The sequence below is a fragment of the Dasypus novemcinctus genome, chromosome 17 (genome assembly GCF_030445035.2).
Source record: "Dasypus novemcinctus isolate mDasNov1 chromosome 17, mDasNov1.1.hap2, whole genome shotgun sequence".
Classification (NCBI taxonomy): domain Eukaryota; kingdom Metazoa; phylum Chordata; class Mammalia; order Cingulata; family Dasypodidae; genus Dasypus; species Dasypus novemcinctus.
In genome coordinates this window covers 33,942,560-35,095,992 of record NC_080689.1, presented here as the reverse complement: position 1 = coordinate 35,095,992, position 1,153,433 = coordinate 33,942,560, and the positions used below count along the sequence as shown (strand labels likewise).

The window sequence follows — 1,153,433 nt, the reverse complement described above, 5'->3', positions numbered from 1 at the left end:
AGCATCAAATTCCTAGGAATAAATCTAACAAAAGAGGTGCAAGACTGCTACACTGGAAAATACGAAACATTGCAAGAGGAAGGCAAAGACCTAAAAAGAGGAGAGATATGCTATGTTTACAGAACGAAAGACTCGATATTGTTAAGATGGCAGTTTGTCCCAAATTCATCTAAAGACTTCACTGAACTCTCAGTCAAAATCCTGGCAGTCTTTTTTTTTTTAATTGACAAACTGATTCTAAAATTTATATGGAAAATCAGAACTCAGAATAGGCAAAACAATTTTAGAAAAGGAACAAAGTTGGAGGGTCTTATGCTAATTGACTTCAAGACTTGCTATAAGGCAATAGCAGCCAAGACACTGTGATATCGCCATAAGGATAGATAGATCAATGGAACATAACAGTCCAGAAATTGCCTTGCATTTTTAAATTCAGCTGATTTTTGACAAAGATGTCAAGGTAATTCAATACTCTTCCATGTCAAACTCTGAGAAAACCAGTAATAGAAGGATGTTGAATTTGTCAAATAATTTTTCTGCTTTATTCTATTAACATGGTGCATGACACTGATACTTTTTGGCTGCACCACCACCCTTGCATTCCTGGGATAAAATACCACTTGGTCATAATGTATTCTTTTGAATATTTTGGATTTGATTTCATAAAATTGTTAAGGATTTTTGTAGCTATGTTCATGAGGGATAATGATCTACAGTTTTCTTTTCTTGTAATATTTTAGTCTGGTTTTGGGATCAGGGTAATCCTATCCTCATAAAATGAATTGGGAAGTGTTCCTTCTCTATTTTCTGAAAGGGTTTATATAGAATCAGTATTATTTCTTCCTTAAATGTTTGATAGATTTGACCAGTGAAGCTATGTGGGCCTTGAGTTTTCTTTGTGGGGAGGTTTTTAACTACAAATCTAATTTGCTTAATTGATAGTGGGCTATTCAAATTTTCTATTGTTTTTTTTAGTTATGGTATTTATTTCAAAGAATTTTTTCACTGAAGTTGGCGGTTTTATTGACGTAGTTCTTGACAATATTTCCTTGTGGGATGCCAATAAAGTAGTGCTTAGAGGAAAATTTATAGCATTAAATTAGCAAGGAAGACAGATTTAAAATCAGTTATTGGGAAGCAGATGTGGGTCAAGCAATTGAGCTCCCATCTTCCACATGGGAGATTCCAGGTTCAGTTCCTGGTGCATCCTGGAGAAGGGGAGCAAGACAGCAAGACATCTAACACAACAAGATGATGCAACAGAGATAATGCAGCAAGGAGACACAAAGGGTAAACACAATGAGAGACACAACAAAGAGGGAGCAGAGGAGGCTCAGGTGATTGAGCACCTCTCTCCCACATGAGAGGTCCCAGGTTTCCAGTGCCTCCTAAAGAGAAGATGAGCAGACACAGAGAGCACACAGTGAATGGACACAGAGAGCAGACAGTGAGTGCTTTTAGAAAAATCTTTTAGAAAAAATCGGTGGCACAAATTTGTAAAAAATCAATTATCTAAGTTGCTACCTTAAGATTGAAAAAGAAGGGAAAATTACATGCAATGTAAGTAGAAGGATATAGTAAAGATAAGAGCAGAAATCAAGGAAATAGAAAATGGACAAACAAAAGATAAAGTCAATGAAACTAAACTATTTTTTTAGAGAAAAGATAAAATTGATAAAATGCTAGCTCAGCTGATGAAGAAGAGAAAAGACAAAAATTACTGATAACAGAATGGAAGAGAGACATCACTACAGATCCTGACATTTTCCAGTTCTATCAATTACTGATGGAGGTGTTAAAACCTTCAACAATCACTGTGATATTGTCTATTTCTTTCTTTAATTTTGTTAACATTTCTATTTTGAAGCTATGTGATTAAGCACTATATATATTTGACTATTTTATCTTTCTGATGCATTGACTCTTTTATCATTGAGAAAAGTTAAAAAATTTACTTCCCTAATATTAATGTAGTTATTCCAACCTTATGCTTATATATATATATTTTCCATCCATTTACTTTTCACCTATATTTGCCTTTATATTTAAAGTATATCTCTTGCATACAGCTTACAGTTGGTTCCTGCATTTGAAAAATCCATTCTGACAATCTTTACAGTATTGTATTAACATTTCATTATTGATATGTTTGGGTTTGGGTCTATATTATTTGCTTTCATTTGTTCCATCTGTTTATTCTTTCTTGGCTCCTCCTTTCCTACCTTTTATTTGAATTTTTTAAAATTCCCTTTTAATCTAAAAAAATTATTTATTTTCCCCCCTTCTCCTCCTCCTGCCCTGCTGTTTTTGCTGTCTGTGTTGTCTTCTCTTCTTATTTTCTCTCCTCTAGGATTCACCAGGTTTCGATCCCGGAGACCTCTGATGGGGAGAGAGGTTCCCTGTCAAATGTGCTACCTCAGTTTCTCATTTCTGCTATGCTTCACCTTGACTCTCCCCTTGTCTCTCTTGAGTTATCATCTTGCTGCATTACTCACTTGTGCAGGGCACTGGCTCACTATGTGGGCACTTGTTCACCATGCAGGCACTTGCATGGGCACTGGCTTGCCGAACAGGCACGCTTCCCCTTCTTCTTTTTCACCAGGAGGCCCCAGGGATTGAACCCAGGTCCTCCCATACGGTAGGTAGAAGCTCTATCACTTGAGCCACATTTGCTTCCCCCTTTTAATTTTCTAATTTGCCTAAACTTTGTTGTTTTAATTTTTTAGTGGTTGTTCTAGAAATTATAATATACATCTTTAACTTTTCACAGTCTACATTTAATTGCTATTCCACTAATTCACATTACATGTAAAAACCTTGCAACTGTGTAGGTTCATAATCTCTGATTCCTTTCAGCTTTAGTTGTTACAGGTTTTTTCTCTTCTACCTACATTATAAACCTCACAAGACAATCTAATTATTTTTCTTTATACAATCAAGAGAATTATAAAAAAACTAAGAGGAAAAAAGCAATAAATATTTTTGGTATATACCCAGAAATTTACTATTTCTGATGCTCTTCATTCCTTTCTGAGAATTAGTATTTCTCTCTGGTATCATTTTCTTTCTGCCTAAAAAACTTCCTTTAGTACTTCTTTAGTGCAGGACCACTGGCAACAAATTTTCTTTTGTGTTATTTGAAAATGTCTTTATCTTGTCTTCATGTTTAAAGGGTTTTTGTTTTGTTTTTCATTTTGTTTTGCTTTTGTTGTTTGTTTGATTTGCCAGATAAGGAATTCTGCGTTGACCAATTTTCCTTTTAACACTTTATGAATATTGTTTTACTCCCTTCTGGCCTTCAGTTTCTGATGAGACGTTGGCCAAGTTGTTCCCTGTATGGAATGTGTTGTTTTTTCTTGCTACTTTCAAGGCTTGCCTTTTATCTTTAGCTTTCAATAGTGTGGGTGTAATGTGCTTTACTCTGGCCTGCTTAGAATTCCTTGAATATTTTGAATCTATAGGTTTATATCTCATCAAATTTGGGAAATCTTCAGTCATTATTTATTCAAGTTTTTTTCCTGCCCTATTATCTGTCTACTTTCTTCTGGAATTCCTATGACACATATTTTAGATTGTTTGATATTATCTAATAGACCCCTGAGGCTCTGTTTATTTTTCCAATTCTTTTTATACCTTTTTTCTTATTGGATAATTTCTATTCTATCTTCAAGTTCACTTGCCTTTCCTTCTGTAATTTCCACATTGTTTAAAAATTTCCAGATTTGTTTTTTAGTTTTAGAATATCTTTCATTGTTGTTATTTCTATTTATCTGCTGAGACTTCCTATCTTGATTCATTGTGAGCATATTTTCTTTTACGTCATTGAAGAGAGTTAGGATGTTAGCTGCATTAAAACGCTTATCTGCTAATTCTGTTTTTGGGTCATCTCAGGTTTGGTCCCAGTTGATATTTTTTTTCTTGAGAATGTGCTCCATTTTCTTATTTTTTTGTTTGTATGTCAAGTGTTTTGGGATTGTATTCTGGACAATTATGAATGTGAAATTATGGAGACTTTGGGATTATGTTATTTCCCCTTAATAAGTGCTATTTCTTTTTTAAAATTTTTTAATTTTTTAAAACTTTTTTCAAGCTGGCAATTATCTTTGTTGAACTTAAGCTGTGAACTCTGTTTTTTGGCCAGCACCAATACTTTCAATTCAAATATTTTTTGTCTTTAACTGAGCTGCTTTGAATCTGCTACCCACATGTGATTCAGGGGTCAAAAGAGATGTTGGCAGGTAGTATTTGGGGTTCTTCTTTTCAGGTCTTTCTTTTCTGAGATTCTCCTACCAGTAGTTGCAGTTTCCTTATGTTTAGTCTTCTGTTCTCCAGAAAAATTGCAGTTGTTCCATCAGCACTCCTACTGCCCCATGTGCCACATCGACTGCCTGGCTCCAGTCTAAAAGCTATGGAAATGGGAACTCATTCCATACAACTCCTCTCCTCCATGCATGGACTCCCCAGAATCTGCCTGCTTCTGTTCAATCTCCACTTCCTTCAGATAGCTGTTTTTTGTTTGTTAGTTTAGTTTAGTGGCTATAGTTTTCTTTTGTGTTCTATTCAGAGTTTATAGTTTTCTGCCATAGGGCTGGTCTGGTAGGATCTTTCTCAGGCAATACCAGAAGGAGTTCTTGAGTTTAAATATTAGCCTCACTGATTCTAGCCCTTCAGCTTCAAAAGTTGGCTAACTTCTTCAAGACTCAGTTTCCTCATATGAAAACTGGAATAATAAGAGCCCTTACCAAATCCACTTGTTAGGAAGATTAAAGTGATAAGGTATATATCTAGTGCAGAGCAATCAACAAAGGGCAGCTATATTTGGACTCTCTCTGCTGCCATATCATGCCAATTCAGCTTCATCAATGTTAACATCTTTCAGTGTAATTAGATGTTCATTGATTGAACACCTACTGTGTGCCCAGCATAAGGGCTGAAAATAACAGTAAAGACCTTGCTCTCATGGAGCTAACATTCTAGTTGAAACCCATGTGCAAGAGCAGCACGGGGCCTTAGAAGTCATAGATATGTATTAAATAGAATGGGAGGCAGGCAACTCACACATGATCACATACTTTCCCTTAAGAATGGCATAAAGGTCCTCCTTCTGCTTTGGCAGGCAGTTTTACCATGATCTTTTCAATACCTGGACCCTCCCTGTAGCCCTGCTTGGTGATAGTCAAACATCGGACATACCTGGGAGACCTGCAAATGAGGGAAACTCTATGAACTTCAGTTTCACGCTAGCACTTGACCCCTGTCTCCCAGGGTTTACTAATACCCTTCCTACCCTCAGAGCCCAGAACATATTTTGTCTCTGGAAAAGAGCTGAGGTAACCCTTTCTTTACCCTCTGGAGTCATACCTGATCAGGGCAGGCAATGAGCAGGAGGCCCCACATGTGCCATGATTTGAGGACATCAAGAGGCCTACTTCTCTCTCTCTCCCTTATCTCTTCCTACTAACCAGGGGTTCTTACCCAGGGGTCCATGGGCTTGAATTGAAATTCCAAGAAGATTTCTTATGGGGACATATTGGTGTGGTTGTGATATACTTATTAAATAATATGCAGTATAGTGTGGACTTAGTAAGGGGTCTGTGGAACAAAAAAAGGTTAAGAACCCCTGCACTAACCTGAAACTGAGTTACTACTGGGTTTGAAAACAAAGGCCTATCATTACCTATTAAAAGGTTTAGAGGTAGACAACCAGCAAGATGGTGGCAGAGTAAGGAGCTCCTAGAGTCAGCTCATGCTACAGGGCAGTTAGTAATCACTCAAAGCTCTCAAAAGTACCTGTTTGGGGGCTCCAGGAGACCAGAAGAACGTCCTGCAACATCCTTGGAAGAATGGAATAAGGAGACTGACTATTTGCATAGAAGATTCGTCAGAAAGAGGTCAGTAGCTGCCATTTTCACTCTGCCCCTAGCACAAGGGGAGGTAGGGCAGACTAAAAATCACAGTTCTGGTAGGGACAGGCTTCTTTCCATCCATATCAGACTGCAGCTCTAGCATAAGCCCTGGCCCCACCTTCACCAGGGAGGAAGCTGGGGGGATCTGTGCCAACCACTCCAGGAAAATACAGGCCATGCCATGGAGGCCAGTGGTCATCCTACTTTGGCAGCGCAACCCACCTCAGGAGCTATTCTGGGGCTGAAAGTGGAATCTCCATTTCCCAAAAACAGGGGAGGAAGAGATGGTTGGCCACTGATTTCAGTTACTGATTAGTAAATTCAGCTGGCTAAAGTATAATCCTAAGAACAGCTAAAGTTTGAACCTGTCCAAGTTGGAAAGAGGCTGGTAGCAGCCATTTTTACTTTGCCCCCATAATGAGGGGAATATGGGCTGACTGAAAATCACAGTGATAGGAGAGCCTGATTTCTTTCACCCAGATCAGCATGTAGCCCTAGCCTAGGCTTCAGCCCCACCTCTAACAGGAAGGAAGCTGGCAGGTCCTATACCAGCCTCTCTGGATAACTGCAGGTATATTTGGCTGGCACAGACAGAATAGTTGGAATTCTACCAGGGCACTGTGGTCATTCTGTATCTGCATGGCATGGATTGCTGCCTACACCTGTAGCTCCATCCCAGCCCCAGGCAGGGGAGAAAGGATGTGAAGCTGCATCAGTCTCTCTGGGCAACTACAGTCCAGGCCTGCACAACTTGGATTATTCCACACAGCTGTGAATTTCTCCCTACCCCGGCAAAGGAGAAAGTTGGGAGATCTTCATGGGTCCCTGGGACAATGAGTGCAACTTGAGCCTCTACAACTTGCAGCACCAACTATATCCTTGGCTCCTACTACACAACCAGCAAGGGAGAAAGGGCCAGAAAGCCCTAAATTAAAGAGAGAAACTGCACACAGAATAAATACTCTAGTGGGCCAGATGCTAAGACATCAACAAAAAATTATAATCCACACCAAGAAACAAGATATGGCCTGGTTAAAGAGAAAAGATAAGCCTCCAGATGACATTAAGGAGTTGAGACAACTAATCATAGATGTTCAAACAAATGTCCTTATTAAATTCAAAGAGATTAAGGATATTAAGAAGACATTAGATGAGCACAAAGAAGACTTTGAAAACATACATAGAAAAATAGCAGATCTTATGGGAGTGAAAGGCACAATAAATGAAATAAATGAAAATATGCTGGAATCATATAATAGCAGATTTGAGGAGGCAGAAAAAAGGATTTATGGGCTTGAAGAAATAGCCTCTGAAAGTGAACATACAAAAGAACAGATGAAGAAAAGAATGGAAAAAATCGATCAAGGTCTCAGGGAACTAACAACAGCAAGAGATGTGCAAACATACATGTCATGGATGGAGAAGGAGAAGAGAAGGGAAAAGAGGCAGAAGGAATATTTGAAGAAATAATGGTAGAAAATTTCCCAACCCTATTGAAGAGCATAGATATACATGTTGAAGAAGCACAACATACTCTCATCCAAATCTGAATAGACCGACTCTGAGACACGTACCAATCAGAATGTCAAGTGCCAAAGACAAAGAGAGAATTCTGAGAGCAGCAAGAAAAAAGCAATGCAAAATATATAAGGGATACCCAATAAGATTAAGAGTCAATTTCTCATCAGAAACCATGGAGGCAAGAAGACAGTGGTATGATATAGTTAAGATACTGCAAGAGAAAACCTTCCAGCCAAGAATCTTATATCCACCAAGATTATCTTTTAAAAAAAAGGGCAAGTTTAGAATACTCACAGATAAATAGAAACTGAGAGTGTGTGTAACCAAGAGACTAGCTTTGCAGGAAATACTAAAAGGTGTGCTACAGCCTGAAAAGAGAAGACAGGGGAGAGAGGACTGTGGGAGGGTCTAGAAATGAATTATATCAATAAAAGTAACTAAAAGTAAAAAAGTAAAAGCGTCAAAAGAGTGGTTGTAACAGTGTGGTATTATTGGTGAATTCCAAAAAGAAATATTGGATTATGTTTGTAAACTGGTCTTTTCTTCTGGGCATATTAGATTATATTGGATTCATAGGTTTATTTGATTAAGTAATTATGTAAACCTCTTGTGCCAGTAGGGTGTTGAGTTCCTATCCTTTGGTGGGTGGGGACTTACAGATAAAAGGCATGGCAAAGGACAGAGTTGAGGGTTTTTTGATGCTGGAGTTTGATGTTGAAGCCTTAAGCTGGAGCCCCGGGAAGAGAGGAACCCTAAACCTGGAAAAAAGCAATCCCTGGGAAGAGAGGAATCCAGGAATCCTGAATTCTCGCAGACATCATTAGCCATCTTGCTTCAACACGTGAAAATAGACTTTGGTGAGGGAAGTAACTTATGCTTTATGGCCTGGTATCTGTAAGCGCCTACTCCAAATAAATAACCTTTATAAAAACCAACCAATTTGCATTAGCACCCCTTTTGGCTGACTAATACAGTGGTGAAATAAAATAAAACAGATAAAACCCAAATATTCAGGAATAAACTTAGCCAACATTGCGGAACACTCATATTCAGAAAACTGCAACTTGTTAACAGAAATTTTTTAAAAAGACATAAATGGTTGGAAGAGCATTCCATGTTAATGGATTGGAAGACTGGGTATTGTTGAGATGTCAAATCTACTTGAGTTGATGTGCAGATTCTGTGTAATCCCAATAAAAAATTTCACTGGCAGTTTTTAAATAAATGGAAAACATGATTATCAAATTTATTTGGAAGTGTAAGGGGTCCTGAATAGCCAAAAACAACTTCAAAAGGAAAAGCAATATGGAGGATTCTCATTTCTGGACTTTAAATCCTATTACCTAGCTACAGTGGTAAAAACAGCATGGTACTGGCATAAAGACAGACACATGGACCAAAGCAACCAAACTGATGATTCAGAAACAGACCCTCACATCTATGGTCAAGTGATTTTTGACTAGCCTGTCCAAACCCACCCAGCTTGGGCAGAACATTCCATTCAACAAATGGTGCTGAGAAAACTGGATATCCATAGACAAAAGAAGGAAAGAGGACCCCTATCTCACACCTTATATAAGAATTAACTCAAAGTGGATAAAAAGCCTAAATATAACAGGCAAGAACCATAAAAGTTCTAGAAGAAAATGTTGGAAAATATTTTCAAGACCTAGTAGTAGGTGGTGGATTCTTAACAGAGATAAGAGGAGGACTGAGATGGACTACTGATGTTTAATGTATGTAGAAGTTTTAATGAGTTTTACTGTAATAGTGTGGAAATGTATAGAGTTGATGGTCACACATTATAGAGAGTAACAGCTGGCTTAAAAATGGAAATGTAGCTAAAAATAGTAGTCTAGGGATGTAAATGCCAATTGACAGAAAGCTAAGGAATAATCTAGGGACTGAATAGCACAGTAAACCCAGAGGTGGATGAGAATTGTGGTTGATGGTACAGATGCAAGAGTGTCCTTGGTGAGCCAGAACAGATGTACATCAATATTGCAGGGTGGTGGGAATGTGGAGAAGCATAGGAAAAGTACAACTGGAGTGACCTATGGACTGTGGTTAGTGGTAATAATGTAATATTTATGCATCTATGCCAAAAATGTATTGTGTTGATAATGGGGGAATATATTAGTCAGGGTTCTTTTGGGAAACAGAATCAACAGGAGATATCAGTAAATAGTATGATATTTATAAGATTCTCTCACATGACTCTGGGGATGCAGAAGTCCAGGTTCTGCAGGCAGGCTGCAAACCAGGGGCTCTGATGAAAGCCCAATGAAAGTCCTTGATGAGTTTATGGAAGACATTGGCTGTCGAAAGATGAGCTGAGAAATTCTCTCTGAATGCTGAAATCACTTCCCCTTTTAATGCCTTAAACGTCACTCATTGCTGATGGCAATCTCCCTGGCCAATTGTATATGTAATCAGCCATCTATGCAGTAAACTCACTGATGACTAAAGCCTATAAATGCCTTGTATTACAATTAGCCCAGTGCTTGCTCGACCAAATAACTGGGCACAATTACCTGGCCAGTTGACACATTAGCCTAACCATTACAGGAGTATGGAAAAAGTGTGCCAAATGTACACTGTGGAGCTGGTAATAATATATTATCTCATAATCTGTCAAAAATGTTCTACCGCAGAGTGGTGTGTTGATAGAGGGGCGTTATATGGGAATTCTGCACGTATGTGATTGTTTTGTCAGTTTACAACTTCTGTCTTAAAAATATATTTAAAAAATAATAATAGGATGAGTTGGGGGAAAAATACACCAAATGTAAGATAAGGACTATAGTTAGTAGTAAGATTTTGACAATCTTCTTCCATAATTTGTAACAAATGTCTCACAACCACATACAGTGTTGGTGGTGGGTTGATGTATGTGGACCCTGTACGATGTTATGCATGTTTGTTTGTAGGTTTGAACTTTTACTATACACTTATTGTTTATGTATGTTCATGTATAAATGATATAAAAATAATAATAGAGTGGGTTGGGGGCAAAATACTTTGGGTTAGTAGTAGTATTTTGAAGATGCTCTTTAGTCATTAGTTAAAAATGTTTCGCAACAATGCAAGGTATTGGTGGTAGGGTGAGGTATGACAGCCATGTACGATGTTATGTAGTTTTGTTTTGTAAATTCACAACTTTTACTATACACTTATTATGTATGTTTATGTATAAGTGATAACTTTCAATAAATTAATAAAATAAAAAATTTTAAAAAGGCATAGAGGCTTTTTCATTAACTCAACACAGTTTTAGTTCTTTCATATTGGGTTCTGGGCATTGTGACTGGCATATGACTTGCCTGGAAATCACTCTTAGACCTCTCCCATTTGCCAGAGATGCTTTGGCCAGAGGGAAAATGTTAAAATAAGCAAATAAAACAAGACAGAAGGGTTCTTTCAGAAGGGCTTGGGGAAAAGCTTTTCATGCAACATTGTACACACATCCTGAGGCCTATTTTAAAGTGTCAGGCACTGTAACAGGTGCTGAACAAGACACTGTTCTTGCTTTTAAGACACTCACAAGTGAGGGGTCTGACATAAAACATAAATTACCATAATGCCCCAAAAAAGTTAAAGTGGAGGCCTGTGCAGGATACTAAGGGAACCAGGAGGGGGTCTGGAGGTGACAGAGTCTGGAGGGTTGAGTGGTGGCTGGCCAGGCAGACGGCGGTGGGTGAACAAAGGGGAGATCAGTCTAAGGAGAAAGAAAAACAGTAAGTGCAAAGGCCGAGAGTTGAGAATGTAAATGGTGTGTCCAGGGACTGTGAGAATTTCAGGGTGTGAGAGTGGGGGAAGAGCCACTTGGTGGACAGCCAGTGGGGAGGCTGCTAAGGTAGTCAGCGTCAGACCCCAGAGCCCTGGGTATCAACCTTGGGAATCTGGACTGCATTTTGTGGGTAACGGGAATCAGAGGAGCAGTGGCCTGAATAACTGATATTCTGGTGTTGTGGTACGACGGGCAGCCTGAGTGAAAGGCAGGCCTGAGGAAGTGGGAAGGGCAAAGAAAGGAGAAGTGGGAAAAAGACTGAAGAGGGCCTCTGCTTGCTGTACAATTGAGCCCAGGGCTGGCCCTCCACCAGGGCCACATGAGAGGAACTCTTGTTTCTCATGTATGAATGCTAAGGGAGTCACACTGCCTGCTGCTTGTTATTTTTATATAAAAAACCTTGCTGAAAATAAAATTTAAAAATCACATTTAATCTACTTCCCAGAAATCAAAATGGCCTATGTGTCCCACATAGCACAGAACCGGATCATCTAGCCCAATCCCTTATTTGATGGAAGGTCTTTCAGGAAACGCTTGCCCCAGCTCGAGTTTCCTGCAAAGAGGCCCACTGCAACCATTCCACGGTCCCCTGCAACGCACTTGAGGCTAAGGGGCTGAATGTGCTGCTGAAGAGATGGCGCCAGACCCAAGTAAGTTACCCCAATTACTATCAGAACGTGGCTTTCACCCTTTCAGAGAGAGTATTTTTAGAGTTACATAGAGAATATTTTCCATTTTTTGAGGTCAAAACTATGATGCTGAGAGATTGGATCTGAAGCTGGGTATCAGTCCTGGAGGTGCTTCAAGTAAGTGTGAGCCCCATCTCCCAATCGATTCCCCCAGTCAGGCTTTGAGAGCCTGGTACTAATTTTCATAGCCGAGTGTTATGTAGATTAGTTGATTGCATCTGTTTTAGTCTCATCCTATTTTTCTTAACATGATATGCATTTAGGATCTCAGTATCTCACAAATGGGCAAAAATTACAATGGGTTTAGTGGAAAAAGATCAGTAATTTTTCCATTATAAAATATTTTGGCAACAAAGATTTTCATTACAAGAAAATGCTTTTATGTTTAGAATCAATAAGGGGAAGAGGTTGAAAATGCAATTTGCTGATAATTGAGGGATAGTGTCCTATTGAGTGGGAGAAAGTATATATCTACTGTGTGTGTATGTGTGTAAATAATCTGGATGAGAAAATGTCATAAAAGCAGATACTGAGGCAGATTTTGGGGTGCAAGATGTTATTAGGGACCAATACCTGTAAAGGGAAGAGGGAAGAAGCAGGACAGGGCGGAGAAAGAAATCAAGCTGTGATGTGGCCTGACAAGTCCTCTGCCAATCCAGCAGGGCGCTCTGGGCAAATGTTGCCCTTCAGAGTTGTCTGTAATGACCGTGCCTTTATAGCCCTGCCTCTCAGTTTCCGGATGGGAGATGTGCCAGAAAGGCATGGCCTTGAACCAGGTAGCTCTTTTCAGCAAGGTGGCTCTTTCCAGCTGAGGCAGAACCTGAGGGAGTGGACAGCTGAGCACACTCCCCGCAGCTGGATAACAGGCCTTGCCTGAAGGAGGGGGGGAGGCACATTACACATCTCCCAGAGACAGTGGTGCTCTAACACCCAAGGTCATTTTATTTCCACAACATCTTTTGGGTGAATGCAATTCACCTACCTTCCCTTGCTGCCTCCCTATTTCTCTTGGTTCACTTTCTATTCTCCTTGCCAAACTAAGACAATTTGACAGTAAGAAGGTAGAAAAGAAAAGTGCTATTCCTGTATTTTCTATCACCTCTAAATTCTGGATGTGGCTGGTGTGCAAATATTTATAGCCCTCCCTCAGGCTTGGCTCCTTCTTCCAACCTCAGTGCCTTTGTCCAAATCATTAATCTCCTCAAATAGCCCTCCATCCCATTCCTACCCATCTTTCAAGGCCCTTTTAAGTCTTTTTTCTGTGAAAATGTAAAATCCATTCCTGTATCCTGGTCTATATTATAACCTATTTTGGAGCATTTGAGGCAAAGCGTAATAATATATTACTTAGTTTGTTTCATGTAATATCTTTACAAAAATTAATAAAGACTAGGAATATGTAGGATATGTACCGTTTGTATTTCCTGAAAGTACTGGGAGCATGGTATGTACGCATATGTTTTTATACTGAATCAAAGGAATTTATTTGTAGCAGGATGTCCAAAATGTAAAGTGACTAAGTTTCAACCACATATACTAGCACTTAGAGCTGCTGCAGTTTTCTAATTGAAGGAAAATTAATGATCATGAGCTGATCTGAAGAAACAACCTGTGGGATTTAAATTCTCTTTCATTTTATCAAATAGTATGTTTTACTTTCCCAGCTGCTAAAACAAATACCATACAATGGGTTGGCTTAACAACAGCAATTTATTGGCTCATGGTTTCAGACCCTAGAAGGCTTGTTTCCTCCAGGGGTTACTGGCTGGGCAGCAATCTTTGGGGTTCCTTGGCTTTTCCACCACATGGTAATACATATGGCCATGCCTTCTTTTTCTCCAGGTTCTGTTGACTTTCAGCTTCTGGCTGCTCCCTCTGGCTTCTCTCTCTGTGGTCTTCTCTATAAGGCACAAGGATTAAGACCCATCCTGATTCAGTGGGGCCACACCTTTACTGAAATAACTTCATTAAAAGGTCTATTTATAATGGGTTCACACTCATAGGAATGGATTAAGCATATGTTTTGGGGGGATATATACCTCCGAGCTACCACAGTGTAAAACAGCCAATTCTAGTGCCTTTAACCAGACTGAATGGGCTTTCAGAGTATGCTTCAAAGGCGGAAGAAGTTAATGGATCCAAGTTAAACCCATACCGCTTGAACTGCTAACCTCCAAAGCCACCAAGGCTCTTTTTTTATTCAACATATCATCAACTCTTTCTGAAATCTCATTTAGGTTCCATAATAAACGTCAAATAAAGAAAAAGCTGCAGACTCCCCCTTAGCATACTTAAGAGAATACAAACTCATTCAAAACTCTGCTCGTGGTCATCAGCATGGTTCAGGGACTCCTGGGGGCCCAGAGTCCTTTTCAGGAGGTCTATAAAGTTGGAATGATCTTTGTAATGTTAAAACATTATTTGCTTTTTTCACTTTCATTCTCACTCAAGTATACAGTGGAGTTTTCCAGAGGCACATGGCAAATGATGCCATTTTTGCTCTGATATTTGAAAATTTTTTTCAAAAACTTTTCTAAGTTTTAAAATTTTATCTAAAACTATTACTTTAGAATTTATTTCATTCTGAAATTAAAAAACAATTTTATAGGATTTTTAATCTTTAAGGATGATTGGCTTAAAAATAAGAGATAAAAAGACTCACTTGTATCATTTATGTATAAAGATGCTAAAAAAATGAAACAGAAATAGTAGAAATTTCTGACTAATGGAAGAAAGGATTAACTTTAAAGAAACTGGATGAAACTATTAATTAATAAGAAATGGAAGTAAAGTAAAAGCTATCTTCCCCTTATCTTTTTCCTATATTTTTTAATGTTACATAAAAAAAAATGAGGTCCCCATATACCCCCACCCCTCTCACCCCACTCCTTCCCCCCATAACAACAACCTCCTCCATCATCATGAGACATTCATTGCACTTGGTGAACACATCTCCCCCTTATCTTTTTTTTTTTTTTTCGACTGAAATGACAAGAATTTATTGCCTCACAGTTTTGAGGGCTGGAAATCCAAAATCAGGATGTTTCCCCCTTATCTTAAAGAATGTTAATAATATTTTGTCTTATGCAACAGAACAATTTAAATTATAATTTTAACCAGAGTTTTAAAGGAGGAATAAAATATTTTTAGTGTAGACATGAGCTATTTAAAAGATAAAACTTGTTTTATTTCGTTTTAAACTAGAAATAAGAAAGACAATGAAGCATCTTAGAGGGTGAGTTGTTAGATTGTATAGGTCAGAGACATGCACATAATAGCTGAGAAACATATATAGCCTTGCATAGCCAATATTGCTGAATGCCTACTGGATTCAATAAAAGAACTTCTCAAAGATACAATAACCTATGAAATATTTCACTGTGAATATGAAAACTAAGTTAATATCTCATCTATATAACTGCACTTAGACCAACTAATAGACAAATCTACAAATGTGGTTGGATTTGTTTTGCTTATAGTCATCAATATTAGTACAAACTAATCATTGAAAATCTTCTACTGTGTGAGTGCTTGGAACCAAACACATGTGCTGAAATAGTCAAAGTGTTGAGTAATTTTTTTGAATCCCATGGTTTATCCAAACACAACTGTCTTGAATTTTGCATTGATGGTATAAAACCAATATTGGAATCAAGGCAGTGGCACTAAATTGTATTAGTTCTTATATTCTTCTCCTCTATGTACTGGTAGAAACAAAAAAAGACAGCTTTACTTAATGTCCTTGATGATATGGTAAAAATTATTAGTTTTATTAAATTCAAGCCTTGAGTACATCTTTTTAATATTCTTTGTGACAAAGTGGGAAGTACACAAAAACACTTCTGCTTCATTGTGATGTATGATGATTGTCTCCAAGCAAAGCACTCAAGTGACTGAACTGCAAGCTCAACCAGCCACTTTCTACTTATGTAATTAACTATGATTATTCAGACTTGAGTGTCTGGCAGACATTTTCTTGAAAATAAACCAAGTGAGTCTGTCACTTCAAGGAAATCAAATGACAGTATTTGCTGCTAATGATAAAATTTGAGCTTTCAAGAAAAATTAGAATTTTTGAAAACTTGTATCCACTATCTGGGTTTCCCAATATTTTAAGATGAATGAGATCAGTGCTGCTGTTATCAAATGATTTTTTTGATTGAAATAAGTCAACACTTATAACTACATACTACATAGCTCAAGGAACCAATATTTTCGAAATGATCAATGCATGATCAATTCAATCCATTCAGAATGTAAGAGAGACCAATGGATTTTAATGTAATAGATTATCAAAGGTCACTGATAGGGTTTCAGACTTCACTTCGTAATCAATCTTTAAGAAACTATCATTTGCCAAGTTTTACTTTAGTATCACTAAAGAATGCCCATAATTATTTGAAAAGGCTATTAAATATGCCTCTCCTTTTCAATTGCAAATCTGTGAGGCAGATTTTCTTCATATTCTTCAACCAAAGCAACAGACTGAATGTAGAAGCAATAAGAAAATCCAGCATCTTCTACTAAGCCAGGTATTAAAGAGATTTGCCAAAATGTGTTAATCAATTGCAATGAATGAACCACATTAATGAAAGAAGTTGTTAATCTGGGGATAAATAGGAGGTGTGGGGAGTGGGGCATATGGGAATCCCTTATATTTTTTTATGTAACATTTTATGTAACCTAAATATCTTTTAAAAATAAATTAAAAATATATTTTTAAAAATTAAAAAAAAGATTTGCAAAAGTTAATACAAAACCATGAAGTCTTAAAAGAAAACATAGGGGAATATCTTCATGACCTTGGATTTGGCAATGGATTCTGAGCTATAACACCAAGACAATGAGCAACAAAAGAGAAAAAAGAAACAGGACATCGGCAAAATTAAAAACTTTTTTGCATCAAAGAACATTATTATGAAGGTAGAAAGACAACCTAAAGAATGGGAGAAGATATTTGGAAATCATGTATCCAAAAAGCGTCTAATACCCAGAATACATAAACAACCTTTATATCAACAAAAATACAGACAACTCAATTTTAAAATGCGCAAATGATCTGAACAGACATTCCTCCAAAGAAGATATACAAATGAGCAACAAATACATGAAAAGATGGTCAGCATCATTAGCCATTATGGAAATGAAAATCAAACTCACAATGAGGTATCTCTTCACACCGACTAGGATGGCTTTTATTAAAAAAAAAAAAAAGAAATAGAAAATAACGAGGGTTGGCAAAGATGTGGAGAAACTGGCACCCTCATGTATTGCTAATGGGAATGTAAAATTGTATACTGTTAAAAAGTTTGTGGGGAGCAGACGTGGCTCAAGCACTTGAGCATCTGCCTCCCTCATGGGAGATCTCAAGTTTGGTTCCCTGTGCCTCCTGAAAAAAACAAACAGCAAACAACAACAAAACAAACGAAAAAGCCAACTCAGGGAAGCCAGTGCAGCTCAGTGTCTGAGCACCGGCTTCCCACACATGTGGTCCCAGGTTCAATCCCCAGCCCCCGGGTACTTCGGGGAAAAAAAAAAGTTTGGTAGTTTCCCAAAAAGTTAAACAAAGAACTACCACATGATCTGGCAATTCCACTCCTAGAATTGAAAACAGGGACTCAAACAGGTACTTATATACTAATGTTCACAGCAGCATTATTCACGATAGCTAACAGGTGGATACCACCCAAGTATCCAACGTGATCCAACACAGTTGAGCCTTGAAAACATTATGCTAAGTGACATAAGCCTGACACAAAAGGGCAGATATTGTATGATTCCACCTGTATGAAATATCTTAGAATAATCAAATTCATAGAAACAGAAAGTAGATAATAAAAGCTTTTTGAGATCATCAATAATTTTATAACACGTATTGGGTCTTGAGACCAAAAAGTTTGAGAACTGTGGCTCTAGACTGATGGGAACCTCGGATGTGTTGGGAAATAGGCTCAGGTGACCTAAAGTTTGTTACCAGTTAGAGGAAGGAACTGATTCTAACTAATTGCAGAAAGAGTTGAAGTGGTACACACAGGTAAAAGGCCATATAACTGCCACGTCTGAGTGCCTTTCTTGTCACAACTGGTGGGTACTAGAGGAGAGCTTTTGTAAGGATTGGACCACCCAAAGTAAAACCATTGGGCACAAAACCATTGCCTGGTAAGCAGGGATATACTCTTTTTCTAGGATGTGGGGTTGGGAGAGTTCACACAAAATCAAAGGGTTATTATTTTTTAACCATTTAATATATTTAATGAAAATTTCAAGTTAATATATTTTGGGTCATCACATTTTAGCTTTTCATTCAACAACAGAATAAAATAATCATAGAATTAAAAACTATAATGTTTTTAAATCCAAAAGAACTAGAATCACCCCAAGAGCAGATCCTTAAAGGTAAAGGGATTGAGACTATTCTCTCCTCAAATTTCTGGTTTGATTGTGTAAACTAATGTGGTTTTAGCTTTCTTGAACTTAAGAATCAGATAATGTAAGATAAAATTCAGCCTCAACTCTAAGGAGAGGGTCAAAGTAGTTTGTTTTGGAATTCCCTTCATCTACCTTGACCTTCCTTCCTAAGCTGAAATCAGGTAGAAATGTCTGTGCATTGTACAGCTTGCACCTTGTTACACAAACCAGGACCTAACGACAACAGGTACATTTGAAATCACAAACTGTTAAAATCAGAATCCCACTTTCTTTGATTTGGTCTGTATAATGGTGTTCAGAAGCATTCCTTCAAAATGTAATATGGTTTTCAGAACATTGCTTTAGAAACTGCTCCAGTGTTGGTCCCAGGGATTAAACTCCAAACCTTTTGCTTTAGAGAAATAAAGTTCCACTCTGGTATCCATTGGGAATAAATATAAACACTCAGAAGTGACAGCTTTGTGACCTTTTTCCTGCATCCCACTGTCTCTTCTTTTTTTGGGAAAAAACTTGTTACACTTTCCTCTTTTTACTAATGCACTAACAGTTCCCTGAATCTCACTTCTCAACATATGACAGGCATTTCAACTTCAAAGCAAAATTCCTATCTTCTAAACCTCTAACAGTTCTAGGCTCACAGGATATGAATGCAGTCTCTTTATGGTTTAAAGGGGGTATGTAATCAGCAGAATGATGTAATAAGGCCTTAACAGGTTGAGTCCCAATTTCAGAATTAACACAGAGAATTTTAACTATAAGGCATTCGGCTAATTAAGAATAAGGTTAGAGTACAACATGATGCCTTTTCATTAAAGTTTTTGAAATAAGGCAAGGTTAAACTAGCAGTTAGAAATGCCATCTTGTTCATTCTTTAAAATTGAAGAGACAAAAATTTTAAGAGCAAAAGATGATGTTTTATGTAGATACTCAAGTATTTTATTTTTGCAAACAAATTCATTCTTTGAGTGCCTTCCATGAAGCACGCTCTGACTTGGGCACTGGGGAAAGAGCAGGAACAGGAGGGGAAGGTCTTCACTGCTCAGAGCCCACAGTCACGACCAGCAAGGATTACATGTATAGAACGGGGAAAGGACAAACAAACTAGGAAGTTTCCCAGAAATCTCAGCCACGAAAAGAACCATTTTGGTTTTCAGTCTTGGGTAGCAGTGGACACCACTGTGACCATTTGCACTGATGGTTCAGGATGGCTACAACAGGTCTTGTGGCTTACTGAAGCCAGGCCATGGCTGTTTTGTTTTTTAAAAATTAATCTTATAATAATCATAGCCAAGGTCATAAAATATTTTTCTTTCTTCATGTACTGCCATGTATCTACCAGGATGTAAAAACTAGAACTAAATTTATAATGACTACACATCTATTGATTACCAAGGCAAATTCTTTTACTTGATGGAAAACCAAAATAATTTATGAGCAATTAAAATATGGATAGAATTATGATTTACTTTATCCTGCTTCCTAGTAATTTTCTGATCAAAAAGTTTTATAGATTTTCCCCCCATGAAGATTTAGAGATGCTGTTTTAATATTTTGACCATGTCATTCAATACAAGTCCACATTAAACTGAAAGGTTGAATTTACAATTTAGGCAAACTTTTGGCAGAAAAGGACCTCAACTTTGATCAGGAGATCTGGATTACAGTTCCCCATTTCTACTAATGGAATATGCATAGATAGAGGCAAAGAAAACAATTCCATTTACTGAACACCTACTATGTGCCAGGCACTATAAAATGCACAAGGATTATTCATTTTAATATTTACATACCACAATGAGGCATGTAGATGAGGCAGATGAAGAGCCCAAGGTTGAGGAGACTTAAGAAACTTACTGTTAATAGGAAACTGAGCAGAGGCACAACCCAGGCAATCTGACAACAGTTACAGTCATGAAATAAACTCGAGTTCTTCAAAAGTTTTATTAGCTTAGAAACTATTTTAAGTAAATTTGCTCTGCCTTTTATTAACTCATAAATTACAAAATGCTAATTTTCCCAAATGTCACAGAATTCTAAAAATTATTACCTTAATTAGCTTTAGCTGTCATTTCTTAACTGAGATGATTCCCAAATTACAATTCTGGGAGATAGGCAGGGTATTATTTTCTTTATGGCCAAGGAAGAAACAAAGGCTAAGAGACATGGTGATTGGATCAATATGATATTAATTAGTGGTGGCCCCAGAACCTGAACCCAAGTCTTCTCATTCCACAATACCCCGCTTCCTAAAATCTCAGTGTTTGCTCAAGAACATTGTTTTTAACTTTAAAATGTAAATGACCTTTGAGTACCAGATAACTTGGGGCCAGTAGTTCCACAAATACAGTTATCTCCACCTACACAAGACTACTGCCTTAGCATTTTTCAGCATTCCCATGTTTTATGAGTTATCCACGGGCTTCTCCATTCACCACAGGAAGGCCATCATCTTGGTTGCCTCCATGTCTCTTTTTCACAGCTCCCTGGGTGGGCAGAGTTGTGCCTCTACTGCAAGAGAGAACACAGTCCCCATAGTACATTTTACCTATTCAAACATGACTATATGGGTCTCCTTGAGTGTCCTCACTCACTGAAAGGACTGAAGAAAGAGTAATCCTAGGCTTGTCCACTAGAGGTTCAAGATGAACTATAATCACAATCCACTTGAAAACATCGAGCTATAGTTTGAGTATTTTTCCATTTCCAAAATAACTTTTTTCATGGCTACACTGAAGTTTCTAAATAGCTTTAAGGTGCTAGTAAAAAGACAATTACTTTTATTTTTTTGTAGTTATAATATTTATGCCTTCTTTGCATATAGAAGAAACTACCCAAAGAACCTTGGAAAAAACATGCAAGCTTAAAAAAATCCTAACATATAAATAGCAGGAAAATGATTTGGACACTAAATGTGAAAACGACCAGAGATTTTACCGCTCACAGGACCCCTGCAACTGGACATTCAGGTAGAAAATACAGCTTGTATTTTTCATATGATATCTATTCTGACACAATTTTTTAGTCTCAGATATGGCATATTTCTAATTTTCTGATATTAGTAAAGGACCTCACTCTGTACTTTTAATATCTAATTGTACTTCTAGCATCTACAACAGTGTTTTCAATCTTAAGGTGCAGGTGCTTTAGGCAGAACAATTTTAGATTCATCGGACAGTTTGGCACATTTAAAGAGGATGGCCCAAATGCATTGCTGAAGATAATCTGAATTTACTACCAGAATAAAATATTTGAACTTAAAACACACACATGTACACAGTTTTAGTTATGTTGAAATACGTACACACTGAATAAATAGCCAATGGCATAATGTTAATGGGTGGGAAAGCTCAGCCATCCAATTCCTCTTACACTTCTTATTTTCTCAGAAAAAAGGGGAACATATGCTGGCAAAAAGGAATCAAAGGTCAGGATGGGTAAAGAGATTCTAGAAAACATAGCTCTTATAAGTATGTCCAAATATCCTAGCATAGATTCTCTTTTTCCAGGAAACTTAGAGTTTCCAAATAGGGTCTCTGAAGTTTGAGTGGTCACTGAGGAGCTGGGAGAACAGAAGACATGCAGCCTTCCAGAGAGAGAAGAGACCTTTCTTTAAAAGCGGGAGGCACAAAAGTGGTTCGACAAACTGCAAACCAATCAACCTGACATAATCCTGGGCAATATTCTAGGATGGACTGCTAAAGTTATGGCTTATGAGAATTTAAGAAAGTGGTGATCTCCAGGAACCAGGATAGGCTGACCAAAAACAACTCATGTCAGATTAACCTTCCTTTTTTTCATAGAATGAGACAACTAAATGGGAGATTGTGGAAAAATGTAAAGCAATCTAGAGTTCAGAAAGATATGTGGAAAGGCTTTTCATGGTACTTTTGTATGTAAAATGGAGAAATATAATTGAATAATTCACTCACTTAACAAATATTAAGTACCTACTCTGTGTTAAACACCATGCTAGATGCTGAGGATAAAATGGCAAGACAGTTTCTCAAGAGGGAGTCAAAATCCCAAGACAAAGAAAATATGTGCAAGTTTTTGTAATCAAGTATATGATTCTTGTTCTTAAGTTTACGTCATAATTTGTCTGCCTCATCAGGTTCTATATGGTTTGTTTGCAGGGTCAGGAAACTATTCTGATATGTTTCCTCCTTGCATTACTTTAGATACATCATCTAGCCTCTGCCAGAATTTTTTTGTTTATAGACCAAACACAAGGTCTTAACATGTATTTTTTTCATATCACCATTTGACTATACTGCCTGCCTGATTAACTGATTATTCTAAGGATGAGAAATTTGGCATACCATTTTAGAAACTAATTTTAGCTTTCTAGTTCTGTCATCCTTAGGAAAGAAATTGCTGAAAGTTAAAGTTTTAACTTTAAAAGTTAAAAGTTAAAATTTTTATCTTTCGGTGTTGTAAATAATATAACAAAATATTTCTCTATGCTTGTAACACCATTACAATACTGAAAATGCACCTGCAAAATATTTGTAAAATTAGGTGATGAAGCTTTAAAATATTCTGATTTAATTTTTAAATTTTTCTTAAAGGGTTTAAGAAAAACACTATATTTAAGATAATTGATTCTTCTAAAAATAGAACCAAATAAAAACTTAAATAGTATTAAGTGTGTAACTGTATTTTAAGACAGATGAGAAAAGAGTAAACCATTCAGTGTCATGATTAACATAAAGCTAAAAAAAAAACCTGCCTAAAATCTTGGATTTCTAGCTAGAAATGGATGTTCGGTTCAAATACCTAGAGATGGAAAAATCAGGTAGTAATACTATTCATGTTTAAATGTAATACTGACTTCTAAATAATAAAAATTCAATGCAGTTTTCACATTTACTAAAATTCAGAGATAAAACAATAATAGCATTTTTGAGGTTAAATTCAATAGCTCCCTCTTGAATCTTATTTTGTCACCTTTTCTCAGCTTTTTTTGTTTTCTCAAGTAAAATTTTCCTTTGATGTTGCATAGGTTTTATCTAATTTCCTATTTTCTTTGAAAATAAGGCTGGGAGTGGTAAAGAGTTTTAAGTTATTTGATCAATTACTAAATTTTTGCATTAGAAATGTGCCTTTGAAAAAACATACTACCCAGATTTGGTTTTATCTTAAAATGGGTAGGATAGTCATATTAAATAGGATGTACTACCTTTGTCTTATGATGTACTTACATTCAGAGAAATTATGACATATTTAACTAGAAACATCCTAAGCAAGAAAAACCCTGCTTGCTTTTCCACACACAAAATTGTGCTAATTTTTTCTTTTGCAACCTCCCTCAGATTTCTTCAGTTTAGTTCCAGTGCTATCAATGTGATCTAAGAACTCATGCCCTACTAAAGGCAATTTTCTTAGGTCTTCTTAATCCAATCTCTCCAATGTTAGAGCTACAAGATTAATTTCTAATTCTATTTTGCTTAAGAACCTTGATAAATTCAGACTCTTCAGCCTAGAATACTCAGGTGCTACAATCAAGAGTTCCTCCATGTCATTCCTTTCTTCAGTTGCTATTTGTCACTCTTCTTTTAAACCTGGTCTTTTTACCATCTTCTGCCAAATCACGTTCTTAAGACATTCCAGTTGTGAAACAAATTCAAGACCCCTTCCCAGATCACCCTAACTCCACCTGGGACACTTTTCTTTGTTTTCCCTTATCACTTGTGCATCTGAGCTTTCAGCCCTAAATGGTCAGGCCCTTGCCAATCTCTACAACCTCATTGCCCACCACTCCCCATTAAACTCACTGAACTGTAGTCTTACTGGCATTTTACTCTTTCTCGGCACAGCTCATTCTTGATTTGGGGCCTCTCCTTTTTTGTCCGTGTCATCTAAAATGTTTTCTTTCATCTTGGTGTAAATCTTCCTTCTCATCTTTCAAGGTCACTGTTCCCCAAATGACCCTATAAAATAATTTCCCTATTATTCTGCCACCATATCCTGCCTTATTTCAGTTTCTGAAATTATTCTTTTATTTCATTGCTGTCTCATCTACTAAAAATGTAGTATGCTCCAGAAGGCAGTGGTCTTCCATTATCAGTGTATACCCTTTATTTAAAATAGTGATTGGCACATAGGTCTGCAGTATTTCTTGAATAGCTGAAAAAGAGTCTAAATATTCAGTCAAGTTTTCCTGACATAACAATTCTTCCAATTCCATTTTTTGAAATGACAACCCTCTCCCTGCAACAAACAAAAAACCCAACCACCTCCTGCAAAAACTCCCATTCCAAACCAACTTTTATTATTAGAAACGTCTATGTTCTGTACCAGCTATTATAAATGAGTATGAAACAACACTTGAGCCTCATATATATATATATATATATATATATATGTGTATGTATGTAGTTTTTATGCTTATGAATTGTCCCCAGTATTGTCACCTTTGGAGACTTTTCTCACCATTTAAGTCAGCCCTTTGTGTTCATTTTTCTCTAATTTCACCTAGGTAAAATTGTACGTGTTGAGGTATAGGCTAAGTGAACGAATTGGTGGGATTTGCCCCATAGTAACATGTTCCCAGAGTAGCTGTATCTTTTTTAGGAGGCTCTTGACTCCTCAAACCCAGTTTCTTCTGCCAGAAACAAACAAAAAAACCCAAACAACAAAAAACAATATTATAGCTTTCTTTGCTATAAATAAGAGAGCTTTAAGACCAATCTCAACAAAACTTACCGAACTAGTGCTTAGTGCCAGGGAACAAAGAAAGCTTTGGAATGAAAATGAACAGTAAGCAAAGTATCAAATAAAATGCTGCTCATAAACTTGAATTTTGTCAAAATGAAGTTAAGAATTCAAGTAAATTTTTGTTTATATGGCTCAAGGTATTTTAAGCCATTATATAAATCATCTTATAGACTGTAAAAACACAGATCAGTTTGTGGAAAATCATTATTTGGGCTCAATTTTTATCTATGAAATGTAAATTTAATTATGACTTTTAATAACTGTATTTAGACCAAGCTATTTCTTCAGAAGTTTGTTTTTTACCGTGTTTCAGCCAGGAAAACAAACAAACAAAAAAAACCTGATGAATGATTTATCTTTTATAAGGTGACTGTATTACAAACAAGACCATAGCAGGAAGACTAAAATTTAGGTGCAAATCATCATCTGTGAATGTTACAATAATATTCTTCATGGATATCTACAGAATAAGGCCTCTAAATGATTTTTTTAAAAAGATGGAAACAGTCTCTAAAGTAAAACAATGCATTGAGAGAGAAAAAGACATAGAAAGGAGAGAGGGAAGAGGGGGGAGAGAGAATATGATTGAAAGAATGAGAATAGATATGAATCAGAGAAAATTTCCTTGGGTTACTTACTTCACTACGAAGATGTGTGAAAACATCTAAAGAATTTCCAGGTATGTATTAATATGTACTTCAAAAAGAGACCATAAAAACACAAATTTAGTTGACAGGCTACAATGGAATTCAGAAGACACAGTGAATACAGACTTAGGTACTTCATGCTGGTGGTTTCTCTTTTTTTAAAATGTAAGTCACTAATATTTTAGGAAAATTTTTTAGCCAAAAGTTGCATATTAATATTACGCACAAACTGAAAAACATAAGTGACTTTTTGCACAGTGTATACATGCTTACATAAGTTCAAATATATACACATTTAAAACAATTTCCACTTAACATTTCAAAGTTCTGAAATACAGAAAAGCATGAATAGTTTCTATAAAACTACAATTAGAACATCAATTTGCTACAAGCATACAAAACGTCAAGTGCTGTCTTGGAGTTTCAAGTTACCTCTTTAAACGATCTTGCTTGCCTACACAGTCCTTCTCTAATAATCATTATGGACTTTCATTTTTTCAAGAGGTTTATTTTCCAGGTACATTACAAGCTCAAGAAAACAGACTCGACAATTATGCAATATAATTATGCCATAACAACTCAATTGCACATAATGCTTTAAAGTAGGTTTGGATGAAGTTCTCAGACACTTTGGTACATGTCCCTCAGGAACTTTTATTAGATTTAACAGGAATTCTAAGTACCTTCAATCCCCATTCTGCTTTAAAATGGACAAGTCTTTGGTTAAAGTTCTACATTTTGGGCATTTAGTATCAATTAAAATGGTCCCCAAACCAACAAATGGTGCTGATCTGTTATTGGTTCACAAGACTTCATTTAACCTGTTTCTGATGTAGTGGGAGCTATAGACATTCATTCATTTATTATTATTATGTTATTGATAGTTTCAATTTTTCATTTACAATCAATAGGTTTAGTTGATATTTGTTAATTTTCTCTGTTAAAATCTAAACTATACAGTAATTTGCAGTAGCTATAGATACTGTTCCACAGTATATGTGATTATGATTGGAAAGATGTAGAGCATTAAATTTAGAGTTAACTTACTGTGATAAGTCAATTAGACTGCACAGCAGTTTGCATTAATTACAGCAAGTTGTCAGGTAATGCTTATTTAAAACCCCAAACCATTCCACTTATAGAAGAAATTGTTGCAAATGTATAAAACAGCAGATATACAAGAACACCAAACATACTTTATTAGCACAGAAAAGCAGCCATAACAAGGCACAGCAAGCAGAAACATACATTAGCAGTCAAAGGGTTAGTGTTGCATACAAATATAGCTTTTCTTTTTTTTGTAGCCTTGGCGATAGCCAGAGGGGGTATAAAATAACATTCTGTAGCAGCAGGTAAGGAAACTAAGGAGCACTCACCAGTGGTACAGAGCACATTAACAAAAAGACACAAAAATGGAGTTGACTACTTTAGTGCAAAATGTCTAGGAAAGAACTGTAAATTCAGTTCAATACTAAGAAGCAAACACTAGAATTCGGTATTTCTTCCAAAAAGAGCTCACTCAAGTAGTATTGCATACTATTCTAAGTGACAAAAAGGTGCTAAGTAAAGTTATTTACAGATACAATGTTGTCAAGTACCTTTAAATCTGTAATTTAGTTTCAGACTTTCCATTAAAATTAACTGCACTGAAATTCTACAAATTATATTTCAGCAATTCAGCTATAAGAGTTTACGACAGTGATGAATACCACCATCCAAATTATTAATTACACTTTAACAATAATCTTGACATCAGTAACCACTCTAGTTATTATTATCTGACTCATCTGGACATCATTTATCCTTATTTTCTTCATGGTTCACAAACTCATCATGGGCATAGGAAAAGATCCAACTTTAATGAATCAACGATTAGTCTGCACATGTCAAATTTAAAAAAAATCACACGCAGGACTACATTGCAGAAGCAATTCCAAATGCCTGCTTAAGTTAAAGCGCTCATTAAAAAATTAATACTTAGGGCCTTTAAATAAATTTCTACTACTATATAAGTTTAAATTTTAAGAACTACTATTTAGAAAACCTGGTTTATGTAACAGTACCTTTTGCAGAAGAGAAAAGGACACTGACTAGAAACTATATTAACATTTAAGTGAACTGCACTATGCCCTTGTGGCCAGGAAATTGCATTTTTTCTCAAAGGAAGGCAGTCTTTGTTTTTTGGACTTCCAAAGCTTGAATTATAATACCTACAAATATCACTACTTTTGGAAGGTTATAGAAAAATTCTTAGAAAAAAAATAATTTTAAACATTAGTCACACTGTTGAAATACTCATCCAATATTAATTTGTTCTTCAGTAAGAAATAGAATTCTTCATAGCAAATGCCCCAGAGTTGCTTCACTCAGTTACCAAAGCCATTAAAAACCAAAACTTTAGCTGTTTTTGTAGGCCTTCCTGAACACCTGTAGCTCTCTCCTTTGTTTCAATAGGCACCAGGTTTATTTGAGTAAGTAACAGCAGATTGCACCTGACAGATACTATCACTAAGCTTACATACTGTACTGAAAAAGCCTAATACTGATACGTGTGCTTGCTATAGGTGTACTGTCTGATGCACATAAAAACAGATCTAGTTCATGCCCTTTGGGGACAAGAGAGTTTACTTTGCCTTGACTGGTTCTCGTTCTAACCAGCGAACCCTAACTTTTTGTTTATAATGATATTCTTTTAAAAAATCCTGTAACATTGATGGTAAAGGGAGTCCATCAATTCCATCATATGTAGTGCATCTGCAGATTACTGCACGACAGATATACTGAAGGCTAAAAGGAAAAGTCCTATTTAATGATATAGTAAGCAAAGGTTCGAAAAACATGCAAGAACTGGGATCTTTGTAATGTTCCAAAAGTCCTGTTACAGTGGAGGAGTGAAATACACATGGGTCATGGGCATCAAAACTAAAGTTGTGATTCCACTGTTCAATGCGGGCATGCAGGGATCTGTTGTAGCGACGGAAGCTCACAGAGAAGAGGTAGTCCTCTTGTGCAGAGTCCCTGAGCAAAAACGTGCCTTCAGGTTTTCCTTCAAGAAGGGCTTCTGCTTCATATCGGTCCATCACTCCCCAATAACAGGGATTACCTGTAATCTGAAGCAAATCAGGCACGAGGCAGTGTATGTAATCGATCTGTGTATGGACTTTCCAAGCTCCCTGTCTGCTAACATGGGCATGGCTATCTCCAGATACCTGGCGTTGCTTCTGCCTACGTGACTGCAAACATAGGGTGGTTGTATCCTCTTCTGAGTCACAATTAGCTTGTGGAATTGCAGAATTGTCCCCACTTACTTCAGTCATTCCAGGAGCTAACTTTGGTCCAAGTTTATATAACGGATTAACCTGTGCAGTAGCTTCAAATGTATGTATTTGTGCATTGGGAGGGGGATCAACCCCTTCTTCAATACTAAGCCGTCTTCTCTCTCTAAGTCTATCTTCTTCATCTTCTGTAGAAACCAAAGACGGATCAAATGTATCAAAAAACGTTGAATGTGGGCTTACAGGAGCTGTATGCTGTTTAATCAAATGCCATTTTTGGGCTAAATCTGAGCCAGCAGGAAAGGGGCATTTCTCAAGCATTAATTCAGAAAGATGTATTTTTCTTTTATTAGAAAAGAGGGGTTTTGACTGCTTGTTATAAGTTCTCATGGGAAAACACAACCCAACAGTGTCCTGCAACCTTTGTCTCAGAGAGCGACTACCTACGGTTCTGCTGGAAATGCTATCCATATCGTGTACAGAGCTTACACCATATCGCCTTTCTCTCCTTTGAAGTCCACTTCGAGTTCTACCAAACTTTTTATCAGTATCCAATGAGCTTTGTGTCTTTGTAGAACAGGAATGTTTTTTCTTCCCACCCCATGGAGCGTGTCGAGAATAGGAGTCTCTTCTTGCAAGTCTTGTTCCTGGGGTGACGCATGAATCATTATCCTTTTCAATGCTTATTTCAACAATCTGAGGGATTTCAGTGGCACAGTTTTGGTTTCTCCTTGAAGAATTCTTTGAAGGGCTTAATCCCAGTTGTAAGGCAACATTTTCTCTTAAGGGACTGCTTTGTTGCTGAGGAGTTGAGTCTCCTATACAGATGTTCTTCTCTTTGACAGACAGACACCTGTTGGAGCTCATGTCCACATTTTCACTTCGGCTTCCTCCCTCATGACTGAAGAGATTCTGACACCTGTATTTGAAGTTATTCCACATTTTCCCCACTTTATCCATTGATTATAATATCTAAAGACAAAAATAGAAAAAAGAGAAAAATTAATTAACAAGAAATGTGAAAATAGAAAAGGCAGTACCCCAGTCTTCCCTTCTCACTGGGAACTTCAGTGATCTGACAGGTTTCACCTTACAATCCCCTGCTTAAGTAAAGAGGCAAACATTCTGGTTGGTAATAGTAAGGTCACTAGGCCTTTTAGTGGCACTGCACCATTCCTCAAGTGAGTCCTCATTTCCTATTTCCTTTCAGATAGATACTCACATCTCAGGTAGAAAGGAAACCAATCCTCTTGCTTAAACGCTTCTTCACATGCATCAAACTAATTTTCATTATCACATTGATTTCTGTCTCCCTACTTTGGGTAATCATAGTATTGTCTCAAGCATCATAAAAGGAAGAGAAGTTTATAAGAAAAATCTGTGTTCAACTTTTTAAAAACTGTGCATCGGAACCAAATTTGTGTAACATGTTAGTTCAAAAACCTCATCTCAACTGTACTTAACCCCTGCCCCCAAATCTAGTAATCTAAGGTCAATCATTTGTAAAAATCCTATATCTTCCCTTCCTGTCCTATAACATATCAAATTTTGTCCATAATTTTGAAGAAGCAGTTTGAGTAGAAAGGAAAAAGAGGAAAGTAAAGATAATAAACTAGTTAGGTTTAAATGGAAAGGTGTTGTTAGCTTCCCAATTCTTAATCTTGGTGGAGTTAAACAAATAATAAAATAATAGGAAAAAGCTACGATATTGTAGTAATTAGCAAAAATAAAAACAACAACAAAAAACTGCAATTTGGTATCTTTATTCTTGCTCCTCTTTCTTTTAAATCTAAAGCAGTTTATGACACTTCACAAAATCTTTTAATTAAGACTTTTTCCACAGGTACATTGTCTTGTTCAATAACGTGTCAACATTAGAAGAAATGAAAAAATCTAAACATAAAATGCAACTAGTTTTGTCCCAATATGACAGCAGAAAATCTAAAAAAAAAAAAAAAAAGTCTCTGTTTTGCCATTTAATACATACGGCACTTAATAATTTTTTTCAGTTTTTTCTTGTTTATTATCTTGTTATGCATTCTTCACATTTTAACATCGGCCTTGGAAAACTTATTGAGTATTTGGTGAGCATTACTACAGCTGATTCTTCCATAACTTTGCTAATCCTCTTTGTCACAGATGTTTTTGTTTTTTTTTAGGATTTTTTATTTATTTCTCTCCCCTCCCCCACCCCCCAAGTTGTCTGCTCTCTGTGTCCATTTGCTGTGTGCTCTTCTGTGACCGCTTCTATCCTTATCAGCGGCACCGGGAATCTGTGTTTCTTTTTGTTGAGTCATCTTGCTGTGCTAGCTTTCCGTATGTGCGGCACTATTCCTGGACAGGCTGGATTTTCTTTCGCGCTGGGCAGCTCTCCTTACGGGGTGCACTCCTACGCGGGAGCCCTATGCGGGGGACACCCCTGTGTGGCTTGGCACTCCTTGCCCGCATCAGCACTGCACGTGGGCCAGCTCCACATGGGTCAAGGAGGCCCGGGGTTTGAACCTTGGGCCTCCCATGTGGTAGATGGATGCCCTATCCATTGCGCCAAATAAATTGATTAGGGTTAAGAGAATAGAGAATAAACTTTTAAAAAGTGAATTGATATATTTTCCCAAAGGGTTCTTGACTAATGACGACATTAACACAGAGAATTTATGATATCATAAAATGTACTTTCAGATTACTTAATCTTCATTAAAAGTACAGTGTTAGTCACACAGGAGCTCTCATTGTATTGTGGATGGAACTGTACTGAATCTCTCATTACACTCTATCTCACAACATTTCATTTCCTCCCGCTTGCAAAAATCTTTTTTTTTGTTAAGCCTTTTATGAAGCTCACACCATTTGAATTTAACATGCCTTATTGTTCTTTTAAAATTACGATTTCATGGCCTGGTATCTGTAAGCTACTACTGCAAATAAACACCCTTTATATATATATAAAAAAATTACGATTTCAGTTCACGGCTCATAGTCCTGCTATATATAGCCTAATTCCTGCAACTATTCTTGGTTACTCCAGCACGTATGTAGATATATTCCTCTAATATCCTAGCCCCTTTTATCCTACTTTCCTCCTTCTAGTTTCTTTCCTTATTTTAAAAAAAGCTTTTTTATTTTTACCTAATTCGTATATTTATAGTTTCAGAGACTTATATAACAAAAAAATAGCACGGTCTGCCACACCCTTTCCATCCCTGGTTTCTACTCCCAGGCAAGCAAGGAAATTACTTTAAATCTTTTAACTGTTTCTTCTGGTATTTTTCTAAAATGCTTATATTGCTATTACCGAATTTTTTCAGTTTTAGACATTATCTGTGCACTTCATACTGTGGAAAGGAGGACTTTAGCTTTTTCTTAACCATAGCTTCAAAATACACTTTCCCTTATCTCCCTCCCCCACCATGCTGAACAATTAAAGCTTTCTTTTTGGTTAAATTAATATTCAGTGTTTTCCTTATGACCATGTGAATATTGTTAAGAGGTGAGCCATTTTTCCTTTCTTGTATAATCATTTTGCCCCTGGAATTAACAACTGCATCTTTTTAGTTTGCTTGGTTTTTCCATGTATCTACCGCATTCTTTCTCAAATTCTTTACCAGAATTGTAAAGCAACTCTCAGTAGGGTCAAGTACAGCCTACTAGTGTGGTCCTATTACTCGCCTTTACTGTTATTCTGGTAAGTCCCTTTGCCTTGCTCTTGTATAAAATGTTCTATTTTATCCTCACATTTTAAATTCTTTGATAATAAGGTTATAGGTTGGAAATTATTCTTACCCTAAGAATTTTGAGGGCATTGTTCTACTGTTTTTCAGCTTCCAATGTGTCTGTTGAGAAGTCCCATGTTAAATGAACTCTCAGTCTTCTGTATGTGATCTGCTTTTATTTTGTGAAAATTGTAGTTTCTCTTTATCCTTAGTGTGGGGCTTTTTTTCATTCATCATGCTGGGCCCTTTCAATGTCCTTCCTTTCCCTCTGACAGTACTTTTCATTAGACACTGGACCTCTTAGATCTGATTATATTTTCTTTCCTATTTTGCATTTCTTTTCCTTTTCTGCTTTCTGGTAGGCTCCCTCAGCTTAACTTTCCATCCCCTTCTATAGTATTTACAGTTTTCCTATCACAATTTTAATTTTCTAGAGTGTTTTCTTTTTCTCTGAATGTTCCTATTAATAGCATCGTATTCTAGTTTCTTGGAGGTAGTATCACATTTCTCTGAGGATACATATTTTTTTTAATTAAAAAAACAAAACAAAACATTTCTTTTTTAAGGTACCAGGGATTGAGTCCGGGACCTTGCACATGTAAAGCAGGCACTCAACCACTGAGTTACACCAGCTCCCCAGGATACATATTTTTTAAATGTTCTTTTTTCTTTTAAAAATTCTAATATAAAAGTCTGATTCTTCTCCGTGTGGTTATTAAGAAGTCTAATCTCATACCAATTCCTAGTCTTCTGTATGTGACTTTGAATCTTGGAATCTTTAGGTCTGTTCTTTTTTCATTTTACAGTCTTTATACAAGAATCTGATGAACCCTGGCTGTCCATCAGCACTAATGGGTTGGATTTGTCAACTGGCTGGTTTTATTACAGCAAGAGGAAGCAATAAGTTGGTTTTTATATTAGGGATCCCCAAAGTCACTACCTATAATAGGTTTTGCACCCTGGCTCCAATCTCCTGTCTGGGGTTAATACAACGGGCTGCCAGTGTTCTGAGAACAGGGGGAGAGGAATGGTAAGGTCTTAATCTCAATATTCAGAACATCCCTGTTGTTGTCCATTTTTCAAAAGCTTATCCCAGCTTCAGCTAAGACTGAATCTCTTATTAAATTTCTCCAAGGTAAAGGAATGATTGTCTTCTGGCTGCTAAGGATGACAGAGGAAATCCAGGAGCCTGGCTCTTATCAGACATTGAACAGTCATGTTTTCTGCTCCATACTGAGGTAACTGATTTCAATTTCTGAGCCAGGAGTATAAATTAGCTTGTTTCCTTTTAACAACGTTCCTTTGCAGGTATACAGATCAGCTTTTTTTCTGTTACCTTCTCTGTGTCGACCAAAAGTTTATTGACCAAGCTCATGTGCTTATGTCTATTGGTTTCTACTGGTAGGTTAATACCTTATGCCTTTTTTATTCCTTTTTTTTTCATACTTTCATTTTAGTGGGTTTCAGTATGGAGTAGAGATAAAAACACCAGTGTTTAATCTGACATGCTTAACTCTCTTCACTGTTAAAAGAGTGTGAATGTTATCAAACAGAAAATCCCTCACCCATTCTCAAATCTTTCTAAGTGGAGAAGTATCAAATTTTCCTGGGATGAGAGTTTCATATTCTAACTCTGGCTGTATATAATCATCTGGAGAACTTTTAAATATAAAGAATGCACAGGCTCCCTCCCAAGAGATTCTGATTTAGCTGATCTAGAGTGAGGCCTGGACACTGCTTTTTAAATTCTAGGGTACAGTTACAGAACCAGTGGCCGAGCAGGGTATGCTAGTCAGGCTTCTGATGGAGCTCTAAAACAGACAAGAACTCTGCTCAGGAGTGGTTTGTGGGATGTGAATCTTACAATCTCAGTACCCTTTCTCTTTTTTTTTGTTTTTGCCTGACTGTAAAATGAGGCTTAGAGAATCTCAGGAAAGCAGTACCTGTCAAATTATCAGTAGTGAAGAGAAAGTTTTTAAAAATTCTCAGTTCAATTCTTTTATAAAAAACAGTAAGAATGAATTACTAGAAAATTAAATATAAAAAAAGAAATGAGTGCTATTTTTTATTAGAGCCAACAAACATACTATCAAATTGCTGTAAAATTTTTTAAATGCTTCCTCTCGATTTCTGTACTTATCACAGACTGATAAACTGTAGCCTGGCTCCAGTCCATGCACCACACTTTTGAGTTGCTCTGGGTCTAGAGCTGTGCTGTCCAATACATGTGGGTATTGAGCTCTTGAAATGTGGTTAGTACCAAATATTGAAATAATAATAATTTGGATATATTAGGTTAAACATAATATATTATTAAAATTAACTTCATCTACTTTTTACTTTTTAGATGTGGCTACTAGAAAATTTAAAATTACATATATAGTTCAGATTAATTTTCTATTGGACATTACTGGCCTAAAGCAGGGGGTCAGAAAACCATAGTTAAGGGCCAAATCTGGCCTAAGTCATATTTTGTGTGAGTGTGTTGGGGGGGGGGGGGGTGTCAGGTAAGAATGTTTTTTTACGCTTTTAGAAAACACAAAAAAACATTCAACAGAAACCACATGTAACCCACAAAACCTAAAATATTTTTAAACTGATCTTTTGCAGAAAAAACTTGCTGAACCTGGCCTAAACTAAAACATACCATTTCTAGACAGCAGAAGAATAATACATAAGAAGTCCAAAAGTATAACTCTCTTCTGGTTTGTAAGATAAAATTTTTAACTATCTAAATTCTTTCCTGGAAATTAACTTGTTAGAAAGAGATCAAACCTCAAACCACTCATTCTCCTTAAACAGTTCTTGATACGTTGTATGAATGAGTGAGATGAACAGTGTTAAGTAAAATAAAATGGCCACCTGCATTGGGTGTTCTGGGAGAAGACCCCATTCTGCAAGGGCTTGTCCAGAGACAAAAAAAAAACACAATGGACCCAGAGGGGTTTTCTGAGAAAATGGACACAAGCTATAGGGCCGCTGATAAGCAACACCTGTTGATAAAACTAGTTTAGGTCTAGTTGAGAAAGCTTATCAGAATGGACAAGCATAACATACTGATCAGTGAATATCTGTTCCCCATTTTGTAAGATCCCTATATATAAAATGGAAATTTAATGCCAGCCAATGAGAACATTCCCTCACTTGCTTCCTTGCTTCTGTGCTTGTCCTATGTGAGCTTCCCTTTCAACTTTCTTGGTAGAGCTCTCTTTTACTTTCTGAATGGGATGCTTCCAGATTCATAAATTGCTCAATAAAGTAGTGAGATCTTAAATTGCATGAAAAGTCTTTTTTTTTTTTAATCAACAGAAACCATTTATACTTGCCAGGTTATGGAAGGCACTTTCTAACATTGAACCTTTGTTTCAGTTTCACAGAAAAGAGCATAAAATTTAGTAATTTCTCTATTTCTAACCGGGAGACTATTACCTGAAGGCATTGTGAAAAAATAACCTAATTTTGGGAAGGGGATGTGGCTCGAGCAGTTGAGCTCCTGCCTACCACGCGGAAGGTCCGAGGTTTTGTTTCCTGGAGAAGAGGAGAAAGACCGTAAGCTGGAGCAGCAAGCTGATGCAACAAGATGATACAAAGAGGAAACACCAAGAGAGACACAATAAAGCAAGGAGCAGAGGTGGCTCAAGTGGTTAAGTGCCTCTCTCCCTCATGGGAGGTCCCAGGTTCAGTTCTCAGTGCCTCCTAAAGAGAAGACGTGCAGACACAGAAAGCACACAGTGAATGCACACAAAGCAGATAGTGAGCGCAGACAATGGGTTGGGGGGGTTCGGAGGGGGGAATAAATAAATCTTTAAAAAAAAAAACCAGGGAAACGGACTTTGGCCCAGTGGTTAGGGCGTCCGTCTACCATATGGGAGGTCCGCGGTTCAAACCCCGGGCCTCCTTGACCCGTGTGGAGCTGGCCATGCGCAGTGCTGATGCGCGCAAGGAGTGCCGTGCCACACAAGGGTGTCCCCCGCGTGGGGGGAGCCCCACGCGCAAGGAGTGCGCCCGTGAGGAAAGCCGCCCAGCGTGAAAAGAAAGAGCAGCCTGCCCAGGAATGGCGCTGCCCACACTTCCTGTGCCGCTGACGACAACAGAAGCGGACAAAGAAACAAGACGCAGCAAATAGACACCAAGAACAGACAACCAGGGGAGGGGGGGAAATTAAATAAATAAATAAATCTTTAAAAAAAAAAAAAAAAAAAAAAAACCAACCCAATGTAAAGATGACTTATGCTCCACACTCAAGGATAACAAGTGGAATTTTTTTGATGTGGGGAATGCTATGTGGGAAGCTATCATTACAGGAGGGAAAAAGTACTCATGGTGATTCATAGAAGAGTCCAAGTAATAACCAGAAAGACATTCCAACTATTTTAATATTTATTAGGTCAGGAATTGAGGTTCATTTAAAGAGCTGTTTAAATAGAGCTGAAGTTCTTTGTGATGTAAGTTTCAACTGCATGATTCTAGAATGAGAGGTCATCAACCATTATAATCTTTCACATTTCTACACATACATAAATAGTCTTAAAATTACCCAAAGCACATTTTTATTTTTTTATTATTCATTTTTTAAAAATATTACATTCAAAAAATACGAGGTCCCATTCAATCCCACCGCCCCCACCCCACCACTCCCCCCACAGCAACACTCTTTCCCATCATCATGACACATCCATTGCATTTGGTAAGTACATCTCTGGGCATCGCTGCACCTCATGGTCAATGGTCCACATCATAGCCCACACTCTCCCACGTTCCATCCAGTGGGCCCTGGGGGGACCTACAATGTCCCGTAATTGTCCCTGAAGCACCACCCAGGACAACTCCAACCCCCGAAAATACCCCCATATCACATATCTTCCTCCCACTCCCCGCACCCAGCAGCCACCATGGCCACTTTTCCCACACCAATGCCACATTTTCTCTGTGGACCTTGGATTGGTTGTGTCCATTGCACATCTATGTCAAGAGGGGGCTTAGATTCCACATGGATACTGGATGCAATCCTCCTGCTTTCAGTTGTCAGCACTCTAGGCTCCATGGTGTGGTGGTTGGCATTCTTCACCTCCATGTTAGCTGAGTGGGGTAAGTCCAATAAATCAGAGTGTAGGAGCTGAAGTCTGTTGAGGTTCAGGGCCTGGCTATCATATTGTCAGTCCAGAGATTCAAATCCCCTAGATATATCTTAAACCCCAGCACCAACTACAATTCCAGTAAAGTAGCATGAAAGGCTTGTGAAAAGAGATCCCACCTGAGTCCAGTTCCATCACGCAGAAACACCAGCTCCAAAGAAGGGCCAACTGACATGACAGTGAACCCCATCTGCCATGACCATAGAACCCGTGGGTCTCTTTAACCCTCAAAAGAACCAATACCTGGGGTTGTATCTACTTTATCTGTCTCTGAGACTCTGCTCAGGTGTGCATATGGGCAATCCTTCTGACAACCTCCAGACTCTTTTTTAGAGACTCATAGCCATATAAACTCATTTCTCCTTTCCATTTCCCCCTTACATTAGGTCAAACAGCATTTTAAACTCCTGTTATTATAGGTAGACAGGGATATTCTGCTGGTCTGCGTTGAACCTTTAATTCAAGTTCATTTTCTAGTTGCATCATCAGCTGGTATTTGGTAGTGATCCCTTGGTGCCAGGGAGGCTCATCCCCAGGTGTCATGTCCCACGCTGGGGGGAATGTATTGCATTTACATGCTGAGTTTGGCTTTGAGACTGGCCACATTTGAGTAACATGAAGGCTGTCAGGAGGAAACTCCCAGGCACAGCCAAAGCACATCTTTAAATAGTCTTTCCTCACCCCAAGGACAAGCATAATTTAAATGGTTTTATAACATTGTTGTAAGTTAAATGGCTTTTATTGAAAAGTTATATTTAACAGGATAGGCTATAAATCAGAACTATGGAAAATTAGAGATCAAATTCCATTACTACAAAAATTTACATATATAAATAATTAGAGACTATAGTCAATGACTTGCTTAATGCCAAGTAGTATTTTACAAAATTCCCACAAAAACAAAATAATTGGAATTGTTCCCAGAAGTTCATTTTAATGGGATTTAACCCACACTTCGTTGGAAATAAATTAAACAGATTTTAATATTACATTGCATGCCACAGTGAATAAGAGGGTAAGAATATGACCCAAATTCAAATCCCTCCTCTACTGTTCAGACGATCTAGACCACTCAGCCATAATATTTTTCAAACAAAGTCCTTCAGTTACAGTAACAAAAATTGGGACACATGGACTGATAAAGTATTTCTGTGCCATATCCAGGCACAAATGGCAGTTTAGAAGATTCAAGTTTTGATTGATATTCTGGTGGCATTTCAATGATTTTTAGAAAAAGAAAACAGAATTTTTAATATTAAGACTGACCCAGAAATTCAGGGATGCATGGTTATCATAGTGAGAGTCTTTAAAAGAACGAGAACCATTTGGCTTTGGTTTTTTTTTTAGAACTACTTATTTTTAATTATTATTTATACACTTTATTGTCACATGGTCTATATTATCCAATTAGATGGCTATTTATTCTTCATGCTGCTATTTAATACTGATGCATATAAAATTGCTGTTTTGTCGGTATAAAAGCAATGGTCAAATATCAGCAACTTCATATAGCTCAACCTCAGAGTTATACTATTACAATGTATATAATACAGTACATAATGTACATGTGTACTAAAAATAATGTGGTGCCAACTAATCTAGTATACCCAGATTACCACCAGGATTGAGGTATACTTTTACTGAGTCAGTTATGTTAGTTTCCAAATCTGTTTATGCCATTTATATCTGTTATTGTAATGATATGTTTAACTAAATTTTGCTCAACCTAATGAAATGTGATGGAATGGAGAGAACTAAGTAATAATGCTGAACTCAGAATTCATTAGGAGAGTTTAAATTCTTATTCTCTTAAAAAATCCAAACTGGAAATCTTAGAAGATACATTATAGGTATGATTTCTGCAAGACAGATAATATGAACTGCAACCAGTGGCCCCATTCTCAAAAGAGGCCTTGGTCCCTTAGTCAAAAGATTGATAAATGTGGAGCTGGTATAACTCAGGGGATGAGCACCTCCTTCGCATGTATGAGGTCCTGAATTCAAACCCTGGAACCTCCAAAAAAAAAAAAAGATTGACAAACATACAGTTATATGCTTAGAGAGTTAAACATTTAAGGTATGGATCCCTTTTCATAATTTCTTTTTTGTTTGACATTACAGACTACTGATCCTGATTGAATCAGACAAGAGGACTTCCTCAATAATCATTTATTTACAATACAGGGAGTAGTACAAAGTCCAAATGATAATAGGGAAACATGACCTAATATGGAGATGGGCGATCAAGAAAGACTTCTCTGAGAAGATGATTTTTCAAAAATTTGTCCTGAAAGAGAACTAAGCATGGCATTAACAATAGCTTAAGTTAACTTAGCATAGTGGGTTAGGGAAAGAGTGGCAAAGATGACATTGGAGAGGTAGATCTTGTAAACAATAATAAGAGAACACAAATGGATGTTGATACTGCATTCAAGTCTACTGTTGAAATCTAACTAGGGTGGTTATGGTAGAGATAAATATGAGATGTTTAGAAGTACAGGACTGACGCTTGATTAGAAATGGGAAAGGAGAGAAGGAAACGTCAAAAATGCCAGGTTTATCCACCTACTTACCCACGGCAGAAACCAAGACAACACAAGAGATAAGAGCAGTTTTGGCAAGTGGTGGGGGGTTGAAGAGATAAGTTTAATTTAGAGCATGTTGCAACTGCAGATGTCACTGAGAAAACTAAGTGAAGGTTCACTAATTCATGTATGTATAATCCTATAATGGAGTACTTACTATATAGCAGGGATGACAAGTAGCTACTTGCCTCACACACACGAATCTCAAAAAAAATGTAATGCTTAGAGAAATAAACAATACAGATGAATACATACATTATGAATCAATTTACCATTCAAACTGGCAAACCTCCCAAATTATTCCTTAGGTATATATACAGACATAATAAAAATGAAAACAAGGGATTGTCAGCAAAGTCAGGATAAGGGTTCTCTATCCAGGGGAATCAGGAAAAGGCACTCAATAGGCTTCTAAAACATGTAATTTTCGATTTCTTAGTCTGGGTAATGAGTTCATAAGTTTAATTATTTGTTAGACTGTACTTAAAAATTTTACACACTCTATCCTGTATAAGGTACATTGCATAATGAAATTAAAAAGTATACAGGCCATATTTTTTGCCACAATGGGAATTAGTAACCAAAGTTTAAACAAACAAACAAAAACACCAGGAAAATAAAAAGTTCCTAGACTCTAAGGTAAAAGGGGAATTCAAAATGACAAATTAGAGGAAATAAACACTTAGAAAATAACATTAACATTTTGGGGATCTTTTTCTGCATGGCAAGTTGGCAATATTTAACAAAATGGTCTTTCTCGTTAACTTAGTAACAATTACATCTTCTAGACTATATATCTATCCTAAAACAAGCAATGTTAAAATACATACATATGAAACAAATCAAAAGTAAAAACGCAAAGTTCTATGTGAAAATGAATTTGTGAAATACTAAACAGGTTTCTTTAATGTAGTAGAAGGGTCAGCAAACTTTTCCTATAAAGTGTTAGTAAATCTTTTAGGCTTTGGAGGCCATATGGTCTGCCACAACTACTCAACTGTCACTGTAGCGTGAAAGCAGTCACAGACACTATGTAAATGAATGAGAACAGCTGTGTGCCAATAAAACTTTATTTATGACCAGGGAAGTTTTGAATTTCATATAATTTTCATGTGTCACAAAATATTCGTTTTTCCCCAACCATTAGAACCATCTTCCAGGGAAGATGGCAGAGTAGGGATCTCTGAAACTCAGTCCTTCCACCAAAAGAACTATTAAACACACAGCAACTGTCTGAAACAACTATTATGAAGCTCCAGAGGCCAGAATAACACTGTACACCATCTCGGGAAGAGTGGCAAGAGGAGGCTGGTAAATCATGGTAAAGAACTGTACATTACCCTTTCTAGGCAGCAGTTAAAAGCATCCATCCCCTCTTTTTGTCATAGGTTGCTGTAGGGTCCGGTCCCTGGCTAGCAGCTGCTGACAGAAAAGGGACATAAATATCTTCTTTTCCAAGAATGGGGTGTATACAGCCAATCACTGATCATGGTTTTGATTAGCAAATTTGGATTGCTGTGTCGTGGCTCTCAGTTATTGTTGCAACCTGCCCTGGACAAAGGCAGCAGCAGTAATCTTTTCTGGACAGGGGCAGAGGCGGTGGAGATTTAAAGATGCAGGGCTTCCATCAGGGCTGTGGGGGAAAGTCAGCTGAAGGACGGTATTTGCTGGGCAGGCCAGAATAGCTCAGCTTTGGGGAGCTGCTGGAGAAGCTTTTGGTGTCATTCCTGACCCCACCATGAGGCACTGTGAAGTCGCTCCACAACCCTTTTGTGGGGCCCTGATGCTGTTTTGGCTGGAAAGGACAGAATTAATAAAGTCCTTCCTAGGGTGACCCTCCTCCCAAAATTTGCCCTTCAGGCAAAAGTTCATGAGACAATAAAAGGAGTGTAAAAATATAGAGAGGCAAACAGTCTGGGACAAAGGCCTGCTGGCTTCAGGTTCCTGGGAGAGGTCTCTCCCCTGGGAAACAGAGGGGACAACCAAACTCCTGTAAACAGGGAAACTCCAAAACAACTACCAAGCAAAAGCATAGGACAATACTGAGGCCCAGTAAGACAGGGGAAACCCAGCACAGTGAATTTGCCTTGGGTAGACCTTCCTGAGAGGTGGGCTGAAGTTCTAGAAAATGTCTTATCACCAGCTGGTTATATAACCAGGAAACAGACATCCCAGGGAGTAAATCCCACATCTAACATTTAAAAATATTAAAATGTACGGTGTGCAACAAAAGTATACAAGACAAAGAAACAGGAAATGATGGCCCATCCAAAGGAAGAGGATAAAAACAAAACAGCAACAAAAAAGACAAGAATATGTATATACTGAACAAAGTCTTTTAAAAAACGATCTTAAGAATGCTTAAGATGATGAAGGAAAGTACAGGGAAAGAACTACAGGGTACCAGGAAAACAATAAATGAACAACATGAAAGTCTAAGACACAGAAATTTTTAAAAGGAACCAAATAGAACTATTGGAGTTGAAGAGCATAATAACTGAAATGAAAAATTCTCAGGAGGGTTTCAGCAGCAGAATGGAGCTGGTGGAAGAAAGACTCTGAACTTGAAGACAAGATGTTTGAAATGAGACAGGATGAGAAAGAAAAAAATATTAAAACTAAAATAGAGGAAGCAGACGTGGCTCAAGTGATTGGGCTCCCGCCTACCACACAGAAGGTCCCTGGTTCGGTTCCCAGTGCCTCCTAAAGAAGACAGTGAGCTGGCATGATGGGCAGGTGCAGCAAGCCGATGCAACAAGAAATACAAGGAAAAACATAATGAGAGACACAACAAAGCAGGGAGTGGAGGTCCCGGGTTCAGTTCCCAATGTCTCCTGGGAAACAAGATGAACAGACACAGCAAGTGCAAACAATGAATGCGTGGGGAGAACTAAATAAATCTTAAAAAAAAAACAACCACCATCTAAGACAGCTATGGGATACCATCAAATGCACCAATATACACATTATGGGAGTCCCAGAACGAGAAGAGAGAAAGGGCAGAAGGAATAGTCAAAAAAATAATAAGAGAGAACATCCCCAACTTAGCAAAAGACACGAATGTGCACATCCAAGAAGCTCAGAGAACAGCAAGCAGGATAAACATGAATAAAAACAGATCCTGTCATATATTGAATATACTATCAAATGCAAAAGACAGAGTTGTGAAAGCTTCAAGCAAAAAGTAACATGTTATATATATACAAGGGTATCCCAATAGACTGAGTGCTGATTTCTCATCAGAAATCATGGAAAGAAGGCAGTGGGCTGAAATACTTAAAGTGCTGAAGGAAAATAACTGCCAGCCAAGAGTTTCATATCTGGCAAGATTATCTTTCAAAAATGAGGGAGAGATAAAGATATTCTCAGATAAACAAAAGCTGAGGGAGTTCATCACCACTATATCTGCCCTAAAGCAATCTAAAGGGAGTTCTTCAGACTTAAACAAAAACGGCACCAGACAGTGGTTCAAAGCAGCATAAAGAAATACAGACCTGTGGTAAAGGTAACCATTTGGGTAATAATAAATACCAGTATTGTATTTTATTGTGTGGTATGTAACTCCACTTCTTACTTCCTACAGGTACCAAAAGACAAATGCATAAGAAGTAATGAAAAATTTAGACTTTCAAACATACAATGTACAAAGATCTAGGTGGTAACAAGTACAAAATATTGGTGGAGGGACAGAGGGTTATCAGAAAAGTATATGTGGATGCTATTAAGTTTAAGTTGTATCAAACCAAGTATAACTGCTATATGCTTAGGATGTTAAATTTTAACCTCATGGTAACAAAGTGAAAGCAGGAGCTTGAACAGATATTGCACACCGATGTTCACAGCAACATTATTCACAACAGCTAAAAGATGTAAGTAAACCAAATGTCCATCAACCAATGAATGAACAAAATGTGGTATACGCATGCAATGAAATATTATTCAGCTGTAAAAAGGAATGAAATCTTGATACATGTGACAATATAGATGAAACCTGAAGACATCATGCTGAGTGAAATAAGCCTGACACAAAAGGAAAATATTGTATGATCTCACCGATTTGAAAAAATTAGAATAAGCAAACTCAAAGAGTCAGAATCTAGAACATAAGTTACCAGGGTACAGGGTGGGGATAAAGAATGGGAAGTTAAGGTTTACAATGTACAGGGTTCCTATTTGAATGATGGAAATGTTTTGTAATGGACGGTGGTGACTGTAGCACAACATTGGTGAATGAAATTAACAGCACTGAAATATATATCTGACTATGATTAAAAGGGGAAATGTTAAATTGTGTATGTGGTAACAATACAATTTTTAAAAAATCCATGGAACTACACTACACAGTGAACCCTAAGTTAAACCATGGACTTTAATTAATAATGCAATTATAAAAATGTGCAATCATCAATTTTAACAAGTGTTCCACATCTATGCATGGTGTGGGTGATGGAGGGTCCCGTATGTTACATGTGATTGTTCTGTAAATCCACATCTCTAATAAAGGGGAAAAATGAAAAAACCATTCTAACCCACAGACTGCACAAAAACAAAAAACAAGTCGCAGGCCATATTTGGCCTAAGGGCTATACTGTGCTAACCCCTAATGTAGCACACTATAAAACCCGTAGTATTATATCTACCAAATCTGATGTTCACTCTTTGGAAAAGTTTTGGGAAAATATTCTAAGATGATAATCTTAAGTGTATAAAGATAAAGGTACATGGATGATTGTTAGAGCATTACTTGTAACTGAAAAAAAATGAGAAACTTAAAAAAAAAAATGAAACATATACATATTCCAGAAGATTTAAATACTATACAAACATACAAAAATATCTAAGCCTCACATGAAATCCAACCCTCCAGAGATAACCACTATTAATATTTTGGTGAACATCTTTTCATACTTTTTCTTTTATGCCAAAAAACCCATATAATCATCTCTTGTAATACAAAGGCCTCCTTCATGTCTGTGGCTATATCTCATTTCATTTCTCATAAAGTGCAGTTCTCTTTTTATGAGTTAACTTTATCAGAGATGGCATGAGATGAGCAAAAGAAAAAACTGCTGACAGCTGTATTTTTAAAATTAATAAATCCAAAAGTGTTTGAAAGGACCAATAGGGAAGTAGATTTGGGTCAACAGATAGAGCATCTACCTACCACATGGGAGGTCCAGGGTGCAAACCCAGGGCTTCCTGACCTGTGTGGTGAGCTGGCCATGCACAGTGGTGATGTGCGCAAGGAGTGCCGTGCCATGCAGGGGTGTCCCTTGCGTACAGGAGCCCCATGTGAAGAAGTGCGCCCTTTGTGAAAAAAAAGTGCAGCCTGCCTAGGAGTGGTGCTGCACACACGGAGAGCTGACACAGCAAGATGGCGCAACAAAAAAAGAGACACAGATTCCTGGTGCCGCTGACAAGAAGGCAAGCAGACACAGAAGAACACACAGCAAATGGACAGAGAGAGCAGACAATGGGGTGGGGGGGATGAGGGGAGAGAAATAAATAAAAAAATAAATCTATAAAAAATTTTTAAAAAAGGACCAATAAAACAAACCTCTGGAGGGCTTAATAGTAGAAAAAGAGAATATGATGGTGATGATGGCTATGATGACAAATTATATTACTGAGGGCTAATAACATGCTAGACATTGATGTAACATTTTACTTCTCCCAGCAACCCTATGTGTAAAAATTATCTCCATTTCATAGTTGTAGAAACTGATACAAATGAGAGACTAACAATCTAGACTTAAATTTCTTCCATTAATATTAATGTATCCAGGCCTTTCACCTCTTCTTAAATCAGTTTTGGAAATATACAGTAACAACTCTCAGACTGAAACTATTTTCATTAGTAAGTTCTTTAAAACCTCAAATAATTCATCATTTCTGTATTCTTTCAAATACCTCACAGCATAAAAAGAACACTTTTCAAATTATTGCACAAACCCAGCATAACGATGATATTAAAATCTGACAAAGGTAGTGTGCACACACACAAAAGAAAACTACTGACCTCTTCTATTTTAACTGGAATAAAATAATACTCTAACCAAAAGAATCTAGTATATTCAGAGGTATATTCAGAGGTCTACTGAGAAAGTTTTAATGTCAATACTATATGTCTACTATCAAAGTCATAACTCTCTGTAGGCATGTATACCACTCAGAAACATTCTAGTATTATTTTAACTAATGGGTCTATAAGACTAAGTTCTGCTTTTCTAGACTACTACCTTTAATCATACATTCTGTTAAGAATGTGCTTGTAACCACAAGCATAATTTCAAGGGATGAAATTTAGTGAGTTCTTATATTTCTCTCAGCATATTAAGGAAAATAAAGTAGTTCTTTAAAAAAAGAGAATCAACTCAAAAGTCACAGCGTTATTGACTATGCAATAATACATGTACCCCCCAGAAAGACCATTTAAGGCTATTTTTTTCCCCATAATAAACAACCAGTATCTAAATTTTGCATCCATAGGCATGCTCCAGGCCCAGTCAAATCCTACTCATAGGTCCAAATCCTGTGTAGAGATACCCACATAAGCTTAGGGTAGCATAATGAAAAAAGCATAGACAGCCACTCAAGAGGGTTTAATTCCAGCTTTGCCACCTAATAATGCTGTGAACTTAATGCTCTGAACCTAAATTTCCTACTTGGTAAAATGAGGGTAACAATATGTGAGGATTAGAAATAACAAACATAAAGGCTCTGCCTATAGGAGATACTCAAAAGATAGGCGGTTTAGAAACTTTACCAGTACTATCTACCTTCTTTAGATTTTCTTTTTAAAATCTTCTGGGTCATACCATGAAAGGCATTCATGTTGTTATGTACCATATCTGTCAGACTGAAAGTTCTATCAATCATTTAAACTTTAGTATTACTTCCTAGGAAACACTATGGAAATTTCAATGTTCCTTAGCAGTTGAAGCAACAGCTCATCTAGAACAAAAACTAAGCATAACTAATCTGTATAATACTACCCAGGGCCCAGGAGTGTAGTCCTTATTCTCTTTCAGTTTGCTTCTAAATTCCTTCTTAGTTTGTAAAACACTACTACAATAAAATTTTACCCTATAGATACCATGCACTAGAAAAACATAAAATCCTAATAAGCTATGATTATTATTCATTTTCCATGAAGAAAGGATCTTATGTAATACACAAATAAATACATACCATTCACTGAAATGTTTCTTATCTGGCCAGCATTATTGGCAGACAGTAGTGTAACAGAAATAACATATGCTCTAGATTCACAGGGACCTAAAACCAAATTTAAGTAAAGTCACTCACTAAGCTTTTTACGAAATACAAGTCTCAGTATGTCCCTCTAAAAAGAACAGTTTTTAAGCGTATTTCATGAAATCAGGTTAAGTATAGCTGAGCCAATAATAAGAATTCAAAAATGTAGCTTCTATTATATAACCAATTCAAGGCAGGAGAAGGTACACATTGATAACAGTAGTAAAAGCAAGGCTGTTTTACTGTGTTTAAGGAGAGATTTTTTTGTGAGTTAGTCTTGCCTTTATCTCCCACTCCAGGGGGGCTACCTTCACGTAGACAAATTATGTAACTTAGTACTAAGCATTTTAATTGTTACTAGTACTGTTGGATCAATGCATTTTAGTTTAAAAATCAGTACTGCCCTTGTAGATCATGCTTCCTACAGCACAAGAAACAAAACTTCCCACAAATCTCTCAGTACCAAAAGACAGCTAAAAACGAACAAAAAACCAACAAAGCAAAACAACTTTCAGTTGAGCAACCTGGCTAGCCTTAAACCAGAGAAGAGTCTCTGATTTGGGGAACAGTTTAACAAAAAGTGAGTTTATTGTGATCCTGTTATAATTTACAAAATATATTCAGTTACCAAAGGTAAGTAGGCAATTGGGTAATTGGGTAAGTAGGTAATCGGGACCATCTCCTTTCCTAGGAAAGATAACCATTTTATAATCCAAACAGTTTAAATAAACAAAACACAAGAAATATAAAGGCTTTAAGGACTAAAACAGAACAATTTAAGAATTGCTTAAGGGAAGTGGATATGGCTCAAATGATAGGGCTTCCGCCTACCATATGAGAAGACCCAGATTCAATCCCTGGGTCCTCCTGGTGAAAAAGAAGAGAAAGCGTGCCTGCGCAGTGAGCCAGTGCCCATGCGGCGAGTCGAGTACCCATTGCAAGTGCCTGCATGGCAAGCCGAGTGCCCACATGGCAAGCCAGTGCCTATGTAAGTGAGTCACATAGCAAGATGATGATGCAGCAAAAGACAGACAAAGGGGAAAGAGTCAGGTGAAGCACAGCAGAAACCAGGAACTGAGTGGTGTAGCTGATGGAACCTCTCTCCACATCAGAGGTCCCCAGGATTGAATTCTGGTGAACTCTAGGAGAAAAAAACGAGAAGAAAAGAGAAAGAGATACAGAAGATGACACAGTGAATAGACACAGGCAGCAAAAATAGCAAGGCGAGGGGAGGGGGAGTAGAAGGGGGAAAATAAATAAATCTTAAAAAAAAAAAGAAAAATTGCTTAAAATACATTGATCATCCTTTTACAAACTTACTAATACTATTGTTCTATGTCCAAGTTTAGATCTGAAAAAAATTAATGGACTTCAAATAACTTGATAGCTCATAATAAATCCAGGAAAGGGAAAAAACATAATCAGGACAACTAAGTTTCCCTTTTTGACCTCTCTGCCACCATAAGAAAATTGAAATACCTCAAAAGTAGTCTATTCTTTAGAAAAATGTTGGGAAGGGTGTTGGGAGAGATAAAGAGAAAACGATCCCCTTTAACCATTTAAGATGACTAACGTCAAGAGAAGCACATTGTCCAAAATTATAGGCTAGGAATTCCAAGTAATATGGCCCAGTTTTGTATTATGTGTTCTCATGTAATATACAATTTTATTTTGAAAAGAGGACAATCACATAAACATCTTTTGCTTGTGAACAGACATGAAATAAACCTTCATCTATCAAAAGCTAAGAAACAAGCTGAAAAGATAAAAATATATCCATGTTAACATTTTCTGAATATCGACACATAGAAGACATTACAATGAAGTTCAAACTTTCAGATAAGAATACTAAAAACCCTAGCTCTACACCTGTTTACCCATAATTTGAGCAAACTTTATTCTCTGGACATCAAATACAGAGAGCTTAGAAACTGCAAATTAGAAGAGGGGTGGTAAGGTTAAGATAAGGGTGCTATGTACAAGTCCATCAAGCAGAGCAAAAGAAGACAAAAAATACATATACAAAAACTTTAGAAATCATAATAACCTGGGGTCATAAATAGAATGGACACATTGTAAGACATAAAAGGGAAGAAACAGGCATTAAAAAACATTGAAAAGATGAGACCATTATGAGCAACTTGAAGCTAATAAATTTTTTAAAAAACAAATTTTTAGAAAAACATATTACTAAAACTGACTCAAGAAACAAATTAATAGCATAATCTTTAAAGACTAAAATAACATTGTCCATTTGCACATGACAAGATTGCCCACATAGAAAACTTTAAGCAATCTACAAAAAAAAACCACAACAAACTCCTAGAATAAGACAGTTCAGCAAGGTAAAAGAATATAAGATTAACATACAAAAATCAATCCTTTCTGTACACACTAAAAACACATTATATGAATACCAAAATTTAAAAAGATGCAACAGAGAACATGATGTTAAGGGGTAAGAAAATAGGCTAACAGGATATTTCTTCCAAATTATTCCTTTAGTAAGAGTTACAGCCTTCTATATATTCCAGAAGGATGAGATTCAGAGGACAGGAAAAAAATATGCTAGATATCCTAGAAATATCATAAGCTCTAGAATGTGGGTCTACAGTCTACTTCATAGATCAGGTCCATCCCCTCCAAGTTACATCTCCAATGCCCCATCCTCAGGTTCAGTTTTTCATTGTCCCTTGCCTGGAATAGTTGTTATAGCCACCTAAATAGTCTATCTTCTTCCACTCTCTCCCCTCTAATACACCTTTCATATTCATTCCAGAGTCTCAAGTTTCAAAGATAAAGTCAAGAAGCTCTGTGTGCCAGAGAACTATGCCTGTCTACTTTCTCCATATTTTAAGAACTGGGTACAAAGGAAGTAACAAAATCAACAGTTAACAGTATTGTAAATTAGGATTAAAGATGATATAGCTGAAATTAAGTCATCTGCAGAAGAAGGAGACTAAACTGTTTTTATGCATATAGAGTTTTTTCTAAAAAGGAGAATTCTGACTGGTCACTCTTCAACATTTCTGAAGACTAAAACAAAGAAACTCTCAGGAAAAAAATTCAAATGGTTAAAATATAAATAAACAACCAAAAGATTTGTAAGGAGTCTTTCATGGGAAATGTTAAAGAGGATAATCAACTCTCTGTATCTAGCCAACCCAGGTAGTCCTTCCTCTATGAGCAACTGAATTAGTTAATCTCAAAGAACTGTGACTTCTTTATATTAGAATAAAAAAAAAAATAAGCATAGCATTCCACAAATAGACTTAAGTTATTTACAGTCTAACAGTACCAAAGCAGTTACAACTCTGATTTTCAATCACACTAGCCTCCAATTAAAGTAAAACCCTAATGTACAATAGACTGAGTTATCTGAACAGCTTTGTATTCTTTATAGTAATATTTTTGATCAGATGCTAATTTAATGCTGAATTTAAACACTGTAAAATCTCATGCCAGCTGCAAAAAAAAAACCCCAAAAAACCACTAAACTAATAAAAGTAATACTGTTCCGTCAACTCAAACTTTCTCCGAAACAAAACAAAAAAACTTTTTACATAGCTCATGGTTTAAGGTATGTGACTTCTCATAAGCACAACTTAAAAAATGGAGGGTTCCTTTAGAAATAAAGATAAACAAGTCCAAATATTTTCAATAATGAAAGTAGCAGTGTAAAGTATAGTTAGTTCTCAATTTTACTTGACAATAAATGAAGTGGTGCTTCATGAAAACTCAAAAAATTCTGTCATATCTGAAATGAGGTAAAACTTATTATTAAATGGTTCACAGTACAATTGCTTGAAATGTAACAAGTTGAAAATAGTTTGTCACTGCTTGCAGGTAGTCCCGGAAACCTTTATACAGGATAATTCTCCATCTTGTCAAAAAATAAGAACTCTAATTTTCACAAAATGCCAAATTTTCCAGTAAAACGTTCGAATCAATGTGGATGCATGACTCCACAACTGTTATTTTCCAGTTAATAACTAGATATCACAAATATACAAACATCAAAATCCAGTTTAAAATCTCAATTATTGTTTTGAAAGACTTAATGACAAAAAATTTAGTTTAAGGAAGATCTAAGCATCCACAAAAAATGTTCTGTGCTCTATCCCTTATCAAATTACTTCACCAGTAAAATATATATATATACAGTGTGCATTATTTTGACTCCCTACAGAAATACGTTATCAGAATTGTAGCTTAATATTATGCCCTCAACTTTTAAACGTTTATTAAATTTGATAAAATAAATGGTATTGCATTATTTCATGTTCTATAAAAAAGCTATCAAAGACATCATCCCTCATATGAAGACCTACACAAAAATTCCTCTTTGACTTTACTGCAAGATTTCTCTTTCTTTCAAAAGAAAAACAGATATGCTTCTTTTAAGCAGATAATGAAAAACACATAACTCACTGAGTTCCTCGTTTGTTTTTGCTATTGCAACATGAAACTCAAATGCAAAGCCTTGGTTGAAATTTTTAATATACTTGGAGATGCCCCTTCTACCTCCTGATACAGCTCGATCAACTGTCATACTACTAAATGTCCTAGTTTAGGTTTATTGTTAGTCATCAAAATGTTTTTCTTTCTATAACTAAATGGAAATAAAAATAAAGATATCAGTCAAGTTTTTTGAAACTAGGAAACTCTATACTTCTGGTCTAAAATTTAGTGATCTTAGATGTTCCCTTATAAGGGGAAATGGTGGGAAAGGGTGAGAATTTCAAATGATTGTAAAAACTGATAAACCCACCTTAAAAAAATAGTAAACCTAAGAAAACTTTTGATCTCTCAAAGAAAAGATGGAAAGTCCTATTTAAACAAAATGTTGAAGAAAGAAACCAAAGAGAATTGATCAAAAGACTTCACATAAAAATTAAAACTTTTGCACGTCAAAAAATACACCATAAACAAAACTAAGGGCAAAGGACAAGCTAGGTAAAACATTCCAATATGTGACAGAGTGTTAAATATATTTAATATATAAGAAAAAGGTAAACTTAAAAAAAGTACCTCAATAGCAAATGGACAAAGGATATGTATTAATAAAATCATAACAGCAGATGTATACTTGGCCAATAAATAGATGAAAAAAAGGCTATTCTTGGAATTCATGAAAAACATACAAATTAAAATGTGATACAAGATTTTTACTTGTCAACCTGGCAAAGTTTTTCTTTCTTTTACACTTTATTTTATTTTTATATTTATCTCCCTCAACCTCCCCATTATCTGCTCTCTGTCCATTCGCTGTGTGTTCTTCTGTGTCCCCTTGCATTCTTGTCAGTGGCACTGGGAATCTGTGTCTCTTTTTGTTTCATCATCTTGCTGCGTCAGCTCTCGATGTGTGCAGCGCCACTCTTGGGCGGACTATGCTTTTTTTGAATGGGGTGGTTCTCCCTGCAGGGCACACTCCTTGCACATGGGACACCCCTGCGTGGCAGGGCACTCCTTGAGCGAGCTCACCACATGGGTCAGGAGGCCCTGGATACTGAACCCTGGACCTCCCATGTGGTAGGCAGATGCTCTATCAGTTGAGCCACATCCACTTCCCTTTTTTAAATTTTAATGGTGCTATCTAGATGGATGTAAGGAAACTACAATTTTTATATAATGATGTGAGAATGTAAGTTGACATGACATTTCAAGAAGGAAATTTTACTATATATATCAAAGCTTTAAAAATATACATACCTTTTTATCCAGGGTTTCACAATTAGATATTCATCAGAGGAGTAGCCATATTTGTTTTAAAAAGTGGGGGAGGGGGACATTAAGATCCATTGGATCTGATCTGCACCCTGTCAGTGAGTCCCTGGCCCTATTTTGATAATTTAAGCTGAGTAGTTTTAAAGACTTAGAATAAGCTGAACCAAAAATAAAAGAAGAATGTGAAATAGGGAAACCAACTTGGCTTAATGGATAGGGCGTCCGTCTACCACATGGTAGGTCCGCGGTTCAAACCCCGGGTCTCCTTGACCCGTGTGGAGTTGGCCCACATGCAGTGCTGATGGCGCAAGGAGTGCCCTGCCATGCATGGGTGTCCCCCGCGTAGAGGAGCCCCACACGCAAAGAGTGCACCCCGTAAGGAGAGCCGCCCAGTGCGAAAGAAAGTGCAGCCTGCCTAAGAATGGCGCCACCCACATGGAGAGCTGACACAACAAGATGACGCAACAAAAAGAGACACAGATTCCCGTGCCACTGACAACAACAGAAGCGGATAAAGAAACAAGATGCAGCAAACAGACACAGAGAACAGACAACCGGGATGGGGGTGGGGAAGAGAAATAAATAAATAAATAAATCTTAAAAAAAAAAAAAGAATGTGAAATAAAACCACTAGGCAAAAGAAACTGTCAAAGTAAATTCATCAACATATTCAGATGCCTAGACATTTGCAAAAAATTACAAGCCATAATAAGAAATGGAAGAAGAGATGGCCCAGCCGAAGGAACAACCCCAAAATCCTGACAAGCCAGAATTGAAGACAACTAATCAATGATAATCACACAAATATTCTAAATCAATTCAAGGAGTTGAAGGAAAATGTGACTAAAGAGATAAAGAATATTAAGACGACACTGGGGATGATCAGGAAGAACAATCCGAAGGCCTACAAAGAAAAGTAACAGAGCATATGGGAATGAAAGACACAATGGACAAGACACAAATACATTACAGACATATAACAGCAGACACAAATACATTACAGACATATAACAGCAGATTTGAATAGGTAGAGGACAGAATTAGTGAATTGGAGGACCATACATCTGAACTTGAAAAGATAGGAGAACACAAAGAGAAAGGAATGGAAAAAATGGAATACAGTCTCAGGAATTGAATGCTAACATGAAATGCAGACATATATATTATTGGTGTCCAAGAATGAGAAGAGAATGGAAAAGGTAGAAGGAATATTTGAGAAAATAATGAGCAAAAAATTCCCAACCCCTATGAAAGACATTAATATCCATATCCAAGAAGGACAATGTACCCCAAACAGAATGAATCTAAACAGACCTACCAAGAGACATCCGCTATTCAGAATGACAAATATCAGAGAGAGAGGATTCTGAAAACAGCAAGAGAAAAACAAAGCATAACATACAAGGGAACCTTAATAAGACTAAGTGTCAACCTCTCGTCAGACACCATGGAGGAGAAAAGAAAGTGGTAAGATGTATTCATGGTTCTGAAAGACAAAAACTGCAGCCAAGAATTCTATAACTGACAAAGCTGTCCTTTAAAAATGAGAGTTGGGGAGTGGATGTGACTCAAACAGTTGAGAGCCTGCTTCCCACATGGGAGGTCCTGGGTTTGGTTTCTGGTGCCTCCTAAAAACAAAAAAACATAACAAGCAAACAAACAAACAAGAGAGCCAATCAGGGCAGCCAACGTGGCTCAGTGGTTGAGTGCCAATATCCTATATACAAGGTTCCAGGTTCAAGACCCAATCCTGGTAACCCCTCCCCCCAAAATGGGTGAGTTCAAAGTCTCAACAGACAAATAAAAACTAATAAAATATGTTACCAAAAAAACACAGAATTACAAGAGATACTAAAATGAGTGCTGCACCCTAGACTGTACACTATCCTATTGAATACAGATGCAAAAATCCTCAAGAAAATACTTGCAAACTGAATCCAACAGCACATTAAAAGAATTATATACCACAATCAAGTGAGTTTGAGCCCAGGTATGCAACGGTGGTTCAATGCAAGAAGATCAATGTATAAACTGCTACTAATAAATTCAAGAAGAAAAATTTCATGATCCTTTCAGTCAAATGCAGAAAAGACATTTGACAAAATACAGCATCCTTTTGGGGGGGGTTCTCAATTTTTAAAAATAGAATTTTATTGAAATACATCATTCATACATGCAACATACACAAACAGTAAGGATATAGTAAAATCTGTGAATTTACAAAACATACATTTCATCATAAAAGGGTCCTGTACATCTTCCTACCACGAACAACATGCATTGTTGTGAAACATTTTTTATAAACTATGAAAGAGTATGATCAAACTATTACTACTAACTATAGCCTATATCTTACATTTGGTGTTTTTCCCCCAACCCTCCCAATTATTAACATCCTATATTAGTATTATATATTTGCTATTGTTCATGAGAGAATGTTCTCATGTTTGTCCTATTAACCACAGTCCATAATACACCACTGGGTTCCCTTTATTATACAGTCCCATGCTTTGTACAACCCACTCAAAGTGTACACTCAGTGGCTTTTATTTTCATCACAGAGTTGTAAAGCATCTTTTCTTGGTAAACTTTAAAACATAGGAATAAACAAACCTATGGTAAAGAATCTATATGAAAAATCCACAACTAACATTGTACTCAATGGGGAAAACTATCAGTTTTCCTGCTGAGTTCAGGAACAAGACAAGAATGCCCAATGTCACCAATGTTATTCAACATTGTTACTAGAAGTTGTTGCCAGAGCAAGTGAACAAGAAAAAAAGTAAAGGGCCCAAATGGGAAAGGAAGAAGTTAAACTATATGCTGATGATATGATCCTGTACCTAGAAAATCCCAAAATACCTGCAACAAAGCTACTAGAATGATGACTTCAGCAAAATGGCAGGATACAAGAGCAATACACAAAAATCAGTAGCATTTTTATACATTACTGATGAGCAATCTGAGGAGGAAGTCAGAAGAAAAATTCCATTGATAGTAATGGCTAAAAAAAAAAAAAATACTTAGGAATAAACTTACCTAAGGACATAAAGGGCCTGCATCCAGAAAACTACAAAACATTGTTAAAAGAAATAAAAAAAGACCTAAATAAATGGAAGGACATTCCATGTTCATGGATTGGAAGACTAATAATAAAATGTCTATTCTACTCAAACTGATTTGCAGATCCCCAACAGCCTATTTTTTGCAGAAATGAAAAAGCCAATTGTCAAATTTATTTGGAAAGGTAAGGGGCCCCAGATAGCCAAAAATATCTTAAAAAAAGAATGAAGTTGGAAGACTCTCACTTCCTGACTTTAAATTATATTACTTAGCTACAGTGGTAAAAATAGCATGGTATAAAAACTGGCATAAAGATAGGCATATTGCCCAAAGGAGCCAAACTGGGAATTCAGAAATAGACCCTCACATCTACAATCAAGTAATTTTTTTTAAAGATTTATTTTTATTTATTTCCCCCCTGCCCCCAGTTGTCTGCTCTCTGTGTCCATTTGCTGTGTGTTCTTTTTGTCTGCTTCTGTTGTTGTCAGCAGCACTGGGAATCTGTGTTTCTTTTTGTTGCATCATCTTGTTGTGTCAGCTCTCCGTGTGAGCGGTGCCATTCCTGGGCAGGCTGCACTTTCTTTCACACTGGGTGGCTCTCCTTACGGGGCGCACTCCTTGCACGTGGGGTTCCCCTACGCGGGGGACACCCATGCATGGCATGGCACTCCTTGTGCGCATGCGCATGGGCCAGCTCCACTTGGGTCAAGGAGGCCTGGGGTTTGAACCGCGGACCTACCATGTGGTAGACGGACGCCCTAACCACTGGGCCAAGTCCGCTTCCCACCAAGTAATTTTTGACAAGGCTGTCAAGCCCACCCAGCTGGGCCAGAGCAGTCTATTCAACAAATGGAGCTGGGAGAACTAGATATCCATATTCAAAAGAAAGAAAGAGGACCCCTATCTCACATCTTACATAAAAATTAACTCAAAATGGATCAAAGACCTAAATATAAAAGCTAGAACCATTAAGACTCCTAGAAGAAAATGTAGGGAAACATCTTCAAGACTAGGTGGTAGTTGGTGGTTTCTTAAACCTTACACTGAAAGTTCAAGCAATAAAAGAAAAAATAGATAAATGGGACTTCCTCAAAATTAAACTTTTGTTCTTCAAAAGACTCTGTCAAGGAAGTAAAAAGGCTGCCTACTCAAAGGGAGAAAATATTTGGGAACCACATATCCAATAAGGGTTTGATATCCATGTTACATAAAGAGACATACAGGGAAGTGGATGTGGCTCAAGTGACTGGGCACCTGTCTACCATATGGGATGAACTGGGTTCGCGTCCCAAGGCCTCCTGTGACGGCAAGCTGGCCCGTGGAGAGCTGACAGCCTGCGCCCACAGAGAGTTGATGGCCTGTGCCCACGGAGAGCTGGTGCAGCAAGATGACACAACAAAGGGAGACAAGCAGACACAGAAGAATGCACAGTGAATGGACACAGCAGACAGCAAGCAAGTGGCGGGGTGGGGGGGAGAATAAATAAATAAAATAAATTTTAAAAAAAGAGAGAGACATATAATTCAATAATAAAAAGACAAGTAACCCAATTTAAAATTGGACAAGACTTGAATAGACATTTTCCCAAAAAGGAAATACAAATGGCCAAAAAGCACATGAAAAAATGTTCAACATTACTTGCTATTAGGAAAATGCAGATCAAAACTACAATGAGATACCATTTCACACCTTACAGAATGACCAACGCCAAAAAAAAACAGGTAACTATAAGTGCTGGAGACAATATGGAGAAATAGAAATGCTCCTTCACTGTTTGTGGGAGTGTAGCCCCTGTGAAAGAGAGTTTGGTGTTACCTCAAGAAGCTGAATATAGAACTGCTGTATGAGCCAGCAATTCCATAACTAGGAATATATTCCGAAGAACTGAAAGCAAGGACTGGAACTGACATTTGCACACTGATTTCACAGTAGCATTATTCACAATTGCTAAAATATGAAAATAGTCCAAGTATCCATCAACCAAAGAATGCATAAACAAAATGTGGTATATGTATACAATGGAATACTATTCAGCTGTTAAGAAGAAATGAAATTGGGATGCATAAGACAACATGGATGCACCTTGAGGACATTATGTTGAGTGATATAAGCCAGACACAGAAAGACAAATACTGTTTGGTCTCACTAATATGAACTAAAAATGATGATAAACTTACAGAGGTAAACTTTGGAGTATATGTTACTAGAAGATAGAATGTGGGCTGAGAATGGGAACTGACGCTTAATGTATGTAGAATTTTTAATAAGACTTATTGTAAAAGTGTAGAAACGAGTAGAGTTGATGGTAAAACATTATAGTGATTATAACTAATACCACTGATTTATAAATGTGATTGTGACTGAAAGGGGTAGTCTGTGGATATAAATGTCATTTGAAAGGAAGGTAGAGAATAATCTACGGACTGTATAACAGTGATTTCGGAGGTAAGATGGAGATTGTGGTTAACAGTATAGATATAAGAATGTTCTTTCACAAAGTGTTAAGAATATGGTGATATATGGGGAAATTACATTTAATGTAACTTATGGATGAGAGTTAACAGTAATATTCTAATATTGTTGTAGCAGTGGCAAAGAAGACATTACATCAAAATCTAAGAGACAGCAATGTGGGGGTGCAGATTTTTCCTTTTGGATTAATGGAAACATCTTAAAATTGACTGAGGTAATGACAGCACAACTCTGTGATGAAAATGAGAGCCAGTGAGTGTACACGTTGAATGGACTGTCCAAAGCATGAGACTTTATAATACAGTGATGGAAACTGGAAAACAGACTGTGGTTAACAGAATACAAGGAAGTTCTTTCATGAACTATAACATATATAATACTAATTCAGGGTGTTAATCCAGTGGATGGGTGGAAAAAATACACCAAATGTAAGATATTGGCTATAGTTAGTAGCAATATTTTTTTATATTGTTTCACTTTTTTTATCCACCCCCCCCTTGCCGCTTGCTCACTGTCTGCTCTCTGTGTCCATTCCCTGCGCGTTCTTCTGTATCTGCTTGTCTCCCTTTGTTGTCATCTTGCTGCACCAACCCTCTGTGGCCACGGCCATCAGCTCTCTGCAGGTGGAGGCCAGCCTGCCTTCACAAGGAGGCCCTGGGAAGCAAACCCAGGGCCTCCCATATGGTAGATGGGAGCCCAGTTGATTGAGCCATGTCCACTTCCCAGTAGTAATATTTTGACAACGCTCTTTCGCAGTTTGTAACAAAAGTTTCACAATAATACAAGGTATTGGTGGTAGGGTGATGTAAGGGAGCCCTGTATGATGATATGTATGTTTGTTTTGTAAGTTGACAACTTTTACTATCATCTCTTGTTTATATACGTTCATATATGAAGTTATGTACTTCGATAGTTTTTTTTAATGAAAAATTGGCAATCTCTATTGTTCAGTTAGTAGAGGACTGGTTTTAAATTAGCTGTGGTACTTTCATTTGTCAGAATATTAGAAAGACATTAAAAACCATGTTTAGAGAGACATTGATATTAAATAAAAATGGCTATAAAACAGTACATATAAATTGATTAGTACTGTAACATAGAAACATTTCTTTTTAAAGATTATGGACAGGTATATACCAAGATACCCCTGGTGTTATTTCTGGATGATTTCTGGTTAAAATATATAAAAGCAGTTATTTATTTGGTACTTTTATGTATTTTTCAAAACATTACATTCAATACGTATTAATTTCTTAGTTGGGAAAAATTCTATTTAAAGAGGAAGTACATCTTGAGAAAAACCAATCTAACTTCATATTAATAAAAACCCAAAGTTATGTGTAGAATGCAGAAGTAAATAATAAAGTATTAAAAAAAGAAACTCAGAAGGTGAGGGAAAAGAGAGGAAGGAAAGAAGCACTCAAGACAATGGAGGGCTAGAGGGCACAAGAACATGATCATAGAGAAGGGAATAATAAACACGTACAAAGGTTCCTGCTAAAGCCACCTAACTTTCTCAAACAATATTGGGGATCAGTGGTAAGAAATATTGGATAAAGAAGTAGGAAATATGGGACGCAAATCTGGCCCAACGGATAGGGAGTCCGTCTACCACATGGGAGGTCCAAGGTTCAAACCCAGGGCCTCCTGACCCGTGTGATGAGCTGGCCCATGTGCAGTGCTGATGCGCACAAGGAGTGCCATGCCACACAGCGGTGTCCCCCGAATAGGGGAGCCCTACACGCAAGGAGTGCGCCCTGTAAGAGAGCTGCCCAGTGTGAAAAAAGTGTAGCCTACCCAGGAATGGCGCCGCACAGAGATGCAGCAAGATGACGCAACAAAAAGAGACACAGATTCCAGGTGCCACAAACAAGAATACAAGCAGATACAGAAGAACACACAGCGAATGGACACAGACGGCAAAAACAGGAGGGTGGGGGTGGGGGAGATGGGAGGAGTGGGGGAGGGGATGAAGAAAAAAAGTCAAATGTAAAACAACTAGGTGAAACAGTGGCAAAAGAGGTTTAAAATAAAAGAAAATACACTTAAAAAGATTTTATAGGATATTAATGCTCTGTGGATGATATTTTGTTCACTGTTCCATATATATGTTATATTTCACCATTAAAAAAGAGAAAAATATAAGAGGAAAAAAGAAGCAAGAGAGAAGAAAGAAAGCAGACAGCAGTATTTGTTGTAGGCACTAGCAAAATGCTACCAAAAATCACTTCAGGTATCACTGGTGACACCTAAATAAAAGTCAGTCCATTCCTTAGAGTCTTTTTTTAAATTTTTTGAGGATTTATTATTTATTTCTCTCCCCTTCCCTCCCACCCCCCTGCCCCGGTTGTCTGTTCTCTGTGTCTATTTGCTGCGTCGTCTTCTTTGTCCGCTTCTGTTGTTGTAAGTAGCACGGGAATCTGTGTTTCTTTTTGTTGCGTCATCTTGTTGTGTCAGCTCTCCGTGTGGGCGGTGCCATTCTTAGGCAGGCTGCACTTTCTTTCGTGCTGGGCGGCTCTCCTTACAGGGCACACTCCTTGTGCGTGGGGCTCCCCTACACAGGGGACACCCCTGAGTGGCAGGGCACTCCTTGTGCGCATCAGCACTGCACATAGGCCAGCTCCACATGGGTCAAGGAGGCCCGGGGTTTAAACCGCGGACCTCCCATGTTGTAGATGGATGCCCTAACCACTAGGCCAAGTCCGCTTCCCCTTTAGAGTCTTATTTATTTTCTCTAATTATATTACCTTTATCACTGGAGTAAGATATACCTTAAGACAATGTTCCAATTGAACTATAAGTCCTCTGCCAATTTTTTTCTGACTCTTTATGGTTATGTAAATTTAATCTACACAGAGTCATTTCAAAAAGAAAGCCATAAAGGTTTGGCATAGCAGATCCAACTAAATGTTCCACTAAAATGAAGCATTTGATTGCATAGGAGTATATAATTTTCCTAGATATGACATCCTACCATAATTACCTAACTATTCTAAGATGCTATTCTTTATTAACAAATCTGGTCTTGCCCCCATTTTGCATTTTACTGACTGTGTAATGCAATTTGAATTTTTTTAGGTACCAGGAGTCAGGGATTGAACCTGGGACCTTGTATGTGGGAATCTGGCGCTTAACCATCAAGCCACATTGACTCCCCTGTTTTGCCTTTGTTTGTTTGTTTGTTTTGCCTATTGCCTGCTTTTGCTTTTTTTAGGAGGCACTGGGAACCAAACACGGAACTTCCAACATGGAAAGCAGGCGTTCAACTGCTTGAGTCACATCTGCTCCTGCAACTTGAATTTTTGCCTCTTATTTAATTGTATGTGAGAAGATTTTAGTTTCCTGAATATGATTTATGAATTCCATCTATTTGACTAACCAAGTTCCTTCACCTGAAATGAAGCTAACAAGAAAAAAAATTAATCGATTTTAAGGGTTTTTACACATACGTAAATACTATAGAACATATTTTTTGTCTTTATTTTCCAAAACTAATTCTTCTCTCCTTGAGAACAGCTGGATGTGTATGGGAAACATGCTTCCAGTCCACACATTCCACCCACTCTTTTGAGTCCAGTAATAGTCTGGAAGTCTGTCTCAATTTGGCTATCCTCCACTGCATCTTGAATTCAATGCACCTAAAATCAACCTCATATTTCTTCCCAAACTGGGATGTCAATAACAATTTTCTACTGGATTTCCTATATTAAAATTCTTCCACTTAACATCCATCATCATATTTAATGTTACCTAGTTCAAGAATTTCTTTCTTCAAAATGTCTCTCGAATTTATCTTTTCTCACCATTTCACTGTCAGTAACCTTGTCCAAATTTCAATCACCACATTCTTAGATATCCCACACAGTGGTCTTTCCTGTATTCCAAGTATAACACTGTCAGTCCCATTTTCTTTCAGGAAGCTTCGAAGGTCACATACAGAATCTTGTGTCTGACTTTCAATCAGTCATCCATAATTAGGCCCCTCTTTATCCAAACTGCTTTCTCTGAAGTACTTCTACCACTTTTCCCTCCACCATTCAATTCTATTCTTAATGTCTACATCAATTACTAGATTTCTTCATGTTAATTCTTCTAAAAAGGTGTACAAGTAATACCACAATTTGCTCTTTTTTATCTTCTCAGATCACTTCAGGTATGCCAATCTCTACAACTGTGCTATAAGCTTCAAAAGACAGAGAAGTACTACTTCTCATAGAATTAAGTACCTAGGACAGAATGGAAATTTATGCACTGACAGATTTTTCAGAAAAAGACAATAGGTATCAGAGACAAGGTGCTCTATTATATTCTGGTGCTTTGGGTCTTGACTGAGTACATCAACAGCTGGTCTGTGAGTTGGCTAGTAAAGCATGGCTCACAACTATGCCAAACAGACCAAACCATCAGTTTTTCTGAGATTCTGTTTAAACCACTGGATAGGTATTCTACTCTAACAGATAATTATTTGAGAGCTTGACCAGAGAGCTTTAATAAAACAATCTGATTGCTAATTTGTTAATGTGGCCACTGGGATAGAAGCCAAAAGCTAGAATTTTCTAAGCATCAGGGATATTATTGGCTTTTAAATATCTAACACTAATTTTTGTCACTAAATTAACTTCCATCTGATAACAAAGACGGTCAGATGGTAGGGATGGGGAAATAAGAGTAAAGTTTTCTTATTCCACCCATTTCTTTTCATTTTTTTTCTTTATTTTCTTTTAAATGTTATATTTAAAAAATGAGGTCCCATATACCCCCCCACCCCACCCCATCCACACCACCCCTCCCACATCAACAAACTCTTCCATCATTGTGGCACATCCACTGCACCCAGCGAATGCATTCTGGAGAACCGCTGAAGTACATGGACAGTGGTCCACATTGTAGTCCATACTCTCCCCCAGTCCACCCAGTGGGCCATGACAGGACACATAACATCCAGCATCTGTCCCTGCAGTACCACCTGGGACAACTCCAAATCCTGGAAATGCCCCCACACCATCTCTCTTCTTCCCTCTCCTGACCATCAGCAGCCACCCCATTTTTTAAAAAAGATTTATTTTTTATTTATTTCTCTCCCCTTCTTCCTCCCCACCACCACAGTTGTCTGCTCTCTGTGTCCATTCACTGTGTGTTCTTCTGTGACCATTTCTATCCTTATCAGCGGCACTGGGAATCTGTGTTTCTTTTGTTGCGTCATCTTGCTGTGTCAGCTCTCCGTGTGTGCGGCATCACTCTTGGGCAGGCTGCACTTCCTTTCACGCTGGGCGGCTCTCTTTATGGGACGTGCTCCTTGCACGTGGGGCTCCCCTATGCGGTGGACACCCCTGCATGGCAGGGCACTCCTTGCGTGCATCAGCACTGCGCATGGGCCAGCTCCACACGGGTCAAGGAGGCCTGGGGTTTGAACCGTGGACCTCCCATGTAGTAGGCAGACACCCTATCCATTGGGCCAAGTCCGCTTCCCTACTCCACCCTTTTTCTCTTCTTCGCTAGATATTTTATAAAAGCAAAACCACCACAGTACAAATTATAATAGTTTCTTTCTCATTGCCCAGTCATGATAAAAATCTCCATATTTCAAAAGAATGGGAATTCACATAGCGTATTTGCCTGTCTTTCACCATATAAGCAAGGTACCATTAAAAAAAACCCTAGTATACTCTTGTGAAAAGTCTATATATTTCCCTCTAATTCCAAGCTTGTACCTACTTTCAAATTTGACATGAGTAATGCTTTTCATAATTTATTTATTTTTTTAGTTTATGCTTGGTAGTGAGGGGGACTGCTTCCTAGAAAATAAGTACCTAATATGAGGAATCTGCACAATGTATGTAGAAAAGAGGGACCAAATATATAATTTGGCCATGTCTAGATTAAGACAATGAAAACAGTACAACTATAACCTTCTACCTACAATAGATTTTATTTTTATTACAGGTCTACACTCATGGTTTTCATTCACAATTCACTGGTATAGATTAATAACTAATGGCAAAACAGCATATTATCTATAGTAGGAATTGATATCTGATCTTTATCAAAGATTTAAGGGAGAGGAAAAAATTCATTTTTATCGTTAGTAGGGCTTTAATTTTTATTCAAGCAAGGAGCGTTCTTTCAGTTCTCTGTAATGATCATGTATTATTTCTGTACATTTTTGGTGCTATAACTAAAACGACAACAACAATAACAACAACAACAACAAAACCCCCACCAATCTCCAATTTAAAGCAGTAACTATTACGCCATACAAATATCAGAGACAAAATACTGAAAGGTTATATAGCCTCTGCAAATCTATAATCAATGTTTTTCAAATTTTCAAAAATCAGAAAATTCTAAAGATACATTATTTTTATCTCTAACCCTCCCTAAACACAGATATATATATATATATATAAACTTAAGTTTTCAATTAGAGTGTCTTTGGTATCTTCAGGCAGACTGATCTTTATCAGTACCCCACTCTGAACAAGCATTAAGATGCTTCTTTTTTTTTTTTAATTTCTCTCTCCTTCCCCACCCCCCAGTTGTCTGCTCTCTATGTCCATTAGTTGTGCATTCTTCTGTGTCCGCTTGTATTCTTGTCAGTGGCACTCGGAATCTGTGTCTCGTTTTGTTGCGTCATCTTGCTGCGTCAGCTCTCTGTGTGTGCAGCACCATTCCCGGGCAGGCTGCACTTTTTTGGCGCTGAGGGGCTCTCCTTACGGGGTGCACTCCTCACATGTGGGGCTCCCCTATATGGGGGACACCCTGCGTGGTACAGCACTTCTTGCGTGCATCAGCACTGTGCGTGGGCCCACTCATCACACAGGTCAGGAGGCCCTGGGTTTGAACCTTGGACCTCCCATGTGATAGGCAGACTCCCTATCCATTGGACCAAGTCCACTTCACAAGATGTTTCTTAAGGAACACTGCTAGAGTGAGATAAATGTCTTTTTAAATTTAGACTTATTAGTGAAATCATTTATATCTTAATGTAACTTTTGCTTGTAACTTGTAGTTAGAGCTTTTTTTTTTTTTTTTTTGCCAGAATTTTACCTACAATTTTTTCATATCTTGAAGCAGTTCTTTTTTATTGTAAAATAATTTGGGCAAAAATTTGGAATCCAGTGGACAAGGAAGCCTGTGACTCATGTCATTATTTCCCAATGAATGCATATTAAGATTATAAAAAATTACCACACCATTTTTAAACATTTTATAAAGCTAACACAGAAACTAGCTTGTTGTGAAAGCAGGTTATAAATTCACCTGACTCATCACCACAGAGTAGACTAAATCTATGGCCCTGGCCCTTAAACATCCAGAAATAGGATTATAGCAGTAGTGACTTCTAAAAATATAGAAAGGGTATGGTTTTAAGCACCTACCCTTTTTATAATAGCCTCAGAGGGGTCAAGCCTATGAAGGATTCACACTTGTTCCTCCTTACCCTCAACAAATTCCCAGATTCCAGTTGAATCCATACTGTCACCAGGAAGTGCCATATAATTAAGTGTTAGAAAATATAGTTCTCTGCTCAAAATTCTTCAGTAGGGGAAGCTGCTGTGGCTCAAGCAGTTCAATATCCACCTACAACATAAGAGTCCCGGGTTTGGTTCCCAGTGCCACCTAAAGAAGATGAGCAAGACAGCAAGCTGATGTGACTGGCTGGTATGGCAAGTAGACACAACATGATGATGCAAAAGATGATGCAACGAGGAGACATAATGAGACACAACAGGGAGCAGAGGTAACTTAAGTGATTGGTCGCCTCCCTCTCACAGGAGAGGTACCAGGTTCAGTTCCCAATGCCTCCTAAAAAAGAAGATGAACGGACACAGAGAGCACACAACAAAAAGAGAGCAGACAGCGAGGGCAAACAACAAGGTGGGGGGGGGGGTGTAGAAATAAATAAATAAATCTTAAAAAAAATTTCTTCAGTAGGTCTCTACCTCCTTTGGTTTACAAAATGTAAACTCTTTCAAGTAGTATATAAGGCCACTGAGAATCTGGTCTAATCATCAAGTTTTGTTTACTCATGGTTTCCTTTCCCTTCTTTCCTTCTAATTTCTGCCTTTCTTTTAACATTGAACTACACCAGGCTTATTCCTGCTTGTTTTTCCACATATTCCTGTTCCCTATGTATGCCTAGACTGCCAATTTATACACGTGGCAAAATGGAACACTCATTCAAGTCTCGGCTCAATTGCTATGTGCTCTGCAAAGTGTTCAAGGACCCCTCTGGGTACTCATGTGCTCCTTCTAAGTAGTGTGCTCGTAAGCCAGTTCTCCAAAGGGAGGAAAAAGCTCTTGTAGAGTCAGTTCTGCTATAGCATTTGTTTTGAAAATTTAAATTTGTTTCAAGGTGCTTGTTACACTAGGGATAATCTGAGCAAAACACTAGATGAATGTAGAAAACTAGCCTCAAAGGAATATAAAGCAAACACACCTCAAAAGTTTCATAGCTACTTTAGTTCACCACATGTGGTTTTGAGCCACCTCCATCAAATCTGGTGTAACTTTCTGTCAGATTTTGGACAACCCTCCTTCCACCATTTCGCAATAACTTATAAGAGACAGCTTTTCCCACATCCACTTCCACAAGCAAACTACAAGTTTTTTTCATGATAAAGTGCCATGTTTATTGTAATATTTATGTTTTGCTCAATCATTTTAATGTGTAAAACTGTTTTACATTTTTATTTGCTCCCCTACCTTTTAAAAAAAATGTGTTACTAAATTTTTGAGTGTTGTGGCCCAACCCCATTTTCCCCTAAGCCCTGTGGCTTTTATTGAGCCATTTTGCATTGCTTGGTGATTTTAAGGGATGTATATGTCCTATTACAGCAGAACTGACTGTTATATAGTACCAATATCTGTGGTATACACATGCCTACCATCGCTGACTTTAAATTACCAACAGCTGAACTCACCAAATTCCTAATTGGCTCTCTAGTCAGAGCAGGCAGGCTCCAGCATAGCATACCCACAGTATTTATATCTTAATCCTAGTAATTATTTTATTGTATAATAACTCTTTTCCTGTTTAGTCCAATAAACAGCAAGCTCTTTGAGGGCAAAGCCCTTTTCACCTTAATACTGAGAGCCCTTGAATAGCACTCAGTGGATAGTATGCATGTATTTGCATCAACAGGTAATAACTGCAACTGCTTTGTTTCAATATGAATATTAAAATCCTAAAGCTATAAACAGCTTTCTCTATAGCTTTACCACCCTCCACTGCATGCATACTTACGTAAACACCATAAGATAACAGAATTAAATTCTAATAAAATAATGATGACTAAAAAACCTAGTATTTCTACAATGGGGTGTTGATATCTGCTCCTCCCGCCCCCAATCCCACCCACCCTATTTGTAAGGGGCTAGCTTATGAACTCAAGTGTTTCTGACTCAAAAGATTTTCAAAACAGAGACAACAGTTCCATAACTAACCTACGTATCTACATATACCTCCTACTCTTATCTACTAATCTATATACCTCATAGATATATGTGGATTATAGAATACTTTTATATTATTCTGGAGATGTGGTCTGACAGATTTTTTTTTCTGACTGGTGAATTTACATAAAATATCTTAGAAGGGTATACAAATTAAATTACATTCAGATATACATTCAGTCTTTTGTGAAAAAAATTAAATTACACAAAAAAGCCCCATCCTCCAAACATGGCCCACTTTATCCAATCCAATCTTAAACCTACACCAATCTCAAAAGTTACCCTGAAATCTAGGGCAAACAGCATTTATAATCTGAAATTTAAAATACAGCTTATTATATAACACAGTAGTTATCAGAGGCTCAGTGATGAAAAATTACTTTAGCTTCTGATATGAAAATTTTTCTAAGAAATTAAAATGTACCTAGTGCCTCTGAAGGTATAGAACAAAGAAGTGCTTCTCAAATGTTAGTGTGCATCAGAATAACAAAGGTCTTATCGAAACAGATTATTGGGCCCTACACCAAGAATTTGATTCAGTAGGTCTGAGAGGTAAAGTCAGAGATGTTTGCATTTCTAACAATTTCCGAGGTGATTTCAATGCTGTTAATCCTAAAACCACACTTTAAGAACTACTGGCACAGAGGCAAATAGCAAAGCTATTTGCATTCAAATCCTAGCTTGTCATTTTATATCTATGTACCTGGACATAGTTCATCATACCTCAGTCTCCTCTTGTCAAAAAGACCAGGATTCAAAGTACCATGGACCCGTTGGTGTTTTGTTTTTTACCTTCCTTTTATATTCCCCAGCCTGGACTCAGGCAAACCTGGAAGTGGGCAGCAGCAATGCGGAGGACTAGTCTAGAAGAAGCCCTCTAGCTCAGGCTAAGGAGGAGAAAAAGAGATCTCCTGGCAGTGATACCAGGGGCCCTACAGGCACCTAAAATTCTAAAAGGAGAGAAACCTGCTCCAATTGGAAAAACTGCAGATTCAAGAGGTTGGGGCTAACACCCACTTCCCCCAACTGCTGCTTTTTTTTTTCCCCTGTCCTACCACTAGGCCCTGAATGTTAAGTGCAATCACAGGGACTTACGCAGCAGAGCACAGTAAAACAAACAGCTAGCTTTCTATCTGAAGGACTGTAAAGGGGAGCTTTCCCCAGGAAAGCAGAAAATATAAGAGAAATAGTCAAGTGGGAAAAACTCAAAAAAGCAACTCCATAAATTGATTATGAATTCCTGGGCTCACTCCTGAGCTGACCATGCAAAGAGCTCATCCTAACAGCATAACCAAGACTTCAAAAATTGAACTAAGAAATAAATGACCACCCAGGTGCGGGATTGGCCAATGGGTGGCGCACATACAAGACAAATCCAATTGCAAAGCACTGCAGATTTTGAAAATTGCACTGACTTTAAAATTACAACCCAGAGAAGGCTGGCTGGAACTTTCAGGCTGAACCCAATAGGGCTGACTGCATCCTAAAACAAAAATATTAATTTTCTTCTTAGGATTTAAATAAGACCCAGAATGTCATAATATAATATTCAAACTGGATAGTCCAAAACTATTTGGCATAGGAAAAAAACAGGAAAACTTACACCAACAGTGAAATGACACAGATGTTGAAATTATCTGACAAAGACTTTAAAGCAGCTAACAACTATTATAAAAATGCTTCTAAAAAGACAGGCACTCTTCAAGTGAACAGAAAGTAAGTCTCAGCAAAGCAAAGGAAGCTATGAAATAGAACCAAATAGAAATTTTAGTACTGAAAAATACAATAACTAAAATAAATAACTCACTGGATGGGCTCAATAAGCAAAGTGGAGTTGAAAGAAAAAAAGACAATAAACTTGAAAACAGTGATAGGAATTATCCTGTTTGAACAATAAAGAGAAAATATGGTAAGAAAAAAAAAAATGAACAGAGCCTCAGGGACCTCTGGGATAATACCAAAAGGTCTAATATTCATGTCACTGGAGTCCTAGAAGGAGACATGAAAAAGAGTGCAGTACAGAAAAGTGATGGCTGGAAAGTTTCCAAATTTGGTAAAAGACATAAACACACAAAGATTCAAGAAGCTCACCAAAGGGGACAAATGCAAAGAAACCCACGCCCAAACACATCCTATTCAAACTGGTGAAAACTAAAGACAAACTCTCAAAAGCGGTCAAGGAAACAAACAAAACCGATGCATTACTTAATAGTGGAACAGCAATTTGAAAGAATGTGAATTTCTCACCAGAAATCATGAAGTCCAGAAGAAAACAGCATATTATAAAGAGCTGAAAGAAAAGAACTGCTAACTCTGAATTCTATAAACAAGGAAAATAAACGTCAGGAATGTTTAGGTGAAATAAAGACACTTTCAGATGAAAGTAAACTAAGAGAACCCACTGCCAACAGTTCTGCTCCTAAAACAATGGTTAAAGAACATCAGGAAAATGATACAAAGGAAAAATGGAATATTAGAAATGAAGGAAGTACAAATGAAGTGTAAATAGTGTAATAAATTATTCTTCTCTTTAATTCTATATATTTGGCATTTGAAATGAAAGTTGTCATTGTCTGGTGGCATTTTCTATGAAGGCAGTGGTAACACATAAGACCAACAAAAAAAGGGTGAGGGCTAAGGTAACTTATATGAGGATAAGATTTCTACATTCCACTTAAGTGAAAAAGTATTGATTCTAAGTAGACTGTGAAAACTTAAATATGATTATTGTAATACCTAGAACAACCACACACACATTCATGCAAACTATATAAAGATATACAGAAAAAACACAAGAGATAAAGTAGAATACTAAAAACTGTTCAAATAATCTAAAAAGATCCAAAAAAGGGGAGAGGACTAAAAATAGGGAGCTAAGAAAAAACAAGTAATAAAATGGTAGGGCTACATCCAAACATATCAGTAATTACATTATATGCAATATGAGACCAAGCAAAAGTGGGTTCTTTCTTACCTGATGCACTTCAAAGACCAATTCCTGAGAAAAGGGGTTTTCAAAGAGAAAGTTTTACTTGCTAGATCTTAGCAAGGAGCGTGGTAGTCTAAGGGCCTGAAAGTCTGTCTCCCTGGGCTTGAGGATTTTGAGGGCTTTTAAGGATTCCAAACAGGGGAGGGTGGACTGGTAACCATTTCAATAGAAATAGCCGTAAACAAAGGTAAGATCAGTCTGGAAAAAGCATTACAATAGAAGGTATCTGTAAGGATGAGCCTATTTTGAAATGACCATAAACAAAGGGTGAGGTCAGTCTAGCCACTTTCAGTAATTTCAGACATTAACTTCTGGCTATTCTATAATATATTGGAGAATTTTAAAAATCTATATGATTCAGTAATCATAATCATTTGTAATTCTTAACTAACATCAATTAAAAGAGCATCAGGGACAACACCAAGTCCTAAAAATGCCCCAATATCACACCTCTTTTCCCCTCTCCCCGCCTTCAGCAACTCCCGCGGCTACTGTCTCCACATTAATGATATAATTTCTTCCATTGCTAGAGTCACAGTAATTCTATATTAGAATACCAGTAAGTCCACTCTTCCATATTTTATTCCTTCATCCTGAGGACCTTGGGGTGGCAATGACCACTCCACCTCTAAATCGAAAGGGGGCTTAGATCCCACATGGCCGATGGATGGAACTTTCCTGCTTGCAGCTGTAGACTCTCAGTTCCCTGATGTGGTGTTTGAATGTCATCACCTCCCTGTTAGCTGACCTAGGTAAATTCAATGAACCGGACAGTGTGTTGCAACTCTGCTGAGGCTCAGTGCCCAGCTGTTGTCCTGAATGATATTGTCAGTGTTGTCCTGAATGATATTGCAGAGACAGATGCAGGACAATATATATCCTGCCATAACCCACTGAATGGACTAGGAGAAAGTAAACTACAACATAAACTATAATTCATGCTATGTAGCAATGCTCCAAAATGTTCTCATCAAATGCACTGAATGTACTACACTAATGAAAGAAGTTGTTGATGTGAGAGGAGTGGGAGGTTTGGGGAATGGGGTATATGGGAACCTCTTATATTTTTTATTGTAACATTTTGTGTGATTTATGTATCTTTAAAAAAAAGATTAAGGGAAGCAGACTTGGCCCAATGGGTAGGGCGTCCACCTACCACATGGGAGGTCCGTGGTTCAAACCCCAGGCCTCTGGGACCCGTGCGGAGCTGGCCCATGCGCAGTGCTGATGCTATGAAGGGGAGTCCCCTGCGTAGGGGAGCCCCACGCGCAAGGAGTGTGCCCCGTAAGGAGAGCCCCCCAGGGCGAAAGTGCAGCCTGCCCAAGAATGGCGCTGCACAAACAGAGAGCTGACACAACAAGATGACGCAAAAACAACAACAAAAAGATTAAAAAAAAAAAAAAAGAGCACCAGGGAAGCTGATACCGCCTACCGTATGGGAGGACCTGGGTTCAATCTCTGGGGCTTCCTGGTGAAAAAGAAGAGAAAGAAAGCATGCCTGCATGACAAGCCAGTGCCCGCGCAGTGAGCCAAGTGCCCATGTGGGTACCTGCATGGCAAACCAAGTGCCCACGTGGTGAGCCGTGTGCCCACACAAGTGCCCGCATGATGAGCCAGTTCCTGCACAGTAAGCTGAGTGCCCGCATGAGTGCCTGCATGGTGAGCCAAGTGATGAAGCCAGTGCCAGTGTCGCGAGTCAAGTGCCCATGCAGCAAGCCAAATGACCGCGCAGTGAGCCAGTGCCCACACGGTGAGCCAGTGCCTGTGCAAGTCACGCAGCAAGATGATGATGCAACAAAAGAGAGACAAGGGAGAGTCAAGGTGAAGTGCAGCAGAGACCAGGAACTGAGGTGGCACAATTGACAGGGATCCTCTCTCCACATCAGAGGTCCTCAGGATCGAATCCCGGTGAATCCTAGAGGAGAAAGATGAGAAGAGAAGACAAAAAGAGAAATACATACAGAAGAGCACAAAGCGAATGGACCCAGCAAAAACAGCAGGGGGAGAGAGAAAGGGATGGGGAGAAAGAAGAGCATCAGAATGGACTTTTTCAAAAAGACCCTAGTATATGCTACATATAAGAAACTAAAAGGAGGCAAAAAGATATATATTAATAATAGAAATACTAATCAAAAGAAAGCTGGAGTGGCTATATTAATATCAGATAAAGAAGACTTCAGTACAAAGAAAACATCAGAACTATAAAGAGGTATTACATAATGAAAAAACATTCAAATTCACCAAAAAGATACAATCCGAAATGTGTATGAGCCTAATAAGAAAATTTCAAAATATATGAAGTAAAATTGACTGAACTGGAAGGAAACACAGACAAATCTATATTATAATTGGAGCTTTCGACACTTTTAATCTCAGTAATGCATGTAACTATTAGAAAAAAAGTCAACAAGGATATGGAACTGAACTGCACCAATCTACTGGATCTAATTGTTATAGTACAACAAGAGCAGAATACACATTCTTTTCAAGTACACACAGAATACTGACCAAAATAGGCCATATCCTGGATCATAAAACAAATCTTAACAAATTTAAAAGAAATGGGATCACATGAAATACGTTCTCTGACAATAATGGATTTAAACTAGAAATCAATAACAGAAATAAAACACAAAAATCTCTAAAAACCTGGCAATTAAACAACACAGTTCTAAATAATCTACAGGTCAAAGAGAAAGGCTCAAGGAATCTACAAAAAACTCCTAGAAGTGGGAAACAGATGTGGCTCAACAGATACACCGTCAGCCTACCATACAGGAGGTCCAAGGGTTCAATACCCAGGGCCTCCTGGCTCATGTGGTGAGCTGGCCCACACGCAGTGCTGCTGCGGGCAAGGAGTGCTGGCCCATGCAGGGATGCCCCGAGTAAGGGTGCCCCCACGCAAGGAGTATCCCCTGCGCAAGGAGAGCCGCCCTACGTGAAACTGTAGCCCGCGCCAAGAGTGGTGCCACACACACAGAGAGTTGATGCAGCAAGATGATGCAACAAAAAGAGAAACAGATCCCCAGTGCCACCTGATGAGAATACAAGTGGACAGAGAGGAACACACAGAGAACAGACAATGCAGGGGGGATGGGCAAAAGACTTGAACAGAGAGTTTATCAAAGAGAATTTAGGGAAGCAATTAAGCATATAAAAAATGTTCAAAATTTTTAGCGATTAGGGAAATGCAAATTAAAGCTACAATATTAAAACAGCTGAAATGAAACAGTGAAAAGACCAAATGCTGGTGAGGATGTGGGGCAACCGGAATTTAAAATGAAACAGCCATTTTGGAAAACAGTTTGGCAGTTTCTTATAAAGTTAAGCATTCATTTATCATATGACCCAGCAATCCCACTCATCGGGATTTATCATAAAGATATGAAAACTTGTGTTCATAAATGAATAATAGCTCTATTCATTATTGCCCCAAACTGGAAATAACACAAATGTCCTTCACCAGGTAAATGGATAACTGTGGTGCATCCACACAATGGAATATTATTAAGCAATAAAAAGGAATAAACTATAGAGACACATAACAACTTGGACAGATTTTAAAGGCATTACACAAGTGAAAGAAGCCAATTTCAAAATGTTATATACTGTATGATGCCATTTATACGACATCAGTGGCGTCATATGTGGGATAGCCAGGGGTTAGAAGACAGGATCAAAGAAATAACATGGGGAGTGTTTGGGGGTGATGGAAGTGTTCTGTATCCTCATTGTGGTGGTGGTTACATGATTCTACATATGTGTAAAAATGTATAGAACTATTCACAGAAAAAAAGTTTTACTGTGTTAATTAAAAATTTTTAAAACTTTAAAAAAATACACTGCTTTAGTTTGTCAAAGGGTGCAAAAATACCAGGAATGGGTTGGCTTTTATAAAGGGAATTTATTTGGGGTAAAAGTTTACAGTTCCAAGGAAATGAAAAGTCCAAACTGAGGCACCATCAGAGATGCTTTCTCACCAAAATCAGCTGCCATCTGGCAAAGATGGCCACCAATCTCTGCGAAGCCTTCTGCCTTCCCCTCCAGAATCTACTGTCTCTCAGATCCCAACTAGGTTCCTTACAATATCATAGTCTACAAATATAATGAGTTAGAAAATACTAATTGTAGAACACAAACTTTACAAAGCTGTTGGCTTTACGAAAAATATTATTAAATTTGATACCTGGACTTTACTTCTTACCTCTGTTTTACAAGAAATATCAAGCTGTTTTAGAAATGCCAACATGGAGAAGCAAACACTATTGAATAGTTCAAATTAAAAACACAATGCAAAAAAGAGAAAACTCTTAAAAGGAAGAATCTTAACCTCAAAATATTAAAGTGACTAGATCTCACAGTAAACATAACTTATGCAAAAATTCATATGGTTCTCTTCACCAGACTCAATTACATTTTACACTCATAGCAATATTCTTGCAAATCAAGTAATGTCTGTATACCTCTATAATACCAAACAGTAGAGGTCCCAGGGATATCTGCTGGGAATTAGGAAAGATCCAGTACAGCTTAAAAACGTCCAGACCTCAAACCCAGAAGTAGGAGGAAACAAAACAATCTTAATAAGTACTGAGGGGCAACTATGTGCTACGCATGTTGCTATACTTTATTTAGTTCTCACAATAATCCCATGAGGTAGCTAGTTATTAATGAGGAAACTGAGGCTCAGGTGGCTAAGTAATTTGCCCACAGCGCCAGAGCCCTTCACAAAGCCTTTCTAACAAAGAAGTTAACAGTGCCTATGTCTTCAGGACAGCATACCCTGGCCAGGGACCCAATCATTTACATACATTCCTTTGGCAGAAGGAGCCTTACAATGAAGATGTGGGCCATCAGGCTTGTCATGGCTTGATGTCACTAGTTATTAATGCTTCAACCATCATCATTTCTAATTCCAAGGTAAATAAGCAATTTCTGGTTATAATTTGGCCACTTATAAGAAATTTTTCTAAAAGGCATAAGTGTATTAACAATCAAACTGACTTCCAGGAAAATAGAGGACTAGGAAGATACAGGGCTCTCTTCTCCTCCAGAAAAATGGCTTGAGGACAGAGTGAAACAGCCTAGAAAAAGATCTTCTAAACTGAAAGCAGGAGGATTGCATCCAGTATCCATGTGGAATCTAAGCCCCCTCTTGACATAGAAGTGCAATGGACACAACCAATCCAATGTCCACAGAGAAAATGTGGCATTGGTGTAGGAAAAGTGGCCATGGTGGCTGCTAGGTGTGGGGAATGGGAGGAAGAGATGAGATGTGGAGGCGTTTTCGGGACTTGGAGTTGTTCTGGGTGGAGCTTCACGGACAATTCCGGGACATTGTAGATTCCCCCAGGGCCCACTGGATGGAATGTGGGAGAGTATGGGCTATGATGTGGACCACTGACCATGAGGTGCAGCGATGCCCAGAGATGTACTTACCAAATGCAATGGATGTGTCATGATGATGGGAGAGAGTGCTGCTGTGGGGGTGTGGGGGGTGGGGGCGGTGGGGTTGAATGGGACTTCATATTTTTTGAATGTAATATTTAAAAATAAATAAATAAATAAATAAATAAAAGAGAAAAAGATCTTCTAGGGTTTAGAACACCAGGCTAAGGCTGGACATGGCCCAGAGTAAAGAAGGACAAAGGAGGGAAATCGCCAACAAGAGAATTGTGAGTTGAAACCAGCACTCTCCCCCACCCTAACGACTCTTTAGAATTCTTAGGCCTCTGGGCCTGTGACTACAGACAAAGGGAGCTTCAGGGATCTACTACCCCAGAAGAGGGGAGAGAGAAAGACGTAGCCTAAGGCTGATTCAGCTTCTGACCCACAAATTTGGTCTGCTGTATCCCACCAGTCCTTCTAGGCTGGGTAGGACTACATGGTGGTTTGCTCTAGGAGCCTGGGAAGGACTGGAGAAATCCCACCCTCTCAATCTCCCTCTCTTCTAGCTGGGACTGATTGCTGAGGATGCTCCAGGAAAGGGGAGAGAAAGGGACACAGCCTAAGTCTGACTCTGCTTTGTCCCAGGAGACCTTCCAGGCCAGGGCCTTGGGAAGCCAGCAAGGGGATAAAGATATACAACCCTACCAATCTCCTTCTCTACTTACAGGCACTGATTGTTGAAGACTCATTTAGGAGTGGAAATATTTCCGACTAGGGAAAAAGGAGTCTGCCAGTGAAGGCTGGAGAACTGTCTCAGAGAAAGTTTGAATTACAAGGCTCATAGTCTCCAGACAGGAAGCTCTATCACACTGATACAGTCTGTGTTGCAAAAAATACAGTCCTACAAGGCACTGAACTGAGAGCTGCCAGAAAGCGCCATCCACTGGCAGACCAAGGAAGTGTACACAAGAAAATTAATTAAGTAGGAGAGGCTTTTTCTGGCCTCTGTAGCCTCCTTCATCAAGACCCTAGGAAGTGAGTCTACAACCAGATCCTGGGTCCAGTGACCAGTTTTGAGCAACCAGCAGGACACACCTAACAATCCAGGTCGAGCCAAGAATCAAAGAGCAGTAGTAACACGCAGCCTCCTGCCACTAAATCCCTACAAAACAGAAATAAATTGAGCATCTGAGAAAACTAATCAGATACCTAGATATCAACAAAAAATTACAAGCCATACTAAGAAAATAGAAGGCATGGCCTGAGAAAGGGAATATACCAAAGTCCAAGAAGAGATGCAGAACTTGAGAGAACTAATCAGCGAGATGCACAAAAATTTCCAAAATCAAATTAATGAGTTGATGTCATTACCATTAAAGAGATAGATGATATCAAGAAGACATTGAGTGAACACAAAGAAGAATTTGAAATACTGAACAGAAAAGTAACAGAGCTCATGGGAATGGAAGACACAATAGGTGAGATCAAAAACACATTTGAGGCACACAATAGCAGACTCGAAATAAAAGAATAAGTGATACCAAGGACAGAACAGCTAAAATTGAAGAGAGAAAAGAATGGAAAAAATTGAACAGGGGCTCACAGAGTTGAATGACAACATGAAACACAACAACATGTGTGTCATGGGAGTTCCAGAAGAAGAAGAGGAGAGAAAAGGGACAGAAAGAGTATCTGAGGAAATAATAGCTGAAAATTTCCCAACTCTCATGAAAGAAATGAACTTACATGTGCACAAAGTACACCGTACCCAATCAGAATAAATCTGAATAGGCTTACTAGACACGTACTATTCAGAATGTCAGATGTCAAAGATAAAGAGAAAATTCTCAGAGCAGCAAGGGAGAAGCAAACCATCATGTAAAAGGGACATCTAGTAAGACTTAGTACAGATTTCTCTTCAAAAACCATAGAGACAAGAAGACAGTGATATGATACAATTAGGATACTGAAAGAGAAAAGCTGCCAGTTAAGAATTCCTTATCCAGCAAAACTGTCCTTCAAATGTGAAGATGAATATAAAATATTCACAAACAGAAACTAAAAGTCTGCAAAAAAGAATCCATCTTTGCAGAAAATATTAAAGGAAGCCTTAGAACCTGAAAGAAAAAGCAGGAGAGACAGGCTTGGAGGAGAGTATAGAAGAAAGAATAGCAGAAAGGATAACCAAAAGAGTAAAAAGACAGACAAAGATATGATATGACATACGAAAACCAAATAATAAAATGGAGGAAGTAAAAAGTACATTTACAGTAATATCATTTTAAACTTCCCAATCAAAAGATACAGGCTGACAGAACAGATAAAAAAACATGAGCCATCCATATGTTGCTTACAAGAAACTCACCTAAGACCCAGGCTGAGAGTAAAAGGTTGGAAAAAGATACTCCACGCAAACAGTAACCAGAAAAGAGCAGGGGTAGCTATACTAGTATCAGACAAAACAGACTTCAAATGCAAAACAGCTGTAAGAGATATAGAAGACCATTATATATTAATGAAAGGGACAACCCACCAGTAAGATATAACAGTCATAAATAACTATGTACCTAACCAGGGTGCCGCAAAATACATGAGAAAAACTCTGGGAAAACTGAAGGGAAAAATAGACGTCTCTACAATAATCGCTGGAGACTTAATACCCCACACACATCATTAAATAGAACTAGATAGAAGATCAACAAGGAAACAGAGAACCTGAAAAATATGATTAATAAGATAGACCTAAAAGACACACACAGAACATGGCATACAAACTCAGCGGGTTATGCATTCTTTTCAAGTGCTCATGGATCTTTCTCCAGGATTGACCACAAGTAGGTCACAATGCAGCTCTCAATATATATACAAATGATGACATTATACAAAGTACCTTCTCAGATCATAATGAAATGAAACTGGAAATTATAGGAAAAAAGTAAATTCACAAATGTGTGGAGGTTGAACAATACACTTCTAAATAATAAGTGGTTCAAAGAAGAAATTGCAAGTGAAATCAGTAAATATACTGAGAGAAATGAAAACAAGAACTCAATTTATAGAAACGTATAGGATATAGCAAATGCAGTCTTGAGAGGGAATTTATAGCCCTAAATGCCTATATTAAAAAAGAGCTAAACTCAAAGATTTAACTGAACAGCTAAAGAAACTAGAAAAAGAACAGCAAACCAATCCCAAAGCAAGCAGAAGGAAAGAAATAATAAAAATTAGAGCAGAAATAAATGAAATTGAGAACAACAACAGCAGCAAAAAACAATAGAGAAAATCAACAAAACCAAAAGCTGGTTCTCTGAGAAGATCAGTAGAATTGATAAACCCCTAGCTAGACTAAGAAAGGGAAAAAAAAGAGAATATACAAATTAATACAATCAGAAATGAAAGAGGGGAAGTTATAATTGACCCCAAAGAAATAAAAAGAATCATAAGAGGATATTATGAAAAACTGTATGCCAACAAACTAGATAATCTAGATGAAATGGACAAATTCCTAGAAATGCACAACCAACCTATACTGGTGCCGTAAGAAATACAAGAGGGAAGCAGATTTGTCTCAACTGATAGATCATCTGCCTACCACATGGGAGGTCCAGGGTTCAAACCCAGGGCCCCTTGACCAGTGTGGTGAGTTGGCCCATGTGTAGTGCTGATGTGCACAAGGAGTGCCGTGCCATGCAGGGGTGTCCCACATGCAAGGAGTGCCATGCCACGAAGGAGAGCAAGGAGTGCACCCCATATGGAGAGCCGCCCTGCACGAAAAACACGCAGCCTGCCCAGGAGCGGCGCCACACACACGGAGAGCTGATGCAGCAAGATGACGCAACAAAAAGAGAAACAAATTCCAGGTGCCACTGACAAGAATATAAGCGGACACAGAAGAACACACAGCAAATGGACACAGAGAGCATACAACTGGTGGAGGGGGGAAGGGGAAATAAATAAAAACAATAAATCTTTGAAAAAAAAAAAAAAAGAACTTAACACACCAATCACATTTTAAAAGATTGAATCCATCATCAAAAATCTCCCAGCAAAAAAAAAGTCCGGAACCAGATGGCTTCACAGGTGAATTCTACCAAGCATTTCTAAAAGAATTAACACCAATCCTGTTTAAATTCTTCCAAAAAATTGAAGAGGAGGGAAAATTACCCAAGACATTTTATGAAGCCAGGGTCACCCTAATACCAAAGCCATATAAAGATACAACAAGAAAAGAAAATTACAGACCAATCTCTCTAATGAACACAGATGCAAAAATTCTCAACAAAATACTTGCAAATCAAATCCAACAGAATATCAAAAGGCTATACATTACAACCAAGTGGGATTTATTCCTGGTAGGCAAGGCTGGTTCAACACAAAAGAATCAATCAATGCAATACATCACATTAACAAATTGAAGGAAAAAACCACTTGATAATCTCATTATGCATAAAAGGCATCCAATAAAATATAGCATCTTGTTTTGATAAAAACATTTCAAAAGATAAGAATAGAAGGAAAATTCCTTAATATGATAAAAGGCATATATGAAAACCCCACAGCCAATATCATACTCAATGGGGAAAGGTTGAAAGCCTTCCCTCTTAAGATCAGGAACAAGAAAAGGATACCCACTGTCACTACTGTTATTCAATATTGTACTAGAAGTTCTAGCTAGGGCAATTAGACAAGAAAAACATTAAAGGCATCCAAATAGGAAAAGAGGAAATAAAACTCTCACTGTTTGCAGATGACATGATCCTGCACTTAGAAAATCCTAAAGTATCCGCAACGAAGCTACTTGAGCTAATAAATGAGTTCAACAAAGCTGAAGGATACAAGAGCAACACTCAAAAATCAGTTATGTTTCTGTACACTAGTATTGAACAATCTGAGGAAATTAGAGAAAAAATTCCATTTTCAATAGCAATAAAAAGACTCAAATACCTAAGAATTAATTTAACAAAGAAGTATAGGATCTGTATGCAGAAAACTACAAAACAATGTTAAAAATTTTAAAAAGACCTAAACAAATGGGAAGACATTCCATGTTCATGAACTGGAAGAATAAATATCATGAAGATGTCAATCTTACCCAAACTGATTTACAGATTCAATGCAATAGCAATAAAAAATCCAACAGTCTACAGAGTTAGAAAGGCAATTACCAAATTCATTTAGAAGGGAAAGTGCACACCAATAGCCAAAAGCACTCTAAAAAAGAAAAGCAATGTGGGAAGAATTTCACTGCCTGACCTTGAAACATATTACAAAGCTACAGTGGTCAAAACAGCATGGTTGGGAAGCGGTTGTGGCTCAATCAGATGAGCTCCTGTCTACCATATGGGAGGCCCTCAGTTCGAGTACTGGGGCCTCCTTGTGAAGGCAGGCTCTCCAGCACGCCACAGAGCGCACCTGCAGATGCCATGGAGTGCCGACTCAGCAAGGTGACACAACAAAAAGAATGGAGACAAGCGAGAAAACAGAAGAGCCGGCAGCAAATGCACACAGAAAGCAGACAGCAAGTAAGCAGCAAGGGGGCAGGGGAAATAAAAATAAATTCAGTCACAGAAGAAATTATAGTGAATGGACACAGAGAGGAGACAGCACGCAAAAAGCCACAAAGGGAGGGGAGGATAAAAACAAACAAAAAAAACAGCATGGTACTGGCATAAAGATAGACACAGCAATCAGTAGAATAGAATTGAGAATCCAGAAATAAACCCTCACCTATACAGTCAACTGGTTTTTGACAAACCTACCAAGTTAATGTTAACACAACAAAACAGTCTCTTCAACAAACGGTTCTAGGACTACTGGATGTCTATAACCCCTATCTCACGCCCTATTCAAGAGTCTACTCAAAAGGAGCAAAAATCTAAATATAAAAGCCAGGGCTATAAAACTACTAGAAGATAGTGTAGGGAAATATTTTCAAGACCATGTAGTAGGTGGTGGTGGTTTCTTGCACCTTATACCTAAAGCACATGCAAAAAGAAAAAAAATAGATAAATGAAACCTCCTCAAAATTAAACACTTTTGCACCTCCCAGGACTTTGTCAAAAGGGTAAAAAGACAGCCAAATCAATGGGAGAAATTATTCGGAAATCACATATCCAATACGGGTTTAATATCCAGAATATATAGAGCTGTTACAACAACAATAAAAAGACAAATGACTCTATTTCAAAATGTGCAAAAGACTTGAAGATATTTGTCCACAGAAAAAATACAAATGGCAAAAAACACATGAAGAAATGCTCAACATCACTCATGATTAGGGAAATGCAAATCAAAACTACAATGAGATATAATTTCACACCTATCAGAATGGCCATTATTAAAAAGAAAGAGAACTACAAGTGTTGCAGAGGATGTGGAAAGATAGGAACACTTATTCACTGTTGATGGGAAGGCAGATTGGTACAGCCACAGTGGAGGACTGTTTGGCAGTTCCTAAAGAAGTTTGAATACAGACTTTCCCCGTGACCCTGTAATACCACTACTGGGTATATACCCTGAAGAACAGAGAGCAGTGACCCAAATGGACATCTGCACACCTATGTTCATAGCCGCATTATTCACAAATTGCCAAAAGTTGGAAACAACTCAGGTGTCCATCAACAGATTAATGGATAAACAAACTGTGGTGTATTCACACGATGGAATATTATGCAGCTGTAAGAAGAAATGAAGTTGTAAAGCATATGACAACAAGGATGAACCTGGAAAACATTATGTTAAGCAAAGCAAGCCAGACACAAAAAGACAAATGCTGTACCACTGTGTTACCATGAACTAAATATATTGTGTAACACATTGTATGATTCAAAAAAATTTTATATGTATTCAGTACATTTGAGAAATGTTTTTATTCAAAAAAAACAAAACCATACTAAAAAAATACAGTCCCTGTAACAATTATACTTATTACTGTAAATTAATACATTACATTTGTTTTCTATATTCGTCTCCTATAAATTTGCTTAGGGTGAATCAGTTTCCCTGACCAAACTAAGTTTCTGGATCTGCAACTGCTGAGGAACAGACTCTAGACTATTAAAATTAAGGTCATTCTCTGAAGTCTGGTATGAATGGCGTCTCCCAAAGAATGTGTCTATTTCTTGGTTCATTAACCACAACATTCCTTTGTCTTTTCTTTTGAATATTAACTTTCTTAGCTGGATTTCTAACATTTGATATATATAGCAAAAATATTTGACGCTGAGTTACTTAGTGAGTTCCTGAAGGGATCAGGTTCATACGCTTAAGATACAGGGATACAGGCAGCAGATATATTTTAATGGGAAAACTCAAGGTTATGTACTATGTCCTCCATCCCTCTCTTAAGAAGGTCATCCACACCTGCGAAGAGACAGGCAGTAACACTGGCTGAAAGCAAGACCCAAACTTCTTATAAAGCAGTCATGGAAGAAAGGAAAATGTAAAGAAAGAAAGTGTATTAAATCTCTTCAAGTGCATAAAGAAGTGTTTGACAGAAACCAAGAATATTAAGCTATAAAACATGGGAGACCATGATGATGAAAGAAGTTGTTGATGTGGGAGGAGTGGGGTGAGGGGGGTGGGGGCTATATGGGAACCTCATATTTTTTTAATGTAACATTAAAAAAAATAAAGAAAAAAAAAACCATGGAAGACGGCCTCAGTTTGGAAAAGCTTAGGAGATATATTATACATACAGTCTAAGAATAAATGTCTCTTTCATTAAATCGAAACCAATAAAGCATGTGCTAAAGTATATGCATAAATGAAAAAGAATCATAATAAAGATGAGAAAAAGGAAAAATCACTCAAGCCTTTTGCCTCATTCTGTTAATTTTATCAGAATTCTAAAAAATACAGTATGTTATTATATGATTATGAACATGATACGTGCTTACTGTAGAAAATGTGAAAAACATTAAGATAATTTAAAAATCACCCATACTCCACTCAAAGTTAGCATATTTTGTTGTATAACACATTTTTAAATGTTTTCTTTTTTTAAAAAATTTAAAGTGCTAGTCTGTTTTTTTCACTTAATATTTGTGAATATTTTCTTATACGCTTTAATATCCTAAAACTTGTGATTTTTTATTGCCTGTCAATTATTTTATTATAATCAATATTAAAAAAATTTTGGAGAACATTGTTTGTAATGGTTTTATGGTATTTGGTTCACATGGTTATAGCATAATTTAATCATTTAAGAGGCTTTCAATTTGTTATAATAGGGATTGGCTATGGTTCAAGCGGTTGAGCTTAGGACCCAGGGTTCAATCCCTGGTCTCAAAAAAAAAAACCATTATAATGTTTAAGTAACACACACACACACATATTTACATACATTTGTGTGTCCTTCTTATTCCCTTATAATAAATTCCTAGAAATGGAATTTTGAGGCAAAAGGTATGAATATTTTTAGGACTTCTGAATATCACCAAATTGCCATTTAGAAAGATGTACCAATTTATACTATCAGCAGGTATTTGCCAACACTCAACTCCTAATAAGATACACTTATTAGAGCATGCAATTAATAACATAATGGCTCTAACCTTCTAAGTTTTTTCTATGATCTTAATTCCTAAGCTGAGAGGAAGATCTTTTGGAAACTCGTATTTCATAGTGAATAAACATTTATCTTTGGTTGAGCAATTTTTCCAGTGTTGCTTTTAACAAATTTACTTCAGTTAATTAAATACTTTAATTAAAAATAGCATGAATTGCATAAACCCATTTTAAAAATAAAATTATCCTTCTACATGCATTTTTGCAATAAAAGATGCCCGAAATGATGTTTGGATAGATAACCATGGTAAACTCTTAATTTGGGAATAAGTTATTTTTTACTTTTCCCTCTTGAAAATTAAAGTATGAGCTGGAATTATTTAAAAAGTAGCTGTAATGCTAAACAGTCTATGTGAAACTTATAAAAAGTATTTAAAAATAAGAAAAACTAAGTTTTATAATTGCAAGATAGAATAACTGGTACTGAACTAGGCCTCCTGCTGTAAATAACCATAAAGCTGGGCAATATATATGAAATACTATTTTCAGATGTTGGATGACAGCGCAGGACTGTAATTCTGCTAGAAGAGAAACAAAGACCCACATATGCCCCGATTTTCTGCTTGTGACACAGGGAGAGGAAGCCCAAAAAGAGTACATTGATTTTATTGAGTTGAGAAAATAGAGCTTGAAGTTTGAGACTACTGAGGTTGCTGGAATTTGAAGAGCAGAAAACTCCAAAAAAGGCAGCTGTGAGAGAAAGTGTTCTAGAAATCTGTAGCAAGACCCCAAGATTCTATGCGTAAAGACTAGTCTGCATTTGTACAGTGCAAGACTTCATGAGGCCAATCAAAGAATAATAACCGGGAAAAGTTTGCAAAGGTCTGGGAAATGTTTAAATTCCTACCAACTAGAGTGGAAAAAACATGAACACCACATGCATTCAATAGAGACCCCAGGAAGGCCACACCTCTGGAGTAGGGCTAAACTAGTGTTAAAATAAATAAAACTGCTGCAAACCAGAAATAAAGAGGCAATCTTAAGTAGTCAGAGGGGAAAAAATAACATAGTACATCAAGTTAACAATGGTAAGAATTACCACTGACTTCTCATCAGAAACAATTACGCTAAAAGACTGGAAGATAATGGAATGACAGCTTTATAGTATCGAAAGGAAAAAAGCTGTCAACCTAAAATTCTTTTTTTTTTTTAAGATTTATTTATTTATTTAATTCCCCCCTCCCGCGGTTGTCTATTCTCTGTGTCTATTTGCTGCGTCTTGTTGTCTTGTTTCTTTGTCCGCTTCTGTTGTCGTCAGCGGCACTGGAAGTGTGGGCGGCACCATTCCTGGGCAGGCTGCTCTTTCTTTCCCGCTGGGCGGCGGCTCTCCCTAAGGGTGCACTCCTTGCGCGTGGGGCTCCCCTACGCGGGGGACACAGCTGCATGGCAGGGCACTCCTTGCGTGCATCAGCATTGTGCATGGGCCAGCTCCACACGGGTCAAGGAGGCCCGGGGTTTGAACCGTGGACCTCCCATGTGGTAGACGGACGCCCTAACCACTGAGCCAAGTCTGTTTCCCGCCTAAAATTCTTTATCCTTCAAAAAACGTAGGCAAAGACTTTGACTTCATTCATGAGAGAGTAATAGTCTCCAAAATTGTCTTCCTGCCATAAACAAGTAGAAAATGGGTGTGGTTGGAGGTAATCTCACTGAAATGAAGGGCACAAGCTCAGAGTTTACAGAGTCTGAGGCAGTTAGGATTTGGTGGGCATGGCACCACAAAGAGAAGAAGCTACAAAGAGAAAAAGCTCCAGAAATCTGCATAAGGGGTACACTTGAGTTTCTGGCTGAATACCACTTTGCACATGTGTGGGGTATAACTATGAAGCTGGAAAAAAAAACACTTCCAAGAAAATAATAAATACTAGTGAACTCTAAGACAGACAACTCCCATTCACAAAGGGCCAGGATTGTTCATTTCCCACCAGCTATGATAAACCTTGATGAATACATGGGATATACAGGGACACAAGAAGGGGCCTTCCCGTAGAAGTATGTCTAAACTAACACCAGGTTAAAAGCTACTCTGGAAATATAAAAACAAAGAAACAAACAAAAACCCTGAAGAAGAGACTCAAAAGATCTTACAAGTAAATTAACTGCCTGCCAGAAGAAAACTCAATATTCTATTATGGAAAAACAAAAACCAAGACATACAACACCATAAAATACAAAAAATATTACCAAACAAGGGAGAAAGAGCAACAAATAATAATCCCTAATCAAAACCCAGAAATAGCAGGTATAAAGGGAGTTATAATACAAAGACTTTAAAACATCCATCAGAAAAAGGTGTTCAAAGACTTAAAGGAAAACATGAACATAGTTAAGAAACAAATAGAAAAATCTCAATAGAGAAATGGAAACAATAAAAAAAAGAGCCAAATGGAAATCCTAGAACTAAAAAATAGAATTGGATATTAAAAATTCACTGCACAGGCATAACAGCAGATTAAATAACAAAGAAGGGGAAAAAAATCAGTGAACTGAAGACTGAGCATTAGAAACTTCAAATTGAAGATAGGAGAGAAAGCGGCTGGGAGAAAAATGAACAGAACTTCAGTGACCTCTGAGTTAATATCAAGTGGTCAAACATATATGCAAGTGGAATCCAAGGAAGAAAAAGAGAGAGACTTGAGAAGTAAAAATTTGAAGATGGATGGCAGAAAATTTTATAAATTTGATGAAAGCAGTAAATCTGAAGACCCAAGAAGCTCTATAAACTCAAGGATAAAACTAACAACACCCATCATAACAAAATTGCTGAAATCCGGGATACAGAGAAAATCTTAAAAGTGGCCAAAGGAAAAAAGTACATTACATACAGAGAAACAAATAAGAATTCTCACAGACTGCTTGTCAAAAACTATGCAATAAAGAGGATAGTGGAATGGCATCTTTAAGATGGTGAAAGGAAAGGGGAAAAAAAACAAAAACAAACCTTAAAACCAAGAATTCTATATCCAATAACAATAAATTTTTTAAAAAAGGATAGAAGGAGGGGAAGAGGAAAAGAAGGAAGGAGAAATATCAATATGAATTTATTGTGAGCCCTCACACAGCCTTCCTACTGCCCTGGGAGAGAGGGAAGTGAGGAAAGGAGAAAGGGAGAAGGTCAGGCTCCTAAGCTGTTTATTCAATTGCAAAGAGGATTCCTTGCCTGAGGCCTTGTCTGGTCTTTTTCATTGGTTAGTTTTCTTGGTTTTTCTTCCTCTTTATCCCCCCATGGTCCTTTTTTTTCCCTTTCTCTTTTTCTTGCTTGCTTTTTTTCCCTTTCTCCCCCCCCCCCCCCCTTTTTCTTCTTTTTTCTTTTTTTATATTAGGTGCTGCAGGCAAAATTTCTTATTTGCTGTGCTTCCTTATCCACAATTTGCTCTTTTCTATGTGTACTGATTTTGGCTAACAACACTATCCCCTTTCCTTTACATCTTTCTATCCTCCATCATTTATTGTTTCTCTTACATTCCACCTCTCTTTGTTTAGCCCCCAATATTTCTGACTTTTAATCTCTAATACCTCTATCCTGATTTCTATCTTTTATTCACTCTTTATATTAGTGTTCTTTCTTTTCTCTTTTCCTCTCTCCTGACCACACTGGCCTTTTAACTCATACTATATTCCTCCCCATATTCACTTTACTATCTCATTATAAGTACTTCACCTTTTTACTGTTATAACTCTACACAGCTTACATGAGTTTAATATCCATTCTGCTAGATCTCACATGGTTCTTCTGCTAACATTCACTATCAATACTACTATTATATTTTTCTTTTCTTACCCCTTTTGCTTTCCCTGGGCCTACTAATTTCCTTCAAGGGAACTTAGCCATCAACAAGGAAACAGAATAATAACAAAGTGAAAAGGAAAAGACTTAACACACACACAAAAAGAACAACTAATTAAACCCCGAGATGAAGAAGCTAATCCACTGCATAAACCCTACAAAATAAAACGATGACCAGACAGCAACAAAAAACTACAGACCACACCAATAATCAGGAAAACATGGCCCAATCCAATGAACAAACTAAAAATCAGGAAGAGGAGTGGAACATTGAACAAATAATTAAAGCTCTCAAAACATGTATCATGGACCAATTTAATGAAATGAAGGGAGGGATTAAACATATTAAGAAAATACTTGGATAGCATACAAAAGAAATTGTAATCATACACAAAAGAAAGGATATGATGGGGATCAACAGCACAATCCAAGAAATCAAAAATATACTCTCAGAAATAACAGCAGATTTGAAGAGGCAGAGGAAAGAATTAGTGATGTGGAAGACAGCACATCTGAAATCAAACAGACAGAAGAATTGATTGATAAAAAGAAAAAATCCAGTAGGGACTTAGGGACCTGAATGACAACGCAAAATGCAAAAACATACATGTTACAGGCACCCCAGAAGGAGAAGAGAAGGGAAAGGGGACAGAAGGGGTGTTGGAGAAATAATGGCTGAAAACTTCCCAAACCTACTGAGGGAGATGCATGTACATGTCCGGGAAGCACAATGCACCCCAAACAGCATAAATCCCAACAGGCCTACCCCAAGACATATACTTGTCAAATTATCCAATGCACAAGACAAAGAGAAAATACTAAAAGCAGCAAGAGAAAAGAGAGTCATCACATACAAGGGAGGCTCCATAAGACTGAGTGCTGATTTCTCATCTGAAACCATGGAGGCAAGAAGGCAATGGTATTACATAGTCAAGGTACTAAAAGAAAAGAATTTCCAACCAAGAATATTCTATTGAGCAAAGCTAGCCTTCAAAAATGATGGAGAGTTCAAAATATTAACAGATAAACAGAAACTAAGAGAATATGCCAACAAGAAATACTAAAGAGAGTTCTGCAAGAGGAAAGAAAAAAACAGGAGATACAGAGTTGGAGGAGAGTGTAAGAACAATTAAAACAACAAAAAGAGAAAAAAAAATCAAACAACATATGACAAACACAAATCTAAAGACAATATGACTAATTTACATAATTCCTTGAAAGTAGTAACACTGAATGTCAATGGATTAAACTTACCTGTCAAGAGACACAGATTGGAAGATTGCATACAGAAATATGACCCATTTATATGCTGTCTACAAGAAACACCTTGAATTCAAGGAGACTGAAAGTGAATAGCTGGAAAACAATCTTACAGGCAAACAATAACCAAAAAAGGGCAGGAGTAGCTATAATAATATAGGACAAAATAGATTTTAAATGCAAAACTACTGTAAGAGACAAAGATGGACACTACATATTAGTGAAAGGGATAATCGTTCAAAAAGAAAGAATAATCATAAACATTTATGCCCCTAACAAGGGCACCTCCAAATACATGGGGCAAACAATGGAGAAACAAAGCAAAGGAGTAGATGCCTCTACAAGTATGGTGGGGGACTTTAACACATAACTATCACAATTGGACAGAACATCTCAAAAGAGAATCAATAAAGAAACAAAGACTTTGAACAATATATTCGAGGATCTGGACCTAATAGACATATACAGAACATTATAGCCAAATACAGCAGGATATACATTCTTCTCAAGTGCACATGGATCATTCTCCAGGACAGACCACATGCTAGGCCACAAAGAAAGTCTCAATGAATTCAGAAAGACTGAAATCACACAAAATAATTTCTCTGACCACAGTGGAATGAAGCTGGAAATCTGCAAGGGCCAGAGACCCAGATTTGGCACCAAGATATGGAAATTAACACAGTCTTAGAAAAAAGTGGGTCAAGGAGGAAATCTCAACAGAAATCAATAACTATCTTGAAACTACTGAAAATGGTAACACAACATATCAAAACTTATGTGATGCAGCAAAAGCTGTACTGAGAGGGAAATTCATAGCCATAAATTCATACCAGAAGAGTTAACATGAAGAACTGCACAATTGGAGGAATCACAAAAACAAAAAACAAAAACAAAAAAAAACCTAACCCCAAAGAAAGAAGAAAGAAATAACAAAAATCAGAGCAGAACTAAATGACACAGAAAAGAAGAAAACACTCAAAAATATAAAGAGCTGGTTCTTTGGGAAGATCAATAATATTGACAAACCCTTAGCTAGACTAACAAAGAAAAAAGAGAGAAAATGCAAATACACAAAATAAGAAATAAGAAAGGGGATATCACCACTGACCCCACTGAAATAAAGACTATCATAAGAGGATACTTTGAAAAACTACATTCCAACAAGAACAACAATTTAGGGGAAATGGACGAATTCCTAGAAACACATATGCAGCCTAGATTGACAAAAGAAGAAATCAATGATCTAAACAAGACAATCACAAGTAAAGACATAGAATCAGTCATTAAAAACCTCCCAATTAAGAAAAGTCCTGGGCCAGATGGCTTCACAGGTGAATTCTACCAAACAATACGGAAAGAACTAACACCAATCTTGCTTAAACTCTTTAAAAAAATTGAAATAGAAGGAACGTTGCCTAATTTATTTTATGATGCCAACATTACTCTAATACCAAAGCCAAACAAAGACACTACAAGGAAGGAAAATTACAGACCAATCTCTCTAATGAACTTAGATGTGAAAATCCTCAATAAAATACTTGCTAATCATATTCAACAACACATTAAATGAATTATACACCACGACCAAGTGGGTTTCATTCCTGATATGCAAGAATGGTTCAACATAAGAAAATCAATGTAATACACCACATAAACAGATTGAAGGGGAAAAAATCACAAGATAATATCTACAGATGCAGAAAAAGCATTTGACAAAAATACAGCACACTTTCTTGATAAAAACACTGCAAAAGGTAAGAATAGAAGGAAACTTTCTCAACATGATAAAGGGTATATACGAAAAACCCACAGCTAATATCATTTACAATGGTGAAATCCTAAAATCTTTCCCTTGAAGATCAGGAACAAGACAAGGATGCCCACTATCACCCCTTCTATTTAACATTGTGTTAGAAGTACTTGCTCAAGCACTGAGGAAAGAACCAGATATAAAGGGAATACAAATAGGAAAGGAAGAAGTCAAAATTTCACTTTGCAGATGACATGATCCTACACATAGAAAGCCCTGAGAGTTCTACAACAAAGCTTCTAGAACTTATAAATGAGTTTGGTAAAGTTGCTGGTTATAAGATCAATGCGCAAACATCAGTAGCATTTCTGTTCATCAATAATGAGCAATCTGAGGAGGAAATTAAGTAACAAATACCATTTACAATAGTAAATAAAAAAATCAAATACCTAGGAATAAATTTAACTAAAGATGTAAAAAACTTATACACAGAAAACTACACAACACTGTTCTAGGAAATCAAAGAAGACCTAAATATATGGAAGAATATTCCCTGTTCATGGATAGGAAGACTAAATATTATTAAGATGTCTATCCTACCAAAACTGATGTACAGATTCAACGCAATCCCAATAAAAATCAACACAGCATTTTTCAATGAACTAGAAAAACTATGAAATTTATTTGGAAAGGAAAGAGGCCTCAAATAGCCAAAGACATATTGAAAAAGAAAAATGAAATTGGAGGAATCACACTACCTGACTTCAAAACATATTACAAAGCTACAGTAGTGAAAACAGCATGGTATTGGCACAAGGACAGATGTACTAACCAATGGAACTGAATTGAGAGTTCTGATATAGATCCTCATATATACATTCATCTGATATTCGACAAGGCCACCAAGCCCACTCAACTGGGAGAGAATGGCCTCTTCAACAAATGGTGCCTAGAGAATTGGATATCCATATGCAAAAGAAGGAAAGAGGATTACCATCTCACCACCTTACATAAGAATCAACTCAAGATGAATCAAGGACCTAAATGTAAGAGCCAAGACCATAAAGACCTTGGAAAACAATTTAGGGAAGCATCTACAGGACCTTGTAATAGGAAATGGTTTCATGAACATCACACCCAAAGCATGAGAAGCAATAGAACAAATAGATAGATGGGACTTCCTCAAAATTAAAGCCTTTTGCACCTCAGAGGAGTTTGTCAAGGAAGTGAAAGGAGAGCCTACCCAATGGGAGAAAATATTTGGTAACCATATATCTGATAGGAGACTTATATTCTGCATATATAAAGAACTCCTATATCTCGAAAATAAAAAGCAAAACAACCCATTTTAAAAATGGGAAAAAGATTTGAACAGACGCTTCTCAAAAGAAGAACTACAAATGGCTAAAAAGCACATGAAAAAATGCTAAAAATCACTAGCTATTAGGGAAATGCAAATCAAAACTACAAAGAGATACCATCTTACTCCCATAAGACTGGCAGTTGTCAAAAAAACAGAAGACTACAAGTGCTGGAAAGGATGTGGAGGAATGGGAGCACTCTTCCACTACTGGTGGGAATGCAGAAGGATCCAGTTATTCTGGAGGACAGCTTGGTGGTTTCTCAAAAAGTTAGCTATAGATTTGCCCTATAACCCAGCAATGCTACTGCTGGGTATATACCCAGAAGAACTGAAAATAAGGACACAAACCGATATATGCACACCAAATGTTCATAGCAGCATTATTCACTATTGCCAAAAGTTGGAATCAACCCAAATGCCCATCAACATATGAATGGATAAATAAAATGTGGTATATACATACTATGGAATACTACTCAGCTATAATAAGGAATACAGTAGAAACACATGGGATAAAATGGATGAATCTTGAGGACCTTAGGTTGAGTGAAGCAAGCCAGGTATTGAAGGACAAATACTACATGACCTCTGATATGAAACAAGCAACCCAAACTGTCTCAGAGAGCTAGAGTCTGGAAGATAGGCTTAAAGGAATTTGGGGGGTAGAGGAAGGTTGTGAGCTGATGCCCACATGGGTGAAGTCTATGATAAGCTGGAGGTAAGTTTTTATACAGGGAGGGGATAAGATGGGGGCATAGTGATACCTTTGGGTGGGGTTTTGCGGGCTTGAGAGGGGCTAGGTAGGGTTAGGAGGATGGGTCAGATCGCCCAAGGAATTGGGGGGAGGGATGGTGGGAACACTTGAATATGGGAGACTGTCAGGTATATGGTTGAAACTATGTTGAGAAAACTCTTTAGAAAATATAATAAGGACGGACTCCGTGTTTAAGGTGCGTGAGGGGGGGCATCTGGCACAGGGGCAGGGTTCTAGGGAGTGAGTGCTCACTTTGTCATAGTATGTTATATCATTGGGTGGAGACCCATACAATGAGTGTGAAGGTGTACCCACATCCTGGGGAGACCTGATGTTCTCAAAGAGAGGGAATTGTATCTCTCAAGAGAATCGGGAGCTCCCAATTGGTTAGGGTAGTCTAGTATGTCAAGCCCTCAGCATTGTTGCAAGTATCTGTAAATCTGGTCCCTCAAGTAGTGAAGATTGAGGGGAGGGGGAGAGAGGTATAGAATAGATGGAAGCAGGGCAACTGGGGGGCAATGGGAGTGCTCCACAAGATCATGTAATGATGGATATAGGACATGTTAACTTACACTGAAGTTGTATAAAAGTCTATATGCTAAAATGTAAACCATAATGTAAAACATAAATTAAAAATTTTAAAATGTCTACAGTCTAAAATATAAACTATAATGTAAACCAAAATGGAACCATGTTTGATAGCTATGTTTCAAAATCTATATATCAGCTGCAGCAAACATAACATGAACATGTAAAAAGATCATTGCTGAGGAAAGGGGAAAAGGGTTTGATGATGTTGGATATGTGGGAGTCCCCTATATTGTATGTGTGAATTACTGTGATCTAAAACTTTTTTGAAGACAAAATTAAGAATTAGAAAAAAAAAAAAGGCTGTAGACACTGAGGAAGAAATGAAAGAAAGTGCCTTGCCACTGTACATACAAGGCAACAACATCTATTACAGTGGTGAAAGGCAATACATTAAAAACAAAGATTTATAATATTTTTCATTTTTTTAATACACCAACTTATTTTTATTTTAGTAATTCTAAATTAGTATATATTCTATTTCTAAACTTTAAACCCATCACTATACTTCAATTTCCTATTAACTGAATTTGGCATTATATTAGGCTTCATTGTTGAAGAAGTTTTGGAACACAGTGATGTTCAACTATGGCAGGGGAGGAACACTGGTGTGGGGTGTTACTAATGGGGGGCACATGGGTGGGAGGGAGTTCTCCAGAGCATGTATATAGGGTACACAAAAATGTTCTGATATATGCTGGGTATTTTCATAGTAGTTACAGTCACAAACGTCAACTGAGGGAGTGCTGAATTCCTACCCAGGGGAGCTCTGTTACATTCCCCAATGGAACAGCAATAATCCCCCAAGTGAAACAGCGAAGAACAACAAGGAAAGATGGCCCAATAATGAGACCTTAATACTGATGACTATGCTTATGAGGCTGTGTACCTGAAATGTGCACCAGGCCTAGGCTGCAGGGTGCCTAAGAGTTACCTCCTGAGAGCCTCCATGTTGCTCAAATATGGCCACTCTCTAAGCCAAACTCAGCATGTAAATGCATTACCTTCCCCCCAGCGTGGGACATCACTCCTAGGGATGATCCTCCCTGGTGCCAAGGGATTACTACTAATCACTAGCTGGTGATGCAACTAGAAAGAGACCTCGAATAAAAGGGTCAACTCAGACCAACAGAATATCTCAGCCGACACATACGATCATGTGTTAAAAACTACTTTTTGACCTGGAATAAAAGGGGGAAATGGCAAAGACAAACGAGTTTATATGACTAATAGGCTTCGAAAAAGAACCGGGAGGTCATCAGAGGGGTCGCTCTTATGCACGCCTCAGCAGGACCCCAGGAAAAGCCAAAGTAGATACAACCCTAGGTACTGGTTCTCCTGAAGGCTACAGAGACACACAGGGTATATGATCATTGCGTATGGATTTGGAGTTCTGTGCCATGTCTGAGGGCCCTACTTTGGAATCTGTGCTCCTGAGTGTGATGGAGCTAGACTCAGATGTGACATTTCTATACATGCCTCTTCTGTCACTTTTACTGAACCTGTGGTTGGCGCTAGGGATGGTGTATACTCAGGGGACTTGAATCTCTGGACTGCCCATGTGCCAGCTGGGCCCTGAGCCTCAGCAGAGCTGCAGCTCCTACTCTCTGGTTTGTTGGACTTAGCCAGGTCAGCTAACAGGGAGGTGATGATGGTCAACCACCACACCAGGGAATCAAGAGTGCCTACAACTGCAAGCAGAACTGCATCCATCATCCATGTGGAATCTAAGCCCCCTCTTGATCTAGAGGTGGAGTGGACATCACCAACCCAGGGCCCACAGAATGGAGGAATAAAATATGGATTAGAGTGGCCTTACTGATATTCTACTATAAAACAACTGTGACTAGTAATAGGAGAAATTGTAGCATTAAGGTGGAGAAAGTGACCACAGCAGTTGCTGAGGGCAGGGAGAGGGAAGAAGAGATGTGATGTGGGGGCATTGTTGGGACTCTGAGTTGTCCTAAATGATATTGCAGGGTCAGATGCTGGGCTTTACATATCCTGCCATAACCCACTGAATGTACTGGGGGAGAGTGTGAACTATATGGTAAACTATTATCCATGTGGTGCAGCAGTGATCCAAAATATGTTCGCCGAGTGCAATGAGTGTGTCACAATGATGGGGGAGGTTGTTGGTGTGGGAGGAGTGGGGTGGGGAGGTGGGGGGTATATGGAAACCTTATGTTTTCCAATGTAATATTTTCGAGATGGATATATCTTCAAAAAAATACAATTTACAAAAATGATGGGGGTGGGGGGAGTGGGTTATATGGGAACCTCTGACGTTTTTTAATGTAACGTTTCTTGTGATCTATTAACTTTAATAAAAAAGTGTTAAAAAATAAAATAGGTTTCCAACTGTTAAAATAAATAAATAAATAAAAATATAAGGTAACCTCTTGACAAAGCCAAAAAGAACAGCAATGCACTATAGGTTTAGAGCACACACAAAAGCAAAATGTATGACAACACTTAAAGAATGGAAGGAAGAATATGGAGTATACTGCCATAAGATTTTTGCACTACATGTGAAGTGGTATCATTCATTTGAAGGCAATAATTAATTAACAAATACTTAAGGCCACCACTAAAAAAAGGTAAACAAAGTATAAATAAAAGAGAGAAAATGTAATTTAAAAAAATCAACTCAAAAGTAGGCTTAAAAAAAGGCAGTGAAACAAGGAGACAAAGAACAGATGAATAAATAAAAAATCAACAGTGAGATGGTACATTTTAATCCAAACATATTAATAATTACACTAAGTATAAACGGTCTAAATCAGGAATTGGCAAACTTTTTCTGTAAAGAGCCAGAAAATATTTTAGGCTTTGAAGGCCATATGGTCTCTGTCGCAACTACTTAACCCTGACACTACAGCATAAAAGCAGACATAGATGATATGTAAATGAGCAGGCATGGCTGTGTTCCAAAAAACCTTTATTTACAATAACAGGCAGTAGGCCAAAACTGGCCAGCAGGCCATAGTTTACCAATCCCTGGTCTAAACACTCCAATTAAAAGACAGAGTTTGGTAGACTGGATAAAAAAGCAAGACCCAACTACATACTGTCTACAAGAAACCCACTTTAAATATAATGATATGATTAGGTTAAAAGTAAAAGGATGGAAAAAGATATACCACGCAAATTTTTTTTTTAAAGATCTATTCATTTATTTCTCTCCCCCTCCCCCCCTTACCCCGGTTGTCTGCCCTCTGTGTCCACCCACTGCGTCTTCTTTGTCCGCCTCTGTAGCCATCAGCGGCACTGGAATCCGCACCTCCCTTTCTGTTACTGTTGCGTCATCCTGCTGCGTCAGCTCTCCGCATGTGCGGCACCATTCCTGGGCAGGCTGCACCCTCCCTCGTGCTGGGCGGCTCTCCCTACGGGACACCCCTGCGTGGCACGGCACTCCCCGCGCGCACCAGCACCGTGACCATGCAAATATTAACCAAAAGAAATTTTAATATTAGATAGACAGACTTCAAAACAAAGAAAATTACCAGGGATAAACAAGGACACTTCATGAAACAGTTGTTTCACAAAGGAAGATAAATGAATGGCCTATAAAAGCCCATGATAAAGTGCTCAATATGAACAGACACCAGGAAAATGCACATGAAAACCACAATGAAATAACACCAGTTCAACTCCAGTTGAATGAAGACACCAAATATTGAGAAAGATGTGGAACGACTCTTATACATTGCTGCTGGTAGTGTAAAATCATAAAACCATCTTGGAAATTGTTCTGAAGGTTTCTCATAATATTAAATATACATCTATGATATAACCCAGCAATTCCATTTCTAGATACTCACCCAAGAGGGAAAAAAATGTTACAAAAAGACCTGTACAAAAATGTTCAGAGAAGCTTCTTACATAACGGTCCCAAACTGAAAAGAACCCAAATACCCATCAAAAATAAACCACGTTATATCTATAGAATGGAATATTAGTCTGCAACTAAAAGGAACTAACAACATGGATGAAACTCAAACATCATGCTGAGGAAAAGAAGCCAGACACAAGAGTACACAGTACATGACTCCACTTTATGTGAAATTTTAAAGCAGACAAAATTAATCTTATAAAGAAATCTGAACAGTAGTAGTGGTGGCGGAGTAGACAAGAAGAACTGACTGGGAAGGGGCACAAAGGATCTTTCAGGGGTGATGGAAATCTTGATGGGGAATGAATTACAAAAATGTATTAACTGTCAAAAGTTATGGAATTGAACATTAAATATCTGTACATGTCACTACATGCAAATAATACCTCCACTTAAAACAAAAAAAAGGAAGTTCTACCTTCTAACTTTCTGCCCACTCTCCAGAACAGTATTTCCCAAAGTGTGTTCTGTGAAAGACTTTCATCAAAATCAGCTGGGTCCTTACTAAAATGATAATTCCTGGGAAATGGCTGTGGCTCAATCAGTTGGGCTCCCGTCTACCATACAGGAGGCCCAGGGTTCATGACCTGGGGCCTCCTTGTGAAGGCAGGCTTGCCCATACGCCACAGAGAGCCACCCGGCCTGCAAGCGCCGCAGAGTGCCGCCTGGCCCACAAGTGCCAGGGAGAGCCAACTCAGCAAGGTGATGCAACAAAAAGGGAGACAAGTAAAAAAAAAACACAGAGAACACACAGAGAATGGACACAGAGAGCAAACAACAAACAAGCTGCAAGGGGGGGGGGGGATAAAAAAAAAGATTATTCCTGGATGCAATTCCTAACCTACTAAACTAAAATTCTGAAGAAAGGTGGAGGAACAGGCTAGAAATCCATATTTTAAAATTGAGGTCCATATAATTCTTATGCCCAGGTAAGTTTGAGAACTACAGCTATAGAAGGACATAACAAGAAAACAAAAAGAGAAATTATAAGGGATTCAGTACATAATTTAATGAGTGTTTTATATATATATAAATATATATAACAGTTATCACATTCCGTAAGTGCTATTTAAATCATGTTGCAATATTTCTCTGCTTAAATTCAATTTTCTCCTCAGGTACATCAAGGAGTTCCAATTCCAAATCTTAGTATTCTATCTTCCAATTACCCTAAGTTCTCACCCAATTCCAACTCAAGTTCTACTTCCCTGATTTTGTTTCCCCCACCTCTTTTTTTCTTCTTTCTTTTAAATGTTACATTAAAAAAATATGAGGTCCCCATATACCCCCCACCCCACCCCACCCACGCCATCCCTCCCACATCAACAAACTCTTCCATCATTGTGGCACATCCACTGCACCCAGCGAATACATTCTGGAGAACCGCTGCAGCACATGGACAGTGGTCCACATTGTAGTCCACACTCTCCCCCAGTCCACCCAGTGGGCCACAACAGGACACACAACGTCCAGCATCCATCTCTGCAGCACCACCTAGGACAACTCCAAATTCTGAAAATGCCCCCATACCATATCTCTTCTTCCCTCTCATGACCATCAGCAGCCACCATGGCCAACCTCTCCACATCACTACTACAATTTCTTCCCTTACTAATCACAATAGTTCCCCAGCAGAACACCAGTAAGTCCACTCTAATCCATACTCTATTTCTCCATCTTGTAGACCTGGGATGGCTATGTCCAGTCCCCCTCTAAATCAAGAGTCCCCCACCTCTTAATAGTGTTATTACTAATTTTCTCCACACAGCATTATCTTCCTTCCTCCTTTAAAACGGAATCAAGAACTCTTCTTTTCCACTAAGTACTAAACCACCTAACTCCAATTCTTTCCAAATTCCCCTCAGCACTAGAAGATCTTGCTCTTAATACTTGCATTTATTTTACTGAATTTGGACATCTCATCTCAGTGACTCACCAACTGCACCCCCTAGTTTGGAGAAAAGAACCTTTGGAGGAGAAATGAAAAGATTATAGTCCACTTTATAGTTCCTTGTCTCATGTTTTTTGTTGTTTGTTTTTAACTTCTCCCTCTTAGAGTGCATTCTATTTGCCAGGGTCTTAAGCTCTACAGGGCTGGAGAGGTGGTAGGGAAAGAGATGCAAAGAGCTGGTTGCTCAGAGCTGCTCTGGACTAGATTTTAAAGGTGAAAAAAATCCTTGAGGCTTCAGTATCTGTTCAGACTACCTCACCAGCTTAAGAAGGCAAACAGGGATTCCCTTTGTCTAAGAATCCCCTGTAGTATATCAGACAGCTAGGTGGGATGCAGATTCAATCAGGGAAGCAGAAAGGAAAACTCCAATTGCATACTGTTTCAAGGTGATTAAATATTTCTGGCTTTATGGCAGCAAATATTTTTAATATATTCTTTGCAGGGTTGGGTGGTAGGCGTTTGGGTGGAGATGGGCAACACAGAAGTACTTCTAAATGCCTATATTCCTGGACTAAGCCAATACTTGCAGTTACTTTTTGTTCTGCATGATTATTTAAAATTTATGGGTATTACTCACCTAATTTTACCACTTCCAACCACAAACTATATGCCTTCCAAATCTGTGCCGACAAACCTAACTAACCACTCCCCTGATCTAGACCTATATTTCCAACTATTTTGGCCACGTCATTACTTATCTTAAAAACATAATTACTTATATCTAAAAAGTAGATGCAATATACAATCCCACCCACCACCCCTGCACATAAAATTCTACTTCCGTTTACTCAGTGATCCACATCAGGAACCCTAACGACATCCTCAATAGCTCTCTTACCCTCACCTAGAAACACTAAGCAAGTCCGGATGATTTAAACTCCTAAACAGCTCTGAAATCAGCACTATCATTTACATTTCTACTACAACTTCTTTACTAGAGACCACCATAATCTCTTTCCTGAATGAGAGCAATTTTAGATGGAATCCTTCACTGTGATCTACCAGAGGCCACAGAGAAAGCCTCATTTACTCAATTCTGCTCTATTATTTGCTCGATAATTATTTATTGTGAATAAGTGCCTCCAATCTATTTTCCTCCAGACTATTCTCTTTATTACTGCAATTAGTATCTCCTAAAGCACAAAATGTTTGTGTCACTTTCCCACCTCTAAAACAAAATAAACATGCAATGTGCTCTCATTTTAACTTAGTCCTAGTCTGATTTCCTACTGTTCAATTGCACTAATTTATTAATAGACATATTCAAACTTTTCCTTGAGCACACTATCCCTTTTTTTTTTTTTTTAAGGACGTTCTGGCATTGAACCCAGAACCTTGTATATGCAAAGTAGGCACTCAACCACTAAGCTACACCCACTATGCTGCCCATTAGTTTTGAATAATCTAGAATAAACAGTAACTCAGCCCCCTTATTTTATTTTTATAAGTACCTTTATACTATTTAAAGCTATTAGCTAAATCTGTACAGAAGCAATGAGTGAAGAAACAGACTATATAGCCAACTCTTAATTAGCTTATTTCCTTCACCTTATTAACATGCCAGCTGTAGACCAAATGAAAAAGTTTTAACTACCTGCAGCACTTCTTCCTTACGGCAAATAAATGATAAAATTCTTCAGTTATAGACTTATTACCTACCTTTTCTTTGACAGGCACAAAGGACTCTAATTCAATTTTCTTCACATCTGTCCTTTTCCTTTCTTTCATCTTTACCAGGTTCCTTCCCTACCTCTGCTGTTTCTCCCCTCCATCTTCTTTTTTCCTCTTACCAGCCAGATTTTCACTGTATCTTCTCTGGTCTCCTTCACAAGGCATCAGTATTCCTTTATTATTCTTATTTGTATAGCACTTAAAAAATTACAAAGGGCTTTCACATATATTTAGCCATTTGGACTCATTTTTAAAATTAAAATATCAACTAGCATATATAGAAAAGATTGTATAAAGCAGAAGCTGCCCTTCATAGATCCCCATATTTTATCTCAATTTTTAGGAAAATGTGGTTCAAAGAAGTTTGATGATTCATCTAATATACGGCTATTCCTACTGCCTGGAACTTCACATTCTTCTTTACCTGCTCATCTCCCAAGATACAGATCAAACTTTCCTCTCAGAATAAGAATGTTCTACCTGTTTTGATACTACCCTAATGTTTTTCATACCACTAGAAAAATCCAGGTCTCTGGGCACCTGCTCCACTATCTTTTCTACCAAATAATATTATCTTTATTAATTAATGTTACCTTTATTAGTGACCATTAATGATCCAGCATTTTATAAAAGCAATGGGAAAAATATTTTGTGGGTGGCCAGAGTTGATTTATCAATTTCAAATGGTAAAACTGTACCCCATAACATCCTTGGCTTTCCTTAAAAATCAAGAATTTAAGGAATTCCTTATATTCTCTCAAAGTATTTAGATATTATCTCTTGTGGTATAGATATCCAAAGCAGACAATGGCAAGGAATAAAACAATACTCCATAAATTCTAAATTAACTAATACATGTTTTAAGAGATATCTTTTAATATTCTGGGAAAAGTTCAGGATTAACAATTGAAAGACCAGGGCCTGAGTCCCAACTCCATCACATACTAGTTGATTTGGGAAAAATCACTTAACCTCCTAGAGTCAAGATTCCTCTTCTTTAAAACTGGAAAATATCACTGACCTTTCAGAATTGGAATTAGAATTATATGAAAGAATGATTATATATCACTTATCCTAGAACACAGTAAACAGTCAAAAATATGGTAATACCTTTTAAAAATTATTTTTACATACAACATCATTTTTGTTTTCAGAACCCTGCCCAGAGACCCTCAACATATTCTTGCACTGTCTGACCCAGCAACAACTGCAATAATGCCTTCAAGGAGGTTACCTATCTACATATGACTTCTGGATCCAATTCCTGAGTCACAACTCAGGAACTAAAGAAGGAATATCCTCTTAAGTGCATTATCACACAACATCAGCTATGAATATGGCAACTTTTACTGACAGTCTGTCTTTAATATCATTTATGAAAATGATAAATAAAACTGGTCTGAGCACTGATCACTTGAAGGGTAATGAGGCTGGACTGCTATCTCCTAGTAAGAGTCAAAGTCAAAAACTAAATAAAAAAGATCCACTAGCTCCCTTTGGCTATATGCATATTTTAACCCTTAAGGAAGACTTCTCTGAATAGATTATATTTAAATATTCAGTGAGCTTATCCTTTAGATTTAGAATATATTTCAGCAGTTTTCCTGATATAAAGGTAAGGCACGCCAGTCTGTAGGACCCAGAATTTGTACTGAAGCTAAATTTCTACAAGATCTGGTTTTCCACAATACTTTCTCCATCCAACCTCCAATCCTTATCCTAATTCCCCTTCCTCCACTTACTTACCACATATGCAGGCCTTAAGTTCAGTTCCTCCATCAGTTCCATTCCATCCTTCCTTCTCATTGCTCCATTTTAAGTATATCTCTTATTTAGATAAGTTTCCACCCTTTTCAACTGCTTCAAATATAGCATACTAATACTCAATTATCACCTCTAGCTAGAGAATCCTGCTCAGAATAGAAAGACTAGACAATATTCATGGTATAACAGATATCAAATGAAATAAGGGAGTCAAAATTTGAAGACAATTCCCAAAGCTGACATGTCCATTTAAAAATAAATTCCAAATACAATTTTTTCCTTTTTCTTTTCTTTTTTTGTGTGTGTTTTCAAATATAATTTTTTAAAAAATTATCTTTCTTACTACTTCCTATATGTGCTAATAGTACTACCATTGTCTCTCTCAAATCATTCCTTAGACTCTTTCACGTACAGAGTAAAGGCAGGCAGTTTAAACTTTTAGTTTAACTAATCATGGGAAATAGATGTGGCTCAAGCGATTGGGCCCCGGTCTACCATATGGTAGGTCCAGGGTTCGATTCCCAGGGCCTGCTGGTAAAGGCTAGCTGGCCCAAGCCGTGAAGCTGGCCGGAGCAGAATGCTGGCCCACACAGGAGTGCTGACCCGTTCAGCAAGCTGGACCAACCAGAGAGCTGGCTTAGCAAGATGATGCAACAAAAAGAGACACAGAAGAGAGAGATAACAGATGCAGCAAACCAGGGAACTGAGGTGGCCCAAGAGATTGAGCACCTCTCCTCCACTCCAGAAGGTCCCAGGATCGGTTTCCGGTGCTGCCTAAAGAGAAGACAAGCAGACACAGAAGAACATACAGCAAATGGACCCAGAAAGCAGACAACAAGGGAGGTGGGAGGTAGGAGATAAAGAAATAAATAACTCCTTAAAAAAAAAAAAATCACATAGAAATTTGACCACCAAGAATCAACAGTCCAGTCTAATTATCCTTCAAGATAACTTCTGCTCTAACCAGATTCAAGAGCCCTTTCCCGGCTTAAAAGTAGTAGACAGGTGGCTAACTTAGATGGATAATCATCAAGGTGGGTAAGACAAATAATCCATATTTTCCATTGCTATAATTCTTCAACTATAAATATTCTTCAACAAACAACAAAGCCAAACTAATCAGTTCATATATCCATGAACTGGCAATCCACAATGCCACAATTATTTTTAAATAAAAAAAATATAAATTATAAAATGTAAAGAAAACTCTAGTTTTTAAAAAATGAGCAATGGCTTGTTACATTTTAATATACCATGATGTTTCTGATGTCTTCTGAAACCATATTTAACTAAACATTTTAAGTCACATAGTTAGATTACATAATAGGCCTGAGGAGAAGATCTGCTTGTCTAGGTTCTATAAAATTCCTAGAAGAATGTCATGAATCCAATAAATGTCCAAAACACTGTGATTAATTTTATAATCCTTATAATAATTAACCAAAACAAAACTGAGAGTGTCATTTTTCACACATTAAAATTCTTTATCAGTGAAAGAAAAATATGACTCTGGGAATTTCTGGTGGCTCCATATAACTCTCTTAGCCTGCCAGCATCACTTCAGACTAAAGAGTTGACCCATATATTTATCATCTAATGTACCACTAACAGAATGCCTGCCAGATATCTAAAACAGAATAGCTATTGGCAAAGTAAAGATACTTTTGAGCTGTAACTTGTTTCTGATTCAAGTCCCTCACCTGTAAAAAGACACTTACTTCAATGAAATTCGAAAACAAGGGCAATTAAAAGACAGTAAAGATGATACATTTTTAAAATAATTGAAATTAATATTAAAAAGAGATGAAAAAACAAAGGAAGCTCTTGCTATATGTAGTCTAGGACACACTGGTGACAGATTGGTAAGAAGTTACATGTTGTGATGGGGGTAAAGCTGTGAGAAGGAAAGGCCACAAGGATGTACAAGAAGCAATGTTAAGAGGACTATAAAGGGGAAGAAAAACTGCTATAAGAACAGAAGAAACTAAGGAAGCAGAATGAAAGAATACCTAGGAAAACAAATCTACTATTTCTTAGGTGATACATCATTAACAAGAATTCTGAGATAGTAAACTGTCATCCAAAACATTTACTAAACTACATGTTCATGATAATAATTGGACCAGGGTTACAGAAAATTAAAGAGAACTCTGTTACAACATTACAACTATGCAATTTTTTTAGGTAAAACCTAACCATTTAATGAATAAAGTCATCAAAATATTCACTTAATAAAAAACATGGTTCAGTAATTTCCTCATGACTCCATTAGCAGAAAGAGCTCCAGACAATAAGAGAACTTATAATGCCTAATGTCTTCCCCTAAGCTGAGCCCCGCAGACCTAGAGAACTTACTATATTTTCCCTAGAATATCTACACAATCATATATTATCATTTTGACTGTAGAATAATGAAACTGCAACTAGGATCTCCCAAATGACCAGTTCACTCTAACATGATATGCAAACTAAAGGTCCAAGATAGGCAGAGGAAGGAGAGAAAAAACCATCATTAGAAACATTCGGAGTACTAAGTGCCCCTTAGTACTTAGTACTATTTGAGAATATTTTGTAGCCTAGAAGTGACAGCCTTGAATCATAAGCAAGGAAAGGAATGGGCAGACAAATGCCTAGATATATAATGAACCATAGAAAATTTCTACTATTTATTACACTTTTACTGTGTGCTAGGCGGGTTTAACCCTCACCACTATCCAATGCATCACTACCCACTGAGGTAAGCACAATTACTATCCTCACTTTACAGATAAGATGAGAAACACAGTGGTTAAATCACTTGCCAGAGATCATTGTTAGACTGACGGAGACACAAATCCAGGCTTTCACTATTACAATGATAGGAATTATGTTTTCATCTTTGCCATGTAATTCTACTACTGCTTTTTTTTTTTAAAGGAAAAAATCATTTTAACAACAAACCACCCAAATTTACTGAAAATAAGTTTCATGTAATTTACTTTGAGAACTAGAATCTTTTGAATTCTGAAAATCCTATAAGAAATTTTAGGATAAAAACTAGTCCTATTCTAAGAAGTTCATGCAGTATTTTAATCCAGATGACAGTCTGTCTCTGTTCTAATGAGAGGGAAATCAGCACTTCTACAGACAATATAACATATTGTTTTAAACTTTTCAATAAAAGCTCATCCAGTTTCATATCATTTCATGTATAAAAGTAGTTAGTCAACTCAAACTTCCCCTATCCTTAAAGGGGAACACGATTACAAATAATCCAAAACCCAATTATAGTTGGCACTAAAATGCATTAGAAATAAACAATGCAAATATGATGAAGTAGAATAAAAACTCTGGACTAGAGTCCAGAGACCTACACATAATCCTGGCTGTCTAGTCCCTCAACTGCTCTGGGGCCTTGATTTCCTGATTTGCAAAATAATCATCTCCATGGTCTACTCCTACAGCTCTAAAAGAAATGTGACTCATACACATGGTTTTTTTTTTCCAGCTTCCCATTTGAATTGTTTAGTTCTTACCACTACTAAGTAGTCAGTAAATGTAAATTTCATTAGTTTTACAAAAGGAGAAAACAACCTAATCTAAACAAAGGTGATAAGGGAAAGCCTTGACTACTGGTTTTACAGTAGTTGATTCTCAAGGTGAATAATGTAGAAGTTACTATAATGTTAAAAGGTGTTAGGTTTCAATATTTTAGGCGACACTTCTGTGTGCCAGTACATTCTCCCTAGGGACAAACAGTAAAAATCAAGGACAATAGGGAGAAAAAAATAGAATTATCCATTAGTTACTCAAGAAGGAAGATAATGCTGATTGAAAATCTTAGTATCTTTATGCAGACATGTTTTCTCTAATTAAGAGTGAAAACAAGATTTGTACATTTTTCCAAAAAAGTTTTTAAGTACTCCCCACAAAAACAAGTTTTCATTTTTTCAATTGTATTCTACAAATGGAAGAAATTAGTAAAATAGCATAAAAACAGTTAAGAAAATACTTAAAAGACTAAATACCTAGCTGTACAATCCTTAGCTTATTCTTTTGAGTGAAATGAAGAACCCCTGTGGACTGCCAGTAATCCTGGGGTGCATTTTTTATGTTTCCAACCCATTTGCCGAAGAATGTTAGGTAAATGCAAGATTATTAAAATTAAACTAAGCACCTGACATTGACATTCCCAACTGTTAGAAAACAATCTGATTTTAGTATTGCTTTCTAAAGCTACTAGATTACTAACACCTCCTTCCCAATTCAAAAGTTTAAGTTAAAAATATTTAAAAATGTCCCTGGAATTTGTAGCTCAGTTTTGCATGACCTTGTAAAGAAACAATTATAAGCAAGGGAAACAAAGCATGTGAATTACTTATTAACCTTTAAAAATAAAAATACAAAATAGTACACAGTGCAGTCTAAATATTTAATTGGGCAGAACTAAGCCACTACTATTGATGGAGAAGCTACAAGATTTTCAAGGTGTACCTGTGAGAATTCCCAGCAAAACGAAATCATTGACAAAATACTACCAAACACATACATGCATTTATAAATAAAGGATAACAGACAAGGTCCATCAGGAAGCCACCTCTGGGTTAGAAAACCAAAAGAATATGTTAAAAAATCATCTCGTGACTCCGATCTCCCAGGCTTTAAAAGTTCAGTACAAAATCAAGATGTATACTTAAACTGTTTCTTAGCATCCTTCTTTAAATTTAACTCCCTCTCCAGAAAGCCAATCGCTTCAGCTACTTGAATGCCCACACCTCAGCACCAAAGACTCTTAGATGCCGAAGTAGTTGCAGACAGGTCTTTCCGGCGCTGACCTCCGCATCTTTCTTTTTAGCTCGCGTTAAATCCCTACGGTAAACGCTCGGGTTGCCTTCCCCATTCATGCTTCCCAATTCCCTCCCTCAACCCCTAGACCTCTCCTCGACCTTGAGGACACCCCCAGATCGGAGTCTGAAGAGTCCCAAGTGACTTGCCCGCTCCTTCCCTGCAGCGCCCGCAACTGCCCCTTCGGTCTCCGGGGGCCTCACCCCGACCCACCACGACCCCGATCACAGACGCCCTCCTACCAGCCCCTTTCCCTGAGGTACCCCAGTTCCTCCAACCATAAAGACAATTCCGCAGACATGCACCGACAGCCTACTAAGCGCCAGGTCCCACTGCGCGCGACGCGGTCTGCACTGGGCTGGCGGCCCCGGCTCTCCGTCCCCGCTCGGGCCGGCCCATCCCCGCCCGAGGGCTGGCACTGTCTGCCGGGAGTGCAGGCGCCGGCCGGAGGCGGACAGCGCCGGGCGCTGGTACCGAGAGACCGAGAGGCAGCGGCTAACGGCGGCGCGGAGGCCGAGGAGGAGGCGCCGGGCCGGGCGCGAACCGCTCGGACACTCACCGGTCGGGGCGCGCGGGGCGGCCTCATCCAGGGGCACCTGCGGCCAGGCAGGACGGGCCCGGACGGCGCAGCCACAGAGAGGGCGCCCGCCCGCCGGCCCCGTCCCGTCCCCTCTGACTGCCCGAGCGAGCTCAGTCCCGTTTCCTCCGCACGGGGCCCGGGGACCCCAGCTCCGCCGGATGCCCCCGCCAGGCCTCCACCCCCTTCCCCGGCTGCCTCTCCCCCTTCCCCCTCTTCCCCTCCCCCCGCTCCTCAACCCCCACTCGAATGGAAAATACCTCCCGGGGCGGGGGGGGGGGGCGAGGGCACGCCTCTCTGAAGGGCAGCCTACCGTGACCAATAGCAGGAGGGGCTTGGGAGAGGCGGGATTCTTAGCGGCCAATCCGGAAGCGTCTAGGTGAAGGCCGAAAGACGGAGGCTGGGAGCGCCGGGGGGTCGGCCTGGGAGTCAGGGAGGTCCGGCCGCTCCGGTGCGCGCTGTACGCGGCTGCCATTTTGGAGTCGGGCAGCTGCGACGGCCGGGTCCGGCCCGGAGGGAAAGGGAGGAACCAGTCAGGTGGGAGAGAGGCTGTCACGTGGGTTTGGGAGGCGGGGGAAAGCGGGCTGCGCGCCGAGGGGAGGGGTCGATGGCGACGAGTCGCTTGGGCTGAGGAGGGTCACGTGGTCAGGGAAGGGCCATCAGTGGCCTTGGGGGTGGGAGGTCAACCAGAGTGGGAGAAGGAGAAAGCTTTATCCCTGGTTTCTAGGGAGGAAAAGTGCTGAGGGGAGGGCGGGAGTGCAGGGTAGGAAAATGTGAATGAGTCTTCCTAGCTCCCCCCAGCATGGAGCCACCCAGTTATACTAAATTCCAAGATCCACGGGAAACCGGGCACCTTATTTATATCAAGTATTCCCGTTCACACACCCAGCTGTCACAAAAATGACTCAGGAATTGGATGGAGGGATGTTCTGTCTTCCACTTTTTGCCCGCACTTTATGTGGCTTCCCCCCCCCCCCCCCCCCGCCCCGCGTCCGCGTCCCCGCCCCCGAAATGGCTGAAGGAGCAGAAGAAGAGAATAGTTGAGGGATTGTGAGGCCTGCAGGACTCTTCCCATCTGGCCTTTCAGAAATGTCATCATTCACAAACTTATGTGTTATACAAACCCATGATGGTGTGTGTTCCAACGCCTCCAAACTTGAAAGAAAGAGAAGTAAGGAGAGAGACAGGGAGGGGGGAAGAAGAGGGAAAGAAAGATAGGGAGGGGTGGAAGGAAAAGAAAAAAAACTTGCCCTGAGACCCGGTCTAGCTCTCATCCTTATTTCATTCATTCCTCAAGAACAGGCTAGTTTATTCTTCCCACTAGCCCACTGAAAGTGATCCTCGTAAGGCTATCAGTGACCTCCATATATCCAAGTTCAAAGGTTACTTTTTAGTCCTTATCTTACTTGCTGCATTAGATTTTGTGCATTCAGTCTTTGAAGCTTTTTCTCCTCTCCAGCCCACCTTGTACCCTTGTTTCCCTAAAGCCATAAACCTGGGGTTCTTAACCAGGGGTCCATGGACCCCCCAAGGAATCCATGAAAGGATTTTAGGGTGTCCATGAGCTTGAAGTGAAAAAAAAATCAACTTATTTTATTTTCTCTGACCTCGAGTTGAAATCTAGCATTTCCTTCATCTCACATTGCAGTTGTTGCATATCTCAAAAAATATCTTACACTCATCCGTACTTTGACATTATGGTAGTTTGTTAGACCCAATGCTAGTTGAGTGTCATAAAACTATCTGGGAAGCAGACTTGGCCCAGTGGTTACGGCGTTTGTCTACCACATGGGAGGTCCACGGGTCAAACCCCGGGCCTCCTTGACCCGAGTGGAGCTGCCGCATGTGCAGTGCTGATGTGTGCAAGCAGTGCAGGGCTGTCCCCTGCATAGGGGTGTCCCCCGCGTTGGGGTATCCCCCGCGTAGGGGTGCCCCATGCACAAAGAGTGCACCCCATAAGGAGAGCTGCCCAGTGTGAAACTAAGTGCAGCCAGGAATGGCATTGCACACTCAGAGAGTTGACGTAGCAAGATGATGCAACAAACAAAGAAACACAGATTCCCGAGCCGCTGACAACAACAGAAGAGGACAGGAAGAACACACAGCAAATGGACACAGAGAACAGACAACTGGGGCGGGGGCGGGGAGAGAAATAAATAAAAATTAAAAAATCTTTAAAAAAAAAACTATCTGCTGCTACCTTCTGAGAAGGGGTCTGGGATTTTCACCTGACTGGCAAAGGAGTCCGTGAAACAAAAAAGGTTAAGAACCCCAGCCATAATCTCTCAGATTGTCTTTCTCTTCTAAACGAATCTATTCTTGGTTGACTTTTTCATTTTCTGTTGACTTTTAATTCTTATAGTTTCCCAAAGTCTGACCCTCAGTCCTAGTTTCAGTGAACATAGTCATTCTATTGCACACTAGGTGATCTAACCATTTCCACTTGAATCTTAATATGCCATATCCCAAACAGAACTCATACCCTCAGAGGTCAACAAAACCTCCTCCTTCTCAGGCCCTTACCTTTGATCACACCCCCAGCCACTCTGCCAAGCCAGGAACCAAGAATGGGGAGTAATCCTGTAAGCCACTCCTCCTAGTGTTACATTCTTGATCCCATCTAATTTAGTCATGGTCATTATATTTACTAAATACACCCTTTCCTCTCCATCTCCACTGCCAGTGCTTCACCCAGGTCATTCATTCATTAGGCCAGTATTTACTAACCACTTTCTATGTGCCAGGCATTGTTGAAATGCTCCGGATACAGTGGTGAACAAAACTGACAAGTTTCCTGAATAGGGTATACGTGCAGCTGAGTAAATTAGTAAATAAACAAGATAATTCAGAGGGTGATTAAGTTCTATGAAAACAATAAAACAGGGAAGTCTAAAGAACGTCCCCAGATTGTCCAGCTTTCACCTCAGTCCCCATGTCCCCTTTCTTCAAGAAGAGATGGCTGTAAGCCTTTCACCTGGAGCCTTGATTTCATCCTTTCATTCATCTGCCAGGACCTTCCTCTATCTTTATATTACAGCTCCCAGAATACAAATCCCCCAGTAGAAGATAAGGAACTTTCAGGGTAAGGATTATATGCATCTTAGTGCCCCCACAGTGGCTTGGCTCAGAGTAGGAGCTCAGAAAATGATTGTTAAATGAATTGGCGAATCCTCTAACTCCAGAACCAGGCTACCACAAAAACATCTCCAACTCAAATCAGAATGGGAAGGCTACTGAGTGTAATAACAGTAATGCCTGCAGGCACGGGGCGGTGTTATGAATGAGCTCATCCCTTTTGATCCCTTACAGGCCTGGGATTCCAAGATGTTGTGCCCCATGGGTGGCAGTAATTGCTTCCTAAGTACTACTTTCTTTGACATGCCAGGTACATGTGGGCAATTTAAAAGTACTCTTTGTTTCTGATGATCAGCTTCAAACCCAGAGCACTCTGGTTGAATTGCCAGGATAGACTCCGTAGGAGAAGGTTGTAGTTGCCACTTCACTTATTTCCAGGCCTTTGGGTATTGCACCCCAACAGGGAGTGAGATGTTGCCAGTTCCATCATAGTTATTGTAATTAAATCCCAGTTCTGGCAAAGTACAGTATGTAATTATGAAGTATTGCTATAGTTTTTAACATTATTAGGCACCCAGCTGCCCAGCACAGGAAGCCACAACAGTAAAACACTGAGAAGCCAAGCTTCTCTCCCAGCTGGCATGAATCAATACAGGTGTACTGGCACATAGTCTGGCAGTGCCACACTCATCAAAGTGAGACCTTCCATCTCCTCTTTTTGGCAAGATACATTTTTAAATGAATGGAAAGAGGAAATGTAAAGAAAGGCCTTTACCACCACCTCTGAATCATATTCCTTCCTTTTCATATCGGCAGAATGATCTCTTCTCATCTATGTACTTATTGGATAAATATATTTCAACTTTACTCTTGACATAAAAGCTTCCTAAACATCATTCTACAATGTCTCCTGAGGCTGCCTGGCATTCTATTACTTGGGGTGGGAGTACAGAGCACAGGAAAGAGTGCTTTTACTTTCAAGAAACTTATATGATAAAATAAATAATTCAGAAAGCATACTCAGGCTTAACAAGAAATTTTAACCAGGAAATTACTGAGGGCCAGCTCAGTGCCATAGTTGGCATTTTCACATATGATGCCTGACTTAATCTGCACAACCCTGAAAGGTAGGTTTTACCATCCCCATTTTCTTCAAGGTCACAAAGGCTTTTAGTAAACTACAGAATGAAGATTCCAACATAAATATACAAATTCAGTAATTGTATACTAATAATGGATGCATCCACATTGGTAGCTAAATGTAAGTATCAGACTTCACTTCTTTCTATCAAATTAAAAATGGCTTCCATACAAAGCAAGATTTGATCTGAGCACTGAAAAGACAATTCAGAAGTGATGCTGGGAGAATGGTGCCAAATGGAAAGGCCAAATTGGCCATAAGCCTAAGAGCAATCAATAAGAAAAGATTTCTTGTGCAGCAGTGAGACATATTATATTCTTCAAGTACCTTTAATATCTCAGCTATTCCAAATGGGGGAGTCAACCTATGTGGTACACGGGTGGAGTGGGGAGAGAATAAGTCTTTGACTGGAAAAAACTCCCAAATGGCCAAAACATTGGCACATCCAGATTGGCTGCTGAAACAAACTGAAATCATGACAGCTTTCCCTGTCAGTCACTTGTGTTTAATTGTCATGTGCAGAACAATTTTCTGTTCTCTTCTTCTTTCTAAAACAATTGAGTAACAATTTTCTTAATTTATTTACCTCTTACTGTGTTGTACAAAGCAGTTCACCTCTACTACCTTTAGTGGGTTTTTTTTAGGGAGTTTAAAAAAAATGTTTAAATCAACTTTTTTGAGGTAAAATGAAGATTGAATAAAATGCACCAATTTAAGTATATGGTTTGATCTGTTTTGAGACGTATGTACCCTTGTAGCTGCTATCAAAATCAAGAAATAGAACATTTCTATCACCCCAAAAAGTTCCCATGTGCTACTTTGCAGTAGCAATTTTAATATAATTTGTATTTTGATGACTCCAAAATCCAGATCACTAGCTCCAATCGTGCTCTCCAAGTCCAGACCCACATTTTCAGCTACCTGCTTGAAATATCTACCAGCATGTTATAAACAGGCACCTCAACCAAACACGACTAAAGGCAAATGCTTCAGCTTACCTCTGAGAAAACCCTTATCTCCGATCTCCTGTACCCTTCCCAAATCACTTTTTCTGTATTCTCCAGGTTGGCTGAGGTAATCATCATCTACTTAGTTGTATATATCAGAATTTTTTTTAAGTAATCTTTTCTCCTCCCTCTCTTCCACTTCACAAAGTCAGTGATTCTCCCTCACAAACATTTTTCAATCTGTCCTTTCCATTCCCACTGTCCTCATTCAAACTTGTCCCTCACTTGCATGATTGTAATAACTCCTAACTTGTTTCGTTATGCTCTGGTTCATTCAACAATCTGCCGCTCTAATTTTCTCCTGAGAATGAAGATCTGACTGTTTCAATCCAGAGGACCAGATTCCTTTTCAGGGATTGCCCAACTGCATAAAAATCTTTTACAACATGGTTTCGACCTACCTTCGGGGTCCTTCTGCTCCCTGCCACAGAAAGCATGCTATCCATATTCATGTTTCTGTTTCATCAGATCTGTCTGAAATGGGCCTCCTCCTCTACCTGAAAAATGCTGCTCATTTTTCACAATGTCGAGTAAATGAAAGCCTCAATGAAGCCTTTCGAGACTCGCCAAATAAAAAAAAAAATTTTTTTTAAGCCTTTCTCTCCGTCTAAGCATCCCATAGCACATTATGCCTATCTTCATCACAGTGAATAGGCAGGGTAGTGAAATAGAACAGGAAAGCTGAGACAGAGGATCTGGGTTTAAATTAAAAATCTTATTCTTTGCTAACTGTGCCATCCAAGGCAAGTCACATAACCTCTCTGAGCCTCAGTTATTTCATCTGTAAAATTATAATAATAGCAACTCTATTCATAACCTACCTCACAGGACTCTTGTGGTGCTCAAATGATATAATTATAAATGTGAACATAATTTATGCTATTCAGACTTTTTATATTATAATAATTACGTAGCTGTGTTTCCTGATAGATTTTGAGCTCCTTGATTGAAAACAAACGTCTGGTCATCTTTATATCCCTTCTACTTAACATAATTCCTAGGCCTGCCTTTTGGGCAGATTGGCTTATGACATATGTTACCAGTTTTTGTAGAATCAGATTCTCCCCATTAACTCTCTTAGCTTACTTTCTGCTTCTTCAATTGCCAGTCATAATGCCCAATGTTTTTATAATTGTTTATTGCATTTTTTATTTACTAGTTACATTTTAAAAGTCTTTGAAGAAACTGAAATAATATTTATCCATGATTAATTTTAAATGCCTAGTGTAAATGGGTTCATCTCTATGATTCATCCCTTCCTTCGTTTACTCAGCAAATACTTTTTTCAGAGCCTCTATGTGCCCAGCCCTCTCCTAGGCACAGGGTTAACAGAGGTGGACAAGAAACCTCATGGAGCTTACATTATAGTGGAGGACATAAACACAAACCAACAATAAAGATTTTAATCTATATAGGTAATAGTGCTTCAAACAGCATAGAGAAGTGTGGAGGGGAGGGCTTATATAACCAAAGGGGTCAGTGAAAACCTCTCTGAGGACGTGACTGGAGCATCAGTGATGAGAAGGAGGCAATCACACAAAAATTGGTGAGGGGGGAACTTTCCAGGCAAAGGGAGGAGCATTTACAGAGGCCCTGAAACAGGAGCTGTTTGATGGGATGTGAGGACTTAAAAGGAGATCTATGTGGAGTGCCCTTCCTGCCATGCTCCAAAGCCCTACACCACCTGGCTCCTGAAAATCTTTTACCAGAGGGCCCAGCCTGTCCCTCTGGGCCCTTCTGCTCCCTGTAACATAGAGGATGCTATACATTTTCATGTTTCTGTACCTTTCCATCAGGTCTCTGAAATGTGCCATCTCCTCTACCTGAAAACTTTTGAAGGTTAGGATAAAGAATTTAAATTTTATTCTGTGATAGGAAATCATTAAAGGGTTTTAAGCAGAGGTGTGGCATGATTTGATTTGCTGCGTGGAGAATGCATTCTGGGGGCAGCTTAGAGAGAGGACCAGAAGTAGGTAGACCAGTTGTTTGTACAGATGAGTGCTGGTGCTGGTAGATTAGGGTGGTAGCGCAGAGGGATTTTTTTTTTTTTTTAGAACTTACTGGAGATTGAACTTGGGACCTTGTACATGGGAAACAATGTGTTCAAACTGCTGACCTGCACCCACTCCCATGCCCCTAGGATTTTGGCCTAAGAAATTAGGTGGATCAAGCTTACTGAGTGTTAAATCTATGGCAGGCGCTGTGCTAGGTTCTAAGAATACAAAGCTCAATGAATAAGATATCCATGCCCTCAAAAAGCTCAGTCTAGTGGAGAAGACTATTTCATGCCCAGGTAATTTCCCTGAAATGTTTTAAGCTCAGAAATAGAGCTATATACACGTTACCATAAGAGCATCAAATGGACCCCCTACCCCAGTTTAACTAAGGGAAGCAGGAGTCCCCCCCTCTTGGGAAGATAGTTGGGGTACTTTCTTGGCATTCAAGACATATATGCATGGCAAGCTAGGTCAAGGTTAGACACAACTTTATTAGTAAATAAAGTGTAAGTGTCAGCAACATCTTCTAGGATTTCTGGTTTTTGTTTTTTTTTTTTTAAGAGGAACAAAGTATATAGTAAAATATCCTGGACATGAAAGATATTAGTAAGAAGCAAGGAGCTAAGCTAATAAGAATGGGAATCAGGAGTTGGTAAGATAATCAAATCCTACCAACAGTATGCCGTTGCTTGAGGATGGATTCAATTTTTTTCTTTTTAATTGCAGCTGTAACTTATGAAATTATCATATGACTCCTAAATGACTCCTCTCAAGCTTTTTTCTTTTTGGTATTCATTTATATTCACCTGGCTGGTAAATTTACATGTTTCAAAAATCAAAACAAAATACTAAATACTTTGGTATTTGGTGCAGTTTCTCTCCTATCCTGCCCCATTCACCCAGTTCTCCACCCTCATTTACCCCCAAGTAGAGATAACTATTTGCATTATTTTCTAAGTGTGTTCTTCCAGTGTTTCTTCATGTAAGTATAAACAATTTATGCATTTCTTATCCTCCCCACTTCTTATTCAAGAGGTAGCATTTTAAATCCCCTGATCTGCGTCTTGATTTTCCCTCTAACAGTGGATCTTGGCAAACTTTCCTTTGAGCACTAAGAGAGCTTCCTCATTCTTTTTAAAAATTGCATAACATTGAACTACAGATTATACCATCATTTATTTAACCATTCCCCTATTGATAGACACTGGGTTGTTTCCAATCTTCAGTATTTATTGTAAATAATGCTGTAATAAATAACCTGTTATATATGAATACAGGTATATCTGTAGGATAAATTCCCAAAAGACTCCAAAACACTTTTAAGATTCCAAAGGAATGTTCTAAGATGGTGTTACTGGACTTTTAAATTTGAACCTCAGCTTTCAAAGGATTAACTTTCACATTCCATACAGAGTAGTTCCTCATACTTTGGCCTGGTAAATTATATCTTTTTTCCAGTGAGAAAATGTTTTATACTTAATCTGCCTCCCCTGCAACCAATTATAGTTGGCATAATGAGACAGAGGATGGGGAGGAGGGGGAGGAGGGAGAGGAGAAGAGGAAGAAGAACAGAGAGAATGAAGTTCAGTTTGATTATGTGCCAGTTAATTAATTGCAAGCTCTAGAAAATACTCCAGTTTTGTTAATTCAACATATAGAAGCATCTCTGGAATGAAGCCTCAGTTGGGGATAATTGTGTGGAGTTGAGAATTTGTAAATTGTACCCTGCCCCCAAATGGTTTCTAGCCCTAGTCCCAGGGCCAAATACACACTAACCATATTTTTATTAGCATTCCTTTTTCATTTTCCTTAGTAATTCTTCATTTTCCCATAGATGCTTTTCAAAATAGTTTTAAGGGCTTGGTGGAGTGGGTAGACTTTGTAAATATGCTTTATGACAGGATCACGTAGAATAAGTCTTCTATCTTTACACTTTTAAAAAGTTATTTCCCCCATAGACCTTTTCTTATTTTTTAGATTCCAGATACATGAGACCAGAATGGAAGAAACCCAGGGCACTTAATTTACATGAGGTTTTTGTAAGAACAGACACAGAAGCAGAAATAAGCACAAGATACTGCAACATGGGCTGCCATTTTTAAAACTATATACATCTTAAGCTAGTCCAGCCATATTATTATCATTATCAGAAAAAAAGATAGAGCTTTGGTTCTGTTCCATGTGTGTAGAGAGTTGTTTTTGTTTGCAGCATGAGAGAAAGCATTTAAAAAGAAAACATGAAGTTAACAAGATGCAGTCAATAGCCATCGAGAAAACTTTTCCTAACTCCAAAGCTCTCTTCCTCAGGGATCACAAAATCTACAAACTGTAGACCTATCAAAAATCTCTGAAGAGTATTTAGTCCACTCTCCTAGCTCTACTTGAAATGCACTTACATTTTTAAATGTCTCATATAAAGATTTCACAGTCTTCCTTTTGGCCATTACTTTTTTTTTTCTTTTTCCTTCCTCTAGCTGGTGAGACATGGACTATATCTTCAGGAAATTTCCAAGATTCCTTCTTAAGGGAGAAATAATGTTTGAAATTATTTGTGCATTTGGTCCCTGAGTATCAATAGAGGAGATCAGTTCTACTAATCACATTCTTGTTTTCTTTTGGGGCCTACAGTCCTTCCCTACTATAAGTCAGGGGCCTGAAGTCAGGAATGATGTCCCCCACTGCCTGCCTCAGGGGTGAAGCATGTGACCTTGGTCTATGCCAACTATTATCTTATATTCCCCTGGCTACAGTGATCTGTTATGGACCTATTAGGAAAGTCCTCCCTGGATTTCAACCTAGAAGCAAGTAGTCCCAGGAGTTGCTTGCATCCATATTGGGCACACGAGAAAAGGGCTTGCCTAAGAAGGGAGTTAGCACTGAGGATATTGAACTGAGAAATGAAAGAGAGAAAAACCAGGTGCTGGGTCATACTTTTTGAGTCCTGGATCAAGCTCCACCTGAACCAGATACTCTATGATTCAGTTTTATTCAGTTACATGAGCCAATAAATTCACCTTTAGGGGAGGGGTACCGAGGCCAGGGGTTGAACCTTGGACCTCATACGTGGGAAACTGGCACTCAACCACTGAGCTTCCCTGAATTGGTTTTTGCGTTTGTTTTGCTTGTTTTTTGTTTGTTTTCTCAGGAGGCACCGGGAACTGAACCCAGGACCTCCCATGTGGATGATGGGAGCGCAACTGCTTGAGCCACATCTGCTCCTTACCTTTTTTATTGAACTAGATTGGATTAAGTTTTTCAAGTCTTTCAATCAAAGGATTTTTAGTTGATGCAATATCTTCAAACAAAAGTAGGCAAATTAAACTCATGTTGTTCCCAAAGTTTGACAAATTACATGATTTCCCCAGTTAATTCCTAGACTCCTCTATTCTTGTCCTTGGAGTGAGTCTACCTTTGGACCACCACCATACCTTTTGGACCAAGTACCAGGTAAGAGTTCTCCTTTCCTTTCTCCAAGGACTCCTCTAGTTCTTTGCTTAACCCGAGACCACTGGTGATGCTAAAGAAGGAATAGGAAGATTCATATCCCTCTTACAGTGAATTAAGTTAATTTATTTTGGGGGTCAGTTCCAATTCAGTTTCATCCAATTAATGAAGCTGTTTGAATCTGTTTCTGATTCTGGCCTGTAATCATTTGGACAGATCCAAAGTTTGAGAATAATGTTTTGAGGGATAAAGTTGTGTTCCAATTTGAGAGAACTATGTAATATGGACATGTGTTATTTGTCCTTTTGTAAGAGGAGATATGAGATAACATATGGACAGAGTGGGGATGTCTTGGTTTCCAGGCTGCTAAAACAAATACCATACAATGGGTTGGTTTAAACAACAGGAATTTATTAGCTCACACTTTTGAGACTAGGAGAAGTCCAAAATTGAGATGTTAGCAGTGCAATGTTTTTCCCCCAAAGACTGGTGTTCTTGGGGTATGGTTGTGGCTGAGTGGTTGAGTGCCTACTTCCCATGTACAAAGTCCTGGGTTCAATCTCTGGTACCTCCTAAAAAAAATTTTTTTTTAAAGACTATGGTCTTTTTGGGGGCCGGCTGCCAGAGATCCTTTGTCCTTGCCTTTTCCGTCACATGGCAATGCACATGGAAGCATTTTCTCCCTTTTCTTCCAAGTTCTATTGACTTCCTGCTTCTGGCTGCTCCCCATGGCTTCTTTTTCTGTGTCCAATTTCCTTTGTTTTTAAAGACTTCAGCCATACTGGATTAAGGCCCACCCTCATTCAATTTGGGCACACCTTAACTAATAACATCTTCAAAGGTCCTATTTACAGATGGGTTCACACCCACAGGATCAGGAGTTGGGACCTGAACATGCCTTTTTGGGGGGACATGATTCATTTTCCAACAGGGGATGATTAAAAGCATACTTAATACTATAAAAAAATTCAGTCTAGACTGCATCCATAATGAGCAGTGTAATAAAGTCTACCCTTTGGATTCACTTTTAATATTTTTAATCCATATGAGAGCACACTTTAACATATCATATGGTATCCACTAACCTACTACATTATAGGTTGAACATTTTTTGAAATTGTTCCCTCTTTTAGAGGAATAAGCATTTCGTAGGTGAAACATTTATGTTTCTTTCAAACATTATTTCCAAATGAGAGTGACAGTCAATGTCTTAAGACCCTAAGACTTAGTGAACAGTCTTGGCACAGGATTATTCTCTGGAAAATGTTATTAATCGTCTAGATTCAGAATATCAAGTGGGCCTGGGAAGCGGATTTGGCTCCATGGATAGAGCATCTGCCTACCACATAGGAGGTCCAGGGTTCAAACCCAGGGCCTCCTGACCTGTGTGATGAGTTGGCCCATGCAGTGCTGATGCGTGCAAGGAGTGCCCTGCCACACAGTGGTGTCCCCCATGTAGGGGAGCCCCATGTGCAAGAAGTGCACCCCATAAGGATAGTCGCCCAGCATGAAAAAAGTGCAGCCTGCCCAGGAGTGGCACCACACACATGGAGAGCTGATGCAGCAAGATGATGCAACAAAAAAACACACAGATTTCCAGTGCTGCTGACAAGAATATAAGCGGACACAGAAGAACACACAGCGAATAGACACAGAGAGCAGGCAGCTGGTGGGGAGGGGGTGGGGAAAGGGCGAGAAATAAATAAATAATAAATCCTTAAAGAATGGACCTTATTTAAATTGCTTTGACTATCTAATGGATATGCTTGATTGGCATATATATATACACATATATATATACACATATATATACAGAAAATCTCACAACACGTGCAAAATGCTTAGTTTGTTCCATAATATTTTCTGTGATTGGGTGGTATGCAAATAAGAGATAGAATGAAAAAGGCCATCTATGTATTTTACAAAAATTCCTCTTGCTTATGGACATGGAGGCAGAAAGTCTGACTTGACAAAATGCAAAGAGATGTCTTGCAGATGGCACATGTGAGCAAGACAGTTCTTTCCAAACTGATGGAGTCTTAAAGCAATTGTCCTGAGTATATGCACTTTGTTATACCTGTTCTGCACAGAAATTCCCACTTATAAATATGGCCAAATTCTAAAGAGTTGGAGCCTAAGATAAGCTGAGCTTAGTTCAGTTTTCTATTAGTTCAAGAGAACCTATGACCACCAAATGAATTATAGATGTTTTGTGACTCTTCTGAGATTTTTAGGTTTCCCCTGGCTCTATGTTATTTAAAGTAAGCATTTATTATATAAATCCTTTTACTTGGTCCCCAAAGAATTATCCATAATTAATCTTACAGCATTAAATTCATTGGCAATGTGCTTTGTGGGGAATAAACTTGTGTTTGGCAAAAAAGGCTTGGGTATACAGAATTTCAGTGCTTCAAATGATGTAATTTTCTATAATATTTAGTCTGCCATTTTTAGTGTGGTACTCATATAATAGGAGATTTCGAAGAAAAAGCTAAAGACAGGCTAATTTGCCTGGTATTGCTTCTGTTCTTTTGTTCTTTTGGAGTCTAAAATTAACCAACATCTGCAGTGTCAACAAGGACTCCATATGGCATTCAAGTTTGTACTTTTGCTAAATAATGCATTTGAGGCAATGCAAACTGAAAGGAATTCTGAGGTAATACGTATAAAAAGACCTTAAACTATATAGCACTTTATAGATTCAAAGTGATTTAGCATCTAGGATCTTATTTGATTTTCACAATGCTGTTAAGAGGGTTATTTACTATACCTGTTTGATGAGAAAACGGAGGCCCGAGGTATTGCAGAGTTATGACCAGATTCGCAAGCTGTTAAGTAGCAGAGTGAAAACAAAACTCAGGCTGCCTGGTTCCTAACCCAATGCCCTTTCTATCATATTACTACAATCAAGTTACTGGCAAACCATGTTTGGAAAAGAAAATCATGTTTTCAAAATAGTAGATCCGCACAAAACTCTGGAGGAAAAGAAAAAGAATTCAATATCAGGAATTAAATAATAAATTGCATATTTTATTTCAGCAGAAAAGTAACTTTTCTGGGTTTAAGGAATTTCGTTTGTTTAGTTAAGTTAGCAGATGATCTTGATAGAAGTTCATCTAGTTCCTCTTGTGATTTCCCATTTTACCAATGCAGGAAATGTTTTTACCAAAATACTTTTTCTCCTTGTGAAATTACACCTTATAAACCTTTATTTGTCATACATAAAAAAATTAAAAACTTTCCAATGAGAGATGTTGCAACCAAGAGTGTTTTCCTCCCAGTAATAAATAAAAATAAATAAATAAATAAATAAATGATCTTCTAGTATTTTGAAACACTTCAGTTTCAACTCAAACGTATGTAAATATCTACACTGGAGCAATCATTCAGAATTCCTGGGACCAAAAAAAAAGCTGTTTGAAGTTAAAGAATATATTAGAAACATAGCCAGTGTCTGAAATATATAAGAATGAATTTAGAAGGACTCCATCTTTGAAAGCATAAATAGCAGTATTGCTAGTCCATAGTTTATAGAAATGTTTGGCTAAGCAACATTCCATTTCATTTTTAAATGCAGAAAAATTAAATAACTTCCATTTCCAAATAACTTAAAAGTTTAAGACTTAAAAATTGTAAATGCTGGCATTCTTGAAGCGTAGCCACATGAGTTTGTAATAGCAAAAAGGCACCAGCATTCCCAGGCATTGACAGACAGATATATTTCCAATAAGGGGAAACAAAGGACTGTACTGGCAAAAGGAACAGCCAGCCAGAATGTTCATCGTGATTTGGCTCAGTCTATGCTGGTTCTGAAGAGACTTTACAAAAGTGCATCCTTAGGAAGTATCTTCTACCAAGCGGAAAGCTGGCAAGACCCAGCATTAAAGGTTGCTGACACCAAAGTTACCAGAGTTTACTTAAAACTTAAATTTTTTTCCCATTAGTCGTTTGGGTATTTCTCAAAGAACCACAAAAAGAAAAGCAATATTTAAACTTGATACTATCCAACACATTCTCGTGACTCTAATATCTTACTTGCTCTGTGTCCAGGATTAGTGGATATATCCTGAACATTTTTTGAAAATATTATTTAACCTATGTAGAAGAATGTTATCTTTCCACACTTCAACATACCTGGATGTGGGAGCAGTTAAAAAATAAAAAAAAATAAAAATGAGAGAAAGAGCAACAAACAAGTGAGTGGGAGGAACTGACGGGAGTTGGAGAATTTAGGTAGGAAAGCCTGGAGAGAGGGAAGGTTTAACTCATTTGAGAGGCGATGACACAGCCTGTTGAGGCATGGCAATCTAGGAGGAGGAAGCCCAGGGTGCTAGAAGAGAGTGACTGCGGGGGATCCTTCTGAGGTAATCTGACTGGACAACAATGGCCCACGCAGGGTTGGGGAGAAGGCAAAGCAGGAGGAACGGCATTGCCCAAGGCACCATGAGAACCCACACAGGGTTGTTTTCTCTTAGGTTTTTCACTAGATCTAGCTTTTCTCCCCTGCTCCACTCCAAGAAAATGCAGTGTTCCAGGGCCAAAGTTTATTTAACTTAGTCCTTATTTGCCCATTGAGTGATTTGTGGAGACTGGGACTGGTAATCATTATTTAGCAATGACTTCAGCAGTAATCAATCAGAATTGGAATGATATACCTTTGTTCCCAGGCAACACACTCAAAACCACAGACCTCTTTGTGCCAAAGAGGAGTAACATGGTCTCTTGGGTATTCTGCTGCTGATTAATGGACTGGACAGAAGAGAGTTGCAAGGGTCAGCATATCTCCCACAACAGTCAATGCTTTCCTGCCAGATTGGCTAAAAGAAAAAAAAGTTGATCATGTAAAACCATGTTAGCCAATACCTGTATTGTCTTCCTGAATTATAAGGCAAAACAGTACATCCTGTTCTTTCACAGTTCTTTATCAGAAGGAGTATGAGAAAGCATTAGACCGTGCCTATAACGTACAAGATAACTAGACAATCCGGAGCACTCCTGCACTGTCTATAAGAACAAGTCATTTGCACACTGATACAGTAATGATTATTCTCAAAATTAGACACCATACCACTCCCTCTTCCCCCTCCCTGCCTAGATGCAGCTGAACCGTGACTTGCGGAGGCAGTGGGAGAAGGATATGGCCTTGCCAGCTGGTGCTGAGAAAGACCTAAGACTTCAACACATGCAAACAACTCATTAATCTGCCTTCCCCCACATGCCCAGTCCACATGCATCATCACCACAGGATGAATCAAGTTCCCTAGAGTGCACAAGTGACTAAAGGCCTAAGGGTGCCTCTGAAAGGTGGCTGGAACTAGAGATTGTCTTCCTCCCTCAACAGACACCCTTAGGATAGCCTTTGGTGTCTCTGTACTCTTGGGACTCTGATTTCTTCTACATGAAAGTATCAAGAGCATGGAAGAATGAAACATAAAGTGGTTTATCCCGGAATGCTCATCCTGCTGGATATACCACATGGTAGTGCTATTCTTGCTATTACAAATAATTTACCCCTGAAAGCATCGATGTGTTTAAAAGTAGGAGTCAAATATGCCTAAATTCTAGGTACAGAGACATAAGTGCCAACTAACAAGGCAGATTCAGAATAAAGCAGAGGATGGAAATCTGAAAAGTGAAAGGCACTGTGATGTAGTAGAAAAAGCCAGCTCTGTAGGTAACTAGCTAACCTGCTGTGCGACTTAGTGGTCATTTTCTCTATGCCTCAGTTTCCTCAACTCTAACATGAATACTAAAATGAAAGGAATTCAGCTTCGTAAATCTTTGTCATATGTAGAAAATAAAAAAAACTTTTAAGATTCTAATTTATGTTCTCAGTCTGTCTTTGCCTCAGGGGAAGTTTGCGGCTGGACTTCCAGGTTTTTGATTTCTAATAAACCCATTGAGGAGATTAGGGTTTTGTGGAGACCTGTAATTCCCCAGACTAAAAAGATCTATGATCCCAGAAGCAACGAGGAAGTCATCCTGCTTCCTGGCAGTACCCCTTGGTTATGTGTGCCTCAGGAAGATCGACTGGTCTTTGCCAAAAATCCTATTTTTCTAGGAAATGCAGAGGGGTAGACCTAAAGGGACCAGGCAGATTGGGACACACCTGTCCAGACTTATGATTGCAAGGGACTCCAGATGTTTTAGTGCTTCCTGATTCGCCTGGTCCCTGCCATAACCCTTAGTGAGTATATCGAAGATACCCCAGGAATGACCCAATTTAAATTTCACCAGTACAGGGGGATAGGAGCTCCAAGTTTAAATTGAATTCCCTATTCTAAAGACTCTCAGGAGCCATCAATGATAAGATTACCATTATTTCGTTTAATTTGTGTCTCTGTCATTTATTAAAATTAAACCAAAACAAACCTTGCAACATTATAGGAAATCTGCCTTCTGGGGCTTGGCTTCACCAAGGGTTTGCTTTTGCCAGCCGTCCTGGTATTTTTTTTCACACCAGCCCTTTCTGGGCTCCATGTTTTCCCTTAAGGGATGTTTTATTGAGAAAGGCAAGTGGCACCCTGGAAAACATCAGGTGCCCTCTTACAAATCCTTGAATATTTTCTTCGACATTGGAAAGGAGTATCTTTCATCTCTAAGTACGCATGTCTGATGTCTGAGCTGCCCTGAGGAGCAACAGTGGGAAACAACACATAACTAGAAGAGTGGGTCTTCGGTTAGTGATCTATTGTTGCAAAACAAAGTACCCCAAAACTTAGAGTGTAAAATAACATTTCATGATCTCATAGTTTCTTTCTGTTGGGAGTCTGGGCCTGGCTTAGCTGCTTCCTCCCATTCAGGATCTCTTGCAAGGCTGCAGTCAAGGGGATGGCCTGGGCTGCAGGTATCTCGAGGATCAAGTTGGGCCGGACCTGCTTCTAAGTTCATGCAGTGGTCTTTGGCAGGATTTAGTTCCCAAACAGGCTATTGGACTAAGGACCTCGGTTCCTCCCTGGCTGTTGGCCAGAGGCTACCCTGAATTCTTTGCCATGTGGGCTTCTCCACAGAGCAGCTCTAGGTATTGCAGCTGGCTTCCCTCAGAGTGAGCAAATGAGAGCGCGCCAAGAGAGTGGGTGAGGAAGGCGGAAGTCACAGGCTTATGCAGCCCAGTTAGAATTGACGTCCATCACTTTTTCAGTATTTTATTTATTAGAATCAACTCACCGGGTCCAGCTTACACTCAAGCGGAGGGGGTTTTAGGAGGGTGTGAATGCTAGGATCATCAGGCGCCATCTTCAAAGCTGCCTACCACATCGACTTGTTTTATCTTTCCCTTGATTGTACAGAAATAACAAACTCCTGCCTTCAAGACAAGTGCTTTCTTTGGAGAAAAATGCTCCAAAAAGTCTATATGTTCTATGTCTCTCGTATTCATCAACAAATGGCTTTACTTACTTATAGGAGTCGTATGCCACAGAGTAGTCCAGATCACATTAGTCAGGAGGCAAACTACTATCAATGGAGGGAATATTCATTCATGCATTTCATTGGAATGTAAACTCTAGGAGAGGAGGGACTTTAGTTGTCCTGTTCTCTGTTATATCTTCAGTGTCTATCACAAGGCTTCATGTATTATGGGTACTAGACCAATAGTTGTTAAATGAATGGATTCAACTCTATTTACTGTGCATCTATTATGATATCATGTGCCAGGTACTTGACTATACTCCTATAGAAACGAAACACCAGAAATATTGCATTTGTATACAAGAGTAGAAAGAAGAGAGTTTTGGCACTTGGGGTTTCCAAAAGCTGTCCCATTCTGTTATCAACTTTGTACAATTCAAGAGTTTCTAATAAAGGAAGGGCTCACTCCATGTTTGCATTAAAGGGCAAAGAAGCCTTGTTTAACAAGTCTTTTTTCTGTGACCTATCACCCGTTGTTTGAGATGACTTAAGCGAACCACAAATTTAAAAAATAATAATAAGCTAGGTTTTAAAATATTACTAAAAACTGTACAAAAATGCACGTACTTTAAAAAAATAAAAACATACTTTTCTCAATTAGATGTACTGGATACATACAAAAGATTTTCTGAATCATACAATATGTAACACATTGTATTTGGTTCATAGTAACGCAATCATAGAGTATTTGTCCTTTTATGTCTAGCTTGCTTTGCTCAACATAATGTCCTTGAGGTTCATCCATGTTGTCATATGCTTTACGACATCATTTCTTCTTACAGCTGCATAATATTCCATCATGTGAATACACCACAGTTTGTTTATCCATTCATCTCTTGATGGACACCTCAGTTGTTTCCAGCTTTTGGCAATTGAGAATAATGAGGCCATGAACATCGGTGTGCAGATATCTGTTCATGTCACTGCTCTCAGTTCTTCAGGGTGTATACCCAGTAGTGGTATTGCAGGGTCACGGGGAAAGTCTGTATTCAACTTTTTTAGGAACTGCTAAACAGTCCTCTACAGTGGCTGTACCATTCTGCCTTCCCACCAACAGTGAATAAGTATTCCTATCTCTCCACATCCTCTGCAATACTTATAGTTCTCTGTCTTTTTAATAATGGCCATTCTGATAGGTGTGCACATACTTTTAAAGGAAGTACAAGTATGTAAAATGTATTCTTATCCTTTGACCCAGTTCACCCTAATTTCAAAGGTAATGACTTTAACAGTTTCTTATGTATCCTTCCAGTTTCTTATGTATCCTTCCAAATATTTTCAATACAAATACATGCTTTTTTTTAATCTTTTTTACACATAATGAGATTATAGTAATATTTTTCAATCCCTTGCTTTTTTTCCACTTAATGATATGTCTAAGAACCCATAAAGACCTATCTTAATTTTTTTCTTAGATGCATAATATTCCATGGTTTGGATATACCATGATTTATTTAATGAGCCCCTACCTAAAAGTTTGTTTCCCACCCCCCAACTTTTTTTTTTTTTTTTTTTTTTAGCTATTGCAATGCTGTAATGGACATGCCAACACACATATTTTTGCATATTTGGGTGAGTTTATCTTACAGAGAAATTCCTAGAGGTGGAATGGTAAGGCCAAAGGAAATGTACGTTTTTAACTTTAAAAAACTTTTTAGGGAAAGCAGATTTGGCTCAATGGATAGAACATCCGCCAACCACATGGGAGGTCCAAGGGCCTCCTGACTTGTGTGGTGAAGCTGGACCATGTGCAGTGCTGATGCACGCAAGGAGTGCCGAGCCATACAGGGGTGTCCCCCGTGTAGGAGAGTCCCACACGCAAGGAGTGCGTCCCGTAAGGAGAGCCACCCTGCGCGAAAAAAGTGCAGCCTGCCCAGGAGTGGGGCCTCACACACGGAGAGCTGATGCAGCAAGATGATGCAACAAAAAGAGACAGATTCCCAGTGCTGCTGACAAGAATACAAATAGACACATAAGACCACACAGTGAGTGGACACAGAAAACAGACAACTGGGCAGAGTGGGGGGAGGGGGGAAGGGGAGAGAAATAAATATAAAATAAATCTTCGAAAAAACCCAAACTTTTAAATTATAAAATAAAACACAAAACCAGACAAAACAAATGTAAAGCTCAATGAATTGCACCTTTTAACTGTTACCCGTGATTGTAAACTCAAGAGTTTTCAGTAAAGGAAGGGCTGATTCCATTTTCTCGTAAGGTAACAGAACCAGAAGCCTCCATGTGCCTACCATGTAGTAATCACAACAGCCTCCCGCTGAACATAATCACAATAGAGTACTTTGTCTTTGAAATCTCTTTCAAAAGCTGGGGTAGCAGATTACCCCTTTCATTAAAACGTTCCTGCTGGAAATGGTTGTGCTTGCCCACGAATTTTAAAAGTAATGAAAATCTTCTGGATCCTCAATCATGTCCCTCATCTCCTGCCTTTCTCTGTTTCGCATATACTCCAGATAATTAGGCCTTTTGGTGTTTGGCCTTCTGGTCAGCGTGGCTTTTTTGGTGAAGTCATGAACCAGTCCCTTCAAACTTTTTTTCCCCATGTAACTTATCTGTTGAAGAACACAGGGTATTTGCCCTATAGAGCTTCCTGCAGTCTGCATGTTGCTGATGGCATGTTTCATGTTCCTCTGTCCTCTGTATTTCCTGAAAACTGGCATCTGGATTTGGAAGCTTGATGAGATTTAGGTTTGGTCCCTTTGGCAAGACTATGGGTGGCCCATCAGGAAGCACATAATATTTGGTTGTCTGTCTTTGTAATTTTAGCAGATGCCGATGCTCAATGCCTGGCTCCGTTAATTTATTGTGGGTTGCAGAATAGTCCAATTCTGCTACTTCTTTTTAATGCATTAGTTGAACATTCCTATAAAAAGATACTTCTCTTGTTTAATAAGTGGTACAATTAAGACAGGATAGGCAAAAAAAAAAAAAAAACCACACACACACACACACACACACAGAAGAAAAACCTGATTCTTTCTTTATTTACCAGTTTTCAAGATGATGGATTTATTTCCTGTCATCTTCTGAAGATGACCAATTACTTTTCATTTTGTTATCATGAATGCAAGCATTCATGAATTCCTACATGTATTCAGCATTTATAGTGGTTTCAAGCTATTGCAATCGGTATCTTTATTGCAGCTCAATTTGTCCCATCTTGGGACCGTGAGAGGTTTTTCCACTGGCATTTGACTTCTTTTGACATGACATTAGTAGTCTTCAGTAGCTTCCTTGCTATCTGATATGACAGGATATTCTAGGCTCATCTTGTACATTTCCTTTCCCACACCTGGAATCTGCCATTTCTCTAAGAAGCCCCAGTTTCTTTTAATGGGAAATGGTTATGGTTTCCCAACCACAATTTGGGCACTAGGAAAGTTCTTTACTAGTATGTTGGTCATTTTTTCTAGGACCTTTCAGTGGACAGAGTTAGGCAATATATTTCTATATATTTTTAGAGTTAAGAGTACCTCTTGAGTTCATTTTGATACTTCCTATTTAAATGTAGTACTATCAGTTTGCACAAACACAACAGGTTCAGAATAATTACCACCACTGATATAATTACTAAGAGTTACATTTGTTTTTCATTTGATCTCCTAATTCATTCTCTTTTTCAAAAAGAACTTTACTCTATGTACATTATAAGAGTAAATAGCCATTTCAGGAACACTCACTCCCTTAATCATAGTTCTACAAGCAATTACATATTTAATGCTCACCAAAAATTCTCAAATTGATGTGTCTCTTGTCAATTTGAGGTTTGTTTTCTAGCAAACACATAGGAATGGTTCGCCAGAACAATATTCCTTGAGGTTTTATATGCTGAGAAGTTTGTGTCCTTTGTACCTAAAAGCCAGGTTTTTTTGGATATAAAATCTTCAGTCTACCTTTGTTTTCTTAGGAATCTTTAATATGTTACTCCATTTTCTGTGATACTGTTGAAACTCTGATGCAAACCTAATTTTCTGTCCCTTATATGTCACTGTCTTTTTTGTCTAGATGCCTAAAGACCTTTTCTTTCCTTTAAAATTGAGTAATTTTATTATAATATATCTTGGTTCATTATTCTAGAATAATATTCTCAGGTGCATGGTTTGCACTTTCTATATGTAGTTTCAAATGTTTTTTATTTTAATTTCAGGAAAAATTGTTGAATATTTCTTTTTAAAAATATACGTTCCAGGGAAGCAGATGTGGCTCAAGTGATTGAGTTCCCACCTACCTCATGGGAGGTCCCTGGGTAGGTTCCCAGTGCCTCCTAAAGAAAACAGTGAGCTGACACGATGGGCAGGCACCGCAAGCTGATGCAACAAGAGATAAAAGAAGGGAAGTGATGTGGCTCAAGTGATTGGGCTCCTGTCTACCATATAGAAGGTCCAGGGTTCAAACCCCGGGGCCTCCCAGTGAAGGCAAGCTGGCCTGCAGGGTAAGCTGGTCCATGTGGCGAGCTGGCCTAAGTGGAGAACTGGCCCACATGGAACTCTTGCCCGCGTGGCAAGCTGGCCCACACGGAGTGCTGGCCCACACAGAGAGCTGTCACAGCAAGATGATGCAACAAAAAGAGACACAGACAGACAATAAGAGATGCAGCAGACCAGGTAGCTGAGGTGGCACAAGTGATTAAGTGCCTCTTTCCCACTCCAGAAGGTCCCAAGATCGGTTCCCAGTGCCCCAGAAGAACACACAGCAAATGGACACAGAAAGCAGACAGTGAGTGCAAACATCGTGGGGACAGGGGCATAAATAAATAAATAATTTGAAAAAAAGGAGAGACACAAGAAGAAAAACATAATGAGAGCCACAACAAAGCAGGGAACAGAGGTGGCTCAAGCGATTAGGCACCTCTCCCCAACATCAGAGGTCCTGGGTTCAGGTCCTGGTGCCTCCTAAAGAAACAAGGAAAACAGACACAGCAAGTACAAACAACAAGGAGGTGGGGAGAAATAAATAAAATAAATCTTAAAAATATGTATATATATATGTTCTGTTCCCTGGCTTTGAGGATTCTCTCTCTGTCTCAGTACTGGGGAGCAGGGGATTGAAACTGGGGCCAGCTAACATTCAACCACTAGCCACATTGGCTCCCCTGAGTTGGTTTTTTCATTTGTTTTCCTTGTTGTTTCTGTTTGTTTGTTTGTTTGTTTAGGAGGTTCTGACAACTGAACCTGGGATCTCCCATGTGAGAAGCAGGTGCTCAACTGCTTGAGTCACATCTGTTCCCTGTCACTTTCTCTTGAACTTCTTAAAAAAATGTTTCCCTCATTTCATATTAATCTTTGTTTTGTTCAGAATATTTTAATTTTGAACAATTTCCATGCAGTACAGTTATAGGTCAGCATTATTGCATTGGAATACAGGTAATTAGAATATCTGAGGTTCTGGTCTCTTTTTTTTTCAAGATTTATTTTATTTACTTTATTTTTCTTTATTCATCTCCGTCTCACCAGATGACTCTCCTGTCTGTCCGCTCATTGTTTGCTTACCTTCTCGAGGAGGCACGGGACACAAACCTGGGACCTCCCATGTGGTAGGTGGGCACCCAAAGAGTTGAGCCACTTCTGCTTCCCATTTCAGTTCATTTATAATACAACATCATGGAAGAGCCATTGCAGATGTTCCAAGGACACTCAGCTCAACATCATCATACTCACATTGATCTTAAAGAGTTTTCTCCCTCTTACCTTATATTTATTTTAAGGTGTTATTTGTTGTACTTATTTCCTCTTGTGTTTCTTCTAATTTAGTTTTTATTTCTATCTCTTCATTTCTGAGTTTTTCTAATTCTGACCTATCCTTTCATGTATGATTTTCAGTTCATTTTGAAATGGTAGTTTACAGTTTTAATCTTTCTTGAGGACATGCATTTCTGGAGTGATTTCATTGTCTGTAGGAATGTTACTCTGCTCCTTTTCTTTTTTCTAGTAATGTTTTATGGGATTTGACCTTGATCCTTTTGTGTTCATTTTTTATGTAAAATTCATTTTCCTGAAATTTCAGAAGGAGGCATGATATAGTTAAAAGGCATGCCTCAGAAGTTAAGAAAGGTAACTTCACAGAAGTCCCTCTGATAGTGTTTTTGTGAAGTGCTCAAAAACAAGGTAGCTGGCTTTCTGGGATTTCCTGGCTCTGTTCTTCTCCCTATTTTTATCCGAACCTTCTCTTCCTTTGTTGTCCTACACCAGCTCAATTTTGGTTCAGCTTCCAATAGTTTCTCCTGAGGGCGGGGGCCTGTCCTGGAAGAATCACTTGTTGGTCAGTCTCAAGAGTTCATAGGGGGAAACGGACTTTGCCCAGTGGTTAGGGCGTCCGTCTACCACATGGGAGGTCCGCGGTTCAAACCCCGGGCCTCCTTGACCCGTGTGGAGCTGGCCATGCGCAGTGCTGATGAGCGCAAGGAGTGCTGCGTCACGCGGGGCCACGCGCAAGGAGTGCGCAAGGAGTGCGCAAGGAGTGCGCAAGGAGTGCGCAAGGAGTGCGCAAGGAGAGCCTCCCAGCGTGAAAGAAAGAGCAGCCTGCCCAGGAATGGCGCCGCCCACACTTCCCGTGCGGCTGATAACAACAGAAGCGGACAAAGAAACAAGACGCAGCAAATGGACACAGAGAACAGACAACCGGGGGAGGGGTGGGAATTAAATAAATAAATAAATCTTTAAAAAAAAAAATCAAGCAAGTTGGGAAAGCAGTTGATTTTGATTATATTCCTCTATTTCAAGAGACTTCTTATTAACAACAGGCAGCTTCTGACATGAATTTTATGTCTCAAAAGAACCAGCTTTTTCAGACTTCATATTTAGTTTATGTCTATATTATTATTATTTTTTTTGTGGATTAATGTTTACATTGTGGTTTATACTCTTTCACACCCAATTCTGTAGGCTATGGCAAGATTTATTTATTTATTTATTTATTTATTTTTAAAGATTTATTTCTATTTCTTTCTTTCCCTCCCCGCCGCCACCCCGGTTGTCTGTTCTCTGTGTCTATTTGCTGCATCTTCTTTGTCCACTTCTGTTGTCATCAGCAGCACGGGAATCTGTGTTTCTTTTTGTTGCGTCATTTTGTTGTGTCAGCTCTCAGTGTGGGTGGCGCCATTCTTAGGCAGGCTGCACTTTCTTTTGCGCTGGGCGGCTCTCCTTATGGGGTGCACTCCTTGCGCATGGGGCTCCCCTACGCGGGGGACTCCCCTGTGTGGCAGGGCACTCCTTGCACGCATCAGCACTGCACATGGGCCAGCTCCACACAGGTCAAGGAGGCCCAGGGTTTGAACCGCAGACCTCCCATGTGGTAGATGGACGCCCTAACCACTGGGCCAAGTCCGCCGCCTGTCTATATTATTTAAAGTGCATCCAAATCCCTTAAAATTAGCAATCAACATAGTATTGTACACTCAACTAATGCAGAAACTTAAGGTGAAAAATAAAATGTAGTTATCTTTCCAGAAGGATATGTGGATATTTTCTAGTCACTGGGTAACTGAAGATTTTAAAGGGCAAACTTCTTCCTTATACTTGATCAACATTTGTCCCAGAGAAGTTTGTGTCCACTCCCACTTCATGGAAATCTGATGCCATCAACTCAGTGGCCTGATCATACACAGAAGAAGACCCTACATCTCTGTGCAGCCCTAATGGCCTTGAGCCTGTAACTAGGAAACTCAGAATGGAAACACCTCCCAGAAGATTTCCTGGGAAGTGAGTTCAAGGTCAATGACGACTGTCTAAGCTAGGCCAAAAGTACTTAAAGGGTGGACCAGGTCTGTAGAAACAACTCTGAAGCACATATATTTCAGCAATTTCCATCTGTTCTTTAAGAGAGCTTCTCCTGGGTGAATGCTGCTTTTTTTTTTTGAAGATACACCAATGAAATGTTAGAAGGCAACAATTTCTAGAACTCATTAACTTATTTAAATGAATATTGTTATATTTGTATGAATTTTTATAAAATACTATCTCACAGAACACCTAGAAGACTTCAGACTTTAAACACTGAACAACTTAGGTCCCATACTTCCATTTCAAGCTTCAAAGTCTACCACATGATTTCTATCCATCTACCAAGAACACTTAGAGAGGGGAGTGGATGTAGCTGAAGTGGTTGAACGCCTGCCTCCCATGTATGAGGTCCTGGGTTCAGTCACTGGTACCTCCCAAAAACAAACAAAAAAATTCAAACAAATGAAAAAAACAGCTATCATTGGGGAGTGGATGTAGCTCAGTAGTCCAGAGCCTGCTTCCCATGTATGAGGTCCTGGGTTCAATCCTTGGTACCTCCTAAAACAAAAACAAAACAAACAAACAAAAACACTCAGAGCTAACTAACATCTAACCATTATCCATAGACATCTGTATTAAGAAGTGCAACCGGGAGGCGGACTTGGCCCAGTGGTTAGGGCGTCCGTCTACCACATGGGAGGTCCGCGGTTCAAACCCCGGGCCTCCTTGACCCGTGTGGAGCTGGCCATGCGCAGTGCTGATGCGCGCAAGGAGTGCCCTGCCACGCAGGGGTGTCCCCATGTAAGGGAGCCCCACGCGCAAGGAGTGCGCCTGTAAGGAGAGCCGCCCAATGTGAAAGAAAAGTACAGCCTGCCCAGGAATGGCGCCACCCACACTTCCCGAGCTGCTGACAACAGAAGCGGACAAGGAGACAAGACACAGCGGACAGACACAGAGAACAGACAACCAGGGGAGGGGGAGGAAGTAAATAAAATAAATAAATAAATTAATTAATTAAAAAAAAAAAAAAGAAGTGCAACCTCCAGGATAGTGGGACATTTCTCATATGGTTAGCAGAGTAAAACCCCAGCAAATATTTGCTATATATTTCCTATACACAAGACAACTTGCTAATCATATTCAGCATTGCAGAGTCTAGTTTTAAAGTAGTTAATTATTACCTAAATTCAAGTTTTGCAAATGGTGCTTGTGAAGTATGAAATGTCCAAAGCTACTTTTTAAAAATTCCATGCACAAAATATGCTGTTAATTGCTGAGATTTATTTGACTTAAGAGACCTATTTACTCCTCAGTGCACCAGCTACACCTTAGCTGAGGAACAGGGCATTTTTTTGTTGTGTTTTTTAACATAAACCCTGTGAGAAAAAGATGACAAAGAACCCCACAGGTTAGAGGAGAAATTGGAGTTTAGTGAGGACATAAAAATAGATGAAAAGAAAAGCGAGGATAAATAGGGCATAAGGAGAGGGTTTGTGTAATGTTCTGCAGGAGAAAATGAGGGATATGTTGTTTTTATTTTCTTTTGCTTGTTTGCTTATTTTGAACACATAGACACATGCTTAAATGTCTATAGAAAATCAAAACCAGGGAAGAGAATACAGCAGCAGATGAGTTTTAAGGCCATGTGCTAGACAGGTGTGCACTGCGGTGAGGCTGCTCTGTCTCTTTGTTTTTGCAGTAAGACAATTCATACAGCAAGGAAGATCTGGGTGGCCAAGGTCATTTTAGAAAATGTCCGGATAAGAAACGTGGGTTCATGATAAATGGTTGCATGAAATACTGATCTATTTATTATTAAAGAATTGTGTAGACATCAACCTGAATATTTACAGAGTAATAGTCTATGCCTTGCATACTTATTGCCTACTTTTCTGGCAACCACACACATCAGTGAAAATATGATAGAACCAGGAAAGTTCCAGAAAGGCATTAGGAAATGACCTGGGGCCTGGTGATTTACTGCATGGGGTAAAGCACTTTGGAGAAAAGACTGAATAAGAATATGATTCCAGCTTATGAAAATATAAGGTTTACATAGTATGTAATCAGGAATGATTCACCAGATTACCCGGTGCTAAAACTAAAGGGGAGAAGGACCCCTTGAGCTTGGAAAGAAGTAATTTTAAGACATAAGGGAAGTGGACTTGGCCCAATGGCTAGGGCGTCCACCTACCACATGGGAGGTCCATGGTTCAAACCCCGGGCCTCCTTGCCCTGTGTGGAGCTGGCCCATATGTGCAAGGAGTGCCATGCCACACAGAGGTGTCCCCCACGTAGGGGAGCCCCAAGCGCAAGGAGTGCACCCATAAGGAGAGCTGCCCAGCGTGAAAGAAAGTGCAGCCTGCCCAAGAATGGCCCCACACACACAGAGAGCTGACACAACAAAATGACGCAACAAAAAGAAACACAGATTTCCAGTGCCACTGATAAGGGTAGAAGCAGTCACAGAAGAACACACAGCAAGTGGACACAGAGAGCAGACAACTGGGGCGGGGTGGGGGAAGGGGAGAGAAAAAAAAGACATATAAAAGGAAATTCTACTTTATTCTTGGAATTATAAATTGGTCATACCAAGAAGTGTCAGAGACATGAACAAATAAATATTGTAGGAATTTAGATAACAGTATGGATAAAGTACTCATAATGAGTTGTTAAAGGGAGTTTTAGCCATTTAGGATATGTCCACAATTTTGTAAAGATGATGCACTGATCTCTTGGTTTCTCTGTCAGAGTAGTGTTCTGAATGAACCATCCCAGGTCCTACCTACTGTGACACCCGGTGCAACCACAGTGTCTGGCAGGAGGTAGGCTATTGGTCTTCCATTTTTTAAAAAACTTTTGTTATCCAGAGAGATTCTATCTACAGAAAACTGATGTTGTTGATGTAATATCCTAATATTCAATCTGGACGAGGAGGTCATTTGAGCAATGCAGGTAATTGTGATTAATTAATAAACAAATAGAATGAAAGGCTGTTTTGAGACAATAAAGAGTAGGATACAAAGCTGGGTTAACCCAATTTATTTTTACCTTAATTTTTCCAAATTAATATGTATTCTATATCTAACCTTTAAACTCATCACTATATTTCTTTTTACTATTAATGGAACCTGGCAATATATTGGGCTTTGCGACGGTTTGCTCGGTCGGTAGAGGTGGGGTCTGGCTGCAGACGAGGGGTCGGTCCAGCTCTGGACGAGGGGTTGGTCCCGCTTGGGACGAGGGGTCGGTCCCACTTGGGACGAGGGGTCGGTCCGGCAGCAGACGAGAGATCGGTCTCACAGGGATTGCGCGGTTCGGCTGACGGGGTCGCCCGGCGAAGCCCGCGACGAAGGGGTTGCCCGGAGAAGCAGGCGACGAAGGGGTCGCCCAGAGAAGCAGGCGATGAACTGGGGACAAGGGAGGCCAGGCCCTTGTTGGGGGCTCTCAGGACTGGAGGGCGCACGGCAGAAGAACTACCGCGGAGACAAGGTAAACACGCAAGTCCACTTTATTGAGGGAGAGGCAACAGTTTTATAGGGGCTGGGGAAGGCTGATTGGTCGAAGCCACGCCCTGTTCTGATTGGTTGCCGGCGAAAGGTCAGTGGGCGGTACTGGACAGGGGAGGGGTGGTGATTAGGGATTGGCTGTCGCTGTTGCTGGGGGAAGGGGCAGGGTTTAGGGATTGGTGGCTGCTGTTGCTGGGGTGGAGGGCAGACTTGAGTTTCCTGCCCACGCCTGGCTGTTGCTGCTGTTGGGGGAAGGGAAAAGGGCAGACTGGATTTTTCCGCCCACGCCTGGCTGTTGCTGCTGTCGGGGGAGGGGAAAAGGGCAGACTGGAATTTTCCGCCCTGCGCCTGCACAGGGAGAAAGAAGAAGAAGGGTGCTGCCCCACAGGCATCGTGTGGCGCCATCCGGGAGGAGGGGCGGCCGCGGAAGCATGGCTGCCGAGAAGGGGAGACCCGAGGGCACTCTGCGCCCATGCCAAGCTCCCTTCAGGGGTGGCGGTGAGTCCGACCAGCCACCCTATTATGGGGGCAGTGGCTTGGCCTGCTGCGGCTGCTCCCCCGCCAGGCCAGCAAACCACACTTCAGCCCGAGGGGTGACCACAGGGCTTCACTTTTCAAGAAGTTTTGGATCACAGAGAGGTTCAACAATGCAGGGGAGGAATACTGGTGTGGGATGTTATTGACAGGGGACACATGGTTGGCAGGGAGTTCTACAGGGCATATATCCAGGGTACATAAAAATGTCTGGATATTTTCGTAGTGGATACAATTAAAAACAACAACTGAGGGAGTGCTGAGTTCCTAGCTCTATCACCATCCCTAAAGGAACAGCAACAATCCCCCAAGTGCAACGGCAAAGACCAAAAAAGAATGAAGGTCCAACAATGAGCCCCTGATACTAATGACTATGCTTGTGAGCCTGTGCACCTGAAATAAGAACAAGACCTAGAGCTGCAGGGTGCCTAAGAGTTACCTCCTGAGAGCTTCCATGTTGCTCAAATGTGGCCAGTCTCAAAGTCAAACTCAGCATGTAAATGCGTTGCCTCTCCCCCAGCGTGGGACATGACTCCCAGGGATGAGCCTTCCTGGTGCCGAGGGATTACTACCAAGTACCAGCTGATGATGTAACTAGAAAATGACCTTGAATAAAAGGGTCAACTCGGACCAGCAGAATATCTCAATCTACATATAATACCAGGAGTTAAAAATGCTTTTTGACCTGAATAAAAGGAGGAAATGGAAAGGATAAATGAGTTTATATGGCTATGAGTCTCCAAAAAGAGCTGGGAGGTTATCAGAGGGGTTGCCCTTATGCACACCTCAGCAGAGTCCCAGAGACAGATAAAGGAGATACAACCCTGGGTATTGGTTCTTCTGAGGGCTACAGAGACCCACAGGTTCTATGGTCATGGCATATGGAGTTCAGTGCCATGTCAGTTGTCCCTACTTTGGAGTTTGTGTTTCTGTGTGATAGAGCTGGACTCAGATGTGATCTTTGTCCACAAGTCTCTCCTGCTACTTTTACCGGAAGTATAATATATACCCAGGGTTTATATATACCGAGGGGACCTGAATCTCTGGACTGACCATGTGATAGCCAGGCCCTGGGCCTCAACAGACTTCAGCTCCTACACTCTGGTTTATTGGACTTACCCCAATCACCTAACATGGAGTTGAAGAAGGTCAACCACCAAACCAGGGAGCCAAGAGTGCCTACAACTGAAAGCAGGAGGATTGCATCCTGCATCCATGTGGAATCTAAGCCCTCTCTTGATATAGATGTGGAGTGGACACAACCATTCCAAGGTCCACAGGAATAGAGTATGGATTAGAGTAGACTATTTTGATTAGTAATTGAAGAAAATGTGGCATTGGTGGGGAGAAAGTTGCCATGGTGGCTGCTGGGGGTAGGGAATGGGAGGAAGAGATGAGATGTGCGGGCATTTTCGGGGGTTGGAGTTGTCCTGGGTGGTGCTGCAGGTACAGTTACCGAACATTGTATGTCCTCCCATGGCCCACTGGGTGTAATGTGGGAGAGTGTGGGCTATGATGTGGACCATGACCATGAGGTGCAGCTGTGCTCAGAGATGTATTCATCAAATGCAATGAATGTCTCATGATGATGGAGGAGATGGTTGTTATGGGGGGAGGAGTGGGGTGAGGGGTGTGGGGGGTATATGGGGACCTCATATTTTTTTGAATGTAATATTAAAAAAATAAATAAAGACAAAAATTAAAAAATAAAATAAAATAAATTTTGGCATCATGTTAAAATTGGAATAAGAATTGCACTTCCCTTATTGTTGGGAAAATTAACCATAATGTAAAGTTCCTAGAATAGTATCTGACATAGAGTAAGCATTTAATAAATTTTTTCATCATCATTATTATATAATTAAAAAAAAAAAAAACAAAGAAAAACAAAGTTGGGTTAAGAATCCTGGGTTCCACTGTGGCTTTGGTTCTTGCCCAAGGTCTGGTCTCTTCCCTTGCACACAGATAAACAAGGCTGGACTGAGACAGACAGCTGCCTTAATAGGTTAATTTGGTGTTGCTTCAAACCCATATTCTCTATGTGTACAATGTATATGTAAAGACTGCCTGACAAGCATGGGGGAAAGAGGATAGGATTAACCTCTTCCCTACTGGCTTGAACAATTTAACTCTGACCCAAACTTGCATCATCTCCTCAAAAGAACAAAAGCCTTTGCAGTTATCCATACCCCTACCACTCCTCCAAGGCAGATAAATGAACTTCTGTTGCCTAAGAGCCCCTTGGGCATCTCAGCCACTTACTCCCACCCCAAGAAGCTTCCTGAGAGGTGCCTAGCAAACATAATTATCTCTATTTTATCACATTCCAGTGATGTTTTAATCCCCCTTTACAGATAGATGACTGGAGGTCCACACTTAATTCAGTCCTTCAGATAAAACAAAGGGAAGACTGAGAAAAAGTATCCAATGTATTTAAGCTTTTCACTTAAATGATTTGCATGGCCATAGATGGTCACTAAACTGGAGCTCCATAAGAGTAGGGGTCTTGTGTTATTTCTGTAGCTGCATCATTTGTGTGTGGGGGGCAGCTAGTGTGTGCTAGTCAATGGTTATGGAATTAGTGAAAGGCTGATTGAAAGAAGATAGCACTGGCTCACTCTCACATTCTCCTCTTCATTTGGTCCATGAGGACACCTTAATGATCACCACAAACAGCTACAGTCTTACTCAGAGAATCAATTCAAATTTATGGAAGGAGGTGGCTGCTTTGGGAGGTGGACTACTCATTTCATGCTAGCCAATGGGGCAGAACTTTCAGTTTTTCAAGTCCAATAGTCTAAACTATTCCATTATTTCAGAAGAGCTTTATTTAGATTGAACCAATAAAATAGTGTTTTACCTTTCTGATCCACAAAGAAGCTTGTCTCAGGGAAGACTGCACTGCTTTCAGCATGGCTTGGTGGAAGAACATGGGGGTCAGATTCTGGTGTTCTGAATTCAAGCCTCAGCGGTGAGGGGAAGCCATTGTGAAATTTTGGAGAAGCCACTTGACCTCCTGTCTTATTTGCTCATTCAGTAAATATGGAGCTGTGGGGAATACTAAGACTTGTGAAACGCAAGCTCTGCCTTCTTCAGGCTCACAGAGTACCTGAGGAGATAAAATTTTCTTGCAAAAATCTATAGCCTGGGAGAAGATGTGGCTCAAGCAGTTGAGCACCCATCTCCCACACGGGAGGTCCCAGGTTCGGTTCCCCATGCCCCCTGAAAAAATAGAAACAAACAACAGGCAAAACAAGTCAGGAAAAAAAAAACCAACTCAAGAAAGCTGATGTGGCTCAGTGGTTGTGTGCCAACTTCCAACGTACAAGGTCCGAAGTTCAATCCCTGGCCCTCCGTAGCTTAAAAAAAAAATCTATATTCCAAGGCAATGTATGATGGTGCCAAAGTTATCTTTTTTCTTTTTTAAACTGCATTATAAGCAAGAGAAATTACTTCCTGCTGAAGTGATCAGGAAGGCGATATAGAGGAGAAGGTAACTGGGCTTGGGCTTAGAGGATGATTAAGCAGAGACTTGGAGGATAGCAGTTCAAGCAAGTGACATGGCACGAGCAAAGTTTCAGAGGCCAGAGAGCACAATGCTTTCTGTTCTGTGGACAGACTGTGGGAGATTTGTCTAGCAACCTGTTTCTTCTGTGGCATGTAGTAAGCACTTTTTTTCACTTTAGTTGCTATCCTGAATAAATGGAATAGGGAAGATTGGTAGTATGGAGCTGTGGAACGAGCCCCAGAATGCAAGTCAGGAGACCAGATATGAGTTTTGTCACCAATTCTCTTGGCTCTCTCAGACACAGTTATCAGCATCATTGTTCTCAGCTGTCAAATGGCCATCACTTGACTAGTCCCCACGTGTACCTAAGAGGTACAAGGACAAAACGAACAATCCGAAGGAAAACTCTTCGAGAAGGAAAAGTGCTGTGCCTTTTCTGCTAACATGAGTTGTTATGGACTAAAGTTAATTTAAATACTTTTTAAAAAAAGATTTATTTATTTATTTATTTTCACCCCCCTCCCCCGGTTGTCTGTTCTCTGTGTCTATTTTGCTGCATCTTGTTTCTTTGTCCGCTTCTGTTGTCGGCAAGGGAAGTGTGGGCGGCGCCATTCCTGGGCAGGCTGCACTTTCTTTCGCGCTGGGCGGCTCTCCTTACAGGGCGCACTCCTTGCGCGTGGGGCTCCCCTACGCGGGGACACCCCTGCGTGGCAGGGCACTCCTTGCGCGCATCAGCACTGCACATGGGCCAGCTCCACACGGTTTGAGGAGGTCCAGGGTTTGAACCGCGGACCTCCCATGTGGTAGACGGACGTCCTAACCACTGGGCCAAGTCCGCCGCCTAGATACTTTTTCATAACAACAAACGTGGGCTCCTTCTTCCTACAGAACTTACTGCATGGTAATTTAATTTCTCAGTTACAGGAAAGAGAAGCTGAGGGGAAAAGATAAGCCCAGAGTGTGACCACCTGGGTCAACCAAGAATACAACAAACCTGTTAGATGGTGGCATGGACAGAGACTGCTGGAAACAGCTGTTCAGACACAGATGAAAGGCCCAAGGCAGCACCTGGAGAGGTGCCAGGGGAGGAGGCCTCCTGGAGGAAGAGATCGGGAAGACTCCATTGGGAGAATCATTAGAGAGCAGGAGCCCCCTGGGCTCCTTCCAATTCTCCACGGTACCCTTGCTCCAGCAGCAAGTGACCCAGGCACAGGTTGCTGAGGCAGAGTAGGATGAAATACTCTTTGTTTATTTTTTTGGGCCAGGGACTTACCTGGAGCCAGTTACTTGGGCAGCTGGCCACTAGGGCAGGATGAGTGTGCCTCCAGCACAGCTTCTTGGATGAGTCTTGCTGTTTTCAGCCAACTATTCTTTAGTTCTTCAGTTCCAGGATGGATTCGTCCAGGCCAGAATCTCAGAACGGTCCCATATTTCCCAAATGAGATTTGGTTTGACATGTTTTCCTCTGCTGACTCAAATCAAGCCAGATGCCCCCCCAGCCATGGCAGGGACCCTCACTTCTTTTGTTGTTTATATTCTGTGGGTATGAGAAACGCTCCGAGTGGACAGGCCCATTGTGTGGCACAGTTCCCTAGCCATGGCGAGGAGCAGCTGGGGAGTTTTCTGGGGAGCAATCTTCCGGATCAGAGTAACTGACATCCGTCAGGTCAGCAACCAGGTGAGCTCATTTCCCCCAGTCCAGTAAATTGTCCTAGAAAATCTAGACCAAACCCTGAGGCAGAGCGTCATTGTCATGCAGTAGTTTGCCAGGCATCTGCTTCACAAACGAACACTGGTGCCCCCATTTCAGGTAGAGCTCATGGGCAGTTCCGGGAAAGGGTATGAGGTCAGATTGGTCATGGCATTGGGGGCTGGGCAGAGAGCCAGGCCATCTCCACACTATAGGCATCTATTTCTCCTATTCCCTAAATAAGTCAATCTGGGGCCAATCTCAGGTGTCTCTGATTGGGAGACTCGCTGGCTCATTCCACCAATTGGGGCCACAACATGGCGAGGCAGGAGTGACAGGGGCAAAAGTCCAAGCATCGTGGGCAAGTCTTCACCAACGTGCAGAAGAACAGTGCGGCTGGCTACCAGCAATGGGACGAGGGGAAGCCATGGCTTTGCAATTGCTCCATGTAAAAAATCAGAGCAAAAGAATGCTCACCTCAACCTGCAGAGAAGTTTCTCTTAAAATTTGAGTGAAGAAAAGTCCATTCCAAGAAATTCTCCACCATCTCCTGGGCTGTTTAAACCTGGAGGTAAAAGAAACACCACTGTTTAAACCTGGAGGTAAAAGAAACAAATGAAAAAAAGAACGTTATTTCCTATGTGCCTGTCATTTACAACAGCATTGTTTCAGGACTGGCTGATGCTCATGATGTGGGCTTCAGCTACCTCAAGGGAGATGAGTTTCAGAAAATTATTGTTTATGGCATTTGAGAACCTGTCAATGTTCTATCCTAGAAAAAGAAGATAAAGGCTAGCCTGCAGTACGCCTCCAAGAAGACAAGCACACAGCCGACCTCTGAGCTAGTAACAGGACCCAAATTTTACAGCAGAGCCACCATGGGCCAAATCAACCTTAAGCAATAACACCTTGGCATACAACAGGTGATGAAAAGCCCTTTCAAGACATTCGAGAGTCTGAATCTCCAGGTTGTCAATTTGCAATCAGGACCAGGGTCAAATTAGGTATCTGAATAATGGGACAACACTCTCACCGAACTCCTGTGGACCTGGTAAGATTGAGCAGGCAGGAGCGTGGATACACGTGGAGGGGCATGTCACCATGTTGGCAATACATAGATTTAGGTAGATTATTATTCAAGGATTGTTTTTGTATGATATATATTTACAGTAGACACCTATATACTGAATGCCATTATTTTCACCCAATGTGGACTAGGCTGAAAACTTTAGGAAGCATTTTTACCATCATTTGTAGTTTACAGAGTTGGGATGTGCATACAAGACACTTTCGCTCCTCCAACAAGATGATATGGGGGCATTGATTGGATCTATAAGATTTTAATTCACTGGTGCACACCATTTGGAGATGTGTCCAAAATAGTTTCACCAAACCTCAGGTCCAAAAACAACAAAAAAGAAATAGGAATGGCAGGCACATGGACCTGTACCTGGGCTTCCTCTGTGGATGAGTATTAGGTTGGAAAGGATTGTCTCCTTTAGCAACTTTTCTTCCTTCAAATAACCCCACCTCTCTGTACACTCTACAGTGTCCCCTCATTCTCTATGAACTCCTTTCCTTGGAATTGTTCAGTACACACTGCTCTGGGATTATTCTTTTCTAGTAAGCCAGGCGCTTCCCCAGCTCTAGAATCTGCTGCCTCATTGGCTGGGCCTTCCCCAGAGCAGGGACTGTTTCTCTCCCATCTGACCATGGAACACAGGTTGGGGGGGAGGGTAGCAGAGGCATGCTCTTCGCCCCCCACCTCCCATTGGAGAGGAGGCTGACGGTTAGCTGCCTGGCTTCAGGTCACTAAACAGGACCACAGGTAAATTGTGCTCCTTTTCATGCCCAGAGTGGGTTCGCAGGCTGTGGAATCCACCAGGAATTTTCTGGTGGCTCCTAGGTTCTGCTCATTCTCATGGGCTCTCCTTGTCCCTACCTTCCTCTTTGCCTCATGCCTACTTTCTGTAACCTGGTGTGAAAGCCTTGAACATGGAAGAAAATCTTCCACATCTGCCTTGTACATTTTGCACAAGCTAAAATAAAAACCCCAAAGTAAAATATACTGCAAAAACCTGGTACTGCCCTTGAGTCTCTACAGCTGGTGGTAGTCATTTCAAGGGAGCTGATGAAGCTGGGAGGCCGGCGGTGGAGGTGGGGGGACGGGCAGGGTTGGACACCAATTAGAGCATTTTGGGATCCCTTTTATGGACGTTGCCATATCATATAACCCCGATTTTTCTGTTCTGTTTTGGGGCAACTGTTTGGCCTGGAATTGTCCCCCAAGTGCTTTTGCTTAAACAACTTGGCTGTATTTAGCCAAGTAGAGTTAGTGTTTTTAATAGCCTGAAAAATGACATCCAGATGTTCAACACAAAGGAAGGGGGCCCTTCCCTCTAACTCGGAGCCTGCCACAGGGATCCTTAGCCTGGCCCCTCCCCTCTGGACAGCAGCCCTGCGCTCTCCTGGGGGCTACCTTGGGAGAGGGCCCAAGAGTTCCAACTGGCCCGGAACCCAAGGAAGGAAGGCAAACCATCTGGAATACATCGTTCAGATCAGCTCCGCACTGCCCAAGCACCCTGACAGCTTTTTGGGACCATGCAAGGCTTGGATTTAATCCACCAGCCTCTCTCCAGTCAGAGGCCTCCAGACCTCTCTTTGTCTCCTTCCAGAATTTGGATTCCACAGAGGCACAATTAGACCTGCTAGTCGCTTCCAAGTTTGGCTTTCTCGGGAAGAGGACAAGGTGTGCTGTGAGAGACACTTTCCAGCAGCTATTGGATCAGGAACAAATAAAGGAAGGGGAGCAGTTTTGGCAAAAACCTTTCCCCACCTTTATCCCCACCGCAATATCCTGACCATCCACCCCAGCCCAGAAGATTGACACTTATTTGGAGAGGAGAAAGATTTGTCGCATTCCAGAATGCTTTGAGGAGACTTTAAGAAATGGCAACCTAGCTTTTCATATCATCTCCCTGCCATTCCAAGTCTGCTTGGAGAAACAAAGGGGTACAATCTATGGGTGAGGGTTAGGAAGAGGTTTGGAACTATCCTCAAGCCAAATAGTAAACAAAGGATTGAGGATTTAAATTTTTTTTTCTTTAAAACCATAAATCCCCACAAACTACCAATGTTTTAATTGCAAATTTTCCCCGTAGGGTTATAAACACTTTGTAAATGTGCAAAAAGTACTAAATCGTTCCCTTACAAAAGGCTGAACATTCCTCCTGCCATCCTGTGACTACTTCTGATCTGTTTTCTTCATAGATGAGAAAAAGATCATTTCACCCAAGCGCCTGACCAAGAAAGCACAGATTCCAAGTTAATGGGATCCAAATGAAAGGAAACCTACCATCTCTCATATCAGGCTGGGTCTCTCAAACAGCGTGTAGTGACAGTGCATCCAAGAATAACCCAAGCATATCATCAAAGACTTGCCTTCGAAGTTCGTTTGGCAAGCAGGGTATGTATCATGTTCTTTCCTGAGTCGTCCACCTGGCAGTTGTTCCTCTGTGTCAAGGGTCCTTCCTTGCTTCTCGCAGCCTCACATGAGCCATGGCTCATGTCTCTGGAGTTCACCACATAGGATTAGCAGATTACAGCCTAGGACCCAGCCTCGATGCTGCCAGCCCTAGATGGGTCTCAGCAGAGAGGGGATGGAGCTGGGGAAATGCTCTGATGCAGAAACTGGTCCTGGAAGTGGCAGTGACAAAGAGACAAGCATCCTAAGGCTATGAAAATTTCAGCTTTGATTCCATACCAGGTTAAGCCTGAGGTTTCCAATATCTGGCAGGCAAAACGTTTCTCCAGGGAATTCAAGAGGTAGTCAGTGCTCAGAAGACCTCGGGGTGGGCAGGAATCATGGGAGCAGGCCCTAGCTCCCAGCTGTGGGTATAAGCCAGCTCTCCAGCCCAGGAAGCATAGCCCTCCACCAGTGGATGCTTATTCCAGTTGGATCTCCAGCCTCAGAAGACTTTGGTCCTAGGCAGGATAAGAGGTGAAATGTCAGGCACCAAGGCAAAGCATCTGGTGAACATAGAGGATGTAGGATGAGCTAGAAATAACTCAAGGCCAAACTACTTGCCTAGTGGTCATGACAGAGGCCCCGGATCTCTGGTTCATTTGCCAGCAAGGATGCAAGGGGAGGAAAATGAACACTAGGCCATTATGAGTGGCACCTAGATATGGAAACATGACCTGACTCTCCACCCCTGCATGCTGGGGTGAGTGGGATGGGCTAGGGTTATTTATGTACTGAGCCAGCAGGGCCAGTTGTGCTGGACTAAGGAAGGCAGAGGAAGAGGAAATTAGATGGAGACAATAATCTCAACCCCAAAGAGAGTGCTTCTGTTATTAGAATAGCACCTCCTTGGCACCCTGGCAATGCAAGCGAGTGGAGGGTAAAGCACCACGTTAGGAGACATCAGTCTCTGTTTTAGTCTGAGTAGCCAATAACCAATCGTGGGCCCTTGGGTGTGTATTTTCATTAACATTGTGGGGCTTTGGCTTCCTCATCTGTGAGATCAGAAGGACAAAACCAGTGGTTCTCAGAGTGTGGTCCTCCCATCGGTGGCATCGGTATCACCTGGGAGTTTATGAGAAATGAAAATTCTCGGCCCCCCATCCCAGACCTCCTGAATCAGAAACTTTGGGAATGGGGCACAGGCAGTGATGATGAGGTACGACAAAGTTTGAGAAGCTTTGGACTAAATAATTTCTAAGTCTCTTCATGCTCAAATGCCTTCAGATCTATAGGAGAAATGAGCTCTGTCCCTTTCCCCCTCCTACCCGCTCCCCCCCCGACTCCCACGCCCACTCATTCACTCACACATAACACAAGCCCCAAGTAACTGGGACTGTAAACCTCTCAGTCTTCTGATCATGAACTTAAAGCCCTGTGAGCAGTTCTTTGCTGCGTGTCCCAGAGCCCCAGCCCACATCCTCTTTCTCCTCAGCCTGGCACTAAACCCAGAGCCTGCTTCTTAAAGGGATACATTAGTGTGTGGGTCAGCAGGTGGCAAATCGTACAACAAATTCTTGTCTCCCCTACCTCCTTCCCAATTAGCCAGAGGTAAGATGGGAAGATTTCATCTTTTCCACAAGCAAGGTCACAACCTGGAGTGAAAATAGAAGCAGTTTCCATCCTGGCTCTCTGGAGGCTCTGCAGTGGATTGGCTAATAGGCAGGCAGATCTGCCTGGCAGCAAGGATATAATGGGCAAAGCGATGCAGGGAGGAGAGCCAAAAGGGAAAGACGGCAGTGCCTTCTAGTTAAAAGAAAAATTTATAGATCTATTTATAACCTGTCTTGCTCCACAAAGGATTTGAGGCGGCTGCTTTCTCGTTGGAAAATCCTTTATGCCAGTACTTGGCATCTCACACTACAGACTTCCAGACCCGGAGGAAGGGGCCAGGTCTTACTTGTTCACACAGCCTCCGTGGAGGACATAGTGGCTACTACAGGGAGACTGTTCTAGAATATCCATCTTTCTATTCATCCCTCCGTCCCGCCTGCCTTCACAGAGGAAATGGGGGTACCGTGGGCCTGTCTCTTTTTGTTTATAAGCTGTATTACCTGGCTCCTGGCTCCATCCAGTCAAATAAGTAAGAGGCACTGGAAACACGCTCCAAAGCCCCCTCTGAGGAGTGGTTGTCCAAGGTCTCTATTTAAAGGGAATTCTTTGGCTTTCCTCAGTGATCTGTTTTTCACAGGACATAAGCCAACTGATTAATCATGGGTTGGATACATACTCTGAGTTGTTTTGTGAGGGGTAAATGGGTTTATACTTGTCAAGTGCTTAGAAGAGAGCCTGGCCCACAGTAAATGCTCAAAAAGTGTTACCTAAAAAAGAAAGTAATGGGCATGGAGTGGTACTGGAACAATCTACATTCTTTTGAGGAGAAACGGGCTGGTGCTATGGCTCAGCTAGGCTTGTCTCCTTGTGGTACTCATTGATCCCTGTGAGTCTGCACCCCCAATCGTGGCCTCATTTTCCACTTCCACTTCTCTCTTTAGCCTAGAACAGTATTCGACAAGTAAGTCATTCCTGGCTTATTTCTTTTTCAGAGTTAGTACCTCTAGCTTCCTGAAAAGCCTTCCCAAAGGAGATGGAGCTTAGTACCTTTATGATGTCCCTGGGCCACTGGGCTAATAAACCAAGCAGAGGCCACCACAAATCCTTTTGACCTAGGCTGAGCTCCCCACGCCTGTGCTCCTGTTCTGGCTCTCAGGGGCCATGGCCTCGGGGTGTCAGGCGCGCTCTGCTCTCTTCCCCGGGTCTGACTCTACTCTGCCACGAGTGGCTCTCACGGCTCTGTGCTTGGATGCTTGTCCCTGCCCTTGCTGTTTATGCCTGACACTGCCTGCTAGGGAACTTTTTGGAAATTGACACACCATTGAAAAATTTTGCAAAGAAAAGCCAAGAGTAAAGAAAAGACAAGGCACTCCAACAGAAGAAAAGAGACCTTCCCTTCTAAGACTTATTCTTAAGCTACAAGAATTAAGGCTGTGTTATTAGTACAGGAGTATATTTATAGCCCAATGGAATAAAAGAAAGAACCCAGAAATAGACCCCCCCCCATATACACATGTGTGACAGAGAAGGCACTGAAGAAGGGAAGGGTGATGATTCTGTTCAACAAGTTGGGTTGGAAAATTGGTTTCCATTAATAGGGGGGAAAATGGGGCCCTATCCCACACAAAAATGAATTTCAGGTAGAATAAAAACTTAAATGTAAAAGGGATAATTTTTTAAATATTTTAAAAGAAACTACAGAATAATTTTATGAACACATGGTAAAAAAGATTGCCTTGAATAAGTCACAAAATAGACAACCGGGTGAGGGGGGTGGTGGGGGGAAAGGGGAGAGAAATAAATTAAAAAAAAAAATCTTAAAAAAAAAAGTCACTAAAGGCATATGCCCCATACAGGAAATGATTGGTCAATTTATCTACATTAAATGTTTAAACTTGTATTCATCAGAATGCATCATAAAGAGAATGAAAAGACAAGCCACAGTCTGGGAAAAGACATTTGCACCATATGTAATTGGCAATATATCAGTATCTAGAATATATGAAGAACACCAATGAGTCAATAAGAAAAAGAAACAACCCAAGAGGAAAATGGGCAAAAGACATGAACAGGCATTCAGAGAAAGGGAAACAAATAGCCTATGAACAAATGAAAAGATGCCCAGCTTATCAGTAATGAGCAAAATGCTAATCAAATAGATAGTGAATTACCTATTTCATACCCACCAGATTGGCAAAAATGTAAAAGTCTGACAATAACAAAAGCTGGAAAGAATGCAGAGCAACCAGGACTTTTATACAAAAGTGAGGACAAATTGGCACAGGTATGGGAAAACAATTTGGTGTTTCCTGGTAAAGAGAAAGATAGGCATGTGCTGCAACCCAGCAACTCCACTCCCAGGAATATCCTAGAGATGCTCATACCTATGAGCACCAGGGGACACGTGAAAGAATGCTCAGGGTCACACATTCAGGAGAGCCAACTCAAATAAATGGACATGTAAACTGGGATTTGTTTATTTAATGCGATGCTATACAGCAGTGAAAATGAACAATAGCTACACACATCAATATGAATGAATCTCACAAACATACTGAGAAAAGCAAGTAAAAAAAAATACAGCACTGTTCCATAAGAGTCAAAAGCTAGAGAAACTAAAAATATATATATATTGTTTAGGGACACATATGTATTAGTGTCCTGACAAGAAAGAGGTAACACAACCTGGGTGGTTGAGGAGAGTTTATTAAAGGGACAATTTACAAAAATGTGAGTTGGGTTAAGTCATGCCTTTTGTTTTTTTTTTTTTTAGATTTATTTTTTATTTATTCCTCCCCCCCCACCCAGTTGTCTGCTCTCTGTGTCCATTCACTGCATGTTTTTCTGTGTCTGCTTGCATTCTTGTCAGTGGTACCGGGAATCTGTCTCTTTTTGTTGCATCATCTTGCTGCGTCAGTTCTCTGTGTGTGTGGCACAACTCCTGGGCAGGCTGCACTTCTTCACGTGGAGAGGCTCTCCTTACAGGGCACACTCCTTGCATGTGGGGCTCCCCTGTGCAGGGGACACCCCTGCCTGGCAGGGCACTCCTTGCGCGCATCAGCACTGTGCATGGGTCAGCTCACCACATGGGTCAAGAGGCCCTGGGTTTGAACCCTGGACCTCCCATGTGGTAGGCAGATGCTCTCTCAGTTGAACCAAATCCGCTTCCCAAGTCATGCCTTTTGAATGAGGGCAATTTCATCCTAAAACCAATCCTAAAACTGGTTTTTGGGAGGTTGCAAAAATAATCCCACTCTTTTCATGTGTAAAACACAGATATGCATAGAGTACATAAACAGATATGCAATATATCTGTGGCATTAAAATTTCATTGTGGGGGAGGCAATTAGGAAAAAAAAGTCTAAATATACTCCTTAGTGGGTGATAATGGAAAATTTTAAAAAGAAGGTTGAGAAATTCTAGGTTAGGGAAACCAACAAGGAATGTGCAGTACCTGGGCTAGCAAGGTGGTCAGAAACATTTACCATCTCTGGGCCAGAAGGAGCGAGGAGAGGGAGGGGAGAGCATAGCTGTATGGAGAGTACTGCATCAGAGCCACTGCCTTTGGGAGAAGAATGCAGCCCATTTACTGGGTGACCCTGCAGGGAGGGAGGGAGCTGGGGAAGGTCTTCTGATTCCTGTCCAAGCTTTGGCCAAACCCGTGGAGAAGCCAGGCATCAAGGGAGCCCACAGGTGCAGTCCAACAGGCTGGCCAACAGGCTGGCAGGACGAAGACTGGAGATGGATCCAGAGGGGCAAATGAAAATTATCCAACAAATATATGTAGTCTAATTACAAACGAATTGCTAGCACATATTTCAGGATTATGGTTACCTCTGGGGGTGGGAAAGAAGGGGATTGCAATCAGAGAGGGGCATGTGGGGACGTCAACACTGTCGATATTCCATTTCATGAGTGGTGAGTTCACAAGTACTTACTTCTTTTTTTTTCCCACTGAGATGGGTCCCTCATCTGCCTGCTCATTGTTTCTGCTCATTGTGTCTGTTCTTCTTTAGGAGGCACCAGGGACCTAACCTGGGACCTCCCATGTGGGAGGCAGGCACCCAACTGCTTAGCCACATCTGCTCCTTCGTATTCCTCTTTGACAATAAATATAAATGGTTTGTATTCACGGGCAGGTATAATCAAACTCATGCAATATTGTTAGAAATTTAACATGATGATAACTAGATAGGTGAAGTAAGTGAAAAGAACATTCTGTGGACCTGCAGACAGAAATGTGGGATCAGAATCTAGGCTTTACCAAGAACTAACTGAGCTTAAGCACATAAGTTAGCTTCTTTGATGAAGCCCGTCAGAGGCTGAGGGACCACTGCCTCCAGCCCCATCTCAGGCTGCATGCTGCTGCATCAGTAGCCCTTTCCTACTGGGCTTTATCTGCAATATGAAGGCATAATACCCTTCTCACAGGATTGTTAGGATTAAATAAAACTATATACAGTATATGAAATCCTTTGGCTCACTGCATTATGCTTAATGAATATTTGTTTCTGTTCCCTCATCTCTCTGTCCAAATCTAAGTCCTGTTGTCTACTCCTTCACATGGTCCTGTGCTCCATCCAACCTGATCTCCTCCCAGCCCTGACGCTACCCCACTCAGTCCTGCATCCAGACATGGGTCTGTGCCCTGTGTCCTTCCCAGCCTGCTCCTCCAAGAGGCTCTTGCTGGCTCTGGCCCACAGCCCCTCCAAAGGCCCTTACTAACAGGAGATGTGGCAGGTGGGACAGCTGCTGCTCAGTTGATTGAAAAAGTTGTTTAGAGCAGACAGTCACTGAGAAAATGAAACACGCTGGCCTTAAACATCTTATTTTATTTTTTATTTTTTTTATTTTTAAAAGATTTATTTATTTATTTCTCTCCCCTTCCCCCCCACCCCAGTTGTCTGTTCTCTGTGTGTCTATTTGCTGTGTCTTCTTTGTTCGCTCTGTTGTTGTCAGCGGCACGGGAATCTGTGTTTCTTTTTGTTGTGTCATCTTGTTGTGTCAGCCCTCCGTGTGTGTGGTGCCATTCCTGGGCAGGCTGCACTTTCTTTCGCGCAGGGCAGCTCTTCTTATGGGGCGCACTCCTCTATGCAGGGGACACCCCTGTGTGGCAGGGCACTCCTTGCGCACATCAGCACTGCGCATGGGCCAGCTCCACACGGGTCAAGGAGGCCCGGGGTTTGAACTGTGGACCCTCCATGTGGTAGAAGGACGCCCTAGCCACTGGGCCAAGTCCACTGCCTAAACATCTTATTTTAACTTAAAACTTACAATGTGCATTTATTTGCTAGTGTTTTGATGAAAGGCCTAAACTTTTTCTTTGAGCATAAATTCCTCTTTATCTTTCTTGCTTTATTCTTGTTTCTTTTCTGTGGAGCAAGAAGGCACTTGTTCAAGAAGTCCAAGGTCACAGAAGTAGCAACAGACCTGGTACCAGGACGACCCTGCATTCCTAAGCACACTGTCCAGATGAGCAGTGGCTATACATTTAGTTGAACTGCACAGAGTTGCTTGGGTAGGTGCCTGAAGAGGGTTGGGATAAGAACAAAGAGGGTAAGCTGTGAGATGCAGGAGAGTGCCCAAAAATCTCGACTGAAATTATGACACTCTCATGGTCTCTCATGGTTCCCCCAATGTCAAGAACTAGGAACAGCTTCATATGAAAGCCTCAACCAGTGTTCTGTCTCTCTCACATCTGGTTGTTCTTCTGAGACTTAATCCTTTTTCGGGGTAGGAGTGGGAGCCTTGGGAGCATGGGGAGGAGAGAAGGATACAGATGGTGAGAGGGAAAACCCAGCCTCCCTGGCATGTCCGTGCCTGTCTCTGTCCTGTCTGTGCTCCAAGGTAAGAAACTAAACCATGGCTGTTTCCAAGTCTTGACATTGCCCCAGGATGCTGGCAGGTTCCCTAGGGCTGTTGGTGCCTTACATGAGAGGCTTAGCAAATCCAAGGAGACAATCAGTATACAGACCACAGATATATGCATATATGTGTACATGTACACATGGGGTATGTACATGCAAGTACATGCACACATGGGGTGTCTACATGCAATTACATGTATGTGTGTGTGATTGTTCCCTCCCTCCAGACTAGACAAGTAGAAATTATGCAGCAAATAAGGAAATGTCCCTCCAGTTTATGGCCCCAGAATTTCACAGTGTGCGCATGCTGCTGTAGGTTTTTTAATTTCCCATAAATCTTATCTGATTTTCCCAAAATGGACAGCACTTGCCAGATGCCATGCAACCTTGTCTGCTTGTCTTAGCTGGGCCTGCCCGGGATAAAGCCGGCTGGCGTCAGCCCTTTCTGACGTGCTAGGAAGCCCGCGGAGGGGTAGCTGCTGGGCTGTCCAGGGAAGGATGGCAGGATGGAGGCACACTGGCTCGTGAGTGGCTGGGTGGGTGTGGGGTGGTGAGGTCGGAACCCAGGACCCTACTCGCACTGTTTCCTCATTCCCCTGCCCACCCACACATCCTGATTTAGGAGGGTGGGAAATGGCTGTGACTACTGCCCAGCAGGACAAAGGATGGGAATTCCTGATGTTGTACTTCCGATTAGTACTCGTTATTTATTTCCTGTTAGTAGATTTAGGTTCTTGAGAGATTTGGGCTGAACAGGAAGAAGTCCTTCTTTGAGAACAAGGGAAATTAAAGCCTGGGTCAGAGATTCTTTGGAATTAGAACCCTCTAGAACAGACTCCTAATTTTATAGACGCTCAACAACAGTGGTCCGGAGAAGTTCTCTCATTTGCCCCAGGTCACACAGCTCATTTTGATGGCATGATAGTTTTTTGTTTTTCTTAGGAATGAAACATTCAGAAATTTTTCAGTAATGTTTATACTAAATAAAGAGCAAATTAATAACTGGTTTCTCTGTTTACTTAATGCTGTGACTTTGTGCACGTTACGTAACCTCAGTTTCATCTTCTGTAAAACGGGGAAACTAATACGAGGATGAAGAGTAAGTTAAAGTGCATGAGGCCCCTATTTCAAGAACTCCATGGGCTTAAGACATACTAGTTCCTTTTCCTTCCCTCAATATCCATTTCCTTCTCCCCACCTTTAATATCACAATAGACAAAAATAAAACAAGTTCACGCCTTGTTTTGTAAACAGGTTCACCTCAAATCCATACTGTAATGTAAAGGGGCTGTCTCAGCCCGGGCAGGTACGGCAGTGGCACTGTTACAGCTATGGTAGGAAGGCGGCAGGGAGCACAGGTGGAAGTTGTGGTGGCGTGTGGGCTTACTGAAGAAGAAAGGCCTCCAAATGGAAGTCTGGAGAAGGTCTTTTCCCAGCTTAAGAAAGAATGCACTAAAGGAGGAGAGGCCTCGGTGAGGAAAGGGGAGATGATGGTGAGCACAGGAGAAGGACCGGTGCTGCCTTCCCCGGCAAGTGCTCCAATGAAGCCGGAGAGCAGCGAGGAGCTGCCCACGGACCCCAGGAGGGCGGCAAGCAGGGCACCCAACTTCATCTCCAGGGCTGGTGTGTGGGCTACCTGGTGTCCAAGCATCCAAGGGGAGACGCTTCCCTGGTCTGCAGCCATTAGGAGCTGGAGGAAACTCCCATTCACCTGCCTCTGATGGCACAGGCAGAGAGGAGCAGGCCAGCTGCACTTACCAGCCACCAAACCAGTGATTCTAAACCCTGTTCTATGCTCATTACACTTCTTATTATAGCTGCTGTGCCAAAGATGCTTGGCAATGGCAAGCGGACTGCTTGATTTGTGTCATAGATATTTTCACATATAGCCTATAAGACAAAAGTGTCAAAAATTCTTTATCTGGTCTTTTTGTAGCAGCAATGGGAAACACAAAGGTTTCCTTATCATGACTATTGCCTGTAGGATCAGGACAACAAAAGAGAACATTAATGGAAAAGAACACATTACTATTATGTTGTGCACAAAATTGGACCGTGGGGTCACAAAGAGAGGAAATGCAGACCCGACTGCAGAATGTGGGGGGCCTGCCTCCGAGCCCCAATGAAGTCTGGTCTCTTCTTGGAGACTTTCCTTACCCAACCCAAGAGGCACACGATGACTTCGTCTGGGCTCATTTCAAGGGCGCGAGAGGCCTCACACAGAACCACGGAAAGCAAGGCTTCCCATTGCTGCGCTCCCCATGGTCACATGCGGGCTCCATCCTGCAGCTGCCCAGTTACAACCCCAAGACCTAAGAAACCAGGGCTGACATGCAAGGCAGTTGCCACAGCCACCCAAATCCTCCACACAGCCAAGGGGCCCCGAGGCACTGGCCTACTCCAGGGTGTAACATTCAGACAAGGGAGGGGGCAAATGTGATTTGCCACATACTTGATGCTAATGATTTGAGGAGGGCAGCATCTAGGTGAGAAGCGCAAAAAAACAAAAGCAAACCAAGTACAGTCCAATCCAACTGCAGCAGTTTGATATAGGTACGGGTTCCATAAATAGATATTGGATTATGCTTGTGAACTGGTCTGTGCCTGGGCATGATTAAATTATGATTAGGCCTTTGATTGGGCCATGTAAGTAGGGCATTAAGTCCCCACCGCTTGGTGGGTGGGAACTCACAGGTAAAAGGCATGGCAAAGGGCAGAGTAGGAGTTTTGATGCTGGAGTTTTGAGCTGGAGTCCAGGAAGTGAACACACAGGAGAAGAACACAGAGGAATAGAGACAGCTCCTTAGACATGGCAGAGGCCCCGGAGAGAGAGACAGAGCTGTTTGCCTGAAAGTCTACAGCTGGCCTTGTGGAGATAACAGAGCAACTGAGCCTGGAAAGAGGCAATCCCTGGGAAGAGAGGAACCCAGAAAGCCTGAACCCTGGCAGACATTATGCTTCAACACGTGGCAAAAGACTTTGGTGAGGGAAGTAACTTACGCTTGATGGCCTGGTAACTGTAAGCTTCTACCCCAAATAAATACCCTTTATAAAAATCAATTGATTTCTGGTATTTTGCATCTGCACCCCTTTGGCTGACTAATACACCAGCCATCTATCCTGAAGGGCTCAGGAGCGATGGCGAATGCAGGTGGAAGGCAAAGCATAGAGTCTGGAAGACCCCCTGAGCACACAGCTCCAGCCACTGTTTGAGAGGGAGGATAGGAGGAAAGGGGTTGTAGCTTGGTTGGATAACAACTGTCCTCTCACTACTTCCTGCTCTTGGCACTCGCCCTGGAGAAGGGCTCTCTTTCTCTCCCTGCCGCTAATTACAGCTCTCTGTAGGCTTAAATGAGGCTTCAAGCCCCCTCCAATGAAGAGTGTGGGGCGAGTTCCCAGGACTTGGCTGGAGTCTCGAGCTGTCTGTGAATAGAGGCCCACATCGCCTACCAGAGCTCTCTCTCGCTTCACCATAACCCCTGTCCCTGTCCCATCCTCTTTGCCTTTGAGGTCCCAGCAGAGGGAGTGGACGGAATGGGTCTTTCCTCTGTCAGGGAAGCACAATCAAGAAACAGAGCAGGTGAAGGGAGAGGGCTAAGCTCAGTGAGACAAAGGCGAGAGAATAGGTCCTCTACACAGAGACGGAGGTCTGAGGCAGTGGCGGCCTCGCTGCCTGAAGCGGGGGGGATGATGCCAGGACAACAGTGGTAGCAGCTGGCAAGCAGGAGGACGGTTGTGGCAAAAATATGGAACATGGGCTGGGGCCGTGAGCCTGCCCAGGCCTCTGCAGCGTGCGGCGAGAATGGGCTGCACAGACCAGCTGTCCCAGCCCTGGGCTTGGCGGTGTCTCCAGGCACCTCACTCCCATCTGTGGCTTCTGAGGACCCCTTCCCAGAAGTGAGGGCTAGGGTCCCTCTACTTCAGAGAGTAAAGGCTGGAGTTTCGGAGCAATTATCAATCCTTAAAGTCCTCTTAACCATTTTGCCCAAGAGGCCTAGGGGTCTCTCATGCAAATAGGATTCTTTAGGCCTGCCCTCCTGTTCCCAAGACCCCGCTGTATTTTATGTTCCCTGCTCTACCCCAGACTTTTACTACTTTACTCATTTGGTCACTTTCTTAAACTGCCAGGTATACTTTTGATAAATATACTGTTTAATATATGTCTTGTGACTCCAATTTTGCAGTAAGTTACTTGTGGGTTTACATATTGAGCACTTACTATGTTCCAGACACTTTGCTAAATGCTTTATATAGATTATGCCATCTAATCCTCATAACAACCCTACAAGGTAGGTATCATCGGTTATTATACCTGCTTTACTGGAGAAAAGAGATGTCAAGAAGCTTGTTCAAGGTAGTGGATTCTTGTATGACTTGAGCAAGTTATAACCTTTCTGTGCCTTGGTTTCCTCATCTATAAAATGGGATGAATACCAGCATTTCCTTCAAAAGATGGCTGTGAGAAGTAAATGAGTTATGTGTAAAGCACTCAGAATGCTGCCTTTCCCACAAGTATTTGTTAAAAGAAACATGAACAACTAGTAAATGGCAGAGCTGGATTTGACCTAAGCAGTTAGATGCCAGAGCACACATTCCTAACAACTATACCATACATTACTTCTTTTCTTGAGGAGTATGTCCTATTCTATTTATTCTGAAAGCTTTGGCAAGAATTTTGATTTCCATTTTCCAGATAGGAAAATGAGTTAGAAAGGAAGCAATTGGGCCAGGGCCACACCTGAAGCTCTCTGCTTGAGAATTCCATGGGGACACTCCTTCAGCCTTACAGGTCCAGCACTGCTCTGAGCACTTTACATATATGAACTCATACAATTCTCTTGCAGTCTTTGGACGTAGGAACTGTTCTCAGCCCCTTTTACAGATGAGGAAGCTGAGACAGACCAGCCTGACCTGGCTGCCACTTCCTTCCTCTCTCTGAGCCCTCCCTCAGGCCCAGGACCAGCCAGGTCTGTGCTCAGGGCCCAGAGCAGGGGTTCTGGGATGCCAACCCAGGGACTCAGCCCCAAGGTATTCTGAGGGACCTGCTCTCCCTTTGTTCTATTTTTTTTCCCCCTTGGTCTGTGACCAAGCTCCCAAATGACCTCCAGGTTTCAATAATGATCCCAGCTGGATTTTGGCCTAAGACTGTTTCAGTTTTAAAGCTGAAAGTCCAGTATGATGAGAAACCTCTAAGTCCTGCACAAACAGGAACGGTTGGTCATCCTACCCATCTTATGAGCCTGCCGCCATTTTCTGACCCAGTTGATGTTTTGCTTGTTGGGGCTTAATTTAGTACTCTCTGCACCTTCCCATGGATTTGCAGAGGATAACCTCTCTTCTCCACGCGGTTCCCCAAATTGCTTTAATTTAGCTACAGGTGCATCACATTTTAAATCCCAAGAACATAAGGAACATTATTAGGAGACTTTTTTCCTGGTAGAGGAGAGCTCTTGGGTTTACTTTCTAAAAATCAAGCTGGGGAGGCGTAACTAGCCAAGTTAGCAGTTACCTCTCTACCTTTCACACAATGACCTACCACATCATGATTTTACTTTTCCTCCTTCCCTTTGCATTTTCTTTCTCCCCAAACACTTCTAATGGTTTCCTTTCAGTCAAAGGCAAGCAGCAGAATAAGAGATCTGGGCTTGGCATTCGGGAGATTAAAGGACACAGAGGCAGAAAACCTTGGGTTTGAATCATGTCTCTGACATGTTATTTATGTCTGTGTGCAACTTACTTAAGTTCTCCAAACTTTGCCCATAAAAGGATGAGAGGATAAGTGATGAGTGAGTAAAGTTACCTGTAAATGCTAAAGGATTGATGTAAGAAGCCACAAGCTCAAGGTTGGTGCTCCAGGATCCTGGGTCCTAAATGGGGGTTGAGGTGTCTAGAAAGATTACTGGGTGGCTGCTCTAGCCTGATGTGGTCTCTTGGCTAATTTCTACCCTTCTTACCTTCAATGCTACTTCTTCAGGGAAGCCTTATTACAAAATCACAGGATCCTGTACTCCTTCGTACTACTTTACTATTCAAATTCAATATTTATTTATTTTGGTGATTATTTAATTTATCTCTTCCCCCCCTGACTCTAAACTCCTTAAGGGCAGGGACCATGTCTATTTTGTTTTTCATTGTAGCTTCAGCATCCAATTCAGAGGCTGGCCCACAGTAGGCACTCAGTAAATGCTTGTTGAATGAAATGATTGAATCAATCATAGGATCACTTCAGAGATACTAGGAGAAGGCAGAGGATTCTGTAAGGAAGCAGGGGCAGCAAGAAACCACTAGATGGCATTAATGCCCTGCACATAAACTATCTCAAGGGCATTCCCCGACCAGGGTGTTGGGGGCAAAGAATCAGTTTCCAGTTTGACTTGGAAGCAAATCTGCTTCACTGAGCACCATACTAGGCAGTTTATAATGCGTCATCTACAATTCTTAAAACAACCACAGGAGAAATTCCACCATTTCACAGATGAGGAAATAAATTCCCAGGAATTTTAAGTAAATTGCCTAAAGATACACAATTTGTAGGAAATGGAATAAAGCTCTGAACCCAGGTCTGTCATCCTCCAAGCCTGTGTACTTTCAAGTAGACCCCAGTGCCTCCATATTTGTGGTCAAATGAAGCCAATAAACATGATTCCTGCTAGGAGGGGGTCCTATTTTTCTTCTCACAGCTGGTTGTTATTTTATCACATACCCAAATCAGAACTTTCCACACACCCATTGGTTTCTAAAAAGTCAACTTATAGGGTTGAGGAAATGAGAAGTAGAGTAGACTTGTCTCCTAGACCAGGTGTTTTCTTTCTTTTAGATTTTGAGCTCATCAATGAGCCAAATATAGCATTCTGAGGAAGGAGGAAACAATCTTCAATTTATCAATCCGTCATAACTAGTTCTTCACTCGGCATCTATGTTGTACGCACAGGGCTGAGTGCGCACAGATAGGCTTACAATCTGGTTGGGAATAAAGACATGTACATATGGGAACTTAACAATGCACTGCAGTACCTAAGTGCCTCATGGATGATACATATCATCAGGGCACTAGGAATTTAGAGGCTGGAAAGATTCCTTTGAGGGGGACCTGAAAGTCTGGGCTTATCCTCATAGAAAATACATCTTTAGAGAGACAGCAAGTAAACCAGTCCCTTTCTATTCAAGGTGTGGACCAAGAAACAGCCATGTGGATAACACCTGAAAGCTTGTTAGATATGCAGAATCTCAGGCCTCATCCCAGACTTCCTGAACCAGAAGCTGCATTCTAACATGGTCCCCAGGAGATTTGCACACTGAAGACTTTTGGGGGTTCACGTGCTTAAAATGAAAGAACAGTAATGAAAACAGTCTTTAACTTTGCTGTTTATTTTGAACTTTGGATTTTACTTTTTAAAAAATGGCACTAAAAATTTTCTACCACTTCTCTTTTCAAGATGTACAGACTCTGTATAGTAAGGAATTTGGCCTCCAAAGAGAGGTCTGGCCTTTGTCCTGGCTCCTGAGGGATAACCTCTAAGCCATTGGAATTTCCCAAGTGACAGGAGTCTCTCAGTGTTGGTTCCTCAAGAGTGTATACTAACAAGACCACTCGGGGTGGCAACTGGCCACCAGAAAGAGGAACCCTGTGATTAGAGAGCTGGGGCTTTGAACCCTGTGATAACAGCTTGATCTCTGGAGAAGGGAGAAAAGGTGGAGATTGAGGAAAAAAGGCCAAGACTCAATCGCTTGGCCAATAATTCAATCAAAACTTAAGTTCTTGTGAACTTCCCTGGTTGGCAATATTCTTTGAATCTTGTCATATGCTGATGTGCCTGGAGGGTGACGCATCCTGATGGGGGGCAGGAGGGGAGAGAGAGAAAGAACATTAGTTTTGTGTTTGAGACCCTCCTGGACCTTGCCCTATGCACCTCTTCTTTTGGCTTGTTCTGATTTGTATCCTTTTACTATAATAAAACTGTAATCATAAGTATAGCACTTTCCTGAGTTCTGTGAGTAGTTATAGAAAATTATCAAACCTGAGCAGGTAGAGAGGACCCCCAAATTTGTAGCCATTTGGTAGTAAGTGAGGGTGGCCCTGGGAACCCCTGAACTTGGGGCTGGTGTCTGAAGTGAGGGCGGTCTTGTAAAGAAGTTCAGCTTTACTCCGGGTAGTGTTTGGAGTCATTACAGACTCCTAATAGCTAAAATTTCCATGGCCTCGTAATTTATTAACTGGAAGGAAAGTGCTTATATAAAGCACCTTTTTGTGTATGTATGCACCAAGAATTCTTATTCATGAAATTAGGTCTTGATAGATCCTAAAGGATATTTTTTTGAATCACTAAAGGAAGTTTACCTTATACACAATTATAATTTTGGTATATTCTAATTCTTTGTAAATTGTTAATCTATGCATGGCGTATGATAGAACCATAATGCTGGATTAAGTCTTCTCGGGTAACTCATCTCCCCCAGAATGTCTTCCCCTCCACCATTCTGGATAAATAAAAGTTGTTGGAATCCGTAGCAACTCTAATGGTGAAAGTTAAACACTTAGGATAACAGCACATCAATAGCGCTGTGATTTAACATCTCAATAAAAGGCGACAGTGGTCCTATGTCTAATTGTTGGTCTCATTTCCCTTACCCACTCAAAGAACTTGGGTGAGTCTATTCAGAAAGGCAGCTGGGTATAAAGGACTACTAGAAGACTAAGTGGGGAAACATGGGCTAAGTCTGACACAAGTTAGCTGTGCAGTGTTAATCCTCCGCCCTTGCTCCACCCAAAAGGTGGAACTAGATGATTTGCAGGGTCTCTCTTAGTCTAGCATTATATGAGCCCAATTAACTAAGATTTAGAACATGGGAAATTGCTCACTAAACCTAGATTATAGGGAAGCGGATGTGGCTCAACTGATGGAACATCCCCCTACTACATGGGAGGTCCAGGGTTCAAACCCAGGGTCTCCTGACCCATGTAGTGAGCTGGCCCATGCACAGCACTGATGCGTGCAAGGAGTGCCATGCCATGCAGGGGTGTCCCCCACTTAGGGGAGCCCCACACGCAAGGAGTGTACCCCTCAAGGAGAGAGAGCCGCCCCATGTGAAAAAAGCACAGCCTGCCCAGGAGTGGCGCTGCACACAGAGAGATGACACAGCAAGATGACACAACAAAAAGAGACATAGAGTCCCAGTGCCGCTGACGAGAATCCAAGTGGACACAGAAGAACATGCAGCGAATGGACACAGAGAGCAGACAACGGAGCGTGGGGAGGTAGGGAATTACTCTTTTAAAAAAACACGAAAAAACCCTAGATTATATACTCCCAAATAAAAATGGACCACACTATCTTTTCTTTGAGATATAAAAGTTGAGAAGGTTGTTAAATTACCATAGCAATTCACCTTCATGGACTCCTTTATAAATTCAGTTCTGTAAAGTGACAATATTATGTATGGGCACCTGCAAAACTCCATAATGTTTCCATTCTTTCCCAGGGCTATGGTGCCAAGAATTGTCCTAATGTGGAGAAGGAATCTGAGCTCTCAAGCTGCCTTTCTGTCTGCTAGAACAGAAGGTGCTGACAGGGGTGGGAGTGAAGGCAGGCCTCCTTTCAATTGACTCATTCTGAAGCCACCCTTCACAAATTCCAGCAAATATTTTGCGATGTTGCAAGGTGTTAGAAGAAGTGAAAAGCAAGCTGTGATTCAGCTGGTCTGAAGACTTTGCAAACAAAAAAAGAGTGCTCTGTTTTGTAGCTAACTATTAATTCTGCCAGAGCCCCAAACTAGAATACCACAAGAGAGATTTCTTCAAGACAGTGCCACCACACACACAGGATTTTTCAAACAACACCAATTTAAAATTACTCAGCCCAGCAGGTCCCAACATGTGCACAGCAGGCCCTTGGGAGCTGTGGCATTACTGCAAGGGATCTGCAACCCATAAGTATGTTCAGTTTGTAGACGGAATGAAAAACGTGCTCATCCATATGGATTATTTTCAAATATGCATGAATGTTGTGATGAATAAAAAACAAATTAATATACAATGTTACTAAATGCACCTTAGCTTTTTGTATGTATTTTCTTTTTTTTTTTTTTTTAAAGATTTATTTATTTAGTTAGTTTCCCCCCCTCCCCTGGTTGTCTGTTCTTGGTGTCTATTTGCTGTGTCTTGTTTCTTTGTCTGCTTTTGTTTCTTTGTCCGCTTCTGTTGTCGTCAGCGGCACAGGAAGTGTGGGTGGCGCCATTCCTGGGCAGGCTGCACTTTCTTTTCACGCTGGGCGGCTCTCCTCACAGGCGCACTCCTTGCGCGTGGGGGCTCCCCCACGCGGGGAACACCCTTGCGTGGCACGGCACTCCTTGCGCGCATCAGCACTGCACATGGCCAACTCCACACGGGTCAAGGAGGCCCGGGGTTTGAACCGCGGACCTCCCATATGGTAGACGGACGCCCTAACCACTGGGCCAAAGTCCGTTTCCCTGTATTTATTTTCTTACAACTGACCCTTAAAGTAGAGTTAATATGCTTGAGTTTAAGAAGAAAAGTTTTTTGATGTTGAAATGCATCATTCACATGTCAGATCACTGTCTTGATTCTCGGGGCACAAAACATGGACACCTTACCAGTAGAGAGAGGGCCTTTCCTCCAGTGTTTGGCTCTGCTTTCATGGCATTTGTTGGATAGTACACTTGCTGTTTGGTTTCTAGAACCTCAAAATCTGAACACTGCTCCTCCATGAGCAATGTGATTCCTGAATATAAGTAAGCTATGAGCAGGGGATACAATTCTTAGTCCACACACATATTTAAAAATGTAACAATTTTTACTTCAAGTCTCCATTTTCTTTGCATTGTCAGAAGGAATCTCAGTGAACTCGTGGCTTTCAACTTTCCCTTTCCCTGGAGTCATGTCTAATTCTTGGGAAGGGCTTATGAAATGCCAAGGAAGGGGAGGGGGAGGAGAGCGAGTAGGAATTTGGTCCTCAAGGTCGCCCGTCCACACTGGAGTTTACTGAGACATCCTTCGTCCTGACTCCAGGCCCCCGGCAGGTCCAGGAGCACTCTCTATTTCTCCAGCAGCCTCTTGGGCACCAGCACACATGCTTCCACGTCTCACTGGGCACCAGACACTGTACATGTCTGCCCAAGGCCCCACCATGCTCTCTCTTCTTCTCTGAGGTCTTTCTCCTTTCCTGAGACTCTCCTGAGGGTGCAAGAAACAGGACTTCTCCGTTCCCGGATACCACAGAAAGCACTTGGCAGTTTGATGCTGTGGGAAGCAAGGCACAGGACCCTGCCCACTGTCCTGCCTTCAATATGTCCCCATGAATTCATTTCCTCCTCCAAGAGTAGGAAGCCCTTTTCTACTCGTTACCTTTTCTTCCAAACATTTTGTCGATGCCATTGGTTTTTTTTCTTCCCCTATGGGAAGCTTTTGAAACCAAAAGCCAGAAAGACACTCCTACTTTTCTTCCTCTTGCTTGCCTATCCCTCCTCTGAAATAAGGAGCACACACGAGGCTAGCTGCCTGAGTGAGGGGAAGGAACAAAGAGGGTAGACATGGTGGAGGACCAGCCAGTATTATTTTGCCATATATACAAATTAATGTATATTTCATTAGTCCGGGGTGTAAAAGAGAGGTCAATCCCAAATAAAATCAGACACTGAGTAAGAAGTAAATTTTCACAGAACAATTAAAATAAAATCCCCAGCGCTAGTGCAGTTTTTCTTCAGGCTTTCTGCAGTGTAGCACCTGGCCTTGTAGACACCATACTGGAAACAGGGACTTTTCTGATGGGTGGGGAGAACAATTACTGGTATATGGAGGCTCTCGGTACTGGAGGAGGAAGGAAGGGTGGAAATGGAAGGGGAGGCAGCAGCACACTGCTGCCACCACCACCTTGAGACTCTCCTCTCAATTCAGCCTCTCTCGGGAACCTCCCTGTCACTGTTGGAAAGGCAGCTGCCTCTAACACCACAGTTTCTGCACCAGCCAGACTTTAAGTCCATTCATTCAATCACTCACTCATTCATTCATTCATTATTCAATCATTTAAAACCTTCAAATTTTTATACTGGGCTATATAGTGGGGAAGAAGTGATCAAAATTTTAGTTTTGGTGAACTTACCTAAGAATCTCATTGAACAAAGAAAGACATGGTCCCTGACTTTGAGGATCTTACAGTTTAGTTGGGGGAGGGTGAGTTCATGGAAAGACTGGTAAAGGAGCAATCTCAATTTTATTAGGGTGAAAACAGAAAGTTGCAGTTGGGGACACTTAGGCAGGACACCAAGTCAAGGCTTGAGATATCAGAGACAACTTCCTGGGAAGGAAATGAAGGAACAAGGCAGGAACTTGAGAGAGAGAACACCAGTTCTCAGAACATCGTTCTGGGGGCAGGGCAAGCTGACAGGCCAGGCCATGTAGACTACATAGCCTCTTAAGTACGATGGGGTTGGGGGCAGCTGACTGGCTCTGGACCAACCCCAAATTTCCAGCAGCAGAGATAGCTATATATTTCAAATTTGGTGTTTATGAACACACATTTTTCTCATTTAAAAGAACTAACTGGGAAGCGGATTTGGCTCAACTGATAGAGCATCCGCCTACCATATGGGAGGTCCAGGGTTCAAACCCAGGGCTTCCTGGCCCATGTCGTGAGCTGGCCCAAGTGCAGTGCTAATGTGCACAAGGAGTGCCATGCCATGCAGGGGTGGCCCCCCCATGTAGGGGAGCCCCACATGCAAGGAGTGCACCCTGCAAGAAGATCCACCCGACGTGAAAAAAAAAGTGCAGCTGCAGGAGTGGTGCTGCACACACAGAGAGCTGATGCAGCAAGATAATGCAATAAAAAGAGACACAGATTCCTGGTGCCACTGAGAAGAATGCAAGCAGACACAGAAGAACACACAGTGAATGGACACAGAGAGCAGACAACAGGGGGGATGGTGAGAGAAATAAATAAAAAATAAATCTTTTTTTAAAAATGAGAAAAAATAAAATAAAAGAACTGCTGCATGCCTAGGTAAGAGGCTTCTATTTCTAATTCTCAACTTGTGCTGTTTGACTCAGGAACCTGGGGGAGGAAGACTGGGTAGGAGAATGAGTCCTTCACAAAGCAATTAGCCACAAAATTTCCTCCCCATAGCCTCCAGGAGAGAGTGGCAGACTGCCTTAAAATAGCTGATATTTTCAGGCAAAGAAGCATTTGTTGGCAAAACCATATAGAAGACACCAGAGTGCTAAGTTAGAGCTTTTGCAATTGATGTATTTTATCATTAAACTCTTGGCTAACGTTCATATGTTCCCAATGAACTGCCTTAGCCAGGAATACCCTGAGTTTGGAGTGAGCTCCTTAAAAAATACAGTTTTGTTGAAATTGATCCACAAAGCAACCAAACTAACATTTATTTTATAAAAGAAGGATAGTGTGATGAGGTAGAAGGTTCTTTGGCCCTCTGAATCAGGGGGCAGGATCTTGTTTTTCCAGCTGGGAAGAATAAAAATTAACATCCTGTTTGGGAACATTAACCACATCACCTAAAGGCCAACTCCATGTCACGGAAACAAATCATAGGGCTGTACTTGGAGAAAGGTCTTGACATTCAAGATCATATAGGAAATGATTGCATACTATTATTCTTAAGTGACTGTATCAAGAAGACATAATCCTTGAGCATATAATGAGAAAAGACTAAGGACATTTGTATTAAACTGTAAACAAACATCAAGATCAAATTACTTAATATTTTAAGTTCAGGCATGTAGAATAATATGTGCTTTAGCTTATGCCAATAGGGTAACCTTTGGAGATGTCTCAATGACTTCTGGGCCTAAATTTAATCCATAAAGTGATTAAGGAATTACAAAACAATGAAAATAGCTTGGTAAAATATTGTACCACTACTAGGCTATTAGCCTTTACCGTCAACTTAAGATTTTCCAACAACTGCAGGCCATTTCTAAAGCCATCTAGAACAAGGGTCAGCAAACTTTCTTAAAGGGCCAGATAGTAGGTATTACAGTCTTTGCAACTCTGCCATTGTATGCAGAAGCAGCCATAGATAGAATGTTAACAAATGGGCAGGTTTGTGTTTCAATAAAACTCTATATATACACATAGGTGGCCAGTCTGCCACTGACACTTTATCTTGAACAATTGCATAAATGTAGAAAAATTATAAGTTCTTTGGCGCTCCAGAGCAGACCAATTTCTGTAAGACTGTGTGGTGAGGTTATATTAGTTTTCTGGCCAGCTATTTATAAACACCACATAAGGTAACCTGGATGAGGACTGTCTGGTGCTGTCAAAGAGGCTAGATGAGTTGGCAGGCAGTAGATATGGTGCTGGATTCAGGCAGCTATCAGTGTAAGGTGCAAACCAATTAGATAAAAAGGAATAACCACACTAAGCTAACCTCAGAGTCTATCTGTTCATACTTTTATCATTGATAGTGACTTTGTAAGATAATATGGGGATTCTGTACCTGATACCAAATTTACAAGTTAAGGTTGTACACCAAAAAGCTTCAACTTCCTCTCTAACTCAGTTTCATTAAAACAAATGTTTCATTTTGGGCTGGGCAGGTCAATCTTCCTGCCACATTCATAGTTCCTGCTGAATGGACATTGCTGTGGACAACGCCTTTCTCCCAACCTACCCTCTGCTACAGTTAACCACTTGGTGATATGCAACTTGAAAGGTGGAGGTAGGCCAATCAAATTTTCTTTCAGGAATATGAACTGAAAGATAAGAGGGTAGTTGTAGTTGATGACAATTTCAGAAGGATCATGTGGCCTCAAGGGCTGGAGGAGCCACTTGTGAGCCTGGACAAGATGTGTTTACTGAAAAAGCAGAAGCAAATTGACTTTCTATTATTTCTTTCCAATTTGATGATCCAAGAAAGTTGGTTGTTCTTCAAGAATCTTTATATTCCAATGAGACCACTCTGGATTTATAATAGCCTCCCTCTACCTTTCTTGGAGTGGTTTTGAGAGGGTTTCTGTTCATGTGGTGCTTGACTCAGTGCATTTCTTGCCATAACTGATATTTTGTTTAGTGTGTTCAAGACCTGCCATCCACGAATTTAAGAATATGTAGGTTCTATTGATCAGTGATTGGATCCAATGGACTGGATCCATTGTCCAATTTTATCAATGACTTTTGGATCTGTCCTTTCCAATCCCAACCCTACCACTACAGCATAGTTCCTTATCCCATTCCTAACTGCATTTCAGCTACAGAGCCCTAGCAAATTCCTTTTTCTCCACTCATTTTCTATTCCAGTCCATCTGTTGCCAGAGCTGTTATAATCTTTATAAAACCTATTTTTATTAAATCACTTTTCACATGAAAAGCCCATAATTTCCTATTGCTTCTTGGATCCAATCTGAGCTCTTCAATATTTTAGGCTTCATAATCTTGTCCCACCTTATCTATTTATTGTATTTATATCTCCTACAACTCTTTCACATGAATTCACATTCAACCCCATTAAATCTCCTGTGTCCTCCGTTAACATCTCACTCATCATCCCCACTTCCTACATGTCCCCACCACTTCTCTTACTAATTGGTATACCCCCGTGTCAAAATCTAATTATATAGTTCTCTATAGGAAAAGTGTGAGAAAGAGTGGGAAGGAAAGGAAGACTAGATCTGCCTCCTATTACCCAATAACTCAACTTTCCAAAGTAATAGCCATCGTCTGGTAACCATTAAAAACATGACAAAATTCTCAAAAGTACATCAAATGGAAGCATTTGGATAAATACATCAGAATGAAACACGTTGTGATGGTTAGGCTAATACATCAACTTGGCCAGCTCATGGTGCCCAACTGTTTGGTCAAGCAAGCACTGGGCTAATTGTACTACAAGGGCATTTCATGGTCTTTAATCATCAGTGAGTTGATAGCATAGAAGGCTGGTTACGTCTACAATCAACTGAGGAGATTACCATCAGCAATCAGTTGAAGGCCTTAAAAGGGGAAATGATTTCAGCATTCAGAGAGAGAATTTCTCCTTCAGACAGATAGTGTCTGTTGGCCTCCGCTGCGGCACTGCAGGCGGGTCACTGCAGGCGAGTCGCTGCCGGGGATCGGGCCTACGCCACGGCCTGACCGGGGCGGCAGCGGGCGGCTCAAGGCTTGGTGGGGACGCGCGGTTCGATGGAGGAAAAACCACGGAGACGAGGTCTATGCGCAGGTCTGATTTTATTCGGGAAGTACATGGGGTTTTATAGTGTCATGGAGGCGGGGAGGTTGTGGGAGGGGCATGTCCGCGGGGCAGCTGAGGATTGGCTGCAGAGGCAAGGGCGGACCTGCGGTTTATGACGTAAGCCATTGATGGCAGAGGGGGTTGTTTCCGAGGTTGTGCCGGGGTGGATACGGGATGAGGGTGGTTGAAATGAGGCAGGGAGAACAGCGATCGGCTGGGAGGGGGAAGATAACAGTGGCTGGGAGGAGGGGCAGAGGGAGGCAGCAGCACAAACTGCTGCTGAGAAGGGCCATAATACAGGGAGGTTACGAGGAACAGGCGGGCAAAGTATAAGGAAGCGAAAGGCAGGGTGGGAGCAGGGGACAAGTGTCTCTCGGGAAACTCATCAACGGCCTTCATTAGAGGCCCTGGTTTGCAGCCTGCCTTATGGAATTTGGACTTGTGCACCCTCACAGCCGCGTGAGACAATTTTGTAAAATCTCATACTATTTACAAATATCTCCTGTCAGTTCTGTTTCCCTGGAGAACCCTGACTAATACACATGTGTGTCTACTAAAACTACATTAAAGGGACTTTTGGGGGGGGTGGAGAATGAACTCTAAGGCTAGATGAAACAAATTTTGGAGGCTAGAAAGCAGAGAGACAAATGTTAATAGCCTTGACAGACTTGAAAAGCCCAATTTTAAACTGACATTAAAGACAGGAACAAATGAAAATGTATTTCAAATCCTCAAAAGAATCAAGAATTGATGGCACCTCTGGAAGTGGGATGAATTGGGGTGTTGAACTGACAAGTAAAGAACTGGTTGAATTAAGGTCTAGTTGAAAAAAGACTGTTTGAGGATCAGGTGGAATCTTGAATTTTTCCCTCCCCATCCTGCTCCACACAACTGGATGATTGTGGGCCAAAGTCTCAAGGTTTAGGCTCCAAAGGGAGGAAAATATCTTTTCTAGATGGAGGCACACCAGGCACAGTTGAGAGTGGGCATGAAGTGTTTAAAGCAGGGAGAAATAAGTGAATGTACGGATACTGAATGCTAAGGCTCCCTGTTCTCTTCCTTTATTTCGTCCTCCAGGCAAGGAAAATGGGAGGACTAATTTCTACAGAGTATGATCGTCCTAAGAGGAAATGCCTAAAGACACTGACTTCAAGAGTTCCATTCCAAACAGCCCAGACAGATCATCCAACATCAGTAATTCTCAACTGGGGAAGATTTTGTCCCCCCCACTGGGTATATTAGTCAATGCCTAAAGAATTTTTTGATTGTCATAAATGAGAGGCAATGTGCTAATGGCATCTAATAGTAGAGGCCAGAAATGCTGATTAATATCCTGTAATGAAAAGGAAAACCTCCTATGACAAAGAATTATCTAATTCAAAACATTAATGCCACTGATGAGGATACCTTACACGAAGCTGATGAGCAACAGGCCTGCCCACGCAAACAGTTTCCAAACTATCCATTACTTTTCTTACTCTTAATCATGAGAAGACAACAAAAAATGACCATACACCTGGGGAAAGCTTCTAACAGGGAAGCCAGATCTAAACAAACAGATAAAAACAACTTGGAAGAAACAGAGACTCTGTAGGAAGATAAAGGCTTTTTTTTTTTAAAAAAAACCTATAATCAACTTCTACTTATGCCCATGATAGACTACCAGGGATCAGATTTACTTTACTGCCTTATACAACGATAAAACTGGACAAAATTTAGAAAACAACTGTTTTCAGATACTGAACAACAGGCAGTTCAGGATTGTGATTTTTGAGAGAAGTGAGTCCTGGAGGCACATTCTGTACCACAGACCAGGGAAAGGAATACCACAGATCCTATAATCTTGCTGAGTCAAGAGACAGAGATGGAAACTTAAGCAGCTTGAGGCAGCAGGAAGATGGAGGGCAAAGTTCTGGAGAGGACAGAGCTCACAGAAAAAGAGCTCCAGAATATGCACAGGAATCCTTTTGTATCTTTACTTAATATAAGATGCACATATGTAGGGTGAAAATCCACCAGGCGGAGAAAAAAATAAAGAGGATCTGTGAACTGTACAGTTTCCAGAGCACAAACGGGCTAATAACTGTTTGAAATCCTAATGGACAGAGAGGAGAATACTCACTGATCATATGGGACATTCAGTGGAGACTCTAGAAGGGTTATGCTTTAATAATGGGGCTAAACTATCAGAGTAAAGGCTACTCTATATCCACCCAAAGCTCAAAATCACACCTCAAAAAGAAGTGAACAAAATTTACTTCCTTACAGGGGCAAAGACTAACACTTTTTAAAGAATGACAAACAACAACAACAACAACAAAAAAAAACCACACCAAATACTTAACAGTATAATGTTTACAATGCCCTACATTCAACGAAGTACTAGCTATATCAAGAAACAGGAAAATGTGATCCATAACCAGATGAATCAGTCGATAGAAACCAATCCAGAAATGATAGAAGTTATGGAATAAGTAGACTAGGGTGTTTTTAAAAGCTACTATAATTATGTCCAAGTATTCAAAAGAAACATGCATATTAGTGGAGAACTGGAAAATATAATAAAGAAACAATGGAACTTCTAAAGATGACTAATATATTATCTGATACAAAAATTTCACTGGATGGGATTAAAAGCAGATTAGGCACTGCAGAAGAAAAGAGTAGGGAACTTGAAGACATGTCAAGAGGAACTATCCAAAATGAAGCACAGCAAGAAAAGAAGACTGATAAAAATGAACATTCTCAGTGACCTGATGGATGATATCAAGGAATTTAACATACATTTAATTGGAGTCCAGGAGGAGGAAGGATAGAGCAGTAAAAGTATTTGAAAAACAATGGGCAATTTTTTTTCCAAATTTGATAGGAAAAAAAAAAGGCTGAGAGAATTTTTAGCCAGCCATTTTGTACCACAATGTTACAGTAAAGTCTTCACACAGAAAGAAACACCAGATGAAAATTTGGATTTACACAAAGGAATGAAGACCACCCAAAATGATCAATATATAGATAAATATAAAAGACTTTTTCTCATTTCACAATTTCTTTAAAAGAAAAGTGACCATTTAAAGCAAAAATAATAGTATATTATGGTATTTAGAACAAAGGTTGAAGGAAAATCTATGGCAACAGTGGCAAACTGGGGGGGGGGAATGGAAGTATATTGTTGTATAAAGTTCTTATATTATACTTTAAGTGGTATATCATCTGAAGAAAGAGTGCATAAGTTGAATATGCTTATGGAAAACCCTAAAGCAACCCCTAAAAACATAAAACAAAGAAGTATAGTTAATCAGTCAATTGTGGAGATAAAATGAAATTCTAAAAAATATTCAATTAATTAAAAGAGGAAACAGGAACAAAGAACAGATGGGGAAAAGTAAAAAGCTAGTAGCAAGATGGTAGATTTAAATCTAACCATATCAATAATTACATTAAATGAAAATGGTTTAAACTCTGCAAAGAAAAGGCAGAAAATTTCACGGAGGTAAAAAAAAATCAGGCTCAGTATATGCACTCTATAAGAAATTCACTTTAAGTATAAAGACACAGGATAAAAGTAAAAGGATGGAAAAAATCAATGCTGTAAACACAATTCATACGAAAGTCAGAATGGTTATATTGCTTTCACACAAAGTAGGCTTCAGTACGAGGAATATTACCAGGGATGAACAGGGACATTCAATAATGATAACGGGATCAAGTCATAAAGAGGACCATCTTAAATGTATATTCAGCTAAAAGCAGCACTTCAAAATACATGAAATATGGGAAGCGGATTTGGGCCAACGAATAGGGCATCTGCCTACCACACGTGAGGTCCAAGGTTCAAACCCAGGGTCTCCTGACCAGTGTGATGAAGTGGCCCACGTGCAGTGCTGATGCGGGCAAGGGGTGTCCGCTGGGTAGGGAAGCCCCATGTGCAAGGAGTGCACCCTGTAAGGAGAGCCGCCCAGCATGAAAAAAGTGCAGCCTGCCCAGGAATGGCGCCGCACACAGAGAGAGCTGACGCAGCAAGATGATGCAACAAAAACGACACACAGATTCCAGGTGCTGCTGACAAGAATACAAGTGGACACAGAAGAACACACAGCGAATGGACACAGAAAGCAGACAACTGGGGGGTGGGGTGGTGAAGGGGAGAGAAATAAATTAAAAGCAAATCTTAAAAAAAAAATTACATGAAATAAAAATTGACAGAACTGAAAGGAGAATCAGTCAACTCCACTATGGTTGAGAACTTTCTACCCTCCTCTCTCAGTATAAAACAAGTAGACAGAAAATCAGTAAAGACATAGAAGATTACCAACTAACATTATAGAACATTCTACCCAAAAATTCTTCTAAGGCACATAAAACATTTGCTAAGTAAATTATATGCTGGAACATTAAACAAGTCTCAACGAAAACTATCAATGTCTTCACACATAGAGGAGAAACTAATGCATCCATGAAGCAAGATCTATAAAAATTCAGAGGACAAATCTTCGGAAATAAAAATAAGCATAATAGAAATAAAGAAACACACAGAAGTGTTAGAAGAAAAAGTGAGGCAATTTCTCAGAAAGCAGAGCCAACCACAAAGAAGATGGAAAATGATGGAGGAAAGATAAAAAATGAGAGCACCAGTGCAGGAGATACATCTGATGGTAGGTTTAAATCTACCCTCTTGCTACTTGCTTTTTATTTTCTGGAAAGTGAAAATTTTGCCAGGGATGTAACTGACACATAACTACTATAAGAACATTTCCCAGAACTAAAAGTGCATTAGTATTAAATTAAGAGTCTAATGAGATTAAAAGGACCTAAGGAGTGTCCAGTATAATATATGAAAATAAACCTACCCTAAAACACATCATAATGAAAATTTAGAATACTGGAGTTGAAGACAAAATTCTACAAATTTCCAGGGGATGGGGGCAACAAATCACATACAAAGGATCTGGAATCAGAATGGCTTCTTCTCAGCAACACAGGAACCTAAAACACAACATAGCAATGCCGAGATTCTGCAGGAAAATTACAACCTAGAATTTGATATATAACCAAACTATTAATCAAACATAAGGATAGAATAATTGTTTTAGAAATCCAAGGTCTAAAATATTTGCCTCCCGTATTATCTTAGGAATTTACTGGAGTATATGCGCCATTAAACAATGGAGGGGAGCAGAAGCAGCTCAGTGGTGAGTGCCTACTTCCCATGTCACGGGTTTTAATCCCAGTACCTCCTTAAAAAACAAACAAAAAACAATGGAGTAAATTCCATAAGGGAAGACATAGGACTAAAGGAAACAGTAAATTAAACATAGAAGAGAGGTAAAGGATGATATCAGAATGGCAGCTATATACCAAATTTAGATGCAATCAGTTTTACTGGACAATGAGTCTCAAGAGAAGAATGATCAATAGAATGAACTAGGCAAGCCCAGAACAGATTACTATGACCCAGATTGTTATCTGTTCTGGGCTTTCCTAGATCATGTGTTGGTAAATTCCTATTTCCCCCATCATTCCTTACTGCTTGGATCAGCTGAGGACACTCATTTCATCTTAAAGAACTTAAGTATTTTCTTTGACTTATTCTAAGAGCTGGAGGTAGTCAAGATGAGCTTATTAGTCAGATTCTTGCTGGATGACCAGTATATGGCTCACAGAACAGACTGTCACATTCAGACCATAGTGAACGTTTCCAAATATTAACTCGTTGTTATGTAAGTTAACAATTGTTCTATCTTCTTGGAAACTTGAACTTTACAGCAATGCGTTAAAATTTTCATGTCTGGTAAAGCTTTTCATCTTAAGATCTATTTTCTCTATATTAATATAGCCACACCAACTTTCTTTTGGTTAGTAGTTACCTGATACATACTACTTCCACCCTTTTACCATAAACTTAGTTTAGCATATGACTGGAGCTGCTTTTTTAATCCAGTGTGACACTATTTGACTCCTTTGACTAGAATATTTAGTATTTGTATTCACATTATTAGATATATATATTTGGATTTCTATCTTTTGTTCCTTGTCCTTTGTTTTTGCTTCTATACTTCTGCTTTTTCATTGATGTATTTTTCACTTCACCTAACTTTTTATTCTCTAGTAATTCTTTGATAACAAGTCATGTTTATCAGTTTTTTTCTTCATGAATACTTAATCTGATCAAGTGAACTATACGCTAGTTTCCCAGTATTTAACCCCACAAATTAGATATTATCATCTTACATAATCAATATTTGTCTTAAGTTACTTACATACTTTTTTTGAACACATCATTCTTTATGTATTTCAGACCTTCCTTGGGAGGTCATTTCCTTCTTCCTGAAGTACAGTTTTGGAAATTTCTTTAGTGAGGATCAGTTGGTTTTAAATTCATTTACTTGTCTAAAAAGTCTATTTCATTTTTTAAAAATCTTACAAAAGTAGACAAATAGCTCCTTCTGGATCTTTGATTGGATCTATGCCAGACCTTTCCTTTTGGTTTTCTTTATGCAGAATTCTCTGGAGAGATTTATTTCCCCTGCTCTTCTTAGAGCTAAGACCAAGATATTAAAGTATCCCACTGTCTTAGCCTGTGTATTTGCATGGAAGTGTTCTAGTAGGCCCATAAAAATTGTTGCATTTAGGGCATCATGCTTTATGCGCAAGTCTCTGATCTAACCTCCCTGCTAGCACAAGGCTTTGTCTTTGATCCTCCCTGCATGTGATGCCCATCAAAACTAAGGCTTTAAACCCTGAAGGACTGGGATAGTTCTTAAAAAGTCCATGGCTTTGGTGCTAGTTTACCCCTTTGTATTTGTATTCATACTTTTATTTCTGGCCTCTGAGGATCAGCATTACTTTCCTGCCAATTTAATCATACTCATATATTCAAATTATATAATTTGTATACACATATATGCATATATAAAGTCTCCAGGAGTTTTATTACTGTATGCTAAGTTTCTCTGGCTATCTTGTTGGAAACTTAAGTTCATCTATTTGATCTTTAAATTGCTGAAACTGTAATCTTTCAGCATTATAGAAAATTAAAACTAAGAAAAAGCATCATTGCCATCTGGTGGACAGAACTACTACTGCCACATTTAAATGGGACCCTCTATGACTCACCTCATTTTCCCATCTTAGTTTGTCAAGGATGCTATAACAAAATACCACAATCTGGTTGGCTTAAACAACAGGAATTTATTGGCTCTCAGTGTGGAGGCTGTAAGTCCAAAGTCAAGACATCAACAGGTCATGCTTTCTCCGTAGTCTGTAGTGTCCTGGTGGTGTCCTGCTGGCAACCAATCTCTGCCTGTCACATGGTGATCTGCCTCTTTTTGACTCCTCCTGTGATTTATACTTCCATGTGTGAACTTTCTTTACTTGTAAGGACTGCAGTCATATCAGCTTAAGGAACACCCTGATTCCATCCTCATCTAAATCTTCAAAGATCCTATTTAGAAATGAGTCTGTATCCCCACAGGATTGAGGGTTAGGACTTTAACATGTCTATGTGGGGAACATGATTCAATCTACCACACCCCTATATTTAGTCACCAATTCTGCTGAAGTCTTCTTTTACCAGGTCTTTCAAATCTGTCCCTTCATTTCCATTCTTCCAGTACCACTTTAGTTTGGTTCCTTTTATTTTTTTCCCCCTAGAATCATTGCACATGACCTGGTCTCTCCCTTTACTCACTATCCTTTCAATATACTGTTCTTATTCCTATGGTCACACAATTACTTTTAAAACTTTAATTTTGATTTTGGAACCAATAACAGCACTCTAACTAGGGATAAAAATATAGTAGAGGCCCCAAAAGTGTTGGATGAATTGATAAAGTACCATTAGCTCATTTTCCAAATTTATTTCTGGGAAGGAGCAAATGCACAAAAATTCCCAAGTGACATCCACATGTGTAAGTCTCCTGTGAGTTTACCCAAATTTTTAAAAAATTAAAATTATTTTTAATTACAAATTGTATACAAGCCCAATATAAAATGTTCTATAAATGAGTAATTATGTCAATGTACTTGGGAGTCAGACTTACCACATGAAGGAAGATACAAATATGGAATGGGGGAAGGCAAGGAAGAACCCTGTGGGGTTGGAGTAAAGTTGAAGATTAAAATAAAACTTGTTATTTCCAATATGTTTCCTAGATCTGTCAGATGAAGGGACCTAGTGAAGGTAATCCAGGAGACCCAGAGCTTAATTTCTAAGTACCATTCTCCACTAATGGAGAGATGGCCAATTCCATGAGTGGGATAGAGGGGAAAAAACCCAGGTAAATTTGTGACACGTGTAAGAAAGGAATTGCTCAATGAATGATAACAACATGTCAAAAAGACCCAGGAGCCAGCCCTCCTACCAGCCAAATCTGGGACAATCTGACATCTAAACAAATGATGGAAACAGAGAGAATAAAATAGGAATCCGTAAGTCCATACTAATATAAATAAATAAGTGGGAAAAGGAAAAAGTGCTTAGAGTAAGACTGTCAACTAACAAATGCAGAATGATAAAACTGGAAATCTCATCACAGTAACAATTGATTCAGTCAAGAAATATCATTGGATGCTAAAATTAGTGAAAGTTTGCTGAGAAATGGAATATGTACAGTCTCAAAGTATCTCCCCACAAAAATAGTAATTCATTAGAAAAAAATTAAAACTTTATAGCAGATACCTGCTAAAAGATCAAAATTAACATCCTAGTAATGGGACAAATGACATCACTGAAAGGGGCATGTCATGTCTGTGGTATTCCTGTCAAAAGCCCATGAGCACAATCCAATCATGAAAATGCATCAGAAAAAACAAAATTAAGAGTCATTCTATAAAATAACTGAACTATGCATTTATGACCTTGACGTTTTTGTAGATTAAAGATAGCCTGAAGAATTGTTCCAGATTAAAGGAGGCTAAAGACAACTAAATGTAATATGTGATTGTGGACCAATTTTTTTCCCCATAAAGAATAGTACTGAAACAGTGAAACATGAAAAGGATAATAGCATTGTATTAATGTTAGTTTCCTGATTTTGATAATTGTGCCATGGTCATGTAAGAAAATATCCTTGCTCTTAGGAAACACATTTAAGTATTCGTGGTAAAGAGGTATTGTATCTGCAGTTAATTCTCAAATGGTTCAGGGAAAAAAAATTTATTCTATACTGATGGTAGATAAATAGACAAAAGGTAACAACTTCTTACAGCAGAAAGACAATAAAAATAGAGGGAATGATGGAGTCAGGAAATCACAATTTTACAAATATTATAATAATAATTCATTCAGGCAAGAATCATCAAAAGACGCTGAATCTGGAGGGGAAGGTTTGATCAGGAATAGCGTATTCACATAATTTTTCCCCACAAAATAACTAATTGTAGGAAAAAAAGTAACTATACAGTAGAGACACTGGACAATACCTTACCAAGGTGATCAAAAGTAACAATGCCCGTAAGAGGCAAAGGGATAGTATGTGCCTGGGTGTGGTATCTGGAGATGGGCACATCCCTTAAAGCATTCAGCCCACACTGCATAACCCAAATCTAACCATGAGGAAACACTAGAAAAATCCTAATCGAGGGATGTGTCTGATATTCTTCAAATATATCAACATTAAAAAAGATAAAGGACTGAGGAACTGTTCCAGATTAAGGAACCATGGCAATACAATTTGCCATTCTACACTGGATTCTATAGCTGAAAATAAATTTTTCAATGGAACAGCAAATGAAACTGGAATATGGACTGGCGATTAGATGGAAGTATTATGGCAATGTTAAGTTCCTGAATTTGATAACTGTATTCCAGTTAGGTTAGACTTTGATTGTTATGAAATAAACGAATAGTATTAAAGGATGAAGGGCTTGACATGTCAAATGGATCAAGGGAAAAAAATATGTTACAAGAGATTGAAAATGATAAAACAAACAGAAAATACTAAAAAAAAGCAAAAGCAAGGTGCAGAACAATGTATATATTTTTCTTCCACTTAAAATTCCCAAAACAAATATACACACATGTGTTCATGTAAATGTGTGGGAAATAGCTTGAAGTTGAAACGTTTCCATAATGCAGATAAGAAGTGTGGGCTTAGGAACACTGGCCTTGGCTAGACGGAACGCTGTCTGGTCAGCACGAAAATTGTTTGCATGTGGAAACATTTGAACTTTGTTATGGCCTGCTCCCTAGCATTGCCGGTGCGGCAGCTTTAATAATAAGCAGCCTTGAAAATAAACATACATAACTACTGCTTTGTAATTTCTAATAACTATGATGTGGAAACTAGGGTCAAGGCTCTCAGTTCCAGAAGCGGTTGAGTCCCCTGGTTCCATCTTTGTTTCCTCTCATTTCTTTCTTTCTGTCCTTTTACTTCTTCAGTTCCGCGTTGCCTTCCCTTTGTGCAAACCTATTGCTGAGCTGGTCTCAACATAAATGCATGAAATATTTCCAGGATATTAAAAATATTATTAGTAACTCTTCCCATACCCCACCCCTTCAGGAAAGGAACTAGGAGCTAAAAAAAGTATTAGGTGGTTGGCATAAAGCTGCAAAAGGCTAAGTTCCCTTTTCTCAACACCTAGTCCCATGTCACAGAGAAAAACAGTAGTAATAGCTTTCAGATAATTTATATATGTATCAACAAACTTCTGTACATGTATGGAATTCTAACACCATTTTGATGGCTAACTATTGCAATGAACAAACAAAATTTACTTAAGTGTTCTATTGTTACGTTTCTAGTTTTTAAAAAAATGCAATCTGAGATTCTTTTTATCACTTTTACATTTACTTTGATAAAAGTCATGTTTGGCCTTAATTTTGTCATCTTATTTTATATTATAGTTTTTATGCCTTCCTTTAAAAAAATGTTTTTTGTTTTCTCTTTTAGGGAATTTACTTCTCATCTAATAACCATTACTTCTACTCAATTTATGGCAGTAATATTATTATTATGATAATATGAAGATTTACAATACTTATATTCAGTTCTGGGAAGAAATACTAAAAATCTTAATAGGAGAACCTGAGTTTGGCCACTGGATCCCACTCATGGAAGCAGACTCCTCAAGGCATGAATATGAAATGTGAGTTTTTTGGAAGCCCAGATCTCAGATGAAACCTGAACGATACACTCTTCTCCAAAGTCAATCAACACAATTATCAATGGATCTGTGACAATCTTTAACCAGGTCCTGTTACAAGTCCCTTATGCTTTTAATTAAAAATCCCAAATTGATGAAAGCATGAGGATAACTCCTGTCCTCAGAGCTATTGTTATTTATTATACTTCTGTACTAGCCTGATAATCTTTTGGGATATCCTAAAGAAAAAACTATTTTTAAAAACTTGTATAGAATTTAAATGGGTAAAACTTTACTTTTCACAATAATTTTAAAACAAATAAAAATGCAATACCTATACCATGCATATTGTCACATCAACTACTTTACACATTTTATACTGATAGTTATTTAAGCATACTGCAATTGGCAATAAAGAATACTGTTTATTGCTGCGGGTCTCAAATGTAGACACATAAATCTCTTAAAGCAGCATTAAAAAAAATCCTTCTTTGAAACCTCAAAATAGTCTTTCAGTAGTCAATGTTATAAAAAAGATTCAAGAGGTTTGTTATTTCTATTTATTTCTTTGTGTGTGGGGGGGGGGGGGGCGGGGGGATGTTTAAAAAGTTTATTTTCTGCTTCAAAGTACTTTCCCAAGGAGTGGTGATTGATTTTCATGACAAATTATCATGGATGAACATTATCTGTTTGTTTTCATGATGGTCTGAATTCAAAGTAATGTGTGTATGTGCATTGTTCTAAAATACAGTGTAATCACTTGGACACATGGGGGGTTATTCGTGTTCTTGGCACAGTGGCTTCAAGAACAAATTTTGAAAATCACAAATCCAATTTTTGAGTATGGGCTAATTAATTACTAAGGAACCATTCAGCAATAATGGTCCTCAAATATTGAAATACCCTAAGAAAGTGCAGCTAATTAAGTGACTGCTGATTCTAAGAACTATGCAACCAATAAGGGAATGAAGTAAGGATTATAAGCCTAGATGCTGAGTTCAGAGCAAAGTATCAATGACGGTCGCACCTTGGCGATGTCTGTAAAACAGAAGGAGGGGAAAATAAGAATTACTGAATAATGTTAAATAAAAAGTGCATAGCATGCACAACTATGTGATTATAGCAAATTCCACTGATTGTATACCTTGGGGGATTTATGCTATATTAATATATATCAATAAAATTGATTTTTTTAAAAGTGCATATAGAAATGGAGAAGTGTTTTCACTAAATTCACCACTTATTCCAATCTGATAATGGCTGTAAGGAAAAGAACAACTTATGGCAGAAGACTAGTTGTATAATTGCTATTCAGAACTTCTTGAGAGCCAAAAAAATGAATACTGATTAACTTCCTTTGTTTAAACTTAATTGTCTTAAAACATGCTATTTTTAATGTACACATCTATGGAATGTCTTAAAATTTCAAAGCAAAAAGTTAAATCATGTAGAAAGCCAGAAACGTCAATACAACTAGACAGATGTTTGCTTGTAGTTTTTGGTATCCAAAACCTTTTTTCCACACATTGCACAGATGCCTAAAACAAAAGAAAATATGTGAGCAATCAAATCATAATATCAACTGCTTAGTTTATTCAAGTCAGTTTTGAAGCTTAAAACATAATTTAACAGCATCAAAAAAGAGAAAATGAAAATGTATACTTTTAACTAGGAACAAATTCTAAGTTTTTTTTGCCTTTGAGGAAAGAGTATTTGAATAATTTATAAAGGATTTATGAAAGGCTACTCCTTTTCTATGTTATCCAAATCAATAACAAATGGAGTAGATTTGATCTGAATAGAAAAACAGTACTAAAAGAAACTTACCCTTTTTGTAGGCACAGCCCTGACAGTAATGAGAACCTGGTTGGTGCACAGAACTTTTACAAATTCTGCAAGTGGAGAACTTATTCTTTCCATATGGATCAAATCTAGGGATTATTTTTTAAAGAAAGAAAAATGTTAAAACAACAGAAACTCTCTTAAGCTATGCATGGAATTAGTCTATGTTCTCCGTTCCCTCTATCAAATTCTACAACTGAGAGGCCTGGCTCTCTTCCTCCTGGGAGGTCACTCTCTAGTATGCCTGCACAGCTCCTGTTCCTTCCATGTACACTGCATGCTTATCAAGAGTCACTTGTATTTATTCCCAAATCTGATTATGTCAGTTATATTTTCATTCTACTTATGTAACATAATTAAATATTATAAAAACTGATGACATTTTATAAAAACTAAGTTGAATGTTATAATTAAAATGCATTAAAATCTAAGTTGAATGCTATAGGTAAAATGCACTAGGTAACTGTGAATCATTAAGTGTTACTGAATTAAGTATGGGTAAGGCAAATGTTAAAAACTGGGAAAAAACCATTAAGTGGAAGGACTCTGCACTTTGCAAGTGTTGGTTCTTGCCCTACTTTAAAGATTCTGGAAATACATATTCTGGTTATAATTTATGTGAGAAAATTCATATAGAATTCTTATCAGCAGACTCAAATTCAAAAGGCCTTGTCTTCATAGGAAAAGCCTGATAAATGCATACACAGTTATATGCTAAAAATAAAATAAGATTTGTGTATCTTTTAACAAGTCTCTATTTTAGCTGACATTTTCAATTAATTGATACAATTCCTTTGGATAAAGGGCTTCCAAACTAATGTGGCTTTACTCGCTACAAAAGAAGGTAAAGTAGACACTATACTTCCTTTCAATAAGCTCAATTTGTTTGGATCTGAATGTTTGGAGATTATTACTTTTTCTTAAAACTCTATTTCATCATTCTAATATGTAAATTAATATATCTGTAATCTTACAATTAATTTGCAGAATTATTTCTTTTGTTAAAGCAATGTCACATTTATCAATGTGTCATCTTATAAAATTCAATCTAATACAGTAGTATACTTTCCAAAGGAGATATTTAGGGGACCCAAAAGTAATAGATATTTTTTTAATGATATCAGAATAAATTTGGGCGTGTAAAGAAACTGAAAGTATAGAAAACTATACAATCTGTACAAATAACCACTTACTCAGTGATAACTGGATGGTCATAGAAGATATCAATAAGTCAGTCAGCCAACAATACGTTGTGTGACATTGCACTGAAGATTAAATCTAGTGTGCTATTTTATACCATTATTTAAGAAGCACCTACTATGTGCCAGGGACTATATGTAGTATATATACTAGAAGCATTATCATTTTTTCTAATCATTGGAAGTCATAAATAAAACACCTATTTATTAATTTGGCAAATTTATACTGAGTGCCCACTATTTGCCAGCTACTCTTCTAAATACCAAAGATGATCATAACAGACAAAGCCCCTGCTCTCATTAAGCTGACATTCTAGTGAAGGGAGATAGACAGTAAATAAGAGAACAAATACCATAATAAGAAAGCAAGCTTTTCAGACAGCCTTAAGTACCATACAGAAAAACCAAACTGGATAGTGTGGCAAAGATGAGGGAAAGAAGGGAAGATATTACATCGACTGCTGGTCAGGGAAGGTCTCTCTGAGGAAATGACATTTTGGCTATAACAAGAGGAAGCCAGCTCTGTAAGTTTTGGAAGGGGCAAGCTCAAGGCAGAGGACGCAGCAAGAACAAATCCTTTCAGAAGGGAGGAGGTTGGCAAATCCGAGGTGATTGTGTACAATGAAAGCAGATGAGAATGGTATAATACGAAGTCAGAGAAATGGGAAGGGTCATGCCATGGAGGATCTTGTAAGAGCAAGGTGGAGAGCTTGCATTTTATTCTCTATGAAAAAGAAAACCACTGGGGGTTGGGTAGTAGTGGTGGAGCGTTTAAGCAGAGGAATTACATGAACTTTTAAAGGAGAAGAATGAACTGTAAGAGACTGGAGAGGAAGGAGGATTATAGTTAGAAAGTTATTACAGTATCCAAGTAAGAAATAACAGTGGTTTGGAACAGGGCAGTAGGATTGAGATGGACAGAAAGTGGTGGGTTCAGGATATATTTTGAAGGGAGAGCCAAAATATCTTGCTGATGGATATGGGAGGTGACAGAAAGAGAGGAAACAGTAAGGAATATCTAGTTTTAACGCTTGAAAAACTAGATTAGACACTGGTGCCAATTACTGTGATGAAAGACTGAAGAAAAAGGGTTTGCAATATTAGACATCAAATTGGATATATCAAGTAGGTAGCTGGATATATAAGTTTGGAGTTTAGGGAAGAGAAGAGCTCAGGATTGGGCTCCCAAATAATAAATTTGGGAGTCATTAACATATAGTTTAAATTTAAAGCTATTAGACCTGTTATTATAACAAGATACAAAGAGATCTATTAATCTGAAATCTCCTCCTTGAAATCTGAAGATCATGAATAGGAAAAAAAAAGTCTGGGATTGAGTTCTGAAGCATTTGATCAAGAAAGAGTAGCCAGTGAGTTGGGAGGAAAACCAGAAATGAGGTGTTCCAGAAGCCATGAGAATAAAGGGTTTTAAGAAAGAGGGAGTTGTTTAGAGTAAGATATGAATACAGAAGTGACCATAAGTTTTTGTGTGTCACTTGTGATCTTGACAAAAACAGTTTCAGTGGTGTGGAAGGGATGAAAGCCTGACTAGAGTGGCAGGAGAGAATGGAATTTAAGGATGTTAAGAAAGGTCATAGGTTTTTGAAACTTTTGCTCTGAAGAGACACAAGAGAAGGGGGTAGCAGCTGGAAGAGTTCATGGACTTTTTAACACTGGAAATGATAAAGCATGGTGTCAATTACTACTTTTATATGGAAGATATTTTTATTTCCATTCTCTGTTCAGAGAGTTTAAACTCTGTTTAGAGAGTTTAAAAAACTGGCTTAACTTGCTTAAGGTCAGAGCAAGATAGCAAGAGGTCTAGATTCACATTTTGGTCTGATTCCAAAGCATATGATCATTCCATATTTCCCTATTGCCTCTGACTTACAGAATAATTAAGAATTAGATAAAATCAAAGTCATGTTTTTCTGATGAGATTATAGAAAGAAGCACTAATATCTTCATATGATGATATAAGTAGGAGGAACAAGATGAAATCAACAGATAGCTTGGCTTTGCATGTTTTATCACAACAGAATGATATACACTAAATTCACTCCAACATGCTTATTAAAAAGAACAGAAATTTGACTGCTTTATGTATGCTCCTATACCCACCTTGCTTTTTTTGAAGTCAAAGCTTTGTTTTCATTCAGCTTTCTTCCACCACTTTCTATTATCAAAATACACATATATTTTAGTGGGTTATTTCTATACATTTATATAATGAAAACCAATTAGTTAAGTTTCTTCTTTAATCTCTTACCTATAGAATAACCTATATCAAAACTGTTTTAAAATCCTCATTTAATAGCTAGGTTCTTTTTTTTCTCCTAGCATTTTTTATTTATTTTTATTTTATTCTTATTTATTTCTTTCCCCTTCCCCCTCTCCCCTCCCCCCTCCCCCCTCCCCCCCGTTGTCTGTTCTCTGTGTCCATTTGCTGCATACGTTCTTATTTGTTTGCTTCTGTTATTGTCAGCAGCATGGGAATCTGTGTTTCCCTTTGTTGGGTCATCTTGCTGCGTCAGCTCTCCGCATGTGCAGCGTCACTCCTGGGCAGGCTGCACCTTCCCTCGCACTGGGTGGTTCTCCTTATGGGGCGCACTCCTTGAGTGTGGGACCCCCCTACGTGGGGACACCCCTGCGTGGCAGGGCACTCCTTGTGTGCATCAGCGCTGCACATGGGCCAGCTCCACACAGGTCAAGGAGGCCCAGGGTTTGAACCGCGGACCTCCCCTGTAGTAGACGGACGCCCTAACCACTGGGCCAACCCTGCTTCCCAATAGCTAGGTTCTTAAGACACTACTTAAAGGAAGCGGATTTGGCTCAACTGATAGAGCGTCTGCCACCATATGGGAGATTCAGGGTTCAAACTCAGGGCCTCCTGACCCATGTGGTGAGCTGGCCCACATGCAGTGCTGATGTATGCAAGGAGTGCTGTGTTACACAGGGGTGTCCCCTACGTAGGGGAGCCCCATGTGCAAGGAGTGCACTGTGCAAGGAGAACTGCCCTGTGTGAAAAAAGTGAAGCCTGCCCAGGAGTGGTGCCACACACACAGAGAGCTGACGAAGCAAGATGACCCAAAAAGACACAGATTCCTGGCGCCGCTGACAAAAATACAAGCGGCCACAGAAGAACACACAGCGAATGAACAGACAGCAGACAACTGAGGGGTGTGGAAGGTGAGAAAAATAAATAAGAAATCTTTAAAAAAAAAAAAGACACTACTTAAAATGAAAACAATTATTTCTTAGGAAAACAATACAACTCTGTATAAAACACAATTCATTTCTCAGACTTCAGAGTAGTACTTTAGGAATGGAATTGCATTTTAGTCTAAATATTGTAAAATCTAGAAGCCACTACTTTGGCACTGCAGACCTTGAATACAGTAAAAGATTGTTCTTCCTTCCCTTTGTAAATGGCTTTACCAAAAGTATTTGATTATGAAGGTGAGAAAGACTAAATGATTTGTTCAAGAATATAAAAATCATGTAAAGAGAGGTGGAATTAAATACAGACTTAATAAAGCTGAATTAAACCACATACCATGAGCTATTCATCACCTGAAAATCATACAGTAATTCTACTATCTCCTACCTACCATATCAGGAACTCCTACCACATAACGGAGAGAACTTAAATAGAAGAAGATATTTAAATTGCTTGGGGATCCACTATTCTTTAATGTTTAACAGATAGAATACTTGGTACACATAAAATGTTTCATTTTACAAGTAATGTGAAAGCTAAACAGTTAAAGTATTTGATTCCATTTCTATCTTGTAAAAGAAAAACTATACCTGTGGTATTCCTTGCACCATCTTTCCAAGTATCTGGAGTGATAACAGTACCAAGTTTCTTTTCACCTGTTATAATAAGACAGAAACAGAACAGGAAGTTAGAATTTATTATCTAATAAATGTATTACATTGTGCTTAAGGTACAAGAGTTGTTATGGCAGTTGGAGTTCAGTGCCATGTCTGTTGGCCCTACTTTGGAGTTTGTGTTTCTGTGTGATGGAGCTGGACTTATGATCTTTGTCCATAAGTCTCTCCTGTTACTTTTACTGGATCTGTAGTTGGTGCTGGGGTTTAGTGTATACCCAGGGGACCTGAATCTCTGGACTAACCATGTGATAGCCAGGCCCTGAGCCTCAACAGGCTTGCAACTCCTACACTCTGGTTTATTGGACTTACTCCTCTCAGCTAACACGGAGGTGAAGAAGGTCAATCACCATACCTGGGAGCCAAGAGTGCGTACAACTGAAAGCAGGAGAATTGCATCCAGCATCCATGTGGAATCTAAGCCCCTTCTTGATATAGATGTGACCATTCTAAGGTTCACAGGATGGAGGAATAGAATATGGATTAGAGAGGACTTACTGATATTCTATTCATGAACTACTGTGATTAGTAATAGAAGAAAATGTGGCATTGGTGTGGAGAAAGTGGCCATGGGGGCTGCTGGGGGTAGGGAGTGGGAGGAAGAGATGTGATGTGGGGGCATTTTCGGGGGTTGGAGTTGTCCTGGGTGGTGCTGCAGGGACAGTTACTGGACATTGTATGTCCTCCCATGGCCCACTGGGTGGACTGTGGGAGAGTGTGGGCTATGGTGTGGACCACTGACCATGAGGTGCAGCGGTGCTCAGAGATGTATTCACCAAGTGCAATGAATGTCTCATGATGATGGAGGAGGTTGTTGTTATGGGGGGAGGAGTGGGGTGAGGGAAGTGGGGGATATATGGGGACCTCATACTTTTTTAATGTAACATTAAAAAAATAAATAAAGACAAAAAAAAAAAGAGTCATATTACAATAGAAGCCCATTAATGCTGTGGTAAGGGCCAAGGACCAGTGAACTGAGACTCAAGACATTAACTGTGGGCAATGGATAAATGGCCGTTTGATAACATTTGTATGACAATAAGATGGCATAATAGGCTTTTACTGTTCAGCTACACTTTAAACAAATCTGAAAAGTCTGAAGGAATACTTCAGTAAATACTTACTAAGCATTCTGAAATATAAACCACTTAACGAAGTGCTGAGAAAAATAAAATGATGAATTAAAGCACTGGAGTTCAAGGACTTATAGCATGCTGATTTCTCTAACAGCTATTCTAAACCGGGGTACCATAGGTGCACCTTAGGAGATCTGTGAACAAGATGGGGAAGTTGTATCAAGCCATCAAGCCCTCTGTTTATTGTGGCAGATTGACTTATGTACCACACAAAGCACATGCTGTTTATCTGCATTCCTGTGGGTGTGAACCTGTTGTGAGATCTTGAAAATGTTATTTTTAGTTAAGGTGTAGCCCGATTGAATGAGGGAGGAATTACGTTTTTATCCTTTTTAAGCAGAAGACATTCAGACCTAGTCAGAAAGTCACAGAGAAAAACCAGAAGTAGGACATCAGGGGGAATCTGGAAAAGAAAAGAGAGGGCATCACTTGACAGGAAAGCCAAGGAACCCAAGGATGGCTGACCAGTCAGACTACTACTGAACCTGGGAGGAACCAGGCCTTCTAGCCTCTGAAACTATAAACCAAAAAATTCTTAATGTCAGGCCAACTCATTGTGTGGTATTTATCTTAGCAGCTGAAAACTAAGATACATATCCTTTTTTTTTTTTCTGGTGAGTCAACAGCATTTCATCAGATTCTCAAAGGGGTTGGAAATCCAAAAGAGTTTAAGAACCATTCAACTAAGATATAAGCTAAGAAAATAAAAGTATAATTGAGAGCTAAATAAAGTACTAGGAGAAATTCCAGAGGAAGAAATAATCTTGGTTAGGAAAACCCAGGAACCTTTTGAGAAGGGCAGAGATGTCTGAATATGTGATAATAGGACTATGAAGAAAGAGGAGGAAAGAGGCCAAAGGCAAACTAGGCTAACGACATGCCCTGAAGAAAGGCATGGAAAGCTCACAGAAAACTCAAAGAAGGCATACATGGGCATGTAAAGTAGTTTGGTTTAGCCAAAATATGAAGAGGGTAAGGGTCAGTGAATGCGAAGTTGGAAAGATATGCTAGGATCTTACTGTGGAGGGTCCTAAATGACAGGTTCCTAGGATAGAAATCCAAGTATTATTCTGTGGACACTGAGTTTAAGGGTTTGTAAACAGGGAAATTACAGATTGTACTTCCACTTAGGTACAATTCAAATATCTGCCATGCTTACTCTAAGGCATGTCTTGGCAAAATAAGAATGGATAAAGCAAGGTCCTTACCCTTTGGTGCTGGTATATATAATTTAGTAAGAGTACAATAAATACTTGTTGCATGAGTGAAAAAGGAAGATTAAGAAAATGCAAGAGGGAAAGATGGAATCAAGGTTCAATTTTTTTAGTTTGAGAAAGACTCAAGAATTTTTACATGGAAGAAGGAGCTAATAAAAGATTCCAGAAAAGATAATCACAAATAGAGGATCTAGAAGAGGTGGTGTCATGAATTGAACAGTGTCTTCCCAACAACAACAAAAAAAATCCATGTCTACCCTGAACCTCAGAATGTGACCTGATATAGAAATAGCGCCTTTGCAGATGTAATTAGTTAAGGATCTCAGAAGAAATCGTCCTGGACTGGTATCTTTATAAAAGAAAGGAAAAGATGATTTGGACACAGAGAGATACATAAAGAAGAAGGTCAGGGGATGGAGGCAGAGCCTGGAGTGATGTGTCCTTAAGCTAAGGAATGCCAGGGATTGCTGGCAGCCACCAGAAGCTAGGAGAGAAGCATGGGATGGTTTCTCTATTACAGCCTCCTGAAGGAACCAACCCTGCCAAAGCCTTGATTTCAGACTTCTGGCCTGGACTGAGAGACTACATTACTGTTATTTTATGCAACCTGATTTGCGGTAATTTTTCACAGCCACCTTAGGAAAGTAATACACAAAGGAAGAGTTAGGAACAAAGACAAATGGGAAGACATTACCTTGAATAAGGAAACAGAAAGAGGTAAGATACGTATGTAGGAAGATATGTTTATAGGTATAGTAAAAGTTAGAAGTTGAGAATGTTCGCATCTGATAACTGCAATTTTCTTTTACCTGGAAGAAGGTATATATATGTCAATAGAGAATGAGTTAGATGAAACTAGGGGAAGCTTAATGTAACTACAGAGTTTAGAACAGTCATTAAGAAGAATGGGTGAGAAAGCTGACTAAAGATAAGTAAAGGATTAATGACAAGTATTAGAGATTTTAGAAATCAGGAACTTTCTAGAGGACAGGAATTCTATCTAGTTTCACTTGTGAGCAGTGTCTCTGATAACTGTACGTGCTTTGTCCCAGGGAAATTGAGGATTCTAAGAGGTTCTAACAGTTCATTTGTGCAATTCTCCCCATACTTGCACACAGGATGCTTTAGAGAGTGGAGAGCCTAGAGCAGGGAGAGCAGTCTGAGCAGGAAAAGAGCTGATGGAAAGAGATCACATTAGTCTAAGTCAGAATGACTGGGATCTAAACTAGGGAATTAAAGCAGGAAATGAGAGGCTAGGGAAAACCTGAAGTACAGTATGGAAGTAAAATAAAAGGACAAGGCAACAGTTTGGATGGAGGTTTACAAAGGGATGAGGGGAATGGATGACAGTTGACTGAGGCTTTATGAATGGGTAACTGGTAGGATTAGAATGTCATTAAACGGTGGCAAAAAAGGTACAGATTTGTGAAATATGATGAATTCAATCCTGCAAGTATTAGACTACCAGATAACAACTGGGTAGAGCTTCCCAATACTGTGTGTGGGGGAAAAATGTTCAACTGGTGCTTAAGTAGGAGAAAAGTCAAGACTAGAGATGTGCATTAGACATTCATCTGCATAAATATGCTATTTGAACCCAAACACTCTCAAAGGAAAGGGTAAAAAGGAATGAAGAAAAAGTCAAAGTCAGATCACTGGGAAACATCCACTTTAAGGAAGGAAGGAGAAACATGAAAACTTGGCAAGCACAATGGTCAAGAAGCCTAGGATGAAATAAATTCAAGGAGAAGCTAGTCAAGAATTATCAAAGCTACAGAGAAATATAGCAGGACTGAAAAAAGGTTTTTGAACTTGATGACTACAAGATCACTTGTGAACTTTTGAAAATTCTTTCAATAGTGTGGTAAGGTAAAAATCGGTTTGTAGTATAAGGTGCTAAGAAGCAATTGTGAAAATATGGAGATAACAAACTGCAGTATTTTAAAAAATTTTTATGGTGAAGGTTGCTTGAGAAAGGAGCCTTATGTATAAGAGAGATTTGAGCTTATTTATAGGTTAAGTGGAATTAACTGGTAGATTGGAATATATATGAAAAATATAAGAAAGAGGGTATATTTTTATTTGAGGAACAAGAAAATAGGAGGTTGAAAGGTAATGGACCAAAAAAATTAATAAAGTTTTAAGACTTATAGAAGAGAAGTAAAAAATAGTACTAAGAAGGTGACCTTTTATGACACATCGTGTCTCAGACCAAATATATATTTTTAATACCACATCAGATCTTGGATTCCCAAAGCTATGATCTACCTTGAGAAATTAACTCTTTTACCCAGTATCCTCAATTTCCCTAGGACAAAGCACTTATAGTAGTAAGAGGCACTACACACCAGTGAAACCAGGTAGAATTCTTGCCCTCTAAAAAGTTAAAATGTAAAGAATGAGCACAAATTACATGAAAGGCCAAACCTACACGTTTAAGAACTGCACACAAAAGATAAAAGACTTCAGGGCAGGTGCATAATTTTAAAATATGTCCATGACTTTCACTGAAATAACAAACAAACCCCCCAAAAATTGCTTATATGCAGGATGGGGAAGAGTTAAAGGATGTCAATACAAAAAACTTAAAATACTTTTGGGGATAATGAAAATGTTCTAAAACTGACAGAGGAGATGGCTGCACAACTCTGTCAATACACTAAAAACCATAATTGTACATTTTATATGGATGACTTCTTTGGTATGTGAATTTATTTTTTTTTTAAGTTTAATGTGAGAAAACAATGGTACATGGTATAATAGTATCTAGCAAAGGTGGGTGTTCTACTATGCCTCATACAGAATGAAGCAGTTTAATTCTGATTGCTACATGCTGGAGGGGTGGGTAGTATATAATGAAAATGACCAGTTTTGCTTATGCTCCCAGGCACTTTTATACCAAGAACTACCTACCTTATCTCATTTAATTCTCACAAAACCTCATGAATTATTATTCTCATTTTTTCAGATGAATAAACTGGGGCCAAGAAATATTAAGTAACTCATTCATGCCCAGTCTTTTACCTAAAATTAAGAACTGTGATTCAAACCCATGGGTGTCTCCAAATTTTATAAACAAAATAAGATCATGTTCACTAGACAGTAACTAGGATGAGAGAGACTTGAAACCATGTCACAGGAAGAAAGATAAGAGCCAGGTATGTTTAATCCGAGGAAAGTGAGACTTGGGGATATGGCAGCTGTAATAAATATATATATAGTATATATGAAGAAGAGGGGATGTAGCTCAAGTGGTTGAGGGCCTGCTTCCCACGTGAAGTCCTGGGTTTGCTCCCCAGTGCCTCCTAAAAACAAACAAATGGAAAAAAACAAACTCTCAATCACCAGCATCTCCTTAAAAAAATATATAAATATATATATGTATGTATGTAAATATATACTCACACACATATATCTACATATAGACATACAGCTGTAGGATTAAAAAGCCATAAGATGTTTTCTGGCAACCTCAAGGATTTGCATTAGAATAACTGGGTAGCATTAAAGGAGATATACTGTTTTCTTTCTTTTTTTTTTTTTTTTTTTTTGAGGTATGGCCGGGAACTGAACCTGGGACCTTGTATGTGGGAAACGACACTCCACCACTGAGCCACATCAGCTCCTCTGAGTTGGATTTTTCCTTTGTTTGCTTGTTTGTTTTTAGGAGGTACCAGGAACTCAACCGGGACTTCCCACGTGGGAAGCAGGTACTCAACCGCTTGAGCCACATCTGCTCCCGGGATATACTGTTTTGAAGGTGGTGAGAGAACCCAACCCCCAGCTCCAATACTGTAAGTATTCGGGCAAAGAATGTATAAGCCACTAGATGGGATGCTGACTTAGGGTTTCTAGATATACTACAGGATGCTCAGTTAAATTTCAGTGTCACTAAACAATGAATAATGTTTTAGTAAAGCATGTCCTAAACATAGCATGGGACAAAACGTTTACAATAGTAAGGGGCGGCAAATACAGTCATGTTTCAAATATTGCAGGGGACATACTTATATTATTGTTTATGTTAAATTCAAATTTAACTAGGCGTCTTATATTCTTATTTCCTAAATTTCGCTGTAGTAGAAGAGATATCGAAGCTCCATTCCAACTCTGAGGGTCTGTGAGGCGAGAAAGTCAGTCAAGAAGCTATATGGGGGGAGATCCAGCGCTGGAAGAAGGCAACGGAAATGGACAAAGAGGTGCAGAACGGAGACCATTCTGAAGGGAAAACACAAAGGGATATACGGTCGCTGGAGGAGGGGTAGGAATGGTCAAAGGGCAGGGTAGGAAGAAAGAGGCTAGAATCTACCTGAGGTAGAAGGAAAAACAGAGAGAGAGCAAAGGCCTAAGGGAAGTCCAGTTAGGGTCTCCCGACCTCCATCCCAGGTAGAAGCGGCCCCTTAACTCACATTTCTCGCACACCATCTTTTCTTCCGCGGTTCTCTTGGCGGAAGCAGCTGTAGCAGCGTAAAAACATAAACAGTATAGCCAGAGAAGGATTCCCTTCCGGGTTACGTCTATCCACTTCCGGCCCCTAACCCCTAAGCTCTCTCCTATCCTACACCTGGGGAATCCCGGGGAGAACAAATGCGAGTAGGTGGGCAAGGGCTGCTTTTTAGCCCCGCCCCTCCACTTTTCCGACTGGCTGTGTGGTCTTGGGTCTCCGCCCACACAGCTCTGCGCCTGCGCCGAAGGTGTGGCCTGCGAGTCGAACATCTTGGTGGGGCTCAAAAGCCTCCCCTGGTCTTCTGCCGGGGGGCGAGTTAGGTAAGCCCAGCCCGACCTTCTCCGACTCGCTCGCCTCCCGGAGAGCAAGCAAACCGTGCCATCTGCCGAAGAGGTCGCGAGCCTCTGTGCACGCCGGCCCTCCTTCGCCCACCCGCCGCTCCGGCGCTGCATGACCCAGGCATGTCCTTGATGGACCGATCTTCTTTCGGATCCGACTTTCTATCGCACTACCTCAGTTTTCCCTGGTCTCCATCACCTGTGCTCCTTGATTATGCCTCTCAGCGCTTTCCTCCCGGCTCAGTTCCCGCCAGCGATCTGGTTTGGGATGGGGCTGCAGAGGAAGGTGATTCACGTGAAGGCTTCTCTGGGAGCAGACCAGAGTAATGCGTGTCGATCTGGCCAGGTCAGACTCATGGCTCCGGGGCGGTGGCCTCCCGATAGGGCGCCTGCCTGATGTCCTCATGGGCACGCAGGGGCGTTAGTGCTTTTTTCTCAGGAAGGACCACCTCGTTTAAATTCTAGGCATACTTTTCCCACTTCTTTCATGCATTCACTTGGCGCTTGCCGAGTTTGTGTGCTGCTCACCGTATTAGATCCCAGTCTTTCGATGTCAGGATGCTGAGGATGGCTTATAAGAATGGTGTCCAAAGGGATATTTCTTGAGAGAACTTCGTTACCACCCCCACTCCCACCCCCCACCCTGCCAGTTAGCTGTGAGAAACCCTTGACGTCCATCCTCTTCCCAGCCCATAGAGTGATATAGAGAGGCTAGGTTTTGGAATCGCTTTAGCACTTGGGAGATTGTGACCTTGGATGTGTCGCCTAACAAGTTTTAGCCTGTTTCTTATCTGTACTATATTTGCCTTTGAGCATTATTGTGAGAATTATGAGCGCCGTAATTCACCCACTGTGTCTTGAGTAAATTTTTTTCCTTACAAACTGTGTTCTCGCTTCTGTAACATCATTCTTTACATATCCAGCTAAGAAACGTTGTCATTTTGGTATTTTTGGAACTGGCATCCATTAGTTTATCTTAATGCTCTTTGAACACTCTTGATTGCATCGGCCACCATTTGAGTATTCTAATGTGCACTTGGTATCATTTGGTACTTGCTAGAAGATAATGAAGTATTGTCATGCTGGACAAAGGTCCACAATGGTAAACAAGCAAACAGAAAACACAAACAACTTGTCTAAAGTGTACTCATGGAGTTTCTAGAATATTTAGGTTTTATTTCTAATAGTGACAGATCATTTAATCCTTGTAGTCGTTTCGATCTCTGATCTTGGCAAAAAAATAAAATGAATTGCTTACTTGGTCCTACACCAGTCACAGATATTTTAGAAATTAGTAAGTTTGTCCTTTATGAGCTCTGAGAGCTGTTTAGGTACAAGGATGGGTACCATATTAAGAAAATCTAAGGTAAAATATAATGCTAAATCTAGTGTTTTTAGCATCTTTCTGTGTATGCACCTTTCTGTGTTCTGAAACAAATACATTATTGTCCATAGAAAGTTAGTTAATTTTTTTGGGTTGGAACAATGGAAAAGTCATTATTGCACATGTTCTTTTATTAATTTAATTTGTTTTTCATTAGATAACCACCCAAGAACCACCATGAAAGATACTGATATCAAAAGACTATCATATGCCCATCTTTTGTGCATATTTTCAATTATCTTAAGCATTTCCATTCCACCATTCTTCTTGGAGAACTTCTCAATATTGGAAACACACTTGACATGGTTGTGCATCTGTTCCATTTTTGTAACTGCTGTCAATCTAGTATTATATTTAGTAATGAAACCAAATGCATCCTCTAAAAGAAGTTCATTATCACACAAGGTAAGGTTTGTTTCTTGATAACTGACTTTTGGATGGGGCTAGTGTTTCTATTAATGGAAGAATAAAGCATTAACCCAATTCTCATTGGGTTATTTAAAATGAGTAGCAGGAACCTAATGTCCTTTTTACAAAGGAGTTACTTATTTATTGCTAGAAGCAAATTTGGTAGATGCATTGTGAGCCTGTAAAACCATGACCTTATGTCACCAGTGAAGATAAATACATATAGCAGTCATATCTTTAAACCTTATTTTACAAGAAGCAGTTTATTATATTTTTGCATTTTTCGAAAGACACTTAAGAGCTTTTCAGGAATTGTAAAAACAAGTCTCCATGGTAACTCCGTTGTTTCACACATGATCTTCCTTAACGAAATGTATAATTTTCAGGTAATAGAATCTATTTTCTGGAGTATTGGTATTGGTTAATCCGTTCCAATGTAACATGTTGACTATTAATTTAAATTATTAGGTTGGTGCAAAAGGAATTACAGTTTTGGACCGTGAACTTTAAATCATTATAACTAGGCTCAAACACATCTTTATTAATCAAAATAGGAACCATTACAGTCAACACATGTTTGCCAATGAGAAATAAGTGTGTTTATTCCTGTAGCGTAAAAATCCATTCTTCGGGATTCGACGAACTCTTGGAAAGCATTTTCTGCATACTGCTGGTTGTGGAAGCATTTTCCCTGCAGGAAAAAAAAGTTGCTGAGATGCTTGAAGGAAGTGGTAGTCAGTTGGCAAGAGGTCAGGTGAATATGGTAGATGAGGCAAAACTTCATAGCCCAATTCGTTCAACTTTTGAAGCTTTGGACGTGCAGTCGGGCGTTGTCGTGGAGAAGAATTGGGCCCTTTCTGTTACCAACGCTGGCTGCAGGCATTGCAGTTTTCAGTGCATCTCAACAAATGACATACGTCTCAGATGTAAAGGTTTTGCAGGGATTCAGAAAGCTGTAGTGGATCAACCTGGCAGCAGACCACCAAACAGTGACCATGACCTTTTTTTGTGCAAGTTTGGCTTTGGGAAGTGCTTTGGAGCTTCTTCTCAGTCCAACCACTGACCTGGTCATCGTTGGTTGTCGTATAAAATCCACTTTTCATTGCATATCACAATCCGATTGAGGAATGGTTCATTGTTGTGTAGAGTAAGAGAAGATGACACTACAAAATGACAGTTTTTTTTATTTTTGGTTAGCTCATGAGGCACCCACTTATCGAGCTTTTTCACCTTTCCGATTTGCTTCACATGCCAAAGGACCATAGAATGGTCCGCAGTTGAGTTCTTCAACTACTTCTCGTGTAGCTGTTAAGAGAATCAGCTTTGATGGTTGCTCTCAGGTGGTCGTTGTCAACTTCTGGTGGCTGGCCACTATGCTTCTCATCTTTGCGGCTCTGGTCTCCTTTGCAAAACTTCTTGAACCACTGCTGTATGTTCGTTAGCAGTTCCTGGCCAAATGTGTTGTTCATGTCGCAAGTTGTCTCCACCGCTTTACAATCCATTTTGAACTCAAATAAGAAAATTACTCGAATTTGCTTTTTGTCTTACATCATTTCCATAGTCTAAAATGAATAATAACATAAATAGCAAGTAATAAGTCATTAGCAAAAAAAAAACATAAAGTGAGAAATGCACATTAAAATGATGTATAACATAACCACATTTATTTAAGAATGTATTCCAATATCAAATGGCAAATTTCAACAATGCAAAACCGCAATTACTTTTGCTCCAACCTAAGGAAGTCTTCACTTAATATTGTTCAAAATATGTTTAAGCTCTCTGTTAAGTATTTTAAAGCACCTTTACTGCCCTTTGATTAAAAAAGCTAAATGTGTATTTTACAAATTTTATCTTCTTAAGCTCCAAATCAAGCAGGTCCCACAGGCTAATTTGCAGACATGCAGATCTGTTTGCCTATGGGTCGTATAGTAAGATGAATATGATTTGGGGGATTAGTATTAGTATTTGCTTTTCTGGTTCAGTTTCCATAGGAATTTGTTTCTTTTATTTTGCCTTTTTTTTTTTTTTAGGAGGTACTGGGGATGGAATCCAGGACCTTGTACATGGGAAGCAGGTGCTCAACCACTTGAGCTACATCCGCTCCCCAGGAATTTGTTTTTAATTTAAAAAGTAGCTCATATTTTTTATCCTGTGTATGTTTTAAGTATTGTTTTCTCAGTTGGTCTTTGATAATGACTGTATGTTGTGTTTCTTGTATTCTAGCATTCTGTTATTAATAAATATTTTGTAAATACATACCACAGAAAAAGAACCCCTTTTTGACTCTAGTGTTGGTTGGGTAGGGAATAAACAAGGGGATGTTTATTAGTCAGGGTTTTCTAGGGAAACAGAACTGACAAGAGATATCTGTAAATAGTATGAGATTTTATAAAATTGTTTCACACAACCGTTAGAGTGCACAGATCCCAGTTCTGAACGGCAGGCTGCAAGCCAGGGTCTCTGATGAAGGTCGTTAGTGAGTTCCCCAGGAGACACTGGCTGTCTGAAGTAGAGATGGGAATTCCCTCTGAATGCTGAAATCACTTCTTTTAAGGCCTTCAACTGAATGGATGAGATGTCACTCATTGCTGACATCAGTCTCCTCAGTTGATTGTAAATGTAACTAGTCATCTATGCGATCAGCTTCCTGATGATTAAAGTCCATGAAATGCCCTTGTATTACAATTTGCCCATTGCTTGCTTGACCAAACAACTGGGCACCATTACCTGGCTGAGTTGACACATTAGCCTAACCATCATAGGGTGGTACTTGACTTTTGGCTTTTTACAATGCTGTATTGAAGGCTGCATATATAACTATACATAGGACATGTAATATGATTCTTCAGTAAACCCCAAACCAAAGAACATTCAAATGTTCTATATATTATGAGAATAATTTGTATTTGGAGATACAATATAAAATAGAGGAATTTGCTGTCTTTGGGTGTTCTGTAGTGTCTTCAAATTATTCATTTCTTTTTTAGGTACCCAGGTTTTTGAAATCCTGTATCTACTTTCTTATGTCATGTTTCTTCTTTCATGTAATTTTTGTTCTATATGGAGCACCACTAATAGAGTAAGTATAAAATCTTTACCGTTGGGAAATGATATTTTAAAACTTTTAAAAACTTTTTTAAAAATTAGATTTTAATTGCTTATTAAACATTGTGCCAACACTGTTGGCAATTAGAGAAAAACCAAAGTGTGTTTAATTAGTGGATCAAGTAAGGATACCAATCGCATTGCCCTTCTTTAGCAGTGTTGTCCTTCTTTTGTAAATCAGTAATAACTTATTTCATTAAATGCTTCAATTACCCAGTTGCAGATTGGAGGGTAGTGGTGATGTAATTATACTATAGCAATTTTTTTTGTCTTTATTTTTTTAATGTTACATTAAAAAAATATGAGGTCCCCACGTACCCCCCCATTCCCCTCATCCCACTCCTCCCCCCATAACAACTACCTCCTCCATCATCATGAGACATTCATTGCACTTGGTGAATACATCTCTGATCACCCCTGCACCTCATGGTCAATGGTCCACACCATAGCCCACACTCTCCCACAGTCCATCCAGTGGGCCATGGGAGGACATACAATGTCCAGTAACTGTCCCTGCAGCACCACCCAGGACAACTCCAACCCCCGAAAATGCCCCCACATCACATCTCTTCCTCCCACTTCCTACCCCCACCAGCCACCATGGCTACTTTCTCCACACCAGTGCCACATTTTCTTCGATTACTAATCATAGTAGTTCATGAATAGAATATCAGTAAGTCCTCTCTAATCCATACGCTATTCCTCCATCCTGTAGACCTTAGAATGGTTGTGTCCACTCCACATCTATATCAAGAAGGGGCTTAGATTCCACATGGATGCTGGATACAATTCTCCTGCTTTCAGTTGTAGGCAGTCTTGGCTCCATGGTGTGGTGGTTGACCTTCTTCACCTCCGTGTTAGCTGATACTAAAGCAATTAATACATGACCCTTAGAAGCTCTAAGAAAATTTACTATAAAGATATATAAAAGTTTGTTATAACTAGCGTATCAATTCTTAGTAAATATAATACTTAAATGCTTGAAAAGAATTAGTTTTCTTAAGGAAAGTCTGTAGATTCCTGTAATAGGCTAATGTTTATAGTTTAAATGTAAAACTCAACACTTTTTCAAAACGTCAGTTTTATGGGACAGAATTTCTGTTTGGGGTGATGGGAAACATTTTGGTAATAGATGTTGGTAATAGTACCACAACACTGTGAAGATAATTAGCACCACTGAATTAAATGTTCGAACGTGGTTAAAAGGGAAATTTTAGGTCATATGTATGATACTGGAACAAAAAATAAATTAAAAAGAAAAAATAATCCATAGTACTGTAAAACACAAACAGTGAACCCTGGTTCAATTTCCAATGTCTCCTAAAAAACAAAAACAAACAGACAAAACAGGCAAGAGAGCCATCTTGGGAAGAGATGTGGCTCAGTGACTGGGCGCTGGCTTCTAACATATGAGGTCCCGGATTCAGTCCCTGGCCCCCAGTACCTCAAAAAAAAAAAAAAAAAAAAAAGAGCATTTCATACATCTGGAAATTCTCAGGCCCCAGGCAGAAGCTCTAGGAGTGGGGCTCCCCAGTTTTTAGTATATGCAGCTCTCCAGGTGATTCTGATGTAAAGTGAAGTTGAATTACTGGTTGTGTAGTAAATTCCATTGACTATAGAGGAAAAAAGTTAATTATATAGAAATGAGGTTTCTTGCAATGAATGGACAATCTCAGTAAGACTATTTGATACATCTGAAATCTATCATTAAAGCCAGATATCTGATAGATTTTGTTTTCTTATAGCTTGCATTTCAATAGTAAAATTATAATCAAGTTTTTTTCCCCCTAGGTTGGTATTGGAAACTTTTTTATTTGCGGTTATATTGTCTACTTTTACTACTATACCTTGTCTATGTTTGTTAGGACCAAACACTAAAGCATGGCTAAGAGTTTTCAGTAGGAATGGGTAAGTTTTAATTTTATGTTTTAGTAATATTAGAAATAAATTTTTAAAAATTAGAAATTTATTTTTCTATTCATGGCAGCGGCTGATTATTTCCATGAGTGTTTCCCAGCAATGTATGGTGTTTCCCCTCATTTGGGATTGGAGGTGAGAAGGTAATAATATGCATTCGAGAGAAGTAGACCATAGTCCCCTCCTTCCACTCTAGCTAGATCAGCTCTGCTTTTTTTGTTTTGTCCCATGGTAGCATTCCACCTAGCCTTTTGTTTGAAAAAAGATTTCTGTTACAAAAAAAACCCCACAACAACTTTGCAAACCATTCTTCTGGGATAATTTGGCACTGTGATAAAATTGCACTACAGTTTTTATTGACATCTTATAATGTAGAATTGGTCCATAATCTAAAGATGTTTTTAATTAACAATGGTAATTTCTTATTTATCCTCTTTCATGGTAAGACATAGAAATCAGAGTACAAATTTTATAGGATTTTATTACCTTAGTAGCCATACATATTTTCAGCATAGCAAGGTTAGACTTTTAGCTTCTTGAAAAGCATTGAAATGGTATGTGTCAGAAATAGCACAGTTGTAACTAAGGAAACTGGAAGGTTATTTAGTTCCTACAGTTTTAAACTATTTATCAAGTGACAAAAAACTTCTTGAACTTTATGCTCAGTGTTGTGCTAAACTCTATATGGATTCCAGAGTATTAGCCATGATTCTTCCCCTAAGTAACTTAAATGTTCAAGGGACAGGAATAAAGTGAGCAAATAATAGGAGACTAAAATGTGTAAAACAAACAATAAGTGCTGAAGAACACAGAGGGGTAAAGACCACTGAGAATGTAGCTGAAGAGGGGGATGAGCTAGGAAAGACTTGGATCAAGAGTTTAATATTTGGAGAGACCAAGGGTAAAGGGAAAGACACTCATACCAGAGGATTGAATGAAAGCATAGAAACTAAAGTTAACATGGTATTTGTTTTAGTTCGATAAAAGCTAACAAAAGCAATATGCCAGAAATGTGTTGGCTTTTATAGTGGGGATTTATTAACTTATAAACTTATAGTTCCCCTGCTGAGAAAAAATGTCCAGATCAAGGCATCATCAGGCAAGGCTCTCATCCCAAAGTCTGGCTTTGGGTAATCCTGGACTTCTCTGTCATATGGGAAGGCACATGGTGGCATCTGCTGGCCTCTGCCTTCTCCTCCAGGCTCTGTTGCTTTCAGCTTCTGACTGCTCTGTCTGTGGTTTATTCTCTCAGCTTCTGGGGGTTCTCTCTGCTCCTGTGTCCATCTCTGCAGTTTCCCCTCTCTGTAGTCATCCTGTTTATAAAGGACTCCTTAAGAGGTTTAAGGCCCACTCTGGGTCATGCCTATTGCAGTAATCTAATCAAAGGTCCTTAACTAAAGTAATTTAATAAAACGGTTCCATTTACAATAGATTCATACCCATAGGGTTAGGTTTGCTTTAAGAATAGAATTTTCTGGAGTCCGTAAAAACCTTAAATTGCCACATTATTTTTGTGCGATTTGGAATAGAACAGACCAAGAAGAACAGACAATAGATGCATGTGAGGCAGCTTGGCTCCCTAGATTACTGACATTTTCCTTTTGAAATTATTTGTTTGTTCCTCTTTAGAACAATCTTCAAAATAAAAAATAAAAACTTTTTATTTTGAAATACTTTCCAACTTACGGGGCAGTTACAAGAATTACACAAACCCCATATAGAGAACTCCAGTATACTTCTATTTACCCAGATACCCAGATCCACCAATTTTAACATTTTGCCACATTTGCTGTATTCCAACTGTCATTCTATCACTATATCGCTCTATCCATCAATCTACGTATCACTTTGTCAATCCATTTTCTGAACACTTGAGTATAAGTTGGATCCATTGTGCTCCTAATATCCTTAATACTGCCATGTACATTTCCTAAGAACAAGGATATTCACTTATGTATCCACCTTAAATGCAGTTTATCAAGTTCAAGAATTTTAACAGTGATATAAACTTTACAGTCTATATTCCTTTTGTTTTTCCTTCATATATCCCAATAATATACTTTTGAGCCTTCTCCTGGTTGACTCCTCTTCAGGATCATGTGTTGCTTTTAATTGTCATTGTCTCCTTTCTTCTTCTCTCCCCTCCTTCCCTCCCTTCATTCTTTCCTTCTTTCTTTCTTATAGTAGAAATGTATATACAACATAAACTTTCCCATCCCAACCACTCCCAAGCATAACATTCAGTGGTATTAATCATGTTCACTATATTGCATTACACTCATCACCTTCCATTACTATAACTTTCTCATCTCTCCAAGCAAGCCCTAAACCCATTTTGCATAAACTCCCCACTCCTCTTGCCCCTCACCCCTGGCAACCAGTACTCTAATTTCCATTTCTGTGAACTTGCTTAATATTTGATGTTTTCTTTACAATTACCATGGGCTTAAATTTAGCATCCTAAATCCGCAACAATTGTGTTTGCCTTGATACCAACTTAGCTTCAATAGTATATACACACTATGTTCCTATACCTCTCTGCCCACCACCTTTATGTAGTTCCTATCACAAAATACATGTTTATACATTATGAGTCCCAAACAAGTGCTTTTTCATTACATTTTATGCATTTTCCTTTTAGAGCCTGTAGGAAGTAAAAAAAGTGGAGTTACAAACCAAAAATATAACAGGACTGGCATTTATATTTACCCCAGTAATTACCCTTACTATATATCTTTATTTTTTCATGTAACTTTGTCTATTGTCTGTTGTCCTTTCCGTTCAACTTGCAGAACTCTCTTTGGCATCTCATGTAAGGCCTGTATAGTAATGTTGAATCCCTCAGCTTTTGTTTATCTGGGAATATCTCAGTCTCTCCCTCATTTTTAAAAGACAGTTTTGCTGGATATAGAATTCTTGATTGGCAGTTATTTGCTTTTAGCCCTTTAACTATGTCATCCCATTGCTTTCTTTTCTCCAAGGTTTTTGATAAGAAATTGGCATTTAATCTTATTGAGGTTTCCTTTTATAGGACACATTACTTCTCTCTTGTGGCTTTCAGAATTTCCTCTTTATTTTTGGCAGTCATTTTGATTATGATATGCCACAGTATAGTATATTTGGGTTTATCCTGTTTGGAGTTCATTGAGTGTCTTGGATGTCTATGTTCATGCCTTTTTTGAAATTTGGGAAGTTGTCAGACGTAATTTTTTTTGAATTTTCTCTCTTTACTTCCGGGACTCCTATAATGTATATAATGGTACACTCGATGGTGTCCCACAGGTTCCCTGGGCTCTATTCCCTTTTCTTCATTCTTTCTTCCCTCTGCTTCTCAGAATGGGTAATTTCAATTGTCTTATCTTCAGGTTCACTAATTCTTTCTTTTGCTGGCTTCAATCTGTTGTTGAACCCCTGTAGGGAATTTCTCACTTATGTTACTGTGGCCTTCAGCTCTATTTGGTTCTTTTTTTTTTTTTTTTTAACCATTTCTCTCTCTCTATTAATATTCTTTTGGTGTTCTCTCTCACTTTCCTGATTTCCTTTAGTTCTTTGTCCATATTTTCCTTTAGATCTTTGAGCATGATTAGGACCATTTTTTGAAAGTCTTTGGTATGTCTTAGATGTGGTCACTGATGGTTTCTAATGCTTTATTTTTCTCCTTTGCCTGGGCCATCACTTCCTGTTTTTAATATGTTTTGTAATCTTTTGTTGAAACCTGAACATTTTGATATTTTAGTGTGTTATTGACAGAATTTAGTCTCTTAAGTTCTGTTCGTTAAACTAGTTTGCAGCTAATGTTATGACAGAGCTTCTCTTGAATACCAGGAGCTAAAAGAAAGGGTGGGGGGGGGGGGGAGAAAGAGAGAGAGAGAAAAGGAAAGAGGGAAGTAGGGATGGAGGGAGGAAAGAAAGAAACACCTCTCTTAGTCTTTGCAGATTGGCTTATCCATACAGTCAATTTAGAGAATAGCTTGAGGCCAAAGCCTTCTTACCCTGGGCATGCATTTGGGGCCCTAGGAACTCCCCCTTTTACACTGATACAAAAGTCCTCTCTTCCCTAAGAAACAGGTTGCTGTGGTCCCAGGCACAGCACTGTATATCCTACAGCCAGCAAACCCTTGCCCCAGACGGCACGACCTGACTGCCCTCCCACAGCATTCTATAGGAGGGTTCTGTGAGCCGCCTTCCACATACAGTGCAAGTTCTGGGACAGTGAGTCCCTTAGACCATCACCAGCAGACAGAGTGGGCCAGACATACATGATCCCAGTATATGCACAAAGGTTATTTTCTTCTTCCAGAACCTGGACCAGGAATCCACACACTGGGAGGGAGGATCAGCTGCCAAGCCCTGAGGGGTGGGGGAAGGGCCAGCTAGGAGATACTATGACTTTTAAGGGCCTGTTACTACAATCCTTTAAACTATTTTCTCGAGCTTTGAGAAGATCTTTCTGCCAGTTCTTGCTGGTTGTTCAAAGCTTCTTTGGAAAGTGGGGATAGGGGCAGAGCCCTGAACTGTTTCACTTGGCCATCTTAATCAGGACGGGACTCAGAACTATCTTTTAGTGTTCATAAAGTCTCTAGAAAATAAAAGTGTAACAATTGAAAATTTTTTTCCACATTGGTACCATAGCGTCCCAAATGGAATTAATTTCTTTTAGTATTTTAGTTTGAAAATTTTAAACACTGAAAACCCGTTGAAACATAATTACATCCTCAAGACCTTTTTGGTTTGGATTGCTTATCCAGCTTTGAATTTTGTGTTGGGTAATAGTATTAATGGTGTATTTGGGGGAGACATTGTCATCAGTGGTTTTACAGTCAGTTCTGTTATGATGTGTCTTTGTATCAAAAAAATCACTGTACTATGCAAAACTGGGCAATAAAAACCCCAGGGCTTATGGGAAAGGTAGGGTTAGGGGATAACATTCAAAAACTTTACCAGTGACACATTAAAAAAATAGGAACTTAATAAATAACTCTGTCAAATAATTAAGAACTATATAAATACTTAAACAAATATGGCACTTTTCCTTGGAAAAGTCTCAAAGTTTGCTTGTGGAAGTGGATGTGGGAATGTTGCCTCTTGTGAGTTATTTTGAAATGGTGCAACAAGAGTTGTTTGAAATCTGATGGAAAGTTAATACCAGATGTGGATGTGGCTGTCAATGGGTGTCATTCATAACTCCCCATAAACTGACATAACTGGTAGTTTTTTGGTTTTTTTAAATATAGCAACTTAACTGAGATATAATTCATATACCATACAATTCACTCTTTAAAAGTGTACAATTCAATGGTTTTCAGTTTCTTCAGAGTTGTGTAGCCATCACCACTGTCAATTTTAGAACATTTTCATCACTTCAAAAAGAAATCCTGTACCATTTAGCTTTTACCTCTTATATCCTCATTTTCCCACCCCCAGACCTGAGCAACCACTAGTGTACTTTCTGTCTCTATAGATTTGCCTAGTCTGGACATTTCATATTAATGAAATCATACAATATGTAGCCTTTTGTCACTGGCTTCTTTCACTTAGCATAATGTTTTTGTGGTTCATCCATGTGTAGTATGTACCAGTACTTGAGTCCTTTTTTTGCCACATAATATTCCATTGACTGATATATTTGTTTATTCATTCATCTGTAGATGGACATTACTTTTTGGCTATTATGAATAATGTTGCTGTAAACATTTATGCAGAGATTTTTGAGTAGACACGTTTCCATTTCTCTTAAGTATATACCTCAGAATGGAACTCCTGAGTCATACAGTAACTCAAATTTAATCATTTGAGGAACTATCACATTCTTTTTCTAAACCATTTTATGTTCTCACCAGCAGTGTATGAGTGTTCTCATTTCTTCACTTCCTTGCTAATATTTGTTAACCTTTTGATTACAGCTATCGTAGTGGTTATGAAGTGGTATTTTGTTCTGGTTTTTTCTCTTTTGCTGGTACTAATGATGTTGAGCATGGTTTTATGTTTATTGGTCATTTGTATATCTTCCTTGAAAAATGTCTATTCAGATCCTTTGTGCATTTTTAATTGTACTATTTGGGGTTTTTTTGTTATTGAATTTTAGTATTCTTTATGTTCTGTATACAAATCCCTTATTAGATATATGATTTGCAAATATTTTTCCCTGTTCTGTGGGTTGTCTTTTTACTTACTTTATAGTCTTTTTTTTTAGGAGCTATTGGGAATTGAACCCAGGACCTCATACATGGGAAGCAGGCACTCAATCATTTGAGCTACATCTGCTCCCCTATAGTGTCTTTTGAAGCACAGAAGTTTTTAATTTTGATGAAGTGCAATTTAGCTGGTTTTTTTCCTCTTGTTACTTGTGCTTTTGATGTGAGATACAAAAATCCTTTGTCAAATTCAAAGTCATTTAGATTTCCTCCTATGTTTTCTTCTAAGAATTTTATAGTTTTAGCTCTAACATTTAGGTCTGTGATTCATTTTAGTGAATTTTTTTATTTGGCGTGAGGTAAGGGTTCAACTTCATTCTTTTGCATGTGGCTGTCCATTTGTCCCAGCACCATTTGTTGAAAAAACTATTCTTTCCCTATTAAATGGTATTGACATCCCTGTTGAAAATCAAGTAACCATAGATACATGGTTTTATTTCTAGACTCTGTTTCATTGATATATATGTCTGTCATTGAGCCAGCACCTCTTTGTCTTGATTAGCTAGTAGATTTTTGAGGAGTGTGTGGGTTTTTTTGTATCTACATAGCTGAGTACATCTTTTTTGTCTGTGTTTACCTAGTGCTTCCCACAGACAAAATTGCTGCAATTTTTCCGTAATACATCAATCAAGTTGGAACAAATTTGCATCTTCAAAACAAGCATTATAGCACAATTGACTGTATATATAAAATCCTAAGGTTTTAAAATTGTAAAAAAATCAAGCTTTAAAATGCAAGAGATAGAAAGAAACTATCCCAAGTTTCTTTTAGTGTGGCAGTTTGAGATTATTTTATGAATCCCAAAAAGGGAAAGATTATGTTAGGCATTTGTTTTAATTTTAAAACTAATCTATTCCTGTGGGTACACCTTCTGATTGCATTAAATTCTGTTGAGGGTCCTTTGATAAGGGGCTTTTGCTTGGACTACATCAGTGGGGCATGATTCATTTTGAGTGTCAGCCCTCTTGTTGGGTCTAATACACACAGAGAGAGACACTGACAGGAAAAGGAAGCCACAATTTTTGATCCTGCCATGTGAGAGAGAACTACAGGATTGCTTAAGCACGAAGCCCCCAAGAGGCTGGGCCCACAGAGCAGCTCAAGAGGAAACGATCCCTGCTTTGTGCCTGATAGCTTACTGCTGAACTCAGGAAGAAAGTAGAGCAGCTGAGACTGATATAGGAGGCCTGGAAAGAGACAAGTTCTGTGCTTGGTTGTCCACAGCTGACCTCAAACAGCAGAGATTAGTGGTTATCTTGCTTCAATACATGGCAGCTGAATTTGGTGAAAAAGCACTGCTGGTGTTGCCTTAATTTGGCTATTTTACCTCCTCAGAGCTGTAAGCTTTTACCCCCAAAACCCCTATTATAAAAGCCAACTAATTTCTGGTACTTTGCATTTGGCAACTCTTGGCAAACTAAAACACTTAGTAACTCACCATGAATTTAATATGTATCCATTTTTCTGAATCTGTTTTAAGTCTGTTTCTACTTTTAGCCTGAACCATATTCTTGCAGTAACATTATTTTCTGCTGGTTAAAAAATAAATATTTATTTTTCATTTATTATAAAATTTCCCATCTGAAATTTGGTGAATAAAGCTGTTGTCATCTTATTTTCTTACCCATTCGGACTTCATCCCTTCTCATTATTGAGATTTCATACATAATTAAATGATACTATTTTAACAAGGTTTTTACTATCAGTAAATTTAAGGTTATTTGGTGGGGGGAAGAATGCTAGTGTAAAGAAACTTGAAGGTAAAAAATCATTGTTTCTTAAAATATTCTGCCAACTTTTTGTTGTTATATACTCAATTTGTGCTAGTTTAATTCGATTTGTTGCCTAGATGCTGGTTTATTACTTTTTATTATTTTTAGGCTTTCTTATAAAGGAAAGTAACAGTCTACTATATATATAGTCTATATATATATAGTACTATATATAGTCTACTATAGACCTATATTTTTATTGAATATTAATAATTTGCTTTTTGATTTATCAGTTCTCTTATGCTTTTATTTGAATGTTTAAGTGGGTGAACTGAAGGTAGAGTTCCTGAATAGGACTAACCACAAGTCTGTGGTGACCTTGCCAAGGTGAAGACATTCAGTAGAGCCTATTTGTGTAGATAAAACAACAGGCCTTTTTGTTGTTGTTGTCTTTTCATTAAGATGTATTTTGTATTGAAAAACTGCTGGGCATTAAGAATGAAAAGATAGTGAAGCAGCAAGGATTTATTCATAGAAAAAGTAGGGCACAAAGATTTAGTGGGGTAGAAGGCATTTGTTTTAATTTTAATTCAGTGGGGAAGGGAAAAGTTTATGTAAGAATCCTATAAAATATCTTTAGCCACTAGGAGCAGTTGTAAGGTGTCTCTTCTTTAATGAGAGATTTTTGTGATGAAGATCACATCCATCTAAAAGAACACTGTTTTGGTGGTAGCCTATCTAAGCCACAATTGTTAACTTATATCTGGTATCTGATAAGTGCCAGGTACTCAAAATGGTCTATTTCAGTTAATATTTGGTACAGTGAATTTCACTGGAATCAGGTAATTTGGATCGTTACTTGGAGCTCATTGTCAGGAAGATTGTTCTGTAATATTACTTTATCATTTTTTAAGTTTGTTCACAGTAGAACAGTGAGCCATTTATTGTTCTATTCTTAGCCCTATATGTATATGTTGCTTGACTGAGAAAGTAGTCAGTACCCATAGAACTGAGATAACTATTATGGAAACCTATACAATGAGAATAAACTAATTTCAGTGCTGTTGTAAATGAATTAATAGGAATTTACCTGTTTCATTTCTTTTTTTGTATGTATGCATTCATCACCACAACCATTTCATTTTATCCTGGTTATTTATTACAAAATAATATATTGTAAAATTTCAAATAGAAAAATAAAGAAAATTAAGGATCTTAATAATACAATTAAAGAGGCAGCCATTATTAATGGATGTTTCATATTATGATTTTTCTTATGCATAACATATATGTAATTTTTTAAAACAAAAGTGGTTATACTAGTCCGTTTGATAACTTGCTTTTTTCTGCCACTTAATATATTGGGAGAGTATTTAACTGTGTATGTGTGTATAATCTACCTGTTCTTTTATAGTATCCTTAGTATATCTTCATCTATAAGTAACACAAAACTTTCAGTTTAACAATAAGGAAATTATTATTTCACATAAGAGAGGTTGTGGCTGTGTTAGATGCAGTTAGTCAGGATATGGCTGGCTGTACTTCTCACTCATTCTCCTGGTTTTTATCTTCAGGCAGGTAGTGAGCAACTTTTCTTCCTTGGGCTTCCTAAACTAATCATTGGAAAGAGGATAGACTCACTATGATTGAATTAGTCTAATCATCAAGGATGAAATGAATATTAGACAATTAATCAGTATTACTAGTATTCCATGTATCTTGATTTATTTAATCGACTGAAAGTTATTACCAGTTTTCTCATGATTATAAATGTTATGAACATTTAATTTTGTATACATGTGCAAGAGTTTCTGTAGAACAGATTCTTGGAATAGAATTCCTAAATCAAAGGGTAAAGATGTTAAAAAACTTGATAGACACTGCCAAACTTGCTTTCAAAGTTGTTCCTATGTATTCCCACTAACAGAGTGCTGGTTTCCCTGAAATGCTCTTATAGGCTTTCTTTTTTTTTTTTTTAATTAAAAAAAAAAAACATTTTATTTCGGTCCCCCACTCCCCCTCCCCCTGTTCCCTCCGTTGTCTGTTCTTTGTGTCCATTCGTTGTGTGTTCTTCTGTGTCTGCTTGTATTCTCATTAGGCAGCTCCGAGAACAGATCCTGGGACTTTCTGGAGTGGGAGAGAGGCAATTACTCTCTTGTGCCACCTCAACTCCCTGTTCTGCTACATCTTCTAATTTTCTCTCCTTTGTGTCTCTTGTTGTGTCATCTTCCTGTGCCAGTTCTCTGCGTCGGCCGGCACTCCTGCACAGCGCAGCTTTCCCGCACTGGGTGGCATTCCCACACAGGGTGGCCCTCCTGTACAGGGCGACATTCCTGCATGGGCAAGTACTCTGCGTGGGCTAGCTTGCTGCAAGGGTCAGCTTGCCCTCACCAGGAGGCCGTGGGCATCAAACCCTGGACCTCCTATATGGAGCCCAATTGGTTCAGTCACATCCGTTTCCCATCTTATAGGCTCTTAACTTTTTAATTAATCTACTAGTGCCACTGCCTACTGGGGTTCTGCCATAGAGGCAGGCAGAGCTACAGTGGATTCATCTGATTTGTAATGGGATGCATAAGCACTGGTCACAAATTTTTAAGGTTTATGAAACCACCATTTATTAAATTTTAGCTGAATATTACTGATGGGGTAGCAGAGATGGCATTTCCCCTACCCTGCCTCCATTCCTCCCTTTTTTCCCTCTGCCCCATGCTACAGAAAACTGGATGGAATATAACATCCTGTACTCAAAATGCAGCTTCAGAGAGGAAAAATTGGTGACAGCTAAGATGGGAAGACACCTTCAAAGATAATTCACTTTTTATGTCTGGGCAGTCTGCCCACGTGAAATATGAGCAAAATGAAAAGATAACATGTCAACCCTAAAAACATTATAGGGGGTAATAAAGTTATGCAGAAGACAAGGAATCCAGCCTTGAAGAAAATACTACCCAAGGAACAAAAACAAAAAGCAAAAAACTTGATGTAGTTTACCATAGAAAAATGTTTTTAAGGATGCGAATAAAACAAGAGCTCACCTATGAGATGATGAAACAAAAAGAGGTAAAGGAGGAATTTGTATAGTTAATGAAAAAAATCAATAATCCAAACCACACCATTAAACGTCATAAAATAGAAACATCAAGAGACATAGTAGACAAGTTAGAAAATCAAGTTCTAGAATGGAGGAAAGGCTCGAGCTAATCAAAATGAATGAGGGGTGGGGCAGTGGGCAATGAAGAGAATAAAGTAACTAGAGAAGAGATAATAGATACAGAGAAAGGAGATGCAAGGTAAGAAGAGTTAGCGGCCCTAAAATACAGAACAAAAAATAATTCAAAGATTGGATAGAAAACAGTTTCACCAAATGAAGGAAATATTCAATTTGGCTGTGAAGGGGGCTCACCACACCAAGAGCCTATTTGGTTCAGCCTCTTCAGGGAATAAGGATTAAGTGAAATTCTGTGTACTGAGCAATGAGTCCTACTGTATCCCTCACCTTTTTCCCCTGCTCATCCCAGAATACTGCTACCTAGGCTTATACCTAGGCAGAATATTGGGATATTTCTAGGGAAATGGGATGTGAGAAAAACCTATGGATACTGACATTGGGGGTCCTCCAAGGAAAAAGCTGGGTCCCTACCCAGTCCTTGGTACAGTGAAGCCCACCAGTTGAATAGTCCTACTAATGCACAGAGAGCTTCTGATCAACTTATTTTTTGTTTTTAAATAGCTCTATTGTTATAATTGAGTACCATAAAATTCACCCATTTTGTCTACAGTTCAGTAGTTTTTAGTATAGTCAGAGTTGCACAACCATCACCACAATTAAATTTTAGAATATTTTCATTACCTTCAAGAGTAAATTCATACCTATTAGCTGTAACTCCCCATTTCCATTCTTCCCTCCTACCTCTCAGCCCAAGGCAACCACTAATATCCTTTCTGTTTATATATTTGTCTATCCTGAACATTTCATATATAGTCTTTTAAATAGAATCTGATATGAAGAATTGCCATACATTTGAAGGACACCGCTAAAATGAAATCCAAAAATCAAAACAAAACAAAACAAGACAAAAAAGAAATTCAATGAAAACAAAGGCAATATAAAGACCAGAAATTAACTTAAAAACATACATTTAAAGAGATAAAAGATAGTACATCCATCAAACATGAACAGGAGACAATAAGGAGGAATATTCAGAAAACAAGAACGTCTTAGGAATTAAAAACAATAGGAAAAAAAATCAACAGACATGCAGACAAAGTTGAGAAGATCCCTTATTTGAAAAAAAAAAAAGGTAAAGGTAGGGGAAATGGAGTAAAAAGGTAGGATGAATTAGAAGATTAGTTCAAGATAATAGTTCCAGCAAAAAGAGTAAGGAAAATACAGAAAATTCTTAAGGGTGGAAAAAGCAAGGGCAGACCAGACTAAGACGTGCTCAGAGAGTGGCAGAATTCTGTCTTTCCCTTTTATGCTCTTAAGATGCTCATTACTGAATTGGAATGAGAGGCAAAGGCACTAGCTTTTTGAAACATGTTGTTCTCTTTCTCTACCCTTTCCCCACCACATAAATATAGTTGAATGTGCTTAAATTAAATATATCATAAGAAGAGCTAGTTGAATAAATGATGCCCCATCCAAACAATGGAATACTGCTAAAGCCATACAAGAGAAGACAAAAAAAGCAAAACTGGGTTTATAGCATGATGTATTTGAGTTTTATTTGAAACCTATATATATGTTTGTGTGTGTGCATATATACAAGTATGCATATATATTTCAAAACAAAACTGTATGTGTGTGTTTGTATTTCTTCATGCATAAAATATTTCTGGGAGTCATTTGGTAATCATGGCTGTCTCTGAGGAAAGGAACCAGAAGTAGATGATAGGGTGAGAGGAAGACTGACTTACCTAGACAGCAAATCCTCTTTTACTATGTGTATGTATTACGTTTCTATCTGAAAAACATAGTTATGTCTTCTCTCAATTAATATTTCATGTTAACTCTACATCAATTTGAGGTACTTACTTAAAATAAGCAAAAATATATTGTTAATTTGTGGTACTGCTTGTTTGATTTTCCAGCAGCTAAGATCTATACCACTAATGATTCAAATATTTGCATTTTACAGAGTTACATCCATTTGGGAGAATAGTCTTCAAATCACTACAATTTCTAGTTTTGTAGGAACATGGCTTGGAGCACTTCCTATTCCACTGGATTGGGAAAGACCATGGCAGGTTGGTTTCATTACTTAAAGTGACAGATTAAATGTTCATACAGCAATAGTAAAACTGATGAAGCAAACTGGTATGTACTTAGAAACTTTTGTTGTTGTTCAGCTTGAGTAGGGATCCTCGTTCTTTCACTGTACTCTGGGTGGCTTCTTACTGGGGCCTATCCTAGTGTCACAGGTGGCATCTGGGTGAGCCTGGATGCTGGGAGAATTAGAAGAAAATTCTTTTTCTATTTTCTAGCACTGTTTTTTCTACATGTACAAATGAATAAAGAAACTTATTTTGTGTACATGTATAGGAGTGAAAAAAAAAAAAAGCTAGATGTTGCAGGGGTTCCCTAATTTCAATATTGAAGTTTACTACCAATGCGGTCTTAGATGCATGTTTTTTTTTTAACTTGATTGATGACCAAATTAAATGCCAATCTTGAAATATTTTTTAAAAGCATAAAGCAAAAGTAATTTTTGAAGAGGGATATGTGCTTGTAGAGGAAGTGTGCAAACATCAGGTTTTTAGTTTCTTATCGTAAATAGGATAAAGCTAAAATGCTAGGTAAAGCATATCAGGTAAGTGCTCTTTTTATCCTCCATTTGAGGCATCTGATATCTAGAGGTTAACATTCTCAAGGTTACCGAGCTAGCAGGTGATAGGTATATCTGTATCTTAATTTTTAATGACTCTTTGTAGTGTGCCAGTATATAACTATTCCCTAATTAACAAATTTGCTACTGATGATCATTTAGGTTATTGCCAATATTTTACCATTATAAACATCTTTGAATCTATATCTTCATGAATTTTTCTAATTATTTTCTTAGGATAATTTCTCCAAAATTGAATTGCTGTTAAAAATAAATGAATTTTCTTTTTTCAAAATGGAGTTTTTTTTTCTTTTTCTTTTTGGAGGTATCTGGGATTGAACCTGGGACTATGGGAAGCAGGCACTCACCCCCTGAGCTACATCTGCTACCCAATGAGAGTTTTTTTGGTTTTTTCTTTTCCGTTTATTTGTTTTTAGGAGGTACTGGTGATTGAACCGAGGACTTTGTACATGGAAGCAGGTGCTCAACCATTTGATCTACATCCACTCCCCCGTTTTTTTCTAACAGAGGTAGTATACATTTATTTAGGAAATGTAAGCAATATTAATAATTATAAAGTAAGTAAAAGTTATCCAATAACTAACCACCTAGAAGCAAACCCCCATTTGTGTTTTGGTAAAGAATTTTTATATCTTTCTCTATATATATATCTCCATTCATAATATACATGTTATTTTTAACCTCCCTTTTTCCCCCCTCAACAGTATATTTTAGAGATTTCCATGTCACTGAAAATTTACATATATGTAATATCCCAGTATTTGGGTAAAATAATGTAGACTAGTTTCTTATAAATGGATATTTAGATTATTTCCAGGTTTCACTATCTAAACATTATGTTGATTATCATCCTTAAATTGCCATCTTTGCTGATTTGTCCAATTAGCTTGTTAGTGTAAATTCCTAGGTAATGAATGGCTGGGCTAAACTTTTGATGCATCCCTCACTTGCCGAAGACTTTTGTGGAATCTGAATTATGTGTCTCACATTTAACTGCCTACCTTAGGTCCATTCTTCATGCTTTCAGTCAGGTGAAGTATATCCCAGTTGTTCTTTTACAAAGTCCAGTGATTTACCCTTCCTTACATTTGTTCTTCATGAGATATGTCATAGAAATACCTGGAGGTTTGGGGTGTGTGGTGTCACTGGAAATCTTCCCAAAGTTATAGTGGTAATAAAGCCTTCCTTACTTTATATTTCCTTGGGCATTTCGGTGATCATTGGGAGGTAGGGATTCTTTACTCAAGTTGCCACCTGTCTATGCTTAATTTCATCTAAAAAGTGTCAGTGATTTCTAATTTGGAGAAGGACACTTAAAATCGTTGAAAAGTAAAAGCAGAAAATTTGGGTTTAGCTGTAGTATTTCTTTCAGATAGATGCAATTAAATCTAGTATAACAAAGTATTGATATATAAAGCGCCATGGGTCATCAGCTTTAATGAGATGCTAAAATATATATAATTAACGTACAGTTTGTGTATGGATAGAAGTTTGATAATTTACATGCATTTATCTACTCTGTTTAAAAGAGTGCAGAAGTAAAAACATTATGGGGAGTAGACATGCTTTGTAAAATCTGGGTTTAGGTTCACTTAGAAAATACATGTTAATTTTTACAGTTCAATTATCCATTGGGGAAACTGTTTAGGCTTTTAGCTACTGACTAGTATTTTTTTCTACTCAGAGTATGACAGATACTTAAATATCCTCCAGATCTGGAATTTAATTACAGTAAGGGGCAAGCTGGATCCCATTTAAAGTACCAGACTTTAAAAATTAATATAAAGTTTCCATTTGAATTATTGACTTTAAAAGAAAGATTTTCTAGCTAATTAAAATATGTAACAAATATTGGTCTTCATTAAGAATATTCCTTCTACTGGAATATTACTGGGTGTTTAATTATTTTTATTGCTGGGTTGTTTTTAGTGTGTGCCAAGTTAACAATCCACCTATTCACTATAATCCTTTCGATTTATATGTATTTGTTGGTACAATGATAGAATATAAAATTAATAATATTTAAATAATAATTACCTGACCCTCTCCCCTTTAGCAGTTTTACTAATAAACTAGAGGAATGATGAGGTTTTACTTTTTTCTACTTTTTATTTTCAGCCAAAAAAGTTTGTTTGCTTCTTGTTAGTTATTTTTTAATAATTCTAACAATTCAGTAGTTAGAATAAGTACTCGGTGTGGCTCATGATGCTGACTGAATCTGCCAGAGAGGCAATTAACCAGGTAAGGGAATAGGGCATTTCCTCAAAATCACGATTTTTCTGGAGCACAGTTGCATGAAAAGATACTGCATATACTTTACTGTCTAAAACATACATGTATTAAGAAAAGAATTTAGGGAAGCGAATTTGGCTCAACTGGTAGAGCATCCGTCTACCATGTGGAGGTCCAGGGTTCAAACCCCGGGCCTCCTGACCCGTGTGGTGAGCTGGCCCATGCGCAGTGCTGATGTGCGCAAGGAGTGCCGTGCCACGCAGGGGTGTCTCCCACGTAGGGGAGCCCCACGCGCAAGGAGTGCACCCCATAAGGAGAGCCGCCCCGTGTGAAAAAAGCACAGCCTGCCCAGCACCGCACACATGGAGAGCTGATGCAGCAAGATTTTGAGCAGAGAGAGACATGGATTCCCAGAGCTGCTGACAAGAATGCAAGTAGACACAGTAGAACACAGAGCAAATGGACACAGAGAGCAGACAATGGGGAGGGGGAGGAGAGAAATAAAAAATAAATCTTAAAAAAAAAAATTTAGTTTTTGCTCTTTCTAGGTCAGTTCCGATTTGATAAGTTTGTGGTAAAGCAAGTGTTTTCTGGATTGTGACCTGGTTTTATTTCTATTCTAGTCAGAGAAACAAGGTATCTGGTTAAGCAATTATACCTTGTTTTAAAACACATGCTCAGGGAACAGATGTGGCTTGAGTGGTTGAGCACCTGCCTCCCACATGGGAGGTCCCAGGTTCATTTCGGCTGCCTCCTAAAAAAAAAACAAAACCAAACAACAAGCAAAACAAATGAAAAAACCAACTCGGGAACCAATGTGGCTCAGTGGTTGAGTGCCAGCTTTCCACAATACAAGGTCTCAGGTTCAATTCCTAGCCCCCAGGACCTCAAAAAGCAAACAAGAAAACATGCACACACAAAATCCCCCAAAAGCTTTTACATGTTTTAGTTCAATTTTCTCTACTTGGTTCTCAAATCTGACTTTATAAAATGTGCCTGAGAACAAACATAATACTATAATGATATGAATACTGATGGGCAATTTCCAGCATATTTATGTTTTTGTTTCTTCACTGAACAACTGGAAAGGTGTACTGAAAATATGGTCTCAGTGAAAAAAGATGCTTTTCATTTAATATGAATTTTAAATAATTTCAGTGACAGGTGAAGAGATGGTAAGCATCCTTATAGTTAGAGGAAGTCTTTTTGGAGAAGGCAGCAAGGGGATTTTATTCAAGGAAATATGGTAGGATGGCTACTTACTACAGTGTTGGTCTTTTTTTTTTTTTAAGTACTTGAAAATCATCTTGCTTTTCCTGCTTTAATTATTTGCCTTTAACTACTAACAAGAAAGTAAACATTTGAATCACCTATAATCCACTCTCTCTCTATTCCCATGGAAAACTTATAGTTACTAAAAAAATAAATATTTGGAAAGGAAACTTTTGTCCATTGTAATTCAATTCTTTATCTGGTATGGCTGAATAATCAAATATTTGTTGAGTTCTTACTATGTACAAAGCATATAATCTGTGTGAGTGTAAGAGATACTTAAATATCACCCAGGTCTGAAATTCAATTATTTGATAACAATAATTTAGATTCAGATTGTGATTTAGATTTAGATTCAGATTTAATTAGCCCAAAATATTGTGTAGAATAGGTAGTTGTGAGATTTTCATCTGGAAAATATGCTCATTTTCTTTATTAAACATGGGCTAGTATTTCATGTAATAAAAAATTAGTGGGAAATGAAATGTTATTGGTTATTTTGAGCAAAGGAAACTGGCCATAAAGATTTAAAATCCACATTTTATTGATAGGTAACATGAAGATAAAGATTCTGGTGCCAGAATCCTGGATTCAAATCCTGGCTTTGCCACTTGTCAGTGACGATTAAATATAATCCTTTAAAAATTCTTAATTCAGCATCTGACACATCATTTCTGCTTAATTGAGGTTACAGACATTTGTTATCTATAAAAGGAGTTTAATGATTATATTCTTAGTATTAGAAAAATGCAAATTCCATTTTTTGAGTTCCTATGTGTTAGAGGAAAAAAAGTCTTCACTGTCTCAGCTTGTTTTATTCTTTCTGCCCAGCACTCTTTCAGTTAGTAGGTAGGGTGGGCCAGCACATTCATTTTTTTCTCTGATATCTGGTTATACCAATTTAGAACATTTAAATTTCACATAATTTTCAAACCTATGTGACATTTCAGAATATTTGCAATGCTTCTGTGCCTAGAAAACCTGCAAAAAACCCCACAAAAAACCTTTAAACTTTGGACTTCATTGCCACTATCTCCAAAATGAATTGAACAAGAAAATCAAATCTCTTCTAAGCATAAAATTCTATGACTGATTTCTTACGAAGTTAAAAAACAAAATTGATTTAATAATAAAGTATTTTAAACAATTGAGTTTGAAACGTGAATTTTAGACATGGGATTTTCTTTAAGACAATTAAAAATTATTTAAAAGTATTTGTATTTATCCCCACCAGAAACCAGATAAATGATTTATTTCTTATATTTAAGTCCTCTGCTTTCTCCAGTTTTAGCTGGTTAAAATTTACTATTTGTGAAACATTTATTCATTTTCTAAAGTCACAAATGCCACAGATACTTCTTAGATAAATTAAAGCTAGAGATCTTCAGGATTATAACACTTAAAATCCTTATGATCTCATAAGTGTATATTTATAAGTTTATTTGTATTACTGCAAATAAAGCTGGAGTGAGGGCTAAAACTAAGATTATGGAATTGAAGAGTTGCATGTTTTTTTGTTTTCTTTGTACCAATTATACCATGTTTTATAGACCCAAATACAAAATTCTGATTTATACGAACATGATTTATAGGTTTTAGCATGAAAAAAACAAAACCAAAAAACCACATACACACACATGACGGGAACACTTAATTGACAAGAGCCCACTGTAGGCCAGTCATGCTGAAGATGCTCTGCTAGCAAGGCAGTCCTGAGACAGGACAGTGTAGCCAGGCTCACTCTGCCTGACTCCTAGTAAGAATCACTTAGCATCAATTTGCCAAGCAGTTCCAGACCATAGACTACACACCTCTCCTCAAATAACTTACTAAATCTGTGCTCTTGTCCTATTAGGAGTAGGTCAGAGTATCCACAGATCAATGCAGATTTACTATTGGAAAAATTTATCCAGACCAGTAAATTCATCTGTACATATATTCCTGTGTCAGAAAATAGCATTTGCTTTAGGAACATCTAATTGGAAAAAGCACATCACTTAAGACCAAATTCAGAAGCAAAAAAATAAATGAATTAAAACCAGTAGAAATGTCAGCAGGTTTTGAAAGATAAATTCTACTAGTCAAGCAAGTGCAATTTTGTGGTAAGCAAAAAATTAAAACACATTTTAAAAGGTAGCTTATGAGAAATTTAGAACAAGTTCCCTGGTTTTATCTTCTTTCTTATCTGGAGAGCCAGTAATCCTAATGGTTATGAGGTATTCTGATCTGCAGATAGGTCAGTTTCCCTATGATATCTGTGATGGCATATACCATTACAAAAGTTTTAAGTCATTTTCTGTATTATATCAGAACATGTATTTTTTAAGAATTTTTGATACTAAACTTAGTCTCTAAAATTAAATAGTTTAATCTTAGTTTGACTGCTTAGTTTATCCTAGGGCTCAATAAATAATTTTTGAATGAATGGAATCAGTAATATTACAATTTTAAAAGGAGATAGATGTCTACCAGTGCCTAGTTTAAAACCAATTATCTATACTTAGTTGGCTTCTTAAAATTTATGAAAAATGATAGCAAGGAATAGGGACTCATTTTTCCACTTCTGAGGTAAAGCTACAAATAGTTAATATAATACCAGTATAGTTCCTGAGGGCTTTCTCTTGTACGCTTTATATTCCCTAGACATTTCGTGCGGAGAATAACATGCATTAATGATGATTACATTACAAAGGTAAGGGAACAGTTCCTCCAGCACAGTGTAAAATTGCTTATGAACTTCCTACTCTAAACTGCTGGTTCTAATTATTACCTAGCAATAGGCATTTACCTAAGAAATAGTTTATAGTAGTAATCATGTTTAATTTTTTCAAGTTAAAATATGCAATATATAAAATTATACTTTACAGATTTTATAACACATTTTAAAATATTACCTCATTTAATACAACACTCCTGTGTTTTAAGTACATTAACTACTATTGTCACTGTTTTATAAATTAAGAAACTGAGGCTCACCTGTTAGGTGCCCTGGCCAAGGTCATAAGGCCAGTAAGTGGCTGAATTGGACCCAGAGCTCAGATCATTCTGACTCTGCTACCCCATGCAGCTTCCAAGAAAAACGAAGTAATGCTCCCAAATAAAATTTGAAGTGTTTTAGGAAGTAGCTTAATATTTTAGTATAATTATTTTAAAACTTTTGTTAAGCATATTAAATTAATTTCAAATAAATGATCATTATCTAATTTCAAATACATGATCATTTTAGGAAACCTAAAGTAGCTTGTAAGCGCGGCCAAAGTCAGTACTAAAATGCCAAAGTAGCTGTTACGTGGCATATAAGAACTTGTGGATTTAATTTAAGACATTACAAGTTTAAAATAATCTATTTTCACTGAACGAAGGTTAAAGGAACCTAGGAAATACTGTGCATATTGAAATCGAAATGTATTTAAACTGTATTTACTCTCAAATCACAAACAAATGCCATCTACATTATTGAAATAGATCTTTAAAATATTTTATATATCTGAGGGTCATGCCTGACAAGGAAGGAACAGGTATTCTGTTAAGAGGTAGTTTCTAAGAAATATTTTAAAAATACTTATAGAAAATTTGAGCACATTTTTTAAAAGTAGGAATAGCTTTAGAAGTTGTAATTTGGGGAATGGTGTTGCTCTAGATTGTAATGGCAATTTATTTTATATGTGCCTACTAGGAATATGAATAAAGATTATTCTCAATTAGTTCACATGAATTCGTTACTTGTACTATATGCCAGTTACTGTGCTAAGTACTACATAGTACATTTTCTCATTTAATAATTATAACAACCCTTGAGTTGAGTTTTATTACACTTATTTTGCAGGTGAGGAAACCAAGGCACAGAAAAAGGTAACATATTTAATAAATGGCAGAGCCAAGACTCAAGTCCAGTCTAACATGAAAATTGATGTTCTAAGTCATTATTCTATACTGCTTAGGTCATGTAATGAAAAATATCAAGCAGTACATATTTTCATTGTCCTTTCCTAAGATGTAAGCAGAATTCTATAGTAAATAATACCTGATAAGAAGAGAGCAATGTGGTTTTCAGGTGGACGTAAGGTTGTATAATTTTGAATGTTCTTCAACTAGCAATAATACTGATGTTTTTAGTAGAAAAAGCAGTTTATATCGTTCTTACTTTAAAATTTGTTTTGAGAGAAATAGAACTTACCACTGGTACCATGTACCAGACCCTATGTTATGTAATTTAAGACCTTTATTAATGTTGATTATTTTAAGAGAATACTGACCTCTTTTGGATTAAGTGATGAAATATTTATAATTTGGAGTTATATGATTTAGAGGAAGGAATGGATAATTACAGTACTCTAAATAAGATTTTTTTCACATGACGTAATTACTCATTTTTTAATAGATTTTCTTTTTACTGGTAATCTTAGTAATTTTGCCCACTTGCATTGTAATATATTTTGTTATGCAACAGAGGCTATTTCTTCAAAATTGAGTAAAAAGCAAGACTGTCGTTTTGGTGGCAAATGCTTGTGAACGACTTCCTTTACATGAATGTCTTTGTTCTAAGGTTTTTGTTTTTTCTTAAACAAAGAAAGATAATTATATATAGCCATCTCAGATTACCATAATTTGGAGAAACGTTTATAGTGACTCACTGAATTATCTGTTGAAGAGATGATACCATGTTTTTAAAAATCCTCTCTGTGCCATAAAGAATGCTAAATAGAAACATTTCTACATGTGAGATAAGGAAATAGTTTTAAACGAAAAATATTAAGGTATAATTATGAAAATAATGAAACTAGGATTGTTTGACAAGTCAATATGAATTCTACTGCCATAGTGTAGTTTAAAAAAAAATTAAAGCAATGATAAGGAAAGTAGTATGAAATTACTTGAGGAGTGCTTATTAGTGAAAAAACTCTCCCATCTCCTGTCAATTCTCCTTTTGTCACTCCCTATCTTGATCTACAAAAACCAGTAAAATTACCATAATATAGAGAAATTCTTGTTTAAAAATTACTACCTTACATTAAGGACTGCTTATGTTAGGACAGTCAAGGAGGTTCTCCTGTAAGTACAAAGCCTGGTCCATCACTAAAAGTCTTACAAGCCAGCCCAATATTTTTATTGCTGATGGCATAGATTTCTGGAGAGTTGTGTGGCATTGAAAAGCAACTGTTCTAAGCTTTAACCTGCTTTGAAAAAAATTTTTAATCAACATTTATTTAATTTTTGGCATTCTCTTGGTGGTAAAGTGTGGCAGCTGTTAAAAGAATGTGTGTGAATGTGTATGTGTTTGGTAACAAAGTAGGAAGAAGCTATATTGAAATTACAAAGTGATTAAAATAGAATTTAGTAACCCAGGTTGCAATTTTGCAGGGATGCATGAGGAATTATTCTCCCTATACTTTGAAAGGGTTCTCTTTAACAAAGTGCAGATGCTCACCCTTTGCTGATGATAGGTAGACTTATAGCACGTGAAAACCAGGGAAAAATATTATCCCAAGTGTTTACATAGGGTGTGAACTATAAAAAACCAAGGTAAGAAGTTCAGTGCTTTACATAAATAGTAAACTATGCATATTATTTTATTTGTAACCCCATGTTAAGATGGGACACTGTTAAAGTAACAATCACTTAAAAACCAACAACCACCAAACTGGTATTCAATTTAAATTAATAATTAAAAAGCAAATGGAAGCCGTGTCTAAAATAACTAATTCAGAACAAAAAGCATGAATTCAGATTCCACTTAATAAAATTTGATAATTCAGCACAGGCTAACTTAATTGTACCTTTAGAAAGAGAATGAGGGTAAAAGTTAGGAAAGTATTCAATTTCAGGGACTTCCTAAATTATTTTTAAGAATTTTAGAACTAATTTTCTACATGCAAAAAATTAACTATAAATTTGAGTTCATTAATACATGACCTTATTTGAAGCAGTGTATTTGCATTTGCTAGCAAAAGGCATGTCAAAAATATTTCTAAGTATTTTATTTCTCTGTTTCACTAGTTTGAACTAGTCGTTTCAGTGATTATTCTGAGTTTCTATGGAAACCTAAGCCTTTAATGGAGTGCTTCTGAAAATAAGGCAATCTTTCTTTCTACAATCTGCTTATGAATAGAAAACAAATCTTTGGTTTTTAGTTAAAGTAGCAGGAAGAATTTTGCAAAAAGAAATAGTAAAAGAGCCAAAGCAATTAAAAAGCTCTTAAAAAGCAATGGGAAACTCCAAACCCCATCAAGGTCAGTAGAGTACCTAAGGCACCGCAGGTTCCGATGATACAATCATCTTTGCTTAGAGTTCTAATGATCTATGTACATGGGTTTTACCGTCTCAAGAATGTGAAGCTGAAAAAGTAATGTCCAACAATGATTATTGCTAATAAGAAAGAGGAACATCATAAGAGTTGATAAATGGGAGAAACTTAGAGCTCATCTCTTGTACTTTCCATATTTTAGAGATAAGGAAATTGAGGCCCAGTCAAGAAACAGGTGACATCAGAGTTTGTTTCCAAAGTCTAGTCCAGTTCTCTTAGAACAGGACAAATTCTAGATTTTAACTTTCATTGGCTAGTAAACCAAGTTTCAGAGATGTGAATTGGGGGGAAGAAGGGGGGAGCCCCCATCAAATCCCCAAAGGCAAGCAAGAAATGTATATAATACTTTACTGTCTCACTTATTTCCTTTATATCATGTGTTGGACAACTTAACTGATATTCATTGATTTATACAATTCCTTTCAATTCTATCTAAAAACAGCAGATCACAACTAAATAAGAAAGTTACATAAGATTCTGTTTGAGCATACATAAGGCCATGATACTTAATGTGGACCACCACTTCTTAGGAGAAGGAAGACATCCGATGTCCAGTTCATAGAGAAAGCTTCTGACTAGTGATCCAGTAGGCTCTCCATTCTTCAATAGGGAAGATGACGCTTATATTCTTAAAAATCTCTACAAAGCTCACATACAAGAAAGACAGTACATTCCTATACTTATAACTGACATGAACATTTAAGGCTGTCATTTTCAAGTATAAAAGTTTAGTGTTCTATTACCCAATCTGTGCAGTAGACATAGCTAGAGCAAGTCATGGAAATTAACAGAAGCCTACCAAAGACATAAATCATAATTTAGGTAACAGCAAGTTTAAATGTAGGAAAGGCTGGAAAAATTTCATGGATTAGATAAAGCTTCTCTATAAAACTGCATTAATTTGTTCAAACTGAAGCTTTGTATTACAACACTGTTGTCTGTTGCATGGCATTCAGAATAAGGCAGATCTACAGTAAACCAGACAAGGAAGCTTCATTAGGTAATAGAACTAGTAATAAGGTTCATCTCTGACACCGTGTCATGGCCTGTGCCTACAGAGAAAAATTAGAAATGGTTCCAACATACCAAATAAGCTTCACAGATGAACATGAACATATTGTCTCCTTTTTTTTTTTTTAAGCAGAGCCTTTCACCTAGTACCAACATGCAGAGCTCATGGATGAAAAAAAAAATGACATTATTTACTTCTGGCTTGATGTAATATTGTGAATTGGTATATAGCTGAAGAAAATGGGTATTTGGAAGCCAGTATATAGCTTAGCTTACATTCTAGGTGTGTATATGAGTTGTAGTTCTTTAAGTTGTTATGGTTCCAATATCTACATCTGAAAAGTAACATCAGTTTTACTATGGAAGGAGCAGCTCTGTTTTAAGTTCCATGAAACATGCTTGTGTTGTACGTCTTTACTCTTTAACAGAATTTAAAGAAAGTTTTTTTTGTAGTTTGAGCAGCATACACACTTCTCATTTCACTTGATGTACACAGCCAATGTGGGAATTAAAAAAAAAATTATCAACTAGATCAGAGAGCTAAATCGAGCCAGGGTCATGCCAAAGTCTGACCCAAAATTTTAATTTGTAAGTTCAGCATGTCTCCCATGCAATTTGGGGAGCATCAAACTAAATCTACAGTTGCCAGAAGCATTGTTACGGTTTAATGCATATTAACTAAAATGTGTACATTTTTAGTTTTCATGGTAAATGCAGTTATGATCTTGTTACACATTTGGCATTCTTTAAGAAAGCACATTAAGCTTCAATATAGAAATATTTAGGTTACACTTGTGCTCACGTAATAATAAAACATTTGCTCTTATTTTATCTCATACATTCTCTCCTCAGGTGTGGCCCATCTCCTGTACACTTGGAGCGACCTTTGGCTATGTGGCTGGCCTTATTATTTCACCACTCTGGATATACTGGAATAGAAAGCAACTTACATACAAGAACAATTAGTTGGAGCAAAGGGAGAAGATAATTCTTTGTGCAGATTCCATAAAGACTGTGCAGAAATGTGTATAGTCAAAGCCAAGCAGTTCCATTTACAGCACTGTTTTTTTTTTATATAGTTACAATATGATGTGAATTGTAGCTTTTTAAACTATGAAACCCCTGAGAGATTGTGTCTTCTAGGTGAAATAAAGTATTTATAATAGATTGTGGCTTCAGATGCTGTTTGCTGCTTCTTGGACCTTTAAGAAACATTCTTAACTATATAGAATTCTGAGGGCAGTTTCTTGTTGTTTTTCCTTCCCCCAAGTTTTAAACTGCTTCATTATCTAGAAGAGGTCTGGTTGTAACTGTAGCATTTATATGCTTTCTGAGAGAAATAGACAGTTTCCTTGGCCACTGAAGATGTTTTCTCACGTAATCAAACAACAGTTTATACATCTTGAGCCTATTCTTTTTTTTACTGTGTGTTTCTTTGGAGTTAAAATGGCTATGATAGCCTCATCAAAAACAGTCTTCAATCCCTTTTGGGTTAAAGCTGAACATTCCACATAGCAGCATGCGCCTATCTGGGAAGGAGAAAAAAAATCACAAACATATAAAATCTTTTTTACACAACTGGTATGACACAAACACACCATTATAAGAAAATTATACAGATTATAGAAAAAGAATAAAATCATCCATATTCATAATATTCAGAAATGGCTGTTAAAATACTAGTGTATATATCCTTCCAGACAAAAATTTTTCTATGATAAAATTCCTAGATGTGGAATTGCTTGATCAAAAAGTTTGCATAATATGATTTTTGTATACTGCCAAAATGCTTGTCAAAATTGCTTTCACTCAACAGTACAGTGGAGTGCCCATTTCCATTGGCAACAGTATTATAGTTAATTTCTCATTTTTTGCCAATTTTATAGGTGAAAACTGAAGTTATAGTTTATTTGACTACTAATGAGTTGGAATATATTTCCTATCTTGAGTGGCAATTTCCATTTTTTTTACAAAGTTTCCACTGGTGTTCTTATCCCATTTTTCTATCAAGGTATATCTCTTTTTTCTGATTAATTCATATACAATAGGTTCCTGTATACTAAGGATAATAACCCATTTTTCTGCCACACATGTCAAGTTTGTTGTATGACTTTTTCTGCGCATTTAATGTGGTATTAAAATTTAATGTAGTTAAATCATCAGTATTGTCCTTTAGGACTTTTGCTTTTATGATAGTTTCGAAAGTCCTCCTCTCCCCAAGATTACAAAATTGAATACATAGAATACATAGAATTTCTAAAGTAATTCAATAGTGAAGTCATTTATCTTTTGCTTTAGGAAAATTGCTTTCCAAAAATTTTTCTTGTTTCTGTCTCCTGACTGCATGCTGAAAAAGACCTTACTAGATTCTGTTTCCACAAAAGTCCTATTAAAGTCACAACATTTTTAAAAAAGAATTCAATAATGTTAGGGTCAAATGGAGAAAAACAAACAGGTCAAGCTGGCTTAAGGGGTGAGGAAGGATATAAATTAAAAAGTATTAAACACACCACTGTTAGGTATTTTTTAGAATGCTAATATTTTCTATCCTTTATAAAAAATTAGAAGAAAATTGAACACATTTCTTTTTTCCTGGTAATAAGTAGAAGACATGCTCCAATTTGGCCATTTTGTGGAGATGAATGAACATGATCTGGTAAACTATAGGTTTTTCTTTAAGTATTTAACTGGCAAAGAGACAGTGTAAGCTCCCTATCAAGCTGCCTTAACTTCTTAAGAGAGCCGAATGTAGTTAAGTCTGTACTTCCTCACCCCTCCCTTCCTCCCTCCCACCCTTCACCGTCTCTCCTTTTCATAACTGAGTTAATTTCTAGATTCTAACCTTACTAACCCTAGAGCTAATTCTGTTTCCAGAATTTACCCTCAGCTCATAGCCATTTGTTTCCCGTCCACAACAGTACTTTTAGATATCATCCCTACTTTCTGCTTTCAGGTCTCTGTTCTGGTTTGTCCTCTTCTTGCTCAAGCCCAGATACACAAGTATGTGGCAAGACATTTTTTTTTTCAGCCTAGCCATCATTTTTTGTTTTTAACCTCAGATTTAAATTGGCATCCAATCCACCCCACTACCTCTATAATAATCCTATGATTCTTAACTGAAGATAGCCGGATTTGATGCAGTCAAATGCTTAAGTGATTAAGAAGCCCTTAGCACAGGGGTTCTTAAAAAGGGGTCCATGAGCTTGAATTAAAATTCAAAAAAGCATTATTCTTGTAGGCACATGTTGGTATGGTGTGCTATATTTTTAAATAATACACAGTACTAGGGTCAGGACTTAGATTGAAACCCAGATCTGCCATCTGTTACCTGTGGGGCCTTGGGCAAGTTACCTGACCTCTCCAAGAACTATTTCTTTTTCTGTAAAGTGGAGAATTAGCCAGGCCTACCTCACTGAGTCAGTGCAAGGATTAAATGAGATTTTGCATGGAAAGCACTCAGCACAGTGCCTGACATACAGTAAATGCACAATAAATGTTAAGCTTCTGTTATTATGTTACCCTCTTTTACATTTATTTTTAAATTCTGTAAATGTTCCATTACCTCTTTTGCTAGTTTCTGTCCTTGTTCCACACATATAGGTTTTTCTTTCATATCATTCAGTCTTGCTAAAGTTTTGGGGTCATCTCGGAGATCAATCTAAGAAAGTTCAAAAAATGCCCCATAATATTACAAGCCTCTAGAGAAAAATCAAAGTGTGTAGTCCCATTTAATCTCATATAAAAATTTTTAAATTAAAGGAACTTAATTTTTTAAATTAACAAATATATTTGCTTTCTTTTGGCATTACTTTTAAAAATACTATAGAAATTATTAATTTGCATCAGAAATCAAACCCTTGTATCATTTGCTAAATCTTAGGACCATTTATGTGAAAGCAACACCCTGAGATAGGTCACAGAGATTATTCTTCTTAAATGGCAACCAGACATACCTGAGTTCCTATTAATAAAAAGGGTACATTTGGTGCATATTCCTTAAGCTCTGGTACCCACTCCTCCTTCACGTTTTGAAATGAGGCTGGATTTACCACAGAGAAGCATATAAGGAAGACATCAGTCATGGGATAAGATAAAGGCCTCAGACGGTCATAGTCTTCCTAAGGGAGAAAGAAAAACCTCATTACTCACAGCTTACATTTCTATATTTAATAATAATATATACATAAAGAAGCAAATTCAAGACCATTCCACAAACTGAATGTTGAGCACTCTACATAAAACAGGATTATTCTTTTTGTCTTTGTTGCAGTTCCATTGGAAGTTCTGAACACCAGTGGGGTACAAATACGACAGGATCATTAACCATTATGATGGAACAGTGAGAAAATATAATACATTACGATTACTAAAGCCATCCCTAGAAATGTTTTTAACTGAAGAGAGTTTCCACAAAGAATTAATTTAGATGCTAAGTATAATAAATTAAAATAACTGACTTGTTGAATGTTTACTATGTCAGATGCTAATCTATATGCTCTTCCATGTATTCCTTATTTAATCTCTGCAACAATTGTATGATGAAAGTACCATTATCCCTATTTTCTATTTGAATAAACTGAGGCACGGAAGTTAAAAAACAAGTCTAAGAATGCACAGCCAGTAAGTAGGCTGAGATTCAAACCCTGGCACTTTTACTCCAGAGTTCCCAGAGATCTAAATCTGTGCTTTCCTGTTCATATAGTTTTCTTAATTATGTGTGAGTGTGAAAATTTAAGGATAGAAACATATACAGTAAAAACAAGAAAATCCTTTTTCCTCCCCTATTTCCATTCTCTTTCTCAATGTAGCTTTCATGTGAATACTTTCAGCTCCTTATCTACATACATAAATACTTGCAACTGTACATATTCATACATCTGTACATACATGAAATTAGGCAAACATATGTAGTTCTTTTGACAGTATGTCTTGGAGATTTTTCCAGATCAGAACTATCATTTTTTTCTTTTTTTAAGATTTTTTATTTCTCTCCGCTTCCCCCGCCGCCCGTTGTGTGCTCTCTGTGTCCATTTGCTGCGTGTTTTTCTGTGTCCATTTGTATTCTTGTCAGCGGCATCCAGAATCTGTCTCGTTTTTGTTGCGTCATCTTGCTGCGTCAGCTTTCCGTGTGTGCAGCGCCATTCCTAGGCAGACTGCACTTTTTTCACACTGGGCGGCTCTCCTTATGGGGTGCACTCCTTGCACGTAGGGCTCCCCTATGTGGGGGACACCCCTGCGTGGCAGGGCACTCCTTGTGCGAATCAGCACTGCACATGGGCCAGCTCATCACACGGGTCAGGAAGCCCTGGGTTTGAACCTTGGACCTCCCATGTGGTAGGTGGACGCCCTATTCGTTGGGCCAAATCTGCTTCCCAGACTACCATATTATTTTAAACTGCTGCTTCGTATTCCATAGAATGGCTATACTATTGATGGTTGTTTTAGTATCTATCACAAAAAATCCTTGTTTTGTATAGACTATTTTATGAGATTCAAAATTCTGCTTATCTACATTCTAGTAAATGAACAGAGTGTGGATTCCATTTTTGTGGTGGCTAGACTCTCATCTGGTTTCAAGGAAACTATTTTTGGCCTAGGCCATCTCCCTTCTTAAATGACCCAATTCACTACTAGGACTGTGTGAGTTGGAACTAAAGGACTATTTAAAACGCCTCCACTCGGAGTTTCAGCAGTAGTATTTCCCCTTGTGGAACAATTCTCCCGTATGTCATCTAATGACATTTTTCTTATAACTTTCAACTCAAGCATATTAATATCTCTAAACTCTGGACTTTGGAGGTTAACCCTTCAGTTTCTCTGAGATGCTTCTGGAGCCAGCGGAAATGAAATTTTTCAGATGTTTGCCGTTATAGGACAAGCAGGGAAGTGCCATCCCCTCCCTCCCTTCTGTACCCTTCTTTTTTCTTTATTTTTTTACCTTTTTTTTTTTAAAAAAAAGATTCATAGATCACACAAAATATTACATTAAAAAATATAAGAGGTTCTCACATACCCCACTCCCCACAACGCCCACTCCTCCTCCCACTTCCACAACTTCTTTCATTAGTGTGGTATAGTCATTGCATTTGATAAGCTATGTAGCAATGCTTCACCCTTTCTTTTTAAAAGTGAGGCCTCTAAGTGATTTTGAATAAAGCAAAGTTCTGGTGATTGAAAAACAAACAAAAAACTATTAACAAAGGACTCGAGTGGGTATGAAACATGTTATACCAACAGTCAGTTACTGTAAGAGGCTTGCTATCTAAAATACCAAGTTTTTAAAAATCAGTTTGTGTTAAACAGTATGAAACTTTCTATACTCTACTATCTATTTCAGACTACAAGTCAAGTCCATAAAGAAAAAAACAAACAAAACAGGAGCATTAAATCTTAGCATTCTACCCAACAAGTCAATATGCTTCTGAGCGGCGCGATTGCAGAATGGGGGTATTCGTTAAAACCACTCCTCATCCATGTTTAGATTTCCAGTTTTCACAGCATTAGACAGAAATGGGGAGATTATCCCATTGGACTATATGGAAAAAAATGAAATGATGCAACTAAAGCTCTCAGCATAGTGCCTGGTGCATAAATGAACTCTTGCAATGCCTGAACATGACTTCTTTGTCCCAGGGGAAAGCGATTCTCCTATTCCTCTGCAAATTCCTGCAGGGTCCCGTCAGTCCCACCTAGTTCTGGCTTTGTGTCTCCTCCTAATCACAGAGAAGAAAGTATTTACGTGAGAAATAAATTTTTCTACACTGACATCAAAACACAAATTCAACCAAGGTCCCTTGAGGACAGTAAAATTTTCGGATTAATGAAAGAGAACAATATATTATTCCTGTACTAATTTTGGAACTCAAGAGCCTCAAGACTATTTAATATGTAACACCAAAAAAAAAAGATGTATATGTTTTTAAGAAAGCCAAATCAGATATTTTAATGAAAATTTTACTTTTCAGCAAACTTAACTCATCAGGGAAATGGAATTGTGCATTCCTTCTCTGAGGACTATTACAAGAAAATAGAAAGCAACTGAATGCAAAGTTTTCTAGAAATGCCTAATAATATTAATCGAAATACTCTACAAAACATAAACCTGCTGTACGCATTCCCTTTGTAACCACAGTGAATACTGCCGATCCTCAGTAAGAGACTTGTGGGCACAAAGGAAGGAAATTAGACTAATCATTTCTAGGTATCTGTAAAGTTACAGATTTTGTTGGAATAATTAAAATGTGAAGAACTGGGGTTATAAAAACAAAACAAGTACATTTAGAACTCCTTGGAAAGAAATGTTTCCACTTCTTAAGCCTGAACTATCTAAAATGAACTCTTTTTGGCTATAATCTCCAGCTAAATAATTGGCTGTTAATGTAAGAAGGAGACCTTTCTGTTCCCATCCAGCCTGAGTAATTAGAAGTCTAATAATAGCAATTAAAAAAAAGTATCCCCTGTGCACACTGTACCCTGTATCATATAAAATTGTTTATGCCTACTGTGCAGTATCTTGAGTGAACTCGATGTGAAGTTTGGATTTGGGAATAAGTAAATTGAAGCATGCAGAAACTTTCATCTCAAGGTATGTATCTGATATTTGACAACACAAAGAAAGTTAAATATGGAGCCACCGCCTTAACTCTTAAGTGACTCCATAAGAGTGAGCAGTTTGAGAAGTCAGGACTTCTCAAAGCCAAATCCCCAGTGTCCTCCTAATTGTTTTAACAAATCCACTGTATTTTTTTTTTCATTTTAAAAACAATTTATTGAAGTATATCATTCGCACATGAACATACTTAAACAATAAGTGTGTAGTAAAGGTTGTGAACTTATAAGACAAACATGCCTTATCGTCACACAGGGCTCCCATACATACTCCACCACAAATACCTTGCATTTTTTGGAAACACTTGTAACAAATTATGAAAGAACTTGTTCATAAACCATACAATTTATCTAAAGTGTACAATCAATGGCATTTGGTATAATCACCCATTGTATTTCAATTCTAATAAAATAAAGTATTTAAACTTTTCAGCAGTAATTGGAAAAGTTTTCAGAAGTAGAGAAAAGGGTAGTAAAGACAATTGTCTTATATCCAATCCATGAAAGACAATGGTGAGTTCCGTCAACAGAATTGTTCAACTGCTTAGTAAAATCCTTACCTTCTTAACACCTAGCTAAGTTTGGGGGTTTTTTTTGTTTGGTTTGGTTTGGTTTTTAATGTGTTTGGGTAGCTTATAGTTAGGAGTCCTTGTTCTCTGATGATAACCTTTGCCCTTGAAAAATATCACTCATTTGTCATCTAACAAGAATCAGCAGACAGTAAGAAACTGAAGAAAACTCCTCCTAGAAGAAACCCAATGGTTTCATGTGCAACAGAGAAACGCACCAACTAGCAGCCAGTCTGCAGGCCTTTTTACGTATAACTAGGCCAGCAGGGCCCATTAGCCTCTCCATTTCTGCACTGTAGTTTTCTCCTCCATGTGGACCTGGGAGCTTCCTTCAACTTTACTGACTTTTGTTTAAAATACATGTTTTTAAAATATATATTTCTATTTAAAATACATACCCTAAAACATGTATTTTAAAACCACATCACTCTGGCTGGAGAGTTCGGCCTCTGCAGTGCTTGTTAGGCTGGTATGCTCTCACCAACTGGTCACTTAAAATTAATCAGCAATCATTTATTGAGACCATACTGCATGGGAGCTGTTCTGAGATAAATATACACAAGTAAAAGAAACAATATCGGCGGTGGACTTGGCCCAGTGGTTAGGGCGTCCGCCTACCACATGGGAGATCCGCGGTTCAAACCCCGGGCCTCCTTGACCCATGTGGAGCTGGCCCATGTGCGGTGCTGATTGTGTGCAAGGAGTGCCCTGCCATGCAGGGGTGTCCCCTGCGTAGGAGAGCCCCACGTGCAAGGAGTGCGCCCCGTACAGAGAGCCGCCCACCGTGAAAGAAAGTGCAGCCTGCCCGGGAATGGCGCCACACACATGGAGAACTGACACAACAAGAAAAGAGACACAGATTCCCGTGCCGCTGACAACAACAGAAGCGGACAAAGAACAACATGCAGCAAACAGACACAGAGAACAGACAACTGGGGTAGGGGGGAAAGGGGAGAGAAATAAATAAATCTTAAAAAAAAAAAAAAAGAAAGAAACAATATCCCCTTCAGGAGCTTACAGTTTAGTTGAATTTCCAAGATAAATACATTTAAAAGACAGCAGCACGCAACGAGGAGAGACATAAAAAGGGTAAACTGGAGTAGGTGAATACATAAATGCTTGATCCAAGAAATGTTACAAAGCACCTACTATGGACCCAGGACTGTGCTAAGTACAATCATCAGGGAAATGAAGGAAGGACAACATTCAAATCATATGCAATTTATAGAACACTATAAAGTTTACAAAGTTCCTCCTAAGATATTTAGTGTGTAAAATGAGTCAACAGGAAAGCAGATGTGGTTCAAGCAGTTGAGTGCCTGCCTCCCACAAGGGAGGTCCTGGGTTCTGTTCCTGGTGCCTCCTGAAAAAACAAAAACAAAAAAACTAACAACAAGCAAAACAAATGAAAAAACCAACTCAGGTAGGCCAATGTGGCTCCATGATTGAGCACGGCTTTCCAGGTGTCAGGTTCAATCCCCAGTACCTCAAAACAAAACAAAACAACAACAACAAAACAAATAAATTATAGAGATGAAATAAATTAGTTATGTATGGCAGGAGGACAGAAAGATTGAGAGGTGACTATTAAGGTTTTTTTATTCCTTTTTGTTTGATTTTCTCCTTTCTTTGTCTTTCTTTCCCCCTCTCTCTTTTTCCTTCCTCCCTCCCTCCCTCTTTCCTTCCTTTCTTCCTTTTTTCTCTCTTTCTTCTCTTTTTTCCTAGAGTAATAGAAATGCTCTAAAATTGACCAACGTGATGAATGCACAACTCTGTGATTATGCCAAATGCCATTGATTGTACCCTTAGATGGAATGCATGGGGAAACAGATGTGGCTCAGCCAATTGGGTTCCTGTCTACCATACAGGAGGTCCAGGGTTGGATGCCTAGGGCCTCCTGGCTGACAGGGAGAGGTGGCGCAGCAAGATGACGCAACAAGAGACACAGAGGAGAGAAAGTAAGAAGACATAGCAGAATGGGGCGTTGAGGTGGCACAAGAGAGTAATTGCCTCTCTCCCACTCCAAAAGGCCCCAGGATCAGTTCCTGGAGCTGCTTAATGAGAACACAAGCAGACACAGAAGAACACACAGCGAATGGACACAGAGAGCAGACAATGTGGGGAACAGGTGAAATAAATAAATCTTAAAAAAAAAAAAAAGATGGACTGCATGGCTTATGAATACAATTCAATACAATTGATAATAAATGGGAAAAAAATATTTAAAAAAAAAAAGAGTCAAAAAGCTCAAGCTCAAAGGAGCAGGAGGAGCTGCTGCTCGGTACCCTGTTCCTCTCTAAGTGCTCTGGAGACTCAAAGCCACAGACCAGAAGAGAAGCAGCAGCCAAGGTGCTGGCTGAGGAACATGTCCAAGGCTAGACCAGGGCGAGGCGCTAACGAGGAGCTACACAGACTTCTGCCAGACACAGTCTCTGCTCCTAGGAAGTTCACAAGAAGGGGGACAAGATGTACGCAAACGCCGTATGACAAGTCAGAATGTGGTAAACACCAAAAGCAGTACTTTAGGGACGCTAAGAAAAGATTCCTGGAAGAGGCAGCATGATAGCTGGGCCTTACAGATTTGAATACATACCGCCTGCTAGCATGTGGCCTTGGTCTAGTTGCTTACTTCTCAGAGCTTGAGTGTCTCTGTCTATAAAATGGGAGACTGTCAATGACAAATGCTTTGAAGATTATCAAGTCCTAATAAGAATGTATTACACCCCCAAGTAATCCACTATGTTACTCTTATTTAGAAAATAGTCATTTACCAAAACCTACAAGAGTTTTCCTCTAGAACATCCTAGGGTGAGAAAAAGTGGGACTATACTTGAGTAATTATTTTACTAGGCAAGCCCTAGCCCTCCAAAGTCTAAAACAGCTTCCCACTGCTTTAAAAGACATAAAAACATAAGACAACCAAGTAAAAATTCCCGTGATAACTTGTTTTTGTGGTAGATGAAGTAGCGACTCTCTGTTGCTTTCCAGGCACAAGGGAGCAATCTCCACCTGAACCATGTTTCTAGGAAGAATCCAAAAACAGGTATCAGGCAAGGGCACTGGAAGACTCCCACCCCCAAATGGTGGCTCTGCTGGTCGAGGACATAGAAGCCAAAGCTGGCATCTGAAGGTGAACTGTTCTATTGTCATACCTCTAAATTATAACCATTTCTACAAGAATTCCTGGTAATTGTAGTCTATGAAACCTCATTTCCTTTGTCTAGTCCTTTTGTCACTTTTGAATCAATTTTATATTTAATTTTGTGAAATGAAAATACCACTTTCACCCTCTTAAAAACAACTGCTTTTAAAGGAAGCTGGGTTGGGCCTCTTTGGTGAACATTTTGGTAACTTGGGTTCATAACTTATCGGTGATGAGTTTACTGAATTTTCTTACCACCTCCTACCACTGTTGGTCTAAAGAAAGTTTGGGGAGGAGAAAGAAAAAAAAAAGTGCTATGAATTCAAAAACTTTTTAAATATTTGGGATTTTCTTCTTTTTAAAAAACCTTCAGTTCAGGTGTGAAAGGACATTCATACAAGTCACTGACCTGGTCAGCATCTTAATAAAGGAATTCTTGATATGAAGAATTGAATTTAATGGAGCTTCCTACTTTCAGCAAATGTCATCTTCACATATTTTGATTTATAATTAGTGGGTTTCCCAATTCATTTAGCAATTATTTAGGATCTTGTGTACGAGATCTCTGGCTTCTCCCTCACTCCCTCCCTTTGGCCACCTGACTGATTTTAACTCTGTAGGTTAGCTGGAGAAAAGGGAAAATGTAAACCTGGTGCAGCAGAGAGAGCGAGCTAGAGGGCTGCCTCTACCTGGCCATCATCCAACTATGTCGTTATATACCAGGGACTTCCTCAGCTCCACCAGCAGGGGACTAAACTAGATGACTGCCACGTTGCATGGTTTAAAACGGTCAAGCGGTTTTTATCCTTGTGAATAGCCCTAGTAACAGATGTAATGTGGGAGGAGGTTTAAACTACTGGATAAAAATCAAGTTTTAGGATTCTCTTTTCTCTAAGCTGACCCCACAAGGAAGAGGATTAAGACTTAGCTAAATATGGTCCTTAGGCGAGCTTCACTTCCCCATCTGTGAAGGGAGAATAAATATAGCGTACAAATGTTATGATAAAGGAGAGAGCTGGTCAAGTGTTTTAAGCTCTTCAGCAGATGAGCTTGGCTTTCCAAAAAAAGACATGCCACAACATCAGAGCTGGTGCTATTTCTTTTATGCATGGGGAGGTGACTTCCCTCATTGTAAATGACTTAGAGCTGAAAAGTCTACATTGTCTTAAGCTAAAACAGAGGTTGGTGGCCTTATGCATGCAGACAGAAGGTGAATGTCAGGTCATGCTTCCTTGTTAGGTACTTTTCTTACTCTTTTGGCACAAATTTCATGATGGTGGAATATTCATTTGTTCACTCCAACAAATGATTTGCCAACTCTGTGCTGTGTACTGTCCAGATGAGTGAAAAAGTGACAAAGGTCCTGCCCTCATGGTGTTCACAGTATTAATAATAGAACAGGCAAGTGACTCTCAACTGGGGGTGGGGGGACACCACTCCCCAGGGACATGTTGGAAGTTGAGGAGGTGTTTTGGTTGTCAAAATGAATGGGAGGGAGCCACACTGGGCCCCCACTTCCCACCTGGGTTTGGTTCCCAGTGCCTCCTAAAGATGATGAGCAGACACAATGAGCTGACAAACAAGCAGACACAACAAGCAGGGGGCAAATGTGGCTCGAGTGGTTGGGCACCTGCTTCCCACATGGGAGGTCCCAGGTTCGGTTCCTGGTACCTTCTAAAAAACACAAGTGAACACAATGAGCAGAAACAATGAGCACAGACAAGGAGCAGACAGACAAGGGAGCCATCTCAAGAGGGGAAGAAAGTTAAAAAAAAACAACCCTTGTACAATGAACTGAGTCTAGGACCCAATTCTTTGTATATATAAACACAAAGTATTTTCTACAGTTTTAACAAATTGCTTAGGAAGGTAATTACAGTGCAAATTGAAGAAGAAAGGAAGACCATACTTTATTTTGTTCCAAATATTACAAGAGTTGCTTACCATTGTAGAAAACCACATGCCACTGGCAAAGTTGCTCTTGGCATCCAAATAGCCATAAGACACAATGCCAGCTGATGTTTGTAGCAGGTGCATTCACAATAACTACCTATAAGTGCAGGCATCTAACTACTTCATTATGATTTCTGGAGGGAAAGTCCCAGGAATTTAGGAGTTTCATACTAAAATAAATATTACTTTAATAATGAATTACTTTTATTTCTCCTTCCTATTACTGCTTGGATGCTATAATCGTTGTTAAAATTGTTGTGTATAGGCAACTTATTTGACCTACAGGCTTCATTTGAGGACAAGTAAAGGAGAAACATCTGTTATTTAAAAAAAAGGGGGGGTAGGATCTGATATAGGCACTGAGTTAGGCATTTAACAAATCAGCACAAAAATGACTAGACGTGGAAACTGGGATAAGTGCTAGGAAGGAAAGAACCAGGAAATAGGAGAGAGAATAATCAGAAAGAGCAGCTTTAGCCTGGGTGGTCAAAGACCCCTCTGAGGGTGTGACATCCAACCTGAGATCGGAGGGGTGTTTCAGGGAGCCACGTGCAGAAAGAGCAGTGTGTGCAAAAGCCCCAAGACAGAAAATGCTGGCAGCTACCGCAGGCCCTGGGAAAGGCCAACAGGAGGAGATGTGGCTGGAGCCAAAGCCAGTCCAGATCAGCAGGCGCCACCTGCAGTGGAAGCCACTGGAAGCTTTGGGACCAGGGAGCCATGTCATTTGATTTTTTTTTTTTTGATTTATTTATTTATTTATTTCTCTCCCCATCTCCCCTCACCCCGGTTGTCTATTCTCTGTGTCTATTAGCTGCGTCTTCTTTGTCTGCTTCTGCTGTTGTCAGCAGCACGGGAATCTGTTTCTTTTTGTTGCGTCATCTTGTTGTGTCAGCTCTCTGTGTGTGCGGCACCATTCCTGGGCAGGCTGCACTTTCTTTCGCGCTGGGCGGCTCTCCTTACGGGGTGCACTCCTTGCGCGTGGGACACCCCTGCATGGCAGGGCACTCCGTGCGTGCATCAGCACTGCACACAGGCCAGCTCCACACGGGTCAAGGAGGCCCGGGGTTTGAACCGCGGACCTCCCATGTGGTAGGCGGACACCCTAACCACTGGGCCAAGTCCGCCGCCTCATTTGATTTTAAAAACAGGTAATTCATCCTGCTTTGTGGAGAATGAATTAGAGGGGGCAAGAGTAAAAGGAGAGGGGTTATTACAGGAATTCAGGTGAGAGAAGGTGGTGGCTCAGCCTAAATGGCAGCAGTTGACAGCTGGAGAACTGGGTGGATTCTAGACCATTTCTGGAATGGGAGGCTTGGGAGATGGGTTGGATGCAGGGGTTGAAGATCGTAGTATCTAGAATAATCCAGGGTTCTGGCTTGTGCAACTGGATGGGTACGACCTTTCTCAGAAATGAGGAAGACTGGGGATGAAGAAGCACCTTAGGGAGAACACTCCAGAGGCCTATTTTGGATTCAGTAAGCTTGGACTGTCACGTTGGCAGTCAAAAGAATACATCTGGAGGAGACTTTTGCCTCTGAGTTCCAAACATAGATACCCAGATGTTTACTAGACATCCCCTTCTGATTGAACCAGAAACATCTAAGTTCGACGTTTCTGAACGAAACTCATTTCTTTCCCCTTAAATACTGCAACTTCTCCTCCTGTTTGCCATCTCAGTAAAAAGTATCACCACCCAATCAGAAACTTCCAGAAAGGAGGCCAGAAACTTCCAAGTCCTCAGCATCTGCCCCAAATTCATGCATGGCATCAACCCCTAACACGCATACACACACTCCCCAAATGAGTCGGCTTGTCCTCTTATTCTCATTCTCCCTTTTTCCTCTTCGGGCTTTTTCACCTGGCTAGCTCCTACGCGCCCTCCAGGGTTTGGTATAGAAATCACTGTGACCAGGAAGTCTTCCCGGAACACTCCCTCTGACCCCCACCCCCTGGGTTCCTGTTCCGGTGAAGCATCCCTCCTAGCACCTGGGCTTCTCTGGCTCTCTCCTTTCTGATGCTGTCATGTAATCACCTGTCATCTGCATCTTCCATGGGACTTCCGGAAGGGGGGGGCCGCTCTTCCAAGCTTGGCTCAGTGTCACTTATTAAATTCTTGCTGAATAAATGAGGGTGGCACAGGGCAAGGTAAACCGCAGCTGGTATTAGGCTAGCCTGCCCCTCCTTTAACAACTGCAGAGTGGGATAAAGTGGATCAAGTGTCTGAATTCTCCAGAAACAGGCTAATGGCTCAGGCTGCCCTTTCCTCTTTCAGCCACGACTCAAACGGCCTTCTGTGAACAGGGCTGGTTTTCTTTAGTCCCACCGACAGGTCCACGCTGCCGGCCTGAAGACTGTGAGCCTAAACACAACCTCAGCCTGGGAGTCCTGGCAGCACGTAAGTTCTCGCTGCTGCCCTTTACCCTTGTCTTTATTTCATTTTCTTCATATTTATTTTACCTAGGTACGGAAGACATTCTTTGTCTACCTTTTCCTTCTTTTCAAAACTCTGATTAGTTCAGGACCCATCCCTTCCCCACCCAGATACATGTCCCTGGGGACCCTGATCCCATGCTAAGCTAGATGGGGAGTCCCTGGTTGGCTTAGGCCAAGCATCATCACCACCAATCAGCATGTTTCTTGTCCCTCCCACCCCCATCCCTCACCTCCCCCCACCAAAGTCACTGGTTCTTAGATGACCTAAGTGGTCCAATCAGAATGAAGTATTACCAGGAATATCCAAGACAGGTTCCTCCTCCTTCCCTCTCCCCCTCTAATGGTATATTAAGAATCAGCTACCAGGACCATACTCTGCAACTCGCTGGCCCCACCTCTGCGGCTCCTGGAGACTGCTCAGCTGCCTGCTCTGCTGCTCAGGGCCCCACTACGTCAGCTAGGGCCATGGGCCTGTGTGTCCACCAGGATGTGCCACAGCCCAGGCCAAGAGCCTGCACTCTCTCCCCAGGGCAAGTTACAACTCAGGTAATACTGGTAATACTTGGAGGGAGGCGCCAGGCAGTGCCAGATCTGACGCTTTCACTGGAGTGTTCCTTCTCCTTTTTAACAGGGGCTGCAGAAGAACCTGGGGTGCTGTGGATGCAAGCCAGCTGGGGCTTCCAAGCACCAATAAAGAAACTGAGGCTCAAAGAAGTTCACCACTTCTCCAAAGCCTCCTGGAGAGCCAGACAGAAGTGAGGCAGGACGCAAGTGTCCTAACAGGTAGTTCTGGACTCTGTTCCAGCCAGGCAGTTTATGGTAGGCTTTGGACTCCCACCTTTTGAATCACAGGCTTACTAGCTCTGTGGTCTTGTGTAACTTACCTGTTCTATTTCTTTTATCTATAAAATGGACTGCTAGTAGAGGCTTCTCTGAAGCTGCAGGGAGGAGTAAATGAGCTACGGAATGAAAGGCATTTAGGGGGAAGTTGATTTGGCTCAACGGATAGGGAGTCTGCCTACCACATGGGAGGTCCAGGGTTCAAACCCCGGGTCTCCTGATCCGTGTGATGAGCTGGCCCATGCGCAGTGCTGATGTGCCCAAGGAGTGCTGTGCCATGCAGGAGTGTCCCCCACATAGGAGAGCCCCACGCACAAGGAATGCACCCCATAAGGAGAGCCACCAGTGCGAAAAAAGCACAGCCCATCCAAGAGTGGCGCCGCACACAGGGAGAGCTAACATAGCAAGATGACGCAACAAAAAGACACACAGATTCCTGGTGCCACTAACAAGAATACAAGTGGACACAGAAGAACACACAGCAAATGGACGCAGAGAGCAGACAACTGCGGGGGCGGGAGGGGAGAGAAAGAAAGAAAAAATAAATCTTTAAAATAAATAAATAATAAAAGGCATTTCGAGGGAGCAGCTGTGGCTGAGGCCATTAGGTACTAGCCTCTCAAGTGGGAGGTCCTGGGTTTGGTCCCCGGTGCTTCCTGGAGAAGGCAAGCAAACAATGAGCAGACTGATGAGAGAGCCATCTGGGAGGGATGGGGTTAAATAAAGAAAAATTGCTGCCAAGCTACCCCGTTAAGTTACTGCTTTTGGTCAAAATAAACTCCAGAGATGATGCTCATCCACAGAAAGACCTGCACCCTGATTGCCTTCATACAGGTCAACTTGGAAGACAAAGGAGCACTAGCCAAGCTGGTGGAAGCTACTAGAACCAACTCAACAGATACGATGAGATCCATAGTCACTGGGGAGGCAAGGTTCTGGTCCCAAGTCCGTGGCTCACACTGCCACGCTGGAGAAGGCAAAGGCTAAAGAACTTACCACTAAATTGGGTTTTCTGTATATAAAAATAAAAGTTCCCCTTAAAAAAAAAAAAAAAGAATGGCATCTAGCATGCGTGGTGGGGACGTGCTTATAGCCATGAGCCACAGGGCTCCTTCTCCATTCACTTTCAGCCGATGTGGGACAGGGAATAGACTGGTGGAAAACGGGGGCTGAGGGTAGAATCGACTTTGTAAGAAACGCACTGAGAAGTTTTGCTGGCTTAATAAGTACATACGTTTACATAAGAGGCAAGGCCTTCAGTCAGGTATTTTATTAAAATACCTTGAAAATAGCTAAACCGGCATACCTCAGAAACTTTTTTTAAAAGAATGGTTGTGGGAAGCAGACGTGGCTCAAGTGACCGAGCCCCGTTTACCATACAGGAGGCCCAGGGTTTGATTCCCAGGGCCTCCTGGTGAAGGTGAGCTGGCCTGTGCAGCGAGCCGGCCCGAGTGGAGAGCTGGCCCAGGCGCGTGCTGACTCGTGCGGTGTGCTGGCCCACATGGTAAGCTGGGGCAGCAAGATGATGCAACAAAAAGAGACACAGAGGAGAGACCATAGGAGACGCAGCAGGGAGATGAGGTGGCACAAGAGATAGAGCACCTCTCTCCTGCTCCAGAAGGTCCCAGGATTGGTCCCTGGTGCCGCCTAAAGAGAAGACAAGCAGACTCAAAGAGCACACAGCGAATGGACACAGAGAGCAGACTGGGAGGGTGAGGGGATAAACAATAAATAAACCTTTAAAAGAAGGGTTAATGAGACTGGAGAAGTGTTAAAATTAAAAAAAGCCAAAATGTACACGGGCCTTGTGGACACAGGGCACTCACTTGCCTGTGCTGGACATGCCACAGGCCCGTTCAGTAGCTGAGCTGCAGAATATTAATTGGATACGTTTGCACCAGCATCCTTTGTGTTCGAGAAGTTCAGCCAATCCCTGGGCTGCATTTCCCTCTAGAACCCCTGGCTAGGGAGACATGTGACACATACCAAGGCAAACCAAGGCCCAGGGAAAGAGCCAAAGAGAAGAAACCCTCCAGGCACCACAGCACTGCTGGCGACAACAGGAAAACAACTTTATAAGAAGCACCCGATAAAACTGCCATTCCAGTGGTTTTAAGTGTCGGTTCTCCTTTGTGCATCCTCACTAACCCTTGGAATCAGAGCTGGGACAAGTGCTATCATTCCTTCCTCCAGGGCACTAGGTAAAGTGGAGGCAAAACCACTGCATCAACTGGGCAGGGGATGAGGGAAGAAGAAGGAGGGAGGAGGTAGCTTGCAACTCAGAGGTGTGCGCCCTGTGTTCTGGCCGAGCTGCACAGGAACCACCGGTTCCAATTCTTAGCCTCACCCCATGTGATCTACTGAGGTGACTCCCTGTCACAGCCTGCAGTCCATCATGTCAACCCTTTCTACTGAGTCTGTGCTATGTGCTGCTTGGAAAATCAAATAGCCTAAGTCCCCTTCAAAGAGCCCCTCACTTAAGTCACACAATCCATTAAAACACTGGTGGCAGGGGGAAGTACCCAGAATAATGGATTATAGACTTCCAGTCAGAGGGCCTGGACTGAGGTCCACGGTTGCCACTCATGGACCATGTAACCTTGTGCAAGTCATTTCAATTTCTCTGAAGAAGGAGGGGAGGGGAGGGAATGGGAATGGAGAGGAGGAAGGAAGGAAGAGAGCAGGAGAAAGGGAGGGAGGGAAGGTAGGAATGAGGGAGGGAAGGAAGGAAGGTGGGTAGGTAATACTACCTACTTCATAAGGTCAGTGCTATAATTAAATGGGACAAACAGGTCCAAAGAAGCCTTCAATAAATGCATGAGATGAATGATAAGAGACACATATACTAAGTGCTGCAGGAATTTAGCAGGGAGAGAATACAGTCATCCTTGAAGATTGGAAAAGGCTGAAATGGAAAATCATTATTACCCAATGTTTCTCTATTAGTTTCCCCATCCTAGCATGATTTTCAAATGTCTTCACTGGCTCCCCACTGCGCCCTTTCCAAAGTCCAAACTCTACAGCCTAGCGTTCAAGGCTAGCCATGGCTGGTGCCAAGCTCCTCTGCCAACCTTACCTTCAACGGCTCCTCTGATGACCACCTGCTCTGGAGCCAACAGGAACTGATGCTGCTCCCATGCTCCCTTCCCAGCCTCTCCTCTTCTGTGCCTCTTTCTGTGGGATGCCTTGTCCTCCCCTCCCCCAAACCCATACACCCATGCCATCTGTTCTAGGGAAACTGTCTGGACCCTCCCGGGAAGTGCTCGCTCCTGCCTTTCAGTGACATTGATATGTGCAAGTTCAGGTCATCTGTATAGAGGGATTCAAGTAGGACCCACTAATAATGTTGAGATACGGCTACACTTTGAGATTTAATCTAACAAAAAGCAAAGCATAGTAGATATTAGCCATCTGCATTATAGGTTATACTAAAAGATGACCGATACACTTGAAAACACTGAAATCTAACCAAAGTGACTGAAAGACAACAAAAGAAAAGTTGTAACCTAACAGAGCCTATTTTGGCCTGTCCGAAAAAACCTTAACAAAGTCACGGTCTATACTGACTGGGCACAGAGTCTAGCAAAGTAGAAACTGTACGACCTGAATATTAGTGTCTATCCAGCTCTGCCCAAGGGTAAGATGCTGGAGCTGATATTCACACAGATCCTTGTCACCAGAAAGCAGGGCTCGTCACAGGGTTCTAAGACCCAGATGAAATATAAATCTCCTCTAAGTCATCCAACAAGCTGAGCACCAAAGCGTGGAATCCAAGCAAGCTTCTTATGAATTCATTTTCCCAGATACCCTGGTAATAAGGAAAGATACACTGGAAGAGTAGAAACTGCAAATACCCACCATTATAAATTTGTTCTTAATATGTATGTTTTCTGGGAAGCGGACTTGGCTCAACGGATAGAGCGTCTGCCTACCACATGGGTGGTCCAAGGTTCAAACCCAGGGCCTCCTTGACCCGTGTGGAGCTGGCCCATGCGCAGTGCTGATGCGCGCAAGGAGTGCCCTGCCACACAGGGGTGTCCCCGCGTAGGGGAGCCCCAAGCACAAGGAGTGTGCCCCATAAAGTGAGCCGCCCAGCGCAAAAGTTCAGCCTGCCCAGGAATGGTGCCGCACACACGGGGAGAGCTGACGCAGCAAGATGATGCAACAGAAAGAGACACAGATTCCTAGTGCCACTAACAAGAATAGAAGCAGATGCAGAAGAACACACAGCAAATGGACACAGAGAGCAGACAACTGAGGCGGCAGTGGGGGGGTAGGGAGGGAAGAGAAATTTTTAAAAAAATTTATGTTTTCTAATCATTTAAAAAAAAAAAAAAGCAGGGGAGAGACCTCCAGTTAAATCCTGGTCAACTGAACATACCTATTTATCTTTACTCTCTCCCCAAATCCTCTAACCTGAAATTAAAAAAAAAAAAAAGGCATAAAGCACGAGGACAAAGTAAACTGGAAAGGAGACAACAAACAGAAACATTTTAGAAGCCAGAACACCTGAGAATTAACTTAGCAGACCAGGGAATCTGAGCCTGAGCCAGCAAGGAGAGGAAAGGTAAGAAGCACCTTATTTTACACTACAGAATCCCTCCCACCTGAGGTATGAAAATTGGGGCAGTGTGTTCTTCTGGAAGTGGGGCTGAAACTGGAGCCATGAGCAAGAGGATGGATTGAAAGTCTGCTTAAGAAGCAGTTAAATCCCAGATCCCTACTCGCAGTTTTTGTTTTTCGTTTTATCACAGTAAATGCTCTCTCCTGACCCTGGTAAAACTCAGAGGCTATCTCTTCTCCAGAACGGTTAAACAGCAGGCTCTCTGGATGGAAGGACACAAGGCCCAATAGAAGGTCAGGTATATACTGAAAGTTGAGATCCCCAACCCCCCTTCCTCCACTCAGCTCCCGGCATAAATCCCTGTCAGGAGAATGGGAGACTTTTTTCTAAGAAACATTAGCAGCCTAAAAGGAATGGCCAAAACATTACAGGTTCCCCAATGCAAAAGACCTAGAGCAGTCGTTCTCAACTGGGGGCGGGAAGAGGGTGGGAGTTGCAGCGAGGGGACATTTGGCAATGCCTGGAGACATTTTTGGTTGTTACAACTGGAGGTAATACTGGCATCTAGTGGGTGGAGGCCAAGGATGCTCCTCAACATCCCACATTATACAGGACAGCCCCCACAACAAAGAATTATCCAGACCAAAGTGTCAACAGGGCTGAGACTGAGAAGCCTTGACCTGTGAAGACTAGGGGCAAATAGCCCCACCCATACGGAGCTTCCCACACATTCCGGTGCCACTCTAGGAAATATGAGTAGACATTTGAGGAACATCCCTACCATGAAAGACATAGACCAAACAGGAAGACTATGCAGGAGGCAAAAACTTCAAATATAAGTCACTAATACCCTCAGAGAAGTTAGAAAATATATTCCATCAAAAAAACAAAACAAAACACCAGAAGATGTTTAAAAGGGGGGTGGGGGGCAGCCAGAGAATAGGCAATGGCTTTTGAAAATTAAAACTAGAATCACATTAAAAAAAAAAAAAGACAAAATTGAGGAAATCTCTCAAAAGTAGAACAAAAAGACAGAAAGAGAACAAATTTAGGAAAATTCCAGGAACTCCAACATGAAAATACTAGGAATTCCAGTGTAATCAAAGAGCTTTAATGAAGTGAAGAAATCAAAGAAATAAGTCAAGAAAACTTCCTAGAACATGTGTTTCCAGATTGAAAGAATCCACACAGCACCCAGCTAGACTTACCCAAAAAAGCCCATAATTGCAAAATTTCAGGAAGTTGAGCAGCAGATCCTGTTTCCAGAGTAGAAAAACAGATTACTGACAACAAATCAAGAATCAGATTAGCATCAGATTTATCTACAGCATAAATATCAGCAAGAAGAGAATGAAGCAATGCCTTCAAAATTCTGAAGAAAAAAAGATTTCCAATCTATGTTCAAGCTATTATTCAGATATGAAGGAAATAAAAATATTTTTCAAACATGTTAGGTCTCAAAAATTGCCTATAATGCACCTTTTCTCAATAAAGTATATATGGATTCCATGAAAAGGAGGAAATAAGCCAAGAACTCATGAGATCCTGAAAGCAGAAATCTAATAAAAGAGACAGGGAATCCCAATAACGATGAAGAGAAATTCTACAGCAGGTTAGAGCATTTAGCAGGTCAAAAGGGTATAGAGGGAAACGGATGTGGTCAACCAACTGGGCTCCCATCTACCATATAGGAGGTCCAGGATTCAATGCCCAGGGCCTCCAGGTGAGGGTAAGCTGTGAGGGCTAGCTGGCCCTCACAGAGCAGCCGCCCATGCGGGAATGCTGTCTGGTGCAGGAGTGCTAGCCGACATGGAGAGCTGGCTCAGCAAAATGATGCAACAAGAGACACAGAGGAGAGAAAATAAGAAGATGCAGCAGAACAGGGAGCTGAGGTGGAAGGTCCCAGGATCGGCTCCTGGAGCCACCTAATGAGAATACAATCAAACGCAGAAGAACACACAGCAAATGGACACAGAGAGCAAACAGGGGGAATGGGGGAGAAATAAGTTTAAAAAAAAAAATCTTTAAAAAAAGAAAAGGCTAAAGAAAGATGTCTCCAAGAAGAAACTGACAGAATACTTGATGTGCTTCATTGCATGGAAAGGTGAGTTTAGAGTTAATTAGTGAGATGTACTGAGAAACCTAAGCAAGAAAACAAAGTAAGTACTAACTCCAGGGAAAGAAACAAAAAGTGGTACATGAAGGGAAAAGCAATTACAGCACACTATGTGGCTCAGCTGTAATAAGAGTGTCATAGGGAAACGGACTTTGGCCCAGTGGTTAGGGCGTCCGTCTACCACATGGGAGGTCCGCGGTTCAAACCCTGGGCCTCCTTGACCCGTGTGGAGCTGGCCATGCGCAGTGCTGATGCGCGCAAGGAGTGCCGTGCCACGCAGGGGTGTCCCCCGCGTGGGGGAGCCCCACGCGCAAGGAGTGCGCCCCGTAAGGAGAGCCGCCCAGCGTGAAAGAAAGAGCAGCCTGCCCAGGAATGGCGCCGCCCACACTTCCCGTGCCGCTGACGACAACAGAAGCGGACAAAGAAACAGGACGCAGCAAATAGACACCAAGAACAGACAACCAGGGGAGGGGGGGAATTAAATAAATAAATAAATCTTTAAAAAAAAAAAAAAAAAAAAAAAAAAAAAAAGAGTGTCATAAAAATATAAATGCTTGATCATCAGTCAAACCAAAATTAGGGGTATAGCTATTGGAGAAGGGTGGATGGGAAGTAGAACGTATGTGTGAAAAGAGCAAGTGCCTCATCCATCATCCATGGTGGGAAGTCAATGGAGATATTCTTTATCAAAACAAACACCTAAGAGTTCAAAGTGGTTGCTTCCGGGAATGGAAATATCTTTTCTGTGGGGGAAGTGGAGAGGGATCTTTTGTTTCTTCATCATAGGACCTTATAGAACTCCTGACCCTTTAAACCATCTGCCTAGGTAACTTTGATTTTTTAAAAATTTAATGGTGTTAAAAAAAATTAGTGGAAACAATGAAATATAAAAAGCAGATTTTAAAAATTATTCAGTATCACCACCTATAGCAAACCACTTTAACATTTTAACTACTTTGTTCCATTTTTTTCTCAATACTATATATAACATACATATGTATAATCTTCAAAATTGTAATCATGCTATATATAGTTTTGATTCCTGCTTTTTTTACACTGAACACATAATGGTCTTCTCACATATCTTTAAATATTTGTTGGAAGCACAGTTTTTAATGGCTGCCTATTATTCTAATATACATCATGCTATGATTTTAAAAATTCCTTTTTACTATACATCAATGTGTTCATAACTTGTCACTATTTAAAAAAACTCTGTGAATATCATTTTATGTACATCTTTGTGTACTCCGAATGTTTCCCTGGCATAAATTCACAGAAATGGATAATTTCAATTTAAAGGTCTTTGCTAAATAAACCTCTAAAATTTGTCCAATTTGATAGATGAAAAAAAAAGTTTTTACTTGTATATCTTTGCTTAATAGTTTTTTGTTTTTTGCTTACCAGTTTTTATTTGTTTATCTTTTCTTCTTTTATGAGCTATTGGTTTACGTCTTTTGTCCGTCTTTCTACCGAGGCCACACAGTAAATTAATCCTTTTGGCTTTCTAATTTATACCTTGATCTCTTATGCGTTAATACAAATCAGTGCCTTGGACCTGATGATCTGTGGGTGCCCTGTTAAAATCAAGTTTCTGAACTAGGCTGCCCCACTGAAGACCTGCCTACCTGTGACACTCAGGCTAAGTGGCCAGGCATTTGGGTACCTTTTTGACATCCCTCAAATGCTACCAATTTTACCCCCTTAGGGCATGTCCCATTTTCTACCCGCATTTTGGTCATCTGCATTCATCTGCTCTCCCCATTTTCCTTCCCTCCTAGAGCGGTACAACCCTACCCATCAGATCTTTGTGTCCCTGGCCTCCCTGACCTTATTTCCTACCTAACAGATACCCACAGGGTTGGTGAATAAAGAAAGAAGATTGTGGATGGAGTGGGCGAGACCACGAACAGAGGCAAAGAGCGAACAAGAACCTTAGAAGGTGGGGGAAGACCAGCCCTGCCCCTTCATGAGGCAGGGGCAAAGCTGCACCAGACTTATGTGACCAGCAAGACTTCAAACTGCCTTGCAACCCTGATAATAGTTCCCAGAGCCTAGGGAACATGTTCACGCAAGAAAGACAAACAAAGGAATAAAAAAGGGAGCAGACCCTTCTCAATTATAGGCGGAGTGGGCATCACCATCCCAAAATGCTCAGGACTGGGGAATGAACAATGGACTAAAGTAGACTATTATTCTGCTGGAGAGTGAAAAATGGGTGTAATATGGGGCATTTTCAGGACATTGGAATTGTCCTGCATGACACTGCAATGACAGATACAAGCCATTATATATTTTGTTACAACTTACAAAATTGAGTGGGACAGAGTATAAACTATAAACCATGGATAGGAGGGAGGGAGGGAGGAGATATGATTCAAGCAATTGAACACCTGCTTCCCACATGGGAGTTTTCAGGTTCAATCCCTGGTGCTTCCCCCCACCCCCACCCCCCCAAAAAAAAGCAAACGAAAAACCAACTCAGGGAAGCCAATGTGGCTCACTGATTGAGTGCTGGTTTCCCACATAAGAGCTCCCGGGTTCAATCTCTGGCTCTGGTAAATCAAAATAAGAAAGAAAAAAAAAAAAGGAATAAAGTACTGACACAGGCTACGTCATGGATAAACTTGAAAAGAGCAGTGTGCTAAGTGAAAGAAGCCACAAAGGGCCAAATATTATATGATTCCGTTCATATGGATTGTTCCAAAGAGGCAAATCTATAAAGACAGAAAGCAGATTAGTGTTTCCAGAAGCTGGTGGGAACCGAAGATGGGGAATAACTAACTGCTAACAGGTTTCTTTTGGGAGTGATGAAAATATTCTGGAATTAGATAGTGGTGATGGTTCCCAATCTTGTGAATATACTAAAATCCACTTAACTACTTGTATGTTTACCTTAAAAAGGTTAATTTTATGGAATGCAAATTATACCTTAACTATAGAAAAACAAGGGAAGAGAGGCAACATTTATGCATCAAGCTGTTTGATCCCCCAAGAATTTCTCTTGGTAATGACCTTGTTCCTAACACCAACTTGCCTGGATGACGCTGTTCTTTCAAGGCAGGAGGTGGCCATGCTCCCCTCAGGGCCGCAGGCAGCATTCAGCCTCCCCTTCCGATCAAGGGCAGCCCCCTCACCTCCCCACCCCTCAGTTCATCACAAAAGACCAAAGAACCCTCTGGAGAGGCACCTGCTAGTGAAGGATTCCTATGGATCCAGACTTCCTAGAAAATAGCACACACTCACGGCCAATTTTTTTTTTCCACTCCAACTAGACCTGGCACTCTTTCTGCTAATGGGTTCCATGAGTTAAGAAATGAGTTCTGGGGAAGCAGATGTGGCTCAAATGATTGAGCTCCTGCCTACCACATGGGAGGCCCTAGGTTTGGTTCCCAGTGCCTCCTGAAGAAGACCAGCAAGACAGTGAGCTGATGTGACAGGCTGGCTCAGGGAGCTGGCTCAACAAGAGACACAAGGATGAAAACATAATGAGACACACAACAAAGCAGGGAGTGAGATGGCTCAAGCAGGTAGGCATCTCCCTTCCACATGGGAGGTGCCTGGTTCGATTCCCAGTGCCTCCTAAAAAGAAGACCAGCACATAATAAACAGATACAGCAAATGCAAACAACGAGGGGGTGGGGAGAAGTAAATAAATAAAATAAATCTAAAAAAAGAAATGAGTTCTGCTATCTTAGAAGGGCAATGCATTCAAATAGCCACCTCAATAGCCTGATTTTAAAGACCAGACAGGTCAGAATCCACTTTAAAAGGAATGGATAAGAAAATCAATATGGAGATGATATATAAAGTCCTAGAAAAAGGTTCTTTCCATAATAATTTTTCCAAGAGAGTCTTCTAAATCCAACACCTGCCTGGTTCCTATTGCAGCCCCCTAACCTTATACAAGCACTGAGTAACATATGTAGCCCCTGCCCCAACCCCATCTCAGGGGCTTACAATTTAGGTAGGGAGTAAAGATTTACACACAAACGAAGCCAAGTTTTAGGTTGCAGGCTACTGAAATTTGTTCAGTAGAAATTCCAAGAAGGGATTCAGCCTGAAGAGGGACCGGAATCTCAGGAAAAGGACCTTCTACTTTCTGCAGCCTCGTGAAGACAGGAGGCTCCCTCCTGCGGGACAAAGCCCCAGTGTGAAGGAAGCAGGGATCCTGCCTGCCTCCCTGGCCCCCTTCTCACATCTAGCCGTTTCCCCTCCCTCCAGAACCCAGGAGGCCCTAGAAACACCATAGGGTAATATGTGTGAGCCCTGACCCAGCTCGCTGGAGAGGAAAACCCTTTGAAAATTAAGCTGAAGAAAACAGAGTTTTGTGGGGGTTTTTTGAGGTACCAGGGCCAGGGATTAAACCTGGGACCTCGTAAGCGGGAAGCCAGCACTCAACCACTGAGTTACACCAGCTCCCGGACACAGTATTTTAATTGAACTGCACCATCAGAATTAAATGCTCTCTCTCAGTGGCAGCTCTTGGGGGGAGCAGACTTTGAGCCAACTCATTTATAATCCCAACCTATTATGCTATTTGAAAGAGGATGGATTTCCTACACTGAAACAGTTTGAAAAAAAAAAGAAAGACAGACAAAGTTTAAAAGGTGAGGGTGGAGGTGGGGGATGGAGGACTTCCAGGAGGACACACAGAAAGCGTGAGTCAGCCGGAGAAGCAGCAACTGCTGCCAGCGTCAGGCTTGGAGTAATACAGCTGCTCCCTGTGACCTGCCTGGGAGGTTTTAATACAAAAAGGACGTCAGGGCCCACTGTTGCTGAGAAACGAATTTAGCACCAACCCATCTCAGGGACAGGGCCTGTCACCACCCAGAGCACCAACCTCAAGAACCTTCGGGAACAGAGCCTGGCCCCGGTATTGATTCTGCTGCTTCAGAAAATGGCCTGGGCCTGAGGCCTCATCAAGAAATACCCAGGGAGCCTACTGTGTGCGTGGCTCTAGGCCAGGGAGAGCACTAATGGAGCCAAGGGTGCCCTCGGAAGCCCTGCTGCTTTCTCATAATAGTGCCTTGGACCCATTTCCACCAGGCAGCACCAGCGGCTCAATGAGTCCATTCATTCCAACAAATATGGAGAGTCTCAGACATGGGTAAAGAATCAGAAATAGGGAAACGGACTTTGGCCCAGTGGTTAGGGCGTCCGTCTACCACATGGGAGGCCCGCGGTTCAAGCCCCGGGCCTCCTTGACCCGTGTGGAGCTGGCCCATCCGCAGTGCTGATGCGCGCAAGGAGTGCCGTGCCACGCAGGGTGTCCCCCGCGTAGGGGAGCCCCACGCGCAAGGAGTGCGCCCATAAGGAGAGCCGCCCAGCGCGAAGGAGGGAGCAGCCTGCCAAGGAATGGCGCCGCCCACACTTCCCGTGCCGCTGACAACAACAGAAGCGGACAAAGAAACAAGAAACAAGACGCAGCAAAAAGACACAGAAAACAGACAACCGGGGGAGGGGAGGGGAGTTAAATAAATAAAAAAATAAATCTTTAAAAAAAAAAGAAAAAAAAAAAAAGAATCAGAAATAATAAGGGTATGGTATGTGTTTGGTGGTCTGGAGAGGGATTTAGAAAAACAAATAAATTATGCTCACTGCACTCCAGGGACAGTGCATGGGGAGGGGGGCTTTCAAAGAGGTAAGTGCTTTAGTGCCCAAATATATTAACTGCTTGGTTCTGAAATTCATCCTGCATCAGAATCACCTGGAGGGCTTATTAAAATAGATTTCCCAGAGTTTCTGATTCAGTATATCTGGAATGGGACTCAGAATTTGAGTTTCCAGGAGATGCATGTTGGTTCAAGGACACTCTTTGAGAGTCAATGCAATAATTCAAACTTTGGGGGGCATCTAGAACATACAAGAATCCAGTCTAAGACATGACCTGGAACACCCCTACTCAACTTTTAAGGCTTAGCTCTTCCTAGCAGTTCATCTCCTCTGAAGGGCAGGCACTGGCCTCTTCCCTGCCCCAGGAACAGGCCTGCCATGCCGTCACCCCGAGGCACGGGGGGCGTCTGCCTGCTCAGAGGAGGTGCTCAGAGGGTACCTGCTAGCTGACTGAGCGCAGGTGCTCACAGGCCCTCGCAGCCACCATGGGAAGCAGGCCAGGCAACCGAGGTGGTGACAAAGGGGAGGGCCCCAGAAGGCAAACAGAATGAATAGCAGACAACAGAGGATGTGTTTGGTTCTTTTCAGGGTATATTCAGGTAAAAGAGAGACAAAGAGATTCAAAGGGGTGGTTTGCCCTTAAAGGAGAAAACTCTTAAAGAGAAAAAAGAAAGGCCTGGGGCAGCCCCTGTGGACAGAAAAGATACCTGTTATTTGCAGGCTGAAGCGGCCCTGCCAGCAGCCCCCCGGGCAGCAGCTGATTCAAGTCAAGGCCGCAGGCAGAACAGAGCAGAGGCAACTCAGAGGGCCAGGGAGAGGGTCCTGCCTCCTCCGCCTGTGAGGTTCAGTACACTTTTCACTCTTCCTCCTCCCTGGGAAGTACAACCCGTCACCTGCAGCACCACCTGCAGCACCCCCGAAGGGCCTCTTTTAAGCAAGCCCGGTGGTTATGAACAGATTGACCAAACACCCCAACTTCCCAGGGGGTGTTTCCATTGGAGCCATTTTAGTAGCAGCTCTGGCTTGTTCCATCTTCAGACACTATTCCACTAGCTCTTCTATCTAGAAAAGTGATATGCTTGGAATAGACTTTTAACATGAAATATACAACAATGGAACACATGCGACACACAGGAGACATTTAACATGGTACCGGAATTAATTTCAACATAAAGAACATAGCACTTGGAGTCAGACAGCCTTGTCTGCTGAATCTTGGCTTTGCCTTTTCCTGGCTTTGTGGCCTGGAGCAAGTCGCTTAACCTCCCTCAACCTGCAAAATGCGCAACTTACCTCCTACTTCCCAGAGCTTGGGAAAGGCCTCCAGGAGGTAACAGATGTAACGAATAAAAATCCCATTCAATGGCCAGTGTCAGTATTAAGGTCCAAATTTCCCCCAGCCCAGGGAAGGCAGGCAAGCCTGGGATGGGGAGGGGCAGCTGGCTCACGACTCCCATCAGTTCCTTGAAAAGCAACAACAGTAAATCCTCCCCCCCACCCCGCTTTCTTTTCTTTCTACTAAAATCAACATGCAACACAGCACCAGATTAATATCTCTCTAATTACTAAGTTGTCAGTCACTGGGTGAAAAATCTCCCTAATTTAGTTATCAACTCCACTCCACATGTTGACACTGATAGCAGGAGCTGAGGCCCATAAAAAGACACACTCGAGACCTCCCCTCCCAGCCCTGCTCCTCCCATCCCAAATGAGCACCCGGTAACCCTCTGCCTGAACGACCTCATTTGGTCCAAAGCTTCCCAAGCTTTCACTCCATGGCACGCATAGAAAATGAGATTATTTGCTCAGCACACAGTGGGTAGGGTGGGAAGGGTACCGGGGGTAAATGCCTGTGATTAGATGCTTAAAGAGGTGGCCAGTCACCCAGCGGCTGAGGGATCCAGGATCTTGGGAGCTGAGGAGCTCTGTTTTGATCCAACAATCCTACAAGGTAGCTATTACAAGCCCCATTTTACAGATAAGGAAACTGAGGTTTGCTAAGAAGGGTACAGGCCCTGGTGGTCCAACTTGAAGGCTCACACTAATAACCAGTATACTCTCCCAGCTCCCACCTTATCCTTCCAAAAAGCCCATCTCTGCCACCCCTTCCCAGCTGGGACACACAGCACACGTGTTCTCAGGAGGGAGTTCCCAGGTGTGCAAGGGGGCCTGTCCTTGGTCTGATCCCCCAAAAGAATAGAACGCAGTGCGGGCACTGATTCAGCACCAGCTGAAATGAACCTGTGTGGAGCTCGCCAAAGCTGGCCTGCTCCCACTTATGGAGCACCAGGCCACATGGGGTAACTACATATATAATCTCTAATCCTTTCCCCTAAGAGCAAGGTAGAAATTCTCTCCCCATGTTACAGTGGAGGAAGAGGGGTTCACAGAGGTGAGCTGGCCAGCCAATAGCCTCACAGCTCCCCAGGGGTACAGCTGGGGTTCAAATAGTCTGGAAGAATCCAAAACTCACGCTCTTTCCACTATGGAGCTGCCTCCTCCTCAGGGCTCCATGGAATCAATCTGGAACAAGAGATCTCAGAGAGGAGGTAAAGGACTGAGCTTGAGATGAGGAAAGGACCACTAAGTGCCCTGGCCCTGTGGTCTGTCACATTGCTACATGCCTGTCACTTCTTTGAACCTTGGAGACTTTACTGTACTAACAAAATCTTTTCTGAGGAAGGGGTTGTGCCTGAGCCATTATTTAGCAATTATGACCTTAGTCTTTGATTAACGTGTTAGCAGAAATTAGTTCACAGCCAAATCGGAATCCAGGCAATTAAAAAATATATATATATATATATATATATTTGTTGGGTGCCAACCATGTACCAGGTACTGTGCTCAGTGGCTAGAAATTTGGTGGAGAAAAAGACAGGTACCACTCCCCGCTCCCAGGTCCTCGTGGAGCTTAGAGAGAGTGAGAACTGGCTCAGCAGGCACCCCTCGCTTCCTGCGGCACAGCTGGGGAGCCTGGGAGAACGCCCAGGGCCTGGCCACCCTGCCACCCCGTGTGGGCCTACTCTGCCAGGTCTCCCCTTGCTTCCTCCTGCAAAACAGCTGCTTGCCAGACACTAAAAGAGGAACATTAAACTGCTGAGGGCAAAGAAAGCTGCTCCCTGACCCCAGCATGCCATATTAGGGCAAAACCAAGCTCCTGAGAATGAAAGGAAATTCATCTGCTGGGCACAAATTTTAACTTTTGCAAACACATGTGTAGCCTTGTGTTGGTTTCTGCACACCGGCTTCTCGTCCTTCCTCCTTGCAGCATTGCCAGGCTGTGTCTGAGGCCTCTTGGTAGTACCTACTGCTGCCACCAACACGTGTCACTGCTAGAAACCAGAAACCGATACCCCCATGGAGGGCTGCTTTGTTTTGTTTTAATACCATTAGGCTCATCTCCTGAAACCCCAAATTCCACAACAAAACCACAAACACCCAATGCTTCCTCCGGCTCTGACCCAAGGGTTTTTAAAGACAATGCTTCTCACCTTCTTCCTATCATGGCACACAAAGAAAATGGCAAGGTGTGTTTAGCCCCCTGCGTGCACACTCCCTGTGGGCCCCCAGGGTTGAGGACCTCAGCACACCTGTAACACCCATTCCCGAATCAACTGTTGGAAAGCTTTGGTTTAAAAGAGTGTAAATGTTACCAACCCTCAAGGGAATCATGATAGAAGTGGAGAGGGCCAGGCCAGCCACACAGATCAAAGGGCCAGCAAGTCGGAGGCACAAACAGAAACCAATCCATGTGAGTGCCAGCATCCCACCCCAAGGTCCCTGCCTGCTGGGCCACATCCCAACCCACATCAGTTCCCAAGAAGGGGGACACCAGGCGCTGGGTCCAAGCAAACACTGGTGTCGACAAAAGCCATCCATCTTCCCGGCACAGAGGAGGTGGAAACCAGCATCCCCCGGTGATGTGGTGCAGGCTGGAGTTATAAATAGCTTCTGAAAAGGCTAGGAAGATGCACAGATAACAAATCTACAGGAGGTTACTAAGGGAAACCAGGATGTATGCTGCCAGCAGCTCACCTGTTGTAGCTCACGTCTGGAAGGAACCCTGTGGCTTCTCCCAAACTCCAATCCACGGGTCCCTTGGGGATGGAATTGGAAAGTAGGGCTGCAGGGCCTGAGAGCACGGGTGAGGTGGGCCCTTGATGTTCCTGGCAGGCCCCCTCCAAAGTAGAAGCCCTTTTTTCCTAATTGCATCTCTGGTTCCCAAAAGCCCCTTAACTCCCAATTTCCTCATCTGGGAAAAGCCCTGCCTCTGAGGGTATTGCACCAGGCCTGAAGGCCGGGGGGGAAGCCTGGCAAGTGGCAACACCCTCGCCCCTCCTCCTCCCAGGCTGCTGGGCCCTTGGGTGCTGCCCCATGAGAGGTAGAAGGCGGGGCATTCCAAGGCTGCCTCAGGCAGATTCCCTTCTGCAGCGGAAGTGCCTCCCCAGGGCACCCAGAGGCCGGCAGGGCAGCCACAGCTGCTGGGCTCTGTCAAGTGAGAATCAGATCGCACTTGTCATTTAACAAGCAACCCTTGGGGACACCTGAGATTTAGGATATTTTTAGCTCTCGTGCAGGCATTCTCCCGACTTGCGTGTGTTGAACAGACACGGCAAGAGAACGCCCAAGAGCATACACATGGACGACCACACACTGAGCCGGTGGCTGAATCTGTAGCTCTAGGGATCCCAAACTCATCCCCAGCACACATGTGGGTATTCCGGGACCTGGGATAAACTGGGTTTCAGTCCTTCCCTCTTCAGGGCATCGAGTTCTGCCTTCCTGCCAAGGATTAAGAGATCAGCCTGGAGCCTGCAGCTAGAGAGCAGTTTGCCAGGCAGCTCCCCGCTGGCTTGTCTGGGCAGAGGGGGAGAACACTTCTCACTCTGCTTTGCTCCAAACGGTGCAGAGGGAGGAGGGCAAATCTTGCCTCTCCTGCCTCGCCGTGTGCACATGACAGGGCTGCTGGGGAGCCTACCCGGGGGCCCTTGAAACCAGGCAAGAAAGGAGAAACTCCACAGAGCCTGGGACAGGAAGCCAGGACCCTTGACGAGGCCCAAAGGTGAGGAGAAGGACAACTCCCTCAACTTTTATTCCAGGACGCTGGGCAGTCAAGAAGTCACAGCCCCTCCTGGACCACCCAGGGGCTTGGCGACGAAGGGGTGGGCTTTCCTTTGGTAACAATGCTGTGAATGCGTGGGGGATGTTGAAGGACATGCCCAGGCAGAACAGGTAATAGGGACTGACCCCAACATACATTCGCTCCCTCTGCTAAAAGTAGCAGAGGTCAAAGGGAAAGAAGCCTGCCCAGGAAGGCAAAGGGTCTTCTACTCTAATCATCCCTTGAGTGCAGTTCTCTAATATGTAACTTAGGCAAATGACACCTGTGGCTTTGAACTTGACTGGAGTCAAAGAGAAGGCCAAGAGTAACTGACCTGAGGGAGGCCCTACTGCTGTTACAGTGAGTGCCCATTGGCTTGAGGAGTGTTTTGAGATAAAGCCACTGCTTTCCAGTGCTGTGAGCTTCCTTCTTGTCCCATCTTAATTCTCTGAAAGCAAAGCCAACTGAAGCCTCCATACCCCACTTGTTTCTCAAAGTCTACACAGAAGTCTTAGTAATTTCTCTTACATCACTGAGGATGCATGCTCTGGTTAAGACAAGGTATTTAGAGCGGGGAGCACTCAATCAACTCCATGTGTCCAACGATGGTTGCTGTGGACTTGGCTCAGTGGTTAGGGCATCCATCTGCCACATGGGATGTCCACGGTTCAAACCCCAGGCCTCCTTGACCCGTGAGGAGCTGGCCCACGCGCAGTGCTGATGCGCGCATGGAGTGCCCTCCCACACAGGGGTGTCCCCGCATAGGGGAGCCCCACGCGCAAGGAGTGCGCCCTATAAGGAGAGCCGCCCAGCGCAAAAGAAAGTGCAGCCTGCCCAGGAATGGCACCGCACACACGGACAGCTGACACAACAAGATGACCAACAACAAGAAACAGATTCCCGTGCCACTGACAACAACAGAAGCGGACAAAGAAGACGCAGCAAATGGACACAGAGAACAGACAACCGGGGTGGGTGGGGGGAAGGGGAGAGAAATAAATCTTTAAAAAAAAAAAAATGCAAAGCTGGCTCTATATCTCTGCTGAAAAGGTTCTACGATCTGACACTCTAGTAGAATTTTCATCAACTCCAGGGTTAACATACTGTTCTCTTCTATGCGTGATCCCTTTCCCCCACAAAATGGCCCACCATGGTATACAATAATTGCTTGCACTATTTATAACACACCTACTATAAATGGAGAGCAATCCCAGCTGTTTTTACACACATTCAACAACTTAAACCAGCCTGCAGTGTAGATTTTAATTATGCGCACTTTTTCTAGATCTCATAGAAGGTAAATAACTTAGCTAGGAAGATACAACTAATAGGATAAGGAGGAGGCCTAAATCCCATCCTGTTTGATTCCAAAGGTTTTCCTCTAATGCCCATCAAGCTTAAATATTTGCATGTATGTGTGGGTGTGAGTATGTGTGATTGTAAGTTGTAGCTAATATGAATTCATAGAGGCATGGGGGCTAAATGGGCAAGCACAACACAGGAATCTCCTACATGACACAAATGAGCAGGAGTCTGATCCAGACACTTCTACCTATACTGCCAACAACCATGGCAGATCCCCATCTAAACTGACTCTTTTGTCCTCCCCAGGTGCTTAGCACAGTGCTAAGTACACAGCGGATTCTCTGTTATTTGGTCTCATTGATGATTATTATGTTGCTAAGATTGCTCATTAGTAATGAGCCCTTACATGCTGAAAGACAAATTACTACCAAGTTTGACCAAAAACAAAAGACTCAGTTGAACCTCATAAAAGAAAGTGGGAAAAAATGCCAAGGGGGCCCAATACACATGTTGGCCAACAGAGCAGGTGTCCCACCACTGGCTAAAAGTAGCAATGTACAAACCTTACTGACAGCTTGATCCTACTTGGTCCATATTTTATAGTCTTCCACAGGAAAGGGCAATCATAATGGCCTCTGGAAAGCCCTGATTTTGTGACTGGGCTCAACTTCAGATGACCTTGGGCAATTCCGACCCCCCGGACCTAGGTTCTCTCTTCTGTAGAGATGGCATAAAACCCCCACTCTGAGAATGAATTGAAGACACCAGGTACCCTGTCTAAGGGGACGCAGTCAATTCAGTCAATGCAGGAGGCAGCTTAGCACTTCCCAAGGCTCCTTGTGAGATGACCAAGACTCAAATCCCAAACCACAGTGTCTCTTAGTAGCTGGGTGAGCTACTAAGAGCAACGTAGCTTCTCTGAGCCAAGGTCTCCTCATCTGCAAAAATGGAATGACATCTATCTCACAGAGTTATTTTGTGAAGTAAATTAGGTAATATTTGCACACGATAACACTGTGCCTGACGGGCAGAAGAGACTCAAGAAGTATTAGTTGGTTTTGAATATGCACAGAACAACTCTGACATATACATGTTCTACTGAATAGCTTATGGTCAAAAACGAGCATGGAAAGGGTTGATATGGGAAGAGGAGGTACAGAGAGAAATTAAACTTAAAGCCAAATTTCTAAAATCTCCCTCATTTCAATCCCAAGTTTATCAACTGTACTGCTTAAAAGTTTTTTTTTTTAAAGATTTATTTATTATTTATTTCTCTCCCCTTCCCTGCTGCGCCCCCCCAGCTGTCTGTTCTCTGTGTCTATTTGCTGCGTGTTCTTGTTTGTCCGCTTCTGTTGTTGTGAGCCGCACGGGAATCTGTGTCTCTTTTTGTTGTGTCATCTTTGTTGTGTCAACTCTCCATGTGTGTGGCACCATTCCTGGGCAGGCTACACTTTCTTTCACGCTGAGCGGCTCTCCTTACGGGGCGCACTCCTTGCACATGGGGCTCCCCTATGCGGGGACACCCCTGCTTGGCAGGGCACTCCTTGCGCGCATCAGCACTGCGCGTGGGCCAGCTCCACATGGGTCAAGGAGGTCCAAGGTTTGAACCGCGGACCTCCCATGTGGTGACAGACGCCCTAACCACTAGGCCAAGTCCGCTTCCCTAAAAGTTGTTCTTATATGACTGTGTTCTACTTCATTTCTCTTGTCCTCCACAACTTCTGATGAAGGTAGAATGAGTAATGAGTACAAAACAGGCAACCAAAAGGTGCCCTGGAAAGCTGAGAACTGAATGTCCTGACTTGGACTAATTTGGTTAAGGGGAGAGGCCTCGGGGCCTTGCTCTGCCAGCAGGTTCTCTATCCTCAGACACTCCTCTAACTTAACAGTTTAGAGACCGAGACCACCATCAGGGCACCCCTAACAAGCCGTTTTTCAGAATCCAATGCAGAATTTAATCTGGTACCCAGCATTTTGAAATCCAAATCTAGATGAGCTACAAAGAACATTCCCCCCTTACAGAACGCCCCCTGAGTGCCGGGCTCAGTGCTAAGCATTTGGCATACGATATCTTCCCAAGTGGAATGTCTTTTTTGTTTATTGAAACCCACTTTTCAGAACTGAACTTCCCCCCAAAGATAAGCTCTAAACCCCTCAGCTGCCACCAAGTCCTCAAGGACTCAAGTTTGCACGGCATGCGGAAACCTCTGCGCCAGTTCAGGTCTAATCGCAGGGCTGGATTCTGCAAAACTACATTCTACACAATCATCTTAACCCCAGAAAAGTGGGTCTGGGAGGAGGGTGGAGCTGGGACAGGGAGACAGAGGAGGCCTTAATCCTTTTGGAGCAAAGCCTGGCTTCCTCTAATTTGTAAACACAGGTCAGAGGCTGCAGGAAAGAGTGGGGTTTTTCTGTTTTTATTTTTGGTTTTTGTCCTGCACAACAAGCTCTCCCAAAGAAAATCCGGACAAAGTCACCTGGTCCTCCTAAGGGGTGGGGGAAGCTCTCCCTCCAAGAGTCACACTGAACTCCTAACCCTTCACCCTTCCTCTCCCCACCCCACGCCCCAGGGAGTGGCTGGTTGGTTGTTGTTGTTTTCCCCTGTGGTCCTCTGGTAACACCACAAATTACACTTTCGGGGACTGGAGTCCCAGAGTGCAGTGATGTTGTAATAAACATAAGCAGGACCAAATGCCTTCCCATCATATTAGATGATGCCATTTCCCACCAATCAGGCGCTCAGAAAGGCAGACCACTCACCAATGAGGGACCAGACAGAGGCTGTGAGGGGGAGACCTGGTCATCTGCAACTAAAAATAAGGGCTCTTCAGGATTGGCTGCTGCCACTTTGCAACAGGAGTTGGGACCCACACACCAGGCGCCACAAAGAACGGCTCACACACAGGCCAAAACTTTCACAGGCCAGGGGTTCGTGTGGGTGGGCTGGACAGGTTTGTGTCTATTCCCCTAATTTACTGACTTAAAAGAGGCTCCTCGTAGACACACCCTCAGTTTTAAAGACCCTTCCCAGCCACCCAGAAGTATGGAAGGGGGTGGGGGAGGGGGTTTCAGCAGGCCAGGGGTAAGTCACTCACCTGTCCGGCCGTGTCATAGAGTCCCAGGAGGTACTGCTTGCCCCCCACGGTGACGCTAACTGCAAGGACAGAAGTGGGGGTGGAGAGAGACGCTCACAATGACCTGGGCTCTGGGGCACCCACAGCGACCCTCCTTTCCCGACCCCACTGGAGTTGGACGGGCGTTCCCGGAAGATGTCAACCCCTCTTCCCCCGCCCCTAGCTCCCGTGAAGGGGCGTGAGGGTCAGGGTGCCATGCGGCCCCGGCTGTCTAGCCCCTTCTCCCAAGTTCCGTGGCCACGTCGCGCCCGGCCTCCCCAAATGTCTCGCCCGGGGGGCTGGGGCAATAGGGGAGACGACTAAGGGGAAGGTCAAGGAGGTGGGCCTGGGGCGCCCGGGGGCATTGGGAAGTAGGGAGCAGGGACTGGGCGGGGGAGGGCAGAGGACGAGCGGTCAGGTCTGCGCCTGGGGGTGGGGGGGTGGCTCCAGGCAAAGCTTCGGGGATGGGGCTCGGCGCTAGGCTGAAGGCGCGACGGGGGGAGGCCGCGAGGGGGCTCCGCCAAAGTTGCTCCAAAGTTCCCCGCCCGGGGAGCGGCCCCTTAGTCAGCAGTTCCGAGGCTTACCTGCGTAGTGGTCGAAGACGGTGGGCACGTACTCCTCCGGGAAGGCGTCGTTGGCATAGCTCATGAGTAGGCACGTCTTGCCCACTGCCCCGTCGCCGACCACCACGCACTTGAGCATCAGCGCGCCGGGCCCGTGAGCCATGCTGAGGCCGGCCGGCCTCCGGGCATGGTCCCCCCGGAGCCCCCGCCCCGGCCCCGGGCTCAGCCCCAACCCGCCTGGGGGGTCCGCCGCCGCCGCCGCCGCTCCGCGCAGCAGGGCCACCCCCCCGGCCCCATGCAGCGGCTCCCCCGCCGGAGGGGAGGGGACCGCGGGCCCCGGGCGCCGCCGCCTCCTCGGTCGCTGCCTGGGTCCCCGCCCCGGCCCCGGTCGCCGCGCCGGCCCGCTGCCCCCGCCGCTCGGCGCCCGCGCCCTCGCCCCGGCCCGGCCTCCCCAGGAGGATCCGCTGGATCATAAGACCGTCCGGCCCCCGGGGAGTCGGCAACTTTGGGGAGGGCGGCGGAGGGGAGGGGCCAGGCGGCTCTCCCCGCCCCGGGTCCGGCCCCGTCCCCCGCCCGGCTCGGCCCCGGAGGAGGGCGGGCCGAGGCGCCTCCCCCCGCGGGCAGCCCGCCCCACGCCCGCGCCGCGCCCCCGCCCCGGCCGCCGCTCGGCCCTGCCGGCTCACTCTAGCTTGACTCCCCGCGGGGGCAGCGGGGAGGGGGCGGGAAGGAGGAGCCGAGGGGGGGGGGGTAGGTGAGAGGGGGAGGGGGCCGGGGGAAGAGCGCTCGGGAGGAGCCGAGGGCTCGTCGCGAAAGTGCCCGCAGCGCCCGGAAGCGTCCGAAGGCCGCGTTGCTGGGGAAGACGAGGAGGCCTCCTGGGGAACCACGACGACTCCAACGATGACGCAATAGGCATGCAAAATTATACATATATATTTAAACGCCACCCGGAAGGCAGGATCCATCCTATCGGCCTCTAAGTGCACAACGGAACTAGAAATCAAGGACGGCCAAGAGGGTTTAAAAAACAAATGGCGCGGTGGCAGTGGTGGTCTGGCAGTGGTGATGGTGCTGGGGACCCCGAGCTGGGAAGCAGGGACTCCTGGCTTATTGCTGGTCCCTCCACCTGCCCACACCCCTACGCCTTGCGGAGCAAGAGCTTGAAACATTTACTAAGAAATTGGTGAGTGAGGCGGGTACAGCATCTTGAACCACTGAAGCACCACCCGCCACCCGGAAAAGGGAGACCCTGCTAGCTCTAGGACTCGGCGAGTGAACCTGGGCTCCCCCTGGAGGCGACATGCTCTGAGGCCCCCTTTGAGTCCAGAGGGTCCCTGGAACGTTTTGGGTTGTGATTCCTGAGAATACACCCTGAACTAGACTTGGCCAGTGATGGAGGCGGCAGTCCTGCTCCCTTGCCTGGGCACAGCTTGGAGCCAAGCACCCGTCTTAGTTCCAAGGTCAGGTTCACTGGCCAACAGTGCAGTTTTGAGCACTGGCACTGGGGGCGAGGGTGAGGTGTCCTCTGCGCTGACACGGCCCCACTTACCCAGCCCAGTCCCCCGCTGACACGAGATTAGTTGCTTCCTGTTGTGATTCACAGGATTCAAGGCAGTGCAGCAGTCTGCTGAACCATCTAGATCCCTTAGGTTGTAGACGAGCAAACTGAGACCTGGAGAGTGGCGTGGTTATCCAGATAGCAGCAGCATCCAAGGACTGGGAGCACACTGGAAAATGTGCAGTTAGGCCCCCATGCCTCTCGAACTAGGCCCCAACTCCCAAACTCCAAATCTGATTTCCATCATCCCAGGAAGAAGGATGGATTATTGGAATTCCCTTGTGGATTCACACTGCAGCTTCTCACCATACCCCTCTTCGAGTTGGAGTGCAGGTATTTATATGGCTTGCTGCTTTGAATTGTTCAGTGCTTCTGGAAGATGCTTTGCATATACTGAACTATACCGGTTCAGTAAAGCAGTACCGTGGCTTGAAGTCAGACACATCGTGATTCAAGGCCAGTCACTGCCACTTCCTCTTAAAAGAGGAATAGAAGAGGGTTTGCTCTGTTCTTTACCTAGAGGATCCGTTTATTCACGCAGCATTTTTTGGGACTAGTTTCCAGAATCATTTCTGAAAGGATTCATCAGAAGAGGTTAAGGAGATAGTGGGAGTACACTAAGTCATGAGACCTGAATTTGGGCTCATCCCTGCCACTAGTTAGCAGTGTACCCTTGAGTGTGTCACTTCTGTTCTTTAGTCCTCAGTTACCTCATCAATAAAGGTAAACTCACCTGTAAGGGTGAGATGGCATCTTACCGTGGAGAATTCTTGGGTCCTTTGGGATGTGTCCTAAGGGATCCTGGTAAGTGCTTTGGGACAGGGGAAGAAGTTGCTAGAGACATGGAAAGGTCTTACAAGGGATGGCAGAACTGCCCTGAGACTCCAGGGTGAAGGCTTTCCCCAGTCTTCCTCCATTCAGGACTCAGGGCTCCCAATTCCCAAGCTGCTTCTCAGCCATTTACTGGGGGTCCAAAGAGCTGGAGAACCAGCTCCAGAACCTTGAGAAATGGCCAGAAACCCTGGGTTCTGGATGCTGTGAGAGAAGCTCTGGGAATGTCAGAGCATTCCAAGTGGGAACTGCTGTTGGATGAATCATACAGTGGTGACTTCATTGGTGATGGTGACATCACTCCTTTGGCCCATAGAAATGCCAAAACTGACTGCCAGGAATCCTTAGAGCTCTGAGCTGATCCCACCCAGTGTGTATATGGGTGGGGGCAGAGGAATTGTCCTGGGTGCCCCAGGTCAGCCCAAGATTGCTTTGCAGAGAGGGCCAAATGGACCTCAACAGAAAGCTGGCTTTCTCATGGGCAAAAAAGACAATGTCCCATGGTTTAAAACAAAACAAAACTAATAAACAAAAAACAGTTGTGGAATTTGAGGTACAGGAAGCAACTTTGTTTCTAAGCATCCTACAGACTCTGCTTGCCTTTCTCTTTGTTTTAACTGCAAATGTCAAAATAGACACAGGTCTGTGGGAAAAGAGTAGAATTGCTTTTCAGCCTTCTCCCTCTTGCTTTCCTCTACTTTCTTCTCCTCCTGTTCATTGATTTCTTCATTATTTCATCTAATAAGCTTATATTGAGGTTTACTAGATATAAGGGTTATTCCTGGGCAGGGGCAAAGAGCTGGAAAGCCTCAGTGGCTGGAGGGAGAGGCAGAAAGGATGTGATGCACAAACAGATAATTACTACATAATGTGATCAGTGCCGTGCTAGGGGATAAAGAACAGGCTTCCGGAAGTGCAGAGTTGGCAGTTATTATTTAGCTCTGGGTGTGTGGAGGAAGGATTTGCAGAAGCAGTGCCATTGGCCTGGGGTTTAAGAGACTAATAGGAGTTTGTCAGGAAGAATACCAGGGAAAGGCAGCCAGCCCTATTCTCCCAACTGCAAAAGCACCAAGGCGGGAAGGAATAGCCTAGCTACCAATGAATAATGATCCACTGGGGTGGGCACGGTGCAGGGTGCAGGGAAAGTGGTTTGTATTTCCTGGGAACTTATTCTGGAACCAGTTCACGGGCCTCTGAAAGCCATGTTAAGGAGAATGCCGGCTGCATGGGCTGGGCTGGGCAGTGTGTGTGCTGTGCAAAGGCAGGTCTGAGAGGGTGGGTTGGGGAGACATTGGCCCATGCGCTGCTCGCAAAGTCATGCGCCTGGCTCAAGGCTGTGTTCTTTGGAGCAAGAAGCACTTTATTCCTATCACAGAAGTGACTCATGTCTGTTAAATCTTGCACCCATAGGACTGTGTCCACCCTGAGGAGACCATCTTTTGCTACTTTGCAAAAGACAAAGGTGGTGTCTAGGCAAGCAGTGGCCCTGGGAATAAAGGTGTGATGGAAGGAGAAAAGGAAAGCTGGATTTGGAGGGGAGGAGAGTGGAGGCAGAGGAGGAAAGAGCTCATAAAAGTCTGATCCAAGCAGGGCAGTGAAAATGAGGAGGGGGCTGTGGGTTCAGCCATGTTCAGATGAAAGAATTCTCACAGGGATTGGTAACACGGCATGGGAGGATAGCAAGAGGAGGGAGAACATGTGTGCACGGATACTCTGAGGCTCCTACGTTATGATCCCATCCACCGTCTTCCTTTTTCTTTGCCTTTTTAATCTCCTCTTTTTCATCATCCCTGCTTCTCTGGGCTTCGTTCCTCGCTTTTTAAACCTTCTCTATCTTCTTTTGGTTCCTAACCTTGCAACTGAATGTCTAAATGAAGCTGAGGTTAGAACTCCAGAAGGACAGTAAGGTTCTAAATTACTCACTTTTGTCGTTTTGTGGGTCTGCCTTCGCATCACCTCAGAAACGGATTCCAGGGGATCATTTAGTGTTATGGCTGCTTTGAGTAGCAAGGAATAGAAAAGTCAACCCAAAGTGACTTCCACAATGTAGAAAGTACATGGACATCTGTAATTGTAAAGTCCAGAAGTAGCTCCAGGTATGGATAAGAGATATGACTCTGTTCTTTCTGTACCTCTCTCAGTTCTCCTCCTTGGTTCACCCTCCTGCTCAGGATGCCTTCTCTCCTGGAAGCAAAATGGTTGCAGCAGATCCAGGCATCATCATCCAGAAGAGAGAGCTTCTCTTGCTCCACTCATTGAACAGAAGTCTTGGGCTTCCTCTGATTAGATGAACCTAGTTCATCCCCAAAACATTACGGTGACCAGCAGAAAGTCAGGTGGTTGTTGCGTTAAGCCTGGGCTACTGCCCATTCCTAAAACCACCACTGGGACAAAGGGCTGGGACTATCCTGATGGGGTCCATCAGAACCCACCACTGGAGCCCAAGATTCAATCCCGCACAGACTATGTGGTTCCCACACAGCAGATGGAAGGGCTTGGGGGATATATGCTGGGGAGGCAACCAGCCATATCCATTATATCTGGTTTGTTGCTCACCAACGTCCTATCCTCTCTAAGATATACTGCGAATAAATAATTATTAATTATGTATTATAAATAAATAGAGAAGCAAATGTCAAAGGGAGAGGGCGGTGGGAAGGATCCAAGTTCATCCATGATTTATTCCAGATAATATTCATTTCATTTATCTACACAGGAATCCATGCTCACTCTGAATTCCTAATTCTGGGCGTGTTAGCAGGTACTCTTCCCCCTCTCTGAACTGCCTTCTTAGAAAAATACTGGTAAGGAAGTAAAATGATTGTTATCATCCTTTTACTGTGGTGCTGCCCTGGTCTTCGGTTGCTTTCCTCCACATACGCCTGGTGTCTTCACACTGCAGCCTTTTCATTCCCCAGGGCTCCCCTGCTTCCCAGGTCCTGCCTGGCCCACCTTCATAGCATCATGCTCTATGCCACACCTCTTCCCCTCTTCCTTCCCACCACCAAAACCTCCCATCAACACCCTTTTCTCTTGGGACTCAGATGCAATGTACATTGCACAATTTTTTTTTTAGCTGAAGTATTAATGGCTTAAACACTGTAGCAATTTCTTAAAGGTCAATCGTTCCAAATGATCAGGATGATAAAAAATATATCCAATAGAATGGCTCATGTGGTTTTCATTTGTAGTTAAAATACATCTAAATCCCTTTTTCCAGTTCATTACATACAAGAAACTCAGAAGCTATGTTCTGCTCTCTGCAATTTTGTTTCAAGCACCTTTAATAATGTTCTGCCACCTTTATCTCTAACGATCTTCTGCTGCAACCTGAGGTCAGGAGACCAATTATTTTAACCGATGGCATTGCCACCCATTGCTGAACTATAGGAAAAGAGAGGAGACCACCCTCTCTGCAGGTTGCTGGTATGAGAGCATCCCACTTAGAATATTCATATGATCTGAGAGTGGCTCCCTCTTGTAAGCGTCAAAGGAGATTGGCTCACAGATCCCTCTTCTAGAAATGAAATTGGTAATTTTATACCATGCTTCAGTATTAAGAGTGCCAGAAAACCACCCAAGACTCACTTATGGTGGTTTCTCCATAGCAAAAATGTTAGCAACTGAGCATTAGAGGCACATTTTGAGTTTGAGGAATCTCCCACTTTGTGAGTCTTGGTGAGAAGGAAGATCTCCTCTTGCAGAAGCTGGACATTACAGATGCTTGCTTTTCCTGGTCAGAGAGAAGAGTTAATGCAACTACAGTTAAATACAGGGTACACTGTCTTTGTGTAGTGGGTACACTGTCTTTGTGCAGTGGGCACACAATCCAGTTCCCGACACAGGAACTCTGCACATCAGAGCAGGTGTGCTGCTGGTGGTGGTGTTATAACTGAATTCCTGCTGCAGAAGTGATGGCTCTGCACACTGGTTATCTAGAACTTAGAAGTAGTTTTCTCATTCTCATCAAACTAATTCCTGAGGCATGTGTTGGGCACTGCTCTGTTAACAGTCTTGAGCAGATTCTCTAGCCCTCCCACAATTCTTTGAGCTACCCCAAATCCTTTTAAGACTCCGTTTCTGTTTAGTCAGCCACAGATAGCTTCTTTTACTTGCCACCCAGCAGCCTGAGATGGGGTTAGAGGAGCGAAATCACTATATTGAAGGTGCTTCTGTATTGAAGATCCTTCATGTAGAAGGAGTAGAGATTTCTCCTTCTACCATGCCCAAATATCTGGTACTAGACTTGCCTTCTTCCGCTGTAAACAACTTGAAAATTGCACACAATATATGAAACCACTGTTTTCAGAAAAGAACCTTGATTTCTGAAAATGGGAAACAAATATGGTAAACCCTACTATACTAACATGTTAGCTTTTAGCTGGAAGTTCTTTCTGAATTGCAGCACAATGATGGGGAACACAAGCAGAGCAAAGTGGTCTTGTTGAGTTGAGGAGACAGTTGAGGTGACTTTTTAAGGTAGAGTACCAGAGAAGACGGTGTTTAGCAGGAAAAAGGCTGCAGGAAATCCCTTTAGTCAGTTGCTGAATACTAAATTGCATATAGGTTGAAACTCCACAATGCTAGATAAAAAACTACCAGGGTCTCTGAGCTGATTGGTTCCCAGCAGACACACTGGGCTGGAGGGTGTTTGAGTTTCAACCAGCCAATGTGAAGACAAGTTTTGGACTGTCCAGAGAACCAGGTGGGTTACGCGTTCGTGGAAGAGCTAAACCAGCTTTAGAGTAAAGGTTATTCTAGACCTCCCTCCAATAAAGTTTAAGAGCAAGCTGTGAAAAGAATACTCTCGTGCATTTTACCTCAATTTAAAAAAAAAAAAGCTCATTCACAATTAACCTAACGGCAAGCCAGAACAAAGTTCAACATTTTTAAAAGGACAAGAACAATATCTAGACACTGAACAACATAAAATTTACAATATCAAGTATCAAGTAAAAAATAGTAAATGTAAAGAAGCAGGCAAATGTAATGTAAAATCAGGATAAAAATCAACCAATAGAACCAAACACAGAAATTATAGAGATAATGGAATGTGCAGACAAGGACTTCAGAAGTAATTATACAAACATACACACACATACACTTAAAAGGATGTTAAGGAAAACATGAACATAGTAAAGTAGGAAATGAAAAATATAAAAAATGAACTAAATGGAACTTCTAGAGCTGAAAATGCAATATCTGAAATGAAAAAATTCACAGGATGCACTTAACAGCAGACTAGACTGCAGAACAAAAGATGTGTGAGTTTGAAGACAGCAATAGAAACTATTCAAACTAAAGCATAAAGAGAAAAATGACTAAGAGAACAAACAAAAACAGTGCTCTAATGACCTGTAAGACAATATAAAATGATTTAAAATATACACGATTGGGAGCCCAGGAAAAGAAGGGTAGGGGTGATTTGAAGAAAAATAGTCAAAATTTTTCCAAATTTCATGAAAATTATAAACCTCAAGCAAGATAAACACAAAGTTAAGGCACCCTGTGTCATCTCCTAATTAAATGACTGAAAATCAGTAACAAATAGAAAAGTTCTAAAGCAGAGAAGAAAAAAAAAACACCCACCATTATATACAAGGGAACAAAGATGGAAATTAATTGCAGACTTCTCATCAGAGACGATGCAACCAGAACACAATGGAATAGCATCTTTAAAGTGCCTAGCAGGAACAACAAAAAGTTGCTAACCTATAATTCAATGTCCAGCAAAAAATATCCTTCAAAAGTGTGAAAGTAAAATAAATATGTTTCAGACAAAGAAAAGCTCAAAGGACTTTTTAACCTGATGACCTGTACTACAAGAAATATTCAAAGGAGTTCTTTAGTCAGAAAGAACATGAAACAAGGTGGAAATCTGGATTTACAGAGAGAAACAAGAAATGGTAAATACATGAACAAATATAAAATACATTTTTTCTCATATTAAAAATTTCTTTACAAGACCATTTACTGTTTAAATAAATCCATGCATAGTAACAACATATTAAATGTTTTATAATGTAGAAATAAAACCTATGTCTACAGTAATGAAAGATGGAAACAAATAGAAAACAAATACAAAATAATAGACTTAAGGCCAACCATAATGAAAATCGCCTCATATAAAATAACACCTGAGGAGGTGCAGGGCAGGAGGTCCAGGCAAAGGGAGTGAAATGAGAACCTTCGTGTTTGAGGGCTTAGAAGACCTACTATTTGACCTACTATTTGACCATGAAGGCTGGGAAAGGGAGGTGGTTTTGGTTGCTGACCTGCCCTGAGCCAGCACTCAGCAGGCTTATACCCTGGCTGTGGCAGAGGCAGCAGCATTACCATCCCACCCCCAACCACCCACCCCGCCACTGTGCTCAGGCCTGAACCTCCTTTCACTTCTGTTCAGCCCCGAGCTCCTCTCCTGGAGGGGCAAACAGTTGGCACTCACCCACCCTGGTCTCCTATAAGCTCTAGGGATCCAGGGAATGCCTGGACCCAGAAGGGGAGAAGGTTCTGGATATGGGCGGTGGGAGATTGTACCTGTGCACTCTGGAAGCATGTCAGACAGAGTGGCTGTGCCCGACTGGGTTCATGAGACCTTCAGTTCAAGGCAGGAATTTCCAGCAGATGCTGTAGGTGCAGGGCTCACCTGCAGCCTCTTTGCAACTATGTGGCCAAAGAGATTATAAAAATATTAAAATATTTTCAAGTTGCTTGGTAAACACTCCCTGCTCTGAGCTCCCTGGGTGCCCCAGGCCTTTCCCTGGCTCCCTCTTCCTCCTGTTTCAACATCTATTTCATTTACATGCATTAAAAAAGTTCTTACTGAGCTCTGTGTTCCCACAAGGTGGGGGGAGAGGAGGAGCTGTCTTTCCAGGGCAGGCCACTACCCATCATTGTCCTCATAGTCCTCTTTCCTTCGTCCCAAAGAAGGTTGTTGGCAGTCTATAGGGGAGACTACTTTACCACCCATTCATCTATGGGCCCAACAATTATAATGAAGCTACTATGAAGTACTAGACTCTGTGGTGAGTGTCAAGATGAATGCAGCGGCATAGGGATAGCCCTTCTCCGCAATGAGGCCACCTAAGCGCGTGGAGGCAGAGGCTGGATGGACTTCTTTTCCCTGCAGCCCAGAGCCTTCCCTGCGTCAGGGGTTGAGTATGCCTCACGGCAGAATGAGAGAAAAGCCCACCCCAAAGCAGCCTTTGGCATCTGAAAGGGTCCCCCAAGGCTGAAGACTAGCAGCAGACCTTCCTCCCCTGTGTTCCTGGCAAGCAGAGCATTTGCTCTCTCTGGGACTGTCCCTGCCCGTGGTTTGGAGGCTGGAGGCTCGGACAGCCAACTCCCTTTGGAGGACTTAGGCTTCAGGGCTCCCACAAACCACAGGCAGCTCAGCTCTAGGAGTGAGGCTCCAGGTGGGGGAGGTGAGGGCGCCAGGGGCTTTGTAAAAGACATCTGACACACCATAGCCCTTTACAAAGCTTGTTCCCGCCTTACGTTTTTGCACCCAGGCCTCTACACACATCCCCTTCCATGCCTTTGCCCACAGCATTCTCGCCCTCTAGGCTCTCTTACACCCCTGCTCCTGCTTGCTGAAGCGATCCATCCTACAGTGCTTCTCTTTCCTCCTTCCTCCCTGACTGGCCCCGTGCCTCCAAGGCTGCTCCCTTGGTGGAAGCCTGCAGCTGCTCAGCTGGTGTCCTTTGCTGGTTCTTAACCCATCCCATTTTGGGTGCCGGGTACATTTCCTCATTTCTAAAGTGGCACCCTCTCTGGAAAGCCCAATCCATTGCTCAGAGCTGGGTCACCATAAAGCCCTCCTTGATTCTATTTGGGTAAATTCTCCTTAATGAATACCCCCAATTTTCTATTAATACATTTTCCAGGTAAAGTTCCTTGGAGTTAAGGTACTCCTTTGGTTCTGCCCTGAAACCTCATTTTCTTGTCTGAGTTCTCATTTTCCCTAAATTGCTTTATGTCTTTTCATCCACCTCTCAATCCCCCACTCCTGCCCCATGTTCTGTCGTTATCTGTGGCGGGTCTCCGCCACCATCTCTGTGCGGGGTAGGAGCCCATGGTGAGCTGGAAGGCGGCTGAGGAATTGGGTTCCTTCACTCACTTAGCTTTCTTGACCTTGCAGATTCGGGACGCACCGCACAGCAAGGTGATGCCTGCTTACCCGTTCCTCTCCCCGGCACGCACGTCGTGGGCTTGGGAGACAGGGTTGGTGTGCTCAGAGCCTGGCGCATAGCAGGTGCTCCACAAATCTTTTTTTGAATGACAGTAAAGGTGACACCCCTTCCCACATATTTAACATTTGAAACCCCCCAAAGCAGTCCTTACTCCTCTCAACCTCCTCACCCATTTCCTGCGCCCTCCAAGCCGCGTGTTCCGAGCTCTGAGAAGCCCCTGCCTGCCTCCCTGAGGGCAGAAGACCTGCAGTCTCTCCGAGGGCAGAGGCCCAAGGTTGATGCTGCTTCCCTTCTGGGTGGGGATAGGACGACCACCCCCAGACACACCTGAGCTCAGACTCACCTACAAATCCCAGCTGAAATGAAGAACAGTTGCTTCAGGGTCTGTGCAGGACTCCAGCCTGACCAGACACATTTACCCACCGAGCAGCCTGACCTCCTCCCCCCCTCCCCCTCCCCCGTCTCCTCCTCCCCTCCCCCATGCTGGGGGTTCCGCACTTCTGCAGGAGTGTGTGAGCCCAGGGGGCAGGTGTGTGCCTGTGATGCCTGCCTGGGCGCAGAGGCCAGGGCAGGGTGAAGGGCGGTGGGGAGATTTCCAGTGTCTTCCCCTTTCGGGCCCACAAATACAAAATCAGGAGTTTTGAAATGTCTCCTTCCCCAAGGTCATATGGAGGGGCTTCTGGGCTGCTGGCAATGTTGTTTCTTAACCTCGATGGTGATTCCTAAGTTGTTTGTCTTATAATAATTCATTAAGCCATGCATTTATATTCTATGCACTTTTCTGAATGTTCATTATGTTTCATAATAAAAATGGCAAAGCTAGTCTCCCCCCCACCTGCAGCCCCTAATCCAATCAATCCACAATCAAGGAGTCTAGTGTGCACCCCTCCTGGAGAAGAAGATTCTGTCCTCCACAACCCTGCTTGGAGGAAGCAGAAATAACTGGGAACAACAGAAGCCACTGACTCCAGCTCTGAACTGGATGAGCAGACCATGCTGTCATGATTTGGAGATGACTCCAGAGGTCAAGGAGGTGATGGGTGAGATTTAGGTAAGTAGAGAAAAGCAGAGGAGGGCATTTCAGCTGAGGGAACAGAATGAGCAAAACTTGTGAGCTGGGACTGAGTCTTGATGTGTTGAGGGTAATGAAGAATTCACGGGAGGCAAGGCTGGCCTGGAGTGTCCTAGATGCTGCCGCCAGCCCACACACAGGCCATGTGAACCCCACCTACAGCTCCAGCCTGCCTCATGGAGATGGAGGAGTCTGAGCTTTCCTGCAAGAGCAGACATGTGCATTGCACAGTTCTTGCTTTTTATTTTTTTTCTCAAGCCACAGGCGCATGTGTGCTCATAATCCCCATCCCAGACAGAATGGATGTTATATTTGCTAGCCGCATTAGACGGACACCCGCATTCCTGCAGGGACACTTGCTCAACCCCTGACTTTTAGCCCTGCCCCACCCTGTAGCTGCTTTAAAGTCTCGACACTAATAAGCTGCTTAGACAGAGGTGTGGGGAGGGGAGCTGAGAACCCAGGGATGGTGATGGGTGACAGGCTGTGAGATTACACCTCCCCCCAGCTCAAGAGCCATGGAATTTGGAAGCTCACCTACCATCACCCAGGAGCCGGCTGGCCACCCGAGTCTGCGGGTCTGCGGGCAATGTGCCACAAAGCACATTGGGGAGCCCTCAAGCTCCAGGCAGTAATTACCAAGTGTAATGCAGGGAGGCAAGACTAGGATGCATTTGCATTTACTAAAATGAGGGGAAGCCCAATCCGTCATAGGTCCTGTTTGGACATGTGAAAAAGAATGCCTGTGGTGAGGAATGAGGCCTAAGGCAGAGAAGAGGTGATGGTGATATTACGACAATTACCAAGCATCCAGATTTACCATGTGCTTAGCATTGTGCTAAATATTCACTTCTTTCATTTAATCTGCACAATAATCCAATAATGTGGATGCTAGTATTATTCCCATTGCACAGGTGAGCAAACTAAGGCTTCAGGGGGTGAGCTGCTTTGCTCCCCACCCCAAGACGTGCCTATACCTTCCATTCATGTATTAATTTAACATAAAGTTGTACAAATGCTAAGTGGCAGAACTAGGGTCTGACTCAGAGCCTGTAAAGTGGAAGCTGGCGAAAGTCACCTAAGCCCTCTCTGGCTGTGGTGAGAATTGGAGCCTGGCAGTCCCGATGGGTGTGTGTCCCTCTTAAAGACTATCTGGTGAATTTTGCTTGCTCTGGTTTCTACCAATCAATATTTGGATTTGGCTACCTATGGGACTCAATACAGGGAAAGAAAGCCCTGATCCACCAACTAGACAGCCGTTTTTTCATTAATAAATTAATAAACTGGCTGCCTGGGCTCACAGGCATGTCTGTTTCTGGGGATTTGCTTAATGCCAGCCCACCCTGCAGCCTGAGGCCCATCGTGTGCCAGCTACATCGGGATTCCGAGCCTGCAAGGGTCAGCCCCAGGACCGGCGGCTGTGCCAAGGAAATCCCTCTTGGCCTCCTCTGGGAGACTTGGCCAGCCTTCCCCAAGGACAGCCTGACTCACTGGATTCCAGCTGCCTGGTCAGACTGTGAGGGTCGCCTGTGGGAAAAAGGAAGCAACAGTGCCAGGTTCCAGGGTGCATTCCAAGTTCCACATTCTGCCTGCAGATTCCTGGCGCTGGAGCAGAGGGAGGTCCTTGGCAGGGGCAGGTAAAGGTTTGGTATATTTTTAACTCCACACACACATAACATGGGTATTCCTGGATCTCACGTTCTCCCTGCTTTCACTGACAGTGGCTCCCAAAGCGGGTGGCCAGTAGGGTTACCCTGGGTCCTCTTTAAGATACAGATTCCCAGACCCTATTGGCAAAGTCCTGACTCAAGAGTTCTGGGGTGAGACCTGGAAATCTTTATTTCTTAAAGATCCTCCAGGTGATTCAGATGTATATCCAGGTTTGGAAACTTATGTCCAATGCAAAGATTATCTGCAACCCCTCCCAACTCCCAGCTCTCTCTACGTCATCTGCCTTCCGTACCCTACCTTTTGTATCTTTCAAGAGGTGTTGAAACCCTTCTACTTTCAGGCAGCCTTCCTGGAAAGAATCCCATCTGACCATGAATTTCTCAGGACTGTGACTCTCTTTAGCCCGGCTTCCCACCCCAAAATTTGCCTACACATTCCATTTATGTATTAATTTGGCCTTTCCATTCCATTGGTTGACATCTGGGTCTTGGGCCATCACTGACTAATGTGCTTTGGAATGAGGTCGGCCCTAATTGCCTCATTGTTACTTTTTTTTTTAAACTCCACCCCCACCCCCACCCCAGATGGCTCCCTCGGCTGTTTTGCTAGCTGTTTTTGCTTGCCTGTTTGTTGTTTGCATGTTTTCTTTAGGAGGCCCAGGGAACCAAAGCTGGGACCTCCATGCGGGAGGCGGGTGCCCAACTGCCTGAGCCACGTCCGCTCCCCCTCATTGTTATTTGATGACAAAAAGGAAGTGAGTGTAGCTGGGACAGAACTCCACTGACTCAGGGTCAGGCCTCTGTTCCACCAGTTTATAATGCCTGACAGCTTGCTTTCCCTCTCTGGGCCTCAGTTTCCACATCTGTGAAATGAGGGGTGGATAGATGGCTTCCACGAGCCTTCCCAGTGGGCCCTGACCCTCTCCTTCCTTTCCTCATGCACTCTACAGCTGAGGAAGTGGAACTCTGGGGACACTCCTGAAACCTCACCCTAAATCCAGGAGGCAGAAGCCTGCCACCCTCTCCTTGTCCTCCCTCCGAGAGCAGCCATGGCGCTGAGCGATGTGGATGTGCAGAAGCAGATTAAGCACATGATGGCTTTCATCGAGCAGGAAGCCAACGAGAAGGCCGAAGAAATAGACGCCAAGGCCGAAGAAGAGTTCAACATCGAGAAAGGTCGCCTTGTGCAGACCCAAAGACTGAAGATTATGGAGTATTACGAGAAGAAGGAGAAGCAGATAGAGCAGCAGAAGAAGATCCAGTTGTCCGCTGTGAAGAATCAGGCAAGGCTCAAAGTCCTGCGAGGCCGGGACAACCTTATCTCAGAACTGCTGAATGAGGCAAAGCGGAGACTCATCAAGCTCGAGGCCAACCCGGAGGTCTACCAGGAGCTGATGGATAAACTAGTGCTCCAGGGTCTGCTGCGCCTGCTGGAGTCCCACGTGATCGTGCGCTGCCGGCCCCAGGACCTCCTCGTGGCAGAGGCCGCCGTGCAGAAAGCCATCCCCAAGTACAAGGTGGCCTCCCAAAAACATGTGGAGGTCCACGTGGATCAAGAGGTGCACCTGCCCGAGCACATGGCCGGGGGCGTGGAGGTCTACAGTGCGGATCAGAGAATAAAGCTTTCCAATACCCTGGAAAGTCGACTGGATCTCTTAGCTCAGCAAAGGATGCCAGAAATACGAAAGGCCTTGTTTGGAGCAAATCCCAACAGAAAGTATTTTATATAAGGCTCTGGGAAGCGGAGCTCCTGTCGAACTAAATTAATCCGGCAAAGGAAACTAATAATGCGTGCCTCTCTCTTTTAGGCTCCGCTACTGTTCTATCTGCTTTCATGAGACACTGTTTGCCTAAAGGCATTATAAAGTGTTAATTTTGGAATAAAGTTCAAATTGATGCTCAGAAACCTAATTCCAGTCCCTCCAGATAGCCATGAGTTTCTGGCAAGTTCTGCAGTCTGGCATGAGAGAAGTAGAGGCACTAGGTGTGGATGGGGTTCTTGGTGTGTGGGTCTGAGTGTCCCATGTTCCTTTCATATGATGTGAGGCATGTTTCCCTCCCCTTGCTGCAGCTTTTGCACCTGCACGTACTCTATTTGGTGAGGTTGGAGGCTTCCTCACGGGCAGGACAGGCTGCGTGGGCTTCGTGGGCCTAAGTCCAGTGTGGTTGCACAGGACTCCATGCTGGGAAGGGGCGGGTGCTTGGGGTTGAATGCTCTGTGGACACCGTCTTGAAAGTCTTAATTCTGATCTTTGAATTTGGGTTTGTGAGTGAAGGTCAGTGGGGTAATGGAGCATGCCCAGCACCTCCCCACCTCCCTGGGATGGGTCCTCTGCCACCACTTCTCGGCCCCCTGCTGCCCCCTGGCCCAGCCTCCCCTGCCCCCACCCGGGGAGCACTGCTGTCCTCTGCCCACTGCTGGATGCGGGAGATCCGGTCGGTGCCCGCACTCTGCGGTGTCTCAGGGCCTGCTCAGTGGTGGCCATCCCAGCACATTCAGTGGGCAGCTGGGTGGGGGTGACATCAGTACTGAGCACATCCCAGTTTAAAGACCCCGGGGTTTAAAGACCCCAAGGTTTAAAGACCCTGGTGGTCTCCTGTCTGCCACGGGCTGGGCAGCAGGCCCGGCGTGGGGGGATGTGCCAGATTCCCTGACCTGGGAGGGCACAGTTCCTAGGCTGGAGGCTGGTGGGAAGAGGAGCCCAGCAGTCGGCAGGCCCAAGTCTCAGGCTGGAGAAGAGGGAAGGGTGGGCTTGAGGCTCTGCACTTGCCCTCAGACCACTCAGTGCCTGGGGGGACTTGTGTGCACGTCTTCCAGCCAGCTCCAGGCACTGTCAGGGCCAAGAAATACAAGTTATATAATATCTGCCACTCTGCAAAGAGGCATTGCACAATGTAAAGGGGAAGGGCAACATTTATGCTAATAGTTTAAAATTTTTCTTTACTTAGACATTAAATAGCAAACACCATGATGAGTAAAGAGAGATCACAGGAGAAAGGGAAATGATTTATATGTGTGTGTCTTAAGCAGCACTTTTTTCTTCCTTTTTGAACAAAGGACTCCACATTTTCATTTTACTCTGGGACTTGCAAATTATGCAGCCTGCTCTGCATGTGTATGTGTGATTTAAAGTCCAGTCTGGGCCTGAGTATTTTATTATTTGTTAAAATAAATTTTATTTGAAGAAAAGAAATCATAAACAGCTCTGCCCGAGGGCAGAGTCTGGTTCTCGTGGTCGGGACTGAGGTTGCAAGGAACAGACACCCATGGAGCTCAAGAGCTAAGTAGGGCACAGGTTATTAGTAAACAGGGCTGTTGTGCGGAACCTGGGGGCAGGAGAGGGCTGGAATCGGGAATGAGAAAGCCAGCTGAAGTCCTCTCTATGGCCACTTCATTTCCTTCCAGGAGGGACTTTCTCTGGCATCCAGTTTAATTGGTGATGGACACATGCTCCACGATTCCAAAGTTTACATGTCATTTCAGAAGCAAGCTCGCTTCTCTTGGAGATGATTCCACTATTTTGAGAGGGAATCCATTTGACCTGGTTTGAGTCAGATGACCATCCATGCTCCAGTTACTGTCTGAGGGGAGTTCCCAGGGAAAGAGGGGGCTTTGTCTGCTGGATGGACTCCCCGTAGGGTGCCTTTTATGTGGGCCCTTTTGAGTTGTGAATCCAGTCACTCAACAAACATTTTCTGAGTGCCAATAATGAGTTAGGCACTGTGTTAGGAGCTGGGTTGCAAAGAAGAATATGATCTGGTCTTGTCCTTTAACTAGTTATAGGCTATAAACACATTATTCCGATACAACAGGGCAAGGGTATTCAAGATACGGGGAAAATAGTAACAGGAAAAGAAGGTTACATGAGTCTTCCTTATGGAAGGGCTGGCGGCAATTGCGCTGGAGAAAACACTTCAGGCAAAGGGAAGGCATGTGCAAAGGGGGTGTGAAAAAGCAAGATCTGTTAGGGGAGCTGCCGTCATTCACCTGATAGAACGTGAGGGGTGAGGGCGAGGTGACCATGGATGAGGCTAGAAGATGGTGGAGCCTGGTTACCTGGTCCTTGCGTGCCATGCTCACGAGTTAGGGCTTCACCTGAGGGATGGGTGATGAAGGGTCACTGAAGGGCCTTAAGTAAGAGTGGAATGATGGGAGCTGTACTTTAAAGATGACCCCAGGGCCACTGTGTGTGGAGATCGTGTTAGAGAAGGGAGAGACTAGAGGCAGGAGACCTGCTGGGAGGCTATATTTCAGTCCAAGTGAGAGATGATAAATAAGGTACCCGGCTCATTTGTGAGGCGCTCACATGCATCAACTCTAGACTGGGAGAGATTTGAACCAGGGACCTATGTCCTGTCCCCTCTCTTTCCCATTCCCTGCTCCACCTCCACCCCCCACCAGTAAATTCTTTCACTTGCTGGGGCTTCAGGTTTGGCATCACAGTTTCACATCATTTCTTACAGTTTTTTTGTTTTAAGATTTATTTATTTCTCTCCCCTTCCCCCCGCCCCAGTTGTCTGTTCTCTGTGTCCGTTTGCTGTGTGTTCTTCTTTGTCCGCTTCTGTTGTCAGCAGCACGGGAATCTGTGTCTCTTTTTGTTGCGTCATCTTGTTGTGTCAGCTCTCCGTGTGGGCGGTGCCATTCCTGGGCAGGCTGCACTTCCTTTCTTGCTAGATGGCTTTTCTTATGGGGTGCACTCCTTGCACGTGGGACTCCCCTATGCGGGGACACCCCTGCGTGGCAGGTCACTCCTTGCGCACATCAGCACTGCGCATGGGCCAGCTGCACACGGGTCAAGGAGGCCCGGGGTTTGAACTGTGGACCTCCCATGTGGTAGGCGGACGCCCTAACCACTGGGCCAAGTCTGCTTCCCATTTCTTACAGTTTTTATCTTTTAAAAGTCCCCTTACCCTTTCAGCTTCTGGGAACATCTGGAACTTCTTCTGGGAGCCTAGAACCTATTTCCTACTGTAACCCAGGAAGTCTGAATATCCTTGGCCTAGCCCTGCTCTATTATTGGGGAACCCCAACATTAATTCATCTCAAAAAAAAAAAAAAGGTTAATAGTAATGTGGACTTTATGGAAGGTTTTGTGAGAAGTTGGTGAGAGTTTCCCCCTAAACATTCCCAAATTTCTCTCTCTTGTAGCTCCCACACACTGTCCCCTTTTATCCAACCTTCTTCTCTTCAGCTTCTCAGCCCTTTGGGTTCTGGTTTTCTCCCTCACAGTATCCCCCGGGCAAAACAAAAACCTATGGTTAGTGAAACCCTGACCCGGCAGTCCCTGGGGCAGGACTCTGAGCCCAGCCTCAAGGTCTAGGCTTCTAGCTTAGGACTCCTCCCGCTCTGTCTTTATTTACTGTTAGCTACTTTATCTACTGTCTCCCCTTTCTAGACACATGTCCAGCTCCTGGTGGGCAAGGATTGCACCTCGATTCCTTGCGTCGCCTGCTGTCTTACTATTTTAGTGCCTGACCCTGGGTGTACTTAGAAGGCTCTGAACAAGCATTTATGTGATCACATTCTTCTTTCCAGCCTGGCTCTGGCTTCAGGTCAAGGACAGCAGACTCTCCTCTTCTGGACCATAGACTGGGCCAGTAGAAAGGGGCAAGGATGTGAGACGAGGGTCTGGGGAAGGGTGTCTGCCCTGTATTCCAGGGATCTTTCCTGACCAGAAGAGCCTTCTCCCCTGCTCGTGGGGGCGGCTTGGGAGGAAGGAGCCAGGAGTGTGCCCCCGCCTCTCTTCAGTCCCCGTGCTGAACCACCTCCTGGGTTTGCCAGGAGGCTTACTGCATCCCTTCCTTCCCCAGGAAACAAAAGGGGGGGGGGGTTGGAGGGGCTGGGCCTGGCCTGTGTCCTCCTGAGGGGCCTCAGGCCTGGAAGAGGCAAACCTCAGCCCTCACGTTTCCCGGCCCAGCACTGGCTAGACTTGATCTCTGGGAAAGGCCACTTGTTTCCACCCTATCGACTTCTGACAGCTGCCCCCCGGTAGGGAGGGGTCTTTGTTTGAGAAATGCTTGCCCTGGGTGCTCAGTTGACAAGCATTCTTTATCAATGTAACCACCCCAGCCTCAAGAAGGCGTGTTCCTTGTGAAAGCACCTCCTTCGCTGTGAGCCAAAAGGAGCAAACTGTTACAACCACAGGCGGGTGCAAGCCTCCCCCCCTCCTCAGTAACACTTCCTTCGAGGTGCCAGGGAAGCTGTTTGGTGCTGAGGCAGAGGCTCTGCCTCTGGTGACACAGCTGCCGCAGACTCACTCCCTGCAGGGGAGAGCTGGGGACTGAACACCCGAGGCAGCCAGCCCGCATCCCGGCCGGGGTCCTGTCGGCAGGGGGCCTTGGTGGAGGGAGAGTTAGATTTAGTTCAAATGCTGAACTGTCTGCAGAGCCAGAGGTGGATGGGATCCTTTGACGGTGGGTGGCAGGACCTAAGAGGAGGTAGATCAGACCAGCAGAATAGATAATGCCAAGGGCCTGCTCGCTGACCCCGTGATCACATGACCCCCAGAAGAGGGTCAGCAGATCTACTCTGGATCTGGCCACAACCCCAAACCTCTGAGGGGCAACGGCAGCCCCTTGCGGTCTCCCCAGGGGAATTGCTTAGTTTTTGCGTCCTTCCCACGATCTCCCCATGACTCCACTCCTCTCTCCTGATGCAGAAGGGCACCCCAAGTGTGGAAAGAATGCCCTGGCCCACCCTTGACCCAGTTCACCACACCCTGATGCATCTGTGGGTGATGGAATTGAGACATTTGCTCATCCCTGGAAGATGAGCCTGTAGGGGGTGATGATTGACTCATCATGGTTGTTTCCCAACCTGAGTAGATTCAGGGCCTGGAGATAACACAAGTTATAGAGACTCAAAGGACCTTGAGAGTCAAATGTTCATTTGAATCTGAAGTCCAGAGGAAATAAGGAAGCAGCCCAGAGCTGTACTTGGCCAAGAAGCTTCCTGGAACTAGGAAGAAAAAAACCAAAATACCAGGCTGCCCTCATTTTATGAAAAAAATTGCTGCCTAGATGTGCCCCTGCCTTGGTCCCTCTAAGCAGGATAGATATGTTAGCAGGTGCATAAGCTGGTTTCTTGGAGAATCCTGCATTTCTCCTTCCTAAGTGTTCTGAGCTCAGGGCTTGGGTGCAGTGAAAGCCTAACAGCAGAGGGTGCCTGTGGGGGGCCGCGTGAGGCCGGGGGCACGAGGGGCTTAGGGTAAGACTGCGTTCCTGTGTGAGGTCGGGCTTTAAGGGCACATTGGGGCACTGAGTGGGTGGGAAGGGGGCCCGTCACACACAGCACCTAGCCCAGGACGGCACAGAGCAGGTGATAAGGAACCTCTGTGAGAGAGGAAAGAAGGGAGGGAGAGGGAAGAAGGAAAGGAGAAAGATGGTTGGGACCCTGCTGGTAGAAGGGCCACAACTGGGAATGCTTGAGGATTCTTATCTTTCCTCCATTATTTAGTTTGTAATTTGAGCCCAGGGTTTTTACTCAATGGAATTAAAATCTCAGCCCTCTTATCCATTCATTAATTCCACAGACAGTTATTGAGTGGTTACTAAGTACCGGGTGTTTTGCCAGGCACTACAGCCCTTGCAAGGAACAGGACCATCAGGACCCCAGGCTTTCCCCAGCGAACATTCCAAAGGCAGGTGGAGAAGGGGAGGGTATGCTCAGGATTTGGGAGAAGAGGCCAAGCTAGTAGACTATTGGTGATTTCAGGTCCATCTAAGTGCTAAGGAGAAGTAAAGGATTGTAGGCATCGAGGACTTCCAGGGCCTAGGAGTAGGGCTCCTGCTAGCTCTCAGCACATAAAGGATGACAAGGAGCCAGGCACACAGGGAGCAGAGGGAGGGGGCTGAGAGAGGGTGCGGGGGCCGTAATGAGGTGGGGGTGTGGAAAGGGCAGTCTCAGCGGGGGGAACCCTAAGGCATGTAGGCAGAAAAATCTCTGCCGGTTTGAGGACCACAAAGGCGGCCAGTGGGCAGCAGAAGAGGCAGGTGCTGGCCCCATAAAAATCAGAACGATCTGGGATACAAAATCAGAAGGGATGGCACCCAGCATATTTTGAATGAATGAATGAATGAATGAATGAATGAAGCGTGGGGCTATGGAATTTTGGCCTGGTCTTTTTTAATTTTTTTAACAAGGAGCCCTTGATCATGTCAAGTCTCCTTTTTTTTTTTAAGGTTTATTTTAGTTATTTATTCCCCATCCCCCAACTTCATCGTTGGCGCTTGCTATCTGCTCTCTCTTTTTGTTGTGGGCTCTGTGTCTGCTCATCTTTTTTTTTTTTTAGGCACCAGGAACGGAATCAAGGACCTCACCTGTGGGAGGGAGGGGTCCAATCGCGTGACCCACCTCCACTCCCTGCTTGTTGTGTCTGTCATTGTATTTCCTTATTGAGTCTCCTTGTTGTGTCATCTCGCCACATCTTGTTGCATCAGCTTGCTGCGCCAGCCCATTGAGTAAGTTTGCTGTCTTGTTCATCTTCTTTAGGAGGCACTGTGAACCGAACCTGGTACCTCCCGTGTGGTAGGTGGGTGCCCAACTGGTTGAGCCACATCAACTTCCCTTGGTCTGGTCTTCGACTAATTCCTCTGGGCTTTGGGCTCACTTCCTCCAGACTCTCTTTGACTCTTGTGTGACCCTAGACAAGTCATATCACTGTCTGTTAAGTGACAGACTACTGGGGCCTGGTAACCAATTCCCTGGGGCTCCCCCTTTCCCTGGGAACCCAGACCTGGCTTCATCAGCTGTTGCTGATCTCTCCTTCCAAGCTTGCTTTCCTGGCGCCCTCCCGGTTTGCAGCTGGCCTTTGGTATGTGCTGGTCTGTGGGGGCTTCCTCTTTTTGGCAGGACTGCGGGCAGGGTTGTGCCAGAAGGGGGTGGGGAGGATAAACTGCAAACCGACTGGCCTCTCCAAGGCAGGGCATGCTCCCAAGGAGCCTATTTTTAGGAACAAAGGTGGCTGTGTGTGGGGTGGGGGTAGGGAAGGTGGAGGGATTTGAAGGGTGGCAGGAAGATGCCTTAGATCTTAGCAATTCCCATTCTGAAGAGAAAGCATTGCCCATAAACAGTACATGCTCCCTGCCTCCAGGCTCTCCTCTCTGGGAGAGAACCCACTTGGATTTCAGAATTTGGGAGTTTAATAATAGCAGTTTGTATTCTCTATGCCGTGCCCCATAGCCCTTGATATATGGGAACTCGTATAGCCTACAGGCAGGAGGAGCCTTGGGGTGGGAAACTGCAGGCTGAGGCTCTAGTCCCAAGGTTGTCATTTCGTTTCCAAGTTCACTCCAAGTAACCTATTCACCTTTGCGTTTAACTATAAAATATAAATATATTATATATATATATATATAAACATTAACATATTTTAAAATGGGGAAGAAAATACATATTCTCCTTGGGGTGTTTTGGTAATGAAATGAGATAAAACCAAAAGCACTCTAAACAGGCAAAAGTGGTTTCCATGCTAATTTTGATACTGAACTTATAACCCAATGAGATAATTTTATTATATAAGAAATAGAAAAGCATTACAGATGTACAAAAAAAGTTGTAAATAGCGCATGTAATTTTTACCATCCTATTACAATGATCATTTTCTTTCACTTTCTTTACAAATTTCACATTGATTTCCCTAAATAATTGTGCATAATAAGCCTACCACATTGTACCACAAAATTTTCACATAATGGTATCACTTGGCCTTTGTAATCTTCATTTTCAATGCCTGCAAACTATTGCACTTAACATATATCTTACACTTTAACCACCCCAAAAGTATATTTGAGCTACCTTCATGTTTTCATTTTAATAAATAATGCTGTGATTAATACACGGTTTTTAGTGACATCAATCTGTTTATAAGTTTGTGTAATTATTAAATTAATACACACACATTATAGAAAATTTTAAAGGTCCAGAATATAAAATATATAAAAAATTTAAATGACTGGTCATTGTACTACTGAAAAATACCACACTAAAAATACAGACGTCTGTCCTCTCATTCGTTTTTCCATGCATATATCCTGTGTGTAGGCACACATGTGTGTAAATATATATACACATTATTAGCCTAATAATGTATAAGCAGTGTTGCATCCTGATTTTTATTCATTATTTACATATTATACTAACCATTTACCTCTCCCTTACTCAGTTAAGCCCTCTGGGTAAACTCTAAGCCTCAATTTTCACATTTTATTGGCAAGTTCCTTCTCTAGGCAACAGTTTTTAGAAGAGGAATAATAATTCCATCTCTCTGTTAAGGGTGCAAGAATCAATCCATATAAAACATTTAGCAGAACATCTGGTACATAGTAAGCGCTCAACCAATATTAGCTAATGTCATTCTTATGCATTTTCCATATCATGAAAAATTCTTGGTCATCACCGTTTTTCGCGTTTGCCTAATATTATATTGTTCTCTTATACCCTATTTTACTCAGTTTCGTCATCGATTGTATTTTCAACAAGAAGGCAGTGAATTTTGTTTCCCTAAACCTTGTCCCCAGTTTGGATTATTTCCATACATAGCATCCTAGAAATGGAATTAATGTGGTGATTTTTAGAAGACTCTTAATACACATGCCAAATTGCTTTGCAAGTAGAGTTTAAAGAACTGGGGCTTAAACGTATTTTTCGGACTATAGCAGCAAGAAGCTCATTCTTGTATTTTTTTCGTCTCCCTTTCTTTCTTCCTGACTTTAAGTTGTTGCATTTGGAGCCATACCTTTCAGGTTCCTAGAGTTTTGAGACGGTCCCTTGGTGTGAAGGGGCCGGGGCACAGCAGAAGGAGGAAGGAGGGAGAGCAGGTTTCAATGTCATCCACCCGGGGACTGGGTTAGTCGCAGTAACAAGGTTGACCCAACAGCAGCGGCCACGTGACCCGGGCCTGACCTCAGCGCTCCAGGCCGCCGCCCCCTCCCTCCGGGGCTCTGGCGCGCAGAGACGGACCCTACGAAGGCTGAAAGCGGGGGAGGGCGTTTTCATCACCCCAAGTGGGCAAGTTACTTAAAGGAGACCTGGGGATGTGGGCACTGGGCGAAGAACAGAGACTCTAAAATAACACAGATTTCCCTCAACGCTGGGAAGCGAAACGTTTCAACCGCGCTACTGTTTGCGAAATGCCACTGGGTGCCCAGTGCTGGCTGCGCGCCAAGCCCAGCGCCGCGCGCCCTACGGATTTCATCTCACCTATCCTTATTCTCCACAGCTGACTGAGGAAACAGGCTGGCAGGCACAGGGCAGCGTGTGTGAGGAGAACGAGGGGACAGAGATGGGCAAACTGAGGCTCTAGCAGGAGTCAGGACTACGCCAAGTGACAGTAACCGGGAGAAAGCGGCATAAAAGCGGTGGTGGGTGGGGGCAAGTCAGGCTGCGCGGGCCGGGGTGGGTGTGGGTGGGGGTGGGCGCGCGAGCGCGCCGCGGACTGGGAACGCTTCCGGGAAGGAGGAGGAAGGGGTTGCAGCAGGATGGAAAGACACAAAACGGAACTCACACTAACCTGATACTCTACTGGCAAAAAAGAGATTTTAGAGGACTGCGTAAAATAACACAAGAAAACAAAAAGACACCAAAAGAAAGTATTGATAATGAAGGGGGAGCTCCTTGGCTTTTCTCCCACCAACCCAAACACCCCAAGACTTAAGGAATCTTCACGGCCATTGAGTTCACGTTCAAGGCACAACCCCCCTGCAGGCAGGAGCTCCTTGACCCTGGTGCGCTAACATTTTTGCCTGCAGACTCCTGAAACGATTTTTTAAATCCATGTAACCCCTTTGAGCATTTTTAGAAGGAAACATTTAAAATTTTTATCACAAATTTAAATAGTTACACAGGGTGTACTTCCTGTGTATTGCAAATATTTCTATTTTAAAAATAAAACGGTTACAGTACTCTTTAAAATGTTTCTACATGCAGTACTACAGGGACTGGATACCCACCATCATTCCTTTTGAAAATACATGAATAAGCTCTTCCTTCACAGCTGGGAAAATTCCACCTTTTTTTTTTCTCCTTGAACTTATATTTCCATTCCACTTCACCTACAGAATTTTATCTTAATATATTTTTATGGTTGAACGTGTTTTACCATATTTCTTGCCAACAAAACTATGCACATTAAAGGAATTTACTTTTTGAATTTCCTGTGACCATAAGACTCTATATGTTAAAGAATATTTTCCCTGGATTTGAACAATAACTATTAGTACACAATTAATCAAAGCAAATTCTATTACAAATTTCAATAGCTAATAAGGAAGCATAAAAAACAAAGGTTAATTGGAAATGCATCTGTTAATAAGATGAACAAAGCGTTTATTTTCCCAGTCCCAATTAGTTCATGTGTCCATGGATGAATGTTACTTATTGCTAGAAGGAGTATGGAAGGAGTCAGCATTAGTTCTATTCCTGGGTTTTTTTGGTTCTTTTTTCTAGATGCAAGAGCTGAGAAATATTTGCATGCAAAAGTACAGAGGAATGTAGGAGTTTAGTTCCAGCAATTTCACTCAATTGTATATACTCCTTTTGAATTATATGCCAAAAATCATAGATAGATCATTTAAAACCTATCAGCTGGCAAATAGATTCTTTCACTTTTTTTTTTTTTTAACCTTTTTAAAATAAATCTTTCACTTTGGATGAAAGCAGAGTTGGAAACCAGTTGATTTGCCCAGGCATTAGAGTCATCCCTTTGTCTTTTCCCAGAGACCAGGATCGGAACGGTCCCTTGGTAGCACTGGGCATTCCCCCCAAGTCAATGCACCACGGTATGATCTGAGAAGAGTAGGGTATGCTTTGCTTTTGGAAGGGAGGAGAAGGGTGATCATGGAAAGGGAGATAGGAAGGTGAAGCAGGCCCATCCCTCGCCCACAGGCTTGTGGCTCAGGCAGCATGGCTGTACCGGAGAGGCTTGTGGAAGTTGAGACCCTGTCGTGTGTGTCCCTTAAAGTGACTCCTGCCAGAACATGTGCCCCTGGGAAAGTCTCTGTGCTCCCCGACAGCGCCTGCGCCTTGTTCGTACTTGCCCCTTGCTGGATTGATGAACAGAGGAAGGAGCGGTGATGAGGCCGGGGGCTCCTGTGTGTTCTGAAGGTCTGTTTGTAGGAGGGAAGGTACAATGGGCAGAGGGGGCCTCCCTGAGGGTGGCCTTCTCCCCATAGAACCTGAGGGGGTGGCAGAGCAGCGCCCTGAAGCCCTGGCCCACGGGCTGCTGTGTCTGTCCAGACAGACCGTCAGGGTGGAGAGGAGCCTGGTGCCGGCAGCGAGCACCGGGGAAAGCCAGAGTCACAGGCGGACCTGAGGGAGCACTGGCCTCCTCCGTGGGCTTGCCTCTCCTCGCCAGCCAGGCTGTGCTCATGCCTGGCCTTTGCTGACCCCGTGACACATCTGTATCCTTAGATAAAGGCACCATGTGCCCATGGGGTGGGGCACACGTGACAACTTTCTACTAAGAAAAATGCTCCCTTTTCTCCAGTGCCCAGGTACGTGGCTTAGCCTGGGGAGGGCAGGCTGGACTTCAGCTTGTGTGTGTCTGCTTACCTGGGCACCCCTTTGCACAACTCTGAGAGCTGCACTGCCAGTCCCTGCCTCTCCATTTGCACGTTGTTTCCTCAACCTGGACTGCTGTCCTTGCCAGATTAGCCAGATCCTACCCATCCTTAGAGGCCCAGTTTCGGAGCCACCTCCTCTTCCGAGGCATTATAGAAATGATGGGCGTTAGACTACAGCGGTGCTTCTCAATGGGGTCCGGGTGTTTTGGGCCCCTAGGGGGGACACCTGGCAGTGTCTGGAGACGTTTTTGGTTGTCACAACTTGGCTGGGGTGGATAGGAGAGTGAGACAAGTTTGCTACTGGCATCTAGTGGGTAGAGGCCAGGAAGGCTGCTAAATGTCCTGCGGCGCACAGGCCAGCCCCCTGCGGCCCCACAACGAGGACTTCTCAGTCAGTAGTGCTAGGCTGAAAACCCTGGACCAGATGATCTCCAGTCTTGAAAACATACTATGTCACACCCTAAACTATATCGTGTGTGTTTTAACATTGTTTTAATGACTTCAGTGTCAGTGTTATTTCCTCAGCCAGATGACTTTTTGGAGGCCAGGGACTATGTGCCTTCCAGGTCTTTATCCTCAAGGACACTAGCACAGGACACCTGCCCCCTCCTGGGTTTATGACCACTCAGGACAGACACAGGAGGGCCCCCAACCCCACGCACAGAGGTTTCTCATCAGCTTCTGCTGAAATTCCCTGCTGAGTGGTCTCTGTTACATTTTATCTTTAAAAAATAAAGGTGCGCAGATGTGGCCCAAGCGGTTGAGCACCTGCTTGCCACATGGGAGGTTCTGGGTTCTATTTCCTGATGCCTCCTAAAAACAATAAAACAAACAAACAACAAAACAAACAAATGGGGGAAAAAACACAACTCAGGGGAGCCATTGTGGCTCAGTGGTTGAGTGCTGACTTCCTACATATGAGGTCCTGGGTTCAACTCCTGACCTCGGTACCTAAAAAAAAATTTTTTTTTTAATTAAAAAAAAAATCAAGAGAGCTAGATGGACATGGAATTCCCTAGTAAAGCTCATAGAACCATTCTCGTATCCAGCTTCCAGCTCACGTGCATGCCCCAATTCAGGGGTTCAGCTGAGAAGACTTTATTGAGAGAAATCCTTAAACGTCAAGGCTGCTGGCAGCCAAAGGTCAGCTCTTGATTTAGCCTGGAGCAAGGCAATTGTGAACTGTTTCCCAAATCCCTAAATGCCACCTGGGAAAACCCCACAGCAGGATTTGCTTGAAAGAAAAGCTCTGGTAGGTTTCTCTCTTTCAGGGAGCATTTCCCAGCAGGTGGGCTCCTAACCTTTGTGGAGGCCCAGAACAATGAGACAAATGGAGGTCCACAAACGATGTGTTTAAATATAGTACAACCGTAAATCAAGCTAATTAATTATTAAATGTTCTAGCCTCCTATGTTGACAAACAACTTCATTAGGACCTGGAAGCTCAAGTTTGAATTTCTCAGACTCCTCAGTTTGCCGCCCTGAAACCTAGTGGTGGTGGGGAGAGCCAGCGCTGGGACTTGCCCTCACCCCGCGCTCGTGACCCCTGGCCTGCCCCCTTCTCTCGCCCTCCGAGGGCCCTGGTGTACACGGGCGTGGGCAGTCCAGGCTCCATATCCAAGTTCCAATCACAGCATCTGTACCCTCCCCAGCAACTCAGCCTTCCCTAGCGAGGAGGGACCTGGGAAGAGGCCTACACGTTCTGGAAACAGGTTTGAGGCCTTTGGGGTAAGGAATTCCAGGGTCTTTACACCTAGAGTGTGGTCTAGCAGAGAGGGGTTTGAGCATGCACGGGCATGTCCAGCTGACCCCACACACCCCTCACCCCCAGGGAGGCATGGGGCCGGAGGAGAGCCTGAGTGGAGCTCTCTCAAAGTGCAGGCCCAGGACGAGGCCCCCTTGTTCAGAGAAGCAGCCCCCGCATGGTGTGCCCTGGGCATCTGGAGGTCCACGACCTGCAGCCCCCCTCACACACACACACTGGGCTGGACCTCAAGAGCTTTTTTTTTAGCTAACAGATATATTGAAGTGTAATCCACATACTATACAGTTCACCATTTAAGTGTGCAACTCAATGGCTCTAGTATATTCAGAGAGTTGTGCGAACATCAACACGATTTTAAAACGTTTTCATCGCCCCATAAAGAAACCCCTTGCCCCTTAGCTCATCCTCATCCTCTCAGCTCCCCCAGCCCTAGGGACCCACAAATCTACTTTCTGTCTCTATAGATTTGCCTATTCTGGACATTTCATGTAAATGGAATCATATGTGACTTGCTACTTTCACGTAGCATAATGTTTGCAAAGTTCGTCCATGATGTAGCAAGAATCATATTGCCAAGGAAAATTACCCTGGATGGTGTTGAGGATGAATTCATGCCCTCTGCAAAAGACAATTGCGAGTCTTAATCCATGTTCCTCTGGATGTGAACCCGTTTTTAAATAAGACTTTGGAGATGTTATTATTGGTCAGGGTGTGGCCAAACAGAATCAGAGTGGGCCTTAATCCACAAGACTGGAGGCTTTATAAAGAGGAGAAATTTGGATGCAGTCAGAAGAAGCCAGAAGTCAGAAGATGTGAGAGAGAAGAGGGAGAGCACCATGTGATGGAGGCTGGCCATTGCCAGAATGCTAGCGCCTCCACGAGAAAGCATGGCCTTGCTGACACCTTGATTTTGAAATTCTGGCCTCCAAACTGTGAGCCAATGGGTTCTTGTTTTTCGGGCAAATCCATTGTGTGGTATTTGTCATAGGAGACTTGGCTAACAAAGACAAATTTATTTTATACTGCATTTTTTTTTTTGGAGATTTATTTTTTAAATTTATTTCTCTCCCCTTCCCCCGCCCCAGTTGTCCGTTCTCTGTGTGTTCTTCTCTGTCTGCTTTTATTCTTGTCAGTGGCACAGGGAATCTCTGTCTCTTTTTGTTGCGACATCTTGCTGCATCAACTCTCTGTGTGTGCAGCACCATTCCTGGGCAGGCTGAACTTTGTTTCATGCTGGGTGGCTCTCCTTATGGGGTGCACTCCTTGCGCGTGGGGCCCCCTACGCGGGGGACACCCCTGCATGGCAGGGCACTCCTTACGCGCATCAGCACTGCGCATGGGCCCGCTCCACACGGGTCAAGGAGGCCTGGGGTTTAAACTTGTGGACCTCCCATGTGGTAGACGGATGCCCTAACCATTGAGCCAAGTCTGCTTCCCTATACTGCATTTTATTTATCTCTCATCAGTTGATGGGCACTTGGGCCATTTCCAGAGCCTTGCTTCTTGTGTCCACATGTTGGAAGTGCTCAGCACACCCTTGCCTGTGGAGCCTTCTACTGGGCACCGCACCCGGCCAGGCCCTGCTGCTGTTTCCTTGGGCAGCATGAACAATGCCCCATCCCTTCAGGGTGCCAGAAGTGGGGCAATGCCTTCCTTCCCTGCTAAGGGCACATGTTGTTGTACAGAGGCCTCATAGCGCCACCCTCCGCCCCCCCAACCCCCCATGTCTCTCAAACTTCTGTGTTTAGGTCCATCCCCTCATCTTTCTCCATAGGATGGGCTGGGGACAGATGGAATGATGTCTCTTCCATTTGCTGTTTCTGAGCTCAGCTGCCAACACATATAATCTTTTCTTTAGGCAAAATGGAAAGCTCTTGCATGATTCAGGCCTCTTGGTTGCAAGTGACAGAAAAACCAATGCAATTCAAAGTCAATAGCAAAAATGGAAGCTGAGAAGCTTAGGGATATCTACTGTTTCAGATGGTCCCATGGGCTCAAATCATGCCATCAAGGACTTACTTTCTCTCTCCTCCTTTTTCCTCCCTCTCTCCCCCTTTAGTGTTTTCCCATGTCTTGACTCTGCTTTCCTCTATATCAGCTTTATTCTCAAGCAGGCTCTCCTGAAGCATAATAAGACAGCTACCAGCAATTCTGGACATAAATTCTACCAACTTAGTAGAATTTAGTATACAGTAGAAAGAGAGTTTATCTTTCCCAAGAATTCAAGGTTTGATGTTTCAGCCTCATTGGTCAGGCTTGGGTCATGTGTCCAGTCATGAGTCAATAATTCTGGCCAGGAGATAGAATGCTTTGATTGGCTAGTTCTGGTCTTGGGTCCATGCCTAGATTGGAAGTCAGCCAACCTGAACCTCATGGACCGGGACTGAGGAAGAGGGAGCTCCCCAAAACAAAATCAAGGGCAAATGGATGCTGAACACACACAGCAGATGTCCATTGGAGTTGCTGTCTGAATTAGCCTGTATGGGGTCTGCCTCACCCATTTATCATGCAAGTTCAGATATGTCATAATCCCAGTAGTAGTTCACTATCTAGGGTAAAGCTGAGATCCCTGCTACATAGGATAAATTATTTTCTTATACAACTCTAGAGACTGATTGCCAAGATACAATGTTTTAGCTCTCACAAATACCGCAGACTGGTTTGGGCTTATACAACATTTTTTGGCTCATGTTCTCAGAGGCTAGAAGGCTTGTTTCCTCCTGGGGTCACTAGTGCTCTGGCTGGCCAGTAATCCTCGGGTTTCTTGGCTTTCCGGTTGCATGACGATGTTCTCTCCTTTCTCTTTCAGGTTCCATGAACCTCCTACTTCTGGCTCCCCCCATGGCTTTCTTTATGTCTGAAGTTCTTCTGCTTATAACGGGCTCATAGCCATCAGATTAAGAAAGGCCCACCCTCTTCAGTTGGGTCACACCTTAACTAAAATAAAAAGAGGTCCTATTTATAAGGGGTTCATACCCACAGGTATGAGGATCAAGACCAAGAACATGTCTAAATTGGAGTGCATAATCCAATCCACCTCATTATCCTTCCAAATGGGGGTTTGCACTTCCTCATGAACAAGCTTTGGTCTAAGAAATTGTGCCTTAGTGGTGAAATCATAGGCCAAATGGCAGGATAGTGGAGAAAATATTTTGAATCAAAGAGGCCTTTCGGAGATCCAGAAGGCACGGTAGTTAGGTACTCACTTGTTCCACTCGTGTATTGTATTTAAAGGTTCTTGTCTTAATTTTATGGTAACTTATCCATACCAGGGCTGAGCAGAATCAGGTTGGGGAGGTATCAGAGGTCAGGGTGTCACGGGTGCCTAGTGGAGGGGAGAGGTCAGTTATAGGACAGCAGCACAACCCAACTCTTCCTTGAGATCTCAGCTCTTTCCCCCTTTCTTATTCCTTTGTTACCATGGCCACTGATGATGCTCCCTCCTCCTTTTTCTTCCCCGGCTTACTCTGGTCCCCAGGCCCCACCACTCTTTGTCTGACCAACTTCCCAGAGCTGTTGCCAGCCTCTCTCCACGTCACCGAGCCTACGGCACCCCGCCTTCCTCTTAATACTGTCTGCTGCCTTATTTCCCTGTTCTCAGGCCCCTGCCTTGCCCCTTCCTTAATCTTGATCCAAGCTTTAGCCAAATTACCATCTTCCTTCAAGAAGTAGTATGAAAATGACATTTTTGCACTCTAACCTGATTTGAAATGCATTAAAGATCTGTCTCTTGAAACCTCAAGGTGAAGCAATTTGTGAAGGGAAGAAGCATCCCTTACTGCTGCTTCTGTGCTTAATACCGTTGTTACAGAGTGAATCATGTTCTATTTTTGTCCTACATGGGTTTTCTGTTTAAAGAAATCCCCCAGCATGTCTCTTAGTGAAACAGAAACCTCTAGCATAAATGAAAAAACATCTCAACTTTGGAGTTTGTGAGCTGGTGTCCCCAAAGCTTTTTATTAGGTCCGTAAAGTGGCTAAGAAAATTGAAGCAAATTTGAAAATCAGCAGGTATCACCTAAAAAGCCTGGTTCTTTGGCTTCCCTTGACTACCTGGACATGAAGCGTGCCTCTTCATAATGTGAAAATGGGCAAGAGGCAAGGATTTCCTGTCAGGTACCTCTTGCCACCTTCCCTCCTTAACCTGACCTACCTGGGCCCTCTGGGAGTCTGAATTTGACCCTTTTCTTAATGGATCTGCTTAGAGAATCAAGATTTTCCCGTTGTGTTTGTGGCTTGCTATGGCAGTTAGTTCCTCTGAATTTGGCCGGATACCTGAAAACAGGTGAGCTTTCTACCACCTTGTGATGCTTTCCAGAGTATTCCAGTCAAAGCTTATCATTCTTTAGGAACCCACACAAGTCACCTTAGATTCCAGGGGCTTTGTGTGTGTGCGCATACAGAATTGCCCAGACATGACAGTCAGCGAGTGAATTGTAGGATTTCTCTCTATACAACCACCTCCCTTTTTCACATACCTGCTGCTGTCCTAGAAGCTGCCATGGCATCTTGGTCTTCAGAGGAAGAGCCAGGCATGGCTGATTCAAGAGGGAAACCCTCCCACCCCCAGGATGCCGCCTACAGGAGCACTCGCTGGGGGCACCCAGTAGAGGACAGGGGTGGGGTCCAGGGAAGCTCTCCAGGGCTTTGATTACGGTCTCCGACCACTCCAGAAAATGGCAGATATGTGGAATCGGTGGGCCCAGGAGTGAGGACCTACAGCCCCCTTCACTCTCAAAGGACTCCACAGCCTTTGTGGGAGGAAATGAGAGAATGGGTAGAATAAAAGGGCAGGTTTCTAAACCGAAATCCTTTGAAACTGCTGCCCATAGATCGCCACATATAGAGAGGCACATGATGGGACCATCTGATACTTTTGGAAATATACTCCACATACTATCAAAGCCCCTTTGAATCTTCATTCACAAACCCCAGTAGTCAAGACTACTTCTTTTCCATTAAATCACCTTCCAACTTCAGGCCACATTTGGTCTCTGCCACCTTCTAGCTGAGCAAGCTCAGCTGGATTCCTGAACCTCTCTGTGTCCACGTCTGCAAAGTGGCGACGGCCATGCGCCTCCCTCAAGGGTGTCCAGGGATGACATGACAGTGCATTGGACCAGGCAGATACACAATAGGTATTCTGCTCATGTGAGTCCTTTCTCCCCTTTCCATGAGGAATTCACAGAGCTCTGGCCTTGCTCCCAGTTCTTATTGCCATCTTTCTTTGGTTCGTTCCATTGTTCATTTGTCCCTCAGGCACTTGTTGAGCTCCTGTGGCCTCGCCGGCGGCCGGCAGTGGGGTGGTCTCCACAGCCAGGCTATTAGTCGCTCTGGCCTCTCCTGGCCTGAAGCCAGGGCTGGGCACCTGGCGGAGAGCAGCCGCATGAGAGCACGGCCGGCAGCGGCCTCCTCTCTGGGGTGGGGGGAAGCCCCTGACTATGCCCCCCTCCGACCTCCTCAACCAAGGGATCCTTTGCTCAGCACTTCTTGCACCCGTTCCCTGGCGGCTGTCCTCCAAGGCCTGCTTTCCGCCCCGGGACCTTACAAAGCCTCCTTTGATGAAAAGTTTGATGCCAAGTGACTGTGTCATTTGATACAAGTGAGACTCAAAGGGGTAGAAAATGTAGCTTTATTCTCCTTTTTTTTTTTGGATTTTCAAGCCCAGAAAAAAATGTTCAGCTGAATGGGACTAAGGGCAGAGGCCAGGAGGGGGAGGAGATGTCACAGAGTGAAGTTGAAGAGCAGGAGGCTGTGGCTCGCTGTGAGTAGCCCCTGAAGGCACGGAGGGTGACTGTGCGCCGCGAGATGCCTCCTACTTAGCCGGCCTCCGCTTCCAGAGTTGGTGGGCGTCCCCCAGGGCCACGCGGCCTCCTGTCACCAGGCCTGCTCTGATGGTCCACCCAGTCTCAGGATGTCCACAGCCTGCCTCCCTCTCTGCTGTTGATGTAGGGAGCATAGGGGGCAGTCTCCACGTGGGGCTTAAAGGGGCCTCCTTCATCCACCTCCAGGGTCGGCTTCCTGGGCGTGAGACCAAGACCTGGCGCTGGGGGAAGCGGACTTGGCCCAGTGGTTAGGGTGTCCGCCTACCACATGGGAGGCCCGTCAAACCCCGGGCCTCCATGACCCGTGTGGAGCTGGCCCATGTGCAGTGCTGATGTGTGGAGCTGGCCCATGTGCAGTGCTGATGCGTGCAAGGCGTGCTGTGCCACGCAGGGGTGTCCCTCGCAGGGCCCCACGCACAAGGAGTGCGCCCCGTAAAGAGAGCCGCCCAGCGCGAAAGAAAGTGCAGCCTGCCCAGGAATGGCACCGCACACACGGAGAGCTGATGCAGCAAGACAAAACAAAAAAAAAGAGGCAGAGATTCCGGGGGCTGCTGACAAAAATACAAGTGGACACAGAAGAATACACAGCAAGTGGACACAGAGAAATGACAACTGGCGGGGGTGGGGAAGGAGAAATAAATAAAAAATAAATCAAAAAATAAAAGACCTGGTGCTGGGGCTGCCTGGCACCTGGCTTAATGCTCTGCTGGTGCCCTCTTGAAATTTCTAATAGTTCTTGAAACAGGGACTCTGCATTTTCATTTTGCACCAGGCCCTGCAATTGATAGAGCTGGTTCTGTCCACCTCTCCCAGTTCTTGAAATTTAAGCCGGCAACCAATATTCACTCCCTGCTCAATTCCTCTTACTAATACCTCTCATTTGCATAGCTCTCCATTTGTGATGAGTTTTCACCCCCATTATCATACTGAACTGCAGCAGCAGCCCAGGAGGGGCTCACATCTCAGACTCATGGCTGAGAAGATCATTTGTGGAGTTGCCTCAGGAACCCAGGATTTAGGTGCCACCCCCTTTGCTCTCTTTGAGGAACAAAACTGCCTGCCTCCTGACACTATCTGTAATCCCCTCCTACTTAAGTGTAAGGGATTTTTTAAGTCTAAAGCTGATCTCCCCCTTTGCTCTTGATAGTGGGCAAAGCCCTCCAAGGGCACTAATAAATACTAATGAACCTGCAGCTGCTGCTTCTTTGGCTAATTAAATCTAAATAAGTCACAGACTTTAAATTATGCAACAAGGCTTGGCCAAAAGAGCTTAAAAATGTGGGATCCCCAGCTTTTCTGCTGTGCCCTGTGGAAAAATACCATCTTTTAATCATGCACAACCTTCCTGAAGGAGCAGTGGTAACCTTTAAATAATGAATGTGAATGTAGATTAGCAGGATTTTCCCAAAGCCATGCACATTGGCATATCAGAGCCAGATTAAAAAAGGGACTGAGGCTGAGCCAGGCCTGGGGGGATTCTGGAACTTTCGGGTGAATCCCAGAGTGCTGGGTGAACTCACTGGTTCCCCAGGAGCCTGGATCCAGGGTTGGTGAGAGAATATCGAGAGAGGAGGAGCAGATGTCTGCCTCCAGCCTCCGGCCTCCAGCCTCTGCCTCCTGATGGTGCACAGCAACCTCTGCCCGCCTGGGCCTGCAGGAACATTGCCGGAGTCTCCCACTGCACTTCCGGGGGCTACTGCACCCAGTTATCCTCCCTCTCGTTTCCTATCAATTCCTCAGCCCACTCGCACCACCACCGCCACCCCTGACAGATGCTCCAGACCACGGGCAGTGTCTTCATAAGGGAGGACAGGGTGACTTGAGTCCTAGAATTTCTTTTGTACCTGGAAGGGATCCCCTCATCGGCCACCTAGAGCCGTGTGCACACGAATCACCAGGGACACTGTGAAAGCATCTGCTGCAGTGGGGCAGGGGAGGGGCCGGAGATGCTGCATCTGTGCCAGCTCCAGGAACTGCTGCTGCTGCTGGTCCTCAGGCCACCCGGGCAGTGGCCGGGACTGAGGCTTCTCAACTTTGGCATCACGTTAGAATCAGCTAGGGGGCTTTTAAGGCTATCAAAGCCCCTGGGCGCAATCTCAGATCAACTAAATCGGAAATGCTGAAAATCAGAGTCCAGGCTTTTTTTTAAAACACTAATTAGAGTCTAGATAATTTATAGGCCACCCAAATGAAGCCTAGAAAGCTTAACTGACTTGCTTGGAGTCATCTGCTAAATTGGGATTAGAAACAGACGTAGCAGGGAAGTGGCCTTTGGAAACGGCCTGCTCCTTCTTCCCGCCTGCAGTTTCCCTGCTCGGCCAGTCCTTGGGCTCAGGAGAGCCTGCCTGAAACCTCACCTTAGTGCTTCATTTCCTGGGTCGCAGCTGGGTGGACCTTTATCACACAGAGGATGTGGTGCACACTCAGCCTTCAGTGGCTGCGCGTGAGGGGCTGACCACATCCCCCTTTGGCCCGCAGGGGAGATACAGGGGACACTGGGCTCTGATCTGGGGAGCCGGGACTCAGAGAAGGAGGGAATTTGGAGTCAAACTTGCAGCTTTGCTCTGGGCCCAGAAGGGCCTGCCCTCCCGAGGGCCCCGGCTATCCTGCTTGTGGAAGCCAGGCAGAGGTCAGGGCCAAGCCGGGAGGATGAGGGCAGAGCTGCTCCAGGCGCGCGTCCAAGGAAAACCATGACCTTCCCGCTGCGGCATGTGAGTGGGGCCTCAAGGCAGGAGGGCAGCAGCCCGCCCCGTGCAGATTGGCTACAGTTGTTCTCCACCCGAGTCCCTCAATCCCAGGATGCTGGGGCTCCAGAGGCGTTGGGAAAGCCGGCGGGAGCTGCACCCAAGGACGTAGGGTATGGTGGACACAGTAATTTACTTATTCAATATAGTTCCCTTCCTCCCCCATACAATCAGAATCCTAATTGTTTGAGGCCGCCACAGTGCCCAGGTAAAACAGCTTACAACCTTGGACTCACTGCAGATGACAGGAGACACATGAACCCGTTCTGACCCATGACAGGTAAGCAGAAGTCTCTAGGTTGGTCTACTGGAAAAGTTTTTAAAAGTTGGCCCCTTTTCCTTAATCTCTTTTCTGATCTAGAGTTGTGGCATTGAGACCTGGAGGTACAGCAGCCATTTTGAGATCATGAGGCTGACCGGGCAAGGACGGAGGGCAAGGGGTAGGTTGGGTCCTCCATAATTTCCTAGAGCAGTTTCATCAGCCTTGTACTGCCTACCTGGGATTTCTTAGTATGTGAGAAACAAACCTCTACTAAGGCTAAGCCACTGTAACTGAGTTTCTTTGACCGGCCGGTGAATGTGAGCCTCAAATCCAGGGCCTCAGAAAGAATGTTCCTGGACTGGAAATGGGAAGGGAAGGTCAGGGGGCAAGAACAAGGTTCCCAGGGGAGGAGGAGAGATGGAGGCTTTTTTTTTTTTCTTGTCTCATCATACTCTAGAATGTTCAGGGAATCCCATTTCTTGAGTGATTAAGTTCATTTTCCTGATCCCAACATTTGAGACCCTACAAAATTTGGGCCCAACCCATTTTTCTAGGCATTACCTTTTGTTTTTCTTTTTTCAAAAAAGATTTATTTATTCTCCCCCTTCCCCTCCTTCTGCCCTGCTATTTTTGCTGTATCCATTCACTGTGTGATCTTCTCTATTTCTTTTTGGTCTTCTCATTTTTTTCTCCTTTAGGATTCACCAGGATTTGATCCTGGGGACCTCTGATGTGGAGAGAGGTTCCCTGTCAGCTGCGCCACCTCAGTTCCTGGTCTCTGCTGTGCTGCACCTTGACTCTCCCCTTCATCTCTCTTTTGTCGCATCACCACCTTGCTGCGTGACTCACTTGCATGGGCACTGGCTCACCATGCGGGCCCTGGCTCACCGTGTGGGCACACTTTCTCTTCTTTTTCACCAGGAGGCCCCAGGGATCAAACCCGGGTACTCCTATATGGTAGATGGAAGCCCTATCACTTGAGCCACATCTGCTTCCCCAGGCATGTTACCATTACACCCTTCACTCAAGCAAGGATGGCCTTTCTCTTTCACCTGCATACAGATGATATTCTCATCCTGTTTTAGGGTGTGTCAGTTTTCCCTCTTCTTTTCTACCTGTTTCAGACTTACCTGCTGTGACAGTTTGAGATTATTTTATGAATCCCAAAAAGAGAAAGATCATGTTTGTAAACTGTTCTTCCAGGTATGATACCCTTTGATTATATTAGGTTCAGGTGAGGGGCCCTTGCTTAAATTACCTGTTAAGATTAGGGCTATGATTCGATCATGTCAGTAAGGTGTGACTCAGGATGAGCCTGGTGGGCTGATATAAACAGACACTCACTCAAGGATACACACAGACTAGAGAACTTAGTCATTTTGATCCTGTCATGTGACAGAAAGGAAAAAGCGCCAACAGCTAAAGCCCTGGAGACAGATGGATTATTTGCCTGTTAGCTTACAGTAGACCTTGGGAAGAGAATGGAGACTGATATAGAAGGCCCAGAAAGAAACGAGCCCTATGCCAGGAGAGAGAGGGAGACTAAAAAGGAAGGCTGAATCCTCGCAGAGATAGCGACCATCTTGCTTCAACACGTGGCAACTCACCGGTGAGAAAGCAGCCTTGAGTTGGACTCTTAGGGCCTTGTAACTGTAAGCTTTTACCCCAAATAAATACCCTTTAAAAAAGCCAATGGGTTTCTGGAACTTTGCATCAGCACCCCCTTGGCTGACTAGTACACCTGCCCTTGTAAACTGCTCCTCAGAGAAGTCTTCACTCTTCACCCCGGGCTCTGGGGACCTCTTCTCCTTTGGTGTCTCTAACCACTGAGCTCTGGATGCTGATAGCTTCTTTGCATGTTCACGCATGTCAGCCTATTCCCCCCAGAAAGGCTGTGAGAGCCTCCACGGCAGGATCTTAGGAGCTTGAGCTCCGGAGTCACTTGCGATCAAATTCCGGGTATGCTGCATACTAGCTGGGGTGAGTTGGGGTAAATCACACAACCTCTGTGGGCTTCAGTGTCCTCATCTGTGAAATGGGTATATTACACAAGTTCTGCCTCCCAGGGTTGTGGCGAAGGAAAGCTCCGTAGAGCATTTCACAGAGTGCCTGGGACACTGGAGGAGCTTAGGAAGTGCTTGTACATTGAATGGTTGCCTGCTTGGTAACACCTCAGCTGTGCTTCTTTCCTATCTGTCTCTCCTTCTCACTTTCTGCTTTGCATTTGGACCAGGAAGGTTTGAGGAGTAACTATGAGCTGTTCTCATTTTCCCAGAGAGCAGATCTTAGGGCTCTGACTTCAGTCTTCAACCACAGTAAGAGGGACAGATGTCAGACTTCAGGCCTATTCCTAAGGGTGTGAGATGAGGGATGCTAACTTAACTACTCAAGAAGGTCAGTCTTTCCGTGGTGATTTTTGCAAGCTCCTACTTCTGTCTGTAATAACAAGATTAGCAGGTGGGCATTAATTGCTTGAGATCCTTACCTCCTCCCCCTTCTCACACCTCATTCCCAACCTAGAAACCCAGATCAAGATTAGCAGTGCCCATAGCAAAAAGCCCATTGTGGAACGCTTAATGAAAAATGGCAGATTCATTACTTCCAAGTAAGTACTTGTCACACACAGATCTAAATGGGTGTGGATACATTGATTTGGCCGGAAAATGAGAAGTCACCGTAGACTTCAGTGGCATAATAACGTACTGACATTGAGGTCCTCAGACAGTCTTCTTTCTTTCATGTGTTTGCACTGAGCACTCCTCAGTCCAAGGAGACGGAAACTTACTCTTTTGTCCCTCTTAAGCCATGGCTCTGCCCATGGGAAGAGGAAGGGCCAATACAGGTCGTGACTGAAGGCACAGCAGTGTCCAGCCTCATTCCGTTTTGCTGCATTGTCACTAGAGTGAAGTCCCCTATGCCATAGCCAGCCAGGCAGCCGCCCTTTCTGAACTGGGCTGGTGGGGTCAGATGAGCTGACATTCTGCAAGGTGGGTATGTTGGAGAAGGGGTTGGGGAGCTGGCGACTAGGGGAATTGAACTCCTTTTCTGTGTTACATACACCCAGGGCAGCTTCATTTTGGGTCTTCTCACGAGCCCTCTAGTGTTCAAAGTCTGTTCCTTTTGGTTGTGGCTGAATGTTTATTGTAGGGCTGTATACATCTCTCTTTATTGTGGACAACTGTCTGCTTTGTATCTCTTGTGTGTGTGTATTGGAGTTGGTGTATATGTTTTAGGGTAAGTCTGCATGTATTTGCTGGCTTGGGCTGGTAGGCAGTTGTACGTATGTGTGTGAGTGTGTGTGTGTGTGCACGTGCATGTGTCTTTGAAGGTTGGGTATGTGTACCTGTTCTTTTTTTCTACTTTTCCAATAGAGCAGCACTTGTGAGTTCTCAGACCCCTCAGTCCCTTGGGGGCATGCCCATATTTGTCACCCTACTCCACCCAAGGGATGTACTGTTTGGTGAGAGGGATACCCCTTGCCCTCCAGGTTCTGCCAGGCCTGTGCTGAGCTCCCAGGAGGTTCTCCTTTTTAATTGTCTGTTTCCTGAGAGCAGGGCTCGGACATGGCTGACTGTTTCCAGGCCTGCTCAACCCAGTGGTAAACGCAGCCCCGTCAATGGCTTTGTGATGACATCCTGACATGCTTGCACAGCTGAAAAGAGCTCTGGGAGGCTTGGCTGCTGTATTAGTTTCTTATTGCTGCTGTAACATATCACCTAAACTTATGGCTCAAAGTGACATGAACTTATTTTCTTACAGGTCCTGGAGATCAGAAGTCTAAAATGGGTTAGCAGGGCTGTGCTCCTTTTAGAGACTATAGGGCAATCTGCTTTCTTGCCCTATCCAGCTTCTAGAGGCTGCTTACATTCCATGGCTCGTGGTCTTGCATCCCTCCACCCTCTGCTTGTCACCCCAGCTACTTCAGGGACTCTGACCCTCCTGCCTGCCTCTTATAAGGACCTTTGTGATTACATTGGGCTCACCTGGATAATCCAGGGTAATCTCCCCAACTCAAGACCCTTAATCACAATCTGCGAAGTCTTCTTGTCATGTGTGGTAGGTTGTATTATGTACCTCAGAAAAAGACATGGTCTTAATCTTCGTCCCTTCCTGAAGTTCATATAAACCCACTATAAATAGGACCTTTTGAAGATGTTATTTTTAGTTAAGGTGTGGCCCTCCAGAATGAGGTTGGACATCAGTCCTATTACAGGAGGTTTTATGAAGACAAAGCTCTGTGGAGACGAAGCTGGAAGTCAGTGGAACCCAGGACAGAAAGGAGAAGACATCACCATGTGCATTGCCAAGGAGCAAGGGTCCCTGGCAGCCAGCCCTAGAATGCCCCTGTCTTTGGGGAAAAAACATTGCCTTGCTGACACCTTGATTTTAGACTTCTTCTAGCCTCAAGACCATGAGCCAATAGATTCCTATTGTTTAAGCCAACTCATCACATGGTATTCATTTTAGCAGCTGTGAAAGCAAGATACCATGTAAAGTAATATATTCACAGGTTCCTGAGACTAGGACATGGATATATTCAGGGAGCAATTACTTCTTCTACCAGTTTCCCATGCCTCAGGAAAGATCTATGAAAGTGAGTAGATGGGGTAGACTCCAAGCTAGCCTGGTCATGGTGTGATTTCTGGGATTCTGGAAATGCTTTCTAAACTGCTCCAACCCACAAATACTTCCCTAACCTGCTAACCTCTGAAATCCTTCTCTCAGGGGATAGTCTTGGAATGTAAGCAGCCTCTAGAAGCAACTGTCAGAACTTAGGCTCAGTACAAGGGGCCCAAACATTCTTCTTCACACTAAAGTGTAAATGGCTGGCAGCAGAGCCTTTTCTTAGAGTAGGTTCTGATGGAGGAAGGCACAATGTGAGGGAAGAATGTGTCAGGGAAGGAGGCGGAAGGGAGGCAGGGGGGTCTAACCTGGCTCATTTTCTAGTGACACCCTTGCTGGGGATTCCTAGTGATGGAGAGAGCAAAGGCACTTGGAAGTAGGACCAGAAAGTTTTAATCAAACAGAGCAAAATGGCCGCAATGCAGAACAGGTAGTGCTTGGAGAAGAGAAAGAAGACCATCTCCTTGGTGACATAGATTATGTGTATAAAGATGAAGCAGTACAGGAACATGGCAAACTGGTTCTGGGGGAGCAGGAGGTCCTGGAAGCCTCCCGAAAACTGTGGGGGAAAGAAGACAGTGATGCAGGCAAAACCAGGGCTTGGTGTCTGGACTCAGGAGTCAGACAGATCTGGTTCCAATCCTGCTCCATCCCTTCCTGACTGTGACCTTGGGCAGGTTGTCTTCCTTACCTAAGGAAAGGGTCACAGTGCCCACTTCACAAGACTATGAGAAAGAATGAGTCAATAAATGAAAAGTCCCCAGGAAGTTAACTGGGACATAGGACAAACTCATTTTTCTTCTTCTCAAGTCTGTTCTTAGCCCCCCTGACCTGGGAGCCTGGAAAACATTACCCTTTCTCTTTACATTCTGTACTGCCCACCAGAGCTACACATGCGGGCAGTCTCTCTCTGACTCCAGCATCCCCAGATCTGGATTCTGGGTCTTGGGCGTGTTCTCTGTTCGTTTTGTCCTAGTACTCAACTTTGTTTTTCGGACAGTGGCAGAATGAGAAGGAGTCCCTTGGGTACGAAGGTCCTGGTACACGTCATACTAGGTCCTTCAGCTCAGGTAGGTGCTGAGAGATGGGTGATGAGGCCCCCTCCCCCCCGAATTCTTGGAGTACTGGACTTGGGGAAAGCAGCTTGAGTTGTCTGGCTAATCCTGCCTGGGAGTTGCTCTTTTCCAGAATCTGTACAATTGGGGGACTGAGAGGCCCCATTTTAACTGTATAAGCATCAACTTTTAAGTAAGGCATAAGCTGATATAATTATTTTAATCTAGAGTTAATAAAGATCACCCATTGTTTTCTTAAAATATATTTTTAAAAGCCTGCACATTTTTTTGTAAGCAGTCAGATGGCAGGGACTGAGATGCCCTAAAACAGCTGAAAACAACATCAACAAACAAAAACACTCAAAGCAATATTTTCAATACAGTAAAATCTATCGATAGATGGATGGATTGATTGATGGATTGATGGATCAATTGATCTACCTACCTATCTACTCATCCATACAGAAAAAGAGCTGGGAGGGAGAGGGGGCTTGTGAAGCTTCAAAACCCAAGTCAACTCCTCACCTTTTGGTAAACAGGCAAAAAGTAAAACACTTTTGTAAAATATTACCAAAGGCTTGGGACATACCAATGCTGAAACAACTACACGAAATGTGAAGGCAACTGAATAAAACTGAGGGGCAGAATATAACTTCAGTTACGCCACCTCTAAGAGGAATAGCAAGGAAGGTTCAAGGCCAGAGGATGGACCTGATGTAATGGGAGTGGAAGGCTGGGCCATCTAACGAGTCTCTGCAGACTCATGGATTTGTGGGCGCTCTGCCACTTATCTGCCATCTGTGTAATGTTTTCAGGCTGAAATGCTGATGGATGATCATTATGATTTTGATAACAAAATGGGCATTTGTGAAACCCCTTGGACTTTTCAAAACACTTTCAGTGGTCTATCTTTTGAACAGAAGACAGCAGATGGAACTATACAATTCCCAAGGGTTTCCATCTCCTCCGGCAAAGAGAAAGATTTTCAAACTAGAAAGAGGAAAGCAGATATGGTTAGGAGAAGACATAGACCAAAGGTATACTACAATACCATTTGTCTGCATTAAGTAGGTCCAGGCTCCAACTTTGACAATTTACATACCAGGATACTGAGAAAAACCACAAGTTTGGAAATAAGCATTACTTATGAGAATTCAAAAATTTCAGGAAATGTGCCAGAATCTTAGTGACAAGGCAAAATTTTTCAAAAAGAGGAAACAGATGGATTCTGGAAATCACAGTTCAGTGAGTTTGACCCAGCTTAGCAAAATCAGTTAGTGTACATTAAAGCAGGTATTTCGTGAGCAAGAAAAACAAAGTGATCATTGTTAGAAGCCAGCGTGTGTGCATTAGGGAAAAAACATGCAAGACTAACCCTATTTTCTTTGAAAAACAAACTGGCCAGTCAAGAGAGGAAATATGTTAGATACTATAATTTCTTAATTCTAGGAAACCATCTGACAGCATGTCTCAGGATAGTTTTTCGGACAAGGTGGAGAAATGGGAGCTAGAGAAAATGTAACTTGAGGGTGCTTATGAATGGAACACTGTGAACCTGTAGGTGGATCTTTAGTGGTATTTACTGTAGGTCATATCCTCTTCAACAATTATAGCAATGACTTGGATAAAGACAGAAGGCAAGCTTCTCAGAACTGTGGATGACTCAGAGCTGGGAAGCATAGCTAATACATTACATCCCAATAAAACTGAAAAGAGATGACTGTAACTTGCTGCATTTGGGTCAAGAAGTGAATTGCATGAGTACATAAAAATGGTAATAGCTTACATTTATTGAGTGCTTACCTAATGTGCTGGGCTCACTGCAAAGTGCTTCAAATGCACTCTCTCATTTAATCCTCCCACAATTCTGCGGGGTAGGTACTACTTCATGGAGGAGCACTGAGGCTCCAAGAGGATTAGTAATTTCCCAACGTCACACGGTTTATGCATGGTGGAGCCAGGATTTTAAACCAGGACTGTCTGACTTTAAAGCCCAGGCAATGTTACTTTAAATAATAACATTTCCTAGTATTGAGTGCTTGTGGGGGTCCAGCCACTGGGCTGAGCACTCCACAACTCAGATGCAAGAAGGTCTCCTGCTAACCCTTTAGTGTGATCAGGTATAGAGTTGTCCCTTTCATAGGAATAGATGCCTAAGTTTTAGTTGAATACAAGGTACTGTGATCCAACAGGGCAAATGCAGCCCTCATCCAGGGGGGCCATAGTTTGCCCAGTCTGCAGTGGGATTCTGGGTCTAGTTCCCAGACGTAGCAGTTAAAGAGATGCAGCGAGGGATGGAGAGTGGTGGGAAGCCAGTGACAGGGAAATGCTGAGGACTAGGGTTATATTTGCTGGAGAAGGAAAGCCAGGGGCCACCTGTGAGAAGCTAGAGCAAGGACTGCGGGGTGGACCCGGGGAGTTGGGGCCTTCCTCCGGTCAAGTCCCCTTAAAGAGCTGGATTCCAAGCTGAGCATGCAAGCTCTTTCTAACAGAGCCACCCTAAACGGGCAGTAGTCTCGAAAGCAGCAAGCAGCCCTGGCTCTGGAAGTGACCCAGAGCCGTGGGGCACGGCCGCGCCGTCCTTTTCGGATGAGCAGGTGCGGTGGGCTCCGCGGAGCCGTGCCTCCCCCACCCGCCGCGGCAGGGCGCCGTGGTCCCGTCACCTACCAGGCGGGGCGCCGCCTGCTGCTGCAGCTGCTCCATCGCCTCCTCGTGCTGCCGCTGCCGCTCGTTCTCCTCGTGCAGGTACTTGAGGCGGGTGAGCTCGAACTCCATGCGCACCTTCTCCAGCTCCATCTCGGCCTTGAGCTCGGTCTTCCGGTCCGGGGTGAGGCCCGCGGGTTTGGGCCCGTCGCCCGCCTGGCCCTTGGTGGCGGGGCCGGCCTTGGGGGGCAGCTGCTTGGGGGGCCCTGGGCACCCACCGTCCTGGCAAGCCTCTGTCTCCTCCAGATAGTCGTAGGAGTCTGGCTTGGGGGACTCTGCCTCCTGGGTGGGAGAGTGAGGAGTTGGGAGAGGGGCGCCCCTCCCCGCACCCCCGCCCCCCCCCCCGCATCCCTGCACCCCCTGCACCCCTGCACCCCAGGCCAGCTTGCAAGTGGCGGAGTTGGGAAGTTGAAGTAGTAGTTTGTCTTCCTGGTAATTCTCGGATCACCACAGAGGCAACCCCATCCCCACCTCCACTGAGCTTTGGGACCATTAGATGCACAAGGTCCTTGGGGGGCTACAGGAGGAAGAAGAAACCCAGGATCTGCACTGAGAAAACACAAACATACAGGGACCAACAAAAGGGTGATAGTCACTGGGTCCCATCCATAGAGAGGAAAAGGCTCCAAATGGAGAAGTAGATGGGAGAGAACAGCCAGCTGCAAGGGACTTCACCATCTTAGGAAGGGCTACCTGGTCCCTGGTTACAGCTGGGAAAGGGGTGCAGCACACTCAGCAACCCTCACAGGTCCCCTTCCTCCCCCTGACGGAACAGGCAGGGGCAGCGAGACGGGGCATCACCCTTACCACGGAAGCCCGTGATTTCCCTTCTGGTGTGGGATCACCAGGCAGCATCTTGGGGAAGGCTGGGCAGCTTTCTCCGGCCCCCCGGGCTTCCATCATCTCCCTGTCCTCTGTTGCCATCCAGAAAATCACGATGCTGCCTGCCGGGGCCAAAGGACATCTTCTGAGGCACCAACATTTGGCCTCACCAGAGTCCACAGCCCAGCCACCATCACAATCCCCTGTCCTCACAATGGCCCGCATTCCTCTTGTTGCTAGGGCCCCTCTGGCAGAGGGTGTGACACCTTTGAGGTGCTGTCATTAAAAGCTGCAGGAAGGAGCTGATGGAGCTCAGTGGTTAAGCTCAGGCTTCCCACATATGAGGTCCCGGCTTCAGTCCTGAGCCACTGGTACCTCAGCAAAAACCCACCAAAAACCTGCAGGAAGGGGCTTTCCCACTCCCAAGAGACTGCTTTTTTTTTTTTTAAGCTTTATTTTATTTATTCCACCCCTCCTCCCCCCTGTTGCTGCCTATTCTCTGTGTCTGTTTTTTGTGTCCTCCCCGTGTCCTCTCTTTTGGAGGCACCAGAAACTGAACCCAGGACCTCCCATGTGGGAGAGAGGCATCCAGTCTCTTGAGCCAGCTTTGCTCCCTCCTTGTTGTGTCTCTTATTGTGTTTCCTCATTGCGTCATCTTATGTCAGCTAACCACATTAGCCCATCATGTCAGCTAACAATCTTGCTTGTTGTCTTTACAAGACACAGACACTGGGAACCAAACCTGGGACCTTCTGTGTGGTAGGCAGGCACCCAACTGCTTGAGCCACATCCCCTTCCTGGGACTGCTTTTTTTTTTTTTTTTAAAGATATTTAGATTACATAAATGTTACATAAAAAATATAGGGGATTCCCTTATGCCCCGCTCCCTATACCACCCATGTTTACCCACATTAACAACATCCTTCATTAGTGTGGTACATTCATTGCAACTGATGAACACCTTTTGGAGCATTGTCAATAAGCATGGGTTATAGTTTACATTGTAGTTTACACTCTCTCCCACCCAATTCTGTAGGTTATGGCAAGATATATAATGTCCTGTATCTGTCATTGCAATATCATTCAGGACCATTCCCAAGTCCCAAAAATACCCCCATATTACATCTGTTTTCCCTTTCCCTGATATCAGAACCTCCGGTGGCCACTGTCTCCACATGAATGATATAATTTCTTCCATTGCTAGAATCACAATAAGTCTATAGTAGAATACCAGTAGGTCTACTCTAGTTTATAGTTCATTCCCCAATCCTGAGAATTCTGGGATGGTGATGCCCACTCCACCTCCAACTGAGAAGGGACTTCAGTCCCATATGCTCAATGGATGGGACTCTCTGGCTTGCAGTTGTAGATTCTCTTGGTTCCTTGGTATGGTGGTTGTCCATCATCACCTCCTTGTTGTCCTGGGTGAGTCCAATGAATTGGAGACTAGGTGTTACAACTCTGTTGAGGCTTAGGGCCCAGCTGGCACAGGGACAACCCAAAGATTCAAGTCTCTTGGATGTACACCTACCAACTCCAGCTGCACATATAGGTTCAAATAGAAGGGACAGAAGAGCCATGTGTAGGGAAACCACAACTGAGTCCAACTCTGTCACACTGGGGGCACAAACTCCAAAGTAGGGCTCACTGGCAAAGCATCAAACTCTTGAGCTATCTGCCATGACAGTAGTGCCTGGGTGTCTCCAGAGCCCTCAGGAGCCCCACTATTTGGGGTAGTATCTAATTTGGGAGTTAATGAGATCCTGCTGAGAGGTGCATAGGTGTAACCTCTGGGATGACCTCATGACTCACTTTGAAGTCTCTTAGCCATATAAACTCATTTGTCTTTACCATTTCCCCCTTTTGGTCAAGGTCTTTTTCCAGTTGCATTGCTAGTTGGTGCTTAGTAGTACTTACTCTGTGCCAGGGAGGCTCATCCCTGGGAGTCATGTCCCATGCTGGGGGAAAGTTACTGCATTTATATGCTGAGTTCAGCTTAGAGAGAGGCTGCATTTGAGCAACAAGGAGGCTCTCAGGAAATAACTCTTAGGCACCCTATAATACTAAGCTAAGTTTCAATTTCACAAGTAAAGGTTTATAAGCACAGTCATCAACATCAAGGGCCCATCAATGGACCATCTTCCTTCACTAGCCATTGCCTCTGTACTTGGGGGATTCTTGTTGGTCCATTAGAGAATGTGGCAGTGCTCCCCCGGACAGCTTTCAAAACTAGAATTCTGCCATTGAAATCCATTCCCTTGGGGCCCTCTTTTAAATGCAGATTATATTGGGATGAGTCCCAATCAGCTCCACAACCCCTCATTATTCACATTCCCAAATAGGATAGAATGGATTGAGGGGAACCAGAAAAAGGAGTGGAAAGCTGGGAAATATACTTTGCCATGTACAGTTTTATGAAAACCACAACAAAATATTTTGGTAGTTGGAGGCAGTATCATCTTGCTGCATTCAAATTCTAGTTTTACTGCTCTCTGTAGATGTGTGACCAAGGGAAAATTATTTTACCTCTTTGATGCCCAGTGTACTCATTCATAAATGGGGGTAATGATTTAGCTACTTCCCTACCTTGCAGCATTGACGTGAGGCTAAAATAAGGTAGTGTATTTAGCCCAATGCCTGATTATACAGGGGCTAATCAAAACCCTTATCATTGTTATTATAATGGGGTGGGTTTGTCACTGGAGAGAAGCAAGCATTCAATATCTACTCTCTGGCCTTCTTGCCAGTCTCCTTTAACTGAACCCTGGTATTATGCTGATGACCAGGGGGACTATCTCAGGGCTACTGTGTAAGATGTGCATCTTGCCTTACACCCTAGGAGTAGGATTACCAGATAAATGCAAGTTTCTCAGTTAAATTTGAATTTCAGATAAATCATTTTAGTGTACAGGTGTTCCAAAAATGCATAGAAGATTTAAGTCTTACAGGTAATCTTATATTTTTATTTGCTAAATCTGGTCATCTTAATTACTGAAGAGAGACCCACACGACGGAACAATTATATATGGCCAAATGCTATTTAAAATCATCAAGTATGAAGGCAAGCTGGCCCATGTGGCAAGCTGGCCCACACAGAGTGCTGGCCTGCGCAGAGTGCTGGCCTGTGCAGAATACTGCCCCATGCAGGAGTGCCGCCCTGCTCAGGAGTGCTGGCCCATGCGGAGAGCTGGTGCAGCAAGATGACACACAAAAAGAGACACAGAGGCAGGACAACGAGAGACACAGCAGATCAGGGAGCTGAGGTGGCACGAGAATGATTGCCTCTCTCCCACTCCAGAAGGTCCCAGGATCGGTTCCTGGAGCCTCCTAATGAGAATACAAGCAGACGTAGAAGAACACACAGTGAGTGAACACAGAAAGCAGACAACGGCACGGGGCGGGGGGCGGTGGGATAAAAAAATTCACCAAGTATAGGGAAGTGGATGTGGTTCAAACAGTTGGTCCCCTGCTTACCACATGGGAGGTCCCTGTGGTCACAGTGCCTCCTAAAGAAGGTAAGCAGATGCTGCGACTGCTGCAACGAGCAGACGTCACAAGCCAGCAGATGCTGCAGCCCGTGGGGAGAGAGTGTGGTTCAGGCCATTGGGGGCTCACCTCCCAGGTTTGTTTCCTGGTATCTCCTGGAATAGGCTAGCAAACAATGAACAGACAGGCAAAAGAACCATCTGGAGGGGAGGGGGGTGAAAAAATAAATAATTAAATCTTTAAAAAAAATCAAGTACAGAAATGTATAATAAGTGCTATGGATGGATGTGTCAGCTTTTGCTTCATATCAAACAACCATAAAGTCTCAGTGGCATACAATGGTCAGCATTTATTGAGCTCAGGTGTCTAAGGATTGGCTGACCAAGGCCGGGCACGACAGGGGCCTTGGCCGAGGCAGCTCTGCTCCACATGCCTCTCGTCCCCTTCTTGGGAACAGTGGGCTAGCCTGGGCATGCTCATTTCGTGGCAGTGGAGCTGGCACACCACCACTTCCATCTTATTCTATGGGCCAAGGCCAGGCACATGGTTGAACCCAAAGTTAAAGGATGGGAAATTTACTCTGCCCTTAGGGGGAGGAACTGCAAAGAGATATAACAGGTACCGTGGATATAGGGTGGGACGAAAACTTGGGGCCTTGAAGGCTAGCCATTTCTGCTCCGCCCTTCTCCATCCGCCTTTCCCCAGGGAGGCTGACCCCCATGAAGTGCTTTCACCCAGTAAGCAAAGCAGTGTATTCCAAAGCAAAACAGGGTCTGGGAGTCTCATTTCCCAAGGTGAGATCATCACAATCTGTCCTTAAGGGAACTTCCCAGAAGGTGAAGAGCTAGGCCTCCCATGCTGTGGGTTGGTTTGGCATTCCTGGCAGGTGTGAAAAAGCCCCCCACCTTTTATCTCAGGTAAAGGGAAGTGATAGTAAAGCCACATGAAGGAACAAGGGAGACAGGTGCCCTGGGAACCCAGCTAGAGGCACTCCTGGACCCAGCACAACTCTAGGGACCCAGAAGCCCGAGCGGGTACAACCTCACTTGTGCTCTGGTGCCTCTGCTTCTCTGTCTGGCCTCCTCACCAACATCCTTCCTCCTTTTCTCCCCTACCTCAAAGCTTCAGTATGTGGAAGTTTTCTGCTTCCCCTCAGCTTCAGCTCCCGCGTAACTTCAGCTTGCTAATGGCCCCTGAGGGCCCTGGCCTCATGGTCTTTCTCCCTGCAGCTTACAGCGCCACATCTGTCCTAACTATTGAATTCATTCATGATTTCCTAATAGACTTTTCCAGGGACATGAATTAGAATCACTCAGTTTCTCTCTATTGGGCCAGAGATTTTCATTCTAGCCATTGGGCAGCCTATGGGTTGGGAAGGCGCTCAGTCCAATCAGATGGAGGAGTGGAAGGATGGGAGGGCAGGGCCATGTAGTCCAGTGCCCAGAGCCTCGGGTCTCTGTGAGCAGGAGCTGCGGGTGGCTCAGCTTCCCTTCGAAGGCGCAGAAGGCGTAGTGGTGCCATGTTGAAGCTTGATGGGCATGTTCACAGAGCAACCCATCCCTTGTTGGTCTGGCTGATAACTAGGTGAGACTTGCGTATTAATTCAGCACTCACAAGCTGTCATGTACATTATCTCATTTGATCCCCAGAATACCCTTGTAAGGCAATTTATAGCAGGTACAATTATGGCTGCCTGACGTGTAAGGAACTTGAGTCATACAGAGAGATGAGGTTGACTTGTGTTTGGAGACAAGGACATTAGTGATTGAGTCAGGTCTAGAATGTAGGTTTTCTAGCTCCTCTTCCTGTATTGTTATCCAGAATATTAGGGTTGGAGCGCCAACTCCAAGAGGCAAGATTTTCTGTCTCATAAAAAGGAAAATAGGTCAATATGTGCATAAATGTTTACCACAGAATTGTAGATGATAGCAAAAGATTGGAAATGACTGACGTAAATGTCCACCAGGAGAAATATGGTTAAATTGGTGCTGTACCTATATAAAAAAATTAGATGCAGCTGTTAAAAAGACTAACACTAAAGAAAAAAGAATATGGGAGATCCATTTGTGCAAATATGTAAAGCTCACCAAGATATATTATTTACTGGAAAAGCAAACACTGTGCTCCCATATATATTAAACTGTGAAAAAATACTATACTTGTATATGGCTAGAAAGACATAAGAAACTGATAAATAAGGACTGCCTCTAAGGTGAGGGAGATGAGGGATTGGGGTTCGTCTTAATCACGTGCTACCGTGTACTTTGACTTTTTAAATCATGTGCATATATAACATTTTCAATAAAAATTTCAGGAAGTGCCTGCAGGAAAGAGCTTTGCTCTGCATAGGTGAAAGAAATTTAAGGTGCATAACTTGTTCTGCTTGAGGACGGGCAGGGGTCCAGGACCGGGTCACATCCGACTACACCTTGTTCTTTCCTTCCCCTCCCCCCTCCCCTTCCAGGGTGGTCTTTAGTTTGAACAGGCATCTTACTGCTGAAATGTCCTCTTCCTGGAAGCCTCAGGTACAGTCTCTGCTGACGCTTTGAGTCACTTCAGCTCAAGTGTGCTGGGGCACTTGGCTCATTATAATAATAATGATGCTAATAGCACTGACCATATACCAGGCACCATGAATTTCTCACGTAATATTTTAGTTAATTTTCCGAACAACCTTATTAGTTAGGTACCATTTTGATTTCTGTCTTTCTAGAAGTGGCAAGTGAGGTCTAAGAGGCTAAGACGCCTGTCTGCGGTTGTCCAGCTAGGAAGAGGTGGGGCCAGGTAAGGAAGCCCGGGGGGTCTGACTCCAGGACCTGAGCTGCTGGTCACTCTGTGGCCCAAGGGGCGGCTACGCTGTGGGCTGCACCGTGTTAGGCTCGTTCTTGCCCTGGGTCAAGTATATTGCTGAAGATTGAGATGAGGTAAAGGGGAGGAGAACATTTTTTTGCCCTCTTCTGGTTTCTCCATCTGAAGATCTTGTTCATGTAGACTGGAGGTGGTTGTGGTATTGAGGAAAATGTACCTGGTTCGAAATCAGGACCTCTGGGTTAGGGTTTGCGCTCGGCCACTTAGGCTCCTCCTCCGGCAGCAGAGGGCCAGCGTGGGCAAAGGTGAGGGCACACAGCGGCCGGAGCTTCGGACTGGCTTTCGGGTCCTCGCCTGCCAACCAGCCACTTTGGTGCCGCAGGCAACTGAGCTCCTTCCCGGCAGCCTCGCCATCTCCTGAAAGTCGTGATGGTTTTCCTTGACTGTTGTCATGCCAGCCCTTCCAATGGTACTAAAAGTACCAAAGTTCTTTTAAATCCTTTACTGCTTGAAATTCCTAGAGTGGTTTCTGCTTTCCTGTCTGAACACGGGCTGAAACGGGGTATTCAGGCAAAGGAGATGACTCAAGGTGCTCCAAGGGTTAGTTGGAGAAATCAGACTTAGAAAGGGGGCTCTTCCAGGGAGTGTGCAGGGATGTGCGTGAAGATGTGCATGAGGCTTGCAACTGTCCGGGGCCAGTGAGGGGACAGACACCACAGCTGTTCAAACAGCAGAGGTAGATGACAATGGATTGTTAGCTGGTAAGAGGGGTTGTCTATCTAGGGGCAAAGAGAACTCCTAGTCATGTGGGAAGGAATAAATCTGGGAGAGGGACCCCCCCTGAAATTCAGACCTCATTGGAAGGCGTATGGCATAGCCCACTGGCTGGTGTAAAGTTTTGTGGCCCAGCTGCCTATCAAGGCTGGCAAGCAGGAAACTGCCCCCTGGGGTGCTGGCCGAGGGGTGCTGTTGAACTTGCCAGGAAATCCCTGGAGAGAAACTCAGCTGGGGAACTTGTTGGGAGGCTGCCCCTACGTTGTCACTGAATCCTTTGGAGGTGAGTGCCACTAGGTGTTGTGCATGTTGGACTAGCACGGCAGCACAGCAGCAGGAGGAAAAAAAATGGAAAGCATCAGAACTAGGCGGAGAAGCCCCTTCCCCAGCACACGCTCCCCAGCACTCTTTACTGATGAAGTGTAACATCGGCCAGCAAGAGACTGGCTGACAGGGCTCAGCTTCAGTGTCTCAGGCAGGGTGAGGAAGGGTGGATCTGCGGCTGACAGGCAGTAACTGCCGCCTGATACAGCGTGTGCATACAATCAGCCAGTTCCCTTCCAACTCACCTGCCTCACCGCCCTGAAAAAACGGCCAGCTTCTAAAGAAGTCCAACCCCAGACAGTATTTCACAACCTCCCACTAGGTTCAAGATCCTGTGTGAGGCACTGTGGGTGAATGCTGAGAGTCATTGGACACAAATCTTACCTTTATGGAGAATATAATCTAGTTGGAGAGAGGGGATGCTTTCTATTTTTAAAGGAGGTACCTGGGACCTCGTACCTTGAAAGCAGGCACTCAGCCACTGAGCTACCACTGCTGCCAGAGGGAATGCTTCGGGATGTGCCCTCAACACACCTGTGCTCACCTGCCTTCCTGTCTTTTTGCTGGCACTTCCCTAGGCCTAGAAAACCCTCCTGCCCCCTAACCTTCAAGGCCATCCCAGGTGCATGGGCTCTGTGGCTCTCTGGCTGCAGTTTGGGTGCTTGTCTCATCCCTCTTGTTGGATTAGAGGCTTGTCGAGGGCAGAGCCCCCTGCCTTGCTCACAGCAGGTTAGGTTAGCCAGTGGCCCTGGCTGCCAGCTCCCTCTTGGCTAGAGGGTGTGACAAAGGTGAGTGTCTGTGTGTGGCTGATGGGCAAGCAGACGAGGGGTCCTGTTTGTGTTTACACACCCCAAGCAGAATCAGAGGCTTTATTTCCTAACTACTTGTCATTTTATCCCACTACCTTGATGAGGGTTAATCAGCAGTAGAGGGATTTCCATAAAGTTGGATATAAATCAGTCTTGTAAGTCTAATTCTATTTTTCATGCTTGGGAAGTAGGATGAGGGTGTGGGAACTTCGCTTTTTTTTTTTTTTTGCTTAGTTTAATGTATACATTAACAAAGGCACCTTCCCCCAGTCTATGATTTATGGAAATCCAGTCGCCATTCATATACAGGGTGTTTTAAAGCAAAGCCCACCTGGGGTGATGTCAGAGCACCATGAATAAAGATGCCCCCGTGCTAGCCACGTCGGAACTCCCACAGGGAGGAATGTTCCAGGGAAACGCTGGCGGCAGGCTGGGATCCTGAGCTCTGAACGCAGTCAGAGCCAAGAGGGCTGCGGAGAGCCCCAGCCTGGACCCACAGAAGCTCCCAGTAACTATTTGCGGATTCATTCACTTGGGCTCTGAGCTGCCCAGAGGAGCGCGGTGGAAGGCGTTCTGGAACAGGGGCAGGGGACCTGGGGTTCTGGCCCTGCGCTGTCCCTAACTAAGCCCAGACCTCAGGCAAACCATCGAAACCCTGTGGGGGTGCAGCGTCTGCACCTAAATCCTGGGGCAATTAAACCCGCCCTGCCCTGCTGAGGGCTGAGGGGGGAATCAAACAAGGCGTGAAGTATTCATGTGGAGTTGCTATCATCACTCTTTCCATGTGGGTGTGGAGTCCAGTTGTGCATCTGCTGTTGGATCGCCAGCCCCCCTCCCCAGATGGGCTTTTAGAACTTGCTTTCCCAGCCCCAGGTGGTAGCCCTCAGCTGAATCAGGTAAATGCGGGTCTCCCCTGTGCCTCTGCCTTCTTACCCCGATGACCGTGTTCAGGTCTCTCTCAACAGAAGCCTCATTGAGTGTTGCATTTGACCGCATCTTTTCATTTCATGCGTGTGAACATAAAAACAACAAAACTTACTCCCATAAAGAATTCTGCTCTCCTTATCTCGGCTTTGCCTTGCTCCCTCGTCCTCTTCCCGGCTGGAGCTCGGAGGGTGACCCACAATCCGTGATGTGCGTTGGCCAAGACCGCCCCCTTGTGGCCGCAGCTTGTCCTTGCTGGGAGACTTTCCTCCCAGCAGTTTTCCTTGAGAGCACTACTCTTGGCAATTTGCAGAATTGTCAGAAAATCTGAACCTGTGGGATCCCTGGGAAGTGTCTGGCTCCAGAGGATGCCTGGTGGAAACCCAAATCTGTAGACCTGCCTTTGTGGAGGAGATTCGGGTAGGAAGGAGAATTTCACAAACAGGAAGTTCTTGGCGCTGGACCCAGGTAGAATCACGGGAATGAGACCCACAGGGGAAGGAGCTGAAAGGGGCATCAGGGACATCTGGCAAGGAGGAGTTGACAGCTGTCCTGGCCGGCAGATGGGGAACCCCTGGACACTCCTTCCAGCAAGCAGGGGGCATTAGAGAGCTGTGACAGCAAGCAGCTGGGTTTTTCCTCGGGCTGGGGGTAGGACCTCAGGCTCTTGGAGGGCCATAGGACTGGAGGGCTTGAAGCCAAATGACAGGTTGAAAACTAAAGAGGGGGAGGGATGGTCTGGCAGGGAATCAGATCTGGGCTTTAGGAGGTGGGGTGATGAGACAAGCGTGTGTGCTGAGCTCTCAGGATTGGTGTCGCTGATGGGCTCAGTGACCACAGCAGGGGGGAGGGCAGGTCAGGGGAGGGCTGGCCCTGCAGCTGACCTGTGCGCCTCAGTGCTGAGTCACTCTGCAGGTGACATGTATGCCCTCGGGGTGAATCTCAGTCTCCCGGGGTATGGCTGAACCTATAGGAAAGAGTAAGTGCCCCTAGCTATAGGCAGGCCTGTGTTTAGCTTTTTACAAGATTTCACGTAAGACCTGAGCTGAACAGAAAGAATTTAACTGGTTTTTCCTCTATGTCACCCCCTGGCAGGCCCTATTCACCCCTGCCAGGGAAGCAAAGCTTGCCTGGGAGCTGTTACCCCGAGAGGGACCCCAGCCGCAAAGTTGTGGTGACTTAGAAGGGCTCAACGTGGCACTCTTCCTAGGCATGATTGTATTTCAAACAGTATCGAGTTCTATCAGCCCAAATGCTGGAGTTTAACATGCAGAAGCAGGATGGGAGAGTTTGGGGAAGACATCCCAGACCCCACTTTGTGCCGTGACAATGAATACTCGCTGGGCTCAAAATACAAGCACTTAAAGGGTGACCTTTTTTTTTTTCCTTTAAAGATTTATTTATTTTTCTCCCCTTCTCCCCCATCCCGGTTGTCTGTTCTCTGTGTCTGTTTGCTGCGTCTTCTTTGTCCACTTCTGTCCTTGTCAGCCCTACCGGAATCTGTATTTCTTTTTGTTGCGTCAGCTTTCCTTGTGTGTGGCACCATTCCTGGGCAGGCTGCACTTTCTTTCGTGCTGGGCGGCTCTCCTTACGGGGCGCACTCCTTGCGTGTGGGGCTCCCCTACGCGGGGGACACCCCTGCGTGGCAGAGCACTCCTTGTGTGCGTCAGCACTGTGCATGGGCCAGCTCCACACGAGTCAAGGAGGCCTGGGGTTTGAACCGTGGACCTCCCATGTGGTAGACGGCCGCCCTAACCACTGGGCCAAGTCCGCTGCCGACCTTTCTTAAAAACCCAAACATCAGTCACGGCTGTGTCTGTCTGCATTGGCTAAAAGGCTGTTTTAGTTGCTGGCAGGATCAAAAATGGTTCACTTTTAAAGGCCCTGCTAGAAGGGGTTTTGTTCTCTCACGTAGAGCAGGTTTCCCAGAGAGCATTTCCCAGGAAGTCAGCCCCTGGGGATGCATTAAAAAGATGACTTCTGATCAGATAAGATTGAGAAACCAAGATGATGCAACAGAAAGAAACACAGAGTCCCGTGCGGCTGACAACAACAGAAGCGAACAAAAAAACCCAGCACGCAGCAAATGGACACAGAGAACAGACAACTGGGGTGGGGTGGGGGAAGGGGAGAGAAATAAATAAAAAATCTTAAAAAAAAAAGAAGATTGCGAAACCCTGTACTCCACACCCCCCTGCTAAGGATTTGCAATTCCCATCAACAGAGTGAAGGGCTGAGAAGTCTGGCAGTGAAGGATCTGGTGTCCTTGAACTTCAGATTTTCCTAAACTTCTTTGACTCTCAGCTCACTTCTGAGCATGCTGTGAATTTCCCTCCCTTGGAAGTTGGATGCAGAAGTTCACGAGTGACCCTGGGATCATCCTCCCCATGGGGATTCCCAACTCACCAGCTTTATCAGAGGTGGCTCAAAACGAAGCTCGGGGAAGCAGTGCTGCTCAAGCAACTGGGCTGCCGTCTACCAGATGTGAGCACTAGGCTCGGTCCCCGGGGCCTCCTGGTAAAGGTGCGGCGAGATGATGATGCCACAAAGAGAGAAGTGGGGGATGGTCAAGGCTAGACGTGACAGAAACCAGGAACTGAGATGGCACAAGTGACAGTGAACCTCTCTCCCACATCATAGGTCCCGAGGATCAAATCCTGGTGAAGTCTAGAGGAGAAAACGAGAAGAGAAGACAAAAAAAGAAACAGACACACAGTGTCTGTGAAGAGCACGCAGTGAAGGGACACAGACAGCAAAACAGCAGGGGATGGGGAGGGGAGGGGGGAGGGGAGGGGGAAAATGAAGCTTGGTGCACCAAAACCTCCTGCCTCTTCCAGGGGCTTCTGTGATGGCTCCCAAGCACTGCCACATTGTCTGCCTTGCCACCCTGGGACACAAAATATAGGCTTTGGCAGTGGGGTGGGCAGAATTAGCAACTGAAAATATAGGAGGACCAGCTAAATGTGAATTTCATATAAACAAACAATTCCTTAGTGCTGTATGTCCCATGCAGCATCCGTCTACCCTGTTTGGAAGGCAACTGAGCGGCGTGGGGCTGCCCTCTGGGAGTGAAGGCAGAGGGCTGAGAAGGACCTCGAGGGCTTGGCGTTGCCCTGACACCCAGTTATGAGGGCTGCTAGGCGTGAGGCCTGGGGCGCGAGCTTCTCAGGCCTCGGCTCAGTTAGCTCTCCTCGGAAGGGATTGTCTGGAGCACCTCTGTTGATGTGGTTCACAGAGGTTAGGTGATTTGCCTGTGTCACCCAGCCAGTGAGTAGCAACGTTGAGCTCCAAACTCAGGGTGTTTCCACCAAGTTCTCACTCTTTCCTTCCCCTTGTCTGCAGCACGGAGTGCCCACACCGGCAGTGAGCCATTGCCCCTACAGTGCCTCACCAACTGTCTGCGAAATGGTCCCCTACCCCTGTTCCTCTCTCGTTCCCTCGGCCCCCTCTCAGCTTCCTTTTGGCCAGTATTCCAGAAAGAACGTTGCTGGCTAGTATGATTATGAAGGGTCTGGGGGGGTTGTTGCAACAGAATTATGGCATCTTCTCTGCCCTCGCTTCCTGCTGCTCATCATCAGTCAAATGTCATTTTGCCTAAAGCAGACTGACCTCCTTGGGGTCTTATAGCACGTGGTACCTCTGGTTACTGGAACTAATCACATTGAAATGCTGCTAGTTGGTCATGGGTTTCTGTGCCTCCAGGCTTCAGGCTTTTTTTTTTTTTTTTAAGAACAGGGACTGTCTGATTCACCTCCACCCTAGCACATAGCATGGTGTCTGGCACACAGTAGGTGCTCAACTAAATGTTGAGTGAAGAGTGAGGTAAGATGCATTTGAAATGATAAAGAACAAAATAAAGAAGAGTTTGATAGAGTGCTGTAGAAAATGACATCTTTTACATACCTTTAGACTGGTTTCTCGGCATTCACAACGGAGCAGGCTAGTAAGATAGGGAATTAATAGACAGATCTGGAACCTGGCAGAAAGTCCACGTGGACCTCAGTAACCCCCAAGATGGCTGCTGGAAGACCCACCCCCAAGATTCTGCCATTCAGAACAAAGACTTCTGGATGTAAGGAAAAGCCCTGGATGTTCCCTAGGCACTTTATCATTGGGCCCTCACATAGAATTGATGGCTGGGGTAATCAATCAAAACAGCAAGCAGCTGGAATTCCTCCCCTGCCATTAGCAAAGGGGTGGAATAATTAATAGTTCATAAAGCAGACCACCAGACCTGAGCACGCGTGTCCTGCTCTCTCGCCTCTAGACCTATTCCTGTCTTCTGTGTGCAGCTCTTGCCATTTTTCCTCTGCCATGTGGCCACGCAAGTAAAACCTGGGCATTTATAACCTATAATAGGGAATTGTAGCCTGTAAATCAGCCCTCTTTATCACTTTTCACCCTTCCTCTCTACGTGGGACCCCTGCTCTGTTATTTTCTCCCATTTCTCATCCCTCCCTAGCTGAATAAATTACTAAACTAACTCGCCTGGCGTGCTCTTGGAATTCATGTCTACAGCATAGCCAAGGACCTAAATAAAATCCGGTATCAACAAGTAATACTTTCGTGGCCCTCGCCTGGTTAATTGTCAAGTTGGCTCTAGAAGGGACCCACAGAGATCCTCTCCCTGGATGCTGTACTGTCTTTGTCCAGAAGATGGCGGAAAAGGCCACGGCCTGCCTCGCACCTCACCCGTCCGAGCCGCAGGAGGTTAGCCCTGGCCATAAGGTACAGGAACCGATCACTCTTTGCCAACCCCACACATGCGCTTCAAGGATAAGAGCTGGCCTTTCTGACTGGCCGCTGTGAAAAGGAGCCCTTTGGAAACATGATCACAGATTGTGAAAGGCCAGCCCTGTAGTGTGGCAACTCTTGGAACCACGTGGGAAATGAGCTAAACAGCAAGTAGGCACAACTCTCAAACTCTAAATGACTCTTAGGACAACATCCTTTTTGCCTGGAGGCGCTCATGACTTTGGAAATCAGCCCCGGCTCTGGCCCTGGGTGGCTTCTTCTCCCCGCTCCTCCCCAGCTGACCAGCAGCTGCTGGGAGGCTGGGATCGTGTCACACCCCTCTCTGTGTAGATCTGTACCTTCCACAGAAGTCAGTGGAGACTTTCTGAGTTGAGCTGACAGGAAAGAGATAATAGCCTAACAAAATGGCCTGGGGACTTTCCAGTGTGATGGGAATTCACCAAGTAGCTCTTTTTCCAGGCTAACGAAGCCTACTAATATTTTCTCCTCAAAGTCAGCTATGTGTGACCATGGGAAGAGGTGAAACACTTCCCTAACCTTGTGCTGGAAGAGACTGTAAGGTGGCAGCCCCATCCCCACCCCCATTTTTCTTCTGACCTAGATCCTCCACTGAAGCCAAGCTGGGCTCAGGGCCAGGGCGTCAGCCGCGGACAAAGACTCCCTGTTTTGAAAGTTGGCTACTGTGTTTTCCTACACGATCTGACAAATGGTGTTGAACACCCCCAAGTCGATGTGACAACACAGAAATATACGAAGATGGCAGTATACGGTGGCTGGGTGGCTTGTGGGAAGCCGCTCACACCCCTGCCTCAGGTCTGGCTGCTCACGTGATAGGGGCTATGCCGGACCCTTCCTCAAATGGAGCTTACTCTCTCTTTTCTGGCTGACTGGGGAGCAGACCATTACTCACTGCTTCTCCTCAGTGTCTTTGGACTGTGAGCGAGTGAGAGGTCCCTGATGATGGCCCATCCTCCCCTCACCCCTGCTTCTTCCCCTCCTGCCTTCCCAGCACCCTGGCTCCTCTGCCTCTGGCATTGGAGGGATAATGGCAAAAAAATGGGCTGGGGTTGGAGACCAGGACCCTTCTGTGGAAAAAACTCATTGCTGTGCAACCTTGTGGAGGCAGATCTTTCGACTCTTTGAGGCACAGTTTCTGCTCCTGTAAAATATGGGATACTAGCATAGGCTCTGCCTCACCTGCAAATTGTCTAGAAGCCATGTTCACATGCCCCAAGATGAGTACAAGGGACTAAATTTCTGGCAACTATGTACAAGGTGCCATGCACTGCAGCTAGTGATACAGAGAGCCTGGCACATGGTCCCAGCCTTCAGGTTCTATTCGAACCAGTTAGGGTGGTAGGGCATTCATGTAAAGATCTAACTAATCTCAGTGGGAATACCTAGTAAATACTTGAAGATGATGCGGATGATAGCTGGGTGTGCATTTGGAATGGACAGGGTGCTCTGTGAGCCAGAAGGGGGAGGAAGGAGAAGGAAGGTGAAAGAAGGAGCTAAGTCTGGGAGGCTGAGGGAGACTCACATGTGTGCATGTTATGGGGGAGGGTGTGCCAGGTGGGCAAATGGTGGGAACATTGGCACAATGACAGAAACCCATGGAACATTTCCCAGGGACAGTGGCTTAATCAAATCTGTGTGTGAGTGTGTATGTGTGTACACATGCATATGCAAGTGCACCTATTATAGAGATTAGTCTGGAAACTTGGTATAATGTCCGATTATGGAAGATTTTGGAGTCCAGGTTGATTTCTTTGGGGAACCTTGCAAATTTATGAACAAGGATCTCATGCAAAGTAGTGTTAGAAAGATTAATGTAGAAGAGAGGGTTAAAGAGGCCAAGGGGAGGGTTCCTTTGAGGAGACCACTGTAGCTTCTGGACCAGAGATGATGGTAGGTGAGACCAAGATGGTGGCTGGGGGACAGCAGTGAAAACCGTCAAGTCAATGCAACTTGACCGAATGAGGGGACAAAGGATGGGGCCTGGCTTCAGAGGTTCATAGCTCAGAGAGGAGGGATATGGTGAGTCTCGTGGGAGAGATAGGGAAGGACCTCGAGGATGGCCTGGCGTGCAGAGGGAGTTGTTCGGCTTTAATGGCATCCCACCAGTGAATATGTTCATTTGGTCAGAGTTGAGGAGGGCAGGTGGGAAGGAAGAGAAAGCAGGAGTCCACAATTGAGAGGACCCCTCCTACAGACTCTTCTCACCACTCCTTGTCCTTTCCCAACAGGCTCTGCATCCTGACCCTGCGATTTCACTCAGCCTCCAGTTGCCGATCAGTTTAAGAAACCGGGCTTGCTGGCCTGACTCCCTGCTGAGACCGCGGCCTGGGCTGAAAGATTCCTGGCCAGAAGGAGCCGTGCTCGGGCTGGGGCGAGCTTCACCGGGGGCTGCTGTTCCTTTCCCTGCCACGCCCGCACGCAGCTGTTCCTGCGCAGTAGGTGGAGCGCTGAGCCACGTTCGGCAGGCGCCGTGTGGGGAGGCGAGATTGGAGTTCTGTCTAAGCAGGAGGAGAGAAATGACAAAAGTGGGAGATCCTTTTCTGGAAGAGGCCACAGGCAGCTAGAGGCCTTTCTTTCTCCAGCTCAGGCCCTTTCAGACAGCTGCTCGTATGACTGATGGAGACGTTCATTCGCTCCAGTTTTCTTGGAGTCACCGAGCTCTAGTAAATGCTCAGCACCCCGCGAGAGAACACTGCTAGCATTGTGAGGTGTGTGTTTTTAATTCCAGGGGAGTCTCAGACGCGGGGAAGACAGAGATTAAATATAGACCTGGCAGGAGGCGATAGGTGTAAGGGCCCACGGGGAGGAGTTGGGGGGGTGAGGCCCGCTCCACTGCTAAGGAGCTCCTTCCTCCTTCAGTTTTCTCATCTGGGAAAAGAGGGCCCTGAACTCCAGATCTCCAAGCTCCTCCTCTACCCTAACGTTCTGTGACTTATTCTGTGCCGTGGTCCCAGTCTGGAGCTGGTTTCTGTGGATGGCGGTGGAGAAAAAAGCACAGACTTCACCATCTGGAAAAGGCGATCTCCAAATTGGCCATCTCTCTCAGATCTTTTGGGAAGTTTTTGGAACAGTCTTGATCAGTTGACGAGAATTCTGTTAACCTCACATGGCCTGCTGTTTGGCTCCAACCAAAAGTCAGTTGTAAGAAATAACTTTTAAGGGGAGGTGGTAAAGGCTAATTTTCAAACATTTAAAAAAGGTATTCACCCCTTTTTCAAAAGAAATCTTAGGTGGCATTGGATAAAACAGATAGAATTATGACTGTTCTTGTAGAAACTGGCCAGGAACCTAGAGTCTCACCCACCAGTCCCCCTCCTCACACCGCCACTCCATCCCCTGCTCTTCCAGAGAACCATAGACTCTGAGCAGCACACTTTGAAATTAGCTGGTTTTGGAGTCAGGAAATTTAATGAAGGTATGGGGGCAGATGAGATCCCTGATTCCATGCCAACATTATACCTTCGCCTTTTATCGAAGTCACTTTAACAGCATGAATCTGCTATGAAACTTTTGCTGAAGACACTGCCCATAACATCACGCAATGTCCACTATGGAATGCCCCCACACGAGAAGAAGTTTCTTACAGCAGTTTATGTGAGGAAAGACTCCCCAAGGAACTGAAATGTCTCCCAGCTCTTGGTTTACACATGCACACACACACATACTCACTCATTTTGTCTCCCTCTACAGGATCTTTTTCATAAGGAGATGTATATCACTTAATGCATTTCCCTTTGTTTTGGGTGATGGATGCCATGGTAGATGGGCACTTGGCATCCATTCCAAACTCTTTAATGTGCCTTCCTATACCTAAGAGGCTAGAAAGCTAAAAATGACATTTCTCCAGTTCCCCTGCTCCTAGGATTCTGGTGGAAGTTAGTTCCCACCTTTCGATCCACACATGCACTCTCTGGAAGGTGGCAGTGACATGGAGGCCATCTGCATGCTGTGATGGCTCTTGCTGGTGACCAGCGTGGATCTGAGGTGTGGGTGTCTGCAGCAGTGACTCGGGGTCCAGCTCTGTGTGTCATGGCACATCAGTGGGACTTGCAGGACCTCCATGGCTTAGAGATTTGGCAGCATGTCCTTGACTTCAACAATCCTGCTTGTGGGTCCCTGGCTCCCCACCATCCTGGTTGTGGCAGAGGCAGCAGCTCCCTGGCAGGCATGTTAGGTAGTTTCATTTCTGAAGCCAAATCTAGAGCCATCTTTGGCCTTTTCCTTCATCTATTCCCTAAGCACCTGATTTGCTATGATCCATGGCTGTTTTGCTTAAAATGACAACAGCGGATTCTGTTTCCTGTACTTGAACTTTGGCTGATACGGTTTAGATACCAGCATGCTTAGATCCAAGTCTTTTTGCATTTTGTTCTGGATTGAAGCTACTTAAGGGTCTCTGAATGGCAATTTCCATATCTATAGCTCCATTGTAGTAATGATCTTATTTATTGTATTTTCATCATTTGTTTCCTTGTGGGTCCCACTATTGGTTTCTAACATCTATCTGATATTTTACAGCTTTCCAAGCCCTTTCCTCTATTATCACTTGACCCTCACAACCACCATGGGAGGTCAATACGTAGGCTTATTTCTAATTACAAAACTGCTAGGTAATTTTCACGGTGGAAGTGTGTATAAAACCTGGTGGGAGCCGAAACGCATGCTGCAGGTTGCTTGGGGGTGTCAGACAAGGCTTTGGAAGGATGGGTCTTCTGAGATTGGAAGAAGAATGAGACTTTTAAAGATGTAGAAAGGGCAAGGACTAACAGCAGAGAGAAAAGTATGCCTAAAGGTTCAAGGGCACAAGCAGGCTTACAAGGCACATCCTTTTTTTTTTTTTTCACTTTTATTTATGTATTTATTTTCTTCTTTATTTTCTTTTAAATGTTACATTTAAAAAAATGAGGTCCCCATATACCCCTCATCCCCCCCCCCCCAACCCTCCCACATCAACGACCTCTTCCATCATGGCGGCACATCCACTGCACCTGGCGAATACATTCTGGAGCACCGCTGCACCACATGGACAGTGCTCCACATTGTAGTCCACACTCTCCCCCAGTCCACACAGTGGGCCACGGCAGGACACACATTCTGAGGAAAGGGAAAGTGGCTCAGAACTGTTGGTTCTGGAGTGGGAGGGTCAGTGGCTGGAGATACGGCCACATGTAGGGCCTCTGGAAAGGCTTTGTCATCCTTTGAATGGTGTTTGGACTTTCCCCTGAAGATGAGCGAGAGCCAATGGGGAATTTTTCACATGGGAGTGACCTGACAGCTATCTCGCTGTGACAGTGTGGAGGATGGGCTGGAGGGTGAAGTTAGAAAGAGGGAGAGTGGGGGAGGGGGGCAGCCGTGATGGCTGTTCAAGTACAGTGATTAGGAGATGGCAGTGGGGGTTGAAACAAGGGGGTGGTGATTGACCAGATGTGGAAGGTGAGAGAGCGGGAACCATATAGGGCCACGGCCAGGTTTCTGGCTTCAGTAATTGGGTGAATGATGCTTGTCAAGACAGGAAACTCTGGAGGAGGAGCTGGTTTGGGGTTGAAGTGAGATGAGTTTGGTTTGGACACATTGAATTGGAGGTTATCTGGTAATCAGCTGGTTATACAGGTCTGACCCTTGAGACACAGAGAGAGAGATCTGTCTGAAGGTATGAATTTTAAAGTTGTCAAAATTCAGGTGGCAGTCAAAACCGTGGGTGTGGGGGAGTGGATGTGGCTCAGCCATTGAGCACCTGCTTCCTACATGGGAGGTCCCTGGTTTGGTCCCTGGTGCCTCCTAAAAACAAAAAAACGAAAAAACAGGCAACAAGCAAACTAATGAAAAAGCCAACTCAGGGGATTTGACGTGGTTCAGTGGTTGAGTGCCAGCTTCTCATATATGGGGTTCCAGTTTCAATCCTCAACCCTGGTAACTAAAAAAAAAGGGACAGTGGAAACCAGCCCATAGGAATGAGGGTACAGCTGATGCCATACATTTTCGGGGGGCACCACCCGTCATTGTGGTGAGATTTTCTCCAGCAGTCCTAAAAATAACTCGTGTAAAGAATGTGGATATTTAGATTAATCCAGAATTAGGAGTTAAAGGGGGTAGATGGGGTAGAAAGACAAGGAGGTGATAGAGTTGAGGTGGCTGGCAAGAGAATAACTGAAGTGAAAGCCTGCAGGAAAGGAAGTGACACCAAGAGGCGCGGGTAGGTATCCTGGTTCTTCAGGAGGAGTCAGGAGCTCAGAGATCAAGGTGAGGGGAAAAGTAGGTATAGTGGGAGAACTGAGTGAGAACTGGAGGAATGCGATTTTAATCTGTGGAGTATTAAGGTTAAGACTTCAAAGATGTAGTGGTTCTTGGTGGTGTTAGGATCCCAGGCATAGCCAGGGTGATGGGCAGCCCAATGTGGAAAAGAAACTAGGGCGCCTGGAGCTGAGACTGCTAAGGTCCTGGAGACTGGAAGTTAGATGTTATTTAGATGGGCGCAAATTCTTCCAAGACTGCATCAGGAATTGGGGAGAAAAGGAAGTCAGGGGTCTGGATGATAAACTCCTCAGTTTGCGTTGGAGGGTGTTCTGATGCTCCCTGAAGAATAGTTAAAATGGGGAGTGGCGGATGATGTGATGCTTGGTCTAGCCAGCAAGGAAGGAGGGGGTTTTGCACAAAGGTTGAAGAGGAATGTCCTGATAAGTTTGTTCCTCATTCTGAGGGTTCCCTGTGTATCTCTGCACCCCTATGACAACCTTTTTTCCACTTGACCACCTACTATAGGCAACTTTTTACACATCTCTTTCTTCCACATTATTGCCAGTTCCTCGAGGCTAACTATGATATACTCTCATGCGTAGTTTCTTAATAAATATTGCTTGAAAAAAGGAAGGTTAACCAGATTGTGACTTATGTTATAAACATATTACCTGAAGCAGATGAGTCAGACCTTTATTTTCCCTCCATCCATTTGTGTTGTCAACAGGTGCACCCTGTCCCTAAAGTTTAAGATCTAAGGATTGCAGGCCTCACGTGGAGAACAAGGGACATGCCAGATTTCCATGTGTGTCACCTGCTGGGACCTTGGGATCTGAAAGTGTACATGAAACCTGCGTTTGTTCAGGCTCCCGGTGACCTGACAAATGATGGGGAACACAAGGAACTGGAAAAGATGCCAAGCCCAGAACTGGCTGCTGGAAACCAAAGACTCTTAACAGAAGATTAGTTATGCAATCAACAGTAAACTGTATGCAAAGGCAAATATTTAATTTGAGGTGGAGCTTTATATTTCTTATATCAGGATAACACAGACCTTGGATCAAAGCCTCTAGAACTAATGAAAAAAAAATTAAATTAAGTGTAATTATATGCCACTCAAAGACTCCTGGGAAGCCATTCAAATATGCAAGTGTTCTTTGTGAAAGGTAGAGTTAGTTCTTCCTGATTAAGAAAGGCAAACTCAAGAGGAGGTGGGTTGAGTAGAGGTAATTATATTTGATAAACTCAATTACCTCTTCTCAGCAACTGTAATGGGTTCTGCTCAGACAATGGAAAAATGATTATGTGTTCTATCCCTTTGATGACCCAAGTGAATACAAGAAGAAATAACGAAGTTTCTAGAACCTGTCAACTTCAAGGCAAGACCAGATCCTACGTTGTGAAGGGGACTCCAGGGCTTACTAATACTGACCACGGAGCCAGCTGCTGGAGAGCAGACATTTCAATTCCAGGGGCAGAGGGATGTTGGTAGGTTCCTGAAGGCAGGTTGTGTTTAATACTCTTTGGTACCCTCCTGCACTGAGCCCAGCCATTGTCCGTAGTTACTTGGGAGGATACTGTTTTTTGCTCCCCTACTTAAGGAGGCCTTGCTCTTTTTGTTTTTTTGATACAGCTGTATACACCATTGGCTACATAGTGTTTTCTTTGGGCGTGGTTTTAAAAGGCAGATTTAGTTCCCATATTGAGCCCACAATTTACGTATTGAGGTGAGACTTAGACGAGTAAAAATTAGAAATAAGTACTTCAGCAAAATTAGAAATAAATAAATATAGCTAGCTTCAGCCAAAATTAGTTATGGGTTGAATTGGATACCCATTTTTTTTCGTAACACTTTGACTGGCAATAAATGCTTTACCTCCTCTAGTTTTTAACCTGTCCTTGTCTAATCTGTAGAAACTTTCAGATCCATATAACTAGCTGTGCAACTCACTGACTGCTTCCAAAGGCACTTCAGATTCAATACATCCCTCCCTCTTCTCTTAGACCTCTCCTTCTCTCCACCTTGTCCACCACTATCTCCCTTTTCCCCTCACCCCTCAGTGTCCCTGCAAAGCTCCCAGGAGTACCATAAAGCCACTTTTCTTGCTCAGCTAGGTAGTCCTCTCCCAACTGTGCTCTAAAATCTTGGACAAGTGCAGTCATTTGCTGTCAGGCCTCCGAGAGCTATCTTCTCACTGCCCCATCCTCTGTCATTGCTTTTGTGTCTTTGAAAGGAAGTACAAACAGAAATAAAACACCCAGGGATCATTGAGCACTTGGTGCAGTGGTTGAGAGAACAGATTGTGGATCCAGAAGCCTGAGTTTGAACCTCAGTTCTCTCACATCCTGGCTGTGAACCTTCATTTCCTCATTGGTAAAACTGAGACTTAAAAATAATCCCTACTTCAGAGGGTTATTGTGACAATTCAGTGAGCAAGTCAGATAGAGAACAGTGTCTGGTATAGACTTAGCATTCCATAAGTGTTAGCTATCATAAGCTTTCTAAAAACCCTTTGGTGGGAAGCGGTTTTGGCCCAATGGATAGGGCATCCGCCTACCACATGGGAGGTCCAGAGTTCAAACCCTGGGCCTCCTGACCCATGTGGAGCTGGCCCACGCGCAGTGCTGATGCGTGCTAGGAGTGCCGTGCCACGCAGGGGTGTCCCTTGTGTAGGGGAGCCCCACCCGCAACGAGTGCGCCCCGTAAGGAGAGCCGCCCAGTGTGAAAAAAATGTAGCCTGCCCAGGAGTGGCATCGTACACATGGAGAGCTGATGCAGCAAGATGCTGCAACAAAACGAGACACAGATTCCAGGTGCCACTGACAAGAATACAAGAACACACAGTGAATGGACACAGAGAGCAGACAACTAGGGGGGTGGGGAAGGGGAGAGAAATAAAAAAATAAAAAAAATAAATCTTTAAAAAAAACCCAAAAAACCCTTTGGTGACTCCCCACTGCTTACAGAAATAGTTTTATAGTTTTCTAAATATGCTTTGAGTAGACCTCTGTTTCCTTGTGTCGATGTGTGTTTTTTCTGGTATCTCAAGAGGTGGGAGTATGTTGGCACATAAGAGGTTTCAGGGTCTAGTTTGGTCCTAAATTTATATTATCTATAAGAACCCTCATTCATTGCTACTGGGAATGTAAAATGGGGCAGCTGCTGTGGAAGACAGTTAAGTGGTTCCTCAGAAAGTTAAGTATAGAATTACCATATGATCCAGCAATCCTACTTCTGGGTATATATTTCCAAATAGTTGAAAGAAGGGGCTCAAACAGATATTTACACATATGTTCATAGTGGCATTATTCACAATAGCCAAAAGATGGAAGAAAATCAAGTGTTCATCAACTGATACATGTACAAACAAGATGTGGTATATACGTAGAGGTGGAATATTATTCTGTCATAAAAAGAAATGAAGTTCTGATACATGTGACAACATGGATGAACCTCAAAGACATGTTGAGTGAAAGAAGCCAGACACTAAAGGACAAATATTGTTTGTTCTCATTGATACAAAATAATTAGAATAAGTAGATACATAGAGTTTGAAACTAGAATGCAGTTGCCAGGGGCCAAGATGGGGTTAGAGAAAGGGAGTTAGTGCTTGTGGTGGGGTGATGGAAAAGTTTTGGTAATGGATGGTGGTGATGATGGTAGCACACTGTGACTGTAATTAACAGCACTGAATTATATATTTGAATGTGGCTAAAAGGGGAAGTTTTAGATTGTGTATATGTTACTAGAGAGCATTTTGAAAAATCCCATACGTCGGTATGACACAGTGAACTCTAATGTAAACCATGGACTCTAGTTAATAGAGTAATTATAATAATATTCTTTTAACAAGTATAACAAATGTACCACACTAAAAGACGAAGTAGAACAACCTAAATATCTAATCAACTAGTGAATAGATAAAAAAAATGTAGTATATCCATACAATGGAATATTATTCAGTCATAAAAAGGAATGATGTTCAAATGCAGGACACAACATGGATGAACCTCAGAGATATTATACTGAGTAAACAAAACCAGACTCAAAAGGTCACATTTTATGTGATTCCATTGTTATGAAACATACAGAATAGGCAAATCATAGAGACAGAAAGTATATCAGTGGTTGCCAGGGGTTGGTGGGAGAAGGAAATGGAGAGTGACTGCTAAAGGGCACAGGGTTTCTTTCTTGGATGATGAAAATGTTCTGAAATTAGATTGTGGTGATGGTTGCACAACATTCAGCTGCTGATGTATGTACTTTCAAAGGATGAATTTGATGGCATGTGAATCATATCTCAATTTTAAAAGTCCATGAGGAACTTAGAAAATACCTTAATGAAAATGATTTTAAACAAGAATGTCAAGGGTGGGGGGAATTGCTTGATTATATTTTAGAGCTTGCTGTAAAGTAACTATAATCAGTAAAAACGGTGTAGTACTGGCACCAGAAAAAAGTTAACTATAACATTACCATATGATGGCAATTCCACTTCTAGGCATGTACACTAAAAAATTGAAAGCAATGACTCAAACAGCTGTTTGCAATTATTGTTGATAGCAGCATCATTCACAATAGCCCAAAAGTGGAGAAAACCCAAGTATCCATCAGCGGGTGAATGGATAGACCAAACATGCTATATCCACACAATTGAATATCATTCAGCTGTGAAAAAGAATGAAGTTCTGATACGTGCTACAACATGGATGGACCTTGGAAACATTATCCTAAGTAAAAGAAGCCAGATACAAAAGGACAAATTTTGTGTGATTCCATCTGTATGAAACATCAAGAATAAGCATCTCATAGAGGCAAAAAGTAAATTAGAGGTTACCTGGGCCTGGGCAGTGGGAATGGTGTGTTGTTCCTTAATGGGTACAAAGTTTCCATTTTGGGTGAAAAAAGTTTTAGTAATGAAAATTCGTTTCAGTTTCCCCCTTGCTCAAATACCATGCAATGGGTTGGCTTAAACAATGAGAATTTATTGCCTCATGATTTTGAGACTGAGAGAAGTCCAAAATCAAGCCATTGTCAAAGCGATGCCTCCTCCCAGGAGACTGTAGCATTCTGGGGCTGGCTGCTGTTGGCTTTGGTCCTTGGCTCCTCTGTCACATGGCAATGCACATGGCGGCCTTTCCTGGTCGTTCCCTTCTCTCAGGGTTCCATTAACTCAGCTTCTAGCTCCTGCCTTGTGTCTTTCTCTGTGACCTTCCATATAAGGCCTTCAATAAGTGGATTAAGACCCATCCTGATTCACTGGGCCACACCTTAACCAAAGTGACCTCAGCAAAAGGTCCAATTTGCAAGTGTTGACACTCACAGGAATGGATTAAACTTAAGAACATGTTTTTTTCTGGAGTACTAGCTTCAAATACCACAAAGCGGCAATATTAGCACACCATTGTACAAGTTAATAATGCTGCTGAATTGTACACTTAAAAGTGGTCAAAATGGCAAACTATATCTTGTAATGTTAGATAATTGAAAAAAAAAAATCAGATTAGCCAAACCAGCCCTGGTTTATACATAAGTGTTTCTTGGAGGAAGGAAACTGGACTTCAAAAGGTAATGCTGAAATGATCAATTATTTGTTTAAGGGAAACGGATGTGGCTCAACTGATAGAGCATCCGCCTACCATATAGGAGGTCCAGGGTTCGAACCCAGGGCCTCCTGGCCCTGTGGTGACCTGGCCCATGTGCAGGGCTGCCACATGCAAGGAGTGCTGTGCCACACAGGGAGTGGCACCACACACATGGAGAGCTGATGCAGCAAGATGACACAATGAAAAGAAACACAGATTCCCAGTGCTGCTGAGAATGAAAGCGGACAGAGAAGAACACATAGTGAATGGACACAAGAGAGCAGACAATGGGGATGGGAGGGAGGTAAGGGGAGAGAAATAAATGAAAATAAATCTTTAAAAAAATTATTTGTTTAAATTTTTATTTTCCATGCAAACAATTGAAAGAAACTAATGAAAATGTAAAAATGTATCTGTAGGGAAATGCACAAAGAAAGCTCCCCTGAGGTAACTTAAACTAATTGTTAAAAACATTTTTTTATGTCATTGTGCTTATGTATACATATTTTATAGGGTCCTAATCCTACAATATGTACAGTTTTTTTTCACCTTGTCTTAGGATTTTCACACATGGATTTTATTTTTATTTTTCGGTGTTTTTGAAAGATTTATTTTATTTACTCCTCCCCACCCCCCATCATTGTTTGAGCTTGCTGTCTGCTCTCTGTGTCCATTCGTTGTGTGCTCATCTTCTTTTTAGGGGGCACCAAGAACCAAACTCAGGACCTCCCATGTGGGAGGGAGGCACCCCTTGGCTTGAGCCATTTCTGCTTCCTGCTTTTGTGTCTCTCATTGTGTTTCCTCATTGTGTCTCTCCATTGTGTCATCTTGTTGCATCAGCTCACTGCACCAGCCCATTGTGTCAGCTTGCTGTCTTGCTTGTCTTCTTTAGAAGGCACCAGGAACTGAGCCTGGGACCTCCCCTGTGATAGGTGGGCACCCGACTGCTTGATCCATATCCCCTTCCCCACACATAGATTTTAAATGATCTTTGCTCGTAGCTGCACAATATTGTAATGCATGAGGAGTTCAGAGTTTAATGATGCTTTCGTATTGTTTTGGAGAGAAAGGGCGTTTCTGTTTATCTATTATTATAAACAGTATTGCCATGTCAAATTTAATGATTTCTTATAGAGGCATGTCTTAGGTGCAAGTTAGGGGACAATTTAAGAGAGGAAAGCTAAGCCAACTTGAAGCCACCACTACAGCAGGGAGCATTGTTGGTCCTTCCCTGTCTCCCAGGAAGTCACGTGTGGTTGTTTATTCTTCTGGAGACTTCGGAGTTTGTTCTAAGTCCCCACCACTGTGTTAGGTCTGCTCAGGTGCTATGTAAAGTGACTATATTTTATTCTTCTCCGTATAACAAGAGAAGGGTGACCCTTCTCTATAAAACACTGAGCAGAAAAATCCAAACTTACAACAAAGTTTTTCACTTTGCAAAAGGATAATTGGCTTTATAAAGTCTCTATGGAATGATCTCAATTGCACCCAAATGTTATTACTGATCACCCTGGTGGGATATCTGATTTGGCGAGGAGATGGGAATCACAGAAACTTTAGAGGAAAGCTCTGGAATCCCTGCCCTTTGAAGAGCTGTGGAAAATGAGTAACATACAGTGACACATTGCAGGATGCAGTTTACTGTGATTCTAGTTAGACTTACAAGTTAAAAAAAAAAGGCTTGTAAGTCAGGCCAGCTACATTTGCTGAGCTTCAGAGTCAAATGGGTGATGGGAGTCGTAGAGCCTCAACCTTGGAAGGACCCGCAGGCCTCCTGCTCTGCTGGACTCTGGGCAGGTGGCAAAGAGCCCCTTGGGCTAGAACGCTTCCTGAGATGGGGTGGCGGTGGGGGTGGGGGTGGTGTCTCTACCCCCATGAGCTACCCTCGGATGCCCTAATTGTGGGCAAGTTCTTCTTCCAGGGAAGACGTGATCTGCTCCCCAGAGCCTCCTCAGGTTTTCCTCTGTTCTGCTCTGTGAACAGCACCAAACAAACCCATTTCCTCTCTCTGTCCTCCTCTCTGCTCTTCCTCAGTCTATACGGCCACATTCCTGCTTGCTCCTCATAAGACAAGGTTCTCCGACCCTGCTGTTCTGGGCAGTCTCCTCTGGGCATTAGCCATTTTGTCACTGTCTGGTTTAAAGGTGATACCCTTAATGAAGGTTCTGGAATTAGGACTTGGTGAGAAATACAGTTTAAAGCCTCAGTGGGTGGAGGAAGCCTCTCTGTCAGTGACTGTTTCTTCTTTGTGGGAGAGTGAAGGTAGAAAACCGAAAACAGACCTACTGATTCAACCCAACATTAGATATCCAAGGACTCTCTAAGGAGTAAGAAGTGACTTCTCTGGGTCTTTGGGGGGATATGAGGGGAAGAGTAGATAAAAGAGCATTAGAAAGAAGAGTTGGACTTGTTCCTCCTCCTCCCAGCCCAGAAGCAGGGTTTCTTTCATTTGCAGTCTTAGAACATAAGAGCTACAAGAGTCCTAGAGGTCAATTCTATCAATCTTTTTGTTTCTTATGTCAAAACTGATATTCAAAGAGGTTAAATGACCTGCCCAAGATCCCAGAGAGATTTATTGACAGGCCCTAGGCCAGAGCCCAAATCATGGGGTTCTATCGCCTCTCAGACCCTCTCCTCTGCCTGCTCTCAGGCTCTATGCCCCCTCCACCAAACCCCACCTTCTCTTTGTCCTTCTGACCATTATTCTTACCTGAAAACATCATTTTGAAATCACAAGCACCAAAGTCAGAAGTTGCCTTGGCATCTTTTTTTTCCCACGAGAATCTTTTGCATTGTGGTTTGTGGAGGAAGCTGACTTTAGCATTCTAGGTGATGTGGTGGTTATCAAGAGAGAGCAGTGGCCATTGAGATAAAACATATGCCTAAATATGTCAGCAGGTGCAAGAGCTGTCTTGTCCCACTGGGGCTACAGGAAGTGTATTCACCCAAATGAACAGGTCACAGATAGGTCAGAGTGATAGTGCAATACCAGGGGTCAAACCAGCCACAGTGTGGTTCCTGTAGACCTGTGGCCTCTCTAAGGTCAGGGAATAGAAGTGTCTATCTCTGAAAATGCTGGAGTGTCCACATGGGCACTGACAGGGAGAAAGCTAATTTAAACAAAATTCCTGCCGAGTCAAGGGCCACCTTTAATTTTACCAGTCACTTCAGAATATATTTTGGACATTCCAACCCATTCTTTTGTTTCTTTCTGCTATCTACCCATCCATCCTTCCATCCATCCATCCATCCACCCACCCACCCATCCATCCATCCATCCATCCATCCATCCATCCATCCATCCATCCATCCATCCAAGTATTTTTGACCGCTTCCTCTAGGCCAGGCACTCTTCTCTCTCCCCTCTATCTGAATTCTACTTTGAATCCTTTAAGACTCAGTTGGAGTCCCATGTCCTTTTTCATTCCTTTGCTGTTCCCATAGCTCACAGAATTCTCCGCCTGCCTGCATGCCTCATCTCCCTTGGGCACCTAGTGTTTTCATGTGTGGGCTTTGACTTACCAACTGGCTCTAATTGTGAGCATTTGTTTAGCCATTTGCAGTCAGCTGACTTCATGTGCATTTTCTCATTGCTTCCTCCTGGCATTCAGGTATGTATTGTTATCATTCTCACTGCAAAAGCGAGAAAGCTGAGGGCTTAGAGGGGCTAAGAAACTTCCTTGTCACATGGCTTGAGGCAACAGTGTAAGACAAACTCAGGTTGGTCTGTTTGCCTTCTGCGTCTTATTCTTTACCACACTGTACTTCTCCTAAACTTTCTTTTTTTAAAAAATAAATTTTAAAATAAGATTTCTTTTGTTTATTTATTTCTTCCACCCCCTTGTTGTTTGTGCTTGCTGTGTCTGTTTGTCTTCCTTGTTTCTTTTGGAGACAATAGGAACCAAATCTGGGACCTCTGATGAGGGAGGGAGGTTCCTGGTAGCTTGAGCCACCTGTATTCCCTGCTTTTGTTGTGTCTCTAGTTATGTTTTTTCTTGTGTCTCTTGTTGCATCATCTTCTTGTATCAGCTTGCTGTGCCTGCCCATTGTGTCAGCTCACTATCTTGCTCGGCTTTTTCAGGAGGCACCAGGAGCCTCTGCTCCTTGCTTTGTTGTGTCTCTCATTATGTTTTTCTTGTATGTCTTGTTGCATCAGCTTGCTGTGCTTGCCTGTTGTACCAGCTCACTGTCTTCTTTAGGAGGCACCAGGAACTGAACCAGGGACCTCCATGTGGTAGGTAGACGTTCACTTGCTTGAGCCACATCCACTTTCCTTAAATTTCCTTTTATTCCCTATGGGTCTTGCCTTGGCACTTAACTATGTAATCACTGATTAGATTGCTCTGAGGTTTTCTGTTCTAGTTTGGGGACTGTGGAAGGACATATTACTTGGAAACCATCAGGAAAATGTGGAATTGTCAGATTGTATAATGGCTCTTTTTGTTTCTACTGTTACCCTAATTGCTGGGGTTGAGCCTGGCAGAAAATGAGGAAGAAGATGAAAGAAATACATTATCATTATAAAGCAGCTTGTTAGTGCACGGTTTCAGCTCATGTCATGCCCTAGTCCCAGAATAGAAGCTGCTGTGGGGGGTGGGAGGGGTGCATACTGGACTGTCCTGAACAGAACAGCAGTCAATACCTGATATCTAGTGGAATGCCCATTTTTCATCTAAATACCTGAGCACCTCTGTTGACTTGGTACAAATTGCTATTTAAATTGGGAGTTTGACTTTGCTTCTTTGTCTGTTTTCTTTTTTTTAGGATAAAAACTGTTGCTCTGTATAGACTCTGGCAGGTCTCTGCTCCTAATTTTTTCCCCAGTTTCACAGAAAGATGGTTTCATTCTAATAGCATGAACTTAAGAAGTTAGGTCCACTTTCTTTATTCAAAATTATGCTGTCACACCATTCTACACTGGGTGTGGCACTCATGTCATTTGCAAATAAAGAGTTTTGTTTTCCCCTCCATCTGTATGTGGTTATTTATTTATTTTTTATTTATTTCTCCCCACACCCCAGTTGCCCCCACTCCCCCCGTTGTCAGCTCTCTGTGTCCATTCACTGTGTGCTCTTCTGTGTCTGATTGTATTCTCATTAGGCGGCTCCAGGAACTGATCCTGGGACCTTCCAGACTGGGGGAGTGGCATTTACTCTTTTGTGCCACCCCAGCTCCCCTGTTCTGCTACATCTTTTTATTTCCCTGCTCTGTGTCTCTTGTTGTGTCATCTTGCTGTGCCAGCTCTCTGTGTCAGCTGGCACTCTTGAGTGTGGCAGCTTTTTCCCTTGCACAAGACTGCTTTTTCCCACACTAGGTGGCATTCCCACGCAGGGCGGCTCTCCTGTGCGGGGCTACATTCCCACATGGGCTGGCACTCCATGTGGGCCACCTTGCAGCATGGGCCAGCTTGCCCTCACCAGGAGGCCCTGGGCATCAAACCCTGGACCTTCTATATGGTAGATGGGAGCCCAATTGGTTGAGCCACATCCATTTCCCCATCTGTGTATTTTTAATTTCCTTTTCTTGTGTTATTGCAGTAACTAGGACTTCCAGTATGACGGTGAACAAGAGTGGTGAGAGAGAGGATATTTTTGCCTCGGTCCCAGTCTTAGGAGGGAAAACATCCAATTTCTCACCATTAAGTATGATATTAGCTGTTGACTTTTTGTGGATGTTCTTTGTCAAATTGAGAAAGTTCCCCTCTCTTACTAGTTGGCAGAGAGTTTTTGCCATGAACAGATGTTGGATTTTGTCAAATGCTTTTTTTTTCAAAGATTTACTTTATTTATTTATCTCTGTCCCTGGCTGCTTCCTTGCTGTCTGCTCTGTGTCAATTCACTGTGCATTCTTCTGTGTCTGCTTGTCTCCCTTTTTTGCATCTTCTTGCTCTGCCAGCTCTCCACAAGCGCAGGCCAGCTTGTCTTCTCAAGGAGGCCCTGGGACAAGAACCCAGGGCCTCCCATAGCTAGATGGGAACCCAATCACTTGAGCACATCTGCTTCCCTGCTTTTTCCTTTAATCAATTGATGTGATCGCATTATTTTTCATCTTCATCCTGTTGATGTGATAGATTACATTAATTGATTTTCTAATGTTGAATCAACCTTGCATACTTGGAATGAATCCCGTTTGGTGGTAGTGTATAATTCTTTTCATACATTGTTGAATTATTGTTATTAATATTGAGGATAATAATGAGGATTCAGATGGCGCTATTTAAGCCACAGCCATGAACACATCATTTCTTTGTGCAAAAGCCTCAGTGGCTCCCAAATACGGTTAACTTAAGTCCAGATTACTTACGTAAAGCCCTCTATAATCTGGCCTCAATTTACCTTTCTGTGCTTCTCTCCCACTGCTTTCTGTGATACACCCTCTATTTCCCCAAACGTTTTCTATACTTTCTTACCGTCCTGTGTTTGCATACCCTGTTCCCTTCATTTGGTACTAGGCAAAACATTGAACATTTTCTATCTCGATTTTCTGAAATCCTATTTTTCTTTAATACTCAGCTCAAATTATAACCCTCCTCCATGTTATAAATTGTGTCTTTTTCATCTTTGTAACTCCTAAAACATAGTGTCTCATATATAAGGTGCTTAATGTGCATTTTTTTGAAATGTAAAGAACTTGGAATTCAACTTCAGTCTCATTTCTCGGAATCTGACTTCCAGTCTTTGTTTCTTGATTGTAGATACATGAGGTCACCTAGTTCAGATTTTCAACCAGAGTAGCAACCTCCTATGTTATCTCCAAACACTTTGTTCTGTGATGGTTTATGTGATATTGAGCCAAGTCTGCTGCTTCTGACTTGCATCATTGGTACATTGTCGCTGGAGGAGCTTCTGGCTCTTGTTGAGTGTGTAAAGGGAGTGGAAAGCGCTTAGGCTTTGCATTGAAAAGTCTTGGGATTAAAGTCCACTTGCTAGCTATATTGTTTTGGATGAGTCAATGGAGTTGCCAGAGTTTCTGTTTCCCCATCTTTAAAATGGAGATAAAACTTTTCTTAGGGAGTTGTTAGAATGAATGACATAAACTATGGATGAAATTATTTATGTAAAGCTTCAAGTGCATAAAGTGAGTGTTCAACAAATGCCAGCAGTTATTGTTACGTTCCTACAAGCTATTCAATACTATGTCATGGAAAATCAAGAGTGTGTAAACAAACCCTTCCCTTTAAGGCACCTTCAATAAGGCTCATTTGAATCTTGTCCCAAATTCATTGCTCTAGACGAAGAAGAGAAATTTTGTTCCTTCACTTGCCTGTGAGGTGAGACAAGCTTTGCAGGTGGAGGTTGTAATTTCCAATGGGATGATGTCATAGTCTCTCAGAATCAGGGCCAGCCTCCTAGATTTAATTGATGTGTCATCAGTTTAGTCGATGTTGTTAGCAGTGGTTTGGGAAAGCCAGACTGTCAGTGTGACGTTTCTTGTGTGAACTGAGTAGGCTGTGGGCAGTAGGGCAAGAGGGGGAAAACAAATGAAAATTCCTTAGAACTTTCTTTTCATGTCATCAGAAGACTTTGTAGGGACAAGTAACTATTTTCAAAGACAATTCATGGTGATATCCAAAACTTTTTTTTTCTCAGTGGTATACTTCCCCCTTCTTTCCCACGCTAGCACTCTCTCATTTTATGACTTGTAAAGATAACTGTGTGTAGCTCATTTTGATTAGACCATGCACTGTCTTTTAGCCATGAACTATATATGAAGATTCAAAGTATCCTGGGTATTTTATTAAGTGGTTTATGGTCTCAGTGGGCAATTGGTCATGGCTAAAATGCTAGTGGCTGAGCTCTATGACAGAACTTTTGGGACTTTGCCACAGGTTGGCATAGATACAGAACTATTAATAATTCCTACAGGAAACTTTGCTGGTCCTTTCCCCACCATCTGGGTGGAGGTTCAGTTGCCTTCTATGTTGGCTCCAATCCTAAGTAGTAGGCACTTGAACTTGACGAAAGAGGACATTGTCTCCACCCTCCACCTTACTTACCGCCAAAGCATACCTGTCTCCCTTTAATTGGAATAACTGATTTATCCTAACCTCAAGCTTTTGTCTGATATTATAACTTCAAACTCCGCTCCTCCACTCTTACCAGAAGCTCATTTGTAAGAAATAATATTGATGGAGGACTGCTTGTAGGACAGGCCATTCATCTATTTCTCTGCATTCTAAACATTATCCTTGGGTAAAGGGAAATGGTCAGATGGCTGCAGACTCAAACTGCATTGTCTTGGTTTTTCATAGAATTCATTTTGTTGAATTGAACTTTGATCTGTGCCATTAGTCTATCCTGAGAAACAGCACCTTGAAGTTTGCTATTGTATTGATTGTAGACCATTATTGAAGGTGGAATTCATTCCCCCTGACTACATCGTGGTTTCAGTACCCTGGTTTTATTGTCACGGCAACCCCTGCTTCACCTGGGTACTCGTTTGTCTCTTTTAGAAATCAGGAAACTTGTAGGCACTATTATTAACCTCTGTGTATTTGCTACTGAGGAGGACGCCCTCAAATTTGTGGGCCTATTTCTACCTAGCATTGTGTCTTACACTTTCTTTATCTTTTTTGTCTATTCGATTTTTCCATCAGCCCACTTTTCTCATTGAAATTCTAATTGTACTATAGGAGTATTTGTAACTGCAACAATTCCCTCTTTGAGCAGGTCAGGGCAAGTCTACTGTCACTTGGTGAAGGTCAGCATGGTATGTGGGAAATTCCAGAGGAGAGAGCAAAGGGCTTGCATTCCTGTCTGAGAACAAAGGTCAGCATCTATTTACATCTTGGTTCTGCAAAACGCTCTTCAAACCCTCACCGGCTGCATGTCATACGCTCAGGCAGCAACGTTCAGTGTTCTCAGGAAATGTTCCAGAAAAGCAAAGTCTGGGCGCATTCACCAGAAACCCAGTCATAATTGGAGAGTACTTGAGATCACACCCAAAGCTAAACACACTCTTGTCAAGATCCCACAGCCCCAGCTTGCCTCATTCTGGGGGGAACCATCAGTTGCTCCAAGCACCTGCCTGCCCCTACACAGCAGAGCTCACTAGGGTTTCCCGTATCTCCATGGCTCTGCTCACATGTGCAGCTCTCTGACTGTCTTTATTTCACTTCCCAAGGAGAAAGGTGGACCTGAGAGCTCTCCACACTTCTAGGAAGCGGTACAGGTTCTTGGGGTGACCCCCAGGGAGAGCCGTGGATTCCTCCAGCCAAGAATGTCTTTCCTGGCCAAGGCCTATCCCTCCACAGGAACCCCACTCCCCATGCCCTGCATGGGCTGCCTGGCCTGTGGCAGCCTTCCATCTTCTCTTCAACATCCCAGTGTTCTGCATCCTTTGAGGCTCAACTCAAACCCTTCAAGTTCTTTCACACCACTCACAGTTATCCCTCTGTGCGAGGAATTATTGAAACCTTTGGTCTAGAGCATGCTTGGCCCTTAAATCCTGATTTCCCTGTGGCTAGGAAATTTTATTTGTCCATCACTCCACTCAAGCTGGATTTTAAACTTCTGGAGGGCAGCCTGCTTATCCAAACCTTGGTCTTATATTTTTCACAAGCGTTAACATGATTCTAAGCATGAATAAGTACTCAAAAAATTGCTTCCTCTCAGTCTCCTGCTGTTCTGCCTGTCCTCTTTCTAGTCCTCCTGCTTCTCCTTGTTAGCTGTATTTGGCGTTCTGTATTAATCAGCTTTGCTGCAGTAACAGGTAACTCCCCAAACTCAGTGGTTTATAAAACAAAGCTTTATTTGTTTCATGAACACTGTGGGTTTACTGTGGTTCTGCTCCATGTTCTTCTCATCTGTAACCTAGGCTGAAGGAGAACCTTGATTTGAGGTAAGCCATTCTCATGGCTGATTGACAGAGTGAAAGAGCTGGAAGAAACTCATCCTGTCCCTAAATTTTTTTCACTATCATTACCATTCACATCCCATTGGCCCCAGTAAGTCATGTGGCCAAGCCTGACATGGGCAGGGAAGTCTACTCCACCTACAGGGAAGCACCCAATAATGACAATAGCAATGGGTGAGAAGGGAGCCAAGAGTTGGGAACAGTGGTATGTTCTACCAGACTCCTATTAGGTGCCTGGCCTTACTAGATGTATTACGTAAACAAAGTATGCTCAGTTCCAGGTATAGTAAATTTATAACATACAACAATTGTAGCTCTATTTTATAGCAAGGAAGCTGAGGCTTCGAGAACTTAAGCTTTTGAATGAATGAATGCCTACATTTCTCCAAGCCTCTTTTATTGACTGCTATTGCCCAGGACCCACAAGCATTTTCCCTCTCCAGATAGTGCTTTCAGAACCACTCTTACAGTGTTCCATTTGATTCTATAGAAAGAACTTTCCATTGGTTTTAATAGATTACTTGTTAGTTCTCCAGATTAAGATAATTACATTTTAACAGAGACCTTTTAGAGATGACTCAAAAGGTTGAGTGAATCCAATGATGGAAGCTTCACATCATGTGTAGGCCAAAGGGAGCTTTGGGAAGTCTCCAAATCAATTTTCCAAATTGCTGGCCTTAAACCATTAGTGGGTTTTGACTTGGAAGCAACTTAATGGGTCATTGACTATATATATTTAAGTGAAACAGTATAGAAAAGGAGTGAAAAGTATCATTCTGCATTACATGTAATAAGGATAAGTATTGTTTCATCGAACTTATGTGTCAGTTACATATGTTTTATATATATATATATATATAGGATTGCAATATAAAATGTATTTTTTATTGCATTGCCTTCCAATATATTTGAAAGCTCTAAATAACACTTCTTTGGTTCATTCATTGGTCCGTCTTTTCTGAGATCCATTGCAATAAATAGCCTTAAAAGTCAGAGTCCATCTTCATGTCTCACCCTGCCTTGGAGGGCTGACTTGGATGATAAAGGTGGACTCTCTCTCTTCCCTGTATCCAGGGCCTTGCCTAGGACCAGGCATGCTGCATCTCCTGAAAAAGACCTTATGTCTACAAAAACAAGATGGTCGAGCAAGATGTTCTTTAAGGTTGCTTTCAGTTTAATGATCCATCACTTTACCTTGTTTGCTACCATAAAATAGCAGCCCACCAAATAGGTTTCATTATTCTCTAGAAAAATGTGAAACCCAATGTGTTTTGCATTTTGGACTCTGTCCTTATACTCCTGTGTCAGAATCATTAGATGCTTTCAAATATGTGAATGTTTGCCAATTCATGAGTGCACTGGACATTTATTGGTTTTGTCTGCCTAGCTCATTTCCTTGACAATTGCTGCTTTGGCTCCTACTTTCTATCAATGGCATCCAACCATAGTGATTGGCCAATGGATAGCCAGCATAGCCAGTCAGATCCCTCCTTGAGGTTTTCTGTAAGGAAGCTGAGAGACAGTATCAAGTATCAAGTATATTTCTCTGGACTCACGGCTGGGTACTTGAGACCAGGTTAAGCCTGGAGCCATTTGTGGCCTCTTCTGTTTCCCATCTGCAGGAGGAATCTGTATGCAGTAGGAGAGAATGAGGGCCAAACTCAGAGAATTAGTGTGTGTGTGTGTAAGGGCATTTGAGAGTGAAAGAGAGAGTACAGGGCTCACTAGAAAACTGATGGCATTGTTTGAACTCCTGGATCCAACTTCCTTGAAGCCAGATCCACCCCTTTTCCCCAATTACATGAGCCAATGTATTTCTTTTCTTGTGTAAGACAGCTTCAGTTTAATTTCTGCCCCTTGTATCTGAAGGAGTCCTGATCAATACAAGGAACATGATATTTGGATGATTTTCTGAAAATGCCACTTTTAATCTAGATCTGTTCACATAGCATTTGTAAAAATAAAAAAAAATTAAAGGAGAAATTTCCTTTCCATACATGAAATTTATGAAAATGACAGAAATGGAGACTGTTAAGACCCAATCTGATGAGGGCCAGTGAAGTATTCTCTCAATTGAAAGCAGACTCTTGATAGGTGGAAAGAAGTTTCATGGAGACTTCCCAATGGCTCAATCAGATCAATTGAGCTTTAGACAACTTTCTGGATGGGTTGAGAGAAGGAATTTACTGGGTGTCTGCAGACTCCAAAACAGTAACATTGGTGGGTCCATTTCAGTAGATTTCTTTTTTTTTTTTTAAGATTTATTGATTTATTTATCTCTCCTCCCCACCCCGGTTGTCTGTTCTCTGTGTCTATTTGCTTGTCATCTTTGTCCTCTTCTGTTGTTGTCAGCGGCATGGGAATTTGTGTTTCTTTTTGTTGCGTCATCTTGTTGTGTCAGCTCTCTGTGTGGGTGGTGCCATTCCTGGGCAGGTTGCACTTTCTTTTGCGCTGGGCGGCTCTCCTTATGGAGCGCACTCCTTGTGCATGGGGCTCCCCTATGTGGGGGACACCCCTGCGTGGCAGGGCACTCCTTGGGTGCATCAGCACTGCGCACGGGCCAGCTGCACATGGGTCAAGGAGGCCCGGGGTTTGAACCGCGGACCTCCCATATGGTAGATGGATGCCCTAACCACTGGGCCAAGTCCGCCGGCTCAGTAGATTTCATAAAGGATACCATGTGAGCAGAAAATACTTCACACAAACAATTTATTGAACACTTTTATTTTATTGAGTGCTGGGCTATGTTAAACACAACAGAGATATAATGTGGGTATAGTTATTATCCCCACTTTACAGATAAGGAAACTCAGACTCAGTTAAGTATTCTGCCAAGATCATCCCAAGTTTTGAAAGTGGCAAGACCACTGATTAACTTCTTTCTCTCTTTCTTTTCCTTTCTTTCTCCTTCTCTCCTCCCTTTCCTTTCTTCCTTGTTTTCTCCCATGCTTCCTTTTCTTATTCCTTCCTGAAGTATTTATTGAGCACAATGTGTTGTGCACTATGGCAGATCAGGTCAAGGACAATAACAACTCCTATGTATAGAAAATTATACTTCAGACTTTCCTAGTTTAAAAAGAATATAACACCATTGAAGAAAACTTTTCAAAGAATACATTTCCCCAATACACTTGTAAAAATGTTCCCTGTTTTTATCTAGTGGTCCTCATTTGTAAGATAGTTTCCACAGTTATCATCATGAGGTACCCCAAATTTGGAACTCTGTTTTCTCTTAGTATTGTCATTAACCTTTTCTCCATGATGCTAAATAGTCTTCATATTAATACTTTTTATTTGCTCTATAACAGGGTTTCTCAGCTTTGGCACTGTTGACATTATGGGCCAGATCATTCTTTGTTGTGGGGACTGTCCCGTGTACTGTGAGATGTTTAGCCGCATTCCTGGCCTCTCCTAACATAATGCCAGTTTTGACAATCAAAAATATTTCCAGACATCGCCAAATACCTCTTGGGGGGGGGGGGGGCAAAATTGCCCCTGGTTGAAAATCACTGCTATATAATCTTTCTTTGACTCCACACCATAATTTTCTTAACCAGTCACCTACGGTTGGATATTTAGGTTGCTTCCAATTTAGTGCTATTACAAATAATGCAGGCATGAATACTTTATGCCTGTGCCTTTTTATATTGTAAAACTGATTTATTGAGAATAAATTCATCCGGGTCAAATGAATACTTGTATAGGTTTTGATACTTATTGCCAAGTTGCTTTACAAAAGAACTCCAGTAGTCTCCAGTATGAGGAACAGTTCCTGAATGTCATAGTTTCTTTGCCATCTTGCCAGTGCATAGTGTAATATGTTGCAATTTTGATGCAATTTCAGCTTCATGGGGTGAAAAGAATCTAGAATTTGGAGCCAGACTGGTCTGGTTCAAATCATAACATTTCCACGGATGGCAGGGTGACCTCAGATAAAATGCTTTCTCTCTCAGCCCCAATCTACTCATTTATAAAATGGAAACAACCCCTACCTTGCAGGATTGTTGTGCTCAAAACAACTATTATTAGCTCTCCCTGTCCATTATCTCCCTGAATACCCAGAATACTCAGAATACCTCTGCCTTGAGATAGGCACTGGAAAATATTATTTCCATTTTCTAAAGGCTGGAAAGGGGAAGGAATTTACTGAGATCACACGGGAGATCTGTGCTCTCCACAGAGGTGGAGATTTGTTGCATCAGACGGGAAGTTGCTCGACTCCACCAGCCATCTGGATGACCTGCACATGTGCCTGTCCTGCTGGAGGCTGTGGGGCTGCCAGAGCGGGCAGTGGAATGACTGCAGGCAAAAGCAACGAAACTGAGGGCTGAACTGAGTGGAACCCTGCCCAGGAGGAAGGGAGGACAGGGGTGGGGGTGAGGTGCGGCCTGCGGGGTCAGGGGTGGAAGGCTTTACAGAATGTGGGGCTGCAGGTAAGTCCAAGTGAGGCGGAGGAGAGGACACTGGACTGAGGCAATGGGGTATGTTTGTTAGTGGGGACAGGGCGTAGAGGACGGCTGCCACAGACGAGGAGCCCAGGCAGCCCTGCGGGGGGCAGGAGTGAGCTAGGAGCAAGCAGTAGGGGGCAAAGAAGAGCAGGGAGGGTGGAGGGCAGGCAGCATCAGGACCAGGCTATAGGACCATCCCTGCTTTGGTTGTGTTGCTGTTGCATTTTTACCACTGGGAGTTATTGCTAAGAGGTAGAGAGTTTCTATTTGGGGTGATGAAAAAGTTTAGGAAATGGATGGTGGTGTTGGCAGCACAACGTTGTGAATGTAATTAATATACCATATTGTATCGTTGAAGGAGGTTAAAATGGGAAATTTTGGGTTGTATATATGTTACCACAATAAAATGGTTTTTTTTTTTTTTTTTTTTTTTTTTTAGTGTTCTACTAAAAAATGTACTACTAATTTGCTGGAGCTACTCATACAGCCTTGGGAAGAGCAAGGACACAACTCTTCCTCAGAAATAGCTGGAAGCAGGGACTTAAGAGGCTCTGTGCTTCCCTATGCTCTTTCTGTGTGTCTTTGTCACACTGTCACTCCTCATGGAGACGATGTGGCAGCTACCAGCTCCCAGATGTACAGAGGAGAATCCCCTGGAGTGCTTTGGAGAAATGCCTGTGCCTCCCACAGACCAATTGAACCAGAGACTCTGGGGAGTGGCCTGGGCATGAGTATTTTCTAGAAAATAAGCTGGACAGCTCATTCTACAGTACAGCCAGGCTTGAGAGCTACTGCCCTGCGAGGTCCCTGGGCTGTCTGCCTCTCTCAGCTCTCCTTCACCACTTCTCTTGTTCCCTACACTCCCAACACATTGATATTTTCTGCTCCGGGGGCCCAGAGAAGCTTATTCTGAGCCCAGGGCCTTTGTACTTCCATTGGCCCTCAGATCTTCCCTTAAATGGCTCCTTCTGACTTTTCAGATCTGTGCTCAAATTTCACCTCCTCAAAGACTACTTCTGACCTTCTTTGACAATTTTTTCTCAAGTTTTTCCTACCACCTTCCCCTTCATTTATTCTGTTTTCCTTTTTTTCATACCATTTGACACTATTTGAAATAAACGAAAAAACAAAACAAAACAAAACAAAAAAACCCCACAAAAAACAGCAAAAAACCAGTCTGTTTATGTCCTATCTTTCATATAAGAATGCTAACTTCATGAGACCGGGTATCTTTCTTGCCTTATTCATGATTGTACACAATCCAGAACTGTGCCTGGCATTTAATGGGCTCTCAATAAATAGTTATTGAATATGACTGAATTCTTGTCTTTGAAATTCCACATGACATATCTGCACTATGGCTATTGAGCACTGGATATGTGGCTTCTCTGAATTGAGATGTGCTGTTAAGTGTAAAGTACTTACTGGATTTCAAAGGGAGTATTAATAAGAATGTTAAATAGCTCATTGATAATTTTTAATTTTTATTACATGTCAAAATGGTAATATTTTTGATGTTTAGGGTTAAATAAATTACTTCTTAAAATTAATTTCACCTGTTTTTTTTTTTCACTTTTTATGCTCCAGTTATTAGAAAATTTAAAATTACACACATGACTGACATTTAATTTCTGTTGGGTCACTAAGGAGTTGAGATGGAGCCTTTTACTCACCTTTGTTGGTGGCTCATCCTCACCAAGCGCCCCAGTTCCACAGCTCCTCACGCAGAGTTTCAGTTCCGGGAAGGTTTGGTCCTGCTCGCAGGTTCTTTATTTCTGCAGACAGCATCCCATGGGGTTGGCTGGGGAAGGACCTTTATTACACTGGTCTGAATCTTCTTCTTGCTCCTGTTTTTCCTCCCCTCCTCTCCATTATTCCATCTTTGTACACTTCTTGGGTGTTAGCTCTAATTCAGTAAGTACTTAATCTTTTCCAACAACGACTGATAATATGCTACTTGGCAACTGTGGTCAAGTAGGCATCATTGTTTTCCATAATGCCTTTTCTAAGAACCACAAAAACACGAAAAAAGAGCTATTCAGGTTTTTTATCCCTTCTCAAGTGAGCTCTGTTATTTGGTGTCTTTGAAAGAATCTGTCCATTTCATCTAAGTTTTTGAATTTATTGGCATAAAATTGTTCATAATATCCCCTTATAATCCTTGTAATATCTGTAGAGTCTATAGTGGTACCACTTTTCTCATTTCCAATATTGGCAATTTGTGTCTTCTCTCTTTTATTCCTGATTAGCTGAAAATTGATCAATTCTATTGGTCTTCTCAAAGACCTAACTTTGGATGTCATTGATTTTCTTTATTATTTTCCTGCTTCCTATTTCATTGATTGCTGCTTTTACTTTTCTTATTTCTTTTATTCTATTTATATTGGCTTAATTTGCTCTTTTTTTGTTTTAAAGGTAGATGTTGAGATCACTTCACACAGCATTATTTATTTATTTCTACCCCCCTGCCCCGTTGTCTGTTCTCTGTGTCCACTCGTTGTGTGTTCTTCTGTGTCTGCTTGTATTTTCATTAGGGGCTTTGAGAACCAATCCTGGGACCTTCCAGAGTAGGAGAGAGGCAATCATTCTCTTGTGCCACCTCAGTTTCCTTTTTCCTCTTTTCTAATGAGACATTTTAGTACTATACATTTCCCTCAAAGCACTACTTTAGCTGTATCCCAAAAATTTTGATATGTTGTGTTTTAATTGCTTTTCAGTTCAAAATATTGTCTTATTTCCCTTTTAATTTCTCCTTTGACCCATGTATTATTCAGAAGTATATTATTTAGTTTCTGAATATTTGGGTGTTTTCTAGATATTTTCTGTTATTGCTTTCTAATATGATTCTATTGAGGTCAGGTCAAAGCCTTTTAATATTCAAACAGGTTTTATAGCCCAGAATACAAACAGAAAAACAGATTTTATAGCCCAGAATCTTGGTAAATGTTCCATGTGCACATTAGAAGAGTGTGTGGGGAAACGGACTTTGGCCCAGTGGTTAGGGCGTCCGTCTACCACATGGGAGGCCCGCGGTTCAAGCCCCGGGCCTCCTTGACCCGTGTGGAGCTGGCCCATGCGCAGTGCTGATGCGCGCAAGGAGTGCCGCGCCACGCAGGGTGTCCCCCGCGTAGGGGAGCCCCACGCGCAAGGAGTGCACCCATAAGGAGAGCCGCCCAGCGCGAAGGAGGGAGCAGCCTGCCCAGGAATGGCGCCGCCCACACTTCCCGTGCCGCTGCCGACAACAGAAGCGGACAAAGAAACAAGAAACAAGACGCAGCAAAAAGACACAGAAAACAGACAACCGGGGGAGGGGAGGGGAAATAAATAAATAAAAAAAAAAAAAAAATAATAAAAAAAAAAAAAAAAAAAAAAAGAAGAGTGTGTGTTCTGCTGTTGTTCTGTGGACTGATCTCTAGATTTCAATTAGTTCAAGTTGGCTGAAAGTGTTGTTCAAGTATTCTTCTTCATCCATACTGATGTTCTGTCCATTAGTTCTATCACTTATTGAAAGAGAGGTGTTGAAAACTCTGATCATAATTGTGGATTTAGCTATTTCTCCTTATAGTTCTATCAGTTTTGGCTTTATGTGTCTTGAAATTCTTATTATGTCCAGTAAGTACTGTTAATGTCATCTTGATGAATTGACCCATTTCTCAATAGGAAATGTCCCTATTAATCCCTGGTAAAATTCTTTGCTCTCTAATTGATTCCACTTTCTTTTGATTAGTGTTAGCATGGTACATTCATCATTTTACTTTTAACTTACCTTTGTCTTCATATACAAAGTGCATTTCTTAAAGGCAGTATATAGTCACTATTACACATGCCCCCTACCCAAAGTAAGTTGATGAGTTTACATCTGATTTCATACATCTCTTCTGCATTTGATCAGCATCCATTGGTTACTCAGAATGTTTTTCTCTCTGTGAATGAACAAGTCCTCTTCTGGTAAGCTTAAATATAGACTCAGGAACAGAGTAACTTTTCCAAGAAATGTCAAAGTAGCATCATCCCATGAGACCTCTTGGTCTTACTACTTTTTTATTACCCCACGTTTGACCACATCTGATTTAGTTCAAATTGTCTGTACAGAGGAAAGCCTCTGAGAGAGGCTGTGTAGTGTGAAGGCTGAGTGGCTGGTTCACATCCTCATTCGGCCACTTCCCAGATGTGTAAACTTGGCAAGTGAGGCAGCCTCTCTGGGCCTCAGTTTCCTCATGGGGATGATAATAGTTAAGTGCCTCAGCATGGTTAGGGGATTAAATGAGCAAACACACACCAAAATCTCAGCATAGGCCTGGCACCTGGAGATGATCAGTGAGTGTTCACGGTGGATATTTTCCAGCTCTTTTCTCCTGGATTGCTTTTCCATAACCATCTTTCTTTCTCAGCAAGGCTCTGGGACCTCTCCTTGTCACTGTGTCTCTCCTTCCAACCATCTCTCTGACCATCTTCATCTAACAAGGCCACCATGAATACGTCCATATGGTTGCAATTGTGTTTCTGGGACAGTAAGGAGGATTTTGAACCCAGGCAGGGAGCCCCCCCAAAGCAGGGTGGACTTATATTCCTTCCTGCCTTTATCCTCAGGGCCTAGAGGAAGGCTGCCATGGAACAGGTGCTCAGCCACCTTTGGTGAAGAAACGTACGTAGGGTGTTTGCCATCCCAGCTGACCAGAAAGGCCTACCTGAGTGCTGAGGCCAAGAGAGAAGCAGCTCAGGTGGGCAGAGGTGGTGGCCAACACCCGCTCAGCTGTGCCGGGGGGTGTGCTTGCGCCCTTGTTGGCTTCCGTAGCTGGGTGAAGGTGCCTGGTGCTTCCTGGGGCTCAGAGTGGGTTGCTGACTGCAGCATTCACCTCACTGTGGCTGGCTCGGAAGTCCATGCCTTGGCAACTCCCTGCTCCCTGGGCACCTGCTGGTACCTCACAAGATACTGGCAAACCAGAACTTACTGGCCCAAGTACCTGGTTTGTCAAGAACTTTCAGGCACCCAAAAACATTCTAGCTAAGCTAGTACAGTTGGTATTGAATATATGAATCTTAAATATGTATTTAAATAAATATATGTAATTTAAATAATTAGATTAAAACTTATTTTAAATTTCTCATAGCTCCCCCAAAAGTGGATAGCTCTTCCGGGACTCCTTGTGGGGAGATGGTGTGATGTAGGACATGGGTTCTGTGTGGTCATCAGAGGTTCTGGGTCCTGTCCCCAGCCCATCCTTTACCCCTGAGTGTCTGGGACAATCTTCTCATCAGTAAATGAGAAGGCCACACTAACTAGTGAGCTGCCAGGGCCTTTGAGGACAGACTTCCCATGTTCTCTGATCCTCTTTCCTCTGTGTTTCTTTCCTGTCCCCCTTGTAGGGTCAAACACTAAGCACAGGATATGGTTGGAAACAGAATCATAGAGGGGGTACTGGAGGTTGGGTGGTATGTCTCCCCTCTTTGGCTTTCCCTCACTTTCCCTTCTCATCCTCCTCTGACCCCCAGGGTGAAAGTGTAGCAAGAATCTCAGAACTTCTTACACCCCTCAGTATTTTATGAGGTCCATTAGGTAAATTATTATTATTATTTTTTAAAGATTTATTTATTTATTTATTTCTCTCCCCTCCCCCCCCCACCCTGGTTGTCTGTTCTCTGTGTCTATTTGCTGCGTCTTCTTTCTCCGCTTCTGTTGTTGTCAGCGGCACGGGAATCTGTGTTTCTTTTCATTGCATCATCTTGTGTCAGCTCTCCGTGTGTGCGGTGCCATTCCTGGGCAGGTTGAACTTTCTCTCGCGCTGGGCGGCTCTCCTTACGGAGCGCACTCCTTGTGCATGGGGCTCCCCTACGCGGGGGACACCCCTGCGTGGCACGGCACTCCTTGCGCGCATCAGCACTGCACATAGGCCAGCTTCACACGGGTCAAGGAGGCCCAGGGTTTGAACTATGGACCTCCCATGTGGTAGACGGATGCCCTAACCACTGGGCCAAGTCTGCCGCCCCCTCATCAGGTAAATTACTGAACTACTTGAGCCTTCTATTGACTGATAGCTTTTAGGGCGATAACCTGTTGGGGAGCTGAGAGAAATGCCAGGTGTTTCTGGTGGATCTGGCTGGGATTGGGGTGACTCAGGAAGCTGGTGTGGGTCTGTGTGTGCATGTATGTGCTCGAGTGGCCTCACCTGAGCCAACAACACACCCAAACGGGACTTGGGCCAGCCGGCACCCAGGCTGAGGTAAACACCTTGAGGTGGCTTTGTCAACAGAACGGAGGCCCTGCCCACATGTGGTGGGGAGATAAAGCTGGGCCTCACACTGACCCAGGGAGGGTTGGAGGGCTTCCATGGAGAGGATGTTTTGTCTCCCAAGGCTGATCCTAATTCTTTCAGCCGCCCCTACCTGAGAGGCCTCTGGCGAGAAAGCCCCTGCTACCCTTGCCTCACCAGGTCCAGTGTGATTATGTGACTGGCTTCGGGTACCAGGAAGGGCCAGGCCTGCCTGTGTCCTCACCAGGTGTGAGCTGTGGGGAGCACAGCCGGCACGTGGCCTGCTCCTGGGACTGGGCCCCCTTCCTGTGGGCTGGAGAGAAGGGAGAGGAGGGTACCTGCTGCTTCCTTGTGGGGAGGTTCCTGGCTGGCTGGCTTCCTCCCCCACCCCTACTTTCTTCTTTTGCTTGAGACATCCGTCCCCCTCACCAAGACTTCATGTTGAGGCAGCGCTCAGTTGCCTTGGCTGTTGGGAGGAGCTCTGCTTCTCTTTCGTTTTGAGAATGAAGCTTGGCTAGCCTGGGTCAGATTCAGCCTTTATGCTCTTTCCCAGCCAGAGGGCTGGAAGAAGGCTGTGGGGGCGAGGACAGGACAGGCAATGGGTCCTGTTGGAAGGTCCTTGCACCACCACAGCCACCCCTCCCCAATCCAACTGACAAGAAGAGTCGCTAGAAATCCGAATGCAGAATGATTCACCAACCTGCTCCACATGACTATAACCAAGGAATCTCTCTACAGAATAAAAGAAATGTCTTTCTTGCAAAGCATTCATTGTGAAACCAAACTTGTGAGCCAGGGGCCAGCCAGGGCATTTTGAGGTGGAGGTAAGTTTCTGCAGTCCTCAGAGAGCTTCTCTCAGTCTACCAGCACTCCCAGCACTCTGTCGCACTCAATCCCCACGAGACTGTGCAGAGGAGGAAACTGAGCCAGAAATCCATTTGCCTACCCCATGTGTACCTCCCTGGGGGCCCCTGGGGTTGGGCACTAACCCCAGGCTGCTTAGTTGGTTTCCAGGCTGCTAAAACAAATACCATACAGGGGGTGGGCTTAACAACAGGAATTCATTGGCTTGCAGATTCAGAGGCTAGAAGGTTTGCTCCCCCCACCACCCCAGGGCATCTTCTGGCTGGCCAGCAACCTTTGGGTTCCTTGGCTTTTCCATCACGTGGCAACTGACATGGCAGCTCTTCTTTCTCTTTGGGGTTCTGTTGACTTCCAGCTGCCCGCTGCTCTCTGTGTCTACTTCTCTGTGTCCAATTTCCTTGGCCTGTAAGGATCTCAGCCATGTTGGATCCAGGCCCACCCTCACCCAGTTGGGGCACGCCTTACCTCATAACATCTTTAGAGGTCCTGTGAACAAATGGGATCACACCCACAGGACCTGAACATGCCCTGGTGGGGCACGTGATTCAGTCCCCAACAGGTGCTAGGAGGTCTGCTAGCCCTGACGCCAGTCACTGAGGATTTTGAACAGGTCTCTTCACTTTAGTTTTTCTGTTCCACCAAGGGGGATATGCATCCCAGCCTCTACCTTTCAGCTCCCTGAAGGAACGAGATGCTGTGAGCCTCTTGCTCCTGGAAGCTTCTCCTTTTTAAAACATGCTTTGCTCCCAGATGCTTCCTGGCAGCCTCTACCCCACGTTTCCTGTGGAAGCTGAAGCTCGGGGACATCTCTGCACATCCTCTCGGCAACCTAAATATAGCTGTTTTGGTGTGGATGTGTCAAAATGGTCCTGTCCGAATGTGAAACCACTGGTTATTGCTTTCTTTTGGAATTACCAAGTATCACGTCCCCCCAGACCTCCCTAAGGCATCTCATCCCCACTTCACCTGGCCTCACCTTCTCCCTCACCCCCACCCTCTCCTGAGTGACCATCAGGTGACCCTGTGGCCGTCAGGGAGAACAAAGCATTTGCATGTCACATTTTTCAAAAGCTCAGTGTTGAAGGTCTGTGTATTGTTGTTTTGCTTTGAGGCAGCATTAAAATGGCCCCTGACCTGGGCCCTGGCAGCCTGAAGCTTGAGGATTTCCCTAGGGGCGCCCCTGCTGGGCAGATCAGGCCAGGACCTAAGGGGGAGCGGGAGGGAGCCGGTGTCCCCACCTGTGGGCCCTGCGGGCTTCCTTCTGGGCACGGGCAGGGATGCTGGCGCAGGGCACACGGGCTGGGCCTCCCCTGGGGCTGAGGCGCGGACCTCAGCGAGTCCAGCCAATCCTGGGGAGCGGCTCCGGGGCCTGGAGGGAAAGCACTCGGCTGAGCGTGGACCTCGCACCCAGGCAGACTGTGTTTGAGCCACTTACTACCTGTGTGACCTTGGACTGGCTCCTTGACCTCTCAGAGGCTAAGTATCCTCACTGAGAGATGAGGGAATATCTCACCCTTAGGTTTGCTGTGAGGATTAAATACCAATCTGCTGCTAAAGCCATTTTGTCCTTCAATTCGTATCACTCCCCTGGCCTCTGCTTTTATTTTTGTTTGTTTTTTATTTTTATTTTTTTTAAAAAATTATTTATTTTTCTTGGCCTCTGCTTTTACCACACTGACCCTCCTTTCCTGATAATTCTTCATCTTGACCCCTTTTAAATTTGGTTCGAGTAGATAACAGAGTAATAACAGCCTTTCTTATTTCCAGAAAGTCTGGCGTCAGAGCACTGGTTAAATGGGGAAGGGAAGGAGGAAGGGATGACAAAAGTTACAAGGAAACATCCAGGGGGATGGGAACACTCCTCATCCTGATTGTGGTGATGGTTTTGGGGGTGTGTGCATCTGTCGAAACTGACCGAACCACACACTTTGTGTACGGTTTTTGTGCTTCCATTCTATCTCAATCAATTTGGGGGCGAAAATAAAAAGCACATTTGAAATGAGCTCAGAGGGTGAACATACACTACTTTCACGCTACTTTTGCATTTCATTAAATGATAACAGAACTAAAAAAAAGAAGGTGTTCTCATTTGTCATCCCAACATACCCTCCCAGCCCCAAGAGCTGGCAGGTGCATGTTATCACAACTCATTAGCTCTGCAAGGACTGTGCTTAGGTTTATATGCATCAGAGCCTTGGGCATAGTAGGTGTGCAGAAAGATAGATGAATGGAATGGTTGAGGGGATGAATGGATGTGGTCCAGTTGGAAGAAGCAGCTAGACGTGAAGTCAGTTCTTTTGTATCAAGCCTACTTAGAAGCAGGAGAACTTGGTGAGCAGTACCCTCTTGTTTGCTCCCTCCTCTGATCTGTCCAAGAGGTCCAGGACCCTTGGTAAATGCCTCTCCTTCCCCCTTGTCATATACACACACATCCTCCCCCAGAAAATCTGCTTTTCCTGTGCACATTTCTTGGGGCTTCCCTGCTATCTAATGGCTTTATCTGCACTGGGTGGAGGGTGACTGGTGACTGGGTATGTTAACCTAGATGATGTGCTTTCCATTCTGAAGGAATGAAGACCATGGGTGCCCCAGCCTTCTCATCTGCATCATGCGCTCAGAAGTCTTGCCCTTCCCTGCCATCCTATGACCTTGTTGCTCCATTTGAAGGCCAGGGCCACGTTTCTGTGTTTCTGCTTTGATTAATGAATAAACCTCCTGACATGGTACAGAATTGAGAAGGTACTATAGGACAATCCTCCTCCCTGCTTTGTGTCCCTGCCTCCTAGGGGCTTTCCCCGAGGCCACAGACATGGCTAGCACCAGGCACATCCTTCCAGAGATGCTCTGGCATTTATAACTCTAGACTGACACTTGGTGGACCTGGGTCAGATTTGGTGGATATTCACTTGTTTGTTTTTTTAACAATAGTGTTCTATGTTTTAAATGCAGTATAATTTATTTAGGCTTACAAATGATGCTGCAACGAATATCCTTGCACATGTATTTTTATGCATTTGTGGAAGTATAACTATAAAACGTTCCTAGAAGTGGAATTGCTGGTTCAAGGGATATATATGGCATTTCAAGTTTTATAGATATGACTAAATTGCCTTTCAAAGATATTTGCAATTTATATTTCCCCCAACAATAAATAGTGTCTGTGTTTCCACATACCTTAGCAAAGTTTTATCAAAGTTTTGTTTTCCAGTTGATACAATTTTATTGAGGTATAAAATTCATGCAGAGAAGCAGACAAATCATAAGTGTATAGTTAGATGAATCTTCCTGAGGTGGAAAATACCTTTATAACCACTTTCTAGGTCAGAATAGAATAGTAACAACATCCCAGAAGCCCCTCTGTTCTTTCTTGTCACTGACCACCCTCCTGCCCAAACGTAATCCATACCTGACTTTAAACACTGTAGGTTAGTTTTGCCTGTTCTAGACTCTTATGGGGAATTCTATAATGTGTAATGTTTCTGGTTTCTAATGTACAGCATTTATGAAATTCACCCTTGTTGTGGCATGTATAATAGCAGTAGTTCATTCATTTTTTAAAAAAAGATTTATTCATTTATTTATTTCTCTCCCCTTCTCCCTCTCCCCCCCCGCCCCAGTTGTCTGTTCTCTGTGTCTATTTGCTGCGTGTTATTTGTCTGCTTCTGTTGTTGTCAGTGGCACAGGAATCTGTGTTTCTTTTTGCTGCGTCATCTTGCTGCGTCAGCTCTCCGTGTGTGCGGTGCCATTCCTGGGCAGGCTGCACTTTCTTTTGCGCTGAGCGTCTCTCCTTACGAGGCGCACTCCTTGTGTGTGGGGCTCCCCTATGCGGAGACACCCCTGCGTGGCAGGGCACTCCTTGTGCGCATCAGCACTGCGCATGGGCCAGCTGCACACGGGTCAAGGAGGCCCCAGGTTTGAACCGCGGACCTCCCATGTGGTAGACGGATGCCCTAACCACTGGGAGTCCGCTTCCCTCATTCATTCTTAATGTGTAACATTTTCTATGTTATGAATACATTATAGTTTATTTGTCCATTCTACTGGTGATGAACAATTGGGTTGTTTTTAATCAGGGACCATTAGAAATAAGTCTTCTATGTATGTTCTTATACCTGCTTTTTTTGCAGCACAAATGCACTCATTTCTCTTGGGTATACCTAGGAGTAGAATTTCTGGATAAGAGAGGATATTCATGTTCAGCTTCCCTAAATGGTGATGCCAGTTTACACTTCCATGGGCAATGTATAAGCACTCTAGTTACTCCATGTTCCCTCTAGTACTTGGTTTTGACAGCTTTTCCCAACTTTTGCCATTATGGTGGGTGTGTAAGTGGTTTCTCATTGTGGCTTTAATTTTCAATCCCCTCATGATAACGGGTTGAGCATCATTTTATATTTTTATTGGTCATAAAAACTTTTGTGAAATATCTATTCAAGTCCTTTGCTCTTTTCTCCATTGAGTTGTCTTTCCTTTTTTTTTTTTTATCATTGGTTCAAGGAATTTTGTATATATCATGGATATAAGTCCTTTGTGACGTGTGAATGTTGCAAATATCATCTGCCAGTCTGTGGATTCCATTTTCATGTTCAAGCAGTCTTGCATACTTTGAAGTCATGAAGATATTCTTCTAGAAGCTTTATTTATCTTTCACATTTAGATTTCTAGCCCATCTGGAAATTAATTTTATATTTGGTGTGACATAGTAGCCAAGAATAATTTTTCCCATATGGATGTCTGATTTACCCAGTATGCTTACTGAAAAGATTGTCCTTTCCTCACTTCTCTGCAATGTTACTGTCATCATATAGTGAATGACCATAGATGAGCGGGGCAATTTCTGTACTGTCTTTTCTGTTCTAGTGATCCCTTTGTCTAACCTTACACAATACCACACGGTCTCAGTATGTTTTTTTTTTTTTTTAAAGATTTATTTATTTATTTTATTTCTCTCTCCCACCCGCACCCTCTTTCCCACCCCCACCTCAGTTTTCTGTTCTCTGTTTCTATTTGCTGTGTGTTCTTCTTTGTCCGCTTCTGTTGTTGTCAGCGATATGGGAATCTGTGTTTCTTTTTGATGCATCATTTTGTTGTGTCAGCTCTCCATTTGTGTGGTGCCACTCCTGGGCAGGCTGTACTTTCTTTCGTGCTAGGCGGCTGTCCTTACGGGGTGCACTCCTTGCATGTGGGGCTCCCCTACGCGGGGACACCCGTGTGTGGCAGGGCACTCCTTACGCGCATCAGCACTGCATGTGGGCCAGCTCCACATGGGTCAAGGAGGCCTGGGGTTTGAACTGCGGATCTCCCATGTGGTAGATGGACGCCCTAACCACTGGGCCAAGTCCGCTTCCCTCAGTGTGATTTTTAAAGTAAGTTTGATATCCCATTGTCATAAATCCTCCAACTTTGTATTTCAATATTATTTTGATACTCTTGGCTTTTAGCATTTCTACCTAAATTTTAGAATAAGCATTTTGATTACAAACACACATACTCACATAAATTAAACTACTAGTATTCTGATCGGGATAGCATTTAGTATACAGCTAAATTTGAGGAGACTTGACATCTTAGCCATAGTGAATTTTCCAAATCCATGAACATAGGAGAGCATTTCATTTATTTTGGTATTTATTTCTTCTCAATACATTTTTTAAGTTTTTATTGTAGTGTTCTTTTATGCTTTTAGATTTATTCTTACATATTTTTTTTCTATTGATTTAGTAAATGCTCTCATTTAAAAATCTAACTTTTTAACAGTTGTTGGAATATAAAAATTCAGTAACGTTTTGTTGCCTTGAATCCAGCAATCTTGCTAAATTTATTAATAAACCATTAGTGGTTTATTTGAAATTTTTTTGCATTTTCTATATGCATTCATACAGACTATAAAGATGGTTTTATTTTTTCCTCTCTAATTCTCATATCTGTTATTTATTTTTCTTGCTTTGTTGCACTAAATAATCTAATGTCTAGTATAGTATATAGAATAGAAGTGATGAGAGTAGACATCCTTGTCTTTTTCTAATCTCAGGGGGAAAGCTTTTAGTATTTCACCTTTAAGTACGATATTTGTTATAAGTTTTTAATAAATACCCTTTATCTGATTGAGAAAGTTACTCTTTATTCCAAGCATATTAAGAGTTTTAAAAAAAATAATGAATATATATCAGATTTTTATTTAATGCCTTTCTATATCTGTTCAGGTGATTACATGCTTATTCCTTTATTCTGTTAATGTGGCAAATAACATTGATCATTTTCTTTAGTGTTAAACTACCTTTGTATGCCTGGAATAAACCCAACTTGCTCACAGTGCATTGTTCTTTTCACATATTATTGGATTTGGTGCATAATAATTTGTTTAAAATATTTGAATAAATGTTTATGTAAGGTATTTACTTCTTGTAATTTTTCTTTTTTGTTATAGTTTGTCAGATTTTGGTATCCAGGCTATGCTGGTTTTGTAAGTGAGTTCAGATTGTTCCTTCTTTTTTTGTTCCATAGAAATATTTGAGAAAGAGTGACATTATTCCTCAAACATTTGGGAGAATTTAATGGTGAAGCCGTCTGGGACTGAAGTTTTCTTAGTGGGAAGGGTTTTATTTAAGGATTCAATTTCTTTAGTAAATATAGAACTCTTCATATTTTCTATTTCTTTTTGTGTCAGTCTTGGTAAGTCCAATTTTTCAAGTAGTCTATTTTACCTTATTTGATGTTATAAAGTTGTTTCTAATAGTTTCTTAGAATCTATTTTTAATTTCCCATATTAGTAATTTGTGCCCACTCTCTTTTTACCCTTGGTAAAATTTACTAGATGTTTATACATTTTATTCATCTTTTTAAAGAACTAACTTTTGGCTTGTCAATTTTCTCTATTTTACATTTGTTTTTATTTCATTAAGTTTTCCTCTTATCCTTACTATTTCCTTCTTTCTTTCTTCTGTTGGATTTAATTTGCTCTTTGCTTTCTAACTTCTTGAGACACTTAAATCACTTTTTTTAACCTTTTCTTTTTTCCATATATCTCTTTGAAACTATAAACCTCCTTTAAAACATAGGTTTAATGATTCCCAGAAGATTTCATACATTGATTTCATTATAATTGAAGTTATATTCTAATTTCCAATGGAAAAATGGATAAGTGTATATATATATATATATATATATATATATATATATATATACACACACTTAAGGGTTATTTAAAAGTGTGTTGCCAAGTTCAACATTTGGTGATTTTAAAACTTACATTTGGCTATTGATTTCTAGTTTAATTTCACTGTGATCAAGGAATATATTCTGAATCATTTTAAACCTTTGAAATGTGTTCAGGCTTACATAGTACTAGTATTAGTACATGTCCAATTTGGATAAATTTCCCAGGTGCACTTGAAAAGACATCTGTTCTGTAGTTGCTGGGCATAAGGCTCTATATAATCCAATTAGGTCTTGTTTCTTAACTGTGTACAATTTTTATACCCTTTTCTACTTAATTTTAAAAATTGGAATATGCTTTCACATACTATAAATTTGACTTTTTAAATTGTACAATTCACTTTATAAAGTTTTGCAACCATCATCACAATCTGATTTCAGAACATTTTCATCACCCCTAAAAAATCCTGTACCATTAGTGGGCAATCCCTGTTCTCCCTTTCCCTGAGTCCTGACCAATTCCTAATTTACTTTGCATCTCTTTGGATTTGCTTATTCTGGATATTTCATATAAATGGAAGCATACAATGTGGCCTGTTATATCTGGCTTATTTCTCTTGGCATAATGTTTTCAATGCTCATCCACGTTGTAGCATGTATCAGTACTTCATTTCTTTTTATGGTTGAATAGTGTTCAATTGTCTGGATTTGCAATTTGTTTATCCATCTGTCAGTTGATGGACTTTTGGGTTGTTTCCACTCTTTGGCTATTGTAAATAATGCTGCTATGAACATTTATGTACAAGTTCCTGTGTGAACATATGTTCTCAATTCTCTTGGGTATATACTTAGGAGTTGAATTGCTGGGGGCATATGGCAACTCTACGGTTAAATTTCTGAGAAACTGCCAAACTGTTTTACAAGAGACTACACCATTTTACCTTACTACCAGTATTGTATGAAGGCTCCAGTATTTCCACTTCAAAAATCCTCACCAAAACTTGTTATTTTCTGACTTTTTTTATTATAGCCATTCCAGTGGGTGTGAAGTGTTATCTCATTGTGGTTTTGATTTGCATTTCCCTAATGATGCTCCGCAGCTTTTTATATTCCTATTGGCCTTTGTACATCTTCCTTGGAGAAATATCTGTTTGAATATTTAGCCCTTTTAAAAACTGGGTTACTTGTCTTTTAATTGTTGGGTTGTAGGAGTTCTTTATATATTGTAGATAATAGGCCCTTATCAGATATCTGATTTGCAATATTTTCTTTCATTTTGAGTTGTTTTTTCACTTTCTTGATCCTTATTAACTCCCTCCCCCCCTGCCCCCCCGTTTGTTCTATCAGTAACTGAGAGAGGTTTGTTAAAATCCTCTGCTGTGATTATGGATTTGTGTATTTTTTTTTCTAGTATCAATTTTGTAAGATTTCTCTTAAGTACATACAAATATAGTTGTAATATCTTCCTGGTGTATTGATCTATTTATTATTACGGTATGTCCCTCTTTATTTTAGTAATGCCTTTGCCTTCAAGTCTACCATCTGACATTAGTGTGCAACACCAACTCTTCTTCTTCCTTTATTTCTTCTGTCTCTATTGTTATTGGAAAGAATATCACCTGTAAGTAGCTTATATTTGTTTCTTTGAATCCAGTATATTTGTCTTTTAGTTGAAATATTTTACCTATTTATATTTTATGTAATTACTATATACTTAGATTTAAATCTAGCAGGGTATTATTTGTTTTCTATTCATTCTGGCTATTCAATGTTCATTTTTCTCTCCTTTCTTGCCTTCTTTCAGAATAGTCATTTTTTTTTAAGATTCCGTTTCCCTGCTCTATTAGCTTGTTATACATTATTTTACAATTCTTTCAGTGGTCATTTAGTGATTAAAACATGCATCCTTGATTAATAATGTCTAATATAAAATTAGTACATTTATATCAACCACTTCCTTAGACAATGGAAAGACTAAAAGCTACTTAACTCCATTTACCCCTTTCCACCTTTTGTGCTATTATTTTCAAGAGCTGCGGACGGACGTTCACTGACCTTCAGTTGGTTAACAGAGGCTTGGGCTGAGACCAGTGCTTTCTCCCACGAGGACGTGAGTGGTCAGGGGAAGGGCCCGGTAAGGGGAGCTGGGAAGGCTTTTCCCACCAGCTTTCTTTGGTCAGTAAGTGATCCCATGGCCAGTCCTGGGGCCCTAGCACAGGCCAGCGGCTCAGAGTGGGCACCTAGCCTGCTGGGCCTTGGCAAGGGGTGGTGACTTTAACCACCCCTCATGGCAGAGCCCACTCGGCTGGGGCAGCTGGCTCTCCACGTTCTGAGAAGCAGTGGGAGCAGACATGTGTATCCTGGACATCCCAAACCAGTGCAGGTCCACTTACAGAGTCTGACTCATCAATCTCATCTTTTTTTTTTTTTTTTTAAAGATTTATTTATTTATTTAATTTCCCCCCTTCCCCTGGTTGTCTGTTCTTGGTGTCTATTTGCTGCGTCTTGTTTCTTTGTCCGCTTCTGTTGTCGTCAGCGGCACGGGAAGTGTGGGCGGCGCCATTCCTGGGCAGGCTGCTCTTTCTTTCACGCTGGGCGGCTTTTCCTCACGGGCGCACTCCTTGCGCGTGGGGCTCCCCCACGCGGGGGACACCTTGCGTGGCACGGCACTCCTTGCGCGCATCAGCATTGATGCATGGCCAGCTCCACACCCGTCAAGGAGGCCCGGGGTTTGAACCGCGGACCTCCCATATGGTGGACGGACGCCCTAACCACTGGGCCAAAGTCCGTTTCCCATCAATCTCATCTTGATATGACCTCTAGCTGGCACCCTGCCTTGGCCCCCAAAACCGTGCCAATGTTCATGCTCAGCTGGCCTCGCCTCAACCAGGCTAACGAGCATGAGGAAAACGTCCTTTGCTTCTTGGACCAAATGGGTCCTCCATCTGCAGCTGTCTTTGGTTTTGCTAGTGCTGGGCCCACCCACAGGGTTTCAAACAGGCAGAGCTGGAGGGAGCCGCCCCCTGGCCACCTTCACACCTGCCATTAAAAAGCAGCAAACACGAAGCACTCTACCAATGAGTGCAGATGGATGATGGTCCCTTGGTGCCGCAAGGTGTAAGGAGAGCCTGGAGAGTTCCTCAGACCTGCAGGAGGTGATAGAGCCGTGAACCAGTCACTCTCCTGCCCCAAGAGCCCCTCGGGATGGCACACCATCTCTCCTATCTCTGTTTACCTCAGTCTCCGGTGACAGCCCGAGCCGAGCCTTCTAGGTCATCTGCCCCCACTAGACCCTTGTCTTTAGATGGTTCTGCAAAGCTACTCCATCTCTTCTGTCTTCCCTCCCTACTTCCAGAGCCACAGAGAGTCCCCTGAACTCTGGAACTTTGTCAGGCATTGGCAAACCCCTTGATCCTTCCCTCTTCTCTGAGCATGGCTTCACTGTCTTCTTTCACAGAAACTGGGCTCTCCTGGGGCTCCTGCTCCTGCAGTCCTCTTGGGAGACCTAGTTTCTGTCCTGCGGCAGGTATCAGGCAGGTGTCTCAGGGCCTCGGCGTGGTGGGTCTGCTTGCTTCCCATGGCTCTTCCATGTCACTTCTCCACCATTCTCCCTCCCACTCATCAGACTCTTGTCTCTGTCTCTTCTCACTGCTGTCAACGCTAGCCCGCAGGCTCTCCTCCTCTGTCAGAGGAGATTTCATGCCGACCTCTGTCGTCTTCTCCACATCTAATCCTCTTATTGCAGCTCCCACTATTTTAACCCTGACAACATCCTCTCTCCCTCACTGCCTTACCTTACTTAGACTGTTTCCTCTGTTTTACCTCTGTCCCCCATTCCATCGTCTTCACCAATAACTCCTCCACCTCTGAAATCTCAATATTTACTTTTACTTAAAATATTTAAATTTACGTGCAGTGAAATTCTCGTCTTCTGATGGAAAGTTCTATGAATTTTACACATGCATAAATTCTCATTGCCACCACCACATGTGCCCTTTACCATAAGATCTCACCTCTTCTCCCTGGTAGCCAATGCTCTGTTCTATCTTTCTCCCTTTTCCAAAATGCCATGTAAATGGATTATATGGAATGGACCCTTTTGGCACAGGTGTCTTCCATTCAGCATAATGCCTCTGAGATTCATCCATGTTGTTGCTTGAATCGAGGTTGTTAACCTTTATTGCCGAATAGTATTCCATTGTATGGATGTACCACAAGTTTGTTGTTGATGTTGTTGTTTTTTGTCTGTGACCCTGTTGAAGGACATGTGGGTCATTTCCAGTTTTGGGCAATTATGAATAATGCTGCTCTGTACATTTGTGTGCAGAGTTTGTGTGAACTTAAATTTTCCCTTCTTTAGGATAAGTATGTAGGAGTGGTATTGCTGGGTCATAGGTAAGTATATGTGAAATCTCATTTTCAAGTTTCTTTTCTCTGACAACTACTCCCTATTCCCATGGTTATCCCTTTCTCCTACCTCCCTCTGACTGTTCTTTGAACTCACTGAGACTTCCAGTTCACTGAGCCTGCTATTCTTTCACTGACCATCAACCTCTTTATTTTTTTCTTTCCTTCTCACACAGCTTAGTCTTCATGGTCTGTCATAATAATCATTCTCTTGCAAACATCCCTCACTCCCTTTAACATACCCTCCTGGCTGAACCCAAACATGGTAAAATCAATACCTGCCCCCCCTCACTGGGCAGTTTGAGATTATTATGAATCCCCAAAAGAGAAAGATTTTGTTTGTAAACTAATGTATTCCTCTGCGTGTGATGCTTTTTGAAGGCATTAAATTCAGCCGAGATGTCTTTGACTGATTACCTGCTCAGATTAGGCTTTTTGATTTGACTATGTCAGAAGGGCATGTCTCAGGTTGAGCCCCCACCCCCTTGCTGGGTCTAATATAAATGGATACTCACTTAAGAAGACTCAGAGGAGAGAACTTTTTCATTTTTGACCCTTCCATGTGACAGAAAGGAGAAGGCTCAAACAGTTAAAGCTCTGGGGAGAGATGGGCAATTTGCCTGATAGCTTACAGCTGACTTTGGGAGAAGACCCGAGACTGATATAGGAAGCTCTGAGAGGCAAGCCCTTTGCTAGCCTGTGGCTGAGATCGGGAAGAAGCTAGCCCATAGAGCCTCAAGGGGAAGAGGCAGACCAGAGGGGAAGGCTGAAACCTGGCAGAGATCACCCGCCATCTTGCTTCAACACATGGTGGCTAACTTTGGTGAGAAAGTACCTCTTATGGTAACTTGCATTAGACTTTCCATGGCCTTGGAACTTTAAGCTTTTACCCCAAATAAATACCTTTTATAAAAGCCAAGAGATTTTTGGTACTTTGCATCGACACCCCTTTGGCAGACAAATACACACCCTATACTGCCTCCTTTTGAGTAGAAACATTTGATTGAGGTAAAACACACAACTATGCCAATGGACCAATTTATATAACCATAAATCACATTTAAGCACCCAACACTGACCATTAGTCTGACCTTCTAATGACTGTTTGATACTTTTCTCTCCTCAAACCTCTGACAGTTCCTCCCTTCCTCTCAGCTAGTGGTCTTGTCTAATACATCACTTAGTAACTAAAAGCAACAGTTTGGAGGTTGCTCATCATCTTCCTACCACCAGTTCCACCAGCCTGTCTGCTTCTGTGCCCTACACCTTGCCTCCCATATTTAAGGCAACGCACTGTCACTGCTCCTATCCATGGCAATCCCTTCCTTTTGCATGGATCCCACCCCTGCTCATCCTACCTTTTCCATGACTTTACTCCTGCAATCCCTTTTCCTTCTTGTCTTCATCAATTTCTCCCCCTTTTCAATCATTGCCATCAGAATATGAACATTTCCTAATATATTCCATCATCAAAAATAATTTTCCCTAAAAAAAGAGTAATTTTAGAGTAAAGAAATCCAACAAACACTACCTCAGCCAGGTGCTCAAATTCAACATCCACAGTGATGTCAATGTTAATAGCATGTGCCCTGGATATGAGGTGAGGGAATGGCACTTTACTTCTATAGTCTTCCTACTCCAAACTCATAGTCTCTAGCTAATCATGAAAAAAAAAATTAGACAAATCCAAATGGAAGGATGTTCTATGAAATATCTGATCAGCATTCTTCAGAATTGTCAAGGTTATCAAAACCACAGAGTGTCTGAGAAACTATCACAGTCTAGAGGAACTTAAGGTGACATGACTAAATGCAGTGTGGTATTCTGGATGGGACCCTGAAACAGAAAAAACCCATTAGAGAAAAACTAAGGAGATCTGAATAAAGTACAGGCTTTAGATTAAAATAATGTATCAATATTGATTCATTAGTTGTGACATATATCATAGTAATGTTAACAATAGGGGAAAGTAGGAGCAGGGTATATGGGTGTTCTCTGTAATATTCTCACAACTTTTCTGTAAATCTAAAACTATTTTAAAATAAAAACTCATTGAATGTTTAAAAAATAATAACTTCCCTTGATCTATGCCTTCTTCCAACTCTACTCCATTTTCCTGCCTCCCTTCACATGTAAACCTCTTAAGAGTTGTGTATGGCTGTGATGTCCATTTTCCCATCCCATCCAGCTTATCCTGTGACCCACTCCAGTCAAGCTACTGTCCTTACCTGCTCTAGTTAAGGTCAGTGACCACTTCCATGTTGCCAAATCTCATAGTCAATTTTTTGTCCTTATCTACTTGACTGTGGGGTACAGTATTGGCCCAGTTAACTATTCCTTCCTTCCTGAAACACCTTCCTCTCTTAGCTTTTGGGATGCTGAACTCTTCTGGGTTTATTCCTATGCACCAGCTGCTCCTGCTCAGTCTTGTTGCTGGCTGCTCCTCCTTTGCAAATTGGCTCCCAGTACAGAAGTGACCCACAGCTTCTGCTCTTCTTTGTCTCACAGGTATGTTTCTCATCCAATTTCAAGGCTTTAAGTACAAGTTATTTGCTACTGATTCCCAAATTTGCATCTTCAGTCTTAACCTGATGAGGTAGGGGCTACATTGTGCCCATTTGACAGATGAGAAGACATAGGCTCTCAGGTTTTAGGAGACTTACCCAAGGTTACACAGCTGCTAGACACAGCAGAGCCAGGATTTGAACCCAGGTCTGTGTGACTCTAAGCCTGTGCTGTGAGCTGCCCCCTTCCTCCATCCCTGCTCTTGTCCTGCCTGCTTCTGAGAGTCTCTTGCATGTGCTGCTCATTCTGACCTCATACCTTTGTCCATCTGGTCTACTTGCCCTGGAATGGTCTCTTTTCTTTCCCTGTCCCTCCAATCCTATTCTATCCCAGCTCTGGTGGAAAGTTTCTCCACCTTGAGGCTCAAGCTGATCTCTCCTGGGCTCCTCTGAGCTCTCACAGGAGCTGGAGTCCAGCCATAAAACAACAGCAAGGTCATTTACATCTACAGTTATCAGACTTTCTGAATCCCAAATGGGGGTCTGTCAAACACAAATGCACACTTGGGGGCAGTGAAACAGAATATCTGACCACGGGTCTGCTGAATAACATGGGCATCTGCTCCCACCATCATGCACCTTCTCATACAGCAGTTGGAGCTCTCCAGGGTGGCTTTTGTTTCCTTTATTAGCTGTTAAGCACTTGGAGGGAGGGATCATGACTTCACCTACTCAATGTAATATTTAAAATCCGTGCATGTGTGTATTAGGTGAGTTTGGGGAAGTACTTCAAGCCCCTTTTTCCCTGGGTGCTGGGGAGGTCAAGGAAAGTTCAATCTAGAAGTCAAGGATTGGATTTTGACTTTGCAGTGGTCACGGGGAGGCCAAGCGCTTCCCACAGGGGTTGCTGAGTTCAAAGGGATATTTTTGAAGAAATGGGGCTGATGACGCTGAGACCGTGATCATTTTGGAAGAACTGAAAGTGCTCTGAGGGAAGTAAGGAGGAAGAGACGGGAGACCTGTGAGGCAGGGGTGGGGGCGGGGGCCATCTGGGGGAAGGCTTGTGCGCTGTTGAGAAACAGAAAACCGACCTCCTGGCAAAGGATACCTGTTAGGGCCGGGACGCTGGGCCCCTTCCAGTAACAGAGAACTCTTCCTCAGCCCCCGTGATATTGGTCTGGGTTCTCCTCCCACATTGCATGCCCCTTAGTTTCCCTGGAACTCCAGTTTCCTCATCTCTAAAATGAGGAGACCGAAAAAAATAAATGACAGGGTTAACTAAATCGTTTCTAGGTTCCTCTCGGCATCTCAAATCCATCTGAGTTAACACATCCGTTACTGTTACTGACCCTTGGGCCAACCCTGCCTCAGGAAAGGAACAGCCAGATTAATCTGACCACCTTTATACAGGCCTCCTGTCAAAAGTCCTTTCTCACACTCACAAAGCAGAGCATGGGCAGAGCCCAGGAGAGGAAAGCTATAGGTGGTGGCATCTTGTACATTGTGAAGGAAAAGAGCGTGCAATGTCTCTTCACAGCAGTCCATCCTCAGTTTGAAATGTGCATGAGTGTCAGAGTTGACAGAGATCCCTTGGGCTGGCTGCCCAACTTGGGCCTGGGGACAGGTGAAATTTTGACCTAAATCATCAGAGAGTGCCAGGGCTGGCACTCCCCATCACCGCCTCCTGCTCTAGCAGGAGAGCTTTCTCATCTGGAGGCTGCCAACCAAGGCAATTATTGAGATGTTGTCACACCCCCTGGGGGCTTGTGTGCCCAGAGAATATATCCAGAGCCAGGAGGAACGCCAGTGGCTGAAGGATGGCTAATTCTGTGCAGGGACACTGCCTCTGCCCTCCTCACGCCTCACCATGCAGGCACATACCTACCTATCCTAAACCATCTGCATTTTGAAAAGTAAAATATGAAACCAGAAACATTTAAATCAGAGTCTTCACTGTATGGCTCAAGATAGAGCATGAAACGGTGATGGCTTGTGTGGGTCCTTGTGTTGGGTTTGAGAGCTCTAGAGAGGCTGGACTCCTCTCATCCACTAGGAACAGTGGTCCCCCTGCGCTCCCCACACTTGCTTGCTGGATTTGGAAGCAAGAGCAGCCGGGAACCGCCCTCCACCCCCAGGGGCCAGAAAGGAGGGGCAGAGGCTTTCCCAGGGACAGCGTTCTAGACCTGATGGGACCACCCTTGTCATTCCAGCTGAGTCCTGAATGTGCCAAGGCTCGAAGGCAGCTCTGCTCCTGAGGGATGGGCTGGGATGTGACAATCACAGAGGAGTTTCAGAAGAGGGAAGATATTTTTAGGGAGTCCAGGACAATAAGCAAAGTTGGGTGGGAGCCCAGTAAAACCCAGAAAATCCATTCTGAAGGTCCAGGTACATATTGAGAACAGTGTAGACAAGAAGGTAAGCGAAAGAACCTAAGGATGTATACAGGTTAAAATAATAAAGGCAGGGATTTTAGATTTGAAAATGGAAGCGGTCCTATCATAAAATATACCTCCATGCCAGCACAACAGAGTGTGAGAGGAAAGAAGCACAGACCAAGCCTGGATTTGTTTCATTTCTTCCATTAACAAGCTGCGATGTGTAAGTCACTTAATATGATCCTCAGTTTTATCTCTAAAATGGGTATATCTGCTCACAGGATTTCTTAGACTGGGGATCAAATGAGATAACCAGGTGACAAGGTCATGTTGAGGACGAAGTACGTGATGTGGTAACAGCTGGTTCTAAGACTGCTCTTTGTGAGCCTCTCCCCCCTCCCCTCCACCATCATACCATGGGGATAGCCGTTTGCTCGTAAGCTGGTCCCAATGTGGAAAAGTAAAACGTGAGTCAGGCATTGCATCACGCGCATGCCTTGTTCTGGGTTTTCCCTATACTCTGCCTCTGGCCTCAGTTATCCTCATTCTTTTCACCCACATTCTACCTGGGGAGGCTCTGCTGGAGCCCTGCCACCTCTATAGTGAAGTCCTTTCTGACCACTTGAGCCCAGGCTGCCTTTTCCTTCAGAACCTCCATTTCCATGGAGGTTCCATCCCACAGTGCAGTGTGGGCATGGCTCTCAAATTGCTTCATGCAAGTTTTCTGAAGGCAGGAATCATGACTTCTTTCCTTGGATGCTCCAAATAAAAAAAAAAAAAAAGGCCCTGTGGCAGATAGAAAAATACCTGCAGAAGTATGGACGACACAAAATGACTTCCCAATCTTAGGCAATTGCCCAGTATTAATAGTAGTTCATGTCTGCCCAGTGGCTGGCTTCTGTTTTTTTTTTTTTTTCTGTTTTTTTTTTTTGAGGTACCAGGGCCAAGAATTGAGCCCAGGACCTCGTATGTGGGAAGCCGGTGCTCAATCCTGAGCCACATCGGCTCCCCTGAGTTGGTTTTTTGGTTTGTTTGCTTGTTGTTTGTGTGTGTGTGTAGTTAGGAGGCACCAGGGATCAAATCCAGGACCTCCCATGTGGGAAGCAGGCGCTTAACCATTTGAGCCACATCTGCTCCCTTTCAGTTGTCTTTTAAAGATCAGGGTCAGCGTTCATTTTCTGTGAATTATTTATTACTTCATTTTACAAAGGGTTAGCCCATGATAAACCCACAGAAACTGAGAGCCACCAGCAGTAGTAGAATCAGAATACTTTAATAAGATATCAGTGTCAAAATACATTTCCTTATAAAGTTAAGCTCCCATATAGTTATAATATTGTCAGTAGGAATTCAACAACAACATAATGTTCATGAAGGCATTGCGTTGATAGGTAAGGTTAATAAGAAGCTTGGAATATTTCTCAGAGTGTTTTAGTAAAACTGCAAGGGTAAAATGCCCTTAATGCTGAAGCAACACACATAGGAAATCAAACACCAGCGTTCTTGTGCCAGTAACCCTTCAAGTTTGCCTCCGTGTGTCCGGCAAAGCTGTTTGCCAGTGTTTGATGGAGGCAACACCATGGCTAGGTAATTTGGTGCTTTTTCTCATATAACTCATATTTTTGAAAGTTCTTTTTTTTTGCTTTGTTTGTGGCAGTAAGTCCATTTGGGCTTACCAAACACTTGGCCTCCTGTGTGCGTGTGTGTTTACGAATGTCCTCACTGTACCCATGACAGAAAAGTTCCATGTGGCTGATATTCAAAAACCAAAAGGTATCATGCCTCTTACCCAGTGAGTTAGAAAGTGCTCTGGGAACACCCTAGTTTCAGTGCTTCCTACCTAGACGTGTCACTGCAAGTGACAGAGACCTCAAGGGAGGGCCTGTGACAGGGGTCCTGTCTCTGCAAGGCCTCCTGCCACTCGCCAGCAGGGGGCGCTGCTCCACGGCCTTGCAGGACAAGCTGGCCGCAGGCTGAGGAAGAGGCACCTGACGGAGCGGCCCTTTCTGCACCTTCTCAGTTCAGCTCCATTTGCTCCAAGGGGGTGAGCTCAAAGGCTGTGGGGGTGTCACAACATTTCTGAATGCTCACTCTCATGAATTCCCACCTAAACCATTTTATGGTAGTTCTGGAAATACCCAAATGTGCCACCTGAAAGCCATTAGAGTTATATAGCTCAGTGCACTTGAAGGGGTAGCAACAGAACCTTAAGAGAAATTAAAGCACCTCTCCTCCCTCAGCATGTCCCCACCCACACCCCCGACCCCATGGTGTGCTGTCAGACCCTTTTGGCAGCAATCATACAGACATACATACAGACATACATAATACATATAGAACACAAGGAGAAGACAGCTCGTAATGCTCCCACTTAATGATTCCACTTCTTGGATTGTTTTTCACGCCTATGGCATATCACAGAAGCAAAAAGCCAACAGAAGAGAGCTCTTGAGCAGTGTTAGTATAGGCCTAGGGGAGTACTGTACAATTCTGCAGTCTTAGCAACACCAGGAAAAATAAAATTAACAGCTTAAAAAAGGTCTTAAAGTGATTTTGTGAGCAAGATTCCATTTCTAAGTTTTTAGATATTACAAAGTACCCATATATATGATAAACATTAACCCAGATATAAATCTTCTTAAAAAAACTCAGTTATGTTTTTGAATAATAATAATAATAATAATAATAAAAAATCCACTAAATGGGGGGCAAAAAAAAAAAACACAGTTTAGGAAAAGCCACAATGTGCAATTTTCACAGATAACCACATACATTAGAGTTCACCCTTCACATTTCTTTTTTTTTTTTTTTCTTCCAAAAGTCAGTATTAAACTTAGGGAAAAGAGTTGGCTTAAAAAAAGCACAAAAGACCAAAATTTACAATATGGTGATTAGTTTTTAAAAAAAAAAAAGAAAGGAGAAGGGCTTTGGGAAGGAAAGGTGACAAATCAAGCTTGGGAAGCAAAATCCTTTTTGTTTCTCTTTGGCAACAACAACACAACAACAACAACAACAAATCTTTTTAGTTATGTGAAGCCAAAGCTTTCCCGATGGAACAAGCATCTACCAAACTTGTTAGTATGGATATTGTGTGCAGTGGGGAAACCTATAGATAATATAAATTAGAAGTTGGAGGTGGAAGGAATAAAAATCTTACAAAATTTAAGAACATTTTCATTAACAGAGCAAAACAAAGCAGGTAAAACCACTGTGTATTTTCGAAACATGGATAACAAAGTGAGCATCTTCAGAAGAAGGCTCCTACTTGGCGACCCGGGCAGGCTTGCCAGGTAAGCACATCTTGCGAGAAGTGTGTTGGTGTTAGAAATATCTAGTTGCAAAAATAGGCTTAGAGAAGCTGGCGGCCAGTGTGGCAGGCGTCTGCCGGCTGCCTGGCTCAGGTGGCCTGGTCCAGGGCTCTGAGAAGGTCCCCCCCTTGCAGAAGTGTGGAGCTCCCCGGCACAGGAACGTTCACTTCACAGTCATATCTCGTCAATTCGGGCAGTAGGTAGGGCTCAAAGGAGGGCCCGAGCAGCCGGCTTGCCATACCTGAAAGAAGGGTTGGGGCTATACTTTAGAAGCCCTAAACCAAACACTCGGAAAAGCATCTATTGGTATGAGGCTTGATAGGGTGGGGGGTAAGGGGGAGAGAGGGAGGCATTTCTGGTTTTCCTCACTGGTGGGGGAGCCCTAACTTCACTCAGTTCCTTTAACATGGTCTTTCCCGAGCGACCGAGGATGGAGGCAGAAGCAAACGCACCGTGCTAGATGGGGGCTGACACCCAAGAAAGAGAGAGAGCATGTGGTAGAGGCAGCAGCAGAGCCAGGATTCGGGGCAGGGAGGGGCTGGTGTGGAAAGGAGCCTTCAGGGGGGCTTCCTGGCCTTGGAGGGGGTCAAACATCTGGAAGATCCTGGGCAAGGCCTGGGGTGGCCCAGCCCATAGCCGCCACGCAGGGCGGCGGGGAGGAGAGGCTGAGCAGGGAGAGGGAATTCGGAGCCCCCGGCACCCACACCCACACCCACACCCTTCCCCTGGGGTCACCCGCCTGAGAACCCGGTTTCAGGATCGCCGCCCTGGAAGGCTCCTCGTTCTCGCCCTGGGCCATTCTTGCAGCTAAAGAAGGAGGACGGAGGGAGGCGAAGGAGAAAGCCCCAGCAGTCAGACCTGCCCCTTACCAGGAAGGGAGGGCTCGGAAGGCCATGGCACCCAGAGGAGGACGGCCGCAAGCCCTCCCCACGCGGCGAGGGGAGGCGCTCACTTACTGGGCAGAGCCTCACTCGGGGCCCTCTCCGTCAGGAACCCCCTACCCAGCCTGCCTCTCTCCACTGCGCTCTCCCAGCACGTAGAGGCTGGGCCTCGCGCCTCTCTGAAGCCCCCACAGATCAATGGATAATTACTCAGCGCCACTCTCTACTTCCCGCACCCCTCCTTATATTTACAGACAGAAATGATCTAAGTTGAAAAGAATATGATTTTCCTCCATTTCAGTGGGTGATGAAAACTCATGGAGCTTAGCACAGGAATAATAAATACGTTGGCTCCCACTTACTGAGCACCGATTTCTGCCAGTCACCAAACTCAACGCTTTCCATGTGACTAACTCATTAAAACTTCCCGACTTGCTCAGTCATCCAGCTAGTAAAGAGCAGGGCTGGAGTTAAACCGAGAGCAACCAAAGGGCTCTAAAGCCTGGTCTCTTAATCCCTGGACAGTAATTTGCCCCAAACTACTTTGCAAGGATAGCACCCTCTTTCAGGACAGCCGTCTAGCATGTTTTCTTTAAACCCTCTAATTACGTTCATGCCCAATAGAAACATTTTTGTGACGACAACCCTGTTTAGCAAGATGGTAGCAGACTCAGGTGGCCCAGAGCAGAAGGCAGGATCATGGGGCTGCAGCTCAACCCTCCCAGAAAACCAAGGGGAGTGGGCCCTGGAGCATCCTGTCTGGGTGTCTTTGCAATTCAGCTCCCACCGAGCTGAAACCCAGGTATGTGGATGGGGCATTAGGCGACATGCAGAGTTAAGTAAAAGCCACAGGCTCCCGGGGTCTTAGGGTCAGATGAGGCCTGAGCCCCCTGACAACAGGGGGCCTCCCTTCTAAAGCACCATCAGCAGATGGCCTGCCGGCTGTGCTGCAACGCTGCTGGGAAGGAGCAAGGTCTCTCCGAGAGGCAGGCTCCTCCCTGTTCTGAGCTGAACTCGCTGCCACCTCCTGACATCCATCTCCTGGCGCTCGGCCCTCCCTCCCCTCTGCCCTCTCTTTCTCTTCTCCTTTTGAGAGCCCCTCACACAGCACGTCCTTGAGCCCTCTAGCAGTTCTGGCTGTCTCCCTCTTTCTTTTCTTCTGAAAACACTCCCCAGAGTCAACAGGCTTCAGGTTCCAGAATGGTACGAACCGGTCTTCAGCCTTCAGTCATCTGGATTCTCTCATTCTGTTTTTCTAGCTGGAGTTTGTGTCAGGTATTTTGTTTTTCCTTCCATGTCAGGTATTTTGTTTTTCCTTCCAGGTCTTAGATCCCCACCCCCCTTCCCCTGCCACGAGGAACTTGGTCTCCCACTGACGGGTCAGCAGGGCCTCACGGAGAAACGGCCTAAATTCTAGTCCTAGGGCCCTGGGAAGACAGAGAGGTGGCTCGGCCTCTGGGAGCCCACACAGAGGAATCCCACGGAAGTACCTAGCATGGCACCTAAGTGGAGCAGGGACATAACAAAGGCAGTTTTGAAAGCCTGATGCTTTTCCAAATGCTGGATACTTTTCCTTTCCTTCAAGCCAAATCAGCAATTTTTGATTTACTCAGCTCTGGGTAGGTGAGGGCAACGGGCCTCTGGCCTCTCCCTGGCCCTCAGGCCTCCTACACCCACCAGACCTTGGGGTGGGGGCTCCAGGTCCCGAGCAAACCCACCTGACACCCTGTGAGCCGACGGCAGGCTGTAGTCCTGGTACTGGGAGGCGTAACACTGCAGGGGGACCCCACTCTTGGCATTCTCCCTGGGGTTCATGGCAGATGGCAGCTGGGGTGGCAGCAGGTGTCTCAGGGGCTGGCCCAGACCCCTCATGGGGTTTTGAGGGAACTCATCTGAAAGACCAAATTCAGAGAGTGAGGGTAGAGCCAGCAACGCCCAGCCTGCAGCTCCCTTCCTTCCAGAAGGGCCGGCCCCAGGGGCCTTGGAGCCCAGAGGTTCCTGACAGCAACCTCTGCACCAAAGCGGAAAGGGGGAAGTTGGGGTGTGAGGAAGGTGGGACAGAAGGCGCCATCCTTTTCTCTCAAGGGAGAAGCGAAGGCTCAGTTTGGAGGGCTCTGGAGCCCTTGGCCTTCCACCTGAGATGTCTCCCCTCCCGTCAGAGGCCTGGGTCTTTCTGCTGCTCACCAACGGGGACGTTCGCACTCAGCGGCTTGTCCAACATCAAAGGGCAGTTCCCACCCCTGAGACTCTTCATCCGTTTCCACATCAACTGTGAAGTGCCGCGGTCTGGTGGATCCCCCTGGGTATGGGAAGGACAGATGTAGAGGGGAGAGAGCCTGAGAACGGTCCCCAAACTGTGTCGGGGTGGTGTGGCAGAGAGCAGCTCTGCTGGAATGAGGTTGGTTGCTCGCTCTCCCCGAAGGGGCCACACCCTCCACCCTCCCAGCTGCCCCCGGCAGATGCTCAGAGGTCCTGCCAGGCAGTATCAGAGCCTCCCACCAGCCTGGGTCTCTGCAATCAGCACTGACTCCCTGCCCAGCCTGCCCAAGGGCTGTGCAGGGAACCCATGGCGGCGCCAGTCGGGAGATGGCTCACCCCACTCATGTCTTGGAAGGCTTGCTCCTCATAGTCCAGCTGTCGCTTCAGCTTCAGCTTGTTGGAGAGGGCTACCATGGCCGGGCTCATCACGTCTGGGCCCAGGGGCCCGAACCCCTTTGCAGACCTGCCAAGCCCAAGAGAGTGGGCGGTGAGGGCGTCTGGAGACCCATGCCATCCCAGCGCCTTCATCTAATCTGAGGTTCCCTGGAAACTGAGGCTGGTGACTGTGACTCTGAGACCCGAAGGGCAGAGTGGGCTGTAGGCCTGAGGTGACGTGCTGCCTCCCTTCCTCAGGTTCCTCCATGTCATGTCGTTCAGATGCTGAACAGCTGAAGTCACCGGCACCACCCTCCACACATCCCCGCCCGACCTCAGTTGTCCCCAGGCAGCCTTCGAGTGTGGCCCAGGTTTGTGGCTGCCCAGGTAGGGTGATTTCCATCTGCAGGAAGCTTTCTTCTGCCCCAGTCTCTTCTCTGCCCTATGTGAACAGCTCTCCTCTCTGTTTGCTCTTTGGGTGGTAATTCTATCTGGGGAGCCCTGTTAGGGTTCTCCTTCCCCAGGGAAGAATCACCAATGGGCACTGGGTGCTAGAATTCACATTCCAACCACTATGATAGCCTGGTAAGCTCTCAGCTGGTTGAAATGACTCTTGCTGGAGATATCTGAAGGAGCTCAGAGAAGGCAGATAGAAGAAGGCTATTTTTGAGCCTGGGCATTGCCCAGGGAAGTTGCTGTGGTGGGGACCCCAAGATTCAAATGGCAGGGAAAAGATGTATGCATCCTTTCACTTTTGAAAAATGGGAAAAACCACTCCATTTTCTACGTTCTGTGCTTCAAATGATGACCCCTGGTTGAGAAAGGCACGTTAAGGGGAAGCCCAATTGGAGACAATTCTTTCCCTTTTCCTGTACTAAGTCCACTCTTGCTCTCTTCCAACCCTGGTCTCATATACACCCTTGAAACCTGAGCTATCAGAGAAAAGGGCTAAATGGAGTATCAGACAGCCAGGGGCTGGGAGAAGAGATGATGGGACAAGGAGCTTTTCCAGGTTTGAGCACAGCCAAGTCTCTCTGCCACTCACCTCTTCTTGAACATGGAGAGATGGGGTGAGGTGACAGGGGGCCCCAATGGTGACGCTCCCAAGGGCTCAGTGTGCTGATCCCCAACAGGCCACTTCGTTGGCACAAAATGTAATGGCGGATCAGGAGGCCACTGTGTGTTGGATCTGCCCCCCATGGAGGAGAGAGGGGTGCTGGCCTGGCCACAGCACGGTGGCAGGGATGCCTTGCTTCCGCCATCGAAGAAGATGGAGGACATGGGCCAGTGCTCAGGCTCTGTCTTCTTGCTTTCCAGCTGCTGCTGATACTTGTCCAGGAGGAAGGGGCTGTGCAAGGCCATAGGGGCGAGTGGCTGGAAGATGTTTGTCATGGTGCTGAAGCAGTGCTGGGGAGTAGACTGGGGGTTCTCTGGTAAGAGCCGCTCCTCTGGGCAGATGGGGCTCAGCTGGAAGTCTTCTCCATCCATGGGGATATAGGGGGCCAGTGTCTCCAAGTCAAGCTCATTGAAATCAGTCTGTGGAGAGACAAAGCACAGGCATGGTGGTGGGCAGAGTCTGAGTGCATGGCATCTCCACATGACACTCTTTAGGCTCTACCCTTCACCTCCACCCAGTCGTTTATCTCAAGCCCAGCTCAAACTCCTGCATGGCTCCCTGAAGCCTGCCAGGAAAAATTCAGACCTGTCCACTTACTGTGTACCGCACAAGACTATCCTCTCCCTGTTTTATGCCCTCTTCATCCTGGGCCACAGATCTCCAAGCTCCACTGGATCATCCCCTCCACATGCCACACTGGTGTCACCCTCCCCCAACCACTTAACCTGAAATGCCCTCCTCTGCCTTTTCCCTGCCCAAACCCCAGGTGGCCCCCCTTCCACAGTGCCCACTTTAGCCCACAGCAGTTGCTCCATTTCCTGACCTCCTACAAAACTCAGGCCTGTGGTTTACACTTTGGGTCCCTGGGAGCAAAGGATGTATTTGTCCCCATCTCCCTCCTATCCCAGCACAGGCCTCAGCACACAGGTGTGCCCTGATGGCATCTGTGGACTGTTTGTAGAATAAGCAGCAGGTTGCAGTGGTGGAGGGCCGTGGAGATGCCCCGGAGCTTCCCAGGAGCAGGCTGGGCCCTAGAGAGCATACTCACAAGCAGAAGCAGAAAATTACAGCCTCACTGGGGGGATCCAGCTTACTAATGATTAGAACTACATGAAATGGTTAAAGAGCAGAAGCAATTGTGCCTAAGTACTGCGTAATAAAACCTACAAGAGTTCTGAGGAGACAGAGGAGATGCCAATGGCTGAAATTAAGGGAAGTTTTGTGGAATAGGTGGAACCTGTGCCAGGTAAGATAAAGATATGAGCTGAAGAGCAAGTGGTGGGGATTTAGATGATTAATCCAGACTAAGACAAATAGAGGATTTATGATTTTCCCTTGAGTTTTGTGACACATGCACCCATCCACTCATCTTATCCCTGTTTATATAATTTTGACCGTAACATTTGGCTTTATGCAATGAATATACTCCTGAAAAGTTGTGTGCAAATGTAAATTTATCAATCAGGTGTCACACGAAAATGCATTTAAAATAAAACGACTAATTAAAAAAAATGAGAAAAAAAAAAGGAAAACAACAAAAAAACCCAAAATAAAATAAAATTAGTATTTCAAAGAATGCTAAGATGAGATGTTTGTGAAAGGAGTACTTGTCCCTAGTTTTATGCTTTATAAATCTGGATATGTTTTTAAAATATAGGGCTTCCTTAAAGAAAGGTCCAGTTATCGCTTTGGTTTTCAAGTGCACTAAGGAAGTTATTCAGTTACCTGGGATGTATGTGGAGGAGAGTTAAGAATGGAAGAGCTGGATTTGACATGGGTGGGGCAGAGGTGGGAGGACACAGTGACCACAGGCCCCATTTCCCTGAGCCCTCACCCATTTATGGGACCAAGGCCTTGGCCAAGCATCCCCACTGGTCTTTGCAACAAATGGATGAGGCTGCAGGGACAGACGTGAACCGTCATCACCTGCCATGTATGGCACACCACCCTGATCTTCCCCGCAGCCACCGACCTGGGGGCTGCTCTGGTCCTTCGCCTTGGTGTCCACAGCAAAGAGCTTCTCGATCATCTCAATCTTCAGATCATTATCCAGAGGTGGGTAATGGTCTCCAGGGCTGCTGGGCTAGGGGCCAGGAAGTAGGGGGACCAGGTCAAAGATATGGTAGTGGTCTCCCTGGAAGTCTAAGAGGGAAGGAGCCCACGGATTCAATTCCTTTCCACTGAACAAGTAGGGGGGCCACTACTTAAGAGCTGTGTGATTTAGGTCAACTTATCAACCTCTCTGAACCTGTTTTCTCATCATAAAGTGAGGCTAATCCCACTTCACAGGCTGTCTTAAGGAGCAAGGGGTAAGGTTGTGGCTGGAAGGGCTCTGGAAACCACACAGCTCTACACCTGTCTAGGATGGCTACAGCTCTGCACAGGGTCAGAGGTTGGGGTGCACAGCTTAACACGACTCAGCCCAGGTCTTCTAGGAACTTATAATTTAGATGAAAACAGGGGGATGAATCCTCAGGCCGTGAGTGCCATGGCTACCCTCGGAGGCTCCATGATGGCTTGAGAAGGAGGCAGCACGTCTGTCCAGGCCGAGGACCCGTGGCCTGGCTGGGTCGGGGCTCACCGTGGAGCAGCTGCTGCTGCTGCTGCTGCTGGGCGTGGCGCTGCCGGGGGCGGCCGCCTGGGGCACCGTGAAGGCGGGCAGGCTCCCGGCCTCGCTCTGCGCGCCCCGGCGGCTCCTCAGCTCCTCGGCCCATGGCTGGCTCGCGGGCAGGATGGCCTGGCCGTAGGCTGAGGACTCCTCGAAGTTCTGGCTCCCTGGGAAGAGAAGGGCCTGTTGAGGGGACAGCTGCAAGCACTGGGCTCACCCCCAGAGCAGAGAAAGCCCCAAGTCGTACAAAGGACCCTCGAAGGCCTGGACCCCTGAGCTCAGCTGTGACCAAAGGAAACAGGGGCGACGAGTCAATTTACAGTCTCTTTAAAGGGACCCTCTCCTGGAGAGTTTCATTTTGAGATTAAGCTTTTTAGAGTTAAAGAGCAATCAGAAATGTGGAAAAGGTTTTGCGAGAATTGGACAATTCGCGTCAATATTGTTGCAAAATGGGGACACTGCAAGATGTCCTGTCCAAGCTCCCGTTGTCCTTTATGAGTCTCTGAAGTGGCGACACGCATGTGGCTGCTCCCTGAGCCTCTAAGAGGCAGAGACTCGGCTCTGTAGGGGAGGTGGGGAGGGGCAGACAAGGCAAAGTCGGATGGGGGTAGCCATGAGTCGCAGCCTGGGGAGGCAACGGTCTGGAATGGGACTGAAAAGTCCGCATCCCCAGCGGGGAGGGCAAATATTTAAAGAAGCAGTGCATTTGGGGCTTCATCCTAGGCCTGGATCTTCTCCCCATCCCGGCTTCTGGAATTACTACGCCCAATATTATTTCAACCTACTCCTCTGCTTTAACCAACCCGACGTGTCCTTCAAGATGTCCCTGTGGCCTCCAGCCCCATCTCCAGCCTCTCCCCGGTCTCAGACGCCCATTGCCTGTAGTAAAGACTTGGCTCCGCAGGGCTGCCTGCTCTCACAGCCCCGTCCAGGTCAGCACGCTGTGAGGGCAGGTGCAGGGAAGGCTGACTCGGTGGAGGCTGCCTATGTGTTCCTTTCCTTCCCAGTAGAGTGTGGCCACTAAGAGGGGATGAGCAAGACTGAAGAAGGGTCAGGGATAGCTCTGGTTAAGGAAAAGCTGGGGCCAGAAAGGGCTGTCACGATAAGAACCTCCTCCCACTCCAAGAGGCACCCACCGAAATCCAGAGAAATGATGGCATCTCCCGCAGTGGGTGCCAGCTGAGCCAGCTCCTCAGGCTCCTCCTTCAGCTTGGTGAACAGGAAGTTACTCTTCTCAGACGCGCCCACCTTGCCACTGTTGTCAAAGATGCTGTTCATGACCATCATGTGGGGCTTGAACAGGGATTCTGTCTGGTCCATGGAGAATACCACGTCGTTCTTCTCAATCTCACTAACGGCACAAAAGGGCACTTCAGACTACCCACATTTCACAGCAAAACCCCAATGCTCCCCCAGACACACAGACACCTCGACAGCTAAGCTAGTCAGCCAAAAAGATGAGTGGGTCCCTACTTTGTAAAGGACTGTGCAAAAGAAGTCTGCTAGTCACAACTACCACACCAAGGAACTGAGAGTCTACAGCTGCAAGCAAGAGAGTCCCATCCATCAGCCATAGGGGATCGAAGCCCCCTCTCAATTAGAGGGGGAGTGGGCATCACCACGCCAGAATCCTCAGGACTGGGGAATAAAATATGGACTAGAGTGGACTTACTGGTATCTACTATAGACTTATTGTGACTCTAGCAGTGGAAGAAATTATATCATTGATGTGGAGACAGTGGCCACTAGAGTTGCTGAGGGCAGGGAGAGGGAAAAAGAGGTGTACTATGGGGATATTTTTGGGACTTGGGATTGTCCTGAAGGACACTGCAAAGACAGATACAGGACATTACATATCCTGCCATAACCTACAGAATGGAGTGGGAGAGTGTATAAACTATAATCCATGCTCTGTGGCAGTGCTCCAAAATGTTTTCATCAATTGCAATAAATGTACCACACTAATGAAAGACATTGTTAATGTGGGAAAAGTGGGAGGTGTGGGGAGTGGGGCGTATGGGAATCCCCTATTTTTTTTAATGTTACATTTTATGCAATCATGTATCTTTTAAAAAATAAATAAAAATATATTAAAAAATATGTTTGCTAGTTGCTTCCGAACACATAGCTATTTATTTATTTATTTATTTAATTCCCCTCCCCTCCCCTGGTTGTCTGTTTTCTGTGTCTTTTTGCTGCGTCTTGTTTCTTTTGTCCGCTACTGTTGTCGTCAGCGGCACGGAAAGTGTGGGCGGCGCCATTCCCCCTGCGTGGCAGGGCACTCCTTGCGCGCATCAGCACTGCGCATGGGCCAGCTCCACACGGGTCAAGGAGGCCCGGGGCTTGAACCGCGGACCTCCCATGTGGTAGACGGACGCCCTAACCACTGGGCCAAGTCCGCCGCCACACATAGCTATTTTGATGCTGCTTGGTTATCAGTCCTGAGATGGGTGGTAAACAAGAGGCTTGCATGTTTTTGCTTCACTCTAGCAAGGACTTTCTCCAGCTTTCTTTTCACAGCTACAGGGAAGATGCTACACCTTTTTCTAGAAAGCATGAGCAATTCTTTCCCCTTTTTGCCAGTTCAGAAAACACTTATGAAATAACTACTGAGTATTAGCTACCTTCCCACCTGGGGAAGAGGCATGACATAAACAGTAGGGAAAGGGCAGAAAGAACACTGTAAAGGGGGGATCCCTAGTATCCCACTGATCCCAAGACACCCATGGAAGGTCCTCTGAGCCATACTGGATAGCACTGCAAAGAGCTCCCGGACGGGGTGCCCAGAGTTCTGAGTGGCGTAGCATTCTCTGGGCCTGCTGTCCTCAGTCTGGGAAGGTTGGGGTGCCCCATGCTCCCAGGCCCTGAGACCTGCCAACCCTCCCTGCTGCTCACCTGAGGACGTAGTTGACACACATGATGCACTGGGGCTGCAGGTTGCGGGGGTTGTAGATGACGGTCCCCTGCGTCTCCAGCCACACATAGCCTCCATGCTTTGCGAGCATCCGGTACTGGCCGCTCACCACCTGACCCTTGGTGCACACTAGGGGAGGAGAAATGGAGCCAGAGGTCAGGGAGGTGGGCGAGTGGAGTTCACACATAGGGAGAGCCCACAGGGAGGGCGCTCTGCAGGGAAACAGGTAGGACTGGGCACCAGGACATAGAGGACCATAGAAAGTGAGCTGGAAGGGAGCTTGGGATCATCTCACCAACTCTTCATCTTAAATATAGGAAATTGAAGTCCAGAGAGGTTGAATGACTTGCCCAAGGTTCAACCACAAATGAGAAACCTACTATAGTCTGCACCTTTGCTGTTGACCCATGACCAATCCCTTGACAACTCTGGATCACCAACTAGTTCAGCTGTAAGCAGAACTAGGAGGAGCAGCAACTGCCCTTCTTTCCCCACAAGGTCAATAAGGGGAACCTCCTCCTGAGTGCAAGCCAGGTAAGGGAGAGCCTCCTCCCTCAAATACTCCAGGGTGCTGGAATACTTGCAAGGAGCTGGGAGAAAGCCTGTCCTCAGGGCTTTGCAGCAGATCACCACAAGTACCCTTCCTGTGACTGAAACCAGTGTGTGTGTGTGCGCACGCACGCGTGTGGCACATTTTCATTGATAGCCCTGATTTTTCCAGCTTATCCATCAGCTCTGCACCTTTGGGGCCATAGAAGGTTTGTGACCCATATCAAAAGAAAAAGCCTGGGGTTAAGAAAGAGCTGGGCCCCGCAGCACCCACACATAGCCTCTTTACAAACCATCCTTAAGTCCTTCCTTCATTCCTTCTTCTCCCATCTCCCCAAGTAGGCTTCCTGCTAAGACCTGTTCTTCCCTCCCAGATTGTCCCTCCCAGAGTGTTCATTTAAAATTTGCATTGTATAAAAACACTGGGGAAGGGACTCCCTCTTCCCATCTTCCCCCATCAAAAATGAATCAATAAATCTCTTTAAATGAAAGTCTACTAATGTTACAAGTTCTCATTTATTTTCATTCCTTGGGAAATCATTCCTTAGAACTCCAGCTCAGAAACTCCCAAATCACAGAGAGTTAGAAACGGCATGGTGGAAAGATTAGGGAATCTTGCTAGCCGGGGAATTTTGGGAAAAGAACAATACTTAGTTTTTGTTTCCTCATCTGCCAAATAGGGCAGTGATAATAATAGTAGTAACAATACTAGGAACTATTAGCTACCCAACAGACTACATCAGGTTGTAATGAGGATCAAATGTGCCTGCCTGGCTTATCAGACACACGAATCATGACTGAATGTCACTGACAAACGCTGTTTAGGAAAAGCCATCTTCTCCCCAAAGCTACTCCTACGTGTCCTGCCCAGCCTTGTCACAGTCTGTCCAGGTTTGCAGTTGATGTAGTGAGGGGCCCTGTGGGATAATTCCCACGGTCTCTGCAATCCCAGTCCCCCTCATTCTCCTAGGAGGCTCCTGGGCCACCTCCCCATTTACTCTCCTGTGTGGTCCAGGACTGCAGCTCGGTTCACTTTAAATGCTGTTTGGAATCCTTTACATTTAATTTTACCTGCCTCAAAATTTTAACCAGCCCTGGCAAGGTGCAGGAATTACTGACATACACAAGTAGCCATCTCATAAGATGAATTCATTTTTGTACAGCAATTGGAACAGTGCCTGGTACACAGCAGCATTCAATAAGGACGAACTTCACCATTAAGTATGCAAGGACACCATGACCACTCTGTTATCCCCATTTCAGAAGAAAATGAAGATTAGAACTCTGGAGTGATTTGCCAAGAGGCCTCTTCAGTGAAAAGAGTGGATGGGATTATAGTTCCAACTAAAGACTTCTAGTCTAAGCTTTTCTTGCTTGTTTTCAGTTTTTAAAATCAATTTTATTGAGGTTTAATTCACGTTCAGTAAAAATGTTCCCATTTTAAGCATACGGTTCAATGGGTTTTGACAAATATATGAACCATGTAATTATGAGCACAATCAAGGTGGAGAGCTTTTCCATCACCCCCCAATTTCCTTATACCTCTTCACAGTCAAGCCACACTCCCACTTCTAAGCTCACTGATGCTTTCTGTCACTAGCTATTGAAATGGTTTTTCCTAAGAATTTTCATATATATGGGATCATATAGTAGGTATTCTTTTGTGTCTGGCTTCTTTCCACTCAGCATTTTCTTATCCATTCGTCAGTTAATGGATGTTGAGTTGTTTCCAGTTTTTGGTGACTATGAATAAAGCTGCTATGAACGTTTGCATACGAGTCTTTGCAGGGACATATATTTTCATTTCTCTTGGGTGCACCTAGGAGCACAAGTGCTAGCACATACGCTAAGTATATGTTTACTTTATAAAAAGCTGCCAAGTTGTTTTCCTAAGTGCATGTATCATCCTAGTCTAATCTTAACAAAATCCTATGCCATAGGGAGGATAGATACCATCTTCTACCACGAGGAAACTAAGATCAGTGTTACTTAATATTACACAGGACAGATGACAGAATCCAGCCCCTGGGTCTTCGCACAGTGACCTCTTACTACACTTGCCTGAGCCCTAAGTCGCCAGGAGGCCCTAAACTTGCTGACCCACAGCTTTAGGTACTCCTCTGCCAAGAGAAGTAACTTCTGTTCTCCCCACTCTTCCTTGGTCAGTCCTACTGAGTTCCCTTGTAATAAAATGATTCTTGCACAATTTCAAGTGCCTGGAGTTAACTTATTTAGACAGTGCTTAATGCAGATCGAATTCAGGCTTATTCTTTTTGATTAAACAGTGCAAAGAGCAAAGGTTTTAACTGCATTTCTCGCAATCACAGGCGAGGGCCTGCATTGTCAGTGGAATATAATTACACCAGCTTTCTAATCATCTGCTCATTAGTGCCAGCCAGGGTGAGGGGCCTGCTACTTGGTAGATAGGCTTTTTTTTTTTATGGCCTTTAATCTTGTTTTCCTAAGAGCACATAATGTCCTCAGGCAACAAAGAGAAACTGAGCCCCCCTCCCAAGGCCTACCCCTTGAGAAGAACAATGTATGAATTACTAAGCCATTTGGAAAGGTTGATTTCAATTATCTAAGCCTGGTTTGAGGACTGAGATTCCCCAGTCACCTGCCCGTTAAAACTCTGCAGGCAGAGGGGCACATTTGCATGTGCAAATTCAGGACACCACCATGTTACTCCGCGCCCCCCTAAGCCTGGGCCTCCACTTCTTCCCCAGCACCCACCGGATTCTGAGGGGCAACTTTATTTGCACAAAGTCAAAGACAAAAGTTTCTTGGGTGTCTCCCCCACCCTAGAAGCCAATGCTGTCCTCTAAGAATTCCCAGGAATATTTATCCCAGGCTTCTACTTCACTCTTGGCCGCAGAGGAAGGCTGGTTTTTTAGTACGACTTCAGTCAAGGGAGGGAAGGCCCGGAAAGCCAGGGCCCCTGGAAGCAGTGGGTCAGCTGGACCAGTCTCAGGGCTGGGTGACTCAGTCAACCTGCCTTGGGGGAAGGAAGCCCTCAGTGAGCAGGACAGCACGGGGCCCCCAGACTGGAGGCTGGCACCAGATCCCGTAACTTTGAAGCTGGCCAGGCGGGGCCGCATTCATGCGCCCATGACAGGTGGCCCCCCTCCCTAGATCCCTGAATGGGGCTGAATCCAGGTTTTTTATGTTTGTTTGTTTTTACCAGAGAGCACAGGGAGAAACTTCTCTGGGGGCATCATAAGGGGCACTGCTGCACTGTCATATCAAAACCAAAGGCCATGGGGACACAGCAGAGGGACAGAATGGAAAGAGAGCTCTCCTTCCTCAAGACGGCGATCATGGTGCTCCCGTGCAGTTTGTAGGGTTGCTAATCTTTTAGCTGCTCTGAACTTCAGCTGTTCTGACCTTGGGATGGATGGATGGATATACGGACAATGCATGAATATCCGCCCTTCTATTACCTCCACTCCCAGTCCAAACCATAGCTAATCCTGGAGCCTGAGGTCAGCAGGGTCCCGGGGGATCTTCTCAGACTTACTTTACCCATTTTAAACCCTTCTCTAATCCTCTCAGTGCATTCATCTGCACCATTGTGAGCACAGGTTTTGAAGCACTCTTTCCAATTATTTATTTATTCTTACATGTGGGTTTATCGTTCATTTAGTACCTACCTGTACCAGACACTATGCAAGATTCTGAGGCTAAAGATACAAGCCTGACGTGGTCCCTGCCCCCAAGGAGCCCATAGTCCTCTTTTCCCCCTCAAAAATAAAATTCTTTAGGGCATGGATCGAATCTACCAATTTCTGCTCCTCTACAGTGGGCCAGGCGCAGAGTTGAAGGCCCAGAGCCCTTGCAGGGTGGGTTGTCTGGATTAAAGGAGGTTGTTCTAGATCATGTGCAAATGTGAAGCCTGAGTTGGGAACATGGCCCAGTGAATGCTCTAGAACTGCCCTGACCAAAATAGTAGCCACTAGCCACATGTGGCTATTTGAATTTAAATGAATTAAAATTAATTTCAATTCCTCAGCTGCATTAGCCACATTTCAAGTTCACATTAGCCACAGGTGGACTCTACAGATATAGAAATTTCCATCACTGCAGAAAGTTCTATTGAACTGCCCTGCTCCAGAACCTTTGCATAACTCAGGTTTCTTTCAAGGTACAAAGCACAGTTTCCATATGCCATCCCTGGGTTGCTAAGAGAACTTCCTTTAACTGAGTTCTTTTGATCCAGCAAGCAAGCTCTTAGAGAACCATGGCTCTCCTCTACACAGAGCAATAAACACCAATATTATCTATTTGTCCCATCAAAGTTACACATTATGTTAGTGCCATACAATTTTCCCCTCTGCCTAGCCAATTCTCCGTCATCCTTCAAAGTGCAAGTCAAGTGGCCTGCCTTCTCCTTCCCACAAGTCTCCTACCCCTCCTCTTGCCTAAATGGATGTACCTGCATCTATAACAGATAACTCAGGTTGATCATGTGTTTGTTGTCTTGTATGGTTCTCTACAGGGCTTCTCTCTGATTCTGCAAACTGTTCCCAGCACAAGGGTGCCCAGTGGAGATGGGGCATGGACACTGAGATTCAGCCTATCTTCCACTCTCCAAGCTGGGCACTTTGGCATGGATGTGTCCCCCTGGAGGAAGGGCCCATTTTTCTAATTTGCAGGAAGGTGCCATATAGGTGGAATGAGGCTTGTCTGCCACACAAGATGGTGGCCCCAAGAAGGGAGTGACCAATTGTTCACTGGTCTCACCTTCTCACCCTCTCAGGCCCAAATTCCACAGACATGAAGAAGCCATGTAAGAAACCCTTGGGACTTACGGTTCTGGTGACTCTTGGTCATGCTCTCTGAATCCAGTGCATGGTAGAACTCGTAGGCCGAGCGGCCGAGAAGCTCCTCAGGGTGGTAGCCAATCAGTTCTGTGATTCTGAATTTTAAAAAGAACCGTGTGTGGGGAAGGAGACCATATTAACTTGGCACAGTGTGTGGGCAAGGGCGCAAGGGGCTAAACCCAGAAGGTAAATGAAGTGCACGCATTCAGAGGAACACACTCCAGACTGCCTGGTGGGGCCATTCATTCAAACAAAACAACAGCCGATCAACCTGCAACTGTGGGCTCCGCCCGAACCCCCATTGTTCCTGCCCTTCCTGAAGTCATGTCTGGGGAGGAAGGAAAAGCACCTATTCAGGGGCCTCCTCCCACCCACCCAAATTCACGTGTGCCTATTCTCCAAGATCATTGGAAGGACCCTTAAAAGTCACTCCCCTTAGTTTTTGCAGATGAGAAGGTAAAGATCCAAGGAGGGCAGACAATATGCTTAATGTCCACAGAGGTAGGTGGTCAGTGTCAGAGCAAGAATGAAAACTGGGTCTCCTGATTATTAGATCAAGCTTATTCTAGTAGAGGGTGATATAAAAGAAAAGTGAAAGTTGTGTCACCCTGGGTGGGGGCAAAACATGGAGTTGGTCCTTTGTGTCTGCTACCTGGAGAACAGCGGGGCTCTGGGCAGGAAGAACTCATATGTGCTTCAGAATTCACAGATCTGGATGTGTCTCCTCGAATCCTGCTGTGTGACCTCACATACCTCTTGGACATAGCTTTACCTCCTAGGGACCTCCTACTTGTCCATCCCCATTTCATGGAAAGGGGAGATGAGAGGAAGAAATATACAAGCACAGACACAGAACCTGTCTGCTCACCGTATTCTCTGATAAATAGGCAGCTCTGAAATGAACAGCCCTGGCTGTCCCCGATGTGGAGACCCATGAAGGATCACCTAGCACTCTTAGGACCATTAGCTCTGTACCGGAATCATGAAAATAAACAAAGTCCTGCCTGTGAACTGTCAAACCAGCCATCATACCTAAGGATTATTTCTCAAACTCTTCCTCACAATTTTTTCCCAATGGGTTCATTGTCTTGTTCACCTTGCCCATCACAAGTTAGAAGTGATGCTATAATTTCATTCTCTCAGTCGTCTCAGAATGCATGACTTTGGGGTATGGCCTTCTCATTAATCCATGTCAGGAAAGCAAAAACAGAAAGCAAAAGCAGTGACTCCCTGGTTTCCTGTCTCTACTTTCTTTCCCCCTCCAAACTGGTTAACTAGCAAAAGTCTATCAGATTAACGTGTTCTAAAATATCACTTCCTCCCCATCACCCCTCTAATTAAGAATCTACTGCTTTCCTGATTGCCAACCACATCAAGAGTGAACTCTGCCTAACTTCTAAGTCACCCCGGAATCTAGTCTCCACTTTCTATACATTTTCAACCAATCTGCAGCACAGCACATAGCATATCTTCCACACTGGCAGACCCCTCTCCTTGCAGTTTTCCATACCTGGCAAACTCATTCATGCTGCAGAATTGTCATCCTTCTCTTCTCTTCTTTGCTCCAAGCCCTAATTATGCAGGGCCTGCTCAAGCCCTCACCTTCTCCACAGAGCCTTGTCCAATTCCTCCAACCCTCGCCAATAGCTCTTTCTCAGAAAGTACTAATGACAAGCACAATATCACAGAATTATGCACTGATTTCTTTGCCTTCTATACTGTCAACTCCTGAACTCAAGGACTTCTTTCTTGTTTTGCCTCCCCACTGCAGGTGCTCAGAAAATATGAAAGCTGACCAGGGAAATGTTTTCTCTTTGGAAGGCACAACTGGAGCCCTGAGTATTCCAGCATTGCAGAGGAACCTGGGCATAATGAGCTACTTTTCTTCCTAAAACAAGAGTGAGCCATGTCAGAGCATTCTGGCGTGCTCACTCCTGTGCACACACAGCCTTCCGGGGCAATCCCCCATGATATTCAATCCATCCCCTCTTCGCCCTGTAAGGCGTGTGGTTTTGGTGGAGGAGAAAAGGCATGTTCTCTGCCTGGGTAGACTTGGGGGTTAAAGCCTTTGTTTCCAAGGGGCAGTGCGCCAGGGTTGAGAAGCTTAGGCCTCAGCTGAATCGGCTCAGAAGAGATTTCTCCAGGTAGATTGGAGCAGAGCCCCAGCACAGAGCTCACTTGCACCAGCCAGTAGGTCTGGGGCTGAGAAGGTGGGTCCCTTCACTCGGTCCAGAGCTAAGAGGTCTCTGAACTCATTGGCAACAGACTTGTCCCCCAGCAGCCTGGTCCAGAGCGGGCACCCAACAGCGCCTTAGCTGAGGTGGAGCTTGGGGGAGAAAAAGGGAAAGAAGGACAGTGCTGGCCCTTCCTTTCCTACAACTGAATTTCTTTTCTGCCGAGTGAAAGGTCTTTCGAGCTTGGTCTTGGGATCAGAATTATACCGGTGGGCCCTACTGACCATAAATGATTACAAGCTCACTGATGTCAGATAAACTGCTTCTGGGTCTGGGCAGGTCTAGAATTTTCTAGAGACACTCAAAATGAGGTAATGGGATTCTGGGAAGGAGTTGACTCTACTCCCTGAAGGAATGAATTTTTCTATCAAGATTAGTGTCCTTAAATTAAAATGTTCAAAGTAAATATCTATTCTATTTGGCCTGATAATATAATATTTTTTATCTAATTAATGTACCATCCATTGAAAGGCACACAATAGGCATGTTTTGGAAGTGGACAAACAAGTCCAGTTTTCTGAATTGCCAGCTATCTTCCCAGTCGCAGTTTTCATTTATCTTGTCAACTAAAATAAATATTTAATGTCTCTTTCTGCATTCCTTTAAACAGACTGCTATAAAACTGGGAAGCACACATACTCCAAACACAATTGAAGAACATTTGAGTTGTCAAGCTTCACAAAGCCAGGAAACCCCAACTTGAAGCTAATGGCCATTCGCCTCCGTTTTGCAGGCACTGAGACGCCAGTGGGAAGGTTAATGAACTGAGCTTGTTTATAGGGTCAGGCACTAAGCACAGAAGGACCTGCTGGCTATTTCCCTGAGTTCCAGAGAAGCCTCTGGAGCTGGGCTGTGAAAACACCATTTCATATACTCTCTGAATCAGAGGCAGGAAAACTTTTTCCCCCTTTCTAATTAAAGGTCCCTCACTCACTGGGGAAAAAAATCAGGTTGCGGTCACCTATAAATGTAAAAGTCAATATAGTTGGGATGATCTGTTTTTAGAGAAAAGGGAAATATAAAAGGATTTAATTCATCAGACTTCAAAAAGAGAAGAGGGAACACTCTTTAATAACAAAAGAAACAGACCAAGCATGAAGTGAGGCAAGAGATATGGATAGAGACCAACCGTCAAAGGAGGCACAGGAAGAAAGAAAGAGGAAAATGGGAAAAAAGCTTGGTAAATTCTGAAGTTAGTGTTCTCCCAAGTAAACATGCGGATGGGACTTTGGACTTCAGAGTCAGATATGCCTTTGAAACGTAAAATGATGGTAATCCATTGCTCTTCTGGCGCTCTTTACCCTAAAAAATGTTCAGAGCCTCTGTTCAAAGCAGAGCAGAATGCTAGGAAGAAAACTGTTCTTTGACTACAGGGTCGGTGACATTCCAAGGGACAGAAGAAATCCACCTAAGGCTGAGATGCCTGCCTCTGTTCCCGGAAGCAGCCACCAAGTGCCTGTGACGAGGCAGCCGGGTTCCAAGACTCCGGCTGCCACTGCCTGCTGTCAGACGAGGCCTTACACGGGTAAAGGGTTTTCTAAGTAAATTAATCATGCAAACAAGATGGTTAGAGAGTATTTAAAGTTTATTTAAGAGGATAAAAGTTTTAGGTACTTTGTAACCACCTATTTATTTTACAAAGAATGTATTTGCTAATAAACCAAATTTACATTAAAGTCTCCCTTCCATGCGTCTGGCAATGGCCTATTCTAGGCAACACTTGAGTTGCCTCACTTGGGTTTCTATAAGTGTTTATAAGCACTGAAATGGCATTTCCTTAATAATATTCAGACTATTCACTACCTCAGATCTCAAAGTCTCCTGTTAGTTTTAATATGTGTATATATATATATATATATTTTCGAGGTACTGGGGGCTGGGGATTAAACCAGGACCTCACATGTAGAAAGCTGGCACTCAACCACTGAGCCACATTGGCTTCCCTAGGTTGGTTTTTTCATTTGTTTTGCTTGTTGTTTGTTATTTTGTTTTATCAGGAGGCACTGGGAACCGAAGCTGGGACCTCCCATGTGGGAGGTGGGTGCTCAACTGCTCGAGTCACATTTGCTCCCAGTTTTAATATATATATACATATTTTTTATTTCGCCCCCCTTCCCTGCCACGCCCCCGCCAGTTGTCTACTCTCTATGTCCATTTGCTGTGTGTTCTTCTGTGTCTGCTTGTATTCTTGTCAGTGGCACCGGGAATCTGTGTCTCTTTTTCTTGCGTCATCTTGCTGTGTCAGCTCTCTGTGTGTGCGGCACCATTCCTGGGCAGGCTGCACTTTCTTTGCTCTGGGCAGCTCTCCTTACGGGGTGTACTCCTTGTGCATGGGGCTCCCCTATGCGGGGGACACCCCTGTGTGGCATGACACTCCTTGGCGCATCAGCACTGCGCGTGGGCCAGCTCATCACACGGGTCAGGAGGCCCTGGGTTTGAACCCTGGACCCCCCATGTGGTAGGCGGACACTCTAGCCATTGAGCCAAATCCGCTTCCCTTAACGTATTTTTTAATTAAAGTGCCATTTACTCTAAACAGTACTCATGGCTTGTGTTTTCCTCAAATACTACATGGTATATAAAACATATGCAATCAGCCCAGCAGCTAATGAAAAATCAATTCTCATTCTGTCAGTGTGGCATATTATGAGGGTACCTGAGGTATGAAATTATACTAGGAAGGGAGCACTGGCTCAATCCCAGCACAATCCTGCTCTGCCTGTCACCAATGACATAGCCACCAAATGCCACAGCTGCCCTCATTACCCTGAAATCCACAAGCAGTGAAAAGAAATTTTTTTTTTGAAGTACCGGGGTCAGGGTTAAACCTGGGACCTTGTATGTGGGAAGCTGGCACTCAACCACTGAACCATATCACCTCCCCTGAGTGGTTTCTTTTTTCTCATTTGTTTGCTTGTTCTTTGTTTTTGTTTTTAGGAGGCACCAGGGATCTCCCCTGTGGGAAGCAGGTGCTCAACTGCCTGAGCCACATCTGCTCCCCAGTAAGAGGAAATTTGCTTTGAATTGTAGCAACAGAAAGACAAGTCATGTAGAAGGAAATTTTTTGAATTGTGAGATCTATTCAATGCTGACATAAATTTGAAAGAGAAGTCACTTCTTTCAGGGAGTGTAGTGTTTTGAATAGACTACATTAGACAGGATAAAAAATAAGCATTTCTTATATTCTCAAACTCTCTTTGGGTTGATTTAAGAACACTTAAGAACTGGAGGAGACATAAATGCTCAAGAAGAGCATTTAGAGTTTCTTCTAAGTCAGGGATTTTAAAAAACACACTATATTCTCAAATAAGATATGTAGAGAAAGGATAATGTATATAACTGCAAAAATATTTAGAATAAACTATATGTGAAATTAGACATTACATATTAATCTAAAAATGAGATCACATTGAATTTAAGATGATATCCATCCCCTAAAAAAGTAAAACAAAGGTAAGTTTATTGACTGTATCCCCTTATGTAATCTAAGTACACACACTTTTACTATTAATTTGTCTGCAGTTTATTTCCTTCTCAAACTTCAGTAATATTGCCTTACAAGTGTTTTGATGTATATGGGTCTGGAGCTGTGTGTTAGTTACAACTCATAGCTCTTGATGACTTTCTTTACTGACATTTTCTTTATGATCCCCAACTTCCTGAAATTTTTACTATTCCCAACTTCTTTGAACATACATAATTTGATCCAAAAATTTTGAAATTCAGGTATCTTATTAAACTGTAACTCCTGATATTATTACATGCTATGAAGCCTTAACCCAATGACAAAACAGAGTTGCCCTTGAATTCTTTACCTTTTCTAAAAAGATTATTTGACCCTTTGTTAATTTGAAAATTTCTCTGTAATTTTTGATACTTTTTCCTTCTGTAATACTGTTCCTCGCCACATAATTTGCTTACATATATAAATATATATATATAATTTGCTTACATATATAAATATATATATATATATATTTATACAAGACATTGTAGGTCTACAGAAAAATCATGCAGAAAATACAGGATTCCCATATTAGATGAAACAATATTAGTATAATTATACTATTGATATAGTACATAGTTTACATTAGAGTTCACTGTTAGTGTTGTATAGCCCTAGCTTTTTTTCTTCATTATTTTAGTTATATATATATATATATATATATATATATATATATATATATACACACACACACACCCTAAAATTTCCCCTTTTAACTACATTCAAATATATAATTCAGGGTGTTAATCACATTGATAATGTTGTACTACCATCAAAATCTTTCCATCATCCCAAAGAGAAATGCTATACCACTTAAGCATTAACTCCTCTTTCCCCACCTCTACTCTTACCCCTGGTAATCTGGATTCTAGTTTCTGACTCTATGAATTTGCTTATTCTAATTATTTTATATAAGTGAGATCATATAATATTTGTCCATTTCTGTTTGACTTATTTAACTCAAGGTTCATCTTTGATGCATGTATCATAACTTCATTCCTTTTTATGGCTGAATAATATTCCATTGCATGTATATACCATATTTTGCTTATCAAATCATCTGTTGATGGACAAATGGGTTGCTTCCATCTTTTGGCAATTATGAATGATGCCATATGAAACAATGGTGTGCAAATACCTGTTGGAGTCCCAGCTTTCAATTCTTTTGGGTATATATCTAGAAGTGGGATTGGTTCATATGATAATTCTGTATTTAACTTTCAGAGGAACCACCAGACAGTTGCTATACCATTTTTCCATTCCAACCTCCTCTCCAACTCTTGTTGTTGTTGTTTTAAATAGTAGCCATAATAGTAGGTATGAAATGGTATCTCACTGTAGTTTTTATTTGCATTTTCATAATGGCTAATGATGTTGAGCACCTTTTAATATACTTTATGATCATTTGCATATCTTTTTGGTGAAATGCCCATTCAAATCTTTTACCTGTTTTTAATTGTGCTGTTTGTGTTTTGTAATAGAGTTGAAATTTTTTTTTATAGATTCTAGAAATTAAAACCTTATCAGATACATAGTTTCCAAATATTTTCTCCCATTCATAGGTTGTTTTTTTACTTTCCTGATGAAATCCTTTGATACGCAAAAGATTTTGGCTTTGATGAAGTCTATTTTGTCTATTTTTTTCTTTTGTTGCTTGTGGTTTTGGTATAAAGTCTAAGAAACCATTGCCTAACACAAGGTCTTGAAGATGCTTCCTTATGTTTTCTTCTAGTTTTATGTTTCAGTTCTTATATTTAGGTCTTTGATCTATTTTGAGCTAATTTTTATATGTGGCGTAAGATAATGGTCCACCTTCCTTCTTTTGCAGATGGAGATCCAATTTGCCCAGCATTATTTGAAGTGACTCTTCTTTACCCATGGAGTGGATCTAACTGCTGATAGGTGCATATGTATTTATAGTTGTTGTATCTTCCTATTGAATTGTCTTCTTTATAATGACTGTGTTTATCTCTCATAACTGTTTTTGACCTAAAGTCTATTTTATCTGATATTAGTATAGCTACCCCAGCTCTCTTTTGGTTACTACTTGCATGGTATATATATATTTTTTCATCCTTTGACTTTCAACCTACTTGTGTCTTTGAATTTAAGGTAAGTCTCTTTCCAACAGCATATAGTTGGGTCATACTTTTCTTTTTTATCCATTCTGCCAATCGCTGCTTTTTAATGGAAAATGTAATCCATTTACATTTAAAGTAACTGCTGATAAGATAGGACTTTATACTGACATTTTGCTATATTGTCTTTGTAAGCCTTATATCTTTTGTCCCTCAATTTTTCCGTTAGTGCTTACTTTCATTTTTATTTTTGTATTGTACCATTTTGAGTCCACTTTCATTTCATTTTTCATATATTTTCTTTGTGGTTACCATTGGGCTTAAATTTAACATCCTAATCTATAACAATCACATTTGATTTGATACCATTTTAACTTCAATAGCATATACATATACACTGTTTCTATACTGCTCTGTTTCCACACACCTTTTTGATGTACTTGTTACAAATTATATCTTCATTTATTTTATAGCAAAACCATAGGTTTATCACTACTTTTTATGCATTTGCCTTTTTAGAACCTGTAAGGAGTAACGAGTGGCACTGTGTACCACAAAATATAATAGTCCTGACATTTATAATCACCTCTATAGTTACCTTTATCAGAGGGCTTTATTTTTTTTTAAGCTGCTTTGATCCACTGTCTGTGTCCTTCCCTTTCAATCTGTAGAACTCCCTTTAGTATCCCTTTTAGGTCAGGTCTAGTGATGATGAACTCCCTCAGCTTTTGTTTACCTGGAAATGTCTTAATCTCTCCCTTATTTCTGAAATACAGTTTCACAGAATATAAATTTTTGGATGGCAACTGTTTGTTTCAGCACTTTAAATATTTCAATCCACTGCCTTCTTGTCTCCATAGTTTCTAATGAGAAATCAGTGCTTTATCTTGTTGACACTCCCTTGTACATAATACATTACTTTCCTCTCACAGATTCAGAACTTTCTCCTTGTCCTTAGTATTTGACAGTTTGACTACTCTGTCTGGATATGGTTCTCTGACTCTAAGCTGTTTGGGGTTTGTTTGACTTCTTGTTTGACTTCTTGAATGCACATATTCATGTCTTTTTTAAAAATTTGAGCTATTCTCTGCCAATATTTCTTTGAATATTTCTTCTGCCCCTTTCATTATTTCTTTCTTCTCCTTCTTGGATGCCCATGATGTTTATATTGTTATGTATATTGGTGATGTCTCATAGTTCTCTGAGACTATTTCACTTTTTTTTCATTCTTTTTTATTTCTGTTCCTCAGCCTGAATAATTTCAATTGTCTTGTTTTCAAGTTCAGTGATTCTTCTGCCAGCTTTTATCTGCTGTTGAAACCCCCTAAGGAATTTTTCATTTCAGTTGTTTTGGTTTTCAAATCCTGTATTTCTGTTTGGCTCCTTTTAAAAATTTTCTCTTTATTGATATTTTCACATTGTTCATTCATTGTTTTCCTGATGTCCTTTTCTTCTTTCTCTGTGTTTTCCTTTATCTTCTTGAGCACAATAAAGATCATTTTTTAAAAGTCTTTGTCTATATGTCCAAAGTCTGGGCCTTTGTTTCTGGATTTTTATCATGTTCCTGTGGATGGGCCATCACTTCCTGTTTCTTCTTTGTCTTGTAATCTTTTGTTGTATACTATATATTTTAATATTTTATTGTGTTAACTGTGGGATTTAGTCTCTGAGCTGTCTGTTCCTTAAGTTTGTATCCAGTTAATGAAATAACAGAGATTTCCTTGAGTTCTAGGAGTTATCGAAAATAAACCAGTGCAAAAAAACAGCTTTCACAGACTGCAAACTGACTCTGCATTTGCGGATGTTCTTTGGAATTTAGCCCCCCTATCATGAAAATCAGCCCAAAGAGAATGTGAAGTAAGGTCCTCTGTGTCTTTTCTGATCCTGACTCTTGTTCTGGTCTTGTGCTTGTTCATGGCCTTAGGAATTTCCCCACTTACATGAATTTGAATGCCTCTCTACTCCCTATGAAATAGACTTTCTCCCCTTTCCAGGCGCTCTATTACATGAATTAAAGCAGGTCCTTTACTGCAAGCTGCTAGTACTTAGTTGTTTCTGATGCCGCTTCAGCCTGCAGGGCAAGTTCTGGGGATGTTAAACCAAAGAGAGTTTCCTGCTTCAGTTTTTCCTGGTTCTACTTAATAGCTTGGCACTAACATACAGGCTTCCAGCATGTGCATAGGGGTTACTTTGCTCCCTTCCGAAAAGGTCCACATTGGGAATGCAGGCTGATGCCACACTGTGCTGGGGAGGGGTGGGGTGGGCAGCAAGGGCAGCATGAGCTTTTCCTAAAGTTTTAAAAGTTGCATTGTCTTGATTTAGCACTTGCCTAGTTACTGCAACCTTTTTTAAAAAATATTTATTTTTATTTATTTCTCTCCCCTCCCCCATTCCCCCCATTGTCTGCTCTCTGTGTTCATTGGCTGTGTGTTCTTCTGTTCTGCTTGTATTCTCATTAGGTGGCTCTGAGAACCAATCCTGGGACCTTTCAGAGTGGGAGAGAGGCGATTACTCTCTTGCACCACCTCAACTCTGTACTGCTCTGTCTTCTTATTTTCTCTCTTCTGTATCTCTCATTCCATCGTCTTGCTGCACCAGCTCTCTGCATCAGCTGGCACTCCTGCATGGGGCGGCTTTCCCCTGCTGGGCGGCATTCCCATGCAGGGCAGCACTCCTGCATGTGGTGACATTCTGACATGGGCTGGCACTTTGCATGGGCCAGCTCGCCACATGCCCCAGCTCACCCTCACCGGGAGGCCCTGGGCATTGAACCCTGGACCTCCTGTATGGTAGATGGGAGCCCAATTGGTTGAGCCATATCCATTTCCCAGCAACTTTTTAACTGTTTTCTGGAGTTTTGGGGAAGATGGCTCTGCCAGTTTGTGCTATTAAAAGTTGTTCAAAGATTCTGTGGTGGAATGGTGGTCTAGAGCATCTTATACAGTCTTTATTGACCAAAAGCTTGTTTTAAAAATTTATTTATAAGATACAGGGAGACTCATAAAATTGACAAAATTAGTGGGATTACGTGAATTAGAAATTCTTTGCCCCACCTTCCTTAATGGCCTGGCTTCTTGCATAGGTATTCTCTTTTGCCACTAGATGGCACTTCCACATGAACTGAAGAACTGCCCTATTTTAAAGTTAAACTTGGAAAAAAGTTTTGTCTTTCTTTTGGGTGAATGGAATGATCTATATTGTATTATGTGCTGTAGTGTCACTACGTTGCTCATGTCTCAAATGCTAAACTCTTAGAACAGGAATCATCTCTTTCACTTCTTTAATCTAATAGTCTCTGGCACAGGATTTGATATGTAGTAGAAGCTCAATAAATAACAGGTCATTAATTAGTGATGCAATATTTTAAGAAACAGAGTATAAGGCCTAAGTATGAGTCATAAATGGAGAAGAGTGTCAATTGCACTGGTAATTAGGCCAGCTTTGTGAACCTTGTCACTCTATTTTATTCCCCTTATCTACCGCAGTCAACTATGATACACTTAAATGTAGGCAACATAGTAATTGTTACATAATTCAATTTCTGAAAAATTTATCATGTTTCAAATGATTAGTAAGGGACTTAATGTGGGCCTCTGACCTTTTATTAAAAGGGGGGAGGACAAACATTTTGAACCACCTGCTTTCTGTTAGCTCACCTCAGATGTTTCAGAATATGTTGTTTTGGGCACTGCCTGAGAGTTAAACACATGAACACATGATTAAACTCCTCTTTTACTCTCTCCTCTTTTTATTTTACTTGACTCCCCCTTTACTCTCTATTCTCTCTTCTCCATGATCCTTTCATTCTTTTTGTTTGATTATATCTGAGGTCTCAAGACATCTGACGAAAAGTACTAAATTACCTCAAAATTGATTTTTGTGGATTCTAATTGCCTTACCTTTTCTTCAGATTCTAATTTTACTTATGGGAAAACAACCCCTTTTGTGAGAAACATAGCACCTCACATGTGTCAGATGTCATTACATCTGGTGAATTCCCTGATTAAAATGGAGAGGTCCCCCTCCCCTATTAGCTATCACAGGTAGGTGCTAGTTTTGAAGCATTTACCCTGGAATGGTATCAAGGAGCAGAATATGCCAGGGCGTGTGTGTATATGTGCACGTGGGTTAATGTGCCTTTCTCCATGCCCAACACAAAGACTGAAAACAAGCTACTAACACCAAAAAAATCCCAAAGCAATCAAGAAATAATACTTAAGGATTAAGAACTTAAAATAGTCACTTCTATAAATTATCTAAGCCATGGATGTGCCCTCGTTAACTAATCTGCTAATCAGTTAAACACAACTTCTGTGTGATACAGCATTACATGTCTTTAGAGGCTTCTACATTCATCTCTCCAGCACCACTGGATTCCGAGTTTGGGCCATATAATTAGCACAAAAGGCAAAACTCTGTTTGACAGTGCACCGTGTCTGGCAGAATTTATAAGCAATGCTGCCTTCCACACTACGAGCCCCAAAGCCCTAAATCTTAGGTTCCTTCAGGCCAAATGAAGAAGTCAGCACAGCCTCACCCCTTTCTGTGCACACTTCCTCTTCAACCACATTTAGGCACTCTATTCCCCTATCCTTTTAGTCAAAGGAAAGGTGCGTTCAGGATGTGGCCTGAAACTCACTCAAAAGAAGATAATGAATGAAGGATAACTTAGAATTACCTGTTCCAGAGGTTTTTTTTTCCTTTACTTTAGCAAGGATCAAAGTCTTAAACTTAAGAAAAAACCCACAACAACACAAAAACCCACCACTCCCTTCAAGTATTATCTAGGAGTGGAAGTTCTTTTCTAGGCCAGTAGGCCTTCCCAGGGCTCACAGAGTCCCATTATGGATATGCTCTAACCTCAGGGGCTCCACCCAGCCCTCCACACAGCACCGAGCTGCTCCCGGGCTAGGTGGCTAAGGCACTTGGCTGGGGGCTAAGAGTGTTAGGGCTACGCTGAGACCGTGAGGAGCACTGGTGAGCAAACCCGCCACCATGCTAACTTCAGGGGATTTCCCAGGGTATCTCAGAATGCCGGGAGTGTTGATCTGAATACAAAGACTGCACCTTATACAGAACACATGCTCCTCTGGTGTCTGCCTTTGGCCCAATATCTCTCTGACCACCATCATCATCATCACAACAACAATACCAGTAACTCCAATAAATGTCTCCCTGGTTCCAGGTTCTAGCACAAAAGCCTTCGCACATGACAGTTTCTCCGTGTGAGGTTTAGAGTACTGCTTTCTACTTACAGACCCTCTCACCACCTCTGAGAGCCCCGAGTCCCAGGACAGAACTGGGGCATAGTTTTCTTATCAAGGATATTTTTCTAAAAGTTCTTAAATTGTGCTGGGACTGGTGACCAGTTCTAAGAAGGGGCTACCAAACAATGTAAGTCAGTTTAGAATCAAGGGAGTAAAACTCAGCCTGGCCTGGAAAGTGGGGCACCACCCGTGAAGAAACTCCAGACCCTGAGCTTTCCAGTTGATGAGAGAAAAGTGGGTGGGCCTGGGGGGTGCTGGACAGGCTCGCTGGGTCCCTGCTGGTGGGAAAGGCAAGGGAATTTCTTGCTGGTGGTCTCTTTTCCTTTTCTAGGCCTCCAGCCACTAAATGCCTTCAGAAGTGATCTCTGCTCCTAGATCTAGTGGGGGAATTTGCTTTGGGGGAGAGCAAAGAAAGGGGATATGATATCAGTAAAAACAAGCATCACGGGTGTTATGGTGTTCGTGCTTTCTTTTTTTCGGTACTGGAGGGCTGGGGATTGAACCCGGGACCTCTTATGTAGGAAGTCAGCACTCAACCTCTGAGCCACAGTGACTTCCTTGAGCTGGTTTTTTTCATGTGTTTTGCTCATTGTTTGTTCTTGTTTTTTCAGGATGCACCACAAACTGAACACGGGACCCCTCCACCCATGTGGGAGGCAGGTGCTCAACTGCTCAAGCCACATCTGCTTCCGGACTTTTAAAAGGGCTTTCACAGCCATTAACTCCTTTGCAATAGGTTGAGAAAGTAGTATCCCATTTTAGAGATGGCAAGACTGAGGTCTTAGGATTTCCTGAGGAGAAACCCCAGAAGGTGGGAGTGGAGTGGCTGGGGTGGCAAAGAGTTGCCACAGAGACTGTGACTTTGGGGGAAAGAGTGGCGACCCTGCTACTGTAGAAAGCTGAGAGCCTGTATTCCCTGAAGGGCACCTGCAGGGATGCGCTAGCTGGCAACTGGCAGTGGCATTCACGGGAGCCAGGCCCACCCTGGCCCTGTCATCGTAAGCCAGCATCTTCTCCTGGCTCTCCTTCACTCCCCATGGGGTCACCGCTCATCCTATCTGTTCTGTCCCCAGGAAGCCCCATTCCCAATGCCAGGGCATGGAGGAAAGGTCCGAGGGGAGGCAGGTGGGAGCGTCAGGAGCCGTGGGGGGCTTGAAGGCTCCTTCTACTCTGACCCAAGCCTCTTCCCCACCAATTTCAACCTTAACTGGGTCTAGGAACTGGAAGACATGGCTTGTGTTTGCAGTCGTAGGTACTCTGTCAACAGCCTGAATCAGGAAACAATTTAGAGAATAACAGCCAATACTGAGCATTTTCTGGGCAATCGGGCCCCAGCGCCCGTGTTCTTAACACTATACCATGAGAGAATCTCCTGGTGGACCTGGCTTTGGGGTTAGAGTCTGGTTTAACTCCCTTTGTGAAAAAGCCTGCAAACATGCCTGGGCAGAGGCTGGGGTGGAGACTCTCACAGGAGAGGCAAGGGCTGAAGGAAAGCCTGGAAACGGAAGAAAACAAGGGGAGGCCATCCAGCCGCTGGTCAGCTTCCAGGCCAGAGCCCGAGGTTCCCAGCTGGCCTCTGAACTGGCAGTATTGAGGAAAGCCCCGGGGCCCTGGTCTCCTGGGGGAGGGCGACTCCCCTGGAAATCCCTCAGGGGCTGGGACATGTGCAGAGGGACGGGTGCCCAGCTCAGTGATGACAACAGAGGCTGCAGGCAGGCCCTACCGCCGCTTCCAAGAGGGAACTGCCAAGTATGGAATTAGGAACCTCTTAGGTGCAAGGGTAGAAGCTGAACAGAGAAACAAGCTTATGAATTTGCCCCTATATGGCCCCAGGCACGCACCTGAACCACAGGCACAACCACACACATGTGCAGGTGAGACCCAGCCTCGCCCACGGCCCACATGCCGCCCGGCCCCCACCTGTCATCGCAGTAGGTGAACTTCATGTCCATGCTGTGGCGGCTCAGGAAGGTCTTGCTGTCCAGGGGGATGTCCATGTGGGACGGGTGCTGGATGGGTTCGCACATGATGATGAGGCAGGAGAGCAGGGGCTCCTTGTAGCCGCAGAGGCCGCCGTGAGGGCGGCAGTTGTTGTAGACCTTCACCTGGCCAGTGCAGTGCAAGACCTGGAGACCGGGGGGGACGGTCAGATGCGGGCCGAAGGCGCTGCGGGTCAGGGCTTTGCGCCCTGCTGTCCCCCCCCCCGGGACTCCAACCGAGGCCCGATGCTGTCCTACCTTCCAGGTGGCAGACTTGAGGTTGACGGTCCGGCCTCTGTTGGTGACCGTGCACTTCATCCTCATGAAGAAGTCCCGCTCCGTGGACATGTCTTTGCTCTTCTTCCCAAACCCAGAGCCTGGATGGTGGAGCAGGGAGGGGCCCACTGAATTCAGTCCGACCGTTTATATTCAGAAGAAGGGCCCAACAGTTGTTCCAGGCAGCTTATGGCTTATATTCCACCCCCCCACCAAAATGCCCCCCATGTGTCTTGCTGGGCACACTAAGCCCCATCTTGGGCTGTGGACTGATGGCTTCTTAATCTCCAGCTTGGCCCCTCTCCTGACAGGGAGGGGCAGTGCCGTCATTTTCCCTCCTATTGCCCTCGCACATGGCCAATGCTCATCTCTTAGGTATAGTGTCAGCACAGTTCTCCTGGGGCAGGCCCAGGTTTTCTAACAGGAATTCTTAGGGACAGTGGGTGAGCCCACAATTACTCCAAGGGTGTGATCTCTCCCATTAGAAATGTTTCTTAGGGGAGCAGGTGTAGCTCAGTGGTTGAGCACCTGCTTCACATGTATGAGGTCCCAGGTTCAAGCCCAGGTACCTCCTAAAATAAAAATTAAAAAATTAAAACACACACACACACGTGCACACATACAAACAAGAAATGTTCTTCAGGCACTCCTGCCTTTTCTTCATAACTATCCCTCGGGAACCTAAAACTTCTGAACTCTATTTGCAACCTGCAATGGCTGCTTTCAGGAGAATGTGCCATCAGCTCTCACCCTGACGTGACACATGGCAAGGCTCAAGAGCAACCTCTGGTCCAAATCTCCTGGCACTTAGTGGGCAAGTCCACTTTGAGGACTAACTCAACAAGATCAGCCAGAATTAAATAAATGACCCAAACTGATAATATAGCTTCCTCCCTTACAGTCTCCCAAAAGCCTGTCCATTTAGAATTATTCCTGCTTTCTGTAATGCAGAATAATGAATGCAGTATGTGCCAGCTGAGAACTCTTGTCCATGTGTAAATTCTGCCTACATCACCACCCCCATCCCGAGCCTTCTAAGGTTCTCTTCTGCTCCTGCCCAGCATTGCAAAATAATCCAGTCTTGTTTCAGAGTCACACTGCTCCCCCCAGGCACGGCCATATCCTCTGTGCCTAAACTTCCTAGGAACCTTGATTTATTCAACTGGCATGTCCCTGAAGAGCTGTGTGTCAAATGAATGGTGGCACCCCTGAACCTATCTTAAACCTTCTTAGGGGAGCCCACCAGTAACAGGCCTAACCACGAACCTTTTTTGTTGTTGTTTTAAGAGTGGATATTTCCTCGTTTATGATTCCAAGACTGTCTCTCCTATCCTCAGTTTTAATTTTGATAGGTGGAATTTGCAGAGAATAAAACATGCCATCAGGACCAGTCCAGGTGTGGGGACCGAGGGGCTGGGGGACTCACCTGTGGCTGTCTGCTTGGGCTTCTACTGTGACCTCCTAACTTCTTAACCTCCAGATTCTCCCCATTTGGTCATTTGATTAGTCATATCACCCCACCCCTGCTTAAAAACCTTCAATAGCTCTCTCCTGTCTACAGGATAAAGTTCAAGGTCCTTGGCTGGGCCTTCAAAGCCTTCCACCATCTGCCTCACAGCCTTTTCTCTCTCGAGAAGCTCACACTAACCCTTTGCTTCCAGATCTTGAGTCCATTCACAGGCCGGTACCTTTAATGAGGATTTGCTGATTCACTGATTTTGACTGCTAGCCCAAGTCCTCAACCCAAGGACCAAGAGCTCTAAAGTTCTGCTCAGATAAAAGGAGCTTATCTGGCTGTGCAACATGGCTCTCGAGAGGGGAAGGTCATAGGCTTTGCCTTGCCCAGTACTATTAGTTTGAAAAGGAAGACTCCAAGGAACAGAGAAGTGAAGTGACTTGGCTCAAATCACACAGTCAACCTGAAACTAGGGTCACTGGTTGGACTTACAATCCAGGGAGCAAGAAATTTCTGGGATAGAGAAGAAATAAGAGACTTCTTGTTTTTCTTGGGCTTCAAGCACCTGCTTCAGAAAGGGATTCGGCAAGCCTGGGAGCCCCTTCCCCACAGGACTACCTCAGCAGCTCAGAGGACACATGGGCCAGCCCTCAGGGTGTTCTCCAGCCCGCGTACCCTGGGAGCCAGGCTGCCCGAGGCCTTCGGAGGGAGAGCAGAGGGGCTGGTGAGAGGTCAGTGGAGGTGGGGGCAGGAGGAGGTCGCTCTAAGTTGCATTCTGCAGGCTCAATCTGGAACAACGGTGGAGCTGGGCTGACAATGTGTCTGCTTTGCAGTGTGTGCAGCAACAGTATTCAAAGTGTGAAGGCTTGCTTTTACTGCCTAAGATATTCAGATTGGACAAACACACACCTTATGGCAGGTGAGAGGTGTTAAAGGAGGATGTCTGGACATGGGCAGAATTGGCTCAGGGCAGTGACGGAATCCCAGGTTCAGGACCCTTGAAAGTCATTGAGTCCCTCCTTTGCCCAAAGCTTCAGTCCTCTTGGCAATATCCTGCCATGTGGCTTGAATGTCTGCAGTGACAGGAGCTCAGGTGGCAGCTCCAACTGCTGTAGCAAAGTGCTTTCTGTCTATATGAATCCCCTCTCTTCCATGGGCATCTGTGGGACACCTGTCCGAGTAGGGTGCAGTGCCTCGACCTTATAAAATCTCCTCTCCATCAAAACGTCCCACGTCTCATCCCAGAGGGCCGAGTCACTCCTTGGCTCCTGTAATAGCTGGTATACAAAGGCGCCCCTCCCCCCATAAGCCATGCCTCCTGCCTCCTGGCACCCACACCCTTGTGTGTTCCCTCCCACACTGAGTCAGGGCTGGCCTGTAATGCACGCTAACCAACACCACGGGGCAGAAGTGATGCTGGCCTGTCCTGGGACTAACCTTGGGGAGGTCTGGCAGCTTCCACTTTTGTACCTTTGGGAGCGCTGAGCTGCCAGGTAAAAAGTCTGGCTACTCTGGAGACACCAGGTGGGAAGGGGCAGTTCTGAGAGTCTATGCTATGAGAGAGAGGCTCACATTCAGCTGAGCCCAGACTTCCAGCTGTCTGCCACCAAGGCACAGACACATGTGTGATCCATCCAGATCCACCTGGCCCAGTCGAGCCCCCAGATGGCTACAGCCCAGCTGGCATCATGGTGCAAAAGAACCACCCACAGAACCCACAAAATCATGTGATAGGTAATAAAATGATTGTTGTTTAAGCCACTATGCTCTGGGTGGTTTGTTGCATAGGAATAGGCAAGTGCCAAAGTTTCCATGTACACTTTGGCACAGACAAGTTTGTTGATTTGGGTGGTGTCATCTGGCAGAGATGCTGAACTCTCAGGTGATGCAGCCTTCTGGAGACAGTATCCTAACACAAAGGAGAGGCCTAACAATGTGGTATCAGACATTATGTGGGGCCAAGAGAGATGTAAGTGCTGGTTCCTTTTGGTGCCCTCACTCTCATCTCACAGGCTACAAGCCTACATGGAGGGCCAGCCCTGCTGGACTTTCTATGGATGTTGGTTTCTCCTGTGTCACAACGGCCATAAACTGTCTCTTCTATACTTGTACCCAAAGAGAATGCAGATCTCCTTCAGGTGGGGCAAGAAGAAAGGACCATGAAATGAAGAAGAAGTTACCATTTTTGAGACTCAGGTTCTCACGGATCTCCTCGTGGTCGCAGGGATGAGTGAAGTCAAAGATACTGTGTCCTGTTAGATCCACCTGGTTCAAGAACAAGGTTGGGAGTCATTATTCCTAACACTGAGGTGGAAGACTCCAAGGGGCAGCTGAGATGCTTTCCAGATTTGGAGATGGAGAGGAGACTGAATCAGGTGTCCCCATACTCCCAGTCAGGTGTTGGGACCCGTTAAGGTGACAGACAGAGCGATGTGAAAGAGCACTACCTACTGACAACAGAGAATGGTTTCACAAAGGTTGCCCTGTTAATCTAGAGAGCAGAGGGTTAAACTAGACCAAGATGGCCATCAGCAATGCCAAGTCCAAGGCCAGGGAGTGTGAGTCCTCTTCCTGAGCCTCATGGCCTGAGGACAGTAAAGGCCAGAGGGAGCGTATGCAGAGAAAGGTCAGGAAGGACTGACTAGCACCTTCCACTGATTTCTACCCCCAAATAGATCTTGTTCCCTTTATGAAAGAGACAGAGGAGGGTATCACCTGGGTGAGTCCCATGAACTTGCTGATGTTTTCTGACAGAAAGATCATGTCGCCATCTTGGGTCACCACGGCAATGAAACCCTCCAAGGCTTTCAGGTACAAGTTGTCCATTTGCTGGTCAGCCTCCACTTCAGACTCATTTTCAGAGCACACTAGAAAGAGATGGGGGTTGAATGGCTTGCATGAATGTGGTGTTACAACAGACACGACTGGCAAGGATAGATGTCTCCCAAGAACAGCTTGAAGGCGTCGATGGCTGTGGTGGTTTGAAGCTGTATGTATCCCAGAAAATCACATTCGTAAAGGCAATCTATTCCTGTGTGTGTGAACCCATTGTAAACGGGACCTTTTGAATAGGTTGCTTCAGTTAAGGTGTGGCCCAGGGTGGGTCTTAATCTTCTAACTGGAGCAAGGCCTTTATGGACCAGTTGAATAAAGAGAGAGAGAGAGGGAACAAGCACCACAGAAGCAAGAAGTTGAAAGCAACAAAACCAAGAAGAGAAAGTAGAGACCAGCAGATGCTACCATGTGCCCTGCTATGTGACAGAGGAGCCCAGGAGTGCTGGCCACTAGTCTTTGGGGAAAAAGCATGGTCTGATAATGCCTTAGTTTGGAATTTTCTCCACCTTGAAACTGTAAGCTTGTAAGATAATATATTCCGCTGTTAAAAGCCAGCCTGTTTTATGGTATGTGCTTTCGGCAGCCTAGCAAACTAAAACAATTGGCCTTTTCTGGAAAAGCACACTGCCAGCCATTTGAGTATTTGCCATGTGCCCAAACTGCAGCATTTGTTGAGCACCTACCACATAAGGACCCTTCCATGCAGGCTTTGCGGGCAGTTTTAGTGGTAGCAGTATTTGTAGGTCAGGCAGTGGGAATGGTGGCAGTAGTAACCATAGATGTATCCTGGTCATCATAATAGTAGGAATAATCATTTGGCTGCTAATATATATATTTTGCTAATGTATATTGAGCAATGACCACATGCCAGGCACTGTACTAAGCACCTTACATAATCTTCACAACAGCCTCTGAGGTAGATTCTATTCTTAGTCTCATTTGACAGATGAGGCTTAGAGAATTTAAGTCACTAGCCCAAGGTTGTAAAGCTTTGTGAGCTGCATGTTGAACCCAGGCAGCTGAATCCAGAAGCCACACTCTTAACCGTTTATAGGTTTTAGAGTCAAAAGTAAATACAGATTCTATTCCTAGGTCTGCCTTTTGTTGAGCTTTGACGTTGGAGTAGTAACAACTTCTTTGAACATCAGTCTCCTTATCACCTAAGCGGGGGTACTAATTTCCATCTCGCTGAATTGTAAGGATTAAATAAGTACGCAAAATGCCTACAACGGTGTCAATATATATGAATTCTTTCCCTCTCCCTTTCCCTCTAAGACGCTATCATTGCCCTCAAATTGCTCAAAGCCTAGTGTAACACAGAGGTGCAAAGCTAAATAAAAATTCATGGGAGTCATAGCTGGGCACCCAGGGAGGAGTATGGACAGTAAGTGCTCAAGGGGTCAGAGGAGCAAGGATTGTTTGGGGTGGTCTCACACGACTGTTCCAAAGAAGGGGTATTGAGGAGACTGGTAAAGACCAGGGGATTTCACTCTGCAGAAAGAGGAGAAGGGTGTTCTAGGCCAGGAGGGGCTGGGTGGACACAGCAGAACATACACAGGGGAGGTAGAGCCTGGAGGAATCCCCCTGGGGGCCTGAGAAGAAGCCTATCTGGCAGAGAGGGTGGTCCATGTCCTTGTCTCAGCAATCTAGCTGGTGAGGTAGGTCCAGGGACATCCTGGAGGGGCCTTGCATTCCAGGCAAAGGAGTCTGGGTGGCTTCTGAGCAGAGGAGTGGCATCTCAAAGCAATACTTTGGGGAGATTAACTTGGCCATGGCATATAGAATGGTTTTAGAGAGGGCACAGACCAGTGTGGCAAAACAGATGAGGAGGCAACTGCTTTAATGGCAGCCTGGGGAAGTGGTTGCTTGGGGTAACCTGGGAAAACATCCACTCCCAAACCAACCACTTTGTGTAGCCCTGGTCTATCAAGGTCACCTCTGCTATCTGCAAAATGTAGACTTGGTTCTGGTCCCAGAAGAATGGCTCTCTTGGGCCCCAAGCTCTTTGCTATTATTCTCAAACCACGGACTTTATTTCACCCCTCCCCTTCTCTAGTTTATTAACTCCAAACATACATTTTTCTAATCAAAAAAATTCTGTTCATCCAGTATGAACATCAGTCCTGGTATGCCTTGCTAAATTTACAGAACAAGGAAACTAGAGAGTAATTTGTCACTTATAAAAGGTAATATCCACTTCTTTTAAAAGGAATCTTTCAAATTGAGAATATTCTAGGGAATGTGATTCAATTTATGGGCCAGTTGGCAAGGAACACATCAATACTGCAAAGCGAGATTCCAGGGCCTTTCTGCAAGGGCACTGGACTGATTGACTTTTCTTCTCTTCTTCCTTGCATCCCTAAATTTAAGCTCTGAGCTCTATTCCTCAAGTAGAGCACTTCCAAGCTGGGAGATGTTCCTACCAAGGGGCTTCAGTGGCACCACTGGGGACCAGCCATCTCTCAGGACATGGGTTGGCTGTGCTGGAGCTGGAGATGCTGCTGTTTCTGCAGAGGAACAGAAGGGGCCTGACCAGGCACAGGCCAGTCGTCAGAGCTAAGAACTGGGGGTATAGGGTGGCAGCCTGCTGCTTTCCATGGGCTCAGTTTTCTAAAATGGGGGGAACAAATTGAGGGGACTTCTTTCTGAACTCTTTACAACCTTGCTGGTTGTGAGGCTGGTCTTTGGGAGGGGAGAGAAGGGGAGGACCACCTGGGAGCAGCCTTTTAACACACTGAGCGCACACTTGATCCCTGCGCCGGTGTCTGCCGACCCACCGGCTCTTTGCCATCTAACTGGTGAGCCGAACTGACGAGAATGAATCAACCCACCCAGCGGTGGGTGAGGAGGCTGCTAAGGTTACTTCTCCCAGTTAACATCTGCATTTAAACAGGGGCTTCAGGAGACACATTGACTTTGCTCAGTGCTTTCAAGCTTGACCGTGTACTAGAACCACATGGAGAGCTGCTTAAAATGCAGATTTCTGGGCCAAGGATCAGCTACATCATTTGCATGGCCCAGAGCAAAGTAAGAACGTGGGCCCCTCGTCCTAAGTTCAGCCAAGCCCAGGGCCCTTTTAAGTGTGGAACCCTGTGTGACTGCATAGGTCACCCACCCATGGAGCTGGCTGGCCCTGGATGGGCTCTAGTCTCAGGAATCTTGAGTTAATAGGTCTAAAATTTGCTTTTCTAATAAGCTCCCAGGCAATATTGATGCTGAGATCCAATGAGTGACCCTAATGCCAGGAAGACAGCCTATTTGGGGGGATGAGGGAGGTTTTCAGCGTCACTTAAGTGACACCAGAAGAGTGCCCACCTTCTTCAGACAAGCAGAAGACCAGCCCTGCGGTTTCTGAGAAGATATTTTCTCTTCAATTTCTTTGATCTCTGTAGCAAGACTGACTTCAAAATCTGGAGTAATCCCAAAACAACTCTGTTTGGCTTTACTAGGCCCAGAGGAAATATTTCTGCTTAAAATTTCCTGTTTTTAACACAGCCAAACGGGTTTCCATTGGTGCCCAATACACCCGCTCCCAGGAGATGGCGAAATTGACTGCAGCAGTGGGAGAGAGGGCGAGAGGGGCCCTCGGTCACGCCTGGGAATGGAAGGTCTTGGAACTGAAGTCACCGTGGCTGGGGGACCAGGAAACAGGGACCCTGGGCCAGCAGGGCTTGGGCGGCGCTTCCGTGGGACTGTCTGCTCCCCTGGCAACCGCTCCTCCTGGGGATTCTTGAAGGGACCTGGCCAGGTCGCTCTCACCCTGCTTGGAGCAGAGGAGGGCGGTGGGCCCACAGCCCGGCAGCCCGGGGCCGGAGGCTCATCAACTCCTCCTGCTGGATTCTACCCTGCCTTTTCTCCTGCCCTTTCATGTGAATGCCATGTCTTCCCTACCAGATCATTAATATGCAAATCGGCATTTGGACCATGGAAAGCTCACTCACCAAGCAGTTATTCAGCTTCGACTATGCGCCTGCCCCCTGCTAGGCACACGGGGGAAATCGGCCAGGCCACTGGTCAATGGAGGTCACGGAGCAAGTGCTCATTCCTGGACTAGGGAACACCAGGGGTTCAGAGAAGGGTAAGGGCCATCCTTTCCCTCAGGGAGTCTGCAGACCGGTGGGGGAGGCAATGATAGAGAGATCGCGAGTAAAGCCTTGGTGTGGGATGAAGGGAGGAGCCTGTGTTGGGTGCTCGAGAAGCTGCCCACCATGCCTTTTCATCATCCTGGGTTCTAGGCCTCCGTTACTTGGCTCCCGAGACCCTCGGGGTCGGGTCGTGAAAATCAGAGGCCCTCTGCTGAGATGGTGAAAGCTCTGCCCTGGGAGCACAACAAGACACTTTAATGCTAAAAATAGCCCTGTAAACAGGCTTTGATGACTCCCCACAGCCAGGATATGCCGCGGGCTGAGGTTTTGGAGCACTTTTTCCGGAGCACCACTCATTTCCTTTAAGGCAGCACCACCCGTGTGGGGCGGAACCCATGGGCAGCAGGAGCTGGGCATCTGGGGTGAGTGGCCAGGGTGGCAGAGCAGACACCGCGTGGCCGGGTCTCAGGCCCCCATGGTCCTGCTGCTCGGGATCCTGCTACAAGTTCATTCTGCCAGGGCTGCTTTAAAGCCGTTCTGATCTCAACTCCTGGTTCGCGGTGCGCATGTGCTTTGCAGTCAGTCACCACTTAGTTATCATCACAGGGCTTTTCTTTCAAGGGCTTTGCCTAAACTGAGTCCTCCCCAGGGCCTCAGACCCACCACTACCCCCAGTCCTGGTAAGCCATTCCAGTGAAGCCAGAAAGATATTATTTTTGGATCACTTATGGGATCATTGTCTATATATTTAGACCCCACTATTGGCAGGTAGGAGGCTATAGGCTATTCTTAAACTTTTGGCAGAAAAATCTGATGTTGCTTGCCTACCAGAGAGTCCTGAAAGTCCACCATTAGAGATAGATTCCTTTGTCATTTCCATATCTTACTATCTTACCTCTCTATATTACCATTCATAGATATAGCACCGGTTCGGGTTTAGCAAATACCTGCTGATTGACCAAACTCTTTTTGGTTTGAATTAAGGGAATGGTTTTCTGAACAAGGTCAGGATCTCTGGAAGACGTTGCACATTAGCTACTCTCAGCCATTAACATCCTAGCGTGAATCAGCTAATTGGCTCCTTTCCAAACAGGACAGAAAAAAGGTTTGGAGTGGAGATGGGATAAGGGGGTAGGACAGTAAAAAAAAAAAAAAAAAAAAAAAGGGGAGGAAGGACTGGGAAAAAGAAGTCTGAAAGTAGGACATGAGAGGGTACCAAATACCATTTCTGCCTCCAGATTTTTGCTTTCTTGTGTCACAACTTTCCTGCATAGAAAGGTCAGGGTAAAAACTCTGAAATCACTGGTCCCACACTTTAGAGTCTTTCCTTTAGTAGGCTGGAGATCAGGAAATCATAATCCAAGAAGACTGATGTTTTCATTAAGTAAGTAACAACAAATCAATAATAAATCTGACATTTCTCTTTAGAAACGTTGCTTCAAGTTGATCCATAGTTGTTGTGGGAAATATATTTGATTTAAACATAAATCAAATAAATGTGGGGAAGCCCCAAATCAATTTTACAGTGAAAGCAAATTTTGCATATTTACTGCTGTTTAATGCCCTCAGAATGCAGAAGTGACCCTTGTTCTGCCACAGTTAGTGGGGCTCATCTTGAAAGAGGCTTTAAGACAATTGGGTGGCGTTTCCCTGATGTTCCTGTCCTAGTGTGTTCTGTTCTTAGCCCAGCGTGGAAGCTAATATCATAAAGCCATTGTTTCAGTTTGCTTCCTGTGATACGAATCTCAATCAGAGGCCCAGACCCCACAGCCTGAATTTCTCAACGTCGAAGTTTCCTCTCCAAAATTCCCACACATAACAGCCTACTGTGAAAATCAAAGGGAAACATGTTACTAAGTAAAGAAGCAACTTTTCTAAAGCAAAACCTGCTCTTTTTTAGCCTTTTGAACTCTGAGGTATGCAACCAGCTATTTCCTATTATAAAGGGAGCCCAAACTGGCGCTCACTTTTGTTAGAAATGCTTAAATAATGAATTTGTGGCTTGTTTTGATTTGGAAAAGCCTGGCAATTCTGCATTGTGATAGTATTGCTGAAAGGTGGGAAAGAAGGATAGTAAGGGTTTATATTGGGTTTTCTTTTACATCATTTCTACAGAAGCCTACATTTATGATAAACAAATTTACCTTTTAATACTACTGTTTTTTTTTTTTAAGCTACAACTTTTTGAGAGCCTAACATGTAGCAAGCAATGGGGTAAGATCTTTTGGATCTATTATTTTCAATCTTCAAACAAAATTGCAAGGTAATTCCCATTATCCCTTTTGCACAGATGAGGAAGCTAAGACTCAAAGAATTAAAGAAATGGTCACAAGATGCACAGAAAGAAGGCAGCCAAATTGAGATTCCAACATCACAAATCCTGTACTCCTTCTCAATAAGCTACATGTATTGATAAAGCAAAATATGACTAAAAAGGAAAAAAAGGGCCTGTCTCATACACAATTCCTGACAACAATTCCTAAGAAATGCCTGGTCCAGGGAATGTGTGACAGGAGCTTGGAAGAGAAGTTAGAGAAAAAGGGATGTTGAAAAGCCACTTCTTCCCCCTTCCCTCCCCCCCCCCCCCCCCCGGGAGTTTCCTTATTTTGTAAGAACTTCTCCTTCAAGGACACCAGGATCAGATGCCCAAATATAGAAACTTTTTACCCTTTTCCCTCATTTCTTTGCTCAGGACAGAGAGGACCAGAGCCGCCATGCTAAGCGCTGGGATGTGTGTACTGTCCTGCCGTGGCTGCTCTGGTCCTGGCTCCCTGGGCGTGTCTAGCACGCAGGGCGTTCCCACCAGCACACACGCAGGCAGTGGTGCTTGGAGGTGCCTGGCCTCTGCAAGCCAACCTCTGCACCACGGGGCAAGACGAGCATGGAGAATAAGGCTCTGCACCAAACGTCTGAGCCCACCACACAGGGCTGGCCCTCAGGGGCCTCAGTTTAACTTTGGTTCCCTGGCCTTCTCCCTTCCCTTTCCCTGCTAATTCCTTGTCAACCTCTGTGCCTGACCAGGTTTGCAGAATGCTCCTGCCACCCATGTTTGTCTTCCCCATGGACCAACACTCCAAAGGATTTGAATTTTAGGTGCAGATTCACCATGGGCTAGATGTGTGACTTTGATCAACCTCAACTATTCGATGCCTCACTTGTCATCATCTGTGAAATGAGGAGGTTCATCGGATCATCTCTGAGGTCTTAAACAGTCTATAAGTCCAAGTTCAGTCTGAGTCTACCCCAGGATTCATACATTACCACTCCCAGGGCTCCTGTTGGTAGGGGAGAGAGGAGGGTAGTAGTGGAAGGAAACAATGATTAATACAAAGGAAATGATTCCTAACAGTAGAATCTTAAGAACCATAGCAGGGAAGTAGAGCAGCTATTTCTGGGTGTTGAGAAGGGGTCTCCCTCCAGTCCTAAACTGGTGGCTGACTACTCTCTATGTATGTAAAGATGATTCCTGTTTTACCAGACATTGCCCTCACTTATGTAGGCAGACAAGCCAAGGCGATTAAAAGAAAGAGGTACCCATGCACCCTATGATGGGTTCTCCCAGCCCCGACAGGGTTTCAGCCCATTGTTCCTAGCTCTCTGCAGCATCTATGACCACGAAGCTGCCGTAGCTTTGCATTGTTTTCTTTGGAAGCAGTTTTAGCGCATGGCTTTGCCTTTGCTTTCCCCTCCCACCCCGCACCTCTAGTCTGTTCTTTCCTGAGACTCTGCACAGTTAGCTTCTTTAGGCGTTGCCCTCCAACCCTTGGACCCACTGAGGTGTGGTTCTATTCCTCAAGTTGGCCCCCCATATCCTTCCTGTGCTAAACGGCCCGGAATAGCACATGTTGGTCGACCTTTCAGCTTCACACGGGCTCCCCTCTGTTCAAGCTTTCTTTCCCAGAATACCTAGAGCACAACAGGATGGGGGTATCAACCCGGACCCACGGCACCATGCTCACTCAGGAACACTGACAACCAACCACAAAGGGCCTTCCCCTTCCGACTGCCTCCCACACTCACCTGTAGCAGTTGGATTGGGGTGCGGAGGGATGTTACATGCTGACCAGTTTCCTTACAAAACTGACAGACAAGACGAGGTTGTCACACAGAATCTGAACTGGAAAACACCTTAGGCCACCTCTTTCTGATCAGGATTAATAAGAACTAGTTTTTGAAGAATGTGAACTCTCTTTCTGAAGTTTAATGCACTTGAGAGTTGCAGAGATACTTGGGAGGGTGAGACTTAGTTCCATGGGGCGGGGGTGCTGCTCTAGGAAGTCCTTGTCAGTCAAGGACACCCCAAGGTGAATGTGTGGATGGATCAGACATCATCTGAGTTGGTTCTCACAGACAACCTTGCAAGATAAATAATCTTAACGTGTTTCCACCAGTGAGGAAACCAATGTTCAGAGAGGCCAAATAATTTGCCTGGGATACCTGGTGTGTAAGAGGGAGAAGATCACATGGACAGCCCTGTGGCCGTTCTGCAGAAGGCTGAGCTGGAAGAGGAGGAGCTAAACAGTTCCTAAGGATTCACTTAGTGTTGAGTGTGGGTTTTTCGTCCAGATGGCAATAAAGCTGGGCAGTCTGCAAAAGCTGCTCTTAGTTCTCCCAGCCCTCTGTGCCCTCCTTGGCTTCCAGGTCCCCATGGTTTTCCCTGGTCCTATCCTTGTTCTTCATCCCAGGGCTGTACTCATTGCACAGGTCATTGCGGGAAAGGAGATGCTTAACAGCAGGATTAAGGCACTAATGATGGCATTCTGTGGGCGAATGTTTTGCAAAGTGGGGGTTCCTGGGGAGGAAGATCAGGGACCTTCAAACTGCACAACGGGTTTTGCCTGTCTATAGGGACAGGCTGGTTAAGTCTGTCCATCTGCAGCAGGACGGGGCATCTGTCAGCCTCACCTGAGGAGAGGAGCTTGTGTGTCCGCAGGAAGCTGATGGCCAGCCGCATGATGGAAGCCTTGTCCAGGTGGGAGCTCACGCTGTGGGGCAGGGGCAGCTCATGGGCGAGCTCGTAGAAGACCTCCGTCTCCTTGCTCCGCCGGCACCTCGCCGCATCTCGGGACTTCTCCTTCCTCCTCTCTGAGCTACTCCTACATTGAGAAAGAAGGGGTAAGTTCCTAAAACATGACTGTCAACCTAGTACACTCCTGCTCGACATCTTCATGGGCACCAACTCAAGGGCCCATCATGGGTCAAACTCTTCTACTGAGCCATTCTGGGCTCCCACCAGTTGTCCAAGCCATGCACAGCCTGCCTTGCACTGTGTCAGTGTCGCCTAGACTGCCTTCCTCCTCTTGTATTCCCTTGGAGTCCACATGAGTGGGGTGTCGGGAGAAATTTGCTGATTAAATGAATTAACTGATGCTGCCTCACACCTGGTCCTGGGTTACCTGAGGCCTGGGGTGAATGCCCAGGGGTTTGTCTCAAGGTAGAGAGGGTAGGCATGATTATTTTTTTCTGAGTGCTTGTCTATATTTTCTTATGTTTCTAACACTAACCCAAATTACCTGTTTCATAAAGAAACAATTGTTCATTTTTTAAAAAGTGTCCACTGCAGTCGATGGCTCTTGAGGTCTCAATCCAAGCAGCTCCTTCACTCTGCCCTCTGAGATTTCCAGAATCAGGGGCTGCTTCTCTCTTGTTTGGCTTTGTTATCTGGACAGAAAATCCAGTATTTTGGGAGTCACACAATGTTGGCATGCCTTTCTAACCCCTCAAGATTGGGGGCAGAAGCCCTGTTTTGTCTTTTAATAGGCTCCAGGGTTCAATACTCTACAATGTCCTGATATGCATCCTTAAAGTGTGCACAAACACACACCAAGAAACAGACCATCCAGGTCCCTGGGTGGATTAAGCCTCATGGACTCATGGATCCAGACTGCAGGGAGACTTTTCCAACAGTTGTTGATGGGTCAGGAAGAGTCTTCAGAAAAATTGTGAATTGGGTGAAAATGTGTTTTTCTCGTCCAGGCTCCCTTTCCTATTGCCCTTATCTCACCCCTGCTTCCTCCTCTCGCCCTGACTTCTGCCTCCCAGGACTCTCAGTCTGGTACCACCACCCCCATGCCCACCCTCTCAGAACCTGACCTTACAGTGATTTTACTACAGATTTTTATACTCTGCAGTTTGCATATTAGTCCCAGCTAACTGCATTTTAAACCTGACCCCTGATTGTGGACCAAAAGTAGTTGTTAAAGGTTTGCAGTCATTCTGACACAGGAAAGGAAGGGAAACAGGTGACAGGACACTAAAATTGTGGGCATCACCCCTTTGCGTTAGGAGAGCTAGGGTAAGGAGAACCAGTATCTCTAAGGCGCTGGATCCCACTGTCTAGCAGCAACGCTTACACTCCCATACAAAGGTATCTTATAGACAAACCCACCCATTAGGAGCGCAAGAGAAACCATCATGGGGCTAAGAGCTCCCTGGCTCTGGCTGTGAAATTAACACCAACATCTGCATGCATAAAGCTTCTCTTTGCTGCTGTCCCTTCCTTTGGGTGAAGAGCACACGAGGCAAAGAGAAAGAGCCTGGTGGGGAAAAGGTAACACGGCGACGGTTCTCTGTCTGGCAACAGCATTTGGGGTTTGGCTCCTGCCATGTTCCCTCATCCCCTCAAACGTTGCTGACACCTACTTTTATGCTTGGCACTGCACCAACACCTTACATATATAGCCTCATTATAATCCCCATGAAAGCACCAGATGGTAGGTATTGTTTGCACAAGTTACAGATGTGGAAATTGAGGCTGAGACATATGTAATTTGCCTAAGGTCACATAGCAAGTGCCTGCCTAAGTCCTTGAAGGGTTACAGCCAGAAATCCCAAGACACACAGGCCCTCCCGTCTAATTCCATCCTTACAAGCTACCTACTTATAAGGTGGGCAAGACAGGCACAAATCTGGCAATTGAGGTGCTACCAGGTTAAGTTCATTGCCTAAGGTAACCCAGCTAATTAGTGGCAGAGGAAGGGCTAGAACCCATTTCTTCTTAGGCCAATAGTCTTTTCACCACATAAGAATAGGAGAGGGGAGCAGATGAGGCTCAAGCAGTTGAGCTCCCGCCTTCCACATGGAAGGTCCCAGATTCCGTTCCCAGTGCCTCCTGAAAAAGCAAAGCAAAACAAACAGACAAAAAACCCAAACAACCAGCAAAGCAAATGAAAAAACCAACTCAGGGAAGCCGATGCAGCTCAGTGCTTGAATGCCGGCTTCCTGCACACAAGGTCCTAGATTCAATTCCTGGACCCTGGTACCTAAGAAAAAAAAAAGAAGGAATAGGAGACAGGGGTTTTCTCAAGAAATAAAGAAACAGCAACATTTTAGTATTTAGAAAAAGAAAGCTTTTTATTTTTTTCTTTTTCACAGCCTCTCTGCTCATGATTTCCATTTTAGCTGCCTTTTTACAGTTGCACTCTGGGACAAGCATGATTTTAATTAGATTATCCAGCTAACCATGACACAGCCCAGTATGCCTGTCTATAGTTACTGGTGGAAGAACAGACAAAAACTGGTAACACTGCCATTTAATTAGCAACGTTGAAGAATAAGAATAATTAACACTAAGTGTGGAGATAAGACCTCTCTAAGCCCAATTGATGCAGATACACTCCTGCTCCTCACATAATTTATCACAGGTTGTACTTCTCAGCAAACAGAACACAGGACTGGAAGTTAGGAGGGCTGGTGTTTTAATCCACTGGTGACAACACGCAACTATTGGATTGTTGAAGAAAATATATTCTCTGTGCCCTAATATCCCCACCTGAAAAACAGGGAAATTGCATGTCCTATTTGTCAGGATCAAATGGGAAAGGGATGGAAGTTCTAGAAGGCTCTCTATGAATGAAAGCTTATCATGGCAATAATGATCCCATTAACTGGCTAATTTCAGTATTAGTCATGTTCAGACTTTGGTCATTACAGCTATACTTCATCACCAATAAATGCTGTCCTGGACTGGAGATGTATTTGTCAGGAGGGTTGATCCTGACCAGGTCTTTGTATCATGTTGCTGAACTTTCTTAAGTTAATGAGTTTTCATTTCTTAAAATGTCCACACTTTCTTTTCTCTTCTGAGCTTAGTTCTAAAATTAACTGCCACAGGTCAATTTTTTAAAAATGGCAATTCTATTACTTGCATGTTAAATTCAATCTGTCCTCTCTGAGTTGATAGAATTCTTCAGTTTTCCTTAAAAAGGCATTTCATTCTAAATTTTCTAAACCTTCAAAAAAAGCCTCAGAAATGTATTTCTTACTCCAGTTTGCTTTTTTGTGGAAGTCCTTGCTCTAGTCTTTCCTGATGGCTCTCCTGTTCCCCACACGGTGAGTGCGTTCAATGCTCCATATATGGCACACGCAACGTCAGTGGGGTCCTGGTTTACTGGGTCCTCACGCGGATCCAGCAGTGTTAACTGAGCTCCGTGCTAGTCCTGAGGATGTTGGAGAGTGGATGGAGTGCAAGTTCCTTGTGCTCAAGGACTATGCAGTCTAGTTAGGGAGCCCACAATTCGAGCCAGTCTAACCACAGCAAGAAGTAGAACAGGCAATAAACACCACAGGAGGTTAAGATAAACTAATCGGCGTGAGAAAACAAGGGCAGAGAAGGCTACTCAGGCATGCAGGGTTTAAGCTGAACCTAGCAGGACAAATAACAAGAAACTGTCAGTGTTTGGGGGGTTCAGCGAGCACTTTTATTTAACACATTTGATCTCATTCGAGACTCACAACAACCCTGCGAGATAAGCATTACTATCCCCATTTAATAGGTGAGGACGTGGTGATTTAGAGAGATTAAGTAACACAAAAAGTCATTGCCTCAACCCCAGTTCTCTTGGGTCTAAGATAAAGGGTTTTCCACGAGCAGCAAGGAAATTAATATTTATCGCATACCTTCCACGTGCCCAGCGCTGTGTTAAGTACTTTGTCACGGTTTGGGCATTCACATATACTAGGGAAGAAGATGGGGGCTATGGTAGGAAAAACTATAGTGACATTAAGATTCTGTGCAAGGTGGGAGCTCTGTCTTTAAGGGAGCACCCACCTTAGGAAAAGAAGTGATACCTTAGGAGTAGTGAGGAAGAAGAAGGGGAAGCAGCCTCAGTGGCTTTAGGGTTGGCTGTGTGATTTTATCAAAGGTGACTCCAGAGTGCTCCCTAAAAGTCGTGGGCCCATCCCAATACAGAGTCTAGCCATGGCGCACGTGGAGCATGAGCTGTTCATGAGTTTTTTTTTTCACCTTTTAATACACTCAAATTTACGCTTACCCTCCCCATGTTGAAAATCCAAATTCTTAAACATTTGATCCTGAGTAAGGAAAGCAACGGCTTTAAAGACCAGGCAGCCAGTCAAAAGATAAAATTGTCTAAAGCTTCGGCATATATGCTACAACTCAACCAGGAAAAGCTTTTTTCCAGAAGCTCATGACCTTAAAGATGTTTCTCTAAACTTTTCAGATCATTGCTCCAAGCCTGGCTTAGGGATTCCTGGCTTGAGTCAGCAATTGAACCATTATCTGCTCTTGGTTACGATGATCTGGTTTTTGTCTTCCAGGTGAAGAGTCTGGAGTGGGCAGGTGTCACCAGCTGCTCCCATGGGGATGGTCACTTAATTAGCTGTGGACTCCTGAGCTGTGGAGTGATTAGGACTCACATGCCTAATGCCTGTGGCCCTCAGGATATCAAAATAACATGCCTGACACTCTATAAGGGTAAATGGCTTAGAAGCAGGATGGCTTTGTGCAGGGCAGGGAGAGAGCCAGCTTCGATCAGCCTAGTGGTGGCAAAATTCTAAGCTGATGCCTGCTCACGGGGGGCTGTAAACGAAGGAAATGAAAGTCAAATGCAATTGGAAGGGATCCAGTGACGCTCACTGAGGCTGTGTGACTGCCGCACGAGGGTTGCTTGATGGGAAAAAAACACACAGAGCTTCAGGCCCCAGGGATCAGGAGCCCCTGCCCCACACTTAGGGGTTGATTGCGTCATAGATTAAATGAGAGAAGATCCAAACCTTGGCTGTTCACTGGAATCACCAGAGGAGCCTTAAAAAACGGATGACTGGGTCCTACCCCCAGAGAGTCTGATTGAATTGGTCTGGGGTGCAGCCTGGGCACCCAGAGTTTTAAATTGCCCCAGGTGAATTCTCATGGGCAGCCAGGGTTGAGAACCACGGTTAGGACTCAAATCCAGGACTACTTCTCCCACCATGCTCGCTCCCTCTACCATGCATCCACTTCATTATGCCAAGCAAATTTATAGCCATCAACATAAATGAAACCAGAGCTGGTTTGACCGTAAGTATACCAGATGCCATGGATGATACACAGAGGGAGGTGAAAATAAATAGAAATTTTAAATCTCTATCACATAAAAGATGGTGACCTTCAAAACAGTCACACTGGGTGAAGGCTATAACTTTACTGAAGTGAAGGGGCCATTGTTCTAAGTATTTTGGGGGTCTTTTTAGAATTAATTTTGGAGTCACACAAGAAAGTCAATCATCACACTTTGTAGAACACACACTTCATTTTAAGCCCCAAACAATATTATCCAATTTACCCACCCACTTTAGTCACCAGACTTGACTGTGAATGGGTCTTAGTCGTTTTGAAAGAATAAAATGTGCCTTGAAAAGATAAGGCATTGCCACAATTGAAGGTATTCACATCGTCTGGCTTTGAAGGCAATTCAAGAAGTGCTGCAAAAGTTTTTTAGATGGGGGAGGGGGGAAGACCTGTGACAGTGGATAACTTTCTGGAGGATATCCTGATATTTGTCCAAAGGCAGTGGTGATTTGTAGGGGAATAGATTTTAGGGGGAGGAAAAGATATCAGTGTTAGCCAGTCAAAATAGAAGATATTAAATTAGACAATCCAGGAGGCACCTTGACAAGGGGAAAAAAGGCATTAATACACATTAATATACATACCTCTTGTGGGAGGCATGGTCCCTGTCCTGAAGGAGAACACAGCCCAACCCAGCCAGCATATCAAAAGGTCCTAAAAGGAGTGCTACAAAGGGGAGAGAGAGGCTAGAACAGGACTTGCCACTTTCACTCTCCTTAAAGGAGTCCTAGAAAGTGGCTCAACCTCCTGGGGCTGAGCCCCAGCTCTCTGCCCCACCGATGGCCTGGACCCCTGGAGGGCCTGGCCTGCATTCCCAGCTGGCAGTTTTGTGTGCAGCCCAACCAACTTGCTCCCTAATGGTCGATGCTGCTTGGGGCAGATGCTTATCTGGTGGCCTTCTCTGCTCCAGGCAGCCTTGTAGAAGAGAGCAGCAGATTCAATTATGAAGCAGCCCCTTAGGTTCAACCCTTTGGGGCTCCAGATGACCCAGCTCTGCCTGTCATCTGGGAAAAGCTGTGCATGTGCAGGAGTAACAGGGACAAACCATCCCTATGTCGAGTGCAAGTCATGGCCGGCACTCTTTACTCAATGTATTAATGAATAAAGCCACTTCACATTTGTATCACCCATTACAGTTTATAAATCAGTTTCATGTACAAGACACGTTTAGTCTGTACAATCACCCAGTGGAATGGAAAGAACATGCACCATTATTCTCATCTTATAGATGAAAATTCAGGTTCCGATAGGTCATGGGAATGTGTGGAGCTGGAACAAAGACACTGAATTCTGATTTCTAATCCAGTGCTCTTTCAAGGACATCCTTCTTCCCGGGTCTAATAGGTAACTGTACTTTAAGGAGGCGGGGGGGAAGTTTCTCCCCCAGGCCCAGGCAGAGGGAGGCTATGCCCTGCCCATTCCTGTTGGCTTCAGGTGTGCAGGTGCAACAAAGGTGTGGAAGAAGGTTGAGGTTGGGGCAGCCCCCTTGAGGTTTGGGACACTCTGCATGGGCTCACCAGCCAGGTCAGCTGCTTCTTTTCCACGGCAGGTGCCACTCAACTATGTCTATTCCTCACTTTGGATAGAAAAAGACCTTGAAACAGAGGCATGATGCACAGACCCCTAGTTGCTAGAATAAGAAATTCCCTCTAAAAGCCTCAGGGTAGACATTACTAGTGCTTACCAACACCGGAGGCTCCCTCTGCTTCAGACACACCTCCCTGCTCCCCGATGATAGGGGCAGTCACACGAAAGGTGAACAGAAGTGACAGGTGCACAGACAGACAGAAGCATTTAAGAAATGGGACGCGCTCCTCCGTGCTCTCCTTCCTCTATTTGGCAAACCCAGGAGCCCAGCTAGAGAAAAGAGTGTCTAAATGACAGAGGCACCGTCAGCCTCCATCCTTGCGTGAGCTCCGTGATCCGAGCCCTCCGCCAACCAGCGCTGGCCATGTCACACGACTGAAAAGAGACCTTTGTTACACAGTACTACTGCATAACCTAGACTATTCTACCAGATTATTTCCTTCTAAAAATTGCTTTGGTGGAGATAAGGTAAAGCATATTTATAATAGGCAACTTTGAAAATACAGAAAGATGTAAAGAAAACAAACTGAAATCTTACTGGAGTCCGGGCTCTTTATTTAATGTGCCATATTATTAAGAATTGTTTTTAAATATTCTTAATAGTTAAAAATATCATTGTGTAGGTAAATCAAAATGCACTTTTCTATTACTTAACTGTTGTTCTGTTATGGTTTCTAATTTTTTTTCCCACTCTAATCTATATTTTATTCCTCCATTCTGTGGACCCTGGGATGGCAATGTTCCCTCCACCTCTAGATCAAGAGGGGGCTTAGATTCCACATGGATGATGGATGCAATTCTTCTGCTTGAAGTTTTAGGCACTCTTAATTCCCTGGTGTAGTGGTTGACCATCATCACCTCCCTGTTAGCTGACCTGGGTAAGTGAAACGAACCAGAGAGTAGGAGTTGCAACTCTGCTGAGGCTCAGGGCCCATGTGGCAGATGGGCAGTCCAGAGATTCAAGTCCCCTGAGTATACACCATTCCTAGCACCAACCACAGGTTCAGTAAAAGTGACAGAAGAGGCATGTGTAAAAGGTCACATCTGAGTCTAGCCCCATCACACTCAGGAGCACAAATTCCAAAGTAGGGCCCTCTGACACAGCACAGAATTCCAAATCTATCTGCCATGACCATATACCATGTGGGTCTCCATAGCCTTCAGGAGAACCAGTACCTAGGGTTGTATCTACTTTGGCTTTTTCTGGGGTCCTGAGGCATGCATGAGTGTGACCCCTCTGATGACCTCCGGACTCTTTTTGGAAGACTCTTAGCCATATCAACTCATTTGTCTTTGCCATTTACCCCTTTTATTCAAGGCCAAAAAGCAGTTTTTAACACATGATCCTACGTGTAGGCTGAGATATTCTGCTGGTCTGAGTTGACCTGGTTTCTAATTTTTAGCTGTTACAAATAACACTATGATGACTATCTTTGTATCAGGTGTTGCCTTTTAATTAATTTTTTTTATGATAAAAGATGACCCATATCAGCTTGCTGCCAGCTCCCCATAGCTTCCCCACATCACACCCTGCTGTGCAAGTTGAGCAAATGGATTTGGCCACATCAGCATCTTCAGGACCAAGGCGACCATTACTGAATGCAGAGTTCTGGAAGAGGCACTGGGAGGGAGATGCCAGAGGGAAGAAGACAGAATGTGCACAGTCTCAGCCCGGGACCTGGGCTAACCCTCTTTCTCTGCACAGTCACACCCCCTCTTAGGCTTCCTCTCTCCCTTGTGCCACACCCAGGCTAAAACATTTGAGAAGAGATGACAAACTGTACTGAAATTGGAGGTTTCCTTTCACTCTAGTCCAGTGCTGAAATGTTGGCCACCCTTGTTGGTGAGCAGGGTCTCTTCCCCAACAGTGAGAAAATAAAGTCCTCTTTCCAACTACTCCCAGTCCTCACCATATCTAACCTTTCACGAATTCTGGGTGGTATCTGTATCTAGGAAAGGGGAGAGAAAGCAAGGATCTCTGCTTGGATACGTATGTTTTAAAAAAAAAAAAGATCTGACTTGCCAGTAGAGTCTACATATGTCACAGGTTGAGCATTCTATTCTTACTGCACTATATTCTTTGCTGTATCCTGGACATGAGAGTGTTTCCCCACATCCAAACTGTTACCAGATCTGATATGGGGGCTTTCCGTAGGGCTCCTACCCGTCAGCCAGCCTTCTTTCTTTGGATCCCACAAGCTTCCAACTGCACAATCTGTGGTGTGACTCAATCCTGTTCATATAACACTGCTTTCAGCTAGAAAAAGTTACAGAGAAATTGCACACCAGAAGGATAAAGATAAAAGTTCCCAACCTGTAACACAGATTCTTTAGCAGGGACCAAGCTCTCTGGCATGAACTCACTGCTCCTCTGACCTCTAAGTCTTGGCCCTGCTTCTCTCCCCATGCCTTTCCTGGAATATACGCATCTCCTTGGTCTGTCTAAATTGCACTCATCTTTCAAGACTTCACCCAAGTTCATTTTCTCCAGCAAGCTCTCACGGACTTTGACTTCTCCACATCACACTTCTGCATAATTCACCCCTACAGTGTTCTCCATTTATTTTACCTGTGTAGCTTTTGTCTCCAACTAGACCATCCATTCTTGAGGGAAAGGATACCATCATGGTTTTCTTTGTGTGTGTGTGTCCAAGCTTAAATAATACAAAGTGGTATAAATTGGATACACAGATAAAAACAACTAAAATGATTTCTGTTCTACATATATGGATCCCTCAAAACCTATTCCTGCTCTAGAACTTTTATAAGAATCCTAATTCTAAACCCAACTCTTAAAGCCATATTTCCAGGATACGTGTGTGTATGCACGCAGGCATGCAGGCATGCATGCCCGTGTTTTACCGATTCTCTGAGTCAAATTTGGGCTCTAACCTACTATTGCTGACAGTTTCCTGGAGACTCCAGTGTTTCTCCATTTTCCTGTGCACACAAATCACCCGGGGACTTGGTTCCAGTGCAGTCTCTGATTCAGGGGGTCTGGCTGGGGCCTGAGAATCTGCATTTCTAACAAGCTCCCAGATGACACCGATTCTACTGGTCTGTATCCACAATGAGTAGAAGGCACTCCAGATGAAATACCTGGAAACACATGGGATCCTGCAATGAAGAACACGGTGAAGGTGCTAACATCTGGCAGGGTCAGTGCTACCCCCCAATGCGGTCCTCACCCAAAGGCACCTAAAGTCTAACAAGTCAGATCTTCTCTTCTCCCAGGAAGAATCCTAATCTCTTTACATTTCTTTATGGAATTTCACCAAGCTCTGTTTTGATGTCCCGTTGTCCCCTTCATGTCCCCCTCGCCTCCATCACCTATCTCTCGTCCCATTAAAAAATCCATCCTTCAGGGCCAGCCCAAGTCCTACTTACCCCACTGAAACCTTCCTTGGCCACCCTGGTCCCTTTCTCCATAGGCTTCCTGCTGCATTACTCACTGGCCCTTGTTAAAGACTTCCCTGTCTTACTGGCTTTTCTTGCAAATGTCCTGCTGCTGCAACTGGTCAAGTGGTGGGGAGGGCATAGACAACGTCTTTTACCTCTGTTTATCTGTCACAGGACCTTCGACCAGCAAATTGGGTTAATATTTGCTAACTGAGCAAAAGAACAATTCAAATGTGCACCTAACTTTCTCCTTTCCCTCGCAGGGAGGAAAGACAAAGTGAGCCCAGCTGCCCTGGCCTCCATCTCCAGCCCTGGCCTCTCCCCTCCCCCAGGATCTGCAGCTGGGCCCCTTAGATTTGCTTTAGCTCTCTGCAGCATCTCTCCCCCTCAGTGAGGAGTTAAAGTGTTGGGAAGGCTGCTTCCCACTTGGAAATCTCTATTTCCTCACGCAGCATGAACAAGAGAACATCTATGGACAGAGGCTGAGTGAGCCAAGGCGCAGGGAGTGAACTCACTCTGAATGGGGCTGTTCTAACACCCGCCAGGCCGAGTCATTAAGATGCCATCCCCGAGGTGCAGCCCCCAGCGTCACCTCTAGATAGCCCCTCAAGCCTTGCCAGCGAGAAGGATGAATGGTGAGCACAGAGGGCAGTGAAAGCCAGCTCTTTCATGAGCAGGACTGAGAGCTGGGGCTGGGGCTTCCTCTGCATTCACGTGAGGGGGGCGGTGCTGAGAGGGGGCCAAAGTAGAAGCCATTCCTCTCCCCACCCCTCATCCCACCGAACTAAAATTAACCCTCTGAGCTACATGGAAATGCCAAAACAATTGCTCCTCAAAAGGCAACCAAGAGCGGGGGAAAAAAAGGTAATGCCATTAGAGAAAATATGTGCAGTGCCAAAAATAATCACTGTGTCATGAGAAAACAGAGCTGGTCTGCCTCAGGGGCCAGCACTGGGTATATTCAGGAAGGAGGGGGCAGAAATTCCCCTGGCAGTGTTGTAAGATATTCTGAGTGAAAAAAAGAGAAAAGAACAGAACCAAAAAGAAAGAGGCCATAACCGGAATAGACAGTTGTCAGAGAGAAGTCTTTCTGAGTACAGAATATGGTTTTAAGGATCAGTTCTCTCTTCTTTATTTCAGACACTTAATTGCTAGGAAAATAACATTTGTTTAGCGTTTTAATCAAGTTTTCTGCATGCTAATAGCGAAATACCTTAGGATCTACCTTATTCCAAGTTGATGCCAGAACTTCTGGTGACTGGTATTTAAAGTATTTCAAACAGCAAGCAAGAAAAAAGGCTCAGGATCTCTTATCTTTTCTTCCCCATCCTCTAACTCCTTCTCCCCTCCCTAATAAAAAAGAATAATGAAGGGAAAGGAAAAAGGAAGATAAAAGGAGGGATCAGGGAGCCCCCTCTTCCCTGGGCTTCCGTTAGAGCCCCAGGTCTGCCTGTTTACAGGGTCAATGTTCAGGGCCCTGGGATCCACTTCATGGCCCCAGTGTGAGCACTTGCTTTCTTCCAGTTCTGCCCCCTCTTACTCCGAGAAGAAGTGACGACCATGCATATCTAGGAGGCTACACTCCAATACTTTGTAGAGAAGTCATCAAAAGCCACCGGAAATACCAAACCTTCCATGAGTTACTATCATGCTCTCAAATGATAACATTGAGCAATTTGGGAAAGAGGGTTTCCCCCCCACCAGCAACAGATTATTTTCTCTACTCATTCAACTAAGATTTATTAATCCTTTCTTCGTATGTTGGGCTGTGATTCATGGAATGAAACATGGAACAACTAACTCTTCTGACCTCAGGGAGCCTTCAGCGAAGTGAAAAGTCAAAACCTGAAGGATTGGCCTTGTCCTCAGGAGTTTGAAAGGAAGTGTGCAAGGCTGGAGAAGACAGGGAGGACTCCCTGTTGAAGGCTGGGTTTGAAGGAGGAGCAGGACATGGGGAGGTACTCAGGGGGACTGAAGGGGTAACATGGACAAAGATATTGCTGCAGGAATGAGCAGGGGTGCCTGTGGTCAACAGCTGGGCTAGAGGCAGAGAGGGGAGAAGACACTCATTAAACAAACATACATTGAGTATGCACGAGATGCCCAGCACAGAGGAGGGCTTTAAACAGTGAAAGACGAGGTAAAAGCAGATGATCGGGTAACTGTTTGTCCCATTGATTAATCGGTAGCAGAGGTGCCAGGGCAGTGGGCTCTGTGAGAACCCAATCTCAATCCCACTTCTGCTGGCCATGCTTTTGCCACTTTGGACAGCAAGTATGGGAACTCCTCTTTCTTGGCAACAAAGCCAGGGAAAACCAATTCCTTTGTTAGGAGCTCTAAATATGGCAGCAGTTCTTGGGCCACCACAGGCTGGAGCCTTGGGTTGGTCCACAGAGACTTCCACAAGGCATTCTTGCTGAACAGTAACTAATAAATGTTACCCATGGGATGAAAAACAAACTTCACCAAGTACACATGCTTCCTTTGGCTCCAGTAGTGTTTTTTTTATTTTCAAATATTTTAACCCCCATCTTTCAGTTGCTTCCCCTTGCCCCTTACTTCCTCCATCACCAATCAGGAAAAATGTAATTTCAGTGGCTAATCAGACCTCAGGGAGAGGAACAGCTCACCAGTCCACCATCTTTTCCCCAAACCTTATCTAGCATGTCACTCCCTATTTCAAATGGCAGTGGCTCCCCACTGCCCTCACAAGGAAGTCCAAACTCTAGATGTCCCTCAAGGTCTACCAGTCCCCAGCCTGCTTTCCAAGCTTAGGTTCCACAAGTCTGAAGTATATCCTTGCTTCAACCAGAGTGTATTTTGCATGGCTACCCCCAACCCCCTCACTGCCTTTCCCCTTTCTACCACCCAACCGTGACCCCCATTACTTTTTTCTCTCCTTCCTTTCTGACTTTCCATACCCTATACCTTCAGATTCAACATAGGCCTGCCCCTCCATGGAGGTGTTTCTTTCGTGTTTTTTTTTTAGGAGGCACTGGGGATTGAACCCGGGACCTTGTACATGGGAAGCAGGTGCACAACCACTGAGCTACACCCACTCCTCCCGCTATGGAGGCTTTCTGACCACTCTACCTACCCCACACTGATCTCTGCTCCATACCCCAGCCTTGAATACCTAGCGATTTCATTTGTACTTCACTGCAACAGATCACTCACTTATTACTACTTATTTGTACTTCGCTGCAACAGATCACTCACTTATTACTACTTATCTGGGGGTCTTCTCTGAGGGTAGAGTCAACATTTCAAACTTAGGTCTCACGGGGCTTGGCCCTGTCCTCTACCTCTCTCAGATGGGGAATGGTGAGCTGGGGCAAAGGTTAAACCAGCCATGAAGTAGCCCCAGCTGTAGGGTCAGTATTGCAATGATAATACTTTGGGGCTTCCTGAGAAAGTGGATCAGCAAAGAGGAATGATGGCGGCTGCCTTCATTGCCAGGCTACTGAGTGTCCGGTGACTGCTCCGGGCCCACAGGAAGCAGATCCCATACCCTAAGGATGTTTCCACGCACAGGAAGTAACTGGCTGCGCCCGCTCTCGCCACCACAGGTGGTGTTCAGCGAGCTGGATGCCAGTCAGCTTTCACTGTCACTGGTGAGCAAGCCCTGGCAGGTGTCCCTTTCCCTCCCCCCTCCTCCCTTATTTTCCCCTCAGGATGAGGCCAGGGAGTGTTTCTGTGGCTCATCCCACCTCCTTGATACAATAGAACAACTTGTTGCCCAACACCACCATTGCCCAAACCCTCAGGTCACACGTGTAGGTGCCCTCCATGGAGTCGGATTTCTGGAAAGGGAGTGTGCCAGAGCTGGCCGGAGTTCCACCCCTTTGGTGATGTAACATGATGGTGTGAAAATGGGCCAAGCCAAAAACAAAACAAAAAAAGAGCTACTAAACACAAAAATCCTGAGAGAGAAAACAAAAACAAACAAATGAAAAACTCGATGACAACCCTGAAGATCAGCAAGTTGGGGTAGACAACCATTCAAACTTCGGAATAAACACTCTCTCCATGACCCAAACATCTCCCACTCTTTCCCAGCACACACAGGGGACCAGGAGGGGTTAACAGCATCCAGCTGCTCCCCTTATCTGACCAACCTGCTAATTAATGACAAAGCTCTGCTACTGAGGTTCTATCAGTGATTTCTGCAAATCACTTTTATTAGAGATAATGTCATTTTTACTTCATTATCCAGCCTAGCAGTCACAGAGAAAACAAGTTGGCTTTTTTTTTTTTTTCCCCTCTGAAACACCAGTTCTGTCCATTAATGGTGACAGATGACAGAGAACTGAAACTCTTGGGCCATACTTTCCAAGAGATCGTGGTGGAAAGACTCTGGGCACGTAACCCTCGGTTTCCTGGGCCACAGAGCACACAACTGGCAGTGTGTGAGTCTAAAGCCATGGCCGGTTTCCATGATTGTGATGCCCCCTGCCCTCACTGCTTATGCGGACCATGGCACCGTGATACTCAGTGCTACCCTGGCAGATAAAACAGTTGTATTACATCCAGGCAGGCCGACGCAGTAGCGCTCTGAATTCTTCTCTGCGCAAAGCAATAATTAACATGTGAGTCAGCAGCAGAGAAAGACTTTAAGCCCAGAGAAAAATAAAAAGCAAAAAATACTCAAAACACCTCAAAGTCCCTGAAGGCTCAGGGGCAGCATTGTGTTCAATTAAATGATTTCAAAGATTAACCCAAATGTGGGGAGACCTGGGCTGGGGGTTGCCTGACCCTGGTGCCTCTCTTGGCTGTCTCTCAGCTGTGTCTGGTACACCCCAATTCCTGCTGCCAGTGTCCAGAATCAACTAAGAAATGCCCCTTTCTATTTTTCTGCTTGCTTCCCTTAATTATTTTTAAAATTTTAGATGTTACTTCGGTTTCATTTTGATTTACCTGATTGCCTCAGAGATTCTGACAATTCCATTTGTCCTTTCTCCACTGCACTGCTAAACCCCACAACTCAACACTGCATTTCAGCTGCCACCTAGCAGAAAGTTCTGAGGCAACTAGCATTCTAAAGAGCCACTTATTTAGCTAAAAAAAAAACAAGTACCCTTTCACATTTTAGCATTTTTGCAAGAACATGGCTCTTCAAATCCCTTTGGTGATTACGTTTGTGGAGTTTTAGCTTTATTAATTCAAAATTTATTGCGTGCCTACTATGTGCCAGGCACTGGGGATACAGAACTAAAGGTGTGTCCCTGCTCTCAATGAGCTCGCAGCCTAGTGAGCAAGACAGATAAACAGCACCATAACATGGGACAAGTGCCAGACAAATGGTAGTTGGATGGCCTGGTAATGACTTACTCTGTGACTTTGAGCAAGTTACTTAAATTCTCCTAAATCTCAGTGTCCTATTCTGTAAAACAGTTACTCTGAAAGTACCTACCTCATAGAGCTCTTGTGAGGAATAAATGATACATATAGTATTTACATATACACAATGTGCTTAGAACACTGCCTAACATATACTATACACTCAATAACTGTAGAAGCTATTGCTGCTCTTACTGCAGAAGTCATTAATGAGTGCTCTAGGAGGATGAAGGGGGCTGCAACCCTAAGTGGGGAGACAGGGAGCCTTTAAGGGGAGTTGGCCAGGATAAAGAGGTGGTAAAGGGGTCCTGAGAAGATGGCACAGAACCCAATCCCAATGAGCAGGCACTCAACTAAGGTTTCAGGAGCATGGGGCCTTCCCAATCAGGGCCTTGCCTCCAGAAGGACAGCTGGGACCCTCCTGAGTGTCCCCAGGTGCCCTCCGCTGGGAGCGGAATCGTAGGTTAGCTGAGCCATGGGGCAACCCTGTTGTGGCATTTCTTCTCTTTTTGCATTCCTTGTGCTTTGACAATGAGATGATTGTGTGGATATTACAAGAGGTGATTATCTCCATGGGCACTGAGCCTGTTTTAGCGCAAAGACCTTGCCTTGGCAGAGCCAAGACTTCTGAGGTCACAGCTAAGTTGCCAATTCTAGAAAACCCCTGACAAACCCGAAGTCCACCACAGAAAACCTGCTCTTTGAAGGATGGCTTATTTTTAAATGATAAACTGCAGTGAGCAGGTTCTGGACAGAAGGTAGCCTGTGCATGGGATAGTTTCAATTCAGGGGCTGCCTACTAAACATCTCTGTGTGCCTAGCTTTGTGTGCAGGGACACGAGGGAAAGAAAAGACAGTCTTTGCCATGAAATAATAGCTCAAGAACAGTCATCGACATTTCCGGACCCTGTACAGATGAGACGCTCTGCCTCTGATCCCAGATCACTGCTGGAAAGGGAGTGCCCGGAAAAGCTCATGCCTTCTACAGGGGTGAGAGGGGAGGGACATGGTTTGTTTGATTCTGTCATGATTAAAAGCATTACATGGAAACCTGAAGGAAAAGTTGGAAGAAAAGGGAAACAATAAAAGTATTACCAATTCTACATGTTACAACAAACACAGGACACCATAAATATTGTGGGTTCTCAGTTGGAATGTGTTCACCAATTACACATTCTTAGTTGGACTTAAGTCATTGTGTGAATGATTCCTCTTGATGCCAATAGGCAAACTTCTTGGCTGTGAGGGGACAGCTAGGGAAATTAAAATGTATAATATTCCATGTGAGGCAAGTAGAGGCTATATGGACAGCCAATATTTTGTCTTTAAGAAAGTTTGCTGGTTTTTTAATAGAAATCTCCCACAAATGAGCACACCAATGAATAGGTAAGGTCTCTGGGGGAAAAAGCTTTTCCCAGAAGTAGAACTTTTGGGTCCTAATACTTTCAGTTAACAGCTTCCTTTGAATATCTTCCTGTTCCTTTCTGGGTCTCCCCACTCTTTAAATTAGGCTGGCCTACCATGAGCCTCTCCTGTCCCTAGGGACCTTCAGGGTAGAGGCCGAATCCCAGGAAAGTAAGAACATTCTAGAAATGGTGCCTCCTACCCTGTTGTTGCCTAGCAACCAGACGACAATCCCAAAACCAGAGTCACTAATCAACCATAGGTCTCTACTTTTGGACATGGTCTAATTATCCAGGAAGGATTTTCGTAATTGCCTTATTAAGGAAAAGAAATGTAACATGTAACTCAACTTAAAATACCAAACCAACAAAAAAAACAAAACAAAAACAAAACCAAAAAACCAACAAACAAAAATCCAGGAAGCTCTAATACACTATCAAGTTCTTAGGACTTTTTCTTCCTCCATAATCCTTGGCCAAGTTCAAAGGTGAGCACTTTCCCAGAGACTCATTAGGAATAATGTTTATTTCATACATTTTGAGGTTGCAAAGTTTGGTTCCATCTTGCTTATATGGAAAAAATATATATATATATTTTTTATGGAAGGAAAGGAGGGGTGGGGAGAATGAGACAAGAGTAAAATATAGAGGGAAGAAAGGTGCTTGGTACCAGCCTGGAAGGCAGATTCAAGTTCTGATCATTTTCACCTCTGATTTGCTCTGAAGAGTTATGACAGCAAGTCCCTGCACCTGCCTGAACCTCTAGGACCCACCTATCCTCCTATCATTGTGGCTTGTTCTGTGAAGGTATGTTTTCTGGCAAATGTGGTATGTTCTTGGGCCTTCATAGAAAGTTGTTATGTGAATAAAATTAACTGACATATATTACCAGGATTTCTGGGTTGTTTACTGTGAAGGAAATTCATCAGAGAACTCTGAGAGGTTTCATTCCAGATGTTATGAGCTGGCCTAGCAAGCTAGGTCATTGCTGTTTGCTTGGGTGATAGGTGGGAATTCTCAGTGATTGGTTGGGGCTGTTCACACTTGCCCCTCATCTGTCATTTCCTTCTCATTTCCTTGCCCCAGAATAAAGCACCAGATCTCAACAGACCTGCCACCTCCCAGGTTTGGTTAGTGAGGAATAGTATGGAGGGCTTTGGTGGGGGAATGGAGCAAGGACATTCCCATCTTACCTTCCATCTTACCTTCCAGTGTGATCTCTACTCATTCTTCAGGGCCACTCAAGCCCCTAGCTTACCCCTTCCAGGAGATGTTCCTGTCTACATCACTGCTTTGGCACTTAGCAGTCTCTGCCAAGTATTGTTAAGTTTCTTGTCACCTGTGTAAGCCAGAATCACCAATGGCCCAACTTCCATGCCGACCTTGAGGAACTAGGGGATTGACAGCTGGGCTACAGGAAAAACTTGAGTCTGCTGTCAAGTGTTCCTGAAAACCTAGGTTCAAACACTGCTGGGAGGGAGTGCTTGGAGCCCCTAAGGCGGGGAAACCCCAGGGGGTAGAATTAATCTTTGATTAAAAAAAAAAAAAAAAAAGAGCTTGAGAGGCAGGAGGCAATGCAAAGAGCTCTATCAAAGCTGTGGCTAGAGGGCCCTCAGAGCTGCTCCCTAGAGGTGGAACTGAGGACATCACCAGGATATCCATAGTCATTCAATGCTTGATGAGCCCCTGGCAGAGCACTGGGGTTTTGCATACATCATTCAACAGATTACTTTTTTTGTGACTACTTTGTGGCAAGCACTGCTGCAATCATTTCACAATAGGTCGGCTCAAAGGAAAGGCAATGCAGACTTTTATGAAATAAAGGCCAGAGAGACACAAGAGAGGAGATAAAGATGGGACCAGGGGACTTACAGCTTCTGGAACTGAGAGCATCTACCCTAGTTTCCACCTCGTATTTACTGGAAACTACCAAGCAGCTGTTTGCTATTAGAACTGCAACATCATCTATGATAGGGAACAACTGCAACATCTACAATAGAACAGGTGTAACATTTACAGTATGGAACCGGTAAGCTGGTTTGCCACAACAAAGCACTACACTCAAATGGAATGATCACCCAAGAATATATGGAAAACCCATTTGAACCTCTTTATGGTTTCAGCTCATACCATTGCTTTGGGTGAGAAGTTTTATAAATCTTGTCCCACCTAAATCTAAAAGTGATAACTGTAGTCTTTCTACAATTCCCAAACTTTGACTTAAATATTAATGCCAAAGCTCTAAGCGTCAGAATTCTGGGATTTTGTAAACAAGTCAGAGCTCCTGGTTATCGTCTTGGTAGCTTTATACACTGGATTTATAGGTTGCTATCACAGTCTACTGACCACTGTGGCCCACTCTGCATTCTCTATCCCTATTTTCTTACCACCCACACCACCAAGTTTAGAATTTATAATATTCTCCTTGATATTAATGTCCTCTCTTCACTTAGATTATAACTCCTTGAGGGCAGGGACCACATACTCTAGGTCTTCTCTTTTCCAAGCACAGTAAAGAGCACACAGCATGCACTTACTATATACCCAGTCACAGAATCATAGCATTTCACAATAAACAAAATGTTGGCATTTATCCAGTCCTATGCCTTTCATGGACAAACTAACTCAAGGATGACACAGCCTCTCCTTTTTGGTCTTTGTGCTAAGACCTTACCCTCTGATGCATGATGACAATGACTGCCATTTTGCAGTTGAAGAAACAGAGGTAGAGAACGTTTAAGTAAGTGATCCATGATGCCATAGCTAATGAGCAGTAGTGCTGGGATTTGAACCCTGGTAAACTCCAGAGTCTGCACTCTTACCACCTCCATTCTATTTCTCCTCTCCAGAGCCCCTAGAACCACTTGAACGCTTGTCTCACCCTACTTCCCCACCCATACTAGACTGCAGCTCCCATGGGCAGGAGCAAAGCTGTCTTTTTCTTCTTTAATCCTCTGGGGTCACCATCCAGCACCATCCCTATGGTGAGTGTTTATTGAATAAAGCTTCAAGAAGGCACAAATCAAGTATGGTAGCTTAGCAAGGCAATAGATTTCCTCTTCTTAAAATGCTCTCCAGAGGTTTTAACACTTGTTTGTCCTTATGGGGAAGATAAGAATCTAGTTGAGTGCAAATGTCCTTGCCAAGGTCTCTCCACCCTGGCCAAAACATTGCCCAACTCTTGCACAATCCTGAAAAGACATGGGAGGCTCATCCACCAGGCAGATGATCCAGCCACCCCTTTCTGTACCCCATTCATGGTCTGTACCCCCTTATTCTTTCCCTCTGTACAGAAGACTTCCATCCTATCCTGGCCCTACACTTATAATTAAGCTGGTCCAGGACACTTTATTTCCTGTCATATTAAACAGCTGGGACTAGAAGGTTAATGCTGAAAGCAGAGTACCTGCTCTCTCACACTCTCCCAGGAGCATAAATTGATCGCCTGCTGGTGGGAGAGTCAGCCCTAGGTACTGGACTTAAGTGTTTCCCAAACCCACACAGCAGAGGAAATTGGATACAGCCCCAATCCCGGCAGCACAGAATCGTTTCCATTTCAAGTTGAATGTCACCCTTTTCTCAAATATTCAAAATAGTACCCATGCTATTCCAAGGCTGCCCCTTATGAAGACTAACTGGGCCCCATAATTATAGTTTTCTTTGCAGGAAGTAATCACTACAACTCAGCTATTTTCTCTCTTCAGGATTCAAATGGGATGGGGGAAGACTTTTACTGACCTTGTATATAGCTGCTTTCTATTTCTTCCATATTTTGTCTTTGTTTAAAAAGTGAAGAGTCCTTACACAAATTCAGAAAGTCATCATGGTAATAGGACTTCAAGTTTCTCACCAATTTTTCCATCCCTACAGCAGCTATGGGTGGATATGAAACAAAGAAAATGGAGGGGTGCATATCCCAGCAGGTTTTCTATAACAGTTGGCAGGAACAGAGAAAATGGTTATCGAGCTCATCCCTTCAACACCTGCCTGACTCCACTGCTATAAGGCCAGGATCCACCTGCTGAGCAAGGACATGTTGACTGGCCACAGTGCAATTACCCTCTACTGATCTGAGTCACCTGGATTTTCAAATTAACTCCTAGGAGGTCACCACCAACAGTAAGTAGGCTTCTTGAGTGAATCATGTCACCCTTGACCTGCCTAGGATAGTCTTACATTGAGACTACTAGGGCTTTTAGCATGAATGAAACACACTCAGCGTGCCTCTCTTGGTTCTCGAGCCCCAAGGAAATATCTATGTCAGGAGAATTTTTCCCCACATGTTCCTCTCCCACCTCTGATGAATGAGGCAGAAGAGCTTCTCCCAAAAGTGACTATCTAAAAAGTTTCAAGGGACATGAATAGTCTAATATAATACAATAATGATTTTAAAAAACCCTTTTATCATCTAAGATGCTGACCTAGAACATCCAGAGCCAAAGTTACCCGGAGGGCAGTAGGTCAAACAGGTCCTGAGGGAGCTTTCTCGCTGTGTTCCTAGGTAGGGAGAGGGCTCTTCCCAGGGGAACTTGTCTGTAGGGGATTTCCCTGCTCCATCTGGAAAGGCCAGGCAACCCTAAGGATAAATTGGATCTTCTATATTATCTTTCAATGTTAAACAGCTATAGAACATACCTAAATATTAAACAACCTCTCTGCCAATGGATCCAACAATGCAGTGAAAATCTGTACCCCAGCCATGCAGGACAGAAGTAAGACTGGGGCAGGCCTGAGACTCTGGCTCCAGCTGACTGTGTTTTCAGTGCAGAGCAGTAACATGAACAGGTTTTGGATTTCTTGCTCCTTGACATTGAACAAATCAGGTTCCAAATGAAGGACTCTGCCTCTCCTATAGGGCTATGTATAAGGTGCAGTTAGTTTTGCATCTTATATGCATCTTATACATGCCTTTAAAACATGCACTGTGGAGAAAAGGTGGCCTCTGGGAACTGCCCAAGGACAACCACTTTTCATTCTAACCATCCCCAGTCTTACCCATCATGGGACATCATCACAGCTCATGTGGGCAGAGACAACGTCACTCTTTTTCTTGGCCTTTAAGACACACATTTATGTTCTAGGCCCAAATCAAGTTGAATCTCACAAAGTATAGAGACTATTAAGCCTTGACAGGGGACATCAAGAAGGAACCTCACTTCCCTAGAGATGACTATGTTCAAGTTTTTAACCATAAAATAACCTGTTCTCATTGATCTATTTCATTTGGCTTGCATAGTAATGAGGGACTTCAATGACCAATTGCACCAACCCATAAATAGTTTCACTGAAGACCCATGCAGCATCTTTGGAAGTCTTCTTGTCTCCAGACATAATGTTGGATGAGGCTTTTATTTTCTCATCTTTTACCATAATAAAAATAAGAAGAGCATGACTAGAAGCTTGCTCACATAGCAGCACAGATGCTGAGAATATGCAGGAAAACGTTGAATTTTCTAGGGCCAGCATGTTCTCACGGTTACCTTCTGCTACCTGCAACATACAGTTTTGTTAGTGACGCTCTTTTCAACCCTGGCACAGATGACCTCAGCTCCAATATTTCCTCAATCCCATCATGCACGCAATTCAGATCTGAAATGCAAAGTCATCCATTACTAAAAAAATCCATACCTATGAATACACTCCCACATTCACATATCAATGTATACACACAAATATGTTTTATATATACGTTTAAAAACATTATATTGTTTCCTTTCCCAAGGTTTTTAAAAAAGATTTGTATTTTCAGATAATGAATATTTATTGAGAATCTACTATACATAGGCCTTGCTAAGTATAAAGCATAAAAATATAGTCCATCCTGTACTTGCTTTTAAGCTGCTTACAAACAGCACATGAGACAAGAGATCTCCCTGTTCACGGAATTGCCAAAGACCAGGGGTTCTTAAACTTTTTTGTTCCACGGACCCCTTTGCCAGTCAGGTGAAAACCATGGACCCCTTACTAAGTCCATACTATATTGTGTATTATTTAATAAATATATCACCCCCACACCAACACGTCCCCACAAGAATAATCTTTGTTTTTAAAATTTCAATCACGGACCCCTTGTTAAGAACCCCTTTCATAGACTAAACGTTTGTTGTTGGCAGTGATAAGGGCCAGCAGATACAGGTGAAAGATATTGATGAGTTAGTTCAGAAGCCAAGAGAATCAACCTGATCATTTCCTTTGATCACTCAATACATAGATTAGATGACTCTTGATCTTTGCAAAATTCTGCTTTGGCTTTCATTTACCCTCTTTGGAAAACACAGAAGCAGGATGTCCTAGGGACATTATAGTGGTAATATCTGATACAATTTACAACTTTTAGAGGAAAGATATGAATTATTCTCTTGATCAGTTTGATCGGTTTCCTACCAGTGCCTCAGTTCATAAGAACACAAAGAAGCTTTAAATCTGTGGATGGCTTTGGTATTCAGATGCCAAGTAAATTTGATACGCTATCCCCTTCAATCTGGTTTATTCTCCTTTGCTAAAAGACCTCATCAAGTATGGACCCATTTGCCTCTGGTGCCCATTTTATGTTTACCTTTTTAAATAAGTATTTATTGAGAACTTGTTTTCTATCCATCATGGAATGCAGTGTTAAATAAAGGAATAAATATTTTTTAGAATGAAATGTAGCAGATATGAATTAGGTAAAATATGGGGGCTTTTAAAATAACCTCCTTATTAACATCTCCTAGATTTTAAGCCTAAAGGGTAAGGGCTCCTGACCAAGGATGCTACATTGCACGGGCGCTAAATGAAGACTGGCTGGTGGTCCACGAGGTCCCAGCACAATCTGGCAAGGCTGTGTTCCATAACCTCCCCAGCCCAGCAAGCGTTTCCCTCCTAAGCAGAGCAGACTAGGGCTCGGGGTTGGGCTCTTTTGAGATGTTAAAAGACTGCTTTCTTGGGAATGTCTGTATTTTTTGAGAAGCTGGACAGATTGATACAGGGATAACCCATCTCACCTTCGGTGCCAACTCCCACTGGTGGGGAGGGCTGTGGGGAGCAGAGCGTGGAGATCCACTAATGAGGCTTAAGGTGGACGAGTTGAGGGGAGCTCGCATGCTGCCCACCTGCCAGTCCCGATGGAATGGGATCAGCAGTGGCTTTGGAAAGGGACCCCTACCCCCCCAGCTTCTAATCTGGGCACGGGTACCTACTGTCTAGATGACTCGAGCAAGTCATCTGGCCTCTTCTGCATTTTGGCTCCTCATCTGTAAATGTGAGAAATGCCCATGTCACAGGGCTGAGGTAAAGCAATGGTTCTCAAAGTGTGGTTCTTGAACCAGCAACTCCTGGGAACTTGGTAGCAGTGCACATTCTCATCCTGCCACCTACCCCACCTGCTGAATCAAAAACTCTGGGGTGAAGCCCAGCAATCAGAGTTTTAATCACTCTCCAGGTGATTGTGATGTGCACTAAAGTTTGGACCCACTGTTGTAAAGAGTCACACATTAAGGTTTAAGGCCTAAAGTACTTATTTTAAGGCCTAAAGTACTTATTTTAAGGGCAGAAGTCATGTTTCTCATCAGCTCCTGAGGGACTAACAGCAGGTCAGGCTTATAGTAGGCACTCAATATATTCTAACTTCGTTTCCTTTCTTGTCAAAATACAAGTTGCCAACACAAGAACCCAAGGGATGGGGAAGGTAATGGGGGTTATATATTGTTTCAGGTGGAGAAATTAGAAAGGGTCAAGGACCTAAGCAAACCCTTGGCAAGATGTTTTGGGAATTTGCTCCCCAGGGAGTAGAAAAAGAATAAGTCCAGGCTTCTGTAGTGGATGGCAACCATGATTATTCTAGGGCAGGGGATCTTAACCAGGGGCCCATGAGCTGGAATTGAAATGTAAAAAAACATTATTCTTGTGGGATGTTTTGGTGTGGGTGTGATATATTTATTAAATAATACATAGTGTAGTGTGGAATTAGTAAGGGGTCTGTGGTTTTGACCTGACTTGCAAAGGGATCCATGGAACAAAAAATGTTAAGAAACCCTGTTCTATGGGAAGAAAGATATGTCTAAATACCACCCTAAATCAGGAAAGATTATTTAGGGGAAATCCACCCCATAGCAGGCTTGCCTTGGTTAAATCTCTCCAAAGAGGTTCAATTATTTAAATCCAAAGGCCTCCATTTAAAAAGTGTTTCACCTGTGCCACAGGTATAAACTTTGAAGACAGGTATAATGAGGTACCTCTATGTATATAATAATCATGTGGTACCTCCTATCTGATGTGCCTTATAGGAATAAACAAGGGGCAGTGATTTCCATCCCCACACAGGCCACTGTGTGTGTATATACAAATTTATCAAAACAAATAAAAGTAACCAACCACCTATCTCCACCACTACCAAGGGAAAAAGACAACACAATGCAAACCTTCTATGCTATTCCTAAACTAAACTCTCACACAAAGTAAATGTCCTGAATAAAAGGACTCCAAACCCTCTCCATGCTTGAAACCTAAAATGATAATGGCAGGTATACCCTTTCAAGACAAACAGTATTCCTAATATTCTTGTGTTTGCCACCTTCGTAGTATATCTTATGTTAGAAAAGGACATTCAGCTGAAAATGGGCATTTGGCTGTAGCTCTCCAGTGTGTTCACCAGTGGCTTCAAAATCCCCATCCTTCTTTCCATTATGAAGGTTTGTGTTGACCTTTCCATTAGCCCACAAACTACTATTAAAAAAGCCATTTATCAGATTAACACTGAGTACTGCAAAAGTCATCTGCAAGCAGCGTGCACTTTTCCACGTAGGGGTTGCCATGCCAACGGCTGCTCCATGTTCATTGTACAGAAGTATCAATTTCAACAAAGTCCCATTTCATAATTCTGAGGACGACCTGGCCTTGTTGTCTCTCTTCACTCCCCAAATGTGCATGTGTGGCAAGGACACCACCAAAATCAGGTAATGACCAAGAAAGAGAAAAATTACAAAAGTAACTTGCTAAAATTTCTAAACAGCTGAAAACTTTCAAAAGCAGGCAAAGAATATGATTTTCCCTCTTTAACTCCTATCCCCATCTTCATTCCTCAGAAGTACAGAGTCAAGGAGTTTGATGTAATAACAGTCTGGCCAGTAATTCTAGAAAGGGGAGTCTTAGCTGAATAAACTGAGAGACTGTAATTATGCAAATTGTCGTAATAGATCATTTGTCTGGAGAAGAGAGAAATACAAACAAAATGAGATATACAATACTTGGATTCTACTGGTGCCATTTTGCTGTTGTTGTTGTTGCAAATTTTTGTTTTGAAAAGACAGCCAAGAGCTTTAAGTAAATGTGTTTAAACTGACTGGCACTATCATGTATTTCAATTTAGAAGTCTGAAACAGAGAGCTCTAGAAAACAATTTGTCTTGTCTCAGAACTAAATCTAACAAGGAATTCCTAACCACAAGTAATTATTCCCAACCTCATATTAAAACTTCTGATTAAATAAAAGAAATATTTGGTCCAGCTTAAAAATGAATCAAAGAAAAGCAAATGCCATAGAGATACCTAGCTTGAGCGAACAATCACCTTTATGTAGAAATTTACTGTATCTCCATGCCACACTTCCAACCACGATCAGCAATGGAAAAAAAGAGCTGATCACAACCCTGAAAAATATACAGCTTTCAGGGATGAGATAGAAACATTGTATTGATAGCAACTTTTTCAACTAAACTGTTTTTAATCTTCTAACCGTAAGCAAATCTGAATGATACTGTGTATGTTTGAAAGTTTCCAGAAGAGCAGTGCTTTGTAAGGAAGAAAGAGTGTCTTTTTGAAGATGTAGACTGTGTCACAAAATTTCAAGTAGTTAATAACCAATTAAAATTTAAAATGGAGCTAATTAGAAATCTTGGGCACTGCAGTAAAACTTGTTCTACCAGCTGATGGCTCCTTGCTCCCAAGCACACACGTGGGCCACTGACGGAGGTCATGTCTCCCAGAGCACCAGGCCCAGCCCTCCAGCCGTCATCCCTGCAGCCTCTTCCTATGTAATCATGTGAATTATTCTAAGCCTAGAGAAAGGCCTCCATGGGCACATAACCTTTTATTTTGCAGTTATTTCTGGGACACCAGACCTAACACATTGGTCAGGAAGATAGAAGAGATGCTACTTTTCAGGTTTGAGAATAATCTCTGGACTGGTTATAGCTTGTATTCAGAGCCTGGGCCTGTCACTGAATGGGGGTTTTCATTATGCTACGTCTGTAAATAGAACCTGACACAAATATTTATTAAATATACACATCTTGATAGTGAATGATAGTTTTGATATGTTTTCGTTTGGAAAGTGCGTTCTCCCAACAGCATTTAATACAGCAATTCTGAAATTATGTATCAATATTTATTATAAAGCAGGACATATATTCATCAAAGTGTTAACAATGTCTGGATGGGGGGATTTTGGTAGATTTTGGTGATTTTTATTTTTGTCTCGATGCCTTTCTGTACTATGGATTTACAAGGAACATGCATACTCTTCGTACTCAGCTACTTTAAAAATCCTTTTAAAAGGAGACAAGGCCCGGGGATGGGCAGTGTACGTGCTCACACATGCTCTCCTGAACTCCCTTCATGTTAAAATCCTCCACCACATGGTCTGGGGAGCCCTGTCCGTCCTGCCCTCGACCCTTTGGGCCCAGAGCACCCCTGGGTGACGTTTGCACATCCCTATCCTCCCTCCACATCCTGCCCTCCGTCCAGCAGCGTCAGGAGCTGCCCCCGCACTGGGGGCAGCCATTCAAGAAGCAAGGAAATATTATGCAAGAGAACAGGAAGTCAGAGGAGACAGGATTCTGGGCAGGCCTGGCAAGGAGTCTGTGTGAACTCCAGCGAACAAGCGGACTTTGCTCAGCGGGGCTGAAGCCAGCAGAAAGCCTTCCCAGGGCAGCAAAAGAGAGCTGTCCACATCATGTCTCTGGCCAGTGGGCAGCCATCCAGAACTTGATGTACCTGATGTAAAGCAGATAAACGCAAGTCCCAGGCTTTCTCTTTTTTTGGCCCTAGTTCAGGGTGACTCCCCAAAACTCATGCGCCGTCACACACCTCTGTCCCACATGGCATCCTGCCCCCAATACGCTATAACTGCATCCAGGAGTTTTCTAACTTGCTCCTTTCATGGCCATTGGCTTTCCAGCTCAGTCCTCTCTCTCGCTGTCTCCGATTGAAGGACACGGTCCTTTCAGTTGCTTGTGTAAATGATCTCCCCCCAGTATCAACCCTGAATACCCGAGATATGTTTGTTTATACTTATGTACATATGTATCGCAGTGGTAGTAACCCCTTCTTTTACAGTAGAAGTTATATTTTCTAAGCCCTGATCCACTTGGCAGGGTAGAAATTATAACAGCCACCTGGCAGGTGTAGAAACTGAGGTCAGAGGGTGTCTGTGGCATGTGGAAGGCTGTAGGGCACGGGTCGGAGTTGGGAACCAGGTCTCCTAGTTAAGGGCACTCTTTCCCCAGCAGCCTGCCTCCCTCTTCTCTGGCATGAAGATGGAGACACTGCCCTCCACTAACATAGCTGTGTCTTTTCATAGAAACCACTGGGCGGCATGCATTTTCATGTCGCAGCCCGTTTCCTTCTCAAGGGTGGTCCCACTGTCGTCACAGAAGTGGCTCAGGCCCCTTCCCTAGAAGCATGGTGTCACGGCTGTTTCCAACAGTGACTTCCAAGTCTGAACCCTTCCACTTTAATAGGACTTCTTCTTGGAGAGCTACAGGGGAACTTCCAGAGGAATCAGAGATGCTTCTGGCAAAGCTCTACTGCTCATCTTCAACCTCTACCCTTCCTTCCCTAAGCGGGCACTTGAGCACTTGAGGTTCACTTCACAGTGGAATGAAGACCCTGGGAGGGATCTTCAAGCCTATCTTGTCTGGTTCCCACTCATTAGCCCATTTTATAGATGGGGAAACTAATGCCCGGAGAGGTCACCTCGTTGGTCTCCTTTCCACTGGGCCACAGCTCCCATCTTACATCCCAGGATGTCAACAGTGCATATCCCAAGCAGAAGGGGCCCAGATATGAGCAGAAGCATAGAGAGAGAAGCAAGGTGGTGATACCCAGGCCCCCCTCCGCTTCTGTGGGCCACGCAGCCGCCCGCCGGAGCAGGCAGCGGTGTTTCAACACGCAGAACCTCGCCGGCCACGAAGGGACGGGCACCCACCCAATCACTGCCCCTGGCCTGACAATTGCTAATTGTGGTAAGGAACGACAGTGGCATTCTCCTGGGACTCTGGTGTGTATTTCCAGACGCCACAACACACAATGGCCCTTGCTCCACCGTGTAAACATTGCCTCCAAATGAGACAAACAATAGCATCACCATACAGAAAAATAAGGTGCCAGAGAGACCATGTGGGCTGGCAGAAGGAGCCCGGGGCTGGGAGGCTGGTCCCTTGGGCTCTGCCGCTTTGTGCCTACACTGTCTCCATCTCTGTGCCGCGAATGAAAATCCACATCCTGAGCTTTGGGGAAAAAATTGAGCACCAACCAAACCTAAGGACAAGGCCCCAGCAACCCTGAATTAATGAATTAACTTTCCTAAATATTTAAGATGTACGTATTATGACCAGACACTGTCTTAATGCTGGGGACAGGGTGGTGGGCAAGCTCCCTGCCCACAGAGCCTACAGACTGGGAGGAGACAGATAATAAACAAACACCAACCCACAACATGTGGGGAGTGCTGAGGCAGAGAACAGGGATGGAGGCTCCCTGAGGAAAGTCAGAAGGGGCTTCCTCGAGGAGATGAAGATTAAGCTGAGACCTGAAGGCTGAAGGTGACCTGCAGGCCACCCTGGGCGTGGGACCCAGAGAAAAGCCAGCGTAGCCACGACAGGCAGTGGAGCCCGGGCGTTATACAGATGAGGGACGCGAGGCCCGCAGTAGTCAAGAGACCTGCCAAGGTCTCAGTCAGTAGGTGGTGGAGCCAGGCTCTCAGCACCCAATGCCGTCTGACCATTAAAGGGGGTAGGCGGATGATTTGATCTGTGCCCTCAGGCAAGGCACTCGGTGTCTTGAGGAGCCCACAGTTAGGGCTGGCTCCTAAGAGGCAGAGCAACTTTGGACCTGAGAAGATGTGGTACGGATATAGTCCTTTCGGCCTAGTGATTTGGGGGTGCTAAATCAAAGGGCAAGTTCCCTTTCTTGACAGGGTTGAGGCTGGCATGAACTCTCTCCAAATCCACAGATGGGGGTGGGGATAAATCAGACGTGGAAAGGGGCATTTCTGAGGTTGGACCATTTATCGGGAGTTCTGGAAGCTGCTTTGATGTTACTGGATGTCCTCGCATCTCGGGGTATGGCAAAAATAGAACTCATGCCCTAAAATCATTATTGGCAACAGCCTGCAATCCTGAAAAGCCCAGGGAGGGGGGGAAATGTAAAGGCCTGAGAGCAAGTGTCTACTTTTTGATTCTCCTAAGGCTCCTGTCCGATAGTAGTCAAATCAGTTCAGTAGGTAATAATGCTCCTAATGATTATATTGTTATGCTTGGTAATAACGATGCCTTGAAGGTCTGTACTTTATACATTTCAAAGGTCTTTCTAATGAGATAATGGTAGCAAAAATGATTTTTAAAGTGGAATGTGCCTTAAATTGCATAGTTATATTGAAACCCTGGCTTGTTTCAATCTCAGGTTAGTACCCTAAGAAAGCAGTGTATGCTTAACTCTCTTCTAGGGATGGGAAACATGCAGAGAGGTTAAATTCCATGTATAAGTCATGCAAGTCAGGGAAGGCTCTAGTTTTCAATCAGTCTAGTTTTTCAGCCACCTAGAGAGTTTTAAGGCCTCCTTGGAACCTCACGTGGTGGCAGGCTTTGCCAGGGACACAAAAGAGGAGGTGGCTGTGGGAGAATTTATCATCTGTGCAGCAAGACAAAAGCTAAGAAACAGGGACCCTTTGTAGTCATCCCCTGACACTAATTTTGGAGGTAAAGGAATTCCAGTGGGTGAAAGTTTGTCCCTCTCCAAAACAAGCACATACTCTGCCTTGGCTCTAAAGATTTAACTCAAAGAGAATTAAGTTGCAGGCATTACCCTTAAACTTGGTGGGCCTATACACGGAGCTACAGGTGGCCCAGAGTCTCAAGGCTTATGTTGATCTGGTTATGGGAAATTGTTTCAGATGTCATCAGAGGTAATGGCTCAGGAAAGAAGGACTCACTCATCCTTCTGGGCCACACTCATCCCAGACTCCTTTCCACCTGGGTTCTCTGGTTGCCAGGATTTCTGGGGGTCCTGAGTGGGCCCAGGAGCTGCAGTGTACACACTATCAGCAAGTGTGCAAGAGCCTACCTCCCTGGCCAAGGTGTGGAAAACACTGTGCCCTATGAGTTCAGCAGAGGGAAAGTTGGAGTTTTTCAAAAGGATCTTTTATTTTGGAAAGGAAGAGAAAAGAAAATAAACACATAGGAATAGACATGGCTGCTGTGCCGCTTCCATGGCCCAGCGGGTGTCTAGTCAGACATTAACTTGGCCATTAACTTCCTACCTGGTGCTGCGAGAAGGTAGATGCTAGACTCAAACTTCCAGCCTTGGCTAGATCTGGGTAAGCACTTCTTTTTAGCCTAGGCAGAGCGGGGCAGTTCTTAGGATATCCCTGTGGGAGCCTCCCTGGGTTTGCCCAAGGTCCCAGACAGCCCCTAGGCCTCGGTGCTTTCTGCACCTGCAGTGCCTTCCTCTTTCCTGCAGTCCTGGATGAGGAAGGCTGCGGTCCACCTGGCTCCACTGGGTGCTTTCCTGGGTTCATGTGCAGAGTAGGCATTTAAATGATTGCTGAGTGGGCCACTGAATAAAGCAATCCTGCCTGGGCTGGACAGCAGTTTCCAAGTTCTATAACCATTTATGGGTTACTGAGACGATAGAAAAGGAATAAGAGATGAAGCATGCAGTTGTCATCATGAGGCTACATTTCAAGCCAAGTGCTTTTAGGTCTCCCTTGAAGTACAAAGAGCCTTGGATGAGACTTGCATGGTTCCTGCCTGTCCCTGTTGTGGGTATTCTCCAGTCATTCACAATCTCTGGCCAAGGCTTTGCCCACAGGTTTTCAGCCATGACCTTAAGTGCTTCTAAACTTCTCCAGGGGAAAAGTTACACCTGCTGGGGGAGGAAAAAACACCAGGTTCCTCCTGCCCCAGCTGCCCTCTGCAGGAGACTCCTGAAAGATGGCTCCTTTTCTTCCTCCTGTGGCAGCATCTGCCCCAGACCATCAGAGGTTGGGCTGAGGGAATGGGGTGATGGCATCACAGGAGAGCACAAGGTCAAGGAGCACTTCCACGGCCATGGTCCACACAGGGCACACAGTGACCAGTTATTGTAGTCAGACAAAAGGATGGCCTCCCTTGGATTTGACTGTCTCCCTACTATAAAGAACAGGGTGTTGAAGGGATTGTCCTGTCATTCTACAGGGATCCAACTCGAACATCTGGAGTCTAGAATGAGGAAAGGCATAAGGGGCTAGAATGAAAGACCTTATCAAGTCACCAAGGGGACAAAGGCTTTACCATCAAAAAGAGAACCTGGGGACGAGGGTCACTCCACCCCTTCTCGGAGACTGAAAGGTATTTTAGGACACAATGGAAGGTTCATTCATGGCATTTCAGACCCGAGGGATGGTAGAGGCCAAAGGAAATGTATTCCGGAGTGATTTGGGCACACGCACAGATGACTGGTTTCCTAAGGGATATGTGGGGACATTTTCAGCCTTTGAAGTCTATATTATGGAGGCCATCCGCCTCCACTAACCACCCCTTGGTGCTCATACTAGAGATGGGCTCCTGGTTGGGTGACGGTGGAGGTGCCCTGAGCAGCCTGCTCATGTCCCACTAATTCCCAAGAGACATGCACTGCTCACATGTCCCCAAGGCAGCCCAAAGACTCCATTACAACATGATCCAGGGAGGACTGTCCCTAAATTTCTCAACACCAGCCCAGACCTGGTCCTCATCTCCTGTCTTATAGGAGTGCTCTGAATTCAGCTCTGGAAGGAGCTGGCTCACAGCCCTGACCTCCCTGCCCTGCTAAGCCCTGCCTGATGGTTTACTCACTCTGTTCCTCTGAACTGGAATGCCCCATACCTATCTGCCTATCCAAATTCCACCTCATCCTCAAGACTTACATCTTAGGACTACTCCATTAAATCACCCTCTAATCTATATTGAAGATTTCCCTTCTAATTATTGATAACCCACAAAATTTATTTAGGCTTATACACCTCATACTTTATTACTAACAATCTTACACTATTTTCTCAATGTTCTATCTGAGTTAATTTTCTCTTCCTAACAAGATGGCAACATTTTAAAGATGGCATTAGGATACCTATTAACATCAAGCACTTTCCATTGTTTTAAACAAGTAATTTTAGGAATTCCTTGACTCTCCAACTAGATTATAAGTCCCCTGAGGTCAGGGCCCATTTAATGCCTCTTTGTAACCCCACCACCTTGGAGAACCTGAATCTGGCAGGCAGCCTTTGCACAATCACACACAGTGATGATGCCAGCTTCCCCATGAACCTCACTACACGCACAGTAGATGTCTACTGAGGATGCGTTAAGTTCATCTGAGCAAAAGTTTCTGCCCGTGTCTCCAAACCCTTGACACTAACTCCCAAAGATACTATCTGATAGAATTCCTTAGTCTACAAGCCATTTCTGAGAACCTAAATGTGGACATCTGTTCTGTGTGCTGCAGGAAGGGAGAACAGAAGAAATGGAATGGCCCTTGCTTTGAAGAGCTTGCCACCTAAACACTAAGGACAGACGTGCATGCACACACACACACACACTCAAATTCAATTGTAAAAGCATCATACAAATGATATAATACAGACTGAAGGCCGTATAAAGACAGGGGTAACCAAAGGGCAGCTAATCAGGCAAGGCTTCCCAGGGAAGGTGATTTCTGAACTGAGAGCTGGTACCCTCTTGCACCTGAACTTTCCCACCTGACTTTTTAAATATTGAGAATAAAGCTTGAGTATTTTGTTGATTGGCTGGCAGTAGCCTAAGTGGGAAGGGCATTCTTAAAGTGAAGCATTAATATACTGGTCTAATGTTTGCATTTGATACAAATTCATGAATCAATAAGACCTGATTGTGGTCTTCCATTTTTTCCCCTTTCCTTTTTCTTTCTTTTTAAAGAAAAATGAACAAGGGGTTCAAAATTACTTAAATGGGAAAAGCAGAATCCAAGAAGCAGATTTTTTCCAAGTGACACAAGGACGTCAACAACAAATTCTATGATTTTTTAAAAACAAAGCATGATTTTAGAGCCCAAGACAATGCAAGGTAGTACATAGGACACCAGATATTAGACATCCTTGACCTTGAGCAACATGCAATCTTGTTGGAAAGACAAGAATACATGAAATGTCATTAGAGAGCAAGGAAATATAATCAGGCTCTTTGGCAAACATAACCAAGAGTTAGAGACAAGTGGAGGGGGAGGTGCCAGTGTGGGGACTGCTACAGAAGGTTCTGCAGAAGCTGGGGAGCTTGGGCTTATACAAGAAAAGCAGGAGATATTTCATTAGGAAGAGGGGGAAAAGGCATTCAAGGGGGAGGAAACAGAGAGGAAATAGGGTGGGAATGAGTACTGGGGCATTGGGCAAGCAAGCCTTTGGGGCAGAGGGAAGAGATTTGTGTATTTGGGGCATGTTGGATGATGGTGAATGGGGTGGGAGAGCTGGAGTCCCTTCTGGTCAACAAGGCTAACCCCCCTTGGCTCACTGGTTGCCCTTGAGAAGAAAATTGTGCCAAGGACCCGTATCTTCCATATGGTCATTCAGGCCCTGAGTGTGTCTAGCCAATCCTTGGATATCCTTAAGAAAATCACCCAAATACACAGAATAAATACCCAAATACCTCCTTTCCATTCTGCAGACTCTGTGCTCTGAGGACATGCCAACCCCGATGAGGAGACCTAAAATAGGGGCAGTAGCAGGACCATGCAAACCTCTTCTGAGAAGTGAGGAAAGCTATCTAGCAGCCAGGCTGTTACCCAAAGAATCAGATAGCTCCACCATTAATTCTCCCAAGTCCCCAGCATGGGATAAAAGGCTCCTGCTACATTGTGATATGGTTACATTTATAGAAGCTCCCTTGTCACCAGTGAAATGTGACCTTCATACTTTCCTTATCTTAATATCTGGGTAAACATTTGTTATGCAAGCACACAAATAAAGGTTCTAAAGGTGAAATGCGGTGTGTCTGGTAACACCATGCTGCTCCAGACCCAGGCACTGGAAAGCCCTCTTGGCTCTGTAGTTGACTCTCTCTCCCTTTACCCTGGGCACCAAAATTAGCTTCATCAGCCTCAGCCAGTGCTGGAGCGAATGTTGCCATTCTAAAATAGCATCTGAGAACTCTTGGAAACACAGGAGAAAAAAAATACAAGGGTACAGGGGTTTACAGGAATGTACCGAGAAAGCAGTTTCCTTGGGGTGTTTTGAAAATCAAGTATATATGAAGAGAGCATTATCAGGATTTACTCTGGAATCTTTATAAACTGAAGGATTCTTCTTGTTCCCTGAATACCCCAAATTGCATATTTTATATATCCTGATTTACTCAATTAAGCATAACTTTTCATTCAGAAAAATATTGTAGAGGGCATATACATAAAAGAATGTTTATCAAATGACCTTTGCTTTTATTTTTCATTAAAATTTTTAAAATTTAAGTGTATCATTCATACATGAACATATATAAATAAGTGCATATTAGAAGTTGTGAACTTACAAAACTAACATGCATATCATCGTATAGTGCTCCTAAAAATCACCCCACCACCATCACCTTGCATTGTTGTGAAACATTTGTTACTAACTATGCAAGGGCATTGTCAAAATATTACTACTAACAATAACCAGTATCTTATATTTGGTGTATTCCCCCCATCCCAATGCACCTGATTACTAATACCCTGGTTTAGTATTTTATATTTGTTATAGTTCATTTGTTATAGTTCATATTTACTGTTAATCACAGTCCATTTTTCACCACACGATTCACTGTGTTAGAGAGCAAATGACCTACATTTTAACCCCAAACTTTTCTTTGCTAATTTGCACAGTCCTATTATTCTAGAATATGCTCTAAAAACATTTGTCCCATTTTCCCATATATTTGATAGGCCAGATTTGATTTTCTAAATTTTGTTTTGAAATTTTGATGAGAAAGAATTCTAGACTAGCCCCTCCCAAGCATAATTCTGTCTTTTCCACATAAAATTCATAAACAAAGGCAAGCAACTGATTTGTGTGTGTGTGCTTAACAGCCACTCTTTCCTGCAACTGTGTATGACGTATTTTTCCAGGACAATCTTTCTCAATACTCCAAAGTGCTTCAGCAGCAGGAAGTCGTAAAGGTAGGAAGGAGGCCTGTAAATATTTGCTGTAATTACTCATTACTAATGAGAAGAGTTAGCATTGAAGTTTGAGTCACCTCCATTGTGCTCTTGGCTCTTTAGCTTGTAACAGAGCCTGAGGTGGTATGTTGGGGTCCAGCTTCACCACGGAACCCAGTTCTGCTTCTTGATTTCACTTCAGATGGAGGGTTGACGGCTCTCAGCAGCTCAATTTTCCAAATATAAAATTAGGATAATGTGTTGCCCTTCTCTCCTATCCCTCCAAGGCAGTCAGAACAAATCTCACACAAAATGGTAATGAGATGAGAATTTTTTATCGAGAATAAAATACATGTAATTGGTAACACAAACACAACATCAAGAACCAGAATACCAAGGAGCACCAGCTGATGCACAAAACAATGCTTCGAACAATTATAACCAAATCATAATCATACACTTTAAGTGATATATTTTAAAAGATTTGTAGAATGCTTCTGAACTTTCTCAGATTGGGCCCATATATCCTCTTATTCACAGCAAACTACTGACTTCCCATAGTTATCCATCCACAACGGGGCACTTTGGACTAAAAATTAGACCAAAATAGTCAAGTAATGCTGTTCCAGAGCTTCAGAGGAGAATGCTTTTGGCTGTCCCAGCACTGCAGGCAGCCAATATTATAGGGGGTTAACTTCCAGCATCATGGCCATGAGTGGGACATAACGGATCCATTTCCCACCCTGTGTTTTATTATACAGCCTAACCAAATAAAGACACCAGCATTTACTTCGTAGGCACTTTTAATTGGGGGCAACCATGGGGAGGGGATGTAGGAAGTTGCTGGGGGCAGATAAGAAGAGAGTTCTAACAGTCTACTCCCATAACATGCATGGCTTTTTGGAATTCAGGAAAATGTCAAATGGGTGCATTAAAAATAAATATTTTTTTAAAAAACCGGGTCCTTTTCCTTAATGGCAAGCACCCTTTCTAAAACGTCTTTCCACATGAGAAAATTTCAGAGTCTTTTTTTGCATAGAAATTACTTGTTGCTTTAAAACTGAAGCATCTTTCCAAGTTAAGGGAAAAAATGTGCCCCCTGGGACCATGTGAAGCTTTTGGTGGTGGTGCCACAGTAAGTTTTGCTGACGTAAGAGTGATCCTTGGAAACAGCCTAAGGCAGTCAAGCAGACCATTTTTTGAGAAATCAGAAAATAAACAAGGTCACTTAGGAGTAGATAAGATTCTGGTTCATTCCTCACCAAGCTCCTTGGTTCCAGAGATCTCAAAGGGCCCCACCCTTCATGCTTCCACATCAGTTCTGTGGCTCTCAACAGCGGGAACAGACAAGTGGTACCAAATTACACCCACCCTCTACTTGTAAGTCGCAGAGGCAGTGAGTGGCTCATACCCAGGATGGATGGCTACCACCCATATGGTGGAGCGCAAATGCCAACCTGGCTCCCCTGTCTCTGTTTTGATATGTGTCCATTTAATCATGCTTTGCAGCCCTGGGAAAACTCAAAAACCCTTCTGGGTTTAAAGTACAGAGGCCAATGGTGTGATGGCTGTGAAAGCGAGGGTTCATCAGAGAAAGGACTCTAGAAAAATGCAACATATTATTGCAATGATCATAGCTATTCTTCATGCCCCCATCCATTCTTTCCTTCCTGTGCTTGCAATTTCAAAAGATCAAAAGGGCCAAAGGAAGTCCTGTGCATCATGTTTTGGAGATGATTCTTCAGAAGCCACAGAGGAAAAACTTGTAACAGGTTCTTCTGCACAATAGAGTCTGAAGGCTAAAGTAATTATTGAAGTCTTGCCACCAGTTAAGGGTGGGAGTTAGAAAGCTTTGAACTTCTTGGGGCAATAGAGAACCACCTCCGGTCAGAACTGAGGAAAACCCACAAAAAATAAGAAATTCTAGGACTTCCCAGTTTACCCTTCAGAGCTTCAATCCTTCCCTGTCTGCTTGTGAAGTTCGATAAAAGTGATGAGTCATAAAAGAGAAAAGTAAGTACAGTAATTAAGAAATACAACAACAACAAAAGCAGTTTTTGTCTATAAAGCAATTACCACCAGCTAGGCATGGTATTAAATGCTTTATAAGAATCTTAAGCAAGGTAAGGTGGTATGCAACAGTGGTTAAGAGTATCAACTCAGGAGACACTTTGCCCAGCCTGCTCATGCTACCTACTTGAGCTTGAGCCCCTAAGCTTTCCGTATTTCAGTTTTCCCATCGGTGAAATGGGGATAATAAAGGGCTTATATATCAGGGCTGCTATGAGGATTATGAGAGATAATCCACGTAAAGTTCTGAGAACAGTGCTGGCACACAGTAAGATTTAGTGTTCAGTTTGTATTTGGTTTGTCCTACTCCATACATGATTTCTACTATAGACACACACATTCCTAGTGCATGAAAGGACCTCCAATAATGTTTGAGGATGATGGAAAATATAAGGATAAGTTTTCATGGCTGTTTTCTGAAACATTAACAAAATGAAGCATACCACGTCTCCCCCTCCTTCCGTTGGAGGGCAGATACATAGTTGGACAGAGATGCCAGCCAGATATAGGTAAGGCTAAGTTGCGCCGCACAATTTTTATTAGATGCATACACCAACCTTCTCCCTCCTCTCTAAGACAAGAAGAGACACTGGCAGCGAAATGAAGGAACTGTATAGAATCTGAACAGAAAGATCCTCAAATATCAGGCAGTTACGAAATCAGACCTCAAGAGGCAGGGATTCACTTTTCCCTGACCACAGAACTTATGAAAGGCATTGAGAGCTGAAAAAACTTTTCTTTAAAAAAAAAAAAAAAAAGCCTGCATATTCAACACCTAGCACCTAATTTCAGAGTCTCACAGACCACGCCCTGAAACCCATTCACAAACAGTAGGCTTAAAAGCCCCTTCTCCCTGCTCATCATTCCAGGAATCACAGCTGTCTTACTATTACCCTCAGTGGGACCAGAAAAGGCCCTTCACTGGTGGAGCCCCCAGCAGACTCCTCCCTCCACGCCCCTCCCCCAGGGCGAGTGTGCACAGGAAGAGCAGCAAGCTTGCACCTTCGGGGATCTTTTCTGCCTGTGGTGCGGAGTAGACTGGAATGCTCTTGAGCCTTCCTAGTTTCTTTACTCTCATTACCCACTCACTCACTCACTAACCCCACTTGGCCTCCGCTCAGAGCCAGCCTTTCTGCTGAGGGCAATGCCTACCCTGTAACTCCAGGGAGACAATGAACCAATACTCCCCTCCCCCCTCCTAAATAATTGTGTGTGGGAGGGGTGTGCGTTCTGCCTGAAATACTGCTCAGAACGTCCTGTCTTTAGTTTCAAAAGGTTTGATCCCTATGGAAAAGTCACATGACGTTCAACTTCCATGTGCATCCTTCTCTTTCCCAGTCAGACTAAACAACTTGCAGACAAGGACCACATCCCCTATTTCTTAGTCTCCGTCGCATTTTATCCAGAGTAGGCGGTAGTTGTTCAACACGCATTTGTTGTCTTATTGATTTATATCTTGCCGTGAATATCTGAGAGCTGGTTTTCGTGATAAGAACAGGCAGTACTAGGTGACTGGTAATGGGGAGGTAGGAGGCCCTGGGGCCCTGGGAGCCAACATTGCTAGCTTTACACGATGACCATTAAGAACTCCCAGTGATGGTTAGCACTAAAAACAAGAGAGCAGATTCGTTAGGCTAAATGAAAAGGAGAACTTCGTGTCAATATGGGACAGACTGGAGAAAATATAAGAGCAAATGTTACTGAATGGAAGAGATTTTCCGAAAAGTGGAAAAGCCCAAATCTTGAGATAATTAATACCTCTGAGTATTTTCAAATGTATTGGGCTAAAATCCTGGAGTATTAAGAATACTTAACTTGATTCCTTCCATTTCCAAACACTTTACACAATAGATAGATTCCTAGAAGGTTGAGAACTGCCCCCCCCCCCCAATATCCCCACACCCAAACATAGATACTGATTTACATTCTAAGTGAATTCTACTGTCTTGGTCTCACGGTTTCTACTTCTATGAGAATGACACCTAGCCCAACACAAGAATCATTCTCGTAGCTGCCAAACTTCTCTGCAGACAGGGAGTTCTCTACTTCACAAAGCAATCTGCTCCACTGGGACATAGTCCTTGCACTGGTTTTGTTAATGAGGTCCACCTATACATGTACATTTTTTTCCTAAGTGAAATTAAGGGAGAGGGCTAAAACATTGAATTCCCACTTCCTAAAGTTCACAGCTTCAGAAACCAGCACCAACTCTGCTTCCGTTTTGTAAAGGAAGCAAGCAGCGTCATTCCTGCTGCAGCCTGAAAGCTTTTTATAAAGAGGGAGTTTTAATCCTTTAGAAATCGCCTTCCCTGTCTAGAGACATTTCAGAGATACTGTTTTGTGAACAATAGGAAAACACAGACCTAACTGAAAGGCATGAACCAGAGTTCTACATCTAGCCAGCTACTAACTTTCCTTGCGCCTGGAGAATTCCACCTCTCTAGCCCCCAGTTTCCTTATCCAGAGAGAGAGGCACGTGGCAACGTGATTTCTAGGTCCCCTTATAAACTAATTCTAAGCTCTACATCAGAGGAAAAAAAACCTGAAGCTGCAGCATTCTTATGAACTTCATGAAAGCTGGATATATTAATTTTTAAATACCTACACCTATAATGCATTACATCAATTCCATACAATCCTGCAGTGTGGTGATGCCATGGAAAACAGACACCAAATATCAAAGAAATATTTATAGAAAATATATTTACATTGAGAAAAAGTTGCCTAGTATTACTTTTCCCTTCAGAATTGGAGAGAAAAAGGAGATGGGTTTGGATTTTATTCAGCAGAGGAACTACTGAGTCCAGCTGTCAGGGATAGAGGAGAGAGTTTGAAAACTTCTAGTCCGGATAGCACCAAGTTCCTCCCACAGCTGGCTCTGCTCTAAGCTTTCCTGAAAGGTGTTCTGATTTGGGTCAGGCTTTGGGATTGGACTTTGATCCCTGATGATTTGAGGCCTTCAATTACATTTACCTGAGCCACTCTCCAAACCCCTTGTGCCTAAGAACTTCCAGACTAACTCTTATCTCCCAGGGAAGGAATTTGGAAGGTGTTTTAATAGGAGCTGAGTCGCCAGGCACTTTCTAGCTCTTCGCATAATCAAGAATCTCATCTGATCAATAGCTCTACTTCACTCCTGATATATCAGTGAAGAAGGAAAGTGAAAGTGCAGTACCCTAAACACGCTTCAATCTCTCTGATGTCATGGTGAATGCACACGGCTAACTAAAATGCACACTTTGGTACCTCTATCAAGGGCAGCTAACCTATGTTTAGAAAGCAAACTCTTTATTATTAAACATTAGCATATCCATCCACACAGGAAAGTCTGCGTACAAAATAATCCTGCCCACTCCTTGATGCACCATTGTTCAAAGGAACACTATAAATATTCTTTGCGTCTTGAATTTGGGGGAGAAAAGGGTCAGTGGCCCAGATGCAGAACTAGAAGAAACACAAATCTGTAAGAACCCAGTGCACCGTCCGCAGCAGCAGAGAGCCCCCTAGGCATCGCCTGGCATTTGTGAGACATTCCTGGGACGCTAAGGACACAGCTACTTACATGACAACACCAACTTTTAATACTCTGGGGGGTTCACATTTAAATTACATCTTAGTCCCTCTGGAAACCTGCACCCAGCAAACAGAACCAGAGTGAACAGTAAACAAGTCTCAAAACAATTAGCCCCGCAGGAACTGGACATCCTCTCACGAGTCTGGATGGTTTTGGACGTGCTGTGTGCCCTGTCACTCTGCAAGTCGCAGAGGGCGGACACCCTGTGCACTGTGCTACCAGCGAGCGGGGCACCACATGCTTCCTACAGTGCTTCTTGAAGCAGTCAATCTCTCAAATAATTTGGAGTCAAGTATAAGACTTTCTTCCTGCTCCCATTCCCAGTCCCTGGGTCTCTCAGTCAGGCTTCTAAAGAATTACATTGCAGCCGGGAGTGTCGAAATAATTTTTTCTCCTGCTCTCAAGTTTCTTGCAACGATGAATATACATAATAGCACAGAACCAGCGGCAGAGTCATGCTGGAGAAGCTGACATTTCACACATTTGTTAAGATTACGATCAGGCTCCACCTCCGCGATTGCAACATGCACCGATAGACATCACAGTAGTAAAATGTACACCAAGTTCCCTCGCCGGCTTTGGAACCAGGAGCGCTAGCGAATGAGCTGATTGTAACTTTGATTTCGGGATGTTCGGTCATTATTATTACTGGCGCTGTTATTCTGGCTATATTGGTTTTACAGAATGCGTTTCAATCTTCTAGTCTCCTTCTCGCTCCGCTGCCTTCAAAAGACACAGGAGCCCAAGGCTACCGCGGAGCTCGCTGGCGCACGGGCTGCTGTCTAAGGCCCAGGAGGGCCGGACCAGTGCTCCCTCAACTGTATCAGGCACGGGTGTGCGATGGTGACACCGGAAGGAGAGAACGGGCTGTCGCCGGGAAGGGGGAGCGGGGCTAAACCCCAGCCATCCAGGAGCCCGGGCGCACCGCCAGGACTGGAGCGATTCGCTCTGGTTTATCAAATCCTTATCGGTACCCCAAGGTGGGAACCGCCGCTTTCGACCAGAGGCTACACGGTTCTGGCTCTGATCCCGAAGTGGAAGTCAGGATAAAAGCAAATCAACCCAGGAACTGAGCTCTCCGGGCCCCCGGCTCCGGGTCAGCCAGCCCCTCCTTTCGTGGTTCGATCCTCCCCATCACTGCCTACCCCTCACGGCCGCCACCGGCTGGTCTCCCGCGACTCAGGCCAGCTTAGCCCCCAGCAACCTGGGGGCACCCTGCGCCCTAGCTCCGGGCAGCAACCTAGCCGCGCCAAGCCCCTGCCGACCGCGGGTCTGGAGCTTCAGCCTACTGGGGTTAGCACGAGTGGTGACAGGGATGGGAGGCCAGGCGGCAGACCCCGCGCTGCACCCCGAGCCGTACACGTTTTCGCGAGGCGTCCCCACCTCTGCGCCGCCGCGCCGTGCGCCCCTACCCTCTGCGGCAGAGGGCGCGGCGGGGCCGGGTAGGAAGCGGCCGGGAGGCGGCGGGAGGACAGCGAGAGTTGGCCTGAGTTGCCTCTCACCCGGTGCCCAGAGGCTCTCGAGGGCAGGCGGACAGACCGTGGGTGTCCTTCTCTGCCCTCTTGGGAGAGAGACACTGTACTACCAGGGGTGCCCAGTGAAGCCATCCTTCCGCGCACACCAACACCCTTGCCCCGGCGAAGCAACCCCGGTGACAACCCACTCTCCTGCGGAGTCAAGGTGCGGGGAGCGAGTGCTTTCCAAGTCTTCGTGCTGTCTGGAGCCCGCGAGCCCGGCCGCGGCCGCGGTTTGGCCTCTCCGCGGGGGCGTCCCTGCACGGCGCTCGGCCTCTGGCCCCTGGCCTGAGCGGTTTTGCCAGGCCCCGGGGGGCTGCCGAGGAAAAGAGAGGAGTGGATGCCCCGCATGCAAGACGAGAGAAAGTCGAGGGCACCAACTCACAAACCTTTCAACGTGCCGGCCGCGCTGCGGAGGCAGGGAGATTTTGGAGGGCACCGTGGGAACACCTCCCTCCTCCAGGGATCTCGGGTCCCTCCGGGCCCCAGAACTCTCCACCGCGAAGCCGCAGTTTGCCGTCCCCGGGCGGGATCCCTGATCTTCTCCCTTCAAACCCCTCCAAACTGATCCCGGGCCTCGAAGACGTCTCTGCGCGCCTCTCCCAACCTCTCGCTGTCGCGCCGGCCCTGCGCAGCGCGGCCATCCCCTCAGACCAGCGCCCTCGCCGGCTCGGACGCCCCGTTTACCTTTTCTTCTCCTTGTCAGCTGTCATTGCCGCTGTGGCCCCTTGAGACGCCGAGCACCTGGGCTGTCGGGTCGGTGGCGGCTGCAGCCTCTGCTTCGCTAGGGCCCTTCACTCGCTCCGAGGCCCGGGCGGGTGGAAAAGTCCGAAATGTTCGCAGGTCCCGAGCGCCCCGCACAATCAGGTAGAAGTTGTGCGGGCGGCTGGCTTAGGTACAGAGGTGGGGGGTGGAGAAAGGTGACAAGGTGACTGGGAGGAACCTGCCAGGGAGGCGGGGTCGGGGAAGGGAGTGGGAGGAGGTTGTCAAACGCGAAAAGAGGGCAGCGAGGAGGTAACCCAAGTTCCGTTTTCTCTCGCAAAGGAGTCGCTTTTCTGGCTCTTCAAAAAAAAAAAAAGAAGTGACAGGAACGTCTGGAGTTGAAAGAAGTCCGGGGCTGGGCCGGCCGCTGAGATGACCATACAGTCTCAGGACACTGCCGAGGATTGTACGGCCGCCTCAGGAGAGCTGGGGCGAGAGCGCTGCGGACGCCGGAACGGTGTGGCCTGTCGCTAGCGACTGTCAGGCTCCCGGGACTGCGCGCCCACTTTAAAAACTCTGGCGGCCAGTGCGGGGGAGGGCGCAAGGGGCGCGGGTGCGCGGCGGCAGGCCCCGCCCGCGCTGCGCCGCGCGCTCGGGCAGCCCACTGTGTCCCCGCCAATGGGGAGGCGCGGCCTCAGCCTCTGCCCTGACCCCGGCCCGCCCCCTGTCCCCGCGCTCGGCTCGGGACCGCCGGGACCGCGCCGACCAGCCCCGCCTTCTCCCACCGCACTTCCAGGAGTTGTTTATGAGGTCGGCGGGGCGGCGGGTGGAGGTTAGCTATGGGGACCCCGCGCGGGGGATGGGGCCGGTTGATCCGAGCTAAGTGGCGGCGAGGAGTCGGTCTCCCGGGGGCGGCTGCAGAGAGCGCGAGCGCTCGCCCGCCGGTGTCCTTCCACCCTCATCATGCCCTTGGGGCGAGGGCAGAGCCGCGTGCGCCGAGGGTCCCGCGCCGGGCCGGGCCCCTCACAAAGCGGCCCCGCGGCGCCGAGCTCTAGCGTCCTCCCCCCCGCCCCGGGTCCCCTCCGGGCCAGTGGGGTAACTCCGAGGGCTCTGGGCGCTGCGCTTCCGCACTGCTTTAGTTGACCGGACCCTGCCGCCTTTGCGGTCGGGAAGGAGCGGCAGGGAGACGGATCGCCGGCTGCGGGTCTGGGAGAAACAGGGCAGCGAAATAGACCTCGGGCTGTGTCTGCTCTTCCCTTGCCTGAACTGGCCCGTCGGTCGCTTGCGCGGTTGTGCTGGACAGTTTGGTTTGGACTGGGGAGAGAAGGGCCTCGAGCCGTCCGGCCTGCCGCCCGCTGCTCCCGCCACCCGCCACCACAGCGCGGGTCGAGACAAGTTCCCAGTTGGACAAGTCAGTCTGGCTCCCTCCTGTGATTTTTGAGTAAAAGTTGGCAGCGTGTTCCCAAATTACAGAACCTCGGGGCAGCGTTCTGAAGGGTCCAGCTGAAGTTCTGGGAACAAGAAGGATGCGGGTATCGGGTGTGGAAAGATGGGAGATCTAAGGCCCTTAGAGGTCAGGGGTTTCCCAGCTGCAGCTAAAACGCCGCCTACGACTGGCACTGGGTCCCGTGCACTGCCCCCCCTCCTCCCCCGGGCCGCGCTGCTTTTTTTGGGAATCGCATTTCATTCCAGGTTAAAATGATCCAGCGGGGACATTTGGGAAGAGACGCGGGAATCCTTTAATCTTTGAAGCGCTGGTTAGGGCCCGGGAGCTTCACAGGTGTGTCCAAGAGAAGAGGCAGAGAACTGGATCTCCTGGGAGCGGAAGCGCTTGCTGCACCTCTCACCGTTTGACCTCGCCACATTTTATATTAAAATAATCTGTGTAAGCCAAAAAATTTTTGGCAAAGGTTTGTGTCACACTATAATACGAAATAAGTACGTATTTTTCCTTTGTGTACAGTCTGAGAGGTGGGGAAACTTTTCAGGAGCGGTTGGAAAGCAGGGTGGGGAGGGGGCAAAGACTGATGGAGAACTGGAGGACTAGACATTTTCTCATTTTCCTGGGGCGCCTGAGCACTGTGCGTACATCCTTCTGAAATCACACATCATACCCGAGAGTCAAGTGATTGAAACAAAGATTGTAGCTCTGTCCCCAGCGCCACTTCTTGGGATTGGTATCTTGATGACTTCAGGACCGGGGTGATTTCAGACTGGGCCTCTCCAGGCGACCAGTCCTGGTGGAGGCACTGACTTGTCTTAATGGGAGAGTCAAACTGACAAACACAGTTTTCCCTTCATCAACCACAGACTCACCTCACCTGGGACTGGAGTAGGGGCAGAAAACAGGTGACTTGATGGTTTCCAGGTCCCCCAGCTAGGCACTGCCAGAGCAGGGAGAGCCTGCCAGTCCTGGACTCTGCTTGGCAACTCACAGAGCAGCACCTCCAACCCTTAGAAAACATTTTATTAAGGTTGAGGTTATGAAATTAGCTTCTTAGATGTTTAAAGAAAAAATGAAGGATTAGACCTAGCCTTGCTTGGAGCCCAATGATCTCACTAGATTTCTCCCAGGATTCCTTCAACAACGTTTGCAGGGAGGACCTAAGAGTGTAAACCAGATGCAGGCTGGGGCTAGAGTGTCTCCCATTTTATTTTCTAGAGTCCGTAAGAACTAAAGGAGAAAAGCTTTGAAATGCATTGGTGAAGGTGGGGAGGCTGGCTCTCAGAATTTAGAGAAATCTCTCTGGAGACCTTAATGTTTAGGCCACAAGGGGCAGTAGAGAGCACTGCGACGCCAGCTCCCAAACTGGAAAATGGGAGCAAACTACCTACCTCCCAGGAAATCTCCCCACCTGTTTTCCCAGCTCTGGACTAGAATGGGAAGAAAGACTATGGCACCAGTGGAATGCCCACTTGTTTTAACAAAGGACAAGGCTGGGCTCTAGCTTCCTCTTTCTGTAGAGCATACCCTTAGGGAGATTGTAAAAAGAAAGACAGGAGTTACCTTACAAATTTGGTAGAGAGCAGGCACTTCAGATACAGTGGACCCATGGAAGAAAGAGGGCTTCAGCAATTCCATCAGAGTCACAGATACCAGGGTCCAGGGCAGAAATAGGCTGGAATGGGTAGAATCTAACAGGAGAAGAGGTCTTCGAAGAGTGGGCTACTTTGTTAGTACTTTACAGCTTTTAATGCACTGTCACACATGAGGATGAGCATGAGGCAAGAGAAGCACTTTGGGTACAAAATTGAAGGAGACATTCACTCTTAGGCTCATGTAAGTGCTGGCCCTTTACTGGCCCCAGCCCTGCCATATATGTTATCTCATTTAATACTCATCTGATCCTAATCTGTCCATGTAGTTGGTGCTGGCAGTGGGGAGAATGTGTGGGTTAGAGAGTGGAGATGGGCGGGGAGGGCAACTGGCAGCAGCCATGGCTCCCCTTCTATTACAATCCTGTACTAAGACACCCTTCCCCCTTGAACGTCCGTGCATGTCTGCTGCTGGGCCTGAGGAGCCTCTCCTGAAAGGGGCCCACCTGCCAGGCTGGGATAGGACCTCTGGGGATGGTAAAATTGGAAGGATGATTGGAAGCCCCATATTAGGGAAAAAAAAAAAAAAGGCACAAACAGAAATGAAGTTGCTACTGTCACTAAAATTGATGACACTGGGCCCCAACCCACAAAGTAGGAGTCAGCAATGTCCTCCCTGCTCCTGTGGTGTGACTTTGACCTGTAACGGGATCTTAAACTGAGACTCTTTCTATCTAAGTTCCAACTAAGGCCCCAAGACAATAGATAACAACCAGTCCCACTTCCAAAATACAGAACTCGAGAAAGAGCTTTTGGAAGACAGGTTTGCATCCTTTAGCCAATGCCCAGCTCAAAGATATACATGGATTGGTGTAGAAGTTGGAAATTAGAGGAAATTTGGAGGGAGTGTCTGTGTGGTACCCACTCCCCTTCCCCACACTGTGGAGGTAAGGAGGGTGCTCTTTATGCCTCTCTCCAGGTCCAGTGGCTGGGGCTTACTGGAGACAATGTAGAAGGCTCCATAGCTGTCGCTTAGAGCTTGAGGGCTGCCTGCTGGCTGCAGTGGCCTGTTACAGCAAGTGGAGGGCTGCATTTTGTGGCAACTCACTCTCACCAATGCCCCAACAGTGGTGCATGTTGCAGGGGGATTCTCTGGAAGCAGTTCCGAGGTGGAGATCAGCAAGCAGGAGGTCCCTTAGGAAGTGTTCTTGAGATCAACACCAGTGGGAGGGAAGGAGGCAGGATTGGGCAGATGGAGAAGTGAAGCTACAAGGTGGTCTCAACAAAAGCTTCCTCCACCCCCACCCCCAGGGAGATCTGAAGCCAGGATGGCCTTCAGGGTTGTCCCAAGTTGGGATAAAGAGGGCTTTATACCTGTGCTGGGGAAGGGGTGTGACCTTAGCCAAGGCTGCTTTCTTCAGCAGAGACAATTCCCCAAGAGTGCTGACAGCACTTAGTGGACTATGAAGGGGTTGGGGCAGCAGATCTTAATGTCCAGTAAGGTGTAGGATGTCCACGGACCAAATGTGGATCCCTTAGGAGGAATACTAACTGAGGATTTTTAAAGGGGTCCTCCCAGCTGAGTTTCTTCCAGGTGACCTCAGCAGAAAAAGGTGGAGGTGCCATTGGAGGCAGAAGCTGAGGGAAGATGCTAAGTGACCAACTGAAGGAGAGGCCCTGCTGGAGCTACAAGGGCTGCAGTTGGAGGGGACAGGAGGGGGATATCCAAGAAGCAAACAGCTGCCATGGCTAGAGAAAACCAAGGAGAAATTCACCCGTGCTAGTTAAAAAAAAAAATTCTTTCCTTACTTTTCCTCCCTTCTATACTAGAAAGGCCAAGGCAGGCTAGAAGAGGGATAAAGGTAGAGGTGCTGGGTAGAGAAATGCTTGCTCTCCTTAATGCCTAACTGAGCCCCTAGCATAAATGAGCACCAAATTAATGCTGAGCAAATGAATATATGAATGCATGAATGAAAAAAGGGATGTGTTGATCAAGATTCTTAGCTGTAAGCAAAAGACACCATCTCTCCCCTACCACCTCCACGCAGGTTTCCAGTCTGCAGAAGACTTGAGTTGGGAAGGGCAGAGCTTTAACTTGGGAGGCATCTTGCACAAAACATTTTCTTAATTCGTTTCCTTCTTCATACCCCTTCCGTGTTTAAACCCCCTCCTATGCTTGGGGAGTTTCCCACCTTATAAAGCAAGGCCTGCCTCTGGCTATAGAAGTGAGACATGCTGATACTCCCTGAAGTCCAGGGCATGGACATGCTGACTCAGGCTCTGTGAATCAGACTTTGAATCAAAAGTCAGCGACAGGAAAAGCACACCATTTGCAGAGTGCGCCCCATCCCAGTGAAGATGGGGGGCATGGCAGTGGTTCTGCTCAGCACCCAGAGTCCTGAGTTGGTGGCTGGGCTGTGCAAACTGCAGAGTCTCAGAGTTGCAGCTCCGGTGCTCTCATGATTCCGTTTGGGGCTTTATTCCCCATTGCCAACCCTCTGGGCCTGGCTTTCAAGCCTTCCCAGAGATTTTTTTGAGTACTGAGAATCCTTTTTAACGAATTTGTTTCCCCCTTGAGTTAGCTAAAGACAAAGTCTCTGTTACTTGCATCTAAGAATCTTGCCTGATGCATTCACTCACTCACGTGTTCACTCCTATCGTCAATTGATCAGCATCCATTGAATTCCCACCACATGCTGGGCACCCTGCGAGGCAGCAGTGATAACGAAGGCAACCAAGGGTGGAGTGGGTTCCTCAAACAACTCTTTTTCTATCTTTGGGCCTCAGTTTCTTTTTCTTTTAAGTGAGAGGGCTGGATCTTTAGAACTCCTTTATGCTCTGACATTCAAAGGTCTTTGGATGTTTGAATTAAATGTGTGGTTGCTGGTCTCTGCCCCATTAGCCATGAACTGCTTAGGGCTAGGCCATATACTGTGTCTTCAGGGCTTCCATTTCTTTCACGGAAACTAACCACAGTAGGCAACTTGTCTAGGTAGGTGCTTTGCTAAAATGGGGCTCCACAGGTATTGGTTTCCAACATCTTCTTGCCTCACCTTCTCTTGAGTGCCTAATTTTGAATGGTCCTCCTCCCAGCCCCTCACCACTCCTGTGGTGGAGAGTAGAAACCCCAGAATGTCTGCTGGGGAGCTTAGGCACTGAGAGAAGATCATAGCCATGTCTCTCAGATACCCTAAAAGAAGTGAGGAAAAAAGGAAACTGGGAGGAAAGGGCCTTCCAACCTCAGCAGATGGCTTTCCCCCCAAGTCATTATGTCTCTGCAGCAAACCCCTTACAGATCCAAGGAAGTGGCCAGAGGTAGCAAGTGACAGCTGTGAGGCTTTGAACTTAAGTTAATAGAGAAAGGTCATTCTGTGGCATTTAAGGGACCTGGAAACTACGGGAGTTTAATTTTGAAATGAAATTAACCTAAAAAAATGAGGAAAACATTCACCCCCTTGTTTGTGATTGCCAGTAACTGTGTGAGAGAGGGTTATAGCTGCAGCATTCTGGGAACTGCAGTTGAGTCCTTCAGCAGTGTGGTGTTAGAGGGGAGGGGTACAGAGGAGGACCCCTTCTAAAGCACACGTTAGCACACACCCAAATGAACTTGCATGTATGCACATGTACACACACATGTGCCTCCCGGCAAAGAGATACGTTTCCACACAAACCTTATTTTAAACTTTTCATTTCTTTCAAGTAATGCCTCTGTCTTTGCCCTTTGAAGAAAACCAGGGATGCAATGCCAAGAATGTGCCTGCAAATACTTAAGACTTTAAACTCCAAGGATTTTTCTTGGTCTCTTTCAGTGTGCTATGGTCTGTGGTGCACAAATCCTGGGGTTGCAAGTTCAGCTGTGCCCAGCTTGCATCAATGTACTCCAGTGGAACGAGAAGGAGGCACAGGCATTTCAAAGCTTTTAGACAATGGGTCTTGGCATGCCCTATCTTAATTGTTAATTTTAGATTATAGGAGATTAGCCCTCCTAATTATTTCTGTCTTAGGCTAAATTAAAGTGAATCCTGATCTGAAAGTAATTTATGGTGGAGAGATATCTTCTGGACTAAAAACATGCCAGCAGTAAATCTCTGAGAGATGACTCCAAGGCAGAGAGCCTGGAATTCATTGTGCATGAGAGTATTATAAGGTGAAGCTGATGCACCCAAGGTTTTAAAGAATAATTAGTGCCATAATTACAAGAATATTGGAAAAACCCACAGAAAATCCCAAGCTAACTTTTCCTGTTAAGAGTAGAAACCTCATCAGAAGCACTTATTCTGACTCCACCTTGAGAACCAAGGATAGTTTCAGACTAGGAGCGAGAAATGTTCAGAGATCTTGATTACATTGCTGATGGGTAAGTTCCCAGACACTGGGAAACCAAGCAAACGGACTTGCATAAGCATGACCTCTTAGGAATAGCAGCGCTCCATTTGCTCTCTGTGCCACTAATAGCTTCTCTGCGTGTGTGTGTTTTAACACATGAAGATACATTTTAAAAGCACTACTCTAATACCTTCTTCAAAAGTAGCTTCTCAATGAGTTTTTATTGTAAATCTGAGCACTGGAAGCGATTTCATGGAATTTTTTTTTTAAAGATTTATATATTTTATTTATTTCTCTCTCCTTCCCCCCCCCCCGCCCCCACCCCCACCCCCACCTCCACCCCGGTTGTCTCTTCTCTTTGTCTAGTTGCTGCATCTTCTTTGTCCACTTCTGTTGTTGTCAGCAGCATGGGGATCTGTGTTTCTTTTTGTTGTGTCGTCTTGCTGCATCAACTCTATGTGTGCGGCACCATTCCTGGGCAGGCTGCACTTTCTTTCGCGCAGGGCGGCTCTCCTTACAGGATGCACTCCTTGCGCGTGGGGCTCCCTTACGGGGGGGGGGGACACCCCTGCGCGGCAGGGCACTCCTTGTGCGCATCAGTACTGCGCATGGGCCAGCTCCACACCGGTCAAGGAAGCCCGGGGTTTGAACCGCGGACCTCCCATGTGGTAGATGGACGCCCTAACCACTGGGCCAAGTCCACCCCCAGTTTCATGGAATTTAAACTGAATGAACATCGACCTTGAAAGGGTCCATCACAAATGATTGCTATTGGATCAATAGTCGATTTTTTAAAAAAAGAAAGACAAACCCTCTTCTACAGCACCTTACCTGTCCATGTGCCTTCAAGTTGAAGAAAGATTACTCAGTTAACATCACCTAGCTGTGTTTTACTGAAAGAAAAAGAAGAGAAAAGGACCTGAGATGATATTATTATTCACAGTGAGGTTCTGTTTAAATAAGGCAAAAGTTCTTTTTTTAAACTACTATAAAGTAAAAAAATGTGGTTCAGCTTGAGCACATTTGGGGCTTGACTTTAAAAATGGAATGAATCATTTTATCAATTTTCTGTATGTATTAGGAGAAAATGTTTTTATTGCCTAATCTTTACCAAGTGTGTGACAGAGCCTCATAGCTTACAATAGAGGTTCGTGCCAAACAATTTTTATTAAATAATGCTTAAGCACACAGGAACAACCAAACATGAACACTGACTTAAAATTTTAAGAATGAAAACTTCTGATGAGTCTGAACCAAGATACTATATAACCTGCATGTGTGCCCCAAGTCTAGAAACTCATAGATGCTCAGTCATGCCTTCTTCCCAGATCAGTGAACTGGTTATCCCTTTTTTGATATTCATTCTACACTTACCTTCCTAGATCATTAGGGTCTGTGTCTACAGTGGAAGGTGATTATATTTTTGTTAAACCATAGGGATTGTCAATATATGCATGTATATATAGAAATTGTAAGATATTTTATGTCAGACACTTGTTATTTATTTTCACCACTTCATCATGTTTGTACAGGGGCCAAGCAGATACCTCAGGCTCCAGCATTTACATGCAGTACATCTATACATTTCAGGCCACTGGATCCAGATTTTATATTGGCAATTGCTGAGGGTAAAAATAATATGTTGTGACAGAATGCATAAATATTTTTTATAAAACAATCTATATTTTATAAAAATTATTATAACACTAAAGCTGAACCTCAGAGGTCTCTAAAACAGTTTGATCAATTACTTTTCACAACTAAAAAATAAAAAGTTTAAATGAGTGGCAAGCTCATTTTAAAAGGAATAAAATGTTAGTATTTCTAAAATGCAAATTCTCTTGCCTGCCTATATTCTAAACTTCAATCAAGTGATTTCATTCACTTTTTCTTCTATTCTTCATCATTTATTGAGTATCCAGCCTATACATATCAATGTGGTTGGAACTCGGCTAAGAAAGATGAATAAACACAGTCCTACACTCTAGAGCTCACAGTCTACCTCTGGAGACAGACTTGCAAGCAGATAAAATACCACATCTCAGAAGTTAAGACCCTGTTCTCCTGGGAGCTCAGAACAGGGAATGACTCCATCTGCCTGGGGGAAGGGGAAGGCTAGGAAAGGCTGCCAGTAAAAGTGACTGTTTTTTGGCTGACCAGGAGTTTGGTAGTCAAACCCTTCTGGCCCTAGGGTGGGGACCAAGTGTTTTCTATTCTTATAACTCTCAAAGCAAAAGGCAGACCACATGGAAACCATTCAAAGACCCTTCATGGAGGTTTAAGTATTGTCTGTCTGAGATGATCTGTTGTTAGAGCACATGAGTTAGTGCTGGATAGGGCGTTTTGAGGGTGATGGTGACATCCCTACTGATCACAAATGGACCCTCATCTGTTTGCAGTGATATTCTGGCTTTCCTACCATGGAAGGGTTCCCAATAGTTAGGTGGGAATGACACCAAAGTACAGAGGTGGGTTTTCTTTTGCAAAGTCTAGGAGCCATCTGTGGAATCCAGGGCCCATGTGCTTTGTCTGGGCAGCCCTCTGCTCAGTTTACCAGATCCCTTTAGGTCCTTTGCAAGAAAAAGTTTCTTTCTTTCAGCTCATTAAAAAAAAAAAGCCTCAATCTTCTCTTTATATTATGGTTGAGTGCTAGCTTCCCATATGCAAGGCCTGGGGTTCAATCAGTGGCCCCGGTATTGCAAAGAGAAAAAAAAAGCCAGATAAACTAGTCCTATGAAGAAACTTAAAAAAACACACACAAAAACCTTGCACACTAAGATAATACAAATTTAGCACATTCTAAAACTTAATTTTTTTTCTAAGTACATTTAAATTAGTTTATATTACAATTAAGAATGATGCTTTAGTGTTAAGAGAGACCCCTGCCCCAGCTCTGTGCCATTGCTAAATCAGCCTATTTCTGGAAGGGAGGACCCGCTTTTCACCCTCCTCCTCTACCCCTAGGGTAGGGCTACTTAGGAGCACATGGGTGGGAGGCTCGGTGAGCCTCTGGTTACATTTTTAAAATAGTGTTGGGAGAGAGGGAAGCAGACAGGTAGGCAGGTAGGGAGCCCACCGGACAGGAAGGGCAGGTTTTTCTGCCCTCCTTCCCCGCCTGAGGTCTCAGTGCAGGTCAGGTGGCTGAGCCCCACCCTGTCACCTAATCACCCCACAGGAGCTCTGGGCTCCAGGCCGCACTTTGGCAGGCCCTGCCCTAACCTGGCCCACACAGCTTCTCCAGGAGGACTGTCCATCTCACTAATTTCCCCCTTCCCCAGGGGGCTCCCCCCAACATGGAAAGAAAGCCCTACCTGTGGTTCCGTTCCTGGATCCAGGCCCTGAGCAGCTTCTGCTCTTCATCAGTCCTCAGCTAGGAGCTGGAGCTATCACGAGGGTGGTGCATAGGAGAAATGGACTGTGGGGCTAGGGAGGATCTGCTCCTGAGATGTGGGTGCAGACTGTGTTTGGTCCTGCCAGGGGCCCTGCCTTGGCCTTCTCTCATGCAAGAAGCAGCCAGGCCCTCTGGCATCCTCCTGGGGATACCTGAGCCCTCCACCCCCTGCATCAGGGGGCTCTGCCTCACTTTAGCCTGGGGCGCCCCTTCCTCAGTGCTGCCAGCACTGCCCCTGCACTGGGCAGACACGGCTGTGTCTTGCTCTTGAATGATTCTAGGGTATGCACATCTCCTTCCTCTCCTGCCAGACCTTGCACAGGCCTTCAATGCATATTTGCTCATTATTCATTTTTTAGTGGAATGAATGACAAACCAGCCCCAAGAAGATGTCTGAGATTGTCCTCAATTATCTCCAGCATGAAAAGTTTCCAGGCTTCATGGAAAAAGACATGGACTGAATTAACTAGTCATAAACAGAATGTGGTATATCCATACAGTAGAATATTATTTGGCCATAAAAAGCAATCAAGTCCTACTTTTTCATGCTGCAACTTGGATGAACCTCAGAGTCATCATGACAAGTGAAAGAAGCCAGACACAAAAGGTCCAATACCATACGATTCCATTTATATGAAAGTCCAGAACAAAGGAATCTCTAGAGATAGGAAGCAGATTAGTGGTTGCCAGGCCTGGGGGGAGGGGGGAATGGGAGTGACTGCTAATGGGTATGGATGGAGTCTCTTTTTGGGGTGATGAGAGAATGTTCTGGAACTAGACAGTGTTGGTGGTTATACAACATAGTGAACTCACCTAATGGCATGGAGCTGTACATTTTAAAATGGTTAAAATGGCAGATCTTATGTTATGGATGTCTTATCACAATAAAAAGAGAGAGAAATGGAGAAGATGATTGCTTCTGAAATTCATCTCCCTGCCTTGGACAAACCCCTTAGCACTTGGAATGTCAGCTTCTTCCTCTGTAAACTAGGGACGCCATGCCTCCCTCGGACGATTGCGTGAACTTTAAAGCCTACACAGTGCTCAGGCACAAAAGTCATCTTCAGTGCCCCCAAAGTGCATGTGTGGATGGTGCTTCTTGTGTTTTCTTGTTGTTTTGTGCACGTATGTCTTTGAACAAAACGCCCTTCCCCTGAAATCGGGCCTGCCGGGTGGGGGCTGGGCATAGGGCGACACGTTGCTGGTGGAGCATGTAAACCCTTCTGGGTGAGGCCCGGGCTTCACTTCCCAATCCCTGGACAACAGGTGGCTCCATCGTCAACAGCGAGGACAGGAGGAACACTTGAAGACCTGCCGGCGGTGTCTGTTGGTTCCATGTATCCCCGTGACGAAGCAGGACGGGGTCTTATCCCTTTTCTATGAAAGAGGAAATGGTTTTGGAGAAGGGAAGCGACTCAGCCCTGGGACTGGAGCTTGAACCTGCATTGCTCTCATTCTTCGCACACGGGCTGCCTCATATGCGGGAGAGTCACGCGGAACGACCCTCCCTCAGTGGGGTCTGTATCAGCAGTGGCGTCAACTGAAAGCCATGGGACCCGGTCCTTGCTGCAGTCATGGCCTGGAAATGGAGGGGAAAATCTGGCTGGCACTGGGTGTCTCCTTCGAGTGTGGCCTCATTATCCAAGTGAACCAGCCACTGTGTGAGTGAAGTCTCAGAAGCCACAATTTTCATAGAGAAATTGCCTTGCAATCTTATTATACAGACCCAACTTAGTTAATTGCATTTAACAAATGTCTACTTTACCAAGGAGGTGAGAAAATAAGCATAGCCTTTCCTTTATACAGCCCTTTGTTCTTTAAAAATAACTTTTTTTTTTTTAGGTACTGGGGCACGAATTAAACCTGGGACCTTGTATGTGAGAAACTGGTGTTAAACATTGGCTCCCTTGAGTTGGTTTTTTGTATGTTTGCTTGTTTTTTTATTTTTTTTATTTTTTAGGAGGCACCAGGCACCAAACCCAGGACTTCCCATGTGGGAAGCAGGTGCTCAACCTCTTGAACCGCATCTGCTCCCTAAAAACAACTTTTTAAATGATCTATTACTGATCATGATCATATCTCTATTTTCTGCAAACATATGCTAGATATTGCTTTTGGCATTTTACAGACAGATAGAGGAAAGACAGACTTACCCAAGGTCATGCGGCATACTTATGTGGGTCAGGGACTAGAATGTAGTGCTCCTATTTCTAGTCCATGGTTTCATTTTGTTTCATTTTCTGTTGTCCCCACTACAGACTGTTCTACACACAGCAGCCTGAGTCACCTCTAAAGTACAAATGAGACGACGTCACTCCTCTGCTTACACCCCCTGGTGGCTTTCCATCAGTAGAATACAATCGAGGTGCCTCACCTGGCCCAGCAGTCCCCACAGGCCCACTGCCTCCTTCTCCCAGCTCATTTCCCACCCATCTCTTGATCCCTCCTGCCTTCACTCTGCCGCGCCTCCTGGCCTTAGCCCGTGGTGCTCCTTCTCTGTCCTGTCTCTCCATGACCTACCTCCTTCTCATCAATCTCAGGGTTTTCCCAGATCTCCAGGCATGCTGGCCCACTGGCCTATGTTTTGCTGTCTGAAATGATTTTTCAGACATCCCGCCCCCAGAACATCAGTTCTATGGGGTCAGGGACTCAGTCTTATTCACACTGTACCCAGAACCTAGAATGGTGCCTGGCACCTGCAGTTCATCAATACAGGCTTTTTGAATGAATGAATATTACAATGCATTGATAAGAGAGAAGAAAAGTTCTGGGCAACACAGTAAGGAAAAAGAGGTTATTAATGATGGAGATACAATATGTCTAGGGACTATGAATAGGTGCTGTAGAGACTGCTTGAGTCCTGCTGGTTCATTCCATCCCCATCCAGTCTAACCCTTCTGAACACCCCCTCCCAGCCTGCAGGCCTACCCACAGACTAAATCTAAACGCCACTCCAAAGTGGATTCTGACCTTCTATCAGGCTTTACGCTGAGATCTAAGTGGTAGATCTAATATCTTCTCCAACTTTAACCTTGCTCATAATCATCACCTCAAGTTGCTACTCTTATCGTAACTGCAAACCCTAACCCATAACCACAGTTTCCTTGACTCAACGGGCTGATCATAGAGCCAGGATGCAGTAGACCCACTCTCATCCTGATTCTGCTGTAACTAAGTTACTGGGCCTTAGCTCCCGTACTGGAAACTGATGGTAGGGGATGTGGACCAAAATCAGCCACTGAAGGCTAGAAAAGACCTTAGAGATCTTCTTACAATTAATAAATATGATCATTTATTTCCTATTTGTCCCATCTCTTCTTGGTTCCTATTTCTTGCCTTCTTTTGAACTAATGGAGTATTACTTAGTATTCCATTTTACCTCTTCTATTCGATTTTTTAGCTGAGACTCTTTGCTTTATTAAGCGTTCTAGGGATTACAATATTTACCCCTAATTTGTCAGAGTTGACCCTGAATTCACAAATAAGAACCTAAACAAGTATAATTCTGTTTTACCCCCTCACATCCTTTGTTCTGATGTCATATATTTTGTTTCTGAGTATATTATAAACTCCATAATAATCATTATAATCACTGTCATTATTACTTTAGATAATTATCTTTTAAAGAAATTAAGAACTAAAAAAGTATTCTTTTTTTAAAAAGATTTATTATTTATTTATTTCTCTCCGCCTCTCCCCACCCCCCCGTTGTCTGTTCTCTGTGTCTATTTGCTGCTGCTTCTTCTTTGACCGATTCTGTTGTTGTCAGCAGCACGGGAATCTGTGTTTCTTTTTGTTGCCTCAGCTCTCCGTGTAGGCAGTGCCATTCTCAGGCAGGCTGCACTTTCACACTGGGCGGCTCTCATTCTGGGGCGCACTCCTTGCGCCTGGGGCTCCCCTACGCGGGGGACACCCCTGCGTGGCAGTGCACTCCTTGCGTGCATCTGCACTGCACGTGGGCCAGCTGCACACGGGTCAAGGAGGCCCGGGGTTTGAACTGCAGGCCTCCCATGTGGTAGACGCCCTAACCACTGGGCCAATTTGCCCTTCCCCTTACCATTACAATTTTCGGTGCTTTTCATTCTTTTCTATAGATCAAGTTTCCATTTGGTATTATTTCCCTCCAACCTGCAGAACTTCACAATTCTCTTCCCACCTCCACGGACACTACAACCCCTCTGTCCTTCCATCCCTGTTTCCACAAAGGCTCCTGAATCTCCAAGTGTAAATCAATTTTACACTGAGCAGTTAACTGCCAAGATAAATATTTAAGCATTTCCAAACTCCCTGAGGACAGGTCCAGATGGAGCTATGACAGAGAGGAGAAATACAATTGAAGGGTTATCACACTCAGAGGAACAGACCAGTTTACAAACATAATCTCTCTTTTTGGAGTTCATAAATAATATCAAACTGCCATAGAGGTGATATGGGTAAATGGCTGGAGGCAGTCCTCTGAAGAGTTATAAAGGGGATGAGGGAGGCTAGGAACATGTCCCTAAGCTTTGAGGCAATGACCAGAAGCATGCACAGCTTGCCCCAGGCCAGGCCCTTCCTGGCTTCCAGTGCCCACTCTTGATTCCTCCTCCTCCATAAATGATCCAATCCCTTCAACCAGCTGACCTCTCATCATCCTACAGAGCTTACTCAAGTTCCACCACAAAGGCTTTCACAGCTACCGTTACTGTTTCCCCTCCTCTTCTTATTTTTTTCTGTTCAAGAGCCAGAGACTTAAATCTTTTGTCTGTTCAACTGCTGGTTGAGCTCTGAATCTCAGCAGAGTTGCAACACCTACTGTTCAGTTCATTGGACTCACTCAGGACAACCAACAAGGAGATGATGATGGACAATGCCCATCCCAAGGAATGGAGAGTGTCTGCAACTGCAAGCAAGATAGGTCCATCTGTCTGCCCCATGGGATCTCAGCCCTCTCTCAATTAGAAACGGAGTGGGCATCACCATCCACAAATCCTCAAGATTGGGGAATGAACGACGGACTAAATTAGACTTCTTCTTATTCTCGCAATGGAAGAGCTTTTATCATTAATATAAAGGCAGTGGCTACCAGAGGTTCTAAGGGGAGGGAGAGGAAAGACTAGGTGTTAACATAGGGGCATTTTTGAGGCACTGGAATTGTCCTGCATGACATTGCAATGATGGATATAGGACTTATACATTTTGTCATAATTTATAAAATTGTGCAGGGCAGAATATAAACTGTCATGTAAACTATAGTCCATGATTAGCAGCAATGCTTCAGTATGTGCTCATCAATTATGACAAATGTACTGCACTAATCAAAGATGTTGTTAATGTGGGAAAGTGTGTGTGTGTGAGGGGGGCATATGGGAATCCCCTATATTTTTTATGTAGCATTTATGTATTCTAAAGCTTCTTTAAAAATAAAAAATATGTACCAAAAAAAAAAAAAAAAAAAAGAAGTAAAAAGAGCCCTAGAGCCAGTCAGATCTGGATTCAAGTCTCAGCTAGACCATTTGCCAGATCCTTCACTGAGTCTTGGTTTCCTCATCTGTAAAAATGGGGATATTTTCTTCTTCATTTTGAAAAATTCTTCAAGAATGAACATAACAGGCATAGGGCTAATATCCTTAAAATATAAAGACTTCACCTAAAATACCAATACGTGAAGACAAAAACAGTAAGTGGATATAGGTCATAAAAAGGTAATTCCAGAAGATGAAATATAAGTAGCTAGTAAACATTTCTAATAAACGTATTTAATAAACATGCTTAACATCATTAATAATAAGCATGAAAATTAAAGAATGAGATAACTTTTGCTTATCAAAGCTACTAATTTTTATATCTATAATAATCGGTATTGGCAAGAGTGTGATAAGACAGAAAATTTCTACAATGCTTTTGTGAACACAATTTGGCAATATGTACCAACAGCTTTAACAGTATTTGTACACTTTGACCTAGTAATTTCACTTCTAGGAATCTGTTTGAAGGATATAATCAGAATGAGGTCAAAGATTAATATTCACAGATGTTCAGATGTTTACCACAGTGTTATTAATAGGAAAGTTTTTGAAACAATCTAAATGGTCATGAATAAAAGAATGCTTAAATTAGTTATGATTCATCCTTAACAAAGAAGTATGCAGTTATGAAAATCATATTTTCAAGAACAATTAATGATACATAGAAACATTATAATAAGTATTTACTGATAAGCAGGATATAGTATTGTATATACTGTGTAATCCCAATTTTTTGCAGCTGTGCTTGTTTAACTTTTAAGTGTGTATCATTAGAAAAAAGATCTAGAAATAAACATCCTGAAATGTTAATAATAGTAATCTAAAAGAAATTGTTATTTTCTAAAATTTTCACACTTTTAAAATCAGAAAATGGAACTACAATTTAAAAATCACATCTATACTGTTTGGCCTGGTAATTCCTCTTGCTCAAATCTAACTTAAGAAAATAATCAGAAATTCAGAGAAAGATGTTATTACACCATTATTTATAATTTCAAAAGGTAGAAAAACAGATGTCCAACACTGGGGAATCCTCTAGAAACTAGTGTATATCCACATAGTAGGACACTGCGAAGGCATTAAAGATGTAGTTTTAGAATTTTTCCTAAAATGAAAATACTTTCATTATAAAAGCCACAAAAAGAATAAAAATTGCATGTACAATATGACAGCACAAATGTTTAAAATGAATTTTGAAAACGTTATTGCAAAGGCTATACCTTGGTTACGGGATTAGAGGTGGTTTTTATTTTCTTCCAAACACTTTTACATTATTTTCATATACCATGTCTGTAATGACGAATTACCTTATGATCTGGGGTGGAAAAAAACAGGAAAAAGAACAATGGAGAAAGGGTGTGAGAGGAAACCACTTCTGAGTTGGAGGCAGGGAGTAGAGCTGATGACAACTATCTCACAAGACTGATTGGAAGATTAGCTGAGGTAACACGCGTGCATGTGACCAGCACAGAGCCAGCACCCAACAGGTGATCAATAGATGCAGGATCATATCTCTCTCCTTCTCCCTCTGTTCCCACTCCCCTCTTTCCCCATTCTAAACTTGATGCCACTTGCAGCCCTTCTCTCGAGTAGCCTTTGTCTCCCAGTGGTTCTGCTAGCCCGAGGGGACTGAGTGAGCTCTGTCTCACAGCTCTTCCGTTAGGGCAAGGTGTCAGCAGGATTTCGGGGCAGGCTCGCTGTCCAGTGACAGAGGAGTGGGGACAACTCCCCACCTCTCTGCTGACATCCCACGCACAGGGTTTCTTCTCAGGATGGTATCTAGGGAGGTAAGATTGCGTGAAGTGAAGCAGTGAGAGATGTGTTTTCTTGTGAACGGATGGGATGGTTCCTTTCTCCACTTTCTACCCCCCATCTAGTGCTGCCAGAACACTCCAAAAAAGAAGGCAAAGGAAACAGAATGGCCCCCAGAAGTGTTCCCATGTTAGCCAAGCCTCCTGCGCTGGTAACTGACATTGCACCACTACAGCTTAATGATGGCCAAGTAATGCTCTTTCCAGGCAACTCTGACAATGCAAATTCCCTTTGGAGGACAAGCTCTTAGTTCTCTTACACCTCACCATGCAAATAAGCATCAGCTCCTGTGAGGGCCCTAGTATGTGGGAACTGAAAACGGAACTGCTGAGGAAGGGCACACCTGGGGGAGGGGAGATGGAATCTTCCCATCAGCAAACCTGTCCTGAGTCCTCAAGTCTCTTACACTATCAGTGGAGAACTAAGACAAACTTTAAAAAAGTGACAGCAAAAACACATGGTCAGAGTAGAGCTTCAGGATTGAAGGGACCTTAAAAAGCATCCAAGTTTAACTGTCTGTTTATGAAGTGGCCTTTACAGGTAATGGACAGAAGCAATACAGGGCTCGGTGTTGGGTTGAGTTGGACCGTCTTGGGAAGGCTTTGGACGCAGAAGGATTTTCCAGGAATGGCTAGGCTGAGAGGAATGGGAAGGGTCCTCCAGAGAGGTGAAGCACAGAGTGGGGACAAGGCTTGAGGGATCACAAGTAGACTGTTGGAAAGAGGTTAGCAAAGGGGAGGAGTAAAAAACACACACACACAAGGATCCAGGTTTGGGTGTCTGGACCAGGAGATGTGCCTGCAGGTTCCAAGCCCAGAGGTGACTTGGATACCAGCAGCTTCTGAAGATTATTTTAACATTGGCAGGAAAAGGCAGGGTCCGGCTGGGTGGGGAGACAAGCAGGGGAGTCAGAAGAAATTCTGTGGCATCCCAGGTGAGAAGAGAGGAGCAAAAGTCAAAGGACAGCAGTGGGAGTCTTTCAGAGACATCTGAGCAGGCCCCGGGGCGAAGAGGTGACCCTGCAGCCAGCCCACTGCATTCTTCTAGAAATGTGACCTGGCCTGGCCTACCGCTGGTGGGGTGCCATTGCCCCAGGAGGGCTGGGAGTCCCGGAGAGGGAGCGGAAGCACATTTCTAAGCAGGGTTTCCAGGAGTTGTGCCCCAGCCACAGACTGGCACCTAGAGCAGGGGTGGGGTCAGGGAGAGGGGTGGCCTCTCCTATTCTCTTGGACAACAATGCTCCTTGAGCAGCAATTTTCTGTGGTTAGAATGAGGCCCTTTCTCCCTGCCGGTCCCTCACCCACAGGAAATCTGTGTCCCGGAAGTCCACAGCTGTGAATGCAGTCAGTGGGCCCTCTCAGGGGACCACGGTGGCTGACTACTGCACCCTTGGTCATTCAGCCAGCCTCCTGAGCACTTCCTCTGTGCCAGGCAGGTGCTGAAGGCTGAGGACCCAGAGGTAAGGGTGACAGAGCCACAGCCGGGTGGGGTGGTGGACAGGCCAACACGTAACTGCACTGTGGCCAGATCCCTGCCAATTGGGGTCTGTAGGGTAATGTATAAGCAAAGGATGGAGCCGAAACATTCTGGGGAAGTGGAAAAAAAAGACTTCATGGAGGAGGTGATGCTGAGCAGAATCCTGAAGGTAGAGTAGTGGCTTGTCAGGTGGACCCAGGTAAGAGAAAGGGTATCCCATTTCCGGAGATGCTAAGTGCCATGGCCTGAGGCAACACAGTGCACCTGGGGAGCCCCAGGCCTGGGGGTCGGGCTGGAGTGGGCAGTGCAGGTAGAGAAGGGGTGGAAAGACACAAGCTCAAGGTAGTGCGCGCATCCCAAGGAGCAGCAATTTTATTCTGCAGATGATGAGCGTTTACTGTGGGCCCTGCCTTGGGGATATACTTTTTCCCTCTTGACTGAGCTTGGGGAGTCCAGGCTGTAGGAGAAAACACTCTCTTTGCATAACTACAGGATCTGCCAAGCACACCTGCCTTCAGGGTTTTGCCACTCTCTGTTCCCTCCATCTAGAATGTTGCACCGCCAGGTATGTTTGGCAACTTCCTCGCCTCCAGGCTGCTCCATTGTTGACAGCTTCCTCCCCTTAGTCTGCTCTACTCTTTCTTTCCACATCACTTGCCGTCTACTGTAGAGTATACTTTTTATTATGCCTATAATTCATTCTGTCTCACAGTGCTAGAACAATACTTGGCACATGTAGACACTCAGCAACTGTTCAGGGAATGAATGAAGGTAGAAACGATCTTTGGCTTCCGGTGCCCAACACAGAGGTTGGCACAGGGAAAGAGCCAGAATTATTAGGAGTAGGAAGGAAGGAAGAAGAGAAGGAGCGCCACCAGGTGAGGGCACCTGTTTCCACCGCCAACACAGAAGGTCTGGTTTTGGCCACTCAGCGAGGCACAGGTCCCCTCTGCCCATTGCCCACCCCCTCGCCCAGTGGGGCACTTGGCACAGCTGGAGGTGACGTGCCACTTGGGGAAAAAACTCTTCCTTGGTGGGACTGCCCTGCCAGGATCCTTGGTCAGCATCCTGGAAATGTCTCCCCTCCAACGCAAAGCTGGGGTGACATCCCCAGTGCCCACGCAATGGCTCACAGGAAAGCCCACACAGCCACCAAAGCCTGGCTTGCCTTGCCTTGCCTCCATTTGGCCGCAGAAGGAGAAAGGGAAGTGGGGTTGTTTGGCCTTTCTGGCCACTGTGCATGACCTCTGTCTGGTGGGTCACCCCTCCCCTGCACAACAGGTCTCTCCTAGATCTCCTAAGTTCCCCTAACCAGGGTCACATTGAAGTCTCTGGGGGCCCCAAGCACAGATAATATCAGGTGTCTCGTTCCCCATTTGTAACTCAAAATTGAAAAACCTCTACACTAGTAAACAAAAGTGTCACAGTGATATTGGGGCCATGAGTACAAGAACATTTAGCTTATCTGAACTGTTTATTTCTTAAAAAGTAAAATAATGGGAAGTTAATGTGAAAAAAATCCTAGCTTAGGTTTTAGATGGTAAAAATAGGTGATGGTTATATTATTCTTTTCACTTTTCTGTAACTAAAATATCTCAAAATAAAATAAACTTAAAGAAGATTAATGAGAGTCATATACTTTTTTCCATGATGGCTACTTGGAGGTTTGCTGAATTAAGGAATGCCCTAGCATTGCCCCGTACACAGTTGGGAGACCAGGGCATCCGTAGAGCTCATCTGTTCCATGTGCTTATAAACCTGTTGCAGGTGGGATTAAATTACTTCTGTTAAGGGCCTTTGATTAAATTGTGTGACCCAGGGTGAGTCTTAATCCTCTTACTGGAGTCCTTTATAAATGAGGACTAAAAGCAGCAGACACACAGAAAGAAAGCTGCAGAGACAGAGAAACTCTGATCATGTTGAGAGAGAGGACCTGGAGGCTGGAGACTGGACTCAATGGGGCACACAAGCACAGAAACAGGCCCGTGGAATGGCTGAAACAGACAAGGCCCAGAGGAGAGGGGAGAGACAAGCCATATGCCTGCTCTCCCACAGCTGAACTGGGGAAGAAGGTAAGCCTGGAGGAAACAGAGACCGGCAGAGCTGCCATTGTGTCTTGCCACCTGGCAGGAGTCTGGGATCTCCAGCTGCTGATCTTCATTGAGATGGCATCTCTGATGATGTCTGGATTTAGACACTTTCACACCCTCAGAACTGTAAGCATTTAACTAATAAATTCCCGTTATAAAAGCCAACCCATTTCTGGTATATCACTCTTGGCAGCTTTGAGCAAATTAAGACAGAGGGTCTCTCAAGTCTCCCCATGCACAGAGCCACCTGTTCTCCCCACATCAAGGGCTGGCCCCACCCCCTTGGCTTCCTGCATGTTTTATTTTTGCCTCTGAGCTAAACTTAAATTGTTTTCACATAAATTGGAGGGTGGAGAGGTTGAATGAACAGAAAAGAACAAGAAAAACTTCGAGGTGGTCTCTGGCAGGCAAGGGTTCAGCCACGGTCATCTGGTAACTCAGGGCTATAGCTATCCCTGCATTCCCCATGTGACTGGGAGTTTTATGAGGATGATCATGGTCTCATAGAACATAGTGATTCTTTATCCCCACCCCCAGCCCCAAATAGCAGCCTCCTGATCCCAGGAAAATGCATGAAAAATTAGCAGATTCCTGTTTATTCTTAGTCTAATGAAAGTGCAAACCGTAGGACTTTTTTTTCCCCTGGCTTCATGAGAAGACAAAGGAGAAAGCTTTTCCTTCTCCTCCTCCTCCTCCACTTCCTTTTCCTCCTCCTCCTTCTTCTAAATATCCAGGACATTTTATAGGGTTGGTGTAGACTCAGCACTATCTCTTGACCCTCCCTGAAATCAACCCTCATGGGGTGACATCAACACCCCCCTCTCCACACCCTGACTGTTGCAGAGGCATCTCTCTTTGAATCGCCCCAGGGGCAGTCAGCTTACTCTTTCCATCCACTGGACACAGTCCTGCTCTCTGGACTTGTACTAAGTCATCTGGCCCTTATCCACAGAACATCCCTTCCCATATTTGTAGACTGAATCTTCCTTTCTTAGGCTAAGTGCCCTGCCTCCTTCCATAAGTCTCCAACTCTCTGACCAGACAGGCCTGGGCAATGGGAATCATGCTCCCAGGAGTAGTTTGAAATCCTGAGCGATACTGAAATACCTCTGACACATCTGAGAAGTATTCATCAGGTTTGCTTGACAGAGGTGTTCTTTAAAGATTGGGAAACAATCAATGCACTAGCCACAGAAATGGTGAATTGGGGTTAACCAAACTTTAAAATCAACCAGAGCTATTTACTTCTCGGTCGTCTGGGTCACAGAGTTGGTTGAAGACAGAGCAGCGTCCTAGAATTGTTTAATTTGGGACCCACGTTGAGCTCGGAAATTTCAAGACTTCTTTACGGGAATGTCCCCCTAGCTAGAGCTCCATTGAAATGTTCAAACCTCAACTTCTCAGGGAAATGTGAAAGCTAAGGAATTCTCAATAACTGCTTCAGAAAATAAGCAGGTTGCAAGTTTACCCTGACCCAAAATCCTTAAAACACATGTTTCATTTGGTTTCAGATGGCCTTCCATATGTATTCACTTTAGAAGTGGGCACAGAATTCAGGTATAGTAAACGTTTTCTCGGAACAGGAGAATCAGACCACAGCAGAGAGCTGGATGGGATGGGCACTCTTAAGTAGAAAGGCAGAATGGGGACAGAGGGGGTCCTGATTTTCTTCCTTGAGACCCTTTTTCATCCTTCCTGCCTCACCCCAAATCTAGTCCAGCTTGCTGGCAGCTCCCCACTACCCCACAGAGCCTGTGGGCACAGTGAGGGAGAGCCTGAGTCAGGAGTCACAGTTCTTAATCTGCGTTGCCTGTTGACTCATTCTGACCTTGGGTGACTACACTGGGCTGGGCACGGTGTCTAATTCAACACACCCTGCAGCTCCCAAGACCAGCCAGGCATCCATGTATGTCAGGAGGCCCAGGGAGAGAGAGCACCTGGGAGTGGATTTAGACACCCAGGCAGTCACTCTGAAAAATGGGGCACAAGGCACTGGACACCCAGCTGACCATGCACCCCTGGGGCACGAGATGGTTGCTGAAAATGCGAGGTTGGTTTCTTTCTGAGCCTGTTTGGGCTTGAAGGAGGTCAGCAACGCCCTGTTTTCCCTACCCAAGTTCTGAAACGCAGGAATCAGCAGATGGATGTAAAATGTCAACTTTATTACCGACAGCACAGCTGAAGACTAACTGGCTTCCTAATAGGATCCTTGAGAAGTTCAGACTGGGCAGACCCTTTTCCCCCTACAGGCCTCCCCTCTGGGAGCGGGCCTTTACTGCTCACTGGCCCCAGCAACTGAGAATGCAAGCTCTCTGAAGGCAGGCAGACCTGACCGGCCCTGTGTTCTTCCAAAACTCACTATTCAGTCAACTCAGTGCTGTCGGGAGGTGTAATGGGTAGAGCAAACAGCCAGGAGTGGATAGAGAATTCCCTCTTCATGGGAACCAGAAGAGTGGGGATGAAGCCATCCCCATCTAGTAATTTATTTCTGAGGAAAGAAAGTTGAGATGCAGAGTAACGAATTTTGGTTAGAAATTGGCTGGTAAAAAGGGTTGTTGCATATTGGAAAGGAGTCACTGAGGGTGGCCATAAATTCTCCAGGTCAGGGTGAGGGGAGAAAACATTCAGCTCAATTCCACAACACTCTTTAAGGATCCACTTTGTGAAAGAAACTGTGCCAAGACCTGGGAATTCAAAGGTAAGTGTAGGGAAGCGGACTTGGCCCAGTGGTTAGGGCGTCTGTCTGCCACACGGAAAGTCTGCGGTTCAAACCCTGGGCCTCCTTGACCCGTGTGCAGCTGGCCCATGTGCAGTGCTGATGCGCGCAAGGAGTGCCGTGCCACGCAGGGGTGTCCCTCACGTAGGGGAACCCCATGCTCAAGGAGTGCACCCCATAAGGAGAGCTGCCCAGTGCGAAAGAAAGTGCAGCCTGCCCAAGAATGGTGCCGCACGCACAGAGAGCTGACGCAACAAGATGACGCAACAAAAAGAAACACAGATTCCCGTGCCGCTGACAACAGAAGTGGACAAAGAAGAACTCGCAGCAAATAGACACAGAGAACTGACAACAGGGCAGGCGGAGGGAAGGGGAGAGAAATAAATAAATAAATAAATCTTAAAAAAAAAAAAGGTAAATGTAAGATACCAGCCTTGTACTCTGCCAACTCTCATCAGGGCAGATGGTGCAGTACCAGGAGGTGAGGTGTGAAGAAATTGTAGAAAGAAAGGAGAGAGCAATGTTTTTGCATGGAGACTTTCTAAAGAAGATAAGCCTGGATAGAGAGGAGAAGCATGGAAGCATTAAAAAACAAACAACAACAAAACATTCAGCTTGAATGATCTCCCACCCAGAGGCAGAGAACTGTGTTAGTTAGACCACCTCCTAAAGTCCCAAACTGCACCTGCCAGGGTGTTTATGTAGAGCAAAAATGCAATCCCCAGTCAACCAGTTTGTTTTTGGGTCACTCCTGCTCTCTCCAGGGGCACCTGCACACATGCCTGCTCTCACTGGCTTTCTAAAAGGATCTTATCCCTGAGAGTTTTTATAGAAGCTTTGGGGGTGGGGTGGGGGTGGGGGATCACAGATCTGCTTTCAAAGTTTCCAACCCCCTTTTAAAAACGATTCCAGATAAGAAACCTTGAAATGCAGGGGCATGTCAGCATTGGAGGAGTTTCTTAATTTATTAACGTTCTTACCATGAATAGAAGAAACACACTTCCTGTGGGGCAACATGAGCTTTAACCCTGGAGAAGAAACCAGCCTTTTCCAGCAGCCTTTCTCAGTCACACCCATCCTACCTGCCCAACAGGGTGACTGGCCGGCTCTCCCAGGTGCTGACAAACTGCTCGGAGCTACTGCCACCACCACTGCCCTGAGGCCAAGCAAGGTGCTGGCCTTTGTACCCAAAACACAATTATGCCCATCTCCATAAAGCCATTACCCTCTCCGGCACTCATGCCAATTAAGGCCCACCCTCATTTAATAAGATGTTAATTCTGAGCAATAACAAAGGATTAACTTAAACAAATAGAGAAACCCGAAGTGGATGCTCTCTGTGCCCAACTGATTTGCTTCCTTTGGGGCCACGGGCTGTTTTTTGTCAGGGTTGGATCCCAGCAGGCCATGGGGTTGGTGGAGAGAGTCGTGCCTGCCAAGGGCAACTTGCTGGGGAGAAGGGTACGGATTGTTCATCGGGCAGGGACGGTAGCAGCAGCTTCCACCTGCTGAGGGCTTTGTCCAGTGGAATACGTCTGGAGCTGGACATAACGGGGCTTCAGCCAGCAACTAGCTGTGTGGGACAAGGTAAAAGGCCTCACCTCTGTAGGTCTCTGTTTCTTCATCTGGTCTTTGGGCAGGAAAGCACCTCCCAAGGATATCATGTGAATGAAATATGATCACTCGGCCACAAATAACACTCCTAACAGCGTAGGTAATGGGTGCTAATCTTTCCTTGCATCTTCCACAGTACTTAGCAGAGCACTCGGCACTTAGAAGCCACTCAGCAAGGCAAATATTTGTTGAACAAATGAATGAATCTGTTTCCTCTCTGCCAGAAATCCCCCATCCCAAAAGGGAAGCAAGTTTTTGGTGAGTCACAAATATTCCAATTGTTGTATCCTAGACCCTGTATTGGCATATTGTCTACAGTTCTAGGAATTTGCTGAGAAACATCAACACAGCAAAGCTTTGCTTTATGAAGAAACAATACTCAACAAAAAAGTTGGGTGTAAATCAGAGTTTTGTAAAACAATTTAGTATTATAAATGCACAATGGGACCTGGCTATTTTAAGAATGCTGTGATTTGTATAGAAAGTGAATAATTTGCTAAATTAGTATAAGATGAAATCCATCTAAATCATACACATACACACACAGGTACACACTCATACACACCCTCCCTCATCTTTATCTGTTGCTAAGAGACCAATCTTAAATGGAGATTACATTACATTATTTAAAAAGAAAAGAAAGCTCACTAGTGCTGCTCACCTTTAAAAAATGTAAGTAACTGATAGCAATTCTCCAAATCTTCCAGGATTGCAGCTACTGATTCCGAGTAGGCACAGAGGAAAAATAGGCTCTTGCATCAGTAGTCGCCAGCTGCTGCTAACTTCTGGGAAGCCCATGAGTCACATGGCAGTCCCTGTGGGAGTCACATTTACTGCTTACAGTGACCGTGGGGGGCTCCCAGAAGGAGCAGGGTACAGCCTCACAGCTGGCCTGGGCAGACCCTGCCTGGAGGGTGCAAACGAAAGAGGAAATGAACTGACACCCCAAAACCCAAAACGAATTCTCCTACTGATCTTTGAGACCTCCCCCACCAGGAGGCAAGGCATCAGGGGTTCTTTAGTGGGGCAGAGTGTGTAGGGTGCAGGGGTGAAGGTGGGGGTCTCTCCAGCTCCCAAGGTTATTATTTCTCCAGGAGGAAGTGTCGTGTTTGGGGGCTGGGACAGTGTTTAGAGTATATTCCTGTTTACCAATTAGCCACTGCTCTTCCCTCAGGAGGATTATCGTTTCCTGCCTATTTTGAGTCATGGTCGGCCGTGTGACATGCTTCAGCCAATGAAGCATAAGCAAAAGTGACCTGGGTGGCTTCCATGAAGAGGCTGAAGGAGTCAGCACCCAGGGTTGTTGCCGTGCTCCAGAGAGTGGCCTTGGCCTCAGGCTAGAGCCCCACATGAGGATGACATGGGACCAAGCCCTGGCAACCAATGGTGGGTGTGCAGAATGAGCATGAAACAAAACTCTGACCTTATTTTTGGAGGTACCAGGGATTGAACCAAGGACATTGTACATGGGAAGCGGTGCTCAATCACTTGAACTAAATCCACTCCCCCAAACCTCTGATGTTTTAAGCTATTGAAATGTTGGGGTTGTTTATTATCACCACATAAACTTGCCTATACCCACGGGTTCATATTGGGGGCCTCAGCAAAAATCCTGCAGGGAGATCCTTCAGTGTCAAGGAACACACAACCTGGGTCAAGTCCCCTCGGGAGGCAGGGACGGAAGATGGACTGCAGGCCCACAGCTCCCAGGTTATGCCCAAGCCTCAGCTGACCAGGCCTGGAAGATCTGAGGGAAGCCTGGCCTTGTCTCTGGGAGATTAAGATAACCTTCAGTGGAACCTAGCTAATAGCTTCCCCCCAATGACCATTCTTCTTTCTGCACTCTGACCTTTCCTATTGCCTGTCGATCCCTATCTGGTTACGAAGCATGAGCCTATCCCCAGTTCCCTGGCTCTGCCTTCACAGAAGTTGTGTTCCAGACCCCAGATCACATAATCCTTATGGGGAAGAAAAGTCTAACCTGAAAGAATTTATGGAGAAGCAAAATGGTGATAAACCCTGCTGTTTTTTTCACTTGTGCTGAAGAACAGAGGTCTCCAAATTGTCGTACTCGTGAACTCTCATCAGTTAAATATGTTTGTGCACACACCATCAATAGCTTTACAAATATTAATTTATAAATTAATGCATTTATATCACTCTACTAATATACTATGTGTATTTTAAAACACTCTCAGAGAGCAATAATGCTTCTATTCCTTCTTTATTTTTTAACTTTTTATTTTGAAATACTTTTAGGCTTACAAAAAAGTTGCACAAATAGCATGAAGAGTTCCCATATATCCTCCTGCCAGCTTTCCCTAATGTTAATATCTTACATAGTCACAAGACAATTATCAAAACCAAGAAAGTAACATTGATACAATGCTATTAACCAAACTACAAACTTTACTTGGATTTCATCAGTGTTTCCATTAGCATACTTTTCTGTTCCAGTATACAATCTAGAATTTCTCACTGCAGTTAGTTGTCACGTCTCCGTCATCTCCTCCCATTGAACCATTTCTAAGTCTTCCCATGTCTTTCATGGCAATACTTCTTCAGAATTCTGACCAGTTATTTTGTAGCATAGCCTCCAGTTTGGGTTTGTCTGATGCTTTCATTAGATTGTGGTTATGTATTTTTAGCAAGACAACGGGCCCTTCTCAGCCCATTGTGTCAGAGGGTACATGGTGTTGATATGTCCCATTATTGGTGATGTTCACCAGGTGACCTGGTTAAGGTGATGTCTGCTGGATTTCTCCATTGTAAAGCTACAATTTTCTCCTTTGTAATTAATAAATATCTTGGGAACAAATACTTTGAGGCTATGCAAATATCCTTTGTCTTCTCAAACTTTTGGTCACTAATTTTAGCATCTATTGTAGATTTTGCCTGCAACAATTATTATGGGTGTTCTGATGATTATTTTTCTACCTCCCTCATTCCTTCTACATTTATTAATTATAATTCTTCTGAAAGAAAGTGTCATCTTTTCTCCCCCATTTATTTGTATGTTCAATTATTTATCTATATCAGTATAAACTCATGGACAGTTATTTTGTTCTATGAGTTACAAGTTAATGCTATCATTATTTATTTTATTTCTCAAATTGTTTCAGCTTTGGCTATTGGGAGCTCCTGGTTGGCTCCTGGTTGGTTGCTTTTTGACATGTTCCCATTCTTTTTGAGCATTTCCTTACTTTCTGGCACCCCAAGATGCTTAAGGCTCATCTTGCATTTTCTCTGCCCCAGCTCTGTAATCAACCACTTCTCCAAGAAGCCCTGATTCCTTTCACTGGAGAATGGTATTTAGAAACCAACATCTGCATACTAGTTGTGCTCATTGTTATTGGAGTGTCATTGCTTCTAGGCCTGCCCAGCAAACTTAACTAAGAAATACATTATGCATACTAATACTTGGATGCACGTGTATCTATATATTTTTCTTTATATATCTATTTGTATATATATTTAAAAAATAAGAGTTCATGCTAATACCTCTGAATCCAATCCAACACTACAGAGCTAATTCTAGTCTTCCCTTTTTCCTTATTTGTAACTTCTTTCTCTGACAAAGAAACTTTTTTTTAAAAAAAGATTTATTTATTTATTTAATTCCCCGCCTCCCCCGTTGTCTGTTCTCTGCGTCTATTTGCTGCGTCTTGTCTTGTTTCTTTGACTGACAAAGAAACTTGACTCAAATGATCTATATTTACTTATTTGTTCAAGCCATTTTTAGAATTGCTGATACATATTCCTATGAGAAATGAATTTACTAACTACAGTATTTGTGCACAGTTCTTTTTTCCTTCAACCTTACAATATCCATTCAAAATATTGTTTTTTAAACTTACCTAGGTTAGTTCTTTTCTTTCTTACCTCCTTCAGTATGGTTATGTTATTCCTCTGCAGTATAATTATGTTAATTTGTTATAGTTTATGTCCTATTTTGGGATCACACCAACCGCTGGGTGATTTTTAAAGTTTGCATACTATAACATTCGTATGTTGTGATGTATAGTTCTATGGGTTTTGACAAATGTATACAATAGTGTATCAACCACCACCAACACGATACAGAACAGTTCTACCATCCCCCAAATTCCATCATTCTGCCTCTTTGTAGTCACCTCCTCCCAACTCATCACAGTCCTGATCTGTTCTTCATTCTTAGTGTTTTGCTTTTGGTAGAATATCATGTGAATGGAATCATACAATGTGGAGCCTCTTGTCTCTGGCTACTTCCATGTACAAAATGCTCTTAATATTAATCCATGTTGTTTAAATCAATACTATGTTCCTCTTAATTGCTGAGTAGAATTTCATACATTGTGTGTGTGTATATGTATGTGTATATATACAGTTTTCCATTCACTGGTTGAAGGATAGCTGGGTTGTTTTCAGTTTTTAGCAATCATGAATAAAGCTTCTATAAACACCTACACAGAAGATTTTGTGTGAACTTGAGTTTTCATTTCTCTTGGGTAAACACCTAGGAGTAGGATTGCTGGATCATATAGTAAGTGTAACTTTCTATGAAACTACCAAACTGCTTTCCGGGGCTGTGCCATTTGCATTCTCACAAGAAAATATTTGGGAGTTCCAATTCCTACAAATACTTTTCAACATTTGGTATTGTCAGGGTTGTTTTTTGTTTGTTTGTTGGGTTTTGTTTTGTTTTTTTTTTAAAGCTATTCTAATGATTATATAGTGATATCTTATTGTGGTTTTAATTTGCACATCTCTAATGACTAATGAAATATTAAATATAAATGAGTAAATGCCCTACTATTTTCAAGCTTTAACCCAGTTGTATATAAACTATTGATACTTAGGAGGCCATTGCTGTAGGAAGTGAGAAGAGAACTCACCCAAGAAGATGTGGTCCAGAAAAGTGCCTGGGCAGTGTGGTTGTGATGCTGTGAACTGGCCCTTTAGCAGTAAAGAGATTGAACTAGGAAGAGACCAGCCCACTTCATCCTAACCCAGCTTCTGGGATCCTTAAAGGACTCAAAGTCTTTTAGATAAACAAGAGGATAGCAATAAGGCTGAGGAGCAGAATGCATGTCTTTAATAATTCCTTACTGATTCTCACAACTAGTAACTCTCATCTATAAGGTACATGTGTAATTTATTCTTGTAATCTTCTTTAATCTTTGTAACTACTCTTTGAGGCTATTCCCATTATACAGATGAGGAAACTGAAGCTTAGAGAGGTTAAATAACATGACCAAGGTTACCTGGTTAATAAAGTGGCAGAACCAGAACTCTTGTCTAAGTTAATTCATGCTACATTTTGTGCTTTCCGCCCTTATTAAATCATGTGGGCAACTCAGTGAATCCTGACTTAATATTCACAGACACCTATATCCATGTATTCTATAAATATTTATAGTCTATCCTATGGGTAAGTAAGCCACTCCCAAGTTGGATGAAGGTTCAGAAAATGAATAAGATGCAGTGTTTACCCCCATGAACCTAGCTATACACAAATAATTTAAATACAACTCTCAAATTTATGTCTCTGGCCTGGACATCTTCCCCAAATTCCATATTCTTATATCCAACTCCCTATCTGATATCTCCATTTGGATGTCTAATAGACATCTCAAACTCAAAATGTCTCAACCCAAACCTCCATCTTCCCTTACCTCCACTAACCCTTCTTGTCTTCCTCTTCAGTGAATGGCAGCCCATCAGACCAGGTGCCCGGTCCTGAAGACTCAGAGGCATCCTTGACTTCATTCCTTCTCTTACAACCACATCAGAGTCATCAGCAAGACCTACTGGATTTGCTTTGAAACATAAACAGAAGCTGACACTTCTCGCCACCTCCACCACACCACCTTGGGCCAATGTGCTGCCTTGTCCCCTGTAATATCTCCCCGTGTCCCCTGTAATATCTCCTTAACACAAGTGGCCTTGTTAAAATGGAGTCAGATCAAGTCCCTCCTCCACTGAAAACTCTTTCCATCTCACTTAAAATAAAATCTAGCATTCTTACAGTAGCCCATGGCGTAGTTTTCTCTGGCCCTTCTGCCTTCATTTTCCACTAACACCCGCCCCCCTCATTCCACTCCAGCCACACTGGCTGCCCTGCTCGCCCTGCTGGCCCTCTCTTGCTTCGGGAGCTTTGCACTTGTAGTTCTTCATTCCACTTTGTGGCTCACTTACTCAACCTCCCCAGGACTTTGCTCAAGACCATCCTCCATACACACATTCCCTACTCCCATTTCCTACCCCATGTTTCTCCATAATGCCCATCATCACCTGACACACAATATGCTGAATTTCTTTGTTCATGTGTCTTTCTCACATGTGAGGCCCATGAGACATCAATTTGATCTATTTTGTTCACTGGCTTGTATGCCCAGGCCCTCAATAAATATTTTAGAGTAAAGGAAGTAACTAATATGAGAAGAAGGTGATTAGAGCCACAAGTGAGGAGCAGAAGAGGAGCTACAGAATTTCAGAAGAAAAATGAACACATCCAAGGGACTTAAAAAACGCTTCCTGAAGGAGATGAGACTGCAATGACTTGAGGAGAAAAGGATTTATTTTGTAATTCTACATGCATATCTACATAGCTTATTTTTTTAACCTACATTTTCAAGTGCTTTACTTGTTTTGAAGGATTTAAGATTAGGATTTATAAACAACAATTTTAAACTGCAACAACACTCAACTAAAGTGATGCCTGCATTTAAAAAATGGTTTTACTTTTTAGAAAGTGGTTGATTTCAAACAACATTGTCTAATGCCCTTTTCCCCTTCTCTCTTGCTGAGGAAGGCTCCCATGCCCCGGTCCTGGGCTGGGTGAGCAGTGTTTCCTTGGAAATCCTGCAGCGCCTGGTGTTCCTCAGCCCCATAGTCACACATGAATGGGGATAACACATATTCTTGTCACTGGGGGTACTGGGAGGACATGGAAAGGTTTTTTGTTGTTTTTGTTTGTTTTGTTTTGTTTATTTTTTATCTCCATCTCTAGAACCTAACACAGTGCTTGGCATTTTCTGAATGTCGAAAATGTCTGGCATCATGTGGTTGAGAATGTCCCTGGTTGCTTTCAGAGCAGTTGGCCATTTTGCCTTTTTCTTCTGTTGATTTCAAAGCTGAATGCAGTTAGGTGGAATTTTGTACTTAAAAAGAACACCAAGACCTTCCTGTCCACATCTTTCCCACACCAAAGAAATTTAAAAGCAACCCAAAGAGTGCAACTGGGCAACTTTAAGGTAAAACTTTTCTCCATTCCACCTGGGGAACCAAAGAGGAGCTTTGGAGGGCCCCTCCTGTCAGGTGGCAGGTGAGTGTGGGGTTTCTCAGCTGCCTGACCATGGAATATTATGAACTCATTCTACATTGCATGGCAGGCTCCCACATCACAGAGCTGTGAGAGGCGGAGGCTGCCCAACCCAGGGGCTCGCTCCCCTTAAGTCCCAAACCCAGACCCTTCCTCTCTACACTCTGCCTTAACCTGCTGTGGAGAACATGGCTGCTGGTACCTGTCCTGCCTTCCACATCCCCAAGAGAGCCCCCCTGCTCATTCGCATGTGCTAGGCTCCAACTGGGTGCCACGCCAGGGCAAAGCCTTGGCACTCCAGAGATAACAATGTCCAGCTTTCGTTCCCATGAAGCCTTGTAGCTTAAGCATCTGAGCCTCATCTGTATATGCTTTGGGGTCGCAGTCTTCAAGGAAAGCCTTCCCCTGAAAGCTTTAGGAACTCTAGGATGGGGTGGGGGAAAGTTTGCGTTAAGAAGGGGAAATTGAAAGGAAAAAAAAAAAGGTTTAGATGACCACGGAGGGGAAGGTGACTTTTGTGTAAAAAATTACAACACAGTCTCCAAATGGTAAATTGATAGTATTTCTGTACTTATTAATACTTTCTGAGCCTCCCTACATAGTATCTTACTCTCTGATCAAACATTCCTATGAAGGAGGCAAAGCAGAGGCAATTATCTCCTTTTGATGAGGCATGAGGTCTCTGATGGGTTAAGGCTTCACCCAGTTCTGTGGAATGAGTCAATGGTGAAGCTGAGACCAGAACTGGAATTTTCTTTTTCTTCCACTAAGCATCAAGGACATTATCCTATTACAGTGAGGTCATGTGAGGCATGTGTATGTATCTCCTAATTAAATTCAACTCAGCCAATTAAGGGTCATCATTTTCTGTGAGGACATGGGATGGTCCTCTTGCCCAGGCCTGCTTTGATTTCTTATTGTTTGGCCAGGACAATGGCCACTGCGGTGATGGGTTGGCACCAAAATCCCATAGGCTCCGGAGCTAAATATTTTGTTAGGAGTAGCCATTATGGATGCTGGTGTGGTCGAGATTCCCAAAATGTGAATTGGGTGCCTGCAGTCCCTGCTGTGCCCCTTTGCAAACACCTTTCTCTGGAAATGACGTTAGGAGAGAAACTTAGAGAGTCTGCTCTCAGGAAGTCCCTCACTCAAGAACATGGCTCTTAGGGAGCCCCCAGTCTGAAGGAGGAGGCTCAGCCCTCACCCTCAGTGAGCCACCTGTCTGGGAGGAGTGATGCTGTCTTGGAGGGAATGTAGGCTTAGTGTGGCCAGATCTGCTAGGTTTCTAAAAGAAACTGAAATTAGGTTAAGTAAAATTTCCCAATGTTTAAATATTGGCTCAAATGGTTTTATACACACTGTAAAGTTCAAGTAGTATGTACAGTTCTATGGGTTAGATTCCATTATTTTTTTAAAAAAATGTTCCAATTTTATTCGGAAAGTTGAAAGAAGAATAAAATAAATCCCTTTACTTCCTTTACTTAGATTCACCTATTGTTAGCATTTTACCACATTTCATTTCTTTATCTCTCTTTCTGTACACATACACACACTCTTTTGATAAATGATTTGCGAGTAAGTCACAGACATCATGACCCTTCACTCTTAAATACCTCAGCATGTATCTCCTACATGTTCCCACATATCCACAAAGCAGTCATCACGATTTGAGATGTTGCAGGTTGAGAAATCAAACATGATAGAATAGCATTTACATATTCAGACTTTTCTATTTGTCATGCTAATGTCCTTTGTGGCTCTTTTTCTTTCTTTTTAAATCCAGGATCAAGCATTGTATTTAGCAGTCAAGGTCTTTAGTCACACAGTTGCCCTGCCTTCTTTGTCTGTTATGACATTGACAGTTTTGAAAAGCCCAGGCCAGTTATTTGGACATGTTCCTACAGCCTGGATTTGGCTGATTCTGTATCCTCACTAAACGAAGGTCAAATGTTGTGGCAAGAGGTGATGTGTGTTTCTCCTGTGTCACCGGAGGAGGCACTTGATGGCAGTTTGTCCTGTTGTTGGTGAAGCAGATCTTGAGCACTTAGTTAAGGTAGTTTCCATCAGCTTCCTCCAAGGTAGTTATCTTTTTCCCTTTGTAATTGTTAAGGAATCTGTGGAGTACTACTCTGAGATTGTGTCACTTCTGGCAACTCCTTTCCAAGGAACACAAAGGAGACAGTGGTAAACCACTGGCCTCTGAGACTGAGGGCTGTCTGTACCCACTGGAAGTGGAGACTACTTGTTTTTTTTTCAAGAAACAGAGCACTGTCAGTACAAAACAACACATGCAAACAGGTATAGATATAAGCTCAAGTCCAGCTCCATCAGGAGGACCCCAGCAGCTACTTTCTCCCTCTGGACTTCAGTTTCCTCGTTTGTAGAATGGATTGTCCCACATTATTTCCAAAAGTCCATTTCATCTGTACTATTTATTTTTAAGACTGTTGAGCATCTACTATGTGCCATGCATTTTCCCGTATCATATCTAAAGTTGCTAAGAAGGAAGTGGACTTGGCCCAGTGGTTAGGGCGTCCGTCTACCACATGGGAGGTCCGTGGTTCAAACCCTGGGCCTCCTTGACCTGTGTGAAGCTGGCCTATGTGCAGTGCTGATGCGCGCAAGGAGTGCTGTGCCACGCAGGGTGTCCCCCGAGTAGGGGAACCCCAAGAGCAAGGAGTGCGCCCCATAAGGAGAGCCGCCCAGCGCGAAAGAAAGTGCAGCCTACCCAGGAATGGCACCACACACATGGAGAGCTGACACACAAGATGATGCAACAGAAAGAAACACAGATTCCCGTGCCACTGAAAACAGAAGCGGACAAAGAACATGCAGCAAATAGACACAGAGAACAGATAACTGGGGGGGGGGGGGGGGCGGGAGGGGAAGGGGAGAGAAATAAGTAAATCTTAAATAAATAAATAAAAGAAAGAACATTACTTACTTAAAAAAAAATAAAGTTGCTAAGAACATGAATTTTACACATGAGAATTCTGAGGCTGCAGGAGGCTAAGCAACTTGCCTACAGTCAAAGCCCAGTTAGTAAGTGGATTAGGATTGGAATCCTGGTGCTCACGAATTCAAGGCTAGTGCACTTTTCTCTATACCATGTTGACTTTCTGGTCAAAGATTAAACTAAAATTTAATCAGAATGTGAACGTATTTGTGGACAGATGCTAATCCCATTATTCTTTATAAAAATGAAAGCTTGGAAATAACCTAAACATCCAACAATGGGAAATTAAATTATGAAGGAATATTATTCCAAATTATACTTTAAAGGAATTTTTAATGACATAGGAATGTGCTCATGATATAATGTTAAAGGAAAGAGAACCGGCTGCAACACTATGTAAATCAGTATAGTCCATGTGTGTGCTTAGAAAAGAGATCTATACAGAAATACACCAAACTTAAACATTGGACATCCCTAGGTTATGGAATTAGGATGATTTGTTTTCCTCTTTATCCACACCCCCGCTTTTTTTTGGGTATATATTTCAAGTTTTCTCTAGTAAGCATTTGATACTTTAAAAACAACAAAAAAGTACAGTAAAATTTCCTATAACACATTTAAGCAGTTTTCCCTGGCTCTGGGCGCAGTTCCCAGGACCTGGCCTCTCCCCAGCACCCTACCCAGATATATTATGAGCAGATAAATATCTCAAGAGGTCCTGATCTTAGATGCTGCCCAATTCCAGCAGCAAGTTAAAAGGACACTGCCCTGCTTACAGGCCCTGAGTGGCCACGGCCCTGAGTACCACGCTTCTGTGACTGGAAGCCTGAGAGCCCATCTCAGAAGCCCGGGGAGCCCTGCAGGAAGCTAAGGGGCTGATCGCCCTTGGGCTGGGGGAGAAGAGGGTGTGATGCAGATGGCATCATCCTCAGGTTCAAAGAGGGGCGTCCTATTAAACGGCATTTCGCCCGGTCGGCAGTCCTGACACGAGAACCGTATCAGCCGTTACTGCCGCAGTGTGCCTGCGCCTGCCAGTTTCCTGAGTGGGTTGATAAGAAGAGAGGAAAGTCACACCCCCAGGAATAAAGACATAATCCAAGTGAAGCTTCTTCCAGCGCCGTGGACACTGACTCTGAGAAGCGACTTTTCTAAAAAACACAAAATTAGCAAGGATTGAGGTCATTTCAGGGGCAGGGAAGCTTTTTTAAAAATACCGACGCCCAGCCCCAGCCCCAGGGATTCTTAAACTATTGGTCTCGGGGTAACCCCACCTCTGAAAGACTCTCATGCCCAGCCAGGGTTGAAAAGTGCTAGAATGATGTGTCTTCTCCCAAAAGCTCTTTGCCTTTAAAGCTAAAGTAATTTTCCATGGAACTACACTACATAGTGAACCCTAAGTTGAACCATGGACTTTATATTGTATTTATATTATATTATTTATAGTTGATGATAGCACAATTATAAAAGTGTGCTATCATCAACTATAACAAATGTTCCACACCAATGCAATGTGTTCGTTGTGGGGCGGTATATGGGAATCCTGTATTTTATGAATGATTGTTCTGTTAAACCCACAGCTTCTCTAATAAAGAAGAAAAAAAAAAAGAATGAATAGGCCTTAGCCATGCTGGGGGTGGAGGGGCGGAAACTAAGTAATTTAAAGAGTTCTACTAATAAAAACATTCATGAGCATGTGACAATGTGACTTCCTTCTTCTGAGGGATAAATTAGGATTAAAAAACCAGACAAGCAAACAAAATCTTACCTTACCCATGGGCATAATTAGGATTCATAGCCTCAGGGCTCAGTCATTCTACTGTTAGAAAGACATCCAAAGGAAATGATCAGAGATACAAAGAATGATTTATTTGAAAATGTGTTATTTATAACACCGTAGTTTTGAGACATACTGGTCAACAATAGGGAATTGGTAAAATAATCCTTATGATGAACTATTATGGAACAATTAAAATAGTGTTTACAGAGTAATGACATGAGGAATGCTGAAGATGTATGTACTTTATAAATTTAAATATATAAATAGGATAGCCTCAATTTTGTAAATATACTTTTTTCCACAATAAAAGTATTTATTGTGGGTGTACTAGGGGCTAGGCCATTTATGTGTCTATTTCCAGCACTTCTTTCCTCACAACTGGTTATCATTTGTTGTTACAATTTTCTAAAACCTGGAACCATTTCAGGTTGGTCAAGAAAAAACATGGAAATAAACAGGTAAATAATTTTAAGCATAATACTAAATTTTTAAACTTGTGCATGAGGACGATTCTATACCTCCCTTGTGAGTTAGGTCCTTCTGTTTGCAAATAGGAGAGACGTGTTCAGGTGAGTTCAACCAATGATGGTGTCTCGAAAGGACACAGAGAAGTAAAAAGCAGGAAACAGTCTAGAATGCCCTAGTCAGCCAGGTCTTGGGGAGCCCAGACCATCAGTTGAAAAACATTTTGTTTAGGGTACAACATAGCTATGGTGCATGGTTATTTCTTCTTCCCCTTAGTAACAGATGCTGAAGTACTTTCTATTAAACTGCACCATTGGTGCCCAGGCCACTTGCGGTCCTCTGAGCCTTCTGAGCCTTTCCAGAGCAGAGTCCCAGGAAAAAAATCTAATTGGATGTAATAATTTGTCAGTGCATTGACTCAACAAATATTTCTTAGGCTCCAGGTTTAATATTAAAATTCCAGGTTCTTTTCTAGCCACCAAAGATATAGCTTTAGGCAAAATACACAGTCTCTGTGCTTGTGCTTACATTTTTGTGGAGAAAGACAAAGAAAAATTATATATGCCGTGTGGACAGACATGTGTGTGAGTGTGTGTATGCTGTCAGATGGTGCTACATGCTCTGAAGAAGAAGAAAGCATCATAAAGAGAATGAGGAGAGGTGCTACTTTGTAAAGGGGTAAGGGAAGCCTTCTCTGATGAAGGGAGCTGCAAGGTGAGAGCTGAAGACAGCAGGGGCCTCAGAGATGGAGGCATCTGGGGAAGCTTTCCAGGCACTGGGAACAGTACATACAAAGTCCCTGTGTTGGGAAGGCAGCAGAACATTCTTGCTCTATTTTGAAAAGAGCACTGGGAAGAAGGGCGAGAGGCTGGGAGATGAGGTCCTAGACTCCTGAGGTGATAGGAGTCCACACCATGAGGGCCTTGTGGGCCATTGTCAGGCTTTGGGCTTTCCTTGGAGCCCCTGTAGGGTTTGGAATAGAGGGGTGTCATGATTGCCTTTTCTTTTGTAAAAGCATCACTCCAGTTGCTATGAGTGGGGAATGGGGCAAGGATGAGCAGTGGGGAGGCTGTCACAGTTCTCCAGGTGAGATGTGGGTGGCTTCGGCCTGTCAGGTAAAGCTAACAGGGTTTGTTGATGTGTAGAGACAATGGGTGTACAACACGATTTGCCAATGTGTGGAGAATGAGTGAGAAGAATCAAGGATGAATCCAAGGTATTTACTATATGCTAAGGGAAATATTGGAGAGAAGAGGGTGGGTAATAATGTCAGGAGTTTGGTTTTGCACAAACTTAGTTTGAGATGTCATCTAAGTGGATATTTTGACTGGGTATTTAGGGAAAGGTCTAGGCATAAGAATAAACTTGGGCCAGCGGACTTGGCCCAGTGGTTAGGGTGTCCGCTACCACATGGGAGGTCCACGGTTCAAACCCCGGGCCTCCTTGACCTGTGTGGAGCTGGCCCATGCGCAGTGCTGATGCGTGCAAGGAGTGCCCTGCCAACGCAGGGGTGTCCCCCGCGTAGGGGAGCCCCACACGCAAGGAGTGCGCCCCATAAGGAAAGCCGCCCAGTGTGAAACAAGGTGCAGCCTGCCCAGGAATGGCGCCACACACACGGAGAGCTGACACAACAGGATGATGCAACGAAAAGAAACACAGATTCCAGTGCCGCTGACAACAACAGAAGCGGACAAAGAAGATGCAGCAAATAGACACAGAAAACAGACAACCAGGGTGGGGGGGGGAGAGAAATAAAGAAATAAATATCTTTTTAAAAAAAAAGAAAGAATAAACTTGGGATTGTCAGCACATTCGTGGTTCAATATGGAGCTGGGGGAGATCAACCAGAGAGTAAGTATAGATGGTGATGATGAAGAGCTGAGGATTAAACCCCAGGATCTTCCAAAATTCAAAGATCAGGAAAGTCCAGTGAATCCTGCAAAGGGGTGGCCTGTGAAGCCGGGGATGGGGGTGGGAGGGACCAAGAAAGAGTGGTCTGGGACATCAAAAGAAGAAAATGGCTGAAGGAAGAGGAAGTGATTGGCTGCATTATATATATGCTGTGGGTAGGTCGAGGAAGTTGAGGACTGAGAATCGGCCACTGATGATAATATGGCGGTCACCGGTGGCTCTATCCAGAGTCATTTGGGTGGAGGGGTAGGGGCAAAGCCCAAGTGGAATGAGCTTACGAAAGGAGAGGAGCATGGCTTCTCCTTGGTGGAGATGGTGAACTTGGAGAACTCTTTTGAGGAGTTCTGAAACAATGTGGAGCAGAAAAATGAGGCTGTGGGGTGGCGGAAAGGCTTTTAGGATGGCAAAGCATGGGCTGTGGTGCGCTCAGTCAGCATCCAGCAGAGCATGCTGCGGGGGGCACTCCTTGCCAGCTAGGGTTCCCACACCTGTCCCTTGTACTGTCAGCTGTGACCAGAGTCGGCTGTCATGTGGCACAAAGCCTGGTACCCCCATGGAAGGATCTCCTGGAGAGTGGGCCTGGCACTCACGGAGGCTTCCCAGCAGGGGCCAATATTTCTGATGGGCGCCATGCGTGGAGCCTGGGATCTATCCCTTTCCTTAAAGGAAGTGGGGGGGGGGGGGGGGAAGATAATAAAAAAATAAATAAATGCAAAAAAAAATCTTAAAAAAATATACAAATATATATAACTGAAAAAAAATCCAGGAAAAACACCTTTTCATTTACAAAACAGAAATACTATTCTTCTGAAGTATTATGGCCCCCTCTTCACAATGGCCTCGCCCTGTGGGTGCACATTTTCTTCTTCCAAGCTTCACAATTGTATTCCATGTGAATCTCTCAACCCCTGAAGTAGGAAGGGTCAGTATTATTGTCCCTATTTTACAGGCGAAGCGCAGAAAGTTTGAGTCGAGAGATCACACAGGAAGCTGGTGTTAGGGTCCAGTCTGCTCTGTGCTCTTAGGGGTGGCAGAAAATGGTCTGCTGGCCCTGAGGTCCAGGGCAGAGTCTGATCCTTATGCGGTGGCATTTTGTGACAGATGCCGTCAGTTGGTGGCCATGGTCTAGAGAGCACCATCAGGAAGCTCTGACCCAGGCAGAAAGTTGTGGCCCAGCCCAGAGACCTGGTTCTCAATCCAGTTGCCTCTCCTTTTCCCACATTCTCCTCATTGTTTTGCTTTGGAGTTTCTCAAAGTCTAGATAGCAGTGGTGACAGGACCTTGGTCATCTTTTAGTTCTTTGGGCTCTGTCACTATGTCATTCCTTGAATCCTGTTCATGGGAGGTTTTCCCTCTCAGGAGCCCAGGGTTCCTCAACACTGTGCTATGGATTAATTGTGGTCTCTGGTATTACCTCAACCTCCCTCTTCTTTCTGGGACTTGCTACCTCTTTTCCAGGCCTCTGAGACACAGGACTTGGTTTCTGCCCTGAGGCCTCTAGCCCCAGCAAAGAGCAGCTGCTTTTTTCTGCTGGGGAGAAATCAACACTTAAACAGTACTTCAGAAAGGGAAATTAATATCTAAAGAGTGCATTTGCCATAGCTTCCTGGGGAGCTTCTTGGGGGACAGCATGGCTTTCACAGTAGGCCTGACTTTCTCTCTGTGTTCCCATCTGTGTACAACCAACTCTCTTTTTCAGGCATCCAGCTGATCTTTATTCTCTCTGCTCTCTCTTCTCTCTTTTTCTCTTTTGCTCTTCCCCTGGCACGTCACCCGTCACAGACTGAGTCATTCGGAAAATCTGAGAAATCATTTAATAAAGAACTGCCCTGGGGAGATGGACAGGTAAAAAGCTTTAAATAAATGATTTCATCTTATGCTTAATTTAATAAGAACTATGCCCACAGTATCTCTGCTAGAAAGGAAGATAGACAGCAGATAAGTGGATGAGTTGAACAGGCTGTCAGCACTAGAGCATGTAATCTCCACAAACCCAGGTTTCCCTTTCCAAATGCAAATGGAGTCATGCCAAAGAAAGCAGCTCTCTGCCTTGCCCTGTAGAGAGGAGCAGGACTGAGAGTCAGGCCAACCTGATGTCAGATCAGATCCAACACCTCCTAGCAGTGTGACTTTTGGTAAATTACTTAGCTTCGCTGAGTTGTATCCATGAAATGGGGATGGCAACACTTATTTAACTTAATCCTTTCCACATATATAAGACAAGAGCCATACCATGCTAAGTGTTGAGGACACACAGTAAGGACAAGAACATCAGGAACAGGCAGGGCAGGGTGAGGGGTAGGGACAAGAGGATTGGGGTGATAAGGCAGGAGCCAGTTCACAAAGGGTCTGGTGGACTTTTGCCTTCACTACTGATGGTGCTCAGCAGTCCTGGAAAGTCAGACTCCTGCCCAGCTTATCATTTTTTTCTCTCCTCCTCTTAGCTCCCAGAATGTTCCCAATGGAAGGAAAAAGAGGCAAATAGGAATAAAAAATCACACTTATTGGTGCACAAGTGCTTGAAATTCCAGAGCAGGTCTTGATCAAAAGTGGGTTGAAGCCTGAGGGCAGACTCTAGACTGAATATGACTTCCTACTGCCCCTGGGTCCAAAGCCAAAGTTGGTGAACTTCTGACTGGGCCTGGAAGAAAGTCGGGCTAGAGGGGAGCCAGCCAGGTCTATAGAGTAGGATATGGCCCGACTTAGCCTCCACCACGCATGAAGATGCCATGAAGCCCCAAGTCAACTTGCTCGTCCAGAGGGCTGGAGAAAGATGCATGACGAATGCACACCACCTCCACCCTGGCCTGGGGGCCAAGTCAGTAGCCCTCCAAATCCAGCATTCAGCTTGACAATGCTCCTTAGAGGACAGCTGGGAAGAAGCAGCAGAGGTGAGCCTGGTGTAGGTAGCAGGGAAAGTTACCTCAAATCCTTTCTCCTAAATGAGTCAGTTAAGAATCCGGAAGCCCAGTAGGAAGCTACTGAAGGCTTTTCAGCCAGGTGGGACTAAGGAAGATTTGCATTTCAAGGAGTGCAACTGCTGGCTTTCTTCCTCCAAGATCAACCCGGCAGGAACTGGAGAAGTAAAACTATGAGAAGCCGCAGGGATGATAGGAACTGCTTTGATTTGTTATGTGTGGGGTGGTGACCCTGGCCTGGGGCCAGAAGCACTCCAGCTTCTAGCAGTCCCATGGGAGGCTAAAATTGGAGGGGAAAGGTTGACAAACAGGGTCTGCCCCTTTCCTAAGGTGCCTCAGAAGTAAAATCAGAGCAGTGCAGGAGCCCCTTGCCTGCAAAACGGAGCTGTCAAAAATAGTGAGGATCACGGACAATTACGGGACATTGTAGATCCCCCCAGGGCCCACTGGATGGAACGTGGGAGAGTGTGGGCTATGATGTGGACCATTGACTATGGGGTGCAGTGATGCTCAGAGATGTACTTACCAGGTGCAATGGATGTGTCACGATGATGGGAGCGAGTGTTGCTGTGGGGGGAGTGGGGGGTGGGGGCGGTGGGGTTAAATGGGACCTCATATTTTTTGAATGTAATTTTTAAAAATAAATAAATAATTAAAAAAAAATGGTGAGGATCAAATGGCTTCCTTTTGCCTCCTATTTCCTTCCAAATCCCAGGGATGGGGTATCAATTCTCCCCAATCTAATCTGTAGATTAAATGCAATTTAATTGAAAGTCCACTAGGGGAATTTTATAGAACTTGAGAAAATGATTCTAAAATTTCTCTGGAAAGATAGAGGGCCAAGAATAGCCAGGGTACATTTTTTTAAAAAAGAATTATTTTATTTTTTTATCTCTCCACTTCCTTCCCCTTCTCCCCACCCCCCCACCCAGTTGTCTGCTCTCTGTGTCCATTCGCTGTGTGTTCTTCTTTGTCCTCTTGCATTCTTGTGAGCAGCACTGGGAATCTGTGTCTCTTTTTGTTACATCATCTTGCTGCATCAGCTCTCTCTGTGGTGCCACTCCTGGGCAGGCTGCACCTTTTTCATGTGGGGTGGCTCTCCTTGCAGGGCATACTCCTTGCACATGGGGCTCCCCTACATGGCGGACACACCTGCGTGGCACGGCACTCCTTGCGTGCATCAGCACTGCGTGTGGGCCAGCTCATCACATGGGCCAGGAGGCCCTGGGTTTGAACCCTGTACCTCCCATATAGTAGGTGGACGCTCTATCAGTTGAGCTAAATCCATTCCCGCCAGGGCACTTTTGAAGAAGATGAGTAAGGAGAGGAATTGACTTATTTTTCAGTTATCGTGGTTAAAAGGGTGTAGAACCCCATGTGGTACAGGAATAGCTAGATTGACCCATGCAATAAGACAGAGAGCTCAGCAACAGATTCATTCATTCATGCAAGGGACTTGTGTATAACAGATGGTCACACATCCAACCACTGGGGAAAGAGGGGTTAGTCAATAAGTGAAAGTGAAAAAACTGATTACCCAAATGGAAATAGATTTTACTAGAGCCTGTCTTCATAATGACATGGAGATTGAAGAACTTAAATGTTGGGAAGCGGATGTGGCTCAAATGATAGAGCTTCTGCCTATCATATCGGAGGAACTGGGTTCGATCCCTGGGGCCTCCTAGTGAAAAAGAACAATAGAAAGTGTGCCCACGTGGTAAGCCAGTGACCACATGAGAGCCCATGTGGTAAGCCAGTGCCCCGAGAAAGTGAGTCATGCAGCAAGATGATGACACATCAAAAGAGAGACAAGGGGGAGAGTCAAGGTGAACTGCAGCAGAAACCAGGAACTGAGGTGGGACAATTAACAGGGAACATGTCTCCCCATCCGAAGTCTCCAGGATCGAATCCCAGTAAATCCTAGAGGAGAGAAAATGAGAAGAGAAGACAACATGGACAGCAAAAACAGCAGGACGGGAAGAGGGGAAGGGGGGGAAATTTTTAAAAAAGAATTTAAATGTCAAAAACAAAACTTGAATATTCTTAGCAGACAATGTATGTGAATATCTTTTATGCTAGGGATTAGGGAAAGATTTCTTAAAGCACAAAAAGCATTGGCTAAAATATAAAAAATGCATAAATTTGGCTATGTTATTATTAAGAATTTTGTCATTCAAGCAACAACTAAGTAAAAAGACAAACTATACATTGGGGACAGATAGTTGTAATATACATAAATGACAGGGAATAGTATCAAATTATATTCACATATAAAACAACAACCATTCAAATAAGGCACAAATAATCTAACAGAAAGATGAACAAGAGATATGAGCAGGGATTTTGCAGGAAAGGAAGCACATATAAACAATAAATATGTGAAGAGATGTTTGACATCATGGCTGATCAGAAAACACAAATCAAGATCACAATGAGACACTATACCCATTAGATTGCAAAAATTTTTTAAAGCCTGACAATACCAAGTTTTTGGAATAAGAGGATCCACACTCACAGGCTTTCTTATACATTGCTGGTGGAAATAGAAACTGTTAAAACCAGTTGAAAAAAAGTTTTACATTATTTCCTAAAGTTGAACATTTATATAACCTCTGGCCTAGATTTTCACTCACTCACATGTACTCAGGAAACATATTGAGGAATATTCATAATAGCCCAGCTCAGAATAACGAAAACCTGGAAACAACCCAAATGGCCATCTACAAAAAGTAGATGAATGTTCTAGTACATTCTTACACAGGGGTTAAAATATACAAACTGCAGTGATAGACAACATTATGAAAAAACCTCAGCAATATAGTATTAAGTGAAAAACAGGAAGTCCCCCCACATTATATACAGTATGACATATTTTTTATTAAGTTACAAATAGGTAAAAATTTAAAAATAACATTTTAGAATTTATATAGGTATAATAAGTCTTATAAAACAAGCACAAGGGAATGATGAATGCAGGATTTGGGATTATTATTATCTTAGGTGGGGGAGGCAGGAGAGATTCAGTTGTGAGGGGGAATTATACCAGTGGGTATAGGTAATTGTCAATGTTCTAGCTTTTGTTTTGGGTAATGGATTTTGTTTTATTATTTGGAACAACTGATTAAATAACCAACTAATTAAATAAAATGGACCATGTATGTATCAATGTAAGAATGTTTATAAACAAGAATTATGATTAATCCTATTCTGTATATTTAAGACACAGAACCTTTTCTGTGTGTGTGGAGAAAAATGACTCAGTGAAAATTTAGTGGAACAAAAAGTAGAAAGAAAAGAAAGATCTCCATGGTTGTCACGGAGAGAATTGATTGGACAGGGGCAAGACCAGAAAGGAGGCTTATTAAGACAATTGTCTCTACAGAAGGTCACCCTCATGATGTTGAAGTCACCAAGGATAAAATGATATGAGAAAGTCTGGGCCCATTGTCCAGCATATTGTCAATGTGTAGTAAATACGTTTATTTCTCCATTCAAGGAAAATATTCAATGTTTATATTTTCTGCTCATTGTGCATTACTCAGGATAGGCCAGGCTCTGTTGTACTCACAAAGAAACCATGAAGTCCTAGTGCCTTGACTTCTTGTTCCTACAAAGTCTGGGAGTATTTCTCCATCTCGTAGCCAGGACACTTGGAAAAAGCAGCCCCACAGCAAGGGAAGAGACGGCTGGAGCGTTGAGCAGGTGGTGTGAAGGCTCAGGCCTGGAACTGACTTCTGCTCTATTTGCATCCAGTGATTTCCATGTGCCAGAAACCACATCCGCAATTCTTTCCTAGATAGAGTTTTAAAATACACTTTAATTCTTCGCTTATGAAAACCCTACCTGTCTTCTCAGTTCAAGGATGGTTGCACTGAGGTTATCAGACTTGAATGGAAAGATGATACATTTAATCTTATCTTTGCCCTGAAACATTTTATCCAACTGAGAAGGTCTACTAAGTTTTGTCTATAAGCTATTTTTCTCTTTCATTTTTTATTAGAGAAGTTATGCGCTTACAAAACAATCAAGCATAATGTGCAGAATTCCCATACATCACCCCTCCACCAACACCTTCCATTGTTGTGGAGCATTTGTGACAGATTATGAAAGACCGTGCTCAGACTATTACTAATAACTATGGTCCATTGTGTACATTTGGTATATTTTTTCCATACACCCCATGTTATTATCACTATGTATTAGTATTGTAAATTTGTTATAGTTCAAGAAAGAATATTCTCATATTTGTACCGTTAACTACAATCCATCTTCCACCACAGGTTCACTCTGTTAGATGGTCCCATGCCTTGTATAGTCTATTCAAAGTGTATACTTGGTGGCTCCCACTTCCATCACAGAGTTGTGCAGTCATTGCCCCAGTAAAGCTTTGAACATTTTCCTCAGTCCAAAAGAAAAAATCACATACCCTCCTATTACTGACACTTAGAGTTGATATAGTACCATCTTTGACACTGATGAAAGAGTATTACAATATTGCTGTTAACTATAGTCCATAAGTTATATTGATTATATTATTATTTTTCCCATGCATCACTATATTCATAACAGCTTGTAGTAGTGATGTACATTTATTCAAGTTCATAAAAGAGCATTCTTTTTTTCATTTATTTATTTTTAATTAAAAAATTTTAAAAAGATACTTAAAGATTACATAAATGTCAAACAAAAAGTAGGGAATTCCCATATGCCTCACTCCCTACCTCTCCCACACTTTCTCACATTAACAACATCCTTCATTAGTGTGGTACATTTGTTACAATTGATGAATACATTTTGGAGCATTGCCACTAAGTGTGGATGATTGTTTACATTAGAGTTTAAACTCTCCCCCACATATTTTTGTAAGTTATGACAAGATATATAATGGCCTGTATCCATCACTGTGACATCATTCAGGACAATTCCAATGTCTTGAAAATGCCACTTATTACACCTATTTTTTTTTAAAGATACTTAGATTACATAAATGTTAAATAAAAAATATAGGGGATTCTCATATGCCCCACTCCCCACACCACCCACATTTTCCCACATTAACTACATCCTTCATTAGTGTGGTACATTCATTGCAATTGATGAACACATTTTGGAGCATGGCCACTAAGCATGGATTAACGTTTACATTGTGGTTTACACTCTCTCCCACCCAATTCTGTAGGCTATGGCAAGATGTATAATGACCTGTATCTGTTGTTGCAATGTTATTCAGGACAATTCCCAAGTCCCGAACATGCTCCCATATTACACCTGTTTTTCCCACTCCCTGCCCTCAGAACCTCCAGTGGCCACTGCCTCCATATCAATGATATAATTTCTTCCATTGCTAGAATCACAGTAAGTCTATAGTAGAATATCAGTAAGTCAACTTTAGTTCATAGTTCATTCCCCAATCTTGAGGCTTCTGGGATGGTGATGTTCATTCCGTCTCTAATTGAGAGGGCGCTGCAATCCATTAGGACCAATGGATGGGACTTCTTGCTTGCAGTTGTAGACTCTCTCAGTTCCTTGTTATGGCAGCTGTCTATCATCACCTTCTTGTTAGTTGTCCTGGGTGAGACCAATGAACTGGAGAGTAGGCGTTGCAAGTCTGTTGAGATTTGGGACCCAGCTGGCACATGGACAGCCCAAAGATTTAAGTCTTTTGGATGTATACCTACTAACTTTAGTACTAATTATAGGTTCAAATAGAAGAACAGAAGAGCCATATATAGGGAAACCACAACTGAGCCCAACTCTGCCACCCTGGGGAGCATAAATTCCAAAGTAGGGCCCACTGGCAAGGCACCAAACTCCTGAGCTCTCTGTTCTGACTATAGTTTCTGGATGTCTTTAGAGCCCTCAGGAGCCTCACTCTTTGGGATAGTATCTACTCTGGCAGTCAATGAAATCTTGCTGAGACGTGCATAAGCGTTACCTCTGGAATGACCTCCCGATTCACTTTGAAGTCTCTTACCCATATAGACTCATTTGTCTTTACCTTTTCCCACTTTTGGTCAAGGTCTTTTTCCAGTTGCATTGTTAGTTGGTGCTTGATGGTAATCTCTTGGTGCCAGGGAAGTTCATCCCTGGGATCATGTCCCATGCTGGGGGGAAGGTAATGTATTTATATGCTGAGTTTGGCTTAGAGAGAGTCCACATTTGAAGAACAAGGAGGATCCCAGGAAGCGACTCTTAGGTACCCTATACTAATAGGCTAAATTTCCATTTCAAGAGTAAAGCTTCATAAGCACAGTCATCAATATCAAGAGCCCATCAATGGACCATCCTCCTTCACTAGTCATTGCCCCTATACTCAGGGGATTCTTGGTATTCCATTAGAGAATGTGGCAGAGTTCCCCAGGATGTGAATTTGATATTCCTTTGGTTATTGTGTGAATCTCCACCCACAACGACATTGCCCCATGAAAATTTGAACACATTTTTATACTTTATATGTATGCCCAGGTGAGCTTCCTCCCATGTATCCCCATCACTGACATCCAGCACCAATGATCCTCCGCTGCCACAGGTGTAACCCTTCTGTGATCCAAAACCTCTAAAAAAATGAAGTCAATAAAACAGCTGAGTATGATTAATAAGAAAATGAAATAATGATGGTTTTAAAAATAAGAAATACAAAAAAATTTTTTTAAATAAAAAAATGTTTTGGATAATAGAAACTAATAAAAAATATTAAAAAGTTTTTTTGACATTTTGCCTTTCATCCTTGTAAGACCTGTTGTCCTATATGTACAGTGATATTTTCTTCTGTTTATTCCTCCAGGGTCTTACTTTTTTCATTTTGTCTTCAAAGAAGTTTTAGGTTACAGAAAAGTCTCATACTGAATACAGGGGACTCCTGTATACCCAACACCCTCCCTCTTTTCCCCCTTCCCCTATTAATAACATTTTATATGTGGATGGTGTAATTGTTACAACTGATGAACAAATATTGAAATATAACTACTAACAATGGTCACTGGTTTATATTATGGTTTACGTTTTGGACCATACACTTTTATAAATTTTGATGTGATTTAACATGGTCTATACCTATCATAGCAAGATCATGTAGAACACCTCCATCACCCCCAAAATGCCCCCTGTTCCATTTATTCTATTCCTCCCTTCCCCTTTCCTCGGAACCCACAGCAAACACCAGGTTTCACTCCTTGAAGGGCAAAATTCATTGTTACTTGCAACAGTACTGAGGGCTTGACACACTGTTCTGTCCTCCCCTATTAGGCACCACCCATGCTCTCGGGAGACTCTTACCCTCTATTTGAGAACATAGTGGGCCTCCGCAGGATGGGAGACCACCACCTTGCCACTCATTATATGGGTCTCCACCCACTGATATAATACACTATGGCAAGATGAACACTCACACATTTCCTAGAAGCCTGCCTCAGGTGCACCCTGTCCTGAATGCCCCCCACATCCAACAATCAAAACCAGCAACCCTCACTTGTCATATTGCCAACACAGCATTCCCAACATTGTAGTTTCAACCATGTGCCCGCCAAACCCCAATATTTACCTGCTCCCTCTGCCAACCCTTCCCCCAGTTCCATGGACAGTCCAACCCACCCTTACCCACTCCACCCCCCTAACAAACCAGCACGGTCCAACCCAACTGTATCATTACACCACTGCAATGCCTCTCCACTGTACAAATATATACCTCCACCTTATCATAGATTTTACCCATATGGTGGTTGACACACAACCTTCTTCTCCCTTTCTATTTCCTGTAAACCTAGCTTTCAGACTCTGGCTCTGTGAGCCTGCTCAGTTTGTTTAATTCCTATCAGTGAGGTCATGTAATATTTGTCCTTCAGTGCCAGATTGCATCACTCAACATAAGGTCTTCAAGATTCATCCATGTTATCCCGTGTGTTAATACTGTATTTCTTTTTACAGCTGAGTAATATTCCATTGTGTATATATACCACAATTTATGCATTCATTTGTTGAAGGGCATTTGGGTTGATTGCAACTTTTTTTTTTTTAAAGATTTATTTATTTTATTTCTCTCCCTTTCCCCACTCCTGCTCCAGTTGTCTGTTCTCTGTGTCTATTTGCTGCGTCTTGTTTCTTTGTCCGCTTCTGTTGTTGTCAGCGGCATGGGAATCTGTGTTTCTTTTTGCTGCGTCATCTTGCTGTGTCAGCTCTCCGTGTGGGTGGCGCCATTCTTGGGCAGGCTGCACTTTCTTTCGCGCTGGGCGGCTCTCCTTATGGGGTGCACTCCTTGCACGTGGGGCTCACCCTACGCGGGGGACACCCCTGAGTGGCACGGCACTCCTTGCGCGCATCAGCACTGTGCATGGGCCAGCTGCACACAGGTCAAGGGGGCCCGGGGTTTGAACCGCAGACCTCCCATGTGGTAGGCGGACGCCCTAACCGCTGGGCCAAGTCCGCTTCCCTGATTGCAACTTTTGGCAATGTGAATAATGCTGCTATGAGCATTGGTGTGCATATATCTGTTCGTGTCCTTGCTTTCAGTTCTTCTGGGTATATACCCAGGAGTGGAATTGCTGGATAATAATGACAGTTCTATAGTTAGCTTTCTGAGGAACTGCCAAACTGTCCTCCACAGTGGCTGCATCATTCTACATTCCCACCAGCAGTGGATGAGGGTTCCCATTCCGCCACATCCTCTCCAACACTTGTAGTCCCTTGTTTTTTTTAATAGCTGCCAGTTTAATGGGTATAAGATGATATCTCATTGTAGTTTGCATTTCCGTAATAGCTAGAGAGGCTGCACATTTTTTCATGTGCTTTTTAGCCATTTGTATTTCTTCTTTGAAGAAGTGTCTATTCAAATCACTTGCCCATTTTTTAAATGAGTTGTGTATCTTTTTATTTTTGAGGTGTAGGATTTCTTTGTACATGCAGGATATTAGGCCCCTATCAGATATATGGTTACCAAATATTTTCTCCCATTGAGAAGGCTGCCTTTCCACTTTCTTGACAAACTCCTTTGAGGTGCAAAGGTTTTAATTTTGAGGAGGCCCCATTTACCTATTTTTTCATTCACTGCTTATGCTTTGAGTATGAAGTTCATGAAACCATTTCCTATTATAAGATACTGTAGATGCTTCCCTACATTATCTCCCAAGGTCTTTATGGTCTTGGCTCTTATATTTATATCTTTGATCCATCTTGAGTTAATCATTGTATAAAGTGTGAGATGATGTTCTTCTCTCATTCTTTTGGATATGAATATCCAGTTCTCCCAAGCACCATTTGTTGAAGAGGCTATTCTCTTCCAGTTGAATGGGCTTGGTGGCCTTGTCGAAGATCAGTTGACTGTATATGTGAGGGTCTATATCAGAACTCTCCATTTGGTTCCATTGGCAGTAAGTCTATCCTTGTGCCAATACCATGCAGTTTTGACCAGTGTAGCTTTATAGTATGTTTTAAAGTCAGGTAGTGTGATTCCTCTGATTTCATTTTTCTTTTTCAATATGTCTTTGGCTATTTGGGGCCTCTTACTCTTCCAGATAAATTTCATAGATTGTTTTTCCAGTTCAGTAAAAAATACTGTGGTGATTTTTATTGGGATTGCCTTAAATCTGTAGATCAGTTTGGGTAGGGTAACATCTTAATGACGTTTAGTCTTCCTATCCATGAACAGGGAATATTCTTCTATTTAGTTAAGTTGTCTTTGAATTCCTTTAACAGTGTTGTGTCATTTTCTTTGTATAAGTCATTTATATCTTTAGTTAAATTTATTCTTAGGTATTTGATTCTTTTAGTTGCTATTGTAAATGGGATTCTTTTCTTGATTTCCTCCTCAGATTGCTCATTATTAGTGTACAGAAATGTTACTGAGTTTTGCACATTGATCTTATAAATTGCAACTTTACTGAACTCATTTATAAGCTCTAGAAGCTTTGCTGTAGATTTCTCAGGGCTTTCATGTCACCTGCAAATGGTGAAATTTTTAATTCTTCCTTTCCACCTTGGATGCCTTTTAAATTTTTTTCTTCTCTAAGTGCTCAGGCAAATACTTCTAACACAATGTTAAATAGGAGTGGTGAGAGTGGGCATCATTATCTTGTTCCCAATCTTAGAGGGAAAGATTTTAGGATTTCTCCATTGAATATGATGTTAGCTGTGGGTTTTTCATATATAACCTTTATCATGTTGAGGAAGATTCCTTCTATTCCTATTTTTTGTAGTGTTTTATCAGGAAAGTGTGTTGTATTTTGTTGAGTGCTTTTTTTGCATCTATTCAGGTGATTATTTGAATTTATTTTTCAATCTGTTTATGTGGTGTACTATACTGATTGATTTTCTTATGCTGAATCATCCTTGTATACCAGGGATTGAACCCCTTTGTCATGATGTATAATTTGTTTGATGTATTGTTGAATGTGATTAGCAAGTCTTTTATTGAGGATTTTAGCATCTAATTTCATTAGAGAGATTGGTCTATAGTTTTTTGTGGTGTCCTTGTTTGGCTTCGTTATTAGGGTGACATTGGCATCATAGAATGAGTTAGGCAGTATTCCCTCCACTTGTATTTTTTGGAAGAGTTGAAGCAGGATTGGTGTTAGTTCTTTCAGGAATGTTTGGTAGAATTCACCTGTAAAGCCATCTGATCCTGGGCTCTTCTTAGCTGGGAGATTTTTGCTGACTAATTCTATCTTATTCTTGTGATTGGTCTGTTGAGTTCATCAATATTTCTTTCATCAATGTAGGCTGCTTGTGTGTTTCTAGGAATTTGTCCATTTCCTCTAGATTATCCATCTTGTTGACATATAATTTTTCAAAGTATCCTCTTATTTTTTTTATTTGTAAAGATTTATTTTTTATTTATTTCTCTCCTCCCTCCCCCCCATCTGCTCTCTGTGTCCATTCACTATGTGTTCTTCTGTGTCCACTTGCATTCTTGTCAGCAGCACTGTGAATCTGTGTTTCTTTTTGTTGTGTCATCTTGCTGCATGTGTGTGGTGCCACTCCTGGCCAGGCTGCTCTTTTTTTGTGTGGGGTAGCTCTCCTTATGGGGCACACTCCTTGCGCATGGGGCTTCCCTACATGGGGAACACCCTGCATGGCATGGCACTCCTTATGCACATCAGCACTGTGCATGGGCCAGCTTACCACAGAGGTCAGGAGGCCCTGGGTTTGAACCTTGGACCTCCTATATGGTAGGCAGATGCTCTATCAGTTGAGCCAAATCTGCTTCCCAAAGTATCCTCTTATGATACTCTTTATTTCTGTGGGGTCAGTGGTGAGCTCTCCTTCCTCATTTCTTATTTTATGTCTTTACATCTTTTCTCTTTTTTCTTTATTAGCCTAACTATGGGTTTGTCAATTTTATTGATCTTCTCTAAGAATCACCTTTTGGTTTTGTTTATTTTTTCTAGTGTTTTCTTATTTTCTATTTCATTTAGTTCTGCTCTAATCTTTGTTATTTCCCTCCTTCTACTTCCTTTGGGGTTAGTTTTTTGTTCTTTTTCTAATTCTTCCAGATGTGCAGTTAGGTCTTGATTTTAGCTTTTTCTTCTTTTTATTTATTTAAAAAAATTTTTATTTATTTATTTCTCTCCCCTCCCCCCCCACCCCGGTTGTCTGTTCTCTGTGTCTATTTGCTGCATCTTCTTTGTCTGCTTCTGTTGTCATCGGCGGCACGGGAATATGTGTTTCTTTTCATTGCGTTGTCTTGTTGTGTCAGCTCTCCGTGTGTGCGGTGCCATTCCTGGGCAGGCTGCACTTTCTTTCGCGCTCGGTGGTTCCCCTTACAGGGTGCACTCTTGTGTGTGGGGCTCCCCTATGCAGGGGACACCCCTGCATGGCACGGCACTCCTTGCACACGTCAGCACTGTGCATGGGCCAGCTCCACACAGGTCAAGGAGGCCCGGGGTTTGAACCGTGGTCCCATGTGGTAGACAGATGCCCTAACCACTGGGCCAAGTCCACCGCCCTCTTCTTTTTAAAAATAGGCATTTATGGCTATGAATTTTCCTTTAATTAGAGCTTTTGCTGCATCCCATAGGTTTTGATGTGTTGTGTTGTCATTTTCTTTCCTTTCAAGGTAGTTTTTGATTTCTTTTGTGATTTCCTCCTTGACCCACAGTTTGTCCAAGAATGTGAGAATGTGTTGTTCAATGTCCATATCTTATGCCTAATCTGGTTCTCCATCCCTTACTGATATCCAGCTTCATTCCATTGGTCAGAGAAATGACTTTGTATAATTTCAATCTTTCTGAATTCATTGAGATTTGTTCTGTGGTCTAGCATGTGGTCTATTCTGGAGAATGATCCATGTGCACTTGAGGAATGTATATTCTGTTGTATTTGGGTGTAATGTTCTGTGTATTTATTAGGTCCAGATCCTCTAATGTGTTATTCAAAGTCTTTCTTTTTTGATTCTCTGTCGAAATGTTCTAATGGTGATAATGGTGTATTAAATTCCCCCACAGTAATTATAGAGGCATCAATATCTTCACTTAATTTTTCCAGTGTTTGCCTCATGTATTTTGAGGTGCCTTGTAAGTCTTTCCCCTTTCCCTCCTCTTCTCTTCTGGGATGCCTATAATGCATATGTTTGTGTATTTCATGTTGTCATTCAAATCCCTGAGTCCCTGCTGAATTTTTTCAATCTTTTTATCTATCTGCTCTACTATCTGTTTGATTTCAGCTATACTGTCTTCCACATTACTGATTCTTTCCTTTGCATATTCAAATCTGTTGTTATGTGCTTCCACTGTATTTTTGATTTCTTGTATTGTGCCTTTCATCATCATCATATCCATTATCTTTTTATGTATGTTTCCAATTTCTTCAGTGTGTTCTCCCAGTGTCTTTGTAATATCCTTAGTCTCTTCCTTCACTTTGTTAAGTTGATTCATGATATTTGTTTGGACATGTCTGATTAGCTGTTCCATGTTCTACATCTCCTCCTGTTTTTCTGTTGGTTCATTGGACTGGGCCATGTCTTTCCTTTTCTTAGTATGGGTTATAATTTTTTGTTGGTGTCTATGCATTGGTTTATCTTGATGGATTTATTCAGTTGATTAGGTTCTCTTTCTAACCTAGGGTTTTATTTTGTTTTTTTGTGTGTGCGGGGTCAGTTTTCACTTTGGTGCTTTGTTCCTCTTATTCTATTTTCTTGCTGTTTATGTTCTGGTTTTCCCTTGGGCTCTTTATCTCTTTTTCCAGTTTCCTTTAGATTGATGTCCTAAAGCTTCCTGCTCTCTGAGTCCCCAAAAGAGCTTGCTCAGAAAGGATTTTGCCCCTTCTCAGCTATATTTTTGTGAGAGAGCTCAGGAGTGCCCACCTAAGCTGATGCCATCTTGTTAGAACTCCTTGAAGAACATTCTTGTATTTGTATTATTAACCACAAGCCTCATCCATCTACAGGTTCATGATGTTATTCAGTCCCTAGATTATTCTCTAGCTTTCTTTCAATTGGCATTTACATCCCTAGACTACTCCTTTCAGCCACAATCCCATTTATAAACCAGCCATTTTAGTTATAGTCACTATAATGTGTTACTATTAACTCCATTCATTTCCACACTTCTATGGTCAAGCTAATTGAAAATTCTATATACATTAAGCATCAGTACCCCTTCTCAGTCCTATCCTCTATCTCCTGGTAACATATAGTCTAGGTTTTAGCTCCATGTGTTTATTCTTCATATTTATTTCATATTAGTGAAGCCATACAATATTTGCCCTTTTGTTTCTGGCTTATTTCCACTCAGCATAATGTCCTAAAGTTTCATCCATGTGTCCCAATTTCATTTTTTTCTACATCAGCATAGTATTCCATCATAATGCACATACCACATTTTGTTTATCTGTATCTTTATATAGCATAGAAATCAAACCTTTATTAGATATATGGCTTCCAAATATTTTCTCCCATTTAGTAGGCTGCCTTTTCATCTTTTTTTAAAAGATTTATTTTTATTTATGTCTCTCCCCTCCCTTCATTGTTTGCTCTCTGTGTCCATTCACTGTGTGTTTTTCTCTTTCTGCTTGTATTCTCATTAGGTGGCTCCAGGAACCAATCCTGGGAACTTCCAGAGTGGGAGAGAGGTGATCATTTTCTTGCACCACCTCTGCTCCCTGATTTTTTGCTAAGTCTCTTACTGTCTCTCCTCTGTTTCTCTTTTTGTTGCATCATATTACTGCATCAGCTCTCTGCATTGGCCAGCACTACTGCATGGGGCAGCACTCCTGTGTGGGGTGGACTCCTGCATGGGGTGACACTCTGCATGGACTGGCCCTCCATGCAGTGTGGGCTAGCTTGCCTTCACCAGGAGGAGGCCCTGGGTATCAAACCCATGGTAAATGGGAGCCAATTGATTGAGCCACATCTGCTTCCACTTTTCACCTTCTTAACAAAGTCCTTTGAAGGACAAAAGTGTTTAACTGTGAGGCAGTCCCATTTATCTATTTTTCAATTTTATTGCTCATGCTTTTGGTATAAGTTTTAAGAAACCACCACTTACCACCAAGTCTTGAAGATGTTTCCCTACATTTTCTTCTTGTATGTATTTTCTTCTAGGAGTTTTATATTTCTCACTTTTATATTTAGGTCTTTGATCCATTTTGAATTAATTTTTGTGTAACCTAGGATAGGGGTCCTCTTTCTTTTCTTTTGAATATAAATATGCAGTTCTCCTAGGACTATTTGATTAATAGACAGTTCTGCACAAATTGGGTGGGTTTGATAACCTTGTCAAAAATCACTTGACCATAGATTTGAGGGTCTGTTTCTGAACCATTAATTCAGTTTCAATGGTCTATGTGTCTAACTTTATGCCAGGGTCATGCTGTTTTTACATCTGTAGCTAGGTAATATGATTTAAAGTCCAGAAGAGAGACGTCTCCAACTTCATTCTTCCTTTTAAGATGTTCCAGGCTCTTCAGGGTCCCCTACCCTTCCAAATAAATTTGATAACTGGATTTTGCATTTCTTTAAAAAAAGCTGTTGGAATTTTTAACAGGATGGCATTGAATCTGCAAGTCAATTTGGGTAAAATTGACATCTTTTTGTTATTTAGTCTTCCTATCCATGAACATGGAATGTTCCTCCATTTTTTTGGGTCTTCTTTGATTTCTTTTAGCAATGCATTGTGGTTGTCTGAATACAGGTCCTTTAGGCCCTTGGTTAAGTTTATTCCTAAATATTTAATCCTTTTTGGCTCTATTGTAAATGGAGCTTTTTCCTGACTTCCTCCTCGGCTTGTTCTTTACTAGTATATAGAAACACTACTGATTTTTGTGTATGAATCACGTATCCTGCCACTCAGCTAAATTCATTTATTAGCTCTAGCAGATTTGTTGTAGATTTTCTCAGTGTAGGATCATACCATCTGTGAACAGTGAAAGTTTTACTTTGTCTTTTCCAATTTGGATGCCTTTTATTTCTTTTGCTTGCCTGATTACTCTAGCTAGAACTTTTAGCACTATTTTGAACAATGGTGGTGACTGTGGGCATCTTTGTCTTGTTCCCATTTTCAATAGGAAAGCTGTCAGTCTTTCACCATTGAGTACAATGTTAGCTGTGAGGTTTTCATATATGCCATTTATCATGTTGAGAAATTTTCTTCAATTCCTACCTCTTGTAGTGGTTTTATCAAGAAAGGAAGCTGGATTTTATCAAATCCTCCTGCATCAATTGAGATGATCATGTGCTATTTCTTCTTTCATCTAATTAATGTGGTGTATTAAGCTGATTGATTTTCTTGTGTTGAACTACCCTTGCAGGCTTGAGATAAAACCCATTTGGTCATGATGAATAATTCTTTTAATGTGTTGCTGGATTTGATTAGCGAGTTTTTATTGAGAATTTTTGAATCTGTATTCTGTATCTTTGTAACATCTGTGATTTTGTATTTTTGTAATATCTTTATCTGGCTTTGCTATTAGTATAGTATTGGCTTCATAGAATGAGGTTGGTAGCATTCCTTCTTGTTCAATTTTTTGAAAGAGTTTGAGTAAGATTGGCATTAAATCTTATTTGAATGCTTAGTAGAATTCACCTGAGAAGCCATCTGGCCCTGGGCTTTTCATTTTGGGGAGTTGTTTGATTACTGTTTCAATCTCTTTGCTTGTGATTGATTTATTGAGCTCTTCTATTTCTTCTAGGGTTAGTGTAATTAATTTTTATGTTCCGAGGAATTTTTCCATTGAATCTACATTGTCTAGTTTGTTGATATGCAGTTGTTCATAATATTCTCTTATGACCTCTTTTATTTCTGTGGGGTAAGTAGTATCTCCATTTTCATTTCCAATTTTATTTATTTGTATCTTCTGTCATTTTTTCTTTATCAGTCTAGCTAAGGTTTTGTCAATTTTGTTGATCTTGAAGAGCCAACTTTGGTTTTGTTCATTTTCTCTGTTTTGTTTTTGGTTTTGTTTCTGGTTTTTGTAGGGTTTTTTTTGTCCTCAATAGCATTTATTTCTGTTCTGATCTTGGTATTTCACTCCTTCTGCTTGTTGTGGGCATAGTTTAATGTACTGTTTATAGTTCCTTCAGCTGTGTAGTTAGGTCATTGATTTTAGTTCTTTACTCTTTTTCAATGTAGCCATGAGGGTATACATTTCCCTCTCAGCACTGTTTTGCTGCATCCCATAGGTTCTGATAGGATGTTTTCTCATTTTCATTTGTCTCAAGATATTTACTGATTTCTCTTGCAATTTCTTTTTTGAACCACTGATTATTTAATAGTGTGTTGTTTAACCTCCATATATTTGTGAATTTTCCCTTTTTCTGCCTAGTGTTGATTTCCAGCTTTATTCTGCTATAATCAGAGAAAGTGCTTTGTATAATTTTGATCTTTTAAAGTTTATGAGATCTGTTTTCTGACCCAACAGATCCAGGATCTATCCTGGAGAAAGATCCATAAGCACTTGAGAAGTATATATATATCCTTCTGTTTTGGAATGCAGTGCTTTGTATATATCTATTAGGTTTAGCTCATTTATCATATTATTTAAGCTCTCTGTTTCTATATTGATCCTCTGCCCATATGATCTATCCAGTCATGAGAGTGGTGTATCGAATTATTGAAGTCTCCAAATACTATTGTAGAGATATTTATTTCTCCCTTCAGTTTTGCAGTGTTTGCCTCCATGTAATTTGGGGCATCCTGGTTAGGTGGATATATATTTATGATTTTTATTTCCTTCTAGTGAATTACCCCTTTTATTAGTATATAATGACCTTCTTTGTCTCTAATAACTGCTTTTTTTCACTTTTATTTTTTAAAAGATTACATAAATGTTACAGAGAATATATAGGAGATTCCCATATGTTCTGTTTTCCACACCTCCCACATTTTCCCATATTTTCCCATATCAGCAACATCTTTCTTCAGCGTGGTACATTCATTGCAATTGACAAAATCTGGGGCATTGCCACTAAATATGGATTATAGTTTACATTGTAATTTACACTTTCTCCCATTTGACTCTGTAGGTTATGGACCGAACATATAATGGCCTGTATCTGTTGTTGTAATGTCATTCAGGATGATTCCCAAATCCCAAAAATGCCCCCTATTATACCTGTTTTTTCTATCTCTCTAACCCCAGAACATCCATGGGTCACTGCCTTCACAACAATGGTATTTCTTCCATTGCTAGAATCACAATAAGTCTATAGTGGAATACTAGTAAGTTTATTTTAGTCCATAGATTGTTTCACAATCCTGAGGACTCTGGAAAGGTGATGCCCCTTCCATGAGGGGGGTTTTGATTCCATACATCAGATGGATGGTACTCTCTTGCTTGCAGTTGTAGGCACTCTCAGTTCCTTGGTATGTTATTTGTTCACCATCTCCTCCCCATCAGTTGTCCTGGGGGTGTCCATTGAACTGGAGAGTAGGTGTTGGAGCTCCACTGAGATTCAGGCCTCAGTTAGCACATGGACAGCCCAAAGATTTAAGTCTCTTGGATATATACCTACCAATTCTGGTAGTAATTGTAGGTTCAAATAGAAGGACAGAAGAATCATGCATAGGGAAACCACTGCTGAGTCTGCCTGCTTTGCTTTTAAAGTCCACTTCATCCAATGTAAGTATAGCTACTTCAGCTTTTTTTGGCTACTGCCTGTGGAATATCTTTTTTCAGATTTTCACTTTCAATGTATTTGTATACTTGGATCTAAGGTGAGTCTCTTGTAGATAGCATATAGATGGCTCATATTTTCTCGTCCATTGTGCACATCTGCATCTTTTGATTGGGGAGTTTAATCTATTAATATTCAATGTTATTACACTAAAAGTATTCTTCATTCATTTTCATCTTTGAGTTTCATTTGTCATATCTTATTTTCATGATGTTTATTATACTTTTAGTTATTTTTACTGATATAATCTTTATTTATAGACTCTTGTCCAAGCCTCTCTTTCATCTTTTCTTTACAAGCTCTAGCACTCCCTTTAGTGTATCCTGCAAGGCCAGTCTCTTGGTTACAAACTATCTCAGTTTCTGTTTATCTGTGAATATTCTAAATTTGCTCTCATTTTAAAAATCCAATCTTGCTGATATACAATTCTTGACTGGCAATTTTTCTCTCTTAGTATCTTAAACATATCATACCACTGCCTTCTTGCTTCCATGGTTTCTGATGAGATTCAGCACTTAATCCTATTTGGCATCCCTTGTATGTGATAAAACTCTTTTCTCTTGCTGCTCTCAGGATTCTCTTTATCTTTGGCATTTGACATTTCATTAGTATGTATCTTGGTGTAGGTCTACTCTGATTTATTTGAATGGGGGTACATTGTGCTTCTTGGACAAGGATATCTATGCCTTTCAATAGAGCTGGGAACTTTTCTACCATTATTTACTCAACTATTCCTTCTGCCCTTTTCCCCTTCTCTTCTTCTTGTAGGACACCATTCACATTTATTTCCATATCTCTGCATCAAATTCCCTGAGATCCTGTTCAATTTTTTCCATTCTTTTGTTTATCTATTCTTTTCTATGTTCACTTTCAGACACCCTGTCTTCAAGCTCACTGATCTTTTCTTCTGTCTCTTCAAACTTGCTTTATAGGCCTCTAGTGTATTGTTTATTTTATTTATTGTGCCTTTCATTTCCATAAGATCTGCTATATTTCTACATATGCCCTCAAATTCTTCTTTGTGTTCACTCAATGTCCCTTGATGTCCTCAATCTCTTCAGCCATCTCATTGAATTTATTAAGTAGATTTGTTTGAACATCTGAGACTAGTTGTTTCAACTTCTTTATGTCACCTGGTGGTATTGTTTTTTCCTTTGACTGGGCCATATCTTCCTGTTTCTTGGTATGGCTTGTAATTTTGTGTTGGTGTCTCAGCGTTTGATTTACTAGATATATTCATTCTTGGTCCCTTTTCTCTCTTTAGTCTGGGGCTATTTTATTGGCTTTGTGCTACAGACCCTCCTTTGTGCTACAGAATTTTATAATGGTTTGTGTTTAGCCAATCTGAATCTGTTCAGCTCTTTCATCTGTATCTTGCCCTTTCTCCCTTGCCAGGGGTGGAGTCGGAGGTGAGGATGTGGTTGATACTGTATTTTGTGGAGGCTGAAGCTGTCCGTGTTGCCCCAGGTGTCGATGAAACTTCTAACACATTTCTCCCCAACCAGGGTGGCGATGGAGCCATTGCCATATGCAGTAATCCACACTGTGCAGGCCAAGACTGTCTGTAGTTCTCTAAGAGGATGATGTAGCCCTATTCTCCTTCCTTCCACGCCAGGCCTGGGGATTGAGCTGCAGGTATAGGCATTAAACTAAGCCATGTGAATCAAAACTGAATACAATTGCTCAGATAGACTAATGAAACACTAGCCCCTTTCCTCCCCTGCCAGTGGCAGGAACAGAACTTCCAGTGTGCCCAGCAATCTAGTTTGTGCAGGTCAAAAGCAACTCCAGTTGCCTGGAGAGAGTGAGGGAGTACTGTCCCTCCTCTTGCTCTGTCATGGATTGGGCTGGAGCCACAGATGTGTCCAATAATCTAGTTAGTGCAGTTCAAAAGCAGTTGCAGTTGCCTGGAGAAGTGAAGTGGCACAAGGGCACCCAACACTCTAGTCCACTAGAGCCAAATGTGCCTGCAGTTGCACAGAAAGTTTAAGGAGACACCACCCCTCCTCTTTCCTATTTGGAAAGAGATGTATCCACAGGTTTGCCCACCAGTCTAGTTACTGTGGGCTGAAAGCACCTGCAGTTGCCTGGAGAGTCTGGTGCAGATCCCCCTAGCTTCTTCTCTGCTTGAAGCAGGGAGGGTGCCTAGGCTGGGGCTGCAATCCAACCTGTGTGGAACAAAACTGGCCCTCACCTTTACTGTGATTTTTAATCAGCCCCACTTCCCCTCATGCCAGGACTGGAGTTAAAATGATGACTACTGGCTTTTTTCCAGCTTGGACACATTCAAACTTTAGTTGTTTTTAGGATTGGATGTTAGCCAGCCAAATTGACTAATTAGTAGCTGAAGTCCATGCCTGACCATTTCCTCCTCCCCCATTTTTGGGCAATAGATCTTCCAACTCCAATCAAGGAATAGCTCCCAAGATGGATTGCACTGCCAGCAGGGGATGGACACTGGCTCCACAGCTTGGAGATCTTTACTCAGGAATTTTCATTGCAGATGGGCAGTCTCCATTGCTTTTCCAAGGATGTAGCAGGTTGCTCTTCTAGTCTCCTGGGCCCTCCAAACAGGCGATTTAGATAGCTCTGGCTTGTTACTAACTGCCCTGTTGGACGAGCTGACTCTTGGAACTCTTTACTCTGCCACCATCTTGCCCCCTCTTATAACAGGTTTTTATAATCCCACCTCTAAAAGTAGTTTGCCTTCTCAAACTTTCAAGGATCCCAACATTATGCACTCTATTCTTTCTCATTTCTGCTTGTACATTACTTCCCAAGTTCATCTCTTTCTAATAGCACCACGTGAATCTAGCATGTTAGTACCTGAAACATGCTAATATTCTGTCGTCTAACCTCCTCTTTTAGAAGATGCCAGTTCAGTAAATACAAGGACTGCCTTACAAGTTACTTCTGGCATCTGTTTTACAAAATCTCTTAGTACTGCATACTAAGACATCCATGCCTCCAATAATTGAGTTCCTGACCTATTACCTGACAAATATATGAGTGCCAAATTTTTTAGAGTGTTTATTGCAGTAGCATCACAGTTCAGTTATCAAATTTTATTACAGTAGATGATTCCCATCTCTCTATTGATATTCTCTTTATGTGCATCTATCATTTCCATGATTTCCTTTAGTTCTTTGTCTATGTTTTCCTTTAGCTCTTTGAGCATATTTTGGACCATTTTTAAAAAAGACTTTGTCTTATATGTCCCAGGTCTGGACTTCTTCATTGATAGTTTCTAATCCTTTAATTGTCTCCTCTGCCTGGGCCATTACTTCCTGTTCCTTTGTATGCTTTGTGACCTTTTGTTGAAACCTGGACATTTTAACATTTTCATGTTTTCTTACTGGAATTTAAACTCTGAGATATCAGTTTCTTAAGCTTTACCCAGCCAATACTATGACAGAGCTTCCTTAATTGCCAGGTGCTAGCAAGAAGAAGGAGAAGGAGAAGGAGAAGAAGAAGGAGGAGAAGGAAAAGGAGGAGAAGGAGAAGGAGGAGAAGGAGAAGGAGCAGAAGGAGAAGGAGCAGAAGGAGAAGGAGAAGAAAACACCTTTTCCAGTTTTTACAGATTGACCTGTAGGAGTGCCTTCCTTCAGGACTTATCCATACAATCAGTTTAGATAATATCTCCAGGATAAAGTGTAAAGCCCTCCCTGGCTCTTTCTGTGCATATATCTTGTCTTGGGCATGCCCAAGTGGTCCTAAGAATTCCCCTGTTAACAGATGCTAAGGCCCCCTCATTCATAGGTAACAGTTTTCTCATGGGCCTAGACTCTACACTGTATGTTATAAAGCCAGCAATTCCTTTGTCTCAGCCAGTGTGATGCAACTGTTCTCCAAGTAATTTTCTGGGAAAGATCAATGAACTGACATCTCCACAGGGCAAGTTCTGGGATGGGGAGTCCCAGACAGATTGGGCCAGATACACATGCTCCCAATATATGCAAAGAATTACTCTGCTCCCTCCAGAACCAGGACCAGTGATCCACACTGGGAATGTGGTCAGTTCTGTGTAAAATTGATGAGCAGTGGGGAAAGGGTCAGCCTGAGTGCCAGGAGATCCTACTCCTTCTAACTAGACTTGCTTGATTCTGCATTCACCCTGTTACTACAATCCTTTAACCATTTGTGAAGCTATAGTCAATTGATTTGTGACAAAGGTGCCAAGTCCATTCAATGTGGAAAAAAGAGACTTTTCAATAGAGTGCTGGGAAAACTGGATCTTCATTTGCAAGTAAAATGAATGAAGCTGGACCCTTACCTCACATCATATGCAAAAATTAACTCAAAATGGATCACAAATTTAAATATAAGAACAGAAGCATAAAACTCTTAGAAGAAAACATTGGGAAGTATCTTCAGGGCCTTGGTTACTTGGACTTTACAATAAAGGCACAAGCAACAACAACAAAAAATAGATAAAATGGACTTTATCAAAATTAAAAACTTTTTTCATATCAAAGGACTTCATCATGAAAGCAAAAAGACAAGACAACCTACAGAATGGGAGAAAATATTTGGAAACCACATATCTGATAAGGATTTCATTTTCAGAATCTATAAAGAAATCCTACAAGTTAACAACAAAAAGACAAAGAACCCATGAAAAGATGTTCAGCTTCATTCATCATTAGTGAAATACAAATTAAAACCACAATAAAATACCACTACTAATTTTTGGTTTCACTGCGCCTTAGAGAGACCCTGAACCAGAAACACCCAACTAAGCCACTCTAGAATTCCTGACACATAGAAATTGTGAAGTGTTAAATGTTTCTTTAAAGTCACTACACTTTAGCATAATTTGTTAGGCAGCAATAAGTAACATATATTAACAAAAAATCAAAAGGATAGGCAGAAAAATTACCCATATGAAACATGGTTGGACATCTTCACAAAGCCAAAAATTCCATCCAAGTACCAGTCACTACAGCAACTATCTCCTAGCTTATCTAGCTCTTGTTGGTGCCCCTTTCATGAATTGTTGCATACTCAGCTATCTGGTCCATGCAGTTGGTCCACATTGCCTTGGAATCACTTCATTCCAGTGAGGGAAAGAGGAGAAACATCTCTTGCAAGTTCTGCCTCACTCACAAAGAATGATGAAACCAAAGTAAACAACTTTCAGAGGTAAGACGTTTGTTTCTATTTTACAGATGAGGAAAACAAGCTCGCTTTCCCAACTTTACACATCTAGAAAGAGGCAATATTAATATTGGAAGGCAGGTCTGGCTTGAGTGGGTACTGGTGAGCTCATGAGGAGTCTCAGCCAGGGCCCATCCTCTCTCCACTATAAAGGGAGGTCAGAATCAGCAAGCTGTGGAGTAGTGTGTGCCCTAATTTTATTCTTCCCACCAGGGATAACTTTCCCGATCTCCTGAGCCTTCTTCTCAGTGGACTGCCAACTCCATGTCTTCTGTGTTGCCTTCCCAGACCTCTCTGGACTACTGTGTTCCTCCGTCCTACTACCAGTGCATCTGGTATTCACTAGAACTTTCAGAGTTTATCACCCATTTCCTTGTGTGAGACAACTGTGTGTGTCTGGCTCATCTATCCATGGGTACAGATTAATTAATCTGAAAGATTTTTCCACACAGTGCCTAGTGCTTGCAGTGTCCTTGGTTATTTTTTTATAATACATATTTTTTTTAATTAGAGAAGCTTTGAACTTAAAACAGTCAAGTGTAACATGCAGAATTCCCATACATCATCCCTCCAACAACAACTAGCATTGTTGTAGAACATTTGCTATAGATTATGAATGAACATCATCAATAACTACAGTCCATAGCTTACATTTGGTATAGTTTTTCCATACATCCCCCTATTATTAATATTACGTGTTAATATTGTATATATATTATAGTTCATGAGAGAATGCTTTCATTTTTGTACTGTTAACCATAGTCCATGGTTCACTGTGTTGTACAGTCCCATGCCTTGTATAATCCATCCAAAGGGTAGACTCAGTGGCTTTCCCTTTCATCACAGAGTTGTGCAGTCATTGCCTCAGTAGATTCTTAGATGTTCTCCTTGGTCCAAAAGAAAAAATCCCATAACCCCCATCATTGACTCTTAGCTTTGATATAGTACCTTTTTTGATATTGACATTGATGCAAGAATATTACAATATTATTGTTAGCTATGGTTGATAATTTACATTAATTTTATTTTCCCATGCATACATATACATTTGTTCTAGTTCATAGAAGAACATTCTTGTATTTGTATTATTAACCATAATCCTTATCCTTCACCAAGTTCACTATGTTACTGAGTCCCTAGATTTTTCTCTAGCCTTATTTTATTTTTAAAATTATTCCCCCCCCCTTTTTTTTTTTAAAGTTACATTATAAAAATATGAGGTCCCCATATATCCCCCACCCCCCTCACCCCACTCCTCCCACATCAACAACCTCTTTCATCATTGTGGGACATTCATTGCATTTGGTGAATACATTTTGGAGCACTGCTGCACCACATGGATAGTGGTTTACATTGTAGTTTACACTCTCCCCCATTCCAATCAGTGGGCCATGGCAGGATATACAATGTCCAGCATCTGTCCCTGCAGTACCACCCAGGACAACTCCAAGTCCTGAAAATGCCCCCACATCATATCTCTTCTTCCCTCTCACTACCCTCAGCAGATACCGTGGTCCCTTTCTCCACATCAATGCTACATTACTTCCATTACTAATCACAATAGTTCCATAGTAGAATATCAGTAAGTCCACTCTAATCCATATTCTATTCCTCCATCCTGTGTACCCTAGGATGGTTATGTCCACTTCCCCTCTATATCAAGGGGGGGCTTAGATTCCACGGCTTTCTTTAAATTGGCATTTATGTCCCTACACTACACCTTTCAGTCACAATCCCTTTTATAAGCAGACATGTTAGTTATACTCATTATAATGTGTTACTGTCATCTCGATCCATTTCCACACTTATACAGTCAAGCTAATTAAAAAGTCTAACTACATTGAACATCAGTGCCCTTTCTCAGTCTTCATCCTATCTCCTAGTAACCTATTACTGAGACTTTAACCCCATAAGTTTATTCTTTATATTTAGTCGATATTAGTGAGCCCACACAATATTTGTTCTGTTGTGTCTGGTTTATTTCACTTAGCATAATGTCCTCAGGTACATCCATGTTATCATGAAATTGGACAATTTCATTTCTTCTTACAGCAGCATAGTATTTAATTTTATATCTTTTGCCCATTTTTAAATTGGATTTCTTGCCCTTTTACAGTTGAGTTGTATCATTTCTCTATATAACATGAAAATCAAACTCTTATCAGATATGTGGTTTCTAAATATTTTCTTCCATTGAGTGGGACACCTTTTCGCCTTCATGACAAAGTCCTCTGAAGGATAAAAGTGTTTAAGTTTGAGGTGATCCCATTTATCCATTTTATTTTATTTTATTTTATTTTATTTTTTTAATATTTATTTATTATTTTTTTTAATTACATTAAAAAAAATATATGAGGTCCCATTCAACCCCACCGCCCTCGCCCCCCACTCCCCCCACAGCAACACTCTCTCCCATCATCGTGATACATCCATTGCACCTGGTAAGTTCATCTCTGAGCATCACTGCACCCCATAGTCAATGGTCCACATCATAGCCCAGACTCTCTCACGTTCCATCCAGTGGGCCCTGGGGGGATCTACAGTGTCCCGTAATTGTCCGTGAAGCACTATCCAGGACAACTCCACGTCCCGAAAACGCCTCCACATCTCATCTCTTCCTCCCGTTCCCCACACCCAGCAGCCCCCATGGCTACCGTTCCCACACCCATTCCACATTTTCTCTGTGGACATTGGATTGGTTGTGTCCATTGCACACCTATGTCAAGTGAGGGCTTAGATTCCACATGGGTACTGGATGCACTCTTCCCACTTCTAGTTATAGACACTCTAGGCTCCATGTTGTGGTGGTTGACCTTCTTCAACTCCATGTTAGCTGAGTGGAGTAAGTCCAATAAGTCAAAGTGTAGGAGCTGAAGTCTGTTGAGGCTCTGGGCCTGGGTGTCATATTATCAGTCCAGAGATTCAAATCCACTACATATATCTTAAACTCAGCACCAACTACAATTCCAATAAAGTAGCATGCAAGTCTTGTGAAAAGAGATCCCCTCTGAGTCCATTTCCATCACGCAGAAACACCAGCTCCAAAGAAGGGCCATCTGTCATGGCAGTGAACCCCTTCTGCCATGACCATAGAACCCGTGGGTCTCTTTATCCCTCAGAAGAACCAATACCTGGGGTTGTATCTACCTTATCTGTCTCTTAGACTCTGTTCAGTTGTACATAGGGGTATTCCTTCTGACAACCTCCAGACTCTTTTTTAGAGACTCACAGCCTTATAATCTCATTTCTCCTTTCCATTTCCCCCTTACATTAGGTCAAACCGCTTCCCGAAGTCATGTTATTATATGTAGACAGGTATATTCAGCTGTTCCGCATTGAATCTTTAATTCAAGGTCATTTTCTAGTTGCTTCTTCAGCTGGTATGTGGTAGTGATCCCTTGGTGCCAGGGAGGCTCATCCCCGGGTGTCGTGTCCCACGCTGGGGGGAATGCTTCACATCTACACGCTGAGTTTGGCTGTGAGAGTGGCCACATTTGAGTAACATGAAGGCTGTCAGGAGGAAACCCCCAGGCACAATGCCACTCTAGGCCTTGCTCTTATTGCAGGTGCATAGGCTCAAAAGTGTAGCCATTAGTATCAAGAGCCCATTGTTGGGCCCTCCTTCCTTCCTGGTTCTGCCGTTGCACCTGGAGGATTGCCGCTGCTCTCCCAGGACCCACAACAGTGACCCCCTGGCCAGGAGCCCAGTACCCCCCCGGCTGTTGTTTTTAATTGTTTCCACTATGAGTATATATAGACATTACCATATACCCTGGGCATATGCCCTGTATAACTCCCTGTCAACCATATATATCCTGTCAATAACATCCCATATCAGTATTCCTCCGCTGCCATTGTTGAACCACTCTGTGATCCAAAACTTCCCGTAAAGTGAATCCCGACATAATGTCAGCTTCAGAAGAGTCTTAGATCACCAAAATTCATATATACAATATACAGTATTTCCCCAGATCCACCATAAAACCTTTTCCCTTCCACAGCGATAATCTTTTAACTTATTCATATCATATTTCCTGAAACTGATGTACAGATTCCGAAACTATAGTTTTCAAACAAGGTAACATTTGTGCTTACTATGTGGTCCATACTTTAGGTTGTACAGTTTTCTAAATTTTTTAGTTATCCTATGTTTTGTCTTATGGTTTTCATTGTTAGTCTGTCGTCCCCTATATGTTTTTGGTGTAATATTAGCTGTTTTATATTCATCCTCGTGTACTCTCATATAACTCCTCTTTTGCCCCCTTATTTACCTTTGTTCTATCCACTGCACGTCCATTTTCCCCTCCCCTTAGGGCCCACAACGCCTGCCAATCTAATGCCCTGGGAGCCATCCTTTCTCACGAGAGATACAGTTCTCTCTATTCGACGGCATTAGTCTTCCCCAGGATATGGGTCCACCCCACCCAATGGTAGAACCCACCTTGGCAAAATGAGCCTTCAGCTATTCCCTCCGGAGTCCGTCCCGCATCAGACCATACCCCCTGAGTGTCCTAACCAGGTGACCCTCCTACTTATACTTTGATACGTTTTACTCAACATTTAGTTCTCAACGAACTTCTGGCACTCTCCCATGTTTGTATGTTGCCCCTCCCTCCCACCTATTTCTTGGACCATATTACCCCTCTTCCCATCCCCAGCCCCCCTCAAACCCAGAAAACCCCACCCGAAGGTAACCCCTTGCCCCCATTGTGTCCCTTCTTTGTGCTTATACTTACCCCCAGCTCATCACAGATTCCACCCCAACAGACATTAACTCACATCCTTCCTCCACCCCCCGATTTCCAGTAAGCCACTTTTCCAGACTCTAGCTCTCTGAGGCAGTTAACTTATTTCATATCATTGAGGTCATATAGTATTTGTCCTTCAATGCCTGGGTTGCTTCACTCAACATAAGATTCTCAAGGTTCATCCATATTATCACGTGCGATTGTAGTGTATTGGTTCTTACAGCTGAGTAGTATTCCATTGTGTGTATATACCACATTTTATTGATCCACTCATCTGTTGATGGACTTTTGGATTGATTCCAACTTTTGGCGATGGTGAACAATGCTGCTATGAACATTGGTGTACATATATCGGTTTGTGTCCTTGTTTTCAGACCTGATGGGTATATACCCAGCAGTGGTATTGCTGGGTCATATGGCAAATCTATGGATAATTTTTTGAGAAACTGCCAAACTGTCCTCCAGAATGGTTGGATCCTTCTGCATTCCCACCAGCAATGGATGAGTGTTCCCCTTTCTTCACATCCTCTCCAGCATTTGTATTCTACTGTTTTTTTCATGGCTGCCAATCTTATGGGAGTAAGATGGTATCTCATTGTAGTTTTGATTTGCATTTCCCTGATAGCTAGGGATTTGGAGCATTTTTTCATGTGCTTTTTAGCCATTTGTATTTCTTCTTTGGAGAAGTGTCTGTTTAAATCTTTTTCCCATTTTTTAAATGGGTTGTTTATCTTTTTGTTTTCGAGATGTATGAGTTCTTTATATATGCAAGTTATAAGTCTCTTATCAGATATATGGTTGCCAAATATTTTCTCCCATTGTGTGGGTTCCCTTTTTACTTTCTTGACAAACTCCTTTGAGGTGCAGAAGGCTTTAATTTTGAGGTAGTCCCATTTATCTATTTGTTCTTTTGCTGCTCGTGCTTTTGGTGTGATATTCATGAAGCCATTTCCTATTACAAGGTCCTGTAGATGTTTCCCTACACTGCTTTCTAAGGTCTTTATGGTCTTGGCTCTTATATTTAGGTCTTTGATCCATCTTGAGTTGATCTTTGTATAAGGTGTGAGATGGTAATCCTCTTTCATTCTTCTACATATGGCTATCCAGTTCTCCAGGTACCATTTGTTGAATAGGCCATTCTCTCCCAGTTGAGAGGGTTTGGTGGCTTTATCGAATATTATATGGCTATATACATGAGGTTCTATATCTGAACTTTCAATTCGATTCCATTGGTCTGTGTGTCTCTCCTTATGCCAGTACCATGCTGTTTTCACTACTGTAGCTTTGTAGTATGTTTTGAAGTCAGGAAGTGTGATTCCTCCTATTTCGTTTTTCTTTTTCAATATGTCTTTGGCTATTCGGGGCCTCTTTTTATTCCAAATAAATTTCATAGTTAGTTTTTCTAGTTCCTTAAAGAAGGCTGTGTTGATTTTTATTGGGATTGCATTGACTGTGTAGATCAGTTTTGGTAGGATAGACATCTTAATAATATTCAGTCTTCCTATCCATGAACAGGGAATATTCTTCCATTTATTTAGGTCTTCTTTGATTTCCTTGAACAATCTTGTATAGTTCTCGATGTATAAGTTTTTTACCTCTTTAGTTAAATTTATTCCTAAGTATTTGATTTTTTTATTTACTATTGTGAATGGTATTTGTTTCTTGATTTCCTCCTGATCTTGCTCATTATTGGTGTATAGAAATGCTACTGATTTTTGCGCATTGATCTTATAACCTGCGACTTTGCTAAACTCATTTATGAGTTCTAGGAGCTTTGTTGAAGATCTCTCAGGGTTTTCTATATATAGGATCATGTCATCTGCAAATAATGAAATTTTGACTTCTTCCCTTCCAATTTGAATGCCTTTTATATCTGGTTCTTGTCTCAGTGCTCGAGCCAGTACTTCCAAGACAATGTTAAATAGGAGCGGAGACAATGGGCATCCTTGTCTTGTTCCTGATTTTAGAGGGAAGGATTTCAGGATTTCGCCATTGTAAACAATGTTGGCTTTAGGTTTTTCATATATACTCTTTATCATGTTCAAAAAGTTTCCTTGTATTCCGATCTTTTGGAGTGTTTTTATCAGGAAGGGGTACTGTATTTTGTCAAATGCCTTTTCTGCATCTATAGATATAATCATGTGGTTTTTTTCTCTCAATCTGTTTATATGGTGTATTACATTGATTGATTTTCTTATGTTGAACCATCCTTGCATACCTGGGATAAATCCCACTTGGTCATGGTGTATAATTCGTTTAATGTATTGTTGAATACGATTAGCAAGTATTTTGTTAAGTATTTTTGCGTCTAGGTTCATTAGAGAAATTGCTCTGTAATTTTCCTTTCTTGTGGTGTCTTTGTTTGGCTTTGGTACTAGGGTAATGTTGGCATCATAGAAGGAATTAGGCAGTGTTCCTTCTGTTTCGATTTTTTGGAATAGTTTTAACAGGATTGGTGTTAGTTCTTTCCGGAATGTTTTGTAGAATTCACCTGTGAAGCCGTCTGGCCCTGGGCTCTTCTTAGTTGGGAGATTTTTAATGACTGATTCTATCTCTCTGCTTGTGATTGGTTTGTTAAGATCATCAATTTCTTCTTTCGTCAATATAGGTTGCTTATGTGTTTCTAGGAATTTGTCCATTTCCTCTAAATTGTCATTTTTGTTGGAATATAGTTTTTCAAAGTATCCTCTTATGATAGTCTTTATTTCTGTGGGGTCAGTGGTGATTTCACCTTTCTCATTTCTTATTTTGTGTATTTGCATCTTTTCTCTTTTTTTCTTTGTTAGTCTCGCTAAAGGTTTGTCAATTTTGTTGATCTTCTCAAAAAACCAGCTCTTGGTCTTGTTTATTTTTTCAAGTGCTTTCTTATTTTCTATTTCATTTAGTTCTGCTCTTATCTTTGTTATTTCCTTCCTTCTTCTTCCTGTTGGGTTACTTTGTTGTTGTTTTTCTAATTCCTTCAAATGTGCAGTTAATTCTTCAATTTCTGCTCTTTCTTCTTTTTTGATATATGAATTTATGGCTATAAATTTCCCTCTCAGTACCGCTTTTGCTGCGTCCCATAAATTTTGGTATGTTGTGTTATCATTATCATTTGTTTCAAGGTAGTCATTGATTTCTTTTGAGATTTCCTCTTTGGCCCACTGTTTTTCTAAGAGTGTGCTGTTTAATTTCCAAATTGTCGTGTGAAGTCTGGGTCTCTGTCCCTTGCAAATTTCCAGCTTGACTCCACTGTGGTCAGAGATATTGTTTTGTATGATTTCGATCTTTCTGAATTCATTAAGCCTTTCTTTGTGGCCTAGCATATGGTCAATCTTGGAGAATGTTCCATGTGCGCTTGAGAAAAATGTATATCCTGCTGTGTTTGGGTGTAATGATCTATATATGTCTATTAGATCCAGCTCTTCTAATATACTGTTCAAATGTTTTGTTTCTTTAGTGATTCTCTTTTGAGATGTTCTGTCCAGAGTTGATAGTGGTGTATTAAAATCCCCCACTATAATTGTAGATGCATCTATTCTTTCACTTAGTTTTTTCAGCATTTGCCTCACATATTTAGAGGCGCCCTTGTTAGGAGCATAAATATTTATGATTGTTCGATCTTCTTGACAAATTGTCCCTTTCACTAAAATATAGTATCCTTCTTTGTCTCTCACAGTTGTTTCGCATTTAAAGTCTATTTTGTCTGATATTAATATAGCTACTCCTGCCTTTTTTTGGTTGTTGTTTGCTTGTATGATTGTTTTCCAGCCATTCACTTTCAACCTCCATGAGTCTCTGGGTCTAAGATGTGTTTCTTGTAGGCAGCATATAGATGGGTCGTATTTCCTTATCCAGTGTCCCAGTCTGAATCTTTTGATAGGCGAGTTTAATCCGTTGACATTCAGTGTTATTACGTTTAGAGAGTTATTTATGGTAGCCATATTTTGGTTGGATTTGTGTTTGTTATATTTTGTTTGTATTATTTTATTTTCCCCTCCTATTTTTGTCTTTCTTGTTGCTTTTACACTCTCCTCCATCTCTGACTGTCCTGTTTTTTCCTTTCTTCCTGCAGAATTCCCTTAAGAATTTCTTGAAGGGGAGGTTTCTTGTTGATATACTCTTTCAGTTTCTGTTTATCTGTGAATATTTTGAACTCTCCATCATTTTTGAATGCCAGTTTAGCTGGATAGAGTATTCTTGGTTGGAGATTTTTTTCCTTTAGTACCTTGACTATATCATACCACTGCCTTCTTGCCTCCATCGTTTCAGATGAGAAATCAGCACTTAATCTTATGGAGTTCCCCTTGTATGTGATGGTTTTCTTTTCTCTTGCTGCTTTTAGAATTTTTTCTTTGTCTTGAGCATTGGATAATTTGACAAGTATATGTCTTGGGGTGGGCCTGTTGGGGTTTATGACAAGTGGAGTGTGCTGTGCTTCTTGGATATGTACATCTGTCTCTTTCAGTAGATTTGGGAAGTTTTCATTCATTATTTCCTGCAACACTCCTTCTGACCCCTTTCCCTTCCCTTCTCCTTCTGGAATGCCTATAATACGTATGTTTGAGCGTTTTGCGTTATCATTCAGGTCCCTAAGTCCTATCTGGATTTTTTCTACCTTTTTATTGACCACTTCTACTATCTGTTTGATTTCCAATGCACTGTCTTCCACATCACTAATTCTCTGCTCTGCCTCTTCTAGTCTGCTGATATTTGCTGCAAGTGTATTTTTGATTTCTTGAATTGTGGTGTTCATTTCCATCATATCTGTTATTTTTTTGCGCATGTCTGCAATTTCCCCTCCAAGTGTTGTCTTCACGCTGTTAACCTCTTTCATTACTTCATCAAATTTGTCAGTGATAAATGTTCTGAGATCTTTCATTGCTTGTGCGAAGTCCTGCCCCCCTTCCTGATTTTTAGTTTGTTGATTGGATTCAGCCATGTTTTCCTGATTACTAGTTTGGTTTGTAGATTTTTGTTGCTGTCTTGTCAACATTTTTTCTTGACGGGTTTAATCAGTTCCTTAGCTTCTTTGTCTAGTCTTGGAGATTAATTAGCTGTTGTTTTTGCATAAGTGTTATATCTTCTCTTTGTCACTTTGTTCTTCTTATTCCAATTTCTTATTGCTAGTTAAGCTCACTTTAAAGGAAAGTATTAGTGCTGGGGAAAGTCAATTGTGTAAGGAAGGAAAAAGTGTGAAGTAGTATTGGTGATATATGTTTACAAAGCAACAATATGAGTTCTGGGAGGATGGAGGTTAGATCATGTAAATTGTGTAGAGTTATAGTAGTAGGAAAGTACCTATAATGAGGTAGACGACTGAATATGGGAGGAATGTGGTACGTACTAAGAGGCTATTGTTTTTGTGAGAGAGGGAAAGAGAAAAGAAAGGTAATAGTTTCAGGTATGAATACCAGATGGAAAACTAAACAAAGGTATTAGAAATTAAGAGTTAGACACTTTGTGGATCAAAGAAAGGGAGATGGAATATAGGAGAGATAGCAGATGGTGGAGGACATCAAGTTGTAGGGGAAAGGGGATAGTGTAGATAGGCTAAATCTATTCACAGAGAAATGAGGCAGTGGAGGGTGAGGAAACCCAGCAAATGTGAGGTATTTCCTGTAGGACCTATTGTATTGTTAAGGTAAAATAGTATAAGAAGAATATTGGGGACAAGAAAGAGAGGATTGAAAAAAAAAAAAAGAACAACAAGAACAACAACAACAAAAAAAGAAAAAAAAAAAAAAAACCCAAAGAACAGAAACCCCGCCGCCAGGCTCGGCTGGGCTCAGCTGGGCTCCGGTCCCCCGCCCGCCGCCCGCCGCGGCTCGGCTGGGCTCGGCTGGGCTCGGCTGGGCTCGGCTTCCCCTCCCGCCGCGGCTCGGCTGGGCTCGGCTGGGCTCAGCCCCCCCGCCCCCCGCGGCTCAGCCGGGCTTGGCCGGACTCGGCTTCCCTGCCCACCGCCCACCGCCGCGGCGCAGCGCGGCTTGGCTCTCCCGCCCGCCGCCTGCTGCCCGCCGCGGCGCGGCTAGGCTCGGCTGGGCTCGGCTCCTTCGCCCGCCGCCCGCCGCGGCACAGCGCGGCTTGGCTCTCCCGCCCGCCACCCGCCGCGGTGCTAGCTGCCTCGGCTCCGCCTACCCAAGGAGGGAGTCCTCCACACGTAGCTGGGATCTCCGTGTATATTTCACAGATGGATCCTCTCTGTTACCTTCCCTCCAAATCGATGTCCAGACACCTCCGGACCAGGAAAAATCCCGAAACAGCCGGTCCCAAAGAGTCTCCGACGCCTCCCAGCCGATTCCCCCCAGGAGCTAGTAACCGGGAAGTTCACTCAGCTGCCATCTTGCCGGAAGTCCTATTTTATTTTTTGTTGCTCATGCTTTCAGTGTAAGTTTTAAGAAACCACCATCTACCACCAGATCTTGAAGATGTTTTCTCTACATTTTCTTCTACAGGTTTTATGATTCTCTCATTTATATTTAGGACTTTGATCCATTCTGAATTAAATTTTGTATAAAGTGTGAGACAGAGTTTTCTTTCTTTCTTTTGGATGTGGATGTCCAGTTCTCCCAGCACCATTTGTTGAATAGAGAGTTCTGCCCCAGCTGGATGGGCTTGACAACCTTGTCAAAAATCACTTGACCATAGATGTGAGGGTCTGTTTCTGAATAATCAGTTGGTTCCATTGGACTATATGTATGTCTTTAAGAGGGAGCCCTTACCCTTCCAAATAAATCTGATAATTGGATTTTCTATTTCATTAAAAAGGCTGCTCGAATTTTTATTGGGATTGTGTTGAATCTATAAATCAATTTGAGTAGAATTGACATCTTAATGATATTTAGTCTTCCCATCCTTGAACATGGAAAGTCCTACCATTTATTTAGGTCTTCTTTGATTTCTTTTAGCAGTGCATTATTGTTGTCTGAATACAGGTCTTTTAGGTCCTCGGTTACGTTTTTTCCTAAATATTTGATTCTTTTAGTCACCAATGTAAATGAAATTCTTTTCCTGACTTCCTCCTCAGCTTGTTCGTTACTAGTGTATAGTAACACTACTGATTTTTGTGTATTAATATTGTATCCTGCCACTCTACTGAATTCATTTATTAGCTCTAGTAAGTTGTTGTACAGTTTTCAGGACTTTCTAGGTATAGGATCATATCATCTGTGAACAGTGAAACTTTTATTTCTTCCTTTCCAATCTAGGTGCCTTTTATTTCTTTTTCTTGCCTGATTGCTCTAGCTAGAACCTCTAGCACTGTATGGAACAGCAGTGGTGACAGTGGGCTTCCTTGTCTTGTTTCTGATCTAATGGGAAAGTTTCAGTTCTTCACCATTGAGTCCAATGTTAGCTGTGGGGTTTTCCTATATGCCCTTTATCATGTTGAGAATGTTTCCTTCAAGATATATCTTTTGGAATGTTTTTATCAAGAAAGGATGCTGTGGTGGTGGGTGGGTGGGGAGTGGGTTATATGGGAAAAAATTAATTAATTAAAAAAAGAAAGGGTGCTGTACTTTGCATATGTTTTTTCTGCATCAATTGAGATGATCATGTGATTTTTTGGCTACTATTTATTAGTGGTATATATTACACTGATAGAATTGGACCACTCTTGCATGCTTGGGATAAAACCCATTATCATGATGAATAATTCTTTTAGTGTGTTTCTGGATTTGATTAATGAATATTTTACTGAGGATTTTTGCATCTATATTCATTAGGAAAATGGGTCTGTAATTTTCTTTTTTCATATTATTTCTATCTGGCTTTGATATTAGGGAGATGTTGGTTTCATAGAATCAGTTTGGTAGCATTCCCTCCTGTTCAATATTTTGCAAGAGTTTGAGTAAAGTTGGTATTAAATCTTATGTGAATATTTGGATAGAATTCACCTGTGAAGCCATCTGGTCCTGGGTTTTTCATTTTGGGGAGGTTTTTGATGACTGTTTCAATCCCTTTGCTTGTGATTGGCTTGTTAAGGTTTTCTATTTCTTCTAGAGGTCAGTGTATGTCAGTCATATATTCCTAGGAATTTGTCCATTTCATCTACATTGTCTAGTTTGTTGGCATACAGTTGTTCATAGTATCCTTTTATGATCTCTTTCATTTCTGTGGGGACAGTAGTAATGTCCCTGTTTTCATTTCTGATTTTATTTGCATCTTCTCTATTTTCCTATGTCAGTCTAGCTAAGGGTTTGCCAATTTTCTGATCTTCTCAAAGAACCAACTTTTGGTTTTGTTAATTCTCTCATTTTTCCATTTTCCATTTCATTTATTTCTGTTCTGGTCTTTGTTATTTCATTCCTTCTGCTTGTTTTAGGTACAGTTTGCTCTTCTTTTTCTAGTTCCTCCATTGTGTGGTCTTAGGTCTTTGATTTTAGCTCTTTATTATTTCTCAAAGTAACCATGCGGGCTGTAAATTTCCTTCTCAGCACTGCTTTCACTGCATCCCATAGGTTCTGATCTTGCTTCCTTGTTTTCCTTTGTCTCAAGATATTTACTGATTTCTCTTGCAATTTCTTCTTTGAACCACTGATTATTTAATAGTGTGTTGTTTAACCTCCATATATTTGTCAATTTTCCCTTTTTCTGCCTGGTGTTGATTTCCAGCTTTATTCTACTATAATCAGAGAAAGTGCTTTGCATAATTTCTATCTTTTTAAGTTGATCAAGATCTGCTTTGTGACCCAACATATGGTCTATCCTGGAGAAAGATCCATAAGCACTTAAGAAGAATGTAATGCCTCAGAAATCACAGCTGTCCTTGAGTAGTAGCATCTAACTGGAATACAGGGTTCTATTTATGTCTATTAGGTTTTGCTCATTTATTATATTATTCAAGCTCTCTGTTACTCTGTTGACCCTCTGCTCATATGATCTATCCAATGATGAGAGTGGGGTATTGAAGTCTCCAACTATTATTATAGAGACATCTTTTTCTCCTTTCAGTTTTGCCAGTGTTTGCCTCCATGTAATTTGGGGTATCCTGGTTAGATGGATATATATTTATGATTTTTATTTCCTCCTCGTGAATTGCCCCTTTTATTAGTATAAAATCACCTTCCTTTTCTTTAATAATAGCTTTACTTTTAAACTCCACTTCATACAATATAAGTATAGCCACTCCAGATTTTTTCTTTTTTTTTTCTTTTTGGCTACTGCATGCATGTGGTTTCCAGACTTTCACTTTCAATCTATTTGTATCCTTGGGTCTAAGGTGAGTCTTTTGTAAACAGTATATAGATGGCTCATATTTTCTTATCCATTGTGCCTATCTGCATCTTTTGATTAGGGAATTTAATCCATTAACATTCAATGTTATTATTGTCCCACAATAATACTTGCTTCACCCATTTTGACCTTTGGGTTTTATCTGTCATATCTTCTTTCACCACTCTTTTTATATTTTTATTTTAGTTCATTTCTAGACTCTCTTCCAAGCCTCTCTCTCCTATATTTTCTTTTCAAGCTGTAGCACTCTGTATAGTATTTCCTGCAAGGCTGGTCTCTTGGTTACAAACTCTCTAGTTTCTGTTTATCTGTGAATATTCTGAACTTGCCCTCATTTCTGAAAGATAACCTTTCCAGATATTAGATTCTTGGCTGATAGTTTTTCTCTTTAGTATCTTAAATATATCATATCACTGTCTTCTTGCCTCCTTGGTTTCTGATGAGAATTCAGCATTTAATCTTATTTGGCATCCCATGTATGTGATGAACAGCTTGCTGCTTTCAGGATTCTCTCTTTATCTTTGGCATTTGAAATTCTGATTAGTACCTGTATCAGAGTAGGTCTGTTTGATGTTATTCAGATTGGAATCCATTGTGCTTCTTGGACACTGAAATCTATGTCCTTCAGTAGAATTGGAAATTCTCAACCATTATTTCCTCAAATATCCCTTCTGCCCCTTGTCTCTTCTATTCTTCTTCTGGGACACCCATGACACATATGCTTGCATCTCTCTTGCTTTCATTTAGTTCCCTGAGACCATGTTCAATTTTTTTCCATTTTTTTCTTTTTTTATTCTTTAAGTGTTTGCTTTCAAAGGCCCTGTCTTCAAACTCACTGATCCTTTCTTCTGCCTCTTCAGGTTTGCCTGTTATATGACTCCAGTATATATATTTAAATGCATATGAAAGTGATTCCTTTCCTTTTTTAAAAAATATTTATTTATTTATCTATCTATTTTATTTATTTATTTATTTATTTATTTATTTATTTATTTATTTATTCCCCCTTCCTTCCCCTCCTCTCACCCTGCTGTTTTTGCTGTCTTTGTTGTATTCTCTTCTCATTTTCTCTCCTCTAGGATTCACTGGGATTTGATCCTGGGGACCTCTATTGGGGAGAAAGGTTCCCTGTCAATTGTGCCACCTCAGTTCCTGGTTTCTGCTGCACTTCACCTTGACTCTTCCCTAGTCTCTCTTTTGATGTGTCATCATTTTGCTGCATGATTCACTTGTGCGGGGCACTGGTTCACCACATGGGCACTCACGTGGGCACTGGCTTGCTGTGCAGGCACACTTTCTCTTCTTGTTTTTCACCAGGAGGCCCCAGGAATCAAACCCAGATCCCCCCATATGGTAGGCAGAAGCTCTATCACTTGAGCCACATCTGCTTCCCTCCAGTATATTTTAATTGCATTTATTGTGGATTTTATTCCCATAATATCTGCTATTTTTCTATTTATGCTTTCAAATTCTTCTTTTTTAAAAATTAATTAATTAATTTCTCTCCCCTCACCCCCTCCACCAGTTGTCTGCTCTCTGTGTCCACCCACTGCATGCTCCTCTGTGACCGCTTCCATCCCTATTAGCAGCACTGGGAATCTGTCTCCCTTTTTTGTGTCATCCTACTGTATCAGGTCTCTGCGTGTGTGGTGCCATTCCTGAGCAGGCTGCACTTTTCTTTGCGCTGGGTGGCTCTCCTTACAGGTGCACTCCCTGCATGTGGGGTTCCCCTATGCAGGGGCACCCCTGCATGGCAGGGCACTCCTTGCATGCATCAGCACTGCACATGGGCTGGCTCCACACGGGACAAGGAGGCACGGGGCTTGAACTGCGGACCTCCCATGTGTTAGGTGGACGCCCCATCCATTGGGCCAAGTCTGCTTCCCTTAAATTCTTTTTGTGTGGTCATTCAGTGTCTTCTTTTTTTTTTTTTTTAGACTTTATTTAATTAAAAAAAAAATTATTTCTCTCCCCTTCTTACCCCCCTCCCCCCAGTTTTCTGCTGTCTGTATCCATTCGCTGTGGGTTCGTCTGTGTCTGCTTGTATTCTTCTCAGCAGCACTGGGAATCTGTGTCTCTTTTTGTTGCGTCATCTTGCTGCATCAGCTCTCCATGTGTGCTGTGCCACTCCTGGGCAGGCTGCACTTTTTTTGTGCTTGGCGGCTCTCCTTATGGGGTGCTCCACTTGTGCATGGGGCTCCCCTACATGGGGGCCACCCCTGTGTGGCATGGCCCTCCTTGTGCACATCAGCACTGTGTGTGGGCCTGCTCACGACACAGGTCAGGAGGCTCTGGGTTTGAACCCTGGATCTCCCATGGATAGGTGGACGCTCTATCCATTGAGCCAAATCCACTTCCCTAGTGTCTTCTTGATGTCCTTAATCTCTTTAGCCATCTCATTGAATTTATTAAGTAGATTTGTTTCAACATCTGGGATTAGTTGTCTCAGCTCCTTTATGTCATCTGGTGTTATAGTTTTTTCCTTTGATTGAGCCATATCCTCCTGTTTCTTGGTATGGCTTGTAATTTTATGTTGTTGTCTCAGCATCTGATTTACTAGATGTATTTATTCTTGGTCCCTTTTCTCTCTTTAGTCTACGCCTTTCTATTTGATTGACTTTATACTACAGAACCTCTTTGACACTCTGTTCAACTTATTTTGGAATTTTATAATGGTTCTTGTTAAGCCATTCTGAATCTATTGCACTCTTTTTCATCTGTTTCTTGCCCTTTCTTCCTTGCTGGTGGTGGAATAGGAGCTGAGGATGCGGTTGATATTGTATACTGTGGAGGCTGAAGCTGCTGGTGTTGCCCCAGGTATTGATGAAGCTTCTAACACCTTTCTCCCCTGCCAGGGGTGGGGATGGAGCCACACCCATGTGTAGTATTCCAAGCCACATGCAGGCCAAGACTATCTGTTTCCTGGAGAGAGTGCTGATGCTTCATTCCCCTTCCTCCCCTGCCTGGGGCAAGTATGGAGCTGCAGGTGTGGGCAGTAAACTAAGTGGTGTGGGCCTAAACTGTTGGCAGCTGCTCAGATAGAGTGACAAAGCACTAGTCCCCCTCCTCCTCTGCCAGAGGCAGGGATGGAGCCACAAGTACGCATAGAAATCTAAGTTCATATGGGCCGAAGGACTGCAATTGTCTGGAGAGGTTGAGGGAGCACTGTTCCTCCTCTGCCAGGGGCAGGGATGGAGGCACAGATGTGCACAATGATCTAGTCCATGCAGGCCAAAAGTGCCTGCAGGTTCCTGCAGAGGCTGCCCCTTCTGTCCTGTGGGGGGTGGGGGGCAGGATATAGCCACAGGTGTGCCCAACAATCTAGTCTGTGTGTTCTGAAAGCAACTTGGATGCCTGAAGGTCCCCCAGCTCCTCCCTGCTGGAGCAGCAAGGTGACCTGGGTGGAGAGAAACTGGTCCCCACATTTACAGTGCTTTTCAATCGGTCCTGCTTTCTCTTACACGAGGAGCAGAGCTAAAATGGAGGTACTGGCCTCTTTCCTACTTGGGGAGGCTCATCCTTTAGCTGTTTTTAGGACTGGACTTCAGCCAAGCAAATTTACTAATCAGTATCTAAAGTCAATCAGCCCCTGACCATCTCTCTCCCTGTTTTTGGGAAGTGGAGCTTCCAACTCCAGCCGAAGAATAGCTCCTGGGGCATCTTGCCCCACCAGTGGGGCATGGGCATCAGCCTTCATAGCATGGAGTACTCTACTCACAAATCTTCACTGCAGGTCTCCTCCTTCAGTTCCTCTAAGGGTGTTGGAGGATGCTCTTCTGCCCCTCTCCCCAGTAGATGATGTAGATAACTCTGGCTGATTACTAACCGCACTGTAGGACGAGCTGACTCAGAGAGCGCTGCCCTCTGCCGCCACCTTGCCCTCCCTGTCCTTGGTTATTTGATGATGATTTTTGGAGGACCATTGCCTGGACTAAATGCTGCAAAGAAGTGCCCCAAAGGTTAGATGCTACTACTCAGGGACAGCTGTCATTTCTGAGGCATTACAGCCCAGACCCCGCAGGTGCTGTCAGGCGACTCCCAGGAAGTTCTCAGGCCCAGACCCTCCCACCAAGCTGCCCTCAAGGGGTCAGCTCTGCCTGGTCCAGGCCTCTGTTAGAATGGGATTTCTGGATATACTGGAAGGACCACATAGTTCTTTAAAACCCAGACCCAGAGGCTACAGCTGGAAGCCCTCCTCCTTCCCACTTTCTCCCCACCCAGACCTGCAGAGCCAGGGCCTTTGGGGATCTAAAGTAGAGGCTTGGCCAGAATGCGGGATCCAGGGGGTAGGTGGGAGCAGCCGTCCCTGGCCTGCCCTTGGGTTCAGAAGCCCTCTGTGGATAGCCAGCCCAGAAGGCCACTGCTGCCTCGGGCCTGTCCTCTCAAGCCAGGAAACTCTCCTAGAAGGGACATCATTCTCTGGTCACTGTGCATCTGAGACCCTGTAAGGCCACCACCATGACCTCATGGCCCAGGAGAGAGCTGGGAGGCAACTGTGGGGAGAGGGATTCTTTGACTCCCCCTCCTCTCCTCCTCCTCTCCCTGCCCCCCTCATTAAACACTGATAGAGCACTTTTGGCATGATTTGCTGGGGAAAGGAATAAAACATACAGTCCCAGTTCCCACAAATGTAGTCTAGTCAAGCATGGTGGGCACAGCGTGAAAAGGTCTACATTTTTAAGACAAGGGCTGGGGGTGTGAAGTCCAGATGGCTGCTGTGCACACAGAACAAGAAGAGTTCAAAGTGGGGAGAGTTCCCTGGGGGCTGCAGCACTCAGGGTGGAACTGAGGGTGTACGTGGGTGCCTCCGAGCCAGGCAGAGCCGGGCTAGGGCCACCCTCTCAGTGAGCCGGGAAGTAGTGTGATCTCAGGCAAGCTCTTGTACAATTTTGAGCCTTGGTTTCCTCATCTCTAAAACTCGGATGACAATAATACCTATCTCACAACGTTGTTGGGAGGAGAGATGAGATCGTGCATAGAATATGCACACAGACACCCCCGTTTGTGATGTGCATGTCCATCCACGTCTGGTGCACCATGCAGGGAGCTGCCATGGCTATTTAGAGCAGAGGGGAACTTTATTCTGGAAGGATGGAGGATCTGTGTTATCTATCACAAGGATAACAGCCTGGTGAAGGTGCCGAGGCGAGACTGGACAAGACCTGGTTAGTACAGAACAAGCAGGTTAGTCATGTGCTGCCCGCGTAAGAGGTCAAGAGGGTTAGGAACTGGCCAGGGGGGTCCCAGAGATTCCCAGACAGAATAGACCTATGTCCTCCGTGTAATAGCTGCTCCCTGCCCGTGTCCCCTGCTGTCACCAGAGGTGGCTTGGGCCTTCCTTCCAGGGAAGGAAAAAGCAGAAGCAGAACAGGGAAGTGGAAGATTAGGGGGCAACCTGGGCCCAGGTTCGATCTCTCCATTCCAGCTCAGTGCTGCACCCAGGGCTTTGGGGTGCTGTAGGGGGCATGGCAGGAAAGACCTCAGGGAGCATGGGGTCTGGTTGGGGAAATAGAAATCGCTCAGGGAAGCTGAGGGAGGAAATGGCAGGAAGTGCTGTAGGTGCACACACACACAAGTTCACACATGCCTGTGGGTCCCCCGCCCCCACCACACACATGGACAGGAGCACATGGAGGCACACCAGAGGCAGGGACGCACACAAAGAGCAGCCGCACATCGCACATTCACACAGAACGAAGCCAGCGCAGACAGGGAGGAAGTGCATGCTCCATGTACAAAGGCGCTGAGTGGGACTCCGTTTCCCTATCTGTGCACCTTAATTTGGGGGTATGTCTGCCAGGAGAATAAAGGCTCCTTCTTCTATGTGCAAAAGCACCCATGGACTGCATCCACCCAAAGGGGTATCTTTGTCAAAGAAGGGTGAGAGATGGTCCTGAGTTAGCCTTGTTCACTGCTGAATCCCCAGCACCTAGCCCTGTGCCTGGCATACAGTAGGTGTTCAACAAACATTTGGTGAATGAATTAAAGTGCATTTAGAGGGCAGACTCAAGCATACACAGCATGCATGCACACCCACGAGCAGGGATAGTCACAGAAACCAAGTCAGAGACAGAGAGTTGGAGGAGGGGTGTGGGGCAAGCAGAAGGGCAGGCGGAGGTGGGTGTTTCATGCACAGGCAGAAAATTCAAAGAAGAGAGGGAGGGCGTGGCGTGGGGGTGCAGGAGCAGCCGGAAGAAGGGCACAGAAGGTGGAATGAACAGGTATGGGCACCACGTTTACCTATGCAAACCCGTCTCCCAGCTCAGTGCCCATTTGAGAGAATGAGAGAATGAGCTGAAGTGACAAGCCCAAAGACACAGCCAGGGAGTGGCAGTCTGCCCTGCTCTGTGCCCAGGAAGAGAGTGAGATCATGCCGGAGACGCAGATCTGTGCCATGTTAAGATGTTTGTGTGGGGGAATGGGGAGCCATTGATGGTTTGGAAGTCCCTGTGGGCCCTCTAGCCACATTCCACAGCACCATCGTGTGCCCCCAGATGCCTAGGGACAAGCTCCCCTTTCTGTTTAACAGAAACATGTGTTCCAAGACAGGCCACAGACAGAGGTCCACACAGAAACAGCTCGCCCGTTGGTGAGAAGAGCCTCACCTGCAATTGCAGGGAGACCTCCGCTTGCACTTGCAGGCTCACATACTGACACACAGCTGCCTGCAGACAGACCTACATGGAGCACAGCTGCAGGCTACTTTTTAAAACTTATTTAAAGATAGATAGATAGATAGATAGATAGATAGATAGATAGATAGATAGATAGATAGATAGGTTTCCCCCCTTCCCTGCTCCCACCCTGCTGTTTCTGCTGTCTGTGTTTTCTTCTCTTCTCATTTTCTTTCCTCTAGGATTCACCAGAATCAATCCTGGAGATTCCTGGTGTGGAGAGAGGTTCCCTGTCACTTGTGCCACCTCAGTTCCTGGTTTCTGCTGTGCTTCACCTTGACTCTCCCCTTGTCTCTCTTCTGATGCATTATCATGTTGCTGCGTGGCTCACTTGAGCGGGGCCCTGGCTCACCATGTGGGCTCTCGTGCTCACTGGCTCCACACAGGCACTCACACAGGCACGCTTTCTCTTCTTTTTTCACCAGGAGGCCCCAGGGATCGAACCCAGGTCCTCCCATATGCTAGGCAGAAGCTCTATCACTTGAGCCACATCCGCTTCCCTTCAGCCGCAGGCCTTTGGTCCTGAGGTGAGTCAGGGCCTTTTGCGCCACAGCGTCCTTGAAACAATCCCTCGGGCAGGGTGTCGGGTTCTGCTTTGGCCGAGTCCTGTCCTTCTCCAGGTCATCGGAGCCTCTGTGCACAGCCTGGGAGGCAGGTAACATTACCTGCCTTGGCAGGGGAGGGAGACAGGTGCCAGCCCAGCCGAGGGCCAGCGGAGAGCCAGCAGGCTTCTTTCCCTGGGCAAGGCGTTACTCCCGGCAGCCGTGGCTGGGCCCTCTGGCTCCTTTCTCTCCCCAAGCCTTGTAGGATGCCACAGGGACCTGGGGCTAAGCCTGGGTGGGTGGAGGATTCAGAGGAGTAAGGAGCCAGGCCCTAGGGGCACTGTGGGCACTGAGAAAAGGAGATGAGGCAGCTCACATACCCTCTGTCCGTTCCGTCCCTGCCTTTCTCCTCTGCAGCCCCAGAGAATGACCGCAGTTGGAGACCCGTCCCCCTTAGCCCTCAGCATTTTGGGGTACCATGCAGGTCAGAAAGCTGGCTAGCACCCTTATGCTAATCACAGTTTGCGTAAGGCCAATGGAGAGCTTGATGCTGGCTATACTGCAGCAAGTGAGACTGAAGTGCAATATAAAGAAGGACTTCCTGTCTTTGAAGCTGAAATGCAATACTCTGTGAGCAAGGAGAAAAGGCAGAGCCATGATTCTGCAATTTATTAGGCCAGAGCAACTCAGGTGGAAGACTGGTGGGTGTCCTCCAATTCTTCTTTGGCTTTCAAAACCTACTGATGGACAGAGTCACGTGCAGCATTTTTATAACACACCTTTGTTTATAAGGTGCTACCAGCTAGAGGTTACTTTTTATTAAACCCTTTTTGTTTGGGAGGCAGAATGGTGTAGAGGTCAAGACCCTTGGCCTAGATTCGAACACAAAAATCCATCATGCACTACCCTCTGATTGGGGCAAACCTTTTAACTTCCCTGAGCCCACATTTCCTCAGCTGTGGAGTGGGGATAAAAAATCCCCACACGCTTACCTGAGGGGTTGAAAGGAGTTGTTGGCGTAGTGCCTGGCACCTAGCAGTCAGTAAATGTTAGTGCTTTGTGTTAGTTAATTAGCTGTTTGATGTCCTGCCTCCTCCCACAAAGGAGTAAAGGTGGCTGCAAAATTGATTTCAGGGCTGCTGACTTGACCCAGTGGTTAGGGCGTCCGTCTACCACATGGGAGGTCCGCGGTTCAAGCCCCGGGCCTCCTTGACCCGTGTGGAGCTGGCCCACGCGCAGTGCTGATGCGTGCAAGGAGTGCCCTGCCACACAGGGGTGTCCCCCGCGTAGGGGAGCCCCATGTGGAAGGAGTGCGTCCCGTAAGGAGAGCCGTCCAACACGAAAGAAAGGGACACACGGAGAGCTGACACAACAAGATAACGCAACAAAAAGAGACACAGATTCCCATGCCACTGACGACAACAGACACGGACGAAGAGGAAGACGCAGCAAATAGACACAGAGAACAGACAACCGGAGTGGGGGGCAGAGGGGAGAGAAATAAAAATAAATAAATAAATCTTTAAAAAAAAAATCGGTTTCAGGCCTCTCAGTAGCAAAAGAGCCGGAGCCACGGGGCAGGTCAAGGGCCTCAACCAGGATCACGCGGCGGGAGCCAGGACCCCACCCCACCCTCTTACTCCGAATCCTGCCTTCTTTCCATGGGCTGTCTACTGGTGCCAAGCTGGAATGGGTGGTGGGGGGTGGGCAGGATGGGGAAGGAGAGCAGCCCCTTGGTTTCTGGAGAACTGGGTGCCCCTTGGCAGTCTTTATAGTCACCCAGAACAGAGTTGGGGGATGTCTCCTCTGATGGCGATCATAAAGTTCAACCTAAAAACGGGTCTAAGGCGCTGTAAAACTAGATAGCAGTTGAAGCTGGGGGGTAGGGTTTGGCAGGAAAGGCTTATGAGGGAACTTTCTGGGGAGATGAAAATAGTCTATGACTTGGATGGTGGTTGCACCGGAATTGTCAAAAGTCATCAAACTATGTACCTTTTATTGGAAGTTAATTACAATGGTATCTCTTTTGCTATACTTCAGTCAGCATTATTAAAAAATAGTTGGAATACATCTCTGCACCTCATGGTCAATGGTCCACACCTCAGAGATGTATTCACCAAGTGCAATGAATGTCTCATGATGAAAAAAAAAAAGTTTAATGGAATGATTGGTTAACTGAACTTTAATTAAATAATTAACTTCAAAAAAATAGTTCGAGGAAAGCAGCTGTGGCTCAGTCAGCTGGGCTCCCGTCTGCCACGTGGGAGGCCTGGGTTCGCGTCCCGGGGCCTCGTTGTGAAGGCAGGCTCATCAGCACACTGTGGAGAGCTGCCTCTGGGTACTGTGTAGAGCCAACTCAGCAAGGTGACGCAACAAAAAGGGAGACAAGCAAAAACACAGAAGAGTGCACAGCGAATGGACACAGAGAGCAGACAGTAAGCAAGCCACAAGGAGCGGGGTGGGGGGTGGGGTAGGAATAAAAAAAATAGTTCAGGCTTGCCTTGGGGGCCCTTTAAGCACAATAAGAGGCTCCTCTCCCTCTGCAGCTCTCTTTACAGCAGCTCTGGGGTGGGGTGCAGGTGTGCTGGCATCGAGCTTCATGGCATCTGGGCTCAGGTGTGTACACCCTCACACACACATACTCACATGCACACTTAAACCCAGATGTGAGGAAACAGATCAGGGAAGGCAAGGCAGCCACAGACACTGGCAGCTGAGCCTCCAAGGCAGGGAGCTGGTGTTCCAGTCCCCCGTTTGCCCCATAGAGCTGGGCTCTGTTGAGGGCACAGCAGAACATGGGCTGGGGTGGAGAAGAATGCTGCAGCTGGAGCAAACTGGCTGTCACCCCAAATTCCCTGCCCCCCCCCCGGCCATTTTCCGGGCCTCCCCCTCCTGGGAGCCCTCCAGAAGCGCTGCTGGCCTGAATCAGCTCTCTGTCCTAAGCCTGGGGCATTCATCCACAAATTGAGATGCGGGAGCTGAGTCAGAGGACAGGGGAAGCCTCCAGGACGTGAGGGAGAGCACGCGGGTGCAGCCCACCCTCCCGCCCTCCCAGGTCCCGGGAGCAGTTCCTCCTCACAGGGTCCATGGCCCCACGGGCACCTGCGCGCCCCGCTGCTCCCCCTGCAGGCTGCCCGCAGGGACGGGGGAGAAGACCCCGGCTCTGGCTGAGGAGGCGCCAGTGCAGGGGCGCCCTGAGCGCTCAAGATTTAAAGTCTGTTCTTGGTGTTTATATGTATATATCCACATGAAATGATAAATAATTTTGGGGTTATCTGCTGTGCTGGTTTACCCAGATCATTTATTCATTTATATATCCAACAAAGTATTCAACAGACACGTATTACATGCAATGCTTTGTATTAGGCATTTGGACTGGACACAAAGATGGATAAGATCATTTCTGTCCTCATGGTGTTTACAACCCAATTAGGAAGACAGACAGGTAACCACACACAATTTTAAAAGAAAGAAGGAAATCAGTGCTAACAAGTTGCTAGCAACCAGCACCTGAAGCCCAGAATGAGGGTTCATTCTAGCTGGCGGGCTTTAGGGAGACTGGGAGAAGAGAGATGGGCTGTATTTATCTGAGCCTTGAAAGCAGCATGGACTGAGTGAGAAGAGCAGGAGGACAGATGAAGAGTTGAGAGAGCACCTCATGCTCTGAAATTGCTGGACCTCCGGAAATGGTGGGTCAGAGCCTGGCTGAGCAGCTGGGCACGCCAGGCCTTGGAGGAATGAGATCTCGTGACCCCACCTCGCTCTCGGTTGATTGCGTCAGGCTGAGCACTGCTCTGAGTCCCATCCAGGTGCTCTTGAGCCTGGCGAGAGCTCTCTGCCGCAAAGGAACATGGGGCCTAATTGGCTCCAAATATCCTTGCCTTGGGGGATTTGGTATGGAGAAAGGGGGAAAACCCTGTTGGCTGGTGGTGAGAGTAGATGGAAAAAGTCACTGAGAGATGCAGAAAAAGAGAGCCGAGGAGCCTACAGGTGGCCCAGGCTGTGAGTCCCTCAATGGTGCCCCCGTCCCTAGGTGGTCTTCCCCTGCCGTCCACTTTGATCTTCCTGGTGACTCTTCCTTGCCCTTGCCAGTAGGCCTAGCCACACAGTCGAGGTTCACTTTACCTGATTTCCAGGTGCACCCTGACCTGGCCTTCCTGGCCATCTACTACAGGAGGCCACCTGACCGCCACAATGAAACAAGTGCCTTGAAGGGCAGGATGGAAGCTGGGTTACAGATTATGGTAGAGCTTGGAAGATTTTTGAGCTGTTCAGGAAGGTTCCCCTGGCAGCAAGGTGGAGAACAGGATGGAGCAGAGCAAGGCTGGAGGCAGGGCCAGCAGCCAGGAGCTCTCCCAGGCCTCAGCAGAGATGATCTCAGACTGGGTGGTGACTGTGGGCTGGAAAGAAGAGGATAGGCTTCAGTGACCTGGAGGAGGTAGGACAGACCAGACTTGGTGATACATGGGTGGAGAATTGAGGTTGAGAGGAAACAAATGATTCCAGGTTTAGAAACATGAGGAGGAACAGGTTTGGGGAGCAAGAATGAGTGCCTGAGTTGGAGGACCTTATAAGACAGTCAGGTGGAGCCAGTGAGGGACACAGGGGAGGTCTGGGTCAGACTTCTCAACAAAAGCTACCTACATAGGCAGGTAAGGAGAGAATGCAGGAGAGAGAGGGCTGGGAGTCCAGCCCAGGAGAGCCCAGGCCCCTGCCTACCAGGGGATAACAGAGAGCTAGCTGGAAGCATGGAGCTCAGGAGAAGCGAAGGAAGAAGGTCAGCACCCACTCTCATTCCTGCCATTCCAGAAGGCAGCCTTTGGGGGAAGGGTGCTCCAGGGAAGCTAGAGGTCAGCAGGAAGGTGAGAGGCGGGTGGATTCTTGAGAAGGTCACTGAGTGGCACAGGAGGGAGCAGGAAAGAGCTCTACCCATCCCAACATTGGGCCTGGGATGGTTGTACAGACCCCCGTTGTCTCCAGAGAGGAGATCCCCCTCCTCTCCACGTTGTGAGTTCTGCCCTGAGCCTGGCCAGGACAAAGGAACACAGCAGGTCTAACGCTCACAGACTGCAGAGTCGGCCAGTGGGGTTGCAGTGGTGGCTTGCCAGGCTTCCAGGCCACAGCATGGCAGGAAGCTGACTTTCAACCACAAAGCATGACCAACCTCTCAGGAGGGAGAGGCCAGGACTCTGAGGGATCCTGGCTGAATGCTCCTCATCTCCTCCTCTTGGGTCTTGAAAAGGGTGTTCCAAAAAGTTGGGGCACCAAGGCACCACAGGTGAGTGAGATGACCCAGCAGAAACAAGGCAGGGGGCTTGAACAGGAGCTTCATGAACAAGGACATCCAGATGGCCAGTGTTTATGTGAGAAGCTGTTCAACAGGCCTGCCCCGAACATTCCTGAAGCCCAGGATCCACGAGTCTAGTGGCAGCCCACTTACCATACGTCTCAATATTTGGAAGTTATAAAGGGAGTTAACATACTGCTAAGTAAAATGTATTCTATCCTTTTGCCTTCGCGAATACACTCACGGTGACCTGGATGGCCAGGTCCAAACTTGCAGCTTCCCGGGAGTTCCGGTCTGAATGTGCTGGTTTGGTAGGACAGGCCCCCAGCTCTTGGCCCCCGTCCACACCCTCTCTCTTCCTACCTCCGGCTCCTTTCTCTACTGCAAAGGATCTCACGGTCAAGTGTGGGGCATTCTAACTTACATGTCCAAGTTCCACCCATACTCCAGCAAACCTCTGCCCTTTGCCCAGGAAAGTGGCCCATGCAGGCCTTGGGAATGTTTGGGCCAGGAAACCCAGGGTCCTAAGTACCTGGGGCATTGTCCGGAGAGGAGCAGGAGGGGTATGGCTTCCAGGTGAGCCCCTTGGACTCAGCTCCATAGGGAGGGTCTTGGCTGAAGGAGAGTTAGATTGGGGTCCTATGGCCAGAATTTAAGGGCAGGACTGCAGAAGATAAAGTCAGGCCTCCCCTAGCCCCTCATCCTGCCTCTTAATTCCAAGACACCCCCCATCTCAAACGAGCTCTCTGTTTTCACCTGATTTTTAGGTGTGCCAGATGATACTTGCTGCTTAAAGATCTCTCTCTCTTTTTTTTTAAGATTTATTTTATTTTTTCTCCCCACCCCCTTGTTGTTTTTCACTTGCCGTGTCTGTTCATCTTCCGTGTTTCTTTCTTTCTTTATTTTTTTAAGATTTATTTATTTGTATTTATTTCTCTCCCCTTCCCCCCCTCCCCCCCCAGTTGTCTGCTCTCTCTGTCTATTCGCTGTGTGTTCTTCTGTGCCTGCTTCTATCCTTATCAGCGGCACCAGGAATCTGTGTTTCTTTTCGTTGGGTCATCTTGTTGTGTCAGCTCTCCGGGTGTGCGGTGCCATTCTTGGGCAGGCTGCACTTTCTTTCGCGCTGGGCGGCTCTCCTTACAGGGCGCACTCCTTGCGTGTGGGGCTCCCCTATGTGGGAGACACCCCTGCATGGCACAACACTCCTTGTGTGCATCAGCATTGCACATGGGCCAGCTCCACACAGGTCAAGGAGGCCCAGGGTTTGAACCATGGACCTCCCATGTGGTAGGCAGATGCCCTATCCATTGGGCCAAGTCCATTTCCCCATGTTTCTTTAGGAGGCACCGGGAACTGAACCCAGGATCTCCGATGTGGAAGGGAGGTGCCTATTGCTTGAGCCACCTCTGCTCCCTGCTTTGTTGTGTCTCTCATTATGTTTTTTCTTCTTGCATTTCTTGTTGTGTCGGCTTGCCATGCCTGCACATCGTGTCAGCTTGCTGTCTTCTTTAGGAGGCCCTGGAATCCGAACCAGCAACATCCCATGTGGTAGGCGGGAGCCCAGTCACCTGAGCTATATCTGCTTCCTGAAAGAACTCTTGCTATAGCTAAATTCTGTGTCCAAACACTAAAAATGAGTACTTAAGGAGAACCATCTGATTTAAAATGACACTGGAAACTGCATCTTTCTTGCTTTGGTCTAAGAGTGGTTCCAGAGCTAAGCTTCTTCAGTAATCAGTGAAAAGCAAAATCAAACCTGAATGGGGACCCTGCTAAATGACTAACAATTTTGAAACAGTTGGAAAGGGTATAAGTAACTGGAATTGTCATCCACTGCTGATGAGAGTGTGAATTGATAGACCCTATTGGAAACTGGCAATATCTTCTAAATGTGATGGACACAGATTCTATATATGACACAGCAATTCCACTGCTGAGGAGATATTTACCTACCAGAAATGCACATGTGTATTTCACTAAAAGAATGTACAAGAAAGTTCATGGCAGCATTCTTAGTAATAACCGCCATCTGAAAATGACCTAAATGTTCATTAAATGGTACAATGAAGATGTAAATTGTAGTATATAAATGTACTACAGCTACTTGGAAGAACATGGATGTATCTTCGCAATATGATGTTGCATGAAAGAAGCCACCTGCAAAAGGATACATACTGCATGATTCCATTCATATAAAGTTCAAAACAGAAAGAATTAACCAAGAGTGTTAGGGGTCAGGATAGTGGCTGCTTTTGGGGAGGCAGGGTGGGGGGGGGCAACGGCTGGGGAGGAGTCCAAGGGAGGCCACTGCAGTACTGCTTGTGTCATATTGTTTGACATGGGTAGAAGTTTATGGTGTTTGCTTTGTGGCAATGCTCTGAGCTGCGCAATCCTGATTTGTGCACTTTCTGAAGGTGTATATGACATCAATAAAAAGTCAAAATAAATAACTATGCCTTAGAAACAAAACAAATAAATAAACAAAAAGGTAGGACTCCTCAGGCTTGATAGTACTTTCATCTTCTCTGAGCATATCCATTCTCCCTACTTCATTGGATCCCAACAGTAGCCTTTTAAGGTAACTGGGATTGGTGGCCTCCCCACTTTGTGAAGGGCAACCAAAAGCCACATAGAATCTTAGTGCCACATCTTTAGCCTTCCAGCCCTGTGCTCATTCAACACCTCAGCCAGAGGAAAAGCTGACAAAGCTGGAAGGCCATCTTGGCAGGGTTTTGTAGAGTGCCAGGGTATTAGAGCCAGGGCTAGAACTAGGGGCTGGAAGGGGGGAGTCAGGGGAGGCTCCATGGAGCAGGTGGGATTGGAGATGGGATGGGATTTGGATAGTCAGAGAAGGCATTTCTGATGGAGGTGCCCTGTAAATGGCCAGAGGCAGCCTGCACAGGACAAAAAAGAAGAGAGGCCATGAAGAACGGAGGACGAAAGCATGAACGCTTTGGGTTTGTGTCTCAACTCTGCTGCTTGCTAAGTGGTGAACTTGGGCAGAACCTGGCTGAGCCTTGGTTCTCTTATCTGTAAATTGGAAATAATCACATAAATAGCTCATAAGGTCTTTGTGATAATTAGTTGAGACAATGGAAACAAATAAACCTGTGCATGCTTGTTGCTTACTGAAGAGGTAATGCATAGGGCCCACGCCTTTATGCAAATCCTGCATAATCCCCGGGATTTCAATCCTGTGATTAGATTCTGTTATAGGGCACAGTTGATTTTCAGAAAAAAAGATAATCCAGATCGACATTACCTAATCATGTGAGCTCTTTAAAAGTAAAGAGTTTTCTCTGGCTGGTAGCAGAAGAGGAAGTCAGAGAGATGTGATGCATGGAAGGGATTAGCTGAGGGACTTTCTCCAAAGCCAAGGTGGAGGGGGCCACAGGGCGAGGACGAGAGAGAAGCCTTTAGGAGCTGAGAGCAATCCTTGGCTGTCAAGCCTGCAAGAAAATAGGGGCTTCACGGTGACAACCACAAGGAATCGAATTCTGCCAACAAGAGAATGAGCTTCGAGGAGGATCCAAGCTCCAGATGAGAACACGGCTGGCTGGCAACTTGATTTCAGCCTGCGTAGAGAACTCAGCTGTGTCCTGCTGGACTTCTGACCAATACATCCGTGAGACACCAAATGGTTGTCATTTTAAGCTATGTCTGCAGTAATTAGTTACTTAGCAATGAAATGCTCATATACATAATAAATTGTTAGCTGGCGGCATGACTGTTATTGTTTTCTCATTCCTAAATTGCAGTTTAAAAAATAACGCACTAATGGTTTTGAAACATTTTACCAAAAAATGTGTTCTTTTAATGTGGTATTTTCCCCTCAAAACTGTTATTAAATATTACAACTGGTGGTAGCTCAGAATAAAAGAAATGTAATAGTAGTCATTACAATACTGTTATATTGCTATTGTCACTGCCAGGGCCCTTGTGGCCCACTCTCTCCTGGACTCACCATGTGACTTAACCTCTCAGAGCCTCATTTGCTTGTTTTTAAAGACTCAATGAAAGCTCCTCTACTATGTTGCTAGAAAGTAAAACCATTTTGTAACTCTAAATCCCTATTCAAATGTAAGTCCAATAAACTTAAAAGTGCTGGGCTGGGCACTAACCTGACAGCTTGGCCTGGGTGGCAGGGTGGGGCAGCCCAGGTGACAAGCTGAGATGGGGGTCAGCACCCACAGAGGCCTTCTGCAGCCCAACTGCAGGGGTGGGGGGGCCTGGGGGTGGAAGCCAACCAGGACCAGGTGGGCAGGAGCCTTGGTTGTGGCCCCTGCAGCAGCCCCTCAGGCCCCCAGGCGGTCCCGCGGCCTGGCTCGGAGGCCTGGCTGGGCACTCGGACTCTGGCAGCAGCCCTGAGTTGGGTAACAGGATTCTGTCCTCTGCAGCGGTGTCTGCCAACTGTGCTGGGTCAGGGAGGGCAGTGTGGAGGCCAAAGTGGGGAGACTTATTTTTGCTTCAGCCACAGGCCCATGCTGAAAAAAAAATTAAATTAAAGTGATTTTGTGTTTTTCCTGGCATATAAAGAGCTCAACTCACCTGCGTTTTAAGAGAAGTGATTAAGGAATATCTTCAGAAGGATCAATGAACCCTAAATATGTGCTGGCCTGCAATGAGGCTGGCAACGTGGGAAGGAGGGTAAGGACTGAGGCTGGAAAGAGAAGAGGTATGAAGAAGGAAGAAGGAAAGGAGGAAAAGAGAGCCTTGAAGAAGAGCTGGAGGGAGAAAGACAAGGAGTGAAAATTATGGGGAAGGGAGGGAGGAGAAGACCAGCACAGATGCACACGGATACGCCTGCGTGCATACAAGAGAAGACACGGAGAAAGATGCCCCCGCACAGACAGACGGAGGAGAGGAGACTCAGTCGATCTTGAGGGGTGTATCAAAGGAGGTCAGGAGGCGATGTGGGTTTGGATGGGATTTCCTTCTGGTTAACCGTTCTTTAAACTCTTCAATTATTCCATTCCCACGGAGGGTCCATTCTTAATGGAACAAAGCGAGCAGTCCCTAGAAGAGGAAATTCCCATCTGGCACCCTTCATTCTGTGTCAAGCCAATGGGGCAGATGCACTTACAGTGTCCCCACCATCTCCCTAGGCAAGGGCACCTCCTGGTGAGGACAGTCGAGACAGAGAGATGTGTCTTTACAAATAGCTTTCCAGAACAGCAGTATCGAGGGCCAGCCAGGGCAGACCTGACACCCAGGTCCAGTGGGCAGTTTCTTCACAAGATGAGGTTTGAGAAGCACCAGGGAGACAGGACAGCCCTGCCCCAAAATATCTCCCCCCACTGCCTGTCAGGGCTTTGACCTCCACCTCAAGGTAACAGCCTTAATTGGAGCAGGAGTCAGGATCTTACCTGGGGGTCCTCTGCAAAGCTTTCCAAGCCCCAGATTCCCCACTGGCAAATAAGCATATGGTCCTTTTCCTGCCCGTTTCCCAGGGCTGTTGTGAGGACCAACCAGCCAACGCATATGAAAGGTCATGGCCTGAGTTCAAATCCTGGTTCGGCCACTGGCTCTTAAGGTGATTCAGGAGCTCTGTTTCCTCACCTGTAATATGAGAAAAATAGGATTGTTGCTAGAATGAAGAAAAGTAATATTTGTAATGACCTGACACCTAGTTGGTGGCCAGTAAAAGTAGTTAGGAATGTTCTCCACTATAACCTGTTAAACTAAAAAATTATGATGATTGCTTTGTATGTAGGGACCAACATCACTCTCTGACCCAAATGCATATTTTCCTTGGAGTAAAGCACATCTAACCTGTCATTTTCACAAATACTTTCCTGTAGGACAGGCAGCTGAGAGCAAGTTCTGATGGTCTACTACAATATAGGATGGCTAAGGTTTGATAAAGAAAGATAGGCAAGAAATTGGTCCAAGTTTGCAGCACTGCCTGGGTTCTACCAAGTAAATGGTCAATTCTACATCTTGCAAATTCTTAACATGTTCGTTAAGACCCAACCCAAATTTCTCCTTCTCAGTGACACTTTCACTAGCCAAAGATAGTTACTTTTTTGGGTCCCATTGCTCTTTGTCTATAACTGTTCTTTGCACTTGTCACATTTTACTGTAAACATTAGTTGCCTCTCCTACCAGACTGTGAATTCTTTGAGAGCAGGAACTGCACCGTTTTCAACTCTGAATCACCAGCGCCTGGCTTAGTGCCTGGCCTAGAAAGGCACTCAATGTTTATTGAATAAATGCCCGGTTTTGTTCTGCACACTGAGACTAGAAAAGAGAAATATTTAATCGTTGAAGGAATCTTTCTCCTCATGGTCAAAAGATGAAAATTAGCTCTTGCTACTTCATACCTTCCACTCATTCCTCTCTCCAGGGGCAACCAGTTTCAACAATTTTACTTGATTTATTTGGTATTTATTTCTTCTCAGAACAACATGCTGATAAATGAGGCTGAGAACAAGAAAACAATCGAGAGAATCAACAAAACCAAAAGTTGGTTCTTTGAGAGGATTAACAAAATTGAAAAACCCTTAACTAGACTGACAGAAAAAAAAAAGAGAAGACACAAATAAATAAAATCAGAAATGAGAGGGGCATTACCACTGACCCTGCAGAAATAAGAGAGATCATAAGAGGATACTATTAACGACTGGATGCCAAAAAACTAGACAATGTAGAGGAGATAGGCAAGTTCCTAGAAACACACAAACCACCTACACTGACCCTAGAAGAAATAGAAGACCTCAACAAACCAATCACAAGTGAAGAGATTGAAATAGTCATTAAAAACTTTCCAAAAATGAAAAGCCTGGGACCAGGTGTCTTCACAGGTGAAGTTTACCAATCATTCAAAAATGATCTAATACCAATCTTGCTTAACCTCTTCCAAAAAATTGAACCCATCCTATGAAGCCAACATCATCCTAATACCAAAACCAGATAAAGATACTACAAAAAAAGAAAATTACAGACCAATATCTCCAATAAATATAGATGCAAAAATCTTCAACAAACTACTTGCAAACAGAATCCAAAAATATATTAAAAGAACTATACACCATGATTAAGTAGGTTTTATATCAGGTATGTAAGGGTGGTTCAACACAAGAAAATCAATTAGTATAATAAACCACATTGATAAATTGAAGAAGAAAAATCACATGATCCTCTCAATTGGTGCAGAAAAGGCATTTGACAAAATATAGCACTCTTTCTTGATAAAAACACTCCAAAAGATAGGACTAGAAGGAAACTTTCTCAATATGGTAAAGTGCATATATGAAAAAACTACAGCCAGCATTGTACTCAATGGTGAAAGATTGAAAGCTTTCCCTCTGAGATCAGGAACAAGACAAGGATGCCCACTGTCACCATTGTTATTCAATTTTGTGCTAGAGGTTTTAGCAAGAGCAATTAAGCTAGATAAAAAGAAATAAAAGGTACCCAAGTAGGAAAGGAAGAAGTAAAACTTTCACTATTTGCTGATGATATGAGCCTATATCTAGAATCTCCTGAAAAATCCCACAAGAAAGCTACTAGAACTAATAGATGAGTTCAGCAAAGTGGCAGAATACACGATTAATATGCAAAAATCAATAGTGCTTCCATACACTACTGATGTGCAATCCAAGGAGGAAATCAGAAAGAAAATCCATTTATAATAGCAATACTGAAACAATCAAATATTTAGGAATAAACTTAGCCAAGGACATAAAGGACCTGTATTCAGAAAACTACAAAAATTGCTAAAAGAAACTGAAAAAATAATGGAAGGACACTCCATGTTCATGGATTAGAAGACTAATTATCGTTATGATGTCAATTCCACCCAAACTGATTTACATATTCAACACAATCCCAATAAAAATCCCAAAAGGCTTTTTTTCCCCAGAATAGAAAAACCAATTACCAAATTTATTTGTAAGGGTAAGGGGCTCCGAATACCCAAAAAGATATTTAAAAAGAAGAACAAAGTTGGAGAACTCTTACTTCCAGACTTTAAAGCATATTACTTAACCACAGTGGTAAAAACAGCATGGTACTGGCATAAAGACAGATCGATTGACCAATGGAACTGAATCAAGAACTCAGAAACAGACCCTCACAACAACAGTCAAGTGAGTTTTGACAAGGCAGTCAAGTTCTCCCAGCTAGGCCAGAACAGTCTATTCAACAAATGGTGCTTGGAAAACTGGATAGCCATATCCAAAAGAAAGAAAGAAGACCCCCATCTCATACCACATACAAAAATTAACTCAACATGGAACAAGAACCTAAATATAAAAGCAACCACCATGAAACTCCTAGAAGAAAATGTAGGAAAACATCTTCAAGATATTGTTGTAGGCAGTAGTTTCTTAAACCTTATACCCAAAACATAAGCAACAAAAGAAAAAATAAATAAATGGGACCTCCTCAAAGTTAAACACTTTTGCACCTCAAAAGGTCTTTGTCAAATGGGTGAAAAGGAAACCAACTCAATGGTATAAAATACTTGGCAATCACATATCCAATAAGGGTCTAATATCCATGATATACAAAGAGATCATACAACTCAACAAGAAAAAGACAAACTATCCAATTTAAAAAATGGGCAAAAGAATTGAAGACAATTGCCCAAAGAAGAAATACACATGGCAAAGAAACACATGAAAAAAAAGTTCAACATCAGTAGTGATTAGGATGCAAATCAAAAGATATATTTAGGGGATTTGAATCTCTGGACTGACAATGTGATAGCCAGGTCCTAAGCCTCAACAGACTCCAGCACCTACAATCTGATTTATTGGACTCACCACACTCAGCTAAGATGGAGTTGAAGAAGGACAACCACCACACCATGGAGCCTAGAGTGATTACAACTGAAAGTGGGAGGATTGCATCCAGCATCCATGTGGAATCTGAGCCTCCTCTTGACATAGAGGTGCAATGGACACAACCAATCCAATGTCCACATAGAAAAGGTGGCATTGGATTGGGAAAAGTGGACATGGTGGCTGATGGGTATGGGGAAAGGCAGGAAGAGATGAGAGGTGGAGGCGTCTTTGGGACATGGAGCTGCCCTGGATGGTGCTTCAGGGGCAATCACCGGACACTGTAAATCCTCACAGGGCCCACTGGATGGAATGGGGGAGAGTATGGGCCATGATGTGGACCATTGACCATGAGGTGCAGAGGTGCCCAAAGATGTACTTACCAAATGCAATGGATGTGTCATGATGATGGGAATGAGTGTTGCTGTGGGGGGAGAGGTGGGGTAGGGGTGGTGGGGTTGAATGGGACCTCATATATATATATTTTTTAATGTAATATTATTACAAAGTCAATAAAGAAAAAACAAAAAACTACAATGTGATATCATTTCATACCTATTAGACCAGTCACTGTTAAAAAGCTGGAAAACCGTAAATGTTTGAGAGGCTGTGGAGAGATAGGAACACTTTTTTACTGTTGGTGGGAATGTAGAATGGTACAGTCACCATGGAGGACTATTGGGTAGTTCCTAAGGTGGTTGAATATAGACTTGCCCTGTGACCTGGCAATACCATTACTAGGTATATATCCAGAAGAACTGAGAGCAGAGACACGAACAGACATCTGTACACTGATGTTTATAACAGCATTATTCATGATTGCCAAAAGTTGGAAACAACCCAGGTGTCCATCAACTGATGAATGGATAAACAAATTGTATTGTATACACACGATGGAATATTATGCAGTGGTAAGAAGAAATGAAGTCGTGAAGCATATGACAACATGGATGAGCCTGGAGGACCTTATGTTGAGTGACACAATCCTGACACAAAAGAACAAATACTGTATGATTGTGCTATTATGAACTAAATATATTGTTAAACTCATGTCGTTAATAATTAGAATATATGTCACCGGAAAAGAGAAGGAGGGTAGAGAATGGAAAGCTGAGGTTTAAACTGAACAGGATTGGTAAAAATTTGTTTGTAAATCTTTGTAAATGAATAGAAATGATGAAAGCTTACCATGGTGTTTGTAACTAGCAGTGCTATTGTGTGGGTATGACAGTGGTTGAAAGGGAAAATCTAAAGGCATGGATATTACTAGAAGGACAGCTGAAAAGTGTAATATAGTATTGTATATGACCATAAAAACTCATGTAAAACATGAATATGGGTGCTATTACATATATAAACTGTTTTGCAAAACATAAATACAAATATACTAGAGAGAAGGAAAAAGAATGCAGCTATGTATGGCAGGGAAAGCATAGAGAGATTGAGGGGTGATGAGTTTTGTTTATTATTATTATTGGAATAATGAAAGTGCTTTAAGAATGATTGAAGTGATGAATACACAAATATGTGATTACACTGAATACCATTGGTTGTACACTTTGGATGGTTTTATGCTTTATTAATATGTACCAATCAAATTGATTTGCTAAAAAAGTAAAATTTAAAAAACACAACATGCTTATACTGCTGTTTATTGATCTTCAGTTCTAGATCTTGTCTATTAATTTCCCACTAAGAAAAATTTTGATTTAGGTCCTTTATAACCCCCTGGCTCACATTGTCACATACAGGTGCACTTTTCATTCTTCCATCTTCCCAATACAGTTATAACATAATTTAGTTAGCTCGGTATTCTGTTTAAATTTTTATGACTCTGTGCATTCCAGTACCAGAGGAGCCACATAGTAAACTATGATTGCTTTTCCTTTCCTGCACAGCATTTGTTCTCTCTGGAATTAATACTTTCTAATTTTTTCTATTGTCTTCATTTTTAAAGAGCATATCACTAATTCAACCTCAAACTCTCCCTCAGTTGTATAAATCTCCTCTCAATATTATGTGTTCTATCCATTTCATTGTCCTGTGGAATAATCTCCTGAGTCTTCTGTTCTGCTCAAATCTTTGTTCTCTGCATTTGGCACACAGCTGTTATATTGGGAAATCCTTTTTCCATCATTCTGGGGATTTCCTTCTCCTCTTCCTTGCATTGAATCCCTTGTTTCCTGGATCCTCTGTTTTCTCAAGTTTCTGAGAAAGGGTGTGTAGGAGGTAATTTTTTAAAACTTGCATTCCTAAAAGTGTTTTTTTTTTTAAGATTTATTTTTATTTATTTCTCTCCCCTCCCCCCCGTCCCCTGCCCTGCCCCAGTTGTCTGTTCTCTGTCTCCATTCGCTGTGTGTTCTTCTGTGTCCGCTTCTATTCTTGTCAGCAGCACCAGGAATCTGTGTCTCTTTTTGTTGTATCATCTTGCTGTGTCAGCTCTCCATGTGTGTGGCGCCATTCCTGGTCAGGCTGAACTTTTCTTTCGCATTGGGCGGCTCTCCTTATGGGGTGCACTCCTTGTTTGTGGGGCTCCCCTATGCGGGGGACACCCCTGCATGGCATGGGACTCCTTGCACACATCAGCACTGAGCATGGGCCGGCTTACCACACCGGTCAGAAGGCCCTGGGTTTGAACCATGGACCTCCCATGTGGTAGGCGGATGCTCTATCCATTGGGCCAAATCTGCTTCCCCTAAAAGTGTCTTTATGCTACACCAAAACTCGACTGATGACTAATCTTGGGTAAAAAATTCTATTTTTAAAATAATTTTTCCCTCAGCGTTTTAAAGACATTGCTTCATTGTATTCTGGTCTTACAACGTTGCTTTTGAGAAACCAGAAGCCATTCTGATTCTAAATGTTTATATGTAATCTCTTTTTTCTTCCTCCCTGGAATCTTGTGAGATTTTCTCCTTGACAACAATGTTCTGAAATTCATGATGATGTGTGTTGTAGGTGCGGGGCGGGGGGATCTATTCTAATCCATTGTGCCTACAACTTGAATGGCTCTTTAATCTGGAAACCCATGAGCTTCTCTCATAGAAAAATTTCCTCCATTATTTCTTTGATTATTTTTGCCCCTCTTTAATGACCTTGCCTCCTAATATTCAAGCTCTTGTGTGACCAGTAGGCTATTGTAGAAGACAATGTATGACTTCCAAAAGGCCAGTCATAAAAGACATTGATGCTTCTGCCTTGGTCTTTGGGATCACTTGTTCTGGGGGAAGTTACTCAGTTCGTCTATGGAGAAGCCCACATGGTAAGGAATTGAGATCATCGATCAACAAACAGCACCAGCTTGCTAGCCATGCAAATGAAGCCACCTTGGAAGAAGATCCTCCAGCCCCAGTCAAGGCTTAGGAAAACCATAGCCCTAGCCAGCATCCAGCTGAAATGCATGGAAAACCCTGAACCAGCACCACTCACCTAAGTCATTCTTGAACTCTTGGCCACAGACTGTAAGAGCTAAATATCATTTTAATTCTTGCTTTAAGCCACTCACTTTTGGGAGTAGTTTGTTTAGGAGCAATAGATAATATTTTCCTTTCCTGGAACTTCCTAATATTTGGAATCTCCTGGACCAGTTCTCTAATTTTCTAATATTTGCATTTCTGTTTTTCATGTCAGTGTCTCTATACTCTACTTTCCTGGAGATTTCTTCAAGTCCATCTTTCAACCCTTTGCTTAAGGCCATGATGGAGTAATCAGCATCAGACTAAACCTTCCTTCCATATAAACTAAATATGGTAAAAAATATATATATACATATAAGAACCAGCATTTGTAGACACTGAATACCAAACAGTACAAAGTTACAAATCTTGAAAAGGGAAGTATGCAAAGTGAGCCCCACACTTACTATAGCTTTCTCCCTGGGGCATTTTCCAAACCGTGGTACAAGGAAGTAATGTCCAAGCAGTAAAAAGAAGTACTTGATATTTTTTGATGTTATGGTAAATAGTGTCTTTAAATTTTTTTCATTTTCTACCTGTTTATTGCTAGTATATAAAAAGTTAAATGATTTTTGGCATTGAATTTGTATAGAAATATTTGCTAAACTTTCTTACTAGTTTTAATTACTTATCTGTAGATTCTTTCAGGTTTACTTTGTAGACGATCATGTGTTTTGCAAATGTTTTGTTTCTTCCTTTCCTATTATTATAAATGTTTCTCTTTTTCTTATTTATTTGTTTGGCTGGTTATTTTACCTTCCTGCACAAGCTAGGACATCACAGGACAATGCCAAATAGAGGAAGTTGTTATGTAGTGACAGCAAGCATATTTATTTATCTTGTTCATACTCTCAAAGGAAAAGCTTTAGACATTTTACTTATCAAATATAATGTATATTCCGAATCAAGGACATTTCCTTCTCTTCCTACTTCCCAAGAGGTTTTTGTTATTGTTGTTGTTTTTTATCTGCTACAGTCAATCAAAGAGCAACTTTATTGAAGTCCTAGGCCTTGGGGCTCAGGAATGAGGCCATCTTTGATAGGCAAATTAGGCTTGGGGAGAAAGGGATGCATTTGAACTTCTTCTTGGAACATAAATTGGTGGTAGGACTGTACTTTTTCTTGCTGCAACTGAAGCAAGGCATTCAGCCACGTGTAATATTTTCAGCAGATTATTTTGTTGCAAGGTGTTTCTGGGTAAATGGGCAGAGGAGGGCTCCTGGGTCTCCAGCTGCTGTGTCTGATCTAGTACACAGTAGATAATCTCTTTCTGGATATTGTAATTTGAGAGTGTAGAGTGACGCCATCCCTCTAGTCTCTTACTAGCAAAAATTAGAGGCTGTTGGGCAGGAAGATTGCTTTCTTTCCTTATCTTGGATTTTGGCTTTGATATTTTTATTGTACTATTTGTCTATGCTGAAGTGGGGAAGGGTGAGGGCCTGGCCCATCCAGCTCTGCAAGAAGATATGTATCTTTGCAATACTGCCCCTTCCCCTTGACTTCCTCACTTGCTAAGAGTTTTTATCATGGCTGGTTGCTTATTTTTCACAAAGATTTTTCTGGGTCTACTGAGATTATCCTAATTTTTGGCCTATCATTATTAATACGATGAATTATATTGATTGATTTTCTAATGTTAACGAGTAATGATTTTGCTCCCAAGGAAACATTATTATCTGGAGAAATTTCGGGTTGTTACCACTTGGAGTATGCTACTAGTACCTAGTGGTTAGAGGCAAGAGAAATCAAGGAATTATCTGACCCAAATATCAACAGTGTCCAGGTTGAGAAACCCTGTGTTAAACCAACTTTTTATTATTAATATAAATACAAGTTGGTTATGATATTTTATACACACACACACACCTGGATTCAGTTTGCTATTATTTTGTTTAGGACTTTTGCATGTATTTCTTGAATAAGGTGAGCACATAATTTTCTTTTTCCAACTGATTATAATTTTGATATCAAGATTTTGTTAGCCTTCTGAAAATGAGTTGCAGATAACACACTCTTTTCCTATGTTCTGGAAAAGTTTGCATAAGATTGCAATTATTTACTCAAGTGATGCCCACAGTTTGAAGTAGCCAATGTGGAAATATTTTAAATTGCTAATTCAACTTCTTTTACAGATACTCAACTTCTATAGCTATACAATTCTTCAGGAAAAGACTCTTATTATCCACAACTTTCTTTTATTCTCGATTGGTCTAGCTGGAGTTTTATCAATTTTATTAGTCTTTTCAAAGGATCAACTTTTAAATCTGCTAATTCCTCTCTTTTGAATATTTGTTTCCATTTCATTAATTTCTGCTCTGATCTTCATTCTCCCTTCTAATTTTATTGAATTTATTTTGCTGGGCTTTTTTCTAACTTCTTGAGATGGATGGTCTATTTTTGTTTGTTTTGGTCGGTTCTCATTCTCTTGTTTCCCTTGTATGCACAATTAGTTTTTTATTAAATGCTGGCCAATGCATTTAAAAATTATTTTGAAGAATAATTTTATGCCTAGAATGACATTATCTTCCTCCACAGCATATTGTTGCTTGCTTGTTTCAGATTCTTTCATGTACTATCTATCTTAAACTACCTCAATCTAAGTCTTGAGGTATCCTGGACCTCCATGTGACAGGAAGGTGAGTTGAAAGTTGGTGCAAGAACTGATTTATTTCTGGTTTACCCCTCTCAAAAAATAGCCCACTATAAAGTGGAGAATGCTTTAACCAGAGTGCTAGATTTTGGTAAGATCTAGATTTGACATTTTCCCCTGCCCTGGCTCTGAGAGGCCACCAAAAGTTCATTTCTAGTTCACGGCTGCTTATCCAGGTGAATTGTGTCAGGGCATCCCTGGCTGAGTGGCTCTGGGTTTCCTTTGTCTCCCCCACATTCTTCAGTATCTGGTAAATTCTTTGATGCTTCTAAGAGTATTTAAAAATATTATGCCCAACTTCTTTAGTTATTCTCAGGACGGTAGGTTGGAATGATATAGTTCACCATGATCAGAAAGGGACTCTTACTATATCACTTTTTATGCCTTTTGACCTGTGTGCCTTGGAAATGCTTTACCTATATAAAATATAAAAAAGAGAGAATGCCAAAGAATTTGAAAACTTGAATGAATGAATAAGTCCCCAGAACAATAAAAATAAAAATTTGATTTATGAAGTAAAATTTAAAAGCAAATAAAACAATGAAAATAAAGAATAGGAATCTGTACCCAAAAGACTCCTCTCAAAAAACACCAGTGACAGACTGTTTTACTTAGAAGTTTTACTAAAGCTTAAAGGAAATTTTGATGATGCCTATCTTTTACAAAATGTTTCAGAGGATTGAAAAAGAAGAAAAACTATCCAACTTATTTTACAAAGTGCATTAGTCAGGCTTTGCTGTGATATTACCATGTAACAAGAGCAAAATCTAAGAGGTTTAAAACAATGTTTATTATTCACTCACTAGTCTGTGTATTACTATGTACTATATAGTTATATCATTCAATATACACAATTCATAAATAAAAGTCAGTGTTCATTCATGATAAATCAAACAAAAAAAGACCTCCTAGCAAACTGGAAATAGAAAGTAACATGAAAAGCAAGATCATTAAAAAACCTATAATAATCATTATATTTAATGTTGAAGCTATAGGAAATTTCCCATTAAAACTAGGAGCAAATCAAGAATGTCCACTTCTATTCAAATTTTCCAGATTGTCCTCATCAAGGTAGATTTAGAAGTAGGAGGATAAGGAATTCTGAGACTTAGGGCTTTGAAGTCCTCCATGAAGCTAGAGAACTTCAGTGTTAGTGATGGAGATGAGAAGTTGTCAGAGGTTGATGATAGGGGAAGGTATGGACTAATCATCTTCTAGAGTGGGAGAGCAAACTTATTTCACAACCAGGAAAAATTAAATGTCAACTGTGTTTTGTGGTCATGCACTCAAGAGCTCAGTTTGTAAGTTTTCAACTCATATTCTGCAGCTCAGAGGTAGATATATGAGAACTGTTTCATTCAGCCAAGACTGGGATTTTGCCAAGCAACTAATGCCAATCAGTTGAATATTTGAAAGGTACTAATTATAATGATATAATCTAAGTTGGGTCAAGAGGAATGTGAAGACAGAAAAAAGATGATACCTTGTTAAAAAAAAGGGGGGGGTGGGATGAGAACAATGGATTGGAAGTCTAAGGGAAGGTGAAGACTCTTAGAAGGGGAGATACAAAGATAAGAGCACTTGAAGGCTAGATGCTCTCTTGAGAAAATGGGAAGCCAGCAGTAGAGTTTCAGAGGTGGTATAGGAATGGGGAGCCATGGGGTGGGAGAATGTATAGGAATGGGGGAGCCATGGGGTGGGAGAGTGCCTGAAGAAAAGTTGGAGATCAGGGTGCTAGGTGCAGTGGTCTCATGGAAATTAAAGTCTCTTTAGAATGAGGTTAGGAGAAAGAAACAGTTAACCCAGGAGCTAGAGTCATCAGTGAATGAGCTCAATAGAAGGACAGCAATCACAAATGATATGAGATGGATTGAGTTATATAGGAGCTGGAATTTTGAAGGAAGGAACAAAAATGGCTGGGGAGTGTCAGTGGAGGGTGAGAACAATACCTACCCTGCTTCCAGACCCAGAGGAAGCCTGCTTTCACATGAGAGGATTGAGGGGTTCAAGCAGCATCAGTGAGGACTTGAAGAAGAAAAGAGGTTGAGAGAATGGTGGGAGGTGCTGCTGGCTGGTTTGAGGTTACAGAGGTCCAATGGAGACATTGGGAAGGAGGGAACAGGTGGGGAATTGGACAAAACTAGTCCCAGAAATGGTCAGAGCAGTATGGACGTAAGACCCTGGAGGACTCTGGACTTCTGGTGGTTACTGAAGCAAACAGGGATTAGTTAATCTTGAGGGGAGGGGGGTAAGAAAAGAAAACATTTTGAACTACCATCTTAAATCCTTGACTTGAAGGTTTGGGGGCTTGAGGTGGTGAGGTATGGGGTGGTATAGGCTTTATCAATATAGTGGAGTTGGATGGTGGAGGTTGAACTAGTTTGTGGAGGTTCCCTCAGTGGGTCCTGAGGGAAGTTTACAGAGGGGGAATCAGTAGGGTAGGAAGGAAAATTCCCCTGGAGGTGAACCTACAGGCTTACGGCTCAGTCTCGTGCATCAGATTGCAGCAGCTGCAGAAGGCAGAAGCCTCTGGGGCAAAGACGACCGAGAAGACTGTTTTTAAAGGTGCTGGGCAGAGATAAGGTCTGCAGGAGATGGTTTATCTAGCAAGTGGTGTCCTGCCCTCTCTCATCCTGCTAATAAACAACGGATTCCAGGAATGCTGCTTGCATGGGCTGGACTCAGAAGAACAATCCTTGCAAAATAAACATTAATTCCAAGGAACCCTTTCAGTCTGGGGCTGGGGAAGGAAGGCCCAGGAAATGGTTGATGCTGGCCCTCCCTTAGCTCCTGAAGACTTGGCTGAGAGGTGTCTAGATACACACTCATCGGCACCACCAAAGGTCTTGTAAGGTGCCAGATAGAGTATTTGGCATTGCTCCCTTCCCAAGACTTTGCAAGGTAGGGGTGAGTGTCTCTAGACACAAAAACTAGCCCAGTGTCCCATAGAGAATGTCAGATCTCTTAGACCCAGAACCCATGACCCTTGCACTATATCTCTTTGCCTCTCAATTGTTAAAATATTTTTGAGGCTCCAACCATAGCCATTAGCTTTCTCTCTCTGGCTCTTTTTTATCTTTTCTTTTCTTTTCACTTTTTAACTTTGAAAAACTTTCAAACTTATAAGACAGTTACAAAATAACATTCATCATGTTGTGGTACCCTCCCCTCACCACCTTCCATTACTAAAACTTTCCCATCTCCCCCAACAATATGGGTCAGGTATATTCCTACATACATTATGAAATAACCTCCCATTCCTCCTGTTCTCTGCCCTTGGCAACCTGTACTCTAATTTTTGTCCCTATGAGCTTGCATCATTTATGATATTTTCTTTGTAGTTACAATGCAGCTTAAATTCAACATCCAAAATCTGTAATGATCTAATTTGCTTTGATACCAACTTAGTGGCAATAGTATACACAAATTATATTCCTGTACCCCTCCATTCCCCATGTTTATGTAGTTCATGTCACAAATAATATGTTTATACATTGTGAATCCAAAAACATTGATTTCTCATTACCTTTTATGCACTTGCCTTTTAGTTCCTGTGGGAAGTAAAAAGTGGAATTACAAACCAAAAATACACTAGTACTGGCATTTATATTTATCCATTTGGTTACTCTTACTGGAGATCTTTATTTCTTCATGTGGCTTTAATTGATTGTCTGTTGTCCTTTCCTTTCAACTTGCAGAACTCTCTTTAGCATCTCTTGTAGGGCCAGTCTAGTAGTGATGAATTCCCTAAGCTTTTTTCTGGGAATATCTTAATCCTTTCCCTATTTTCAAAAGACAGTTTTGCCAGATATAGAATTTTTGGTTGGCAATTTTTTTGCTGTCAGCACTTTAAATATGTCATCCCACTGCCTTGGCTTCCCAAGAGAAATTGGCACTTAATCTTATAGAGGCTCTTTTGTATGTGACACATTGCTCCTCTCTTGTGGCTTTCAGAATTCTCTGTCTTTGGCATGTGACAGTTTGATTATAATGTGCCAGGGTGGGTCTATTTAGGTTTATCCTGTTCAGAGTCCTCTGAGCTTCTTGGATGTGTATATTCATGTTGGGGAATTGGGGAAATTTTCAGCCATTATTTCTTTTGAATATTCTCTATGTTCTCTTCTGTCTTCAGATGTATATTGATGTGCTTGACTTTGTACCACAGGTATCTCAGGTTTTGTTCACTTTTCTTCATTCTTTCTTCCTTCTGCTCCTCAGACTGGATGATTTCAGTTGTCTTATCTTCAAAGATCACTGATTCTTTCTGCTGCCAGTCTGCTATTGAACTCATTCAAGGAATTTTTAATTTCTGCTACTGAGGGTTTTCGGCTGTTTGATTCCTTTGTGTAATTTCCATCTCTATTGATATTCTCTGTGTTCACCTATCATTTTCCTGGTTTCCTTTAGTTCTTTTTCCCAGTTTTCCTTGAGCTCTTTGAACATATTTAGGACCATATTTTTAAAGTCTCTCTAGTATGTTCCAGGTGTGGTCCCCTTCATTGATGGATACTAATGCTTTAATCTTCTCCTTTGTCTGTGCCATCCTTTCACGTTTCTTTGTAATACTGTGTTGAAACCTGGGTGTTTTGGTATTTTAACATGTTATCACTGGAATTTAGAGTCTGAGGCTTCTGTTCCTTAAGATGGTATCCAGCTAGTGTTATGACTGCAATTTCCTTGATTACCAGGGGCAAACACCACCACCATCAACAACAACAAAGAAAAGGAGAAAATGAAAGCATCTTTCCCAGTCTTTGCAGATTGACCTGGGGTAGTGGCCTCCTTCAGGGCTTGCCCATACAGTTGGTTTAAAGAATAGTTCCAGGCCAAAGCATAGGGACATTCCTGGTCCTTTCTGCACATGCCCCTGGACTTGGGCATGAGTTTGCTTCCTAGGAATTCCCCTGTGTACTTAGGTACAAACGTCCCATTAACCTAGGAAACAATGTCCTCATTATCCCAGGCACTGTGCTGTATATCCCACAGCAGGTAATCTCTTGGCCCAGGCAGTACGACTTGACTGCTCTCCCACAGTGTTCTGTAGGAGAGCTCTATGAGCTGCCTTCTACATGCACGGCAAGTTTTGGGGCAATGAGCCTTCAACAAGTGTCCTGGTTTGGTCCTTCAGGCTGCCACCAGTCAGATTGTGCCAGGTATAATGCTCACGGTATGTGCACAAAGGTTATTCTGCTCCCTCTGGAACTTGGACCAGGAACCTACACTGGGAGCACGGGCTGGCTCCATGCTGAGTCTGTGAAGGGATAGGTGAGGGGCCAGCCAGGGCACTACAGGATCCTATTGCTTTTAAGTAAGTTTATTTCTTGTTTCAACGCTTGCTATGTTTCTGCAAGTCTTTAACTGTGTTTTGGAGCCTTAAGAAAGATGTTTCTGCCAGTTCTCACTGGTTGTTTGAAGCATCTATGGGGAAGTCCTGGAGGTTCAAGCTCCACCGTCTTGATCAGGGCATGGAACCCCTCAGATTCTGACTTAGTTGATTAAGGGCAGAGCCCAGGTGTTTGCATTTGCACTTGAACATATTTGGAAATGATGATGCTGTTTTCCATTTTTATGGTCTCTCTTGCACCAGCAATAGCTGGAAGAAATGATTTTCCCTTTCTATTCCAATGGGAACAGTGGAGTGGTCTAGCTTCGGTCTTGCAGCTGGGCAGGGCTCTGCCTTAGACAGGGAGGAGAGAGGAAGCCAGGGCCTGACTGAAGCTCCACTGCACACCCCCCACACCCCAGCTCCTCCATGGCACCTAAAAGCTCATCACCAGAGATTTCTTCCATGGCTTAGGGTGTTGTCTCTTGCTAAAATGCAACCCCCTCAGCTTATCACATCAATAATGCATTGGGAAGATTAACAACAAGAATAACAAATATTATTCCAGACCAGTTTAACTAGGCCCAGGGCAAGTAATAGTGAGAAAAACAGATATGGGTTGCCCTCTGAGAGATTCTAGAGCAAAATCTGGGAGAAAGGGGAATAGGCTCAGAGCTCAGGGCACTGGTAAAGAGAATTAGGCCTGGAGGGAGCCTGCTAACATCTCTGAAGAACACTAGGAAATCTAGAGCTCACAGCCTGGATGGTAGGTGTGGGTACAGAAACAAGAATGGCTCAACTACCAAACCAAGTACTGGAGCAGGTGGTGGGAGGCCTGGGGAAGGCGCTTTGGAAAGGGGGCACTAGGATGGAGCATTGACCCCAGAGAGGGAGTATTGGGAGCCCTGGGATGGAGTATCGAGAGCCAAGGGAAGGTGCAACATGGACAAAGCCGAGGGAGGCTTCCAGAGGTGTTTAGGTGAGAAGTTGAAGGAATAGCCCCATGGAGTGGGGGCATTGGCCAGGGGAGAGAGGCTACGGGACTGTTGGGGAGCTGAGACTGGCTTCTGGCTTCTGGGTGCTGGTAGATGAAGGTGTCCAAGTTCTGTTGGCTGCACTGCCCTTGGCAGCTTCAGTGGCAGGCAGGGAAGGAGAGAGGAGGGGCAGAGCTGATGGAGACAGCTTTCCTGCAAACCTCAGGGTCCTGCTCTCAGCTAGGCTCTACCTGACCCCCAGAGAGGTCTGCCTGAGCCTCCTGGCCTGCTCCTCCCAGGGATGATTCTCCAGGTCCTGTCAGTTTCCTTCCCACTGCCCCCCATGGGGGTGTGCAGCAGGCAGATGCACTTGAACATCTTCTACAAAAGAAATTGGGGTTTAAGAGACTTAGTTTATCTTGATGGAAAGAGGAGTTCCCTGTGCTCCTGGGAGCCTTTAATCCAGCCAGGCAAGGGCCTGGCTTGCTCTGGCAAGACTTTTTTCCCCTCCATCTCCCAGAGGAGACTGGGGATCACAGTGCCTCTCTGGGCAAAATAAAAAGGCAGATTAAAGAATTTCAACCATTTTTTTTTTAAACTAAAAAAGAAAAGTCCAAGAACAACAGGAAGCCAAACAGGAAGTTCCCATAGAAGATGAAAATATTTGAGAGTCATGCTGAGAGCAGAGGGCTGAGGGCAGAGGGGACTTCAGGGATACACAGTGTGGTGTTGGTGGTCCATGCCACCCAATTCTCTGCTTCCTCTCCCTGTAGCAGGATGCCCCCAGGCCTGCTGGCCAGGCCCTGCTGCACCCAGGGGCTCCAGGCACACATGTGCTTAAATAGACACATACACACATGACAACTTTGCAAGACCTTGCACATACACACACATGCACTCACGTGTATGCACATGCACAAACTTGCTCATGACAGCAAATACTTGTGCACAGTGACTCTATAGGCGTACAATTGCAGAAAAGGCAAACAAACGCAGAGACATGGTGTGTGCAAAATGTAAAAGAGCAAACACTGGAATATAGGCCCTTTTCTCATTTGCCCTATTTGACCACCTCCTTCCCAGGGATCCAGGGCTCTGGATGTGCTGAGGCTCCTCTAAGGTGTTCCTCCTTGGGAGGTATCCTACCAGCAGTTCTCAAGCTTATTGGTCTCAGGGCCCTTTCACACTACTAAAAATTATGAGGACCACAAACAGCTTTTGTTTGGGTTCTATCAACACAGTGGCGTTGTTTTACATTTCTACAAATCCTTTTAACATGCATTTTTTTTAGGTACCAGGGGCTGGGGATTTAACCCAGGACCTGGGCCTCATATGTGGGCAGCTAGTGCTCAACCTCTGAGCCCCATCCACTCCCCTCTTTTTTTTTGGCAGCACCAGGAACCAATCTTGGGACCTCCCATGTGGGAAGCAGATGCTCAACTGCTTAGGCCACATTTACTCCCTAAACAAGACAACTGGGTTCTTAATATCTGCTTTTGCACAGTCTTCTCAAGACTATGGTAAATGTATGAAGAAATTCCAGGGTCCCACAGCAATGCAGTGGGGAACAGGAGCACCCCACAGACACCCCGTGTTAAGCAGCCTCTGAAATACTCCTAGTGCTCCCATCTCCTGAAAGTCACATCCTTGTGTAATTCCCTTCCCTCCAGTGTGGGCTGGATCTAGTGACTCACTTCTGAGGAACAGATACGGAAAAAGTAAAGGGGAGTCACTTCTAAGATTGTTACAAAAAGCCTATGGCTTCCATCTTGAGAGCTCCCTCCCTTGCTCTCTTGCTCTGAGGGAAGCCAGCCGCCATGTCATGAATGGACCTAAGGAGCAGCCCACGTGGTGAGGAACCAGGGGACATCAGTGAGGAACTGAGGCCCTCACTGCCAACAGCCGTGGGAGTGCTTGCAGCAGGTCCTCTCCCTGTCGAGCCTTCAGATGAGCCTGCAGTCACCTAGATAGCAGCCTATGAGGGACCTTGAGCCCAGATTTATGACTCACTGTGAATGCCTGTGAGATAAATATTTGTTGTCCTAAGTTGCTAAGTTTTGGGATATATTATTATGCAACAATAGATATCTAACACACCCTAGGGGACCCCCAGTATTTTCTAGACCTCACATTGAGAACCATTACTTTAGACCTACCTATCTTCAACTGCTCTGGAGGATTTTACCCTCTCTCCTCTCTCAGGGTCCTGCTCTCAGCTGATTGCAGGGAAGAGGGATGGTAAAGGAAGTCAGATCTGTGTAGATGACTAGTGACAGGTAATGTTAGGGGTGACCAGTTCACAGGCATAGGGCAAGGCTTGCTGTTGGTGGGCTTTCAGGCAGGTGGCACTTAATAAGGGATGTGGTGGCAGGGCAAGGGCAGGTTTCCACAGCCTACCCTCACTCCTACCTGCTCCCTCCTGGTACCCTTTGAGGAATCAAACTGTAACCTCATAGCTCCTGCCTGGGAGTTCAAACGGCTGACATCCTAAATCATCCTAGTCTCTCTACCTTTTGGATCAACACATAGACAGCCAGAATGTGACTGTCTTTTAGTCAATGAAAAGTTTTTTTCTCTGAACTGTCATATGTTCATACAGGCCCATCTGTCCACCCTCCAAAGTTTCTGAACACCTGGCATCACAGCCCTTTTCACAAATGGAAAAAATGAGGCCGAAAGAATGAAGGGTTGCACAAGTTTGTGGCGGAAACAGAAGAGCAATGCTCACGTGGAGGGATTCCTCTATCCCCTCTACCATGCAGAAGTGGCAGCACCCCATCTCTTCCATCCCATCCAGCTTGGCTTTCTACTCCCAAGAGTAGCACAGACCCTGATGTGGATGCTTTACATCCTAGACACCTTGCTGGCATGTACCATTGCAGGGAGACTGTGATGATTTGAACTTTGCAAATCCCAGAAAAGATTATATTCTAGAACTAATCCATTCCCATATGTATGGGGCCCTTTGATTGCTTTAAATTCAGTTAAGTGACCTTTGATTAGATAACTTGATTAGATTGATTTATGGCTTTTGATTGGATTAAATCAGTGAGGTGTGGTCTAGTTTGGGTCTCTCTGCTCTTGCTAGGGTCTTATATAAGCTGAGAACTAAAAGCAGAAATGCACAAAGAGGAAGAGAGAGACATAGAGAAAGGCTATTTTGACCCTGCCATGTTAAAGATAGGACTCCAAGTTTGCCCTCAGCTGCAGAAAGACAGAGAAGCCTCTAGAGCAGGGGTTCTTAACCCTTTTTGTTCCACAGATCCCTTTACCAGTCAGGTGAAAACCAAAGACCCCTTATTAGGTCCACACTATACTGTGTATTATTTAATAAATATATCACACCTGCAGCAACACATCCCCACAAGAGCAATGTTATTTTGAATTTCAGTTCAAGCTCATGGACCCTTTGTTGAGAACCCCTGCCCTAGAGGCTCAAGTTGATCAGACCCAGGGAGAGATGTCTAACTGCCCACAACTGGGCTCAGTGAGAAAGTAGAGAGAGACCGAAGACCCACCATCTGGGAGAGATGCCTGATTGCCCACAGCTGAGCTTGAGGAGTGAGCATGAGAGATGGGCAGCCCTGCCATCTTGCCTCATCACGTGGCAGGACTCTAGGATCTGCAGGCAGCTGACCTTTACTGAGAAAGCATTTCTGATGTTACCTTGATTTGGATACTTTCACAGCCTCAGAACTGTAAGATTTCCCCTAATAAATTTTCCCATTATAAAAGTATACACATTTCTTTAACATTGCATTCGCAGCTCTATGGCAAGCTAATAGAGGGACCTCAGAGACCATCTGGGTACATTGCCCTACTGCAGAGGACTGCACTGAGACCCAGGCCCAGGGGATGGTGAGACCCACCCAAAGTCACCTGGAGAGTTAGAGAGAGTGATGGGGTCTAAGACAAGGTTCCAAAATCCCCACTCACCATCTGCCACGTTAGAGCTGCGTGCTTGGGGCCTGCCTCCTCCCCAGGCTTGGGTCTATGAGAGCTGTGTGAGCTGGGCTCACGGTGCCTGGTACTCAGTAGAAGCTCAATACATGATTGTGAATGGACGGAGGAGGCTGGTGAGGGCTCGAGTTCAGTCTGAGGTCAGGTTTGAGATCCAGGCTGCAGCTAGTATGAAAGTCAGGTTCTGACACAGTCCAGGTTAGAGGGTCAGTCTGTAGCCAAGAAGGGGAAGTGTATCTTTCAATCTTTGGAAGGGGTTAGAAAGTGAGTCTTTGATAAGGGCGAGTGATGAGTGTCTCGTGAGACTCGGTGACCTTTGCCTGGGATTGGAGGTGAGTCTGGCTGGGGTGAGAGCTCTCAGTCCTCGGCAGTGCTTTCTCCTTGCAAAGCTAAATGACCTCTCAGGTGCTCTGCCCAGTGCCCGTGGCATCCTCAGCACCATTGCCCTCGTCTACAGTGCCCATTGTCCTCAGTAGGGAACGAAGGAGTCATGCTCCAGGGGCTGGGGGCTGGGGTGGCTGTGTATCTGGACTGTCCTCAGCAGCTGGCCTGGGGTGCAGACCCTGTGTGAAGGGCACAGTGGCTAAAAAGACTTCAGGCCCTTGGAGGCATTTCCTGTTTTCCAGTGAATTGAAAACTTGGCTTCCTGCTTGGAATAGTCCATGGGGGTGGTTTCTTTTTCTGGTGATGGGGAGGGGTGTCTGGGATGCAGGACACAGGCTTTGTTGAAGTTGAGAGCCAGCTTTCAGCGCCCTGCTAGGGGGTGGCAGGCGAAGAAGGGTGGGAAGGAGAGAAAGAACATCTCTGCTCTGACTCCTGGCCGTGGCTTGTGTTCACGTCCACAGCTTAGAGGGTGCAACGCAAGTCTATTCTGTCGGATGATCACAAGGATTTCAACTGGAGGTGGAATTTCCCTGGAAAGAGGGACTGCTGGTGTCTGAGGAGCAGGGTGGAAAGAGACACGTCTCCAGACTCAAATCTCAGTTGCAGCTGTGGGTCTGCCCCATGCCGGTAGTGTTGCTTAGACAACCATTGTCTGAGCCCGAGAGCCCTCACTGGTGGCCAATGGCATGAAGGTGGAATGGTGCCTGCCCTGCCGGCATCCCTGGGGGCCATCTTGTTCCCTCCAAGTGAGCGCTGAGGGAGAGGACCTGGGCAAGAGAAGGCCGTCTCTTCCCGAAATAATCCACTCAGCTTCCCTTCTCCAGCCAAAACAGCACTCCTAGCCAGTACTGCAGACCCCTCCCCACCTCCCACAGCACACTCCTGTCCCCAGCTCCTCTGGGCTCAGCTCTAGGCTTTCCCTTTTTGCCCCTGGGGAGGGGGAAGGGGGGTCGCAGATGGAGCGGAATTTCTTACTGGTCCCGCCCACCTCATCTTTGGCAGCACTTACCACCACCAAGCCAGCCTCTGCTCCTCCTGCCCCACTGGGATCCTCCAGGAAGGTGGCCTCCTGTCCCCCAATATTGCAGGAATGCAGATTTCAATAAGCCCCCAGGCTGGGCTGGGCTGGATGGAGTGGAAGGCAAAGCCATTGAGCAAGAACAGTAGCAGGGACCATGGTTTTGAAGGTGCTGGCCAGGCCACAGCCCACCCATCCCACCGCCCCTGCGTAATGCTCAGGAGAGGCTGGCCTGGGCTAAGTGGGTGGGCCTTGAATGAGGGTGGGGAAGGGTCCTCCTGCCTGCCCAGGTCTTTGGGTCTTCAGTGTCACTACTCTTGCCCCTCAGGGAACAGTGCCTCCTGGGATGGACCCTGACTTTCCGCTTCAGAGGAGCCTCCTTAGAGCAGCTGAAGAGCTGGAGGCACAAAGCCTTTCCATGTCCCAGGGCTGGGACAGAGCTGACACCCAAGGGGCACCTGAGCAGCCAAGGCTCTGACACTGGCCGCATCGACTCCTCCCCTCGGGTCTTTTTCCTCCAGATCTCAGCCTGATCCTCTGCTCCCTCATTCTCTCCTCCAGGCTTTCCCACGCTTCCTTCTCAGGACAATAACATGGAAGTGAGGTAGTGATAGTGTAACTGGTGATAATCTGAAAAAGATAGACCTTGGGTGGAGGCAGAGCCCTCCAGGACCATTGAAAACTCAGAGGGCGGAGCCGGCTGGGGCCCAGCAGCCATTACATAATCACAACATTGTTTTGCTCCCGGAAAAACCACCTCCCAAACCGCTGTGGAGTGGGATCCAAATCCCAAAGGAAGGCCTCCTCTGGCAGGGTCTATTTGATTTGACCTCCACAGCAGAGAAAAGAAGGCTGAGTGAACTCCCAGCCGGCTCCTCTTGTGCCTGCCTTCCCACACCCCATCCTACCAGCCTGCTCTTCTGGGGCGCTGCTGGGAACTGTGCCAGAGCTCTCCTCGGTTCATTCATTCGTCCGTTGTTTTAATCACCTATGAGCACAGTTTAGCCTTATTGAAAACTGCAACCCCTGCACCCCACACTGGTGATCCCCTTTGCCGTACTCTACTCCTCTCCAGCGCACATCACCTTTTTAGTTCATTCCGGAGACCAGGCGTGCGATTTAGTGGGCCTTCCCTGGCCCTCCGCCAGCTGCTCCCGTTTCCCAGGCTCAAGGAGCCTGCAGACCCCACTTTTAGACCAGGATGCTGGAATTCTCAGCCCAGTTTGTGCACCAGAGCCCGCTTTCAGGCCTGCAGGGCGCTTGATCCCAGGTGAACCTCCGAGGAAGCGGGCCCTTGGCCAGGGGGTGTGGGTGGAACCTGGACATGAACAGGGGCTGTCCTCACACCTACACTCAGGCCTTGGGGTGGGAAGAGAAGGAGGGGCCTGAGGTGGGGGCCAGCTCGCCCCAGGCAGCCACATCTAGGGAGAGACTCCAAGAGTCTCAGAGCTCTTAAGTTCAGGACTGGCCTCCAGGCTGAAATGAGGGTATATTTGTCAAGAGACAAGGATATTTTATTTAATAACAGTCTGATTTATACCTTTTTAAAATTTTAGCCAAATGGTATGTGAACCTCTATTCATACTTTTGTTTCAAATATGAGGGGTAGCCTGGGTCTTTTAACACATTATATAATTTACTTAATGATAATGTTTACAGCTTTTTGTCTGTCTACACAACCTCCCACCCCTTACACCCCTCCACAATTCAGTTCTGCAAGGGCAGGAGTTTTTGTCTGTTTTGTTCACTATGTATCTCCAGTGTCTAGGTGAGGAGCCAGCACGCAGTAGAAACTCCATAAAAGGTTGTGGAATAAATGCATGAATGGATAGTTCTGTGCTGCTCTGTTGTCATCATACCTGTGGGTGAGAAGTTTCTGGATAGTCTCTGGTGTCAGCCGGACCTGACCTGTCCCTGGGTCTGAGAGCTTGGGCAATTTTCAGTTTTCCTTTCTGTAGAATGGGCAGAAGAATACAACAGGGTCACGGAGTTGTAAGAACTAAATACATTCTAAAACTTCTCTGAGCCTCAGTTTTCTCATCTTTAAAATAGGGATAGAGTATTTCATGTGATTTTTGTGAGGTTTAAATAGGCTATTTTTAGTGTAGTATCTGGCACAAAGGTGATGATAAATGTTAAGTTAAAAATATTAATAGCCTAAAGACTGAAACATGGAGGGTGGAATGGCAGGAACTGGAGCCCAGGAAAGGGGTCTTTTCAGAGCCTCTCAAAGCAGGCAGGGGGTGGTGGTCTCCTCGAGGTGCATAAGGCCTGAGAAGCATGCAGTGTATAATGGATTATCTGGCATTTGGTCCCAGAAGGGAGGCTGACCTTATCTCAGGCCCCAGGCAGTATTTCCACCATCTAATGGGGCAGAGAAGGAGGTGAAACAGGAATCTCCCACACACACAAAGACCAGGGAGCCATTATTGAAGGGGTAGTTTGGACTGTTAGAGACTCGCAGAGACCATCAAACCACTTTAAACACTTCCCCTGACCTTGCCAAGGTCATGTGGAGAAATGAAGTTTGCTGCAGGGCTCTGGCCACTCTACCTGGAAGACCCCTCCCCACCCTGTGCCACTGCACATCTTCCTCACTGTTGAGGGCCCTCTCACCAGTGCCTCCTCCTGGAAGCCTGCCTTGATAAGGTAACCCTAACTTCTGTCTGGACTTTCCTGGTATTGTCTGCAGGACTTTCTTTGTCCCTCTTGCTTGTCTTATATGCCTGTTCTGCATGGGGCTCCTGCTAAATACAAGCTCACTGAGGGCCAGGATCTTGGCTTTGCTACTTGTGCCTCCTTGCTGACCCAGACAGAGTCCTTCAGTGATGGGGTGAGGTGTGACAGGTGCCCTGGGAGTGCTGATGGGAAAGACATCTGGAGGATGAGGGAAGACAAATCAGAGAGCAAAGAAAAACACCCGCATTGGACCAAGCTCCTCTTCTGCAGTCTGTGGTGCAGGCTGAGCTCTGACAAGGAAAGGAAGGGGATGCTTTGGGGTGGGCTTTGCAGGATAATATGTCTAACAGTACTCGACCCTGAGCTGGGGAAGTTTTTTTCTCATTGGTGTTTCACAACAGGCCTTCCAGGCAGTAGGTCATAGTATCACCCTTTAACAAATGAGGGAACAGGATAAGAAAGGTCCAGGGGCCTGCTCAAGACTAAAGAGCTCAGGCCAAACCTTAGTTGATATTCTGGACTCTTGAGCCAAGACTGTAATGCAAAACTCCTGGGTCTTTTTGGTAGCTCAGTAGCTGGAAGAGGAGAGAGGGGAGAGCATTAGCTTTTCCCCCAATGACCTCTCAGTCCACATTCCGAGACAGGCACAGAAGAGTCTTGTGACCATTCAAGAAGCCTAAGGACAGCACTCGTAGGAAAGGTCCACCGGGGGCAAATGTTCCAGCGGCAGAGTCAGGCTGTCTACAGGAGTCAGGCCACCAAGACGCCTCCAAGACAGTAGGAGACATGGGGCAGCTTAAGGGTCCTGCACAGGGATCCGTCTCTCTGGGTGAAGGCAAAGGTCATCCAACATCGTTTGCTGGTGCTGAACATTTTTGTTTTGTTTTTTTGTTAAATGCAAAGATCATCCTAGATTTTTTGCTGTTGTTGAAAATTTTTTTTGTTTTGTTTTATTGAAGAACACCATACATACAGGGAAGTGCACAACTCATAAGGGTACAGCTCGATGGGAACATGCCCATGTGCCAGCTCCCCGTTCAGGAAGCAAAGCTTAATCTCCATCCCAGAAGCCCCCTCCAGCCCCCTCCTGGTCACTGCCTCCCTGCACCTCTGACTTCTAGCATCACCTCTTGATGTTACTTCAGTTAAGGTGTGGCTCAACTGAATTAGGTTGGGCTTTGCTCTGGATTACTGGAGTCCCTTATAAACAGCATGAAATTCAGACATAGAGAAAGTATGGGAAGAAGCTGGACATCAGTGGAACCCAGAGGAGAAATGAGAAGACATCGTCATGGGCATTAGCATGTGACAGAAAAGCCAAGGGCCAAGGATCGCTGGCAGCCAGCCCCAGAATGCTCGACTTCAGGGAGAAAGCATCACTTTGATGATGCGTTGATTTTGGACTTCTAGCCTCAAAACTGTAAGTCAATAAATTCCCGTTGTTTAAGTCAATCCATTGTATGATACTTATTTTAGCAGCCAGGAAATTAATACAACCACATTTTCTTTATCCATTCATTTGTTGATGGACAGTTGGACTATTTCCAGCTTTTGGCTATTGTGAATAATGCTGCTCTAAAGACTGGTGTACAATTACCTGTGTGAGACCCTGTTTTCACTCTGGGTATATACCTAGAAGTGGGATTGCCAGGTCATATGATAATTCTATATTTAACTTTCTAAGAAACTTCCATATTGCTTTGCACAGCAGTTGCAACACTTTATATTCCCACCAACAATGCTAGAGTTCCATTTTCTCTGTATCCTCTCCAACACTTGTTCTTTATAAAAATATTTTATTTATTTATTTATTTCTACTCCCACCACCCTTGTTGTTTTGCACTTGCTGTCTGCTCATCTTCACTTTTTTAGGAGGCACCAGAAACCAAACCTGGGACCTCCCACATGGGAAGGAGGTGCCTAATCACTTGACCTACCTATTGGACATTACTGCTTGTTGTGTCTCTCATTGTGTTTCCTTGTTGTGATGTCATCTTGTTGTGTCATCATCTTGTTGCATTGTTGCTCACCCCACCAGCCCCCTGCGTCAGCTCACGGTCTTGCTTGTCTTCTTTAGGAGGCACCAGAACTGAACACAGGACCTCCTATGTGGTAGGTAGGCACCCAAGGGCTTGAGTCACATCACTTCCTTTCAACTCCTGTTAATTTCCATTCTTTAAGTAATTGTGGATATGAAGTGGTATCTCATTGTGGTTTTGATTTGCATTTTCCTAGTGGCTAATGGTGTTGAGCATCTTTTCATGTGTTTATTGGCCATTTGTTTATCTCCTTTGGAGAAATGTCTATTCAAGTCCTTTGCCCATTTTAAATTGGGTTGTCTTTGTGTTGTTGCATTGTAAAAATTCTCTATATAGGCTTGATATTAAACCCTTATCTGATATATGGCTTGAAACTATTTTCTCTTATTCCGTAAGTTGTCTTTTCTTCTTTTTCTTGGTAATGTTTTAATTTTGATGACATCAAATTTATCTATTGTTTCTTTTGTTGCTCCTGCTTTTGGTGTTATAACTAAGAATCCATCGCTGAATGACAGGTCATGAAGATTTGCCCCTATTTCTTCTTCTAAGAGTTTTATAGTTTTAGTGCTTATATTCGATCTATTTTGAGTTGATTTTTGTATGTGGTGTGAGGTAGGTATCTAACTTCATTCTTATTCATGTGGCTATCCAGTTTTTCCAATACCATTTGTTGACAAGACTATTCTATCCCCACTGCTTTACTTAGCAGCCTTGTAAAAAATAAATTGACCATAGATCTGTGGGTCTATTTCTGGACTTACAATTCTGTTCCACCAATCTGTTTGTCTGTGTCATTACCACTCTGTTTTGGCTACTGTCACTTTGTAGTACAATTTGAATTGTACTATAACCCTGTTCTTCTATTTCAGTCAGGGACCCTTGCAGTTCCTTACAAATTTGAGGATTGGTTTTTCCATTTCTGCAAGAAAGACTGCTGGAATTTTGATAGGGATTGCATTGTCTATTGCACTGGGTAATATTAGCATTTTAACAATAGTAACTCTTCCAATCCATAAACATGGTATGCCTTGTCATTTATTTAGGCCCTCTTTAATTTCATTCTGTGGTGTTTTGAAGTTTTATGTATTCAAATCTTTTGTGTCCTTGGTTAAATGTATTTCTAGATATTTTATTCTTTTAGATGCTTTTGTAAATGGAATTGTTTTCTTTAATTTCCCCATTTAGTTTGTTCAGAGCTAGTGTATAGGAACACACAATTGTTTTTGTGTGTTGGCCTAGTACAGTCATTTTGCTGAATTGCTTTTTTAGCTCTAATGTTTTCTTATGGATTCTTTTGGATTTTCTATATATAAGATCACGTCATCTGCAAATAAAGGTCGTTTTACTTCTTCCTTTCCAATTTCATTACCTTGTATTTCTTTTTCTTAACTAATGGTTCGGGCAAGAACTTCTAGTATAGGCATCCTTGACTCATTCCTGCTCTTGGGTAAAAGCATTAGTTCCTTCACCATTGAGTATGATATTAGCTTTGTTTTTTTCCATAGATGGCCTTTATCATGTTGTAAAAGCCCCCTTCTAGTCCTACTTTTCTGAGAGTTTTTATCAAGAAAGAGGAATAGATTTTGCCAAAGCCTTTTCAGCATCTATTGAGATAATCATGTAGTTTTTTCCCCTTCATTTGATTTATGTAGTGTATTACATTGATTGATTTTTGTATTTTGAAACACCCTTGCATTTCTGGGATAAATCCCACTTGATCATGGTGTATAGTCTTTTTAAAATGCTGTTGGATTCAGTTTGCTTGTATTTTGTTAAGGATTTTAGCATCTATATTCATAAGGGAAAATTGGTCTGTAATTTTCTTTTCTTGTGTTGTCTTTACCAGGCCTTGAAAAAGACATCACAGAGTAAGGCTGGCCTCAAAGATTAAGAAATGCTCCCTCCTCTTGAATTCTTTGGAAGAGTTTGAGAAGTATTGTTATTAATTCTCCTTTAAATGTGTGTTAGAATTCACCAGTGAAGCCATCTGTTTCTGGACTTTTCTTTGGTGGGACAGTTTTGATTATTGATTCAATCTCTGTATTTGTTATAGGTTTGTTGATGTTTTCTATTTTTTCTTGTCAATTTGGAATTGATGTATTTCTAGGAATTTTTCCATTTCTTCTGGATTATCTAGTTTTTTTTTGTGTGTATAATTGTTTATAGTATTCTCATAATCTTTTTTTATTTCTATAAGATCAATAGTGATATCACCATTTTCCTTTCTTATTTTAGTTGTTTGGATCTTTTTTCTTTGTCAGTCTAACAAAAGCTTTGTCAATTTATGCATCAATGGTTTCTTTGAGGTGATTTTTAAAAGAACCACCTTTTTTTTTGTTTATTCTTTTGTTTTTCTACTACCTATTTCATTTATCTCCACTCTAATCTTACTTCCTTTCTTCTGCTAATTTTGAGTTTATTTTGCTCTCTATTTCTATTTCTTCAAGATGTAAAGTTAGGTTATTAACTAGACATCTTCCTTCTTTTTAAATGTAGACACAACTATAAATTTCCCTCAGCACTGCTTTCAGTACATCCCAGGAATTTTGGCATGTTGTATCTTTGTTTTCATTTGTCTCTAAGCATTTTCTAATTTCCCTTATAAATTAAAATTGATATAAAGCATGTAGTCTATATTCCGTTTTTGCAATTGCCCCAATAATGTACTTTTGCATATTTTCTCTTCCATTATTAGAGCCAGTCTAGGATGATGTATTGCATTTGTTTTTGTCTCTTTAGCCTTTATTTGTTTTTAATTATAGTAACATTTATACAACATAAAATTTCACAATTCAATCACCCCACAGTATTCAATTCAGTGGTGTTAGTTACATTCACAATGCGGTATTACCATACCAACATCTATTACCAAAACTTTTCCTTCAATCCAAACAGGAACGCTGCACCCTTTATATATTAATTCCCACCACCCCCCACCAATCTTTACTGTACTTTCTGCCTCTGTGAATTTGCATATTTTAGTTATTTCATGTAAGTGGACTCATACCTTATATGTTCTCTGTATTTATTTCACTCAAACATGATGTCTTCAAAGTTCATTTGTATCATAGCATTTTAGAACTTTATTCCTTTTTCCAGCTGAATAATATTCCATTGTATGGATATATGACATTTTGTTTATCCACTCATCTGCAGATGGACACTTAGGTTGCTTCCACCTTTTGGCTATTGTGAAAAATGCTTTTATGAACACTGGTGTACAACTATCTGCAGAATAGCTCCTTTAATTAATTTCTCCTGGTTTTTATTTAAACTCATGATAAGACAGACACACTGATGGGAAACTTTCTCCTTCTTGGGCTACTTTACCTAGAAACAGCTGTCTGAATGATAGAGGAAACTATGTAGTAGATATACTTTTATTCTTGGGGTGGTTCTGGCAATTCATGCCTTTATTTCCAGGTAGGTTGGTGGTGTTGCTGAGAGAAGGAAAGCTGTGAGAGGGAGAATGCACTCAAGATGAAATAACCAGGGGAGTGAACTTGGCCCAGTGGTTAGGGCATCCGTATACCACATGGGAAGTCTGCAGTTCAAACCCCGAGCCTCCTTGACCTGTGTGGAGCTGGCCCATGTGCAGTGCTGACACACACAAGGAGTACCATGCCATGCAGGGGTGTCCCCGTGCAGGGGAGCCCCACGCGCAAGGAGTGCACCCCGTAAGGAGAGCCACCCAGCGCGAAGAAAGTTCAGCCTACCCAGGGATGGCGCCGCGCACACGGGGAGCTGACACAAGATGATGCAACAAGAGCTGACACAACAAGATGACACAACAAAAAGAAACACAGATTCCCATGCCGCTGACAACAACAGAAGCAGACAAAGAACACGCAGCAAATAGACACAGAGAACAGACAATTGGAGTGGGGAGAAGGGGAGAGAAAGAAATAAATCTTTAAAAAAAAACTTAAAAAAAAATATGATATAGCCAAGTCATTGGACGCCTTATGAAGAAACGACTTTGTGTGCTGAAATTAGGCCATCCCCTCACCTTAGGATGGCAAACAGTATAACTTCAGCTATTTCTCATAACTCTTAAGGACAGGGAATTTGGACTAATAGGAATTTGTGGTGTATTCAAGCATGTGCTTTTTGAGTTTCAAACATTCTTGAAAATTCTGTGTTGCAGAAAGAAGAGGAGGAAACTTGCAACATTATGGGAATGGAGGAAAAGGATCCCAGCATTGAGGAGGAACCCAGAGAGCCCACGAGTCACCAGGATTGCCATAAATTACTGGCTGAGCAAGGAAGGTGGGCACCAGGTGACACACAGGGCCACTGTCCAGCCTGCACTCCATGGCCAGCCTGCAAGGGGGTCCTAGCCAGGGAGGAGTTTCTTGGACCCTAAAGGTCCCAAGTTCTGAGCAGCAGGCCAATAACTGAGTCCTGAAGGGGCTCCACCAGGCCCGGATTGTAAGGAGGCCCAATATGTGCTCCTCTAGCAAGGTAGGAATGAGGAGCAGAGCTGCCTGCTTTGTTTGCTTACCTTCCAGCCACGCCCAAAGCTAAGTCCAAACTGCACAGGTCCTCCAGATGCAAATGATGTCTATGTGAATCATTTGTATATCTTAGATAGAAGGAAAAAGCTGAAACCCTTGTGTAAGTTTTGGAATTTTGGAATCTCAAATGCACAAGAGGCAAAAACCTTCGTTAGTGCCACTTTGCCACTCACAAAGGAGAAAAGAAAATGCTCACTGGGACTGAAAAATAAGATTTAACGTCATTGTATTTATTAGATTCTAAAACAATACACATTCACATCCTTTTGAATACAGTACATTTGGCACAATAATGTTTACAATGAAATAACACTAATGAATGGCAAGAGATTAAAATTACACCCAGAGAGGGGAAAAAAAATGTACAAATAAAGCATCACAATACAAAAAAAGTCCCTAAAACTGAATACATTTTATAGTCAGAATTATTTTGCACATAATTTAAAAAGAGGTAATTTTTTAGCCTTCTTTTTTTTTTTTTAAAGCAAGAATGCATTTTCTCCCCACCTTTGGAGAAAAATTTATATTTCCACTTCACAAAGTCCGTAGCGAAAGAATACAGGAGAACAGCTATCCTTCATATATTTTTTGGCATTTTTTTTGCACTCCTTTTTTTTTCTTTGAGAAAGAGAGGGAAAGAGCACTGGAAAGATTAAAAAGAATTGGCAGAAATGTAATGGTGTGTCTGTTTCCAAACCCTTGTGAAAACTAAAATGAAACCATGAATAATCATGGAACAGACAAGCTTTTTTCTATAGATCTGCATTGGCTGTAAATCTACCTGTGTGAGAATTTCATCGGTTCCAGCCCCAAGCTGGGGTCATGCCAGCCCACCCGGCTTGGGGTGCTGCAAGGAGCCTCTCTGGGGCAGGACACCCCCTGACTGACTGCCTGGAGTTTCTGTGTGGAATGTATTATTTGACTTCCCAGCAAAAATGCCTGTTGTCCAGTAGGAAGTGCCCAACCCCCACGGAAGCACCCCACCCCCACCAAGCCCTGTGGACAAAGTCATTTTGCATTGAGGATAGATCTTGCCTGCTTGTCCAAAGTTCATAATGGTGAAGGAAGCGGAAGAAAAACAGAGAGCAGTAGTGATGCATGAATATGATGGGCAGTGCTGTCATGTCTTCCTAAAAAAATGAGATGATGCCACCATGAAGATGTTTCTGTGCTTGAATTCAACTCCGGATTACAGTCTCTCCCCAGCACATCAAGTTACCAAAGATAAATTAAGTTAATCTAATGTTCATCATCACTTCACTGGTATGCCAAACACATGAATTGATAGAGCATAATATTTCATATTTGAAATTATCATAAGAATAGATAATTACACCTGAGTTTTTTAAAAATAAAAACAAAAGAGAACTGAATGTCATCATTAATAACAAAGGCTATGGCCAGCCAGATGCAAATATGGACACAAATTCTATGGGCTCAAGATAGTCACTGTCCAAGCTAGGAAACCACCACTGACAACATTCTTTTCTCTTCCCTATCTCTATCAGGGCATAATAGAGCATAGGAGAACTATACACGAGATTTAATATAGCTTAATATATTTTACATCTTTTAAAATAAACCAAAATGAAATAAACAATATGAAGGGTCCCCTGCCACCCCCTCCCCTCCAAAAAAAGAAAAACACATCTTATCTCTTGGTAACTTGAACCAATACACATACAGAGTATTGCACCTGGACATTATTATAATTATTCTTTCATAGACTAAAGTTTTATAATATGCCTGAACATGCAGCAGTTGATACCTCTATATTCAATGAATTAATTCCACAGGCCTTGCAGCAACACTATATACAAAAATCTCAAATGTACAAAAGGCAAAAAGCTTCATTAGTGCCACTTTGCCACTCACAAGTATATAGATTAAGGAGCAGCTGGGAAATCCACGTGCAACAGTTGGAATGGATTCCATTCCCTGCTAAAACAGTTCTGTAAAATAGATAATCAAATGGCCTCTGGGAAACATATACACAAAGCCACAGAGAAGCCTTGGAAATCAAAGAACGTTTAACACTGTTAGCATATCTACAGGAGGTAACATCATATCCACTAGAGTCCACGAGTTACCACTTCATGTCACACACAAACAAACTCTGAGGATATCTTGCCACATTGTCAGTTTTCAAAGGAGTCGCTCTTCAATCTCTTGACAACATCTGCATAACCCATGTTTAGCCTCATTCTTGTTCCAAAAGCAGGTATTTCATATTTAACTTTACACATTAGTTTTTAAAAACCACAGCACAGTAGTACTACCATTTTGTAGAAGTGTGCAAAAATAACACACTGCTGCAGAAAATAAATAGAGTTTACGCTGGGGACATAGGACGAAACTGGAAAGAGAATGCGGGAGCCGAGTTTTGCTAGAACCCCAGTGTTTTGGCCATCACCGCGGCAGCCTCCGTGTTCAGGTAGATCTTCAATCCTGAGGAGCATTACTTGTTTCCTTGTCTCTGAATTCATCAAGCTCCCATGAGCTGCTAAAGCATGAATGACATAAACCTTGGACAATTTGTTTATATCTTTTGGCCAGTTAGAAAGTGAATTTCATAATATATTTTTCAAATGGTAACAGAGTTCAAAATCAAATTTCTTTTTCCACAAAAAGTGATTTCTTCCACAACATACATGCTGACACAACTTTGGCATGCCCAAAAGCTAAAACCAAAGCAAGCAAGAACTAGCCATTCCGGAGCAAATCAAAGTAGCTCGCCGGCCGCGTCGCCCAGGCTCCTTCCCTTCCTCACAGAGCGCGCCTGGAGAGCGCCCATCGTTGTGCTGAAGAAGCACTGGCCTCACTGGTGGTGAGCTGCGGTACAAGAGACAGGAGCTGTCAGCTTTCTGTGTCCAATAGCTGAGCAAGAGTTGTCTTGTTGGCTTTTCTAAATGTGCCGTAAAAAGAACTGAAGGTGCTTTGCCGCCAGGTGCCCCCGAGGAGTGAAACCAGGCTTGCCAACAGTGTGTTTGGCTAACTTCTGACCCAACATAAGTCTGCATTCTGGTGAGGCAGGAACCCAGAGGGCCTTCTGGTCACCAGGTGAAGGACGGAGGAGCTGGCTGGGGAAAGGGAAATGCAATAAATAGAGACTGTACATGGGATTGGGGCTCTGTGGAGAAGTAGTTCATGACCTTCTGAGGCCTTTTGGGTGCCCCTTCTTGCAGCATTACAAAACGTCAATGGCCAGGAGTGGCCTCTCATGGCATCAGGTCTTCACCAAAGTAGGAGAAGCCCTTGAATTCCTCCTGGTTGATCTGCTTCACTATCGCTTCATCCACGAGCGTGAGTATCGGCTCTTCCCGGGTAAAGTCTTGGTCAAAGTTATTGACATCTCTTTTGGTTTTCTGTGGGAAGAAAAGAGAAGCACTGACTGGAGGCTGACCTCACCTTTCGGGCCCCCCCATGGGGAATGGGCATTCCGCCGGCCTCGCCAAAGCAGGCCTCTAGCTACTGAGAGCAGACACGGGGCTGTTCCAATGAGGTAACAACGGATGGCCCCAGGACTAGCAGGTGACAGAAAAGGAGGAGAGGAAGAATGAGTCAGGGTGAGAAGGGAGAGGGGTGAGAGGGTGTGATGGAAAAGCAGGGAAGTGGGATTCCCACAGACTGGGTAGAGTGAGATGTGTGCGTGTGTGTGTGTGTGTTTGAGGAGAGTGGGATGCCAAGCTCTGACCTCGCACTTCCCCTTCCAGCATCTGCCACAACCCTCTGGTTCCACTGAGGCATCCCTCCCTGTGACCCAGGGAACAAACTTGAATCTCCCTCCCACAAAGTCTCCAGTGGTCTTTATTCCCTATACATAGACACTCATGAACTAGCTATGTCTCCTCCATAGGGCATCCTCTTGATAAGTAAGAGGATGGGTAGGGGGCTGGACCTTCTTTTTAGAAGGCGGCCTTGCTCCCCATCTGCTCTCACCATGAATCCTATTTGTGGTCCCACATTATTTCTATTATTACACTCAACACTCTGGCTTGTAATGGCGTGCTCATGTTTGGTGTAGACCAACGACTCCTTAAAGGCAGGGACCTTGTCTTAGTCAACCTTGAGTTTCCCACAATTCTGCAATAAGTGCCTTTTCAGTGAGTGAATACGTGTGCAAACCCCGCTATGACCATCCAGTTCAGAAGGTCCCATAACCAGTTGTTCCCAGAGTTCAACTTCACAAAGTAGGGTTGTGTGGTTTGTGGTCCACAAGCAAGTCTTGGTTTATGGAGAAAATCAGAAAGTATAAAATAATGCTTTTGGTCTTCAGGGGCTTATAGACTCCCATCTAGAACACATTGCTCTGGTAGAAACCATTTCAAGGAAAAGTCAGGGCTTGGGCTAGGACTTGAAGAATGAGTTACAGTTGTGTTGGTAGAGACAGGGGAGGAAGGCACCTTGGCGGGAAGGAAGGTGGGAGCAAGGTAGAGAGGCAGGAACACGAAAGGTATGCACATAGGAAGAAGAGTATGTCAAGCTGCTGGGGGCAGAGTCCAGTGTGGGGATGGTGAGAGGTCAGGGTGGAGTCTGACAGCAGAGGCTTTCAATACCAGATCCCCACTCCCCAAAGTACAGGGCACAAGGATGAGAAGACAGAAGGAGCTTAGGCAATACTTTCTCAGATACTGGTTAATTTGCATTACCTAGGGTTAATGACCTAGAAGATGGAATAAGTCTTATGGAAGGAGTAGTATTAATTATAGAAGGAATAATATTAATACACATTATGCTCTATGGAAACCAGTAACCTATAAGATGTTCCTACCGAGACTCATGTTGAACACGGGCAGGTGGGTACCTGGGGAAAGGGCATGGAAGCACCTCTTCTGAAGATCTCTATCAAAGGAGGGATGGATTGTCCTTGATCGAGGAGGGGTTAGCAAGAAAGGCCTCTACAGCTACAGAGTATGGGCAATCACATCCAGAGGGAGGATTAGGGGTGGGAAGGTGGAGACAATGATGGGGGAAGCAATGGGTATATCATCCCAAAATGCCACCAAGGGGCACTGGACTAGGGAGTAGTAGGGCTGGAGGTGAACAGAGGCAGGTACAGGGCAGGAGGATAACTCAATTTGTAACATTCTCAAGGACAGCTATGCCCAGTTCTTCTATATTCTCCAAGGTCAGGATCACCTCTTTCTCAATCCCTTCTCAACTGGCCACTAATAAGGGGGAGTATGTATATAAAGAACCTCAGCAAATCTTTGAATTCTCTGACATTGGTTCTCCCTATTTACCTAATAGTTTGTCTTTCATGTATCCGTCATTATTGTCCATTAGTCATAGAAGTTGTTTTTATTTCCTGATGTCAACTGAGCAACGTGATGGAGCAAAATTCCACAGACTATCTAAATTTCATGGCTCTCTGACTGTATACCAGGGAACCAGGTTCAGTCAAGATAGCGAGGAATGCCATTTCTAAAGAACTTCTTGTAGCTTCATGGAGGGCCAGCCTGGAAAGCCATCTAGTTCAGCCCCAGGCTTCTCAGGGGTCCCAGAATCATCTGTGGCACTAGAATGAGTATACCATACTTCATGACCTTTACAAAAAAAAAACATACTTGGCTCATGACCCAGACCCTATTTTTCTTGGAGACGCTTTTGCCCTGTTATCAGTTATCCATTTCCAATTCAATTAACCAACATCCCCACTATGTGCAATTCCTGACTCTTGAACTTAGAAACAGAAAATTCTTTAAAGTAAATATCTCTAGTAAACCCCATTCCCTGTTACTGGCATAGAGGCAGCATTGCATTCTCAAATTTGGAGAGGACTGGGGATTATATCCTTTAGTCATTGATTTCATTCTTTATAAAGTTGTTGCCTCCCTAATAGAGCAGGCACAAAACCCACCTCCAAGCATAAACTCCCAAGGTTTATGCCATACCATCTGCCTACCCTACTGCATAAATGCCAGACCCTTGACCCACATCACACAGCCAGATACACGTGGGGCAACATTCTAATCCTCCAGACCTTCTCTCCTCCACAAAGCCTTTCCTCCACCCTTTGCCCACACCTAGTGGAGGCTACAATGGAGGAGAAAGAGCATGGCTTGAACTCTCATCCTGGTACTGTCCCTTCCTTGTTGGATGACACTGTGAAGTTAACCCCTCTGGCCTCGGTCTTCTCATCTGTAAAATGGGGGGTGGTACCGGGTAAAGGCTGAGGTTGCCTTGAGAACCAAATGAGATGCCAGATGTCAGGAGCCTCAGTGCAGATCCTGGCATATGGTGGGCAACCAATAAATGTGAGTTCCCATCCTGCCTTTGAATCTTAGCATCACGTACAGCCTGGCTGGGTTTCCAATGTGCTTTTTAGTCATTTGTCTATCGAAGCACTAAGGTTTAGAAGGTTGGGACTGAGACTTAAATTTCTCTGCATGCCTTCAAATCCTGAACTAGTGCTGAGCTGAGGCCTACCTGAACACTCCAATACTTTCTCCAGGTATTGAAATTCTTCCGTGGTGCCCCACTGCCCTGGGGATAATGTCCCAAGTTCTCATCTTCACCTATTTCAAAGGCCCTTCAGGATCTCTTCCCTGCCTACTTCTCCAGCTTCATTTCTCTGGCCCTGCTGAACCAGGATCTCCAGACTCACTGGTTTCCTCCTGCCTCTGGGCATTGGCTCATGCTAATCCCTGTGCCTGGAATACTCCCTCCCCTCCTTGCCTTCTGCCCCTCGTTCCTGCCACCTGGCTGACTGCTCCTCTCTTTTCCCATCTCAGTGTAGATGTCCCTTCCTTCAGGAACCTTCCTTGTCCCTTCAGGACTGACTTGAGCAAAGCCTCCTTTGGGTACCGATGGTCTGCCCCTTCCTCTTATCATAGCACTCATTAAATTAGGTGACTTCCTCTTGATACTTTTCAACTCTGGGCGGGGACAGGGATGAACTCAGCCCCCAGTCTAGCACTACTCGGAAGTTCATAATGAGCACTAGATAAGTATCTGCTGAGTGAGCTGCTGTGTACACCTCTTTTTGCTGATACTTTATCTGGAGCCAGTGAAGAGTTCTGGGTTCAGAGTCAGTGCAGCTTTCCTGCCAGAAAAGTGGAAAGTGGAGGCTGAGAGGAGATAAGGCTGAGGTTTTCCTCACAGAGAGAATGGCCAGAGCAGTCCAGGCCGTGCCTAAGCCGCGGTGAACTTGGGGCTCCTGACTGCGTGTTGTGTGCAAGACAGAAACAGATGGGCTAAGGAAAGCTTGGGACTTGGTGGCTAGGTGCTTAGCCCTTGTGGTTGGCATTGGGGAAAACAACCTTCCAGTTCTCTTTCGCATCTCTGCAGAAATAAGGGATGAGCTTTTGAGTTTGAGGGATCTGGGACTGACGATTTGGGGAGGGCATGTTTCTCATGTCTGCAGTTGGGGTGCATGTAGACCTTTTTTTAAAAATTAGATATCTTTTTTTTTGTCTTTTTAAAAAAGATACATAGATCACACAAAATGTTACATTCAAAAATATAAGAGGTTCCCATATACCCCACTCCCCACCCCCCAACTCTTCCCACATCAACAACTTCTTTCATCAGTGTGACACATTCATTGCATTTGATGAATACATTTTGGAGCACTGCTACATCACATGAATTATTGTTTTCATTGTAGTTTACACTCTCCCCCAGTCCATTCAGTGGGTTATGGTAGGATATATAGTGTCCTGTGTCTGTCCCTGAGATATCCAGGTTAACTAACAGGGAGAAGATGGTCAACCACCACACCAGGGAACCGAGAGTGCCTACAACTGTAAGTGGGAGAATCGTATCCATCAACCGTGTGGGATCTAAACCCCCTCTCGTTTTAGAGGTGGCATGGACATCACTATCCCAGGGTCCACAGGATGCAGAAATAAAATATGGATAAGAGTAGACTTACTAGTATTCTACTATAGAACTATAGTGACTCTAGCAATGGAAGAAATTGTATCATTGATGTGGAGACAGTGGCCACAGTAGTTGTTGAGGGCAGGAAGAGGGAAGAAGAGATGTGATGTGGGAGCATTTTCTGGACTTGGAGTTGTCCTGCATGTAGACCTTGTAGAAACAGTAACAGATCACTCCCGATCACTCTGAGGAAACCACACTGAAGCAAAGCCCCTGGGCTTGCCTGATACTCCCTGAGGCTGCCGAGGTTTGGGGACTCCACTGCTGGGCCGTGTTTGGACCTGGTGCGGAGATGGGCAGGGGTCTGCATGCTTGCTCTTAGCCTGGCTAGCACGGTTCTCTCAGAGCCCTCACTGATACCACGAGCACAAGTGTTCAGAGGAGCCAGCCATTGGCTTGTCTTCATGTGATGACCAGGAGATCAGCCGATGACTTGGTGCATCTTACCAGCTGGGGTGCAGGCTGGCGTTCCCGTGGCCTCCTCACTGTTCCCTCTTTACCTCTGCTTGGTGTGACAGAGCAGACGCAGCAGTGACCCCACAGCAGTGACCCCCCACCAAGGGTCCCCTGGACCCTGGGTGTGACCAGAACCTGGACCTGGAGACAGGCTGCCTTCCTCCAGGTCCTGCGGCAGGCTCCGGCTGCCTCCCAGGTCACAGCCCCTCACCCCACCGCGCCCCTGCCCAGCTCCCACATACTACTCACTCACTCGGCCCCTCCTTGTCATACTTAGGTGTTATAGTCTCCCCACTTATCCCTCAAGGTACCTACTGCAAAGCAGGCTACACAGCAGACACTTAATATTCATTTGCTCCATATAATTTTATATACAGAGAAGGTCAATCCCCAAATTCCTCCTAGTTTTGAAATATCAATATTCTCATGTAAGCTTCATTACCCTATTTTAAATAATGTTCTAAAAGAAAAAATAAGATGGTAAATAATTAGACAACTTGCTCAACATACTAAATACATACATACATCCCTAACACCCATAATTCTAATTAACAAAGTATATGTGGGTATGTTTATACACACACCATTATACATAAAGTTAAGCAAGATAAGGAATGTATCACTGTATAGAGCTTTGCCTGGCAAAAAAATGAGTGAACAGAATTTCAAATTAATTCACATACAGAGAAATTTCTTTAAATACAATCCTCCATCCTCTCTTCCTCTTTTATATTTTGTTAATAAAGAATTGGTTATACTTTGGGATGTTCTTTTTAGAAAACAGGACAAAATACACCAAGTTTGTCTGGCACCAGGGTGGCTATGGAACCTTTTAAAGCATCCTTCTTGCCATGGGCCCTTGTAGTTCCTACTGTCTTTTCATCCATTTCCTTCTTAAAAGGTGGTCAGAGCTGACCACTGGAGACCAGTCCTCCCATCTAAGCAATGCCAAGCGCAGTGGCATTACCCGCTACTTGAACCCATAGAGTAAACCGATGTTGTCTAAGATAGTATCACTGTTTTATCATTAAGTTTTTTGTTAAAATGTGGCTCTCTTAGTTTATCAGTCCAATTTAACCCTAATCTTTTTCTAAAATTGATTTTTTGAGTCCAAATGTAACCCTTCATTTACATTTAACCTCTACTTCTTCTTGCTTACTTTGGTGCATATCTCTAGCCTGTCATGATCATCGTAAATATTGTTTCTGTAACTTACCTCTGTTTCTCAGTTGATTTACCTAAAAGTGGGGCTAATAAAATATAACAAGCTTCCTGAAGGTTTTAAGAGAGAATATAGGTAGAGTCCATGTAAACTCTAAAATACTATGCGAATAATTTAGATAATTCTGTCATCCACCATATTTGCTACATCCTTCAGCTTTGTCCTCCTAAAATTTGATGTGCCTTCGATTTCTATATTAAGACATGGGTAAAAAGATTTTGAGGACGAGATCGGGCCCAGAACCCTCTGACCTTGCTTTTACAAGTAGCCCTCTCACTGAACTGACGCTGAGTCTCAACAGCACCCTGAGGTATGATTAAATCAACTGTAGATCAACCAGCTATACTCACTGTTTTTCATCTTGTTCATAAGACTATCCAAGACTCTTTCCATTGTTTTGCTGGGATAAAGATACATGATGATGCCTGTAATTTTTTTTTTTTATTTGTTGGTTTGGAAAAGAAATTATTTAGCTCCGAGGGATTACCATTTTCTTCCCTAAGTGTCCACAAACTATCTTCTCAGAAAAACTTCCAGAAACTTGCTTTAATAATATCCATCTGAAATTATCCCAAACCCACATCATCTCTATTTATGAGTTCTGGGAACGTATTTGCCTGTCTCCTATCTTTTGTTATCACTGCTCTATTCCATGATATCCAATTACCTAATAATCCCAAGAAGGCACCCCAGATTTTTTCATCGACCTTGGATGGAATTTACCGGGGTTGAGAGCAGTAGTTCCAAGCCCTGGCTGCACACTAGGACCACAGGGGTAGCTTTAAATACTGGCCATGTCTGGTCCCATCCCAGAGATTCTGATTTGATTGCTCTGGCATCTGGCCTGGGCTTTGGGAATTTTACAGCTTCCCAGATGAGCTTTATTTAGTGTAATTCACCAACTCACCTCTATTGGGTTTCATTTCCCTCTTAGCGGTTGTTTGACCTGATCTTTGTTCTTCAAAGAAACTTCTTTTTGGGGAAAAGAGAGTGTCAAAATAACAGCTTTGCTTTTCATTATTAACACAGTGGCTCTCAAGCCTGGCTGTGCATCAAAGGTATACACACGGCTATACGGATACTGGGGCCTCACCCCAGACCTACTAGATGGGCATCTCTGTATGGGGCCCGGGCGCCGTACTTTTTTAAAGCTCCACAAGTGCCGCTGATATGCAGTCTGGTTGAGTCCCTCTGTGTCAAGGAGCAGTGGATCTCTTTCTTCCTTCTTTTTCTTTTCCTTATTGGTTTCAGAAGGTCTGTAATGGTCTAAATACCTATTTAGGAGCTTAAGGTTGTCCTGGATTTAGCCTCCTCTGAAGTTTAGTTTATATATTGGCATTTCTTCTCCAATTTTATATTACTCTTTATAAAATCGGAACAGTCAGAGAGCTGACCGGGCCATCTCATAATTTCTCCAGCTGCCCTACCCTCTGAGAGGCAGTGTAGTTTAGCGGTTCAGCATGTGTGCACTGTATCCAGACTGGGTTCTGTCATTTGAACACCTTGGGCAAATTACATGGTCTTGCAGTGGCTCAGCTTCCTCATTCATAAAATGGGGATGTTAATAGTCCTTCCTATATATTTGTTGTAAGGATTAAATGAAATAATACACTGAAGAGGTGCAAACAGTACATAACAGAGTAAGAGTTAAATTTTAGTATTGCTTCTTCATAAATATTTATCATAATTGTATGGTTAGAATAAGCATCATCTTTTGGATGATCCTTGGGAGAAATTTCCTTTTGCTCTTAGTTCACAGAATAATCATTGCTTCATTTGGGCAACTGGTGTGCTTTATCTCCCAGGTACTCTATATCTTGAACTAACCAATCTGCTCAAAAGCTAAGAGTCAAAGGTGTGACCCACCCAGAAGAAATGCAATGCGCTTGTGCCTGCTTTTTTTTTTTTGCCTTTCTACCCTTGTTTTTCTATCCTCATTCACACTGAAATTAAATTTATATTACGTACTTTATCACAGTGGGCCATCTTTAAACTTTTGGAATAAGACAAGATAGAAAAACAAAAGGAAAAAAGAAAAAAAGAGGATTTTTGTTTGAGCTCTGCTGGCTGTGACATCATCTCCTTTTTTCCATAAAGTATGTGTGTTTGTGTGTGTGCACAAATGCCAATGCCTGCCTGCCAGCTGGCAAGGTCAGAAAAGTGAAGGGAGTGGTGTGGAAGGCAATAGGGAGCTTTGGGGACTGGGACAATCTGGAGGTTGCACACTCTACCAGCTGACCGTAGGCCCAGAGTTTCTAGGACTTTGGAATTTCTAAAAGATGCACCCAGCTACATTTTTATGTTAGATCTCTTAATTTTTAAATGTTGCCATCTAATTCAATTAAAAACAAAACAGAAAACAAATGATGGCATGCTGCTGAATATATAACACAATCTTCCAGTTCGGAACCTCAACTCCAGTTTGTAAATTTGCTTCCACCTCTTAGGAGAGAAAAGTAATCAAGACACATTTGCTCGTTTAGCACAACGATTCATTTCATGGCATTTTAAAATGGAAAGCCACTTGGCTCCTGGCCACTCACTGTCCACAGAAGGGGTCAGCAGCCACGGAACCTCTGTTGTGAGATGCAGAGATGCCGAGCTCAGCTACAGCCTCCGCTGCACACCGCCCCGATTCCCAACCCCTAACTCAGCCCATCTCCTTCTCTCTAAACAACTTCTGAGGAAAAGCTGCTCCACTCCTTCCAAGGCAGTGTCTGTATACAGAAATACCTTCTTAAAAACGGCCCACGTTCCTTCAGACCACCGGGTATCCTGAGTAAACAGTCACAGCGGAATTCTGTCCGTCAGCTGTTTGATGGAATTCAACTCTTTTCCCTCCCTCCCTCCTCTTGTTATTGTTTGCTGGACTATAAAAAATACATATATTTTTAAAAGTCCATTTGAAGAGTTTAACTTTGGGAAAAGAAAAAAAACTCGACTTCCAGTGATTAACGAACGCTGACCTCTTCTCCCACACTCAGCAACTATTTCAGTGAGGAAAGGAGCTCAGCCAATTCAAATCTGCCTGTGGATTGGCCAGGGTCCCCAGACACAGCCCCCAGGGAGCTCCACTATGGGGGAGGGGAAGAATGGTAGCCCTGTTACTAAGAAGTTGTTACCAAACTGCGTAACAACACGGTGCATTTTAAACAAAACTGCCCAAAGGTTCATTTGGAAGGTAATGTCAGTTTAGATGGGTGCAGAAGTAAAGGCGAATCCTCTACTCCTCACAACTCCCCAGTGTCACCTGCTGCCAAAGAAGTGGGGGACACCCAACTGCTCTTCATCTGCTCTTGATGAAGTGAGGAGCTTTTCAAGGTGACTTTCAAAGCTATGTCTACCGCTAAAGCCTATGGCTCATTTTAAGCAAAGCAAAGAATTTAAAGCAAGAATTTTTAGCCTGGGTTCCTAACCTTGGAGCAGGGGTCAGCAAACTTTATTTGTAATGGGCCAAACAGTAAATATTTTAGGTGTTTCAGGCAACTACTTGACTCTGCCATTGTAGTGCAACAGCAGCTGTGAACAATACCCATGGGTGTGTCCAGCATCCACACACAATAGAATGGGAGGGGCCAAGTTCCAATAAAACTTTATTTATGGATGCTGAAATTCAAATTCCATAGAATTTTCATGTGTTGCAAAATATTATTCTTCATTTTAAAACTTAAAAACCATTCTTAGCATGCAGGATGCATAAAACCTGGAGGCTGGCGGAACTTGGCCCGTGGGCTGTAATTTGCAGACCCCTGGATGGTCACGAGGGTTTCCACAAACCTTGTGAAATACGGTACAGAGCTCCGCGTACGTGCACTGAGTCACGGAGAGTTCAAAGCGGGTGGGGACTCCACCGCTAAGTTAAGAACCACTGATTTTAAAGTTTCCCCTATAAAATGTCTGAATTTCTCCATGGTACAACAATTTTCTCTGAGAACTCCACAGAAGAGAAAGCCAGGAAATATCTTCTCAGGATCTGAAATGCCTCCTGCTTAGCCCTTCTTACTGTGGGGCCACAGCACTGGGCTTTACCTCGGGACTTGGACACTGTCCAGAGCCTGGTAGGAAGGGGGATGTGTGGCCAATGGGAGTGGTTGGGGAAGCCCCCCGGCCCAGGGACTGTGCATCTCAGCCTCTCTCCAGAGGGCTCCTTGACGACCACCCAAAGCCATTAGTCTCAACGCATTAGCTCCAGACGTATCAGTTCTGCTTTCTTTTGAGGGAAGGTGGTGTTTCTGGGCAGTTCGGAAGGGGGGCTCTTACACCTGCCTGCTCAAACCCTCCTGAGCCAACCCCTTCCAGGCCTGCCCAGGTCCACAGGTGCACACCTTTGGTTCTGAGCTTTGGACTCTAAAAGTTAACAAAATGTAATACATTTCAGCTGCGTCATATTTGGCCATAGGTTTAGAGATGAGTCATTCTTATTTGTACAAGTATGCACGGTCCTTGACAATATTCACTTTGGAAGTTATAATGCCTGGAGTTGTCTTTAAATGCCCGGTGGGCAGGCTGCAGCCTCCTCTCCCTCAGGCAGGTGCGCAGCTCCCGGAGGCCTTGCCCGCTCCAGGTTAATTGCCAAGAGCAATGGCCTTCTTTGCACAATTGAGTCCAACACAATTCCAAGGAACAGAAGCCAGAGTAAAGGAGGGTGCAGTCCATTCACACTGCTACTGGAACCGCTCCTGAGGCCCGAGATCTCCATTCTGCCACTAAGCTCAGGGTCTCCATCTGCCATGTAGGAAAGGAAATGCCCCTTCCTCAGGGAACCACCCCCAAGTCAGGCAAATCCCCATCAGACACTTCGATCACTCTGTATCTTTATTTCCTGCTGCTCCTTGAAGCTGTGGTTAAGTTACTTATTCATTAACCGTTGTCTCCATTAGTCTGGAAGTCCCCCCTAACGCACCCCCCCATGTCCTTTTACCTAGCACCAGCACAGTGCCTAGAATAGCCTCGGTTTCTTCATGTGAAGAAACCAATAAAACCTGTAGCTTGAGAATTTTCACGGTGCCAAGCATTGCACTAAGTCCTTTAGAAGCTTTGACTCAGGCCACCCTCAAGCCCCCCCACCACCATGGGAGACTGCTGCCAAAACCCCAGAGGCTTGGAAGCCTTAAACAGCTCGCCAAGGTGTGGGGCCAGCAAGGTGGAGTCAGGACTAGAATTCAGCTCGTTCTGACCCTGAGGGCCCTGTGCCTGGCATGAGCCATCTTGCCTCCCACTGTGAATGGTTGCGAGCTGTAAATTAAGTCATCTGTGCAAGGTGCGAAGCCCTGTGCCCAGCCCCGTCTACCAGGTCAGTGGTTTCTGCCAATAGTGTTGCTGCTAGATTAGAGTGGACTTACTGGTATTCTACTATAGAATTATTGTGACTCCAGCAATGGCAGAAATTATACGACTGATGTGGAGACAGTGGCCACGGGAGTTGCTGAGGGCAGGGAGAGGGAAAAGGAGGTGTGATATGGGGGTATTTTCAGGACTTGGAGTTGTCCTCAGTGATATTGCAGGGACAGATGCAGGATATTATATATCCTGCATAACCCACTGAATGGACTGGAGGAGAGTGTGAACTACAATGTAAACTATAATCCATGCTGTATGGCAGTGCTCCAAAATGTATTCATCAATTGTAATGAATGTACCACACTAATGAAAGAAGTTGATGTGGGAAAAGTGGGGGGTGTGGGAAGTGGCGCATATGGGAACCTCCTATATTTTTTAATGTAACATTTTGTGTGATCTATGTATCTTTTTAAAATAAATAAAAAATATATTAAAAAAACGAAACGAAACAACTGCCAGAAACTGCATTCTGCCGCATACCCCTCCCAGTGCTTGAGGCCACCATCCTCAGTAAGTTTTCTGGGGTCATTTCTTAGACATCAGGGATAAAGATGGGCATAGCCCTTAAGATTTTATTATGGTCAACAGTAAGAAATGTATTTTATTGTACCCTAGTGCATACCAGCCCCGTCCCACCAACCCCCACAAAAGGTTTAGCAAGCTGTCCTCTACCTTTAACACATGTGATACATTCCTTGTTCTGTTCTGTTCTATGCTATGCTACTCTATCCTCTCCTCTCCTGTCCTATCCTACTTGACTTGAATGACTCTGTCCTATCTACAGTTTATTCATTGATTTTTTTTTTGCACCTAATCCAATATATTGATTTTAATACCCATTACTAAATAGACCCTGAAGTAGGGTAAATGTGGGCCAGAGGGTGCCTCAGACTGAATGTGATGTAGAAAACCCTGAGTGGATATCCAGAGGCAGAAAGCCTTCAGAGGAAAACGCACCCTGCCTGCTGTGGCTTGCCGGGGCCCGGAGCTCCCTAGCTCCCTGGGCCACGTGCCCGCAGCGAGCTGGCCCTGCAGTGGGATCTGCAGCGGCAGGCCCACCTGCACCCAAGGAGCCTGCCATGAGGAAGCAGCAGGCACACAGGGGCAAGCCCCGCCACCCTCTCCTTCTAACCGCGGGGCCCTTTTCATTTATCATGCACTTTTCAAAGCAGTGTCACTGAGGACAGCGGTTGGGGGTCAGCTTTTCTAGGGATATGTTTGATGCTCAAGGAAGAAACTTTCCAATCTGGTTCTGGCAAAGCCACGTTCCTGCAGAACTCACCAATCTTTTCTCCCCCTTATTTATGAAAATGGTCTAGATAGAGATCAGTTCTCTTGGCTCAGAATTTATTATTTCTCTGCCTGATGACTTTGAATTGGGAACTGTAAACACTCTAATATATACCGCTCAAGTCAAAGTGAGGTCACCCACCTTCTTTTATTGTCCAACAACTTAAGTTTCCTAACACATGCTCTTATCACCCCCAACTCCCAGTTATATACTGGAATATATCTTGAGCCATATAAGGTTCCAGAAGATAATTTACGGATAGAACCGGGAGAGAAACATTCTCTGAAAAAAATTGTATTATAGATCTCCAGAATTCAATCATTCCACTACTCTATACTGAATACTTACAATGTCCCTGGAATTGTTCTAATCATTGAGAATATGGCCATGGGGAAAAAAATCCATAAAAATCTCTCCCTTAACAGATTGCCCATGTGTTGCCAATTGTTGATGTTGGGTGATGGGTATACAGGGATCTGTTAAACAATCCTCTCTACATTTATACATGTTTGAAATTTTCCAAAATGTAAGTTAAAAAGATAAATCCCAAACATCAGAAACGTTATGCTCAGTGAAAGAAACCAGGCACAAAGGAGAATATACCGTACAACTCCATTTATACGAAGCTCTAGAAAAAAAAAATCTACCTGTAGTGACAGAAAGCAGGTAGGGGCTATGGGCAGCAGGGAACTTTCTGGGAGATGTTCTGCATCTTCATTGTGGTTGTGGTGCATGGGTGTATATGTTCGTGAAAACTCATCAAAATGTACACTTTAAATGCATGCATGTTAGTCTTTGTAAATTTTGTTGTAATAAAGTTGATTTAAAAAATATAAATCCCAGCCCTCATGGAGCTTATGGTAACGGGCTGGGCTAGACAAAAACTCAGGGAATTTACTTAAGTCCCTCATTTTACAGGAAGGGAATAGGGAGGTCCAGTGAGTTGCTCAGGGTCTCACAGTTAGTAACAGAAAGCCCCCAGATATTCCAGTGTTTCCCCCTTAGCTCACTGCCTGTGAAATGGGTGGGTGCTCAATTCCAGGGGCCCTATTTTGGGGTGACTGCATCCTGAACTCCCACACCCCAGGTATCTGGGACCTGTAGCCTGAGTCTACCATATCTCCCCAGTAAGACCACAATTCTGCGGCTGCCAAACACTGCCTGCGATACCCGTTGTGTGGATTAGAGGAGGGGGTCTGGCTAAAGCCCCAATTAAGTCATCTCATTTGATAAAGGTCACCCTGGGGTCTTATCTCCCCATCTCCCTGTTTAAGGCAAGTATCATATTTCACCTTCTCAGCCCTTCTCCCTTTTCCATACCTGTCTGGGCTCACACACCTGAAATGCTGTACTGACATCCAAGCTCTGCATCCCAAGAAAATCCTGTCGGGTGGAATAAGTTCAGGAAAGGGGTAACCAGAATTAAATAAAGGGTTTATGAGCTGCAAGCACACAGGCCAGGCCTTCTCAATTTGAAGAGACTGAGACTGATGGCTTGGTGAATTACGGAACCATCAAAAACTTAATGTATATTTGTCAAATTTCAGAATACTAGAATAAGGGTTCAGATGGAATGATTAGACCAAATCAAATCCTGTTACCACCCCATGCCCCAGCATACACAATGGGAGTAAACAGGCACAGATCCTCCCAAGTGGGAAACTGGGTTCCAATGAGCTTTGTTCCTCCACGACAGACCCACCCCTGGAGGTTCAAGATCCCGGACTTGGGGGTTGATGGGGCAGGAGGGCTTGTTCATGGTGGGAGAACCCTTTCAACTTGCAAAATGTTCCTTGGTGCCTGCACCCTTCAAAGACCAAATGCCAGCCTGAGGGCTGGATAACCAAGTCCCCCTCTGCGGAGGTTTGAGGTTCTTCTGCTTTTACTTGGATGCACTGCTCATCCAGCAATGTGGCCCTGCCCGGGCACGGACTTCTATGAGACCAAGGGTGGAAGGTGGCCCCTTCTGTGGCCCACAGAGGCCCAGCCTCCGTCCTGTCTCTCCATGCCATCTCTCCCCTTCTGTGTTCTAACCTTGAAGGTAAAACTCGAATCCCTCTTCCAAACAGGCATCTGTGCTCTGAGTCAAGCATTGGGTTTTACCTATGCCAATTATTCCTTAAGTATTTTGTCTTATAGAGTCCTTTTCTGCCATCTGAACTCCTCAACCTTCCCTTCCAGGACTTCACAGAGAGCACAAAGTCCATGCTCAAGAAATATCTGCTGAAGAGACCTGAGCTGAACCCTGCCTTTTCCTGCAGTCAGGAGTCTGGGAAGGAGAGTTCCCCTGCGCAGGGTCCAGGGTGCCCCACTGCAGCAGGGTCATTTCTAAATGTCAGGGAACCTGCTCTGCTGGATTGGAGCTTGGCGGGGCCTGCCCTGACATCAGGGTGGGGTCCAAGAGCTCCACGCAGCGTGCTTGGCAAATGCTGGGCCGAGGGAGACGCAGGAGAAGTCAGGGTGACAAGGAAGTCACAGAGCAAAAGGGGACTGATAACATGGGGAGACGCGGGGTGCCATCCCAGGGGACAAACGGCCTGGAGAACACTGGCATCTGGGGTGAGTCACCCTCTGGCAGGGCCTCCCTCTTTCTGGTTAGCCCCTGGCTCAGACCAATGCTAGAGGGACGCCCCCGCAGGCTCTGCAGTCTTCTTAGTTGTTCTCCCGTCACCTCTCCAGAGGTCTTTCTGCCTTGCAGCAGATGGTTCCCTGATCGGATGGTGCTCAGGCCCGCATCGGAACTCCTCGCTCCTCAACAACTCTGGGACAGGGGTATTGTCCTGTCCAGCCCCCTTCCGCCTCAGCCCCCCCACCCCGTCTCCATCACTATCATCATCATCGCCAGCCCGAGTGCTCGTTACATCCCAGGCACTGTGCTAATTACTTCACACGACTGCATTTGTCCGCTCCTCACATGCCTGTGTGGGGCAGATGTTATTCTCTCCACTCTACAGATGAGCAGACTGAGGCTCAGAGGGACAAGATGACCTCCCCATCACTCAGCCCCAGCTGGGACCTGGTCACATCTGTTTCTAGAACCCAGCCTCTGAACACCCCACCGCCTCCTGCAATCCTTAACACTTGATGCTTGGAGTCTCCGGGTAAGAGGAAGAGGGGCTTTGACAGGCTGGAGAGGGTGGTGGTGAACGGAAAGGAAGGAACTAAAATTTACTGAGACCCTGCAGCGTACAAGGCTTCTTATGTTTGTTATCTAACCCTGTCAATAATTCTTTGAGGGAAGTATTCTCATCCCCATTTTACAGATAAAGAGTTTGGGGCTCACGGAGGCCAAAGGGGTAGTGAAGTGAATTCCCAGGCTATCCTATGGTAGCAACTTTATTCCAATCCGGGTCTCTCTGAATTCAAAGCCAGTACTCTGTGTACTCTCCCACCTGGGCCAACTACTGAAACCAGGGTCCTGGGTGTTTCCCATACCCTCCCACCCTGGGCCAGAGCCCGGGCACTCCTGAGTAATCTCCTAGCCTCCTATGGGGTCTTGCTACAGGAAGGGCACTGTACAGGGTGTGTCCTGACGGATGGGCTCCAGGACCTGCTGTGCTGGGATGAAGGAGGACAGTGGCTTCTAGTGAGTCCCCTGGTCTCTGGACATGAGGGCTGGCTTTGGGAGAAGGGGCTGCCGGCTCAGCAGGGCTCTGCCTCAAGTCGCTCAGTCGGTGAGGGTGCGGGAGTCTCAGGCCCACTTCCCCGGTTTTCTCTCAGCACAGCCCAGTCATGCAGGAGCATGCAGGAGGGGCGCCCTTGGTGGTCCTGCCATGCAGCGCAGATGGCTGGATGGAAACGGATCATGAGGTTGGAAGGTGCCTCCATGTTATCAGGCCTGAGGGGTCACCTACCTGGAGAGACTCCCCACTCTGGAGGCCTTACCTTAAAGAGGGACATTCACACTGAAGCAAACTTGAAAAGAGAGAACATGTACACAAAGAGAAGTTTACTTGGCCGGCATTTCTCCCATGGCCCTTGGCGTTCACTGAGGATGGCTAGGTTTATGGGGAGGCAGAGCTCTCCCTCCTAGGCTGGCTTTCCCCGTTCCAGTGCAGAAGCCCTGGAAGCCGTAATCTCATAGCCTAACAATTTTTGGGGTAAGAAAGGGGCACACAGGAAGGGAGCCCGGAATGAGCCCAACACCCCCCAAGATCTGAGGTCAGATGATGCCCTTCAACCACCGTAAACACATCACTTCTGCTGCCATGATCCCAGTGGAAGGCAAGCCCGCCACTAACACCAAAGCTGAATGTGCTTTTCTTAGCAATTAGGTCATGCCACCATGTTGGAACCAAATCGCCCTGGGATAGACCACTGAATTCTATGTCTGGAGATTTTCTCCAGGATCAAAGGCTTAGACTCCAGCCAGGCTGGATTTTCCATTTCCCTATTCACACACAGCTGGGGTACTTGCTACCAGATAACCCCTCTCTGTGTGCCCTTGCTCTGAAGCAAGGCTCCCTAGAAAACTCATTTGAGTAGATGATGGTGCAAAGTCTTTGGTTTGGCACTGACAGTGCATGGTTTGTGTGCAAGTAATTTAGTATGCTGAGGGAGATATAAGAGCGCTTGGAGGACAAACCAGAGAAAATGAGAGGAAAGTCACGTGCAAGCAGAGGCCATTGGAAACATGTACTGGCGAAGGGGAGAGGGGAGCAAAGAACCTAAACCTGAAGGCACGAATCCCGTTTGGATAATCACAGCTGGTGGGTCAGGGCAGGGTTTAGATGGAGGCTCAGGCGCCAAGGCAGCGGAAATCTCAGCTTAGCGAACGTCTCAGAAAGGCAAAGGCCTGAAGGGGACAGCAGCCAATCTGGGTATGTGTGATGGAACTTGACCAAAGGCCAAATTCCAGCTATAAAATCTGGACAATCTCCTTGGTGACATCTTCAGAGGGGAAGAGGCTTCCTGTGGACGGATGTGATTTCGTTCTGGAAGCTGTTCTCTGGCTATACCTTCAGCCCTTGTGGGAGTGAGCCAGAGGCCCCAGGCTTCTGTGGAGCCAGCTCAGGGCACAGGCAGGTTGGCTGTCTGTCCTGCTGGGAGGGACAATGTCCATGCAGTAGGGGTGGGATGGTCGGGGTTCTGGAAAACCTACAACTCACTCATGGCCCTTCTTAAGCCCTAGACTAGAAGATATGAGTTCAAACAGCCTCACCTCCAGCACCAACCACCTGACAAAACCAGCTCCTTTCTGAATCAGATGGCAGGAGCCCCCCTCCTCCAGTGTCCCCAAATTCAGTATGGCCAGCTGAGGTGCAGGGCAATGGCTATTTAGCAGGTTTCTGGGGATTGGTAGGGCATTCCAGTGTGATGTGAATGGAGCATGGCCAGGGAGCAAGTGGAGCTGGCCCAAGGCAGAGGAAACACGGAGTTTCCTCATGGGTCCCAGGCCCTTGACCAAATCACCCTGGAGTTCTGCAGCCTTGCCAGGTGAGGGGAGTTTGTGTACCTGCCAGGTGAAGGGTGTTTGCTTGCTTACATACCTGTCCACTGTCTCCTTGAGGCCACTACAAAACCGAAAACCTGATGCTGTTTGCTCACAGGCTTGTCTCTTCCCTCCTCACAGTGTCCTTCCCTTGACTGAGTCCATCCCCTGTCCCAGGATCCAAGACCAGTGTCCCTGGCCACTTGTGATCCACTGAGCTGGCCACTTCTTCCCAGATGGCAGGCTCTACACCAGCTTTCCTTCTTCTCTCTGTCAAAGCCCTTTCTTTCTCAGCTCTCCCTCCGAAGGAATCTGATGTGTCTTCATCTTACAAGATACTTTAAGCCCTCCTGGCCCCACAAAGAGAGGGAAGATTTCTGCAGGGGCATACCTCCACTTCCCATGTCTCACCAATAACATCTATTTTGCCTGTGGGCAAGGGTGGCCTGGTTATGGAGCACAGAGCCTTCCTTGCTGCTGGTACCTGGGCTAGGTAGGCAGCTCTCTCCCCACTGCCCCCCGGGGTTAGCCCCGAGTTGTTTAGACGAGGGTAATGGCTTGTGAAGCCTGTGCGAGTTTTCTATGGCTCTTGCACATCTTTTAGACATGTGGGGATAGTCTAGTCATCACTGCAGCAGACTTTCATTCAACATAAAATTTGTTTCTGCTATATACAAGCCCACACATGACCTGGGGAGGTGACATTAGCGTTTTTCAGAAAAGAGCTCTAAATTTAGGGGTAGTTTTGAACACCTTCCCAACCTGCTTAAGTAGACTTTGACTATCCTTCTCTTCCCTAATATGTTTTTCCTGGGAGAAACCTCTAGACTCAAGGATGTAAATGTGAACAAACCTTCAAACACAGGTCTTTAGGGACCTATAGCTGCAAGCTATCTAAGGAGTGCCATTATTAGGCTCCAAAGGTGAACAGCAACACTTCTTGCACAACATAAATTTTCAGTTTTTTCCTTCCTTCGCCCACAGGTTCTAATTCTCTCTTTCAAACTGAATTCAAACCAATCTAACAAACACCCTCTCCCTGGACCTCAGCAGCTTCAAAGATTAACCTGGAGGCTGTAGGGGCACAGTAGAACATGACCTGAAGATGATTTCCAACCCAGTGATGGAGCCAATTTTTAGGAAATCTCGGTCGGCTCTGAAATTGGTGGGGGCTCCTGGCCAGCCCTCAGTCCAGGTCTCTGCCATCTTCTCAGGGGGAGGCAAGGCCCTTGGAAGCCCACCTGAACCCCCAGCCAAGGAAGCAGGGTCCTGCCCTCTGGTCTTGGTTGGGGTGCTCTGGAGAGGCAGAAAGAGGAGGAAGCACCAGCGGCTGTTCCAGGTGGAGACAGAGCCCCCGGGACAGAGCCCTGAGCTGGCTCCCTGGGCCCAGAGGAGCACTTGCCTCCTAACAGGTAAACCTTTAAAGGGACCACTGCCTGTGGGAAACTCTGCACACTGGTGCGCGGTGGTGGCTCCGGCCTCCCTGGTCCTTCCTCTGTCTTTCCCCTGTCCTCCGTCTCCAGGAGCCTTTAAAGGCCCCAGCCTGCTCTTTATGGCCTGCCGCTCACCTTCTCTTGGGGGAAGCCAGGCACAGCTCTAAGTGTGACTCTTCTGAGCAGGTCTGCACTTCCAGTGGCTCAGAGTCTCAAACTAAAGGTCGAAAGCCCCTGTGGGCTGCCAGGGACCAGAGCGTCTCAGGATTTGAAACCCGTGGATCTGAAATAAAACTCCTGGGAAAGACCCTTGGCAATCAAGCTTCTGTTACCTATTCCACCCCAGCCAGAGACTGTTCTCCACTACCCCATGGGGTGAAACTTCCTCTTTGCCTGCTCTGGTGAGTGATCTGCCCCAGGTCCTTCCTCCATGTGGCCTCTCCACCAACACCTACCCTTGGCTTCCTCGGTCCTCTGCCCCCTTTACACACCTTGCGAATGGTCCCTGAGATGGGTGGCTCTTCCCCAGCTCGGCTCCAGCCCAGCTAGGGCCCAAGACCTTGAGCTGAGCCTTTATGAAGGCACTGTGTAGGCCTACACTTGCATCTGGCCAGCCCCTGAGCTCATCTCAGGTTCCTGTTTGTCAGCCCCGGATTCTTTACTTGGTGCTACTTCCCACTTATCTTTGGGTTCCTTAACCTAGGTTGAATCTAAATAAGAAAATTTCACCCTCGGATCTGAGCCTTCAGTTTCTCCTCCTCCCCTGCTCAGCACCTGCTCTCCTATAGCTCTGTCTTGTTGGGTACATGGCTAATCTTGTCCTCCAAGGCCACTTGCAGAGACTGCAGTCTTGAGGCATGCTGGTGGGTGCGGTAAGCCCCCAGTGGGAGCTTGTGCCCCAAACCCTCCCAAACCCCCCAGGCCTACAGAGCCACAATGGACTCAGCACAGTGGGCCCGAGAGCTGTGATGGAGACGGCCAGGAGAGTAAGTGATGCTAAGAGAGGAGGTGAGCCCAAGTCCAGCCTGCCCGAAGTTGGGAGCTACTCAACAGAAACCGTGACAACCAAGGAGGAAGCAGATGAAGAATGGAGGCAGGACTGTGTGCAGGGGTAGTGGAGCCATTGTTCTCCAACTAGGCTGGAGCCTGGGTGCCGCCCGTCAGCTGAGAGTCACCCCGACACCGCCCGTTTCTAAGGCTCGCAGCTCTATCAGCGATGGCTCACGGTCAGATCCCCAGGGTAGGATGGACTTCCTCTCTGCATCGAAGCACAGGAGGGTCTCTCTGCACTTGGGGGGGGGGGCTTGCCTGACAGAATGCGGGGTGATCGAGGGCTGCCTGCGTGAGCTTGGGCCCCCAGCCCCACTGCTCGGCAGCCTCTGTCAAGTAAACTCCTTTCTCACTCACCAGCCCCTTCAGTCACCAGCAGGTGACCCAAATTCTCAGTCGGAATGAATGTCTCTTTAAGCTAAAACCCAACAAAACTGATATATTCTCCACCCACCCCAGACCCTTGAGGAGGGCACTGACCCTCTCCCCTTTCTGCTCCCAGCAGGAGGCCGGCACGTGGTCTCAGCGCTGGGTCAAGGCCAGACTCCTCCCTTGTCCTGTCTTCCCAACCTCTGAGCTTCGGTTAGCTCTTATCACACCCCCTCCACTCCCAATGCCCTTCCTCACCCCACTCCACCCCAAACTGGCATCACCACGATAGACCTAAGAATCGGGAAGGAAGCAGCGCTGAGGCTGGAGGGAAGGCAGAGGAGTGCGGGGAGGGAAGGGGGCGGTTCTTTAGGCAATCGGCCTCTACAGACGGGGCTTCATCGCGTCCCAGGGGACAGTCCTCAGCTGTCAGTCACCAAGTCCCACCTTCCCACTCTGGGCTATTTCCACGTAACGACGGCTATTACTTAGATATTACTTTTCTTTAAATCGACCCTTTTTAAAAAAGATACTTAAACCTGTATATTTCTAAAGAAACGGTTATCACTACCATACATGGTAGTGTCATCTGCCTCTTGACAAATCATTTGTCCATTTCTCATCAAAACAAGGAAATAAATATTAAAATAAAAGGCATTCTTCTGTGTCCGATATGCATTACCATCTTGGTTCCTGCTTTAGGTTACACATTCCTACCGTCAATACTTGGGCCCAAGAAACTCCGCTTGGGGCAGAGTCGTGGCTACTTCCTGCCTCGGCCATTTCAGCTGCAGACGTGCCCCAGGCCCCCTTCCCTCCCGCCCGCTCTCCACCGGCAGCGCTGCCCGCCGGGCGCCCCCAGGCCGGCCCCGGAGGACGGCGCCCCCGCCTGACTTACGATTCGCGGCTTGAAGGGCGGCTTGATCTTCTTCTGCTCCAGGAGCACCCAGTCAATCTCCTTGAAGAACGGGTGCTGCTTGATGGCGTCCTCGCCGCTCTGCGCCGCCACGCAGCCCAGGCGCTTGTGGGGGTTCTTGGTCATGAACTGCGGGACGAGGACGCGAGACACAGTCAGGCGCTGAGGCCCAGGCAGGAGGGAGCGAGGCCACGCCAGCCCAGGCAGCGGCCTCCCCAGCCCACTTTCTGCATTTTCAGAGGCCTCGCCCCTCTGGTATGGAATTCACTGTGTGCCAGTCACCATGTTAAGTAATTTATATTTATACACACTCATTTCATCATCCCACTACCCTATGAGGTAGGTACTATTATCCCTATGCTCCAGTTGAGACACAGAGAGGTTAATTAACCCACCCAAAGTCAGAGCTAGCAAGGTACCAAGGTGGGAGGAGGAGCCTCAGCTCTTACTAACTCCCTGATCCTTTTCAGGTTCTCAATCAAATCTTGAGAGAGACAGAGATGGGGGTCTGCTAAACTCATTTACACTGAGGGGTCCACAGTCCTTTCTGGGTAAGGAAAGAGGACCAGGTATTCATGCTAAGGTTGATACTTGGGACCCCATGCTTCTTGCCCATTTAAATTAGAACTTGTCTAACCGTCTCCCTCAGGGAGTGGTGAGCTCTGTGATGGAGGGAACAGCCCTGTCTTCCCGCACCTCGCTCCTATTCTGTACTCTGTAAATTGTAATGACGGCATGGGGGGCAGAAGGCTGACCTCAGGGCACAGTGCTGAGGGAGGGAGGCAGCAGGAGTGCCGCTTACTGTTGCACAGGTTGTGTACTGCCTAATTTTATTATGTAAAAAGCCTGTTCTAGATTGCTGCACCATTTTCAGAGGCAGCAGCCCTCAGAGAATCAGCTCAGGGACTGAGTCACAGAAAAGCCAGCCTGGCCCTAGAATCAAGGATGGGACAGTGGGAAGAAGTTAAGTGTTCCAAGGCCAAGGGAGGTGAAGACTCCTCCTCACTTTCTCTGCTCTTCCTGTCCTCCCTCTCTGGGGAGGGGAAGAATCAGGCCGAGGGATACACATTAGGGTTTTAGCATCTCAGGGAGCTGCCCCAAGTCAGATGCTCTTCTCACAGACCGACTTCGCCCCACTAACCAGCTAACGTGGCATGGCCTTTAGCTGAATCTCTATTGACCAGTCTCTCAGCCTTGATGCTATCGACATTTGGGGCCAAATGCTTTGTTGTAGGGGCTATCCTGTGCACTGTCGGAAGTTTAGCAGCGCCCCTGGCTTCCACCCACTAGATGCCAGCTGCACTTCTTACCCATTGCCAAAGGTGGTAGGGAAAGGGTGAGGGGGGGCGCCCCTGGTTGAGAACCACTGCTCTAGGTCACCCCAAAATGAAAGGGCTCAGTCGGAGTGCTGGTAGGAGGCCTCAGGGGATGTGCTAGCACATTCTGCCGGGTGCATTCCCCAGCTACTCAACAGGGTAGTTGGAAGACCTGATTTGGGGGAAAAAAATGAGCTCTGGGAATGAAAGGAGACAAAGACTACCATCTCCGCCCCAAATCAATGACCCAGTGAAGAGCCTCGGTGGCGTTTTGGGAGATGCAGCTCCAGAAAGCAAACTGAGGTAGAACAAGTGGACATGAGGCTGCCTGCCCTCTGGCCTGTCCAGCTGTTGGCCGGAGTGCGAGCCACAGGATTTCTCTCTTAAGCAGGGTTGGGCAGGATTAGAACCAATGCCCCTTAATAGGGGGCATATCATATAGACCATGGTGTAGCCACACAGTGGAATCATCTGCAGTAGAGGGGGAGGAGGAGGAGGGGGAGGGGGAGAGGGAGGAGGAAGAGGAGGAGGAGGAGGAAGAGGAGGGAGAGAGTGCACTCTTTTCTAAAATGGACAATACTCAATACATACCGCTAAGTGGAAACAGCAATATGTATACAGGGTTCTGCTATCAGTATAAAAAAGGTAAGAAACTAAGAGTCTGTATTTGTATTTGCTTATATATAGCTAAAGAAATTTAGCAAGGATATATAAAAATCTAAAAACAAGTTTACCCATGGGGGAGATGATGTGAGAAGGGGGCAGATGGGGAACAAAGAAAAGGGAGACTTTTCACTGTATCCCACTGTGTACTTTTTGGGTTTTGTTTTTCTTTAACCATGTGACTATATTACCTATTCAAAAATTAAAAAGCAAGCAAGCACATTAAAGTAATAAGGCCTTCGTGTATACACTGAAAAAAAAAAGAGTTGTATTTGGAAAGTTGTATGAACGAATCCTTCTAAGCAAGGTTCCTTCCACTGGGTGATGCTTGCTTCCTCAGAGAGGCTCTGCTTTCCTGTAGGAAAGTAAAACCAGAAGAGGCTGGAGAGTGGGCAGGTCCAGAGAAGGCAGTTTTGGAAGCCGAGGCCCCGAGGGCCAGCTGAGTGCCCTCCCAGCAGCCGCTGGGTACTGGTCGACTTGAGCCCCTCCCTCCTGTCCACAAAGAGGCAACAGCAGCCGTCCCGTCCAAGCGTCCTTCTGAGGGACAGGGCTGCGGTGACGACATGGAGACAGGCTCTCCACCCTCGCGGAGTTGCAGAAGAAACTATCATGCAAGAGAATCAACCAACTGGGTTGGTGGTGAATGACAGGAGGAAAGCACACGGACCACGGCAGTATAATAAGGTGATTTCCTTCTTGGGCAGGGGAGTTGACGAAGGGTTTCCTGGGGAAGCAACACTGAGGCTGAGACCTGAAGGAGAAGCATGGAGCAGTCAGGCCAAAGGGGAGAAGCCGGAAAGGGCAGGACACGTTTTCCACCCGACATAGGCCAGTGTGGCTGGAGGCCAGGCAGGTAGGGGGAAGGGCTGAGGGTGGACAGGCCCAAGGGCAGGGCCCTGCAGGCCACACTCAAGGGACCTGGGGCTTGACCAGATGTGAGAGGAACATGTCACTGATATCCTCATTTCTGGCCAGGGCAGGCAGGGAGGAGGAGGAGGGGCTATTTCCTGAGCCAAGGGACTCAGGGATGAGCAGGTTTGAGGCGGATGATCAGGAGCTCAGTTTGGGGCTCTATGGAATGCGAGGGGCCCTCTCCACACTGGGGTGGGGGGGGCAGGGCAGATAATTGGATCTCTAGGTGGAGGCTGGAAGAGGGGTCTGGCTGGGGCTAGGCACCCCTGAACTGCAGAGCTGACTGAGGGGACCCCCTGGGGAGACCTGCTGGGGGCAGAAGCACTGGGGAGAGAGATCACTGACGGACTCCCCTCCTCGGCGGGGGGGGGGGGGGGGGGGTGGAGAGCTTAGGGGGAGAGCACAGGGCCTGAAGAGGGCCCAGGGCTATGTCCTTGGAATGAGTGAGGTGTGGATGGGAATTAATTTACCAAGAGATTAAAGATAGGCCAGTGAGTGTCACCACCAAGGAACTGGCAAGAGCAGGCACCAAAGACTGGTACCCAAGTGTGGCTCACTTGCGGGGCAGTGCTTTTCTGACCTTCACGCTTTTCAAAAATGGAATGAACGTTAAAAGATTTTATATATAAGTCTGGATTCCAGGTATCTTTTGGAAAATCAGATCTAGCAACGTTAAGTCTTCATCCTGCAGGGCAAAAAGTATCAGCTGGAGCCAAGGAATGGATGTCCCGTTACACAGGGGTGCTTTCTCCAGGTTACTCCTGTCCCCGCCCTGTCCAGTTCCCATTTTTACGTCACCTACTTGGCTTTTGCAGGCATTTGATTCTACAATCAGTGGTGAAAAGAGAACAGACGGCCAAGAGCTACTGCCTTCAGTTTCTGACTAGTGAAAATGTGCCAGGTACTGCTCCAGGCCTTAGGACGCATCTGTGACATGACGACCAAAGCTCCTGCCCTCAGGAGCTTACAGTTTTTTGGAGGGAAATGGACAATAGATAAACACATAAAACCTAACTGAATGTATATAATATGTTAGAAAGTGAAAAAATGCTATCAGGGATACACTATCAGGATAAAGGAGGGTAGGGAGGTGGCAAATTATAAGATTTTTTTTTTTTAAGTTTTAAGTTTCAATGGGGGTGGGGGAGGGGAGCAGAGTCAGCCTCGCTGAGAGAACGCTCCTGGGCTAACCCTTGAACACGCTCACACTTAGGGCCAGGAGAAGACCAGGAGGAAGCAAAGGAGATGGAGATGACACCACCCAAATGCCAGAGGTCTGAGACCAGAGCCAACTTCCCGAGGGGAAGGGCAGCCGGAGGGCTTTAACAGAGCCACTCGGTTAAACCCAGGGAATGTAGCTGTGAGGCTCCAAGGCCAGGCTCCCGAAAGAATAGGCCTCAGGAAACCACCGGGCTGAGGAGGAAATGCTGGAAATGGAGACAGAGAGTGCAAGAGAAGTCATTCCAGAAACTAAGCTCAGAGCAAGAGGCCCAGCCCAGAACACTCATTTAATTTGGGAAGTTGATACACTAGTCCCTCTAAGCAAGACTAGGCCCCTGAGACTTCCTCACTTGGGGCAAGGGCTGAAGACACTGGAGGCTGGAGGGAGGGCACCCTCCAAGCCTTTCTCCACTCCACAGCCAGACCCCCCTGCCTGAATATATCCAAAGGCTTCCCCTGTACTAAGACTTGACTGGAACCTCTAGCCGTGGCATAAGGGACCCTGAGTCATCAGCGTCTCCCCCGCCCCCCACTGCAGACCCCTTCAACCTCCTTTCTTGCCACTCTCCCCTGTGCTTCTTTTAGTTCCTCCACCCTGCCAAAGCTCTTTCTGGCCTCAGGGCCTTGGCACTCGCCATTCCTTCTGCCCAGGATGCCCTTTCTCCAGAAGGCACAGGATTGAAACCTACCCTTAAGTCAGCTTTCTGCTCCAACGTCTTCCAGACTTAATAACCTCTCCAGCTACCCTGTGCCTTTGACTCATCCTGCTTCATGTTTCTTTTTAGCACTCCTTATCACTTGTATAATATGCACCCTCTTATCTACTCATCTGTTCTCTAGACTGTTCGCTTCACGCAAGCTGGGGCTGTTCGTTCACTGCATTGCCAGCGCCTGGCATTTTGCCTGGCGCATACTGGATGCTCAATAAGCACATGTCGAATAAATGAATGAATGAATGAACAGACCGCTTCTTTTAACACATGATGCATGGAGGTATTTTTTGTTTACTGGCCTACCTTCTCCCACTGGATTGTAAGTGCCACAAAGCAGGGGCCATGCTGTTATATTTACTGCTACTTATTAGCACCCAGCACCATGCCTCACACATGAGAAGCAGCCCTTAAATAGGAGTTCCTTGACTTAATGGATGGGAAGCAGGGAGAGGAAGAGGAAGGAAGAGAGAAAGAAAAGTAGTGAGGGAGGGAGAGGGAGAATGAGGTGAGATAAAGACTGAAGGACAGAGGGAAAAAAAAGAATTACAGAAAAGAGTAACATGTTCTGATATAACATTTTCCTCAATATGCTTGTGTCACCAGACACCTACACAATGATTTCAGAGCTTTTTAAAATTTTCACATGATAATTTATGTTGATGAATGATGGAAAGTGGTAGAGATTTTCCATTTATGATAATAACATAAATCTTCTTGTAAAATACATGCAATTAGGCAAATATTGGGGCCAATTAAAAGACAAAGAAAAGTAAATATTGGTACAGAGGGTACTTGAATAAGACAAAATTTGTGAATGTGACTCGCAAACGACTGACGTTTGGGGAATTCTGACAGTTGAAAGAAGCCAGGACTAGAAGTCAAGGCTCCTGGGTTGTCGCCCTGGTCCTGCCTCCACCTGCCGGGGTGGCCATGGGTAAACCTGTCCACTGCCCTTCCCTGCACTTCAGCTGCCGTAGCTTTCAAAGGGGATAGATAACGTCCTTTACTCGGGGGCAGTTGGCGCCAGTATATCAAATCAGCAGCCGTGTTTAGAAAGTATTATGCATTTGCACATATGAGGGATTATTAGGAGGGGCAGGGATGGTTTCTTCATTACAGCCTGAATCCAGCAGGGATGCTTATATGTGGCATGGACACTTCTTTTCTGATCAGCAGCTCAGCCACAGCAATGCTGCTGGACACAGGTGGGCAGTGCCTTCCCCTGTCTCTCTTCCTCTGTCCTCCCAATCACAGACCCCATGGGTGGCAGGTGGGGAAGGAGGGTCCAGCTCCCAGAACCTCAGTGGCAGGTGCAATAGCACCATTTGTTTGTTCAGCTCCCAAGGCAACGCTGCAGGATCCACACCGCGCCCCATCCCAGGAAGCATGAACACGCTGTCCCTTTCCTGCAGGAAGAGCAATTTATTCCAGGTCCGTTCTCTTGGCAGCAGCCCTAGAACTGTGCCTGCACTCCCAGTGGTGACTGCCCTCGACTTTGCACATTCAGTGGAGAGCAGAAAAAAAAAGGGAGGAATGGAGGAGAGAAAGGGGGAGAGAGGGAGTGGAGGGGAGGGAGGGAGGAGTGGGAGCGAGAGTGAAGGAGGCAGGGGCGCTGGGAAGGTCCCAGGCGGGGCACTCACAGCTTTCAGGATGCTGACGGCCTCCTTGCTGAGCCACACCGGGTACAGTACGTCATCGTGGAGGATGGACTCAAACAGGTCATCCTCGTTGTCGGCCTCGAAGGGGGGCTGCCCAGCCATCATCTCGTACATCAGGACCCCCAGGGCCCACCAGTCCACTGACGGGCCATACTCCAGCTCCTGCAGGATCTGATCAGGAAACCAGCAATGTTAGAGGGGGCAGAGCCCGGGGGAAGGGCCAGCAGCCTGTGAGGCCCACCAAGGACTCCCACGGCCACAACACCCGTGCCTCAGCACCCACGGCCAAACCGCAACCACATGCTCACCCTCCGTTCCCACGTGCTCCTGCCACAGGGTGGAGCCCAGGCTACATGAGGTCAGGTTCCAAATCATCAAATTCAGGGAAAACTGAGCTTGGGACGCACTACATGGGAGGGCAACTATCATCTCTCCAAGTCATCCCTGTCTGTCCTCAAGTGGGAACAATTCTGCTGCTGCTTTGGTTGAGCACCAGATGAAGATCCTAAAACTGTGGTTAAAGTCACGTAAAAAAAAACAATGCATATTTTTAACACTAAAATCAGAACCAGGGGAGCAAAATGCAGACCGAGAGAGATCCAAATGAGCTGAAAATACTGAGGATGCAGCAAATTCAGGATCTCATCTTCAGTCCAGGACATGGCTCACTGAGGGCAGAGGCAGGCAGAATCTGAGCCTTATTTAAATGGTGATGATGTGGACTTGACCTGAGCCCTGTGCTCCCCAAAATGCCAGCTGTGGCTAAGAACCCGCCCCTTTACACACTAACTGAAAAGGTTCACTCTGCTCTGGCCTGTTCCGAGAAAAGACGTACCTTCTCCCTTCCTCAGCAACTCAGATAGGGCCCCTCTTCTCCTTCCTCATGATCCCATTAGCCTGGCTGATGATGCCTTTGCTCACCTGCCTCTATGAAACTCCAGGCCCCTTCCTTTCCTCTGAGACGTTCCTCATTACCAAACGTTCTCCCCACTGCACTAGCCCAAATAAAACCATCTCAATTGTTCAGGGCGTTTGGTCTTTGACAATGGTCTTCTCTTACTCACGGTCTCATTTGTGCCTCTAGCCCACTGCGCAGAGCTGAATTCACTTAGGTTAAATGCGTGTATGACATGATGCTTCTGAATAACATATGCCATCAGCTTCCTGTGCAACAGTGTGTCAGGATGAAGTTTCACAGCCTGAGTTATAATTCCAGTGCCTGAGAGGAATTCACCTAAAGTCATGGCACATTAGGGCTTCTAGAAAAGCATGTCACTGCCCCTCTTGTAACAATGCTGGAATGTTGGCCACATGTTATTGTAGAAAGAGAAAGAAGGCCAACCAAGATGTTTACATTCCATCCTAAATCTGGTGCTTGATTTTGGGGGTGATCTTAGCCAGTCATTTGACTTCCTCATTTATTAAATGGGGCTCAGATTTTCAACTTAACCTCACAAGATTAGTTAAGGGTAAAGATTTTAAAGCATACTATAAAATTGCAAAGCTTAATTCAATTGGAAGTTGCCATTAACGTCCAGTTTTCCTCTGTTAGGTCTGGTCTCCATGTTTATATAATATGTAATAGTTAAATGACGTGTGCTGGGATTGGAGGAGAAAAAAATGCTAAGCTGTCTTCACTGTTAAGGAAGGGATCACTTTTCTCTTCTTATCAGTCAGAACAGGATTAGGCATGATTCTACCCAGAAACAGGGGGATGGTGGAGATGACCTCTCTGGGCTACTCTCAGCTCTAACATTCTATAAAGAATTCCCCCAGTGAAGGTGTAGAGGAGAACAAGGATGGAATGCATGTGCTAGAAGAGGATCCCCCAAAGCAGGGCAAGGCCACGCCTTGATCATCCCAACCCCTGCAGTACACCTCACGCAGGTAACTTCTCAGGGCCAGGGCAAGGCCCCAGGTCAGTTCTCAGATTTCAAGATGGCCAGGGAAGAGGAAGTGCAATTCAAGTATCTGATCTTTCTGTGGTCAACGCAACACACCCTTCTAGAAGGGAGCAGATGTGGCTCAAGTGGTTGAGCACCTACCTCCCACATACGAGGTCCCAGGTTCAATCCCCAACCCCTGGAACCTCAAAAAAAAAAACCTTCTAGAGAATGCAAATTGCCTAAATTGAACAAAATGAGTGGGTGGAAGCATTTTGAAAACACACACATTTTAGGAATCTTCTGGTTTTGGAATGAAAAGAGATGTGAGAAAATGCAGCCTACTCTAAATTACTCGGGGCTGGTAACCAGTTGGTACCTGTGGTCTCTTAGCCCACAGGTTAGCACACGGTAACTGTAAGGTCAGAGTTACTGGCTCCACTGTCCTGAGACATGGGCCATTCTGCTCTAACTCAAAGCCAAAGCAGCTCCTCTCTCAACCTTGAAAGATCCAGCACCCCAACATGGCTCATATGGCAGCCCTGCTTTCTCTCTTCAAGGTCATGGCAATGACCCACCTGTTCCCAAAGATTTTCTTGGATTTTTCCAGTTATGGTGCTCTTCCTCCTAGCCTCTGAAATCCTAAGGCCTGTTCTGTCCCGAGATGTTGGCACTTTCGACCTACTCTCTGTAGTTTTCTTTTCATGGTCCCCTGACTCCCTGGGACATGAAGGTGAGGGGGCTAGCATTGCTCTGAGCCCACCACTGAGCCCAGCCCAATTCCAGACACTCAGGTGATGCTCAACATCTTGTGACTAGGTGGCATGTGGGTCCACTTAGTGTGTCTTAATGGGCATGGGCCCTTCCCTCTTGGGCTCAGGGCATGACAGTGGCCACCCCTGCCCTCGGGCAGGTGGGCAGCCTGGTTCTAGTGCCGCCACACAGTGGTGGGAAGGTGGCCTCCAGGTGGCCTATGTGCGTTCAGACAGGGTGGCACTATGGGAAGAGCAGGATGGCCCTGCTGCCTTCCCCAGGCCTTCTAGAGCCTTCTCCTTTTGGGTGGCCTCTTTTGCAACATTCTTTTAGGTTTGGCCCTAAGTACCTGTTTCCTAATTGCCTTGTCAGCAATGGAGCTGCAAAGAAGGGCAAGACATCACATGCCAGGGATGGTGGTGGTGGCAACTGGCACTAACACCTGGTGTGGGTCAGAGCTTTGGTAGAAGACAACGGGCAGGCACTGGGCCTGATTCCCAGGGCTGATGGCAATGTGCTGGGGAGGAAGGCTGGGCATGGAGAAAGGAGAGGGATGCGAGGGGGCTGGTCAGAGGGCACCTGGTGGGAAGAGAAGCCCTGGGGCAGAACTAATGCCTCAGTAGGTGTCTCTAGTTTCAGCGCTAGCCGGCACCTCCTATTTGAGAAGAGACTTACGCTTTCTGAAGCATTTCCATGCTATAATCTCATTAGATTCTCAAAACAGCTGGATGAGGTAAGCAGGGCAGGAATTATTATCATTATTCTCATTTGAAAGCTGAGGAACCTGAGGCCCCAAAATGTTGTGTGGCTTGATCAAGGTCACATGGAGGCACTAGTGGTCAAGTCTGACTTGGAAGCTCCCTCCCCTCCACATAGCCCAACAACAATGAGGAGGGGAGCAGCCCGTGGCCTGCACTGTGCTAAAGGGCTTAGGGTGCCTCATGCCACTTCATCTTCCCAAGAGCTCATACCAAGGCAGCACTACCTTTATTTATCAGCTGTCATTTGCCTACAGTAACACCAGGAAGTGTTTGCCATTTCAAATGTAATGGTTGATTCCACATAGTGGGGCTCATAGGCGAGAGCAGGCAGAGGAGAGTGACTGTGTTTCTCTAAACAGAGATGAGCCTCGCCAGTGGGTTGCCTTTTGTGAAATTCACATGGGTGTTTTGTGCATCACACAGTGCATTTTGCCTTGAGCTGGGTCCTTAACTACTGCACTTGGCTGGCAAAGCTTTGACTCTGGCATCAAATCCCAGAGGGAATGGAATGGAGGATTTGGATGATAAAAAAATGAATGTCTCTCTTCCAGTGGGAAATTCTTAGTAGATCCACAGAACCTACAGGACAAATGCCTCCTTCCTTGGGGCTCTCTGTGGTCCTAATCCCATTCATTACTATGAGCACCTAGGAATCCTATGCCCTCACACGCTATTTACTTTTCCTGGAAAAGGTCAAGAATGTTCTTACCTGGGAAGCGGATTTGGCTCAATGGATAGGGTGTCTGCCTACCACATGGGGGGTCCAGGGTTCAAACCCAGGGCCTCCTGACCTGTGTGATGAGCTGGCCCACGCGCAGTGCTGATGTGTGTGAGGAGTGCCATGCCACGCTGGGGTGTCCCCTGCGTAGGGGAGCCCCATGCACAAGGAGTACACCTTGCAAGGAGAGCTGCCCAGCGTGAAAAAAGTGCAGCCTGCCCAGGAGTGGTGCTGCACACACGGAGAGCTGACGCAGCAAGATGATGCAACAAAAAGAGACACAGATTCCTGGTGCCGCTGACAAGAATACAAGCAGACACAGAAGAACATAGTGAATGGACATAGAGAGCAGACCGGGAGTGGGGGGGTGGAGGGGAAGAGAATAAACAAACAATAAATCTTAAAAAAAAAAAAGAATGTTTTTATCCTTTGGGCCCTGCTCATGCTGGCGTGCCACAGAGTTCTTATTTATTCTTTCAACAAATCATTACTTCAAGCCCGATTTGGGTTCTGGATCCTGGGAATGGCCAGATTAGAAACATAGACCCTGCCCTCAAAGGATTCAGAGTCACGGGAATCCTGGACCACCTCCCTACATTCCAATCCTTCCTGTGTGGTTTTGGGGATTCCCACCCCCCTCCTACCAAGAGGGGAAATCCTGCTTATTCTATATAACTCAAGTCATCCACCAGATGCTCTGAGAAAGTTCTCTGCTCCCTGAGGATATGATCTTGTTTCGTGTGCCTACTTATTCTGCATAATTAGTTGTTTACTCATCTGTTACTTCTTCTAGACTAAAAGTTCCTTTAGGAGAGGGACTGTGTTTTAGCCAGTTCTTTATCCTCCACTTGCTTTGTGTCTAGCAGATGCTCCAACAATGTCCATTGAAAGAAAATGAAATCTGAATGTACTAATGCCTATCCACCATGGGCGATGTCTGATGGGGATCGGTATTTCCTTCCCAGCTTTACCATGTGTCAGAAATTTCAAGACCATTCTTACTAAGTATCTGTTATACACTATGTCTTAAATGTGAATAATATCACACTAGGCATCTCTCAGTTTGGACAAGACTGTCTTGGAGAAACCCATGGCAAACAAGGTTCATCAAAAGCAACTTGGGGGAGTGGATGTAGCTCAGGTGGGTGAGTGTCTGCCTCCCACATGGGAGATCCCAAGTTCAGTTCCCCGTGTCTCCTGATAAAACAAAAACAAACAACAAGCAAAACAAATGACAAAACCAACTCAGGAAAGCCAATATGGCTCAGTGGTTGAGCACTGGCTTCCCACATGTGAGGTCCCAGGTACAATCCCTAGTCCCCAGCGCCTTAAAAATAAATAAATAATAAAGGCAACTCATGGGAGTGGATAGTAGCTCAAATGGTTGAGCACCTGTTTCTCATGTATGAGGTCCTGGGTTCATTCCCCAGTACCTCCTGAAATAAATAAATAAATAAATTTAAAAAAGAAACTCATGGGTGAGACTCACAAAGAACAACTCTCATGGGTGTTTATAATGAGGCACAGTCACTCTTTTCTTCCCATTCGTATCCTTTCTACATACTATGTAGAATCACCACTACACTTGAAATAGCAAACAATTCTTAGGTTTACTGCAGGGAACTAAAGCCGATAAAATCATCAATGGTATGCCTTAATTCTGGTTATAGAGAAGTGAAAACTGATACTAGTCAACAAATTTCTCTTGGTCCCAGATGTATTGGTAGCTCTGGACTAGAATGGGCAAGTGATGTTCAGTGAGGACTTGACCAGATATGGGGAATGACCTGTTATATTCAGTTCACCCATCAACTCCACCACCACCACCACAACTTCCTTATGGTGAAATCAGCAGACCTTTTATCTTCCTCCTTCTCCCTCCACCCTACAATCCATCTTGGTTTTCCAGAGTCTTCCCTGCACCCCACAGACAGCCCCAAGACATTGGGATGGCCCCCTGCATCAGCCCTGGCACCAGCAGGAGGTGGCCCTTTGAACATGGGTCTGACCTCGGGAGCGATGTAGTCAGGAGTCCCGCAGAACGTGGTGGTCGTCACACCATTCAGAATCCCTTCCTTGCACATCCCGAAGTCGGCCAGCTTGCAGTGACCTTCTGCATCCAGAAGGATATTGTCCAGTTTCAAGTCCCTGTAAGGCAGAACAGAACCACATGGTTAATGCCTCACTCACCCCAAAATAGTCTTCTTGAGTGGAGAGATGTGCATGTCCCAGGGACATCTGCTCCAGAGAGGAACGTCCTTGAGGAGACTGAGACCTGCTAGAAAACCATGTCAATCCAAGGGCTAGCATCTGTATTGGCTAACCCTCAAAGATGCCTCCATTCTCCCCAGCATGAAGGAGGAGGAACTGCAGTCCTTTCAGGAATAGATTAAGACTGCTGTGGTTTAATAGGCTACAGTCAGAGGCTATTTACTGAGACCGTGCAATATGCTGATATTCCTATTTCTTAGACCTTGCTATGAGAGAAGGAACAAGGCAACTGATCCCTCTTCCTTCATGTGGAAACAAAGGGTTGGAGCTTAAGACTACCATAGTAGCATCAATAAGTCAGGTGCTCCTTTCTAGGTACTGACCTGAGAGCTGCTGCATTTCAGAGGGGAGACCACTGAAGGTTAGAGCAGGCACCGAAGGCTCCCAGGACACAGTGACCCTCAAGGGAGGCTTGGATAGAGGGTAAGGGTTGAATAACTCATAAAAAGAGGGTGGGAGGGGAAGGCAACATCATAGGTGCAAAAGGCAGTGCAGCAACTGGGGAACTGGGTGAAAATTGAGGCAAGGTGGGCATGTTAAAACCAACCACGAAGAGCCTAGAATGCCAGGATGAGGGATTTGGAATTCATGCTTGCACGTGCATGAAGCATTTGGAAGATCAGTCTTCTAGGGGCGACCAGGCTGGGTGGGGGGAGAGTCTGGTGGCAGGAGGAAGACACACTGGATGCAATAACCTGCAGAGGTCCAAGAGTGCAGGGGCTGAGAGGCATGGAGCTGCCTGGCCTCACCAGTGTAGTTCTTGTGGCCTGTTTGACAGTTTGGGGTTCTGTGTAGGATCTTGTGTAAAATCTGGGGTTCTGGGTAAGAATTCCCCTACCAACGAAGTCTGGAGCGCCCAGATCTGACCCTGTAGAAGGACCCAGACTGGATGGGGATCCCTACCCCAGGCTGACTTCTCCCTCAGTGGTTGCCCTGGACTGGGAAGCCTGGCAAAGAAGGCCCATCCCCCTGCACAGAGCGGAAGAGCAGTCTTTCTCAACAAGCCTGCTGGTGTCTGGGCTTCAACCCCAGAACCCAGGAATCCAGGCCTGAGTGCAAAGGTGGAGCAGGAAGCACTTTAGGACCTGCCCACTTTGCACCCATGACCCCATTTCCGCTTGCAGCTGGGACTTCTTGAGAAAAAGAAAGCACATAAAATGCGCTGCTCTAAGCAAATGTTTCTGAACTCAAGAAAGCCCAGTGAGCCCAGCTGAGCCGAGCTCCCTGGGACCAGGGCTCCCAGCACCCACCCTGGCCACTGTGTGTGGTCAAGGCTGTGCTGGCTGGGCGTGGGACAGCAGGGAGAAGAAGACCAGGCTTGGGCACAGGAGGCTGGGTTTTAACCACGAGCTGTAGCATGGTTCAGGTGAAGTTATGTCACCTTGCTGGTCTCATTATCTTTCTGTCAAGCGGGGCAATGAGGCATTCCTGTATGGAGGCTGATTTTAAGGGTTAATGGGATTGGATGGGTGAAAATAGAAAAGGTCTTTAATATCATGACATCTACTTCCCCTGTGAGGAAACTGAGTTCAAGGGAACTTGGGTGTCCTGGTGCCCACTTGCAAATGCTCCAGTGGCAGGGAGATGGAGTGTTTGATCATGCCCTAGGATCGGGGGTTGCCTTTGCACGCCCAATAGTGCCAACGACAAAACAGCCGTAATAGTGAGAAGAGAATGCCTCTGCATGGGCGCACAGTGTGGAGCACAGTTGCCATGACTGGCGCAGAACGAAGAAGCCATTTCTTAAAGGCAACAAGGAGGGTTGGTGCAACCAGGACCAGAGCTGGTTTCCCTGCTCCAAAAGCAGGTGTACTCGCCTCTCTGCCTTCTTTTACCTTCCTGTTTTAAGGTCGGTTCACTTCTTTCAATGCCAGCTACCAACCCCAAATGCTGCTTCGGAAGGTCCTTTTTTAAAGCCTTTGTATGCCAGAGGAAAGTCCTGTTCTGTTTCTCTTCAGAAAGCCTTAAATTCTTCTAATTTCTATGAATAGAATAGAGTCAGAAGATTCCACGCCAGCCTGAACCTTGCCCCTGTTCTGAGAACTGCAAGACTCAGCATATCCGGGCACTTGAAGTGTAGCCCCTCCTTCTGCTCTGGGCTCCTACACTTTTCAGAGAGGATGAGAGAAGTGGCCCTGCCACTGGGGCCCGAAATCCCACATTAGTCACTTCCTCAGATTGCCCCTCTGCTGTCTGTGTTTCTCTAAAATTCTAACTCCCCTCATGAAACCAACTCATATGGAAGAATTAGTGACTTCTGTTTCTTTCCTTTGGGACAGGAAAGATCAGTGCAGTTTGAAAGACCCATGGAAGGTCAATTCCAGAATTGTATTCTTCTGGGAGGACTTCAGAGTCATTAAAAATACTCATATCCCTGGCACCAAACTTGCCTGGTCCTGGGCCCCTCAGGGTGAAGCAAGTTTGTGAGTGGGTTTCAGCGGAAGGGAAACCCAGAGAACCCAGGGCCATGCTTGCTGGGGCAGGATGGGAGGGAGGGGGCTGGCAGAGGGAGAGAGAGAGAATGAATGCCGGTCACACAAGGGGGCTGTGGGCTGAGGCTGCTCAGGAGGAGGGGGTGCAGGAGAAGCCCTGATGGCTCTGCAGCCAGCGGAGGGCTCCTACCAGCACTGTCCTCCAGGGCCCCTGGCTTTCCACCTCCTTGTCCTGCTGCAAGAACCTCCCACCTGAAGGCTTTAGCGCTGCTCCTTCCACAGGGCCCTCCACATATCCTTGGGAAGAGGGGCTTGAATAATTGTTTCTCGGGTTCCCAGCTTTGAGGCCTGGCTTACAGGGCAAGGTGGGCGGTCTTTCCTGCTCCTTACCAGTTCCCACAGTGCCCAGGGCAGGGCCAGGCATACGGAAGTGCTCATCAAACTTGTTGACTGGCAGCATTGCAACAAGGGACTTCTGCCTGGAAATGAGTCCGGATCTCCTCATAACTCAAATACAAGGCCAGGGCACTTCTGAGGACTAGGACATTTTATAGGGAGTGGGGTCATTTTTTTTTCAATAGAAGGGGGAAAATCCAGCAAAATCCCTATTCCTGTAGTTGTGCCAATGTGATTAGCCTTTACTTATTCAATTTATATATTAATAGTGTCATTCAATTTGTTTTCATTATGTTCAAAAACCAAAACGTATTAAAGGATACATAGCAAAATGTCTCCATCCTGCATCTATTCACCAGACACTCATTTCTTTCCCTATAGGAAACTGTCTTTTTTTCATTCCTTGTTTATCTTCAAGGTCATAATTTATACATAAATAAGAAAATGTGAATATATATTCATTTCCCCCTTTTAAGCCAAATGGTAGCTTACTATATGCACTCTCTTGCACCTTACACTTTTCACTTAATATTTATTAGAGATCTTTCTATCTTAGCACTCAAAGAATTTTCTCATCTTTTTAAATGGGTGCATAATATTTCACCATATTTATTTGGGATATTAGGCTACTTGCAATATTTTACTATATTACATAATGAATAGCCTTGTACATATGACATTTCACATATATGTGAAATTAATTGTACAATATTTTCTAGAAATCAAATTGCAGAGTTACATAGCACAAGAATATATATTTTGATGGATGTTGGCCAAACACCCTTGAGGTTGAACAATTTATACTTCTAGCAGTAATGTATGACAGTGCCCATTTCCCTGTATCTTAAAAGTGTGAATGATGTCAAGTTTTAGATTTTTGCCAGTCTAATAGGTGAAACCAGTATCTCAATATATTCATAATTTGGATTATAAATTTGAATCTTTTCACATGTTTAAAAGTGATCTTTTTTTCCTTAACTGTCTGTTGCCTATTTTTCTTGTGTGGTGCTTTTTGTTTTTTACTTTTTGGGTTTTTTAAAAAAATGTTTTAGGAGCTCTCTCTTATGAAAATAAACTTTGTATGGGATGAGAACTGCAAATATTTTTCCCAGGTTGTTTGACTTTTGACTTTGCTTATGGTAGCTTTTGCCATGCTGAAATTTTTTTTATGTCATTGAATTGATATTTTATTTTAAGGTTTCTGGATTTTGTGTCATGATTCAAAATACTTTACCTATTCCTAAATTTTAAAAGAATTTTCCCAAGGTTTTTCCTAGTACTTTTATGCTTTCAGTTTGTAGACTTAAATCTTTGATCTATTTGGAATTTTTCCTGATAAAAATTGTGAGATATAGATTCAACTTTATATGTTTCCAGATGTCTGGTAAGTTGTCCCAATATCATATTTTGAAGAATTCATCTTTACCCCTCTAAATGGAAATGGTACCTTTATCAAATGCTGGTACTAAGTTCCCACATGCATTTGAATTTATTTCTGTACTGTATTCCTTTACACTGACTCACATAAAACTATTTTAATTATCGAAGGCTTATAAATATGTTTTAGCACCCAGTAAGCTAGTTCACTTGTTTTTCTTCTAAATTTCCTGACTATTCTTGCTTGTTTATTTTTCCATATGAACTTCAAAATCATCTGTCCAGTTAAAAACAAAACCAAACCTTGGTGGTGTTTTTCTTGGGAACATGTTTAAAGCTATAAATTAACTCAGGGAGAATTGATATTTTTATGATGCTGAGTCTTCCTACCCAATAATATTGTTTTTCTTTCCATTTATTCAAGTATTTTCTGTGTTCTTTAGGAGCATTTTAAAGTTGTCTCACATTGATCTTACACATTTTCTGCTACATTTTATGGCAGACAACAGGTTGTCTCCCACTACCCCTTCTCTACCCCTTCTCTCTTATTCCCTTAGTAAGAGGACATTGTTTTCTTGTTGTTTGTTTTTCAGCCATGCATATAACCATGCAGTCACAGTCTCCATGAGAACTGGGTGTGGTTGTATCACTAGGGTCCAACCACTGACACATTGTGTGGAAATGTCCTTAGAAGGATGAGCCTTACTCTTCTTTCTCTTTTCTTCCTCTGTCCTGTTGCCTAAATGTGGATATAATGGCTGGAGTTCTAGCAGCCATCTTGGAACACAAAGACAAGCCCTAGAGATGGTCCCTGGACAGTCCACTTCCAAATAATGTTTACATGAAAAAGAACAAAACTTGTGTCTCATTTAAAGCACTGCTGTTTGGGGGGTTTTCTGTTAATTGTAATGGGGTCTACTCCTAAATAATCCTAGTTATTTTTATGTTTTTAGTTTCTTTTGTAAATGGGGTCTTATATTTCATTATCTTCTATCTGGTTGCATAGGTATATGCTAGCTATTGATTTCTTTTTATCATTTTGTATCTGGCCACTATAATGAATTCTCTTTATTTCTGTGAAGGAGTTTGCTAGTGAATTCTCCTGGGGTTTGCAAATAGTCTTCCAATAGTGATAACTGTACCTCGTACTTTTCAATATATATTTCTAATGTATTTCCCTTATCTGTGTTGACTAGAACCTCAAGAAAAATGCTAAATAATAATGGCGATAGCAAGCATCTTTTGCAGTCCCTGCTTTTAGGAGGCCCCCTCCCAGCTTTCCTCATGAGGCAGCATGCCTTCACGGTAGTCCCTGCCACTTGGCACAGGGGTTGATGGCCACCTTATTGTCCCCTCCACTAGATGGAGAACCTCCATGGAACCTCGCTTCCTCTCCCCCATGCCAGAGCGCCAAATGGGCTGTGGGCTTCAGGGAAGAGGACAAGGAATGGGCCATTCAGTGTCCCCCTAGTTCAGGGTTTCTCTACCTTGGCACGACTGACATTTGGAGCTGAATAACTCTTTGTCATGAGGGGCTGTCCCGTCCATCGTAGGATGTTTGACAGTATCCTGGCTTCTACCCACTGATGCCCATAGCATACCCCGCTAGCTGTGACAACCAAAATGTCCCCAGATATTTGCAAATGTCCCCTAGGGGCTCTGATTAAGAACCATTGCTCAAACATAAGCCTTACACCATCAGCAAGGCTCCAACAAGGTCTGGCAGAGCTCATTAGGCCAAATGAGGATTTGGAAGCAATGCTCTGGCTACAAGGAAAGGGTGCATTTGTTTGGAGCATCCTCTGCTATTTCATTCCTTGGAGATAGGAATCCTGACACAACAACCCACCTTTTAAAATGTATGAGTAAACTGAGGCTCAGAAAAGGTAAGCAGCTTGCCCAGGTGCTCTGGCTGGTAAGAGGCTGCACTGGACTGACTCGGCATAACTGCACATGGCTACCCTCAGAGAAATATAAGATGCAGGATCTAGAAATTCCTCTTTGATGATTGTACCCAAATTCCCTTTGTGCTGGCCCTTGGGAAAAGAAGGCTTCACAGCCAGAAGTGGACTACAGAAGCCAAGGGGTCCCAGCCACTGACAGAAAAGGACTGATTCACAGCCAGATGGTATAACCCTCCCCTGGGATAGGAGCACAGGTCTCTCTTCTAGAAAATCAAATGACTTCCAGAAAGGAAATTCCTGAACAGTGTATGTTTTTTTCTTTTTTAATTCTCTAAAACCTATTTGAGGGGAAAAAAGACCCAGCAGTTTCAGCTGAGAAAAAAAAGCTTATATTTTAACACCAACTGTGCTGCCTTATTAGGGTGGGAAAAGGGAAAGGGATTTGTGAGTAAAAACAAGGACTCCTAAAATGAGCTTTCTGTGAAGCAGAAGACATGGTCCAACACTGAGGGGAAACTGGCACGTAACAAGGTCTTACCCTCAGCAGTACCTGTTGGAGAAGGGCGAGATCAGTGGTAGGTCTAAGCGTACTTTTCCTGAACATGACAAGAAACCAACTATTGATAGCTCTAGCTATGTGAAATACATATTTTGATTTCTAAGAATTTCCTGCCAGGAATGGTTTGTGTGTCTAATTTCTATGTCTAATTCTGTTTATTTAGGTATAAGGAGTTGGTACCTAAATGCTGTGATTTGAGAAGCTAGATGGGTCCCTCATCTGATATCAGATAGGAAGAGAGGTAGTTCTGAATCTGAATCCTAACTCTGCTACTTACTAACTGGATGATGTTGGGCTGGTGCAGCAGATCTTTGAGACTCAGTTTCCTTACCTGTAAAATGGGGATCCTATCACTACAGGTGAATGATGAAACTAACCTAAGTGAGAGCCCCAGTACAGTGCCCTGGACGTTACTCCAGAAGGGTCCTCTCCTCCAGAGAGCTCAAACAGTCCTCTTTTCAATTACACACCCCCTGAGATGACAAGCCACTAAATCCCTAACAACTCTTTTGTTTTTGAAAAATACTTATGGACCTCCTACTGAATAATGAGAGAGATGCTGTAAGATGAGAAAATATGAGAAAATATAAGGTGAGAGAAAGTGGCAGATGACAGAAAGTGTGTATGTGTGTATGTTTTAGGGAGACAGACATACAGACAGACACTGACTGGGACTTTCAACCTAGGCTGAGAGCAGGATTCCTTTCCCCTGGGTTGGGGTAAAGACCGGGTACCTGGGAACACAAAGTGCCCTAGGGGAGAAAGCCCTGGGAGTGGGGTGGGGCTGCTCAGGAGTTACTAAGGGGTCGACACGTCTCAGGATCCAGATTCCCACCCTGGAGGGCCCATCTGCAGACCTGTGGGCAGCTGCTGCTGTTGGCAGGGCTAACTCATCCAGATGCTCTGCGGTTCACCAGTTCACCCTGCACCTGAGCTATCACAGCATCTCCTTTGCTCCTCACAACAGCCCTGGGCCTTGGCAATCACCACACCTCAACTTATAGATAAAGGACTTGGCAGAAGGAGTAAGCACAGGCTAGCATGTGAGCTGGGACCTGAACTTCAGATGCTCCGTGGAGTCGGTGCGTTCCCAAACTGCAGAGTTCCCATAGGTAAAATTGCACTTTTCCAATTCAATGGTAGACCCCTCCAGAACAAGGACAGGGAAACTCTCCTTCTGTAAACTATGCGGCATTCAGCCAAGGTTGGCACACAGGCGGCCCTTAACACCCAGAAAAAAATTGGAAAGCAAACAAACTTTTTAGTTTTTGGCTGGACCTGGAAACTCGCCATAAGGGAAGGAACCCGGATGCCCCTGCATTCTTCTCAGGACCCATTTTAAATGTCACAGGTGGTGACTGCTCAGTCCCTCTCACTCCCAGCACACTGATTCCACAGGGCTCAGGCCTGACTGCCAGGTAGACAGCAGCAAATTCCTCCAGTTATTCCAAGATAGATTAGAAAAAAATACCTCATTGGATTGTCAGAGAGAAGGCCCTCAAGGGTTACAAAGAAACCTGGCTGGTTTCCGGGTAAAAAGTAGAGACTTGTGAGTGACTGCCGTTAATCAGTTGGGAACACTTCTGACATACATTACCCAACACCTTCATAAACTTAACATATTCAAAAGAAAGACAATTCTTTTCCTCCTCAATACAGTCAAACTCCCCTTAACATTGTGGGGCAAATGTGGGTCCTGGCTGACTGCACCCTTTCTAGGACTCTCTGCAGCAGCCACCTCCCATCGCCCGGGAATGCCCAGGCACTAAGTTACACTCTGGGCCAAACAGGAAAGCAAGTGAAAAGCCTCTCCATCAAAAAGAAAAGCATCATTTGTTTCAAAACCCAAGATAAATGATTTCTTAATTCCCCATGGCAGTGTTGATAACCAAGTCAATGTTGATACTTCATTCTGGATTAAACTGCAAGGAAAGCCTTTTTCCAGGTCTTTTCATAGGAAAAGCTCAATCATTTAGGAACAAAATAATTACTGCTGGCTTTTTCAAGTGCTTTTATGTACCAGGCTCAGGGTTAAGTCTTCTACGTGTATCTTCTCATTCAATCCCAAAATACCAATTGAGTCAGGTAGGACTATTATGATTCCCATCTTAAAGATGAGAAAAAAGGATCTGGCAGGCTACTGAACTTGCCCAGGACACAGAGATGGTGATGACGTTCTCCTTAACACCAAATCCCATGCTTTTAACCACTTTGCTATACTGCTTGAGGGGAAAAAATACATATATATATATATAATTATTATTATTTTATTTTATTATATTTATTATATATAATATACATATACATAGTGCTTTTGTGGGATTAACAGTTAATGCTGTGGTGGCTTTTGTTTTGTTGTTTTTGAGTAATGGCCACATGGTTATAAGATGTAACTGATAACCTAGACAACACCGTTTCGATCAAACTGATGACCCTTTGTCTGAAGAGAGCAAACTTTCAGGCACCACGCAACAGCTGGAAAAATGAGGTGTGAAACCTCAGCCCTGTTTACAGCCAAAATAAAGAGCCGGGGCTGGGCCTGGGCATCAAAATTGGGAATCACTGCAGCATAACTTATCTGATGACCTGACTGTTGAATTATTACTTTTCATCCACAGTAATGACAGCACATTTTTATCTGTAATCTCAGTCATGGCACCTTTTGCATTCCACATTCCTTCCTTCTCAGTAGTGACCACAATGTGTTATTCTTTCATTTGACGGTTCCCTGTATGTTACTGGTTTCCCTCACCATTAACCCAGGAGAATGCAGACTGTGTCCTTGTGCTCACAACTGGGTAGCCAGTGCCATGCAAGGGGTCTGGTGTGCAGTTATCTCCTGGATGTCTGAATGGATTCATGGGCAGTGTCGGCATCAAAAGGTCAATTTTAATGGTGGTGTAGTGAATGGCAGGGTTACTGCAACTGACACATCCACTGACTACTTGGCCCTACCTTGTGATAATTCCCGAAGATTAGGAGTTTCTAGTCAGAGCCGTGAAGGTATAGAAGATGCTGTCCCTATCCTCAAGGAGGGGTGTGGATGGAGAGATGGACATGAGGCTTGACCACTGGGGATGGTCAGAGCTATGCCAGTAGACAAACAGGACCCTTAGAAGGCAAGGACAGCTGGGCTTGCCTTTTCTGGGCCCAGTGATAATTGGCTCGAAGTCTGGCCAATGCTCTGTCATCACAGAAAGGGCCACTCCAGCTAAAGAACCAGGAGTAACCTTTCAAGGGGCATGTCTGGAGCCTGGAGGAAGTGGAATGTAGAACCCTACACGGGGCCCAGAGTTCCCATACAGAAAGGCCAGAAACCCACTCTTCGAGCTCTTGTGTCAGGATGAGAAGCTGCCAAAACTAGTGAGCAAATGGCCATGTCCAGCCACACAAGGGCCCACGTGCTAGGAGAGCGGTCAGCCCCTCTCAGGTCACCCGAGCCCAGATAAAGAGCTGAGGAAACACAAATGTAACTCCACAGGATGTAGGGAAAGCACGTCTTCCTGCAAAGTCGGGGTCACCCAAGTTCCTTGGAGGATATCAGAGGCCTCCTGCAAGGCCAGGGGACTGAAAATGGACTGACCTCCGAAGGGACAGAAAACAGATTTTATTACTTTAAAAAAAGAAGTCTTATATTTGTATTTGTTTAATTTGGCCATGGAAGGTATTTGCTTTAAGACCATGTGGTGCTTTTCAGTTGATCGGAAATGTGAGTGTGTGCATATATGCAATAAGGAGGGGCACAGGACTGTGTTCTCACCCACACATGCAGTCGATGGGTCAGCCCTGTGGGCTGGAGGACAAGACTCACAAGGATGAGGCCAGGTAGGAAGAGTCCCCTTCTTTGTCAAGGAGGCACAGTCCCATTGGGCTTACACAACAAAGAGTTATTGCTGAAGACAGCCTCTGCTGCTCCTTTGGAGGAATATTTACTGAGCACCTACTAAGCACTATGGAAGTCCAGGACCTGAAGTAGGGCAGGGCTACACCAGGAGTCCAGCCTGGATGTGTTGAGCCTGAGGTGTCCGGGAGACACCTAACCGGATGTGTGGACGAGGCAGTCAGATTCAAAGGTCTGGCCTGGAGAAATAATGAGTGTGGGGGAGATTTTTGGAGAAGAGACCATGGTATGGGAGAAGGGGACCAAGAGCCATTCTGTGAGGAGGCCCACCACGTAATGGCCTGATAGAGAGACCTGGTCCTGGAGACGTGAGACAGGGCAGCCAGGGAGGACGCGCAGGAGACGGTGGAAGCCCAGGGAAGAGGGAGACTCTCCACCAAGGGCAAGGGCAGTCCTGTCAAAGGCCGCAAGAGGTCAAGGTTGGGATTTGGTAACTCAGAGATCTTTTTCTCCAACTGAGGCCCCGGGAGGTAAAGTAACTTGCTCTTATTTATTCTCTTTTTCTCTATGAGACTCCAATTTAGAAATAATAAGTTGGATATTCGCAAAAAGACTTTTCAGGCCAGGTGTCAGTATCAGGGGCGGCCCAGGGAACAGCTTTAGTAAAGGAAAGAACTGTAAACCTCAAGGCCGCCCCTACGAAAGAAGACGGAGGCGATTTCTATCATTTCACTCAGGGGAAAAAAGGAACCCATGTTACAAGCGACCCTCTGGGAGTCTTGCCTTTGTGCAAGATAGAAAGTCTCCATGGGGGGAAGAAACACCCACTCAGAGAACTCCCACCAGAGCCTCCATGCTCTCCACAAGGCTGCTGCTTCTAACTGAGATCTGTCCTGCAGGCCTCTTCCTCCTTCCTCCACCCCAGGCAGTCCCTGGAGAAGCAGGTGCAACATGTCTCAACGCAGCAACGGTGCTCTGGCTGCCCTCCCTGGCAGCCCTTAACTGACTGCCCCATCTAAGGGGTATTCTCTGGATATTTCTTTGCTTCTTTGTTATTAAAAATTACTCTTCCCCCAAACTTAGAGTCCTCCTGAGCTACTTGCAAGTCTGTTCGAGGTCATGAAGCTGAAACAGATGATCTCTGGCTCAGTATGCAACTTTGTCCGAGGAACCTACACAGATTGACAAGAAGACTGGGAAGTCAGCTGTGGTGGGGGACACAGGCACACAATCAGTACCACTTGCCAAATCCCCCTCGAGGGCCCTCCTGGGGCCACTGTCTCCACCCCCACCTCAGAGTTCCCACCAGGCAGCTGCTTCCATTTTTTTTTTTAAACCTTAAGACCATTCTTGGAGGAGGCTTTGGATTTTCCTTTTTGCCATTCAGCTAAAATTCAGAGTACAGTTCATTGCCTGACTTTGCTGGCAATTACAGGCAGCTTGGCCAGAGATACGGAGGAAATATTATTCAACTATTTTCAATGGAAAGAGGTACTTAAAGAATGATAAACCATCTCTGCCTGAGGAAAAAGTGACACTTCGCCTTTTAAAAAGCCTCTTTCAATGACATTTAAGGTCCTGGAAGTAGACGGAGGGCGGGCGCACACAGACCTTGGAATTAGCAGCTTTGACTAATCTTGACCCATCCTCCCACCACCGGCGAGGAGCAGTTTCTGCTTGTGTGGAGCATATGTGAATGCGATTTTTAAAAGAGCTAGAATGGGGGTACGTCATCTGCTGGCGAATGAGCCAGACCAAGTGGAGACAGGGTGCCGAGGCCTGTGAGTCTTCTCAGCAGAAAACAAAGGCTTTGACCAAATTAAACACAGCGATGTGGAATTTGTGGGTGTTCAGATCTGTGACTGAAAATTCCTCCAAATACTCTATTTTGAAATGAAGAAATCATGATTTGTGAACTTATTTTAGCAAGTGCTATGGCAAAAACAGAAACTTGAGTAAAAACTGAAGGTGGCTAAGAAGTGTTGTAGGGAGGTGCCCAGATGGCTCACAGCTCTCCCCATGTCTCCTTCTCCATGTTAGCATACTATGTACTTGATTTATACATGCAGTAAAGTGTTATACAGTAGTTCATAATCAAGGATATAGTATGTATAACATAACATGCAGATATAGATGAGAGAGAGAAGGATGTTGAGCGTTCTGTGTTTGCCTGGATATACAGTCAAGTATATATGGAATAAGATACGTAACATTTAAAAAAAGTCAGAGGCTTTCCACTCTGTCCTGCTGCTGTGGAATCTCCTGGCGGCAGTAAGGAGGCCCTTTGCAGGGACATGATGCCTCGCATTGCTCACCCTGGACCTCCCCGACACCTGCTCACACAAGGTGTGACACCTGCGCACACCTTCTCCCTCTTCTCCCCACATCCCACCTGCATTCACACCCCCGTGGGAATCAAACACGAATGTCCCAACCCCCACTCTCGCTTGACCAACCACTGTGGCTCCACCACGTGACATAAAGGCACAGTCCCAGCTCCACTGGAACCCTTCGTTCTGCCTGCTTGGTTGAGGCGACGCTCCTGATGTGTTTCCTTGCGTGACCCTGCAAGGTGTGCACCCCTCGTTCATATATCACTGGTGTATGAATCCTTGTCAAGCCTGACTATGCATATAATGATCTTTATTCCTTACATCACACTCTCTTAAACTACTCTACTACTCTTACTATATACTCTATTATATATATGATGTGTATAATAAATATATATAGTAAAGTACACAGATAATAAAGTACATGTATGTAATAAGGTATATATATGATTAGGGTATACTATATATAGAAAGAAGGTGAGAGTTATGTGTTGCCTACATATATATATACATAGACACAATAAAGTAAATATGTAATAAAGTTTATATATGATTAATGTATGCAACAAATATTTGGTATAATTATTTGTACACATATATTTATAGTCTATATAATTAATATATGTATGTAATATAGTACCTGTATATATACTATATATAGAAATTTAATTATAAGTGATTTAATGGGTAATGCTGGTGTTGCTGGTCTCCCAATTTTGCAATTTATTTTTACCAACCTCCACGGTTTATGCTAAAAGAGATGCAAACAATAGCAACAATTGCTCTGGAAGCCTTAAGAGTATACAAAAGCAAAGTTTGTCATCTTATCAGGTTGGAAAAAATCACTATTTTCATGTGCTAACAGTCCCTAATGGAGGTTAATTAGACAAATGCTAATTTCCTAATCTGTGGATGACTGTCAAACAGAATATATTGCCAGAGATTAGCTGTTAAGATATACACCCACAACCAGCCTTGCTCTTTTTGGGAACATACATTTTGTATCTTAATGGAAAATAACTGCAGGGCACAAGTATAAACTATAAAACAATTAAAATCATAAATCCATATGGCAGCAATTCCCAGTGAGTCTTACCGCATCAGCTAAGCAGCTGCCAATCTGCAAAGCTCTGCCCTGGGCCTTGCAGGTGAGCTGGTTGGAGCTGGAGGGAGGAACAGGCAGGGGCAGCTTCAGTGGGTGGCCCCCAGCAAGAACCTGAGGCTGGTTGGATTCCAGGTGGGACAGTAAGATGGTCAGTCCCAGGGCTCAGGAAGTTCTGGGGAAGAGGCTGTCCCCAGGTTTCTCCCCGGGTGGTTCTTTCCATGGAAAAAAAAAAATCATTCATGCATTTGAATATTTATTGAGTGAATACTGGATTGGCACTTACAAAAAAAATTCCCTGCCCTCCTGGAGCTTACATTTCAGTGGTGAAATAGAAACATCAACTAATATAACACTAAATAATATAATGTTGAGGAATGGTAAGTGCTATGAACATTTAGTCTGAGAGTAACTCTGGACTAGTCCTTTCAGTTTCTTTTCCATCACTAGACAAATATTTACTGAGCACCTTCCATGTACCTTTGTGAGGTGATTTGCAGGAGAAAAGATTCTAAGACGTGACTTCTGCCCTCCATGTGTGAAACTAGGAACAAACCCCAAAGATGCCAAGCTAAATGATTCGTGCAAATGGGCATTCACTAGTGCCCTTTACATGGACGATCTCATTTAATTATTTCAAGTGGGTACTATTATTTATTATCATTCCCATTATATATTTGACAAAATTGAGATGTAGAGAGGTCAGATACCTTTTCCAGAAGCACACAGCTAGTAGAGGGTAGGGCACCAAGATTTGAGACCCAGAGTGAGCACTTCACCACACCCTCCCCACGGCTCTAGCTGGGTAGTAGCGGTGACTGGCGTTGAAGGAGTCCCTGAGGACCTGGGGGGCACTGCATGAAAAAGACTCTAAGAATCCAGGATTTTAGTCATATCCAAGAAAAATATCAATGATGAATTGTTTAGGGCAAGGATCAACGATTTTGCACTGAAAACAAACCTGGAAGCTAAATAAAGAATCGAAACTCAAGCAGCAGAGTGAACTGGGAAGGTCCAGTTCTGCAGAATTTCTGGACCCTCAGGACTGTCTCTGTCTGTACTTTGACCTGCAGCTCCTAGGCTAAGGATGTGACATCAGGGATTCTCAAAATAGCACAAACCGCCTCTGATTTTTAAAGCTCAATCACAACACCCATATTTCAAAGGATCTCTTCTGAGATAAGTCTCCTAATGCTGGACCTAAGAACAAGCTGTCCATGAGGACGTGCCTTCTCCATCCCTGGCCTTCTCTCAAATGTCCTTTGTCTTCTCCGAGGGACATTTTCCCTGTCTCTAGTGCCTGCTGGCCTCGACTGCTTGTCATCTGCTCTCACCCTACCAGCTCCCGGGAAGGCTGTGGCCACAGTATCCATCCTCTAGTGTGAGAGTTCAAGGGAAGAGGGAAGGGAATTCATGCCTGTTGTTTGTTCCCATAGCATATGCCGGGTTCTGTGCTAGGTTCTATGGGAAATACACAAGAAAATTCAGAGTTCCACCAGGAAGGGCTTTTAACCTGGTATTATAATGGAAAATACATATTTAAGCACCAATAAATGTCAACTAAAAGGTATAAATATTACATGCTCATTTTCAGGCCCTCTCATATTCCTCTGCCTGCAATGCTCTTTGCTTACCTCCCCATCTGGCCAGTTTCCATCACTTTCTGCAGGAAGTTTTCGGGGATTCCCCCCATTAGGTTTGGTGCCCCTCCTAAGGGATTCTAAGCCATCATTACCTCCCCTGATGGCTGATTGAATGAATGAATGACCAAATGAATTTAGGGAATAAGGGGAGACCCAGAGAGATCTCTGTGGGTTGAAGGGGGTGGGTTCTAAGAAAACAGGCACCTTGGGGTACAAACTAAAGGAAGATCCATTAAGTACTTTTTCTCTGGAAACTTAGCATTGCCTGTGCCACAGCATGGATGCCAAGCTCATAAAACCACACTGCCTGAACCCACTCAACAAGAACCAGCCTGCAGGGCTATTAGTACCTTGGCTTGGCAGCCCCAAACCTGCTGCTTACATCAGCCATGCTGTTTGCACAGACTGTTTTGCATTAAAGCATTTGTAATCATTTTAAGCAGGTACTTAGACACAATGAAGACATATACAGGTTGATTTTAATTCACACTCCATTCCATTATGGCAGCAATCATGGATGGAATGGACTTGGCTTTTCATGCTCTTTAGACTGAATTAAATCCTAATGTGAATTAAGAATGACTCACTGTCATAGGCTTAACATTTGTTTTTCTCAGAGGGTCCTTATGTACCTACTATCTCTGTACTGTTAATGTTTTTTACACCTGTATTTATTGGCATAGGAAAATTAAAGAGAAAAGAATTATTCAGACACTGGGAAGTGGAACAATTCCGTCAATCAGTTGTGTTTGGCTAGATGAAGTCAGTGGCTAATCCATTCCCTCCTGATGATAAAGAGTTGACCATATCCAGTAAGTTGGACTTTCCCCTTTATTATCCCTGCAAGGTAACAAACTCTGGTTCAATATATGGATTCCAGAAGAGATTCCTATTTTCCAGATAAATTGATTCTTGCTCCATAAGTTCAAACTTTATTTCCTATAATGTGCAAAAAAAAGTTACTGTGGTGATCAGCTGGTTCCAAAGAATTTTCTAGAGTAGCAAAGTACGTCAGAAACCAAAATATCCCTTTTGTCAACCACATAATGGGCCTCTTCTTCTTTGCTACCAGAATTTGTATTACTGAGTTCCACAGAATGGAACTATATAACTGAACCATCAATTCATTTTCCCAAATGCCCTTATCAAAAGTATTTCTAGTCATATTTATATAAATGCAATGGCAATTCAATTAAGTTCCAACTTTCTAAAGTTTAAATACATGCATATGACTCAGCTTGCCAGGAAATAAGCAAGATCCCTTGAAAAAGATCCCTTTGAAAATGATTACCAAAGTGCTTATTTGTGCTCTGGTGAAATACTCCAAGTGGGGCATCCCCTTTTCCAGATAAGAGAACTGTGTGTAAAAAAGTTCTTTTCAAGACATGCCATATTTACAAATTAAGAGGAGATTGCTAGTGGAAGAAATATTTTTAATGGTTTAGGGTCAATTGGCAGTAAAAGAATATGCAACACCACCACCCTTTTCATTCCCCACATTGATTACATAAAAATCTTTGCTTGCTGTAGTTTCCTATCCACAGCGTTTGTAGTATGTCAGAGTTAGACCAGTAAGAAAAGTGTTAGGTAGAAAAGAACATGATCTCTTTTCTCCACCCAGAAGTCCTAACATAAATGTAGAGCCACAGATTTACATGGTCATTTTAAACATAAGTTGATGTCTCCAATTGGGGAGTGAACATAAAGTTATATGACAGTGTCAAGGATACTAGTCAAATAAGGTTTCAAAGAGAAGGGACTTGACTAGATTAATATCAGTTGATTAGATTAGACTACCTTTTTAAACAGGGAATTCTCTCTAGATAGTTGTCTATTCATATTCCTTCTTATGTCTCAGGAGAAACAAACATGATTAAAAATTAGAAATAAGGGGAGTGGATGTGGTTCAAGCAGTTGAGCTCCTGCCTACCACATGGGAGGTGCCGAGTTTGGTTCCTGGTGCCTCCTGAAAAAACAAAAATCAAACAACAAGCAAAACAAACAAACAAACAAACAAAAAAACAGCCCAAGGAAGCCACTGTGGCTCAGTGGCTGAGCGCCAGCTTCCCACATACGTGTTCCTGGGTTCAATCCCCAGCCCTGTTACCTCAAAAAAAATAAAATTAGAAATAAGAATTGTGTATGCCTCTTGACACTATCATCTCCTCACTTAACAAGCAAACATTTAAAAATCACTTTTAAACTAGTATGAGTGGGTATAATTCAACATTGCCCTTGAGTGTGCTTCCCCTTTCTTCCTTCCTTCCTTCATTCACTCAGTTTGTACCTAATAAACACATATTTGTGCATTCATTGTTGACAACTTGATTTCTTTGTGCTTGGAAAGGCACTAACTCCCACCTCCAAACACCTAAAAGTCGGGAAGAAGGAATAAGTTACAGTATAATGTAAAAATATCATACTTGCTTTTGATCTATGTGATATAGAACAGAATTCCTAAGGACAAGCTAAATCATTCATTTGCCCAGTAAAAGTAATTCCTTGCTTCTCTGTAGTGCTTTTGACTTCCCCACCTCAATTCTTTTATCCTCATTATCTCACTGAACCTCATTTCAGTCTCACTACTTCCCAGTTACTGCCCACAATTGGAGGGAATAGTTCAAGACATGAAAGTGTGTGGCTTGCTTATCTTTTTACTCTGAGTTTCCTTTAAGGAGTTTGTAAACAAAAAAAAAAAAAAAAGAAAGAGAAGAAAAGACAAGAAAGAAAAGAAAGCATGGATTTAAGTGTTTTTCTTTGTAAGGCTTTTCCTTTCCTTGTATTTGCACATTTTTGCTAGTGAACTTGAATAAACTTTCTTCTTAAAGTTTAAACATACATTCCAAAGAGAGATTTTAGAAACCCTTGCCACTGGGCAGCAGTATTAGCACAAGGACCAATGACAAGCTGGTCTGGTGAAGTGTTCTATAATCTCTTCTCAACCTTTTTACTGGGGAGGACTCAACTCAGATTTATATGAAAAGCATTTGGCTGTGCTAGGACTCTTCTAATTATAATGCAGCCAAACACTTGCTGGCACAGTGCTAAGGAAAACTGACCACAGTGTCAGAGTCAGATTCCAGAGCTGCTCCACTTCTTGGCCATGGGACCTTTTCACTTCATGCTACATCTTCAAGTCTGCTTCTTCAGCTGTGAAATGGGGACAACACAGTCTACCTCGGAGTGTGTGTTTCTGAGGGTAAAATGAGAGAAGGTATGGAAAACACTTACTGCTGAGCACACTTCATCAACGATAATGCAATTAATAATGCTATTAATATGAATGAACTCTTTTCAAAGTGAAGAGTTTCCCATATCACCCCAGACCTAGGCAAGGTCAAGTGTCGTTTCATCACTAAGGTCAGGATCAGAATGGTGGTTACCTCTGCTAAGGGGAATGAGTATTGAGTGGAAGGGGCACAAGAAAGCCTCGTGGGGTGCTGGAAATATTCTATGTCTTGATCTGCACTACACAGGTAAAAGTTCATTATCACCTAACAATTGTGTGCTTTCCTGCAAGCCTATTATCTAAGGAAGGGAGGGAGGGAGGGAAGGAGAGAAGGAAAGGGTGAGGAGGAAAGAAATAGAGAAAGAGACAGGGGAAGGGGAAGAAGAAAGGAAGGGGAAGGGAAAGGGAGAGGGGGAGAGGGAGGGAGGGAAAAGGAAGGGAGGGAAGGGGAAGAAAAGTGTGGGCATAACTGGTTTTCCTTTGGCTTGGTTTGCTCCTTCTAAGTCACCCACAAACTTTATTCAAGACAGGCCTGCTCAAAGAATGAGCTGTTTAGCCAGAAAGAAGAGTGCCATATTTTCTCCATGAGATCCTAACTCCTGTAGAGAGGTATTCACAAACATCATTTTGGTCTATATTTAGGTGTATGAAGCCATGGAAATAATATGTCCAGAGATGGCATGTCTGTCTGTCTGTAATCTAAATGTGCTTATTGACCTGTGTGGGATGCCTGGTGCTAGGCGATCCTTGTACTGAAATTGGTGACTGTCAACCCAAAGTTTCCCATCAACCAACTGGTCAACATTTTCTAGCCATCCCCTATGAGCTCAGCACCAGCAGATACTGTAAATTCCTTATGGATACCTGTAACATCTCTAAACCCACTGTTTGGGCTGCACAGACTGGGCAGGTATTTGCAGGTATCCACCCGTGGATGTCAAGGGCAAGGGGGGCAGGTTGCACTGGGCAACCTGGACGCAGAGAGAAAAGGATCAGGAGACTTTTCTCAGTGTGCAGGGCGGGTCTGTCTCAGGGCATGGGGCCGGTGCCTCCTCAGACTGATCTCATGCCATAAAACGTTCAAGGAAGTCTGGATCCAAGAAGCCATAAACAGCAATGTCTACTTTACAATGGGTGCACCCAAGTGGAAAGGAAAATTGTCTACCTATGTATTCTTAATCCTTTTCATCTCAAGAACACCAAACCATAACTGGCATAGACCTCCCCATAAAAGAGGCTGAAAGGGTGGGGCGAAGTTAAGATACTCTAGTTATATCTGGTAATATGACTTTTTTAAAAAAACTGTTGTTTTGGAAACAAGGTTTACCTGGAGACAAATGGTTTTTTGAACCAAGCAGTTCAAAAGGATGTCATGCTTTCTAAGACAAATTTTAGAGCTTTTTTGGCTCATGTAGCACAGGTGCCACATGATCATGTTAAATGTAAGTAATGGAAAACTATTAATAACATGAATAATTAATACAAAGAGAAGACAGAATTTATAATATCCCAGTTTGAATAGATTAAATTTCTTTTCTGACTTTATATTTACATGAAAGGGGGGAAAATCTCTGGTATTTCAAACATGGATGGTATCCTTTGAAAGAAATCCAGTACACACTCTGAGAAGTTAAACTGTAGAAACGTGTTGAGTAGAGAAGGCAATGAAATGACAAATGCCTTCTTCTGTCTTCAAAAAGATGTGAAAAGCCTTCACCATCAAGATAGTATTTCTCCAGGGTCTGAAAAACCTTCATACCTGCATACCCACCTAAAGACTTGGCCAAACCTGCCTACACTTTACCAGGGAAAACCAGGGACCTGTTAACTACAACTTCCCTAAACCTTTAGAGTTGCATAATCACAGCACTTTAGAGCTAGAGCCTGCTTTTTCAACCCCTGCACTCCTGACATGTTGGGCTGAGTCATTCTTTGTCGCGCATAGTAGGATGTTTAACAGCATCATGACCTCTACCCAAGTCCCCCTAGTTGTGACAACCAAAAATGTCTCCAGATGCTACCAAATGTCCCCTGGGGACAAAATTGCTGCCTCCTCCCTCCTTCTAGTCCATTCCCCCTGCATAAGTGAAGAAACCACAGCCAACGAGAGTGTTTTGAATCAGAACTCGGTGCTTTTCCCACTAAGCAGTGTTAATGCTTAAGAATCAAATTCTATTTTCTGCTTGAGCTCCATGCTGGGGAACTGCATTTCCTACGCCTGTTGTCCGGTACAACAGCACCTCTGGACTCTTGTGAACAAAGGAGCCTCACAGCTTCCCAAGTAGAACACAGAATTTCTGAGTGGCCTCCCATCTACAACCCCCCAGAGTACCCCCCAGCTGAAAGGAGGAGACTACAACAAATTCCCAGGTGTCATTTTAAAAGGCCCACTATAATTGCAGATTTCAACAGTACTATCCAAGTTCCAGCAACAGGAATTAAGAATCATGAAGCCAAAATTAAGATATGCCAAATGAATTCTGTTAATGGACTGTCGGAGGTGGGGGTGGGTGGTCCTTGCTAGCCCTGGTTTGGGGACACTCTAGCTCGCTTTCTTTACACCTGGAAAAATGTGTCTCTCTCAATCTGTTGGTTCAGAAGTGTCTTCAGTCACTAAGTGGTGATGGTTTCTGGGAAAAGAAATCTCCAAAAACAACCCAGTACCCCATTTAACACTAATAAAAGGAATACTGCAAAATGAGGCATTATAGTAAAAACTAAATTCATCCTGTTTGGCCTAGACAGATTAGAAGTTGGAGGAATTCAGAAAACATGAGCTTCCATGGCCAATGAACCATACTTGGAACCATTTGAATGTATTGTGTACTGCTTGGATTTTATTTATTAAAAGAATTTGAATCTCTTCTTTTTTTCCCGCCTTTTTCATAAAGATTAAGTGACATCATTCAGCTGGAGTAAAAAATGCCCTAAAAAGAGCTAAGAGGTCAAGTTGTTTCTACCATTTAGGAAAGGAAGAAGAAAAAAAAAAACCCAACAACTAACAAACCCTGTTTTTTTTCCTCCTTCACAGAAATAACAGAAGGAAAGCTGCTACTGTAATCAACAGTGATTGCAGGCATTTCCTGTATTTTTTTTTATCAAGCTTTTTTTTTTTTTTTTTCCATTACTTATCCAGTGAACTCCAGTTAGGTCAAGACTAGAGGAAAACAGGACCAATTGTGCCTCAACCCACAAATCTGCCTACTTAGCTCTGCTAATTTTATTGTGTTGACTCCACAGTTCCACAGGGACTAGATAGGAAAATCTCCTTGGACCATTTGTCTCTTCCTCTGAGTTGCTACACTTCCCCATTATTCCTAACCCATTGACTTTTGAGTATTCCAAGATGGAGCATTTGCACTGCTCCACCTTTCCCAGGCTGAGATTCCACAGTCAGGTTGTTTGAATGAAGTGAATGAAACTTCCTGACCCTTTGGTGTTCTTGGGTCAAGCATCTGCTTTCTCAGAGGTTCTCAGCTCCAACTCCCTGAGGACAATGCTTAAACCTCCAGGTCTCATAGTTATGCTTGTCCATTATGAGGGGTCTTCACTGTTATATTTTTACCCCCAAGAAGGGTAAGTAGGTCTTCTTTCTTATGCCTCACTTTCCATTTCTTGGGTTTTAATTTAAGTCAACTTCTCACCTTGTCTTTTGTGCTTATAAAAGAGTACTAGGAGCCTCCATATTTAAGTCAATTACTATGCAGCAGTGATAATCACATAACCTTATTTCCATTTTTTTTTTCTGTTGCTTCAAGGGTTCCCATGAAAGGTGTTTTCTACTATGCACATTTAAAAAATAATGTTTAATATCTTGCTTTTAGAATACATATCACACTGGCTTTTGCAATCAAAATCAATGTTTTCACAGTATCTCTTTTTCAAATCTCCTGAAAAGCTTGGAAACCTTCTTCACTAGTTTGAGATCCTTGCAGAAGCACCTAAGATGACAAGATCTTTGGCCAACCCTGTGCAGTTTCTTTTCCTCCACCCTGCCCCAAAACTAAGCAAGTACCCATTCTCCTTTGTTGGTGAAACTTCAGGTAGGTTCTCCTTTTGGTGATGCCTGCTATGTCCAAGGTACACAAATGACTTCATCGTTTTAAACAATAAGACCACAGAAGAATCTCTCCATATGTCAAGTCCACAATCCTCTCTTAAGATGATTATTCAGGACATTTTCCTCTAAACTGCACATATAGAGTTACTTGATTCTCTGACAGTTTATTCTTCAATTATCCATGCTACTTAACATTTTTTCTCAATTGTTCATCTTAATTCTCATTGTTTTATGTGATACAGCGTCACGATTTCATAGACTGTTAGAGTAGGGGTGGACCTTGGAGGTAAATAAATCCATTCCGGAGTAGTTTTACACAGTTGAGGATTAGAAATGTTTTTCTAGTCCTTCTGCAGTCACCTCAGATGACCGCACTCCTCAAACACACAGTCTACTTTCAAGTCAAAACCTGACATCCTCAGCATCAAACCTCATAACCAATCAATTACTATTAAGTGACTTCAGGCCACATACCTGACACCGTGTTATTATAGGAGAATAATAGCAAAAGCAGCAGTAACAACCCTTCCTGAGTCCTTCCCACCTGTGCTTCAGGCACTATCTCATTCATATTCACAATAGTCACACGAGGGACAGCCTGTTCCTATCTGGATTTTCAAGTGAAAAACTTGAGGGTCAGGGGGAGAAATAACTGCTCTCAGGAAAAAGAGCTGCCCAGAGGCCACACTGTTAACGTGGTGCTGCCAGCACCCCGTTCCAGCCGTGTCTGGTCTCAGGTGTGGGATCCTAGAGTCAGGTGGTCTGTGGCGTTGTCCCCAGAAGTTCCTGTGGAAAGCACTGTGGCCGCTGCTCCTGCCTGCGAGGCTTTGGCTTCTGTCCCTCATAGAGACTTTCTTTCAGGGTCCATCGTTCAAAAGCCATTTAGAAAAACCTGTGCCTTTTGTTTATATGCTTCATTATTTTTGATACAAAATGATTTTCAGAAATCGGATTTAACTTAAAGGAGGACAGGCTGGAAGCCTTCGAGGAACTGTCTCTGTATTTCCTCGGCCGCTCCGCTCAGGCGAAAGAGACCAGACTTCCCAGGATCTTCTAGCCACATTACCTTGAAAATGAGGGCTCCCTAAATACATATTACTAAGGCCTCCAATTCATTTTCTTCAAATTCTGGCTTTTTCTTGGCTTAAGTAATTCAGATAATTGTTCTAATTCACTTTTGTAAAAATCTTATGTCAGTATATCACAGAATTCTCAGTGAGGAAAAAGGCTTTCACATCTCCTAGAAGCCCTGGGCTTCAGACTGCAGTATGTATCCAGCCACACCGGCCAGGGTTTGCCCACCCTCTGGGAAGGCTGCAGCCTTGGCTCAGAAAAATCATGAACAAAGCCCCCTGGCTACAGGAAACTTAGACACACACACCAATTTCCTCTCGGGGCAGTCCTAACTCTGCGTATATTTATTTACATGCTGCTCGGCTTACCCACCCCAGCTGTGAAGTGGATGCAGGTATTGTAGAATTTTCTGCGAATGGATGTCTCCCTGTTCATCTGGGGCCAAAGACCCAGCCTAGTAGTTGTTCACATGTTAAAAATGCCTGGAGAGTGAGGACAAAGGAAGTGATTCATTCCCATTAAACCAAAACTACAAATTCAGGAAACAAAAATATATGAGGAAAATAAGTGACGTAAAGGAAAATGAATAACTAGCAGTATTTTGGGCTATTTGTGCTGAGACGAAGCACAGTCACCCAACTGGGGTCCCCACAGAAGCCAGGATGAGGCTCACAAGGAGCTGCGGTTCCTTCAGGAATCACTGCTTCGTGTTGGGTGTGAGAAAGGACGGCTACCCGTCATGCTGCCCCTCCTTCTTTCATCTGCCAAGTGTCTCTTTCTGCCCTGGTACTAACTCTGCCCGGAGCAGAGAAGGAGCCCTCTACATGAGGCCTGCTGGGAAATAGTCCCATGCCCTTTTCCGACTGCCAAATCAGTGGCTGAGAACGCTGCCTGTAGAGATTTATTCCTTTGGCTCAAGGTTCAAAGCCCCTGGCTTCATCAGGTCCAAATTACTCCTGCCCAGCTCACAGTTTATAAAGGGAGACTGAGCCACAGGGTACACTTCATTTGGAAGAAGAGATGATGGCAAATGATAACAATAAAAATAATAACAGGGAAGCAGATGTGGCTCAAGCAGTTGAGCTCCTGTCTACCACATGGGAGGTCCTGGGTTCAGTTCCCAGTGCCTCCTGGAGAAGATGAGCAAGACAGCAAACTGGTGTGATGGCCTGGTGCAGCAAGCTGATGCAACAAGATGATGCAACAAAGGAGACACAAAGAGGAAACACAATGAGAGAGAAAACAAAGCAGGGAGCAGAGGTGGCTCAAGTGACTGAGTGTCACTCTCCCTAACGGGAGGTGCTGGGTTCGGTTCCCTCCTAAAGGGAAGACAAGCAGACACAGAGCGTGCACAGCGAATGGACACAGAGAGCAGATAGCGAGTGCAAACAACTGGAGGTGGGGGGGGATATAAATAAATCAATAAAAGAAAACTTAAAAAAAATAATGACTCTCTGGACTCTGGACTGTCCATGTGCGAGCTGGGCCCCGAGCTTCAGCAGAGTTGCAACTCCTACCCTCTGGTTCATTGGACTTACCTAGGTCAGCTAACAGGGAGGTGAATATGGTCCACTACAACACCCGGGAACCGAGAGTGCCTGCAACTGCAAGCAGGAGAATTGCATCCATCATCCATGCAGGATCTAAGCTCCCTCTCAACATAGAGGTGGAGTGGACATCACCATCCCAGGGTCCACAGGGTGAAGGAATAAAATATGGACTAGAGTGGACTTACTGGTATTCTACTATGGAACTATTGTGACTAGTAATGGAAGAAATTGTAGCACTGATGGTGGCCACAGTAGTTGTTGAGGGCAGGGAGAGGGAAGAAGAGATGAGATATGGGGGCATTTTCAGGACTTGGAGTTGTCCTAAATGATGTTGCAGGGACAGATGCTGGACATTATATATCCTGCCATAACCCACTGAATGTAATGAGGGAGAGTGTAAACTACAACGTAAACTATTACCCATGTAATTGTTTGGTGCAGCAGTGCTCCAAAATGTATTCACCAAACACAATGAATGTGTCACAATGATGAAAGAGGCTGTTGATGTGGGAGGAGTGGGGCTATGTGTGTGGGGTATATGGGGGCCTTTTATATTTTTTGAATGTAACATTTTTTGTGATCTATGTGTCTTCAAAAAAATTCAATTAAAAATTGATGGGGTGGGAGGGTGGGGAGTAAGGTATATGGGATCTTCCTATGTTTTTTAATGTAATGTTTTGTGTGATCTTTTAACTTTAAAAAAAGATAATTAAAACATAAAATAAAAATAAATAAATAAGTAAAATAAAAATAAATAACTGCTGTGAGTCCCAAACAACATTCTATCAGGTACTTATTAGTATAACTATTTAACATGTCAGGAAACTGAGACTTAGAGAGGTTAAGAAACCTGTAGGTTACAACTCAGATTCAAACACACAGTTCTGCATTTAACGATGGATTACAAAAAAACAGCAACAACATACACACACGCAAAGAAAACATACTTGCAGGAAGTGACCACCCAAAAAAGCAGCCTGGACCTCAAGTCCTATGTATTTAGGGTAATGGTTCTCAGCCTGAGTGCAGTTGCTGGCATTGGTGTGTCTGAATCACCTGTGGGGTCTATCAAGTAACTGGGTGGTACTAATACAGTAATTAGAGTAATGGTTCCTATCTAGTGCTCCCTGCTAAAAAATAGTGTACTGACTAGTTTGTACACATTGTCCTATTTATTCTTTACAATTGCCCTATGAAGGTGGTATTACAATCATATTTTATCATTCTAAAACACATTTTTATTCTCATATTTTAACAATTTTGAAATTAAGACAGACCGTATAAATGCAATTGACAGGTTTTTTAAATTAGAAAAAACAGAAAAAGGGGGGAAAGAAAACAAATGCAATGAATAAACAATATTTATAAACATGGTCGAAATTAATCCAACTATCAATAATCATTTTAAACATACTCTGTATATACAAATTAAAAGAGAGAGCTCGTGAGAGTGAATAACAACAACAAAAAAACAAGACCCAACTATATACTGTCTGCAGGAAACCCACTTTAAATAAAAAGACTCGTGAGTTAAACGGGTGAGAAAAGAGAAAGAAATGCCATGCTAACACTAATCAAAAACAAAAACAAAAGCAAAACTGGAGTAGCTAGGTTAGTTTCAGACAAAGCAGAATACAGTACAAGGAAAAGTAATCATTATGTAATGATAAAGGAGTCAATTCTCCAAAAAGACCTAACAAAACTAAATGAGTGTTCACCTAAAACAGCATCAAACTGATAGAAGCAAAAAATGATAGAACTCAAACCCAGAATGAGGTACCACTTCACACATGACTATAATAAAAAAGTCAGGAATAACACGTGTGCTGAGGGTGTGAACAAATTGATACATTCATAGGTGACTGGGGGGAACGTAAAATGGTGCAGTCACTTTGGAAAACAGTCTGGAAGTTCCTAAAATAGTAAAACATATTTACCATTTGACCAAGCAATTCTACTCCTAAGTATATACCCAAGAGAAATGAAAACATCTGTCCATACAAAAAGTTGCACAACAATGTTTATAGCAATGTTATGCATAGTCACCAAAAACTGGAAACAACTGCCCATAAGTGGATAAACAAGATGTGGTATACCCATGCAATGGTAAATAAATATTATTCAGCCATAAAAAGGAATGAAGTACAGGTACATGATACACCCTGGATAAACCTTGAAAACTATATGCTAAGTGAAAAAAGCCCATCAGAGAAGAGCATATATTGTAGGATTCCATACAAATCTACATAGACAGGAAATATATCAGTGGGGAGGGAGGGTTGGGGGATAAGGGAAGAGAGTTTTTTTCTTTTCTTTTCTCTTTTTGTTTTGTTTTGACCGATCTGGATGGTTTGCCTGACACTTTATTTTTTTTTCAGGTAGCAGGACTGGGGATTGAATTCTAGACCTCATATGCAGGAGGCTGGCACTCAACCACTGAGCCACATTGGCTCCTCTGAGTTGGCTTCCCTGAGTTGGCTCCCTCATCTGTTTGCTTGTTGTTTTGCTCATTGTCTGCTTGTTTTTGCTTGTTGTTTGTTTTCTTTAGGAGGAACTGGGAACCAAACCTGGGACCTCCCATGTGGGAGGATGGTGTGCAACTGCTTGAGCCACATCTGCTCTCCTGAATTTTCAAAAAACTTTTAATTTTGAAATACTTTCAAACTTATAGGACAGTTACAAAAATTATACAAACCCTATATGGAGAACTCCAATATAGCCTTATAAACCAGATGCTCAGATCTACCAATTTTCACATTTTGCCATACTTGCTGCATCATTCTATCCATCTATCCATTTATATACATCTGTCTTATCTATTTATTGATTCTTTTTTTTAAAGATTTATTTATTTATTTATTTCTCTCCCTTCCCCCTCCCACTCCGGTTGTCTGCTCTCTGTGTCTATTTGCTGCATCTTCTTTTGTCCGCTTCTATTGTTGTCAGCAGCACTGGAATCTGTGTTTCTTTTTGTTGCGTCATCTTGCTGCGTCAGCTCTCCGTGTTTTCGGTGCCATTCCTGGGCAGGCTGCACTTTCTTTCGTGCTGGGCGGCTCTCCTTACGGGGCGCACTCCTTGCGCATGGGGCTCCTCTACGCGGGGGACACCCCTGCGTGGCAGGGCACTCCTTGCGCGCATCAGCACTGCGCATGGGCCAGCTCCCCACGGGTCAAGGAGGCCTGGGGTTTGAATCATGGACCTCCTATGTGGTAGACGGACGCCCTAACCACTGGGTCAAGTCCGCCGCCCTATTTATTGATTCATGTTCTAACACTTGAGTATAGAAGGTTAATACATCATGCTTCTTGAACACTTACTACTGCCACATTTCCCAAGAATAAGGATATTCACTTTTGTAACCACTTTAAGTGCACTTACTGAGTTCACAACATTTAACATCCTACTATACTAATCTTGTTTGCTTTGATATCAACATAACTACAATAGTATACACAAAGTCCCTATACTCCTCTGTCTCCTCACCTGTATGTAGTTCTTTTCACAAATTATGTTTATACATTATGAGTCCTAAACCACTCATTTATCATTACATTTCATGTATTTTCTTTTTATATCCTGTAGGACATAAAAAGTAGAGTTATAGATAAAAAATGCAATAGTACTGGGATTTATATTTTTTGTGTTATTATCCCTATTGAAGAATTTTATTTCTTCATGTGGCTTCAGTCTATTGTCTATTGTCCTTCCTTTCAACCTACAAAGTACTTCTCAGTATAGCTTGTAGGGCTTGTTCAGTGGTGATGAACTCCCTCAGCTTTTGTTTATCTGGGAATGTCTTAATCTCTCATTTTTGAAAGACAGTTTTGGGGATATAAAATTCCTGACAATTTTTTGCCTTCTCTTTAAATATGTCATTCCACAGCCTTCTTGCCTCCATGGTTTCCAAAGAGAAACTGGCACTTAATCTTATTGAGACTTCCTTGTACATGACACGTTGCTTCTCTCTTGAGGTTTTCAGAATTTTCTCTTTATCTTTGGCATTTGATGGACTGATTATAATATATAACAGTGTTTGTGGTGATGAATGACAACATTGTGATTCTACTAAAAGCCATTGATTATATACTTTAGATAGATTACATGGTATGGGAATATATCACAATAAAACTGCTTATTATATATATATATATCATAGTGTGGGTCTATTGGCTTAATCGTGTTTGGGGTTTGTTAACCTACTTGAATGTGGATATTCATGTCTTTTGTTAAATTTGGGAAAATTTCAGCCATTATTTCTTTGAATATTCTCTCTGCTCCTTTCTTCTCCTTCTGGGACTCCTATAATGCATATATTGATATAGATGCCCCACAGTTTCTTCAGGCTCTGCTCACTTTTCTTCATTCTTTCTTCTTTCTGCTCCTCAGACTGGATGATTCCAGTTGTCTTATCTTCAGGTCCTCTGATTCTTTCTTCTGCCCGCTCAAATCTGCTGTTGAACCCTGTGGCAATTTGAGATTATTTATGAATTCCAAAAGAAAAGATTATGTTTGTAAACTGGTCTGTCCTATGGGTGTGATATCCTTTGATTGTATTAGATTCAGCTGCATTGCCCTTGATTAAATTATGTTAAAATTAGGGCTTTGATTCAGTAAGGTGTGACCCAGGGTAGAGTCCCTGACCCCTTGGTGGACTATATCAATGGACACTCACTCAAGAAGACACACAGAAGAAAGCACAAGAAGAAAGAAAGCTCCATAGGTAAGGCAGAGGAGAGAACTTTGATCCTGCGGCCCCAGGAAAAGAGATGAGCCATTTATCTGATAGTTTGCAGCTGAAGAGAACAGAGTAGCTGAGCTGAGGAAACCCAGAAAGAAACAAACCATATGCCAGCCTATAGCTGAGATTGGAAGAAGCTGGGCCCACAGAGCCTTAAGAGGAAGAAGGAAGGAGATATCAGGCCCGCCATCTTACTTCAGCACATGGCAACTGACTTGGGTGAGAAAGTACCTCTTATGGTACCTTGAGTTGAACTATTTAGGGCCTTGTAACTGTAAGCTTTAACAAGCCCCCCCCCCCCCCCCCGCCCCACCCAAATCCCTTATAAAAACCAACAGATTTCTGGTACTTTGCATCAATGCCTCTTTGGCTGACTAATACAAAATCTTCTAGGGAATTTGTTACTTCTGTCACTGTAGTCTTCAGCTCTGTTTGGTTCCTTTGCATAATTTCTGTCTCTCTATTGGTATCTCTTTGTGTTCATCTGTCATTTTCCTTATTTCCTTTAGCTCTTCATCCCTGTTTTCCTTTAGCTCTTTGAGCATATTTAGGGCCATTTTCTGAAAGTCTTTAGTCTGGTATGTTCCAGGTCTGTTACTGTTCATCAAAGATTTCTAGTGCTTTAATGTTCTTTACTGCCTGGGCCATCACCTCCTGTTTCTTTGTATGTTTTGTAATCTTTTGTGGATATTTTAATATTTTACTGTGTGATTGTCAGCATTAGGCTCTGAGGCATTTGTTCCTTAAGGATCTAGTTAGTGTTATGACAAAGTTTTCCCCAAATATCAAGAAATTACCAAACACAAAAAAAACAAAAACAAAAACAAACAGGAGGAGGAGGGAAAAAAAGAAAATACCTAAATACCTTTCCCAGTCTTTGCAGATTGACTTGTGCAAGTACTTTCCTTCAGGGCTTATCCACAAATGAGTTTAGAGAATAGCTCAGGCAAAACATAGGGGCCTACCTGATCCTTTCTGCCCATGCATCTTGTCTTGGGAATGGATGTGTTGCCATAGGATTTCCCTCACTTACATGGTTTCAAATGTCCCTCTTCCCTAGGAAACAGTTTTCAGCGTCCTAGGCACTGCACTCTCTATCCTACAACCAGCAAACCCAGGAATCTGGGTGACTTGACTGCCCTCCCACTGCATTCTGTAGGAGACATCTATGAGCTGCATTCTTATCACAAGGCAAGTTCTGGGATGGTGAGTTCTCAGGCCACCACCGTACAGACTGGGCCAGACTCCCATTGTTCCCAGTATGAACACAAGGGTTACCCTTTTCCCTCTGGACCCAAGATGAGGGATATGCATTGGAGCATGGGCCAGCTCCATGCTACTGGTAGGGTGGGGAAGGGGGGCCAGCCAGGGCACCACGAGATCTTATTGCTTTTAAGTCACCTTTATCTTGGTTTGGTGCCTGACCTGTTACTGCTGTCCTTTAACTGCTTTCTGGAGTGTGGAGAAACACATGTCTGCCACTTATTGCTGATTGCTCAAAGCTTCTGTGTGTGTGTGTATGTATGTGGTGGAGTAAGAAACATCTCTCACTCCACCATCCTGATTGGGCCACAGCAAGAGTTTCTTCCTGGGATGATGAAAATGTTAAAGTTGACTGTGATGTTGATTACACAACTCTGTGCATATACTACAAAATATCGAACTGTATACTTTAAGTGGGTAAATTACATGGTATGTGATGTATATCAATAAATCTTTTAAAGAAAGCTCTCATAGACCTAAAAGGAGAAATAGACAAATCTATTATTATAGCTGAAGACTTCAACACCCCTCTTTCAGTAATTGATAGATCAAGCAGGCATAAAATCAGTAAATATACATTCAACCTTTATAACACTTTCAATTAATTTGATCTAGTTGACATTTATAGAATACTCTATCCAACAACAACAGAATACACATTCTTCTCAAGCTAACGTAAAAATTACTAATATAGACTGTATTCTGGGTCATAAAACATACTTTTACAAATTAAAAAAGAAATCATACAAATAATTTTCTCAGACTATAATGCAATTAAATTATAAACCAATAAGACAAAGACAGCTGGAAAAATCCTTAAATATTTGGAAATCTAACAACCCACTTCTAAATAACTCATGAGACAAAGAAGTCCCAAGAGAATTAAAAAATATTTATAACTAAATGAAAATGGAAATACAACTTATCAAAATTTGTGGGAGACAGTGAAAGCAGAACTTAAAGGGAAATTTATAGCATTACACATATATATTAGAAAAGAAGAAAGATCTAAAATCAATAATCTAATTAGAGAAATAAAGCCAATTGAAGCCTAAAGGAAGCAGAAGAAAAGAAATAAAATTTGAACAGAAATCAATGAAATTAAAAACAAGAAAACAATAGGGCAAATCAATGAAACCCAAAGAAGGTTCTTTGAAAAGATCAATAAAATTGATAACCGTCTAGCCAGTCTAACAAAGGAAAAGCCCTGGAGTTGGAAGCTTTGTTTCCCAAAAACAAATAGGAAGAGAGGTTGGGCACTGATTTCAGCTACTGATTAGTAAATTCGACTGGCTAAAGTCCAGTCCTAAGTACAGCCAAAATTTCAGCCTGTTTAAAATGGAAAGAGGCCAGTAGCCTCCATTTTAACTCCACCCCTTGGTATGAGGGGAAGTGGGGCTGAATGACAATCATGGTGAAGGTAGGGACTGGCTTCTTTCAACCCATGTCCAATTGCAGCTATGAGCTGGATTCCAGCCTCTACTCTGGCCGGGAAGAAGCTGGGGGAACCTGCACCAGCCTCTCAGGGCAACTGCAGGCACATTCAGCCTGCACAGATAAGACTGGTGGGCAAACCTGTGGATGTATCTCCACCCCAAAGAGAAGAGGAGGAGGGTGGTTTTTCAACCTCTTTGGGCACATGCAGGTGCTTTCAAGACTCCTGGACTAGAGTGTGAGGAATCCTGTGGCTCTATCCTTGCCCCTGAGAGGGCAGAAGGAACAGTGCCCTCTCACCCTTTCTGGGCAACTGCAGTCACTTTCAGCCTGCCAAGGACTAGGGTGTTAGAAACACCTCTGATTCCATCCTTGCCCCTGACAGGGCAGGAGTGGGGCCAGTGCATCTTATGCCTCTCTAGGCAATTGCAGTCTCTTTTCAGCTTGCAAGAAAAACAGAGCACTGGACATGTCTGTGGCTCTATCCCCACCCCTAACAGAGCAGGAGGCAGGAGGAGGGATGGTACTCTCTCCAGGAAACTACAATCACTTTCAGCCTGCATGGACCAGATTGCTGGGCACAATGGAGGCTCCATTCCCACGCCTGGCAGGGGAGGAGGGCAACCATTGCTTCATCAGTCTACCTGGGCAACTGTAGTCAGTTTTGACTCACACAGCTTGGTTTGCTGCCCATTCCCATCCCAGGAAGGGGAGGAAGGGGCATGGAGCTTAATCAGTCTCTCTGGGCAACTACAGACAGTCTTGGTCTGCATGGCTTGGATTACTGTACATGGCTGTGGCTCTGTCCCTAACCCTGGCAGAGGAGAAAGGTGGGAGAAGCTTCACTGGTTCCTGGGGCAATGTAGGCAGGTTCAGCTTCCATGGCTTGCAGTACTAACTGTATCCTCAGCTCCTATTCCACAACCAGCAAGGGAAAAAGGGCAGGAAAAAGCTGGAAAAGAGCTGAAAAATTCAAATTGGCTAAACATGAGCTAATATAAAGTTCCAAATTGAACCAAGTATCAAAGAAGAGATGTAGGATAAACCAATCAAATAAAAAGCCCTAGACTAAAGATAGGAAAGGGGCCAAAAATAAATATATCTAGTAATCAGATGTCAAGACACCAACAAAAATTTACAAACTATACCAAGAAATAGGAAGACATGGCCTAACCAAAGGAAAAAGCTAATCTTCCAGATGACAAAGGAGTTGATACAACTAATCATAAATGTTCAAACAAATCTCCTTAATAAATTCAGTGAGATGGCTAATGAGATTAAGAATATCAAGAAGACACTGAGTGAGCACAAAGAAGAATCTGAAAGAATAAACAGAAAAAAATAGCAGACCTTATGGGAATAAAAGTCACAATAAAAGAAGTTAAAAATACACTGAAGGCCTATAACAGTAGATTTAAAGAGGAAGAAGAAAAGATCAGTGAGCTTGAAGACAGGGCCTCTGAAAGTGAACAAACATAAGAAAAGATAAACAAAATAATGGAAAAATTGAATATGATCTCAGGGAACTAAATGATAGCAAGAGATGTGCAAACTATGACATGGGTGTCCCAGAAGGAGAAGAGAAGAGAATGGGGAACAGAAAGAATATTTGAGGAAATAACGGTAGAAAATTTCCCAACCCTATTGAAAGACATAGATATCCATGTCCAAGAAGTACAATATACTCCCATCCAAATAAATCTAAATAGACCTACTCTGAGACACATACTAATCAGAATGTCAAATGCCAAACACAAAGAGAGGATCCTGAGAGTAGCAAGAGAAAAGACATTCATCAAATACAAGGGATGCTGAATAAGATTAAATGATGATTTCTCATCAGAAAGCATGGAGGCAAGAAGGTAATGGTGATATATTTAAAATACAAAGAGAAAAAAATGCCAGCTGAGAATCATATATCTGGATAGATTGCCTTTCAAAAATGAGGGCAGTTTAGAATATTCAGAGATAAACAGAAACTGAGAGCTTGTAACAAAGAGACCAACTTTTCAGGAAATAAGTTTGAAAAGAAAAGACAGGAACAAGAATCTTGGAAGAGTCTAGAAATGAATATTACACCATTAAAAAGTAACTGAAAGGGTAAAAAAGAGTGGCAAAAACAAGATATGACAGATAAAACAAAAGATCAAAATGGGTGAAGTAAGAATTGCCAATACAATGATAACATTGAATGTTAATGGATTAAACACTCCAATCAAAAGACAGAGACTGGCCAAATGGATAAGAAAAAATAAGCCATCTATATGCTGTCTACGAGAGACTCATCTTAAACCAAGGATACAAATAGATTGAAACTGAAAGACTGAAAAAGATATTCCATACATGCAGTAGCCAAATGAAAGCTGGAGTAGCAATACTTATATTGGACAAAATAGACTTTAAAAGCAAAGCTGTTTTTAAGATAAGGCAGGTCATTATACACTCATAAAAAGGGCAATTCACCAGGAGGAAATAATAAAAAATGTATATCCACCAAACCAGGATGCCCCAAATTACATGAAAAAAATACTGGCAAAACTGAAGGGATAAATAGATGTCTCTACAATAATAATTGAAGACATTAACACACACTTTCATCATTGGATAGAGAATCAACAAAGAAATGGAGAGCTTGAATAATATGATAAATGAACTAAACCTAATAGACATACACAGAATACTGCATCCCAAAACAGCAGGATATACATTCTTCTCAAGTGCTGATGGATCTTTCTTCAGATAGACTGTATGTCACAAGGCAAAGCACAATAAATTTTTAAAAGATCAAAATTATAGAAAGCACTTATTCTGATCATAACAGGATAAAGATGGAAATCAACATCAGGCAGAAAAAGGGCAAATTCACAAACATACAGAGATTAAGCAATACATTATTAAATAATCAGTGGATCAAAGAAGAAATTGCAAGAGAAATCAAGAACACAACATATCAGAACCAATGGGATGCAGGGAAAGTGTGCTGAGAGGGAAATTTATAACCTTCAATTGTTAACATTAAAAAAAAAAAAAGAAAGATCTAAATAATGACCTAACTACGTAGCTGTAGAACAGCAAACTATGCCCAAAGCAAGAAGAAGGAATTAAATATCAAAGATCAGAACAGAAATAAATGAAATGGAGAACAAGATATAGAAAGAATTGACAAAACAAAAAGTTAGTTCTTTGAGAAAATAAAAAAATCAACAAACCATTACCTAGACTGACAAAGAAAAGAGAGACAGAAGATGCAAATAATTAAAATAAGAAATGAAAATGGGGACATTACTACTGACCCCATAGAAATAAAAGTGATCAGAAGAGGATACTATGAACAACTGTATGCCAACAAACTAGAAAATGTAGATGAAATAGAAAAATTCCTATGAACATATTATCAACCTACGCTGACCCTAGAAGAAATAGAAGATCTCAACAAATCGATCTGAAACAGTCATCAAACAATCTCCAAAATGGAAACGCCAGGAGTACATGGCTTCTCAGGTGAATTCTACTAAGCATTCAATAAAAATCTTATTCAAACTCTTCCAAAAAATTGATCAGGAAGGAATGCTACCAACCTCATTCTATGAAGCCAATATCACCCTAATACTGAAGCCAGATAAAGATATTATGAAAAAAGAAAATTACATACCCCTTTCTCTAATGAATACTGGTGCAAAAATCCTCAACAAAATACCTGCTAATTGAATCCGACAATATATGAAAAGAATTATTCATCATGATAATGTGGAATTTATTGCAGGCATACAAGGATGGTTCAAAACAAGAGAATCAATCAGTGTAATCATCTCCTTAATAAATTGAAGAAGAAAAAAAACACATGATCATGATTGATGCAGAAAAGGTATGTGACAAAATGCAGCATCATTTATTGATTAAAAAACACTCTAAAAGATAGGAATCAAAGGAAACTTCTCAACATATATGGCATATATGGAAAATCCATAGCTAACATTATATTCAAAGGTGAAAGACCGAAAGCTTTCCTCTTGAGATCAGTAACAAGACAAGGGATGGCCACTGTTACCACTGTTATTCCACATAGTTTTAGAGGGTCTAGCTAGAGCAATCAGGCAAGAAAAAGAAATAAAAAGCACCCAAATTGGAAAGGAAGAAGTAAAACTTTCACTATTCACAAATGATATGATCCTATACCTAGAAAAATCCCAAAAAATCTACAACAAAGTTACTAGAGCCAATATATGAATTCAGCAGAGTGGCAGGTTATAAGAATAATACTCAAAAATCAGTTGTGTTTTTATACCCTAGTAATGAGCAAGCTGAGGAAGAAGTCAGGCAAAAAATTCCATTTACAATAGTGACTAAAAGAATCAAATATTTAGGAATAAACTTAACCAAGGACATAAAGGACCTGTGTTCAGATAACTAGAATGCATTGCTAAAAGAAATCAAAGAAAATTCCAAAAAATGGAAGAACCCTCTGTGTTCATAGATGGGAAGACTAAATATTGTTACTATGTCAATTCTACCCAAATTGATAAATTCAATGCAATCCCTATAAAAATTCCAACAGCATTTTTTTAAATATAAAGAAATGGAAAACCCAATTATCAAATTTATTTGGTAGGGTAAGAGTCCCTGAATAGCCAGAAATATCTTAAAAAGGAAGAATGAAGTTGGCGCACTCTCACGTCTGGATTTTAAACCCATCACTATATTATTCTATTTTACTATTAATGGAACTTGGCAATATATTAGGCTTCATTTTTGAAGAAGTTTTAGAACACAGAGAGGTTCAACTATGGCAGGGGAGGAACACTGGTGTGGGGTGTTATTGATGGGGAGCACATGGTTAGAGGGGAGTTCTCCAGGGCATGTATACAGGGTACATAAAAATGTTTGGATATTTTCATAGTGGTTACAGTTAAAAATGACAACTAAAGGAATGCTGAGTTCCTAGCCAGGGGAGCTCTATCACATTCCCCAATGGAACAGTAACAATCCCCCAAGTGCAATGGCTAAGACCAATAAAGAAGAATTGTCCAGCAATAAGCCCTTGATACCGCTGACTATGCTTATGAGCCTGTATGCCCGAAATATGAACTAGACCTAGAGCTGCAGGGTGCCTAAGCATTACCTGCTGAGAGCCTCCATGTTACTCAAATGTGGCCACTCTCTAAGCCAAACTCAGCATGTAAATGCATTACTTTTCCCCACAGCATGGGACATGACTCCCATGGATGAGCCTCCCTGATGCTGAGGGATTACTACCAAGCACCAGCTGATGATGTAACTAGTAAAAGACCTTGAATAAAAGGGTAAACTCAGACCAGTAGAATATCTCAGCCTAAATGTAACTGTTTTTTGACCTTGAATAAAAGGGGGAAATGGAAAGGACAAATGAGTTTATATGGCTATGAGTCCTCAAAAAAGAGTCGGGAGGTTATCAGAGGGGTCGTACTTAAATATACAGCAGCCAAAGTAGATACAACCACAGGTACTGGTTCTCCTGAGGACTACAGAGACCCACAGGTTCTATAGTCATGGCAGATGACTCTGGAGTTCAGTGCCATGTCAGTTGGCCCTACTTTGGAGTTTGTGTTCCTGAGTGTGATGGAGTTGGACTCAGATATGACCTTTCTACATATGCCTCTTCTGTCACTTTTACTGGACCTGTGGTTGGTGCTGGGGTTGATGTATATTCAAGAGACCTGAATCTCTGGACTGTCCATGTGACAGCCAGACCCTGAGCCTCAGCAGACTTGCAACTCCTACCCTCTGGTTTATTGGACTTACCCGGCCAGCTAACAGGGAGGTGAAGAAGATCAGCCACCACATCAGGGAGCCAAGAATGCCTATAACTGCAAGCAGGAGAATTGCATCTATCATCCACGTGGAAACTAAGCCCCCTCTTAATATAGAGGTGGAGTGGACATCACCATCCCAGGGTCCACAGGATGGAGGAATAGACTATGGATTAGAATGGACTTACTGATATTCTACTATGGAAGTATTGTGACTAGCAATGGAAGAAATTGGAGCATTGATGTGGAGAAAGTGGCCATGGTAGCTGCTGAGGGTAGGAAGAGGGAAGAAGAGATATGATGTGGGGGCATTTTTAGGACTTGGAGTTGTCCTGGGTGGTACTGTAGGGACAGATACTGGACACTGTATGTCCTGCCATGGTCCACTGGGTAGACTGGGGAAGAGTGTAAACTACAATGTAAACCACTATCCATGTGGTGCAGCAGTGATCCAAAAGGTATTCACCAAATGCAATGAATGTCCCACAATGATGAAAGAGGCTATTGATGTGGGAGGAGTGGGGTGAGGGGGGTGGGGGGAATATGGGACCTCTTATATTTTTTGAATGTAACATTTAAAAAGAAATAAAGAGAAAAAAAATTGTATTACTTAGGACAGTGGTTAAAACAGTATGGTACTGGCATGAAGATAAATATACAGACCAATGGAGATGAATTGATGGTTCAGAAATAGACTGTCAAACCCATCCAGCTGGGGGCAGAAGAGCTTATTCAACAATGGTGCTGGGAGAACTGGCTATCCATATCCAAAAGAAAGAAAGAGGATCCATATCTCACACCTTATACAAAAATTAAAACTCAAAATGGGGGAAGCGGCTGTGGCTCAATCAGTTGGGCTCCTGTCTACTATATGGGAAGCCCTGGGTTCGCATCCCAGGACCTCCTTGTGAAGGCAACCTGGCTGCGTGCCACAGAGAGCTGATGGCCTGTGTGCTGTGGAGAGCTGATGTGGCAAGGAGGACAAGCAGACACAGAAAAAAACGCGCAGTGAATGGACATAGATAACAGACAGCAAAAAACAAGCCGCAAGGGGGGGAATACATAAATAAATTAATTAAAAAAACAACAACAACAAAAAAATGAAACTCAAATTGGATCAAAGACCTAGATATGAAGACTAGAACCATAAAAATCCCAGAAGAAAATATAGGGAAACACCTTCAAGACCTGGTGGTAGGTGGTGGTTTCTTAAATCTTACACTGAAAGCACAAGTAATGAAAGAAAAAATGTATAAATGGGACCTCCTAAAATTTAAACACTTTTGTGCTTTGAAGGGCTTTGTCGAGAAGGTGACACTTAATGGTGCTGACCTAAGTAACTTTGGAAATGAGTGGAGTCTGTAAGACTAAATGCAAAAGAAACTGTACGTAAACACGACTCTATTTTATAAAGTTATTTCCCATTGGGGTTAGAAGTTAAAACTCTGATATCTCTATACATACTGATAGCACTATACATGTGTGCTGAAACTGAACAATTAAATAAATGGATGGTGGATCATGGGAGCCAGATTTCTCACTGTTGGAGTGGGAGTTTATGGATAAGTTATAAGATAAATTTACACAGATGAAGTCAAGTTTATATAGATAAGAGAAATTTACACAGATAAAAGAGACACAGATCTGCATAAGTATACACTGATAAAGTTATACAAGTAAATTTACAGATAAGCTAGAATGAGCCATCTAATCTGATGGTTTAGAGTTGGAGACATTAGTTCAAGCTCATATGTAGCTTAATATAGACATAGATGGTTACATATAGAAATATTTATGAATAGTTATATATACGTGATGTGACAGTTTGAAAGTTATGAATCCCAAAAAGCAAAAAATTATGTTTTAAACTAATCCATCCATGTCAATATGAGACCCATTTGACTAGATTACATCAGTGGGGCATGATATATGTTGAATCTCTGCCATCTTGCTGGGTCTGATATAAAGGGAGACACATAGAGATAGACACACGCAGGAAAAGGGAGCTGGCATGTTTGATTCTACCATGTGTGAGAGAGGACTGCAGGAAAACAGAAACCCCCAAGGGGCTCAAAGAGCTGAGGCCCAGAAAGAGACAAACCCTAGGTCTGATTTCTCACAGGTGAGCTCCAAGAGACAGTAGATTCTGGAGGGGAAGGCAGAGACCTTCACAGAGATCAGCAGACATCTTGCTTCACCATGTGACAACAATGTCAGGATCAACAGTAGCTGACTTTGGTGAGAAAGCATCTCTGCTGATGCCTCAATTTGGACATTAATTGGCCTTGGAACTGTAAGCTTTGACCCCAAGTAAATCCCCATTACAAAAGCCAACAAATTTTTGGTACTTTGCATTGGCAGCCCTTTGGCAAACTAAAACACATGGGTTAGTAGGCACATATATTTTCTTGCTCTTCATCTGAAAGGGAATAAAATAACTACACCCCAGTAGCAATAAGCTCACTTAGATCCCAGATCTTGGTTCCAATATCATTCTCCAAAGAAGGAACCAGGGCTCCTTAGAAAAATGGCTGATTTTAAGATTGCAGCAGAAAATGTACAAATGAGCCTAAAGCATCTTGTAATACTAAAAAGGAAGCAAGTACTAAAAAAAAAAGTAAAAGGAAAACAACCATAAAATGATGGGGGTATGTCAAAGGGATACAAGAGCCAAATGAAAGAACTGTTAGTGGCCAGAGCTTTAACAATTTGAGCAATAAAATAAAGTAGTATTGGATTATAACCTAAAGTATAAAATCAATATTTACAAGTCCATACTGATATAAATAAATGGGAGAGAAGAGACAAATCTCCTATGCAAAAGAATTCCAAATAATTTATATAGATACTCTGCCCTCAATGAGTTGGAGTCTAATTCTTTACTCTTCAGGTATGAGTTTTGCAGAGTGACTTCCTTCCAAAGAGTACAATATGGAAAAGTGGGAAACTGAAATGTAATGCTACAGAGGAGAAACTTGGCAAACACTACTTCAGCTAGGTGATCAAGGTGAATATCAACAGTTAGAATTCATGTTTATAGTATGTACCCTTGATATGATATGATGAAAATGGCACTTAAATTCTATGGTCTTCCTCTAAAACACCCATAAACTTGAGTCTAATAATCAGAAAAGAACATCACATCAGAGAAATCCCAGTTGAGGGACATTCCACAAAATATCTGACCAGTATTCTTCAAAACTGTCAAAATGATCAAAAACAAGGAAAGTCTGAGAAACAGTCACAGCCAAGAGAAGCCTAAGGAGAAGTGATGACTCAATGTGATGTCCTGGAGCATATCCTGGAGCAGATTCTGGGGAAGAGAAAGGACATTAGGTAAAAAACTAAGGACATCTGAATAAAGTATCCCTTAGTTAAAAATAATGTCTCAATATTGGTTCATTAATTATGCCAAATGACGAGACTAATTCTGACAGTTTGAAGCTTTTGTGAATTCCAGAAAACATCTTGAAGCTAATCCATTCCAGTGGGTGTGGGACCCTTTATTTGGACTGGATTCAGTTGGGGAGCCTCTGATTAGATTACTTCAGTGAGGTATGACCCAGAGGGAGTCCTTTATAAACATACAGAGTCCTTTATCATCATAAAGAGACACACAGAAGGTGGTAAAGAAACCTCGAGAGGCTGAGAGAGAGGTCCCGGAGGCTGGAGGCTAGAATCAGTGGAGCACAGAGAAATGGAAAAGGAGCCCCCAAGAGGTTCAAAGAGAGGAGGTCCAGAGAAGAGGGGAGAGATGAGCCATATGCCTGATTGACCACAGCTGAGCTTGGGGAGAAAGTAAGCCCAGAGGAGAAGGCAGAGACCAAGACAAGCAGATGCCTCCATGTGCCTTGCCATGAGGAAGGAGTCCAGGGTCGCCAGCAGCTCACCTTCAAAGAGACAGCATCTCTGATAATGCCTTGACTTGGACACTTCCATGGCCTCAGAACTGTTGAGCTCTATCCTAATAAATTCCCATTTAAAAAGTCAACACATTTCTGGTACATTGCTCCCAGGAGGCTTTAGCAAACTAAAACACTAATAGAAGAGGTTAATACTAGGGAAAACTGGGTGTGGATATATGGGAACACCCTGTGTTATCTCTACAATTTTTCTGTAAATCTAAAACTGACTCCAGCAAGAGGACCAAAACCCACCCTGGGTCACATCTGATCTTGAGGGCTTGCCAATTTCCATAATATAAATACTCCCACAATGGCAGATTTCACACTACAAAACAAAATGTCACTGAACATGGAGTTGGGAAGGGATGTGTATAATCAACTTTCCTTGGTGTGTTGTAGCTGGGTCATACCTACGTACAAGGGCTGACTTATGTTTTCAGGAATTTTGTGAGCTGGATTTTAAACATGGGTAGCTTGAAATTTCCCAGGGAGGGAGTATTTATGCCACAGAAACCAGCAAACACTACAAATGAGGTTGTATATGTGTGTGTTGGTGGGCTGGTTTATCAGCATAGATCACCAAAACACCAGAGCCCAAAGCCATGGTCCCGCCTGTGCCAGTAAGAGACTGAGTGACCTTGGACAAGTCACACAACTTGTCTGGGTTGCAGTTTACTCATCTACAAAAGATGGATTTGGAGTAGCTAATCTCCCGAGTTTTCTTTCAGTTCAAAATTCTATTAAATAGTGGACCCATCCTTTATTTTTCATAGTTTCCATATACCATACAACCCAAGCTCACATTACTTGGCACTTACATTACTTTTGAGTGTCATTCTGTTGCCCCTCAGGATGGGGCCTGTCCTCCCCTCGAGCCTCATTGCTCACCATGCCTCCCTTTGTACTCTGAGTTCCATGCAAGAAGAAATTATTTAAATCCACAGACCCATTAGGTATTCCCCCCAAATTGTCACTCATTAGGTGCTTGGAACACTTCCACCTCCTCTGACCCTGACCAACTGTGACATTTCTTCCTTGTTCACTGGGCCTCTCTGAGACAGGTCACTTCCCCCAGAAAGACTTCCTTGACTTTCCCCAGACTAGCCTCGGTGCCCTGCTATGTGACTCCATGGCACCCGCCCGACACTTTCTCTATCACCATCATCATCAGTTTTTATTGTTATTGCTTGTATTATTGTCTGCCATCCCCACCCAAACTTAAGTGCTAAGAGGGCAGAGACTGAGCCTCTTTTCCATACCCAGGCCTACACCTGGCACTCCAAGTTGTCTGAATAAGTGAACATTGTCTAAACATAGTCCTCTCCATACAACAGAGTCTCTTCCTTGGTTTATCCTCAAGACAAAGGTCCAAATCCAAACAGAAAACCTCTTTTGGTGAATGCTTTCTCATTAGCCGATTTCCAACAAGGGAGGGAATTTCATCAGCGAGATGCTCCATTTCTGAGAAGGTCTTGACAGTGTGGATGTGGAATTCTCAACCCCAGCAGCAACATGACTTTTCAAGCAAGCAGCTGTGCTGTCTGTAGCCCTGCTCCTCAGCCAGGCCTCATCTGCACGGTACAGCCATGCCAGGGAGCGCTATTCAATACAGGGATAAACAGTGGATCTGGCAACATTAGAGCTTCAGAAAACTCTTCATTTTTCATTCCAAGAGGGAGGACTATGAATAAATCAGTGGGGAGTGGGGACCCTGGATGGCGTGTTGCTATACAGAGAGCAGAGTGTGGGACCACCTGCCAATGAAGTCCCATATTCTAAAGGAATCATGGGCCAGGACCTCTAAACCCTCTCTTAGCACCTGGGTGCTCCTGCCAATTGGGCTGAGTCATCCACCAGAGCCTCACCAAAGGGATTTTGAAGTGACCTTTTCAGAGGTTCATTTTTGGATTCTGTTTAAGGCATTCCCAGACCACACAGTCTTAGGCTTATAGAGATAGGGCATTCAATCCAACCACTGTATTTTGTAGGCAGGGCAACTGAGGTCCAGAGAAGTAATTTGCCTAAGGTCATCCAGGTAAGGTAGAGACCTTGATTTTCTCCACTGCAGCAACTCATCATCTAGACCCTGTGAAGAACAAAAAGAAGTGTGGAACAGGACAATGCACACAGAAAGGAGGCCCAGAGAAAAGTTGGTCCAGCAAGAAGTCCATTAGAAGATCTATCCGTGCTCCCCTGCCCCTGCCCATTCCCCAGAGGTGTTTTCTTGATAAATTTGAATAGGTCAGTCAAGAAATCATAGGCCAATGGGCAAAACCATAAATTTAGCATAACCCGTGGAAGAAATAATTGCAATGCAATATAAGAAATGCTATAATATAATGGAGCAGATATAATGTTAGTAGGAGGAAAAAATGACTAACTTTGCTGGAAAGAGTCAGGAAAGTAACCTAAAGCTAAATCTGAAAGGATAAGAAAGACTTAGTGAAACAAAACAAAAACAGAACAACGAAAGCAGGTATGGTATCCCTTGAAGAAGCCCCAGCCTAGAGAAAGGCATGAAGGTGTGGAAGGCGGCTGCCTGGGTGACTGCTCGTGATCTGGACCTAGGTCAAACACTCATTTCCTGTATGGGATGTGTCTGAGGTCCCTCAGTGAGCATGCCCACTAGGCTCAGGAAGCCGTTCAAGGAGGAGCTGGAGGGAGAAGGACTTGGGAAGTTAGGAAGGGGTTACATTGTAGGGTAGAAAGAGACCTGCTTGCAAATCTCGGAGATGAAGCTATGAAGCGAGGGAAGGTCAGCTTGTGGATGGCTCTGAGTGAGAGGCAAAAGAGGTGGGGCATATTCTGAGGTAACACGGAGTCATTACAGGCTTCTGAGCAAGAAAGTGCCCAAACTCCTTATTTTATGAGAAGTAATCAACCAGTTCCTGGCAGAAGAGACCCAGAAGCAAGGAAAGAGAAGGTGGCAAGAGCCACCAGTCCTAATCCTGCGGTCTGTTGCCAAATAGAGAGGCAAAACCTATTAAGTGTGGCCCTACTGCCTCCAAGCCCTGTGGTACCCCCTACCCCTCCCACCCCACCCAGCCTGAGTCATCCAGAACAAGGCCAACTGAGAGAACCATAAGGCCTTCCTGGGAGGGCCCGCAGAGGCCACAGGGAGCCAACCTCAGCTGTTCACACAGGACTCCGTTTACCACAAGGCAAAGCCACTGATTGTTTCCTAAAACAATTCCCATTTTAGTAGTTCAATCATTAGCCAAAAGCACTGAAGAAACAAAATCAAATGATTAAACCTGGGTGAATTTGGTCTCTGCTGTTGAATACACTGCAGAAACACGCATTCTAAGATTACTTTCTATAGAACACTGCAGAATCATTAAATAAAAGTGAAACTAATATACAGTTATTAAATTCCCTTCAAATGGCAGCTCCCAACTCCTCATAGCAGGCTTTGTTTGGAACACTATAAGCTGGCAAGGTGTTGTCATCAGTTTGCCAGTTGTCAGGGTATATTCACGGCAAAGTTCTTGAGGTGGACAGAATGAATTCTACTGACTGCCCAATGAACACTTCACAAACTAGAATAACAGCAACAATAATGGCTGCTAACATTTAGTACGTGCTTACTCTGTACCGGACACATTTCTAACTGCTTTACACCTGTTAACTCATTTGATTCCACATCTCTGTGAGGTAGGTAATATTATTATCCCCATTTCACAGATGAGGAAACTGAGGATTAAAGAATTAAGTTCCTTGCTTGAGATTATACATCTCACAAGCAGTGGAGGCCAAGTGTGAGCCCAGGAGTCCCAGAGCAGGGTCCTTGACACTGGGTACTCAGTTCTATGCTGGGTACCATAAGAGACACAAAAGTAGGAGATGACAGAATCCTTTATATTTTTTCTTTGAAATACACACTTATAGCTAAAACACTCAAATTTAATCAGGAATTTCCCTCTGGTTCCAAACTTCCTGTTTGCTCTGCAGCTCCCATGTCAATGAGAGTCAAAATTCTACTTCCGGTCAGCAATAATGTGGCTTCCTCCAAGGAATGTAAACTTGGCTTTATCCCAACTAGCTCAGTATCTCTCTGCTCTCCCCTTTTTCCCTTTCTCCCATCGTGTCACAATGTCTTCACTCCTCACTGTTACCAGCCCTTATAAATTTGGGGTGAAGATGGTCTCATTGTTAAGAAAATCTGGACTCTGAAAAACCCAGAAGTGTCTAAGTATTAGCATTCCTTTATTGGGGAATAATGCCCTTAATTATACATTACGGTAGAGGGACAGAATGACTCTCATCAAAGTGAAAGGCACATTTCTGAAGCCAGGATCTCTGCTTACGCAGGTCACATAGGGATACGGTGGCAGAGGTGGGGTGGGGAGGTTGGGAAGAGAGTCAGGAGCAAAGGGCACCTCACAGAGAGGCTAAGGAACCAAAGTCAGGTTTTCTATTTTTCCAGTGCAAACACATCTGTCAGCTCTTACAGCCCATTGGCTTGAACATTTGCATTTATTTATCAGCACTTGCTTATCCTGTTTCAGGGTCCCAAAGTGTCCACAGGAATCAAATATCCCTGAAGAGTGGATTCTCCTTCATCTGGAATATTACCTGGTCCTCAGTTCAGGACCCTGCCCTTAGATAGGTCCTTAACCTGCCAAACATTGTACTTGGTGCTTCCACAAATGCTTTCTCATTTTTTTTTTTTTAATTTATTTCCTCCCCCCCCCCCCCCAAGTTGTCTGTTCTCTGTGTCCATTTGCTGTGTGTTCTTCTTTTTGTCCACTTCTGTTGTTGTCAGCGGCACGGGAATCTGTGTTTCTTTTTTCTTGTTGTTGCGTCAGCTCTCCGTGTGTGCAGCACCATTCCTGGGCAGGCTGAACTTTCTTTCATGCTGGGCAGCTCTCCTTACGGGGCTCATTCCTTGCGTGTGGGGCTCCCCTACACGGGGGACACCCTTGCATGGCACGGCACTCCTTGCACGCATCAGCACTGCGCATGGGCCAGCTCCACACGGGTCAAGGAGGCCCAGGGTTTGAACCGCAGACCTCCCATGTGGTAGACAGATGCCCTATCCACTGGGCCAAGACTGCTTCCCATGCTTTCTCATTTAATTCTCAAAAGAGTCCAGGTAGGTTTCTGTCACAATTCCCCTGGTAGAATTAGGAAATTACATTTCAAACAGTTTAAGCATTTTGCCCATGAAAATGCAACTAAAAGGAGGCAAACCCAGGATTCAACCCCAGTTCTTTGGCTTGGAGCTCTGTTTCCCATGCAAAACTGCAGCTGGCAGCAATGGGGATAGTGTGTGTTGATGTGGCCGTGATGGTGGTGGGATCTGGTAAGGTCTCCTCTAGAAAGATCACATATCCTGTGGATAATGACAAAACCCACCTTGGAGGGTTGGAGGGTTGCTGTGAGAATGAAAGGAGTTAGTGCATAAGGTGCTTGGAACAGCTGGCTGAAAATAAAGATGAAATAAGCGTGTTTTGTGTTTTTACTACTATTGTTGTTTTTGCTACTGCTGCTGCTGTTTTTTACCTCTGAGTCAAGAGGGTAGATCAAATACCCACAACTATTTTTCCATCCTACCCAAAATTACACATTAAAACCTAAACATACAAAGATGAATAGAACAAGAGAAGAAACAATAGCAGCAAATTTTTGGAAGCTGGAAAGCATAGGGATGAATGTTAACTGATTTAATAGACTCAAGAATGCTGAATCCTTAGACAACAATGAGCAAAGACAAAGCTAATCAAATTTATGCTGTAGAGTTCCATCCTCTGTCCCTCAAAAGTTTAGGAATTAGCAGTAACAGTTAACTCTGTTTCACCCAGAGCCTTCTAAACTGTTCTAGTCTGAATAGTTGCCCTCTGCCCAGCTGTCATCTTGGGAATCCCCTTCAGTATTATCCTAAAGATTCAAGGTGATATAAACAGAAATTTTATAAAAAGATATTTGGCTGAAAAGTAGTTAGAAACCCAGAAACTTTTCTTTACTCTACACAGACCCTTGTCTACCCCTAGAGGTTGATCTTCCAGATGAGGGCCACCAGCGTACAGTATTGAAAAGAGAATTAAATCAACCTATATACTCCAGGAGCTGGGCCCTCCAAGCCTCTTCCCTCACTTAACTGCTCTGTTGCTAGATATCAGTCCCTCTCCCTTTAAGCAGGACTCTTCTCGGGGTAATCTGAGCACTCCAAGAAAAAAGGTATAAAAATACTGACAGTCAGAGCTTCCCCAACTAACTGGTCTAGCCAGATTAGTCTATAATGACTCCCAGTTGACCAGTCCAATATGTAAATGATAGTTCCAGAAAGAATCAAAATGGCTTCAGACTTCATAACAGCAACACTGGAAGCTAGAAGACAGTATAACAATACCTTCCAATTTTGAATGAAAATGGGTTTCAATCAGAATTATATATCCAGCCAACCTATCAATCAAGTTTGAGAGTAAAATAAAGAAAATTTTAGGTTTTAAAGGGAGGTCTTAAAAATTTACTTGCCAGGGAAGTAGATGTGGCTCAACTGATAGAGTGTCTGCCTACCATATAGGAGGTCCAGAGTTCACCAGGGCCTCCTGACCCATGTGGTGAGCTGGCCCACATGCAGTGCCACCATGCGCAAGGAGTGCCCTGCCATGTAGGGGAGTCCCCCACGTAGGGAAGCCCCACACGCAAGGACTGTGTCCCTCAAGGAGAGCCACCCTGCACAAAAAACACAGCCTGCCCGGCAGTGGCGCTCTGCACACATGGAGAGCTGACGCAGCAATATTACAAAACAAAAAAGAGACACAGATTCCAGGTGCCACCTAGAATACAAGCGGACACAGAAGAACACACAGCGAATGGACACAAGAGAGCAAACAATGGGCGGGGGGTGGGGGGAGAGAGGAGGGAAGAGAAATAAATAAACATAAATCTTTTTTAAAAAATTTACTTTCCATACTCTTTCTCAGAAAATCAGTGGAGTATTCTAAGACGACGACAAGGGACACAAGAAACAGGGGCCCTACCCAGGAGGAAGCCCAGTCAGATTAATCTACAACGAACTCTTAGTTCTATAGAAACCACTCTCTATGTGGTTGCATCTTTAGGATAACACTGAAGGGGATTCCCAAGATGACAGCTGGGCAGAGGCACAGAGGGCGACTATTCATACTAGAACAGTTTAGAAGGCTCTAGGAGAAACACAACCAATAATATAAAATTGATAGACTACCTAATACATCTAAACATTCTGAGAAGAGATGTGGACAACTTGTAGAGAGCTTGTGGTTCCCTTACCAGTAAGTGCACAGAAAACAAAGAGATAATTATTAACTCCAGGGAAAAGAAACAAACAAAAATATATAGGAAAGACAATGCAATTATTGTTTACCACATGGCTAAGCTCCAAATAATATTTCACAGTCATAATAATATAAACAATATCTATTCATTTAATCACAATTACAATAAAGTATACTGCGAGGATGGGAGGTTGGGAGGTTGGGAAGGGTGTATGTACGTGATGGGTTGGTGGGGATGGGTAGTGGGTGGGGAAAAGAGCTAAATCAACTTTTATGGTAGAAGGCCAATAAAATAATGCCTAAAATAAATTGGGGGTGGGGAAGGCCAAGAAATGATATTTATTCCTTTAAACACCTTCTAGAAGCACATGGCGCTTTATCTCTATCTCTATCTTTGATTAAAATAACACCTAAGATTTATGCTACCTCATTGTGTAAACTTGGGTGACTTAATACCCACTTTTGGTTTCCATGTCCTGCATCTGTAAAATGAAGGAGTTGGTTTAGATAGTTTCTGAGCCCCTTTGTGGTCTAACATTCACTCATGATTCCTGTCATGGTAGCTGATATATTTTCATTAGAGATTCAACCCTTAATTTCTTAATTTAAATATTGTTTCCTAATATGTGCAGGGGAATGCTGAGAGCTGAGAACAAAGTTCTATGGGGAAAGCATCTCTGAGCAAGTCAGTGACTGTGTAAAGGCCAGGTCCCTTCAAGGCAAAAGGAATGCATCGTCTCACCTCACTCTCCTCCCTTGCTTTGTATTAGCATTAAATAAATTGAAAATGTGTTGAAAGGAGATGAGTCCTGAAATAGTAAACTTTCCAATGATTAACACAGGCTTTAACTAAAGAGAACTTCATCAAATCAAGGAAATCTCTAACTTTTCCAATGGCAGAAGATGGTTCCAGGGATCAGGACAGGTTATCACTCTCCAAACTAGGCACAATTTCCCCCTTTGTCTAGCAGGAAACCAAGACTAGTTTCTATCACGGCTCTGCACATGTTTTCCGGGGAGGCCCAACTGAGCACAGATAGAGACCTCAATATGTCACCAGCTCCATCTGGGGAACCCCCTCCTAAGTCCCTTCTTCTGGGCTTTGTCCTCCAGCCCTGGAGAAGACACTTAAGACTCAGGATTACAAGGTGCTCTAAGGTCTTGACTATATCCTTGTTCCCCTGTTCTTAATTCTTACTTGACTTTTTATAAATTTTTTATAGAAGGATGATTCTAGAACCATTTCCAACTTCCTATGGCAAGGCAGGCATTATCTGAATTCTACCAAAGGAAACCAGTCACAAAGAAGTTCAGAAACTTGCTCAAGAGGATTTCTGGAAGGATTCTCCAGAAACCATTAAACTGTTTTACTTTTCGGTAGTTATGAGGCTGGTGAAGGGGATACTGACTTTATACCTTTCTTCATTACTTAAATTTAGATTTTACTGTGACTACTACTATGTAATTTTAAAAAATGAGTTCAATTTTATAAGAAGGAAGGGAGAGAGGAAAAGAGGGAGAGAGGTAGGAAGGAATTATTTTAATGTCTTGCAAGAATCGCTTTTGGAGCCTGGGCTAGATAAAATATCTTTAATGTCCTTTCAATGCATCTTAATAAAAATTAATTCAAGATATAGTAATATTCGCTAACATTTATTGACAGGCAGAAGAGACTTGGTAAGACACTTAATCCCTACAACCTTGTGAAATGGGTATGACTACCATCCTTACTTTATAGATAAGGACACTGGGGCATAAAGCATCAAGATATGTGACTAAGGTTACCAAAGCTGCGTCCTCATCACTCTGCAGCTGACAGTGCCCCTGGCCTCAACTAGGTCATTCTGGATTATAAATGAATAAGATAATACACTGCCATCTGCCAGGTCACAGGTTCTATTCCAGGGCTCCCAGCCCCCCTCCATTTGAGGTAGATCACAAAATCTCTTTCATGACATGGACAGAGGGGCAATCTCTGAAGGTAACATAGACAAGTGCTGAATATGACATAGAGGAGGAAAAATTTCCCTGAGCAAGCTTTGGACAGAAGGCTCACTCCTTCAAAGCTTCCACCTCACATAGTTTGTGAGAAGTGTAAGCGTTTGGGAAAGAGAGATTTTTGAAAGACATTGTTAGAAAGAGTGGAAGCAAGATGTTCTAATGCCTTTTTCTGCCATAGCACAGCAGAAAACACAGGAAGGCTGGGGGAGGGGAGGGTGCTCTCAGAAACAGTGCCCTGTGCTGCCGGGTGGGGAGCCTGACCCAGGGAGCATCCGGAAGTAAGGGCACCATGCCACTCAGCTTCTGCTCTCTTTTAAGGGTGAGCCACTGGCCAGAGAAATGACTTCTCGTAGTTCTTGAACACTGGCCAATTAGCTGCTAATTAGTTTATGTATAAATTCCGGTGGGTAGGGCTGGAAAATTCAATCTCAACCTCAGCCTCAGCAATGAAGTTGATCCTCCAAAACCTGGTTTTGCCAGTTTCTCAGATAGACCCCTGGGGGAAACATATCACACAAAATACGGTCTCCACCTGGCTTCAGAGCAGGCAGAAGCAAATAGGCAAGGACATACACTCACAGCCTCTGTGGCCATCCCCAGGCCAACTGCCCCATATAGCCCTTTTATTGGCAGTTTGAAACAAAGTCAACCTGGGAAATAGAGGTGACAAGGTCCTCAATCTGTAAAATAAGAGAGATGAAGGAATGAGGTATCTTTAGGGTTGGGGTAAAAATTGTACGTTGTATGTTATGAACAGTTTGACCCAGATTTTCAATAAGTGCAGTAACAACTCACTGGACTGGAGAATTCTAGAGCATTGTAGAACAGCAGAACAAATATCTACTGAACACCTACTATAAGCAGATTATTGTCCTAGGCCATCAAGAGTAAAAGGTAACTACTTTTATGTGGAATTGTCTACCACAGAAAACATGTCATGTAAAAATACAAGGGTGGCAAAGGGAACCTGCTAAATCCATGGTACAGATAAATGTTCTGTCAGTCAAGGGAGGGATGATCACCACCACTGGCTAGATGGTCAGGGAAGGCATCACAGAGGAGCTGCACTTGACCTCGTCAGGAAGGCAGAATAGGATTTCTCTATACCTACAGTTCCCAAATTGCCTGGTCATCTGGAGAACTTTTTTTTTAAGATTGCTGAACCCATATAAAACTTACTGAATCAAAAGCTCTAGGAGTATTGCCCTAGAATCTGTACTCCCTCCTTTTTTGATTATAGCAAATTAAAAACATACACAAAAGTAGACAGAATAGTGAACCCCCATGTATCCCACCCAACTTCAACAATTATCAACTCCTGGTCAATCCTTTTTCATCTGTACCCTTATCTACTTCCCCTCATCCCAGTCTGTAGAATCTGATTTTTCTGTTTAGTTAAATTTAGTTTTGTTTTAAATCAGGGACTCTGAGGCAGTTAGACCAGAGACCTGAACGGGAAACCACTAAAGAGGCAGAGTAGGAGCAAGGGAATTCCTGGGAAAGATGGGGACAATGGCACAGAGAAATTTGGGGAAGAATGGCAAGGAATGTAGGGGCTGCCTGGTAGCAGATACAGTGTCTTCAGCATGTATGGCGTTTTTATGAGAAACACAGAAGGCATCTTACTTTTAAAGAGCACTCCTTTCTTGGGATAAAGTCACCCCACAGGGTCCAAACTTGGCAAGCAGCATGTAGAGTGGGTGCCGTCCTCAGTCACGGCAGCTGCCCTTCACTTTTTTGCCACAGCCAACTGCCCAGCAGCCCTGGGTCAGGGTGTGAGGGAGCCTGAAGGCCAGCACAGGGGCTTGGACTTTCTCTTACAAGGGTTGCAGGGTGCTAAAAAGGGGAAATGGGACAATCAGATTCAGGAAGAATATTGAAGGACGTCTGGTTTGGCCTTCTGAAGATAACTGGAGGCTGGATAGAGGATATGGAAGTCACTGCTATACAGTAGTCCTTCCAAGCCTTGGGAAGGTTGAAATTCCCAGGGAGAGCATTTAGCGTAAAAACAAAGAGGGTGGAAGGCTGGGGGTAGGGACCAGCATTTAGAGAGGGAGGATGGGATGAGAAAAAGGAACCAAGCAAGGAAATAGGGCACAAGGAGACATGCTTAGGAGGTTGGGATGGAGACAGGGAGAGAATCACGGGTCAGGAAGCCAACAGAGTGAAAGTGGTCACGGATGTAACGAGAGGGACACAGCCATTTTGGGAAGTCGAGAGGAGGAGAAAACTAGGAATAAAAGGGAGGGCCAAGTTTTGGAGTACCTGAAAAGCTAAGGAGTTTGGACTTCTGACTTGAAGCAGCAGCATAACAGATGTCATGATTTGCAGCAGGAGTTTCTTGGCCAATGAGACCCAAGCTGGCAACCTACTAAGTTACACTTCATAAGTCCGTCCCTTACAGAGTATTAATATGTTCACAGGCAAATTGTTTCAGGAAGCTCAGAAGCCCCGCTAATAAAACATGGATGATAACAGTCACTTTTAGCAGGGTGGCCATGATGAGATCTCAAAGATGGGCAGTTCTTATCATTGGTACCTAAAGGCACACTGGCTCATACTATGGATAGGATTTTTGCATGTCTCTCTCCTGCCTCTCCTGTAAACTGCTTTAGAAACAAGGATTAAGGCTTTAAACTGATTAAGTCAATGGTCATTTGCTGGGCATTGGCTATGTGCCCGACAAGAGCATGCAGAGTAGGAAGGAATCAAGATTGAGTGCCGAACAGAATGGAAAAAAAACAGTCCTGAAGCGAGTTCACAGTGCAGAGGACCCACGCTGGTGCCTAACTAACACCGGTGAGCAGAGAGGGATGCAGCCTGGCAAGCCTGGAGAAGGGGCTTGGGGCCAGGCTTCGCACTTACAGGGAGGGCTGCCCCGAGGCGCTGGGCTGTTGCGAGGAGGCGTAGAGCAGAGCGTGAGTACAGCATGTGGGGAAATTGAAAGATGTGTCTGAGGAAAGCTAAGAACCTTGGTGAGTTCAAAATAAGTTGTTGTGGGAAGGGAGCAGACAGAGGTGTGCTGGACTGCGGTGGACACAATCCAAGGTGACCTCCAAAGAGCCTCGTAAAATCCCATGACCCCCACTCCCAGTGCAGTGCAACCTGTGATTTGCCTCTGACCAATAGAAAACGGCAAAGGTGAGGTGAGAGCATTCCCTGGCTTGTTACCCTATAAGCCAAAGGTGAAGGAACTGTGTAGTTTCTATCCTGAAGGTCCCAGTCATCCATCTCTGAGATAATCAAAAGGGAGATTATGCTAGGTGGGCCTGAGCCACTCAGGTGAGTCCTCAAGGTAGGTCCTCCCAAAGTTAGAGCCCCAAACCAGAAACAGATTCTCTCCTGCTGATCTTGAAGAGGCCAGCTGCATAAGTTCCACAGCTGCAAGGAAATGAATTGCCAGCCGCCACGTGAGCTTGGAGGAGGAGCCCAAAAGTTAGACGAGAAGGCAGCCAGGCCAACACCTTGACCACTGTCTTCTGAGACCTGTGCCTGGCCTCCTGACCAAAAGAAACCGTGCGCTAATAAATGGATGTTGTTTGTAAGCTGCTAAGTGGGTGGCAAATTGTTAGGCAGCCACAGGAAACTAACACACGAGCTCCCACGGAGGAGGGCCATAAGTCGCAGGCTAAAGAGGACGGGCTTCAGCATGTGGTCCATGTTATTTCTGAGACAAGAGAGGTGATTTAAGAAGGTCAGAGATGGCAAAGGGCAGGCAAGCCTGGGGTGAGGGATGGTCGGGCCCTCCCCGGCAAGAACATTTCATCAGGGCTTGGTTCCCAGGAACCGGTCAGTGAAGCGTTGGTGAATGACTTAAGTCCTGAGTTGAAGCAAAGCAATGGACAGTCTACGCTTCACTCCAATTTAAAACAAAAACAAAGACCAAGTAAAGAAACCAACAGTCACTGTGAAAACCTTAAGGAACTCTAGTGTCCTTGTTGCTAATTATAAATATTTACTCCTCCCAGAATTCCTGACCTCATAGAAGAGCCTGCGTAAATAGTTGTGCTCCCTTACTGGAAAGTGTGTGTGTGTGTGTGTGTGTGTGTGTGTGTGTGTGTGTGAGAGAGAGAGAGAGAGAGAGAAGAGAGAGAGAGAGAGAGAGAGAGAGAGAGAGAGAGAGAGAGAGAGGTATCTATGTTTTCTTGGAAGGGGGACAGACAGGAAAAAGGATGGGATGATCTGCAAAAAGTCACTTCCTGTTGGATACTGGCTAGTTCCCTCCCCACCCCCATCCCCAGGTCATAAACCCCAAGACCCCCCAGCCGCTCCTTCCCTGATTCTATCTGCTGAAGACAACTAAGCCAAACAAACTCAGGAAGTGGCAAGAGGTTGGGAAGGAGAGGAAGTTCATGGTACAGAAGGAAAAAGTAAAGAGAATACCCTGATGCTCAAGGAAGAGGGTGGAGGACGGAGAAAATGAAGGTTGCCCCAAGGTCATGCAGCACCAAACCTTTAAAATGCTGTTCTTGAGCTTTAAATCAAAGCTGGCACAAATAAGGGATCAAGTCTCCTGAGACTATTCAAATGTTAACATTCACAGTGATAAACAGCTCCCCACCCCCCACCAAAAAAAGTTCTCTGTAGGCAAATTGGAACCAACAGCTAATCTAAAGCCAGTTGCTAAGAGACCAGTTGGGCAGAAACCTAAGTGTTCAAATGTCCGGAGAGTTCTTTATTATTTCACTTTAAAAACAGTATAATGAAAACGTTCTAAAATGGACTGAGGTGATGACAGCACAACTCAATGAAATTCAGAGCCACTGAGTGTACACTTTGGGTGGATTATATTAACACAAGGCAGGAGACTGCATAACACAGTGAACCCCGTGGCCGATGCTGGGCTGTGGTTGACACTACAAATACGAGAGTGTTCTCCCAGGAACTATAACAAATGTACAGTACTAATATATGGTGTTAATAATAGAATGGGTTGTGGGAAAAATATACCAAGTATAAGCTATTGACTATAAATAGCAGTGAAATGATGAGGTTCATGATTTGTTACATCATTTGTAACAAACGTGTCACAACAATGTATGGTGCTGGTGGTAGGGCTATGTATGGGAATCCTGTACAGTATGGATGAGTGTTTTGTAAACTCAAAACTTCTCAAAGATAAGAAAAAAAGAAGAGCATCCCTAAATGCCCAGCACTACTCACACCATAATATGGAGTCTCCATCGAGAAACGGAGAAAAACTGCAGTAATGGATCTTGTTTCCATCTCCCATTTTCCTTTCACTTAAGGCTGCTAATCAATTCTTTTTCCTCACCACTTTCCCATCAACCTCAAAGACCCAACCATCCTCTTGTTCCTTGGAGCAGGGTTATGCTGCAAGGCTGGGGGCACCTCTGGTAGGAACCTCTTATTTTGACAGCCAGAAACACATGCTGCAGCCCTGCCTGACTGTTTAGCTTCAGGGCTGGGAAAACAAAACAAAACAGGGGAGCAGGGAAGAGGCTACCTGTAGATGACTCCGTGCTGGTGCAGGAACATGAGGGCCGATGTGACCTCTGCGGCATAGAACCGGGAACGAGGCTCGTCGAATTTTCGGGAGCGCTGAATCTGAAACATCAGGTCTCCACCATTTACATATTCCATGACGAAAAAGAGGCGGTCCTGAAAGGAGAGAAGAAAATGCCATTTGTCTAACTTCATTTCAGCTGCCCAGATGAGCAAGTGGATTGCAAGCCCAACGTAACGCTCAGGGAGGAAAGAGGAGTGCAGGTGGAGTCATCCGGCAGCACCTGCGCCGGAGGAAAGACAACGAACAAGCACACAGATTAGCGCGTGCCGTGCTACTTTACCATCTCTTTCCCTGTGTCACTTTTTGAGGAGAAATATGGACAACTGCTTGGCCTAGAGGAAGAAGCCCCAACCTGACAGGGGACCTGGGTTTCAGTTACTAATTTCAGGTGCCATCTTGGACAAGTCCTTGCCCCTTGGGAGGTTCCAGTCCCCTTCGTATGTGTCATAGGTTTAATAAGCCCCCTCTGGTCCCCAAAAGATATCCATGTCCTCATCCTTGGACTTTGTGAGATGAGAGATCGTTTGTTTTTAAAGATTTATTTTTTATTTATTTCTCTCCGCTCCCTACCTCCCGCCTCCCCACTGTGTCCATTTGCTGTGTGTTCTTCTGTGTCCAGTTGCATTCTTGTCAGCAGCACCGGGAATCTGTGTCTCTTTGTTGTGTCATCTTGCTGCACCACCTCTCCGTGTGTGCGGTGCCACTCCCAGGCAGGCTGCACTTTTTTCACGTGGGGCCGCTCTCCTTGCAGGGTACACTCCTTGCACGTGGGGCTCCCCTACATGGGGGACACTCCTTGTGCACATCAGCACTGAGTGTGGGCCAGCTCACTACACAGATCAGGAGGCCCTGGGTTTGAACCCTGACTGGACCTCCCACATGGTAGGCGGATGATCTATCAGTTGAGCCACATCCGCCTCCCCACATTATATTTGATTATCAGGGTGGGCCCGAAATGCAACCACGGGTGTCCTCCTAAGAGGCAGGCAGGCAGAGGTTTCACAGGCAGGTGAGGAGGAGGCCACAGAGGCAGAGGCTGGAGCGAGGCAGCCGCCAGCTGCTGGGAGGGCCACCTGCACATTCTCCCCCAGAGCCCGCAGGGGAGCACGGCCCTGCCAACACCTTGATTTGGGCCCAGGGGCCTGATTTCAGACTTCCGGCCCACAGAACTGTACAAAAACAAATTGTTATGGTTCTAAGCCAACGGGTTTGTGGTAATTTGTCACAGCAGGCCAGGGACACCAAGACGATCTGTAACACAGAATGAATGAGGCTGTGAGACACCTTCCCTGGGGGTGCGCTTTTCACTTCGGGATGTTCCTCCTGGGATTCCCCCCCCCCCCCCGTTCCCCATGGGTTCCTCCCTCCAGGCAGCCTTCAGAGCAAGCTCAGTGGGCAACACCATCTCGGCCTTGATCTTGTGGGATGAGGATGGGCTGAACTGGCGGATTCCCAACCAGTGTTTTATAAGCTCCTAGATGTGGGGTGCTGTGCTAAGCAGGAGGCAGAGGACTGCAAGCCATCTCTGCCCTCGAGGGCTCACTACCTAGAGCTGGAGTCGAGAAGTGGGCAGGATGAGAAAAAGGAGATAGCTGAAAACATTAAAGAATCTGGGTGCTGAAGGATTTCAGAGAAAGGGGAGTTTCAGAAGACCCCAGACAGAGCTAGGTCCCCAAAAGACAGAGAAGAAAGGAACGATGAACACATGCCAGGACAAGGAAAAGAGCAAGTGTGTTCAGTGACCCATAATCTGACCAGGTCACCTAGGGAGGGGGGTTCACCAAGCAAACGGTGAAGAGTGTGCAGAGAAAGTTCTTAACCTACGGAGACAGCCTAAGTGAAGGTTCTGGGAGTGTGCTATTTATATTGTTTCCAATCAAAATTGACAGAATTATTTCCATGAAGTCTGAGTAAAAATTACTCAGTAAAAATTACCAAAGCACTTTTGATAGCATATCTATTTTATTCTTGACATCTCTTTGAAAATAAGTCTATAAGAATTGTAACTAATTCAGGGTAGCTTCTCCCCCAGAATTACTCACGTTTACTGGAATTCACAAAAGGCCTAAAGTCTAGCATTTTTCATCTTTCATCTGCCTCCTCTCCTCCTTCACGACCTGCCTCTTTATCTCTCGGGGGTATAATTTTGTATTCCAGCCTTTCATTCATCTATTCAATCTTCCATGTTTCATTCCAATCTTTATCTCGCAGATCCAACGCTCAGGCAAACCCCAGCCTAATTAAGTTGGCATCTCTGAGGGTGGAAACCAGGCAGCAGTAGGTTTTGAAGTTCCCCAGGTAATCCCAATGAGCAGCCAGGGTTCAGAGCCTCTAAGTCTTCTCCATCTGATTCCTGACAAGGTGTTTTGCATCTGCAAGATGTATAGATTGTAAATCTTTCCAAGGCAAGGACCCAGATTCTCCTTTCAAGGATCCTTGAGAGCAATGATTCTTGAACATTGCTGTGCATCAGAATCACATGGAGGCTTGTTACACCAACATGAATTCCTGGGCCCCATCTCCCGCATTTCTTATTTGGAGTGGAGCCTGAGAATTTGCATCTCTAACAAGTCCCCAGGTGACGCTGATGCAGCTGGTCTAGGGACCACGCTCTGAGAACCTCTGCCCTACAGCATTTGGGGCAAGCCTTTCCCACCATCCTGTTCTGGCTGAACCTTACCGCCAGAAACAGCTGCCACATGTCCATTCTACAATCATGACCCCAGGCTTGGGCTTAGCAACAAGGCATTATTTCCTTGGCCACGTCTGAAAAGTCCAAATCTCTGGAGAGGAAGACCTCCACCCCTCGCTGGCCTGCACCAAGCCTTGGATGCTTTTTTTTTTTTTTTTCCCCAGGAAGTACCAGAGATTGAACCCGGGACCTTGCACATGGGAAGCAGGTGCTCAAACCACTGAGCTACCCCTCCTCCCTTGGCTCGTTTTATTCTATCAATGTTGACCATACAGCACAACATTTAAGGATGGGGGCTTTGGGGTGAGGAAGAAGAGCTTCCACACCACTCCCACCCCCACCCCACCCCACCTTCACTTTCTTTCTTAAGATTTATTTCTCTCCCTTCCCCCCCCCCCCATTGTCTGCTCTCTGGGTCCATTCACTGTGTGTTCTTCTGTGTCCACTTGCATTCTTGTCAGCGGCACCGGGAATCTGTGTCTCTTTTTGTTGCGTCATCTTGCTGCGTCAGCTCTCCGTGTGCATGGTACCACTCCTGGGCAGGCTGCACTTTTTTCGCGTGGGGTGGCTCTCCTTATGGGATGTACTTCTTGCGCATGGGGCTCCCCGACAAGGGGGACACCTCCGCGTAGCACGGCACTCCTTGCGTGCATCATCGCTGTGGATGGGCCAGCTCACCACATGTGTCAGGAGGCCCTGGGTTTGAACCCTGGACCTCCCATGTGGTAGGCAGACACTCTATCAGTTGAGCCAGATCTGCTTCCCTACCTTCGCTTTCTGGCTGTGTGATTTCAGGCAAACTGCTTCATCTTTCTGTGTTCGGTTTACATCCATAAAAATGAGTCTGATAATAGGACCTGTCTTACAGATTTCTGAGGAGGATTAAATCATACCGTCTAGTGCCTGGCTCAAAAAGGCGATGGCTCACTACCCTTGCTGTGAGAATTGGGGTTATCACTATGATTTCTCTCCACCTCTCAGCAACGTTCCTCCCTGACCACCCCCTCCTTCTCTAAACACTGGTTTCCCTGCTTTTCAGACTGCTTTACTCTCCTGGCTGCTCCCTAGGCTTCTGGCAGGTTTTCTGCCTCCTTGTAGATGTCTCCTCTCCTGGGCCATTATGCACTGGGCTCTGGCCAGGCTGGGCCCTGGGCCCTCCACTTCCCTCACTCTGTCCTCGCTTAGTGATCTCATCTGCACCCACTGCATCTAATACACCTCTACACCCATGACTCAGACACTTTCACCTCCGTCCTCTCCTTCCAGCTCTAGTCCCATTTATTCAATACATTTCTGACATCTCCCCCTAGATGCCTCAAAGACACCCAACCCCAACATGTCCAGACCTGAACTCACAGTCATCCCCCAGCAAACTGGTCCTCGGGCAGAGTAGCCTATCCAGCAAAGGGCTTTATGGTTCAGCCAGTTTTACGAGTCAGAAACCTGGAAGTCATTCTCAGCACCTCCCTTGCCCTCATCCCTTACCTCCATCACTCTCGCACCTTTGCACTTATCTACTTGTACCTGTTACATTTGTCTACTTCTCTCCACCGTCACCACCATCAGGACCACCATTCTGGCCCAAGCAGTTCTTACCTTTTGTCTAGATTCTTACAAGGGCCTTCTTGCCAAGTTTCCCCACCTTTACTCCAGCCCCCTCTAAGTGCTCTCACAATGTAGGTAGAGTCAGCTTGCTGAAATAAAAATCTCACTGTAACCCACCGCCCTTCCAACTCTCATTCTACCACTTGATTCTGCTTCAGGCTTCTTGTTACTCTTATACTAAACTATGAGTATACGTGACCTGTGTGATCTGGCCCTGCTCACCTCTCCTCTGTCAATCTCCCTCCAAGCTGTCCCTTGCTTTATCTGCCCCAACAGCAAACTCCCTCCTGCTGCAGGGCCTTTGCATGTGTCGCTCCCTCTACATGGAATGGTTTTCCCTTCTGCTTCACTGGTTTATCTGTCTTCACTCTTCAGATTGCAGTACAGCCATCTTTTCTCCTTGGAAGCCAACCCTGACCTCTGAGACAAAGTCAAATGCCCCTCTTGTGTGCTATACTCTCGGGTGTAGCCTTCAGCATGGGGAGGATTTTATAACTTCATTTGCATAACTAACTTATGTCTTTCTCTCCTAGTACTCTGTATTCTTCATGAGGGCAGGAACTGTTGGTAATTCTGGCCTGTTGGTTTTTAAGAGACTTAGCCTAACCTGAAATAGAAGCTGCTGTAATTCCCTTTAAAAGCTAGCATTATGTAGACAGATGAAATAAAAAAAGGTCAAGGGGCTATTAAGAGAAAACCAGAACCAAAGGGTGCTCTCACCTTTGTATCTGCAAATTCATACTGCTTAGTGAGTTAAAAACATGAGTTAGCCTGCTGTAGTGGGTCTCCCACCTGGGGAAGGGGGAAATGGACCTTCTTAAATGTACTTGAATACAGTTTTGAATAGTTCTCTCACTCTGTGGTCTTTTCTTCCCAGTGAGATGGTCAGCTCTTGAGGAACACACCATGTCTTACTAGAAACCCCCATCAACACTAGCTTAGAACACCATGTCCAAAGTGGCACATAATGAAAATCCACTCATTCAACATTCACTCCATGTGTGCATCAAGAAGGAAAGGATTTTTATCAGTTGAGTTTCCCTGCTGAGCCTGGCACATAGTGGGTTCCTAACACATTTTTGTTCATTACATGGATTCTTGAACACCCACAATGTGCAAGGGTCTAGTTGTGGGAAATTCAATAATAAACCAAAGTTGCTTTCACCATGTTATTTCTGTTGTTAGACTCGTTTTGTGTGATTATAATTTTACTCTATTTTGAACTTCAGTTTTAATCTGATTTCTACTCAGTACAGTTCAATGTGCATGCTCTGAAGCATAAACAACCCTGTTTTACATAGTTAGGGATATGTTAAAGCAAGATGTTTTTATTACCCTTCCTTCTAGTCAGTGAGCTTGGATTGTTTCTGACCTCCAAATCTAACACATTTGAGAAGCCTGTTTTGATGCAGAGCAAAAACCTCAAGTCATTCTGGGAACTGCTTAATTACATAAACTGAAATCAAAAGAAAGCTGGCAAACCCAGCGGCTACTCACTAATCCCCTTTGGCATTGCGTAGGAAACAAAACAAGGCAGAAACTCAACTTCCTGGTAAAGAAAACAAATATGTTTTCTGAGGTAATCAAAGATGTTAAAAGCCTTATTCCATCTCCTCCTCCCTTAATCTTACCTGAATGTCTAAAAAGTTACGGTCTTGTGATAGCAAGTAAAATAATAAAATTAGGAAAGAGAGATTATGTGTCATGGCCATTTAGGGTAAGAATAGTTAATAATGACCTTCAAGCCGGAAGGGCCACACCGTGTGTTTGAAATTCCCATTGGGCTCCATTTTCCCAGAGCACTAAACTTTCCTGCCTTTGAAGGGAAAGCTAGGCCCGCCCTGTTCATCTTTCAAGGTGTGATGGATAGCCAGGGGCTTCCGACCAGCAGCACTGCATGTCCTGCCAATTGGGTTTGTTTGGACACACATTCTACATCATTTGTTAGCTGTTTATATGTGGAAAGATTCTATCGCTTTTGAATCAAACTCACATGAGAGCCCAATAAAAGATTGGATTTGGAATAGTTGTTGAGGTACCAGTGACAGCATGAGCAATTTCTCCAACATACCATCAAAGGGAATCGTGGGTCCTCACTTCATGCTCTTTAACATCACCTTTCCCCCTCCCTGTCCTCGCTATTTGACCGATCAGTTCGACAGGACTTTCCTGGGTGCCCAGCCCCAATTTGGATGCTTGGAGGATATAGCAGATGACATAGCCATGGCTTTGGTTCCCAAGACCTTAGAATAAAAAACACAGGAAACCATATAGGGCAACACAAAATGTTGTATCATTATGTGCTCAACTCTTGTGTATCAAGTCAGATTGTGACACCTACGTATCTGGGCCACATCTTCTTAGTCCCCCTGGAGAACAATTATCTATGATTCAGGCCTTAGCACTTTTAGAAGACCATTATAAGAAATAGCCATATGGAAGCCCAGCATAGTTTCCATAATACTACTGTTGTTGATGGACTGGCCATTACTGTAGGAATTTGGCTGAGATAAATCTGAATTTGAGGAAAGACCACATGAGGCCATTGCACTTGAGTAAGTCCTTGAACAATGGGAAGGGGGAGGAGGAGAAGTCCTGGCAAGTTAGAAAAGAGCCCTGAAGGAAAGAGGTGAGCAGGACAGAACACTGCATGTGGTAATGAGGTGGATGAGAGTGAACCTAGTGAAAAAACTTGCTATCTAGGAAACAATGAAAGTACTGGGTATAGATAGGAAGGAAGGAGACAGATTGCAAGATTTCTGGGCAGTGGGGTTAGGGGAGGTTCTGAAAATAAAGAACTCTAGAAATCTGAGTTGTAAACTGGCATAATTAAAGCCGATTTTAAGGCAAAAATTCTTAAAACAGAGTTGAGAATTCATGATGCACTAGAAGAAGCTGGCTTGAAGTTATTCCATCTCTTCCCCATTTCCATTGTCTTAAATGCTCTATTTTCTTTGAAAAAAAAAAACAAGCAACACACTCTTCTCTCTTTTATACTTCTTGCTAGAACCAAAGGAAAGATCCAACCACTTTAGGGAACTTAACCAAGTCAATCTTATTTCCCTATTTCTGAATGTTAAGCCACAAAGAAAGTACAGCTATCATTACAATAAGCTAGACACAGTAAATAAGGATTGGTACTTTCCAGTTCTTACTCAGACACGCCATATGAGGACTCTCAGTAGAGCCACATTTAGCTAGCCTTATTGGCCTGCATAGCCTTTGAAAAAAATCTCAGGCACAGAGCTAGCAGTCTAGTTCTTGGGTAGGCTTGTTCAGAGTCCTTTTTTATCTTTATTTTTCACCTCTTGGCTTACAAACTGATTTTAGAGCTCTTTCCACTGCAAATAAACTCTTCATTAGACTGGAAGAATCTTGAGGGCAGAGAGCAAGCATGAACCACCTCGTAACGCTACAGAGCGTGCGGGCCCCTGACACATGCCTGTTAAATCCCATTTACTGGAATGATTAGGATGTTTTCTCAACCTTACTAAGTTCCTTCTACTAACTTCTTGAAGGTCAGGCTCTCAGAAGCCTGCAAGAAATGAGTACAGATCTTATAATGTTTGGAATAAATGCTAAAGACATATCATTCAGCAAAGCATCAGGGCTGAAGCTGTGAGAGTGTCATGGGTAGTTTCTAATAACTGGGTTAGGAGAAACTTCAAAGGTGCCCTCAAACATGCCCTCCCAACTGGCACCCACTTAGGTTAAATCATCTAAAAGGGTGACACCCATCTGCGATGACTGGACTCAACCTGCAAGCACTCATGCCCTGTGGGACCCAAGCACACATGATAGTGAAAGTTCAGTCAGGGTCTGAGGGCTTCAGCTCATCACAATCCTTCTTTATTTTCTTTAAAATGTAATTATTACTAGGGAGTGGGTGTAGCTCAGTGGTTGAGCACCTGCTTCCCATGTATGAGGTCCCAGGTTCAAGTCCTGGTACTGCTAGAAAAATAAACTATAAAAGTAACTATTACCCAAGCTGACCTTGTGTTGTTGGAAGGGAAGAATGGATAGTAGAAAGGAATTGTTTTCTTCCTAGAGACTTATCTGTCAATTAACAGAGAATAAAAGAGTCCCATCGTTGTCAGTGATGCAATAACAATGGCTATTAGTATCACTTTAGTAATGTTGTTTTAAAAAAACCAGTCATTCGCCATGTTGGGAATCACAAATAGGCTCCAAGTGACAAAACCATAGAGAGTAGAGTCCACCCTGCTTTGGGTAAAAGGGAGATAGTTTTCTAGTGAAAAAACCTTAGCCTAAGCATAACTGGCCAAATAATGACGATTCCCACACTATGGTCTGCTGGTTGAGAAGGTATGAATGTCACCCATGTATAGCCCATGTTTGTTTCCAACTGCCTAAAACGATGATTATTTAATTTGACTTAAACAGGATGCCTTAAGTTTAAAGTGACCTAAAAGCTGCACCAAACTGACTCACCCATTAAAGCTCAAATAAACATTTCCTGTCTCTGATTAGAGCTGTACTTAGAGGCCAGGGAACAACTTCAAATGACTGCCAACCCGCCCCACACACTTTAATCCATATGCAAAAGTCAAGGGAAAGGGGAAGAGTTACTGTCCAATCAACCCGAAGAACACTTTCCTTTTGTAGCCAGCAGTCATCAACATCTTCTGAAAAAGCAGTTTATACCACATGATATGACAGTACAAATGGAATAGCCCCCAATAAGTACTGACCATAAGAGCCACCCAGAATCTGTTCTGCCCCTTTTAGGCAGGATGATGACATGGGCCAAATCTGTCTTTGGTGCCATCTAACAGATAATTTAAACAGAAAGAAAAAAATTGGTTGCTCATTGGGACCCACTGGTACCAGCAGTCAGACTTACGGAATGTTCTTGTAAGCATTTTTAAGCATAGGACAAAGAGTATTCTTTTCTAATCCAATTTCCCCAACCATGCCAAAGTTGATCTGATGGTTTTGTCCTTCACCAAGCTCTTTGCATGTAGCTCTGACTGTTCCTCACAATCTAGCATGTGGACAGCAACAGGCTCTCATTGTTTCCCATGTGTATCCCTTCCTGGGTCCCCAGCAGGACATAAATGCCTGGTAGTCCAGGATGCCCTTTTCTTGTGCATCCCAATCTTGTCTAGACTCTGCATGAGCAGCTCAGTAAAGGAGAGCTGAATGAGTCCTCCTGGTTTCCAGCTCACCAATGTTGGAATGGACCCCACATTGAATTAAAGCAACACACATGGCTGTACCTCTGATTCCCAGAAACCCAGATGTCACCTTATCATATCCTGGGTCCAGCAACAAAAAAGAAGCACCTAGAGAGGTCACAGTTGAGTTCTGATTTCCAGGTGCATGTGCACCTAAAATGGTTGTAAACAAAGCCAACAGCCCTGGGGTAGGGCAAATCTTGATCCATTTTATTGCTGCTATTGCTGCAGATGTTGTTTTGTTTTGTTTCTCCACCTGTGTGTGTTTGTTTTTTGTTTTGTTTTACTTGTTTGCTTAATTCTATTTATAAAGAGATCCTGCTAACCAACCAGGGGATTAGAATGTTCCTACACTGATGTTAAAAGACTAGTCAAGACATTGAAAAACAATCAAGGAAACTTTTTCAAAGCTTGTGTATATGAAACAACCTACTAGTCTACTGAATCCTGCCATTTACAAACCAATGTCAACATCACAATAATTCCTCTTTTCTCATCCTTTCTTTTCCTTTCATGACATATGCGTAGTTCTTTTGGCAGCTATAAAGATAAGCATATACCAGGAAAGTTGACCCTAAATCAAGAAGGTACATCAATATTTCCCTTCAGTTGTGAGAAGGAAACATAATCGGCTTAGACAGAACTATTTAGGTGGATCACACTGTACCAAGAGGAAAAATAAGCTGCCCCTCATTGTGCCAGCATCAGTGTGGCAGCCAGAGCTGATTCCACACAGAGCAAGGTCAAAGTGAGTGTCTGTTTGACCTCGAGACCAGATAACACGTGCACATTGTGGTCTGTGTAGCCATTATCTGGCTATCGAATGAAACTTCATTTCCCCGCCTGGAGTATGAGAAGGAAGGTGCCCCTCTTCCTCTCCAGAGTTTACCCATTCACCAGGACCTAGTTCATGCCTGAGCAGTTCAGCCAACATGCTCTTTTCCCCTCCTGATCTGCCCCAGAGCTTTCTATCTTCACCAGCCCTTGATTACTCTCAGAAAAGCCTTTCGTAAAAGCAGGACAGAGTCTATACCTCAGGAAGTAATGGCTCCACTGGATTCTCACTGGTCAGGTCACAGGGTTAATGGGGTGTATGATTCTGGGTGCCACATATAACAATGACAAACTAGAGTTCACCCAGGGGAAGGCAAAGAGGATGGTGAGGAGATGCTATCCAACCTATGAGGAGTGGCTGAAGGAAGTGGCATGGTCACCCTCAACAAATCCCATCTTGGAGAAGATGTACAGACCAAAATGAATGAATAAATGAGCCAATAAACTGTCAATCAAAGGAACAAACTGAAGAGCAGTTGTCTTAAAACATCTGAAGGATGGCCGTGTTGGAAGGAGATTTTATCTGCGTTACTGCAGAAGGTCAAACTGAGACCAGTGGGTAGAAAATATAGTGAGGCCCCATTTATTACAGTCTAGGAAAGACTTCCAACAACTCTAACTCTTTTCAACATTGGGTCCTACTGCCTTGGCCTATAGTAAGTTCTCATTAACCTGAGTGATGCCAGGATCAGCTAGATGACGACTGCAGCGTTAACAGAAACACTCTCTGTTCACTGACAGGCTGGGCCAGATGACTGATCCCCAAAGCTGGCTGAGCACCAGAATCCCTTGGGAGCATTTTAGAGTATATGGATTTCCAGGCTCCTTTCTCAGCACTTCATTTTCAGGGTGGGCCCTGGGAATGTGTGTTTATTTTTAAATCCTCCAAGTCACTCCTGATGATCAGAGAGGTCTGGGAACCACTGGACTAGGCAACTGCTGAGGTACCTTCTAACATCAAGATTTCGTGATTCTATTGCATTTTGTTCTGCACCTTCCTTGATGATTTCCTGTGTTTGTAAATCCAATCAGAATGTAATTTCTTGGACAATGTTTTCCTGCCTTTTTCCACCGCAGCACACTGACGGACAAAGATACAACCCCTTGAAAACCATGGCCCTCCACAACGAGGAGTTAACAGGGCCATGCCTCCTGCCTCTGGCTGTGTTCCTTACAGTGATCAGCACCATGTGGGGCTCATCCAAGCCATTCCAATAATGGCAGTCAGCAAATCCTGCCTGGGTAGCTGGTGCTAGACTATAGTGTGTTCTGGCAACCATGGGGCCAGATGAAATCAAGTCAAGGGCCTGAAGTTCCTACCCTTGGCTCGATAACTATGGTTTCACTACATAACTTTATTTCTTGTCTTTTCCTTTCTGCCCATCCCATTCAGTTGGCTTTTAGTCCAATGGACCTGTTTTTGGATTCATATGGATGGCTGCCCCAAACCAAATAAGCACCTTCATGATGGCAAGAAAGCATGATTGGCATCTCCACTGTTCTAAATCCCCTTTCATGTTCTCACTTCTTTAATAAAGTCAAAATTAGGACATGCTCTTCTGGGGGAAACTGGCAACTTTGAAATAATACACGAACATATACACACTACTCAATCCTGTGGATCCTGAACACTTGATCACATTGTTTTAAGTCTTAAGTGGCATGACAGGTGGCTGCAGGCAGGCTGAAGAGGATTCCATACTGCTTCACTGATCCTTTCATTTGATGACAGTTAGAGCATGAAGAGGGTTTTTTGATTACTGAATTCTTTGATCTCTCTATTTCCACTCACTGTTACTATGAGATAAACTTATAAATACTTGGTATAAGAGCAAAGGATTCTCTGCACTCTGCAAGGAACTGTTTAACTACTGATGTGCAATTGCTAGAGGTTATAAGTTCTAGCATGTATTGTTTTTTAAAAATATATAAGCACAGACTCCAATCAACACCAGGCAGTCCACGTTAACCAGGCGCAGGAGCATGCAGAAGCGGAACATAAACAGCTTGTGTTTAATCAGTTCGCAAACATTTTGTTTGTAACTACCAGCAGAGCTGGTTATGTGGACATGTCAGGGTCACAGGACAGGCTCAGAGCTCAGGTATGGACTTAGGGCTGATAATTTGGATAGGTAGCTGGTCTCTCTAAATGCAGAAATCTATGATATAAACAGATTTATTCATGCCATGAATGAAAAAAGAAACTTGGGAGCTTAGGAACCTAAACTAACACTTTGTGACTTGATTGCAGGTAGTTAATCCTTGATTGTGGCACTTTTTCAGTGGAGTGTTTTAAATTTTCCTGATAGCGTTTCCCAACTCCAGTCTCACCAGCATGGTGCAGCCCCTGGAGCCAGGCTGCCTGGGCTCAAATTCTAGCTACTTAAAGACTCTAACCTTGGGAAAACTGAGGTATTGGCTGCCCCATCCATAAAAATGAGATACTGTTGTAGCTACTACATGGGAATCTGTGAAATTTATATAGATTATGATTTTTTTTTTTTTAATGTGCCTGGCCCATAATAGCTGCCAGGAAAACATCAGCTCCAGTCTTATATTCACAAGCCTCCATCTGGTAGCTGCATATGGCTCCATACTGAGTCAACTTTAGATCACTTAGTTTGTATTCACAGAGGGCTTTCAAGTGGGTACATTCTAGTCAGAAGAGTAAGAAATGCCAACGAAATAAGAGTTAACACCAGAGGATGGCATTTCATTATGCTTGGATTTGTGATGAAGAAATAATGAAGGAAGGCTCCATGGAAAAGCTGGGCCCTAATGAGGGGATGACATCAAAATGAGTAAGGTTTGGGCATTCCATGAGGAATAGAGACAGACATTTGGTAGACTTAGGGTACTGGGAGGAGACCGAGCTGTTTGAAGTAAACTATCTCCACCTTGGCCTCTTTTTTTCCACTAGAAAATTATAATTTAAGGCAAATGTAAGGACACCATTACCAAGTAAAGACTAATAATGGCTAGCATTTACTGAGCACATACATCTATTAAGCATTAGCTATTTTTACACTGATGCAAGAATCTTGAAAGCAGGTGTTAAATCTTGCTTTTTACTCGAAGGTACTGAAGGCCAGAGAGATTAGTTGACTTGCCTAAAGCCACATAGCTAGTAAGTAGTTCAGCCTGAATTTGGACCTGGTCCATTTGTCCCAAAGCCAGTACTCTTTCCATTACACCAGGAGTCATCCTCAGCATCATTCAATAAAGCTGATGCTAAGGCTCACTTTTTATACATCAAAAGTAAGGATGATTGGGTTAGGGTTCAAGAACCTATGTTCAGGTCTGCACAGTTAGTCTCCACTCAAGATGTGTTCATAGGGGCAGTCTTGAATCTCTAGGAGACAAACTCTGGTGCTTTTTGAGGGTCAGGACAGGGGTTTATTCTTCTTCCTGTGACTATAGGACCCTTGGCCTTCTCTAGAGTCAACCTAGAGTGTAGGTGAATACAGTGTCATGCCTTTTACACTGAGGTCTGCTTTCTAGCAAACTCCACCAGTCTGGACCATACTGTGAATCTGTAAGAGAGAAAAAGACCTCTGAGTGGGGAGGGAAGCAGAGGAGCCAAGACCCAGGTGCTATGTTCCAACGTAAGCAAACGCCACTCTGGAGTCCATCAACTAAGCACCTTGCACCATTTTGTGAACATAGGCAAAATTAAGGTTCGGATCTTCACCTTAAGGGAACTCCATTCTTTCTAGCTTATTGGAGCAGCAAGTTGCAAAATAAGGCTAGATAGAGGTGACCACTAGAAATTGACCAAAAAAAATGTCAATCTGGGGCCATTTAAATTAGGAGCAGGAGTTCTAACATTTTATGGCCCTGAAGACATTGTTATACCTAAGTCACCAAGAAAATTAAAATCAGACTCAGAATTTATGGTTTACCAAGACTGAAAATATTGTACAAAGCTTATCATTACAATTGTAATGCTACTGTATTAATGATTATGCAATGACATGGTTTGGGAAATTTTTCCTATCAGAACAGCTTACCGGTTTACCAGAAGGCTTTTGTATTATTTTCAGAATGTGGAAATCTGAGTTTGCTGATAAATGCCAGGTGAATGAACAGATTCAAAATAATAGAATGGATTTTTTAAATGGTCAGATCATGTGTATGTGAATTTTATATTTTAAACTATAAAGCACCACACAAGTATTTGTCTTCTTGTTAGTTTAAATCTTTTTTGCAAAGCACACACCTTTTTTTTCATGTCTACTTAGATAGAGGTGTACATAGACCATTACCCAGGTAAGTCCTACACTCAGCCTATAGAAACCAGTTCAGAGATCAGTTATTTGACTTCAACTTCAACAGTTATATGACTGGAAATTTGGAGAGATTTCACCAAGCAGATGGTGAGCAGCAGGCAAAGAATACCGTGAGAACACCTAAGAGGGTGCCACGTAAAAGAGCCTTTGTCTGTTGACTAAAGAACATGACACTTCTCCACCCAAGATTCTTCAAAGGGCTGCACTGCCGCCTGGAACACAGCCCAAATTAGCAGCAGCAGGGCTTTTCAACTGGATGCCTTTAAAAAACACAGATTCCTGGACCCCCCAGGTTATGATTCCCTAGGTCTAGGGTGGGGCCTGAGATTTTTCATTTCCATCAAGCTCCCAGGCTGCTGGCCTGGGATCACACTGGGAGTAGCACAGGTTAGATCTTTCCTAGTCTGCTAGTAATTTAAGTTTCAACCTGGTATCTCACAAGTCTCTACTAGAATGAATTTCTTTCCAAATCACAACTATCTCTTGCTCTTGGTTGCTTCTGAAACATCCAGGCAACTCTGCTTCATGTCTTTCTTCTCTGCATATCAAACACTTCCTATTCTCCTCCTCCCTAGTGAGGCCTTTTCAAGTGAAGACAGTCCTTAGAGAGCTCTTCCTCTTCTGACTTCACTTCAACCATCCATTTGATGATGAATCACATCCTGCAGATTAAAGCCTTCTTTCAGTACCTTATCTTGTTAAGTCAGAGAGGGTTATTTAACTTGGTGTGATTTTTCTCCCCTACTTCTCTAACTGGACTTTATCCCTCTCCCAGAGAAGGAATCAAGCCTTGGATTGCTTTGCTTTGGTGACTCAGTAAGTAATAACTTATTAATTGTCTTATTGATCAATACAATTAATATAATTTCAGCTCTGTTCAGCTCAGACTGTCTGAATTAGCAAGGTGAGTGAGCTCCAGTGCTCTAGACAACTCGTCAACACTTTTCAGGGTCTTGATTCCCAGAGCAGCCCCTGAGGGCTATTTCTGAATCTCTACTGGACCTAACCGAGCAGGTATTGATCCTAAGTTAGATGGATGATTGCTTAAGCAGCTCACCCAAACAGATTACTTCTCTTCATCCTGGACACAGAGCAGCTATGGTTTATAATCATTCAGGACCCTTTTAAGAATTCTAAAGGAGGATTCTAACTACCAATGAGGTAAAAGTACAGGCAAATCACCAAGGTCTCTCCTGAACAGAGAAAACAAGAGATTTTTCACTTGCCTTCTGACTAATGCCTTAGTGAGATAATCAGTAAGCCAGTGAGGAAACCCTGCTTTCAACCACAGTTCTATGTTTAAAAAAAAAAAAAAAAAAAAATCTGCATTCTCTTGCAATACTGTCCTACAAGCAAACCAATGCCAGGAAACGCCAAACAAATGCCTGGAATATACTGGTGTATTTCCAGATTCACATGGCTTTTACTGTACCTCTCCCTTGCATCAGAGTCTTGCTTTGCCAAGTTAGGAGGCGAGCTAAGTAATTATTATCATGTGAATTTGCTTCATAAGGATGGGTAATCCTTCAGAATCTGTGTCTCTAGGCCGTGCTTGCACCTAATGGGAAGTTTGCACATTAATTTCATGAAGGCCAATCAATCTTTAACAGATCTTTATTGAGTATCTACTACAAGCAAGGCATAGGGCCTCTAACTTCTACCTTGCCTATTCGTCATCTTTCTCTCAGGAGTCCAAGACATGTCTACCCTTGAAATTATACGTAATGTTTCCTCTTGTACCAAGTAGGCTAAGCCCAAATCCAAATATGCACTGAACATGCTGATGAGATCAGCAAGACTGCCAGTGGCACAGAGGCCAGGCCACAGCACAAAGCCTTGGGCCGACAGGGCCATCCATCATTCAGCCTTACTGGCAGGACTGAAACTACCTCTCAGATGCCACCCCAGGCTGTTTCTCATGGCTTGAAAACACTGCTTGAAGTGCTATTCTTTTTCCATTAAGCTGTACTGTTTGAACCAAAGTATTTTGATGACAAGAACTCAATAAATAGAGCAGCTTACTCATTTGGCACCTGTTCAAATATGATATGGTATCTTGAATGGCACTGGGCTGAAAATTCATCTTTATAAAGATATACATTGTGTGGCCAATTAAAAGTCAATTCAAATGCAAGATGAACTTTTAACTTTTTTAAGAACATCTAGTTTTAAGCAGCTCAACAATGCCATCTATTTAGTAAATGTGCTAATTAAAATTATCCTTATCTTCTTATCACAGTAGATGCAGCAGAACCTCCACTTGGCAATGATTTGTTAGCAGTTCTAACACCTGTCAATGCACAAAAAATAATATGATGTCATTTCTTTGAAAATATTCCATGTTATTCAGCTTTGACACCAATTCTAATTAGGAAATCAGTTTTCTTTTGCAATGTATGTCTGTATGAAGAAGATGAAAATTCTGCCAACTTGATTAAAACTGATGTAGTGACTAAAGAATAATTAGCAGCACTCCCCACCAACCCAAAGATAGTTTTCACCGCAGAACTAAGAACCGGCTCCTCCTCCCCTCCATGCAGCCCTCTACAAAGTTCCCACGTACTTACAACCAAGGGTCAGCCAGTGACAACAGTTGCCTCTAGCCTTCCAGCACAGCAAGAAACTTTTATCCTGCTCTGCTCTTCCAAGTGGAAAATTTATCAGACAGATCAGTTCACAGACTATGCCCCAGCACTAGAAATAACTTATTTTCACAACTTATTTGAACAGAGAGTACCGGGTAATGTAAAATTACTAAATGAACCTCAGTCTAGGATTCCTAATTGGAGCAGATGGCTCCCACCCCTTCCCTCTGGAGACAGAAATGTCAAGATGCAATGTACATCCTTAGCCACTTTAATTCTGCTTATCTACTTCCATTCATAAATTCGGAGGGAAAGAAAGGAAGGGAAGAAAAGCAAGGTCTAAATGAAGGTAGGTTACTCCTTTTACTCCCATATTTCCTTTGGCGGTGACTTTAACTGAGCCAGCACGAAAATGGATGTTGCTGGCAGAGACAGAGGGGAAAATAGATATAACAAAACACAGGAAAAGTTTAGAGATGCTTCCCCTTCACCCTATACTGTACGGGCCTCTCGCATCACCCTGCAGCCCCTTGAAGCCCCTCACTATGTCCACGTCCTTCCTCTACTTCATGCCCCTACCCCAGGCTCTCTCAAAGGCAGTACAAAGGCCAAAATGGCTGTGGGGCTATCAGCCTGCAGCCTATTGGAATGTCTGTGAATTAGCAGCCTCTAGAGGGATGCTGGGTCTTGGCAAATGGGCTGTCAGGCACCAATACAGTCTCGGAAGAGATAGTTAAGACAAATTAAACAAATTAAACAGCAGCATTCTGCCAGCCCCATTCGCATAAAGCATCAGGGCCTTAGCTTCCCAGGAGACAATGCTATCAGCTAAAGCATGAATCAACTAGTCTGTTCTATTTTCAAAACAAGCAAAAACACTTTCCTGGAATCTTCTAAACATGAGTCAAGGCACCTGTGATCACTTACGGCTTGGAAATATAGTAAAAATATTTTAGGATTATTTTCTAATTGGAAATATTCAAATCTGCCCCTCGCCCTTTTTAGCATATGTTTCCAACCGCTAGTGATACCATATCTTGATAATGAAGATAAAGCTAAGACCTGCCAGAAATATCTAATTCTAAAATAGGAGGGTAAAAGGGATTCTGGTAAAATCTGAAAAGTAATTTTAACCGAATGTAGTTGTAGTTGATCTTATCTGAATTGTGGTCCTCAAACAAACCTCAAATCTGGCTATCCAGATGAGAACTACAATTTCTTCACCCAAATGGCTGTGCCTTTTTTCTGATTCTAAGCTTAACACGACAGACGGGAAGATGGAAGGGGTAGAAAGCCTTTGCATGAAATGACGTTTTCTTTCACTTTTTGGGAATTAGACTATTTCAAGGGTTTATCAGAAATTATGAAAAGCTCCAAATACTGTTTCTCCTTGGAATTCTTGGAGGAGCTGCTTAGTTCACCCATAGACACTTCCCCTGCCCCATGAATTCAAGATATACAGCACTCTTTCAAGGTCTCATTCCTGAGCAGTCATTCCCCCCTTTTCTCCTCTCTCAATAGCAGGCTTTTAGGTTTAAATTACATAGGAATTACATCAAACCCCAACTCCTTTACCTGTTTGAGTAAAAGAAGCTTGGAGAATTATTTTCATATCATCTCTGATCCCAGCTCTGAAGGGTGAAAGAATTTAAATAAAATATTTTGAAGAGTTAAGAATGTACCAGGGTCAAATAACTTAAGAGCATGGTCTTGAAAGCTAGAAAGTCAACACTTTCTCCTTCATACTTGAGTTAAAAATGAAGAGCAACATCTGTGGGAAGCTTAAACTCACTGTTAAGCAACACCACCACCCCTCTTCCACCCAGCGCAAAGGGAGATAAATTCCCCAGGCCTCGCACTCAGACAAGCAAAGAGAGGCAAGTGAGTATCAAATAGCAAAATCCTAAAATGCTAGGGGCAGGGAGAGAGACTTTACAGGCTCTGCAAATGTGATTCTGCCTCCAGGTAGTAGCTTGCCATTAAGTTACCACTTTTAGTTCAATGAGGCACTTTGTAGTTCCCACAGTTTGCACTGCCACCCAAACCAAATATAACCATCTTCAGAAAATGTTTCCTTGTCTCTCCCTGATTCTTCTTTTTATCTAATCTAGAAAAGAGATAACTTTTGCTAAGACTTTGCTCATTAAAGGCTGCTGCTGATAATCTAAATTCCTCAGGCTGCAGTTTAAGCCTTGGTTGGGCAGGACTGTCCTTTTCCATTATCATCTAACATCATTTATTAAGGAAACCAGGAGTGTAAGGGAATCTGATTAATTTGGGTTGCCTATGGGTCAGTATTGGGAAATGCATCATTAATGGATATTCAAGTAAACTTCACTTACAAACATATTTAGATTGACTCGGGGTGTCAAAGGAATAGACTATTTTAAAAGTAGTGAACCACTTTATACAGAGCAAAACATGAGCAAATGAAGAAGTCGAGGACTAAAAACTCATTATAGTCAGTAACACTTGAGGGCCTGACAAATCATCAGGAATGAACACTACAACCTCCTCTCAGGTTAGTCAATAATTTGAATCTTAAATGAGTTTCAGAGAAAAATTCTACCCCAATTTAGACCGAGGAGGTCATTAGTGAAAATTATTACTGTAGGGGAGTGGATGTAGCTCAAATGGTTGAGCACCTGCTTCCCATGTATCAGGTCCTGGATTCAATCTCTGGTACCTCCTCGGGAAAAAAAAATTACTGTAGATGATTTCCACATGAGGCCTTGCCTGGCAAAATACTGTGAATCCTTTCCTGTCCTTTTTAAGATGGTCACAGTTGCAAAATTCTCTGTCCTGGGAGCATGCTTGATTTCCATTTCAAATGCACGGAAAAACAAACAAGCTTGGGCTGCTTCATAAAGTCTCAAATAGCTTTTTTTTTGCAAAGATGGGCCCCATCCCTCATCAGGCGGGTACTTGAGGGCTCAGGCCACAGAAACACGTCTGGGGAGGAGTTTGTGCCCCAATGTCCAGAACAATTCGGAAATTATTTCAGCTGTTCTCATTTTGGAAGTAAAACAAAAACACCAAGTAGGAACAAACAAACACGTGCTTCTGTGTATCTATTTTTAAAAGAAAAGTTCAGCTCTGCCCCTGACTTTTGCTCTGTTTTTCTCTAGTAAACCTCAGGATCCTGCACTTAAAAGTATATTTCAATGCTGGAAATGGGCAGTTTCAAAATCTCTCTTCCTAGAATATCACCAGTTTGCTCATCTGGCTGAGCCTAAAGCCTTTGAGGTCTTCAGTCTCCTCTTCTTGGCCCGGGATCAATGGAACATAATAACCAGTTGCTAGTTCATCGATATTACCTGGTTCAATAATAGTCTTTCCAACTGTGATCACCCTCTGGTGGCAAAAGCAGTTAACTGCAAACTAATCAGTAGAGAAAAGATCATCAGCCGTTTCCCACTCTGCTTTTTGATGTGGTTTCCAAGAATGTACTTGGTAAAGTGAGAGAACTCCTTAAAGCTTTGTGGGTCACTGTTGTCAGTATAGGAAGACCTATGTTAATAAGCTGAACTTTCATCCTTCAACTCCTTTAGTGTTTTGGGGGTGAACGGTGGAGGGAGTGGTGGTCAGGGCAACCATAAAGAAAACAGAATGGGATTGCATTGCAGAGAACCTCAGACATTGTTTCAGCCAACCGGCCTATTTACCTCTTGGTCCCCATAGCATGTGTCCTGTCCCTAATTCCTGGGGATGCTTTCAGAATCACAGCAGGACTTTCCTGGCATGCTGGACTTCTCACGACCTCCAAAGGGGAATTCTTTGCACAAAGAGTGCCTACAGGGATGATGTGCTACCAGAACACACACATTAGCCCATGTGCTGGGCCCCCTTTTGTTCCTGAAGGTCTTAAACCCCATCCTCAAAAGAGGCTAGGGACCAAGCATGTCTTACTCATTACCATGTCCCTAGTATCCGACTCGGTGCCTTATGCTTAGTGGGAAAGCAATAAATACTTAGCTTTTGTATGAATGACAAGATGCTAAAAGCATGATCAGGAAGGTAAGTGCTGAGCTCATCACCAGGAAAACTCTGGCTTCACCCAATAACTAAAAGAGGGGACTTAAAAACTCTACTCCAGGAATCCTTATGGACACCACAGAAGTGCCTTGGGGACCACCAAGCCACCAAGTCCCCCAGGTCTCTTCAATAAAAGGAGGATTTCCCTGTGATGAATTTGCATTCATCCTATGAAACAAAGAACTACCAATGACAGAAAAAAAAAGAAAAAGAAGAGGGAACCATTAAAGAAAAAATAAAATCTGAATATAAGATTTACATACAGACAGTGTTTCTTTGGGTCACTGGGACAGAAAAGCAGATACTTTCAGCGCAAGAGGGGCTGAGGAGCATTTTAGAAGCATATAGAACAGTTCTTGGGTCCCACTATAACCTTCAGTGGCACTGGAGGGAAGGATCACATTGTGCCACTGAAACCAGTGTGTCCTGTTTGCCTTCTCTATTCTTGGCCCATTTCCCACGGGATACCAGCTCTGCCTCAGTGTGTATGTGGGCTGCCCAGGAGCAGCAGAGTTCAGCAACTATCGATTGCACCCTCCACTGTTTTGCACACCCGAAGTCTCATTCATAGCAGGTACCATGAAATCTGGGACAGTCTGCTCTAAAGTGGTGCAGGTTCTTGGGCTGGCCAGACCATGCTCATGGAAGAGAAGGGCTGTCTGACCTTATGTGGGGAGAAAGTAATGGTGAATACACATGAACTTTCTTTCCCAGACATTCTCTTCATTGACTTCAATTTTCTTGGGTGGAAAATACATTCTGAAATCAAAATAGTATGCTCCTTAGAGCAAAGACATAACACCAACTGCTCTTCTCCCAACATTAGAGAGCACACAATTCAGATATGTTCTGATGTTCTTTAATAAAGTACAGAATAATTCATGTTCAGTTAATTCAGTGTCTATTTTTAACTTAGTATTTAAGGTTTTAAGATTGTGTTTGGTTTTTATTTTTACCAAATATGTGGTAATGATGCAAACACGTGATCTTGAGCATAAAGCAATTAAAAATGACAAAATAGGAATAATTAACACTGTTGGCTAACCTCTAAAATGTTCAACATCTCTTGAATTTTAGTTTATTTCATAAATAATTCAAATACTGTCTTAAATAAGCCAATGACAAGTGGCAGGCAGATGGCCCACACCACACACAGGGACTCAAGAATGCTGACACGCACAGCTGTGCCAGGGGACACCAAATGGTGGCCTGGCTCTCAAATCTGCTTGAAAACATTAGCAAAAGCATTGCTTTCTGCAAACTCAAGGAAAACCCCACCAGACTTGAAGATGGAGTTTTCCTGAATCAGATTCTGGGAAAAGAATGGAGTAGATATTGAGCCATAAGTATTGACCAATCACAATCATGCTGGCTATGTAAAGTCGCTGAGTAACAACAGTTTACCCCTGGCTGGATGCAATGAACTATAGGCTGAGGTCACCGCAACCAAGCAGGTGTTGAAGAGAACTTTTCTGGTCAAAGGAAAACAAGTAAAGTCAATCAGCATTAAAACTACTTTCTTTATTTTAAAAGTGTCATTTTAAGTAGTAGAACAAAGGATCATTCAATGAGACTGAACCCAGGGCATCTGGTAAACCACTTGGAATATTTAAAGAATAGAAGCACCTGGGGTCTGTCTGGCTTTAGTGGGTAGCCAACCCTCCTCCCACCAGGGGATATGCACAACGGGTCATACATTAATATCCTCATGGTGTTCTGACTTGAAACAACTCTCACCTTTCCTTCCCCACTGCTGGTTCCCTCCAAAATGGGTTTGTGGCATTTATTTATTTATTTATTTATGAGGGTTTGTGGGATTTAAAATTTAGACCCCTTGGCTTCTTTAGTTGAAGTCTGGTTTGATCAAATAAATATTTAGCATCCTGAACAATGAGCCAGTTCCTTTGGAAACATTTCATTCCATCCCCACACAATGAGCATCTGGACCCCAGCCAGTTCCGTTCCAGGCTTTCCAGAGACTGCATGGACAGTATGGCCAGCTGACCTCCTCCTGTCCTGACCTGCCCTGGGCCCCTAAGTCCAGGACATTTGGGTCCCACCAGGAGAGACGGCTAACATGGCCAGTTTCCTGCAGAAGCTGTACACCCTGCTCCTCCGTTCAGCATTTTCAAGCATCTGTGTGAGCTCAGAGCCTAAGCAGCCAGTTTACCTCATGGAGACTGAACTAGATATTGCTGAGGTTCCTTCCAACTTGAACTACATAGAACTGAGGCAGGCACGAATTAGCCTATTTTGTTGTTGCAGATGTAAAAGTGAGGGCACAGACAGGGCAGAGGCAAGGGAACTGGGCTATAAGGTAACTACTGAGGTCTAAATCTAAATTTTGCATCTCATTTGTCATGGGCTCATGAGTGACCTTTTGTCTTTTCTGTGTTTCAGCTCATATAAGAAGAATCACTGTAAATAATCATTACAAAGATATTTACATTTGGAACTTGTCACAAGTGGTTCTTCTGAGCTTCAGGACCACTTGGTGAGGGAGACAGGGTAGCTGTATCCTGGATCCCCAAGTCTGTGGGTGAGCAAACTGAATTCCTGAATGCTTGAGGACAAAACACAAGGCCAAACAAAACAAAAGGAAAAACAAAAACATAAGGTCGTACAGTCATTCAGCAAATTAAAGGACGAATTTGAAAAGAGAATCTTTGTTTTCCTATTCTAAATCCTACTTTCTTTCCAATATTTTATGCCTCTAGACTTTAAGTTATGTTTTAAAGAGCCCTAAATTGGGAGAATTGGGAGGCGAGATGGAGGGGAAGACAATTGTGGCTGGGGCCCAGTAGATTACATTTTCTAAAGGAAGCTGTGGCAATGTTTCCCATTCCAGACACCCCTTTAAACTGGGTGGGCTTTTGTGGCAGAAGGGATGCTCGGTGACTTCCAAGGCTAGGCCACAGAAGGCACTGCGGCTTCCACACTGCTCACTGGGCCACCTCCCTCGAAGCTCTCATCCACCACATAGGCAGTCTGACGAGCTTCCGGCCATCTTGCTGTAAGGAAGCCCAAATCAGCCCATGCAGGAGAGACCACATGGAAGGGCCAAGTCCATGGTAAGATAAAGGATGCCCAGCTAGCTTCCAGCTGTTTCAGCCCCCCGCCCCCACCATGCAACTGCATGAAAGACTCTGAGCCAAAAGTATTTCCTGACTTCCTGATCCACAGAAATCAGGAGAAAACAACATGACCCTTGTTGTCTTAAACCTCTAAGTTTTAGGTGATTTCTTCTACCTTTCAGCCAGAGCAGGAGTGCTTTCATCTGTTTTATATCCTTATATGTTAGAATCATGAATTCTACCACTTAAAAAAAAAAAGTATGAAAGTTACTTTAAAAATGAGAGAAGGTAATTTCAGCCCCTTTGGAAGGATGTGTGATGAAGACAAACTATAACACCAGGCTTGACTGTTATCTCTATCTTTTAGTTAAAGAAATGATTACTCATAATGAATAATATAGCTCTTAATGAACAGCAATAAATGAGGGAAAGATCTAAAATTAGAGAACACCTAAATTAAAACCTTGCTGCCAATTCTGGCTTAAATCAACACAATACATTTCAGGGAAGAAAAGAAAAAAGGATTGGGGGGAGGGGAGAGAAGTAGAATGCAATCCTTCCAGATAACATACAGGAGATGAACAGCCTTTTCAGAAGGCAGGTGACACTAAAGGCTTCTTTCGGGAAAGCTTAATTCTATGCATAAGTTACTGTGTGCTCAGCTCACAGGTGGGCTTGGTGGGACTGCACTTGGTTCTCGCCTCTGCCCCTTGAAACAGGTATCTGAAGACAAAAGAGCACCCAGAGGAGAGAGATCTCAGAGTGATAGGCCTAGAAATCCTGAGATGTGAGAAGCATGTGAAAGAACCAGGGGTAGTAGTGTGTGGACAGGACTCTTTGCCACCAGAACCCTTGGGCCCTGCAGCTCCCAGTTACCCCCAGGGCAGAGCAGAGGTCCCACATCTCAGTCCACATGTAACCCACTCATGGTCCCCTGGTTGGAAAGGTCAGATCTGAGCATCAAATAAAATGAGTTGAGAGTGTTTTGAGAACTGTAACAGCCCAGAGGATTTGTCACTAGCCTAGTTCTTGTGGGAGGGCCTGGGACCATCTCAGCACTTACTGTGGGCTTGCCTGAGAGCAAGTGCCTATACAGAAGGCTTATTTCTCCAAGCTGAGATGTAACACAAATGGTCCTCCCCTTTCCATTCCCTTTCCCAGTGGATAAGGGATGGAAGTGGAGAGGGCCACTGAGAACCACGGCCTCTGGGGGACTTCTGAGCTGGCCCAGGAGCTGCTTCTGACCATGGAGGTATTGAGAAAAATCACTGGGAGGGTGAGGCTTTGACCAAAAGGAAGAAAAATAGGAGAAGACTCATTGAAATGTGCCAGTCTGCTTCCAAATAACTCCCAAGACATGGCTGGAACAAGCAAAGCTCTTTCCAGCCCATGGGTGGCAGTGCCCTGGAAATGCCCCCGGTTACCTCTGTAACCTCGTCAAGCAGCCAGTGCTAGGGGGAGGGAGAAAGGGGAAAAACAAAACTCTTTCTTCCTTCCCAACCCACAAGGTCACACCTAATATTTTATAATCCATTCAGCCCACAAGGGAGGGGCAAGGAGAGAGAGGAGGTGGGGAAGGAAGGAAAGAAAACCAGATGACTAGAAATAATGTTTTCTCATCACTGCAACCCACATGGTTTAAACCCATTAAACTGAGGTGATTACAGAAATGAGATACCTTTTAACGATTGCGCGGGACACAGGAGCCGGGGTGTGCCACCGTGCAGGCGGGCCAGGACTTCTCCGCAAAGAAACTGGCAGACGGCTTCTCACAGCTCAGGGATTAGGAGGAGCACTGTTTACTTAAATTTCATAAACTCTACGATCACAAAGGGCACATAAAAAAGTTACCAGCGTGAGAGACTTGGTGGCAGTGCTTCAGTTAGGTCTTCCTGCTTCAGCCCTTCTCTTGTGAAAGCTAAACATGATTTAAGGCTTCGTACATCTGGAGACATGCGTCTTGGGCCATGAGCTCACCTAAGCCAGCCCCGTGGCCCCAGCCCCAGGACGAGCCATGGAAGGCCGACTTCTGGGACAGTGAGGGCCTTCTGCTCCCCCAGCAGTCAGTGGGTCCACTTTTGCACTCCAGCCTTTAGGCACTGGCCGTGGTGAACGTACTTCGGGCACCTTTCAGAGGACTCCTGTGGCTGGCACTGTGTTGGACTCAGTAGACACAAGGACTGGCCTTTGCCCTTAAGGGTCTTGTAGTTATGGCGGGAAGGTAAGAAATAACATAGGAATTCCCAGTAGACTGTAATGTGGTATGGAATTACGAGTTAAACTGGTACAAAGTTTAAGGAGTTGGACAGAGGGAAACCAAGGAGGGCTTCCAAGAGAAGGTAGGATCTAAGAAAGGTCATAGCAGAAGCAGAGTCCCTCAACTCTCGGTCACCTACATGGAATCAGGTGGGAATACTTTCCCACAGCTGTGAGGAAGCCAGAGGAAGAATTTCCTGCAGCAGGTATGAAACTTGCAGATGCTTCCCTCTGACCAGGAACAATTCAGTCATAAACCAGCTTAACTCCCAAAGGCCTGGACTCTGGTCTGGATTCAGTTAATTGCAAAATGTGTGTAAAGGGCTTTGACCAATCTGGTACATGCTAAACCATCTCTGTTGCCCTATCTCAAGCCACTTTAAGTCAACAGAGGCTTAAGGGATCTGTAGGCCTGGGAGAGGGCTGGGCTGTGTACATTGTCAGGACTGGAAAGAAACCAGTGCAGAATAAATCCAGTAAGGTGGGGGCTTCCATCACACTCCAACATTATTCTCCTTATGTCTAGGTGAGAAGGTTTCAAGCAGAAACTCTGAGGTCCCTAGAGACCATCAAAGAGGGTGAGGGATGGGGGTAAATGGCAATCTAAGAAAGATGAGCCTGGACACACAATCCTGCCCCAAGCCTGGTCCAGAAGGACAAAGAAGGGCCTTGTCTCTTCCTCCTGCCTTCCAACTCTGAGTACAAAGGCCAGAGTCATCTCCACCAGGGGACTCCGAGGAAAGTCCTGGGGCTCTAGACTGCAGGAAAGGGTTCAACTAAATTGCTTATTGAACTTTTATTGAGTTCCTCCTGTTAGGCATCAGACACTAGGCTAAGCATTGGAGAGTCATTATGACCCATTATACTCTCTGATTGTGCCATGGCGGAAACATGGAAGTGCAAAGTGGAGAGTGACTCATTCTCTCTGGGTAGGAGGGAGAAAGAGGGCTGGAGTCACACTGAGTAGGGTCTTGCAGGATGAGAAAAATTCCCCAGGTAGAGAAGGTTCTCAGCTCACTGTCCAGGCACTTTTGCACTCAGAGCCCAGTGCGTTTCCTACCCAAAGGGAAAGCTCACCTGTCAGACACTGGTTTCCTTCACTGTCACCAAAGCCGCCATGCAAAACACTTCCAGCTACTACCTGCTTCCCCCTGGAGAAAGGCCAAGTATTAGGGGAAAAAAGTGCCAAGGATGACAATGGGGCAGATCCCTACCCTGGGCACACCTACCGCTCTGTGCTGAGACCTGAGGACTTTGCCCGGAAGGTCGTTGGTGTGGTGGGAGGTGCCATGGAGGGAGGCTGGTAGGACAGTGTATCTGTTCAACCCCACAGGGCTCCCTGGTGGAAGTGAAGAATCCTTGGAAGTGGGAAGTTAGTGGGGGTTGGGAAGTAAGAAGCCTTTTCCATTTTATTATCTTTTTGTTAGGATCATGTCCCCCCACAAAGACATGTTCAAATCCTAACTCCTGGTCCTGTGGACATGAAGCCATTTGAAAATAGGACCTTCAAAGATGATATTAGTTAAGGTGGGGCCAAACTGAATCGGGGTGGGCCTTAACCCAGTATGACTGGAGATCCTCTAAGCAGAGGAAATCGGAGGCAGGAGAAGTAGGGGAACAGCATGAGCCATATGGCCACGTGACGGAGGCAAAGATTGAGTTACAGAGTGTCGGCCAGCCACCACCAGAATGCTGCAGACCTTGGAGAAACCATGATCCTACTGACACCTTGATTTTAGATTATTTATGCTGTTGTTTATGGCCAGTAGAAACTGAAGCTCTAAGAAATCTTACTCCAAGAGGTCATGTAGCTGCCCTATGGTCAGACAACCAGTCAGAGAAAGATGAGAAAATAGAGTTCTCATCATTTTCCCCATGGGTCCTCAAGCCCTTCTCTAAACCTCACCACAGTGGCATGGTGGGTGCCTTCGTGGAGTCCTTGTCCACTAAACATGAGTATATGAGTTGAATTAAAAGACACTGATGTTATGACTAATAATGATAATTACCTAAGGTGTTGACCTGCCAATTTTTAAAGCATTTTGTACACTTGATGAGCTACCAGAGCAGGCTGTGGGGAGATAGAGGAGGCATCTCAAATAGAATCACAGAACACTGGTGCCAAGGTGACATCAGACACAACTGGCCCCACCCCTTCATTTTGTAAATGAAGACACTTATTCAGGTCTCAACTGTAAGTTCTTGGAAGAAAGGGACCTCCCGCTGCTGTGTTTTCTACCCAGTTATAAACTCAGCACACAGAGGTGTGCCATAAAAGTTGTGAACTTGCCCTTTTCTTTCTTTCTCCCATCTTTCCTCTTTAAAATCAAATGCTTGAGTGTTTTTCCCCTGGGTCAGTTTCCTTTCTCTGTCCAGCATATCTCTATAATTTTTACATGAGAAATTCAGAAATAAAGAAGCTGAAGCAGGGAAGGTAATGGTGAGGAAATAGTTATACAGGCTAACAAGACATGTCAGAAAAATGATGGGAAAAAAAGATCTTCCTGACTCAGCGCTTGGGGTTAGGTGAGAAGCAGCCTCTGGGCGCCCTAGCCCAGGCAGGGATAAAAAGTACACAGGTGAAGAGAAAGGGCCAAACCGGGGCCTGATTTCATGCCCCAAAGTATTGGATGAATGGGCCAAGAGGATTTCTGGCTTTAGTCACCAAATCACCCTTCAATATCAAGAGGTAAAAAGCATAGGTGAGGGGTAGGTGTATTGGACACCCACTGACCACTTGCTCTATTATAGGCATATGGAGGAACTTTACATAGGTCACACAGATTTCCAAGCAGCCATGAAAGGTATGGTTCCTCTTTCCAGATGAGGGAAGTGAGGCTCCAGCAGGTTCTTTAACTCACCCGGGTAACTAGAAAGGGGAGGAAACCAGGCCTACCTAACTCTGATGCTCAGGCTCACTCCATTACCCCCTAAGACTGAGTTCCACCCCCACCCCCATAACCCACACACGTTTTTTTTTTTTTTAAGTGTGGAAAACCCATTGGGGAATGGTTTCGTAAGGATACTCAATGTCCTTCTCAGTGTTAAGTATATTTATTAATAAATTTATTTTAAAATTTCTAAGCTTTAAAAAATCTTTAGAGGATAACAGTGGTTTTGCTAATTAGTCATTGGTATAGTGTGATGCAGGTTACAAGGCCCTTTCTTGTCAAAATATGGATATAGTGGGTGGTGGGGAGGAGGGAGATCCAACCTTGATTTGAACTAAACCCAGTAATCTCAGCTGGTCATGGTGAAACCAAGAGAGAATCTGCGATTTCAATGTTCTAAAGTTTGCCCAATACTGGGGTGGGGATAAGGAGTGGAGAGTTAATTGGTACTGAGTTTCTGTTTTGGGTGATGGAAAAGTTTTGATAATAGATGGCGGTGATGGTAGCACAACATTCTGAATATAATTAACACCACTGGATTATATATTTCAGTGTGGTTAAAAGGGAAATTTTAGGTTGTATATGTAACTAGAATAAAAATTTTTTTAAAAAATCACCATGGGAGTATACAGCACAGTGAACTCTAAGTTCCCTGTGCCAGTTAGTAGTATAATTCTAATAATATTTTTCATCAATTGAAACACTAATACAAAGTATTAATACCAGGGAAAACTTTTTTCCTGAGGGGGGGGGGAGAAGAAAAATAAATTAATTTTACTCTAAATAAGTGAAAAAACAAGTCAGTAAATAAAAAGGAACATGAGGGGAGGGGAAAGGGACTGCCTTGATCTGAAGCTATGACCAAGTGAAAGAACTGACCACTGTCCAGAATCTGTCCTGACTGTCTTCAGGGTTTTGAAAGGGAGAGGCCTGGCCTTGCAAACATTTGACATCTGAAATGGGATGAACAGGCTGGAGCCCTTACTACCTACCAGACCTCTAGCCTTATAATGTTCATTGTTACAGGATGTGTCAGCTAAAGCTCTCTTTTCACTGACCACAGTTCTGTGAGTCTCGTGGCACATCAGGCAACAAAAGGAAATAAACCTCTCTGAACAAAGTCTTCTCTCACATGTGATTTTCCTTTCTCTTCTTCCAGCCACACGCCGTCGTTGCCCCATAAAAGACCACCTGCGTCATTCAGGTGTCAGCTGTGCTTTACCACCCTCTGGTGAGATCTCATCTAGTTCAAGCACCTGGGGTTCCCTTGGCTAACTGGGGTTGAGATTTCTGTACTTTTCTCCTGAGGTTTTAGAAAACAGCTTAACAAGGATTTATCAGAAGAAGTGGTACTGCCATCGGCTCACCTGGCCCAGCCTTCTCTTAATTGTTTATGTTGAAACTTCTCTAACTTGGGATAAACATGGCCAGGAAGGCTGCGTCTCCAGGGGAAAAACACCCAAGGATTTCTCCCTCAAGTAGATCCTAGATCACAGACACATCTCTCCTACCTAAAATGAATTCACTTCAGGAGAAAGAACAGAGAACAAGGCTGAGGTTGGACCTTCCATGCTAGGTTAAGGATGGGAAATGGAGGAAGGAGGATATTTCTAAGTGAGGCACAAGGTGAGTTTTTAAGAGCTGCTCACTAATGGGTAGATGGAAATGGTAACAGGAGGTTCTAACAATGGTCAACTCAATTACTGGGTTGGAAATAAACAGAGAATGTGGAGCTCCTGTTGAATCACATCCAGGGGGACCCTGGCTTTTAAAGCGCTTCAAGTCCTGGCTCATAAGATGGTTTTGTCAAAAGGGTTCCTGACGTGGGTCTTGCCCATGGTGTAGACCCCTAGGGCAGTGCTATGGTGTTGCTGTTGCAGCTGAAGAGCTGACTTTTGTTCCCTTTAACATTTTCAACCAGCTCTGTAAATACTGACTAAGAAGATAAAAAGTCCCAAGTTAAGCTATCTCAAATTTTTAAAAATTAAAATAATAATAATTAAGTTCACAAGCTCCAGTTTCCCTGTCTTTCAATGTCATGTGCCTATTTTTCAATATCCTATGTATAAATCAAAGAACTCCTAAAGCTGAGAGTCTCAAAGTTTAAATGTATGGAAGAATCTCCTGGAGGGCTTGGGAAGTGGATTTGGCTCAACTGATAGAGCATCCACCTACCGTATAGGAGGTCCAGGGTTCAAACCCAGGGCCTCCTGACCTGCGTGGTGAGCTGGCCCATGTGCAGTGCTGATGCACACAAGGTGTGCCATGCCGCGCAGGGGTGTCCCCTGCATAGGGGAACCCCACACACATGGAGTGTGTCCTATAAGGAGAGCTACCCCACGTTAAAAAAGTGTAGCCCGCCACACACATGGAGAGCTGATGCAGCGAGATGATGAAACAGAAAGAGATACAGATTCCCAGTGCCGCTGACAAGAATACAAGCAGACATAGGAGAACACAGTGAATGGACACAGAGAGCAGACAGAGAGGAGGCAGGGGCGAGAAATAAGTAAAAAATAAATCTTGAAAAAAAAAAGAATCCCCTGGAGGGTTTATTAAAATCACCTGGCCTCCCCTAGTGCTGAGAAAGGCCAAAACACTCTGGAGATAGGAGACAGTTCCGTTGGCCAGCCTTTGAGCAGCCAGTTTGCTCTAAACAATGCCTTACCTATTTGGAATTCAGTCTTCCCCCAAGGTTCTCACCTCAGTGCTTCCAGCAGGAATGAATCCTAGACATAGCTTGGTGGGTGAGTAGGGGCAGTGATTTCTCCAGAAAAGGGGGGTGGGGGGGTGTGGCTTATCATTTACCACCAGACCCCAACTTTCCAGGATGGTTGAAGACGTCCTCTGTGATGGAGGCCTCCTTCCAGGTGTGGTCTCAGCCATCGAGGATCACTATTTTGGTGTCTCCTTGCTGACCCATTTCCCTCTATGAGGGCCCACATTGTAGGTTAAGACCTATCATCTAAGATGCTCCATTTTCAAAAGCTGAGCATCCCTTGAAAATCCAGAGGGAGAGAGAGAAGGAATAAAATAACATGCAGACCCTACTCATCAGAGCTGAGAAGCCTCTCCAATATTATTAGTCTCAACCTCTCTACAAACCAGTGAACACAGTAATAGCTGAACCTACGTGGGAGTGAGGCAAAATCATGTATGCCCAATAGTATGGTCAAAGTTGCTCTGATCATCCCTTAAATCAGCATTGCTGTTTTTTCAAAATTTTTATTTACACATACTCTTCATCCACTAAGTAAAACCTCCCCTTCCCCCTTCCTTATCCCCTGGTGGCCTCTAATCTACTTTCGTCTGCAAGTTTGCTATTCCTAGATATCTCATAGAAGTGAGATCACACAATATGTGTCCTTATGTGCCTTGCTTATTTCACTGAGTATAATGTTTTCAAAGTTCTTCCATGTTGCAGTATGTCTCAGGACTTCTTTCTTTCTTATAGCCAAATAATATTCCAATGTGTTTATATACCACATTTTTTTAATCCATTTGTCTTTTGATGGACACTTGCGTTGTTTCCACCTTTTGGGTATTGTGAATAATGCTGCTATTAACATTGGCGTACAAGTATCTGTTTGAAAACCAGTTTTCACTTTCTCTGATATATACCTAGGAGTGGAATTGCCAGGCCATATGATAATCACATATTCAATTTATTGAGGAATCACCATATTGCTTTCCACAGTGGCTCCCCATTTTACATTCCTACCAACAATGCACTAGAGTTCCAATTACTCTGTATCCCCTCCAACACTTATTTTCATTTTTTAATAAATTTCCATATTTCGTGAGTGTGAAGTAGTATCTCATTGTAGTTTTGATTTGTATTTACCCTAATGGCTAATGATGTTGAACATCTTTTCATATGCTTATTGACTTTTCATTTGTTTACCCTCTTGGAAAAACATCTACATAAGTCCTTTGTACATTCTTTAAATTGGGTTGTTTTTCTTCTTGGTTTTGCACTTAAAAAAGTTCTTTATGTGCTCTCTATATTAAGTCCTTATCCGATTTATGGTTTACGACTATTTTCTCCTAGTCTGTAGGTTGTCTTTTCACTTTCTTGATAATGCACAAACGTTTTAAATTTTGATGAAGTCAAATGTATCTATTTCTTTCGTTGCCTGTTGTTTTGGTGTGATACCTAAGAATCCGTAGCTGAATCCAAAGTCATAAAGATTTATTTCTATGCTATCATCTAATAGTTTTATGGTTTTAGCTCTTATATTTAGGTCCTGGACCCATTTTGAGGTAAATATTGTATATGGTATGAGGTAGGAGTCCAACTTCATTCTTTTGCATATGGACATACAGTTTTCTCAACAGCATATATTGAAGAGACTATTCTTTCTCCATTGAGTGGATTTGGTGCCCTTGTCAAAAATCAATTGGCCAGGGGAACAGATGTAGCTCAAATGGTTGAATGCCTGCTTCCCACGTATGAAGTCCTGGGTTCAATCCCCAGTACCTCCTTAAAAAAAAAAAGCAATTGACTATAAATGTATATTTCTGGATTTTCAGTTTTGTTGCATTGGTTTATTTGTCTCTTCTTATGTAAATATCAAACTGTTTTGATTATTATAGCTTTGTAGTACTTTTTGAAATTGAGAAGTATGAGCATGAGTCATTCTACTTTGTTCTTTTTAAAAATTGTTTTCATTATTACATTTCCATTTCTTCAAAAATGGCTGCTGAAATTTTAATAGGATGGTGTTGAATATGCAAATTACTTTGGGTAGTACTGACATCTTAGCAATATTAAGTTTCCCAATTCATGAACATGGGATGCCTTGCCATTTATTTAGGTCTTCTTAAATCAGTGTTGTTGTTTTTTCATCACAGCACATGGTACTGGTAACCTAGTAAATAAATATATATTTAGACGCATGGGTCCAACCAATTCACATGTATAAGGGTGTGTGAGTGTCTGTGTATATACACATGGTATACACAAGTAACTGATACTAAAAAAGTGTCCCAATATAGTTCTTATCATTACTATATGTGAATATGTGATATACTCTTACATTTTCTATTCTATTTTATTAAAGAAAAAATGCTCCTCAAGATACAGTAAAGAAATTTCATGAGGGGAGCATTGTAGCTCAAGTGGTTGAACACCTGCTTCCCATGTACAAGGTTCTGGATTCAATCCCCAGTACCTCCTAAAACAAAAAACAAACAAAAACTGTAATCACACTCAGTATAAAGTGTTGCCTTCCCTGAGAGGAGGTTCTCCCACTAGAAAGGCTGGGGAGAATGTGAGGGCCCCTAAGAGCCAAACAGGTATAAGGCTCTCCTCTGGTGCTCATTCCAGGGCTAGTAGAAGGCAGTGCACTTCCCCTGGTTTACTTCTTGATTTGTCAACCACCAATACTAAATTAGCATAAATTAAGGATTTGTATGTGATGACTTTACCACATTCCTATTACTGTTAGGAGCTGTTGGGCATTCCAGGTTTCAACAGGACTTTGCATTTAAGATGTTAAATGAAACAAACCCTAAATTTAATAACAGCATGCTATATCAGCAACCTCCTAAACTCAAGAGCAAGAAGGTAAAGAAAAAATTCTGAAAACTGACACAGAAACATGATCGGCACAGCTAAACACAACTTTATACAAAGGTCTCCAGTCAAAGACTAAGCTACCACACTTGAGTCAAAACCCCTAAAGCACCATGTTGAGTTCATCTAAGTCTGGCCTTCTCTGGAGACTTAACGACAGTTTCCAGAAACTGGAATGGATGGAAGGACTGACTGAGTCACGGACCTGAGTAGTTTTTAAGGAAAGACCATTGAACCACGCCTATGAGAATGACAAAGTCGTTAAGTACAGCCATGTCCCTGTCAGTATACATAGCTGTGGGGCCTGGTCTTGTGTCAGAGATGGTAGTCTGGACCCTGCCACTGATTTACACTTGTTCTTCCAGCTGGAGGAACTGCATGGACAAATACAGTCCTGTTCTGCTCTATGTCCTCACAATTAGGTGTGGCTTCCATGGCCCTTCATCACCTGGTCCCAAGCTGCCTCCCAAGCTCTTCTTCCTTTTCTCCCCTCTTCTGGTCAGGCAAATGTCCTCACTGTCTTACCTAACCCTGAAGCTACCCCATCAGATATACATTCTCTACTTATACCTGCCAGCAGGACTTTATTTATATGGATTTCCTGGCCTATCACGATCCTCCATTGCACATCTCTGAGAAATTCACATTTTAGCCATTCTTTAAGCCATGTCAAATCTACCTCCTTCACACATGCCTTCCCTGACTACATGAAACGAAATTGTATTGATGTCTCCTTTCTCTAACAAATCATATTATATAACTGGGACATACAGTATCCTTCAATTATTTCATGTAGCTCAATCTTCCTTATTAAAAGTAAGAATGTCAGTGCCTCAAGGGCATGCCCAGTCTTTCTCATTCATTTATCCATTCATTCACTCAACAAATACTAAGCACCTATTAAGTGTCAGGGCACCCTTCCCTTAACATCTTCTCAGCCTCTAAGGCAGGCCTTTGCACAGACTCCCCAATATGTACTTGTTGTACTGAATTGACTTTAGTCTTCCTAAATGGTGGTCAGGATTAGAGGTGTACTTTGGCCCCAGATTCAAGGTGACTGGCATGAAATGCTAACAAGAACAGAACCCATGCTGGGGCCCATCACTGCTCTGTTCAGGACCCTCCAGCCAATGGGCCTCGACCTTCAGAATCCTCTCCACAGAGGTGGGCCTCTCCCCTGGCCACTATTTTGCAAAGAAAAGCACCTACATTTTCAGAACAAGGCGTTAAGAGTTATAAGGATTCATGGGTGCAGAGAGAGAAATTCCTTTCTGAATTCTTCCACCTGGAGCTCCAGTATGGAGATCCAAGGGAACCATCAGAAGTAACGGCACCCTAAGCCCCTCGCTCATCTCACTTTCTCTGATACATCATCTCAGTTGCGTAAAAGCCTGCCCCATGCACCCCATCTACACCACACACCCCCACCCACCACCCAACCAAGGACTCTTTCTTTCTACCTCTAATCTATCACCTTTCTTTATAGACAATAATTGCCTTCATACCCACATATCTCTAGGAGCTTATTGTGTAATAACCCTTTGAGTTAAATTTTTTAAATGTAATTTATTAAAAGTATATCAACTGGGCATTTCTAACGTTTCCTTAAAAAAAAAACCCACAAAGCTGGCAAAGTTAGCTCTGCATGCATGACTCTTATCCTCCGCTGTTGGGCTGAGAGTTGTTTTTCTTGCCATATAAGCATGTCTATAAGAAGTCCAAACAAGCTCTGAGTTATATAACATATTTCGCATTTTTGGGGGCTATAATTAGAGTGATAAGATTATGGCAATGATCCTAGAACAGATTAAGGACATAATTGTGATGAAAGAGGGTTGTGGGTCAGTAAAAGTACAAATCTGAAACTGTTTTATTTGATGTGATTTAGGCATAAGGGGCAGCAATAATCCCATATTTACAGAACACCTTTAAAAACTATTTTCCCCATGAATTTTTCCCACTTCAAATGTTTAACTTGGATGAGAAGTTGACTTATGAACAGTTTGATTGAAAACTGTAAAACAAAAAGGGTCTCTGAGGAAACCCCCACGATTTTACAAGAGCTTAAAAAGACAGGAGCTACAGAGACCAACATAGTTTCTGAAACTCTACTGTGTTCTCCTTCTATTAAAAAATGCCACAAAACACAACAGAGTTTTGGTGCAGTGGATCCCTGACAATCACAATACCTGACTGCGCCTGCGAACAAGGATGTTCACGAAGAAGCCCAGAGTCCAGCTATAGTCACTGTCACTGCTGAACCTGGGAGATGAGGTGAGAGTGCCTCTAGCTAGGCTTTGGGAGTGTTTATTTTGGCAAAATGATCTCTGGTATTTTATAAGACTGTTTTAAAGCTCCCATGGAGAAAGCCTGGGAGAGTTCTTGTCTCATTAGTTACTTAACAGTATATTGCTCAGGGCTCCTGCCATTTGCTGAAATTAAATAGAAGAACCAAGACAGAGAAACATCCTAGGTCTTAAAGAGGGCCTTTGGCCATAGCCCTCCAGAGGGAAAAGAACTGCAGCCTGGCATGTCTCTTGAGCTCTGTGGCGAGACCTGATTTAAATTTGGAACCGAACCTTGGACTCTAACCGCTCCTGCTTACTTTTGTTTGTTTTCCCTGTTTACCAATGCTCAATTTGAAAAGCCCCAATTGATCCAGGCAGTAAACACATGGAGAAAACTTTTTTCCTCACTTTAATAAGAATAAAAAGTGACAATATTATTCTTTAGGGACCAAGATGCTGGGGGAAAGGAAGAACAGAAAGGGAGAACTCAGAAGAGATGGAATTTGGGTCTGCTGTGGGGAATCCATGAAATCCACACATGATAAACATCAACAAGTATTGGTCCTTAATAAACTGCTAATTTAATGATTTTGGCTTTTGTTTTTCACATTAACCTACAACTTTCAATAATGTAATAATAACTGGCTGGTATTTCATGGCAGCAAGCATTTGGAGTTCAGTTATCTTACACATTTAAAAATACAAGAAATAAAATGAGATTATAGGACATCACAAACTATGTAACAATTTGTCATATAGAAGTCAGACATTTTGATAACTCAGGATTAATCATTAAAACAAAAAGCTCATACTTTAATATTATTTTAGGGGGTAAAATAAGAGTATTCAAGTTGAAATATTAAAATGGCACCTGGATTTTTCAACATCAAATTGTTGGCAGTGTAGTGCAGTTTTAGGGCAAATTCCTCCAGATAAAAGAATTTTAAATATAATTGAACAATACAATGTAAACGGATCTATAATTTGTCATGATGCATATGGAAAGGTATTCACAAGGAAACACTTCAGTATTATGTTGTTCATTCCATGTTAAGCAAAAGCTATTATTTGTGATTTGGAGGTTAACTTGGTAAACAACACAAAGCCACTGCCTTCATGGTTACTTGGCCAATACTCATAAAGTCTACCAATACTATGAGCTGAGATTCTCATAGTTCCTCCAAATGCTGCAACTTTCTGCACTGTAACTTTTCCTTTCTTCTAGAAGCCAGCAGGGAAGTGACCTGGATTGTATTGAGTTAGGACACATGTAGGTAAAACTGTGCATACATGTTTTTCTCTCTTTAATTGAGGCAGCTCTCCAGGGCATATGTGTGGGGTGCAAAAAAAAATGTTTGGATATTTTCATAATGGTTACAGTTGGGAACGATGGCTGGGGGAGTGCTGAGTTCCTGGCTGGGGGAGCTCTGTCGCATCCCCCAATGGAACAGCAACAATCCTCTGATGCAATGGCTAAGACCAATAAGGAAGGATGGTCCAACAATGAGCCCTTGATGCTAATGACTATGCTTGTGGGCCTTGTGCCTGAAATAAGAACTAGGCCTAGAGCTGCAGGGTGCCTAAGAGTTACCTCCTGAGAGCTTTCATGTTGCCCAAATGTGGCCAGTCTTGAAGCCAAACTCAGCATGTAAATCCCCCCCCATGGGACATGACTCCCAGGGATGAGCCTCCCTGGTACCAAGGGATTACTACCAAGTACCAGCTGATGATGTGGCTGGAGAACGACCTTGAATAAAAGGGTCAGCTCAGACCAGCAGAATATCTCAGCCTACATGTAATATCAGGAGTTAAAAATGTTTTTTGACCCTGAATAAAAGGGGGAAATGGAAAGGACAAATGAGTTTATATGGCTATGAGTCTCCAAAGAAGAGCCAGGAGGTCATCAGAGGGGTCGCCCTTATGCACACCTCAGCAGAGTCCCAGAGACAGCTAAAGTAGATACAACCCCAGGTATTGGTTCTTCTGAGGGCTACACAGACCCACAGGTTCTTTGGTCATGGCAGATAGATTTCAGAGCCATGTCAGTTCGGCCCTACTTTGGAGTTTGTGGTCCTGAGTGTGATGGAGTTGGACTCAGGTGTGATCTTTGTTCACAAGCCTCTCCTGTCACTTTTACCGGACCTGTGGTTGGCGCTGGGGTTTAGTGTATACTCGGGGGACCTGAATCTCTGGACTGTCCATGTGATAGCCAGGCCCTGAGCCTCAAAAGACTTGCAACTCCTACCCTCTGGTTTATTGGACTTACCCCAGCCAGCTAACAGGGAGGTGAAGAAGGTCAACCATCACACCAGGGAGCCAAGAGTGCCTACAGCAAACAGGAGAATTGCATCCATCATCCAAGTGGAGTCAAGGCTCCCTCTTGATAGAGGGGTGGAGTGGGCATAGCCATCCCAGGGTCCACAGAATGGAGGAATAGAGTATGGATTAGAGTGGACTTACTAATACTCAATTCTGGAACTAATGTGATTAGTAGTGGAAGTAAATGTAACACTGAGATGGAGAAAGTGGACATGGTAGCTGCTGAGGGTGGGAATGGGAAGAAGAGATGTGACGTGGGGGCATTTTAAGGACTTGGAGGTGTCCTGGGTGGTACTGCAGGGACAGTTAATGGACATTGTATGTCCTCCCATGGCCTATTGGGTGGACTGGGGGAGAGTGTAAACTGTAATGTGAACCATTGACCATGTGGTGCAGCAGTGCTCAGAGATGTATTCACCAAGTGCAATGAATGTCCCATGATGATGAAGAAGGTTGTGGTTATGGGAGGAGTGGGGTGAGATTTTTTTTATGTAACGTTATTTTTTTTATGTAATGTTAAAAATAAATTAATTAAAAAAACAAAAACAAAAACAAAACCCAATGTGGCAATACCACGTCACACTCACTAAGATGGCTACTATTTGAAAAATGGACAATAGCAAGATGATGTGGAGAAATAGGCACCTCATGTATTGTAAGTAGGAATGTAAAATGTTACAGCCTCTGTGGAAAACAGTTTGGTGGTTCCTCAGAATGTTAAGTATTGAATTACCACGTGACCTGGCAATCCCACTTCTAGGTATAGATCCCAAATAATTCACTGAAAGCAGGTACTCGGACAGATGTCTGTGCTCCAATATTCACAGCAGCATTTTTCACAATAGCCAAAAGGTAGAAGCAACCCGCCAATGGATGAATAAATACAATGGAATATCACTCAGCTATATACAGAATGAAGCACTGATGCATGCTACAACATGGATGAACCTTGAAGACATTATGTTGGTGAAATAAGTCAGACACAAAAGGACAACTACTGTATGATCTCACCTACATGAACTAATTAGAATATGCAAATTCATAGAGACAGAAAGCAGAATAGTATTACCAGAGGCTAGGGGAAGGAGGTAATGGAGAGTTATTGCTTAATGAGTACAAGTTTCTGTTTTGGATGATGAAAATACTCTGGAAATAGATAGTGGCAAAGGTTACACTATACTGTCAATGTACTTAATGTCACAGAAGTGTACACTTAAAAATAATTTTCATTTTATATCTATTTTATCACAATTAAAAAAAGAGAATACACACACAAACACACACACGCAATGTTCCCAAGGGGGTGTATGTGGTTCTATAATTGTATATGGTTTAATAAAAGCCAAAGCATGGTTTTTATGTATGGAAACAGACCATACATGAAAAGCATTTTTTCAATACTACTTTAAAATTCTTAGATTCGACATGGGCATACCCCAACTCTACGATCAGTGGTAATCATTTGTTAGTTTAAGTCCTGTGGACTTATTTCTGGTACCAAATGCTTATAACTGTGTGCCTGCTATGAACTTTAAGACATGTGGAACACAAACCTACTTAGGAAATGAATACCTGCTATCACTTACTCATGGAAATAATGAATTTTTAAAATTCATATTCTGTCATATTCTGACAGTTAAACTGCATGACTTATTTAAAATACTGGAAATATAAACAGTACCCTAATTAATTTGCTGACATTCCTGTTCCTATGGTGGCTTTAGCTGTTACCTAGATAGAGGGTAAAGGGGAGAGGATGTGGCTTGAGTGGTTAAGTGCCCCCTTCCCACATGGGAGGTCCTGGGTTCAGTTCCTGGTGCCTCAAAAAAAAAAAACAAAAAAAAGCAAAGAACAAGCAAAAAAATTGAAAAAATCAACTCAGGGGAGCTGATGTGGCTCAGTGGTTGAGCACTGGCTTCCCACATACAAGGTCTGGGGTTCAATCCCCAGCCCTTGGTACCTAAAAAGAAAAAAAAAAGATTTAGGGTAAAGTCTTTAAACTTGAGATTAGTGGTTTTCAAGCATCAGGAAATCAGCAATTTTCAGACTGCAAGGATTACAATTAAGGGAAAAAGTTAGAGGTAGTGATGTCTTGGTAAGTCTTTAGCCTTGTTGCACCCCATTATTAGTCCTTGTTGTTAATTCTTGTCTCTCTTCAGGATTTTCAACCAGTTTTTTCAGGTTCACCCCAAATTTTGAAACTCTAATTTGGAAGGCTTAGTGGCAGAGCCTGCCATTTCCTCAAGATTGCAATCAATTTACAGGAAAAGCGGCCTTGTGGAGCCGGCTCTCTGGACACCCTGTGAAGTTTGGTGTCCTCCTCACTGTCCCTAAGTGCAAAGTTCTCAGGGCACAAGCCCGCCCCCAGGCCACACTCACGCTCACAGGGAATCAGTCTCAATTAAACTAGGATGCGGCCAGGAGGGGGTATGTTTTTAAAGTGGCCCAAGAGATTCGACCCTGAAGCCAGGGTAGAGCGTGCTCTCCTAAAGTACCCAAAGCACCCCACTTCAAGTACTCTTATAGGTAACTACATTTCAGCCTACCTGCTATTCACCTTCAGAACTCTTGCTTCCCACCCGTCTCCTTCCCTGGATTGGCTCTAGACCCTCAGTTCTATCTGCTGGTATCCTAGCCATCCTTTGAGGTCTGGTGCAGTTTAGTTTGGTTAACATTCCCCTGGTACCTATTGTGAGCCAGACACTGTGTTTGGTTCTGGGAACACAAAGATGAACATAACATGAGGCCTACCTTCAGGAAACTTCCAGTCATGGTTAACAGACATATTGACCAGGTTGAGTCATCAACATTTTTCAAGATAGTAACCCAAATCAAATATCTTCTCTTAGAAGTTTAAAATGGCTAAATTAGGTTGAATCATGTATCACAACAAAAGACATGATCTTAATTTTAATCTGTTCCTGTAGGAGTGAAATCATTTGTAAATAGGACCTTTTAAAGATGTTGTTATTAGTTAAGGTATGTCCAGACTGAATCAGGATGGGTCATAACCTGCATTACTGGAAGCCTTAAATAAAGAGGAAATTCAGACACAGTCCAAGAAGGCCACAGGAAGAAGCCAGAATCAATGGACACTGGAAGGAGGGAGAGAGATCACCACTGCTGGGGCACCTTGATGCAAACCGCGGCGCATCAAGGGCTGCACCACGTCAGGGCCAGAATACTTCAGACTTAGGAGAGGAAGCCTTACCAATGCCCTGATTTTGGACTTTTAGTCCCTGAAACTGTGAGACAATAAATGCTGACTGTTAACCCATTGTACAGTAGTTGTCAGAGCAGCTCTGGCAAACAAAGGCAATGGCAATTCTAGAAACGGCACAGGCCTGCAGGTATGGTGGCCCAGAGGCACAGCCAAATCAATTCCATTACAGGATGGGTAAATCTGGGATGCCTGGGTGACCCACAAAGAACTGTAGTGGGAAAAGACTGCGATGTGACCCCAAAAGTCGACTCCTGGATCAGTGGCATGCGTGAGCAGTAGAGGGAGGTAGCAAGCTGGGACTTGGGCCTAAATGAAGGGGCCTCATAAGCCTTCAGCCTGAATGTCTAAAGTGTCATCATTAACTATTTCTTGAATAAGCAACAAATAAGAGGAAAAATACTTTAAAAGAATATTAGCCAGAGCAGGCCTCTGAAAGGGGAAGGCAGAGCCTATCCAAAGATCTAACTTGAACCCTGGAAACAAAGATGGGAGGTTTTTTGGTGTGTGTTCTTTTTTTTTAATTTTTAAAAATTTAATAACATGATATAATAATGCAGCCAGAAAACCAGAGTCAGTAGAGATGGGAGGGGTAGACTTAGGCCCTGGTTTATTTAACAACAGTTTTTGGAATGTTGGTGTGGGGACCGGAAGGTCAGACGGGTGAAATGAAACTGTGAAAAGAAAACGGCAGCAGAGTTGACAGCGGGTTCTAAGCTCCTTGGAATTCCTGCTGGGACTGAGGAAGGTGTGAGGGACAGATGAGCAAGAGATGGAAAACTAGAAGATAATAATCATAAAAATCATATAAAGTATGCATGCCATGGACTTTTCTAAACCCTTCATACTCTATTCACTCATGAAACCTCAGAAAGTCTTGTAGTTACTATTACCTTCATATTGCAGATGTAAGAACTGAAGGACAGAGAAGTTAAGTAGCTTGACCAAAATCACATAGCCTTTTAGTGCAAACTGGAATTAAAACTCAGGCTGTGTTCTTCCCACACTAAACTGCATTTAAACAGTGGATATGATGTCTGAAAAACCAGACTGATTACACTTAAACATTTTCTGAATGAGTACTGGCACTTGAAATATTGATTGGTAAGAGCTGGTTCCCCCACTTGAAAACATTCATAGTGGCCACAGCAAAAAGTAGGAAAACTCAAGGTAAACCAGTATTTTAAAAATAAAAATAGGGAAGAAGATGTGGCTCAAGTGATAAGAGTTTCTGTCTACCATATGGGAGGACCCACGTTCTATTCCTAGGGCCTCCTGGGGAAAAAGAAGAAAAGAAAGCATGCTTGCGCGGCGAGCCAGTGCCCGTGTGAGCCCCCACATGGTGAGCCAGTGCACACAGGAGTGCCTGCGTGGCCAGCCAGTACCCGTGTGAGTGCCTGCGTGGTGAGCACAAGTACCCATATGGTGAGCCAGTGCCCACGTGAGTGCCTGCATAGTGAGCCAGTGCCTGTGCAAGTGAGTCACTCAGCAAGGTGATGTGCATCAAAAGAGAGACAAGGGGAGAGTCAAGGTGAAGCACAGCAGAGACCAGGAACTGAGGTGGCACAATTTACAGGGAATCTCTCTCCACATCAGAGGTCCCCGGGATCAAATCCCAGGGAATCCCAGAGGAGAGAAAATGAGAAGACAACAGAGACAACAAAAACAGCAGGGTGGGAGGAGGGGAAGGGGGGCAATAAATAAATAAATCTTAAAAACAACAACAACCGTATTTCTGTCATTCCACTGTTTGGAGTTGGCAGGGGAGGTCTTTTTTTTTATCATTCTCAAGTGTGGATAAGCTCAGAAGCTTCATGTAGTGGAGCAAGACAGCTAAACACAAGGAAATATCTGGAAAAAGTGTGCCTGTGTGGGACAGTGTATGTATTTGGGAGGGACATTGCTATCGCTCCGCCTTCATGTCATCTTTCCAGCTACTAAACACCATCTCACCAAGGACCATGGCCAAGCATTGGGGAACATTTTGGGAGACAAGAGAGTGCATGTGGGGTCAAAACATTTTTCGAGCCTCTTCTGAAACTGGTTCATTTTAAGTTCACACATCATTTGGAAGCTAACAGTAGTTTGAACTTTTGGCCTGCAAGATATCCTGCCCATTGGTAAGTAAACATGCAGTGGGGACAAACAGTTTTTATACAACTTCTCATTGTACAATGATAAGATCTGGTAAAATTTTTTCCCCCTAGTTTAGATCTCTTTATTCAAACATCGCACTCAGAAAATTCCCCATCCTACTTTGCCAAGAACTGACATTTGCTCCCTCGGCTGGGAACGCCAATAATTTGGCATTTGCTGCCAGTATGATTTTTTTTTTTAAAGAATTTTAAATGCTTTGTAGCCTCCTGATTTTTTTCTCCCAAGAACATATATGGCTTATAAAGAAGGTAAATATAGAGGAGGCCCCCTACCGGTCCTGTACCAGCCCCAAATGCTTTTCTTTTTGATTCTGCCCAGATCATGCTAGACAGGACAGAAGGAAACTAGTACTTATTAAGTCACTGTGCTAGGCACTTTCAGGTATATGATCTCATCCAAATTTTGAAGCAGTTCTACAAGGTGATCATTATCACCCTTCCACCACTTATTTTTTTAAGATGAAGAAACTAAGGTTCGGGGAGTTTCAGAATTTGCCCACAGTCAACTAGCCCCCCAAAGAGAAGACCGGCATGTATCTAACTTTGAAGCCAGTGATCTCTTCCTTTTCACCAGAGCCAGGCTGCCATCTTTAAGACCTTCTCCCTTACTCTCAAATATACCTGGTAACCCACTAAACTCTGGCTGGAAACCAGACCAGTTTCTGTAGGTTGGCGGTGGCCTGAGAAGGAACTATAATCTCCCAACATCCAGCCCTCAGAAGAAAGACTTGGGAGTTGCGGCTGTTACCTTCCAAAGTAGTATTATTAGACTGAATAATGGTTTGGGTCTCCCCCACCCCTTTTGAAAAATGGCAAGTAAAACAATACTCAGCTATAGTGTTACCAACCTGGAGATGTAAGCATTAGCCTGGGGGATATTTGAACTCCTCCAGAGTACTTTATGTAACAATGCATCACTAGACTAAGTGGCATTAGCCAGGTAATCCCTTTCTGCCATGTCACATGGCAACAATGCCTCCCCGCTTTTCTCACACATGGCTAATTATTGATGGAAGGAAAGAGGTGAACTAGTCTCAGGGTTTGCTTGCAGATAAGCCTGGCTTGGATTTGGGGATCCTTATCTTCAGCTCTGTCCAGAAACTGAGCAATACTTTTCAGAAGAATAGTCACCACCCACTGCCTGTGGGATTCCAGTGGTTCCAGAAAGGCAGAAAAAGAATTCCTGCTGTCCTCAGAGATTTATATCTGGGGAGGGTGTTTGTGGCTGGGAAGGGACCTGGTTTATGCCCCTAGCAGAGAGATACTCATCTCTGGAAGGGGTACAGGAAAGTCTGAGTCAGCAAGCGGAGGGCTGAACCGAATGTTGTGGACGGCAGCTGCAGGGAGGCCGAAGGGCGAAGGCATGGGAAGGGGCAGGGCTGGGGAAGCCCCCAGGCGCTTGAGCAGCCTGGCCAAGCCGCCCGCTCGGTGGAACAGAACATGGGCTAGCCAGGCTTCCATTGGCTTTTCACACCTTTCTCTGCGGCCATTTGAGGCCCTCTAAACACAGCCCCGGCCTCTGTGTTAAGCTTTTCCTGCCACTAGGCCCCGTACCAACTCTCCTCTGGGCTTTACTCAGGTTTCCCCTGCCAGGGACCGGCTCAAGGCTCTACCTGGCTGAAGTGACCTTTCTTCTGGTCAAATCAAGTCCTACCTCTTGCAGGGGAGCCCCTTGACCGCCCCAGCCCAGACAGAATGCTCCCTCCTCTGAACGTATTGGACCTGGCCGTGCCCCTGGGTGCTGGCTGCATCCTGCCTTGTCTGGGTACCTGAGTTTTTATGCAATTGTTTTCTTTCCTTTTGAGGATGGTCAAGTGAGTTTTGCTCTCCCTCTGGCCCTCTCCCCTCTTCTCCCCTCCAGCCACAATGGCCTCCTCACTGCTCCTCAGACATACCAGGCATGCTCTTACCCCAGGACCTTTGCTCTGCTATGACCCGGCTTGCGACCCCCTTCCCATGGGAATCTGAATCTCTTGCTCCCTCTCTTCCTTCAGGGCCCTGCTCAAAGGTGACTGTAATTGATCAGAGACTAACCTAGATGGAACCAAAACACACAGCCTTTCCAGGCACTCCCCTCTCCCCTTCCCTTGCTTTGTCAGTCTTACCACTTGACCTTATTTTTTTTTTAAACTCTTTATTGTCTTTTTTCTCTTATTTGAATGTACATTCTATGAGGGCAGGGATTTCTACCTGTTCTGCTGAGTGCTGGATCCCCAGCAATTACGACAGTCTCTTGCATGTAGTAGACACATGATTAAAATTTATTGAATGAATGAATATATCTTTATACTGTGCTGGCCCTTTTGCCTATAACTCAGTGCTAGGCTACAATGCACACATACATGCGTGTGCATGTGGGTGGTAAATGCCCCAGATGGCTGCTATGAATGACATACTATTCTTTCCCAGACTCACACCTACATTGGTCTTTTCATGTCATGTACTCTGTCCCCAAGGCTGGGCTGAAAAGGGAAGGTACAGATCAGGGGCAGAGTAGGCAGGGCCTGGGAAGCGCAAAGCATCTCTTTGTCACACTAACTCCAATGTCACAACCTGACAGCCAGGTTGGGCCCTGGCTCACAAGAAAACAGTCCTTTTTTTTTTTTTTTAAGGTTTATTTGTTTATTTATTTCTCTCCCCACACCCTGTTGTCTGCTCTTTATGTCCATTTGCTATGTGTTCTTCTGTGTCCACTTGCATTCTTTTCAGTGGCACCTGGAATTTGTGTCTCTTTTTGTTGTGTCATCTTGCTGCGTCAGCTCTCCATGTGTGCTGGGCAGGCTGCACTTTTTGCACTGGGCCGCTCTCCTTATGGGGAGCACTCCTTGTGTGTGGGGCTCCCCTACATGGGAGACACCCCTGCAGTGCATGGCACTCCTTGTGTGCATCAGCACTGTGTGTGGGCCAGCTCCACAGGACCTGGGTTTGAACCCTGGTCCTCCCATGTGGTAGGCAGATGCTCTATCTGTTGAGACAAATCCGCTTCCCAAGAAAACTGTCCTTTTATCCCATCACCCATTTGACGTGTGATTTAAGGATAGATTCTTGCCTGGAGGCCTGAGAAGTCAAGGGAATATTTTTAAAGTTCATCGGCATCTGCTTGAAGGCACGGGCAGGTCGCAAATGGACCGCAGGGTCCATTTGTAAGCCCTGGGCCCCCAGGCTTCTCTCCAGGGCACAGAGATTCACATCAGCAAGGCCACAGGGAAGGCCCTGTGCTTTCACCCAGCTTCAACCATGACGCCCCTGCGGGAGGACCAAATCAACCCCAGAGTGTGGCTTTATGAGCCTCGACAAGGAAGGGCCTGCTACTGGGTAGGCCCTGGGTTGGCTGACAGGGGCTGTGAAAATGTCCTGTGAGGAAGCCCGAAGACTGGAGCTGTTCCAATTTTGCAGAGCCACATGAAAGGAGACCCCGTCTGTAATCAAGGGGCAGCGTCAGGCCCTCAGCTTCAGAAGGACAACCTGTGTGGTCCCAGGCCGCTTCTACCAATCGACTTCTTGGGTGAGGTCCCTGCTGTCGCCATCTTCCCAGAACCAAGATGCACAGAGACCACATCAGTAGAGCTATTGTGCGGTTGCTCCCAGGTAGTGTGCCAGCAAGCGAGCAGTCCCCAAAGTTGCAAATCTCAGAAACAATACTGCCAATAACGAATAAAGCCACCATTTATGAGTCCCTGCTATGTGCCTGGCACTAGGTGAGATACAACATCTCTGATCTTTCCAACAACCCTCCAAGGTAGGTTAGAGTGGCTAATTTACCCAAGGACCCCTGCGGTTAGAAAGCAGAGCCTAGACTGAACCCAGGCCTGTGTTCTGTCCATGGTGTCAGGCTGTACCTCTGAGCGCTCCCAAAGTCATTGGGCCTGAAGGCCACAGAGACTGAGCTATGGTGGATCCCCTTGAAGTGTGCACACGTGTGTGTGCATGTGGTGGTGGTCTGTGGAAAGGAAGCAGTGATTCTGATATTTCTTGAGTCTTGATGGAATGGTGGCCAAAAATCTATAGGCGATGTTTTCAAAGCTAAGAGTTGGAATGGAGGATACTCCTGACTGTTGGAGAATTGAATCATGTCCCCCACAAAAGGCATGTCCAGGTGCCAACCCCTGGTCCTGTGGGTAGGAACCCATTTGTAACTAGGACTGTGAAGATGTTTCTAGTTAAGGTGGGGCCAAACTGGATGAGGGCAGGCCTTAGTCCAACACGGCCAAAGTCCTTATAAGCAAAGGAGATTGGCACAGAAAGAGAAGCCACAGGAGAAGCAAGAAGATGGAAGTCGATGGAAAGTGGCAAAGGAAAGAGATGATGGCACCATGTGCATTGCAATGTGACCGAAAAGCTAAGGAAACTCAAAGATTGCTGGCCTGGCAGCCAACTCCGGCCCCAGGAAGATGTAAGCCTTTTAGCCCCTGAAACCACAAGCCAATCAATTCCTGTTCTTAAGCTAGCCCATTGTATGGTATTTGTTTTAGCAGTTAGGAAACTAAGACACAGACCAGGGAAGAACATAACACAAAATATGCGAGCACATGCTTGTAGCCTTCTCCTTAAGAGAGTAGGGGGAAACCCTAGTAAGTGCCATCATTTACTTAGTATGGGCGTTATAAGTGCTGTTCTTCATTTAATCCTCACAACAATTCTATGGGGTGGGAAATAACATTCTCTCTGGTTTTCAAATGAGGAAATGAGGCATGGAGAGGTTGAGAAACTGGCCCTAGATTATTTAGTTCATAAGGAACAAATGCAGTCGGACTCCAGAGCCCAAACTCTTAACCTTTGTACTATGCTTCCAAACACCTGGAAGGATTTACCTTTAGGTCTTGGTTTTGTAACCTGAGAACAAATAGCTTGGTCTCTGAGCTGGGGTTTCTCCATCTTTGACAGTGAAAGGTAGATGGATGACCTCTAAAGCCACTCTTTCAATACTCATTTCTGAGTGTAATTCTTTCCCTGGCACTGAGCTTCTCTATGGTGAATCAGAAATAACCAGGGAAGCAGATTTGGCTCAATTGATAAGAGTTACTGCCTACCACCTGGGAGGTCCAGGGTTCAAACCCAAGACCTCCTGACCCGTGTGGTGAGCTGGTACACACTCAGTGCTGATGTGTGCAAGGAGTGCCATGCCACGCAGGGGTGTCCCCCATGTAGAGGAGCCCCACGCACATTAAGTGCACCCTGTAAGGAAAGCTGCCCTGAACGAAAAAAGTGCAGCCTGCCCAGGAGTGGCGCCACACACATGGAGAGCTGACATAGCAAGATGATGCAACAAAAAGAGACACAGATCCCCAGTGCCACTGACAAGAATACAAGCAGACACAGAAGAACTGACAGCAAGTGGACACAGAGCAGACAACTGGGTCAGGGAAGGGGAGAGAAATAAATAAAAAATAAATAAACCTTTAAAAGAAAAAAATGAACCAGTTGCTGCCCCTGCTGCCAAGGATCTCACAGCCTAGAGGGGTCCTAACTAGCCATAAAATCCAAAGATCCATCTCAAGAGGTCCCCTCTGGATTGCCTTGGGTAGGGGGAGCTCTTTGTCCCCTAGAGTCAGGACCCAAGCCTCCCACCGAGCCTGTTCTCCAGGTTGGTTCCTCTGGGAGACTAGCCTCTTACGTCTCCCTGCTTTAACTCATGTGATTTCCTAAACCCATGCAAATTCCATTCAGTCCTTAAGACCAGTACAAGTTCCACCTCCTGAGCCCCTTCAAGACACTGGCATTTCTTCTTTATTTCCAAACTCCTCCATCACAAACTTCCAGGCCCATACAGTCTAACATGTATTACTTAAAGACATATATGTCTTTACTTATGTTGTGAGTTTTAGCCTTGTTTCCCAGACATGGCTTATATTTTCTGGTTCTTCACAGCAAGAAGCCTGAAGCTTATCTACAAGTTCCACAGAACTTACATCTTTACCAAGAAGGGGCTCTGAAACCAGACTGCCTTCACTCAAATCCCACTCCTCTCCTTTAAAACGCTGTAACTTTGGATAATTTACTTGATATTTCCAAGCCTTAGCTAGCATATGAAATGGAAATGATAACAGTCCCTTTTCCCATGGGGATTTTGAAGATTAAATAACAAAATGCATAGAGCCTGGCAGTGGTGAAGCTCAAGATGATCTGCTTTTCTTATTGTGGTCCTGTCTCTGAAGATGGCCTCCACCCATTCTTCCCCTCCCTGAAAGTGCATCTTGCTCTTCCCATCTCAAGATGGAGTCCATTTCCCTTTCCCTTGAACCCAGGCTTTTTCATGGCTTGCCTTGGACAACTGAATATGGCATAAGGGACACAGTGCCAGTTCTGGACCTAACTTTTCAGACGCTTGGCAGCCTCTGCTTTCATGCTCTCTGGGGTACCAGCTGTGATGCTGTGAAGAAGCTGGCAGTGGACCACCAAAGGATTGAGGGCACAAGGGCACCAGACATGTGAGCAAAGCCTTCTGGGACCTTCCAGCCCAGCCTAGTTAGCAGGTGTATGCGGGAAGGAAGGGATGCCAGCCCAAGCCACACGGAGCAGAAAAACCACCCAGACAAGTTTCCCCAATTTCTGACCCACAGAATGAGGAGAAATAATTCATCATTGTTGTTTTAAGCCACTAAGTTTTGGGATGGTTTGTTAAGTAGCCATAGATAACTGAAACAATCAATAAGATTACGATTGTTATTCTTGCTATTAGGTTGATTCAACTCAATTACATAAGTACTCAGTGAGAGTCTATAAGAAAGGTATTTTTTTGTAATCTACCACTATACTAAAAGCCAAAGCAAGTTAAAAAAAAAAAAAGTACTATCTAAACCCTCACCTCAAGATATATCCAACACACACATAACTATCGTGCAGAGAAGGACATGGTAGACACCACAGAGGGTCACAGTGTCAGAAGGAAGAAGTCATATATGGAAGGGAGAGGGGGCAGATCAGGCAGCTTTTTGCAAATAAGGGAACATTTTAGAAAGATCTGGAAGGGAGGGAAGGGAGGATTTTTCAAAAAGGCAGCCCTAAAAAGGATTCCAGGAGGCCAGGGCACATAACACACTTGATGCTGCTCATATGCAGGCTGTTTCTGGTGGGGGCAGCAGGGTGAACCTCAGCTGGGGGTCCAGAGCCTGCACAGGGGACCCAAATTGCTCTGTATCACCCTGCATCACTGTGAGAATTTCAAGAACTACCCCACCTGTTTTAACGTTTCTGTTAAAGTGGGGGGGAGGGGGTGATATTCCCCACCTGGGGGTCACATAGAAGTAAGTACTTTGAAAATCTGTAGCACCCTTCACAAGCAATGTTTTGGTGTAAGAACTGAGGTTCTGAACTCTTAGATCATAGCCTTGCATCTTGGGATGCTCCAAAACACCCTTTATTTCAAAGCAAATTTTCTAAAAACCCAGTGTATGGTTTGCAGTCTCTAGCATAGCCTGGTCTGTATGTCCTCACCTGCTTGTGGTGGCTGGGCCATCTGCCCAAGTTTGGTGCCCATTCCAGATTTCAGAGAGCCTTGACCAATGCCCTTGAGCTGGTAACTTTACACTGAAACATGTGCTTTCAGGATGGGAAAATATCAAGCTTGAGGCCACTTTCACACTCATGCTCCCTCAGGATGTTCTTCTCAGAAATTCCCTCTTTCCCCTGAGTCATCATTGCAAATCCTATAATCCTCCAGGCTCAGCTGGAGCCTGACCTCAAATGCCCACTCAGCCCCGACTCTCCAGGCTTCTTGGAATTCCTCCAAAGTCCAGCATCTCATTATGTCAAACCCTGTGCTCAATTCATTTCATACTTCTTCTTGACGGTAAGGATCATGGCATACGGATCTTTTCCAAATCCCAGTGGGCCAAGGACAATGACTAGGACAATTACTTGCTGATTGATTTTAAAGCCAACTCTCTCTGATAGTAGGTGGCCAGGTGGCCACGCCACTATTCACCAGGGTTTCTCCAAGTATGGTCAATGACTACCTCGTATTAAAACCTGCAAATTCCTAAGACCTACTGAATCATAATCTCTAGAGGTAGGACCTGAAATGCACCATTCAGACTGTTCTCCAGGTGGTCCAGTGCACACCAGTGTCTGAGGTCCCTGCGTAAGGGCCGATGTACTAACCAACATAGCAAGATCCATGTCTCAGGAGGGTTAGAGGATAGGGTGTGGTACTCTGCTGTAGAGACCAAAGAAGTAGCCCCCCCCCACCTTAGAGGGACTCCCCACCATGACTAGTGAAGAAGTTGAGGGAGCCATTGCAATCTGACCCCTCTCTTGATCCCCAAATGATGGTCTCGTGACATGTTATCCCTGCCGTCAGTGAAAACAGTATGGCTAAACCCATAACTAATGATTGGCTCACCTTTTTCCCCCTCTAATCCTCCCAGAATGACTGATCTTTGTAAATACTCTATGTTGATTTCCCACAATGACATCATAAGTGGAGGCCACCTGATCCACCTCCCTCCACCTTGACACACTGATTACAAACGAGAGCAGCCCTTTCTCCTCCAACTGGATGGCTCCAGTTCTATAAATGCAACATTGACCTTTAGAAGCAGCACTGATGAGAGCTCCTTCATTTTCCATACTTTCCTGTTTCCAGTACATGATGAATTCTTGGCAAAGAGCTCCCTTCTCACAGCCGAAAACACTGAAAGCCTCGGCTGGGAAACATGAAATTTTGATATCCAAAAGTACACACCTTGAAAGACAAACTCTATCCATGGCTAACTGGAGTCACTTTTAATGAGGGAATTATGCAGAGGATTAAAATGCTTCATCTCTTTCTCTCAGCCTGCCAGCTAGGAGCTTCTAGGGTTTCAGGACTTTTCATAAATCACTGCTTGTGCTAGCCAATCTGACTCCCTGTGTCAAAACACCATGGCTGCCTGGGTATTTTTCAGCCTAGCCAATAAAAACTCTCAAGTCACCCTGGAACTTTCTGGGATAACTAGGATACCAAAAAAAAAGAGAAAAAACCATGGTAACCTTTAGCAAATGCTATGACTGGAGGTGGGCAGTGGGGAAGGTTCCGGAAGGCTGGGGTGAGGAGGAGGCGGTCTGACCATAATTAGGGGGAATCCTGCCAGCAAACTCATGCCCATGTTAAGAGAGGGATGGTGGCTTTCGCAGGCAGAAGCTGGGGGCTGGGCTAATTTCATAGGTGAAGGGGCTTTTCCTTTGAAATGGATAGTGCCAGGAAGTGGGGAGGCACGGGATGGGCAGGGGGCATGTCCTCCATTCCAGTCCCTGCTCCCACAAACCACAGGGCCATGAGCGAGTCCCCTCACTGAGTCATGCCTGTTTCCCCATCTGATGAAGAAGAGCAAACTACACTTTGCCTAGCTCATGTACTGTACAAAGAAAGCGAGATGGCGGGCAAAGGACTCTGCAGAGCAGTTTGTGCACATGCGTGATCCAGGCTCCATGCTAAAGGCCATTGTATCACTGGGTTCTCATGGCAGACCTTGAGGGAAGCATTCAAATTCCACCGCACACACAGAGAGCTGATGTAGCAAGATGACGCAACATAAAGAGACGTAGATTCCCAGTGCTGCCGAGAATGTAAGCGGACAGAGGAGAATACACAGTGAATAGACCTAGACAATGGGTGTGGGGGGCGTGGGGGGGAGGGGAGAGAAATAAATAAATCTTAAAAAAAAGATTGAAAAAAAGAGATTGAAATCCCTCCAAGGAAGGGGAGAGGCTGTTCAAGTAGATACTTCCTTTTTGTTGGGACATTGTAGCAATTTAATATTAGAAAGTGTTGCTGTAGCAGCAACCCTAAGGAGACACTAATTTCAGAAACCCTAAAAGTAGCAGCTCCCACTCTTCTATATACCCCAATTCACAGATGCAACAGCTGTTCAGAATTAACAGTAATGGGGGAAGGTCTGAATCTTCAGGGCAGGGTCCTCCATTGGAAAAAGCCTACAGGAGACTCTGACACTGTTTTCTGCCCTTCCAGTCTCCCTCTCTCCTTAACACTCACTGCCAAATATCACTGCCTTGAGATATTCTTGGATGGCAGGAAAAGCTTACTCAAGGCCAGATGACAAGGAATCAAGTCCACAGGGCCCCACTGTGGGTTTAGAGGACACGGACAGTAGACAAGGAGATTTATGTCCATTATACTGGTGGGAAAATACGCCTGCTTTTCGACAAGTCTGTTGTCAGTCTTTCTGAGCACATCCTTGTCTGGAAGGGTCTCCAGTGAGGTCTTTTCCATGAGCCAGGGGGATGCCTACGATCTGCCCACGTTCTCAGACACTGGAGACAGACGTGAACGTGTTGCACCCCCGGGGTTGTAAAGGCCACAGTAGTGCTCTCAGCTTGGTCACCTGCTCCAGCGACCCAACAGTTTTGCAAGGGAGGACTTCTCATCATTCCCTAATGGGAAGTAGCTTAACTTTCTAATACGTCAACTCTTCTGGCTGTGTTTTGTGGGTGGATTTTCCTCCTTACATCACAGTGAGGGTGTTAGAAGAAAGTAACGTGTAGGAAACATTTACTCACATCCACAGTTTGGGAAGGGGGTCATTATTCACAGAGCCTGCTATTACAAGGATCCCAGCAAATCCCCCTACACATCATCTCCTCCACTTACATTACAAAAAAAAAAAAAAAAAGAACTGGAGGAGTTTGATATTTTCTTACAGTTTCCTTTTTCCTGACTCTCTCTGTACAGGATGATGTAGTTGTTTACTCTAAGGATCAGGAGTCAGCCAGCATTGTATGAAAAGCTTTCCCACAAAAACCCTTCACAAGACACACTCCTCGCCACGCTGTCACGGCAATTAGCAGTACATGAACAGGCTCGCTCGTGCTCTCGCTGCAGGACCTGCGACTGAGGGCTACAGGGCGGCCTTCTCATTTCACGGATGCGAGGGTGGCAGGGTAAGGAATGGGGCTTTCGTTGGCCTCATCTTCAAGTCACTTTTCTGGCTCCTCTGCTGTTCAGCCCTGGGTGAAGTGAGATTCCCAGCCTCATTGCCACTCCCCATAAAATGGGGATAACAACACTTCCAGAGATCAATTCACGCATATAAAGTTGTTAACCTGTTATCCGAGGCAGCACAGTGGATGGGAACATTAGGGCCACGCAGCCCTATGTGCAATGTGGAGGAAGTCATTTAACCTCTGTGTCCCAGGCCACCCACCTCATTGGGTCCTTGAGGATTAGTCCAGTTATGTAAAGAGCTTTCAAAAGTGACTGGTCCATAGTAAGTACTGTAAAAATGTTCGCTGCTGTTATTTTTGGCTTATCTAAAACATTCCATAAAGGTTAGCTGCTAGCGATGGCACCAAGGAAAGCAGTTATTTTCAACCGGGGAGTGGGGGAAGGTGACACAGGAAGGGGCAGGTCCTCCAGGGGATATGTCAGAATCTGGAAAGAACAGGTACATATACAACTTAAAAAGCGTAGTCAATTTATAAGTTAATTTTACGGATGTAAAATGGAACTCTGTCTATGGTTTCCATAATATAAATGGCCAAAAGAAATGTTTGACTACATCTTCTTGGCAATAAAACGTGCTTTTAAAAAAATGTTGAGAAACACCAAACTTATGGAAACTAAGAATGATTTCTTCCCTAGTCAGAGCTGCACGAGTGAGGCTGAGCTGGCCTGAGTTCTCCACCTGTGAGAGGGAGGCCCTGGGGTCAGCCGAAAGTGGGCTGGCATTTCTGTGGACCACCCCCTGGTCAGCCCATCTTGGCCTTGACCTTGGCCTTGGGGAGGGCACAGGGCCACAAGGACTAAGCTTTACCCGCCAGCTTAAACAGACCAGGTGACCTGTCGCCACATTTCCTGTCCTTGAGACAGAGCTCCCTGCCAAAGACAACAGGAAAATCAAGACTTCAGTGACAAAATAATGTCCTCAAGCTCAGTTTTTACTAAAGTTAGAATGTTTTTGAGGGCATGTCATCATTCAAAGTGTTAATGTCTATAATAGTTTGGGTGCTCTCATGTTGAGAGCTTGTTCTCCACCTCCCCCACTTATTTGTAAAATATACCTACAGAAGAATATGTAAAAATGTCTATCTAAAAAAATAATCAACTAAAACTCCCTTCCTAGCCATGACCCAAAGCATCATTGCTTGTCTTTGGAAGCCCCTTTAAGCCTTTCTGATTGCATCCCCCTCCTCTCTGCTCTGCCCTGCAGGGGTAATGGCCCCTTGGCCTTACCCAGTAATGTTTGCCTTGCTTTTCTTCACAGCGTCATCACCTGTGTATTTATCTCAAAACAATACATTGTTTAGGTTTTCCCTTTTTGGGTCTTTACATAAAGTAACATATGCATATATCTTTCTGGGATTTGCTTCTTTTGTTCAACAGTTCAGTTGTGTATCCTTTTTAAGTACAAATTCCTATGCTCAGCTCTTTTTCAGAAGCTTCACTTCTTTTGTTTAAAAGTACCCTTAAAGATTTTTCTCAATGTTCTCTCTAAAATATCGTGACACTGCAATAAAACCTATTCATTCTGTTCCCTTGTTTTAATTGTAAATCGTCTGCCAAATTTAGGGGAGCTATGACCAGTTCCTTACCTTTTCAATCCAAATTTTATTTCCTTACATTAAAATGATGCTTTTGGTAGACTTAAAGATCAAAGAAATACATTCAAACCTTCCAAAGGTGACTTTTTTCAAGCACCGTATTCTTTACACAGTCTTCTTGGTCTGGCTCCGGTTTTGTCCGGTTGCTCACATGGCACCCTTTCTTCTCCTTCCTTACTGAAATGTTCCTTTTTATGGAATTGGGATTTTAAGTTTCACATCTTTGTCTTAACCTTTGAATAGTCAACTTGTATAGCTTTTCATATAGCCTTCTATTAATAACTGCATTCTACCCCACCCCCATCACACATAAATGCCTATTTGTTTGGATCAAATAGGCCCTTTGCTTCCATAATCTTGTAAACTGTGACGACCATTTCCACTTGGGAAGAAGGAGCATCTGAATGTCTGAATTTTATGTTAACTTAGTGTCTTCGAGATTCAGGAATTAACAATTTAGCTTTAAAAAACCAAATAGAATTCACCTTTCCCAGGATATAGAAGCACAGAAACCACTCCGTTTTTGAGCAACTCTCTGTGCTTTTAAGTTTTTGGAAAGCCCTGGTTTGTTCCTGCCTGGGCATCCACCAGATCCTGACTTCCCGTGTTTACCCAGAACCTAGGATGGCACAGGCTTCCTCGGCTCCCAAGACCATAGGCTGGTTTTTCCAGATTAAGGTGGTGTAAAGGAGCAGACCTAACCACAGGACCTGGTCTGTCTGGGGCAGTGATGTGACCACGCAGTGACAGGACCCACTAGGCTCTCACTGCCGGGCCAGAGTCCTGCCCATGCGAGAGAAGTGTCCCGGAGAGTGTCAAAAGTTTACACTTCAGTTGTCTCTGAGTGGTAGGAGTCCACATACTACTCCAGTCCATTCCCCTCTCCTTGTCTGCCTCCTACAATACTTAATTTTTGCACCATTTGTCTTTGCAGAATCCTACTTCATTCTCTAGTTCACCTGTGTTAGTCATACCTCCCCAGAGAGACCAGAAGTTCTCTGGACAAGGACTGTCTGTCTCTATCCCTGGCACACCTGGTCCTGAGCCGGAGGCATCCCAGGTACTAAGAAACGTCTGCCTCCCTAATTCAAACTGGACGAGAATACGCCAAGCGGTGGTGCAGGGTCCAGACGGCCGACCCTCCTGGCCCTGGCCCTGCTCCTGCATGATGTTGTTGCTAATGCTTTGGGTTTCGGTTACCCTGCCCAGCACCTTCTCTGTCTGAAAGCCAAATGGGTCTTGCCATACCACGGAGTTTTCTAGTGAATTCTAAAAGAAGTTGGCTTTTATAAGGTGAACAATCACACCTAAATTTACTTGTTTTTAAAAGTCACTTTATTTCAGGTTGTGTTCTTTGTGGAATTGACCTCCAATTTACATTATCAAGAAATACTTCCCATATCTTGAATAAACTCCTCAAAGGAAAAAAAAAAATCCCAGGGAATTACAGTGTGGATGTGTTTGGACATTACTGGCAATGTGTTTCATTGAGCTGTGCTTGAGTACTTTCAGTGTTAACACTGGTGAATCTATAAGGTCTTCATAAAATGGGATTTGGTAAGGGAAGTTGTCTTTAAGGAACTGCCTAGAGCAAAAGGGCGTGGGTTGGATAAATGGAGAAAGAAATACTGGAAACAAAGACATCACTTTCCCCAACCAACCCCATCCTGGGACTTTTGCCGGACTGGACTTCCCATGCTCCTTTTGGAGGACCCAGGAAGACCACAAACCCTATCACCACCCACGTAAACATCAGTCTGTCAGGACACAAACCCCGCTGTAGAGTCAGCAAGCTCAGCTCTAAGAGCCAGGGCTGCAGAACAAGCTCAGTTTCTTAGCAACCTGTACACAAGTGTTCCAGATAAAATGGATTACATGCTGCTGATGAATCCCGAGAGAGTATCATATTGCCCCAACAAAGGAGTTAATTTGTACCCCCTGCCACACCATGGGGGCAGGCTGAGAATTCTTTTAGTCTGCAGTCTCTCCTGTCATTCTCCCTGGGGTGTCATGGCAAAAGTTGAATACTTCAATGGGGTCAAATGTGGCTATTTCAACTTAATAGGCTCTGCAGTAAAGTTTTCATAACAGGAAATAGAGGGTCTGTTTGTCCTTCTTTTGCTTTCCTGATATAACTCAGATTGACTAAAATGCCACTCCCAAAGAGTTTTATTCCAGGGTGCCATGGGCAACAGACATGGGTCTAGACATCCCCACTGTAAGTTCACTGATGGCCATTTTATTTATACCATGGTCTCTTGGGAGTTTGGGATGTATCATCCATCTTCAGGAGTCTAATCTCCCCTGGGCATTCAGACAAAATGCAGTTTCGGGAAGCAGACTGACAGGGTCTGACTCTAGACTCAAGCCACTTCAGGCTAAGCAACCTTTCTTTGGGATAACAGACCTACTTCACAGGGCAGATGTGAAGATTAAATGGATTAATACATGTAAAATGCTTAAAATTCCACCTGGTATATAATAAGTACTATCTAAGTTTCTGCTATTACTGTTATTGGTGAGCTGAGAATGACCCTGAAACAGAAAGTGATGACCCCCCACTGGGATGGCTCTCCTTTCTCAGGCCACAGCAGCAGCCTCCAAAGACAATCCACCAGGCGTCAGCTTTACCCAAGACATCCTTCACTGGAACCAGTAACCTCCTCCTCTCACTCTAGGGAGTCAATCCCAACCAGCGACCTCCTCGGCAACAGGAAGTAGACAAAGGGTCCAGCAGGAATCCTCAGTAATCTTGCAGATGAACAAAAGCCATTTCGAGGAGCCAGGTGGAGGCTGCTGTTACTGTGACCCTCCTGTGCTGGACCTGGTTCAAGCTTTGGGTTGGACAATAAGAAGGATGCATGACCTGATGATCTGACTCCCACGGACCCAGAAGCAAGGGTGTGCCACCAGATGTGTCCCTCACATTAGCCAGTCACAGTTCTAAGTTTATGAATAGGTTTTACACTTAAGAAACAAAAACGACATAGCAAGGTATCTAATTGGGCACAGGCTTCTAAGAGTAGGATGGCTCTCCACATGTCTCCTGCTTAATGCCATCCTGACCAACAGCACTTGGGAGGTGACTCTACAGGGTAAGGAGTTGTCCCATAGCTGTGGTTAAGGACAATCTGGGGTTAGGGGACAGGTAATACATATTTTCTCTTTATTAAGCCAGTATGCCCTGGGGTCAAATCTACCAAACGTTTCTGTTTCATGAACATTTGGCCAATTGATCAGAATAGGTCATTATTGTAGGCAAATGGAAATATGTTAAGCCTCTCAGTCCATCTTGGGGTTGATCTACAAAAAGAATATTGAAACTATTAGCAGAATAAGGCAGAAACTAAAATGTACCATACCTGCCATATGCTAGAAACTGCTGGGCTCTAATGAGATCATAATATTCCTGGTACATCTTCTGATACAGGATCATTGGTCACTGAAAGTATGTTTGAATTTGGAATACTGATAAAGAATGAAAGCATTGTAAACTTTATGGCTTTGATCAAGGTAGGAGCATTTCATGAATTGAGCTCTGAAAAAGGAACACTAAACAGAAGAACTCCCCATTGATTTTATCACTGCTCTCACACACACATTAGCAACAGGTAAGTCTGCAGTGGTCCCATGTACAGTTCCCATTGAGATGCATTTTCACAGCCCATTCAAATCAAATTCTGGGGGGACTTTATAGATCATGTAGTCAGTATGACTCTTTCCATGACCTCCCCCATCTTCTACTATGAATGAGGAAATGAACGCCTGGAAAAATGTCTCAGAGTAAGCATCAGTGGAAGAAGCGAAAGCTAGAGCCTGTGTTTTTTGATTCACAGTGCTATGCTTAGTGTATCCTATTGCCCTACAAATCAGTGGAGCACACATGAACACAAATAGCCAAATGGGAGTACCTTTGAAGGCAAGACTTTCAAAGTCAAAGCGTTCAGGGCAGCAGGGTTATCTGAAGTATCTGAGCCCATGGGTACAAAAAGGTCATATGAGGAAAACCTGCTGTTTTAAGCTGAGTAAATACAATAGACTGGGAAGAAACACCTACAAAATGCCCCATGTGACTTTTTCTGTGAAACGCATCAGTTTACTATCAAAATTCAACCTGAACCTAAAAATAGACATACTAAAAAAAGGTAAATCTTGAAATCCAATAGATGGCATGAGGGAAGATGGGAGGTCTGACGTCAGCCAATAAGGAAACTGGCTTTGTTCGGTGAGTTAGATAACTTGGGCCTCTGGTTTTAGATTTCAAGATACAACTTTTTCTTAAAATTGGATTAATATGTAGCCATTGAACTGTGGGTAAATGACACTTTTGAAGTGTGTAGGTAACTGAAGGTGATCGGCAGCAGTCGGGTTCTTCTAATCAGTCCAGGGCTACACAACTAACATTTTCTAGAGTATTAAACGGAGACCTATGCTTTCTTCACATGTAGGCCAGGCTTTCCAGATGCTGAAGGGAAACTGAATGGCCCATGCCAGGTCCTCATTCAGAAGCTCTTTCTCACTGCTTCTGGGCTCCTACATACCAGAAGAACCTCCACACTAGCATCTGTGCTTTTCACGTTTCCTTTTAATCCATGCTACCCAGGGCTGCCAGGGTGTGCTTGCTAAGGCACCACTTCCCACATCTTCAATTATCCTTCTTTGCTTCCAGAATAAGTCCAAACTCCTCACCTGGCATTGTAGGAACTCTACCACTTGGTTGGCTCTCCTTATAAAGTTGTCTTTCTCACAACATCCCATTGTAGACCTGCTGTTCTAGGTTCATTAATCTCCCTAGACTCACACCCATTCCTGCAAATCTCCTCCCTCCCTGATACTTGCCAAGCCCTGCTCTTCACTGTCCACCTAGAAACTTCCCCCCAGGGGACATTCCTCCTCCACCCCAGTCCACAATGGCCCCTTTCCCAAGGGAGAGAAGGAGTAGTATTATAGATGTGCACCCTATTTCTGTCGCTTAACTGTGTGACCCTGAGCAAGTTGCTCTACTTCCCTGAGCCTGTTTCCTCATCTGTTTAAAGAAACAATACCTATGCCCAATGGGATTTGCATAAGATTTATGAAAATGAGCTTATTTCATAAGGTTCAAGAAATTGGCACCTTGTACAAGGCTTGCCAGCTAATAGGTAGTCAAAAAAATATACCTCCCTCCTTCCTCTGTCTTACATAATGTCTTTATCCAGGGTTACCATTTTATGAATATTTTGTCATCTCTCTCAAACATTAGGAAACAGCCCCTTTCCCAATAGCACCTAAGAAAGTTCTGGCACCGCACAGCAGGGGCTCATGATGAACTTGCTTGCCCAGGAAACAACATCATATCCCAGTTATGTTCTCTCTAACATAGATCTCAATACTTGTCAGTGTCTGGGAGAAACCTTCCTCTCTGTGAGCCAAAGTAGTTTAAATATATGCTTTTAGTTATTGCTTTCTACAGCACTCCCATCAACAGTCCAACAGAATTAAAGGCAGTGCTCTCACAGAATACAAAAAATTCAAGTATGGAATCTGCTCCCAAAATTCAATCTCCATCCAATCTCAAGAATATGCCCATTTTAATAATGGAAGGACAAGTACAGAAAATGGGGGAAACGGACTTGGCCCAGTGGTTAGGGCGTCTCTACCACATGGGAGGTCCGTGGTTCAAACCCCTGGCCTCCTTGACCCGTGTGGAGCTGGCCCATGCGCAGTGCTGATGCGTGCAAGGAGTGCTGTGCCACGCAGGGGTGACCCTCGCGTAGGGGAGCCCCACGCGCAAGGAATGCTCCGGTAAGGAGAGCCGCCCAGCGCAGAAGAAAGTGCAGCCTGCCCAGGAATGGCGCCGCCCACACTTCCCATGCCGCTGACGACAACAGAAGTGGACAAAGAAACAAGACACAGCAAATAGACACAGAGAACAGACAACCGGGGGAGGGGGGAAATTAAATAAATAAATAAATCTTTAAAAAAAAAAGAAAATGGAATAAACATTATAATGTTTAGAAAACTGAATGTGACAATATATTAATGAATAAATGAACAAATGGTAAAATAAGAGTAATGGAAGGACAATTTTAATTGAAACCTTCAGGAAATGGCACTTGCATATGTCAATCAAATTATATATATGGACAGGTGAAAAAAAAAAAGATAAATCATCATCAAGACTCACCCCAAAGGCTACAGTAGAATTTGCAGTCATTCCAAGTTTTTTTCCAAAGCAAAATCCTTTCTTCAAATGATACCTTACTTGGAATACTAATATATGAAGCAGTGGAAAACAAGGCTGCTCTGGATGGAGCAGAAAGGGTGTGAGGTCCCTCCATACACACACACATGCTGCAGCTCCCAAGGCACTGACACAGAACCTAATTTGAAAACCACAGCTTTAGAGGAATAAGCAAAGAGTTGAAGAGAATGGGAAAATATATTCCTTTGTGGTAAAAAAAAAATATCCACTAAATGAATATCTATACATATGCATAGAACGTCAAAGGAATTAGAATCTTGTTCTACAATATGTTAAACAGATTATTTGCAAATTGTACTCAATTTTATGTGATAGAAAGAGTTACAAATAGGAGGAAAAAGATCTGTTGTAGAAAGGCAAATGGCATCACAGGACAACATTGGATGATGCATTCTGGTTCATTCACTGCTTAAATCAATCCAGAGGAAGCCTCACATTTACCAGAGCCTACAACTCCCAGTGTGGCATTTCTCCACAAAAGGCCTTCAAATACTGTACATCCTTAGAAATAATTTGGTTGAAGAATATTTACTAACAAGGGAAAGAGTCACACTATATCATTAGGTGAAAAAGTCTACCATAGAGTTGGGTATCAATTTCATAATTATATATGTAAGAACAGCTATGCATTTTAAAAAACTAGAAATGTTAATAGTAGTCACTTGATTTGTTCTTATTTTCTTTTTTGTCTTCTTCTCTGAACTTTCCTAATTTTCTACGATTAGCAAACATTCTTTGTGATAACAAATTAAATATTAGTTTTAGAAAACAAAGGCCAATGGTTTCTGAAGGAGAACAAGGTGACGAGTTTTGGGCACTAGATAAAGGTCAGCACTTTTCACACTGTGGTGCAAGAAACATGTTCTCATGAGACTGCAAGCTCTGCTGGCACAGGATACCTACCTACCTTGTTCACCATTATGTTCCTAGCATGGAACCCAGAACACAGAAGGTGCTCAAGAAATGATGGCTCAGTGACAGATGTGAAGTTTTGTCCTGCTCCATTCCATTTTGGATATAATTCCTGTGTCCATATGCCCTTCCTCCTTCCCTTCTACTCCTGCACTTTAGAAAACACAAATGGTTCCAGAAGCAGCCTGACAGACCCCACTACTCTTGACAGCTTGAAGGGCATTCCATTTATTATTATTATTATCATCATTATTAATCCCAATCTTATAGCATCTAAGTAGCGTGGCACTGTTAACCTTGACCCTGTTTGTGAGAGCAAACAAGGCAGGGAGGAGGTGAGACTATTTGAATCAGAGAATCGACTAGAGGAAAGATCTGGAGGCAGAACATCACGGTGTGAACAACAAGCCTGCTGGGAAACCTTGATTCTAATCCAGGTTCTGTTTCAAACAAGTGGTAAGCCCTCTCTAGGCCTCAGTTCTTTCATCTCTGAAAGGGAGTGGTCTGACTTACCTCCCAGAGGTATCAGTAGGAACTTGGGGGGAGACTGACATGTGTGGAGGTATTTTTAAGAGCAATTGTCCTACTTAAATACTAGGTTTTGACAAAGAAGTTCCATGAGGCAGCTGCACTGTGAATTATGAGCCAACACGCAGACCCCTCTGCCCCAGGGGACATGCGCATTAGTCAACTCTACAACCCTTTGGTTCTTCACACAGGTTGGACTATTCTGCTTATTGGATGGTGAAGTCTTTCTTCTCCCCCGTGGAGCCTTCCTTGTCCCTGGACACCATCATCTCCTTTCTCGGCCTGGCTGGAGCCCTCCTAGCCAATCTATGCAGATGCGCTCCCCTCCCCCTACTCGCTGCCACCTCTCCCCCGGCCTCAAATCACTCCTCTTCAAGAAGGCAGGGCTTGTGCCCCAACTAGCTAAACAGAAATCTCTAGCATAAAAGCCTTCGGTGGCCTGCAGTGACTTGCACACAGTAGGCCCTCACTAAACATGAGTTGACTGATTAAAAGAAACGGCATTGTTGCCCAGCTCACTATCGCAAGAATGGCTTCCGACAGCAAGGAGGTGGAGTCTGCTGGAGTCTGATTCCCTCTGACAATTGGGTCTGCCAACACCAAGCCTATCATCTCCAGCTTGGGCCTCATTTCACTGAAATCTGTTAAAAATTACTAAGGTTATCTCGACTTGGTATCTTTTATTGGCAAGTGTATTGATTTGCAGATGGCTGCCTGACCACACGCTACGCTTGGTACTGATGTCTCAATTCACTCTTGCAAGGTCCTCACCAAATTCAGTTAAAAACTCCCCATCTCCTTTGAAGTCATGATGCTCCAGACAGACAATATGGTCTAACAGGTAAGCCACCCACCTTTCATTCAGTTGCTTTCCCTGCTCTTTCGGATGTACTCTGACATGGTCGTCTCTTTTAAAACACTCTAGCAAAAATCTAATTTTATTTACTTGGTTTTTGCTTTGATGTTTGCTGTTCTTCAGAGTTAATCGTCAAAATAAACACCAGAGTTCACTGAAACGGCAAATGTTCCCCTACGTTGTCAACACCCCTTCTTAGCAGTTCTCCCCCATACTCACACAGATTTCTAAACCTCAGTCGAAAATTTGTCTCCAGTGCTTTTTAAGGATTTTTCCATTCTGTTTCCCTCAGGGCAGTGAGGGAAGTTGTCCAAGGGAGAGTCTCTAGTTCACCCTCTGTTTCCTTCAAGCAACTTGAAGATCAGCAAAGCCCTTCAGGAATAGGCTTCCCAGGCCTGGCAGGAAATGCCAAAGGGTGGGGGTGGGTAAGCTTATGCAGAGATGACGAATTTTTAAGAGGGAAAATCATGGGTGAAAACATTCACGATAGGTTTTGTGGGATCCAGTCGGATGGGGTGGTTTCACATTGGGGTTCACAAGTACAAATACACAAAATATAAAGAATGCCTGGCAATTTTATTTCCTGTGACACCAAAAAGAAAAAAGAAAAAGAAATCCAAACTTAAACCACAACAAAAAATAATCTAGCACCCAGTGGCTCTCCTGTCGCAAGCAGTCAGTAGATGAATGGGAACCTAGGAGAGGCAATTCCTGAAGTTACTCCTCCTAAGCCCTGACCTTGGCCAAGCCCAGGATCTTCAGAACCTAACAGGGTGCCTCAGCAATCTGATGCTGGCTCCAGCCTTTGCTTATGGCCCCCTCTGCCACTCAGCATTGGATCCTGCAGATGTAAAGACCTCTGTTTCCCAAATACCCTTTCTTTCCTCCCCTCCTTTCTTGCTGTTGTTCATTTCCTTGGAAGAGACAGGGCACAGAATCGGTTGAGAGTTTGAGGAGTTTAAAAAATAATGTGAAAATAAAACCTGGGAATAATTTCTAGGTTTCACCAGCCATCTATTATCTCTTATCCTCTTCCAAAAGCCACCCATTCTTCAAGGTCCAGCTCAGGTTCCACCTCTTCCAGGAAGCCTTTCCAACTGCCTTCTGCAGAGCTTCAACTGGATCACTTAAGTGTCCCCATTAGAAGAGTTGTCATGCTGTAGGATATTATTATTCCTTGCATGTCTGTCTCTATGAGTAATTCCCATGAGTTCAGACATGGTATGTTTTTAGCTTTGTGGGCCCAGAGTCTAACAGAGTTTAGCATAGAGTGGATGCTTAATAAATACCTGTACATCCATTGAATGAATTTGTTAATTAAGAATAATTATAGCTAATCCTTTATTTTAAAACCACAAAATAATTGTATATTTATATTTAAAAAATAGTAAATAGTGCTGACAGTAATTTTTCCACTTAAAAGTCATCTGGCTGTTTTAAGTATGTAAATTTTAGTCTCTAATCCACATTAACAGATAGCATAATTTCTATAATTCCACATGGCTATGTTAGGCTTGATGCACATAATGCCTTTGTAAAACAAGAATTAGGTCCAGGGATTCATAGTGGTAAGTGGGAGGACATAGGAGGAATGAGGCTATTCTGCCTTGGCTGGAATAGGAAATGCCTTTTCCTCTTTTCTGTTCTTTATGTGGTAACAGTTAATTAAATGCAGTTTTCTAGCTTTCTCTCATTGGGTCAGGTTACTCCTAGAGTCCCAAAGAGCACACAGCATAGTGGGAACCCAAGTCAAACACACCATCTTAAATTTAATTGACAATTAAAGTTGTAGACCTATTTTATCGGCTCCCTGCCCCTTCTCACAGGCGCTTGAAAACTGGAGCCATTTCATTTGCTTTCTTCCTCCCAGATCCCGAGGAGAATGACCAGAGGACATTAGCTATGGGTAGTGTCTGCTTGGAACCGAGAAGCCCAGACCACTCTTGAATAATAACTGGGCCATTCCACGGGGCACAATGACCAGTCCTGCTGCTGCCCCTTGTGGCTGATGCCTGGGGGTCTCCACAATCACCTCTACCGGTCACCAGATCAGGCACAGTGCCCACATCTTACAAATGTCTGAGCCTGCCAGGCAGCCTGCACGTGTCGCATGGCCTGCAGCCTCATGTGATCTACCATGGAGTTTTCAAGGGACACCCCTTTCTTTCTACACACTAAAAATCTAACGCTCACCAAAAAATAATTAAACCCGACTTAACGCTACTGCTGCTTTGCGTGCCCTAATCAAACAAGAATGAAAGAAATCTTAATAGGATTGCCATCAGGTTTTTGGGTTCCTTATCCATGTATTAATTAGAGTCTTAGTTGAAACCAGGTTCGTGGTGGCTCAGAAGAACTTTCTTTTCAGGAAAAGCAAACTAAAGCAGGACTGAGCTATGGCTGCCGAACTCAGTTCCCATTCCCACCCAAATCCTGTTAAAAATCCTCCCCACTCTCCAAAGCCTGGCTTGAGCCCTCTCCCTTCTCCAGACCCCCTTCTCTGAGTTCTCTTACATGGAATACCCCCACCCAGAAGGTAACTGCTCACTGCTGTTTGTTGTTCTCTGTTTGCTCACGGAAGTTGGTATAATCTCCCAATCCCTAATTCTGTAAAACCTTCCCTGTGGAAATCATTTTCCTTTTTACTGGTAACATCCAGTACCCACTACACACATGGGCAAATGATAGCTACTCTTTAAAGCCTTGACTATTTGCTATCATAGGAAAAGTCACATTTTTTTTAGGAGGTACCAGGGATTGAACTCAAGACTCATACACATGAAGCGGGCACTCAACCACTGAACTACACCCCCTCCCAATTTTTAAAAGCTAATTTGGGGACTAATAAAATGATTCTTTATAGGATTGCTTTCATTTGTAAGCTAACAAAATGACAAAGTTACAAAGAACTTACAACAATTTGTAAAGTAATCTACAATGTACGAGGAGATGACTGCTGATGGTGAAGGTGTCTATTCCCACTCCCTCCCTCATTCATCAAGAGCGGTAGGAAAGCGGACCTCTGACGGCTTTCCAAGACCCACCAGGGACAGAGGCTCTGCAAAGACTTCACCACCAGGCTGGGCCCTTCTTAGGATGCTGGACCTCTTAGAATGCATCCAAAGAAAGCAAGCCAGGGCAGCTCCCTCCCCAGGAAACCACCTCAGAGAGTGGGAGATGACTGCCTTCGGGGTTGGGGAGGGGGTGGCTCCCTGCACACAGAGTGCCCTGTGAAGGGTCAGGTACCAGAGAGTGTCAGGGTGATGTTGGAGCGCCGCTGTATCAGGAGCCCGGGACCAGGCGTGGGGTCTGACTGCCAACAGCGTGTCCGTGGGCAAAAGGCTTCACTTCTCTGAAACCTGGTTTTCTTGCTGGTGAAAGAAAAGAATAGTAGAAGAGCTGATTCTTTAAGAATCTTCTAACCCTCAGAATCTGATAATGAGCACCTGCCAGCCGTGAAGCCTGTGGGTGATAAAGACATACAGGGCACGCTTCCTTTAGTGAAGGAAAGAAGAACGTTGACCTCCTCATTGAGCCTGTTATTGTGTTGGACTCCGAATATGGCCACATCCACACACCTGCCTAAACCCATAAATACAAGACTTGACATAACACACCCCAAAAGCAAGTATAGCTAATAGTCCTGCTCTTGTTCAGAGAGGGGTAGATTCTTAATGACTGGGAATCTTTAAGACAAAGGAATACACTTCTGTCTTGAAGGATAAGCAGAATAGTTTTTAGAAGATATTTCTTATTCCCCTGAAAAATCAGAGGGAGAGGGAAACTTCCATCAGATCAGTGTTTCTCAATGCATTTTCAGGACTTGGAGTTGTCCTGGGTGGTACTGCAGGGACAGATGCTGGACATTGTATGTCCTGTCATGGCCCAATGGGTGGACTGGGGGAGAGTGTAAACTACAATGTAAACCATTATCCATGTGGTGCAGCAATGCTCCAAAATGTATTCACCAAATGCAATGAATGTCCAATGATGATGAAAGAGGTTGTTGATGTGGGAGGAGTGGGGTGAGGAGGGTGGGGGGTATATGGAGACCTCTTATATTTTTTGAATGTAACATTTAAAAAAAAATAAAGAGGAAAAAAATCTGATAAAGGCAGTAGGAAAAGAATGTGAAATAGGTGTTGTGTTGGGGGTGGGGAGGCTTGGGACCAAATAAAGTGAGGAATAGATGAAACAAAGTTAATAAGCCCTTTGCAGGCCTCCTTGGGGACTTTAATAAGTGAATATGTGTTGAGAATCTCTGTCAGGTCAACACTGCAATCTCCCAAACTTGTGAGCAATAGAGTCCTTTAACCTCAGCTTCTCCAGGGATTGGAGTTCTGAGAAACTCCCTTTGGGAAGTGGTATACCAGGGTGACTGTAAACTCCCTGCGGTCAAGGAGTGGGTCTCGCTCACCACTGTATCTACAGCACCCAGCACAGTGCCGGGCAATGGGAAGGATTCATTACATTTGCCAAATGACTAAATGAGTGATTGTTGAACGCTTAGTGGACGGACTGGCCTTCACCACTTGAGATGACAGTGTGCCAAGGAGCAAGGGGCTGCCTTGCCGTGAGGCTACCACTTCACTGTTGTGCTCCAGGTAGACACAGGGAGGAGCTTCTTCATTTTCAAGAAGCCAGGGGCCACAAGGCAGTAGGGCATCCTAAAAGACTTTAATTTTTCCTCCCCAAAAAGGATGAATAAAATGAAAGCCTCATGATGACTACTGGCATTTCTCTTCACTAAGAGTAAAGAACAAAGCCGCTATGTTCCTATGATACTCCTAGGTCAGCTTCCATAATGTAGTTACAGATTATCTTTGTTTCTTTACTGCCACCTTCTGGTTCCTAGACACTTATATGGTAAATTAAAAATTTGTGCAGGCATTTCACTCTGAACTTTTAAGTATTCTTTCACATCCTTCATCTCATATGACATTACGCAAGTTAGACGCGGTTAGGGTAACCTTTCCTCTTTTTCATTTGACCTGAAGGCAAAATAGAAGGTAAGTCATTTGCCTAGTGATAGAAAGTTAGGAGCAGACCAAGGACTAACAACACCTGTTGGTTTTTTCTATGAGCAAACACAGGGTTTAGCTATTTGGCCCTGTCCGGCCACATTTGCAAAGAGTTCTACTGCTCTCTCATCCCTTCACAAGCACAACTTAAGTGGAAAATTCCATACCGTTAAAAAAAAGGATGCTGTTCAAATATACTCTGATCTTCTCAAGGGTAAAATCCATCCTACTTTACAAGGTCTTTGAGAAAACAATGTAGAATGTCTATAATTGACTTTTTATCTGATAGTCAATATACCAGAATGTCCTGCAGAACTACCCAAGATGGTGACCAGCAGGCTTCTACCTAAACATACCTTGGTCTGGAAGCAGCAATAGAGTTGGGTTAGATATGGGTGTTTCCGTGCCAGAGCCAAAATCCTCTTCTCTGTCATTGTGCAGTCCACATCATCATCCTGAAGGATGACATCCTTCTTTAAGACCTTCACGGCGTACACTTCATCTTTACCCTTGAGTTCCGCTAACATGACCTACAATCAACCCAAACAACTCTCATCAATCTATTCATGTATGGAACCAAAAGAAGAAACAAAAGTCAATATTAAATGCTTTAAAAACAAATGTTTTTTTTTTCCTTTTTAAATTTTAAATATTAGAATAGCATTAAAAATGTTTAGGAAAGCTGTCATCCTAATACAGCTGCTACTTTCCTTAACCCAGCATAGGGCCCCGGGAAAGAAAAGAGAAACTCAATGCATATCATATGTGCATTATCATTTTTCATACTTGCAGTTACAGTAAAGCCAATATATTATAGCTTTTTTCAAATGAACATTATTTCATAAGCTTTCTTCAACATGCTCTCCATCATTATCATGGTTGCTGATCCTTAATTCAAGTAACTGCACTAAATTTAACAATTTTCCTCATATTAGATACTTAAATCTGATTATTAAGCATTATATAAATAAATTACATTGAGTACTTTTGTACATAAATTTTTTTTTCTTCCCTTTGGATCACATCCTTCTGATAGGGATTCTTTTCTTTTTTTCAAGATTTATTTTATTTATTTCTCCCCCCCCCACTACCACCCCATTCCCCTAATTGTCTGCTCTCTGTGTCCATTCACTGTGCGTTCTTCTGTGTCTGCTTGTATTCTCCTTAGGCGGCTCCAGGAACCAATCCTAGGACCTTCCAGAGTGAGAGAGAGGCGATTACTCTCTTGTGCCACCTCAACTCCCTGTTCTGCTGCATCTTCTTATTTTCTCTCCTCTGTGTCTCCTGTTGCATCATCTTGCTGTGCCAGCTCTCAGTGTCAGCAGGCACTCCTGCAGGGGGTGGCTTTCCTGTGCTGGGCAGCATTCCCACACAAGGGGACACTCTTGGGCTGGGCGGCCTTCCAGCAGGGGCGGCACTCCACATGGGCCAGCTTGCCCTCACCAGGAGGCTGTGGGCATCAAACCCTGGACCTCCTATATGTAGACAGGAGCCCAATTGGTTGAGCCGCATCTGCTTCCCTGATAGAGATTCTTGAAGTGGGTTAGAGGGGTAATGCTTTTTAAAAAAACTTTTTTTTTTTTTTTACAGGTTTTCATGCACATTTCCTAACTGCTTTTCAAAAAGGAAGTACAAATATACCCCATAGAAGAGTTTTAGTTTCATGACAATTTCTAATGTGGGGTCTTTTCACTTAAAAAGATTTTTTGATCATTTAATAGGTTTGAAATATTACCTTAATGCTGTATTAGCCTGCAATGAAACTTTTTAATACTTGTTTTCTAATTGTATTTCTTCTGGTTTCAATTATTCATCTGTCTCCTCTATTTACCTGCTGTTTTATAATTTTATGTCCTTATTAATTTGTATGAGCATGGTACATAAAGATATTAACCCTTTATTGGTTGCAAAGATTTTTCTAAGATGGCTTTATGGTGTTCTGTTATTTTTTTCTACTGAACAGACCATTCATATTTATAGAGTTGAATCTGTCCTTGTTTTCCTTTAAGGTTTCTTCACTAGCTTTAAAGCTGGGAAATTGATTCCTTCTCCAGAGAGTTAATAAGAGTTCTATTTTCTTAAAGTTTCCCTATCTTTTGATATTTTTAATTTGTTCCCCTATAAATGTCACATCTCTTTTCTAATAACTTACCCCTGAGTACAATATTCCAATGTAAGTTGTCAAAGCTAAAAGCAACAACTCAGCAGCTTAACGAGGGAACTCATGATGTTAACCTGAAGACCTTTCATCGCCCACTAGAATACAAACTCTTTCAAACTGGTGCAAACTTTGGCCACAGTTTTTCCTAAGAAACAACCTAAATACTCCAGAGTCATCAAAGTTCCCATCCTGCCTACACTGTATGGAAACTTGGAAACTCTGAGTCTGCTTATTTCCCTTGAATCTTGCTCAAAATTACACCAAGACCTGCTCGGGGCCAAGTTTTCATCCCAGAGTTATGCCTAGCCAGGGCACTGGGGGCCGCTCCTTAGAGAGCCAGTCTCCAAAGAGCGCGACTGCTTCGGCCTTCACCGCTTATGTGACCCCTAGTTACCTTCCTGCCACAGCTCTCCTCCTGAGATGAGGGCTGGTGAGATGGCTGGAAACCAGGAACTGTGCCCTGAGGGCTTCACAGAGCCATTCCCCCAGGAGAGAGGTGAAATGGGTCTGCAGGTCAGGCTGCTGACTTAAGGGGTCGCTGCTTCCAAGAGTCCAGGACATGCGCAGGCATGTGGCCTCCAGAGCAGCGCCCCTCTGCTCTGGGAGGCCTCAGAAAGACAACTCCCATCCACTCCAGGCAAGGCTTGAGAAGAGCCAGGGGGTAATCAGAAGTGTCAGCTACAATGAAGCTTCCTAAGCTCTCTGCCCTTCCATCTTCTTTGCAAAATGAACAGGGGTCATTTTCCTGTCTTTCCAAGCCATCGAATGGGTGGCTGAGCACCATCAAGGTTCTGTTGGGCGCAGGCTGCATCCACACCCACACGGCTACGTTCACCTAAGTGGGGAGCTCATTACTGCAAATCACACCCAGGGCAGAGGCCCCTGGTCCTAGACACAAGTTGATTATTCTCATTTTCTTGCCACATGCAGAGGACAAATAAACATTTGTAAGTGCCAGCGAAGACAGGTAAACAGCATTTAACTTCCAAAGTAATAAGGGCTATGATTTGCTTTGAACCCTAAGTTGCTGAGGGCCAAGATTCTGGAGTTCATTTCCCAAGTTTTCATATGACTTAGAAATAGAATTTCAGCTCCATCTCTGAAGAAGGGGGAGAAATGCATTGCTGCTGTTATTGATACTGACCAGCATGATTTTCGGTGTTTTCTTACCCACTATCTCATGTGCTGCCTGTCCCCATTGAATGAGTGAGGAATACTGCATCCTGAAGAGGTTAAATGACTAAAGGAAAGGCCTACAACTAATTAGCACCAGAACCAAGGTGCCTACCTGCTGGGCTTCAGGTCATTTCCACTCAACAAAGAAGGAACACGTAACAAGGCCAGGTTGAAATGTGCACAGCTTAAAGTTAGATCAAACAAATGAGGCGATGCCACCAGGTAGGAAGCATCAGCACTTCCGCCCGTGCGTGCCACACACCTTGCCAAAGCTGCCTTTGCCCAGCACCTTGATGAAGTTGAACTCATCCAGGCCCAAGCGCTTGGCTTGGCCCTGCCGGACTTCCCCGTTCTCGCCAGGGCTCGCCTGCTGGCCATCGGTGGACGAGGCCGCCCGGTGCTCCTCCCCTCGGTTGTCAAACGACAAGGCCTTCCGGATGTTGTTTTCAAGCTCTTTTAATTCTAGGGCCAAGGGTGACAAGATAGTGCATTAGCACACACCTCATGAGCCCTTCCCATTTGCACCCGATACTCCGAATGTCCCCCCTGAGCTCTGGGCCCTCCAGGTACCTGGCCCTCTCTTGCACTCTTCATAGCAATAGACACGTGTAGCATGTCTTACTTGTCCCTTCACTGGTTCAATACTTCCATGGGCACTGAGTGAATAGCAGGGCTAGCTCTACAAGGAGGAGGAGGACACAGTCTCTGCCCCTGGGGGGTTCACTTGCCAGCAAACTCCTTCAGTTTACCCTGGGAGTGCGGACACCTCTCTGAAAAGCCACAGTGGCTAGGAGCCTATTCTCTTATTCTAGTTGTCCTGAAAGAACCCGGGACTTCTCTGGAAACTTGCGAGTCAGTAAGTCTGTTGGCCTTCGCCTGTTTCCTTTGAAGATGAGGATAACAAGTCACTGAGAACAGCCACCACAGGTATCATCAGTGATGAAGTTCAACTGGGAGGAGGAAGCCTTCAGCTTCTCAAGGACTTTACCTGGCCTCCTAGCTGGGTTTCTTCTAAATACCCATCTCCTTATCGAACAAAACAGCAATGGGCTTATTAACAAAAGAATGGCTTCCTGGAGTGACATGTTGCCAATTTATCTCAGAGGAGGGGCAGGAAGTCCTCAGTACCAGTTCACAACTGGGAGGCAGCCTTGTGCCCCTCCAAAGAACGTGACTTGAATTACCTGGGGATGATAGCACTGGGTGACCCTTTGGCCTTTTCTATTTGAAGAAGCTTTATTCTTAGCTATTCATTCACCAATACACACACTCCTCAGGTGTAGAAATGGGTATCTCAAGCATAACCCAATTTTAAAATAAACCTGTGAATAACTGGGATTAGGGGAAGGGAGCAGGGACTATTAACCCTTTGGGATCAGAAGCAGATGCTGCTTGACATAAAGAGTTCTTCAGCTTCTTTTTAGAAGGACAGAGGCCCATGAGAGCTTGTTCAAGGACTCCAGAGATCTTTCCTTAGATCCAGCGTTTGGCTGCTCTGAGATGCACTGGGGCAGGGTAGAGGGGTGAGGAGAGCAGCTTCTAAGTCTATAGATGATGCCTCCACCACCAATTAAGCAGTTATCTCTTGCTTACTATTAACTAAGTTCAACTTTTCAGCCTCAGTGTAGAGCTGAAGTCTCCCCAAGGCTCGTTATTAAATGGAAGGCAGGACTTGGGTGTTTGGGGAACCCAAAACTCAGAGATGTCCTTCTATGTTTTCTTACAACAGAGGAAGGAAAAACTCTGTGTTATGCCTGTCCTGCCACACCTCTGCATCCTGCTTAGAGGACTTCCACACCCAGCTGCTCACATCACTGGTGGGCAGCTCCAGTACTTTTGAGGCAGGTAGGTACAGGGAAAAGGAAGACCTGGGTCACAGCTGAGGCCAGCAGACCCTATGGCCGTGAGACCCCATGGCCATGAGACCCCGCAAGAAAAGCTCCTGACGGGAAGCTGCCAGAAAGACCTTGGCTACAGGATCCCATTGGGAACCCTTTCCGGGGTCAAGGAGGAGCCCCAGATAACCCCAAGCAGGCCTCCTCTTTGGGCCCTCAGAGCTGACAGGTGGGAATTTAAGGCAACCAGTCAGAACAGCACAGAGCTGGGCTCCCCCACACACTATAAAGGGGGAGGAGGAAAGGTTTTAAAAGGCCTAACCCGGGGCCCCACATAGGCGACTCCCCCTGCAGCACGCCTGCATCCTCGTCTAGGACCTGTACTCTTTTCTTGTGTCTTAATAAACTCTTTACTCCCTTGACTGCCTTATGGGGTGCCCTTAAATTCTTTTATGTGACATGAGGCAAGAAAGAACCTAGACGCCCAGGACCTAGAACTTCTGCTAACACTTTCACTGAATGGGGAAGGATAGTGACCCTGAGAGCCTTGGGGTCCTGCCACACCAGAGAGCACAGCAGGGAGCACGGCAGGGAGCATGCCAGAGAGCATGGTAGGGAGCACAGCAGGAAGCACAACAGAAAGCACAGCAGGGAGCACACCAGAGAGCACGGCAGGGAGCACACCAGAGAGCACAGCAGGGAGCATGGCAGGGAACACGGCATGGAGCACACCAGAGAGCATGGTAGGGAGCACAGCAGGAAGCACAACAGAGAGCACAGCAGGGAGCACACCAGGGAGCGTGGCAGGAAGCATGGCAGGGAACACGGCATGGAGCATGGCAGGGAGCACACCAGAGAGCATGGCAGGGAGCATGGCAGGGAGTATGACAGGGAGCATGGCAGGGAGCACACCAGAGAGCATGGCAGGGAACACAGCAAAGAGCACAACAGAGCACAGCAGAGAGCATGGCAGGGAGCATGGCAGGCAGGAGCCAGAAGCCAGGCCTAGAATCCCAGTTGCCTCACAACTCTATTCTTGAAGCTTCCAAAGGAGGTCTCATCATTAAAAAAGGAAATGAAAACACCCGCAGTGGTCCAGGATAATGCCTGCTAGTTTGGAGGCCCCGGAGTACTGTCAGATTACTTATGAATGGGTCAGATCTCTTTTGGAAAGAAGCAGAGCATAAAATGCTGAAAGCGAATGGAGCAGCACGAGGAGGGACACAGACCAATTATTTCAGGGCCTCAGGGCTGGCACACCAAGCCTGAAACTGTTTTATCTACTCCTGGGTAAGAAGGACAAAGTGCAAGTGACATTTTTCTGGGAGGGTTCCATGGCAGTGATTCGAGAATGGGGTCTCCAAGCCAGGAGGGCACAGCCCCACCTCTACTTATCCTGACCTTGGAACAAAATTTTTCAACTCTCCGACTTTCCACTTCCTGTCTTATAACACAGGGATAATAATGTGGCATGAACACAGATGAGCATAAAATTAGGATAATAAACACAAAAGTGCTTTTTCAAAGTGCAGAAGGGTTTTGGAAAATGAAGATGCTGTTTTGCGATTACGCTTCGTGTCCCTTCCCAGGGTCACTGGGTACAGGTCACCAGCGTGCAAGGTTTTAAGGGGTAAGCCCCCTGACTCAGTCTTGGCTCTCCTCAGCCTCAGATGCCTGCAGAAGGCTTTGTTATTACTTTAACTATATTCTTAAGGGGAAGGAGACAACCTGAGCTCAGGTTTAGAAGGAGTTGGGCCCAGAGCTGGCTTCCTCCCCACTTTCCAGATTCATCTGCCTGTGCCCATGCACTCACAGGCTGGGACAGGAGATGTCCCCCCTCCCCGCCCCATGCCCTAGCTCATGACCTGACCTCAGGATTTGGGTGAGATGACTGGCAGCAGGAGGGAACAGGGATCAAAACGCAAGCGAGGGGCACTGACAGTGTGCTGGGGCTATAGCCCTCTCCATCCCTTACACTTGCAACTGGGGAAAAGAAAGGACCATGACATTACATGCCCTTTCTCCATCCCCTGACAGTGAACGAACTTCAGACAGGTGCAGCTGTTTAGTGCCCAGCACTCAAGAAATCCCTGTTAGTGAAAGACCAGCTATAAAATGGACAGAGAAAGCATATCCCAGCTAAGACGCTCCTGGGGGGAAAGGCCTGAAGTCTGTCCAGTGACAGAGCCCAAAGGTTAGGAAGCATAGCTGAGGTCTCACCCTGGTCGCAAGGGGAGGTGGGTGCTGACTTGGATCGGTCTTCCTCGGATGGTGAGCTTCCAGAAGTAGGCTGCGGGGACTCGGCACCAGCAATGAGCTGAGAGAGGGAGAGAAGGAGGAAAGGCATCAGAAGGGAGGCGGAGGTTCCCTGAAGTGAAAGGCATCAGGACACTACACCCAGAGCTGGGAGAGTCCTGGAGCATGAGAACCTTTGCTAAACTGATGTTCCCAGACTCAAGATTTCATTTGCCAATTTAGAGGAAGAAAATAAGAAATTTCAGTTTATTTTATTTTTATTCTGTCTAAATGCAGTTGACCTTTTCTAAGCAAAGCCTAACTCCACCTCCTCCATTCAACCTTCCTCTGCCTATCCGAGCAATCTCCAAGTCACCGCATTCAGATATGACGCTTTTCTCTAACACATGCCAGGCCTTTATTCATTATCATAGTCAGCTTTATATTAGTAGGAATATCTGTGTATAATGTGGGGTCTACTCAGGTACACTCTAGGTTCTCTGATGGCGAGATCCTATCTACTAGCTGTTTTCCCTCCTAGTGACTGGCACAAAGTGATACCCTTAAGAGGTGCCCAATAAATATTTTCAGGTGTATTGATATTTGTTGGCAAATTTTAGAATACTCCCAGATGAAGCACATTTTCTGGCATAGATGCTGGCAAATCCGTCTTACATCCCCATTGAAATCAGTGGTTTGGCCTAAGAGATCACAAGCACGTCTACTACCTTCTATCTTGAGCTACTAGCTGTGCACCTGTGTTGTTTCTGCCACATGGACTTACTTATAGGGGAAAGGAACTCAGTTCCAGTAAGCTTGGAAGTCCTGCAAACAAGTCCTTTCAACTGCAACTGAGGGGCTTCTCTCCCATTCTTTCTTGCTAACTTGAGCCACTACATATTCTCACTTGGCTCTTCCCAGATTTTACATCAGAAGCATCACAGCAACCAATGTAGCAGACAAAATCCCTTCATCTTCTATTCTATCCCTTCCTGAATTCTCCATATTGGCTTCCTACCACCAGGTCCCCCTATTCTAAAATAGGCAGATGATGTCTAGCTACTAGCATTATAGCCTGTATAAATATTGGGGAGAGAACAGTTGAGTTTGTTTGAAATGTTCACAACAATAAAGGTCCTGCCTTAATTTATTTCTAGAAAGGAAAAAAGATGTCTCTCTAAAGGGTTCCAGAGCTCATAAACGTATTTGTCAAATATTGTCATCACATGCCATTTGTTAGCCAGCCTCTGCATGGACCCCGGGCACTCTCAGAGGGTGGCGTGCTGCTTGCACTTTCAGCTCTCTGGGTCAACAACTAAAGGCCCATTTCCACCACCACGATTTACAGAGCCAAGAAGAGTCATCAGAGGTACAACCCACAATTTACTCAAGCAGTGAGAAGGGAATTTTTTCTCCAACTCTTGCAAAACAACTTGGTATACTGGGAAGGTAAAGAAAAAAGGAAAGGTTAAGATGAGAATAATCCAGCCCTTCCCATTCAAGGTTCTCTGGAGAGGCAACAAGGAAATGTTCTTCTAAAAGGAGAAGACACCTGGGAAATGAAAGGCCTTTCAGAAGGTACTGCAGAGCAAAATTCAAGGAAGTCATTTAGGAGTCAAGATTGTAGAGGCACCTAAAGTCAGACATGCTTTTCTAGAAAAAGCTTGAGAATGCCTGGCACGGTGCAGTGAGAACTATTCCCCCTCATGCCTCACCAGATTTCTTGCCCAGTAAACATGGTTCTGATCTCATTATTTACTTTTTCTAAGACTTCCTGGATTTTCTTAGGCTAGGCACCAAGGCTAAAGAAGAGCCTACAAACAAAATGCTAGAGATACTTTTATGTCTATTTACATCTGTGGGCCCTGATTTACCAAAATAACATTTTAGCAAATGGTTCTCTTCCTGCTGACATTGAGAATGTCACATGCATAGACACAGGGCTTTGGTCTCCAAAGAAAGGCCCAGATATTGCATGCTGTGGGCCCTTAACAATATTCCATGGACAGCTGAGTGCTGATACCATCACAGATCTTCTTGACTTCCTCCCTGGAAAAGAATGTGGTTCCAGCTCTTCATCCATTTATCATCATTACAGAGCTGCTGAGGGAGATGTTCTATTCGGACACTGACATTGCTTTCACGCCAGTTTGGGAGGCAGAGGTTACATTTCCTCATCCCAAGCTGTTATGTTTGTTTGTTTTTTTCCTAGAGGGAATTTCAAAGTCTTCATCTCAAAGCTTATGTTTCTCCAACAAACATAACTCCTGAGGCTTGCTTGGTTATCCCCCCATTTTTGGCACTGAAGGAGACATGGCTGTTACCTGCCTGGTCTCTTTTAAAAAAAGAAAATTTAAGCACACGCTGTTTTGAGGGAACGCCAGAATCCTTCTGGACCCAGGAATCTTACAACCTCATTTCGGGCCCCTCTCGGGGAGCCAGCGCAGACGCTGGCTCCCAAAGAGCTCCAGAGGCTCCACCCCACAGCCGCTTACCTTTTTCCTCCGCTGGCCGCTGTTGGTGATTTTGTCTGGAGTGACGCCCAGGTCGGCCAGCACTTTGGCAATTCCTCTGGCGTCCACGCCGCAGTTGGGGGCCACATTGGTTTCGCAGCGGCGGTGGACGTTCATCTTGCAGACTGTAAGGAAACACGGACAGACTTGCGCATGCGCACGGCTTAAAGCATTACCTTTCGTCCTGATTGTAAAAGTAATATGGAGTCATTTGATAATTTGGAAAATGCAGGAAAACAGAAAAAGAAAAATCAAAATCATCCCACCACACAGAAATAAAATTACCCTTCAAATGACCAGGCAGAAATGACCACTGCTCACTTTCTAGTTACTTCCTTCGAGTCATTCTTTCTCTGTATAGTACATATGGATAAACAAGTAAGTATCACATTTCCACTTCCTTTCCGGGAGCAGAACACTGACCACAGAAGACCTTGGTTGATTTAGCTGAAGAAAGTTCACCTGGATTCTGGACTGACGCAGGTTGCGTGTATACAGCCTGCTCTATCGCTCTACTATAATGTTGACTATCACCCAGAGAGGAATGCCCAAGCTAGAGCCTTTCAAGATGCTCATCTGAAAACGAGCAGATTGAACGCAACCTCCTTTCAGATCTAAAAACTGATTTCAAAGGAACAGAGGCCATGACTTAATGTCTTTGTTTCCCTGCATCACTCAGTTGTCTTCAGTGTAGCACTTCAAAGGTGAGCACACAAGCAGTTCCTGGAACAACCCAGGTAAGATGGGCCACTCCTCCTGCTTGCCCTGGATGACCTGTCATAGCACAGACTACCCCTTCCCCACCTGCCCTAGGCTTGAAGGAGAAGTTACCTGAAAAGCAGAGGAGGGGCAGGACTGACTTTCTTAGACAACAGGAACAAACAAGAAGGCCCTATCACTTCTGGGCATGGCACTGACTTGAGTAATTGGGTTATAATTAACGACTGCTTAAAAATTCTCAGGCTGTAGATAAAACTGGCAGGGCAGTAATGAGCCTGTGGACTTGGGAATAGCACACTCTCTGCTCTGAAGTCTCTGTCCCGCTCCCCTGGCCACACTCAGTTCCCCTTACCTGCTCCTGCCCCCCAACTACCCTCACAAAAGCCCTCTCTCTGCCTCTCAGTGGGATGACAGAAAGGACATGAACAAAGCAGGCAAATTAAGACTCTTGACCAGACAATGTGTCTACATAATTTAACTGCTGGCGCCCTCTGGTGTTAGAAGAACAGACCAGTCCGTCTCAACAAAAACAATGCCCTCTTGGTATGGCAGGTCAGCAGTTAGAAACGGTCTTTGAGGATTTGTTTTTTTATTTTTTTAAACTCTGCTATTTCCCTGGGAGAGCTATGTAGCTGTTTTAATATGTTATGTCTCTCTCTATATATATCCTGACTGCCTGTCAATTAAAATGTATGACATGAGGCAGTGGCTTTGAAAGTGCCTGGAAATGGTGGAGGGCAATGCTGGCCAAGGCGGGGAGCTCTGAGATAATTCAGGGCACCACAGTGGGACCGGAGCTCCCAGACGCTGGTGGGCAACACAGGAGACTGCAAACAGGTAAAAGAAAGCCAACATGCCAGCTGGAACCAAGAGAAGCCTGAGGTGTACTCACACGAATGAGAACCTGTCAAACCATTGCGCAGCCCAGGGACTATGATTGGCCAGTTGTCTGCTACCCACTATTCCTCAGACCAAGCCCTGACTGGGTTTTCTATCAACCTTCCTACCTGAAGGGTATTCCTGTTGGTGCCTAGACATTGTCCAATGCTACTGCAAAGGACTCAGAATCAACCAAGAACCCTTCCGCCTTCCCTGACCTCTGCTTATCACTGGTTGCGTACCTAGGATACCAGCCCCCTTCCAGGTTCTTCTCCCTCGTTGCTCAAACTCACCTCGTTCAAAAAGCCTTTCCTGATCTCCCCAACTCCTGTTGACCTCTTCTGCCCCTGAGTTGCTTATACTTACTTCGGACTCACTGTTCAAACCACTGTCTGTTACGTAACTTTTTATGTTCAATGCCCAAACAGAGTGTTTCTAGAAGGCTAAAGTAATGCTTTACCTCCAAGTTCCCTATGATGCCTTACACAAACCAGGATGGCATGCTTTTCAGAATATTCTAAGTCTATGAAAAATAGTAATACTTAGGCGGTACTAATGGCAACTCTCAGACCAGACCCGAAAAGATAACAGGTAAGAGAAACCCTAAACTCACTACACAGTGTTTCACTGAGCATGCAAAATTAAACGTTAATGCAAAAGAAGGTAAAGTAGTCAAGTTACCACAGCTTGATTTAAAACAAACAACATCAACAATAAAAAGAAAAGGGTCTAAATTACTGCAGAACTTCTATGGACCTTTCCTCCATAAATATTTATACATGTGCAAGAAGATGCATCTGAGGATTTTTGAAGCAGCATCAATGAAAGCAGTGAGAATACAAAAGCAACTAAATGCCCATCAATTGGGCAATCTTGAATCTATGGAACATCCAGACTATGGAATATGCATCCATTAAAAAGAGTGAATGAAAAAAAACAAAAACAAAAACAAAAAAATAAAAATAAAAAGAATGAAGTAGACGTACATGCACTGAGTTGGAAATATTCCAAAATGTATTGTGAAGCAGGAAAAGCAAATTATAGAACAATGCATATAGGATTCAATTAACAAATATTTACTGGGTGCCTACTATGTGCCAGGCAGTAGTCTAGATACTGAAGAAATAGCAGGGAACAAAATTGAAAACAACAAACAAGCCCTGCTAATCATGGAGTGTATATTCTGATGGAGAGAGGAATAAGCATAGAAGTAACTCGGAATATCAGAAGGTGATAAGTGCTGTGGAGGAAGGGAAATGGAGGGTGACAGGTGAGAGCTCCAGTTTTTAAAAGGGTGGTTAGGGTAGACCTCACAGAGAAGGTGGTCACAGTTGTGGCAGGCGGGGGGCGGTGTAGGCAGCTTCTAAGAGCCCCCAGTGACCCCCCTCCCGGAATTCATGCCCTGTGTAACCGCCTCCCATTGAGTGTGGGCTGGACCTAGTGACCCTCCTCTCACAAACAGGAAGTGTCAAAAGGGATGAGATGTCATTTTCGAGATTAGGTGACAAAAAGACGTCTGTGCCTTCTGTCTTGGGCATCCTCTCGCTCTCTCGCTCACTTGCTCTCAAGGAGGCCGGCCGCCGTGCCGTAACGCCCTGTAGAGAGGCCCACGTGGCCAGGAACTGGTGTCTCCAGCCAACGGCTGGCAAGGACTTGAGGCCTGGGCAGGAGCTTGGAAGGGACCCTCTTCCCGTGTAGCCTTCTGGCGAGGCCGCGACCCCACGGCCAGCTGGACAGCAACCTTGCGAGGACCACAAGACGGGGCGCTGTGTGCAGCCTCCTGACCCTCAGGAACTGAGGTAATGTTTGTTGTTCTAAGTCATAAAAGTTTTAGGGGTAATTTGTTATGCAGTTATAGATAACTAATACATCGCGTGTGTGTGTATGTATGGGTAAGTACCCATGCAGTAAAGGTACACAAACAAAAAGGCAAGGAGGACTCATACAAATTGCTAATAGCAGTGAAATTGGGACTTTAATATCATTTAACATTTATTATTAAGTAATTAAATATAATTTTCTATATAATTGTGTGTATGTGTATATATACACACAATTAATTTTTGCTGCTTGAATCTTTTAGAAAGAGGATGTGCTTTTTAATTCTAAAACTACAAATAGAAGTTGAAATTATGGCAAGGGTCTAGTCGGTAAGAAAAAAAAGATGGCAAAGTATTTTCAGAAATGATGGGAATAAAAATCCTTTCCCATGCCTTATAATATTGAAATTACTTTAAATAAAATAGCCAAATTACTTTAAAAAAAGACATAAAAAAACAAAAAATATTAAAAAAAAAAAAGGTAGGAACAAATCCACTCTTCCTCTTGTCTGTACGGCTCCAGGTAGGTACACCTCTCGTGGTACATGCCGAGACCACGCCGGTGTCCTCAGAAGGCAGGGGGGCTGGGAAACGGACTTTGGCCCAGTGGTTGGGGCGTCCGTCTACCACATGGGAGGTCCACGGTTCAAACCCCGGGCCTCCTTGACCCGTGTGGAGCTGGCCATGCGCAGCGCTGATGTGCGCAAGGAGTGCCGTGCCACGCAAGGGTGTCCCCGCGTGGGGGAGCCCCACGTGCAAGGAGTGCGCCCGTGAGGAAAAGCCGCCCAGCGTGAAGGGAGAGGGCAGCCTGCCCAGGAATGGCGCCGCCCACACTTCCAGTGCCGCTGACGACGACAGAAGCGGATAAGGAAACAAGACGCAGCAAATAGACACCAAGAACAGACAACCAGGGGAGGGGGGGAAATTAAATAAATAAATCTTTAAAAAAAAAAAAAGAAGGCTGGGGGCAGCCGGAGTTGAAGGCAAGCCCACGAGAGCCCGGGGGGCCCGCCCTCAGTCGTCAGCCTGGAGGAACCGGGACCAGGACGGCTCTCCAGACTCCCGGCCTGGGGCCTTCAGAGGCCACAGCTCTTCCGAGGAGGAGTCTGCCTCAAATCCCAGGGCCCGCTCTTCATCACGCCTGGAGAGTGACACTGTGCCGCCCACAGAAGGAGCCTCACGACAGGTGGTCACGAGGACGAGAGTCACGCGGTCAGCAAGGGGGCCCTGGAGGAATCCCCGTTCCCAAGCACATCTCCCTCCCCGCCTGGGCCTCGGGGCTGCAGGTGCAGGGGCCCCCTGGGATGGGGATGAGAAAACCCGGGGCTTCCGCAGGTCCCTGCGGGGCAGGCTGTGCACTGTGCGAGGGGGCCTGGCCTTGCTCGTAACTCGACCCACAGGGCCTGGGACCTCAGAGCTGCAGGGACGTGAGCGCGGGCAGGGTGGGGAGGCCCACGTGGGTAGGACCCCATAGGTTCTTTACAGATGGAAACACAAAATCATAATCACCGGGGGAACCGACTCTAACGTGACTGCCCGTGTCATCTGAAAAACAAAACACAGGGCCCACCGGAGTCACTGTGCAGATGGAGTCAGGCTGGGCAAGGGGGCCCAGTTAGAATAAAGTGTAGCACAAAAAGTGTTCAGATGCCTCAGGGACTGCTGTAGCTCATTTCTGGGCTGGCTGACAATGGTCGAGGGGTTCAGACTGCCCCATGGGGGAGTCTGGAGAGAGATTTAGAGACTCCTCCGGCATTTGAACCTTAAGACCAAAGTAAGGAATGGATTGCTTGGTCTGTTACTTCATGCCAGGGTTTTTCTGCCCCCGAATAAGGAGCCCCATTGCCCAACACCTGTCCATGAGCAACCTCCCGCGGCCCCGGCCCGCTCCACGCGCCAAGGTCCGGGTCCCTGGTTTTACGACATTTTACCCTGGCCCAGTTTCTTTAGTTCTTGGCTTCCCCACAAGTAACGGGGGCCCTCTGCCTGGCTGACAAAGGGACAGTCCTTGGACGAGGGCAAACATAATGCTCAAAATGATGTGGCTCGAATAAAGTTTTGGCTAGAGGGAAAAGGACCAGGGCCATCTATGGATCCTTCCTTACATGCCCACATGTTTGAGAAATCTGTCTCTGAAAATACAAACATAGCCTCAGGAGAGGCACTGGCACAAGGTCGAAGCCACAGACTAGGAGGACAAGTGGCTGATCAGCCACCACAACCAGGGGACCGGCTCCCAGCGCAGGAGGATGACAGAGCATGGTCAGCCAGGGGGGAAACCTGGCAGGAGGGAGGCGGGAGCATCGTTCAGAGAAGGCACAGGAGCCGGCTGCCCACGCTACCAGCTGTGGGGCCCCGGGCAAGCTACTAAACCTTGGTTTCTTTGTCCCGGTAAGGGTAGCAGCAGAATCACTGCCCTGGGCCCATGCAGGCCTCTTCTGGCCAAACCCCTTTCCATGGAGCAAGGAATCTTCAGGAGCCAAGAGACTTGAGGATGCAAAAAGATGGAGAGAGACGAGGTTTTGGAAGCCAGTTAGTAGCCAGAGGAGAAGGAAGGGCGCGAGTCACGATAACAGTGACAGGGCGAGAAGGTGTGTGTGCTTTTCTGCTGGGGCCCTAAATTCTGAACAGCCTGGGCCTGCCGGTCTCCATGTGAAGTGACGCCCTCCCACTCCCCGAGCTCCCGTGAACACGGGTCCTTCCTCTGGGCATCCTCCTCTCCCTACCCTTCACTTAGCAGGCGTAAGAGCATTTCCTGCCGAACAAAAGCCAAACGCACTGCCCCTCAGCCCTCCTTCTGCCAGGGCCATCCAGGGACCCCCCGCCTGTGGCGCCACTTCTGGGGAGCTGGGCTGCTTTCTTAACATATCAATATGCATGAGATGATGCTATCTTCATTTAGATTCTCTAGAGAGATCAATAATTAATATATTTACTAAAAAACAGACACCACCTCATCAGGGTCCCATCCAAAGCAGGCTCGATGCTTCTTGGCAACCACGCTCCTAGTTCCAAGAAACCACCTCACTCCTCTGCTAAAAACATTCAACATTCCCTTTCCACTTCTCTCTTCCTCTTCCACTGTTTTAATCTCACAGAAAGCCAAAAAGGACTTCAGGCAGGCTCTTTTCCTTCAAAGAATGCTAGAAAGGGAGAGTCACAGTTGTGTGCCCCGCTCCACATGTACTGGGAAGCCACACGGGGCAGTCCAGGGTCACCGCAGCCGGCGTGTCCTCCTGTCCTGGGCCAAGATGTCTCTAGTCCCCCCGGCAGCTACATCCAAGCTTCATCACCCTCCTCAAGGCTCCTGTGCCCCCACTCCTCCCCTCAACGTCAAAAAGGACCTCCTATATCAGAATATAAGGGAAATCGCTGTGCAATTCCTTCAACAGATCCAAAACTTGCCCCCCACCTCCTCCTGGATTCCTACCCCAGCCACAGAAATGCACCTGCTTCCAGGCCGGGCCCTCCTGGAGAAGCCTACCCATCCTTCTCCCCAAGCCCAGCCCCTTCCCTGCCCCTGCTGTGTCAATGCTCCCCTCCCTCTCCCGGCTCATCGAGACCTCCATTTCTACTCGCTTGTCCCTGGCTAGATGAAGCACTCTGAAAACAGCTCCCATCTTAAGACAACAGAACCCCCTTCAAGCCTTGTGTCCCCTGGCTATTGTGGCTCTTTCCTGGCCTTGGCAGCTGGGCTGTATGAGAGCGCAGTGGACTGTTCCATGCCAGCTGTGCTTCACCCACCATTCTCACCTCGGCCGACTGCACTCAGGCTTCCATCCCCACCACCCACCAAGGCAGGCCCTGCCCAGCCCACTAATGACCTCCTGCTTGTTACATCCAATCCCACATTTCATTTCCTACCTTAAATACAGTCTTGAGAGCACTGGTGAATATTCCCTATTCTTTTGGCCTCGTGATGTCATCCCTTGCTAGTTCTCTTCCCACCTCTGAGATCCTTCCCTCTCATTGCCTTGGCAGCTTCACGCTTAGATGTTGGTGCCTGCCCCCAACCCCAGTCCTTAGACAGTGGTGGTCCCCAAGTCATGATCCCTGGCTCTTCTCTCTTCACACTCAAGGCACACGCACTGTGAATTACATCTACTTTACAGCTTTAACTACTATTCAGACACTGACAAATCCCCAATCTAAACGCTCACTTTAGATTTTTCGCTGAGTTTCCATGCGAAAGCCCAGTAGCCCACTGGACAGCTCCAGGTACAATTCCTACAGGCACCTCAATGTTAACATGTCCCAAACTCAACTCACCCTCGTTACCTCCAAACCCGTCCTCCCTCCTGTATCCCCTAGGTCAGTGAATGTCATCGCTATTTCCAGTTGGACCTAGCCACTAAGTCCAGTAAACTAGTCCTCCTCAATATCTCTTATGTCAACACACTCTCTTTATTCCCACTGCAGGCATTCCTTTTTCCCAGTTCTCATAGTTTCTCAATTGGCATCTTCAATGACCAACATGTTCATGTCCTCAGTTTTTTTCTTATACTGAGCCTGTTTTTTCAATTTTTTCTACAATGGAAATATTTTAATAAATAATAGAATACCATTTTAAATACTTTCCACGTGAAGTCCATGCCCAATAGTTCATGGTTACCCAACTCAGTGAAGAGGCTGGGCCAGCCTATAAGTCTGAGGCCCTGGAACATGTTCCCATCTTCCCACCTTATGTGCCGGTGTTACCTGTATCACTTAGCATGCCCATTTGAGCAGACAGTTCACAGGTGGGACAGCCGGAAACAGAAGGAGGAAACTTAGGCTCCAGAGTCAAGCTTCAAGTCCTACTTCTTCTGTTCACAAGCCGTGTGAGGTGAGAAGCTGCTTAAGGCTCTGAACATGGCTTCCTCACCTTGGATATGGGGAGAGCATCACCTACGCCATAGGCTTGTGAAAGACCAATAAGATCTCTTAGATGTTCGCGTTCTAGCATGGCTCCTTCCAAGAGTAACTCTGAACCCTGCATGGCGATAGAAAAACCCCAATTCATATATACTACCTACTCCAGGGCCTAACTCCAAAAACATGTCTTCCTTTACACGTGGGTGTGTCTCTGCCTTAGGTGATTTCCATATGTATGTGCCCTCAGCTTGTCTCCCTTGCCCCTGTACTAGCTTAGAAGGCAGAGTCATGACTTCCTCATTCTCAGTTTTCCCCCTCCAAGTCTCCAGCAGGTCACTGCACAGAGATGGCTCAACAAATGCACAACGTTACTGCCACGGGCTTAACGAGTGCTTGTGCTCAGTCCCGCAGACAAATCTGTAACTTACTTTCTGGACTATAAGAACAGACAACAAGTTTTTAAAAAGAGGAGGGAAAAGGAGCATGCGCGTGCAGCGGGAGGGGGACGTGGACGGGCAGGGGGCTCCTTACCTTTACACTGCAAGCCCTGCCGCAAGAGGCCCCAGAGCAGGGACCCGCAGTGGTCGCAGAAGGTGGGGACCTTGTAGTTGTGGATACCGAATTTGTGCGGCATGTTGACGCTGAACCGCTGGGAGCCCACCTGCAGGGACGGCAAAACACAGGGTTACCGTGGAGCTCCTTGGTGCGCTGGGGTGCTTATGGGGCTGGAGCACTTTCAGAACTTCTCTCCCCCAGAGCACACTGTGGGCAGCGGGCCCTGGCTCGGCTCAGAAAGCAGCCCTGCGCAATGATGTAAGGAGCCTCCTTCCTGCCCCAGAGCCTTTGCGCAGGATGCCCTTAACCCATTCTCTGCCACTCTGGGTTTGAATTTTCATGGCCACCCACCCACCCTAGCCACCCCACCCCCCAGGCAGTCTCTTCCAGGACTTCCAGCCTCTAAACTCTCACAGCGCACAGCACTCAATTTGCACCTCACAGCTTAGCAATTAATGAGCTGTCCCTTGGGCTCTCAATGAAGCTTTGTACATGGGAATCTGACCTAGGCAGAGAGATTTCCAGCAACTTGAGGTAGAAACAGGTTTTCATAAAGCATCCTGTGAACTCAGCACAGTGCCCTGGGAACAGTGGGCCCTCTGTTAGGACAAGCAATAACTCTGATGAAGACTCCCAATACAGAGAGCTGACCACACACCAGGCGGTTGGACCTCACCACCCCCTACTGTTATCCCAGCCGGTGAGGGAATTCTGGCAAAGTGAGATTAAGAAACTTGCCTGTCAGCTGGTGAGTGGTAGAGAGCCAGGATTCAATCCCCACAAGTCTGAATCCAGAGCCCAGATTTTTCAGCTCCTATGCTGTGGCTTACTGGTTTTTAAAGAGTACAAGAAGCAGGAGGACAGGGGAACAAGCGTCCAGTGTCTGATCCGGAGGCCTGGATCTGCCATGACCCATCCAGGGTGGACAGCAAGGCCGCAAAGAGGCACTACCACAGTCCCCCTGGTCAACTGGCAAGCAAGATGACCCCAAGGGGAGTACAGGAGAGAGAAATAGGAGCCAGACCTGAACAGGACATGGACACAAACACACACATGAAGACAAGCACATGCCATACAGGCCTCAGGGTCCCAGGTTCCATGAGTTCCCTATCAACCATCACAAGGAATGACTAAATTTCCACTATTTCACAAATCCCTGTACGAGACACATGGGCTATAAATTAGCATCGCTCCAGTACAAGATTCCCAGATCCTGAAAACAATTGTACCCTCCCCTCCTTAGATTCGTGCTTAGGTGAACTTATCTGTGAATATAAAGTTGTAAAAACTCTATGCCTGGGAAGCGGATGTGGCTCAAGTGATTGGGCTCCCATCTACCATACGGGAGGTCCAGGGTTCGATTCCTGGGGCCTCCTGGTGAAGGCAAGCTGGCCTAAGTGGAGAGTGATGCAGCAAGATGACGCAACAAAAAGAGACACAGAAGAGAGACAATCAGATGCAGCAGACCAGGGAGATGAGGTGGCACAAGAGATTGAGCAGCACCTCTTTCCCACTCCAGAAGGTCCCAGGATCGGTCCTGGTGCTGCCTAAAGAGAAGACAAGCAGACACAGAAGAACACACAACGAATGGACACAGAGAGCAGACAACAGCAGGGCAGGGGGCAAAAAATAAATAAATCTTTTAAAAAACCCTCTCTGCCTCCCTGTCCCACCCAAAGGACACACGAGATAACTGTGCCTTCTCTATTGCCTCCAGTCCTGAAGCCATGGAAGGCTATACTGACAAAAGAGTCTTAGTTTCTCAGGAATATCCTGACAGGGAGATGCATGACAGTCAAAGGTGAGGAGGTGGATAAATTTTCCCAGATGGGGTTCAGTGTAAGGCTGGGGAGGACTGTGCCCACCGTGGAGTCGAAGGGGTCAGAGAATGGTGGGAGGAGGATGGAGGATCACAGGTGAGAGCAGGCTGCAGGATCAGACAGTGAGACACACTTACACATACTTGCAAGCACACACATGCTTACACATACACACACAAATATATGCACACATGCACACACATGTGCACACACACTACTGATGAAGACAAAGACATAAAAGCATGAGACGAACAGAGAGAAGATGAGGGGGAGGCAGAAAGATAGAAATAGAAAAGAAAGAAAAAGAAGAGAAGAGAAAAGAAGAGAAGGAAGGAACGGTGACCCAAAGAGAGACAGAACATTTTGGCTAGGACACCTAGAAATGCAGGGTCCCTGGGGTGTGGGCCATGAGTGCTCACACATGGGGACATAGACAGTGAGTGTACTTTCACCACATGCTCGTGGTACAAAAGCACCTTGAAACAGGAGGACGTTAGAAGCCTAATGCTTAGAGCTGCATATATTTTTGTAGTGTGACTGGCTGGTGTGTGTGGGCAAAAGTGCGTGTATGTGCATCATGCTGCAGGTGGTTACATACAAGAATGGATGCAAAGGATGGTCCCAGGCAGTGCTGCTCATGGCAGAGGCAGTGCCATCATCCTCATGGGCCATGGATCCACCGACACTCAAGCAGACTGGCATCGAGAGTGTAAGAACCAGGACAGGTAAGCACCTCTGCCAAGCCAAGCCCAAAGCCTCCTTTCTCAGGCCATTTATCTCCCTTGGGACACCTGCTGAGTTTGGGTATACACCTTACTGAAGGATTTGTATCACTACTCAGAATGCCAGGAAGGACTCAGAAGAGCTAGGTCACAGGTTCAGACCCCTCTAAACTGTACATCCGGGACTTTTATGGGAAAATGCTTTAGAAATTTGCAGAGGGTTGCATCAACTTGAAGACGATAAGAACTCTGAGATCCTTGAGGGCAGGGATCTTGTGTTAATCCTCTTTATTCCCAAAGCACAAGGCACAATACCCAGCATGCAGGAAGCGCTCAGAAAGTGTTTATTGGGGGGTTCATGAGAAAGGAAGGCAGGTAGGCAAGAAAGTAGGAAGGAAGGAAGCCCAACAGCAAGCATGCCATCTCTCTCTGTCATTTTTTGTGAAAATAATGAGGGTGATGTCTTTTGGGTTATGATCCTTGTCCAGGGGTTAGGAGACCTAGGTGATGGTTTGCAATTTCCAAGTTGCCAATTGGATCCCTGTCGAAATCTTTGGCTCAGTCTTGTCTCAGTTTGCCTTTCAGGGACCTAGAAGGTTCAGTCTAACCATTGTTCCAGGTTGCTTTCCAGGGGGAGACAATGTGAAAGCAAAAGGAGATAAAAGAAGGGAAATCTGGATGTCAAGATGCTAGTTGGTTGAATTATTTGAAGAGGCAGCTGGAAAGTCTCTGTAAGTTACTCCTTTTAGAAAGCAAATTGGAGACAATGTGAAAGCAAAAGGAGATAAAAGAAGGGAAATCTGGATGTCAAGATGCTAGTTGGTTGAATTATTTGAAGAGGCAGCTGGAAAGTCTCTGTAAGTTACTCCTTTTAGAAAGCAAATTATAAGCCCATTGTAAACCCATCAAGGTCCTCCCTGTCTGGGGTAAGGCAGCTCCGACCCCTGATTCTAGTGGCCTATTATTACATAGTATTCATTTCACTTAGAATTAAAAGCATGCCTTGGAAATCAAGGGTTCTGAACACAGATACACCTATACTTGTGGACACATGTTATCTTACTCAAGAAGGGATTTTAATCTATCCATGGTACCACCATTCTCTCAACCTCTTGGTTAGGAGAAACCTAGCATCACTGTTGAATTTTCTTGCTTCCTTACCCGCAAACCACCTTCCCTAAGAGTCAAGTTTCTAGGACTAAGAAACAACATGATATAGTGGTCAAGGGCACAGTGTCTAGAATAGACGGTCTGGGTTTACATGTTGCTCTTTCACAGACTAGCTGTGTGATTTGGGGCAAGTTATAATTTGATCTCTCTCTGCTTCTGTTCTCTCTGTTGTAAAATGAAGACAATGGTATCGATCTCATTATGTTGTTCCGGGATTAAATAATATAGGTGGAAGTGCTTAAATTAGTACATAGCTAAGTGCCTAATGATGTGGTTATTATAATTATGGTGGTGGTTTCTGCCTCCAAAGGATTCCTTGGATTGGCTAATTCCAAAGCATTCCCCACCATCTCAGAGAGCCGAGGTTCCCGATTTTGTGTTGTGTCTCTATCACTGTTTACAGGTACAGGAGCCATTCACACAATTAGCCACTAACAGTGCTCAGATGAGATAGTGAATTAAATAATTGACATTTTTCTTGTGGGCTGAACTCTGGGATCACACTGCTCTTGGCACAATATCCACAGATACTAGCCGAGTTGGAGCCGCTGTCATTCTGCAGATTGCGCCTCATGTTGGAAGGCGATGACCAACTTCCTCAGTTTTTGGTCAGCATAATGAAGAGGGAGATGGGAACCTCAGTGAGAGAAGGCATTTCTTGGGGACCACGGAGAGGCATCAGCGGGAGGGGATCGCGGGAAAGAAAGCCCAGAATTTCGATGTTATAAATATTTACCTCATCAGGAGTTTCCTGTTTCTTCAGTCCAGCACACTTCGTGATGATGAGCTCATGGCATCGCTTGTGGACCACACAAGTACAAACTGCAAACAGCAAAGAACGGGAAGGCTGAGCGACAAGCGCTGGCAGGAAGTTCCCAGCCCAAGATTTAATCGGGTCTCGATGAGGGACGAGGGAATCCATGCCCCTTCTGTCACTGAGTCTTCATTTAATGCCCTCCCCAGAGCCCTTGATGCCATTATTTCCAAGCACTCTACCACCAGAGCCATTAGGGTTTCCTAAATGCTCTGAAGAAGAATGAACCATTTCTATTAAAAGGGCATCAGCAGTTTTCTCTAATTCTGGGGGCACTATTCCATTTTCTTGCTTCTGATATGCCAAGGTCAGGAAACGGTACCCCCCCCCACCCCTTCCACACAGTATTGTCTGTGGCAGGTCTTACAGATTCCTTGTGCTCTACAAAGAATCATGATTCCGTGGGCTGGCTGATGGAATGGGGAGCTGCTGCAGGTGAGTGGATGTTTTGTGGCATAAAAGTCCTTAGGTTTTTTTAAAAATCTGGTTGTGCCCTTACAATCAACCTTTAAAATTTCCAGCTATTTTAATATTTCCACAGGCAGTGGTCAGGAGCTCCCCGACTTACATGACAGAGGGCAGTGTGGGCTGGAGGTTGCAGAAGAGGTAAGTAACTGTTTGCACACATGCTACCCTGAGGACACAGCATCTTCCAGTAGAATCTACCCAACTGCCCCCAAGGGGGAGACCCACGTCTGGGTGACCCACGTGCAGGGTGAGGAGCAGGAAAAGCCTCCTAGCTCCAACCACAGAGAAATGTCGACATGACCACATCACATTTTCAACCTCCAATTCTGTACAACTTAACCTCGTACTTGTAGCCAGTTAACTGAAAAAAATATAACCTTTGGTCCCTTCAAGTTAGCTTTAAATTGTTAAGAGCTAATGATTCTACAGTAGAGACAAAAAAGGGAGTTGGCAAGGACCACTCAGTGATGTTAATAAAGCAGGAGAGGGAGTTTTTTCAGGGAGCAGGAGAGTGGGTGAGCCGGCAGAAGGCATGCAAGCCGGCTCAGCTCCAGTGGGGCTTCTGAGCAGCTCGACCTGAAGTGTTCTGTTTCCCTAGGAAAGATGTCACAACTGCCACACCTGGGTGGATGGGGCTTTCTGAGACCTCTGGGACCCTCGGAGATGGGTGGGTCCCACGAGGGAGACATATGTAGGTGGGAGTAACGCCAGGTGGGACAAGGGATAGCAGCGACCCGCTTCTCACAGGGCGGCGTGAACACGCAGACCGCCATGAGCCTCAAGGTATAACCAAGCCCCTCGCACACCTACTACGGGCCCAAGGTCTTAGTTCATGTAATACCTCTTACCTTGACACTGGTAGCCCTGCTTTCCTATGACACCCCTGAAAAGAAGAATATAATCCTTTGAGAGAATAAAAGTTTACTAGGTCAACAAATAAACACACAAAGCCACCCAGTTCTAGTCCGACCACCACCCCTGGTGCACCCAGGATTGTCTAGTCCACAGAGGAACACAATGTCATGTCACCCTCACTTGCCAGGTACCTGGGAGTGGGGACCTGTGGGCACCTCCTTTCAGAAGGCCACAAGGGTGGCCTAGTGCACAGAGCAGGGCAGGGTCTGGTCAGTGTCTCTATACAACACACACGTACACACACACGGTCACTTGCATGTCAATTTCAAGCATCCTGGAGAGCCATAAACTACCCTGCCTGCTCTGGGTGGGCCTCAGCTGTGGAATTGGTCCTTCCCCATGGATAAAGCGGACCTTCCTCGACTCCCAGTACCAGGGCGTGCTGAGTTCCCTACTAGTGGAATAGTCAGGGTTTGGGGTCTGTCTGTGGCCAGCACTGGGGGTTCAATCTTTAGTTTGGCTTAAGGCCAACATCAGAGGCTTCTTCCTCGGCTAGAGGAAGGATACCCTAGGGCAGGGATGGGGGTCAGCACGGACACCGAACAATCAAACCAACTTGGCCTTAACACTGTCCTCAGCAGGCTGGAAACCCCTGGTCAAGGAGCTCCTGCAGTCACTCAGGCTACACCTCAGGAAACCTAAAGCTCATGACATAACTCCACAGCACTAAGCTTTCTGTGCCCTGTCACCCATCCCTCACTCCCCAACTGCTCAAATCAAGATCAAAATAGAGAAAATAGAGGCTCGAACGTGGCCTCGGGTGGGGGAATCTGAAGTGTGTGCAGGTGGAGAGTGGGCGTGCTTTCTGCCTCAGTAGGGCTGAGTTCACTCTGACCCGTGCCATCTCGGACCTCCATGCCAACAGTGACTAGTTCTGGAACACCACGAGGATAAGAAAGCCATTACTGGACACCCCAGAATTCCAGAGTCCTCAGAGCCCAATTCAAGCATCACCTGGCTAAGTTTGTACCATACCTTGACCTCACTCACTCTCCCCTACCAGACTCAAGTGTGTTAGCAACCTTGGCACCAGCTTCCAAGAGCTCAGAGAGCTTGCCAGAAAGGCTGGTGGCATGTCAGGAAAAGCATGAGCTTTGAAGACACGCTGACCTGCCATGGAATCATGCCTCTGACACTTCTAGTCTGTTTTCATTGCTAAGCCTTGTTTTTGTTGTTACCAGAGTAGGAGTCGTAATACATAATTCATAGGATATTAGGAAGATTTAATTTGATATTTCCAGAACCTAATAGAGAACCTAGCACTGGTGGGTAATAAAAGTCAGTTCCCCTCTGATCCCCAAGGCTAGTGCTCCTTATCCTCCTCTACCTTCCAAAAGACCTAGAATCTTCTACCTGCCTCTGATCAAAATCCTAGTCATCCTGAAAAGAGAAATGCCACCTCCCCCAGGCAGTCTTCCCTGAACACCCAGTCAAGGTTACGTTCTCGCTCCTTTGAAATCTCAGCATCCTAACCACTGCTGTGATACTTACTTGGATTTCAGATGTTGTTGATCAAGGAGTTTTCAATGATTATTATGGAAAAATTCAAATATATACAAAAGTAGGAAGGCTAATGTAATGGACTCTCAACCCACCTTTAACAATTATCAATACCTGACCAATCTTGTTTCATCTCTACCCCAATTCCTTCTCTCTATCCTCCAGCTTTTTCTAAAAATAATTTCAGACATCACATCATTCCATTTGTAAATAAATTGGTACATCTTTTAAAAGATAAGGATTCTCTTTTAAGAAACAAAAATCACAATACCACTATTGGTTATAAATTCTTAATTCCTTAAATATAATAAGATAATATATAATATATACCATAATATAACATAACCTGATATTTCCTAAGCAACTAACACACACTTAGCCTTCCAGACAAGTATTCTCTGCAATCAAATGAAGAAGAAATAAAGTACAGCAGTGCTTTCCAAATGACCCTTCTCCCCACACAGAAAGGGTAACTAGAGGTTCCCAGGAGAGAGGGGCTTACCAGATAAAATCTCTGCAGTGGGAGCAGTAGGTGGGCTGCCGAAGGTAGGTGGCCATGAACTTGTGGCCGTTGACCTGGTGGACCCTGCGCCTGACAGCCCCCTGCCGCTTCCTTGGCCGCAAGCGCTCCCTGAACACGCGCTCCTCATTGTCTTTAGGGGCTGGAGAAGAACAAGAGCAAAGAAGAACACAGGGTCTTGGTTAGTGCACCTTAAATCACAGTGTCTGCAGGAGGGTTACTCCATCCTTGGGTGATTGGGTGAGTTTGGGTGGGAAGTGCCTTCCCTGGTGTGGGGGCTTCAGGGGTGCCTGGAGGAGCCTCGTTGCTCAGCTTTGCAAGTACCAAGTAGGGACCCAGGCATTTTCTTGCATCCACTGGGTCCTCAAGTCCACCCAAGGCCAAATTCTGAAACAAGTTTGGCCACTTCTTTCCTGTCCATGCCATCTGCACATTTCAAGAGTGAAAAGGAGGTAGAAAGGCTCGAGGTTGAAATCCTATGGCAGCCTCCTCAATAGTGTGTGCTTGGCCAGATGATATTTACTGAGCCTCTGAAGGCATCTCCCTCTGTCAAATGGGGACAACAGCGCCCACCCCATAGGGCAGCCAGGAGGATTTAGTGACATCACTTTCCTTGGCACCTAGCTCCCTGGTTCAGAGAAGTAAGTGCTTAATAAATCTTTTCTTCCTTTTCCCTCTTAACCAGACTAGGACAACCAAGAACCTTGTGCCCAAAAGTATAACACTGTGAAAGCAGTTTCCCAAAAGCCCAAGAGCCACCACCATGACCAGGTTTTAGGATCCCATTAGAGACAAGGACTGTTCTCATTTCTTCCTTCCTCCCCCCTCAGGGATTGCTCCAAACCTAGAAGTGTCCTGTAAGGGGACTAATAGGTGACAATAAAAATAAGAAGGGTGATGATAGAGGCTGATGTTTATATCGGGTTTACTCTGTGGCGGATGCTATGCTAAGGGTGTTACATGTATTAACTACTGAATCCTCGCAACAACCCTAGGTGAAGGATACCATCACACCCCTATTTTACAGGTGTGGAAACTGAGTAACAGAGAGTTTAAGGAACCTGCTCCTGGTAACACAGCTACTAAGTGGTGGAGCCCAGATTCTAATCCAGAGAGGGGAAGAGAAGCCAACATTCTAACATCCAGAATCCGCTCTGGAAGCAGCTCACACTCCCTAAAACAAGCCCCCGAAATATGAGGGGCTCAGTACAGAAGAGCCACGCTGCCTGTGCTTCCCTGAGGGCAGAAGAGGCAGCTCTGGGTCTCCCTCCAGGCTCCCGGCACCTCCACAAGAACACTAGAAGGTTACCTTCATGAAAATACACAGGGAAGTCTCAGTGTCCCCAAATACCTCCTGCCCTGGCCACGGGGCCTGAACCCCCACCGTAACAGTGTCATTCTTCAGCAGAAAAAGCATTGCTCCCCCTTGGACTGCTTTGAAAATATGGTTCCCCGCCGTGGAGGTCACAGTTTGACCCAAACAACTGTTTAATTCAAGGGCATCTTATTACAGAGAGAGAAGGAGCAGAAGGAGAGTAAAACTGAAGGAGGAAAAGGGCAAGTGTGTGCACTTAGAGAGAAGCGGCGTCCACGCAAAGGGGCTGCCTATCAGGAAGGCTGCCCTCGTGCTCCCAGGACCACTGTGGCACAGGGGGTCTGCCTGCTGGGCCCTGCTCAGGTTTCGTGGCCTGCCTGGGTTTCCTTTTTAACGGGCACTTAGTGTTTCAGCAAGGCCCTGACACGGCTACCTTCTGGGGTAGAGAACCATCCCAGGCCAGGGCTTAGACCCAGCTGACCAAATTCTCACTGGAAGATCTTAGTTCTGGTCTAACAGAGAGATGTCTACACACACTCACTCACACACACCACAGATGTATGGTGATCATCACTCCACTGTGTAATTATAGGTGGCTTTTATTCCCACTTCAACTTTTCACTATATCAAGATTGTTCTAAGTGAAAAAAAAAAAAAGGTACAATTAGAAAACAAATCTACTCAGTAGCCTTATCTGTTCACAAGCTTAATCTACAAAAATCCAAACCCAAAACCCCGATCCTGGGTATTTTAGGCCAGGGATGAGAATTCTCTTTGTAAAAGGCATTCTTCACGTCTTTCAAAAAAGAATTTGCCACAGAATATACAGGCAGCAAGCTGGCCCCTGATGAATTTAAGATGTAATTTGATCTACAAATTCCTTAAATTTACTAAGTGTTTTGACCCTAGAAAACTGCATTCTCAGATGAGCCCAAACCAATTGTCTTAAAGGAAAACTGCTGCGACGGGGGCTAGAAAGGCCCATCCCTGAGGGCCTCATTTCTCAGCTTGCACAGAAATGACCACCAACATCAAATATTCTAAACTGTACTCATGGCAATTCAACAGGACAGTGCCAATGCATTCAATTCCATTTATTTTTCAGGCCCTCCTGGTGGGGTACAAGGGTGACCTGAGAGAAGCTGCTTTCAGCTTGCGGGGGTGCGGGTGGAGGGGAGGGGCCCGGGACAGGTTCAACAGGGCATCAAGGGAAACTCATGGAAGTCGGGGTCAGGATTCAGCTCCCCAAAAGGTTCCTATCGCACCTGCCACAGGAGCACAGTTGCACTGCCTTTTAAATCGGGTCTGATGTCACGGCTGTGGGAAACAAAGTTGGAGGAGACACAGGTCACCTGAAGGCTCCAGAGGGGGCCTGTGTGACGTGACACAGTGACAGACATCAGGAGCGGGGCCAGGCCCCGGGGCTGGTGAACACACTCCCATTCCACCTTCCTTCAAACCCAGGGACAGAGGTGCCAGGGGTCAGGCCAGGTCACCCTCAACCCTCTCCCAGAAAGCAGCCTCCCCCCAGGCAGGGAAGGGCACCGCCCACGGCCCACGGAAAGGGACCCACAAGATTCTTCAGCGCCAAAGGATCTTAAAAACGTAAAGCAGAGCAGTCTTGACATCCCACTGACGTGTCATTTAATACCCAATAAAGCAACAAATTTGTTTTAAAATGGAATTATCTATAATTGGCAAGACTGCCATGAAACCAATTTATTCATTCACTGCTAGAGGCAATGGAAGTTGACATAACATTTCAGAGAGCAATATTACAAGACATAGCAAACATCACAGAGAGATTCACGTTCTTTGACTTGGCAATTCCTGAGGAATTAACTCCAAGTCAATAATTAAACAGAAACTAAATGCTATATACTTACTGCTGCCCTGTTACCTATCTATATTAGCCATGAGTCAACAAAAAGAAAGAAAATAAATGATTAACTTTAGGACAATGGCGTAATGAATTATATTATACGAACAGCAGTTTTAAGTAGTGAAGAAAGATGATGGAGAAACATGGAGAAACTTGATAGACTACCACTATGAAAGCAATACACAATAACACAACCCATGTAAAATCTATTTGCAGGTTAAGGTAACATCAAGGTAAAAATTATTTTAACACAGTAGAAGGATGGAGTTATATATTATAACATTTGAATAAGTGTTCTTTAATCCTCTTTAATTGGCTTTTAAAGCAGCTCTGCCTGGCTCACAGAAGGGAGGGCCCCATGCTGTGGAGGGGTGCTATTTGGCATGACTTGGCAGAATCTGAGGGTGGTGGGGGGACGAAGGTGTAACAAGCAAGGAGGAGAGGGCACCAGGGGTTGCCGTAGAGAGCAAGAGAGACAAGAAAAACTTCCGCGGCTTCCCAAGTGCCCGTCACTCCGTGACTCCGAGCTGGAAGACCTAGCCTGCTGTGCCCGTTCTGGGGGATGTTCGCCACCGTCAGGGGATAGCACCCGGCCAAGCACACCTGCCCAGGCTGCTCCTTAGCCGTAGCCTCTGAGGCAAAGCCAAGCCTGGCCGACCTCCCCAAGGGGCCCTGCTTCACGACATCCGCCACAGGGCAGAAGGAGTGACCCCTCAGAGCTGGATGCCCTTTGTGAACATTTCTGCAGAAACGAGGATCCTGGCTGGCCAGCTCTAATGACAAGAATTCACAAAGCCTGCAGGTCAGCAGAGCCACCCACTGACGCAGTGACAAGGTCCTCAGCAGTGACATCCTGGGCAGGCTGTTGACCAATGAAGATTTTACAGCCCCCACGCTCAGAAGAATCTGAGCCAGATCATGGGCCAGCGGCGGGAACAGCAGAAAGGAGCCCACACCTTGCCGTGACTCTTCCGTTTGTCCACCTCGCCTGGCCCTGTTTCCTCGGGGTGAGACTTCTCAGGCTAGACGGCGGCAACACTCACACGCAGGGAGAGGGAGCCCCTACGAAGAACCCCACACCCCCTTGGCTGGCTACTCCCGTCACTGCAGGTTTCACTGACCCTTCACCATGTCTGTCACCCGACCCCATCTCCACCTGCACAAAGAGGGAGTGGACAGAACTGTATGCACCCCCACTGGTCATGTGCACTTACCCCTGGTGCCCTTGAGATGTCTTTCAGTTTAAGAAAATCTGGCAGGGAACTTCTAATAGGCCCAGACTTAGGAACTGCTGGATGCCAGCACTGCCTCCCAGGGCACGTGTAGCGAGAACTGCCAAACCCAAGGGTCGGCTGTGCCGAAGACACTTGATCCAGAAGCCTGGGCCAGACTGCCAATATGTGTGACCGCCACCTCTGGGCACCCCGTCACTCTCACTGCAGGCACCCGCGTCTGTCCCCAGGCAGATGTGCTGCAAGGTCTTCTTTCATTTTGGGGCATGTGTTCCATCTTTTTTCCTCCTCTTTTCCATTAGCAAGGTTCAACTGTTGAACTAGGTGTTAGGAGGCTGGACCAATTTTACTCAAACACCCCCCCCCCCCCCCCGCAACTTGCTTTATATCCTTGAGCAAGTCATTTAATCTCTTTGGATTTCTGTTTTCTTATCTATCAAAAGGGGTAATGCGATGGCTCAGCCCAAGCCCCAAGCCGGCACAAGCAGAGCCAAACCTTCTTGGAAGCTGGAGCAAAAAGAAAACTCAGTACCACTGACCATGTTTTTATTTAAAATATTGACTTCTTTTCCTTAATTCTGATTTTTAAAACTATTCCATCAAAATATTATTTGATAACCAAGATACCTTGATTAGCTACATTTGTTGCCCTCCTTAGTCCTGATCCTGAACACAGGGATCGACACCCACCTACGTAAAGAACTTTCAAAATATTCTGTGCTTCTTGGGGTAGAGAGCTGGCTGCTGTGGCTGCTGTGGGGCAGCCCTTCTTCGCGGCTTGGTCTAACTGTGGACTAGGGGAAAGAAGGTCTCCCAAGAACTTACTGTACAAGGACCAGACGTGGCATAAAATGGAAAAGCAATTTACTGCCCAGAAGTGGTGGGCTTGGCCCATGACTCTTGAATTTCCTCTGGAGCTTGGCACTCTCCTCCCACGACGGCGGCAGAGGGGAGCGGAGCCAGCTCGGAGGCAGTGGGGCATCTCTCCCCACGCCCCGTAATGTCACGGTGGTGGCTTGAAATTGCCGCCAGGGCTATTTCCATGAAAATCGACACATGCCACAAGTGAAAGCTTTCCAAGGGAGCTGGTTGTTGTAAAACATTTGCTGGCACATCACTGACCCCGAGGAGAGCAGATATTTACAGGCATGGTTCAGGTTCTCTTTCTCTTTCCAAAACCAGGCTGCACCCGCTGCAGCTGTGGCTTCCCTCACCCAGGACTGACTTAGGGAAACTCCAGCTTCATCCCTCTCCCTGGAGGCACCACGACACTTGGACAGTCTGTTAGAGAGAGAGAGCGAAGTGGCCTCACCTCACGCCCCCCTCCAAAGCCTACCCTGCCGCCCCACCCCCACCCTGCTGAGGTCCAGCTGCCTCCAGGTGTTGCACACCTGCCTCTGTGAGCAAGGAGCTTCAGCGTGTTCTCCCTCACCCCGCCCACCAGGGGCTTTAGAAGACCAGAGAGGATTTTCCGACTTGGAAAACTGTCGGGATGATCAGGCTGGGCAGGGAACGTGGGCTCGGCTCTAGAACAAAAGCAGTAAGCCACGTGGCTAGCGAGAAAAGACGTGGGCGCCTCCTCAGAGGCTCTTCTAGAAACCCAAGCACAGAGCGCATCTAGTCCTCAAGGCACGCACCTCTACACGGAAACTCCAAAGAAAACCTTTCAGCCATCCTGGTATTTATCAAAGCCAAAAAAATAACAGCCTCCAGTTACGGGGTACCTGCTTGGTGCCCAGGCCTGGGTTAAACACCTTACATCCATGACAGTATTACACGCACATGAGACACTGTGGTGTAAACATGAGGTGTTCTTTCCTGTACATGAGGTGTGAGTACATACATATGAGGTACTGTGACATACACACGAAGCACGTAAGCGCCTTACACACATCCTCTAACGCGGTGAAGTAGTATTCTTCTCAACCACACAACTAACAACAAATGTCAGTTCTGGAATTCCCACCCTGGCCAACCCATCCAGGCATCCCAAGGATGACAGAGGAGCCTGGGTCCCCCTGGACCTAACTGTGTGCATGGAAGTCTCCTCCTGGCTGCCACCCACCCCCCTCTCCACCTAACTGCTCCTGCTACCACCTAGAGATTTACAGAAGAAAGCTTAGGATGCCAGTTCATTCATGGTATACCCATACAATGTAATTTAATTCAGCTGCTAAAACAAGCTGGCAGGCTACATCCACCAAGAAACAATAAATAGAAAAATAAAACTAAGACACACGTTATAGTATGTATCTACTTGGATAAAATAAGAAAGAGAATAGGATAAATATATTCAAAACACACATAACCAAAAACACACATTGAGAATTTCTGAATTTCTAAAAGGGTGTATAATAAAATTCAGGTAATGTTCTAGGCAGAGATTAAGCTACTCTTGGCCACAGAAGGATGGACCATGGTCACTCCCTCAATTATTGTTCTCAGAAATCCTTAATAGACAGCTCTCTACTGACAACGCAAGGGTTGACCTTAATATCCCAAGCAACAGTGGTCAGGATTAGCGAGGAGCTCATGGCAAAAGCCAGGATTAGGCTTTTCCCCCTCAATGCGTGAAAGGTACATTTAATTCTCCCTTTCAATAATTATCAAATATGGTCATTATGGATTTATTGGTGAAAAGTGCAAGATCAATGGAAGGAAAACAAAACTAGGTGCTGAAAATCAAAGGAGCAGTTTCTTTTGTTTTTCAGGAGAAAAAAAGGTGATAATATTTTCAGGTTAAATGCTTCATGACAGTGAGTTTTAGCTATTAAGTAAATATTTATACAACACCAAAGAATATGTTCCACATGTTGTACTCACACAATACATTAAAGAAAATTTCTGTTCAAAACAGGAAAGCGGAAATAGCAATTAATCCCCCCAGAGAGCTTGTTCTATGCTATCTGTATCAATAGGGATCAGAAACGACTGGGGAGAGGACAGCAATTGTCTGCATGTCTTATTCTGTGTGTAATCTAATCAGAGTGTGCTGGTGACACTTGAAGATTAGCATCTCAAATTTAATATAAACCAGGGCTTTTCTTTCTCTTCCTCACTTTTTGAATGATCTTTTCCATGTTCATGGCAGAGCTTCTGCACTGTCCAGTTATTAGAACAGAGCAAGATAGTTTGTGCTTTACAGAAAACACGTGACCTGGCCAGGCCCTGAAGGGAGTGGGAGAGCAGCGTCAACTGGAGTAAAACTTGGCGAGTGTCTGACAACGGGATGATCTCTGAGGCACAGAGCTCCAAGGAGATGGGGCAAGGCGAGTCCTTATTCCCACCACCCCACACTGAGGTAGGGGCTGCGAAACAGTGATTTCGTTCACTGAAGCAGGCAGTCTGCCCGCCTTCCTGCCTGTCTGCCATATTCATTCATCATTCACTCATTCATTCCTCCATCCATTCAAGGTTACCTATTGGGAGCTTCAGTGATAACTTTATTGCATGCCCTGGCACCCAGGAAAAGTCACTGCTTGCCAAGTGGAAACCACAGAGCAAAGGTCTGCAAAGAGCTCAAAGAGCATTCCCAGCCTGGGAAACGCAAGCACAGGCACCAGCCAAGGGTGGGGCCTGAGTCCCTGCTGGTGCCAGTGATGGTCTGGGATGAATTACAGGAAACTGAGCTACGGCTGAATTCTTGGTCACCTCAGCACTTTGGAGCTCCTATTCCGAGAGGCGGGTTCTGTCCATTGTTTGCATTTCTAAAATGCCATATTCAAAAATCCCTGGAGGTAAACAGTACTGAGGTCGCAGCAGGGCATCTGTCTGTTCCCGGGTGCTATCTGAGAGTTGTGGGGAAGGGTATCAATGCCAAGAGAAGTTTGACATTCCTCATCACCACCCAAAGTAACCAAGAAGCCTTTTTATGCCACAGGTCCAAAAGGTTATGAGGTTATTTACTGGAAAACCCATGCATTGCCCCTCCTGTTTCCATCAGCCGTTGCACCTTCACCCAGTGAGCAGCAGGGCAGTGTTCAGGAAGGTTAAAGCAGAGTGAGCTAAAATGCACAGCCTCCGGTGCCCGAGGGGCCCTAGCCATCTAATCTCAGGCTCAGTATAACATCTCAAATTTCTCAAAATGCCACAGTGAACTAACTTCCTGTTTTCCCCAAGACCCTTCTTTGCTAAAGTATTTTTGAGCTCTTGCTAAGATTTTAATGTGAAGAAAAAAATCATGGCCTCTCCCAAAAAGTTTGGGAGCCCTGGGGGAATTCTGAAACCAAATGGGTATTTTTTTATTAGACTATAACTGGGAAAGAAGGAGAATTTCAGGGAGTCAGAGAATTTAAAAAAGACAATAAAAGGCATTGAAAGACAATTGGGTCAAAGCAGATAGAGAAAGAGAAATGAAAAGTATAAAAAGAAGTCAAGATGATGAAGTTGCAAAGCACAGTCTGGTAATTGCCTAAATGTCCCCTACACCTTCCCAGATGGCAGATGGTTCTTAGGTAACACAACCTAGGCTCACTGCCCTTTAGCAGTGTGGTCCACATTGGCTAAGGAGTAAGCTTGCCCTCCTGCCACCTTCCCTCCCAATGACCTGGGTCCACCTGTTCTCCAGGGCAGGGCACTGGGAGGATGGGTCATCTGCTGGCAGCTCAGCATAGATAAGCAGGCACCAGGGCCTTCTACAGAGATACCTATAAGGGGTATGGCTGATGCCGCCCTTGTCTTCTGTGGTGGCTTCAAAGACCTGCCCTCTATCAACCTTTTTCTTACAAGTTTGGTGTTCTGCTAAGATTGAGACTAAAACTCTGCAAATGGAGAGAGGGATAAAAAGGTCAAAAGGAATAATGCTTTTCATAACTCACAGCATCCATGGTTCAACCCACACTTCGAGGCTCACAGACTCTGTTTTCACACACACGCATGCTCACACACGATGCTTACCCTGGCTGCTGGAATGTCTTCCCAGCCAGGGGACACTGCAGTCAAGCAAGCCTGCCAAACTCCCAGTTTTGCTACTTAGGGTCTTAGCAACAGCTATATTCCTCAGAAACTGTCTTCCATAGTGATATGAGAAGGTCAAGGAAACAACAGTCACTGAGGAGGAAAAACATGTATTTCTAATAACTTCAAAACGACAGAGACGACAGCTAAATTTTGGGGTTGCATAGCTGTAACACTTCCAATACAAAGAAAATGAAAACTTTCAAGAGGAAAACGGGAGAGAGGAAACTTTTTTCTCCCCGCTTAATCAATCTAAGAAAATATTCTGAGGCCACAAAAGCTTAAGGGAAATCCAGTTAACTTAGTTCTTAGAGCTAATGAAGTCAAAATGGAGGTCAAATTCCACAGAGAGCCATGCCTTGACTCTCATCCAGACTTCCTGCAGACATGCTCTTGGTCACTAGAGCCCTGGGGAAGAAGTAGGAATGGTTCAACATTACCCAACCTCTGTCTTAAACCCACAACTTCCACCCCATACCTTAAGGATGTTAGGGAAGCCCAAGCGTGGTGTTTTTACTTAGAGGTGGTAGCACTTTCTCACCCAGAGACTGGGCCCTGCGAACAGTGCAGTCACCTACTTGCCCTTTTGATAGGTCTTGGCTTAAGCAATGACAGAAGAGGTGGCAAAGGCCAGGTGGGGTTAAACGCTCCCTGCTAGCAAAGGGTCAGCACTGCCACCAGCCAAAGCAATCTGCTCATCTCTGAAGTGCCGGGGAGTCTGGCCACCCAGAGTAAATCATGGGATGCTTAGGAGAGAACTGAATTCTCTCCAGAGGAAAGAGAAAAGGTAGAACGAAATGTCACAGCTTCTGGGAAAATAAGGAAGGGCTGAATGAGAGCATTTGGTAGCCAGCCTCCGAGATGACCCCCAGTGGTCCATGCTTCCTGGTATTCACACCCCATGCAGTCCCACACAGAATAGGGCTGACCTGTGGCTTGTCCCATCAGCAAGATACTGCAGAGGTGACGGAGTGGGACTTCCTGGGCTACATCACTAAAGGCACTGCAGCTTCCACAATGCGGAATCCTAGGGGAAGGCCCCAGTTGAACCATGAGGACTCGAGCAGCCCTTTGGAGAATTCAGGTGGTGAGAAACTGAGGCCTCCTAACAACAACCAGCCATGACGGGGAGCCTCTTGGAATCAAATCCGTAGCCCCAGTCAAGACTTGAGGTGACTGCAGCCCCTGACAACACCTTCACCACCACCTCATGACAGAACTGAGACAGAACTGTCTGATGAAAGCTGTTCCTGAAACAGTGTAATATAATAAAGGTTTGTTGTTTGGGATACCCAGTTATAGGGCAATACATAGCCAATTCCAGAGGCAATAAATAAACCAAGCAGGAGAGTAAACACTGAAAATTTTTTGACTGTGAGAATTGTTCATTCACTCAACCAATATTTATCAAGTGCCTCCCAAGTGCTAAGTGCTGTGCTTATACTTTGTTACACTTCTCTCCTACCTAAGGACAGAGACAGAGGAATAATAGGTACTATGTCAAGACAGATCGTATTGGAATCAACATCACTGGTTTCCAGCACCTATGAAGTGACTTGGGCAGACTGAACTCCTGGGGTTGGGGGATTTGGGGACACTGACAAAGTGGCAAAGTACTGGTTTCTGACAATTTAAAAAATTTAAAAATTTAAAAATAAAAATCTCTGATGCCTCTAGCATCACCGTGAAGCTTTATCTCTTAGGCTTGAAGCTTAAGACCTGTTAAATGGGAAGCGGATCTGGCCCAACAGAGGTCCTACCACAAGGAGGTCTGGGGTTCAAACCCAGGGCCTTCTGCCCCGTGTGATGAGCTGGCCCATGCACAGTGCTGATGTGCACAAGGAGTGCTGTGCCATGCAGGGGTGTCCTGTTCATTGGGAGCCCCATGCGCACCCCACAAGGAGAGCTGCTCCGCATGAAAAGAGTGTAGCCTGCCTAGGAGTGGTGCCGCACACACAGAGAGCTGATGCAGGATGACGTAACAAAAAGAGACACAGATTCCCAGTGCCGCTGAGAATGCAAGCAGACACAGAAGAACACATAGCAAATGGACACAAGAGAGCAGATAATGGGGGCAGGGGGAAGGGGAGAGAAATAAATAAAAAAAAGAAATCTTTAAAAAAACCACAAAAAACCTGTTAAAATACAGATCTCCTAGGAGGTGTCAAAGTGTAGTGAAGCATTATCTGTTTAGCATGGGTGAATTTCAGATCCTCTTTGGAGAGGTCATGCTATGAAGGTGAAAAAATTGTGGGGGAGGAAAAGTTGTAGGACCTGCGGGGAGGCCGGTGGTAGGAGAGATAATTTTTTTTAAATTTTATAGTCAAAGGCTATTGGGTTCTTGGGATATCTTAAGCAAAATATAAAATCCATTAAAAATATAATAATAGGCGGCGGACTTGGCCCAGTGGTTAGGACGTCCATCTACCACATGGGAGGTCCGCGGTTCAAACCCCGGGCCTCCTTGACCCATGTGGAGCTTGCCCATGCACGGTGCTGATGTGTGCAAGGAGTGCTGTGCCACACAGGGGTGTCCCCCACGTAGGGGAGCCCCACGTGCAAGGAGTGCGCCCCATAAGGAGAGCCGCCCAGCGCGAAACAAAGTGCAGCCTGCCCAGGAATGGTGCCGCACACACGGAGAGCTGATACAACAAGATGACACAACAAAAAGAAACACAGATTCCCATGCCGCCAACAACAACAGAAGCGGACAAAGAGTACACAGCAAAATAGATGCAGAGAACAGACAACCGGGGTGGGGGGGGAGGGGAGAGAAATAAATAAAAATAAATTAAAAATATATATATAATAATAGAAATAATAGGTACCACTTACTGGATAGTGTGTGATTGAAAGATCTCTCTTATTCTCAAAACGACGCAAAAAGATTGGTATAATCTCTATTCTACAGATGAGGAAACTGAGGCCAAGAAAATCTGAGGAACTCATCCAAGTCTACACATTTATTAGGTAGTAGAACTTGATTTTGTACCAAGGTCTAATCATCTCCAGACATTGTTTTCCCTCACTACACCATGCACCTTAAGGAACATGAAATGGGCTTTTTTTTCCCCTTTGCATCTCATATAGAAACTGGAACAAATACTCAAGAAAACTCAATCACACTGTTCATATTCCTCTAACAAGTGCTTTATAGATTTTTTAAAAATGAACTTTCATTTTCAAATGCTAAAAATGAAAACTATATGGAAAATTATTAGCAGATTGAGAGGAGAGAGGCCAATTTCTTTTAAGTGAATACTGGGTGTGATGAGAAGTTCCAGAAGTTGTTTTGGAAACCAGACTGCTGGCAAAGTAACATAAAATGGAAACTCATACTGGCAAGAGCCCACTTTCACACCCCAACACACAATCCAGGAAGTGTAAGGGAGCAGCAGGAGCCGGCCCGGGCCCCACCTGCAGCTAATTCATACCAACTCCAGGCAGTGGACACAGCACTCTTAAAGGCAGGGGGATACTGAGGCGTGAGATGGGAGCAAATGTAATCATCTCACCAACAACAGCCTCCTGGGACAAAAAGTTTATACCTGCTTGAGCTAGGCAAGGAGGAAATTTTTCAGATCAAACTGTTCCCTAAAGCTGATCCAAGTCATCTCGTCTCTGGCAGGAACGCCTGGCCATAAAGAAAAAGCCTGTTCCCTTTCCCAGGGTGGTTTTCTCCTCAATCCCAAGGCTACAAAAATGGACATTCACGCTTCTGTTTCTTTAATAAACATTACCTCTTTCTCAAAACACAGCAGTTACCAGTGGCCCCATCAAGCCTGTTAGTGGAAAGTTAGAAGAGAAGTTAAAATAATGTTTTGAAAGGCAGGAGAACTAAAGCGAAACACGGTGTCATTTGTTCTTTCAAAGTACCTGCCTGAGAAAAAAGGTTCGGTATCCAGGAAGGTCCCAGCCTTCTTTCTGGAGCTGCCCTGGCCTCTCGAGCTAGCAGCCTGGTCCAAAGGGCCTGTAAAAAGGGGAGCTCTTACAGCATCTGCCATACAAATGGCCAATGAATATGTGAAAAGATGCTCAGCACCATTAGCCGTTGGGGGAATGCAAATCAAAAGCACATGGGATGCCATTTCACACCCACTAGAATGGCTACTATTAAAAAATATTAATATGTTTTGGAGAGGATGTGGAGGAACAGGAACTCATTCATTGTTGGTGGGAATGTAAAATGTAAAATGATGCAGTCCCTGTGGCTGTTTGGCAGTTCCTCAGAAAGCTAAGTATAGAATTACCATATGATCCAGCAATCCCACTTCCAAGTACATACCCAGAAGAATTGAAAGCAGGGACTCAAAGAGATATTCGCGCATGGATTGTTCACAATTGCCACAGGACAGAAGCAACCCAAATGCCCACAACAGATGACTGGATAAATAAAAAGCAGTATATAAATATATTTGGATTATTGTTCAGCAGGAAAAAGGAATTAAGTTCTGATACAGGTAACATGAATGAACCTTGAAGACGTATTGAATGAAATAATCCAGACACAAAAGGACAAATTTTTTGTATGATTTCATTGATATAAAATAATTAGAATAAGCAAATTCACAAAGTGAGAAACTAGAATATAGGTTACCAGATGTGGCAGATTGAGATTATTTTATGAATGCCGAAAAGAGAAAGATTGTGTTTGTATTTTTTTGGGTGCGCAACCCTTTGATTGCATTCATTTCAGGTGAGAGGCCTTTATTAGACTACCTGTTAAGCTTGAGTCAGGGCTTTAAAATTTGAATATGCCAGTGGGTGTGGCTCAGGTTCAGTCCCGCCCCCTTGCTGGGACTGATAAAGACAGACACTCACTCAAGAAGACCCACAGAAGAGAGAAGAGAGCTCTTTTTTTTTTTGATCCTGCCCTGTGAGAGAAAGGAGAAGGAAGGAGAAGGCTCTAAAGCCCCAGGGAAAGATGAACCACTTGGTCTGAGAGCTTACAGCTGACCTTGGGAAGAGAGCCGAGACTGACAGAGGAGGCCTACGAGACAAGCCCTATGCCAGCCTGCAGCGGAAATCGGGAAGAACTGGGCCCACAGAGCCTCCAAAGCAGGGGTTCTTAACCTTGTTTGTTCCGAGGACCCCTTTGCCAGTCAGGTGAAAACCACAGGCCCCTTTCTAAGTCCACACTATACTGTGTATTATTTAATAAATAGATCACACCTGCACCAACGCGTCCTACAAGAATAATGTTTCTTTTGCATTTCAATTCAAGCTCAGGAACCCCTGGTTAAGAAGCTCTGCTCGAGAGGAAAAGGAAGCCCGAGGGGAAGGCAGAGGCCAGCCAGAGATCAGCTACCATCTTGCTTCAGCACATGGCAACTGAGTTTGGTGAGAAGGCAACCTTGAGGTGGGCTTTTTACAGCCCTGTAACTGAAAGCTTTTAACCCCAAATAAATACCCTTTATAAAAGCCAACAGATTTCTGGTACTTGGCATTGATAGCCCTTTGGCAGACTAATATACCAGGCTGGACTGGGGGGTAGGGAATGGGGAGTTGATGCTTAATTGGTACAGAATTTCTATTTGGGATCATGGAAAATTTTGGGTAATGGATGGTGGTGATGGTAGCACAGCATTGTTAATATAATTAGAATCACTGAATTTCATATTTAAATGTGGTTAAAAAGGGAAATTTTAGGTTGAATAAATGTTACTAGAATAAAATTGGAAAAGAAATAACATAGGACTATACAACCCAGTGAACCCTAATGTAACTATGAACTACAGTTAATAGTATAATTATAATAATACTGTTTCAGCAATTGTAGCAAAGTTACTACACTAAGGCAAAAATGTTAATAATAGGGACACCATCTATTCAGGAATTGGGGGTGGTAGGATATGGGAACTATGCATTTTCCGCATGAATTTTCTGCAAACCTACAATTCCTCTAATAAAAAAAATTTTTTTAAACACAGTAAGGAAAAACCCAACTCATTAAAAAAATGGGAAAAAGATTTAAAAGACACCTCACCAAAGAAGATACATGGATGGCAATTAAGCATATGAAAAGATGTTCAAACTCATTAGTCTTTAGAAAAATGCAAAGTCAAACAATGAGATAAGACTATATACATATTAGAATGACTAACATTAAATATAATAATATTGGGGAGCAGATGTAGCTCAAGTGGTTGAGCACCTGCTTCCCATGTACAAGGTCCCAGGTTCCCTGAAAACAAAAAAAAAATGAAAAAGTCAACTGTTATTGGGGAGTGGATGTAGCTCAGTGGTTGAGCACCTGCTTCCCATATACGAGGTCCTGGATTCAATCTCCAGCACTTCCTTAAAAAAATAATAATAAAATAAAACATGGAAATACCAAGTGCTAGAGAGGATGTAAAGTAACTGGAACTTTAAGACACCACTGATGAAAAAGCAAAAGATTCAGCCACTTCAGAAAAAGTCTGGCAGTTTCTTATAAAATTAAATACACAGAAAGCACGTATGAGCCAACAATCCCACTCCTAGATATTTATACTGGTGAAAGGAAACTTACACTCACCCAAAAACCTATATTCATAGCAGCTTTATTTGTAACCACAAACCTAGAAACAATCCAAATGTCCTTGACCTGGAGAAAGGCTAAACAAGAAAACTGTATATCAGTATAGCTCCTCAGGAACAAAAAGGAACCAATTACCGATATAGCCAACAACATGGATGAATGTCAAGTGTACCATGGTAAATGAAACAAGCCAGACCCCCAAGTCTAAAGGCTCTATGCTTCCACTTAAATGACATTCTGGAAAAGGAAAAACTGCAGGCCCTGAAAAGAGGTCAGTGGTGCTGCCAGGGCCTGGCGATGGGCCCAGGTTTGAAAGGGGAAAGTGACGGGGAGAACTTGGAGAGATGGTAGAATATCTTTTTTGATTGTGGTGCTGCTTGTGTGACTGTATGTCTGTCAAAACTCATAGAACTGTACACTTAAAAGGACTTATTCTTATGTATATGTAAATTATACTGTAATTGAGGGGGAAAAGAAGCAATCAGGGAGGGCCCACCAAATCCTCAGCCAGGAGCTACTTTAGATACAAAGGACTAAAGTCTATGGACAGTTTAGAATGACCGTCTGCCTAAAGCATTTCCATAGCCTACAACTGGGCAGGCTGGGGTAACTGGTCTTAGCCTGGTGCACTCCGTGGGCTTTCCGGCCTTTCCCTCCTGCTCTCCATCGTGACCAGGTCAGTCTCCTGGTTTATTCCTCCCTCTACTTCTCATCACATCAGTCCTCCTTTGTAGGACACTAACAGTCTCCCATCTCCTGATCTAAATCCTTCCCATCCTTCCCAACCTCTCAGATCTCTCTTCCATGAAACCCATCTTATCAGTAGTCCAGAGGGACCTCCTCTTCTATGAACTGTTACAGTACTTGGAGTCTTTACTACTCAGTCACTAGACATTTAACTATACCCTTTTTTTTGCTTGGTGTGCGTTCATAGTTTCCCCAGCTAGATTGCTAGTTACTTTAGGAAAAGAAGCTCTTAAGAATTTTTTGGCAGTTTCTCTCCCCTCCCCATCCCCCCTGCCTATCGTTAATCATTATTAGTTAAATGAAATACCAGCATTGTGGTATTAAACACACTGTAATTCATCCACTTAAAGCTCAAAATATGTGTATTTTTCCCTCACAATGTGATTAAAATGTCTTTTTATGAAATGAAATGCATCCAGGTTCTAAATAATTAAAAAATCCCTGAAGGACCCATAATAATGAAATAAGTACATGCATTTCTTGACATGTAATTGTTTCCATGTATAAGATTCCTTTCATGGTAGCACATTGAAATGAATGTTTCTGTGTGTTCACATTTTACATCTATCAACCAACTCTCTCTCTCTCTTTCTTTCTCTCTCTCTCTCTGTATTTCCCTTCTATCTGGTGCATTGTCTTTTTGGTGCATTGCTTTACCATGCAGGGGCCTGCACCTCTCTGTGCAGGTCTGGGACGCCTTGTTTCTTTTTTTTATCAGGAAGTCCGGGTCTTCCACATGGTAAACGGAAGCTCAATTGTTTGAGCCACAGCTGCTTCCCCAATTCTATATATTTCTTTTCCAGAAGGCCATAGACAAGAATCTTGAGTTAACATGCACCCACCATAGATATTTTCTATTTTCTTGCATGCTTATGTTTAGACTAGATGGACCGATTTACTTCATCTTTTAACCTTTCAGAACTGGGATGCAAGAAGAACATCATGCTGTGTTATTGCCATCGTCATGTTACATTTCAGTAGATGTTCTTTAATTATTTTATAATAATGGATAAATGGATAATGCAGTACTGATAAGGAATTCTTTGATCATAAGGAAATTACTTTTTCTTCAGAAACTTTCAAACTAGCATCTAAACTCTTTGAACTCTAATTTACATTTTGGAGAGAAGGAAACCACAGGGGCTCATTTGGTTTGGCCACACGTGCCCTTTCAATAATACCGTAGAGACGTCTGTGTGGATCACTTCATAAGCTGTTCTTCCCTGCCTAGAATCACGGGGCTGCATGAAGACCTGTGTGCACCAAGGACCCCTCAAATGTGAGCCTTCAAAGTGGGAGGGGGCAGTGGGAAGGCTGGGACAGTTGAAGAACTCAACCATCAAACTGACAATTGTGCCAAAGGTTAGTCCTTTCTAGTTAGAGATTAAAGGCAGTAGCCCCCCCGGTAAACTGAAACAGACATGCGCTAGTGAGAAGAAAACAAACCCCTCTACCCATGGTTCCCAAACCTGAGTATGCTGGAGTCACCTGGAGGGTAAAGCACGCAGGTGGGCCCCACTCAGGAGTTTCTGATTCGGATGGTCAGAGGGTGGGCCCGAGGATCTGCATTTCTACCAAGCTCACAGGTGATGCCGATGCCGCTCGCCCCAGGACTGAGGCTACTTGGGGAACCACAGCCCTAGGCTACGGTCCTTTGGGTCACCAGAATTATTAAAGAATTCTGTACAGAGAGACATGAAAAACTGTTTCCAGTTTTTCCCAGAGATAAAAAGAGCAACAGGGAATTTAAAAAAAAATTACATCGCACTTGCTCCCATCAAGGTGGTGGTAAATGGCCCTGGGGAGAGACTCCCTGAGGATGGCGAACACTGCCCCAAGGCGGCTCACAGAGAGCTAGCTGGCAGCCCTGCACCCGTGAATTTCTAAGGTAGCAAAAGGACAAGTTTCTTGTGTCCTGCTGCAGAGAACGACTGGGTCGGTCAGAGAAGCATCTCCCACCTTCAGGCCGCTAAGACTGAAACGCCGTGGAGGGAGCAGAGCGAACGGGAGGGCGCACGTAGCGAGGGAGAGCAGCACCTCTCTGCTGGAGGCTCCCCCAGGTCCACGTCCACTCCCAGAGCACCCAGGTGTGCCAGGAACCGCAGGTACGGTGAGGGAGGGTCCCAGATCCCCTGACAGCGCATCCCGCGGTCCTTCACGTCCCCCTACCACCTCGGAAATCCAGGGAAGACCTTGCTTAGAATTAGCTACTTTCTAGTCCTCCCGGTCAGAGACCCTTAAGCCTTTACAACGGTGGGGGTGGGGGTGATTTCAAATACATCGATGCCTTCGTTCCCCCCCTCAGAGACTCAGATTTAAATGGTCTGGGCAATAGCCCTAGCTTGGGGAGTTTTAAAACCTGGAGTCAAATTCATAACTGCTGGTGGACCACATCTAGGTTTCTTGACCCCCCAAAAAAGTCTGTGTTCTCCTTACTTTCCCTGCCCCTTACCTGGAGATGAGGGCATTTTTCATAGCCAGGAGATTTGTTTTATTGCAAGAACCAAGAGAGCTATAGAAAATGGCATTTAAACGCATCTGGTTTGTTTTTTTAATAGGCAAAAGCACTGGATACAATTGTGGGGGAGAGGTGATGCAGCTTATGTGCATTAGGAAAATAGCTTTTGTGAATCCATTTACCTCCTTGGAAGTGTGACTCCCTCAATTTCACCCACATCAACTGGTAAATTAGGTTCAGCAGGTACAGAAAAATAATTAGCACTAATACTGCGTGGCCCTGGCTCTCAGCCTTGGCTGCACATTAGACTCCCGTGGAGAGGAGCTGAGCTCTGCCAGCGGCTGCCCCCATCCCAGGGATTGAATCGCAATCCCTGGGGGGTGAGGACAGGCACTGGTGGCTTGTTTAAAGCTCCCCGGGGAATTCTAGTGTGCAGCCCAAGCACTGACAGTGAGGGTGGGAGGTGCGGCAATTAAAATCAGACAATGGCATTGATCGAGTCAGTGGTTTCTGACTCAGCAGAGGACAGTGACATTTTACAAGAACTTCAACATTATTTCTGGGGCACAACTCAGAACTGAGTGTTCTAGAAGAGGATGGAAATCCTAAGGACCAAAAAATGAAGGGGGTGGAGAGCAGAAAGAGGAAAGGAGGGGAAAGAGAAAGGAGTGGGGTGTGAGGGAAGAGACAGAGGAGAAAGAGAGAAAGTGGGAAGAAAGAGTATATGGGGGTACTGGGGAGAAAGAAACAAACTGATAGGATGAGACAGAGTGAGAATGTTCTATCCAAACTGCAAAGTGCTTGAAAAGTGCCCTGAAGTGAAGTCTGGTAATGGAGGATAAAGTCTTTTTTATTTATTTATTTTAAAATTTTATTTCTCTCCCCTCCCTGACTCCCAGTTGTCTGCTCTTTGTGTCCATTCACTGTGTGTTCTTCTGTGTCCACTTGCATTCTTGTATGCAGGACCGGGAAACTGGGTTGCTTTTTTGTTGCTTTATCTTGCTGCGTCAGCTCTCCGTGTGTGCAGTGCCACTCCTAGGCGGGCTTCGCTTTTTTCGTGTGGGGTGGCTCTCCTTGTAGGGTGCACTCCTTGCACATGGGGCTGCCATATGTGGGGGACGCCCCTGTGTGGCACAGCACTCCTTGCGCACAGCAGCTCTGCGTGTGGGCCAGCTCACCACACAGGTCAGGAGGCCCTGGGTATCGAACCTGGGACCCTCCATATGGTAGGCGGGCGCTCAGTCAGTTGAGCCACAACCGATTCCCGAGGATAAAGTCTTGACTCTGACACTAATCAGATCTGGAGCATCTGGGTAAACCATATCACTTGCCCTCAGCTTCCCCAAGATAAAATGAGATGGGATGGGCCCTGTGTTTTCCAGTCACTCTGGTTCTCAGATTCTGGAGTGAATCACCCAGGGTATTAAATGCCTAGACCCCATCCCAACGGGAGGGAAAGGGGGCTTCAGAGAGGAATATCTCCCAGGTAATCTAAAGCAAATGTTAAAGTTTGAGAACAATTTCTCTATGGTTATTTCAGAACTGTGATTGAAAATATCCTATCTCAAATAGCCCTCAGTAATGTCAAGAAAGGCTGCCAGCTTGACTTTCCTGTCCTGAAATGAGTGTTGAGGGTGAACAAACTCAGCTTGCTGAATAACACACATTCTTACACTGTCATCTAGTCTTATTTGGCTCCTACTGTGCTTTGTCCTGTTAGTTTATAAGATCCTCAAAAGCAGGTACTGCTTGTACCTTACAGTTATGTGGCACTTTGTGGTTTTAACAAAGCACTTTCTGCATCCTTTCTCCTTCTACAAAAGTTGTGTTCCTAGAAAGCTTCATGTAGATAGAATTTCCATCAATCAAGCCCAATTTAAAACATACTCTTAAATGTTAAATGCCGCGTAAGGGAGTTCTGTGGGGAGTACTTTTGAAGAGTGACTAAATTTTCTGGTAATGCTAATAATTAGATCTTAATTCAACTGTTTGGTAAATCTAACTTTTAACCTAACAATTTCCATGTAAAATAGAGGTTGCTTTATGCTCCATTAATTTGAACCCTTAATGAAAGGATTGGGGTGTTTTAGAATAAATTCTGCTTGCTGAGGATATAAACTTTCAGCAAAAGGTGTTTCGTTGATTTAAACTTTAGTGTGCTTCTTTGTGTTGAGTCAAACATAAACACACAGAGTGGAACAGTCATGGCCTGTGTTTGCTTATGGGCCTGGGAGCAGCATGGTGTAAAAAAAAATAAGCATAATTGTTACAAGGCAGAGACCTGGGTTCTAACCAGCACCCAGCTGTGCAGGCCTTGGGTGAGTCACTTCTCTTCTCTGGGCTTTCTTTGTTTATACGTGTGATGGAAATATTGTACAAAGTGATTTCTAAGGTCCCCTTCTAGGGATAATCTAGGACATTGTGATATTCTAGGATTCCGTAGAGAGTCTGGATCAGCTGACGTTGCCAGGGTTTACAGTCCTCGAAGCACTCTACCAGTGCTTTGATCCAGCTCAGCACAAACTAGGATGATGAAATGTGAAAAAATCAAGCTCACTGGGTATGGTTGCGTAGGTTGTGCACTGTACAAAAGCGGTCAGCCTTTGCTACAATTGCTCCCCGCACAGGGCTGCATTGGTTGACTTGGAGCCTTACCTGCCTAGGCTAGGCTGGCCCTGCTGAGGACAGGCCTTTTGAATCTAAGGGCAACAGAGCACAGATCTGTGTTTAACACCTACCTGTGGGCCCACAGCAAAAGAAATATCTAGAGGAGGCTTGGACCAGGTATGGAGACCATGGTCACATAACTATCTCCTGGCCTCGGTGGCGGAGTCAGGGTTAACAGGGAATTATGGAAGTCAGAATCCTCAAAAGGCAGAGGGACATATGGAGGTGATGCCTGTGACAGGAAACCACTTGCTGCACAGTCTGGATGAAGCTGTTTCTGAGATGACCTGCTTCTCACCGGAGCCCACATTAAAGTTGTGTAGAGCAGTGGTTCTAAAACCTGGCTGCCTGTCAGCTGCCTGGGAAGCTGGTGAGGCTGGAAAGGCTGTGTTTTCAGCCTCCTCCCCGGGATATACATTGCAGCCTGCACAGCACCGCACAACTTTACAGTGTTTGCAGTTGTGCAGGCACTGGGTAGTACGCTGTGGAATGGAGTGTGTAATTCACACACATGACCATCCACAGGCAACAAGAGGGAAAGCCATTTGGGGCCCAGGCAGAATATCGGAGGGCACCAAGTGGGCAAAGATTAGCCAAGGAAATGATATAGGTCTCAGGACGTTTAATTAGAGGCGTTCTTAAGGAGCGCCAGCCCTCCCACTTGCCTTCCGGCTGCTACTCCTCATCCCAGAACTCTGCTCACCCGGGGCCAGCAGGAGCGTGGACCAGAGCCCGGCCAGGCCCTGGGCTGATCTGCCTCTCACTCTCCGATAATCATCTCTCCCTCTTGCTGCCTCCTGTGTGCCTGAAGTAATCATTTCTACTCCATTACTTATTAGACACTTGGCCCGGGGCATCATAAAACGAGACATCTGGTATCCCCAAGAGGAACTGGGGCAGAGTCGAGAACAAGCCCTGGGGATGACCTTGAAAGCTCTTTTCCCCTCACCCTGCCAGAGTTGCTCATGCAAATGCACTGTGACATCTTTATCAGCTACCATCAAAATTAGAAAGTGAGAAACAGAAATCAAATGAACTCTCAGGGAGTGGAACTGAAATTCTGCCAGCAACTTTCAAGATAGAGCTTTGATAAAGAAACATGAAGAGCAAATGGCCTGACTTCCGGTTGACCAGGATGGCAGTGTAGGAGGCCCCAGGGTTCTCCCCCCGACAGAATCTTTGAACAACTAGCAAAATCTGGCAGATCCATCTTCCTCAGAGCAGTGGAAAGCAGTTAAAGGGTTGCAGTTACAAGGTGAGCCGTGAATCATGAAAATGCAGCTTGAAAACAGTAGGAGAGACCCCCACGGACCTCCTCCCCCATTACCCTTGGCCGCTGCTTCTTCTCTTCCAGCCACATCTCTCAGTCACTCCATTTAATTACCCCAGTATGCCCTTCCTCATGTCTAGACTCCTTTCCTTCATCTTCCAGTGCCCTGCCTCACCCCAGTGTACCCCTCTCTCCTTCCCAACTTTCTCCCACACCTACCAGGCCCCCCCTCCACCCTTTAGTCACTGCATAACAACCCCTAGACCCCCCTTTGCCATTCTTAGGATACCCCTCTCTTCCCTACAAAAACACACGGACACACACACATACATGCCTCTTCTCACTCCCAGCCAACTGTCTGGAGACTCTTAAGGGGTCCCCTCGTCCTCTTCCTAGTTCTCTATTTTGTTCTCTGTTACGTCAGATCATTCTCAAGCTATCCTGGTTACTTTCAGCTGCTCCAGTTCTCAGCAGCAGCCCTGTCCCAATCCCACCACCTCTGCCCTGTAATCATCTGTGGTCTGCAGCTGGCAGTCTCAGCCCAACACCTGCTGGCCTCTCCGGCTCCTTTTGCACCCACCCCCTTTCAGTGGTCATATTCTGGAACCTGCGGGCTGAGTCTGCCCCTCTTACTTCCCCTTTTCCTGGACAATGTGAGGTTGTTCTTCTAAGTTGACAATGACTTTCTTTTCTTTGCCCTGTTTTTCAGCCCCTTGCCTCTCCTGCATTGGAGTGTGGGGACCCATTCCTGACCCTAAGGTCCCTGTCGGCACCTGGAGGGTGCAAACACCCTCTCTCCCCTAGCGCAATCTGCCAATACTTCTTTCTGTTATCTGGCTGGGAGCAGGATGAACTCACCAACCAGTGGCTGGAATGGGAGGCAGAGGAGCTACCGCCAGCTTTGTCTGCCACCTTATACTATTCAGTGGCTCAAGGCAAGAAGGGGGAGGATGCTCAGACAGCCCGACTCACACTGACCTTAGCTTGAGTGGTCGGAGCTGTGCTTTCCTGGCTGGGGAGACAGACTCTCCAGCTGACATTGTTCGGTGGGGAGCACTATTCCCATTACTCTAAGACCCAGCTCATCTCCCTGAGGAGCTGGGTGCCCTGTGCAGCTTGTCCAGATGCTGAGGACCCAGGAGTGACATCAGGAAGCTGCAGAGGGACTGTGCTGAAGCAACAGGTGCTCTGGCCCTACCTCCAAAAGCAGCCCCAGCACAGGCTGCCGGAGAGGAGAGCTGTCAGCAGTGAACCCGGGGAGGAGCGCGCCATGGCTGCAACCGCTCGGGAGAGGAGCCGCGGACGCTTGTCTCCCTGCCCCCTTGGGCCCAGAAGAATCCAGTGGCGCTGGTGGCTGGAGCCCTCCCTCACCTTGGTTGCTGCTCAGTGCCAACGTCTGTGACTGACAGTGTCCCCCCACCAGGGGAACACCTCCTCTGTGGGACAGGTGAGAACAGCACAGCGACGGAGACCAAGGCTACGGAGGAGGGTCGGACCCCTAGAAGAGCTGCCTGGGTCTGCTGTCAGAGGTGAAGTTTTGTTTTGCAGCTAAAACAATTTAAATAGTCTGGTACTGGCTTTGAGATGGACAAACCAAAAGGAATAGAACAGAACTCAGAACAGGATCAATGGGGAAAACATGGCCCGATTGCAGCATAAGTCTATGTCCTCTGGTTGTTAGGTTGAACCAAAAAAAAGAAAAACAAATTAGATCCACCTGTAAAATGCAAAACACTGAAACTTTTCACTACAAAAATGAATAGGAAAATATCTATGTGTCATTTAGATAGGGAAGGATTTATTAAATAGAATGCAGAAAGCACAAACCAAATGTAATCATATTAAAATGTATAACTTCTGTGCAGCAGAAGATGCCATAAATAAATTATAGGAACACGCTACATCACTGGAAGAAGATATTTGCAATACAGAATAGGTCAGATTTAGTGGTTCAGTGTATACCAAAAACTCCTACCATGAATTATAATAAAAAAGACCAACAACCTAAAAGAAAAATAAAAAAAGGATATAAATAGTTATTTCCCAGAAGGACATATTATTATAAAAGGATCCTCACCCTTACAAGTAATCAGGGAAATGCAAATTAAAACAGTAATGAGATGCCATGTTATACCTTTTGGGTGGCAAGAATTAAAATCTTACATTGCTAAGCATAAGTGAGGAGGTAAAGAAATAAGCTCTTACATGCTGGTCGGGGTGTGTGAACTGGTATAACCATGTTGAAGAGCAATTTGTCTATAATTAACTAAGCTGACAATGTGTGTATCCTACAACCCAAAAGTTCCTTCCTGGGTAAATACTCTAGAGAAATGTGAATACATTTGCCTAAAGAAACATACACAAAGATATTCACTGGCCGTTGTGGAACAAAACTGAAAACAACTTAACTGTTGATGGGAATTGAATAATGTCCCCCCAGAAAGGCATGGTCAGGTCCCAACCCCTGGTCATATCGTGTGAACCCATTTGTACATGGGACCTTTGAAGGTGTCATTAGTAAGGTGTCCCAAACTGAATGAGGGTGGGCCTATGGCTGAAGTCCTTATAGCCAAGGAAATTGGACCTGGAAAGTGAAGCCATGAGAAGCAGCCAGAAGCTGGAAATCAATAGAGTTCAGGAGAGAAAGAAGACACTGCCATTTGCATTGCCATGTGGTAGAAAAACCAAGGACCAAGACCACTGGCAGGCAGCACCAGAATGCCTAGCTTCAGAAATCGTGAGCTAATAAATGCCTGTTGTCAAGCTAATCCATTGTATGGTATTTGTTTTAGCAGCCTGGAAACTAATACAAATGCCCACTAATCAGCAAATGGATTTTTTTTAAAAGTGACATTTTCATGCATGGAATATCATATAGCAATTAAAATGAGTGAAACAGACCTACATATAGCAACAGAGATAAACCTTAAAACATAATGTTCCCTTGAATAAGCAGGTTACAAAAGCATATGTACAGTGTGATAGCCTATACATAAAATCAAATTCACAAGACAACCATTTGTGAACAAACAGAAACATTTTGGAAAAATCTGCCCATGAACTAGATAAACACCAACTTCAGCCCAGTGGTCTCCTCTGGGGAGAGAGGAAGTAGGAAGGAATAGGGAAGGTTGCTAAGGGGTGGCTTCAGCTGTATCCAATGTTTTATTTCTTGAACAAAGCAAAAACAAAAAGATCCAAAGCATATATTAAATGTGTACATTTGTTAACTATGATTAGTGGGTAATTAGATTGTCAATAAATTAGTCTTGCTTTTTTGGCTATGTTTGGAATATTTCGGTGTGTCCATGTGATAATGAGTTTTGAATGTGCCACATGATCCTATAGCAAGGACTTAACCTCAGGCACTCATGGTGAAGGTGCTGACATCTGCACACTAATAAGTGATTGTCTTTAAATTAGATGCAATTTATGGATTTATTAATGTGCCCACAGCACCCAGATATTAGCACCTAACATTCAGACATAAGATGTTTATGTATGACACCCGGGGATGAGCCTCCCTGGCAACGAGGGACCACTATCAACTACCAACTGATGATGCAACTGGAAAATGACCTTATACGGAAGGTTCAATGCGGATCAGCAGAATATCCATGTCTACATAAAATACCATGACTTTAAAATGCTGTTTGACCTAAAGTAAGGGGGAAATGGAAAGGAGAAATGAGTTTATATGGCTACGAGTTTCTAAAAAAGAGTCTGGAGGCTGGCAGAAGGTTTGCCCTCATGCACAACTGAGCAGAGTCAGAGAGACAGATAAAGCAGATACAACCCCCAGATATTGGTTCCTTTGAGGGCTAAAGAGACCCATGGGAGTTATGGTCATGGCCGATGGGGTTAACTACCAGGGCAGATGGCCCCTCTTTGGAAATGGTGTTTATGTGTGATGAATCTGGACTCAGATGGGATCTCCCTTCATAAGACTTTCATGCTAATGTGCTGGAGGTGCAGTTAATGTTGGGGTTTAAGATATATTTAGGGGATTTGAATCTCTGGACTGACAATGTGATAGCCAGATCCTGAGCCTCAACAGACTCCAGCACCTACAATCTGATTTATTGGACTTACCACACTCAGCTAAGATGGAGGTGAAGAAGGACAACCACCACACCATGGAGCCTAGAGTGATTACAACTGAAAATGGGAGGATTGCATCCAGCATCCAGGTGGAATCTGAGCCTCCTCTTGACATAAAGGTGCAATGGACACAACCAATCCAGTGTCCACATAGAAGAGGTGGCATTGGATTGGGAAAAGTGGACATAATGGACAAAGGGTATGGGGAAAGGCAGGAAGAGATGAGAGGTGGAGGCGTCTTCGGGACATGGAGCTGCCCTGGATGGTGCTTCAGAGGTAATCACCGGACATTGTAAATCCTCACAGGGCCTACATGATGGAATAGAGGAGAGTATGGGCCATGATGTGAACCAATGTATATGAGGTGCAGAGGTGCCCAAAGATGTACTTACCAAATCCAATGGATGTGTCATGATGATGGGAACGAGTGTTGTTGGGGGGGGGGAGAGGGGGGCTGGGGGGGTGGGGTTGAATGGGACCTCACATATATATTTTTAATGTAATATTATTACAAAGTCAACAAAAAATAAAAAAATTAAAAAAAAAAAAAAAGATGTTTATGTATGTGAGGAATGGGATTGGGGGAGGAAGAGAGTTTTGTTATTGTTCAGAAAGGACACTGCTGAATCCACATACACATTTTTCTCTAACTTCCTCCTGCTTCTAAACTATTTATGATGCCCCCAAGCTTTATTGGGTAAAAATAGGTTCGAAAAGAAATATCAAGTTCATAGCAAGAAACTTTGACTTAAGAGTGCCACTCCCAAAGAAATAATCCTTATCCTAACAATAGTGTTGTCTGTAGGAATCACCACCACCACAACAAATCTGGAAACCTGAATGTCTACCAATTGGAAAATATCAAACTGATAGACTACAAATGGTAATTTTAAAGACTTTGTCCGTTGGGCCAAATCCACTTTCCCAGCGTGTCCGCCTACCACATGGGAAGTCCGGGGTTCAAACCCTGGGCCTCCTGACCCATGTGATGAGCTGGCCCATGTGCAGTGCTAATGCACGCAAGGAGTGCCATGCCACGCAGGGGTGTCCCGCTCGTAGGAGAGCCCTACATGCAAGGAATGCACCCCATAAGGAAAGCGTGATAAAAGCTTGGCCTGCCCAGGAGTGGCACCGCACACACGGAGATCTGATGCAGCAAGATGATGTAGCGAAAAGAGACACATTCCTGGTGCAACTGACAAGAATACAAGCAGACACAGAAGAATACACAGCGAATGCACACAGGGAGCAGACAACTGGGGGTGGGGAGGGGAGAGAAATAAATAAATCTTTAAAAAAATAAATAAAGACTATGGGCCAACAGGGGGCAAATATTTGCTAAAAAGAAAATGGAAAAATGTACACGGACAGGTACAGAAAAAGATGTCTACAAATAGCTAGATATTGGAAGATGATATGCAGAAATTAAATACCTGTGTTAGTATTGTGTTGTTATAAATGTTACTTTAATTTTGTCTTTCTTGTTTTGACACTTTTTTAGTTTGCATCATTTATTTTTTAGTATCTTTTCTGGCTGCAGCATTATTGACGTATAATCCACAAACCATGCAATCCACCCATTTAAAGTGCGCTTTTTTTTGTCCTGGGCAGCTCTCCTTACGGGACACACTCCTTGTGCGTGGGGGTCCCCTACTCGGGGGACACCCTTGCGTGGCACAGCACTCCTTGTGCGCATCAGCACTGCGCATGGGTCAGCTCCACATGGGTCAGAAGGCCTGGGGTTTTGAACCCGGGACCTCCCATGTGGTAGGCGGATGCTCTATCTGTTGAGCCAAATCTGCTTCCCTCTGCTGCTTTTCTGTTCTGGGCTGTCCTTCCCAACTCCCCACCTGCCCAGCCTCCTCCTACTCGAACTAGAAACTGCCTTCACTCCCCTTTCTCCTCTATCTTACTGCGCAATGGTCCGCTCTGCCCTTAGGGACTTCTGCACCCCCCCTCCCCAGCCACTCTTTTCTTATCCATCCTACCTTTTGGCCAAGTCCCAGTTACAACCCGGAGACATTTAGCTCCCCTGAGAATGTCCTCAGCCACCGAAAGCAATTCCTGCCAGAATAGAGCAGATGGAGAACTCTCTGAACCCCTCTCCATCACACGATGTATTTATTTTTATTGCAAAAACAACACTGCATGGTAAATGTGGTATATCCATGCAATGAAATATTATTTGCCAATAAAAAAGGATGAAGTCCTGACACATGCTATAGCACGATGAACCCTGGAATCATAATGCTGCACGAAAGAAGCCAGACACAAAGGCCACATATTGTGTGGTTCTGTTTACATGAAATGTCCCAAACAGGCAAATCCAGAGACAGAAAGTAGATTGGTGGTTGCCTAGTAGATAAGGGGATGTGGAGAATGGGAGGTGACTGCCCAGGAGTGACTCCACACACACGGAGAGCTGATGCAGCAAGATGATGCAACAAAAAGAGACACAGATTCCTGGTGCTGCTGTCAAGAATACAAGTGGACACAGAAGAACACACAGGAATGGACACAATCGAGACTCAAAGAGGTTAAACAACCATAAAACAGCAAGGGACCAAATAGGCTCTGAACCCAAGTCCCTCCGACTGCGAAGCCCATTCTGAGGGTGGAGGTGAAAGTTTGTGGAGAAGCCGCCTCGGCCAGCAGTTCTCGCAGCTGCTGGCCCCGTCAGCCATGGCAGGGCCGCTTCACGAGCCAAGGACTGTGGGAGTGCTGAGGCCCCTCGGAGGGGGGTGACAGCCGAGGCTTTCCTCACTGTTCCAGAAAGGGCCACAGCCGTCTTCACCCTGACCTTGTTTCCACAGAAACCCCATGCAGTCGGCGGGGGAGGTACTATCCAGCAAATAGGCGCTGGTAAGTGGATCACAAGGGGGCTCTCCCGACAGTCATTCAACTCGTCTCCTCCTCCATGGCACTCCAAGACCCTCTTACAACTGGCTATTTCCCAGGGCGCCCACATGGCTCTCTCAAGATTGAGGGCAGCGAGCTGGCAGGGGAACGCTCACTGTCGTTGAGCTTCTTTGAGCAGGACCTTGAGGGCTGACGTCTTTGGGATTAGGCAGCACCGTTTGCTAGACCCCCTGCATGGGTATTTCAGCAGTATCTGCCTTCTTTGCAAACCCTGGGGAGGGGTGAGCCAGCATTTCCTCAGGTTCTGACTTGGGTCATTTATAACCCATTTCATTTCCATAAAATTTAAATGGAAAAGAGATTCATGGGAAGGGAGCCAGAAAACAAATGGGAAAGCCATAGGCAAGTGGCCTCATTGCAGGGTTAGTCGCAGATGGACACAGATGGACGGAGTGCGGCCCAGCCACCCCATCCCATGCAGGGTCTGCAGGCCTGGGGGCCTGGCAGTGGGCGGGATGCAAGGGACTCAGGCTTCCTCTCGGCTCCTGCAGAGTTGTTTTGCAAACTCCGTCATCGTGGTCGCTCTTCAGCCAACATCCTATGCTTGGGAGGGCCTTGTCACATTCGTAATCAATCCTGTCGTTGCAGATGGGGGATCTACGGAAGCCCTAGCCAATTGTAAAAATGAAATAATTTGTGTGTGCGGAACACGGCGTCCACTCCGGTTTTTGGCTGATTGGCACCACCATCCAGAGCGGCTTTCCACACACACAGAAGCGGGCATTCATTTGGTGTAATGTTTAAGGAGACGGAGAGGGCCCTTCCCCAAATGATCTTCCCCACTGCTGCTGGCATTCCACCACCAGCCAACCAAGAGCCTGTATAAAACAGAGTTGAAGGGCACTGGCTGTGGGATTTGCTGCCAGGATTCTAATCTGGCCAGGGTGCTTAGCAGGGGTGTGCAGTCACACAGCCTCTCTCTAAGATCTAAGGAAGGGGAGTCATTGCACCTGCCTCGCAGGTGGTCGTGAGAGTTGAATGAGGTGGCCTGCATACAGGTGGCACGCAATAAATGGTGGCTGTGGCTTTGCAGTGTGGCCCTCTCTAGGTTATCCTCTAGACTGAAATCCCCCTGGGACACGTGCTGGTCTCAGGGCGTTGCACCGGTCATTTCCTTCTTGATGCCAACTGACAGCCCTGGGAAGGCTGGAAGCGGAGTTCTAAGTGGAATGGGCAAGAGCATTGAGAGGGAAGGTCAGGAGCATAAAGGCAAGTGTCTTCTCCATCTTTATTGAGGGCCACCTCTGTAACCACTGCAAAATGGTTGGGGGAGGGGGGGCGGATTCATCCAATCTAAATGGCCAAGGATATTCTGATTTATAAGTGAGGTCACTTAAGTGAACTTTTCCTTTCTTTTTTTTTAATGGGTTCATTTACATAAAGAGAAATGCATAGATCTTAAGTGTACCAGTCAATGAGTTCTGGCCAATGTATACACCAGTGTAACCACTGCTCCAACAGGAGTTCTTTTTTATGTACCGGCTCAGTGGCATTCCATGCAGACAGAGCTTAGGCATTGGGAGCACCCACTGGGATACGGCCCTGGCACCCTGATGCAACCTGCAAAGTGCAGAACCAAAGTGGCATCAAGAAGTCTGAATGGAACAAATGGAATTTATGCAGTTAAGCATAATTGGAACTGAGTCACCAAACAAGTGATTCAGCCTAGAAAGCTGTGGTGTCAATGAATTCAGGCAACAATCTGCTTGCAATGGCCCTGTGGAAACACCTGGATTCTTTCCCCACATAGCCCACAGTTAGCCCATTATCTAACTGTCTTTGAACAAATCACATCACAGTCCAGTGCCTCAGTTTCCAAACCTGCAAAACAATGAGAGTAGACAGAACATTTCTCAGGGCCGTTTCTGGCTCTAGCAACTTATACAACCCTCTGTTGACTGCCTACGCAGGGCTGTTTCACTCCACGGTGACTCCAGAGTCCCCTTTGTTTACCTAACAGAGACGCGGCCTCCCTGCGGCTGTGTGGTACAGTTCTGTGAACTGGGAGCTGAGATACAGGGGAGCAGGAGAGGAGGCTGCATGGACTTCCAAGCAGCATAACTTCCTGCTGTCTGGTGAGACCTTTTATATTCCCATGTCCTCCTCAAAGTCATTTGGGACAGTGTAACTGGAAAACATCTAAGGGGAAAAAAAGGCTCTGGAAAGAAGAAGGTTTTGGTCTGGGTAATGTCAACAATTTCACCTCTTTGTAGGAAAACTTACCTTGTATGTCTAAATTATAACCAACCCGCAAGGCCCTGTTCAGAGACTACCCCCACCCATGAAGCCTTTCCCAAGCTCGGACTGGAGGGGTCCAGGGAGAATTCCTGAAGCTCTACACCTGCACTCTCTCCTATACTGCAGACTCCGTCCCCGTTACTGTGTGCAGCTCTCCTCCCGGCTGACACCGTGTGGTCCTTTTTACTCCTTTGCAAGCTGGCTAGGTCCTTGGAATGTGGGAAGTGCAAAAATCATTTATCTTAATGGTGGAGTAAATGAGTGATGGTTAGTCTGGTTTAGGGTAAATTTAACTATGTCCGTTAACAAAGGAGTTTACCTCCTCCAATATTCAAAGGTAGAAAATGACCCCAAAATGGGCGCTTAAATCCGCCTGAGTCTCCATGGCTGAGTTCTAGCCCACATGATGCAGACATTCTCCTTGGCTAAAATGATCTGTCAATTTATCAAATACTATAATACTATAAAAGTAGAAATACTGTATAAAATAAATAAGAATTATAATAATCACATGTATTTGTGTAGCACTTTAAAGTACATAAAGAAAGAGATGGCGGAAGCAGATAACTTTTGGGCAGTGGAGTAAGAGATTAGGGAGACCAGACAACTCTCATTTTCCACCTTCTTTACATTCTTCTGTACCATTTAGATAATTAAATTGCAGCATATATGGCTTTTATTATTTGAATGATGTTACTGAAAAATACAGTTCACAGAGCATTTGCCAAATGCACTCATTTAACCACATGTGTATTATAATTCACATGTGTAATAAGACATTTTAGTGCTAAAAAATTGAATCTCAAAGAGATTAATTACATTTCCCAAGAGTTAATCACAGAATCAGAGAACAGAGTGTGCTTATGTAACAAAGCACAGGAAATAGGTGAATTCAGATTTGATTCCTGTTCCAATCCTTCCCACGAGGACCTTATCACTTGACCAACAATGATCACTGGGCACACACTTGGTACAGCCCCTGCTGTGGCCCCCCAAGAGCTGTAAGGGTCTTCCACAGTCAAGGGCTGCATGTCCCTCCACACATGACACACTGTAGATACTATAACAATAGTACTGACTACAATTAAATATGCAAGAGACTAGCTAATTTTGATCACCCAAATGGCTTCCACCAAGAGACATGTTGTCTCTACTGATATTTTTTTATCCTCACTGCACAATTTGGAAGTTATCACCCTAATTATATTATTCTGTTATTATCTAACCCCACATCTAAATTTTTTCAGGCATCTTATGGAATACTCAAATAAGGTATATATTATTTTTAAAGAATCTTTAGATTACATAAAAGTTACTGCAAAAATTTAGGGGATTCTCATATATCCCACCTCTCCCCCACTTTCTCCCATTAACATCTTTCACTAGTGTGGTACATTTGTTACAACTGATGAAAATATATTGAAGCATTGCTACTAACCATGGTCTATAGTTTACATTATAGTTTACACTTTGCACCGCACAATTTTCTAAGTTTTGACAAAATGTATAATGCCCTATATCTGTCATTGCAATGTCATACGGGACATTACAGTGTCCCACAAAAGGGCATTTTCTATAGCCTGAAATGTTTCTTCAATTGGTGTTTTTGAAACATGACTAGTACAATGTTTTGTACTATTAACTTTTTTTTTTTAAGGAGGTATGGAACTCAGGATCTTGTACATGTGAAGTGTACACTCAACCACTGAGCTACACCCACTCCACAATTTTGTTCTATTAACATTTAATAGGTAAAACTAGAATCAGTATGTTATAGGAACTGCCTCAGTCGAACATGAGAAAAATAATTTGTCTTCAATACTTGGTCCCTACACATCGCTCTCTAAGCAGGAGTGCTCACATTTCATGGACTGTGCCAAGGGTGTCATGGCTCAAGAAGAAGTAACAAAAGTGAGAACAACAATTAGGTTTGGTTTCCAAGAGTTTGCCTTGACTGCCATTTAGAAAGACGGAGTCAGCTCATCCAGCTAATGGTAGTGGCTCTTGCCTGGTTCTCCTGTTTTAATCAGTGTAGAAGAGGTAAACCTCTCCAGCAACATGTGCCTTTTATCCCAACAGCCTTCCCCATAATGAGTGAATTTATCACCTAGCTAGGGCCAGGGAGGGAAAGCTGTCCTGTCATCGTTAAATTCCAGGGCTCAAGTGCATTTGGGCCATTAGGTCAAGAACTCTGCAGCACTTGAAAGCTCTCCTTGCATCCTCCAGTGCATGCCTGAAATGCCCAATGACCAAGGCCCTTGCTACCTTCCAAATTAACTACTTGAGATCAACAGGCCCTCAGTTCCTCAACAGCTGGAATTGTACTGGTGGGAATCTTCCCTTCCCTCTCCTATTTTAATTCTCCTATCCATCCTTCAAGGCCCAGCTGAAGGCCTCCTCCTTCCTCTAGCTAGCCCTTCCATTAAGTGCCTCTCCTCCCTCTGAATTGTAGCCTGCCACATCATCACAAACACCTGCCAGTGCCTAGTAAGACGTAGGTCTGTATTACCTCCCAATCCAAATGCTAAGTTTCTCAGGGCTGGAAACCAGATCTTTTCCTCTCACCTGCCCACATATCATCTAATACAGAGAGGAATACACCAACAATACCTACCCAGTCCTGGTGAGTGTGCGGCAAACGCCCTGACCACTAAATTCCAAGCCCAGCCTACACGCCATGTGCTGCTTTCCTGAGGCCCAGGTCTGATCCCAGCCATCCGAATGGGTGAAATGTGCAGCAAGTGGCCACACAGTGCTTCTCCAAGGGCTTACCCATGCTTCGGCTGCCCTTCTCTGCCCTTCTTGAGTACTGAGAACCCCCAGTTAGAACAGCAGCTTTGGGGTGATGCATAAGCCATTTGTTCAGTTGGGAATGGATATGTAAATACACACGATGTCTACCATGAAATTTTCAATCATTGCAGGTTGTTAAGCAAAAAGTATATGTATGTGTTTGAGAGTGTGTGTGGTGTGTGTACGTGACCGAGGGGTGGGGATGGAGGTTTGCACAGAGTGGGGAGAGGGGGTTGTGTTTGTTAGTAAATGTAAGCGAGTGAGTATATGACATGCATGTTGTATGTGGGTGTGGTGTGTGTGCAATGTGTGTGTGTCAGCACAAATAGGTAAGTGTGTGAGCACATGTGTGCATGTGCCTATGTGTATGTGGTATGTGAGTGCTTGTATATAAGCGTGAGTGTGTGTACATGGCCCTGGAGAGGCTCATCTCTGTTCCTGCTCAAATCAACATGCTTTTTTTCCCTTCCTTGGACCTACTGTTTTGATTCTCTAAGCCAGAGGTCTCCAAATATTGTTGACTGCAAATACCAGCAAAAATTTTTTTGTATATATTTTTATTTTCTCATAAAGTATAAACATATACTACTGTCAATCCACATATTAAGTATTAAACCTAAATTGTTTTATTGTTTTTTTTAGGTAAAAGAAAGAAAAATACAAACAAGGGTCTTTCTTTCCCCTCATCTCCCAGGAGCTCATCTTGCCTATCCCCTGCTGTGCACAAATGCCACTTTGGAGGCCACTCCTCTGTGCCACAACTGTCCCTAATCTGGTCTCTCTCCACAGTCCCAGATACACATAATCACTTCCTGCTGAGAGTTGGCTTTGGATTACTGGAAGCAACGGCTGGGCCTGTGTTCTTTTGCACGTGAGAAGGACAAACTCCAATTCGCACCACCAAGGCAGAAAGACGCAGGGATGAGTTCTAAAAGGTCAAGTCAGCCAAGCAAGGCTCTGACGTGATATGGGGGGGCTCACGTGTTCGCGAGTACACTGCCAGGCCACCCACTGAGGGCTGGGTCACATCCACGCCGCCGAAGGGACGGAAGGTTCCCACAACTGCCAACTAATGCTGGCATTATAAAGTATTGCATTTTCTCAATGTATTACATTTTCTCTTAATGACCTGAGGTTGAAAATATCTCTTCAAAAGCCTAAGTAATCTTGCAGGAGAGAGTACCCGGATTCTTCTCTGTGCAGGAGAGGACAGTATTAAATGACTATGGAGCAGCAAGGGGGGCTAAGCTCTGCTCCACAGCCCGACCACCTGACAACGCTGATGAGGGAAGGGACTGGCGAACCCACAGGAGGATGGTGGGGGCATTTAAAGAAGCCTGTCTATTGAGGTGCTACTAAAATAAACTCTTCAGATCTTTCACAACAACACTGTACCCTGTCTCCCATTTCTCTCCCAAAGTGTGCCTCTATTATCTCGCTGAAGCCTCGCAGTGACCCTATGCAGGAGGCTCAGAAATCTAAGATACAGAGTTCTGTTTTGTACTTTCACATTTTCCAAAAGAAGAAATCAGCACAGAAGTTCCAGGCCGGCGCCTCCTCCAGCCTGGCAGAGCGCGCCGGGGCTGGATTGCATTGGACGGAGGGAGCCAAAGGGGAATTAGCCTACTGCTCTGGATTCCTGAGTGCTGACTCAGCCACCAAACTCCACCAGGGCAGAGAGCTCAATTTGCTAGAGTTAGTTACAATGAGCTGCCCACTGCGCACAACCGAGCGGAAACCCTGGCCTCTGGCCTCCGGAGTTACAATCTAATACATCGGGAACAGGGCTGAGGTTTTTTGAGACTTGTAAACGAGTGAGAAGGAAAACTGGCACAATTTTGCAAGCCTGTGCTTTCTAAGCAAATTTGTACATTGGTTCCTTTGTTCTTAAAGGAGCTGAAAGAAATGATATGGGTTTAGGACTGGTAATCAGGGAAAGGCACTATTTAGGCAAAAGAGAAGGGGTCCATGAATTAGTAAAGAATGAAACTGGAAGCCAGAAAAAGGTCTCAAACTGGATAAAGAGCTGCTGCAAGGATTGGTAGGGATGAGAGAAGGATGGGTACAAAAATGTTAAAAGGGCACCAAAAGGTCAATCATTAAACCAACTGGGAAATCAAGGGAAATTTCTAAAGTGGGCAGGAAGAACGTAGATTTGAGTTGCCAGGGATACTGCTAGTTTTTGCCTGCTGTCACAGAGTAATTATTAACAGTGCCACCTTCCATTCTCAAATGTGTTCCTTCTTGGAGGAGAAACTATGTGGTCACCCTAGTTATCAAAAACCCATAAGATGCATCCCCAGAATTGCCAACTAGCGCCCCCTTCAGCCAGGCCATCTACACTTCCCCAAACTCTCCCAGGGCTAAGATATCACCAAGACAGCCCTGAGGCCGGGAACCCCATTTTTCTCCAGAACAAAGGGGCACAATGAGAATGTGGATAGTCCTTCATTCTTCATTTCCAGGCCACAAAATGGATCCCACTGGGAATATATGAGGAACAGGAGCAGGACATAGAGATGAGGTGGAAGGAGAGGAGACCCTGTACTTTGGGGGTGCGTCCCTCTGACCGACCTTAAGCCAGCATGGCAGTGAGGAAAGGCAGTGGGACTTGGGGTCAGGGAGATCCGGGGCCTGCTCCCAGATCCCTGAAGCCATTTGCTGAGCCTCAGTGTCCTCAGCTCAACAAAAAGGAGATAGCACTGTCTACTTCCTGACTTCACAGGACATTCAGAAGGTAGGACTACAAAGTGCTACACAATAATGATATTGACGATGTACGAGACATATAGTAAGAGGAACTTCCCCAACAATCAAACCACCTAAAATCTGTAGCCCCCACCCCATAAGACTGTGGCTCAGGTTATGCTCATGCAGAGATGCAGGAAGCTGCAGGGGAATGCTGGGGTGGGCCAAGGGATAAAACTACAACCACTGGCACCTGCAACAACCCCTTTAACGGGTACTTTTATTTATGTACAAGTATAAAACTACACACAGAGGGACAATTTTAAAGGAAGAGTGAAAAAAGTAACTACAGATAAAAGTTTCATCTTTTCTTCCCAACCAAAGAGATCATCATGTTATCCCCTGGGGAGCACAGTACTTCTCTCTTTCTTGCTCACTGGCTGAGGGACCCATAAAAGAAGGTCCAAGTGCCAGAGGAGTTAAAATACAGCCACCAAAGATCTCCTGTTTGTATACCAGGTCCTGGTCTTCAGCTGTACACACAGTGCAGTAGTTCCTAGTAGTTGAGTGACAAATGTCTACTTGTCATTAATTTTACTCAAAGTGCAAGGGGGACAGGCAAAGCATTAGCTTTGGTTCCTGCCCCTTTTAATAAGAACACGTCATGAGGAAGTGGATGTGGCGCAGGCAAATGAGCTCCTGCCTACCACACGGGCCATCCCGGGTTTGGTTCCCAGTGCCTCCTAAAGAAGACAACCAAGACAGCGAGCCAACGTGACAGGCTGGCATGGCGAGCAGACATAAGATGACACAACAAGGGATGCAAGGAGGAAAACATAATGAGAGACACAACAAAGCAGGGAGCGGAGGTGGCTCAAGTGATTAGACACTTCCCTCCCACATGGGAGGTACCAGGTTCAGTTTCCGGTGCTTCCTAAAAATGGAAGATGAGCGCAAAACGAACAGACACAGCAAATGCAAACAATGAGGGGGTAGAGACAAAGGAATAAAAATAAATCTTAAAAAAAAAAAGAACACGTCATAGACTTGGAAGAGGCTGTGGGTTGGAGGGAGTCTCGCAGAACCCGGGGTGGGGTGAGGTAGAGCCATCCCACACCTCCAGAAAACACACAGGCCGCAAAAAACCACACTTCCCACCTCATGATGAACAGGACCTTGAGATGCTTCCCCGCTAAGAAATAATAATAAATAGTAAGAGATTATGCAAAAGGTATACTTTTAAGAGGTGGGTGCAGGGCTGCAGGCCACTCTCCGTGTATTCTCTGGCCTTGGCATGAGGTGGGGAAAACTTGGCTGTATTTTCTACAGCAGCCCACCATGGCCGCATGGGGGCGCGCAAGTCAACGCCTTGGACCTGGGGCCGCCCGCTGGCTTCCTCTCCAGAAAGTCAGAAACACACTGAGCCCAGAGGAGGACGCTGGGGGCGAGGCGCCGCTGGATGGATGATTGCTTGGCCCAGCACCAAGGCAGTGACTCAGGCTGATCCGCCTTGGCGTTTCAAAGCCGTGAGTGCCGGTCCACAGGGGTGCCCCCTCCCTTTCTAAGCACTTTCTCAGCACACGGCCTGGGGCACAATTTTCTTGGTTATTAATAAGAAATAATAAGATTTCTATTTGCCGGGGGGAGGGAGAAGGGAAAGGCGGAACAAATAAACCTGATAACCTGATTTACAAATAACCTCCTAACCTGCCACCAGGAGAGCAAATTAATAAATAATCCCAAAGGAGGGCCTTGGAGGACAGCAGGTTAGGGGAGGGACAGAAGCAGCAGTCTTTTCGGTCAGTATGCCACCGTCTTCCCTGCCTACCTCTCGGAGGGCAGAGTCCAGCCTCAGAGGCAGGGCAGTGGGCTTTCTCCCCATCAGGGCCGTGCTGGACCCCCACACCAGAGGGGCCTCACACCTCTCCCTCACTACATAGGGCAGAGCCCAGGTCCTCTGGGATGCAAACACCCCGCATCACCAGGCCCCCCAGATGCAGGAAGCCTGCCCTCCAGGCTCTGACTACCTGCGGCCCACTGTAAAGAACGTGATGGTTCCAACGCACACTGATCCCCCACGTAATTAGGAGACTGTTTCTTTTTTTTTTTTATTGACTTTGTAATAATATTACATTAAGGAGACTGTTTCATTCACCAACCTTCTATCATAGAAGAATTTGGCTAAACCAGCATTTTATTTGAAGATTTCAAAAAAAGAAAAGCATTTATTTTTATTTAATAAATATGGAGTAAAATGTACAGTATTACTATTATTTTTAAATTGATAAAACAGCACTTCAAAGAACTTCCTGGCTTGAGGCCAGCTCCCAGGGGTAGGAGTTGATTGGGCTCTGTCCCTCCCATCAGTGGTGAACGAGACAGTGTTTGATTAGAAAGAAAGTTCTGATACATGCAACAACATGGATCAATCTTGAAGATATCATGTTGGGTGAAATGAATCATACATAAAAGGACAAATATTGTATAAAATCACTAATATGAAAATAACAGAATAAGCAAAATCATAGAATCAGAATCTACCAAGGGCTGGGGAGAAGGTATGGAAAATGGAAAATTAATTCTTAATTAGCGGGAAGTGGATTTCGTTCAATGGATAGAGCTTCCACCTACCACAAGGGAGGTCCTGGGTTCAAACCCAGGGCCTCCTCACCTGTGTGGTGAGCTGGCCCATGCACAAGCGCTGATGCATGCAAGGAGTGCTGTGCCATGCAGGGGTGTCCCCCGCATAGGCGAGCCCCACGCACAAGGAGTGGGCCCCATAAGGAGAGCCACTCAGCGTGAAAGAAAGTTCACCCTGCCCAGGGGTGGCGCCACACACACGGAGAGCTGACATAGCAAGATGACGCAACAAAAAGAGACACAGATTCCCGTGCTGCTGACAAGAATACAAGCGGACACAGAAGAACACACAGTAAATGGGCAGAGAGAGCAGACAACTTGCAGGGGAGGGGAAGGGAGAGAAATAAATAAAAAATAAATCTAAAAAAAACAATTCTTAATTAGTGGTGAGTTTCTGTTTGGGGTGATGGGAAAGTTTTGGTAATGCATAGTGGTGACAGTAACACAACATTGTGGATATAATTAACAATTCTGAAATAAATATGGGAATGTGGTTAAAGGGGGAAATTTCAGCTGGTACATATGTTGCTATAACAAAATAAAAACAAAAAAACAAAAAAACATAAGACTATATAACACAATGAACCCTAATGTAAACTATGAGCTATAGCTAAGAGTACATTTTGATAATATTCTCTCATAAATTGTAACAAGGTACCACACTAATGTAAAATGTTAATGGGGGTAGTATGTGGGGATTCTGAATTTTGTGCATGATCTTTCTGTAAATCTACAAGTGCTTTAATAAAAAAAAAAAGAAATAGACAAACTGTTAAAACTTGAAAAAAGTCAGTTGAAGCAGTGAATCATGAAAAATGAGACATGCATTCTTTAAATATCTTAACTAACAACATACATTCAAACTTAAAACATTTATCTGAAAACAAATATGTACTCTCATTTGCTAGTAATATAAGGCCAAGGTCTGTTCTTTAAGCTATGGTCCCTGTTTGGAGTTCTGCATTGTCCCTCATAGATGATGGGCTACCTATGATTTCCAATTCCAGTTTTGCTACAGTAGGGCAAAAACTTAAAGATATTTACAAAGCAACCTGAATTCAGAATCTTTTTAATCCTCAGGATTTTCTTTCTCATACATAATTCAACAGTAATTTTACTAGCAACTCATTTTTTGACTCTACCCAACATACCCTACTTAATTTTCATAGAAACTTTTTTCTTTTTGTATTCATATTTCATTAGTTTAAATAATATTTAATTAAAATTATTTAATTACAAAATAAGCCAACTCACCAGCTTGTGTTGCAGCAGCTCAGTTCCCTACGGTCAGGGAACGACTCCTAAGTTAAAAGGCAAGTTGCCTAAGTAAAAGGTAAAACAAAGAGCTTCTGGAAGAAACCATAGAAGAGTATCTTCATGCCCTTCTGGGAGGAAAAGCCTTCTTAGGTGGAACACACGAAAAAGTGCTAAACCATAAAGGAAAAAAATTGATAAATAGTACTGCATTAAAATTAAGATTCTGGTTGGGGTGATGAAAATGTTTTGGAAACAGATAGTGGTGATAGTTGCACAACACTGAATGTAATTAATGCCAATGAATTGCACACTTGAAAATGATTAAAATGGCAACGTTTATGTTATGTATATATTACCACAATAATTTTTTTGAGAAATTCTGTTCTTCAAAGGAGTTCTCTCCTTAAGGAGTGAAAAGACAAACCACAGACTGGAAGAAGATATTTATAATTCATATGTCCAACGAAAACTCTTATATAGAGTAAAGACATTCCATAAATTAATAAGAATAAGGCAGGCAGTCCAAAAGAAAAATGGGTAAAAAACTTGAGCAGGCCTTTCTACAAGAGGCTATCCAAATAGTCAGTGCACATATAGAAAAGTTCTCAATAGAAGTGAAAATCAACAGAGAAATGTACATTAAAATCACAATGAGCATTCAGACATTCCCCAGGAGCCCGTCCCGCATCAGGTCATGGCAGATGGGGTTCACTGCCATGTCAGATGGCCCTTCTTTGGGGCTGGTGTTTCTGTGTGGTGGAGCTGGACTCAGATGGGATCTCTTTTCACAAGACTTTCATGCTACTTTACTGGAATTGTAGTTGGTGTTGGGGTTTAAGATTTAGGGGATTTGAATCTCTGGACTGACAATATGATAGCCAGGCCCTGAGCCTCAACAGACTTCAGCTCCTACACTCTGATTTATTGGACTCACCCCACTCAGCTAAGATGGAGTTGAAGAAGGACAACCACCACACCAAGGAGCCTAGAGTGCCTACAACTAAAAGCAGGAGGATTGCATCCAGCATCCACATGGAATCTGAGCCTCCTCTTGACATAGAGGTGCAACGGACACAACCAATCCAAGGCCCACAGAGAAAAGGTGGCATTGAAGTGGGAAAAGTGGCCATGGTGGCTGATGGGTATGGGGAATGGCAGGAAGAGATGAGATGTGGAGGCGTTTTTGGGACTTGGAGTTGCCCTGGATGGTGCTTCAGGGGCAATCACCGGACATTGTAAATCCTCCCAGGGCCCACTGGATGGAACGTGGGAGAGCATGGGCTATGATGTGGACCATTGACCATGAGGTACAGAGATGCCCAGAGATGTACTTACCAAATGCAATGGATGTGTCATGATGATGGGAGTGAGTGTTGCTGGGCAGGGAGTGGTGGGGTGGGGGTGGTGGGGTTGAATGGGACCTCATATTTTTTGAATGTAATATTTTTACAAAATGAATAAAATTTTAAAAAAAAAATCACAATGAGGGAAGCAGACACAGCTCAACTGATAGAGTGTTCATCTACCATATGGAGGGTCCAGGGTTCGATCCCCAGGACCTCCTGACCCGTGTGGTGAGCTGGCCCATGCTCAGTGCTACTGCACACAAGGAGTGCCCTGCCATGCAGGGACGCCCTCACAAGGTGAGCCCCCCGTGCAAGGAGTATGCCCCATAAGGAGAGCCACCCTGCGTGAAAAAAGCACAGCCCACCCAGGAGCGGCACCGCACACACGGAGAGCTGACACAGCAAGATGACGCAACAAAAGATGCAGTTTCCCAGTGCCACTGGATAATGCAAGCGGATGCAGAAGAACACACAGTGAATGGACAGAGAGCAGACGATGGGGGGGTGAGGGGGAGAGAAATAAATAAAATAAACCTTAAAAAAAAAATGACAATGAAACACCCTTACACACCCACCAGAACAGCTAGAAATGGGGAAAAGATGAATAATATCAAGTTTTGGCAGGGATATGGACAACTGGAACACTCACACTGCTGGTGGCAGCACGTGTTGGCACAGCCACTTTGAAACATGGGCAGTATCCAGTAAAGCTGCACACCTGTGACCTTACAACCCTGCAATCTTATTCCTGGGCATGCATTCAGCACCAGTGTGTACATCTGTTCACCAGAGGACAGGAACTAGCATGTCGACAGCAGCATTATTTGTACTAGTGCTAAACAGGAAGCAGCCACATGCCCATCAATAGCAGAATGGATAAATATTCTCCCACCATGGATTACTACATAGCAATAAAAATGAGTGAACTACAAGCTTCATGGAGGAATCTCATAAACATACTGAATGAAAGAAACCAGATACAAAAGAGTATATACCATATGAGCCCATTTGCTTAAAGTTCAAAACTAAGCAGAACTTTTCTATGCATTTGTAAGTCAAGAGGGTGGGAAGAGGAGGTCAATGAAGGGAAGGGAGCACGAAAGGGACTTCTGGGAGGCTGGTCCTGTTCCGTTTTTTCCTCTGGATGCTGCTGACATGGTGTGTTCACTGGGTGCAAACGGACTGAACGGTACGCTTGTGATGGATGCATTTTTCTGAGTATGTCACTTTAATTTTAAAATTTGCATAAAATAACAAAGCCAGTCATATGCAGAGGTGCATATAATGAAGTGTTCTGTTACAGAATATTTAGGACACAAGAATCTGGGGAAGCTAATCCCTAATGGAACGACGGTGCAGGCAAAATAATGCGTGGCATCAACTAGAAAGTAACTCACCATCAGGGAGTCATTTAGGATCAGGGAAAATTCAGGTCAATGAGCTGATGGCTCCAGAAGGTATCGTTAGAGCATTCACCACTTATGCCATTTATCTTGGCATCTGATCACATGTGCCTTGTTTTGTTAATTAAATGTCTGATGAGTGTTCACCTCAACTATAAGCTCCCTGAAAGCAGGGACTCCAGTGTTGATTTCTCTAGTATAAATCACAGAACCTAGGACAGAGCCAGGCATGTCAGAAGTATCAAAACACCTTGTTTAATACCAATACACCATAATGCTAGCATTATAATACAGTGATATCAGAATAAATTAAATGCGTCATAAGGTAATGCAGGGACTTAGAAATATTAAAAGATTAAAGGGAAAATTTATAGCAAACTTTATAGCTTAGGCTTTGATGAATGACAGATCTCAGGCAAGGTTATGGAGTGCCCCTGGCCTCAGCTTTGCACCTACAAAGGGGAGAAGGGGTCACCTCGTAGCATTGGTATGAGGATGAAATAATTTTATGAGGTCCCACCGAGGAAGTGGGACTCAGGGACATGGTCGTGGGCCCAGCAGCACACAGGCCAGAGTGGTAGATGTCTTCTCCTAAACCCCATGCCCAGCCCTGACCCAGCAGAGAAGGCAGGGGGATGAGTCTGGATACCTCTCCACAGTTCGCCCCCTCAAATCCACCTGAAGCCAGCTCCTGGAGGTACGACACACTGTGCTCTTCTGGCTCATCACCTAGACTCACCTTCTGCAGCAACACATTTTTGAGTAAGACAAAGCCCAAAAAGATAACCAATTCTAGGTGGACTAAATCCTGAAGTGATGGTGACCCATTCCCAACCAGGAGGCAGCAACGTTCTTTACGGAGTAACGGCAATTGCCTGGCCCACCATAGCCTGAGCACAGGTGTCCAGACGGGAAGGTCTGCAGAGCTGCCTGGGTGCAAGCAAGCTCCCTGCATCAGGGATCAGTGGAAGCTCCTTCCTCATCAGCAAGGGGCAGAGTGGTACCCGAGAAGGTGGTGTCCAGGAAGGGTCTGAACTAGGATCTGGAGAAAGGACGTGCATTTGTTTGTACGGTTTATTGAGCATCCAAGATGAGCCACCAGGCATTGTCCTGGATCTGCAACTATTCACGAAGCTGGTGTTAACTTGCTGAACCCTCAAAGCTTCCTTTCTTCAATTCAAAGTGATAAGAAGTACCAAGTCATCTCCAACCCTCTTAGCAATCTATGATTTTCTAATATGGCTGTGCTTTCCAAACACTGACGTTAACCTTCCTTTATTTCTTTTTTTTTTTAGATTTATTTATTTATTTCTCTCCCCCTCCTCCCCCACCCCATTGTCTGCTCTCTGTGTCCATTCGCTGTGTGTTCTGTGTCCACTTGTATTCTCATCAGGCGGCACTGGGGATCTGTGTGTCTTTTTGTTGTGCCATCTTGCTGCGTCAGCTCTCCGTGTGTGTGGCACCGCTCCTGGGCGGGCTGCAGTTTCATGCAGGGTGGCTCTCCTTGTGCAGGGGCCACTCCTTATATGGGGGCACCCTTACATGGGGGCATCCCTACAAGGGCTGGCACTCCTTGTATGCAGAACCACTGCATGTGGGCCAGCTCACCACTCGAGCCAGGAGGCCCTGAGTATCGAACACTTGGACCTCTATATGGTAGGCGGACACTCTATCTGTTGAGTCATATCCATTTCCCAACCTTCCTTTATTTCTAATTCACTCTAAGACATCTTGTTCAGCTATCTTTAGAGCCCTTGCGTCATCATAGAATGGAAAACTGAACAGTAATCAGAAGACTGAGGAGCTGGGTGGAAGAGTCATCTAGAGCAGGGTTCATCTCTCACACTATATTTTTCAGAAACCATAGCACATCACCATTGGTTTGCCTATTCATTGGTTCATTGAATGATTCATTTCTTCAACAGGCAAGAATTTGCTTTTCATCTTGACCCAGACCCTAGGCTGGGCGTTGGGAAAATACAACGATGGGTTAAACCCAGGCCCACACAATACAGCACACCAGCCAGCACTCTACGAGAGGACCGAACCGAACACACAGGCACACGCATGCGCACACATACACATTCTCCAGCACGCTGAAAAAGGACTCAGCATGCGCACACACTACCTATCACTCTAAGGGAGACTGAACACACAGGCACACCATCCAGCCCCTAAAGGAGAACTGAGCATGGTCTAGGTAGAGGGCAAGAAGCACGAGAAGAGATGAAAGACAAGAGAAGGAGAGGGGCAATTGGCCAAGGGAGGTCCCAGGGCAGGGGAGCCAATGGGGATGGAGCTGGGAGAAAAGAGTATTCCCTGCAGTGTTTAGTAAATCCCTAAAGTTAACTAATTTCTGGGGAAGAAAGAATAGTGCTTTGATAATGCAAGTCTTCTAATTCAGCCTTGGGGGAGGTCAGAAACCAGGGCTTCATTTATCATCTTAACCTCTGGCTGTGCCCCCAGATACCTCTCCTGCCCTCAAGGAGACATCCATACATCTTTTCTTTGCTACTCCCTTAGTCATGGCTTCTACTGTGCAAATTCAGCCTCGATGGGGTCCTGAGTGGGAACCGAACAGACAATTGCATTGGTTAAAAATCCAAAAAATGGAGACTACGCACAAGAGTAAAATTATTTATATAGGGGCATCTTCAGCTGGAAGAAACTGCTTCCCTATCACTCTTCGGTACCTCAGACTATAGCTAGAGCACAACTCATTTTTCGCTTTGCCACTCCAATTAGCTGCATATTTTTAGCACACGTTATGTAAGGCTCATCTGTCCAATTCATTGGCTTGTGGCCCCTCCTTTCTTTCATCTCACTGGTGGATTGACCCGCGTGGTGGGACGATGAGCAGATCATGACAGATCTGTAAATAGCCCACCCGAGGAGGGGTGGACGGAAAGAGAGCTCTGGAGATGAAGTGAGGTTTGTATTTGGCATGCCAGGGCTAAATCCATCCCTTCTAAAAGGGGAAAGTAGAAAGAACGCACAATTCCAAACTGAACTGCAAACGCATTTGGAAAGGGCTGCTCCGCCTACAACAAGCACACGACAAGAAGCACAACTCCAAGGCAGGTGGAGCTGAGCACCCCAGAGAGGCCCCCAGCCTTCCCCTGCAGCGAGGCGCGAGGCAGGCCTGGGTGCACACAGCCCAGCGCTCCAGGGGCCGCGGGGACAAACGCTCCAGTGGCTCTGTCATTATACCTTCCCGTTAAATAGGTGACCACGTGATTGCTGACGGGCAATGCAGGCTGAGGAAAAATACAGCTTTATTTTCTCTTCGCTCTGGAAAGGCTTCTCCGCAGTGATTTCAAATAGTCTTTTGAGATACCCAGGGCTCCGTTCAGAGGTGTGCCTTCCCAGGTGCTGCTTGCCTATCGCATCAACCTTTACTGGCTGGAAAGTAAGTGTGGGTGGGGGGTGTCAGGGACAAATGCAGGTACTTTCTGCCTGCAAAAGGGTCTAATTGTGGCCGTGTGCGTCCTGTAGGCACGCGCTGCAGGCCTTTCTAGGAAAAAATGCTCATCAGCAGTGCCTGCGGGAGAGAAAAAACAGGAAGTGGGATTGAGGAAGCCTGGCACCCAATCCCCATTTCTGTCATCAACCCTGCGGGCCCAGGGAGGCCACTTGGCCTCTCTGAGGATCGGTATCCTGTGTTAAAACTACCTCCCCTTACTTCTCTACCCAGGGTTGAGGGCAGGACTCAAGTGGAAGAATGAATATGTCCAGGGAAGTATAAAGTTATGATCAAACGCAAAGTCCCATAAACCATGATCACAGTAAAATCGGTGGAGGCCACCTCCTCCCAATGGTCACAATACAGAAGTCCTTCTAGAAGCAGTTATTTACAGAACCCGAGCCTAGGGCAGGTTGGGGGAGGGGAAAGGGAGTGAGGACTTTACTGCCAGAGCTGCTACCTTACAGCCCAGAGGAGCACACAAAAGCCAGACTCCAGTCCCCAGGCATGTGGCTCCTCAGCAGATAAGTCACCTCTGCCCACCCATTCTCTCTTTCCAGCCCGTCAGGGTGATGCAGTAGGCAACAGTTACCCAGGAAGGCCCACATCTGAACGAAGCCTTAGGTATTTCAAAGACCATTCAAAACCACTATGGAAAAGTCTGTGCTTTTCCTCAGCATGCATTACCAGTCAGCAAGTATGGGTTTGCCTACCTAATGGGAAGATAAATATTCACATCCAGTACAAGACAGAGTAGCAGACTATTGAGAGATCTGACCTGCAGTTCCAGAGATGCAGCACCTCCTACTCAACACTGCTCAGCCTGAGCTTCCGAATCACCTAGCCTATTCCTGAGCATCAGCAGTTAAACACTGGTGCTTGGCGAGCCCAGGGACTAGATAGGCACTGGGGTGTAGAAAGTTACCGCCTTTGGGGTCACCTGGATTTACATGGCTTTCCCATGTGACCTTGAAGGAGGTACTTATTCTCTCTATGCATCAGTTTCAACTCTATAAAATGGAGACACTAATCCCTGCTTCACAAGGAAGCTGTGACGATGAAATGAGATAATGTACATGCAGGTGCTTAGCACGGGGTATGGCACATTGCGTGGGTCAATGAATATTAGTTTCCTTCCTTCTCTAGGTTCACATCCCAGGGAAATCCAACTCAATCAGTAAGTTCACAAATTACGCCTTTAATTTTAATCTCCCCTTTTCTCTCGTAGCACACACGCATGCACACACACACTTACATACACATGCACAAATACACATTCTCTCAGTCTAAACTGCCCTGTGCCCTATTTTCTCCAGCCCACCCTTCTAAGTCCAAATTTTACTTCCAGAAACCCTTTCTGATGTCTCTGGCACACAGCAGCCCCTCTCACCTCTGAACACCTCTAAACACCACCCATGTCATTCACTTGACTCCCAATGACAAAAAACAGTGGCATAAGCAAAAAAAAGCACTGGCTTACAAATCCCTCTGAATCTCAGCCTCCATCTTTCAATGGATATAGCAATCACTGCTCAGTCTACCTCACAGTTTCCCCTTAAGCTCAAATAAGATTACCTGTAGACATCGCTTGGTTATCTGCCAATACTGTGTAAGCACAAGCCCTCCTCTTTATCACCACCACCAATACCACCATCATCTCCATCTCCACCCTCACCGCCATCAGCATAACCACCACCTCACCTCTACTGCCATCACCACTGCCCCCACCATGATGGTAGTAGATAAAGTGTCCTCAGGGTGCAGGCACGCACATGACTCACTGACCCCACTCGGTCCTTTCTCACTTGCAGTGTAACGGAAACTTATTTGTGACAGGCTTTTCTTTGAAGAAAGTGCTTATGTATGGTGTTTGCCCTGAAACAAGGAGTAGATCCACCCTCCACACACCACATATACCTCTGGCCACGGCCCCAGAGAAAGGAGAATTCACAGTTATCCAGCCAAGCTTCCAAGCATATCATTGCAAGTCCAGCAAACTCCGTCAGCTGACAAGAAGCAGACTGAAAATTCATGCCTGCCACCCTTGTCATCTCTCAAAATTTCTGATCTATTTATACTGTAGAAGTCTGAGATACAAGTCCCCAATTTCCTGGGATATAGGAAAAACTGGCTCAGTATTCCTCTAGAAACTCTCAACCAAAAGTGGATGATGGTATCGAGGTTGCTAATATTTCATCCCATTGAATTCTCCCAATCTGATTCTCCCACCAACTTAGCCTTGCCTCCCCACTGAACCCCATTCCCAGGGTATCCCTGCATCTAGGCCAGGAATGCCCACCCATCACTGTCTGATTATCCAAAACCTTTAAGTCCTAGTTCAAGTGCCACTTGTTACTGAAAGTCTGCCCAGGTCTCACCAGCCCACAACAACAGCAGCCTTCCTCGTCAATATCACAGATCTCAGCACTTAGTTACTTCAGTGATCCTTGACTTTCCTGGAATTCTCCCTTGGGTTCATTTCTGGACTGGCTGTATCTTAGACACACAGTAAATACTTGCTGATAATAACTGAAGGTGAAAATGCAGGATGCTTAAAGTGGCAGGGCAAATAAGTATCAGGACAATTTGCTTACTTATAAATACGGCGCTTCAGAAAGGAAAGGAAAACCCCTCGTCCTTCAGTAAAAGTCATGAGTCTCAGAAGTAAGAAAATGGCTACCCCATACAAGACCTTAAGTCCCGGTTGCCTAGGTATCTCTCTATTTTAAGACCTTAGCAAGCTTACCTTTGAGGCAGGGCTAGATCCTTTAATGAACCCTCTGACCCTATATATCTGATAGGATCTGGTAGCCTGAATAGATAGAGAACTCTTACAACTCAACAACAAAACAACAAATGACCCAATTAAAAAATGGTCAAAGGACTTGACTAGACAGTTTTCCAAAGTTATAAAAATGGCCAATGAGTACATAAAGTGTTCAACATCACTAGCCAGTAGGGAAATGCAAATCAACCCACAATGAGATACCACTTCACACTCCATAGGATGGCTTTTTTTTTTTAAAGGAGAATAACAAGTGTTGGTGAGGATGTAGAAAGTTTGGAACCCTCATACTTTCCTGGGGGGGATGTTAAATGGTGCTGCCTCTACATAAAACAGTTTGGTAGTTCCTCAATAAGTTAAAGATAGAGTTACCATATGACCCAGCACTTCCACTCCTAGGGACATACCCAAAAGAACTGAAAATAGATGTTTAAATAAATACTTGTATACAAATGCCCATAGCAGCACCATTATTCACAATACCCAAAAAGTAGAAACACCCAAATGTCTGTTAACAGAGGAATGGATAAACAAAATGTAGTATATCCATACAATGGTATATTATTCAGCCATGAAAAGAAAGGAAGTACTGATAGATGTTACCACAACATGGATAAAATCTGATTAAACATTATGCTTCGTGAAAGAAGTCAATCACAAAAGACCACATATTATAGGATTTCATTTATATGAAATGTCCAGAATAGGCAAATCTATAGGGACAGATAGTAGTTGCTTAGGTATGGTAGGGGGTGAAGGGATAAGGGGTTGGGGAGATAGGGAATTGATAAAGGGTACAGTGTTTCTCTTTGTGGTGATGAAAATGTTCTAGAATTGACAATAGGGATGGCTGCACATGTCTATGAACATACTAAAAACCACTCAATTGTATTGTATGTGAATTATCTCAATAAAGCTGTTTTAAGAAAATGAAACAAAGCCCTAGCTACCCTGGCCAGCATTTTCTGCCCTGGCCTCAGCAGAACTCAGTTTCCCTTCACTGTGTGTACCCCGGAACTGCTCAGCCCTGGCTGCTGTGGGCCCTCAGGCTGGTGCCATGGTCCCCAGTCCTAGAGTAGGCCATGCCTGAGCTGGCTGCTGGGCCCTAAGGGAGCCGGAGCTCTGTTGTTTCCTGCAGACCAGGCCTGGCTTTGGTAACCCGCACCTACCCTCCACCAATCCGAGTTCTGCATCCAGCCTCACTGTTCCCACAAGTCAATTTCTATGGAACTCTGTTACAACTCGTATGGACCAAATGCTCATTTTTTTTCAGCATTGTGTTTGGGGCCAGCAAGATGACAATGACACCTCTAACATTTACTGAGTACGTACTATTTAACAAGCACTTATAAACTTGTAAACACTTGGTGTTAACCCTTTTAAGCATCACCACAGTCTGATGGGCTGGGAAGGTGGGCACCGTTATTCTGCCCGGTGAGTTGAACAACGAGCCCAGGGTCCCACTGCTAGGAAAAAGGGGTGCCTGCCTTCCCACCTCTCCACTAGGGTCCTCAAAGAAACCTGCCACGGATGGTGGAGAATGCTTCCGTTCAACCCAGAATCTTTGTGTTGTTCATGTCTCCTCTGACTTCACACCGTCATCTTCCTACTTAAAAACCACTGGCTTTGGTAAAGAAAGCCTTCGATTTGGAGGAGTTTCTTTCTTCTGGCAGTTGCTGGTGGTATTTGCTTTACCTCTCCCCAAACAACAATACATTTGTTTCCCTTTGTTATGAAGATCAAGAAATAAATTATGGGAAACGGACTTGGCCCAGTGGTTAGTGCGTCCGTCTACCATATGGGAGGTCCGCGGTTCAAACCCCGGGTCTCCTTGACCCGTGTGGAGCTGGCCCATGTGCAGTGCTGATGCGCACAAGGAGTGCCCTGCCACGCAGGGGTGTCCCCCGCGTAGGGGAGCCCCACGCGCAAGGAGTGTGCCCCGTATGGAAAGCCGCCCAGCCTGAAAGAAAAGTGCAGCCTGCCCAGGAATGGCGCCACACACACTTTCCGTGCCGTTGACGACAACAGAAGCGGACAAAGAAACAAGACGCAGCAAATAGACACAGAGAACAGACAACCGGGGGAGGGGGGGAATTAAATAAATAAATAAATCTTTAAAAAAAAAGAAATAAATTATTTAGCAACTAAATAGCTAGGCCAGGGATAAACAACCAATTTCATGGCCCTTTTCCCACCCAAAAGGAGAGGTTCTTATGGAAGTTCCTGACAGATTTGTCACAGGAGAAGGAGGGGGAATGGGGCCCACTTGCTGTTCACTGGGGTCGAGGCCCGGGAAGGAAGCTCTCTCTTTCCCTGTCCCTCCCTCTCTCTGCATACCTTCAAGGAGCTAGGACACAGCAAACTCACGTTTAAATGTTGGGTTTATTCCTGCCACTCTTCTCAAAACTTCCACAAACCCCCTTCTCCCATTGCCTTTTGAACCAAAGAACATTCAGCTCTGCTAAGCATGATTCCCACACATTCCTAGCACATTCCAAGCTCACTCCAACCACTTCACCTTTGCCTGCAGCTCTCCTTGCCTGGAATTTCCTCCCTCATTCCCTCTGCTAAAAAAAAATGCCTCCTCCAAGGCCAGCCCCAGCCCCACCTCCCATGGAGCCTTCCCCAGGCTCTGGGGCATGTACACAGTCAGCCCTTCACTACACAAGCCTGTATACTGCTTCACGTGTGTCTTCTCAACTCACTGGGGCAAAGTCACGTCTCTTACCCTTCTGTTTCCACTACCAGGCCTAATGCAAGGCAACATGCAATAGGCTGCACGCCACCTACCAGGCCCATCTCCAAAAGACCATTTACAGGCCAGAGTCACATTTCCTACCTCTCAGTATTTCTTCCCTGTAGGAGGAAGAATTCAAATCCCAGACGCCACTGTGTGAGCCTCAGCAAGTCGGGCTGACAGCTTCTCCACCAGGGCTCCGTTCTGGCCACGTAAACACGCTTGTCAACAGAATGATTGGTTAAATCCTCCCAAATTATCCAGCACTCCTATCTCCAGTTTTGAAGCTGTCAAAACCTTAAGAAGAGGTAAATGTGTCAAAATCTGAGCCCAGAGGAGCAGGGACCTATAATTTCTGCATTTTCTACAAGACTTTTAGTGTCCAGCCTCACCTGCAAGAAACTTCTGAAATGCTCTCCATCCAACCAGGCCTCCTCCTTTAATTTCCCCCCATGCAAATAAACAGACATTCGGAGGAACATTCCCAAGCACCATTTTCCTCTCCTCCATAATAAGCACAAAGGCTCAATTTCTGTTTCTTTCCCTTTATCCTGCTTTACAGGTGTGTGGCATTTTCTCCACTCTTGTATCCTGAAGAAAGACGCGTCAAGCCCTGTAAACCCGGATCTATCAGAACATGATCTTTTGTGCACTTATTATTTCCAGTAACTAATACGGGAAGGATATACCCTCAAGTTACAGGGATTTAACATAAAATCAGAGCTGCAAGAGAAAGAGTTAGTGGTTCTTAGGCGTTCAAGCACATCGCAGCCCTGGATGAGATACACGCATTTTTCACCGCGCAGGCCCCGCTCCATGATAATCTCCAGGCAACCAAAAGCCAGCTGCTTAGCAACACAAGCTGGAGGATCAGCTGGCACGTCTCTATTAAAGAGCTGCTCTAGCCTCATGGTAAGCCCAGGCCTGAGTTGGAGGTGCCCTGGGCAGCCAGCTGCAAGGAGAGATGGGGCCGTGCAGCTTGGGGTGGGGGTAGCCCAGGAGGACGGGTTTAATGGGAGTCAATGGGAAGGTGGTAGGTGGCAGGTTGTCCAGAAGTTAAAGGAGGATTCCAGAACTGAGGCCCGGGCAACAAATCCAGGGGGGGCACTAACTCTCACCATGGGGTCCTGAAGCTCCTGGGGTCCTGAAGCTCCTGGGGTACTTCCTTGGACTTAATTCTTGCTCCTCTGTCTCTTTCTCCAGACCCTAAACTCGTGACACACACAAGGGGGCTTGCTTTAGTGGGTTAGCAGCTCAGCTGGTGCAAAGAGCTTTTGGGCCTTTTGCCCAGCTCTTTCCCAATGAACCATACTAAACACCATAGGAAAGTTAACAGTGATTTTTGAAACTAATATTGACCAGATTTATACTGAGCTCAAGGTTTCTCAGATGCTGTGAGGGATAGAAACAAGAACAGAGGATCAGAGAGGACGTGGTGACTTTGGAACTAGGGTACCTGGGCTGGAGATCAGAATCTACTGCTCATCAGCACGGGGGCCTCATCAGTAAAATAGGGGCAAGGTCCTTATCCTGTTCTCCTTCAGGGCTGTTGCGAAGATCCCACCAGAAGGCTTGGGTCAGGAGGGAGTTGTGGCTTTCTGCGGAGCTATGGTATTAATAAGATAATAAATCAAGATGCCTGAGCTAAGAAGGTACTAAACTGGAAGGAGAGAGGTGGCAATGTGTGACACACCTTGAAATAGTAAACAATTATGTGACAAAGGCTGCTTAGGCTATAGGAGAGGGAAGTAAATAAAAGAATGGAATCTCCCTTTCCTACTGCCCAGTTTATTAAGCTCTTGCCTGAAAGCTGGGCAAGGGAAGGTACAGGAAAAGCAATGCACACCAACCCAGAGGGACCCTGGGGACAGCTCCTTTCTTGGGAGTTCATTTTTATGGATTTTAATGAGGGACTATGGCAATCCCCTACAGTCAGAGACAACCTCAAATTGCTGTCAAGAGACATGCATGCCACCTCTACCCCAGGCCCTTCAATTTGACCTCCCAAAGGAACATCAGCTCATGCGCGATCACAGCCCACCACAGGAGCCTCAGTCCCTGGAAGGAAGAGTGCGGAGGGGGCTGTGTTGTGACATCAGGGCACCTGTCCACCTGTTTCTCATTTGAACCTTAGTTCATTGTCCCTATACTAGGAAGTGTGTGGATATAAATCATTTATAATTATAACTCTATCCCTACTGCTAAGCCAAATACCAAAACCAATCTAGAAATCAGTTAACCACTTCCACTTCTTAGGCTTCCAAATCAACTCCGTCCGACACAATCAGTGTGTACTGAGTCCTCTCTAAAGGCCAGCAGGTGCCACAGCAGGAGATGTCAAAATGAAGGCAACACTGTCTCTGCTCAAGGTCTCAAGGAAGGGTTAAGGTCTGGCACTCCTGATACATGACACATACACGTGTGGAAAATGATAATGTTTGAGCAGCACACGGGGTACCTGCAGGAAGGGTTCCCAGACAGGGGTGCCTGGCCCAGGCTCAGGCCACCAGGGCTGCCCTGTCAGTTGCCCTAGCTCTGCCTCTTACTGGTATGACCTTGGGCAAGTGACCCCACTACTCTGTGGCTGGGTTTCCCAATCTAGAAAATGGGGACAATACTGGTAAATATCTCACTGCGTTGCTGAAAGAAACATGTAAATGCATTTACATATAAATAACATGTAAAACTTTTAACCCAGGGCCTGGCACATAGTACTTTCTCAATTAAGGTCAGCTACTATTATGTTCCCCCTCTTTTTATTTAGGAGAGGCCCATTAACTCATTAACTCTTGTTACACAACTGAACCTTATCCATTCTTTATTTCCTCTCATCCTTGGCCACAGTCTCTCTCAGGAGCCTTAGGAGTTCCGTTGCAATAACTCCACACACTTGACCTCCTGGGCGGCAAGTCTTCCCTTCTCAAGAACTTCAGGAATTCCACCCAGGGGCTTTGCTGGGTAAGATGCCTCTCCCTCACATACCTTTATTTGGCCCATTTTCTTCAATCTCCTTCAGTTCACTGAAGACCTTTGCCTAATCAACTTATTTCTGTTTTGTGGAAATATTTTTTAAGTATGTTTTATGTTTTTGAGTCCAGGCTTGCGTAGAGGGTGCTGCCCACCCATCTCGTCTCATCAGCTCATAGCCACAGGGATGAGCTGAGAGCCTGGCTGGTCGTTTGAAATGACAGAAACACACATGCGGGGGCAGATGGAGGGAGTTGGAGGGGGAATACTTAGTTATTTTTTAAAAACATTATTGAGATATAATTCACATACCATAGAATTTACACATTTCGATGATTCAATTCAACAGTTTTTAGTGTATTCACAGATATGTGCAACCACCACCACAATCAATTTTAGAACATTTTCATCACCTTGATGTACACTTTAGCTAACACCCCACTATCTCCCTGTGTACCTCCTGCCCATCCTAAACAACTATTAACTAATCTACTTTCTTTCTCTATAGAATTCCCCTTCTGGACATTTCATATGAATGGAATCATATAACATGTGGCCTTTTGTGCCTGGCTTCTGTCACTTAGCATGTTTCCAAGGTTCATCCATGTTGTCACATGTATTGGCACTTCATTCCTTTTCATGGCCAAATAATGTCCCATTGAATTAATATATATACCACAATTTTATTTATCCATTCATTAGCTGATGGATGTTTGAGTCGTTTCTACCTTTTGGCTATCGAGAACAGTGCTGCATGAACAATTGTTTACAAGTTTTCAGGTGGGCATATGTTTTCATGTCCTTTGAGCATACAGCTAGGAGTAGAATTGTTGGGTCATCTAGTAACTCTATGTTTAATCATTTGAGGAACTGCCAGACTTTTCCAAAAGCAGCTGCAACATTTTACATTCCCATATTTGTTTGATTGTTGAGTGAACAACTAGAAAGCCTAAGTCTGAGGCTTCTGTGTGTACTCCTTCATTTTCCAAATGTTTACCAAATTTTACTTTCCACTGTGAGGCTTTAAGGAATATTTTTCTCTTGTCAAATGGGAGTTTAGTTGTAAAATTGTTCAGATCCTGCCTGAACATCAAAGAGTAAAGTTGTGTTTTCCCATCAGTGGGGCTATCATTTCTTGCCCTACCAGCACCGAGAAGCCAGATTAAGGACACAAGGAGCCTCTGAACTGCAAACCCCTGCGTGTGGGAACAGGACCTGAAGAAACCCGCTTACTGTCCCAAGGTCATGCAGCAACTGACAGAGCCAGAATGGAAAAGCCACCTCTAGCATTCAGATTCCTCCTGCTCCCCCTCCCCAGTGTGCATCCCTTGCCCAGCCATCTCCTTTCCACACCTAAGGAGCACTGGGACTAGCACTGCCAGAGCACTGAGGGTGGAACACACCTGTTTGTTTAACTCTGGGAGATTTTGGAGATGTTCCTACATGTATTTCCTCCTACTTTCACCTGTCAGAACTGACACCATGCAGCCATGAAAGTGCCCGTGGCATGTTCCCTGAGCCCCAGATGGCCTTGGTACAAAAACAGCGCCGGTTCATGATGATGCTCTGTGTTTGCTTGGGTTGCTTTCCTCTGCTTTTCCGTGGCTTGTCTCCTGGTAGCCTTCCCCACACCAGATCATTTCCATGTTCTCCGAAGTGGGAGCCAAACAGCACTGAGCGTCCTGCAGGATGCTGGCTCAGTGTGGGAGAGAAATGCTGGGGGGGACGGATGCCCAAATCCAAGGCACAAGCTAGGTGTGCACACACACTCGGTGGAGAGGCAGCAAATGAAGAGATACTGAGGGTAGAAGGCAAACACTCTGCTGTGCACTGGCTTTCCAGGGGTCTCCCTCACTGAGAAATTTGGAGATCACACGCCTCCATGAGGAAGAAGTCGTCTGAGCCGAGCGATGATGGAAGAAGGCTCAGCCGCCTGGCACCTGGTTGTCCAGTTCTTGACTAAACGGGCGCTGATGATTCGTCCGCCTGTTTTCGTTCTCTTGACGGGTTTCTGTGCCTAAGTCCAAGTTAGTTTCTCTCTTCCCCTCTGCCCACCCACCTCCCATCCTTGTCTCCCACATCCCTGATGGGCTCTTGTTTTCAATTAAACTAAAGCAAAACCAGCTGTTTCCGTAAATGCACATAAACCTCCTTATCAAGCCAAACTGGGCCGGCCTCTTTCCCCTCTGTTGGGAATCTGGCTGCTCTAATACCCACCCTGGATGGCTCTCCCTTCCAGCTGTGGGACGCTGGCCACTGCCACAGCTGCCAGCCCTGCCGGGGGCGCAGCTCCTGCTCCCAGAGCAGCTCACCCCTCCCTCCCTCAGCACCCTGTGGCCAACCATTCCCCTTCCTCCTAACCCAGCCGGTGTTTCTGATCCATCGAAGCCTTCCCCACGGTTCTGGTCCACAACGACCCCATGCCATCACTGTTCCTGCATCCCTCTGACATTTGTTTTCATCTGCCTGATGGCCTGTAACACTTGTTAGTTACCTTCTTATACTACTTTCTTCATAAACATCATACATGATCACTAAAGAAAACCTGGCAAATCTAAGCAAGGGTGGGAAAAAAACAATTCAAAATCCCTCCATCCAAACACCACGGCCCTCTTAATAATTTTTTTCCCAGGTACTTCCTTGCAGGTGTGTGGCATGTGTATCCACACTATGGATGCCACATTGTTGTTTAGCTTTTCAGTTCTGAGCCCGCTGTCTGTCTTCCTATTCAGAAAGGAAGCTCCTTGAAAGCAAGGATTGTTTGACAATGGGGAACAAAGCAGCAGCACTGAAAGGAGCCTTAGCACCTCCCAATCTCTGCCACTCCTATGGCACAGTCAGTCCTTTGGGCTTCTACAAAACACAAAGACCCTAAAGGGGCAAGCTCTGAAGATGCACGCTTCCCTTCCACGACCCCTTGCCAACCTCAGCCCCTCCCAGGCTCCTGCAGGGCTTCAGCCCCAGCCTTCGCCAAGCCCACCACGGAGGACTCAAGCCTGCAATAAACTCAGCCAGTGAGAAGTAACTCCCGCGTGTGCCTTTAGTTTCCAGCTGGAGGACAGATTGGTTTACTATACACAACCAGGAAGACATCAGGGATCTGGGCTGAATTTGAATCATCTGGCTTTAAAGTAACTATAGAAACCTAAAAATTATTTATAGGGTGATTTTCTCTCTTCCAATTGCATTTATTGTCTGAACCCTTTTCTGGTCCTTAATCCTGTGCCATCTTTCATGGTCATTATCTAAATGTGAGTGTTGGCGCTCACGGACCTCAGTGACAACAGTAACCCTAATGCCTTGTCTGTTTAACAAGCCTGGGGGCTTCCTGACTCTGGCCTGTTCTCCTGCAAAATCCTTGCAAGGTATTAGGTGAATAGCAGGAGCTTAAGCTCAATAAATACGTATTGTTAACACTGTTTTGCACAATAAGAGCTTAACTAAAAATAAATGAGTTACAATTTTGAAAACAAGTTAGAGTAAAGCCCTATTGTAGAACAGACATGAAGAGACAAAGCTAATGCCCACGTTACTCACTCCCCTCTGTGTGGTGGGAGGGAAGTGTGCCCACTGTCCCGTCTACAGCTGGCACAGACGAGTTCACCTGCAGTTTCACTACGTCGATGAATAACCAGCTGCTCCATAATGGGGCTTTACTGTGTTTGGATGCGAACTTCTTTTAAAAGGTTAGCCCAGAGGAGTCAGAACATCTATCATTCTCAATTTGGTGAAAGAAAGAAATTGAGAGGTTGGGAAAATTTGCCCAAATAATACATTAGTGCATTGGTACAGTAGACTTACCTTTGTCAAGTAAGAAATTTCCTTAATGCAAATAGGGGGGAAAATAACTATTTCTCTAACTCTATATCATAGAAAATTTTCAGGGAAAAATAAACAGTGATAGAAAAAACAACACAAAACCCACTAGATACCAGATCCATTCTTCTCGACATCTATAAAGTTCCTTCTCAACACGGCATCTCCCATGCGAGTCCCAGAACCATCCTAAACTCTCCAAGTTCTACCATCTTTTCCAAGTAAGTTGTAGGCTCCTCAGACAAATCCTGGAAACAGTCCTAATATTTCTTTCTGATGATAATTCTGTTCTGAGAGGGTGTCGTTTCTGTAGAATTCACCATGACAGGATATACCCCTTCTGCATTCTCTCCCTCAGGTTTCTTCTTCTTCTTTTTTTTTTAATTAATTTATTTCCCCTCCTTTCCCGCCCCCCCCCTCCCAGTTGTCTGTTCTCTGTGTCCATTCGCTGTGTGTTCTTCTGTGAGAATCTGTGTCTCTTCTCATTGCGTCCTCCTGCTGCGTCAGCTCTCTGTGTGTGCGGTGCTCTCTGTGTAGCCTATGTGGGCAAGCTACCCTTTTTTTTGCACTGGGCGGCTCTCCTTAGAGGATGCACTCCTTGTGCATGGGGCTCCCCTACGTGGGGGATACCCCTGCGTGGCATGGCACTCCTTGTGTGCATCAGCACCACATGTGGGCCAGCTCATCACATGGGTCAAGAGGCCCTCGGTTTGAACCTTGGATCTTCCATGTGGTAGATGGACGCCCTATCCATTGGGCCAAATCCTCTTCCCTCCCTCAGGTTTCTTGAAACTCCCATGTCCTCTTCCATGTCCCCCTTGAGACTAAGAGCTCATGTAACTGAGTCACAGCAAATAAGGCCTTGTCCTTGGCTTCACCAGCACCACCCACCACTGCCCAAGCCAGCAAACTTGGAAAACATCACATAGGTTTGGCAAAACTTTGAAGAGACTTGAAAAGCCACATCCATCCCTTGGAGGTGTCAACCCCTTTCATTTGTCCTCTTTTCGCTCTTCAGTGAGAAAGTACTTGCTCCTGGAAAGAACCCCAGGGGACCTAAATCTCTAACGATGGCAGGCTGAGTTCTTTAGGGTTCACTGGCGCTTTAATGAATTCCAAAATACTCACATAAGACAGCTGTAGCAGTTTGATATTATTGATGAATTCCAAAAAGAAATATTGGATTATGTTTGTAAACTGATCTTCTCCTCTGAGCATATTATGTTGGATTCACAGGTTTACTTGATTAATTATGTAAACCTCTTGTGCCAGTAGGGCACTGAGTCCCCACCCCTTGGTCGGTGGAGACTCACAGATAAAAGGCATGGCAAGGGACAGAGTTAGGGGTTTGTGATGTTGGAGTTTTGATGTTGGAGTTTGATGCTGAAGCCTTAAGCTGGAGCCCCAGGAAGTAAGCTCACAGAGGAAAGAGAAGCCAGCCCCAGGAAGGGAGGAACCCAGGAAGCCTGAACACTCGCAGACGTCAGTAGTCATCTTGCTCCAACACATGAAAATAGACTTTGGTGAGGGAAGGAACTTATGCTTTTTGGCCTAGTATGTGTAAGCTCCTACCCAAAATAAATACCCTTTATAAAAACCAACCAGTTTCTGGAATTTTGCATCAGCACCCCTTTAGCTGGCTAATACAACAGCCAATTCCCATTCTAATCAGTATGTACAACCTTTCCTCTTGCAAATCTTAAAGACAGCCTAAGCAGCTAACAAAGGATTCACTGGCTGAACCCTTTTAAAAATCTATGTAGTCCTAAAACAAAACAAAAAATAAAGACTTGCCTAGGGCTAAAAGAGCAGCATTCCTACTCCTCCATTACCTTAAATTATTTTGCACAAAACTTCAGGTGCAGGGAAACAACAAAAACCCCTTCAGTCTAAAATGCACTTTGGTAAATCCCAGGCAAAGGAATTTTTTTCCCCAGTGGCTGATAGTAAGGGGAAATAGAAGTTTGAGAAGGAAGAACAAGCAAGGGCTCCCTATTGGGGAGGCACCTTCTCGGCACACAGCAAATTCCAGCCTCTGCAGTGCTACCCTCAGGGTCACAAGGATGAGGGTGGAACCTCTTCTTCCAAAGAAAGCCTTTAATTTTCCAACTTAACACTAAGAGAGGTATCAAGACGAAGAGGAGAGAAAGGGAGGGTTAGGAATTTGACACACTCTGTCATAATTAACTTACTCTCCAGTGTTTATCAAGGCAGCATTAAGGCAAGCTTATCAAATGTGCATCTGACACACAGCTGAAAAGCTGGACTGAAAAGAATTCAACAAGCTGAAGTAGATGGCTCAAAGGGAATTGGACAGGAAGACATATATGTCTGGCACATATCTTTTACAAAAACCAGACTTTCACATAACAGAGACCTGGTTGAACAGGAGCCAAGCGTTGCCAGCAAAGTCCATTAAGAGTCAACAGTGAAATGAGGCACTCAAAAGGCTCCTGGAGCCAGAGAGCTCTGGTGGAAACCCTGTCCCATGGAGCTCCGCTGGACAATGGGGGCACACGTTCTATAAGGGATACCGACAAGAAAAGGCAGTTCAGAGGTGCTAAAGTAGGATGAGGAAGAGTGTTGCGACCACAACTGATGAGAGATGGGATGACCTGGGAATTGCGAAGCTTACAAAAGGAAAAGCTTTAGGAGGAACCAAGGCTGTTTTCCTGGTTTTGTTTTGTTTTAATTATCTGACAGGCTTCAGTGTGGTAGACACGACAGATTTCTTCTGTAGAGCTCCAGGGGTCAACCAGGGCCAGCAAGGTTGAAAGTCATGGGCAAGTAGGGTTTGGGTCAGACCCCACGAGAAGTTTCTAGTGAGAAGATGCATCCAGCAAAGGCATGGGCTGTGTGCTGAGCAGGGGGAGGAGCTCATACTCTTGACACATACCTTACACAAGGAGGATGGTGGCACCCAGAGCCTTGATTATCACCTGTCAGAATTAATACAAAGAGAATTCTCTTTGTGGTGGGAGTCTAAACCGGACAGATCAGCAGATCTTAAGCATGGTTAGACTCTCTGGGGATGCTTTTAAATACAGATTCCTGACTCCACAGATGGAAGCTGGCTTAGAAATTGTGTGCTTGTTTGTTCTTACACATTCCCTATATAATCCTGATGATTCATCTGATAAATAGGGAATCAATGAACTGAAACATGGTCACACTTTTTGACCATGACCCATAGTATGAAAAATATTTTTATATAGAAATTCAGGATATACATACATGTACACAACTGAAACAGAAATTTCACAAAATAATATCTGCCTTTACTGCATAGGATGTACTCTGATAGTTTCTATTTTATTTCATACGTTTTTTAAAAGTTTTTCTAAGTTTTTTAAATTTTTAAATTTCATTATTGTCTTTTTTAAAAAAGATAAATAGATCACACAAAACGTTACATTAAAGAACATAAGAGGTTCCCATATAACCCACTCACACCCACCCCCCACCCCAACTCCTCCCATATGAACATCCCCTTTCATCAGTGAGGCACATTCATTGCATTTGGTGAATGCACCCTGGAGCATTGCCACACCGCATGGACCACAGTTTACATTGTAGTTCACACTCTCCCCCAGTCCATCCAGTGGGTTATGGCAATATATACAATGTCCTGCATCTGTCCCTACAATATCATTCAGGACAACTCCAAGTCCTGAAAATGCCCAATATCACACCTCTTCCTCTCTCTCCCTGCCCTCGGCAGCCTCCACGGCTGAGACCCGATGATTCAGTTCCTAATCCGCTGCTGGGTCAGTTTGGAAAAGACTGAACTACATTACCTCCAAGGACCCAAAAAGAAAGTAAAGGTGAGAAAAAGAGGGTGCCCGCCAAAAAAGGAAGCACAAGTTTAGTTTCTCTTGGTGTTTTGCATGTGGTTTGGTTGTTTTGGCTGATGAGGGGACCAAGGAGAACTGTGAAGGGAGTGTTCATTCAAAAACAAGTATTCAAAGTGGCAGCTGCTGTAATTAAAATACATCACAGGTGGGCAGTTACTGACTCCTTTAGCAGCAAAACATCAGAGGCAAAACTCCACTCCACATTAGTTATCTTCCTTGGGAGAGCTCTGGAGGGGCAGCAAAGATCAGACTAATCTATGCAGCTTAATTACATTAGCAACCGAAAGGTGTTTTCTTCCTTTACACCTGCATTATTTGAAGAAAACGTGAGCTAATTAAAAATCAAACAAAACTCGCCCAGAACTCAGTGTGCTCGACCGGCCTATGGTGAAGGGGACTCTGGGCCTGGCAGCCACAGGATGCCCTCCCAGTGAAGAGGAGCTCTGCAGGCAACACGCCACACATCCCTTGGAGAAAGGGGCAGGCTGCATGGCTCTCCCATCTATTTTCCCACTTTTACGTCCACCTGGGAATTCAAGTTCTTACTTCATGCCTAGAAAACTACAACAAGCACATCTCAGACTTTACGTGCTCATGACTCCGGAGGACTTGTGAACCTGCAGATTCTGATTCAGTGGGTCTGGGGTGGGGCCTGAGAGTCTGCATTTCTAACCACCTTCCAGGCGATTCCCACATTGCTGGTCCCCGGACGACGCTTGGAGTAGCAAGGACCCATACTTCGGAGCCAGGTACGTTGGGGTTTGAATTCCTACTCTACCACTTTCTATTGGCTATACTTGGGGAAACACTTTTAATAACCTTTATTGAGGTGAGGAGGCTCTGCTTATAACAGTAATATAAGAAAGGGCAAATACTTCCTCATCCCAAGCTCAGTCTCCTCGTCTGGAAACAGAAATCAACAATTTCCACCTTCTGGGGGTTACCGAAAACTCTCACTGAGCTTCCTCCTTACAGTCCTGAAAGCAGTGTTGTGTCCTTGAATTTTCCTCATTCCTTCACACTGCTTCTTTCTAGTCAACTCAGGGCATGCTGGCCTCTGCCTTTAGCACTTGACACTGTTCTCCTCAAGGAGACCACTTTGAAGACCCAAGACTACTGACCACTCATTCGTCTCAACACAGTCTTGGGTGTGAGGTCACTCCCACCCCCCGGTTTTCCTCTTGGCCTACTTTCCAGGTTCTTCTTTGCACATCCGTCCATGCATTTGGGGCTTTCTAGGGTTCTGTCCTTGGCTCGACTTTGTATCAGACTCTTTCAACACACGCTTCCTGGACCATCTCAGCTTTGGGATTATCCACAAGCTGATGATTTCCAAATGTAGATCTAAAGCACAGAACAGTCCCCCAAGCTCCTGACCCACAAGCCCTCTAGACATTATATCCCCAAGACAAATCCAATTCCACCATATCCAAACAGCACTTACCACTTCCTCTTGTTTTCCCACATCTGGTCACTGGATCTACCATCCACCTAACTTATTAGCTATATGGGCACTCTGGCACTCACTCTCAACCTGGCCTGCCCAGGTATTTGTTAAATTTACATAAGGATTTATCTCTCTATTTATACACGTAAACTTCATAATGCCCTTTCAGCATCTAGCATGTACTACACACATATTTGTAACTTCAGTCACCAATAAGTTATTTTGGGAACTAGAATATGAATTGCACTTTGTTACACATGCAGAGGAAACAGTACCCACTAATCACTCTCAGCATCATTAATGGTTTTCACCCAGGAAGAGAAGCACTAGGTTCTATTAGGTGTATAGAGCACAAATAAGATCTGATAAACTCTGCATCGAAAAAGGGGGGAGGAGGAATAGATGTGGCTCAAGCAGTTGGGCATCCACCTCCCATATGGGAGGTCCCAGGTTTGGTTTCTGGTGCCTCCTAAAAAAAGATGAGCAGACAATGAGCAGATACAATGAGCAGACACAATGAGTAGACAGATGAGGGAGCCATCTTAGGGGGGAAAATGAGGGGGAGAGGAGGGTAAGGGAGTGGATATAGCTTAGTGGTTGAGCACCTGCTTCTCATGTATGAGGTCCTGGGTCCAGGTACCTCCTAAGAAATGGAGGGGAGGGGGGAATCCATGTTTTTCTAGGTCTTTGGAGGACTAGACACTCACTTTCTAGCTGGCTGACATTATCAGTAAAGTCCTGGAAACATCGTGGATGCGTTTTACCACAATATATCTGCTCATATGTCAGCAGCCCAGGCCTGTGCTCAGTATCTTAGCTATTCAACTGAGTGAGTAGGCAGATGGACAGGAAAACAGAAAACCTGGTCTACCACTGCTAAAGCGGATATTTAACCATAAGTCCTGAACTCTGGAACTAGGGAGATCAGGCCCAGCCTCAGAGGATTCAAGCAGCCCTCAGCTAAGAATCAGCTAATCCAAAGGAACACAAGGACCCTTAGCTCCACCGAGCTGGGCCTAGACGGGCAGGGATTCCATACCATGGGTCATGTATTCATGCCTAGCTAAATAAAAGAAACACACTTCTCAGGAGCATCACCTAGGCATCTGATAGCACCTTCAACCTATGCAGTGTTCATCTCCACAAATATAGGGTCAGAGAAGACATATGTGACATGGAACTTGTCTAGCTCCCTCATTAAGTTATGAGGAAGAGGAATTCTGGGCCCCAGCTCCATATATATCAACAATGGCACCATGTTCCCTTCACATCCCCACAAGGGTCCTGTAAGTTGTGGGGATGTCAAACTCATCAGGACCCTCACTCCGGGGTCTGGTGTGGATCTGCTGGGGGACCCCAGGAGGCACCCAGCAGCCAACTCCAAATGCACACATGGCCCTTTTCCAGATACCTGGGCTAAGTCTTTTTTTGTCATTTCCAAACCTTCCATCGCACGGACTCGTTTCTCTCCAAAACTTCTTCTTTAAAAATCTACTCTGTGTTAGCTCCATTTGGCTGAAACCAGAGGCAAAAAGGGTCCTGGCTGCTCCAACAATGGTTTCTGGAGAGATACACTTCTCTGGGGCACTTCTGAGGCCACACCATGCCACCCGCAAACCCTGCCCCTCACTGTCTCCAGGGATGCTCCTCTCAAACTCCTGAATTATTTGCACTGCCAGGAGCTGTCAGCCACCTTTTCCGCTAACACAGGTTCAGGAAGTGAGCTTCAGGTGTCTACCATCGGAGTCCCACAGATGGGCCAGGGTCCCAGCCCCACCCACCCAGGAGGAAGCAACACCCCCAAGGCAAAGCATGCCCCTCTGCACAACTGCAGGCAGAGCAGACCCAGGGTGATGCCATATGTGACTTCCTTCCTCTCATGTCCTTCTTGCGCCTGCAGCTCATTCGCAGGGCAGCGCTGGTGCCAGGCAGCCGGGAGGCCATGGCTCATGAGGACTATCTGCGTAGCTTCAGGCATGTCACTTGTCCCTCAGCAGCTCATCTCTAACAAAGGATAACACATTCCTTGCCTAACTTTTCGGAGTGCTGTAAAGATCCAATGAGATGATGAAAGCACTTTGCAGATGGCTTGCCCTTACTACTGGTAGTAAACTTATTGCCATGCTGACGAAGCCTCACCAATAGAACTGGGAGAGAGAAAGCCCCCAAACACAGTCACTCCCTTAAACTCAGGTACGAAAATGCTTGAGGAACCTTCTCCCAGCTCCCTGGCAAAGTCAAGAGTCTCGTTTTCCTCTAGTCCTTTGACACCCTAAAGAAAAAAGCACAACAAAACAACAAGCAGCAGCAACTTATGTAGCAACATCTCTTGAAAGACCAGAGCATACACTATCACCTTTCCTCTGCCTAACCATTCTGTCAATAATAAATCATCATTATAGTTGTTATTCGCATTTATCAAATGCAAACCCTAAACTTTCAAGAAGTTAAGGTGCCAGAGCTACCATGTGGCAGTGCAGGGCTGAATCCAGCCCAACTCAAAACATGCCACGGTCACAGGACCTCGCTGCCTCCATCTCCCTTGGAGCCCAGTTCTTTGGCTGGGAGGAATCCTAAAGTCTCAGTAAATCGGCTGAGAGGGACTGTGAGTGGTCATCTAATTGAGCCATGCTTCTGCCTCCAGGCGGGGCTCACAAAGGATATTCTTTAAAAGCAATTTTTCATCTACTCTCCAGGGTTTAATGGAAATGGGACCTTGTGCAGCCCAGGATATGGCCTCTGGAAATGGAGAGTCACAGCTGCTTCCAGCCACATTGGGGATTTGTTGAGTCGTTGTCCCCACAGACGGCGCCGTGTTCTGCACTCATGATGCCGTGCTTCTGAACAGGCCAAACACTCATCAACCAGCCTGGTGCAGCAGCATCTACCCGTGGTGTATTTTTCAGTCATTTGTGTTTTGAGAGGAATGCTGGGAGGTTATGCAGTGGGGCTGGGAAGGTGTTTCTAGGAGAAGGACAGGGCTTCCTCCGTCCCACCCTCCCTCCCTTCCCCACATCTTCCTAATATTGATTGAAAAGCATTTGACCTGGCTTTTGGTCAGAGGAAATTTGTAAAGAAAATCCCTTCAGGTTGAAAATCCCTGGGGTGGAGAGAGACTACTCAAGTCTTGGCAGAATTCTGAACAAGGCCCACAAACATGAGCAGCTCACAGCAATCTTTCCAGCTCTTCACCATTGAAAAAGCCCAGGAAAAGTGGCTCCAGTTTTTCATTTTGTGATCAACACCAATCTTGCTTTATTTCCCACTCCCCAGTTTCGGGCTCCTCTTCTACACATTGATGCCCCTCAAAGAACTCATCTATTCCACCCTAATGCTGTGTGGGCTGCTGCACAGCAGAATTCAGTGTGGGACCCTGTGCAGCACATGTCCAGGCCTACAACTCCAACCTCTGCTCTTCCCCACCCTTGGGACCTACTCTGCTCCTCCTTTGCCCACTGTTCCAAGCTCCTTTAATGAGTGGCAAGCAGAAGGGGAAAGGAATTAGTGTTGCAAAGTACCTGCTGTGGGCAAGATACAGTGCCAGGCTCTGCAACAGACATCATTTCCTTTAATATCCATAAGGACCTCACTGAGAAAGTATAAAGAAGCTAAGACTCTGCGATATTAAGATACTCGTCCAAAGACCCCAAGCTAATAAGTGGAAAAGTTAGGATTTGAGCCCAGGCCTGCCTCTGCACAAGGTGCTCCCAGGCTACCCTTCCCATTGCACAGACTGTACCCATTGTAGCTCTAGATTAGCAAAAGCATTATTTGTGTACACGAATGTCCCCACTGGATGGCAAATCCTTTCAGGGCAGGGTTTCTGTTTTAGCAACCTCTGCATTCCTCACTCCCCCCACCCCCCAGCCTCTCCCACCCCTTCCTAGTCACTCCCAGTCTGGAACTCGGCACACAGCTGTTGAGACTCAAGAGAAGTTCTGTCTGACTGGTTTACAGAAACAATGGCCTTCAGTGAGAGTTTTATGGTGGGATTCCAGTTATGCATGGTGACTTTTTTAAAACAGCAATTTACCAATGGTATTCCTTAAATCATTAACTACAAATGGAACTATCAGCGATTACTCTTGGGCGTTTTGCTTTGCTTTGTTTTACAAGTACCTGGTAATGTGCATGGAGGTGCCCACTCACATTCCTGGGCACTTGGCTGGTCCTGAGTTTACTGTAAAGGGCCATTCACAGACATCTCTGTCACTTTTTTCTTGCACATAAGCAGAAGTGTGATTCCGGTTCTATCTGAGGGAGAACGCAGTAGATCGTTTCCATGGCAACCCCAAGCAGCATGTGGAATTAGAGCCTAAATAAGGTTTGGGGAAATTAAATTGTGGTTGGCCACATGTCTCTCTCACCTTGTTATGGGCAGTGGTTTGGGATGCCTGCCTGGAAGAAGGAGACAGGTAGGGAAACCTGGAAGGAACATTCCAAGAAGCGGCTCAACAAGCACTGCACCACCCATTCCCTCCTGGATGGCTTTTCCACGTGCCCTACTGTGCTAACCTCCCCAGGAAACTAGCCACTCTGCGTGTGTGTGCACGTGTGTGTTGGGGATGGGAGAAGGGAGCAGGAGAGAGACTGAATAATTTAAAACACTTTTAGGTCTATTTCCCTGTGCTGTTTTGTTTGTTTTGCTTATTTTGTTTGTTTTGTTCATTTAATATTTTAACACCCTTTTAAACTTGTGAGTATTCTCGGCTCTGCAGTGTGACCAATATTCTTTTGGGCTATAGGCTGGCCACACCTTAAGACTCTTACTTGGTACGGAATCCCAATGTTGGGACTGGGTAAATTAGGACTCACATCATCTGCGACTATATTAAAAGTTATTCAACCTCACCTCTTATAAGAAAAGGAGTATAAACCCCAGTTCTCTCACTCACTGCCTTGTGATCCTCAGCAAGCTCTCACAAACCTCTCTGAGCCTCAGTTTCCAGGAAATGATCATCTTTCATCTCATGATCGTATATTGAATATCAAATAAGATAATGACTGTGAAAGTACTTCTTAAAACATGATATAATCCACAAATGTAAGGGAGTGGTACTATTGTCATCAAATAATAAATGCAGGATTTGTTGCAAAAAAAAGTTGCATTACTAATAACAACATATTTTAGCAAAACCTTTTTCTAAGTTCAAAGAGACAATGAAAGAAAGCAGCTCATACAGCTGGCAGGCTTCAAGGTCAAGGCTCAGGCATGCATTTTTACATGGCACAAAGAGTGGCCAATCAATCGGACACAGAAATCAGAGTGCTAAGTAGGAAGCTGTCTGCACAGATGATCGCAGGGTTCAGGGGGGTATGAAGTTGCCCCCTGCGCAGACTGCTGCCCCTCTCTCCACCCTGGAGGATGGTCCTTTCCTCACGGGAGAAAGCAGTCACGCTCTTCCGCAAGGGGTCCTGCTCATTGCACGGTGGGGCCTCATTAACCTCAGCCAGTCTTGTTCCCATCTGGCTGATGTTGAGAAATCCGTGAGGGTGAGAAGGAAAACAGAACCAGAGCCGGTGAAGGCTCTTGATGGGGAAGGAGGTCCAGGCCATCACCATGTGTCCTTAGCCCCTCGCTACTCAGACCAGGTCCATGAACAACAGTGCCGGTGTGGCTGGAGCCGGTTGGAAATGCAGATCTGTGACCCCCACCGTGCCCGGAATTGGAACCTGCCTTGGAACACCATCCCCAGGGGGCCACATGGATGGTAAAGTTTGAGAAGCACCACTCTACTACCCAAAGCCTTGGGGTGGGGGTGAGGACAGCCTGGGGGGCTATTTGGTGAACTTCCCCCACCTGCCTTGACCTGATGAGTCACCACAGCCCCTACATCCTGATCATTTAAGGAGCAGACACACCACCCAGAGCAGCGCCAGTTTTCAGCAAAAAGCTGAGAGGCTAGATGAGCCCCTTCCACGACCTCTTTCTCCTCCTCTCCACCCAGGACAGCCTGCGGCCTCAGCCCCTCTGGCGCTGTCCTCAGCCTTTGGGAAGCCTTGGGAGGAGGCCGCACACGGGGCCCTGGAACCCTCAGCCCCTCCAGCCCTCCTCCTGCTCCCTTGCGGGCCGTGTGCCCGTGACGCCATCCTCCCCACCCCAGGCTGTGTGCCTCCTCACCACTTGTTTCTTTCCCAGCCCCGAGCAGTTCTTTGATCATCTTTTCATCCCTCCTCATCCTGCCCCTGGGAAATGGACTCATGGCCCATGATGAGACAGGGAAACTGAGGGACGCAGGGGGAAAGGAGGGGCCGTGAGGGCCACGGGATTCGAATGTGGCTCCTTCCCCTCTGAGAGCAGTAATCACACCTGAAGGGTTTAGGTTTTCTTTGCTTCCCACCCACGAACCAGCCACCTGCCCTCTGGAAAAATCCCCACAGTCTCCTGGTGCTTTCATTAACTCAAAAACAGGTGATGATCATCCTTCCTGAGTAAAGTTTTTAGAGAATGAAATGAAATCATAGGAATCATAGGGAGTGAAAACTGTGAGGGTCGTGAGAGTTCCCTTCAGGTGAGCTGGTTTATTTTCCAGACGTTAATATCGGTGCCAGGCAGTTCATATAAATATTAATAATTGGCACGACAAAGCTATGAAGCGAGTACTACTATCATCCTCATTTTAGGATGAGGCACAAAGACCCAGAGAGGGTCGAGGAATTACCTAGGTCACCCAGGTGGTCTAGGGGCAGGGGCTGCCGTCGCCAGGCAGCGCTGGGAGGAGGGCTGAGGCTGTGCAGCCAGGTAAAGGGATCTCGGCCATCCAACGCCACCCCACCCGCCGCTCTTCCACCTGACTAGAACAGTCATAGAATGAGATCCACGAGGTGGGGCTCTGGGGAAGAACACGACAGACAGGATACGGGAGACGGGGCAAGGGAACCGGCCTCCAGCCACCCCTCACCAGCCCTCTCCTCCCAGCCTGAGCCCGGCAGGGCATCTGAGGAAGCCCGAGAGAAACGTGCTCAGTCCTGCCTTGGTGCCTCCCTGTCAGGGACAGAAGGAGCCATTTCCACTCTTTCCTCATTCAGAGGAGAGGTACCCCCTGACAGTTCTTAAGAGAACAGAGTGGAGAGCCTCAGCCACGTTCTCAGCTTCCAAACCCACACGACACTGGGTACATCCCAGTGTTTCCTCAATATCCACTTTGCGTCTAATGCCTGAAAGTCGCTCAATAAAGGGCGGGTTTGTTTCTCCTTTTGCCACTGCCAGTCCACTTAAAAACCTTTTCCGCTCAGGCAGTTGCTCTGTGATAGAGAAGGCTTGCTATTTCCTCTCTGGCTCTCTCCTCCCTTGCCCATCTAATTACGTCTAGGATCCCTGCCTTTGACCTTGGCTCTTCAGCAGTCTAACACCCGGGCGTCCCTCTGCCCTCCTTCCACCTTTCCCAAACTCAGGCTCCACTGCCTTGGCTGCAGCCCACCAGAAGCATCACTGAGAAGGGCCCCCACCGGGCACCGTCCCTGCCCTCCCTCAATCCCACCAGGTGCCCTGGGCCTGGGCTGGCAAGTGGAGGCCCAATGCTGTCCCTTTAGGATAGAGCAACAGGCAGAGACCCTAGAAAACACTGCTCGAGTCAGGCCGGGATGTGAGCCATAGTCAGGACCGCCTGGGAACCAAGGGGAATCAAAGGGAGGTTCCAGTAGTGCTGGCCACAGCCTCTGCTGGGTTTGCACACTCAGCCAGGCATCAGGGCAGCGGCTCCAACGCAGACCCCAGAGCTGCCACCGGACAGAGGGTGGGCTGGCAGCAACAGATCGAGGCCTCTGCAGCTGCCCCCTAACAGGGGACAGAGGTGGGAAGGGCATATCACCCAGCAGAGGGTAAGATCAAGGCATAACCCTGGAATCCCAATGGTCAGAGAACATCAGAAACACTTTGTCCTCCAGCCCATCCTTGAATTAAGCTGGGCCATGCATAGCACCATGGATAGAAAGAGCTCACCTGGGTTTAATTGTGGGCATTTTGGTTTTGTTTCAGTAAATGCACAATTTTAAATCTTCAGAGGACTCAGAGCAACTCTGCAGCTGGAGATCTGCAGGGGTTTAATTAACCCAATTATCTTCGACTTCCTGCTGCCAGAAACCTGAGTCTTTGCAGAATTCTGCCACTGCTTGTCCTGCCCCAGGCAGAGCTGACTATGCCCTGGGGGCAGCACCAGACTCTTGGACTCAGAATCAGGGAGCCTACCAGGGTCCAAAATGACCAGGGGGGATGCAGAGCCATTGTAGCTCAGTGATTGAGTGTCTGCTTTGCGCTTACCGGGTCCTGGGTCCAAGCCCCGGTACCGCCTTAAAATAAATAAACAAATAAAGCCTCAGAGACTCCACAACTCAGCTTGAGCCATCAGCTAGTGGATTTTCCTCCCATCTTTATAAACGTGTCACTCAAAGGGCAGAGGGGCAGGGAACGCCTGGCCTCCAGCCAGCTAATGAGCAGGAGCCTCTGTATTAGATTCCAGCCTGCAACCAGTCAGCAGGCATTCTCCGTGCCCGGGCCTGGCAGACTGGCAGGAGATCCAAGGGCAGCACCCTCACTGCAGGACCTTAAAGGAAAGTACGTCCCACAGGGGCAGCCGTGCCTTACCCGATCTGTAACTCTGAGTCCTGGGAACAGAGCCGGGTCAGTGGTTCAGGTAAAGATGCGTGTTAAGGGACAAGGACCAGGGAGAGGAAAACTACTAAGCAAACATGAGCCCTTCTTCCCACTTGATAAATTATCAGTGAGAATGAAGGAGAAACTGAGCTGTGAGGAGGGGGATGAAAAGAACAGGAGCTTTGAGCACATCTGCAGACCTGGTGTTGCCACTTCCTTCCCTTGGGAACTCCGGCCACTCATTTAAATTCAGTGTACCTCACTTTCTTGGTCTAATAACACCAGCCAGCATCCAGTTCGTGGGAATGTTTGGGTGTGAAGACTAGTGTAATCGAGTGAAGAAGGGGATGTAAAATCCAGGTTTTAATAGCAAAAATGCAATATTTAATAATAGCCAATAAGAACCAAAAATAGATACTGAATTTATTTTCAGGATGCAGAAAATCCCTTCCTGAGTTTCCTGTTCTGAAACCAGTCCTCATCCACCCTTCAGTAAACGTGCTGTCTTCATGCCAGCTCTCCTGCCTTGCCTCTGCCTCCTGTCCCTCTAGAAGAGGCGTCGGCTGGCCCCGGCCAGCCCACCTGTCCCTGGGGAGAGCCTCCGAGGCCGTGACTCAAGGCCCAGCCAACAGCATCCCCCGCCTGGCTTTCAGGAAAGCGTAAAAGGGCTCTGGCAGGCTTGAGCTGTGTTTTACTAAACCCCAGGATGTTTTGAGCTGATTATTAAAGCCACAGTCTACTATGGCCCATCAACAACCAATTTGGCCCTGGCAAAATGGATTCCGATTCCCTTAGCACTAGTCTCCTAGCAATCAGCTCATCAATATACATAATGTTTAGAAACTGGATATTGATTGTGGAATCTAATGGACTCATTATTCAGGGAGCAGCTTGACCTCTGGCACAACGTTTCACTACAATTTCCCTCTCCTCCCACTATCAGATTTCAAAACCAGAGTGGGGGCGGGTGGTGGAGAACCAGCAAAGATCTTCCTGGGGCTTAGCCATAAATCAAGGATGCTCATGGCCTGGGGTTGTTTCCAGCCAACGTGAAGTAGCCTGTAATACTGCCTGCCCCCAGCTTTATTTTGAATTAACGAGGAGCTGCTGTTGCCATAGGATACAGCAAGCACCAATGGTGCGGTTAACACCGGGGCTCAGGTACCCGCTGAAGCGACTTGGAGTCCCTGCCTGTGACTGCACGTGGTCTGCAGAAGCTGCAGGCCTTCTGGACTCCATGCCCTGGTCCCCCTGCTCGGCCCCCCACCGCCCAACTCCCCCAGCACCCCCTGACTCCTCACCCGGCACCCACCAGCACATCCACAGCACAGAGGCTGCCCCAGCCCCCTCCTCAGTCCCTGCTGTTAGGAACACGCCCCCCTCTTCCCCCAGCTCGGAAAGGCAGGCTCCTGGCACAGGGAAGAGAGGGGGCGAAAAATGGAGGGGAGCAAAGAGCACAGCTGGAGGGGCCGGCAAGCCGCCTGGCAGATCCTGGGGGACCTTTTCCAGAAGGAGAGGACTTTGATTTTTTTCCCTCCTAAGAGCCCTGAGCAGAGCCCAGCGGTGAGCCCTGGCCATTTAGAAATCATCACGGAGCGTGGAGCTAAGACTTTTGGCTTCCTGGGGGGAAGGGATACCAGAGCGCCCAGGGTGCCAGGCAAGCCCCGCCCTCCCCTCGCCACACACTCGTCCCTCTAGAGTCGGACAGTTTCTGAATCCTGTTTTATCTTCCCATGTGAGACAACTCGGCGTCCTCAATTACATTTTCAATTCCAAAAAGGGTGGAGGGGAGTGGAAGTGTCAAGAAACCCTATCTTCTTACCGTCTTCCCCAGCCGGACACAGTACTTCTTTTGGTGAAACTACAAGCTTTCTGCATTTCCAAAAGGAACTGAATATCTGGGTTTTCTTCTGTTTTGTTTGTTTGTTTTTTGGATCTTATACTTCTTTGTTTTTAAAACTGTGTGGGCCAAATAAAACACCTCTCAGAAGTGAACTCCCCCAAACTGAGGGGAATGTGACAAAAGCAAACATTAATACATTAATAAAAGATGGGGGCGGGGAGGAAGCTTGCAGACGACTATTAACCCGTCTCGGAGAAGCAAGGACCTGGGCTGTCTGCACTTGGGATCTCTCCGAGCTACCTTGCACCCTGTACATTTTAAGTCACTTTCTGCTCTGTGTGTCTCGGCTCCCCACACAAGGTTCCAGATTTAGGAAATAAAAATACAGGATGCCCGCTTAAATTTGAATAATTATTTTGTGTAAATATGTCCTGTGCGACATTTGGAACATAGATACACTAAAAAATTATTTGGCATTGGTCTGAAATTCAAATTTAACTGAGCACCCTGTATTTTCTCTGGCAGCCCTAATCCTGCCAGCTTTCTGAGCTTTGTCTTCACTCACGGCCCGGCTGCTGCAACTCAGGGCTCTGCCCCAGTGAGATGGGGAAGCCTCACTATTGACACAAAACCCTTCTCCACATTTTAAGGCAAGAGGAGGAGTGGCAATAACAAAGATAAGCCTTTTTTAAAGCCCAAGTTATATGTTTATTAATATATTGAGAAATAACTTTGGAACTACCTGGCCCTGGGATATTTTATACCAGGCTGGGCTCCCTTGGATGACAACCGATTCATGGGTTTCTTTATTTTTACTTTTTTAGCATAATCATTTTTTATTGTCTTTAAAAAAAAAATAGATCACACAAAAACCTACGTTAAAAAACGTAAGAGGTTCCCATATACCCCACTCCTCATCCACTCCCCACCCACTCCCCACCCCCATCCTCCCACATCACATCGACGTCCCCTTTCATCAGTGAGGCACATTCATTGCATTTGGTGAATACACCTGGAGCACTGCCACACAGCATGGAGCATAGTTTACATTTTAGTTCAAACTCTCCCCTGTCCATTCAGTGTGTTACGGCAGGATAAACGACGTCCTGCATCTGTCCATGCAATATCGTTCAGGACAACTCCGAGCCCCGAAAATGCCCGATATCACACCTCTTCTTCCCTCTCCCTGCCCTCAGCAATTCCTGTGGCCACCGTCTCCACATCAATGCTACAATTTCTCCCATTGCTGGAGTCACAACAGTTCTATAGTAGAATACCAGCAAGTCCACTCCAACCCATATTATACCCTCCATCCTGTGGACCCTCGGAGGGCGATGTCCACTCCACCTCTAAATCCAGAGGGGGCTTAGAACCCACATGGCTGAAGGATGTGATTCTTTAAATGAAGTCCCCTCTAACTTCCTTCTGATTAATTCCCTTCGAGTTTCCAGACCACTGAAAACACGACTACTGACAATGACTTGCTTACACTAAAAAACACACTGAAATAAAATCATTTAGGTTAGCATTTCCCCAACTCAGTTATACTTCTGGATCCTCCTGGCTGGGGGGCGGGGCAGGAACCTTGTTCCTGTGATCGAATAAGCAAGAAGCCACGAGCTACACAGGCCCTTTTGGAAAGTCACAGCGAACAGCAGCATACAGAAGACCTGGGGAGTCCTGTAGCACGGAGCTGGTCCCTGAGGGTTCCAACACTCTCCAGACTTCCTGACTGTGGAGCCCACTGGCCTCCACTTCCCCAATTCCTGTTGTCTCCAGACTCCTGACCTACAGAAATTGGGAGAGAATAGATGTTCATGGTTTAAAGCAACTATTGTTTCATTTTGTCTTTTTAATTAGGGAAGTTGCAGGTTTATAGAAAAATCATGCCTAAAATACAGATTTCCCATATACTATCCTGTTTTTTTTTTTTGGTTCCCCACCCCCATGCCAGTTTTTGTGCTGACTGTGTCCATTCACTGTGTGATCATCTGTATCTATTTCTCTTTTGGTCTTCTCATCTTTTCCTCTAGGATTCACCAGGATTCGATCCTGGGGACCTCTGATGTAGAGAGAGTCCCCTGTCACTTGCGCTACCTCAGTTCCTGGTTTCTGATGCACCTCTTGCTGCATGACTCACTTGTGTGGCATACTCGGCAGGCACTCAGCTTGCTGTGTAGCCACTTTTTTTTTTTTTAACCAGGAAGCCCCAGGGATCGAACCCAGGTCCTCCCATATGGTAGGTGGAAGCCCAATCACTTGAGCCACATCCAGTTCCCTATATTACCCTGTTATCAACACCTTTCATTAGTATAAAGCAACTAACTTTTGGGGAAATTTGTTATGCAAAAATAGGAACCTAATATAGGTTTTCTGTCACTTAAGGAATATTTGTATTTTAAGATGGGTTACTTTTTAAAAAAAACTTTCATTGTTTATTTTTATACCAATAATGTATGTTTATTTTATAAAAATTTTAAATAGAGGTAAGAAAAAAAAAGACACATTTTTAAAATTACCTATAATCTCATCATCCAGAGATAATAATTTTATCATTTTTACGTATAATTTTCCACATTTTCTATGATATGTGTGAATGTATTAGTCAGCCAAAGGGGTGCTGATGCAAAATATCAGAAATTGGTTGGTTTTTTAATAAAGGGTATTCATTTGAGGTAGGAGCTTACAGATACCAGGCCATAAAGCATAAGTTACTTCCCTCACCAAAGCCTATTTTCACATGTTGGAGCAAGATGGCTGCCGACGTCTGTGAGTGTTCAGGCTTCCTGGGTTCCTCTCTTCCTGGGGTTTGCTTCTATTTCCTCTGGGAGCTTACTTCCCGGGGCTCCAGCTTAAGGCTTCGGCATCAAACTCCAACATCAAAAATCCTTAACTCTGTCCTTTGCCATGCCTTTTATCTGTGAGTCTCCACCGACCAAGGGGTGGGGACTCAATGCCTAATGACGTGACCCAATCAAAGCCCTAATCTAACTTAATCACGCCCAGGTACAGACCAGATTACAAACATAATCCAGTATCTATTTCTGGTATTCATAACCATATCAAACTGCTACAGTGGTTACATTTATTTTCTTACAACAATGAGCTCATACTACTTAGAATCCATTTCTTGTCACTTGACGTTTGAACTGTAATTATTTGAAGTCATTAAAGATAGAAAACAACAATATTTGGAATAGTCACATAGTATTTTATTGGGAAAGTACACCAAAATATATTTAACCAATTCTTTTAATTAATTAATACGTATATATATTTTTAGAGATTTAGGCTCTTACCAGCCATCTCTCCCCTCAACAAGACTGTAGTGGATAACCACACATGTGCCTTTTGTGTGCTTGCTGAATAATGTCCTAGGCATAATTCGAGAGAACTAGAATCACTGGGTAATAAAGGGTATATATTTCTTAAAGTATTGTCATACATATTGCCAGATTATAGCAAAGATTGGACAATTGTGTATCCTACAGCAGTTTATCAGGCTGCCTCTCTCATCAGAACTTAGCAAGCAGTGGTTATTAGTAAAAGTCAATTTTAACTCAAAGAAGTGAACCTCTAGCAACAGAGTTTCCGGCAGACCAATGAAAAGATATCAAAGTCTCCACCCAACTTACTCTATTCCTCTTCCTCCAGCCAGGCAGTGGCCAGGTGAGGGACAGAGATCTCCTCTGCCATGGAAGTCACTGAAATGCAGACATGGAACATGTGGTGCCACCTCCTTGTGCACCTCCAGGAAGATGGCAGTTTTCTTGGGCAGAAGCACCCTGTTTTCCCCTAAAGATGCTCAACTGTGTTATGGTCTATAACATAGAACACTCATCCCTTTGAGCGAGGTACATTTTTTCAATCTTTGAAAGAATAAAGATATAAAATAACTATCAAATAACTTATTTCTGTTAGTATGGACAGAGATGGGGGGCCTCCTGGCCAAGAAGGGAGCCTTCATTCATCCGATTGCCTGGCAATCTGGGGAGACCAGGGCCCCACAAGTGGTCTAATGGCATATGTACAAAGGGAGGGTCCATGAGCTAGTCTGAGGAATGCTAGCCGAGCTGAGAGCAGTTGGGTGGACGGACAGATGGAAGAAACAAGTATTAGGGCCAATACTTCTCACTGAACTAAAGAGGGGACAGCTGTCTATATTATTTGGGTGTATGCTTAATATAATTTCAGATATTTCAAAGGACAGAATGTTATATTTGGGAAGCAGATGTGGCTCAACTGATAGAGCATCCACCTACCATATGGAGGGTCCAGGCCTCCTGACCCGTGTGGTGAGCTGACCCATGCACAGTGTTGCTGCACACAAGGAGTGCTATGCCATGCAGGGTACCCGCATGTAGGGGTGCCCCACGTGCAAGGAACACACCCTGTAAGGAGACATGCTCCATGTGAAAAAAAGCGTGGCCTGCCCAGGAGTGGTACCTTACACAGAGAGCTGACGCAGCAAGAAGATGCAACAAAAAGAGACACGGATTTCCAGTGCCGCCTGACAATACAAGCGGACACAGAACACACAGCGAACGAACATAGAGAACAGACAATGGGGGGGAGGGGAATAGAAATAAATAAAAATAAATCTTTAAAAAAAAGAATGTTATATTTAACTATATCACCAATATAATCCATAATGGTCATATTTTTCTCTTGCTTGCTTTGAAGGTAGTACATGAAGCTCTGGAGCTCAAGTGGGTCACCTCTGTCTACTTACAAACACAAACGTACATATTTATGTCAGGTTTATTTATCAACTATGCATGTCTTCATGTCAGGTTTATTTATCAATTGCATTTATCTTCTCTGTAATCCATTCAAATACAAATAGTTGTATAATTGCTACTTAGGTAAGGGTAATAATGACTCAAGATTGCCCACTGTCTTATAAGGAAAATATGGACATTATGCTATTTATTTTAAAGAGCCAATTTCTTGATTCAAATATGCAAATCAATACACAAAAATCAGCAAAGAGGAGCTCAGGAAGAAAGCTGAAAGGAAAAAACAGGCACTTAAGTGGTTATGCCATCTTTTCAGGATGGCTTGGGGAGACAGGATGGATCAACGAGCATCTTAAGGTCCTTCCCAGACACAGCCCCTTCAAGCCTGTGGGTTTTCAAAATTCATCACCTGAGCCAACGTAGACCACCTACAGGTGGGTAGAGAGGACCACAACCATTGAACCAACCAACCAAGAGCTAGGTGTGCCTGAAAGGGAGTTAAGTGACTTGGACGAGGTAACACAGCCAGGATGCAGGTGAGGGGCAGAATTCAGATGTTCAAGTTTGCTGTCCAGTGTTCTTGCCTCCACACCCTGCAGAGGCAATGTTGGGGATAGCAAGCACCTTCCTGGGTCACCTCTGGGACAACCATCTTAAAGTGCTGAGACCCCACCTGAGTGCCCTCTTCACCTGAGGCCTTCCAGGTGGACACATCCTCATCCAAAGAGCTGCAGCCCAGACCCCAGCCCTCCCTCAGGAGCCCCTTACCAGTGCCCCCCAGCCTTCCACATCAGCAGCTCTTCTTCTGTGGCCCCACAGCACTTCTCACCTGCACGGATCCCACCTCAACGAGATGACTCCTGCTCTCCTAATAAACTTGGATAGGAACCACGTCCTCTTCAGCCTGGTTTCCCCAGCCCCTAACATAGCACTAGGGCTCAGTAAAATTGTATTTGGCTGAGATGAAAAAGCTGACATCATCTATCCTGCGTACCGTAAGACTGCCTTCTACCACATGATGAATAAAACATGACCATCGTGCAGAAACTCAGACAAGCATTATTTTCCTAACCAAGTTGAAGAAATGAAGAATTAACTATGCTTTTCCTGGTGCCTGCAGTTATTCTTTTTCAATTCACGTGTGGGTGTCTGGCTGTGGTCGGCTGCATCACGTACACCCACTGTCCAGCCAGGTCATGTCAGGGTGTGTAGAGACAGCCAGGCCTCGTCTCCCTGGGGAGAAGAGGCTCTTTGTTTGTGGTTGTGGTTGTTGTTGCTGTTTTAGCAAAGAGACCCTTTTTTTTTTTTTTTCTTTCATTGAAACTCCCCAAAGTCAGCTCACCGCTGCTGGGAACTACTATTTTTATAGCTGTCTGTGTTCCAAAGGAACACACTTACAACTTGTAGAGACTGGGCATGAACAAAACAAAACAAAACAAAAGTCAATATGTGAAAATATGCTTACCACATCATTTATCCTGGAAAAAAGGTATTTTGTTTCTCAGCAGACACTTGTAAACTTTTCTATTCTCCCCAGCCTGCTGCCAAACCCTTATAGCTCATGGCCTCAGCCAGCAACTCTGTCTTCCTAAGTTCCTAAATTTACCCAGGTAGAGACAGAGACACAGGGGCTCACCTTCAAAATAAACATCATTTTCTACCTTAGCAGGAAGAAACAGGAACAGAAGAACTTCACATCCACTGTCAAAACCGACCCTCACCTCAACGCCAGGAAATGGTGCTAGAACCCCCATTCTAGAGTCAAGCAAACTGTGGCTCAGATGAGTTAAGTAACTTACCCGAGTCATCCTTCCTCCAGAGTCCTGCTAGGTGGCCTCACCGTACAAGATTCTCCAGTGTTAAGAGACCACTCACCCCTTACCTTAAGCTTATTCCATGAATTTTTATTGGCCCTTCCCTTGAGATGTTTCCACCTGTCATTAGCCAGGTCTTCATTGCTCAGCATAGTAATTCATTCCCTTCACCTTTCTTTATGAAACAACCCCTTTCCTTAACTACTCTGAGTAAGGCAAGTCCCTGGCTTCTGCCGCAGTGGTCCTAGACTGAGCTGCTTGCTGGCTAAAACCAGAGCTCTAAAAGAGACCTTCAAAAACAGATGCCTGGGAAGCAGATGTGGCTCAAGTGATTGGGTTTCCGCCTACCATATGGGAGGACCGGGGGGGTTCGATCTCTGGAGCCTCCTGGTAAAAAAAAAAAAAAGTGTGCCTGCACGGCGAGCCAGTGCCCACCCAGAAAGCCAAGTGCCTGTGTGAGGGCCTGCATGCTGAGCCAGTACCCACAAAAGTGAGTCACACAGTAAGATGATGATGCAACAAAAGAGAGATGAAGGGGAGAGTCAAGGAGAGGCACAACAGAAACCAGGAACTGAGGTGGCACAGCTGACAGGGAACCTCTCTCCACATCAGAGGTCCCCAGGATCAAATTCCAGTGAATCCTAGAAGAGAAAAACAAGAAGAGAAAACACAAAGAGAAATAGATACAGAGGATCACACAGCGAATGGACACAGAAAGCAAAAAACAGCAGGGTGGTGGTGGGGAAGGGAGAAAAAAAAAACCCAGATGCTGTGGGAAGCAGATGTGGCTCGACCAGTTGGGCAGCCACCTATCATATGGGAGGTCCTGGGTTCAGGTCCCAGGGCCTCCTAAAGAAGACAAGCAGACACCACAACCCACTGCAAGAAGCCAGATGCCACACCTGCCACAATGAGCAGATGCCACAAGCCGGCAGACCCCACAGCCTGTGGGGAGCAGATGTGGCGCAGGCCCTAGGTACTGGCCTCCCATGGGGGAGGTCCTGGGTTCGGTTCCTGGTGCCTCCTGGAGAAGGTGAGCAAACAGTGAGCAGACAAATGGGAGAACCATCTGGGGGAGCGGGGGATAAAATAAATTTTAAAAAGTAAATAAATCTTTAAAAAAAACAATTATTTTAAAAACACACACAAAAAACTGATGCCGCAACAGCTCTCATCACCATTAACCCACAAGCATATGTTGATTGAACACCTACTATGTACCCAACCCTGGGTACACACCTTCAGACACACCTATTATGTATCCAAAGGGTGTGGGAGGGATGGCGATGGGGACAGTGTTTGCTGATGACTGCTGTGGACTGGTGCACCACCTATGTTACCTCTTTTAATCTGAGGTACATTGACGTCCAATTACAAACACGCAGACTTTGAGAGGCTGGAAGATTCCTTGGCTGGGATGGAACAGCTGAAGCAGAGAAAGTTCCCTTTTTTTTTCTTCAAAACTCCCCAGGCCCCATCCTCTCCAGTGGCCTCCCACACAATGCTGGGCATGGTGCTAAAAGTCCCTGAACACGAAAAGAACAAATCAGGCTGCTCACGAGAAAGAGCCTACAATTCCAGCGAGTGTTTGCAGAGGGCTCAGTGTTCCAACAGGAGCGGCCCTGAGGGGGCTGAGGGGGCTGGGGAAGTCGGGGAGGCCCCAAGCAGGTGGGCCTGAGCCTGGATGGAGGGAGGGAGGAGAGCCCAGGGGAGACTGAGGTGATCCTAAGGGTCAGCCCCTTCCTCGAAGTCCTCGCCACCTCGACGCCACCAGGCCGCCGCCATTTCTAGGGGTTCCTCTCCTCCATCACCACCTCTCCCACAGGTTCTCTAAAGGAGCAGGTCCCATCTTTCTACTGCATCCACTGAACCACCCAGGTGAAGGCTCTCTGTGTCCCCCCCACCCCTCCCAGGTCCCCCTTCTCATTCTTCCTTTCTTGAGCTTTGTGGACTCGGCCTCCCAGTTCTGTGAGGGACACCACAGCTAAACGTAGGGCCCCTTTCCACACCTCTCTGCACAGCTGAAGGAGGCTGACGGGAAAACGGGCAGGAGGCCCAGGCCGCCTTTCACGGGGAATTCCCCAAGCCACTTGGAGATGACACTGCCCTTGAGTGGGGGCTAGGGGTACATTACTGTTATCCATTTCTAGTCACTAACTCTGCAAAAAGCAAAATGAAACATATCTAAGTTCCATACTGATGCAAGCTGTGAGGACAAGCCATTTGCTATCAGTCTGTGCTGGTAAATCTATATCCCATTAAGCAGACGATTTTGTTCCAGTGCATTACACTTTACCTCAGCATATAGAGATGAATGTTTCGGTCTCTGGAAAACTCTAGGTTAACTACCAAGCATTCTTTAAAATAATGCGGGCACTCAAAGTATACCCAGGTAGCATACACCTGCCAACCAAAGCATCTCCATTTGGTTTACACCATAAATAGCAAAAACTTAACCATCCCATCTTTCAAAATGTATCTCCCCTTCTTTCCCCATTCTAGCTTGCCAGATCTACTCTCAATTCTCAACTTATACCATGCACATTTCTACCTCTGCATTTTACTTTCCTTGTACCTAAATTTCTTCCTCTGTTCTCTCCATTTATGAAGAAACAAATCATCAAATACATAGCGAATCCTCATGTACCCACCACTTTATATAAGAGAAATATTTAATACAAAGAATTAGAACATGCTGTCCAGTGAGCTCATCAGTCCAAATGGACAGACATGAGACACGAAAAGTCCCAGTGAGCAGTGCACACACAGGCCACAGGAGCTCAGAGGAAGTGGCCACCTCGCCCTGGGGAGGTTGTCAGAGCCTGTGTGAAGCAGAGAGTTTTCTAGGTAGACCGCAGAGGGGAGGGCCTATGGACAACAGAACTATCGACACACAAAGCAGAGAGGTGACGTGGCACGGGGTGTGCCCTGGGACCTGCTGAGGTGGAGGTGACAGACAAGACTGATGGAGGTCAGATTCAGCTGTGGAAGGCAGGCCCAATGAGAGGAGTTAGCCTTTGTCTTCCAGGCTACAGGAGAATCTCCAAGACTTTGGGGTCTTGTTTTGGTAGAGATTAACGCAGCAGCGGTGGCACTGTGTAGGAAGGTTTGGAGGTGGGTGGACTAGAAGCAGGAAATCTGCACAGGAGATTCTCTGAGGCACCTGACAGGAGCACCTGGGTGCACTCAGTTGCCATGGGAATGGAAAGGCAGGAACAACAGATGCAAATGGCTTTTTCAAGGAAAATGAAGACCTTGTGGCTGTCTCTGCTAAGAACAAGGGAAAGGAAGTAGTCGCAGATGATGGAGCTATTCATGGTGGACACTTCTCTTTCTGGGTGCTGAGCATCGAAACCCCCTTTCTATGGGGGGTGGGGAACCCCTATTGTATGACTCTCGATGGAAAAAAGAGCCCCATGTTTTCTACAGAAGCTGAGGGAGCCAGACACTCCTTCCCTCCTCCCACTGGCAGCCACTGTTCAGGCTCGTGACCTCCCTCGGCCAGATGGTCCCACCCAGGAATTTGAAACTTGAGGAGTGACAAGATATAGGGACAGGGATGCAGATTTGGCTCAACTCATAGAGCATCTGCCTATCACATGGGAGGTTCAGGGTTCAAACCCAGGGCCTCCTCACCCGTGTGGTGAGCTGGCCCATGCACAGTGCTGATGCGCGCAAGGAGTGCTGTGCCACGCAGGGGTGTCCCCTGCGTAGGGGAGCCCCATGTGCAAGGAATGTGCCCCATAAAGAGAGCTGCCCTGCATGAAAAAAGTGCAGCCTGCCCAGGAGTGGTGCCGCACACACGGACAGCTGACGCAGCAAGATGACGCAACAAAAGAGACAGAGATTCCTGGTGCCACTAACAAGAATACAAGCGGACACAGAAGAACAGACAGCGAATGGACAAAGAGAGCAGACAACTGGCGGGGGGAAGTGGGGGGGGGGAAGGAGAGAGAAATAAATAAATCTTTAAATTAAAAAAAAAAGATATAGGGACAGTTTAGGATTCCTAAAGCAGTAGCTAGCATCGGGGGCAGTGAAACAGTGCAGGTGATCTAACCACACGCCTTTTGTAGTATAATTTTGGCTGGGCTCCTGTGGCCGGGCAGAGTGTGGTTCTCCAGCTACACTCCAGCCTGGCGATTCTTTACAGTTACCCAAGGTGCTTCTAATAAATTCCTCTAGTCAGAATCACTTTCTGTTGCTTGCAACCAAAAACACTGCAGAATGAAAATATTAAATCCAATCCATCCTCTGGGCATCTCTTCCAGGTCCTCACCCCCAAATACCCACACCACACTGACCTCTTTCTCTACTGAACAACTCTAGAACTTGTGGTCAGAAACAACCTAACTTACACTCAGTTCTGTTAGCCAGCATTTCAAGAGCCACCTGGATTGTAAACTCGTCCAGGACAAGAGCCAACATCTTCTTCTAAGCCCATTCCTGTTGCCTGACTCTCCCCCATCCAGCGAAACCTGACTTTATCCCATCTCCACACAGAGTGCCTTGTGCAGGGCAGGCACTTGGTATATTCCTGCAGAGTGATCTGAATTTCATTTATACTAGGCAGAATCTGAAAAGCCTCTCACATGAGTGAAAAGCCCTTAATGCTGCAAAGAAAACTACGTAAAAATACTAGGAAATAAAGCAGAGTCTTTTAGAGGGATAGAATAAAACATACAAATACTTCTCAATAATTTTCATAATTTTGGTTTCAAAATAATCCAGGGAGAGAGGGAAATGGGTAGAGGTGTAAATGAAACAGGACTGGCAGAAGTACATAACTCTTTAAGCTAGGAATGGGTACAAGAGGATTTATTAAATTCTCTTACTTTTGATATTGAAATTTCCTATAATAAAAACTTTAAAGGATTACATAATAGCTATCAAAATTAAATGACTCTCCTTGAGAGTCTAAGCACTAACAGAGAGGGGATTAAAATCTCTGGTAACTGTGTGATAAGTAATTGCTCCAGGATAGACAGCTAGCACTGAGCTCCATGTTAGGAGGAAAAAGCTGGGATTCAGCTAATAATGCTAAACCTGCATTTATTAAAGTGCTTACAGTAGGGAAAAAAGGCACTGCAATAAAGGACTCAGCACTGAAGTATTTGAGCCCAAAGTGAACAAGGGGAAAGGAGGTGGTGGTGCTACCTACAGTACAGGCGGTGCAGTGCTGATTCACGGGTTGTTCTTTACGGTAACTGGAGAAGGAATATATGTGGTTGACACCATGAGATAACCTCGCACACTTAAGAAACTGGTATTGTTCCCATACCTTCAGGGTCAGTAAATCAGAGCACCATGTAAAAACTTAGGGAGTCAGAGGGGAGTGAATTTCAGTGGTTGAGCTCCTGTTTCTCATGTACAAGGTTCCAGGTTCATCCCTGGTACCTCCTAAAAAGAAAAAACAAATGAAAGAAACAACTCTCATTGGGAGCAGAAGTAACTCAGTGGTTGAGTACCTGTTTCTCATGTATGAGGTTCTGCGTTCGATCTCAGTACCTCCTTAAAAAAAACAAAAACAGGGAGTCAGAAAGTTGCTCTGACTCTGGACAGACATAACTTCCACCTTGCAGCAAACTCATTAACTTCTCTAAGTCCCATTTCCCCATTACTAGGAAGGCAGCGGATAAATCTATTTAAGGCATGTCTGAATTCCTATGAGAATCCACCCATTGCTACGAAGCGGAGGTGTACACTCAGATTCGGGTGCTTTTTCAAATAATAGCCAGTATTCTGCTTAAATGCTTAAACTGAGACTTAAAAAAGGATTTGCTGGAGAGTGATACACACACATCCCACAAACTCTTTGTTAGACAGTTAAGGTGAAAAGTGTAAGTCAATTAAAGATGCACTGTACAACATGAGTTCACCTCTGAAGGTGTCTTCTCCTACCCTCTTCTGCATCATTCAAGTTTTGGAAGGTGCCGGCTGACTACATCTACTCCTGGGTCAATTTGCATTATTACCACCAGGGCTCTGCTGCCCCGGCCACAAACCCTTCTTTTTTTTTTTTTTTTTAAAGATTTATTTATTTATTTATTTCTCTCCCCATCCCCCTCCCCACCCCGGTTGTCTGTTCTCTGTGTCTATTTGCTGCGTCTTCTTTGTCTGCTTCTGTTGTTGTCAGCAGCACGGGAATCTGTGTTTCTTTTTGTTGCATCATCTTGTTGTGTCAGCTCTCCGTGTGTGCGGCACCATTCCTGGGTAGGCTGCACTTTCTTTCGCACTGGGCGGCTCTCCTTACGGGGCGCACTCCTTGCACGTGGGGCTCCCCTACGTGGGGGACACCCCTGCGTGGCATGGCACTCCTTGCGCGCATCAGCACTGCACGTGGGCCAGCTCCACACGGGTCAAGGAGGCCCGGGGTTTGAACCGCGGACCTCCCATGTGGTAGACGGATGCCCTAACCACTGGGCCAAGTCTGCCACCCACAAACCCTTCTTAACTGCAGCTGCCTCCTCTGGACCTACCTCTGTGCATTTTATGCGCTTCCCGTTCCACACCCCATTCCCAACCCCAGTCCCCAAGACACTCACTGGAGACCCTGGGCTCCCCACCTCCTGCCCTTATTTTCCTTGAGCTAAATGCCTAAATGGTTAGCCTTTATTGTTTTTGTAATTGCTACTAGTCATTAGCAGGCTGCCACCTCAGAGGCTCCCAGGATGACTCTCGGGCTAGTTGGGTCTCCAGGAGAACCTCTCTGTCACAAAGGCTGCTTTGGCTGGCCACAGTCTCCTTTTTGTTCTCCTCAAGGGCAGAGAACCTTCCTCACTTAAAGAAATCCTATCATTTTGACACTAAACATTCCGTTAGAGACTATTAAAAAGGTCAACTTGGGAAGCGGATGTGGCTCAACTGATAGAGCATCTGCCTACCATATAGGAGGTCCAGGGTTCAGTACCCAGGGCCTCCTGATCCGTGTGATAAGCTGGCCCACACACAGTGCAGCCACGTGCAAGGAATACTGTGCCATGCAGAGGTGTCCCCTGTGTAAGGGTGCCCCACGTGCAAGGAGTGTGACCCCCATGGAAAAACAGCGCAGCCCACCCAGGAGTGGCGCCACACACATGGAGCAAGATGACGCAACCACAAAAAAAAGCAACACAGTCTCCCAGTGGCGCATGACAAGAATGCAAGCGGGCAGACAAGAACATACAGTGAATGGACACAGAGAGCAGACAACTGGGGGGTGGGGGGGCAGAAGGGGAGAGAAATAAATAAAATAAATCTTTTTAAAAAAGTCAACTTCACAAAAATAAAACAAACCTTTGCTCCAAGGCACTCTCTGGCTTTGCTTCTGAAATAATATTTCCCATGTATGTTGGGAAACACTACTTCCGCATTTTTAAAATGGGGCTTTCCTGTGGTCAAATAAGTTTGGGGAACCCCTGCCTGCTGTATCTGCATCCAGGAGATTCACCACACACGTCAGCATAGTAAAGACTGCAATTAGGACAACTCTTTAACCCATTGTTTCCCCTAATAAGATCCAGTGAAGCCAGCGCTCTCCAGGACTCCCCGTAGGAGGCTGCAGCTCCAGCTTAACAGTCCCAAAGAAGCCAAGCTGAAGCCAGGCATCGAGCTCTTCGCTGCCTTTTTTCTGGGGTTACCCACCCACAAATCCAATGAGATTTGTAGTCACACCTGCTCTATCACTTCAGTTCTGTCCTTTGGAAATCAAGGCCCATTTTTCCGATCACAGACAGCAGGGAATACAGTGGAGTGGTTTTCAACATGCATTGAGCCCTCCTTCTAGGGTGCCCTCCTGCCCTCCTTTAGTGACTGCAAAGCTAAAACCACGTCTCCCAGATCCCTTACACCTACAGGTTTCAGATTTTATTTATGTTCGGCCAGTCAGATATACTTTTGTGAAATATGGAAAGCAAAAGTGAGGCAGAGCCCACACTTCTGCAGCTGCCACTCTTGCTCAGCAAGCAAAGTCCAGGTTCCTGACAGTTTTAATCCAAGTTCCAGCACCCAGGGGCCAGCTTCATGAGTGTCCGGAGACAGGACCGGGCATTGGTTTGCAGATCACAGCAGAGGTGGCAGGGTTCTGGAGTTGTCAACGTAGTGGCCTCCTGATCATGGGAGCCTCCCAGTGGTTGGAATCACAATGTTTTTCTGGAGAAGCTGCTATGATTGTAGATGAGGCAGTGCTTCCTTGAAGGTCTACTTTTTAGTTTGGCTTTGGGACACTCATTCCTGAAAGCTCTACCTAGAAACCCACGTCTTCAGAATTCTTAATAATTTCTTTTTTTTTTTTAATATTTATTTATTTATCCTCCCCCCCCCACCCCGCAACCCCGGTTGTCTGTTCTCTGTGTCTATTTGCTGCGTCTTCTTTGTCTGCTTCTGTTGTTGTCAGCGGCACGGGAATCTGTGTTTCTTTTTGCTGCGTCATCTTGTGTCAGCTCTCCGTGTGTGTGGTGCCATTCCTGGTCAGGCTGAACTTTTTTTGGCGCTGGGCGGCTTTCCTTACGGGGCGCACTCCTTGCGCGTGGGGTTTCCCTATACGGGGACACCCCTATGTGGCATGGCACTCCTTGCGCGCATCAGCACTGCGCATGGGCCAGCTCCACACGGGTCAAGGAGGCCCGGGGTTTGAACCGCGGACCTCCCATGTGGTAGACGGAGGCCCTAACCACTGGTCCAAGTGCTTCCCTTAATAACTTCTTTTTTTTTTTTTTTAAAGATTTTATTTATTTATTTAATTTCCCCCCCTCCCCTGGTTGTCTGTTCTTGGTGTCTATTTGCTGCGTCTTGTTTCTTTGTCCGCTTCCGTTGTCATCAGCGGCACGGGAAGTGTGGGCGGCGCCATTCCTGGGCAGGCTGCTCTTTCTTTTCACGCTGGGCGGCTTTCCTCAGGGGCGCACTCCTTGCGCCCACGCGGGGGACACCCTTGCGTGGCGCGGCACTCCTTGCGCGCATCAGCACTGCGCATGGGCCAGCTCCACACGGATTAAGGAGGCCCGGGGCTTGAACCGCGGGCCTCCCATATGGTAGACGGACGCCCTAACCACTGGGCCAAAGTCCGTTTCCCCTTAAGCCCTTTAAAAAAAGGATTTATACAAATGCTTTCTTTCCTTGTATTTGCTAGAGTAGAGTCTGTGTTCTGCAGCCTAACCATGATCTATACTCCAACCCAAGCTGTGTCCAGCAAGGATGCTCTGACTTCTCAGTCTCACCTTGACGGTTTTAGGATTCCACAGACAGTCACCATTTATCCAGGTGGGAAGCCTCTGCAGGGCCGATGCTAAAAGCATAAGAAGCGAAGCTGACTTTCTACAACCAACCATGCTTCCTGGCTCAAGTCATGACAGATGCCTGTCTCCTCTGCAGTAATGATGCTAAAGCTCCTTCTGGAGTAACAACTTCACGCTATGAAGCCATCCCAGGTAGCATGCATGGAAAAGCCCAGACAGCAGACTTTACAGGCAGGAGCAGGACACCTGGGTTCTAGTTCCAACCCACCTTCCTGAATCTCTCTGAGTTGCAGGCCCCTGTTCTGCTAAATGGGCACAGTGATGTCATCCTCATAGGAAGGTAGGGAGGAAGAGAGAGGGATTAAAAGGGCGTTGAAGAGGGTTTTTAAAAAGTATTCTACTAAAGGATGGCACGCATTACTACTAACAATGTTAGTACTGGCCTCCAGAAATCATAATCAAGAAAAGAGAGATTTTTTTTCCATATTTTTAAAGACATTACTAAATCTTTAATGTTCATAACTTTTCAGTAAATTGGCATTTAGGGACAAAGTTTTACATGCTTCATTAAAATAGCACTTAATGTATAATGCTTCCTTTTGATTGGAGCCAAGCACTGGAAAAGTATTTTTAAAAATCATTTCACTCCAGTGATTATCAAGACAGACTACAGGGTCATTGTTTCCATGCGAGCTGTTGTTTTGTGCTTCCCTGCAAGATGGCTGGAATTTCTCCTGCAGGTAGTTCTGGCTTTTTATTGTTGCTGTAGTTGTTTTGTTTGGTTTTTGTTTTTAAGCAAACATCACTCCTGTTCCTTCAGTTGTTTTTTGTTTGTTTGTTTTTTGAGGTATCAGGGCCAGGGATTGAACCCAGGACCTCACATGTAGGAAGGCAAGGCTCAACCACCGAGCCACATGGCTCCCCCAAGCTGATTTTTTCATTTGTTTGTTTTGTTTTGTTTTGTTTTTAGGAGGTACCCGGGATGGAATGTGGGAAGCAGGCGCTCACACATGCAACAGAAATCACTATGGTGGGTTTGTTTCACTGCATGCCTCAAAATACCATGCTCCCTCTAAGGCAGGGGTTCTTAACCTTTTTGGTTCCACAGATCCCTTTGCCAGTCAGGTGAAAACCACAGACCCCGTCTCAGAATGTAGCGGTAGATAGTTTTATGACACTCAACATCGGAGGTCAGAGAAAATAAAGATAATAAGTTGATTTTTTTTTAAATTCAAGCTCCCAGACCCCCTGAAATCTTTAAGCCCCACGGCTGCTTAAGGCAAATCCCCAAAGCACTGCTCCAAGACAGCAGACAGCAGCAAGGCAGGGAACTCAGAAAGAGGCAGTTCTGGCCGGCAGCAGCCAGACAGGGGTGCAGAGAGGGGCGGTGGTTAGAACAGGTGCTCCTGGGAGTCACAGCCCCGACAGCAAGCTGGGCTGAGGAAAGCGCCCAGTCAACGCACCCTGCACTCCGCAGCGGTCCTCCAGCAGGTGGGGCCCAGAGGGCCCCCGCCAGGGCAGGTAAGGGTGACACCTGCCCGCAGGAGCTGGGTGGTAGCAAGAGGCCCAGGCAAATCTGTTGATGAGGAGGGGATCCTGCGGAAAGGATCAGGCCCCAAAGAGGGGTGACCCAGCATGCCTTGCACACCTGATTCTTGGATTGATGCTACCAAACAGCCTTCAGCTAAAACAAATAAACAAAAAAAACCTCAACAGGATTCTTTCTAGGCTCCCTAGTGCATTGAAAATGGGATTTCGCTTTTTAAATGGTCTTATACATAATCTTTTGGAAAAATATTAATATGAAAATTAAAGCATTAGAAACCCACAAATCTGTGGAATTTTTTTTTAACCGTAAGAGAAACCATTTCGCACTACAACATGAAATCACAGGAGTAGCTCTAAGCCCAAAATATTCACTTTAGGATGTTTGAAGGGTTTGCTTTAACTGGAGAACTAAACCCTGTTTGTTGTCAATATCAGGCAAAGAAACTTGGTTAGGCTCTGGTTATGCCTTACCAGAATAGGTGGTCAGGTCAAATGCAATCAAACCAGATATAAATTCATATATATTGCTGTTGTTTTTTTGTGTTTGTTTGTTTGTTTTTAAATGGAGTTGATCAGATTTGTTTTGGGCATAGGAAGATGTATTTTCAAATTCACATGGCCACCCTCTGAAACTTGATTAATAGCAACAGCTTCCTCCAACAGCACTGGAAAATGAACTGCAAATATAAATGTCCCAGAGAGAAGGGTTCTGAAAGCAAGGCCTTCTACAGAGAACTCTGCTGTGTCTGTATTCTTTAGAATCTAAAAAAAGGGAAGCTTTGTCATGTTCTTTCCCTCCAGACACACACATCATTTTATTTGCAGGTCACATGGTGTGATTAAATTTAACTGGGTGGAGCAGTGGAAAACCACAGTATTAACAACATAATTCTTTTTAAGTAGAGATTTTTTTTCTGCCAAGTACAGAAAGAGATAATTCTGAAAGCTCTGAGCCACAGTCACTGCTTTCAAACATTTGTTTTAAATCCAGGGATACCAAGACATAAGTCAACTCTGCTCGCTGTGGCTTTGTTTCTAACAGCCAAAATACTGAAAACTACCTGGATCTTCATCATCTGGGCTCCAAGTTAAAGACTATGGCCCATATATAATAGATTATATGCAGCTTGTACACACACATATATAACTGTATATCTAGATATGTACACATCTGTGTACGTGTGAACACATAGACAATTGTGGGAGGATACACAGGAAGTCACCTCCAGGGAGTACTAATAGAAATGATGGGTGATCAGGGCCACAGATCTTTATTCTTCATGCTCCACCCTCCTGTACTATTTGGATTTTTACCATGAGTGTTACTATTGTAATTAGAAAAACTAGCCTTGGAAACATTTTTTAAAAATCACTTTATAAGCCCACAGGGCAGGAACCCTGAAGAGCTCTGTGTCAGCCCTGCTCAGTCACCAGCAAGCGGTCAAGGTGGAAATGCTTTCCAGCTGTAAAATTCCTTCCAGTTTACAAGGCATCTATGACCTCCCTTTATTCCTATAACATTGTCGCAGGCGTCATGACAAGTCTGCCTGAGACAGCTGCTTCTCCCATTTCACCTACACAGAAAGGGCGGTTCTGGGGGCTACACGGCCTGCTCAGGCCCACAGGGGTTGTAGGGAAGGACCTAGACTTGAACCCAGGCCTGCTTCCTCCCACCATCCTGTCCTCATACTGTAAATGATGAGCAGGTCACTGCTTGGTCTTGGTTTACCCATCAATAAAATGCAGACCTTACCATATGAATTTTTTCACCATGTCAGTAAATAGTACATCTCCATTTTACCAAAGAGAAAACTGAACTCAGTGGGGTTAAATAACTTGCCCAATGATAGGGACAGGATTTGAACCCACAACTCTCCCACTGCACCTTCTAGCTTCTGTTTAAGGGCTGCCTCTCCAGTCTTTCCCTTCCACCTAAAACAGTACCGGTTTCAGACCCCCAGATGTTCACAACAGTCCTGGTTTGTGAAAATTTGCAAAACAGGTGTCCTAGAAAAATTGCTTGGTAAGGACAAGGGCCAGTGGCAGGCCACAAAGCCACTCGCTCTCAAGTCACTTGCCAAAAATCAGCTCCATGCCCCAGGAGCCCTGAAGCAGCCTCACAGATTCCAAGCTGCTGTACGGAAAAAATAACTGAGTTCTGCAGAGCACTGACAAGTAAGGAAGCAAACTCCAAGCAAAGATTCCCAGGACCTTTCTCCAGAGTCCACGCCTGAGCATCTCTCCAGGCCGGCGGGGAGGGACTGTCTCCCGCCCACTCCCCTGCCTGTGCCATGACCCCACACCCTGTTCCCACAGTGGCTGTGCAGAAATGGACATGCCAGCCCAGCTTGCCCTTCCTGCAGCCTGACGGGGAGGGAGGGTGACTCCTTGGTAAGGAACTGACTGACATCATCCGTGCAGAGAGGCCAGGGTGGCACTGCAGTTGTGTGGGCTCGCTTTCAGCACATGCACAAGAATAACTCTAAATGCGTAAAATATGAATGATAAATTTAACTCGTCCCACCCAAAAGAGAAAAACCCCACACAGACGAGCAATGGGAAGAAACCAATCAGGATGGCAAATGCAGAGAGAGGTAGCTCCGCTTTGCCTGCACCCTCAGCTCTACAGGGTGCTCACCTCCAGCAACCTCTCGGCCTGGCTCCTCCAGGACATTAGCCACTGTCAGCCAGGGCTGTACCGGGTCTCCTGCAGCCACCTGCACACCACGGCAAGCCAGAGCGTAAGCCCTGCAGGATAACTTGGAGACCTCTCCAGATTGCTCTGCACCGCTGCAGTTTTCCATCAATGCAAACTCGATAATCAGCTAATCTCTACAAAATCAAAATCCATACTTGGCTCTAAGCATGAGCACTCTGTTTAGGATGGCCCCCCAGTAGCAGGTTGAAATGCACTGAATATACCGAAGGAACACACAGAACACACAAGCCATTGAGGAGTGACAGTGAAACCCAGAAAAGCAGTAAGACAGGAATTTGAATCTATGAGGACTTTTTTTTCATACCCCACTAAGACTGAAGGCCGAGAAAGCCAAATATTTGAGCAGTGACTGGCCACTGCCACACATTGCTGGGAGTGTGGTTTCTGTGGCTCTGCCAGACGAGCAGATGTCAGGCCTTCACGTTGGCTAAGGAGTGCCCAGCACCGCTGACATCTTCCGAAGCCTTCCTCCACACAGGTTTGTCCCACCAGGGGCTGGGACAAAAGGCAGAGCTGTCCTAGAGCCAGCAGATTCAGAGATGCCACGTGGACATTTAAAAGGAAAAGTTCTGTGCAGCCGGTGGAGCAGGATTCCAGCTCTTCCGCAGCCCTTTCCTGCCACTCCCTTTCCTCTTCGCCCCCCTCCTCCACTTGTGGACAGGTCTCCAGGTCCAGAGCGTCATTGATAATTGGAGCAAATTTTTAATAATTCAGCAAAGAAAAATAGCCACCGAACATCAAGGTAAAGTAAAGCATCCAGGAGAAAAACAATCACCAATGATGGTTTAGTCTGCAGTGATAATTGTCCAAACATCATTTTTTTCCTGAGTTGTTGAACACAAGCCCCTATGACAACTTTGTGCTCTTCAATTCCAGCAGTTGTAGGCAGACGGGATACCACAGAATAATGCATGCAGTAAAGCACTATCCAAGCTCTGTGCCTCAGACCATTATGCGATTCAATCCACAGAACAAGAGTGGTGCATTAGCCCATCTGGCACCTTCACAGCTTCTAGGAGGAGGTGAATCAACACGCACCCTCACCCTGAGATTCAGGACCCCAGCTCCATATACCATTCTACATGCCATGTGATGGCAGTAGCTTCCGGTCTCTGGCTAACCAGCACCTCTGCACTGGGCAGCCTTGGAAAAGCCACCTATAATTCAATCTTGCTCCTTTCAGCAACTGAGCATAAGATTAAGAACACAGGCATCAGGGCCAGATGTTGGCTCTTTTACTGTATGATTTAAGGTAAGTTACTCCATCATGCTGGGCCTCAGTTTCCAGATCTGTATAAATGGGGATGAAAATAGCACTTGCCACACAGTGTTATTGAGATCATTAAATTAAATATATATAATGTTATTAAAGTCATTCCTAGATCATAGTAAGCACTCTATAAGTGTTGGCTCTTATTAATGATAATTCCTTAATGCACACTGGCTGAAGACCTACCAAGCACTGTGAACACAAAGATCTAAAACTTGCAATAATTGTAATAACTATATTCATAGATTTCTCACTTGGGTACTGAAAGGTTATCTATGCTATAAAGTATCAAAAAATAGTTTGATGCCTGGAAGTTTTGTCATTACTGTATTAAAAATGTGTATACCTAGATTGCAAGATTTGCCTCATTCTTTTCTTTCCATTTGTATGGGATAAAATTAAGCACAGCATGGTCTATAAATAGATTGCCTTAACTCCATGGTTCTTCTCCCAACAGATACTGCACAGAAAGAGCAGGCTTCTGGTGAGCACATGAAGTATGCCAGCTGCGGTCCCTGAAGGCCATCACACTCAGAAACCTTGAAAGAGCAGTTCTTCCCTGATCTATGAAAATGTGACAAATAACCAATAATTTATTTAAATTGGCTTCTCTATAGGATTGTATTCAGACCACAATAGCCCTTGGCATCTCTCCAGCACCTGCAGACCAAGAAATACTCTGAGGCATGCACTTTTCTAGAGACCAGCTATTTGTTTTGGGCTTCCTGTGAGCCAGTCACTGGGTTAGGCAATGGTCTAGATATCCTCCCTACTGTCACATAGTCATCTAGAGAGTAGAAAGATATTTTTATCAGAAAAATAAATTTCAAATTACAAACTGAGATTGATGTCATAAAGGCTGGGGCAGGGCTATGAAAGTGTATAACCAGGAGGGCTGATTAAGATCGGGCTCAGTAAAGTCCCTGGGAAGAAATAACGTTCAAAGTGAGACCTCTCGTTGCTGGTAATGGCACCTAGTCAACTATGCACTAAAAATAACAACCAAAATTTAAAATGCTAGATAAAACAGTTAATATTTACCTTAAAAGCATCAAAATATAGAGAAGATAGTTATAAAAACCAGGGAAACTAAAGAAAAATGGAAATCGGGGAACCCTGCTTTTACCCTGAGGGCACTTGTCAATCTGGGAAACTTAAAATTTAGTTTAAAAAATCTTTCGAGATGGGGACAGAAAAGATCAGGGTCTGCTCAAAGAGAGGATCAAATGAAGACGCTTCCTTCGATATGCTAGAACCCAAAAGGGCCCCGGCTTCAGGATAAGGCTGAAAGCAAAATAAACCCTCAGCAGATTTGTAATTTGGGAGCCTCAAGCCCTAAATTTGGTTTAAGATAGCCAGACAACTAGCAGATTCAAACACAGGAGGAAGGCATCCTCATAAAAGGCCATAAATAACATTTTCAAGCACAACAAACAGTAAAAAGATATCCATGCCTACAAGGAAACTAGACAACAAGAGCAAGAACCAGCCAAAGAAATAATATAAAATAACAAGAACAAGACGTAAAAACTTTAGGTGCTGGAATTATTAGACTATAAAACAACCATGCTTACAATATTAAAGGGAACAAAAAGGTAAGTTTGTAAATATATGCCAGGTACAGGAAATGATAAAAAGTGACTGAGCAGATTTTTAAAAGAACTGATAGAACTTAGAAATAAAACCACACCACCAAAATTTTAAAACACAATAGAAGAGTTTAGTAGTAAATCAGATATAGCAGGAGAGAGACTTGAAAGGTCAGGGGAAATTATCCAAAGTGTACCTTGGAAAGACAAAAAGATGAAAATGATAGAAAGGAGAGAGGGTAGAAGATATAGATGTAAGGGTAAGAGGAAGGAGTATATTTAATCAGGATCCCAGAAAGAAAGGGGAAAATGGATGGGGTAGAGGTAGCACCTGAAGAGACAACAGCTGATAATTTTCCAGAACTGTTGAAAAAGCCCATTCAATTCTAAGGAGGGAAAATTAAAAGCACACCACAAAAGACAAGAAGAAAAATCTTAAAGGGACCCTGAAAAAAAAAAACACAAAACTTCAAAAACGCATTACCTTCAAAGCATGACAGACTGACAGCTGACTTCTTAACAACAACAATGCAAGATAGTGGAATGATACCTTTAAAGTGCTAAAAGAAAATAACTCCCTACTTAAAATTCTATATCAGCAAAAGTGTTATTCAAGACCAAAGGTGATTGAAAATATTTTTAAACAAACTTGAGAGTTTGTTAACTGTCATGTTTAAGTAAGGGAATTTCATGTTTAAGTAAGGGAATTTCTTAAGGATGTACTTTACTTTTTTTTTTTTAAAGGAGGTACCAGGGATTGAACTCAGGACCTCGTATATGGGAAGCAGGTGCTCAGCCACTGACCTACACCCCCTCCCCTAAAGGATGGACTTTATGCAGAAGAAAAGGATCTCAATTGGAAGATCTAAAGTACAAGAAAGAATAAGGACAAAGAAAGTTGTAAGTATCTGGACACATCTACAAACATACTGGCTGCATAAGACAATAATTATAATGTTTTGTAAGGTTTCCTTTAAAAGAATTAAAATTCTCATCAATAATAACATGTGAGTTTGGGTGTGGAGAAGTAAATGTAATTAAATTATTCTAAGGTCCTTGCATTATCTAGAGGAAGGGTAAAAGTTGTGATTAACTCTAAAATTTAATAAATAGGCATAAATTGATTTAAGTGGTAATTTCCAAGGTAATCACTAAAAGAATAGAAAGTCCATTTCCCAAATTAGTCAATGGATTATCCTCACCATTGTTACCAAACTCTGTGGAAATCAGCTTAATTTTGAAATTCCACAGCCTGACCAGTGTGTGATTAATCAATGAACAGTTATTTATTTAGTGTTTTCAGAATACTGGGCATCTGCCTAGCATCATGGAAAATTCAAAAGACACAGAGCTAAGAAACTCTGAGATTATGAAGAGATAATGCCATACATGTTCTAAAATTTTGTGATGTGTTTGCAAACTCGTTTAATCCAATCTCCCAGGCATTGCTGGAACACCTTTTTGGCTGAAGGTCATCTGACATTTGTATGAATAATTCCAGGGATGGGAAGCTCGTTACCCCCACAAAGCACCCAGTTTAATTGTAGAGAAAATCTTGACCTTGAGCTTAAATTTCACCCCACTGGTCTTTACTCTGTTTTCCTGATTTCATCTTCTATATAACTGTCCTTCCCTTATATGGAGATGACTGCTTTGAGGCTTGATAGATACCTGTATCAACTCTTTCTCCATCAGAGCATCAGGCTTCTCTCCTGGTCCCTGCAGAGCTGGGTTTCGGTGTTTCAACATCCTCCTTAGCCAGAACTGGTCCCCAACTTGAACAGTTTTCAATGTAGTTGTGGACATTGAACTAACAGGCTTTAACTTGAGACAATAGATGAAAACACTAAATAAGACAAAGATCAGCTGTGCTGTGGAAGTTTTACCATAAACACTGTTGGTTTCATGTGTATGACTTTCTCTGTTAACCTGCAAGGAAGTCTGCACTTGGTTGTTCTTTCCTTCTAGGCTCTGCTGCACTATTTCTTCTCTGGACCTCACTTGGGGGAGCTTCCCGCAGGGACTGTCCATGCCAGTCCCCCCTGCCCATGCCATCTACATGCTCAGTTCCTGAAGTATTTAAAAAGCAACTGATATAGCTGTTTGGAGTTCTCCATACATACTGGCCACTCTTGAAATAAGACCAGAAGAACTTTTACCTCTTACTTGCTTGAAAGATAGACCCAAAATAGATGTTATCCTCCCAAATCAAAATAGGCCAAATAGAATGAGGTACTTAATTCCCAGACATCACCAGTTGCCATCTGTTCAGTGGCTTATTCTGAAATCAATGCGATCCAGTGCCAGCAGCGATCAAAATAGACAGGTGCACACCTGACATAGATATTTGAGATATCCTGTGGCCATGCCCTCCCCCAGGTGATACTTCCAAAGAGCCCAGCCAGAGAGGAAGGAGACAAGGAGCCTGGAAAGAATGGTGACTGGCAACTGGCTCAGGAGAGAGTGACAAGTTGGAAGACTAGCTCTGAGAGGCATAGCCTAACTGCAGGGAGGACCTACTCAGGAGCTGGCAGCCCATCCAGGCTGAGCAGCCTCCTCCTTCATTCAGCCTCACGGATGGCCAGATGGAAAGTGGGAGGACCACACACACTGTTCTGTTCGGGACAAGCCAGTGCAATGGCAAAAACTCCTGCAGTGTCCCGCAGTTGTCAGTGAAAAACCTACATGGCAGCCCACCCAGCAACTTGGGACCCAGCACATCGCCATAGACTCCTACAGGTAGACAAGGCAGACAAGGGCAGCACAGGGGAGAAAAGGAACTGCCCCAAAAGTGCCCAGGATGAGAGTTTGATAGAGAGAGGTCTGGTGCAACTTTAGATTTCTAAGTAGGAAGTTACCTACACGGTGTGATTTGATAGCACTTCTGTTGAAAACCTCGTCAGTGCCAGTGCCTCAACTAGACACATCTCACACACTTTTCATCTACCCTCCCACCTTTACTGAGGTGAGAATTACTGCCATTTTATAGAGAAGAAAGGTTAAGAATGTCATTTTTCCAAAGTCTGTCTCCCTCCAAAACTCCTCATTCTTTCCATGATAACTCAATGGCTCCCTCTAGGCTGAAACAAACAAACAAACAAAACCTCCTCCCTGGCCTGAAACACCATGATGAGAGACTCATGGGTTTTACATGTACTGGTAAACACTGCTGGGATCATACTTTAAGGCAGTTTGGAGTTGCCCTCAGGAAAGACTGACTGACACTGAGCTGAGAGACACATAATCTCCTGGGACGTGGGACAGCAGAGTCACAGGGTCTCCAAGAGGTAGGAGGGGGCGTCTGAGGTGCCTACAGGGGAAACGCTGTTTTCACCATTTGGCAAAGGGCAGGACCTGGGTCTTAGACAACAGAAAAAGAAAGGAACACTTACACTTAAGTATTTATCAAGTATTTACCCAGAAGGCACCATGCTGAGCTGTGGAAGCTTAGGCTGCACTGGGCAGTGCTTCTCTAACTATCTGTGCTGAAGGACCATGTTTCTTGCATATCTATTTTATTTACAATCTAATGCATGGTCCTTCTATGCATAAGTAGCATGCAGCTTTGACACCCAAACTTGACCACACCCAGTTCAACAGGATGATTCTACCGACATGGTAGCAATGGTCAAATTGCAATGATAGTTTTTCAATGCTCCCTCATAATTTCTGACCATATGTCTTCACTGACCAGTAACAAACAGTTTCTGAACTGCAACTTTCTGCAGACCACAAATGAGCAGCACTCTAGGGACTGGGTTGGAAGGTTGGGGAGAGGCCACCCCATATTAAGACAATGGAGTGTTTATGTGCGAAAGTCACCTCCCCTGTCCAGGCAGACTCCCAGAAGCTCCACCAGTTCTGTAGCTCCTGTCAAAACATTGGAAAGAGGGCTATCTGGTGGGAGTCAGCAGACCTGGGTTCTAATCCAGATTTCCAACTGTCTCAAGGTATAACGTTGGGTGGAACTCTTCACTTTTATATGATTGAGTTTCTCCTTTAGAAGATAACAGGTTTGAAGTAGGCAGCCACAAAATACCCTCCCAGTTTCCACGTGCCAAGCTATTCTCCACGCATCCAGGTCCATAGACTACCTATACACTCACAGTGTCTTAATTTGTATCCCCGGCACGGACCTCTCCCTGGGATGCCAAAGCCACACATCCAGCTGCCTACTTGACATCTGCCCTCGATATCTCCCAGACATCTCAAATTCAACACGTCCAAAACAGTGCTCCAAATCCCACCCCCACCCCAGTCTCTCATATATTGGCCAATGGCATCTCCATCCTTCCAGGTGCTCAGACCACATGTCTTGGAGTCATTCTTGATTTTTCTCTATCTCACAGCCCCCTTCAGGGCATCAATAAAATTCTCAATTCTACCCTATGAAAGTCTCTAAAACCCAAGCGCTTCTTTTCACCCCTACCACCCTCATTGCCAGGCCACCACTGCCACCAGCCTGGATCATGGCTCCGAATTGGCTTCTGAGTCTGCCTTTGCCCTCTGCGCTCCATTCTTCCACAGCAGCCAAAATGGTCCTGCTGACACTCCCATCAGGCCGCTCCTCTGCTCAGAACTTCAGTGTTTCCCACCCCCTCCAGTCCACAATCTGCTTAATTTCTTTTCTTTAGCAGTTATCATTATAAATAAACGGGTACTTCCCTTGGCTGTGGTCTGTCTCCCCCATCAGAACATAAGCTCCATGAGGGCAGAGCATCTTGTCTGTTTTGCTCAGTCTACAGCAGTGTCTACTATGGTGTCTGGAAGGCAGTGGCTGCTCAGTAATTTGTGGAATGAGGGGATGAGTCCTATGAGTCACAGTTCCAACTGGCCTAAGGCCTTCTGCTTGCCCTTCTCCACGTAGGGGCTGACCCAAACAGCAAACACCTCAGCACCTAGGGGCTAAATTCTGGGAGGTGTGACGGAGGCTGATCTCCTGTTTAGGGGCCCTGTCATAGGAGGGGAGGGATGGAGAAGTCAGCCCCTCACCCCTTTGAAGTGTGGCAGCCTTAAATCCTCTGGCTTCAAGAGCCACTGCTTTGCACCCTCATCTCTGCAATGGAACATATCCCCTAGGATGGCTTTTTAAAAACTTAATCCCAGGTAAACCTTTCAGCTGTTTACCTGAATTCCATTTAATCTCCTATAGAGATGCCTCTGAATTATCCACTCTCAAGGAATCAGAAAAAAAAAAATCAACTCCTCCTCTGAAGATGTTTTTATTGCTTTGACTGCTGAGCAAACAAGCTTTAATTTTTATCAAGAGAAGGAGCAGGAAGCAACAGAACAATTATTTATAGTTTTGTTTTGTTTTTTCCTCAGTGCTAGATATCTAATAACCACAGGCCTCACAGAGTGTTTAATCTCCAACAGGTAAAGGGTTTTATCCATTTAAATGTACTTTCAGACAAAAATCCTAGGCCCATCTGCAACTGTGTGTGTGAATCTGCTCGACCCTTGACCCATGAGGGAGGGTATAAAATGCTCTCAAAACCGGAGCTGTGACACAAATGAGATTTTTCTCTCCAGGCAGCAGGGACAACAGGCCAGGCCAGCCACAGGGGTGACGTCCCCTCCGTAGAAACGGCTGTGCCTGCTTGATCTTTGCACATTCACCCTGGAATCTCTGTAGATAAGAGCATTTGGAAGCTCCAGGCAGCAGCCTCCACTCTGAGAAATCCCTAACAACCAGGCTCCACTGTTAGCCCGGCGGCTTCTGGCGGCAGGGCCTTCACTCACCAACTTCTGGGAAGCCTGTTCCTCCTCAGTGCTGTCAGTTCCAAAGGGCTTAGGATCTTCAGGGACAGAAGGGTTTTGGCAATCACTGAGTGCTCACTTCATGCCTGGCAGTTACACACTTCACCTCATAGAATCACTACAGCCACAGGGGACAGATCATCATCTCGTTTATGGATGGGGAGACTGAGGCTTAGAGCAGTTAAAGAAACCTACCCAAAATTACACAGCATAAGCTAGGTGTATCTGGCTCCAGAATCTACAACTTTGACCACCAGGGTGGTCAGCCAGGCCTCCAACCTCTCATACTGCTATTATTTTCAAAACTGCTTCCACAATGCTAAAGAGAGGCAGGTTAGAATTTTGCTCTGCGTGGCTGGTAAGAGAGAGAGAGAAACAAAAAGACCAATGAACAGTGCAAAACCTAAATATGAATTTTATTTTATTAAAAAGTCTAATTGGGGAAGCAGACTTGGCCCAATGGATAGGGCGTCTGCCTACCACATGGGAGGTCCCCGGTTCAAACCCCGGGCCTCCTTGACCCGTGTGGAGCTGGCCCATGCGCAGTGCTGATGTGCGCAAGGAGTGCTGTGCCACGCAGGTATCCCCGGCGTAGGGGAGCCCCATGCACAAGGAGTGCGCCCCGTAAGGAGAGCTGCCCAGCGCGAAAGAAAGTGCAATCTGCCCAGGAATGGTGACGCACACACGGAGAGCTGACACAACAGGATGACACAACAAAAAGAAACAGATTCCCGATGCCACTGATAAGGATAGAAGTGGTCACGGAAGAACACACAGTGAATGGACACAGAAAGCAGACAGCGGCGGGGGGGGGGGGGGGGCGGGGGCGGGGGGAAACAGGGAGAGAAATAAATAATAAATCTTAAAAAAAAAAAAGTCTAATTGAAGTGCCCAAACCATTGTTATTAAAATATGTAAATAATGACTGAGCATAGTTGGTTTATATATACTTTCCAAACAGATCAGCATCTCAAGAACATCCAAACCCCAACGTGGGCACGATGCTTATAGCATGGCCATAGGCTCTTTCTTCTGAAGAGTGGTTCAGATTCTGTGTTAGGTTCACCTTGACCCCCCATGACTTTGCAAATTGCACTCTCAGCCTTGAGTTCACTTTTCTAGCAGCCTAATCACCCACTGGGCCCCTTGACTTTCTCCCCAGAAGGAGTAATACCCCAGGGCTCTTCTAAACAAATTCAAGGTTGTGAGCATTCCTAGGAGGCAACTTCAATGTGTCTGAAGGCAACACCTAATCTGAACCCTCACCTGACACATGAGGACGCTGAAGCCTGGAGAGGAAAGTCACCGGGCTCCTCCTCCATACAGGAACACAATGGAGCACTGAGATGGGCTTGCCCGAAGGAGGATCCATCCAAGCTTACCAGGCAAGCACCTTTATTTTTTTTTAATATACTTAAAAAATTTTTTCTTAAAGATACTTAGATTACATAAATGTCACATAAAAAAATGTAGGGGATTCCCATATGCCCCACTCCCTGCCCCTCCCACTCTTTCCCACGTTAACACCATCCTTCCCTAGTGTGGCACATTCGTTACAATTGATGAACACATATTGGAGCATGGCCACTCGGTGTGGATTATAGTTTACATTATAGTTTAAACTCTCTCCCATACAATTTTGTCAGTTATGACAAGATCCATAATGGGCTTTATCTGTCATTGCAATGTCATTCAGGACAGTTCCAAAGGGTGAGCCCCTTTAGATGAGCCAGTTGAATTCCCTACGTTCAGGACAGTGGGAATAATAGTTGTACCGACCTCACACAGGGGCTCATGTAAAAGGCTCAGCACCGTGCCTGGCACATAATAGGGGCTAAATGAGCAGGAGTTGCTGCGATGTTTGTTGTTGTTGGCAGTAGTAGCGCTACAAGCAGTATTTTTAAATAGGATGGAGAACCCAGTGCTTTTGATTCCCTCATCCTGTGCTCTCTTTCCCCTAGGGATGTGGGTGGAACACGCTGTCACTGGTCATGATGGCACTGACAGTACCAATAGTGCCTCACATTTAGTACAAGCCACATTATTCTAAAAATATTAATGAATCTGAGTCATCAATGCTGATTTTTATTTTTGAAGCATTGAGCCAAATATTCCAGAAAGTGTCACTGAAATATTTCCACCAGCTCCTAAACCTAGCTGTAAAATGGATCATCTATCTCAAAGAACTAGAAAGCCAAAAAATCCATGTACCCTACAGACAGAATGAACGTTTCTTCCTCACCTGATCACACAGCTGATTAAATCACAGGGCGTAATAGTCAACCAATTATTTAAAATGCAAACATTCAGGATAGCTGGGCTCTTAGCCATCTCTATTCTAATGCGAATTCACTTTGTTTCTTGACAGAAAAGGGAGCTCTGGGTTTAGGCTTTTGGGCTGATGTTCTTAAGCTAAGCTGTGCCTTAAAATCACCTGGGGGAACTTTAAAACTATATACAACAACTAACTTTTTAGTATACTTATGTCCCATGGAATATCTAGGGCATACATACACGAAAAACTTATTTGTTCTTCATCTGAAATTCATATTTAACTGGGCCTCCTGTATTTTTATTCACTAACACTGGCAATCCCACCCCAACGCCTCACTGTAGAGACACTTGGTAAAAGGAAAAACAACAAACCTCTTTATTTTGTTTACAGTGCTTGACAGTTTACTCAAAGCGTTTTCATCTATTTTCTCTTTGGGTTTTACACCATGTCTGAGAGAGAAGCTGGACGGAAATCATTATCTTCGTTAACCAGATGAAGAAAAAAATTAAGGCAAGCAGCAATGGCCACGCCAGGGCAACCATTCTTAGCACACCTGTGGGGCCAATCTTTCTTGGCACACCTGTTCAATTAGCCCGTGGGTCACAACCCGACCTGCATATTGGAATCACCTGAGGAGTTTTTAAAACAATACTGATGCCTGGCCTGGACATCTTTTCCAGCATTTTACTATGGAAAAATGTAAAAGCAGATGAATGTAGACAAGAAAGGATAATGACACCCCAGGTACTCATCAACTCATGGCCAATCTCACTTCATAGACCACCACTGTGCCTTAGAATTTTTGGCAATGATTGCACTGTCCTGGATCTGCTCTGTCTGAAATTCATATTTAACAGGGTCTCCTGTATTTTTATTTGTTAACTCGGGCAGTCCCACCCCAAGGCTTCACTGTAGGGACACTTGGCAAAAGGAAAAGCAACAAACCTCTTAGGTGCATAAAGTGCTTGGCATTTTTCAAAGCCTCTTCATGTATGGTGACAGATGATTGTCTGTGTCAATCTGTCACATGTAACTATTGAGCAGTTGAGAAGGTACACTGAGGAACTGAATTTTTAACTTAAACAAATTGCTATTAATTTTAATTTAAGGAAAGTGGACCTGGCACAATGGATAGGGCATCTGCCTACCACATGGGAGGTCCGCGGTTCAAACCCCGGGTCTCCTTGACCCGTGTGGAGCTGGCCCATGCGCAGTGCTGATGCACGCAAGAGGTGCCCTGCCACACAGGGGTGTCCCCTGCGTAGGGGAGCCCCACACGCAAGGAGTGTGCCCTGTAAGGAGAGCCGCCCAGCGCCAAAGAAATTGCAGCCTGCCCAAGAATGGCGCCGCACACACAGAGAGCTGACGCAACAAGATGATGCAACAAAAAGAAACACAGATTCTCAGTGCCGCTGATAAGGATAGAAGCAATCACAGAAAAGTGCACAGCAAATGGACACAGAGAGCAGACAACTGGGGGGGAGGGGAAGGGGAGACAAATAAATAAAAAATAAATCTAAAAAAATAAATAAAATAATGTGTTTTTTTTTTAAATAAATAAATAATGTTTACTTTAAAAAATTTTTAATTTAAATAGCCACATGTAGCTCCTGGCTACATATTGGACAGCATGGATCAATACCCTCATCCATTCCCATGTTCTTTTGAAGTAAATCCCAGACATCATACTATTTCATCCATGCGTCAGTATCTTTTAAAGGTTACCAGATGATTCTCATGTGAAACTGCAGTTGGAAACCAATGACTGATCCATTACACATTCCATACTGTAACACTCCATTTAACCAACAGATGGAATTTCAGCAACATCACCACCTTGAGAACATGGTTCTTGGCCTTGACTGCACTTTCAAATCACCTGGGGAGCTGTACCATGCAACTCTGCCAGGCTCTACCTCCCTCGTCCCCCTCCAGAGATTCTAATTGACTTGAGATATTTTCTTTTTCTTTTCTTTTCAACAAGCTCTTCACATAATTTGAACCTGCAGCCATCACTACTGCTTTAGTGTCTTTCTACTGAAAGTGCCCCAAACAAGAAGCATCAGAGCCCCCTGGAAGCTGGTTGGAAACAGCAGAGGCTCAGGACCCATGCCAGGGCTTCCCAATTAGACTTTGCCTTTTAACAAGGCCCCCAGATGACCCATGTGCACGCTAAAGTTTGACAAATATTCTATACCAGTGGTTCTCCAAGTGTGGTCTCCTGACGCGCAGCCTCAGGTCACCTGGGGACTTGTTAGGAATGCAAAGGCTCCCCCAGACCCAAAGAATCAGAAACTCTTGGGTGGGGTCCGGCACGCTGTGCTCTAACCTGCAGGTGATGCCGATGCCCACTCACGTCTAAGATCCACTGTCCAGAACAGAGCTCAGCAGCCCCCAAGCAGGAAGTAATGGTTCTAAAACCAAGTACTTTACTTCAGAGGCAAGGTTGAAGCCATCCTCAGACTCCCACACAAGTGATTCTACATAAAATAACCTCTCTCTTTATAATCCATCATGGGAAAAGAAACTAGGAGCAGCAGGGAGGAATTAAAGAACGAACAAAGGCAAACTCTACACGCCTCACTCCTTTGGAAAGTACGGGCCAATACTTGATGTTCATAAAAATGTTAAAGGCATGAAACACGTTAATTATGTTCAGTACATTCTCCTTAAGAAGGCAACTAAGTTTACATTTGAGAAATATTTCTATTATAACATTTTACATTTCTTTCAAGCAAAAAATAATTGCTGAAAAGAGTCTCTTGTGTCAAGTACTTCATCCCTAAGAAGCTGCGGGAGGGGGCAGGGCCTGAAGAAGGATTTCACCAGGGTGGCACGGTAGGATGCACGATCGTTCTCCAGAATGACCACTCTTAGCCTTTTTGGGGTCTGGGATTCTTCGGACAACTGGAGCAAAGCTATGGGCCTTCTCGCTTTAAAATGCATGACCACAGGGTACAGAAAACTTTGTATGTAGTGACCGGGGATTCAGAGACCAAAAGCCAAGAGGTCTGAGGTTGAGGAGGACAAAGTGGAAAGCAGGCAGAGACCACAAAAGATGGCTGTTTCTAGTTAGAACCATTCAGACCCACACTGAATCCTGACTTTCATCAGCTAAATGAGAGTTCCGATTCCTCCTCTACAAAAAAAAAAAAAAAAAAAAAGGACTGGTGGAGGGCAATTTTATTGTGGTCATTCTACAGGTGAAGAAATGGAAATCTGGAAAAGTGAGGGTGAGTGTAGGTGAACAAGAACAGGGACACTCCTTAAAATGCAAAGTCCTTTCAACTGACCCGTCCGCGGCCTTCCACACAACTCCAGTCGAGCCAGGCACACCGTTCTCCATCTCTACTGTTCAGCTAAACTGTGCCCACCCTTTAGAGCCCACCAATGACTGCCTATCCCCTTCCCACCAGGAAACACTGAACTTGTTCCTAAGTGTCTATTACCAACCAGGGAGAGATGGCCAGTCCATCCTTTAAACCTCAATAAGTCCTGAATAGAATGAGCTCCTAAATCAATGATGTTTCAATGCCTGTTCCTACTACTAAAATGTAAACTCCTTGAGGGTAAGGACTGTGCATGACTCCCCAGAGTTCGCCAGTGTCCTCAGAGATCCTCCCTGTCTAGGCTCTCAATTCAAAACCCAGAGCTAAACTTCAAGGCCTTTGAGGGTGCAGACGAGCATTCCAGTCTTTATTTAGAAAGCACCAATGGCCGTATTATCTAAGCAACAGAGTGGGTGGAATCCAGTTCTTCCAAACAAAGCAGCCAATAAGTTCTAGGCTGATGCTAATGAGATGTCAGGAAATCGGGAGCTGACTCTTCATACCAACTTGCAGGAACCCCAAACTCACATTAACAGGACAAATCGCCCATCCAGCGGCCCTATCCCACCATGCCTTTCTCCCTCAAACCAAACATTTTGTCCAGGAATGTTCCCTTCTCCTCTAGAGTCCCAGGCAAGCAGGGACCAGAGCCTTAGGCACCAGAGAAGCAGTGCTTTAACCTGGAGTAGAAGAGAGAACCAGTAAGGCTGTTTGCTTCAAAATGGTTCTCTGTCAGAAAGTTCTAATCTGGAGCAAAAGAGCACCTGAGTTCCCAGTGCAGCTGTAGCCCCTGTTGAACTCTGAGTCCAAGATCACATTGCACAAGTGATCGTGACTACACAAGTGCACATGCACAAACATGCACGCACACAGCCTTGGGGGCAGAACAGAGATAGCCTTAGGTAATAAAAAGTTTACTGAGCTGGCCACAAACTGAAACATGACACGTGGTTATGGCTGAGAACTAGCAGTTCCCAAGACCTTGAGCGTTGCAACGCCATTCTACAGGGTGATATGGAAATAGGTTTCCCAGCATCTAAACCCTTGGAAACCCTTGGGAATGGGTCACAGAGATCAGTGCTTCAAAGTCCAGCCCCAGGGACACAGGAAGCCCAGAAGAGCCAACCAGAGACCCCTACCCCTCAATCTAATGGGTAATGATGCCACCAGAACACAGTATCGTTACCGACAGCCTGGTTGGAGAGCAGTAGACACCCAAGAAACAAGGTAGAAGAACCTGAGACAGGCCTGATGCACTGTGAAGTTGTATGGCCAGGGGGTTCTGTGCATCTACAGGGCAGGAGGCCAAGGTGTGCTGGGGAGGGGTCCCGAAGGCCTTCTGGAGATGGTGAGACCTGGAAAGATAAGGGAGGAGATAGACAGGCAGGGGAGAGGGGAGAGGAGGTAGGTGTGGTGGACTAGAGGGCAACGAAATGAGGGACGCAGACCCCTGGAGTTTAAATGTGCATAAGCTCATGGGTTAAAAGGATATGGGGAGAAGCCAAAGCCCCTTGGCTCCCTTCTCCCTTCTCAGAGTAAAATTTACTGTGTGTACATAAGTCTCGTGTGTGTGTGTGTAAAAATATGTACGTGTGTGTTTTTTTACACAAATGATAGTATACTATACATACTATTCCAACTTGGTGTTTTTTTCACCCAACCATACATTTTTTTTCATTCCCCACCTTTGCGTCCTGCTTGCTGTCTGCTCTCTGTGTCCATTCACTGTGTGTTCTTCTGTGTGTCTGTATTTTTACCCCCCTTGTGGCTTTGCTTGTTGTTTGCTCTCTGTGTTCATTCGCTGTGCGCTCTTCTGTGCTTTTACTTGTCTCCCTTTTTGTTGCGTCACCTTACTGATTCAGCTCTCAACAGCGCTTGCAGGCCAGGCAGCGCTCTGCGGAGCTGGTGGGCTGGCAGCTGTCTGCGGTGTGCAGGTGAGCCTGCCTTCACAAGGAGGCCCCAGGCAGAACCCATATGGTAGACGGGAGCCCAACTGATTGAGCCACAGCTGTTTCCTGAGTCATACAGTTTGAACATTTTCCTAACTAATATGTAAAGAAAAACCTACAAAACTTAGAAAGGTTATTTATCATTATTCCATCATATGGAGGCTCCAAAATGCCCCTCAGCCAAAGGCATTTAAATTGTTTCCAATATTTTGCTGTTTCAAACCTGGCAATTTGTCTTTGCGTTACCTGTGTAGATTCCCCAGTGGGATAAATCTGCAGGAGAATCGCTGAGTTAGGGGGATTTCCAATTATACTCCCACCAACAGCTCGATTGGCACTTATTGTGTTCTTACCATGTGCAAGAAAGAAGTCAGAATAAAAGAGTTTTTATTTTAGTGACAGTGAAAGCTGGTCATGGAGAAGGTGCCATTTACTGAGGAATGGGTTAAGGATGCTTCTACTGTTTTTTATTGTATGTCTATATTTTTGTGATAAATATCAGTTGTGCAACTTAGCACATGGGTTATAAAACATGACTGCAGAGCAGGTAATTGCATCACATATTCACCTCAGTCTATTATACATCATAAATTTGTCTCTTTATTCAGCACAACCTAGTGTGCTGTAAATTATGCACATAAAAATTCACCCTATGCGTTTCATAGAACTATCTCCCAGGGGTTGCAAGAATTGCCTGTGGGGGTCAGAACCAAATTAGTCTCTAGGCTCAAGCCCTCCCCCAGCCCTGACAGCAGCCCCATGACGACGCATTCACACGAGGCAATAGCTCAGCTTGCTGTTTCCCCAGCTGGGAAAGTCAGTAAGTAGGAAGCAGGGCTCCCTACTCGGGTTTTGCTTCCTGAAAAGCCAAATTCCCCTTGTTCTTCCTACCCCGGCCCTTTCTCAGCCCCCACTCTTTTCTCAAAAGTGCAAGTGTTACTGCAAGAGCGCATGAGCCTCCGCACCAGAGACCCGGGGTACTCACTGGTTCCCAGAAAAACACTTGTCTGGGACACAGGTTAAGGAGTAGCCAAGAAGAGGTCCTCGACCTCTGTCTCCAGGGCTCAGTGGCTCTGGCGCGAGGAGGGGCCAAGGCTTTCCAGATGCTCTGTTGAAGGGCTGGACCTGCGTCGGGGGAGCCCTGCAGAGTTACAAAGGGAAGTCCAGTTACCCAGGGGGCGCCTCGCGAGTGGCCTCCAAACCGGGCAGGACCTTTAGAGAGACCTCTGTGGTGGCCAAGGCAATTCCCAACAGGGGTGGCCGGCGCCTTCCTGCTGTCACAGCCCGGTCCCCGCCGGTGGCCATCTCCCAGTCCCACTTCACCTCCACGACCCCCGCCTCCAGCACACACACACTCACATGTTTTCCCCAAACCATCAGCTCTGGTTTCTATAGCAACAAAGCAAAGCCAGCAGGGTTTGCACAAGCAACAATCGCGTCTGGGCAGAAGGGTAAAGAAAACAAATTTTAGCCTGGGAAATTCTGGCCTCACCCTAGAAAACTGCCCTCTGAGGAGCAGAGCCCATGAGGGGCCTGGCGACAAGTCCTACAAGCCTAAAAAACGAGCTCCCAAAGGCACAATTCCCAGCCTCTCTCTCCACCCACCCTCTCAGAAAAGGAAAAGGCCAGAGATACACTGAACAACACACTATGCAAGTTTTAAAATTATCTGAAAAGTGAGCAGATCCTAAATACAGAATTCCTCCATCAAGCAAATATTTATTGGGCACCTACTATATGCTGGGGATTATTCCAGGTTGCTAGGGATGCAGTGATTAAAAAGTAAGATTAAGTTCTTGCCCTTCTGGAACTTACCTTCTAGAGGGCCAGAGAATAAGCAAGTAAACAAATAAATAAACCCAGCAGAAATGGAAGCCCGAACATGCAAGATCAGTTGTTCAAGGGCCACCAACTGCATCCTTGGGATGTCTATTTATCAGATGATACCGCAGAATGAAGACTAGCAGCAAATAAGGGGAAGATCTTTGCAATGCATATACCTGTACTGAATCCATAAGAAATAGACAAAAGAAGATAGAAAAATGCACAAATGAAATAAGCATACATTTTCAAGAAAAGAGCAAAAACCTCTAGACACAGGAATATCATTTATAATCAGAAAAATACAAATTAAAACCATAAAGATAAATTATCCAATACTGACAAAAGGTAAACATTTGGACAACACCAAATGTTCATGAAAATATAAAACAATGGGAACTTGCATATACATCTGGTGGTAACATTAACTAGTACAATCACATTGGAAAACAATTTATTAAACCTATTAAACTTATTAAAGTTGAACATATACATACCTATTGAACCAAGAATATCTTTCCTAGATATATAACCTAAAGAAACTATAGATGCAAGTATGCACCAAAATACAGTATTGTATTATGCCCAACAGCAAGAACTTGAAAACAACCTAGATGCCCATAAATAGGAAAATAGATAAATGAATTATGATATCTTCACATAACAGAATAATACACAGCAATAAAAATGAATGAACTGCAACCACACACATTAACATGGGTATTTCTCAAAAGTATAGCAGTGGGTACCTCCAAAGAATTTATACAGCATGATACTATTTAAATAAAATTCAAAAGCAGGTAAGACAAAACAATGTGTTATATAGTAAAACATGCATATAGGTGGAAAAATCATAAAGAAATGCCAGGAAATAATTAATACAAAATTCAACAAGATCAGTGAAGGGTCCCCAAGGGGGCTGCAAAGGCACTGGAAATATTTCCTCCCTTAAGCTGGGTCATGGAGGGTACACACGGCCCATGATACGTAATATGATCTAATTTCAAAATAAAAGTAATAGGAAGGTGGGAGGAAAAGGCTGATTTAAATTAAGCCCAAAATAAGATTGATTCAAGGGAAACAACTCACAGAGGGTATTTTTTCCTTAAATCAAGCAAAGAAATCATCATGCATTCCTTTTCTAAGGCAGTGGGGTCGGGTGAAGGACTCCTGCATCATAGGAAGTGAATAGTAAGTATAAACAACCACGGTTGGATTTGTTTTTTAAAAAGTAAAAGTAAAAGCCAAATAGGCCCCTCTTCGGGCAGAGCTAGGTGTTTCTGTGGGCCTGGCAGTGCGGTGGCTGAGGCCAGGGAGAGGCGGCAGCGGGAGGGCGTCTGTAATTACACAGGTGAAGTCTGCCTTGCAATTTCCAGCCGTTCCACCAGCGGCCCTGGTGACCCCAAATCCACCCATGACGAGCAGTGCTTGACTTTCAGCTGTTTAGCCTTCACTCTACACACAGGCCAAGCGCGGCTGCTCACCCGCCAGCCGGGAGGCGAACCCCTCGTGGTGGCACCCTGCCTGCCAAGCAACGGATCCACCTCCGAGACTTTGCTGCTTCCAACCTGTCGGCAGTCACTCCTTAATTCAATTAACAAATTCTTGACAAACTCCTGGCACTGTCGCAGGCCCTGAAGATGTCACGGAGATCAAAATCGGCCCCAGTCCTTGCCCTCATCAAGCTTAGAGTCTAAGGAAAGTGTGTAATTATTTGAATATTTTATTGGCTCCTGCTCTTTTTTAAAAAGAGCTGGTAAAAGAAAATGAAAATGTTGGCCCTTGTGATGAGAAGGCTCAATCTCTTCAGCTTCATAAAACAGAGTCTGACATAGTCATTCATCAAATCCTTAGTCTCAACTGGACGTCCCTAGCACTTAAGCATAATTAACAAGCCATGTGGAAAAAACAATGCTGGAAATAGTACCAAAGATGAGGTCTAAACAACAAGACGCAATGAGATGGCTGTATAATATATTTTAGTTCTCTGGTAATGTTTATAATGCTTAATTCTATTACTCGATTTTTATCCCTTTGACTTGCAAACACATTTTCAGAAAGTATCATGTGTAAAATTCAGGACCTGGCTGCAAACCTGGCTCTCGGTCCTCCACACACCAGGAGGTTCAAGAAAGGCATAGGATTCCATCTTTCTAGAAGGGTTGGCCTTTTTTGCTGTTGTTTCTGTGGGGGTTTTTTGAAAGGAGAGAGGAAGAGGAGAGGTTTGCCCTTAAATGCGCATCAATAGCTTAAACTACCATCAGTAAGAAAGCTCTGAAGGTAAAACTTTAAGCATTAGGCAACATTTGGCAAGAAGCGAACTGCCTTCCTGGTGCCCCCTGAGGCCCCCTCATACAGGTAATCAATTGTGTGACCCATTCACAACAATACACTACCCACAACAGTGAGAAGGCTTCTACCGAAATAAAACCCTTATCAGGGCAAGAGACTCAACTCTTCTCCAAGAAACCTCAGGCTTGTCCCACTTCACTAAGTCTGAGGAGAAAATCCTTACCTCACAGCATATATGAATGAGCATCAAGAAATGATACTCCCTCTAACATCAGGGACTTCAGTTGCCATTTTTCTTTCCCCAGATGGGCCTGGTCATATATGCCCACAGATGAGCCACCTTTAAACAAACTCCACATGCACATCCATGTGGCAGAGAAATTAAGGAGCAAATAGTGATGTTACGAGAAGTGGAAACTTTTGGACAAGGTGTCACAGGAGAGGGTATTGTCCCACAATTTGGGGTACATGTAAAAGGGAGTGTCTCTAGTTCTTTGGAAACAAGATTCAAGTTTTAACATTCCAATTTTGCCCCAAAATTTCAAGGAATACAATATTTTGTAAATAGATGCTCAGACCCAACCTATTCCTTTTACCCATTTTTTCATACATTCTTTTTCTCTGCTGTGTTATGGTATAGGCCTTGGATTTATACATATCTAAAATGAACAACTGCCTTATTATACTGAATTTGTATATATTTCTTGAAGTATCTGTTACAAATATTCAGACTTTACAAAAGACCATTAAAAGAATGGAAACATTTATGCACTAAAATCAGAAAAAGGACTGCAAGTATCCAATCCAGCCCTCCAGCTAATGTATGAATCTTTTCTACAATGTATCTATTTTTTTGTTTATTTATTCCCCCCCCCCCCCAACAATTGTTAGCAGTTATGGTGTCTGTTCATTGTGTGCTCATCTTGTGTTCATCTTCCTTTTAGGAGGCACCAGAAACCAAACCCAGGACATCCCATGTGGGAGGAAGGCACCTAATGACTTGAGCCACCTCAACTCCCTGCTTTGTTGTGTCTCTCATTATGTTTCCCTCTTTGTGTCTCTTGTTGCATCTGTGTGTTGCACCTGCTCATTGTGCCACCTTGCTGTCTTGCTCATCTTATTTAGAAAGCAACAGAAATCGAACCCAGAACCTCCTATGTAGGAGCTCAATCACTTGAGCCACATCCATGTCCCCCTCTACGATGTTTTTAAATGCTCATCCAAGGAGTGGCAGTGGCTTAAGCAACTGGTTGCCTCTCTCCCACATGAGAGGTCCTGGGTTTGGTTCCCGGTGCCTCCTAAAGAGAAGATGAGCAGACACAGAAAGCACATAACAAATGGGCAAAGAGAGTAGACAGCGAGTGCAAAATAACAAGAAGAGGAATAAATAAATACAATAAATCTTAAAAAATAAAAAAAATTCTAAATGCTCATCCAATCTTTGCTTGATTACTTCCTGAGATGGAAAGCTTACCATTTACTGTTAAAGTGTACTTAACTGCTGACAAGCTCTGTCTGTTGAAGGCTCTTTTCCTTATACTAAAATAAATTTAAATCTGCCTCCCTGACTTTTACCCCTCTGCCCTACAGAGTCACAGAATAAGTTCTCCCCTCTTCCACTCCACAGCCCTTCAAGTTCTTGGAGGTACATATCATGTCTCACCCAAGACTACAGATTCTTCTTTTGCCCAGAAATAATTGGGTCTGCCTCCCTTATAATAAGTGTAAAGATACTAGGGAAGCTCCTTACCAACTCACACTCATACTCATAAAGTCTTCAATCTGAGAATCAGAACTCCTGAGCATTTGCTGAATCTTGGCATATTTATGCCGTTAGTATCATCCATCTGAGGGCCAGGAACACCCAATGATTCGCTCGCCCTCAGTGAGCTGGTTAGTAGCCAGGAGGACAGAATCGTGGCTTCCGATCTCTGTGACAACTGTCCCTGCTACACCTCCCCATAAAGCTCCTTCCAGTCGCAGCCCGTGTGCTCAGCACCAACGAGGTCCTGCAATGCTCAGGGTTCCCCAGGATTTCATCCGGGCCGCTGTGGGGGTCTAGGCTGTGTTCATCTCTCTCTGTGGCTGGTTTCCCACTGGACAGGGAGGTCCCGAGAACAGACATGGCCCCTCCACCACCTGGCTTTGTGTGGTCAGAACAGGAGCACAGTGCTGCAGGCTCAACACTGCCACGTGCTATGGCTGGACAGGAGCCTCACGTGCCCCTGGCCAGCTCCCAGCCCGGGCCCACGTTACAGAAACTCCTGCCCTTGAAGAAACCAGGACTCTAGCTATAGGGGCAATATAAATGTACGAGTATGTGGACCATATAGTAAGACTAAGAGTGTCCAAGCAAACGCAGTATCATGAACCAGGGGCTGGGGGCAGGGCAGGCCAGCCTGGTAAGGCCCCTGGGGCAGGCAAGCTTGAAATCACATTAGAAAGAATAGAGACAGTGTTGCAGCTGGGGACTTGGTGCGTGTGGAGGCTCCAGGGTGTCCTCAGAGAGCCCCCAATAAATTCCCAGCGCAGAAAGCTTCAACATTCCAGCCCACACCCACCCACGTCGCGGATTGTACACTGGAATATGAAGCAATTGATTATCCAAGGCAAAGTCAGCCCCAGCACCTTGTTTATCTTAATAGTTTCCTTTTAAAGTGACACTTTTTCCTGTTATTTCATTCCGTCATACATTCATTTACTCAACAAGTAAAAATGATGCCCCTACTGTGTGCTCTGCACCTAATCCAGAGCTCCCACTGCATTTCCCCATCCATAAAGGCAGGTGTAACTTGTCTACCTCAGAGGAGGGTCACATAGAGGTAAATTCTGGCAAGTTCCCTGGATGAGTTACTTTAATTAAAGCCCCAGGAACCAAAGGAAAATAATCACAGTTAGATCCAATGCAAGCATCACTCAATCCTTCAGGATATTTATAGAAAAACAAACTCAAAAACAAAAAATCTAATATCCTGACTGATTGCTTTCACAAGTTACTTAGTGCTTTGTTTTCCTGGTATAAATTGGTCCTTGTTCTCATATCTGAAGAGCTGTTGCTGTCCTTTTCGACCTTGTGCAGACTATGAAAGCCAGAACTAGACACTTCCCACTCTCCCTAGGAACGCTGAGTGCCTCCTTGGCCTGTTCCCACAGAAGAAAGGAGAATGGAGAAAGAAAGGAAAGGAAATAATCCACAGGTACTGACCCTGAAATGGACTAATGAATGGAGGTTAGTTCCCTCTTAATTTTCAATCAAGCAGAAATGGTGCCTGCTCGGCATGGTTCCGAGGGAAAACCATGGCTTTTGTTGTTCCACCCCACTCAAAGCGTGGTCAAGGACCAGTAGCTTGAGCAAGGCCTGGGAGTGCGTTAGAAATGCAGATTCTTAGGTCCCATCCCAGGCCAACTGAATCAGAATCTGTATCTTCACAGGTTCCCCAGGTGACTCACAGGCATCCCTTAAGCTTTTTAAACCTCATTTTCCCTGCATGTAATATTGGGATGGTAAAACTACCTGGCTGGGGCATTTAAGCTTAAATAAAAGAATCTCTTTCCAGATCTGCTTATGAAAAATTTGCTCTCTCCCATGTCCTCCCTTTCAGGTGCCCAACTTTCTGCAAATTTCTCCTGGTTCCAACTTAGAACAACAGAGCTAGAAGCGCTCTTGATCCCACCCACTGCCCCCTGCCCAAAGGAGGCCCCCGAGTCCCAGAGAGTCCCAAATGACTTGTTTTTGGACATCCCCTAGCTCAGGAACCCCTAGAAGTCAGGGCCTTGTCTTTTTCATCTTTGTTTCTCCAGCTCTTAGCAAATGTCATAGACTCTCAATATAGGATTGGTGAATGAATCGGTAAATCAATGAATTAATTGTGGTGCCGAACTAAAATACAGGCATCTACAAAACCCAATAAAAAATAGATGTACCTGAAAGTGAACCTGAGGTCACTTTTTATAACAGTTCCAAAAGAATTCACACTTAGCCATATAGTAGCAGAGAACATCTTTCCAATGAACTAAATCTCACCATTATTTGCAATGCCAAGAAACAGGCAAACTTGTGTGCCTAAAGAGGAGGTCTAAGCGATTGGCAGCAGGCTCAGCCCACTTAGCTGGGAGAAGGTACCAAAGCCAGAAGCCAGTCAGTCGGTGGGGATGTCCAAACTTGGGACAGACACTAACAGAGCCTGTACAATACAACAGTGGGCTTGTCTAGCCAGCAAAACCCGAGTCTTTTGACACAAGCTGGGAAGGCTGAGCCAGCGGCTCCCTGGAATTAATGCTCTCTAGTGCCATTCTTCACCCTGTCCTCAGGCACCCAGACATCCAGGCCCCCTGCCTCGCATGCCGGGAGCACTCAGTCCTCGATGACAGATTGGACAGAAATCCCTAATTTCAACATCTCCCATTACATATTAGAGGTAGCTGTTCAGCAACACGTGAGTGTAGACAGTTACTCCTGGAGCTCCCTGTCCTTAAACGAGTTCTTCTATGGATTCAACTGGCCATTCTTCACTGGCAAGGTCTCCTGGAACCTGTCACAGCCTCCAGCCATGGCAAGTCTCTGTGTGGGTGAGAATGGCCACCCTACCACCTAATTAAGTTTTTTCAAAATTTCTTACTTTTAAAATTATTGTTTTATTTTTAAAGAAGCCTTAGATTACCCATAAATATTACATAAAACATATAAGGGATTCCCCTATGCCCCACTCCCTCCCCCTCCCATACTTTCTCACATCAACAACATCCCCCCTTAGTGTGGGATACTTGTTACAACTGATGAGCACATGCTGAAGCACTGCTACTCACTACGGACTACAGTTCACGTAAGTAATTTTCAAAATAGCTCACACACCTACAGGGGAAAGAAAAATCAAAAGTGTACACATTTCCCCAGAGACAACCAGTGTTTCCAAGGCATTAAGTATCCATTCAGAGACATCCTGCACATACACGCACATGTCCACTAGAATGAAAGCTCCATAAAGGCAGGGATGGCTCATGTTGTTTGCTTCTGTGCCTTGAGCTCTGAGAAGAACATCTGGCACTATATGCTCAATTGCTACATGTTACCTGACTGACTGACTGACTGAATAAATGAATGCATCAGATGAATTCCTGAAAAGTTAAATTTTTAGTAAATCAAATCCTAGTCCTCATTATTCTGTCTTCTGTTTGACTGGCTCTTCAGTGGGCCATGGCTCTCTTTCCCCAACCCAAGGAAAGAAGATGAACTGTTACTTTACCTGTTAATACCTACATGTCAGGTTAGCCGTGTAGATCCAGTGAGACCACGTGGAAGAGGGAGTGGTTGCCACTCATTGACACCTACTCCAGGGAGGGCCCTCAAAGGGAAGAAAGTCTCCTTGGTGCTGCCAACAGCCCCCAACAACTAAAGTACATGACCTGCTTACTGCCCTACTGTGTGCTTCCTTCTGCTAAAACATGAGCTCCCTGAGTGCCAAGACCACGTTCACTAGCTCTAGCTCATTAAGGCCCTAGCACATATTAGATAAGCAAATAAACGGTGCTTCCAATGAGGGAAACTGAGGAGAGGGAGGCAGAATGGGCGATTCAGAGACATCCACTCTCATCGGTGTGGGTGTGGGTGAATGCCCCCACCTTCACCGACCCCCAAAGCTCACACCAGAGGTTTAGAATAAAGGGGGAAGATGAAAGATCCAGCATGACCAGCTCGATTAGAGATGGTGAAGCACTTGATTGTGAAAATGTGAATGTTCCAACAAAGCTAGGTAATAAGGAAAATCAATATAACTGTCGGCACTGGCCAATTTCCACCGGATAAAAGAATAAAGTAATTGGTCCTGAAAGACAACGCTCCAAATTAGGTTAGATGAATGGAAATACCCTTTTCTTTTAAGTCAAATCATGAGGACATCAACAACAGTAAATGATTAAATTATAGGCCACTTCGACCCAGTATGATTTGAGCTGCAAACATGAATTTCCCAAAACGATCATTTTTTAAAATAAGATATAGAAGCAATATAGCAAGACAACAGACAGAACCAAAGACCATGCCAGGAAATGTGGAGCTCACTTCTTAACTAAGGATCGATCATAAACCCACCCGTTCTTCAATGCGATGTTCCTTCCTCAGTTATTTCCGTAGTAACACAGGCACATAAGTCAATAGAAAATACACATTTCAGCTCCCGCAATGGCAGAGGGGGAGGGGGCTGCCGCAGTGATGGGAAAGAGCTCTGCTCTCCAAACGCCCGGGATTCAGTTCTGTTTTTCATCTGCTAATGGTTGGCATTTGGTGGGTGTTAACCATGGACGACTCGTTTCAGAGGAACTGTTGTGCATCTAGAGGCTCTTTGGAAGGAAATGAGGGTTTCTTGGCTCACTCTCATCCAGCACCTCAGTAATGTCTCTCTGTGACATTATAAACTCCTTTGCAGAGGCCTGGCGCTGAGTTTTCAAGCTGACTCCTCTTGTCTCATCTGGTGCAGATGGTCACTTCCAGGAACAAGATTTATTCCATCAGGGCACAGGATGGAGCTGAAAATCTGGAGATGGAACAGCCCACTCCCTAGGCCTGATGAGCATCAGTGGCAGCAAGCAGGAATGCTGGTGGGGGATAGAGGGGGTGAATGTGGGGTACACAGTGCAAGGTCAATGTTTTTGAGCATCTGGGTTTTGTTATTCTCACTCCTATCAAACTCTGAGGCAATTGCTGTAATCTCCATGTTACAAGAGTTGTGAAATCTTATGTCCAGGCATTGGGGTGAGCAGGGCTGGGACCTCTCTGCCTAAGGCATTTCGCAGAGGGACACTGCTCAGGCCCTTGGAGCTTGTGCTGGCATTGAAGACCCCGTTTGAAACAGGAGCTTTCTTATTAGAGACAGTCGGAGGAGTGGGAGTGTCTGGGCTGGATGCTGGGACTCTGATTAGAAAGGCCAGACAGGAGGAGAACGCTGAAGGTGGTAGAAGGCTTACCATGGGATGCCACAAGATTGCTAAGGGAGAAAAGAGAGGGAGAAGGAAAGTCCACAAAGAGACACTGGGCTTGACTTTCTAAACACTAGGGTAAGCGCCATGTGTGGAGGCTTGGAAAAGGTGTCCTACTCAATGTTCCAGACTTGCCCAAACTAGACCTAGAACACTCCTCCTTAGGGTCAGGTAGGGGAGAGGTGGTGACCATGAAGACACACCCAGAAAGAACTGCCTTCAGCTTCGAGCACAGCTTTATCACTGAAGGCATTTCATTTTCCTGTTTGCGTAGCATGAAAATTTCTGCCTGCAACACTGATGACTATTTTGTTTAGAAGCTCCTAGAGAGCACAATCAGCACCTATTTAGCATACCTATCTAGCCTCGCCTCAAAATAAGAACTTCAAGGCTCTCTTTGATATCGATGACACAATCCCCCCTGCTCTGTGGCCTCCCCGCTTTCTCCCTGCTAATCCTGTCTATGTATCTTTTCCAGATCAAGCCCTCACTCTTCCCTGAAGCTCCCCTGAGTTAGTCCAGCCCCAACTTATTTGCATTTGGGGAACTCCTCAGTAACACCCAATTATGCACTCAGTGTTTAATGCCTTCCTTGTTCTTTAATGCTTTCCTCCTGCAAGTCTTGGATTTCTACTTGAATTGCAAGTTCCTTGATGGCAAGGAATGTTTTATGCTTCTGTGAATGCATTTTCTACTCTCATTTTCCACTTCCCTCTCCAATTCCCATTCCCCAGACCCAGCATGAGCACAAAACTGGGCACACCTGCTCGAGTGCAGAAGTGACTCCAGTTCATTTGAATGAATGGTTCATTTCAACTCTTTGATTACAAGAAGGCATTGGATTAGGTTGCATAGCATTTAGAAGAAAAAAGGTAGAATTGCTATAACTGAAGCTTCAGCAGGAATCCGGCATCTCAGAGATGCCATCCAGTTACGGTGCCCACTGGCCGAGGTGGAAGTCCAAGAAGCCTAAATTTCAACCCTGAAGGCAGAGCTCCAGTGCTTGCCATGGACACAAGGCCCTTTGAGTATGGAACTAATGTCCTTAACAAGGAGGGCAGGTAATAGGAACCTGCTGGGATTTGAGTCTGGTCTAGGTGCAGAACAGGACTTGGTTACGGATCCATATTACAGACATCCCGAGAGGGTGCAACCCTTCCTGTCCTGGGGCCAGTGAGGCTTTCATTTTTTAGGGGGTGGAAAAGAGATCTGATTAGTTATGAAAGGGACTCTCTGGGTCACCTTTGGATTCAAAGTAAAAAATTAAGCTTTATATTTCTATTAAAAAGCCTTCCGAAGGAAAGAACTACAATTAAAAGAGCAAGTGGGGAGTTCTTTGCCATGTTGGCACCCTCATTACTGGGGCCATGACAGATGGGTAGCCTGGGGTCTGGATCCAAAGGGACCTCTTAATAAACCTTTTGGCCTTGGGTACATCACTCAACCCCTTAAAACCCCTTAATCACGTATTATTGTCAAGAACTTGGTAACACTTAAAACTCTGGGCACATGTTATCATTTCAAAACCAAGCAAAGCTGGTTTGATCATGTATTTCTGCCTGTACAACTTGGAAAAATTCCAGAGGACAACTGCAAAGATGAATTAAGATTTCTAAAATATCCCTTCAGAAAGGTTAAGGGATATGATGTGCTCAGCCTGGAGAAAGATTAAATAACTGTCTTCAAATCTGTCAAGGGCTTTTATCTAGGGGCAAATGAAAGTTGGGGGGCCACATATTCACAGTCTTCAATGAGCAGAGATAAGACAAGCTCAGGCTCTGACAAAGAGGATTTTCTGACATCAAGAACCATAGGACAGGGAAACAGATATAGCTCAAGTAGTTGAGTGCCTGCTTCCCATGTACAAGGTCCCAGGTTTGATCCCCAGTACCTCCTAAAAAAAAATTTAAAAAGAACCACAGGACACAAACCAGTGAAAGAGGATGTTAGAAAATGTCCCTTCTGGGATTCATTTCATTTGGGAAAGTTGTAAGGGAGGAAGCGAGAGAGGAAGGGGCAAGACAATGGCAGGGTCTGAACTCGACCAGGACCAGCCTCACAGTCCCTGACAGATACATGATTTCCTCTAAGTTGCTTCTTTGTCACCTTACAGCAGGGGTTCTTAACAAGGGGTCCGTGATCTTGAATTGAAATTTATTTTATTTTTTTTTAAGATTTATTGAATTGAAATTTTAAAAAACTTTATTCTTGTGGGGACGTGTGTTGGTGGGGGTGTGATATATTTATTAAATAATACACAGTATAGTGTGGACTTAGTAAGGGGTCTGTGGTTTTCACCTGACTGGCAAAGGGGTCCATGGAACAAAAAAGGTAAAGAACCCCTGCCTTAGTGTGCTCTTGGCCCTTTTGAAAATGTCACACCTCAGAGTTCGAAACTTGTTTCCCTGGATAGCCTGCTCGCTGCTTCCTCACGGAAACTGCACAGAGTTATGCCCACCTCTCTGCCCTGGAGACTTCTAAGGTCTCTAGCACCTTAGAATTTATTGAACACCTCATTGTGCCAGGGAGGGTCTTGTAGCAACCGCGCAGCATGAGTGCTGTAATCCCCAGCTCATGGGTGGGCGATCTGACGCCCCAGGTCAGTAAGCACTGGAACCAGCCTGCAGCTGCAGGTCTGATGGTCTCCTGAGGCTACGCACTTTCCACTCTCGGCCGCCAGGCCCAGGAGGAGACTGAACGCTAACCCTAGGAAGAAGGCAGGGGACTGCAGAAAGGAGGGAGGTGGGGCCCGTTCCCTGCTCCTCTTCAGCTGCTTCCACGATACACAACCACTCCAAACGTGGTGAAACTGCGTGATCTGTGATGGAGGTATTCTGAAATACATGCAAGTTATTTTGTACCTTTTCTATTTCAGTTGCAGAAATAGTCTGGTGATACTCAACATACCATGAAGCCTATTTCCTATTATTTCTATTGTTGGTTTAGACTCTGAAGAGCCTCTCAGGTGAGCACTTACACCTGATTGGGAGGAAAGGAAGAAGAGCCTAGAAATAACTGAGTCAGGCCCTGACCACCCCTCATCTGGGAGCCAGCAAAGAATGGTCACTTGCCATACAATAAAGAATAAGAACTAATACACAAATTACATCATAACAAAGGAAAAAATACTAATGTGTCCCGCAGGAAACAATAGTTTGCACATTTGAGACTTGCATTCTGTTTATGCTTCTGTTACCTAAGCCAATTGTGCGCTGATTTAAATCATGCTAATGCCCTACCTAGAGCACACTTACCAGGAAGCCAGGTCGTTATTATATAGGATAAAAGCCAAAGACGATGAGGCCCCTGAGATAGGAATTCCATGCTCTCTCATTCTGAATAGGTTTGCTACTTGGGGTAACATAGGTGAATTGCCTGCCACTGCACCTGTTACACAAACATCCCTCTCCTCCAACCCCATCTACCTGCTGGCAACATTAGCTAACATTCAGCCTTGAGCTCTGACAGATGTCAATTTAAATTATACCACAGGATAAAACTGCAAGACCAGAAATGACCTTAAGTGTCATCCAGGCTGACCCCTTACGTTTGGGGTTAGGCTTCCGGGTTTAACTAAAGCACACACTGGTCAAATCCCATTAGGGTGAACTTCACAGGATATGCAAGCAGTGGAATTTTATTAGACAGTTAGAAATCACATTAGCTCAAGCTCTAGGAGACATAACATCCAGGGTTTCTACAGTGCATTAGCAAGAAAAAGACTCTTTTGGCACACCCTAGAAGAAAGGAGTGTCATTTACCCAGTCTTGCCACCACAACTGTCTTTGAACTCTTTGATATTTGCATGTGTTGCTAAGTTTGTACAATCTCTATGAATATATTTTTTAGCCATTGATGGGACTGGCACGTTAAAGATACGTAGGAGAGGGAAGCGGACTTGGCCCAGTGGATAGCGCATCTGCCTACCACATGGGAGGTCTGCGGTTCAAACCCCGGGCCTCCTTGACCCGTGTGAAGCTGGCCCATGCGCAGTGCTGATGAGCACAAGGAGTGCCGTGCCACGCAGGGGTGTCCCCCGTGTAGGGGAGCCTGACGCGCAAGGAGTGCACCCTGTAAGGAGAGCCGCCAAGCGAGGAAGAAAGTGCAGCCTGCCCAAGAATGGCGCCGCACACACGGAGAGCTGACACAACAAGATGATGCAGCAAAAAAGAAACACAGGTTCCCAGTGCCGCTGATAAGGATAGAAGCAGTCATAGAAGAATACACAGTGAATGGACACAGATAGCAGACAACTGGGGTGGGGGGGGGGGGAGGGAGGAAGGGGAGAGAAATAAATATAAAATAAATCTTTAAAAAAAAAAGATAGGAGAGCTGAAAGGATACTTGATGGCAGAATCACAGAGTGGTGAAAACTTCAGTTAAGCCTCATTTCCATTCTCTTTTCACTCTTTTGCAGAGTGCAGAATCATGTATTTTCATTAAAGCAAGTGACTTAGACAAGGATCTGTGAATGTCCACAGTGTGTAAATCCAACAGGATATCTATGACTATGGAGTTTCACGTTGGACCCTTCTCACGAGGGCTAACTAACAAGTGTGTGACTACTCATTCTGCACTTCTCTTCTCACCCTCCCAACCTTTCCAAAAGAGTTGCTGGCCCTCACAGTCCCAGCAACAGGATGGGGAGAACAGATGTGTGGAACACAAAGAGAATACAACAAGCTCAGCTTCTCAGAAGGGATTACTGCGAGTCCTTCCCACCTCCCAAAGCAAGGATCCCCCGTCCAGGAAAAAGCAAGAGAAAAAAGAGCAAAGAAATGCATTCTTTTCTTCAGAGCAACACATGTTAGCACTTTAGAGATTCTGGCATGTGTCAGCATTTCTGAAGTAAACCCTATTTTCTTTAGATGAAAGAGATAGGAAAAAAAAAAAGACCAAGAATTTAGCTCAGTGAAAACGTTTTTGGCCATTCACATGCAATAAGCTGCAGAAGCAAGAAGAAAAAAGTGAATCCCTTCTGATTTATTTATTCATTCACTTGCCCATCTCCTTTCCCTCTAATGTAAAAAAGGATACCTTCTACAATTTTGCAAAGTTGTTAATCTTTACAAAGAAAAAAAAATAATCCAAGTCTCCCATGGTTGCCAGGAAATACATATTTAATTGATTGTCCTTTGGCACATGGATTATGTAAAGAAAAAAAAAAGATTGATTTTTGCCCATAAAAAGTTTTGCCAGTGCCTATATTCAGGAGGCCACTGGAACAACAGGTTGGTGACTTTGGGATTAGATACAGTTTCAATTTGATAAGCTGCTCAAAGCAGATACCCTAAAACGGGTTGGCTTTAAGAAAGGGAATTTATTAGTTTACAAGCCTACAATTTTTAGGCCATGAGAATGTCCAAATCAAGGCATCATCCAGACGATGCTTTCTTCCTGACGACCAGCTGCTGGTGCTCCTGGGCTCCGCTGTCACATGGCAGGGCACATGGCGGCCTCTGCAGTCCTCTGCCTTCTCTTTTGGGTTTCATTGCTTTCAGTTTCTTGCTTCTGTGACTTTCTCTCTCTCCATATTCATCATTTATAAAGGACTCCAATAGGGGATTAAGACCCGCCCTGGGCCATGCCTTAACTGAAGTAATCTTATCAAGGTCTACTTACGATAGGTTTACACCCACAGAAGTGGATTAGCTTTAAGAACCTGGTTTTCTGGGGTAACAGTTCAAAACCACCACAGATGCTATGTTAAAAGAAACTGCAAGGCCCCACTGTACTAGTAGCTTTATTTCTAAGGCTATAGATACACTAGTGCTCATTTTATTATCCTTTGCGCCCTTATATTGGTCTTAAATATTCCATATTAAATACTGTTAAATCCTCAGATCATCTACAACAGATTCTATTCTGTGCTTTTCAGGGCTGAGAGCAGAGGAGAAATGTTGGAAAAGCCAAAGGGTAATTGATTAAAAAGGAGAAAATGTAAAATACTGATTTTGGAAGGGTATTAAAATGTTTGAACCTAATCCAGATTATTGAGATCTATGAAAAAAGGACTGATTTCCATTATTTTCTCCATGCCCACAGACACAATTATTTAATTATTTTGGATGCCTTTTGAAATTGGGTGATGAATCAGCCAAACGAAAATCACCAGGCATTATCTTCAAGTAGTATCGTTTGACCAGCACCTTTGAATTTGCTCACATAATCTCTCCTTCCACTATTCAACCTTATATTCGAGAACCTCATTTCTAAAATGGGGGAGATTCTATGGGGTTGTGGCTTTGTGCCTGTGATCCCTAATATTCTGGAAAGATATTATGAAAGGCCCAAGTCTTCCAGCCAGGACTGCTGAGGGAGCCCAGTGTGCATCTTTTCTCTTGGGGCACAAACACCAAACCCTGTTTTTTCTCACTGCTACAAGGAATCAGCTGTAGTCTTCTGACCTCTCTACCATGATGTTAAGGCCAACTCTTTCCCTCTGCCCACAGAGAAAGGAGGAGAAGAAAGATGGTCCTAATAACTAAACTTCAGTCCTTATTCCTAAAGTCCCCTACTGCTCAAGTCTGCCATCATCAACTTGTTCCAGTTTGGACAAAGATTTATTTTCTGTCCTTCCTGTCTACTCAGTCTTCATCACCCTGCAAGCCCTTGAGAGGTATTAAGTGAGCAAAGAAGGGATCAAAATAAGAGGATGTAAGAGGAAGAAAGAAGGAAAATCCAACAATTAGAGAAAATCTCTCCCTGTTTCATCAGCCATGGGGGAGCAGATGCTCCCTTTCCCCATTATTTTTCTTTAAGAGCAATGTTTCTGACTGGGATATGAATTGGTGAAAGAAGTAGCACTTCTATAAGAGCTCTAAAGAAATAAAATTATGAAATATAACACCTTATTTGTTTCATTTCTGAATACTGTTAGACCAACTGGTTTTACTTCCTTTCCAACACACATACACACACCCTACACAGGCCTCCGCAGAGAGGCTGCCACTTCAGATGCCTGCTTTGCACACCAGCATGCAAGAAATGCTTGTTTTATTGGCCTCACTTGGTAAGTCAAAATTTTCCCTTCTGCTCCACCAAAGCTAACAGATGGCTAGTCCCTTTTGGTACACAGGCGTAAGAATTTTCAAAATAACCTTTTCCATTCAACTGTGCCAATTAATTAAATGTGACTTTAAGAAGTCCCAGTCAAGGAGGGAAGGGAGAGTCCCGGAAGACAAAGATCAACGTCAGAGAGCAAGAATGACAGGTCACACTCTCCTACCTTCACCTGAGGACCCCGAGAGATCAATGATCACGTACACTCTTCCTTCTGGCTCCAGATCAATCTGCAATTAAGAAAATAACAGTTACTTTGTTAGCGCATCTGTGGGTAACCCGAGATTTCCAAGACATTTCTACCCCGCACAGCTAAAACCTAGTCACAGCTCCATTCAGTTCATCAACCTACCATGTGTCAAGTGTTAGGTGAATCAAGAAGGAAGAACCAGCATTTACAAATGCCTCCTTTGTGCCATTGTTGTACTTGTTCATACACCATAGGTAGTGTGAGCCCAGTGGTTCTCAACTGGGGGAGATTTTGCTCCCCAGGGGATATCTGGCAGTGTTTAGAGACATTTTTGATTGTCATGATGGGGTGAGGTGGGTGTTGCTACTGGCATCTAGTAGGCAAAGGTAGGGATACTGCCAAATATCCTACAGTACACAGGGGAGCCTATCATACCAAATAATTAGCCGGCCCAAAATGTCAGTAATACTCAGGTTGAGAAACAGTCAAGGAAACTACGCTCAAAGTTATATGCTAAGATTCAGTGCCAAGACTGTCTAAAGAAACCCGTGTTCTTAATACTAAGCAAACTGTCTCACAGGGAAAATAAGAGACACATAAGACACTACCCCTGCTCTCAAGGTGTTTATAATTCATTGGGAAGTTAAAAAATAGAAAATAGGGAGCAGATGTGGCTTAAGCAGTTGAGTGCCTGCTTCCCACATGGGAGGTCCTGGGTTTGGTCCCCAGTGCCTCCTAAAAACAAATGAGCAAAGGGGAAAACCATCTCAGGGGAGCTGATGGGGCTCAGTGGTTGAGTACCAGCTTCCCATATATGAGGTCCCAGTCAATCCCCAGTCCCAGTACCTAAAAAAAATGAAAAAAAGTAAAAGAAAAAATAGTGCTGAAACTGCCTTCATGATGAGTTAACTGATAAAGTATCTGCCAAGATTGAAATCAGTGTAGAAGAAAAGTCTGGAAGACTTCATGGAGGCAAGAAAGGGAGGCCCTTAAGGTGGAAGGCAGAGCAGAAGCAAAGGCTTGGACTGTGCACAGTGCATGTGTAGGACTGAGGGACACCCATGCTCAAGTTGCACACTGCTACACATTTGTTTTGTAAACCCCAGATTTCCAGGAGGGTTGTAAAGAGCTAATGCAGCTAAGTCTTTACCATCAACATTCTCTCTCCACTTTAACTTTTTCCCTCCTGCAAAAGGTTGAATTATGTACCCCAGAAAAAGAAGAAAAAGACGTTTTTTACCTTAATCCCATCCCTGTGAGTGTGAACCCATTGTAAAGAGGACCTTTTGGAGATGCTATTCTTAGATCAGGTGTGCCAACTGAATCAGGATGAGTCTTAATCCTACTACTGGAGGATTTCTCAATGAGAATGCTACAGGGAGGCGTGGAAAGCAGGAAGTCAATGGAACCTAGAGTGAAGAGGGTATCACCATGTGATGGAAAAGCCACAGAACCCGAGGACTGCTGGCCAGCTCACCATCAGTTCCTTACCCAGGGAAGATACATGCCTTCTAGTCTCTGAAGCCATGGGTCAATAAATTCCTGTTGTTAGGCCAACCCATTGTCTGATATTTGTTATAGCAGCTGTGAAACTAAGACACCTCCCCACCTCCAAATCCAGCTGCTTCTACCATTCAGAATCAGGCTGACAAAATCATCTGAGGGGAGACAAATCAGAGAGGCTGGTCCTCATCTAGTTAAGGCACCTCTGCAAGGTCTGAAAGACTCTTACAGAAACCATGTTCTCCATGAGAGACAGGAGTAACTCCGGAAACCCTGGATCACAAAGTACCCCGGGCAGCCTCTCCCCGCCTCCACAACCCCATCTGTCTATGCAGCGCTTTAATTGGCTCTTAAGTGCCAGGCTTGTCTCCCCAACAAGCTGTGAATTCCTTGAGGGCAGGAACCACTATTCTTTCTTTTTTTCATTCCATGATCTCCACAAAGGGCAGGCATGCATTTAGCAAGTAATACTTAGGAAAAGTCAGCCTTTTGAACACTTCCTCCTCCTTCGAGGCTGAGGTCAGTTAACACCTCAGAAGCCTTTCCAGGTATGCCCAATCAGAATTAAATTCCCCCTCATCTGAGTTCCCACAGTACACCATAAACATCTTCCACATGGCTCCTATGAAACAGTAATCCATCATCCACCTATTTATCTAAGCTACTAGACAGAGACTTCAGTAACTGTATTTGCATCCCTGCTGGTCAGCTCACTGTCTGATCCTCACCGTCAACACCTCCAGGAGTGGAAGTGGGAGAAGGCTCTACGCTCACAACTCCCAGGTCAAGTCTGGGATCATTCACCCCTCCAAGCCCCCACCCCCAGAAAGGAAGGCAGGTGCCTGAACGGTACGTAAACGGCATGAGACGAGGAGATGGCACCACAGATAGCCCAGGGGGTAACGAAACTGAACCTGATGTTCTCCGGGTCCCCTCCCCCCAGCATCCCACTGTGCACACTCACTGAGTGTGGAAATAGAGCCAGCCCCACTCTGTTTCCACACTCAGCCATACACAGTTGAGAAGTACTTCATGTTTCCCTCAAAATTTCATTTTGGTCGGCTGGGATCATCACTGCCTCACCGGGTGGCCACTGCTATTCCAGGCGTCTGTCAGGGCAGGGAGTCAGCGACTGCAGCCCACCAAGATGCTGCCCCGGGCAGGCCTCAGAACTCCTCTTACCACTCCTGGAGTTTGGGATCTGGGTGGGAACCAAACAGTCAACCGGTGATTCCCTAGAGGACTCTTGTGGTCCCTTCTGGCCCCCAGAGTCCCAGCGCTGTTTCCCAGCAGAGAATCTGCTCTTCGGCACCCTCGCCACCAGGGCGGACCCCGCCACAAGCATAACACAGGCCCTGCGCTAAATTACAAACAGGAAAACCAACAATCGGCTCTGCTCAACAGAGCCAAGCCAGAATTCTGTCCCTGCCAGAGTTCAAAAATATCAGGGGCACCCTTGTCCTAAAGCATGGAATTTAAATAATGGGTATCTTTTAGAGATTAGATCATCCCTATTAAACCCCGCCGGCAAAATGAAACACTTTCTCATCTCCTCCAAGTCAAAGATTTCCCACGGCTGCGGACTTCATTGGCAAAGTACAATGCTATCTGTGAAAAGCAGGGGGGACGACGGCAAAGGAATGAGCTGGACTGCGAGGCCTCTCCGAGGCAGGCAGCGTGCCTATCTTGGCAGATGGGGAGCGAGAACTCATGGCAGGGAGGACAGGTCATCGATGATAAAATGTGTTAGGATATTAACATTCAAGATTGCAATCAGAATCCATTTTAGCACCCACCACTGCCTCGATGCTGCTGAACTGCAGTCCCAAAGAGAAAAATAGAAATTAAGCTATTAAACATGCCAAAAGCAACAAAGAGCCTCACAGCCTGGGCAGATGACCGCAGCGCGAGGGCCCAGCCCCAGCCAGCCAAGCGAGGAGGCTGGGAGCATCCCTCCAGGTGGTACTGAACTGGAGAGGTAAAGGCGGGAAGGGTGGGGCAACTTCAGGGCCAGATCAGGTTAATCACAAATTCTGCCCATGGTCACACGCCCCGCGCGCCCCTTATACCCCAGTCACCGCCACCACCAAGCAGCTGGCCCTCTATAAAAGCAGGCCTCCTATCCGCACCCAAACATTCCCGGGGCAGGGTGGGGTTGGAGCCTCTCCTCCTGCGCTCCAGGCTCCTGTCTATTCTCCAGATGTAACCTGATTTATCAAATCTCCTTGAACCTCAGGCCTTTACTCGGCATGTCTTCCCAACTAGTCTCTGTTTTCTCTGCGTGTGATTCTCTTTGCAGTTGGGGTGCCTCGGGCTTCCCCTCCCGCTGTGACAGGCAGGGCACCTCCGAATCCCAGTTTCATCAGGTACAGGCTGCGTGACCAGCTGGTTATCTCACCTCTCTGAGCCTCAGCCTCAGTTTCTTCATCTTTGAAGTAGGTTGTTGTGAAAAGCACATAAGACATACAGGTAAAACTTTCACTACCAGGAGATACTCCGCCCTTGGTGAGGAAGAGTGAGGTTCTGGGTTAAACAGACCTGAGTTACTCTTGACTCAGACTTCCTGGCTATGGGACCTGAAGCAAACAGTGACCTTCTCTTCCCCTCAGACTGTTTCACCAGTGAAATGGAGCTAATATTAATATATGTGCTGCATCAATGCGCAGTTGTGAGGTGAAAGGAGATAATCCGCCATGCTGAACACGGTGCCTGACACAAAGCACTCAGTAATTATTGATGGTATTATCATTAAAAAGTCAAGTCTTCAAGCCTCTTCCTTCTAAGCTCAATGTTCTTCCCATCATGCCAAGGTTTCCCAAACAAAAAGAGGGATTCTCATGTCGAGCTGATGTTAATCTACGTTATTCCAGGATCCCGGATGGCTTTACAGTGTTGGAAAGATCAAATAAAGAATGATGGATCCTTAGGAAAGAGGACTGCCCCCAGCCTGGGGGAGTGGGGCACCCAGGGACAAGGAAGGGCACCCCATTGGCCATACAGGGTCATTGGTGCTCATGAAAAAAGGGGAAAAGGAGGTGATCACTCATCTTCTGAGCATCTCCTAGTCCTGGACACCACATTGAGTGCTTCCCCTATGTGGGCTCATTCAACCTCCTGTGAGGCCTGGAAGATTCCCTCCCCTTCTGATGAAAACGCTAGGGCTCAGAGGACCTTCAGCCAGAATCCCTCCCAGGCCCACCTGGAAAGCACAAAAGCCACAGCGCTGATGGCCCTCACAAGTCTAGTGGGACTCCCTCCCAGCACATGGCGCCTTCTTGGAGAACCCAGTCCAAAGTGCAATCTTCCTCCACCCTCTGGGCTCTCAGCCGTGAGGGCTAGTCCTTCTTTTCAGGTGTAACTGACTTCCTTTCCCTGCCGGACCATGTAAAGGCAGAGCCACACCTCAAACACCTTGGTCTCCCCACAGAGCTCTTGGGGAAGTTCTGGATAGGAGCCAGAGCTCAAGTCATCTGAGTTAGAAGCATAGCAATGGGGAAGGAGCATAAGCCATAGAAGCCTAGGAACAAGCAATCTTCGCAAACTAAAAAGACCCATGGGGAGTTTTTTTTTTTTTTTTGGTAGTACCCAACTATTACCAAGTCCTTCACCCACATTATTTCATTTATTCTTTACAACTAACCTGTGAGGTTATTATTAGCCCCATTTTATGTATGAGAAAACTGAGGTTAAGGAAGGTAAGTGCCCAATATATCACATGTTCTGGTAAAAGCACATACCGCACAACTCCAGGGGGCACAGTTCATACAAAGTCTCTGCCAATGAGGCCCCGGAGTTGTGCAGCCCAAGGTAAGTGGCAGAGTTAGAACTCACACCCTCAACTCCTGCCTTGCAGTTCAATGTTCCTTCCGCCACACCTCACCTGTCCAACGTGAACTCTGATGACTGGGAAGCAAAACCAGAAGCCGGGTGCCTATGAAGAGCTGCTGGACAATCGGCTTACGTGTTGCTGGTTTGTGTTACCGTCAGCTCCCAATGATCGAGGTGCATACATGGGTTTGTTTTGGGGGTGGTCAGGATCCGAGGGAAGGGAGTTCAGAAATTCAAGGTCAAGCTTCCTTCTAATCTAATAGGTTCAACGTTCACCTGACATCGCTAATCGAGCCTTTCCATAGAAGTCTGCAAAGGTCACACATGCCCAACGTGAGTTTCACTTCCATTTTCATCTGTCGTCAGATGCTAGGGCTTGGAGAGAGTCAAAAAGTAGGGAAGGAGGCAGGAAAAGTTCACAAGTCCAGAAAGGATGGGAAGGAGGAAGAGAGGCTTGAAGTGCGAGTATTCCACCAATTAAATCCTGGATACTTGACTCCTGGCTTCCTTTTCTTTTTCCTTGGATGAAGGTGGGGGAGCCAGGGAGGGGGAGGCAAAAGGGAAATCAGTTAAGGTAGAAAGCTCAGGAGTTCTTTCCCAAAGCAGAGGACCTGCTGCCCAATCCCAAGCCCTCTTTACTGTAGGCCATTTTCTCCAGGAGGCCACGTGGCACCCTGTAGGTGTTTCCAGAGGCACCCAGAAAGAGGTGAATTGGGCAGACCAGGGAGCACACACATAACAGGGGCCCTCCAAGGGTCTGCTTTGGGAAAGCACAGAACGCTGAGACTCTAACATGGGCTAACTCTTGAACAGTTGCTGGGTCCTGGTTTTGAAGGTAGCCCCTTACTAAAGACTCTTCATTTGGGGAGGAGTTTGCGACTAGCCCTATGGGTAGAGCTCATTGGGTAGCTGAAAAGCATAAGAGAATGCATAAGAAATCAAGTATTTCAAGAGTTCCACCCTGTTAGGCTTACAACAGCACTTACTTTCATAAAATAAGGCAAGGGAAAGACTCCCATTCCCAAACACCTTCCACGGCAGCACAGTCGTGACACGGGCTTTGCTGTAAATCCCTGCCTTGCAGGACACTGTCTATCATCTCCTCTATTCCTCTCCAGCACCCTGGAGGCATGTGATACGTAGTTGTACATGTTGGCTCAAGGAATGAATGCACTTGTAAACTCCTTCAGTATCTGAGAAACGGGGTCTGCACAACTGAATTATGGAGGTGATTTCACAGAAGAAGCCATCACCTTGTATACAAGTGTTCATAGAGGTCTTTGTCATAAAAGTCAAAACTGAAAACACCCAAATTCTAACAACAGGTGAATGAATAAACCATGCTGCAACCATATAATGGAATTTTACTCAGCAGTGAAAAGGAATGAACTACTGATGCAAGCAACAAGCCAGCTATGTGAAAGAAACCAAACACAAAAGAGTATATATTGTATGAGTGCACTTATATGATATTCTAAAGAAGGCAAAGCTCCTCAGTGGTGACAAAAAGCCTATCAGTGGTCAACTTGGGGTAGAGGTGGGGACTGACTGTAAAGGCACACCAGGGATGATGTAAATTGTCTGTATCTCACCTGTGGTGTTGGTTAGATGAATGCATACACTTGTCAAAATGCATCAAACCGCATACTTAAAATGGGTGATCTTTACTAAATGTAAATGATAGCTCGATAAAGTAGTTTTTTAAAAAGAAGTCTCCATTTCACATAAAGATTCCTCCACAAGTTTTCTTTAAATAACAAACCACCTTCCCACCCTCACAGCATTTAAAATTTCATATCCCATTTTTAAAAAATAAAAAGCATTCATTCAGAGTTTTTCAAGAGCACACTGTCACACAACATAAGGTACACCTACCTGTGTAGGCACACAGATTCACACACACACCCACATGTGCAAAACACACAGGCGCACAGCTGAGCCGCCTTCTTCTGTCTTCTGAGATCAAAATATGATAAAAGCAAGAAAAGCATACCCAAAATGTAGGCTCAAGTGTGTATTTAATTATTTAAAACTGTCTGTGCTTGTAGGTTTCAATTTCCTCATGCGTAAAACAAGACAATTAGATCAAATGCCCTAAAAGGTCTTAATGACTTAAGTATCCATGAAGAGGGAAGGGCTTAAATAAATTATGATATATCCATATGGTAGATCACTATGCAATCCCTAAAAATGAATGAGTCATCTAAATGTACTGAATGGCGTGGAACTAGCTCCAAGATATATTCAGTTGAGGAAAAAGGTGTGAATGCATGTGCATGCACATATACACTGTGGTCCACATATAATCTCTAGAAGGAGCCTTAAATAGTAACAGAGATTGCTTCAAGAAATAGAAACTGCAGGATTGGGGGAACAAATGGTCAAGAAAGGGGGCTTACTCTTTACTATATGCCCTTTTTAAACCATTTCATGTTTTTAAAAACTGTGTTCTTGTTTACATGTTACAAAATTTAAATCGATACCTTTAAAAAATATAAAATGTCTTTTTTAGTTCACTGGCTATTTCTATAATAAATTCCAGTCCCCCCAGAGTGCAGCTTGCTTTGGTTACCGGACATACCTTAATTAAATGCCCTTCAAAACTGGCTGACCTTTGGAGAGCTTGTACGAGAATGGGACTGTATAACACAGTGAACCAGGTGGTGGAAGATGAACTGTAGTTAACAGTACAAATATGAGAGTGTGCTCCATGAACTAATAACAAATCTTCAATACTAATACCTGCTGTTAATAATGGGGGGTATGGAAAATGTATGCTTATGCCATAGTAAGTGGTAATAGTCTGATGATGTTCTTTCATAATCTGTAACAAATGTCCCATAACAATGTAAGGTGTTGGTGTAGGGGTGTTGTATGGGAATTTTGCACGTTATGCAGGAATGTTTTATAAGCTCACTTCTCTTATATGTGTGTGTGTGTGTTTATATAAATATATATATAAAACAGCTGAAACTTTGCTTTCACATCACTCCTGATCACGCCACAGGAACCAGCTGAGCAGTAACCATCATCTCCTCGTGAGTCTCCTGTTGGCTGGACCAAAGTCCTACGATACAGATACTATCTCTCAACATGCCACAGAGTCATCTCAAGTTAGCAACTTCTTCCTCTTTTCAACAGGCTAGGAAAGGACTCAAAGAGCTGACACCCTCGTGATGACAGAGGTGGCTAAAAACAAGTAACTCCATGTGTATACAAACGGTTTCCTGAGTGGGAAAAAACATCCAAAGGTGCCAAACCTACTATCGAGAGTATGTAATGGTTTACAAAACATCACCCTGTCACAGTAAAGCTTTTCTATTTTCTTTGAGGGAAACAGCAATACATGAATATGTATCCTACGAGGAGATGGTGAGTACAAAAAGCAAGAAATATAACAACACCCCCCAGAAACCAGTGAAATGAAAAGAAGCACTCTTTGCATTTTGTCTGGCACTAGTCTCTGTCACTGGGTGTATTTTATGGCTGCATTTTTTTACACTGCCTGTTTCTTACACCAAGCTCTGAGGCTAGCTTGCCTGGGTTCACATCCCAGCTCTGCCTGTTAACACGCTATGAAGTTTGCCTGGATCTCCTCATCAATAAATTCGTACATAGTATTGAGAGGACTGAATGAGACGGTGAGGCACTGGGTGCTGTGCCTGGCCCACGTTAGTAAGCTATGCTGTCAGGCCTTAGGGGCCATGCCCTCCCTTCTCTGGGTTTCCACAACTGGGCTCAAGGCAGGTGATTAGTACAGACTCGGAGTGGAACTGAATGAATCCACATGACTCAAGAAGCAAGCTCAGTCAGGAGCTCAGGACATTGCAACCAGAAACATTATCTTCATGCCAGGAACTTTCCTGTCTCTGTAATATGATGCCCTAGCAGAAGACTTCCACCAATGACTACTTACAAAAATGTTCAGTTCCAGATTCCCTTCAAAAGCCAAGACAAGAGGAGAGACTGTTTCATTCACCATAGCAATCACAACTCTAATAAATGACCTTCGCTGAGTACTTTCCATGCATTCTTTCTGTGAAGGAAACAATATCCTTATCCTCAACCATTTCATGGGTGAGAAAACTGAGGCATAGGAAGTTTAATAACATGCCCATATGTCACAACTCTAGGAAGAGGGGCCTGGATGCACAGGGCTGCCCGGCTGCAGAGTGAGTGCCCTTCACCGTGACCTTGGGGCATTGCCCACTAGCCTGCCAACAGCATCGCTCAAAGACAGTCTGTGGGAAGAACATGTAGTGAGTGTTCCTAGAGCCCACTGATGGGTGCATGATAATGGAGTTGCTTCTTGGACACGAGAGAGATGAAAATAAAGCTTCTTTCCTTGACCTCACGGTGCTCATAGTTTAAGGTATCCCATCCTTAAATCAGACCACAGTAAAGAGCACAGCAAAATGTAACACAAATACAACGCAAAGATGTCTGACTTCAGGGAATAAAGGTCCTCAAGGAAATACTCCTGTTTCTTGATCTTCCTATTTGCCATTGCTTTTCATCATATAATTAGAACCATGTCCTGTGAGAAAATAACTGCTTTAGAAGAATCACAGAAGCCTGAAATTTAAAAGCCACATGCAACTTAGAACCCTTAGTTCAAATAAACAAAGAAATACAAATGAAAGCAAGGGTAAGCTCTTTTTTCTCTTTTTTTGCCTATCAAATTAGCTGACATTTCTTTGGGGTTACATATTTCTGTGTTTGTTTATTAAAATAAAACCAAAACTAAGTATTGTGAAGTGTTTGGTTTTCAAAAAATCAAACACTGCAGGCGAGCAGGCAATGAAAAGTAATGTCCTATGGCCCTTCACGCCTCAGAGGGAACCAATTTTAATCATTTTCTATTTAGGTTTTTCTGGTGGTCACTGCTATGTCCCTAAATAAAATGTTTACACCTCAATTTCCTGATTTCTCATTTTAGACTTTCACTCACACGTTGTTGCTACGATAAATGAGGATTTAGTTCACTTACCACCTCACTCCTCTTCGCGCCTCCACAAAATAATTATGCATCACAATTTTCAGTTCCTTCTCTGTTCTTCTCTATAACTGCAAAGCACATTCTAAAATGCCCATCTTTTGGTCCATCGACTATAGGGTAGCCCTCGACCCTCCACTGTGCAATAAGAAGGCTTTACTGCTCCCAGCCCACCCCTTTCACTAACCCACTTCTAAGCTTTTGGTTTTTACAGTTAGATAACCAAGGTAACACTGTTCTCTAACCAGAGTTCAGCTCCACATTTTGTCTACACATTGGTTCTAAAATCTGATAACCCCTGTGCCACTCGATGGAGAATATACCTAGCATCATATTCAAATGGCTTCTTTTTTTTTTTTTTCTTCACTCTACCAATTGTCTTTCCCAGGGTTCTTTTCTCTCAGGGTTTGCCCACCCTTCTGGAAAACCCCACAGTCCTAATCTGGACTGGCTGCTCTCTGGCCTCACGCACAACTCTAGCCTTGGAGCTTCTCTTCACTGCTCTGCTGGGTACAGCCAGTGTTGCCAGAATCTGTGTATTCCTGGTTCTGGGCCATTCCTGTGGTTTTTGCTAATAAAGCACATTCTGAATAGAATATTGAGAGTGTTTAGAAAGGCAGATTTCTAAAACATTGCATGCCTGTCCTCACACACAATTGATAGTTTGGCTGGATGTAGAATTCTGGGTCAAAAAATCATTATCTATCAGAACTTTCTTCTAGCAGAAATATTGCCAGTGGAGTCTGATGTCAGTCTGATTACTGTGACCTAGTAGGAGATTTTGTTTGGTACTGTTTTCATTTTCTAGAATTTTTAGAACTTTATTTTTATCTTCAGTGTTCTGAAAATTTTAAATATGTCTTAAGGTACCTTTTTAAAAAAATTTTTTTGTGTGGAATAAAATCAAGCATGTGGGAGATACTCTTCTATTTGTTTTTATGTTATTGTTTTTATAAAAAACTGCCCTTTTCTCCATTTTTCCTTTTTCTTAAACTCCTATTATTCAGATATTGGACCAATAGGACTGATTCCTATGTCATTTACTATTTGTTATTTATTTCCCATTTCTTTTATCTTTTCATTCCATATCCCAGGAGGTTTACTTGACTTTATCTTAAAACACTTCCACTGAGCTTTTTATTCTGATAATAATACGTTGAGTTTGCAGGAGTGCCTTCCTATTTTCTGATGGTTCCTTTTCATAGCATCCTTTTTGTTTGTTCTATGGATGCAATATTTCCTCTAATAGTTCTGAAGTTCCAGCCTGATCTGCCTTAGTATGGGAACATTCTATTATATCAGGGGACCTCTGCATGAGGAACTAGCTCTGTTAGTTCTCCCCACACCATTGTGTCATTTCTTTTCAAGAGAACCCTCCAGTTTTTTTACCCTAGAAGTGAGAGGCTGGCTCCAGATCTTTCTGCCTGAATCATGGGTATAGGGTTCCATCTACCAAACTTCAAACAATTACCCTGTACTCAGCTGCACATCTCATTTCCACCCTCTGGGGTAACTACAGTGCCTAAGCCAGGAGCACCTTTGGGATTTTGCAGAGCAATTGGCTCTTTGCTAGACTCCATATTTGGGGCTTTGGTTTCCTCAGCACCTCTTTTCTGCTCCATCAGTTGCTACTCTGCCCTCTATTTTCATCTCCCAGAAATTCATGGAAATAGTTTGATTGTGACCTCTCTCTCTCATCACTGGGTTGTTGCAGACTTTCACTTTTTTTTCTTTTTCTACTGTATAGATGGGTTCTTGAAAAAATAAGGAAACAAACACGTATGCTCCTAAAACCACCTGGAATGGAAATTCTAAAGACATGTCTTAAATGGTATTGTTGCGTGCTAGTGAGAGTGAGGGTGGGAGAAACAGACACGCTTACCACTGCTGTGGAAGTGTAAACCAGTATAAAATTGGTAGAGAGCATTGTGGAATTAAATGGCAACAGTTCTTTGACCTAGGAATTCCACTTCTGGGAATATATTCCAAATCACGCAGGAGCAAAAGAAAAAATTGAATACAAGAATAATCATTATAGCATTTTTAAGAGTAGAATTAGAAATGAATTGTCCAATAATAACACATTAATTAAATAGATTATGGCATTTCAAACCATTAGATACCATGCCACTATGAAAAATATTGTAGACAATTTATTTTTTATTTATTTTTTATTATTATTTACTTATTTCTCTTCCCTTCCCCTTTGCCCCAATTGTCTGTTCTCTGTGTCTATTTGCTGCGTCCTCTTTGTCTGCCTCTGTTGTTGTCAGCGGCACAGGAATCTGTGTTTCTTTTCGTTGCGTCATCTTGTTGCGTCACCTCTCCATGTGTGCGGCACCATTCCTAGGCAGGCTGCACTTTCTTTTGCGCTGGGTGGCTCTCCTTACGGGGCACACTCCTTGCGCATGGGGCTCCCCTATGCGGGGGATACCCCTGTGTGGCACGGCACTCCTTGCGCGCATCAGCACTGCATGTGGGCCAGCTCCACATGGGTCAAGGAGGCCCGGGGTTTGAACTGTGGACCTCCCATGTGGTAGACGGATGCCCTAACCATTGAGCCAAGTCTGCTTCCCTATTGTAGGCAGTTTAATGACATGGAAAGATACTCCCGATATGGTCCTTTTATTTATTTATTTATTTATTTATTGTTTTGTTATTGCTTGTATTTTTTTCTTAATTAAAGTTAATAGATCACAAGGAACATTGCATTAAAAAACATAAGAGGTTCCCATATAACCCACTCCCCACCCCCCACCACATCATTTTTGTAAATTATATATTTTTGAAGATATATACATCACAAAAAATATTACATTAAAAAATATAAGAGGTTCCTATATACCCCCAACCCCCCCACCCCAGTCCTCCCACACCAACAACCTCTCCCATCACTGTGTCACACTTATCGTACTCGGTGAACACATTTTGGGGCACTCCTGCCCTACATAGATAATAGTTTACCCTATAATTTGTACTCTCCCCCAGTACATTCAATGGGTTATGGCAGGATATATAAGGTCTAGCATCTGACCCCACAATATCATTTAGGACAACTCCAAAGTCCCAAAAATGCCCCCACATCACATCTCTTCTACTATCTCCCTGCCCTCAGCACCTACCATGGCCACTTTCTCCACCTCGATGCTAAAATTTCTTCCATTACTTGTCACAACAGTTTTATGGTAAAATAACAGTAAGTCCACTCTAGTCCATATTTTATTCCTCCATTCTGTGGCCCCTGGGGTGGTGACATCACTCCACCTCTATATTGAAAGGGGGCTTAGATTCCACATGGATGATGGATGCAATTCTTCTGCTTGTAGTTGTAGGCACTCTTGATTCCCTGGTGTGGTGGTTGACCATCTTCACCTCCCTGTTAGCTGACCTGGGTAAGACCAATGAACCAGAGAGTAGGAATTGCACTCTGCTGAGGCTCAGGGCCCAGCTGGCACATGGGCAGTTCAGAGATTCAAGTCTCCTGAGTATGGACCATTCTTAGCATAGGTTTAGTAAAAGTGACAGCAGAGGCATGTGTAGAAAAGTCACATCTGAGTCCAGCTCCATCACACTCAGGAGCACAATTTCCAAAGTAAGGCCCTCTGACATGGCACAGAGCTCCAAATCCATCTGCCATGACCACATACTCTGTGGATCTCTGTAGCCTTCAGGAGAACCAGTACCTAGGGTTGTATCTACTTTGGCTTTTTCTGGGGTCCTGCTGAGATATGCACAAGCGTGACCCCTCTGATGACCTCCTGACTCTTTTTTGGAAGACTCTTAGCCATATAAACTCATTTGTCTTTGCCATTTCCCCCTTTTATTCAAGGTCAAAAAGCAGTTTTTAACATTTGATCCAACATGTAGGCTGAGACCAATTATGGTCTTAAGTGGAAAAAATTAGATTATAAAGGAATATGTATTCTATGATTCAATTATATAAAATTAATTTTGTACAAATTAAATATGGGTGAAGGATGAAAATATATTCTATGGGGAAATGTAATAATGTGTGATTTTTTTCCCTGTATGCATATCTATAATTTCTAAGCTTTTGACTCTTCTTCTATTTTCTACTATAACTTTTGTAATTAAGAAATTTGTTGTTCTGAGAGCATTATGTAGATCAATACTCTCATTTACAGGTAAGTAAATGGAGCACAGGGAGGTTAAATAATCTATCCAGGCACCTGAACAAATTACCCACAGTCGAGAAAAATAGAACTTATCCTGGGCTTTTTAAGGGGCAAGTTTAAAATGAGACATATATATATATACAAAGCATAATTTTCCAGTCAAAAGGTAACAGTTCTACTCAATCCTAATCACTAACTATGAATAATAAGTGGCCAGACTTTTCCCTTAGTTTGATACTGTTTAAACATACTAAGGAAAAGCTTCAATAGTGTAACCTAATAGAACACACTAGATTTTAAATCCTGTGCTTTGATCAAATCTCCATCTCTTTATAAAAGTGATCCTCCTTTTTGGGGGATGATACAAACCACATTTTTATGCCTTTTGCACTGTTACCTCCAAACCACCTTTTATGGAACAAACTTACATAGCATCATAAAGACTTTATAGACCAGGAGATGAGTAAACAATTCTGCTATGACCTGAGAATCCAAAGGCCCCACCTAGCCATTCAGTGTCACCAACTTTGTTTCTACATGAATACTTTTGGATATATTCTCCCATTTATTTACAAGGTTCTATAAAACTGTAGAAAATACTGATGAGTAGGAAAACCAAACACAGGTCTCAAACATATGCAATGTAGAAGAAATGGAATTGATTAGACACATCAAAATCTGTGAAATTTCATTTGCAATTGGATACCTCAGTTAATTGTGTTGAATTTTGAAGGAAAAGACCATCTAAATTTTTTTTTTTAGATTTTGTATCAAAACTCAAAGATGATGCCAATAAGAAGTTTGGTATAATTTTTAGTTTTCTGGGATAGAGCCTACCTTAACATGTAATCTAATGATCATGCTTGGCTGTCCATTTGGTTTTCTTTCCCATAAATAAATGAATGAAGTTTTCAGGGACAAAATTATATCTGAAAGTAGGGACTGTCCTTTAAAAATGGGCAACTCTCCTTACATGTTGATTGCTCTTTTTTCTACAATTTAATGAAGTCCCAGGTCTTTTTAAATGAATAAGCTAATGCGGCTGGACACACAAACTAGGAGATACATTTGCCAAGCCCACACTAGCATCTGAAAAACAAAAGAGGAGATATTTCCTGAAGCACACAGAAAAGGGGATCTGAAAATGGTCTTTTCAAGCTCTGAATGTCAGAAGAGTTCCTTAATTTGTGACTTTCTATCCTGGATATTAGATTTCCATGTGATATTTTAGACAAGGACAGAAAAGAATTTAAGAGTTATATCACATGGAGAATGTATTATAGACGGTTTGAGAGGGAATCTATGGCCCACATCCAGTTTGTGAGCACAGTTTAGGGCCATTTACAATACTAATTAATTGAGGGAATAGGGCTTGAAATAAATAGAAAAAAGTAAACCACTACCCAAGTACAAAGGAAGTTCTCGGCCTTTCAAAGACATCAAAGAAAAATAAAACTTAAAACTGTCAAGTCTACCCTTAGGTGTCAGGATTCACCAGAGAAACAGAAGTAATAGGATGTGAGTGTGTGTCCACGTAGACATTACGGGATTTAGTATATTATAGGAATTGGCTCGTGGGACCGTGAGGAGCGGCAAGTCCACGTTCCATAGGGCAGACACAAGCTGGGAACCCTGACGGAGGTTTTGATCATTTCCCCAGGAGAAGCTGGCTGGCTGAAAGAGAGAAAGAAAGTCTTGTTTCTAACTGCTGAAATCATCAGATCTTCCTGCAAGGCCTTCAACTGCCAGATGAGACGTCTTTCATGGCAGAAGACAGTCTCTTTTGTTGATTGTAGATGTAATCAGCCATAGATGCAAACAACTGATAAAGACACCTGACTACAAAATACCTACGGAGTAACCATCAGGCTAGTGCTTGCTTGACCAAACAACTGGGACCACAACGCAGTCGAGTGGATACACGAAATTAACTATTACACCTTCTAACGTCAGTGCTGCGCTTACTGCCCAGAGTAGAAGTAACTATTAACCTCATTGCAGTTAATAGGGCTTTTCTAATGTGCTGACCCTTCTGTTGTCTGTCATGTAGGGTACTTCATGCGTTATTTGCAAAAAGGGAGATTTCAAAGATTAGGTTTGGTGATTGTATGTTAATATATATAAGTCATGCAGGAAGACCTTCCCTATATGTGAAGGAGCCAGCCCTCAAGACATCAAGGGAACACCAAAACGGGTAGTGGGAACAGCAAGTGCAAAGGCTCTGGGGTGAGAGGAGAACTTGGCCTTTACCAGAGGGAGGAGATTGGTGTGACTGGAACAGAGTGAGGGAAGGGCAGTAGGAGATGAGGTCAGGGAGGCCACAGGCAGGGCCCTGATGGCCATTGTAAGGACCTTGGCTCTGAGTGAGAAAAGGAGCCAGACAGGGTTTGAGCAGAGCAGTGACATGCTTTTGCTTCCACTTTACAAAGATCACTTTGGCTGCTGCGTGGAGGATAAACAATAGGCACAAGTGGGGAGGCTGGGAGGCCACTCAGAAGGCTATTGCAATAATCCAGGCAAGAGATGATGGGGGGGCGGGTCATAGCAGTGGAGTGGGTGGGAAGGTGTTAGACTCTGGATATATTTTGAAGAGAGAGCTGAAAGGATTCGCTGATAGATTGGATGTAGGGGGAAGATAAAAAACGGAATCAAGGTTGGCATGGAGATTTTTTGACCTGAGCAAAATGGGGGAAGGGGGGTTGCCCTTTACTGAGAGTGGGGCCTTAGGAGCTGGGTTTGGGCAGGCCAGGTAGGAGACACCTATGAGACAGACAGGGCAACTGGATATGTGAATCTGAAGTTCAGTGGAAAGGTCCAAGCTTAAGATCTGTATTTAGTTGTCACCAATGGGTAGATGGTACAGATACATGATCCCCAACCCACAAACCCGACATCCCCAAAGCTCTGAAAACTGCAAGTGTGATTTGGGGTCAAAATCATCTGGCACAAAACCTGGCCCAAGCTGACAAGAGGCTGTTTGTAATCTGTATTTATTCCCCTTAGTTGGAATATTTAGACCTTTGTGCTGTAAGGATCTTCATTTGTTTAAACGTGAAGGTCGGCCCCGGACCCTGTTGGAGGTGTTGTGTAATATAGAGTATCTACTAGATTAAGCTTCTAAAATCCAAAGGATTCTGAATTTCTAAATGAATCTGGCCCTGAGGTTTTGCATGAAGGATGTGGATATGTATTCTGAGCCAAGAGACTGGAGGGGTGAGGACTGAGCTGGAGCCTCCCGCACATAGAAAGCAGCACGGCAAGGAGGACCTGCCCAAAGGTCTGAAAAGACTCGATTCAGAAGCCTGACCACTACCACCTGGACAGGGTCACCTTTCTCCCTCCAAATCACCACCGCCAAACTCTCACACTCACTCCAGCCGCACAGCTTGCAAAGACCTTTTTCTCAAATTTAGCTTTCTCTTTGTCTTCAAAAGAATAGCAAAAACCAACTCTATCACCCTCCCCACCCACATACACGCACCCTTTGCCCTCACACTGCGTAGGTCTCATTAAGCCTGTTGTAACACTTTCATTCTCTAATGAACTGACTCTGCACTTGTTTCCAAGGTGGGATCGGTGTGGTAAGGGGAAGAACGTAGAAAACTGAAAAAATGCTTGAAGGTGGCATAAAGACACTTGCTATTGCCAGGAAGACTGGCTGTCTGCTCCTGTTGCTCGAAAACATTTCTGGGCATCCTTCCCTCTACGACTAAATACCCGAACCCCAAATTCTGCCAGGATGCAGGGAGATGAGCTGCAGTGGGAGTGAGCTACAGTAGGTGGGGTGAGCTGCAGTGGGGGTAAGCTGCAGTGGGGATGAGCTGCGGTGGGGGTGAGCTGTGGTGGGGGTGAGCTACAATGGGGGTGAGTTGCAGGGGGGGTTAGCTACAGTGGGTGGGGTGAGCTGCAGGGGGGGTTAGCTACAGTGGGTGGGGGGACCTCCCAAACCCCAAGCCTGTTGTAGGAAAACACGGGTGCAAGAGGGAGCACTCCCTGCCCAGATGCTCTCTTAAGTGGCAGAGCCATTAGGTCCCTACAGATGCTGCCTCGTGTTTCAAAGCAAGGCACAGTAAAGGGAAGAGAAGACTAGGAAGTGAGGCAAGCGGGAGAGGACACTGACATAGATGCCATCACAGGAGCTTTTCCTCCTACACTCACTCCTGTGAATTCAAAGCTCTCTGGAGTAGGCAGGTTTGCTGAAATATACAGTTAAAATAAAAATGAAAAGGCAATCCCATTCCCAAACCCAGTTAGTCCACCTAATGCACCAGGTTCCCTGTTATGTCCCAGGCTCCATTCCCAACCTCCTCTGCCCATGTCTCCTGCTCTGGCTGCACCCTCCTAGGCTCAAAAACCTCAGATCTGCCTAAAGTATTGGCCCATTCAGTCTCTAAGGCAGAAAAGAAAAAGGAGATGAGAAATCTCTATCAGAAGGTTCAGGATCCTCTTCATTCATAAACAGACATACAGCTCACAACATATAAGAAAACCCATATGACAACTCTATCTCAACTGGAAGACTGGCCATGCGGCTGTGGAAGCCGGGTAGTAGATGTACCACTGTACATTCATTATTCTGCTCTGCCTATTCTGTACATGTTGGAAATCTTCCAGAATAAAAGATGAAGAAAGGAAGAAGGAGGAAGGAGGAAGGAAATGGTCCATTGAAAATCCAGTTGGGCTCATGTCTGAAGGCTACTCCTAGGTTTTCTCAACGATCTCAGCTGCCTCCTTTAACCCAAACCCTTCCTACTTCCTGGTCCATCCAATCCAACCCAGTGTCCTACTGGGGCTGCGAGATGGGTAAACCTGCACCACGGGGTTTAATCTGACCCATATCAGGCTCATTCCAAGAGACCCTGCAAGCCCTTTCTCTGGATCTTCTCATGCAGGTGCAGTAGGTGGTGGAAGTTTGCAGTGTTTTGTTCAGAACTCAGAATGATAAGTGCTTTGGAGAAAGATTGCTTCATCTTTTCCTTTCTTCATAAAGATGTTTTTCCTGAGTTCAAAGCCTGCCTGCTTACCTTAGATGATTAGGGAGGATTAATGGAACTAATTGTGTTAACACAATGACTGTCCTGCTGAGGACTGCAAATTATCCCTGCTTCCCTCTGATTGCCTCAAGATTACCTCACCACCACCAAGCCTGCTAAACTTCCACGCATAGGGCTGTCCCCTGTAGAAAGTCAAGTGTGCAAAGTCAGCACTATGCAGGGACAGGCGCCGTGGCAGCCACTAGAGTGTGAAATCAGCCTGCCAAACTCCCAGCAGAGCTGAGGGCATTCCCTGGCTTTTCCCTGTGGGTGCAAAGCCCAGGCCCTCTCAGCCAAGCCAGATGCCAGGCCCCCACCCGTCCCTGAAGCTGTGAGGCTCTCAGCTGGCATCTGCCACGGAAAAACTCCCCTAGAACAGAACTGGTTGCCTCAGATGCCCCGTGGCTGCCTGCAGCAGAGCTGGGCGTGCCCTCAGAAGTGGAACTGGGTGCAGAGCACACCCTGGGAAATCAACAAAATGCAGCCAAAGGAACAGGTATGGAAAGCCTGAAGTGCTCTGATTCGGGCAGATGGACGCTGCCTTCCTCAGATGCCTGCAGGCGGCATGCAAGCCAAGCAGCTGGGGGTGACTGCAGCTGTGCCCAACCACAGCCTCCTTTCTCCACCCCACCCCCCCAATTTTATCACTGTGGGGTGATTCTCCTGGGAGTAACACACACTCCAGTACCTAATTAGTCTAATATGAGAAAATCTACCACTTATTTTTTCACAAGTCAAGTTACTCTCGTATTTGTTAATTCATTAATCTATCAATGAATGACAGGTTTCCTGATTTAATGGGATCTAAAGCTTGCAATATAGCCTGGCTGAGACAGTGAATTCAATAGCTCAGTCACTTGGTGAGAAATACCTTCTAACCAATTCCAGTTTCTTTTCATCCAGAAAGAGCAGGGGATTGAAAGCTACTACTGATAAACTTGATAGCCTCACATTTGTTTTGTTTTGTATTGTTTTTTTATTTTTTAGATACTGGCCAAACCTGTCAAATCTTGAGCATCGCAGTCCTGGGACTTTACCCTAAAGTGCAGACCCTCGTTGAGCCCATTTCACTTCTTGAGGTCCCCTGGTGCACAGGGCTTGAGAGTTAGCTCCTGCGCTCATCCAGGATAGAGTACCATTCATCTTTGTCTCCCAGGGCCTAGCATGGGGCCTGGTCAGTTGTGGGGAAGAAGCAGCTAACAGGTGTTGTTTATACAGAAGTGACCACTAGAACCCAATCAGAAGATTAAATAGGGAAATGGATGTGGCTCAAGGAATTGGGCTCCCATCTACCATATAGGAAGTCCAGGGTTTGAGACCAAGGGTCCCCTGTTAAAGGCAAGCTGGCCCATGTGGCAAGCTGGCGCGTGCAGAGTGCTGCCCGCACAAAGAGTGCTGCCCCACTCAGGGGTGCTGCCCCGCAAAGTAGTGCTGCCCTGCACAGGAATGCTGGCCCACGCAGAGAGCTGACGCAGCAAGATGACTCAACAAAAAGAGACAGAGAGGAGAAACAATAAGAGATGCAGCAGACCAGGGAGCTGAGGTGATGCAAGAGAATGATTGCCTCTCTCCCACTCTGGAAGGTCCCAGGATCGGTTCCCAGAGTCACATGATGAGAATACAAGCAGACGCAGAGGAACACACAGTGAATGGACACAGAGAGCACAGTGGAGGGAGGGGGTAGAAAAAAATAAATAAAATCCTAAAAAATAAAAAAAGGTGACTAAATAGAAACTTCACCTACATGCTGTTAGGTCCTGATCTGGCCATTACATATTGATCATAGGACCTGGAGAGGGGAATTAGGGACTTATTAATGGGAGTCTATGTTTATATAAGGAAACTGTTACCAAAAAAAGTTAAGAAGCAACTCTCCTTACAGAGAAAGAAGGTTAAAAAGTGAGCACTCTTCCAGCAGAAAAGAGAACCTTAGGAGAAAGAACGAGCTCTTGACTATGAAAGTCATTCAGTGAGTGACACAGATTCATATCTCTTGCCCCACAGCACCCCAAATGCACCCCTACCGCTCCTAGATTGCCAAGTCTTCTTAGCTACCCCATTGAATGTGCAAAGCCCCCAATAAGTGTAAAATTCTCTACTCCCAAAGTCATTACAGGGCCTCCAAACACCCACAAAAGGAAGAAAGTAACTACGCAGAGGTGGGGATCCCCGGCGGTTACCCGTCACTTCTAAAACCTCCAACAACAGATTCATCCACAGATGTCCCTAGCCCTGAGGCAGGAGGTTGGGGATTCTGGAGGGCTCCCTGCCCTCAGGTCCTGACTGGATCTCCTTAGGCCCCTCATGCAGTTTGGTCTGCTTTCTAAATTCTCCCAAGAGTCCAAGGCATTTCTCTCCAGGGTTGGCGCAGGGCTCATTCTTTGGAAAACAGCTGTTCTGAAAATGCCATGGACATTCACAAACTACAAAATAACTTTTATTCTCTCTGAAGATGTGGGGAACATTTAGCTTCTTTGTCTCTGTGGGCCTTTGTATATACACACATTTGATATACATGATAGCCAATTTATGCTGACTTTGCACAATAAATTTTGAAATGATACATACAAAGAACTCAAAGAAAGAGCCCCAGACAAGTACTAGAACATTCTGAAGGCTGTTCTCCCAGACCGTCATGTGGTGCCATCTCTGGGTCCTCCCACATCCTGTCCCTCGTATCTAATCAGTCGCTAAGCCCCCTCATGGCCTTCTTCATAAGTGCTCCCACCTACTCTTCCATTCCTCACAACCACAGGCCTGAAAGCTCCTAGACCTTCCCTTGCTTCCCTCAGCTCCAAACCGCCTGTAGGCAAAAACCTAACTGGTCTACAAGATAGCCATCGTCACAACACCCCCTGTCCAAAACTTCCTTTGCCCATACTTCAGTTTCTCAACAAACTGCACTGGGTCCTGGTGTCCCTCCCATCCCTAACTGCCACTGCAAACCCAGTGTTCCAGCCGGGCTCACCTAGTCACCATCCTGCCCAAACATGCCCACACACCCAGACTTCAGATCAGCAGCACAGCGGGCTCCAAATGCAGTCCTGCCTGGGCCCTCCCCGGCTCCCCATGCCCTCCTCCAGCCTTCCTGGTCAGGCATTCGGCATCCATTTAGGCAGGAACTCTCTTCTCACCTGTATTACTGGTCCTTCAGGTAACTCTTCAGGGGTGTCACCTACCCTTAGTACCCCCTCTCCAATCCTCCATATCTTGTACAGAGGAGCTGTTCAATAAATATTTGTTGTTTGCTTCTACTCCAGACTCTACTTCTTTATTTAGCACTTATAACTTAAGGGAGATAATTATTTAAGCCTCTAAATGTTCAATGTTGAATAAAGTGACTCTAGACATAAACAAATATTTCAAATGCTGGCCTTCCCTTCCATCAATCAACAAATTTCTAAATATTACAGAAAGATAGTATGCCTGTGGGAAGTTAGCCTAAGGCATGTTCAGGGGTGAATTACCCCAGACTAGCAGTGGCAGTTCTGAACCAAAAGCCCCCCTCGCCTCCTCACCCCTGCGTAGCTTCCCTAGCCCTGGAGGCTCAGAGTCGCTGGCTCCAAGGCCTTGAAAGATGATCAGCCAACCAAAACAAGTGTTCTGGAGGTTAGGGCACTCAAGTCAGGAATGCATAGGATTTCAGCTGGTTGTCATGGGAAAGCACTTTCTGATACCCAGCAAAGAGCCAGAAGGCCAGGTTTCTTGCCCTACTTCTGCCACTAAGGTCCACGTGACCCAGGACAATCTCTCAACCCTGCTGTTGCCTCAGCCGTGAACTCTTTCTCACAGGGGCAGGGTAGAGAGCTCCAACAACCATGCATAAAACAGAACGTTAGAGGGATCAAGAACTCAACAGATGTACTCAAATGTGGCCAGTCTCGAAGCCAAACTCAGCATGTAAATGCAATGCCTTCCCCCCAGCGTGGGACATGACACCCGGGGATGAGCCTCCCTGGCAACGAGGGACCACTATCAACTACCAACTGATGATGCAACTGGAAAATGACCTTATACAGAAGGTTCAATGCGGATCAGCAGAATATCCATGTCTACATAAAATACCATGACTTTAAAATGCTGTTTGACCTAAAGTAAGGGGGAAATGGAAAGGAGAAATGAGTTTATATGGCTACGAGTTTCTAAAAAAGAGTCTGGAGGCTGGCAGAAGGTTTGCCCTCATGCACAACTGAGCAGAGTCAGAGAGACAGATAAAGCAGATACAACCCCCAGATATTGGTTCCTTTGAGGGCTAAAGAGACCCATGGGAGTTATGGTCATGGCCGATGGGGTTAACTACCAGGGCAGATGGCCCCTCTTTGGAAATGGTGTTTATGTGTGATGAATCTGGACTCAGATGGGATCTCCCTTCATAAGACTTTCATGCTAATGTGCTGGAGGTGCAGTTAATGTTGGGGTTTAAGATATATTTAGGGGATTTGAATCTCTGGACTGACAATGTGATAGCCAGATCCTGAGCCTCAACAGACTCCAGCACCTACAATCTGATTTATTGGACTTACCACACTCAGCTAAGATGGAGGTGAAGAAGGACAACCACCACACCATGGAGCCTAGAGTGATTACAACTGAAAATGGGAGGATTGCATCCAGCATCCAGGTGGAATCTGAGCCTCCTCTTGACATAAAGGTGCAATGGACACAACCAATCCAGTGTCCACATAGAAGGGGTGGCATTGGATTGGGAAAAGTGGACATAATGGACAAAGGGTATGGGGAAAGGCAGGAAGAGATGAGAGGTGGAGGCGTCTTCAGGACATGGAGCTGCCCTGGATGGTGCTTCAGAGGTAATCACCGGACATTGTAAATCCTCACAGGGCCTACATGATGGAATAGAGGAGAGTATGGGCCATGATGTGAACCAGTGTATATGAGGTGCAGAGGTGCCCAAAGATGTACTTACCAAATCCAATGGATGTGTCATGATGATGGGAACGAGTGTTGTTGGGGGGGCGGAGAGGGGGGGTGGGGGGTGGGGTTGAATGGGACCTCACATATATATTTTTAATGTAATATTATTACAAAGTCAATAAAAAATAAAAAAATTAAAAAAAAAAAAAAAAAAAAAAAAAAAAAAAGAACTCAACAGATGAAGAGAAAAGAAGCTTTAGATTTGAAAACCTAAAAGGCATTTGTGTCCCTGTGCAAGTCTCAAGGACAAGAGGGCCCCTAGGAACACTGCTTCAGAATAACAAGGTTAAAATCTTCAGTTTGAACGCCTCCTGCCACAAGTCTCAGCTTCTCTTGCTGGCATCCAACATTCTTCAAATCCCAGCCCCAAGTGAAGTTTCCAACTCATTCTCCCATCCACTTAGGCCTATTGCCCTCCGACCACAATTAGGCTTTTCTCAGTCCTCCCTCCCTCCTTAGAACAGTTTGTTCCTCCCCTCTAAAAAGTCTAAAAAGTCCAAATAAAATCTGTCTACACCTTCAGGTCTACCTCCACCTGGACTCCCTCCCTCAATACTGGAGGCCCTGGAGGGCAAGTCCTTAACCCTATCCTTACTCATTCCTGGAGTCCTTCCCCTGGCACCAGAAGCCCCTGGAACACTGCTAGGTACTTTAAAAGTGCTTAATAAACTCTTTTTCATTAAGTGCAATAATACCCAGGAAAACTGAAACTCATGATGTCTTCATTACATTATAGCTGGAAAATCCCATGTAAGATTCACTCCTTCAATCCAACCCATTTAAAACATCCTCCTTTTTTTGGCTGTTGAACTCATCTCAACCCTTTAAAAGCACTGCCTCCAGGTTCCATCTGCATTCCCCGGACCAATGATCACTTCCAACCCCCATTAAACTCACTATGACTTTTCAAAGGAACACCCATCGCAGATCCATACATTATGAAGGCAGGGGGCTATGCAATGACACAGCCCAAACCCATCTTGACGCGATTATCCCCTTGGGTTGTTGCTTCCCTGCAGTCTTACCAGTGTTGTTCATTTACCCAAACGCTGTGTCTGAGACTTGATGGAAACATGAATTCTGACTTGCTTTCCATTCCCCCCTTCCCAGGAAACCACCATGCGTTTCAAAGCTTTCGTCAGAGGCACTCGGGGCTCTGAGGCAACAATTTCACAAACTAGCTTGCCACTGAGTGTCATCCAGACCTCGCCTCAGTCCTTCCACCTCCCACGGCCCATCTGTACCATGTGGGTGCTCCCTTCCTATCACCTGGACCCTTGTCCAGGACCAGGAACATGAAGAACCACATGCTAACAACAACCAGCTTGGCAAGAGAGCAAACTGGAAGAAGAGCCATCCCTGGAACCACGGGCAAGGGGAAACAGAACAGCCACGCAGCTCCATGTCTAAAGCAGATGAGGACGAAGAGGCCTCTTGAAGCCACACCACAGACCTTAACTCACACGGGTGGCGCTCTCTCTCACTACCCCAGAGGAAAGAGCCAGGTGGGTTCTTCAGGCATGAGGAAGAGTACCACACAGTGTAGAGTGTGGACGTGGGACCCAGACTGCCTGGGCTCAAGCCCCACTCAGAGCTATGTGGCCTTGGGCAAGTCGGTTCCGGCCTTCAGGCTTCCTTCTTAGTCTGCAAACTGGGACAACAACAACACTACCTACCTCGTAAGATTGTTGATGGCATCTGATGAGTTATTTATGTAAAGTGCATAGAAACTATGCCAGGCAGGGATTAAATATTTATAATTACCATAATAATTATATTGTGATTATTATTATTGTCTACTCTCTCCTGCTTGGTGAAGAGGAGCTGATGCCTCACACTGGATATCGATCTTCCTGTCACAGGAGACTCTACACTCCAAATCAGTTTTTCTCCCAACTTCCTCCTTTCATGCCCAACATTTCAAACACTAAATATCCAGTCATTCAAGCCATCGTGCACAACTGTTTTTACTTGCTTTTGTTCCTCAGCAAACACTCAAGATTCTTGCAAGCTACTGGATACACTTGGTGGCAAATTCAAAAATGTTTATACAAGTTTTTATCATTATAAATGTTTTGGAAGCATGCGTGGTGAGTGTTGAAGCAGAGTAAGGAGAAAACAACACATTATAAAGATCAAAAACAGATCTCCACCTCTTCATGTTCAAGCTGAAGCAGTCACTCCCCGCCAAAGCCAGACACTTGCTGGAGTCTTCTGTTCTGAATTCAAACTGCAAGCTTAGAGAGCTGGCCTGGGAAGGAGATAAGGCCGATGGGAAAAACTGAGGATGAAAGGAGGGTAAAGGGGTTGAATCCCAAAGTGTCAGATGAACCCTTTCCCACAATAAGATGTTCTCATTTAGCAGCACAGTTTCTGAGTGGCTTCCCCAACAGTCCTGTAACTTCATAAGCAAACATCTGTTCTGTTGATTGAGACCCAGGATAGTTTATTCTTCCTTTGCTACAACTTCCGGTGGGGTATAGATCTCATAAATGTTATCCTGGCTCAGATGAAAGTCAACGTTCATATCCAGAAGAGGGTGTGGGGCAGCCAGTCCATTCATCTTCTGAAGCCAAAGCGATAGGAATCTACAAGTTGCAAGAGTTATTTTGTTTACCCCATCAATTCCAAATATTTGGAATGAACACTTTGATGTTACAAAAACATGTCCTCTGAATGCCAAAAAATACAAATAAAAACAGGACTTAAATTTCTATGTGATAGATAATACATTTTATCTTATGGACCGATCAATTATGCAAAATGGTTATGAAGTTCCTATTGCATTGAAATGTAAAAATGTAGAAAGGCACAGAATCATAAACACATGACCTTCTTTTCTCCTGCCATACTCTGAAGACCAATCAGATTTAAACTCTACCTGGTTCTGGGCTTGGTAGAGAGCCTGAGCCTAGCCCGACACTTGTCACAGCAGCCAATGAGACCTGCAGGCCACTGGGCTCCTCCCAGGCAGGTAGAGAGCACCAGCCTTGCTTTAAAAGATGTGATTCTTCCCCTACTAACAGAGGGGCCTCAAACATGCCACCTAACCCAGCCGAGTTTCAATTTCTGTAGTTGGACAGTTATCTGAGGTTTTCAAAAAAGAATATGTTTAAAAGTGGGCAGTTGGCAAACTGTAAAGCCCTATTACACGTCATCTGCAAAGCCTAACATAGAAGTTAGCGACTGCTATTTTTAAAAGGTTCAAGGCTACAGCTGGTGGTATAGAGGGGTGCCAGAAAGAGCCCCCTCCCCATGCAGCATATCCTACCCAAAACACACACACACACACCACTCTCCGCAGACATTGTCATTTGACTCATTTCTTTAGATAACATTCTCCATCCCCCCAATTTCTATACCCCATGGACTTTTAATAATGCTTATTTTTATAAAAGTTCACAGTAAACATTGTAGAAAGGAGAAACAAAACCAAAAAATTATCATAATCTCATTACCAAAAGATAGTTTTCAATATATTTCTTCCAGTCTTTCATATTACTTTATGCATGAAAATACACATATATACATACAAATAATTTTTAATAACGGTAATAGTAGCTATTAATAATATGTATTGAGTACTTACTAAGTGCCACACACTATTCTAAGAACTATGTTTTTAATCATTTAGCCCTCACAATGACCCCTGAATAAACACCACTCCTCCTTCAATTTATAGATGAGGAAACTGAAACAGAGAGAAGTTAAGAAACTTGACCAAGGTCACACAGCTTTTAAGCAGCAGAGACTGGATTCAAGCCCAGGCAGAGATTAACATATCAAACCAAACATAATAGTATGACCAGTGAATTTTGTCACTTGATATATTTTGAAAATCTTTGCCCTTTATCAACTAGTTTTTCTCATATCATGATTACATAATCTTCTTTAGTATTGGTGAATTTAATTTTACTAGTACTAGTATCTACAGTATACCCCTATTTTGTATATTTATTTTCCAGGTTTTTCAATATTTTAAACAGTAAAAGAAACATCTTTTATATATTTATCAGTGACCATTCACAGAATTTCTAGGTTAGAGAAAATGCATATTTTTTAAGGCTCTTGATTTTTTTTTTTTTTTTTTTTTTGGTATATAGCTTTCTAGATCTGATCAATGATATCCCCCTTGCCATATATGAATATATTCTTACAACTCCATTAACACTAGGTATTATTTAATTCTTAAAAACATTCTCTTTAAAAGTGCAACACTCTGAAAGGAATTAAATGTACCCCCTTGTTTGTACCTTGGGCAGTTCATCTAACAATTAGGTAAAGGGAAAGGGGAAAGGGAGGATTTTAGGAATATCGAAGGGATGAGAAGGGCAATTGGAAGGTCAGAAGGGCCAGCCTGGTGTCTGGGGGTGGGTGGGGTGCAGTGTAGGGTTGGGAAGGGGCCAGGGTATGGGGATAGGACAGGAAAGAAACAGGAGCATTCCAAAGACAAAGCCTGGCATCTGAAAAATAATTACAGTGATAGTACAGCAGGTATCTAAGGATAAGGAAAGAAAGATTAATTGAAAACAAAACAAACAAAAGCTGCGACGTTCACCAGCGGCTTGGAGTCTGGCCAGCTCTGGATTGCTCCTGTCTCCCTGGTTGACACAGAAAGGCAAGTGCACCCCTGGGTGTCAGGGAAGGCGAGATGCCCTTACCCACCCATAGCTGCATTCTGGAGAAAGCCCACATGATCTCACGCCCCTTTACCCCCCACCCCCCAAAAACTTGCTGATCAGTTTCCTAGCGCCAGAGCACCAGGACACCCCAAGAATGTTAAGCCTCACTGCAGTCCAGGGGATAGTGAGCAAACACCACTGTGTCTGGCACTTAGGACAAACCGTACGTTCACATTCTGGGGCACAGGGAAGAGGCAAATGGGGCCTCGAAGCAGAATCCCCAAATTACACTCTCTCTGTGAAAGGCCTCACATCAAACCTTAGTATTTTGCAGTGAATGTCAGGCAACGATAACAGTAGGAATTTTAGTGGGAAGAGATAAAAAATATAAACGTTAAGACATCTCTTTCCAGTACTCTCGCAGGCTAAAAGTGGCTGAATGCCACCAAGGCTGTCTAGCTTTAACTGCCAGATCCATTAGATGCTGGTAACACTCATCCTTTCCCTCCTTCCCGGCAGTCACGGACATCATCTCAAACCTGGCATTGAACTGGTGGGGAGGATACTGTCACCCCCGTTTTTCAGATGCGAAATTGAGACTTAAGGGCAAATTTACACAAGGTCCCTGTCGTGACTTTAATAGGGACCCCCCAAAAGTCACCCCTATCCAGAACCTCAGAATGTGACCTTGATTCAGGGGTTCTTAATCATTTTTGTTGCACAGTCCCCTTTGCCTGTCAGGTGAAATGAATACTGCTGTAATTTATTTATTGCTTGTTCATAAGTGAAGGAAATGCTAGATTTTCAGTTAGAGGTCAGAAAAAATAAATAGAATACATTGATATTTTTCAATTCAAGCTCACAGACCCCCTGAAATTTTTGTGGGCCCCTAGTTAAGAACCCCTGCCTTAATTGGAAATAGGGTCTTTGAGGATGTAATTAAGGTAGAGATCAAGATGAGATTATCCTGGATTAGGGTAGGCCCTAAATCTAATGAGAGTGCCCTGATAAGAGACAGAAAAGAACACAGAGACAGACACACCGTAGAAGACGAGAAGATGGTGAAGACATTGGCAGAAACTGGAGTGACACATTCACACACCAAGGAACACCTAGGACTGATGCCTCCTCCAGGAGCCAGACAGAGGCATGGAAGTTTTCTCCCTGAGAGCCTCCAGGAGCCAACCTGCCAAGGACTTGCTTTAGGACTTCTGGTCTCCAGAACTGGGAGAAGATAAATGTGTGTTGTTATAAATCATCAAGTTTGTGGTAATGTGTTACCGCAGCCCTAGGAAACTAACAGAGCCTCTTAATTAGAAAGTGGCAGAGCCAAAACTAGAACCTATACTAGTTCAAATAAATAGTAGCTGCTAGTAGATTTTCTACTCTAGCTGTAGGGAATTTCTTAACCACATCCTCTTTCTTTCTTAGGAATAAGATATAGAAAGCAATAGATTTGCTCGAATGTTCTAACAATAAAACACTCTTCCTGCAGGGCAAATTGGGATACCCGCTGAAAACATCGAGTTATTTACAATTGTGGAAGGAACTTTTAGTTACACCATCTCGCCCCTTAAGTGATTGGTCAGAAAGTGTTTTGTGGGCACTTGCTGAAGGCAGGGACTTTATATGAGGTCGAATGGAGGAAACTGAAGAAGAAAAAGTTAGAGAGCTCAAAGGAGACAACAAAATAAGAAGCAAGAGAAGGAGAGTGTAGGATACGGTCAACGAGAGAATGGCATGGGCGGGGCCAGCCTGGGGAGGCACTGTAAGGGAGCTGGGACAGACAGACAGACAGACATACAGGCACTCCCTGAGTTTAGGAGCAGAGTGGAGAACTCAGAAAAGCCCAAAATAATCACCTGCCTGCTCCCATCACAGCTTAAAGAACACACAACTTTCTTTTGACTCCAAACCAACACTTTACCAAATACATTAACTGCTAAACACTGTTAAAAACAAACAAACAAACAAACAAAACATTGTATTCCTGTATTTTGACCCTGAATCACCAAAGAGAGACCAAAGAAGAGGGGGAAAACTGCCGTATCAAATTTCCAGCATAATCCTCTTATGAGATTAGTGCCTTCTTAAATGGTAATGAGGTTCTGGCTTGGGAGCCCAATTATACTACAGGGTAATTCTCTAATGGGGAAGACGCTCCATTATATGAAACAGGGGAAGGAACATGAACCTCTGATCTCCTGCTCCAAAACACTGCCACTGGAGCCATTTTAAACCAGGAACGTGGAGCTTCAGAGCCGAAAGGAATTTAGAGAGCACCCAAACCATCCCCACTTTGTTGGTTTGTTTTTGGAGAAGTCCTATTGCCACAGCCTCCCAGCTGGGATGTGGGGTGGCAGCCCAAGACCCCTTCTTGGGTCTTTCCTCCCCATATGACAATGTCCCATCAGGACAACCGCACTGGGTGGCAAAGGTGCTACAAAAGCCTCCCCACTCGATCCTTCCGGCTCCTCACTTCCTTCCAAACCAGTGGTGAAGCAGGATTATCCGTCCCTCTTGTCTGCAAACAACTACCTTTTTATTTTTCCACTTTACGGAGGAAGATTTGGATCCTGCTCCACCTCTGCTCTTCCTGAACCCTCGCTGTATTCTGTGGTCTCCCAGGATGGGGCCCCAGTGCAGAGTCTGACTTGGCCCCCAAATCACCAGGTGGCCTTTGTGCGCCTCCCTGCACCTCTGTTTTCTCTTCTGTGAAAGGGGAGGGGCAGCTCCTAAGATTCCTTCCAGCTCTAAGTGCTCACATCGCACGTGGGGCTCAGTGGGGGCTGCGCACAGGGTTGGAGGGAAGGGAAAACACAAAATACACCCCTCCCCCCTCCCCAGACTCCTCTCCGCAGGGACAGCCGCGTACATTAGTGCCTACTTCATGCCAGTCACAGATTAAGAGCCCATGATTGTCCCCAGCCACTTACCCCACCATGTCCTTTCCACTAATGCAGTCAGGGATCAGTTTTAGGCCCTACTTTTCAAAATGACCATGGCTCTACTTGCTGGTCCCGGCACAGAGAAGTAGTACATGGAGCCCTTGCAGCCCAGCTGTGCTTCTGACGTGTATTTGGTAATTGCCTCAGGAAGCCGTAATGGTTTCTTGGCCGGTGATTAGCATACTGTCTGAGAAAATACAAAATTCCCTGAAGTTTTGTAGCCTGGAACTAGATGCCAAAGGCTTACTAACTTGGTTCAAGATGGCAGAGTGAGACGCTTCAGGACTCTGTCCCGCCTCAAAGGCTTTGACCAAACAGCAAGAACTGGCAGAAACATCTTTCTCAAAACCCCATAAAAGGGAAGCGGATTTGGCTCAACTGATAGAGCATCTGCCAACCACATGGGAGGTCCAGGGTTCAAACCCAGGGCCTCCTTGACCCGTGGGGTGAGCTGGCCCATGTGCAATGCTGATGCACGCAAGGAGGTCCTGCCATGCAAGGGTTTCCTCCACGTAGGGGAGCCCCACACGCAAGGAGTGCACCCCATAAGGAAGCCGCCCAGAGGGAAAAAAGTGCAGCCTGCCCAAGAATGATGCCACCCATACAGAGAGCTGACACAACAAGATGACGAAACAAAAAGAGACACAGACTTCCGGTGCTGCTGACAAGTACGCAAGTGGACACAGAAGAACACACAGTGAACAGACAAAGCAGACAACTGGGGGCGGGGGGTGGGGGGGAGGTGGGAAAGGGGAGAGAAATAAGTAAAAAACAATAAATCTTTAAAAAACAAACAAACCCCAAAACAGTGAAAGGACTGCAGTACAAGGGTGAGCACTGACTCAATAAAAAGGCTATTTAAAAGCAGTAGGGGGAAGCGGATGTGGCTCAACCCTTTGGACACCTGCCTACCAAATGGGAAGTCCCAGGTTCAGGTCCTAGTGCTTCCTAAAGAAGACAAGCAGACGCCACCTCCTGCTGCAATGAGCTTAGACACCACCTCCCACCCCAACAAGTTTAGACTCCACCTCCCACCACAAGCCAGCAGATGCCACAGAGCAACTGTGGCTCAGGCTGTTGGGTACTTGCTTCTCACATGGGAGGTCTGGGGTTCAGTTCTCGATGCCTCCTGAAGAAGGCGAGCAAACAATGAGCAAGCAGATGAGAGATCCATCTGAGGGAGGGGAGACTAAATAAAGGAAAATAAAATAAATAAAATAAATCTTAAAAAACAAAACAAAAGGAGTAAGATCTCTTGGCAACCTGGCTGACCCCTCCCCCATCCCTCAATGGCTTGCACAGAGACAGCCTGCACTCCCAGTGTAAGTTCTTGGTCCATACTCCAGAAAGCGCCAAGTAACCCTCCTGAACATAGTCTGGCCCAATCTGTCTGGTGGTGGTCTGAAGAACTCACTGTCGCAGAACTTGCCCTGTTCATAGAATGTTGCTCACAAAACTCTTCTACAGGATGCTGTGGGAGAATAGTCAAGCTGTGCTGTCTGGTGCAAGAGGTTGCTGGCTATAGAACACATAGTGCAGGGAAGTGGATTTGGCTCAATGGATAGAGCGTCCGCCTACCACATGAGAGGTCCAGGGTTCAAACCCAGGGCCTCCTGACCCATGTGATGATCTGGCCCATGTGCAGTGCTGATGCACACAAGGAGTGCCATGCCACACAGGGGTGTCCCCCACATAGGGAAGCCCCATGCACAAGGAGTACGCCCCATAAGGAGAGCCACCCAGTGTGAAAAAAGTGAAGCCTGCCCAGGAATGGTGCCACACACGTGGAGAGCTGACACAGCAAGATAAGGCAACAAGAAGAGACACAGATTCCCCATGCTGCTGACAAGAATACAAGCGGACACAGAAGAACACACAGCGAATGGACACAGAAAGCAGACAACTGGGGGTGTGGGGGGTGGGAGAGAAATCAATAAAAAATAAATCTGAAAAAAAAAAGGACAGTGCAATGTCCAGGCCCCTAAGGAAATTGTTTCCCAGAAAAGGGGGAACTTTGGGAACTGTGTAAACAGGGTAATTCCTAGGGCCACATGCACATGCCCAAGACAAGATGCGTGTGCAGAAAGGATCAGGAAGACCCCTATGTGGCCTAGCACTGTTCTCTAAACTTACTGCATGGATAAGCCCTGAAAGAGAGAACTTAAACAGATCAATCTGCAAAGGCTAAGAAAGGTATTTTCTTTTACTCCTCCTCCTATTTGTTAGCTCCTGGCAATCAAGGAAATCTCTGTCAAAATACTAGCTAGAGAAGAGATGCCTCAGAGTTTAAATTACAACATTGACACATTAAAATATCAAAACGTACAGTTTCCAAAAAATAAAGTTCACAAAAAATTAAAAAGAAACAGTAAGTGATGATCCAGACAAAAGAGAAGATTAGAGTATTAGAAACCATCAATGAGGAGGATCAGACCTGCAACATACTAGACAAAGACTTTTTTTAAAAAGGTCCAAAATATGCTCAAAGAGCTAAAGGAAAACAGTAACAAAGAACTAAACAAAATCAGGAAAATGATAGAGGAACACAAAGAGAATATCAATAGAGAGATGAAAATTTGAAAAGGAACCAATCAGAGCTGGAGACCATAGCAACAGAAATAAAAAATTCCCTACAGGGGTTCAACAGCTGATTGGAATTGACAGAAGAAAGATTCAGAGAACTTGAGAATAAGATCATTGAAATCATTCAGTCTGAGAAGCAGTAAGAGTAAATAATGAAGAAAAGTGAATGGATCCTCAGGACTTGTGGGGATACCATCATAGTATCAATATACACATTGTGGGAGTCCCAGAAGGAGAAGAAAGAGAGACACAGGCAGAGAGAATATTTGAAGCAATACTGCCTTACAACTTCCCAAACGTAATGGAAGACATGAATATACACATCCAAGATGCTCAACAAACTCCAAAGAGCCCCATGTCATAGCATATTGTACTCAAACTGTTGAACGCTAAAGAGAAAGAGAAAATTCTGGAAGCCACAAGAGAGAAGAAAAGTGTCATGTACAGAGGAGTTTTAATAAGACTGGAAACTATGGAGGCAAGAAGGCAATGGGATGACACATTTAAAGAGTTGGCAGCAAAAAATTGCCAACCATGAATTCTGTATCCAGCAAAAATGTCCCAAAAACAAGAGCAAGATTAAAATATTCCTAGATAAACAAAAGCTGAGGAAGTTTATCACCATTAAACCAGGCCTACAAGACATGCTAAGGGGAGTTTTTCACATTGAAAGAAAGGACACTAGACAATAGAGCAAAGCTTCATGAAGAAATAAAGGTCTCCGGTAAGACTAACAGCATCGGTAAATATAAATGCCAGGACTACTGTATTTTAAGGTTGTAACCCACTTTTGGCTTCCTACAAGATCTAGAAGAGAAATGGATAAAATGTAATGATAAATAAGTTGTTTTAATTCATAACGTACAAACATATAATTTGTGACAAAAACTACATACGAGTGATGGTACAGAGGAGTATAGGGAGAGTTTGTGTAGAGTATTGAAGTTGGTATCAAGCAAATGAGATTATTGTACAAATAAACAATTTTAAATTTAAAATGTTAAATTTAAGCCCCATGGTAACTACAAATAAAATATCAGAGAATGCGCAAGTACATAGAGACAAGAAGTAGAGAACAGGGTTTGGGGAGGTGCGGGGAATGGGGAGTTAATGCAAATGAGTGTAGGGTTTCTGTCTGGGGAGATGGATAAGTAAAAGAAGTTTGTGAGGGTACCACAATTTTGTGAATGTGATTAATCTCACTGAATGACATCTTGGGAGTGGGTAAGTTGGTAAAATTTATGTGGTATATGTGTTTCCACAATTTAAAAAAAAATGAAAGAGAACTAAAGAAGCTATGAAAATTAAAGGTATACATGGTCCTGGATGGGATCACACAAGGAAAAAGATTCAAAGGACATTTTTGGGACATATGAAAAAATTGGAATATAGACTGAAGGTTTATATCAATGTTAAATTTCTTCAACTTGCTAACTGTACTTGAAGTGATTATATAAGTGAAAATCCTGTTCTCAGGAAAGGTATATGGCAGTATTAAGTGTGCAAGGAGAATGATGTATACGATCTTGTGTTTAGAAACTGGATTGATAAATTGAGGTAGATAAATATATGATAGATAGAAAGATAGATGATAGATGATACATAACTATGGCAAATGTGGCAATACATTAAAACTGGTGGATCTGGGTATCGGAGAGGGTAGGGGTGTGTTGAAGTTCTTTGTATGGAATTTCTATTGTTTCGTAACTGTTCTGTAATCTTGAAAGTATTTTTTTAAAAAGGTAAAACATTTCTTTTTTAAAAAAAGCTTATTAACTGCATTCCAAACAAGGCTCATTCCTGGGCAGCTGATGGAGCCAAGAAAACCTCAGAAATGCAATTTGCAATAGCCATTTTCTTCCAATTCTTACTGTTTGTTTTTTTCTGCAACCAAGTTAAAAACTCAAGATACTTGTTAACCTGCCACTAATAACTTTAACATGTACACTCAGTATTAAAATATGCACCTAAAACCGGTTACTCTTGCAAGTATAGCTTGTTTCACATGCATGAGTCTTCCCACAACTAGACTGTAAGTTACTTGAGAGCAGAGAACAATGCTATTCACAATTCTGCTTCTACTCCCACCACCTTCATTACCACGATGACAGGATTTATTGAGCTCAGCACCTGGATTGGGTGCTTTACAAATCAGTTGCACATTTATCAGAACCTATGAGGTACATACTATTACTGTCATTTCATAACACTTACTATGTGTCAGGCACTATTATAAGTGTTTTCCACTGATCCTCACAAGAAGCCTACCAGGTAGGTAGCAACATGACTCCATTTTACAGAAGAGGACAGTGAGTCACAGATAGGCTAAGTCACTTGTCCAAGGTCACCCAGCAGATAGGAGGGGGAGCCCAGTAGTCACTGAATTTGTGCCATTACACTCCACTGCCTCCTGTCCATCCCTGGCATAGGGCTTGGCACATACAGGGGCTCCAGAATTTTACTCTTTAGGCTTGTTTCATGTTTCAGTCTTTCTGCTGTCCAGGATAGAACTTCCCATGCAAGATCTGTGGCTTCTCTCTCAGTGGGAAATAATAACCCTTTGCACTTGCACACTGCTTCCCATTTCTCACAAGTACTGACAGATACCCCGCCCCCGTCCTGCTGATCCTGAAAATGCCCCTGTAAGACAAGCAGAACAAACGTATTTAAGCCCATTTTACGGAGGCAGTATCTTCCCCAGATAGGTGGAGAGATTCAGCCAAAGTCACACAGCTCATGAAGCTTGAGGCTGGGGCTAAAACCCGTGCTTCATAACTTCCAGTTCATTCTTTTTTGCACTTTAAGAAGCGATAACTGCAAATAAATCCAGGAAAGTCCCTTATACTGGAATCCCCTATACAGAAATACATATGCATATATGGAGGAAGGGGGTTTGTATGGAGATATGAACATCTCTATAATAGCTACCATAATTTTAAATATGTTATTAGTATTTCAAAATAATATTAAATTCTAGTGGATCAAAATTCTAGGAGCACAAACTGCTATGAAAAAATTCACTGTTATTGAGGGTTTTCTGATACAGTCAAACCTAACTATGAAATTACTTTTAACAGAAACTTTCACTAATTGAATGCATAGTGATTTCATCTTTGGAGAGCTGCAAATTCTCCTTGTTACTGTTCTTGGCAGACATCATTCATCAATCACGGTGCTTTTTCCCCAGAGCCCTTACTCAGATTGCTTCTCAAGGTCACATTCTAGATGGTCATTAGCATCAAAAAGAGTTATGAATGACACTGTATTACAGTTCCTGCTATAGGAGAGCAAGTCAGCACAAGTTTCTCAATTGTCCTGGCTCTGACACCAACTTCTTTATATATATATAAAGGATATATATCTCCCATCTTTTTCCTGAGAAGATTTAGGGCACCTGTGTAAAGACCTGTAGGGTTTCAGGCCTAGGTGGGGTCCCAGCCCTTCCCAGAATGCACCTAGTCCAAGGCCCCTCCCTTCAATGAGTACCCACAGGCACCTGCCCACAAGCCACCACTGTAGATGAGGATTCCCAGGTGCTAGATTCTGGACAGATGGGGGCAGGATACAGGAAGGTTTGGGGAAGAGTGGCCGGGCCATAGGAAAGGGCAGGGTATGTGAAGACTACCACACTAGCTCTACCTAGGCCAATCCCAGGTACAGCTAAAGAATCAGGGGAGACAGCGTCCCTTCCAGCTCTCCTCTTAATTAGCTATGCGCTGAGCAAGTCGTTTTCCCTCTTTAGGCACCTGACTCCCCACTGAAATCAGACTGGATGATTCCCAGCCCTCACAGTACATACTTCTTTCTGAACAATACGAAGTCTCAGCAGCCTGCAGAATATCCTCAGCTCAGCAGAACCTGGTGCTGCGAGAAAGTTCCCCCACCTCCCATGCTGGAGCCCCAATCCTGGAGCCCCCTGGCAGCTGGCTCAGCGGCAGAGGGAAGGGCTGGCAGGATGGGTGGCTTTGGTGTTCTCCAGGCTGTCCACAAACAGGAAGCCAAGGAGGGTGTTAATTATCTAAAGAGCTCTCCAGCAACACCTGTTGAGTTCCTCTAAGGACTGGACAGTCAGGTGTACATGGGATAACAGTTTCTTGGGGTGGTGAGTGTTGACTGTGATGTCCCATCAAGGATGACAAGAACAACCTTCCCCTGACAATTTTCAATGGTTCTTTTTCTCAAAGGTACAATCCTAGAAATGTCAATTGATCAACTAGGTATATCTTGAGTGTCTACCACATGCCCTTCCCTGGTGTTCATAATAATAGAATACACACTGAACATTGAAGGGGAAACAGAGATCTAGAATGCTCACTTTTTGCCAGTCAGGCATTTACAACTCTGGCGTGAAGGACAAGAGCAACCTCTGAAGACGTTACTTGGCATGAGAGGCGGCAGTGAGCAACTCAGATCACCAGGGTTACTGATAATCAAAGAGGGAGCAACCACTCTGGGCTGGCGCGGCTAGGGACAGGCTCCCGAGCTGAGATCTGAGGGCAGTTTTGGAGACTAGGAAGGAGTCCAGGGGGTGTAGAGGGGAGGGGAAGAACATTCCAGGTGCAGATAGTGGCACAGCAAGGGAGTGAGGGAAGAAATGTCCCTGGAGTGCTCACCAGATGGTGGAGCAACCAATCTGGCAGGAGCAGAGAGTTTGTGTCAAGCAGTGGGGGGGAAAGAAAGCATAAACGGAGGGGTGAGGGTGGCACTGTGGTTCTCAAACTTGGATCTGCCTCAGAATCACCCCGCCAAAGGCTTGTTAAGGCTCAGGTTGCTGGGCCCCACCTCCAGAGTTTCTGATTCAGGAAGTCTGGGGTGGAAGTTACAGAATTTGCATTTCTAACAAGTTCCCAGGTGAAGCTGATGCTGCTGGCCCAGGGACCACCCTTCAAGAACCACAGGGCCAGACTGCAGAGGGCCATGGATGCTGAGACACTGGAGACCCCAAAGGTCTGACCTCAAGGAGAGACAGAAGGGGGTTGCGATTTGTTCAATTTGCACTCTGCTCTTTTCCATTTCCACAAATAGCTTTCCTGTTCCTTTTGCTGTTTTCTCATTTTGTGTGGATGGGATTAGTAAACATCAAACGCCACCTACCACCTCCATTCATACTCCCACTTCTCTGTTCTGTGTGAGAGACACTGTTTTTAAGAGAAATTAGCAGCCATGATTCTGAGCCAGCAGCAGAGATCCAGAAAGCATGATCCAGTTGAGATTTCATCTTCTTTAAGGTGACCAGTGAGTGTAAGAAGCCGTCTTTGATTATTCAGTTGTTGCTCTTTGTGAATGCCCACCATGTGCCAGGCAGTGTGCTCCTTATTTTATGTCCATTGCATCTTTAGGACAACACTGCAAGGTAGAGGTCATCATTCCCATCTTACTGATGAAAAAACCGAGGCTGAGACAAGCTAGGTATCTTGCTCAAGCTTCCTCCTCTAGGGAAGGGTAAAGCCAGGATTGAAAACCAAGTTTTACCTGCTCCCAGCCCAGGTCCAGCCCTGCATCCCACAGTCTGTCCCGCTCTGTCCATGCAGACCTGCAGAAAGCTCTTGGAAACTACTGGAGGACATTCCGTCAGCCTCAGTAGGGACAATCTGCAGTGATTCTAAGCAAAAATGTCCTTGGGACCCAACCTCTGAGCAAGCCTCTCAGAAGTTCTGAATGGCAAGTCCACCTTCACAGGCCCCTGAGATCTCAGCGCCTCCCAGGCCCTCCCTCCCTATCCCTGAGGGTCCCTCCTTGCACACTCACTCTCTCACTTCCCTCAGTTCCTCCCCATCTGAAAATAATGCTGTGAGAAAAGCAAGGGTGAAAAAGAGAACTTGGTCCCTAGAGTCCCATTCTAATCTAATCTAATCTAATCTAATCTAATCTAATCTAATCCTCTGCCTACATCTCACCAAGGTGCAGCAAGAAGTGAAAATGAGGGAGAGGAGAGGGGAATGTTGAACTGGACAGAAGGCAGTGCCTTCTGCAAATCATGGAATAATAAAACCAGATATTTGTACTGTTCCCTTCAGCCCAGAAGCTTTCTCACACCCAGGCTCATTTGGATGCCCAGAGCAAAACCCTCCTATGATCCACTTTCTCAAAGATCCACATGTGGATGGAGAACTTCCCCCTTGAAGCTTGGAAAGAGGGCTCTCCTCCAATTTCCCCTGGCCCTTGAGCTCAATTCAGCAAACATTTACTGAGTTAGATAGTGGGTTGCTCAAGAGCATGGAGACAAACACAATGGATGGCTTTGTGACCATGGCAAGTTCCTTGACCTCTCTAAAGGTCATTGACTTCTCTGTAAAACAGGAGTGTTGTGATGGGATAAATAAGATAATCATGTAACTACTTAACAGCAGCTCTCAATAAGTGAAAGTTCTTTGAGTTTCTTTAATTGCCAGGGTCTGTGTTGTAAGACCCACTCCTGTCTGCAGGAGTCATGGTCCATTGAGGTTGACAAGTAAAGAGCAAATGCTAGTAAATAAAACCAACAGTGTGCTGTGTGAGTGAGCAGGGTCACTGAGAAGGAACACCAGACCCAGCCAAGAAGGGAGGAGACATCTCTAATTGTGCAACTATCCCTCATAAGCTCTCAATTTCTTTAGGGGCCTTATGTGTAGTGGTTAAGAGCATATAACCATGAAGCCAGAATGGGTTTGACTCTAACTGTGTGGTCCTGGGCAAGTTACTTGCCCTCTCTGTGCTTCTATATAATAGGGATCATAATAAAGTTCCAACTTCTGTGATTCCATAAGGATTAAATGAATTAGTACTCAGAACAACATCTGAAAAAGAGAAAGAGGTATATAGGGCTTAGCTATTCTAATCACAGGATTTTAGACTTATGTTTTCTTTTCCTTTGTTTCCACATAGCCAACCTCATTCTACAAAGGATTTAGGCAGCAGAGCTGGGTACACACAGTAAGTGCTCGGAAAATAGTTGACAAAATTAGCAGAGTAAAGTATTTAAAAGGTTCCTGTCCTAAAGAAACAAATAGAAAAGCCTTTTGAAACAATCGCATTTGATTTCTGGGTGGCCTTCCTATGATAATTTGCCCTAATCTCTACTCTCCAGTATCCAGGCATCAACACAACCTTGCCTCCTGCCAGAGATTTAATTGTTAATCTCCGTATTCACTAGGTGGTTGGGGAAGGAAAAACAATCTCTCTCATTCCCTCTCTCCCCACCAGTCCTTTCTCCCCGCCCCGCCCACCCCAACAGAGAGTTTAATTGCTCTGAGTGGAACCACGCTTCTTCTCTATGAAGTTTGGTCTCTGTGATGAGCCAGCTAACTCAAAAGCTCAGGCTGTAATGCTTTCTGGAAAAGCCTGCAGAAGTTTTCCCAGGGCTTGGTTCCTCCCCTATCCATATCCTTCATCAACTCAGTGTAGGAGGAATTAGTTCTAATAGTACAAGGTCTTTCTTGATTTGCCTCGACCCTGAATGACCATCAGACTTACCTGCAGTCACCTCTCTGCTGCATGACCAGGTCCTCTCCTAGGGCCAGGGTCAGTGGTCTGGAGCAGGGCCTGAGCACCTGCTCCTGTTTTTTTTTTTAATTTTTTAAAATTTTTAATTTAATTTTTAAAAAATGGAATGCCTCACGAATTTGCATGTCATCCTTGTGCATGGGCCATGCTAATCGTCTCTTTATCGTTCCAATTTTAGTATATGTGCCGCGAAACGAGCACTGGGCACCTGCCTTTTTAAAAGCAAATGCTTAGTCAGGGTTGAGACCCACCCCTTTATTTCAGGTCCCCCAAAAGCTCTCAGTTCTGACTACGTTGCACTCAACTTTGCTCCTACTGGGTGCAACGCCTTAAGCAAGCTCCCACTGGGGTCAGGCCGAGCTCTCATGGCAGGCGAGACACTGAACTGGGTGCTGTGGGGGTGGTGAAGGAGATGAATCAGCCACAGACAGCCGGGGTCCCCTGTGCTCTGGCAAGGCAGGGAACTCAGAGGCTTGGCGCACAGGCGTGGTCAAGGCCCCTTTTCTGGGCTGGGGAAGAATGAGGCCCTGGGAATCCCGGCTTCTCACTGTTCCCAGTAAATGGCATTCTCTCTACAGCATCTCTGCAAGTTTAGGCAGACTGTTTGATGACCCCTCCCCCAAAAAAGTATAAAACATTGTTTAAAATCACTAAATTCACAGTGTACAGGATATTTGGGGGGTGAAGCACTCTGTTACTAAAACATTTCAGAAGTGATTCACTAAGCATTTATTCCATTAACCTAAATGGAGCATCCCCCACAGTGGGAAAGCCAGCACTCGTTCCTGCTGAGGATGGTAGCAAGCCTAGGGCTGTACAAATCCCAGCCACCAATACACATTAAAAGTCAACCTGAGGCTCGGTTGCAGAGAGGAGCAGAGGGGGATTAGCATTAAAAGCATCCCAAAGACCACTCTGCTAAGGCAAATATGACAAGCTGGGCCGAAGGGATTCTAGCAAACCTTTCCATCATCTCCGAGACTGCCGGTGAGAAAAGTGCAGTAACAGGCTCCCTTCCGATGGCACACCGTGCCCAAAGGGAACTGAAATTGCCCCTTGCCAAAATCCCAGCAGGAAACAAACACTTGAAACTTGACCGTGTGCAGGGTTAGGACTAGCACCTATCTCAAAGAGACCCAAAAGCACTTGTCCAACACTCTTCTGAAAGAAAATCCTGGGATTCAATTTCATTGTATTATTTTGCAGCACAAAACAGTCAAAACGAAATGACCAGATCATCTTGTATAATTCAAACAGACTGGCATGGACCAAAGCTTGTTCTCTTGTATAATTATTCCTCTTCAGCTTCAGGGCTGTATTAGTGATTCATATGATTTATTGATTTATTCCTATGAGGTCCACCACTGAGAAATTTTAAATTTTCCTGTAGAATCACTTTTGTATATTGTTAGAAATCAAGCTCCAATTTTCAAGCCATATTTTATTTTTACCTTAAAAAATTAGGCATCAACGTCCACAGAGCTACAATTTGTAATGCCTTTAATAAAATTAGCCCCTAGTTCCAATCTAGTTTGTTTATAGTCATATTAAAAACTTGAGTCTTCCTCAGTAAACAGGTGTTAACAATGACACTATATATAAATGCTAGTTGTGTTCTCAAGTCAGTGACTATAAAGTTGAATAATAGATAAAATTATTGTAGAAAATCTTAATTCATCCATACTCAGGGGTGTAGGTTATATATGTGTTCATACTTCTATGTCCAATGATCTTAATTCACACCAAAGTTTGAAAACTCCTGAGAGAGAGCTATCACATCCTTTCTGCTTTTAGAGATCTCTCAAATCCCTGGCCATGAATGGGACTGAGTGGAGAGTTCTAAAGAGTTCCAGATTGCACTTAGGGTTTCCTCCAGTTGCTTTTAGAGTTGTGCCTTAATACATTTTAATTTGTTTGTTGTTGACAGAGTCTCAACTTCAGTGGAAGATGGGCTGTCAAAGACCTTATATTAGCCTATTCTGTTGAGCTTGTCAAAATACACTCACATCAGTTAGAGTAGTTCATATACTCTAAGACACCATCACTTTTAAGATGGATCATTATTTTATGTACCATTAAGAAAGAAAAAAAATGCTGCCAATTAAAGTATAAGGTGCCACACGTTGTAAGATGCATCTGGAATTCATAGATGTCAAAAGGTGGGCATCTTAGCCCCAATGAAATACAGTATTTCCTTTAACCCTCAACCTAGATGGAAAGCGTTGCTATGCCCATTTTACAGAGAAAGGACGAGAGGTGCAAGGATTGGCCCCAGAGACGGGGCTGGGAAAGCTGGGGCTCTGACAGTTCCAGGCACCCCACTCAGTCCCACAGCAGCCTCCGCTGGGGGAAGCAACTTTCATTCAGTGACTGATGGAAGACAGTGGGAAGGGGGTCCTTTCTGGGACCTGGCTTCCTTTCCTACAGGACTGCCCACCTCTTGTGCCTTGCGTGTCTCTCAACAAAGCTCCCAAACTCTGCTCCTCGTGTTCACGCCCAGCACCTCGTCCCACATCCCCTCTGTGGCTAGCAGCACCATCTTGTCCTTCGCCTGGAAGGCATTCTCAACTCGTCCCTCTCCCTCACCCCAACACTCCTTCACCAAGTCCTGTGGATCCTACCTCCAAAATTCTTCTCCAGTCTCTCCCTCCTGAGCACAGCCCGAGTTCCAGTTCTTGACCCCTTTTGCCTACATTCTAGAACAGCCATCTCACTGGTTTCCTCTTGCTGGACTTGATCTCTTCAAATTCACTCCCCTAAAATTCATGTTCAATTCCAATCTCTAATGAGACACAAGAAATGGTCTTTCTAATTTCTGAGCCTTCCTGGCCACTCTTCAGTTTAAAACTCTTCCATGGTCAGGTCAGCGAGAGAATCTCCCTGGCCTCGCAAACCAGGCCCCTGAGGTGTGGCTGACTCTTGTCTGCTTCTACATCCTCATCTCTCACCAATCTCCTTCTTAAACTCAAACTTTATACCCCTGGCACCCTCCCTGATTAAAAATTCCAGAACACCCCAGTGCTGTCACTCCCCCGTCTGCTTTGTGCTTATGTTGCACCCCCACCTGAATGCTCTTCCCCAGGCTAATCTTACCATCTTCTGAGACTTTTTGAGGACCCTTCCTGACCTGGGCAAGCTGTGCATTTCTTCATGGCTGCCCCAGTCTCCATGTTGTGTGATGAGTTGCTGTTCTGTCTATCTTACATAGTAGATTTTAATTATCCAATGTGGAAGGGGCTGAGACCATGGCCCATTCCTTCTTGTATGCGAGAGCCTAGCACAGGGCAGAGCACATGGGCAACAGTGAATATTTGCAGAAGGAATAAAGGAAGGAAGGGGGGAAGCCAGCTTTACCACTAGTTCTACTCCAACTTCCTTCCACAATTATAATCACAAGAATTTTATATTGTTCTGCTTTGAACCCCAAAGGCTGAAATTCCCCATTGAGGCTTAAGGCGTGGACTTGATTGCCTGCTTAGCAGCCCAATTGTGCCAAGATTTTGGTTCTCCCCTATCCTTCCCTCCAGTCCTTACCTTAGTCCTTCAGGGTAATTGGGGCTGCCCTTGAACCCCAGTCTAAGGGTAACAATACCTGTTACCAGAGCCTGTATGCCAGCTGCCTATTAAAAGCTTCCTCTGTAGCAGGTGCTACAGGTCTGCCTGGGCTCCGGCCACTCCAGGCCTGGACTGGGACCACAGCAAATGACACAGGTGACCTAATAGCTCTCTGGAGTGGCCAGCCTAGTGTGGTACCTAAAGGAAGGCACACAGCCAGGGTAGTGTGCTTCAGGCCAGGGAACCCTCACACTCTCAAAGCTTACTTCCCATACTGCTCATCTTTCCATCCTTACCTGATCAGTGCTTTCCTGTCTCTTGAAGACATCTCAGCCCCCACCGTCCAGTCCTAGGCAGCTTGGCTCTCCCCAGCCTCCCCAACTACGTCCTCACCTACTCAGCATTATGCAACCCTGGGAAATGGGGGGAAGCCCTCCTTGCTGGGCCAGAGCAAGGAGCCTGTCCTGTCCTCCCCCTCCCCGGGGCACACCACAGGAACAGGTCCCAACCTGATCTTCCCAAGGCTTGTGGATGAGAAGCTGAGATGCTAAGGGATGACCTCCCTTCCCCTCTCCTCTTCCTGAGCTGCTGACCTGAGTGTCTTGACTCCATCCCCTGATTCCTGCCGTGCCTCACAGCACTGTACCCCAATTCTGACAGTGACTCTCTACCCCACCTCTGCAAGAAGAAGCTGATCCTGTCTCCTGTACAAACATAATGCGTGAGCAGTATCATGTGAAGACCCGGGCAAGAGGGGCCCTGTGCTGGCCTCCTTACTTTAGGCTACCCTGCAGATCACAACACACACACACACAATTAAATTAAAACAAAAAAAACTACAAAAAAAGATCCTTCTGTCACTCCAGATCCGGTATTTAGGACAGGCAGAGCAAGATGTATTATCCTAAGCATTCACTCCAGCGGCTAATGTAGTTCGGGCCCCAGGGCAATGTTTCTCCACATCTGCTGCCCTAGGACCTAGAAACAAGAGGTGACTGCAGCCCAGAGCCACCAAAGCTTGCAGCAGAGTGTGGGGAGGGGTTGGGTGATGGTATGCCTAAATAAGAGAAGAAACAGATCAATTCACTTGAAAAGTTCTTCCTTTCAGATGGCAAGCATGCAAAAGAGGATATTTTCCAGTAGTGCCAAGGGGCCACTTTCTTGCTTCTCCTTGCATTCGAATTAGTGCTTCCAGATGTACTTTCATGAATTAGTATGGTATGCGTGCAGCTGACAAACATTTGGCTTTCTTACTACTTTTAAAATTGTATCTACTTAGGTCTAGACATAACAAGTCAAAGGTGATACCAATTCTGTATATTGGCAACCAGGACATTGAATCCTAAAGTTGTGAACAGTTTTACTTTTATAAAAACATTTAATAAGAATTATTTTCTATTTTTTTAAAGGTTTATTTTATTTATTTCTCCCCCAGGCCCTTGTTGTTTGCACTTGCTGTGTCTGTTCATCTTCCTTGTTTCTTTTAGGAGGCATCAGGAACCAAACCCGGGGCCTCTGATGCAGGAGGGAAGCACCTAATTGCTTGAGCCACTTCCATGTTGTGCTTTGTTGTGTCTCTCATGTTTTTTCTTCTTGTGCCTCTTATTGCATCATCATGTTGAGTCAGCTCGCTGTCTTGCTTATCTTCTTTTAGGAGGCACTGGGAACCTCTGCTCCCTTCTTTTGTTGTGTCTTTCATTATGTTTTTTCTTCTTGTGTCTCTTGTTGCATTATCTTGTTGCTCAGCTCACAGCACCTGCCCATCACGCCAGCTCACCGTCTTCTTTAGGAGCACCAGGAACAAACCAGGGACTTCCCGTGTGGCAGGCAGGAGCCCAATTGCTTGAGCCACATCCACTTCCCTAAGATTTCATTAAAACTTCAAAAAGTAAATAAAATTATTTTGCTTTACTTAATTTTATTTAAAATTTTAAAAATTCATCAATCATATTGGCATTTTGCCTTTTAATTTCACAGGATAATTTTGAATATTTTTGAAAAAATAACTTTTTGGAATATTTTAGGCTTTTCAGTTTACTTTGATTTACATTTTTCATTTGAATATATTCAAATTGTGTAGACTTTAAATATAATTACATGTCATTTTTAATTCTTTAAATCACTGAGAATGAGTAAAACTTAAGATGATAGAAACAGAAAATTAAAAAGTAGATCAGCAAAGAAAAAAAGAACTAGAAAGAAAAAAGAAATAGAAAATTTTTCAAGAGCTTCACATTTCACATTTTTAAAAACTGAAAATGATGAAAAGGAACAGACTTCTGTTGAGCATGGCTCACAGACACTTTAAAACAGGATATCACAAATTCTTTATTTAATGAAGATCCAAGACAGAATTACTGATCAAAACAACGAAAATTAGTGAGAAAATTATTCCCATTAAATGTGCAGCTTGAACTTGATATTTTGCTGACTTTCAGTCATATAAAACTCTGGCTTTCCACATTTTTTAATTTTGTCATTCTGAAGGTAATTTGTCAAGCTAAGAGGCCAAAACATATTTTACTTAACAGTTGGTTTGTTAAGATTCAATATTTAGATACATGGCATGTGGACCTCCACTAGCACCCACACCCAGCCCCACAAATTTTAGGGGCAGCCATGTATTACATGTGAGCCCAAATGGGAAGGAGCAGGTTTCAGCATGTTGGGCTTTCAACTTCAAATCATAGTTCCGCTACTTAGTAGCTGTATGACAACTTTTGGGAACCTCAGTTTTCACATTTTGGGAATGGACATAGCAAAACTTAGCTCAATTTATTGTTCAAAGGATTAAATAAAATATTAGATGGTAAATAGTTGGCTCAGTACCAGGCACGTATTATATGCCCCATAAATGTTACGATCCTCTTTTTTTTAAATTCTATAGCTCTTCTCTTTTCCCCCACCTGCCTTTTACACTGTCACCTAGCCTGGTCCATGGAAACAGTGTTCACAGCTGTGCACTTCATTTGCACAAATGACCATAAGATTAAGATTAATCCTGGGAACCCCATTCACCCTGGCCTCTCTACACAGCGCACAAAGGAGCCGGTTCTTGAGTTTATCACATTATGCATACCCGAGAATTCTTCACGGGAATATAAAATAAGGAAATGGGAACAAGGCTACATTCCTGATTTTTGGCAAATCAAGCAGCTCAGTAAGCCCAGCACCGGTTTTGCTGTGTTAGCAATTTGCATTCTCCTTCCAGCTAATATTCAGCCAAGTAGCAGAGCCCCAAGAGGAGGCCTGGCGGGCCGATAGCCTGCATGAGCACAGCAGCACTTTGCACTAAAAGCCTGACACCGAAAGTGCCAAGGTGGTCCCAATTCAAAAAAGGTGGAGCTTTAAACAAATCAGTGCAATGGAGTTCTTCCTCAGTGCTGGAGGCCCCAGGCACTCATTCCAAAAATGCCGCTGCCCCAGCAGCGAAGACCCTCTGAGAGACCTCATGCCAGCCCTTCTAAAAGACTCACTGCCTTTCTGAGGGGCTCAGCCTCCTTCCAGGGCCACAGGGGCTCCATTTGTGAGCGTAGCTACTAAATCTTCAGGGGAACTGTGACCTCAGCCCTGCCCCAGATGAAGCTTCCAGATGAAGCCTGCTGAAGGCTGCAAGAATAAGGCATAAGACCTGCCCCCTGAGCTCTGGGACAGACACCCCAGAGTGAGCAGGTGCACTATGGGCCATTTCACTGGGGCCATGGGTGTAAACGGGGACTCTCCTGGCATCCAGGATGTAGGTCACTTCCACCTGTAGTCGGGCTTTGGGCATTCATGACTCTCTCTCTCTCCCAAATCCGTCCTTGGTAGAGGTTTTCAATGAAAACCTGCAGTGTGGCAGAAGGAATAAGGTGACCTGAGCTCTGGATTTTGCAAGTGGCCAACTATGTGATGTTGACTGAAATGAGCTTGGACATGGTTTCCCCACACGGAGAAACAAAGCTAGTAATACTCGAGCTGTCATGCGGAGGTGGTAAGAAGCAGCCTATTGAAACACCCAACACTACAGAGAAAGCAATACTCTCTTCTTCCTCTCAGGTCAGCATTATCTAAAGCATGTTTCACCTTCCTAGGCACATGCTGTCTTGCATTGTTATAGTTCAAGTAAGTAGTAAATAGATTTCTGTGACCCTCAATGATTTTTCAGCTTCTTTGATATTTTTATCTGTAAGTTCAAAAACTTCATGACTTTAGGGTAGTTTATAGGGAAGATACTCCTAATGTATGCTACAGACTATAGATAGTAGTAATATTTGGATGTGCTTTTATCAGTTGTAATAAATGATCCACAACAATGCAAGGCATTGGAGGTGGAGGTGGGTGGTGCATGGGTATCCTGTATGTTATTATTGTTTTGTAAACTCACCATTTCTTTTATTAAAAAAAGCAAAAAACAAAAAAAACCCCTCATGACCTCTGAAATCTTTTCCAGCCCTACAGTTGTTGAGTTGAGACCTAGGAGAGATGCACAATAGCTAAAAATGATGGCGCGCCCTTGTTGACCACAATAATGTACCAGGCAGTGTTCTCAGCACCTGACGTATATTCATTCCTTTCATCCAGGGAGGCAGATGGTGTCCTAGCACCATTTCACACATGGGGAACTGAGGCTAGAGAGACTAATTTTCCTGAAATTAGATTGCCCAAGTCAAGATGAAAACCCTCTTTTCAAGGAGTTCAAGTTTAGGTATAATTTCAGTTTGATAAATACTAAACACCATTATAAGAGATAAAATAACAGCTAACACTTATGTATATGGCACTTACTATGTACCAAACATTGCTCTAAGTGCATAACATATATCGGCCATTTAATACTTATAACATCACTAAGAAGTAGTGGAAATAAAGGCACAGAGAGGTTAAGTAACTTGCCCAAAGTCTTACAGCTAAGCTAGTTAAGTAAGAGGGTCAGGATTTGAATCTAGGCAGCCTGCTCCAGAGTCTGTATTATCCATCAAAATATGTACTAACTGTATCTGGATACTTTGTGAGCATAGAAGAGGGGCAACTAACTGGGAGGCAGGCATTGGGGTTGGGATCCTGAAGAAAATGCCAAAGAATGATCTGGAGTTAGGTGAGCCGAGCGGGGAAGGGCATTCTCCACGGAAGGACCAGCATGAACTTAAGAACACAGGTATGAAGAATTGCTTTTAAAGACCACAAGGAAGGCTGGAGTGGAGGAGAATTACCTGGAGGTAATGACTTATGTTTGCTTTTCTATTCTTTTCACCTTTACTGAATGCTTGAAATTTTTCATAAGAAAATTTTAAAAACACTCTCATGCCTCAGTGGGAGCGGAAGGGTACTGCTAAAAAAGCAGCACAAATCTGCAGTGGACCCGTGCGGGGGGTTCTGGGGCACTGCCCATCCCGGCTCTGCTCCTGACCTCCCGGGTGGGGTAGGCAGGCACTGAAGTGAGAAGCACAGTGGCCAATCTCCAGGAAGCTTCCGGCGAGGGAAGCAGAGCCCAGGGGGCCAGTGTGTGTGGTTGGGAAGTAGCTGTATCTTTGGGCCAGACAGGGAGTCCAGTATGGACAGAAATCTAAAAATAGATGTCCAAGCATTTAAGATTTGAGAGAGAGCGCATAGATGTGGAGGAGAGGCAGGGGTCAAAGATCAGAGGTAAGACGTCTGAGGTCAGGAAGGGCATGTGCCAAGAGGTCTCAAGAGTAGAAGCTCCAGGTGCAACTGATCCACGGGACAGACACCCCGGAAACTAGGAGGCCAAGGGGCCCAGCTGGCTGCTGAGCAGGGATGCTGCAGCCTGGAAAGCAGGAGGTGGGGGAGAGGACGCCTGGGGGAGAGGGAGTGGTTCCACCCTCACCTCCTCCAGAAGGTGGAAATAGGCCCCGATGCGGGCAGCAGTAATCTGAATCAAGACAGATAGGGGTGTGCACTGGAGAGACTCAGGAAAAGAACTTGTGATAAAAAAAAACAAAACGCAAACAGAACACAACAACATACCGAGTCTGAATTACTCTGAGCCTGAGCTCTGAGATCTGGAAGTTGCTACTTGTTTTAGGTACAGTTTCTCCCCCTGTTATAAAAGAAATGTGAGCAATGACAGCTCCTCCCTCGCAGGGCTCCATGAGAACCGAAGGAGGCAAAGAATGGCCAAGCACATAGTAGGCACTCAATGAATGCCAGCTATAGTCACGAATAATGCTTCAAATAATTAGGCCTCGGGAAGGATAGTGTTTTAACTGTCCAAAATTGGTACTGGAAAGAGTCTGAGGGAGGAAGACAGGAGGTCAGAGACCCTCAGAGGAAAAGGGAAAGGGCAGTGAGTGGTCAAAGAACAGTCGCACATGCCCCTCCAGAGACGGGGCTGTCAGGCAATATGCACGCGGTGTCCTGAGATTTCTAGCAACAGCGATGCCAGTTTCTTCCCCACACACTTGGAAACACAGAAAAGGTTTGCATCGGGGTTCTCATTAGACTAAAACAGACAGGAAAGAATAAACTTCTTGCTCCATTCAGGCTGCTTAACCCCTCCCTAGAAGACAAGAAGAAACACCCGCCCAGAGTGAAATTCCTTCCTGTCAGTCCTGGCAATGCTTTTGCCATTTTCAAAAACAAAAATCTCTCCTTGAATAATTCATGATTCAAAGGGAAAGCCAGCCGCGAGTGCTGCACTCCATTTATTCTAGCATAGGAACTAATCTCGGGTTGTATGTATGTGTTTCTGAAATGGATCCACATGAGAAATCGCTTTTTAAAAAGTCGATATCTGAGATGGCAAGCAGAGAGTTTAAAAGGGCCATGATTCATAAATCAATGACACCACACTTCTGAGGAAGAGTTCTGCATTGACGGGTCAGCAGTTGCATTTGCCGCAAGCTGAAGCACCTGCGCTCCTAGCTGGGGTCCTGGGGCTACTGCCCCACGATAGTGACACAGTGTTTTGGGGACGATCTGAAGCTTATGTTCTTTGGGACTAGGGCATTGGGATGAGGGGTTGCTGCAGATCGTATCTAAATCTATTGGTTTCAGCTCATGTGCCCATAACAGAACCAATCTGAAGCAAGCCAAAATACAACAATTTGAATACTCCTGACGCAGGGTCCTTTTTGCCTGGCTATTTAGCAAGACTGTTCATGAGGTGGTGTCACTCCCTGTCCTGACAGGCACCAGCACAGGTTTCGGCAGAGCCCACATGCTTGTCGATGATGGTGGTTGCTGATAGTCTCAATCAAAGCACAGCAGTTGGCCTTGATCATGGCTGTGGAAACAGAACCCCATACCTGGAACTGGCTGACAGCTGACACATGCCTAAAAACACAAACATCCGAGAAGAAATCAGTAAGCCGAGGCCACCATTTAGAAAGGCATTTTGACACAAAGCTCACCACTAGTAGAGGAGAACAACCTCAAGCTGGAATTGATGTGTAATTCCCATTGCAGAGGTGAAACAACTCTCAGCTCATGGGGTTTCCAAAGAGTGGTGTCTGGGGAAGTCTAGGTATAATTTCTTTTTTTCTTCTTCTCTCTGCCAGCTCCCTTCCCCCGAACTGTCTAACCAAATACAGAATCCACACTGGCAGGAGAAGAACAAGAATGAGAAAGAAAGATGCGCAGCAGCAGGCCAGGAAATGGACAGAGAGCCAGGGGGATTCAGAGTTGTGTGCTTTCACCATTCCCTGAATTCAACAAATGGAAAGGTCCTTGATAGCTCTCTCACAGGTGTCAAAGAGCTTTCCAGTACATCTTGTTTACTGAATACCTCTTCTGTGCTCTGCTTAAATCTATCTTGAACAAGGAAGGGTAAATAAATTAATAATACCACCTGCCACTTACTGTGCTCATGATGGGATGGATATCATTATAAGCACTATCTCATTTAATCCTGAAAACAATCCTGGGAGCAGAAACCATTTCTAACCCCATCTTACAAGTGTGGGAACCTAGGGACAGAGAGGTCAAGTAACTTGCCCAAGATCTCACTGCTAAAAGTAGGATATGATTTTGGGCAGTCTGGTGCCAGGAGCCACACTCCCTTGCATCCCCGAGCTGGCAGAATAAACTGAAGAGAGGTAGGGAAGTGGGAGGGGCACTGTGCCTTTCAGGTAGTGATAGGGAGCGGCTAGTGACAAAGGTACCTAGGATTTATTGAGCACTTACATCTGTCAGCCAAGCAGCTATGCAGTCATTTAACCTGCATCACAACTCTAAGAGAGGAGTATCATTATTCTCATCTTACAGATGAGAAAACCAAGACCCAGAAAGGTCCTGTAGTTAGTGATGAAACCAGAACCAGGATTCCCATCCAGACCCAGTGCTCAGAGCCTGTGCCTTCACCATCGTGCTCCACTGGAGTCCTGGCTGGCAGGGAGGTGCTGGGCTCCAGAACTCTACATGGACGTGTTAACCCAGTGTCAAGAAAGTACGGCCCCTGTGCAAGGCTGCCCATAAAGATTCTGGGGTCAAATAAACCATCAGCATTTAATTTAGGCAGGCTTCTATTTGGGTACTCAAGATCAATCAGATTAACCCCATTCTTCAAAAACATAAAGTTTTTAAAAGAGAAAGGATATGGAAGAAAATAGAGAACCGTAGAAAAACAAGCAATGCTGTTTCCAACTAGCTCCAAGGGCTGCCTGAAACTAGAAAGAAGCAAGGTCTCGTAGGCACCGAGGGCTGTGGACTGGGCCCTGCACCTCCTGGGCTGTGTCCCCCTGGAAAGCCAGAGCTGGACTTACAACCCCTGGGATCTTTTCCATCTCTAGTGCCCTGTTTTGAAAAGCAGTGGATTTCAATCTTCTGCAGCAGAGACCTCTCCACCAGAAGGTCCGATCTCTAAAATGGGCACAAGGGTGTGACAGGTGAAAATGAAGCCAGCACGACCTGACCCCCAAGCTCCATGACAAGTCAAAGGCACCTCACCAAGCCAATTTGCAAACAGCCACACTAAGCCTTCCCTTGGTCACCAAAGGGAGCTGGTGTAGACTACACAAGTGCATGTGGGGTTGGAGAGACTGGGAATTAATTACACCAGCTCTGTCTCCTTTTCCGAAGGTTTGGAGACCCTGGTCTGGCCCCTTCAGGAGACCCAGCTGCTTTCCTAGAGGTCCTGAAGCAAGCGCAGGGCTACAGTACCCCAGGGCAGCCCCGCCCCCACCACTCCCCACCCCCGACCCCGCCCCAAACCACCCCACCACCAGTTAAACTCTCAGCTGCTTGATTAGAGAATCAACATCCTTGAAAACTTCCAAAGAAGACACAAAGTTTATTTATCGCAAGTCAATTTCCCCAGCACCCAGAGCGTAAGCCATCCCTCCTCAAACCCGATAACCCTCAGAGTCTACAGAAGCTTAAAAAGGATTAGGAAAAAGTGGAGGGTTACCCAAGGTTGCCAGCACAATGGCCAGAATGTGTATAAATACCGGCGTGGCCCTGTGCTGCTTTGGAGTCCCTGATATAATGACCATTTCCTGTAGCCCGATTTCCTCTCATTGTATTTCAGTGGAACAAAAATGTTATAGTGAGCAGCTACTCAGTCACATAGATTATTTTAATAGATACATCCTACAAGCCTTGAAAACCTGCTCCATGCTCTGATAACGAGGCTAAAAATATCACAAGGCTTAATAGTGAATTTGACAATCCAAATCAGTGAGATTGGAACACACGTGTGCGTTTTTCTCAGCGCATCCTGCCTGTGTTCCCACAGTCCCCCTCCCTCGACACAGATTCACCTTCTCTCTCCTCGGAATCCCAGTTTAAGCCACTGCTTTCAGGCAACACTGGAGAATCTCGGTTGCATTGATTTATCTTTTCAGTACCCCCCATTCAGTTGCACACTTAATCTAAGGGCTGCAGGAGGTTCTTGTTTATGCAGATGTGGAGTTTTGCAAATACAAACAGGAGACAAAACTGAAGAGCTAGTTACACAGGAGCTGTGCACCCAGGCGGCCATCACAGAAGAGCTGATCCTTCCACAAGCTACCCGTGTTCAGGGCTGCTCTTGGGATTTCCAATCTCATGACCCAATCTGTGGCGTCCCAGATTCTGCTTTCCATCATATCAGACCAACGTGAAAGAACACTACCATTTGGTAATCTAAAGAAAAACATTGTCATTCTCTTTAGAAAGACACAGATACATAAAGATTTCTGAGCCTCTCAGAAAACGCAGATTTATTAACATCAATATTGCCGGTAAAATATCTTAAAGTAGTGATTTTCTACCCTGACTGCTCTTTGAAATACCTAGCAGGGGTATTTTTCAAATAGCCCCTCTCTCCTCTAGACAGTTTTCACGGACAGGGAGGGGTGAGAATCCCTGCCTTACAGAAACATAGATCTTCAGTGCAGTTATTTGCAAAGGTCTAAGCCAGTGGCTCTCAACCTTGGCTGCATATTAGAATCTCAAGAAATTTTTGAGAATAATACAATGCCTGAGACTCACCCCCAAAGACTGTGATTTAATTGGTCTAGGGTGGGGCAGGGTACTGGGGTACTTGACTATTACTTGAATATTCAGCCATGGTTGAGAAGCACTGGTCTAAATAGATGATTTTCTCTGATTGCCTTCTCTTTAAACATAAGTCCTTACACATAAAAAGATGGAGAACTCCAGGAATTTATCTTCACATATTTCTTCAGATCTAAGCATCCTAACTATAGTACTATTTTGTCTACTTTGAATAGGTAGTAAGCAATAAAGTCATCTAAGTGAACAATTAAATTTGATATCATGGGAAAGCAGATGTGACTCAAGCAGTTGAGCAACCCGCCTACCACATGGGAGGTCCTGGTTTGGTTCCCAGTGCCTCCTACAGAAGATGAGCAAGACAGAGAGCTGATGAGACGGGCTGGCGCAGTGAGCTGTAGCAAAAGATGACACAGCGAGATAATATAACAAGATGATACAATGCGATGACACGATGAAGAGACAAAGCAAGGAAACAGAATAAGAGAGACAACAGGCAGGGAGCCGAGGTGGGCCACGTGACTGGGTCCCTCCCTCCCACATGGGAGGTTCCAGGTTCAGTTCCCTGTGCCTCCTAAAAAAAATAAATAAATAAGAAAAGCAGAGCAGACAGTGAGCACAAACATAATAAATAAATAAAACAAATCTTTTTTAAATATTTGATATCATGATGTCCATGTGCATCCCTTTCAGACAGTGTCCATTTGGTCCTTACTCAGAGCTGGTTTCATTTCATTTCATACACTGTTAAAAGAGTAGATTAGAATCAAGCAAATTAGAAGTGATGGGGGAGCAGGTAAAAAAGAGGAGAGAGATCGCTAGAAGCAGGTCCCCTCATTAACTGAGAACTGACTCTAATAGAGAAGAGAGAAAAACCAAAATAAGCAGACATTACGCAGAAAAGCACTGAAGTCAGGGTTCCCTAATGAAGGAACAAATACCTTGACGTACCCCTCACGGCTCTGTGGACTTCAATGTGCTACGCACAGTCACAACACTGACGTTCCTAGGAATAGCCCAGAGTCACCCAGGAAAGTTCAGTTGTGTTCATTCCCACCTGTTTCTGGAGGCTGAGTTAGGACTGATGACTTCCATCAAAAACAGTAATAAGAAAAAGTAAGTGTAATAAAGAGATGGAACTTGGGCTATTTGGAAATTGCAGCCACCCAGAATGACTCATCCCCTGAGGATCCCAGGTAGCCAGGAACTCCTATAGGGGATATTTGCCCAGGAAAAGCTTCAGCTTGAACAAGAAGAACCCACCCAACCTCCCTTACTCCACCAAAACCCCCATCAGAGTCGGAACAAGGTGAGGCCTGAGACGGGGGGAAATGGCAGGCAACCATCTGGCCCTAAGGGTTTTGAGGCATGAGAACGTATACAGGCTGCTCTGAGCTTTCGCTGCAAGCCTAGGGCCAGGCCGGGGAGGCCCCGGAGGAAGCCCTGTGGCTGGTGTCATCTGAAGGCTCTGGGGGCGCCTCCCACGAGACGCCCCTCCACTGCACAGGATCTCCACGCCTGGAACTCCTGGCTGAGAGCTACTCCTAACAGGCCACATGCCCACTGCCCAGACCCTGCTTCTGAACGCAAACCCTTGGAATGGGTAACACCTCAATCCCCTGACACTTAGCCAACTTGTGGGGTCGCCTTCATCTATACCGAAAGGCCATTGTTTTCCATATTTTTTCCCTCTCCAGATAAAATTTTATATGGAATCTAAATAAATTAAAAGATACAACGGGGGAAGCGGACTTGGCCCAGTGGATAGGGCATCCACCTACCACATGGGAGGTCTGCGGTTCAAACCCCGGGCCTTCCTGACCTGTGTGGAGCCGGCCCATGCACAGTGCTGATGCGCGCAAGGAGTGCCCTGCCACGCAGGGGTGTCCCCGCGTAGGGGAGCCCCACGGGCAAACCTCCGTAAGGAGAGCCACCCAGCGCGAAAGAAAGCGCAGCCTGCCCAGGAATGGCGCCACACACACAGAGAGCTGACACAGCAAGATGATGCACAAAAAGAAACACAGATTCCCAGTGCTGCTGATAAGGATAGAAGCGGTCACAGAAGAACACACAGCAAATGGACACAGAGAGCAGACAACTGGGGGGGGGGAGGAAGAGAAATAAAAAAATAAATAAATCTTTTAAAAAAAAAGATACAATGGGAGTCCCCTGCTTGAAGGGTTCTCAGTAGCTGGAGTCTCATCACCCTCCCTACCTGCAAGGGCCCACGAAACACACAGTTCTAAATCAGTCACATTCGGTAAAGACCAACCTGGCCCCCCTCCTGCAATGAACTTCCTCTCCTAGACCTCACCTGCAAGTTCAGTCCTACTCTGGGGCCAGTGCTGCCCAGTGTTGATGACCAGCTTGGAAGCTTGCCCCCAATCCTCCCCAGCTGCTATTCTGTCTCAGGTCTTCCCATCCCTCTTAACCAATCCAATTGCATTTTATCATTTTATGCTACCTGGCTTTTCTCTTTATTCCCCAAATCCATTCCCAAACCCATCTAGGTCTGATCATTGAGCTCTTGTGCCTGAACCCCTTCTGACAGACCTCCTAAGACTGGACTCTGGTCCAGCTACCACGGGCTGACCTCAAGTGGCTAGCCAAGGCCCCTGGCAGAGCCAACCACTGCAGCCCCTTCCAGGTCCTTCCAGATGTGGGACAGCAACTCACTTCCCAACAGCCTGGTACAAAGGCTCCTAAAGTCACCAACACTAAGACTCACTGAGGATGTCTATTCAATGGGCAGATTTCCAAATCCATAGAAGCATAGTCTCAGATAGAACTACCTGGGAAATCTGCAAGTTTAACCAAAGTCTCAGGCGATTCCGGTCATCAGGCAAGTCTGAGAAACACTGGCCTACTGGTTAATGGTGAGGCTTTGCAGCCAGGCTTCCTGGGTTTGAATCCAGCTCTACAATTACTATGTGATTTTGTGCGAGCTACTTAACCTGTTGAAACGTTCCATTTCCACATCTGTAAAACAGGAATAAGATAGTAGCAGACTGAGGGTTGACTCAGTGACCTAGAGTAAACTGAAGTGCTCAATCCAGACTCAGTGCTTGATAAACCTCAGGAAAGTTTGCTGCTATTATTTGATAATGAACTTGGACACTTGCCACTCCATCCCACCTCCAACCTCCAAATTGAACCTCCGGGGCCCAAGCCTGTTTACTCCCTATGAGTGGGACCTGGCCGTTGGGTCTTCCTCATCTATTTGCGGGCATTAGGTGTTGTGCAGATGGAATCTAAAGATAAAATGGCTGAAAGAAGAAACTGGGAATAGCCAGAAAAGGGGATGTGGGTGGGAGTGGGGGGAGGAGTGTAGAAAGGCAACGTGGGGCCTTTCTACCACGGGGCCCGGGCCAGGGATATGTGAAGAAGCTGGACAGGCAACCGGGAAAGCCTGGAGCTCCCTGGAAAGCAGAGGGCAAGGAGCAGCACAGGGCATAAATAAGTCACTGGATGACTGCATTAGAGGTTCCTTGCTACATTATTTATTTCAAACAAAGATCCCCAGCATGTGTCTGTGGAAGGCCACGGGTCCCTAGAGAGATGGGGATATCCGTTCAGCCCCAAGACGACCCAGCATGGCTGGGAGGCTACTGGGCCCTGCTGCAGCAAGCAGCTTGGCTGTGAGCTGCTCCTGGAGCAGGGCCCTAGAAGGCACTGGGTGGCAGCAACAGGCAAGCGAGGGAGAGGGAGGGCAAGGCAACACTGAGACCTTGTCTCTGTCTTACTCCAAAAGAAGCACCGTTGGACCTCCCAGTTACCTGGCCCTGCACATGAGCTGAGGTCAGAGTTTTGCTCCTGGCTGGACCCTGACTTCTGGTCTATTCCCTAGGCCTGGGTAGACTAGTCTGTAGCACCCCACAGATGCCCTAACCCCAACAGTCATCTCTCAATGGCACAGGCTCCAAGGGGAATTGTCCCCATGAGATAGAAAACAAAACCAAAGTCTACAAGTAATGCCTGAGTACTTTCAGCAAGACCCTTTCCATCATCCCATGGGCACAATGAAGTAGGGACTCTCCATCCTACCAGTGCTTCTCAAACCACTGCTACTCACAGACCACTTCCATAATTTCCACTCCATATACTTTTGTTCCTTGGGTAATTTTATTTTTAAATAAGACCACTTGAAAAGGAAAATTAGTATCTCTGGTCACTAATAGAAGTAATAATTTTTTAATACACTTGAAACAAAAGAATATCATTTTGAGGCCTTCTGCCTTTGTTTAAAAAGGGTAATAAACAAGTATTAGAGAGGTGATAACACTACTCCAACCCCAAGCAGAGTATTTCTCCTTGATAGGATCAGAAAGACATTAGAGGAAAAGGAAAAGGAATAACTTTATATTGTTGTGCAATTATATGCAGTGAAATGCATAGATCTTAAGTGCAGTTTACTGAGTCTGACAAATGTATATGCCTGTGTCTCCAACACCCTAATAAAGACATAGAATGGTATCACCCCAGAAAGTTAACTCGTGTCTCAACCACCATTTTGATTTCTATCACTAGAGATTAATTTTGTCTATTCTTGAACTTTATATTATTGGAATCATGGGATGGCTTTTCATTGTTAAATAAAAGTTATGATGATATTATACTTTTCTATATGATTCACACTTTTCATAATAAAAAGCCTCATTAAAAAGTTATAGAACGCTCCATTCACACTTTACCTGAAATCTTCTCCAGACCCTCCAGTGGAAAGAAACCTACAATTTGGAGCATCATGAACCAGCATACTTGAAAGACACCAGATTAGGAAATCAGATTCTGACTTTGCAAATCCCAACATGACTGATCACAGCACTGCACTGATTTGCCCAGTTTTCTTCCCCATACCCCAGTTAATCTGATCACCTTTTAAGCTAGTCTTCTCTAGACCCATGCCCTCCACACCCAGCCCGATTCTCCCCTCTCCTTCAGGGCGGCTCCACACCGCACCTGCACATTCCCCACCGCCTGTCATCCCCTTTGGGGACGGCCACCTACACGCCTCCCTCTGCAGGCAGGCACTGCCTTCCTACCCACTTCTTACCCTACTTGAGCCCTCCTCAGGACCCTGCTGGAGGCCACACTCTCCCCTTCTTTAAAACCACTTTAGGGGGAAACGGACTTGGCCCAGTGGATAGGGCGTCCGCCTACCACATGGGAGGTCCACGGTTCAAACCCCGGCCCTCCCTGACCCATGTGGAGCTGGCCCATGCACAGTGCTGATGCGCGCAAGGAGTGCCCTGCCACACAGGGGTGTCCCCGTGTAGGGGAGCCCCACGCGCAAGGAATGTGCCCCGTAAGAAGAGCCGCCCAGGGTGAAGGAAAGTGCAGCCTGCCCAGGAATGATGCCGCACACATGAAGAGCTGATACAACAAGATGACACAACAAAAAGAAACATGGATTCCTGTGCCGCTGACAACAGAAGCGGACAAAGAAGATGCAGCAAATAGACACAGAGAACAGACAACCGGGGTGGGGGTGGGGGTGGGGATGGGGGGGTGAGAAATAAATAAAAATAAATCTTTAAAAAATAAATAAATAAAACTAGTTTATACTCCATATTTGCACTTAACCTTCTTGGCCTTGAATCGTTACTTACCATTTTCTCAGTAACACATCTTATCTCTTCAACTAAATCCTGAGCAGCTTGAAGGCAAGCACAGAATTACCTGGGCACCGGGAAAAGACTGACACTACAGCGTTGTAGGTGGGTAAACGTGTGTGTGACTGAAGTAAAACAGAAACTCCCTGCAAGGCGGGGCACTAACGAAGTGCAGAGCCGTATCCCTGAAGAGAAAGAAGGAAAGGACCGGAGGCAGCATCCCCCGGAGGTGGCTGGACGGTGGCGCTTTCCACACAGATCCACGCTGTTCCTGACTTTCCTGGGCCCCGCCACTAGAAGTTTCAATCCCCCAAGTCTGAAGTCTCAAGTGTTTGCACATCCCCCAGCTTCTGGAAGATTCTAACACTGGTGGTGCACAGACCACACCAAGAGAAAAGACCGCTATGAATGAGCAACAGGACGGGACACATCTAGGAGACAAAGGGAAATGATAAATAATCCTGACGGGCATGTGCAGCCTAAAGTGTTCTCGCTAATTCTAACTCTGTCACTGGGAGTGGGATTAAAATATAAGAAAACCACCCCCATATAACTAAAGGTGAACGTGAAGAATAAAAATGCAGGGAGAAGTCGATTCAACGAGGCGGCAGGAAACCACAGTTCCTGACCTGAGGCCTTGTCCTACTTTCCTCAGAACAGCCCATAAGGGTATTTCTCAGTTGCTGGAAGGAAAACCAACAACAGGGTAAACTTTGGGGTACAGCCTTGGGTGGGTAGGGCTGTGGATATGCACAGATGCGTATAGTGATTTTAAACATTTTAAAATAAGAAGGCAAACCACAGAACAGCAACCATCTGGGTGATGCTGAGAGAAATGGCATGCTTACCGCTACAATTAATGAAAAGCCCCAGTATTTGTCCTCTAAGAGTAAGGAACAAAGGAGGTTTGGAGAAGACACTGTGTAAAGGAGGTGGAAGTCATTCTGGCACTTAGAGCTTTGACTGAAACTAACCAAACAGCCCAACCCTGCCCAAGGGTCCAGCCCAGGAGGGCACGCCAGCCTCTGGGGCCAGCACACAGCAATTTACATTTGTAATCCAATTTGGATGTGAAGGCACACACAAATAAATAGGTTATCTTGAAACTGTAAGGGCAAAATTCACTGGGACAGTAAGCAATGAAATAATGAAGAGGAAGCACCTGAGTAGGTCATCTGAGGGGATGTTTCACATGAACCGTTCCCAGTCCCCTTTGCTTTCTAGATTCAGACATGAGGAAATCATGGCTGATGACTTGTCAGAAAGCATATGCCAACCTGTGGGGAGAGGTTTGCTGAGTTTTCCCCCTTGCCATCCATGGGTATCTGTGTGACAGACACATGTATATGAGTGTGTGTGTGCACTGTGTATGGGTATATAAAATCAATCAAAACAACAACAGAGCAACACTCAAGAGATTACATGATCTCAACTCAGTTTATAGCTTCTGAGGAAGAAAAGTGGGTAGTCCATTAAAAACAACCACCCTTCCCAAATCGAAGTTCAAACAAAAGCATACATTATCCTGAAAACACTGGCCTTTTATCTTAGGTCTCTCTCACCCCCCTTCCCTGACTTCAACGCTGCCTTCCAAAGTAACAATGGCAGCCATTTATTGAGCATGTGATCTCGCCAAGGGCTAGAGATGGACAGCCTGGAATACCCATGCCAGCTCTGAAATAGGGCTTGAGAGCCCATTTCAAAGATAAAGAAACTGAGGGTCATAATCTGACTTGCCAAGGCCACAGTGCTACCACGTTGGGCCTCAGGACTGAACCCGGGTCTGTCCGCGGGTTGTTTCATTGCCTCACACTGCCTCCACGAAAGCACCTAAAGGACCTCAACACGGCCTCTAAAATTCACATGGACTCCCAGAGAGTGGGCAGCTGAGCCTGTGAGCACTTGCTGGACCAGTCATGGTCTAGAGGACAACAAGAGGAGACTTCTTGGAAGCATCAATAGCTTAGTCAGGAAGGTATTCCTGCCTTAATTCAATTCAAAAGAGCTAATGTGACAGATTTAAGGAGAAGTATTTTCCATTCCACAGGTTGCATAAGTGAACGCTTCCCCTTCTCATGGCTTTGCCTGTGTGGTTAGATCATGAAAACTATGCAGACTGTTTATGTACATATATAGTGAAAGACCAGGCTGAAACTTCACCTCCATTTCAATGAGAAAAAAGTATACAACAAACTCAATTTATCAAGTTTAGTTGCTTTAATACCAAGTTAGTGTGGAGGCCCTGTATTAGCTCCTGGTGATGGACAGCTCTGGTTCCAAGTCTTTAATTAATAGAAAATAGCAAACAAGTTATAATTAAGAAATGCAATTTCTTCCCCTGGGAAAAAGGAACTAATCAAAGGTATTGAGAAACTGAGCATCTCTCTTTTTAGAAATATGTGGCTGAGAATGGGGTCCAGGAGTGGGGTGGGAAATGGGAGGGGCAGTGCTGGCAGCAATGGGCAGCGAGGGAGATGGGATTATCATTTCATTTCTAAACTAAGTGATTCTGCAGGAGTTTGAGGCACAATGAAAAGAGACTTTCAGGAGCACTGGCAATTTCTGCAAACACTGCCCAGGTTTTCCCTGTTCTGTGCTGAAACAGTCATACTACCCTCACGGCTCGGCAGTACCAGCTGGGTAAACTGGCTGAGAAGAGGAAAGAAAGGCATTTTTATGGTATTTTTTAAAAATGGAAACATTATTTATGGGACGAAGAGAAGAAAGCAAGTGCAAAACCACAACGAAAGGAAGAAGCCGTAGGTTTCCGCTTGCCTTGAGGACGGTTGCCAGTCAGCCCCAGCCCGTACAGTAGGGGCTCTTAACCAGGGGCCTGTGAGCTGGAATGGAAATTCAAAAAAGCACTGTTCTTGTGGGGACGTGTTGGTGCAGGTATGATATATTTATTAAATAATACACAGTGTAGTGTGGACTTAATAAGGGGTCCATGGAACAAAACAGGTCAAGAACCCCTGCCATAGTGGGATCAGATGGGCCCAGAGGGTGGCCCAGGGAAGGTTCTGACAAGACTTGATCCTCCAGCAAGTGGGCATCCCCAAAGCCAACCTGCTGACGCTCAGGGGCGCCCCCTTTGTCTCCCACCCACACCTAGGGAGAACAATTCAAAGAGTTTGCTTGGGAAGGCCATGAGGTATCACCTCTTTCCCAAAGTGCACTGCTCTTGCTCTTAGACACCTCCCTGCCCTGCCTAAGAAGCCCCAGCCTTTTTGCCATGAAATCAAATCTGAATCTGCACAAGCCCCTAGAACTGACTATCAGTTCTCAAGAAATATAGGGACATGGGAACTGGTTAAAAGACACCCCAAGCACACATTCAGCAAAATGCAGAATGTGGGAAGCTTTACAGAACAAATGACGGGTGTCTTTAACAACTAAGTGACAAGAAACAAAGAAAGGAATAAGGAGTAGGAGCCTATAAATTAATGGAGACTTAAGAGGTGCACCAACCAAATGCAATGGACAGACCTTATGTGAAGCATGATTCAAACAGAGCTGTGTTAACAGATAATCAGTTGTTATTTTTCAAAAGTGTATAAGATAATTGGAAAAAATTTGAACAGAGACTGAATACTTGATGATACGAATGAAAGTTTTTTATTGTAAAATGGCATTGTAGTTATATATTTTTAAGGGACTCTATCTTGGAGATAGATACAGGCATATTTACAGATGACATATATCTGGATCTTTCTTTAAATTAATACATTTGGGAAGTATGGAGGGGAGTAGGGATAAATAAGATTTGCTATGTATTGATAATTGTTTAAGCTGGGATTGTGGATTTATAATACTGTTCTTCCCATTTTTGTCCATGTTTAAAATTTTCCATAGTAAAAAGTTTTTTAAAAAGGCTAAAAGATGGCTTTTGTATACTTTTGAGCTTTTTTACGAGGAAATCATAAAATATTATTTCAACTATAATCAAACAATTCACACTATATATGTATGCATTAATTTATGCATATGTGAATGGATGCCTATAGCCATATAGGCATGGGAAATCTTCTGGAAGCATATACACCAAACATTTAACTATTAATCCTGTTTTCTGGGGGGAGGATTGGACTAGGGGGAGAGTTTTTGTTTTGTTTTGTTTAACTTTATGTACTTCTGCATGGTTTCCATTTCTGACATGAAGCATGTCCATTCACAAATGTGGCACGGGGGTAGGCACAGCGAGTCCCCAGAGCCCCCGATGTGGCTTTCCAGGCCTCAGTCTCCTGGACTGTCACCCAGGACACCGCCTTGGCTCTGGACCAGCAGGCCTTTCCTTGCCCACAGACGTGGCTAGGGGCCGCCTCCATGCCTTCATCCACCAAATGTTCTCCTCACATACAATCTTCCAGATCTCAGCTCCACACTCACGTCTTCCATTCAGGGGTCATGCAGGACCACTTGAGTGCACAGTCTCCCTTCCTCGACAAACTGGCCAGCACCTGACAGCACTTAGCTATTTTGTCTGATAGAACATTTTAGAGGAAAACAGACCATAACCCCCAGATTAAGTAGCCCAGGCTATGGTTGGGCATGTTAGGTGATTACTACAGCTGCAAGGTAACTTTTCTGAGCTTTGGTTTCCTTGTTTGTAAAATGGGGACAGAAGTACCTACCTCACTGAACTGCTGTGAGTATTAGTTAAGGAAAAGTAATTAAAAGCTTCCAGCACTTGCTTGAAAGATATACCCACGGTGCACAAAACAACCCCTTTCAGACTCACAACCACAAATTTTAAAAGAATGAGGAGACCTGAAAATCCACTTGGATCCATACACTGAATGAACACTGTACTTAGAAATGCTGATTACTTCAAATATGAATAATAGAAATAATTATTTCTATCATTATTTCTGATAAAGCGTCTGCCTACCATATAGGAGGTCCAGAGTTCAGTACCCAGGGCCTCCTTGTCCGTGTGGTGAGCTGGCCCATGCACAGTGCTACTGCATGCAAGGAGTGCCATGTCATGCAGGGGTGTCCCCTGAGTCAGGGAGCCCCACATGCAAGGAGTGCGCCCCGAAAGATAGCCAACCTGCATGAAAAAAGCACAGCCCACCCAGGAGTGGTGCCGCACACACGGAGAGCTGATGCAGCAAGATGACGTGACAAAAAAAAAAAGCAACACAGTTTCCTGGTGCCGCAAGACAAGAATGCAAGCGGACACAGAAGAACACACAGCAAATGGACACAGAGAGCAGACAAGAGGGGAGAAAAGGAGAAAAATAAATAATAAAAAATAAATCTAAAAATAATGATAGTGTATTGGGGTCAGGAGGAGGCACTCAGGTCAGACCTTGAAATCCCACTAGGTGGCAGTATTGTTTTCTTACCATTATGCAAATAAAGGGGAGGGTCATCAGAAGAGGGAAACAAGCATCTTTCTAAAATTGATACAAAGGGGCAAATTTCTATATTAAGTTCCCCATGATACTGAAATAGAGGTTAGCTTGAGAAAATGCATTGACTTAGAAGAACATCCAGCAGAACCAAGGATCAAATCCCATTGGGGCTCCCTGGGTCTCTCTGGGGAGATGAGTAGGAATAATGGGAAGGGAGGGCATTGAGTGGAAGTATCATCTCATGAGGCAATTCCAGCCAAAGTGAGAACTGGCTAGAAGTCCAAACCATGACGCAAACTTCCTTCCCTGCAACCTAATATTAATGCAATCAATCAGACTGAGAATCTTCCTCTACGGGGATGCCTAGAATACAAATTCCATGAACCTAAAAAATTCGTGCATGTCTCTTGGGAGGTTGATCTCCAGAGAAAGAGAGTTGGAAGCTTCCACCATCCTAAGGTAACATTTTCTTCTTCATGTCCTGCTGCTCAAAACCTCTGACTGACTCCCCACTGCTTCAGCGCAAAGCCTGAATTTCTCCATCTGGTAGCAAAGTCACCAGCACCTGGTCTGACCTCCAACCAGCACATATCAGCCAGCACATATCAGAGAACATTTTATAACCCACCTTCTCCCATCCTTTCCCTTCCTCAATTTTGTTAGCGATGAAAATCAAGCCCAAGACGCACACTTGACTTGCAACCTCCCAAACCCAACCCTACGTTAGGTAGGGTTTTCCTGCACTGTGTCCTTCACATTGCATCATTCAGACTCCATGCATCTGCCAGGCTGAAAAACTCCTGCCACCTGCTTGCTTTGAGTCACTGGGCCTTACCCCCAAACATCCCCTGTGCTGTATTGTTTATTGCTATCTTTTCTCCAAAGAGACCACAGCTCCACCATGGCAGGGAGCATGTCATGGTTCAGCAGAAATACCACAAACCAAGGCTCTGGTAGAGGGGAGTGTAGGCTAGAAATCAGGAGTGTGGGCTCTGGAGTCACGCTAGGTCCCAATCTGGCCTTACCCTGAGCTTACAACCTTGAGCAGGCTATTTAACCTCTCTAAGCCTCAGTTTGCTCCAGAGTAAGCAAGGAATAATAATAGAGATGTTAGTGAAGTTTGAAAAATATCAAGCACATAAAATGCTAGAAGTGTGTCTGGCACATAGTGGGGACAGGTGTAGCTATGTGCTACTCAGCTGAGGGACCCAGGCAAGTGAGTTGATCTCTTGAACAAGACTAAAGATGAGGGGAGGGGGATAATATAATAATGTTCTCTGGAGTCTACTGCAGCTCTGAAATTCCATGCTTCTCTGGAAACTTCTTTCACATTCACCCTTAGGGCCTGCACCAGGCTGGGCACACACCAGCTAGTATATGAGTATGAGGGGAGAGAAACCCAAGTACAGAGTCTGACTACTGAAAACTAGCCATCTATCAGCAAACAACTCAAACATTACCTTCCCAAGGAAGTTTTTCCAGACGAGACCCACTCCCATCCCCTCCTCCCTCAACTATTTTATACTGTCTTAACACACCACATTTTGCTTTGTAATACATATCCCAAACGTCAGCTGAAATATTAATTGTGGGTGGTAATCCCCACTAATGCGATCACACTAAAGTTCTAGGAGCTTATGTTATTTACCCAAGACCCACACCATCTGTAAGTGGCAGAGTGAGATTGAAACCGTGCCTATTTGGCCAAAGATCCTGCCAGATCTTTTTTTTTTTTTTGCTTATTATTTAATATTTGATACATATAAAAAGATATTTACAGTATATGTGTGTGTTATATCCAACTTAAAAACTAGAATGAAGCATCGAAGCTCCTTGGGTGCTTCTTAAAATCATCTTCCCACCTTCGCCCACCCTGAGGCAAGCACTACCCTGAACTAGTATACTATATTTATAACTGCGCGCAAAATAGCAGGACTCCCGCATGGCACCCCCCAGAGGCCCTTGGCTTCCCCTTCTGATCATAAGACCCTGCCCTCTTGGCAGCAGACCACACTGACTCTCAAGTCCCCTAAACTCAGTCTAACAAAATGAGAATTTCCATATTACAGCTGGGGTCTTTCCCTTAGACAGGCTTCTCAGATCAGAAGAAAGGGTTGGCATCCTGGGTTCTTGAGGGGAGCTGGCTTGGAGAGTTCTGGTCCAGAAAAACTGCAGTCACCGAATGAAAACAGGCTAGAGAGGATGTCCAGCTGTATGAAACTGGCCTCCTCCACTGGTTTCCTCCACGATCCTGGAATTATACTTGGGGTTCTTTAAGCAGAATCAGAGCTTAATGGTTTGCCGATGGCAGGGTAAGGACCCAGAGTAGCATCATTAAAGCCTCGTGAGGTTTTGATTATATTATCTGAATCTGAATTACCATTTCTTTCAGGCAGGTCTTGATTAAAAGTAAATAAATCTGCAATAGACCACCTACTAGAAAATACTGAGCTTGGTGCTAGAGTTAGGATTAAAGCCCCTTGTGGGAAAGCTGGCAAGATAATGCAGATGAGATTATAGGCTTGGAACTGTTAACGTTTGTTACGTTTACTGGGATACCCAAAGACAAATCACCTTTTGCCCTTCAATCTACAAGTTCCTGGTTACTTACTCTCTCCAGAGGGCAGCAGCAGTTTCACTTCTTTTCAATTCAACCAACATTTATTGAAAGTGTGCTAGCACAAGTTTAGAAACTTGTAGGAAAGACAAATCATGTTATCTGCTCTTTGACTTCAAGAAAAATGCCAAAGGAATGGCTCAGAAAATAAGGAGAGTTTAAGTCTGATGGGCCTGGGGTGGTCAAGAAAGAATGTCTTCCAGGAAAGGATTTGAGGGGTTTGGACATGGATCTTGGAGTGGGGCAGGGGGAGGGTGTAGGGTGGTTAGAATTTCCATCAGTCTCCTTTTGGAAGCTCAATACTCAATAATCAGGCCCATGTTACAGGCTGAATTCAATGTCTAATTATCTCGGAAGGCAGAATTAGAAATCTGTAAACACCAGCAGTAAATGAAACCCAAAGACTGCAGGAGGATTTTGTTCAGTACTTCCCACCTACCTGACACTGTTCTAGCCTTTTTATGCCCATCAACTCTTTTAACCCGCTCCAGAGTCCAGAGGAACCCAAAGCCACGGGAAGTGAAGCAGCCCTGGATCCCTTGGTACCTGAGAGCAGGCAGGGAGGACAAGTGCCCTTCGGTCTCTCCAGAATAGGAATGACCACATGAAGCCCTAAGCAAAGCCTTCCTGACTCCACACAGACTTCCAAACCCTCACCTCAGTGGAGCCCAATGCTCAGCAAGGTGAGCTCAATGTACCTAATTATTCCCCCTCGTACCTGCCTAGAGATGGGTTTTCCTCACCTCTCTGGGCAAAGTGGACATGTATTTCCGATGAGGAGAGCACCTCACTTGGCATATTCTGGTCTTTCATATTCAAAGATGGTGTTAACTCTTCTCACAAAAACCTATGGCTACATGGGTGCCTTCACCCTACTTGGAGAATGACTGTCGGTTTGCCTTATGGGCCACACTTCTCTCTCAATTTTAAGCACAATTTATACTTACATTGAGCTCTTTATTTCCCAAACTACCAGCTGAGGAAACACCCAGAGCATACAACACATGGACTGTATTTAGTTCTCCAATTTGCAGCTTTGTAGTATTCATAATTTTCTTCCCAGGGTATATCTAATCTCCAGGAGTAGAAGAGAAGATGCTTGGGTGAAAGGAATGAGTTCACCTTTCACTGTATCATCCTTGGCCCCCAACATGATCTGGACAGTGAGTCCCTCTAAAATGTATGGGTGTATGCTCAACCAGGGCAGCTTTTAAACCAGTTTCACGTCAGTGCTCCAAAGCTTAGAATGGCAGCTCTGAAGACCATAGTGGGGAAGAGCATGAAGGAGGACAAGACAGCAAGGCTGCCCTGATCACACACTCTTGCTACAAGAACCAGCAACAAAGCCTGCCTGAAGAGGAGAGCATGCAGCCCAGAAACTCAGCAGCTAACATGCCCCTAGTGATCAGGCAAACCCTGCAGTTGCTCTTCTGGAAACCTCCTGGCTTATTTAGTTAAAGCCTGGACTGGCACCACGACTTGACTAGTGAGCACTCATATGGATTCAGGGTGGCCAGCCAGAATTTCAGAGGAGAGAGTAAGGCAGGGACCTGGCCCACATGCTGGTGGGAGAGAGGAGCTGGACCCAGAGGACATGAGCTCAGCATCAAGTCTTGTTTTCCATGCAGCTGTCAGGAAAGTGAGGGGGAAACAGCTAGGTTATTAGTGCTAGTTTCTCTAGGGAGGTTAGAAAAGAAGCTTTGAGGAAAGACAGACCTGAGGTTAAATTCAGCTCTCTCCCTGAGCACCTGGGACCTTGGGCATATCATTTATATTTCTTTGAGTCTCAGTTTCTACACAGAAAAGCTGTGCCAAGTATATGAGATAATCTATATATACAATATCTGGAACCTATTTCAAACAAGTACATGCTAGTACCCTTCCTCTGCCTTCTATGTCTATGTCAAGTTTTAATTTATTTCAAAAATATTACTATTTTCCCCCAACATAAACAACTGGAGGAAAATCCCAATTTTTGTGAGTAAAAAAAAATAGTTCTGAAGATAGCGGCAGAGTAAGGAGTCCAAGAGTCAGCTCATCCTACAGAGCAGTTATTAAACACCCACAGCTATCTAAAGCACCTGTCTGGGGGCTCCAGGAGACCAGAAGAGCATCTGGCAACATCCTTGAAAGAATTTAAGGAGAAGAATGCCCATCTGCAGAGGGAATTCTTGAGTAGAGCATTCGATGCTGCAGAGGTCGGTGCCCTGCCCGCAGCACAAACCTTCTCTGGAGCTACTCTGTGGCTGGAGTTGGAAACTCTATTTTCCAAAAACAGGGGAGGAAGACATGGTGTGGCACCAACATCAGCTACTGATTAGTAAATTCGGCAGACTAAAGTATAATCCTAAGAACAGCTAAAGTTTAAATCGGTCCAAGTGAGAAAGGGGCCTGTGTCCACCATTTTAATGCCGCCCCTGGCATGAGGGGAAGCAGAGCTGATTGAAAATCACAGTGCTGGTAGGGGCCAACTTCTTTCCACCCTGATCGGATTGCTGGTCTAGCCTGAACCCTAGCCCCACCTCCTACAGAGAGGCAGCTGGGGGGACCTGAACCACCTCTCTGGGAAACTGCAAGCCATGCCACTACTCTAGGGGCACAAGCCACCTCAGGAGTTATTCCGTGGCTAGAGTTAGAAGCTCCATTTTCCATAAATGGGGAAGAAAGAGATGGTTGTCCACCGACTTCAGCTGCTGATTGGTGGATTCAGCTGGCTAAGTATAATTCTATAACAGCTAGGGTTTGAACCTGTCCAAGGTGGAAAGAGGCCAATAGCTGCCATTTTTACTCTGCCCCTGGCATGAGGGGAAACTAGGCTGACTGAAAATCAGTGAAGTTAGGGACTGGCTTCTTTTTACCAATACTGGACTGCAGCCCTAGCCTAGGCTCCAGCCCCACCTCCAGCAGGGAGGAAGCTGGTGGGACCTGCACCAGGTTCTCCAGGGAACTTTAGGTTCTTTCAGCTGACAAGGCTGAATAGTCAGACACCTGGGGCTGTATCCCCACACCCCAATAGGATAGGAGAGAAGCTGGGTTTCCTTGGCCTCTCCAGGCAACAGCAGGTGTTTTCAGTCCACACAAACCAGTTTTCTGAAAGCTTTGAGTCCATCTCCACCTCTGCCCCACACACACAGGATAGGAGGGGGCTGATGTTTCCTCAGTCTCTCAGGGCAACTGCAGGAACTTTTGGCCTACACAAACCCAACCATTGGGCACCTGTGGCTCAACCCCCATCCCCAATAGGACAAGAGGGGACTGTGTTCCCAAAGCCTCCCTGGGTAAATGCAGGTGCTTTTGACCAATACAGCCTTGACTGGTGGGTAGTTGTGGGTCCACCTCCATCCCCCAATAGGAAAGGAGGGGGCCGGTATTTCCACAGCCTTTCCAGGCAACAGCAAGCACTTTCAGCCTACCCCCAATAGGATAGGAAGGGTCTGATGTCTCCACAGCCTCTCCAGACAATGGTGTGTACTCTCAGCCTAAGGGAACTGACCTGTTGGGTATCCACCACCCAATAAGATAGGAGGGTGCTGGTGTTTCCTCAGCCTCTCCAGGCAATGGCAGGTACTTTCGGTCTAGAGGGACTGAACTGTTAGGTGTCAGTGGTTCCATTCCTACCCTCAAAGGGCAGAATGGACAGAAATTCCTCAGCCTCTCAGGGCAACTGCAAGCATAATCAGCCCACACAGATTAGATTGCAGGACACTCCAGAGGGTCCATCCCCACCCCCAAGAGGGAGGGGGGTCAGTGCTACATCAGTTTACCTGGGCACCTGTGGTAATTTTGGACCCACATGGCATAATTTCTGCCCACAACTGCAGCTCTTTCTCCACCCCAGGTAGGGGAGGAAGGGGTGTGAAACTTCATCAGTCTCTCTGGTAAACTACAGACAGTCTTGTTCTGCATAACTGGATTATTAGAATGGCTGCAGTTCTGTCCCTACTCCTGGCAGAGGAGAAAGGTGGGAAAAGCTTCATCAATTCCTGGGGCAACGTGGGCAGCTTCAGCCTCCATAGCTTACAGCACCAAATACATCCTTGACTCCTACTACACAACCAGCAAGGGAGAAAAGACATGAAAGCCCTAAAGGGAGAAACTGCACCCAAAATAAATATATCTAGTAAGCCAGATGCAAAGACACCAACAAAAAAATTACAATCCACACCAAGAAACAGGAAGATATAGCCCAGGTAAAGGAACAAGATAAACCTGCCAATGACATAAAAGAGTTGAGACAACTATTCATAGATATTCAAGAATATATCCTTAATAAATTCAATGAGATGGATAAAGAGATTAAGGATATTAAGAAGACAACAGGTGAGCACAAAGAAGACTTTGAAAGCACATATAGAAAAATAGGAGATCTTATGGGAATGAAAGATGCAATAAATGAAATAAAAAATACACTGGAGGCATATAACAGCAGATTTGAGGAGGCAGAAGAAAGGATCAGAGAGCTTGAAGACATGACCTCTTACAGGAAAAATACAAAAGAACAGATGAAGAAAAAAATGGGAAATATTGAACAGGATCTCAGGTAATTAAATGACAGCAAGAGACCTGCAAATATATGTGCCATGGGTGTCCCAGAAGAAGAGAATGGAAAAGGGGGAGAAGGGATATTTGAAGAAATAATGGTAGGTAGAAAATTTCCCAACCCTATTGAAGGGCATAGATATCCGTGTCCAAGAAGGACACTATACTCCAATCCAAATAAATCCAATTAGACCAACTCTGAGATACATACTAATCGGAATGTCAAATGCCAGAGGCAGAGAGAGAATTCTGAGAGCAGCAAGAGAAAAGTAATGCATAACATATTCAGGATATCCAATAAGATTAAATGCTGATTTCTCATCAGAAACTATGGAGGCAAGAAGGCAGTGGTATGATATATTTAAGATACTGCAAGAGAAAAGCTGCCAGTGAAGAATTTTATATTCAGCAAAATTACCTGTCAAAAATGAGGGTGAGTTCAGAATATTCACAGATAAACAGAAACTGAGAGGGTTTATAACAAACAGACTGGCTTTGTAGAAAATAATGTCACAGCCTAAAAAGAAAAGACAGGAGGGAGAAGCTTGGAAGAGAGTCTAGAAAGGATGATTATATCAGTAACTGTAACTAAAAGTGTCAAGAGTGGTGAAAATAAAATGACAGATAATACCCAAAGGGCAAAATGGATGAAATAAGAACTGCCTTCACAGTAATAACATTGAATGTTAATGGATTAAGCTCCCCAATCAAAAGACACAGACTGGCAGAATAGATAAGAAAATATGAGCTATCTATATGCTATCTGCAAGAAGCTCACCTTAGATCCAAGGATTAAATTGAAAGTGAATGTTTAGAAAAAGATATTACACACATACAGTAACAACAACAACAACAACAAAACTGGGGTAGCTATGCTTAGATCAAATAGACTTTAAAAGCAAAATGTTATTAGAGACAAGGAAGGATAGACCATATCCTTTGGGCCGCAAAGTCAATCTCAATAAATTCAACAAGATCAAAATTATATAAAGCACTTTCTCTGATCATAATGGAATAAAGTTGGAAAGTCAATGAAAGGCAGAAAAAGGGAAAATTCACATACATATGGAGATTAAACAACACACTTTTAAATAATCAGTGGGTGAAAGAACTTTCAAGAGAAATCAATAAATATCTCGAGATGAATGACAATGAGAACATAATATATCAGAACCTATGGGATGCAGTGAAGGCAGTGCTGAGAGGAAAATTTATAGCCTTCAATGCTCACGTTAAAAAAGAAGAAAGAGCTAAAATCAATGACCTAATTACACAGCTGGAGGAGATAAAGAAGACATGAACAGATACCTGCACACCAATATTCATAGAGGCATTATTCACAATTGCCAAAAGATGGAAACAGCCCAAGTGTCCATCAAATGATAAATGGATAAACAAAATGTGGTATCTACCTATGATGAATACTACGCTGCAGTGAGAAGAATAAATTGGGACACATATAATAACATGGATGAATCTTGAAGACATTATGCTAAGCAAAGTTAAGCCAGACAGAAAAGGAGAAATACTGCATGGTCTCATTAATATGAACTAAATATGAAGAATAAATGCATGGAGTTAAAACCTAGAATATAGGTTATTAAGAGAGAAGAGGAGGTTTGAGAAGAACTACTGATGCTTAGTATGTAGAAGTTTTAATTAACTTGATTGTAAAAAGTGTAGAAATGGTTAGAGTTGATGGTAACACATTATAATGAACAGCAGCTGATTTATAAATGGGATTGTGAATGAAAAGCATTGTCTGGGGAAGTAAATGTCAATTGAAAGAAAGCTAGAGAATAATCTAGGGACTGAAAAACACAGTGAACCCAGAGGTGGATAAGAAATGTGGTTGAGAGTACAAACTCAAGGTGTTCTTCTGTGAGCTAGAGCAGATGTACTTCACTATTGCAGGGTGGAAGGAATGTGGAGAAGCATGGGAAAAATACAATTAGCGTGACCTATGGACTGTGGTTAACAGCAATACTATAATATTCTTGCATCAATGCCAAAGATGTCCTATGTTGATAATGGGCACGACAGAAAAAGTGTGCCAAATATATGCTATGGACCATGGTTGGTGGTAATAGTCTGCTGATATTATCTCATAATCTGTAACATATATGCTACCATAGTGTGGTGGGTGAAGGGGTGTTGTATGGGAATTCTACACATGTGCATAATTGTTTTGTAAATTCACAACCTCTGTAATAAAAATCTATTTTTAAAATATAAGATGGGTTGGGGGAAAAACACACCAAGCGTAAGATAGGGACTATAGTTAGTAGTAATATTTTGACAATGTTTTTGCATTGTTTGTAACAAATGTTTCACAACAATGCAAGGTGTTGGTGGAGGGGTGATACATGGAACCACTGTATGATGTTATGCATGTTTATTTTGTAAGTTCACAATCTTTACACTTATTGTTTATGCATGTTCATGTATGAATGATATACTTCAATAAAAACTATATATTTTTTAAAAAGGTTCTGGTCAGGATTCCTTCGTTGACATTACAAGAGATTTCATTCATTCAACAAGTATTTATTGAAGTATTTACTATGTGCCAGGCACTACTCTAGCTACTTGGGATATATCAGTAAATAAAAGATGAAAAAATTCCTGTCCTTATAGGGCCTACATGCTAGCAGTAAACAAATAAATTGGATGTTATTTTAGAATGAGATAAATACTCTGGATAGAAGAATAAATAGAGCTGGGTGAGGAATTGAGAGGCGGCCAGGGACATACCTCTTAATTGAGGGGACATTTAAGCAAAAACTTGGGTGGGCAGGGGGGAGTCTCAGATCTCAAAAGAAAGAGAGATCCAGGCAGGGAAGGAATGGTCCATGCAAAGACAGGAGTGTGCCAGTCTACTTCAAAAAGGGTAAGAAAGCAGAGGGGCTAGAGCCAAGGGAAATATATGAGAGGCGATGGGGGGAGAGAAGAGCAGGTCTTGCAGGGCTTGTAGGCCTTTAAGAACATTGGTTTTCACTCTGAATGAAATGAGGACCCATCATGGGATTTCAAGTAGAGGAATAAAACAGTCTAAGATCACATTGATTGGAGCAGTGGGGAGAAGGCAAGGATGAAACAGAGAGACCAATTAGAAGGCTAATGCAATTATCCAGTATTAATAATAATAATAATAATAATAATAATAATTACACAGGAAAGAGATGGCAGAAACTCAAACACAGGTAGTAGAAGTAAAAAGGAAGAGGTTGGATTCTGGATTTGTTTGGCCCTACATTCTCCTATCTCTAATAGTGTCTGCACCCCCTTTCCATGTTCCAGGAGGTGTGAAAATCTGTGAAAAGCAACAACTATGTGGAAATGTTTGGTCCACTTTGATTTAAAATGCTCTCAAAAACTTGCTGGTGGGGGTTGATGAGCCTCAAATGCTGTGAGCATTGCGAGAGGCATGAGGAGGGAGAGCTGGCATGGAATCCATCTTTCTACATGTTCCCCCCACCATCCCCCCAAAATACAGCATACTCTCTAGTCTTTGCCCCAGTGAGTAAAAAGACAGCAGCCTTTGGGTCCCTCCCTAGTTAAAATGGTGGACTGAGATACTTCAGGGCTCCATTTCCCCACAGAAGCTTTGAACCACCAGCAAGAACTGGCAGAAACATCCTTCTCAAAGCTCCAGAAAACTGTCAAAGGACTGCAGGAATAGAGAGAGTGCCGAATCAAGAAAACAGCTACTTGAAGTGGATTTGGCTCAACTGATAGAGCATCTGCCTAGCACATGGAAGGTCCAGGGTTCAAATCCAGGGCCTCCTGACCTGTGTGGTGAGCTGGACAATGCTCAGTGCTGATGCGCACAAGGAGTGCTGTGCCACGCAGGGGTGTCCCCAGCATAGGGGAGCCCTATGCACAAGGAGTGTGCCCCGTAAGGAGAACCACCCCATGTGAAAAAAGCGCAGCCTGCCCAGGAGTGGCGCCGCACACATGGAGAGCTGATGCAGCAAGATGACGCAACAAAAAGAGACACAGATTCCCAGTGCCACTAATAAGAATATAAGTGGACACAGAAGAACACACAGTGAATGGACACAGAGAGCAGACAATGGGGGGGTGGGGAGAGGGGAGAAATAAATTTTTTAAAAATCTTTTAAAAAAGAAAGAAAACAGCTACTTAAAAGTAGTAGGATCTTGTGTAATGGGGCTGCCCCCTCCCTCGCCCCTTACTGGCTTAGTGCAGAGTAGGCCTGCACTCCTAGTGCAGATCCCTGGGTCCTGGTTCCACAGGGAGCTCAGTTACCCCTGTGCACACACTGGGAGCATATATGTCTGGCCCAGTCTGTCTGGTGATGGCCCAAGGGACTTGCTGTCCCAGGATTTGCCCTGCTTGTAGAAGGTGGCTCATGGAACTCTCCTATAGAACACTTGGGGAGAACAGCCATGTCATGCTGCCTGAAGCAAGGGATTGCTGGCTGTGGAACATAGAGTTCAGTGTCCATCACCCTGAGGAAAAGCTTTTTTAGGGAAGAGGGGACGTTCAGAACCATGTAAATGGAGCCACACACATACACATATGCCAAGACAAGACACAACTACAAAAAGGGACGGGGAGACCCCTACACTTTGGGTGGAGCTATTCTCTAAATCCATTATATGGATAAGTCCTAAAAGAAAGGACTTACACAGGTCAATCTGCAAAGACTGGAAAAGGGGTTTTCTTTTTTCCTTCTTCATTATTTTTGCTGTTGTTAGCTCCTGGCAATCAAGGAAAGCTCTGTCAAAATACTAGCTGGATACAAGCTTAAGGTAGAGATACCTCAGAGTCTAAATTCTGGAGACCCACTGAAATATCAAAATGTCCAGGCTTCAACAAAAGGGTACAAAACAGACAAAGAAACAGGAGACAGTGGCCCAGGCAAAGGAAAAGATAAAAGCATTAGAAACCATCAATCAGGAGGACCAGATCTGGGACATACCAAATGAAGAAGTGGCTCTAAGTAAGACAAAGAACTAAAGGAAGTTAGAAAAATGAAAGGTGAACACAAAGATAATATCAGTAGAGAAATGGAAATTAAGAAAAGAACAAAAACAGAGCTGAAGACCATAGTAACAGAAATTAAATATTCCCTAAAGGGGTTCAAAAACAGACTGGAGCTGGCAGAAAAGAGAATCAGAGAACTTTAAAATAAAACACTTGAAATCATCCAGTATAGGAGTAGAAGGAAGAAAGAATGAAGAAAACTGAACAGGTCCTAAGGAACCTGTGCAATACCATCAAGCATACTGATAACTGCATTGTGGGAGTCCCAGAAGGAGAAGAAAAAGGGAGAGAGAGAATATTCAAAGAAATAATGGCTGAAAATTCCACAAATTTAGCGAAAGGCCGGAATATACACATCCAAGATGCTCAACCAACTCCAAACATAATAAACCCAAATAGTCCCACACTGTGGTATATTATAATCAAATTGTTGAATGCTAAAGATAATTTAGAATTCTGAAAGCAACAAGAGAGAGGCAATGGATCATGTACAAAGGAGCCTCAATAAGAGTAAGTGCTGGGAAGCGGACTTGGCCCAGTGGATAGGGCGTTCGTCTACCACATGGGAGGTCCGTGGTTCAAACACCAGGCCTCCTTGACCCATGTGGAGCTGGCGCACCCACAGTGCTGATGTGCGCAAGAAGTGCCATGCCCTTCAGGGGTGTACCCCACATAGGGGAGCCCCATGCGCAAGGAGTGCGCCCTGAAAATAGAGCCACCCAGCATGAAAGAAAGTGCAGCCTGCCCAGAAATGGTGCTGCACACATGGAGAGCTGACGCAGCAAGATTACACAACAAAAAGAAATACAGATTTCCATGCTGCTGACAACAACAGAAGGGGATAAAGAGAAGAACACACAGCAAATGGACACAGAGAACAGACAAGTGGGTTGGGGGGGAGGGGAAGAGGAGAGAAATAAAAATAAATCTTTAAAAAAAAAAAGTGCTGATTTCTCATCAGAAACCATGGAGGCAAGAAGGAAGTAGGGTATCATATTTAAAGTGCTGAAAGCAAAAAATTGCTGAAAGCAAAAAAAATTCTATATCCACAAAACTGTCTTGCAAAAATGAGGGAGAGACTGACATTTCCAGATAAACAAAAAACTGAGAGACTTTGTCGCCACTAGACTAACCCTAAAAGAGATGCTCAAGAGAGTTCTGCAAACTGAAAGGAAAGGACTCTAGACAATAGATCTAAGCCACATAAAGAAATAAATATTTCTAGGGAAGGTAATGACGTGGGTAAATATAAATGTCAGTACTGTATTATGGGTTTGTAACTCCATTTTTTAACTTCCTATAGGACCTAAAAGACAAATGCATAAAACATAATGATAAATCACTGGTTTGGGACTCATAACATATAAACATATACTTTGTGACAAGAACTACATAATGGTGGAGAGACAGAGGGCCATAGGAACATAGTTTGTGTCTACTATTGGAGTTGAGTTGGTATCAAGGCAAAAGTAATTGTTATCAATTTAGAATGTTAAATTTAAGCCCCAGATAACTACAATGAAAATATCAGAGAATATATATTCCTAGAGACAGAAAGTAGAGTACAGGATCCAAGGGGTGGGGGCAGGGGAAATGAGGAACTAACGCATAATGGGTATAGGGTTTCTGTCTGGGGAGAAAGGAAGGTAGTGAAGGCATGGCAATATTTTTAATGGGATTAATGCCACTGAATGGTACGTTTGGGAGTAGTTGAGATGGTTAAATTTATGTCATATATATGTTCCCACAATTAAAAATAATAATAAAGAAAGAGCAACTAAAGAGACAATGCAATGCATGATCCTGGATGAAATCTCATGAGGGAGGAGAAAAGCCTTAAAAGGACATCACTGAGACATATGAAAAAATTGGAATATAGACAGTAAGCTTGTTAAATTTCTTGAACTTGACAACTGTGCTAAAGGTGATTATGTAAGTGAATATCCTTGTTCTTAGTAAATGTACATGGCAGTATTAAGTGTTCACTGAGCGTGATGCATACAACTTACATGCAAGTGTTCTGAAAATGGAGCGAGAGAGTGACAGATGACTAGATAGAATGATAAGGCAAATGTGGCAAAATGTTGAAATCAGTGGATTTGGGTATCTGGGGGGGTAGGGGTGTGTTAGGGTTCTCTGTATGGGATGTGTATTATCTTCATAACGATCCTGTAAATCTGAAAGTTATTTCAAAATAAAAGTTAAAAAACAAAAAGGCAGCCCCTGGAGCCGGGCAGATCTGTCATAAGCCTGGCTAGGACACTTTTTAACCATGCATCCATAAATATTTTATGTAAACTCCCCGAGCCTGAGTTCCTTGTGAACGAATGGGGGATAAAAAAATGGACAAACCAGGTTTTGGACAAACAATTCCATGAGCTGCTGTGGGTGAAGTGTCTGCCACCTTGCCTGGCACAAAGTAAGTTTCAATAAAGCTCAGTCCCTTCCTTGATGCTGACACACCTGGGGAGCCAATCCAGCCTTGGGGAGGAAAGAGCTGTGGCTCATCCAAAAGGCAGATGCATCCACATGTAAATAACTGGGAAGAGTCTACATTGTTATTATAGTTTCACTGTTCTGCTGACCATGAAGAAAAACAACATCCTTCTGGGACCTGTCACTGGACTTCCAGGGTCAGTGTGACACCCTGGACTTGGCGACAGCATCGGGACTGGGAAGAGCAGGTCTAGTGCTGGGAGCACATGGGGGACGGTGGGCTGGCACCTGGGGGCTGAGCCTGGGTAGCACCCTCTGAGAGAGATTCAGAGTCGGGGCGACCAGACCTGCCAGCTTGATGGATCAGGAGGCAAGGATGGAGGTCAGATGGTCCAGGGGGCGGCGCCTGTCTGTCACCCTGGGCATGTGGCTTCAGGACACCACTTCTCTGTGAGGCCACACAAAGAACCCTGCCTGACTCCTAACTTTCAGCTCTTCCCGAGGCAGATACACATGGTAGGGGATGGAAGGGGGTGGGGGAAAGGAGACAGGAACAATGGGGAGGGAAGAGAACGAAAAAAGCAGGCACTCAAATCACTGAAGCTGCGCCAAGTTTGGTTTTATAGGCCCCTGACCCGATTCTGCCCCGTCCTGTGTTCACAAATCAATTCAACAAGTATTTATGGAGCCCTCAACAGTGGAAGGCGGGAAGCTGCAAACGGTTTGATGAGGCCACCCTGCCAGCAGGCGTCAAGTCACCTCCTGTGAGCTTGGGAAGCAGCTGCCAGGGGAGTGAGAAGGCCTTGAAGCCTGCGAGATGACGCTCCCTGCCCAAGGACGGCTCTGCGACTCCCAGCTGGCAGTCCCTAGCTTCCTCCAGCCCCCTGCCACTCCGAGAGCGCCCCACTGACTCAGACAGCACAGGCGCTCCCCCCAGATGTGCGGCAGCAGAGTGGGTGGGCAGGGCTCTGGGGCCCGGTGGGGAGTTTCTATTTCTAACCTGATGTGCCAGTCAGCAGCAGCTGCGGGATGGCAGCAGCAGACAGCGCTGAGTGGCGAGCCTCGATCAGCATGCTAAGGACCTGGCCGCAAGGGGGTGAGCCTCAGGCACCCCACCCCAGCATGCGCCTTCTCCCAGGGTCTGGTGGCTCTGAGTATATAGCCCCAGGTCTTACCCAGAGTGTTCCTAGCGGGCAGCTTTCTCTGGGTGGCCAGAGGGAAAAGAGGCTGCTGCCGGGCAAACCAGGGCTCAAGGACTGGGCAACGAGGGTCTCCTGCTCCCCATCATTTCTGAAGCAGCCTCGTTCTCAAGGTCAAAGTCTTCGCTGACTTGAGGACACCCCTCCTTTACAATTCTAGAATGAAGGAGCCACAAGGGACCTAAGTCGTCAGTTCAGTCAAGTCCTAATCTTACAGGTAAGGAAAAGGAGGCCCAGGAATGATGACAGGGGAGGGAGTGTGGGCTTTGGAGTCAGGAAGAGCTGGATTCGAATCTTAGCTCTGCCTTAGTGGTCACAGTTCTACGGCAAGTTACTGAATCTCTTTGAGCCTCAGTTTCCTCATCTGCACAAGGAGAATAATGATAGCACCCCCTTCCCAGAGCTGTCACAATGAGTAGATGAGCTGATGTTGGTAAAGCACTGAGCACAGGGCCTGGAAACCATGAGTGGTCACTGTTACTTCCTCCATTATCATATTTACCCAAGGTCACACAGATGGTCAGGAGCGAAGCCTGGGTGCAGGTCTCTTTGGCCCACAATTCCCACACTGCCTCTCTGTCCTCTAGCCTGGGTAGCCCTACTCCTGGGGAGAGTGGCGTACCCTCTTTGCCTACTTGACCATCAGAGAGCAGAGTTGTAGGATGGTGGGTTACAGGAGCCAAAACAGATCTTCTTGGGCTTGTGGCCTTGATAGACCCATCTTGATGGGGATCCCACTCAAAGGACCCTTCCTAGAGGCGACCCATCCAGTGCCCAAGGAAACCTGTAGGGGAAGGGACAGAGGAGCTTTATCCCAAACCAGAAGTAAGGGCAGGCTCAGGCCTTTCAGAGAATGATTCTGTTCCTCTCCCAGGAAGACTTCCAGTTTTATACCCAGCCCAGATGTCTCACCTCATCCCCTGCCACCACCACTCCAGTCAAGTGCACTAGATTTGAAACACTTAACAAATAGAGCACTCAGTAGGGTGTCACAGACACAGAACATGCTCTTGGGGGCTGTGGCAGCAGCTGCTGCTAACTTTATATTTCTCCAGTACCTTTCTAAAGTAAGGATGGTGGGAGACACCTTGCTCCCTTCAGCTCCTGGCCCTCTTCCTTAGGACACCCTCCCTCACTGCCTTCTCCATCTAGACTGTCCTACAGTATCCACTCCTTAATCCTAAATGGTGCCATGCACACAGCAGATGCTTAATTAATATTTCTTCCATCAACAGTGTTTTGCTATTACTTGACTCTACCAAGCATGTTCATCTACCACAGACTACAAGTTTCCTGAGAGAAAAGCCCCTATCTCCTCAGTCCCAAATGTCCCCAAAGAGTCCAGGACCAGGCAGCAGGCCCAGAAGATATGAATCAGCAAGCTTTTTATTTAACTGACCAGTGGAAGTGATTGAGAAATACAAGGCAAGTTAACAAACTCCATTTACTGGCGATGGCCTCACCTTTCATTCTCACCGTGACCCTTGGAGGTAGACCTGGGAACAACCCTTAGCAGTTACTAATTCTCCAGTTCCACCACTTCCCTTTTCTTTTTCCCATACCTCTCTGTTTCTCTTTCTCCTTCCCATTTTCTTTTACTCCCTCCCCCACCCACTTTTCCTTTGCTCTCCCAATGTATGAGGAAGAAGCACTGCATCAGGCGCCAGGGTGTCCAGGTGCTAAATTTTATTCTGCTACCAGCTTAACCTGGTTGCATGGCCCACTCAGTCTCTCTGGGCCTCAGTTTACCCTTCTGTCAAATAGGACTGCCACATTTCTAAGAACTGTTGGGAGAGTGAAATGACATGAGGAGGGACTGCCTTCTCTTCTACCCCCAAAACACTGTGGTCCACAATGTGATTTTGGAGGGCAGGGGGCTATGGTTTGACCTTCATGGCAACAAGTCATCGCATGCAGGAAGCTGGAATTACACACGCGGTTCTGGTTCCACTTCCCTCCCCAGACCCCTTCCCGATAAGCCTGTGCAAGACTTGGGACCCTAGGGAATGGTGTCTAGCAGGGGCAGGAATGGGCTGGAGCCTCTGTAGAGGAGGGGGCCAGCATCTATCCAGCCCTGAGCCGCATGTCACACCCAAAGGATCACAGAATCATTCCGATAGAGCTACTCTGTGTCCTTATCTTAGGCAAGTGAGAAACAGGAACAAAAGTTCTGAGAAAAGACAAAGGAGAAGGAAGAGGAAGATGGCCAGGATTGAGTACACGTCACCATGGGCGGCTCACAGAAGGAGGAAAAACCTGGGCAGCAGAGCACACTTTGCATTATGCCTGCTTCTCAGAGGAGACGGGGCCTCTGCAGAGCACTGCGGGGGGAGAGGTCAGCCGGAGGCCAACAGGTTCCCCCCATCTTCACCCGCCAGGGAGGGGAGGTGGCAGCGCCAGGGAAAACTAACCTCTCATTAACCGTCTGAGAGGCTCTTCTCCAAGTGACTGCTAACAGCATCTGCCAGAAAAAGGATCTGCTTAATGCAAGTCTCTCGGAGTCCTATATAAACAGATCCTGCTTGTTCCCTTCCTCTTTTCCTTCTTCCTGACCGTCTCCTTTGTTTTCCCTTCAGCTTCCAAATCCGCTAGATCATCAACATCTTTGCCAACTGAGGGTCAGAAAGAATCTCGGCCTGGAAGGGTACGTCTGACTTGCCAGCCTCTTCCTACTCCCCCACTCCATGTTCACCAGTGGGGCCCCCCTACACTCTGCAGACCCTCGCCACCAAGGCACCACCTGATCCCACCCCGGAGACCCCAGAGCTAAGAGGATGCTGTCAGAGAACAGTGTGGTGGCTTCTTACAGTCAATTCCTAACGCATTCAAACTGGCCAGCCTAAACAATGACCAAACTTAAATATTTTCCACCCACAATTAATCAGCTCAATAATTCCTTAATGACTTCCTAAGAAAAGTGTGAGAAAAGAAAAACCCTTGCTTGTTTTGCTTTGGTTGGTCTTTTTCACTCTTGGTTAAAGATTTCATTGTCTCAGCATGGCAAGAGGCATCCTGGATTTTTAGGAAGGAAGAAATAATCTGCTGTGGATGGGGCCTAGGCGCGTGACCTTCAGGTCAAGAGAGAGGGTGCGGCGAGAGAGCCGGCACCTTAGCCCCTGCCTTTCTGTGTTAAACTAAGGAAAAGAGGCCCCTTGGTTTCTTGCTGTCTCAATTTCATCATCCACCTATGAAGTAAAGATAACCATAACCGCCGCCGACCTAAATCACAGGGTGCCTCTGTGGGCTTGGGGACGGTGCCATGCAGTGCCCTGCCTGGTCCCCCCAAAGGTAAGCCGCTGAGGAGGCCGCCGCAATGGCCCGCACAGCAGGCCAGGCCCTGCAAGCCCCACCAGCCCCGGGGAGCGGAAGCCCCGCCCCCGAGAGGGCCCAGGAGCTGCAGGAATGCAGAAAGCTTGGGCAATACTCGCACTTTTGTAACAGAAGAGCACCAGCACATCCCTAAAATAAAAAAGCCACAGCCAGTGTTGTGTTTTCTGAACAGAGGAAGCAGGATTTCCACCTTCCAGAAGCATCTACACCATTATTTCAGATCGTCCCTGGCTGCTTCTGGCTTGGCCCTGGGGATGAGGAGCAGCTCCACAGAGGTGGGGGTGGGGTGGTTGGCAGTAGGGGGGCTGCAGCAGAGGGTGGGCCAGAGGGACTGCCGGCCCTGAGAGAGGATGGCAGCTCACAGCTCAGCCCGGGTCCGATATCTGCGACTACGAGAAGCACCTAGGAGAGGAGCCAAGAGACACGAGAACACTAGGGCAGGGGAGGGCTTCATAGCCCTGCCTCTCGTGGAACAGCAAAGCCTCCGGTGGTTGCGCTGAGTGCTCAGCTGGGCCTCCAGGGATGTGCACGTGGGCGACTGAGCAATGGAGACGTGACATGCCTGTGTTTGCTGAATGCTGGCAAGAGCAAGGACACATGGGGGTGGAACTGTGTACAGGTTTGTGTCCATCCGTCCTCAGAAGGGTCTCCTCCCTGCTCTTCCTGCAGCTTTATCCCCAGTGCTGGGGTTTATGGGTTTAGAAGCAAATGTGTACTTAGCAAAAGCTGAGCATCATCCAAAGGTTAATCTACATCCAGATGATCCTGCATCCTAGGTATGACCTCAAGAAGCAAAGCACACCAAAGTACAGGAACACAGGACTCAAATTTTATATCAAAACCAGGCTGGCTAAAACCCACAAAAGAGAAAATAATTCACAAACTCATGAAGGAGCATCCCTCCATAACTCTATTTCACAGGTTAAGCAAACTTAATGTCAGCGAGAAACAAAGGACAGTGTCTACATGAAAAAGGGCTCTTTTTTTTCCCACTTCGTCTCAGCCCTAGATGCCATGTCACTCGTGATGGACACTTGCCAACATATGTGCATCATGGTGCACATACACACTAACGCTCAGATACACGTACAGAAACGCACACGTGCACACTCACACATGTGTATATATACATCCACACGAACATAGGTGCACATATACACAGGTACACACAAATACACAAACACAAGTGTAGACACACACACGCCTCCCAGCCCTGCCAAAGGAGAGGCAGCATGACTGTACTAGGCATAAAACCTAACCAAAGGGGTGGGCGAGAAAATAGCAAATAAAAAGTACGCCTGGGAAGGAAGGAGAAAAAAGCTCTTTGGAACGCAGCTTGACTCACGGTTTTTAAGGCTCGAGGTGGGCAAAGATGCAAAGACCCTCGTCAAGAGCGCACAGAGGAAGTCGGTGCAAGAATAGGGCCTATCTAGCTCCCCAGAAAACACACCCAGCCGGACTCCAGGTGATTAAAAACGAGCTAATCTGATTAGGGAATTTTAAATTTGGATTGATTGCTTGGCTCAGCGACAAATGGGAACAAATAATTTAAATCTTGTCCCACAGCTCTGCTGCCAAATTCACCTAGAATCTCCAAGCCCTGAAGCCACAGGAGCAGCATTAGATGATCACTAACAACCCGTGCGCTAAGCCCTTTCCTGCCACCGTGCAGATAATAAAGACCCAGGCAGGTTCGGGGCCTTCAGCATCCTCCTGTTAATTAGAGACGCAACATTCAGACATAAGAAACAGTGGCCGAAAATAAAGGTGTAAAATTTGTGTTAAATTATATGGTAAAGACTGGAATTGCTGTCTCTTCAGAGAAGGATGGGTTTTCCTTCATCTGGCGTATGAAGGACACAGAGAGTTTAGATAAACATGGAAGGAAAAACAGCATGATATTCTTCAACACCCATATTCCTACCCATCTATTTGGCCCATTATTCTGGGGGGTGTCCAGGTGAGAAGGAAAAGAACACCCTCGTACACTGCCCAGTCCTTACAGACCCCTCTACTCTTCCATCCGCCTAGCCAACGATCTGTTGCTTAAGCTTTTGTGGAAGGGGAAAAAGGAAGAGAAACACAAAAACCGTCTTTCACTTCTTAACCAAATTGGATGGTGCCATAAAAGAAAGGACCCAGCTAATGAAATGTGATATGGCTCGGAACTGTTCCTTCCAAACCCCATCCCCATGGGACTCATACACAGACCATGTCATTTGGAGTTAATCAGATGTTTTTGTAGATAATTAGAGTCAGGCCGGGATAGGGCCAAGGAAAAAGCACTCCCACAATGTACATTTAGTAATGTAACAGTTTTTGAAGCTCTTTAATTGTTTTGACTTCTTTCGACTCCCCAAATTGTTAAATTTCCTCAAAGGGCTTGTCTACCCATCAGAAAACAGCTGTGCGAGGTTCTGTCCCCATCATCTCTGACGTCTGGATTGGGTCTCCATCCCCAGTGTCTGCCCAGTGTTGTTGCTTCTCACCAGGCCACTGGTCCTGCTGCCAAGGAAGAGCCTCTCTCCAGAATGCTTCCGGAGACCCAGCACTCAGTTTTAATTCTTCTTCTTGGTACCAGGTCAGATTTTGCTCTTTGGGGTATTTTTTCATGGATGCACTATTCCCACAAATGTTTTTCTCTCCCTTGGTGTTTCTAGGTAACCATGCCCTGGGAGGTAAACACCTGTGGGCTCTCCATGACACTTTGAAGGGTGGGAGAAGAGCTGTCCCTAAACTCCTAAAGTAAAGCTCGAAGTCCTCTTCCAGTAAAACTATCCAGTAAAGGATCTAACCCATGGTTCCTTCCCAGAGGACACCAGTGCCACAGTGGACAGCAAGCCAACAGAAGTTCTGCTGAGAGTAATGGTACATCCTTAGGCTGGTTTCTTTGATCCTTAATAAAAGCTGAAGATAATGACTACCTAGGAATTTGAAGGTACTGGATTATAAAGTTCTTCTGAATATGTAGCCTTCAGGCTTACAAAGGCTATTCTAGAGTCTTCCTGTATAAAGTCTCTGCAGTATGAACTTAGTTACACACTGTCTACATAAATGCCCTTAGTGTGAGAAGAAGCAGGAACATAAAGACTTTCAGATACGCAGAACAAGGATGCTGAGAAGATACATATCCCTGCCATAAACTCTCTTCCAAATTCAGAATGTGCTTGAAATTGTCCATTAAGAATTGGTTAAAAGAGGACATTGCTGTATAGATGTTTTACTTCCTTATTTTTTTTAACAGGTACAAAGAAAATCACATATTAAATTGAGGAGTTGATCTAATTTCTCTCTATCTTCATCCCAGAGGGATAGTATTTGAGAAAACTGTTGCCACCATCCTATTTTTCTGGTAAGTATTTACTAGATCTTACAAAGTAAGAAGTGTATTTCCATGGGAAGCAAACCTGAAAAAGGCAGGACAGGGCCATGTCATTTTTCCACACTTACCCAGAGGACGTCAGATTTTTCTTTTGTCCTGCCATTAGGAACTTGAAAATAAGACTAGACATCTATGAAGTAAGGTTCAGGAGGCCCAGGCAACGCTCCTCATCTTACCTAAAAAATACCATCTGCCATTAGCCAATCCTGCATCTGAAATTCGACCACACAGATTTATTATTGTTGACACCTCATGTTTACCATTTTCCTTACTGTGAATTATCACACTGCTCTCACTACTTTTCCTCTGCCCCTCTCTCTGTCTCCATTAATTCTCTAGTGGCTTCTCTGATCACATCCAAAGTAAAGTAGAAGGTCTGCAGGCTGGGAGAAAAGAGTGACCCTGACAGACCACAGGGCTGGCTCTCTCTCTCTCTCTCTCTCTCTCTCTCTCTCTCTCTCTCTCTCTCTCTCTTCTCTCTCTCTCTGACTCAAGTGAGTGCATGCTAGATTGGCCCTCATTCAAGACTTCCTTGAGAATCGACGGAAGTTTGTACATCACCCGGTACCAAAAAGGTAAGGGAATATTTGAGCAAGTCCTTCAGATTAATAAACAACCCACTCTTTTCCTTCCCCCTGTTGATAGTGTTGGCCTGAAGCTTTCAGATGAGAAGGAAATTTAACTGACTGTGGACTCTGCAGATCTGCGAGCTTCCATCCACCATAGCTCAACAATGCAAATCCCCATAAACACAGACTGACTTGGGTACCTGCCAACGATGCAAGGCAATTGCTGTGCTTGCCACCAGGAGGTAGGGGTCAGGTTGGAACAAACGTGTGGACTTGCAAGGTCACTACAATACAATTCCTAGTTCTTTCTGCTACTCACAGTTAACCAATGTCACTCCCTTTTTCCTAAACTTGGTCAGGACAGGCCCTTCTGGCTAGGCGTGGGAGGGGAGAGGGTGGCAGGGAGAAAGGGAACTCCCCTTCCGTGTAGTAATGGCAGACTTTGCCAAGAGCCCGGTTCTCGGAAGCAGTTCCAAGGGCAGCCCGGGATCCTGCTGGGTGGTCTCATCTTTGGGCCTGGGGTGTGGAGGTCGACAGTCCAGAGTTCTATTTCCAGCTCCATCAAAACTCGAGCCAAGATACTTGACCTCTTTTCATAAGCTCTTTCCCCCAAATGAAAGAGAGAAGGGGATGAACAGTAAGGCAAAAGGCGAGCACTGTGGAGAGAACTATTTGCTATTGAACAAAGACCTTTGAAAGCAAACCACAAAAGGTAATACTGCCCAGCATGGAAGGGAGGGGGTAGAATTTCAGAAAGAGCCCAGTTTGGAGCAGAAGTCACCCTGTGGCTTCGACATGCCTGGGGTCCAAAGGAAGCATCTCCTCAGATCTCTGCCTATCTCTACTCACAGGTCGCACCTTAGAAGCCAGCTTGGCTCCTCAATAGGACTTGGTCGTTAGGTGGGCCCATCAATAAACACGTTGTTTTGTTGTCAAGAAAGCCTGCTGCAGAAAGCTTAATCTGCAGGCTTACTCATCATACCGATATTTCTTTTTAAATAAGAGAGAAAAAAAGGAGAAAGAAAACATGGAGAAATTAAGCAAAAATTAATTAGAAGCACATGGTTAAATTTCTCTTAAAGAAATGATTTAAGAACACGTTAAGGGCAAAGCATTTCCTCTATCTGAGCTTGGAGATTTGCCAGGAACTAGATCCATGCTAGTGACTGCTTTTGAGGACTTGGCCCAGGCCTCCAGGAGGAAGGCTCAAGGGTCTGGGGGACTGGGGATCTTCAGCGTTCCTGCTCCTGTCAGCTAGGACAGATCCCAGGGAAGCCAGAGATCCACTCGGCATTAAGGTATTTGAGTCAGATCATTTCGCGAGACATAAGAGCAAGATCACAGAGAATAAAGGGAGGGATTATAAATATTTTATATGCATTTAATAACACTGATTCTTTGTAAATGTAGTCAAATTCGCCTACAACAGAACAGATGGCAATTTCTTTCAACTCCAAAGATAATAGTAATCCCTTACCTCTAGCCTCTGGCGTGGAAATAATTATTTGGATTTACTTCTAGGTAGGCTTACTAAATGAACAGCTGAATATTTTTCAACCTTTTATACTACACAAGAGGAATTTGGAAGAGTTAAAACCTGCTATCACCTGGTTCTCTTCCTCAGCCTCGGATTTCAGTTTCCCTGCTGGGTTGGGACCATGCCTGTCACACTACACACATCTGAGCTGCAGAAAGAAATGTTCTCAGGAACACACACCCATGTCCCCATGTGTGAACACACCACACAGTCATGCTGAAAGAAGCCTGGGGGAAACAGACTTAGCCTAGTGGTTAGGGCGTCTGTCTACCACATGGGAGGTCTGTGGTTCAAACCCCGGGCCTCCTTGACCCATGTGTAGCTGGCCCACATGCAGCGCTAATGTGCACAAAGAGTGCCGTGCCGTGCCATGCAGGAGTGTCCCCTGCATAGGGGAGCCCCACGTGCAAGAAGTGTGACCCGTAAGGAGAGCCCCCCAGCACGAAAGAAAGTGCAGCCTGCCCAGGAATGCCACCGCACACACAGAGAGCTGACACAACAAGATGACACAACAAAAAGAAACACAGATTCCCGTGTCACAGACAACAGACGCGGACAAAGAAGAACACGCAGCAAATAGACACAGAGAACAGAAAACTGGGATGGGGGAAAAGGAGAGAAATAAATAAATAAAAATAAATCTTTGGGGGAAAAAAAGACAGAAGCCTGGACTCAAAGCAGGCCAATTAGTAGATTAGGTCATTATTTAACCAGTTAAACTTTACTTAAGGTCCTATTTTGGCTTTTATTGTCAGCCAATAAACTAAAACGGAACTAAAATCTTCTGCCTACATTTGTAAGCTCTTTGTGAAATATTTTTGAATTGCCTCCAGTAAATTAGAATTTCACCCATCTTGTATTACACAATTATAGCCTTAAATGAATGGATATTTTCACTTATTGACATCGATACAGGTGAGATTTGCTTTAAGAAAATCAAAATATTAAGGCTGGCATTTGAAAAACAGAAAAGTTAAGACTCTGTGGTTCCTTCAGAGAGTCACCAGTAACAAGAACTACTGGGGTATTTTAATTGAAGCACCTTCCTCAGTCCAATGGTGGGTACTCATAGGCCTTTTTATTTAATATAATGAAGATAAAGATTTAAATGATAATGCAAAATATTTGCTCTGAAAGGATCACACTTCTTGACCTCAAAGATTCATTCCAGTGCTGAGATTCTGTGATTTGTTATTAAAAACCAGAACCACAGTGAGCCTTGTGCCCATGTGGGTGCCCACGTGGTTAGCTAAGTGCCTGCGTGAATGCCCACGTGGTGAGCCGAGTGCCCACGTCAGTGTCTGCATGGTAAGCCAGTGCCTGCGTGGTAAGCCAGTGCCCATGTGGCGAGCCAGGTGCCCGTGCAGCAAGCTGAGTTCCCGCGCAGTGAGCCAGTGCCCATGCAAGTGAGTCGCGCACCAAGATGATGATGCAACAAAAGAGAGACAAAGGGGAGAGTCAAGGTGAAGTGCAACAGAGACGAGGAACTGAGGTGGCACAATTGACGGGGAACCTCTCTCCACATCAGAGGTCCCCAGGATCCAATCCGGGTGAATTCTAGAGGAGAAAGACAAAAAGAGAAGACAAAAGAGAGAGAGAAATAGATAGAGAAGATCACACAGTGAATGGACACAGACAGCAAAAATAGCAGGGTGCAGGTAGGGGAGAATTTTTGAAAAAAACAAACAAACAGAACCAGACTGAAACATAAGCAATATGGAGGGCTAATTAAGTAAAAGGATTTCTGACCTAGGAGGAGAAACCCCAGGCTTGCCTAAGAGTCTACCAAAACAAACAAATACCAAACTCCCCAATACGTTCACTTCATTTTGGAATTCGTTTAACAAGGTGTGTACAGCCTTTTCTTCCATGAAAGGGACCCCAGAGACTATCCTTGTTCTCCTGACTGAAAATGAGAAGATTAAACTGCACGATCCTCTAGCTCCTTCCTGACCTTAGGACTCAAAGAGTCTGGGCAGAAGGGCAGGGAAAGAAGCAAGGGAGTCCTGGTACCTGGAGCAGCAAGAAGTGGTGCTGCCAGGGGGCGCAGAGAGACTGGCATGGTGACTCAAGCCCTAGGCTGGATATGACAGAATCTAAATGCTGAAAAATTCCAAGAGGGGGAACCAATGGGAGCTGGTGGCCATTTGGAGAGGACTTCAGGGGCGCGAGAGAAGCCTCGACGCTCCCCACACTGGGCTAGGTTCAGGTGGCGAGGCGAGGAATGGCATAAAATCATTTCAGCCCCTGCCCTTCAGCCTGAACCGGGCCCCACCAGCCACCAGACAGAGGTCTGCTGGTTTTTCTATGTTCCTCATCTGAAGAGGAGACCGCCCCCCTCCACAAGCCCCACCAAAGCCAAAGGGGAGGTGCCCACCTCACACAGGAGACCAGGGACTTTCAGGAGGCCCCAGGCATGCTACAACGGAAGACCCTGGCAAGAGAGAAAAGCTGAGAGAACGGAAAGGGAGAGAGCCATGGCCAGAGAAGAGGCTGGGAACCAAAGCTGGGGAAGAGTAAGAGGCCCGCCAAACCCAAAAGTGAGGCTGCTGGAATCTTTTTCAGACTGGAGGCTCGAGAGTGTACCCAAAATCTCTCCAAGCCAAAATCTCTCTCAAGAACATGGGATAATAACAAAGCATGTTTCTGGAAGGTGTTGTGAGGATGACATAAATACAATGTAAAGTGCCTGGTACAGAGTAAATTCTCAACAAATGGCAACTAACTTGGTGTTGATGTTGTTTTTTAATAAGTAAAATCACGTTTTCTAAACATCCAAGTGCTTGAGAACTTGTCAGGGACAAGAAGCAGTTGCTTTAACACCTCAACTAACAGAAACCAAGGAATAGTGTTAGTAGCAGTTGCTGGTGATAGATGACAAGGCCAGCTCTGGACTATGGAGCCAGGTGTGTTTTCTTTCATGCCTCTGGCTGCCAGCATACTCGGCCCCCAATCTGATAGCTGATCAGGGTAGTGAAATGATGGCACGTGGGCACCCAGGAGAGCACAGTTCACGTCCTGTCCCCTGGGTCTAACCTCACCAGGGTCAGGGAGGTACCCCTCTGGATTTTAACTACAAATGTTCTATCAGAGATTCGATTTCCACCTACTCCTGTAAAGAATGATTCTAAGTTCATTTCATATCAAGTCAGTGCCCCCAAAAGCCACATAGCTGAATCTTGTCAACTTAGCCACGAGCAGAATCACCTCCCTGGGACCCTGCCTTGGTGTTTGGTCCTCCACGCTTGCAAAGGCTCTTGTTGTCAATGGACCGAAGTCCATTATGCCGCTGTGCCCTTTATGTGAACTCCCACATGAGAAAATGATTTTAGAAAAATGTGCCAAAAAAACTTTTGTCTCCCCGAAGGAACTGGTAGACTTTCTCCTTTCTGATCAAGAGAGCTGTGTGATGAGCCTGGTTTTCATTATGCCCTGGCTGCCGAGAAGCTCAAAACCAAATCCAGCGCTCAATCAGAGCAATTATGCTAGCCAATTTCTTCCTTTATGTGGCCTCAATTTTCTATTTGTGTTTATTAGCTTTATTGTTTAAGGTGCTTTGTAATAAGATGTCTCCCACCGCAGGAGACAGAGACAGGTTGAGAAAAAAAGATTTTACCTCTAGCATTTTCATCTTTTCACATCCTTCCTCCTCCAGGAAACGTGCCCTGACTTTCCCTCCTCTAATTCCAGCAGCTCCTACCACCTCGTTCAGGCAGCACTCTCCAAGGCACCCTCCTTAAGCATGTCCCACATTCAGGACGAAAAGACGGTCAGATGCTCAGTAGATCACCTAACGCAGAAACTACGAGGAAACTTAACCCAGGGTTTCCCTATGAAATTCCACCATCTCTCCCCTCAACTCTAAATGCTGGACCCCTGAGCATTTACTCAAACTTTAAACAGCACATCAGACCATGGCAAGGAGGAACCTCGTAAATATTTTTAAAAAGTTATTCACCAGCACTTACTAGCTATTTCTGTCTGACTCCTGAGATCATGACCAGGGCAAGCTATACTTAAATCAAAATTGTATAATAACTGACATTTCAGGTTAGAAGTAAGAGCAGGTTGGCCCTTAAAGGGATGGCGCTAATTGCTGGATTGCAGGAACAATAAGCATCTCTCAGCCACTTTTGCCCTGGCTTCCCCAAGGAGCTCAGGTGTGAGAAGGGACCCAGGCTCCCATGGCACAAAGCAGCACAGGAAACCTTGCAGTGGCCATCCCAGCTGAGCTGAGCCTTTTCCCCAGCTCTGCACTGACACATAAATCAGAGCCATCTGGCTGGCAACTCTTCTGACACATGTGTCAGCTCCTCTCCCAGCCTCCACACCCCCAGCCTAATGCACTCCTGATGCACAAAACCTGGAGTTGGCTCCCTTTCAAAATGCAACAGCTCATGATATATTAAACGAAGACCCTACATAGCACTCACGTGGCATTTAGCAACACTGGCTTGTTCTGGAATATTCTTTTCCTGCATGTGTCTAGAACAGGGGTTCTCAATGTGGGACAAGGGGCAGCAGAGAGCATGGTACTCCACTGGGGAGGGGAGGGAGTTTGGAAAAGTATATTCAAAATTACCATTAAATAACTAAACTTTGCAATTTCAAACAACATGTGGGAGACGTGAGATACTTAGGTCTTTTAAGTATGGGCGTAAAAAAGGGGAGAGGGGGACAAAAACTTACACAAGAATTTTCATGAAGCTTTATTCATATTCAAAAAAATGGAAATAACTCAGTCATTCAATGGGTGAAATGATAAACAAAATGTAGAACATCCATATAATGGAATATTAGTCAGCCATAAAAATAAATGAAGTTGATACATGCTAAAACATGCATAAGCCTCAAAAGCACTGTATGTACTAAGTGCAAGAAGGCGACACAAAAGGCCACATATTGATTCTATTTATAGAAAATGTCCAGAATAGGCAAATCCTTAGAGACAGAAAGTAGGTCAGTAGTTGCCAGGGGCTGGAAGAGGGTTGGGATGGAGGGTGGGGAAGACTAGAGGAATAGGAATAGGAAGTGACCGCTGATGGGTATGGGGTTTCTATTTTTTTCTTTTTCTTTTTCTTTTTTCTTTTTTTCTCTTTTAGGTACCAGAGCTAGATATTCAATCTGGGACCTCCTATGTGGGAAGCCAGCACTCAACCACTGAGGCACACTGGCTTCCCTGAGTTGGTTTTATCATTTGAACCCAGGGCTTCCCATGTGGGAGGTGGGAGCTCAACCACTTGAGCCACATCCGCTCCCTGGGGTTTCTTTTTGGGGTGATGAAATTGTTCTAAACTTCACTGCAGGGAGGCTGTACAACCCAACTCCGTGGATATAACTAAACATGAATAAACTGTTTACTTTATATAGGTGAATTGTAGCTAAATGAACCTGTTACAAAAAGGTGGCGCGAGGGCTTGAGCTATACTGGCCTAGATCAGAAATACCTTGTGGGCAGGAATGAACTTCACCTCTTAGACTCCCATAATACCCAGCATGGCCTGTATTCAAAAAGGGACTGGGTGATTCATAGGCACAATGAGGCAACTTTGATTTCTTTCCATGTGCCAGGGAGGTTCTGCTGACTCTTGCCTGCCCCCCACCCTTCCTGTTGACGCAGGTTAGTACAGTGAAAGGGGGGAGGCGGCTGGCTTGGCAGACAACGTGGCCCGCACACCACGTGGCCATGAGACCCCGCCTGGAAACCTGCTTAGAAGGCTGCCGGCAAGACCCTGTGAGAGCCTGGCCATGAAAATCCCATTCGGAATGAGAAGCCCCGATACCCTCAAAAGGCCTCACCATTGGCCCCCTGAGAACTGACAGCTGGGGCAACCAATCAGAACAGCAAACACTTGGGGCCCCGCCCCATCATTATGAAGGGCAGGGAGGAAGGACTTTAAAAAGGCCTGACCTGGGGCCGGGATCGTGAGTCTCACTCTGCAGTTCGCCCAGTCCGTGCCTTGGGCCGTGTACTTTTCTCGTTTTCTTTTCTCTTAATAATTTCTTTACTCCCTTGCCTACCTTATGGCATGTCCTTAAATTCTTTTATGTGACATAAGCCAAGAACTTAGAAGCCCAGAAACCAGAGCCACCCTAAACACCCTCCTTTCCCTGAAACCCCCCCACTCTCCCTTCTCGGGCTCAAGGGCTCTGGCACACTCCCTTCTTCACATCGCTCCCTCGTATAAGAAATCGCACCTGACTCCCACAGGATCCCGTCACATTAAGGCTGGAAGACGTCATCAGGTATGCAACCTCCACAATTACAGAGGAGGAAACCGAAGCCTTAAGAGGCTAAGTGATGCACCCCAGAGCACAGCGTGATAAGTCTTCAGTCAACAAATATTTATTAAGCATATACTGCATTCCAGACTGTATCCTAGGCTCAGGGTACACAGCAAGTCAAAACAAAGCCCCTGCTCTCATGGGGTTTATTGAGCTTATATTCTAATGGGGGGGGGGGGGGTGGCGGAAAATAAGCTAATAAACAAATATCTATGCTAGGTGGTGGGAAGTGAGGAAACTGTCATTTTCATTTTGGAGGTCAGTGAAGGCCCTTCTGATGGGATGGCATTTGAGCAGAGATCAAAACATATGAGAGAGGAGGGTGGAGGGTATATGGGGACCTCATATTTTTTTAATGTAACGTTAAAAAAAAAGACAAAAATAAATAAATAAGTGAAAATTTTAAAAAAACATATGAGGGAGTGAGCCACATGGACTTCTGAGGAAGCAGAGGTGTTTCAACAAGTGCAAAGGGCCGGCCAGAGGCAGGGACAAGCTAGGAGCAGTTCCTCAAACACTTACTCAGGGGCTTTCGCCATTCTACCCATCCCTTGCTTCCTGATAAGCCCAGCATGCAACGTCCTATCCAACAGTAAATAATAATATTAATAATAATATTAATAATATTTATTAAACACTTCCTACATGCCAGGTGTGTTTCTAACCACTTTTCACACATTAATTCATTTAATCTTCAGTGACCCTATGAGGTATGGAGGATTATTATTCCCATTTTACAGATCAGAAAATGGAGGCCAGAAAAGCTAAGATGACTTCCCCAAAGGCCACCCTGTCTGTGAGCGGTCCAGCAAAGATGCAAAGTCAGGCAGCCCAGCTCCAGCCCCCAAGCCCTTGACCATCAGGCCATCCAGCCTTAGTTCTTCACCTGCACACCCTGCTTCCTATGTACTGGCTTCTTCCTCGTTCTTTGTTGACTCTGTTTATTTGTTGCTCCTTGTTGACTCTGTCCTTTAGGCCTTGCTGTCCTTTAGCATCTCCCTGCTTTTACTGATATCTCCACTCAGTGAAGCCTATCTCAAATCCCATCTCCACCCTGGAGCTTTCCCTGACTGTCCCTGAAAGGCAAGTCCTTTTATTCTCCCCAGCACTAGCCCCCATCATGGCCAGACATGACTGAGTTCCGTTCTAATGGTGGCCTTTCTCTGTCATCCTAAATTTTTTGAAGGTACAAACTGTCATTCATCCTCCTCTCATTCCCACTGAAATGAGTACAGGGATAGGAATCCAATAAGTCTGCAATAATGGCTTGTTTAATTGAACTACACTGAATATCCCAATCACTGCCTTTATTTATTTTATTTTGAACTGAACAGCTTTATCAAGGCAAAATTTCCATACAATAAATTGAACATATTTAAAGAGTAAACTTTGATAAGTTTTGACACATATACATCCCCCTGTGAAACCATCAACCAATCAGGATAGTGAGCATATCCTTGAGCCCCTAAAGTTTCCTCATACCCCTTTGTAATCGCTAACTCCTGCCCCTTCCTCCCAACTCCCATCTCTAGGCAACCGGTTTTACTTTCTGTCGCTGTAGATTAGTTTGCATTTTCTAGAATTATATATAAATGAAATCACATAGTATATACTCTTTCCTGTCTCCCTTTTTCACTTAGCATAATTATTGTGAGATTCATCCATGCATCCCTTTTTATTGCCAAATAATATTCCATTGTGGATATACCACAAATTTGTTTATCCAATCTTCTATTTTTCCTTTAAAGATTTATTTATTTATTTCTCTCCCCTTACCCCCCACCCCCCCGCCCCGATTGTCTGTTCTCTGTGTCTATTTGCTGCGTCTTTTTCTTTGTCCGCTTCTGTTGTCAGTGGCATGGGAATCTGTGTTTCTTTTTGTTGTGTCATCTTGTTGTGTCAGCTCTCCGCGTGGGCGGCACCATTCCTGGACGGGCTGCACAGTTCTTTCGCGCTGGGCGGCTCACCTTATGGGGCGCATTCCTTGCGTGTGGGGCTCCCCTACGCGGGGGACACCCCTGCGTGGCAGGGCACTCCTTGAGCACATCAGCACTGTGCATGGGCCAGCTCCACACGGGTCAAGGAGGCCCGGGGTTTGAACCGCGGACCTCCCATGTAGTAGACGGACACCCTAACCATTGGGCCAAGTCCTCTTCCCTATCCAGTCTTCTATTGCTGGACATCTGGGTTGTTTTCAGGTTTTGGCTATTACAAATAAAGCTGCTCTTGTACATGAGCATTCATGTACAAGACTTTGTATGAACATGTGCTCACTTATCTTGTGTAAATACCTAGAAGTGGAATGTCTGGATCACATTGTAGATTCATGTTTAACTGTTTATGAAACTGCCAAACTTTTCCAAAGTTATTGTGCACTCCTTGCTTTTCTAAGTCTGAAACTGTGCTTTTTCATCTTTGCCACCCTACCCCCCACCCCCAACCCCCCAAGTATTTCCTCTCCAGCTAGGACCATAGGGCAGGAACCACTTAATCTTCTTCCACTGTGCTCCATTATCTGCTGTTTGGGGACATTGTCTTTGGAAATCCAAGAACCTAGAAAACTGGGTGGCTCTCCATATGATAAACAAATGTTTATTTCTATCCTAACCTGACTCATCCCCTCAGGCTCACCAGGAACTGGAGTTAGCCTCATGTGTTAAGAATTTTGTAGACACCCTTCCCTGTGGTCAGTCTATATAGTTCTCGGCAGCTCACTGTGTTTCTAGTAAACACCCAGAAGCCAGTGGTTCCAACGCAATTACCCGCACCTCCTTCGTACGCACAGCAGTATGAATTCAAAGTCTCCTCTGAGCTCAGGCGTCCTCTTCTTTCTCCTCGCCCCCTTCCCGGATTCTCCACATACCCAGGAGCCCCATCCTCCTTGAGGAAGAGGCTCCTGATGCCTTCAGCACCCAGGGGGCTCCCACTAAGCAGAGCTCACTGTCTGAGCCATTTCTTTAGCACTTACAAAACTGTTTCATTTCCTTGGGCAACTAAAAGTTTAAGTCCCTGTTAATATGCGTAAGCCACAGTACCAGGGCTAGGGAGGCTGGAAAGAGGAACGAAACAGAAATGCTGCCCTCAGGCAGCTCAAAGTCCGGATCAGCAATAAGACATGTTCACAACAGAAATTATTTAAAATGATCAGGTAATTGCTATAAGACAGGAGAGCCAAATTGGGGGCGCGGGGGCAGGGAGGCAATGGGCATTACCAGGCAGGAAAAGTGAGGGGCAGGAAGTACAACAGGAAGTTTCTCAGCAAAAGAGCAACCATTAGAAGTTACTTTGGAATGAACCCCCAAATCATGGGCACATTAGATACAATGTAACACTCAGGACCATTTCTGACTGACTGATTTAAAATTTTTATTGTAGGAACATGTATATATAAAACATAAAATTAGCCAATTTAATCATGTTTAAGTGTACAATTCAATGGCATGAATTACTTTTACAATCTTGTTCTACCATCATCACCATCCATTACCAAACTTTTTTCATCAGCCCAAAGAGAAACTCTACACCCATTAAGCAATAACTCCCCATTTTTCACTTTCTGTCCCTATGCATTGACCCATTCTAGATATTTTGAATTTATTTTTGTACCACGTGCTTAAGTTAATTCACCACAGAGGCACTCTCCCCCCTCCATTTCCTGGACCACAGTGATGTATTTGCTATGCATTTATTGAGTGCTCACTGTGTACCAAAGAACAAGATGGTCAACATCATTGCCACTGAGGACCTTCTGCTTCCAAGGAGGACAAGGACAAGGCAAGAGCTCATTTTAACACAATGTGAGTAGAATCCTGATGGAGCAGGCTAGGGACAGAAAGAGGGACCCGGAGGGTGGCCAGCCCCGTTCCTGGGGGGCAGGCAGCCAAGAACTGGAATGAGGCCCATCAGCCACACTCTGTCCTCTCTCTGCCAGGCCCTCCCTGCCAAGGCCTGGCCAGCTCACCCGCAGCTTCTGCTTGCCCAGGGCTGCTGCTTCCCCACCCTGAGACTATTCCTTGTTCTGGCCAGCAGTGGAAAGTTCCCTGAAGACCCCGATGATCAGATCCCTCTCCAGAAAGCTCGTCCCCTCCTGGCAGTCTCCCACCTCAGTCCTCAGCCCAGCTGGAGGCTGGCAGCCCCTCACAGCACTGCACGGCAGGCCATATGGTGGTACAGCTGATGCTGCATGACGCAGGAGTGCTTGCTTTCCAATCCACGTCATCCCCAGCCACGGGTACACTGTGACATTTAAATTGCAGCAAGGGACATTTGATTTGGATGGGGAAGCTAAATTAGAAGACTGGAGCATGTTAGAAACACCTACATGAGGGATGAGCACGGGGGCAGGGCTGTGTGGAGGGGCAGGGCCACAGCACATCAGTATTTATTTATCATACTTCTGGCAAGAACCCAGGCCACCCAAGTGGACTAGGTGTGGAGGCCAGCTCTCAGAGGCTAGAGCTTGAAGGAATCCTTCCCCTCGGGAGAACCTCGATGGAGTCTGGATCGTTAAGGGAGAGAGAAGGGAAACCCATGGAGAATAAACCACACACCCCAAACTCCTCTAGAACAGCCATAGTCAAGACGCCTACAAGGCCAAGAACTCCTTTTCCTGTCCCCAGCCACTGGGCTGCTTTATAAACATATTCTAGCAGATATATACTCACACATGAAAGTGACTCACTGATCTAGAAACCACATGCCTGGCCTCCTTGCCTCTCTAGATCTAAGAAAATAGGGGAAAGTAAAAGAGCATCTGAGCAGGCAACAGGGATGTCTCTAGGCTGTACCAGAATTTCGCCCCACTCACAATCTGCTTTCCTCTATGTTAGATGCATTTCAGCAGCACTGGATAACTACCAGTGGATAACTATCTATCTCCACCTCACTGCAGATCTCCCCACCATCAAAGAGCAAATTAGAAGGGAAGAGTACCTGGTAATCAAATGCATTGCGAATGTTGACCTTGTTTGCACGCTGATTCACCTGGAAAGACTTTTTTGAACAACGGGGGATATTTGAAGAGGATTTCAGTATTAGATGATGCTTAAGAATTGTTGGATTTGTTAGTAGTGATAAGGTTTGTGGTTATACGACAAAATGTATTTTTTTAGAGATGTATTCAGAAATATTTGGGAGAAGAATATCATGACATCTGGGTTTGGCTTTAAAATGCTTCCCCAAGAAAAAAAGGAAAAAAAAATGTTAAATCTAGATAATGGGTACATGGGAGTTCATTATTTCATGTCCTCTACTTTTATAGGTGTGAAATGTTTAATAAGAAAGTAAAAAATAAATATATAAACAAACAAACAAATAAATAAATAAATTTTTAAAAAGCTCCAGGCAAGGGGAAATGCTCCAGGTACACCAGCCAGTGCAAGGCTGACAGCCTGACAACAAGGGAAGAGCCTGGGAACAAAAAAGTGCAAATAACAGTTGGAGCGTTCTGGGCCAGCCTGGACAGGGTCTCAGGAGATCCTGAATCACAGCCAACCATAGTGATGACTATGTATCAAGGAGAAAGTCAATTATTTGTTCCTACACTGGAATACATGTCAATACTTATTACCTGAAAGGTGGCGGGAAATATCTGGTACTTAAGGGGATATAAAATTTCAATTCCCTGGTGAGGTGGTTCTCAAAGTGCGGTCCCTGGACCAGCAGCAGAACCTGTTAGGTGTGCAGATTGTCAGGTACCAGCCCAGACCTCCTGAACGAGAAGGCCTGTGGCTGGCCCAGCCATCTGCTTTAACAAGCCCTCCAGGGATGCTGAGGTTTGAGAACCACTGCATTGGAAAAATCATTTATAGGTCATTGTCCTATGGTGCTAGAAAAAACAGACCTCACTCAGCCTGTTGCATACACAGTAGACGTGTATACATACACACACTGTGCCCTAGACCCACCACCCTGGCCAGGAAGGATGGTCAGAGGAAGAAACAAAACGACATAGCCTTCTTTCCATGCATAAACCTTCTTTCCACGCAGACCCTGTCCCACGGCTAGGATCCAGGAAGCCCCATAAACTGCTGGCGCCCCATCGGTAGTTCAACGACTGCACACTCTATTAAATAAGATCGTAAACGACTTACATAGCCAGCTAAGTCCCAACCACTCGACAAACCCCACTGACCGCCCCGCCCGGCTGCTGGCAGCTTCTCCAGGCACACCGAAGTGGGGGAGATACGTGGGTCAGGGTGACCTGACTGCCTGCCGGCATGGGAGGAAAGATAATATGCCTGCAGGTACAGGAGAGGGGGAGAGGAGGAAGGACGCCCCAGAAAAGTAAGCCCCTGATTCAGTATTTAATTCATACAATCACAGAACGTTCTGCTGAATAATAGAGATGTCTGAGTCCAGCTCTTAAAGGTGAAGAAATTTACACTCAGAGAGTGACATGTCCTAATGCCACTCAACCAGTGAGTGCCTGGGGAAGAAACGCAGCTTCCCTGAGTTCCAATAAACTCGGAGGGGCATAAGGTGGGGGAATATTTCAGTGGTTGTGGGAGGGAGGGAGGCAGCTTAGCATGGAGTTAAAAATTAAGCATAAACTCAAGTCAGATTGCTTGGGTTTAAAACTCAGCTCCTCTCCTTATAAACCTGTGGCCTTGGCTAAATTAATTAACTTTTTTGTGCCTCAATTTCCTAATCTGTAAAATGAGGCTAATAACACTGGCCTCACAGTGGGAATGAATGAGTTAAATCAGTTGGGCATTTAGCAAAGGGCTTAGCACATAACAAACACTCAACAAACGTTAGTTACTATGTAAGACCACTTGTTTTCATGTTAATAGTCATTAGCTTTGGAGGATGGGATCAGAGTGGCATTAGAGGTGGGATTACAGGAAATTTTTATTCTATTTTTTGTGCTTTGGTGTAATTTCAAAAAATTCAAAAGTATACAATGCTGCTTTGGAAATTCTGAAGTCAATTAAATTCATCAGGTCTATATTAACCACATTCTGTCTATACAATCTGGGGCTAAAAGCTGCAGAGAATTAGAGAAAAGGACAAGCCACAGGCCCTTCTTTAGAGATCTGACTTTCACCTGATTAGAGAAACAAGAGTTACACACAAGAAGTGATGCCAAATGAAGATCTGTGCAGCTGTGACAAGAAGAGAATCTATGACAGGGCAGACAGGAAATCTTCATGGAAGAGGTGTTCCAGGCAGGGAACCACACAAACAAAAGCACAAGAGAGGGATATGGCAGGTGAGGAGAGAGAGAATGAGGAGGTGCAGGGAGTGGTGACACCCTCCAGGAATGGCCTAGAAAAGCAGTCTGGGGTCACACAGTGATTTTGTGGCACTCTTTGCCCCTCTTCAGCAAGTTGGCATCAATCCATGTCAGGTTTGTTAGTCACTGAACGAGTGAGGGGACGCAGAATGGGTAGATATTGAAGTACGGGCAGAAAAATGGAAAGACCTAAAACACCAAAAGTGGGCCTGACTCGGGCATCCTAGAGAGATGGTTTTTGAGAACTTTGTGGCCACGTGGGGCCACTGGGCTCTCACGGGGTTGTCCAGGACACTGAATGCTGAGATGAACAAGCTCAACCCAAGTCATCCACTGACTCTGACTTCCTTAACAACTGAATTTCCCCCTAATGGAAATAGGTAGAGAATAACCACAGAGGTCACTCAGAGCTCTGTGCCAAAGGTGGACAGCATTTTAATTCAATTTAATAAATAACTATGGAAACTTTCTACATGCAGGGCCCTAAACTAGGCACAAGTAGGGATACAGAGATTGGAATTTGCTATTTGGTTGAGAAAGCAAATATGTAAAAATAATCTTAAGATGATATAATGTGATATGACAATAACTAATACATATCGAACAAGTACCAAATGCCAGGCACACATAAGAGCTTTCTTATCCAGTCAGTATAATGATGTACTATGTATCATCTCAGTTACATACTATATTTTTTGTCAGAATGCTGTTCCTCATGACAACATTATGATGTACACACTATTATGATAGATGAAGACACTGATGCAAAGAAGTAAGTACAGCTCTGACAAATGATGACTGAAGGTCATCCCAACAGAACAAACAGAGTATAAGCAAAGGCGCAGAAGCTGGAAAGCCCAGGGGTCCTTGAGAACCAAGAATGGTCCAGAGAGGTGGCAGAGAATGGGTTCATGGGGAAAAAGATGGGAAGAGAAAACAGGAAAGCAGGGGAGATGCAGAGGGCCTTCAATGCAAACCTAGAGAATCTGAGCACTCTCCTCTAGGAAGAGGAAAGCCATAGAAAGTTCTCAAGATGATGAGTGAGGGATCAGCGCCGCTCTGGTGGCAGTGTACAGGATGGCTCCGATGGCAGATGGGAGGGAGAAAGGGCCCCTCCGACACTGTTCAGGTGAGTGACATGGAGCCTGGTCTAAAGCCAGGCACCAAACACTTCCCAAGCATGTTACAGAAATATATACTGAGTGTATGGGGTGAACTGTGCCCCTCAAAAACCATATGTTCAAGTCCTAACCCCAGTCTCATCAATGCGACCTTACTTGGAAAGAGGGTCATTGCAAATGGAACAAGACCAAGCTGGATTAGGGTGGGTCCTAGTCCAATACAAATGATATCCTTATAAGGAGAGGGAAATTTGGACACAGGGACAGACAGACACAAGGTCATGTGACAGCAGAGGCAGAGACTGGTGTGCTGCAGCTGCAAGCCAAAGAACACTAAATATTGCTAGCAACCACCAGAAGCTAGAATAGATGAGAGAGGGTTCTCCCTTACAGGTTCCAGAGGGAGCATGCCCTGTTCACTCCTGGATTTTGGACTTGCAGGCTCCAGAACTATAAGATAATACATTTCCATTGTTTGAAGGCACCCAGCTTATTATGGCAGCCCCAGGAAACTAAGGCACTGAGCAACTACCATGCAGACACTGTCATATGTACTTACCGTATGGCCTCATTTAATACACAAAACAACCCTATAACATAGCTACTACCATGGTCCCCCTATCATAGGTAAAGAAAATCGAGGCCAAGTACTGTTAAATAACTTGCCCAAGGTCAAGAACAAGGAAGTTTACATCATTTCACTACTGTCACCAACCTTGACAGTTTCAAAGAAGTCACTCAACTTGGCAGGCACTTGCCCAGTTCAGTCTCTCTGATCTTAAAGCTGTACCCACCAAGTGGGACAGCCCCACACAAGTGCAAGGGCAGTAGGGCTGCAAATGCTGGCATGGAAAGGAGGAACCACGGATGGTAAACTTAACGGAACAGAACACCCTTTGAATGTAGGTGCAAGGGAGTTGTTAAAGACCACCCATTATTCACCATGTATACTTAAGAGTCTGGAAAATCCAGCCACTCTGAAAGAACTAGGGCTGTGAATCAGTAAGGTTTCCTTTAATACAGAATATACATTCTCCCACCAAAAAAGGCCTTATCCTTCCACTTGGTTCTTATGCCCTAAAAATATCTCTAGGATAATGTCAAGTGTGGGCAAAGTTAAGAGGTATTTATATTGATTTCCTTTTATCAACCTATGCCCTATCTTCCTGTAGTATGTGCGATGGAGAAGCGGTTCAGTGCAGCATTTGAGAGCAAAGACTTCAGAAACAAAGTGGAATCATGTTCAAGTCTGGGCTCCACCCCCTCTCAGTTGTTAGACTAATGAATTCACTTTGCCTCGCTAATAACAGTACCTACACTCATGGGATTTTTATAAAATGTAAATGAAATCGAGCTGGTAAGTACTTATTTATTAAGTAATTATTAACTTTGCTATGATTTTAAAACTAAGTAATCCACATAATCTGACAGCATGCCATACTTAGCATTGTGGAAACCCTCTTTGAGACTGACAATGCCCTCTTATAAATCTTTCCCGTTTCTCCAGGCATTTGGTCCATGTCCTACAGCAGAGCTGCATCCAATGAGCTGCAAGCCACAGGCCAACCCTGCTCAGCAGGAGAAATTCAAAGCCCAACAAAACTGAGGCACTCGTGGGCTAGAGCAATGCAGGATCCAAAAGACCGCTGCTCTTAGCTTTGGACAGCACTGTACAATCTGTTTGTAGTATGTTTCCTTCCTGAATATGTTTTGCTCAGCCTGATATTGAACAAGTTGGCTTATCTGGGTGCACACCCATGGTTGGTCATGGAAGACAGCTCAAGAACATGTAAAAATCCTTTTCCCTCTCTGTTTCCAGAGCCTGACAGTCTGTACTCCTTCCAAAGGCATGGCATCTCTTGTTGCTCTCCAGGTGTTTGCTGGCCAGTCCAGCATCCTCAGGGTCTGCTCCTTTGAGGTGGGGACTGGGTCTTCCCATCTCCCTGTATCCCAGCACAAAGTCTTCACTTGCCCAGAGGGAACTCCCTGTTTAATTGACTTGACTAATGTGGGTGATCAGCTATCAGTAGGCCCAGGCTGGGAAAACAGGATGGGTAGAGAAGATAAATTCAAAATGCCAGAGTATCTGTCCTCCCGATGAAGGCTGGATAAAGGAACACCAGGTATTTGAGTCAGGCCGAGACCCAAACGTGGAGAAGGATCACATTTTGCAGAGTCAGGGATGCTGGCAGCAGCCTGCTTGCCAGGCTCAGGGGTTTCTTTAATGAAATCCAGAGGATAAGAGTGATGAGTACCACGTGTGGAGCTTGCCTGCACTCTCTCACATGCAGCGTGAAGGAGGCAGTGAGGGGAATTGAACCGGACTGGCTTCAGACCCTGGTTCTGCCAATTATGAGGCTGAAGGTCCTTGAGTAAATTATTTGACTTCTCTGAGCCTCACCTTCCTCATCTGCAAAATGGAAGTAATGCCACTTACCTTCCAGGGTTGCTGTGAGTTTGGCATGAGACTGGCCATGTGAAATGCCTGGCATATGTCCACAGATAAGGAAAAACATTTTTTTTCTAATTCCCTGCCAGCTGGCATGTCCGAACCTTCAGGTGCAGACTCCTACCACACCCGGCCAAGTGGTGAGTGAGGCGTTCCCTATCAGAAGCGTGCAGCTGTTTCATGCTCTGTCGTACGGGGACGCAAGAGAATGGGGAACAATATCTTGACCTTGAGAGGTGATAGTCCCTGAGGAATTGATATGAACACGTGCAGAACAAGGCTGCATAAAATCAACTGTGGGTCAGTCTTGGCGAAATCAGAGGAGGATGTAGTGAGTGCAGCTGCAGAGCTGGGAGAGACTGGAGTGGCAGGACAGAGGCCTTGAAAGGCAGGAAGAGCCTGGGGGTGTCAGCAAGGAGGGGGGCCTGCGGGGCCTGGCTCAGGCAGGAGACCCCGGCGGGCAGGAATGCGCGGACATGTTACTGAGGGAGACCAGTGCCTGGGAGAGAGGGAGCCCGCTGTGAAATCATTCGGGCAGAGAGGACAGAGGCACGTAAAGTCGCCCTGCATAAAAGTGGGGTACAACATCCACGTGATGCTGCAAGAAGAGGGGAGCACTGCACGTGTTGGAGAGGGGACATGATCTAATGCCTCGCACTTACAGAGCACAGCCCTCTCATTCTGTCCCAATACGATCCATGAAAGACAAGTAACATGACCCACATTTGACGCAGGTAGATGTGGAGGTAGAACGGTCAGCACCTCGGCTGGTGACAGCTCATTAGCTGCAAGCTTAGGAGTGGATCCACTCCTGACTCCACACACACAGGCACGAACCTGTCACCTCCTTATTCTCCATTCTACAAATATTTACTGAGCACCAACTATCTCCTAGGCACTCTCTTAGACACTGAGGATGGGAAAGACTGCAGAAGCAGCAGGTTGTGGGAGGAACACCAGGCACTTGGTTCTGGACATCTGAAGAGATGCCTATTAGATAGCCAGGCAGTTGGCTGCTCTACGGGGCTGGAGTTTAGGAGAGAGTTTGGGACTGAAGGTTAACATTTGGGAATTATCAGCATTACAGGTGGTATTTATAAGTCATGGGGTTGGATAGAGCTGATAGCTTTACCCACAAATACAATAAAAGTGGAAAGGAAAAGCGAGGGAGGGAGGGAGGAGGGGAGGGCACTTCTCGGAAAGGAGAGACAGGAATACTTAGGATTGCTGCCTGATTTCCTCTAGCTCTGTTGCCTGATTTCTCCAGCTCTCACATGTAATAATGGACATGGTGATTTAAGAAAGAGCGGAACACCTTAGAATGGTAAAGATCCACAAGCTTGTGACTCAAACCATAATGACCTCTTACGCCATCCATTTAAATTAGGGCAGTGACCCAGGGCTAGAGAGAATTTAGACATGGTGAAAAAGTGATTAGACAATGAACAAACTAAAATACAGAAACCCGAACTCTGACTCTCAGAAAGAACCCCGACATTGTTCTGGCTGCCACATCTCACCCCTGTTCAGATACCGTGGCTGCTCGGAGGTGCTGGCCCACATGCCTGTGTCATCCACGTTTGGGTCTCCCTGGCAGACGACCTGAGAAGGCTGGTCAGGGTTTAATGCTCCATCCCCCAGGCATCCCATCATCAGAAACAGAACTGGGATTAAAAGTGAGATCAGGGTTTTTTTTAATGCCGTGCCCACTCCATTTTGAAGGGCAGTTATCTGTGTAAACCATCGACATGGAAAAGCAAAACCTCCATTCCTCTCAGTTTAAATGGAAAAAGCTTCCTCAGATTACAGCAAGGCCCAGAGGCCAGAGACCCTCAAGGCAAAGTGGAATGATGGGGCAGAGGCGATCAAAAGTTGTTTAGAACAGGGACGAGAAAGGTAAATGTGCCAGAGCAGGTGGCAAGAGAATCTAGGCACTAGATTATCTGCAGAGAAAACTGGGGAGAGCCTGTCAGAGCCCAGGGAAACACGGGGCGCCTGGGTACCAGGCCTCCCATGGGGGGGGGGGGCGGTACACAGAATGGAGCGGTTTCCAGGGTCCCCAGAAGCAGACAGGGACAGTTATATGATGCGATTCAGCTCAGAGTCCCTAGAAAGAGGCCAGCCTACCCTGTAACCCCCACCACCACCATCACACACTCAACACCCTGCACCAAAGTCTAAAATTCTACTCAGGGAAATTCACTCATTTGAGTCAAACCAGTGGGCCTCAAGGCAGTTGAACATCAGAATTCCCTGAAGAACCTTTATTTCTTCTTTTTCTTTTTTTTATGGAGAATCTTCAGAAATACAGATTCTAGGGCACCACATGAGATTCATTAAATCAAAATCACCCAGATTGTAAACCCTGGCATGTGCATTTTTTAAAGCCATGTCATATGATTCTGATGTGTCACCAGAATTGAAAGAAAAACAATGCCTTCCCTCTGGGACATTTTTTTGGAAAGCAAAATCACAGATTCTCTACTTGATAGAAAGTATTAATAGCATTCACTGCCACTGATTGAGAGCCTACTATGTTCCAGATTCTGCACTACATACTTTACACATGTTGTTTCTCTTATTGCTCATAACAAATAAACAACACAATTGGTATTATTATTCCCATTGTACATGTAAGGATGCTAAACTAAGAGACATAAAGGAAGTTACCCAAGGTTACCCAGACTGTCAGCGGTCCAGGATTTGAACCCAGGACCACCTGCCTCCTTCCCACATGCCACTTATTAGACAAACTATCTGAAAAACAACAGCCAAGTCCACAGCCAGCTTAGCTCCCAGCAGCCAGGCTCCTTCCTGTACATTCAGGTCCCCGCACCCTACACCGCAGCCTCACGATGAAGTCATTCTGGCACTCAGGCCATCTCTGACCAGGCTGGCTTCCTACTTCTGTGGTCCAAAAGCTGACAGAACATCTGTAGGGACCAGAGCCGGAATCGAGCTCTCTGTGGAGTCTGCTAATGTGGATTTGTTGGCTCAAACTATTTGGACTAAACTGAGCCTGAAAAATCTCATGCTTTGGGCAAGGTTTTGAAAAGAAGCAGTAGGGGGGAAAATGCCCACGCCCACAATACGGATATGAGGAATAAATAAATGCACACAGATGTGGCCAGGCAGGGTGGAATCTGAAAGATAAACCAGAGTTGGCTCAGTCGGGGAGGATGAGCTAACTTCCTACATCAGCCTCTCCTGGTTCTTTTCTCTGGAGAAACTTCAAAGGCAGAAAAGCATCGGTCTAATCTCGAAGGCTCCGGTATCCCTGTTCTGTGAGGGTAGGAAACAGCAAGAGAAGAAAATGACTTCCATCTTTACTGACTCTTGGAAGGTTCACCTGGCCAGTGTAGATAGGGGAGGAAAGGAAAAAGAAGAGAAGATTGTGTTTGGGCCATTGTCTAAGGCTGTCTCTCTGAGAGCCTTCTCCCCACTCTCAGACCATCCCATGCCTGGTCACACCTCCCTTCAATGAGGCAGGTCCAGGCTAGCCCAAGTCTATCAGCTGGCAAAGCCCTGTGTGGAGCCTTAGGACACCCTGATCAAGTTTCCATCCCTGAGAAGGAGATGGAGTGTCTTGAAGCAGGAATACATGAAGTCCTCCACAACCAACCACAACCTGTCTTTCGAGCATCGCTTACAGCATGGGATACAACCTCAGGTGCAGGTCACATAAATGAAGGAAGCAAGCATTCTAGGGGACTCCGGTCTCCCTTTAATGTGAGACCCTCAGTGTCCCATGGTCTCCACAGGCCCACAGGAGGACCACGCTGGGGGGGGAGGAAGCCCTGTTGAGCTTTCCTGGTCACAGTGGCGGCTGTGCTGGCGGCCTTCCCGGGTAATCCAGCACAGGCTATATTAGCAACAGGCCATCCCCAAACCTGCCCTTCCAAGACCACAGCCCACAGCCTGTCAGCAATGCCATCCAGCCCAGGCATGGACCCAAAACGTGAGCATGCCCAGCTGCTGGGCTGGGCAGGCAAGGTCTCCAACCTGATTGGTGGACATGTCAGAGCTGGAAACAGGCCTCACTTAACTGGGGTATGCTCTCCTCCCCCAGTGGAGACCTTGCTCACTTACTGCCACAGCCAGAACTCATTCTTCCATGGCTCTCTACCATTCCAGAAGACCCAGACATCTGTTTCCACTGGGCTCAAGATTCTATCTCATTCCCTACAATGGATAGGGTGTTTGGGGGCAACTATAAAGCCAGAAAGCATCAAACTTGGGCACACTTGATGCAAACCATAACCACCATAGGAAATGCTTCTCAGAAGCTTCATTACAACTCAGTTCCAACCTTCTTCCAAGCTATGTTCTTCAATCTGATTTCCCAATTCACCAAAACTATCTTCTAGGTGCTAAACAGTATCACAAGGTCTACCCTGGCCTTGGGTCTTCCAGAGCTGCTTAGCTTTAATCATGATGAATATTTTTTTTATGAGAGCCATTTCAGAAGAAGAAAAAAAACTCACACACACATACAAATAATGTATATATAAAATCAGATGTATTAAATCAGAAAATGAAATATCTACAACTGAAAGTAAATATTGTTTTGAAATCCCTGTCAGTAAAGACTGTCATTGAGCAGAAGGCTACTTAAAGTACAGAAACCACTGTCACTTGCATATTCCATGTATCTCTTTGTAATGCTGCCCCTTTGAAAAAGTGTGATCTAAGATGAGCACAGATTGAGTGGAGCAGGGAGCGATCAAGGCATCTGAGGGTGCAGAAGTTAAGAATCAGATGTGAATGAGGAAAAAAACAAAGAACTCAGATTGTAATGAGAAGAGCTAGAACTGATTGGGGAGGGGTCAGCGAGAATGGGGAACATAAAAACTGGCCATAAAAAGACCACAAAGCCCATTCCCTGGAGAATTCTTCGAGCTAAAGAGAAGCAGAACTATTGTGATTAGTAAGGGAAGTAATTGTAATATGGATGTGGAGAAAGTGGCCATGGTAGCTGCTGATGGTAGAGAGAAGGAAGAAGAGATATGATGTTGGTGCATTTTCAGGATTTGGAGTTGTCCTGGGTGGTGCTGCAGGGACATATGCTGGACATTGTGTGTCCTGCCATGGCCCACTGGGTGGACTGGGGGAGAGTGTAGACTACAATGTAGAACATTGTCCATGTGGTGCAGCAGTGCTCCAAAATGTATTCACCGGGTGCATAAAATGTGCCACGATGATGGAAGAGGTTGTTGATGTGGGAGGAGTGGGGTAGGGGGGTGGGGGGATATGGGGACCTCATATTTTTTTCATGTAAATTTTAAAAGAAAATAAAGAAGGGGAAAAAAAGAAAAGAAAGTGAGAATGTGAGTAAAAAAAAAAAATTAGTGGTAGGGGGAGAGAGAGTGTCCAGTGGCCTCTAAAGAACATGTGTCGGGGCAGGGCTGAAGGAATGACAGAGGGGAGCAAAGGGGTAGATGCTAAACACTGAGTGACAGGATATTCCTCTCTCCTTCTAATCTAGCAACCAGCAAGGAAGGCTAAATCTTGCAGCAGAATTTGGTCTGTGGAGATGATTGTTATTCCTCCTTAATCTTTCTTTCTCTTACTGTCACTCCATGCTGCATCCTATGTCCTCTGCAGACCCCAGATTCCAGAGGGAACCTCCGTCCTTGACTCAGCCTGAGGGATGGGAGTTGGGGCGAAATTTCAGTGCTCTAGTCAGATGGTGGCAGCAGCAGCAGAGGGGGTTGCTGATGTACTTGGCTAGCTTAGGCAGGATTTGTCTGCTTTCCAGAGAATAAGAGCAGTGATTCTTGAGGGGCTCTAATAGTTTATGGTTTCTTATTCTTGATATTAGACTATGGTGGTATCTCAAAGTTACTTATTGTTCTCAGTCGAAAGTCTTGATGCTTACTAAGATGCAAATCCCATTGTCACTCGGGCCTAAACAGGACCTAAGATCAGGGTGGGGTAGTTGTGGTGGCGGCTTTTATTAAAATACATAATTTACATACTGTAAAAGTCACCCTTTTTTTAGAGTATAGTTCTTCAAGTTTTGACAAACATATATAGTCTTGTTTGCACCAACACAATCAAGATATACAACAGTTTTATTATATTTCCTCCCAAAATTCACCCCTGCCCCTTTATGGTCAGCCCCACCCCCTCCTGCGAGTCTCTGATCTACTTTATAGCCCTATAGTTTTGCCTTTTCCAGAATGTCACATGCATGGGATCATACAGTGGGGAGCCTCTGGAGTCCACCTTCCTTCACTTAAGATGATACTTCCTGTGATCAGAATCAGGTTTTTAAAGATGAAGGGAAGAAAAGGAACTTGACAGGACTGGGCATCAGGCCACGAAGCGGTGTGGAAAATGGATGGTAGAAGTCCCAAAGATAAAATCTGCCACCTTTGCAACCAGGCCAAGGGCTGCTCCTAAACTCTAACAAGGAAGGGCTCATAGCTAAATGCACATGCACACACACACACACACACACAATAGATAACCAAATAAGTGAGCAACTTCGGGTAATTCAAAGAACATGAACTGTGGTTGGAAGGCATGTACTTTAGCTGCCTATTCCTACCTGTGCACTCTTAGCCTTTCTGAGAACACAGTCAACCATCAGCAACTTGATGGCGTTACATGAGCACCAGGATCCCCTGATCAAACTTTAGCTCTATCTTTCTCTGGATTGATCCATGAAACAATACATTCCCTTGATTTGCTTAATAAAAGTACACTGGTAACCTATCGCGCAGAAGTGTTACAAGGATCACTACACCCATGATAGAGCCAAGTATACTACACAAATGCATGAAGTTAAAATTCATCTATTTCATTCTTGAGTAACATTATTCCCAATCCTGCACCTTTAAGAGCTATCATGTCTTAATTTCCAATAACTCTAAGGCAGGGGTTCTTAACAGAGGGTCCATGAGCTTGAATTGAAATTCAAAAAACCATTATTCTTGTGGAGACGTGTTGGTGCAAGTGTGATATATTTATTAAATAATGCACAAAATAGTGTGGACTTAGTAAGGGGTCCGTGGTTTTCACCTGACTGGCAAAGGGGCTCAAGAAACAAAAAAGGTTAAGAACCCCTGCTCTAAGGCCAAGGGTAAGGCATGTGTGATATCACATACGACAACCGAACATCCAAACTTTTCGGCATCAGTCAGGCCTTCTTAGAGACTTTCTGGGCAGGCTCGGATTCAGTTCCAAAACAGTCAATACTTACTGAGAACAAGAAGTAAGGCCAGGCCCTGTGGTTTTAAGCTAATAAGTAATTGTCCCTATCATAAAAAATGAATCGAAGGAAAGAGAAAGCACATACAGCTGGAGAAATCAGAAGACTTTCCTCAAAGGTGAATGGGATTTCAAACAGTGGAGAAGAGGAGGAAGGGCACTTTAGGGGAAGGCAAGGTGAAAAAAGTAAGGCACAATGAAAGAAAATACTCAGTTTATTCAGAAGTGGCAAAGTATGGTTTTGGTTGAGATATAGTCTATCTATAGGCATAAAGAAAATTAAGTCAGAAAAGAACTGAGCAAATGCTGTAGACCTTAGTTGCTGGACAAGAAGTCATTATTTAACTCCAGAGGCAAAGAGAAAACCCTGAAGAACTGAGCAGGAAAATAACATAGGTAAAACAGTGTTCATTAATGATTTAATTAACATAAACTATCCATCTGATAAGAATGTGTAAGATGAGCCAGGGGGTAGCAGAGATTGGCAGCAGAAAGGCCAGGTAGGAGAAAACTGCGGAATTCCAGGCAGAGGTTACAGCAACTGACCGGGACAGGTGCAAGAGGCAGCCAGGGAACAACTTGCAAGGAGGGATGGAGGAATGATGCACAGCCTTTAAACCAGGGTGGCCAGAGGTATGGAGCTGCTGTAACCAGGAAGAGAAGACACATTCAGGGAAGGGATGTAAGTTCATTTCTGGATTTGTTGAATTTAGGGTGCTGGGGTAATGTTCATGCTGAGATGTCCAAGAAGCATCTGGAAATGCAAACAACTTGACAGATGGGTAACAGTCAGGATGTGGACATGGGATGAGGAGGAGCTATGGAGTTTCGATGGGCTCCTCTTACAGAGCATGGAGAGCATTCGCGAGGCGGGAGTGGGCAGCAGCTGGTGCTGACTCTCTCAGCCTTAACATTTTGTATCAGGAGGAGAGGACCCCGTAAGGAGACGCTTGCAGACCGTCTACATAAAGAGGAGAAACACCAGTGGAAAAGGCAGGAAAGGAGCAGAGGTAGGAGGGAAAACAGTATGACCCAGAGAGGAGGCGCCACTGGCCCTCGGGTAACTGAGCCGCCCACTGTGGACCTCAGCGTCCACCCATGTGCGTGGGGACACTGCGCCCGCCTGTCCCCTTGGCACCCCGGCACGAAGGCTGGAGAGGTGGTGTCTGTACAAGTGCTCTGAGAAAGAGCACAAGGTGTTCCAGGGCTGGCAGGCCTGGGTACCACCAGGCTCCCCGGAGGGGGCGGGGGATGATTTGGGGAGGGCTGACGAGTGCTCGGGCGCTCCTGATTTATCTAAAAGCTGAGGGAAAGCTTGAGCAACCAGGCAGCCTGAAAGTGAGCCAAGACGTGGGCCAGGGGTAATTCATGCTCGTTCCTTTGCGCACCCACCTCCCGATCAGGATTTCGTTTTCTAGACAGCTGCGTAGGAGGAACATTTGGTCCTCCACGGGGGGAACCATCCAGCGCCCCACCCCGTGCTGAGGTGATCAGGTTTGCGGTCTGACAGCACACAGCTGGGGAGGTAAACCTGGCCACCCCTGCTCTGACCTGACATTGTCCATCCCCCACAACTGGGCAGCTCCCCATCTGGACAGACAGGAGCCTCTTCCCTCTGCTCCGGCCCCTCCCCTTACTTTGCCCACTCTCAGATCGGGACTTGGGCCTCAGCTTGGCAGGGAAGTCTCCCCTGTCCACTTCCACCAAAGTGATCCTTAACTCCAACAGACTTCAGACACGCTGGTGGCTGGAGGAACTGTTCATGTATCACAACTGACCAGGTGCTGCCCTCGTTCACCCCTTCCCTGAAACTTCCTGCACACTTCCTGGAGGCAACACAGGGCAATGAGAGGGAAAAGGTTCAATATTCTCTGTTCTCCAGGAACCGAGAGCAAGGACAGGCCCACAGGTAAGCAAGGTGCCTTAAAAGAGATGGAGATGCAGGCCGCATCAGGGAAGTCAGAGCACAGGGCAGCACTCGGGGCAGGGGTCTCAGGGAAGGCTTCCTGGAGGAGGCAGATTGATTTAACTGTAAGCAATCAATTTCTTCCCATGCCCCTCTGGCCCTGGCACATGACAGCACTAAAGAAAAATGCTTTCATCACTGCGATCTAGTCCCAGGAACGGGGGCTCTGTCATCCTGCTGTCCAACCCCAGCTGACCACATGGGAGCTCTCTGACCTTGGGCGAACCACTTAATCTCTCTGCTTCATTTTCCCATCTATGAAACTAGAATGAAAGTGCCTATGTCAAATGTGTAAATGCCTATGGTGAGGAATAAATGGGACAATGGACGTGACACAGCACCTGACACTGTGCCCTTCCTTCCCTCCAACTCCCCCAACTCTGAGATCAAGGCCTTGACCTTCAGGAGTGGCATCTCTCGTCCTCACCTCCTGCCTGGTGTCTGCGCTCCCCAGGATGAGGGCTTGGCCTGCCTGCCTCATTCCATGTGTATCTTCAGATAAAATGCACCCGATGTTTATGTTCTAAGAGATAATTTCCCTTTGGTTCCCACAGCTTTCCTCCACTCCCCATCTCTCCCAAGCTCCTTTCCCATCCTATTACTCTGATAAGAGCCAACACACAGGCACATGCCAGGCACCCCTGTATTTCCTTTAGAAGCACTTCTTTTACTTAATCGGCACAACCACCCTATAAGGTGGGTACTATTACTCTCCCCTCTCTTACAGATGATGAAGCTGGGGTACAAAAAGGCTAAATGACTTGCCATGGCCACCAAAGCTAAGATGTGGAGGAAGCAATCCAGATCCATAGGTGGAGTGGTTATTCCAAAACCATTCTACCTCACATCTTACAGCTTCTTTAGATTGCTCTTTCAGTGGAACTAAATCACTCTGAGATATTTGCTCATACTGAAGTGACAGTCTCTGAGGAAGGCACAGTGCCAAAGGAGAACCTACATCAAAGGAGACAATTGTTTAACTCGATGCCATGAGGACAGCCTTGCCAGGAACCACAAACCACCCCAGAGGGGTGATGGACCATACAATGCTTCAAACATATCCTGTCCTTCTGGCTCCAAGGAAGCTGCCCACATCACAGGCTATGGTTTCCACCAGTTGCTGTCCTGACTTAGAGTCACAGGTTGGGTTCCTGGGAAAGAGATCCTGAGATGGAGGCTTGCATTCAAGAGGTGTATTGTAGAGTGAGTGCTCTCAGGATCAACTCCTGTGGATAATGAAAGCAGGACTGGGCAGAGGGAGGAGCTGGGCTGTGATGCATTCACCACAAAGGTCTCAGCCAAGCCCAAGGAGAGCTCTAGAACTATGTTAGCTCTGTAGGGTGGTCCCAAATTGGGGCAATGGGGCTCACTAGGCCTTTTCACTCTGAATCAACCTGATGCAGACTGCCCCCAGGGGGCAGGAGTGGCCTTGGGCAAGAAGGCTTTCCTCAACTGAGGGTCATAGCCTAGCGTTGAGAAGGGGCTTCAGCTGCAAGCTGTCAGCTTTAGTCAACACTCTCAGCATTTGGGGAAATGAGTGTGTCAGGCCAGTATGGGGATCTGTGCGCCATGAAATACACTCAGGGGAAGCAGACTTGGGCCAGTGGACAGGGTGATCGTCTACCACATGGGAGGTCCGCGGTTCAAACCCCAGGCCTCCTTGACCTGTGTGGAGCAGGCCCACGTGCAGTGCTGATGTGCACAAGGAGTCCTGTGCCACGCAGGGATGTCCCTGCGTAGTGGAGCCCCACACGCAAGGAGTGCACCCCATAAGGAGAGCCGCCTAGCATGAAACAAAGTGCAGCCTGCCCAGGAATGGCACCGCCCACATGGAGAGCTGACACAACAAGATGACACAACAAAAAGAAACACAGATTCCTGTGCCGCTGACAACAAGAGAAGCGGACAAAGAAGAACACGCAGCAAATGGACACAGAGAGCAGACAACAGGGGGGGTTGGGGGAAAGGGGAGAGAAATAAATAAAAAATAAATCTTTGAAAAAAAAGAAATACACTCAGGCTCAGCTACTCTCTGGACAGACAGCAGAGGCCCAGGCCCAAGCCCAGCTGCTCCAAGCAAGGTGGGAACACACAGGCCTGGGCAACCCAGCTTCTCTTGGGCTTGCCTGACTTCCAAGCTGTCCCATACAGCTAACCATCCTTCCATAAACATTTTCTGACTTCCAACAGTCAAGCCACTCAACACAAGGCAATTTACACAGAGGTACATAGGGCTTTCATGGATTGCAATCATTACATAACATGAGGTTCTCCTATAGGCATGAAACTGAAGTTTAGAGTTTAATGTTTTTCACTGGGCTGTACTTCCTAGCCATCCGGCCCAAACAACCGTACTGTACTGTTTAAACCACTATACAGTAAAAAAACTTGCTGGTAGGTCCCACATTGAACCATTGCCCTACACCATTGCGTCTTTCCAGGAGGCTCTCATGAGACAATAAGACCACCACTGGAAACCGCGGGCTCCCATGTGGGACAGACTCAAAGTGAAATTAGACTCGGGGAAGAAGGGGACTAGAGGGGACCAGAATGGCCTCATGACTCATCACAGAACACCAGCAGGGCCATGCCTGGAACCTAGGTCTCCTCAAGCCCTCAGTTCTTTGGTGAAGAGGGACTCCTCTCTGGGTAGAAAGAAGAAGACAACATGGAAGAATGGGTGGGATAAGAAAAAGCATTTCAGACCAGCTGCTAGGCTGACTTCATAACCTCGTGCAAGTCTTTGCTCAAATTTCACCCTCTCAAGAGGCCACCTCGGACCAACCTCCCAATCCTTCTTACCCTGCTTTGCAGTTTTTCTTTTTATCATAAGCTTTATCATCTTATCACACACTACATCATTTATTATTTACTATGTTTATTGTTTATTACCTGTCTTCCTCTACTAAAACTAAGGTCCATAAAGAGGGGATCTTTGCTTTCTGTACTGATCTAGCCCATGATTTCAGATGAGCAGGCACCCAATAGATACCTATTCAATGAATAATAAATAAGAGCTAACATTTGTTGAGTACTTACTCTGTGCCAGGCACCAGGGAAATGGTGAGCCAGCCAGAATCTCTGCCCTCACAGAGCTCACAGTCAATCTAATATTTTCTCGACCAGGTTTTGCAAAAGAATTAAGCCCCAATGCCCTAAGCCTCACAGGTCACAGAACTTTGGCCTCCAGGTCAAATCCCAGCCACTGCCTATGTTTGCAAATAAAGTTTTATTGGAACACAACCATGTTCATTCATTTATTTGTACTGTCTAAGGCTGCTTTCATATTACAATGGCATAATTGAGTCATTTTAACAGAAACTTGCAAAACTGAACATATTTATTATCTGGCCCTTTACAGAAAAAAAAAAAAAATTTGCCAACCCCTAGCTCTAATTAATTAACTTATCTCTTGTCCATCTATAACTGTTCTAGTTATATACCAAAAATGTCATTTTTGTGTTCATGTTCCAGGTGAGGAATCCTGTTTGAGATAGATGTAAAGGAAACAGATAAGCAAACAAACAGGAAACTACTAAATAGTGTGCTGGGTGCTGATCAGCGGACATACCGGTAAGATACCCTGGGAGCACACAGGAAGCTGCACCCAGCCTTAATGGAGGGACTCCGCAGATATTATTATTATAGTTACCACCACTGCCACTGCTGAGCCACTTAGCTTAATGGGTACAGAGTTGCTGTTTGGGGTGATGGAAAAGGTTTGGTAATGAGTGGTGATGGTGATAATTCAACAATTTGAATATAATCAATACCCCTGAATAGTATATTTGAAAGTGGTTAAAATGGGAAATTTTATGTTTTATATATCTTACCACAATAAAAATTAAATTTAAAAAGATATATTATCATCAGTTGTAACAAATGTACCACATTAATGAGGGATGCTGCTGATGAGGGGAAGTGTGGGACGGGGAGAGTGGGACATATGGGAATCCCTCATATTTTTTATGTAACATTTATGTAATCTAAAGCTTCTTCAAAAATAAAAAATAATTTTTAAAAAATAATAAAGAAATATATTAGTTCACAGTACTATTAAAACTCTATTGTGACCAAGAAAAGACCAAAAAATAAAAATAGAGAAAATCTCTCTCCAAAGAGGTAGATATTAATGAATGCAATAAACCTAAAAAACATGAATAATAATAGCCAATAGTATTCTATTTGTTTATTCAGTCATCTCCTGGTTGTATGACAGGTGTTCTGAAGCATAATGCTGCCTTGTGAGTTGATATCAGTGTATAATGATCTTTAAAATATCCCAATACTTTAGTGGGATTGATCTGAGGAGAATGTATTTTACAATAGCATTCAAGGCTGGCCTTAGGGAAAAAACCAAGTCCCTGGGACACGTCTGTCCTCCGCCTCCCCATGTGGAAAGGCCTCTACCACCTCTGCCTGTCCTGGGATGTCCAGGACTCCCATATGCTCTACCCACTCCAAAGACTATCTGTAGTAAAGCTCTCATAAATCTCATTTACACTGAAGTTCACATAACTGACAAGAAGGTGGGGTCCTTCTCTAGGACATCTGTATTTTAACCTAGTTATAACAAATTTTAAATTACAGGGAAGATTTCTAGAGGTGGAATTTCAAGGACTGTGGCATACAGTGGGAAAGGCATTCAATGGAGTTGGAGATCATCCCCAAAGCCTGATTTGCATCAAAGATGGTAGCCCGTGGTTAAAGAAAGAACCCAGCGTTCAGAAGATCCCAGCCCACAGATTTATCAGACTAACATGAACCACAGAACTGACAGTCCTGAAATATTGACTGGAGAACCACAAGGACTGTGGTTGCTCTTTCCTGGGTCCAGGAAGCTGAACTATGAAAGGTAGGCAGGCTCTTCAGGAAGCAGCATCCATCCTTAAACCACGGCCATGTGGCAATCATGGGCAGAGACCACGGGTCCCTCAGTGAGGCCTCACCATGCTCTCCTGACATGAACTGTAATAACCAACCTCCTGTGGAAACAAAGGCACGTGCTAACTGATCACGGTGACCAACTGGACTTAAAACTCACCTTATTATCAATCCCCAAACTGTCCACTGCAGCTGCCTTCCACCTGAGAGGCATCCGCCAGTTTTCTACCAGTAAGAAAGCACCCAAGCTTCCACTATTTTCCACATCCCTATTTCTTTCACTCCAAAATTTGCATTAACAGCCTCCACATGCTTCACACCAATGGGATTTAGTTTCCTTTCAGATAAATTAAAGGAATATCATTTTCATGTTCCAGGAATGTAAATATTTATTTTTTTTCAAGCTTTACAAATAACAGTTCTCTGTCTCCTATGCTTTGCTGGGCAGACACACAAAGTTAATTTTTTTTTCTTTTTTTTTTTTTTTGGTGGAAACTGTTTCTTGGGGGAAGTGTCTCTTAAGAGACAGAAAAGAAACGGGTAGCTGTTAAAGCTCTTGACAGTTAAAAGTGTCATGCTCTGTTAAGCCCCAAACGGCTCTTCAGTTTTGGTGTCTTCAGCTCCGTGATTGTACCCTCAGTGCTGCTCTTCTAATGTGTGGTTTCCCTTTTTCTTCCTCTTTTCTCATCCGCAGTTAACCAAGGGAACCAAAAGTACCCATTCTTGTCAGTGTTGTTGAACTACAAAGTTATAATCCTAACCCCTTTTTAAAAAAATGCAGACTATGCCCATGCCCGTAACATCTTCTCTCTATTGATAGCGTTTTTGTCATAAGACCCTCCCATAAGCCTCCAGGTAGGTGGGCTCCTAAACCACTTCCAAGTCCACTCCCCTTGGGACAAAGTAAAGGTGCCAGTTCTTCTCCCTGCAAAAGACAGCCAGAGCATCCTCCAGCCCTCACTCTGGCCTGCATTAGAGGCAGCATGCAAGCTGATCTATTAGACTTACCAAAGACCTTTGGAATATTTTCTGCTTCGACTTGAGAAATAAACACTTATGGAGGATGAAGCCTCTGGCATGGCCCAGCATTTCTAGTACAGATTCAAAAATGGCTACATTCCCGAGTGTGCAGATCCCTTCAATACTGTGTAAAACTTCTCATGAGTCAGTGGTCAATGAGCACTGTAGTTTCATGGGGTCTGAGTAATACCCTTCAGGTCACTGTCAAAAGGAAGAAAGGAAGGGGAGAAGGAACACAGAAAAGAAAGAAAGGGAGAGATACAGATCCATAAGGCAGAGGCAGTAGGTAAGGGTCCTCTGCTAGCTCTGTACCCCTCTTGCCCTGGTATATGCTAGGCTGTCCAAGTTGGGAGCAATCTCTTTGATGATAAAAATGATTCAACTGTTAAGTGAACAAGTGCTTGAGTTGGGATCGGTTTCATGGAGCCATCCATCCACTCTCTCTCTACTCTATCTTGCTTAATCTCCCACTGGCCAATGAACTGCAGGAACTGACTGCACTGTGCTCTGCCCTCACCTCCTAAATCGACCAGGCCAGGTATAAGTGATGTGGCATCAGCCTCTTCAAGTCCTCAGGATGAGAATTCTGAACCAATGAACAAGGCTGCAAAGAAAGGAGCCCAGCCTCTTGAGTCATCATGGTAGCCATGGATAGAATCCTACTTTTGCACCATAGTAGAGAGCAAGATCTGTAGTGAGACCGAGCGAGGAGAGTGGGGTGGCAGTGGGAGGGAACTGCAAGCAGAGAAAACCTCACTTGGAAAATACCTTGTGGCACAGCACAACATTAAAAGCCAGTGCTTAGGACCCACCGTGAACTGGTTCAAATCTCTGTGCCATCCCTTAACATGTGACTCTAAACAGCATTACCCAGCCCCTGTAACCTTAAAAGCAGGATGATAAGAAAACCTCTCTCAAACAGTTGTTATGAAAAACAAATGAGATGATGCATGAAAAGCGCTCGCATGGGTCTTGATACAGAGTAGCTGCTATTACTATTTTCTCAGATACTGAGAAAAAAAAACATGAATTGGTGAAGAGAGTCCTGGGCTTACAGTAGGACACCTGGGCTTTCAGTTCCCCATTTGTAAAACGAGGGGCTTAGAGTGAGGGTCCTTGCATCTCGGAAATCCAGAAGTCTGTGGCTTAAGATGTAAAATTTAAAATGTCACATGGGCATGACAACTGTAATATAAAATGGCATCTAACAGCAGCAGGCACTGCAGAGTAACGTGGTGAGTGGGTGTGTTTGGTGTGAGTGCTAGAGGAGGGGTGCGCTGGGGAAGAAGGCGGTTAACCACAACTGTCTGCTCATATTGTTATTCTTTGGTATGCTAGACCAGCCTCCAGGAAAGTTTCTGACCATCTAGGTATCAGGCATGCAATTAGGGTTCTGAAAAAACAAAAAATACTACTCTAAAGTCAGGAAGGAGGGAGAGGTTTTTTCCTTGCTCTAACCTTGACTCTTCGCCCTTTGAAGCCAAAATCAATAGTACCTTTAATTTATATAGAATAGCCTCTCATCCATCATCTTAGTTGCTTGAAGGGATACAAAAGGCTTTCTGAAAGGATGTGAAGTCACACTTTAAAAAATACACTTCAACAGCGTGAGGCATGATGTTTACACAATACCCCACCTCACTTAGCTAGTTGAAACCAGTGAGGACTTGAGCTTTTGTGGTATCCTTCTTGGCTTCCCAGAGTTGCTGGTCTAGTGTGAAAATACATGCCCAAATGGTGGGGCCAAGAAGCAGAAGTCACTGCAATGGTGAGAAACCAGTGTCATCCAGGGCCCAAACGTTAGCCAGCATACCTGGTGGAATGATAGGTGTTGTACAAAAGCTTGGTTGAATCCTCTAAGCTACCTCAATCTAGATTCTCTTATCCTATAAGGCAGAGTTCAAATCCTCCTCCTCCTGGAAGCCTCTGTAATAATCCTGAACCCCACTGATCTCTCCCTGCAGGATATCCACTCACACTGTGCACTTGTTAGACATACAGAACATTCTGCTGCTGCTTATTTTGTATTCCTCCACACACATCTCATTCCCTGAAAGGACTTTCCAAGGCTTTTACTGGGTCTCCCGTATCACTTTTGCTTGACTCACACTGGATAAATAACTGGGGCCTGAACAGGTAAGTAAACTGTTCTCAGGATACAAATAATTTCCTTCTCAGGGAGAGAACCATTTGCCTAATAAAGATTAGCTATGCCCAGTCATATAAAATTAATTTTACCTTGGGCAGATAAGGGACTATACTATCACATGCATCAGAAAATTTGCTCAGTGAACGGCAGATCCATTAATAAGAAATCAAAGTCCAAATTGTAAACTGTATAGACAGCTTGACAATCCTAAGCTTTCACATACATTCTTATTCCTATTTTCCATATGAGGAAGGTAAGACTCAGAAAGTGTAAATGGCGTGCCAAGGTCACCGATCTAACAAGTGGCAAAATCAACACCATAATCTAGTTCCAATCCCCTTTCTACTACCCTACAGCCATCCACAAGCCTCTCTATGCCACCTAGGAAGAGAGGAAGGTGGAAGCAAAATGAAATAGTCACAGAAGCCAAGAGCTCCCAGGACCTATCTGATTCCTTAAAAGCAGTATTTTTTAGCAGAAAGCTATATCCTGGAAATCAAAATGATACAGCCAAGACCCTAACACATTGTTCAGAACCAGGCAGTAGCAATTGGAGATTCCAGATTGTTGAAGCTGCTTGAAAATAAGAATTGAAATCAGGGTCTTCTCTAACAAAGTAAGAACAGGCCATGCATCACAACACAAAGACATTAAAAGAACACATATTGAAAAGTTCAACAAAAAACCAGTGAGCTGTCTTGAGTAGCAGAAAATTTACAGTGGGCAAAAGTGAATAGTAAGTCATGATCACCAACAGGGAAAAATAGTTAGAAAAAGGGACAATATTTCCCCCATCCAACAGTTCCAAGCAGCACACACGTCACCTAGAGCCCAGAAGCACATCTGTATTGAAAATTAACATGAAAACCGGACAGGGACCCTCAAATCGCTACCATGGAAATACATGTAAAAGGGATGCTGTGGCTCCAATGCCCATTTTCTAGGATTCACAGAATTTTCTACCAAGAATCTCTTCGGGTGGAATAACCACATGATACCATGTGGCCTGAATGCTCCCAGGGGATGCAGTCGCCACTCAGACCATCAGGAAGTAGAGAGTAACAGCTGTTCTTTATCTTCTAACCTGCTACAATGCATTCCTGCGTTTCCATGAACAGAGCCAAGAGGTGTTTTTGTCCCACACACGGGGTGAGAGGAGAACTCCAAAGGAAAATAGGCCAAATCTGTCACCACCACTGAATCGCACCTGGATAGTACCATCGGATTCAAAATGAGACGGACCACACAATCATTCCAGGAAGCGCCAGAATGCGTCCCATCTGCTCTCCTTGTTTGTCCCATTTTTCCAGGGGCACCCTCCAGACCATCTTGTTAAGCACCCTTTGCTGTCTAGGTTTAATTTCCATTTGTTCACAGTGGTGGTTCTCAAAGTATGGTCCAGCGATTCCTGTGAGTCCCTGAGACCTTTGCAGTTGGTCTACAAGGTCAAAATTGTTTTCATAGTAACACTAACATATTTTGCCTTTTTTACTCTCAGAATTTCAAGAGTGTAGAGTGGCGTTTCCAGAGGGAACATGACCTGTGGTATCAAAACAGACTGAATGCAGAAGCAGATATGAGAATCCGGCTGTCTTCTATTAAGCCAGGCATTAAAGAGATTCACAAAAATATATAACAATCCCACTCTTCTCACTAAGATTTTTGTTTCTGGAAATCTAGTTACATTCATAAAAATATATTTTTTATGTTAATGTAGTTTTTTAAAGTTAATAAAATAGTTTTAGATGTATGTTTCCATTTCTAGAGTGGTAAATATTGATAGATATTGCCCCCATAGAAGCTCTCTGGAGTCGTCAATAATTTTGTAATTATTTAAATTTAAATAATTTAAATTTTGTTCTTGAGACTAAAAAGTTGGAGAATTACTGGTTCATAAGGAAGAAAGATGCTTGGAACTACCTGCTACCTCCAGACACTACTCCTCCTTCAAGGTCTGGTTCAAGTCCCACCTCTTGCACCAAATCTTCCCTAAAGATGCAGACCTCTGAGAATCCCACTTTTTGAACTCCTTTGACAATTGAGTTTTTCTGTGCCACCCAACATTCAGTCATGCCCTACCCTGTGACATCCACTGCATTACTGTCCCGGGTTATGAAACTCCTGTTGTGATTTAACAATCCCTGAGGGTGTGTCTTATTTCCCCAAGATAACGTGGAACTGTAAAAATGGGTCTGAATCGCAGTTCTGTCTCTTAACTAGCTGCCTGACCTTAGGGAAGTTATAGAGCCTTAGTTTCCTGTTTCTAAAATGCAGAGTAGGCAGACTTCCTGGGAAATACAGGCAATTACTTCCTCTTCCACCACCACCTATCTCAGGATTTTTCTGAGAGCTACCTGCTATACAATTGTGAGCACCAAGCACAGTGCTGGCAGGCAGGAGACGACCAACAACTAAGCTCTCTTCTTCCCAATTGCACGGGCCCGAGAGGCAGAGGTGGCCTTAAATATCACCTATATTCACTACGTGAATGAACAGATGATGCGTGAATGAATAAATGAAGTTTAGGCTGCACCAGGGGACTGTATTGGCCTCCGAAGGGGTTATCTGAAAATGAGTGTGAGGAGGAGGGCTACTGGCAAGAATTACTGGTACTTAGGGGGCGGGACTCCATGTGCCCCAAAGCCACAGATTTCAGTCTCAGACAAGTACTTTTTATCTCAATATCCAATGCCTCATGTTCTGCCAGTCAGTATCAAAAGTTTCTCACCCAGGCGGCGGACTTGGCCCAGTGGTTAGGGCATCCATCTACCACATGGGAGGTCCGTGGTTCAAACCCCGGGCCTCCTTGACCCGTGTGGAGCTGGCCCACGTGCAGTGCTGATGCACACAAGGAGTGCCCTGCCATGCAGGGGTGACCCCACGTAGGGGAGCCCCATATGCAAGGAGTGTGCCCCATAAGGAGAGCCGCCCAGTGCGAAAGAAAGTGCAGCCTGCCCAGGAATGGTGCTGCCCACAAGGAGAGCTGATACAACAAGATGACGCAACAAAAAGAAACACAGATTCCCGTGCCACTGACAACAACAGAAGCGGACAAAGAAGAAGCAGCAAATAGACACAGAGAACAGACAACTGGGGTGGAGGGGGGGGAGGGGAGAGAAATAAATAAATAAATCTTTAAATAAAAAAAAAGTTTCTCACCCATAGCAGAGGGTCCCCAGTGCTTTTCCCCAAACCATCCCTGTGAGTTTCCAGTTGTGATGGATCTCCAGTCCCTAGGAGGAATCCCCAGACCTCCAACTTCCCAGGTAATTTTCTCAGCAACCAATAAGTTGAAATGAGAGTGGGTCAATTTCACTTTATCTCAACTCCCCAGAGGGATGGGAAAGTGGCTTCTCATAGCTTTGAGGGCTCGTTTCCTTCATAGAGAGCACCTTAAAACAGTGCTTCTCATCCTTCCGATCTTTTCTCTCTCCCTCCTTCTCCACCCACAGCTTCATCAGAGAGAGACAGGAAATAGCTTTCTGTGTGAATTTGGATTCCAATGCTTTAGACTGGGAAGGGGCTCCAGCAAACAAGCCCTGGATGAACTCAGGACAGGCAATCTGTGCATTTTAAGTGTTTTCTGGAGGGATGGGGTGTCATGATTTTGTTTGATCTAGATTCCAAAGTGGGGAAAGAAATATTCCTCTAAACCATACCCACATGCTATGAGGATATAACAGCTTATGTATTACATATGAGACATGTTTTGGATGCACCACTTGAAATATTTCTTTTAGATAAGACCCTGTATCCTATCTTTCAAAAGCGACCCTCCATCAATTCATCCATTCATTCACTCAGTACCCATTTGCCAAGTGTCCACTACCCACCATTGCTTTCCCAAGAGTGGGAATCACAGGCCAAATGCTCCAACAGTCCTTCTCATGACCCATAGGACAGGAGATATGGGCCAAAAGGATGTCAGTACATGGGGACTCCCCTGATGCTCCCCTTATGAAAAACTGGAAAATAATAGACATAAATTTGCCTTCTGAGAATAAAACTGTATATTAGCACAAAATGAATCAGTGAAGAGATAGACAAAGTCAATCACTTAGATTAGCTCTCAGTCAGATTAAACCCATTAACATAATTTCAGAAAAACCTAGAGAGGGTACAAGGGGGCCCAGTCAAGGAAAAGGAAAGTCCCAGAGCTTATCCTGATGGGCCATTCTACTCCAGCACTGCTCAAGGGAGGGTATCCAACAGTGACGACGATACTGCAGGCCCTCTCTGCTTGTTGCTAATAAATACCTTTCCCAAACTTTGTATTGTGCAATAAAACCCTGAGAGATGTTCCACAAAAGACATAATGGGCAACATCAAATAGAAACGCTCTAGGAGAGTTAGAACCCAATTATTATAGTAATGACTCTGATAAATTCAGAAACAAAGAAACCTGATTAACTTTTAACTCAGTGTTTTCCAAACTTGTTTGACCACAGAACCCTTTCAGTATGGAATAACCATTGCCAGCTCCCAGAACTACTGGTGTTCCTTGGAATGCCAGATTTTGTTTATTTGTTTGTTTGTTTATCCCAGCCACCTCCCCCTGCCCCCCGCCATTGTCTGCTCTCCATGTCCATTCGCTGTGTGTTTTTCTGTGTCTGCTTGTGTTCTCATCAGGTGGCGCTGGGGATCTGTGTCTCTTTATGTTGCGTAATCTTGCTGCATCAGCTGTGTGTGTGTGGCATCATTCCTGGGCGGGCTACAGTTTCACACAGGGTGGCTCTCCTTGCATGGGGGGCATCCTTACGTGGGGGCATCCCTGCATGGGCCGGCACTCCTTGCCCGCAGCAGCACTGCATGTGGGCCGGCTCGCCACATGAGCCCGGAGGCCCTGGGTATCAAACCCTTGGACCTCCTATATGGTAGGCGGATGTGCTATCTGTTAAGTCACATCTGCTTCCCGGAACACCAGATCAAACCATGGGGTCGCTGAACTCATTTTCCTGACTCTGATTCCAGCATTAGAGTTGGACTTTCTGTGGAGTCTAGCACAAGAGCTACAACAGGATGGTATATTGACCATGAATCCCAGATGGCATAACACACAATTCTCCTTATAAACTGATGAACTGGCACGCTGACTTTATATATCAATTGCCAATGCTTGGTCACCATTTAGCTTCCCCCAAGTGTCTGTAGACACTCTCCTGTGCTAACCCAGCAGTCAAATCAACTGAGGGTGATTTTTCCCTAAGAGGAACATTTGGCGATGTCTGGAGATATTTTGGGATGTCACAACTGAAGGAGGTGTGCTATTGGCATCTAGTGGGTAGAAGCCAAAGATGCTGCTAAGCACCCTAAAATGCACAAGTCAGCTCCCCACAACAAACAGTCATTGGCCCAAAATGTCAATGGTGCTAAGGTTGAGAATCCTATAAATGCAGGGCCTTGGTCTACAGGACTAAGAATCAGACACTGGATCCTGGTAAATTCACCAAAACAATGAATGCCACCCTGAAAGAACTCTTGGCAAGCAGCCCTCGGCCTCTCCATGGGACCCCTCTCTACACTCATAAGCGAATGGAGCCTTTCCTTTAATGTCTGTAAGAGGTACAGCCTGGGGCTGGAACACAAGCGACCTCCACACAGAGAGTGAACCTGTGGCCTGGGGCACCCTCTGCCCTCTGCTCCAGCCACACAATGAACCACCATAAGAGGCCATTTATGCAGTGCGACTCTCTATTTGCTCAAATAATAATGACCAGCTTGTGAGGAAGTAGCCAGGTCAGTGAGTACCAGGTCCCTCAGCTGCCTTCTTAGCCTCAGGAGTCCCCATCAAAGGGGTAGAAGCAAAAGAATATAAACATCAGCCACAGACCACTTTAATGAGCTGAATATTATCATCCCCATTAAAAACACAGGTCATTAGGAGAGAAGCCTCAGGACCCCTTTTCTGCATCAAGACAGATTAAAGAACTCAGAAGGGGCACATAATGCTTGGTGGGACCTGCAGATATGCACAAAGCATGAATTGTACTTTGGAGGGGGGAGAGGCCAATGTAGGTTTCCTTATATAAGTAAAACTCTGTAAAATATGTATCTGTGTTTATACACATGAGCCTAGGTATAGTTAAGTACATAGAAAGAGATGGATGGATGAACAGGTAGATGGATGGGGGGATGGACGGACAGAGACTTGAAAGGAGCTGGTATCTAAATGTGGCTCCTTGACTCACGTCCAGTTCTTCCTGCTATTCAGTGAGATAAACACACAATCAGACAACTAGGAAGGAAGAGAAGCTGTCGTCTGGGTGGCAAATGAGGGGATGAAGCTCCTCCTTCCTGGCAGCAGTTACATCATCTTGGTCCGTGCCCAGACTACTCTGGGAGGCAAACACAGTGAGAGCCCAACCGTTTACTCAAGGACCTTGAACAGGTTCAGGGCAGCAGGGCTATCACCATGGCACCAGCCTTGACCTTTAAAAGAAATAGCAATGACCCTTCCCAAGGATGCCAGTTTTGCCTGGGCCCTACATGACAAATGAAGATGAATAAAGGATGAGTGAAGAAAGAGAAGGAAAAGAAAGGGTTTGCAGGCTTTGAAAAGCACTTTAGAGGTTAAAAACTGAAACAGGGACTGGACAGGTAAGATTCAGCTGACAATGTGGGGCACCGCAGGGGAAGGAAAGCAATTTGGGCCTCTACCCAGGAAGGAGAGGTCCAGGGGTGCTTTGAGGTGAGAGACACCATGGGAGCTTATGGAAAGAGAAGAGAAAGCAAGAAAGACAGGCTTTGTGAACGTTGGTTTGCCTTCAGCTAATACCATTCAACCAGTCCCAAACCATGAGACCCATTCTGCCCCCAAAATAGGAGAGAAGAAATAGCTGAGTCACCAAGGAAAGGCAGTTTATGTGGTAAGAAGAGGTGACAAGAAGAAAAATTGAACTAGCAGCCAGGAGACAGATGTGTGGGAGAAACAAAATGACATGGGCCACATTAAGAAAGATAAAACAAACCCTTCTCAAAGTCATTATTCACCAGAACCAGGGAAAGCAGTCAGCTCAGCCCAGGACACAAGGCACCCCGATGTGATGGCATGCCCACAGGTCCCAGAGCCCAAGAGACCCAGGTGCAAACCCTGGATCCACAGCTGAGGCTCTGAGAGACACTGGTCAAGTTGGTTTACCTCTTGACTCTTGTTTCCTTCTCAGCAAAATGGCGACAATAAAGCCCTATCATGTGAGGCTCGAGATGGTGCGCATAAAGCGCGGGGCTCTATCCATCCACAGATGAGCCGCCCCCCCCCCCCAGTCTTCCCCTTCGCCATCCCCTCGCCATGCAGATTTGATTTCTGAAAGGGATTCAACCCCTTAGGATACATTAGTCTGTTGCTATACTTGTCCGTTTCTACAGAGACAGTAAACTACCACTCATAGAAAAATCCAGAAGAAGCCAAGTCTTTGAAAGAGAGGGGCAGAGTTCCTTGCTCCTCAGAAGCCCTCTGATAATAAGGGGCAAAGGATGGATGAAAGCAGGAGGGGCCGGGTTTCCTCCAGGAAGAGCCAAACTTGGTCGAAGGAGAAAACTAACCCTGTCTTTAAGCACTCTGCTATCTCTGAGGCCTGAAAAGTCAGCGACATAATTTAAGATTCACAAAGGGCATCAAGGGGTACCAGGTGCTGAGGGGTCAGGACAGAAGGAATCTAGAAGCTTCCTCCCACCAGGAGGCTAAGCCTGGCTGAGGTGACGCGACCATTCTCCACGGGGGCAGTCCTAGGCAGGCCAGGGTGGGATGGCAGCGCTCCTCTACCCCCTGTGGTGCCTCACACAGTGCGATGCATGCAGTCGGCACTCAAGAAATAATTAAGCGAGTGAATGACTTATTCATTCAATTCTCGGCATTGAGTCTGTTGCCTGTGGAAAGCTCTGTGAGGCTCAGTCTCATTTTTTGCCAGGGAACAGTTCCAGCCGGTTTCAGGGAAAACAACAAAGCCTGGGGAAGAACCTGCAAACATTAGCAGCCCTGAGGCCAAGAGGTGAGACACCCTGTGGTTGTGCGCTCGGTGCAAACACCCAGACCACGAGGCTGCGGCCTGCTTACTCACCTAAGGAAAAGCTGCTAATGTTTTCGGGCCAGTGGCCAAAGCCTCTGGTCTACCTCGGACACAAATGAGACTCCAGGAATGCAAAAGAGAGTCCAGGACAAGTTCAACAGGCTCCAGCCCCAGCATCTCCCGAGTCAGGCATGACACCCAGGCAGTCTAACCTCCTCTCTCTTCCCCACATGGTCTGTAGCCCCTACCTCCTGAAGCAGGACTCTCACCGCCAGGCCAAAAACACTTTTTACTAGGCCACAGCAGAATGGAGGAGGAAGGGACAGAGGGAGGGAAGAAGAAAGGCAGATGTTGTGGGTTTTTCATAAAGCTGAGAGTATTACATTTAAAGAGCCATCCTTTGTTCTGAGATGGTGTCTGTCCTAGTTTCTCTCCTACCACAGGGTCTTTGCACATGCAGTTTCCTTTGATTATGTGTTTGGAATGTTTATCTCCCTTTCCATATCCAGCTCCTTCTCAGCAACTGTCCCTTCCTCAACAAGGCCTTCCCTCCCCAGAAGGCAAGTCTCCTCTCCTCACCCTGATTTTAGCCTCTTGTTTTTCTTCAGAGCCTTTCTTAGAACTTGCGCTGTTGTGTTGGTTTGTTGTGAGTTGAGTCCCCATCCAAGTCCCATTAGAGCAGCAGAACGCCCTGCCTTGTTCGCCATTAAACAGTACCACTTAGCCCAGTGTTTGGGACATCCTGGCTTCTCAACAAATGCTTACTCAATTACTGAATTAAAAGGCTTCATTTGTTCACTAAACTATGGTAGTAGGTTTGTTTTGTTTTTTCAAATCCTTACTTGGTAAAATGAACAGCATGTTAACTCTAGGGCAGTCCTCTTCCCTTGACAAGGATACAGGGAGAGAAGCCATTTTACTGTTTTGAGGAATGCAAGTTTGCAAACCCATGCTTGATGGAATAAAAGTCATTTTGTGCAAATGAAGATTGTTATGGGGATCTCTCTGATAAAACCATCGACCAAGTTTTGAAACAGATATAAATGGAATATCTGCAGCTCCAGATCTATTAGAGGCACACATTTTTAGAGATGTTTCATCTTCATTCCTCACTCACCATCAGTGGACACTAATACCAGGTACGGCTTTAGGGTTTTCTGCCTTCTCCCTTCCTTGCCTGCCAAGGTCTTTATTATATAGGTTTTTTATTTTCAATCTATAAACATTCATGGATTCATGGATTTCTATTTAAAGAAATGCCAAATGGATCCTTTCTTCAAAGGAAGAATCCTTTTCGACTGCATTAATAATCCTCCATTGTTTTGGTTGTCTGAATGCTCATGGACTCTGTTTCCTTAAAACAGGGTTCACCTGTGTGCAGGTACAGCTCTGTGGGCCTGGTCTCCCCGTCAAGGACACACATCCCTGGATACACAGGACATCGAGAGGCTTTACAGCTATCCATTACCACCAGGTGTTGCACAACTATGTAGGGCACAGAACAATACAAATTATCAGCCACCCTCAGGCAGGGGCTCTCCTGTGGCTGTTCCCATCTGGCAAGGTGATGAGCTGCAGTCCAAGGGTAAGATGTGCCAAAACAATGTATGTCTGAAGCTCGATTCCAAATGCATTCTTAAATAAACATCCACTTCACCTTTACAAGATCGTTGGGATGAAGGTGACTGCATGTCATTTACAGGTAAAGCAACCACGGCCCAGAGAGATGAGCTAGCTGATTGAAGACAGCACTGCCAGACAGCAGCAGAGAAAGACTAGGGTGAAAACTCACAGCTGTGAGTGCTCTGAAATCATGATGTGCACTGTACATGCGAGACGATGGTGTTGTTATCATCATTATTTATCCATTCAAAAGTCTTCGCACATGTACCGTGTGCCAGGTGCGCTTTCAGGACTGAGAAGGTTGAGTTGTAGGGTGAAGGCAAAGGTCATGATGCATGGCCCTGGCCCGTTGAGGAAAGGGAAGTGTACTGGAGAAGACTGTCTCCTAAAGAAACGAAGGGGGCACAGCTGAATATCAGAGCCAAGCAGGTAGGAGCCCGGATGAGGACAGCCGCGCTCTGTTTGTGGGAGCATGGAGAAGCTGGCATTTGAGTTGGCACTTATGAGGGGCTTTGCTGGATGGAGAAGAAGTAAAAGGCCATTCCAAGCAGAGGGAACAATGTGTCCAGACCATGGAGGTGTGACAGATCATGAAAGCACTGCAAATGCCTGGTGGGGTCAGCCAGGGCCAATTGGCTCAGAGCCTCTTGGGCCTCACGAAGGAGGGGAGACTTCCCTGGAGGCCACCGACAACACACTCCTCCATCAGGGACAGGAAGCAGCAGAACAACATGACAGATTTGGGTGTCAGGAGGACGGGACAGGCAGTAGGGTGGCAGGCAGTTAACAAGGGCACCTGGAGGCACAGAGACCAAGGAGAAGACTATAACTGCTCAGGCGTGTGACGGCACGAGTTAAACTGAGGGTCTGCCCAAGGACAGCTGGGGAAATCCAAGCCATTTAACCTTTCCTCTGCAGAGTGAAATAGGTTGTATTTGCTCTACCTCCTTTCTGAGGCCATTATAAAGTTATCAATAATAAGAAAAGACAATAAAAATCATAGCCAACATGCACTGAGGCCACACATTTTATTAACAAGTACTTACATACTGTTTGCTCGGTGCCAGACATAAAGTGCTTTACAAATACTTCTTCATTTAATCCTTGCAAGAATTCTGTGAAATAAGGTCATTTATTTTCCCCATTTTCAGATGAGAAAACTGAGGCACAGAGAGGTTAAGTAACTTATACCAGGACACACAGCCATTTGGTGGTGGAGCTGTGGTTTGCCTCCAGGCAGTCTGGCCAGGGAGTCCCCGTTTTTAGTCACAATGTCCATGGTTTCTTGCTCGTTACATTGCTGAGCACTGAGGTGAGTGCTTCACAGGCATTGGTTACTACTTTGATCTCACAAGAATTTGGAGATAGGCACTCTTTTTAACCCTGTTTTGCAAGTAAGGAAACCAAGACTCAGAGAGGCTAGGTATCTTGCCCAAGATTATACAGCAAGTGGTTAAGTTGCAGTTTTGTGGCTGCAAAGTCTGTGTTCTTAATTGCTTTCTCTTTCCCTTCATTCTAAAAGAATGGGCTAGAGTTGATAAATATATGTCCAAGAGACTTAAATCTTTGGGTTGTCCATGTGCCACTTGGGCACTGAACCTCAACAGAGATGCAACACCTACTCTCCAGTTCATTGGACTCACCCAGGACAACTAACAAGGAAATAATGATGGACAATGACCAATGCAAGGCACAGAGAGAGTCTGCAACTGCAAGCAAGATAGTCCCATCCGTCTGCCCCATGGGATCTAAGCCTCCTCTCAATTAGAGGTGGAGTGGGCATCACCATCCCAGAATCCTCAGGATTGGGGAATGAACAGTGAACTAGATAGACTTACTGTTATTCTATAATAGACTTATTGTGATTCTTGCAACAGAAGAACTTTAATCACTGATGTGAAGGCAGTGGCCACCAGAGGTTCCAAGGGGAGAGAGAGGGAAAAACAGGTGTAATATGGGGGCATTTTCAGGATTTGGGAATTGTCCTGAATGACATTGCAATGACAGATACAGGCCATTATATATCTTGTCATAACTTAGAAAATTGTGTGGGCGAGAGTATGAAGTTTTCTGTAAGCTACAATCCATGCTTAGTGACCATGCTCCAGCATGTGTTCATCAGTTGTAACAAATGTACCACACTAAGGAAGGATGTTGTTAATGTGGGAAAATATGGGGGGGTAGGGAGTGGGGCATAAGGGAATCCCCTATATTTTTTTGTAACATTTATGTAATCTAAGTCTCTTTTTCTTAAAAAGTATATTTAAAAAAAAAAAAAGAAAGAGGTAAAAAAAAATAAAAGGATGGAACACGGGGAAAGAGCAGCAGCCTGGAATGAAGGCTGAACACTGAGAGTAGTGGGCAACCAGGTGGGCTCTACTTCTGCCTAGCCGGATTTTCCCATGCCCTGTGAAGCGGAGAGGCGAGAAGGCAAGCTCCCCTCCCCCTCTCCCCCAGCACCACTGGCTCGGGCTCAGGATCAGTCAGGCTGTGTCAGCTGGGGCATAAAACACCCCGATTCCCTAGCAGTGAGGGTCTGCTGGCTGGGAACAGGGGCGTGGCGAACCACTGGATCTCAGTCCGCGCCTGGCTTAGCTGACTGGTCCTGGCAAACACAAGATGTCAGTTGTAACAGCTGTAAATCCCTGTGACAGCAGCAACCCGGGCCCGGGCGAACTCTCAGCCACGCTGGAGCCACCACGTCCAGAGCCTTCTCTTGCCGCTTCTCAGGACCGGGAGCCCCGGCCTGGGGCCTGGCACTGGAATCATGCATCTACAGTCAGGCTTCATACAGAGCAAATCACGCAGAAAACTTTACAGAAGGAAACAGCTAAAAAATAAATACACCAGGATTCAGCTGAAACCAGACCATCTAGGGCAGTGATTCTGAAGCAGGAGGGCAAAACCCCCAGGAAGACGTAAGAGTGTTTGTTATGTGGACATTAAAAGAGCACTTGTGAGAGGCTGGACATCACAGTGGTCAAGGGTCCAGACTTTGAAGCGAGTATACCTGGGCTTACATTTGAGATTGGCCATTTACTTGCTGGGCCTCAATTTTCTCATGAGTGTAACGATGGTACCTTCCTCACCAGGTTGTTGCAGGGATTAAATGAGTTAATTTATAGAAGGTTCTGAGAACAGAGCCCAGCCCATAAGTAATGCTACTGGTGTTGAGTCTTCTCTTCCAGTGGAGAATATGAGAATATCCAGGTTAATGGAGGCAAGGGCTGGAAATGAGATGTTTCTATTTCATTCGAAAGTTCAGATTCCTAGCTGTTCGCTCAGGATATAGGCTCTGTGGCACTTCAGAGCTTCAGTCAGTGACATGCTCTGAGCATGGAGACTTTTTTTTATTTTTGGAGGTACCAGGGATTGAACCCGGGACCTGGTACATGCAAAGCAGGAGCTCAACCACTGAGCTACACCCGCTCCCCAAGCAGGGAGACTTTAAAGAGAATCTGATGGGGTCCTCAATATCCAGTCTATGACATGAGAGGACAGGGACCGACTTTGGTTCCAGACATTGTGGGCAAGAACAGTACAGATGCTCCCTGCACATCCCCAGGTCCCCTTGCACACTGCCCATCCCACGGCAGACCCCCAGTCATGGTCACTGGATGGACAGAAGGGGATGCACACACCTGCAGACGTGCAGGCAGCCTGTGGCTTGACTAACTGGAGCTTCGTGCCTGGGTCTCCCAGCTCTGCAGCAGGGAACCGAGGAGAAGGAGGCAGCCAGATCCGTCTCTCCCTCCACACCCAGCTCTCGCGTCAGAGACAGACTTTCAGCTCTCCTGTGTGGGAAGGAAGCAGGAGCTGTTTTCATTTTATTTCATATTCATCACGAACTGTGTCCCACAGACATGGGAAGCTACAGTAGAAACATTTTCCCTCCCCCACTGCAGCTCCTCAAAAGCAGGGACCCAAGGAAAATGTCTGAAGGGAAGGCTCTCGACTTCAGTCAACAGAACAGAGCTGCTTCCAAAAGGGGCCAGCACAGGGGAAACAGCTAGAAGCAAGAGATACTATTAGTTTGCTTTTGTGACCTCGAGCAAGTGACAAATGCTCCATGTGTCCATTTCTCCCCATCTGTCAAATGGAGATCATAAAGGCTGTTCTGGAGTTAGAATGAGATAATCAGTGTTTAAATGGCTCCAGGAAGTATAAAGCTTTATATGGGAATATAAGGTGTGATTATCCACTCACCCTTCTTGCTTCTCCAGCAAATTCAGATGTTTGGTAACAATTACAGTTCTGACTAGGGCTCAGCCTTGGAGAACAGAAGAAATGCAGCTGCCTCCACACAGAGGAGACGGGCACTGGGGCATGGACCTAACTGCACACAGACCTGGAACGTTCCAGGACACATGCTCTCACCAAGGAACATTTGCCTGTGAAACATCGAACTGTGGTCCACGAGGGGCTTCCACTTTGTTCATCAAACGCCAGCTCTCACAGGCTTGACATGGTGCCTGTTGGGCTGTCATAAAATCACAGAATTCTAGAGCTGACCGAGATTCCAGTCCTTGGGGAAATGAGCTAGTTCCCAAGCGAAAGTGGAACACCGACTCTATTTCCCACTGAACTGTGAAAGGCAGAAGAGGTTTATGCTTATCCTCACTTACTTAGTTTGGGATCGTGAGCAAATCACTTAGCCATCCAGTTCCCAGGAGTATGGAATGGAAGGGCATTTGGGCAACTAAAAGATACCCTTCACATGAGAGAGTTCTCGCTATTGATCATAAACTCTCTTACCTATGAGTCACCTGTAACTCCAAAGTTCTCAGATTCTCTCCCACGCAGAGGACAGGGGTTCCCATTTTCCTTCTGCTGGAATTTAATTCATTGTGGCAGGGCCAACCTATCTGTCCTGGAACCAACACAAAATTCTACCTTGGGACAAACAGGAGAAAAGATACTGCTGGGATGAGACACTAGACATGTGCAAACTATTAATTAATTTAAAGCAGACCCTTTTGGATTCCAATCTGATTTTCTGCAAGAGCTGAGCCCAGCCTTCCCAGATAATTCTTGGCCAAGGCTGGTCTGCAGATGCCGCTTCAAGTTCCACTGCCCTAAGAGAACTACAGAATGAGGCCCGAAATGAGGACAGGGAGGATGCAGGAGAAAGAAGGAAAAACAAGAGTGAAGGAAAGCAGGGCACTTTCAAAACTCACTTTCTCATCACCCTTACTGTGCATTTCCTCTTGGAAGGGAAAAATAAAAGTTTTCCATTGAGAGTCTAGGGCAATCCTGTGTAATATTTCGTTTCATAAGCCCCTTCTCTTGCTGATTATGACAGCAGCTGCTAAGTGCTATTCTCTGCCGGCCCTGTGACATTTCTGCCCCAACATCAACCCAGAATCATTTTCCCCTTCACCCCCCCCCTCAATGCTTTCTCCTGGACATGTGTCTGTCTGTTCAGGTGCAATAACAGGTAGAATGGGTTTCTTGGCCTTGAACAATGGACACTTGAAGGGCAAACTGCAAAGGATCAAAAATTCCCTTTTCTGCAAGGATGACCTGTGGGACGGGGAAAACAGAGGGTAGAAAGCCAGACACAGAGCTTCAAAGCAGACATCTAACTTGAAGCATCTGATGGTCATAAAAGCCTTGCTCAGAAACATCTTCAAAAAGCCCCTGGGTCCTAGCAGCCACCTCGCTGGACAAACTCATTAGCCTCAGCTCGGAGGCAAAACAAGGCTTAATCGGGTCATCAGTATTTGATCTGAAAATAAGCACGTTCTTGACACTCCATGGATTATAAAAATTATGCCTGGGAAATCTACCTATCCCACCATCATGTCAAAAGATACTCAGGGATATTCAGCTGAGAGGAATAATTATATAGGCACATGCCATCAAACCCACAGAATGAAAGCCAGCCCACCCCACCGCTCTAGAAGCCACAGCCTTGAGGTTGATCTGACAGCAGGAAAAAGCAGACGTTCCCCAGGATGATTTCATGCTCCCCTCCTTCTGTTGAGCCTTCAACCTAGACTCAGGAAGGGCTGGCATACATGCCAGGCAGGGGAGCGTAGGATTGGGGCCTTCTCCGAAGGGCACAAAGGCTCCAGTTTGTAGTCACTCCTTTGTTTTCTGTCAAGCCATCATTTTTAGCTAAAATTTTCCACTCCTGGATTCAGCCCAAAGGTGAGTTTATTTTAGAAATTCTCAGCCAATTTTTTCTGCAGCTAGAGTATTAAGCAGGTGAAATAAATGTTGCTGCTTCTCCCCACATAAAATTATGTCCTAAGGGTACAGCCATAGTTCAGTCCCCCATGGTTACCCAGAGCCAAGATCCACAGATCCAGGGACAAAGAATGCATTAAATGTGGTGCTAAAAAGACGTGCTTCCAAAAAATGACATTGAATGAGGAACTGAAATTTAATGCTGACATGTCCAAGTACCCATGACAGTAAGTGGCTGACATTTGTATGCTTTAGACGTCTCAAAATACTTCACCTCCATCGTCTCACCCATACCTCACGATTACCCTGAGGAAAAGAGGGACTGGCCAGGTTCCCGCCTGGCAGACAGTAGAATGGAAGCACAAGAGGGGCCAAGAGCTGGGCGAGGTCACACCACAGCAGCAGGCGACCCCTGGTCTTCCTAGGTCTCATCTTGTGGCCCTTCAGTGAGAAGTCCAGGAGGTACAACAGAACCTTAAAACCTGGCACTGGACTCTGGTAGGTGGAGGCATAACACCTGGGTCAAGCCTCCCGCCCGTCGCCTTGGGTGCTCGGAGGGAGGAGGAGCCTGAGTCTTACAGCACATCAAGCCAGCTGCACACTGTGCGTTTCACCCTCAGGTAATTCTACAAGACCGCTATTGCCACGCCTACTTTTCCAATGAGGTAGTTGAGACAGTTGCCAAGGGAGACACAGACAGAAATTGTCAGGAGTAGTATCAGGACTTGAGTGAGTCTGATGGCAAAGGCCATGTCCCCAGCCATAGCAACAGGTTAAGGAAAACTTAACACCCCCAAGTCACATCTTATACCAGAAAATCACGTTAGGATCTGAGTTTTGTCACCAGAGTCACTACCAAAAAGCAAAACTAAAGTTCATCCCTCCTCCCCTGGCCTGTCCCTGAAGAAGGATGAACACAGCCAGAAGGTACAGAACACTCAGGGGATGAGGGGGAAAAATAAAAAATGAACCATCTACAAACCAAAAAACCATCCCCCAACCTATTAAACCAGCAGCACCCTTGGGATACACTGTAATAAAGTCACATACAGATTTTTTTTCTACATTTAACCCTAATAAGGATGAAAATAATTTAATGGAGGTAAAATGGTAATAATCCCAAATACTCTAAGCTGCACCCCACCATGACTTCCTTGATAGCAAGGAGCCTTTGTTAACGCGCTTGTGTATCACCCACAGGTCCCTGCCCTGGTCCTTGCACCAAGTAAGTACTCAATAAATGTCTGATTAATGGTTGGATAGGTAGACAGATAGACTGATGGATGGATGGATTGGTGGGAACATGGAATAATATTGTTGTCAGAAATAACGTCTCCTAATCCAGATGGAAGTTAAGTCAGTTGCCATTTGATAACTGAAGACACATTTCTCATTTTAATGCTTATAATGTAAAGCAGGCTATTTAGCTTTACCTTCTGTGAACATATGGAAAGAATATGAATTTTTTTGTTGTTTTGAATGAACAGGCTGCTGAGTGGAGATAGTTTTCCAAGGAATGTGACAGAAGCCCTATTATTGTCCTTTAAAAATGAAAATAAAAAATTAAATGTTCAAGGAAAGACTCTTTACATGAACAAGTGGAGCTTTCTATTTAGAACAATAAGAGAAAATCCAGAGACAACTCAGTTCCACGAACAGAAGGTCCATGTTCGTCCCTTCGTGTGGGAGGTGCTGTGGGGATTCTAAATGGGCTGCCCCTACCCTCAAAGAGCTTCCCCTGGAGCTGATTATGTGCGGGCTCAAGAATAAGGTCTAGGAGGAAAACAAATGGTACTGCAGCCTCTAACTCAGGCACAGGGGGTGGGGGCGGGGCGGAAAACAACAGTCACCAGGAACGCAAAAATAAAATAAAATTACACAGAAGCTGAGGCACAACATGGTCCACCTCTACTAAGGATAACTTAATTGTACGACTTAGGAATAACTGACTTCCTGGGGGAAAAAAAAGGCACTTTCCGGAGAGAACTGTGAAAATAAGAGAGGCTCTTATCTGCTGAGGTCCTTAGCTGTAACCTTACTAGTTGATCTCAAGAATCCTAGTGCCCAAAGCCTTTCTGTGGGACAATCCCGTTCTTTCCAGCATCCAGTTCCAGTAGTTTTTAGTCCTTCTGCTCCCAGGTAAGGCTTTCAAGTGGCTCCTTCTGCAGTGGTGCCTGAGGGACAGTGAAGAAAAGAAGTGCCATAAAGAAAGATGGTTCTAGCCCCACTTCAACGGGATAGGCTCCCAGTAGATCTCTTTTATGTGCTGAGGTTCCTCTAGAGCTTCATTTTGGAGAGAAAAAAAGGAAGAAAATAATTTGGATCCCTCTGTTCTAGAATATTAGCTAAAGCTCATTCAAAAATCATTTAACAAATATTTATGGAAACAGGCACAGGATTAGATTTTATAATCCTGGAGATCAGCCTTCAGGAGGCCTAAAGCTCCAGAGAAACACATCAGACAAAAACTGCTGACATAGAATGAGTGCCTAGTGTGGACCAGGCAACCAACTCTGCAGGCCACAGGTGCTGTCTTGGCTGCTTTTCGCTGCCAGCACTGAGAGGAAAGTACCACCATCCCCATTTTATAGACGAGGAAGCTGACACCAAGCAGAGGCAAACAGCTTGCCAAAGAGCTGGGATTAGCACTCCAGCTGCCTGTCACCAGCTATGCAAACCAGGTTGATCTCCACATTCCTGCTTCAACAGGTTAACTCCCCGTCCAGCTTAAAACTCATCTTTGTACATGCTTTGTGGTGGCTGAGCACTAAATTTCAGACACTGAAGGAGGAAGGGAGGAAATAATCTAGACTCATCCACATTTCTAAGGATTCAGGTGTTTTCTAAAGCACCAGTACAAAAGGCAGGATTTTATCAGCCTAGAATTTCAGCAGGAATGGGGAGCAGGTGGGACCCATAAAGCTCTGACTTCCAGGGCCATCACTGGGTTAACCCAGGAAATGGCCAAAACTTGCTTTCCTCACTCATGGGTGGACTTCTTGGGACCTCAGATCTCTATTGCCCTGGGACGCTCTGTACTCTCCCCCTCTCTGTATCAAAACTGCCCTCACACCCAAAAAAAAAAGCATCTGGGGTCAGTCATTTACCGTCGAGTGTGACTGCAGGTTGCTGTGACCAGCCTCCCAGGGCACCCATATGCATAGGCACTGTCCTCTGTTAAAGGGGCTGGAGAGCTCATCAAGGTGGGTGGATGGGGGGCATTTTTTGGCATGGGGAGATTCTCTGGGGTGACTACCAACATTATATACATATGAGGCAGCCCAATTTAACCTTTGAGTACTTCCAGTTTAAAATATATACATACAAAAAACAAAGTAGGATCTACTTCCTGTTTTCTGCCCAGTAAGATAACAGTTACCATCCCCTGAGTACCTCTTACGCTCCAGGCCTTGCCGATTGGAGGCATAAATATATTATTTTTCATCCTCACCACAACCCCTCTCTCACCTGTGACAGAGTGATGACCTCAAGACCCTACAAGGTCACAATCAAAGTGAAGTCCAGTTTCGATCCCTGAATTATCCTCAGTCTGGCAGAAACATGGACTCAACTCTCTTGAGGAAATCTATGGCTTCAAAAATACCAGTGCTATGTGTCCTCCTGCTGCTCGCTCTGCTTCAGACCTCCTTCTGCTGTCTTCAGCCAAGCACGCCTCCTCCTCCTTCCCATCTCAACCCAAGCACACAGACCTCAAGGGGTCTCCCCTGACCTCCCAGATCGACTGGAGGAACTCATGTCATAGGAGCTCTGCGCACCCTGTACCTCTCCTTCTCTGCCCTCATTGCCCTTACAATTTCCCATTTGTTTGGAGAATAGTTAATAGTCAAACTGGGAGTCGTCCCCCCACCAAGGGCGAGGACATCTCTACTTTGCTGTGGGTTGTGTCTTCACCTCTGGCCCTAAGTAGGGGCTCTGCTACCTGGAAGGAAAACTCGGCTAGCCGTTGCATCCTCACCCCCAAGTAGCCTGGCTAGTGCAGTGCCGTGGAAATACTGCGAGCCATGCCTTCCACCTTCCACAGGCTGGGCCCCGTCTCCCTCTGCAACCCAGCGCTACCCCATCCGCTCCACAGCTCCCCACGCTGCACCCATCCACACCAGCGAGGGGCACGAGTGGCCTGGCTTCCACCAGACCCCAGGGCCAGCGTCTGCACTAGTCCCTGTCAGGATCCGAACAGGGCATTTCCACTTGGGCCGGCAGCCGCAGCAGGGCCCCCGGAAGCCTTCTGAGGATTCAACGTCATGCCTTTAACACTCTGCCCCACACTGTCCCACACCCCCCACCCCAGTCTGCTTCTGGACTCCTCCGAGACCTGACTGGCTTTCTTAGGACCCGCTTTACATAGTAACCTCGGCTCAAGCCAGCTTGGCCTGTGCAGAGATGGGACAGCTGAGCCTGGTCTCCAGGGATGGGGTGGTCAGGCAACCTGCCAGCCCCTCACCTGCGAAGGCCATCTGGCCCCTCCTCCGCTTTTTAGCCCATTATTAACTCATTCACCCCTCACTCAGCCAACCTTTACTGAGGCTCTAGAGTTGTTAGAGGGAAAAAGCAGCCCCTTCCTGCTCCTATATTCTAACACCTTAAACTCTAGGGAGAAAGAAAGCAAATAATGAGAGCGCAATGAGGTAAATGCCACAACAGAGGGAAGGGCAAGGGGCTGCGGGGGCTGCAGAGGGCAGGACATCTGTGGGGAAGAGGGGCAGCCCCTCCTCTTCCAGGCAAGGGTGGATGGGGGAGGGGCGCCAGGCAGAGCTTCCAGAAGGAAAGAGTCATCTAATATGAGAACAGCAAACCACACTGCCCGCCTCAGGTGTAGGGTGCCCGTCAAAACCAGAAACGGGTGAAGCTAAAAAGATAAACCAGGGGTCAATTTATAAAGGCTTTTGTAATCAGCCAACAAGGCATAATTTGTTATGCAATATATAAATTTTAACCCAACAGTAATGGTAAATTTTCAAGTCCATGGATGTTCATTCTCTCGAAAGAGAGAATATACTTTCTACATATATATGCCTATTCTGTTCACCCCAACACACACGGCCAGACCCTAAGAAACCCTGGGCTTTAGTCCCCCCCCCCCCCAGCCCCAGACAAATCCCATCCACACAGCTGTCCTCAGTCACCAGCAGGGCTGTTTTTCCAGATGGGTTCCTAGGATACTTGCATTTGCAGTCAGGCGCAGATCGGAGAATTTGGATTTGAAAAATTGAATCTCATCCGTGCTGCTTCCTGCTTACATTGCTGACCACCCTCCCCCTCTCTTCCTCTCTTTCCTCTTCCTTTCTCTCTTCCTTTGTAATTTTTTTTTTCCTGTCCTCACTGTCGTTTGCAACATCTGCTGGATTTCACATGCCTGGGAAGTCCATTAACTTGCTGTTTACTTGAGCTCCACATCATTAGCAGACATGTTGAGCAAAATCAAGCCCCTCACACCCCCACACCCCCAGGGAGTCATATTTCCCCCACTGGGTCACCCCCTCCGAACAGCCCCTTCCCTTCACTTATGCTCCCAACTGGAGATTTAAGCTTTATATCCAGCCAGACTACATTAATCTTGCTAAAATAAGACTCTATCAATGATTTGGGATTCAGGTAGAAAAAGATTCTTCCAAATGCACCTAAAGCAGTAATCTAGCTACTTTCATGTAAACCCATAAAGTAGATAATTACGCACAAAACTCTTTTTTAACCACTTCTCCAGATGCTTGCTCACAAAATAAGTGTGCCCTGCCTGACACACAGCCAAATGTTACATTTGCATGGGGCACCCATGAGCACTTGAGGAAATAAAATCAGCACAGATCGATGTCCACTCTGATCATAGCTGCCTGGAAATTGAAAATAAATCTACAGAGAGATGACACCTGTCTGGCAACTAGTTGGAAACTGGTCTCTCCCTTTCTTCTGTTCAAAAAGCTACTCTCCGTTCAGAGGCAAGAATGATGTAGTAAAGAGTTTTGAAGTTCTCAAGATCTTTCCATTCCACTCTTCTTCTGCAGGAGTACCTGGGAAGGTTGAGCCAGGCTGTCCTTCAGGAACTTCAAGGACAGGTGGAGTTCTGCGACAGGTAACTAGTGCTTGTCAGCTCCTGGGGATGGAGACAAGTGTGGCCAAGAGCCTCTAGGTGAAGATGATACCCGCATGGAGGCCCCTGGGGTCTTGTGAAATAGCAAGGGCTGGATGAAAGAGAGGAGCTAGAGATGCCCACTGTATGGTGCCAACTAATCTATGCCGAGCAGAGAGCAGAAAAGCCCATTCTCTGTTTGCCCCCTCCCCTTCTTTGGTCTTGTTGGGGAGGTTCTGGTTGCCATTTCCATACTAGTTTTGTTTTCTTTGCTTGTTTTTGGTGTGTTGGTTTGATGTTTTTGTTTTGGTTTGGTTTTTGTTTTTGTTTGGGTTTTTGTTGTTGTGGTTGTTTTGTTTTGTTTTTGATAGTAAAAGTTCCTATCTGTCCTGGTTAAGTAAAGAGTGACCCACATTTTGGCCAAGACCTATAGAGGGTCAGAGCACCAGGAGGAGGCAGGCAGGGAGGACAGTGGTGGCCCCCAGATCAGAGCTCTCCAGAGCCCCAAGAGAGCCTCAGGACCACAGCCAACAGCATATGGGCAGCCAGAAGGGCAGGGCAAGGCCAGGGGGGATGCAGAGTCCTTGCTTCCAAAGGAGAACATAGTCGTTTGTCAGCTCCATCGGAGCCTCTCATTTTACTTGAAGGCATCATCCTGAATCTTAGCACAACATCTACCTTTAAGCTTAGGAAATGATTTCCATCAATATTTCCAAGGACATTACTGGAAGAAGAGGTCATAAAAGGACTTGCCTCCAGCTTCACACCAAACGCGGGACTCCTTGGCAGGTATAAAAGTCATGGGGGGAGAAAAAGTCATGTGGGGAAGGAGGTCCAGAATGAGAAGGAGTTGGAATTCAGGGTCCCTGGGAAGGACAGGAGATCCCGACTGGGGGACTGTGGTCAGGTGAGCCTGGGGAGTCCTGAGCAATTGCTTCCTGGGCCTCACCTGCACAATCAAAGGAGTTAGAAATGGTCTGGCGGCTTCTTCGAGTTCAGTGATGCACCTCAAAGTCTAGTGCAAGGCCTGGCACTAGAGCGGTGCCCGGATTTCACTGCGTGGAGCCGTCAGCATTCTCAGCCTCCTATGAGAAGACTCTAGCTGGATGAGAAAACAGATTCAGGTTCTCGGGTCTCTGCTTGCCCCCACCATCTCTGAAGCTCCCTGTCATGCCTTTTGCTTATTTCAGAAAGGCCTAAATTTTTTCAAAGCAAAAGAAATCAGGATGCCAAGTCACAGCTTCATCGGCCACGTAGCCCTGTGGTTTCTCTCCTCAGAGCTGTGAAAAGATGGAGTGCGGTGGGGAGGACACCACCAAACCCCAGATGGGAGATGAAGACACTGGAGAAGGCCACGGGAGAGCGAAAGCACACAAAGCACCTCCACGGACACATGCGTGCAAGGAGAGAAAGGGTGTGCACTCGCCGCTTCCTGCCAGAATCCCCCTAGGGAGCTGGAGAAACAAGGTGTCTCTTGTGGTCTCAGCAAAGCAATTGCAAGGAACTGCAGCTGGTGTTTAACAGGGCCCCTACAAGCCTTGTTCATAATTTTTTAGAAGTGATTATTTCAACCGCTGATGTATAGAAAAACTCTTGTCAGCCTGACAGTAAAATCTGTTTCTTTCCTCTGCCCTCCACCCCCTTCCCCAGAAGCCCTTGCATCCTCCATGCCTGGCACATGTTCTGTTATGGTTATTTTGGTTTCCTTCAGGAGCCCTGTGATGGATGGTTGTTAAACAGCGACACATTTATCTAAAGTGTACGCCATTTCCCCGCGAGAGAGGTAAGAGGGATGGTCAGGCAGTCGACCTCAGATCCGCCAGCCTGGGGCCCCAGTCTTTCCCATGGGTGGCAGGGGTTCATTAAAGCTTCGTGTGGGAACAGGGCAGATACAAAAAGGAGTGTTATCAAGATCCCAGAGGCTAAGGGCAGGGCACCAAAAGGGAGGGGAATTGAAAAACAGGTTTGTCTCGGCAAGCCGTACAAAAACCTGCATTCTACATGATTTGGAGGAATAAACCCAAGCTCCCTGGGGGAAAGTTTCCTGACAAATAGAGGAAAAACAGGAAGGAAGGACTTCCCTTCTTGTGAGTCCCCCAAGGGCAGGAACACAGCCAGTGCAACTTGTGTGAGGCCATCAGCTCTGCACAGCCCGAGGGAAGCAGCAGGGACCCAGGAGGTTCTCTTCACAAACACCGACTTCTTCCGCTGGTGGCCCTTTCTCCATGCCCGCCAGTGGCAGAAGGTGCTGGAGGAGAGAGCCCACACTCCTCAGCCTGATGCTGAGAGCCCTCCACAAGCCGGGTGCCTCCTCCCTGATCGCAATTCACTCCCAGACCCACCTCCTCTAATCTGGCCAGGCTTCTCATCTCACGGACACACCACATTTTTCCATGTCTTACCCATCCTTCAAAGTCCCATTCTTGTCCTCCACGGAACCTTTCTTAGCCACTCCAGCCCACATGGAACGTGCCTCTCCCTTCTGAACCACGTGTGCACTTCGCAGGCAGCTCTTGTGCCCTCCACTTACTGCAGCACAGGCTGGAAGTCCCCTGAAGGCAGGAATCCTATCCCTCTTGAGTCTGGTCATGGTCAGCCTGGGGCTGGGTGGACTGGATGCTTTTGATACCCAAAAAAGCAAAGCAAGGCATTGTGGTCACACATTCTAGGTTTCCTCCTCTCACCCTCACTCTCCTGCTCCATTCCCCAAATTCTAGATCCAGAAATTCAAATCTAGAGAGGGGCAAGTTGTATGGGGGGTGGGGGGCCAGGTTAGTTGGTCCCCTGGATGGTAATGAAGAAAAAAATGAAAATATTTATTATTTTCAGGTCCTGGCTCCTATAGCATTTCTGGTTCCGATATATTTCATTTGCCTTTAGTTCTTGGGCCAACAAAATCCTATCTGGAATTCCTAGAATCAGCCATAAGATGAAAAATCTGGAATGTCTCGGAGCTGGGGCGTGAGCCTTCAGCCCCCATGTCAGTAGGGTATAGCAAAGCCCAATAATCACGAGGTTCTATGTCCACAATTCAACTAGTCCATTCTCCAGAGTTCAGGCAGGGCTATGGGGTCGACATGCACCAAGAAATTTTTGCCATGAATGCAATGTTTTTTAGAAAAAGTGCCCTTTTAGTCTTGAGTGTTGTATCACTACTTAAACGATCACCTCCTGAGCCAGATCTACTGACCGAGTCAATAGAAATGCAGATCTATATTTTGGTCTCCAAGAGAGACAGATGAAGTCCCCGTACCCTCTTCTCCTGGCCTCCCCCATATCTCATGGAGACTTTGGCAAAGCAGCTGGCGGGAGCTGTAGGTGTCCTGGATAAGAAGGAACCTTTCCTCAGTGCGGACTGTGACCCTGTGCTCCGTTCCACTGGGCCGACTGCAAACGCCCGCAAGCAGAAAGAAGATTCACTAGAAGGGGTGGGGGGAAGGAAGGCTGGTAAGATCCTGCCGCTCTTCACATGCAAACTGAAGTACAGCATAAGTATCCACATGTCAATGCCCATGGGACTGTAGTACACAGGGCTTCCGGTGGTGGATGATGGACTGTGTTAACAGGACAAACATGAGAACGTTGTCTCATGAATGATAAATAATAATACGGTGTTATTATAGTAATTGGGTGGGTTGGGAGAAAAGATATGGGCTATAACTAGTAGTAATTTTTTTTCTGGGGGGAAAACAGGCTCCAAGAGTGTTACCCCTCTTTCCATCAAAGGTTTCTCCGAGGGCCCTAGAGGCCAGAACTTTTAGCCTTCAGGTCAGTCTTTTTTATTCTTCCCCGGCATTTATTTCCATATTTATGGCCATGTTCTGGCTGCCTAAGGCTACTCAAACTCTGCTCCCCAGTTAAATGAGGCGTCAGGTTCTTTATTTTATTTATATTACCTGCTTTAAACAAGAAATCCGTGATCTAAATTTTTTGTAAATCAAATTCTATTCCCAATGTGTTACAAGAGTTCTGCTTAAATCACTCCCATCATGTAAAGCAAAGAAACGAACCCTAATTTATTAGGTTTCTTTAACCCTGCTTTGCGTTTATGAGGTTCACTTTAAACAAAGCACACGGATGACTCATTTGTGCCTGCAAACTTTTGTTCATTTTTTTCTTGCATTCTCAGGTCCTGGCCACATCACTGCTACCTGCTCTGAAATGTGCGCTCCCAGAGGCAAGCACCAGATGCCTTATGTCATTTCTCTGCTACCATGCACCTCATCTAGGCACTTGAGAACCTTTCTTATATAATGTCTCTTCAGCTAATGCATTTAGACTTAAAGCCTGGGGTACATTCAGCAGGGGAGCAATTTATAAAATCATCATGACAAAGAATTATAAAGTGTATTTGCCCACCCCAGAAGGAAGCTTTATTGAAAGCCCTCTTCTGTGTGCCTAATTTTTCTTGACTGACCAATGCAATAGATGAAACGTTAAGTGGGGGAGATTCTAGATGCGTGGTCTCTCAGAAAGCTAAAAAATCAACACAACCATTGGTGGTTTCAGCATTTGTCATTAACAAAGCCCAAACTGATCTCTATTTCTTTTGCATAATATATTCATCCAAGTTAAATTTTCTTTCTTTTGCGAAATTCTAGCCTCCGCTATTTAAACATCCCAGAATGGTTCATTTATTAGGCCTTATTTTGGAACTGAAAGAAGAAAAAAGGACACCTAACATGGTATCCTTCAAATGGCATTTTAAAGGAAAAAAGCACTTAAATCCAAAGTTTGGGATTTCCACAAATCTCAGTTTACCTTCTTCTAATACATAGCCTTCTCTGCACAGACAATCACTTATGACATCTTACTGTAGGACTTTCTATCTTTTACTATTATAAGTTTTCTTTTAAATTACCTACCCCACCCATTAATTAATTGAAAATATTTCCTTGGTGCTTCCAACCTCAGGGACCTCCCTTAGCAATTTCCTCATCTATAATTATGCTGATCAGCTGTGTAACAGGTGGCATCATTATCTGAAGAAAATTAACACTGGTGTGAACGTAATGTTGCCGGAATCTGAGGACTCCCACTTGCTGGGGCCTGAGAAGGTGTTAGGGGAGCTTCCCCCTTGAGATACTGTCAGCCGGCTAGAACTGGATTCCCCAAAGCGGAGAGGAGCAGGGGCATCATCCTGGCACTGGCCCTCCATCTCCAAAGGCCCTGTGCCACAAAGGCCACCAGCCACCCCCAGCACACAGGCCTCCAGCTCCTCAGGTTCAGGCTTCCACGCAGGACACTCGATTCCTGGGCACAGAAGCAGCAGAATCCAAGGGCTACAGGGCTGCCTTTGCCCTGGCATTACAAAGCACGGGGCAATAGCCTGGTAATGAGGACTCCTCCTTTTTCTGAAATATGCAGAATAATATACTAAATTTAGAGAGTATCTCTTTTTTTCTTCCTCCAGGCAGCCTGGATTATTCCTAAGGTGCTTTAACACCAGCCATTTCAAGTGTTGGGAAAGTGAAATCATTATTCTTTCTTCACAGTGAAGCAGGGAGTATGAAAGACATTAGATGCTGCAACAAGTATTCTCGTACAAATCTTTGCACATAAATATTTCTATAGCACAGCGTTTTTGGAAGTGGAATAACTGAGTTCATGGCATGTGCATTTTTCCTTTTGATGAAGATGATAAAAAAACCTTCCATGGAAGTTGTTCCAATGTATGCTTCTACCAACACTGCATGAGTGTCTGGCTCTTCCACACTCAATGACAATTCTCCTCATATCTACCATTCTGATAGTTAAAAATTAAAAATGATAGCTTATTACAGGTTTAATATCTTTTCATATACTTAAGAGCCATTTGCATTCCTTTTTCCTGTCAATTATCTGTTTGTGTCTTTTCCCCATTTTTCCATTATATTGTTGATCTTTTCTTACTAATTTGTTAGAGCTCTTGATAAATTAAGGATATTAGTTCTTTGGTTGTTACACATGATTCTCAGTTTATTGTCTTTTGACTTGGTTTATGGTGTTTTCTCCCCAATGTAGAGAGGTTTTTGAAATTTAATATATCTGTCTTTCTCTATTTTTTTCAGAATGTGAGTTATTCCTAGGAAGACTATCCTACCACAAGATTTTTAAAACTCTGTTTTCTTCTACAACTTTTTAAAATGTTTCATCCATCTGGCATTTATGTTAGTACACAAAGTGAGGTATGGGCGGCAGTCTTGGCCCAGTGGTTAGGGCGTCCGTCTACGACATGGGAGGTCCGTGGTTCAAACCCTGGGCCTCCTTGGCCAGTGTGGAACTGGCCCATGCGCAGTGCTGATGCATGCAAGGAGTGCCCTGCCGCGCAGGGGAGTCCCCTGAGTAGGGGAGCCCCACGCGCAAGGAGTATGCCCCGTAAGGAGAGCTGCCCAGCATGAAAGAAAGTTCAGCCTGCCCAGGAATGGCGCCGCACACACAGAGAACTGACACAACAAGATGATGCAACAAAGAGAAAAAACACAGATCCTGTGCCGCTGACAACAGAAGCAGACAAAGAAGACCCAGCAAATAGACACAGAGAATAGACAACTGGGGTTGGGGGGGCGGGGAAGGGGAGAGAAATAAATAAAATAATAAATAAATCTAAAAAAAACAAAGTGAGGTATGGATCCAATTTGTTTTTCCAGGTGGTTACCCAGCTGTCCTAAACTATCATTTCCTCATTGATACAAAATGCCACTTTTATTGAAAGACAAATTTCTGCATATATTGATATCCAGTTCTAGAATCTCTTCTGTACTATTGATTTTTCTGTCTACTCAAGAGTCAACATATACTGTTTAAGTATATATAATATGGCTGGAAATAAGGACTGTCTGGCAGAGCTAGTATATCTTTACTATTCTCACTTATCCATACTATGAATGGGTTCTTGTTTTTCTATAAGACTATTTTCACATATTAATTCTATATCAACCACCTCACTGGATTTCTTTATGGTTTTTAATATAGAGCATATCATATATAAGCAAGTCATGCACTGATAATGGTAATTCCATCTCTTGTTTTCTACCTGGATACTTTCCAATTTATTGCTCTTATCTAAGTGCATCAGCTGGTACCTCCAGAACAATGTTTAATAAAGGTAGTGCTGGTAGACATCCCGATCTAAGGGCCCACATAATCCTGTTGGCTCTGTAGGGTTCTGCAAACCCCTAGGGTTTGGAGAGAAAGGGAGAAAATCAAATTACTGATTTCTGCCCTGGGAACTAGGTGAAAGAGAAGCCAGAAAATTATGAAAAGGAAAAGTTTTTCTCCAAGCCCCTCCAACTACACCCCCCCGCCAGGGCCCTCTGAGCTTCTACTTCCCCACCACCACCACCTTAGAACTTGTCGTGCTTTATAGGGCCAGGTGTATGCTTTGTGTAGGATAAATACAAGAAAAGGGACTAAGATGCCATTCTAAGGACTTCCATTTGTGATTCCCTACGTTATTCCTGCAAAATCTTCTGTACTTAAATGTCAAAATAACAATCACCAAAACCTGCTATGTTGCAACTTGCCTCTGGACTATTGGGTGATAAGGATTGGTCAATGGGCAGGTAAAGGCTAAGCTGGCTAGAGTAGGACCTTCCCAAGCTCTGTTCCAGGCATATCTGCTGCAGCAGAAAGGTCTGTATGCAGTGTGTAGGGTTTCAGCTACTCTCATTCATGTACAACCCAGTCCACAAAAATCTGAGTCACAGCCCACATCCCCTTGCCAAACTTTCCCATACCACTGTACCCTATACTTGGGGAGAGACTGCTAATTGCCCACCTCAACATTCATTCTCCCCTTCTCCCTCTTTAATAGATCTCCTGATTCTTTACTGGGCACATGACTTTCTGGAATAAAGACTACATTTCCCAACCTTCCTTAAAAGGAAAAAAGTCTTCCCTTCTTCTCCCCCGTTCTCCTGGAATGAACATGTGATAGCTGGATCTCTGGCAACCATCTTGGACCAGGGGAGTGAAGCTTATACTCTAGGGATGATGGAGTGGAAAGCTCAATGGAGCGTGGGTTCCTGACAGCATCATGAACCCCCATATTAGCCCTGACAGGACTTCTTACCCTTGAGAAAATAAGACCTTCTGTCTTTAAGGAGTCACTGTTAATTTGGATTTTCTGTCAAATACAGGCACACCTAAGGCTGCCTATTACATACCGAGCGGGACCCTGATCAATCCCCATAGAAGGAGGCCTCGAGGCCCTTGCTGGGGTTTGCATTCGGGTAAGCCTCACCTGCCCCTCAGCTTTGCTAGCCAAGGACAGGGAATTGTCAGTCCTACCTCATGCCTAGTGCCTCCTCAATGCTGGGGGATACAGTGGGCAGTCAATAAATATTTGAGGAATGAAGAATTCTGAGCGACACGGAAGAAATGCCAGTTAATCTTCTATGCTTTACATGGTGTTATCGAGAGCATGAAAAGGGGAAAAAAATCTATTTCCCTGACCCTCGGAAACCTAGCAATTGTTTCATTAACTTTAATTAAGTCTCTGACACGCCCTCTTGTTGCAATGGTCATTATTTGAATACGAGCAAATGAATTGCTTTTCCTTTCAGAAAATGGATGCTTAGCAAAAAAGCAAGAAATGGAGAAAAATCATAGAATTGAAAGGGCATTTATGAGGATGGGAAAATTCTCATCTTTTTTTTATGATTATTTTAAGAAACCACTGTAAGCCACGGTGACTATAAGAAACTGTTTGAACAATACAGTACCTGATCCAGTCCCAGGGATAGAATGTTTGAACAGACATTTGGTGGTCACGTAGCAATATTTTCCATGTTCAACAGAGAACCGCTCTGCCTTATTTTCTCACTCAGACAGAAACCCAGCTCTTCCCTTCAGCTACATCTTGGTTATCTGAGTCCCTATTGACTCGCATGGTCCTTTTCAACTCCTCTCTGTTCAGCACTTTCCTGATCTTTTGGCCAATTTTCAGACCTCACGGTGAAAGGAAGAGGGTTATGAGGGAAAGCCAGGCATGGAACATGCCCGGCCCAGGCAGGAGCCCTCACTTCCTGTGGGTCTAGCTCTCCTCACCTGTGACCTTCCCCTCTTCTCTTTTTCCCTGCGCCAGGCACTGCCAGTCCAAACAGATGCTATTTCTAAATTACAAATGGCGGTGGACCAGGGGCACACGAATCCCAGGCAGGCAGGCTGGGGACACAAGAGCTCAGTTCCAGGTCCCACCCACCCCGACAGCTGCCCTTGGGCAGTAAACCCCAAACGGCAGCTCGGCCTGGCCCTGTGGGTGCCGTCCCACTAGCAGGTTGTGAAATCAGTTTAGTAGGTCCAGCCAAGAACTTTTAAATTTAAAATAAGAGAACATGTTATTAGACTAGCTCAGGTAGGCAGGTAAGTATTGCTCTGTTGCTCTGTGCATGCGCCCTGTGCCGAAGGAGAACGCATGTCCTCCTGGGGCCTGGGTCAAACATCTGAAAACCCACAGGAAGCTTTGCCTTCAGCACCCATGGTGAGCACGGCAAGGTGGCCCGTCTCCTGCCAGTGCCATCTCAGGATCTTCCCTCATCTCCCTGTGGTTCCTCCACCAGGAGCCAAGGCCTTTCTGTGTACAGAGCGGCCCAGATTTAAAAGGCAAATTTCCTGGGACAGGGAACCCTGCTGACTTATGTTCACCTAGGCTCTAAATGGCTGATTGCTGGTGCTCCTGAGAGCAGATCTTGTAAGTGGAGGGAGGCCATTGTGTCACTGAACCGGGAGCAGGGGAATGAAGAATTCTGTCCACTCCCTCCCCTCCCCCAGCCTGCTCTGCTTCGAGTCTGTTTATGGTGCTCAGTGGCAAGAAGATTAAAATTTCTGACCAACAAGGTCTTGGGGTGACGTGTGGATTTAGCGGCCCACTTTATTTCTGACCCCTAATACCACAAACTTAGCGGCCCATCAGCCAGGAGCACGCCCTTCTAAAAGCAGCCGCTGGGTCTCAGGGAGTGTGGCTGGGTGAGGGGGGAACCTCCAGCCAGTCTGCGGACGCTTTGTGTTTCAGACTTCATTCTTTTGGCATCCATGTGTCATTTCAGCTCCAAGGACAAGGGAAGAAGATGCCTTAGGAAGTAGATGTAAATATTGCTCCCAAAAAACATTTCCGCAGTCCCGTGACATTAATTAAGGTATGATTACCTCCCACCTCTTACTATCTCCAACTCAAGCTACAGCTACTGGGGAGCAAACACCTCCAGCACCTTCTCCCTGCCGGCCCCCAGATGGAAAATGAATACTTTGGGACACCTTCCTCTTGGGTATTTCTTTTTCTTAACTCACTTCCTCTCTATTTCTGAGAAAGGCAGGACTTGCAGAGACTGAGTCTGAAAATAGTTTTGCCCCTATCATGATTCCAAAGAAAGATGTCTCACCTTTCCTAATGCCATGTGGCTGATTGTTTGGGAGGGGGAAAAAACAGTTTGTTACAGTCTATGGGGGTGCTAATTAGAATCAATTAAAACTCAGCTGGTCTGCCCTCGCACTGACTCACCTTGCAGGACTTGCTCAGCCTAGTGAAAATCAAAGCGGGATGCAGAAGGAAAGAGATTCCTCGGTGATAGGAATATTAATTTACTTTCCCAGCTGAACCTTCCAGCCAAGCCTTGGCCAGTCAGGATGCCCTCACCCAGGAAGTAAAATCTTTGCTGGATTTGTCAAGAGGATAAAATGCCCTAAATTGTTGAAGCCACTACAAACTATCCCCCATTAAAAAATAAAATAAGTAAAAGTGTCTTTTGTGTAAAGCACGTGGTGATGCAGATTTTACAACTGTGCACACAGGGCGTCCCCAGGGGCCAGGGCTTGTAGCACGCCTACTGCTTGCGTAGGGCGCCTCAACTCACAGTAGCCGAAAACTATAATCTGGGAGCCTAACTATCCCCCTTCCACCACACAGGTGTCATTAGAAAGCTCCTACCCCATACTCACAGATCTACAACTTGTACAACTTGTGGAATGCTTTTTGAAAAAATTAAGAAGAAACCAGGTTATCAAGTTCAAGAGTGTCAAACTGTGCACCTTAAGCATGTGCCATTTATTGCGGGTCACTGACGCCTCCGTTTTCAAAAAGTAAGTTCAATTACCCACTTTGTAATTGTCTGCATAAGCAATACTTATGTTTTAAAAGTCAAACACTGCCTTTTCATAATTAACCATCAAATTCACTCCCCTTCAAGAACACTGGTGCAGAATTTGAAGGCAGGAGAGCCCTGTAGCCACACACCGGGACATTATGGTCCAGGAGAAGAAACGAACGCCTGCAAAGGTCTAATCAAGACAGGATGCAAGAGGTGCCAAATCAGTGACTCAGACAACACACGCTACATGAGTCGTGACTGCTGACTGCACTAGCTTAGGGAAAGCCGAGCCATTTTGCTGTTTTAATAGAGGGTACGTGTTCCTTTCACAGTACTCAGTGCTTGGATTCCCATAGGCATTGTCCATTTGTGTCCACTCATGTAGGTATGGCTGTGCGTCACCAAGAAACTGCCCCAGCTTCTGCTCTTTCTGGTCTCAACCACAGGCTAAGGGAGGGATAACCAGCAGAGCCAGATAAACTTTGGAATAGGACCATACAGATGAAATTGCTCAAGTAGTCAGATGGGGCATTAATCATAGGTACAAATACAACAGTGCAAAAAAGATCTGACTGGACTCTATTTTGGCACATCATAAATAACTACCTGGGCACTCTGAAGACTTCATGATTTGCTTTAGAGTTAGATATAATGGAATTAATTACCAAACAGCCATTTAAAATCCCCCTGGTTAAAGTTTAGGATAACTACATTACCCTAGATGTTCAATCATGGTCACTTCTTATCCTAAGACAAATGAAGAGTGGCTGTAGTGAGTATATGAAGAAAATGCAATGTCTTTAAATAGATTGCAATATTGCAGATACTATATAGAATTTTAAAATCTCTAACCTCTAACGCAGTGCCTAAACACAGCAGGTAGTCAATAAATGGCTGTTGAATGTTGAACAAATATGCTGTGTAAGAACATAAGTGTTTGAGACTGCTCTAATTGTTCTACATGTGTTATTCTGGTTTTCATTACAAGCACCTTGAGACAAAATGTATCTTCCTCTTATTTATCTTCACAAGTTCAATGTATAAGGCTGTTGGAAAGTCTCTCTGATAGGCACATTTGTTAAAAGGTTCCTCACTCCCCTAAAAATCATTCAATGGCAAGATGGCTTGAGTATGTGTATACATATATATATGAAAGTGTGTGAGTTCTTGCCTAATGAAGAAATGGACTATCCTTTATCGCCCTGTCTTTATCTTACTTTCCAAGTTTGGCTCTCCATGTTCTGAGCATGTAAACAGTCCAATTTTAATGTTTAACCCTGGGCACCATAAAACTATCCATCAAAGGAACAGGTTTGAGCCTCAAGGGCTGGGAAGCGCATCCCCACCACTTGTTAGCTCATATTTGGGATATCAGGGGTATGATCCTATTTTTCCATTCTCCCTTCCAATGAGGAGAGAGGGCATGCAGAGCTCGAGTGTACTCACTCCATTCTATCAGCCCTAACAAAACACAATCTTCTAACTTGGAGAGAACAAATCTTGCTGCTAGGCTTCCTAAGATTGCTAGTGATCACAATCCAGAAAGTCAACAACCAATACCAAACCAATATTAAACCCATCATGATTTGTCTAGTTACTTTTAGTGTTTCTACTACCACACACCTCAGGTGATTTGATTCCTTCTTTTTGTCTCTGTCTCAAAAGTTGTTACAATCTCTTTAAAAATGCTCTATTAGGGGAGAAGATACAGGGCAAGTGGTTGAGCACTTGCTTCCCATATACAAGGTCCCAGGTTTGATCCCGATACCTCCTAAAAACAAAAACAAAGAAACAAACAATAAAATCAACTCTCATTGGGGAGCAGATATAGCTCAGTGATTAAGCACCTGCTTCCCATGTGTGAAGTCCTGGATTCAATCCCTGGTACCTCCTAAAAAAAAAAAAACTCTATTAATACAGAGAGATGAAAAATATCTCCCCAGATCTAAGAGCATGAAATGAAAGTGTGGGAAACAGGCAGAGCTTAGATTTAGAAAGACTTCTCATGCTCTTTGATCTAGGAGGACTTCACCTCCATGTTGCATAGTCCTTTGGTCAGACCTGGAAGAGCCAAAAAGCCAGCTCTCTAGCCCTAGCTGGAGGGAACACAGATGGAGGAAGGCCACTGCCTAGAGAGGTCAATCACAAGCCCACAGCAGTGCAGCACATACATCCTCAGGTTCCAAGCTCCCTGCTCTTAGGGTAACCAGCTCCCCACTCCCCTCTTCCTATAAGTATTCCGCATCTGCCCATCTTCATTAACTACCCCAGTCTGCCCCATCTCTCAAACCATCATTCAAGTTCCATTTCTCCCAGTTGGACTTCCCTGACGATTGCAGCCCTATCACGTGTTCTGCCTCCCCAGGTCTATAGTGCTTCCTGCCCAGATCAGCCACTTACAGTAGGTACAGACAGACTTAGATTTTAACATATATGCATTGTATTTTCCCAACTGAACTGCAAACTCTGAGGACAGAATTATCCCTAGCAATCCCACCTTTCACATAGTAGGCACTCTGTAAATATTTATGAATTAATGTGAATTAGATAAAGTAGGAGCCCTTGCGTTCCCCAGTATAAACCTTAGAGGAGAAAAGTCTCAATCCCAAGGCAATGCATAATTAGGCTTCCAATCCTGTGTTCTTCCTTTGGACCTCATATGTAGTTCAATGCTCACAACAAGAAACTGTCTATGGAGGTTCATGGGTAGATTCTACTGGAGCCACATTGCAGTTTGCTGCTTGCATTTTTATGAAAAATTATCCTCTCAGGATGAAATTTTCCATGACTAGCTTCAGATCCAAAATAAGGGTGTTTCTCTCTCTCTCTCTCTTTTTTTTTTTCTTTTGGAAAATTTGAACAATATCCAGTCAGCCATGTAGAAGTTGGGCATCAGAGAAAAAAAAACAATGACATGTTTTGTCTTTCAAAATCAGTGTAAGCCAATTAAAAACAACTAATCTTCAAAATGAGAAACTTTCCACTTGTCTAGGCCTCACCAGGGATGAGCCTTGCTGATAATATGAGATAATGGAAGAGCAACAGAAACAAATAGAATATAGATTTCTTCATTTTACTTGCATTAAGTTTCATAAATGTCCAAAGTTACATTCCTCTTCCCATGACTTCTGAAATTTAAAGACAAATTGTATTCATGAAATTTCAGAATCCAGTGAGGCTAAGCTTAAACTCAGAAATTAAAGAAGCTTCCAGGTAAGCAGGTGCAGCTTGGTGGTTGAGTGCCTGCTTCGCATGTTCGAGGTCCTGGGTTCAATCCTGGTACCTCCCCCTGCCCTCTACAGAAAGAAAAGAAAAAGATTTTTAAAAGCTTACAGATAAACTCCTGGCCAGCTTATATTTATTAATCTTGAAAGTGGGGTTTCCTCCAAATTTCCCTTAATAAAGACTCATTTGCCTTTTAATCTATCTATAAATGTCTTCACCTAGTGTCTGTTTTAACATTTGGAATCAACCGTCCTCATTCTGTACCCTTTACAGCTAGAATAAGGTTTGGGAATGACTGGTCACCTAAACCAGCAAATACAGTTTTTTGTGTTTGGCCATAGTAGTTGCAAAACATTTGCAACAACATTGGGGGTATTTTAAGAACCTGATCCCTCATTAATAGATGACATTAGTAACAAATGCCAAATGAAATTAATACTCTTTGTTTTTTTGTTTTTTTTAAGATTTATTTATTTATTGACCACCACCCCCTCATTGTCTGCTTTCTGTGTCCATTCACTTTGTGTTCTTCTGTGTTGTTTGTCTTCTCTTTAGGTGGCACCAGGAACCAATCCTGGGACCTTCTGGAGTGGGAGAGGGGTACCTAATTTCTTGCACCACCTCAGCTCCCTGGTCTGCTGAGTCTCTTATTGTCTCTCTTCTGTGTCTCTTTTTGTTTCATCATCTTGCTGTACCAGCTCTCCACTCAGGCCAGCTCGCCATTCAGAACAGCTTGCCCTCACCAGGAGGCCCCAGGAATCAAACCCTGGACCTCCTATATGGTAGAAGGGAGCCCAGTCATTTGAGCCATATCTGCTTCCCTGTTTTATTTTTTTAACGTATAAAGGCACGTGAAGAATATTTTGCATTATATAATTCAAAACAACTGTATTGTATATTCTGAAGACATTTGAAAACAAGTAGAATATAAAAGGAAAGAAAATCCGAAGTTTCTGCATGCAGTTTTAACACACATACAACCAGCTCCCAAGGAAACCAAAAAGAAATAAGTGAGGATGGCAGAGAAGCCAAGTGGGTGGAAATTCTTTGTTGTTATAACAAAGAAACAAAGCTTTACCCTGGATCAGTGGATAAACCATCAAACTGCTTGATTAGGTTCTAAAATAGGGGTTCTTAACCTTTTTTTCTTCCAAGGACCCCTTTGCCAGTCAGGTAAAAACCATGGACCCCTTCTCAGAATGTAGCAGCAGATAGTTTCATGACACTCAACATCAGAGGTCAGAGAAAACAAAGATAAGAAGTTGATGCTTTTCAATTCAAGCTCATGGACCCCCTGAAATCTTTCCACAGACCCCTGGTTAAGAACCCCTGTTCTAAAAGCTTCCTCAGACCCATGTAAACTAAGAATGATCTTATACCATAGAGGCAGAGCAAGGCACAGGAAAGGCCACTGATGTCCTCAGACCAGCTCCCACTGCCTCTTCTGAATGTCATCGGGTAGCTCACCTTTTGATTGCCCTCATCGCTGCCCATGAAGACTCACCTTAAATTCTGGCCTCCCTCATGCCCCACATTTAATCTACCTCCTCTGATGGCTGTGAGCCCTGGCAGTTCCTGAATTCAGGCCACCTTACTCCATTTGTTTCTGTTCTGTTGCCCCTCCATTCCCTCATATTATCAGTACAGCTCATCCCTAGATAAGGCTTAGACAAGTGAAAGCTCCTCATTTTGGCCTTTAGTTGTTATTTAATTGGTCATGGAAAAGAAAAGCTTACCCTGGTTTTGATTTCTAACCAGCTAACTACAACATTCTCACAATGCGATAAAATGCAAATCTGGTCAAGCTATTTCCCTGCTTAAGTCTCCTTCATGGGCTGCTCATCACCCTCAGAATAAGGCCCAAACTCCCTAATAGCTATGCCCCTAAAACGGCCCTTCCCAATCACAGAGTTAAATTTTACTCTTTAAAAAAAAAGGAGAGAAAGAAAATGATATGGGGGGGGGGGGGGGAGGGGGGAAGGGAGGGAGGGAGGGAGAAAGGAAGGATCTTACTCTTCCCCACCCATCCAGCTCACTCCCACCCACCGCCACACTTCACACTGCAGTCACAGCAAACTATTTTCAGTTTCTGCCTGCCTTCCAGACTCTGCTTAAATGTCACTTCTCCCAAAAGCCTTCCCCAAAGCTGTAAGTGGGCTGGCGCCTCTAAGTGCCCCTTGGCATGCATAGCAGCCCTTTCCACACTGTGAAATAACGGGCAGTCACTGATCTGCCCCCCAATTTGAGTGTAAGCCCTCTGCGGTCAGGGTCCAGAGCTACCATGTTCCTAGTATAATAATAATGGCCAGGGCCTAGTTTAGTACTAGAAACTAGTAAGGCAAAAGGGAAGGTTGGAGATGCCGGGCACTTCCCTCCCTCCCCAGCCACGGGCGACTGGCCACTGCCTTTCTTCACCACCACGGGCTGCGCTTCTCGCTACACAATTCATTAGAACAAACATTCATCACAGTGGAAGAATGGGTGTCTGGTAGAGGATACAAAACAACGGTCCTTGCACCCCCTGAATCTGCTCCCACCTTTTCTTTGATATGCGGATCAGAACCTATTTCACAGCAAAACTACTCTCCCTCTAGCCACAGCCCAGCTTTGGACTTAGTTTTCCTCTTAATGTAAAAACATAAATCTGACTAATGTTATTCTGAACTGCATGTGTTAAGGGAGAAAAAGTTTCTGAATCCTTTAAGAAATGATTTAAATGTTTTATATTGTTGTATTGCACTTGTTCTGGTTTTTAAAAAAATCTCTTTCAAAGGCAACACTTGAATAACTGTAATATATGCCTGGTGAGACAAGTAGTTACAAGAAACAGGCTGCTGGGGGAATCAACACAGGTGAGCTCTGAAACATCGATAAAGCCAGACACCCACAGGGAAGCCACCAGGGTCCCATCCTGAGACTGGACAACGCGGCCCTGATTCTGGTCATGATCCCCTCCAGTGTTGCCCTCTGGAGGCTCCCAGAACTTCCCATGGCCAAGACGGTCTCCCTACTCTGGGAGAAAGCTACTTCTCCAAAAGAGGGGAAAAAAGTCAACAACTGCTGTCTCTATGCCACCATTATTGTAAAGCCAAATCAAGGTGGAGTCACTCTTCTGGGTAAGAGCCTGGTGTAGAGGCAGAGACTTTGAGGAAGGAAAGCAAAATGCTGAGGCTCTTTCATCTCCATGACCACAGCTGCCCCCACGGTGCCAACTAGCAGCTTTCTGGTGGATAGCCTCCGCCCACCGAGGCCCAGGCGTTCTGTGAGCAGAAGGAAGGCTGGAGACTCTGAGCAGTGCCGGCCGATAAGCAGAGGCCTGAAGTCTTCTTCATGACCCTCATCCCAGCCCTGCCCAGCCTCCCCTCCTCCTAACCTACGATAATTAAAGATAACCATGCCAGGTAGACCAGCAGGCTGAAAAGGAACAAGGTAACAAGGTTCAAGGGAAAGTAAGAGGTGACCAGACTGGAAAATGTACCACTGAATTTCCCCAAGTTACACAGACTTTAAAACTCGTCAGACTGGTTTAAAATTAGCCAATACCCAGGAGAATTTATTAACTGCAACTGTTATGATTCATTTAGATTCACTCCAATTCTGAGCTGATAAATGACAGTGAAACTGCTGTATTTATTTCCCCAAAACTGGCCACAAGTGGCCTCAATGTTTCTGAGTAAAAGATGGAATTAAAGCAAGAAAAGCAAAGACTTATAAAACAACATCATTTTTACTCAGCGTTGGAAAAGAATAGTTGAGAAGAGTTGAAAGCATTAGGGTAAGATGACAAGGGGCAATTTAGGTCTTCCTGGTCTGGGGAAATATTTTCTGGAAAGCAGACTGCTTAATGTTTGTCTACAAAATGCTTTCTCATGTTGGTCCTATTGTGTTTTTTTACTTACGATGTTCTAGACTGTTCCATTGTTTGTAACTCATGATGAAGTCCTGTTTGCAAAATTTGTCTGTTTTCTCCCTGGCCAGCCAGTCTCAGAAACTCCCACCTCACTCCTTCACTTCTTCCTTTCTTTCTCCAACAGTCAACCAGAATCAAACTGGATTCCGGCATATGAATGACCTGAGGAATTCTTTGCCACACTCAGGCAAATGGAAATTAAGATACCAATTGGAAATGGACACAGAAAAAGCAGACAATGGGGGGGGATAAATAAATAAATCTTTAAAGATACCAATTGGATTTATAACAGTCAAAATCCAAACAAAAATAGTGCTTAAAAAAAAATCACTTTGTTGTCTACCTTCTCTCATCTACTTCCCAGGAGAATGGCTTAACTGCCTGCTTCACTTTGCCTTCAAAGTTCATCAGAATAATGCCTAGAAATCTCATCAATTTCTGAGAGGCACCAGAAGAGGAGTTCCTACAGACAAACTTAAAATCTCCTCTCCTCCACTCTGTCTAACAGTGGGCCCCCTCTTTTCAGGAAGCAATCTCTCTTGTCCATTTGACCTTCCATAAAGAAGCTGGAACTTTATTTTTCCTTGGCTTCTAATCTGTGCTTTGGCCTGTACCATAAACTTCCTCAGTAATTTATGGCCTGTTTTCCCTTTAAAGTGGAAAAGCACCAATCCCTCACAGGGGAGGAGACAGTGATCCAAATGTGAGGTAACTGAGAAACATGTCAATTCAGCATCGGTGAGCTGGATCCTGTCCCACCACTGAAGGTTCACGTGAGGACCCGAGCCCTTGCTATCCCATCAAGTAGGGTCTCAGTAAGGGCCAGTCACAAGTGAGACATGGTTTGAAAGATTTCTCCTGACCAAGAACTCACCTCCACTCATCATTGGCATCCAAAATTTCCAGAGGTAGAGATGTTGTACTCTGGGTTAAGGATTGCCTCCTTTAAAGCACTCTTCTAAAACGTGGGCCCTGTAGAACTTATTGTGTCCACACCCCTCAATGTGAATGACTTTATCAGCCAAGAAGAACCCAGGAATCCTGACCAGGCCCTGGCTTGGAGAAGCTCTGAGGGGAAAAACGCAAATCTGAAATCAGTCTTTGCTTCCTTTACGTTTTTGCTGCAAGTCAGCCCCAATGGTCACACTCAGATCTTGGCAGGAAGATTTTTCACCATCTTTTCCAGTGAACACAAGAAAATGAAATATTGAAATATGCCATCACAATAGAGTTGATTGGCAACCAGAAATCGTGGGTCCTGTCAAGTAACAAATGAATTCTGAAGAGAAAGAGCAAGAAATACATTGCACTTGGGTAATGTTCACCCTAATCGGACTCAGGCAAGAGGAGGAACCATGGGTCTCCAACCTCAGCATGTATAATTCTATATGAATAGTCATTGAAACCTAAACATTGGCTTTGCCACTTCTTTATAAATACATCACAGTCTAAAGGCAGAACAAGGGTGAACTCCTAGAATATCATTTTTAAAATGCTACTAATGAGGGCCCTATTTGCACTCCTATATATATAGTAGATATATAGATATATAGATATTTTTTAATGTTAACCCTAAGCTTTTCTCTGTTCTTCAGAACCACAAACCTACAAACAAAGCCTGAGGTCCTAGTTTTAAAAGTCAGGTTTTAGCCTCTATGATAAAAAGTATTAACAAAAACTAATAATAAGCCTTCTTTGCTCACCACATTAATGTCCCATGGTCAAAAGACCCAAATATGTAGTATTGTTTTAAGTTGTAGCATCTAAATTCTTAAACAGTGCTTCACCAAATGAGTTTAACTGATATAAGTACTGCCCTCAAAACAGTTTTGTATGGTCAAATGAGTTTGGGAACACTGCTCACTCAACCGCTATCTTGAAGACTGTTATAATAAAATTAGGATGTCGAAGGATCTGAGAAGTCCTGCAATAAATGTTTGGTTTAGTTTAATCCACTATTTCCCACATTTACTTGAAAATGGCAATCATTTTTGAGTGTGTATGACCTATTAACTTCTTTTATTTTGCAGAATACGTTTTAGGAAACCCTGCTCCAAGGGAAGAGATGCAACTCAAAAGGATCTTGCATATAACATTTATGTAATCTAAAGTTTCTTTAAAATAAGTAAATTAAAAAATAAATTTAAAAAAAATGAAATGAGTGAAAAAAAAATCAATCACATCCAGAAGCAGTTGTTGACCAAATGAATGATGACCCAACAGTAGTTAGGCCTAGTATGTGTTCTTCTACTTCTATCTAGTCTACATCATCATGTCCTTGGCCTTGAAGCCAATTTTTTTTTTTTAATGTATAAACTTCATGGTTTTAGAATTTTGACATGGAGGTTCCTGAATTCACATATATAGTACTTTAAAAGGAAAATAAATGAAGAGTGTAAACAACTTGGCTACGTTAAAAAAAAAAAAAAAAGAAGAAGAAGAAGGATCTTGCCATGGCAGCAGCCTGGCTGAATTACAAATAACTGTATCATGACACTCCATAGATACCTAGAAGTGGGGGATATAACCCAGAGAAAAGGAGAACTTTTAAAAAAAATAATTACTCATTAGAGTTTCTGTCATCCCTCTGATATGTAAAGACCAACCCCTGAGGTACAGGCAAATGGTTATCTCAATCAAGTAGATAAGTTTCAACTTTGTCATCCCACAGGGTGGTCTGATCAATTGGCCCAAACTTAGTCAATCGCTGAAGAACAAACTGAAAACAGTAAGTAAAAAAATCATCCTCCCATACTAGGCACATTGTAATCACATCAACTATATGACCAATAAACTAGCTGAATGGAAGGATGGATGAATGGATGACTCATGGATGGATAGTTGGATAATTGTTTCATGGATGGATGGATGGATCAATCATGGATGGATGGATGAATGGATAGATCACAGATGCATAGATGGATCATGGATGGATCTTGGATGGATGGATGGATCAATCATGGATGGATGGATGGATCATGGATATTCGTGGTTGGACATAGTATAGTATATTAATACAAGCACTTACTAGGAGTCAGGAAACCTGTTTTCTCATATTTTCTCTGTCTCTTTGAAGAAATTATTTAAGTTCTTAGGTCTTATATTTTTCATCCATAAATTAGGGGTTGGGATTTAATGAATATCTCTTATTAGATAGCAGTCTTTACATTCCCTCAAAAGGAAAATGTTCCTTTGAATTTTTCCCCACTTGATCTTCCCTAAGAGAGAAAAGGAAAGGAAGGGAGAGAAGAAGTAGGACACATTGCTTTCCAAAGACCCGACATTCCTGAGCAGGAGGTGCAAAACTCTCTTGTGCGGGCTGAAGTGTGGCTAGAGCCAGGGAAACCCACCATGTATCACGGGCTACGAATGAGCTCTCTAACTTTGAATTTCTGACAGTTCCACCCGGCCACCCTGATATACCGCTATCTGATACTGAATGCCATTTGCAGGAGTTTCAAGAGATGGGGGCTCTTGGGGCACAGAAGGTATATCAGTTCATCAAGTCATTTCTGCCTGCTTCGTTGTTATGGTCTTGTTTACTGAGGAGCAGTTTGGCAGGTTTTCCAGAACCAGTGTCTCTTACCCATCCTTCAAAGCCCATAGGAAAAGCACTCCCTCCACAAAACCTGGACAATCAGAACACATCTGCCTTTATGGAATTGTTTGTATTCACAGATTGAAAACTTATTGAGTGTAGAAAATCCTGTCTATTTTCTTATCTCCGTCTGAGTGGTACTCATTAAAAGTCTGTTGAATTAGAAATTGTGTTCTCATTCACTTTTCTCAAAAATTTTTTATTGGAACCCACAGTCAGAATCAAGATCATACATACTCTCTTTTTTTTTTTTTAACTTTGTAACATTTTATTTATTTTCCCATTTTTTATAGTAACATATATACAGTATAACATTTCCCATTTTGATGGCTTCATACATATTCATAAATAAATAAGTTTTACAAAGCAATATTTACCCTTACTGCAGGTAGGCATTCTGATAATTTCTACACTGTTTTCTTCTATTTCCATGTTTTAAATTGTTGTTTGAGATGTACTTAAGTGACCAAAGAATGGGTCCTGACCCACAGTTTGAAAAGCAAGATTCTAGTCAAGATGTTCCCTTATTCTCTTTTTCACATGTCTTTCCCCCTCAAGAAGAAAAATAGATATTCCACAAAAAGTAGACAAAAACTCTAGAGGTTCTTAACCAATTTAAAAGGCTCACTTGCCTAAAATCCAAATCCCATTAGAAAAGGCATATGATGGCCTTACTGCGAGTAGGTATCCACAGGGCTGCCACTGTCAGCAGAGACAAACGACTGTCTGGATCATGAATATTATTAGTGCATTTTGTATACATAGACAAATGCATAAATGTATATATAGGGCTGATATCTAAAAATGAAATTGATCATCTTCATTACACCTGTTTTGGTTTTTACAGATACTGCCAGGTTGCTTTCTAAAAAAGGCTCCACTAATACATACTTTCACCAACAGGGTGAGATGGGACTCAGTTTCCTTGCCCTCTTGCTGATTCTGACGTGATCAGGCTTTTCAAGTGGGCATTTCTTCCTTGGACGTGCCCTTTGAGAGGCACCCAGACCTCTCCTCTGGAGACCCACTGTACCCAGCACAGAACCGGGAACAGAGGGGCCCAGCCACACACAGCCCAAACGAGGACCTGGGTGTGTGACCTGGGGGGGGGTGTGCCGCCTGGGTCTGAATTTTCTTCTAAGGCAAGGAGGGGCTTTACTACCTTCTCCACGGGAGTCAGTTAGGCTTCCTCCATCTAAACGTCTGCTGCAAATCCCACCTACAATGGGACAACCACATGACTCCATTTTCCTGCTTGTTTCTGAATCACTGTCTTATCTGTCTTCCTCCCCTTTTACCCTTAAAATAGTTGGCTTTACGGCTGTCTGTGCACAGTCATATGATAAGCAGTGATAAAGGAAAATTTTAAAAGAGCCAAGAAGGGATAAGGAAGCAAAGAGACATGTTCCCTTGTGGGAGGGGGTGGGCTTCTAAGACACCAGTTTCCTAGAAACAAAACCCACGGATCAATTTAAAATCGTCAGCCCCAACAATGTGAAAGAGGAAGCAGACTGTTGGCGAAGAAACCTAAATGCTTCTCAGGGTTGTCAGGGATTTCAGGAGATGAGGTCTGAGTCCCATTCTAGTCCTTAGTGCAAAAGAGCATCTAGCCTCGATTTCCCCTCTTGTAAACTACGAATGAAAATGCCATCCCCTTCCTCAAGTCCCAACCTTGAGGTTCATCGTTATTACTTACACATGTGTGACATGTCTCATTTCTCAGAGAGAGTGTAACTACTCTCAAAACCCAACAAGGAAGGCAGAGCCAATGTGACTCTTCCCATTTTACAGGTGAGGAAACTGAAGCTCAAGGTCATACAACTCATTAGGGGCAAAGCAGAGTTGGTGAAAAATAAGCAAGCTGTGAATGCAGCGCCTAGTGAATATATACTGGCCTATAAATACCTATAGGCGGGCAGCAAGTTCAAACTTGGCCCGCAGCCGTTTCCTATGTAACTATCATAACAAGGACTACCATCTAAGACCTACCTCTCAAGAGGAAAGACAACTCCCGACCCCAGGTGGCCTGCAGACACAGAATTAAATCAAACGGACTCTTCCACAACAAAATCAGTCGAACCCACAAACTCTACCATTTATTTAATTCCAATTCTAGTGGAATTCCAATAAAAATAAGAGCTAGCATTTTTGTATTGCTTATCATGTGACAAGCACTTTCTAAGCACATTACATGCATTATATTGTTTATTCCAAATAACACAATTAGGTAGAGATTGCTGACCTTCTTTCACAGATGTAGAAATGAAGGCTCAGAGAAGTTACACAGTCTGTTGAAGGGCAGCCCAGCTGCTTCTGTGGTGGAACCAGGATCAGAACCCAGTTGCTCAATGTAACATGAAACCCTTGCACTCAACCACGAGGTCACCTGCTTCAATATGTGGTGGCTGTGCTGCAATATTTTTTTCATTTTTTTGCGTTAAAATAAAAATGCTAAAGTAAAATTCTCCCATGTGTCCTCTTCAGAGGCTACCCAATTCAGCAGAATATCCACTCCTAAAGTTTGGGTGTACCTTCCCTTGCCTTTTATAAGGCACAAACAGAGTGTGTGTGTGTGTGTATGTACATGTATATGCATTTTTTTTTCCAGAGGTACCAGAGCCAGGGACTGAACCCAGGATCTCGTATGTGGGAAACCAGTGCTCAACCTCTAAGCCAGACTGGCTCCTGTGAGTTGATCTTTTCATTTGTTTCCTTGTTTTTAAGAGGCCCCAGGGACCAAACCCAGGACCTCCTGTATAGAAAGCAGGTGCTCAAATGCTTGAGCCACATCTACATTTTTTTTTAGATTTTTTTCTTTATTTACCCCCCACCACCACCATCCCAGATAGTTCTCTTGTCTGTCTGCTCATTATTTGCTCACATTCTCCAGGAGGCAACAGGAATTGAACCTGGGACCTCCCACACGAGAGGGGAGTGCCCAATGGCCTGAGCCACAACCTCCCTGGGCTGCTGTGTCTGCTGGCTTATGGCATCTGCGCAACATCTAGCACATCTTTTTTTTTTTTTCCAGGGGACACCAGAACCCGAACCCGGGACCTCCCATGTGGTAGGTGGGCACCCAACTGGTTGAGCCATATCTGCTTCCCCCCTCCATTTTTAATACTACATAAAACTTTGTCATGTAAGGAAGGAGAACACCTCAGCAAAAATATCTAAAGAGCATCTGTTATTTAGGTAAATATTGTTATAATTTAATGTTAAAATACATTCAACCAGTCAAGTATCTATTATGCCCAAAGCAATATACCATGTGTTAGCACAAAAAGCCAGGAGTTTTTACTCTCAAGGACCTTTTCTCTCTGCTCGAGAACAGAGACAGAAAGGTTTCAATCATCACAAGACCTCAAGAGCACAAACCATAAATGTTACAGGCATTCCAAATGCACAAGAGCCTAGTAGCCTCAGGCGTCCCAGGGAGGAGCTCCCCAGGAGCAGGGAGATTTGGATGGGGTGGTTGGAATATTCCAGGACCATGAGCACAAAGGAGAGAAAGAAAGAAGGGTACGGAGGCCAGAAATGAGTCTAATGTGGGTATGTGGGCAGGGGGGACCGCAAACCCTGCAGGGCCCCAAATGGCTGGAAGAGGAGGCTAGACCCACCCTGTAGGTAACTGCAGGTGGTGGGGAGACAATCATTGGTTCTGCGCACCTGAAAGGGTGTCTAATGCCACGGTCCCTCCCTGTAATAGGAAAAGCAGTAGAAGGAGATTCTAGGAAACACACTAATAAAGGTACAAAAACTAATCCTAAAATTGTCCTCATGATCAGATACCTGGAGCTTACATGAAATATTCTTTCCCAAAATGAGAAGTATTTCAGACCACCCAATAGTCAGGTACTTTCTGGGTTGAATGAACTTCAAAAGTTAAGGTAGGAGGCCACCTCCATGATTCTAGGGGTTCTAGAAAGGGGTCCCTGATCAAAATGCTCCCTACTTCTGGCTGATGTTGGGACTATTTTAACAGGAGACTAAGCCTCCCATTTTTTAAAATTTTGTTTTATTTTTTGAAACTTTAGATTACATAAATGTTACATCAAAAATATAGGGGATTCCCATATGCCCCACCTTCTCCCCCTGCTGCACTCTCCCACATTTATATCTTCCATTAGTGTGGTATATTTGTTATCCATGCTGAAACGTTACTACTAACCATGGAATATAGTTTCCATTATAGTTTACATTCTGCCCAGCACAATTTTAAAGGTTTTGACAAATGCATAATGGCCTGTATCCATCACTGCAATGCCATGCAGGACAATTACAGTGTCCCAAAAATGTCCCCATGTTACACCTATTCTTCCCTCTCCCTCCCTTTTTTTTTTTTTTTTAAGATTTATTTTATTTATTTATCACCCCCCATCCTCATTATATGCAGTCACTGTCTGCTCGTCTTCTCTTTAGGAGGCACCAGGAACCGAACCCAGGACTTCTCATGGGGAAGAAACACACTCAGTCACCTGAGCCACCTCAGCTCCCTGATTTTTTGTGTGTCTCATTGTCTTTCCTCTTTGCGCTGTCTTTGTTGCATCACCTTGTTGCATCAGCTTGCCACGCCTGCCCAATGTGCCAGCTTGCCTTCTCCAGGAGGCACTGGGAACTTAACCCAGGGACCTCCCATGTGGTAGGTAGAAGCCCAATCTCTTAAGCTACATCCTCTTCCTGCCTCTGCCTTTATATCAATGATAAAAATTCTTCCATTGCTAGAATAATAATGTCTATAAAAGAATAATACTAAGTCTACTTTAGTCCATTGTTCGTTCCCCAATCTTGAGGATTTGGGGATGGTGATGCCCACTCTGTTTCTAATTGAGAGGAGTAAACCTCCCATTTTAAACTAACTATAATCCTCTGCTTTCAGAAGAACAAAGAGATGATAAGCAGATCCTTTCCTGGGCATGTGTCATTACCAGGGCTGGGAGAGCACAGAAAACCAGACAGAGCTGCCAGAGTTAGCAAATAAAAATACAGGATGTCCAGTGAAATCTGAATTTCAGATAAACAAGTATTTTTAGTATAAGTATGTCCCATGCAATATCAGGACATATTTATAGTTAAAAATTGTTTTTTATCTGAAATTCAATTGAAGTGTTCAAGGACTTTATCTGACAGCCCTAGGCCCAGGGCACCTGGATGAGGACTGAGATGCATGTCACAGAGGAACAAAGGATATAGATGAGGGAGCCAGAGTGCCAAAGACAAGACAAATTTTTTATCTACTTCAAAATATGGTGAGGGCACCTCTGCAAACACTCACCTACATTGCCCATCAATAGGGCACAGAGTTGAGGCTTAAATGCACAGATGCTTTCACCTACATTTATCTCATTTAATCCTCACAGCAACCCTACAACCTAGGAATTACGGCCAGTACTGACACTCTTTTATAAATTAGGACCTAAAAGTTTGAGGAGGTTAAGTGAATTTTCTCAAAGTCACAAAACTATAAAATAGAAGACCCAGACCTTTGTTTCCTCAGTGAAATATGAAGAAGGTTTTGAAGGAAAAGACTGATATGGTTGAAGAGAAGTAAAGGCAATCTCTGAGAACTGATCCTTAAAGAAGTCTGATGACCTATCTGCTATTTATTTTTGTTACGTAAATGTAAATTACCTAAACTGAAATTTGATCTTAAAGACGAAAGGGTTTAAGAGAAAAATAACAAGTAAATGTATAGTTGCATATGAGCATACAGTAATCTTTTCAAAGGACCAGCTATTCTTTAACTCTTGTTACTCCCTAGCAATTCCAATGTCCTGGTCAAAAGCCCAATCCTGCTTTCTAAACAGAGCACCTCTGTGCATTGTCCACACAGGGTGGGAAAGACACATGGTAGGGAAATGAAGTCAGCTGCTTTGGTCCAGAGAAGGGATGAGAACCTGGACCGCAGCAAGGCAGCTGTAAAAGGCCTCAAACCGCACTTACCACACTAGGACCACAAGCTAATAGTAGCAAGTGATGGTCAGGTCACAATGCAACACTGTCTCTGCTTTTTAAAATATAAGAGGGAGCAATGTGTCAGATATGCCCATTCCCTGGAACCAAAGCCAGCCCAAGGGTAGGTAACCCACATTCCCCTCGCCTCCCACCCCAGGTGCCACCCAAAAAGGCAAGCGTGAATTGTACGTCTGCACACTTGTAATTCAGCAAACCCAATTCCTGTTGTCAGCTCATTTCATAAAGGGAGGGAGGGAGAGACTAGAAAAAGTTTTGTCCATAACTCCTGAGTTGGTAATTACTGAAAAAAAATTTCAGACAGAGGCACAGTTTTCTGTGTATCTAATAATAAATACTAATTACAGAAAACATAATTAACAATAATAATTAGTTACCATTTATGGGGCATGTAATGGAAGCCAGATACCTTTATATATGTTTCATCTAATACTACAATCACTCTACAGGATAGCTGCTATTCCTATTTTATGGATGATGAAACTGGTCTAGACAGGTTAAATAATTTGTGTAATATCCTACAGTCAAAGACTGATGACGGGAAACGGACTTTGGCCCAGTGGTTAGGGCGTCCGTCTACCATATGGGAGGTCCGCGGTTCAAACCCCGGGCCTCCTTGACCCGTGTGGAGCTGGCCATGCGCAGTGCTGATGCGTGCAAGGAGTGCCGTGCCACGCAAGGGTGTGCCCCGCGTGGGGGAGCCCCACGCGCAAGGAGTGCGCCCCGTAAGGAGAGCCGCCCAGCGTGAAAAGAAAGAGCAGCCTGCCCAGGAATGGCGCCGCCCACACTTCCCGTGCCGCTGACGACAACAGAAGCGGACAAAGAAACAAGACACAGCAAACAGACACCAAGAACAGACAACCAGGGGAGGGGGGGAAATTAAATAAATAAATAAATCTTTTTAAAAAAAAAAAAAAAAAAAAAAAAAAAGACTGATGAAACTAGAATTCAAACCCAGGATCAGTTGACTCCAAAGCCCATGCTATTTTTGTTAGATCCATGATCTTGGACAGGCCACCATGCAATTACATGAAGGATACTACAAAGCTATTCTCCATCCCCGCAGGCCTACCAAGAAACAAGCAGGGGAGAAGATGTGGCTCAAGCTGTTGGCCGCCTGCCTACCACATGGAAAGTCCCAAGCTGAGTTCTCGGTTACCTCTTAAAGAAGACAAGCGAGACAGCAAGCTGACACAATGGACCGGCATGGTGAGCTGATGCAACAAGATGCTATAATGAGATGAAGCAACAAGGAAACGCAACAAGAAAACACAATGAGAGAACAAGTAGGGAGCGGAAGAGGCTCAAGTGATTGGGTGCCTCCCTCCCACATGGGAGGTCCTGGGTTTAGTTCCCAGTGCCTCCTAAAAAGGTGAGCAGACACAGAGAGCACACAGCAAACAGACACAGAGAGCAGAGAGCAAGGGCAAACAACGAAGGTGAGGAGAAATAAATAAAATAAAACAAATAAATGAAAAACTAACTGAGAATGCAGCAGGATAGATTTTCTTGATAATCAAGAGTCAAATATATAATGAGTAATTTTTTTAAACACTATAAAACTTAGCTCTGAGTTCATTCCTAGAATATAGAAGGTCTCCAATACATATTTTTTAATGGCTGGCTAGTTTGCTGGCTTGGCTAGATAGATGAATGAATGAATGAATGAATGAATGTCCATTCTCATCTACTGTTCCCTTCTGTGAGCAATTGGTGTTTCAAATAAAGCAATTATTTTTGAATTGCATTCCTACTATAATCTTACTGGTCTCCTGACAGCCTACTGAACCCCAAATGCTAAAAACTGCCTGGCCCAACATTTTTCATGCTCTTCTCCCAATTTAGAGGGACCCACTTTCCTGTCTAACAAGATCTCATTTCCTTCGAGGCTGGCTCAAAATCTTACCATGAAGTCTTGACCAACTATTAGAACCCACATTTATGCCCTTCTCCTCTGAATTCCTGCCATCGTTCGAATTCACAAAGTCTTTCATAATAGGGTATTATTCATCTTGACTCCCCAAATAGCCCACTTGAGAAAGGTCCATTCCTTCTTTTATCTAATCATACTGCTTTTTAAAATGTGTCCACAAAATACTAGTTCCATGAGATACTAATATTTTCACAAATAAGGGTATTTTCAGATGAAATAAGTTTGGGAACTACCTGTTTAAACAAAGGTATGCAAGTCCCTTTGCTACAGGCCTTCTTAGAGTCTTTCATAGGCTAATGTGTATTTGGCTCTGTAACATGTCCTTACTCTGATCATAGAGAGGTGAAAACATGTGAGACTCCTATTTCTTGGAAGACACTCTGGCAAACTCCGGTGGGTTACATGCTCCATCCTTTCTGACTGATGATTCTCTAGGCTGCCGAAATGGTTTAGAGAATCATCAGTCCAAAGAGTGGGGAGATGGACTCATAGACCCTGCATCCTAAAAATTCTGTTTGTTTTTAGAATTTCCTTTGAGTGACTCAATGAAACAAAGAGAGGGCTCCATTTTAAAAACAAATTTATTTTTTGTGGACCTTTAACCCAACATAAAGAAGCAAGCTATCAAAAACAGCTCTGTGATTTTGATGACAACAATGAAGAAGGACAAGGAAGGAAAAAAGCAGAAGGTGGTTGTTTTGCAGGGGAGACAAGGTGGCTTTAGAGAGAACAATAAAGATAAAATATCAAGTGATACAATGAGGACAGTCAAGGCCCAAAATGTACTGTCCAGGTTGCTGGGCCAGGGTAATCGTTAACAAGGAATTTACAGAGCACCTAGACTACATTAACTCCTCATTTCACAGAGATAGAATAGAAGGTGCAACACCAATAATTAATAGGAGTCAACTGAATTCCCATTCAGTCAATTTCCCAAGGAAAGAAAAATGTATTTGCCAGTCCAACCCTGAACTGGGGATGACTGGATGTCCCCAGGCTCTGAAAGGACTGTGGTGAGCTCTCCCTCTTGGGTGTAATTGTACATACCGGTATACTTATGTGCTCCCTTGATTAATAGGATGGCCCCAACTAGACCGAGTACATGTTCCATGAGAGCAGAGACCAGCTCCTGGCATGGTGCCTGGCATACAAGGCATTCAATAAATATTTGTTGAGTGGAGGAAAGCATGGCTGGAACAATGAATGGTTATACCACACACTGTTGGCAAAGCTTTCCTTACAGTGCTGTGCCCATGATTAACTTATAATAAGAGAAGAATCTAAGTTGGTCTGATTCAAGAACACTATCTACTTGAACTTCTGTAAGATGGACCACCCAGAGGCAGCCTTTCATTCGACTGGCCAGTGAGTGAGTAGGTTACAAGGACTTCCCACTCTGATGGAGAGCAGGGTGGGAGGAGGAAGGAAAGACACCTGCCCACATGGCACTTAACATCTGTTGGGGAAAGAAGACTGATACCAAGAGATACTATAGGCTGGAAAAATAAATCTGCTCAACGAGGACGTAAACAAAATCAAAGACTATTCTTGCCTTCGATAATTAATCACAGATTCATCCATCCTGATTTTCCTAAACCCTTCTCAAACCCTTCTTGATTACGTTTTTGGTATGATCTACCTCTTGAGGTCAGGAGCTCAAAGAGTTTACTTCTTGCTGACAAATGGAGATGACTATTCATTAGCTTAAAACTACCTCCCTGAGGCTTCAAGGTGAAGTAGAGGGGACTGGGAGGGGCTGGGGAGGAGAGGCCCTCACCTAGTACTTGGATTTGGTGACAGGCTCCTGTTTCCCCTCTTCCTCCCAGGCACAGTTTTACAGAGCTCAATCATATTCCCCCTGGATTTTAAATTTTGTTTAGATGTCAGTGAGCTACAATGACAACAATATGTTCCTGTCCTCTCAGTTCTCCTAGCACAGCACAGGCTTTTGGCCACTTACATGGTTTCTGCCAGAAAACTAAATTTCAAACAGGTGCAGCCCTGCTAGATTAGCATTATAATGGATCGTAATTACTTAACAAGCCCGTATATACCCAGGGGAATTGAAGAGAAATAGAATGTTTTGCCAAGTGTAGCTTTTATTTATGTAAAATACTGCAGGCCTGCTCTGGGTTCTTTTAGCCCAAGTGAAGCCCCTGGAAGCTTTCTCTGCACATGCTTCAGCGAGCTTTGTGAGTTCAGGCCCTGGAATTTAAAATTTCATTTCTCCGTGGTGCCAACTGAAGTGGGTGGGGGTGGGGAGCTCTTGTGATTACCTTATGAAAATTTAAACTTGATTATAAACTCTGCAAGCAGAGGGGAAGTGGGCCGTTTTTTTCCTCCCTCACCATTTGGCACCCAGAGGGCACACAATTCTTACTTGGGGAACTACAGACTTGATTGAGATTCTTCAGCTTAGTGCAAATCTTCATATACACATTTTTTTTTTTCTTATAAAGACATCTTCAGGAATCTCAGATTTTTACAAAATAGGATATCCTTTTCCTCTTCCTTCTCCTTGCTTCTTTCATCTGCACAGGAGAGTTGTGAGTAATTCACTCAAGTGCTACCATCCTGGTCTTCCCAATTAGATTTCGTACTTCTCAGAGCCAGGAACTTTGCCACACACAATTTTTTGCTCTACCAAGTCCGCAATACCTAGAGCAGTGCTAGATCGCAGTAGCCGCTACGGGGTGATGCACTATTTAATTAAATGTATTGATTCAACAATGTGGTAGGAATCATTTTGGTTGCCAAAAATACGAGAGGACAAAAATCCCTGAATTCACAGAGTTTCTGTCTGATGTTAGAGCTAAATAATAAACATAATAAATAAGAAAAACATACAGTATATAAGAGCGAGCTAAACATTAAGGAGCAAAAATTAATAGGAAAGGAGCAGATGAAGTATCAAGGAGGCACAGATTTTATATTGGATAGCCAGCAAAAAGGCCTTACTGAGTACATAACATCTGGGTAAAGTCTTGAGTCATGAGGATATCTAGAAAAGAAACATTCTAGAAAGATGGAATAGCAAGGGCAAAGATTGAGGCAAGATTACGGTGAGTATGTTTAAGGACTGTGTAGTGGGCCAGTAGGGCTGGAGCAGAATGAACAAATGAAGGGCAGTAGGCTCTGGGGTAGAGGGGCCATAAGAGGAGGCCGGCCATGCTGGGCCTTGCAGGTTGTGGTAAGGACTTGAGCTTTTACCCTGCAGGCTTGGTGAGCAGAGTGACATGATGTGGCCTATGATGTGCCCCGGCTGCTGTGATGAGAAGACTCTGAAGGTGTGGCAGGGTGGACCCTGTTAGGAAGCTGTTGACACAACTGAGGTGTGAGATGATAGGGGTTTGAGCCAGAGTAATGTCAGCTGAGGTTCTGAAACATAATCAGATTTGAGAAATATTTTGAAAGCAGAGACAACAGATGTTGCTGATGGACTGGGCATGGGGCATGTGAGAGGAAGAGACATCAGGATGGGGAGGACTATGGGAGGCTTACATTGGGGAGGGGAAAGTCAGGTGTATAATTTTGGGCATACTAAGTTTGAGCTGCCCTTTTTACAATTAAGTGATGATGATGATAAGGTAGTCACATATATGAGTTCTGGGGTCCAGGGGCAGAGATGGGCTGGAATTAGGAATTTAGAGTCAAAAGCAGAATGTATTTAAAGGCATGAAAATGGGTGAAATTGGTATAGTAAAACCAAAATATCAGTTCCCAAATATCTCTATTTCCAATTACTCATAAGCTGTAATAAATAATCAACCTTTGGCTACAGAGGTCACCATATCTAGATTTTCCCAATCTCCTTTCAAGTAATTCTATTATTTTCAAAAAACTCCTTTGTTAAAAGTATTAACTAGGGGAGTAGCTGTGGCTGCTTCCCACACAGGATGTCCCAGGTTCAGTTCCCAGTGCCTCCTAAAAAAAACAAACAAACAAACAAAAACCAACAAACAAGAAAGCCAATTCAGGGGAACTGATGTGGCTCAGTGGTTGAGTGCCAGCTTCCCACATACGAAGTCCTGGGTTCAATCCCTAGCCCCCAAACCTCAAAAGAAAAAGTGTTAACTAAATTAAATTTACTTTTTTAGACTACGTAAGAATTTTCATATAAACACATTCACAAATTGAGGGGGGGGGGGAGGGATGTCTTTTACCAGACCATATGTTCTGATTTAAGATTCTGATTCTAAAACTATGAACATAAACATAACTCTTCAAATGTTAATAAAATTGCTAATATGTATTGTAGCCAAGCCCTGTGCTGAGAGCTTTACATGGATTCCCTTATTTAAATCTCATAACAACCTAAGAGCTAAGAACAGGTATGTTCCCATTTACAGATGAAGAAAGAGGCTCAAAGAGCTTAAGCCAGGTGCCCAAAGGCACACAACCGATGAGTTGTAGAGGCATCCTGTAGTTAGAACCCCCTGATTCCAGGGAGAGAGGTCCACTGAGATTACGGGTCTCAAATATTTGCTAAATCTGCTGCTGGTCAAAGATAATAAGACAAGGGGAGGCAAGGCTTGACTGCCTATTTCAGGCCCTTTCACTCCAGGGCCCCAGGTCAAGAGGCTGTCTCATCCCTCTAGGGTAAAGAGTTAACTGGGAGGGTTGTAGGTGCACCCCAAGAGGGTGAGGATACATAAAGGATTCCCAATCCTGATTCAAACCCCACACCTCCTTATCTTACTCTATTTAAATGATAAGGGAGGTTTCAGAGAGCTTCCAAGAAAAGATTTCTCTACAAACATCCTGAAGATAGAGCTGTGCCCTTGGGCAGTATATATTAAGGTGCAGACACACTGCCATGGGTGCCATGGGCAGCTGGAGTGTTTAACCAGGGCCTGCATTCCCAGGCTTCAGCCCAAACCATTCAGAAGGGCTAGGGGTGGTACCATTGGATTTGCATCATAAGAATATCCCCAAGTGATTCTGCAGGGCCAAGGAGAAGCATCACAGCCCCAGGTACAAACCTCTAAAAAAAAGGGATGGGACTATTTGCAAATGGACTACTTTGAAAATATGGAACAGACACCTCTAGGGCCCCACTCATTGCCAAATGAGACCTGCAGACCAAAGAGAAATATTTTGGAGACTAGGAAAAACTGGTTTCTTTGAGTCCTGCACAGTCTTCAATCAATTGGGTCAAGTCCTCTCTAGGATCAGTCCCATGCTAGGTTTAGGGGATATAAGGATAATTGTAGTAAACACTCCTGAAGCTCTTACTTCTCCTGCCAGGCATTGGTCTCAGCATTTATGTGCGTTGACTCCTTTAATCCCCACAACATTGCCATTGTTATGGAAAGCAGGTACTGTTACTTCATGGAGATGAAGAAACTGAAACACAAAGAGGTTATGTAGCTCACTCAAGGTCATAAAACTGGTAGGTGGTAGAGGCAAGATTCAAACCCGGAACTATGCTCTCAACTGTTTCGTGAATTGCCTCTCAAAAGATGACCTTCTGCCATGGCCACTGAATCCTGAAGGCCTCTTCTACAGGGGAAGGTAAGGAGTGAAACAGACTAAGGATGTGGGTCAGATGCAGTCATTCAGTCTCCAACATTAATCTCAATACTTCTAGTTTATACAATTGGGCTTAGAAATCTTGTTTAAAGAATAATAAAGACCTACAGGAATTACTATAAGATTTCAGGGCATTTCTACATACTTGATTAATTATTTGGGGCCCTCCCCCACCTGTAATTTCTATTCCAGCCGGGTATTTCTCCAAGTGTGATCTGGTCAGAATCACGAAGACAGCTTATAAAACGACAGATTCCTAGAGCTCAGTCCAACCACACTATCCAAACCTCTGAAGGTGGGGCCTGAGGATCTATTCTTTTAATACCCTCCCGGAAGGATTCTTTTGCACAACAAAGTCTAAGCAGTGTTATTATCCAGTTTTTGGAAAACCTAGCTATAGAGATAGAGTTCCATGGGACTCTGCTTCGAGCACACGTGAAAGCTTCCTTTCTCTCTATAATGAGATTTCTCTAAAGCAGGGGTTCTTAACCAGCCATTAAGATTTCAGGGGGTCCATGAGCTTGAATTGAAAAAAAAATCAACTTCTTATCTTTATTTTCTTGGACCTCTAACTGAAATTGAGCGTCTCTTTCACTTATGAATGTATACAATAAATAAATTACAGCAGTAATGATTTCGCCTGACTGGCAAAGGGGTCCTGGAACAAAAAAGGTTAAGAATCCCTGCTCTAAAGCAACCCCTTTGTCATCTGAAATGCCCCTCATTATCCAGAGAATAATGATCTCAGCCTGGCTTTTAGACATTCTATAAACCAGCTCAGTTTTCTAAACTTTCTCCTACCCTAGTGTTCACGAAGTGTGGTCTCCATATCATGAATGATTTTAAAAGGTACCTTTTCTTTTTATGGTAGACGCTGTGTGCTTATTTTAATGTGAATGAAAAAAATATATAACTATAATATCCAAACCTGTGATTTCACAAATACTGGAATGTAAGAAAAGGCTAAGTGGGGAAAAAAAGAGCTAACCTTTTAAATATTAAGCAAATAACAGCACAGGTGATACTCAGCTAAATCTTAAATTTGAGAAGGCGTGTCCTGGTCTTTTCTAGCGGGCACCCTTGGTTTCAGCCACGCTCATCTGTTCTCCAACCACAGGCCTTCTTGTCCTTCATTCTGGCCACAGACCATTGTCTCCTCTTCTAGATACCCATTTAAACATTACCCACCATTTCACGCCCAGTTCAGATCCTTCCTGGAGTCTTCCAGCTGCCCCAGCACACACCCTTTTTGAACACTTTAAACATACTGATTGCACCACTCATTTGGAACCTAATTGCTACTTAAAAGTTTATGTGTATCTGTTTAGTGTCATTTCCCTAGTGAAGGAAAAGCGTCTTGAGAGTAACCTGTGCCCTCTTTTTAATTTCTAGGTTACCTAAAGGGCTAAGCCTCCCTGGTTGGACCTGAACACAAAATAGGAACTCAGAGATTTGTGTGAAGTCAACGAGAAGTTGAATGAAATGTTCTACAGCAATGGGAGAAGCAGCTGTTGCATGTCTTCCAATCTCTTTGCTTCGGGCCAGAGTTCTTAGTCACACTCCAAAAAGGGAGTCTCTCTTCATTACTGCCAGCTAAGGAGAACAGAGGCCTGAGTCCAGGAAATTCTCCCCATAGGTGTAATTCTGTGACTGTACCCTGGCTGACGGGATAGGGGAAAGGGACCTTGATCAGCCCTGTTGCAACTTGTCCTGTTTCCATGGGCCAGTCACCTCTGCCGATTCCTTCCCATCTTCAGTCAGAAGGTTGCAGAGTGGCCACAGCATCCTCTCGTGAAAAGAGACTGGACAAGTAGTCAGGACAGCTCCGCTACTTGATTCATCTTATGACTCTGAACTTCTCTGTATCCAGGTTTTTTAATCTGTCAAATACCTGTTCTACCTAATTCATACTTGCTATAAGACAAAAGAGATAATGATTTTTGAAAGCACCTTAAAGTATCATGCAAAATAAAAATGCCAGGGACACATCACATGAATCTCCAGGTTAAGCAGACTGGGAGGCCAAACAGGAGGATCAACTCTCTACTAGGCAAGCCGGGGGACAATATGAGATGTGGGCCCCACTTTCAACCAACCTTTGCTTGTCATGTGACCTTGGATACCCCCTTAGCGTCTCCTGACTCAATATCTTTTCTGGAAAACTTATCCTTGGACTAGATAGCCTGGTCTAGGGCCTAGTCCAACATGAATTTCAGGTCATAGAGAATGATAACCAGGCAAGCAAGTGTGGGGGGTACACTGATTCACCCAGAGTTTGGTAGGTCCCAGTGAAGCATCACCAGAGACACTTGGGCACTCTTCCTCAAACCAAAATCTGTTTTGTGTTCAAAGCTGCTGTTCATCCTCTCTGCCCACTATCCAACCTGCATACGCAGCAGGAGGCTCCCATCTTCACACTACCACAGTCACAGATTTTTCTTTCACCTCTTGTTCTTGAAAGAAAGAAAGAAAGAGACTTCAGAATCAAAAGCAGTTAGTGTTAACGTCTGGCTCTGAAACTATTAACCCTGCAGCTCCCCTCAGACATGCATTGCTCGAATGAGGGAAAGGACTTTTGGCCATGTGTGTAAAGGAACTAGGGAATGTGCAGGAACCCTGCGGGGGGGGGGGGGGGGGGGGGAGGCAGGGCACTGTGTACTTTGGGATTCCAAAGGTTTGTCTGCTTCCCAAGGTGTAAACCACGATTCTGTTTGGGTTAGACTACTGTGGCTGGCTCGAGCCTCCCTGGAAGTAGTGCAGACATGGTTGCAGGTGGTCTGCCATTTAGCCATGAGCATAAAGACAGCAGGCTTTTCAATTTTTCCCCTAAAGCTCCATCTCCTTAAAATAATGTTTAGGTACGATATCACACTGATTCATATACAACTTCTGACCCCAAGAGATTGATGGGAAAACCAAAGTTATTTTTCATCAATTAACAAGTCTAGTTTATCTTTGCCTCTCCATGAGGATCAAATCTCTTTCTGCATAAAATCCAAAGGATCCTGAAAACACATACATCCACAGCCACACCTGGTCTTCACAGAAATGAATAACAAAAATCCATGAAAACACAGAAATCCTAACTTAACACCTTTCCTCCAAGAAGAGCTAAAACAAGCTTGCTTCTTCCTGTTTCTCCAAGTGCCAAGGTTGAATGCATTTGGCTGAGTACACTGACAAGGCCTGTTTCCAATTCCCTAATATTTTGACAATGTAATCAATTAACTCATTCTCAGTCTTAGAAATAGTATCTCACTGCACAGTTTCTTCAAAATCAAAAGAAGGCAACAATATAACTTTAAGTAGGTTTCAGAGCACCAGACCTCCAATTAGGGCAAGCAGAAGAATCATTTTAAAAATACAACATTCATTCTGGATGGATGGGCAACGAATTGGGCAAAGGAAGCTGGACTGGTGTTTCTGGGACCCTAGAGGGAACACCCTGGGGGAGAACACATTCTTCTCCTTATATGTTAGAAGAACAAACCACCATGCTATAGAAGAGGAACAAGCAAGCTTCCTCCAGAGGGAAAACATAACACCACTCCTCACTCCAACAGGACAAAGCCAGGACTTGCAAGGAGCCTTCAGTCTAAGGCTCCACGTGCCTCTCCAAGGACTGAGGGACCCACCCACACACAATCACACACAGCCAGCCCATCACGCGCCCGCGGAAGGCGCCGGGTCCTCCGCAAACCCATCCTTCAGCACCAGCTGCCCAGCGCTCTCCCGGCTTGACAGCCCCCTGCAGTACCCGCCGTCCCAGGGCTCGGAGGGGACAGAGGGCAGTAACTTCTTTTCACGTCTCGTCTTCCTCGCCCAGTGCCTACTTCTCCCCAACGGCGAAGTGTATAGTGTGCCTTCCCAAGGAAACTGAGACACACACGCTCACACCAGATGGCAAGAAATCCCCGCACCCTACGACCAACGGCGAGACCAGTGCGTCCTCTCCTGGGACCCCAGAAACATGCTCCCGAGCGGGGAGGCACCCTGACTCACCCAGTCCTCAAAGTGGCGGCTCCCGTTCTGCAGCAGCTCCTCGAACTGGATGGTGCAGTTGGCCACGAAGTCGTCATAGCCGATGGGGGCATCGTGGAAGACCGCCAGCTCGATCTTGCGCCCGTTGCACACGTCTGTGACGAACTCGTCGTGCCAGGCCGGGCTGTTGGTCTTCTGCTTGGTGGCCGTTTGGCCGATGCGCGAGTCGTCCACATTGAGAGCGATGTAGGGGTCGAGAAGGAAGGTCTGCGGCCGGGGTCCCACGGCATGGCGCAGCGACCAGGCTGTGGGCTTCAAGCTCACCGCCTCGCAGATTTTGATCTTAAGAAGGCCATTGAACACTACCATGGTCGGGGCGCCGCGTGGGAGCCGGGGTCACTCCGTCCGCCCCGAGGGCAGGAATGAAGAACCGCTGGTCGGGAGCTCCGAGGCACGGGAACTCCTGGGTCCCCTCTCGCCCCACCCGACACTCTCCCTACACCTTGTAGTGGTGCGCCCTGGCGCAGGCGATTCTCAGCGAGTGCATGTATTTCCTCGCCGGGTTCCTAACGGAAAACAGGGAGGGGGGGGGGGAGAGCTGGGGGACGTCCGTGTTTGGAGCAAGTCTCTCCCCCCCACCACCAGCAGCACCTCCAGGGGAGGCGACGAGCTGTCCGCTCCGCTGCCAGCCGAGGGGGCTGCCTCGCCGCCTCGCTGCCGCCACGGGTCCGGGCTGCGGGGAAGCTGCCACCGCGCCCGGCGCTCACCTACCTTTCCGAAACATAATCCCCGAGAAATTTCGACTCCGGGAGGGGGAGGGGGGCTGTGGAATGGGGCGGGGAAGGGAACCGGGGGCGCAGAATTCAACCCGGATCCTCTTCGCACACCCAGAGCCTGCCTCTGACCGCGTGGGGCGGGGGATGGACCGAGGGATGTTCAGTCTATCCGGAGGGATGCATGTCCAGAGGAAATGGTCCTCCTCGGAGCCAAATTTTCAAAGATCCACAAGCCGCACGGCCAGCCCCGCCGCCGCGTCCTCAGCCCAGCAGCGCCGCGCCGCAGTCGGCCGCCGGGAGCCGCCGGGAGCCCGCAATCTCACCTCCGCGCCGGCTGGGGAGCGGGGCGGCAGCCGCCCGGGCTCGGGGCGCAGGCCGGCACCCGGCGGTGCGCAGCGGGGCGGCGGGGCCGGGACTGCGACTCGGCTCGGCCCCACCTCCTGGGCGCCGGCGCCCGCCCGCCGCGCTGCCCGCGTCCCTGCTCTCGGCTCCCGCTCGCTCGCTGCCCGCGCGCTCTCCCCTTCAACCTCTTCTCCCCCGATCGCGGTGCGAGCGAGTCTCCCTCCCTCTAATGCAGGAAATGCGCAAAAGACGTCAGTGTGTGTGTGTGTGTGTGTGTGTGTGTGTGTGTGCGCGCGTGTGCGCGCGCGCGCGCACGCCTGTGTTTGGGTAAATAGAAAGTTTTGCCGGTTGGGGGAGCAATACGCGAAAAGTGAGCCCGGGAGAGGACGGCGGAGAGAGCCGGCGACCCGGCCGGGCGGCAGCGGCAGGCGGGGAGCCGGGCCGAGCAGGGGTGGCGGGGCGCGAGGGGCACAGGAGGTTGAGACCCCCTCGCTTTGGGGTCGGGATCCGGAGACCAGCGGGCCGCGCCTGTCGCCGGGGCTGTGCTGCCGAGACCGCCGGTCGCAGCGGGTAGAGGGGAGGAGAGGCGGGGGTCGCCTCGCGCGCTAAGACGCGGGAACCTCCGCGCGCTCCACCCTCGTTCGCACGGTGGCGCGGAGAGCACCCCGGGAAGCAGTGGTCTGTCTGTCGTTCTGTCCCGGGACGCTCGGCTCGGCGGTGGGGGCGGGGACGTGCAGAGTTCGGTGTGAGTTCTGCAGAACTGATGGTGCCTTTGAGTGCCGGCTCCACTTTGGGACTGGCCTTCGTAGGCTGCGAGAACTTGTTGACAAAAGAAAGCTCGGAAGGAGCCCGGTTTGATTTGCGTGTGGTGATTGTTTTTTCTTTAAGCGACGCCTCCTGTTTTCACTGGACCTGGTGGCGGTCGGCTTTGATCCGCGCGCTGACAGCGGCCGTGCGGGCTGCGGGCAAAGCGGGCGCGCCCGGCGTGGGGAGCGCGGCCGCGTCCCTGCTCATTTCCTCCGTAACCTTTAAACTCGCTGGAAGCCGAGGCGGCGCCTGGTCACGTGAGGCCAGCCCTGGGCTGCTGGGGAAGAATTTCCTCCGCGGGGAGCCGGGGACTGGGAAGGCGGCCCGGGGAGGGACGGCCCCGCGCCGAGGGACTGGAACCCGGGAGGCCGGCGCTGAGGGCGCGGAGGCCGGAGGCGCGGCCCTGGCGGAACCTTCACGAGGGCGGCGCGGGGAAGAGGTGGCCTGCACCGCCTGGGAGCAGGGCACTGTGCACAGGGAGCACGCAGACCTCCGCCCGCACGGTTCGGCCCTCTCGAGTCAGGGAGTTTGTAGTAATCGCGGTAAACTGAGTGGTTATCGGATGGGTCTAGTTAGTGTGCACCAAGTTTAAAACCCAGTTCCCGTCACTCTTTTTTGCTGGAAAAGGTTATCATTGCCTGTGGCTTAGAGGCGAGAAAGGAGGAATTACTCAAACAGCAGAATATCAAGCGCACCACTTAGCTCCAAAAAAATGATCAGAAAGGACCCAAAGATCCTGTTGTAAAACCATAAGGCTCTGCGAGGCTCCTGCGATCGCTACCTCGGGGAGGTTACGATCCTTTCCGTAGGCCGCCCTAGTGAATGGGCAGCTAGACAGAGATGGTGCTAAACTAACAGGCTTGAGCAAGACAAGAATCGTACCGCTCTTACGTTTGCTGTGCTTTGCTGTGCGTAGCATTACACATAGTAATGTAAATGCAGACTGTGATTTTTACCATAACCATATTGGGAGAATGGGAGAAAGGGAAAATACCAGAGAGAGGAAGTTAAGGATGAGTTAAATCCTCATCGGTCTTAACAGTCAGTACATCATGTCAAAACTTGCTCATCAAACAAGAGCAGATAAGCATATTTAGAAATATTTATTAACTCACTGAGTAATTAAACTCATATTTTTAAAATGCCTACTATGTACCATGCACTGCTCTAGGTATTGGGATACACAAAATCAACACTGGGAAGAAGTAAAGATGATGGCCTAGGTGAAAATGACTGCTAGAACTGGCAGGAGGTAAAGAGGTGAAGCAAGCACTGATCTTTTTTTGTTTGTTGTTTTTAATTTTTGATCTTTTTATTATATGTCTTGTAGTACTACTTGAATTTTTAACTGTGTCCATGTATTGTTTTTTTAAAAATAAAAATTAATTGCTTCAGAAATTGTAAAAAAAGAAAAAAAGAATGAGGAGGAGGAGAATGCAGTCTTAGGGACATTTGAGATAATTCATATGTAAAAGGTCAGAATTTAAAATTTTATGCCTTACCTGGCCACCATAATCAGCATTAGACATTCTATTTAAATCTAACAGTTTAGCAAAGCACAAGCAGGATATCTCATTGCTGTTTAATTTTTATTTCTTTGATCCTTGGAACTTTTTCCTCCTGGGTTTGCTTCTAAGTTCCACAGTTCTTTTTTTTTTTTTTTTTAATTAAAAAACACACAAAACTCTAGATTATATAAAAGTTACTTTAAAATGTAAGGGATTCCCATATGCCCCACTCTCTCCCCCTCCCACACTTTCCCACATCAACAACATCTCTTATTAATAATACATTTGTTACAATTGATGAACACATATTGAAGAATTGCTGCTAACTATGGATTACAATTTACATTATAGTTTATACTCTGTCCTGCACAACTTTATAGGGTATGACAAAATAGACAATGGCCTGTATCCACACTGCAATGTCATGCAGGACAACTTGAATGTCCAGAAATGCCCCCATATTACAAATATTCTTCCCTCTCCAATCTCTCAGAACCTCTGGTGGCCACTGTCTTCCTATCTTTGATAAGAGTTCTTCCATTGCTAGAATAATAAAAGTCTATAGTAGAAAAATAATAAGTGTTCTTTAGTCCATTGTTCATTCCCCAAAATTGAGGACTTGGGGATGGTGACGCCCACTCTGCTTTCAACTGAGAGGGGGCTTAGGTCCCATGGGGCAGATGGATGCGATCTTGCTTGTAGTTGCAGAGACTCCATGTTCCTTGGGATGGGCATTGTCCATCAATTCTATTATTTTTATTAAACTTCCCTTCCTTTCATGGGGCATGACTCCAAGGGTGTGATGGAAGGTAGTGGCAAGTAGGGCTTGATATTCTGAAAATTTCAAAAATGATTTTGAGAATGAGGGCCAGGATTAGAGTAAGTTGAGTGAGGCACTTGACTTGGGTAAAACTTTTTTTAATTCTAAACTAAAATTAAATGCAAAACTGCAGGATGAACAAAATATCCATATTTTCAACAATTTTAAGTATTGCATTAACATATTCTTTATCTTGATCACTGAGTTTATTGGCACCTCTTAATTCACATACCCGAGGTGAGCACTTCACTTCACTTGCCTCGCTCTGGTCCAGAGCCTGTTGGGAAGTCTAGAAATGCAAGGATATCATAAAGGTAGAAATTCTTGACTAACAGGTGTTTTACACCCTTTCTCTACTGTTCCTCTGGGTGGGTCCTGTCTCATGCTAAGAAGCACCTGGGATTGAAAACCACTGGCCCCTCTCTTCCTAGTGTGCTGAACAGGAAATACGTGTAGAATTAAGGACACACTGAACTGGAACTTCCTGCAGGAAATCATATCCCCAAATATATTAAATAGGGTCTGCTGCCATCGCAGTGACACAGACAACCCACAAACTTCCAACATCCTTCCCTGCACCCCGCATAAAGGTTGGGGAAGGCAGCATCATTTGCCTGCTTCTGAGCAGGCTGTGACACCCTGGGAATGCTCAGGCTGCAGTTTTCAGATGTGCCCAGTGCTAGTGTGACCTCTCCTTTCCATTGCATCAAGTCATTTTGTCTCCATGGGGGGCGGGAATGGAGAACTAAAAGACTGTGCCAAGCAAAAGGCCTGTTTTGTATTGGATGGTTGTTTAAATAAAAAAGAGAGGATGCTGGTGCTTTGCATGCAAACATTGCTCTTTTCCTGCCCTTATTACATCATTATTTCTAAGCAAATCTCCCACCTTCCAGCTCTCAAATTTGGCAGAATGGAAGAATTTATTCTCCAGGGAGAATAATGAAGATGCCAGATGCAATCCTGTTTAAGGCAAAACCCTTAAATTTGGGTGGGGGGAGGAGGTCTAAAGTAACCCTCTGTTCCAGATTTCAGGGGAAAAGCAAAACAAGCCCTTGGAGGTGGGCTTAGAATGTAAACCGCCTTATCCTGCTCCTGGCACCTATTTTCAATCCTGAAGGACAGTACAGGGGCAGGACAGGAAAGCGCCCTTTGATTTTAGCTGTGGCTGAGTTGTTTTGTAATCTCTGAGCGATGGCAGAGGAGAGGAAGAGAGATGATATAAGAATTTACCAGAGATGATCCAGATGGAGCGCCTCTCCTTTTAAAATGAAGGCCCATGAGGAAAGGGACTAAGGAGTCAGAGGAAGGATCATCTCTTTGGCTGGGGAGCCTGGGAAGCCATCACCCGAGAAGGGCGTCTGAGCAGAGTCTAGACTTTCCAAAAGGAGTTCGTGGGGCGGTACGGGGTAGAGGGAAAGGCAGTGGAGGCAAAGGGAACAGAGTGTGCAGGGCACAGCTCCTGGCTGTTGGGACATACCAGGTGTGTGTGGTATGTTGCAGACAGTAACAGGAGATGAGGTTGGTTGGAACCACATAGTTAAGGCCTTATAGGGCCTGCAGGATAGTTAAGGCCTTATAGGGTCTGCAAATGCATTTGAACTTTTTCCTGGAGAGGCACTGAACATTCTAAAATGGGGAAGCAGCATAGCTGGAGGGAATGCTTCAAAAAAATAACTCTGGGGGATGGATATTGCTCTCGTCTGTAATTTTTCCCCTGCAGACTCACTCCCAAAAACAGGGTGTTAGGGAGATAGAAGATCTAAGTCTAAAGATACTTTATACTCTGATCAAAAATGAAACAGACAGTGCATGCTCTCTAAGTCTGATGAAGGACGGGGGCAGGGTGGAGCCAGAACCTTGAGCTAGCGTGGTAATATTCATGACCTTGTTGCTGTGCTTCTCCTTGCCATTTATAGAACATTAATGGGCTCTGCAAAGGTCTGTCATACATTCCAAGCATGCTCCCTTGAACAAAATTCAACCACCTGGGCCACAGAATGGAATGTGCAGCAGAACATTAACAAAAGAACCTTCCAGAGCTCACCAGGCAGGCCCCAGTCTAGCCCCAGCGACTCCCAGCCCCACTGTTAACGGCCCCCCAAGCCTGCCTTCCTGCTGCTGGCTCACGTCTGGCCTGCTGTTTCTTCTTATTTGGGCCCCATCTCTGCTCTGAACTCTGCTGCAGTGACTCAGAAGCTTCAGTCACATATGCAGGGAGGTAGAGAGAGCAGAGACAACCCCATAGAGCTTCAGGATGGCTGTGAGTAGGAGATGGCCTGTTGCTCTCCCCTTCCTCACTCCCCTTGGCACTGAGCCCCATTCTCTAGTGTGTCTATGGAAAATCCCATCACATATATCATCTTCTTTGGCTCAGGTATTAGGCTAAGTTTTGGACTCTTAAGTACATTTCAGCCTATGGGTGTTTACTGAGTACCTGCTGTGTATAAGATACTGGGGCAGGTGCACCTGGGAGGACAAATAGATGTACATATGATTCCTACTCCAGTTGGAGAGAGAGGTATATCGATTCAATCCGTCATTTATGTAGTAGTTGGCATTGGGCAATTAGTTTCAGATGACATTTGGAGCACTGGAGAAACACAGATGACAACACACAATGACCCTCTATTAGTTGGGCTCTCAAGGTCTTAAAATAACAAATGTTGCTGAAGTCCACATCAGCAACATTCTCACTCCTGAGTCTCGGTTGACAGAAAGGCACTATCTGGAACATTGCCGGACCTAGGCAGAGGGCAAAAGAACTTTTGGAGACTCTCAGGCAATTAAGTAGTACACCTGGAAGAGCGAAATGTGTCCCTGCTGCTTAGTCCTCATTAGTTAGAATGGGCCAGATTGCTCCACCTTGCCACTAGCAAGTCGGAGAAGTGCTACCACCTGCAGGGGCGCAGAGTCTAGAATGTTTGGTGAATAGCACTGCAGACTGCCATCAACTCTATCCTCAAAATAACTCAAGGCAGCACAAGTTAAATGGCAGATTCATGGCCTAGTCAGAAAGTGCTGTAGAAACTTAGAGATGGCAGCGAGCACAAGCAGAGTGGGACTCTTTGACCCCCAGTGGCCCTGGGCCACCACATACAGAAGACTTCAGAGGGCATGAAGAATCCTGTCCAACAGCAGAACTAGCAGCAGCCTAAGTTTGCCCTTCCCCTCTATATGTCCACCCTCAAAGGACCTGCAGTTCTCAGTCAGAACCTGCAGTTCTCAGGCATTTGGCCTCAACAGAATGAGAAGACTTACTATCCTCTCCAGGATTTGGAAGCACACCTGGTCTATACTCTTTATTATTATTAAATTCCTCCTTTAAGTGAGGAAACTGAGGCCAAGGGAGTTGCCCAAAAAAGTAAAAAACAAAACCCAAGACAAAAAAACCAACACTGGAGACAGAAGTAAGTCTAGGACCAAGTCTATCCCTCTTAATGCACTGCTTTTTCTACACTGCCATGCTGAAATCAACATAAGGAGAACTTCACTTACATTTTCACTTCTTGGAAACAAAAGTATTGTGAATCCAATGTCCAGATTTGTTTCAATTTATTGTTTCCATGTTACAATATTATAGACTTAAAAAATTCTCTGGGGACTCTAAAAATGGAGTTCTTAAGTTATTTCAGTAATAAGTATTTTAAAAGCAGAAGGACTTTACTGTTCCTCAAGTTCTATATTTTTGCATCTTCTCTGCTGACACCAACTGTAGCAGTTTGCTATGGTTATGAATTCCAAAAATAGATATTGGATTATGTTTGTAATCTGAGCTGTACCTGGGCCTGGTTGAGTTATGATTAGGGCTTTAATTGGGTCATGTCATTAGGGCATTGAGTCCCTACCCCTTGGTGGTTGGGGACTCACAGATAAAAGGCATGGCAAAGGGCAGGGTTGAGGGTTTCTGATGTTGGAGTTGAAGTCTTAAGCTGGAGCCCCAGGGAAAGAGACAGAGCCATTGGCCTGAGAGTCTACAGCTGACTTTGTGGAGCAAACAGAGGAGCTGAGCCCAGAGGAACCCAGGAAGCCTGAACCCTCACAGATGTCTCAGCAGCCATCTTGCTCCAGCACGTGGAAATAGACTTTGGTGAGGGAAGTAACTTATGCTTTATGGCCTGGTAACTGTAAGCTCCTACCCCAAATAAATACTCTTTATAATGCCCAGCAGATTTCTGGCGTTTTGTATCAGCACCCCTTTGGCTCATTAATACACCAACTAAATGTATTTTCAGCATGTGGTCCTGTGATACCTGCACCAAGTGTAACAGCTGCTCCCACTGGCTCCCTGTGGTTATTTTATCATTAGCACAACGACCGATCTGACTGTTCAGACTGGGTTGCATATCTGTAATGCATTCTGGACATCTGGGTAATCCATTTCTACTTCTAATTTGCCTTCTAGGACCAGTGAGCTGGGACACAAACTCAGGGAATATTGCCTTTTGTCACGAACAGCGATCATTTGCATACTACTAAACTTAGAGCTAGTACTGGTTACATTCATAGGTGCTGTTGCAACAAATGCGCACCTGGTGATGCAGGGTGGCAAAGCTTTCCCGCTCTTAAGGTCCAAATCCTCCATGAAACAGGTCCCCTAACTGAAGCTACAGACCCTCCTCCCCTGAATTCTGCAGCAACTTCATCCTGCCCTGTCCCTACCTCTCCCTGCTTTGCAATATAGTTACTCGGTTACCTGTCTTAATTCTGCCATTTCCCTGACAGCCCTCAAGATTGGAGACTCAACTCCAGACTCTTCAGTGTCTTGGACTTAGCAGGTGCAAGTTTGTGCTCTGTAAATGTTTGTTATATGGTGGCTGACATAAGAACAGCATCACAAGTAGTCCTCTTTGCAGCCTCTCCCTTCCCTGTCCAAGTCCGTGCCTTTGGGATGGGTTGCCTGAGGTAGGGAGAGGTAGAAGGGAGACAACTGGCAGAGGAGGACCATGGGAAAATCACCATCAGATAATACAAAACCGCAGTGGAAAATCCCCCGCCCAGGGCCTAGGGCCCAAGGCTTAATGCTGGAGGATACCAGATGACAAGAGGCCCTCCCGTCACCTGGCCGCCACATGCTTCCCCCACCCCTCCCCTGGACAGTTCCCGCTCAGAGGAAGACGAGCCTGAAAAAATCCCTCTTGCATAAGGCAGACCGACGAGAACGTTGGAACTTACAGGTCCCGATTTACGGGGAGGGGGGAGAAAAGGGGGAGCCTTAATAAAGCAGTACCCCGAGCCGCAGCATGGACTCGTGCAACTCGTAGGAGCTCACGGTCCTGAGGGCGTGCTTTTGCTTTACATTAAATTCTCCTGCTCCTTCATGACTAGTCCTTGAATTCTTTCTCGCAGCTCTGTCAAGAACCCTCCTACCCTAGGCTGAGGTCTTGCTGCAAGGCCTCGCAGGGCCTCTCGACAGCAGCCCCGCTCCCCCTCCAGCCCAGCGCAGAGATGCGGGCCGCTGCGGCGGGGCGCTGGGCGGCTGCTCACCCGGGCGCCGCTGCCCGCGCCGGCTCCGCGAGCCCACAGCGCCCTCTGGCGGTCGCTGGCGCGCCGAGCCCGTGTCTCCAGTTCCCACCACCGCCCCTTGCCGCCCGCGCGGCGGTCTCCAAGCGCGCGGCCAGCCCCGGGCGGGAGTCCCCCGGGGAAAACGACCCCTCCTCGCCCTGCCCAGCTTGTTGTCTCTCCTTTGTCGATTATTGGGCCCTCCCGTCGCCCCAATCCTGGCCTGGTGCGGGGCGAAGAGAAAAGGAAAGGGCCTCGGATCTAAAGACGCGTCCCGCGCGAGTCCGTCATCCCGGGAAGGATCGCGGGGAGCGGCGGGCGGCAATCCCGGCAGCTCATCCCACTCTAGAAGGTTCACAGCGCCAAGCTAGAGCCGGGAGCTGGGAGCCGGGAGAGGAGAAAACAGCTAGGGAGTCGGAGGCAACGGTCCTAGAAGATTGCGAAGGTCCCTGGAAGAACAATTCAATCGACGTGGGGGGGGGGGGGGGGAATGGACGTAGGGGACCTGGGGACGATCATGAGGCCATATGGGTATAGCATGACCAAAGGATCAGAGTATAGCATGGTAGAAAGGGGACTTACACTGGCGCAAATTCCAGCTGTGCAACTTGGCTGACTTACTCTCTGGAGGCTTCATTTCTTCCAAAGTGGACGTAATAAAGTCATATGGGACTGTTCCCAGGATTAAACAAACTACTACATGTAAAGTCCTTTTGTCGTGCACAAAACATATGGTCAGTATTGTTACTTAACAAGCTAGGGAGCAAACTGCATGGCATGAGACCATCGACTTTATCCACTTACATGGGTCATGAGCAGGGACGCAAAGGCAGTCAGTGAGCACCTGCTGTGTGCAAAGACTGTGCTGAGACTTTTTATTTTTTTAAACAACTAGGCTTCCCAAACTGAGGAATTATTTCCTTATCGCTGCATTAGTGCATCAGGCCATCTATTCAACAGTAAAATGCATGCTGGGTGCAGGATGAATAGAGATGGAGATGTCGTCTAAGGTTTTCAAGAAGCTAGAACTCTAGGGGGGAAAGGAATTCTAAGAGCTTCCGATGGGCCATGAGACTGACCCTGACTTTTCTCAGTTTGAGACTGCAGCTCAGCTCCCAAAGCTGAAGCAAGGGTAGCGAGAAATGGCCACTAAGCTCTACCCCAGGAAAACGGTCCACAAGTACCTTTTCTACTACTCCATAAATTCCAGGAGTCAGGGACCGTGTCTGTGTACCAGTGTGTTCCTAGAGCAGTGCTGGGCACGAGCTAGGCTCTCAGTTAATGTTTGATCAATAAATGAAAGAATGAAAAGGAAGAAATGATCCTTAGCAGACCAGTGGTTCTCATTAAGAGCTCAGCCCTGTCACCTGGGCAGTCCAGCGAGCTGCCTGTCAATTCAGCGCAGTGTAGCACGGGGGAAAGCAGCAGCTGGGAAGCTCAAGACCTAGCTATTACCAAGGACAAATTACCTTCCTCTCCCTGGGCCACAGTTTACTCAAATGTAACAAGGGGGTTGTAACAATGATCTTCCAGAATAACAATAGGTATTGATTAATGGGTATGAAATTACTTTGTGCAGAGTTGTCCTCAGAAATGCTAGTTTCATTTCCTTTATGTACACACACAGGAGGGAACATTTCACTTTTTATTCTTTTTCTGACAGCTCACTCTGTTCCACCAAGGCTACCCACCTTTATTGCCTTTTCACCAGGTGGTATCTTGGTGTGGAGAGCAGAGGCACATAACGTGATTTGCCTGGGCCCAGCAGCCCGCTAAGAGTGGCCCTGAGGCCAGCTCTGGAATACCCCCCTTTACATTGCTCCTTCTTGCAATAAGATATAAGACTGTGCGGAAAAGTCAAGAACCTCGAATAAAAATGTAAGGAAACATATAATGAGAGTAACCACCTTCCCAGCCCCATAACCCAACTGGAATGCTATACCCTTCTGGGACTGTAAAGCAAAGAGGATTATGTCTTTCTCACAGAGAGAAACTGAGACTGAAACAAAGCTGAGCAGAGGGCCTAGAGTCGCAAGCAGCCAACGCAGAATAGCAGCCAAGTCCATGGTCTTGCCACCCAGGGATGGCCTCTTGTTTCCTGTTCTTCAGTGCAGAATCAAGACATGCTCTGCTTGACGAACAACTGGGGACCAGTTTACATGCCAATGCAAGGACGGACCTTGCTGCCACAACATTTACTGTGTCTTTGTGGTTTTCCCCTAACAAGAATTGAGAAGTGGTGAATGCTTCTCTCATTTTCCTCTGATGACCTCTACTCATTCTCGGTTTGCATGTGCTTGAGCTTGAGAATGCAACGGAAAAGTGGGCCGGGCATGCAGAAGGCAGCATTTCACAATTTATTACCATGCAAATTCTGTTCATTTCTTACTTGAAGTAGTAGTGCTAGTAGGAGTAGCTAACATGTCTTGATTGAGAACTGCGCTATGCATTCTAAATATTTAGCAACTCATTTAATCCTCAAAACAACCCAAAGAAGTAGGTATTATCATATTTCTCCAGTTCTAAGACCCGTTTTCATCATATTTTAATATCATATAATCAATGATATGATAACAAAGTAGGTCATAATGTAATTGCTGGTGAAATGTTTTAAAATCCCTTAGTAGTACATAAACTTAGAATGCATATAGCACACTGGGTTATATAGCCCAGAAAAGGCATATTCTTAATCTTACTCCCGTTCCTATGGGTGTGAACCCATCATAAATAGGACATTTTGATGACATTTTTAGTGAAGGTGTGGTCAACTGAATCAGGATGTGTCTTAATCTTGTTACTGGAGGACTGACAGAGAAAAGGCCACCGGGGAAAGCCAGAAGTCAGCTGGAATCTGAAAGAGACCGGAGAGGACATCACGAGGGGTCAGGTAGACCAAGGCTGCCAGAAGGCTACCAACCCAGGAGGAAACAAGCCTTGCCACTTCTGAAACTGTAGGCCAATAAATTCCCACTGTTTAAGCCACCCCATTGTGTGCTATGGTCATAGCAGCCGGGAAATTTATACAGGACATTTTACAGATGAAGCAGTTGAAGTAGAGAAAAGCTAAGCAATTTCCCTGGGGAGGCACCATGCCAGGAGATAACAGAGCCTGGATTCAGAGACAAGTTGTCTAGCTCCAGAACTTACCTGTTTGCTTGTTTGTTTGTTTTGTAGATGTGAGCACCCTGTAAACATCTTCCTTCATAGTCGGAGATGTGACTCCCAGGAGCCTGACTCAGGCTGATGCACACTCTGTAAAGGATGATACATACCTTTTCTTCATTTAAACTGATTTTGTTTTAACTTGCACATGTAACCATGATTCTGTTGTCTCTTCCACAGAAAACTGAATTTAGAAATTTCCTGAAGAAAAAGAGGAAGTCAAACTAAACCAGGATGGGTGGGTCTGGAGTGGGGCACAAACATCAAGATGTTTTCCAAGAAAAAATCCACTGTTGTCATTGTCCTGCTTCTTTAGATTTTAAGTTACTTCCATTCTCTGGCTGCAAATGAGGCGCTTGTGTTTTCTTGTAAAAAAGTTATAGTCCTAGGTTTTGCATTTAGATATATGATACATTTAGAGTTAATTTTAGGATAAGGTATGAGGTATAGGTCGTGGTTCATTTTTCCCCCATATACAAATGTTTTAACACCATATTTTGAAAAGACTGTCCTTTACCATTGAATTGCCTTCACCTTTCTCAAAAATCAGTTGATCAGGAAGTGGACTTGGCTCAATGGATAGAGTGTCCACCTACCACATGGGAGGTCCGCGGTTCAAACTCCGGGCCTCCTTGACCCATGTGGAGCTGACCCATGCGCAGTGCTGATGCGCGGAAGGAGTGCCGTGCCATGCAGGGGTGTCCCCCGCGTAGGGGAGCCCCACGCGCAAGGAGTGCGCCCAGTAAGGAGAGCTGCCCAGCGCGAAAGAAAGTGCAGCCTGCCCAGGAATGGCATGCACACATGGAGAGCTGATGCAGCAAGATGAAGCAACAAAAAGAAACACAGATTTCTGTGCCGCTGATAAGGATAGAAGCGGACACAGAAGAACACACAGTGAATGGACGAAGGGGAGAGAAATAAATAAATAAATAAATCTTAAAAAGGCAATTGATCATGAATTGTACACTTTAAGGTAGTCAAAATGATGAATTTTATCTCAATTTTTAAAAATCTATCTAAAAAATCAATTAAACAGATTTGTAAGGATCTATTTCTGGACAATATTTGTTCTATTGATCTATGTGTTTGTAATTTGATAATACTACATGTAGCAGTTTGATATTATTGATGAATTCCAAAAAGAAATATTGGATTATGTTTGTAATCTTAACTGGGCATGAATGAGTTATGATTAGGGCACCAAGGGGTGGGGACTCACAGATGAAAGGCGTGGCAAAGAACAGAATTGAGGATTTCTGTTGTTGGAGTTTTGATGCTGGAGTTTGATGCTAAAGACTTAAACTGGAGCCTAGGGAGGTCAGCTCACAGAGGAAGCCAGCCCCAGGAAGAAAGGAACCTTAAACCCAGAGAAAAGCAAGTCCCAGGAACATAGGAACCCAGGAAGCCTGAACCCTCACAGACGTCGGCAGCCATTTTGCTCCAAATAGACTTTGGTGAGGGAAGTAAATTATGCTTTATGGCCTGGTATCTGTGGGCCTCTACCCCAAATAAATACGCTTTATAAAAACCAACCAATTTCTGGTATTTTGCATCAGCACCCCTTTGGCTGACTAATACATTACATTTCCTTAATTACTTAGTTTTAGATTAAATTCCAAAATTGGGTAGTCTGAGTCCTCTAACTTTGTTACTTTTTCAAAATTTTTTGGTTATTCTAGGTCCTTTGCCTTCCATTATACATTTTAGAATTGGCTTTCCTATAAAAAAATCCTGATGAGATTTGATGGTTATTGCATTAAATCCATAAATAAATTTAGGCTCTGTAGGGTTGCCAAATAATATCAGGATGCTCAGCTAGATTTAAATTTCACATAAACAATGAACAATTTTTAGTATAATTATGTCTTATGCAGTATTTTAGACATTAATTTTATTTGACATCATGTATTTTTTCCTAAATCCAGCAACTCTTGTTTGGGGAGAACTGACAACTTTGTTGAGTGTTCCAGTTTCTATAGGGATGCTTTATTTCTTCATTTCTTTTTATTTCTTTTTCTTGCCTGATTGCACTAGCAAAGACTCTCAATACGATCATGAAAAAGAATCATGAGAGTGGACATCCTTGCCTTTTCCCCAACCTTAGGTTTTCCCCAATCATAGGGGGAAAGAATTCATTCTTTTATCATGAAGTATGCTATCAGAGGTAGATTTTTGGTAGATGCATTTATTAGGTTAAGAAAGTGCCCTTTGATTCCTGTTTTGCTGAGCGTATTTGTCATGAACAGATGTTAAAATTTGTTGAATGCATTTTCTGCATCAATTGCTATATAATTTTTTGTCCTTTAGTATGTTAATGTGGTATTATATATTGACTTTTTTTTTTTTTAAAGATTTATTTATTTATCAACCTCCCCCCACCACTTGCACTTTCTGTCTGCTCTCTGTGTCCATTTGCTGCACATTCTTCTGGATCTGCTTGTCTTCTCTTCTCATCTTCTCTTTAGGAGGCACTGGGAACCAAACCCAGGGAGAGAGGCACTCAATTGCTCAAGCCACCTCGGTTCCCAGTTTGTTGCCTCTCTCACTGTCTCTCCTCTGTGTCTCTTTTTTTTTTTAAAGATTTATTTTATTTATTTAATTCCCTCCCCTCCCCGGTTGTCTGTTCTCTGTGTCCATTTGCTGCGTCTTGTTTCTTTGTCCGCTTCTGTTGTCGTCAGCTGCACGGGAAGTGTGGGCGGCGCCATTCCTGGGCAGGCTGCACTTTCTTTCGTGCTGGGTGGCTCTCCTTACGGGCCCACTCCTTGTGCATGGGGCTCCCCTATGCGGGGGACACCCCTGCATGGCAGGGCACTCCTTGCGCGCTTCAGCACTGCGCATGGGCCAGCTCCACACGGGTCAAGGAGGCCCAGGGTTTGAACTGTGGACTTCCCATGTGGTAGACGGACGCCCTAACCACTGGGCCAAGTCCGTTTCCCTGTGTCTCTTTTTGTTGCATCATCTTGTTTGCCAGCTTTCCGTGACACAAAGGCCAGCCAGCTCTACCCACTCAGCTCTCCACACTGTGTGAGCCAGCTTGCTTTTCACCAGGAGGCCCCAGGGATCCAACCCAGGACCCTCCATATGGTAGACAGGAGTCCAATCGCTTGAGCCACATCCGCTTCCCATATTGATTTATTTTAAAATGTTGTGGGAAGCAGACTTGGCCCAGTGGATAGGGCATCTGCCTATCACATGAGAGGTCCACAGTTCAAACCCCAGGCCTCCATGACCCGTGTGCAGCTGGCCCATGCGCAGTGCTGATGAGCGCAAGGAGTGCTGTGCCACGCAGGGGTGCCCCCATGTAGGGGAGCCCCACACGCAAGTAGTGTGCCCTGTAAGGAGAGCCACCCAGCATGAAAGAAAGTGCAGCCTGCCCAAGAATGGCGCTGCACTCACAGAGAGCTGACACAACAAGATGACACAACAAAAAGAAACACAGATTCCTGGTGCCGCTGATATGGACAGAAGCAGTCACAGAACAACACACAGTGAAAGGACACAGAGAGCAGACAACTGGGGGGGGGTGGAGGGGAGAGAAATAAATAAAAAATAAATCTTTTAAAAAATAAATAAATAAAAATAAAATAAAATGTTGAAACAGCCTCACCTTGTCTTCCCAGATGTATCATTATTTTTATATAAAGCTATATTCAATTTGCTAATATTGTGCTTAGGTTTTTGTGTCTCTAGTCATAAGGGATATCTGTCTACAGTTTTCTTTCCTTATGGTTTCTATGTCTGGTTTTGGTCTCAGGGTAACACTGGCCTCACAGATAGTTGAGAAGTGTTTACTCATATTCTCTGGAAGAGGTTGTGTAGAATTTGGCGGTATTTTTTCCTTTAAATATTAGGCAGAATTCACTAGTGAAACTATATGGGCCTGGAGTTTTCCTTTTTTGAAGATTCTTAAATAAAAATTCAAATTCTTTAAAGGATATAGGACAATTCAGGTTATCAATTATTCTTTTTTAATTTTCTTTTTTGTTTTTATTTTAAGTGATATTCTTTATTTTCTTACTTTTTAATAATTTTTTTATTAGAGAAGTTATGAGCTTACAGAAAAATCTTGCAGAAAACACAGAGGTCCCATAACTGACCCCTCTACCACAACACACACTCATACCATTTTTTCTATTATTAGCACTTTGCATTAGTGTGATAGTTTTGTTACAATTGATGAAACAATATTATCATAACTATACTATTAATTACAGACCACAATATACATTTGGGTTCACTGTATTATATAGTTCTATGTTTTAAATTTTTTTTACTCTAGTAACATGTAAAACCTGAAATTTCCCCTTTTAACCACATTCAAACATGTAATTCAGTGGTGTTAATTACATTCACAATGTTGGGCTGCCATCACCACCATACATTAACAAAACTTTTCCATCATTCCAACAGAAACTGTACCAATTAAGCATCAACTCCCTACTCCTTTCCCCTTCCCTGGGTCCTGGTAACTTGTCTTTTAGTTTCTGACTCTATGAATTTGCTTATCATTGAGATCAAACTATATTTCTCCTTTTGTGTCTGGCCTATTTCACTCCACATATAATCTTCAAGCTTCATCCATGTTTTCACGTGTATCAGAACTTCATTCCTTTTTGCAGTTGAATATTCCATTGTGTGTGTGTATACTACATTTTATTCATCCATTCAGCTTTTGATAGATGATTGGGTTGCTTCCATCTTTAGGCAATTGTGAATAATGCTGCTAGGAGTATTGGTGTGCAAATATCTGTTTGAGTGTCTGCTTTCAATTCTTTTGGGTATATAGCTAAAGTGGGATTGCCAGGCCCTATGGTCACTCCATACTTAACTTTCTGAGGAACTGCCAAACTATTTTCCACAGCAGCTGCATCATTTTACATTCCTACAGACAATGGGCAATTTTTCCTATTTCTCCCCATCCTCTCCAACACTTATTTTCCTTTTTTTTTTTTTTAATAGTAGCCATCATAGCGGATGTGAAATGATATCTCATTCTGCTTTTGATTTGTATTTCCCTAATGGCTAATGATGTTGAGAATCTTTTTGTGTGCTTATTGGCCATTTGTATATCTTCTTTAGGGAAATGTCTATTCAAGTCTTTTGCTCATTGTTTAATTGAGTTATTTGTCTTTTTGTTGTTGAGTTGTAGGATTTATTTTCAAGTCCTGGATATTAAACTCTTATCAGATATGTGGTTTCCAAATATTTTCTTCCATTCTGTAGATTGTCTTTTCACTTTCATGATAAAGTTCTTTGATGCTCAAAAGTTTTTAATTTTGATGAACATCCATTTCTCTGCTTTTTTCTTTTGTTGCTTAAAATTTTGGTGTAAAGCAGGGGTTTGTAAACTTTTTTGTTCCACAAACCCCTTTGCCATTCAGGTGTAAACCACAGAGCCCTTACTAAGTCCACACTATACTGTGTATTATTTAGTAAATATATCACATCCACATCAATCTGTCCCCACAAGAATAATGCTTTTTTGAAATTCCATTCAAGCTCACAGACCCCTTGTTAAGAACCCTTGGTGTGAAATCTAAGAAACCATTGCCTAACATGTCTTAAAGGTGCTTCCCTATGTTTTCTTCTTAGAGTCTTCCAGTTTTGATTCTTATGTTTAGGTCTTTGATCAATTTTGAGTTAATTTTTGTATATGGTAAATCGTGATTCATTTTCATTTACTTTGAATCTAGATATTCAGTTTTCCTAGAACCATGTGCTGAACAGACTAATCTTTCCCCATTGAATGGACTTGGCAATCTTGTCAAAAAATCATTGGCCATACATATTATCAGAGTTTACTTCTGAACTGTCAATTCAATTTCATTGGTCTCTGTATCTGTTCTTATGCCAATACCATGCTCATCCAAGTACTATGCTTGGTAATAAATTTTAAAACCAGGAAGTGTGAGTCCTTCAATTTCATTTTCTTTTTCAAGATAGTTTGGCTATTAGGAACCCCTTACCCTTCCATATAAAACTGATGATTGGCTTTTCCATTTCTGCAGAGAAGGCTGTTGGCATTTTTACCACAATTATATTGAATCTATATATCACTTTGAATAGACTTGACATCTTAAAGATATTTAGTCTTCCAAACCATGAACATGGAATTTCCTTCCATTTATTTAGGTCTTCTTTGATTTCTTTTAGCAATGTTTTGTAGTTTTCCATATGTATGTCCTTTACATCTTTGGTTAAATTTATCCCGATTCTTTTTTTTTTCTTCTTCTTTATTTTCTTTTAAATGTTACATTCAAAAATGATGAGGTCCCCATATACCTCCCACCCCCCCTACCCCACTCCTCCCTCATCAAAAACCTCTTCCATCATCATGGCACATTCACTGTACCTGGTGAATACATTTTGGAGCACTGCTGCATCACATGGACTATGGTCTACATTGTAGTCTACAATCTCCCCCATTCCACCCAGTGGGCCATGGCAGGACACACAATGTCCAGCATTTGTCCCTGCAGCACCACCCAGGACAACTCCAAATCCTGAAAATGCACCCATATCATAGCTCTTCTTCCCTCTCCCTAACATCAGCAGCTACAGTGGCCACTTCCTCCATATCAAAATGACAATTTATTCCCTTACTAATCACAATAGTTCCCTAGCAGAACACCAGTAAGTCCACTCTAATCTCATTTTTTTTAAAGATTCATTTTTATGTATTTTTCTCCCCTTCCCTGCTATCCCCCTCCCCCCAGTTGTGTGCTCTCTGTGTCCATTCGCTGTGTGTTCTTCTGTGTCCGCTTGGATTCTTCACAGCGGTACTGGGAATCTGTGTCTCTTTTTGTTGTGTCATCTTGCTGTGTCAGCTCTCCATGTGTGTGGCGCTACCTCTGGGCAGGCTGCACTTTTATTGTGCTGGGCAGCTCTCCTTAAGGGGTGCACTCCTTGAGCATGGAGCTCCCCTATGCGGGGGACACCCCTGCATGGCACAGCACTCCTTGCGCACATCAGCACTGCTCATCAGCCAGCTCATCACATGGGTCAGGAGGCCCTGGGTTTGAACCCTGGACCTCCCATGTGCTAGGCGGATACTATATCCATTGAGCCCAATCCACTTCCCTATCCCAATTCTTAATTCTTAATTCTTTTAGCTGCTATTGTAAATGGAATTTTTTCTTGATCTCTTCTTCTGATTTATTTTCTTCTTTTTTAATGTAAATATTACATTTAATGTAAGTTGCTGCATCCCATAAGTTTTGGTATATTGTGGTTTTGTTTTCACTTACCTCAAGATATTTCCTAGTTTCCTTTGTGATTTCTTCTTTGATCCAATGGTTGTTTAATTTCTCAATATTTGTGCCTTTTGCAGTTCTCTCTCCATCACTGATTTATAGTTTCATCACATTATTGTTGAAGAAGATACATTGTATGATTTCAATATTTTAAAAATTTATTGAGACTGATTTTTTTTTTTTTAACTTCACATTTGATGTAAACTGGAGAATGATTCACAGGCACTAGAGGAAGAATGTGTATTTTGCTGCTGTTGGGCATCATATTCTATATATGTCTGTTAGGTCTAGTTGTTTTAATGTATTACTCAAGTCTTCTATTTCCTTATTGACTTTCTGTCAAGATGTTCTATTCATTTTTGAAAGTGGTGTATTGAAGGCTCCTACTATTAATATAGAGCCATGTATTTCTCTCTTCAACTCTCTCAATATTTTCCTCATATATTTTGGGGTTCTGCTGTTATGTGCATATATATTGATAATTGTTATGTCTTCTTTTAAAATTGATCCTTTTGTCATTGTATAATGACCTTCTTTGATCCTTGTAACAGTTTTTTACTTAAAATCTATTTTATCTTATATTAGTTTACCCCAACTCACTTTTATCTGCAATTTGCCTGGTACATTTTTTCTATCCTTTCACTTTCAACTAATTTTTGTCTTTGAATTTAAGGTGAATCTCTTGGAAGCAGCATGTAGTTGGGTCATGCTTTATATCCATTTTGCCAATCTCTGCCTTTTGACTGGAACATTTAATCCAGGGATTCTTAACCTTTATTATTCCACAGACCCCTTTGCCAGGCAGGTAAAAACCATGGACCCCTTACTAAATCCACGCTATGTTGTGTATTATTTAATAACTGTATCACATGTGCACCAACACATCCCTGCAAGAAAAAGGTTTTTTTAATTTCAATTCAAGCTCACAGACTCCTTGTTAAGAATCCCTGAAATCCATTTACATTTAAGGTAACTACTAAAAAGGATAGGGCATTTTAACACCATTTTGCTGTTTGGTCTTTGTAAGTATTATCCCTATTTTGTCCCTCTATTCTTCCATTAATGCTTACTTTCATATATATTTGTTTTGTTTTGTTTTGTAGCTGTAATAATAATCTTAAAAAAAAAAAAAAACTACCTATATGGTTTCCTTTACTGAAGGTCTTAATTTCTTTTATGCCCATCATTCCATGGTCTAGCATCCTTTCCTTTTATTTTGAAGAACTCCCCTGCAGCATTGCTTGTATGGCAAGTCTAGTGGTGAGAAACTCCCTCAGCTTTTGTTTATCTAAGAGTGTCTCAATCTCCCCCTCATTTTTAAAAATTCTATAATCAATTTTATTGAAATATACTTACAAATCATACAATTCATCTAAAAATGTACAATCAGTGGCACTTGGTATAATCACAGAGTTATACATTCATCACTTCAATCCATAGTGGAGCCGTTTCACTACTCCACAAAAAAAAAAAAAAAGAAAAAGAAAAGGAAAGGAAAAAAACAACAAAAAACAACAAAAAACACAAAAACAAACACACACACACAAAAAACCTACCCTTACTAATTATCTCCCAATCTCTCTACCCTTTCCCTGCCATACATAACTGGTAATCTATTTCCATCTCTGTAATTTATTTGTATTTACATTTTCTCCTCATTTTTTTTAGGAGGTACCAGGGATTGAAGCCAGGACCTCAAATATGCAAAGCAGGCATTCAACCACTGAGCTACACCCTTTCTCTTCTCCCTCATTTTTGAAAGCAAATCTTCCAGATATAAAATTCTTGGTTAGCAATTGATTTCTTTTAGTACTTTAAATATTTCATCCTACTGGCTTCTTGCCTCCATGGTTTCTGATAATAAATTGACACTTCATCTGATTGGAACTCCCTTTTATATAGCATGTTACTTTTCTCCTGCAGATTTGAGAACTCTCTCCTTGTCCTTGGAATTAGACATTTTGTCTAGTCTGGGTATGGTTTCCACTGTGGAAACCAACATGGCAGTTCCCCAAAAAGTTAAATGTAGAATTACCATATGACCCAGAAATTCCACTGCTAGGTATATTCCCCCAAAGAGCAAAAAAAGAGTCTCAAGAGATATTATATACTAATGCTTATAACAGCATTATTCATAATAGCAAAAAGGTGGAAACTACTCAAGTGTCCATCAACAAATAAAGAGATAAATAAAATATGCTACACATAATGAAATATTATTTGGTCATAAAAAAGAATCAAGTTATGAGATATGCTGCAGCATGGAAGAACCCTTGAATACATTATGCCCTATGAAAAAAGCAAGACACATATTGACAAAAATTAAGTTATCATTTATAAGAGATGACTAGAAATGGCAAATTCTCAGAGATAGAATGCAGACTAGAGGTTACCTGGGAGTTGAGGAGAGAGGGAAACAGGGAGTGTTTGTCTGTGAAAAAGAAAACAAAAAAGAAAGAAAAGAAAAACATGACCAGGTCTGACAAAGAAGAAAATATGTCCCATAATGAGCAGAAAAATTGATTGATTGAAAACTGACCCATAACTGGCCCAAAGGAGACATTTTAAAAGGACATTAAAAAGTTATTATAACTGAATTCCATATGTTCTAAAGGCTAACTAGAATATAAAAAGGCCCAAATAAGACATCTAGAGACATAAACTGCAATCAGTATCTGCAAAGGAAAACACATTTTATGGGATTAACAGTAAGTTAGATATTGCAAAAGAAAAGATGAGTGAATTTGAAGACATAATAATAGAAAGTATCCAAAATGAAGCACAGATAGAAAAATAAATTATTTTTAATGAACAGATCATCAATGAATTGTGGGACAAATTTAAGCAGCCTAATATATGTGTAATTGGAGTAACTGAAGGAGAATAGAGAGTAGAAGGAAGAGAGAAATTATTTTGAATCCAAATATATCTGAAGATATGAATGCTTCCCCCTTTTATATTTAAAAATGTTTAAATAAGCAACTAATAAAAATTTTTATATTGTGCTACAGGGAAATGGATGTGGTTCAACCAATTAGGGTCCCATCAACAATATAGGAGGTTCAGGGTTTGATGCCCAGGGCCTCCTGGTGAGGGCAAGCTGGCCCACACAGTGTGCTGGCCCATGTGGACTGCTGGCCCATGCTGGAATGTCACCACACAGGAATGCCCCCATGCATGGGAAGGCTGCCCAATGTGGGAAAAGCCGCCCCACAGGGGAGTGCCGGCTGACGCTGAGCACTGACACAGCAAGATGATGCAACGAGAGACACAGAGGAGAGAAAATAAGACATAGCAGAACAGGGACCCGAGGTGGTGCAAGAGAGTAATCGCCTCTCTCCCACTCTGGAAGGTCCCAGGATTGGTTCCAGGAGCTGCCTAATGACAATACAAGCAGACACAGAAGAACACACAGCGAATGGACACAGAGAGCAGACAACAGGGTGGGGGGAACTGGAGGAAGAAATAAATAAAATAAAATAAAATAAAAAGTACTATAGGCCAGACATGACTCTGGGCTGCCAGTTGTGGTCTTTAGTAAAATGGCATGAATGGCACAGGATATAGTTTAGGGCAGTACAATTTCATAATGAAGCAACACTTTTTTTCCCAGATCTCTACTGCTAAATCTAGACTCTTATCAGGGATACTCAATGGGTAAGATGCCCAGAGCCTACTTTGTGCTTTGATAGAACTGGAGGTAGACTTGAAAAGCCAGAGTAACAAACAAGACACTGGACAAAGGTTGTAATTTGTATTGTACCAGCTACAAATATAAGTCCCATGACTGTGGAACTAGTGAGAGGTTAGGGCCTGCTAACTCTGGTAAAGGGGCAGACTTGTGAAAGCTGTCTTTTCAACATTTCCCTCTGGAGGCTGAGATTTATTCTTTTGCCTGCATGTCATGGCTTCAGAATCAGGCTGAGTTAGATATGGCTAATTTTCCTACAGTCTGCAGGTTGATTTAAATGTAGATATCTTTGTTTCTCTCCCTCTCAAATTCTTGCCAACTTGTTTTCAAACCATATCTGAATAGGCAATCATTTTTCTAAGGAGGCATTCTCTGTTTTGAAAAGAGCTCTTTTCCTCGGTGCACTGAAACCTCAGTATTTTTAAAATATTTAATGGACATGCTTGGCTATTTGCCAGATGACTAGAGTGATGTCTTTTGAAAGAATAATGGGGAAAAAAATCCACTTGCAATTCATTCAAATGCCTACTCCCTTTGCCTCTTGCATTTGTGAAGTCTCAGAAAAGCACATGCAGAAGTGCCAAATGATTTTTATTTCTCAGCCAGTGCTCCCAACCAGTTATGTTCCACATAATTGAGCAGCGTGCAGCGCAGGGTTCATACGTACAGCTGGTGGTTACGGGGACATAGATCGTAGACATTGGCGGTTGCCTTCCATCAGCCATTCACCTTCCTTTACTTCCTATTTGGGCTAGTTTTGGTCTGGTATTCATGGGAGATTCTGCGCTTCTCAGAAACTGGGCTCCTCCCAACTTCTGCAGCCCCAGGAGTGAATTCCTTATCAGTCTAAAGACTGTGAGCCAATCATGGGAACTATAATGCATCCCATTTGCCTTTGATTAGTTCAGGAATGAGCATGTGACACAAGACTATACAATGAGAGGTGGGAGTGGGGGAGCTTTCTAGGGGATTTCTGGGGAAAGGTATATCAGGTGGGAAGAAAATGAGAAGACACAGCTCCATGCTAGTACCTGAACTACCACTATTAGTGATTCCTTCTCCCTCTGAATTAAGCATCGCCCTTTTCTTTTAGGTTTATACAAAGATCTCCATTGCCATGTATTAGTCAACTGTCTAAAAGGGGTTAGGTGGTATAACAGGTTGAACAGTGGTTGAGTGGTGGACCCCCAAAAACTGTGTCTACAGCCTAATCTGTAGACCCTGGGAATGTGAACTTACTTGGAAAAACCGACCTCATAGATGTAATTAAGTTAAGGATCTTGAGATGAGAGCATCATGGATTATTCAGGTAGGCCCCAAGTCTGATGGCAAGTGTCCTAAAAAGAGTGAGAAGAGGGAGATTTGGCAGATACAGAGTAGGTCATCTGAAGACAGAGGTAGAGAGTGGAATGATGAGGCTACAGCCAAGGAGCCACCAGACCGTGGAAAAGCAGAGGAAGGGAGTGTGGCTCCACCGATATCTTGATTTTGGACTTCTCACCTCCCAGACAGTGAGAGAATAAATTTCCATTGTTTTTAAACCACCCAGTCTGTGGTCATTTGTGATAGCAACAGGAAACTGTTGGAGGAAACTACAGGCGGCAGGGACTTGCTGAGTGCTTAAAAGGAATAAAAGCCCAGAAAGGGCAGCCGGGGGATCAGGAAGAGGAGTTTGCAGACTCTATAAATTTGCTGAGGGCAGGCCTTTTTTACCCTAAGTGTGTCAGTTAGCCTTTACTTTGGTTCATAATCCAAGATGAACTCAATTCGTTCTAGTCACAAATTTCATCCTGACCCAAGCGCTACATGTTGCTCCTTACTTTGGCCCTTTTTCTTCCATATTTGTGCCCTTAGACACAGAAAGCCAGATAAAACAATGCAGTAGATTGTTCAGGGCAAACTTCTCTTATTTCTCCAGCTGAGCACAGCTCAGAAAACCCTGTATTTCTAAGAGCCTTCAAGTTTCAATGGGAAGAAGGATATATTAGCTAGATGCATTCTCCTTTGGAGTCTTCCCAGGTGACTGACAGAGCTAGGAATAGAAGTTGGGTGCAAAGGAGCTAATGTTTGTTGTGTACATACCAGGAGCCTGGCTCCATGTTCAGTGTTTTATAGACACAATATCATTCAATCCTCACGTGAATCTCGTGAACTAAGTAGCAGTATTAGCCATGTTTTGTATATCAGGAAACTGAGGCTCAAGGGCAACATGATTAGCCCATGCTTGTACAAGTTGCAAGTGAGAGAAACAGGATTCAACGTGATCTACTTGGCTCCCAAGTCCATGTTTTCTATCCTAGAAATGGCTGCCACTGATGGATATTAGTAAAGGCTCAAGAAGATTGGAGACACAAGGTGAATGAGGGATGTGAAAGATTGTGCTTTTCTGTCACTCCTTTCCTATAAGCTGCAGAAGAATGTCTTCAGAGTCCCTGGAAAGGAGTCATCGCTCCTTTGATGACATGAGTCTGTGTTAATAGTATAAGGAGGAAGTGCTGCCCCGAGTATGAAATGGCACCAACCTGAAAGGTGGCTGACAGAAGGCCTGAGCTGCTGAGCTACCCTGGGATCACTGATGACTTGGAAATGAAAACATAACGAATGTAGTTGTCTACACCAAGCTTTGGAGCTTGTTTCAGCCCAGGTCTAGTGACTGTACAGGTTTGAACCAAAAGACTACTTGAGAAGGGGGCAGTGCTGTTGATTTTTCCTATCCTGCTTCCTCCAGTGCCCCAATCCATACCCCCACTGCACCCCCACCAGCCTGCAGAGCACACAAGCCTGGGAAGGGTGTAGTCATCTATTTGAACTGCGCCATGAGCTTTCAGGAGTGGCATGACTAAGAACAGCGTCTTCCTTTCCTTCCAGTCCTTATGAGGAATTTCCCAGTAAGCAGCAGCTAATCCTATACCACAGGAATATATGTTTTTAAACCCCTCATTTCCTGATTATTATCAACAATTTCTCTCTTGCACCATAATTTGGTAAAATCATGCTTCTTTCTCACTGTCTCCTATCTCCCGTAGTAGATATTGTCCTCTTACTGGAAAGAAAACTAACTACCATCCAATTTTCAAATAAAACAGCTACACACTCATTCCTTCAGTAAATAAGCTTGATTCAAAAGAGACAGGTGGAAAGCATTCTTTGGAAAACTGTTCTGGGAATAATGCATTAAAACTGGTCTTCATTGGTCTGCTGTAATTTGACAGTTTATGAAAGACTCCTCCAGTTGCCCCCAGCAGCATCTATTTATCTGCAGTTCAGTTTTCCATGACATTTCTCTTAGGACATGGACTGAATCTGGGTTCTAATCAGTTGCATAATTTACCATGAATTACTTCCTGGCTCTGAGCCTCAGTGTTCTCATCTGTACAAAGGAGATGTCACCCCACCACCTACGTGCAGTGTTGATCTCAAACAAGAGCGAACAAGCCAAGGGGAAAGCATACCCAAAACTCCGGAAAGCCAGTGCAGATGTAAATAGCATCATTGTGAAAATCCTTGCCCCACCGGTATGTTAGCTATCATGACCTTGTCAGGCTACCACCCCCTTGATCTGGACCTCCTTCTCTTCCTAATGCAAGTATGGTGCAGTAGTCAAGTACATAGGTCCTGGGATCAGATAAATTGGGTTCAAAGTCTGACTCTTCCCTTCCAAGGTGAGTGACCTTGAGCAGCTTACTTAACCTCAGGTTCTTCTGTAAAATGGGGATAATAGTAGCCACTTTCAGGGTTGTGGTGAGGATCCTGAAAATGTGTTGCCTAACTCTCAATAAGTGTTAACAATGAATGCTAATAACACCCAAGATGGCATAATTTAAAAATTGCAGTCATTGCAGTCTGCTGAATTTTTGTTTGTTTGTTTTTAGGTACCAGGTTCAGGAATTGAACCCAGGACCTCTCATGTGGGAATCCAGCACTCAACCACTGAGCCACATTGGTTCCCCTGAGTTGATTGTTTCACTTGTTTGCTTCTGTTTTCTGGAGGCACTGAGGATCAAATCAGGACATCCCATGTGGTAGAAGGTACTCAATCACTTGAGCCACATCTGCTCCTCTGTTGATTCATTTAAAAAAAATTTTTTTCTCTTTATTTTTTTAAAATGTTACATTCAAAACATATATACATCAACAACCTCTTTCATCATTGTGGGACATTCATTGCATTTGGTGAATACATTTTGGAGCACTGCCACACCACATGGAAATGGTTTATATAGTAGTTTACACTCTCCCCTAGTCTACCCATTGGATCATGGCAGCTTACACAAAATCTTACTTGTCATGTTTTCACCAAATTGAATTGTAAATTCTGGTGTCCTGTACTGAATTTATATAACATAACTTTTTTAAATTTATTTTTTAAATTGAGATATAATTCACATACCATAGACTTCACCATTTGAAAGTGTAAAATTGACAAGGATTTGCAACCTTCACCACTAATTCCAGAAAACTTCCATCGCAGCAAAAAGGAACCTTGTATCCATTAGGCAGTCACTCCTCATTTCTTCCTTCCCCCATTCCCTGCCAACCACTAATCATCTTTCTATCATTATGGATTTTCCTATTTTGGATATTTCATATAAATGGAATCATATAATAAGTGGCCTTTTGTATCTGACTTCCTTCACTAAGCATAATATTTTCTTTTTCTTTTTTTTATTAATCCTTATTTTATAATTTCTTTTTTTTTAATTAAAATTATTTATTTTTACGAATTACATTAAAAAAATACGAGGTCCCAATCAACCCCACCGCCCCCACCCCCCACTCCCCCCACAGCAACACTCTCTCCCATCATCGTGAGACATCCATTGCACCCAGTAAGTACATCTCTGAACATCACTGCACCCCGTAGTCAATGGTCCACATCATAGCCCACACTCTCCCCCGTTCCATCCAGTGGGCCCTGGGGGGGTCTACAATGTCCTGTAATTGTCCGTGAAGCACCACCCAGGACAACTCCACGTCCCGAAAATGCCTCCACATCTCATCTCTTCCTCCCATTCCCCAAACCCAGCAGCCACCATGGCTACCCTTCCCACACCCATTCCACATTTTCTCTGTGGACATTGGATTGGTTGTGTCCATTGCACATCTATGTCAAGTGGGGGCTTAGATTCCACATGGATACTGGATGCACTCCTCCTGCTTTCAGTTGTAGACACTCTAGGCTCCATGGTGTGGTGGTTGACCTTCTTCAACTCCATGTTAGCTGAGTGGGGTCAGTCCAATAAATCAAAGTGTAGGAGCTGAAGTCTGTTGAGGCTCTGGGCCTGGGTGCCTTATTATCAGTCCAGAGATTCAAATCCCCTAAATATATCTTAAACCCCAGCACCAACTACAATTCCAATAAAGTAGCATGCAAGTCTTGTGGGAAGAGATCCCCTCCGAGTTCAATTCCATCATGTAGAAACACCAGCTCCAAAGAAGGGCCATCTGCCATGGCACTGAACCCCATCTGCCATGACCATAGAACCCGTGGGTTTCTTTATCCCTCAGAAGAACCAATACCTGGGGTTGTATCTACTTTATCTGTCTCTTAGACTCTGCTCAGTTGTGCATAAGGGCATTCCTTCTGACAACCTCCAGACTCTTTTTTAGAGACTCATAGCCTTATAATCTCATTTCTCCTTTCCATTTCCCCCTTACATTAGGTCAAACAGCATTTTGAAGTCATGTTATTATATGTAGACAGGGATATTCTGCTGATCCACATTGAACCTTTAATTCAAGGTCTTTTTCTAGTTGCATCTTCAGCTGGTATGTGGTAGTGATCCCTCGGTGCCAGGGAGGCTCATCCCCGGGTGTCATGTCCCACGTTGGGGGGAATGCACTGCATCTACATGCTGAGTTTGGCTGTGAGAGTGGCCACATTTGAGTAACATGAAAGCTATCAGGAGGAAACTCCCAGGCACAGTGCTACTCTAGGCCTTGTTCTTATTGCAGATGTATAGGCTCAAAAGCATAGCCATTAGTATCAGGAACCCACTGTTGGGCCCTCCTTCCTTCCTGGTTCTTGCCGTTGCCCCTGGCGGACTGCTGCTGCTCCCCAGGGTCCATGACCGTGACCCCCCGGCCAGGTGCCCAGTACCCGCCCCAGCTGTTGTTTTTAATTGTTTCCACTATGAGTATATCTAGATATTACTATATACCTATCCATACATGTTGTAGCATGCATCGGTACTCCTTTTAATGGACAGATAATATTCCATTGTGTGGAAAAACACATTTTGTTTATCCATCTGTTTTAGTTTGCCAAAACACTGCCAAAGCAAAGTACCAGAAATGGGCTGGTGTGATGGTTAGGCTATTGTGTCAGCTTGGCCAGGTAATTATGCCCAGTTGTTTGGTCAAGCAAGCACTAGGCTAACTGTAATACAAGGGCATTTATGGACTTCAGGCACCATTGACTTTACTGCAGTGGAAAATCATAGATAGCTGATTACAATGACATCAGTCAGGGAGATTGCCATCAGCAAGAGTGACGCTTAACCCAATCAGTTGAATCCCTTAAAAGGGGAAGTGATTCCAGTATTGAGAGAATGTCCAAGCTTGTCTTTGGACAGCCAACATCTCCCAGAACTCGTCAAGAACTTTCACTGGACTTTCATCAGAGCTCCTGGTTGCAGCCTGCCTGTGGAACCTGGACTTGTGCATCCCCACAACTGTGTCAGAGACTCTGATAAATCTCCTACTATTGACAGATATCCCTTGTTGATTCTGTTGCCTAGAGGACCCTGACTAATACTGTTGGCTTTTATAAAGGTAATTTATTTGGGATAAAAGCTTACAATTCTGAGGCCATTAAATATCCAAATCAGGCACCATCAGAGGTTTTTTCTCACCAAAGTCAGCTACTTTTGATCCTGTTGTCTGGCCGTGTGGCGAATCAAGATGGCCACCCATCTCTGCAGAGGTCTCTGCCTTCCCCTGGGCTTCTCTGTTTCCCTGCAGTCCTCTCTCTTACATGGCCTGTTCAAATATGGCAGGGCTCTCTTTTCCTGTATGTGTCTCTGTTTACATCAGACCCAACCAGCAGGTAGAGACTCAACCTGAGTCACACCTCACCAATGTAGTCCAATTGAAAGGCTCTTGTACCCACAGGAATGGATTAGTTCACAAACATAATCTTTTTCTTTTTGGGATTCCTAAAAGAATTTCAAACTGCCACATCATCCATCATAGTTGATGGACATGTTGTTTCCACTTTTCAGCTATCAGACTATGAACTTTTGTGTACAAGTTTTCGTATGAACATATGTTTTCCTTTCTCCTGGATATATACCTAGGAGTAGAATTGCTAGGTCCTATGGCAACACTATGTTTATCTTTTGCAGGAACTGCCAAAGTGTTTTCCACAGTGCCTCACCATTTTACATCTATACCCATAATGTATAAGGGTTTCAATTTCTGCACATCATAAATGATTTTTTTAATAACCAAAATAGAGGATTTCACATCAACTTTAATAAATTTTCTTTTATTGATTTTAGCCAATATTTAAATAGTGTGAAATAAGTTTGAACCCTGATTCTCCCAGTCTCATGTTTTTATTTGTTTTATTGATCAATGTGTTGTGTAAAAATGTCAACCTGATTGGAACTAGACAGGACCCTAATCCACGTTGCTTCATCATTCCCACCATGATATCATGAAAAACACCAGGCATTTTTCTTACATCAACACATGTTAAAGTTTCCAAATTCTCCTGACCTACCAGATTACAGTTCACAAGTAATTAACAGAAAGTCATTTAGGAATCCATACCTATAATTGCTTTATTTTTGAGAAGGAACAATACTAGAGCTCAAATGAATGTGGCTCATCCAAAGTCACAAAATACTGCCAGAGGTGGGACATGAATCCAGTTCCATTTCCCTTCCTGCTTTGCCTGCCGTCCTCTGTGGTGTTTCATTTAGAACACAGGTGAAGGGAAGTATCCCTCAGGGTGCAACCTTTTAATTTGCTGGCAAAGCAAATATCTCCTTAGTTCTTTCCTCCACACCATAGCTACAATCTAGCTGTAGCATAATGCCTCCAGTGAACCTTTTCAGGTTCCTGCTCATCACTTCTATTTCTTTAAATTAGAAAAAAATAGACTTTTTCCTTTTTAAGTGTTAATAAACCATCTGTTTAATGATATATTCCAAAACTTTGCTAACGATGAGAAGTTTCACTAGTCTGTATTTCCTATAATCTACATTTTCCACCTAAAAAAAAAATCTTTTACCCCATCTGAAATCATCTCTTCTTTCTTCTCTTGCAAAAAATTCCCAAATAATTCTGTCACATCCATATATTTATTTGTTTTAATGCTGTAGTTTGAAATTTGTTAAAACCCAGAGCCTTTAATTCCTGTAAACTGTCTAGGTATCAGCTTAACAATTATTTTTTTCTTTTATGACAGGCTCAAGTCCCTCTTCATATTTGTTCTACACTTTTCAGTTTGAACAACATTATCCTTAGAGAAGAAAAAAGCAAAATAAGCATTATCATGTTTCTTAGTTCAATCATCTTTTCAGTTTATTCAATATCTTTTCCAACTAGTGTCCTATTCCTTCCTTCTTTAGTACTTAGAACATACTCTTTAAAATCCTCTTTTCCCAGATTTCCAAAGGAATAGTTATACAGCCAAAAAAAAAGGGAAGGAAATGCCATAGGTACTGATGTGAATTACACTCCAAAATATATTGTTGAGTGAAGCTAGCATGTAGAACCATAAATATAGGCTACTCTCTTTTGTGTGAAAATGGAAAAGAAAAATATAGACCATCATTCCCTGGTTCTAAGATGCACATAGTCTCACCTTTCTAATGTGCCTGAAGTTAGAATGCATCGTGTAATAGATGGCATACCATACATAGTTTAACTGGCAGGGCTTTCTTCCTGGTCTATATAATATACTTTGCAATAGATGGCATCTTAGATTTGATAAAATGCACTATTTGCATTTATATACATATAGAACTTTCTCAGGAAGGACTTGCAAGAAAATGGTAAAATAGATTGCTTATAGGGAGGGGAACTGGGTATCTAGGGAGCAGATGGGACAGAATTTTCATTACACTCCCTTTTCATCTTGTGAAATCTGAACCATGTAACTGGGTTAACAAAGAAAACATTTGAACAATGAATTCAAATAAAAAATGCAATTGGACATTAGTCTTCCTGTCACCACTACTTCATGGAGATTTGTCCACAGATTTTGTTTTGTTTTGTTCTGTTTTGAGCACGGTGAAGACCAGGCTGCACAACTGTGTGCACCGCTCTTTACCCAGAGTCCAGCATGATGTCTGCCCAGGCACTAACTGCAACTGATGTGATCATTTTCTCCCAAGGTGTTTGTCATTTTAAAATAATCAACCAGATCTGCGTTGGGTAAAATTAAGTTCAACATAGCTGTTGACCTCATCACTTCCTTTACATTCTTACTTATGAAAATGTTCCATATGGAAAAGTATAAACTTTTCAGATGCTCTAATTTTATTAGATTTTGACTTCCACCAGAACCTTCTAGCATCATCTAGGGAGGTGAGGGGGAGAAGCATCTAGAAAAGAAAAAAAAAAAGTTTAATTGGAGCCAATGCACTTGACCACATTTGAGCTAACATGATAGCTTATACGTGGTGTTTTAGCACGTAGTTCATGCTAATGAACCAAGGGGCAACAAATGAATGACTGTATGATGTTGGTGATTATGCATGTCACTAAAACACCATTATCAATTCATTCCTGTTAATGATAGCAATTTCACAGACCACTGTGAACATCATATACACACAAAAGTATTATATCTCAAAGAAATATTACTAACAATCAGTAATATTAAATCTCAAGAAAGTAAAATCAATCTTAGTAATCCTGGATGGCAAAGAAATACTGATAACCAGTGTAGAGCTAAAATAGCAGGGCAATTCCAAAAGGAACACAATTTAATACAGAAGAGAGGTAGAATTCCCAGGGCCAGAGCTACGAGGCTTGGTGGAGACAGGATCCAGCCAGTGCTGGTTGGGTGTGGATAAGAAAAAGTTTCAATTTGAATACCAATAATTCCTGTTGGTATTTGTGATTCATTTTTCTCGACAGGCTAGCACAGGGTAAGCAAGCTTAAAGGCCCAGTAGTAAAATGTATGCTTTTCTATGGACTCTGTTTTGGGATGCAGATGAAGCAACACTATTCCCTAGAATTTCCAGGACAGACCAAATTTTATAATACAAACATTTATTTTTCAATAAGATTATTTAATGTTCAACTAAATGCACTTTAACATAAAACATTTCATGTAAATGACATCACAAGTTAAAGAATAGACAATTTGTTCCCATCTATGGTACCAAAAATATGGATTTCTTATATAATATCGCTCATAAGTATTGCTCCTAATCTTCTTGCTTTTCAAGCGTCACTGGGTTGCCCCTCCATTATAGCTTTTCATCCTCTGCCACACATTTTGTATTTCAGGTATAGTTCTTCCATAAGAACTTACGCCACACAGCCTCTGTTTGCCCCTCCAGGTTTGTTCTCCTCTCTTCTATACCCTGCTCTTTGTTTTCAGGGGGCTGACCTGTATGAACAACCTTGAAGGGTTCTCACATCCAACAGCATCTGGTTAAGTTTGGCTCATGGGGAGCTCTTGCAGGAAACTGAGGGAGGAAAGGAAGTTATGGTATTTTTTCAACACTTCTGCCAACTTAGATTGGGTATGCTCTCTGCTTTTCTCAAGGTGGCCAACTATATAGGACTCTCTTCAGCTTCAGTAACCATTCCCTCTCCTCATCCCTTTAGGCCCAGGGGTTTTAGCAGCATTCTCTCACTATCTCCAGGTTCTCCCTCCCCTGCCATACTCTTGTAAACAGTCGTGTAAATAAATCCTCAGATAATCTTAATTTTATTACTGATTCATCCTCTTTACTTGTTTTGGTCTGCTGAGATTTTCTATTTCTTCTTGAGTGTGTTTAGGTAGTTTGTGTGTTTCTAGGAATTTGTCCATTTCATCTAGGTTATCTAATTTGTTGTCACACACACTTATTCCTAACATTCCTTTATGTGGCAGTTTGGTATTATTTATGGATTCCAAAAAGAGAAAGACAGCAAGCGATGTGACAGGCTGGCACAGCAAGTTGATGCAATAAGATGATGCAACAAGATGACACAACAAAGAGACACAACAAGGAAATACAATGAGAGACACAACAAGCAGGGAACAGAGGTGGCTCAAGTGATTGGGCATCTCCCTCAATTCCTGGTTCCTCCAAAAAAAAATGAGCACACAACAAACAGACACAGAGAGCAGACAGCAAGCTCAAACAATGGGATGGAGAATAGGGGGGAATAAATAAATCTTTAAAGAAAGAATTACTCAGATTTTGAGATCTACAATGAAGTATGCCCTGCAGAAATGTAGGGGACCAGTGACTCATGTTTCCCTCCAAATTTTCCTTATGGTAAAGCAAACGTTTATCCTTCATTTGTCCCTTTGTATATTAGAAGCAGATAAATTATTTTGTGGGTTTCACAGGTCTATAGGCAGAGGGGACTTTGCCCTGAGACAAACTGTATTTCTATAAACTGTGATGTGATTTTGTGTGTAACATTTTTACTGATTTAAGGGTTTCTTTTTTATATATATATATATTATAATGTCTCTTTAGAATTCAGAGAGTGGAGTGTGGCAGTTTGATATTATTTATGAATTCCAAAAAGAGAGATTACATTTGTAAACTGGTCTATTCCTCTAGGCGTGATATCCTTTGATTGTATTAAATACAAAGGTTTTATGTTTACTTGATTAAGGTTAGGGCTTTGATTCGACCACATCATTAGGGTGACTCAGAGTAGAGCTCCTGCCCCTTTGGTGGGCTATATAAACAGACACTCAAATCAAGGAGGTAGAAATAGATGCGCAAGAAAAGAGGAAGGGAGCTCCATAGACACAGAAGAGGATCCTGCTGCCAGAAAGAGAGATGAGTTATTTTCCTGATAGTTTACAGCTGAAGAGAACAGAGCAGCTGAGTCCTATGCCAGCCTACAGCTGAGATCGGAAGAAGTTGGGCCCATGGAGCCTTAAGAGGAAAGAGAAAGGCTGAACCTGGACAGATATCGCCCACCATCTTGTGTCAACACAAGACTTTGGATGAGAAAATACCTCTTATGGTACTTGAGTTGGACTCTTTAGGGCCTTGTAACTGCAAGCTTCTACTCCAAATATTAATAAATACACTCTAAAAAAGCCAACAGATTTCTTGTACTTTGCATCAGCACCCCTTTGGCTGATTAATACACCTTATAATCCTTTTTTTTTCCTTCTTTTTTCAAAGAGGTACCAGAAATTGAACCCACGACCTGGTACTGACAATGTGGGCCCTAAACTACTGAACTCTACCTTCTCCACCCTTATAATCCATTTTATTTCTGTAAGGGCAATAGTAAAGTCCCCCTTTCATTTCTGATTTTTGTTATTTGTATCCTCTCTCTGTCTCTCTTTCTCTCTGTCAGTCTAGCTAAAGGTTTGTTAATTTTATTGATCTTTTCAAAGAAACAACTTCTTGTTTTTGTTAATTTCCCCCATGGTTTTACCATTCTCTATTTCATTTATCTCTCCTCTAATCTTTATTATTTCCTTCCTTCTGTTCCCTTTGGTTTTAGTTTCCTCTTCTTTATCTAGTTCCTCTAGGGGGAAGAGTAAGTTGCTGATTTGAAATCTTTCTTCTTTTTTTAATGTAAGCCTTCAGAGCTATAAATTTCTCTCTGAGGACTGCCTTTGCTGCATCCCATAAGTTCTGGTATGTTGTGTTTTCATGTTAATTCATCTCAAGATATTTCCTAATTTCCTCTATGATTTCTTACTTGGCCCAATGGTTGTTTAAGAGTTTGTTATTTAATTTGCACATATTTGTTAGTCTTCAAGTTCTCCCTCTGTTATTGATTTCTAGCTTCATTCCATTGTGGTCAAAAAAGATACTCTGTTTGATTTCAATCTTTTAAAATTTATTGAGACTTGTTTTGTGACCTAACATATGGTCTATTCTAGAGAATGATCCATGTGCACTTGAGAAGATTGTGTATTTGGCTGTTGTTGGTTGGCATGTGCTATACATATCTATTAGGCCTAGTTGGTTTATAATATTGTTCAAGTCCTTTGTTTTCTTATTAGTCTTCTGTCTAGATGTACTAGCCATTTTGTCTTTAAAATTTTCATTTTGAAGTAATTTCAGACTTAGAGGACTGGTTGCAAAAATAATACAAACCCATGCAGAGTGGGTATAGCTCAGTACTAGAGCACCTGCTTCACGTGCAAGGTCCTGGGTTCAATCTCCAGTACCTCCTAAAAATAATAATATAAACTGAAATAATAATAATAAACCAAACCCCATATGGAGAACTCCGCCTATACTCCCACCTCCCCATATACTCAGATTCACCAACTTTAATATCATCTATTATCTATCTTCTGAACATTTTGAGAACAGGTTGATCCTATCATATTCCTTGAATATATTCTAATTCCATGTACATTTCCTAAGAACAAGGATATTCACTTATGTAACCACTTTAAGTACAGTTGTCAAATTAAATAATTTGTTTTGTTTTTAAGTGACATTGACATAAAACTTATTCTATATTCCAATTTTTCTTATATGCCAGTAATGTCCTTTTAAACCTTTTCTCCTCCAATTTTAGATCTCATTCAGAATCATGATTGCATGTAATGGTCATTGTCTCTTTACTTGCTCTTTTTTTTTTTTTTAATGTAGATACATATATAGCAAAATACATTACCTTCCTCCCAGTGTGGGACATGACTCCTGGGGATGAGCCTCCCTGGCACTAAGGGATTACTACCAAGCACCAACTAGCAATGCAGTTGGAAAAAGACCTTTATCAAAAGGGGGAAAGGTAAAGACAAATGAGTTTATATGGCTAAGAGACTTCAAAGTGAGTTGGGAGGTCATTCCAGAGATTACACTTATGCATATCTCAGCAGGATCTCTTTGACTCCAAAGAAGATACCACCCCAAATAGCAGGGCTCCTGAGGGCTCTGGAGACATCCAGTCAGGGCAGGTAGCTCAGGAGTTTGGTGACTTGCCAGTGTGTCCTGCTTTGGAATTTATGCTCCCCAGAGTAACAGAGTTGGACTCAGTTGCATGGTTCTTCTATTATTCTATTTGAACTTTTAACTAGTACTAGATTTGGAAGGTGTACATCCAAGTGATGTAAATCTTTGGGATGTCCATGTGCTAGCTGGGCCCTGAATCTCAATGGAGTTGAAACACCTACTCTCCAGTTCATTGGTCTCACTCAGGACAACTAACACGGAGATGATGATGGACAACTACCATACCAAGAAACCAAGAAAGTCTACAACTCCAACCAAGAGTGTCCCATTCATCGGCCCTGGGGGATCACAGCTCCCTCTCAATTAGAGGTGGAGTAGACATCACCATCCCAGAATCCTCAGGATTGGGGAATGAACTATGGACTAAAATAGACTTACTGTTATCCTACTATAGACATATTGTGGTTCTATTAATGGAAGAAATTATATCATTGATGTGGAAGCAGTGGCTACTGGAGGTTCTGAGGGCAGAGAGAGGGAAAAAGAGGTGTAATATGGGGGCATTTTTGTTACTTGGAAATTGTCCTGAATGACATTGTAATGACAGATACAGGTCATTATAAATCTTGCCATAACCTACAGAATTGGGTGGGAGAGAGTGTAAACTACAATGTAAACTTTAGTCCATGCTTAGTGGCAATACTCCAAAACGTATTCATCAATTGAAATGAATGTACTTCACTAATGAAGGATGCTGTTAATGTGGGGAAATGTGGGAGGTGTGGGGAGTGGGGCAAACAGGAATCCCCTATATTTTTTATGTGACATTTGTATAATCTAAGCATCTTTTTAAAAATTTAAAAACATATAAAACAAACAAACAAAGAAATGGGGTTTGATCCCCGGGACCTCCTGGTAAAAAAAAGAAAAACGGCATCCCAGGCCTGTGTGGAGAAGTGTAGGCCCCCACATTGAAAGTGACAGACAAAAAAAAAAAAAAAAAAAAAGATGACACAACCAGATAGCTAAAAAAAGAAATGTATATAACATCCCTACCCCATAAGCATACTGTGGCACTTTGGCATTGTTTATGAATTCCAAAAATAGATATTGGATTATGTTTGTGAACTGGTCTGTCCCTCTGGGCATGTTAGATTGTACTGGATTCAGAGGTTTCACTTTTACTTGATTAAATTATGGTTAGGGCTTTGATTGATCCACATCAGTAGGACGCTGAGTCCACACCCCCTTGGTGGGCAGGGACTGAGAGAAAACTACATGGCAGAGCAGAAAGTTGGAGTTTTAATGCTGGAGCCCTGGGGAGTAAATACATGGAAAGCAGATAAGCGAGGAAAGAGAGAAGGCTCTAGGCATGGCAGAGGCCCAGGAAAGAGAGATCAGCCATTCACATGACAGTTTACAGCAGGCCATGTGGAGTGAGCAGAGCAGCTGAGCCCATAGAGAAACAAGCTTGGGGAGAGAGATGAGACTTATCCCAGCCTGCAAGTGATATTAGAAGAAGCTGGGACCATGGGGCCTTGAGGAAGAGGAAGCCTGAACCCTTGCAGACATTGGCAGACATCTTGCTATAGCATGTGGCAACAGACTTTGGTGAGGGAAGTAGCTTACACTTCATGGCCTATTAACTGTAAGTTTCTATCTGAAATAAATTCCCTTTATAAAAGTCAAAAATTTCTGGTATTTTGCATCAGCACCCCTTTAGCTGGCTAATACACATACTGTTCTGTGGGATTAATCACATTCACAATATTGTGGTGCCCTAACCCTCATTAATTACAACTTTCCCTTCACCCCAAACAGAAACCCAATACTCATTATGCATTAATTCTCCACTGCCCCTGCCCCCTTCCCCTGATAACCTGTATTCTACTTTCTATCTCTATGAGTTTGCATATTCTCTGACATTTTCTTTGTGGTTACCATGGAGCTTAAAGTTAACATCCTAAATCTATAGCAATCTATTTTTTAAAGATTTGTTTTATTTATCTCTCCCCACCCCCTTGTTGTTTGCACTTGCTGTGCCTGTTCATCCTGTTTCTTGAAGAGGCACCAGGAACCGAACCTGGGTACTCTGATGTGGGAGGGAGGTGCCTAGTTGCTTAAGCCACCTCTGTTCCCTGCTTTGTTACATCTTTCATTATGTTTTTTCTCTTGTATCTCTTGTTGCATCATCTTGTCACATTAGCTCGCCATGCCTGCGTGTTCTGCCAGCTCAATGTCCTACTTGTCTTATTTAGAAGGCACTGGGAACTTCTGCTCCCTGCTTTGCTATGTCTTGTTTTGTTTTTAAAATTTATTCCTACCCCCCCCCCCCCATTGTCTGTTCTCTGTGTCCATTTGCTGTGAGTTCTTCTGTGTCTTCTGTGTCCGCTTGCATTCTTGTCAGGCGGCCCATTTGCTGTGAGTTCTCCTGTGTCCGCTTGCATTCTTGTCAGGCGGCACTGGGAATCTGTGTCTCTTGTTGCATCATCTTGCTGCATCAGTTCTCCCTGTGTGCAGCACCATTCCTGGGCGGGCTGCATTTTTCATGCATAGTATTGGATTCAGAGGTTTCACTTTTACTTGATTAAATTATGGTTAGGGCTTTGATTGATCCTCGTCAGTAGGACGTTGAGTTCCTCCCTCCCTTGGTCCTCCACAGGGACTCTTGTGGGCAAGGTGGCTCTTGTGGGAAAATAGCTTGAACTTGAATGTGGGAACCTGGCTTGAAGTTGAAATGTTTCCATAATGTAGATAAGAAGTGTGGGCTTAGGAACAGCGGCCTTGACTAGACAGAACACTGTCTGGTCAGCATGAAAATTGTTTGCATGTGGACACGTTTGAACTTTGTTATGGCCTGCTCCCTAGTATTGCTGGTGCTACAGCTTTAATAACAAGCAACATTGAAAATAAACATAGATAACAACTGCTTTGTAATTTCTAATAAATACGATGTGGAAACTAGGGTCGAGGCTCCCCGTTCCAGAAGCTGTTGAGCCTCCTGGTCCCATCTTTAATTTCACTCTTGTGTCTTTCTTTCTGTCCTTTTGTTTCTTCAGTTCTGCATCACCTTCCCTTCGTGCAAACCTATTGCTGAGCTGGTCTCAGCAGGCTCTCCTTACAGGGTGCACTCCTTGCACATGGGGCACCCCCACATGGGGGACACCCCTGTGTGGCATAGCACTCCTTGCACATGGCAGCACTGTGTATGGGCCAGCTCACCACACGGGCCAGGAAATCCTGGGTACCGAATCCTGGACCTCCTATATAATAGGTGGATGTTGTATCAGTTGAGCCATGTCTGCTTCCCTGTTGTGTCTCTTTTTATGTTTTTCTTCTTGTCTCTTGTTGCATCATCTTGCAATACCTGCCAGTTGTGCCAGCTTGCTGTTTTCTTTAGGAAGCACCAGGAATGGAACCACAGACCTCCCATGTGATAGGCAGGAGCCCAACTGCTTGAGCCACATCCACTTCCCTATAATAACCTTGTTTAATCTGTTGCAAACTTAACTTCAATGTCATATACAAACTATATTCCTATACAACTCTATCCCCCTACCTTTGTGTAGGTCTTGTCACAAATTACATATTTATACATCATGAGTCCAAAACCATTGAGTTATCATTACTTTTAATGAATTTTCATTTTAGATCCTGTAGGAAGTAAAAAATGGAGTTACAAACAAAAATACAATAAAACTGATATTTATATTTACCTGTGCTAGTATCTTTACTGAAGATTTCAATTTATTCATGTGGCTTTGATCAATTGTCTAGTGTCCTTTCTTTTTAAACTGTAGAACTCTCTTTAGCTTCTCATGTAGACCTTGTCTAGTGATGATGAATTCCCTCAGGTTTTATCTGGGAATGTTTTAACTTCTTCCTCATTTTTGAAAGACACATTTCTCTGAATATAGAATATTAGGCTGCCAATTTTTTGCTTTCAACACTTCAGATATATTATCCCCCTGCCTTCCTCTCTCCGTGGTTTCTGATGAGAGATTGTCACTTAATCTTATTGAGGTTCTCTTGTACGTGACATGTTGCTCCCTCTTGCAGCTCTCAGAATCCTATCTTTTACTTTGACATTCCACAGTTTGATTATATAATCTGTTGCAGTATGGGTCTATTTGTGTTTATTCTGTTTGTACTTCATTAAGCTTCTGGGATGTGTATATTTATGTCTTTCATTAAATTTATTTAGGAAGTTTACATCATTATTTCTTCAAACATTCTCTTTACCCCTTTTTCTCTTTCCACTCTTTCTGGGATTCCCACATATTTATGTTGGTATGCTTGATTATGTGCAAGTCTTTCAGATTCTGTTCACTTTTCTTTATCCTTTCTTCTTTCTGTTCCTCAGATAGGATAATTTCATTTGTCTTATCTTCAGGGTCATTGATTCTTTCTTCTGCTATCTTCAAGCTATCTAGTAAATTTTTATTTCCGTCATTGTGGTCTTCAACTTTACTTGGTTCCTTTTCATGATTCCTATTTCTTTTTTAATATTCTCTTTGAGTTCATCTATTGTTTTCCTGATTTCCTTTAGTTATTTGTCTGTGTTTCCTTTTAACTCTTTGAGCATATTTAGGACCGTGTTTTAAAAAGTCTTTGATATGTTCAAAGTCTGATCTTCATTCTTGATGATTTCTAATTCTTTATCTTGCTCTTTTGCATGGGCTATTGTTTCTTGTTTCTTTGTATGTTTTATAATCTTTGGCTGCACCCGGATATTTTGACATTTAAATGTGTTATCTCTGGAATTTAGACACTGAGATATATGTTCCTTAAGCTTGTATCCAGCTAGTATTATGACAGAGATTTTCTTGAATTCCAGGAACTAACAAAATGAAAAATAAAATGGGGGGAAAAAAGAAAAAAGAAAAAACAAACATGTTTCCCAGTCTTTACAGGTAGGCCTGTGGGAGTGCTCTCCTTCACAGCTTAGATGTCCTAACAATGAGATTAGAGAAGAGTCTGAAGTTAAAGTACAGAGTCTTTAAAGTCTTTAAGGTACACAGTCTTTTCCAAGCATGTGTCTTGTTTTCCCCATTTACATAGATCCAAATGTCCCCTTTCAACTAGGAAACAGTGTTTCCTCATGGTCTTATGCACTACACTGTGTATCCCACAGTCAGCAATACTTTGTCCTGGGTGCTGTGATTTGACTGTTCCCTACAATGTGCCATAGGAGAGCGCTTAAGCTGCCTCTATGTGCAGGACAAGTTCTGAGTTGGAGATCCTGTGACAAGTGTCCTGGCTCAGTCCTTCAGACTGCCACCAGACAGAATGGCACAGACATACACACACCCTAATATGTGCACACAGTTACTCTTCTCCATGTAGAACTAGAACCAGGGACCCACACTAAGATTACGGGCTGGCTCCACCCTGAGTTGGTAAGGGAATGGGGAAGAGCTAGCAAGAGTGACTAGTATGAATTGGTTTTTCAGTAACTAAGAACCCTTATCTTAGTATGAGACAGTCCTTTCCAAGGATGACATAAATCCCAGATATTAATCAATTAAACCATAAAAACATGAAAAATTTCTGATGGAAAAATCATTGTAAGCAAAACCATTGTAAGCAAAACTACTGTAAGCAAAACCAAGAGACAAATCAAGCTGAGAAAAATATTTGTGCTTATATCAAAGGGCCTGGAAAAGGCTGTTTTGACAATTTTGTTCAGTTTTAGAGTTGTTTATTCCATAGGATGGGAAGATTCTCCAACCACTTCACTCTACCATAGGTGGAAGTGCCATCCAAAATACATACATACACACATACATATATATATATTTAATTTTATTTATTTCTCTCCCCTTCTACCCAGTTGTCTGCTCTCTGTGTTCATTCACTGTGTGTTCTTCTGTGTCTGCTTGCATTATTCAGCAGCATTGGAAAACTGCGCCTCTTTTTTGTTGCATCATCTTGCTGCATGTGTGTGTGGCGCGACTCCTGGGCAGGCTGTGCTTTTTTTTTTTTTTTTTTTTTTTTATTGACTTTGTAAAGGCTGTGCTTTTATCACGCAGGGTGGCTTTCCTTGAGGGGTGCACTCCCTGCATGTGTGGCATGCCTACACAGGGGCACCCCTATGTGGCACAGTACTCCTTGCATGTGGCAACACTGTTTGTGTGGGCCAGTTTACCACATGGGTCAGGAGGCTCTGGGCATTGAACCCTGGACCCTCCATATGGTAGACAAACACTCTATTAGTTGAGCCACATCTGCTTCCCCAAAATACATATTATTTTAAAACCCTCAATTGTCTTCCCACAAATTACCTATCAAGTAGCACAGATATGTGTGAGGTTTCTTACCTATATACCCTGATGAAGATATAAGTAATGAAACATTCCCTCATAAAT

General features: G+C 43.9%; 7 protein-coding genes, 1 long non-coding RNA gene and 2 other non-coding genes across 15 annotated transcripts; 3 read left to right on the top strand and 7 right to left on the bottom strand.

Annotated features, from left to right (window-relative positions):
* Positions 1–25,391: 25,391 nt before the first annotated feature.
* On the bottom strand, positions 25,392–109,989 carry SOCS5 (suppressor of cytokine signaling 5). Of its 2 annotated transcripts, none has more exons than XM_004447338.5 (2): positions 109,825–109,989; positions 25,392–29,946 (listed from the first exon to the last, which is right to left on the bottom strand). In XM_004447338.5, exon 2 carries the CDS (start codon positions 29,932–29,934, stop codon positions 28,324–28,326), a length of 1,611 nt encoding a protein of 536 aa, XP_004447395.1. In that variant the 5' UTR covers positions 29,935–29,946; positions 109,825–109,989; the 3' UTR covers positions 25,392–28,323. The 2 variants fall into 2 exon arrangements, with proteins under 2 accessions (XP_004447395.1, XP_004447396.1); XM_004447339.5 differs by lacking the exon at positions 109,825–109,989 and adding an exon at positions 109,494–109,616.
* A 77,962-nt stretch (positions 109,990–187,951) lies between these two features.
* LOC101412521 (uncharacterized) lies at positions 187,952–196,636 on the bottom strand. The gene is made up of 3 exons (XR_009181133.2): positions 196,492–196,636; positions 189,646–189,711; positions 187,952–188,011 (listed from the first exon to the last, which is right to left on the bottom strand). It is a non-coding gene; the product is annotated as an uncharacterized protein (transcript).
* A 3-nt stretch (positions 196,637–196,639) lies between these two features.
* Positions 196,640–229,425, top strand: PIGF (phosphatidylinositol glycan anchor biosynthesis class F). 3 transcript variants are annotated; one of them, XM_058278499.2, is made up of 7 exons: positions 196,640–196,849; positions 198,409–198,656; positions 201,650–201,741; positions 203,559–203,675; positions 216,732–216,840; positions 217,856–217,948; positions 229,111–229,425. In XM_058278499.2, exons 2-7 carry the CDS (start codon positions 198,429–198,431, stop codon positions 229,222–229,224), a joined length of 753 nt encoding a protein of 250 aa, XP_058134482.1. In that variant the 5' UTR covers positions 196,640–196,849; positions 198,409–198,428; the 3' UTR covers positions 229,225–229,425. The 3 variants fall into 3 exon arrangements, with proteins under 3 accessions (XP_058134482.1, XP_058134481.1, XP_071064904.1); XM_058278498.2 differs by having other exon boundaries at positions 196,640–196,988; XM_071208803.1 differs by lacking the exon at positions 217,856–217,948 and having other exon boundaries at positions 196,717–196,849.
* Positions 226,496–267,432, bottom strand: RHOQ (ras homolog family member Q). The gene is made up of 5 exons (XM_004447334.5): positions 267,203–267,432; positions 266,601–266,659; positions 232,212–232,376; positions 231,821–231,916; positions 226,496–229,787 (listed from the first exon to the last, which is right to left on the bottom strand). The coding sequence occupies exons 1-5, from the start codon at positions 267,342–267,344 to the stop codon at positions 229,632–229,634; spliced, it is 618 nt and encodes a 205-aa protein (XP_004447391.2). The 5' UTR covers positions 267,345–267,432; the 3' UTR covers positions 226,496–229,631.
* Positions 267,433–267,946: 514 nt separating this feature from the next.
* On the top strand, positions 267,947–272,733 carry LOC131273952 (uncharacterized). Its single transcript, XR_009181132.2, has 2 exons — positions 267,947–269,069; positions 271,709–272,733. It is a non-coding gene; the product is annotated as an uncharacterized lncRNA (long non-coding RNA).
* A 7,640-nt stretch (positions 272,734–280,373) lies between these two features.
* Positions 280,374–282,407, top strand: ATP6V1E2 (ATPase H+ transporting V1 subunit E2). The gene is made up of 2 exons (XM_004447333.4): positions 280,374–280,468; positions 281,452–282,407. Exon 2 carries the CDS (start codon positions 281,551–281,553, stop codon positions 282,229–282,231), a length of 681 nt encoding a protein of 226 aa, XP_004447390.1. The 5' UTR covers positions 280,374–280,468; positions 281,452–281,550; the 3' UTR covers positions 282,232–282,407.
* A 27,179-nt stretch (positions 282,408–309,586) lies between these two features.
* On the bottom strand, positions 309,587–314,046 carry TMEM247 (transmembrane protein 247). Its single transcript, XM_058277954.2, has 3 exons — positions 313,845–314,046; positions 313,002–313,319; positions 309,587–309,838 (listed from the first exon to the last, which is right to left on the bottom strand). Exons 1-3 carry the CDS (start codon positions 313,959–313,961, stop codon positions 309,593–309,595), a joined length of 681 nt encoding a protein of 226 aa, XP_058133937.1. The 5' UTR covers positions 313,962–314,046; the 3' UTR covers positions 309,587–309,592.
* Positions 314,047–378,693: 64,647 nt separating this feature from the next.
* On the bottom strand, positions 378,694–469,966 carry EPAS1 (endothelial PAS domain protein 1). The gene is made up of 16 exons (XM_004447332.2): positions 469,278–469,966; positions 424,888–425,078; positions 415,778–415,929; positions 415,243–415,327; positions 411,589–411,707; positions 411,272–411,477; positions 396,256–396,362; positions 390,880–391,027; positions 389,121–389,335; positions 387,958–388,151; positions 387,349–387,459; positions 385,305–385,795; positions 384,221–384,347; positions 383,810–383,924; positions 383,344–383,517; positions 378,694–380,985 (listed from the first exon to the last, which is right to left on the bottom strand). The coding sequence occupies exons 1-16, from the start codon at positions 469,301–469,303 to the stop codon at positions 380,834–380,836; spliced, it is 2,613 nt and encodes an 870-aa protein (XP_004447389.2). The 5' UTR covers positions 469,304–469,966; the 3' UTR covers positions 378,694–380,833.
* Positions 469,967–598,305: 128,339 nt separating this feature from the next.
* PRKCE (protein kinase C epsilon) lies at positions 598,306–1,110,455 on the bottom strand. Of its 3 annotated transcripts, XM_071208802.1 has the most exons (17): positions 1,109,912–1,110,204; positions 1,109,162–1,109,706; positions 922,026–922,089; positions 791,554–791,713; positions 789,485–789,519; positions 788,091–788,176; positions 783,619–783,748; positions 774,797–774,939; positions 772,287–772,383; positions 768,494–768,693; positions 765,251–765,424; positions 693,714–693,868; positions 636,096–636,234; positions 629,954–630,142; positions 623,471–623,617; positions 618,175–618,204; positions 598,306–601,461 (listed from the first exon to the last, which is right to left on the bottom strand). In XM_071208802.1, exons 2-16 carry the CDS (start codon positions 1,109,507–1,109,509, stop codon positions 618,190–618,192), a joined length of 2,082 nt encoding a protein of 693 aa, XP_071064903.1. In that variant the 5' UTR covers positions 1,109,510–1,109,706; positions 1,109,912–1,110,204; the 3' UTR covers positions 598,306–601,461; positions 618,175–618,189. The 3 variants fall into 3 exon arrangements, with proteins under 3 accessions (XP_071064903.1, XP_004447387.1, XP_058134478.1); XM_004447330.4 differs by lacking the exon at positions 618,175–618,204 and having other exon boundaries at positions 1,109,912–1,110,313; XM_058278495.2 differs by lacking the exon at positions 618,175–618,204 and having other exon boundaries at positions 1,109,162–1,110,455.
* Positions 964,208–964,313, bottom strand: LOC111763648 (U6 spliceosomal RNA). The gene has a single exon (XR_002796480.1). It is a non-coding gene; the product is annotated as a U6 spliceosomal RNA (small nuclear RNA).
* Positions 1,110,456–1,153,433: the final 42,978 nt, after the last annotated feature.

What these genes read in the sequence shown, in the direction of transcription:
- SOCS5 (XM_004447338.5), bottom strand. Translation starts at nt 29,934, where the DNA reads ATGGATAAAGTGGGGAAAATGTGGAATAACTTCAAATACAGGTGTCAG.
- PIGF (XM_058278499.2), top strand. Translation starts at nt 198,429, where the DNA reads ATGAAAGATACTGATATCAAAAGACTATCATATGCCCATCTTTTGTGC. An exon ending in TATGGAGCACCACTAATAGA is followed by an intron (nt 201,742 to 203,558) that starts GTAAGTATAAAA and finishes TTTTCCCCCTAG; the next exon opens with GTTGGTATTGGAAACTTTTT. An exon ending in CCCGTTTTTTTCTAACAGAG is followed by an intron (nt 217,949 to 229,110) that starts GTAGTATACATT and finishes TTCTCTCCTCAG; the next exon opens with GTGTGGCCCATCTCCTGTAC.
- RHOQ (XM_004447334.5), bottom strand. Translation starts at nt 267,344, where the DNA reads ATGGCTCACGGGCCCGGCGCGCTGATGCTCAAGTGCGTGGTGGTCGGC. An exon ending in CGTCTTCGACCACTACGCAG is followed by an intron (nt 266,660 to 267,202) that starts GTAAGCCTCGGA and finishes CTGTCCTTGCAG; the next exon opens with TTAGCGTCACCGTGGGGGGC. An exon ending in TCTATGACACGGCCGGACAG is followed by an intron (nt 232,377 to 266,600) that starts GTGAGTGACTTA and finishes TTTCTCCCTTAG; the next exon opens with GAAGACTATGACCGTCTGAG.
- ATP6V1E2 (XM_004447333.4), top strand. Translation starts at nt 281,551, where the DNA reads ATGGCGCTGAGCGATGTGGATGTGCAGAAGCAGATTAAGCACATGATG.
- TMEM247 (XM_058277954.2), bottom strand. Translation starts at nt 313,961, where the DNA reads ATGGCAACAGAGGACAGGGAGATGATGGAAGCCCGGGGGGCCGGAGAA. An exon ending in GGAAATCACGGGCTTCCGTG is followed by an intron (nt 313,320 to 313,844) that starts GTAAGGGTGATG and finishes TCTCCCACCCAG; the next exon opens with GAGGCAGAGTCCCCCAAGCC. An exon ending in AGCAGGCGGCGCCCCGCCTG is followed by an intron (nt 309,839 to 313,001) that starts GTAGGTGACGGG and finishes TTTCCCCCACAG; the next exon opens with TTTTCGGGAGGCTTCCAGGA.
- EPAS1 (XM_004447332.2), bottom strand. Translation starts at nt 469,303, where the DNA reads ATGACAGCTGACAAGGAGAAGAAAAG. An exon ending in TCAAGTCTGCCACCTGGAAG is followed by an intron (nt 411,478 to 411,588) that starts GTAGGACAGCAT and finishes CCCGGTCTCCAG; the next exon opens with GTCTTGCACTGCACTGGCCA. An exon ending in CTCTCCATGTTCAAGAAGAG is followed by an intron (nt 384,348 to 385,304) that starts GTGAGTGGCAGA and finishes TGGGCTTGGCAG; the next exon opens with GTCTGCAAAGGGGTTCGGGC.
- PRKCE (XM_058278495.2), bottom strand. Translation starts at nt 1,109,509, where the DNA reads ATGGTAGTGTTCAATGGCCTTCTTAAGATCAAAATCTGCGAGGCGGTG. An exon ending in GCAAAGGCAGCTTTGGCAAG is followed by an intron (nt 765,425 to 768,493) that starts GTGTGTGGCACG and finishes GGTTGATTGTAG; the next exon opens with GTCATGTTAGCGGAACTCAA. An exon ending in CGCCCTTCAAGCCGCGAATC is followed by an intron (nt 601,462 to 623,470) that starts GTAAGTCAGGCG and finishes TTCTTCCCACAG; the next exon opens with AAAACCAAAAGAGATGTCAA.